The sequence below is a fragment of the Mobula birostris genome, chromosome 10, assembly GCF_030028105.1.
Source record: "Mobula birostris isolate sMobBir1 chromosome 10, sMobBir1.hap1, whole genome shotgun sequence".
In the NCBI taxonomy this organism is placed as follows: domain Eukaryota; kingdom Metazoa; phylum Chordata; class Chondrichthyes; order Myliobatiformes; family Myliobatidae; genus Mobula; species Mobula birostris.
The window spans coordinates 113,510,619-114,588,619 of NC_092379.1; the positions used below are offsets into that span (position 1 = coordinate 113,510,619).

The window sequence follows — 1,078,001 nt, forward strand, 5'->3', positions numbered from 1 at the left end:
TGACAGCACCATGTTGTTATAACTGGCAAATTCCAGCAGGCGTAGTCCTCTCTCATTAGAGGTGTCATTGCATGAGGGGCCGATGAGATCCCCCCAACTCATCTTCTGCGTCTCTGCCCACCTTGGCATTCCAGTTACCCTGTATGATCAAAATATCTCTTTTGTCCACCTTGTCGTTGACATCTTGTGGTTTCTTATAGAATTCTTCAATGTGTTCATCGTTGTAGTCTATTTTTGGGGTGTAGACTTGTGCCACTGTGAGATTGAATGATTTTATTCACAGGCAGATGGTCACGAGCCTGCTTGACACTGGTTGGCATCCTAGGACTGCGTTCTTGATGGATTTGTTGACTAGGAACCCTATGCCATTTTCATGTCTGTTCTCTTCTCCGCTATAATAGAGTACATGTCCTTCCTTAGCACGCATTTCTCCAGCATTCTTCCATCTGGCTTCACAGAGCCCGAGGAGGTGCCAGTTGTATCTTTCCATCTCATGTATGAGTTCCTTGAGTTTCCCTGCTTGGTTCAGCGCTCTTACATTCCATGTGGCAACTGTGATGTTCTCTCTGCCACGGATCTTCTGTGTCGAATCACCAGTAGCACATTTATCACGTCTGCCCTGGTGTGAGATGGACAGTGTGGTCATTGGTAACCCGGGCTGCGACCGATCCAGTATGAAGTTGCTTTTTGGTGTGCTCATCATGCATCTGAAACCTGGCGGAGCCCATCCCTCTCCAGATTTAACCACAGCCGATTTCCTCCAACTAGGTGGCTCATGTTGGTCATGAACACGTAGCCGTTATAGTTCATCTGAGAACCTTTCCACCCCGGCCGGTGACTTCATCGTGGAGGTCATTCACCCAGTGGTGCTGTGTTAACACCAACCCCTTACGTAGTTTAGCCCGCCAGCTAAAGCAGTTTACTAGGGTATGGTGCTTGGAGCCAACACGTGAGAGATTTAGAAGATGGATGAGGACCGGTGATGCCCGTTCACCCTGTCTGGTAGGGAGCAGCATAACAGACATCAAAGGTATTACCTCTATCCAGAGCCCCTGATACCCTGTAATTCCAGATTTAATTAACTTAAAATAGGTTTGAACTCACTCATCTACTTTCATAGAAGTAATTAATAGCGTAAATCTATATTTAATCCAGCTGAAAAGGCTGAAATGAAACAAAGGCTTGTATTGCATCAGTTTGAAATTGTTTGTTGCTTCAGTTGTCTCTCAAGTTACCTTTAATCTTTAAAAAAACAGTGGAGACAGAAGAAATCTGTCGACTCTGAACTTGAGTATAACTCAAAATTTTGGGTGGTGTTGGAAGAGTAGTTTTGTGCTTCTAACCACAAAAAAATCCCCAACAAAGTTACTGATGATAACAGCTTCTAATTTCTAAAGCTTTGAATGTACACTGTAACCACTTTATTATTATACCTGTACACTTGCTTATTAATGTAAATAGCTAATCAGCCAATCATATGGCAGCAATTCAATGGATAAAAGCATGCAAGCATGGTCAAGTTCAGTTGTTGTTCACCACAAACATCAGAATGCTGAAGAAGTGTGATCTAAGTGGTTTTGACTGTGGAATGATTGTTGGTGCCAGATGAGGTGGTCTGAGTACTTCAGAAACTGCAGATCTCTTGGGATTTTCACATTCAACAGTCTCCAGAGTTTGCAGAGAATGATATGTAAAGCAAATTAAAAATCCAGTGAGCAGTAGTTTGGTGGGCAAAAATGCCTTGTTAATGAGGGAGGTCAGAGGAGAATGGCCAAACTGGTTCAAGTTGACAGTAACTCAAATAACCATGGGTTACAACAATGACATGCAGAACATCACCTCTGAACACACAACACATCGAACCTTGAAGTGGATGGGCTACACTACAGCAGCAAAAGACCACGAATATACACTCAGTGGCCAGTTTATTAGGTACGGGAAATAGCTAATAAAGTGACCACTGAATTTATTCTCTAAATATTTAACAGACTGGTTGATCTTGCTTTTAAAATTATGTTAAAATGAGTATTTTACCTTGTGATGGAACAATAATGCAATGCAATATACACACTGGCTATTAGTTGGGCTCAGCTACTTCCATTTTCACACAAATGATGCAAATTTTGAAGTGATAATGATTCATTTGACTTCTTTCCTATGACAAAATCGCTGTCAAACCCTGTGACTTTATAAGCATGTATTAGCATGCCACCATTTAGAGGAACATATGTGAGACTGCTGAATGAGGAACGGAGATGGTTAGTGATAATGTATCTCAAAGTATATTGTTTAAAGTCACATGGGAATATTTGAAATGTACAAACTGGATATAGTTGTTTTTGTTTTTGTGCAATCATTAGGTAATATATACCTGTAATTATTTTTCAGTTCTTTTGATGCAGACATTAAGAATTAAATGAAATAGTTTCTAACAGCAATATCACCTTGAATTTATAAAGCACTTAAAACACAGTAGCCTGTCCCAGGCCGCTTCACAGGAGCATCATCAAACCAAATTTACGACCAAGCCACTTAAGGAGATGATGAAAAAAAATGATTAAGAAGCTACGTTTTAAAGAACATTGTCATAGAATGAAGAGGGAGAAGAATTTATGGACTGAGTTCTACAGCAAAGGCAGCTGAAAGAACTTTTATTAATAGCAGAGCAATTAAAATGTGGTATGTGCAGGATTTGATGTGAAGGAGCACAGGGATTTCTGAAGAGTATGGAGTCAGAGGAGATTACAGAGATAACAAGGGATAATGGTCCTGGTAGGATTTGAAAATCAGTTTGGGAATTTGAAATGGAGCTGTTTTAAACCTGGAAATCTGGATTCAAAGTCAGTGACCCATCATAAGGCAGTCGAAATATTAACAACATTATTTCTCTCCCCACAGGCTACCTAACCTACTGAGTACTTCTAGCACATTATAAATTGACGTAATTCAAAGGATCAGTTAATCTCAAGGGAATAGTCTTTATATTCAATAGATATTACATGCTGGGGATAACATTCACCTGAGATGCTAGAGGACCAATCTCTTCCGTAAATCCAAATATCTAAACTTTAGAAGTGTGCCGAATTACATAAAATATCCAACTGTCTCCTCTTTTCTTTGAGGATCACCAATGCATGATGCTCAGAAACTTGAACTACACCTTGCAGGTTAAGTGTCTTGTAACCTTATTCTTTTCATACCTGTATGTCCCATCATCAGATCTGCAAAGCTTCAGATTTGTGTCTTTTCACATACCTTCCTTAGAGTAGACTTCTTATTGTAGATGACTGTGTATAAGATCTGGAATGCATGAATTGTACATGGGTTCAACCTGGCCATTTTTTGCAGAAAAGTGTACACTAAGTACGCATTATTTGATCCATTGACAATGCCAAACTTTTATCTGAGTCATTGAACCAGAAATGAACCTGTTTTTTGTTATTTGCTTTAGCAATCAAATATCTTTTCAGATGAGGCCATCAAGCACTATACACGATTAGATTTTCCTTGAACGTACCAAATGTATTTTGGCTGTAAGTTTCAATGTGCACTAGACATGGTAGAAAGCAAGGGCAAGTAGAATAATCTACTTTCAGCATAAATATAGGTTACATTTTGAAACCTAATTACATTTAGAACATGGTATAAAAATAGACAGAAAATGTATTTTGAAAAATAACAAGAAAATTCAAAGTTCAAAGTAAATTTATTGTCTATATACATACATGTCACCATACACAACCTTGAGATTTGTTTAATTATGACTCAATAATTCAAATAACCGTAATAGAATCAGTGAAAGACTGCACTCAACAGAGTGGACAAACTATGAGCAAGACAATGACCTGGGCAAGTACAAAAGGAAAAAGAAGAAATAAGGATAAATAAATAAGCAATAAATATTAAGAATATGAGATGAAGTGTCCTTGAAAGTGAGTCCATATGTTGTGAGAATGGTTCAGTGATGATGACAGTGAAGTTGAAAGCAATTATGAAGTTATCCCCTCTGGTTCCGGAGCCTGATGGTTGAGGGGCAATAACATTCCTGAACCAGGCGGTGTGCATCCTGAGGCTCGTGTACCACCTTTCTGATCGCAGCAGTTAAGAAGAGAGCATGGCCAGAATAGTGGGATTCCTGATGATGGCTGCTGCTTTCCTGCAACAGCATTCCGTGTAGATGCATTCAATGGTTGGGAATGCTTTACAGTGATGTTAGGGGCAGTATCCTCTACCTTTTGCAAGATATTTCATTACTGAGCATTAGTGTTACTAGGCTGGGATGCAGCCAGTCAATATGTTTCCCAACATACATCTCTCAAAGGCTGTCAAGTTTTAGATATCATACCAAATCTTTGCAAACTTCTAAGGAAGTGAAGGTGCTTTCTTCATAATTGCACTTGTATGCTGGCCCAGGACAGGTTCTCTGAAATGATAACACTGAGGAATTTAAAGTTGCTGACCCTCTCCACCTCTGACCCTCTGATGAAGACTGGTTGATAGAGCTCTGGTTTCAATAGACAATAGACAATAGGTGCAGGAGTAGGCCATTCAGCCCTTTGAGCCAGCACCACCATTCACTGTGATCATGGCTGATCATCCACAATCAGTATCCAGTTCCTGCCTTATCCCCATATCCCTTCACTCCACTAACTTTAAGAGCTCTATCTAACTCTTTCTTGAAAGAATCCAGAGAATTGGCCTCCACTGCCTTCTGAGGCAGAGCATTCCACAGAACCACAACCCTCGGTGTGAAAAAGTTTTTTTGTCAACTCCTTTCTAAATTGTCTACCCCTCATTCTTAAACTGTGGCCTCTGGTTCTGGACTCCCCCAACATCGGGAACATGTTTCCTGCCACCAGCGTGTCCAATCCCTTAATAAGCTTATATGTTTCAATCAGATCCCTTCTCATCCTTCTAAATACCAGTGTATACAACCCTAGTTGCTCCAATCTTTCAAGGTATGACAGTCCCGCCATCCTGGGAATTAACCTCGTGAACCTACGCTGCACTTCCTCAATAGCTAGAATGTCCTTCCTCAAATTTGGAGACCAAAACTGTACACAGTGCTCCAGATGTGGTCTCACTAGGGCCCTGTACAACTGCAGAAGGACCTCTTTGCTCCTATACTCAACTCCCCTTGATATGAAGGCCAACATGCCATTAGCTTTCTTCACTGCCTGCTGTACCTGCATGTTTATTTTCAGTGACTGATGAACAAGGACATCTAGATCTCATTGTACTTCCGCTTTTCCTAAATTTCCTCCTCCTGAAGTCAATAATCAGCTCTTTGTTCTTGCTGACATTGAGTAAGGAGTTGTTGTGTGGCAACACTCAGCCAGATTTTAAATTTCCCTCCTATATGCTGATTCGTTACTACCTTTGATTCAGCCAATGACAGTGATGTCATCAGCAAACTCGAATATGGTATTGGAGCTGTGCTTATGCACACAGTCATAAGTGTAAACTGAGGAGAGCAAGGGGCTAAGTACACAAACTTGTGGTGCACCTTTGCTGATGGAGATTGTAGAGGAGATGTTGTTGCCAATCCAAACTGACTGGGGTTTGCAAGTGAGGAAATCAAGGATCCAATCACACAAGGATATATTGAGGCTTAGTTCTTAAAGTTTATTGATGGGATGATGGTATTGAATGCCAAGCCGTAGTTGATAGAGAACATACTGATGTATGCAATTTTGCTGTATCAATTTTCCAGAGTTGAGTGAAGAGCCAATAAAATGGCATTTACTGTGGACCTGTTGTGCCAGTAGGCAAATTCGAACAGATCCAAGTCACTTGTCAGGCAAGAGTTGATATGTTTCATCACCAACCTCTCAAAACGATACATCAGTGTGGATGTAAGTGCTACTGGACAATAGTCATTAAGGCAGGTTACCACATTCGTCTTAGCCACCGATATAATTGATGCCTGGTTGAAGCAGATGGCTACCTCAGACTGCTGAAGTGAGGGGTTAAAGATTTCAGTGAGCACTCCAGCCAGCTGATCAGCACAGGTCTTTCGTACCCCATCTGAGCCCAATGCTTTCCGTGAACAGACTGAAGAAGCAGTAGTAGAGTATTTTCTAATTTGCTTCTCAAAGAAAGCATTGTTTGCCAGCTTCACTTTCGATTACTAGCTTGTTTACACGAAATGCAAAACCATATGCAAAGTTTAACAACATTATACAGTATCACTAATGCTATCAATTGGTCACAATGTACTTGTTTTTTCACTGGATATATTCATGAATTTCCTCATTACACACCAATCCCATATTGGCAGACTTTCATTCTTCAAAGATCCCAATGTGCATCACAACATCTGTTTGAATCTAATCAAAATCTTTTTTTTAATACCTGTATGTCCCATCATCAGTTCTGTAAGCCTATGTGTCTTTTCACAGACCTCCCTTGGAACAGGGTTCTTATTGTAGATGACTGTAAGATCTAGAATGCATGGTTTGACAAGGCCAGTTATGCTGTAAAAGTATACTAAGGAGAGGGGCACAGACATAAGAAAAACAAAAGAACAAGTATACCTCTGAGGCTGCATGGTCAAGGAAGTAAGATTGTTATTTTTTTCTGAGGAAAAAACATGTTAATTGTTTTTATCCTCAGAACTCTTGTTGGTGCTTTTTAATAATTTGCTTTTTCACAATTATGTTACACAACTTTCAGCAAAGTGATTTGTTTGGAACTGCAGAAAGTCTTTGACAAATGAACCACTAGCTCTTCAACAGAACCACATAGATCGTATGGCACTGATAAACTGAGGTTAACTGAATTGTGTAAACAAGGACAGGACAGGCAGGCACCATTGACTCACTCTTGACCAATTACATCCAGAGATGTATAGTATAATTATGGTTTCTCCTTTCAAGATAGATTGTTCACTGGCAGCCTGAAATCCGAGTTTCAGTGGTTTTCTCTATTCATTAAGCTGTATCTTATATTTTATTTCTATCAGGATTATAGGTCTACATAAAAATGTACAAGTTTGCAAAATTTAAGAAATCACATTGGATAACTATCATTAATTTCATTAATTTGTTTCGTATGTTGAATTAATCTGATGCATAAATCATAAGTTCATTTTTGGTTTGATCTGTGATATGTGCACCAGCTTACTGAGCTTTCTGAATCCATGTGAAGATTCAGAAAACTTCCATTTACTAAAGCAGAAGTGAACACAGTCACTCATCTTCATTATGCTCCAAAAGGGTTTACTGTATGGTGTCAAAAAAACATGATCTCGGAGTACCTGTCCTGCACAGTCTGTGTTGTTGGTCAATTCATCTCACAGTCCACCTTCTACTATTTTTGATGGCAAGAATGTTACACTAAAATATAAGTCATAGCAAAATATGTCATGAATCTCTACATTAAAATTTCATGGGCGTTTGGCAAGGTCCAAGGAAGTGAATTTTACTTTCAACTTTGTTGTCTAACTTGGTCAGAATTTTCGCAGTCCATCTCCACAATAATTCTGCTTTATGGTCTATTACTCCATGGAATATATATTGATACAGCTACAGCTTAACACCATCATGTGCTTATTTTGGAACTGGAATTGGAATGTGTTTATTAAAGTTCAAAATTAATTTTTTATCAAAGTACATATAGGTCATCATATACAAACCTGAGATTCATTTTCTTGCAGGTGTACTCAATAAATCCAAAACCATAATAAAATAATAACAATAACAGAATCAATAAAAGAGTGCACCGACTTGAGCATTCAACCAATGTGCAAACAACAACAAACTATGCAAATACAAAAATAATTATATAATAATAATAATAACAAATAAATATCAAGAACATGAGATGAAGAGTCCTTGAAAGTGAGTCAGTAGGTTGTGGAAATATTTCAATGATAAGGCAGGGGAAGTTGTATGAAATTATCCACTTTGGTTCACAAGCCTGAGGGTTAAGGTGCAATAACTGTTTCTGAACCTGGTGGTGTAAGGCCTGAGATACCTTCCTGAAGGCAGCAATGAAAAGAGAGCATGTCCTATGTGTCCCTGATGATGGATGCTGCTTTCCTGAGTGTGTTTCATGTAGATGTACTCAATGGTGGGGAGGGCTTTACCCGTGATGGTCTGGGTCGTATCCATTCCTTTTTGTAGGATTTTCCACTCAAGGCCATTGATGTTTCCATACCAGACTGTGATGCAGCCAATCAATATCCTCTCCAGTACAGATCTATAGAAGTTTGTCAAAGTTTTAGATGTTGTGCTGAATTGTCCCAGGATTCAAAGGAATTAGAGGTACTGCTCTGTTTTTTTTCGTAATTGCTGGATGGGTCCTCTGAACAAATGACACTGAGGAATTTAAAGTTGCTGACCCTCTCCACCTCCAGTTCCCTGATGAAGACCAGTTGATGGAGCTCTGGTTTCCTCTCCTAAAATCAATAATCAGCTCCTTGGTCTTGCTGAGTAAGAGGCTGTTATTGTGCCAAAGTTCAGTGGAAAGCTTGTCTTGAATATTTAGCACACAGTTCAAAACATTACACAATGCATTGCGACAGTATGAGGTAAAAAATTCATGTAAGATTGCAGAATAACAAAAATGCGGAATAAAGTGCAACAGCTACAGACAAAGTGCAGTACAGATAGCTGATAAGTTCCAGGATCATAACAAGTTAGCACACACAGGCTACTGGGGGATCTCAGCAGGGCAGGCAGCATCTATGGAAAAGAGTAAACAGTTGATGTTTCAGGCCAAGATGCCTCAGCCCGGAACGTCAACTGTTGACTATTTTCCATTGATGCTGCCTGGCCTGCTGAGTTCCTCCAGCATTTTGTGTGTGTTGCTCAGATTTCTATCATCTGCAGATTTTCTTGGGTTTGTCATAGCAAGGTAGATTGCGAGGTCAAGAGTCTATTTTGGAGTACTAAGGGAACCATACAATACTGTTATAACAGTGGGGTAGAAACCTCCCCTGAACCTTGTGATGTGTACTACTATACCTCCCTTTACATATAATTCATTCTTAAGGTGCACATTTCATCACAAAAAAGTCGCACTTGTTACCCCCTTGCCTAGTTGGCATAGCGATGTCAGCACAACCTTCTTGATTTGCTGATAATATTTTTTAGAATAAAACTGAAATCTGCCATGAAATAATTTGAAATCTTGAGCTTTGGATTACTTAATTTGAGATCCTGTCCTGGATCACTGGTCTATTTTTATATTGACTACACATCCCCAGCCTTCAGTAATAATAGGCATAATAAGAACATATGTAATGCCCTGGTTCATGTTTTTACTGTTATGCTGTATGTATTTCATTTTGGTAGTTCTGTAAGAGCAGTCTCTTTTGTTTTCATGCTTGTTTGGGTTACTATTGAAGATAAGGGAGAGGAGAAATGGATGCCATCCAATTACAACGGTCTGATTAAGGGGAGGTTTCTCTGGTGAGGGACGCTAAGTTTGGGCTTGGAGCTTTTGTTCGAGGGGAGATGAAGAGAGAAAACGCTGGGGAGAACCAGTCGTAGCAAATGATCTGGTGGGAGACCCCATTTGTTTGAGATGGATTGTGAGCGATGTTTGGAAGGTGGTGTGTGCTTTCACGTTGACCAAGGGCACAGCATGTGAGTGACAGTGAAGTTCAAGATGAGCTCCAACTTGTGCACATTTGACTATGTAATTAGAATGGGCCCTTTAATTTTGTTATACTTTACTAACGCTTTAGTTAAGATTGATAATTATAATTCCTTTAATTGTATGCAGTCTACAGTTGTTATTTCATGGCATTAATTTGTAACAGGGTAGCAAATGACACAGCACTTTCACAAAGTGGATTACATACAAGTTCTCAAGCACAGGGAACTACTGCCTCACAGCACCAGAGTCATCTGCCATCAGATTTCTCATTGATCCACGAATCCATGAACCGTGGCTCATTATTCCCTGTTTTACATTATTTTTGTAATCTATATTCATTTTAAATATTAGTACTGTACTGCTGCTACAAAACATCGCACTTCATGCTATATAACTTAATGATAATAAATCTGATTCTGATGCTGACTTTCATTAGAATCTTCGATATGTGGAGAATTGCACTTGTTCCCTCTGTCCATGTGGGTTTCCTCCACATACTCCAGTTTATCCTCTGTCCCAAAGGTTTGTGGCCACTGTAAAATGCCCCAAGTGTGTAGGTGTATGATGGAATGTGGGGAGAGCTGCTGAGTAAAGTAAAGGCATCCGTTAGTCTTGCGAGACCATCAATCTGCACCTGGAAACTCTTCACTCTCCAGGACGCAGGCCTGGGCAAGGTTGTATGGAAGACCAACAGTTGCCCATGCTGCAAGTCTCCCCTCTCCACGACACCAATGTTGTCCAGGGGAAGGGCATTAGGACCCATACAGCTTGGCACCAGTGCCATCACTGAGCAATGTGAGATTAAGTGCCTTGCTCAAGGACACAACACATTGCCTCGGCTGGGGCTTGAACTCACGACCTTCAGGTCGCAAGTCCAATGCCTTAACCACTTGGCCACGTTCCCACCACTTGGCTGCTGAGTATGAGTGGAGAATAAATAAATGGGATAAATGTAGAAATAAGTGAGTCGTTGATGGTCAGTGACTCATGAGATGGAACTCTTTCAATGCTGTACCTCTTTATGAATCAATAGACACGTACTTAATCTGTCTAAATGCGTAGGAATGTGCCACTCCAACCTCGTTATCTTCCTCATCATTTACTTTACTTGCATTGATCTGCTCAGAGTAATATTTTTCCTGAGAAGTCCAGCATGATAGTCATTTCTGCTGCAAGGTAATTCTGTCATGACTTCATTTTCATTCAATATATCAGATTTCAGAGAGCTCACATTACCTCTGACCACTCATTCTTTTTCTCAAACGAAAACGTGTGTTAAGATTGATATTCACTTCAAGTTTAATTTTGTACTCAATTTGCTTAGCCCTTATTATTTTCATAGATTCATAGAATCAGAGTCACACAATACAGAAATGAATCCTTCAGCCCATCGTGTCCAGGCTGACATTATACCCAGTTTTACTAATTCCATTTGATGTATTAAGTCTGTATTCTTCTTGGCTGTATTTATTCAAGTGTCTTTCTAAATATCTCCGAAACATAGCAATTGCATATAGGGGCCTATCAGCGGTGTCAACAGAGCTCTACGAAGAGATATTTCTTGCAGGTAGGCAGCAGTTATTTAAAAAGAGAGTTTCACAGGCATTTGTCCATTGTATGTGGTCTATTAGCGGTGTCAACAGATCTCTATAAAGAGGTGCTTCTCTCAGGTCGGTGGCGGTTATTTAAAAAGAGTGCTTCACGGGCGTTTGTCCATTGTACGGGGCCCATCAGCGGCATCAACAGAGCTCTATGAACTACATCAAAGTACAGAGTGGATAAGCGGAGCGGCCATTGGCGGGAATAGGCCAGTGATGAGAGCAGAATCGACAGGCTTTGGCTCAAAAGAGGCTTCAGCTCGGAAGAGGTGTTAGCTCTGTGTAAAGTGCCTGTTAATGTTTCCATTTTGTTTTTTCCCCTCTCTTACTGTACCATTTAAATGGCTGTGGTGTGTTCTTCATGCTGGATGTTAGAGAATTGGAAGATCCCAGAGTCTCCCGAGGAACTACATCTGTGTGGAGTGTATCTGGCTGCAGCTCCTTGAAGACTGTGTTAGGGATCTGGAGCAGCCTTCGGCTTGTACGGGAGAGTGAGGACATAATTGATCAAAGTTACAGGGAAGTGGTCACCCTGAAGTTGCAGGAAGAGAGTAGCTGGCTGACTGATAGGAGAAATGGAAGTAGCCAGTTAGAGCAGAGCACCCCTGTGGACATTCTCCTCAAAAACAAGTTGACCACTTTAGATACTTTTGTAGGGGATGACCTCCCAGGAGAATGCCATGGCAACCGGGTTATGGGCACTGACCATCAGTCCATGGTGCAGAAGGGAAAAAGAGAGAAGAAGGGAGTAGTAGTGATAGGGGATTCAGTAGTGAGGGGAACAGACAGGAGATTCTGTGGATGTGAACGGGACACCGGATGGTATGTTGCCTCCCAGGTTCCAAGGTCTGGGATATCTCAGATTGTGTCCACAACATTTTGGAGAGGGAGGGGGAGCAGCCAGATGTCATGGTACATATTCGTACTGATGACATAGGAAGGAAAAGCAATGACGTCCTGTAAAGAAAATTTAGAGAGCTAGGTAGAAAGCTGAAAAGCAGGACTTCCCAGTTAGTAATTTCTGGATTGCTGCCTGTGCCACACGCCAGTGGGGGTAGAAACAGGATGATTCGACAGATAAATGTGTGGCTGAGAAGGTGGTGCTGGAGGCAGGGCTTCAGGTTCTTGGATCACTGGGCTCTCTTCTGGGGGAGGTATGACCTGTCCAAAAGTGACGAGTTGCAACTAAATCTGAGGGGGACTAATAATCACACAGGCAGGTTTGTTGGAGCTGCTGGGGAAAGTCTAAACTAATTTATCAGGGGGGTGGGAACTGGAGTGAAGGGACTCAGGATAGGACGGATGGTAAAAAAGCAAAGATAGCATGCAGTCAGTCTGTCAGGAAGTACAGGTGATGGGACTTAGTTGCAGCTAGCAGGCTGAGTATTAAATCATGAGGGATGCAGAATCAGAAAGGATAGCAAATACGGTACTCACAATGTTGTATCTAAATGCGCATAGTATAAGCAATAAGCAATAAGCAATATGATCTTGTTTCAATATTACAGTTTGCCAGGTATGATGTTGTGGCCATCACTGAATCATGGATGAAGGATGGTTGTAGTTGGGAGCTGAATACCTAAGGTTACACGTTATATCGGAGGGATAGGAAGGTAGGTGAAGGGGGTAGTGAGGTTCTACTGGTAAAGAATGGCATCAAATCATTAGGAAGATGTGACATAGGATCGGAAGATGTTGAATCCTGGTGGATTCAGTTAAGAAACTGCGAGGGTAAAAGAACGTTGATAGCAGTTATATACTGGCCTCCCAACAGTGGATGGGAGGCGGACCACAGGTTACAACACGAAAAAGAAAAGGTGAGTCAAAAGGGTAACGTTATGGTAGTCGTGGGAGATTTTAACATGGAGCTTGATTGTGGAAATCAGGTTGGTAATGGATCTCAAGGGAGAGAGTTTGTTGAATGACTAAGAGATAGCTTTTTAGAGCAGCTTGTCGTTGAGCCCACCAGGGGATCAGCTTTACTGGATTGGCTGTTATGTACTGAACCGAAGGCAATTACGGAGCTCAAGGTAAAAGAACCCTGAGGAACTAGTGATCACAATATGATTGAGTTCAACTTGAAATTTGATAGAGAGAAAGTAAAGGCTGATGTAGCAGCATTTCAGTGGAGTAAGGGAAGTTACAGTGGTTTGAGAGAGAAGCTGGCTGAAATAAATCAGAAGGAGCTGCTGGCAGGGATGTCAGCAGAGCAGCAAAGATGTGCATTTCTGGGAAAAATGTGGAAGGCGCAGGACATGTGTATTCCAAAAATGAAGAAATACTCAAATGGTAAAATAGTACAACCATGCTTGACAAGGGAGGTCAATGCCATTGTAAAAGCAAAAGAAAGGGCATACAACAAATCAAAAATTAGTGGGAAGATAGAGGATCGGGAAGTTTTTGAAAACCTACAGAGAGCAACTAAAAAAGATCATTAGAAGGAAAAAGATGAAATATGAAAGCAAGTTGTCAAATAATGTCAAAGTAGATAGTAAAAGTTTTTTCAAGCGTGTTAAAGATAAAAGAGAAATGAGAGTGGATATAGGAGCACTGGAAAATGAGGCAGGAGAAATAAGAACGGAAGACAAGGAGATAGCTGATGAACTAAATAAATATTTTGCATCAGTCTTCACTGTGGAGGCCACTAACAGTATGCCTGATGTTGCAGCGTGTGAAGGAAGAGAAATGGGTGCAGTTGCTCTTACAGGAGAGAAGATGTTCTAAAATCTGAAAGACCTAAAGTTACATAAGTAACCTGGACCAGATGATCTGCACCCTAAGATTCTGAAAAAGGTCGCGTTAGAGATTATGGTGGCATTAGAAATGATCTTTCAAAAATCACTGGTCTCTGGCATAGTGCCAGAGGACTGGAAAACTGCAAATGTCACTCCACTCTTTAAGAAAGGAGGAAGGCAGCAGAAAGGAAGTTATAGACCAGTTAGCCTGACCTCAGTGGTTGCGAAGATATTAGAGTCAATTGTTAAGGATGAGGGGATGGAGTACTTGGTGACACAGGACAAGGATAGTACAAAGTCAGTATGGTTTCTTTCAGGGAAAATCCTGCCTGATAAACCTGTTGGAATTATTTAGATTACAAGTAGGATAGATAAAGGGGATGCTGTGGATGTTGTATATTTGGACTTTCAAAAGGCCTTTGACAAGGTGCCACACATGAGGCTGCTTACCAAGTTAAGACCCCATGGTATTAAAGGAAAGTTATTAACATGGTTAGAACATTGACTGATTAGTAAGAGGCAGCGAATGGGAATAAAAGGATCCTTTTCTGGTTGGCTGCCAGTGACTAGTGGTGTTCTGCAGATGACTGTGTTGGAACCACTTCTTTTTATGCTGTATATACAGTAAATGATTCAGATGATGGAATAGATGGCTTTGTTGCCAAGTTCACAAATAATACAAAGATTGGTGGAGGGGCAGGTAGTGCTGAGGAAATTGGTAGGATGCAGAAGGACTTAGACATTAGGAAAATGGGCAAGAAAGTGGCAAATGAAATACAATGTTGGAAAATGCATGATCATGCACATTGGTCGTAGAAATGCAGTGGCATTCAAAACTTTGGGCACTCTAGTCAAAATTTCTGTTACTGTGAATAGCTAAGCGAGTAAAAGATGAACTGATTTCCAAAAGGAATAAAGTTAAAGATGACACATTTCTTTAATATTTTAAGCAAGAAAACTTTTTTTATTTCCATCTTTTACAGTTTCAAAATAACAAAAAAGGAAAAGGGCCCAAAGCAAAAGTTTGGGCACCCTGCATGGCAGTACTTAGTAACGATCCCTTTGGCAAGTATCACAGCTTGTAAATGCTTTTTGTAGCCAGCTAAGAGTCTTTCAGTTCTTGTTTGGGGGATTTTCGCCCATTCTTCCTTGCAAAAGGTTTCTAGTTCTGTGAGATTCTTGGTCCGTCTTGTATGCACTGCTCTTTTAAGGTCTATGCATGGATTCTTGATGATGTTTAGTTCAGGGAACTGTGAGGGCTACGGCAAAACCTTCAGCTTGTGCCTCTTGAGGTAGTCCACTGTGGATTTTGAGGTGTGCTTAGGTTCATTATCCTGTTGTAGAAGCCATCCTCTTTTCATCTTCACACATAGAAGTTGCTGGTGAATGCAGCAGGCCAGGCAGCATCTCTAGGAAGAGGTACAGTCGATGGTTCGGGCCGAGACCCTTCGTCAGGACTAACTGATAGAAGAGCTAGTAAGAGATTTGAAAGGGGGAGGGGGAGGGGAGATCCAAAATGATAGGAGAAGACAAGAGGGGGACGGATGGAGCCAAGAGCTGGACAGGTGATTGGCAAAAGGGATATGAGAGGATCATGGGACAGGAGGCCTAGGGAGAAAGAAAATGGTGGGGGGGGGAAACCCAGAGGATGGGCAAGGGGTATAGTGAGGGGGACTGAGGGAGAAAAAGGAGAGAGCATCTGCAGATTTCCTCGTGTTTGCTCCTTTCATCTTCAGCTTTTTCACAGACGGTGTGATGTTTGCTTCCAGAATTTGCTGGTATTTAATTGAATTCATTCTTCCCTCTACCAGTAAATGTTCCCTGTGCTACTGGCTGCAACACAAGCCCAAAACATGATCGATCCACCCCCGAGCTTAACAGTTGGAAAGGGATTCTTTTCATGAAATTCTGCACCCCTTTTTCTCCAAACATACCTTTGCTCATTGTGGCCAAAACGTTCTACTCAGAAGGCTCAAAGGAACATCTAAACAAGCCTGATGCATTTTGGAAACAAGTCTTGTGGACTGATGAAGTTAAAATAGAACTTTTTGGCTGCAATGAGCAAAGGTATGTTTGGAGAAAAAAGAGTGCAGAATTTCACGAAAAGAACCCCTCTCCAACTGTAAAGCACGGGGGTGGATCGATCATGCTTTGGGCTTGTGTTGCAGCTGGTGACACAGGGAACATTTCACTGGTAGAGGGAAGAATTAATTTAATCAAATACCAGCAAATTCTGGAAGCAAACATCACACCGTCTGTAAAGAAACTGAAGATAAAAAGAGGATGGCTTCTACAACAGGAGAATGAACCTAATCACACCTCAAAATCCACAATGGACTACCTCAAGAGGTGCAAGTATGTTTCCCATGGTGGAAGGGTCTAGGACAAGGGGGCACAGCCTCAGGATAAAGAGGCGCCCTTTCAAAACAGGGATGCGGAGGCCAAATCATTGGTTGTATTTCAGGCAGCGGTTGATAGATTCTTGATTGGACATGGCATCAAAGGTTTCAGGGAGAAGGCCAGGAACTGGAGTTGAGGAGGACGAAAAAAAAGGATCAGCCATGATTGAATGGTGGAGCAGACTTGATGGGCCAGATGTCTTAATTCTACTCCGATGCCTTATGGTATTAGACTTTGCTACCTTCTTTGACAGTGAACTTGAGGTATCAACTATTCTCCATGTAAAAACTTACCCCTCAAACCCCTTTTACAATTCCTTCCTTTCATATTAAACCTGATCCCAATTGTTTTTTTCATATCCTACCTTGGGCAAAAAGATTCTGACTATCTACCCTTTCTATGCTTCTCATTATCTTATACACAGTGGATTCCGGTTCATGGGGACAACGGTTAATCAGGCAGCTGTTTATTTGGAACAACTGTAAAGTACAAAAGCTAATTGAGAAAATATCCAGGATTCTCTTCATTTATCTGGGTCACTATGCCATTTAATTTGGCAGGAGTCTGTTTGCTAAACAGCTTCAAACTAGTATCAAACACATGCACTTGTGTGGCCATTAGACACTGCACCATGCTTAGAATGAAAAGTTTTAAATTGCTTCATTTGCACGTGCTTGTCTTCAAAAAGCATGAGAAATAAGCAGTAAGACAATTCAGAGCTCTTTTGCCCACTGTGGTTTTGAAGCACTCAGGCATGAAGGTGCCAGAAATGGCCAGGAGTGAAAATGAAATGATTTCACTTTTTCGACAAATTAGGAACAAACTACAATCATCTTGAATGTTGGGACATAACAACTTAAGAAATAGGAGCAGGAGTAGGCCATCCGGCCTATCAAGCCTGCCTCGCCATTCGATAAGATCATGGCTGATCTGTCCGTAAACTCAGCTCCATCTACCTGCCTTTTCCCCATAAACATTAATTCCCTTACTATGTAAATACCTACCTAACTGTATCTTAAATATATGTGGTGAAGAATCCTCAACTGTGTCGCTGGGCAGAGAATTCCACGGATTCACTACTCTCTGGGAAAAACAGTTCCCCCTCATCTCTGTCCTAAATTTTCTCCCCTGAATCTTGAGGCAATGTCCCCTAGTTCTAATCTCACCTACAAATGGAAACAACTTTCCTATTTCTATCTTATCTATCCCTTTCAAAATTTTGTATGTTTCTATGAGATCCCCTCTCATTCTTCTGAATTCCAGAGAGTGTAGTCCCAGGCAACTCAATCGCTCTTCATAGGTTAACCCTTTCATCCCTGGAATCAACCTGGTGAACCTCCTCTGCACTGCCTCCAAAGCCAGTATATCCTTCCTCAAGTATGGAGACCAGAACTGCACACAGTACTCCAGGTGCGACCTCACCAGTACCCTGTATAGTTACAGCATGACTCCCCTGCTCTTGAATTCAATCGCTCTAGCAATGAAGGCCAACATTCCGTTTGCCTTCTTGATAACCTGTTGTACCTGCAAGCCAACTTTTTGCGATTCATGCACAAACACTCCCAAGTCCCTCTGCACATCAGCATGCTTCAATTTTTCTCCATTTAAATAATAATCTACTCTTCTATTATTCCTTCCAAAGTGGATGATCTCGCATTTACCAATGTTGTATTCCATCTGCCAGACCTTGGCCCACTCACTTAATCTATCTATATCCCTCTGCAGTCTCTCTACATCCTCTGTACAATTTGCTTTTCCACTCAGTTTAGTGTCATCAGCAAATTTTGCTATGCTATACTAAATCCCCTCTTCCAAATCATCAGTGTAAATGGTAAACAGCTGCGGGCCCATCACCGACCCCTGTGGCACCCCACTCACCACCGACTGCCAACCAGAGAAACACTCATTTATACCAACTCTCTGCCTTCTATTGGTTAACCAATCCACTATCCATGCCAATATACTTCCTCCGACTCCATGCATCCGTAGCTTATTTCTAAGTCTCTTGTGCAGGACCTTATTGAACGCCTTCTGGAAATCCAAGTATATGACATCCACCTGTTCCCCTCTATCCACTGCACTCATTATGTCCTCAAGGAAATCCAGTAAGTTTGTCAAACAGGACCTGCCCTTTCTGAATCCATGCTGCGTCTGTCTAATGGAACCACTCCTTTCTAAATGTTTTGCTATTTCTTCCTTAATGACAGCTTCAAGCATTTTCCCGGCTACAGATGTTAAGCTAACTGGCCTATAGTTGCCTGTCTTTTGCCTACATCCTTTTTTACAAAGTGGCATGACATTTACTGTCTTCCAATCTTCCAGGACCTGCCCAGAGTCTAGAGAGTTTTGATAAATGATTAACAACTCATCTACTATAACCTCTGCCAATTCCCTCAGCACCCTGGGGTACATCCTATCAGGACCAGGGGACTGATCTACCTTCAGGCCCTCTAGTTTGCTCATCACTATCTCTTTGGTGACAATGATTTTATCGAGGTCCTCACCTCCCATTTCATCCATAACATCCTTCTTTGGCATATTAGATGTGTCCTCCACCGTGAAGACCGACAAAAAATAGTCGTTCGATGCCTCAGCCATTTCCTTATCACCCAATATCAATTTCCCCTTCTCGTCTTTCAAGGGACCTGCATTGACTTTATCCATCCTCTTCCGCTTTATATATTTATAAAAACTTTTGCTATCTGTTTTTATATTTTGTGCTAATTTACTTTCATACTCTATCTTCCTTTTCCTTATTTCTTGTTTAGTTGTTCTCTGTTGCTTTTTAAAGTTTTCCCAATCCTCCAGTCTCCCACTACTCTTTGCGACTTTGTACACATGAGCTTTTAATTTGATACTATCTTTTATTTCCTTAGTTATCCAAGGCTGGCCCGCCCCACACTTACTGTCCTTACTTTTGACTGGAATATACTTTTGTTGAGCACTGTGAAAAATCTCTTTGAAAGTATTCCACTGTTCCTGAACTGTCCTACCAAATAGCTTGTGCTCCCAATCCACATTAGCCAACTCCTTCCTCATCCCGTTGTCGTCTCCCTTGTTCAAGTATAATACACCGGTTTTAGATCTAACTATTTCATCCTCCATCTGAATGCGAATTTCAATCATACTATGATCACTCTTTCCAAGAGGACCCCTGTCTGCAAAATCATTAATCATCTTACCTGTCTCATTGCACAGGACTAGATCTAATTTCCCTTGTAGGTTCACTAACGTGCTGCTCAAGAAAGCCATCACGGATGCACTCTATGAAGTCCTCCTCAAGACTTCTTTGACCAACCTGATTCACCCAATCTATGTGGAAGTTAAAATCCCCCATGACAACTGCCATTTTGTTCTTACAAGCCTCAGTTATTTCTTTGTTAATCGCTTCTGCCACTGTAATATTTTTATTAGATGGCCTATTGACAACACCCACCAGTGATTTTTTTTTCCTTTAGTATTCTTAATCTCTACCCAGATGGACTCAACATTCTGCTCCATAAATCTTATATTGTCTCTCACAATCGCCCCAATCTCATCCCTAATCAAGAGCGCCTCCTTTGCCTTCCTGCCTGTCTTTCTGTATTACCTGATATCCTTAGATATTTAATTCCCAGTCATCTCCATCTTGCAACCAGGTTACTGTAATGGCCACTAAATCATATGCCTTGGTACTGATCTGTCCCACAAGTTCACTAACCTTGTTTCTAATACTATGGGCACTTAGGGAAAGTGCCCTTATACCCATTGTCCTTTTAGAATCTAGTGACCTATGCGATTTTTGCTTTTTGCTTTTATGCACTCTACTCTTACTTTTTTCTTCACTAACTCTAGCTTTGGTTTCTGCATCACTTGTTACAATAAAAATGCAGATTTGGAGGACACAATCATTGAAAGCATTGTATCAAGGCAGATGACTACATACAACACACACAAAAGTTGCTGGTGAACGCAGCATGCCAGGCAGCATCTCTAAGAAGAGGTACAGTCAACGTTTCGGAAGTGTCTCAGCCCGAAGTGTCGACTGTACCTCTTACTAGCAATGCTGCCTGGCCTGCTGCGTTCACCAGCAACTTTTGTGTGTGTTGCTTGAAATTTCAGCATCTGCAGATTTCCTCGTGTTTGCGTTTTTAAGATGACTACATACACTAGGTTTCTGAACTGATTTCATTAACTTACAATTAATCAAAAGAATGTGACAAAGTACACTGAATTAATTCCTCCTTCGATAACTAGTACAGAGCTTAATAGTACTGCAGTAGCATTGATAGTGTTCTAATTTATTCTGTTTTTCATTTAAATGCATAATTAATTGCTTTAATGGTATTTTGTCTTTTTTAGACTTTAACTATTTAAAGTGCTAACGAGCCACGTGCTAACGAGTGCTAGAATAGCGTAATTAAGCATATTAATGCATGGTTGAGAGACTGGTGTAGGGGGCAGGGCACTGGGTTCCTGGATCATTGGGTATCTTCTGGGGGAGATACAACCTGTTCAAAAAGGATAAATTACACCTGAACCCAAAGGAATCTAATATCCCAGCAGGCAGGTTTAAAGGGCTGTTAGGCAGGGTTTAAAATAATTTGGCAGGGGGATGGGAACCGGAGTGATAGGACTGAGGAAGGGGAAAACAGAAACAAATCAAAGATAGGGTGCAACAGTGATGATAGAAAGGACAGCAGGAGATGAGGCATAATTTCAGCCAGTGGGATGAGTTACAGGGCATTAGAGATGTGGTGCAGTTAAAACAGAAAGCAACAAATACTGGACTGAAAGTGTTGTATTTGAATGTACGCAACATGAGAAATAAAATGGACGATCTTGAAATTCAGCTAGAGATTGGTAAATATGACGTTGTGGCCATCTCTGAAACTTGGCTAAAGTATGCTGCCATTGGGAGCTGAACGTCCAAGTATATACAGTGTATCGGAAAGGTAGGTTAGTAGGTGGGGGGTGGTCTGGCCCTGTGTGTAAGAAATAATATTAAATCATTAGATAGGGTTTTTTTCTCTTTATAAAATATCTTTTTCATTGTCAGTTACTTGAGATTGGGAGACTAAACTATATTTGTTACTTGGAATCTGTGCTTGTTCATGTTAACTGTTATTATTGTAATCCTGTTCTCTATGTATCATTACTATTACTGTTATGTTTAATTTTGAAACTTAATAAAAAGATTGAAAAAGAAAGAAGTCATTAGAAAGGGATGACATAGGATCGGAAGGTGCAGACTCTCTATGGGTTGAGGGTAAAAGGACCCTAATGGCAGTTGTATACAGATCTCCAAACAGCAGCCGGGATGTGGATTACAAATTACAGCAGGAGATGGAAAAAGCGTATCAAAAGGGCAATGTCATGATAATTGTTGGGGATTTTAACATGGAAGTTGATTGGGAAAACCAGGCAAGTACTGGACCTTAAGAGAGAGAATTTGTAGAATATCTAAGGGATGGCTTTTTAGAACAGCTTGCTGTTAAACCCACCAGGGGATCAACTGTGCTGGATTAGGTGTTGTGCAATGATCCGGAGGTGATAAAAGAGCTTAAATTTAAGTAACCCTAAGGGAACAGTGATCAGAATATGATCGAGTTCACTTGGAAATTTGAGAAGGAGAAACTAAATTCCAATGTGTTGGTATTTCAGTGAAATAAAGGAAATTACAATGTCATGAGAGGGGAACTGGCCAAAGTTGGCTGGAAAGGGACACTAGCAGGAAGGACAGCAGAGCAGCAATGGCTGGAGTTTCTGTGAAAAATGAGGGAAGTACAAGACAGATATATTCCAAATAAGATATTTTCGAATGGAAAAAGGACACTACCATGGCTGAAAAGTGAAGTCAGAGCCAAAGTAAAGGCAAAAGAGAGGACATACAAGGAAGCCAAAGCTAGTGGGAAGATAGAGGATTGGGAAGCTTTTAAAAACTTGCAGAAGAAAACTGAGAAGGTCATTAGAAAGGAAAAAATGAATTATGAAAGGAAACTGGCAACTAATATCAAAGAAAATACTAAAAGCCGTTTTTAAATACAGTCGGCCCTCCTTATCTGCGAGGGATTGGTTCCGGGACCCCTCTCAGATACCAAAAAACGCGGATGCTCAAGTCCCTTATTCAGCCTGTCCAAATACAGTGGACCTTAGGACCCAGTGGAACCCTGGACCTTATTTAACCTGTCTCAGTACGGTGGACATTAGGACCCGGCGCCGGAGCTCTGAATCCGCAATGTTTCTGTTCACGAAAATAATCGCAATCATGATTTAAAATAAAGTGGAAATTATAAAGTGATCAGAAAGAGGTGAATCGTCATTGGTCATTGGAAAAGCGTTAGGCTACAGTCGGTCAATGACCGGAACAATTTTAAAGGATAAAGTGAGAAAGGCCCTGCCTCAATTAAAGCTACAATTATTACTAAGCAATGCAGTGGTTTAATTATTGGGTTTTGGGGTTTTGGGTTTTTGATTCTCCACGTCAACCCGGCAGGGATGGAGAGCACGCTCGGGAGTGGTCTGTCACTGGATCGAACTTGGGAAATTCCGTTCCAGAGCCCGGTGCTGAAGCATACGTTTCTTAAGTGTTTTATATGAATAGAAAGGTGAAATATATACTATATACTAAGACAAATGTTTGACTAACTGACGCTGAATAATACCAGATGTACCTGTTCCGACTTACTTAGTAAGAGAACTTCCGTTTTTTTTCAAACCCGATGCACGATAACCTACGCACATCCTCCTGTATACCATAAATCATCTCTAGATTACTTATAATACCTAATAAAATGTAAATGCTATGTAAAATAGTTGTTATACTGCATTGTTTAGGGAATAACAACAAGAAAAAAAAGTCTGTACATGTTCAAACAAAAAGTGCTGGAAGAGCACTTCCGGGTTTTCTCGATTCACGGTTGGTTGAATTCGCGCATGCGGAACTCGCGGATAAGGAGGGAATCCTGCCTGACCAGCCTATTGCAATTTTTTGAAGAAATTACAAGAAGGGTAGACAAAGGAGATGTTGTAGATGTAGTGCACTTGGATTTTCAGAAGGCCTTTGACGAGGTGCCACAGATGAGGCTGCTCAGCAAGATAAGAGCCCATGGAATTACAGGGGAGTTACTAGCATGGGTGGAGCATTGGCTGATTGGCAGAAAACAGAGAATGGGAATAAAGGGATCCTATTCTGACTGGCTGCCGGTTACCAGTGGAGTTCCAGAGGGATCGGTGTTGGGACCGCTGCTTTTTGCAATGTATGTCAATGATTTGGACTATGGGATTAATGGACTTGTGGTTAAATTTACCAATGTTACAAAGATAGGTGGAGGAGCAGGTAGTGTTGAGGAAGCAACGAGCCTGCAGAGAGACTTAGATAGTTAGGGGAATGGACAATGAAGCGCAAATGAAATATAATGTTGGAAAGTGTATGGTCAGTGCACTTTGGTGGAAGGAATAAATAGGCAGACTATTATTTAGATGGGGAGAGAATTCAAAATGCAGAGATGCAAGGGGACTTGGGAGTCTTTGTGCAGTATACCGTACAGGCTAACTGTCATGTTGAGTCGGTGGTGAAGAAGGCAAATGCAATGTTGGCATTTATTTCTAGAGGTATAGAATAGAAGAGCAGGGACGTGATGTTGAGGCTTCAGAAGGCACTCATGAGACAATATTTGGAGTATTGTGTGCAGTTTTGAGTTCTTAATTTTAGAAAGGATATATTGACATTGGAGAGAGTTCAGAAAAGATTCACGAGAATGATTCCAGGAATGATAGGGTTATCTTATGAGGAACATCTGGCAGCTCTTGGGCTGTATTCCCTGAAGTTCAGGAGAATGAGGGGGGATCTCATAGAAACATTCAAAATGTTAAGAAGCCTGAACAGATTAGATATGACAAAGTTATTTCCCATGGTAAGGGAGTCTAGGACAAGAGGGCATAACTTCAGGATTGAAGGACGTCTATTTGGAACAGAGCTGCGGAGAAATTACTTTAGTCAAAGGGTGGTAAATCTGTAAAATTTGTTGTCACTAGTGGCTGTGGAGGCCAAGTCATTGGGTGCATTTAAGGCAGAGATAAATAGGTCCTTGATTAACCAGGGCATCAAAGGATATGGGGAGAAGGCAGTGGAGTGGGGATTACTGGAAGAATTGGATCAGCTCATGACAAAATGGCAAAGCAGACTCGATGGGCCGAATGGCCTGCTTCTGCTCCTCTATCTTATGATCTTATGGTCATTTTTCCCAATGAAATGTCATATAAATTGCAACAGCCACTTAGTTGACCTGAAATGTACTTATCCTGATGTGTCCCAAGTAATAGGAATCCACTGCACTCAAACCAAGTCACACTCAGTCTCCTATGATCCAGGAAAACAAGCCCACATTTTCACTCTCTCCAAATAATTAAAGTCCTCCAATGCAGGAACATCCCAGTGAATCTCCTCTGCACTCTCTCCAGCACAGTCACATTTTCCCTAAAGTGTAGCAACTAAAACTACAGATGATACACAAAGTCTAGTCCAAGCAGTATTTCATAAACTTATCATCACATCACAACTCTTATATTCTATGTCCCACCCTATGAAGAGAAGCATCTTATTATGCATTCTTCACAACCCTATGTCACAGTACGGCCACTTTCAGAGATCTATGGACATGGACCCCTAAATCTGCTTGTTCATCGGCATTTCTAAATGGCCTTCCATTTTCTGTATGTGTTTTACTTCGATCTGACATCTAACAATGATTAGACCATCAAGATCCTTGATATCCAAGTTATGCAAAAAGTTAGATCTAGTCCAAGGGTAGAGAAATAAGAGAAAGGTCCATTTTGATGGTAACAGAAATGATCTGGCAAGTGTGGATTGCGACAGGCTGTCTTCTAGCAAAGGTGTACTTGGAAAGTGGGAGGCATTCAAAAATGAAATGCTGGGAGTATAAAATTTGTATGTGCCTGTCAAAATAAAAAATAAAGATAACAAGTGTATAACAAGTCTATTTAGGAGATGGATACAGCATCTATAGAAGTGCAGCAAAATGACATCAACTTCATGGACCCCATACAGATTACAGAGGAGGAGGTGTTTGTTACCATGATACAAGTCAGGGTGGATAAATCCCCAGGGCCCAGCAAGGTGTTTTGGGAGGTAAGTGCAGAAAGTTTTGGGGTCCTAGCAGAGATATATAAAGCATCCTTTGCAACAGGAGAGACACCAGGAGATTGAAGGATAGCCAAGAGCTGTTCAAAAAAGGCTCTGAAACAAAAAACCAGGAAATTATTGACTGGTGACTCTGACATCAGTTGTGGGAAAGTTATTGGAATGTATTCTAAAGGGCACAATATGTAAGTATTTGGATGGACATGGACCGATGAAGGACAGTCAGCATGGCTTTGTGCATGGTAGATCATGTCTAACCAATATTACAGAGTTTTTCGAAGACGTTAACAGAAAAGTGGATGAAGGCAAGGCAGTGGATGTTGTCTATGTGGACTTTTGTAAGGCATTTGACAAGGTCTTGCATGGGAGGCTAGTCACAAAGTTCCAGCCATTCAGCAGTCAAAATGAGGCAGTAAATTAGATTAGACATTTGTCTTTGTGGGAGAAGTCAGAGACTGGTAGTAGATGGTTGCCTCTCTGACTGGAGCCCTGTGACTGGTGGTGTGCCGCAGGGATTGGTGCTAGGTCATTTGTTGTTTGTCATCTATATAATGAATTGAATGATAATGTGGTTAATTGGATTAGCAAATTTGCAGATTACATCAGGGGTGTAATAGCCAGTGTGGAAGGCTATCATGGTTTGCAGAGGGTCTGCCTCAGCTGGAAAAGTGGCAGATTGAAGTTAAAGCAGACAAGTGCGAGGTTTTGTACTTCAGTACAACCAAGCAGGGGAGGTCTTACACAGTGAACTGTGGAGTGTGGTACAACAAAAGGAGCTAGGAATACAGGTCCATAATTCACTGAAAGTGACATCACAGGTAGGTAGTGTCTTAAAGAAACACACATCAAAGTTGCTGGTGAACGCAGCAGGCCAGGCAGCATCTCTAGGAAGAGGTACAGTCGACGTTTCAGGCCGAGACCCTTTGTCAGTCCTGAGTGTCTCGGTCTGAAATGTCGACTGTACCTCTTCCTAGAGATGCTGCCTGGCCTGCTGTGTTCACCAGCAACTTTGATGTGTGTTGCTTGAATTTCCAGCATCTGCAGAGTTCCTGTTGTTAGTGTCTTAAAGAAAGCTTTTTGGCACATTGGCCTTTATAAATCAATTTATTGAGTACAGAAGATAGGATGTTATGTTGAAGTTGTATAAGGCATTGGTGAGGCCTAATTTGGACTATTGTGTGTAGTTTTGGTCACCTACCTGTTAATTGTCCTGTGTTTAGGTAGGTTTAAATCAGCGGCTTGTTGGGCAGCGCAGCTCATTGGTCTGGAAGGCCTTTTCTGCACTGTATCTCTGTATCTGTAGCTATATGAATTGCTAAGTCAGATACATCCCCTTATCTGATTGGAGTATCTGCACATCATCTTAAAAAATCTATCTTTGATGAGCTTAAACAAATTTCACCCCATTCAAGCCTTTTATGCAAAGGCAATCCTAGATAAAGGGTTTCCATCCAGAACATCTATAGTCCATTTCCCTCCACAAGTGCTGTCTGACCTATTAAATTCCTTCCAGCAGCTCATTTTTTTGCTTCATTGGGGTACTGTCCAAGCGGGTGTCGGAAGAGTTCATTATTGACATTCTTAAAACAGAAGACAATACTACACTCATTTGTTCTCAATGAAGTTACAGATTCGAGATTTCTAAGTTTCATTGATCAACCCAGGAATGCATTGCCTATGACATCACAGTTGAAAATTGAAAACAAAGCTGATCTTGCAAGGAATAAACAAATAAATCAGAGAGAGTACAGATACATGATGTTCTAAACAGTAACATTATTAATAAATGTACCTATTTCTATTTTGTGAATTTGGATAACCAGCATCCCAATGTAGTTACAATCCTTTCTACTTGATAGAAATTATCATCAGATTGGCAACTGGTGTCAATGAAAATACTGAGAGAGTTAACCAGAAACTGCTCTGCATGTTGCATGTGACCAGCATCAGAATGAAGGGAAGCAGCATGTTGCATGGGCTGTCCAAATATCAGCATTTTAATTTACAGATTCTGTATGGACTATACATTACAATGATTTAAAACGGTTGCTGATCGACTGATCTAAATAATCCCTTGCAAATACCCTTAAACAACTCCACTCTGTGAGAATTATTGTTATTTGAAATCTGCTTTCAATAAAACATTGACAAATAAATCTAGTGGTCTGAACTATTACTTAATAAATGCAGATCCTCACAAATAACATTAACTAAAGCCACAATGCTTTTTTTCCCCCCTTTCACTTAGAAGATGCTTGAGATTTATTCAGTCTATCCTTGTCTGCTGAAATCCACTATCTACAATATCTTTGTTTTTCTACATGTGCCTGCTTTAAAATTTATGTGTGCATGGTACCAAAACGTTTCCTTGCCAGAATCTATTAACCTTTAGAAGTTTCCTGCAAGATAAGGCTTCATTGTCAATCATCATTCTGTGGGTACACTCTGCATCTTAAAAAGATCAGACACAGCATAGCTGATTCATTATGCATGATGCATGCGTTGTGTAGATGCTTGGTCTCTTGGGCACTGGCACATATGCACCAAATATATTATGATCTGATCCCTTTTGGCACTGAACAACTGATAGTTGTAGTTCGACAGGTTTCAAGGTGCATGAACTATGAGCTGTTTTAATCAATATCTCCATTCAATATTTCTGGACAGCACCATGATGTAACTCATTGTAGATTATCTTGCTAGCAAAAACAAGTCATTACATATTAGATAATAATTTTCTTGTTTTCTTCTATCACTTTTGTTATTTATTCATTTTAAATTCACAACATAGACCTAATGACAATTATCAAGTACAGAATAAGCCCATATTAAATGAAAGGATGATATGATTGCAAACTCAGATAGTATTCTCATATGATCATTACATTAGGTACCTCCTGAGTGTATGTTTGTGGTTCCCTGCTGCAGCCCATCCACTTCAAGCTTCGATGTTTTGCGTGTCCCGCAATCCTCTTCTGCACACCACTGTTGTAACCCATGGTTATTTGAGTTACTGTCACCTTGAACCAGGCTGGCCGTTCTCTGGCCTTTCTCATTAACAAGGCACTTTTGCCCACCGAACTGCCACTCACTGGATTTATTTTGTTTTGTGTTTTTTTTTTGTTGTTTGCACCATTCTCTAGAATCTCTAAAACTTAGAGACTATTGTAGGTGACAATCCCAGTTCATCAGCAGTTTCTGATATCCTCAGACCACCCCTACTGGCACCAACCATCATTCCACAATCAAAGTCACTTATATCACATTGCTTCCTCATTCTGATGTTTAGTCCGAACAACAACTAAACCTTTTGACCACGTCTGCATGCTTTTATGCATTGAGTTGCTGCCATATGATTGGCTTATTAGATCTTTGCAATAAAGAGCAAGAGAACAGGTGTACCTAATAACGTGGCGACTGGGTGTATTTTGTCTGTAATTCTGTAACTGAGTTATGTGCACAAAATGACACCATCATAATATAGTGGAAGTTATTGTTTGTCCGGAATAAGTTATACAACAGTGTTTAAAAACTTCTAGTGTGTTCTAGAGATTATGTTAGATCACTCTCACCAGCACTCAAGACTTGGCTCACAATCTACTACCAAATACATTGTAACCAGATACACCACCGGCTTATTAGCATTCAAGATGCTGCCAGGAGTTCAGATGTCTAGAGGGAGCAATACTGGACCTTCTCCTAGGGAATGAGGCAAGACAGGTAAAGAGGTGCACATTGGCTCTGGTGATCATAATTCCATTCTTTTTTTTAAGGTAGTGATGGACAAGGGAACAGGCTAATTTTGGAGAAACCAGGCAGGTTCTAACAGAGATCAACTGGGTAGCCTGTTTAAAGGGAAAGAAATAAGTGGCAAGAGAAGGGAGACAACAGGAGTCCAGGAGTAGCATGTCCCTTTAGGGTGAAAGATAAAGCTGGCAAAATTTATTACTTGCTGATAAGAGATATTGAGGTGGTAGTCAAGATGTAGAGGGAAGCATGTATTGGATAAGGAGGCCAGGTATGATGAATCCCTTGATGACTGTAAAAAGATTAAGAATATTCTTAAGAGGGTAATTGCAGAGGCAAAGATAGGGTATGTGATGTATCTGGCAGATAAGATTAAGGAAAATCCGAAGAAATTCTATGGCTATATTAGAGTAAAGAGGTGGCTAGGGAGTGAGTTGGTCCCCTTCGAGATCAACAGGACAGCCAATGTTGTGAACCAAAGGAAATGGGTCAGATTTGTAATGAATTTCTTCTTGATGCTCGAGAGGAGAAAATCATAGTAGCTCAAGAGATAAAGGAAACTAGTGGAGATGATTTGGAGAACAATTCATATCACCAAAGAGGAGGTATTTGTCAGCCTTATAGCACACCAAGATGGATTAAACCGGAAAGAATGCAGAAAAGATTTGCAAGGATGTTACTAAGACTCGAGGATCTGAGGATCGAGGGATTGGCCAGGCTAGGCTTTTATTCCCTGCAATGCAGGAAGATGAGGTGTGATCTTATAGAGGTTTACAAAATCATGAGGACAATAGATAGGTGGTAACTCTTTTCCCCAGGGTAGGGGAGTCCAAAACTAGGGGACATAGATATACTGTAGGGTGAGAGGGGAAAAATTTTAAAGGGACTTGAGGGCACCTTTTTATGAAGTGGGTGGTAAGTGTATAGAAAAAGCTGCCAGTGGAAATGGTTAAGATGGGTAAAATATTATCATTTGAAAACAATACATACATGCAGGGGTGGGTCTGAAGAGATATGATTCAAGTGCGGGAAATTGGGATTAGATGGCTGGGCACCATGGTTGGCATAGACTCACTGGGCTAAAGGACCTGTCCATTTTGTATTGCTCTATAACCTTATGAATCTACCCCAGCAATGAGAGTGCAAATGGAATTGGTTCTCTCAAAGGTCATTACAGTATTATAGATATAGAAATACATTACCGACAACATTTGGCAATCTGGCACAAATCACTGCTCTCCCAAAGCCATCTGGGAATTTGGGAGCCGGGAACTTGGTGGGAATACAACATGGCCAGTGAGGAAAGTTTGTTTATGTGACTACTTATTAGTAAGGAGAGGGCATTGTGTGTACGGGTCTTTGGATACAGTGCTATTCGTGTAATAGAATTTTACAGTGAGTTTAAAAGTGAGCCAAGTCCAATGTGAAACTGGGGTCTTAAATCTAAAGAAAGAAAATATGAAGGAATAAAAGAGTTGGCTGCAGTTGATTGGAGATGCATTCAAAGGAATGTTGGTAAATAGGAAGTGTCTTGGCCCAAAATATCAACTGTTCATTCCCCTTTATAAATGCTATCTGACTTGCTGAATTCCTCCAGCAGCTTGTGTGTGTTGCTCAAGATTTCCAGCTTCTGAAGAACCTCTTGAGTTCAAGATAATCTGAAAAACACTTTGTGGCACCCACTGAGCATTGCTAATCAATGGCACTAGCCACAGGAGTGGAAAACTCTGCAGTTTGTGAGAGAAAACCACTCAGTTGTCAAAGTTTTCCTAAATATGCAGTGAATCAGTAAATCTTTGCAGCTGTTGCTACTTAAGAGAAAGTAGAAGGCAGATGGTGATGCTGTGCAACATACAGAGAAATGCAGAGGTATAGTGACATTGTTCAGGAAGCCTTGTGTGCAACAGTATTATAGTTAAGGCAAGAATCACATCAACATGATGCCTTACAGAAACTATTTTCCAAGATAACTGTCCTGTTTAGAGTTTAACTTCAGGATTTACAGCAGGATCTCTAACTGAATAGCTTTATTCAGATTGTGTGTTTATTACTATTATCACTGTTCCCACCATCATCACAGATCACCCATGTAGCTGATAACGGTTGTGTACAAATCCAATTCAGTATATTCAGCCTCATCTGAATTTTGGCTAAACTTCTTCCTTCCCCGAATACAGCTAGTTGCAGAGAGCACTTCTAACTGCCACCAGCCACAGCAGTGCTGATTGTTTGTGCCACTTGTTTGAATTTACCATAACTCGCTATTGAGGCCCTTTTTTATTTGCAAATCATACATCTCTAGCTTGAGTCTTCATTGCTATTTTATCCTGACCTAGGCTGGGCAAGGTTTCTCGGCTTGGGCTGCTAAGGTCCTGCAAAAAGTTTTGACTTCAAAAAAACTATGAGACTCCAATTTATCAGTTTATACATTCCCACACAATGTAAGTTTCTTGTTCATTAGTTTTTGACATCTACGGTGCCTATAAAATGTACACCCCCCCCAGAAGTTTTCACGTTTTATTGTTTAACAACATTGAATCACAATGGATTTAATTTGGCTTTTTTGACACTGATCAACAGAAAAGACTTTTGTCTCAAAGTGAAAACAGATCTCTACAAAGTGATCTAAATTAATTACAAATATAAAACACAAAATAATTGATTGCATAAGTATTCACCCCCTTTTAATATGACACACCAAATCATCACAGGTACAGCCAATTGGTTTTGGAAGTCACAGAATTGGTTAAATGGAAATCTGTTTTTGGAGACCTGTGTGCAGTCAAGGTGTTTCAACTGATTGTAGTAAAAAAAACACCTGTATCTGGAAGGTCCAACTGCTGATGAGTCCATATCCTGCCAAAAATTAAACTATGGAGACAAAAGAACACTCCAAGCAACTCTGCGAAAAGGTTATTGAAAAGCACAAGTCAGGAGATAGATCCAAGAAAATTTCCAAGACACTGAATATCCCTTGGAATACAGTTAAGTAAATCACCAAGAAATAGAATATGGCATAGATATAAATCTGGCTAAGCAGGCGGTCCTCAAAAACTGAGTGACTTTGCAAGAATGGGACAAGTGAGGGAAGCCGTCGAAAGACCTATGACAACTCTGGAGGAGCTACAAGCTTCAGTGGCCGAGACGGGAGAGACTGTGCACCTGGCACCTGTTGCCTGGGTGCTTCACCAGTTACAGCTTTCTGGGAGAGTGTGAAAGTGAAAGTCACTGTTGAAAAAAAATCACATGAAATCTTAGCTAGAGTTTGCCAGAGGCATGCGGGAGTCTCTAAAGTAATCTGGATAAAGGTTCTATGGTATTGATGAAACCAAAATTGATCTTTTTGGCCATCAAACTAAACATTATGTTTGGCATAAGCCAAACACCGCACATCATCAAAAACACACCAAACCTATTATGAAACATGATGGTGGCTGCATTATGCTGTGCGGATGCTTCAATGCAGCAGGCTCTAGAAGGTTTGAGGAGGCAAAGGGTAAAATGAATGTAGCAAAGTACAGGGAAACCTGACCCAATCTGCAACAGAAATGTGACTTGGGAGAAGATTTATTTTCTAGCAAGACTATGACCCCAAAATAAAGCCAAAGCTACACAGGAATGGCTTAAAAACATCAAAGTTAATGTCCTGGAGTGGATAAGTCAGAGTCTAGATCTCAATCCAATTGAGAATTTGTGGCTGAACTTGAAAAGAGCTGTTCACTCATGCTCCCCATTCAATCTAACAGAGCTTGAGCAGTTTTGTAAAGAAGAATGGGGGAAAATTAGTGTCCAGCTATGCAAAGCTGATAGAGACCTATCCACACAAACTCAAGGCTGTAACTGCCACCAAAGGTGCATCTGCTAAATAATGACATGAAGGGGATGAATGCTTGTGCAATCAATTATTTTGTATTTTATATTTGTAATTTATTTAAATCATTTTGTGGAGATGTGTTTTCACTTTGACACGAAAGAGTCATTTTCTGTTGATCAGTGCCAAAAAAAACAAATTAAATCCATTGTGTTCCGATGCTGTTAAACAATAAAACATGAAAACTTTCAAGGGGGGTGAATAGTTTTTATAGGCACTGTATATTTTCCTATGAAGGTTTCATTTTTCTATTTGACCATTTGTGTATAGGAGGATGCTCCCCAGGCTCAATCATGAACAGGTTAAATAGACATCATAGACAATTAAAATAAAACATATATCCTTCAAAAAAGAATAGATATATTAATAATATTTAACTACATTATTTCAGGGGACAATTGATCTAAAATACAGATGCAACAATAAATGATAAGAATGTTATTGCATTGTCAGAGATTAGACTTAAATGCATGCTAACAGAAAACCAAAGATGTTGCCCTCACAGAAGCTGTGCAGCAATTGGGAATAATTCCATTTCACGGCCATTTGAGAGAAAAAGAGAATTACAAGTTACTGATAGCATTGATGCTTAAAATAAAATCTGAATTAATCTCCGATGAATTCTTCAGCAGTGCAGTGTAGGTTAGAAATGTTTGTGGATTAAATGAAGAACTGGTTCATTCCAAATTGTGAAGTGCATCAAACCTTATGGTTGACTCAACTTGCTAGATTGCAACTTTAGATGAAGTGACATTAAAAAATGCTGAGGAATTTTATCTACCATCAGGCACATATATGATAAGAATAATATTACCAAACACAGTTCCTGAAGAGTGAGGAAATTTGTTCAGCAGAAAGTGGGCCTCTACATAATATCAAGGCAGAATTGTATTTGTTTAACTCCTACCTTTCCAATGGAGGTGGCATACAAGATTCTGAGGTAAAACATTCAAATAAATGACTTTTCAAAAGAAATTCAGCAATGTATTGTTCTGTGAAGTGTAAAGGTATGTATCTACAGCAGTCATTTGACTTTATAGACAGTAGAGGTACTCTACAGTAGAGAGAATTACCGGAGCCATTCTGCCTAATACTATGAATCATGTATTAAAATAACCAACAATTAGAAGTATAATTGTGTAGATGACTGCACCACCGTATCCAGCAGCGGCCACCGCAGCTCAGTCTAATCCCATGCTCATCCTCCTTCATCATCTCACACTCTCCTTCATGTCAACATGAATAATTGTCACTTGATCAGTTGCTAACTTTCTCCCGGCTACATCATGTTGCAAGGTCCAGTCTTAATAATAGTGTTGCCACCCAGCTGCAGTGAATGTAGTTGGTCCACAGGGCTCATCATTCATCAACACACAGACTAATAAGGAATTCTTCATTGCTTTTCCTCTAATGTGTTCTATCTCTCTTGGCATATTGTGGTTGAATGGATCTTACAAGAAACAGATTGATAAAGGAAACAGCATTGGTTACCTTGTTGTTTTTAAACCATTTTCTGCTAGTGGTATCTGCCAGTTAAACCTTATTTGTTGGGTACAAAGGGAAAATGTTGCCTCAGGCACCTTTCTGTGCTTAGAATATTAAATCAAAAGTTGAATAGTTCTGCTCATTCCAGCCATGTTCCATTCAACATTCTTATCTAACAAAGTGAAGTCAGCACTGAACAAAGATACATATCATAAATCATGAAATAAAGCATGTCAATAAAACACTGCACCAGACTTTAAAATGGAAGGATAAATATTCATGTGCACTTTTTTGATCCATTCCAGTAACATTAGGATTCATGGGCATGGCTGTATTGATGCTTAAAATAGGATGAAATTAGAAATGCTGCTGTTGATGTACTCTGTAATAAAAAAGTGTATCTGCTTTAAATGCCATAATTGTTGAGAATTTTTTTCTTTGTTTTGTTTTGATATCAATGAAAGTAATGTATTTACTGCAGATAACTGTCACGGATGCAGTTCTGAACTCACAAGGCAAGATTTGAATCATCCGGTTAAACCAACTGGAAAGAGACCATGCATCATTTTTTGTACCTATATCTACGACCTTACTTCAGCCTGGATCTGCTTACACTATGCCGACACTAACAGTCACACTGGAAATTGTAAATGTGCCATACCACCCCTGTCATGCATAACCATTTACATTCCACACATGCACTCATTTACTTACAATTAACACCTGAGTCTCTGGTCACTTATACTCTTTGGTAGTTCATTGTGACCAAAGGAGAAGTGGTTCCATTTTGCCCAATCCAGGATAGGTGTAGGACTCCCAACAAGGTAAAATCGACCTCTCAGTTTCTTGCTTCATGTACGTAACTTCAGTTTGTTCCACTAGCTTTAGACAGGATACTGTTCAGGTAAAGGGAATGATGCCAGACAATTGGAGTAGTCTGGGAGAGAAGACGAATCAATCCTTGCTCAAACCGGATGTGCCTGAATTGAAGTCGGACTTTAAGATTGGATTAGATTAGATCCAACTTTATTGTCATTGTGCCGAGTACAGATACAAAGCCAAAGAAATGCAGTTAGCATCTAATGAGAAATGCAAAGAATAGTGTTATTTACAAAATAACTGTGAATAAAAAGTAAGCGCTACAGCTACAATATATGAATTATATGAAATAGGTGATTTGAATTAATAGCAATACTATTTTAGCCAAGGATTATTCTAGCATAGTCTGCTGTCTAGAATCACAGTCTACAATGGCTTGAGCTGCACTTCAGAAATAGGTCAGGATAAGTGACTGAGGTGTCAGTGGGGGGGGGGGAGCATTGAGACCAGTAAACCATAGTTCTATTAGTTTTAAATTAGTTATCGGAAGAGTAAAGATAAAGGTCTAAATGGGAGAGGCTAATTTTGACAGTATTAAAGTTCAAAGTTCAATGTAAATTTATTATCAAATTATATATGTGTCACCATATACAACCCTAGAAGCAAGATAGTTGAAGGTTCATAACTGTTTCTGGACCTGGTGGTGTTTTCCTTGAGTTTGTTCTCGATCTTTTACTGTGTCATTCACATTTTTGATTTTGGTGAGAATGTACAAGTTCAGTTTGTGACTCCAACAGAAGACACTAAAATAGGTGGTGCTGTTGGAAGTGAAGATGGCTGTCAGTATTTTCAGAGATATCTTTCACATGGAGTGGTGGGTGTGTGGAATGCACTACCAGCAGTGGTGGTGGAAGTGGATGCAATGGGGTCTTTTAAGCGCCTCTTAGATGGGTACATGGAGCTTAGAAAAATAGAGGGCTATGCACCAGGGAAATGCTAGGCAGCTTCTAGAGTAGGTTACATGGTTGGCACAACATTGTGGGCTGAAGGGCCTGTAATGTGCTGTAACTTTCTATGTTCTAAGTACAATCTCTGTCCACCTAAACAAGGCCATATTCAGAGGGTCCTAATTTATCCTCCAGTCCAGCTGTAGGATCTTTTCAGTGACTAAAACCATCTAAGGTGCACCAGTCACCTGTAAATGGAAGACGAGTCTTCGACAAAGATGTCAAGGATCTTAAAATCAAAATAACAGCAGATGCTGGAATCTGCATTTTATTCTAATTTAGGAGTGGCCAGAGCTGAGGTTGAAAGTGATCTATTGTTAACTGTGAAATTATTAATTCATTTACATGTGACATTTTGATTTTTTATACAGTTTAGATTTTGATTATTGTGGATTATTTAATTAAAAGGATGTAGACACCACTGTAAATAACGAGAATCCTTTCACTGTTCAGAGATATTCACCAGAAAATGATTTTGAAAGGGCTCACTTGGAATTGGACATAAGAAGAATAATCTATTTTTTATGACGACAAATTAAGAAGTGTAGCACACTGTTAGATCCAATGGATAAGATTTTAAGAAGACATGAACACAATTGTGCAATATGACTCTAAGTGGGGGTGTGGAGAAATGTTACATAGTATATTAAAAAAAGAAAAGTGAAAGGAAGTATTACCTAAATTGTAACAAGAGCAACGAGAGATCAAATGTAGAATGCATTAATCTTTAAAGGTAAGAATAGAGAAAGAAAGAACCATGAAACAGCAAAATAGGGTTAAACAGCCTGCACACAGAGTGGTGTAATGGCAAGGAGGCTATGTTGGCAGGTCTATAGTAGGTGCATGCTATGCAGTTTTGTGAATGGCATTCTTGAAACAATATTAGAACCATAGACTTAACAACAACATATAAGTCTACACTTACAGTCTAACCATGCTAACCAGACTTGTACTTTGTATTTATCCACAACTAGCAACTGAGACACAGATTATAGTCATATTTTATTCATTATGACCCAGGAAAAGGTGGAGCCTCTGCTCTTTTGGTGATCCCTGTCTCAACTTGGAACATTGCTGTTAGAAAGAGTAACTAAAAACATGGGACTTTGACCAAAAAAAATTGATGAAGTTTGAAGTCTCAGATGAAGTGATAAATACTTGATATTGGCCTGGGATTAAATTGATGGTTATCAGAAAAACAAAACATAAGAGTTAAAGGAATGGCTTTATTAGAACATGAATCATTGATGAAGAACTTTCTTTTAAACATAAGTAATTGTCAAAATTCCGTAAGGCAAGAGAATACAGGTCCATGGTGTTAGAGTAGTTCAGAGTCATTGCATGGACAGCAGTAGTTTGGTGGACTCTTCCTCTGTGATTTAGATAAATGTGTATTATTTATTGTTTTCCTAATTACATGAGGATTCAAAAAGTCCTCCTCTTTTGTGCTTTTTAGTTCTGTGTATGTTTTACCATGAGCTATTAACATCTGTTCTAAAGACTGGAACGTTCTGAAACAGATAACATTTGATTTTATTTGGTGTGGATTTTCTAATCGGTTAAGAACTAAATCATTCCTTGGCAGAGGACAAAAGAGGCTCTTTCGGGCCCATATGGAAACTGGGTATCTTCAACCCCTAGCTCACAATGGACACTTGCTGCTGAATCTTGCCCAGTGTATCACCCTACAATTGCATGTATGTCAACAGGCCACCAAACCACCAGATCTTCATCTGCTGGCACTAAAACCAGCTGCTTATTATCTTTGCCTCGAGCAGGAAGCAAGCCAGTGATCTGTCATTAAGCTGGGGGCGGCTTCCCTCAGAAACTTCCAGGAAGGAAGATCAACTGTTCACTCTGGCATTCCACCAGAACTTTAAATCGATGTTCACAGTTACATCCTCAAATACCAAAATTTGTCACACTGTCTTCTACTGTACTCACACATACAGGTCCAGAACAGCAGGAGCTGGTAGGAACCAGACAGCAATCGGATACACAGGTTGATTTTTCTCAATTTCCCTAGTTGTGGGATACTTATTGTGATACCCAACTGCTGAGATTAACTAATGCAGCACACAGCAAGGAACTAATCCTGAAGTTTCTAGTAGAGCAGGGTATTGGGTAATCCCTTCAGCGACAGGTTCTATAGGGCAATTTAAAATTTATTAAATTGTAATTAATGACATCTCTGGGTGAAGAAGGGTGTGGAATAATTATTAAGGATTTTTCACAACATATTAATATTCCCTAATGATATTTTACTCAGTAACTTTTCACAAATAATTTATATCCCAGCTGTTCATTATATCTGCAAATAGTCCTGTGGACATTGGTGTACGTGTTTGACATATGAGTATGATATTTCTGTATCTGTCAGTTTAACAGAGATATGAAACAGTTTGCTTTCTGCAGAATATTATTCAAACAGTGTAAATAAAATCGTGTTCTTGCAAATCTGCAAATGCAGCAGTATGATCGATCATTTCAGTTTGAACTCCACAGTAAAAATAAATGTTAATGATGATGATAAAAGTTACTTGCTGACCCAAAAGCAAAACAACATCATGTTTTCTCAATAGAACTAATTTAAAACATTGCTTCAGGCATGTAACTAACTTTAAAAACTAAATATCTACTGGAGAGGATTTTTAAAAGTGCATTGATAGTTTATCTTTTATCCTGTTTTTTGGAAAACCCAAGTTATTAATGCTGTCACCAACACAAGATATCCACAAGGTTATCCTGGTAAAACATCAGGTGAGACTGGACCATGAGAGATTGGAAGGTTATCAGTCTTAGAGAATAATAACAGTGATGCGCAATAAGATGCTTGCAAACTTCAAAGCACTGTTTCAATGGAATATCAGTGTTACTTGCCCTATGAAATTGTGCATGCGCCATCATTGCCAAAATGACTCAGAGGGGTTGAAGCAGGAACAACTTTTAATTTTGGCTTGAGAATCAAGTCAAGATGAGCATTGGTGATTGTTGATAGAATCATGCAAAGAGGCTCTTTGTACTTATTTCAGCAGGAAGTGTCTGTTTTCAGCTAACAAATTTGATAAAATTGCTGAACTTTTTAAAAATATCTATTATTGACTTTGTTTGGTTCTTTTGTTTGATTGGGATTACACATTAGACTATTCCCATTGTATTTGAATCTCACTGGTCACATATGGAACGATATCTGTTGACTTCAGTTGTATTTGTGGAGTAGAATCTTACAGACATGACATAAATTTCATTTTATCAGAAGTATAGTATGAGTTACTTATGCAACATTTGCAAGTTGGTCAAAATTTGATGCACAGTAGACTGTTTCTAAAAAATGCAAGACTGCTTTTTTCAATGAGTAAATCAAGATGGTTTAATAGTAAACTTAACAGCATTGAAGCAGAGTCACCTTAATGACATTGGAAGGAAGTTATGTACAGTGAGGTCTCGCTTGAAAATACTGCTTTAGGCAGAGGTAAATGTTAATGTCATTGCTGCCTCAAAATAAATTAGATGCTGAGAAAGCAACCCAGTAAAGCAAGTAAGATCAACATATCATGGTTTGTCTAGTGATACCTATTATCAGAAAGATGACTGTGCTAATTCTATTTGATACTGGAAGGAAAATTGTATTTATTAATAGCATTTAAAAACGCAAACACGAGGAATTCTGCAGATGCTGAAAACTCAAGCAACACACATCAAAGTTGCTGGTGAACGCAACAGGCCAGGCAGCATCTCTAGGAAGAGGTACAGTCGACGTTTCGGGCTGAGACCCTTCATCAGGACTAACTGAAGGAAGAGCTAGTAAGAGATTTGAAAGTGGGAGGGGGAGGGGGAGATCCAAAATGATAGGAGAAGACAGGAGGGGGAGGGATGGAGCCAAGAGCTGGACAGGTGATTGGCAAAAGGGATATGAGAGGATCATGGGACAGGAGGTCCAGGGAGAAGGAAAAGGTGGAGGGGGGAAAAAACCCAGAGGATGGGCAAGGGGTATAGTCAGAGGGACAGAGGGAGAAAAAGGAGAGAGAGAAAAAGAATGTGTGTATATAGATAAATAACGGATGGGTACGAGGGGGAGGTGGGGCATTAGCGGAAGTTAAAGAAGTCAATGTTCATGCCATCAGGTTGGAGGCTACCCAAACGGGATATACGGTGTTGTTCCTCCAACCTGAGTGTGGCTTCATCTTTACAGTAGGGGAGGCCATGGATAGACATATCCTCTTCCTAGAGATGCTGCCTGGCCTGCTGCGTTCACTAGCAACTTTGATGTGTATTAATGGCATTATTGATTTTTTGGAAGTAATAAAGAAACCAAAAGTAAACTATCCCCCTATTGGATTTAAAAACACAAACATGAGAAAATCTGCAGATGCTGGAAATTCAAGCAACACACACAAAATGCTGGTGGAACGCAGCAGGCTAGGCAGCATCTACAGAAAGAAGTACAGTCAACGTTTCAGGTTGAGAACCTTTGTCAGGATCTTAGGCTGAACTATGCTAATTTAGATTTCTTGAGGTGGGTGCAGCAGCAGTCAATTTGCTGTATGTAAAACTCTAACAATCTGGTACTTGATTGTTTGGAGCTCCCAATGGTTTGGCATATATCCTGTTCATCAGTACCTCAAGTCTATTGTGGATTAGTCAAGTCAAGTCAAGTCTCTTTTTATTGTCATTTTGACCATGACTGCTAGTACAGTACACAGTAAAAACGAGACGATGTTTTTCAGGACCATGGTGCTACATGAAACAATACAAAAACTACACTGAACTACGTAAAACACCACAAAAACTACACTAGACTACAGACCTACCCAGGGCTGCTTAAAGTGCATAAAACAGTACAGGCATTACAATAAATAATAAACAAGACAATAGGCACAGTAGAGGGCAGCAGGTTGGAGTCAGTTCAGGCTCTGGGTATTGAGGAGTCTGATGGCTTGGGGGAAGAAACTGTTACATTGTCAGGTCGTGAAAGCCTGAATGCTTCAGTGCCTTTTGCCAGATGGCAGGAGGGAGAAGAGTTTATATGAGGGGTGCGTGGGGTCCTTCATAATGCTGTTTGCTTTGCAGATGCAGCGTGTGGTGTAAATGTCTGTAATGGCGGGAAAAGAGACCCCGTTGATCTTCTCAGCAGACCTCACTATCCGCTGCAGGGTCTTGCGATCCGAGATGGTGCAATTTCTGAACCAGGCAGTGATGCAGCTGCTCAGGATGCTCTCAATACATCCTCTGTAGAATGTGGTGAGGATGGGGGGTGGGAGATGGACTTTTCTCAGCCTTTGCAGAAAGTAGAGATGCTGCTGGGCTTTCTTTGCTATGGAGCTGGTGTTGAGGGACCAGGTGAGTTTCTCCGCCACGTGAACACCAAGAAATTTGGCGCTCTTAACGATCTCTACGGAGGAGTCGATGATGTTCAGTGGAGAGTGGTTGCTCCGTGTCCTCCTGAAGTCAACAACCATCTCTTTTGTTTTGTTCACATTCAGAGACAGGTTGTTGTCTCTGCACCAGTCCGTTAGCCGCTGCACCTCCTCTCTGTATGCTGACTCATTGTTCTTGCTGATGAGACCCACCACAGTCGTGTCATCGGCGAACTTGATGATGTGGTTCGAGCTGTGTGTTGCAGCACTGTTGTGGGTCAGCAGAGTGAACAGCAGTGGACTGAGCACACAGCCCTGGGGGGCCCCCGTGCTCAGTGTGATGGTGTTGGGGATGCTGCTTCCGATCCGGACTGACGGAGGTCTCCCAGTCAGGAAGTCTAGGATCCAGTTGCAGAGGGAGGTGCTCAGGCCCAGTAGGCTCAGCTTTCCAATCAGTTTCTGAGGAATGATTGTGTTGAATGTTGAACTGAAGTCTATGAACAGCATTTAAACATACGTGTCTTTTTTGTCCCGGTGGGTTAGGGCCAGGTGGAGGGTGATGGCAATGGCATCGTCTGTTGAACGGTTGGGACGGTACGCGAACTGCAGGGAGTCCAGTGAGGGGGGCAGCAGGGTCTTGATGTGCCCCATGATGGGCCTCTCGAAACACTTCATGATGATGGATGTGAGTGCAACGGGGCAGTAGTCGTTGAGGCAGGACAGTGATGATTTCTTCAGCACGGGGATGATGGTGGCAGCCTTGAAGCACGTTGGAATGACGGCGCTGCTCAGGGAGATGTTGAAGATGTGAGAATATCTTCTAGCTGGTCTGCACATCCTCTAAGCACTCTGCCAAGAATATTGCCTGGTCCAGCAGCCTTGTAATGTCATCACAAGGCTATTTGTGTAAACCTGAGAATGTGGGGCAGGTATCTGAGATCCAGGATCATGGAAAATTCACTAGGGGTCAAGGATGCAGATAGTACCAGGCTCTGGGGTCCAAGCTGGAGTTCAGAGTTTTTGAATATTTTGACTTATTTTAGTAATGTGAAATACACTGGATTTTGTTCCCTGTACTGCCGTTAAACTTACTGGAGTTCAGCTTCTCGTTCCTCTTGAACTCATTGAGTTATACCACAGTGTAACTTGTAAAAGTGGAATCTAAATATCTGAGAACTCTGCTAGTCTGTCAGCACAAGAATTCTAAAGGTGCCAGATTACCATAATTCTCCTGTTAATGCTTGTAATTCCATTGGCTACAGAGGAGATGATCAGTCAGAATGTTGTACCCTGATTTAAAATGAACAGTTGTATAAATTACAAGAAAACTCAACTGTATTGCCTCCCAAAGTTAGACAACATTTCTCCTATAAACATTGTGGATTCAACTCATGGAAAATTACAGCATGAGAGAATGCCATTCCATCTACTTCTATTGTGCTAGCTAAAACAAGTCTAAGAAGTCCAAGTAAATAGAACATAGGGATAATTTGAAATCCAGCAAAAGCTTAATTATGGTGGCTGATGTCCTGCAAGACATTAGGATGTGCTTATTGGAATGGCATAAATTTTTAGTGTTACTTTCAAGATGCTGGATTACTGGTTTTATCAACTAACAATATGCTCAGTTAAATGAAAGTACCTACAATCAAACAGGCAACTTGTCAACAGAGAAATCGAAGTTCTTGCACCTTCTCCCAGGACATTTCTTACTGTTGGTCACATGTTTCAATCTTTAAAGGGCTACATACACATCAAAGAAAACATAAACTCCATATGTTCCCTCATATAATAAATGGGGTAGGAACAGGTTAGGCAAACAAATATGAAAACCTTCTAAGACATGGCGATGGATGACTCATCTGATGCGGATGAGGAAACGGTTATAAATGAGTATTTTTCCCATATTATAATTACCAAGAGGAAAAAAAAAGGAAAATAATGTGGTAGGAAACTGGAGGTAGCCATATTGAAGCAGACTTGGAATCTGTTTTTTTTAATCTATTCAAGTAGAAATTCTGCAATGCAACCATAAGATAGTACAGTCCTCATCAAGCTTTGCTTCTAAGATTATGCACGGACATCAGCTGAATATTATATGAGAAAATCAATGTCAATTTTGCCAGTACAACATCAGCTGCAAACAAGTAAAATAACCAGAACAACCTCTTTCAAATGTGTCTGAATGTTATAACTTACATTTCTCATGTCTATCCTCTATACTATGGACCGTTTCGTTATTCTTTTCTTCAAGCTTTTGTGCAAATCTTGCCGCAACTTCAGTGAATCACAATATAGTTGTGATCATCAGTTTTTATTATCCTCCAAGTAGCAGCATATATACAAGAAATAAATTAAAAAAAGGACAACTGACGTAATATTTTAATTACTGAAAGGCAGTATATTGAAATGTGTATTTTCTAAATATATATATATAGTAGGTATCACTTCCGTTCTAAGAATTTATCAGAAATTTGAAAGAGCAATACTATCTACAGACTCCAGCTAATAACTGGCTCTTAGAATATCCATAACTATAAAGCAGCTAGATAAAAATTAATGATTCTCTATACTCTGGTATATTCTGTGCTAGCTAATTTCCCTCTTATCAGCATTTGGAACACCATAATTGGTCTCCAGGTCCATGAATAAGGGACATCACGTCACTAATGTGTTCATTCCTTATTCGAGAGCTTGAACATTGATAGTCAGCAGGCAATTGAAACCCACCCTCATGAATACTGTTTGCCATTTTTATGATCCATGATGTTGTGTTTTTGTCCCTGAGGCATCTCCATTCCCCATGAAATCATCGCACTTCCCCAATAGATTCAGACAATCGGTAATTACAATATTAATGACAGACCAATGAATGGTCTGAATTGGACATTACAGTAGCTTTCGTTTACTTAATTTTGGCAACACATAATAAAACCTGCAGCAACTGCAGGAAGCTAAGGTAGCTTGTGGAGACTTTTATGGCAGTGTCTCTCAAACCCTCAATTTCCGTCACTTAGAATTCAAGGTACTTTATTTGGTAGAGAGAGGCACTAGCAGCATAGGTTCAAAGAAACTCATTAATAGATATATTTCAGAGAACCTGGAACAATATGAGCAGTGAAATGACTGCCAGGACAAGATGTACAGGGAGATCCAACAGATTGGATATGTGGAAAGCCTAGCTACAGTTGTCCTTTCCTGGGGTGACAATCCCCATTCAATTGAGCAATGCAGAATAACCCTACCATCTTCTGAAAAAAATAATACCAGGGTAAAGTGCAGACCACTGAGAACAGTCACAATGAGCCACAAGAGTATATGGATCAGAGAATCTTTTATTAATGTCTTATAATCAAGGAGAAGTCTGCAAAACTGCATGTGAGTGATTGTTAAATGTTATCTGGTCTTCCCTGCCTGATTATTGCTGTTTGCATATTTTTGGGAACCTTTGGAGACAGGCTTCTGTTCTACTTTGTGTTCAGTGATTTTTCATGTTCCTTGTCACAAGTGCTTGTTAAGGAGCACCTTAGCACACACATGATGAGTGGCTCCTTCATCCACTTAGATGGGAGTTCAGACCACAGAAACTGAGTAGGATGATCCACCTTATAGCCGGTCTCCTCCTGTAGCTCCTGCTGCTCTGCAGGTATTCGTACTACTCATCCTCTGGCACCAGCTGTCTCTTTTGAATGGTTAGATTATGAGGCTTGCGGCACGCAATGATAAAGTCTCCACATCTTGTTGGCATTTTCCATTGAAAACATAAAACTGATGCAGAAAAAATTAATCTCACTTCTAAAAGTCTATGGACACCACTGAAGTTACTCAGCCAGCTTCCTATTTTCAACAGAGTATACCAGTTAAGAATTAAAGAAGCAACAGTTTATTAGAATCCACACCTAACTCCGGTGATTCTAAACCATGACCATCACTTTATGTCAGTCTAGGCTGAAATAGGTGCAGACAGAGAAATGTTGTTTTTCAGTGCGCACAGGATGCCAGGAAAAGGTCAGGCATGCTCGTACTATCTGTGCAATGGTGGTCCCTTAGAGGCTCATGTTTGGTACTATTTCAGTCAGAAGTAGTCTCCGGAACAACTTACTCACAATTTTAAGTGTGAGTAAGTCCAGTTTGTAGGAAATAGCTTGCATTTTCTCTCCTCCTTTGGTTTAGGTCAGCCAACTCAGCATGCATGTGGACTTGCGTTTTTTTGCAGAGAACTAGTCACCTTTTGGAAGAGCTATAAATGGTTTAGTTTATTCTCCTTTAGGTTGTCCTGTTATTGATTTCAATTTATAAACTGACCATTATATTCCATGGAGCACCATTCCACCTATCATGTATATTTTGCATGGTTTCAATAACAGCTGTTGATTGATGTGTTCGATTCATTCACTATTTTCTCTGTTTACTCAATGATTTATGACTCCGCATTTCATTTGGTACTCCAGAAACTGAGAAACCAGCCTTTGTAATCTAATGCAGCATGGGCCAGAATGATTTGATCCATATTGACAGGCAACTGAGGTGTGTTAGATATTGAAACTTAACTTATAAGTTTCAGGTAGTCTGAACTGAATTTCTGACTGTAGGCTAGGCTGGCTTTGCTTTGTGGGTTCAGTATTAAAATCTGTAAATCTTTATCTTTCATCAAGTGCTGCATTTTAGAATAAAGGGCAAGACATTTTAGTACTAACAGTCAAGATTTTCAAGCAATTAAAAGCATTAATTTCAGAAACTATAGTTAATAAACCACAGACCCCAGCTGAGCAAGGTCAGTGCAGACCTTGATGTGCCCGTGTTTCTATTCCATTACTAGTGTCTCCACTTACTCTGTTACTTGCCTGCAGCAAATTCTATAAGGGAACAGAGAAAATGATGGACCAGACAACCAAGATTTAAATACCACAAAGATGATTGATGTTAACAATAATTTCCCTGCACATTCTCAATTTCCCCATCCCAATGAACATATTGTGTAAAGGGTGAAATGAAATTGTCAATCTTCAGTGGATCACAATCTATGCAAAAAGAAACAGATAAATTCAGATTAATGCTTTAGTAACATAATCGAAGAAAAGTCCTTGAGTGAAAATGCTAATTTTAAGTTTCCACAACTGGTGCCTGTTATGCAAAATAGTTGTAGAATTGTATGTGATTATTTTGGATTGTCAACACTGGTAGCATTTTAGTTTTGTACTTAGGTGAAAAGAGGTATGGGTTTGGTTTCAGGACCTCCCTGATTGACTAGTTCCCCATTTCACACTCTTTGTGACACAACAACATCAAGTTGATGAGAGAGGTAATTAGGAAGTGCCTAAACACTTAGATCCAAATTTCTGCAGAAATACCTATAAACTCAGAAAACTGAAAGGAAGATATTCTTTCTAAAATCAGTGATATATATATACAGTAACTGATGATGTTTAAGTTTTCATTATAAATAAAAAGTTTTGATTTTATCCTTTCTAAACCAAGAGTCCAAGTTGATCAAATAAGTTTTTTGTATATAAAATACCCAATTAGTTTTAAAGTAATATAAATATCGAAGAAAGGTAACTCAGCAGGTCTGCCTGCATCTGTACAAAAATAATGATACTTAGGTGTCCTGAACTTCCTTCTTTATCCAACACTCAGAAAAAAGATTTGCCTTGTTTTGAATAAAAATCCTTGCATTTCAAATGTGGTAAAGAAGATGTGATGTAAAAATTAATTGGAAAAGTCTTGAACATCCAAAGCGAACTGGAGTGTAGAATGGAAGGCTCCGTGATTGGTGACTGTGATGATCTTAATGAAATGGGTCTGGTCCAGGTTCAAACCAATGCTGTTTGTAATATAGCAGAGTTGCTCAAACCCAGAAATAACTATCTCATATGATAAAACATCTCAAGGCATTGAGAGAGATGAAAAAGTTGAACAAGGCACTGAAAAGATGGATAATAAGGAGATTTTCAAAAACTGAGAGAGACATAGTTATGTAGGAGATACAGAGCAGGGGTTCCCAACCTGGTGTCCATGGACCTCTTGGTTAATACCCATGGCATAAAAAGGTTGGAAATCCCTGACAGAGAGAGTGGGGCTCTTTAGTTAGAACACCAAAATAATTGTTTTCATTGGATAAACCCAAGGATGCTGGATCTGACAGATGAAAATAATACAGTATAGAATTTAAAGATCAAAGGTTGGACAAACTTTTGGAGAAAAATGTAAAGGAAGTTGTAAACTACTAATTAATGCCATAAAACTGACCCCGTCACTGGAGATTGTTTCATTTTCACCCCCAGCAGTGGCCCTATCCTCAAAACCAAACATAAATTTGAATGTAAGAAAAACATTTCATCTTTTCCTACCCACTAAACTGCAACCTTTAGCCATAACAATGCCTTGGGAAACAAACAACCTTTACTGTGTGCAACATAAAATTTGGAAGAAACAAATACGATGGGCAATAATTTGTCAATCCACTTGCAAAGAAACGTGACATTCTTTACATAATGTAACATCCCAAAACAATTTGACAAAACAGCAAAACAATACAGCAGGTAGTGAAGGATGTCAGAAGAAAACACAAAATACCAAGGGTGTCTTTGCAGGGCAATTTTTTAAATGTTATCCCACCCACAGCTGCTTGATTTGATCAAAGGTGGGCGTGAAGGAAGTCAAGATGTTAATAATTACCCTAGGTAGAATTTTTGGATGTTTTGCCTTTGTGAACGAGCTGCATAACACAACTATAACCCAGTAACAGTTGTGGTTATACAGCAATTCTATGTAGTTAGTACAGTCCCAAGTGTGAATAATTAACTTATAAACTGTGTACTTTTGACTCCATTAATTAATTCAAACATTTTTGACAGCAAATAACCTGAAATTAGCTCCCTTTAGCACCAGGTAAAATAAAAATATGGATTTAACTGCAGCCTTTTACAAAGTTGACCATATCAGTCCCCCCCTCGCTGCTTCACTTTTGCTATCCAGCTGCATCCACCTTTATCTATGAATGAGAAGCCATAGTATTATCTTCTGATGGATTGGGGTGTAGAATTTAGAATTGTTATTTTTCTTGTGGTTTAGCTTTATTTTGCTTGTTTGTATTTTTAGATAATAACCTCAATACATGTAATTGTTTAGTGACTATTTCAGTGGTTACAGTTGCCTGTTTATTTCTGGAAATGTCTTGGTTTTGGTGGCAGGTGCCACATTACTTAAATTTGGCTATTTGATTGCTAAAATATTATCAATGGAACTTCGGCAGGGTTTTCTGTTATCAGTAGCCTGGTATAAGGAGGCCACACTATTTTAGTCTTTCATTTTTCCTGCTCTCTGTTCTGTACCCTCTATTTTTCACTGTGCCTCTCCTTTCCTCTTCCTTGCTCTTGTAACACTTACCAAAACAATCATAAACAGCAGCTTTTATGCCTCACTCTTCACTTCAGAAGAACTTTTTGATCACAAAGCCACCAGGATCCAACACTTTTTACCCTGAGCCAGCATCTATGATGGCACCCACAAAGATTTAACCCTAAGCATTCTTCTGTTTCCTTACTGAAATGACCCTAAATAGAGTCATAAAGTTAGAGTTGAAGAGCACAGAAACATGCCCACCAGTTCCATGCCAACTGTTGTATATACCTCTGTGAATTCTATTTATCCATATTAGGTCTCACATTTCTGTAACTTGGCACTTCAAGTGCTAACTTAAATGCTTCTTACGTATTGAGAGGATTTGCCTCTTTCATCAGTGCAGGCAGTGCATTGCAGACTCCAATCAGCCTCTATGTGGAAAAAATATCTCTCTCATATACCCATTTCAACATCCTACCTCTCCCTTCAACCTATCTCTTTTTGTGCTTCACACAACTTCTATGGTAAAAAGATTTTTACTATTTACCCTATGACTTTACCTCTATCAGATTACTCCTAAGCTTCCTCATTTCCAGGGAAAACAGATTTATCCAAACCCACTCATATCTATAATGCTTCAGTCCAGCCAACATCCTGCTGCTATCTGTAGTACTGAGATCACTGCAGTCGAGTATGATGTTGTCCTAACGCTTTCTCACTTGTTGGTCCTCAGGTGGCTGTGGAGCCCAATCCAGGATCAACATATATAAGGTGGATTTACTTAGTGGAGAACACCTTTATGTGACTTTATTTAATGTGGGGGGGGGGGCGGATGGTGACTGATGCATGGGCAGCTACCACACGGCCTTGACAGATTGGGAGCAGGTTCCTGTGGCATGGAATGCAAGACATCTGGGGAATCTTCATTGCTCAAGCCTTCCTCCAACTTCACTGCTTTCGTGATGTGTCATTCTTCTGCCAGCTCCACCATTGAGGTCTTGGTTGGATCATTCTCTACCTGGAACTTCCCCCTTGACTTTATTGACATGGGTGACCCTACCAGGAGCTAAACCATAGACGGCATTGTTCTGAGGAACTCAGGAACTCACAAGGCTCTCCATGGTGGTAAGCAGATGATTCTCAGAGAAGGAACTCTTCTATAACTGTCCAACACCACCACATCCCTCCTCTCGTATGGCAACTAGAACTACAAACAGTAACTTCAGGTGTGGCCAAAATAGTGTCTGTCCTGGAGCTTATGGGGCTCTATATTCTGGATAGGATTACAGTCTGGAATCTTGATAAATGCTTCACTAAAAGTCATATAGAAAACATCTATTGCACTCTCCTCATCAATATGCTCAGTTACCTCAAATTCAAAATTGTGAGTCACAATTTCTCATGAACAAAGCGTGACTATCTCTAAAAGTCACTCACTTTTCAAGTGAAAATAGCGTATTTCAGAGCTTTAAAAGCTTTGCATGAATTAAATTCCCTGCTGTTGAAGTAAAGACTAAAGACTAATATATTTTGCTGTGATTATTTTGGGTCCTGGATAAATATTTTATAGTACTTGATTCCCTAACAATAGATTCCCTCTGACAAGCTATGGCAAGTTACTTATAGCACTCTCAAATTTCTAGGAAAAACAATCAAAATTAGTTCCATTCTACTTCAAATTTGGTTTATTTTAGCTTAGCTGGAGTCCATTTCAATCTCATTTGATTGCATAAAAGAAGCAAAGTCAAGGTGACTAGGTTATTTACAACTTAAAACTTGTGTGATTTAAATTTTAATTACACTTTTGGCACATGCAATGCTAAAGTGTAATGATAGCAAAAGGAACTAATGTTCATAGACAAAGTAGTGAATTATCTTCCTGTGCATGCTATCCCCTGCTCAATAACAGGTTATTCAGTATCTGATCTAAGAAGTAGGTTCAATTAGCAGCAGCAATAAAACTTTGTATCATTATTCTGAAGGCTTGAGGTAGACAATTAATCATCCTGAATGCAGGTTAGCTCCGATTCAGAGTTCAATTGTCGCAGGAACTGTTTTCCGCACAAGAATACCAAGTAACTAAGTACCTCAAAATTGAAATCCAGCAGGAGATGATATTGAAAGGCACAATGTCCAGTAGAAAGACAATGCCAAAGGGGTATAGGCTATTGGCATCCCAATTTTCCTAGCACATTTTCTGAAAGAAAGGTATCCCTGCTTAATTTAATTAAGTTAATAGAATATTGTGAAAATTATTCCTGCTACTTTAGGACAGAACTCTGCATGGTTTACATTTCACTGTGGAAGTGATTATTTAAATGTGAATCATGCTTTCATTAAAAGGAATGGATTGATTGCACTTTGAACAAGATGATCAATGTAATCTACATCAGTGTTGCAAAATGCCATGAGGCTTCACCACATCACCTTGCACCATCTTGAGAATGTTGAATGTACCCTTAGCTAAGAAGCATCTAATTTATAAATACAATCTAACTGTGAGTTATGCGGTAGCTCTATCAGAACACTAATGGACAGGGGTAGGAAGAATGTTTGATATAGAGCAGCTGGCAAAGAGTTAAATGAGATTTCAGACAAGTGAGCAAAGGTTTTGAGAAGTACTTTGAGGATTTGGAAAATTGTAACAAGATGAATGAATTTAGAAAGTGAAGTCCTAAGTAGGGCATGATGGTGAGAAGTTCTGTTACTGTTAGCATTATATGAAAGGATGTCTCCATTGCATCTGTTCTCAACATGAGGATTTTTCATTCTAGGGCATCTAAGATGTCATCCTTTTTCAAAGAACAGGAGTTTCCCTTCCACCACCATCAATTGTTCCCTACCTAGCATCTCCACTATTTCCTGCACACCAGCCCTCACCTCATTCTTCTATTGGCATAACAGTGATAGAGTTCCCCTTGTCCTTATCAACCACGTCCTGAGCCATCATATCCAGTGCATCATTTTCCATAACTTCTGCCTATTACAATGGGATCCTACCACTAAGTACATTTTTTGCTCTTTCTGCTTTCCATAGGGATTTATCTCTTTGTGACTCTCTTGTCCACTCGTCCCTCCCCACTGATAACTGTCCTGGCACATACACTTGTAAGTCTGACAATGGTACAATTGCCTATCTCCCTCTTCTTTCATCACTACTCAGAGCTCCAAGCAGTCCTTCCAGGCAAGGTGACACATCATCAGTGAGTCTTTTTGGGTCATCAAATGCATCTAGTACTCCCATTGCAACCGCCTGTATATCTTTGAGATCAGATGTAGATTGGGGAGACTGGTTCATTGAGCATGTTTGCATTATCCACATCAAAAGGTGGGATTTTCCAGTGATCACTTACTTCAGTCTGACTTCCCATTCCAACATGTCAGTTCATGGCCTCCTCTACTGCCACAGTGAAGCCACACTCAGGCTGAGGAGCAGTACCCCATAACCCACCAAAGTAGCCTCCAACCTGATGACATAACTATCAATTTCTTTACCTTCTAGTAATTGCTTCCCTTCCCACTTCTTCCTTTTTCCATTCCACAATCAGGTCCTCCTCTCATTCTTTCTCTGGTTTTCAACTGCCTATCACCTTCATCTGGTGCCCTCTCTGTCCCTTTCTTCCATTGTCCACCATCTTTTCCTATTAGATCCCTTCTTCTTCAGCCTTTTCTCTCTTCTACCTATCACTCTGCAGCTTCTGACTTCATGCCTCTCCCACCCACACACCCACCATTCATCTCACCTGGTTTCACCCATCACATGCCAGAAGGTACCCTTCCCCTCACCCACCTTCTTACTCTGGATTCTGCCCCCTTCCTTTCCAGTCCTGATGAAGGCTGTCAGCCCAAAATTTTGACTGCTTAGTCCCTTCCATAGATGACTTGCTGAGTTCCCCAGCATTTTGTGTGTGTTGCTCAAGAATCCCAGCATCTGTAGAATTCCTTTTATTTATGCCACTGTAGACTCCATTGTATAGAGGACGCAAGCTGACATGAATGTTAATAGCATTTGAATTCCGATGCTGTTGTCAAAAGCCATTAAATAATCATGTGCTAATTTCAGTGTGTATATTTTTTGAAAGGAGAGAGAGGTCTTAGAAGAATAACATTTTATGGTAACAAGCTATTCAGTCAACTTACCTGTGCAAAGCAGGGCTATATTTTTAATATTGTGAACAACATACTTATGTTTATCCTGTTGAAATTACCATCAAGTATTTAGAATGTGTGCAAAAAGCCCAAAAGGCATTTCTTTAAAATGGCTTTTATTTCATCATTGAAATTATACTGTCAGCTTAGGAATATATAAATGGGAGCAAGCTTTTTAAGCCCCTTGCACAGGATCAGCTGATAAGTGAGATCTTGATTGATCTACGATCCAACTCTTTTCCCCTTACCTCATGGGGAAACAGAGGGTATACACTGTATAATTATTTCTTGCAAGCAAGCAAAATGTTGTTACTTAAAGTTTTATCAATTGATTGTTTTGAAAGTTGCAGACTTAATTCACATATGCAGACGAATACTAAATTTCCAAAATTGTGATTTAGGTAATGTCTTTGTAATCTCGTGGTCCAAAATAAATCAGCTTTTTAACTATTTTTATTGAATAGGTTTCCAGTAATTCAATCAGAAATCCTAAATTCTTGCAGCTAAATTTACTTTAGCTACTATAAACTCAAGTTAGCTAATGTTATCCAGAATTTATAAATGTTCCATCAGGATAAATCTCTTTGCATATTTCTTGTTAAGCAATTAATATGATCTGCGAAAAGATATTTCAATTGAATACTATGGACAGCTTTAGACAAATACAATACTGTACAAAAGTCTTAAGCACATATATCTAGCTAGAATGCCGAAGACTTTTGCACAGTACTATATTTATCAATGTGGAGTGGAGAGCGAGTTTGTAAAACTAGAGCAAAGGATGTTGGGATAGCAAGGGTCTCCACATGGGACAGGTAGCAGAGGAGGAGTGTCGGGGGCGGGTGTGGCATGGGTGTAGACATCAGTTAAGGTCATTTGATTCTAAACAATTAGTTTATTGATTATTACAGAATGTCTCTCTAGCACGTTCTGCTCCGACCCTCTCCCTTCCCTTTTTCCCACTGATGATTCCCCTTTTCCTGCTCCCTTCCCACTCTCAGTCCATGATAGAGACTCATATCTGAAACAGGTTAACCACCACTCACATACGATATGAAATTTGGGTTTTTTTTGTAGCAGAAGTACAGTGCAATACATAAAATTACCACAGTAATGTGCAAACGTTTTAGGCTCCCTAGCTATATAGAGTATATGAGGGGTGATTGATAAGTTTGTGGCCTAGGGTGGAAGGAGATGAGTTATTAACTTCAAACTTTCTGTATTATCACTCAAAGAGTTGAACTGGATGTGCATGTAACGAGAGTGTCTTAGACCTCCTGGTGCTCCACAGCAGGGGTGATTAATAAGTTTGTGGCCTAAGGTAGAAGGAGATGAGTTATACAGCTCTCATTACATGCACGTGCAGTTCAACTCTTTGAGTGAAAATGCAGAAAGTTTGAAGTTAATAACTCATCTCCTTCTACCTTAGGCCACAAACTTATCAATCACCCCTGCTGTGGACCACTTCTGGAGGTCCAAGACATCCACTTCTACAAAGAAGGGATCTGTATGCTCCACGACCATTGGACTAAGTGTGTAAATGTAGGAAAATAAATATGCTAGGTTTTCTAAAATTGACTCCTTCTACCTTAGGCCACAAGCTTATCAATCACCCCTCGTGTGTGTATAACACTTTTGCACAATACTGTAGATTTGATCTATAAGTTCCTGAGTGTCAACATCTCTGAGAATCTGTCCAAACGCATTGACGTAATCATGAATAAGGCATGTCGTTAAGGGCTTGAGATTTGGTACATCAGCAAAGACTCTTGCAAATTTCTATGAATATACTGTTGAGAACATTCTAACATTCACAGGGTTGCATGAGGCTGCAGAGTATTATATGCTCAGTAGCTCCATCATAGACACAACCCTCTCCACCACCAAGGACATCTTCAAGAGGTGTTGCCTCAAGGAAGTCACAGCCATCATTAAAGACCCTCACTATTCAGGACATGCCATCTTCTCAGTACTGTTCAGGGAAGGTACGAGAGCCTGACCCATACTCAATGATTTAGAAACAGCCCTTCCCCTCCATCATCTGATTTCTGAACAGTCCTTGAACCTATGAACACCATCTCATTATTCCTTTATTTTTGCATTATTTATTCATTTTGTAATTTATACTGTTTTATACGTTTACACTGCACTACTGCCACAAGACAACAAATTTCACATCCTATAAGACAGTGATAATGAATTGATTCTAACAATATTATAAATTAGTATTAATTGATGTTAAATAAGTAATAAGACTTTAAGCAAGCATAAACTACAATCTATTGAACAATAATGCTGCACCAGCTGTGCGGAAAAAAACTGACATTTGAACATTCCAAAAACCTTCCAGAGGTATTGATTGGTGTGTTGTTTCATTGATAAAATCCCTGCTTCCAGCCAGAGGATTATGGGCCTGAATTCACAGTAGGAAATCAGGTTATGGTTTCAGAAGGCACATCAGCATTGTTACAGTTTGTTTTATGGAGGAGAAGTTTTATATTTATTCTGTTCTTTCTACTGTTTTGAGTAGCAGTATTTAAAGTCAAAATCTAATGGTACTGAAGCACCTTCAATTACTCCAAAAGACTGAGGTTTGGTAAAATACTGAAAGGCTTTTATTCGCTGTACAATACGACCTCCACAGTGAGTGTCTGCCCCCGGACTGAGGGGCAGGGGCAAGGCGAACACCTTTATACAGGACTCTGTGGGAGGAGCCACAGGGGCAGTCAGCAGAGGGGTGTGTCCAGACAGGCAACCGAGTTACAACATATATACATGGTTTACCACAGGTACGAATCACCTTTTGTGCTCCCCAACAACTTTCCCTTCCTCAATACTTCAGTCATAAGAATCATTGCCTGGACAGCTCATTACTATTTGAGAAAATTATTGGTGCAGAATAGCTTGCTGGGATCCTCAACACGATGAGAGTTCGTATGCTCAATTGCAATACAGCTTGATGCAAACATTAATATTGGAACCAGGTGTTCATACTTCATGAGATAAAAATAATCATGTCAAAAATTCTGAATAATGGATATCTGATGGATTCCCAGTCATCCTGTTGAGCAAATCAGAAGGTGCTATACATCACAACCACAGTAATCAAACTGTTATTACCATTATATGAATCATGAGATGAGATTTTTTCTGAGAAATTATTCCTTTTTGAGCCATAGTATTATTTTTGTCATCTATGCTCTTGAGTTGATAGAGTAATTTTATTCCATTTATATTTATGTTCTTTTATTGGATGAATGGGCAGGATTCTGATGGCTAGAAGTCTCCATGACAACCATTTTTGATGTCTTCTCTGGTAAATCACTGCTACATTTATTTATGCAGTCAGAAAATAATTGAAGTTGGAAAATACAACATTTTCCATTTCCAAACATATTCAAACACTCCCAGAAATTAGAGTAAACATTGGTTACCTCTGCTGCAGTGACATTCCTCAGTTTAAATTTCAGAGCAGTCTTTTTTTTAATTTTACTTGTGTCTAAAATTTTCTTTTCACAGTGCCAAAGAAATAATACAGTTTATGAATAATGCAACATGGGGAAAGATTTCTCCCATTTCCAGCATATACAACATCCTGCAGGACTTTCATTAGAGCTAGAATTATTTTTAATGTATTATGTAAAACTCGCCAAATGAATTCAACAATAGTGCAACATCCAACATTCAACTTCAGTGTGATTTAACCTCACTAGTCTGATGACTGATAATCTTACTTTCATACAGAACAAGTAGCTTTGATAATTGTCCTTGAAATTGGGCAGATTATTTTTATTTGCATCCCAGACTAGAAAATGCTGAAAAAGTTTTTGCATTATAAAATATCAGTAGGTATCGATAACAGCAAAATTGGTCCAATGGTTAATTCTTTTGAAATCCATAGAAAACTTCTAAAGAATGTTAGCAGTTTGACAAAATAGCCTTAAAAATGAAAGGTGGAGGTGATTTTTTTTCCCTGCAGCCCCTCAAATCTGTGATTTAAATGCTTAACTACCACATTGTTTGTTCCAGTGTCTTCTCATTCCAAGTTTATTCAAGAGTAACAGAAGAGGCAGAAAAAGCTCACCAACACCTCTTCTTCCTTAGAAGGCTAAAGAAACTCAGCTTGTCCCCGTCAACTCTTACCAATTTTTATCAATGTACCATGGAAATCTTTAATGTTATTTGCTCTGCAGGTTATGGAAGGAAGCTGCAGAGAGTTCTGGAATCAACTCTAAACGTCATAGCAACAGCTTCCCCTCTATGGGTTTTCAATACTTCTTGCTGCTTTAGGAAAACAACCAGTATAATCCAAGATAACGCCCACCCTGTAGATTTCCTCTTTTCCCCTCTCCCATTGAGCAGAAGATACAAATGCCTGAAAACAGTGCCATCAGGCTCAAGGACAGCTTTTACCCCACTGTTAACAGAATCCTGAACTGACTTCTTGTACAGTAAAATGGACTCTTGGCCTCACAAACTATCTCGTTATGATCTTGCACTTAATCATTCACCTCACTGCATCTCACTGGTAGCTTTTACACTTTGTTCTGTATTGTTATTGTTTTATCTTATTCTAGTTCAATGCACTGTGTAATGATGATTTGATCTGTATAAACAGTATGTCAGGCAAGATTTTCAACGCATCTTGGTACACGTGACAATAATAAACCAATACCTATACCAATACTAGTTTCATCTCGATCCACGAATGAAGGAAAATGTGATACTTAATACACTAAATTTGTATTGAACAGAATTATTGAAGATCAATACAATAAACTTAAATGTTAATAAATAAACAATATAAAATATTTTCATGTAAATGTTAAATATAAAAAATATGAAATAAAATGTTATCCAGATAGAAGGTAAAGTGCTGAAATGTTTATCTGGTATTTAAGTATGCTCCACTTTTAACCTAATATTATTGCATTCATATAGCTTATTATTCACTTGAAAAATGTAAGAGTTGTTATTTTCACTGAATGCATTGTTTTATGTGTCAGCTTTTTTAGCAGAGATGAATATTGGGTGTTGCAATTTTGTTCCCTGTAGTACTGATTAAAAGGAAGTGCTCTTCAAAAGACTGGAAGAATTCCCCGTTCCCCTTCAAATTGTGCCTTTGGGCTTTTGATATCAGTATTGGAACTCCAACTGTGAAGCTCTGCACTAACACTGCAGGGAATTTTCATCTAAAATCGTGAAACTTGCATCAACTAAATCTTACTCACCCTTGATTAAAAGCAAAATGGTATGTTCAGTATTCAATTTGCGAAGGAGCTGGAAAGCATCATGTGGTTTCCAGCAGCCTTGCTGCACAGGCGGTATAAAGAATTTAATAATGAGTGTACATCATCACACAGAGAAAGATGATCAATTGATGAACAGAACCCGTTAGTCACCTCTGTGCTATTTGGGAATAGCACAGCCATCCAGTTGATAACTCTTTTCATGATTAAAACCCAGATAAAAGAACCTGAACAAAATAATTTAATAAATGTATTTAATAATTTTGCTTCCACCAATTCTATTTACTTTATTCTCCAAATTAATGATGATGGGATTTTAATAAAGAAATAGGAAAGGGACATAAATTCCCTTAGTTAATTAATGTAGGATATTTGCTCAGTATCTCTCAGCATCAGAATATTTATTTACGTTTATCAAGGATGTAATGCTATACCATCTGAATGAGAAATTATCAGCCATCAGGAACAGTCCATCATACCTTTAGTTATTTTTCAGAACTGTAAATCTCATATTATTTACATAGATATTGCCATGGAGAATATAAAGACTCTTATATTTCACTTGTCTAACTCCACATTAAGCACAATTGCTGAAGAAGCTGGTAATGATTGTGGGCTCTGTTCTGCATCATATTGTGACAATTCCTGTGAATTTTAGCATGAAAATTACAATTTGGATCAATCTCTGCCAGAATTTCCTTTGCCTTTTTGACAGAACATAAGCATAGGCAAAATACTAGTGACTAATGGCAGATATGGACCAGATTCTGATTGATTACCAAAATCATCAATAACATCACCACAGCATTCCAAGTCTCGACAAGTAAACAAGACATTAGGATAATTCTGCTTTCTATCCATTCATTCACATTTGTGTATGACCTTGGGGATCTTAGAGGCAGTTTCCAATAAGAAGGCTTGGTGTGCAGGGGTCCATGAGGTCACGAAGAGCTGGATTTAACATAACGACTGAACAACAACAACAACATCCATTCAAGAGATTAAAATAATTACTTGGTTGTTAAAAAAGGTTCTGGGACTAGTTTAAGGAATTCACTTTTTCTCAATTTTTTTGAGATTTTTGGAATAGCCCAGCCCTTGGTGTTGACAATTGTCAGCTCTTTATTTAACCTGTTTCTCCATATATCTGTATCACTGTGATGGAATAAGTTACCTCTCTCAACTTCCAGCTCTTCTTGTCAATGCTATTTTTCAGTCAATGCCTTCTATTCCTTCAGCTCCAGGTCCAACTGCTACTCTTCATTCTGTTCTACCAGATGCTTCTAACTGGGAATATTCTTCCAGGCAACACACGTATTGCATGCAGCAAATCCCGATTTTGAGAAGAACAGTGACATTTTCTCCAATACTTTTGATGGCTCCCTTCATATCCATGTTTTTTACCTCTGGTAGGACTGCGGATTGGTGTCAATTAGAGGTAAAGCCTTAACTTCCCAGGATTCCTTCCTCCAGGCATGCCGGACAAGGAAAATATTGAGCAGTTTGTATTCCATGATAATGAAGATACATTCACCATCATAGAAATCTATTGATGACCCACAATATCCACATATACAAGCAACAGAAACCCATTCTGCTGATGAAAATTTCCAAGTAATTAATGGGTACAAATGTCATCAATGTTTGCCTCCACTTTTGGGAAGTCAGCAATGTCCAAAGTGCCACTTTTTATTTAACTTGAAACACATGAAACTACTCTTGGTGAGCTCTCCAATATAGAAACTAGCAAAAAGCTCTGAGATTAGGCAGGTACGTATTGTGGCTAGGTAGAAAGCTTCTGTGACAAGGAAGTTAAGAACCAATGTGACTTTGACTTCACAGAGCAAGAGCATGGTTGGAAATCTTCCTGTAGTAAAGCTCAGTGTTAACAGCCTTTGAAACATGAGTCTGCAAATAAACTAGTAGGACATAGTAAATATTAATGTTTCCATTAAGTTACTATTCCAAATGTCAATGAAATTGTATTTTATGAAGACTTAAAGCTGATGCATTTCTTGACTGGATCATTTTTGCAAATCAAAGATACAGTACCTAATATTAGTGGACACAAAATAAAATCAAAATACCCAGAATGAACCAAGAATAAGATAGTAATGGATAAAGATATGACTAGTCCACAACTGAAAGTGCTAAATTAGGGGAAAGGCTATTTAACACCAGAATTGGGCAGGAACTGGAGAAAGTAGATAGTGAGTGGCCCTTTGGGGAAGAATCCACCTCTGATATGTGTGACGTGAGGGTCGTTGACAGGCCAATTGGTTAGAGTTCAGGATCTGCATGTTCTTGTAAGGATGAAAGGTGTGGAATAAAACCCTGGATGACTAGAGATGTTGTAAATTTAGCAAAAAAAGGGAAAAAAAAGAAGCACGTGTAAGGCTCTGGAAGCTGAAATTAGACAAGACTCCCGAGGAATACAAAGGAAGCAAGAAGGAACTTAAACAAGGAATTAGGTGGGCTTAAAGAGGTATGGAGTGTCCTTGGCAAGTTGAATCAAAGAGAATCCCCAGGCATCTTATAAATGAATTTAACGCAAGAGCATAGCTAAGAAAGGGTAGATCCACTCAAGGACAAAGGACGCAATTTATGCAACAATTAATTCACATGGATGATTTCAAAGCTTCTGTGGATGTTAAAAAATAGACACGCAAAATAAGTGCTATGTGGATTGAATCTCTGGTACACGATTATCCCTGTTATTCATAGGTAGAACAAACATATTTATGTACATGGAGACAGAGGAGACTACAAATACTGGAATGTGAAGCACACACAAGATGCCGGAGCAACACAATGAATCAGGCAGCATCTCTGGACGGAAATAGTTGACATTTTGGGTTGAGACCCCTCATCTGGACTGGATGCAGGGCCTTAACCTAAAACATCATTTGGCCATTTTCCTCAATAAATGCTGCCTGACTTATTGCCTTCCTCCAGTGATTTGTATGATGTCTGTGGTTAACGTGCTAAGTGATGAAATAAATCAAACTTGGGAACATCTAGATCTACATCACAATTCCACCTAATACCAAACTGAAGCCATCAGATGCCAGGTTTGATGCAGTCCACTAACGTAGTCCCATTGTCTTATATTTGGCTAATGCATATGAGAATGTCTCTCTGTCATGGCAGTTTGCAATCCAACTCTCCTGAGTGATCTTCACTGTTGGCCAGTAGCCTGTGCTCTGTAGAGGGTTCTGTTTGTTTACAAAACTATCCTTTTAATTTCAAAACTGATTACTACTTGCAATTTACAATTCACATTTGAACATTTTTTTGAAGACTGATTCCAGTTTGGTTTAACAGCAGCTATCCACACAATTCTTGAAGGATATCCTATGGCTAGCAATCCCTAACAAATGATTTGGATGAAAATATCGGTGGTCAGATAAGTAAATTTGCCAAATAAACTAAAAATGATGGAGCTGTCGATGATGAGGAAGGTTGTCAAAGGATAAAGCAGGATGCTGATCATTTGGAAATTTAGGTAGAGAAGTGGCAGATGATGTTTAATCTGGAATAGGATGTGGTAATGCATTTTAGGAGGTCAAATGCAAGAGTAAAATTTACAGGAAATGGTAGGACTTTTAGGATCAATGATGTACAAAGGGACACACATCAAAGTTGCTGGTGAATGCAGCAGGCCAGGCAGCATCTCTAGGAAGAGGGACAGTCGACGTTTCAGGCTGAGCCCCTTCGTCAGGACTAACTGAAGGAAGAGTTAGTAAGAGATGTGAAAGTGGGAGGGGGAGGGGGAGATCCAAAATGATAGGAGAAGACAGGAGGGGGAGGGATGGAGCCAAGAGCTGGACAGGTGATTGGCAAAGGGGATATGAGAGGATCATGGGACAGGAGGTCCGGGGAGAAAGACAAGGTGGGGGGGGGGACCCAGAGGATGGGCAAGGGGTATAGTCAGAGGGACAGAGGGAGAAAAAGGAGAGTGAGAGAAAGAATGTGTGTATAAAAATAAATAACGGATAGGGTACGAGGGGAAGGTGGGGCATTAGTGGAAGTTAGAGAAGTCGATCTGAAGGAAGAGTTAGTAAGAGATTTGAAAGTGGGAGGAGAAGGCTGAAGGAAGAGTTAGTAAGAGATTCGAAAGTGGGAGGGGGAGGCTGAAGGAAGAGTTAGTAAGAGATTTGAAAGTGGGAGGGGGAGGCTGAAGGAAGAGTTAGTAAGAGATTTGAAAGTGGGAGGGGGAGGCTGAAGGAAGAGTTAGTAAGAGATTTGAAAGTTCGTCAGTTAGTCCTGACGGAGGGTCTCAGCCTGAAACGTCGACTGTACCTCTTCCTAGAGATGCTGCCTGGCCTGCTGCATTCACCAGCAACTTTGATGTGTGTTGCTTGAATTTCCAGCATCTGCAGAATTCCTGTTGTTTATGTACAAAGGGATCTTGGGGGTGCAAGTACATTGCTCCCTGAAAGTAGCAACGGAAGTAGATAGTGTGTTAAAAAAGGCAAGCAGCCTTCAGCATCTGAAACACTGTGTATAAATATGGGTAAGACATGTTAAAGTTGCGTAAAACTTAAAGTTGTGTCCTGAAAAAGTGTCTCAGCCTGAAACATTGACAGTTTATCTATTTTCATAGATGCTAACTGACCTGCTGAGTTCCCCTAGTATTTTGTGTTTGTTGCTTTGGATTTACAATATCAGCAAATTTTTTCATCTGTAAAACTTTGTTAGACCACATGTGGCATATGTGCAATTCTGTCTGCCACACTATAGAAAGGATGTAGAGGCATTTGAGAAAATGCAATAAAGGTTCGTCATGATACTGCCTGGATAGAGGTGCATTAACAATAAGAAAAGTTGGGTCAAACAGGTTGTTTGCTCAGAGGCTGGATGGCCACCTAATAGAAGTTTGTGAAAATTATGAGAGGCATAGATGAGTCGATAATCAAAGTTTTTCTTTTCCCTGGGAAGAAATGAGTGTACAGGAGTGAGATATGCCAACTAGTGGAGTGGTGCTACAGCAACAACCTGGCACTCAATGTCAGTAAGATGAAAGAGCTGATTGTGGACTTCAGGAAGGGTAATACGAAGGAACACATACAAATCCTCAGAGGGATCAGAAGTGGAGAGAGTGAGCAGCTCCAAGTTCCTGGGTGTCAAAATCTCTGAGGATCTAACCTGATCCCAACATATCAATGCAGTTATAAAGAAAGCAAGACAGCAGCTATACTTCATTAGGAGTTTGAAGAGATTTGGCATGTCAACAAATACACTTAAAAACTTCTATAGATGTACCGTGGAGAGCAATCTGACAGGCTGCATCACTGACTGGTATGGGGTGTGGGGGTGCTACTACACAGGACTGAAAGAAGCTGCAGAAGGTTGTAAATCTAGTCAGCTCCATCTTGGGTACTGGCCTACAAAGTACCCAGGACACCTTCAGGGAGCGATGTCTCAGAAAGGCAGCGTCTATTATTAAAGACTTCCAGCACCCAGGGCATGCCCTTTTCTCACTGTTACCATCATGTAGGAGATACAGAAGCCTGAAGACACACACTCAGCGATTCAGGAACGGCTTCTTCCCCTCTGCCATCCGATTCCTAAACAGATATCGAACCCTTGGACACTACCTCACTTTTTTTAAATATACGTTTTTTAATCTACGTATACTATAATTGATTCATTTTTAAAAATTTTATTTATTTTTTTTCTCTCTTTTATATTATGTATTTCATTGAACTGCTGCTGCTGAGTTAACAAATTGCACGTCACATGCTGGAGATAATAGACCTGATTCTGATTCTGAAATGTCAAACATGAGAGGACATACCCTAAGTATGGGGTAAAGTTTAAAGGAGATGTGCAAAATTAGCTTTTCATGCAGAGAATGCATGTGGTAGGTGCCCTGAAAGTCCTGCTGGGGCAAAAGCTAGAAGCAGATATGATTGTAGATATAGAACGTCAAATGGAGACGTAGAAAATGGAGGGATAGAGACAGTATATTGACAGATTTAGATTGGCATCATGGTTGGTGTAGACTTGATGGGGCAAAGGGCCTATTCCTGTGCTATACTGGTTACGTTCAAAGTACAAAAATAAATCAATAAACATCTCTTTTGATCTAAATATCATCATAATTTGATAAATGAAGCTTACATTTTAGCATTTGGTCTGTTTCATTTTAAAACTTCTAATAGTGAATGTTTCCAATGACTTTAGACTGAACTCAGAATGAAATCCAGTTAACTGCTTTAATTATTAAGAGCATTCATTATTATTCAGATCTGTAGTATTTTAAATCAAGATGAAATTCTAATGTAGAGAGTGAAAGAAAATAGATAGGTCTGATTGAAGTTATTTTCAAAATTAAATTCCTTATATTTTACAATGTAGATGCAAAAACCAAACCATTGGCTTTGATGAGAAATATATCATTTATGATGCAGAATTGCAAGAAGGTCCATTCATATAGGCACAGATAGAAATGAAATTGCAATTGAAGAACCACATAAAGTGAAACATTCTCTAGTTCAAGGATTTCAAGTGTCCACTTCTGTGAGAATGAGATCAGGTTTGGGTATGACACATATTAAGGATAACATCTTTCTAACACACACAATCTCGACTCCCTTTTGAGAACAGTGGGTGTGCATGAATCTTAAAAACTGCCAACCATTACCAAACATACTATTGGCAATAGTTAAACCCTTCAGGTCATGTGAGAGAACATTAGTCATGAAAATAATGAAATTGAGCTTCTTGTTCTGCATTCTTTCTGACTTCAGTTTGAAAACGCAAATAACAATTTGTATTGCAAAGAGAAGTAAATGAATTCAAAATTAGCTTTGGAGAGATTCACCTCTTTACTTCTGAGTTAGTTCTCCTTGAGCTAAATTAAAGTTGCTGGAACATTGGTCACAAACGCACAATAGAAATAAAAAAGGAGTTTTCATTCTACGCCATGAGAACTAAATGGTAATATTCCACATTAATAAATTAATCCTTGAGAAAGTCACCTGTAAGAGAAACTGTGCGACATCAGCACAAATGAGTATTTAGATGCAATAGCTAAGCAATTTGTTGACACATCTCATTAGCTTAAGGGAGTGTGCATCAAACTGTAAGATTTCAAGGCATTGATAAGTTCTCAGACACATCAGACTTCCTGTTCAAAAATTAATCTGACAGTATGGAATATCAAAATTGATACAAAATTAACCCCCTCATTTGCCACTCACTTTTCAATGCTGTACAAGTGATGGTGAATGTCAATAAATTTCCAGCACAGTACAAATTAAAAATGGTTGTCTTATTATTTGAATGAGGCATTTGCCAGATTCCCAATTTAGACTGTGCGCGTATTTCTGTCCCCTAGTCTTCGAAACTGATGCGCTTTCCTTTGAAAAGTCACATGAGGACCATCAAAAATGGTTATATTAATTAAGTTTTACTTTCTGAAGAAGGTTTACAGCTGCTTTATTTAGGTCATCCAGTTGAGATGAGCAAGATTAAATAGAATAACAGCAAATTTACAACACAGTTACGGGTTATCTGTCCTCTGCTTGTGTTTATTTTCTACATGATAGCCTTTCTATCTCTTTTTTTCTCATAAACTATTCTTGCTGCCCATCAAAGTTTAATGTTATTTGTCTCAACTATCTGCTTCTCAATTTTCACATTCTAGCTACCCTAGATAACTGAAATGGTCAGTAATTATCCTACATTTATGTCTTCTAGTTCTGAATATATTAGTTTCTTATTTTATTTTTATAACTTCAAGTTTTGAACTATCCATGCACGGAAATATATTCTCTACTTTTGCCCATTCATCATTTAGGTCAAGTTTTGGCCTTTTCATTTCAGGAGAAAAGAGCCACTGAAAGTATTTCCAAAATAGAAAGAAATTTATCACTTGGTAAAAAATTAAGTACAAGGAGAACTCATTAACAGAGAAATAGAACTAAGAAACACTTTATTTTATGAAAGTGGGAACAGAAAGATGGAGTAATGTATCAGGCGTTGGAGCAGACAACAAGGAAAGATCCACAAGTATTTCAATTGATAGAAAATAGTGGGGCAATGGCAAGAACCCAAAGTCTGAATCACAAGTTTTTAGATCATGAGACCATGAGACATTGAAGCAAAATTAGACTATTTGGCCCATCGACTCTGCTCCGTCATTCAATCATGGCTGATCCTTTATTCCCCTCCTCAGCCCCACTCCCTGTCCCTCTCCCTATAACCTATAAACTTTTGAGTAAGATACCAACATAAAGACCTGTTTGTGTTCTGCATAATCAAAGGAAGAAAATGAAGTTGCATTATTTGCTTTAGGCCTTGTGACTGGTAAATTATTCCACAGTTCAATCCCCAGTTGTTTTCCAAATCACAATTTTTTAAAAAAATGGGCAGTGATACGTAACCAAATGCAAGCCAAAAGATGACGGGATTTATGACCACCTCACACTCACACACCTATATGAGTCCAGCCCTGCCCTCACCCTCAGACATTCGCCTGAGCCCTGTCCTCCTGGGTCTGCTCTCATTTTGCCATTTCCACTCCAGGTCATCCAGCCTCCATCATGCTCTCTCCTGCTAACTCCTGTCTCTGTGATCTTGACATGCACCCTTGCTTTACTCAGATTTTCCACGTACCCCCCTACTTGCTGCACTGGTTCATCACCTCCTCTCTTACCTTGTCCATTTCCACTCACACTGCTCTTCCTGCGTCACACTATAGCCACTTACTGTTGTGTATTCCTTTTGCTCCACACATCCCTCCTTTCGCTCCATACATCCCTCCCTATTCCTGGTTCATCCTTTACAGTCAAACTAGGCCAGTGGCCTTTCAGGGCTACCGATAGGATTATCATAGATCTTCTACAAACAAATTCCCACATGACTCTCCAAACACAGTTTTAAAAAGCTGTTCAAGGTGATCCCCGGCTGCACATAACCACTTAACTGTGAGCAACTATGTTACAAATACAATTATATGGGGAAGGGGTGAACTTTATATAGTAACCCTGATCAATGTATTTATACACTGTAATACTTTAATTAAAACACTACAGTGTCCAAACCAAAAACAAAAAATAAATGTGGTCTTCAATATCAATGAAAAGATCATTTTGAAATTCCTGTAATAATTAGGTAGCCATTATTAAAATAGGAATATATATATATATATATATATATATATATATATATATATTTAAAGAAACTGTAGACTTTGATCTATCTGTACCTATCCTTTTATGAGTGGAATGTTAATTGCCATTTTAATGTTTGATTGATAACCATGATGCCATATGCATGATATCAAATAGATCAGTATGCAAAAGTTAGCAAACAAAAAGACAAAATATGTTTGTTTAATTGTATTGAAGCAGTCATAAATCCTGTCATCTTTTGGCTAGTAAAAAGGGCAAAGGTGAGGACATGGCTGGGATCGGGTGAGCTTTGAGAGGGTATTGTCATAGCAGACCGTGTTAGGTGAACTGGGAATAGGAATGGGCAAACAGAGTGAAGCACGACAACTCCGAGAAGACAAGGCAAAGCAAGAATGAATTTGATGGTGTAGAGATAACAGGTGGTAAAGTAAGGCACAGATGCAACAGGATTATCTGGAGCAGAGATAGCAAACTGGAAAACAGACCTGAAAGTAAGAAATCAGGGTGTAGAGCACCGAGAAAATGAAATGACGCTGTGGAGCTCAGGCAGATTTGAAGGTCCATGTCCTACTGGACCATGTAGGGTGATCCAGGTGTAGGGATGGACAGAGTGAAAGCGAAATGAAGCAAAGAACAGGCAATAATGGTTTAGCTGCAAGATGATTGGAAGTTTTACTGGAAATTGTGAAAAGGTTGCAGACATGGCCAAATGAAGCCCAAATCAATGCTGGTAAATGGGATTAGTGTACAGAATATAAGGGATGAAGTGTCTGCTTCTGTGCACTGATTATAAATTATATATTAGAGTCATAGAAAACTACAGCACAGAAACAGGCACTTCGGCCCATCTAGTGCATGCTGAAACATTTAAACTGCCTAGTCACATTGACCTACACCTGGACCATAGCCACACCATGCTTCCCATCCACATACCTACCCAAACTTCTCTTAAACGTTGAAACAAAAATCACATCCACTACTTACACTGGCAGCTCATTCCACGCTCTCATCACCCTCAGAGTGAGTTTTCCCTCATGTTCCCCTTAGAGATTTCAACTTTCACCCTTAACCCATGATGTCTAGTTGTAGTCATATTGCTGCAGTATTTTGCACACAAGTTTAAGGTGAGAGGAGAAAAATTTCAAAGCGACCTAAGAGGCATATTTTTCACACATAGGGTGATGGACAAATGAATCAGGCCACTGCTGGAGGAACTCAATGGGAGGAGTAGTAACTGTGGTAGGAAGACCATGCATCCGGACTGGGAATGGAGAGAGAAGATAGCTGGTATAAAGAAGAGAAGGGTGTTCGTGAGACAGGGACCGGCAGATGATTGATGGATTGAGGAGGTATGAAGGATGATTGACAGATAGAAAAAGGTGGGGGATTGATAAAGTTGAGAAGTAGAGGTAAATGTTTTAAAATGTAGATGGGGCCAGGTTAGAAAACAAAACAATTGGCATGAGAAGCTCAGTAGGTTGAGTAACAAACATCATTTTGAAGCTATGATAGCTATCTCAAATTTTGTTTTTAAATTTAGGAACCTCAAAACACTTGTAAGGCCAAGGCAGTTCATATAGGACAAAGACAGATTATCTAGGACAAAAGGCAGATCATATAGGAACAAAATACAATCAATATAGATTATACAGTACCCAGATACAGGACATTACTGGGATTAATGAGTTCAGAAAGCAGAAAGAGACACGCGGAGCATGTGGAAGGGCATTCAGGACATCACTGACTACAGGACAACATCACCTGATTGTGCGGGTGATGCCTCCCTCCCAGATGCGTTGAACAACCTCTACACTCGGTTTGAGGTGGATAATGATGTGGCTGCGAGGAAGACCACCCCTTCTCCAAATGACCAGGTGCTTTGTCTTACCGTGGCCAATGTGAGGAGAACCCTGTGCAGGGTCAACCCACGGAAGGCTGCTGGACCAGACAATATTCCTGGCAGAGTGCTTAGAGGATGTGCAGACCAGCTAGCAGATAATCTCAACATCTCCCTGAGCAGTGCTGTCGTTCCTACATGCTTCAAGGCCACCACCATCGTCCCCGTGCCAAAGGAGTCTTCAGTGTCCTGCCTCAATGATTACCGTCCCGTCGCACTCACATTCATCATCATGAAGTGTTTCGAGAGGCTCGTCATGAGGCTAATCAAGACCCTGCTGCCCCCCTCACTGGACCCCCTGCAGTTCGCGTACCGTCCCAACCGCTCAACAGACGATGCCATTGCCATCACCCTCCACCTGACCCTAACCCACCGGGACAAAAAAGACACGTATGTTTAAATGCTGTTCATAGACTTCAGTTCAGCATTCAACAGAATTATTCCTCTGAAACTGATTGGAAAGCTGAGCCTACTGGGCCTGAACACCTCCCTCTGCAAGTGGATCCTAGACTTCCTGACTGGGAGACCTCCGTCAGTCCGGATCGGAAGCAGCATCCCCAACACCATCACACTGAGCACGGGGGCCCCCCAGGGCTGTGTGCTCAGTCCACTGCTGTTCACTCTGCTGACCCATGACTGTGCTGCAACACACAGCTCGAACCACATCATCAAGTTCGCCGATGACACGACTGTGGTGGGTCTCATCAGCAAGAACGATGAGTCAGCATACAGAGAGGAGGTGCAGCGGCTAACGGACTGGTGCAGAGACAACAACCTGTCTCTGAATGTGAACAAAACAAAAGAGATGGTTATTGACTTCAGGAGGACACGGAGCAACCACTCTCCACTGAACATCGACGACTCCTCCGTAGAGATCGTTAAGAGCACCAAATTTCTTGGTGTTCACCTGGTGGAGAATCTCACCTGGTCCCTCAACACCAGCTCCATAGCAAAGAAAGCCCAGCAGCATCTCTACTTTCTGCAAAGGCTGAGAAAAGTCCATCTCCCACCCCCCATCCTCACCACATTCTACAGAGGTTGTATAGAGAGCATCCTGAGCAGATGCATCACTGCCTGGTTCAGAAATTGCACCATCTCGGATCGCAAGACCCTGCAGCAGATAGTGAGGTCAGCTGAGAAGATTATCGGGGTCTCTCTTCCCGCTGTTACAGACATTTACACCACACGCTGCATCTGCAAAGCAAACAGCATTATGAAGGACCCCACGCACCCCTCATATAAACTCTTCTCCCTCCTGCCATCTGAAAAAAGGCACCGAAGCATTTAGGCTGTCACGACCAGACTATGTAACAGTTTCTTCCCCCAAGCCATCAGAATCCTCAATACCCAGAGCCTCTACAATGCCTACTGTCTTGTTTATTATTATTTATTGTAGTGCCTGCACTGTTTTGTGCACTTTATGCAGTCCTGGATAGGTTGTAGTCTAGTGTAGTTTTTGTGTTTTTTCTTACATAGTTCAGTATAGTTTTTGTATTGTTTCATGTAGCACCATGGTTCTGGAAAACGTTGTCTCATTTTTACTATGTTTTGTACCAGCAGTTATGGTTGAAATGACAATAAAAAGTGACTTGACTTGAGGTAGTTTATGGATTAATGAATACCAAGCTTGAGTTTAAAAGTGTAACTATGGAATAAACAAATCTGGAGAGAGATGTAAAATTCTGCCTTGATTTCAGCAAAACATAAACTGAATATATCTTTAGTACTTTGAAGTGAGGAGAGAGGAGAAGAAATAGTGCTTTGTTTTCAAGTTGGCAAGATTTAATGTTTGCAGTGATCTGAGTAGTGACTTTTCACCATATTCATAAATGCCCTTGAACTTAGATATTGCTATCTCAAGCTTATTGATAGCTCCTGGTCAAGTCTTTCCACAATAATTACAGTGTGGGTATCTTTGAATTTAAGAAGGGGTTGCATTCCAGGAAAGCATTTTATTAAACAAAACTTCACAAGTTGAAATACTTGTTTTCTAAGACCATCAATGTATGAACTCTGATTCACTCTGGAACTCAAAAATGAGACAAAGTAATGGAAAGATCAAGTGAATGGACAAAGCTTGGCAAATGCAATGAATGTATGGAGATAGGTGTTTGTTTGTTTAAGGAGAATAAGCCATGATTTTTGAAAATATTAAATTCTTGATAACATTCAAGGGGCAAAGGAATTTGGATATCTTAATCTGAAGTTTTATTAGGACATTACAGGAGGAAATTTCAAGAGTATTAAGTTTGAAGAACCAGAACTGGAAAACATAGGTTAAAATACAGACTAACCACAACTAATGGAATGATTATATAAACCTGAGGACATATTAAATGACTTTTTTCAAATGAAGAGGGAAACATCTGAAGCAAAAGTACAGTGATTTACAAAGGGCTACATTCCAGGAAAATAACTTTATTAAGTATAGATTCATAACCTCAAAGATTGTTTTCCATTAGTTAGAGTATTCTGACAGGCTGCATCATTGTCTGGTGTGGGGAGGCTATTGCACAGGACCGAAAGAATCTGTGGAGGGTTGTAAGTTTAGTTAGCTCCATCTTCGATACTAGCCTACAAAGTACCCAGGACATCTTCAAGGAGTGGTGTCTCAGAAATGCAGCGTCCATTATTAAGGACCTCCAGCACTCAGGGCTTGCCCTTTTCTCACTACTACCATCAGGTAGGAGGTACAGAAGCCTGAAGGCACACACTCAGCGATTCAGGATCAGCTTCTTCCCTCTGCCGTTCGACTCCTAAATGGACTTTGAACCCTTGAACACTACCTCACTTTTTAATATAAAGTAATTGTGTTTTTGCATGATTTTAATCTATTCAAAATACATATACTGTAATTGATTTACTTATTTATTAATTATTATTTTCTTCCTCTATATTATGTATAGCATTGATCTGCAGCTGCTAAGTTAACAAATTTTATGACAGATGCTGGTGTTAATAAACCTGATTCTGATTCTGAATACTAAAACTCTGATTCAATACAGAGCTCAAGAATCTCAAGGAACTGAAGTACTCAAAAATACATCAATACAAGTATTTGAAGTAAAGTATTATTCATGAATTAATAAGTCTTAAATTAAGATAAAATATATATATATAGATTTGAAGTGAAACATAAAAGACCTTAAGGGGATGTTGAAGTAAATTAATGCAAATACTAGAAGCACTCAGCAGGTCAGGCAGTATTAATGGGGGGAGGGCCATTGATCACTGTAGCAACGTACAACAGCAGTCTTTTAGCTTTTTCATAATTTGTCAAGAGCGCACTTTACCAGGTTGATGACATCAGCATTTTGATTGTTTTGCACCAAGGAATATAAAATTAAAAAAGATTTATTGACCCATCTACCCTCAGAGTAATTATCCTCATATTGCATTTCCATTCATTACTTCTTAACCAAGACTCATAGATTTCCTTTGTTGTTTATTGTTTCTTTTTTATTTTTATTTCCATGGAGATTTCATGATAAAATTTATTGTTATGTGGTAACCCATGGTCAACATAAATTGTATTTTAAAATTGATTTGTCAACAATTTAACTTCTTTGTGGTCTGCAGAAGTAGCATTTTGGTATGTTCATAACAGACTATTCTGCTCAAATAATATTAAACTTCAGTTGTTTCTGAGTAAGCTAATGGGTGTGGCATAATATTGTGCCTTTGAACTGAATACTAGCACTTGATACATAAACTGAACTGACATTTTGCTGCAGTGGTTGCAGCACAGTTGGAAGTAAAATGTTCACCTAAGGTTTCATCTGTTCAGGCAGGCTCCAGAAAATCAGTAGCCATTACTCAGAAGAGCATAGGTAGTTCTTCTGAAGTGATCTTTTTTGCCTTTAACTCTTTCATTATTGAGCTTTGAATGCCAGTAGCCCCAAGGATGCAAACGTATTAGGTTCTGGGCAATCTCTCTCAATTTTCCTGTGGTCTCTGCCAGTTTGATTCACGCCATGTGATGCTAACGCATTGCTAATGAGTACTGGGCCCAGTAACATTTCAGCTGCATTACTTAATATCTATGATTACAACCTAACTGCACCAGTTTTAACCTATCTTTTCCTCTACAGTTTCAATATTGATATCTATATGGTAATTAACCCGTCCATTAAAACAGGAGACATCTAATGTGAGCTATTACCACCATGTGACCATGAAACTGCAAAACATAGGAGCAGAATTAATCCATTCATACCAGCAAGTCTGCTCTGCCGTTCCATCATGGCTGATTTATTATCCCTCTTAACCCCATTCTTCTCCCTGTAAATTTTGACACCCTTAATAATCAAGAACCTATCAAACTCCACTTTTAATATATCCAGATGTAGTCTCTACAGCCATCCATGGCAATGAATTTCACAGATTAATTACCCTTTGGCTAAGGAAATTCCTCCTCATCCTTTTCTCTAAAGGGACATCCCTCTATTTTGAGGGTATGTTCTCTGGTCCTGGACTCCCCCACTATTGGAAGCATTCTCTCCATATCTAGACTATCTACACTATTTGATATTCAATAGGTTTCAATGAGATTCCCCCCCACCCCATTTTTCTAAAATCCAGTGAATACAAGCTCATCAAACACTCTTCATATATTAACCCTTTAATTCCTGGAATAATCTTTTGAATGTCCTCACTACCCTCTCTAATGCCAGCTCATCTTTTCTTAGATAAGAGATCCAGAACTGCTGACAAATACTCCAAGTATGGTCTGACCAATGTCTTATAAAGCCTCAGAATTACATCCTTGCCTCCACTTGAGTCCATTTGCAATAGACAGGACATGAAAAGTCATCAACCACCCTATCAAGAGACACTTACCCTGAATTCTGAAAAATTCTTAGGTTACCTTTTATCCAGGACCACTCTGCTACAGGTCTGCAACAGATCTGGCCCGTATACCTTATCTGACAACAGGTAGTATCCAAATTTCTGCTCAGCTACTTCTTGATACTGGGGCATCTGTGATCCTTTATTGGTCTCCTTGTGAATCACAGCCACGAGGCACAGACCTGTACAAATGGCACAAGTCCAGTGTGGTCCATTGATTTCAATGAAAATAGACTGTTGCAGACAAAGTGTAAGTGTGAAGTAATTTCCGTGTTTGATTCATTCAACGGATGTGGACATTGCTGCCAATGCCCGTGTTTATTTTGTGTACCTCATTGCTCTGAAACAGTGAACTGTTGGGTCTGCCGTCACAAGTAGGCTAGACCAGATATGAATGACTAATTTCATCCTTTGAGAAATGAATATGAACCAGATGGTTTACAGTTCAGTCTTTTCATGGTCAGTGTTAACTGCATAGTTGCACTTGTCTTAAAGTAATTATTCAAATTTAAATTCCCCAGTTGCCTTGATGGGATTTGAACTCATGACTCTAGATCAATGGTCCAGAACTCTGGCAGTGAGCCCAGTAACTTGGCCACCATGCTGTTGTGTCATAATTCATGCAGCTGGGTTGGTTTAAATGTATTTAATTGATTGAAATGAGATCTAGTGCTTTAAATATGTTTACAGTTTTTTTATGATTTCTCAGTAATTTTAATGAATTTTGTTAATTTTTATATGTTTTGAATTTTTGGATGCTTAATTTAGTTGAAATAAAAAATAGACTTACATTTAAAATTATTTTTAAACTCATGAAATGAAACAATCGAGTACATCATGAACAATTAAATGCATTTAAATCAGTTTGATTAAAACTGAAACATTAACAAGTATTCAATCTCAATGACAGTAAAATTGAGGACAGAGTCTTCTGATTATGTTTGGAGAATCGCTGTACTGAGCTATGCTTGGAACTGCATCCCACTTAAACAATAGACAATAGACAATAGGTGCAGGATTAGGCCATTTGGCCCTTCGAGCCAGCACCACCATTCACTGTGATCATGGCTGATCATCCACAATCAGTATCCAGTTCCTGCCTTATCCCCATAACCTTTCATTCTGCTACCTTTAAGAGCGCTATCCATCTCTTTCTTGAAAGCATCCAGAGACTTGGCCTCCACAGCCTTCTGGGGCAGAGCATTCCATACATCCACCACTCTCTGGGTGAAAAAGTTTGTCTTCAACTCCGTCCTAAATGGCCTACCCTTATACTTAAACTGTGGCCTCTGGTTCTGGACTCCCCCAACATCAGGAACATATTTCCTGCCTCCAGCATGTCCAATCCCTTAATAATCTTATATGTTTCAATAAGATCCCTTCTCAGCCTTCTAAATTCCAGAGTATACAAGCCCAGTCACTTCAACCTTTCGACATAAAATAGTCCTGCCATCCCGGGAATTAACCTTGTGAACCTACGCTGCACTCCCTCAATAGCAAGAATATCCCTCCTCAAATTTGGAGACCAAAACTACACACAATACTCCAGGTGTGGTCTCACCAGGGCCCTGTACAGGACCTCTTTGCTCTTATACTCAATTCCCCTTGTTATGAAGGCCAGCATGCCATTAGCTTTCTTCACTGCCTGCTGTACTTGCATGCTTGCTTTCAGTGACTGATGTACAAGAACACCTAGATCTCGTTGTGCTTCCCCTTTTCCTAACTTAACTCCGTTTAGATAATAATCTAAAAGACTACATATAGAAAAGTTGGCTTTACATGAGGTCATCCTGATAAAATGTTTGGCCCACAGTTTCCCATAAAAAATGAGTCTAAAAACTTCTGCCAATTTAAAATGGTGTGATTGTTGTTGGACACTATCCTGGGGACACGGAGGCACAGTGGGCATTCTTTGTGTGGTTCTAGTCCCCACACGAATAGGAAAGATGCCATTGCACTGAAGGTGCTGATGAAGAGTTTGATCCAGATGTTAGTACAGAGGATTTCAACTGCGAGGAGAGGCTGTTTGTTTTCCCTGGCGAAGAAAAGGCTGAGAGATGAAGTGATTGAGAGCAAATTCTGAGGGGCATAAATAAGGTAGATTAGATTCATAGAACAATACAGGACAGAAACAAGCCCTTTGGCCCATCTAGTTCATGCTGAACTATTAATCTGCCTAATCCCATCAACCTGCACCCTGTAACCTATCCAAATTCCTCTCAAATATTGAAATCAAACCTAAATCCACAAACTCATTCCACACACTCTCACCACCCTCTGAGTGGAGAAGTGTCCCCTCATGATCCCCTTAAACAGTTCACCTTTCACACCTAACCCATGACTTCTAGTTCTAGTCTTGTCTAAACTCAATAGAAAAAGTCTGCTTGCATTTACCCTCATAACCCTCATAATTGTGTGTACCTCTATCAAAATTTCTCTCATTATTCTATGCTCTAGGAAATGAAGTCCTAACCTATTCTATCTTTCTCAAAGTCCTCAAGTCTTTGCAGCATCCTTGTAAATTTTCTCTGCCCTCTTACAGACTTATTGATATATTACCTGTTGCTAGTGGCTGGAACAGCACACAGTACTCCAAATTAGGCCTCATTAGGCCATTTGAGAAACGTTACACCCCAGTGAAGGTGTCCATGACCAGAGGGCATTGGTTTGAGATAAACAATAAGAAATATAGAGAACACTAAGAGTAAGATTTATGAGTAAGATTTATTTTGTTCAGCCAGAGGGTGGTTAAATTTTGGAAAAGGAGGTGAAGGCATGTAGTCTCAAAACATTAAAGCCATTTGGAGGAGCATTCAAGATGCTGCACCCTAGAAGGCTAAAAACCGAGTGCTGGAAAACACGATAAGTAATACTGTATAGGTACTCATTAGGCAGCACACATGGGGTGCCGAATAGCTTTTCATAAGACTTTATATGAAGGGAGAGGGTTGGAGAAAACAAAGGAAATGTTAATAATAAGGAGACCCAATGAGCTTGATGATTTTCATATTTTCTCTGACATGAATTGATTGCTGTTCAGTTCACTGAACTGAGATTTAATCTCAAATCAGCCAATTGAGCCGAGTTTCCAGTGTAAAATCATCAATCGCATTTTCACACTTATTACTCTGTGACAAATTCTCGATCAATTCTGCTCATTAGTTTCACCATGATTCTCCAATCGTGTACCTTTAAAAGGGGTAATTTACAATGATCATTTAATGCATTGAACAGCACATCTTTGGATGTTAGTGGACAATAGAGCACCAGAAGGAATTCCACAACAAGTGTGGAGCGGGGGTTGGGAGGTGGCAAAGACTTGCTTATTGCAGTTGATCCATAAACAAACAATTGATAAAAAGCAGGAAACAAATGATAAAGCTGTAGGCTACAAAACACTAACAATGGTAAAAAAGGGATATGCTTACTTGCCTCAATGTCCTCAGGAAGTGGAGACACTGCTGTACTATATTGACTATAAGAGGTGGTATTGAGGGATCAGGTGAGATCTCCATTATGTGGGCTTCCAGAAACTTGGTGTTCCTAACTCTTTTAATGGAGGAGTATTGGAGCTGGAGTTAGTAATGTTCTGCTTTAGAAATAAAATAATAGGAGATTTGTGAAAACTGAATGAGTTTAGGTACGAAGACATACAATTCATTTGTATTACCATTTAACACTCAAAAAGAAAGTCTAGGAATTTACCAGTTATATTTTGAACATAATTTAATTTCACTAAACTTTGATCTGTTTATGTTTTATTCTAAAACATATCTTGGCATTAATTAATATTGCTTCATAAATAGTGTTTTGGGAGTTAGTTACAATATTGTAACTAATTTATTTATTTATTTGTAGCAACCTTATTTAATTTATTTTCCCCTTTCCTTCTCCAATGATCTCTTTAAAGCAAACACCCACAACATTCAGTATCACGTTCTCACATTGTAAATCTCAGTTATGAGCATGAACAGAAAGAGCACAGAAAAATAGGGTCAGGAGTGGGCCATCAGTCCCCTCAAGCCTTTCCTGCCATTCAATATATTCATGGCAGGCAAATGTTAGTCTCAACTCTTATGATAGTCACTCATAAATTTCAATTTCACAAGTGCTCAACTATTTATCTTTCTGCAGTTTAAATATATCTGAAAATTCCTTCCACCACCTTCTAGAACAGGGAGATTTTTCCAACGAGAGGAGAAATTTCTATACACTTCATCTTTAAATGATAGGCTCCTTGATCATGACTTCCCCATTAATGAAGACTTCTCAAATCTTCCCTGAAAACCTCTTAGGATTTTAACGTTCTTAAATAAGGTCACCTCTTTTACCTCTAAGCTCTAAAAAAAGATTAGCTTTATTTGTTTCATGTACATGGAAACATACAGTAAAACGTCTAATTTGTCTCAACAATCAACACAGTCGGAGGATGTGCTGGGGGTGGGAGGTGGGGAGACAGCCCACACGTTTCACCAATATTCCAGCATAACATGAACTCAACTTACGAATTCATACATCTTTAGAATCTGGAGAACCCAAAGGAAACCCATGGTAACCGGGAGAACACGTAAACTCCTTACAGACACCAGTTTGAAATGGACCCTAATTGCTGTCATTGTAAACCACTACACTGCCATGCCTTCCCTAAACAATTCACACACAAAACTGTTTAGTTTCTATCAATAAGTCAACTCTCTTATTGAGGAGGTGCCATACATGAGGCTGCTTAACAAGTTAAGCACCTATGGCATTACAGAAAATATACTACCATGGATAGAACATTAGCTGATTGGCAGGAGGAAAAACGTGGGAATAACGGGAACCTTTTCTGTTTGGTTATCATTGATTAGAGGTGTACACACGAGACTGTGTAAGGACTGCGTCTTTTTACATTATTTGTCAATGCTTTGGATGATGGAATTAATGGCTTTGCAGCCAAAATAAACAAAACAGTTCCCGCTATTACAATCTCAGTTTAACTTCAGACCACACCCTTGTTACGTTTGCAGTATGAAGATAACTAAAACAAAATATACAAAACCAATATGGTAGTGGCAATTCTAAACAAAAACAATACAAACAACATTAGAATCCCACCAACCCTGCAACTTATACACAACATCGAAAATATGAATAAATATATCTCATCTTAACTAAGAGATATTCTCACATTTGGAATACACGTGCTTAACTGTCAAACACATATAGGCTAGACCTTGAAATGAGTTCTCCTCGCTCAAGCTACATGAACAGAGATTAACATATTCACATTACTCGGTTACATCCACATTCGGTCATGAAACAATAAAGAAAGACAAATAAACTTTTATTTCTGCTTCTTACAGAAACATCTGCATGATGCTAAGCTAGGGCACATTATCAATGATGTTACCTGGGGTCGTCGGGTGTTTCGGGTCTTTCGATGTCATACACTCTCGCACAGGCAACCCGACCGGGGTCGATCAGACCCCGGCCTGTGCCCTAGCAACAACCCACGGATCTGCCCTCTTTATCCAGAGCCATCTTGACGCTTTCTCTGCGGCATCTATGGTGGTAGAAATGGCTCTTCTTCTTCTCTCTCCCATGATTCCAAGTGCAGTGTATACTTTGCAGAGCGACTGGCCTGCAAAGCCATGACACCCGACCTCCACGGGCCAACACTTTGCTCTCCAGCCTCTTCTTTGGTAGTTGTTCTTCAGATCTTCATATTTGGCTCTTTTCTGCTCGTAGGCCTTCTCCATGCGTTCTTCCCACGGCACGGTAAGCTGAAGCCTAAGAACCTGCTTCAATAAATCAGACCACAACACAATGTCGGGCCGCATTGTAGTCTCTGTGATGTGGGAAGGAAACTGCAGCTGTTTTCCCAGGTCTGCTTTTAGCTTCCAGTCCTGCGCAGTGAAGAGCAACCCGGTTGCTTTCTGGTGTTCTGTTGGTCTTTCCCCCTCTTTGACAAAGCAGATGATATTCTTGACCGGACTGGTTTTCCGGCAGATGTTAAGGGTGCTGCAGATTGTCTCAGCAATTGTCTGGAGGACCTGGTCATGCCGCCACCGATAACGGCCATTGGCAAGAGCTCTGGGGCAGCAGCTCAGAATATGCTCTAGCGTACCGGTCTTCTCACAGAGGGGGGGCAAGCTGATCATTCTACAAGGCCCCAGCAGTGCAGGTTGGATGGGCTAGGAAGGATGTCATAAACAGCCTGGATAAGGAACTTGATGCGGTGTGGATCCACCTTCCAGAGATCGTTCCACGTGATCTTTTGCCTGATCACCTGCTCTCATTTGGTCCAGGCTCCTTGTTGTTTCATTACCACTGCTCTGCTGGTCCTCTCCTCCTCCACAGCTGCCCTTACTTCATTCTGGACCAGTTCTTATCGCTCTTTTCCTTGTACTTTGTCAAAATGGGGGACTTCAAGGCTTCCAAGCCCAACTCTTCCCTTGGCGACGGCCCCCACCAGCACTTTGTGGCGCAGTCGCGCCTCAGCTTCTTCCACTGCAGCCTCTGCTCTCCACTTTCTTCCAGTTCTCACTGCCAGTCCTGCTCCAGCAACCTTTGGATCTGAAGGTTCCCGGAAATGCAGCACCTCTCTTGCTCACAAAACCTTGAACTCCTCCTTGATGGATTTCAGGGGGATTCTCAATTTGCAGTTATTCCCATATAGAGCAATGCTGCTGATGTTCCTTGGTAAACCCAGCCATCTTTGCAGGAACTGGCTGACTACCCTCTCTAATTCAGCAACAGAGGAAATTGGAAACTCGTAGAGAAGCAGTGGCCAGAAGATTCTTGATAGAATACCATGCTGGTAAATCCATGCCTTAAACCACCCTGGAAGGCCAGTCCTGTCAACCTCTTGCAACCATTGTTCAAGCTCCCCACAGGTGTTTCTTATTGCCACCTTATCTCTGAGTGTTGCATCAGACATCTTCCCAAGACTTTACAATATGTTGCCTTGTAGTTGAATTACTAAAAAGACCAACCTAGTCAGCCAGTTAAGGAACTTCACAATCAGGCTTCCAGCGCTGATCAATTTACTTGCAAAAATCTAAAGCATCCACATATAAAGCACATCAAATTACTGATATGCTAGATTTAGAAACAAGTATAAATGAATTTACATGGATCGTATCAAATATTATTCACCTTTCCTCACCAAACCTGGGAAAAGCATTCAAATGTCATCCTTTCTAGAACACGGCAACTCTTCGTTCTATTCCACCCATGCAAAATGACATCACCGTTTTATCTTAAAGGCGCAGGCAGCTATTTTAGCATTACCAAGGTGGATTCATCAGTGCACTTTAATAATAAAAAAAGGATATTCAATGGTCAACTGGTTTCACATAGGAATGGGAGCCCGGCCAGTTGATCTTTCCTAAGGATGCTGAAGTCAATTGCACCCCATTTGTTAAGTTCAGAGTGAGCTCTGATAGATTGGTGCAGTGATCAAACCATGAACCAATTTGTTTACCTGTGATTTATTTATTGGGCAGTGGAGAATTTTATTCTTCAGTATAGTGACAAAAGGATGAAGAATCGTTCAGGCAGCAGGAAGTGAACAGGGAGATATGCACATGAAGTTTTGTGAAACAAGGATACATATTGTAAAAATACTAAATATAGAGTTCTATAATTCAATTTGCTCAATATATTTTCTATATATTTTGCTGAAAACTGAGGAATAATTAAATCAAGAAGATTTGTTTCAACCCATTACCAATGAACTACCTCCTAAATGGTTGAAAATGTACCTCCACCGGGAAAGCAATTTAAATAACTGACTTTGGAATGATGTTATATCTTAATTAGTGCCTGTTTGCAGTCAAGTGACATTCACAAATGGCTTTCAGAATCTCATTTTTGAAGTTCAGAATTGACCTTTGTAAACTTAAAAATTGAGAGTAAAAAGCTTCAGGTTCAGCTTGTCTGAATCAATGGGGTTTGTAAGTTAGTGTGTAAACATGATATGCTCAAGGTGTCCTTATTTTGTTACCAATCACATGACGAAGTGACAGTCCCAAAGTGACTGTGACAAATTCCTCAGTAGCTACTGACCCTGTTGTTAGCTTGCTTCATTCATTTGATGGTACATCTGACTGCACAAAGACTTAGACAGGTTTATTTGTGTATTTTAAATAAGTACTATCAAACAGCAATCAATGTGAAAAGCTCTAACTGGTTTCTGAAATTTCAGCATGATATCACCTGACAGATGAACACTCGGATATTTTGAAAAAAAAAGCAACATTTCTATTCCTGGTAGGTGATAAGTGATATGGTTTTGTCAATATAGACAGCAATTATCCAGTGAATCAAAAGTTGTGGAGAAGTATGGACTGCCAACCATAAGCACATATAAACTTTTAAAATATACATAACTTGAAATTTTGTTTAGAACTACAAATAATACTTATGGTATATCTCAGGTCTGTTATAATAAAATCTAAATCAGTCAGAAAAGTTAAAGACACTGAGTTCATTATCTTTTTGAAATAAAGTACTGAGGTGTTTTTAAATTATAAATGGGTTTGAAGAAATGATTACTAAGATTGTCAATACCTTGAATACCAAACAATTAAAGTTTTAAGTACTGGGAAGATAGAAGTTTGAAAAGTAAGATTAGGGTAATAAGTAATGAATTGCCATGCACACCATAAAAATGAACATTGTAAATGAGTGAAAGCTAAAGAAATAGTTGTAGTCTGCTACATGGGAGATGTTAATGAGTGATAAAAGGTATAAAGTGAAGTTAATCTTTAAAGGTGCTTGTTTATCTTTATAATCTATTCTTACTGGAAGGTTCATATCAAATGTTATCTATCTGTAATTAACTTTCCTTATATCGGATGTACCTACTTTGGCTATTATACAAATACTAATCTAGCCAATGCAGACACTACCATTTCATTAACTGCAGGCATCTTCGAAAAGCAAAATGCATTAAAGAGTTGGGTAGTCACTGTGGCATGTTCTCTGAATGTATCATAAAGAATAGTCAATATTTGAGAGTTTTCAAAGCTACAATCTCATCTTACAAATGGCAGTTATAAGCCTGAGGCTTGCTCAGAGCTCATGACAATCTCAGATCCTCTCAGTGTTGGGGGTTATCGTGGGATCTTTTCTACATATCAGTTTACTCTGTGTTATTAATTCCCTGCAGTGTTGGAAATTATTATCCTACCTCTAAAGCCATCACATTGCTGTCATCAGGCTTTTGGTTGGATATACTCATGCATCAAGCAGACTGTGCACTCTATATATCCTGAAGCTAGAAATTGCCTTAAAAAATGAAAATCTTTTAACTGAAGGTGGGGAGGTTGTATAATAGGTACCATTGATTTTGCCCCCTTATACACCCTACAGAAGTTATAAGTTTTACTCTTTTAGGCTGATTTTAACTTTGAACAGCTGCTGGCAGAGTGTGCCATCAACTAAAATGGCCATTTTAATACTGATAAAATCAGCTAATTTGAAGTCTAACTCCTCTATGTATCATCAAACCATCCTCCCAAAGTAGGTAGTTGAATGCAACATGAATAGATTTGATTCCATATGATAACAAGTACCCTGAAATTTGCTGGAACATAATCAGGAAAAGCCGATACCAGTTGTGGAGATCATGCAGAAGGACAACCCAAAAAGTTTGAAGTAAAAATTAATTATGTGGGATGCAAGAGGACAATAGATCTGCAAGTAAAATCTGTTCAAGAGTTTATAACAATCAATTTTGACCTAAATTGGATTCAATTTGCAGAAGAGGGGTTTGCTTTCTGAAAAAAAAGATACAAATGTTTGTAGATGCATTGGCTCCTAGCAACTTTTTAGCAACTGTAACGAAAACCAATTTCCCCCCGGGATTAATAAAATATGACAATGACTATGACTCAGTCTAACTGCAAGGATCTTGCTGAAAACGTAAAAGGCTAATTGTTGTCATTAGCAAGGGCAAATGAGTCTACCAATTCCATTTGAGATTATTGGAGCTAATCTCAACATTTAAATCTCTATTGCTTTGGTAGCATTATCCTTAATCCTAATATTAAGCATTAAAGCAATTTCTGCATCAAATGTTTCAGAAGAATCAGAGCCTGTTAAAATTAAACATTTCCAGGAATGCGAGTTGAGATTTCTAAGTAGCACCGATGTTATGTATATTGAAAGCAATGCGCAAGATAAAATCTTGAAAGTGCTAATTTACCAATTCCTGTTCATACAATACCTGTCAGACATTTGCCATTTGCAGCCTAAACACGAGGAATTCTGCAGATGCTGGAAATTCAAGCAACACACATCAAAGTTGCTGGTGAACGCAGCAGGCCAGGCAGCATCTCTAGGAAGAGGTACAGTCGATGTTTCGGGCCGAGACCCTTCGTCAGGACTAACTGAAGGAAGAGCTAGTAAGAGATTTGAAAGTGGGAGTGGGAGGGGGAGATCCAAGATGATAGGAGAAGACAGGAGGGGGAGGGATGGAGCCAAGAGCTGGACAGGTGATTGGCAAAAGGGATATGAGAGGATCATGAGACAGGAGACCCAGGGAGAAGGAAAAGGGGGAGGTGGGGAAAAGCCCAGAGGATGGGCAAGGGGTATAGTCAGAGGGACAGAGGGAGAAAAAGGAGAGAGAGAGAAAGAATGTGTGTATATCAAAATAAATAACAGATGGGGTACGAGGGGGAGGTGGGGCATTAGCGGAAGTTAGAGAAGTCGATGTTCATGCCATCAGGTTGGAGGCTACCCAGACGGAATATAAGGTGTTGTTCCTCCAACCTGAGTGTGGCTTCATCTTTACAGTAGAGGAGGCCATGGAGGCAGTAGAGGATCCGCATCCACGTCCCATTCCCATTCTGATATGTCTATCCACGGCCTCCTCCATTGTAAAGATGAAGCCACACTCAGGTTGGAGGAACAACACTTTATATTCCATCTTGGTAACCTCCAACCCGATGGCATGATCATCGACTTATCTAACTTCCGTTAATGCCCCACCTCCCCCTTGTAACCCATCCGTTATTTACATACACACATTCTTCCTCTCTCTCTCCTTTTTCTCCCTCTGTCCCTCTGACTATACCTCTTGCCCATCCTCTGGGTTTTTCCTCCCCCTCCCCCTTTTTCTTCTCCCTGGGCCTCCTGTCCCGTGATCCTCTCATAACCCTTTTGCCAATCACCTGTCCAGCTCTTGGCTCCATCCCTCCCGCTCCTGTCTTCTCCTATCATCTTGGATCTCCCCCTCCCCCTCCCACTTTCAAATCTCTTATTAGCTCTTCCTTCAATTAGTCCTGACGAAGGGTCTCGGCCCAAAACGTCAACTGTACCTCTTCCTAGAGATGCTGCCTGGCCTGCTGCGTTCACCAGCAACTTTGATGTGTGTTGCCATTTGCAGCTGCTGTTTTATTTACCAATACATTAACGCTAGTCTTGACATGGCCCAAAGGAGTATGTGTTTCTTTCTGTAGGTGATTACAAAATTCATTTGCAGCATTTTGGCCATGGGCTTTTTACTTTGTAGTGTGCTTGAGAACTAAATAGCTGTTTAGACATCCTCCCAAAGAGGATGACTAATGCTTCTTCACTCATACGGTATGGCTGTACTTTCCTAGGAGGTGAAGTTTATTTGAAGTTTTACTAGATGCAATTACTCAGTGTTGGACAGTTAGTGATTGGGTCCAGATTTTGCAATTGGTATTTGCAAATGGGAGGATTTAATTCTCACTGTAACACGGTTTTTGTCAATGATAAATATGCATGTGATACATTAATGCCATCTTCTATTTGCAATGTACTTCTAATAATGCTTATCACCAATGAGATTACGAACTGCTTCTGCTTATAATCAAGGGCAGAGCAGCAGAAAATAAACACGCGTGTAATTTTCAAAGATAAATTGCAGCATTAATGCTGTCAGCATTTAGACAAGTTAAAGTTAGTCTCAGTAGTATTATTTGACTGAAAAAGTGCTCAGTGAAGCAGATTCTGCTAAATTCTCTCATGCACAGAATTGCACAGGAATCGAACCATGATGATCAGTCCAGCAAGTGGTATTAAAGCAGATGCATGAATTGCCTGTTTCTAAATAAAAGCATGGCCTAAGACAGTTCGGAGTAATTTAATAACACCTCAGACATTTTGGTTTGTAATTTAGAAAGAATATAGAAAATATTATTATTGCCCTAAAGTGAGAGCAATAATAATGATTGTTCTTTAAAATACCTTGTCTGGCAAATGAACTAGTCAGTCTCCTGTCCAATAAATAATTGCACAAAAATCCTAACTCCAAGAAAAAGGTCTCATCACATTTGATATAGACGTTAACTCCCAGTGAAGGAACTGTTTATTTTTGCACCACAAATATTACATGAACAGAAAAATATGATCAACGCACACAAAATGCAGGAGGAACTCAGCAGGCCAGGCAGCATCTATGGAAAAGAGTACAGTCGACGTTTCCAGCCGGGACCCTTCATCAGGAATGGAGAAGAAAAGATGAGGAGTCTGAGTAAGAAGGTGTGGGGAGGGGAGGGAGGAACACAAGATGATAGATGAAACTGGAAGGGTGGCTGGGAGGAAGATGATAGTTGAAAGATTGAACACATTTTGAAAATCCTGTAAGTTCTCAAACACATTGAATTGGTAGGTCTGGCAGTAATTTTCCAGGGTTGTGGTCAGCTTTATTGATACGAAGGCAGTTTGAAGTTAAAACTCAGGATAATTTTCTTTTATCTGTCTGAGGGCATTAAAACATTTGCTAATTATATTAGATTGAACTATTGATTTGGTATTTGTTACACGGATAGAAAGTTGTAGATCATCATAATAATACTTAACGGGGTGAATTTTGCTGCATGTCGTGATTAATATGTGGTGCATACATCTTGACAGCATGAGGCAAGAGCCTGCAATCAATCTAGAAACAATCAGATACTAAACTGGATAAGTAGATAAATAAAAATGGATTGAAGACTATTTTCATCTATAATAATCATGTAAGCTAAAAAGAGATCAGTGATTCAAACCAGGAGCCCTTTCTTATATAGCTCTATTGCCCACTGAATAATATATTTCTGTCTGGCCAGCGGACGTTCTGCAATTACCTTAAATACAAGTGCAAAGCTTAACTTCATTGCGTTTCCCTCAAAACACTGTTTTATGACCCTTCTTTCTGTTTTACCAATGTGTTTACCCACAGTCCCTCAGGGGAATTCTGGCTTTTGGCTGAGTTATGATTCCAAGGGCATATTTTGCCTTCAATATTTTTCAGAAAAGCCATTACAATGAGTGTTTATTGGATTTTCATAGTAAGTCTGATTCTTTCCTGATTTGATGTCTCAATATACATATTTTCAACAGAATTAGAGTCATACAACTCATCCTTGTCAATCAAGATGCCACCTAACTTTGTCCCATTGATCCATATTTGGCCCCAATCCTTCAACAGGTTCCTATGCAAGTAATTATGAATTACTACACCAAGAGTCTTTGCATTGTCTAACAAGAAGACAGACCAATTAGAAGGCTTCTCTTCCTCATTGCCTGAGTTTGGAAAATTTAAAGTATGTTGACAAATCAAAATGGGGATCTTCCAGATTAGTCTGGGTCAGCCATTCATTTGAATTACTAAATTATTTAAAGTGCCCCAGGTGTCATTTCCAATTGTTTGTCACAAATACAGAAAGAAGAACTCATTTTAGTTAGTAAATTGAAAAATAAAACAGTTTCTAAGTCAAAAAATTGCAAGGCCAAAATGGGAACATAAACGTTCAGCAATTATCATGTGGGGTTTGATTATAGTCATAGTCATAGTCATACTTTATTGATCCTGGGGGAAATTGGTTTTCGTTACAGTTGCACCATAAATAATTAAATATTAATAGAACCATAAATAGTTAAACAGTAATATGTAAATTATACCAGGAAATAAGTCCAGGACCAGCCTATTGGCTCAGGGTGTTTGACCCTCCAAGGGAGAAGTTGTAAAGTTTGATGGCCACCGGCAGGAATGACTTCCTATGACGCTCTGTGTTGCATCTCGGTGGAATGAGTCTCTCGCTGAAAGTACTCCTGAGCCCACCCAGTACATTATGTAGTGGATGGGAGACATTGACCAAGATGGCATGAAACTTAGATAGCATCCTCTTTTCAGACATCACCGTGAGAGAGTCCAGTTCCATCCCCACAACATCACTGGCCTTACAAATGAGTTTGTTGATCCTGTTGGTGTCTGCTACCTTCAGCCTGCTGCCCCAGCACTCAACAGCAAACATGATAGCACTGGCCACCACAGACTTGTAGAACATCCTCAGCATCATCCGGCAGATGTTAAAGGACCTCAGGAAATAGAGACGGCTCTGACCCTTCTTGTAAACAGCCTCAGTGTTCTTTGACCAGTCCAGTTTATTGTCAATTCGTATCCCTAGGTATTTGTAATCCTCCACCATGTCCACACTGACCCCCTAGAGTCATACAGCTCAGAAAAAGGTTCTTTGGCCATACAAAACAATCAATACCCATATCCTAACCTCACTTATCAGCACTTGGTCCGTAACCTTGCAGGACTTGGCGTTTCATGTACTTGATTAGATATTTAAGTATTGTAAGAGTCTCTGCCTCTATCATCTTCTCCAGCAGAGTGATCCAAATTTCATCTTGACTCTGGATGAAGAAATACATTCTTCCTGTATCTCTTGAAACATTTCATCACTTAACTTTAAAGCAGTACCCTCTGGTTACAGACACAAAGTTCAAAGTTCAAAGTAAATCTATGATCAAAGTGCATAAATGTCACCGTATACAACTCTGAGATTTGTTTTTTTTTGCAGGCATAGTCAATAAATCTGTAATAGAATAACAATCATAATAGAATCAATGAAAAATAACCATCTGAGCATTCCAACCAGAGTGCAAAGGACATCAAACTGTGCAAATACAAAAGGAAGGAATAATATTAAATAAATATGCAATAAATATTGAGAACATGAAGTAAAGAGTCCTTGAAAGTGAATCCATAGGTTTTTAAGCTTGCCAAATCAGTGTCAGTGGGAGCTTAATTCTCTGACGTATTTCAGGAGCTGCAGGCTGTGCCCAACAGTGATATTCACATGTGACTTTATGAATGTCAGCTTGTGAGTTGTGTACATTGTAAAATCCATTGCCTTCTGCAGGTTTTCAAGTGGGTTTATTGCGTCATTTCTTATCAATCACAGTTATCCAAGTGCTGGTGAAAGTCTATCAGATGCCTCTGCTTCAATTTCTTTCCTGCAACTGATCTCTCCCTTAGGAATTTGGCACCGCACCCAGCTGGGAATTTCCTGTTGTGTGGCAATATTGAAGTCTACATTCAGTACTTTTGACTCTGGTCCTCCTACTTAGTCCTTATGATATCATTTGAGGTTTATACTGTATCCATATGAAATTTAGATATTCAATGTATTCTGTCTACCACTTATTGTCTGAGTCTAGGGACAATATCAGGGCCTCTGTAAACATTGACTGCTTGACTGATTTTGTTTTTGGACTGGATCTTGGATTACATTCATCTAAACAAGAGCATATTCATTCCAGTAGTAGAGGGTGTGCTTCACCTGGCTGTCACCCGCATGGACCCTGATCTGTTAAGTGTCAGTAAATGCAGTTGAACTAACTTCAACCAAAAGCCTCTTGGACTACAGACCAAGGATCCTGTGAAGCACTATTCGGTGCTTTCTGAATTAAAAGCAGAATCTGCATTACCTTCGTCACGATAACAATGCAGGTGCAAACAGGCAAATTTTGCAAATGAGGATATATCATATTTCTGTGAAAAATGCACCATATCCATGTACGTTTATGAGCAAAGTCTCAGAAGATTTGAGCGTTTTAATGAAAGCAATGTTGCATGTAGGATTTGACTGCCTTATAAAAATAAGACATATTTTCAGTCATTATATGCTGCTAATCAGTTGAAAGAAGCAGTATGACAGCCTGCACAGATTAAATATGTACTTAAACATGTGTATTGGATTTCTTTTTAAAGAAATAAGTTAATCTCCAAGTGTTGCCTGCCCTCACAGGGTTCTCAACAGCTCTCACAGCTGTGTAAAAAACTTCACAGAATTGTGATCAACTCCATTCCCTTGCTAATGGATATACAGTACCTTAGGTTGTTGCCATTGAAATGAGTGAGCTGAAATTCAAAGGCGTGCAAACTGTCCACGGAGGTCCAGTCTTTTGAAATTATTGCCCGTGAGTGTCGTTAGTTCTGTATGGAACAGTCAGCATTTCTGAGGATAACAGCAGATAAGCTTTACAGTTCCCATAGGAACGTCAAAGCCTCAAATTTACTGGCCAAGATCCAGGGCTACTTCCCACTTTGCTCTAATGCTCATCTCTTCAGGGATTCCAACAGCAGGGCATGAGAGTGTTGTGGTTCCCAAGCACTGATACAGGAATCTCAAGCCCATTGATTTAATTGGTGTTTGCAGAACTGCAAGAAAAGAGAAAAGAATAATGTTTAATGTTTCACACTTCATCAGGACTTGATGAAGGGTCTCAGCCCGAAGCATTGACTGTTCGTCCTCTCCATAGATGCTGCTTAACCTGCTGAGTTCCTTCAGTATTATGTGTGCGTTGCACTAGATGTCTAAGATGGATATCTTGATAGCGTTGGCAACTGGCAAAACTAAGGTGAGGTTTCAACTGCTGTTATAGGTACCCAGAGGAGCAATGGCCATTATTTGCACTTCACTCCATTGTCTGCTGCTGTTCAGTGTTAGTAGTTTACACATGGGCAGCCTAACCAAACAAAATCAGCTTCCTACATGTTTAGAGTTGTAAAGAACATAGGTGACAAGCCCACGTCAATAAAACTTGGCCTGGATGCATTCCTACTGCATTTGGAATGGTGTTAATCAGTTTAATGTTTCAACCAGTTTTCCCAACTCATAACAATCTATCAGCTTTCCATTAACTAAAAACCATTTAGACTTGTATTTACGCTGGTGTAGCTACCTTTCTTTTTTGGTTAACTTACTGTAACTGCTGGTTATGTGATTAACAAGACAATTTAATTTGTCTTATAGAATGATAGCATATGGAGGCACTAAACATATTCTAGTTAACATATTGTGTCATCACAAACTTAAAACCAATAATTGGGTTACTCTTCAAGATTTTTAACTTGATTTTTTTTTCCCCATTATGGATATAGAAACAGCACTTTCTGGCTCACAATCCTGCTCGTAAACTCGGTGCAGATTAAAAACTAGATTGACAGGTAATCCAATGAATATAAAGCATTTGATTTTTCAGAGGGTATTGATAAGGTTTCACTGTCAGGTAATAACGGGGATTATAGCATATTAGCTAACTGGATTTGAAAGCAAAGAAAATAGATGGTCAGGATAAATGGAAGGAGCTCTGGCTGAGTGAACTGACAAATGAAGGTCTATGAGATTTGCTCCAAAAATATCTTTCTATTCGGTATAGCATTTCCAGCAGAGTATTACACAAGTAAATAATATTTACTGATGATAATCAGTATATGAGTTTAAATGCATTTAGATGGATCATGAATGGACATTGAAATACTTCAATGCATGTCAGAACTGATAACATGGTAGAGGAACATTGACTGAAATGGAAACAATGTGATATTTTGCAAACTTTTGTTTGGAAAGCCAACCAAATTAAGAATGGATTTCAATAGCAATTAAATATGTTTAAACACACTATTAAAGTTATGTTTGTAAGCAGAATGAACATCTGAGACATGAAATTTATTGTTGATTTACTTCAGAAAGAAGGAAACATGATACCTGCATCTATGTAATACAGTGGAGCTTTGGAGCTGAGACCATTGGTCCACAATATCTGCGCTGTCCTGGGTGCCAAGTTAAACTAATGTCATCTACCTTCGCATGACCCATATCTCTCCATTTCCTACAAGTTCACGTGTCTGTATAAGTGCCTCTTAAAAGTTGCTATCTTTTTTGTTCCCACCGCTGCATTTAGCAGTGTGCTTCGGGCACCCTCCACTCTGTGCGGGTGTAAGAAAACTTCCTTCGCACATCTTCCTCTAAACTTTAAGCTCTACTATGTAGTATTTGACATTTCCACACGTAGAAAAAGACACTGACTGTCTATCTTATCCAAGCCTCTCACAAATTTACATACTTCTGTCAGGTTACCTCTCAGCCTCTGATGCTCCAGAGAAAATAACCCAAGTTTGTCCTACCTCTTCTTATAGCTAATACTCTCTAATACAGATGCCGTCCTGTTGAAACTCTTCTGTACTCCTTTCTAAATCTTCGCATCCTTCCTGGGTAAATGACCTGAACTGTTCCCAATGCTCCAGAAGAGGTGTAACCTAAGTTTTATATAGCTGCTACATGACTTCTTGACTTTTGTACTTCACGACTTGTGGTCTTCTTACTTAACTATTTGTAATGCCACTTTTGGAGAACTATGAACTTGCACCCTGAGAACCCCTGTACATCAATGCTCCAGGAAGATCCCTCGATACTTCCCCCTTGCATTTGACCTCACAAAGTGGGCCACCTCGCAATTTTTAAATATTTCCGACTGATTTATATCCTGCTGTACATTTGACTCTCTTTTTCACTCTCCACAGTTCTATGTATGTAACAACCAATCTACATTTTCATCCAGATCAGTTATAAATATTCAAACAACAGGGGTGTCAGCAATGTTCCTGTGGAACACTGCTGGTCTCAGAGCTGCAAACAAAGAAATACCCTCCTACCACTTGTCTCTCTTCAAATTTGAATCAAATCCACCAACTCTGGTTGGACGAAAGAACAATTAAAAAAAAAGCTTTGTGGTCATTTAAATTAGGCTGTGGTTTAGGTCTTTAGCATAGGAAGGTACGTAAAAAAATTAGAGCAATTCATTTCTATGATTGAATTGCAATTATGCTGGAGAGCACAACAGCTCCTGAGTCACACACACAAAATGGTGGAGGAACTCAGCAGGCCAGGCAGCATCAATGGAAAAGAGTAAACAGTTGACATTTCGGGCTGAGACCCTGCATTTTGCATGTGCTGCTTGGATTTCCAGTATCTGCAGATTTTCTCTTGTTTGTGAGTTCCTGTGTGAGAAGTTTTCATAGGCATTGCATCTTCAAAGTTGTATAATTGTACATCTGTAGAGATTATGTAATGATAGACAAAAAATGATTTATAGAATATTGACATTTTCAGCCTAATTGTGTGAACATTCAAGTGTCCTGATCAAAATTTGGAAATTTGACTGGGCACATTTTGTGTATCATGAATAGTGTATTTCATGTAAAGTCTGCAGTGCTGATGAGGGAAATATTAATGCAAAGTGCATATCTTGTAGGTCACTCATACCATAGTTTAACATATTGTACTGTCACAGATGACAATTTTGAGGTTTGTCTTTAGTCAATAATATCTTAAGGGGCAGCTTTTAATTGGAACTCTCTGAACACCACCAAACATTGGAGTCTGCAATGTTCATATGATTTGAGATATTATGATCTCAGGAATGAAATTCTATACCTCCCTTCTGAATTTGAGACTGAAGGATTCAAAAGGATCATAATCTCCTTGTCATGACCTTTTTTAAATGAATGCAGCAGCTCCTTCTGAGTAGTTGGGTTCCTGCCATGATTAAGAGCTTGAAATCCAGATCTGAAAACAAGATCCTTTGAATATAGCTTCCTAGGGGTCACTTGAGTCATTACCAGGTAACAGTGGTTGATAATACCTTCAACTAATTAGATGTCCTTTTTTAGTTCGACAGTTCAAACCATTTTTGCAAGTGATTGTTTTTGGTGTCAGTTTGCCAGATGGTATAGAAGCAAGCAGTAGACGAAAATATCTATTGAGAAATTTGCTAACACAGCATGTTCAGTCAAATCTTGGCAGAGTCTGTCCCAAATACTTCAGTATTGATTGAAGTTGCTTCTTGCATTGTTAATAGGTTCAAATAAAAAGCTGCAGTTGAATGACAGAACGCAAATGTCAATATTATCTTATGCTATACTCCGAGCAAACTTTCCAATTGCTCTTCAGGCTTTTTAAATTCATCACCATCCCATGAAGCAGATTGCAGTTATAAAATGAATTAGCACATTTGTTCAGTGATGATCACTGGTAACAGTGCCATTGAAAGGAGTGGTAAATCATTTTTACAATATTCAATTGATCCCTCCAATTTCATATAGCGAGGAATGTGGTGTCATCAGAAATAATGGCATTTTAATTCTTCTTCTGCTAATTCTGCAGCTCTAAGCTTATCCTAACATTCATCACTATTCACCAGTATCCTGCCTAAATGTCTTCTCTTCATATGTTTCATTTCTGAGACCTCCTTTGGTTAGGGTTGACCGTGTACGTTGCGTGCCAGCAGTCTACGTGATATGCAAGCCAGTACGCAAACAAGCCAGGGTAGTACGATATAGGGGACATGTTGTTGCCCAGGCAGCATGCTCCCCCTTTCCACGCAGCTGATGAATTCAAAGGAATGGCAGAGACTGATACAGTTTAGCACCAGTGGCATCCAGTAGTTAGTTGCCTTAGGGACTCCAGCTCCAGAATTTTCCTCGGGGTTTACTCCCGAAGTCTTCCTCATAAGTGGATATAGCCGCAAGGCAGCAGAGGTCTGGGGTCAGAGTTTTTCTTCTAGATGAGCTACCAACCATGGCTGAAGAGCCCCATCTGCCGAAAGGCCAGTATCCTGCCTTTGCCTCTTCTCCTGTCAGTTGTTAAGCCACACATAAAGGCTAAGAGTTGGACTTGATTGTCAGAGGCTATTTGAGATGCACACTATTGGGAACATTTACTAGATGGTGGGAGCTTACCCCCACTACCTGCTCCAGCTATGACAAACTTTAGGAACCATGTATTTCATAATACAGCAATATTTGATATTTTTTCCATTGAGGGTGCTGTAATAATGTCCACACCAGGCCTTTATGTCTGACCTTGTAACAAGACTCACTGGATAATGATTAAGAGCAGTAGTGTTTATGTTTTTATTTGTTTCTTATCCCAGAGGCATTTTGACCAGCTGCAGATTCCTAATGCAGCTCAAAGGTTATTGCAGGTGTAGGGTCTAGTATCCTCAGGTAGTGTAATACAGCAACAGCCCATCTGTGTATTTATATTCTAGCTAACACTAGACAACAAAGATTTTGTTTCCTGACTACTTTTGGTGTATCTTATGGATTTTGGAATTCTAAGCATAGAAGTCACCATGGAATTTCCCTATCACACTCCATTTTTAAAAAAAAAATTATTGAATGGAATTGGCTTTATTTCTTACATCCTTCATATACATGAGGAGTAAAAATCTTTATATAATGTCTCCGTCTAAATGTGCTATGTGCAATCAGAGTAATTTATAATAAATAGGACAGTCAATGTAATATAGAGTACACTCAAATGAGTGTGAGTTAATCACTCTGATGGCCTGGTAGAAGAAACTGTTCCAGAGCCTGTTGGTCCTGGCTTTTATGCTGCAGTATCGTTTCCCGGATAGTAGCAGCTGGAATAGATTGTGGTTGGGGTGACTCAGGTCCCTAATGATCTTACAGGCCCTTTTTATACACCTGTCCTTGTAAGTGTCCTGAATCATGGGAAGTTCACAACTACAGATGCGCTGGACTGCCCACACCACTCTCTGCAGAGTCCTGCGATTAAGGGAGGTACTGTTCCCATACCAGGCAGTGATGCCACCAGTCAGGATGCTCTCAATTGTGCCCCTGCAGAAAGTTCTTAGGATTTGGGGGCCCATACCAAACTTTCTCAGACATCTGAGGTAAAGAGGCGCTGTTGTGCCTTTTTCACCACACAGCTGGTGTGTACAGACCACGTGAGGTCCCCGGTGATGTGGATGTCGAGGAACTTAAAGCTCTTTACCCTCTCAACCCCAGATCCATTGATGCCAATATGGGTTAGCCTGTCTCTATTTCTCCTGTAATCCACAACCAGCTCCTTTGTTTTTGCGACATCAAGGAAGAGGCTGTTTTCTTGACACCACTGTGTCAGAGAGATGACTTCTTCCGTGTAGGCCACCTCGTTATTGTTTGAGATAAGGCCAATCAATGTAGTGTTGTTGGCAAATTTAATTAGCAAATTGGAGCTATGGGTTGCGATACAGTCATGGGTGTACAGGAAGTAAAGGAGGGGACTCAGTACGCCTATAAATACCTATATTTGTTATTTCAATGCATAATTCAAGTAAAATGTTGCCCACAATGTGCCCTGAAAAGTTTTCTGTCTTGTCCAGGCATGCCTAGGCATTCTTAGGCAGGATGGATGCTGCATGGCAGGGCAGGTTTTAGAAAGGCTATAAAAACATCACACACATACACACCATTCCATGCAATGAGTTTACATGTATATCAGTTTGCAATCATGTTGATATGTGCATCTCTATGCACATAGCATATTGTGGGTACACATTATAATAACGTAATTGTATTTTCAGGAGTATTTGTGATAGCAAAATATCTCGCCAGTGATGGAACAGCCGCAATACCTTCTACTATATCTGTGGCGAGTATATGCTTAAACCTCAAAGACAAAGCACGACTGCTCTTATTAAGAAAGTCTATGAGCTCTACTTTGGGTGTAAAATTGGTGACAAACACAAAGCCTGGGCTCCTTTGATTTGTTGTATAACATGCGCTGCCGATCTTAGAGCTTGGCTCAGAGGTACTCAGAAGTGAATATCGTTGGCTGTCCCAATGCCGTGGTGAAAGTAGAGTATCATGTAACAAATTGCTACTTCTGTCCGAACAGTGTGTCTGGTTTCTCATCGAAAAACAAGAAATCCATTGAATACCCCAATCTCCCTTCAGCCATGAGACCTGTGATGTATGATGATCTTCTTCCAGTACTGAAGCTACCAGAGACATGAAATCTAGAAGAGGCAGACAAAAATGTCATGATGCATAAGCCAGGAATAAAAAAAAACATCACTGATAGAGATACAGACTTTGAATCCTTTATGTCAAGTGAACCACATCTGATAATTCAATCTCGGTTAAATGATCTGATCAGAGACTTGGGCTTGTCAAAGGCAAAAACAGAACTACTGGATTCAAAACTGCAAGAATGGAATCTACTGTCACCAAGTGCAACTACTTCTGTCTTTTGCAGGCACTGAGAAGTTTTGACGCAATTCCAGGAAGAAATGAGTCAAGTTGACAATCTATCTTTCTGCACGGACATTAATGAGCTTTTGACTGTTTTGGGTTGCCAACATGTCCCCATAACAATGGCGTCTTTTTATTGATTCTTGAGCCTGAAAGCTGTGCTGCTACAGCAATGTCCACCTTTCAATACCAATCGGCAATGCAGTACACATGAAAGAAAACTACCGCAATTTGGAAGTCTTGTTGAAACATATAAAGTACAGCAACTATAACTGGAGCATCTGTGGAGTGCTGCTACTAAGAATGCAGCTCTGATGCAGCAAGTACTGTTGTTTCATTTGCAAATGGGACAGCTGTGTTAAGAATCTCATCACATTAAAAAGGATTGGGCACTCCATAAGCAGTTGGTTCCAGGGCAGAAAAGTATGGAACATAAACCACTTGTAGACCTGACAAAGTATATTTGCCTTCTCTTCATATAAAACTGGGGCTTATTGAAAGATTTTGTGAAAATGATGAACAAGGAATGTGAAGGATTTTGATATTTGAGTCAGGTGTTTCTCAGACTAACTGATGTCAAGATTAAGGAAGGCATTTTTGTTGGTCCACATATCAAACAGTTTATCAATGACAGGAAATTTAAAGAACTTCCAGTAGAACTGGAGAAAATCGCATGGAAGGCATTCATGGATGTTGTTAAAATTTTTTTTGGCAATCACAGAGCACCAAACTTCATGCAGCTGGTTGACAACATGCTTCACGCATGCAAAATGATGAAATGCAACATGTCACTAAAGATTAATTTTCTACATTCCCATTTAGACTTCTTCCCTGCAAATCTTGGTGCTGTCAGTTATGAGCATGGTGAAAGGTTTTACTAGGACATTGCAATCTTAAAGAAGTAGTATCAGGGCAACTGGAAACCATTAATGCTGGTTGATTATTGTTGGACACAAGTGAGAAGCCTCAGACATTGAATACAAATGAACATCATCAACACAACATTTTTAGCTCAGTTGAATGTTGCAGAGTGTTAGCACTATTATGCAATTAAACACATTATGTTCAATAAAAGTTAACTTCTTGTTTCTTCAAATTTCTACATGATATAAGTAGGCTGAAATTACATTTGTGTTCAGCTTCAAGTGATCTGTCATAACCATAAAAAACACTTTCAAAAAAAATTGAAATCCAGTGCCTCAGATTACAGCTCCAGTTACAGTTTGCTAACATGAAAATGACCCACTCATCCCAATTCTTCACTTTCTTTTCTCTACCTATACACTAGGCAAACATTTTACACAACAAATTGAGTTCTAACCTTGTGTGAAATTTCAGAAGAGCTGCGTTGGCCTCCCAATGTGGGAAAAAAGAAGCAGCTCTGAAGAAGTGAGGGAGTATTAAACAATATTTTTCTTTCAAACACCTTTCCAAAAATCATAATTTAACCAAGGTCACATCACAATAGTGCTCAAATTGGCTGTTTCTATTGAAATATTAAGGTTCAAAGTTCAACGTAAATTTGTTATCAAAGAATATGTAAGTCACCATGTACAACCCTGAGATTCATTTTCTTGCGAGCATGCCCAATAAATCCAATAACCATAAGAGCATCAATGAAAATCCATACCAACTGGGCATAGCAATAGTGTGCAAAAAGGTAATAAAATGAGCAAATACAAAAAAAAAGAAAAAATAAATAAACAAACAAACAAACAAATAAACAAGCAAGCAAGCAATAACAATCAAGAACAGGAGATGGAAAGTCCTTGAAATTGAGTCCATAGCAACATTACAGTGAAATTGAGTGAATTTATCACTTTTGGTTCAAGGACCTAAATCTGGTGTTGTGAGTCATGAGGCTCCTCTACCTTCTTCCTGATGATAACAGAGAGAAGGGTCCCTGACCTCAGTGGTTGTGGTCCTTGGTGATAGATGCTGCTTACCTGCTACAAAGCTCTGTGTAAATGTGCTCAATGTTGGGGAGGGTTTTGCCCATGATGGACTGGACAGTATCCACTACTTTTGTAGGATTTTCCATTCAGGGCATTGGTGTTTCCATGCCAAGTACCACACACCTACAAAAGTTTGTCAATGTTTTAGAGGCTGAGCCGAGACTTTGCAAACTCCTAAGAAAGTAAAGGTAGAGTCATGCTTTTTTCAAAACTGCACTTGCATGCTGGACCCAGGACAGGTCCTCTGAAATGATAAGGAATTTAAAGGTGCTATTCCTCTCCAGCTTACTCCTCTAATGAAAACTGGCTCAAGAACCTTTAGTTTCCTCCTTCTGAAGTCAATAATCAGCTCCTTGGTCTTGCTGACACTGAGTAAGAGGTTGTTGTTGTGGCACCACTCCTCCAGATTTTCAATCTTATATTCAGCTCTGACCCTATACTGTTTTCATCACCAACTTTGATTCAGCCAGCGGCAGTGGTATCATCAGCAAACTTGAATATGGCACTGACCTGAGCTTAGCCACAAGGTCATAAATGTAATGCAAGCAGAGCAGGGAGCTAAGCACACATCCCTGTGGTGCATCTGTGCTGATGGAGATTATGGAGGACACATTGCCAATTCAAACTTACTGCAATATTCAAGTGAGGATCCAATTGCACAAGAGGTATTGAGGCTAAGGTCTTGAAGCTTATTGATTAGTTTTGAGGGGATGATGGTATTGAATGCCGAGCTGTAGTTGATAAAGAGCATCCTGATATATGCAGCTTTTCTGTCCAGATGTTTCAGGGTTGAGAGAAGAGCCAATGAGATGGCATCTGCTGTGGGCCTGTTGTGCTGGTAGCCAAATTGGAGCGGATTCAAGTTGCTTCTTAGGCAGGAGTTGATATGTTTCATTATCAGCCTCTCAAAACACTTCACCACTGTGAATGTAAGTGCTACTGGATAATAGTCATTGAGGCAGGTTACAATGTTCTTTTTGGGCACTGCTGTAATTGCAGCCTGCTTGAAACAGATGATTACTTCAGACTGCTGAAACAAGAGGTTAGAGATTTCAGTGAACACTCCAGCCAGTTAATCAGCATAGGGTTTTAGTGCTTGGCCAAGTATCCTGTCTGGGCTGAATGTTTTTCATGAGTTCACCCTCCTGAAGGACGTTCGCACATCAAGTCGTCAAGTCAAGTCAAATTTATTTATAAAGCACATTTAAAAACAATCCATGTTGACCAAAGTGCTATACAAACCATAACAGGTAGCTAAAATCACACATACAAGAAACACAGATATAAACAACAAGGCACACAGCTTACAGGTACAAAATTAACAATACAAGCCAAAAATCAACCACATCAGGGAGATTCAAATGCTAGTGAATAAAGGTAAGTTTTGAGCCTGGACTTAAAAGTGTCAAGGGAGGGGGCAGATCTGATAGGGAGGGGAATGCTGTTCCACAGTCTAGGGGCTACAACAGCAAAGGCGTGGTCACCCCTGAACTTAAATTTAGATCGCGGGACAGCCAGGAGCCCCAAGTCAGCCGACCTGAGGGACCTGGAAGTAGAATAAGGGGTTAAAAGGTCTGCCATATAGGAGGGGCCAGCTCATTTCGGGCCTTGTAAACAAACAGGAGAACCTTAAAATCAATTCTAAACCGTACTGGTAGCCGGTGGAGAGAGGCCAGGATAGAAGTATTATGGTCCCTCTTCCGGGCACCTGTCAGGAGCCTGGCTGCGGCATTCTGAACCAGTTGCAAGCGGGACAGGGACGACTGACTAATCCCAGTATATAGGGAGTTGGAGTAGTCCAAGCGGGAGGATATAAGGGCATGGATTACTTTTTCGAGGTCTTTGAAAGAGAGAAACTACTTGATTTTGGCAATAGTACAAAGCTGGAAAAAACTGGCCTTTACTACTGCATCAACTTGCTTGTCAAACTTAAAGGCAGAATCAAATATCACACCAAGGTTTTTGACATGGGGTTTGACAAGGGTGGACAGGTTACCAAGACTGTTGGTAATCACTTTGATGGAGGCAGGGGGGCCAAATAGGACAACTTCAGACTTGCCTTCATTCAACTGTAGGAAGTTTTGTGCCATCCAACACTTTATGACCTCAAGGCAGTTCATGATGCTGACTATATTTGACTGGTCGTTTGGTTTCCAGGGGAGATAAAGCTGTGTGTCGTCAGCATAACAATGAAGAGAAATGTCATGTTTTTGAATGATTTGACCGAGGGGAAGCATGTATATCGAGAAAAGAATGGGACCTAGGATGGAACCTTTTGGGACCCCGCAGGAGAAACTAGCTGGAGAAGAGGAAAATTTGCCTATGTTGACAGAGAAACTTCTACCTTTAAGATAGGATGTGAACCAGTTCAAGGCAGTACCATCAACACCAACCCCATACTGGAGACGGTCTATTAAAATAGTATGATCCGCAGTATCGAATGCTGCGCTGAAGACAAGAAGAATTAGGATGGCAGAGTCACCTTAGTCGGTAGGTGGTGTACACTTTTAGCAGGGCAGACTTAGAGACTGAAATCGCAGGTTCTTCAGGAGCTGTGGGAGTTTGTGATGGTTCATTTAAGTTTTGATGTTCAAAGTGTGCATTGAATTCTTTATGCTCATCAGGAAGCGAAGTGCTCTTTGCCACCTATGTCACTTGATTTAACTTGGTAAGAAGTGAGAGTATTCAAGCCCAACCACAACTGTTGAGCATCCTTCATTGATTCACTTGCCCGTGACATGGTTTTCCAGAGATCGTACCTGGACCTCTTGGAACTCTTTTGGTCAGCAGACTTGAATGCCTCTGATTGGTCCCTCAGCAAATTATGGATCTTAATGTTCAGCAAGGCTTCTGGTTGGAGAAGTTTGTGGGGACACACTCATCTATAACTGCTTTATTGAAGTCCATGACAACTGTGGTGGATTCATTCAGATCCACAGATGAATCCTTGAACATGGCCCAGTCCACTAACTCATGGCGATTCCAGGGCTGCTCCTCTACATCCGTGTGGCCACCTCTTTGTGGAGCTTTGCTCTTTAGCTTCTGCCTGTATGCAGGAAGGAGAAGGACAGCTAAGTGATCAGATTTACTAAAATGTGCTGTGGGCATAGAACGGTAGGCATTCCTTATCTTAGTATAAGAGTGGTCTAGTGTGTTGGGACCTCTGGAGCTACAGGTTATACACTGATAGTAACTGGACAGGGTTTTCTTCAAACAAACCTTTTAGAAGTCTCCAACTCTGATTTGAAATGCATCGGGATAACTTGTTTGCAGATAACATTATGCAGTATCTCGTGCTTGATTATAATCAGCCACTGGTGCTATATAAACTGTAGTCAGGATTATGGAGGAAAACCTCCTAGGAGAATAGAAATGATGGTATTTAACCTTTAGGATTTCAAGGTAGGAGGAAGACAAGTTTGACAAAACCACCTCATTGGAGCACCACCTAGAGTTTATCATGAAACACACACCTCCACCTTTTGCCTTTTCTGAATCAGCCGTTTGGCCCATCTATAAATCAAGAGGCTTCCCAGTCTGATCATTATATCTGGCATACTGGTAGGAAGCCACACCTCACTCAAACAGAGAACATAATAATCTCTCATTTTCTGCTGATACAGTAACCTTCCCCCAGGTTCTCAGTTCTGTTCTCCAGTGACTGCACGTTTACTGACAAGATGCTGTGTAGAGCAGGCCACATCACTCTGCTCTTCATCCTGGCTTGGAGTCCCCACCTCCTCCTACCTCGCTTCCGATAATAGCGATGAACCTTCGTCCACTTGAAGGTGCCGTACCTGCTTGGTCTGCCGAGTTCTTCAGAAGATCGTGAAATCGACAGGTCATTACTTAGAAGTATTGTACATAGCCCACAGAACGTCACCATGGTTCTCCAGTGCCATCTTGTTCATAAGTTCCGGTTTAAGATGGAGCTGTGACACCAGCAACTACTCATTGGCAGCAAAATACAAAACAAATAAAACTACTAAACACCTTATTAATAATGTTTTATTAATAATGGTCACCCCAACAATGGGGACGCATGCAGAGGCGAAGCTAGGTGAGCGGAGGAGGAGGTGGAGTTAAGTGCAAGGCATGGCAGAGGCAAGTGGAGGCAGGAGCGAGGAACCTCTCAAAGTTTGATTACGAAGTACTGGGCTTAATTGGAAAGTTCAGGAACAGGCTGAATTGTAGTGGCAGGATCCACGCCCCACAGCTGACCAAAAGCAAGGAGCGACCTGATGCTTGGACGACTTAAGCATTGGGCCAGGTTGAAAAAGTTAGGGTATCAGGAACAGTAGTGAGGATGGGCCAGTTCTGCCTGGTTCTTCTTGGTTCTGCTCACTGCTCCATGACGTTTACTCAGCTCTGCACTGTACTGAGGCTGTGGCCCTCTCTGGGTGCGGTGATGTCTGGCTTCGCATCTGTGGTCTCGTGACACTCACTTTGCTCTATAATGAACTGAGGCGCTGGCCTGCTCCAGCTGCAGTGATGACTGGCTTTATCTATTTTGTAAAACGTCACTTCTGAATGCTATTTTCTTACTTTTATTGTTTGCACAGTTTTTTTTTCTCCCTGTGCATTGGGAATTTGACTGTCTTTTTTCCTGAATGGATTCTTTTGGGATTTCTCTGTTTTCTGGCTGCCTGCAAGGAGACAAATCTCAAGGTAGTACGTATAATGTATACATACTATGATAATAAATGTACTTTGAACTCTGAATTAGCCTTTCTTACATTGATACCTGAAGTTAAAATGAGAGAGTAACTTGTGGTGATGTCATGTCCCTTTTCCTTAATGAATCATTCTTAAGTCACTTATCCTGTCCTTTATGCTCCCAAGAGTAGTTATTCCTGTTGTGTGTCATCTTGTGAATCACTAAATTCATCTGAGACACTTACTAGAATCTGTTCTTGCTCCTAATGGCAATTCATTCCACTAGACTCAAGGACAGTTTCTACCCTGCTGTTATAAGACTCTTAAATTGTTCCCCCGTGTTGTGTCTGTGCACAACTACATATCAATTAAATAAAAGCACGCATGCAGGAGCTGACGTTAATTGGAACTGGGGTATTCACATTGCAATGAGGTTGAGAGACTAATGCGCATGTTTAGACAACAGTGCGTGCGCAGACAACAGATCAATACGTAGTGCTAAGGGGGGTAGTCGTTGCACCATAAGAAATAAATCCATATATTACAGCTAGTATGATACATGTGACAAAAATAAACAAATTCCAATTCCAATATTGATGCTACAGTAAGTGCTTATTGTTGGAAAGCACGTGTTTATAGCATTTATCTTTAATTGCAAATCAGGATTTGAATCATAAGTTTAATGATTGCACTCAAAATTATTTACCAGCTAAGTCAATGAAGCAAATTTTGCAAGTGGGGTGTGGTGTAAGATGTTGCACTTGCCACACAGCCTGCTTAAAAGTATTTAAATAGCGATGAATTTCTAGGCAGTTTTGAAGCAAAGAGTCACCCAGATCTGCCAGGAGATACGTGATTCATGGATATGGGCTAAAGCCTAGCCTTTTCATCCTCACATACCTGCAGTATTTTGCTTGGCTCCATGGCAACTTCTGTGTACTTCCCAGCTCATCTGCCAAATGAGTCCTAAACTGGTTGCATCTGGTGTAAGGACATTGATTCCATTAAAATGAATGGTAGAAATCTGGTGTGGGGCGAACTATGTTTTAAATCTTTGATTTCAAAAAGTTAATTTAAATTTTTAATTATATATTTTTTCAGGTTTTTCCCAAAGTTTGTAATGAGTGCACATGCGCAAATTCATCAATTGTGTTAGCTTCATTCTGTATAGGCTTGGAGGATGGGGGTCCTTACTGGCAGTCAAAGCCTTTCTGTGAGCATAGTTGGCACATTGTGCTGAGAAAGGCCCTTTGCTATGTTGCACTGCCCGACAGTTTGCTGACAGGTTGGACACTGGCCTTTCAGTGTAAGGCAGCACTCAGGACTACATTGGAAGAACATGTTGCAGGAATAGGCAGCTAGTAATCTTGGAGTGGTGATGATTCAGTGAGTTCAAAGTTATAATTACCTTTATTATCAAAGTATGATAACCTTGAGCTTCATCTCCTTACAGGCAGCCACAAAACAAAGAAACCCACTAAAATTAAAATAAAGAATGTGCAGAAAAAAACTAATTGTGCAAACAACAAGAACAAGCAAACAGCTAAAGTTCACAAATCTGAGTCCACAGCCATGAAACCAGACATTATTGTACCGTATGATGGACTTCTAATTACATTCATAATATGCAGAGTCAGAGAGCAGATACAGGCTAGGTGGAAAACTAGATATAAAACAGCAACAAGGATTAAAGGTACTTACATGCAACTATCCTTGTGGAAAATGAGATACCACAAGGATCTGTACTCCAATTCTTGTTCAATATTTATAAAAGCAATTTGGACTCCAGAATTGGAAATGTCAAAACATACTTGGGAATTGGCATTCAACTGAGAGGTGCAGTCAGTGGACTGTGCAAGATTCAAGAAGATATAAATAAACTTGCGGAATAAGGGTGTAGGTGACAAATAGACCAACGCAGATAGATCAAAGGTAATATATTTTGACAGGAAGGATAAGAAAACTAAATATTCTAGAGAAAATAACGAAGAATAGAGAAATCTGGTAATGCACATGGAGAAATAGGTGAGATATTTGTTGATAATTTCATTGAAAACAAAACCCTGGAGCTTATTTCTATTGGTATAAAATTAAAATGTCAAAAAGTTACATAGAACTTTTATAAAAAATCTTGTTTAGGAAATGCCTTGAGTACTATGAATAACTTTGAGTCTGTTTTGTAGAAGGTTTGCAAGAAGAAGTGGAAACAGTGTAAAAGAAAACTGAACAGTTGTATCAACGAGAAATAAGTGAACAAGATGAGCCTTAGTTTATTTGGAAATGGAAGATGGATTGATCTTCATGACATCTGTGAGGCTTGACAGGGTAAATGCAGAGATTAGCCCAAAGTGTCCATTTAATGACCAGTGATTCCATTCGTTACTGCCTGGTATTACCAATACAGTTGGGGGAAGTTTAAGATTCTTTAGCAAAGACAGAAGTCACAAGTGATGTTCAAATGATCACTGTTCTGAGGACAAATGCAGATGTGTCTGCAATCTCCAAGGAGAGAAACTGGCAGCAACTTTAACAGGTTTTACATTTTTTGCTGTGAAATCTGCCACAGCAGGCCATTGAAATGCAAATGAAAACGTGGCTGTGGACAGATACACAAGGACAACTTAGTTTTCACTGCTCTACAAGGAGGGATATCAAATGAGATAGATTGGCTGGTTGCGTGGTGTTGCAACAACAACCCCACACTCAATGTCAGTAAGATCAAGGAAAGCACGGTAGTGTAGTGGTTAGCACAATGCTTTACAGTACAGGCAACGCAGATTCAATTAATGCTGCTAGCTGTAAGGAGTTTGCACTTTCTCCCCATGACCGCATGAGTTTCCTCCAGGTGCATCAGTTTCCTCCCACAGTCCGAAGACATACCAGTTCGACGTTAATTGGTCATTGTAAGTTTCCCTGTGATTAGGCTAGGATTAAATCTGGGGATTGCTGGGCAGTGTGGCTGGAACGATCTGAAGGGACTATTCCGCACTGCATCTCAATAAGTAAATAGATAAATAGATGGTGGGCTTCAGAAAGGGGAAGTAGAAAAATATCCACCAGTTCTCATTGAGCTCTGGGAAGGGTGAGCAGCTTCAAGTTCCTGGACGTCAATAGGTCAGACACAACCCCCCTCTGCCTTTAAGAAGTGGTACCTCAGGAAGGCCGCATTCAACTTTAAAGACCCTCACCATCCGGGCCATGTCCTCTCCACAATACTCCCTCCAGGGAAGAGGTACAAGGACCTGAAGAACAATATTCAGTGTTTAAGAACAAGTTCTTCCCCCCTGCCATCAGATTTCTGAACAGACCATGAACACTACCTCACTATTTTGAGCTCTTTTTGTACTTTTTATTTATTTTTTGCAATTTATAGTATTTTTATGTATTTCTGCTACAAAATAACTAATTTCATGACATAAGTCAGTGATAATAAACCTAATTATGTCTGAGATATTCAAACTCATGACACCTTTGACAGCGGTCAAGGTTGGCTGGAGTCTAACCAGCTGTTCTTCCACTTCAGGTGATTGCGCCTTCCAGTTATGACAGGGAATGCCAGTCTGCTGAAAAATATGTCCAGGAATCTATTCCACCTAGAACAGGTTTCATGGGTGTGAGTGCTGAAAGTTTAATGATTCCCTAGCAGTAGAAAATCTGAATCTTCCACGAGGGCTAAGTTAGAATTTAAAAAAATGTTGTTATCAAATCTAATTCCTAAGAAACATCTTTTCCCAGGGAGTGAATAAAATGTGAAGCTTAGTATTAAAGGTACTAGTTGAGTTGAAGAGGATAAATGCTTATTAAGGGGAATGCTTGCTGTGGGAGAAACACAGAAGGCACAAAGGTATGTTATTGAGCTTAGCTGAAGAAGGTTAAGAGGAGACATCTGGTGCTTCAATAGGTGTATGACCTTCTGGATCTCTTGGCCAGTTTATGTGATGTAAATATTTTATAAATGAGTGTCATGATTCATCTCCTTCCCGTACCATAGGACTATTCTCACTTCGTGTCAGACTGGTTAATGACTTGTGTTGGAGTGGCTTACTGGTACTGACTGCTGAACAATTTAGTGAAATGTGGCCAGATTCCCAATTATTTTATGAGTCACAGAATGTTATCTTTGGTTCAACAGTACACATACAATACAATTTCTCACTGATTGTGCTGTGATAAATGTATTTCCTTCCTCCTGTCCTGCTGTTAACTTGACTTTGCTTTATCTGCAGCAGTTTTCATGGAATAAGTAGATGTCCTGCACTATCTTTCTCTTGGTAACAGCATCACATTAGGTCACTGCTTTATCAAGTACCATGTAACCAGACTTCTGTAAGTGCTGACAAAGTATATTGGAAATGTCAGCAGCAACATGAATAATGGTAATAGTCCTTCCACCTTGTTCTCATGAATCATTCCATATACTACTAATTCTTAACATCTATTATTATATCATTTGTACTTCATGAAGTTCATGGGATCAGCTGGGGTCAGTTAAACCAAGTCAACTTAAATTGAATGTAACAATTAGAGCCCAACTTTATCAAAACTGGATTCCAATGTTTCTGGATCCTCAGAGGCTGGGTCCTCAGAGGCTCCATCTTCCTCTCACCCCAACCCTCCCCTCTCCATTGACACCCCCAGCCTCCCCCCTCCCCCCTCTGATCCCAGCTCTCAAGATTCCAGCCTTAAACTCCAGGCCGGGTCTTTATGTGCTGCTGTTGTGACTCCTGTCTCCCCTTCCCCCACCACCACTCCGCAGCCCCGTCTTCCTCAGATCCCACCGTCAACTCCTGGGCCCTCAGAGGCTCCATCTTCCTCTCACCCCAACCCTCCCCTCTCCATTGACACCCCCAGCCTCCCCGCTCCCCCCTCTGATCCCAGCTCTCATCCGTGCCGGGTCTTTACCATCCCCTCCGACCTTCAACTGTCGGAGGCAGAACACTCGGTCCTCAGTAAGGGCCTCACCTTTGTCCCCCTTCGCCTACACCTCAGCGAGTTCCGTGTTCGCCACGATGCGGAACTTTTCTTCCGCCGTCTCCATCTCCGAGCCTACTTCTTCGGCAAGGACTCTTCCACCCCCACCGATGACCCCTTCTCCCGTCTTCAACCCTCCTCTTCTTCATGGACACCCCGCTCTGGTCTTCTGCCTGCTCTGGATCTCTTTATCGCTAATTGCCGACGGGACATCAACCATCTCGACTTCACCGCACCTTGTCCCCATTCCAACCTCACTCCTTCGGAACGCTCTGCTCTCCACACCCTCCGCACTAATCCTAACCTTATTATTAAACCCGCCGATAAGGGGGGTGCTGTTGTAGTCTGGCGTACTGACCTCTACCTTGCCGAGGCACAGCGACAACTCGCGGATACCTCCTCTTATTTACCCCTCGATCATGACCCCACTAAGGAGCACCAGGCCATTGTCTCCCACAGAATCACCGACTTTATCTGCTCAGGGGATCTCCCATCCACTGCTACCAACCTTATAGTTCCCACACCCCGCACTTCCCGTTTCTACCTCCTACCCAAGATCCACAAACCTGCCTGTCCTGGCCAACCTATTGTCTCAGCTTGCTCCTGCCCCACCGAACTCATTTCTGTATACCTCAACACTGTTTTATCACCCCTTGTTCAATTCCTTCCGACCTATGTTCGTGACACTTCTCACGCCCTTAAACTTTTCGATGATTTTAAGTTCCCTGGCCCTCACCGCTTTATTTTCACCATGGATGTCCAGTCCTTATATACTTCCAACCCCCATCAGGAAGGTCTCAAAGCTCTATGCTTCATTTTTGGATTCCAGACCTAATCAGTTCCCCTCTACCACCACTCTGCTCCGTCTAGCAGAATTAGTCCTTACTCTTAATAATTTCTCCTTTGGCTCCTCCCACTTCCTCCAAACTAAAGGTGTAGCTATGGGCACCCATATGGGTCCTAGCTATGCCTGCCTTTTTGTTGGGTTTGTGGAACAATCTATGTTCCGTGCCTATTCTGGTATCTGTCCCCCACTTTTCCTTCGCTACATCGAAGACTGCATTGGCGCTGCTTCCTGCACGCATGCAGAACTCGTTGACTTTATTAACTTCGCCTCCAACTTTCACCCTGCCCTCAAGTTTACCTGGTCCATTTCCGACACCTCCCTCCCCTTTCTAGATCTTTCTGTCTCTGTCTCTGGAGACAGCTTATCCACTGATGTCTACTATAAGCCTACTGACTCTAACAGCTATCTGGACTATTCCTCTTCTCACCCTGTCTCTTGCAAAAACGCCATCCCCTTCTCGCAATTCCTCCGTCTCCGCCGCATCTACTCTCAGGATGAGGCTTTTCATTCTAGGACGAGGGAAATGTCTTCATTTTTTAAAGAAAGGGGCTTCCCTTCCTCCACTATCAACTCTGCTCTTAAACGCATCTCCCCCATTTCACGTACATCTGCTCTCACTCCATCCTCCCGCCACCCCACTAGGAATAGGGTTCCCCTGGTCCTCACCTACCACCCCACCAGCCTCCGGGTCCAACATATTATTCTCCGCAACTTCCGCCACCTCCAACGGGATCCCACCACTAAGCACATCTTTCCCTCCTCCCCTGTCTCTGCATTCCGCAGGGATTGCTCCCTTGTCCATTTGTCCCCCCCATCCCTCCCCACTGATCTCCCTCCTGGCACTTATCCGTGTAAGTGGAACAAGTGCTACACATGCCCTTACACTTCCTCCCTTACCACCATTCAGGGCCCCAAACAGTCCGTCCAGGTGAGGCAACACTTCACCTGTGAGTCAACTGGGGTGATACACTGCGTCCGGTGCTCCCGATGTGGCCTTTTATATATTGGTGAGACCCGACGCAGACTGGGAGACCGCTTTGCTGAACATCTACACTCTGTCCGCCAGAGAAAGCAGGATCTCCCAGTGGCCACACATTTGAGTTCCACATCCCATTCCCATTCTGACATGTCTATCCACGGCCTCCTCTACTGTAAAGATGAAGCCACACTCAGGTTGGAGGAACAACACCTTATATTCCGTCTGGGTAGCCTCCAACCTGATAGCACGAACATCGACTTCTCTAACTTCCGCTAGGCCCCACCTCCCCCTCATACCCCATCTGTTACTTATTTTTATGCACCATTCTTTCTCTCACTCTCCTTTTTCTCCCTCTGTCCCTCTGAATATACCCCTTGCCCATCCTCTGGGTCCCCCCCCCCCGTCTTTCTTCCCGGACCTCCTGTCCCATGATCCTCTCGTATCCCCTTTTGCCTATCACCTGTCCAGCTCTTGGCTCCATCCCTCCCCCTCTTGTCTTCTCCTATCATTTTGGATCTCCCCCTCTCCCTCCAACTTTCAAATCCCTTACTCACTCTTCCTTCAGTTAGTCCTGACGAAGAGTCTCGGCCTGAAACGTCGACTGCACCTCTTCCTAGAGATGCTGCCTGGCCTGCTGCGTTCACCAGCAACTTTGATGTGTGTTGTTCCAATGTTTCTGGCTTCTTCTGTGCAGTATTCCTTATGTTTATTTATGACCAGCTTTATTTATTTGGTTTGTATTCCTTGCCAAGTTTCATTCTATATTTGGATTGCATGCTATTTATATTGAGTGAACATAACTAGTTCAACAATGCTATTATGGGATAATAATTTTAAAGTGACACAGTCAGTTACATGAACAACTTTATCAGCCCCAATTAATTTAAATGTACACAAGATGTTTAGTTATGTACTATGAATTTGTTTCAAAAATGAAAACATCAATAGAAGTGAAAGGCCATAGCTGCCAAATTACTTTCCAGATTTATAAATTTTGTATGGATTTGTTTGTTTTCAGGAATAGGTTTGATGACCTACTCAAGAAGGCAAAAGGTAGCAATGACCTTATGGAGTGGTTTTTAGTAGGAGGGTAGAAGAACGTGTTAACTTGTCTGACTGAAAGTAGTCCATACATACTGCCAATTATCGAAAGCTAGGTGCTATCATTGTCAAACAAACACTTTGCAGGCAAGACACTCCAAAGTTGTTTTGTTTATCTTCTTGCCTTCAGGAATTTCGGGATTCACTAACTCTGGGAATTTTTACGATGAGGAAGGTCTTACTATCACATATTACAGTAACAAATAAAAACCTCCCAAATCCCATGGTCTTCTCTTGAGTTTCTGCTGAAGTTCCTACAGAGATCAGAAGAACCATTGGATAAACATCATCAAAGGAAGAAGATTTTTCTTCCATCTCACAAAGAGATGATTCACACACCTTCACAAAGTGTGATGAAATGCTAAAAAAGTACAGGAACAGTTTTCACACTGTCCCATGTAAACTCCAGCTACAGAATTATATTGTATTGGCAATCATCAAGATTTTAGGTTCCATTGTGTCAAGTCTTTCTACCGCTCGCATCAGGAAGGCCTTCTGCAACTTAGATTCTTTCTGGTCCTGTTGTTTTTTAATATGCTTATGCAGGAAATCACTGTTAATGGATAGAAATGCCAATGCGTAAATTGCAACTGCTCTCAGGCTTGAAAGAGGAACAGTTCAGACACGGCTTCAATACTTAAATATATTCCACAAAGAAGACATTTTGAGCAACAGAAGTGTGCAGTTTAATAAATAACTCCAAATGGGATGAAGCCAATACATGATTTGAATATACTTTATATATTGCTGCACAAGTCCATTTCAATATGCGTCAAATTTTTGGATAGAATCACATAAAAGTGTTTTTTTTTCTGTTCAGGTATTTATGTAACTGGCATTGCAAAATTTAACAATGACAAGTAGAAAAGCAGGAATTTATTAACCCAGAAAAATTTGCAGTTCTTGTCCTTGGTTTAATTGAAATGCCATCTCAAAATCTGGTGTAGTGTGCTGTACTTTGGCCTAACTAATCCAGTAAAATAGTGGCTTATAGTTTGTGTCTGAGGTTGTACGTTTATGTTTTAGAGGAAAACTGTGTCCTGCAAGCTATGGTTTGGACATTTAATCTTCACGGTGTTGTGCAGAGTTCTGAGCAGTAGCATTGTTCCTGTCAGCAATATGATGGAAAGGTCACAAAAAAATCTTTTGTGGACAAGGCGTATTCAGTAGCTCATTCAAAGGTCACAAAATTTTGTATCCAAAGACTCTTCTCCATTGTGCCGAGACCAGCACCCTGAGATTGATTGGCAAGCTTTTCACAGAGACCTTTAGCCAAGCAAGATATTGTACAAAATTATGAACTGCTGCAGGTTTCTTCTGCTGGTTTGTTTTAGGTATTCTAACATGTTATTTTAATAGAATTCTCTAAATATTTTGCACAATGACTTTTGTTATACATAGGACAAATGATGCCCTAACCACAGCTTTTATTAGTGTGCCAATTCACAGTCCGTGATTTCTCATGTGATTATTTCTGGTCATAACAGAGGAAGGAGTTAAGAGTTAGGATTGAGAATGCCAGTTTTATTAGAATAGTTATATAATCCAAATGCAATACTGTGATAACAGACACTAGTAGAAATTCTGTGGAATGGCTGGCAATGCCTGGTCAGCAAACTGCTATTTAACCTTCATGAGCAGTTTGCATTGCTGCTCATGATGGCCGGATTTGGAATGTGGCCAGTGGAGCTCAATTTTTCAGTAATGTTAGGCCGGATTGTCATGCAGGGGACCCACTGCCTGGACTATGTTCAATCCCACACCTGCACTAATTCTGGACATGAGGAGTTACATGAATCCTCATGAGCTGAAAAAGGCTCTAATGTGATGCCCCAGTGGGTGCAGTAGTGCGACACTGGTTGTGTATTGAGAATATAAGGCTGAAGCTTTGTTAGGCATTCATCAGACCACATTTGAAATATGGTGAACAGTGTTTTTCGGCCCGATATCTGAGGACAGATGTGCTGATGTTGGAGAGGAGGAGGCTTACAAGAAAGGTCCTGGGAATAGAATGGAGAATGTATGAGGAATGCTCTAGGCCTCCAGTACTTGTTGGATTTTCAGAACAATGAAACCTACCCTATCAAATATTGAAAGGCCCACATAGAGTGTACATGGAAGGGGTACTTCCATTAGTGGAGAGTTTATGACCAGAGGGAACAACCTCCAAATAAGATGTCCATTTAGAATGGAGATGAGGTTGATTTTTTTTTTTTTAGCCAGAGGGCGGTAAATCTGTGGAATTCATTGCCACAATGGCTGTGGAGGCCAAGTTGCTGGGTATATTTAAAACAGAGATTGATAGGTTCTTGATAAGTAAGTGTGTCAAGGGCTATGGGGAGAATGGTGTTGAAGGGGAAAATAAATCAGCCATGATCGAATGGTGGGGCAGACTCGATGGGCCAACTGGTCCAATTCTGCTCTCTGTCTTTTGATCTTAACGTCTAACTGGTATACTAATTATGAGGGCTAAAAGAAAAATCGAGGGACCAATTTAAAACCTACCATGGCAGCTATAGAGTTTAAATATGGTTAATAATCCCAAATTTGGGAAAAAACACCATAATTAATGGATTTTCATTAAAATCCATCTGGTTCACTGATAGCTTTCAGAGGAGGAGATCTGCCACCCTTGCTTCCTTACTTACATATGACTGCCCTATATCGTTGACTTTCAAATGTCCCTCAGTTGGAGGTGATTTACCACCCACTTCACTGAATATTAGGATGGAAAATGAACACTGGCATTACCAGTGATGCATAGATACCCCCAAAAAAAAAATTAAATCTAAATTTTAATGACATCATCTCTCACATTCCTGGGCCAGCTCCCACTGAGAGTCAAGTGCATAGTGCAGACAAACCATTTCCTCAGGAAGTCCTCCGCCAATGGAATTCAACTACATGAAATGTTAACCTTGATTTTCTCTCTCCATAAATGCTGCCTGACCTGCTGAATATTTCCATTAGTTTCATTTTCCCTTTCATTTTTTGATTATTCACTCTACCTTGCACTTTCTTTGTTTTTATCTCCCTTTGCACATCTTTTCCAAGGACCCACAGGAGATATTCATGAATGGACTTCACATGCACAAGTGGTCCTTTGAAGGACTGTGTAAATAATTAAATGTTTTGCAGTAACCAGCAAAGACATGTAGATTTTGAGTTCCAAGGACATTTACAAAGCTTGCAAAATTCTTATGAGATTTAACAGGTTACATGCAGGGAGAATGATTCTCCTGGGTAAGAGGTTGGGACTGGGGTATGTGAGTTGTGGGGGGGGGGGGGTCACAGTCTCAGAATGTGGGTCAGGCCACTTAGGACTGTGACAAGGAGAAACCTCTTAATGCTGAGGGTGGTGAATGTTCTATCCTGAGGGCTATGAAGGCTCAGTCATTGAGTTCATTCAAAACAGTGATTGTTAGATTAAGAGAATCAATAGATAGAGAGACAGAACATGAAAATGCCATTAAGCTCAGCCATGATCTTAATAAATGGCAGAACAGGCTTGAAGGACCAAATGGTCTATTTCTAATCCTATTTCTTACTTTCACACATTCTTAAAATGCATGCAGTTGTCTAAGCAGCTTTGAGAGAGTTAGTTGGTGTACTTACAGAGTGCTATCATCCTGAAATGTACTTCCAGATATCTTGAACAGAATTTCACTCAATTTTGGAGTTAGATATCCACATTATCTTACGCAGTAATATAATACTATAATTATCAAATAGCAAGAAAAACTTGCTGAAAGGCATTCTCATTAAACTTACACTACTATATTCTACATAGAACATACAAAGTTACAGTACAGGCCATTCAGCCCCCAAAGTTGTGCTAACCTTTTAACCTACTCCAAGATCAATCTAACCCTTCCCTCCAACATAGCCCTCCATTCTCTTTTTATTCATGTTCCTATCTAAGAATCTATTTATCTCTTGTAGCTAATGTATCTCCCTCTACTATCTCCCATGACAGCATGTTTCGTGCACCTACTACTCTGTGTAAAAAATCAATAGTAATATTTTCTAATACTTGAACTATTTTACACTGAAAAATTTTAAGTGATATCCCAAAGCATCGCTCAAATCAATTAACCTTCATGCTAAATGTATGACTATACTTTCTGTACTAATAAATGAGCAAGCTTGCGTGAATGACTCTTTGGCAGGAACAGGCACCTACGCCTCCATGTGTGTAGAAGAAAATAAAGATGTTATTAGATTGTATTTTGCATTAAATAGAAATCTTCTTTCTTTATTGTAAAATCAGACCAAGCTCTTGGTAAATGGTAATTATTCAGAAGAAAATACTGATAGAACAATAAGATACCAATTTTCAAAGATTAAATGAGTGATAAGTGGGATTTTGTTGCTGAAAGGCCAGACATTGTCTTCTGTTGTCATAAATACAAGTGACTGCTAGATTCTTATCCAGATATGTTGCTGTTGAATAAATCTTGCAGCACAGATACAAACTGCTTCTGTTCAAAGAAAGTAGAGTTGTTTGTGAAATCAAGGTATAAATAGAGCTATGTTGAATGTATTATAAGCATAATACAGAACATTTTCCTCTTTCTTGCCCACTTACATTACTCTGAAATTTAAATGACTCCTGAATTAAATCCATTCTATGTACATTACAGTCAGTGCCTCACCCTGAAGGTGAACTAAACTCAAAATTAGAGACTGAACCACAAAAGCAACTCAAAAGAAAATGTAGTGAGGAAGGAAAATGAATATTGCAAAGATTCGTGTACTAAAACTGTTGATGAGATTTAAAGTGTTAAAGGTATCTGCTAATGATGGAATAAACCTTTGGATTCCAATGGAAGGCACAGATGAAATCCCAAAGTGTATAACCATGGTAATCTTTCAAACAACCTTGGATATAGGGGGTCATATCTGAGCACAAATGTTCAATAATGCTAATAGAGCAAAAAGTGAGCAACTTCAAAAGATCACAATGCAAATGAACATTTACAGGTTAAATGCTGCAGATGCTGGAGTTACGAAATGAAAATTGGCAGCTCCATCACAAATTTAATCACTTCAAAAATCCAGCATTTGTGATATATGGACCTCCCTGATTATGTCCTTTATTTGACATCTCTTGAATTCGCCATCAACCTATTCTGATCCAGTCAACTTTGATCATCCCCCTTCGTATCAACTTGACTTTCTATTCAAAGAATTATCTGACAGCATTTACATAGAGTACAACTGCACAATAGTCTTAAATTCCATCATTTACAAGCTGTATCAGGTTTTTCAGTAGATTCACACCTCTATAAGTTTGATGATAACTGATCTATAGTAAGTGATTCTTGGGTGTAAAATCATGGAGACTCATTACCACAGCAGCACAAAGCTAGTTTCTACACCACAGTGTTAAAGGAAATGAGGCAGTATCAAAAGGAGGTCAGATGAAGAACAGTAAATGATGGTTATCAGATGGGAGCAAGGTCAGATGTTCTGACTACAGGGGATATATTGGCAATATTGCATTTTCATATATGAACTTTAACATTTGCAAGTTATACAAATGTGATAAACACAATGTTGTACAAAGATAAATGGGAGTGGCTTCAAGATGAGAGGAATGGTTTAGATCATTTTAGTGTTCTCTCTTATTGAATAGTTTACAGCACAGGAACATCACAGACTGACTTTTGAAGACCTTCTGTGACTGAGTAGATACATAAGATGTTGGTGAAAACATAAAGAAACTGTCTACATTGGAATTTAAAACAAAAACAATTGAACATTTTGTGAACACATTGGGTCAAGCATGTCCGTGGAGGTGTAAGCCAGTGCTTCTGGTCAAAAACCCTACATCAGCAATTCGATCCAAATGCTGAAATGCTGACTTACAGATACTGCCTGACCCTCAGAATTAATCTAGTTTTCTGTTTCTTTGTGTCTGGATTTGTTGATGGTTGGAATGGATAAATTAGGAAAGGGCAAAAGAATGCAAAAAGTAAACTTTAAATGTATACAGGAGAAAAAAAAAATTGGAAGTTAAAATATACAAATATGTAAAAAGATAGTGCTAATGTGCATCAAATAGAGATTAGGAATTTTGAATTTCACCATTGAAAGGTCATCAACACTTCACTTGTGAGTCTGTTGGGTCATCTATTGCATCCGGTGCTCCCGGTGTGGACTCCTCTACATCGGTGAAACCCCACGCAGGTTGGAGGACTGCTTCGTCGAGCACCTCTGCTCCGTCCGCCAAAACAGACAGGATTTCCCAGTAGCCACCCACTTCAACTCTGCTTCCCACTCCCATTCAGATATGTCCATACATGGCCTCCTCTACTGCCATGATGAGGCTAAACTCAAGTTGGAGGAGCAACACCTCATATAGCGTCTAGGTAGTTTCCAGCCCCTTGGTATGAACATAGAATTCTCCAACTTCCGGTAATCCGCTCCCCCTCCCTTCCCCTATCCCTATGTCACTCTGCCCCCTCCCCCAGCTGCCTACCACCTCCCTCTTGGTTCCGCCTCCTTCTACTACCCATTGTGTTTTCCCCTATTCTTTCTTCACCTTTCCTGCCTATCACCTCCCTGCCTCCCTTCCCCCACCTCTTTATCTTGCCCCTGACTGGTTCTTCACCTTTAACCCACAATCCTTCTCCTTCCCACCCTCCCCCCACCTTCTTTATAGGGGCTCTGCCCCTTCCTCCTACAGTCCTGACGAAGGGTTCCGGCCCGAAACGTCGACTGATCTTTTCCACCGATGCTGCCCGACCTGCTGAGTTCCAACCTGCAGAACTTGTTTGCTATGCAATCTTTTATAACACTGACTACAGTACAACCCCAACTTCGAGAAGGACATTAAGGAAGGAAATTGCAGTAGAGATTTACCAATATTAATTCAATGATGAGAAACTTTAGACAGAAGTGGACACTGAAAAATCTGGGCTTATTTTCATTACAATTGAAGATGAAGAGGATATGATCAAGGCGTCGAAAATTATGAGAGGCTTGTCAGAGCAAATGAGAATAGGAAACAATGTCCTTTAACCAGTGAGCTTATAATTAGAAGCTGTAAATTTAAGACCATCAGCAGAACAGAGGGAGATGCTAAAAGATGTTGTTTTTTCCCCCACATACCGTTGTTATGGTGTGAAATTCCCACCTGGATCAGAAATAGCTTTTAATGAGAAAGAGAGAAATATTGTAAAATAATAACTATTTAAATAGTTTTTGCCATAAGGCAAAAAATAAAGGAATTAGGTGACTGGATCTTTCAGAGAACCTGTGTAAGCATTTTGAGATGAGGTCCTTTTCCTGTGCCGTCAAATTCTGTGATTTATTATAATTTTAATATTAAATCTGTAAAGTGAATAAGATAAACTAAATGTCATAAGTTAATGTGAAAATTCTTCCTTCCCCGCCTACCCATTCGCATTTTTTTAAAAGTTCAGGCATAGAAAAATTATATATTTACGTATTTTTCCTTCTATCTTCATAGGTCATTCTCGATTAAGCTTCTTGGCCTCCCTGTTTTAATGTCTGTGTGCCAGCGGTACAAGGAATGGATCAAATGGATTGTAAACCTTACCAGCCACTGCCTAAAGTTCGTTGCGAGATGGAATTAGCATACACAAGTTCTTCAGATGAAAGTGAAGATGGAAGAAGCCCCCACAAATCTCTTGATTCCAGAGAAACACTTCATGAATACAACAATGAGCTGAGGATGAATTACAACTGTCATAAGAAAGATATCATGCAAACAGTTGAAGAATCCAGACAAGGTAGGTGCACGTGCTTTGTGTGTGTATTAAATATTAAACGTATATCTAGGTACATAATACATGCATTTTAAGTTAAACCTGTCAAATGAAATGAGCAAGTAAAAAAATGTGCCATTGAATAATAAAAGCAGGAAATTAGCCTAATTTATTTCTCCATTTCATTAGCTTGACACCCTGATAATTCATAGTTTGAAGGAATTTTAAAGTGGGAAATTTGTTTTTTTTTAAATTCATTTTTTTTGCACTTCATTCAGACGGAATATGATAACTGATTCATGAATTAGTCTAGTTCTTTTTAAAAGTCGTGTTCAACATAATATGCTACAGTAACTTAGACATATAAAGAAAATAAGGTTCATGGGAATATATTTTAGCTTTTTTTTCAAATTGACCAGTAGTAACAAGCCATGAAGTTTGTTCCAGTATTTTTTTCAAAATATCAGGAATGGCCCATCAGATACTTAAAGGTCTAGAGATTGTTCTACGATCTTACACCATAGTCCATGATTCAAAATGAATTGTAAACTGATTATGAATTCTCAGTAATTTTTTAGTTTGATTGAAAGTAACGGCAGTGTTAATTTGAGCTCATGCCTCGGTAGCATAGTGGTTCATGGAGAACTGTTACAGCTTGGGGTGTTGGATTTTGAAGTTCATTTCCGGTGCCCTCTATAAATAATATTTTTGCATTCTTCCCGTCAGTGCATGGGTTTCCCCCATATGCTCCTTTTTCCTCATGCAGTTTAAAGACGTACCACTTAGTAGGTTAGTTGGTCATTGGAAATTGTCCTGTAATTAGGCTAAGGTTAAGAATAGGTGGGTTGTTGCATAGTGCAGCTCTTTGCGCCAGAAGGGCCTGTTTCATGCTGTATCTCTGAACAAACAAAACATTTAATAATTTTCAGTATTTGGATTATTGTTAATAAGAATTTTATCTTTACATTGATAATAGGTGATGAAGGTTGAATTAGTGAATACTAACTACAGCAAAGCCATTGGTGTTTGCCATCAGTGCTCAGTGAAGCTGACAGGGTATTTGAGCATGTGCAACTTAATGATGGCAATGATCCAATGTGCCTTGACTGGCAGCGTCATTTTCAACAATTCCCTGTGCAGTCAAATTCATTTTCAACACCTGATACAAATTTTCAAAGAAGCTGCTTTTCCTTTAATTTTTGGAAGACTTTTACAGACATATATGAGGCCCAAATGAATGTTTTGTGGAATCTAGGCCAAACTCCTAGTTGAGCAAATCATCTGACTCATTAAACTGATTTTAAAAGATAAAGATTAGCTTTATTTGTCACATGTACACGTTTGTACATTGAAACATCAGAACATACAGTGAAGTGCCTCATTTACATCAAATGTGCTGGGCAGCCTGCAATTGTTGCCACACTGTCTGCGCCAATGTAGCATGCCCAGAACTCGCTAACAATAACCATACATCTTTGGAATATGGGAGGAAGCCAAAACACCAGAGGAAACCCATGCGGTCACAAGGAAAATGTTCAAACTCCTTACTGGCAGCAGTGGGAATTGAACCCCACTGTAATAGCATTACACTAACCACAATGCTGCCTCTGATTATGTATATCAAATTCCTTAAATTAAAATTTCAGCTTTTATGTTAAATAAATGTCATTGTTCTAGTCTTCTTCACGGAGTACCCTGAAACAGTTAAAACACAAAACTGCATCCTCAGCCCGACATTTTAATTCCCATATACGTAAGCCTGTGCGGCCCAGTTCTGCTCTAACTCCATCTACAGCTTTTCTGACAGCTCCACCGCAGTGGGCCAAATCTCAAATAACAATGAGTCATCATTTAGCAAGGAGGTAGTCAGCATAGTGGCATGGTGTCACAGCAACAACTTTTCCTCCTCAATGTCAACAAAACAAAAGAGCTAGTCATTGACTACAGGCAACGGGCCAGTGCATATGCTCCTGTTTATATCGAGGTCAAGGGGGTTGAGAGCTTCAAATTCCGAGGAGTGAACGTCCCCATAGCATTTCTGGGTCCAAGCACGTAGACACCACGGCCAAGAAGGTGCACCAGTGCCTTTACATCCGCAGGAGGATCAAAATATTTGACACATCATCTTTGCCCCTCACTGATTTTTGTTGATACACCATAGAAAGCATCCTATCTGGATGTATCACAGCTTAGAATGGCAGCTGATCTGCTCAAGATCTCAAGAAACTGCAGAGGGTTGTGGACATAACTCAGCACATAATGAAAACCAGCCTCCCCTTCATGGACTCTGCCTTGGTATAATCGGCAACATTATCAAAGACCTCACCCCAGCCATTCTCTCTTCTCCTTCCATTGGCTTAGATAGAAGAGTCTGAAAGCACATACCACCAGTCTCAAGGACAGTTTCTATCCTGCTGTTATAAGACTATTGAATGATTCCCTAGTATGATAAGATGGACTCTTGACCTCACAATCTAACTCTTCATGATCTTATTGTCTATATGCACTGTACTTTCTCTGCGTTCTGTCATTCTTCTCCTTTGTATTATCTCAATGCATTATTGTAATGGAAGGAATGCGAAACAAAGTTTTTTACAGTACCCTGGTACATGTGTAAAAATAAACTGATTTACCAATTTGCATTCATTGAGAATGTCTTCCTAGATTTCTGACTGTGAAAGCAATTGAAGTTTGAAGAAAGACTTGTATTTGAGTAGCACGTTTCCTACCCTGCAAAAACAAATGAAATATTGGATAGGCTGGGGCTATAGTTATAGCTTGGGAAACATGCTTCTAGTTTGTATTCAGACAGAAATATAATATGATCAGATAATCAATATTAGTGAGATTGATTGATCATTGGATAAATATCGGCCAAGGTTTACACAATAGCAGTTTTGCTCTTGAAGTATAATTACACTTTACAGACAGGACCTTAGTTTAATGCCTCAAATGAAATTCACCAGATTAGTTAGTATGGAGCTCCCTCAATGCTGTGTTGGAGTATCAATTTGTACTAAGTTGTTTCTTTGTATACTTAGATATTTGTGTTCATAATATTAGGAGAAGTGAGGGGTAGGTTTTTTATGCAAAGTGGTGAGTGAGTGGAATGGGCTGCCAGCAATGGTGGTGGAGGCGGATACGATAGGGTCTTTTAAGAGACTCCTGGACAGGTATATGGAGCTCAGAAAAATAGAGGGCTATGGGTAACTCTAGGTAATTTCTCAGGTAAGGACACGTTCGGCACAGCTTTGTGGGCCGAAGGGCCTGTATTGTGCTGTAGGTTTTCTTTGTTTCTATGTTTTTATGTTCTATAATATTGTTCAGTGGGCACGTGGCCAAGTGGTTAAGGACTAGTGACCTGAAGGTCGTGAATTTGAGCCCCAGCCAAGGCAACGTGTTTGCGTCCTTGAGCAAGGCACTTAATCACACATTGTTCTGCGACGACACTGGTGCCAAGCTGTATGGGTCCTAATGCCCTTCCCTTGGACAACATTGGTGTCATGGAGAGGGGAGACTTGCAGCATGGACAACTGCTGGTCTTCCATACAACCTTGCCCAGGCCTGCACCCTGGAAAGCGAAGACTTTGGCCTCACAAGACTAATGGATGCGTTTAATTTAAATATTGTTCAAAGCCCAATTTAACCTATGTACATATTTGGAGAACCTGCCTACATTCTAAATACTTCTGGATTTTTAAATGCTTGTTCTAATGAATATTTCTAGAGATGATTTATGATACATTTGTCACGTACCCCGTAACTGGGTTGCCAAACCAGCAGAAATGGATCACTCAGTTGGAGTCTGGATTACTAGAACTAAGAAAGTTTTATTAAAGAAACAAGCAACACAGTACTCTAATCAAAAAAGGATAATAAATGCAACAGTTCAGCAATGATAAACACACACGTACACAGAATTAAGATAACAAGATTAATCAAGCTCTATCGTTGTCTAGGGGTAAATGACCAGTTTCAAAGTGACACAAATCCAGTTCAATTTAGTTCAGTTCGCAGTAATTGTTGCCATGGCGATGGACAGTGGGGGGAGGGGAGGAGAGAAAGCAAAACGAATGAACGTTCAACACAACTTCCACACACAGACATTCGCAGTCAGCTGTCGGGCGAGTCCTTTGTGATGTCATCTGAGGTCACCGACCGTGACCCCTCCGTTTCCCGATACGATCGTTTCCCTGCGCTGAACCTGGCACCCAGGCAAGGGTGGACACACACCAGGTTCCCGCCGATCGTGCCTTCCCACCCTGTGTGTTTATGGCTTGATCCCACGTTCAGCCGTCCAAAAGCTTCCCACCGACTTGTGAGAGGCACACCGCTTCCAGGGTCTCATTACCTCGGGTGTTGTGTGTCCTGCCTTAGCGAACCTGTCCCTTTTTATCTCCCTGCTGGGGTATCGCCTGTCCATCACTTCAAACAGATCAGGGTTCAAAGGGGGAGCCGCTCTAGACAGCTCTCTCTCCCGTCCCTTCATTACACATCTCCAAATGCTGCTCCATTGTTTTCCTTATCTCTCTCTCCTGAAGACAGGTGGCAGACCAACTGCTGATCACACAGGACAGCTAACATCTTATCTCTGTGTATTCTTGTCACACATTATAGAGACTGTAAAAGAAATTTTTACTTTCACCATCTGCTGGTAGGAGAACCAGTGAAAACCCTGCATACATTTCAGAATGTGTTATCACTACATAGGGTCTTGCTAGTCAACAAATATGTAAATAAATTGTACACAGCCTATTTATTTGTGAGCCTTGATATTGTGTTGAAATACTATTTTCTCTTCCATCAAGAGCTTTACAACTGGCCAAGATTCTGTTCACAGACAATATGTATTCTGTGGATTAATTTGCACTCCTCCTTAACCAATGTCATGAAGGCCAAGCACCTGACAATAATGAAGCAGTTTCTGCTGCCCCATATAACTTGGTAGTACATTGTAAAGATGAGTACAGAGACCAGAAATAATTATAACCTCAGTTTAACACGTAATAGTTGCATTCACATGTTAGAAGATGGAAAATCTAATTGGTTGTTTTTGCTGTGTGATGCAGTGAAATGCTGAAAAGCGTGGTGAAATACAGTATATAATGCACTCAGACTACGGGAGCTTAGATTTAATGGAACTATCTATTGTTGAACAAAAGCTGATCAGCCTTAGATAGAAATGTTTTACTACATTGCTTTCGTGCTTATATGTATTACTCATCCTCAATTGCTCCTTGAGAAGATGGTGATGAGCCATCTCCTGGTGATGACATGCCAATATCAATATGGCATACAGAATTTCAGGACTTGGATTTGGACCCAGTGAGGATAAAGGAAGAGATGGTATGTGACTTGGGGGGGGGGGGCAACCTGCACATTGAGGTGTCCTGTATATTTGCTTCCCTAGTCTTACTTGGTGATAGAAATTATAGATTAGGAATGCACTTCAGAAATAGTCAAGATAAATAGCTCAGGTGTTTTCTGTGAGAATCACCTCATTTCTGAAGAGTTGTCAATGGAACAGAATTTTGTGTGGCCATCAGCAAACATTCCATTCTCCATTCTAATCATAGAATGAAAGCTATTGATGAAATAATTGAATGTCGATAGGCCATGGAGAACACCCTGAAGAGCTTCTGCATCAATGTCCTAGTGTGTTCAGGGGTTCCAAACCTGGGGTCCATGGACCCTTTTTTCTTAATGGTATTGGTCCATGGCATAAAAAAGGTTGTGAACCACTGTTTTAGATTATTCTTTTCTTGAGTTTAGTTTTACTAAGGACCTTTCAACTGCTGCTGTAATATCCAGATCAATACTTTGAAGAAATCTGAAAAAGTCTGCCCAACTTACTGACAGAGTTAAAAAATACAAACAAATCACTCAGTGGTATTTGGCAGCTTTTCACAGGAAAATCTCATTCCTATGCATCTTTGCCTGGCATCCTTGGGGTTTTCCATGGTGGCTATATCAGCCTCGTCCATGATCTTCCTGATCTGAGTGGTTGAGAGGGTTTTCTAGTTGTCAGGGGAATGCAGAATTTCTTGAGAATTTCTTGCCAACCTCCCACAGCTTTGGTTTTTCTCTACACTGCAAATGTATCTTGGGTTATCCATAGATCTTTGACAGACAACCTTATCAAATCCAGCAAAGTCCATAAGCACCCTGTGCAATTTACATGGACTGTGAGACAGTTCTGTCAATAATCTCTTTGTTGTCGATCTGCAGATTATAAATGACCAAGGTTTTTCTGGATATGTTGAAGATAGAAGCTGTCAACCGTTTCTTCTGTCCAAAGTATGTAACCTGGATGTCACAGCCAAAAAGAATAATACGGTGGTACACACCTAATATACAAATGCCTTTGTGTTCAGGTTTGTTGTTCCAGACAAGAGATTAGTTTGTCAGAGCTGACAGAAACTTTGACTATTTTTACATCAAGTGGACTGTTACGACTTGGTAGATTGATAAGGGGTGAATCAAGATAGTGGAAATGCTACTCCTTGTGAAAGTCCTCATTATTAATTTAGATTTTGGATGGGATGTCAGTACCATGCAACATGATAGCTACTTTCTTATCACTGATTAACATGGTGAGTGATAGACACATCAGAAATCTGGTTTATCATGATTTGTGTTTCACCTGGTGAGATAGGGAAAATGCACCATCTTCAGTGAGCTAGGTGACATAACTGTTTTGAATTATAAAGTCACTCAGCTAAGGCATTTCTTCAGCCCTCCAACTCCATGTCAACCATCAACTACCCATCTGTTCTATTTATATATGAAACATATTGTTTTTATTTTCCCCACATTTTCAATGACTCCCTTCAGATCCTACCTATACCAACATACCTTTTGTCAGGTCACTCGTCTGCGTGCTACTGGTACCATGTAACCTAGTACTGTCTGTCACATGGTCAGGTGATCAGCGGCTAAACTTGCAGGACAAAGAACAAGACCTGTCAAAGGGCGGATGAGCCCTCCCGTAGGGTCAATGGCCATCTAGCAAACACGTGCTATGAAGTGCGGAAAGGGCATCCCTTGCATCAAAGCTTAGTCTGGCCATTCACTGCAACAGAACCTCCCCCAGCCGTCTTGGACCCCACCATGCCGCTGGATCAGGTAGGGGATGTCGAGAGGGTGGGTCTGGACCTCTACTCCCTCTACTCACCTAAAATCCACTCATGCACATGCTGTTCCTTTCTGAGGAGTGGGGTATAAACCCCACTAACTTAAAGGAACTATCATCATCCTATGGGATGGATAGAGAGAGAGAGGAGAGAGGGGAGAGAGGGGAGAGAGGGGAGAGAGGGGAGAGAGAGGAGAGAGAGGAGAGAGAGGAGAGAGAGGAGAGAGAGGAGAGAGAGGAGAGAGAGGAGAGAGAGGAGAGAGAGGAGAGAGAGGAGAGAGGGAGAGAGGGAGAGAGGGAGAGAGGGAGAGAGGGAGAGAGGGGGAGAGGGGCAGAGGGGGAGAGGGGGAGAGGGGGAGAGGGGGAGAGGGGGAGAGGGAGAGAGGGAGAGAGGGAGAGGGGGAGAGGGGGAGAGAGAGAGAGAGAGAGAGAGAGAGAGAGAGATACGAAGAGCAAATTACAGAGTCCAACTAAGCTACCAACCTGCCCATCTTTGAGATGACGGAGAAAGCTGGGGCAGCAAGGAGAACCCCATACAGTCACAAGGAGAAAGTGCAAACTCCACCCAGACAGCACCTGAGGTCAAAGTTGAACCTGGTCTCTGGTGCTCTGAGGCAGCAACTTTACCAGCCGCAGCACTCTGCCATGCAAATCTATCTTTGAACGAGCTGCTACAGCTGGTGCTCCTGATTGGTTGTTTTGGAAAGAATGCCTGAAAAGAATAGATCCAATGCAGTAAGAACTATGACTCAACTTTGCTCAGTGCTAAGTTTAGCTGATGTTTCATTTTCATATAGAGTACCAGATAAAATGAATATTGTACTTGGGCGATCAGAAGGATATGAATTGGAGACTTAGGGGAGAAGATGATGAAGGATCAATGGGTCAAGCCTTCAGATGAATAAGAATGTCATGGTCATGAGTGGTCAACCTTGGGCAATAGAGATGTGAATCCTGAGGACCCTGAAGGTCATTGAGGGATGAGCCTGAAGTGTTAAAGGGTGGGAGACAGGGATTATTGGAGGTGAGATCATTTGGTGAAATTACAGGGGAAGACACTATGGTTCAGGGTTCAAATGTTAAGGAAAATGCTCACTCTTGGAAAGTCCTGTCAGAATCAATTTGTTCTAGGAACAATTAATGATGTTCATTCCTTGCAGCAATCATGTTCTGTTTTCCCAGCGATAATCTGAAAAAAAGGTAAGTCAGAGGCTTGGTTTTCTCCGTCCAGTGACTTGCACCTCAACAATTGAAGGGTTGTTGTTGCTACTACTTCTTTATATGTTGTATGTCAATGATTTGGGACAGAACTGATGGCTTTGTGACCAAGTCTGCAGATGATACAAAGGTAGGTAGAAAGGCCGATAGTGTTGAAGAAGCCGGGAGGCTGCAAAGGACTTATACAGATTAGGAGAATGGCAAAGAAGTAGCAAATGGAATACAGTGTCAGGAAGTGTATAGCTATGCACTTTGGTAGAAGGAATAAAAGTGTAGACTCTATTCTAAATGGGGAGAAAATTCAAAAATCCGAGGTACAAAGGGACTTATGAGTCCTCCTGCGATTCCCTTAAGGTTAGTTTGCAGGTTGATTTGGAGGTGAGGAAGACAAGTGCAATGTTAGTATTCATTTCAAGAGGACTAGAATATAAAAGCAAGGATGTAATGCTGAGGCTTTATAAAGCACTGGCGAGGCTTTACTTGGATTGTTGTAAGAAAAGATGTGCTGACAGTGGAGTGAGTTAAAAGGAGGTTCACAAATGATTCCAGGAATGAAAGGCTTATCCTATGAAGAGTGCTTGATGCTCTGGGCCTCTACTCACTGGAATTCAGAAGAAAGAGGGCTGACCTCATTGAAGCCTATTGAATGTTGAAAGCCCTCTTCAGAGTGGTTGGGAGAAGATGCTTCCTATAGAAGTGGAGTCTCAGCCAGAGGGCACAACTTCAGAATAGAAGTATATCCATTTAGAATGGAGATGAGGAGGAACTTCTTTAGCCAAAGAGTGGTGTATTTGTGGGATTTGTTGCCACAGGTGGTTGTAGAGGCCAAGTCACTGGGTGTATTTAAGGCATGGTTGATAGGCCCTTGATTAGTCAGGGCATGAAAGGATATGGGGAATGTGGTTGTGAGGGAAATGGATCAACCATAATCAAATGGCAAAACAGACTCGATGGAGCAAATGGCCCAATTCTGCCCCTATGTCTTACGATCTTGTACAACACTATTGTTTTACTTCCACAAAGTATCCACAAACTCAAAGTGTGATAAAAGCTGAAGGTATGATTAGGCATGCAACATGATATTGGTAAGATACCTTCAGATTGTCAAAGGCATCACATGATATGAAGATATTATCAGATTCGTGGTTATGATAAAGTGTATTTCCGTTTGACTTGGGTTCATTTTAAAGTCTTTGAAATTTTAATTTGTTGATGATAATGGTGGGTTGTGCATTTGTTTTTGGGTTCACTACCTGCCATCATCCTGTCCTCTGGAACTGCAAAACATTGAATTATTATGTGATGAAGGTGGATGTTAAGAAGGTGCAACATCCCCACTGGTGAAGTAAGAAGCTACACAGACTATTAAATAATTTTCTCTGCAGCAGATTATATGAAGTTTCCTCACAATGGCTTTTTTTGCCATCTGGAATCTGCATGATCACCGTCATTGCATTTAAGCTGAATACAGAATTACTTTTACAATTTTTCTCAAAAATATTTGAAGAAGTTCACACTACAGGTGTCTTGTCAACTCACTGAAGATATCTCTTAACTGTGTAAAACATTTCTGATTGCTCAGGGCTGGCATGATCATTTATAAACACAGATTCATTACACTGCCACCAATGGAACCATAGTGACAAAATCAAAGAAATAGTGATCAAGGAATGAGGACTTGAAAATTATAATGCACCATATTGAGATTTTAATAACAGTCATGAACTTGAATTGTATGTGTTTTAAAGAGATTTCAGTTTTGCTGAATGTTAAGTCAGAGCCAATGCACTTGAACTTATGATAAATGCATGTCATTCATTAACTATACAAGCAAGTTCCTCTGTTCAGTACTGGAAGGTACAAGTGCCAGAGGGCAGAAATAAAATAAAATCTGAAAGCTGGGATTAAAGAAAGGAAACCAGGCATGCATTTCTAGAAAGTAAAAGGATTAAGATAAGTGCAGAAAGATATTGCTTGTTGATCCTGCTGCTTTTCTTTATGATGTTCTTATTAACTGGAAAATTATTATCTCAGTAGTTGTTCAGCAGATAAAACTGTATTTTTGCATTGACGATAGGCAATAATCTAAAAGTAGCAAAAGTGAGGGCAGACATTATTAAAATATATATATATTAAAAAAATAACAGTTTGAGAGAGGTTATTCTAACAAAGTATTACGAATGCAATACCAAACCTTTCTCGTCAAATTTGTACATTTGGCAGCGTTTGGTCTTTTTTTTATGTTAAACTATTCATAACATAATGAAAATCTGGTTTGTAAGAAACTGCTAATCTACTGCAGGGCCAGCAAATGACTGGGAACATGCCAGCTTTTCACAGAACACAGCAACCAAGAATAATTTTGTCCAGAGAGGAAGCTGGGTCTGGATTGGTATTGAAAACAAAGCCATGGATGGGGACCAAGTGCATTGCTGGTGCTGAGCTTTTGGCAGTTGTGCCTGGAATGGGGATAATGTTGCATTTTTCCAGCCAACTGTGTGTTATCACAAAAAAAACTGGACACTGAAACCCTTTGACAAAAAAAAATACTCAGCAGGTAATGCAGCTGCTCAACTCCAGCAGACTGAGCTCAATCCTGAATGCCAGTGTTGTCTCAATGCTTATACAGTCCATTCTCCCTGTCCAAGGGTGCTGTGGTTTCTTCCCATAGACCAAAGACTGCTGTTTGTTTGATGAATTATCTACTGTAAGTTACTTCCTGTGTAAGAGAATGGTAAGACTTGTGAAAATGAGAAGGGTACAGGGACATAAATGGGGAATAAAATAAATGGAAATTGCTCTGAGACTCCACATAGATGCATTGGGTCTCCATCTGTGCCATAAGAAGTTATGAGAATAGAGGTTGGGCAGCCTCAGTGGAGAGAGGAATATAGTCTGGATGAGAGAACTCGAACAACTTTCAAAAAGCTTGATACTATCCAAGACAAAGCAGTCTGCTTGATGGGATACAGCCTGACCACTCTGAACATACATTCACTAAAAAGGATCTCGTGCTTTCTCAGCCTATATGATGAATAAACCTCTTACAGGCTTCCAGCTGGGTCCAAGTATCAAGAAAAAGCATTTTAACAAAGACAAAGGTCTCATTCTAAGTAAGAACTGGAATTCAATTGTAAGTAACATGGGACAGTGGAAACCTGATTGGATGAGGACTAACCAATCAGGAGGGACAAACTACAGGGTATAAATACCACTGAACTAGACATGCCCAGTTATCATCCCTGGTGAAGATGGCAGAGTTTGTCATTGCAACGTGGGTTATAATCCATACTTGTACCTGGCTGGAAGCCCAAGAAGAGTGCATTTTTATAAATGAAGTTTATTTTTTGAAATAAAAATATGTTAACATTATCCTTCAAGTATTTTAATATTAAACATTTCAATAGGATCACCAATTCATTATTTTTTTTTAATCCAAGTACAGTAATGGCAAAAATAATAGGCAACTTAGATTTTAAAGTAAATTTTGTTTTAGCTGTTTATATATTGACCACTTTTCAAATAAAATTCTGATTACCTTGTAGGCATATAACCCAGTGCACGATTAAACAAAGATAATAAACAGGTGATAATGATCAATGGCTTTATAAAGTGAATGAATTAAATTGATTAACTGAAACAGGAACAAGTGCAGAAGGAATCAAACTGGGCAAAGGACAACCAAACTAAAAGGTGAGTTGTTGCAGATGTGAGAGTTTAACCTTCAAATGATCAACTCTTACACCATGGCAAGAGTGAGCATAGCAACAAGACAAGGTGGTCGCCCTGCATCAGCAAGTTCTCTCCCAAGCAGCAATTTAGTGGCAGAGTAAAAATAGGGGACAAAATCTCCTCTACAATCACTCTGAGCACCAGTGCCCCACAAGGCTGAGTACTCAGCCCCCTGCTGTACTCACTGTACACCCATGATTGTATAGCCAAGTTTCCATTGAACTCAATATATAAGTTTGCTGATGACACAACAATTGTAGGCCGTAATGATGGGTTTGAGTACGGAGAGGAAATCAAGAACCTGGTGGCATGGTGCGAAGACAATAACCTATCCCTCAACGTCAGCAAGATGAAGAAATTGGTTGTTGACTTCAGAAGGAGTGGCGGAACGCATGCCCAAATTTACATCGGTGGTGCACAAGTCGAACAGGTCAAAAGCTTTAAGTTCCTCGGGGTCAATATCACAAATGACCTGACTTGGTCCAACCAAGCAGAGTCCACTGCCAAAAAGGCCCACCAGCACCTTTACTTGCTGAGAAAACTAAAGAAATTTGGTCTGTCCCCTAAAACCCTCACTAATTTTTATAGATGCACCATAGAAAGCATTCTTCTAGGGTCATCACAACCTGGTATGGAAGTTGTCCTGTCCAAGACGGAAGAAGCTGCAAAAGATCGTGAACACAGCGCAGCACATCACACAAACCAATCTTCCGACCTTGGACTCACTTTACACCGCACACTGTCGGAGCAGTGCTGCCAGGATAATCAAGGACACGACCCACCTAGCCAACACCCTTTTCATCCCTCTTTCCTCCGGGAGAAGGCTCAGGAGCTTGAAGACTCATATGGCCAGATTTGGGAACAGCTCCTTTCCAATTGTGATAAGACTGCTGAACGGATCCTAATCTGGATCTGGGCCGTACCGTCCAAATATCCGGACCTGCATCTCGGTTTTTTTGCACTACCTTACTTTCCATTTTTTTATTTTCTATTTATGATTTATAATTCAAATTTTTTATATTTACTATAGATTTGTAATCCAGGGAACGGGAAGCACAGAATCAAATATCGCTATGATGATTGTACGTTCTAGTATCAATTGTTTGGCGACTATAAAGTAAAGACAGGAATTATCAAGATGTGCTGTCCAAGTTCTTCTCAAGATACTCAAAGTAATGGTCAAAGTTGAGAACCAGAAACACAATGACTGGCCACGGAAACTGAGTGTAGCAGACAAGAAATACATCAAACTGACGTTCCTTTTAAATCAGAAGTCCATCATTGTTATCAGCTCTGAACTCTCAGAAACCACTGGAATCCAAGTACACCCCTCTACAGTCCAGAGGAATATTGTCAGAAGTAGTCTTCATGGTAGAGTTGCTGATAAAAAGCCATTCCTCCAAAGTGGAAACAAAGCCAGGAGACTGACCTACGTACAGAAACACAAGAATGGACCTGAACAACAGCAACAAGTGCTCTGGACTGAGGGTGAAAAAATTTGAAATTTTTGCTCAAATAGGAAGCAGTTTGTCTATAAATGAGCTGGAGAGGGCGACATACAATGAGTGTCTGCAGACAATATTGAAGCATGGTGGAGGTTCCCTGCAGTTTGGGGATGCACCTCTGCAAATTGAGTTGGTGATCTGGTCAGAACTAATGGAATCATCAGTGCTGAGAAGTATAAGCAGTTTCTCATCCTTCACGAAATACCATCAGGAAGTATAAGCAGTTTCTCATCCTTCACGAAATACCATCAGGGAGGCATCTGATCAGTCCCAACTTCATTCTGCAGCAGGACAAAGACTTCAAACACACAGCCAAGGTCATAGAGAACTATCTTCAGTGAAAAGAAGAACAATTCTGCATAAGATTGTATAGCCTCCACAGAGCCCTGTTTTCAACACCATCGAGCATTTCTGAGATTACCTGGAGAGACAAAAGCAAGTGAGACTGTCAAAGTCTGCAGAAGAACTGTGGCAAGTTTTCCAAGATGCTTAGACCAAGCTGCCAGCTGATTTTCATATAAAAGAGCACACCAGTGTACCTATGAGAATTGATGCAGTTTTAAAGGCAAAGGATTTAGCGTTTTTTTTTTACTGTTTACTGCTCTTTATAGTAATTATTTTGATATTTAGAAACATTTCACTTCATTGTCTTTGAAACCATCTTTGTCATACAGAATTTTTTTTACATGTGCCTAAGACTTTTGCACAGTACTGTATATACAAGCTTACTCTATGCACTGTGCTCTCATAATTTAACTTGTTTGGCTTCAGTATTGCTTGTGGTGAAGCTCATCACATCTCTTGCTTCTGAGGAACAATGCTCGTAGGTTATAATTAAAATAGATAGGGCAAATTTTACCTCAGAAAATCCAACAGTGTTAGGGGAACTAATTAATGAAAAGGCAGGGTTACCACTTCATTGCACTTCTGACAGTATCAATAATGATCTCCCTCCTCACTTCCCATCTCTTTTATCAGTAAAACTAGAAGCAGAACCTCTGTGGGGAGCAGGAAATAGCGTACATCTCAGTTGGTTATCAACTCATTTATAAATCACTTGGGAGTAGAATAAAAATGGTACTTACTGATGTTCTCTCTGTTCACAACCACCACTAGTCCTCCCACATTTGTGCATATAAATCCATGCATTTAAATATGTGAGTACGTATATATATATATATATATATATATATATATATATATATATATATACACACACACAGATGAATGCACAACAAAAACTCAGGAACGCATATAGAAACATCATCTTGTGTTCATCATTCATCACCACACAGACATTTTGCATTTGAAAGATAAAGTTTCACAAAGTTCACAATCAGAATGATTAATACTAAATGCAAACCTTGTCTGAACATGGTCTAAATTTATATTAATTACTTTTTTTTGCTATAATGAGCCTAGTGAACATTATGAATGATTTGTCAGCTCTCTATGATAACAAAGTGCTGCACACACAATGTTCATCAGTGAAATTCAGTTCAGACTCCAATGAACATTTGATGGGCTTTGATAATGCTATCCTTCAATGTAATGAAGTCTAATTTGTTCAGAACCTTAATTTCTTGTAGATGATAGTATTCCATTATTCTCTGGAACTAAAACGACTAGAAATAGAATCATTCGTCATATTATTTGTTTATTTCATGATAATATCACAATCATACATAAAGGAATAAAGAATCCAGCACAATCTACAGGCTACAATAGAGGAAAAAATCCTTACCAGATATTTACAGTAACAACCTAACTTGTCACTCTCCGCACTAAATCCAATTTATGAGTTTTGCAGGATTTTCCTGGGTCCAAGATTGTGGATGCAGAAAACTGTTATCGTTTACAACAGATCTTCTTTGAAATAAATAGAACATAGGATAGTACAGCACAGTCCAGGCCCTTCGACCCACAATGTTGTGCCGACCCTCAAACCCTGCCTCCCATATAAACCCCCACCTTAAATTCCTTCATATACCTGTCTAGTAGTCTCTTAAACTTCACTAGTGTGTCTGCCTCCACCACTGACTCAGGCAGTGCATTCCACGCACCAACCACTCTCTGAGTAAAAAAACCTTCCTCTAATATCCCCTTTGAACTTCACACCCCTTACCTTAAAGCCATGACCTCTTGTATTGAGCAGTGGTGCCCTGGGGAAGAGGCGCTGGCTATCCACTCTATCTATTCCTCTTAATATCTTGTATACTTCTATCATGTCTCCTCTCATCCTCCTTCCCTCCAAAGAGTAAAGCCCTAGCTCCCTTAATCTCTGATCATAATGCATACTCTCTAAACCAGGCAGCATCCTGGTAAATCTCCTCTGTACCCTTTCCAATGCTTCCACATCCTTCCTATAGTGAGGCTACCAGAACTGGACACAGTACTCCAAGTGTGGCCTAACCAGAGTTTTATAGAGCTGCAACATTACATCGCAACTCTTAAACTCTATCCCTTGACTTACGAAAGCTAACACCCCATAATAAAATACATCTGTTTTCTTTTTCAGTATGAAAGTACTTCCTGAAGATCTGCAGTGTGATCTTTTGTTCAGTATTCTCCACCCTCCATCCTTTTCTATAAACATAGAAACATAGAAAACCTACAGCAGAATACAGGCCCTTCGGCCCACAGAGTTGTGTCGAATATGTCACTACCATAGAAATTACTAGGCTTACACATAGCCCTCTATTTTACTAAGCTCCAGGTACCTATCTAAAAGTCTCTTAAAAGACCCTATCGTATCCGCCTCCACCAACGTTGCCAGCAGCCCATTCCATGCACTCACCACTCTCTGAGTAAAAAAACTTACCCCTGACATCTCCTCTGTGCTTACTCCCCAGCACCTTAAACCTGTGTCCTCTTATGGCAACCATTTCAGCCCTGGGAAAAAGCCTCTGACTATCCACACGATCAATGCCTCTCATCATCTTACACCTCTATCAGGTCACCTCTGATCTTCTGTCACTCCAAGGAGAAAAGGCCGAGTTCACTCAACCTATTCTCATAAGGTATGCTCCCCAATCCAGGCAACATCCTTGTAAATCTTCTCTGCACCCTTTCTATGGCTTCCACATCCTTCCTGTAGTGAATCAACCTGCGCAGCTGCTTTGAGTGTCCTATGGACGCAAAGACCCCACGATCCCTCTGATCCTCCACACTGCCAAGAGTCTTACCATTAATACTATATTCTGCCATCATATTTGACCTACCAGAATGAACCACTTCACACTTATCTGGGTTGAACTCCATCTGCCACTACTCAGCCCAGTTCTGCATCCTATCAATGTCCCGCTGTAACCTCTGACAGCCCTCCACACTATCCACAACACCTCCAACCTTTCTGTCATCAGCAAACTTACTCCGCTTCCTCATCCAGGTCACATAAAAATCACAAAGAGTAAGGGTCCCAGAACAGATCCCTGAGGTGCTCCACTCGTGACCGACCTCCATGCAGAATATGACCCGTTTACAACCATTCTTTACCTTCTGTGGGCAAGCCAGTTCTGGATCCACAAAGCAATGTCCCCTTGGATCCCATGCCTCCTTACTTTCTCGATAAGCCTTGCATGGGGTACCTTATCAAATGCCTTGCTGAAATCTATCTACACTACATCTACTGCTCTTCCTTCATGAATGTGTTTAGTCACATCCTCAAGAAATTCATTCAGGCTCGTAAGGCATGACCTGCCCTTGACAAAACCATGCTGATGACTCCTAATTATATTATACTTCTCCAAATGTTCATAAGTCCTTCCTCTTAGGATCTTCTCCATCAACTTACCAACCACTGAGATAAGACTCACTGGTCTATAATTTCCTGAACTATCTCTACTCCTTTTCTTGAATAAAGGAACAACACCCATAACCCTCCAATCTTCCGGAACCCCTCCCATCCCCACTGATGATGCAAAGATCATTGCCAGAGGCTCAGCAATCTCCTTCCTCGCCTCCCACAGTAGCTTGGGGTACATCTCATCTGGTCCCAGCGACTTCACCAACTTGATGCTTTCCAAAAGCTCTAGCACATCCTCTTTCTTAACATCTACATTCTCAAGCTTTTCAGTCTGCTACAAGTTATCACTACAATCACTAAGATCCTTTTCCATAATGAATACTGAAGTATTCATTAAGTACCTCTGCTATTTCCTTCGGTTCCATACACATTTTCCCACTGTCACCCTTGATAGGTCCTATTCTTTCACATCTTATCCTCTTGCTCTTCACATACTTGTAGAATGCCTTGGGGATTTCCTTAATCCTGCCCGCCAAGGCCTTCTCATGGCCCCTTCTGGCTCTCCTAATTTCCTTCTTAAGCTCCTTCCTATTAGCCTTATAATCTTCTAGATCTCTAACATTACCTAGCTCTCTAAACCTTTTATAAGCTTTTCTTTTCTTCTTGGCTAATTTATTACAGCCTTTGAACACCATGGTTCTTGTACCCTACCATAACTTCCCTGTCTCATTGGAACGTACCTATGCAGAATTCCACACAAATATCCCCTAAATATTTGCCACATTTTCCCATACTTTTCCCTGAGAACATTTGTTTCCATTTTAAGCCTCCAATTTCCTGCCTGATAGTCTCATAATTCCCCTTAATCCAATTAAATGCTTTTCTAACTTGTCTGTTGCTATCTCTCTCCAATGCTATTGTAAAGGAGATGGAATTATGATCACTATCTCCAAAATGCTATTCAACTGAGAGATCTGACATATGACCAGGTTCATTTCCCAATACCAGATTAACTACAGCCTTTCCTCTTATAAGCTTATCTACATATTGTGTCAAGAAACCTTCCTGAGCACACCTAACAAACTCCACTCCATGTTAACCCCTTGCTCTAGGGAGATGCCAATCAATATTTGGGAAATTAAAATTTCCCATCACTGTCTCTTTTTCTTTACTCTCTGCCTTATCATAGTTATGGAGTCATATTTCACAGAAATCGATCCTTCAGACCAACTGGTCCATGCCAACCAAGATTCCTCTCTAAGCTTTAACCAATATCCCTCTGAACCTTTCCTATCTATGTACCTGTATAAATGCCTTTTAAATGTACCAGCCTCAACCACTTCCTCTAGCAGCTCATTCTTTATATGGAACACCCTCTGGGTAGAATACTTGTCCCTCATGCTTCTTTTAAATCTTCACCCTCTCAGCTTAGCCCTTTTCCCTCTAGTTCTCAATTCCCCAGCCCTGGGAATATGACTATGCACATTCACCTTATCTATATACCTCATGATTTTATACACCAGTGTAAGATCACCCCTCATCCTCCTACACTCCAATAAATGAAGTCCCAACCTCCATCCATAATTTAGTCCCGAAAGACACTGGAACATCTTCATAAATCTGCTCTGTACTTTTGTCATCTCAATGGCACTTATCCTCTGGCAGAATAACCAAAAAGAACACAACATTCCAAATGTTGCATGAACATCATCTTTCCGTACTAGTTTTAATTCTGATCCAATTCAGTCAATTGACAGTGAAAAACTATCATCAGGAATCACAAATCAGTTGTTAAAGGAATTTCATGAATAACATGAAGGTAGCATCTAAAATGAGATGGTAGTAACTAACCTGATTTGATTGCCTTATAAAGCACTGCTGAGCAATCCTTCATGCTCTAGTGCCGTAAAATCCTGCACAAGTTTTATCACTTAATATAGTAGGGGGAGAAACTAATTTGAAGGAAATAATATATCAAACTTTAAAAAAGTCTTATTTGAATATTTCAGTGAGTGTACTGTATACCTCCATGCCTTTCAAAGGAACTTAATTCACTGTTGTGGGTAGTGCATAGATTGTAATTGCTCCATAGTGAGACTCCTACTTGCTTGTCTTCCATGTGTAAAACATCTGCAAAACAATCATTTTCTAACCCTTTGTTTCAGCAGCATGGAACAATGAGAAAATTTAAGGAGAATGAAAATGTCATAATGATTTGCTCAGTCAAACATCCAGCTCCTTACTTCTTAAATGCCAGGTCCTCCCTCTGAGCTGCTCTTCAGGTGGAGAAGAATAATTGAGTTGATAGTGATTAGTTTCCCTAATTGCTTTATTAAAACCTTTGCAACCTACACAGTTGGTGGCAGCTGCAGTTTGTTATTAATGAGCCTGTTTTTGTACCAGTTCACTCACTGTGCTTCTGGTCCACATGACTTATTGAACCTGATCATGTGAGTACATTTATTCTAGGATGAAAAGCCTGCAATTTCCAGGAGGAAGGAGTTGCCATTAATCAAACTCCTATTTGAAAAACATTTGCGATAGTGAGATATTTATGGTTGGAAAAGGTTTAGAAGTATCACAGATTATTTCGGAGCTATATAAAATGGATAAATTTCACAAGTGTTTAACATCCTTAAATTCCTTAAAATACCAGAACATAAGACTTTTAAATACTTGACCACTCTCCGTAATTGATTAATTCAAAGCAATTGAGAGACATCACAAGAACTATATCACAGACTGCTGAATCTAAGGATAGTTTATGTGATGTTCAGAGATGTATAAAGAAATGTGAGAATTTCATAATGCTCTCAAAATGTTAGTTAGTCTATAAATATCATTGGAGTGAGATGAGGTTATGATTTGCTGGCTTGCAGAACTATCAATCTCTGTATGCTAATGTAACAGTAGTGTTTGGACAAAAATACCACATTCACTCTTTAAATAAATATTAAGATAATATGGAATAAGACCACACGATATAGGAGCAGAATTATGCTATTTGGCCCATCGAGTCTGCTCCGTCATTTCATCACGGCTGATCCATTTTCCTCTCAGACCCAGCTTCCTGCATCTCCCTGTATCCCTTCATGCCCTGACCAATCAAGAATCCATCAACCTTTGCCTTAAATATACATTAAGATGTGGCCTCCACGGATGGCTGTGGTAATGAATTCCACAGAGTCACCACTCTCTAGCTAAAGAAATTCCTCCTTATCTCCATTCTCAAAGGACACCTCTTTATTCTGAGGCAGTGCCCTCTGGTCCTAGACCATCCCAATGTAGGAAACACTCTCCACATCTATTTTATCAAGGCCTCTCAACATTTGATAGGTTTCAATTAGGTCACCTCATTCTTACTAGTTTAAACTCTTACTAGCTCTTTTTTCAGTTAGTCCTGATGAAGGGTCTCAGCCCGAAACTGCGACTGTACCTCTTCCTAGAGGTGCTGCCTGGCCTGCTGCATTCATCAGCAACTTTGTTGTGTGTTGCTTGAATTTCCAGCATCTGCAGATTACCTCGTGTTTGCGTCTTTCAATCCTGAAATCATTTTTGTAAACAATACGCTAAGTCAGGCCTCACCAGTGCTTTATAATATAGTTAAAATATTATATGGATTTAGGGTTGGTTAAAACTATCTCCACAGTCCAAACTTCTCCCAAGAGTGCACAGCAGTGATTTCATATACTTTCTAAATCTACTATAATATTAAGAAAAATATCTTTGCTGTTGTTGGTTTAACAACATGGGACATAAATAGTGCAATTAGCTCTGTGTGTTTCCTCTGCAGTTCACTCTGATTATGCCAATCTTTTACCTTGCTTTCACTTGCCTGCACTGATCCTATATTTCTTGATTACATTCATATCCAAGAACCTTCCTTTTTTCTAGAAAATACAAAGTAACTGAGATACAATAGCCTTCTTAAGTGGTAAATTCCAAAGATTCTCACCAGCCATATGTAGAAATGTCTTTTAATTTCAGTTCACCACAGCCAATCCTGTACTTCGATTCACTGACTCTGGTTCTAGACAGTCCTGAAAATGGATATGTTATCTCTGTTTCTAATACTGTAGAAATGTTATATGTACAAGTGAGATCACCTTTTGTTCTTAAGAGCTCCACTGAGTCTCAGCGTAGTCTGTTTTATTTCTCCCTGTAGAGATTTACAATCTCCACATTCCACATGTGAATATGATAAACCATCACTGTATCCATTCATCCATCCATTGCAAAAATCTCCTCCTTCAGTTAAGGACACCAGGCTTGCATACAATATTCCAAGTGCCATTTTCACATCTTTACACATATTCAAACACCTTATGTAAAGGCTTATATCATTTGCGTTTTGAATTGCTTGTCGTATCTACACATCTTCTTTCAGTAATTCTCCTGCGAGTGTGCCCACACCTCTTTGCTCAGCTGGTCAGTTCAGATTGGCAACAACATCTCCTCCATAATCATCATCAGCACAGGTGCACCACAAGGCTGTGTGCTTAGCCCCGGCTGTAAAATTAGCTCTACTCATTTTAAACTTATGACTGTGAGGCTAACTACAGCTCCAACGCCATACTTAAGTTTACGGATGACACCACTGTCATAGGCTGAATCAAGAGTGGTGAGCAGATAGGAGGAAGAGTGAAAACCTGCTGAATGGTGTCATAACAACAACTTCTCATTCAACAGCAGCAAAAATACAGGGGGAGCATGCCAGAGGTCCATGAGCCAGTCCTCATGAGGACATCAGAGGTTAAGAAGGCCAGGAACTTATTATTTCAAAGGATCTGTCCTAGGTTCAACATATAAGTGCCATTAGGAAGAAGGCACAGCAGCTCCTCTACTTTCTTAGAAATTTGCAAAGATTCAGCATGCCATGTAAAACTTTGACAAACTTCAATAAATGTGAGATGGAGAGTATGCTGACTGATTGATGTGGAAGTACCAATGTCCTGAATCTTGACTAGAAAAAAGTAGAACAGATTTACTAAATGAAGATTGCATCTAAATTTTAGAAAGAGAGATGATGACGATGATGAAGGAATTACAAGTGATATGGCATATGAGGAATGCAAAAGATTATTTGATGAGTTTTTGCATAATAAGCTTGTGATCAACATTGAAAATTGCAGTGAATAACAAATTGTTTAAGAACAGGATAATGAAAGAATTTGTGATCACTTTTTTTTTGTTGGTGAGCAAAGTGTACACTGTATTTCCTTATTGGCTAATAGTAAGACCACTGCCTTACCTAATACGATGGATTCTGGTTAATTGGGCCATCGCATAATCAGGGCAGCCACTTATCTGAAGTCAAGTCAAGTTTATTGTTATTTCACGACATACCTGTGTATATCCATATAATGTGTATAAAAATGAGACGATGTTTCTCCGAACCAGGGTGTAAAGGACAGTAGTATACACAACACACGTAACACACAATAACTTATGAAGGTAAGTATAAAATCTACAGCTGAATCACACACAAATAACAAACTGAAGTACATAAGGTATGGAGCAGATTAACCAGTGTCACTTTGAATACGATGTGGTTGGGAGTTCAGAAGCCTAATGGCCTGGGTGAAGAAACTGTTTCTCATCCTGACCGTTTTTAGTCTCCTGCCAGATGGTAAAACTCAAATGGATGCTGGATGGATAGGTGGGATCCTTGATACTGGAGGTCTTGCATATGCAGTGCTCCTGATAAATGTCCTCAAATCGATGGTAGGGAGACCCCTATGGTCCTCTCAGCTGTTCTCACATTCCTTTGTTGGGACCTCAGGTCCGATGCTCAACTGGTGCCATACCAGATGGAAATGCAACTTGTCAGGATGCTCTCAATGGTGCATCTGTAAAAGGTGCATTGAGACGACTCTTAAAGAATGAAAACTAATCACGAGAACTGCCAGGATTCCCTTCATTTATTTGGGACATTGGGCTGCTTGATTAGGGCAGGAAACTATTGCTTAATAGGTTCTATCTAGCAGCTGAACACATTTGTGTAGCTATTGGACACTACACCATGCTTAGAGTGAACAGTTTTCAAATAGCATCAGTTGTATGTCTGTTCAAAAAGCAATGATTTTTGTCACCAATAGTTAATGATAATTCATAACTGTTTTGCTCACTGTGGTTTCAAGCATTCAGGCTTGGAGATGCCAAAAATAGCCGGGAGTGAAAATGATACAACTTCTGTATTTCAACAAGTTAGGAATTGTGAAGGCAGTCCATTATCTGCACTAGGTGTCTGCGCTGACTTACTTATTCAGTACACTAGATCAATTCCTCCGTCGATAAGGATTGTGCTCCTTGGAACTGAGGAGGCTGTAGATGAACTTTTTAGAGGTAATTTTAGTCACTTAGGGAACTTATAGAGAGTAACTATTTCATTTGATGTAAAGCCAAAGCATCAGGGAGAAAGAATGAAGGTGATTGGCAAAGGAAACAAAAGCAACACTATGCTATGGTGGGGTGGCTCGATAATGCAGTGGTTAGTGCAACACTATAACAGCACCAGTGACCCAGTTTTGCTGTCTGTGAGAAGGTTGTACATTCCTGTCGCAACTGTGTGGGTTTCCTCCGGGTTCTCCAGTTTCCTCCCATATTTCAGAGACCTACAAGTTAGCCAGTTAATTGGTCACATGGGTGTAATTAGGCGGCATGGGCTTGTGGGGCTGGAAGGGCCTGATGCCACACTGTATCTATAAGTAATGTGATCTGGAATACACTCGTGGAGGCAGATGTGATGGCTGAGATCGAAAAGGTGGTGCTAAGTATCAAAAAGGAAACATTTTCAGAAATGAACAGATGAATAGGACTTGCTTTACATCTCTTACATGGAACTGTACATAATTGACAACTCAAAATGTTTCCTTGTGTCTAATAGCCGTTACATGAAACTGTAATAGGAGCACTTGCCATCCTGGATGAAATACATTTGAAATTTTGCAGTTTATAATGTAACATTTTAACTCTGATCTGAAGAAATAATTTCATTTGGCTATTTGGACATACTGCCGTTATAGTAATTGCACTTAAAGAAAAAGCATTAGTAATGGATTTCATCTGTAATATAATATTAATGCTTGAAAAGAGATGCTGATAGGAAATCTGTACTTTTCATCATTCCTGTGAATCAAAAGATCTTAAAAACGCAAACACGAGGAATTCTGCAGATGCTGGAAATTCAAGCAACACACATCAGAGTTGTTGGTGAATGCAGCAGGCCAGGCAGCATCTCTAGGAAGAGGTACAGTCAACGTTTTGGGCCGAGACCCTTCATCAGGACTAAATGAAAGAAGAGCTAGTAAGAGATTTGAAAGTGGGAGGGGGAGGGGGAGAGCTGAAATGATAGAAGAAGACAGGAGGGGGAGGGATGGAGCCAAGAGCTGGACAGTTGATTGGCAAAAGGGATATGAGAGGATCATGGGACAGGAGGCCCAGGGAGAAAGAGAACGGGGAGGGGGGGGAAAAACCCAGAGGATGGGCAAGGGGTATAGTCAGAGGAACAGAGGGAGAAAAAGGAGAGAGAGAGAAAGAATGTGTGTATATAAATAAATAATGGATGGAGTACGAGGGGGAGGTGGGGCATTAGCGGAAGTTTGAGAATTCAATGTTCATGCCATCAGGTTGGAGCTACTCAGACGGAATATAAGGTGTTTTTCCTCCAACCTGAGTATGGCTTCATCCTTATAGTAGAGGAGGCTGTGGATAGACATATCAGAATTGGAATGGAACGTGGAATTAAAATGTGTGGCCACTGGGAGATTCTGCTTTCTCTGGTGGACAGAGCGTAGGTGTTCAGCGAGACAATCTCCCATTCTGCGTCGGGTTTCGCCAATATATAGAAGGCCACATCGGGAGCACCGGACGCAGTATTATCACCCCAGTCGACTCACAGGTGAAGTGTTGCCTCACCTGGAAGGACAGTCTGGGGCCCTGAATGGTGGTAAGGGAGGAAGTGTAAGGGCATGTGTAGCACTTGTTCTGCTTACAAGGATAAGTGCCAGGAGGGAGATCGGTGGGGAGGGATTGGGGGGACAAATGGACAAGGGAGTCGCGTGGGGAGCGATCCCTGCGGAAAGCGGGGGGGGGGAGGGAAAGATGTGCTTAGTGGTGGGATATAAGGACCTTGATGTGTTCTGCCAATGCACTTCCCAGTTTAGTAAGACTTCAAAAAACACTGGAAGGTACCATTTAAAAATAAAATTGAGGCCCGAATTGCCTTATTTCATTAAAGAAATTCTCTCTGACTTCCTACGGTTATTCTTATGAACAGCAGATGAAATAGAAGCACAGAAGTCACCAATTAGGTGGAACACTGCTTTCCTGAGATGTGTATGAAAGTATCTCATTTATGTGTGCACATCCAGCTTGAGACTGGCCATTTCTTGTTAACCTGATAATCAGAAGAACATACAGTTCAACCTGATGTATACCTAATGTGGTCATGATTTGGTATTAATCAGCAGAATTAACTAGAAAGCCACAAGAGTTTTTGTATCTTCCCCCTTCCTTTCTAGTCCTAAAGAAGGGTCTCGGCCCGAAATGTTAACTGCTTATTCATGTCCAGAGATCCTGCCTGAGCTGCTGAGTTTCTCACATTTTGTGAGTGTTAGATTGGAACCATAATATTTTTAAATTATCTTTTATTCAGTTCGAAATTAAGTCGATTTTTATGAACATTAGTCAAGAAAAATATTATTGTGATTCAAAGTTTGTGCTAAGCCATCAGAGAGGAGGAATGAAAGTTTGATATGCATGAGTGGGAGAGACATAGAGACAGATACATGTGAACAGCTTGAAAGGAAGCATATATGTAAGCAAATAGCACTTTCCATATAATTTTTAATTATTTTTCTGATTTTAAAGCCATTTGTCAACTCTGTGTATCCATTAAAAAAATTCCTTCACAAATCCATCAGCGTGTGTGGGACAACTTTCCTTTCCAGCTCCTTCATAGGAGCTATCCTTCCTAGCATTGAAGACATATTCAAAAGGCAATAAATCAAGAAGTCAGCATTCATTGTTAAATTAAAGAGGAGGCACATGAGCCTGAAGACACACACACTACATTTTAGGAACAGCTTCTATTCCTCTGCCATCAAATTTCCGAACAGACAATAAACCAACCTATGAACACTCCCTCATCATATTTACTCTCTTTTTGCACTAATTGTTTAATTTAATTTTTATATATTTCTTATTGTAAGTTGCAGGTTTTTTTTCCCCAAGCATTGCACGGTATTGCTGCTGCAAAACGAGAAATTTCACAATATGTGTCAGTGATATTAAACCAGATTCAGATTCTGATTCTGAAGTGTTGAAAGGTGATTCATCTCAAAGTATTTGTCATGAATACACTAGTTAGATTAGATTAGATTAGATTACATTACATTAGATTATGAGGACTCACAGTCCTCTTTTATTGTCATTTAGTAATGCATGCATTAAGAAATGATACAATATTCCTCCGTGGGATTAATGGGATCCTGTTTGATATTCCTAGTGACCAGTCTGCAGAATAAGTTTTCAGAATGAGATATGTTTACTCGGAGCAACTTCTTGATGCAGTAATGACTAACAAAATGCAACTCAAAGATACTTAGAGTTTGTAATAATTTGACAAAATATTGTATTGCTTCCAACCAATGAAGGGAAAGGAAGATGTGAAGTGGCAAGAATACAGGTAATGATCTGGCAGGCTTCTCAGAACTTGGATTTCAGCTGTAAGGTGGTGATAAACTGCAGAGAACAAGGTTGTTAAACTGTAAAGTGAGTCAATGAATTGATATGACCACTGGTGGTATAGCATGTAATTTGGGGAATGTAGACCTTTCTGCAAAATATTCTACCTCTTGCTCTTCATCCATCCTTTCATCTTATCTTCCAAAGTTCTCTGCTGTCACTCTCACCCTCATGGCAGATGTTTCTGTCACAAAACCTCAACCTCCTGACCATCCTTGTTGCTGTCTACTGCTAACACACTTACATAAAGATACGTAGCAAAACATTACTGCTGCAAGTGTATATTTTCCCATGACCTCTCTCTTTCTCTGAGAAAACAAAATGACGTAGAGGTATTAGCTACACACTTTCCACAAACCTGAATAGCTAGTATTAGAGAAGCTGCAGATAATGCCACACTGCAAGAGTATTTTAAGATTATCCTTTCTTTTACTTTAATGCTTTTATCTGCCTCTTGAAAATGCTGGGCGGTGTGGCATATATATGGTGCTCCGAATAGTCTGGTATTTGTATAGCAACTTCATCCTCTTCATTTGCCCATCTTTCTAATTGCAGTTGCCTTGCAGTTCTAGCCAGAAGAAAAATGAAAGCTAACATGCAAATTATTAATGTCAAAATTATACTCTACTACTCCCAACCTCTCCCTCATCCCAAGCTAATAGGTCGGTGATTTTACAAACATACGCAGTAATTGGAATTCGAGAGCCAGTTCACAATCTACATTTGTTGATAATAATAGAAACATCAATGACCAATATTTTCAGGAAACATGGACGCAATTTCTGTGTGCCAGTAATTGCTGGTGACATAAAACTGTTTTACTTATAATTTTAGAACAAGGAGTTATTTACTGTCAGTTATTTTCTTCCTGATATTAAGACTCTTTAATCAATCCAGGACTGTAATTGTTTCCTGACTCCTTGCTGTTAATCTGGTACAGCACCACTCAGTCACATTAGAATAGTCCATCCTTCGGATTCATTCTTCACTTTCACCTTTGAAAGACTAATAATTTAAATTTTCAGGGATAGGGGCAGCTGTGCAGGGGAAATGGAGAACAATTCTATATCACATGATGACACCATACTGCATGTGAATGCTTACAACCTTCACAGTCAATGCATTCCTCAGAGCGAAAAAGTGAACTATTCCCGACAGTTCCAGCAGATGTCAAAGCTACAGCTACCTTGGCACCATCCATCGCTCAGTCTTATCCTGCATATTACTATCTTATAGTTGCTAGCAAACTGGATGGCAAACGGATAAAATTTAAGCTTCATTGTTAAGCACATCCAGCTGTATAACTAGAAATATTATTAAAAAGGCAACCTTCAGAAAAACTGTTCCTGGCACATCAGCAATCAGCTTTGAGCAGCTTACTCTACTAATCTTTCAGTTATTTACTGGCTCATGGTTAAATTCTGACATTTAATCACTCCTTAATTATATAGTAGTGCAAAAAGAATTTAAAATGCTCACCTAAATCTTTTTGAATGGAACTTTGATGCTTTTCCTGTTCATAATTGATTTTCATGAATGATTAGAATTCTGTGGCAGATCTAATGCCAAAGTTCTCTGACTTTGATCTTCCACAATCCTCATGAAGAACACTAAATGCATCCACACAAACCACAGAAGAAATGGATACTCTGCACTCAAATAGAAAGTTATGTGTCTGCAGTCACCCAGAGAGTAATGAAACAACCATAGAATATGTATATACAAACCAAATACCAACACCATTATCTACCTCAGACTAATTATAAAATTATAGCTCCTGTAATTCATCTACATCAGATACACAAATTAAGTTGTTGATAAGCCTAGGGATGCACAGAGCTAGTTTTATTGACAACCAAAATACTGTGAAGTAACTTGATTGATATACGACTTGCCTAATGTTCAGGATGTGGACTCCTCTACACTGAGGAGACTTAACAGAGTTTGTGGACACATAATTTGTCCTGCAAGCCTTGCCCTAAACTTGCAGTTTAAATCTGTGTTCCATTTTCACTGTGACCTCTTTGTCCTTGTCCTTCAATTTTGTCCTTTAATTCACAGGTTGAGTCTGTGGTAATGAATGCAAATGCAATGTTGCCATTTATTTCAAGAGGAGTTGAATATAAAAGCAAGGAGATAATGCTTTACAAGACAGTAGTCAGGCAGCACTTGGAGTATTGTCAACAGTTTGGGGCCCCTTATCTCAGAAAGGATGCATTATCATTGGAGAGAATCCAGAGGACGTTCTCAAGGGTGATTCTGGGAATAAGGGGGTTAACATATGAGGAGCATTTGGCAACTTTAGGTCTGTACACACTAGAATTTAAAAAAAATACATGGGGATCTCACTGGCACCTACCAATGTTCAAAGGTTGAGATAAGGTGGATGTGGAGAGGATGTTTCTTCTGATGGGTGTATCCAGAACTGGAGTAGAGAGCACAGCCTCAAAACAGAGGTAAGGAGGATTTTTTTTAGGCAAAGAGTGGTGAATCTATGGAATGCTCTGTCACAGACTACGGTGGAGGCCAAATCTTTGGGTATATTCAAGTCGAAGTTGATAGATTCCTGATTGGTCGGGGCATCAAGGGATATGGTGAGAGGTCAGGTGTATGGGGTTAAATGGAATCTGCAATCAGCCTAGATGAAATGGAGAGTGACCTCAATGGGCTGAATAGCCTAATTCTTCACCTATGTCTTATGGTCTAAGGTCATTAATCTGAATGGTTGGGTCTATTTCTCTATCTGTAGCTTCTGCAGAGAGAGAGAGAGAAGAACAATTGAATGTTTCTAATATCTTCTTGCTCTATCATGGCAGTATCTCTCATCACTTCAAAGGCAAGCCAGGTGCTGCTTCCTTTTCTCACTGATGTTGGAAAATTTCTGAAAGTGCTAGAATTTAGCGGAGAGGGAGTTTTGGTAGTTCCAGTGTCTCATCTCCAACCCATCCATGAGCTCCTCACTGTAAGATGCAGGTGCAGAAGACAGGAACAAGCCTATCTGTGCACTGACCTAGACCCAGACCAACCAGGTAAAACCAGTACCTTCCAGTCCAATTTCAGTGAGGCATTGAGAAGATAACAAATGAATCTGAAAATAGAAAGGCAATTAAAATGTATCATCGTTATTATCCTCATATGACGTTGGTGGTCATGGTCATAGTCATGCACTTTGGTAGTAGAAATAAATGTGCAGATTATTTTCTAAACAGGGAGAAAATCCAAAAATCTGAGATGGAAAGGGATTTGGGAGTCCTTATGCAAGGCACGCTAAAGGTTAACTTGTAGGTTGAGTTGGTGGTGAGGAAGGCAAATACAACGTTAGCATTCATTTCAAGAGGTCTAGAATACAAGAGCAGGGATGTGATGCTGAGGCTTTATAAGGCACTGGTGAGGCCTCACCTTGAATATTGTGAACAGTTTTGGGCTCCTCATCTAAGAAAAGATGTGCTGGCATTGAAGAGGGTTCAGAGGAGGTTCACAAGTATGATTCTAGGAATTAAAGGGTTATCATATGAGGACCATTTGATGGCTCTGGGTCTGTACTTGCTGGAATTTAGAAGCATGAGGGAGGATCTCATTGAAGCCTTTTGAATGTTGAAAAGCATGGACAAAGTAATTGTGGACAGGATGTTTCCCATGGTGGGGGAGTCTAGGACAAAATGGTGCAGCCTCAGGATAAAGGGGTGTCCATTTAAAACAGGGATGTGGAGACATGTCTTTAGCCAGGGGGTAGTGAAATTGTGGAATTTATTACCACAGGCAGCTGTGGAGGCCAGGTCCTTTGGTATCTTTAAGGCAGAGCTTAATAGGTTCTTGATTGGACATGGCATCAAAGATTACGGGGAGAAGGCCGGAGAGTGGGATCAAGGGAAGGGAAAAAGGATCTGCCGTGATTGAATGGCAGAGCAGACTCGATGGGCCAAAATGGCCTAATTCTGCTCCTATGTCTTATGGTCTTATGAATGTTCTTGGCAAAGTTTTCTACAGAAGTGATTTTCCATTGCCTATTTCTAGGCTGTGAATTTACAAGTTCGGTGACCCCAGCCATTATTAATACTCATCAGAGATTGTCTATCTGGTATCAGTGGTCACATAACCAGGAATTATGATATGCATCAGCTGCTCATAGAACCATCCACCACCGCTCCCATGGCTTCACATGACCCTGACTGGGGGTTAAGCAGGTGCTACACCTTGCCCAAGGGTGACCTGCAAGGTCCCGTTCCACCAGGTAAGAAAGAGCTATTACCCTTCAACCATTCACCTTGGCTCCTGATCCAGCGTGGATAATTTTACTCATCTCAACCCTGAATTGATTGCACAACCTACAGAGCACTTTCAAAGAGTCTGCATCTAGTGTTCTCAGTTTTATTTGTTTGTTTGTTTGCACAATTTGTCTTTTTTTGCACATTGGATGTTTGTCAGTCATTGTTTATGTATAATTTTTCATCAATTATTTATTTTCCAATAAATGCCTGCAAGAAAAGGAATCTCAAGGTAGTATATGGTGACATATACTGTATGTACTTTGATAGTAAATTTACTTTGACTTTGACAGCTCCATAGAGTTCTACAAAAATAAGGTCACTATCCAGAAGGTATAGGATTCATTCAATGTCAGCAAGAAAGTGGTTAGTATAGCAGATTCAAAGTACATTTATTATCAAGGTATGTATGAAACCACAAAACAAAGAAAGGAAACCATTGAGCTAGTTAAAAGAAAAACATCAAACCCTCAACCTGCAAAAAAAAGGAACTAATCACGGAAATGGCAAAATAAAACAAGCGATAAACTCAAAATATAACCACCAAACTACAAATCATCAAACCAGTCCAGACATATTCAATTCAACTCAGTTCAGTTCAATCTAGTGCTGTGTCGTTCATTAACTACAGGCCACAGAACCAGTCTTGCCCAATCAAAATCACACAAAATAGCAACAGAAAAGGAGAAACCAGAAACCAGAAACGCAACATAATGTGAACTACAGAGTCCAATCCACAAACCACATCAATTAAACCCTGCCCAAGATCCAGGACTCTGGCACCATCCTCCAGAAAGTAGTCAACAGCAGGGATGATTGATAAGTTTGTGGCCTAATGTAAAAGGAGATGAGTTATACAGCTCTTGTTACATGCATGTGCAGTTCAACTCTTTTGAATGATTATGCAGAAAGTTTGAAGTTAATAGCTCATCTCCTTCTACCTTAGGTTTTCTAAAATTGACTCCTTCTACCCTAGGCCACAAACTTATCAATCACCCCTCGTAGCTATTTCCCAATGCAGAGAACGATACAAGTAAAACTAAAGATCAAAGCTGATGCAGATGAAAAAGCTTATGTTGTATTGATCAGAGATGACCTTGTCAAAATTTTGGCCTCGGAGTCAGCTATATTTTAAACTAGGGATTACAGTGGTTGAGACTGAAACAGGTTGTTTTACTTTCTCATTCATGGTGTGATATAGAGAAATATCAGCAATCTGTGAAAAGTGCCAAATGCGACCTATTTTCAGACATTCAAATTGACAATAAGATAATATTTCAGTTCATCCATCGACTTAGTTTTAGGTATTAAAATAGTGTAGAATTCTAACAGAAGCCATCAGTATTATTGAGTATGATCATCCTGACCAACTCTGACACTATCTGATATTCTGTCACATAATTTTTATGTATTTACTGTAGTTTTTATTTGGTTTCTGTGTTTGGTTCATGCTGAAACATTGCCATGATATTGAAAGAAACAAAAATAAACATTGTTTAAAATATATCGTTATCCATATTTTATGAAGAAATGGATTTGTAATATGACTGAAAAAAATGGAAAATAGTTTTTCTGTAACATTTATTGGCATTATTTTAGCATTCAGGGTAACACTGCTTTGACTTAGCCCTAGCAATTTGTCCTGATTCTCCTCTTATTCCATTGCAACAGTATGATAGTTTAATTGTATTGGAAACTGTAACATCTATGGAAATGCTGAGAGCATCTCACTTAACCATACTGACAATCACATTCAATCAATCTGTATAATTAGGTTGAAGATGACTTCATGAAGATTAGATACTGTATGAATAAACGTCTTTCTTCATGAAACCTAAAGAATTTCATTTAGGTTCACCACCCCCCACTCTCTGCTTTCCATAGGGATCTCTATATGACCTGGTGAAGTGTCATGCTCTGAAATGTCAACGGTTTATTTCCATTCATTGATGCTGCCTGACCTGCTGAGCTCTTCCAGCACATTGTGTGTATCTCTCTATTTGTGAATCCCTCGTCCACTCATCCCATCCCACTGATGTCCTTTCTGGTACTTACTCCCTGCAAACATGACAAGTACTACACCTGTTCCTACACTTCTTCCCTCAACACTATTCGGGGCCCAAGCAGCCTTACCAAGTGAGGTGGCACTTCACCTGCATGTCTGTAGGGGTCATCTACTGTAGCCGATGCTCCCTGTATGGCCTTTTCTACATTGGTGAGACTTGACGTAGATTGTTGAGCACCTGAGCTTTGTTCACCATAAAAGGTGGTGTTTCTCGTTAGCCATCCATTTCAATTCAACTTCCCATACCTAGTCCACCATGTCAGTCCATGGCCGCCTCAAATTCCATGATAAGGCTACACTCAGGTTGGAGCAACATCTCCTATTCCATCTGGATATACTCCAACCTCATGCCATGAAAATTAATTTCCCAATCTTCTATTTCCTACTTCTCTATTTTGCCATTCCCAGTTCTAGATCCCATCTTATCCATTCTCTTTTCTTAGTTACCCATCACCTCATCACCTCCCTCTGCTGAGCTACCTTCTTCCCTTTCTTCCAATGTTTACTTTCCTTTCCTACCAGATTATTTCTTCTTCAGCCCTTCACTTCCTCCATTATCATCTCCCAGCTTCTTACTTCGTCCCCCTCCCTCACCCACCCACCTTCCCCCTACCTAGTTTCACCTATCTCTTGCCAGCTTGTACTCCTTCCCCTCACCGCTACCATTCTATTCTGGATTTCCCCCCTTCTTTTCCAGTCCTGATGGAGGGTGGCTGTCCAAAATTTCATCTGTTCATTTCCCTCTATAGATGCTGCCTGGCCTCCTGAGTTCCTGAGCACTGTATATGTGTGTGTATGTGTGTGTGTGCACGCGCGCACGCGCGCACTCAAGATTTTAAGCATCTGCAGAATATTTTGTGTTTTTGGTTCACCATCTACTTCTCCATTGAGGCACATTTTGTCTTATATAGGCTAACATGCAATACATTAATTGAGACATAATGCCTCCACCAGAAAGCTGGGAAATAGATAATTTGTGTTAGCAGAAGATTATTTCATGAGTCCATTTGTAAAAAAGGGATAAAGTGTTTTCATCTTAAGTTTGAGTAATAAAGGTGTTTTTACAAGATTATGCTGGTGAACCACAGCAATACTCTACGGGGTATGTATAATATAAACTTATCTCACGTCTGACGTGGCAATTCTGGACTAAACCTGAAACATCGAACAATTGTGGCAGGGCTTGAATACTATTACCCCTTATAAAGTTAAATCAAGTGACCTAGGCGAAAGCAGGGCTTCACTTCTAGATGAGATCAATACTTTCTATGCTCACTTTGATCTTCAAAACATGGGGGAACCATCATGTACTCCTACATACCCCGATGATCCTATTAATTCAATCTCTGAACAACACACATCAAAGTTGCTGGTGAACGCAGCGGCCAGGCAGCATCTCTAGGAAGAGGTACAGTCGACGTTTCAGGCCAAGACCCTTCGTCAGGACTAACTGAAGGAAGAGTTAGTAAGAGATTTGAAAGTGGGAGGGGGAGGGGGAGATCCAAAATGATAGGAGAAGACAGGAGGGGGAGGGATGGAGCCAAGAGCTGGACAGGTGATTGGCAAAGGGGATACGAGAGGATCATGGGACAGGAGGCCCGGGGAGAAAGACAAGGGGAGGGGGAACCCAGATGCCTGAAACGTCGACTGCTCCTCTTCCTAGAGATGCTGCCTGGCCTGCTGCGTTCACCAGCAACTTTGATGTGTGTTGCTTGAATTTCCAGCATCTGCAGAATTCCTGTTGTTTGCATTTTTAAAATTCAATCTCTGAGTTTGGCATGTGAGCAGTCTTCTGGAAGGTGAACCCACGGAAATCTACCAGTCCAGCCAGGGTACCTAGCCAAGTCCTATAAACCTGCACTGATCAACTGGGTGGAGTGTTAACTGAGATCGTTAACCGTTCACTTTGGCAGTCGGAGGTACCTACCTACTTTAAGCAGGCTTCAGTTATACTGGTGCCAAAGAAGAGCATGGTGACCGACCTTAATGACCAACGCCCAGTAACGCTTACAATCACAGTGATGAAGTGCTTTGGGAGGTTAATAGTGAAACACTTAAACTCCTGCTGAGAAGTGACTTAGATCCACTCTAATTTGCCTACCGGAGCAATAGGTCAACAGCAGATGCCATCTCATTAGCTCTTCACTTAACACTGGAACATCTGGACAGCAAAGGTGCTCTTTGTTGAATACAACTCAGGATTCGATACAATCATCCCCTCAAAACTAACCAATAAGCTCCAAGACCTTGGCCTCAATACCTCCTTGTGCAATTGGATCTTTAATTCCCTCACTTGCAGACCTCAGTCAGTTTGGATTGGCAACAACATCTCTACAATCTCCATCGGCCCAGGTGCACCATAAGGCTGTGTGCTTAGTCTCCTGCTCTACTTGCTTTACACTTATGACTGTGTGGCTAGGCACATCTCCAATGCCATGTTCAAGTTTGCTGATGACACCATTGTGGGCTTAATCAAAACTGGTGAACAATCAGCATATAGGAAGGAGACTGAAAATCTGGCTGAGTGGTGCCACAACAACAACCTCTTACTCAATGTTCGCAAGAAACAGGAGCTGATTCTAGACTTCAAGTGAAGGAAACCAGAGGTCCAAGAGTCAGCTGGAGGGTCAGAGGTAGAGAGGGTTAGCAACTTTAAATTCCTCAGTCTTATTATTTCAGAGGACTTGTCCTGGGCCCAGCGCAAAAATGCAATTACAAAGAAAGCACAGCAGCACCTCTACTTCCTTAGGAGTTTGTGGAGACCTGGCATGACATCTAAAACTTCGTTAAACTTCTATAGATGTGTAGTGGAGAGTATATTGACTGCTTGCATCACAGCCTGCTATGGAAACACCAATGCCCTTGAATGGAAAATCCTAAAAAATATATGGATATGATCCAGTATATCACAAGTAAAGCTCTCCAAATACTGTTGCAGAAAGGCAGCATCGGTCATCAGGGACCCCCAACACCCAAGGCATGCTCTCTTTTTGCTGCTGCCATCAGGAATAAGGTACAGGAGCCTCTGGACTCTCACCACCAGTTTAAGGAACATTTAATACCCCTCAACTATCAGGCCTTGAACCAAAGGGGATAACTTCACTCATCTTCACTCAACTTCACTTACCTTATCATTGAGATATTCTGACAACCACTGGAGTCTATTTCAAGGACTCCTTATCTCATGTTCTAGATATTTATTGTTTATTTACTTAGTATTATTATTTCCTTCTAAACGTATTTGCACTGTTTTCTGCACTTTGATTGAATGCCCAAGTTGAGCAGCCATTCATTAATTCTGTTATGTTTATTATTCTATAGATTTATTGGGTATGCCCACAAGAAAATTAATCTCAGGGTTTCATTTGTTGAAATATATGTACTTTGAACTTTGAACTATATCTGTAACACAGAAACTGATAAATCTTTAAATACTAATGATTATAATGGAATCATACATGACATGATAACAACTGGAGAGACTATGAACACCAAAACAAGATTGTTTTCTTTTATGTCCGTCAACTTCATGGGCTTGATATAACTTGTCAAAGTGGTACTGAGAGTATTGAAAACAGATTGGGGAATGAAGTCACAATACATTTTTCAATGTACAATACACATAAAATGCTGCAAGAACTCAACAAGCCAGGCAGCACCTATGCAGGAGAATAAACAATCGATATTTCCAGCCGAGATTTCCAGCATTGTGTGTGCGTGTGTTTCTCAAGATTTCCAGCATCTGCAGAATTGCTTGTGTCCATATTTTTCAATGTAATTTACATTATAGTTGATCAATATATATGCTTGTATGGAGAATTAATTTTGGCACACCACCAATCATTGGTATAACCCCACCTAAAATACTGTGCACGATTCTGAAAGAACTTTCGGGCTATTGAGTGATGGAAGGTTTGAATTACGATTACATAAACTGGGGGTAAGTTTAAAATAAGATATATAATTGTAGATATTCTAAAAAGTCTAGACACTCAATGACAAGATTAGGTTTTCTATTACATCCATACTAGTATAGATATTCTAAAAAGTCTAGACACTCAATGACAAGATTAGGTTTTCTATTACATCCATACTAGTAGAACTAAAGGATTTTGCTTTCTCTTTTGGTGATAGGATAATGTCAAGTCTACTGCAGACTCTTCAGCATGTCATTGGAAGCAGGCAATGTTGATTTATTCATATGCAAATTAAGTGTATTTTACTAAATTATTGTCTTAGTTTTGTTTTTGTTTCTACAGCATCATCATACCTTGAAAGTGACAACAGCTTCAGGATTTCTGCATGTGCTGTTTATCACAGAAATACTGAAGTTGCTGTCAATCATTCAGTGCTTCTCCACAGGAGTAAACTGCTGTTCCGCTTTATCCCAAAAAATCAAGGGATTTGTAGACTAGTCCCATAAAATAATGTGAAAATATCACAATTTACTGCAGGAGATCTACTTGATACTTTAAAACTACGCTTGGCCATTTATGCTTACTTGGAAAATTCTGTATCTGCTTAAAGAACAGTTTATAAATGCAAATTTGTAAATTACCGATGTAAGTACCTTGAAATACGATATATGGGTAAGTTAAGCAATTCTACATGGTAATTAGGGTACACTTGGAAAGAACAACTGTTTTTGAACCTGTGAATGAATCCCAAAGCAATCACTCAATGGGGATTTGCCTCTCATCTTGACCATGGTGGACTCACTGGTGGAGATTGATTGCTGTAATTAAGCAATACCTCATCATTGTAGCATTACACCAGAATTCTGGAATTATATAAAACTCAGTATTATTCTTACTGTGCCGGGAGAAATAATACTGCTAAATTAATGTCAAGCATGAAAGGTAATTTCTTGACTAAGACTGGCCTTTTCACTTGATGACGTAAATAGAAGTGTCAGCCTTGCAGTTTCCTTTGTCATTAATAGCTGCTGTTGCTGAAACAAAATTGAGCAGATTTTCATTATGCTAAAGATTGACTTGCAGTATCTCCATATGAGATGGAGCAGGTTGAATTAGAGTTCAGCAACGGAAGCATTGAGATGACTGCCAAAGACTTAACAATAGAGTATTGATTGAGGTCTGTAAATCTGTCACATAGGTTCATTATTCTGTGTGCCTATGTCATTCATTATCACCTGCCCTTTTGAAATATCTGATGATTTGTGACTTTATTGATAATCAGTTTGACCTGTGCTTCATTATACAGAGAAAGTAACAAGAAACATAATTTGCAATTCTAGTTATAATTTATATAAGTAAAGTATAAATCTGACATTGAAGACACAGATAACCTTGACAGAAATGTGAATCTTGCCCTGACTGCCATCTGGCAACTACCATTGATAAACTAACTGGTCATGAACAAGATATACATGACAGAATAACAGCGATATGCTGAATTATAGGGAAATAAATTGAAAAGGGTCTACTTTGAATAGTAAACAGAAAAGCATTGTTAATAAATATAAATATAAATAAAACAGGCAGACAAAATAGTAGGAAATAATGTCAGAGAAGAACTTGTGTCATTTCCATACCCTTACTGTGAATAGTAGGGGTTCAGAAATAGTAGTCATAAACAGAAGGGGCTTAGAATTAAATATCAGATAACTATAGTTTACTTAGCATTGTGATGATCTGATACTGTTGTCTGACCTTGACTCAGGTAAGAAATGGTGGGCTGAGGGTGTATATGTGCATATAGCTTGTGATTACTGTGAGTGATATGAGATGTGTCATCCTGCAGAAATAATAAAAAGACTGGAAAAAGGTTGATTCTTTTACTTTCTGTTGCATTTCACTCTTGTTGAAATTTGTTTGAACATATTCTCAGCTGGTGTGTGTAAAAGTACTATATGCAGATCATAGACCATCAATAATAATGCAACATGTGTTAATACTAAAACTGTTTTCAAAAAATCTTGTCACTAAGTAGAATGGACGTAAGTTGCAAGTCATTGGAATAATGAAATGGACAGATTTGTTGCTCTCCGCCAAAAGTACATACAAACAACCGCCTGCTGAGCTGTCCCATTAAGTTCATCATGAGGCATGTATTTTAAAGCATAAGCCTGCTCATTTAGACAGCTTCCAGAATTGAATGTAGCTGCAATCATTTTCATGTTAATTGAATGATTGTCTCCAGGATAATGAGTACCAAAGAAACTATTATGTTGTGGCTAGCTGTACATAGTAATTCCTGCATTTGTAATGTGTAAAGTAATAGTTTTCTCATCTAAGCAATTGATCAACATTTGTACTCGTAGGAAAATAGATAATCATCAGGATCAATGTTGCCTCCATATTGACAATTTTACTCAAATGAGAGATCCCATGATTGAAGGCTAGAAAGTCACTGGCTTGGAGCCAAGTCAGAATTTGACTATATAATCCAGTGCAATATAGTGCTATTAGTATTAGGGTACTTTCAGCAGCCAGTCACTGAAAAAGTGGAATAGTTTCTTTCTATACGCTAAGTCTTTTTTAACTGTGCTGCAGGGAAGAAAAAAAAAATCATTGCTAGTGGCAGCATCCTCTCAGATGAGACTCTGGAAACAGCTCATGGGTATTGCTTTTAGTAAACTGTTTATGTAAGAACAAATAACATAGGTGTGGCATCCAGAAGGGATTTGATCTGGTCATCTGAGCCATAACTGCTCTGCAATTAGCTGTAAGCAAAAAAATGAAATTGAAATGTTTTAACCAGGATAGTGAAGCTTAAACTTCATCATTGGACTGTAGGCATCAGCAGTACTGGGCTCTCGAATTCCTTGGCATAAACGTGGCTCAAATTTAATCTTGCTTTTGAATACAATGATTTATTAAACCTGTAGTTGCCTTTTACTGTTCACTTCAGGCAGGAAACTAGCAATGGAACTTTAAATTATGCCAGTGATTCCCATGGGCAGTGAAGTCATCACCTCTTCCTCCGACTGCTCGGGATTTCTGAGTTGGTCTCAATATTTTGCTCGGTAAACTCTATATTTTGATCAAATAATAAACTAATGTGTCATTATAGAGTCATAGAAAAGCACAGAACAGAAACAGACATGTTGACCTATCTAGTCCAGGCTGAACCAATTCTGGAACATTTGAAGAGGAGTTCAATGTTCTCCCAGTGCCCTGATTTATTACGTAACCTCTTGTTACCTAATAAAGCGGCCAGTGAGTGTAGTTTCATGTCTTTTGCTGCAATAGCCCATCCACTTCATGGTTCAACATGCTGTACATTCAGACCTGCTCTTCTGCACACAATGCAGAACCATCTTCTGGATGGTTATTTGAATTACTGTCACCTTTCTGTCAGTTTGAACCAGTCTGACCATACTCCTCTGACATCTCTCATTAACAAGATGTTTTTGCCCATAGAACTGCTACTTACTGGATTTTTTTTGTTTGTTTTTCACATCTTTCTCTATGAACTCTAGAGACTGTTGTGTGTGAATATCCCAGGAGATCAGTAGCTTCTGAGAAGCCTAAACCACCTCACCTGACATAGTCAAATTTACTTAGAAAGCTCACAAGAATGAAAGGGTTATCGTATGAGGAAAGTCTGGCAGCTCTTGGGCTGTATTTCCTGGCATTCAGGAGAATGAGGGGCGATCTCATAGAAACATTCTGACTGTTAAAAGGCCTGAACAGATTAGATATGGCAAAGTTATTTCCCATAGTAGGGGAGAATAGGACAAAAGGGCATGACTTCAGGATTGAAGGAAGTCCATTTAGAGCAGAGATGTGGAGAAATTACTTTAGTCAGAGGCTGGTAAATCTTTGGAATTTGTTGCATGAGAGGCTGTGGAGGCCAATTCATTAGGTGTATTTAAGGCAGAGATAGATAGGTTCTTGATTAGCCAGGGCATCAAAGGGCATGGGGAGAAGGCAGGGGAGTGGAGGTGACTGGACCAATTGGATCAGCCCATGATTGAATGGTAGAGCAGACTCGATGGGCCAAGTGGCATACTTCTGCTCCTATATCTTATGGTCTAATGGTCTTAAAACGCTTCTTCCCTATTCTGATATTTGATCTGAAAAACAACTAAACCTTTTGACATGTCTGTATGCTTTTATGCATTGAGTTTCTACCACAAGATTGGATGATTATATATTTGCATTAACAAGCAGATGTAGAGGTGAACCTAATGAAGTGACCATTCCATGTAAGTTTGGATGAATAAAAACATTTCCAGTACAATACTAATATTTTAAAACCATAGTATGTTCAGTGTAACCATAAATGCAAGGTTTTTATCTGATTTTTGTTTTCATTTCAATTGTAATAGTAATTTTTTATATATTTCCACAGTTTTGCTTCAGATATTGAAAATATTTGTCTGAGAGTGATGACTGACTGACTGTTTAGCCAATTTAAGTTCCGGGCCAGAAGCTCCACAAAGTTAGTGCTGAACTAAAGCTCTGGCCTGTATCTTACAGGCTCCTGGATTGGCTGCACTGATGGCTGGCTTTGTGGCTGTGGACTCACTTTCATGAATTTCAGTTCTGAATGTTATTTGCTTACTTATATTGTTTGCACGATTTGTTTATTTTCTGCACTTTGGGTGTTTGATGGTCTTTCTTTAATGAGTTCTATTGGGAGTCTTTGTTTCGTGGCCGCCTATAAGGAGACAAATCTCAAGGTTGTATATAGAATACTGTACAAACTTTGATAATAAATATACTTTGAACTTTGAAATTTATTTCTCTGAACATATTTCCTGAATTTAAGATGTTGATATCATCTGGTAATTAATGTTTCTTTGTCCATTTTCCCAATTCAACTGCAGATTTATCTTTAATGCCCTTTGAGATTTTTGAAGATCTTTGTCATAAACTACCTGCTATTTGGCCCTAAATCCTTTTTTGAAAACTCAATATTTTATTTTTTATTGATATATTCTACTTGCAAACTGTAAATACTGTTGATACACCTCTTATTAAGGAATGTGAACCAATAAAATAGAGAAGTCAATTGTATTAGACAGGTTGCAGTGGATAGAGGAGCACAGCATGTATAATTAGTATTGAAATGAAAATCACAGAAGAGTCATCAGAGAGACTGTTAATTTAGGAAGTGAAAGTGCTATAAAGGAATCAGAGTTCGATTTAAATGACATTACTGGGAAGAGGAAAAGCAGATTTACTCTGAAATTAGGTGTGGTGTTTTCTTCCAGGACATTAGAGAAATTCAGTTAGTTGAGTCAGACCAGGTTTGCAGTAACATAAAACTGTTTCTTGTTTTCATGATGTAATGGCATTTGCTTTACAACTGGGCATTATTTTGGCATGTCAGGCAAACACATAACAACATTTTTATCCAAACAAACTGTCAGTATCTGTGGCTGGTATCCTAAAAGAATGTGACTTATTCTGCAGAGAAAACAGAAGTGTGGGACATCCAACTATTTATGGATCTTGTACTTTGACTTAACAATGCAACAAAGCACTCGGTCTGCTTTTAGATGTTTTTTGACTGGATAGTAATAGCCACTATACCTGTTTCTCAATGAATCCATGGTGACCTTGTCAAATACTTGATGGATCTCAGCAATCCCTCCTTCCACCAAATTGTACCAACATCATCCTGTGGCCTGATGATGTCTACCTTAAAGCTACAAAGAACAAAGCCAATAGAAGAGTACAGCATAGGAACGGGCCCTTCAGCTCACAATGTTGTGCTGAACCAACTAAATTAGCAATCAAATGATTTGAAGAGTGGAGGAGGGGGGGAGAAGATGGCGGCGTGACGCAGCGCGTGCGGCCGCTCCGAAATGATATCGTATTTGTAAGTAGAAAGCTGTGCACAATCCTGATTTGATGGAGACAGATGTGAGAAGCACGGAGGAACACCTGGAGAAACTTCTGAAATGCCTGCTTCACTGCAGCTGCTACTGTGTGATCGAGAATCTCTGGAGGGGAAGGCCCCAAATTCTTGGCTTTGCCTATTGCCTGTTGCCGGGGACGGGGTCAAAGCGCTCAGCGGAGATGATGCTCGGTGTCGGAGGGTTGGTCGGAGGCTCGAAGTTTTCGGACGTACTCAAGAGTTGGCTGTGGTCGGGTGCTTCCGGGGTACTGTATCGGCAAGTTTGTGACGCTGGAAGCTCATGGCAGGGAGAGTTTTTCTTCCTTCTACCATCTGCGTGAGATCATGGGACTTTCGAGAGACTTTGAGACTTTTTTTTTACCATGCCCATGGTCTGTTCTTTATCAAATTATGGTATTGCTTTGCACTGTTGTAACTATATGTTATAATTATGTGGTTTTTGTCAGGTTTTTTAGTCTTGGTTTGTCTTGTGTTTCTGTGATATCATTCTGGGGGAACATTGTATCATTTCTTAATGCATGCATTACTAAATGACAATAAAAGAGGACTGCGTGTCCTTATAATCTAAAGAAATGCCAACTAAACTATCCCCAATAAATAGGGCTTTTGATTCTTGTACTTGGCTTTTGATATTAAATCTCCCAAGTGTTTTACAGAAACCAAACCATGGCCCATCCTGAGGACTTGCTCAATCAGAGACTTCCTGCTGCACATCAGTACTTTAAAATTTTGACTGGAACCTAGATTGCTGCTAATAGAAATTTTCCTCTGCTGAATATTGTTAGCCCCCAGTGATAGAGTGAGTGAATGTCAGAGAGTCATCAGTTTAGTGATTAACATGTAATTCCTTCCAAAATAAAAGCACGACATGTGGCAGTAATTACCAGTTACTGTGTAACCTATCAACTGCCTCAACTTCCAGCTTGGCAAACCTGATCAGCTAGCTTGACTTGTCAATATGGTTGGTGTTTCCATAATGTAAGTCTGCATTTGCACAGTGTGTTTACAAGTTGTATCAAAAAGCTTTGCAACCTTTTTGGCAGTTGGTAAATAGCACAAGACAACAAGGTATTTAGTTCCAGCAACAAACATCATTGAATTTGACAAGGTGCCACACATGAGACTGCTAAACAACATCAGAGCACATGGTATCACAGGAAAGAGACCAACAGAGGTAGAAGATTGGCAGAAGGCAGAATGTGGGAATAAAGGGGGCTTTTTTTGGTTGCCTGCAGGTGACTATTGGTGTTCCACAGAGGTCTATGTCCTCTTATCTTTTCTCACCTGCCCATCACCTCCCCATGGTGGCCCTCCTCCTTCCCTTTCTCCCAAGGTCCACTCTCCTCTTTTATCAGATTCCATCACCTCCAGCCCTTCACATTTCCCACCCACCTGGCTTCACTTTATCATCTACAAGAGAAAATCTGCAGATGCTGGAAATCAAAGCAACACAAACAAAATGCTGGAGGAACTCAGTAGGCCGGGCAGCATCTATAGGGAAAAAAGTATAGTCAATGTTTCGGGCCAAGACCCTTCAGCATTTTGTGTGTGTTGCTTCAATTATCACCTACTAACTACCGTTCTTCTCCTCCTCTTGCCTTTTATTCTGGCATCTTCCCCCTTCCTTTCCAGTCCTAATGAAGAGTCTCGGCCTGAAACATTAACTGTTTATTAATTTCTATAGTTGCTGCCTGACTTGCTGAGTTCTTCCAGCATTTTGTGTGTGTTGCTTTGGATGTCCAGCATCTGCAGAGTTTCTTGTGAAGGAGTCTGGTCCACTACTTTTCTCCTTATATGTTAATGATCTGGATGATGGAATTGTTGGCTTTGTAGCCTAGTTTGCAGATGATACAAAGATCAGTTGGAGGCCAGATAATGCTGAGGAAGCAGAGAGTCTACAGAAGAGTATGGACAGATTAGGAGAATGGACAAATAAATGGCAGGTGGAATATAGTGTAGGGAAGTTTATGGTTATTGATTTCAGTGGGAGGAATAAAGGTAGATATTATATTCTAAATGGGAAGTGAATTCAGAAATTGGAAGGAAGTACAAAGGGACTTGTGAGTCTGAGTGCAGGATTCCCTAAAGGTTATCTTCCAGGTTGAGCCAATAGTAAGAAATACAAATACAATGTTAGCATTCCCTTCAAGATGACAGGAATATCAAAGCAAGGATTTAATGCTGAGACTTTATAAGACATTGGTCAAACCATATTTGGAGTATTGTGAGGAGTTTTGGGCTGCATGTCTGTGAATGGATGTGCTGGAACTAGATGTTCAGAGGAAGTTTACAATAATGATTCTGGAAATGAAAGGGTTAATGTGAGAAACACTTGACGACTCTGGGCTTGTACTTTGATATGTCTCTATCTTCTGGGCATGTTCTTTTTTCCCCCTTGGCATTTGCACAACTTGTTGTCTTCTGCACATTGATTGGTTTTCCACCCTGTTGGGTGCAATTTCATGATTCTGAGTTATAGGGAAAGGGTGAATAGCTTAGGTCATAATTTCATAGAACACAAGATAATGAGGGGATATCTTGTAGAGCTCTACACATTTATCAGGGAGGTATAGATAGGGTAGATGCATACATGTTTTTTCCCCTCAGGATGGGAGACAATAGAACGAGAGGTTTAGGGGTAAAGAAGAAATATTCCAGGTGAATCGGAGGTGAATCAATGGGTGGTGAAGGTTTGAACCAGCTGCCAGCAGAAGTGACTTTCAATGTAAGTTTTAAGAGAAGTTTGGAAAGATACAGCAATGAGAGGGGCTTGGAGAGATACGGCCTGGTTGCAGGTTGATGGGACAAGGTAGAAGTTTGGATCAGCATGGAACGGATGAGCTGAAGGGCCTTTCAGGTCAAGCGGCTTCTGTGGAGGCAGAGGGATGATAGAAATTTTTAGTTGAGATCCTGTATCAGGACAAGAAGTCAGAGGGAAGAGGCAGGTAATTGACTGGTGGAACCAGATGCATGGTTATAATGGGTACTTGAGCCAGTAGAGGGAGGGAGAGAGGGGAATGTTGAGACAGGTTTAATGTTTGATGGAAACCGCTAGGGGGATTAGAAAGATGCAATCAAGAGGGAAGGCTAGAGATGGAGGCAGGTAGGTGTTATATGAATTCAGTAAAGATAGGGACCATAGGCAGATAGAGTAGGATAATATGCAGTGTAATGGCGGGGGGGAAGAAGGATGGGGAAGGATGACAAACGGAGAGAGAACTTGCCATGAGTGAGAAAGGAACACAAAGGTGGGTTACCTGAAACTGAAAAATTCAATATTCATACCAAGGGTTGTAGGCTGCTCAAAGTGAGATTTCATATTTACTCTATAGTTTGCATTTGGCCTCACCATGGAATTAGAGAAAGCAGAAGAAATGTCAGTGTGAGAGTTAGAAGCAAAGGTGAAATGACGTGAAAGCGAATACTCATTATGGTCATTGTAGTTAAACTAAGCTGCTCTGTAAAACTGTCACTTCATATACACTTGAGGGAAGAACAAAAGCTCTTATGAACGTTTTGTGAAGGTAACAACATCATTGAATAACTAATGTTCTTTCGTGCAGAACTCCCTCATTGATTTTAATTATAAGTTTCATCTGAAACAATACTAAGTGAATTAAGGAGGCATCAAGCAGTTGATGTTACAGGTCATTGCAGACTGGTTTTGAGTGAAGTTTTTGGTGACTGGAAAATGGCAGAGAGACAGAACATCAAGGAAAGAGCCAAGCTGTTGAAGGAAGTTTTTGGTGAGAGTGGAAGTGAACTAGAGACGGAGGTCGGCGGGAAAGAGGAACGGAATGGAAAGAGGAAGAAAAGAAAGCAGAGATACAGGATATCAAACTCTGAGGAGTCAGCGGATGATCAAAACAGGACAACAAAACAATGGAAAGAAGATGAGATTAAAGCAATTATAAAACTCAGTGAAGACGGGGCATCTTTTGGTGATTGGAACCCGATTCGTTTGACGAAGATTCTCAAGAAAGTTATAGGCGAGATTAAAGGAGCAAAGATTTTACAAAATGGATCGCTATTAGTGATTTGTTGGGATAGTGCTCAGCAAGGTAAAGTGATAAGATTATGTAAAATAGACGGCAAAGAAGTACATTGCTCAATACCCAACAATAGAAAGTGGACTAGAGGAGTTATTTCGGGGATACCAACAAAAGTTACTGTGGATGAGATTAAACAGAACATAAAAGGAGCAAAAATTATTGAAGGCAAACGTTTGAAAGTTACAAGAAACGGGAAAAAGTGTGATAGTTTATCGGTAATGATTAACTTTGATGAAGAGAGATTGCCGATTAACGTTTACTTAGGATATATGTGTCATGTGGTTGGAATATATATACCACTGCCTGTAAGATGCTATAAATGTCAGAAATTTGGGCACATTGTAGCGGTCTGCAGAGGAAAACAAAGCTGTGGGAGATGCACTGGAGAACATGAATATGGGAAATGTGGAGCGGGCGCTAGGCTGAAATGCTGCAATTGTGGCGAGGAACACAGCGCAGCTTATCGAGGGTGCATTTATAGCAAGAAGGCGGCTGAGATACAATATGTAACAGTAACTCAAGGAATCAGTTATGCAGAGGCAGTGGAAGAACTTGATGAAAAAAGGCTGTCAAGCAAACAAATACAGGGAATAATAAACTGGTGAATTGTGAGAGCTGTAATATGAAAAATAAGGATACACTATTAATGAGTAGAAAGGATTTTGTGCTTTTTATGGTGGATGCAATTAATTGTTCAGCGCAAACAAGCAAAAGAGCTGAGAAAATTAAAATTATCGTCAAGTCTGCAGAAAAGTATCTTGCTATTAAAGGGATTAGTTGGGAAGAAGTCAAAGAAACGCTGAATGGAGGATCCAACAGTTCACAGGCAGGGGAGATGGAATCTTAATGGCAGTATATTTATCGCAAATGGTCAAGAATTTAAGAAATGTTTCAGAACTTAAGGAAAATCCTCAGATTTTATGGTTGAAGCCCAGAGTAAATGTGCAGAACTCCAACAATAAATAGAAGTACCCGACAAGAACAACGGTGAGTTGGAAAGAGATTGGAAAATGGAGGAAATTATTACAAGGACACAAAAGGAAAAGGAATTTGTTGCAAAGTGAATTATTTACATTCAGATTATAAAATGAAAACATGGAAGCAAATGAAGAAGAACTCCAAGGTCTCAGTAAACGACTGCAGGCTACGATCCAAGAAAAGGAAAACCAGAAAATGCAGATAGACTTGGAAAAACAGCAATTTTAAAAGTATAACGTGCGATAATTACTATTCTTTAACAAGACGATTTTAGTCTTACAAGTGATGTAGATGAAATCAATGTAATTGAGGTAATGCAACTACATGAAAACATGTGACAAAATTAGGGAAGAATAGCAGTTTGCGGCATTATCTAATGAGCGCATTAAGCATTCACAAGAAATTGCATCTACAGAGTGATGCTAATAGAGAACTGCGGGCTGAACTAGATTGTCTAAAGTAGAGAACTCCAGGACATGTTTGGTTGGAACACAAGAAGTCTAGCAGTTGGCGGTAATACACTGAAAACTAATTGCCAACCACCATAAAACAAAAAGAAGAAGAAGAAGAAGAAGAAGAGGCTGATGTTACAGATTTCTGTGTTACTCCAAGTAGAGGACACTACTGCAGAAATACTTCCAGCAGGTATTTACCACAGGGAACAATGACATGTGCTGCTCTAGGACTTTGTGGTTTCTTTGAACGAGGACAGTCTGATGCATTAGAAGTAGAATACGTAGAACTGGTTTAAAACATAAGTTAGGGTAGGAACAGTGGGCAGATGGAACCAGCTGGAGGGTGTATAGTGTATTAATACCCACTGATGGCCAAGGGAAAGAAATAATATGTTTTCACTTGGACTTTGGCTTTTTTTTCAAATGAAGTATCAACAATTGTAAATACTACATTATAAAATAACCACATAAGTAAAATGCACAAGAAATCTTTTTGGCATTCTAGGACCCAAATTAAGAGGAAGAGCAGGGGTTCAGAAGCATAGTGTGTGATCTGAAGAGCCATCACTTTTAGTGGTTAGTGGAAGCTGAAGCTTCGAGTGGAAGGTATATTGACTTCTCATCAAACTGTCAGCAGAGTTAAGTGTAAGAAAGAAAGGCTCCTGGCACTTGCCTGAGTGAATGAAGTGTGAAGTTTCAGTTTTAAAATTTCTGGAAACTGACTTAAAATGTAGAGTTGATTTAAAAGCCCAAGTGAAATAGCCAGTTGAAACAAAATTTTGACCAAATCATGATCCTACACATCATGAATTTGCTCTGACATGGACTTCCTCAAAATTTATTTTCCAACTGTGCCAATTTGTTGTTTTTACTTCTTAATCATTTGTGCTTGATCAAACCTGATTGAGATACTATGCTGACACTACCGATCATTTGCTAATATCACACTTGACTGATTCAGCGCATTTAGCAGATCCAAATAATTTGTTTTTTTCAACACTAGTGTGCAAATATTGTGTAAAATAAAACTAGATCATTCTCTCCTAATAATCAAGGTTCTAAAGCTCCATCAAAGGTCACCTTGTCAAGGTAAAAAAAAGCCTTTAAAACTTAATTCAAATTGGGGAGTAATATGATCTGATCCTGTGAAGGTTAGTATCCTCTGATTTTAGAAGCAAGAAGAAAAATGTGTATGGAAGGAAGAAGAGAAAAAGATTCAGATGCACATCACTCCATGTATTGTCACAGGTTAATGAGGTCATTACAAAGTGCAAACAAAGCATTGTGCTTTATAATTAGAAGTGCAGGAATGTTAAGCAGAGAAATTATGTTAGACTGTGGTTTGACCAAAGTTGTCTGGTGTGTTTATAAAATAGTTAAAGGAGAACATATAATCAAGGATGTATCCAGAAGAGGGAATCGGTATCTTGTGGGAATGATTATCAAGCTGGGACTCTTCTCAACAGCACGAAGAAGTTTGAAAAAAGGCTGAAAAGCCATCCTTAAATAAGAGTTGTCAGAAAAAAGACATGGTGAAGATTATTCTGCTTAATGCGCTGGAAGTAAGAGGGAGTAGGTGAGCAAAACTAGGGGCTTTGAATGTAAGATATAGTGGACCTTCAGTGAACTAGGGCTTATTTACTCGTGTGAAAATTAATAGTGCAATATTTCAAACACCCATATTGTCAGCTTACAGGCCTAAAAGCCTACCTCCAGAGGCTACATTAATTACAGTGAGTGCACAGTAATACTGCATTAGCTAAATTTAAAATACAGTAAGCATGCATTAATTACAGTGCATTAATTGAAGATACAGTAAGATTACATTAACTGCAGTGAGAGTAAAATAAGTGAACATTAAAAAGTGATTAAACCTTTCAGGCATATTGGAAGTTATTTATAGATAGTACCGTAAACCAGAAAGTCACACTGTATTCTTAATTATGACTGTAAATCCCTGTAAAAGGAAAATCACAGTGCTTCAAAAGCTGGCAAAATACATCTCTGTAAAGCTACTCTGAAATAAATGTTCATAACTGAGTATTTAAATTGGCAATGAACAGCAGAAGATTTTCAATATGTTTTAATAATGTTATATTATCCTTTATATAATGCATGTTGTGTGCTGGGGCAGCAGGCTGAGGGTAGCAGACACCAACAGAATCAACAAACTCATTCGTAAGGCCAGTGATGTTGTGGGGATGGAACTGGACGCTCTGATGGTGGTGTCTGAAAAGAGGATGCTGTCCAAGTTGCATGCCACCTTGGACAATGTCTCCCATCCACTACATAATGGACTGGTTGGGCACAGAAGTACATTCAGCCAGAGACTCATTCCACCAAGATGCAACACTGAGCATCATAGGAAGTCATTCCTGCCTGTGGCCACCAAACTTTACAACTCCTCCCTTGGAAGGTCAGACTCCCTGAGCCAATGGGCTGGTCCTGGACTTATTTCCTGGCATTATTTACATATTACTGTTTAATTATTTATGGCGCAACTGTAACGAAAACCAATTTCCCTCAGGATCAATAAAGTATGACTATGACTATGTTGTTGTATTATCCATGAGATGTTCGCCGTCATTTGCCTGGATAATCAGGAAGTGCTGACATCATTAAATAAACACAAATTTTAAGAAAATCTCTTGCTCAGAAATGGGTCAAGTGCAGGACGTGCTGTGACAAGATATAGTTATGGTTTTAATCACACAAGTTTAGGAGAATGCTAAATAGAGGGACCCACAACACCTCCTCATTCATCAGAAAGGCACAGCAGAAGCTACACTTTCTGAGGAGACTGAGACATGCAGGGTGCCCCACCCCTGCTCTAACAACTTTCTACAGTCTGGCTGTATCATTGTATGGTCTGGAAGCTGCAAGGCATCAGACTGCAAGACCTTACAGAGGACAGTAAAAACTGTCGAGAGGATCACTGGTGTCTCCCTCCCCACTATTTGTGACATTTGCCAGGAAAGTTGTATACAATGGAGCTCAAAGCATTGCTGAGAATCCCTACCACCCATCCCACAATCTCTTTGATCCACTACCATCAAGAAGGAGGCAAAGGAGCATTGGGACCAGGATCACCAGACTGGGTAGCAGCTTCTTCCCTCACCATGTGAAACTAATAAATACCCTGCCACCACTGAGTTCATGTCACTAGCTCAGTGGGCTGTTTACTGTTTTACTGTACTGTTTATTGTTTACCTGTGCTGCACACTACATACACTTTGAATTATATTTTATTAACTGATTTGTGGTAATATTTTGTTTTGATGTTCTGTGCGTGATACATGATTTGTGGGTGCACCGTGGTCTGGAGGAACGTTGTCTCACTTGGTTGTATATATGTACAGTTAGATGACAACAAACTTGAACTTGAAGTTGGTGTTGAAGGTGATGCAGAATGGCTGTTAGTGAAAAGAGATGGCAAGAGGCCTGAGTAAAGCAATAACCAGTTGGTCTCCAAATCTTGTTTCTGTGCTGTGCATTCTTTGTAATTTCTACCACAACCTTTGTGATTAAATATATTTAAACCACTTCATAGGGAAGTACTTTCAGCTCTGAGGAACAATCACTGATGCAATGTTAAGAATGATGGCAATCCAGTTTGTACAGTCCACAGTCAACACCCAAAAAAAAACCTTGAGTTAAATAACCAGTTCATTATTAATTGCTTTTGACTGAAATGTAAATACTGGCCAGGGAATCAGTGCCATACAATCTCCTGGACTGAGTGAAGAGAATCTCAGTTTAGCATTTCATCTTGAAGAAGACCTCTATCAATTTGATATTGACTCTAGAGGGCACTTTAGAGTCAGCCTGTGATTTACGTTGAAATCTCTGATTTGACTGTTAGTCACCACGACTTGTAGTTTTGACTAACTAAAGCATGCTGCTTAAAATTTGTTTGAAAAAGGCAATATGTTGAAATGGAAACACTGATATTTACCTGTTCAGGACTTAATCACAAGCATTGTGAAATGCGCAAATCCAGAACTTAGAGATTTAAAGTCATTGTATTAGTACGAGGGGTGATTGATAAGTTCGTGACCTAAGGTAGAAGGAGTCAATTTTAGAACACCTAGTACATTTATTTTTCATACATTTACGCACTTAGTCCGGCGGTCGTGGAGCATACAGATCCCTTCATCGTAGAAGTCGGCATTTTGGACCTCCAGGAGTGGTCCACAGCAGGGGTAATTGATAAGTTTGTGGCCTAAGGTAGAAGGAGATGAGGAGAAACTTCAAATTTCTGCATTTTCACTCAAAGAGTTAAACTCACGTGCATTTAGCGAGAGCTGTATAATTCATCTCCTTCTACATTTGGCCACAAACTTATCAATCACCCCTGCTGTGGACCACTTCAACAAAGAAGGGATCCGTATGCTCCACGACCGCTGGACTAAGTATGTAAATGTAGGAGGGGACTATATTGAAAAATAAATGTGCTGGGTTTTCTAAAATTGACTCCTTCCACCTTAGGCCACAAACTTATCAATCACCCCTTGTACACTTCTCTGCTGCAATCCACAGAGGAAAGAATTCCCAACAATTTCACTGGGAAATCAACTTCCACTTTTTGCATGGTATCTAAAATACCATGGATTTCAGGGAAATCTTAAAGTTACTGAGCAGCAAGCAAAGGGGAATGCAAGTTCTTTTTAGTTTAATGATCTGATTTGCTTTAACATTTTTGATGATTTTTTTTACTAGTTTTATTTTTAATAATTTTAACTGCCTCTGGATGTCAGAGGCTTTGAAAATCAGTATTACCTTTGTAGTTTTTGCTCTTCGCAGAGCTGGGTGGGGCAATGGGACAAGATATTTTGATGGTCAAAATATCCAGAGACAAACTGGGGGCAGAACTTTAATGTGGGACACAGGGCTTGCTGCTGATAGCTAGGATGCTTTGGACTGCTTGGATGTTTAGAAACATATAAAATTGTGAAAGGGATAGAAAAGAAAGAGGAAGAAAGTTGTTTCCACTGGTAGGTGAGACGATGTCTAGGGGTAGGGAGTAGATTTAGGACTAAGGTGAGGAGGAGCTGCATTTCCCAGAGAGTGGTGAATCTGTGGAATTCTCTGCCCAATGAATCAGTGGAAGCTACCTCAGTAAATATGTTTAAGATAAGGTTAGATAGATTTTTGCATAGTAGGGGAATTAAGGGTTATGAGGGAAAAATAGGTAGGTGGAGATGAGTCCAAGGCCAGATCAGCCATGAACTTATTAAATGATGGAGCAAGCTCGAGGGGCCAGGTGGCCTACTCCTGCTCCTGTTTCTTATGTACTTATGATTATGAAGTTAAGCACACCACATAGGACTAAAATATAGGCAATGATTCCAACATACAGGTCATTAGAATTCTGATCAAATTGAAAAGAAAAAATAATTATCCACCAACTTCATTGTCTCCTGTGTACATTATATGGCTAAATGAAAACCGGAACTATGAGATGCCTTCTCCTTTTTTTGAAGTTGGAAATCAAGATAAAATTTTCATTCAAGTTGCCAAAGTTTTTCTTGTATTAGCATCTCAGACAAATGTAACTATAGTAGCTTGTTTTGAGACAATATGGATAGTATTGTGTAAACGTCTTCAGCACATATATAACTAGAGTGTTTAGGTCTTGTGCGCAGAACTGTATAGAGCAGACATTGAGTTTGCATATTTGGCGGAATAAAAGGATGTTGGGAATGGTGACAGTGTAGGCATGTGAGACTGCTGACAGAGAAGGATTATCAGGGGAGAGAACTGGCGTGGGTGCAGACACACCCAGCCCTAAGACACCAGGCAAGGTCAATTGATTTCAAACAATTAATTTATTGATCATTACAGAATGTTTTCTGCTCCAACCCTTTCCCTTCCCCTTTCCCCAACCCTGATTCCTCATTTCCTGCCTCCTTCTCACTGTCAGTCCATAATAGAGACCAATATCAGAATCAGGTTTATCATCACTATATATATATATATATACATATATATATACACACACACACACATACATGCACACCTATGACTTTTCAACAACACTGTAAGTGTCTGTAACACAATTAATATAAAGGTGTGAAGTTGTGATAGTGGAATTAGTGACTCTGTCAGTGGACACTGGAACAGTGACTCTATTGTTCAAGTTAAGGCCTCTAGCCTGTAAACATAAAATCACAGGCACTGAAGCAATGATGCTGGATAACCATTTGCACTCATGTGGATGGAAAAAATATGGATCATCTTCAAAGTTGCAGGTGAACTTCAACACCAAACTTAGTTCTAACATTGGAGGTTAGGTTAGTCATTCACCTACACAGCACAGACAACAGGCCCCTCAGCCATCCTGTCCACGCCAACCACACTATGTCATCCTACATGCAGGCAGTCATGGTCCCAGTGACACCCATGTTTATCCATCCTGTAGATTAGCTCACATTCCAATGAAGCCAATTTGGACGCTTTAACCAGTAGATGGGAGAAAATATTGGCAATCAACATCCTAGCATTTGTATAAAGAGTCAAATAATCCATGTATGTAGTGATTGGAAACTCCCTTCACCATGTTGCTCATTTACTTCTTGGATGCTAGATTGTATGACATCCGAACGGATTGGATATTCTCATAGGTATTGGAATTCGTTTCCTGCAACCTTCTGTAGATGCACATTCTAATGAAGCTATTATCTGGGACCATGCAGTGCTTTTAAAAAAGAGATACCACAGAAATATGAAGCTTTGATATGATTTACCTGAAGTAAATCATATTAAATCATCAGGTATGATTTTATGTCACAACATAAAGTGGAACACATCATTGTGAGTCATCAAAACTCAGTGGAAAATTATAAGCTAAATATTTCATCACCTTCAGAAGATTCCTGTCAAGTCAACTTCTCCATAAGTTTTCAACTTGTACCTCAATCATACAATGAAGTTCTTTGTTACATTAAAGGCTCAGCGTAAGTGCAGGTTGTTGTTACCGAGTTATGTGAGGTTGAAAAGAACTTCAGTGCAATAAATCTTGTGAATAAAGTGACTTATGGGAACCATGTAGCGTACTCGCTAGAACAGGATTCTTATAAAAGAGGGGTTTTTAATAGGTTTTTCATTTGAAAAGGAACCATAAAAAGTCCATTATACAGAGACTCGTATCACAGGTATTCTGAGAAAAGGATGTATTGATTCATTCAGCCAAATTGTGTACGATTAGGGCTTCTCAAGGTCCAGATATATTTAGCACTTCACACAATGTTTGAAACTTTTCAGTTTCAGCAGACTGATTTTGGTGAGGTACTTTTAGTGGTTCTAAAGATAAATATTGTGGCACCTATCATCTCAGAACAACATGGTCAAATTTATTCTTCTACTTTCATCCAATCTTTTTGGAAGGTATTGATCTTTGCAAGGTATGGTTTCACCACACTGCCAGTTCTTGTTTGCTCAATAACATGTCATGCTTTTAGTGCTAGTTTTCAGAGGCCCAAGTATTAGTTTCATAAGCTATTACTCTATTACCAGTTATAAGGCATAAGGGCAGAATCAGGGCATTTGTCCCACTGAGTCTGCTCCAGCATTCAATCATGGCATTATTTTCCCCTCTCAGTCCTATTCTCCTGCCTTATTCCCATAAGCTTTGACCTTAATAATCAATAACCTATCAACTTCTGCTTTAAATATACACAGTGGCTTGGCCTCTGCAGTGCTTTGTGACAATACATTCCAGGGATTCACCAGCCTCTGCTAAAAGAAATTCCTCCACATCTCTGTTCTAAAGTGATGTCATTTTCTTCTGAGACCGTGCCCTCTAGTCTTAGACTTTCTCATTATTGGAAACATCCTCTTCTGCTCCACCCCTTCCAGGCCTTTCAAAATTCAATAGCTACCAAAGGTGCAGCAAGGGTCAGAGGGAGGAACCCGAACTCTGCCTGCTTTCCTCTGTCAGCCTGGGAACCCCAGTCATTGGTACAATATACACAGTGTCTCAGCCTGCAACGGTGGAACATCTGCCTGTTGAAATACTCATTATCAAACTACAAAGTAGTATTCAGCTTCTACCATCAAGGTCTTACCTGAGTTTTGTAATGAACTCCAAAAATCTGGCTGAATTTGTGGACATAATGAAGATTCTAAATTGTGGTAATTTATCAAATGCGGAAGATGTATTTGTTTCTGGAGGAAAATAGATCAAACTACATTTTATATCTTTATAAACATTTAAGTTGTGCCATTACGCAATTTCTATGAGATGTTCTACTTCTGAATTGATTGATATTTTTTCACTGCATTTCACAAGGAACAGTGCAATTCATTGCTCCATTCCAAAGCCGGTGTGGAGTACCTCTGTGGCCATCCCCCTCAACAAAAGGTATAACACCTTGGATACTGTTGGGGGGGGGGGCAGAGGAGGTTGGGGACAACCTAACAGGAAAGTCACAGTGGTCTGGTCTCTGGCACTGAGTCTGCCTCTGTGACTCAGAAAGGAAGGGGGAAAAGAGGCACGCTGTGGTGATAGGAGATTCGCTAGGGAAACAGACAGGAGGTTCTGTGGGTGAGAATGAGATTCACAGATGGTATGTTGCCTCCCAGGTGCAAGGATCCAGGATATCACAGATCGAGTCCTCAGCATTCTTAAGTGGGAGGCTGAGCACCCAGAAGTTGTGGTCCATGTAGGTACCAATGACATGGGTAGGGTAAGTGATGAGGTTCTGCATGGGGAGTTCAGGGATTTAGGTGCTAAGTTAAAGGGCAAGACCTCCAGGGTCATGATCTCAAGATTTCTACCCATGCCACATGCTGGTCAGGCCAGAACTAAGAAGATTATACAGTTTATTATGAGGCTAAGGAGTGGTATAGGGGGAAGGGCATAAGATTTTTGGATCACTGGGCTCTCTTCCAGCAAAGGTGGGACCTCTATAGAAGGGATGGTTATACGTGAACTGCAGGGGGAAGGTTTGTTACTGCTCCACAGTGAGGTTTAAACTAGAGTTACGGGGGGATGGGAACCAGAATGCCAGTACATTTAGTGGAGAGGTTGTGGAGGCAGACGTTGGTAAGACTTCAAACAAAGTTAGAAATTAAAAGGTTGTGCATGGTGTGGCTTGTGTCCTGAGTTACATATTTATTAATGCAAGAGGTATCATAGGAAAAGCAGACAATAGAGCTGAAGATGAGGTAGCATGTTTACAAACAGTCACAACGTGTAGTGAGGAGAGACTGATAATAGGGCAAAATTGTAGTCAACAGGATGAGTTGCAATGTAAAAGGCAGACAAAATCAAAAAGGGTTAATATAGGACTGAAGGTGTTGCTTCTGAATGTGTGCAATATACAGAGTAAGGTAGATGAACTTGCAGCACCTTTGCATATTGGCAGGTATGATGTTGTAGACATCCCTGAATCATAGTTGAGAGAAGATTATAGATGGGAGCTTAATCTCCAAGGATTGACATTGTACCAAAAGGACAGAAAGGAAGGCAGATGAGGCGGTGAAGCTTTGTTGGTAAAAAATGAAATCAAATCATTAGAAAGAGTTGACGTTGGGTCAAAAGATGTTGAATCATTGCGTATAGAGTTAAGGAACTGCAAGGGTAAAAAGACCTTAATAGGAGTTGTATACAGACCCCTAAGCAGTAGTAAGGATGTGCCCTACAAAATAACAACAGGAGATAGAAAATGCACGCCAAAAGGACAATGTTACAATAGTCATGAGGAACTTCAGTATGCAGGTAAATTGGGGAAATCGGGTTGGTGCTGGATTCCGCGAGGAGGAATTTCTAGAGTGCCTATGAGATGGCTTTTTAGAGAAACTCATGGGTGAGCCCATTAGGGGATCAGCTATTCTGGACTGGATGTTGTGTAATGAATAGGAATTGATTAGACAGCTTAAGGTAAAAGACCCTTACGGAAGTGATCATAACATGATAGAATTCACCCTGAAATTTAAGAAGGAGAACCTAAAGTCAGGCGTATCAGTGGAGTAAAAGGAATTACAGAGGCAGGAGAGAGGAATTGCCCAGAATTGATTGGAAAAGAGCACTGGCAAAGGTAACAGCAGAGAAGCCGTGGATGGAATTTCTGGAAGAAATTTGGAAAGCACAGGATATGTACCTCCCAAAAAGGAGGAATATTCTAAAGGCAGAATGACAGAACCGTGGCTATGAAGAGAAGTAAAAGACAACATAAAAGCTAAAAAGAGGGCATATATAATAGAACAAAAATTAGTGGGAGGTTAGTGGATTGGGAAGAATTTTAAAAACCAACAGAAGGCAACTAAAAAAGTCATTAAGAATATAAAGATGGAATACAAAAGTAAGCTAGCCAATAGTATTAAAGAAGATTCCAAAAGTTTCTTCAGATACACAAAATGTAAAAGAGAGGTGAGAGTGGATATCGGACCACTGGAAACGATGCTGGAGAGGTAGTAATGGGGGATAACAAAATGGAAGACAAACTGATTAAGTATTTTGCATCAGTTTTCACTGTGGAAGGCTCTAGCAGTATGATGCTTGTTCCAGGTGTCAGGGATCATGAAGTGTGTGAAGTTACCACAAAGAGAGAGAAGATTCTTGGGGAAAATGAAAGGTCTGTAGGTAGATAAATCACCTGGACCAGATGGTGTACACACCAGGATTTTAAAAGATGTGGCTGAAGAGATTGTGGAGGCATTAGTAATGACCTTTCAAGAATCACTAGATTCTGGAATTGTTCCAGAAGACTAGAAAATTGCAAATGTGACTTCATTTTTCCAGAAGGGAGAGAGACAGAAGAGGATGTTTCCTTGTGGGAGAGTCTAAGATCAAACGACACAGCCTCAGAATCCTTTTAGAATGGAGATGAGGAGATGATGAAATGAGGAGGTCAGAGAATGGTAAATCTTTAGAATTCTTTGCCACAGGCAGCTATGGAGGCCAAGCCTTTATGTATATTTAAGGCAGAAGTTGATACTTTTTGAGTGGTCAGAGCATGAAAGGATATGAGGAGAAAGCAGGAGATTGGGGCTGAGATGAAAATTGGGTTAACCATGATGAAATGGCAGAGCAGACTTGATAGTCCAAATCTGCTCCGATGTTCTATGGTCTTATAATTGGTTAGACTTCCAGGCAAATAAACTTGGGGCTTGAATTTGGTGGAGAGCCAGCAAGTCAAGATGGGGAGAGAGACGAGAGACATTGAGGACAAACAAGAAACTATTACAGAGGTTGAAACCAGAGACAACAGGGATATTTTGATAACCTATTTAATTGAGATGGTGCCCTGATATTGTGTTATCTACAGACAATACAATTCAGGTAGGGCCTGACTTGTAACATCATCATCTGTTGACAACTATTCTGTATTATATTCAAAATGCTGGAAGAACTCAGGAGGCCAGGCAGCATCTATGGAAAAAAATACAGCAGAAGTTTTGAGGCGAGACCCTTCAGCAGGACAGGAGAGAAAAAGGTGAGGAGTTGGTTTAACAGGTTATTCATCAAATACTATAAAACCCAGTATTTAATTCATATCTTTTTAACTTATTACATCACAAAACTAACTATTCACCTTATTGAGTCCATGCCACAAGGGACACGGCTTCACAGGCTGAGCCAGTGTTTAAGTACCCATCACTGACTGCTGTTGAGAAGCTGATTATGGGCTGCCGTCTTCAACCTTTGCGGTCCTTGAAGCTTAGATATGCCCACAATGCCATCAGGGAGAGAGTTTCAAGATTCTGGCCGAGTTAGCAAAGGACTGTCAGCTTGGTGTCTGGATTTGAGGGGAAATTCCATGTGGTCGTGTTACTATAATTTTGATGCCCTTGTCCTTCTGGATAGTTATATTATGAGTTTGGAAGTTATTGTCTAAGGAGTTTTAGTGAGTTGTAGCAGTACATCCTGCAGATGATACAAGCTGCAGCTACAATGAGTTTGTGATGGAATAAATAGATGTTTATTGATGGGTGCCTATCAAGCAGGCTGCTATGCTTTATATGGGATCATTGAAGCTGAAAGCATTCAGACAATTTTAGGAAAGCCCCTTTCTTGAAAAATCTCTAATACCTTTTCACAATTTTCTTTCATTTCATTTGATTAAGACTTACCCATTTTGTAAACAATCACAGCACTGGAAATCTTGCTGTCAGATTATAAGTCTTGCTTATAACCAACATTGTAGTCAGTTCATAATGTCTGCAAAGTAGGTAAGTACTGTAGGCCTTCACTGTCAGTACCATCATGTGGATATACAACATGACAGTGTTGGAGATGTAGTCCATTGCAAGACCGTCTTAACAACTCTGGGATACAATCAGTGTAGAGGCCAACCCAACAGCAGAAGCAAAGATTGCTCTGGTAATAGGGATACAGAAGGTCTAATACCTTAGTCAACCTGTGATGTTCAATGCTTTGTGGTCTCAACTAACGTTATGACCCATAGTTTGGAAGTTTTACCATTAAAAGTTATTAGTCAATCTAGTGTCAGCATCAAATTTCTTCCTTCCTTCCTTCCTTCCATCTTTTGGACCAGAAAATGAACTACCAGAAAATCTACTTTGTACAGAATTTTCTGGAACTCCTTAAAAGGAGTACACTTTCAGATCTATAATGAACAAGCAGGAATGAAATAAATGGAATAGCTATTTCAATAATACAGTGGAAAAGTGGTTGTCTCTTATCATTCTTTCTGCTGCATTGTTTTTTAACAACTAGAAACCATACAGTCAAGGTTTCAATTTCTAAGCTTTACGTTCAAGTGTGCACTTGTAATGACTGTGGACTTTATTTTTGAACTTGACATTTTGCATTGTCAATATTACAGTCTGAAATGCAAATGCAAAATATTATTCAGACATTGACCAATTTTAGTCATGTGATAAACAATAAAATATTATTATCAAATATTCATAGAATGATGAACATTTTGGTTCAATGCTAACTAAGTGTAAATTTCTGCTGTGATTTACAAATTTTAAAAAATATTCTGTAAAATACTATAAACCTTTTTCTGAAGCTTACCATTCTGGTAAAATGGATATAATTTTAATAAGATATTGAAAGCTGAGATAGAATTCCCAACTGATTCTGGAGTTAATGTAGCTTTCCATATCAATGGTAAAATGCTTAATTCAGCAGATCTATAGACTATGGCAATTTTTCCTGTTGCTTTTTATGCTATTCAGTAGATAGCTAAGGGCTATTTTGTAGAATATTACTGAAGTTGAAAAGAATGAATGGGTAAATGCAATGTAGGTCGGGTAGTAACAAACTGAGGACAACAGGAGACTGCAGATGCTGGAATCTAGAGCAACAAACAATCTACTGGTGGAACTCAGCAAGTTATGCAGCATCTGAGTTTAAAAATATGAATTTGAAAAGGAAGCTAAAGTATTTTACAGTGTTGTTGATGAAAGTGGCAGCCTGGAAAATGCATTTTGATTTCTATACCATGAGCATTCAAGTTGGTGCAACATTATCTTTTGTATTGACCATAGTATTCAGAACATTGTAGTTCATTAAATGGATGAATGCATAGAATGACACAGCTACTGTGAAAGATCAATTTAATTTTATGTACTTAGTGCCTATCATTGCGGTGACCTTGGTGAAGGCTTTGTATCAGAAGCTGGAGAATAAAAAGAAAGAGAGTTTCCTTTTGCACTAAAACACGTGGCTTTTTGGCAGAAATTATCCTATCTGACTAGACTGATGGACTGTAATAAAAATTGCTCTTTGAGTAATGATAACCTAGGATTCAACACCAGAATCCTTTAGCGTTTATATTAAAGTTTATTGTTCTGATTGTTTTCATGATGAAATGTTTTTGTTTTTCCCTGCTTTGATGCTGACACTAGATTGACTTATAATTTTTAATGGTAAGACTTCCAAACTATGGGTCATAACATTAGTTGAGACCACAAAGCATTGAACATCACCAGGTTGACTAAGATATCAGACCTTCTGTATCCCTATTACCTGAAATGTGTTTGTAATTCGACTTTATTAGAATTATAGAATTGGGGGTAGTCAGACTAATGGAGTGTGGCCACAGGCAGAAATATAGCATCATATCTTGCCCAGCAGAGAAGGAAGTGAAAGATAAGAGAACAACAGTCATGGAGCATTTGATGGTTGGAGGGAACACAAGGAACACAATTTTTGTTGTTATAGTAGTGTGTCTAGGATGGTAGGGTATCTCCTTGGTGTCAGAGATAAGGATATCTCAGAGTTCTGCAGAAAGTTCTAGAGTGAGTTCATGAAGAACTGGAAATTGTCCTCTGTATAGGTGCAAATGACCTTGACAAAAAAAAGTAAATATTTTAAAAAATGCAGAAAAGATTGGGAGAGATCATTTGTATCTGAACCAGAGATAAATATCTTTTAAGAGAATTAGACAAAGCAGGAATGCAAGAAGATGTAAGTTAGCTTTGTCGTCTATGTACATAAATACAAGTAATACATTAACTCAGACTGGTGAAATGTGGGCACATTAATGAAATGGACTAGCACTTTCTACTAAGAACAGAGATGACCAAAACAAATGGAATGGGTTTTAGATGTTCTTGGATAGAAGATGTTCATGACAGATAGGAAAGAGAAGAGGAGAAGTGACAGTATTAATTCAGAAGGATTCTGTCATGCTGCAGAGAGAGGATGTCCTGGAATAATCAAAATCTTGAAGGCATAGGGAGAGGAGAAAGATTTGAAAGGGACTCAAGGGGTAACTACTTCACATAGATGGAAGTGCATATATGGAACTAGAAAGTGATTGAGATACATAAAATAACAGCTTTAAAAGACATTCAGGCAGGTATATAGATAGAAAAGTTTTAGAGGCATATAGGCCAATGCAGGCAAGTAAGACTGTCTTTGATGAGTATCTTGGTTGTCATGGACATATTGGACCATTTTATCTGCTGTATTACTCTGACTAAATTTGTTTAAAATAAACAAAAAGATGCAGTTACATCTCTGCAACTATTTTATAGTCTAACAGTTAGAGGGAAGGCAACTGAGGAATGAATTTACATGAATAATGCTGAGATGTTAAAAAGATGCCATAGAGTAACTATAACAGGGGAAGTCAAGCATCCAAGCATAGATTGCATTAATAATAACCATAAGATGTAATAAGAGGAGGAATTTATAAATTCTATTCAAGATACCTTTATTGAATGACTTGATCTGAACCCATCAAGGAATGGTACACTGCTAGATTTGGTGATGTTAAATGAGCCTGGAAGGCACAAGTGAGGAACTTCCTGAAAAAAGGAAAATGTGTTGGTTAGAATAATATAGGAAATGATATATGCCACTCAGCTGGAGAACAATCTTCAATAGAATGAGAACAGATTTGCCTCGGTAAATTGGCAGGAGCATTTGAGCAATTGGAAACCCTTTATGTTAGAGATGTTTTATCAACAGTATGATTAGTTCCTCTGCAGGCCAAGAATAAGGAAATTAAATTCAAAACGACAAAGAAAGGAAGCAGTTTACAATGCCAGCGAGCTTGAGCACTAAAGAAATTAGAAGGTAAGCGAGCAGTTTGGTAATGAGTCTTCATAAGAGAGAAAACAGTCACCGTGGACAAGATGAGTTTGGAGCTCTAGGGTTATACTGCTACATCATGTGTAGCTTCAGGTCTGTACAGAGAGTTCGCTTTCACTTCATCTCTATTAATTTATCATTGGCTCTCTTCCAATCAGTTTTAGACGAGTTTTAAGAAGCTTTTGTAAAGTTTTTAGACTTTCCTTTCTCTTGGACACTCAAAGCAATTAGTAATGGGCAATAAAAGTTGGCAGTGAAAATGAACTCCAATTTCTATAACTGAATCCAAGAAGCATCTCATTTAAATTCATGTTCTATTTTCCATTCCCAATCCTGGTATTATCGTATTCTGTATAGGTCCATTTTTGGATGAATAATGCCAAGACTCAGCTAGACATCTGAGTATTTTTCTTTGTACTTTTTCATTTTAATAGGCTTACACCAGAGATTAATCTCTTTGAATGATTATTATCATTAATCATTATTAATTATTCAAGGATGTAATGCTGAGGCCTTATAAGGTATTGGCCAGACTGCACTTCAAGTATTGTGAGTAATTTTCGTCCAATATCTAAGAAAGGATGAGCTGGGATTCCATAGGGTCCAGAGAAGGTTCACAAAAATAATCCAATGAATGAAAGAGTTGATGTGTGAGAAAAATTTGATAACACTGGGCCTGTACTTGCTCAAGTTTAGAAGAATGAAGAGAGATCTTATTGAAACCTATTGGATATTGAAAGGGTGAGATACAGTGGATGGTGAAAGAATGTTTCCTATATTAGGGGAGTCTAGCAGCAGAAGAGAGGCTCAGAATAGAAGGATGTCCCTTTAGAACAGAGTTGAGGAAGAATTTCTTAAACCAGAGGGTGGTGAATTTGTAGAATTCATTGCTACAGATGGCTGTGGAGGCCAAGTTGTTGTGTACACTTAAAGAGGAGTTTGTTTCTTGATTAGGAGGGGGGTCAAAAGTTAGGGGGAGAAGGCAGGGGGATAGGTTTGAGAGTGATATTAAATCAGCCATGATTGAATGGAGGAACAGACTCAGTGGGCCACAAGGCCTAATTCTGTCCCTATGCATTACAATCTTTTAAAAATGTCACCAGGTGTTTCAAAGCAAGCTAAACCATTAAAATAAAGTAACTTGCCTTCCCTTTTGCTTGCTTTCCAGCAATCTTAAGATTTTCCTACTTCTGTTCTTATGTCTTCTAGCCTTATGATCTAGAATGTATCAATGTCTGTGGATGGAAATCTAACTTAGAACTCCTCAAAAAGACACTTGTAAGATACCACCCTCCCAACAATTCAAAAATGTCTAATTACTATTTTAAGTATTGCCTCAGGGGTAGAATAATAGTTTGCAAACCTCTGGCAGAAGGTAAGAACCCTCATAAGATTCATTATTAAAGTGAAGCTTTTAAAGCAAAAGTAATTTTTTTTCCCAAATTAAGTCCAAATTAATTCCATTAATTTCTTCTGGATAATTGTATCTAATGAGACTTCAGCCAAAGAATTCCCCCAGGCAGTAAAATTTACAGGCAATTGAAAGACTGGATGGCCAAATATGACATTGGAAGGACAAGCACGGGAGTTAAATGGAAGTATTATTAATTATTGCTTTGGGTAAACTAAAGCAATAGAAACTTCCATATATTTGACAGTTAATGTGTATGGAAGGTGGGAGAAAGAAATAATTTTTCTTTGGGACTATGGATATTGATTCCACCAGGTTTGTCTTGGAATGGAGTTGTCTCATCTGCTGGACTAGAGATGCACCAAATTTCTCATGTGGGACACTGGCACACCTTGGGAGTTTGTGCTTAGCCCACTGCTCTACTCTCTATATACCCATGACTGTATGGGTAGGCATAACTCAAATACAATCTATAAATTTTCTGACAATACAACCATTGTTGGTAGAATCTCAGGTGGTGCTAAGAGGGTGTACAGCAGTGAGATATGCCAACTAGTGGAATGGTGCCGCAGCAACAACCTGGCACTCGACATCAGTAAGACAAAAGAGCTGACTGTGGACTTCAGGAAGGGTAAGAAGAAGGAAAACATACCGATCCTCCTAGAGGGATCAGAAGTGGAGAGAGAGCAGTTTCAAGTTCCTGGGTGTCAAGATCTCTGAGGATCTAACCTGGTCCCATCATATTGATGCAGTTATAAAGAAGACAAGACAGCAGCTATACTTCATTAGGAGTTTGAAGAGATTCAGTATGTCAACAAATATACTCAAAAACTTCTATAGATGTACCGAGGAGAGCATTCTGACAACTTACATCACTGACCTGGTATGGGGGGGGTGGGGGGTCTACTGCACAGTTCTGAAAGAAGCCACAGAGGGTCGCAAATTTAGTCGGCTCCATCTTGGGTACTAGCCTACAAAGTACCCAGGACATCTTCAAGGAGTGGTGTCTCAGAAAGGCAGCGTCCATTATTAAGGACCTCCAGCACCAAGGGCATTCCCTCTTCTCACTGTTACCATCAGGCAGGAGGTACAGAAGCCTGAAAGCACACACTCAGCAATTCAGGAACAGATTCTTCGCCTCTGCCATCCAATTCGTAAATGGACATTGAACCCTTGGATGCAACTTCACTTTTTAAATTTATAGTACTTCTGTTTTTTGAACAATTTTTAATCTATTCAATATACATATAAGGTAACACACATCAAAGTTGCTGGTGAATGCAGCAGGACAGGCAGCATCTGTAGGAAGAGGTGCAGTCGACGTTTCAGGCCGAGACCCTTCGTCAGGACTAACTGAAGGAAGAGTGAGTAAGGGATTTGAAAGTTGGAGAGGGAGGGGGAGATCCAAAATGATAGGAGAAGACAAGAGGGGGAGGGATGGAGCCAAGAGCTGGACAGGTGATTGGCAAAAGGGGATACGAGAGGATCATGGGACAGGAGGTCCGGGAAGAAAGACAAGGGGGGGGGACCCAGAGGATGGGCAAGAGGTATATTCAGAGGGACAGAGGGAGAAAAAGGAGAGTGAGAGAAAGAATGTGTGCATAAAAATAAGTAACAGATGGGGTACGAGGGGGAGGTGGGGCCTAGCGGAAGTTAGAGAAGTCGATGTTCATGCCATCAGGTTGGAGGCTACCCAGACGGAATATAAGGTGTTGTTCCTCCAACCTGAGTGTGGCTTCATCTTTACAGTAGAGGAGGCCGTGGATAGACATGTCAGAATGGGAATGGGAATTAAAATGTGTGGCCACTGGGAGATCCTGCTTTCTCTGGCGGACAGAGCGTAGATGTTCAGCAAAGCGGTCTCCCAGTCTGCGTCGGGTCTCGTCAATATATAAAAGGCCACATCGGGAGCACCGGACACAGTATATCACCCCAGTCGACTCACAGGTGAAGTGTAGCCTCACCTGGAAGGACTGTTTGGGGCCCTGAATGGTGGTAAGGGAGGAAGTGTAAGGACATATGTAGCACTTGTTCCGCTTACATGGATAAGTGCCAGGAGGGAGATCGGTGGGGAGGGATGTGGGGGACGAATGGACAAGGGAGTTGTGTAGGGAGCGATCCCTGCGGAATGCAGAGAGAGGGGGGGAGGGAAAGATGTGCTTAGTGGTGGGATCCCGTTGGAGGTGGCAGAAGTTACGGAGAATAATATGTTGGACCCGGAGGCTGGTGGGGTGGTAGGTGAGGACCAGGGGAACCCTATTCCTAGTGGGGTGGCGGGAGGATGGAGTGAGAGCAGATGTACATGAAATGGGGGAGATGCGTTTAAGAGCAGAGTTGATAGTGGAGGAAGGGAAGCCCCTTTCTTTAAAAAATGAAGACATCTCCCTCGTCCTAGAATGAAAAGTCTCATCCTGAGAGCAGATGCGGCGGAGACGGAGGAATTGCGAGAAGGGGATAGCGTTTTTGCAAGAGACAGGGTGAGAAGAGGAATAGTCCAGATAGCTGTGAGAGTCAGTAGGCTTATAGTAGACATCAGTGGATAAGCTGTCTCCAGAGACAGAGACAGAAAGATCTAGAAAGGGGAGGGAGGTGTCCGAAATGGACCAGGTAAATTTGAGGGCAGGGTGAAAGTTGGAGGCAAAGTTAATAAAGTCAATGAGTTCTGCATGCGTGCAGGAAGCAGCGCCAATGCAGTTGTCGATGTAGCGAAGGAAAAGTGGGGGACAGATACCAGAATAGGCACGGAACATAGATTGTTCCACAAACCCAACGAAAAGGCAGGCATAGCTAGGACCCATACGGGTGCCCATAGCTACACCTTTAGTTTGGAGGAAGTGGGAGGAGCCAAAGGAGAAATTATTAAGAGTAAGGACTAATTCCGCTAGACGGAGCAGAGTGGTGGTAGAGGGGTACTGATTAGGTCTGGAATCCAAAAAGAAGCGTAGAGCTTTGAGACCTTCCTGATGGGGGATGGAAGTATATAAGGACTGGACATCCATGGTGAAAATAAAGCGGTGAGGGCCAGAGAACTTAAAATCATCGAAAAGTTTAAGGGCGTGAGAAGTGTCACGAACATAGGTCGGAAGGGATTGAACAAGGGGTGATAAAACAGTGTTGAGGTATGCAGAAATGAGTTCGGTGGGGCAGGAGCAAGCTGAGATAATAGGTCGGCCAGGACAGGCAGGTTTGTGGATCTTGGGTAGGAGGTAGAAACGGGAAGTGCGGGGTGTGGGAACTATAAGGTTGGTAGCAGTGGATGGGAGATCCCCTGAGCGGATAAAGTCGGTGATGGTGTGGGAGACAATGGCCTGGTGCTCCTTAATGGGGTCACGATCGAGGGGTAGATAAGAGGAGGTATCCGCGAGCTGTCGCTGTGCCTCGGCAAGGTAGAGGTCAGTACGCCAGACTACAACAGCACCCCCCTTATCGGTGGGTTTAATAATAAGGTTAGGATTAGTGCGGAGGGAGTGGAGAGCAGAGCGTTCGGAAGGAGTGAAGTTGGACTGGGGACAAGGTGCGGTGAAGTGTAATATAATGTAATTGATTTAGTTGTTATTATTTTATGTTTTTTCTTTTATATTATGTATTGCATTGAACTGCTGCTGCTAAGTTACTACATCTCACATCACATGCCAGTGATAATAAACCTGATTCTGATTCTGATTATGAATAATGCAATTACAAGTGTTAGGTACAGGATCAAAATTTCTAGTATTAGCATTTAACTAATCCAGCCCAAAAAGCAGTCTTCAGATAAAGGGGTTAATTGAAGCTCTTTGACCTGAAACATTTGCTCTGTTTTTCTGTTTTACTTTCCGTGGATGATAGCTGAACAGCTATATGGTACCAGAGTTTTATGTTTTTGTTTTTGCAAATTGCACTGACCAGCCTTGAAAACTTAGACATTTTTGAATTCTTCTTCCCTGTCGTTTGGGGCTGAATCTGACCGCACAACACATGATACAATATTTCATACAATATGTTGCATGAATCACTGAAAATTCATTATATAAAATAAAGATACACAATGACAGAGCTATCAGAGTGAATAACAAGTAATATAATGATTGAACTATTTGAATAAGTAAGCTTACTGTGGACAGTAATACACAAGAAGCTGTATATTCATATTAAGGTGAACAGTTAACCTGATGCAATATGTGAACAATTGCAGTATGTGAACAGATGAGGAAGTGAAAGAAAAGAAAATATGTATACAGTTTTCTCCGCATTCCCTGATTCATCATTCATTCCCAAAATTCGCAATAAAAATAAACTTTTCCACAAATATATCAATTGGCATCAGACATATAGCAGTTAAAATCTGACAAGGGGTTTTCATCCCAAAAGGCTCTAAAGCTCTCCTTCCCTCATCACAGATGTTTTCTGAGCTGCATTTCTGCTTTTGTTTATTTGCACTTGTTTAGTTGCATTTTTAAAAATGTTACCCTAGTAAGTTATACTTGAAGCACTTAACTTTCAAATAAGCAAGAAACATAAAGAAAGAGTCATTTTAAAGGAGGAAGGAACGCAGAAAATAAAGCTTGTATAAAATTTCATCAGTTAATTCCATCAATGTGTTGTACATGATTTATATTGTCATGCAATGATATGTTTTCCATTAAAATTTATTTACTCCAATAGCTCTGCCTTCAATTCGAGTGATATAGCACTTCAAGATGTTTCTCACAGTATATTAGCTTGCAATATATTGCTTTGAAATACAGAGGGGAACTCTGTTTTGTAGCCAGATCTGGCACTCATTCTGTGGCTGCAGTGTCCCAGGAAAGCAAAGAAAAATGAAAAACAAATATCTGTAGATACTGGAACAGCCAGAGCATAAAGAAAGGAATGTAAAAGTTGTGAAAACCAGAGATGTAGAACATGCCGGGTAAGTTTGGGTGGGCTGGTGGAAGAAGAACCACAAAAAGACTGGTTAGTTTTGTTGAATGGCCATTCAGTCATTGACAGTGAGATATTGAGAGATCACCCAGCCTGTAATAATGTAATTATTGTAATAATAGGGTAGTGGGTAGTGGATCCATATGTCACTACTACAGGGCGTGATGACCCTGCCTTACACAAGTCCTGGGCTCAGCTGGCTCCGGCTGACAGTACCCGGTATGGGCCCCTATCCAGGGTTATGGATCCCACTGCCTTGTGGGTATCTTCGGGGGAAGAGAAGGCTAAGGAGTAAACCCGACACAAATCCGGAGTGGAGCCCCTAAGGCGGTTGGATGACATATCACGTTACTTCCCGGCAGCTCCTGTAGCCAAGCTGATGCCAAATGTACTGCTTTGCATTCCTTTGGACCACATCCACGAGGCCGAGAGGGGGATCTTGATGTCTGGGCAGCCCAGGATCTCCATATTTATGTCCCAGGTCTGTGCCCCGGACAGGCACATCCATTGTCTACTTAGACAGATGGAGCCATGATTCTAATAATAATAATGTTATAATGTAATTATTGTTCTTCGGCAGTAAGAAAAAAAATTGTTTGCTTGCATCATGCACCAGGGTGTTCTCAGTTACTGGATGAAGTAACGACAGTCTTTGGCCAGGGGCAAATGTCGCCAGGTGGTGCCCAACCTTCCTAGTGTGTTTCCACCCTTAATCACTACACTCAACAACTGGGTCAGCAGCGGTGGCCAAGTCACCGTCCATCTGCTCCTGACTTTCAGCTCAACTCCTCCTGCCTGCTCCATATCCAGGAAGAGGGTCTTTCTGCTTCCTTCCCCATCCTGTGAGCTGCTTAGTTCAAGGCCCAATGCAGTCAGCGACCTCCATGCCAACCTTGCCGGAAACTGTCTACAGCCGAATTCCATGGGGAATAGCCATGTCTGCCATTTTCTGTCCCTGCACCCCTGGACTGAGGACTGGTACTTCAGGGCTTTCCTCTCATGAGCCTCCTCACATCCTTCCTCCCCTGGTACTGTGAGCTCCACTAGAATGTTTTTTTTTGTCTTCAGTAGACCACAGTATGATGTGTCGTCAAAGTCTGGTTTTCACCACCTCTGGGAATTGCAGCTTCCTCCCCACATTGACCCTCATCTCCCAAGATTTGGCAGTTTGCAGCAGGTTGGATTTAGGCCTCTTTGATATGACTGGCCTGGCCCTCTCCTTGATGAAAATGACTGTCCAGTTTGCCTCTCTGCCAGCTGGTCTCCTGCTCCAGTGTGTCAACAAGGAACAAGACCCTGCTTGCAGTTAGGGTCTTCTCTCAGCCCCCATGTACGCAGTTGTGATGGTGCAGGGAGAGTGTCATATACGGAATGCAGGAGGAAAAGAATGTGGAAGGGCTCGAGTCTCAAAAGCTCTACCTAAGTAATCTTGTGCTTGGGAAGATCCTATTTCATCCAGGCACCCTGTGACCCCCAACTCCACTACCTTTGATACCCGGCTTTCATACTCGCAGTTCCTCTGCCTGGACCATGTCATGCCTATCCCTTGCACTTGCACTCCCCCATCAAGGGAAGTGTGCAGAGCTGAGGACTTGCCATCCCAGGCATCGATTGCCAATGATGTCTGTCAATTGCAGAGAGCTCACTGCCTGATCTGTGGCCCACTTTCATCCTGATCTGTTTGTGACTCCTGCTTGGTTTATTAACGTCATTGGAACCCCTCAGAGTTAACAGAATTCTACATTATGCCACCTTGAACTCCTCTACTACTGATGACAACGGAAGCAGTAACTGGCCTCAACTTATGTAGAGCCCCACTGAAGAAAAACTTGGGGGGGGGGGGAATCCTCAGCTACCTCCACGGGTGCTTGTTGACTTTCCTCGTTATATCTTCTAGTGATCATGGGGAACTCGTACACCGTGAAAAGCCAGAACAGCCTTCGTAAAAGATCATGTTGGTACAGCCATGTCTTAAATTTAGCAGGGAGTCTGGTTTTGTTGCTCTTCTTCAGTCACTCTTCATTCTGCTTTACAGTGTTGGTGATGTTTGTGCTGTCCGTCATTGCTGTTTTAAACCACTTTCCAAGACTCTTTACTGGGTTTTCCTCAATGGATAGAATGACTTCTGCCTGTACTTGAAGACTGAACTTGCTGGTAACCTTGCCCTTTTTGAACACCATGCATCCAGACTTCCTGGCCTCGAAGGTAATCTTCATCCAGGTAGCTACGTTATCTAGGGTTTCCAATACTTTCTTGGACATGGGTTACAGTGGTTACCATGATGTCATCCATGAACCCCCTTATTGCAGGTTGTCGGATCCCGGGCTCCAACACCGGGCCTCAGGTTACGTCTGCTGCTGCTGATATGAGGAGGTTAATGCCCATGACCAACAAGATGGGGGAAATAGTACAGCCGGTTTGATCCCTTTTTAGGAGGTCTAGCCATCTGGTTGTAAAGTGGGCTGAAGTGAAGCATAGCTTGATTCCTCCTTGGCAGCTAGTGATCATGTCTCGCGTTACTGGCGAGATATGATATTGGTCCAGACCAACCTGGATGAGGATGTGTGGAATTGATCTGTAGGCGTTGGATAGGTCTAACCAGACAACTGTTAGGTCGCCTTTCTTCTGCCTGGCCTTGTGGATCAATTGGCTGATTATTGAGGTGTGTTCAAACACCCAGAAGAACCCAGGATGCCACCTTTCTGGATGGATGTGTTAATATAGTGGTTCTCCTTTAAGAGGTCAGCCTTCTTGCAAGCACCAAGAAGAATATCCTGCACTCCATGTTAAGAGAGAGATTGTCCTAAACTGGATGACTGTGGAGGAATCTTTTTCCCTGGGAGCAAAGTATCCTTCTGCCATTTTCTAGCTTGGTGGGATAGAGCCTTTGGTCCAAATCTTCGTCATTCTCTTCCTCAGCCTCTGGAGGAGTTTTAGGCATTTCTTATAGACGTGGTAGGGTGTACCACTTGGTCCTAGAGTGGCAGATGACTTTGCTCTCTTGATGATATTTCGGGGTCCTACCACATGGGCTCTGCCACATTCAGCTCAGCTGCTGGGATTCCTGTTTGGGGGACTTTTGGATTGAATTCCATTCCCTGATTCCTACAGGGATTGCTGTGTAATTCCCACAGAAAACTTCCCCCTCCTACTTTGAGCTGATTAGGGTGCCAGATTTTTGCCAGCTGAAAAAAGTCCTCATGAACTTGAATGGGTTTTTAACAAACTCTGCCCTCTTTCTCTCTTTCTCCCTTCTTCACTTTCACAGCTGTTCCCACTCTGGGGGGTGATTCCTGGCTGGAGTTCACCATCGTCTCATGGGATGTTGAGTCTGTGCATTGCAATTGAGTTGTCTTCGTTCCACAACTGGACCTGCTTTGGTGAATCTTGAGGCCTTTGATGTTTTTGCAGATTTTGCTGCAATAGCATTTTGCAACGAATGCCTCCCCAGTCAGTGTTGTTTCCTTGATCCTTCTCATTATCATATTTCCAGTCCTGGCCATTGTCGTATGTCTGTTCTATTGAATCTCTCACCCTTCGCTCCTCTCGGGAGACTCTGGCGGTATTGCATATTTCTCAAGATCAGTAATTGGTGTTTTTCATTAATACACTTTTTAAAATTACTTTAGCTAACACTAAAGCTGATGATAAAAGATTTAATGGAAGTACATCAAGAATTGAATGGTTCTTTCTCATTCTAGAATTTTATTTTTGACTTGTATTTATCATTACCTTTCAATATATAGGACAAATCATTTATTTTACACCTCATTAAGACTAGTTAAATCAAAATCTCTGATGCAGATTCCTCTGAATGCATGTGTTGTTTGATAGACTTGAGTAACTGGGAAAAAAAAATCATGCACAAAGATGTGTTTAAATGAACAGAACCAGGGCCATGGCTTTTTCAAAACCAGGGCCATAGATTTTTTTTTAATAGACATTGTTCGTTTTTTTTATTCATTTAGAAAGTAAATCAATATTAAAAATTGTCTTCATGATCCAGGGACAACCTTGAATTGATGGTAGCTGAAGTCCAAATGTTTCAGATTCGGATTCATTTATTCATCATATGGACATCGAAACATAGAAGGAAAAGCATTGTTTGCATTAACAACCTAAGGATGTGCTAGGCAGCCTAAAGTGGCGCCACACATTCAGGCAATGATGTGGCATACCTGTCCATAACCGTAACCCATAATCTTCTGCAGATTGACATGGAACACGACAAATACAGACACAACTAGCAGTAAACCAATAACAACAAAAGAAGCCCTGTACCTAGACAGGTCATCTCTGGCCTCCAGCCATTAATGGACTTGTGGATTTGTACATTGGGCCTTCAACTTTCCCAGTGGACTCAAAGACACAGGGCTCTGTCCATTGGGCTTTGGGTTCTGGACTTATGATAGACCTGCAGGCTTCTATCAGACCTTTCTATCAACCCCAGGACTCACTAATGATGATGAATGAGGAATTTATTGTAGTTCTATTTTAAATATCTGGTTTATATACTTTCTGTCTGATTCAAATTTATTCCTGGCAGATATTACAAGAGGTTTTCAACATCATCCAGTTTGCAGTTCATTCCTGCCTCATAAGTGCCAGCATAAGCCCTTTGTTCAAAAAGAGCATAACTCCTTCTTGGCTGGAGAACAGCAGATTGCACAAGATGCTGCTCAGTAGATATGATGATTTATCCCATAGTTCAGGCGGTGACTAACTACACACTTCTCATTAAGAGCTCCATAGTAGAATTCTGCACCGTAAATGCAAAGAGTTTTCTTCCTTAATGTTAAAGAGCTCCAACAGAACAGGTAGATCATCATGAAAGCTAATGTTTGGTATTAGCGAACTCATGTAGCTGTACTCCATATTGGCAAACCCTACTGCATTGAAACAATATGTCAGATGATTATATATCTCTTTAGGGGTAAGACATGTACCTTAAACATTCAGTTCATGATTCCATTATGGATCTACCTACCAGAGCTGAGTGGTCCTTAATATAAGCATTGAAGCTGATATCTACATTGTAGTGATCACCAATGTTAACTTGGCAGCGATTTTGATCTCAACATATTCCCGCAGCACAGTTTAGTGAAATATTTCTAGATGTGCCGTCACTTTGCTGTGTTCTTTCCAGTGTTGGATTGATGCAGATTAAGTCTTGCTCATGGTGCTACAGTAGGATGAGGATATGCTGTCAGATTGCTGAATGGACAATGAACATTACCTCAGTAGTTTTTGCACTACTTATTTTATATATTTTAATTGTAATTTATAGTGTTTTTATTATGTATTGCAATGTACTGCTGCTGCAAAACAACAAATTTCACAGCATATGCCAATGATATTAGTCCTGAATCTGTAAAAGAAGTAATCGGTAGAAAAGAATCATGTTAAAAAGGATTATAATCGGTCTTCTCTTGATGTACTTCTTTGGGTTTATATATAGGATTCAAGTATAGAAAATAAAGACAAACAGCATACCAGGGAGAATGAGGCCATCTGTACCACCACATAATATAAATTAGATAACATTTAAGTATGGGCTGGTATGATCGAGCAGCATTCAGACCACCCTGTGATTATCCTGAGAAAGAAGAAACCTAATTACATACTTTTGATTGTCAGGTCACAATTCCCCACCATCAGAATCTTTGAGATGACATTTGACTGGGAAATGGTTGGTAAAAACTATGGCCACAGAAGCATATCAGATTTTACACTACTTAAAACAGTACATCAGCATTTTGTAGGAGTAATATATCAACAATTATACTGAGAATTAGTCTATGAATACACCCAGCAATTACACTCAAAGATAAAGTGAATAATAAATACAATGCATTTTAAACATGACACTTTAGTTTCCATTAATGTTATTAATAATATCAGTAATCTGTGAATACCACACAGATAAGCATGTCAAACCACATTCATGTCAAGACCAAGCCCATCCAAACTTCAATCAATTTCCTTTTCCCATCTAATAAGACCCTGGTTTTTGAAGTATTTCTTTCCTATTCAGTGCTCCAAGTGCAGTGCTTATATTTGCAGAGCTGAAGGTCTCAGGAATCTTCAGGCAGTCAGAGAGGACAATCTTGAGTAGCTCTGGGCCGAGATGACACAGCTTTGGACTGTGCTCAAGAAATGTGGCTGCAATCAGGGACAGGTACCTCATGAACAATAGTAGTGCTGCCATCTGAGTAATTGTGGTGGGATCATCCATGAAAAGAATGGCTGACTCACGATTCAGGATGCTCCTCCCAAAGGTGTGCTTCAGCAATCCTTGTGATCTTTTGAATGACAAATAGCTGGGAGTAGTGAACACCTACAATGCCTCTTTGACCCTCAGAACACCAGTACACCATGGAAGCAAAGCAGACCATTTGGAAAATACTTCAACATTTGTTCCCCGAGGCTTCTCCAATAGATCCCCCCAAGCTTGCAGCCTCCATGATCAAGGAGAGTTACACAATCAGGCCACCTCCTTCAGACTTCCTCAAGATCACAGAGTGACTAGACTTGCAAATATATCTCTGACATTGGGTCTGAGTATTAGAAGTCCCAATACAACTCAGATTGAACATTCCTTCACCTTTAAGAATGCAGTCATTCAAGGCAGCAGATTTTCTCAAAAGCAATTAGTATGGATACTAAATGCCAGTCTTCACAGAGAATCTTACATGATGCGAATAAGTAAAAATAAAGAACTGGTGTCCATCTGAGTATGTTTGCCAGAAGCCATATGTTCTACATTGGGTGATATATACAGTACATGTGCTGCAATCAGTGCCAAGATGTCAGCCATCAGACTGAATGGAAGTCAGATCTAAAGAAGATTGTGTGGAGCTGGTAATCACTCATTCATGAAACTGTAAGCGTTCAGACTGTTCGCAAGGCAAAAGCTCAGCTCCCCTGTGCTGTTTAACATTTCATGAAGACTTTCAAGGTGATCAGTTAGCTGAAATTCACTTGGTCAATAGTTATGCCATGTCTTCTGTCTTAACTAGCTGTCAAAGTCATCAACAACTGTGAATGTTCTTTATTGTTTCTGGCACCAAGCATCCTTCAGAAAAAAGCAGGTTAAAAAACATCAATTAAAGAAGTAGAATGTTAGCATTTTGAAAAGTGCATTTAAACATAGAAAGTTCAAAATAAACATTTAATTGAGTCAGTTAATTTAATAAAATGTGTACTACTAATATTTGGTTCCTGGCAGCTGTTCCCACTGCAATTTACTGCTGACCCTAAGAAAGAGTGACTGTAAAAAGACCAGAATAGTTCTTTCTCTGGGTCGTCTAAAATGGTTCTATTTATTGTCTGCTGAAGAAGAGCTAAAACGATACTTGTAACCCCAGAAACTAATCAAAAGAAAAAATTCGGGAGCCCAGAACACTTGCATACATTTAGTTTCTCATTTAGTGAGGCACACACTTACCGTATGATATGGTGGTGTGATGATGCATACCTTTCACGTACTTCTTATATTTAACCCATAATGAATTATGTAAACAACAAAGAATACTTAATTAAATAATATATTTACAATATTACTCAAATATTAAATGCACTACACTCCTCCCTGCTTAGCTACAAACCAATTCAATTGAGAATGCATCTCAATTCAAATTTGTAACATTTTGCACTCTAGTCATTATATATCAAATTTTCCCATTTAAACCTGAACATTTAATCGTTGTAGAGAATTTCTTACTTTTGCGGGATAACATCTTTCCTGACAAGGGGGCGGGGGTCACTCTGCTTGGCAGGTGAGGCTTGTGGCTGTGAAATATTCTCAGGTTCTAGGGCCTCCACTGTAGTGGTTGTAGGAGTTGACTCCTAGACCGCAGGAAGTGGTTTTGATTGCTCTGGCCACCTATCTTCTCCAACAATTGACTGAATCGCGTAAGGAGACCACCAACTGTCACTAGGAATATTTCAATTCATTATTTGCTAGAATCATCAACATCAGGTTTATTGTCACTGATACATTCATGAAATTTGTTGTTTTGTGACAACAGTACAGCGTGAGGCATAACATTACTAGTAGTCCCTCCATTGATCAGTGTCAAACATAGATACTGTGTTTCAGCTGTCTACACAAGCTGGGGCAGTACAATATGGAAGAGCAAGTTGGTGCCTAGGAAGCAGCCTCCCCTCTCCACACAGCTGATGAATCCAAAGGAATGGCAGAGACTGATACAATTTGGCACCAGCGGCGCTACAGGAGTTTCCAGCCAGCTTTGATCTCAGTGTAGGACTGCCTTAGGAACCCTGCCTCTGGATTTTTCCTCAGAGTTTACTCTTGAAGCCTTCCCCATCTGTGGGTATAGCTGCGAGACGGCAGAGGTTTGAGATCAGAGTTTTCCTTCTAGATAAGCTGCCAAACACAGCTGATGAGCCCAATCAGGCTGAGTCAACAGGTTTTAAAGTGCCAGTAACCCACCTTCACCCTTCTTCACTCAGTAGAAATGGTTCTGCAAGGCATAGTAGCTAAGAGCAACCCAAATATAACATCTTAAGGTGGGTAGTTAGAAAGTGAAAGAATATCTTGGGATTATTTTCCTCATCATATGCAAAAAAAAGGGCTGGACTTGGTTATCAGAGGCTGCTTGAGACACAGGCCATTGGGACCATTTAATAGGTAGTGGGAGCTTATTCGCACTGCTCCACCCAGCTATGAAAGCCTTTAGAAACCATAACATTACTATAAGGTACAAAAAAAGTGAAAAAACAAATGACAAGGCAGTTTTCTTGGAGTCAATAAATATGCTGCAAATTTTCCTATGGTCATTCTGACATACTGGTTGAAACTACGTGATAGTCTCTGTGAGATGCATATGTTAACAAATGCTTTCCTCAGTCTGGCTCAGGGAAGAATATGCATTGTTGTAATTTTCCTTGATAATTTATCGAGATGTTCTGTGACAATTCTCTTCATGTTCCTTGTGCTTCAGTTCAAACCATCTGTGCTTAAGAAGACACTGAATCTAAGAGCTTGTCTCCAGAATTCAATTGCTTTTCTCCAGTGCACATTTTAAAGAAATAAAATGGAACACTGTGGGTGAGCTGTCACTGAAACAGAGCTGGCAGACAAATCAGTACTGCCAAGGCGGCAAGTGAAACAGATTGGATTCAGCCTTCGTCAGAGAGAACCTGCGAGTGAAAGCTACCAGAAGAGATGCAAACATAATTTTTCTCGTTGAACCTGTACAGACGCAGAGCATAGTTTATAGCTTTTCAGTCTTATGGCAAACAATTATAAGTTACTACATTTTAAAATTATGGTAATTGTATTGCATTCAAAACTCATACATTCAACGTATTGCAAAGTGTGAGCTTTATAAGCATCTTATATGAAAGGCTGTTGAATTATTTATACTCCCACGGTATGATTTGGCAGCATAGGATATTTTAAATAAAAGCGTCAAGACCCAAATATAACATCTTTAAGTAAAGTGGGAAGTTAGTTAGAAAGCAAAAGAGTATCCTGGGATTATTTTCCTCATCATATGCAAAAGAAGCAGCATAGCTAATCAAGATGTTCCTTACTGAACAAGAACAATTCAATACATGGGATGGCTGATAAAGATGTATATCTCTTAACCATTTCAATTAAATGCAGCTTGGTGGATAAGCATGATAAAGATGTTTTTTATTGGTTTTAAACTCCAGGGGTTCAGGCTGAACGCTTCTTTGCTACAGATTTGTGTCCAGCTAGCCTTGCTTAGAATGGGTATTGTGGATATTAGAGGGTGCCAAGATATTAATAATAGCTGCTTTATTGAGGTATCAGTTATGCCAAATTCATTGGCAACACTGCCATCAAATGAAAATCACCTACAGTGCATGTAAGAAGTATTTCCCCTCCTTGGAAATTTTCATGTTTTATTGTTTTACAACATTGAATCACAGTAGCTTTTTAAATACTGATCAACAGAAAAAGACTCTTTCATGTCAAAGTGAAAACAGATCTCTACAAAGTGATCTAAATTAATTACAAATAAAAACACAAAGTAATTGATTACTTAAGTATTCACCCTATTTATTATGACACACCAAATTATCACTGGTGCAGATAATTGGTTTTAGAAGTCACATAATTAGATAAATGAAAATCTGTTTTCGGAGACTTGGGTGCAGTCAAGTTGGTTCAATTGGTTATAGTAAAAACACACTTGTATCTGAAAGGTCCAACTGTTGGTGAATCAGTATCCAGGCAAAAACTACACTAAGAAGACAAAAGAACACTCCAAGCATCTCTACAAAAAGGTTACTGAAAAGCACAAGTCAGGATATGAATACAAAAAGATTTCCCAAGTCACTGAATGTAGTGACTTGAAATACAGTTAAGTCAATCATCAAGAAATGGAAAGAATATTCCACAGCTGTTAATCTGCCTAGAGCAGGCCTTCCTCAAAAACTGAGTGATCGTGCAAGAAGGGGAGTAGTGAGGGAGGCCACCACGAGACCTATGACAGCTCTGGAGGAGTTACAAACTTCAGTGGCTGAGCTGGGCGAGACTGCACATACAACAACTGTTGCCCGGGTGATTCACAAGTTGCAGCTTTATGGGAGAGTTGCAAAGTGAAAGCCACTGTTGAAGAAAAAACACATGAAATCTTAGCTAAGTTTGGAAGACTCTGAAGTCAGCTTGAAGAAGGTTCAATGGTCCAATGAAACCAAAATTGAGCTTAATGGCCATCAGACTAAACATATGTTTGATGTAAACCAAACACCACACATCATCAAAAACACACCATCCCTACCATAAAGCATGATAGTGGCTGCATCTTGTTCTGGGGAATGCTTCACTGCAACAGGTCCTGAAAGGCTTGTGAAGGTAGAGGGTAAAATGAATGCAACAAAATACAGGGAAATCCTGAAGGAACATACGATGCAGTCTGCAAGAGAACTGCGACTTGGGAGAAGATTTGTTTTCCAGCAAGACAATGACCTTAAGCATAAAGTCAAAGCTACACAGGAATGGCTTAAAAACAACAAAGTTGATGTCCTGGAGTGGCCAAGTCAGAGTCCACATCTCAATCCAATTGAGAATTTGTGTCTGGACTTGAAAATGGCTGTTCACTCATGATCCTCATACAATCTGACAAAGTTTGAACAGTTCTCTAAAGAAGAATGCAGTGTTCAGATATAAAAAGCTGTTAGAGAGCTACCCACACTGAATCTAGGCTCAATTGTAGCCAAAGGTGCATCTACTAAATGCTGACTTGAAGGGGGTGAATACTTATGCAATCAATTTTTTTGTGTTTTATGTTGGTAAGCTATTTAGATCACTTTACAGAGATCGGTTTTCACTTTGACATGAAAGAGTCTTTTTCTGTTGATCAGTGTCAAAAAGAGCCAAATTAAATCCACTATGGTTCAATATAGGCACTGCATGTTTAGGGAACATTTAAGAGAGTTCCCATTGCAATCAATCATCTCTTAAGAGATTCATATTTTTTTTCCAGTTAGAATTCCAGCAGCTTTATTAGGATTCATCTAAAGTTGTCCATTCTAATTGCTGAGCCTCTTCATCTTTGGACAATTTCACTATTATACTCTTTGATAAACAACATAAGGATGAAGTTTTTACATGTATCTTGGTGTCAAAAATCTATGCAACAGATGAGAACAAAAAGAACAGGACAGCATACTTGCAAAAAATTGCATTGTTTGCAATTCTATGTATGCTATCTGCCAGCTCATATTGGGAAGTTCTGCTTGTTTGTCTTAGTTTTTTTGCTGGTGTTCACCTAAAATCTGTAGGATCCACCAAGTATTTGAAGAATTCAATGTGCACATTCCAGCTCCTACAATCTTTAGTACTGTTCAAATACAAGTCTCATTAGAAGTTAGTCCCACCTACAAAACTAGCTAATTTCACAAATTGAATTAAAAACTGCTAGGACTTCCTCTAATTTTGTTCATTTATGCATCTTAAAGGAGTGTCTTAAAATTAGTCCTTATTTGAAGTGCATGTCCAATAATTGTTACCTTCAGAAGTTCTCCTTTGTACAATCCTGAGAGTACATACCAATATTACAGATTGAGACTAGGGTATTGCAAGTAACTTGAATTTTTATCTTGATTAAAATTCTTCTTTGAGTTAAATTCCATTTTAGTTGCGATGACTAGTTGCCCCATTCTGAACATTATACATTCCATGTTCCAAGCCTACACTGGCGACAGTCCTGCACCTTTCCTACGCTACATTGACGAATGCATTGGTGCTGCTTCCTGCACCCATGCTGAACTCATCAACTTCACCCACTTTGCCTCCAACATCCGTCCTGCTCTCAAATTTACTTGGTCCATTTCCGACACCTCTCTCACTGTCTCCATCTCTGGAGACAGCTTATCCACTGATATCTATTATAAACTCACGGACTCTCACAGCTACCTAGACTATATCTCTTCCTTCCCTGTTTCTTGTAAAAACGCGATCCCCTTCTCTCAATTCTGTCTGCTCTCTGGATGAGGCTTTTCATTGTAAAACGAGGGAGATGTCCTCCTTTTTCAAAGAAAGGGGCTTCCCTTCCTCCACTATCAATGCTGCCCTCAACTGCATCTCTTCCATTTCACACATATCTGCTCTTACTTCATCATCCCGCCACCCTACCTGGGATAGGGTTCCTCTTGTCCTCACCTACCACCCCACCAGACTCCACGTCCAGCACATAATTCTTCAAAACTTCTGCCATCTCCAACGGGATCCCACCACCAAGCACATCTTTCCCTCCCTCCACTTTCTGCTTTCTGCAGGGATCACCTGCTATGCGACTCCCTTGTCCATTTATCCCACCCCACTGATGTTCCTCCTGGCACTTATCCTTGCAAAAGGAACAAGCACTACCCCTGCCCCTACACATCCTCCCTCACTACCATTCAGGGCCCTAAACAGTCCATCCAGGTGAGGTGACACTTCACTTGAGAGTCTGTTGGGGTCATATACTATATCCGATGCTCCCAGTGTGGCCTCCTGTATATTGGTGAGACATGATGTAGATTGGGAGACCACTTCACCAAGCACCTATGCTCTGTCCACCAGAAACATTGGAATCTACCAGTAGCCACCCATTTTAATTCCATTTCCCATTTCCATACTGCTATTTCTATCCATGATTTCTTCCACTCTCGTGATGATGCCACACTTAAGTTGGAGGAATAACACCTATATATTCTGTTTGGGTAGCCTCCATCCTGATGGCATGAATATTGATTTCTCTAACTTCTGATATTGCCCCCCCCCCATGACCCCCCCTTCCCTTCACTATTTCCCATCCCCTTTTTCCTCTCTCACCCATCAGCTCCCTCTGGTGCTCCTCCCCCATTTTCATTCTTCCATGGCCTTCTGTCTCTTTCACCTATACTTCCAAAATTTTTACTTCATCTCTTCCCTTCCAGGTTTCACTTATCACCTTGTCTTTCTTTCTCCCCTCTCCCACTATTAAATCTACTCCTCATCTGACTTTTTCCAGTCCTACCAAAGGGTCTTGGCCCAAAACATCGACAGTACTCTTTTCCATAGATGCTGCTTGTCCTGCTGTGTTCCTCCAGTATTTTGAGCAAATAATACTTCCATTTAAAAATGCTTCTCAATCTTCATTCAGTAAAGTGGTTCGTGACTGGTTTCGTGTTCAATATAATAGTAACTCATGGAAAGTGCTCGCTGTTTTATCCACAGTTTTTCACTGGTTGACCAGTTGCGCCCAAACTTTGTGCATTTTAGTTGGAGTTGTCAGCTTTATTGATAGGCATCTGAGACTTCTGCAGGGGATGTGCTTGCTTCAATACTAATAAATAGCTCTGTTCTCATGTTCTTGTGAGAGGTGCAGTTATTTGCTGCTTTCTTGTTTTTTTTTCATGGTGTTCACTAGTTACTTGCTCAAAGATCAAAAGAGACCTTATTCCCCATGGCACTGATTGACAGCCATTTTTCAAGTACTCTTTGAAAAGAGAAGACCCTTAACTGGCTCCGGCACAATGTGATGGACAGCTTGGTGAGATTTAAAGGAGGAGGTGAGAAGGTCAAGGGAAGAATTTGACAGTTTTCATCGTATATTGCTGTGCTTTCATCGAGCAAACACTGAGTGAATGTTCCAGCTCACAGCTAGTGAACTACCCACATCCTGAAAAAGGAGGACAGAGGAGTTTAGGTTGGTTTGTGATTGCAAAATAGTTCCTTCTTAATTTGTGTTATTTACATGTACGTACACTACGGCTCCAATAAGTCATTGAGTAAAGATTTGGAAATCTGGCAATTTGGTATCTGGCTCACCTGGGTACTGATTTTCCTGCCCCTTTCTATTCACTATGTCCCTGGTTCCGGTGTTCAATTCCATTTACCGGTGTACAGATACCTGCGCTTCCTTCCACCTAGAGGGAACCCTACCACACAGCAGTGCCTTGTTTCCTGAGCTCCCTTCCACCAGGACCCATTTCCTGTGTTCCCTTCCACACAGTGGGGCCCTGGTTCTGTCACTCTCTTCCATTCACCAAGGGTTCAGTTCCCACCCTCACTTCCATTTATCAAGGCCACAGTTCCCAACCACCTCCTTTCCACTCACTAAGGCCCCAGTTATCTTTAAACTTACCTGGTTCGGTTTACCATTCTCCTTTAAATTCATCATATCCTGTTTCCCATATTTTCTTAACACAAACCTGGTCATATTTCTAACTCCCCCTTGAAATTTACTGGAACTTCATATTCCACCCCCCCCACCCCCATGCTGCCTTTAAACCTATTGAGCTTATTGGAAGATCTATTAATCCCCTGTTTAACATAAAAAAGTGAATCAAAAGCGAATTTAATTGGAAAATCGTCAAATCAAACGCCAAAAGGTTCCAAGCATGCCAGATGAATGTGGCTTTATTATTTGATTTCAAAATTACAGCAAACCTTCAGAAGAGCATCCAAATTAATGCTCCACGGGACAGTATGTTGTGCTATTTCTCACGGTGCTGTTTTAAAATCTCAGTGCGGCCGGTATATCTCTGGTCCACACTTGGGTAAGAGGATAATTTATATGGAATCTCATTGAACTCAGGAAGTCAGTGCTCAAGTATCTCATTTATCAATATCTGATAATATTAGTGTTGAAATGATCATAAATAGTCATTAGGATTTGCAGATTTTCCTGGAAACACTTCCATTGTCATTTAAGCCTTTTTCATTGTTATATTGGTTTAGCCCAGTCTAAATTTTCTGTAATAATGGCCAACTCAGAATACTATCAGCCAATAATCTTGTTAAGGACCCATACTGAAACAGTTTAGCATATAATTGGCATCTGTGTATGTAAAGCTAAAATTAGAACTACAGATGGAGGTCAGAAGCTGGCACTTCTGACAACCTGATCTACCACTGGATCGACCATTGAGCCCAAAAGCATTGAATGAAGCTGCTTCATGGCCATTCTGCAGCTGAGAAAATTAAGTCTAGGTGTGCTAAGTGAGCCAATCACAGTCCTTCACTGTCCCACAGCTGTCTTTCAGTGATGATCTTTGTTCTTTTCAAAGTCTTCCCTTTGCATTCAATTTTGCCCTTTCTGTTTTCTTTAGATTGTTATCAAACCTTTGTAAATATATTTCAGTTTGTAAATAATTTTCAGGATTACAGATCATCAAACAATCATAAAAGTTCAAAACGGTCAGTTGTTTAAATGCAGCTCTGAAAATTACTTTGAAAAGGCAGCAATAAAATTAACTTCAGTTCATTCCAATTTCATAACAGTATGAACAAATATCTGCAAAATTAAATCTTTTCATTGATTGTAATGTTTCCAAGATCTTACTACACTAATTTATTCACCACAAAGCCTTATAGAATAATTGTCTTTAATTGGTGATGATGCACAGAGAAATGGTAGAGTAATTTGTGAGAGGGAACAAAGAAGCTGTAAAGAGATGGAAATAGGTTAAACATTTGCACAACAATATGGAAATAAAGATATCTGTTTTAATTTAAACAATAGAAAATGTTGCTAATCAGGTCTGACACAAGAAATTAGCAAGCAACTATAACAAGAAAACGAAAAGTGTCGTATCTTATTACTTGGATCTTGCAGGAGTGGCCTCCTGCCTGTGCATTGACTGAGAGTCTTCTTTAAATAATCGTAGAATGTGGGAAGCGTGTGCTAGCTGCAATTAACTTGACAAGATTTAAACTGAAAACACAAGGGATTAACAACTCCAGTGAAGATATTGATAACTAAATACAGGTACTCCAAAACCCTGGCGGTGCAACGCTCTGTGGCAATCTGCAGGGCTCAGGGCAGTATCTGCCCCTCTAAGGCTGGCACCTGACAGCCCAGGGAGCTTTCGAGGCAGGTCAGAAAAAACACAAGGCACACCTGGAGCTCGAGGCAGTGCTGGGAAATCTGGAACAGGTCATTTTGCTCGGAAACTGCATTCCACTCGGAAAACAAAAGCTTTACATGGGAGATCTCATGAATCTTGTTGACCCAGAGAGCCTCAGAAAAAAATCTTGAACATAGAATGGAGAAGTTCAGAACCTCTACTGGGTCCACAGGTTTATTGGGGGGGGGGTGTCAATCTGTCATGGTGTGCTCTCAAAGGACTGGACCCAGGTGCAGAGGAATGGCATGATCCCCAGGAAGAGATCCCCAGGACCTCAAGGGTGGCGTTCTCAGGATTGCCGCCAGTGCTACGTGACAGTGATGGTAAGAATTGGAGGAGATGGCAGTTGAATGCGTGGCTGAGGAGTTGGTGCAGGGAGCAGGGTTTTAGGCTTTTAGATCATTGGGATCTCTTCTGGGGAAGGTGGGACCTATACAGATTGGATGGGTTGCACCTGAACTCGAGGGGGAGCAATATCCTTGCAGGTGGGTTTATAGCATGGCTCGGGAGGATTTAAACTAATTTGCAAGGGGGGGTTGGGACCCGGAGAGATAGAGCAGTGGAAGACGTGCATGGAGTAAAGCCAGATCTAACATATAAAGAGGCTTTGAGGAAAGAGAAGCAGAATAAAGGATGTAAAGGTAGTAAGGTAGAAGGCCTAAAGTGCATGTACTTCAATCCAAGAAACATCAGGAACAAAGGTGATGAAATGAGAGCTTGGATACATACATGGAATTATAATGTAGTGGCCATTACAGAGATTTGGCTGGCATCAGGGCAGGAATGGATTCTCAATATTACTGGATTTCAGTGCTTTAAAAAGGGATAAAGGGGGAAAAAGGGGAGGAGGGGTGTCACTATTACAGCTACAGAAGGGGTGGGTAATGTAGCAGGATCCTCTTTTGAGTCAGTATGGGTAGAAGTCAGGAACAGGAAGGGAGCAGTTACTCTATTGGGAGTATTCTATAGGCCCCGTGGTAGCAGCAGAGATACCGAGGAGCAGATTGGAAGTCAGATTTTGGAAAGGTGCAAAAATAACAGGGTTGTTATCATGGGTGACTTTAACTTCCCTAATATTGATTGGCACCTGATTAGTTCCAATGGTTTAGACGGGACAGAGTTTGTTAAGTGTGTCCAGGACGGAATCCTGTCACAATATGTTGACAGGCTGACTAGGGGGAATGCCATACTAGATCTAGTATTAGATAACGAACCGGGTCAGGTCACAGATCTCTCAGTGGGTGAGCATCTGGGGGACAGTGACCACTGCTCCCTGGCCTTTAGCGTTGTCATGGAAAAAGATAGAATCAGAGAAAACAGGAAAATTTTTAATTAGGGAAGGACAAGTTATGAGGCTATAAGGCTAGAACTTACCAGTGTGAATTGGAATGATGTTTTTGCAGGGAAATGTACTATGGACATGTGGTCGATGTTTAGAGATCTCTTGTCCCAGTGAGGAAGATAAAGAATGGTAGGGTGAAGGAACAGGTGAGGTGGAAAATCTAGTCAGGTGGAAGAAGACAGCCTACATGAGGTTTAGGAAGCAAGGATCAGATGGGTCTATTGAGGCATATAGGGTAGCAAGAAAGGAGCTTAAGAAGGGGCTGAGAAGGGCAAGAAGGGGGCATTAGAAGGCCTTGGTGAGTAGGGTAAAGGAAAACCCCAAGGCATTCTTCAATTATGTGAAGAAAAAAAGGATGACAGGAGTGAAGGTAGGACCGATTAGAGATAAAGGTGGGAAGATGTGCCTGGAGGCTGTGCAAGTGAGCGAGGTCCTCAATGAATACTTCTCTTCGGTATTCACCAATGAGAGGGAACTTGATGATGGTGAGGACAATATGAGTGAGGTTGATGTTCTGGAGCATGTTGATATTAAGGGAGAGGAGGTGTTGGAGTTGTTAAAATACTTTAGGACGGATAAGTCTCCGGGGCCTGATGGAATATTCCCCAGGCTGCTCCACAAGGCGAGGGCTGAGCCTCTGGCTAGGATCTTTATGTCCTCGTCGTCTACGGGAATGATACCAGAGTATTGGAGGGAGGCGAATGTTGTCCCTTTGTTCAAAAAAGGTAATTGGGATAGTCCAGGTAATTATAGACCAGTGAGCCTTACATCTGTGGTGGGAAAGCTGTTGGAAAAGATTCTTAGAGATAGGATCTCTGGGCATTTAGAGAGTCATGGTCTGATCAGGGACAGTCAGAATGGCTTTGTGAAGGGCAGATCATGTCTAACAAGCCTGATAGAGTTCTTTGAGGAGGTGACCAGGCATATAGATGAGGGTAGTGCAGTGGATGTGATCTACATGGATTTTGGTAAGGCATTTGTCAAGGTTCCACACGGTAGGCTTATTCAGAAATTCAGAAGGCATGGGATCCAGGGATGTTTGGCCAGGTGGATTCAGAATTGGCTTGCCTGCAGAAAGCAGAGGGTCGTGGTGGAGGGAGTACATTTGGATTGAAGGGTTGTGACTAGTGGTGTCCCACAAGGATCAGTTCTGGGACCTCTACTTTTCGTGATTTTTATTAACGACCTGATGTGGGGGTAGAAGGGTAGGTTGGCAAGTTTACAGATGACACAAAAGTTGTTGGTGTTGTGGATAGTGTAGAGGATTGTCGAAGATTGCAGAGAGACATTGATAGGATGCAGAAGTGGGCTGATAGGTGGCAGAAGGGATTCAACTCGGAGAAGTGTGAGGTTGTACACTTTGGAAGGGCAAACTCCAAGGCAGAGTACAAAGTAAATGGCAGGATACTTGGTAGTGTGGAGGAGGAGAGGGATCGGGGGTACATGTCCACAGATCCCTGAAAGTTGCCTCACAGGTAGACAGGGTAATTAAGTAAGCTTATGGGGTTGTTAGCTTTCATAAGTCGAGGGATAGAGTTTAAGAGTAGTGAGGTAATGATGCAGCTCTATAAAACTCTGGTTAGGCCACACTTGGAGTACTGTGTCCAGTTCTGGTCGCCTCACTATAGGAAAGATGTGGAAGCATTGGAAAGGGTACAGAGGAGATTTACCAGGATGCTGCCTGGTTTAGAGATTATGGATTATGATCAGAGATTAAGGGAGCTAGGGCTTTACTCTTTGGAGAGAAGGAGGATGAGAGGAGACATGATAGAGGTGTACAAGATAATAAGAGGAATAGATAGAGTGGATAGCCAGTGCCTCTTCCCCTGGGCACCACTGCTCAATACAAGAGGACATGGCTTTAAGGTAAGGGGTGGGAAGTTCAAGGGAGTATTAGAGGAAGGTTTTTTTTACTCAGAGAGTGGTTGGTACGTGGAATGCACTGCCTGAGTCAGAGGTGGAGGCAGATACACTAGTGAAATTTAAGTGACTACTAGACAGGTATATGGAGGAATTTAAGGTGGGGGGTTATATGGCAGGCAGAGTTTAAGGGTCAGCGCAACATTGTGGGCCGAAGGGTCTGTTCTGTGCTGTACTATCCTATGTTCTATTTAAATAAGACGTCAGACATCAGAATGAATACCAACAGAGCCTCACAGGAACAACTGTGCAACACCACGAGACAGTTCATCATTCTCTCCGACACAATAACCACAGCCCTCCCCACCCCCAGGGAACTTGTTGTTGCAATCCTGTTGCATTAAAGATTGATAATCTCTGCATTACCCTTTCTCAGTTCCAAGCACAGCTTGTATATTTTTACCAAGTTGTAAAATCCTTGTTTCCTACAGACTCAATCTGAACTCGGGGCTGTGCACTCCCCCTGTGTTTCCCACCAACCAGACTTAGCACATCTAGATAGACCCCCATGTCTACAAATAGGGTTCCCAACCATTTAAGATAAGTGTTTCTATTTTTTCTTACTTTAATATTTCAATATAAGTATTCTAATTAATATACCGTAAGGTAAACTTGCCTCAATGTAGACAAGAAATAATGCCCAGAACTAATCTAACAGTGGGTGGGATGAGACACCACCAAGGCTGACGGTGTGTTTGAGCCCATCCATGAACATTTAAAGGCATATCAAAAGAGAAAATCTGAACAAAAACTAAAAGTATTTGTTTTGCTTTATATTTTCAGCATTACATTATGACCCAAAGGGCCTCTACTGTGATTTACCATTCTATATTTATGAAGCTCAACAAAAGCACTCACATGCAGTCAAACACAATATCACTAAAGCTCTGTTAAATATGTTATAAAAATAGACAAAGCTTACTCTTCTCCCAAGAGCCATTTTCTCCAAATTCTTGGAATGTAAACGGCATCAGTTGTGTTGGGATCAATCCAGCACAGGCTAAACAACGGGGAAAGAACACTACAGTTGCAGTCTGGCAGACTAACTTCTACTTTGAAGAGGCCATCCTGCAACTCTTAGACTCCTCCCTTGTAAAGGACCCCACTCAGAATCATCAGGAGATTGTCTACAACATCATTATCAACGTCATCATCTCTGGAGATCTCCCATCCACTGTCACCAGTCTAATTGTTTCCTTACCCCACACACTTCTACCTCCTACCCAAGATTGATGAACCTGACTGTCCTGGTAGGCCCATTGTTTCTGCCTGCTCCTGCCCCAGTGAACTCATGTCTGCATACCTCGACTCCATTATATCCCACTTGGTTCAGTCTCTTCCCACTTACATCTACGACACATCACATGCCCTCAATCCCGTCAACAACTTTCAGTTCCCTGGATTCGATTGCCTCATTTTCATCATGGATCTCCAGTCCCTATACATGTCTATCCCCCATGAAGAAGCTTTCTGCTTCTTCCTTGACAGCAGACCCGACCAGCACCAATCATCTCTGTCTGTCAGAACTGGTCCTCACACTCAACAATTTCTTTTTGTCCCCTCCCACTTTCTCCAAACTCAAGGTGTAGCCCTGGTCACCTTCACTGGCCCCATCCACGCCTGCCTTTTCATTGACTATGTAGAACAGTCCATGCACAAAGCCTTCCCTGGTAACTATGTGCTGTTTTATGCACCCATGCTGGCCTCATTAATTTCATCAATTTTGCCTCCAATAAGCAGTTGCCCCAATTAACTGATGGCCCAATTAACCAGAATCTATTGTACTTAAAAAAGCAAAAAAAAAACAGAGTAATTATGGCATTTTTGATTACTTTGTTTCAAAGCACAGCTAAATGGCAGGGACACATTCATGTTATGTTGTAGCATTCTGAACGTTGATGGTTTGAAAATTATGAATCAGACAAAAGCTATTACACAGGACAACAATTTTTTTTCAAAGATGTTGCTTCCTCAGAGTTTTTGTTTGTTTATGATAGATTGCTTGAAGGTGAACACAAATATAATTTCAGACTACTTGTATCACGTAGGAATTTGGAGAAACAACAAATTAACTTTTATAGAATATAATGTGTTTAATTGTATCATTGTGCTGATGCTTTGCAATAGTTCAACAAAGTTAAAAATATTTTGTTAATGATTTTCATTTGTACTTGGTGTCTGAGGCTTCTCGCTTAAGTGTCCAACAATAATTTGCCAGCATTGATGGATTCCATTTGCCCTGGTATCTTTTCTCCATGATCGCAATGTCCTGGTGAAACCTTTCACCATGCTCGTCACTAACAGGACTAAGATTTGCAGGGAAGAAGTCTAAATGGGAATGCAGAAAATGAATCTTTAGTGACGTTGCATTTCATGGTTTTATATGCTTGAAGCACGCTTTCAACCAGCTGCATGTAGTTTGGTGCTCTGTAGATGCCAAGAAAAATTTCAACAATTTCCTTGAATACCTTCCATGTGATTTTCTCCGGTCCCACTAGAAATTCTTCAAATTGCCTGTCACTGATGACCCTTTTGATTTGTGGACCAACAAAAATGCTTTCCTTAATCTTGGCATCGGTTATTCTGGGAAGCATCTGTCTAAAATATCAAAATCCTTCTTAGAAATTTTTGTGCCTGGTGATGGCAAATTCCATCCTTACAGTCCTGAACCCAATAATTATTACTGAAACCTGTCCTGCCATGCAGTAGCTGCACCGCCTAAGCATGCCCAAGCATACCTGGACAAGATAGGAAACTTTCCAGCTTACATTGTAGGCAACATTTTAATTGACTTGAATAATGAATTGAAATAATAAACATAAGTTTATTATGTTGCATGATAGGGAAATTTCATGGTGATTTTCATGATCAGTATCCCAAAATTCATAAGGTATTCAGGAAGCAAAATCTGTGTTGTCCAGTGTTATTAAAATAGTGGGAGAAAAATGCTTTTCAGAAGTGTGTGATTTTTACTTACAGATGTTGTCCTGAATTTGTTTGATTGTTTTGATAAATTTATATCAAAAGGGCATATTGTCCAATGTTTATCTTCACCCTGGTGATTGCTGTCGCTATTTCAGGGATATGCAGCAGTTGTTAGCTACCTGCTTGACATGGGAAAATATAGCTGTTGCATGGCGTAGTGGCACAAAAGCAAGTTCAGGATTATGTTATATAATATGATGAATGTACATAAACAAGTTAATCATCAAGTGATAGTCTTTGTCAGAACAAGACAACATTAGTCAAAATCAATCAACTCAAATTCTTATTGACATTTAGCAGCTCTTATCCAAATTATGCTTGTTTTTACTTTAGCATTTTTCTAATTATTATAATAAATCTAATAAATCTACGTAATTTTACATAACCATCTACAATTTCAAAGTCAAGAAGCAACATCCCAAAGAAAGCTCACAGCAGGTTGGCAGCAACAGTATTACAGGCAGTCACAAGATTAGACTAATTTAGTTTCACAAGTAGGAACACGAGCAAGCTGGTCGTTTGGAAAGATGTGATCAAAGGAAGTTAATTATCTTCATTGTTGGAGCCAATAATAAGTTAAATTGTGAACTTCTTCAGTAATGGGTTGCCTGGAATAATTACAGGAAAGTAGAGTGCTATGTAAGTTTAACGTAAGCATGCTGAATTTACAGAGGCATTCCTCAGTGGTCAGTTTAGCATCAGATATCATCAACATCTCTTTCATTAACAGTCTAGATTTATATATAGGAAGTAGCAATGTACCATTTGAGGAAGATAGAAAACATGGCAGACTATTAACATCGTTCATAGTTTGGAGGATAAACTAGATAGAATGGTGACATTGGCAGAAAAATGGCAGCTGGAGCTCATGGCCAATAAATGTGAAGCACTGCTACTCAGGAAGAATTTGAAAGTAGGTATACTGTGATTAGTGATAAGATCAATTAGGTACAAATGAACTGAAAAACTTTCATCCCCATATGCACAAGTCCTTAAAATCACATAATTGCTGCAAGGCATGAAGTGTTAATTAAGCCCAATAGGCTCAGATCAGAGCAATTCCATCATTTCCTTTACAAGTCTTACTTTTCTGTTGCCCTGGAACTTACTCTTGCTGTACATATCAATTTCTCTTTGATGTATTCACCACTTCTATAAAGAGTGTTGTGATTAACAGCAACCAGCTAACCTACGAGTATATCTTTTGGATGTGGGAGGAATCTCAAGTCTCTATTGGAAACCACATTGTCATATTAAGAATAAACAAACTCCACATAAAGAGTTTCCAAAGTCAGGATCAAACCCCCAAACTTGGTAGTTGGGACACAGCAATACTATCAGCTGCTCTGGAACTGTCCACTTACCACCTGTGCTGTCCATAGCTAATTGGTACAGTGGCTAAAAAGCATATCAATTATTTGCGTCAGAACCATAGACTCATACATGGAAGTATAGAGCAACACACACAAAATACTGGAGGAACTCCGCAGACCAGGCAATATCAATGGAAAAAGTAAACAGTCGATATTTAGGGCCTGCTGAGTTCCTCCAGCATTTTGTGTGTGTTGTTTGAAATTCCAGTATCTGCAGATTTTCATATCATAGAAGTATAAAGGTCAGGTTAGAATAATATAACTCTCTGGTTAGGCCTGAATCTTAGAACTGTAGTGCATAAGACCACAAGACATAGAAGCAGAATTAGGCCATTTGGCCAACTGAGCTGGCACCATTTCATCATTGCTGGTCCAATTTGCCTCTCAGCCTCAATCTCCTGCCTTCTCCTTGTATTTATTCATGCCTTGACCAATCAAGAATCTATCAATCTCTGCCTTAAATATACATAAAGACTTGAGCTCCATGGCTGCCTGTGGCAAAGAATTCCACAGATTCACGACTCTCTGGCTAAAGAAATTCCTCCTCATCTCTGTTCTAAAAGGACACCCTTCTATTCTGAGGTTGCGTCCTCTGGTCTTAGACTCTTGCACCACAGGAAACATCCTCTCCACATTCACTCTATCAAGGCAGTTCATATTTCATATTTTAATTTTTATATAGAAATATCCTCAGAGAAACACACTCCAAGCAAAGAACTTTAAAGGGGTGCAGATGAGATCCACCAGGATGTTACGAGGGACTGGGGACTTCGTTTATTAAGACAGATGGGAAAAGTTAACATGAGGACAAAGAGGTTTAAGATGTGATTTGATAAAAATGATGAGATGAATAGATAGCACAGAGTAAAGCTATTCCCCTGGCAAATGGGTCAATATCCAGAAGTCAAAGACTTAAAATTATCATCAAAAGATCTGGAGGGGAGATGAATAAAAGTACTCCCAGTCAGGGATATGTCAAGATCAGGAATGCTTCATGACGAAAGGTGATAAAAGCTAATTCCATAAATCTTTAAAAAAATATGCTCCTGTGTATTTGCTTGAGAAACTCAAATTATGGGAGAAGTAGGTCTAAAACAAATGATTTTTCAAGGAACTAGGACGGGGCAATTGGTCTAATAATCTCCTTCTCTGTGATACATTTGTATGATTTGATGATTAACATTGGATTGATTTTAGATTCTAATCATACTTCATTGATCCCGAGGGAAATTGGTTTTCGTTACAGTTGCACTATAAATAATTAAATAGTAATAAAACCATAAATAATTAAATAGTAATATGTAAATTATGCCAGGAAATAAGTCCAGGACCAGCCTATTGGCTCAGGGTGTCCGACCCTCCAAGGGAGGAGTTGTAAAGTTTGATGGCCACAGGCAGAAACGACTTCCTATGACGCTCCATGTTGCATCTCAGTGGAAAGAGTCTCTGGCTGAATGTACTCCTGAGCCCAACCAGTACATTATGTAGTGGACAGGAGACATTGTCCAAGATGGCATGCAACTTGGAAAGCATCCTCTTTTCAGACACCACCGTGAGAGAGTCCAGTTCCATCCCCACAACATCACTGGCCTTACGAATGAGTTTGTTTATTCTGTTGGTGTCTGCTACCTTCAGCCTGCTGCCCCACCACACAACAGCAAACATGATCGCACAGGCCACCACAGACTCGTAGAACATCGTCAGCATCGTCTGGCAGATGTTGAACACCCAAAGAACATTTTTCCCATGTTTCAACAAACATGTTTTATCATTTTGAATTTTGTAATTGCCTACTTAATACGCTGCTGGTGTTATGTACTGGAATTTCTGAGAAGGCTGAAAGGCGGCCTGGCATATTGTGCTGTTAACTGCTCTTTAAATATGTTCTTTCAATAAGCTTAATGACTGACTCTGTCCCTTCTCTTTCTCTCTTTGTTTTAGCAATGGAATTCTGTGAAGCTCCACCAGTGTTGTGTGGTGGGTATCAGACAGATCTATGTGATCCTTCCCAACACGGATACCCTATAATAATGGGATCTGATGTCGATACTGAAACAGAAGGAGCTGCATCTCCAGATCATGCTTTACGATTGTGGATGCGAGAGATCAAATCTGAACATAGCTCCTGTCTGTCAAGCCGGGCAAATTCAATGCTTTCCCTCACTGACACCGAACAGGAAAGGAAGTCTGATGCAGAAAATGGTAAGGATTTAAACTAAGCATTTCTGTAAAATATTGTTGTGCAATGATGTCTTCAGCTGATGTGAAAACCAATTACAAAAGCACAGTAAAAATGAAGCTCTTTTCAGAGCTCTGTTATGGTTTTGTGTAACTTTGTAGGACAATTCATTGGACGAGGATTATATCAATTGGATTCATGTACTTACCTCACAAGTTCTCAGGATAGGATTGTGAAATAAATCTACTGATTTAAGATTGTAATTTGTGCCAACTTCATGTCTGCATCTAAAGTTTGATGCCAATGTTACATTTCTGAAATTTTGGAGAGTTCATTTACAGATATTTTACACCTCTCTAGTGTTGCCACTTCTTTTTGTCTCAGTGTAAAATATACTTTGCAAAAACAAATTTGAATCACAGGCACTGATTTGCTGTGCTTTGAATCATAGGTGAGGTGTATGAGAAATAGAAACAGTCACCATTTGTTTCAAGTGTTCAGAATTACACTTAAGAAATTATTAATGGCTTAAGCACATTTTTTTTTGTAAAAGATCGACAGTGAGTGAAGTGAATTAACTCAACCTTATTGTGTGGCTATTTGTCTTCAGCGTTTTCTCTCTGCTCCTCTTCCAAACATGACAGGGAAGACTTGAACAGTAAGAGTTTATACACGTTTCCTGGTTCTACAGAATGGGAAATTTTGAACTTTAAAGCCATGCATCTGATTATATATTGACACTTTATTTAGCAGCATTCTTGAAAACGGAACCTGTATAGATGGAAAAGTATAGAATCAAAGAACTGGTTTCTTTTGCAGATTTATTGACACAATGGCAAATTATTTTTAATTATTCTTGGAAGGGTGGCACAGTGACACAGCCGTTAAAGCCACTACCACACAGCCCCAGAAACCCAAGTCCATATTCGACCTCTGATGCTCCCTGTGTGGTGTTTGCACTTTCTCCTGTAACTGTTTTCTCCCAGTGCTATAGTTTCCTCCACATCCCAAAAATATGCAGTGAGCAGAAGTGAGTGTTAGAACCTGAGGGAGGAGCTGATGAGAATTGAGAAGAATGAAAAGACAGTATTAACATTGGTTGAGTGTAAATAGATGTTTGATCGCCATTGTGGACTTCATGATCTGAAGGGCCTGTTTCCACACTGTGATTCTCAACAATTAATATATTGAAGATAAAGTATTAACCTCTGCTTGGGATGTGACAACCTACAGATGGTAATGGGGAAATCAAATATGGACCATATAGTGTTAAGATATTAGTAAACCAGATGTTTTTATAGCAAACGGGTAATTATAAATTCACAAGTGTATCCGCTATATAATTAATCCAGATGAATTAAGTTATCTGGAATTAAATTTCCTAGCTGGAGCAGCAAAAACCGAAAAGTTAAATTCATCTGTTGGGCTTACCTATTGAGATTCTAACTTTCTGATTACAACAAGAGAGGTAATTTCAACAAAAGCTACTCACTGGAAACTGGTCAGATTAGCTAGTTTTACCTTTGGCTGATATTGGTAGAGTATGGTAGTAATGTAGTTTCATTCCTGGACTTGTCATCCATGGTTTAAACAATTAATCTTTAAACCAAATTTGAAATCCCACAACAAGAGCTAGGAAATTTAATTCCAGCTGAGTATGCCTAGATTAAAAGTATAGTGGCTACACTGCTGAATTGAAAATGTAAAGAGACAGTACACAGTTAAAGGAAATTCCCTCAACAGTATGGTTGAGCAGAGGGATCTTGGGGTCCAACTTCATAGCTCCTTGATAGTGACTACCCAGGTTGGTAAGGTGGTTCAGAAGGCAGATGGCATATTTGCCTTTATTAATCAAGGAATCTTCATCATCATGTGCCATGTCTTATGTTGTAGGCAACCCTGATTTTGGATCATGATTGTTCTTGGCGAATATTTCTACATACGTAGCTTGCCATTGCCTTTTTCTGGGCAGTGCCTTTACAAGATGGGTGACCCCAGCCATTTTCAATACTTTTCAGAGATTGTCTGCCTGGTGTCAATGGTCAAGTAACCAGGAAATGTAATATGCACCAGCTGCTCATGCGACAATCCACTACCTGCTCCCATGGCTTCATATGACTCTGATGGTTGTGGGGGGGGTGGGGGGGGGTGGGATCAGTAGAGGTGAAGGGGCTGATCAGGAGCTACACATTGCCCAAGGATAATCTGCAGGCAAGCGGAGGGAAGGAACACCTACCACATCTTTTGGTAGAGACATATCTCCACCCTGCCACCCTTAGTCAAGTCATTGTGTTTAAAAGTCAGGAAATCATGTTGCAGGTTTATAAAACTGTAGTAAGCCATATCTGGAGTATTGCAAACAGTTCTGTTCATTCCATTATGGTACTTTCTTACTGTAAAAGGGTTTGATGGGATAGAGTTTGGAAGGTTTCCTAAATCAATACATAGAGGTCCCAACTAAAGACAGTGCAATACTAGATCTCCTGTGAGGGAATAAGACAGAGCAGGTGATAGAAGTTTGTTTGGGGGAACATTTTGCCTCTAGTGATCACAATACTATTAGATTCAAGATAATTATGGAAAGGATAGTTCTGGTCCTCAGGCTGAGACTCTAAACTTTGGCAAGTGCCAATTTTAATGGATCAGAATGGATTTGGCAAGTGTGGATTGGGACAGTTTGTTTACTGACAAATATGTGCTTGATAAATGGGAAGCTTTCAAAAATAAAATTTTGAGAGAACAGAGCTTGTAGGTTCCTGTCAGAATAAAAGGCAAGGATAACAGGTTTAAGGAACTTAGGTTTTCAGGAGATTTTGAGGCTCTGGTTAAGGAGAAGAAGGAGGAAGTGCATAGCAGGCATAGGCAGGAAGGAACAAATGGGGTCCTTCAGTACAAGAAAGGCAAGTGAACATTTAAGAAGGAAATCAGGAGGGCTAAAAGAAGGTGTAATATTGTTCTAGCAGTCAAGGTGAAGGAAAATCCCAAGACCTTTTACAGATATATTAAGAGAAAAAGAATAACAAAGGACAATTTTTTCCCACTTGAAGATCAGAGTGGTCATCTATGCATGGAACCATAAGAGATAGGATGGTCTTAACTAGATGTTTTGCATCTGTATTACTCAAAAGAAGGACTTGGTGTTTAGAGAAGTGAGGCAAAACAGTAGTGATGTAATGCACTGTATACAGATTAGAGTAGGAGGTGTTTGCTGTCTTGAGGCCATTTGGGGTAAATAAATCCCCAAGGCCTGACAAGGTGTTCTGTGGACCTTGTGAAAGGCTAGTGTAGAAATTGTAAGGGCCCTAGCAAAGATATTGAAAACATCCTTAGCAATACAAGAGGTGTTGGAGGATTGGAAGATAGCTAAACTTGTTCTGATGTTTAAAAAATGCTCTAAGAGCAAGCCAGGAAATTATAAGCCTGTGAGTCTAAGATCAGTAGTGGGAACATTATTGGAGGGTATTCTAAGGGACCGGATATATAAGCATAGTACTTGCATAGACAGGGACTGATTAGGAATAGTGAAAATAGCATTGTGCGCATTCAGTCGAGTCTAACCAGTCTTATAAAGTTTTTCGAGGAAATTAAGAGAAAACAAGACAATGGATGTTGTGTACATGGGCTTTAGCAAGGCCGTGTGAGAAGTTGGTAAGGAAGATTCTGCCACTTGGCATTCAGGATGAGGTAGTAAATTGGATTAGACTTCCTGGAAGAAGCCAGAGAGCAGATAGTTCACTCTCTGACTGGGGGCCTGTGACTAATGGTGTGCTACAGGGATCAGTCCTGGGTCTGTTGATGCTTGTCGTCTACCTCAAAGATTTGAATGATAATGGAGTAAACTGGATCAGCAAATTAGCAAATGGCACCAAGATTAGTGGTGCAGTACAGAATCCGAATCAGAATCCGGTTTATTATCACCGGCATGTGACATGAAATTTGTGAGATTAGCAGCAGCAGTTCAATGCAATATATAATACAGAAGGAAAAAATAATAATAATAAATAAATAACTAAATCAATTACAGTATACAGTTTGCAGTGGGACCTGGATCAGCTGGAAAAATGGCAGGTGGAAATTAATGCAGACAAGTGTGAGGTGTTGCATTTTGGGAGGACAAACCAGGGTAAGAATTGCACAGTGAGCAGCAGGGCACTGAGCAGTACAGTAAAGGAAATACATCTGGGAATACAGATCCCTGATTCATTGAAAGTAGCTTCTCAGCTACATAAAGTTGTAAAGAGAGCTTTTGGCACGTTGGCCTTCATAAATCAAAGTTTAGAGTACAGGAGTTTGAATGTTATTTTGAAGTTGCAAAAGACATAGGTGAGGCCTAATTTGGAGTACTGTGTGCAGTTCTGGTCACCTACCTGCAGGAAATATATCAAAGTGATTGAAAGAATGAGGAGAAAATTTACAAGGATATCGATAGGTCTTGAGGACCTGAGTTATAGGGGAAGATTTAATATGTTAGGTCTTTATTTCCTAGAACATACAAGATTGAGGGGAAATTTGATGGAGGTATTCAAAATTATGTAGGGTATACATAAAGTAAATGAAAGCAGGCTTTTTCCACTGAAGTTGGTTGAGACTAGAACAAGGGGTCATAGGTTAGGTGTGAAAGAAGCAACGTTTAAGGGGCACCTGAGGGGGTTCTTCTTTATTTAGAGGTTGGTGAGAATGTGGAATAAACTGCCAGTGGAAGTATTGGATGTGGGTTCAATTTCAATATTTATGAGAAATTCTGATAGGTATGTGGATGGGAAAGGTATAGAGGGTTAGGTTCAGAGAGCAGACTATTGGGACTAGGAAGATTAATAGTTCAGCATGAACTAGATGGGCCCAAGGGTTCTTTCTGTCCTGTATTGTTCTATGACTTTAAAAATTGAGAATAGCAAATTCACAATATTTTCTTTTGGCAAGCAGGTTTCAAATTTAATCAGTAAGAATGACTGAACTAGCCACTCAATAGATCAACAGTTCTGTCATTCCATTAGTGACTTTAAGAATGTATCCTGAATTAAGGATGCATTTTTCACAATACCTTTGACAGGAGTGGCTACCCGACTTTTGATTAGTCACAGGGGGAGGGAATGAAGACCTGATTTCTCATAAAAGGCCATATTCCATCAAACGTGTAACACCACCACAATGCTGAATGAGATGGATTCTGTACTGATCAAATACTGTAGTCCAAAACTGGACATTCATGGAAAACAGTGACCCACCTAAAGTGCTTGAATTGTATTTCATTCCACCTGCAAACCTGCACAACAAAATGTCCCTCATACAGATATTGCAATCATGCACGGAGACCAAACTTGACACAATGCAGATTATATTAGAGATTTTGAATAGTGACATTAGGCACTTCTACCAAAACTATTACATAGGACCATGAGTATACTAAACAGCAAAAGCAATGTGTTGTAGGGAGAAATAGGTTGTCCCACAATTTAAAAAAAAAAGAGATCAAAACTCAATAGTTCTGTCACATCGTTTTGTGAAAAATTTTGAACACAATTAAACCAATAATGGATGAGAAGAGCTGGTGAACAGAAGAGGACTTGGAAATGGATTATCTTTTATTCATCATTGCTGAATCATCTCCCCAGAACTCACTGCCCACGAGCATTATAATTACAATGACAGTGTAGATAAAGAGTACATACTGACCATGCCAGTATAACACCCACAGAATGAACAAAAAAATCAAAAATAAAATTTATTGTGTGTTAAAATAGGAGCATACCTTTCCTACTCTTTTCCTGCTGGAATAATGAGGTTAATAGTTATTTTTTTGCATGTCAGATCAGGTACAAAAGATGCTGGATAACATCCTCCTTTAAATGTTGCAGTTGTTTTGTGATTACCAGTTTGCCAGAGCCTATTTGGAGATTATTGTAACATTCACAGCAGGCATCAGAGCCCAAATAGGTCAGTGCTTTTACTTTTATTGAAGGAAAAACTGTCCCAGGATATTTCATAAAAGTCCTTTCTTACTTGCATGCACTCCTTATTCTCCTGTCAGTCAGTAAGCTGACTGGTGAGGACTATTGCATCAGTCCCCATTCAGTATCTTTGTCATGCCTGGTACTTGGCTCTTGTTTTGTCCAGGAGTGCTTTACAGTGTTTTTGGACAGAAGACTGCTGCACAATGATCAGATGAAACCCTAAGGTTAAACTCATAGAGGACTATTGTATCCAAAATTGGGACAGATTCCCCTGCCCCCATTCCTTTTCTCTCTCTCCTCCTTGTTCCTGCCCGTATGACTGCCACCCTAAATTAAAAATGAGACTGGAGTTTTAAATTAATATCATACATGCAAATTCTTTGAGAGGAAGATTTGACCTGACTGAACTAAGATTGATATTTGTGAAATAATTGTGAAAAATATTTTAAGGCTTCCCGAGTCAGAATATATCTAATTTTTGTAATAGGCCATCTTACTTTTTATTTTAGTTACAAGAGATTTTTTTTTTCTCATCCTTGATTACCTTTAACCTGGAACAAAAAGGCAACAGTGAATGAACGAGATGATTGCAGAATAACTTGCAAATGTATAGGAAGTCATTTAAATTTGAGCTTGAACATGAGCTAAAGACTTCCAGATGAATATTTTTGGCAGATACCCTTTAGAATTCCAAGGAAAATGTCATCCTGTCATTTTCAGAGGCTGACTGATGCATTATATATTCAAAACTTCTTTTTCATATCAAGTGCTTGGAATTTGATTTCTCATCTACTTTAAGTAACTTTGTGTGATATTGTGTAGATTGACACGCTATACATAATTTCTATTTATAAAGCCACTTGTCTTTGTTAGTTAATCCCATAATGGATCCTAATGGATATAAATTATTCATAGATTTGTGTGACACCAAAATTTATATTGCAAACCCCTGTAGTACCAGATGATAATAGCTGCAAATTGTTTTAATATTTATGAAATTATAACCCTATTCAGACCTGAAACCTAAAACGTACAATGTTACTATTTAAGTATTTCATGTAGTTAAAAATTATGCCAATGCATTAAGTGGTTACTGGGGTATGAAAGTTTTATTATACCACATTAGGAGCTAATATCCTTAAGGATTCTTACTGTGAAGAGTTTGGATATCTCGATTCAATTTATAGCAATTATAAATCAAAATCAAAAAAATCATCCATAATTTAGCATCGACTTGGTACTTTCACTAAAAAAAGACCTGCGAGAAAGTGATTGTCCCCCAAATGGAGAACAAAATTTTCTAGCAGCTTTTCTGAGGTGACATGTTTTGTCAGTTGTTTGAGTGAGCATTTATTAATGATATTAGTTTTAAAGAAAAATACGGCCATCCCTCTCTTGGCATTTTACAGATGTTAAATGTATACATTTCAACTGGTCGTACAACCTCTTATAAGGCTCCTGAGCAAGGTAATCTTCATTTTCTTCTGTGGCCCCCTGAATTGAGCAAGTGCTTACTTTCAATGATTTCATTTCCCAGCTCTCTCCACTTTGATTTAGTCTGATTCTCCATGCACATCTTAAGTTTTACTTTCCACAATTACACATTGCTTTCCTTTTAAAATCAATTTCAGGATTTAGCATATTAAGCGTGGTATATCAAGTGAGAGTCCAACTTTTAAATAAGGGAGATTTTGTATGCAGTGTGGTTAATTGTTTTTCTCTACATGGCAGGGTGAGGGATGTGCCTGACGCAGACCTGTGGTGAGAAAGATGATTTTAACATGAAAGGGTACCAGTTTCCAAATAGGTCCCCTTTAAATTTCACCAAGGTAGTTCTTTCATCTATTGTGAAGACCAGATTCTAAATGTGTTATATAGCATGGTATGCCAGGACATGTGTCCAGGGACCTCATTTGTTAGTATCTTGTATGCATGGAGGATCCAGATCAACTTTGTAAAATTAAAGGTTATTACATGTGATGATTACTTAACACATTAATGTTGCATTATGTGTTAGAATTCTCTCATTAATCTATATTGAAATTAATTTGCTCATTATAGGTCCAACCTGCAATTTCCTTAACATTTTCTTATTGCAATACACTGCCAATCTGACATCATAGCAAATCTGAAAATTGTTTTTGATTCCACAGTTTAAATCATTTTTATAAATTGTGAATAATAATGATCGGGCACTGATCCTTGTAGGACTATCCTTTCTCAACTTGTTTAGATTTTTATGTGTTTTCCATATCACATTTGGCTTCCTATGCATTCTATTTACTTGTACCCTGACTCAATGTCATCCCAAGTGACAGTGCATTCATAAGCAATTGTTGATGTCAGACCATAAGACCATAAAACATAGGAGCAGAATTAGTCCTTTTGGCCTATTGAGTCTACTCTGCTATTCCATCATGGGTGATTCATTATCCTTCTCAACCTCATTATCCTGCCTTCTCCCCATAAACCTTGATACCTTGACTAACCAAAAATCAATCTATCAACCCCCACGTTGAATATACTTAATGACATGGCCTCCACAGCCATCCTTGGCAATGAATTCTGCAGATTCACCATTCTCTGGCTAAAAGAAATTCTGTTCTGAATGGATATTTCTATATTCTGAGACTGTGCCATCTGGTCCTAGACTCACCAATTATAGAAAACATCCTCTCCGTGTCCACTCTAGCTAGGTCTTTCAATATTCAATAGTTTCAATGTGATCCCCTCCCCATTCTTCTGCGAATACAGGCCCAGAACCATCAAACACTCCTAATACAATACGTTAACACTATCATTCATAGAATTATTCATGTGAACCTTCTCGGGACCCTCTCCAAATCCAACTCATTTTTTCCGGTATCTGTCCCCCACTTTTCCTTCGCTACATCGACGACTGCATTGGCACTGCTTCCTGCACGCATGCTGAGCTCGTTGACTTCAATCACTTTGCCTCCAACTTTCACCCTGCTCTCAAGTTTACCTGGTCCAATTCCGACACATCCCTCCCCTTTCTAGATCTTTCTGTCTCTTTCTCTGGAGACAGCTAATCTACTGATGTCTACTATAAGCCTACAGACTCTCACAGCTATCTGGACTATTCCTCTTCTCACCCTGTCTCTTGCAAAAATGCCATCCCCATCTCGCAATTCCTCCGTCTCCACCGCATCTGCTCTCAGGATGAGGCCTTTCATTCCAGGATGAGGGAGATGTCCTCCTTTTTTAAAGAAAGGGGCTTCCCTTCCGCCACCATCAACTCTGCTCTCAAACGCATCTCCCCCATTTCACGTACATCTGCTCTCACTTCATCCTCCCGCCACCCCACTAGGAATAGGGTTCCCCTTGTCCTCACCTACCACCCCACCAGCCTCCGGCTCCAACATATAATTCTCCGTAACTTCCGCCACCTCCAACGGGATCCCACCACTAAGCACATCTTTCCCTCCCCACCCCCGCTTTCCGCAAGGATCGCTCCCTATGCAACTCCCTTGTCCATTCGTCCCCCCCATCCCTCCCCACTGATCTACCTCCTGGCACTTATCCTTGTGAGCGGAACAAGTGCTACACATGCCCTTACACTTCCTGCCTTACCACCATTCAGGGCCCCAGACAGTCCTTCCAGGTGAGGCGACACTTCACCTGTGAGTCGGCTGGGGTGATATACTGCGTCTGATGCTCCCGATGTGGCCTTCTATATATTGGCAAGACCCAGCGCAGACTGGGAGATCATTTTGCTGAACACCTACGCTCTGTCCCCCAGAGAAAGCAGGATCTCCCAGTGGCCACACATTTTAATTCCACATCCCATTCCCATTCTGACATGTCTATCCACAGCCTCCTCTACTGTAAAGATGAAGCCATACTCAGGTTGGAGGAACAACACCTTATATTCCATCTGGGTAGCCTCCAACCTGATGGCATGAACACTGACTTCTCAAACTTCCGCTAATGCCCCACCTCCCCCTCGTGCCACATCGGTTATTTATTTATATACACATATTCTTTCTCTCTCTCTCCTTTTTGTCCCTCTGACTATACCCCTTGCCCATCCTCTGGGTTTTCCCCCCCTCCCGCTTTTCCTTCTCGCTGGGCCTTCTGTCCCATAATCCTCTCATATCCCTTTTGCCAATCGCCTGTCCAGCTCTTGGCTCCATCTCTCTCCCTCCTGTCTTCTCCTATCATTTTGGATCTCCCCCTCCTCCTCCCACTTTCAAATCTCTTACTAGCTCTTCCTTCAGTTAGTCCTGACGAAGGGTCTCGGCCCGAAACATCGACTATATCTCTTCCTAGAGATGCTGCCTGGCCTGCTGCGTTCACCAGCAACTTTGATGTGTGTTGCTCATTTTTTCTTAGATAAGGGACAGAAAACAACTCACAATACTCCAAGAGTGGTCTGACTAATGCCTTATAAATACTCAGCATTACATCCTTGCTCTTATATTCCAGTCCTCTTGAAATAAAATGTACTTGCCTTACTTACCACCAACTCAACCTGCAAGTCAACCTTTCGGGAATCCTAAACAAGGACTCTCAAGCCGCATTGCACCTCTGATTTTTGAATTTTCTCCCTGTTTAGAAAATAGTCTACACCTTTATTTATTCTATCAATTGAGCTGCAGGATTGGTGTGGTGGAGCTTAAATCTTGTGCTTCCAGTATTATTTTGGACTTATGTGAAAAAGAATCACTTGCAAACAAAGCCTAATTGTGGTTATATCCGAGTAGAAGTTAATTCCCTCTAGGCAGGAGAGAAAATTGAAAAAGTTGGGGTGGAGGATAACGTCCATGAAAACATTTGGATTAAGTTTTAAAAAGTGATTAATTTCCATAATTACATAGTGTTTAATCATTCGCATAACTTATTTATACATAAAACCATTGTGATAAAAAATGGTTTCTTATTATACTAGTTTGGTTGAGCATTTCATGAAGAAAAATAGCCTTTTAAACTTTGAAATGTTCAGTTCCTTGACAGTGTAATTGATCTTCTCTCTGGTTTGCATTATGTTCCATTGATTGCTTCCACTGGTTTCATAACTGAAATGGGCTAATTATTTTTGTTTTGATTGTGATGTTGCCTCACATGGTGATAATAAATGTAATGGCGAGCATTTAGAATATAAATCACTGTTCACCAGAGGCTACCACAAATAGCCTTCTTCTGCATTGAAGAATTTCTAGCCCTCTTTCAGCAAAGTCACAGCACTTAAAATAATTGACTATGGTTGCTACTTAAAAGAGTCAACAATCTTTAGCGTAGACCATCTTATATTTTAGCCACTGTTTATTAGCTTAGTTTACTTGAAGTTTTCTCCTGATAATCAATTTCATTTATATGGAACTGTAGTGATGAAAAGATCCATAGCTGTCTGTCTTCATTTTGTCAATCTTGCTGATATAGAAATCAAATTAACCTGTTTGCAGACAACTGGCATTTCCCTAGCATACATCGACTCACTTACAATGATTACCAGTATATTGTATTCTCTTCATTAATTATTCTCAACACAAGATTAAGAAAAATACTTGTCTGTGTTTATTTGCTTTTTAGCCTTTGACGAATGTCTTTAATTTTCATCTTATAAGTTCTCATCTTACTTTGGCGGGATAACCTACTGTTCACATACTCTCTTGTGAATAATTGGGGAAATAATCATTCATAATGCTTACAATTTTGTCTAATTTTTAATTCAAAGTCCCTTTATGTGTTCAGCACATAATCCTAATCATATTCAATTTCTGTTGGAAGTCAATACTGTACTAGATTGAGCCTCTATAAGTTAACTGGACAGGAGCATTTGAGCAGTGACAAATGTTATAAATGATTAGCTTGCAAGTAATTTCCAAAGGCGTAATCAACTCTAACATGTTAGGTTATACCAATCATTTATGGCTGAAATAGCAAACATTCATAATATAAAAGTACAAAACAGGTTTATCTACCTTCATCTGAATCACAGAATACTGCACTGTTTCAGATGGGTTGGTCTTTCAGTTCTTCAAGTTTACATTTTAGTTTAATACTAAAACCTGAATTTCTTGGATAGAGTTCATCTACCATAGAAAGTCTTTCACGACTTATAACTAAATGTGTGCACTATAAACAGTGGGACTGTCTACAATAAATACTGTGAACAGTATAATAACAAGAATTGTTTTTATATTTTGTCTCTACAGCTATGCTCTGTCTCACCTCTTTGAATTTCCCTTCAACTTGTTTTTATGTGATCTAATAGTATTTTTCTTCTCTTGGTGGGTTTTAGAGTATTTCTCTCAAATTCTAACTGGTTTACTAGGCTGGTATCATTTTCTTAAGGTATTCAGAAATGCCTTACGAATGCCTGAGTTAAGTACAATCCATGCATACAAATGAGCATATGGGAGACTGGCAGGATGCATTTGCTGGCTGCTGTAGAGCTGCAGGTATCTTCTGTTGTGTGAGAACTTGGTTTGCAGCCATATTTCAACTTGTAGACTGTTCAGGTTACAAACAGTTCATAGGAATGGAAACATTTCATAACGTGCAGAGAACCTATATATAAATTTTTCTCTCTTCTTTGAAGTTCAAGTTCTTGCTTGTGGTCTCGTATCATGCGTTTTATGTTCCAAATTTTGTTAATTTTGTAGATAATTATTCTGTACTCATAGTTATAAAGGAATGATTCATCTTTCGTATACCTTGCCATATACTACCTGGATTCATTTTCTTGCAGGCATTTAAAGGAAAATAAAGAAATGCAATAGAACAGGGGTCCCCAACCTTTTTTGCACTGCGGACCGGTTTCATATTGACAATATTCTTGCGGACCAGCCAACCCGGGCGGGGGGGGGAGTGGGCGTAGGGTTGCGAACGGACAAGAGTAGACCCAAATATGTTGTTTACACAGAGAGACTACGATGACCATGAAGCCTTGCGCGAGCACCAGTGCACATATGTGCTTTGCGTGTCCGTGCCCATTTTTTCTACAAATCGTTTTTGGCGATTCTGTACGGGGGGAGGGGGGGTGTTAATCACGACTGGAATATAGGTGATAAGTGGCTAGTACATTTAATTTCATTTCTAAAGGGGCTTATCTAACAAATTTAATATTAAACACACAGCGCATATTTTCCTCGCATGAATATAGTGATAAGTCAATTATCAGGGAAGGACAGGGGAGCTTGAAGTAAATGTTGAATGAACTTCCAGTAGAAGTGGTAGAGGCAGGTTCGATATTATTTAAAGAAAAATTGGATATGTATATGGACAGGAAAGGAATGGAGGGTTATGGACTGAGTGCAGGTCGGTGGGACTAGGTGAAGGTAAGAGTTTGGCACAGACTAGAAGGGCAGAGATCGCCTGTTTCCATGCTGTAATTGTTATATGGTTATATAAGTAAGTCAATAGCATCATAACATATTACATAATGTTTGGATATTAAACACACTGCACATGTTCCCTGTATGAACATATAAAATCATTGCAACACACCAATATCACTGAATCATTGGGAGTCCCGGGCTTGTTTCCCCGCAACAAGACGGTTCCATCGAGGGGTGACGAGAGACAGCGATACTCGAAGGAGGTTCCTTATGTCCAGTCTATTCCGTAATTTTGTTTTCATTGCATTCATCGCAGAGATATGTTGGAAATGGAAGCAACATTTTCAGTGCTTTCGTGGCTATCTCGGGATATTTAGCCTTGACTTTGATCCAGAATGCCGGCAGAGATGTTACGTCAAACATGCTTTTCAGCCCGCCGTCATTTCTAAGCTCAAGGAGTTGATCTCCTTCCTGCGCTGACATGGGTGGTGCGTGGGTAATGACCTCGCATGCGTAATGGCTCAACAGTGGCCGTGACAGGGAAGGAGGAAGGGTGCAGCTGACTCATATCGCCAAATCATACCGTTTCCTCATGGCCCGGTAATGCATGCTCTGCGGCCCGGTGGTTGGGGACCGCTGCAATAGAATTTATGAAAAACTTGAAAGAACAAAAACTGACAACCAATGTGCAAAATAAGATAAACTATGCAAATAATAAAAAGTAAATAAATAATACTGAACTGTAGTGTCCTTGAAAGTGAGGGCTCTATGAGTTGTGGAGTCAGTTCAGTATTAAAGTGAGTGAAGTTATCCTCACTGTGTGTCAAAAGTTATGAAGAGAAGGCAGAAGAATAGGGTTGAGAGGGATAATAAATCAGTCATGATGGAATAGTGGAGCAGATTTGAAGGGACAAGTAGACTAATTCTGCTCCTTGTATTCTAGTCTATGTTTTATGGTTCAGGAGTCCGATGGCTGAAGAGTTATAACTGTTCCTGAACCTGGTGGTATGGAATCAAGACAGGCGATTGGGGATGTTCACTTTGAGGAACCTGAAACCTTCAACTCTCTCAACCTCATCATCACTGATGCAGTCAGGAACATGTGTATTTCTCTCCTTTCTGAAGTTAATTGGTTTTGATGAAATTAAGGGAAGGTTTGTCTTCAGAGTAATCTGTATCCTCAGCTCCAGAGAATTCCAATGGTTTAACAACTCTCCAAGCAAAGGAAATTTTTTGCAGTTTTAAATGGCTGGTCTTATAATCATGGGAATAGGCCCTCATTTATTGACCCTGTATTTGGAGGTATCAATCTTTCAGCAATCTTCACAGAATCAGACACACTTTTAGCACACCACCTCTCATCCTTCTGAACTGCTGAGAACATGGACCCATCCAACTTAATTTTTCCTCATGGATCATGTCTCCAGCCCATAAAGTAATGCAAGGAATCTCCACTGCAATGTTTACAAGGCAGAATATTGTAATCAAAATTATGTACAATACTTTAATTGCAAAAAACAACATAATTATGGCCTTCCCAACATGTAGCCCTAGTTTCTGAAAGACCAACATACCATGTGCTTCCAAGTTGCTTGTTGAGACTGCATTTAACTATCTAACGTAGAAATTGAAGTACATAGCACTTGAATTTTATGCACAATTTTCAAATAAAAGCCACTTCATACACACTTTAATGTGATAGTACCTTTCCTGGTGAAGGTTCTGCACATGGGGAAATTGCATGTCCAGGAACTCATATTTCTCCAGCGTTATTTAAATATATGAAGATATCGTCAATGTGCACCGTGCTTCATTCTTCAGTTTTACTGATGACAAATGGCAAAACAATATACAACCCATGACCTATCTTTTTAACTCCCATTAACAAAAGGAGCAAAACTCGCAGTAATTCGGTCAAGAGGCATAAATTAAAGAGTCCTGTGCTTACCTATTGTCTACCTGTGCTTACTTGAATTCTTTCCACTTACTTACCATCCAATTGCTGGATCTCAGCGCTTATTGTATAAGTATGAAGTATAGAGTATTGCATTCTCAAATCCATGTACAGTACAAACATTCTGTGATCTCCACCTGAAAACTGAGCTCATATTTCAACAATGGGCTACGTATGGCATGGACTGAATCAATCAGGTCAAACTTGATGAAGGTGTGGCCTGAAGGCACATGCCACCCTGCACCACAGCTTTCTTCAGCTCTGTGGCAATCCTTTGTGGTGCTACAACAGAAAGAGTTATTTAATATTGTGACTTGCTTCCCATGCTTCCTTGCAGCTGCAATGTCTGCAGATAGCTGCCCTTGGGTGCTGTTCTGCTCAATACTTTAACACAGTAGTCAAACTGAAAACACGTTATTAACTGTATATTTGCCAATTTTCAGATAACGGTGGTAATCCCATTGGGAGCAATAATGAACCCCAATTACTGAACTTTTGGATACTGACACCCTCAGAACTTTCAAACCCAGATTCTTATATGTTAAATTGCATTCTATTTTCTATGTTTCCTTCTAAAGGAATAACCTCATATTTCCTTGCATTATACTCCATCGCTGGTGAACATTGATGTGGTGGTGCTCTTTCCATCATCATACCTTTGTGCTGGTCGCTTTTCAGCATATAATTCAACTCATCTGAAATATACACACTTCATTTCTCTTTCAGTGTTCCTTAGCACTCTCCCGTTCACTTTCTAACTCTCCTGTCCAATCCCATTCAATCTCAAACATTCCTCTTGTTGTAGTATTGTTGCTTTGGCACCAGACAACCAGCTATTCATTTGCATTCATAGTTTGTTAAATCAATGTGCACTCAATTAAACCTCTTAGACAGTAAGAGAATTTCTTACATTGGATATATTTCAAAACTACTTAATTGGTTCAATATCATTTTGGGACATTCAGGGGTCATTTGATATTTGACAATAACTGTCAGTGACAGGTGGTGACCAGGGTGGATTTCAGCAGTCATGTGGGTTTGTTTTAATACAAATTCCAAGGTTGAGGTCAATGTTCTGGTATTGTCAATTTGACTTTTTTGAAGAAAGTCATGATGATCCAGTAGAGAGCAATACAACCTCCTTAGCACATGCATGGCTGCACTGTAAGATGATACAGCTTGCCTTGCTGCTAATAAAATGCTTCTACTATTCCAGAGTGTAATGTATGTATCTAACTTCTGAAACTGACTTGTAATGTGGCATTTCTTCAGTTCCATTATGCAATGATGCAGCAAATAAGCCCCTCTATAATAATGTGAAGGAACTCTCGTTGAGCACTGTACAATATGTTGCCTTGGGTATGATGTCAAAAGAAAAAGGCAAGAGTAGTTTTCATTGATAAAAAGAAGGCTTATGAATATCTTTCCTTGCTTTCTCTCCTTTTCTGCCTGACTCACCTAGTGGAAAAGACTTCGCTGATAAGGAGCATAACCCCAGTATCCCCTCTCCGTAACAACTTAATATGTTTCAGCTTCTACCTTATCACAGAAGCCTGATACATTGTTCACACATACACTGCTGCGAGCATGAGCCACAGAAAACAGTAACAAAAAAGTTCCTGTCAGATTTTCTTCTTCATGTCTCAGAGATACCAAATTAAATTCTAGAGCTTTAAACATTGATTACAATATTGGGAAAAGTCTAGGCCTAAAAGGGGTATTGAGGCAGAGAGATAATCAGTTGGTCTTATTTAAGTTTATTTGCAAGTGACAAATATGTATAAGGGGAGGTAAAGTGGTGCAACAGTTAGTGCTGATTCCTCACTGCCCCAGCAGCCTGGATTCAATCCTGACCTCTGTCTTCTGTGGAACTTCTCTGTTTTTCCTTTCTCCAGCTTCCCCCACATCACAAATGCAGGCCAGTTGGCAGATTAATTGTCTGCTGGAAATAACCCCTAGTGTACACACAGAAGATCAGAGCAAGAGTGCTCTGTTGGAGAACTAGAGAGTGTTGAAGGGCACAAGAGAGCATGAATGGCAAGCAAGTATAATGAAATAAGATTAATTAGATTGGCCTGATGACGAGCATAGAATCAGTGGGCTGAATGGCCTCTTTTGTTGAAGAAAGTTTGAAAAATAAATAACCAGGCTATATGCCCGAATTCTAAAACAAATGGCTTAGGCTTAGGTCAATATGTAATTTCAGTATGTCTATTGTATACATTTTTCTAACATTAAATGTACCCATACAACCTATTAATATGTTTGTTTCCCATGATGGCAGTGCAGAATTTAAAATGGAAAACTTGTCTGAATCATGAAACCTCTGGATTGCCGTGAAGCTAATCTTTGGTTTGGCAAAACCCTTCAGGGAAGAAAACTGCTAGCTTTCCACAGCCTGGGCTCTGTAAGACTCCAGATATGGCAAGTTGATTGACGCTTCAATATTATCTCATTTCAAGGGCAACAATGGATAGATAATAAATACTGACATTGGCAAGGATGCATAAATTTAAAAAAAAACAGATTATACAATGTATCATTGCAAATTCTGTGTTAACTTACCCTGAAATTTTATGTGATTGTCAACTATCTACAGAACTATCATAATGTAACTTATTGCAACTGTGTTTTCTGTATGAAAGCTGAAGTTCATTACCTATTCAATGGAGTGGGTCTTCTGTTAAGATTTGCCTGGATCATTCAGAAGATAAGCCCTAAAATAGTCAATTCTTGAGAAGAGGCTGAAGCAACTCTCTTTCCCTCAGCTGAGTTTTGTGACCTGGGACAACTGTGCTCAAAGTCTGCTAATTTTCCAGCTCCCAGCTTCGCACCTGATTGAATTAATTAAAAAGAACAGTTTTTGTACAGTTGTCGTTTCTGAGGTCTCAGCCCAAAACATTGACTGTACTTGATTCCATTGATGCCACATGGCCTTCTGAGTTCCACCAGCATTTTGTGCATGTTGCTTGGATTTCCAGCATCTGTAGATTTTCTCTTGTCCGTGATTAGAATACTTCTTGTTTCTGGTTTTGATGTCATGCATCATATGTAAGGTAATGTGTCAATTTATCCCTGGTCATTGTGGTTCTGATGTTGCATTTGTCATACTCTAGGCCTCATTTTATGAGTCCAAATTTCAGAATGGCAACTGGGAATTTAAATTTAGTAACATGCCGACGAAAGAACATATGACCAAGGCTGTCAGATTGTTGTAATAAAAACCTGTGAGGTTGGAAACATTCGCCAAATTGCCTTTATCCAGGTTGGCCTATTTGTGATTAGCAAGCTACAGAAATTTTGTTGACTCCTAAGAGCCTAACTTACTGTATTGCCTGTTGTTATTCAGTACCATCTTCTCAAGCACAGTTAGCCATGGGCAATAAATTCTATTATTTGTCCGTGACACCCACAGCCCTTGAAAGAGCAATGTAAAAATACTTGGATATATATGGGCAACGTTTATTTCAGTGAAACTGTATTTTACTTCTCTGAAGTGTCATGGGTTTATAAAAGTTTGGTGAAATATAGTTCCCTTTTACTCTGAATGAAGAGGAAAGTATTTCATGTAGAATGATCCCTTGATTCCATAACTCAACTGGATCACAGCACACCAGACAAGAGAAGCAAAACTAGGACTTCGGACAGATCCATTGATGTGACATTAAAGTAATTGTTTAAGTAATGAACAGTTGAGGCTGTGAAAGGACCAATAACTGCACCATCACTATGATGTCTCATCTGGCTGTGAGTCTCCTGTTTGTTCAAATGATTGATTTGAACTTTTGATGAACAGAATACCAGGTGTGAAAAGCTGCATCACAAATATCAGCACATTAATAAACAAAACAAAAAATCTATTGCATTGATAACTGCAGGGAAATGTCAAGACCCTGAACTGCAGGGAAATGTCAAGACCTTGAAGAAGAAAAAGATCCTTGACTCACGGATAACTATTCATTTTTTAAATCTATTGGTATTCAAAAGGGATCGAGAATTTAGATTGCTCGGTGCTCTTTGTTTCAGGCTAACATATTGGAAGTATACTTAATCATGGGATGAAATGCTACAATGATAATTTCTTTGTTCTTTCTAATAATGCAGCCAAGCACTTCTACAAGCTGATGCACTTAACTATACGGTTACATGCATCCACTTGTGTCAATGCCCTTGCAACACTCTTTTGGAGTATTATGGGGAAATGTAGGCCACAGTTTCCCAGGAGCAACCATTGCTGGACATTTCTGAAATAATTAACATTTCAGTACAACAATAGACAGTGACCTGACTAAGATCAGTCCCATCTTTTGTCTGCATCGCTCCATAACGTTCAGCAATCCTCATCCCTATACAATGATCCCTTTCTCGATGCTTTAAGCTCCAGCCCCTCTCCCTGGTGAACGTAACAAATCACAAATCTAAACTAACTCTGGATCTCAATCATGTTCACCAACATATACTCACCTCATGTATTCTCATCCCATCTCCAGGACACAGGTCTCTTAGATCCCCAGCCCAATCTCATGTCCCTCATCACCACCATTGTTTACTTCCATAGCTAGTGACCTGGCCTGAACCCAAGTTTTCATCAGGCCTATAACAATTGCGTCTTACTCCCTGGACTCCATGACAGTCTCAGTCGGTGAAGCACCTTCAATTACTCCAAAAGACTGAGGTTTGGTAAAATACTGAAAGGCTTTTATTTGCTGTACAATACGACCTCCACAGTGAGTGTCTGCCCCCGGACTGACGGGGAGGGGCAAGGCGAACACCTTTATACAGGACTCTGTGGGAGGAGCCACAGGGGCAGTCAGCAGAGGGGTGTGTCCAGGCAGGTAACTGAGCTACAACATATATACATGGTTTACCACAGTCGGCACAGTTACTTTCACAAAAATAGCATTGGCCGTTCTGTAACTTGAACCTCAGGCAAAACTGAAGTTTGCAACAGCAGGCCAACACCTTCAGTGAGTCATCAACACACTCCTGCAGCAGGTACATAATGTAGACATTTGGGCAATCCCGAATTTCTAGTCAAGCATATAATAATACAAGTGATCTGAACCACTGTATTTGGCATTGGGCCTGAATGGTTCATGACTCCTTGCATTCATTAAAAATGAGTTCACTGAAGTTTAAGGAGAAAATTTCCTTTAAGTTGTTCACACAGTGCTTTTGAATTGTTAGCGTTTTAATGAAAGACATAGAATTGTCTAATTTACACAGTAAACATTATCTCCCAACTGCATAGGCTATTTATGATAGCTGGCAATGTATTGATCATAGTACTTGTTAAGTGTTTGGAATTAGATCGCAAGCAAGATCAACACTCGGTGCCTTTCCCCTGTTGTCCTTGATACGTCAGTGGAGAGAACAAAGAACAACATATGGCTTGAGCATTGAAACAAGAGTTGGTTCCCTGCACTTTGGTTCAAGGTTAAATGTTGCATGAGTTATCAGTTTATATGCATAAAAAATTAAAGAGAACTTGAGCATTTATACAATGCATTACCCATCATTTCACAGCAAATGCCCTCCTGGTCCACGTTGATGACCTTTTGACAGGTTGCTGTTGTCAAAGTTATTTCCAACTTTTTTAAGTTCTTACTATTCAAGTACATTTTAAAACTTTTCTTTCCATAGATGCTAGGTGAATTGCTGAGTGTTTCAAACACGTTCCAATTTTGTTCCAGTTTTCCTGCATCTGCAAGGTTTTATTGATTTTCATTTACAAATGAATTCAGTGCCTGTTTTTTCAGGAAAACAAACTTTGTAAAATGATTTATTCAAAGCTCAAAGTATTTCTTCTGCTGTCAAGCAATAATTATATCTGACCTGAAATATTAACTCTTTTCACCTTTTTTTCAGATACTGCTCAGTTATTTCCAGCATTTTGGTTTTTATTTTCTATTTTAAATACAGTTGGAAAAGATTTAATGCAGGTGTTCCCAAGGTGGGTCCACTGAACCCTCAGTTAATGGTATTGGCCCATGGCATAAAAAAAAGTTTGGAACCCCTGATTTAAAGAATTAAGAGTTTAAATATATTTAAGACATTAAAAGATCAATTTCAAAAGAATCACATTTCTGATTCATATTTCCAATCTTAGTTACATTTGCACGACAGAGCGAGATGTTGGCTGCTCACTTCTGAGCCCCTGGCAAAAATAACTACATCCTGGTTCACTTTAATTGTCTCAGCTACTATTGTTCTGCAATTGGACTTGATTACATATTGCTGTTCCAGAGCACTGAAATTGTCTGAGATTGAACAGCATAGAAATAAGCTGAGAGATGAGCAGCCCTTTAAATGAGTGCTTGCATCTCCTGAAGGTTTCATTAGGTCCATTCAGAGGAGAGGTAACAGCCGTGCTCAGTGACAAGGCATTGTTTGACTGATGATCACTACAAAGAGACCTAGTAAAATTGACGTCAGCGATGGTCAAGGGAAAAGCCCCAAATAGCTGGAAACGTTCCTGATGCTTCAGAATCGAAGGATGTAGTTTGTCTGAGGTATGTTGTTGCCATGCGAGTTCCATAGGGAAGCAGTTTATTAGATAAATATTTTTTAAAAAACATTAGAAAAGTATACGCTGCCAGAGGACTTGGACACTGCTAGTATAATTTCCAATATATAAAAAGCAGATAGAATAAAACCAGGAAAATGTAGACCAATAAGCTTTAGTTCAGCATCAGGCAAGAGATAATGTAATTCTTAATCAAATTTGTAATAGCAAGATATCTAGAATGTGAAAATATAATAGAACAGTCAGCGCTTATTCCGAATCAGAATGTCACACTCAACAAACCTTACGGAATCATTTAAAAAAGTAAAACTAAAAATAGCTAAGGTTAATCCAGTAGACAAGGTGCAGAGCAGATACCCACAAACTCCTTAACGTTAGTGGTCAATGGAAATTCAAATATAAGTTAAACCCTCCCTGCGTTAACAAGGTCAGCAACTCAATGTCACTATATGCCATTTCTCTGCTATGAAACAATGGGCTCAATACAATGTGCAAGTACTGTGGTACATCAGTGTTCCACCTCCGGGCTCAATAGTATGCCCAGACACAGAGCAATCAATTCTATGTTCCGACTCATTACAGACCTCTGCCTTTCACCATCCACACGTGGAACTTAAGATTTGCTTTGCTGCATACCCATTGATATGCAGTGTTTTCCTTCAAATCCATTAACTATAAATTAGTTTAACTTTGCTCAGTATGCTAAGCTTCTACAGAAACTTGGTTAGACTACTTTATGACACTGAACAATTCTCCACTCTATTAAAGAAAAATGAAAAAGGGTAGTTTTTAAAAATGCATTTGCAAGAATTATCGCAAAACTGAGTGGTTCTATGTATTGTGGACAGTAAAACAGAAAAGGAATAAATGAAGGTGACCACAAAGAAGTCATTAATCATTACAAAAGTTTTTTTTATGAGATAAAATGAAGAATACATTTTCCTTTATGTGTGAGAATAGAACTGCAAACTATAGTTATAGGTCAATCATTACTAAATCCAATAAACTTCTTTAATTATCCAGTCCCAAGGTGTTGAAGTTAGCCTTGTCCTCTTCTAAGTTACTTCATTCAAATGTCAGCTCTAACAAGAGAACATGACACCCGACACCTGTCTCCGATCATGCTAAAGTCTGCAATATGCCTTTAAAAAAATATTTTCCTGCTAAAGAACATCATAATAAATAGCTCAGCCATGAAACATCCAACAGCAAGAATGAGATAATATATAGATAAGGATGTAATTTGTAGCATTCAAGCTGCACAAGTGCCAGATAATAATGTTTTTGCCAGAGTCTGACAGCTCATTTTTATATTTTAGTCATGGATAGGTCTCTGAGCATTTTATAATTTCTTGCTCTGTATTTTTATTATCAGCATTTAGTATTTGTTTGAAGCTGGAATGACTCCTCTTATCACTGGCTATTTTGGATTTTGTGATTCCAATAATACCTGGAATTTAGCACTGGTTTGGAAATAAGTCGGGTGTTCTTCTAAATTGCTTTGGAATGCTTCATTCAAATATCTACTGATCATGACAGCTGCCTTCAATCTCATAAGGTCTTGGAAGCGATGATTCTGTTTACCCTGCCCCTGCCTCCTTGAATACGACAGATGCATTGACTGATCCCTAATGACATTGGTTCATGACTTTCTTGGGACTCTTTTCTCTGTGAGCCCTGGTCAGCCTCTGTTACTGAGATCAGAGGCAAAGCTTTTCTATACACATAGTGTATAGCATCTGCTGTGACAACGTTTAGGCCTATTTGCAGTAGAGGTTTGGTGTGGTTGATCCTTGTGGAAATATTTTTTTAAGAATAAATAATAAAACAGATAAATGATATTTATTGACATTAACTGTAGTGACCTACTATTGTTAATATGTAGGTTTCTCAGAGGGCTGGTTACTTACACCCTGGCATTGGTTTCTTCATCACCTGACACAGACCAAACTTGGATAGTCAAGACAGGAGCAGTTAATCTGTGAGGCACTTCTGATAGTTCTTTTCAAAGTGTAACATCTTTGACCTATTTCCCATAAAACGTTGGAAAAATAATGAGACATTGGGGAAAGCAGCAAGTAGTGATCAGCAGGCACTTTCTCCATTATTTGTTTTGAAGTCAAAAAACAGGGCCATCAATTCCAAGGATCATACCTGCTAAGAGGCACTTTATTCTGCTATCACTCCTGGTTGGTATCTCTTGCCCACTTCACAAGATTAAAGGTCAAAATCAGAATCAGAATCAGGTTTAATATCACTGACATAGTGCATGTTGTGAAATTTGTTGTTTTGCAGCTGCAGTACAGTGGAATACGTAAAAAGTATCATAAATTGTGTGTGTATATATATATATATATATATATATATATACACACACACACATATATATACACACATATATGTATACATATAGTTATGTGCATGTATATATACATAAATATATATGTATGTGTATATGATGGAGCTGGCAGAGTGTGAAACTCTTAGTAGCTTTTCCTGATCCTGTGCTATAGTCCCACTCCGTACCAGATGGTGATGCAACCAGTTAGAATGCTCTCCACAGTACATCTGTAGAAATTTGCTAGGGCCTCTGATGATGTACCGAATCTCCTCAAACTCCAAATGAAAAATAGCTGCTGATGTGCCTTCATAATTGCATCAATATGTTGGGTCGAGAATAGTCCTTCAGAGATGCTGGCAGCCTGGAATTTGGAATTGCTCACCCTTCGATGAGTTCTGATGTGTGCTCCCTTGAATTCTCTTCCTGAAGTCCTTTGGTTTTACTGAATTAGGATCCACCCAATCGTTGAAGCTAGAGAATCCGAGGTAGTATTCCTTGATATACTGACAATGTTTCAAACAAACCATTATCTAGGATGTATGTAAACACAGATATCATGATACTAAAAATAAAATACTTTAACATCTGTTTCAAATCATCCATCATTGTTCCTGTACCTAAGAAAACCAAGGTAACATGCCTGAACGATTGGCACCCTGTCGCACTCACCTCAATTATAAGCAAATGCTTTGAGAGACTGGTTAAAGACTACATCTGCAGCATGCTATCACCCATTCTGGACCCCCTACAATTCGCCTACTAATGGAACTGGTCTACTGATGATGCCATAACCACTGCACTACACACCATCCTCACTCACCTGGAGAAGAGCATATGTTAGAATGAATGCTGTTCCTGGACTACAGTTCAGCATTCAGCACCATAATTTCCTCCAGACTTGACAGGAAGCTCAGAGACCTTGGTCTGCACTTCACCTTTTGCAGATGGATCCTAGACTTTCATTCGTAGTGTTGACAGGTGGCAAGGATGGGCTTCCTCACCTCTGCTCCTCGGACCCTCAACACAGGTGCCCCCAGGGTTGTGTCCTGAGTCCTCTCCTCTACTCCCTTTACACCCACTACTGTGCTGCCACACACAGCTCCAATCTGCTGATCAAATTCACAGATGACACAAATTTGATTGGCCTTATTTCTAGCGGTAATGAGACAGCCTGCAAAGGAGAAGTTAACACCTTGACACAGTGGTGTCAGGATAACAAGCTCTTCATCAATGTCCAAAAAAAACAAAAGAGCTTATTGTGGATTACAGGATGATTGGAGGCAGACTCGGCTCAATCAACATCAATGGGTCTGCAATTGAAAAGGTGAGTAGTTTCAAGTTCCTCGGTGTGCATATCACCGAAGATCTCACCTGGAATGTATACAGTGGTTTTGTGCAAGCAAAGCACAACAGCGTCTCTTCCACCTCAGCCTACTGAAGAAGTTCGGCATGGGCCCCCAATCCTCAAGATCTTCTACAGGGGGACCATTGAGAGCATCCTTACTGCTGTCTCACTGCCTGGTACAGAAACTGCACCGACCTTGATCACTGGGCACTTTAAAGAGTGGTACGGATAGCCCAGCGCATCTACGGATGTGAACTTCCCTCCACTGAGGACACCTATAGCAGCAGGTGCAAAAAAGAAGGCCTGGAAGATCATCAGGGACACCAGTCACCCCAACCATAAACTGTTTCAGCTGCTTCCGTCTGGCAAATTCTACTGCAACATTAAAGCCTGGACCAAAAGGCTACAGGACAGTTTCTTTCTACAAGCCATTAGACTTTTAAATTTTAAAGTCTGTACATTGCTACAGAGTCATAACACAAAGATTTTTACTCCCTCATGTTGTGGGATGGATGTTGGATTTTAAATAAATTCTAAATTCTAACAATCAAAGTTATTTTCAGAACATAAAAGATTCGCACAACAGAAGAGAGATAAACCCGAACCATATAACAAGAAGGTCTGTAAAAAAAAATCATAGAACAACATTGTAAATAAATTAAGCTATATTGGAAGTGGAGAGTGAACAAAAGTTATTGGGATCCAACTTCAGCTGCTTATAAGGACATTGACTTAAAATAGTCAATTTAAGAGATGGACATTGGGTGTCAAGAAAAGCAGATTTATATTAAGAACTATCAGTGTACTGTGAAAATTAAGGCTTATCATGGGCATGAGCAGCTTTTTAGGAGAACACTATGGCAGTTTGGTTCAATATGTCTTTAGAAAAGAGAGGTGACTGACAAAAAGGTTGTTGTATCTTGAAACAACTGAAATCTAGAGGTGAAAGATAGTGCTTCAGTTGAAGGTTAAAAAAAAAACACACAATGGATATATAACCTCAATTGGTAAAATCCAAGCTAAAATCCAGACCAGAGGAAAAAAAAAGCTAGTTGGCTTTAGGAAAGGGCAAAACAATGTTTTAATGCATACTATTTTTATGGTTGATTTTAATTCATCTATTATGAAATGCAAATATAGCAATAGATATATGTTTTGCATGACTGCTTCAAGGTCAAATGTATCAGCAAATTTGTAAGCTAGTCCTTAACAAAAACTAGCATTCAGAACTGATAGTAAAGGCCATTCAAGAACACTGTGGTAGAGAACGTTTTTAAGGACATAATGTTCACTTTGCATGATAAATAAGCAGCTAAAACCAGCAAGCTGAAATTAGATAAATGTGACCCTCAGTGAATTACTAAATCAATAGTGAAATAAATAGAAAGGTCTCAACAAAGCCACAGGAAAAAAGGTAATGTGGTTCACTCTAAGGAATAAAAGAGACATGTCAAAGTGAGAAAGTTATATTCAGAAGAATAAGACCCTTGAATCAAAAGCATGGCTTTAATAAGTTCAAACAGTAAGACATTTTTTCCATGTTTTAACCATATGAAGGCAGGAATAACAATTCGCTTGGATATAGTGTATTTAATATAAATTTATCTTACAAAGGATTTTACAGAAGTTAGACAGTTATGCATGCTAAGTCAAGATGGAAATATTTCACAAAGTGACTGAAAGCTTAATTGTCAAGGTTGATCTAAGGAGTAATGTACAGGAAGTGGAGCAAGCAGCAAGATCCCAAGGCCTTGTCATCTAAATAAAGAGTCTCAATACCAGCAAAGGGAGTGGAATGCACCAAAGACCGGAGTCAGTGGCCACTTTGTTAGATATACTTATATACCTGTTTCTTAGCTCAAATATCCAATCAGTCAATCATGTGGCAGCAACTCAATATATAAAAGCATGCAGACATGGTCAAGAGGTTCAGTTATTGTACAGACCTAACGTCAGGATGGGGAGGAAATGTGACCTAAGTGACTTTGATCATGTAATAATTGTTAATGCCAGAGGAAGTGGGTTGAGTGTCTCAGAAACTACTAATCTCCTGGGATTTTCACCTACAACAGTTTCTAGAGTTTACAGAGAAAGATGCAAAAAAAAACCAGAAAAAAAAACATCCAGTGAGCCACAGTTCTGTGGACAAAACCACCTTGTTAATGAGAGAGGTCAGAGGAGAATAGCCAGACGGCTTCAAGCTAATAGAAAGGTGACAGTAACTCAAATAACCATGCATTACAACACATTGAACCTTGACCTAGGTAGACTACAGCAGAAGAAGACCATGAATGTACTTTCAGTGGTCACTTTGTTAGGAGCAGGAGGTAGTCAAGGTCTGAAAGGCTGAAGTAGTTAATAGAGATAGACAGCTATAAAGACGCTAAACTTTAGAATAATAATTTAAGATCTAAAACCTAACAAAAATGATCTTTCATATACATTCATCTCTTTAGGATGTCTTTAGTGATTCACAGCATTTAATTTGTAATTACTGATTTGAAGAAAACAGGATGGCCAAACTGTAAGAAGAAAATGAATTCAAAGGTGCAAGATTCAAGATTCAAGACTCAAAGCACATTTATTATCAATGAATGCATAAATTATACACTTTGAAATTTGTTTTCTCATAGGCAGCCACAAACCAAGAAACTCGAATAACCCAACTTTTAAAAAGAAACACCGCACAAAAAATTGAAGCAAACCAACAGCATCCTGAAACAGACTGAGTCGCACACCCATTCCCAGAACAGCCAGAGTAGGCCCAAGACAAGCCTTGGTCCCCAGTTTTCACACCAGTGGGGCAGAAATGCGCAGCAGCTGGCTCAGTGCATAGCCTCAGTGCTGCAATGAAAGGAATGAACATTTACGGGAGAGCAAGCAAGACCACCCCAACTCCTCCCTCCTTAGCCGACATTTGGCCTTCCTGTCAATCTGGGCCAATGTTTAAATTATTCAAGCACTGAGTAGTTGCATGTTCAAGGAGCTGGATGCAGGCACTCCGATACACCTGGGCCTCCCCACCCAAAGTTGTTCTCAATCTCTCCAAATCAGCTTGACACTTGGAGTGATCCAACTTCGTACCCTGGTTTGGTGGGCGGACGTCAAAACTCTTCTACATCAACTCCTCTCTAAATCACATACTCCTTCCCCAGTAGCAATACGAACTCTGACTGCTTCCCTGGTGGCTGGAACACGTTGCGCCTTGGCCTCGCAGTGCCCCAGCATGGCTCATCCCCCAAACCAGCCTCACCTCTAACTGCCTCCTCGCTCTCTGTAGTGACAGTTCACCACAATTTGCTTCATGAAAGATGTTATAAGTAATGTTTTTAGTTCATTCTCTTGCCTCATGGTTTACATCTTTGTCACACATCTTTGGTAACACCTGAATTTAGCTAATATCCGGTACATTTATTAAGTAAAAAAGAGAGACTTGAGGACATATTAGTGGAGATACCCAAAAGTTGAGAAAAGAGCTAAATTTTAAAGAATATTATAAAGCAGGGGTGTCCAACCTGGGCTCTACAGACCCCTCGGTTAATGGCAGGGCTCCACGACATTAATAGGCTGAGAACCCTTGTTTTAAAGGGAAATAAAAGTGTTGGAGAAAGGAGTGCTTGTGAGGGAGGGAATTGCTGAATTCAAACCACAAAAGCCAGCAGTGGAGTGATTGCATTTGCAAATGCTCAAGAGCTCGAGGGCTCAGAATTGGAAGACCATAGATATATTTGAGGAATATAAAGCAAGAAGTAAATTTCAGAAACAGCTGAAAAAACAAGACCAAGGATTTAAAAAGGTGATGACAATTTTAAAGTAATTTTTTGCATAATTGATGGTCAATGTAGAAGATTTGATGATTTGCTGTTAGTTAGGATACAGATTGCAAAGTTTTTGATAAATTCTTAAAGTGTGAAATAAGGAAGAATAGCTTGTTGAAGTAATTAACCCTTAAATACTGTTCGGGTCAAATTTGACCCATTTTGCCATTTGACAGCAGTAAAAGCACCCTAAATGCCATTTTTTAGCCGAAATTTGATGACTTTTCCTACAGTGACCCAAAATGCGCAAAAATGAAGATACTTAAAAATTTTATACTTTTGTACAGGTGCTACAAATTTTTGTACATTGAGGCTGTATTTGACCCGTATCTATCGAAATGGATTTTAGATCTCTGAAACATTAATTAACGATTAATCACCCATTTGTTAATGTCAGATAGGCTATTTATACATTCTAAATAGATCTGTGGTTCAAGATTTGGTATAGACACTTGTTTTGAAGGGATTCTTGGGCCGAGTCAAAATTGACTCGGACCACACTGTGAAGGTATAGAATATGAACAAGTTGTCTGGGTTAAGTCCAAACATTGAGGGAAGTATGGGTGTCTTAACAGCAAATAGACTGAGGCAGTGGGGATGGGGTAATGTTACAAAGATGGAACTAGACATTGAATGTGATCAGGAAGTCACCTCAGTGATGACAAAATTGGAGAGTCTGGCTTTAGACACTTGCCAGGGAATGGCTGGTATTAACATCTAAGGAAGGGTGTTTACAAAATGAATTTTAAAAATGGCTTCAGGTTTCCTAATAATTAGTTGGAGGAATTTTTTGTTATCCTGCCTTCAATGTTTGATGTGCCATAGAGGGAAAAGAAGGAGTAAAGAATGGTGGTGTCAGCAGTATGAATCTGGAAATATAGTCTACTGAATGGCTACATGTAAATGAACAATAGGAGCGATCAAGAATAAGTCCTTGGGGATATCAGAACTTGCAGCATGGGCATGAAAAGTTATTAAATATGAATCTCCAGTTATGGCTGGATAGTTGATAATTTAATGTGAACCAAGAAAGCTGGAAGATGGGGAAGAATGATATGGTAAACATGTCAAAAGCTTCAGGCATGTCAAGAAGGACATGAAGTGATGGATTACCATTGTCACAGTTGCATGGGGTGTGTTGTGTGATTTTGATAAGAGTCATTTTGTTACTGTGACAGGAAATCTAATTAGACATTGCCAAAGATGGATGTGAATTTAAGAGTCAACAATACTTTCAAGGACTTTGGAGAGGAGAAGGAGGTTGAAGATGAGTGGTTCTGCCTTGCAAAAACAATAGCCTCAGGCTTGTGCCTCTTTTAGGGGAGAAATGATCTCAGCAGATTTGAAGAAGACTGCAATAGCTCACAAGAAGAGAGAACCCAGAAAACGTACCAGTCAATTTACTATCAAGGAAGGGAATTTAGATGGAAAGTAGTTTAGTAGGAAGAGGTTTGACAGAGGAGGAGGTGATTTTTATTGACAAGATGATGTTGGGCATGTATCAGGAGGAAAGTTAGTTATCAGGTGGGACTTCAGTGGTATGACAAGAGTGGAACGCTAGAAAAAGGTATGCACTGGAGTGCAAACAGGAGTGGAGGCAGCTGAATACATGGAGGTTAGCATAGCATTCCAGCATGCTTCAGAGTGGTTTTGCCAGACAGAAGCAAAATAATTGATGAAGGTTTTGTGAAGGGTGGTTTAGCATGTCCATACAAATTAATGGATACCAAAACAGCAACTGCAGATGCTTGAAATCCAAATATAAATAGTAAATATTGGAAACAGACTGCAGGTCAGGCAGCAAGGAAAACAGAATTAGGATCTCAGGTTGAAGATCCAGCTTGACCTGTTGAGTTCTTCCTCCATTTTCTTTTTTTTAATGTCCACCCAAGTCTATGTCCTTTGGATTGAAGGGAACAGAGATGACAGCTGTACCAGGGGAATAGTTAGGATAAGAGAAAGTAGTGGCTGAAATGCAGGAGAGTGTATCAAAACTAGCATTGATGGTGTCGTTGAGTAGAGAGGTATGAAGTAAAATATATGGGGCAACTTTACACCTCTAGGGGCAAGATTGAGTAAATGCTTGTTTCCCTCTCAATCTGGATTGAAGAGCATCGATCCAGAATAAGTCATCATGCAGGAAAGAGGGGATACATTCCCTCTTTGGTCAACCAACACACATCAAAGTTGCTGGTGACGCAGCAGGCCAGGCAGCATCTCTAGGAAGAGGTACAGTCGACGTTTGGTCATTCATTTTTGGAATTATTTACCTTAAGGAAATGTGGTGGGAGAGTTGCTGAATATACTCAAGGTTAATGATCAGCACATTAGTAAACTGTGGGAAATCAAGGATTTGGGCCACAGGCAGCAAAGGGAAAATGAAACCAGAAACAGATCAGTTATGATGATATTGCATTCATTTTTTCTTATTATCTATTCACTCATGGGATGTGGATGTTGTGTAAGGGCAGAATTTATCACCCGCCCCTAATTACCTCATCAGTTTTGAGTGAAACACTTTGTGGCAATTTAAATATACAGAAGCCTAGCTGAGAAAGGATAGAGTGTTCCGTTTTCTGAAGGATATCAGTGAACCAGAGGGGCCTTTTATGACAATACAGTCACTTCATGATTTTAGCTAATGAGACAAGTTTTTTTTGCCATTCTAGATTTACTTAATTACCCAAACTTAAATTCCACTGATACCATGGTAGAATTAATGTTAATGATTCAGACCTCTAAATGCTTAGTCAGTTATTTAACAGCTATGCTACCACATTTAATTGGAAAGCAGGCTTGAGAAGCCTACTCCTGCTCCAATTTCTTACCATTAGTTATGTTCAGTGGTTACTTTTCCAAAGGTACCACTTAATTGGATAGAAATTAGTGTCAGCAGAAAGAAAGTATCAAAATCACCAGGAATAGTTTGTATACAAATAGCCTTAACAAGAAGAGCTTACTACAGAACAGCTGGACTGGATATAACATCAATAGATAACAATCTACCATTTGTGAGCGTGAAAATGGTAATTTTTTAAAATGGCCTATCATACGGAGTGATAGACTATTGCAGCATAGAAATAGGCCCTTTGGCTCAGCCAGTCCATGCTGAACTATTAATCTGCTTAGCCCATCGAAATATACCCGAGCCATAGCTCTCCATACATCTCCCATCCATGTACCTATCCAAATTCCTCTTGCTCATTCCACACTCTCCTCACCCTTGGAGTGAATAGGTTCCCCCTCATATTCCCCTCAAACATTTCAACTTTCACCCTTTAGACATGTTCTAGTCTCACCCAGCGTCAGTAGAAACAGGCTGCTGACATTTACCCTATCTAGACCCTTCATAGGTTTGTATATCTTTATCACATCACTCCTCATTCTCCTACGCTCCAGGGAATAAAGTCCTTGTCTATTGAACCTTTCCTCCGCAGTCAGGTCCTCCATTCCTGGCAACATCCTTGTAAATTTTCCCAGCACTCCTTTACTCTTGTTGATATCTTTCCTATAGGTAGGTGACTAGAAATGCACACAAAACTCTAAATTAGGCCTCACCAAAACTTTATACAGTTAGAACACAATATCCCAAGTCCTGTACTCAATACATTGGTGTATTCAATTGAACATGCCAAATCCTCTCTTTATGAACTTTTCTACCTGTGGTGACACTTTCAAGGAATTATGGATTTGCATTCACAGATCCTTCTGTTATACCACACTCCTCAGTGCCTTCCCGCTCAATGTATAAGTCCTAAAGTGGTTTGTCCTCACAAGGTGTAACACTTCACACATGTCTGCATTAAATTCCATCTGCTATTTTTCAGCCCATTTTTCCAGCTGGTCCAGATTCCGTTGCAAGCTTTGATAGTCTTTCTTGCTGTCCACTTCACCCCAAATCTTGTTGTCATCCACAGATTTGCTGATCCAGTTAACCACATTATCATCCCTATCATTGATATAGATGACAAACAACAATGGACCCAACACCGGTCCCTGAGGCACTCCACTCATCACAGGCCTCTATTCAAAAAGGCAACCATGTACTACCACACTCTGGCTTCTTCCATGAAGCCAATGTCTAATCCAATTTACTACCTCGTCCTGAATACCAAGTGACTGAACCTTCTTGACCAACCTTCCATGTGAGACCTTGTCAAGTGCCTTACTGAAGCCCACGTAGACAACATCCACTGCCTTCCCTGATCAACTTTCCTGGTAACTTCCTCAAAAAATCCTATTAGTTTGGTTAGACACAATCTACCATACACAAAGCAATGTTGACCATCCCTAATCAATCCCTATTTATCCAAGTAATTATGGATCCAGTCCCTTAGAATACCTTCTAATAACTTACCCACTACTGATGTTAGGCTTACCGGACTACAATTCCCTGGCTTAATATTAGAACTTTTCTTAAATAATGGACAATACAAGGGAATAACTTGTCAGGCTATGGGGATTCATCCATCATAATTTGCCACAAACAGTAATCTCCATAATCTGCATACCATCCATGACTTTACTGCTGTTCTACCTCCCTTCTATAGATCATGAGCCATCTCCTGAGTAAATGCAGATGCAAAAACTCCATTAAAATCTCCCCCATTTCTTTTGGCTCCATACATAGATGACTACTCTGATCTTCAATGGGATCAATTTCATCCTTTACTATCCTTTAGTTCTTAATATATCTGTAGCAGCCCTTGGGATTATCCTTCACCCTGTCTGTTAGAGCAAACCTATGCCTTTTTTTAGTACTCCTAAATTTTCTTCTTAGATGCTCTCTTGCATTTTTTACACCTTCAAATAGTACTTCATTTGTTTCTTCCTGCCTGTACCTGCTGTGTACCTCCTTCTTCTTAAGCAGGGCCACAATCTCTCTTAAAAACCAAGCTTCTCTGAACATGTTATCCTTGCCATTTTTTCTGACAGGAAAATCCAAACTCTGTGCTTTCAAAATTTCGCTTTCAAGACCTCCCACTAACCAAGCACACCTTTGCCAGAAAACAACCTGCCCTAATCCACACTTGCCGGATCCTTTCTGATACTATTAGTTTAGAATTTCAACCCAAGGACCAGACCTATCCATCTGAATAATAACCTTGGAAATAGAGTTATAGGGCAATACAACACGGAAACAGGCCCTTCAGCACACTAGTCCACACCAAGATGTTACTCTACAGAGTCCCGTTGATCTACATCTAGACAACAGCCCTCGATGTCTATCCATGTACTTATCCAAAATTCTCTTAAATGTTGCAATCATATCCTTTCCCACCACTTCCACTAGTAGCTCATTCCACACTTGCCCCACCCTCTGAGTGAAGAAGTTCCCCCTCAGGTTCCCCTTAAATATTTTACCTTTCACCCTTAACCTTTGATCTTCAGTTTTTTTCTCATGCAGCCTCAGTGATATAAGCCTGCTTACATTTACATTATTTATGCTCCTCATAATTTTGTATATCCTTATCAAGTCTCCCTTAATTCTCCTATGCTACAAGGAAGAAAGTCTAAGCTATTCAAATTTTCTCTATAGCTCAGGTGCACAAGTTAGGGCAATGTGCTTGTAAATTTTCTCTCATTGGTATCTTTCCTGTAGGTTAGTGACCAGAACTGTACACAATACTCCAAATTTGTTCTCACCAATAACTTATACAATTTTAACATAACATCCCAATTCTTGTACTCAATACTTTAATTTATGAAGGTCAATTTGCCTTCTACCCACAATGGCCCTATCTATGGCCCCGTTTTTAAAGAATGATGCATTTGTATTCCTAGATCTTGTGTGCACTACTTTAGCAGAAACTTCTATTTAAGTTTAACATCTACATGGGCAACAAAAGGGACAGTGGAATAAAAATATGGATTATTGAAAAGTTTTGTAGGGTCATAAACCACATTAAATAGCTCTATAAATACATTTCAATATGCTTCAAATTGCATCCTATTATATACTCCATTTGAAAAGAACAATTTAGAAGCTTGTATTACTTTTAAAAATCTTTCTTTTAAATTCTACAACTACACAGTTGGTGGTCAAAAAATCTATTATCACTTTTCATGTAGCTATTAGCCATTTCCCTCTTGCACTTTTGAACCTTGGAATAATTTCTGCAGGGCTACCTTTTGATGGAAATGTAACAATGAATACTGGCTGGTATTAATTGTGGAAATCAGGCAGTAATTTACATTAACCACACTTATATAAATAAATACGGAGGAAGTTTATCTCTGAGCTGTCAAGATACTGTCCATCAAAACCTAACTGAAATGACGCATTGCCACAAATGATGCACCGTTCAAATATATTCAGTGCTGTAAGTTTCCTCGTCTTATCTCATGGCCAATGACTAAACTATCTAGGGAAACTTAGTGATTACTTATTCTAATTAACAGCATCTTCTTAATTTTTGTCAAACAATTTTCCTGATACTGAAAATTAACTTCTACAAATGTAGAGGCTTGTATAATTTTTACTGTACTTTTAAAAACATTTTTTTCTATTTATCTGATTTCTCTTATTTGTTATTGAATTCAATGTGATATCTGCAATACCAATTCCAACTCTACTATTCATAAATGGATCTCCACCCTGATTGATGTAGTCGTTGCTGGTCATGTTCACATAGGTTTTAGGTGTGATCTTCAGACAAGGAGGATTGTAAAGGATGGCAAGATCATTTGCTTGCAGCTTAGGGAAAAGTTTCATTGGAAGGAAGACTTTAATTTTTCTTTACTTAGAAACACAGCATTGTCACTAACTTTTTTGCAGCCATTAAATTAGGCTCTTACACAATTGGAGCATATCTTACTGTAATAGAGCTACAGTGTACCTGTAAAAATTAGTAGAAGCAGAAGAGTAGTTCATAATAATCTGTGTTGAATTAGTTGCCAACAGCAAAGTTGACAATTTGCACAACAGATCAGTTGTTGAGGAATCAACAAAAACAGTTAAAATCTTCAGGTCGTTAACTAAAGGTGAAGCTTATTGGGAAGTGATCACTTCTGAATCTTGGATGAATCTTGGCATGATCATGCTCCAGAGGAAAATGAATCAGAAAAAAAAATATTTTGACTTGCCATACTTTTCAGAAGTGTTTCAAAGCACTTTCAGTGCAATGAATTTAGAATTAAGTTCAGAACTAAAATAGCAACATTTTTGAATATATTGATATTCCTTAGCCAGGTAATAACCAGTTTGTTTCCTTTTGTGGTGTCAGCTATGAGAGAAACATTGAAAACCTCATGTTTTCCCAACCCTTCTTCAGTTGTGTTCACTGAAGGCAATAAACAAATTAGGTTTCAGGTTAACCTACCATTTAAAAGACAACAGGAAATTCCTCAGTCATGTGATAAGCACAATGCTTGTTCATTACTTCAAATGCGGAGATATAATTTGAACCTCATTTAGTAAATTGTGGAAAGGAACCCTACTTAATCGGACCAAAGGGATAGACTCCACAATCTGCTATATTCTTACGTATTTGAGAGGCCTTACATTAGTATACGTGATGCACATATGTGAAATAGAAGAAATACTGTATACGCTGCTTACATAAGCTAATTGTTAATCTTACAAATAAATTTGATCATCTGGCCTTACCAATCAAGGCAGAATTAAAGAATTTAGGCCTTATTATTGACTCTGAGCTAAATTTCAAAGCACATATTAACCATATTATTATAACTGTGATCTTTTATTTAAGGAGTATTGCAAGAGTTTGATTTCTTAAAACATCCCAAGATGCAGATAAATTGATACACACTTTTGATTTTAACCAATTGGACTACTGTAATGCACTCTTTTCAGGACTGCTAAGAAAGATATAAATAGGCTGCAGCTTGTTCAAATTGCAGCCATAAGATTCTGAACCAAACAAAAGAAAATCTGAGCATATTTCACCAGTTTTGGCATCATGACACTGGCTGTCTATGTCCTTCAGGAAAATTTATAAAGTATTTTTATTTGTATATAAGGCTCAAAATATTCTACCTGCTCCGTATATTTTGGAGTGTCTGTACTCTTTCATCGCTAATCATAAGCTTAGCTCCACAAATACTGGTTTGCTTTGTGTTCCGAGAACCAAGCATATAAGAACTGATGATGTGGCCTTCTGCTCTTATGCAGCAGAAATCTGGAATACTCTACTGACTGAGGCTAGTGCTGTGGGACTTCTGAAAACTTACTTTTTAAATTGATTACGTTTATATTATTGGTATAGTCGATTACATTTTACTCTATATAATGTATGTCTTTACTTACGATTTTCAATTTTGTCTTGTGTTTTTATAGCTATATGGATTTAATTTTATAATCTATATAAAGCACTTTGAGCCTGTATCTTAACGTATGAAAAGTGCTATATAAATAAAGTTATTATTATTAGTATTATTACTATGCAAAAAAGACCTGCAAGCTGAGTTATATAAACAAGAATGTTGCATATTATCTAGGCAGCAATCTAATCAAGAGATTCAAATAATGTAAAAACTATGTTGATACCCTGGGAACAACAGGAATTCTGCAGATGCTGGAAATTCAAGCAACACACATAAAAGTTGCTGGTGAACGCAGCAGGCCAGGCAGCATCTCTAGGAAGAGGTGCAGTCAACGTTTCAGGCCGAGACCCTTCGTCAGGACTAACTGAAGGAAGAGTGAGTAAGGGATTTGAAAGTTGGCGGGGGAGAGGAAGATCCAAAATGATAGGAGAAGACAGGAGGGGGAGGGATGGAGCCAAGAGCTGGACGGGTGATAGGCAAAAGGGATACGAGAGGGTCATGGGACAGGAGGTCCGGGAAGAAAGACAAGGAGGAGGGGGGAAGCCCAGAGGATGGGCAAGGAGTATATTCAGAGGGACAGAGGGAGAAAAAGGAGAGTGAGAGAAAGAATGTGTGTATAAAAATAAGTAACAGATGGGGTACGAGGGGGAGGTGGGGCATTAGTGGAAGTTAGAGAAGTCGATGTTCATGCTATCAGGTTGGAGGCTACCCAGACAGAATATAAGGTGTTGTTCCTCCAACCTGAGTGTGGCATCATCTTTACAGTAGACGAGGCCGTGGATAGACATGTCAGAATGGGAATGGGATGTGGAATTAAAATGTGTGGCCACTGGGAGATCCTGCTTTCTCTGGCGGACAGAGCGTAGGTGTTCAGCAAAGCGGTCTCCCAGTCTGCGTCGGTTCTCACCAATATATAAAAGGCCACATTGGGAGCACCGGACGCAGTATATCACCCCAGTCGACTCACAGGTGAAGTGTCGCCTCACCTGGAAGGACTGTCTGGGGCCCTGAATGGTGGTAAGGGAGGAAGTGTAAGGGCATGTGTAGCACTTGTTCGGCTTACACGGATAAGTGCCAGGAGGGAGATCAGTGGGGAGGGATGGGGGGGACGAATGGACAAGGGAGTTGCGTAGGGAGCGATCCCTGTGGAATGCAGAGAGAGGGGGGGAGGGAAAGATGTGCTTAGTGGTGGAATCCCGTTGGAGGTGGCGGAAGTTACAGAGAATAATATGTTGGACCCGGAGGCTGGTGGGGTGGTAAGTGAGGACCAGAGGAACCCTATTCCTAGTGGGGTGGCGGGAGAATGGAGTGAGAGCAGATGTATGTGAAATGGGGGAGATGCGTTTAAGAGCAGAAAAAGCCTGCCTTTTTGTTGGGTTTGTGGAACAATTTATGTTCCGTGCCTATTCTGGTATCTGTCCTCCACTTTTCCTTCGCTACATCGACGACTGCATTGGCGCTGCTTCCTGCACGCTTGCAGAGCTCATTGACTTTATTAACTTTGCCTCCAACTTTCACCCTGCCCTCAAGTTTACCTGGTCCATTTCCGACACCTCCCTCCCCTTTCTAGATCTTTCTGTCTCTGTCTCTGGAGACAGTTTATCCACTGATGTCTACTATAAGCCTACTGACTCTCACAGCTATCTGGACTATTCCTCTTCTCACCCTGTCTCTTGCAAAAATGCCATACCCTTCTCGCAATTCCTCCGTCTCCGCCTCATCTGCTCTCAGGATGAGGCTTTTCATTCTAGGACGAGGGAGATGTCTTCCTTTTTTAAAGAAAGGGGCTTCCCTTCCTCCACTATCAACTCTGCTCTTAAACGCATCTCCCCCATTTCATGTACATCTGCTCTCACTCCATCCTCCCGCCACCCCACTAGGAATAGGGTTCCCCTGGTCCTCACCTACCACCCCACCAGCCTCTGGGTCCAACATATTATTCTCCGTAACTTCCGCCACCTCCAACGGGATCCCACCACTAAGCACATCTTTCCCTCCCCCCCCCTTTCTGCATTCCGCAGGGATCGCTCCCTACGCAACTCCCTTGTCCATTCGTCCCCCCATCCCTCCCTACTGATCTCCCTCCTGGCACTTATCCGTGTAAGCCGAACAAGTGCTACACATGCCCCTACACTTCCTCCCTTACCACTATTCAGGGCCCCAAACAGTCCTTCCAGGTGAGGCAACACCACCTGTGAATCGGCTAGGGTGATATACTGCGTCCGGTGCTCCCGATGTGGCCTTTTATATATTGGCGAGACCCGACGCAGACTGGGAGACCACTTTGCTGAACACCTGCGCTCTGTCCGCTAGAGAAAGCAGGATCTCCCAGTGGCCACACATTTTAATTCCACATCCCATTCCCATTCTGACATGTCTATCCACGGCCTCCTCCACTATAAAGATGAAGCCACATTCAGGTTGGAGGAACAACACCTTATATTCCGTCTGGGTAGCCTCCAACCTGATGGCATGAACATAGACTTCTCTAACTTCCGCTAATGCCCCACCTCCCCCTCGTACCCCATCTGTTACTTATTTTTATACACATATTCTTTCTCTCACTCTCCTTTTTCTCCCTCTGTCCCCCTGACTATACCCCTTGCCCATCCTCTGGGTCCCCCCCGCCTTGTCTTTCTTCACGGACCTCCTGTCCCATGATCCTCTCGTATCCCTTTTGCCTATCACCTGTCCAGCTCTTGGCTCCATCCCTCCCCCTCCTGTCTTCCCCTATCATTTTGGATCTCCCCCTCCCCCTCCAACTTCCAAATCCCTTACTCACTCTTCCTTCAGTTAGTCCTGATGAAGGGTCTGGGCCTGAAACGTCGACTGCACCTCTTCCTAGAGATGCTGCCTGGCCTGCTGCGTTCACCAGCAACTTTTATGTGTGTTGCTTGATACCCCTTGTTTAGGTTACAGCATTGAGTCATTGGGTATATTTAAAGCAGAGGTTGATAGGTTCTTGATTAGTAAAGGTGCCAAAGGTTATGGGAAGAAGGTAGAAGAATGTGGTTGAGAGGGATAATAAATCAGCCATGAAGGAATGGTGGAGCAGATTCTATAGACCGGATGTTCTAATTCTGCTCCCATGCCTTATTGTCTAATGAAACTATTCTTGTGCTATCTGATATTGTTTTAATACAATGTAATTGTTTTACATGAGGAAGAATGTTATGTCTGCCTTTAATTCTATCTTAAGTTTATCTGTTTGCTGTCAATGACATTCTGCATGTCCACTGATAATTTGTTCATCTGTACTTCACTAATGCCAAGGGGAATAATTCAACTGCAAAGTGATTTTTGTGGTCAATTAATCATGAATTGCATGCACCAGCATTTCCAGTTTGCACTATGAGTAGGTGAAGTTTCTTGCTGCCTTTGTTCACTTGTTAAAGTACCTTATCCATCTATTTGGAATTAAATGGGGTACACACAACAGGACTGATACACCACATACAGAATGTTGAATTGATTGACAGAAGACCTATTGCTCTTTAAATATTATTTTCTATTAATGTTTCCAAGACTTCAAACTTTCAACCCTGCTCAGTAGGAGTCCATAAGACCATAAGACAAAGGAGCAGAAGTCGGCCATTCGGCCCATCAAGTCTTCTCCGCCATTCTATCATGAGCTGATCCATTCTTGCATTTAGTCCCACTCCCCCACCTTCTCACCGTAACCTTTGATGCCCTGGCTACTCAGATACCTATCAATATCTGCCTTAAATACACCCATGACTTAACCTCCATTGCCGCCCATGGCAACAAATTCCACAGATTCCCCACCCTCTGGCTGAAAAAATTTCTTCGCATCTCTGTTCTGAATGGGCGCCTTTCAATCCTTAAGTCATGCCCTCTCGTACTAGACTCCCCCACCATGGGAAACAACTTTGCCACACCCACTCTGTCCATGCCTTTCAACATTCGAAATGTTTCTATGAGGTCCCCCCTCATTCTTGTAAACTCCTAGGAGTACAGTCCAAGAGCGGTCAAACGTTCCTCATATGTTAACCCTCTCATTCCCAGAATCATTCTAGTGAGCCTTCTCTGAACCCCCTCCAACATCAGCACATCCTTTCTTAAATAAGGAGACCAAAACTGCACATAGCACTCCAAGTGAGGTCTTACCAGTGCCTTCTCGAGCCTCAACATTTCATCCTTGCTCCTATACTCTATTCCTCTAGAAATGAATGCCAACATTGCATTCGCCTTCTTCACTACTGACTCAACCTGGAGGTTAACCTTAAGGGTATCCTGCATGAGGACTCCCAAGTCCCGTTGCATCTCAGAACTTTGAATTCTCTCCCCATTTAAATAATAGTCTGTCCATTTATTTCTTCTGCCAAAGTGCATAACCATACATTTTCCAACATTGTATTTCATTTGCCACTTCTTCCCAATCTATCCAAGTCTCTCTGCAGACTCTTTGTTTCCTCAGCACTACCGGCCCCTCCACCTCTCTTTGTATCATCAGCAAACTTAGCCACAAAGCCATCTATTCAATAATCCAAATCATTGATGTACAAAGTAAAAAGAAGCAGCCCCAACACGGACCCCTGTGGAACACCACTGGTAACTGGCAGCCAACCAGAATGGGATCGCTTTATTCCCACTCTCTGTTTCCTGCCAATCAGCCAACGCTCTATCCACGTATGTAACTTTCCCGTGATTCCATGGGCTCTTATCTTGTTTAGCAGCCTTATGTGCGGCACCTTGTCAAAGGCCTTCTGAAAATCCAAATACACAATTTCGACTGCATCTCCCTTGTCTAGACTACTTGTAATTTCCTCAAAAAATTGCAATAGGCTTGTCAGGCAGGATTTTCCTTTAAGGAAACCATGTGGAGTTCTGCCTACCTTGTCATATGCCTCCAGGTACTCCACAACCTCATCCTTGACAATCGACTCCAACAACTTCCCAACCACCGATGTCAAGCTAACAGGTCTATGACTCCCTTTTTGCTTCCTTGCCCCCTTCTTAAATAGCGGAGTGACATTTGCAATCTTCCAGTCCTCCGGAACCATTGCCAGGATCTATTGACTTTTGAAAGATAATTGCAAGTGCCTCCGCAGTCTCCACAGCTACTTCCTTCAGAACACGAGGGTGCATTCCATCTGGTCCGGGAGATTTATCTACCCTTAGACTATTCAGCTTCCTGACTACTTTCTCTGTCGTAATTGTGACTGTGCACACTTCTCTGCCCTGACACCCTTGAGTGAACAGTATACTGCTGATGTCTTCCTCAGTGAGTCATGAATCAGTGAAGTATATTGCCCTGCATATTGAGGAAATCTTCACAAACATGATTGTACTAAAAAATCTGAACTCAGATTGGTGATCACTGGGCCAAAATCCTGGAACTACTTCACTATCAGTATTATGGGTAGCCCCATACCTCAAGGATTGCTGCAGTTCAAGAAGGTAGTGCACCAACACCTTCTCCAGGGAAATTAGAAGTGGGCAATTAAATGCTAGCTCACATCCTTTGAATGAATAAAGAAATCTGCTGCACAAAATGTTCTTTACATATTGTGCTATCTTTACTGGATTTGCCCCTACTGCATGAACACCTGATTTGTTCTGGTAGGCTAATTATTCTATTCATGTACTCACTTTCACATCTGAAATGCAGGAGAGGACTTTTTTTTTAAGCTATGTTAGCTGCTGGACTGTCACAGCTGAATTTCCTTTGGATATCACATTTGACTCTTTGACCCTTTTTCTGTGAATGCAATGAATTGCCAATTGCCAATTGCCAAAAGAGCACCATTCTTATTTTTATGACAACTGGAACTTACAACTCACACTGTACTGTGACTGATTTAGAATTACTGATCCAATCCAATTATTTTTTTTACAGAGAGCTGGCACAATTAAATAGACTGAAGGAAATACCTACCCTTCTCCACCTCAGTCGCACCTTTATAAAATCCTGAACTAAAAGTGCAAAAAAGTCCATCATGTTAGTATGCCAATTCCCCTGCTTTGTGCAGAAGGGACTGAAATAATGCTTATTAACTGTTTAGAAAAGATTTTTCCTTTTCATGCCTTGTGGTGCGTTGGCAGCATTTTTGCCGTTTCCGTAGCATTTGACTGTTTTTGATTAGGCTGATTTGCTTGCTCGGCGCTCAACATAGCATGAATGGAAAGCATGTAAGAAGCCAACCAGATTCGAACTCGGGACAATTCACCTCAAAGTCCAGTTCTGATGCCACTACACCACTAGCCAGCATTAAATAAATACGCTCCCTAATAACCATATTTCTTCATTTTGACATATTTCTTGTATACAAAATATTATTATTAAAACCATATTTAGAAATTTTGTGCTAATTAATGCTTTAATATTGAAAAATAATTTATACATTAGGTAGTTCCGTGGAAAGAGAGACCAAAGTAATTTTGTCACATAAGTCTTGTGAAAGTACATTTACACAGCAAGTTTAATAGTGTTGTCAGGTGATTTTAATTCTGCATGAAAGAAAACTATTTTACATCTGGAGTTGACAACCTGAAATAAGTCAGAATAGAATATATTGGTAAATTATTCTGTTTCTATCTTAATCTGACACATTTTAACCTCATTGAATATCAGTACAAGCAGCAAACACTAAACGTGAAAACATCTTAAAAGGTTGGCTAAATATCTTCCTAAAAATGAGATTGAAGGGAAATGGGCGATGACATTCTTGACAGAACATTGTAACTAGTACAATTTGCATGAGGATGTATTAGACAGGTAGTAAAGTTAGCATAATAATAACCTAGAGTTAAGTGTGTCAATTGTTGGGCGTACTTCAAGACAGATAAATAATAATTTCAAGACTTTTCAAAGGTATGGCATTACACAGGGCTAGTGAGACCTTTGGAGAAAACATGCCTCTGGTGATTTTAACTTTACACTCTAATGTAAAAAGCCTTGGGCTCCAATCCCTTACTCATCTAGTCTTTTTCACTTGAACCATGAATTGTGTGAAAGTCTGTACAAGCATTTGGCCTTAAGGTTACTATCACCAGTTCAACATCCCAGAGGTTATAATAACATGCAGCATAAATGGTGAAATCAACGTTTCCTGTTTATGATTTTTTAAATGTTCCTTTACTCATGCAGAATTGTATAGCACCATTCCTGACTGTATATGTAATATAAATGTGATGCCTATTTACTCCAGAAATTCAGAGCAGAGATTTTGCTATGCATGAATTATTCACTTGATAAACTTTCATGTAACAACTGCCCAATTAATGAATTTGAAATTATTCAGCTATTTAACATAACATCTATTCTTGCTTTATACATTGATAATAGTAATTTCCTTTTAATTGACACACATAAAAGTTGCTGGTGAACGCAGCAGGCCAGGCAGCATCTCTAGGAAGAGGTGCAGTCGACGTTTCAGGCCGAGACCCTTCGTCTAGTCCTGACGAATGGTCTCGGCCTGAAACGTCGACTGCACCTCTTCCTAGAGATGCTGCCTGGCCTGCTGCGTTCACCAGCAACTTTTATGTGTGTTGCTTGAATTTCCAGCATCTACAGAATTCCTGTTGTTCCTTTTAATTGGCTAGTTTCCGCTGGTTTGTGAACACAGTCCATTAATCGTGCAATTGTGGTTGCCCTTTAGCTTTCTATAGGATTGTGCATTAGAATATATCATAAATTTTGGATTCAAAAATAGCAATGCCCCCTGCCAGAACTGCACGATTGTGTCATGTTTAGTAACCAACATAACATTAGTAATGAAAAGTTCTGAATCTGAACCAGAGCTCATCAGAATGTCAATTTCAATATGCTAAGTATTGAAATTAAAGAGGAAAATATAGGCTAGAATAAGAGAAAAGAATTAAGGAAGGCAGAAGTAAACATTTAAATAATGTTTTATTTTAAAATGTATTTCCATATATATATATAAATAAAAGAAAAACTGAGGGAGAATAAAAGATGAAAAAGGAATAAGTCTTTAAATTTTATTTTCAGTCCTAGAGAGGTGAAGCAATCAATATTTTCCATTTGGTTGCAAGGTAATTCTGTTGGAAGGGCTTCTGGAAAATTTTAACCATGTGCATAAAAATAAGTACAAGAATATTTGAATATTGAATCAGTGGCTAGGTGCCATTTCCAGAAATTGCTTAGTAACCTGGTAGACAACAACTGAATTTATCAGTTTGGTCATTGGAAGTTGCTTTTCAATTCGTTCATAAATAACTATGGCTGTTTTTTTTTGTTCTGTTATTCTGTTATTTTTACAGAGATGTCCAACTGAGTGATAATTAACCTAGTGCAAATTAGAAGTGTTTTCATGATTGGGTGTGAAAGAATGAGTAGCAGAAGGTTTTGATCCCAGTTGTGTTGTTATATTTTAAGGAAGTGTAATGTTGGAAATACTGTGCAAAATGATGTCCTGAAATATTGAATTTATTTGTCCCTTCACGGATACTACCTGATTTGATGCATATTTTAATACTCTTAGCACTTATTTAGATTTCCATTACGTGTAGATGTTTTTCCCAAATAGCATCTCTCAATCCAATTGCAACAGTAAGTAATTAACAACTTACTTATCAAGTCATCGGGCATGACCATTTTCCTCCTTCAAAGGTTTGCAGTGTTACTTATTGTGTCACATGGTCAACTATAACTTTGAAATTATACAAGCTTTTCTTCTCAGTGAAAAACATTAGAAGATGAAAAAAAAGGAGAAATATACCAGAGAAGGCTGAATTGTTTAATTGCTAAAATGTTTATTAGCATTGTGTTTGAAAGTACTCACTATCTGTGGAAAATGAGAAGAAAATCTTGAGTACCTCATGTTTTCTCTTAAATCTATTTCTTGAAGAAATGGTAGAATAATGACTGCCATCCTAATGTAGCAACAGTTCTTAATCAATACACCAGCAATACATTTCATGTGAAGCTCAAAATGTGCAAGAGAATATCCAGGCACTGCAACATCCCAGACTGGGATTCATAAAGCATCAGACGGAGTGCTGGTAAGGACACGAACATTATCAAAGAAAAGAATTAACAGGTGAGGTTGCATTAGCAGGTAGTTCCACAGAGTAAGAGCATTGAAGCATAAAGATCCTCATCAAATATAAAGTGGGGAAACACTGAGCCCATAATTACCTGGACTTAGAAAAACTGAGGGACCACAATGGGAGCTGTGACAGCTGAGATGTCATTGTAGCCACCAGGATTGCTACAATTCATATTTGATCTTAGCCTCAGGTACTGTCTGGGTCCTGTCTGGGTCAAGTTTACATTTCACCATGTTACTTCATGAGTTTTCCCCACATACTCTGATTTTTCTCTGTATTCCTCATATGCATTGGTTGGTTAATTTATCGGCTGCTTTAAATTTGTCCCAGAGTAGGTGAGTGGTAGGGGAGTCCAGCTGCAGTTGATGAACATGTGAGAAATAACAGGTTACAGGGTAATAAGTCAGCAAGTGGAAGAGAGATCAGATTGATCAGAGAGCTTGCATATATTTGATGGGCTGAAAGGTTGCTTCTATGTTGTGAAACAATTTGGGAAAACATGGGAAATATTGTAATTATATATTACAAACATCCACATATTTATCTTTGACAGTCTTCATTGCTTAAGGCAGTAGTAAGACCATTAGATGTAAGAACCAGTGTAGGCCATTCAGCCCCTTGAGCCTAATCATTTATTAAATGTGATAATTGCTGATCCAATAATCCTCATCCACATGTATCTTCACAATTTGTTTACCAATTAACATTTTCTAATTTAATGATATCAAAGAGTCTATCCCCATGTCTCTTTATGACAAAGAGTTCCAACCCTTATGATCCTCAGAGAGAAGATTTTCCTCTTCTTGGTGTCCCTTCAGGAACAGTTATTACAGCTCAACCACCAGGCTCTTGAAACAAAAAGGTGTAACTTCACTTGCTCAATCATTGAACTGTTCCCACAACCTATGGACTCATTTTCAAGGACTCTTCATCTCATGTTCTCGATAATTATTGCTTTTTTTTTGTTATTATTTCTTTTTTTTTGTATTTGCACAGTTTGTTGTCTTTCGCACAATGGTTGAATGCCCAGGTTGGTGTGGCCTTTCATTTATTCTATTATGGTTATTATTCTATTATCCCTACAAGAAAGTGAATCTCAGGGTTGTATATGGTGACATATATGTGCTTTGATTATAAATTTACTTTGAACTTTGAACTTTAATCTGAGACAATGAACTCTGATTCTGAACTCTCCCACGAGGGGAAAACTCCTCTTGGCATTTCTCCTATTAGGTTCTTACGAATCTTACATATTTCTACAAGATGGCATTTCATTCATGTTCATCTATCTGCTACAATCTCTCTCCATACAAGCTTAGATTTGCTTGCAGAAAGACATGTTGATACACCAGCCAAGTTCCCTGAATTTTCCAACTGGATTCATAAAGGAAACAATGGGCTGGATTACACTCAACTTGCCCATACCTCACAGTTGCCTGACGTGGGACTTCCACAGCTCCACTGAGCTTTTAAAGCTGGGCAGCTTCCATTAACCAACAGACTTCACAACTGATACAGTCCTTCAAAGTAACATTGGCAGCTAGTGTCCCTACAGTGGAAATCCTGTTAATCTGCCATGCTATTGTTATAGGCTTTTCCACTGGTTCTAAATGTATCTTATGATTAGCATCTAGAAATACTTGAAATACATGAGATAATGAAAAGTCGCAAAATATCAACAAAAATAATTAACAAGTATTTTGCTACTCAATTTGGCTCATTTATTCTCAGCATCAGGATTCTGCTGCAAAAATCCATGAGTGCATCAAAGGGTACTTGCAACTCAACTCACTTTTAGTCAACTGCCTACATCAATTGATAACAAAATTAAAATGACCAACTTGTCCTAAGATTAAGAGAATTCAATTTAAGAATGTACCTAAAGTGAATATAACTTAACTGAATGAATCACAAAGAGACTATCCAGGCCACATTACATACAAGCACAATCTACAAGAAGGTCCCCAACTCCACTCATAAATGGGACTGTATGAGATGCACTAGACTTCGTTAGTCTATATATAGTGAAGGGCCAGAAGCAGAGTGTGCTTGTGCCCTCGAGTATTATGGGGAACAGATACCAGTGTCGATGGTGATCCTAATAGCAGAGCAGGAAATCAGATCCCTCATTGTGTGATTTCTGACAGGTTTCTGATAGACTACCAGAATGTGTTGATGTACTGTATGTGCGCTGCAGTACAATTATGGTTATCCACAGAATTGCCAGCTTGCTATAAAAATAATCTAGACCTGGTGGTGGGAACTTAATGTCCGGCAACCCTCATATTCTTCACAATTCCAACTACCTTGTTACCTGTCAAAGTTGAATTTTAAAGCCCATGTCATTCAGGTACTCAATAAGAAAAAGAAAAACAGTGTCAATAGAAATAGAGCCTGTCATGTTAACTATATAAATACTGAGCCAAATATAATGAAGAACATCTGATAAATTGGTTCAATTTATCAGAACTTCCTTTTGTCAAGCATAACTTCCTTTTGAGTACAATTTGCTTAGAGTGACATTCTTCTGTTTTTTCATGTTTCATGTTTGCTGATCACCTATCAAGTGATTCATCTTCTGTTATGCAGAATAAGTCTAGCTTTAATTTATGTGTCATGCTCAGTATTTTCTTCCCTCTGCTGCTCATTCTGATGTTGCTATTTCACTGTCATTCAGCTCTGTGGAAAATTTTCAAAAGGACAAATTATGAATATGCGTCAACGGCTCTTCAGCTGCAGAAGCCAGTGGTAGGGGATGGGTGTGATTGCAATTCTTGTCTTCACCTGACATTCACAAATGAATACATTCATAAATTCACACAGGGAATCTGATGGGCAATCAAGTGCAAGAATCCTATTTATTTTTCCCTTTCTGATTCATAAGAACATAATGAAAATAAGAAAATAGGGACAGGAGTAGGCCGTTCAGCTCATAAAACCTGTCTAGCGATTCATTATGATTATGACAGATCTGCTTAGAGCCTCATCTCTTCTTCTGCGCCAAATTCATAGGATGCAGAGTGTTCCACATTAGTCCAGATGAAGAGTCTTGACCTGAACTGTCAAAGGCTGGTGTTAGGTTGGTTACCGCGACCACAGCTGAAATATGCTGACTCAATATTGAACAAACTACTAGATCTTCTATTTTTCCTTCCAAAGTATATGATCTCACAGTTACCAATGTTATGCTCCATGTGCCAGATCCTTGCCCACTTCCTTAATCTTTCTATATCTCTCTGCAAACTCTCCATATCCTCTGCAGAGTTTTCATTTCATAAAATGTAATTTTTAACAAACTCAGATACACTGCACTGTCACATACTCTGTGACGGGAATAAAGAACCAGCAAAGATGGAAAACCCTTTAGAGTCCAGTATTGCTATTAACTAATAAATACAAACCCCATTTCCAGAAAAGTTGGAATATTTTCCAAAACGCAATAAAAACAAAAATCTGTGATATGTTAATTCACGTGAACCTTTATTTAACTGACAAAAGTACAAAGAAAAGATTTTCAATAGTTTTACTGACCTACTTAATTGTATTTTGTAAATATACACAAATTTAGAATTTGATGGCTGCAACACACTCAACAAAAGTTGGGACAGAGTAAAAATAAGATTGAAAAGTGCACAGAATATTCAAGTAACACCGGTTTGGAAGACTCCACATTAAGCAGGCTAATTGGTAGCAGGTGAGGTATCATGACTGGGTATAAAAGTAGCGTCCATCAAAGGCTCAGTCTTTGCAAGCAAGGATGGGTCGTGGCTCACCCCCTTGTGCCAAAATTCATGAGAGAATTGTTAGTCAGTTCAAAAGGAACATTTCTCAACGCAAGATTGCAGAGAATTTAGGTCTTTCAACATCTACAGTACATAATATTGTGAAAAGATTCAGAGAATTCAGCGACATCTCAGTGCGTAAAGGGCAAGGTCGGAAACCACTGTTGAATGCGCGTGATCTTGGAGCCCTCAGGTGGCACTGCCTAAGAAACTGTTATACTACTGTGACAATTATAGCCACCTGGGCTCGGGAGTACTTCGGAAAACCATTGTCACTCAACACAGTCCGTCGCTGCATCCAGAAATGCAACTTGAAACTGTATTACGCAAGGAGGAAGCCATACATCAACTCTATGCAGAAACGCCGGTGAGTTCTCTGGGCCCGAGCTCATCTCAGATGGACAGAAAGACTGTGGAACCGTGTGCTGTGGTCAGAGGAGTCCACATTTCAGCTAGTTTTCAGAAAAAACGGGCATCAAGCTCTCCGTGCCAAAGATGAAAACGACCATCCAGATTGTTATCAGCAAAAGGTGCAAAAGCCAGCATCTGTGATGGTATGGGGGTGCATCAGTGCCCACAGCATGGTTGAGTTGCATGTATGTGAAGGTACCATTGACTCTGAGGCGTATATAAGGATTTTAGAGAGACATATGTTGCCATCAAGGCGACGTCTCTTCCCGGGACGTCCATGCTTATTTCAGCAGGACAATGCCAGACCACATTCTGCACGGGTTTCAACAGCGTGGCTTTGTAGACACAGAGTGCATGTGCTTGACTGGCCTGCTGCCAGTCCAGATCTATCTCCTATTGAAAATGTATGGCGCATCATGAAGAGGAGAATCAGACAACGGAGACCACGGACTACTGAGCAGCTGAAGTTTTATATCAAGCAAGAATGGACAAAATTTCCAATTGCAAATCTACCACAATTAGTATCCTCAGTTCCAAAATGATTAAAAAGTGTTATTAAAGGGAAAGGTGATGTAACACAATGGTAAACATGCCTCTGTCCCAACTTTTGTTGGGTGTGTTGCAGCCATCAAATTCTAAATTTGTGTACAAAATACAGTTAAGTTGGTCAGTAAAACTATTGAAAATCATTTCTTTGTAATTTTGTCAGTTAAATAAAGGTTCGCGTGAATTAACATATCACAGATTTTTGTCTTTATTGCATTTTGGAAAATATCCCAACTTTTCTGGAAATGGAGTTTGTATTTATTAGTAACTACGCAATACAGTAATATAAATGTAGATAAATCAACCAGGTTAGCAATGATTATATATAAGTAAGTAAATCAGTAAGTGTGGAAATATATGTGAAAAACCAAGCTTCTTTAAGTCTAAGGGTGAAAAGATACAGTCTGATGATGATGAGTAAAGTTCAGTTCAGTTCAGTTCAGTTTGTGGTATTGAGTTGAGTTGTAATGGAGAGAGAGAGGGGGGGAGATTTTGAGTCTTCAGGTGAGCTGACGACATCGATCTTCTCATTGTCCTCCGAAATCCTTTAAAAGTCACCGACTGTGACAACAACAAAGGGGGCCGGTTTTCTGTGGTGGAGCTATCACTCAGGCAAGGGTGGACACATGGACAACTCCTCACCGGTCACTGCCTTTTCTTTTCATTGCAAGAGCCACTGATCGATCTGCCTGATCGATCCTCCAAAAACCCACTTTTTCTGCGGGCACAACAAAGCTCATTCAGTGTCCCAAAACATGTGTCTGAGGTCTATATCATCTGATCTCCTATTTATCTCACCGCACTGGATACCAGCTGTCATTCAAATAACTCCTCCTTCCTCTCTCTCTGTAAGAATGCAAGCAGGTGATGTCCTTGAAGAAAGTAGAAACAACCTGTGAGCAGTCTTCGTCTCTCTGTCTCTCTTTCAAAACAACATGTCAGTGTTAAATAACTCTCTCTCTTTTCCAAAGCACAGTTCATAGGGGTAATCGAGCACAGTTCATAGGGGTAATTCAGGACCCCGTCACTTAATCTTTCTATATCTCTCTGTAAACTCTCCACATCCTCTGCAGAATTTTCTTTTCATAAAATTTAATTTATAACAAACTCAGATACACTGCACTTAGTCCCCTCTTCCAAATTATTAATGTATATTGTGAACAGTTGCAGACCCTCCCCCGCGATACCCCGCTCATCAATGAATGCCAAACAGACGAAAACCTACTTACCCCAACTCGCTGCCTTCTAGTAGTTAACCAATCTTCTATCCTTTCTAATACATTACCCCAACTCTATGCATCCTTATCTTATGCAGCTTCTTATAAAATGTCTTCTGGAAATCCAATTATACAATATCCACCTGTGCCCCTCTCTCTACTGCACTTATTATCTCTTCTAAGAATTCCAGTAAGTCTGTCAAAAAGACCCTGCACTTCATGAGTCCATGCTGTGTCTGTGCAATGAAACCACTTCTGTACTGATGTCTCACTATTTCTTTCTTAATAATAGCTTCAAGCATTTTCTCGACTATAGTCTTTAAGCTAACTGGCCTCTATTTACCTTTTTTGAACAGTGGCATGACAGTGGCTGCCTTCCAATCTGCCAGAACCTGCCCAGATCCAGAGAAGTTTGGTAAATTATCACAAATGCATCTCCTATAACCTGTGCCATTTCTTTCAGTACCATGGTCTACATCCCATTATGACCAGGGGACGTGTCTACCTTTAGGCCCATTAGTTTGCTCACCACTATCTTTTTAGTGACAGCAACTGTATCAAGGTCCTCAACCTCCATGGCATCCATTACCTCTCTTTTTGGCATGTTAGACATGTCCTTCCCTGTGAAGACTGTCACAAAATAGTTGTGAAAGGCTGCCCACTTCCACGTTACCAAATATTAATTCCCCCTTCCCATCTTCCAAGTGTCCTTCAGCCACCATTTTCTGCTTTATATAATTTTTAAAAACCTTTTACAATCTGTTTTCATATTTTGTGCTAGTTTGCTTTCATAATCTATCTTCCTTTTCCTTATTGTTTGTTTGGTGGTTCTTGGTTACTTTTTAAACTTTTCACCATCTTCCAGTTTCCCATTCCTCTTGGTGACTTTGTATGCAGGAGAATTTAAGTATCATGTCTTCTTTTATTTCCTTGGTTATCCAAGGCTGGCTCTCCCCACCGTTACTATCAATGCTTTTAATTGAAATATAATTTTGTTGAGCAGCGTAAAAAATTGTTTTAAAAGTCTCCTTCTGCTTCTCAACTGTCATACCACATAGCCTGCGTCTTCAGTCTATGCTAGCAGCTTCTGCCTCACCCCATTGCTTGGACATAACAGACCGGTTTTAGATTAAAAATTGTACCTTCAAATTGTCTGAGAAATTAGGACCCATAACTATGAAATTGTTAATAGTACCTATCTCATTGTGAGTTCCAGATCTAACATATCATTTTCCCTTGTAGGTTCACTCACATGCTGTTGAATCCTTTGGTTTGTTTTCTGCTCTGTGATCTATTTCTTTAGGTCATCTACTTGGTACATAAGAATTGCCTCAGTCCCAGAGAGAGTTTGCTCTCCTCAGTCTAACTGGCAATACGACACATTCCTCTTCATTTGGATGGTCCCAAATGCTTGGGAGGAAAAATATGATTCATTTGTCTAATAATTGTCCTTCTGAAGCTGGTGCTCTGAAAGGAAAATTTTTAAACTGAAATTTGGAGATTTTTTTTCTAAAAATAATACCTTGCATTTATAGTTATCACACTGAGCAATTTTGTGAAATAACAAGCTACCAAAGAGAAAAAACCCACATTTAATTATACACTGCAGTTATGAATAATAAATGGATGATGATCCAGGAAGAGGGAGGTGAATCAATGAGAAACTAAATGAAACAAATCATCCCAACCTGTGCTCTGCCCTCCCTGTGTAATCTTTCCCGAGTTACCTTGTATGGAGGAGAATGAATTAATAAAATTTTAGTTATCCAAGTATAGTGTATATAGCACATAACACTACCATGGCTTAAAAAGCCAAAAGGAAAGTCTTTCTTCCAGACAAATCCAAGGTGTTACTTAAGCACAAAAGCCCAGTGGTACAAAGGAACACAGAAAGTTGAACTATTTATAATAAACTTGTATTTATATAGCATATTTCATCTCCCTTTCTAAAATCTGAAAGCACGCTACAGTCGATTAGCTACTTTTGAGATACAATGGAAGAAACATTGGTGCACAGCAAGCCCCCACAGCAACAATGACCAGACAATCTGTTTTAGAAAAGAACAAATTCTGTGAGGGTATTGGGGATAATTCCCTGATATTTATTTTAATAGTGCCAAGGAGTCTTTTGCATCCATCTAAAGAAGCAGATGGGGCCTTGGCTTAATATCTTGCCCATATCACAGAATTTCCAACAGAGCAGTACTCTTCTGACTCAGGGGTGAGATTACTACCAACAGAGCCACAGATGACAAACAACTCTGCTCACACACACCTCACACAAGTTGTTTGACATCGCTTGTCAGTCACATAAAACCAATGATGAGAAAATGAAAGCAAAAGCACAGAAATAATAAAATCTTGTACTCTTTCCCCTCCCCCATCTTCTTATTCTGGTGTGTTCTCCCTTTCTTTCCGGTCCCGATGAAGGGTTTTGGCCAAAAACGTTGTCTGCTTATTCCCCTCTGCAGATGCTGCCTGACCTGCTGAGTTCTTCCAGCATTTTATGTCTGCTACTCATGATTTATAACTTACACAGAAACTCTTGTATTTAGGAATAATTAAATGACTGAGAAGCCACTGAATAATTGTAAAGAAATTATAGTTTTGAACAAACACATAACTTTTTGTCAATTAGATTTTAACAGTTTCACAGAAGTTAAAACAAGCTATTTTTGAATTCAGCTCAGGTCCCATTTCCCTGTAACCTGGAAAGGAAAATTGATTGCCCTGTGAGGAAACTAAATAACTCATCAATATACACGGAGAAAAAGCATTAAGAAATGAAAAGTTTCCAAATGAATTTTATTTTATTGAATTTTTAACAGAAAATTTGGTGATTGACTCATACAAAAACATTCTTTAAATTACCAATTGTTCTAAAATTTATGAATAACAATCATAGTCCATAGACATAAATCTTTGATTATAGACCCTTGGAACCATTTTATATAGATACAAAGGACTTGGATTTACAAATTCTTTTCTTACATTTCAGAAAGGTCTCAAAATGTATAGTACTATGAGTAGTTTAGTGAATGTTATTAATGGGATTTAACACAATAACCCACTGATACACAAAAAGAATACAGTATCATGTGATAATTGACAAGTAATATATTCCTCGAAGTGTTGCTTGATGAAGGATTGTTAGCTAACATACTGAGAGACCAACTCTTCCTCAATGAATGATAATAAGATCTGACCTACCTATTCTCATGTTACATCTAAATGAGGGCAGATTTGATTGTGCAGCATGCCCTAAAAATTGAACTGGATCTAGGTTGTTGATGCAAAAATATTAAAGGCACTAATAATCAGCCAGGGCTATCAATGTTTCAAAATCATTGGCTACTATTTGTTTTAGTGCAACTTTAGGTATGATCTTCCTTCCTGAACCCTGGACCTACACATGGTTGTTAGGGAATCATCCCAGTCTACTGGTCTTGATAGTTAATTTCTCTCTACACCATTCCCCAGACTCATGGACTGGCAAAGCTGTCAACCTGATTGGAACCATTACATCTTTATGTTAGGTTTCAACACCAAAAATACTTCCAGACACTAAAAATCATTTCAAAACATTTAAAATGAAACAAATCATAAAAATTCAACTGGTTGTTTTCCTGCTGACAGCCCATTTCCAAGACTAGGTGCTGTTGTGTTTCTGCCAGGTTTAAACTTGTGCGGGTTCAGTCAACAGAATTTTGAACTCAAGAGCTGAAAAGTATGGAGAAGATAGCACAACCTTGTTTCCATTGGAGGACCAGGGAGGTGAATCACAGCTCAAACAGCAAGACTGGAAGACACCAAAGGCATGGTCCCACAACTGTCCAGCAAACCGGTGTTTCCACAGGGATATCTAGATAGGTCCATGTACAAACTGTCAACAAAGGGTTTTGATCAAAAATATTTTCTTAAATCTCTTCATAATTGGCTGAATCAAGCCGACTGACATTGATTGTTTTGTTGAGAATATGACCTGCTTGTTACTTCCATCATATTTGTTGGTCATGGCTTAGATATACACTTCAGTTCAGCCAAACAAGTGAAATCTGAAATGAGATGGCAATCAGAAAGGTGCTATTTGCCCATTGTATTCATCCTTGGGCCCAGCAGCAGAATACCAAATTGATAGAGAGAGCAGATACTGTAGATGATCTTTGTATTTGATGCTGAATTTTATGTCAGGGAGGATTGACATTGAAATAGCAACCCTACTAATCTGAATTAGCTCACCAATCCTATGAGAAGAGGGAAATGAATGTAAATTAATCAGTTATTTTACTTTTTAATTATTTTATGTTATGGAGATTTAATTTAATTTATATAGTTTAAATTACTGCTTTAATGTGATTTAAATAGCCCTGGCCATCTGGGACGTTTGAAAAACTTGAAAAGCCTTAGACAGCAGTATTCTAGGGGCAAAAGCAGTAGGTTACCTTAGGCCTACTGCTCAAAGCCTACTTTGCCTCATGCAACAACTCTCTAGAGTGGAAAGTCAACTTGCCTGTCTCCTTGCATCTAGAAAGAACTCAAATGAATTAAAACTATTGGTGCCAAGTCCGACTGGCAGGTTGAGCAAATATTTGTGAAAGTATCAAGCTACAACTATTATGTATTTAATATTTCAGTAATGTTGTAAATATATAGTTTGATTAAGCCATCTATCTTTGCTTACATAATTCATTATGGGTTTTATATGAGAAGTGCATGAGTGGCATAAGTCATTCCAGCACCATGTCATATATGAGTACCTCTCTAAAGAAAAAAATCTATGTACACCAAGTATTCTGGGCTCTGGTGTTTTTCTTTTAATTAGTTTCTGGGGTTACGAAACATAGTTGTGACGAGTAAGTTTTAAAACAGACCCGAGACAACTACCTACCTGTTGAAGTGCAGGGAGATATTTGAGTTTTAAAAAAAAGTGCAGCATGTATTTTTCTTTGAAAGGAGGAGAGAGTGTGACATTCAGGTAAAAATAAATGCACTGTGTGCTTCTTCGGAAGGGGAGGTGGTCAAGTTTTAAACAAAGCAGATTAGGAAAAATTCATGGGTTCATAAACAGTGAATACCAAGTGATAATAACACATAAAAAGCAGAAGTGGTTGGCTACATCATAAAGATAGACATTTTTGATTGCCCAACAGATAACTGGATGAGGTATACTGAACGAATTAAGCAGTATTTTGAAGCAAATAAATCTGCCATTGAAAAGCAAGTGCCAGAGTCACTGAGTGCAATAGGCGGAAAAGTATACATTTTGCATAAAAGTTTAACTGCTCCACCCAAACGAGCCAAAATGAGTTTTATTAATATCGTGAACATAATGCTAAACAGTTAGAACCAAAGCTATTGTTGATTGCATTACACTTCAGGTTTTATAAGCAGAATCAAAAGGCAACAGTGTCCATTTCAGCTTACGTGGTTGAATTAAAAAAATGTCTGAGCATTGTCAGTTCAGTGATGGGCTCAATGGTGCACTGAGAGATTGTTTAGTTTGTGGCATCTGACAAGAAATGATTCAAAAATTTCTCCTAACTGAAGAACACCTCACATTAAGATAGCAGTTGAAATTGCTTATTCAATGGAAACAGCGGCCAGAGATACAATTGAGTTGGAGACAAGAATGAAAGTGGGCATGAACAAAATTGCAATGTCTAAACAGAAACCTGTCTGGCTGAATGAATTGTGTTACCATTGTGGTGGGGGCGGGGGGGCGGTCACATAGACCAGACCAATGCAGGGTTAAAGGTGAAACTTGCAGAGAATGCAACAAAGTAGGACACATACAAAGAGCATGTCGGGTAGACAAAAATAAATGGACTGCATGGGGAAGAGTTAAAGATAAAAAATCATTGCAGGTTTAAAAGGAATACTGCTCTGCATGCTGTTGATGAAAATCAGATAATGATGAGAATGACACAGAACTAAGATTTACGATGTGAAAACTAACAAGAGACTAGCAAAATGGCTTATGCCAGAGTAAACAACAAATTAATTAAAATGGATTTAGACACTGGCTTGGCTGTTTCAGTCATTCCACAAAATGAGTTTGAATGGCATTTCAAAGATACAAAACTGAAGGCTGTGGATATCCAACTAAGAACTTACACTGGAGAAAAGATAATGCCTGTGGGAATATCATTTGGGTCAGTGAAATGCAACAACCAACAAGCCACATTGGGCTTGTATATGGTAAAAGCACAAGGGCCAACATTGTGGGACCATGATTGGCTGAGGCAGCTAACACTTGATTGCAGATCCATCCATCATTTACATCCCACATCCCCTGCAAGTTAATTAAGAAAGGTACTAAATGATGCCACAACAGTTCTCATGGTTGGTATTGGCAAACTCAAACATGTTATGAGTAAAATAGTGTTAAATTGAAAATGCCACCCCCAAGTTTTACAAAGCCCATCTGGTTCCTCATAGAATCAGTAATAAAATAGCCAGCGAGCTAGGTCACATGGAGGCTAAAGGAGTTTTTTCCAAGGTTGAATGGTGGTCCAATGGCAATGGTCCTAGTAAGCAAAGAAGGAAAGGACTGGGAGTTTCTGTGGTGATCTTAAGGTCACTATTAATCCAATACTAAAAGTAGATCGATAACCTCTGCCCAGGATAAAGGATATCTTTAAATATCTTTCTAGGGGGAAATATTTCTGCGAAGTTGTCTTAGCTGAGGCTGAGCTACAAATTAATATGGAAAAGGAGTCCAAAGTGCTTCTTATCATAAACCCTCACAAAGGGCTTTATTGCTATAGTTGGAGTAGCATCTGCATTTGCACTCTGGCAGAAAGTGTTGGACTGGGTGCTGCAAGGCTGCCCAGGCACTCAGTGTTTCCTGGAAGACATCACTGTTACTGGGAAGGGTGACAAGGTCATCTCCAAAACTCAAGACAGAATTAAAAGGGTTAAAATATTATGGGCTCAGAACACAATTCAATACGTGTTAATTGTTTAAATGGAATATCACTTACAATCGTCACACCATTGATGCGTAACCTTTACACAAGTGTGTTGAGAAAATTCAAGCAGTGGTGGATGCCCGAGGCCAAAGGGCATGTCACAGTTGAGATCCTTTTTAGGATTTGTCAATAGCTAAACAGATTCCTGCCAAATCTGGCGACTGTGCTCTACCCCTTGAACTCATTATTACAGCTCAGGAAAAAATGACAATGGACAAAGCAGTGTGAGGTGGCTTTCCAAAGGATAAAGGAAATGGTGACATCAGACACTATAATCACACAGTATGATCCACATCATCTAGTGAAGGTTGTCTGTGATGCCTCGCATTTTGGACTAGGTGCAGTCGTGTCACATGTTATGGTTGATGAAAGTTTTGCATCACATTCCCTTACTACTTCAGTGCAAAAAATACACACATTCTGACAGAGAGACCTTAAGTCTGATTTCAGTTGTAAAGTATTTCAACCAGTGTTTGTATGGGAGGGAGTTTACCCTCATTACTGAATATCAAACACTGATGTCCATTTTCAATCCACAGAGGGGCACTAATACAGAGACGGGCTTTGTCTCCTTAAGGACTCAGTTGCAAGGTCAAATTCAAGAGAATGACTGATCATGGAAATGCTGATGGATTGCCCCATTTACCCTTAAAAAAGGAAATACCTGAAACATTTACAAATAAGGACACTCCTCTTGACTTATTCTCCCTAAACCAAATCAAAAGATTCCCTATTACGGCAGAGATGATCTAAAAGGAAACCAGAAAAGGCCACACACAGCTATAATCTTTCAGTCATGATTCCATGATGCCTTCAACATCTGCAACTGTGCAACTGCCAATCTGCAACAGTGTTGCAAATTTATTGACCTTATTCCGTATATTGCACACATTCAGATACAACACCTTCAGTCCTGCATTCACCCTTTTCAATTTTGTCTGCCTTTTACTTTGCAACTCATCCTGTTGACTACAATTTTGCCCTGTGAACACAACCTCTCCTCACCACACATTGCCTCGGTTTGTAAACCAGCTACCTCATCTTCAGTATTATTATCCACCTTCCCTATGATGCTTCTTGCATTTCAGCCTAGGCAGCTCAGGATACTAGTTGCACCATGTTTAACCTTTTGATTCCTAGCTTTGTCTGATGTATTACCAACATCTGCCTCCACACCTTCTCCACTAACTGTTCTGGCACTCTGGTTCCCATCCCTCAGCATCTCTAGCACATTCGAAATGAAAGCATAGGTTTGAAGCTTTGTCTGTGGCTTCGAGTAAATCAGCTCATTGAGCAGTTTGCCACACACTGTTCAGGATGCCAACACATCCAGAAGATGGGAATGTCCTGCATTGCCCTGGAAGAGGATTCATGAGGATTTTGCTGGACCATTGAGAACTAATTCCTGCAGTACCAGAGTCAACTCCTCAACAACCAAGGAGGAAGCCCCAGAACCTGAGTTTGTTTCACAGTCTTAAGTCACACCTGCCAAGCAGAGAGACTCCCCTCGTCAGGAAAATGTTATCTCACAAGAGTAAGAAGTCCCCCACAGTGATTAAATCTTTAAGAATGAATGGGACAATTAATAATTTACTATGGTGTGGATGTCTATATAGTCTTTGTTCTATGTAACTATTCTATAAATAAGATGACTAAAGAGCAATACATTACATACTTGAGTTGAGATGCATTCTATATTGACTTGGAGTTTATAGCTCAGCAGGGAGCTGTGTAGTGTATTTAATATTTCTCTTATAGTTGAATAATATTGTAAATTTATTGTTTGATTAAGATTGCTTTGCTTGCATAATTCATTACGGGTTATACGTAAGAAGTACGTGAATGGTACGTATCATTATACCATCACATCATGCGTGAGTGCCTCACTAAAGAGAAGAAACTAAGAACACAAGTATTCTGGGGTCTCGTGTTTTTTTTTCTTTTGATTACTTCCTGGAGTTACAAAACATAAAAATGACAGAACATCTTTTCCCCAAAAAGGAGGAAATTCTGTACATACTCAGCAGGAGCATCTTGGCTACAGCAAAAACTGTCCCCACTTACTCATTGAGCAGAGACTGAACTTCCGGTAATTATATATATATCACACACACACACACAGTCCACTATTAGCTATACAGTATAGAAAAATAGATACTTCATTGATCCAAAAGGAAATTACAGTGTCACAGTAGAATTACAAGTGCACAGCTATACAGATATACAATATTAGAAGAGAAGTAAGAAAGAATTTTTAAAAAGTTGCCTCAAGGAGTCTAAACAGGAGGGGATCATCACTTCCTCAGCTATAGGTTGACTCATTATGAATATCAATTACAGATATTTTTCTATTTAGCAACAGTTGTTTGATCTTTTTTAAGGAGTTGTACAAGATCAAAATATTGCAGATGCTGGTAGAGTGAAGTAGAAAAAATGGAAGTACTCAGCTGGTCAGGCAGCATCTCTCCTCAGTCATAATGAGAGGTCATTAGCCTTAATTTTAACTCCATTCTGATGGAAAGTCATTGACCTAAAATACACTGAACAACAAAGATTTTGCTTCCTGGATATCTTTAGGTATTTCTTATGAATTTTGGGCTACTGATCATGAAAATCACTATGAAATTTCCCTATCATGCACCATTTTTAATAAACTTATATTTATTATTTCAATTCGTAATTCAAGTCAATTAAAATGTGGCCTACAATGTAAGCTGGAAAGTTTCCTATCTTGTCCAGGCATGCTTGGGCATGCTTAGGTGGCGCGGCTGCTGCATGGCAGGACAGGTTTTAGTAATAATTATTGGGTTCAGGACTGTAAGGATGGAATTTGCTATCATCAGGCACAAAAATTTCTATGAAGGATTTTGATATTTGAGATAGATGCTTCCCAGAATAACTGATGCCAAGATTAAGGAAAGCATTTTTGTAGGACCACAAATCAAATGGGTCATCAATGACAGGCAATTTGAAGAATTTCTAGCGGGACTGGAGAAAATCACATGGAAGGCATTCAAGGAAGTTGTTGACATTTTTCTCAGCATCTACAGGCCACCAAACTACATGCAGCTGGTTGAAAGCATGCTTCAAGCATATAAAACCATGATATGCAACACGTCACTAAAGATTCATTTTCTGCATTCCTATTCCTGCAAATCCTGGTGCTGTTAGTGACAAGCATGGTGAGAGGTTTCATCAGGACATTGAGGTCATGGAGAAAAGATAGCAGGGCAACTGGAATCCATCAATGCTGGTGAATTATAGTTGGACACTTAAGCGAGAAGCCTCAGACACTGAGTACAAATGAAAATCATTAACAAAATATTTTAACTTAGTTGAACTATTGCAAAGCATCAGCACCATTATGCAATTAAACACATTATATTCAATAAAAGTTAATTTGTTGTTTCTCCAAATTCCTACGTGATACAAGTAGTCTGAAATTATATTTATGTTCATCTTCAAGCAGTCTATCATAAACAAAAGAAATTCTGAGGAAGCAACACTTTTGAAAAAATTTGTTGTCCAGTGATAGCAAACCTATTTCTCTTCCCACAAGTACTGTCTTGTTTGCTGCATATTTCCAATTATTTTTAGTTGTGTGAGAGCTGTGAACTCTATTTCTTCAGGTATATTTTGATACTTTTTTTTTCACAGACTCTCTCACACACATACGTGGAAAGTTTGCAAGTTGCCTCATGTAAATGAAATGAAATAAATATATTGAGCATTTCCTGGTCCTACTTCAACTTGATGAGGCATCTTGGGATATTAATAGTTATGGGAAAATTGAACATCTTGATTTATTTATTAGACTTTTGGCATGATTGGACATGTATTGAAGCAAATTGCTGAATAATTTTACATATCTTTACACTTCTCTTGAGAAATTAGGATGAAAGTAAATTAGATGGAAAGCAAGCTCATCTCCCTCATGTCTATGAGAATCTAATCTAATGGATTGTATAATTTTTAGGAAGTCTCAATAAGGCCTTCAAGACAACATAGAGAGGTGAAGAAGAATGTCAGCAATAAGAAGGCAGATTGCTCCTAGTATTTCAGCATGACTTAATTGTCTGTGATTATCTGCAGTCATAGTCATCATTCTGAAAAGTATTAACTGATTGTGTAGAAAGACAAGGACTGTAAGAAGCACTGGAGAATCAAATGATTGAGTGTATGGCCAATCTGTACATACTCTGGTCAATTTCCAAATGCACACTTTGCTAATTAAAGTCCATAAATGAAACCTGACAGTAAAACTTCATGTTTTGTTTCTCAAGTGGGTAGTTTTGTTTCTTTTATATTTAATTTAAGGCTTTCAAAGCAATATTGTATTCCTATCAGTTCCATTCTCCAATGCAGTAGAGTTTAGTTGCTGTGCTTTGATGTGTTTCACAAGGATCATCTGGGTAGAAAGACCTAGATGCAACTATGATTCAGATAATATATCAGAAGCTTTCTCGTCTCCATATTTGGAAATTTTAGGTTTTCCTATGAATTAATTACAATTTGGAAAGAAATAAGAAATTGTTGTGGATGATATAAGAAGGATTTGATCTGGTTACTCTAATCACTAGAGGTTTCTGGAGGTGAAACCCAATTAAATATAGGTAGAGGTATTGGAAGAGCACTGACAGCATAGCTAAGTAAAATCAAATTTACTATGTAATATAGAGTAGCCTTTGTAAATCAATTGGACATTGATTGAAGACCAGAGACATCATGCGGTGTGACATTTCAGGGATATTGAGTCTAATCTAAAAAACCTACTAAGACACAATGCACTTGACAGCCAATGTATTTGCATAAGTTCAAGTGGTGCTGGTTCATATGAAGCCTGGCAGTATTACTATGATATTCGTTCTTTCTTTTTCTTTGTGAATCTAGAGTCTACTCATGCAAATATTAGAAATTTCCTTTAGCATCACAATGACTTAAAAACCTACTGGGAAGGTTAATTCAAGTAGCTCAAAAAGTGGTGATGAATTACCACATAAGAAGGAGATTGGAAGTCCTGGCTGAGTGATGCCATAACTCAAGCTCTTGCTTAACGTCAGCAAGGAGCTGATTATTGACTTCAGGAGGAGGAAACCAGAGGTCCATGAGCCAGTCTACATCAGAGGATCAGAGGTGGAGAGATAAGCAACCTTAGATGCTGATTATTACTTCAGAGGACTTGTCCTTGGTCCAGCATGTAAGTGCAATTAAGAAGAAAATTCAACAACGCTTACACTTCCATAGGAATTTGCGAAGATTCAGCATGATTTCTAAAATTTTGACAAATCTTTATAAGTGTGTAGTGGAGGGTCTATTGACTGGCTGCATCACAGTTTGGTATGGAAACAACAATGCCCTTGAAGAGAAAATCTTACAAAAAGCAATGGATACAGCCCAGTCCATCATGGATAATGCCATGTCCACTATTGAGCACATCTACACGAAGCAATATCACAACATCCGTCATCAGGGGCCACCACCACCCACGATATGCTTTCTTCTCACTGTTGCCATCGAGAAGAAGGTGCAGGAACCTAAGGGCTTACACCAGCATGTTCAGGAACAGTTATTACCCCTCAACCATCAGGATCTAAAATCAGTAAGACATTGAAGTATTCCCACAACCTGTGGACTTACTTTCAAAGGCTCCTCATCTTATGTTCTCCATATTTATTGCTTGTTTAAGCAATGAGCTGGTGGCGCAGTGAGATTAGCGCTGGGCTCGAGAACAGAAGTTCCCGAGTTTGATCTAGTGACAGATCGCCCCCGTGCGCGCTCTCCATCCGTGCTGGGTTGATGTCGAGCTCGCATTTCAGCTTCATAAAATAATACTGTGAAATGTCTGTGCAAGGAGTGGTGCCCCACACAGCCTTTCGAGCTGCGCTTTGTAAGGCATGAATACGCCTGACGCTGGCCTCTCAGTTCTGAGTCGATGTCATCATCAATATCATCATCATATTTATAATTATTACTTATTTCTCTTTGTATTTCCAAAATTTGTTGTCTTTTTCACACAGGTTGAACGCCCAAGATGGTGCAGTCTCTCACTGATTCTACAACAGTAATTATTCTATTATGGGTTTATTGTGTGTGCTCACAAGAAAATGATTCTCAGGGTTATATATGGTGACTTATATAGATTTTGATTACAAATTTACTTTGAACTTTGAACTTTGAACCAGATAGTCCAAAATGCTACTGATCTACCCCTGTATACCAAATGTAACACACTGGGAAAGATTTCAATGCTAACATAATGGTCTTTCTATAGAGGCAGTGTTTGGGTTATGGTTAGAGATAACGGGTGCTTTAGAATGGGACTTGGGTCCTTTGTTCAGTGGGAAATGAAGAGAGGAGATGCTGGAGAGAACCGGTTGTAAGATTTGACCTGGTGGGGGACCGTGATTCGATGGAGCAAGATGCTGCAGTCGTCCTAATATATTGGAAGATTTGAGCTCTACCTTGTGCACATTTGACTGTTTAGTTATAATGGGCCCTTTTTGTTTTTTTTCTTTCTTTTCTTTACTAAGTTAAGATTCATAAATATAGTTCCTTTAATCATATGCGGTGTGCTGTCTGTTAATTCTCAGCACTTAGTTGTAACAAGGTAGCAAATTACCCAGAATCCACACAAACCGGGGTTTAGGGGTGGGAGAGCAGTCTCAATCTCACGGGTTTGGCAGGACTGGAGTGTGTATTCCCAAGATTTACGGAGCCATGGAAACCAGTGGGGTTTCACAAACAAGAAGTGGAGTCACCGGCTTCCTTACATCCAATAATTCAAGGAAGATGAGAATCAATTATGTTTTCAGTTTCTTCACATTCCTCAGCAGAAGTAATTGTTAGTAGATATTGATAAGGCCTTGAATAGTAAGGCCAGATCTTTCTTTGTTTATTCAGGAATAATTACTTTAGTCAGAGGAGGTCCTGTTATCAGTCCTGTTATTTTAGTCAGAGGAGTGTTCAGAATTTACATGTGCTGGCATTTAGAGGAGCAAGCATGTTCTTAACATTGTGTCAGTATGTGCATGTGTGTTGGTGAGTGTACAGAAATGAGAAAGAGTGACAGAGGTAGAGAGTGCCTCATAACTTCATTTTACACTTTGTGTTGTTTATTATTGCAGTGGTGATCGGTGGGAAGGGGGAGCAGAGGGAGTTTGAGCCGCTGCTTCCCCCATTCCTCCTTGTACATGACCTGATCCAAGTTCCCTTATCAACTTGGTATTTCAAAATGTGCCAATAGTTCCAAGAGAAATAGAGACAACATAAATAACACAAAAATAGAAGTACTAATTCTTAGTGATAAATATCACTTTTAGATTTTAGATTGTAAATGTAAGTTTCTGTAACTGGATTTCAGTTCTCCTAAGAAAAGCTTCCCTCTGAAAATATTCAAGGGTGAATCATGACAAATAGTAGTTAAAATAATTAGAGGTGATAAATTTTGTTGCATTTTATTGGATTTCCCATTTCAAAGATATTTTAAGAAGATATGAAACATGTTCTGATTTTTAGAATCATATATTACATGCCTTGTGCATCAATAATTCACATGGAAATAGATAATATTAAATCTAAAATTTCACAGTGTTTTATTTATAAAAAATTTAGTTAACATGTATATTTAAAATCTCACTCTGCCATTTCAGCAGTTATTAGATATTCAAAATCATCAAGCTAACAACATAAGAAAATCAAGAAATTTTATGTAATTGCATCATAAATGTCACATGGGAGAATTTAGATCTGATAATTGTCAGACAAGATTGGACATCAAGATGATTGAACAATTCGCGGAAGAGAACTAACACAATAATTAGGCATCATTGATAAGAAGGCATGACAGTTGGAACATGTTGTTTCGATAAGAATATAAATTTAAAATTCTCTCAAGTTGTGCTCATGGTGTCTAAGGATTAGTGACAGTTTACATGCTAAGAAGACTGGTATGAATAGACAAATGCTGGCATTTTTACCAGCACATCTCCAGAACTTGTTTTGCTCATCCAGTGGAATATCTAACATCTAGCAACCTATCCAATCCATATCTCCTATGCATTTCCTTCTTGAGCTGCAAAATAATTTATTTTAAAGTAACACAAGGAATATGTATGACATTCTAAATCAGCCCAAATTTATTCATCTGGAGACTGAATCACTACAGTTCAATTGTTATGGCTGTCTATATAGCAATGCTGAGGAATCACTGAACCAGACTTTCTATAATGAGTGGCAGTACTTTGTTTGATTAGGGGAGAGTGCCCAATGCTCTTCCCTTTATAAAGTCAAGTCAAGTCAAGTCACTTTTTATTGTCATTTTGACCATAACTGCTGGTACAGTACACAGTAAAAACAAGACAAAGTTTTTCAGGACCATGGTGCTACATGAACAATACAAAAACTACACTGAACTACGTAAAACAACACAAAACTACACTAGACTACAGACCTACCCAGGACTGCATAAAGTGCACAAAACAGTGCAGGCATTACAATAAATACTAAACAAGACAATAGGCACAGTAGAGGGCAGTAGGTTGGTGTCAGTCCAGGCTCTGGGTATTGAGGAGTCTGATTGGGGGAACAAACTGTTACATTGTCTGGTTTTGAGAGCTTGAATACTTCGGTGCCTTTTGCCAGATGGCAGGAGGGAGAAGAGTTTGTATGAGGGGTGCATGGGGTCCTTCATAATGCTGTTTGCTTTATGGATGCAGCGTGTGGTGTAAATGTCTGTAATGGTGGGAAGAAAGACCCCGATGATCTTCTCAGCTGACCTCACCATCTGCTGCAGGGTCTTGAGATCTGAGATGATGCAATTTCCAAACCAGGCAGTAATGCAGCTGCTCAGGATGCTCTCAATACAACCTCTGTAGAATGTGGTGAGGATGGGGGGTGGGAGATGGACTTTTCACAGCCTTCGCAGAAAGTAGAGATGCTGCTGGGCTTTCTTTGCTATGGAGCTGGTGTTGAAGGACCAGGTGAGATTCTCCGCCAACTGAACACCAAGAAATTTGGTGCTCTTAACGATCTCTATGGAGGAGTCGTCGATGTTCAGTGGAGAGTGGTTGTTCCATGTCCTCCTGAAGTCAACAACCATCTCTTTTGTTTTGTTCACATTCAGTGACAGGTTGTCGGCTCTGCACCAGTCCGTTAGCCGCTGCACCTCCTCTCTGTATGCTGACTCATCATTCTCACTGATGAGATCCACCACGGTCGTGTCATCGGCGAACTTGATGATGTGGTTCGAGCTGTGTGTTACAGCACAGTCGTGGGTCAGCAGAGTGAACGGCAGTGGACTGAGCTCACAGTCCTGGGGGGGCCCCCGTGCTCAGTGTGATGGCGTTGAAGATGCTGCTTCCAATCCGGACTGACTGAGGTCTCCCAGTCAGGAAATCTAGGATCCAGTTGCAGAGGGAGATGTTCAGGCCCAGTAGGCTCAGCTTTCCAATCAGTTTCTGAGGAATGATTGTGTTGAATGCTGAACTGAAGTCTGTGAACAGCTTTCGAATGCACGTGTCTTGGAGATGACTGAGATCACTGACACAATTTGATCTTCAGTGTATTACACACAATTTTAATGGTTTGCCAAAAATATATAGAGTAGGAGACTTGCAGATTCCATATTCAGTTTCCATCTTCATATTTTTAAGATGCAAAAACTTGCCTTGGTTTTCTCTTCATTCATAAGCCTCCCTCTTTATATCAGGGCTTTAACTGAGTGCTATTTATAGTGTGCAATTATCAATTGACTTGCTGTTATGTTTTTGAGTAGTCAAGTGATATGTGGCATAAATATTATTTATCACACCTTACCTTTGTATGGTTCTACTTATAATACATGTTGCAGACATGAAGTCCATACCTGATGAATTTATCAAGTTTGTGATTTTTTTTTTACTTTCAAGGAACAGTGCATATCAATTACTAAGATTCCCTTCTACCTAATAAATAGTTGAAAGTAAATCCAGGAGAAGAAATGAAGTCCAACATTATTTATGTTTGCTTTAATAACCACTTACTATATGGAACTGAGAAACCATTAGAAACTGCATTTTCTCTCATTCATTACCTTGCTCTTTCACCATTTAATCCAAGCTGGAGTAGTTAATTCTCCTCAAGACATTCCTTTCCTGTTCCTTTTCTGTTGCTTTGATACCTACAGCTGCATCATATTGATATCAAGTCTCTTTGCCACCATGAATCCTTTGTCAACTAGTTCAAAATTCTCCTCATCAAAACACATTATACCAGGTTTTCTGTGCAAAATAAAGTTCTGAACTTTGATGTTTTCAGCTCTTTGGTATGTTTCCTAGATCACCAGATATCAACTCATGACAAAGTGACCATTAATATGTTTGTTAATTAAACATCCTCAGACTATTAACTAGTCCCACTTTCTTATGTATCAAACATTTTTTTCTTTCAAATATACAATGTTAACTTAACAGTTAACACAGATATAAATACAAAAGGTTCTCTTTTGTGAAGGCAATGTTAGTAATTACTGGGTTAAAATATCACTATGTTGCTTGAGTTCATGTTAAATTCCAGTGGAAGAGATCAAAGGTAAAAAAGTGACAGTGATACTGGGATTGACAAAAATGTGGTAACAACTGGAAGCACAGGATCACCCCTTAAAACTGAATCTGAATATGAAAATTTGAAATCTAATCAGCATATGAACACATTGTAAACATCAAAAGCAGTACATTGGAAGAGATCCAAATAAATCGTACTTCATCTGTAGGAATGGTATGAATCCCTAGAGAGGAAACAGGTAAATGGGAGTTGATACACCCCTTGCAGTTGCATTGGGAGCTGTCAGGAGAAAGGGAGTGGATTTACTGGGCATGAATGAGTAAACCAAAGAGTTGTGAAGTTACAGGATGCTCTAAAGTGTTGGATGGATAGATGTGTCTGGTGGCATCACACTGAAGCTGGCAGAAGATCCGGAGGGGGAGCTAGTGTTGAAGAAACAGTGAGTTTGCAGAAGGACTTAGACAGCTTGGAAGAATGAGCAAAAAAGTGATAGATGAAATATAGTGTAGGAAATGTATGGTCGTGCATTTTGATAGAAAGAATAAAGGTATAGACCATTTTCTAAATGGGGAGAAAATTCCAAAAAGCAGAGGTACAAATGGGCTTGGGAGTCATCATTAAGGATTCTCTAAAGGTTAAATTGTAAGTTGAGTCAGTGGTAAAGAAGGGAAATGCAATGTTAGCGTTTGATTGGAGAGGATTAGAATATAAAACCAAGGATGTAGTGCTGAGGCTTTATAAGGCATTGTTCTGACCACACATGGAGTATTGTGAGCAGTTTTGGGCCCCTTATCTAAGGAAACATATGCTGGCATTAGAAAGGGTCCAAAAGAGGTTTGCGCGATTGATTCTGGAAATGAAAGGGTTAACATATGAGGAGCGTTTGATGAGTCTAGGCCAATACTCACTGGAGTTTAGGAGAATGAGAGGGGATCATAATGAAACAAACCTGTCAAATGTTGAAAGGCCTAGATAGAGTGGTGTGGAGAGAATGTTTCCCGGAGTGGGGAAGTCTAGGACCAGAAGGCACTGTCTCAGAATAGATTATTTTCCGCAAGAATGGTGGTGAAAGAAGTGAAAAGCTGTGCCATCCTGAGGAGGATGAAGATGTAGAAATCTAAGTCCTGTTAATGGGCTGGGATTGTACTCATCTTCATAATTCCTTCAGGATCCACCAGCTCACTTCCAATTTCCATGCCGGCAGATGGATGATGGATGTCTACATCTGCCATTTTGACTCATTTTGACACAAGATTTTTTTAAATGCTTTTCAGATTGGTTGGAGACAGTCCTCAGACTGTATCACTTGAGGCTAAGCCACCACCTGAGACTACTTTGAGTGTGATTGGCACAGATGACTCTTTGACAGATTATTGTTGAAGCATAGGCTGAGTAGTCAGAGAGTACAGCAGCAGACCAGATCTAAACTGTCATTGCCCATTGTCCCAGACTGATTTATCATTTCTCAATCTTAATCACCTATTTAATTCTATATACTTTCTAATTTCAGCTCTGCAATGCCATCAGTCTCTGCTCCAAAGATTCCTGCAGAATCTGCCAGGACTCGTACAGACCAAAATCTTTAATTATAATTTGGGTTTTTGCATATAAATTGGATTTATACATTAAGCATTTTAGTTTTGATAGACTTGAACACAGCAAGAGCATACAATCATTCAGAGTGATCCCAACACACAGTACAATTTTAAGTCACTGTCTCCAATCACCAGGGAACCGGGTCACCATTGCAATGCATGCATAAGCTTTTATTTTAACAGTTCATCGTGCTAGGAATGTAATGGATTAGTAAGAGTCGCTAAAACATAAAACATTTATTCCTATTTCTCTGACCACATTGTATATACACATACAGTATGGTATAATACATCATACATTTTTTAAAAGATGTAATTCACATAATCACTATTTACAGATATAACCTCCAAAGAGTTCTCCTCAGTTTCTTTGGAATACTGCTTACTGTTTAACTAGTATCATTAGTTTTCTTAAAACTCTCAAATATAATTGAACAATACTGAGGACTATTACTTGAATTCAAGTTGTCTGGTAATTTGTGGTACAAGAAAATGGATCTTGTTAAAATACAAGAGTCAATATGTTCCACTTCAATTCATTTCAAGTGACTAAATATGAATACTAAGAAATTATCAAAATGTTTCTTATAATAATCAATGTGTCTCATTTGGCTGCTTCCAACATTGTGAAGCTGTGTTTGTTTGATTGCTCCTTGACCAATCATGCACTTGTTCAATGACCTGTGCAAAGATTAATCTGCTCCAGACCAATAAACAAACTTCCAGCTCATGAGACCAAAATATTCATTGTGAAACTTTTCCAGAATCTGTCTTCTCAACACAGTTGGTTTGATAATACTTATTGATCACAACCTTATTCGATCAACAATTTAAGCAACATACACAAAATGCTGGAGGAACTCAGCAGGCCAGGCAGCTTCTATGGAAAAGAGCAAACACAAGGAAGTCAGCAGATGTTGGAATTCAAGCAACACACACAAAATGCTGGTGGAAAGCATCTATAGGAAGAAGTACAGTCGACGTTTCAGGCAAAAACCCTTCGTCAGGACTAACTGAAAGAAGAGATAGTAAGAGATTTGGAAGTGGGAGGGGGAGGGATGTAGCTAAGAGCTAGAAAAGTTGATTGGCAAAAGGGATACAGAGCTGGAGAAGGGAGAGGATCATGGGACAGGAGGCCTGGGAAGAAGGAAAGAGGGAGGGGAGCACCAGAGGAAGATGAAGAGCAGGCAAGGAGTTATTGTGAGAGGGACAGAGAGAGAGAAAAGAGAGAGAGAAAAAAAGGAAAAAATAATAAATAAATAAGGGATGGGGTACGAAGGGGAAGTGGGGCATTAACGGAAGTTAGAGAAGTCAATATTCATGCCATCAGGTTGGAGGCTACCCAGACAGAATATAAGATGTTGTTCCTCCAACCTGAGTGGGCTTCATCTTGACAGTAGAGGAGGCCGTGGATAGACATATCAGAATGGGAATGGGATGTGGAATTAAAATGTGTGGCCACTGGGAGTTCCTGCTTTTTCTGGTGGACAGAGCGTAGGTGTTCAGCGAAACGGTCTCCCAGTCTGCGTCAGGTCTCACCAATACATAGAAGGCCGCACCGGGAGCACCGGACGCAGTATATCACTCTGGCCGACTCACAGGTGAAGTGTCGCCTCACCTGGAGGGACTGTCTGGGGCCCTGAATGGTGGTGAGGGAGGAAGTGTAAGGCCAGGTGTAGCACCTGTTCTGCTTAGAAGGATAAATGTTGGGAGGGAGATCGGTGGGAAGGGATGGGAGGGTACGAATGGACAAGGGAGTCGTGTAGGGAGTAATCCCTGCGGAAACCAGAAAGAGGGGGGGATGGAAAGATGTGCTTGGTGGTGGGATCCTGTTGGAGGTGGCAGAAGTTACGGAGAATAATATGTTGGACCCAGAGGCTGGTGGGATGGTAGATGAGGACAAGGGGAACCCTGTCCCTAGTGAGGTGGTGGGTGGATGGGGTGAGAGCAGATGTGCGTGAAATGGGAGAGATGCATTTGAGAGCAGAGTTGATGGTGGAGGAAGGGAAGCCCCTTTCTTTAAAAAAGGAGGACATCTCCTTCGTCCTGGAATGAAAAGCCTCATCCTGAGAGCAGATGCAGTGGAGATGGAGGAATTGTGAGAAGATGATGGCATTTTTGCAAGAGACAGGGTGTGAAGAGGAATAGTCCATGTAGCTGTGAGAGTCCGTAGGCTTATAGTAGAAATCAGCAGATAAGCTGTCTCTAGAGATAGAGACAGAAAGATCAAGAAAGGGGAGGGAGGTGTCAGAAATGGACCAGGTAAATTTGAGGGCAGGGTGAAAGTTAGAGGCAAAGTTAATGAAGTCAACAAGCTCAGCATGCATGCAGGAAGCAGCGCCAATGCAGTCGTCGATGTAGCGAAGGAAAAGTGGGGGGCAGATACCAGAACAGGTCTGGAAAGCCAACAAAAAAGCAGGCATAGCTGGGAGCCAAATGGGTGCCCATGGCTACACCTTTAGTTTGGAGGAAGTGGGAGGACCAAAGGAGAAATTATTAAGAGTAAGGACTAATTCTGCTAGACGGAGGAGAGTGATAGTAGAGGGGAACTGGTTAGGTCTGGAATCCAAAAAGAAGCTGAGAGCTTTGAGACCTTCCTGGTGGGGGATGAAGGTATATAGGGACTGGACATCCATGCTGAAAATAAGGCACTGGGAGCCAGGGAACTTAAAATCATAGTGTGAGAAGTTTCACAAACATAGGTGGGAAGGGATTGAACAAGGGGAGATAAAACAGTGTCGAGGTATGCAGAAATGATTTCGGTGGGGCAGGAGCAAGCTGAGACAATGGATAGGCAGGTTTGTGGATTTTGGGTAGAAGGTAGAAATGGGAAGTGCGGGGTGTGGGAACTATGAGGTTGGTGGCAGTGGATGGGAGATCCCCAGAGCTGATAAGGATGGTGATGGTGTGGGAGACAATGGCTGATTTCTCTAACTTCCGGTAATGCCCCTCCTCCCCTTCTTACCCCATTATTTCTTTCTTTCTTTCTTTCTTTCTCTTCCCCCCCACTTTTTTCCTCTCTTTTTTCTCTCTCTGTCCTTCTCACAATTACTCCTTGCCTGCTCTCCATCTTCCTCTGGTGCTCCCCTCCCTCTTTCCTTCTCCCCAGGCCTCCCGTCCCATGATCCTCTCCCTTCTCCAGCTCTGTATCCCTTTTGCCAATCAACTTTCTAGCTCTTAGCTTAATCTCTCCCCTTCCTGTCTTCTCCTATCATTTCGGATCTCCCCCTCTCTCAAATCTCTTTCTAGCTCTTCTTTCGGTTAGTCCTGACAAAGGGTCTTTGCTCGAAACGTCGACTGTACTTCTCCCTATAGATGCTGCCTGGCCTGCTGCATTCCACCAGCATTTTGTGTGTGTGTTCTATGGAAAAGAGTACAGGTGACGTTTTGAGCCAAGACCCCTCAGAAGGACAGGAGAAAAAAAGATGAAGAGTAGAGTTAGAAACTTTTTCTCCAGTCCTGCTGAAGGGTCTCGACCCAAAACATCAACTGTACTTTTTTCCACAGATGCTGTCTGGCCTGCTGAGTTCCTCCAGCATTTTGTGTGTGTTGCTTAAGTTGTTGATAGAATCTGCAGATTTTCTCTTGTTTGTGATTCTATCAACAACTTATTGGTTCTCAAACAAGCTCTTGACCTCGTAAGAACAGTTATCTGACTGAGTCCCCTCCTTTTAAAAATTTTCATCATACTTGTTTTAGCCTATTACCTTCTTGTACATTTTCAGCTATTACCAATACTGTAACCAGAAAATCATTGAATATTTTCAACATGAAATCATTTTTTCATACCCTGTGTTTGAATTTTCTTTTGATAATCTTTTCAATGCATTTGAAGCACATCTTGTTTCAACATTGTATAGTCAATGGTCCCATCATTCTGAAACAAGGTAATGGCCATTTCTTTCTCTACCTAAGCATTGGCCATATTACGATGAAAGGTTGCTAAGGTTTATGGTTCATGATCAAAATGAGAGATCTGCCCTGTAGGAACTGATGGCAATTTTCATTCCAAAGAGAATTCTTACGCATTTTCTCAAGCTGAAGTTATTTCCTAATGTTCTTTGTCCACGTACATGACTGTCATCCATTACATGACCAATGGCTCCTACTCCATAATTGAAAGTACTTTTGAACCTGTGTTTGGGTAGCCACTAGAATACTTCATATATTAAATCATATTCTCTGGTACTTGTGGCTATGAGAACACCATCTGATTGCAGAAACAATTTTTATATTGAGTATCACATTCATTGCATGTTGAAAAACCTTTGGTTTTGATTCCATGCTATGTGATGAGTTTATGTACAACACAGATCTTTATACATGTTAATTGTTTAATATCACTGATTCTCCAATTAAACATGTGACAGATGTGGTTTGGTGAAAATTTCTGCCCCTTACACTGTTATATTTAGATCTTGTGAGACAGGTCTAAACACATGAAAATCTACAGATGCTGGAAATCCAAGCAACACACACAATGCTGAAGGAATTTGGGTTCTGATGAAGGCTCTCAGCCTGAAACGTCAACTGTTTATTCTTTTCCATAGTTGCTACCTGGCCTGCTGACTTCCTCCAGCATTTTGTGTTTCTTGCTTGTGAGACAGGTAATGGGTTTTATTCCTCATTGACTTCCTGCTTCCATATCACTTACTTTTCACCAGACACTCAAAGAGTTTAGGTGACATGGCTACAGTTGGTGTTATTCTGATTTGCTTTTACTAGAAGCTTCATTCTTTCTCATTTAAGAGAAGGTGAAAGCTTAGTTTTTGGTTTTACACCTGCATTGATATAAACATGAGATTATTCTTGTGAGTATCCTAGTATATTTGTAAACATTTTTCCAGTAGAATCCTAATGGGCTCTAAATATGAATTCAGAGCACCTACAATGAAAATTTTCTTTCTGGGCAGCTTCAGTTTTCCAACCAGTATTTGCCTATTGATATGATTAATTAGTTTAATGGCTATAACCATCAGTAGTTCATTGTATGGCAATTCTAATGAAGTAAATATTTCATCTATCTTAAATTTTCAGTCCTTCATCTGAATATGTTTTCAAATCCACTGTAGTCTTCTTCAATGGTTCTTGGCTCAACTATCTTAAAAATAAATTCTCTTTGAGTAACCTACAACTGTGTCAATCTCCACGTTCATGCACTACCTTTCTAACTATTCTCTTGTCTTGAAGTCTTCCTGCTTTCTGAAATGTCTGCTGATGATACAAATGTTACATAAAATCAATTCTACATCATTCACACCAGCTTTGATCTTGCATTATTTTGCTCTTAGTCACTTTGTGCTGTGAAACCCTTCCTTCTGTGCAAAATTCACACTGCTTGTGTTGATATGACAACTACTTTAACTTTAGATTGCATGTTCAGAATATGTTTTTTATCTGACATTAAAATATGTTGCCATTTTGCTATTTTGAATTAACAGGCATTCTTCCATTATAACTTATCCTAATCCTAGCCACAGGCCTTGGCTCCTGTGGCCTTTGCTCTGTTATTGGAACATATCCTCTGTGTTGTAACTTTGCATTCAAAATTAAGCATGAGAATCAGTGTATTTAATTTCTTCATATTCAATTGTTACTTAAACCACTTAAAGACTTGTCATGTAGAATGTCTGAATTAAACACCAGTATTGCTGCAACTGGGCATGGGCAGATGCTTAAATATTCTCAGCAACAATCTCCTGAAGCTTTTGCTTTCTTCTTCCAATTTGTCATCCTCAACATTAGGTGCAAAAGGCAAGGCAGTTCCCCATGAACCTCAGTCAGCAACATCAATAAGGATCCTTTATTAACATTCTGGATTTAAAGAAAAACCCTCTAGCAAAAAGTATTCCCTTTGTGGTGGAATCTCTTATCTGGCTCTCGCTATTTCCACAGTTCAGTGCACTAACTCTTACTGGAGTTTGCTAAATTTTCATTTATGAGGCCAACTAATAGTGCCTGGAGACCATATGGTAATTTTGGCATTACTGGGCTAGTCACTCTAAGTTCAGGCCGTTGGCAAATGAACCTAGGCAGTATCCTGCTAACCTTCCAAGAAGAAAGGCATAAGTGCGACTTATATTGACGTTACTACTATTGGGACTTTAAAGGAACTACCTCTCTTTGTTACTAAATATTTATGAGTGCAAATTATTGTTGTTTGCACTGTGACATCATGTTCCTATATACATCATGGATTCCATGACACATTTCAAAGAAATTGTACATAATTATTGTACAAAATTGATTCTTCACACACCACCACCTAAAGTGTGAACGGGATCTTTTTTTTTTGAAGAAGGGAGACTATACATTTTAAATCATTCAGTGTATAATATATTCTTTGAGATATGAGAAAGTACTACACAGTTAGATACATTTCCTTTTCCATGTTGCTGGTGTAAAGTACTATTACTATACTGTGTGCTGGGAAAATATAATCAGAGAAACTACACTGAACACCTAAAGCATCCCAATTTGCAAAATGTTGTGAATAGTAAGGACAGCTCATAGAAAAGTGTGAAGATGTACTAACATTCTACATCATAAACCACATCGATTTCTGACACTGCCATCTGGAAGGCAATTAATTGGAGGTAAAGTATTTCCACAAGGGAAAGAAAATCAAAGATCATATCTAACAAAGTTGCCTTCCTGCACTCCTGGCACCCAGTTATATTTCTGTATGGTTAGAAATAGTCTGCACACTCTTATCAGCCAGAGAATATTGGAAGAGATGAAAGAGCCATAAATTGGTAATTCTATTGAAGGATCTCTTGGGATATACCTGTGAGGAAAATAAAAGTATCCAGTCCAATGCAGTAGAGCTCAATGATTCTTGTGACTTTGGTGAAAATATGTCCCACTGAGCAAAGTGCTAATTCCGTTGAAAATGAATGACATTTTCTTATTTAAAATAATCAGGGTTGATCACCTGAGGGTCTTTTGCACAAATGCAACATTTTTTCATTTGTTTGTTTTTAATTTTATAAATTATATGATGATATGATAGCCCAGTACCCACAAAATCAGTTATCCTCAGACAAGAGATTATCATTTCAATTTGATAAAAAAGTGTGAAAAAATCATTTAAAATGTATAATATATATGCCAGATGAAAGGGTAGAGTGAAAAACCTCTTTAAAACTAAAAGCAGTGAATTTTCAACAATATTTACTCTTATTTTGTGGTTGCTCAAAATGTGTCCCAAGTTTTTGTCAACAACATCAGATATTTATGAAAAAGCAATAAAATCAGGCAACCACATGGTCAACTATATTCCTGAGGACCCCCTTTCCACCCTTCACATCTGCTAAATGCAACAAGGTCGAACAAGCTCCTGTAAGTTTGCTATCTTTCAATAATTTTTACATATTTATTGATGTTGCTACTGTCACAACCATGATGTATCAACACTGTCTCTTTTGTATAGAAAGAATTATTTTAAATTATGATATAAATTTATGCATTTTAACTGGAGGCCAGAGGTAGCTAGCAACAGAGGGAAAACAAGATGGCTCCTGTATACAACTCATGCACGGACTAGAAAGGCTGAGATGGCCTGTTTCCATGCTGTAATTGTTATATGGTTAAAAAAGTGTGTTTTCGTCACTACCGTCAGACATCAACACCATCAGGTTTTCTGTCTGACGGTGGTGACACAATATAATTTATGATCACAATAAATAGTAATATGGCTTGTAATGTTTCATTAACCTCTTTGTTTATACTATACATAATTTCCCCTTTATTTCATCCACACACAGGCCTACAATATTTCCTTACTATATGTATCCCCAATGAATAAAACCATAAATGAATTTAGTTCACCTATTTCATAATCATTTTATAAAATTTCACCAAATTAAACATAATTAAATTCATAGTAATTTTGCACAATTTCATAGTAATTCCATTAAATTCTGACCTTCCTATTATGTATTTTAGGAAGTTATGGCTAGGCAGCAGCTATCAGTGGAGGAGCAAAGGAGAAGAAACAGGGAATACTAAAAACAGCAGAGAGAGAAAATATATAGTGAGCCAGAGTTAAAGGAGGAATACCTGAGAAAGGAAAAGCAAAGGTGGAAGAAGAGAGCAGAGGATGGGAAGATAAAAACTATCAGTGATTTGAATGAAAGGGAAAAGAGGAGTAAGAGAAAGGTGTGGAAACGTAGACAGCAAGAGTCAAGAAAGCGTAAGAGAAAGGGCCCAGAACACCCAGAAACTCCCCCAGATAGTCCTTTGGATCAGATTATACAATGAGCCAGCCATCCTCTGTTGCTAGCTGCCTCTGGCCTCCACTTAAAATGCATAAATTTATGTCATAATTTAAAATAATTCTTTCTTTTACAAAAGAGACAATGTTGATATGTCATGGTTGTGACAGTAGCAACATCAATAAAGTAGGCAACCTATAGCAGAGGAAAGGGAAAAAAAGAAAACAAGAGCAAGATACTTGAGAGAGATGAAAGCTTTGAAAAATTAACTTCAAGAGATAGTAAATGATAGAAACAAACTGAAAAAATGTTGGCAATGAGAGCACCCTAGAAATAAAAAAACACAAGAAAAAAACAGCAGATGCTACAGGGAAGCAAAATCTTCCATGAGATGGTTGGGAGAAGCCTTTGCAGTACTCAGCTCTATCATATTGCTGAAAGTGACATGCAGACATATGATGCACTCCTTTCTCCACCACTAAAACCTGTACCAGCAATGAGGAAAATCCATCAGGTCATCCCGTATGGAAACCACATCCATTGCAGATCATTGTCCTGTTTCTGCAGTGAGCCACAGATGTGTCAGTGTTTCAGCCAAACAACATTTCAGTTGACTGAAAATACACATGCCAGGGTACAGGCTGAGGAGAATGATGGCCCTACCACAATGGGAAAGGACAGAGGGCCTTTGGCAATGCTGATGACGGAAATGGAGCAGGAACCCCAGCGTGGTCCTGACGGGACTACGACAAATATATCTGCTGGTGTCGTGAATTGTGGAGATTGGCTTGCAGTCATTTATGACCAAAATTGGTGGTTAGCAAAGGCTGTCACTGGGGATGCTCATCATCAAGATGTTCAAGTGGAGTTTTTCCACTCTCATGGGCCCAACACGCGCTTCCATCCAAAACCAGGAGGAAAGGATATGTGCTTCGTACCAGTTGAAGATATTCTGGTCGTACTGATGGAGCCATCATCACTGGGTTGTGCAAGTAGGATGAGGGAGACCTATCACCTGTCTGCTGAAGTCATGGACTTCACAGAGGAGGAGCATCTACTTCCTGATAAAGCTGATGGAATGTTTTCGAAGATTTTCAAGCCCAGAAATGGATGGAATTTTTCTTTAGTTCCTGATGTGTTTTCTGATGTTTATGCTTAAACATTGCAGTTGTACTGTAGTTTTTATTTTGCTGTTTACCATTGTTGTTAATATTTACAGAAGGATAAAATGTACATGACAAATTGTTACAGTATTTGTTGTACCAAATTGTTAAATAAAGCTGTTAAGCAAGGAAGCATTGACTTGAGTGGTGAAAAGGTTGGAACTGTTTGTTGTAACTAGGCCACTGCCACCACTGTCAGGTCTCAGTCACCACCGTCAGATAGAACTTCCTTTGTTTTGAATTAATATACTTACAATCTGTTTCTCCAAAACAGTTAATTTATTAAAGTAATTGTCTCTTTAAAATTAAAAATGTTGTTTTATGTCCAAAATTGTTATTTTGTATATTTAATGCTAACAATAAAAGTTGCATGATGTAAGAGTTTTTAAAGGAGTACACGTGAAATAGTATAAAAAATGAACAAAAGTGAATATTCAACATTTAACAGCATTTATGTGTACTTATGGTGTAGACCCAATGACTTGAAAGCTCTAAATCTATATAAGACTAAATAAATGGGAATAATTAGCTTTTTATTGTGTCTGACTGTGTTGACAAAAACTAAGTAATGACTGGAAAAACACATATTTCATGAAAAAACTTACAGAATCAGGAGGTTGCACCGAAATATTGCTTGATTGCTGAGACCTTGTTCAGATTTCTAAGTTTAGATTTCTTAACATTTAAATTTTTTTCTTTACAAAATTAAAACCTGTTTTATCCAAATTCTCAAGAATCAGTGAGTTACATTTAAGGCAGTTTGTTGTGTTCAGCAAGAGGAGAGTTTAATTTGCATCTGGGTATCTTCTACTTCTCCTGGGTGTACTTTAACAGCAGATGTTCCAAGTTGAATAGTGTTTGATTCTTCAGCTCAGACATCTTCTCTTTGAAGGGAACAGGAAAGAAAATCATTAAAGTAAATAGATAGTGGTGTTGTGGAGAAAGAGAGATGTGGTTGGAGAGGAGAAATGATTCAATGACAGCCGCAGTCCATTGCTCACCATAGCATAAACATTGTTGATGTAGAGAGCCACACAATGGCGAACTAATGTCTCAGAGGGAATGAGGAAAAAAAAGTCATTTTACTCATTCGCTATCCCTCCAAGCATCATTACAAATGAGAGCTGAGAGCATGCTAAATAAATTTAATATTTAAAGATTCTGAGGAGAATTGAAGCACTACGGAAGTGAATTGTTTACTATGAAATAGGATTCAAGTAGCAGGGGACACAAGTTTAATCATTTGGAAATTAGAAGTAAATGGGGAAGTTATGCATAATATTATTTTCATCCTTGGCCAATACAGCTGTGGAGCTACTGATGCAGGAAAGTCAATGAAATAAGTAATATAAATCCCGTCAACAGATGAGTAGGTGCTTTTCCTTGATATTTTATGGACAGGGAATTTAGTTTGAAAAAGATTTCCTGTAAAAATAGCTCAATGTATATATTTTTTATTTAGAGATAGCATGGTAACAGGCCCTCCTAACCCAACAAGCCCACACTGCCCAATTACACCTCTGTGACCAGTTAACCTACTAAACAGTACATCTTTAGAATGTGGGAGGAAACCAGAGCACCCAAAGGAAAGCCATGCAATTATGGGGAAAAGGTACAAACTCTTTACCGACAGAACCAGGTTGCTGGTTCTATGCTGCCATGCCACTCTAAGTAATTAGCCTAAAACCAGAAGAAATTCTAATACATTAATTAAAATAAATTAATATCTTTCAGTACTTCTTCCAAATGTTTCTTCCAAATTGTTTAGCAATGTGATCAGCAGATATGTTCAGGAGAAAATTTGCTTAGAATAGCGCAGAAAGTTAATTGATTTTTGTCCTTTCGGTGGATTAAAGCTTGCTGTTTTAATGGGTAACCAAGTCATCTTTGAATTTAGCCTTTGGCAGTCATGATTACAGTTGCCATTAGTAATTTCATGCAGTGATTCTAGATTCAATTTCTCTACCTATCATTCCTTCTTTAAGGCACTCCTGAAAACCGGTGTCTTTGACAAAGGCCTGAGTCTTCCATTCACAGGTTTGAAAAGTGACATACGTCAACATTTTGTTGCAGTTCTCAGGCAGTAGAATTCTGCAATCCAATCACATCTAGTCCTTAGAAGTGAGGTGCCAGCCAAAAGATTATTCCAAAGGCAAGAAATTAAGCCTGGCAAAGATTATTCATGAGTCAACATCATCAAATCATTATCACTTTACTGGCAGTGGGAGCTTACCATGTACAAATTGGCAGTTACATTTAATACATTAAGATTAAGTTTAAAGAGTGAAATAATTGACTGTAAACCACTTGGATAAATCATGAACCATCCCATGTAATAGTTTAATTCTACCTACTACAGCCTCCTAACCTGTCTGATTCTAAAGCTTTTTCAAGTAAGTCTGAAAAAATGTGAGAAATTGGAATGTACTCACCTGGTCTGTTTACAAGTACAGAACCACTCCTGTATATACAACATTGCAAATGAGCTGGCAAAATGTGCATTATATATAACATCAGATAAAACAAATAGCTATGGAATATTTTGAGGATGCAAAACAGCAATCTATTTTTTAGGTTATTATAAATATAGCATTAAATTTGGCGCCTTTCTGTAAATTATTAAATAGGAAAGCGGTATCAGAATCAGGTTTAACATCATTGGCATATATTGTGAAATTTGTTGTTTTGCAGCAGCAGGAGCTGCACGCAAAGATAAAAAAAAATTATCTGATTTCAAATGGTTCATTGCATCCAACTGAAAATCTAGGGCAGTGGCTTGCAAACATTTTAGGTTACCACTTCCCCAGCTCACCGCTCGTCCTATCTGGCTGTAACATAAAAATAAATTAGATTTATGATGCCTAGAGAAAGGAAATAGGAATTGTAAATTCAAAATAGTGACAAATAATTGCAAAAAATATTTGAATCTATTTAAAGCCACAAATAAGTTGTTTTTTGAATAAAGTTAAGACAATTTTCATCAGCCATTTAATAGCGTATTTTGTAGTCTAAATATTCACTACTTCATTGCTTTTCACTTTGGATGGACTTGGTGAAGTGATATCAGCTTTCAACATCAGGCTGAACGTCACTCAAAAGGAGTCTCGGATCTCCCCATTCAGTAATTTACAGATTGATTTGTTGCTTTGAAAGAATTTGGACAACTGCACTGAAATCATGCTCCAGCAAATATGATGGTGGAAAGACGATAATGAATATCTTGACCTTTTTCCACAGTGCAGTATATGTTCAGCAATTTCATTCTACAATCAAAAGTCTTGAAATAATTTCTTGAACTTTGACTTCAGCTTGAGGTTATTTTGTAGCAAGATCGGTTCTTTCTCCATCCTTCCTGTTAACTCCTCATTAATGAATTTATTACCCCATCTGGAATTTGGATAGAGAGAAGCTCCTGAAATCTCTGAAATGCTTTTATGCAGCTTACCCAGATGGGCACAGTACACTTGAAGATCATCATCTGGTATTCCTTCTTTCTCTTCCAAATCAGAGAGGCTCAAAAATTGGAAAAGGGCATGATGGCTATTGTTACAATTAAATGGAGTTAACTTGGACAGAAATGTGGAGACGACTGATTTGACATTAGTAGGCTTCACATTATTTCTTTGCAATTAAAGATGGATTTCATCAAACTTCGCAAATAATTCTGACAAATAAGCCATGTCATGCTTAATATCCCTGAATTGATTACAAAATTAAGCATTCGAGTATTCAGAGATTTCATCACAGTTTCAAAATGCACATAAAAGCATTTCAGGCAGTTTCCTTTTGAGAGCCATCTGGCTGCTGTGTGCAACAGCAAATGTTCAAACTTCATCATTCTAAATACAAAGTTCTGGAAATAGTCTAGAATTTAGAGACTTGATTTTGTTTACCACTATTATAACAGTATTTAGTAATTTGTGCAGGCAACAATTGTTGCCTGTGAATTACAGTCAATGGTAAATATGTTAGGGACAGCTTCTTTTAAAAAAGTAGTAACCCAAAAGAGGTGTCCTGTCATTGATGGTGGCCATCTGTTGCAAAAGCAAGGATGTTGGTGAGCGGAATGTCCTTCTCTTTGAAAAATTGCTCAACAACCCAAAGTATTAACTCCCTTCATATCTGTTTCTTGTCCCTTTGCAAGTAACAACACGTGAACATTACCTTCCTCTTTTATTAAGCGAGCATTACCAAGAAGCAAATTCCATTACCTGGCAAAGTTGACTTATCCAACTGCATAGCAAACTCTGTTGCCTTAACTACGTTGTACATGTCTTCCACACTCTCAGACATTTTGCCTATTCATCTTTGTATAGAATTGTCACTTAATGGAATTGCTTTAGTAATTTGATCTGGTGACTTATGCAAAATTGTACTCAGAGCCTCCCTTGCTGCTGGCAGAACTGGTTCTTCTCCAATTGTATGGGCTTTCCAGATTAGCAACGAGCAGTGAAATGTTGTATGAGGCGCAGAAACCATCACTGTTTTGATGTGAAGTGCTAGCAAGCATGTTTTGAAGTGCTTTCAATTTCTGAAAGCTTTGACATAGTGACCAAAAATAAATTAAGTTCTTGCTTGTCGAAGAATGTATTCGGAGTGTATTCTCTTCAAATGTTCAAGGAGCCTGGATGGTTTCATTGCCTCATTTAAAAAACTATCACACTACAGAGAATTTGACTGCTGTTGGTTGCTTGTTGCTAATATAAATCCATATTTGAGATTCTCCACAATATGCAGTCTATACTTCTTTTTTGTTTGGTCTGCTTCTGTCTTTTCATTATGCATTAGCATCCACACTGAATGGCCTATTGTTTAAGTCCCATCTTAAGCATTACAATCAATAAAGGGGAAAGTATTGACATCATCATAGCTCAGGCAAAACCTGACCCTCTGCCTGAAAGAACATTAAGAGGGACGGTGGTATCTTCTTTCCAGATTTTTCATGATACGTCAAATACAGATGTGTCACATTGCTTTTCAACAATTAAAATATGTTTCGAGCAAAATCTAAGAGAACTCTGGGTTAGCAAGATATGAAGTGATTACATGTTCATTGTAATCAGTAATGAGGCACTGAGGATCAAATGCTTATAATAGGTAATTCATTTTGTAACCTAAGCCTTTAATCCCTCAAATCATGGAGTGATCACATGCTCTTTTTCCCTCATATTTGGGAAATCAAATATTCAAAGTAAATTTATTACCAAAGTACCTACATGCCACCATATACAACCTTGAGATTCATTTTCTTGCAGGCTACTCAATAAATCCAATAACCATAATAGAATCAATGAAAGGCTGCACTAACTGGACAGACAACCAGTGATCAAAAAACAACAAACTGTGCAAATATAAAAAGAAAGAAAGAAATAATAATAATAAATAAATAGGCAATAAATTTTGAGAACGTGAGATAAAGTGTCCCTGAAAGTGAGTCCATAGGTTTATAGCTACTTCTTTGAGCTATAAGACAAATGAAACAAAGTTTTGAAGACATGATAGAGAACAAAGGGAGAGCAGGTGATGAGAGAGTTCCAGAAGGTGGGATTGTAGTAGCTAAAAAAAATTCTTCAAGTGATAAGCTTCATGAACTGGGAAAGCAGAACAAACTGAAGTCAAATACACATAAGGAAATGTAAGTGGAACAGATTGGCTGATAAAGGGTGAAATGAGTCCATAGGGAGAGCTTGAAGTGTGTGATTTTCTGCGTTGTTTCATTCACTGACAAGATATGTCTGGGACATATTTATGCATTTCAGAACTGTATGATTGTGAACTATTTCAGTTTTCCTTTGAACACCTTCATTAAAGAAATAGAAAATTGATTAAGTGGATATTTTGGCAACCTAGGGAATAAAAACAGCCGGATGAGAGCGAGGCTCTTTTCAAAGGTGAAAGAAAGTGGGCTTTGAATGAAATTGGATATGAGGTAGGCAGTAGAGGTCAATATTCAAGTGTTAAATAAGATTTACCAGAGAAGAGAGCTGCTTTTTAACAGAGAAGGGGGTGGATCATAGAAACAATGCTATGTTCTTATTATACTTGTTGCAGATCTGTTTTTGCTGGATTTCCATTTTCTCTGCTGCAGACCCGTATAGTACAACTAAATAGTGACAATGCAAATGTGCTATTTTAAAGTTGCTCTGTAATGTAAATATATCAGTAGCTTCAACACATTTTCTCTTCTTCTTGAAAAAGGCACTTATGCAGTGATAGTGTGTGGCTAGTGATAAATGCATGATAATCATGTTACCATTACTACATTATCCACTTAAAATGGAGCAAATATTTCCTTTGGATCTCCAATGCTTAACCACAGTGCTCGAGGTTTCTTAAGCAAGAAACCTCAAGCAAAATTTGCAGCGTCTTTTTTGGAAAGCTGCTTTGAAATTAATTTTAGATTTAGAATTCATAAACAGTGAAATGATAATTTCCTGGGAGATGGTAGCACCTGACTCATACTATAAAACTAACACTGCTGTTTTCTTTAAGACCAAAGAAATTTCTGAAACATGATAAATCTGCAGATGCTGGAAATCCAAAGCAAGACACACAAAATGCTGGAAGAACTCAGCAGGTCAGGCAGCATCTATGGAAAAGAGTTAATAGTTGATGTTTCAGGACTGAATTTCAGGTTGTGTACAAAATGATGTAGCTGGAGCTCATAACAATGGGTTTAGAACCCTTAGCGTCTCAAAACCAATGCAGAAAAAAATTCTATATTGGTTTCCCTATCTGTCCAGTATATTATTACCAGAGAAACTGAATAAGTCTCCCTGCTACGTAAGAGGGAAGTAATTCTAATGTATAAACAATTTGGGCAGGACCTAATGCCTACCCAGCATGGAGAAAGATGATATATTTTTAAATTAATTACCTAGTTATTAATACTTTTTAATTGATCATACAGCTTATGTGATTTCTGAATGTTAATTAGAACTTAATTACTTGTAAGATATCATGGGCCTGAAAATATACAAGATTCTAAGCAGCAAAATTGTAATCTGCATAAGATATGAGATGGAGAATGCTGTAGATTAGGCTTTTCTTCTTTGGTTGCCTGCCTTTATGGTTGCTGAAGATCACAAAAGTGAATTGCGGTGATTGAGAAAGAAATAATGGGGTTTAGTGAAGTATTTTGCATGAATAAAGGTGAATACACGGAAGGAAGATGCAAACAATTGCAGATACTGGAAAATGGAGTGAAAAAAAAGCTGTTCAGAGATCTTATCAGGGTGTGCGCCATCTGTGAGAGAAAGGGGACTGACATTCTAGGTTGGGAATTCACAACAGGTCTTTCCTCATTCTGTTTCCCACTGTTTCTCTTCCTTTTATGCTCTTTTCTGTCCATCGTGATCATGAATTCACTCCCAAGACTACCTGCAATATAAAGTTTGTCTGAGAGGCTGCACACATGCCTAAAGCTCCCCAAACTGAGCGATGAGACCTCGTCACGGCTGTCCTTCCACCCAGTTCCTCTGATGCAGGGATAGTTAGTTGCACCTAAATTGCAGCAGTTTTGATGCCAAATAACAGCAAATATTAGTTGAGAGGAGAAAAGGTTTGATACTGACAATTTCTGCAATCAATCAAGCATGAGCTATCTTGTCCATATATGTAAAAATGCCGTGTACATGTGATGGAACACTCGCAGACCAGACGGCATCTATGGAAAACAGTAAACAGTCAATGTTCTAGGCCAAGACTCTTCATCAAGACTAGAGAAAAAAGATGGGAAATCAGAATAAGAAGATGAGGGGAGGGGAGGAATAAATACAAGGTGATCGATGAAACCAAAATGGGTGGATGAGTGAAGTACAGAGCTGGGAAGTCAATTGGTGAAAAAGATAGAGGGATGGAGAAGGGGGAATCTGATAGGAGAGGATAGAAGGCCATGGAATAAAGAAAAGGGGGAGGAGCACCAGAGGGAGGTGATGGGCCAGTAAGATAAGGAGCAAGAGACGGAAATGGGAATGGGGAATACTGAAGAGCGGGGGCATTACCGGAAGTTTGGGAAATAGATGTTCATGCCATCAAGTTGGAGGCCACCCAGACAGAATATGAGGTGCTGCTCCTCCAACCTGAGTATGGCCTCATCATGACAGTAGAAGAGTCCATGGACTGACATGTTGGAATGGAAATGGGAAGTGGAATAAAAATAAGTGGCCACTGGAAGATCAGCTTTTTCTGGCGGAAGGAGTGTAAGTATTCAGCGAAGCAGTCTCCCAATCTACGTTGGATAATGGAGAAGGGAGCCTCGCCCCACTGATCTCCCTCCTGGCATTTATCCTTGCAAGCGGAACAGGTGCTACACTTGCTGCTACACCTCTCCTATCAGTTTCCCCCTTTGCCAGCTCTTTATTCAGGGACCAAAACAGTCCTTCCAGGTGAGGCAACAATCCACCTGTGAGTCTGTTGGGGTCATCTATTTTATCCGGTGTTCCCGATGTGGCCTCCTGTATATTGGTGAGACCCGACATAGATTGGGAGACACCTTCACCGAGCACCTACACTGCATCTGCCAGAAAATGCAGGATCTCCCATTTTAATTCCACTTCCTTTTCCCATTCCAACGTGTCAGTCCATGACCTCCTCTACAGTTGTGAAGAAACCACACTCGAGTTGGAGGAGCAACACCTTATATACCGTCCAACCTGCTGGCATGAACATTGATTTCTCAAGCTTCTGGCAATGCCCCCGCTCCTCTTCACCATTTCCCATTCCCATCTCCCTCTCTCTCCTTATCTCCTTACTTGTCATTGCTTCTTTCTAGTGCTCCATCCTCTTCCTTTCTTCCACGCCCTTCTGTCCTCTTCTACCAGATTCACCCTTTGCTAGCCCTTTATCTTTTTCACTAATCGACTTCCTAACACTTTACTTCACCCACCTCCCTGTTTCACCTGTCACCTCCTTAACTCCCTGTATACTCAAGACCGTGTCAGGCCATCCACAGCTCTAATCTGCTAACTAAGTTTGCTGACAACACTACATTGATTGCCCTAATCTCAAACAATTATGAAGAAGTCATCCCTCTGACACAGTGGTGTCAAGAAAACAACCTCTCCCTCAATGTCGCAAAAACAAAGGAGCTGGTTGTGGATTACAGGAGGAATGGAGAGGGGCTAAGCCCTATTGATATCAATGAATCTGGGTTTGAGAGAGTAAACAGTTTTAAGTTCCTTGGCATCCACATCACTAAGGACCTCACGTGGTGTTAACACACCAGCTGTGTGGTGAAAAAGGCACAACAGCGCATCTTTCACCTCAGACAGTTGAGGAAGTTTGGCATGGACCCCCAAATCCTAAGAACTTTCTACAGGGGCACAATTGAGAACATCCTGACTGGCTGCATCACCGCCTGGTATGGGAACTGTACCTCCCTTAATCGCAGGATTCTGCAGAGGGTGGTGCGGACAGCCTAGCGCATCTGTAGTTGTGAACTTCCCATGATTCAGGATATTTAAAAAGACTGGTGTGTAAAAACAGCCCGTAGGTTCATTGGGGACACGAGTCACCTCAACCACAATCTATTCCAGCTGCTACCATCCGGGAAATGATACCACAGCATAAAAGCCAGGACCAGCAGGCTTCGGGACAACTTCTTCCACCAGGCTATCAGACTGATTAACTCACGCTGATTTGAGTGTATTTCTATGCTACATTGACTGTTCTATTTATTATAAATTCCTGTGATTGCACATTGCACATTTAGATAGAGACGTAACATAATGATTTTTACTCCTCATGTATGTGAAGGATGTAAGAAATAAAGTCAATTCAATTCAATTTGTTCCTCCCCTTCCCCCGCCCCCCCCCCCCCCCCACCTTCTTACTTTGACTTCCCCTCTTTTTTTCTCCAGTCCCAATGAGTGGTCTGGGCCCAACATGTCGACAGAGTACTCTTTTCCATTGATGTTGCCTGACCTGCTGAGTTCCTCCAGCATTTTGTGTGTGTTGCTTTCAGTTTCCAGCATCTGCAGATTTTCTCTTGTTTATGATAGGACACCATTTGACCTCAGCCTACTTTTCCACTGAATCACACGTAGAGGGATTCTGTTTCTTTAAGAAATGACCCCCAATCTGATTAGATGAGCAGTAGAAACATTTTTATTGAGGAAATAGCAGCAGTGGAAGTTTGGCTGAATATAATGAAATGAGTTTAAAGTCTTCCTCATTTACAGTTATATTGTGAATGTGCATTTTACTTCTAATCAGCAATCCAAATATGCTGTCAAGCTTATTTTGATTTTGTACAAATAAATCAAAATGGCTGTCACAGTATGTAGATAGGAGTTTCCGGTTGGATATTAGTTGTAATAACTGAATATTTTACTGACAGTGCATTATATTAGCTAGAGTTTATTAATTACCATTATTTTCAATTTTCTACAAAATGCTGTTGGAATCTTTGTATTTTAGGTATATCTATTGTACTGAGTGGGAACAAACTCATTTTCATTTTCATACGGAGCTACAATATGTTCAGCATCACCTAGGTTACATAGACATAAATTAAGTGTTTAAGGGTCAAAGAATTAATGGATGGATTCACATGGCAGTTGCCAGAAGTCCAGTCTGAATAAATATTGACAATGGAATTGAAAGATAATCCTGCTGCTTATTATTCTTTCACTCGTGAAGAAGACATTCATGGATCAAATAACATTCAATTTCCCATGAAGTAATGCTCACTCAGGAGTCTGAGAAGTTCTGTGATTGGGGTGCTTTATTATTGTAAATATATTAACCACCTGGTATCCATCTCTTTTGACCATTTGCATTTGATAGCTTGTCCTGACACTGTAATAAGTACTTATGCCTCTGCAGCTCAATACCTTTTATTTAGGTGGAAGGAAATGGAATTGAAAATCCAATAAAGATTAAGTCTATGCAAATCCGATACTCACCATGAGAATTAGAAAGCCACATTTTCCTCATTTGAGAATACTGTAACAATATAAACTTGAGCAATACACACAAAATGCTGGAGGAAGGCAGCAGGTCAGACAGCATCGGGTCCTGTCAGAAACAGCAACCGTTTATTCATTTCCATAGGTGTTGCCTGACTTGCTGAGTTCCTCCAGCACTTTGATGTGATTCTCTGAGTTCTTTTTTCTTATGTTTATCAAGTGAAAGGGTGATTAGTGCTGAGGAAATGATATAATTTTATTTCAAATTATTCATTTACCATGTATATTATGGATGAGTACAGAATTAGGATTTGTTTCCCATTGCAGCATTGATTCTTAATCACAACCTTGTGAGAGAACAACTGTTGGAATGTGATGAACATTTTCAAATGCAGACTATGGTCATCACAATTTAATATCTGCTCATTCTAGTTTTTGGGTTGATCTTATGCGGTCTGTGATTCCCTCTCAAAGCTTTGCTAGAGAATGGAGGAGGACTGCAATTATTCCAGAAAAATGCTGACCTCCACATTCACAAGGGCAACAATATCTGGCCAATAAGTATCGGCATCAACAGCAACCCCAGTGATCCTCTAACCCCACCCAATAAACAATCCAGGATTCTTGCAGCTATATGTGAAGATATTTATTTTATTAATTTATACATGATTTAAATAAAACCCCTCAAAATAAAATACCTAAACATCACTTACTGCCATAAGTGATCCTGTCCCAAACATCAACCACACAGGTTTGAAATGTTAGTAGCAATACAAATAATGGATTCCATTTATACATTGTCCATTTATTGATAATATTACTGCCTTTGAGACTGCTGTGTAACTTTGGGCAGATTAGCATTATACCAGAACAAGTTGATCTTATTTTTAAGAAGGCAGCTATCATTTGGCTAATTTAAATTAACAAGATATTGACAAGTTAGTTCAGCCCAAAATGTTTCCAAAAACTTCCCTATCACTCTCTACGTGATTTCCTTGTCCATTCGTCCCCCCATCCCTTCCCACCAATCTCCCTTCTGGCACTTATCCCTGTTAGCAGAACAAGTGCTACACCTGCCCTTATACTTCCTCCTTCACTACCATTCAGGACCCCAGACAGTCCTTCCAGGTGAGGCGACACTTCACCTGTGACTCTGCTGGGGTGATGTACTGCGTCTGGTGCTCCCGGTGTGGCCTTCTATATATTGGTAAGACCCGACGCAGAATGGGAGACCGCTTCACTGAACACCTATGCTCTGTCCACCAGAGGAAGCAGGATCTCCCAGTGGCCACACATTCCACGTCCCATTCCCATTCTGGTAAGTCAATCCATGGCTTCCTTTACTGATCAGATGAAGCCACACTCAGGTTGGAGGAACAACACCTTATATTCCGTCTGGGTAGCCTCCAACCTGATGGCATGAACATTGATTTCTCTAACTTCCGTTAACGCCCCCTTCCCCTTCTTACCCCATTCCTAATTATCTATCTATTTATTTGTTTGTTTGTTTATTTATTTATTTTCTCTCTCTTTCCCTCTCACAATAACTCCTTGTCTGTTCTCCATCTTCCTCTGGTGCTCCCCTCCCCCTTTCATTCTTCCGAGGCCTTCCGTCCCATGATTCTCCCCCTTCTCCAGCCTTGTATCCCTTTTGCCAATCAAATTCCCAGCTCTTGGTTTCATCCCTCCCCCTCCTGTCTTCTCCTATCATTTCAGGTCTCCCCCTCCCATCCCATTTTCAAATCTCTTACTATCTCTTTTTTTCCGTTAGTCCTGACGAAGGGTCTCGACCTGGAACGTTGACTGTACTTCTTCCTATAGATGATGCCTGGAGTGCTGCGTTCCACCAGCATTTTGTATGTGTTGCTTGAATTTCCAGCATCTGCAGATTTTCTCGTGTTTGCATCCAAAAACTTCCTTTCTGTTCTTCAATACACACAAAATGCTAGAGGAACTCAGCAGGGCAGACAGCATCTCTAGAAATGAGTAAACAGTTGACCTTTCATGCTGAGACCCTTCATCAGGACCTGTCAAAGTCAATTCTCTGGCCACTGCAAATGCAATGCTCTTCTACCGCCAGTTTCTCCGGGTAACCCAAATGGACATACCTCCTGTGCTCCTTAATGTGGGTTTCCACGGTGTATCCTGTCTGGCTGATATATGCTGCTCTGCATTCACAAGATTGACTTTGACAGCACAGAATTCCTGTGCCAATGGCTTTTGGAACATATTGGTGAATTAAGCCACTTAATTAAAACTAGAGGAAAAGAATTTTAACAAAGACGAGGTCTTGATCTAAGTAAGAACTGGAATTTGATTGTAAACAAGGTGGGAAAGTGGAAACTTGATTGGATGAAGACTAACTAATCAGGAAGGATGGACGACAGGAGTATAAATACCACTGGACTAGACATGCCCACACATCATCCCTGATAAAGATAGGAGAGTTTGTCATTGAAACAGATACCTGTACCGGGCTGGAAGCTCAAGAGGAGTTTATTCATCATATATGCCGGAAAAGCACGAGATTCATTTTCCAACATATATGAGTTTTTCCTTACTCCATCTGCCCTATATGATCTTGAAAGCTGAAACAGTTGCTACTCATCCTTTGACACTTGAAGTCTCCTTTCTGACAGTGCAAAAATCTCCTGTCCTTTGTTCCAATTACTTTAGTTTTAATCTTGATCCTTCAGCTATTAGAAATGGTATGCTTTTACCAATCCTGGTGAATCCATTCAACTGAATTATTTTTATTGGACCAGAATTATTTGAGGCTTGCACTGAAATAAGCGAATTTAAGGCAAATCTGGAAACAAGTTCCTCACAAAGATTTGGCAATCTCTATGAAGATAACCTTTCCCCATCCCACCTTTCCCATCCCCGTAAGCTGCTGCTGTCAGTTACTGGGTTAATAGGATCTCTGGCACCAGCCACTGCGAGTTTAACAATCCGATTGACAAGATAATGTTGTTAAAGCTTTCTAACAGACAATAAATCAGAAAGCAAACAGCACAATTTTAAATTATTTTTGTAACATTTACAGGGTTCTGAATAAAAATGAAGGGCAGGCATTCTACATTAAAAATAAAGTATCACAAACAATTCAGATTTTTAAACTATATTTTAGATCCCTTATGTTTTGAAATAATTATGGGATGTGATTACAATACTCTGCTATGAGAAGGCAAGAAAAGTTTGGTAAGCATTTGAGATGACTTAGTACATCATTTATCAGCACACATAAATCTCATATAAAATGTTCTATGATTTCAGAATAGTTTCCAGTGTCTAATTTGTAGCTTCTTCACATGTGATTTCCCTGAATTAAGTCGGTAAAGATTGGAAAAATCAGAGCCTGTGGAGAAGAGCTCAATCACCCACAGTAAAATTGAGATTTTTGTGGAAATCCAGAAGTTGGTGTCATTTTCACCAAGAAGTAGTGTTGAATAGCAGTAATTTATTTTTCATTATTACTAAATTATGTGGCAATTATCTTGCTCATTGTCACTGTTCACATATTAGAAAAGTCTTCAGTTCATTCATTCTATTTGTATTTGATTACAACAGGAATAGATCTGTGTTTTATCCTCCCAAGTTCTTAATACCTTTCCAATAATGTACAAAGCTATGCTTTACCTCCACTTTAATAGTTGATGGATGAGGAGTATCTCAAACTGTTCCTTCCTGAGGGCTCCGATTACCTCTGTCTTTGATTAACTCTCCACTGTTCTTGGATCTTCTTGGTGAAGCCCTTGGCTACTTGAAACTTAGGTGATTTTAACTCCCATGAATTTATACATGTCATGATTTTCAGCCAATTTCTGGATCTTCTGCACTATGTCCCTCACCATCTTTTTCTATGTTATGGGTCTTCTGTTGCACCTTTGTCTTTAGATGGCTGTGGAGCTGACCCTTTTGTCTGAATGTGTACTGGAGTCTTCCAATCAACAAATAACTCACTTGGTGGTTAAATCAGCTCCTGGGTCTCTGGGTCATTCTTAATGCGTTACTCCAAGTGCTTGCTTGGAGAGAAGTCAATAATCCCCTTGAATGGTGATAAGGGTGGCCTTTGGAGCAGTTTCTACCTAATGCACAATCAGCAGCTTCATTTGTCTGGGGATCATCAAATTCTATTTGAAATTCTGCCTGAGAAAATCTGTGTGCTGCCCTTGAGACCTCAGTAATTATTTACAGAGGTGTTTCTGATGCCTGCATTGTTTTGGAGCCAGGCCATTATATATAATTGGGTGGCCATCATTGAGATTTATCAAGTTGTAGGTGATTGATTTCTTGAACTTCCAGTAATACCCCCCCCTTCATTACTCCCCATTCCTATTTTTCTCTCTCTTCTTATCTCCTTACCTGCCATCACCTCCCTCTGATGCTCCTCCCCTTCCCTCTCTTCCATGGCCTTTTGCTCTTTCCTATCAGATTTCCCTTTCTCCAGCCCTTTATATCTTTCACCATTCAACTTCCCACTCTTAACTTCACCCTTTCCTCTCTCCCGGTTTCACCTATCACCAACTACCTTGTACTTCTTCCTCCACCTTCTCATTCTGACTTCTCAGCTCTTTTCTCCAGTTCTGATGACGAGTCTTTGCCCAAAATGTTGACTGCTTACTCTTTTTCATAGATGCTGCCTGGCCTGCTGAGTTCCTCCAACATTTTCTGGTGTTGCTTAGATTTCCAGCATCTTTAGATTTTCTCTTGTTTGAAGTTGTAGGTTATAATGATGTCCTTTCTTAGATAATAAAAGAAAATAATAGGTGCCAGTGCCTGGATCTGGGCTGTTCCCACAAGGTCTTACATCCTACAGCCATGTACAGCCTACTCCATCCTACATTCAACAGCCAGCTAACCATTCCAGTCTCACCACCACCAAGGACTGAAAAAGAAGCCAGGTATACATTAACAAGACCTTTGAATCAGAGAAAATTCTCACTCATGTTATTGGCATAGAGGTTTTACAGGGATCATCCTTACTTCCCAGCTTTTACACATTACACTTTGGGAGATGAAAGCTAGAATTCTATTAGCTTTGAAGTGTTATCTTTAGTGTTCTGTGAACCACTGTCCCAAATTCCCTCTGCTCTTTCAGATCACTGAGTCTATTTCTATTAAGTATAATTACTGCTCTTTTTACCTGAATGCATCACCACACACCAACACTAAAATAATTTTAGTGTTTTTTTAGCCCATTTTCTGTTTGCTAATACTCCTTTAAGTGCTTTGGGGTGTTTTAGTTCCACGAATGGTGTATAAATGGAAGCCATTTTTATTATTGCAACTAACATTTCAAATCTGTGTGGTTGAGGTTAGGCATGGGAGCGCTTATGGCAGTGAGTTAAGCTTAAATATTTCATTTTGAGGGATTTTATTTAAATCATGCATAAATGAATAAAATAAAATCTCCACATTTAGCTGCAAACATCCCAGATCTTTCTTTGGGTGGAAGTTAATGAATCCTGACGTTGCTGGCAAGACCGGTACTTATTGCTCAAGTATAGTTGCCCTTGAGAACGTGGTGGTGCGCAGTTTTCTGGAATCATTGCAGTCCTTCTCCATTTTCTAGCAAAGCTTTGAGATAGTATCACAGACTGTATAAGATCACTCAAAAACTAGCATGAGCGGATATTAAATTGTGATGACCACAGTCTGCATTCGAAAATGTTCATCGCATTCCAACAGTTGATCTCTCACAAGGTTGTGAATCAGAATCAATGCTGCAATGGAAAGCAAATCTTAATTCTGTACTCATCCATAATATAGTTGGTAATAAATAATATCTGAAATAAAATTATTTCATTTATTCAGTACTAACCACCCTTTCCTTTGATAGATATAAGAAAAAAAAATCATAGTAACACATACAAGATGTTGGGGGAACTCAGGAGGTCAGGTAACATCTATGGAAAAGAACAAACAGAAAGATGTTCAGAAACATCAACTGTTTATTCACTTCCAGAGATACTGCCTGACCTGCTGAGTTTCTCCAGCATTTTGTATGTGTTATTCTGAATTGCCAGCATCTGCAGAATCATTTGTGTTTATGATAGAAAAAAAAATCACTGTGTGGTCAATTGAAGATGTGCCTATTTTCTCACTGGCCTGCTGGCTCTCAGATTTGAGCCATGACTCAATGTAGGTACAACTCTCCTTAAATAAGAATACTTTGATTTCAAGCTCTTCCAGCGAATGAGCACAGTTAGAGATACCATCTTCTGCAAACAAGGTAAAACTGTTAAAGGTAGTCAAAGGTAAATAGTATTTGAAGTTGATTTGTTGTGGTGTTCTGATCAAAATATTCTGTCAATCAAAATCAGATAAAATAGAATCATTTATTTTATTGCTGTTCATGAGATCTAACTATGGTTTGTATTGCGGTGTATGACAACATTAGCTTTAATTCAAAAGGATGTAATTGGAAGTAAAGGTTCAAAGGTTCATTTATTATCAAGGTATACCACTGAAATTCTCCTTCTCCAGATATCCACGAGACCAAGAAAGAAAAGAATGGCAGCACATTCATCAACCCCCAAGTCCCTCCTCCCTGCACAAAAGTGAACTAAAACAGAATGTACACATCGACCCCAAAACTCCCACTCCTCCGCACACAAAAATGAGAAAAAACTTAGAGTTGTTATAAGATCATAAAAGCTGCTACAGTACATAAATACATGTTTATTTTATTTGACTTGCCTTTGGTGATACAAGCTCGGAGTAGCTGAAAAATAATGAGGCTTTCTTTTCCTGTATAGATCTACAAGGGCAGTTTTATACTCTTGCAATTGTAACCTTTTCTATTCGCCCTATGAAATCTTGTTTACAATAATCACATTATTTTTGTATGTATATTTTCAATTTGCTATGTGAAAATTAAAGTGAACTTTCAAAAACATTGGCACAGATGAAAAAGACAACTGAGCGGTCACAGCTCAATAACGTTACACAATTAATTTTTAATATTTCATGACAGCAGTGTTCGCCAGAGATGATGGTGTCTGATAAATTCACTCTTTTGAATTAATTTTCTGGGTTTAATCTAGGCGGTCAATGTCTGTGTTCTTCTTAATATTATAGCACATGTGATTAATAAAAAATAGCCTTGCTGGGTCACCTTCAGGAGACAGATAACGTGATAACTTTGACATAAAACTGAAATCAACTTGAAACAAAATAACAAATCAAATGCTAGCTTTGGCAACTGAAAATTAGACTAATTTGTCTCGTGACAACAAACCAATGCATAGATCTTCAAACTTGCTGCAGGCATCTCTTATGTACTTGTCTTATTATATCGTACTTCCATTCTACGTCTGTGACCAAAGCACTAAAAGAAAGCTTCCAGTGTCATATAATTTTCTTCAAATCACACTCTTTTGTCTCCCAGCTGGTGTTATGTGTTGTCAACGTGATTTAGGCATTCCATTTATCATCTTGGAACAACAGGTTTGTTTGGTTAAAAATACACTCAGTGGCCACTTTATTAGGCACACGTGATTGTTAATGTAAGTATTTAATCAGTCAATCATGTGGCAGCAATTGAATGCATAAAAGCATGCAGACATAGTCAAGAGGTTCAGTTGTTGTTCAGACCAAGCATCAGAAAGGTGAAAGAATGTAATCTGAGTGTTTTTGACTGTAGGATGATTGCCAGTGCCAGATGGGATGGCTTGAGAATCTGAGAACTGCTAATCCCATGGAATTTTCAAGCAGAACAGTCTCTAGAGTTTGCAGCGAATGATGCGAGAAATAAAAAAAACACATCCAATGAGTGACAGTTCTGTGGGTGAAAACACCTTGCTAATGAGAGAGGTCAGAGGAGAATGGCCAGACTGGTTCAAGCTGACAGGGAGGAGGCAGTAACTCAAATAACCATGTGTTGCAACAGTGCCGTGAGTAGAGCATTCCTGAATTGAATTTGAACTGGTTGGGTTATAGGAGGTACCCAATAAAGTGGCCACTGAATCCACTGTATACTGCACTTTGTTCTCATTGAAAACTGAGTCTCTTGATGTCACAGTAATATAACAATGTTCGTAATTATTCTGCAAATTTAGAAATATTCATTATAGATGCTCAAGGACATACAGTACTATATTGCTTCATTGCCAAAAATACTCCCATGTTCCAGAGATGGCTTGCCTTAACATAATAAATGGTAGTTAGTGGTATTTAATGCCCATTTTGAACAGGGGCTGCTTTGCATCAGCAACCTGCTCTAGATTGTTCAGAGAAGGGAACGGAGTACAAAGGAGGGGCTTTTAACACATGAGTGATGGAAAATTCACTCTAACAGATGGAAACTGTGACACACGCATTCAGGCACACACATGTACGCGTATGCACACAGTAAATCATCACCAGTGTAGAGAAAGATCAATTAATTTCATAATTTAAAAGCACAAAGAATGTGGTGACCAATGAAGAAATGGGTGGCTGTGGTTCTTGGGAAGAGTTAGTTACAATGGGAGCTCATTGATTCTTGATTTTTAACTAAAGAATTACATTTTGAATGCCTTTGATTGTGCTTCATATTGGAGGAGGCAGTAAACTGGAAGACATTGTATAGATGCCACTAATTATTTGCAGATCCTAAGCTACCGTTTTGTTCATAAATTAAATAAGGTATTCTAAAATCTCCTCCATTTAGCACATCTGATGCAACACCATTTCAAGTGCTCAGTAGAAATACTGGCACCTGCTTAGTCAACATACTTAGCCATCCATGAAGGCCCATGAGACGCCATAAATGGCTGATGTGAAGCTAAAATACACCTGATAAGATCCAGCCTGAAAAATCATGAGCCCAACATGATATGTCAGAAATTCAATCCTGATTTCTAGATGCTTATTCCAGCATAAAGAGCTTGACTTGATTAATCTTAAAGCTGTCTACAAAACAAAACTAGTAATATTGTAGTTACAGTCTTTGAAAAATTATACATACACACCTGAACCTTTTATAATCAGATTTTGAAACTATAATGCTTTGATGTTTATTATTGCTTAAAATGTTTGAAAGTCCTTGTTTGAGAACGGGATAAGATAATGAGGTGCATTGTTTGCACCTGTAAAGAAATGAAGGGCTTCTTTCAGATCCAAACTGCATCACTAGAAATAGGAGGAGGCAAATTGTTAAGTTAATCTGCATGTAGAGCACGATACGCTTTGGTAGAGCCAAACTGGAGTCCACCATTCCAGGTGAAAAAACTCTTTGAAGCTGTTCGGTTGACCTCGTGCATTCAGCATGAAGAATTGTTTTGAAACTTATTTGTTGAGATACGAAACAGAATAGGGTCTTCCGCCCTTTGAGCTGTGCCGCCCAGCAACTCCCGATTTAACCCTAGCCTAATCGTGGGACAATTTACAATGATCAATTAACCTATTAACCGGTACATCTTTGAACTGTGGGAGGAAACCTACATGGTCACAGGCAGAATGTTTAAACTCTTTACAGATGACATTGGAACTGGGCTCCGAACTCCATCTTGAACTGTAACATCATCACACTAACTGCTATGCTACTGTGGCACAAGATTATTATGAATTACTCACTGCGTGGCTGCTGATTTCTTTTTAACTGCCAGCTCTTGCAATGATTGTAGAAGTATTTGGTTCAATCCAGGATTCTTGAACTTGTTCAAGTTGCTAATGAGATGCGAGACCCAGATGCCAGTCTTCTGCAATGGCGACAAGGCATCTGCGCGTTTCACTGGCAGTCAGCATTCCCCAGGAGAAGGCAACTTCACTGGAAAAATGACCAGTCAAGGATCACAGCAAAGCAATTGGCTAGAAAAGAAAGGAGAAAGGTGCTAAGTCAGAATTCATTTGACTCATGTTCAGAGAGCAATTCTTCTACAGGAACCTCAGCTTGTCACAGAATACAAATGATCTGTACTTCATTGTAAAACAGTCTATTGTTTGCTGCAATTGCCACTCTAGTTTCAAAGCAGAGTAAAGACTGCATTGCCAACTGTTGTGACCTTGAATTTCCATCACAATTACGCGCAACATCATTGCGTTTACTATCCCTTATAGTGTAATTCGGTTTATGAATGTTCTCCACTCAGAGAAGGTGGCAATATTTCAGTTGTTCTTTCTCATGCACAGTGTGAAAGTGTGGGTTTGCAAAACTAGTAAACAGTGTCTGGCACAAGATGCCATTGGCAACAATGTACGCTCACTGTATACTCACTCTGAATTGTGCTATGTATGATTCAGAGTGAGTATGCCACTCCTGTGTGGCAGTCAGCAGTGGATCATAAGGGTTGCCTGTTATCCTTGAAACAGTCATGTTGACTATGTTCTCCAGCAATTTTGTTTGCTGCATTTGATCCACCATGATAAAACAAAAGGATGGTGACTAAACAACGTGAGCTACCTGTTGACCGTCTAACATGCCACTTATATACACACAGATGGCACAGATACAATTAAAGCCTAACCGCCAGAAAAAATGTGATCCTTTCCATAGATGCTGCCTGACCTGATGAGTTCCTCCAGCATTTTGTGTGTGTTTACTGTAATATCAGTCATTTCACCCCTAAGGTCTGATATGCCAAGAGTCCCACAACTTCCCTTCCCTGTCAATGAATATCTTACCACCTAGTTGGCCACAGTAGAAAATAAGCAATCGAAACCAAACATAAATTAAAATAGGTCAAAATGTATCTGAAAAATGCTGGTTCAGATGATGTGGGAGCTGGTGGACCCCATTGCAGATCCCGATCATCTCATCCGCAGCAGGTATTGGTTGCTTGATGAACTCGGGCTCAAAGTTGATGACCTGGAATCTGTGATGCATCAGGAGGGGGAAGAGTTGCTTGGACACTGATTCAGGAGGCAGTCACGTCCATTAGATTAATTACTTCACATTCAGTCTATGGCCAGGGACAAGAGGGTGTGACTATGAGTGAAGTAAGTAAAGGGATCCAAGAGGTAGTGATGGAGGAGATTAAGCCCTTGAGTTTGCCAAAAGGTCTGAGATTATGGCTCCCTGTGAGAATGACAGTGGGAGCTCGAGGAACAATGAGTAACCAAATGATGGCACCATGGTTCAGAGAGCCATTCAGGAAGGGGTAGAGAAGAGAAATATTATTGTAATAGGGAATAGTATTATCCGGGGAATAGACACAATTCTCCATTGCAAGAACTGAAGGCTCCGGAGGCTGTGTTGTCTGTCTGATGCCCGCATTCGGAACATTTCATCTGACCTGCAGACGAATTCGTAGTGGGAAGGGTTAACTCCAGTTGTCGTGGTCTATGCAAGTACCAATGATGTAGGGAAAAAAAGAGAAAAGAGAATCTGCTGATGGAATTTGAGCAACTAGCGACTTTGTTAAAAGATAGAACCAAACAGATAATAATCGATGGATTGTTGACTCAACCACGTGCAAATTGGCACAGGGCTAATAAGATCAGTGAGTTAAATGTGTGGCTCAGAGACTGGTAAGAGAGAGATGGTATGAGTTTGTGGGACATTGGCACCAGTATTGGTGAAGGAGGAAATCATCCTGGCACCATGGTCCTGGTGAATCTCATAGCTAAGGCTGTGGATAGGGATTTAAAATAAATAGTGGGGTGGGTGGGGAGATATGGGTCCAACTGTTTGGAAAAGAATGGATAGTGGACAAGGGCAGGAGAGTGCAGGAGAGGTTACAGGTGTCTCCAGAATAAAGAGTAATACAGTTTGGAAAGGGATAAGAATTTGACTTCAGGCAACATGGGGATGAAATTGAAAAGAGTGGCGATGAATGCAGGACTGAAGGTGCTACATTCAAATTCATGCAGTATACAACATAGGGTAAATTATCTTGTAGTGCTGTTAGAAATTAGCAGTTACGATTTTCTTTTCTTGCTGGCGGTTTGATATTTATTTTTAGAAGCTTTTTGTATGACGCATGGCTCCGGGGTTGTACACCGAATGGGTTCTCTTTTTTTTCTCACTTTTCTGCTCAGTAGGTTTTTTTTGTTATCACAAAATTTTGTTTTCAATCTTTAAGATGATTGTTATTTTTTGAGGCATTGTAAGTGTTGTTACTTCGATGTACTCATGTTATTTTTCCTATATATATAATAAAAAGATTTAAAAAGAAAAAGAAATTAGCAGTTATGACATTGTGGGCATCTCAAATCATAGTTGACAGAAGATCATAGCTGAGAGCTTAGCATCCAAGGACATAGGGTTAGGGTTAGTAAGTTGTGGGCATGCTATTTTGCACCGTGGACATGGTGACACTTGCAGGCTACTCAGTACAATCCTTACTGACTTGCTGTGTTGCTAATGATGCATTTCACTGTATGTTTTGATGTACGTTTGATAAATAAAGCTAACCTTTACACATGATATCAAAAGGACAGGATGGTTAGCAGAGTAAGTGGAGTAGCTTTGTTGGTAAAAATGAAATCAAATCCTTGGAAAAAGGTGACTTAGAATTGGAAGATGTAGAACCTCTGTGGGTAGAGTTAAGAAACTGCAAGAGTATAAGGACCTTGATAAGAGTTATGTACAGTCCTCCAAATGGTAGCTAGGATGTGGGGTACAAATTACAATGGGAGATAGAAAAGGCCTATTAAAAGAAAAATGTAATGACGGTCATGTGGGATTTCAATATGCAGGAAGATTGGGAAAATCAGGTTGGTGCTGGATCGCAAGAGAAGGAATTTATAGAATCCATATAAAATGGCTTTTAAGAAAAACTTGGGGTGGAGTCCATTAGGGAAAAGACAATTCTGGATTGGCTGTTGCATAATGAATTAATATAGGTTATTAAGCATAAGGTAAAGGAACCCTTTGGAGGCAGAGATCATAATATGATAAGATCATAAGATGGTAAGACACAGGAGCAAAGTTAGACCATTCAGCCAATTGAGTCTGCTCCACCATTCCATCATGGCTGATTTATTATCCCTCTCAACCTCATTCTCCTGCCTTCATGCTGTAATCATTGACACCCTGACTAATCAAAAACCCATCAACCTCTATTTCAAATATACCCAAATGACTTGACCTTCACAGCTGTCTGTGGCAGTCAATTCCTCAGATTCATCACCCTCGGAATAAGGAAATTCCTCCTGATCTCTTTCCTAAATGGACATCTCTATTTTGAGGCTATGACCTCTTGTCCCAGACTCCTCTGTTATAGGAAACGTCTTCTCCACATCCACTCTATCTAAGCTGTTCGATATTCGATAGGTTTCAATGAGATCACCCAGTTCTTCTAAACTCCCACAAATACAGCCCCAGAGCGATCAAAAGTTCTTCACACATTAACCCTATCATTCCCAGAATCATTCTCATGAACATCCTCTTGAAAACTAACATATCTGTTCTTAGGGAAAGGGCCCAAAACTGCTCATAATAGTTCAAATGCAATCTGACCAATCTCTTATAAAGCCTCAGTGTTACATATTTGCTTTTAGATTAGATTAGATTATGAGAACACTCAGTCCTCTTTTATTGTCATTTAGAAATGCATACATGCATTAAGAAATGGTACAATGTTTCCCTGGAGTGATATCACAGAAAACAGGACAAACCAAAGACTAACACTGACAGAACCACATAATTATAACATATAGTTACAGCAGTGCAAAGCAATACCATAATTTGATGAAGAACAAACCATGGGCGCGGTAAAGATAGTCTCTAAGTCCCAGAGTCGAGTCCGCTAATTTTCATATTATACTTTAATGATCTGGAAATTGAGATTGATGGCTTTGCAGCCAAGTTTGCAGATGTTACAAAGGTAGGTGGAGAGGCAAGTCTAATGAGCAAAGAAGTGACAGGTGAAGTACAGTGTAGGGAGGTGTATAGCATAGCAAATAGGCAATAGCAAGGTCACAGACAAAATAGAGGAGCCGAGGTCATGAACGCTGCCATCTCTAGAGAGAACAGAAGATTCATACTGTGTGATGCCATCACTATTCTCAAGGATTAGTGGTTACTAATACTGGTAATCTGATGCTGAGCACATCAGCAAGCCTTGTTGAACACTGGCTATCCGCCACTATGGCAGCAGCAAGTTGAGCATGTCTGGCAACAGATTAGAGCCAAGAGATTTAAAATGGACGTGAGAGTCAGTATCCTCATATACAAAGTGGCGTGTATTTGGAATGGGCTGCCTGAAGTTGTGGTTGAGGTGGGCACATTTAGCAACATTTAAAAACCATCTAGATAAGGATGTGGATAGGAGAGATTTAGAGGGTTATGGGTAGATACAATTAACTTGCTAAGCAGCACAGTCAGCATGGATGAGTTGGGCTGAATATTCTGTTTCCGTGCTGTAAGTCCATGATTCTGTGTTGAGGTGATTGCTTACTATTTTTATGCAGAAATGCATATGCTTCAAATTTTAAATCAGAATCAGGTTTAATATCTCCGGCATAGAAGGCAGTGATGCCTCAAAAAGGCAGCGCCCATTATTAAGGACCTCCAGCACCCAGGGCATGCCCTTTTCTCACTGTTACCATCAGGTAGGAAATACAGAAGCCTGAAGGCACACACTCAGCGATTCAGGAACAGCTTCTTCCCCTCTGTCATCCAATTCCTAAATAAACATTGAACCCTTGGACACTACCTCACTTTTTTAATATACAGTATTCCTGTTTTTCGCACATTTTTAAAATCTATTCAATATATGTAATCTGTAATTGATTTACTTATGTATTACTTTTTTCCCTCTTCTATATTATGTATTTCATTGAACTGATGCTGCTAGTTTAACAAATTTCACGTCATATGCCAGTGATAATAAACCTGATTCTGATAGAGTATGTTGTGAAATTTGTTCACCTTGTGGCAGCAGTACAATGCAATACATGATAGTAGAGAGAAAACAAAAACTGTGAATTACAGGAAGTATCTATATATATTAAATAGTTAAATTAAATAAGTAGTGCCAAAAAAATTTTTAAAACAAAGCAGTGAGTTCATGTGTTCAGTGTTCATTCAGAAATCAGATGGCAGAGGGGAAGGAGCTGTTCCTGAATTGTTGAGTGTGCATCTTCAGGCTCTGTGCCTCTGTCCTGATGGTAGCAATGAGAAGAGGGCATGTCCTAGGTGGTGGAGGATCTTAATGATGGGCACCTCCTTTCTGAGGCACTGCTCCTTGAAGATGACCTGGATACTATGAAGCCTAGAGCCATGACTGAGCTTGTTAATTATAATAGACAAATTATTTCATTGGGTACAGCCATCAGTTGCCTTCTGTGAACTCCCCTCTTGAATATTCTTGTCTGTGTCTTCCACAGTAAAAATCACATGCAATCCTATCTTCTACCGAGTTTGATTGTCTGCCATTCTTGCACGTTATCTTGGTGGTAGGCCAGTTATGTTTAATATCTCACCACATACAGATCACACAGCAAGCTAAACTATTCACAATGTATCCTGGTGACTCTGGGTGACTACATATTCTGGCATAAACATGAGAAAGTTTTCAGATGCTGGAAATCCAAAGCAACACAAAAAAAATTGCTGGAGGAACTCAGCAAGTCAGGAAGCATGTATGGAAAGGGATAAACAGATGATGGTTCTGGTTGAGATCCTTCTTCAGTCCCGGAAAGGAAGGAGGAAGATGACAGAATAAAGGAAGGGTCTCAGCCTGAACTATTGGCTGTTTATTCATCTACACCAAGCCTGGATAGGTTGCATTTCTTGGGCACCTGTGAGAGAAAGACGAAAAAGTGCAGGTTTGTTTAGGATAAGCAGAAATCTAGGAAGTAATTTCCTAAATTATTTGCTGCTTATAAATGAAAAGCAATTGTGGGATAAGGGGAAACTGAAAAGGAGCTTTAAGTGTGAAGATACAAACACTTCCTATTGTTTCAGCCCTTCAGCTGGCCGCACCCTTAGGAACATTCAGTAGCTCTCATTAAGGGCTTTTGCCCCTTGTTTTCTTCCATAAGCTCCATGTGAATTTGATATTGCTTCTTGATTTTCTGAGCTTTGATCCTTTCGTTCTACTACCCTTATCCCAATCTTTGTTATCAGGGCCATTGCTTCTCTTTTTCATTTTTGCCTATATTTTTAAATGCTAAAAATCACTGAATCATTCATTCCTAACCTAGAACACTTTCAAACTGTGCCTCTGTAATAAGATTTTTCTCATTGATTTCTACTGATGCTGATAATTTATTTGTCCTGTTCCAAAAGCATTCAGATTTTTCAGAGTTTTACCTATTTTGACTTGTTTGTGTTTATCCCTGCCCTGACCCAGAATAGAGCTATTCCCAGATTTGTGTATTTTCTACCAGCCTACCAGTTATTATGGATGTATATACAGAAAGGTGCTGGCAAATGGTAGCAATATCATGAAGAAGCCCTCCCACCCTGTTGATGGACTGCTTGTCTCACTCCCATCAGGGAAGAGGCTGCACGGATTCAAAAACAGGACCACCAGATTCAAAAACAGTTACATCCACCAAGCCGCCACCAATTAACCTACACGCCATCACTACATATACATCACCTTGCGTCACTTTATGTACTTACGTACAATCAATCTACGTACTGTATATAACACTAATTTGCATATTATGATCTTTTATATTTATATTCATTGTATTTTTAATTGTGTTCTTTAAGTTGATTGCATTCTTGATGCTGCTTTAGATTCGGAGTAACAAACATTTCATTCTCCCTTACACTTGTGTACTGAAGAATGACAATAAACAATCTTGAACCTTGAATGTTGAACATCTGTTTCTTCCCGACAGATTCTAGTTGGCATTAGCAATTACTATCATTTACTGAACTATCACTTACTCTTTAACATTCTCTATTTCCCCCCAGCAAGAATCCTGCCTGCCCGCCCCCCCCCCCATCCTATTGGACTACTTAATTTAAAGCTCTGACAGGCGCTAGTTATTTGTTTTGCTTGGGCAAATGCTGCCTGTTCCAACAACACAATTTGCCTTATTCCAATACTTGTGCCAGTACTCATGAAACCCTTTTCTGTCTTTGAGACAAGTATTCAGCTGTCTAACCTTATTTGCACATGGCCTTGACTTCTCCAAGGCAGCAAGAAGTTTAGGGAGAATCTGCTCTTTTGTTGCTTCTGTCTGCTCTTCTCAGTGCCTTGACAAAGCAGCCAGCATAATCAAAGCCCCAGCCACTTCAGACATTCACTCTACTGCCCCTCCCTTCAGGCAGCAGATACAAAAGCCTGAAAGCATATACTGCTGCTCTTAAGGGCAGATTCTGTCCTACTATTATAAGACCATAAGATACAGGAGTAGAAGTAGACCATTCGGCCAATTGAGTCTGCTCCACCATTCAATCATGGGCAGATCCAATTCTTCCAGTCTTCCGGATGTCCTTCAATCCTGAACTCGTGCTCTCTTGTCCGAGACACCCCTACCATGGGAAATAACTTTGTCATCTCTAATCTGTTCAGGCCTTTTAACATTTGGAATGTTTCTATGAGATAACCCCCTCTTTCTCCTGAACTCCAGGGAATACAGCCCAAGAGCTGCCAGACGTTCCTCATACTGTAACCCTTTCATTCCTGGAATCATTCTCGTGAATCTTCTCTGAACCTTCTCCAATGTCAGTATATCCTTTCTAAAATAAGGAGCCCAAAACTGCCCACAATACTACAAGCGTGGTCTCACAAGTGCCTTACAGAGCCTCAACATCACATCCCTGCACTTACATTCTATACCTCTAGAAATAAATGCCAACATTGCATTCGCCTTCTTCACCACCGACTCAACCTGGAGGTTAACCTTTAGAGTATCCTGCACAAGGGCTCCCAAGTCTCTTTGCATCTATGCATTTTGAATTCTCTCTCCATCTAAATAATAGTCTGCCCGTTTATTCCTTCCACCAAAGTGCATGACCATCCACTTTCCAACATTGTATTTCATTTGCCACTTCTTTGCCCATTCCCCTAAACTATGTAAGTCTCTCTAGAGGCTCTCTATTTCCTCAACACTACCTGCTCCTCCACCTATCTTTGTATCATTGGCAAATTTAGCCACAAATCCATTAATCCCATAGTCCAAATCATTGGCATACATGTTAAAAACTGTGGTCCCAACACTGACCCCTGTGGAACTCCACTGGTAACCAGCAGCCAGCCAGAATAGGATCCCTTTATTCTCACTGTCTGTTTTCTGCTGATCAGCCAATGCTCCACCCATGCTAGTAACTTCCCTGTAACTCCATGAGCTCTTACCTTGCTACGCAACCTCATGTGTGGCACCTTGTCAAAGGCCTTCGAAAAATCCAAGTACCTCACATCTATTGTCTACCCTGCTTGTAATTTCCTCAACAAATTGCAGTAGGTTAGTCAGGCAGGATTGTTCTTTCAGGAAACCATGCTGGCTTTGGCCTATCTTGTCATGTGCCTCCAGGTATTCCATAATCTCATCCCTAACAATCGATTCCAACAACTTCCCAGCCACTGATGTCAGACTACAGGTCTAGAGTTTCCTTTTTGCTGCCTCCCACCCTTCTTAAATAGTGGAGTAACATTTGCAATTTTCCAGTCATCCAGTACAATGCCAGAACCTATCGATTCTTGAAAGATCATTGTTAAAGTCTCTGCAATCTTTCCAGCTATTTCCTTCAGAACTTGAGGGTGCATTCCATCAGGTCCAGAAGATTCATTCACCCTCAGACCATTAAGCTTCCTAAGCACCTTTTCAGTTATAATTTTCACTACACATACTTCACTTCTCTGACACTCTTGAATGTCCGGTATATTACAGATGTCTTCCACTGTGAAGACCGATGAAAAATACACATTTAGTTCCTTTGCCATCTCTGCATCTCTCATTACAATATCTCCAGCCTCATTTTTATTGGTCCTATATCTAGCTTCAACTCTCTTTTACCCTTTATATACTTAAATATCTTTTAGTATCTTCTTTGTTAGTTGTTTCCAGCTTCCTTTCATAATTCATCTTTTCCTTCCTAATGACCTTCTTAGTTTCCTTCTGCAAGGTTTTAAAAGCTTCCCAATCCTCTATCTTCCCACTAGCTTTGGCTTCCTTGTATGCCCTCTCTTTTGCTTTAACTTTGGCTTTGACTTCACTTGTCAGCCACGGTAGTGTCCTTCTTCCATTCGAAAATTTCTTCTTATTTGGAATATATCTGTCTTGCACTTCTCTCATTTTTCGGAGAAACTGCAGCCATTGCTGCTCTGCTGTTCTTCCTACTGGTGTCCCTTTGCAGTCAACTTTGACCAGTTCCCCTCTCATGCCATTGTAATTTCCTTTATTCCACTGAAATACCAACACACTGGAATTTAGTTTCTCCTTCTCAAATTTCAAAGTGAACTCGATCATATAGAGACCCTACACCTTCAGATCCTATGTCATCCCTTTCTGATGATTTAATATTATTTCTTATACACAGGGCCACACCACCGCCTCTGCCTACTGACCTATCTTTCTGATACACTGTATAACCTTGGACATTCAACTCCCAATGGCAGCCATCCTTGAGCCAAGTTTCAGAGATGACCGTAATGACATACTTATTAATCTGTAGCTAAATTTCAAGATCATCCATTTTATTTCTTATGCTATGTGCATTCAAATACAACACTTTCAGTCCAGTATTTGTTGCTTTCTGTTTTAACTGCACCGCGCCTCTATTGCCCTGTAACTCATCCCACTGGCTGTGATTTTACCTCATCTTCTGCCTGTCCTTTCTATCATCTCTATTGCATGCTATCTTTGATTGATTTCAGTTTTCCCCTTTCTCAGCCCTAGCACTTCAGTTCCCATCCCCCGCCAAATTAGTTTAAACCCTCGCTAACAGCTCTATTAAACCTGCCTGCTAGGATATTGGACCCCTTTGGGTTAAGGTGTAACCCATCCTTTTAGTACAAGTCATACATCCTCTAGAAGAGGCCCCAGTGATCCAGGAATCTGAAGCCCTGTCCCCTACACCAGTCTCTCAGCCACAAATTAATATGTTTGATCATGCTATTCTTGTGCTCGATAGCATGTGGCACAGGCAGCAATCCTAAGATTACTACTCTGGAGTTCATGCTTTTCAGCTTCCTACCAAACTCCCTGAATTGTCTCTTCAGGACTTCCTCCCTTTTTCTACCTATGTCATTGGTACCAACGTGTACCAAGACTTCTGGCTGTTCACCCTCTCCCTTCAGAATACTCTGCACACAATCCGAGACATCCCGTACCCTGGCACCTGGGAGGCAATACACCGTGGGGGTATCTTTATCAGGCTGACACCACCTCATCTCTGTTCCCCTCATTATGGAATCCCCTATGACTACTGCATTCCTTATCTTCCTCTTTCCCTTCTGCACCACAGAACCAGGCTCTGCACCAGAGACTCAATCACCATGGTCGTCCTCTGTCAGGTCACCCTCCTCCCCCTACTTCAGTAGGACTATTGAACATCTCCCAGGAACGATGTAGATGGAATCCTGACCTCACACGACCTCATTATGACTTTGTATCTTATTGTCTACCTGCATAGCATTTTCTCTGTAACTAGAACATTTTATTCGGCATTCTGTTGTTGTTTACCTTGTACTAACTCAATGTACTGTTGTACTGAATTCAAAGTTCAAAGTAAGTTAATATCAATGTACATATAAGTCCCTATATTACAATGATGGGATTCATTTTCTTGTGTGGATACTCAATAAATTCAATAACCATAATAGAATTGAGGAAAGACAACACCAACAGGGTGGACAACCAATTGCAAAAGATAACCAGCTGTGCAAATTTAAAAAGAAATAGAAAAAATAAATATCAAGTGTTACGTACCCCGTAACTGGGTTGCCAAACCAGCAGAAATGGACCACTTAGTTGGAGTCTGGATTACTGAAACTAAGAAAGTTTTATTAAAGAAGTAAGTAACACAGTGCTCTAATTGTAAGGATATAAATGCAACAAGTTAGCAATGATAAAACACACATGTACACAGAACTAGGATAATAGGAATCAATCAAGATCTAATGCAGCCTGGGGGTAAAATGATCAGTCTCAAGTGACGCAGAGTTCAGTTCAACTTAGTACAGTTCGCAGTAATTGCTGTTGTGCCATTGGAGAGAGAGAGAGCAAATGCAAATTTTGATTCAAACAGACCTTTGATGTTCCTCGCAGTTAGATTTCGGGCGAGCCCTTTTTAATGTCTTCTGAGGTCACCGACTGTGACCCCTCCATTCCAGATACGATTGTTCTTCCACGGTGAACCCGGCACCCAGGGAAGGGCAGACACACACACCAGGTTCCGGCCGATCGTACCTTTTCGCCCTGTGCGTCTATGGTCGGTCCCGCGACTAGACCTCCAAACTCTGACCAACTTGTGGGGGCACACCGCACTTCCAGGGTCTCGTTATCTCGTGATCTCGTGGTGTCTATCTTGCCTTAGCGAACCTGTTCCTTTTATCCCCCTGCTGAGGTATCGCCTGTCCATCAAACTTCAAACAGTTCAGGTTCAAAGCAACCAGTCTGTCAATACTTGGAACTGTGTCTCTTTTCGTTAATCTCTCTCCTCTCTTATTAACATTTTGAACGCTTCTCCCTTTGTCTCTCTTATCTTTCTCATCAGCATCAATCTTCTGATAACTTGGTTTTTCATCACACCCCTACCCTTCAAAGGATTTTTACCGGGGTAAAAATTATAGGCATGAATACATTATTAGATACATACTAATATTCAGGGTCATCAACTATTTGTCTAATACAGAGAACTTTAAGTTGTCAACACCTTGACAGACAGTCAGCAATCACCTTTCCGTTCCTTTTATATGTGTTATTTTAATAATCCTCTAAGACCAGGCTCCAATTTAGCAGACTTCATAGTGGCCAAAAACACTAATGAGTTGTGATCAGTGTATATTCTCAGTGGTTTCCGTCCCGGACAAAGATAGCAAGGATCGTCCCACACAAACTTAGCATTCTTTGGCAAGAGCTTAGTAAGAGGGAGGGTAATATCCGCAAAGTTTTTGCAAAACTTCCGATAGTACCCCAAGAACCTTCTCAGGGCTCTCTTGTCTGTCGGGGTGGGGATTTCAGAGATAGCCCGCGCCTTAGCCTGCATCGGTGCCAGCTGCACCTGTCTTACCACAAATCCCAGATAAGTGATCTTTCCGTGGCCGAATTCACTTTTTGTGAGGTTCACTGTCAGGCGGGCTTCAAACCGCTTTTTAAACAGCTCCTCCCACGAGTCACTCCAGACCACTAAATCTCCAATATACGCTTCTGCGTTCTTTTGCCCTTTTGTCACTGAATTAATCATCCTATAGGGGTGTTGCTCACTAGGCTGACCTGATGTGACAACAACACCATGTCCCGGCTCTTTGCATCGCCTCGGGACATCCGGACATATGTGTGCGTGCCGGTTAATTAGCTTTCTTAGCGGGTCGCTCTGTTCAGGGGTTAAGGGAGAGACCTTATCAGCGCAGCTGGCCAAAACAATAGACTTCTCCCATCTGGTCGGCACCATACTTGCAATCTCTGCTTTTACAACACACTGGAGGAACTCAGCAGGTCGGGCAGTTCCACCGATGCTGCCCGACCTGCTGAGTTCCTCCAGCATGTTGTGAGTGTTGCTTTGACCCCAGCATCTGCAGAATATTTTGTGTTTAGTCTCTGCTCTTGTTTTCCCAGGCGGCAAGGAATGCATAGCTGTTGCACATCTGCAGGAATGAGGTATCTTCAACATCCCTTTTTGTTTGCATTTCCTGTTCCTTTAAATCATCAGTTCTTAAATAACTAGGCTGTGAATATCTTGAGGATAATTTAGGCCAGGGTAACGTTCCAACTCTCTGATGCATTTCAGAGTTTAAATCTCAGGCTCAAGTTCATTAATTCTGAAACAAATTTGATCAGTTCATAGACGCCTGCTGTAAATGTGCATCATGTATCACAAAGGATTCCATCGGCTCGTATATGCTCCAACCTTAGAACAGCATTTGCCCTCCTATTCCAAATTTAATTTACATAATTCAAATAATTATTTTAAATTAAAGCTGCTGTTTTGTGTTGCTGTGTGAACAAAGTCATCAGAGAGAAGTAGTTGGTAGACGTTAAGTAGTTTCTTTATATGATGAAATGACACACAGCAGGCATCATATTGAGACCATCTTGGAGGAAAAGGCTTACTCGACCCAACACTACAAGATATTTTATATCCTAAAGATCAAAGGACAATTTTATATTTACAATGAATCTACAATGCTTTTTTTGAACCACACATAACTCTCACACCTCCCTCTTCACATCGACACTCCAGGCAATATTAATCGACATTGTCTAGTCCTTCATTCAACTGCTGTTTTCACAGCTCTAGGATCCCATTGTCCGGGGTTGCATTTTAAATTTAATCTACAGTCCATATTCAGATCTGAAGCACATATAGTGCATACAGGATATCAGTAAAATACATTTCACACAGAAAAAATATAGTCCAGGAACCTGAGTCCATGTATGCTGCAGAAATCTATAATTGAACACAATACGACTTGTCTTCTACCGAACAAACACTGAGTGGTTGCACTGGATGCTGCATAACAACGCCTCCGGTGCAGGTCACCGACCCTGATGCCTCTCTCCTGGGTGGCTATAAACAGGCAACACCACAGTCTGAGGTCTAGTCCTCACCCAAAGCCGGGCAGGTCCACTGCTGTCTGCTCCTGCCATCCGCCAACAGCTGAGTGAATCAGACTTGCAGAATTCCACATTAACAATGTTCAACAGGGTTTTGCAATCACAAGAGAAGCAATCGTGATGATCACTCGCTGTCAGACTGCACACGTGCTTCGCACACCAACCCCTCTCTGATGCAGGCAGCAGCATAATCCGCACCAAGTCCAGCTCCTTCAGTTTTTCCGCCAATGAGAAACTCACTGATGGGGTAGACTGCAGTACTTTAAGTTCTTAAATACCAGCAGGGTTTTGCAATTGTAAAAACTACACTTAAAAAGGGCAATAACACCTTTGTTTGACCCCGTAGAAGCTGCTGCAATTGAATACACTGCCATCATACCAGAAAAATTTAGGATTATCTATGATTAAAGCAAATGCTTTGCTATGCTCTTTATATGCCTTCTGAAGATATTTCCGACTTTTGACCACTGTGGTTAACCACTGATTCCACTATCTTTTATAAGTTTATATGGAGGATCATGTGTTCATCTCATGGATATAACATTGTTCATCCTTGCCACCTTCTCAAAAGCAAGTTGGAAAATCCCAGAGCTTGCTCTTTCTATATTTCTGCACTATTATATAATACTATATGTTAAAGAAAGTGTGAAAGGACCTCCACCTACCAGGTGCCCACCAGCAGAAAGATGATCTGACCAATTCTGCCACGTTGAGGCTGTTTAAATTATGTCAAAATTCACCCCAAAATACACATATTACTTTGTTCATTCCTGCAACGTGCAGCTCACAAGGCATGCACTGAGACTCTTGTTGAAATACTTTTCAATGTTGTGTGTTACTTAGGCAGTAAAACAATAAATGATCAATGACTCCCAGATAACAGCAGACAAAGCATGGCAGGAGCATCCCTTCATCTTCAGAGCTTTGCAGACTTTATATTCTTTTGAATTCTTAGTGTTTTATGTTGCAAAGTAGAAAAAGAATAGTAATGAAGAGCAAAGGATATGTATTATCTTTTTTCTAAGAATGTAATAACACTGCATGTCAGCATGCAATAGATCTGTGAAGTGCTGTGACTAAAATCAAACTCAGTTCACACAATTGAATGCATTTCTATTTTAATTCTCAACACCTTAACAGCAATATTTGAATTCCAGCTTGAGGCAATATCTTTTAAAGAGGAATTCTGAAGCAAAGTACTGCACAGGACTGAAATGGGAAAAAATGCTAGAAATGCTCAGCAGGTCAGGCAGCATTTGTGGTGAGATCGATGGGGATTTTACAAAAGGTTATTGATCTGAAATATTAACTCACTTTCTTCCTGTGCTGGATCTGCTATTTGCTGCATTTTTGAATAAGTTTTGGTGTCATTTTTATCAGAGTATTTTTAAACTAATGTAGGAGAAATGCTCTTGGGAGACTTAGCGGTAAAAACATTCATGATAAGAATAAAAGAAAGACAAGTGTAATGTTCTCAATGGTGGCAAAATGTAAGCCAGTCAGAAAGTTGTCAATCAGGATGAAGGTTCTTGCATTCAAAGCAAGGAAAAGAAAACTTGTGCTCCTTCTGAAGATCAGTAAGCAACCTTCCTCAGTTTCACTTTCACATGGGGATATTTTGAACGTAACACCTGAGATAAATGGAACATGGAGCTAATAAATGAAGTACTCTGCAGAAGGAGAAAAACAAGCAAAGTATCTGGTCTTTGATAACATTAAAATAGCTGTTTATGAGCGCAAAATGAAACTAGAACTATAATCAGCTTTGGTGCTTAACCTATAAAGCCAGAGCAACAATCAATCAACTTGAAATATATAAATCCTTTGGACGTTATGTGTGCCACACAATAGCAGTACTGTGGCCAGAATACACCTTAAGTGTGGTGTTCCATGTGACTACCGAGGCACAAAGAAACCATTGAGCTCCCTTCTACTGTTCAGCGAAGTGCAGTGGGATTAATCGGAGCTCTTAGTTGTGAGGATAAAGAAGTTTATGATTTTAGCTTTGAAAGGAGGTGACCAATGGAAAGTGCAGGATAACACAATGTACGTTTCAGAAATCTATGGCGGTACCACCTGTGAATTAGATCATTGACTTTTATTGAACATGAATGAAAGGTAGGTGATTTGATTATTTTAACTATTTTACTTTATTTCAACTTTTATAATTAGTTTCTTGTACTTTGAGGTGTCTTAACTGAACTTACTTTTCACATTTTATCTTTGTTTGACAAGTTTGATTTTTTTCATTATGTACACTGATTTCAGCAGATTTCAGTGTCCCTGGTACTAGCTGCTTTTTTCAGACTGCACCACACCTGGCACTGTGCCAGTAGCCAGGCTTCACAAGTCCAACAAAGAATGTACAACTACAGCTCAAATTTCCATTGTGGGCTGCAGAAATGTTTCAAGGATAAGATAAAGACAGATAAGTAGAAATAGTGAACTTATTGCCAGAACTCAGAATTAAGTCATTGGACAAAGGCACCCAGAGTTTGAAGAGTTGTTAACAATACACAGGTTTTAGAGATATTGAAAGCAATGAAACAGTAGAACTATCTTCAGATGAATAGTGGAAATAATCATCTATTGAAATTAGTTTTAATTATCAGCATTGAAGATGCTTCAATGGCAAATCACACTGAGCTGCATTTGCTCAGAGAACTGGTGTCTTCAGTCTGTGCCTGTGTCCCTTTACCCAAAATGAACAAATGGAACCCTGTCCTGCTGCTTGTCTGCATTTCAGAGTCCATTGGGTTGGTTTAATTATTTCTTGGCCTTTGGGTAATATGAAGTATCAACATTGCTTTCAATGGAAGGCAAAGCTGGGGCTAGAGCTTATCCTTGTGTCAAAGGAGTGATTAATGGCAGTATGTCCAACATCAGCCCACGGCAGTCCCAATGAGGAAACTGGGATCTACTAGTAAGGAATGAGAAAGAACAGGTGACTGAAGTTTGTGAAGACGAACACTTTGCATCCAACGATCACAATGCCGTTAGTTTCAAACTAAATATGCAAAGGGATAGGTCTGGGCTGTGGGTTGAGATGCTAAACTGGAGAAAGGCCAATTTTGATGGTATCAGAAACGACCTGGCAAGTGTGGAGTGGGAAAGGCTGTTTACTGGCAATTGTGTACTTGGTAAGTGGGAGACCTTCAAACAGGAAATTTTGAGAATATAAAGCTTGTATGTGGCTGTCAGAATAAAAGGCAAAGATAACAAGTGTAGGGAACCTTGGTTTTCAAGAGGTATTGAGAAATAAGGAGGTGCAGAGCAGTATAGGCAAGCAGGATCAAATGAGGTGTTTATGGAGTATAAGAAATGCGATAGAACACTTAAGAAAGAAATCAGGAAGGCTAAAAGAAGGCATGAAGTTACTCTAGTAGAGAAGGTGAAGGAGAATCCTAAGGATCCTTCAGATGTTTTAAGAGGAAAAGGAATGCAAGGGGCAAAATTGGTCTTCTGGAAAGCCAGAATAGTAATCCATGTGTGGAGCAAAAACAGATGGGGGAGATCTTAAATTAATTCTTTGTGTCTGTATTTACACAGGAGAAAGACACAGAATCTACAGAAGTGAGGCAAATTGACATCAACTTCATGGACCCTGTACAGATTACAGAGGAGGAGGTGTTTGCTACCCTGAGTTAAATCAGGGTGGATAGATACCCAGGGCCTGACAAGCTGTTCCCTTGGATCCTAAGGGGGGCAGGTGCAGAAATTGCCGGAGCCATAGCAGAAATATTTAAATCATCCTTAAAGTCAGTGGAGGTAGAAAATGATTTGCGGATAGCCAATGTTGTTCCACTGTTTAAAAAGGCTCTAAAGAGGAACCTGGCTGGTGAATTGTGGGAAAGTTATTGGAAGCTATTCTCAGGGACCTGATGTATAAGTATTTGGATAAGCACGGACTGATTAAGGATAGACAGCATAGCTTCATGTGTGGTAGATCATGTCCAACCAATCTAAATGAGTTACCAGGAAAGTGGATGAAGGCAAGGCAGTGGATGTTGTCTACACGGACTTCAGTAAGGGATTTGACAAGGTCCCACAAGGGAGGTTATTCAAGAAGATTCAGTTAATGGGCATTCATGATGAGGTAGTAAACTGGATTCGACATTGGCTTTGTGAGAGAAGCCAGAGAGAGTTACCTATCTGACTGGAGGCTTGTGATTACTGGTACATTGCAGATATCAGTGCTAAGTCCTTTGGTGTTTGCCATCTATATCAATGATATGAATGATAATGTGGTTAAGTAGACCAGCAAATTTTCAGATGACACCAAGATAGGGGGTGTAGTGGACAGTGAGGAAGGCTATCATGGCTTGCAAAGGGATCTTCATCAGCTGGAAAAGTGGGTTTATAAACGGGGGATGGAATTTAATGCAGACAATTGCCAGGCTTTGCACTTTCATAGGACCAACCAGGGTAGGTCTTATATGGTAGGATACTGAGGAGTGCGGTAGAACAAAGGGATCTGAGAATACAAGTCCATAGTTCATTGGAAATGATAACACAGGTAGATAGGATTTTAAATAAAGCGTTTGTCACATCAGCCTTCATAAATCAATGTATTGAGTACAGGAGATGGGATGTTATGTTGAAGTTGTGTATGACATTGGTGAGGCCCAATCTGGAGTATTGTGTGCAGTTTTGGTCACCTACCTACAGTAGAGATGTAAACAAGGTTGAAAGAATACAGAGAAAGTTTAAAATAATGTTGCCAGGTATGGAGGACCTGAGTTATAAGGAAAGATTGAATAGATTAGGACTTTATTCCTTGGAACATAGAGAATTGAGAGGAAATTTGATAGAGTTATACAAAATTATGAGGAGTATATACAAGGTAAATGCAAGCAGGCATTTACCACTGAGATCGCGTGGGACCACAACCAGAGGTCAGGGTTAAGGGTCAAAGGTGAGAAGTTTAAGGGGAACATGATGGGGAAACTTCTTCACTCAAAGGGTTGTGAGAGTGTGGAATGAGCTGTCAGCACAAGTGGAGAATACGAGTGTGATTTCCATCTTTAAGAGTAGTTTGGATTGGTACACGAATAGTAGGGGTCTGGAGGGCTATGGTTCCGGTGCAGGTCAATGGGTGTAGGCATTTAAAATGGTTTCAGCATGGACTAGATGGGCCAAAGGGCCTATTTCTGTTCTTTACTTCTTGATGACTGCCATTTTTGATATGCAGTCTCACAATGTTGGAATAAAGATAGAAATTCTTTAAGATATTTTAAGAATAAAAAAAAGAAGCTAGTTGCTACCACAGCAAAATATTTATATTTATAACATTTAAAATAATAAAAATAATTTTTAAGGAGTGACGTCGTTTCTCATTGACCTACTGTATAAACTCCATTGAAATCGGTGGGATCAGTTAGAAATGTCACTGGCCTTCCCCAAGCGTCTAGGATTCACATCACTTTTAGAAGCTAAATGCTAGACATCCTGCAGGCAGCTCCTCATCACAGTCTGCATGATTCAGTTCCATGATATGATATTGGAGAGCAGAGATACTAGGATCATATCTACCACTGAATGAATTTAAGCATGTATATAGGCTGGTAAGTTTTCCTCACAATTGCTTGTTCCTCTGATAATTTTTCATCTTTCACTTGGTAGGGGATTCTAGGACAAGGGAGCATGGCTTCAGGATTGAAGGACGTCCTTTAGAACTGAGATGCGGAGAACTTACTTTAGTCAAAGGGTGGTAAATCTGTGGAATTTGTTGCCACAAGCAGTTGGTTGCAGAGGTCAAGTCATTGGGTGTATTTAAGGCAAAAATAGATGGGTTCTTGATTAGCCAGGGCATCAGAGGGTATCCGGTGAAAGCAGGGGAGTGGGGATTACTGGAAGAATTGGATCAGCCCACGATCGAATGGCGAAGCAGGCTTGATGGGCCGAATGGCCTACTTCTGCTCCTATACCTCATGGTCTTAATATTCCTTCTGGTCTCAATAAAATCAACAGTGTTTCTCTACCCATTACATCCATGACATAACCATTCAGCAGAGCAAACACTGGATCATATAGGATGGCACAGTGATTATGTGACATTTATAGTTCTGTTCCACAGATGACTGAAATTTAAAAATCATGCCAGTGTCCAGAATTGACTGTGGGATGGCATGGTTGTGTAGTGAATAGCTGAACACTATAACAGTGCCAGCATCGGGGTTCATTTCTGCTGCTGTCTGAAAGGAGTTGGTATGTCCTCTCCAGGAGCAGCAGGTTTTTCCTCCTGCGTCCCAAGGATTTTTGGTTAGTCACTTATTTGGTCAAATGGGTGGAACTGAGTGCCAGAAGGGATTAATATGTGCTGTATCTCTAATTAAAGGAAAAATACTACCATAAATAATCAGAGTATTTTTCTCAGATTTTGTCAGATACATTGTCTGCATCTGTCTCCACTGTTGTAGACACTAGCAGTGTGTCAGAGGTCCGAGAGTGTCAGGCTGCAGCAGTGAGTGCCATTGCTATTACAAAGGAAAAAGTGCTCGGCACTTAAAGGTCTTAAGGTGGATAAGTCACCCGGATCAGATGGACTACATCCCTGAGCCCTGAGAGAGGTTTTTGAAGAGATAATGGATGCATTGGTCATAACCTTTCAAGAATCATATGATTCTAGCATGGTCCTGGAAGATTGCAAATATCACTCCACTTTTTAAGAAGGCAAAAAGAATGTTATAGGCCAATTAGCCTAACCTTAGTGGTTGGGAAAGTTTTGGAGTCTATTACTAAGGATGAGGTTTCGGGGTACTTGGAGACTAATGACAAAATAAGTCAAGGTTAGCATGGTTTCTATGAAAGGAAATCTTGCTTGACATATCTGTTAGATTTATTTGAGGAAGTAACAAGCAGAGGCAATGGATGTCATTTACTTTGATTTTCGAAAGGCATTTGATAGGGTACCTCACATGAGGCTGCTTAACAAGATAAAATCCCATAGTGTTACAGGAAAGATAAAGGATTGGCTGACAGGCAGGAGGCAATGAATGGGAATTAAGACCTTTTCTGGTTGGCTGACAATGTGTAGTGATGTTCCTCAGGGAGGCAGAATTGGGACTGCTACTTTTCACATTGTTTCTCAATGATTTGGATAATGGATTTGACGACTTTGTGATAAAGTTTGTGGATGATACGAAGATAGGTGGAGGGGTAGGTAGTGCTGAAGAAGCAATGCAGTTGCAGCAGGACTTAGACAATTTGAAGAATGGGCAAAAATGTGTCACATGGAATACAGTGTTGGGAACTGTACAATAATGCATTTTGGTAAAAGAAGCAATAATTATGCAGACTATTATCTAAATGGGGAGAAGGTTCAAACATCGGAAGTGCAGAGGGACTTGTGAGTCCTCGTGCCAGACTCCCAGAAGGTTAATTTACAGGTTGAATCTGTGGTAAAGAAGGCAAATGCAATGTTGTCATTTATTTCAAGGGCAATAGAATATTAAAGCAAGGAGATAATGCTGAGATTTTAGAAGACACTAGTCAGGTCGCACTGGGAAAATCATCAATAGCTTTGGGCCCCATTTGGCAGAAAGGATGTTTTGTCATTGGAGAGAATCCAGAGGAGGTTCACATGGACGATTCCAGGAATGAGAGGGTTAACAAATGAGGAGTGTTTGGCTGCTTTGGGCTTGTACTCACGGAATTTAGAAAAATGCTTGGGGATCTCATTGAAACCTACCGAATATTGAAAGGCTGGACAAGGTGATTGCAGAAAGGATGTTTCCTATGGTGGGGGTATCCAGAACTAGAGGGCAAAACCTCAAAATTGAGAGGCGACCTTTTAGAACAGAGGTAAGGAGGAATTTTTTTAGCCATGGAGTATAGAATCTGTAGAATGCTCTGCCACAGACTGCAGTGGAGGCCACGTCTGTGGGTACATTTAAGGTGGACGTTGATTGTTTCCTGATTGGTCAAGGCATCAAAGGATATGGCGAGAAGGCAGGTGTATAGGGTTGAGTGAGATTTGGCATCAACCATGATGGAATGGGGGAGCAAACTCAATGGGCTGAATGGCCTAATTCTGTTCCTATGTCTTATTGTCTCATGGTCTTATGGCAAGTAAGATTGCATCTCCCTTTATTAATTAACTATTTTCAAATTATATATTTTCAAATATGCATTTTTTCCCTTTAAATTTTTGTAGAATTGAAAGCAGCCCAAAAATGGTCAATAAATGAGTCAAGAAGTGTTCGACCTCAGTTAGAGGTTTGGCTATTTTCATTTAGCACTATTCAAATAAAAACAAAATCCATACACTGCAGAAGCTGCAAATGATAAAATGTTCACTGAAATATTTACAATGTTGTTTACTGCACAGATCATGTTGTATTTCTGTAGGACATCTGAAGAAGTTCATTTGAAATTTTGCCTCCCCCTTTTTAATTATTCCACATTACTTTATACACCATTTAGCTTCAACTTAATTCAATCTCCAGGAGGGATTATACGATTCAAAGTAATTTATTCCATCTGTTAGCCATAGCAAATATTTTACCCCTATCGCTCCATTCTACAAGATAACAAATTCGAAAATCATACCAGTGACCACAGTCGGCTACGGTGGCAGAGAAATTGTTCTATCTAGGTTTTCACTACTACAAATTGATTCCTGGCAGAATGTTATTTGCTCATAGATATCAAAAGAGCAAAGTTAATGTTTGGTTATGATTTTTCATGTTTAAGTAGTATGTAAGTTTCCATAAAGAATAAAGAAGTGTCATTTGATGGAGGGAGGAAAGGATATTGCTTTTGAGCCAAATATGCCCTAACATGAGTTTAGAATCAGAATCTGGTTTATTATCTCTGGCATATGTCATGAAATTTGTTTTTTTATGCCAGCAGTACATTTCAATACATAATAATAAAAGCTATATATTATGAAATATTATTAAATAAGTAGTGCAAAAAGAGAGGACAAATAAAATAATAAGGTATTGCTCATAGGTTCATTGTCCAATCAGAAATCTGATGGCCGAGTGGAGGAAGTTGTCCACCCTTTCCACTTCTGATCCCTCAATGAGGACTGGAGTGTGTTCTCTCAACTTCCCCTTCCTAAAGTCCATAATCAATTCCTTGGTCTTACTGACATTGAGTGCAAGGCTGCTGCTGTAACACCACTCAACCAGCTGCTCTATCCTGTTCTATACGCCTCCTCATCACCATCTGAAATTCTACCAACAACAGTTGTATCATCAGCAAATTTTTGAGCTATGCCTAACGACACAGTAATGAGCGTAGAGACAATAGAGCAGTGGGCTAAACACGAATCCTTGAGGTACACCTGTCATGATTGTCAATGAAAGCCTCCAGTGAGACACACAGCTGGTAACATGAAAGTCTTTATTTGGCACACATAAACGGGAATTTGGAGTCACTTCGGAGAGAGTTTCCCTAACCCAACAATACATGCTGAAGATTAAAAGTAACAGAAGGACAATTTCTAAAATGCATTCACAATGCTTCCGTTGAGTTACACATTATTTCAAACACCTAGACCTTCATGCCAACACATCCAAAAATGAGTGTTAATCAGCACTGTCTCTGAGCTGTATTCATGCATATGCAGACATCTCAGGTGAATGGGCTGTTTCCTGGTTTGCAATCAACTCCAATCTGCAGCTCCAGAAAGACCATTGTTCTGAGCTGCATTTTAAATTGAATCGAGAATCAACACACAGATAGGAAGAGTGGTTGCTGTTGAAATTTATATTTGCTATATTCCATATCTCCAGAACATGCCATGACACACTGAAGATGTTATTTCTAATCCATACGAACTGTGGTCTCCCAATGAGGAAGTTAAGGATCCAGTTGCAGAGGGAGGTACAGAGGCCTAGGTTTTGGAGCTTGTTAATTAAAACAGAGGGCATGATTTTGTTAAACACTGAACTGTAGTCAATAAACAGCAGCCTTGCGTAGCTCTTGCTATTGTCCAGTTGATCCAAGGTTGAGTGGAGAGCCAAAGAGATTGCATCCACTGTAGACTTATTGTGACGATGGGCAAATTGCAGCAGGTCCAAGTCCTTGCTTAGGCAGGAGTTCATCCTTGCTATGACCAAGCTCTAAAGGCACTACATCACAATAGATGTGAGTATTACTGGGTGATGGTCTTTGAGGCAGCCCATCCGTCTCTTCTTGGGACTGGTATGGTTGTTGCCCTTTTGAAGCAGATGGAAACCTCTGACTGCAGGAGTGAGAGATTGAAGGTATCCTTGAACACTTGCTCCAGCTGGTTGGCACAAGTTTTCAGAGCCCCACCAGGTGCACCATCAGCACCTGATGTCTCGTGAGGTTCATCCTCTTGCAAGATGTTGAGGCATCAGCCTCTGAGACAGAGATCACAGGATCACTAGATGCTCCAGGGATTGACACCATTGTAGTTTTATTCTCCCTTTCAAAGGGTGCATAAAAGGCATTGAGCTCATCTGGGATTGAAACATCACAGCCATTCATAATGTTAGATTTTGTTTTGTGGGAAGTAATGGCCTGCAAACCCTGCCACAGCTAGTGTGCATTAAGTTCTTTCTCTAACCTCAACTGGAATTGTTCCTTGTCCTTAAAATACCCTTCAACAGGTTGTACTTGGATTTATTGTATAGTTTTGTTGCTATCCTTAAGATAGCATGGGTTAAAGATCTTTCTATTAGAGAATCAGGAACTAAATTTCCGCTAATAATCTATGACACATGTCATGAGTTCTTTAATATGCTATGTCATTCACTAAATCTATCAACAGGATGTCTCAGAATGTATTACTGTCAAATAAAGACTAAGAGCTTTTCACTCAGCCACTCAAGAACTCCAGAATTGTTTTATTAGGTTTCAGAAAATGCATATAGCGCTGATTTGAAGCATTTAATGGAATATAACCATGGCAACATCAGCTGTAATTACTTCAGCCCCTCAACCTCATATAGGCATTTTCTTTTGTGATTGGTCCTGCAACATATGGAATAAGGGCAAGCCGCAATATGGCAACCTTCCGAAGAGCTCCCATTACACTTCAATCTGAAATTCAGGAAGAACAAATGTGTGCTATTATGCCGAGTGGTAAATATTTAGACCCTTTGTTACTGATTTGTTTCAATTTTTCCCCTGTAAAGGACTTTTTGATTCCTCAGTGTCCAGCATGAACCTTCAACATTTGCAGCTTTTCCATTCTACCCATTTTGCCAGTGATTTAATTGAATATCAACAGTTCATTATAAATGCCCTCAAATCAGCATGTGATACCATTTTTGAATGCTGCCTCATAACATTTTCTGTTGAGTACACAGCTCATAATACAACAACATTGCAGCCCTTCGTATTTGAATCACTGCAGCCCTTCGTATTTGAATCACTGCTGGGAATGTCATGACACCCACATAAATAATGGCTGTGCACAAGATTTCACATTGACTGCTGACAGACGTTTTGCATGTTGCTCATCAGCACACAGTCAATACCTTTAGGAGATTAAGAGAGAAGAGGAAAATTGGTTGAATAAGACTAAATAATGTACTTTGGGTGCAAAGCTAGCCCTGGGAGGTGGTCTCACATCCCCTTGACTTCACACACCCTGCATTGCAAAATCAAGTTCAAAGCAGAATTTTAAAGGGCTATCTGAAATCTTTTGCTTTGTTATCAGCATAAATTTCACATGTCAACCAATTTTCCTGCAATTAAAGTATTATTGGTGCTTCGATACTGGCGAATGGAGCACTGAACCTGTAGCACATGCTCTGATAGACTTATAGCCAATGAAATTCTAACACATCATTCCCTCTATTCTCTTATTTCAGGCACCCTACTTATCTGTGATTTGCTTTTACTGTGGAATACTATCCAGAGACCATACTATTGATTAGGAGAAAATTACCACCTTGTAAGACCCTTTGAGAAAGCCTTGATAAAGAAATTATTTTTATGAGTTCCAAAAGCTCTTCACAGCTGCAAAAAACAAGGAGCAACTTGTACATATCTTTTCATCATCTCTTTGCTGTCAAATTGCACATCAAAATTTTGTTATGAACTCTCTAATGACCTTGCATATAAAGATGTGCTAACCCATGATTCCACAGGGCAAGGAGTTTTCAATTTCTTTATTACTTCCGGTTTGAAGGAATTCATTCATCTTTATTAGTTTTATTTTCTCTAAAGCTCCAAAGTCATTGCCTTCTTTTCTCTCTCAAATAACCTATCATTCAAACTGACTTTATTTCCTTCCATATGTCTTTAATTCAGACAAAAATACATTTTTTTCAGTTTACAGGAAAATATTACACCATATTGGTGGCTCTGATTTTTGAAGGATACTGACGGCAAGGATCATCTAAGCTCTTAAATGTATAATGAGACAGTTTTCAGACAGGTCCATCTTTCCTGAACCATTAATGGAATTACCTGGCATCAAATGTCTCTTCTACAAACCCTCTTGGGATCAATTGCCTATTCATTAAAAGAAAGTCTGCTGAGCTGCTACATCAGAAAAATGAAAAGAAGAATTGAATTTCTCTTTATCTTTAATCATTGTTTTAAAAAAGTTCTGTAAGTGTGTGCTACATCCTCACGTTCAAGCTTTCTTTAGCAGGTGGTCTTCCTATTTTCAAAATCAGAATCAGAATCAGGTTTATTATTACTGCCATGTGTCGTGAAATTTGTTAACTTAGCAGAAGCAGTTCAATGCAATACATGATAATATAGAAAGGAAAAAAAAAGTAAATTATTTACAGGAAATATATTGTATGCATATTGAATAGATTAAAAATAGTGCAAAAAGCTAAATAATATATATTAAAACAGATGAGACAGTGTTCATATGGCAGAGGGAAAGAAGCTATTCCTGAATCACTGAGTATGTGCCTTCAGGATTCTGTACCTCCTTCCTGATGGTAACAATGAGAAGAGGGCATGCCCTGGATGATGGGGGTTCTTAATAATGGGCATTGTCTTCCTGAGACACCGCTGCTTGAAAATGCAAGATAGAGCTGAATAATTTTACAACTTTCTGTAGCTTCTTTTGGTCCTGTGCAGTAGTCCGTCCATACCAGACAGTGATGCAGCCTGTCAGAATGTTCTCCACAGTACACCTATAGAAGTTTTCATGTGTTTTAACTGATAAACCAAATCTCTTCAAACTCCTAATGAAATATAGACGCTGTCTTGCTTTCTTTATGACTCAATCCAAAAGTGTCCTTGAATTCAGGCAAAGGACCATGCAAAGTTATTCATGTTGCTTACTGCTTTCCTGAATTATTCAAAAAATGTCTGGTTTGTGCTTCTTCACCACATTTATCCTCACCCCATCTTAATGCAATGATTTAATAATGTTCTCATCTCCCATGGTTGTGGAAAGCAATTTTCATTGAATTTATTTTCCTACCATTTCCAAGTGTATTTCATTCCACACTGACAAATACTATCTCTGTTTTGCTTTTCACTGCACCTTCATCCAGATGGCTCTTTCTGGAGCATTATGGTCTTGGATTATTATTGAGATCAAGATGGACAGTTGGTTCCTTCTATAGCTATATAAACCACCAGTACTCTGATAGTCATTGTACCCTAGTTTGCTTTATCACCTCCAGTTAAGGATAGAGAGCGGATGTTGGTCTTGTTACTGAAGTCCACATTCTGAAAAGAGAAGGAATAAAATCAGAGATAAGATATTAAAGGGTGTTAAAGTATTTGAATTATGGTTAGATTTAATGAATCTTCAATGCTGGATTATCTCAAACTTCATCCCTAGTTGTGAGTTGTTAGTAAAGCAACATACCAAATCAGCATATTGAATTTAGACTCCAAAATCCAGCCACCATGTTGAACACAATTAGATTAAATGTGTGTCATTGATTAAATAATTGATTTATGCAATAATGTCCACATGACAAAATTCAATCTATTGACCATGAACTGAATTTCAGAGGCAAAGCACAACACACCAAATCAGGCATTCAGACAATGCTTTCTAGGCAGATCCTTCTTAGCAAAACCTTTGGTTGCTCTGACTTCTTTGAGCATTTTTAAAATAATATGTTCCTATTAACATTTTTAGACAAAATAATTAGAAATAATGGAATAGAATTGGTAATACTTGTTACATAAAAAGCCGAACACTACATTACATAATTCTTCAAAAAGTCAGAACATCGCTTCAAGTAGACACTCTCTGTTATTGTGAAAACATACAAGATTACTTCGCTTTTGAGTTCATCTGTTCTCGTTATTTAAGCACAACTGTCAGGGTAATTCCAGATCTGCACACATTCCAAGTGTTACATTCTTTGACTTAAACATCCAAGATTCTTAATCTACTGAAATCGTTCTCTGCTGTTCAGTATTCTTTCTGCACTGAATAGAGGAGATTACAACAAAGAAAATCTATAGACATAATTCCTGATTTCTACTAAATGATTAAATCAGAGTCAGGAAAACAGTCATGGTGCAAATATTATCATTGCTCTGAGAAAGAGAGTTGGTATAAAATTTACTGCTGCTATCAGTGCTATTGTTTTAGATCCGTTCCCGTGTAGGCATTGCTTGTGCATACATTCAGACCCAGCTATGTATTATCAATAAGCATATCATTGGTTTATGCAGCATGACAAGAAATAGAACAGCTTTGCTTGGTAAACTGTTAACATTCTCAGAAAAGAAGCAAAGAAAAATCTAGTGAGAGAAGGCAAAGTTTGAAAAACCCCATAACGGAATATATGAAATATATTGTTTTCAGAAAAATGAAAAAGAAACCCTGAAGTATTCATTTGAGTTGTCCTTGACAAAGAACTGTCACTTCAACATTCAATCACTTGGATGTCATATTTTTGTGAGGTTGAAATATTTACCTGGCAAGCACTGATTTTGTTCAGATAAAAATTGGGGTTTAGTTAGAAATTCGCTGAAGTTTCAACTTTCTGCTTTCTGCAAGGATTGCTTACTACGTGACACCCTTGTCCATTTGTCCCTCTCCACTGATCTCCTTCCTGGCACTTATCCTTGCAAGCGGAACAAGTGCTACATTTGCCCCTACGCCTCCTCCCTCACTACCATTCAGGGCTCCAAACAGTCCTTCCAAGTGAGGTGACACTTCACCTGTGAGTCTGTTGGGGTCATTTACCATGTCTGGTGCTCTTGGTGTGGCATCCTGTATATCAGTAAGACCAAACGTAGACTGGGAGACAGCTTCGCCAAGCACCTGCCCTCCATCCACCAGAAACAGTGGAATCTCCCAGTAGCCACCCATTTTAATTCCATTTCCTATTCCCGTTCCAACATATCAACCATGGCCTCCTCTGCTGTCACAATGAGGCCATACTCAGGTTGGAGGAGCAACACCTTATATTCTGTGTAGCCTCCAACCTGATGAAACGAACATCAATTTCTTGAACATCCAGTAATACACCACTGGCCCCTCCACAATTTCCCATCCCTTTATCCCTCTCTCACCTTATTTCCTTGCCTATCCATCATTTCCTTCTGGTGCTCTTCTCCCTTTTCTTTCTTTCCTGGCCTTCTGACATCTCTTTATTAGATTCCCCCTTCTCCAGCCCTGTATCTCTTTCACAATAATAATTTCAATAAACAATTGTTTCAAAATAACAATTATTTTGTTCTTCTTTACACTTGGATGGCGGACTCTCCCCGCCATCCTGACTACCCTTCTGGTAGCCTTTACTCGGGGCAAACTTCATTTTATGCGTCAACGCATACTCATCCGCTAACTTAGCAGTTGCGGCTAATGTGGCTGCCTCTTTCTCATCTAGGTAGGGTCTCATACCCTCAGGGACACAACCTTTAAACTGCTCAATCAGGATCAGCTGTAGCAGTCTGTCATAATCCCCCTCTACCCCCTTCGAGGCGCACCAACGCTCACAATATGTCTGCATCTCACAGGCAAACTCTAAATACGTGCAGTCCCACTGCTTCCTCGCATTCAGGAACCTCTTCCGGTATGCCTCCGGGACCAACTCATAAATCCTGAGGATGGCCTCTTTCACCACCTCATACCTCTGGGCATCTTCCGCGGACAAAGCTGAGTAAGCTTCTTGGGCTTTTCCTTTCAGTACACTCTGAAGCAAAACAGCCCACTTACCCCTCGGCCAGTCCTGACTTATAGCCACTTTTTCGAAATGCAGAAAGTACCGATCCACGTTGGTATCGTCAAATGGGGGAACCAGCCTAACCTCCTGGGTCACCCGGAACCCTCCACCTTGGTTCGGCATGGGCCCCTGCTCTGCCCTTATCTTTAACTTCTGCAGCTCGAATTCCCTTTCCCTCTGTTTCTCCTCTCGCTCCAGCTGTCTCTCTCTCTCTCTCCTGCCTTTCTAACTCTCTCTCTTTCTCCTGCCTTTCTAACTCTCTCTCTTTCTCCTGCCTTTCTAACTCTCTCTCTTTCTCCCACCTTTCTAACTGCTTCTCTTCGTGTTCTAACTGCCGTACCCAGAACTTGTGCTCGAGTCTCAGTTTTTCAAGCTGCACCTGTACCGCGTCTCCAGCAGGTTTTTCAATAGACACCACCTCCAGCTCGCCTTGGGGAAGCACACCTTTAGATACATAGTGCTCTACGATAGCTCTGTGTATCTCCTCTCTCCTCATTGTCGACTTCCCCTTAGCAAGATTCAACCGTTTGGCCACAGCTACCAATTCCGATTTCCTGGCATCCTCTAATGCCTCCAAGGTCGGCGCCTTTATAATTTCCTCAGCCTCCATTTCTGCTGTTTGTCTTTTCTTTCTTTTGGGAATTTTGACCCAATCAATTTACTCCATCCCAAATTTAGCGTTCAAAATCGCGGACGAGAATCCCACTTATGTTACGTACCCCGTAACTGGGTTGCCAAACCAGCAGAAATGGATCACTCAGTTGGAGTCTGGATTACTAGAACTAAGAAAGTTTTACTAAAGAAACAAGCAACACAGTACTCTAATCAAAAGGATAATGAATGCAACAGTTCAGCAATGATAAACATACATGTACACAGAATTCAGATAACAGGATCAACCAAGCTCTATTGTTGTCTAGGGGTAAATGACCAGTTTCAAAGTGACGCAAAGTTCAGTTCAATTTAGTTCAGTTCAGTTTGCAGTAATCGCTGCCGTGGCGATGGACAGTGGGGGGAAGGAGAGAGAGAGCAAAATGAATGAATATTCAACACAGCTTCCACACAGACCTTCGCAGTCAGCTTTCGGGCGAGTCCTTTGTGATGTCATCTGAGGTCACCGACCATGACCCCTCCGTTTCCAGATACGATTGTTTCCCTGCAGTGAACCTGGCACCCAGGCAAGGGTGGTCACACACCAGGTTCCCGCCGATCATGTCTTTCCACCCTGTGCGTTTATGGCCCGGTACTTCCCACCGACTTGTGAGAGACGCATCGCTTCCAGGGTCTTGTTACCTCAGGTGTCATGTGTATCCTGCCTTAGCGAACCTGTTCCTTTTTATCGCCCTGCTGGGGTATCGCCTGTCCATCACTTCAAACAGTTCAGGGTTCAAAGGGGGAGCCGATCTTGACAGCTCTCCTTCCTTCATTAACATCTCCAAAATACTGCTCCATTGTTTTTCTTATCTCTCTCTCTCTCCTGAAGACAGGTGGCAGACCAACTGCTGATTCCACTGGTGCCAGACCAGGCCAGCTACATCTTAATCTATGTGTATTCTTGTCACATCACTTACCACCCCACCAGGCTCCGCGTCCAGCACATAATTCACTGTAACTTCTGCCCTCTCTAACAGAATCCTACCACCAAGCACGTCTATCCCTCCACCCCCATTTTCTGCTTTGCGCAGGGATTAATTCCCACGTGACACCCTTGTCCATTTGTCCCTTCTCACTGATCTACTTCCTGGCACTTATCCTTGCAAGTGAATGAAGTGCTACACCTGCACCTACACCTCCTCCCTCACTACCATTCCAGGCCCCAGACAGTCCTTCCAGGTGAGTTGACACTTCACCTGTGAATCTGTTGGGGTCATATACTGTGCCCAGTGCTCCCGATGAGGCCTCCTGTATATCAGTGAGACCAGACGTAGATTGGAAGACAGCTTCACCGAGCACCTGTGCTCCATTTGCCAGAAACAGTGGGATCTCCCAATAACCTCCAATTTTAATTGCATTTCCTATTCCTGTTCTGACATGTCATCTACTGTTGCAATGAGGCCATACTCAGGTTGGAGGAGCAACACCTTATATTCCATCTGGGGAGCCTCCAACCTTATGGCATGAACATCAATTTCTCGAACTTCCAGTAATGCACCACCACCTCTTCCACCAGTGCCATTCCCTTTTCCCTCTCTCACCTGATCTCCTTGTCTACCCATCAATTCCTTCTGGTGCTCCTCCCCCTTTTCATTCTTTCATGTCCTTCTGACTTCTCTTTATTAGATTCCCCCTTCTCCAGCCTTGTATCTCTTTCACAATAACAATTTCAATAAACAATTGTTTCAAAATAACCATCATTTTGTTCTCCTTTACACTTGTGGACTGGAAATGACATTGAACAATCTTGAATATTGCAAAATGGTTTTGGTCTTTTCAAACTCTCTCCTTTAATATGCATTGCCCTATTTTAACGAGTTTACAGAAGATACTATCTCCATCAAAACAGCAGCCCTCAATAATGTGTTCAAGGGTTAACCTGTATCACTAGACATGGTGGAGGCTTTAGTAGAACAGAGGACCCTCCAAAAAAACCTGGCATGTCTGGACTGTGTTTCTCATTCTTTGCTGACCAGAGGAGCTCTTTCAGTAATAGACTAAGACAACTGCGCTGCTCCGAAGAGCGCTATATGAGGTCATTCTTACCTTCAGCCATTAGGCTCTATAATGAGTCAACCTCTTGCCAGGGAAGTGATGACTTCCCTCCCCGTTAGACCATTATTTACCTCTGTTTACTAGAGCTCTGTTTAAGCTCTGTTTACTACACCCCACTATCATGAACACCCAGTGCAATACTGTACAATACTACCATCACTTCTTATCTGGACGGTGTGAATGTGCAACCATTACCACATAATGTTACAGTAATCCTTGCACTACCATGTTATCCGTGTGAACTTGGAAATCTTGTAACCCAGTAATCTTGACTTGTAAATTTTGTACATCTTATTTTTATGGTAACTTGTATTTTTATTCTTTTTTACTTCACTTGTAATATTTGTATACCTGTGCACTTGTAATTTCCTTCAGGATTAATACAGTATCTAGACATCTATTTATCTATCTGAGTTATATTAAGCCTTATCCCTCACACTTGTAAATACAAGCGATTCCACAGATGCTAGAAATCCAGAGTAACACATACAAAAGCTGGAGGACCTCAACAGGCCAGGCAGCATCTATGGAGAAGAATAAGCAGTGACATTTCAGGGTGATGAAGGGTCTCAGCCTGAAATATCACTGTTTATTCCTCTCAATAGTTGCTGCCTCACCTGCTGAATTTCTCCAGCATTTTGTGTTTGCTTCCCTCAAATGCTGTCTGCTTGCACTAGAAAATTATAGAAACTCCAATCAGTTGCTATCTGCCTACTTGTGTTTGACTTTTACTTCTAACTTTTTCTCTTTTCCTTAACTGTGTAATTCATCTTCTGATATCTGCCCAAGCAGTCATTTTTCATTCATGAGCCCAGATAATAATTGTCATCAGACTTTTCAACCATAGAAAAAACAACACATTCAACAGTCACGATTGTACATAAGGCAGTGAGAACCACAGGGGAAAAAAAGAACATTTATTGAATTTGGTTTCTTTTGCACTGCTACTCTAGAAAAGATAAAGTCACTCATCACAATGTTGGGATCAAACTGGGACTACACGATCCAGCTTCACACTGCCTTTCATTGACTGGGCTGACTGGGTTGGATGGAAACGTTATTGTTTAACCTTAGATGCAGCAGGTTCAAACATATGATTAAGGGATTATTAGCAACTTCTTGTTTCACCCCTGTTAGTTTAGCAAATACTTGTAGGTATAAATCAAAATTTCAAAAAAATTAAGTAAAAATTTTGCAGGGAAATTTCAATATGCCTTGTCTCTCTGGACACAATTCTTTTTTAATATTCTCTTCATTTTTAGTATTATAGGCTTTTTCATGGTCTTTTTTTTGTAATTGATTTAATAATTTGACTTCTTGCTTTTAATCAGCTTTTGTCTTTTGCTTTTACTCCTAATCCTCAAGCTTATTATTTTTATGGGCCACATTATAAGTTTTGATCTAGTATAGGGGTGGCCAACCTTTTACATTCCATGCGTCAATTTTTTCACGCACGAGTTCAGATGCGCCATACAACTCTTGTACCCCCCATTCAATTCTTGTAAAAATATGTTAATATAGACATAATTAGCATTTTACATGATATATGGATTTAATATAAAACCAAGATAAACATTACTTACCTTAGTGAGACTTTTAACAAATATTTTGTCTTCTTTTGATTTCTTCCTTTTTCTTAATCACATATTCTTTCTGTAACTCAGACGCAAGCACTAGCTTCAGTTTTCCTTCTATTTCAGTCTGATGTTGTGTTTTATAGTTTCTATTAAGATATTGTCTTCTATTATGTGAGAAAGTGTTTTCACAAACAATGCGCAACCGTTTTCCTGACGGACCTGCTATAAATAAGAACTCATTTTCCCACTCTTCATTGAATTCACGCTTACTATCACTTTCTGCTTTTCTTTTGCTCATTTTCTTTTGCACTGTGATGGGTCACTGAATGTAAAAACAAGGCTTAATTTTCAAAAAAGTACAAAACTGCAAATGTTCACAAAGGACAAACAAAGCATAACTCCGTAGCGCACGAGTGTCAATTGTAAACTGACTGGCAAAAACCTGCGACGCATCGCTGGTGCAGACGCCTGGCGCCTCAGGATCAAACAAGTATCAAACATGTATTGAACAGTTATGGAACAACTGCAGAACAAAGTCCTTCCTTCCTAGTTTGACTCATTGAACACTTTTTTAAAAATTGAGAACAGATTAATGTGAAAGAAGATAACATTCGCCAAAAGGTGTGCACAAAATAATAAAAACGCTAAAAATAGTTGCTAAATTTTAGATTTATTTTCAGTAACATCATTTCTAGTTCTAAGCTACTTGAATTCCTGTTATAGATTTTTTTCTCTACAAATCGGTTTTTGGTTAATACTTTTTGCATGAGTAGGCTTACTTTTTTATTATTATCACTGGGGTACAATGCACCACTTCTAATCATCCAATGAGCCATTTTTGGTGCATGTGCCATAGGTTGGCCATCCCTGATCTAGTATCTCTTTAGTTAGTCCCTCCTTTTTTGTGGAGTTTTTCTTCTTAATAGAATGTTCATTTGATGAAGATCTTGAAATAGTTCCTTGAATGCTTGTAAAACCTCTAAATCTAATTTCTCTTAGCTAATGTAGACAATTTACCTGCATAACTGGCTCTGTTTATTTCAAGAGTCTGTTTCTGTGTGCTCTGTATCACTCTCGAATTGAAGACAAAATTCTATCAAATTGTAATTCTCTTTTCCATGAAACATTCCTTACTGTGAAAGACCTGGTTAGCCCTTTCTGATTTTAGATACTCCCGTTTATATCTTGGACATAAATTCCATAGTAGTCCTTTAAGTTCTATCCATCCCATGGATAATTATCGATAATTATCATTGTATTATCACAAGTCCTCCTCGGGCAGAAACTACATTTTAGCACAATTTCTTTTTCCTTTCATTTTCCGCTATATCCTTCCAATTGGTGCAATTATGAAAACAATCAAACAATCAAAGTCTCTGCAGGGTGAGGCAGTGCCTTGGTAACATAAAATACTCTCTTACTCTGTTTTGTCTCATGAATCTTTTCTCATTGTACTGTCTTCAAGTAACAGTTCCATGCCCAAATCCCATCTTTCAGTGCAATTCACAATGCATTACTGCAAGCCAGTTACCTTCTTGCATGTGCAATGCTATCACATTATCAGGCCAGGCATGTCATATGGCATAAGCATTCTTTTGCCTCTACACAATCTTACCAATGATTTCAGAAGTTTTACCTCCTTGAGTCTAATGCATCAAAAGTGGATAGGTAACAAAATATAGTTTCCTTCAAATAGAACTGTTCACAGACAAGTACACAGCATTCTTACGAGGAGGTTACCAACCCACTTATACTTAGATATGTTTTCCTGATCTTCTTTAGAAATATATTTTGTATGTGCACCCACACATGTTCCAAACAGCCAGATAATTATCCTAGAAGACAATTGGTTATATAATTTCACAACCTCCACTTTACATTATCCTCAATCACAATGCAAGTATTATTATTTTTCAAGAGCCTAGGGAAAATATCACTATCATACAGTATTTTAGTCTTTTCCACAATTATCTTTGAATTTAGCAGATGAATTAATGCTGAAAACCTATTTCCTCAGCCTTTTTCATGCATTGCTTACTATTAGTAGTTTATATTTCCAGAGGTGGTGCTACATAAGCTTTCAAGTCACCTGAATACTCATTTCCTTGGATAGGCAATTTCTGTCACACAGCAGAATCATCTTTCTAGTTTTATCTATGTTGCTATTTCTGATGTGGACCACGTCCCCTGTGTCCAAGCACTCCCACTGCAAGTTTTTTCCAGTGCAAAAAGATGATTTTACTTCTGACACTGGTAAAGCAACAGAATCTTCAAGACATCCAGTTACATCTGAAGAGAACAACATTTGTCTCAAGACTACGCTGTCTCCACCATCACCTCATTCTGCACCCTGACTGGTCTTCTGTGAGCACCTTGGTCAGAACTTTCATCTGCCTACAAGCTGAGCTGCTCACACTCCTGACAATGTCTGTTAAGGCCTGCTTTCTGTGGCAATGTCTGGAACCCAAAGTTCAAAGCTGAAGCTCATAAAGATGCCAGCTTTACAGCAGATACATGTAGTAACTTCAATGTAGAAAATGTATTATATTTGTTGAGAGAAGAGAAAAAGACACAAAGCATTGAAGAAAAGTGGAAGAGAGGTGGCTGAAAGCATCATCAATAAAACAGGTTTTGAAAGTTCTTTTAAAGCTGGCCATGGAAGAAGCAAAGTGCTTACATGTTATTCATGAGTCTGGGTCAAGGACACTGAAAAGTTGGTCTCCACTTTTGATTGAAATATAAAAGAGTGCAGAGTTGGACAAATGAATGGCATAAGTAGATGTGGGGATGTATGCTATTAGAGTTGCTTGTTGGGAGCAACGGTATAAAACTGAAGAGTGAGGTAGTATCACTGAATGTGGAAAACTGAAAGACAGAGAAATTACCGAGGCTAAGTGTTAAGAATGAACAGTACAGAATCAGACAGAATTCTTTTAGATTAAAAAGTTTTGAAGCATCACAAGGGAAGAGCTAATTCCAAATGTAAATATTGCAGATACTGGAAATCTGAAATAATCTGAAGTGTGAAACTACACAGCTTTTGAGAGAATAAATTTTAGTAGTTTGTCTTTCATTAGAACTAGGGAAAGTTAGAGATAAAAGAAGTTATTAATTGCAGGAAAACGAGGCAGTAGACAGGGGGAACAAAAGGGAAGGAATGTGATGGCGTCAAAAAAAAAGAGAGATTGAATGTTGGACCAGATGTGTAATAGCTGAAATGTGAAGATCTCTGGACAGTCATCCATTGGTGAACACCCATTTTATTTCAGTTAAGTACTGAGCCTCTGTGTTGATCCAAGACAGGATAAATCTTTGTATTTATTTAAACCAACAGAGATTTGAAGCTGTGGTGTCTTGGATCTCATTTGCTGTGGGATGGTTAAGAAACTGTTAAAGAAATGGAAATGCTCACATTTTAAAAAGTGAAGCAGTATTTATGGCAAGACCATGTTCTTAACTGTTAGCACTATTTCATTTAATAATATATTTCATATTAAATAATCTTTTAATTAAAGTAACAAGATTAAAACAATCACTGAAAATGAACTTTGGAATAGAGAACCTTATCAAACAGTGAGAATGACAAAAGGCCTAAACAGCCTAATTCTGCATGTGTGTTCCTATTATGATCCTTATAGTACAATCATTCATAACTCTCAGGAGCAAGCTGTTTTTGTTCTATGAGGAAAACAAACTCATGAACTTGATGCAGATGTTTTTAGCACCACAACAACTTGAAAATAAAGGTTTACAGTAAAAGCTTTAAATATATTGGACTTAGTTTAGAGCTCTGGATCTTGGATTTTGAAATATATAAAAGTGAGTCAGAAGAGTTAGATGGCAGGTAAATGAGATGACATGGATTTTTTCTCTGCCAACTAAATAATTTTGATTGGGTTCTCAATGCAGAAGAATGTACCAAAATTTGAATATTTAACAATATGTAGCACACATGCTGTAAATGCTCTAAAAAGAATGCAAAATAATGTTCTAATTTGCCATTTAAAGCCATGTTCATCTTATTTATGAACTTGTTATATTTGTGACTCATCTTTACACAGGTTAAATATACAGATAAGCAGGTAGTGACATTGAGTTCAAAGAAAACAAGTATTTCTCTCTGACATGCCTAATAGCATAGATGGATCACAATGATCATGGATACATAATATTTGTTTGTTAATAACTCAATGTGAAACAGTAGTTCCACAACATTTGTTGCCTGTTGATTTAAAGCAAACATTTATGAATGCTAAAAATACTGCTTAGAAAGAACCTGTTGGATTCTTGGTCCTAGGGCATCTGATGAAGGTTTTGCTAACCACAAAGCTCATCGATCTTTCTGTTTCAGTTCTAAATAACGTCCTGTAGACTTCCAACAGATTTTCCTTTTATTCAACTCTTTAGTGGTAATAGAATTTTAAAATAGCCTTCATGCTTCCTCCTGCAATTTTCAATAAAGGCATTTTTAAGGTGACAGGGAAGTCCTTATTTGGAATGAAGGCTGCACATTTATTCAATATCTTTCAAGTTCAAAGTATAACACCATCTCTGTTGTCATTTAGGAAATCCCAAAAACCAGTTCGGACTTTGCAAAAAGGTGATATCTTTTTTTTTAAAGCAATGGGACAATACCTAGTTTTCTTCTTACATTTTCAACAAATCAAATAATACTGTCAGATTTTACTAGTTGTGGATGAAATAAGCATTTTACTGCTCTTTTTTTAATATGTTTTGATTCATATTACAATAAAAGTGGGAACTAGTCAACATCTGTTCAGGAAAAGAGAAAAATTGGACCATCGTTGGAGATGTGGAATTTATAGATTCATGTTATTTGAGAGGTTCTTGGTTCAATTATGGAGCTCTTGTGGTTTTGTCTTGTAAAATTTCTTTTATAAAAATAGTTGGTGATTGATTTAGGGCATTTTCACAGCCCTCCATGAATAAAAGTTTATTCCTGATGAAGGGTCTCCAGCTTAAAACATTGACATTTTATTCCTTTCTCTGAACCAGCAATGAAATAACTTCCCAGACCTCCTGTCACTTTGCCCATAACTGCTGCCTACCTGGTGTTTTTTTAACATTTTAGATTTCTAGATTCTGCATTATTTTGTTTTTGGACTTCATTTTAGGTGTTCTGTGAAGCTAACATTTTGAACCCTTCGTAACACACGCAAGGTGAGTCCCAATGAAGGGTCTCTGCCTGAAATGTTGGCTGTTTAATCCCCTCCATTGGTGCTACCTGACCTGTTGAGTTCCTCCAGCATTTTTTGTGGCTTACCCTGGATTTTCAGCATCTGGAGAATCTCCTGTGTTTACAGATAAAAAAAAGTATTTGAAGACCACATTAGATATTTTCTATTTAGTCAGCTTCATTCTCCAAACAGAGCAATGTTATGCAAGAGGATATCAGAACAAAATATACAATCTGCTGAAGGAAAACTTCATACTTGATCAATGGTCAATGTTATCGTTTGTTAATTTAGATTTTTAATTACCAGTTACTCAAATTTTTAGATTATGAGAACACTCAGTCCTCTTTTATTGTCATTTAGAAATGCATACATGCACTAAGAAATGATACAATGTTTCTCCAGAGTAATATCACGGAAGACAAGACAGACCAAAGACTAACACTGACAGAACCACATAATTAGAACATGTAGTTACAGCAGTGCAAAGCAATACCGTAATTTGATAAAGAACAGACCATAGGCACAGTAAAAAGAAGTCTCAAAGTCCCGAGTCGATCAACTCCCGAGTCCCCGATAGCAGGTGGCAAAAGGGAGAAACTCCCTGCCATAAACCTCCAGGCACCGTCAACCTGCCGATACCTATGAAGCAGCCGACCCTGAGTCCTTCCGTCTGAAAACTCTGAGCTTCCGAGCAGCCTCTCCGAAACAGCCTCCCGAGCGCCATCCTCTGCCGAGCACCTACGACCTCTCCCCAGCCGCTGAAACACGCAAACCCGAGGATTTCGGGGCCTTCAACTCCAGAGATTCTGGTTACCACACAGTAGCAGCGGTAGCAAAGCAGGTATTTCAGAAGTTTTCCAGATGTTCCACTCTGCTCTCACATCTGTCTCCATCAAATCAGGATTGTGCACGGTCCCCTACCTGAGAAATAACAGATATTCGTCACCAAAGTGGTCACGCGCGCTGTCGTCGCGCCACCATCTTCTCCCCTCTCCCGGGAGGAATTAACTTTAACACAAAATGGTCAGAGTTTGTCGCTGGGTTTGAAGAGATCTGGAATAAAAGCAGTAAAGCAAGAAGGAATCAGTCAGGCTATCAATAAAGTAAAGATTACTTTTCAAACATTTATCAATTAATTGTTGGAACATTCAGACTTCACTGTTTAAGGAATGAATGCTGTGAAGCCAGTTCACTTGAGCATGTTGTATGAATTTTCAACACAATTATTTTTAGTCATCTCTTCAAATTCTATCCAGAATCTCCGGAGGGAAAGGCCCCGAGTCCTCAGCTTTGCTTGTTGCTCGGCGGCCAGGGCGGGGTCAAAGTGCTTGGCAGAGATGGTGCTCGGTGCTCGGTGTTGGAGGGCTGGTCGGAGGCTCGAAGTTTTCAGATGGACTCAGAGTCAGCTGCGGTCGGGTGTTTCCAATGCATCGGCAAGTTTGAAGCGCTTCTGTCTGCGTGAGATGATGGGGCTATCGGGACTTGAGACTTTTTTTTACCCTGCCCATGATCTGCTCTTTATCAAATTACGGTATTGCTTTGCACTGTTGTAACTATATTTGATAATTATGTGGTTTTGTCAGTTTTAGCCTTGGCTTGTCCTGTGTTTCTGTGATATCTTTCTGGAGGAACATTGTATCATTTTGAATGCATGCATTTCTAAATGACAATAAATGAGGACTGAGTGTCTTCATAATCTAATCTAATTAATCTAATATGTTTAATAATTAACCTTTTATTCAAAAACTGTAGAATAATATAGTTTTTTTGCTACACATATTATCATGTCTTTTAGTACTAAATGTTACAAACTCATGAGATTTGTGTCAACACTACTGTCTCCAAGATCCCCTACAACAGCAGTCCCCAACCACCGGGCCGCAAAGCATGTGCTACCGGGCTGTGAGGAAACAATATGAGTCAGCTGCACCTTTCCTCATTCCCTGTCACGCACTGTTGAACTTGATGATAGGGTTGCCAGCTGTCCCAAATTTGCCAGGACATCCCGTATAATGGGCTAAATTAGTTTGTACCACACGAGATCGCCCTTGTCCCGTATTTCCCCCGCTAAGGTAGAGCGTTCCTATGAAACCTTTCATGCCGAAATGGCATAAAGCAAAGAAGCAATTACCATTAATTTATATGGGAAACATTTTTGAGCATTCCCAGACCCAAAAAATAACCTAACAAATCATACCAAATAACACATAAAACCAAAAATAAATAACACTAACATATAATAAAAGCAGGAACGATATGATAAATACACAGCCTATATAAAGGAGAAATAATTTATGTAAAGTATAGTCAGGAGGATGAAGGCAAAACTGATTTGTGGGGGGAAAATATCGGCACGTATGCGCATGCATACATCACATGCGCACGTCACTCATGCGCACACAGGTGCCCGCACAAGGCTTCATGGTCATGGTAGTCTTTCTTCGGGTAAAGTGTCCCGTGATTTGACTGCTACTTTTGTCCTTTATTTGGGAGTGAGAAAGTTGGCAACCCTAACTGTAAAAGACATGTTGAAGTGACTTTAACCCTACTTGAACAGGTCCACAAGAATATATTCAATATTAAACCGGTTCACAGTGCAAAAAAGTTTGGGGACCCCTGCCCTACAAGCAAAATATCATCCTGAGTTGGAATTATATACCATGGTTCCTTTGTTACTGGGTCAAACTCCTGGCAAATAAGTTGATACACCTTGATGTAACAAATCTGGCCCATTATTAAACTCTAGTGCAAATATTTCTTTTGAACAGTGTTGAAGTTATTTTGCACCTTGCAAAAATTGATATAATAAATTTTGGGGCATTTGTTTCAGATGTTGCTGGAAAATGGAAAAAAATATATAATTCAAGATGCACCCAAAGTCACTGAGAGTGTAATACTTTCATATTGCTTTATTATTGAGTTACTAAAATGGGGTAAAGAATCACGTAATGTTATTATAGGTAGAAGTTTGAAATGGTTAAGTACAGGTGCAAAAGGAGCACCAAAGGCTATTGTGAATGAAATAAACTTTGTGAGTAAAATAAGTTCCACAATTATTCTCTGACTTTACATTCCAAAGTCCCTGTTTCAATTGTATTTTTTCTTTTGACATTTTTCAAAATTTGGCAGGTTCTTTTTGGGCTATAAACTGAAATTTCTGTCTCTCCATGCAAATGCTACTTAATTTTTGTAGGAAGTTTAGGACTTCCTTCTTGCTTTAGAAAATATAAATGGCATCTGCTTGCTATTTGATTACAGAGGTTACAGGAGTTACAGAGATTGCGTCACAGAATGCATTGACCTGGCAGGATACTGAAAATCATTGCCAACCAACTAGCCAGAGTATTCAAGGACATCTTCAAACTGCCTCTGCTGCAGTCAGAGGTCCACACCTTCTTCAAAAGGGCATCAATCATACAGGTACCCAAGAAATGCAGAGTGAGCTGCCTCAATGATTATCATCTGATATCTTCTGTGATGAAGTGTGTGGAGAGTTTGGTCATAGCTGGAATTAATTCCTGCTTGTGCAAGGACCTGGACCTGCTGCAATTTGCCTACCTCTTCAACAGGTCTACAACTGATACAGTCTCACTGGCTTTCCACTCAGCTTTGTAACACCAAGACAACAGCAAAAGAGGCTGCTGTTTATTGATTGGCATTCAGCACCAACATCCCCTCACTACTACTCATCAAACATCAGGACCTGGACTTCTGTACCTTCTCTGCAACTGGATCCTGGATTTCCTTCTCAGAAAACCACAGTCAGTGGGGATCAGTAATAAAATCTCCTCCATATTGATGATCAACACTGACACACTTCAAAGATGCATGCTTAGCCTACTACTCTACTCGCTCTATACTCATGACTGTGTAGCTAGGCAAAGCTCAAATGCCATCGATAAATTTGCTGATGATGCCAATTGCTATTGGCAGAATTCCAGATGGTGATAAGGAAGCATTCTGGGGTGAAATAAAGCAGCTTTTTGAGTGGTGTTTCAGCAACAATGTCAGCACAACTAAGGAATCGATTGTGGTCTTCAAGAAGGAAAGTCAGGAGAATATATACTAGTCCAAATTGAGGGATTAGTGGTGGAAAGGGTGAGCAGCTTCAAGTTCATAGGCATCGACATCTCAGAGGATCTACCTTGGGTCCATCATAACTATACATTCATAAAGAAGACATGCCAGTGGCTCTACTTCTTTAGGAGTTTAGGAGATTTGAATGTCACCAGACACTCCTACAAATTTCAGTAGACCTTCTGACTGTTAGCATCACTACCTGGTATGGTTGCTCTAAGGTGCACGGACTGTGGAGGAATATAGACTTAGTCAGCCCTATCTTGGGCATGACTCTCCCCATCATCAAGGGAATTTTCAAGAGGAGGTGCTTTAAGAAAGCAGCATTAAGAACTTTCACCATTGTTACTACCATTGGAGAGGAGATGCAGGAGCCTGAAGTCCCACACTCAACATTTTAGGAACGGTTTCTTTCCCTCAGCCGTCAGATTTCTGAATGGTCCGAAACATATGAGCAATACCTAATTATTCCTCTTTTGCACTACTCATTTATTGTTGTAACTTGTATTTCGGGTTGAGCAACTTCCTCTGGACTAGATGAATTGCATCTATAATCTGGTCATAAGTAGTTGTGTTTTCAACCAGCAACTACTGGTTTCCATTTGAGTTCCCTGTGCTTTTCAGAATATAAATAAGAGGCTGTATATTGTGCCTGCATGTTAAAAGTTGTTTTATTTGTTTTTGATTAGCGATATACACACACACACAGGATATGTGGCAAGCTTAAAATGACAATTGATGTGGTTCCTGCTGTACCCATTAACTCTGCAACAAATATTTCCCTACTCACTAGCTGCTGACGACTACATATGGAGATTGGAAGATTTAACTTGTTGCCCAGGTAGTAGTATATCATTTACAGATTTACGTCCCAGTGAGCAATCCATCATCAAAGATGGATAATAGGTAGCTGGATTTCCACAGGTATTTCTATCACTTGCAGGTTGCCAGGGTAAATTTGTTCATTCTTCTTAGTCTCCTCATAAAATCTCCATAGCCTTGGAACAATTGATTTAATCTAGATGATGTCACTTATTTTTGGATTCACAATGTTGTTTGCAAGTTTTTAAGAAAAACAGCTCATGAGTGATGGCTGCCTTAATATAGTGTTCACAACTGTGTAATCATTTTTACCTGTATGTTACAGTGGCATGCAAAAGTTTGGGCACCCCGGTCAAAATTTCTGTTACTGTGTATAGCTAACCGAGTAAAAGATGAACTGATTTCCAAAAGGCATAAGGTTAAAGATGACACATTTCTTTAATATTTTAAGCAAGATTACTTTTTTTTATTTCCATCTATTACAGTTTCAAAATAACAAAAACGGAAAAGGGCCCAAAGTAAATGTTTGAGCACCCTGCATGGTCAGTATTTAGTAACACCCCCCTTTGGCAAGTATCACAGCTTGTAAACGCTTTCTGTAGCCAGATAAGAGTCTTTCAATTCTTGTTTGGGGGATTTTTGCCCATTCTTCCTTGCAAAAGGCTTCTAGTTCTGTAAGATTCTTGGGCTGTCTTGCATGCACTGCTCTTTTGAGGTATATCCACAGATTCTCAATGATGTTTAGGTCGGGGGACTGTGAGGGCCATGGCAAAACCTTCAGCATGCACCTCTTGAGGTAGTCCATTGTGGATTTTGAGGTGTGTTTAGGATCATTATCCTGTTGTAGAAGCCATCCTCTTTTCCAAACCTAACCAGTTCCCCTCTACCACCACTCTGCTCCATCTAGCGGAATTAGTCCTTACTCTTAATAATTTCTCCTTTGGCTCCTCCCACTTCCCTCTACCAGTAAATGTTCCCCGTGCCACTGGCTGCAACACAAACCCAAAGCATGATCGATCCACCCCCGTGCTTAACAGTTAGAGAGGTGTTCTTTTCATGAAATTATGCACCCTTTTTTCTCCAAACATACCTTTGCTCATTGCAGCCAAAAAGTTCTATTTTAACTTCATCAGTCCACAGGACATGTTTCTAAAATGCATCAGTCTTGTTTAGATGTTCCTTTGCAAACTTCTGACACTGAATTTTGTGGTGAGAATGCTGGAAAAGTTTTTTTCTGATGACCCTTCCCAGAAAGTCATATTTGTGCAGGTGTCGCTGCACAGTAGAACCGTGCACCACCACTCCAGAGTCTGCTAAATCTTCCTGAAGGTCTTTTGCAGTCAAACGGGGTTTTGATTTGCCTTTCTGGCAATCCTACAATCAGTTCTCTTGGAAAGTTTTCTTGGTCTTCCAGACCTCAACTTGACCTCCACTGTTCCTGTTAACTGCCATTTCTTAATTACATTACGAACTGAGGAAAAGGTTACCTGAAAACACTTTGCTATCTTCTTATAGCCTTCTCCTGCTTTGTGGGCATCATTAATTTTAATTTTCAGAGTGCTAGGCAGCTGCTTAGAGGAGCCGATGGCTGCTGATTGTTGGGACAAGGTTTGAGGAGTCAGGGTATTTATAAAGCTTTGAAATTTGCATCACCTGGCTTTTCCTAATGATGTCTGCGAACAAGACATAGCCCTAATACAGGAGTCCCCAACCTTTTTTGCACTGCGGACTAGTTTAATATTGACAATATTCTTGCGGACCGGAGACTGGGGCTTGCCAACGGAGAAGAGTAGCAGTCAAATACGTTGTGTTTACCCAGAGAAAGACTACAATGACCATGAAGCCTTGCGCGGGCACCTGTGCACATGCGTGACCTGCGTATGCCTGTACCTGCCGATTTTTTTCCCCTGCAAATCGTTTTTGTCGATTCTGTTCGGGGGTGGGGGAGGCGGAATTAATCATGACCAGAATATCGGTGATAAGTGGCTAATACACTCAATTTCATTTCTAAAAGGGTTTATCCAACGAATTTAATATTAAACACACAGCGCATATTTTCCCTGCATGAATATAGTGATAAGTCAATTCTCAGGGGAGCACAGGGGAGCTTGAAGTAAGTGTTGAACGAACTTCCAGTAGAAGTGGTAAAGGCAGGTTCGATACTATCATTTAAAGAAAAATTGGATAGGTATATAGACAGGAAAGGAATAGAGGGTTATGGGCTGAGTGCAGGTCGGTGGGACTAGGTGAGAGTAGCGTTTGGCACGGACTAGAAGGGCCGAGATGGCCTGTTTCCGTGCTGTAATTGTTATATGGTTATATGAGTAAGTCAATAGCATCATAACATTTAAGTAACGTTTGGATATTAAACACACAGCACATATTTTCCCTGTATGAACATATAAAATCATTGCAACACACCAATATCGCTGAATCAGTGGGAGCCCTGGGCTTGCTTTCCTGCAACAACACGGTCCCGTCGAGGGGTGATAGGAGACAGCGATACTCGAAGGGGGTTCCTTATGTCCAGTCTATTCCGCAATTTAGTTTTCATTGCATTCATTGCAGAAAACTCCGCTTCGCAGAAAAATGTTGGAAATGGAAGCAGCGTTTTCAGTGCATTCCTGGCTATCTCAGGATATTTAGCCTTGACTTTGATCCAGAATGCCAGCAGAGATGTTACGTCAAACATACTTTTCAGCCTGCCGTCATTTGCAAGCTCGAGGAGTTGATCTCCTTCGCGCGCTGACATGGATGACACGCGGGTAATGACCTCGCATGCGTAATGGATCAACAGTGGGCGTGACAGGGAATGAGGAAAGATGCAGCTGACTCATATCGCCAAATCATATCATTTCCTTGCGGCCCAGTAACACATGCTTTGCGGCCCGGTACCGATCCGTGGCCCGGTGGTTGGGGACCACTGCCCTAATAAGCTAATTAATGTCTGAGACCTTGGTGAAAGATATCTGAGAGCTCAAATCTCTTGGGGTACTCAAACTTTTGCATGGTGCTCCTTTCCTTTTTTCACTCTAAAATTGTACAAAACAAAAATAATACACTAATCTTGCTTAAAATGTTGAAAAGAATGTTTCATCTTTAACGTTATGAGGTTTGGAGATCAGTTCATTTTCTACTCACTTAACTATTCACAGTATCAGAAATTTTGACCAGGGGTGCCCAAGCTTTTGCATGCCACTGTATGTCATCAAAAGTACATTCCAAATGATTTCAGTTAGTGTATGAGGCAACTATAACCAAAGAATGTTGTCACTCATTCGAGATTCGGTAATATATTCTGAGTGATAACTGGTTATATATCTTCATAATTATTTATGTAGAACTGAGGGACAACAACTAACAACAGGTTAACTTAAACAGAATAAAATCCTGGTAAAACATTACCATCAGGTTCCCCTTAAATATTTCACCTTTCACCCTTAACCAATAATCTTTAGTTCTAGTCTTAGACGGCTGTGGAGGCCAAGTCGTTGGGAATATTTAAAGTGGAGGTTGCTAATTTCTTAGCTAGAAAGGGCATAAAAGAATACGAGGAGAAGGCAGGAGAATGAAGTCGATAGGGGTAATAAATCAGCCATGATGGAATAGCGGAGCACACTTAATGGGCTGAATGGCCTAATTCTTCACCTGTATCTTATCATCTCATTATTCATTATTATTATTATTCATTTTGTTCCCTTTTGAAAGGATGAGCTGATGCTGGAGAGGGTTCAAAGGAGGTTCACAAAAAAGATTCCAGGATTGAACGGTTTATCATATGAAGAGTGTTGGATGGCTCTGGGCCTGTATTCACTGGAATTCAGAAGAATGAGGGGTGATCTAATTGAAACTATTGAATGTTGAAAGGCCTCAATAAAGTGGATGTGGAAAGGACAGAAGCATCTCGGACCAGAGGACACAGCCTCAGAACAGAGGGGTGTCTTTTTAGAATGGAAATAAGGTGGAACTTCTTTAGCCAGAGAGTAATGAATCTGTGGAAATTGTTGCCACAGGTGGTTGTGGAGGCCAAGTCTTTACGTATATTTAAGGCAGAGCTTGATAAATTATTGATTGGTTGGTCAGGATGTAAAGGGATACTGGGTGAAGCAGGAAATTGAGGCAAAGAGGAAAATGGATCAGCCATGATGAAATGGCAGAGTAGACTTGATGGGCCAATTTGCCTAATTCTGCTTCTATATCTTCTGGTCTTATGGTCTTACTATATAAAAATGAGATAATAACCAAATGAAACTACAATACAGGACTGTGTGCCTGTTTAGAAGAAATGTCAAATAATATTTAGAGCCAAGTGTTCCCACAGCCAACAAATCAGGTCAAAGGTATTCAAAATGGTTGTCTAGTCATAAATAATAATGGTTCTTGACAATTAAATGTGAAGTATACTTCATAAACATTCCAACATTAACAAATTTATGTCATACAACGTGAAAGCGAGAAATGTGAAGGGTATGCCACCACCTTCAGTCAAAATTTCCTTGCTCATTCTCCTTCATCTCCTCTTGAAATTCCCACCATCAGAGTTGCCTTGAGCCAATAATTTAATTTACATAACATTACATTTTTTTTTGGATTCAGAAGTATTCCCTAACATTGTTCGAAAGGTTTTAAGAGGAACGGCTCATCAAACCAGTGCCTGTGGATTGAGACTTTATCATGAATTCTTCCTTTACAAGTATGCCTGAGGCAGCCAGCTTCTATTTGTTTGAATCCTGCTGTTTGGAGGTTTCTGTCACTTTTGTAATTTCGTTCATTTGGATTTGGCTTCTTTTGTTCCCGAGCAGTTCAACCTACCACCAGTTAGACAACTTCTAATCTCATGGCATTTGCTTCAGTATTCAATTTCCATAAATCATTTGCATGTTTGGTATATTTAAAAATGTATTAAGTTATTTCTCTCATTTCATTCAACCTAGATTTCTCATTTGCCAATTTAATTAGTTTCATGGGAGTCTTGGGCTTCCAAGCGTCCTGGTTTTGGACTGATTTATTGAACCAGTGCCGAGCCGGATTTGGATATGATGTTTAATAGCAGGCAAAAAAAAATCATCATCCTCGCTGCTTGATAAAGAATGAAGTTTGTGCTTTTGTTTGTTGTGCTACTTTCATCTTTATGATAGAGATGCAAGCTGTCTTTAGATGCCTGCGTTTTTTAACTCTTTCCTTCCTGCTCCTTGTTATAATACATTTCCACATGATGTTATTATTTTATTAGGACAAAACCTTTAGTTAAAGCTGTGATTTTTGGGTCTGCTCTCAAAAAAACCTTCACTGTGCCATGCCTCATGTCTCCTACCAGATCTAGTAATTGATACAGACTTCTTCTCCTTGGGCTGTTCCTTGGAATCAGGAATGACTTATTTTCACTCCAGGGTGTAAGAAGGAGTAAGCTGGCTGTGCATGATATCTTTTAACATGGTATTTACACTGCTTCAATTTAATACTCTCCCGCAAGGTCCATACTTAACCTTTGCATGTATACACACACACATACACAGAAGCATGTACATACAGACTTGGTGCTCTGGAAATACATGAATGCTGCTGGAAATCTCTAGCAATGTGCTGTTGGCTTCCTCTTTACATAGATTGTGAGCTTGCTGGCACCTACATTAATAAGAGGCATTGATCGTGTGGATAGTCAAAGGCTTTTTTCCCAGGGCTGAAATGGCTAACGTAAGAGGGCACAGTTTTAAAGTGCTTGGAAGTAGGTACAGAGGGGATGTCAGGGGTAAGTTTTTTATGCAGAGAGTGCATGGAATGGGCTGACGGCGACTGTGGTGGAGGCGGATACGATGGGGTCTTTTAAGAGGCTATTGGATAGGCACACGGAGCTTAGAAAAATAAAGGGCTATGGGTAACGCTAGGTAATTTCTAAAGTAAGTACATGTTCGACATAGCTTTGTGCCAAAGGGTCTGTATTGTGCTGTAGGTTTTTCTATGTTTCTACATTGAGACAGGCCAGAGTTTTATCTGTTCATAGAGCATGGTACATAGTGCAGGCTCTTCAGTCCATGATGTGCCAGCCTTTCAAACTACTCCATGATCAATCTAACTCTTCACTCTTACATAGCCCATAGCCCTTCAACTTTCTTTCCTACATGTGCCTATCTAAGAGTCTCTTCTATGTCCTGAATGTACCAGTATATACCACCACCTTTGGCAGTATATCCAAGGCATTTACAACTCTCTGTGTAAATAACCTACCTCTGAAAACTCCCGTAAATTCTGCTTACCTTAAAGGAATGTCCACTCTGGGGAAAATAAAGGACTCACTGTGCACCGTATACAGTATTCCTCTTATAATCATAAACTCCTCAGGATAGTTTCCTGTCATCCACGTGCTCCAAAGAGAAAATACCTTGCTCACTTCAGCTTTCCTTATAGGATATTTGGGAACTGAAATTCTCATCAGTGTATCATATCTAGTACTTACCTGTAAAACTTAAGTGGCTTAATATCAATACCTATGTTTGAATACAATTCAGTTTCTGTGAAAATGAAGATAAAGGACTTGTCTTATTATTTGTGAAGTCTGCAATTTCCATTCAAAGTTCATCCATATGTCTTCCGTATTTTGAACCACAGACTACACACACTTGCAGTGGCATCCAGTGGAATGTAAAGTTAGTCCAAATCTGCCTTTTTAAGTTTTTCATTTGTGTTGAATTTTCTCATACCATCCAAAGGTCACTCCTGCAAAAGCAAGCTTCCAGTACACTCCACAGCCATTAGCATGCCATGTAAATCACTTTGTGCTCCTCTGCACCTGTCAAGGAAGTTGCAGATCATGGAATTTTCCCGTGACTAATTGCACAATATGCACTCAAAACCTGCACTTTCTGTATTTCTTTAATTTCCCATTCTGTAGATGCATTTTTATCAATTAAAACAATTGCCTGTGTTTAGAATAGGTATTTTCTCTGAAAAGGGGAAAGCATAGAGCATGGTCTAGCTTGTTTTGTTGTTCATTTATAGGATATACACGTTGCTGGTTAGTGTAAGTATTTATTGGCCATCCCAATTCATCTTGAACTTTGTGACCTGTTAACCTAGAGGGCAGGGTAACTGAAGGTTTAAGCACGTTATGACAGTAAAAAGTCGGTAAACATGCATTCTGTTTTGAGTTGAGAGTAGAACGTATGTGCTTGCTCAGAAATGCTACGAGTTAACAAGCCATTTCCAAGGTGATAAAATAATTACATTGATATCCTATAGACTGCTTCAATATTTTCCCATTTTTTCAAACTTCTGGTTTATTTTCACTGTCAGAATCAGTTTTTTTTATCACTGACATATGTGGTGAAAATTGCTGTTTGGCATACATTTTAAAAAACTACAGGTTACAATAAGGAATATATTTTAAAAAGTAGTAAAAAATAGTGCAAAAAATGAGTCGCGTTCATGGGTTCATGGCCTGTTCTGAAACCTGATGGCAAAGGGAAAGAAGCTATTCCTAAAAAGCTGAGTGTTTGTCTTCAGTCTCCTTATCTCTCCCCGATGGTAGCAATGAGATGGTAAAGCTCCTTAATGATCGGTGCTGCCTTCTTAAGCCATCATGTATTGAAGGCGCTCTCGATGGTGGGGACGCTAATGCCCATGAAGGAGTTGCTGAGGTTACAATCCTCCTTACTGTTTCTGAGGTAACATTCCCTTCCATGTGATTCTATTGTCTGAGACTGAGATGTATGAATGAATTGCCTACCATGAATTCACGTAGGTAGATTTAATGAACCACTCTATAGCTTTTATGCGCAGATTGCTTTGGAGTTCATTTGAATAGTCAATCCAACTGCAGTTAAATAGATATAACTCAAAAGTGAAATCTCAAGATATAACTTAGTTTAAGTGAGGTAAATCTGGCAGGGCATCAGCTCTGGTACTCTGGGCATTAAAAACTCTTAGACTGGCACTTGAATGTAAGACTGATAAAGGGTTATGGGCAGTGTAGAAGGCAAGGGCTGGATTGATCATAGGTTTGGAATGAAAGGGTTAAGAGCAGATCTTTTTACTGAAAATGGAGTTGCAAGTTCAGAATCTCCACAATGAGTAGGTATGTTAATCAGGAAGATAAGCAAAACATGGATTCTTGATTCATAGTGTCCTTTGCTTTGAAGGTTGCAGATATAAGACATTGAAGAATATGAAATCACAAGATAACATTTTTTCCTAAGGAGATGAGCGAGACTGGTTCAGTTGACAATGTAAAATTTATTAAGAAATAATTCGTTTTAGAATTGTAGCTGACTGGAATATGTAGATTAGAAAAGAAGTGCAGGGTTTCTTGATCATGTAAGTGTCAGAATCACAATCAGTGTCAAGAATCTCTGAGATTTTTCAGACCAGTCATCTTAATTTGGAGTCCTCAAAGAGCAAAACATATTCTTTCATCAAGCATTCCACACTTCTATTAGACCTACTGTTTTTTTTAAAATCTCCCGTTATTCTTAAATACCCTGTAGCAACCTTGAGTGTTCTTTTCTCCCTCATTAATCCAAATCCTCAAAACCTGCTTATTTTCCATTACAAGCTTTAAATAGATCGGCACAATATCGAGGACTGAAGGACCCGGACTGTTCTGTGTTCGGTGTTCATTGCTATTTGTGTGGCTTGTGCTTTTGGTAACTGAGTCATCAGAAGAGCAAGCACGCATTATTATGTAAACTGCAGTTTCATTTTTCAGCCTTCACTTCCCTAACTCAGGCATCTTGAAATAATGCTCCATGCAAACATTGCTTTATTTGTGTTTCATTTCATAACTGGACTTAGTTATACACAGGCTATAATGTTTTGGAAGCATTTCAACTCTTTTTTAAAATAATCTGGTAATTTTGCATTTCTTCTGGTGTAATATCATGGTTGAGTTTTTTTGTTATATTTTATTTGTGAGTAGTTTTAAGTTATGTATAGATTAAAATGTAAATAATTACCCCTCCACCCAGCCTCTCCATGAATGCTTAACCTTTTCCATTCTTACTGTTACTATAGCCTTATTGTAGAAATAATTCCTTAACTGCATTCTTCACAGATGTACCTTCTCCCTTAAGGATGGTAATTATATTCAAGCATGTTGTCCCGATTTGAAAGTAAAGAGCTTATTTGGGATACCCTTCGCATTCAAGCATCCCTCTTGCAAGCAATTAGATGCAATACGATTAAAAGTGCATTTGATTTAGTGGTTCAGTAGCATGCTATCGTGGTAACTAATGGACTCTGTTTCTGAATGTGAGAAATTCTCAGATACTGAGCTTACAATTGCAGGAAAGGCTGCCTGGGAAGGCACAAAGTGAAAATGACATAATTTCCCACAAGACTAGTGGAGTAAATTGAAATGGTGAGCACTATCCATTTAAAGAGTGGGGTTGTCTGGATCCTGATGATTGGTGTGCCACTGGTGGTGGGGGTGGAGCAGAGGAAGCCAACACTCAAAGAATAAACTATTTATACATATTAAAAAAAGATCTAATGACATTAACTACTAAATTGATAAAGCAATTCAAATTTAGAAACCATGACCAGTTTCCACATGACTTTACATTTTTCATGAATTTATTTGGAATTTGCCTAGCTGATAATTATAATACATTTAAAATGTCAGTTAAATTACCGTCACACACTTCCCAAGAGAGTCTTTAAGAGACACATTAAACTATGTGCATAGGCATAAGTATTGACCCTTCAGTTCCTGACAGACAGATCGTGCTACTAGGATGCCCACACATTTGATAATTTTAATGCCATTGGCTCAGTTATTTCAAGCTGTAGGGTGCTCAAAATGCAATACACCTTAATGAATGCCAGCCAATTTAAGGTAGCTCCCGGTTAGTGTAGTGTTAGGGCAATGAAGGAAGCATGTATATACAGATGATTGGAAGCTTCATAGTTCCTGCACACCAGATTATCTCTGTGAAACCATGAGAAGCACTCCTCAGCTCTAACATTCAAGATTTCAATAAGTAAAGTTACCATCTTCAGCCATGATTTGTCAGTGCTCCTTTTGGCTTCAACATGTTAAATTGCTCCCATGCATGCAAATGCGCATGCGCGCGCGTGCGCGCGCACACACACACACACACACACACATTTTTTTCTACAGTACTTTGATAGATATGATAGATAAAAAGCATCAAAAATGAAAACCATAAGCTCAGGATCTGATGCTGCCCTTAAACAGTTTCAGGCAAATTTGCAATGGTTTCCATTCTCCTGCTCTGAAACATCCTGCTAACATTTAAAATATAGAAAGTCTATCATCTGTACTTGAAATGTTTGGTTTCTTTTCTTGCAATACACATGAAAACCAGGAAATTTCGTTCTTCAGTACTATGTGTGTATTAGGCACCTACTGCTCCGAATTTTTATATTTGTTGTGTTGCTTACCATATTCATGCTGTGAACTCACCACAAGTCAGAAGATCAGGCAGATCAGAATGTCAATCAACATACAATGCTTATCAGAAGCGGCGCTGACCAAATGGACCTCAATGCAAATAATGCCATGAGCTCAACTATAGAATGCAGAATGCATGGGCTGATAAAACCTCAACACATAAACTCTTTCCCATCAGTCTAGCTATTTAAACAGGCTGTCAATTACTTGCACATTAGTTATTATGTGGTATATTCATTGTAAAATATGCATGCTCACATTTGTGGAACCCACTGAAATTTCTGTCGTCCACAGGAGGGCAAGGCAAGGGAAAGAGAATTTTTGTCAATTTCTTTAGGATTGACTATGTTAGGAAGAATGAATAGAGAGAAAAGTAACCTGGTAGGTAGTCAGAGGAAGTGTTAGGACCTCAGCAAGAGGATGCATGCTGGCTGGTGGCATAGCACTGGACTTCGGAGCGAAGGCTCCCAAGTTCGAATCCAGCCGGCTCCCTTGCATGCTTTCCATCCATGTTGGGTTGAGCATTGAACTAGCAACTCAGCCTCATAAAAGTAAGAGAGCCTGCAAAAAAAAACGCCGTCATGACAACATCCTGTTGACTCCACTCAGAGTTAAGGGCCTGAGTTAGCCTAACGTCGGTGGTGGGGAAACTGCTGGAGTCAGTTATCAAGGATGTGATAACAGCACATTTGGAAAGCGGTGAAATGATCGGACAAAGTCAGCATGGATTTGTGAAAGGAAAATCATGTCTGACGAATCTCATAGAATTTTTTGAGGATGTAACTAGTAGAGTGGATAGGGGAGAACCAGTGGATGTGGTATATTTGGATTTTCAGAAGGCTTTTGACAAGGTCCCACACAGGAGATTAGTGTGCAAACTTAAAGCACACGGTATTGGGGGTAAGGTATTGGTGTGGGTGGAGAGTTGGTTAGCAGACAGGAAGCAAAGAGTGGGAATAAACGGGACCTTTTCAGAATGGCAGGCGGTGACTAGTGGGGTACCGCAAGGCTCAGTGCTGGGACCCCAGTTGTTTACAATATATATTAATGACTTGGATGAGGGAATTTAATGCAGCATCTCCAAGTTTGTGGATGACACGAAGCTGGGTGGCAGTGTTAGCTGTGAGGAGGATGCTAAGAGGATGCAGGGTGACTTGGATAGGTTGGGTGAGTGGGCAAATTCATGGCAGATGCAATTTAATGTGAATAAATGTGAAGTTATCCACTTTGGTGGCAAAAATAGGAAAACAGATTATTATCTGAATGGTGGCCGATTAGAAGAAGGGGAGGTGCAACGAGACCTGGGTGTCATTATACACCAGTCATTGAAAGTGGGCATGCAGGTACAGCAGGCGGTGAAAAAGGCGAATGGTATGCTGGCATTTATAGCGAGAGGATTCGAGTACAAGAGCAGGGAGGTACTACTGCAGTTGTACAAGGCCTTGGTGAGACCACACCTGGAGTATTGTGTGCAGTTTTGGTCCCCTAATCTGAGGAAAGACATCCTTGCCATAGAGGGAGTACAAAGAAGGTTCACCAGATTGATTCCTGGGATGGCAGGACTTTCATATGATGAAAGACTGGATGAACTGGGCTTGTACTCATTGGAATTTAGAAGATTGAGGGGGGATCTGATTGAAACGTATAAGATCCTAAAGGGATTGGACAGGCTAGATGCAGGAAGATTGTTCCCGTTGTTGGGGAAGTCCAGAACGAGGGGCCACAGTTTGAGGATAGAGGGGAAGCCTTTTAGGACCGAGATTAGGAAAAACTACTTCACACAGAGAGTGGTGAATCTGTGGAATTCTCTGCCACAGGAAACAGTTGAGGCCAGTTCATTGGCTATATTTAAGAGGGAGTTAGATATGGCCCTTGTGGCTAGGGGGATCAGAGGGTATGGAGGGAAGGCTGGGGCGGTGTTCTGAGTTGGATGATCAGCCATGATCATAATAAATGGCGGTGCAGGCTCAAAGGGCCGAATGGCCTACTCCTGCACCTATTTTCTATGTTTCTATGTTTCTATGTTTCTTCTTCTTCTTCTTCAAGAGGATGCATACTCCAGGGTATGTTGAGGGACAATATTTGAGACAGCTCGTTTGCTAAGGAGTCTAGAGCCCTTACCTAAAGATGGCATATCCTGGATCCATTAATGCTACCATTGTGCAAAGTCCGGTCCATACTTCTCTTGGATCTGAAGGTGAAACAAGCCATGAATTGTTGTGTTGCATTAATAGGAAGTTTGTGCCATGAAGAGCAATCCTGGATTCACCAGAATTGCGAGCTTTCTGATGCTTGAGGATGACTCTTCCAGCACTTTTGGATAAACATGATAATCCAATTCCTGTGCTAGCAGGTCCATATGCTGGATTGTTTACCACACTCATGCTGACTTTAGGAAACAGCACAAACAAGAATTTCCTGCAACCAAACTCAGATGACCACAATTGTCTCTGCATAATCTAGGTAATAGTCACAACACTTGCTGTGCAAAGCAACACACAACATTGTCTTGTGTGTGTGATTTGCTATGCAATCCTTCTTTTAGCCATCATCACAGACTTTCGCCGTTAACATACCACTGTCTAATCTATTGAGCACTCATACTTCTCCCATTAGATAACAAGAGTATGTTAATTCAGTGTATATTCTACTCTGAGCCGTTCAGCTAGTTACATTTTAACCTGCATTCATTCATCGAAACACAATTAAGACGGTTTCTATCTCTCAGTGGCAAAAAAAATGTCTCTACTGCTTATTTATATACCGTATATTAAGCAATAATTATTTAACTATATCATTACAGTAAGGTAGCAAATGTGGTTTACAAACTGAGTGTACATCACTGGAAAGCCTGAAGTTGTCTCAAAATGCATTTGAGAGGTGGTGAGCACTGTCATGAACTACCACAATCCTTATCATAAAGCCATTTTCACAGTGTTATTGACTAGTGATTTTCAGCACATGGACTCATTCATGGTGAAAGGTGAGGTGGCCTTTAGAAACGAACTTGCAGTGCTTCTCCTATGTGCCTCTGTCCTTGTCCTTCATGGTTGCATGGTAAAGGAATAATCTTCACAAGTAACTGTTGTGCATTTAATATTTCAATAATATTGTAAATGTATCATTTAATTAACCGTTCTTGCTTGTTGATGCACACCTTGCTTGAAGTAAAAACAAAGCTAAGACACACACCTCTCTTTTTCTTGCAATTACTTGGATTATTTTTATGTTTGGAGTTAAAAAACGTAACAGTGGTGACGAGGGAGGTGTACATGAACCCAAGACAACTACCTATTTGTTGAAGTGCAGCACATTTTCTTTTCTTCACAAAGAGAAAGGAGATGCTTGAGTTTTTAAAACAGCACAGCAAGATTTTCAACTTTAAAAAAAAAGCACAGTAAATTGATGAAATGGATAAAATAAACAGTGAGTACCAGTTGATAATAAAAAATAAATTATAAAGAAACAAATATAGCTGGCTACATCAGAAAGATAGACATATTCAATTGCAGAAGAGATAACTGGATATTGTATACTGAGTCAATTGAGCAGTATTTTGAAGCAAATGGAATAGCCACTGAGAAGCAAGTGCCAGTTTTGCTGAGTGCATTGAGTTTAAAGGCATGCAGCTTGCTTAGATGTTTGATTGCAACAACCAAATCACCTGAAATGAGCTTTGCTGATATTGTCAAAGTAATGCAGGATCATTTAGTACAGAAGCCATTGTTGGTTGCAGAATGATTTAGTTTTCATAAGTTGAATCAAATGGAAGGGGAGCTGAATTAAATAAGTTGTCTGAGATTCACTGAGAGATTGTTTAGTTTGTGGGATCTTTCAAGAAAGCGTTCAAAAATGGCTCCTAATTGAAGTACAGCTTACATTTAAGGGCAGTTGAAATCACTATATCAATGGAAACAGCAGACAGAGATGCAACTGAGTTGCAGTCGGAAATGAAAGTGAGATTGAAATAAGGCAGAGATTGATAGGTATCTGAGTAGCCAGGGCATCAAAGGTTATGGTGAGAAGGTGGGGGAGTGGAACTAAATGGAAGAATGGATCAGCTCATGGAGCAGACTCGGTGGGCCGAATGGCCAATTTCTGCTCCTTTGTCTTATGGTCTTATGAGCTCAAAGCACAATGGAACAGGTGTGAATTCTTTAAACCAAGCATCACTTGGTCACACCATTGACACACAAGCATTACTCAAGTGTGCTGAGAAAATTCAAGCAGTGGTGGATGCCCCAAAGCCAAAGAATGTGTCACAGTTGAGGTCCATTTTAGGATTTGTCAATTATTATAACAGGTTCCTGAAAAACCTGGCTACTGTGCTCCTTCCCTTGAATTTATTACTACAGATTGGGAAGAAATGGTAATGGACAAAGCAGTGTGAGGTGGCTTTCCAAAAGACAAAGGAAGTGGTGACATCAAACGCTGTACTCACCCAGTATGATCCACACCATCCATTGAAGCTTGCCTGTGATGCCTTGCCTTATGACGTAGGTGCAGTCATGTCATGTGTTATGATTGATGGAAGTGAACGCCCCATAGCCTTTGCATTATGTTCCCTTACCGCTGCAGAGAAAAAAATGCACAGATTGACAGAGAGGCCTTGAGTTTAGTTTGGGGTATAAAACGTTTTATCCAGTCCCTGTATGGGAGAGAATTTACCCTCATTACTGATCATCAACTACTCGAGTCCATTTTAAATCCACAGAATGGTGTTTAACTAACAGCAGCAGAATGAATGCAGAGATGGGCTCTGTTTCTTGGAGGACCCAATTACAAGATCAAATTCAAGAGGATGGCTAATCATGGAAATGCTGATGGATTCCCTGGTTTACCCCTTGGAAAAGGAAATACCTGAAAAATTTGCAAAGAGGACCCCCCCCCATTTGATATATTCTCCCTAACGCAAATCAAACATCTCCCTATTACAGCAGAGATCATCCAAAGAGAAACCAGAAAAACAACCCACATGGTCTATATGGCAACCCAAAGTAGCTGAAATGTGCAGCAGGAATTCCAGTTCACCCATTTTTACCAGTGCCAGGATGAACTTGCCTTTGACAGGGGTTGGTTATGTGGGGATTGAGAGTTGTTGTACCATCCAAGCTGAGAGCTAAAGCAGCTACATGAGAGCTAAAGCATGAGCAGCTACATGTTGGTCGTCTAGGCATGGTCAAAATGAAAGCGTTGGCTCGGAAGTTTTGCCTGGTGGCCCTGGTGTAGATCAGCAGGTTGAGCAGCTTGCCATGCATCGTTCAGGATGCCAACATATCCGGAGGATGCCAAGAGCATCTTGGAGAAGAAAGAAAAAAGGAGAAGAAAGGCATCCAAAGCTGTCAGAACTACTTCTTGCTGTCCCAGAGCCAACTTCTACAACAACAATTATGTTATATGTATATATGTTGAGATGCATTCTAATATGGATTGGAGTTTATAGCTAAGAAAGGAGGAGTATTGCAATATTGTAAATATATTGTTTATTTAAACATTCTTGTTTGGTTAAAAAACGCATTGCAGGTTATGTGTGAAAGTACATGAAGGGCTTTCATATTCCCTGATTGGTGTCAAGCTTCTCTGGTGTTGTTGGGAGTTGCACACAGTCAAGCATGTGGAGATTATACCATGACTAATGTGTGCCTCATTGTTTGTGGAAAGCCTTTAGGGTGTTTGGGATGAATCACTTTTTGCAGAATGCTCGATCTCTTAACCGCTTTTGTAATCACAATGTTTATGTGGTGAGTCAATCTGATCATCTAGTCAATGGTGACCCCAAAGATTTATACCTGTGCCACCTTCCTTAGTGGAATATCAGTTGAATTTCTGTTCATGCACAAATTATTCATGATAGGTCTTGAAAAGCTGACCCTATTAAGTGATGAAAGGAGAAGTTTGAGTGGGTGACATTTTCTGAGTTTATTTTACTGTTGTAATCTATTAACCTCTCATCCAAATCTGCAAAGAGAGAAATTTCAGATGCTTTAACAATTATACAATATTGTTCTGGATTTTCTGCTAATTACTGACAATCAGCAGTTACCTTCAGTTGTACCACTTTTTATTTCCAGTGCAATCCCAGGCTCAGTCTTCCACTGGAGGCCAGCTCCCAGCTTACTGGGAAAGCCCAGTTCAAGAGACTGCCTGAACTACCAGCAAGACTTGGACATCCCCAAGCTCATTTAAAATCAAAGCTGTCATCTAAAATCAAACAACAGGAATTCTGCAGATGCTGGAAATTCAAGCAACACACATCAAAGTTGCTGGTGAACGCAGCAGGCCAAGCAGCATCTCTAGGAAGAGGTACAGTCGATGTTTCAGGCCGAGACCCTTCATCAGGACTAACCGAAGGAAGAGCTAGTAAGAGATTTGAAAGTGGGAAGGGGAGGGAGAGATCCAAAATGATAGGAGAAGAGGGGGGGTGGGGGGTGGGTGGAGCCAAGAGCTGGACAGTTGATTGGCAAAAGGGATATGAGAGGATAATGGGACAGGAGACCCAGGGAGAAGGAAAAGGGGGAGGGGGGGGAAAAACCCAGAGGATGGGCAAGGGGTATAGTCAGAGAAACAGAGGGAGAAAAAGAGAGAGAGAAAGAATGTGTGTATATAAATAAATAACGGATGGGGTACGTGGGGGAGGTGGGGCATCACCTCTGACACCTCCCTCCCCTTTCTAGATCTTTCTGTCTCTATCTCTGGAGACAGCTTATTTACTGATGTCTACTATAAGCCTACTGAGTCTCACAGCTATCTAGATTATTCCTCTCCTCACCGTCTCTTGCAAAAATGCCATCCCCTTCTCGCAATTCCTCCGTCTCTGCCGCACCTGCTCTCAGAATGAGGCTTTTCATTCCAGGACGAGGGAGATGTTCTCCTTTTTTAAAGAAAGGGGCTTCCCTTCCTCCATCATCAACTCTGCTCTCAAACGCATCTCCCCCATTTCACGCACATCTGCTCTCACTTCATCCTCCTGTCACCCCACTAGGAATAGGGTTCCCTTGGTCCTCACCTACCACTCCACCAGCCTCCGGGTCCAACATATTATTCTCTGTAACTTCCGCCTCCTCCAACAGGATCCCACCACTAAGCACATCTTTCCCTCCCCTCCTCTCTGCTTTCTGCAGGGATCGCTCCCTATGCGACTCCCATGTCCATTCGTCCCCCCCATCCCTCCCCACTGATCTCCCTCCTGGCACTTATCCTTGTAAGCGGAACAAATGCCTCACATGCCCTTACACTTCCTCCTTTACCGCCATTCATGGCCCCAGACAGTCCTTCCAGGTGAGGCGACACTTCACTGTGAGTCGGCTGGGGTGATATACTGCATCCGGTGCTCCCAGTGTGGCCTTCAATATATTGGCGAGACCCGACGCAGACTGGGAGATCGTTTTGCTGAACACCTACACTCTGTCCGCCAGAGAAAGCAGGATCTCCCAGTGGCCACACATTTTAATTCCACATCCCATTCCCATTCTGATATGTACATCCACGGCCTCATCTACTGTAAATATGAAGCCACACTCAAGCTGGAGGAACAACACCTTATCTTCCCTCTGGGTAGCCTCCAACCTGGTGGCATGAACACTGACTTCTCAAACTTCCACTAATGCTCCACCTCCCCCTCGTACCACATCCGTTATTTATTTATATACACATTTTCTTTCTCTCTCTCTCTCCTTTTTCTCCCTGTGTCCCTCTGACTATACCCTTTGCCCGTCCTCTGGGTTCCCCCACCTTTTCCTCCCGCTGGGCCTCCTGTCCGATGATCCTCTCATATCCCTTTTGCCAATCAACTGTCCAGCTCTTGGCTCCATCTCTCTCCCTCCTGTCTTCTCCTATCATTTTGGATCTCCCCCTCCCCCTCCCACTTTCAAATCTCTTACTAGCTCTTCCTTCAGTTAGTCCTGACGAAGGGTCTTGGCTCGAAACATCGACTGTACCTCTTCCTAGAGATGCTGCCTGGCCTGCTGCATTCACCAGCAAATTTGATGTGTCTTGCTTGAATTTCCAGCATCTGCAGAATTCTTCGTGTTTACGTGAATAAAACCAGTTTTATTTTTCTCTCAGCAAGTGACTTCCCATCATTTTTTACACTACAGGCTCTGTGGACCAGAAAGCTTTCATGTTTAAAACTGCCAAATTTATAACAGCCAATCAATCCCAATATTAATAAAAAATGACTTGAATTTATAAAGGTCCTTATACTTCATAAATTTATACACTTTATAAATTTATAAAGGCCCTTACACTTCCTCCCTCACCACCATTCAGGGCCCCAGACAGTCCTTCCAGGTGAGGCGACACGTCACCTGTGAGTCGGCTGGTGTGATATTCTGTGTCCGGTTCTTCCAGTGCGGCCCTCTATATATTGGCGAGACCCCACGCAGATTGGGAGACCGTTTCGCTGAACACCTATGCTCTGTCCGCCAGAGAAAGCAGGATTTCCTGAGGCCACACGTTTTAATTCCACGTCCCATTCCCATTCTGATATGTCCATCCATGGCCTGTCTACTGTAAAGATGAAGCCACAATCAGGTTGGAGCAACAACGCCTTATATTCCATCTGGGTAGCCTCCAACCTGATGGCATGAACGTTGACTTCTCTAATTTCCATTAATGCCCCTCCTCCCCTTCTTACCCCATCCCTTATTTATTTATTTATCATTATTTTTTCCCCTTTCTTTCTCTCTCTTTTTTCTCCCTCTGTCCCTCTCACTATATCTTCCCCTGATGCTCTCCTCCCCCTTTCTTTCTCCCTAGGCCTCCCGTCCCATGATCCTCTCCTTTCTCCAGCCTGGTGTCCCTTTTGCCATTCAACTTTCCAGCTCTTAGCTCCATCCTCCCACTCCTGTCTTCTCCTATCATTTCAGATCTCCCTCTTCCCCTCCCACTTTCAAACCTCTTACTATCTCTTCTTTCAGTTAGTCCTGATGAAGGGCGTCAGCCCAAAATGTTGACTGTACCTCTTCCTATAGATGCTGCCTGGCCAGCTGCGTTCCACCAGCATTTTGTGTGTGTTACTTGAATTTATAAGGTGTCTTTTATGATCTCTGGATTTTCTGGTCAGTGAAGTAGATTTAAAGGTGCAGCTACTATTATTAAAAAGAAAGTAGCTAAACTTAACATCACAATTCACAGCCTTGGCTACCTTTTGAATAAAAATAATTTTCTAAGTCACTCTTTCAGTATCCAAGTCAGAAATTGAAATCAAGCAGTCTATTTAAGCAGCTCATTCAAGTGTTGTGCCTGCATTTTGGAAGACTTTACTCCACAAGTGAAATTAACATCAAGGTATTTGTCACCGGTTAGGTAAATGTTGTTTTATAAATTTGCAAAGTAATGAGAAATACTTCATTTACAACTGAGAGACATTTGCTTTGCGTCTAACAGAGGCCTCTTCCTAGTAAAATTGATGTTTGAAAATACAGTTATGTTGTACTTCTATTTATGCATATTAATACTTCATGTTTTAAATTCCTATTCCTGTCTAAAAGCGAAGTTTGATTTAAAACCCTCTTTAATTGGTAACGCAGCCCATGGGAACAAACTGTGAATCTTAGCTTGTTCTGACATTTAGATTTCGTATCTTTTTCAAATGAGAGAAATTATACACTGCAGTAAATGTAAAACTGATAAAACACCAGTGTTTTGTCAGATTCAGGGTACATTTACACACAAAGTTTTAAAAATTTAGGTCCTGTCACCTGCTGTGCAATGGGGGTCATCAGCACCTGTCACATTGTTAGCCAAAATGCCAAGTTTGATACTGGTATGACCTTAACAGCTCAGCACTGAATGCTACATTATCATAAACTCACAGAGCAGGACGTGTGTGTGTGGAACCATACTGTTTCCTCTTTCATCCTGGTTTGATTACTAATTAACATCGATATGCCATGGTTTGGCTGGAATAATGGAGGTTGTTCATCTAACAGTGATCTCAGCTGAGAATCAATACATTTTCACAGATTAAAAATGAAAGTTAAAACTTTGAGGACAGATGGCCAGGAATAAAGCCAATCATCTTAAAAGGGTATTTATTGATGAAATCCAGCTATTTAAAATCAAAGCTTTTGGTTTTCAGTCTTCAAAGCAAAACCATCACAAAATTAAATATCTAAACTCTGATCAGAATCATATGACATGAAAAATAATTTTTGACATTACATAACTCTTAGCACCTAATACAACTGGAGCAGAATTTTGCAGTAAATTGATGTGAATTAAACTTTTAAATAATTAAATCATTATATTTAATATAGATTTTATCAGAACAAATTAAATAGAAAGGACTCTTGACAGTCTAGTGATAGTCATTGTCATGGAAGAAACAAGTATACTTTTACACACTCTAAAACAAGCTTACCATTTCTGAGAGGAGCACTTTCTTCTGTTAACTTTCCACCCTTGCGGTGAGCTCACCTCTAATGCTGGTAGCACTTATAATAATGGGATTTCTGATAGGTTTCTTGGTGTATCCCATTTCTTTCATATTTTGCTCCCAGTGGGAGCAACATGTGAAAGAAATTACCCCTTGTATAACGTCAATATAAGTATACAATGATAGCACTTTTTTATAATTTATAACTGCAGATTTCTTGGCTACAACAATGGTAATACTATTAGTGTTCAGCGCATCACACCATGAGACTGATGGCAGTTTCTGGCTTTCTACAGATCCATAGTTTAATGCAGAATCTTTGCTTCAGAGTTGCTGTACTTCTCTGTCCATTGCTATCTTACAGATCTCTATGCCATAGCTAAGGAAATAAGTTGCAACGACAAACATTTCAGGTGCTTACAAAATATCTTCGTGCAAAGTAACCTGATAATATTTTAATTTTGTTGCAAGAGGTCTGTGAATTTTTAGTGCAATTTTAAATGGAAGTATTGCTCGGCAAAACTTGGTATTTGCAAAAAATCTTCGGAATGTTTTGCTGCTCCGCTGGTTAGATTTTTTTTACAATAATAACATTGTGGCTGCAGAATCAGGGCCTCAGTAAACTGATACTTCACGGCAATCAGCAGTGAAAATGAGATATCCTTTTCCTACAGATATTGTTAGACCTTTGGAGACAGCTTTCTTTAAAGTCAGCACTGGCCATCCTTAGTTCACTGCTGACTATAAAGATCAGGCCATATTTATTTGAAATCTGATCTTTCCCAAATTTCTCTTTCTGCACATCTTCACTCAAGATAAAATCTCACTGCACTCTACCAACTCACTGTATTCCTGACCATGGATTTTGATGAATTTTTTAATCCAATCAATTTATCTTTAGAATGTTGAAACTTCTTTAACCCAAGGCTAGAAATAGCTATAGGGTCATAAAATTAGAGAACTGTAATGGCACAGAGGAAACCCTTTCAGCCCATCAAGTTCTTTACTGAGTCTCAATAAAGGAACCTCTTCCATCCCAATCCACTATATTCCTATAGAGATCTTCAAATTCACTTTCTCTTTTCGAATTTTCCCCCTTTGAAAGCACTGATTAAGTCTGTTTCCAGAACCATCAAAGCCAACTGTTTCCACCTCCATTACAGAGACTGTTCCATACCACAACGACTGCTTACATTAAAAAAAAAGCTGTTCTTCAAATGCTCCTTTACCTTTTGTTTATTTCTTTGAATTTAATCATTGCTAATCCTTTTTATTAATCACTATTTTCTGGAAACTGTCTGTCAATCCCATCAAGTTAGCCTCTCATGAATCAAAATTGTTCATTAATTATTTTTATATCTTTGTTGTGCTATTGTCAGTGAATTGTAATTATAGAGATTCTATCTTATCATTGCATACTTAGTATAACATTGTCATCCCTCAAGAAGACAGATCTGGCATTCATACAGAGCCTCAGCTCTGAGCAGTTTATTTGAATCTAAAATTCAACATTTTAGCCTTTATCATTGATTTGGGAGTAATAGTAGAAAATATTTTTACCCAGCTGGCAAAAAAAAACAACTGTGTAGGCATTTTCCCAGGCTCTGTCCACAACCTTGAAGAGTTAGCCTATGCATGTAATCATCCAGGTAATTTCTAAGTGTTTTGAGGATTAATGATATCCTCTACACTTTCAAAAACTATTTCTAGAAATGGTTCAATGGCTTAACTTAAGATTAGAGAATGCGTACAGTATACAACCTGAAATCTTTACTCTTTGCAGACATCCCTGAAACAGAAAAAAACCCAAAGAATGAATGACAGAAAACGTTTGAACCCCAAAGTCCCCCTCCCCCTTACACACACAAACAGAAGCAAAACCATGAACTTGCCCCTCCCCAGTCCAACAAAAACAGCAACACCCACCTCCCACCATGCAAGCAATAGCAAAACCCCCAGAGACCACTATCTAGAGTCCTTCAAAAACTGCTGTCCATCCCAACACTTCAACATCTCAGACAGGGTCTGTATCACCAGCAAGGGAGAGAGAGCTATTACTCCTGCTACAATAAGAGGGGAGACTAAAAGCTCGATATTTGATATTCCAATCTGCCAATCACTTATCCCAGCCCCCCAACTTAAAGACCTACACCACCAAGAGAGAGGGGGCAAGACAGATCACTTGAGTGCAGGGGCCTCTGACAGCTGTGCACACAGCTGTCTCAATGCTTCAATTTCCCATGACTCTTCAATCAGCTTTTATGTTGACTTTGACTTTTCTTGTTAGCTACGGTTGTGTCATCTTGCTTTTGGAATACACCTTCCACATGGGATGTTTTTATCCGGTCCCTTCTGAACTGCTTCCAGAAATTCCAGCCATTATTGCTCTGCTGTCATCCCTGCCGGTGTTCTTTTCCAATTAATTCTGGCCATCTCTTCTCTCATGCCTTTGCAATTTCCTATAATCTACTGTAATACTGATTCATCTGACTTTAACTTCTCCTTCTCAAATCTCAGGGTGGATTCCATCGAACCATAGAAACCATAGAAAAACTACAGCACAGAAACAGGCCTTTTGGCCCTTCTTGGCTGTGCCGAACCATTTTCTGCCTAGTCCCACTGACCTGCACACGGACCATATCCCTCCATACACCTCCCATCCATGTATCTGTCCAATTTATTCTTAAATGTTAAAAAAGAACCCGCATTTACCACCTCGTCTGGCAGCTCATTCCATATTCCCACCACTCTCTGTGTGAAGAAGCCCCCCCAATGGTCCCTTTAAACTTTCCCCCCTCACCCTTAACCCATGTCCTCTGTTTTTTTTCTCCCCTTGCCTCTGTGGAAAAAGCCTGCTTGCATTCACTCTATCTATACCCATCATAATTTTATATACCTCTATCAAATCTCTCCTCATTCTTCTACGCTCCAGGGAATAAAGTCCTAACATATTCAACCTTTCTCTGTAACTGAGTTTCTCAAGTCCCGGCAACATCCTTGTAAACCTTCTCTGCACTCTTTCAACCTTATTTATATCCCTCCTGTAATTTGGTGACCAAAACTGAACACAATACTCCAGATTCGGCCTCACCAATGCCTTATACAACCTCATCATAACATTCCAGCTCTTATACTCAATACTTCGATTAATAAAGGCCAATGTACCAAAAGCTCTCTTTACGACCCTATCTACCTGTGACGCCACTTTTAGGGAATTTTGTATCTGTATTCCCAGATCCCTCTGTTCTACTGCACTCCTCAGTGCCTTATCATTAACCCTGTATGTTCTACCTTGGTTTGTCCTTCCAATGTGCAATACCTCACACTTGTCTGTACTAAACTCCATCTGCCATTTTTCAGCCCATTTTTCCAGCTGGTCCAAGTCCCTCTGCAGGTACTGAAAACCTTCCTCACTGTCTAATACACCTCCAATCTTTGTATCATCAACAAATTTGCTGATCTAATTTACCACATTATCATCCAGATCATTGATATAGATGACAAATAACAATGGACCCAGCACTGATCCTTGTGGCACACCACTAGTCACAGGCCTCCACTCGGAGAAGCAATTCTCTACTACCACTCTTTGGCTTCTACCACTGAGCCAATGTCTAATCCAATTTACCACCTCTCCATGTATACCTAGCGAATTAATTTTCCTAACTAACCTCCCATGAGGGACCTTGTCAAAGGCCTTACTGAAGTCCATGTAGACAATATCCACTGCCTTCCCTTCATCCACTTTCCTGGTAACCTCGTCGAAAAAGCCCAATAGATTGGTCAAACATGACCTACCACGCACAAAGCCATGTTGACTCTCCCTAATAAGTCCCTGTCTATCCAAATGCTTGTAGATTCTGTCTCTTAGTACTCCCTCCAATAACTTACCTACTACCGACGTTAAACTTACTGGCCTATAATTTCCCGGATTACTTTTCGATCCTTTTTTAAACAACGGAACAACATGAGCCACTCTCCAATCCTTCAGCACCTCACCTGTAGACAGCGACATTTTAAGTATTTCTGCCAGGGCCGCTGCAATTTCAACACTAGTCTCCTTCAAGGTCCGAGGGAACACCCTATCAGGTCCCGGGGATTTATCCACTTTAATTTTCCTCAAGACAGCAAGCACCTCCTCCTTTTCAATCGGTACAGTCTCCATGATCTCACTACTTGTTTCCCTTAACTCCATAGACTTCATGCCAGTTTCCTTAGTAAGCACAGACGCAAAAAACCTATTTATGATCTCCCCCATTTCCTTTGGTTCCGCACATAGCCGACCACTCTGATCTTCAAGAGGACCAATTTTATCCCTTACAATCCTTTTGCTCTTAACATACCTGTAAAAGCTCTTTGGATTATCCTTCACTTTGACTGCCAAGGCAACCTCATGTCTTCTTTTAGCCCTCCTGATCTCTTTCTTAAGTATTTTCTTGCACTTCTTATACTCCTCAAGCACCATATTTACTCCCTGTTTCCTATACATGTCATACAACTCCCTCTTCTTCTTTATCAGAGTTGCAATATCCCTTGAGAACTAAGGTTCCTTATTCCTATTCACTTTGCCTTTAATCCTGACAGGAACATACAAACTCTCAAAATTACTCCTTTGAAGGCTTCCCACCTACCAATCACACCTTTGCCAGAGAACAACCAATCATATTATGAACACTTTTCCCTAAGTATTCTTTTACCTTAAACTCTCTAATCAATTTTGGTTTATTGCACAACACTCAATCCAGAATAGCTGATCCCCTAGTGGGCTCAACCACAAGCTGCTCTGAAAAGCCACTTCACAGGTATTCGATAAACTCCCTCTCTTGGAATTCTACACCTAATGGATTTTCCCAATCTACCTGCATATTGAAATCCCCCATGACTATTGTAACATTACCCTTTTGGAATGAATTTTGGAATAAAAGGATCCTTTTCTGGTTGGCTGCCAGTGACTAGCTGTGTTCCGTTAGAGTCAGTGTTGGGACCCCTTCTTTTATGCTGTATATAAATGATTTAGATGATGGAATGGATGGCTTTGTTGCCAAGTTTGCAGATGATACGAAGATTGGTGAAGGGGCAGGTAGTGTTGAGGAAACAGGTAGGATGCAGATTAGGATAATGGGCAAGAAAGTGGCAAATAAAATACGATGTTGAAAAATGCATGGTCATGCACTTCGGTAGTAGAAAAAAATATGTGGACTATTTTCTAACTGGAGAGATAATCCAGAAATCTGTGCTGCAGAGAGACTTGGGAGCCCCTGTGCAGAATATCCAGGTTAACTGGCAGGTTGAGTTGGTGGTGAGGAAGGCAAATGTCTTGCTAGCATTCATTTCAAGAGGGGTGGAATACAAGAGCAAGGATGTGACGCTGAGGCATTATAAGGCACAGGTGAAGCCTCACCTTGAGTATTGTGAACAGTTTTGGCCCCTCATCTTAGAAAAGATGTGCTGGTATTGGTAAGAGTCCAGAGGAGGTTCACAAGGAATGTTCCAGGAATGAAAGTGTTATCATACGATGAACGTTTGATGGCTCTGGGTCTGTACACACTGGATTTCAGAAGGATGAGGGGGGATCTCATAGAAACCTTTTGAATGTTGAAAGGCCCAGACAGAATAGATGTGGAAAGGATGTTTCTCATGGTGGGAGCATCTAGGACAAGAGGGCACAGCCTCAGGATAGAGGAGCACCGTTTCAAAACAGAGATGCGAAGAAATTTCTTTTGCCAAAGGGTGGTGTATTTATGGAATTTGTTGCTACATTAGGCTGTGGAGGCCAGGACTTTGGGTGTATTTAAGACAGAGACTGATAGATTTTTGATTGGACATGACATCAAAGGTTATGGGGAGAAGGCTCGGAACTGGGGTTGAGGAGGAGATGGAAAAAAAGGAACAGCCATGAATAAATGGCGGAGCAGACTCGATGGGCCAGATGGCCTAATTCTGCTCCTATGTCTTATGGTCTTTGTGGAATTGTCTATCTTCCGTTGTAACTTGTAAACCACATCCTTACTACCGTTTGGGGGGGTCCACATAAAACTCCCATCAGGGTCTCTTCACCCCTGCAGTTCCTTAGCTCAGTCCACAATGATTCAACACCTTTTGACCCTATGTCACCTCTTTCTATTGACTTAATTTCAATTTTTTACCAACAGAGCAGCGCTGCTCCCCTCTACAATGTTTATCCTTGGACAGTAAGCTCCCCGCTATAATCTTCTTTAAACCATGATTCAGTAATGTCTACAACATCATACTTGACACTACTGCAAGTTCATCGACTTTATTCTGTATACTATGCACATTCAAATATAACACCTTTAATCCTGTATTCACCTTTTTCGATTTTGTCCACATTTTACATTGCAACTCATCAGTAAGTTTGCCCTGCCTTCTACTTCTCCTTGCAAGGAATATCACCCATCACCTCTGTTTGTAAACCAATTACTTCATCTTCAGCACTATCACTGCATTTCCCAACCCCCTAGAAAATTAGTTTAAACCCACCTAAGCAACTCAAGCCAACCTGTCCGCAATGATATTGGATCCTCTCGGGTTCGGGTGTAACCCATCCCTTTTGTACAGGTCATACCTTCCCCAGAAGAGATCCCATTGATCCATAAATTTGAACCCCTGCCACCTGCACCAGTTCCTCAGCCATGCATTCATCTGCTAAAGCATCCTATTCTTACTCTCACTGGCATGTGGCACAGGTGACAATCCAGAGATTACTACCCTGGAGGTCCTGTTTTTCAGCTTTCTACCTAGCTCCCTAAAATCCCTCTGCAGGACCTCCTCACCTTGTCTACCTATGTCATCAGTACCAATATGTACCAAGATTTCTGGCTGCTCACCCTCACCCTTGAGAATGCCATGAACATGATCTGAGACATCCATAATCCTGGCATCAGGGATGCAACATACCATCCAGGTGTCCCTATCACATCCACAGAGCATTGTCCCTGTTTCTTCTGACTAAGGAATCCCCTAACAACACTGAAATCCTTTTCACCTCTCTAATTTACTGAGCCACAGCAGCAGACATGCCAGAGACCTGGTCCCTGTGGCTACCCCCCACCGTCCCCCCCCCCCCGCCACTACCCCTAGTAACTAGACTTAGCAGTTCTAAGTTATAGAAAAGTGAAAAACAAAACAGTAAGAGTATAGATAAACACAAGAAATTCTGCAGCAGCTGGAAATCCAAAGCAACACACAAAAATGCTGGTGAAACTCAGTAGGTCAGGCAACATCTTTGGAAATGAATAAACAGTCGATGTTTCGGCTCGAGACACTTTCTCAGGACTTCAGACCCTTCTCTGGGACCTGCTGAGTTCCGGCAGCATTCTGTGTGCGTGTTGCATAGGACTGTAAATTCTTCTTTGGGACATAGCCAGTTTTTCTAGATCGAGACATGATTGTGCAAGATATCTACTTGAAAACAATTCAGTCTCAGAGCCATGGGAAGCATTAAAATGAGGTTAAAGGGGTTCAGGGTAAATGACTTTTCAAAAAATATTGGATTCAAGGTGAACAAGTTCTATATCGTAAAAAGGATGAGCTACCAAATAGTGAGGGTAAGAAAGAAAGCTCATGTAGGACAGTCTGGAAGATTATAGAAAATGTATGGGTGAAATTAAAAGAGAGACCTGTATAATGAAAGGAGTGCCTGAAAATATTCAGAAGTTGAGGACTTTTTATGAGTATGTAAAGAGCAAGAAGATTAATAAGGAAAAAAATAAGCCCATTTATGTTAATAGGATATGGAAACAGAGTATATGTGCAAAGTTCTTAAAAAAATTGCAATTGCTTTCACGAAAGACTGATTGTTATTTATTGGACGGGAACAAAACAGGTTCTATCAAGAGGTTTAACACCTTTGGAAACAGATAAATTATCTGGCCCAGTTAAAATACCAAAGTGATAAAAGTAAGGAAAAAAAGATTTACGGAAACTCTGACAGCAATTTCACAAAACAAGGATGATGCCAACGATTGGAGAATAAATAGCATTTGCAATAGTTGGTTAGTTTAACTTCCATGATGGGGAAGTTTTCAGACCTCATGCTGAGGGACAAAATAAATCTTGTTTAGAAAAATCAGGAGCAGTCTGCATGGTTTTGTTATGGGGAAGATTGACTTTATTTACTGATTTTTTGATACAGTAACAATTGTGTGAGTAAGGACATTTCGTCTGCATGAATTTTAGCAAGTCCTTTGACAAGATTCATGCATGAAGTAAAAGGCAAAATCCCATGGGATCAGAGAAGCTTTTTAAATAGTATCCAAAATTATCACAGTGGCAGGAAGCCAAGTATATTAGTCAACATGTCATTTTTGAGTGAAATCTGCCATCATTTAGGTTCCACAGGTCTCAGTGCTTGGTCCTTTGTTTTTTGTAATATACGAAAATAATTGATATCTAAGGGTAAACAACATCGAATAAAAGTCTGTCAACAATATTCATATCATATCTGCTTGACACTGATGAGGTAAACTTTAAATTGCAGGACCCTGACCCAGGTCAAGTGGTGTGGCCAGCTGGGTGGAAAAACAGAGGGGTGTAGTCAATCCAGATATTTGTTTTGTAATATATTTCAGGTAGTTCACTGAGGTATAAATGTCACAAAGTCCTCATTATCCATTGATATACTCCCCATGATCCATGTATTCACATGGTTAGCCTTATATTACTGACAATGTTAGTAAATATAGTGCATTTTCCCAGTGCCCTCTCTTGTGGTGCCTGTGAAATCTGCTGTTGTGAGATTGTTTGGATCTGATATCTTAAACAGTGATGAAATGCTTTGAGAGGTTGGTCATGACTAGACTGAACTCCCGCTCAGCAATTGCAATTTAGCTATCGCCACAATAGGTTAACGGCAGAGGCAATCTCAATAGCTCTCCACACGGCTTTAGACCACCTAGACAACACAAACACCTATGTCAGGATGCTGTTCATCGACTATAGCTCAGCATTTAATACCATCATTCCCACAATTCTGATTGAGAAGTTGCAGAACCTGGGCCTCTGTACCTCCCTCTGCAATTGGATCCTCGACTTCATAACCAGAAGACCACAATCTGTGCAGATTGGTAATAACATATCCTTCTCGCTGACGATCAACACTGGTGCACCTCAGGGGTGTGTGCTTAGCCCACTGCTCTACTCTCTATGTACACATAACTGTGTGGCTTGGCATAGCTCAAATACCATCTATAAATTTGCTGATGATACAACCATTGTTGGTAAAATCTCAGGTGGTGATGAGAGGGCATACAGGAATGAGATATGCCAACTAGTGGAGTGCTGCTGCAGTAACAACCTGGCACTCAATGTCAGTAAGACAAAGGAGCTGATTGTGGACTTCAAGAAGGGTAAGACGAAGGAACACATACCAATCCTCCTAGAGGGATCAGAAGTGGAATGAGTGAGCAGTTTCAAGTTCCTGGGCATCTAGATCTCTGAGGATCTAACCTGGTCGCAACATATTGATGTAGTTACAAAGAAGGCATGACAGTGCCCATACTTCATTAAGAGTTTGAAGAGATTTGGTATGTCAACAAATACACTCAAAAACTTCCATAGTTGTACCATGGAGTGCATTCTGACAGGCTGCATCACTGTCTGGTATGGAGGGGCTACTGCAAACAGGAAAGAAGCTGCAGAAGTTTGTAAATCTAGACAGCTCCATCTTGGGTTCTAGCCTACAAAGTACCCAGGACATCTTCAAGGAGAGGTGTGTCAGAAAGACACATTATTAAGGACCTCCTGCACCCAGGGCATGCCCTTTTCTCACTGTTACCATCAGGTAGGAGGTACAGAAGCCTGAAGGCACACACTCAGTGATTCAGGAACAGCTTCCTCCCCTCTGCATCCAATTCCTAAATGGACATTGAATCCTTGGATACTACCTCACTTTTTTTAATATACAGTATTTCTGTTTTTTGCACTTTTTTACAACTATTCAATATCTGTATACTATAATTGATATACTTCTCTATTTTTTTGAATTTTATTTATTTTTTTCTCTCTGCTGGATTATGTATTGCATTGAACTGCTGCTGCTAAGTTAACAAATTTCACATCACGTGCTGGTGTTAATAAACCTGATTCTGACTCTGGTTGTGCTGCCGTGAAATATCAGTCGCTGTGCAACTGGAGGCAGGGCTGGGGACAGGAATGTGAACATTGGGAACTTGCGAAGTCAGTTCTGCACTAGGATCAGAGTCCAGAGTATGGATTGGTTTTGCGGCTGGAGTCAGGGTCAAGGGAATCCACCCAGGACAATTATGAACACCCAAAGACTTATGGAAAATCCCAAAAGAAAAGAGCTCCCATAAAATTGTTAAATTCAGTAGTCTGATGTAAGACCATAAGACATAGGCACAGAATTAGGCAATTTGGCCCATCGAGTCTGCTCCGCCATTCAATCATGACATAAGTGCATGTTCATTCCTGTGAAAGGTAGAACTAGTTTCCTTTCTCTCTTTCCACATTTAGTAATTGTTCTTTCTTATCAATTTTATATTCTTTTGATGCCCTTCATTCCAATACTGTAGAGGTACAGTTACTATATCATGTCATTTTGGTTTATTTTCACAGAAAATCAACTTATAGATGTTTGTAAAAGCAGAACCTGTTTATTCCCTGAGGAAGGCCTGCACTGATAGGTTTGTAAGTAGAGTTGAGTTGTTTCAGTTTGTTTGGTGAACCTGAAATGCATAAGCTGAAAGTTACATAGAAATAGTTAATATCAATGTATGGATTTATTAGTACATATGATTAGTGCAAGAATTTAAACAGGGGGATATTAACCAGTGCAGAGGCACAGATATTGGCAGATGCTTAAAGGTAGAAAAACAAATCAATAAGATTTTTTTTTCATTGGCTGAAACGTAGAATGTAAGAACAAAGGTTATGTTGTTACTGTATACAACACTGCATAGGTCACAGTGTGAGTATTGTATACAGTTCTTTTCACCACAGTACTGGGGAGATGTGTTTGCACAAGGAGAGTTATGAAGATGTTGTCAAGGCTGGTAGCTTTGAGGCAGGATTCGATACGTTAAGACTGTCTTCTTTGGAAGAGAGGAAGTCAAGGAGAAAAATAATTGAGGTGTATACAGTTCTGAGGCATTACATAAATTGAATAGGAAAAGCCTATTCCTGAGCAGATAAGTCAAAAACTCAGTGAGCACTGATATTAAAGAAGTTGATAGAAGAGTTAAAGAAAGATAAGGAAATATTTCTATTTGCAAGACATAGGCAAGGGATTGGAGCTCACTGCCAGAAAGGGTGGTAAAGGCAGAAACCCCCAATCACACTTAAAAGTCCTTGGACAAGTACTTGTAGAACTAGAATCATCTAGGGTATATCTCTCTGCCGAAAGATAGGACTAGGGTGGATATCTCCTTATTGATCAGCAGAAACACAGTGGGCTGGCTAAATGGACAATTGTCAATTTTCTATGCTTCTAATTCTATTTTAAATTTTCCACCATTGGTTGACCAAGGGAAGAGACACTTACTATTCACTCCTACACTTAATCCTACACAATGTCTGACTAGCTATTTTTCCATTTTAAATGTCCTTGGATTCTATTATATTGCTAATCATTTGTTTTAATGTTCTGTTTGGTTGGGATTAAAATATCCACAGATTTGATCTGCGTGTTCAGTTTAGTTTTAAATCCAGCATGATAAATAATAAAAGACTGATGAATTTCTGTCAGAAGAGACAACTTGAGACAAAGTGAAGACAGTGGTGGATGAGTTAATTTCCAGTTGATAATAAGAGTAAAAATAGAGTCCTGTCCACCATTATTTTTCTGTGGAACACTCTTTGCTGCTCAGCTCAAAGGATCCAGTCACAACATCATGGTTTCTATAGCAACAGAATGCTTTATACAGATTGTACACAGTGAAGGAAGGAAAAGAAATAGCACTTTGAATTAAAGGAAAGAAAATTGCTTGCTGGATCATTTTTACCGAACATAAAAAAAAATCTGAACTGTACACAGAAGCATCCTTCCTTGCAATCAAAATCATCTAAAGGAATAGAAATTAGTAGGTGTTATGATGTAAGCAATGTAAACATGAAACATTTTCTCCTGGAATTCTTGTCCCAGATGCAGAGTGTGACCTCTGATGCCTTCTTTCCCATGTCAATCTCCTTTTCCCATATCTGAAAAGAAAAAAAGGTACAAAAGAGAAGCAGAGAGAGGAAAACAGAGAAGAAATAGCTATAAAGAGAATTGGAGGAAGTTGCATTATTTTCTCTGGAGTGCCAGAGGGCTGAGGGAGTGACCTGATAGAAGTATGTAAAATTATGAAAGGAGGATTTGGTAGACAGAGTCTTATTGTAGGGTGGAAAAGTCATATACTATTTCTTTAAGGTGAAATGTTGTAGAGGATTTATGAAGCAAGTTTTTATTTATACAGAGAGTGGAAGGTACCTGGAATGTGCTGCCAGAGGAGGTGCTGGATGTTGATACTTTAAACAGGCACATGATCAGGCAGGAAATGACATCATGGTCAACCTGGACATTATGGACAGAAGGACAGATCCTGTGCTGAGGAGAGAGTTATAGGGACAAAATAGGATCCAGGGAAATATAAGCAGAGGAAGAAGCATCAAGTTCAAACGTTCATTTATTATCAAAGTATGTATGCAATATACAACTCTGAGATTATTCTTCTCCAGATAGACACAAAACGAAGAAAACCATGGAAGCCAATTGAAAGAGAAACAACAAACCCACCCACCCCGCACAATAAAAAGATGATCAACAACCCCCTTCAAACCCCTTCCCCTCGCACAAAGAACAACAAGAACATCAGCCTGTCCCCAAATCTCCCTCCCCTGCACAAAAAAAACTAACAAAAATGCACCAAGAACATTGACCCCCAAACAGAAAGCAACAAGAGTACCGGCCCCCAAATCCCCCTCCCCGCACAAAAAAATGAACATAAATGCAATAAACCCATCCATTGACCCCCCTAAAACCCTTCCCCTGCACAAAAAAAGGAGAAAGAATGGGCAGCAACACAGAATATAAAAACCTGAAAAAGTCCATCGTCTGTTGTCGAAATCCATGAAAACAGAACCTCAGTAACATCCTTTAACATCAGTGAAAGAGAGACACACCACTCGAATGCAGAGGCCTACCCTCCAGACCACACAGTGATAGGCCACACAGGCCTCTTCTGTGGTTCTACAATGGCAAAGCGATCCCATCAGTGATCAAAAGGCAGATAGTCAGCATTGAAACCATGCTCACCTTCCTTATTGGAATTTATGTTCCAATCTTGCTCATCACTTTAATCGGTGAATAGTGAAAGCTTTAGTCAGCAAAATGGAGTCAAACATCGAATTGTACCTCGTCTTGTAGAGTTTTTTTTCTCGTCCAGGCTCGTGTTCAGTTCCTGGAATCTTCTCAGAGACAGCAAAGTGCTGGATCACTCAATTGATCACCATACTGTAAATCGTAGGCCCTAGCAGTTCCAGAAACACACTTAAGATGAAAAACAGACATAAAAGAAGTGAAATAAACAGCTTCACGGTCTTTCGAGAAGATAGCAAGCAAAGGAGCCTATATGCTCTTACTTACTGTGTGTAATAATGTGGAAGTACAACTGGTCAATGAAAAATCTTATTAAAAACTTAAGACTACTGTAGTTATTTTCAACATTTAAACTAGCATTAGGTGGATCAGCCAATACCAAGAATGCCAATAACTTTCACTTTTAACACATTCCAAACTTTTTCAGATTGATACCAAGCAACAAGGAAATATTTTATGTCTATAAAAAAACAGTGAGGTCAGATTTAAAAGAGTGTCTCAAAGAATGGAATGGAGAAGTAGAAAGATTTAGAAAGGCATCTTATGACCTTGACAGTTAAAGTTATGTTATGAAAAATAGAAATTATGGAGTAGAATTTAAGATAAGCTGAGATCCTGGGGATTTTGGGAAATTTACAGAAGTAGGGAAGATACAGGTGGATAGGGTACAGATTCAAGTTGAGGGTGGAAAGGTTTAATAGGAACTTTTTCACCTAGAGAAAGTGGCCGAGGCAGGTTCAAAAACAACATTTTTAAGTACTTGGGTGGAAAGGTGGTACAGGAGCCTTAGGTCCCATACGACCAATTTCAGGAACAGTTATTACCCTTCAACCATCAGGCTCCTGAACCAGCATAGATATCTTCACTCACCTCAACAATGAACTGATTCCACAACCTATGGACTCGCTTTCAATGACTCTACAACTCATGTTCCCTGCATTATTTATTTATTTGTTTAGTTAATTTGTTTGTTTTTGCATTTTCACAGTTTGTGTTCTTTTGCAGATTAGTTGCCTGTCAGTCTTTGTGTGTAGTTTTTCATTGATTCTACTGTGTTTCTTTGCATCTACTGTGAATACCTGCAAGATATTGAATCTCAGAGTTGTATCTGGTGACATATATGTATTTCGATAATAAATTTACTTTGAACTTTGAGGTACATGGATAGAAAAGGTTTTGAGGAATTTGGAACAAGTATGTATAATTGGGAGTAGTTTAGATGGGAATCTTGGTCAGCATGCACCAGTTGGGCCAAAAGACCATGCTGTATGATTCTATGATTGGAAAACAAGAATGAGATTTTTTTTAAGTCAAGTTATTAACAACCCACTCTGAGTTCTACAAATCCACTGACTCCTGTAGTTACCTGGACTTCCCGGTCTGTTGCTTGCAAGGATGTAGTTTTTCTTCTCTCAGTTCCTCAGTTTCCACTGAGGATTTTCCACTGCAGGAGATCTGAGACATGCACCTTTTAAAGGGAAAGGAGTTTCCACCCAACGAATATCAAAAGAGCCCTCACTCACATCTCTTCTATTTCCCATCTGCCCTTGCCCTATCACCCTACTCAGATATAAGAGGGATAGAGTCCTCCAAGTCCTCACCTACCAGGCCACGAGACAGGTTCATTCTTCACAGGTTCCATCATCTTCAACAGCACATTTCGACACATCTTCCCCTCCCCTCCTCTCTCTGCTGTCTGCAAGGATCTCTGTCTCTTTCTGTCTCTCTGTGACTCTATTGTCCGCTTGTTCCTTACCATTAACCCCCCGCCCCCTCCAGGCACTTATTCCTGCAACTTCATTGACTGTTACATTTGCCCCCACACCTCCTCCCTCACCACCATTCAGGACCCTAAACAGTCATTTCAAGTGCGACATTTCTTCACATGTCTATCTACTGGTGTATTTTATAGTATTTGGTGCTCTCAGTGTGACCTTCCCTATGTCAGTGAGACCTGACACCAAATGGGTACCGTTTTGTCAAGCACCTTCACTTCATCTGCTATCCAGGTGGAATCTCCTTGGATCCAGCCATTTTAACACCACTTCCCATTCCCACAGTGACATGACAGTCCATGACCTCCTGTACTGCCAAGTTGAAGCCAGACACAGATTAGAGGAATAGCACCTCATGTTTTCCCTTGGTAGTCTCCAAATTAATGGCACATCATTGATTTCTCTAACTTCCAGTAGCCATTGTTCCTTACCTCATTTGGCTCCCATCACCCCAAATCTTTCATTTCCTTCCCCACTTCAATTTGCCAATCATCTACACATTCCTCCCATTGGTTCTCGCCTCATCTCCTTCCCTTTATTCAGTGTTCCATTGTTCTGTCCAATCAGATTCCATCTTCTTCAGCTCTTTATGACTTCCACCCATCACCTTGCAGCTTCTGACATCTTTCCCACTCTCCCTCCTCTCCTCACTTGGATCTGCCTCTCACCTGCCAACTATTCTTCCACTCCTCTCCCCCCACCAGCACCTTTTTATACTTGCTGTTTCCCTCTTCTTTCAGGTCAAGATGAAGTGTCTCAACCCGAAACATTGACCATATATTTCTCTCCCGAGATGCTGCCTGACCTGCTGAGTTTCTCCATCTCTATCATCTGCTGCTCAACCAGACAAGAAGCTAATTTATAGCAGAAGGCTCAGGGCCAATATTTTGCAAAGAACTTAATGTGATCTAGGATATGGGCTGTAGGGTTTTGATTTAAGCACAACTTATTAAACAACTTGGGATGAGGTTGACCAGGAATTTATTGGAACAGTTGAACTAATAAGCAGCAAAAGCATAGATATGGGTTTTAAGAACAGGTAGACTGAAGGTGTGGGGAAACAGTCAAAGTACTGAGGTAATTGTAATATAATGTACATCAGGATAAAATAAGGTGCTAAGTTTGCAAACAAACTCTGCAATATTAACCATAACTATTTAAGGCTTTGCATTTTCTAACTTATAAAGTATATGATATTACATTTAAAACAATGTAATCTAGCAGTGCTTCTATACACATCAGAGTCAAACGATAGGCATTCCTTGCCTAACAAAGCATGATTATCAATCTTTTTCACTGACATTTGCAGTGGTCTGAAGGCAGCTTTGTATATATTTTCATCTGATGGAAGCTTAGTTTAATACACAGCACACAGGATGAAAATAGATTTTTCGATTTCCACTCAAATCTCTTCCTATTCTTCCCCATCCAGAAATCAAAGTGATAACATGTTCATAATTTTTAAATGTCCATCCGGTCACTCTTCTCTCTTCTCTATTCAATGAAGAACTGAGCTGGCATGTTTTCCAATACGTATTGTATTTCATCAAACTCAACTGCAGTTAATGCCCGTAAGTCCACCGAAAATTGAAACTTATTGCCTTTATGTCAAGTTTCCTGACAAGAATAAAGAGGGCCCATATGAGTGGAGTCTGTTAGCCACCTTCTGCACAGTCTGATGCTTTACCTGCATCAGTAGGCTCAGCAAGTAGCCCTTCACCATCCTGTTATGCTTCTTAATCTTCTCCTACAGCATCTGTCTTGAGCCATTTCATCTTTCTGTTATCCCAACAAATCTTTAATGTCACACGACAACAAGGTACACTTTCGCTACAATTAGTAGTGTTGGAGGCTGAAACACTTGAAAGCTCATGATCACTGATAGAACATTTTCTGTCCAATTCCCATCCCCACTCCAACAGCCTGAATGAGATTTACAGTGATATTTTTTCACTCCACAGCGAGTGGGTTCCCTCTAATATTATCACAATGACATTCAAATATAAATTTACCATCATTCAGCTCAGAATGCAAAGATGATGGATCCATGCTGTACTAGTGTATAATTAGCTCATAACCTGCCAGGTGATACTTTTTCATACAGTGCCAATGTGATTAATATATTGTTATACTCACTGCAGCATTCTTATGCTTAAAGACTGACAGCTTTTCTTATTTGATTTGATAATATATTCTAATTTTTCAGTGGAAAACATAGGCATGATTTAGTTAAGTGATCAAGCTGAATCAAAGGGATCCAAATGGAATGGCTGCCAATTAGAACATCCCAGCCTTTGAAAGCCCTGTTGTAAATCTGGATTGACCAGAGGAACAGAGGACACAGCATCATTCTCTCTGCTGTCTCAGGAGAGTGTATGAATCTGCCTTACATTCCTACACCAGCCCACCTTGGTGTAGGATTGGAATATGGGAACTTATGAATTGAAGTAAAATGGAAGTTAGGTCACCTTCTATAATTTTATTTTAATGTTTTAATTATGTAGTATTTTGAATATTTTAAATTTGAAAATGTCATAACATTTAAGAAATTATATAAAGTGATTTTAATAGATACTTTAATATGCTTGTGTTAAAAAAAAATCTCTTAAAAAGGCTCTTAGGCTTTAACAGGCAGTGAAACAATTGGCCCAGCCTGTAAAAATGCTGTCCTACTGTCCTACGAACAAGGTCTCTGTTAAATCTTCAGCACATTTCACTATCTAATCCAGGACAATTGGCCTCATGCACTGGTTAGTATGCAACGGTATGAGCTAGTTCAGGTAGCTAGTGCTCAGTCAGTTATGTCTGTACCTAGTGGCACTGCAGCCTGACTATGGCTAACTAGGTGTGTTGCCCCTTGAGGTAATTCAAATGACCTTCCCCGGAGGACAGCACTGTACCTCACTTGTCACTTGGCGGTGGTCAGGCTTAATAGTTTTAACAATACATGGGTGCCATCTACTGGCATTTGAGATATATTCTGTGCCATGTTGTATGCTGATTTCTCTACTTCATGAGGGCACGCATCCTTTTCTTGATACATTTACAGAACCACCTGGCTGATATGGCATATGTCACCACTCTGATTATGTAACAGCTCCTCCTGTGATCCATATTGTGTACTGGTTAATCTCCAAGAGATACCAGCCTTGTACCTCAGTCACAGAAGACATGCTGACTACATGTCCAGGAGGAAATTCTGCACACTAAATATAGATCCTCCACAGAGAGCAGATGTGAACACGACACTTCATCTGTCACTACAATGGTATTTTGTCCACTTTAAACTTTACTGTTCTAAATTACTGAGTAATAGTGAGCCCACAAAGACATAGCATTCCTAACAACTTTTGTACTGCTTCAATTAAACTAGGAATCGAAAGGACTTTCCAAAAAAAGTTGAAGTCCTTAGAAACAAATAGATAAAATAAACATGCTACCTAGTTTCAATGGTCAATGAGAAAAAAAAATTACACAAAGCATCAAAATTGGAGAGTTTTAAAATGTAAAAACGAAAAGTTATCTTTGCTGCTAATTCAAGGGGATGTTGAGCCTATTCAGTCTCTTTCCTATTGTAATAATTTTAACAAACTTCTTCCTGAAATCTGTAATTTGATCAGAATTTATGTTGTATAATGATGTCTCCATACAGCACCTCAGTTGATACAATATGTAAAGAAACAGTTAAATACAAATTATGTACTAATATTTGAAATAAAATGTGTAAGTTTAAAGTTCAAAGTAAATTTATATTCAAAGTACATGCATGTCATCATATACAGCCCTAAGATATATTTTATTGTGGGCATATTTATTAAATCCATAATTGAATAATACTGTTATGTTTCGTAACTCAAAAATTTTAAATTAATCCAAAGGAAGTCACAGGAGTCAGAACCGTGAGTCTAACTTCGTGTTTACTTTAAGCAGGCTGCACATGTGTTATGTGGTAGCGTGATATCATATGCTATTTGCATATTTATACATATAACCTGTAATGAGTTATTTAAATGAACAATAATGCTTAATCAAACTATATATATAATATATATATATACACAAGATAACTCAAATATTATTGAAATATGAAATACACTACACTCCTTGCTATGAACTTCATATTCTCTATAAACATCAACTCAACAGAGAATGCATCTCAATAATATACAAAGTATACTATATAATACAACTACTATTATACATATATCCACAGCATAGACAATTTTTAAATTGTCCCATTCAGGCATAAATATAGTGGGATAACATCTTACCTGACAAGGGAGGTCTCTCTGCTTGGCAGGTGAGACTTGTAGTTCGGAAACAATCTCAGATTTTGGAGCCTTCTCCATAGTGGTTGAAGGAGTTGATTCTGAGATTGCAAAAGGTAGTTCTGACAGCTCTGGACACTTTCTTCTCCATCCTTTTTCTTCTTCTAATTTATGCAGCTTGATCTTGGGAAGACACTTTTAGTTCATGGAAGTATTCTCTTATTAATCCACCACTAGGGATCCTTCTTAAGGTTTTTTTGTCAGTTATTACGTAGACTGGATTTTCTCAATATCATCTCATGGGTATGCATTGACCTTGAATTGTTTACATTTTATGTCTAATTGTTTGTCCTTGCACTACCCCTGGTTTTTCACTTTGTTTTGTAGGTGTTTCATTTGGGATCACTGGGAATTGTTAAATTCTTCATTCTTACCACTTCCGTTCAATTTGGGTTAATTTAATTAGCAGGGTACAGTCAATGTCCGGAAGTCTTATGTGCTTCAGGCTGTATTTCAGGAGTGCATGCCAACCCCTCTTTGTTGGGTGAAACTCAGAGCAAGTTCTTCCTTGTATCGTCACTGATTTCTGTTCATCAAGATTCTGCTTAGTTTGCCTGAGATCTTGTTAGTTTTTTGATAATTGTTGTAATAAATCTTCAGTTTTGTTTGAATCGCTGGAATCTCTGCACCTGAGTTCACTAGTGATCCTCACAATTGCTTCCTTTACCATCTGATCTTTCCTCTTGGTTTCCGCATCCACAGCATCATCTGCTTTGGTTCTCCATTGACTTCTTTCTTTTTGTACACTATCCATCCAGCTGAGCTTTGGGCTTTGTATCTACTTCTACAAGCGACTTTTTGTCTTCCATTTGAATTTCATGCAACAACCTTAATGCATGCAGTCAATTCGGGTTCTTTATCCTCACAAAAGCCAAATACTTGCAACTTTCCTGAACCTCCTTGAACTCTCTTCCATCTTAAAACAATGCCACATTTCACAACATATCAGAGGCTTTCCCAGATGTTACCAACAAAAACTGTTGTAGTTGGACCATTGCTTTTGTTACTTTAATGCTTCCTCTGAACAGCATGGTCCTTCTCTGGTCTAATACGCTTTCCAACCAGAGGCTCAGAGGTTGGCACCAACATCTGTTCAGCCTCTGCTGGGGAACGGTTCATGGTGTACAGCATGGAGGTAGTTATAGCATCATCTAATAATGGATACCTGTACCCAGCTGGAAGCTCAAGGACAGATCATTCATCATCTAGTACCATTATTAATTCACTTTCAGTTGGCTTCATTTGAGAGGATGTGACATGCAAATTGTGTCTCAGCCAATCACGTCCTGCAATGCTGGTCCTGTTTTTACCACATACAAGAAATGTGGATTGTGGTTGTACTTCACTGTTATGAATGTCATTCCTACAGGAGTTATATTTTCTCCATTGTAAGTTCTTAGTTAGATATCTGCAGGATTCAGTTCAGTATCTTTGAAATGTTTTTCAAACTCATTTTGTGGAATGACTGAAACAGCCAAACCAGTGACTAATTCTATTTTAATTCATTTGCCATTCACTTGTGTTATAAGCCATGTTGCTTGTCTACTGTTAATTTATACCTTGTAAATCTCAAGACTACGCATTCCTGTTTCACTATCACTATCAGATTTTTCATCAATAGCATGCTATTTATTGCCCTTTTTGAAATTTTAACTTGGCTTTTTATCTTTTTCTCTTCTCTTTCAGTCCACTTATATTTTGTCTGTCCAGCATGGTCTTTGTATATATCCTACATTGTTGCATTTTCTTCAAGTTTTGCCTTTGACCCTGTATTGGTCTGGTGTATGTGAACCCTTGCCACAATGATAACGCAAATTGTTCAGCCAAGTTGCTCTTTGTATAGACACTGCAATTTCATTCATGGTCACTATCATTCCTGACTACAACTTGATTGTGTCTCTGCCTGCAGTTTCCATTGAAACAGTTATTTCAACTCTCTTAAATGTGAGTTGTGCTTCAGTTAGGACCCATTTTTGAATGTTTTCTTGTAAGATTCCGCAAACTAAATAATCTCACAGTGCATCATTAAGACCATTACCAAACTGACAATGCTCATACAAACTCTTCAATTCAGCCACATATACTACTATGGACTCCCCTTCCTTTTGATTTTGCTTATGAAACCTAGAATGGTCTGTAATCAACAATGGCTTCATTTTTAATGCTCCTCCATTAGTTTGACAATATCAGCTAAGCTCATTTCAGTTGATTTGTTGCAGTAGTTAAACTTTAAAGCAAATTGTATGCCTTTAAACCCAATGCACTCATTTCTCATTGGCTATTTCATTTCCTTCAAAATACTTTTCAATTGTCTCAGTATACATGAGCCTTGGGGAACCAAACGTCCCAATCTTTCTAATGCAACCAGTCATTTTTGCTGTTTTTTTATTATTATCACCTGTACTCACTATGAATATGCAAATTCTTCTGATTTCTGCCTTTTATTTTAACTTGACTGTCTCTGCATTTGCTAGGCCACATTTTCCACCAGCTGTTCCTCACTGCACTTTTAAAAAATTCAAATATCTCGCTGCACTTAGACAAGTTGGTAGCTATCCTGGTAGTTTGTTTTAAAAATACCTCATCACCACTGTTATGTTTTATAACTTCAAAACATTAAACTAATTCAAAGGAAGACATGGAAGTCCAAAATGTGAGTCTAACTTTGTGTTTACTTCAAGTGAGGCACTTATCACCTGGTACTGTGATGATATATGCAATTCATGGTTTTATACATATAACCCATAATGAATTATTTTAAAGAACAGGAATGCTAAATCAAGAAATATGTATGCAAGATTACTCAAATATTTCTGAATTATTAAATATGCCACAATAACCATAATAGAATCAATGAAGGACTGCACCAATGTGGGCATTCAACCCATGTGCAAAAGACAACTGTGCAAACATAACAAGGATGAAATTATAATCATAAATAAATGAGCAATAAATATCTAGAACATGAGTTGAAGAGTGCATGAATGTGAATCCCCAGGTTGTGAGAACATTGCAATAACAGAGTAAGTGAAGTTGAGTGGTTACCCATTTTGTTCAAGTACCTGATTGTTGAGGGGTAATAACTGTTCCTGAATTTGGTGTTGTGACTCCTGAGGCTCCTGTACCTTCTTCCTGATGGTAGCAGTGAGAAGAAAGGAAATCATAGGTACTGGGTGGTCCCTAATGATGGTTGCTGTTTTCCTGCAACAACGTTTTGTGTAAGTGTGCTCAATGGTGGAAAAGGCTTTACCTATGATAGACTGGGCGGTATCCACAACTTTTTGTATGATTTTCCATTCTAGGGGATTGGGTGTGTCCATACCAGGCTGTTATGCAGCCAATCAATATACTCTCCACTTCACATCTCTAAAAGTTTGTCAAAGTTTCAATGTTGTGCTAAATCTTCGCAAACTTCTGAGGAAGTAGAGTTGCTGGCATGCTTCCTTCACTTACGTGCAATTACATGCCCAGGACAGGTGCTCCAAAATATTAATAATTTAAAGTTTCCACCTTTGATCTTCTGATGAGGACTGGCTGAGGGACCCCTGGTTTAACTAAAAGCTTTGAAGTTTAAAGCTAAGGTGCCACAGTAGTGTAGTGTAGTCGTAAGCTCAACGCAATTACAGCTGGGGGGGGGCAGTGGTGGAGTTCAGAGTTCATTTCTGACATAATCTGTAAGAAGCCTGGTTATCCTCTCCATGGAATGCATATGGAGCTCCAGTTTCCTCCCACAATCCAAAGATGTGTTAGTTTAAGGGTTAATTGATCTTTGTAAATTGTTCCTGGTTAGGCTAGGGTTAAATCGGGAGCTGCTGAGCAGCATAGCTTGAAGTGCCGGGAGGCCTATTCTGCACTGTACCTCAACAAATAAATGAATATGATTTAAATCTTTAAAAGCAAAACACCATGAGAATTGAATTCCTCAAAGTTTTCAATTCATTTAAGAATTCTAAGTCACAGAACTAAAAATTAAAATACGTTTGCTGTGCAAAGGTTACAGAAGCAATTGACAGACCAAGAAGATCAGGTGTGAATTTCCATTGAGAATCAAAAAAAAATGCTGGAAATCTGAAATAAGAAACAGAAAATGCTAGAAAAACTCAGAAAATCTGAGTTACCATTTCACATTTGAGACCTGTCATTCTGACAATAGTCTTAGACCTGAGATGTTTACTTTGTATTAATTTGGGTTCTTCTGCAACTCACTGTAACCTCAGTGCTTTATAATTGTTGTTCTAAAAACATCCATTGAATTAGCTGAAGAAAATGTCTTGGAATGAAGATGTTTTCCCTGTTCTCCATTATTAGCACATATCCTCACTTTTGATCATCACAGTATTCACTGCCCTTTGTGCTTGTGAATAATTATTATGAATTTGATGAGTTAAATGGGTTATACTTTTTTTTACCCGTTTTATGCTCTTATGAATACCATCAAAAGCAAATAGAAAAATAGACTGAAATGTTTGACATTTTTATACTAAAATTCTGTCCAGAGCTAATGAATGGATTTCTTTTTATAGATCTCCACAAATCAATTATGTCTGTAAGTCAAAAATGCACAAAAATCTGTCAATATAGTAACTGTATCAAAACAGTTTTGTAATGAACACATAAAACTGATAAGGAAGAACAAATACTAAAATACAAGTACATTACTAGAAAGAGAGGAAACTAGTTTTCCATTTTGAAGGATTGAATATATATTTGTGTGTATGCTGGGAATTTTAATAATATTATGGTAGCTCCTTCGTATGTAGGGATGTGCACAAATTGGGTGTTTGTAATCCAGGGATGGCTTCTATTTATAATAAAGCCATACTTTTCTTTCTGTGTTCAGTAAAAGCACTTTAAAAATAGGGAAGAAAAAGAGGCAATGACACTTTTTTTGCTGACTACTCCTCAAAGATTAGTCTGATATATGCACAACTATTGTTACACAGGCTGACGAGCTTGTTGAAAAGTGATCAAAGATCTTAACCAATTTAGTTAGTAAATATTGAATCATTATTTATACCTTCATTTCAACTTTATTTCCTGAAACTATTCATAAATTGCTTGAGAACGCTGCATTGCTAAGTTATCAATTTTATTTGAAATTCAAAATAAATCAGTAGGACTGTCAACAATTACTTTGATTACCAGTTTATTGGTTTGTATTGTACTTCAATAGTTAATCATTTCTATCCTCTAAACTTCATGTGTTAAAATATAAATGTAAAACAAATTAATTGTTTGTTAGACCACACTAACACTTTTTATCTTCATGGAAGGTAGTCTTTCAATTCTGGACTTCACAAATTCTTAGTATATCACTCCATGACACTAACTTTCATCATGCAGGTCACTTGAAGTAAACTGATTTGGAGTGGAAATTGTAAGTGGTGCTGAAATCAAAGGTGAGAATAAAATGCATTTACACCCTTGTTTGTTGCCAGCTTATGGTTTTTGATTAACTAACAAGCCATTGCTATTAGTAAAAATCCCTACAGTCAATAACTTCACCTCAGCAAGCACCAGACTGCAGCAAATGAGGCTAATGGTTAACAGTAAAGAGATATTTCGTGTTGACATAGCTAAGCACAAGATTGCATGCCCACCAAAACAAATGGCGATATTTCTCATTCCACTGAGACATGTAGCTCAAGGCTACAATAAAAGGAATTGTTAAATATTGTAATTGTTGCACTCTAGATTCTTAGTACGGATTAGAACAATGTTAATGTCAGAATTTAATGTTTTGGAAATTAAACATAATTATAAATGCTGAAGAATTATTGACCCGTTCATGCGTTTACATTATTACTGAGAGGTAGAAGGATGAACAGGCTGTTTGCTTGGTGTAAGTGAAATGGATTCTCAATAGACAAAACTGCGCTGGCATTTGAAAATACTTCCCCTCAAATGAAATACCTTGTTGGCATTTAGTTGATGCTCAGATTAAGAGATATGAAGCAGCAGGTGTTCTTATAGGTGGAAAGAATATATTGTCCTATCTTGTTCAACAAAATATTTCTCTTCAGATAATTCATTGGGATCATTGTTCCCTCTCCTATCTGAGGAAGACACTAGGCTGCCAGCAGGGCAGCTGAGTGGTAGGAAAATGTTGGAAAGTTATTTTCCTGAAATATATGTACAGATAAATAATTTATTCTTGGGGAATTTTACAAAGTGCATTGCTTTTTCTTTAAGTATTCTGCTTTCTTAAGAAGTCTATCCCCAATTTAGCAGGTCTCACTTCCCTTTGGGAATCTTATATATCTGTAGTCTGCAACTTCAATGTATCTTGCGAAGACAGATGCAAAATATTCATTAAGAGCTAGATACAAACGTTCCACCACTATTATAATGTTGGTCTCTAAAAGGTCTACATTTCAGTTATTATCTTCCTGCACTTTTTGTAGGAATAAAACATCTTGGTTTTCCTTCAGCCTGTCTTTTTAAGCAGCTGCATTGCAGATTATTTAGAGTTGATTCAGGCCTTCTCGATAATCTATTCTGCACCGTATCACTTGCAACTTTTCTTCTGTCAGCAGAGTTATCTTGAACTTTAATTATAGGGACTACGTAACATTTACATAACACTTTATCATATCCTCCGAAATGTTCCATATGGCTTATAATCAATGATTCACTTTTATAGTGCAGACAATGTTGCAATCTCGACAAACAAAGCTGCAAATCGTGTATGCTAAGGTCTTGTAAAGAACAGATAAGATGTATGATCAAGCAAAAGTAAATATTGATGTATAGTATGAGGAAACACTTCCATCAAAATAATATTCAGACAGTTAAGAGATGCAGATGGCATTCATAAGCTTTCAGTTTAGTTGTATTGGCATTGAGGAGTCACCACTATAAATCAAACAGGCTCAGTGGTGACAATAAGTGTAAATGTTGGAGGAAAAGTATCCAGTTCCTGCATTGGCCTCCTTCATCTTGATAGGAGCAAGATTCTAAATTATTAATACCCTTTATTTGATGAATGATTGTGCCAGAATCAGATCAGTGGCAATGGCACAGTGGCAATGTAAATGAAACCATTTGCATTCTTTCAAAGAGCGGGTGCAATATTAGTGGATTGAAGGCCCAAAATTATTTTGCCATGACGATCAATCTCTAATCATAATTCTCTTTGAAAATTGCCCCACTAGCTCTTCTCGAAGATATTAAACAAGTAGAAAAATTGTACTTTGATCTAAATTATTTAATTTTATTTTAAACTGCCTAATGCTGCCTTAAGAATGTGCTTCTATGAGCACCTTATTCTTAATTTTGTTTGAAATAAGTGTATTCAAGCATAAATCCCAGTAAATGTGTGCGTCAGTTACAATACATTTCTGTTATACAAAAACAACCAATTTACACAACAGTAATTTGCAATAGGTCTGTACTCTGTGTTTAGTTTGGATCACTGGGAAGGAGACAAGGGCATAATTAAGACAATAGGAATTAATCAAGTTCTGTTTTTTGTACTGAAAAGGGTATTTGAAAGTGCTTAGCAACAGCATTGATGAGAGCACCAACACCGTGGAACAAAGAAGGGATTGCATCACTTCAAAGTCACTTTCTGGAAAACAATTTTTACCCATCAATGATCTTTGCAGACCTCTGTGGTTTTCTTGTATGTATTTTTGCACATTTTAAAATGTAACATTCCAGAGGGAGTAGCCCCAACCTTGTCCTTGGGCAGTCAATGCTCTCTCAATCGCATTTGCATAACTCAGAGCTGAATACAGATTCACGTTTCAAGTATCCATGCTCTTATCTTGCTTCAAATAAAATGATATTTGGCATAGAAAGTTGCTCTAGTAAATCATTGATATTAATGATTGGAACATTCTTTTCATATTTTGAACTGCCAGCTGGTTACTGTCATAATACTTATTTTGATTTTCTGCACTCCTCTGCAATTGTCATTCTGATAGGAATAAATGCCAGTGCCCATTCTTTCTGCACTGAATAAAATAATATGTAAGAACAGGTTATTTGAGATCTCAGATCCAAATTTTCACTTGATATCCTGATAAGCTGGAATGAGAAATTTTTATAAGCATGAACTTCCTGTAATGAATTCCTGGTTAAGTTCCCCCTTTCATAGATTCTGAAGCTAAGAAGGGTCCAGCTAATTTTTCACTTACCCCATCTTTTATATTACTGTCAATTGAGTATAAGAGCTGGAATGTTATGATGAGGTTGTATAAGGCATTGGTGAGGCCGAATCTGGAGTATTGTGTTCAGTTTTGGTCACCAAATTACAGGAAGGATATAAATAAGGTTGAAAGAGTGCAGAGAAGGTTTACAAGGATGTTGCCGGGACTTGAGAAACTCAGTTACAGAGAAAGGTTGAATAGGTTAGGACTTTATTCCCTGGAGTGTAGAAGAATGAGGGGAGATTTGATAGAGGTATATAAAATTATGATGGATATAGATAGAGTGAATGCAAGCAGGCTTTTTCCACTGAGGCAAGGGGAGAAAAAAACCAGAGGACATGGGTTAAAGGTGAAGGGGGAAAGTTTAAAGGGAACATTAGTGGGGGCTTCTTCACACAGAGAGTGGTGGGAGTATGGAATGAGCTGCCAGACGAGGTGGTAAATGCGGGTTATTTTTTAACATTTAAGAATAAATTGGACAGATACATGGATGGGAGGTGTATGGAGGGATATGGTCCGTGTGCAGGTCAGTGGGACTAGGCAGAAAATGGTTCGGCACAGCCAGGAAGGGCTGAAAGGCCTGTTTCTGTGCTGTAGTTTCTATGGTTCTATGGTTCTATGGTTCTATGGTCCCTGGCATCTGAGAAGACAATTGTGTCCAGTATAGTTGTGAAGTGCAGACACAAGACTGTTGACACAGAAACCTAGAGTAATTAACAAACTGCTGGAGGAACTCAGCATTTTGATCAGCATCTGTGGCAAGAAAGGGCTTGTCAAAACCCTGCATAGTTATAAAATGCCTTATGAAGTGTTCTGATTTGCAATATTTTCAAATGACAGAAATAGTTTCATCTCTCACTTATAGTTGTTGCATTTTAAAAGCATATTTTTAGTTTTATTCTTTGTAGTCTATTTGGGAATCTCTGTGCTGATGATATCTTAAGAGATTTTGGGGTTAATTGACAGATGCATCACTTCATCATGATATCACCTTGGAAGAATTACAGCTCTATCTGCACCCACATGCTTTTCGAGAATGCTTCCCTGCTTGGAGCATAGCTTCATGAGCTTACTCTATAGTTTGATGCGGTTAATGAGCCTTGAGTGTAAGGGAGCTGCAGGAACTACAATGAACGTAGTTATTAAGCCATCCACTCAGTTATATTATGAAATTACTTCCGAGAACATCTGCAAGCATCCAGCAATATGACTAACTTCACAGCCCAGTCATCAGAAGCAAGGAAGTCCTCTTGAATTTGGCATTTATTCTCTGCCAGCACTCAAACAATGCAGATAACGATAGGTATTGTGCAGGAATTATCTGGCATCAGATAAGCATTTTGAATGACACAATTAGAATCAGATTTATTATCAGTGATATAGGTTGCAAAATGTGATGTGTTGTGAAAGCATTCAGTGCAAGACGTAAAAAAAACTATAAATTACAAAAAGAAATATCAAAAATAATAGTGCAAAAGAGAGAAAAATAGCGAAGGAGTGTTTGTGTTTTCATGGACTGTTCGGAAATCTGATGGAGGAGAGGAAGCTCCCTGATGGTATTAATGAGAAGGGGCCATGTCTTGGATAGCGAATGTGCTTCATGATGAATGCCACCTTCTTAGGGCATCACCTTTTGAAGATGCCCTTGACGGTCAGGAGGCTAGTGCCCGTAATGGAGCCGACTAAGTTAACAAAACTCTCCAGCTTTTTTCTGATGCTGTGCACCTCCTTACCAGATGGTGATGTAACCAGTTAGAGTCCTCTCCACATTACATATGTAAAAATTTGCTACAGTCTTTGGTGACATACCAAATCTCTTCAAACTCTGAAATAAATATAACCGCCAGTGTGCCTTCTTCATAATTGCATCAATATGTTGAACCCAGGACAGACCTTCAGAGAGGACGACACCCAGGAACTTGAAGCTCCTCACTCTTTCCACTCTGGCCTTTTGATGAGCACTGCTGAAGCAAATCAGAAAAGCACTTACAACATTGACACCATCAATCTACGACTTCAGCTTGTCAATGGCAATGTCTGGTACAATAAAGTCCTCAAAAGTCATTGGGGTTCTGGGCAACTAGAGGATCAGAGGGATGATGTTTGGGAGCTCAAGCAAGCAGAAGCTTCAAAATCAGATAATATGGACCTTGAGAGATCGAAGGCTTGAAGAATTTGATGTTTAGAAATCGGAATCAGAGCCCAGAGAAGTGTAACTTCTCAGATTCTGAGGGTCAACTGATTAGGGCCTCAGGTGAGTGGGGATAAAGCAGGCCAGGAGAGCATAGATTTGAGGAGATGGAATGACTGAAAAGATTAGGTGATTCAGGCTTTGGCAAGTGATCATAGCATTGATCCATCAAATGATCAGATGATCTGTGATTCTGCCTCAGATAGTCAAAAGTTAGGTGATCAGCCAAATGGGTGGTCAGAAGTTAGGTCATCACCACCACAGGATGGTGGAGGGTTCAGGATCAGGTAACTGAGGGCTTGTAACCAAAATGATATGGATATTAAGACAATGGATAGCCTGGAAATTGAAGGTTCTGTGGCCAAACTGATCAAGAGGCCACAGGTTGAGTTTAGGGTGTCAAAATGTGAGATTTTGATGAGGGCAGTTTGTTCTGAAAGGTAGGAAGGAAATTTGATGTTTAACTTGGTGGACTCCATTCTGGCAGAGAACATTGCCTGGGAGTGATAAGGCTCTTCGGTAACAATTTAAAACTAGTGCACGTGGGGCTAATTTCGTGAGTGCTGTGAAGCAAGCCATGAGGAATGACTTTTTTGTGTGTTTTATGCTGTCACTGTGGCATTTTCAATCACACAGAGTTCAGTCTACAGGCAGCGACAAGCCTTAAAGGAGTCATTTGTCACATGTAGGTGCAATAATGAATGTTCAGTGGCTGTTTGCTTCAGGAAAGGATGAGATGCATTCGAAGGGACTGATCCTGTTCTTGCCTGACATCCACACAGGCAAGAGCCATTGGACAGCAGTAAGGGTTCTAAGGCCAGCACTGTAACCCAGTTGCTGTTTTTTCTGGTATTAGCTGTCTCTACATGGCAGGGGCATAAAGCGTGATACCTTATAGCTTCATTACATCACAGTGTTGTGTGAGTCAATAGATCACATGAAGGAGCAAAATTCTAAAGAGTTCAGGGAAAAATACATTTTTTTGTGATTGTTCTTTTGGAAGTGTGCGATTAATTTTTACTTCTCCCTAATTTCATTAATAAACAATTGCTCCACGAAAAGAAAATAGAATTCGAGATCAGCTTCAGCACAATATCTGGTCAATCAGAATGATTAACACTTGAAATAATTAATGTAATTATGAGAAATGTTTAAATTAATATTGATTTTCACAATAAGTATTCAGGTGATTGGAAACCTTCAAAGAATTCTGCACTTCAGTACGAGAATCTGTTATCAGAGTAGCTGTTGACCAGAAGTGTTGAAGAAAATTAATATTAAAAAGAAGTTACATTACAAAATACTGGAAGTAGATACTGTAACTGATTTGTGAGCATCTTTTGAGGATCTTTGTGTAAAATGTTGATCAATATACTCTTGGTTTTTAAAGGCCCACAGCCAATGTAAATTTCTGTTTATTACAGTTAAGGTAACTTATTCCCATTTGCTTCCCAATTGGTCCAGCATTACCCTCCCCAGCAGGCAGAGAGCTTTTTGTTTAGTCAGATTTCATAGTGGTTTAAATTATCCCCCACACTTCTCACTCCTTCTTCTGCACATCGTAAGTGGATGACCCAAGAACAGAGTTCTCATTTTACCATCCCTGTAGCACTCAATTAGTGGTCAGTGACAGTAATCCATTCAAGTGGATTTTCAGTTAGAATAGGGAAGTTTCTAAAATGTGTGGTCTGGCTACACTACCATTCCAGCCCAGATGCAAAGTTGAAAATTATTTCCTTATTTTTTAACCTTTTCTTTGCATGTGCCTGCTGCGCAATACTCGTTAACCAATTTTAGTGATTTGTGTCACTGTCTGGAGATGCAATGCATTTCAACAGTATGATATATGAAGACTTAATTGAGCTAAAGTGCAAACATGTGCTTGGCTTGCTGCATTCACAGCACATTCATAGACTGAGCTTAACAATGGTACTCTGCCTTCACGCTGAGCATGTACATTATCAGGGATAATCAACAATAAAAGGAATAACTTGCATCACTGCACCCCCCCCCCTCCAATTTAAAAAAAATCCTTTTTAACACAAAATCTGAGTTAAATGCAATTTAAGACCTCGATTTAATCAGGATAGAGCTCCTAATGAAAGCCTCTGCTATGAGAGCCAAACAGTTCATCTTATATTTGTTTTCTTTACTAGGTATCATAACATTTTATACATAAATAAATATTGTATTTATTCAAATTATATTTTTCTACTAAGTGAATTATTGGAAGCATTTATATCAATAGAGCTTTTTAATTTTTACCTTAGAGAAAGATCTAGGTAAGAAATAATTCACTCAATATGACAGAAAGAGAGGGACTTTAAGACACGTGCCATGAAAGTCTTGAGGGAAAGATTCTTTCACTTGAACTGGTGGCAGTGGGTAACATCTTTTCACAAAATTTAAGCATACAGAGCTAGAGAGGAGATTGTCTATTCAGAATAATCAAAGAAGTATCTGCATTCTAATAATCACATGATAAAGCTATCTATTTAATACCTTATGAATGTCAGCAGAATCCCGAACTGAACTGCATTGTGTAACTATCCCCTGCCTTCTGATGTTTATATTCTAACTATATGGTATTTAGTGCATTATGAAGATACTGCAAAATGATTAAGTAACACATATGATTATGCTTATGTGATCCAAGGAGAATGTTAATATCATGCAGTAGTATCACTCTGACATTCATGAAAGGGTATCTGAGCTGACACTGATGTCCAAAAAGCAGAATGACATTGCCTTATTCCCAGGAGAATGGAACAGGGCAGATTATAAGGCAGATTGCTTTTTGCACTGTAGTTTACAAAGCTGGTGCAGGCTCACTTTGTGCATCTGGTTTTATAATTAGAGCAGCACAGCTTTCTTTAGGTAGCTATTTAATAGTTATTTTATTACCCTTTTCTTAAAAGATGAAAAGAAAATGCTGCCTTTTGTTACCTATAACTCCTGAAATGTTAACCCACAAATTTTGCCACCTTTAGTTTTAATTTGCATGTTGCGGCATTCTCAGTGCGACTAGCGTTTATTGCCCATCTATAATTGCACTTGAGAAGGTGGTGACAAGGTGCCAGGTTGAATAACTGGAGTCTTTCTGATAAAGGTTGGGCAGAGTATTCCAAGATAATGATAGGAAGAAAGAGTAAGTTAAGATGTTATGTGATAGAGGTCACAGGTGTAGAGGGAAATGGTGAAGAGTATAAGTTCCCACCCCGAAGAAGAGTTTCATTCTGAAACATTTACTGTTTACTGTTTTCCATAGAAGCTGCCTGACCTCCTGAGTTCCTCCAGCATCTTGTGTGTCCTGCTGCACATATTGTAGAAAGAATGAATGTTAAAGATGATAGATGGGATGCTAATTAAGTGGGTTGCTTTGTTCTTGATAGTTTTGAATTGCTTGAGTGCTGTTGAAGTTGTACTCACCTGCAAGGCAGAAGACATAGATATGATCGAATTTGGGAATCAGGAGTCACGTTCTGCCGGATACTCAGCTTTTGATCTGTCTTAATAGCTATAAGAATTGGTTCAATTAACTTTCTTCTCCATTGCTTAGATTTTCTGAGTTTCTTCTCATCCCTCCTGGGGGCACATTTTCTAAAGTAATATAGTCTATGGATAGACTGAATTATCTCATTCAAATGGCTATTGCTTAGGTATGAGCTTGAACAATTGCTGCTAGTAGTCTATTCGCCTGCATAAAAAATGCCTGAATCAAAGTCTGGGAAGAATACTTCTTTGTATTTGCTCTAAAATATATCCATATTGCACCTTACGTGGTTTCAAAATGTTTGTCAAAAAGCACATGGCTTGGTACACTCTGTGATCATCTTCAACAATTCACAAAAACTCACGTCAATATGCAAAAGGAATCAGCCTAAAATAGGAGATTTTTTAATTGTGTTTCTTTAGGATTGTGATTGTATTGGGTTCTCTGCAAAACCTGAAATTCAAAAGAAAATTGTAAGCTCTATCTGATATAGGTAATTATGTGTGTCTTCACTATAGGCAGGTTATACTATATCCACCTACTCTTCAAGGACTAGCTTAAGCCCCTCTCTAGCTCTGCGGTAAGATTTAGCTGCCAATACCTACTGCTTGAGTAGTGGGTCCCCCTTCCTTCCAAGGAGAAGATACTTCCAACTAACAAAGTAGCTTAAACACTTTTTATTTTTAATGATACACATTTAATTTTAGACAAAAAGTTCTTAACACATAGTTAAAACTCACAGAGCATTTCTGATTTAGGAAACATGTCTGAATTACAAAAGATTTACAAACTACAAAGAAATTCCAAACACAGATATAATACTTGCAAACTAAAAGTACATGCCATCAAGTTGTCTGTCACAGAAACTGAGGTTGAGGAATAAGCTCTATTTACTCTTTCTGTCACCTCACTTTCCTGTCATTCTCCTTGTCGGTCCTCACAATCCCAAATTTTTTTTCAAATATTTATACTGTTCAGCTGCCAGTTTATGTTATTTGCATATGATGTTTTCCAGATACCTTTGCTGTGCCAAGAAATTTACACAGATAATCTAATAGCTTCTGGGGACAGAGGTCCCAGACATCTAAATTTAATACTGAGGACTGACTTTCAGAGTACACAAGTATCCTAACTGTTGATAGATCAGCTATGCCTGTGACAATATTTGATATGCTAAGTGATATAATCCCATTGCCTTGCATTTGCCTAATGCTGATAAGAAGCCTCATAGCCACTTCACTTTGTAACTCTTAAGTCTGGAGCAGCCAGCTCAAGGGCAGTCTGTGTTCTATAATCAATGTTGTTTGCAAAGCTGTTTTTTTTAACTTTAAGCTGATTGCTGCTTGCAATTTACATTCAGAACTGAAGACTGGTTTTTGTTTACAACAAAAAGCTGAGCAAGAAATATTTGTTAGAAATTTAACTTTGTCACAAACAGTTGTGACCCTCTGAAAAAGATTATGTTGGTGTGCCAGAATGCTAAGGTAGCAATAAACTTCTTGATCCCTGATAACAAAATACCCATCACAGGATCTGCTGTGGGTTCTCTCAACATTACGAGCAATGTTCAATTAAAATAATTTTTATGTTCCTTAATTGCAATTTTTGCAAACAGTTTTGGAAAAATCCTTACTGCGATACATTCTGTTTTGCTTTGGCAAGATCAGGGATCACAGTAAAAATTTAAGGTACTGCCAGTTGCATGTTTTATAATATATTGAATATATTGTTACTAATGTGCCTGAAGAAAGAGCGTAGTGAGTAGGAACTTCAGATTCAAAAAGAGAAAGATATGAATGCGGCACTGGGGCTTCCTCAGACCCTGGTTGTTTATGCTACTTTCTTTCCATTCACTCTATTTATGTTCTAATGCAACTGGGGGGACAATTGGCTGAAATTTCACACTGACAAAATGAACCATGAAAGCACAGATATTACAACACAAAATGATGAAGTACAGCTCCCTGTAGAGCCATTAATGCAGGCCATGCTATTTTTCCTGTAGTCTTCCAAATTATTTCTTCTCATGTTCCTAACCAATTGTCTTTTCAAAGCTCTGATTGACTCCATTTGCAATAGCCTTTCAGTTCCACATGAGTTCAACGTTGATTGCAATTTTGTGTTGAACTCCCAATGGCAGCATTAACAGTGCTAGATGAACTCAACGGGTCAGAGAGAGCATCTCCGGAGAGAAATAAATTGTTGACATTTTGGGGCGAGATCCTATCAGGACTGGAAAGAAAGAGGGAAGATAGCTAGTATAAAAAAAATGGGGAGAAGGGGTGGAACAGTAGTTGGCAGGCAATAGGTAGATTCACGTGAGCAGGTGATAGATAGGTGAGCGTGGGCCAGAGTAGGAATGATGTAGGAAACCAAGAGATAAGAGGTTGAAGCAACAAAGGGCTGAAGAAGATGGAATCTGATGGAAGAGGACAGTAGATGATGGTATAAAGGAAAAGAGATAACGAGGGTCATTGGTGGGAGAAATGTGTGGGTGATGGGCAGAACAAGAAAGCAGAGGAGAGGTAAGAAATTGGATAATGGAAAAAAAGGGACAGAGGGGAGAAGTTACCAATATTTTTTGTCAGTTTTGTTTCTTTAGACCAATATTCCCTGACTTGTCTTTAGCCATGTGCTTTCACAAACTTTTCTTGTTCATCCCTTCCAACTGCTGTTTCTCCTCCCCCATCCATTCTTTCTGCATATTCTTATTTTCCAACAAGCTCTCTTAATCCCTTTACATCGCACTTTCAACTATAATTTCTTCCCCTTTTCTACAGGTTATTATCTCATCCCTTGCTTCAAACAAAGCTATCTTGAAGAAGATATGCACAAGAACTGTCTCAATTTTCTTCGAGAGCTAAGGCAACCTCCATTTCCTGGGTTTTCTGCAACCTTGTAATGCCTTTTATAAGTTTTCAATCACTATAGAAAGGAATCTTCAACCTGAAATATCGACTCTGTTTCTCTTCACACAGATGTGGTCTGACCTGTTGAGTACCTCCAACATTTTCTATTTTTACTTTAAGTTTCCAGCACCTGCAATTGTTTGATATTATTCACTACTTTTGGATCCCTATTTTCACTATTTTCACCATCTATGAATAAAAAAGAATAAAAAGTTGATGTTTTGGCCAAGACTCTTCATCAGGTTCTGATCTGATACGTATCCTTCTATGGGGCAGAACATTCCAAAGGTTCAATAGCTTCTGAGAGAAGAATTTTCTATGCAACTCACTTTTAAATGACCAGCCTCCTATTTTGTAGCTATGTCTTCTTTTTCATAACACTTCTGTAAGCGAGAATATTTCAACACTTATAACCATATAACCATATAACAATTACAGCACAGAAACAGGCCATCTTGGCCCTTCTAGTCCATGCTGAACTCTTACTCTCACCTAGTCCCACCAACCTGCACTCAGCCCATAACCCTCCATTCCTTTCCTGTCAATATAGCTGTCCAATTTAACTTTAAATGACAACATCGAACCTGCTTCTACTACTTCTGCTGGAAGCTCGTTCCACACAGCTACCACTCTCTGAGTAAAGAAGATCCCTCTCGTGTTACCCCTAAACTTTTGCCCTTTAACTCTCAACTCATGTCCTCTTGTTTGAATCTCCCCCACTCTCAATGGAAAAAGCCTATCCTTGTCAACTCTATCTATCCCCCTCATAATTTTAAATACCTCTATCAAGTCCCCCCTCAATCTTCTACGTTCCAAAGAATAAAGACCCAACCTGTTCAACCTTTCTCTGTAACTTAGGTGATGAAACCCAGGTAACATTCTAGTAAATCTTCTCTGTACTCTCTCTATTTTGTTGATATCTTTCCTATAATTCAGTGACCAAAACTGTACACAATAATCCAAATTTGGCCTCACCAATGCCTTGTACAATTTCAACATTATATCCCAACTCCTATACTCAATGCTCTGATTTATAAAGGACAGCATACAAAAAGCTTTCTTCACCACCCTATCCACAAGAGATTCCACCTTCAGGGAACTATGGGTTCTAGATTCTTCTGTTCTACTGCATTTACCATGTATGTCCTATTTTGATTAGTCCTACCAAAATGTAGCACCTCACATTTTTCAGCATTAAGCTCCATCTGCCATCTTTCTAACTGTCCTAAATCTCTCTGTGAACTTTGAAAACCTACTTCATTATCCACAACTCCACCTATCTTAGTATCATCTGCATACTTACTCATCCAATTTACCACCCCATCATCCAGATCATTAATGTATATGACAAACAACATTGGACCCAGTACAGATCCCTGAGGCACACCACTAGTCACCGACCTCCAACCTGACAAACAGTTATCCACCACCACTCTCTGGCGTCTCCATTATAGCCACCACTGAATCTAACTTACTACTTCAATATTAATACCTAACGATTGAACCTTATTCTCTGAAGCCCTGTTTGAATCTTATATGTGTGGAAAAAAACCTATCCCCTGTTCTTTTGAAATCCAGGAATACAATCCTGATCATCCTAAAGGCATGTCTCTGCAGTAGGCATTAGATCATGCCCATATGTTGCTATCTATGCTGTCCGCTCATCCACCTCATTAAAAATGCCATGTGCATTTAAATAAAAACTATTAAATTTTAATTATTTATTGTTCACCCTACTTCTGAATTTCCTCCGTGTGACAAACTCTCTTCCCCTGTATTGGTGCCAGTGTCACACCATGTCTTAATCCTTCATTTAACATAAAATCCTGAACATCTATGTTAAGTCAAAATATTTTAATTCTCGCGCCTTCCCCGGTCTTAACCATGGGTCTTAATGTCGAGTGTGGCCTTGGATCTCTATCCCAAAACGGACATAATGATGACCGGGAGGTGGTGCATCAATCATCTATTATGTAACCCATCTATTTTTTGCTTCCATTAAAATCAATAAAAGGAAAAAAAATCTGTGAGTGTTAAAGCTGATGATTCACAGAATCTGTCTATGTGGATGTGTAATGCAAATATTAAAATAAATGAAGGTAAGAACAAATGCAAAAACAGATGAATGGAGTTGCACAGCACGTACAATGGCTTCTGAAAAGATAAAGTGATGTTCCTGCTCTGGATAGAAATCTTTCATGATATCAAGTTTCAGAACTGATCCCCATGAGAGATATTCCCTAATATATGGTTCTAGCCTCTTTTGTAAAATTGGCTAAGAAGTTCCTATTTCTGTTCATAGCACTTTCCACTAAAATTATGGTTTATTTTCATTTCTGAAAATGCTTCTCAGTGTCTGAATGGAAAAATTAATGCACTTCCTACCAGAGGGACACAAAAATCTGCTGAGGATCAGATCAGTGGCATTTAGATCTGGTGACCAAGTAAAATACAAGAAGTCCACGTATGACCTCTGGAAAGCCATCTCACACGCAAAGTGTCAATCCTGAACCAAACTGGAATCACAGAAGGATGCTGGACGGTGTAGCAGGTCTTGGATACTATCACCTCCTACAAAGTAAAACCAAGTCACATACGTGATAACAAGGTTTAACTCCCAGATGAATCCAATGCCTTTTATGCTTGCTTTGACCATCAAAACATGGGGGAACCATCAAAAACTCCCACAGTCCCCAATGACCCTGTGATCAGTCTCTGAGGCCATGTGAAAGTATCCTTCAGGAGGGTGAACCCATGGAAAGCACCTTGCCCATACAGTGTGCCTGGCCAAGCACCAAAGACCTGTGCTGATCAAATTGGCTGGAGTGTTCACTGAGATTTTAACCTCTCGCTTTGGCACCTGCTTCAAGCAGGCTTCAATTATACCAGTGCCCAAGAAGAATGTGGTAATCTGCCTCATGACTATCATCTGGTAGCACTAACATCCATAGTGATGAAGTGTTTTGAGAAGTTGGTGATGAAATGTAACAGCTCCTGTTTGAGGAGTGACTGGATCCACTACAATTTGCCTACCAGAGCAACATTTCTACAACAGATGCCATTTCATGGGTTCTTCATTTAACCCTGGAAAATCTAGACAGGGAAGTTGCATTCATCAGGATGCTCTTCATTGACTAGAGTTTTGCATTAATACTTCCATCCCCTCAAAACTAATCAATAAGCTCCGAAGTCCAGGTTTCAATACCTTGCTGTGCAACTGGATTCTCCATTTTCTCACTTGCAGACTCCACTCAGTTCAGAGAACAACATCTCCTCCCCAATTACCATCAGCACAGTAGCACCACAGGGCTATGTGCTTAGTCCGCTGCTCTACTCATCTGTCCTGGGTCTGGCATGTACGTGCCATTACAAAGAAGGCCTGAATGTTCCTCTACTTTCTTAGAAGCTTGTGAAGATTTGGCATGTCATCGAAAATTTTAACTAACTTCTATAGATGCATGGTAGAGAGCATGCTGACTGGTTGCATCAAGGCCTAGTATGCAAACATCAATGCTCTTGAATGGAAAAGCTCACAAAAAGTGTTGGACGCAGCCCAATCCATCAAGGATAAAGCCCTCCCCACCACTGAGCACATCTACAAGGAGTGTTGTCAGAGAAAAGCAATATGCATCACCAAGGACCCCACTGTCCAGGCCACCGTCTTTTCTTGCTGCTCAGGGAGGAAGTACAGGAGCTTCAGGTCCCATACCACTGGGTTCACAAAGAGGTATTATCCCACCACCATCAGGCTCTTGAATCAGATGGGATAACTTCACTCAGCTTCACTTACCCAACGCTGAACTCCCACAACCTATGGATTCACTTTAAGGAATCTTTATCTTATGTTTTTAATATTTATTGCTTATTTATTATTACTATTTTGTTTTCTTTCTCTACTTGCATGGTTATTGTCTTTTGCACATGGGTTGTTTGTCTTTGTTGTGTACGGTTTTTCACTGATTCCATTGCGTTTCTTTGTATTTGCTGTGAGTGCCCACAATACAATGAATCTCAGGATTGTATACGGTGACATACATGTAATTTGATAATAAATTTACTTTGAACTTTGAACTTGAATGAAATGCAGGAAAATGGAATAATACATAAAAATCAGACAGGTCTAAGTGTTACAGAAAAAAGAACAGAGAAATGTTAGATCCCATGGTGCTGGCTAAATGCTCTGTTACAGAATATTAGAGCCAGTGGATGTTGAAATGGGATTGTTTTGCTTCATTCAAGCAATTCTGTCCAGATGTAGAAGCAGTTTGTACAAATACAACATGACAATTAAAAATTCTCCTTCACTTTTTCACAATCTTCCATTCAAGCCAGTGCTAAAACTCACAGATTACCTGCTTCTGGCCATACATTCACCGTATTACATGTCAGCACGTTTTAATCAACAAGAGTCAATTTAGTTGACAACTGAAAGTAGAATTACTGAATAATTTAAACTGAAAACTATTCTGATACGTTCCTTCTTTAGACAATTTCAAATGATTTTAATAGCTTTAGTCTTCAGAAGATGGTAATTCATTCTTGAGTGTCAGCAATGAGAATTGCTGGAATACTTTAGGGGTTAGAATACCGGACCTATTCCTTACATATGCATTCTTTTTTCAACAGCAGTCAATCTGACATAAGAACTTACTTTCTCCTACTCTTTCAGTGGGGTGCAATTGTAACAATCTCTTATGCACTTGGTAGGCACCAATAAAAAGAAGCAAGGTGTAAGCTGAACGGCTATTGTTGGAGTGGGCTAGTGTTAAAGTGATCAGCCATGATTAAGCCAGGAAAGGAACAAGCTATAACTTAAGCTTGATAAGCTGGAGGTATAACCATTGTAGGTAGGATGGTAGTTAAGGCAGTGGAGTGCCCCTCCTGCAAGATGTGGCATTTCAAAGTACCTAACAGTCTCCCTGATCACTATATCTTCAGGAAGTGCACCCAAATTCTGCTCCTGACTGACATGGTCAAGGAACTGGAGCTGGAGCTGGATGTACTCAGGATCATCCAGGAGGCTGAAAACCTTGCAGATGAGGCTTTTGGAGAGGTGGCCACACCCAGTGTGCAGGCTTCTGGTAGTAGCTGGGTGACCACCAGGAAAAGTAAGGGGAGTAAGCAGTCAGTGCAGGGCTCTCCGTGACCATTTCAGTCAGCAACAAGTATGCTCCTTTAGATACCACTGTGGGAATGACCTATCAGGGCACAGCTGCAGCAACTAGGCCAGTGGCACTGTGTCTGACACTGAGGCTCGACAGGGAAGGGTAATGTCAAACAGAGACAGTGATAGGGGACTTGATAAGGGGATGGACAGGAAATTTTGTGGCCGTGAAAAAGACAGCAGGATGGTGTGTTACTTCTAAGGTGCTAGCATCCAAGATAACTCAGAGTGGTTGCAGAGAGTAGCCAGAAAGTTGTGGTGCACATGGGTAGAAATGGAGAAGTGGTCCTGTGCAATGCATATAGGGAATTAAGGAAGAGGATGAAAAGATCGTTATCTCTGGATTACTCCCAGTATTACGTGTTAGTCAGGACAAGAATAAGAGGATAATGCAGATGAATGAGTGGTTGAGGAAGTAGTGCAGGAGACAGTGTTTCAGACTTCTGGAGCATTGGGTTCTCTTCTAGGGAAGGTATGACCTGGACAAAAAGGATGGCTTACACCTGAACCCAAGGGGAACTAATATCCTTGTGAGCAGGTTTGCTAGAGCTGTAGGGGAGGGTTTAAATTAATTTGGCAGGAGATGGGAACTGGAATGAAAGAGCTTAGAACGGGACATGCTGACGCATCGTCAATACCTTGTGTAGTGAGTCTGTGAGGAAGGACAAGCAGATGATAGGGCAAAATTGCACTCAGTGAGATGAGTTGAAGTGTAACATGGGGGCAAAATCAAAAATGGTGATGAATACAGAACTGAAGGTTTTAGTTTTGAATGCACAAAGTATATGGAATAAGGTAGATGATCTTATAACTCAGTTAGAGATTAGCGGGTATGACGATGTCAGCATCACTAAGCCGTAAGTGAAAGGAGATCATATTTGGGATCTTAACATCCAAGAATACACATTGTATCATAAGGACAAGCAGGTCGACAGAGGGGATGGGGTGGTAAAACTATTGGTAAAATATAAAATCAAATCATTAGAAAGAGGTAATATAGGAACGGAAGAAGTAGAATCCTGGGTAAGAAGCTGCAAGGGTAAAAAAGTGCTGAAGGGAGTTACATACAGGCCCCCGAACTTCAGCCAGAATGTGAGATATAAACTAAAACTGGAGATTGAGATGGAATGTTAATAAAGCAATGTCATGATAGTGACGATGCATTTGAATATGCAGATAGATCTCGGTAGGTGCTGGATCCCAAGAGGGAGAATTTGTAGAATGCCTACGAGATAGCATTTTAGAGCAGCTTGTGTTTGAGCCCACTAGGGAAAAGCAATTCTGGATTGGGTGTTGTGTAGTGAACCAGTTTAGATTTGGGAGCTTAAATAAAGGAAATCTTAGGAGGCAGTGATCACAATATGACAGAATTCACCCTGCAGTTTGAGGGGGATAAGATCAAAAGAGATTTTTTATTATTACAGTGGAATGAAGGGAATTACAGAGGCATGAGAGAGGAGCTCGCCAAACTTGATTGGAAGGGGACACTATGAGGGATGATGGCAGAACAGCAGTAGCTGGAATTTATGGGGATAATTTGAAAGGTGCAGAATAGATACATCCCAAAAATGGAGTATTCCAAAGAGAGGATGAGGCAACCGGGGATGACAAAGGAAGTTAAAGCATAAAAGCAAAACAGAGGACATATAATACAGCAACAATTAGAGGGAAGTTAGAGAATTGGGAAGCTTTAAAAAAAACAGAAGACAACTAAAAAATCAAGAAGGAGAGAAAAGGTGAAATATGAAGGTAAGCAGGGCAATAATATAAAAGAGAATACCAAAGGTTTTCTTAGATAAATGGTATAAAGAAACAAAGAGGTTAGAGGGAATATGAGACCACTGGAAAATGATGCTGGAGAGGTAGTAATGGGGGACAAAGAAATGGCAGACAAACTTAATAAGTATTTTGCATCAGTTTTCACTGTGGAAGACACTAGCAGTATGCCAGAAATGTGAGAGTCAGGAGGCGGAAGTGAGTGTAGTTGTTATTAATAATAGGAAGGTGCTTGGGAAGCTGAAAGGTCTGAAGGTAGATAGGTCAACTGGACCAGATGGACTGCACCCCATGGTTCTGAAAGTGTAGCGGAGATTGTGGAAGCTTTAGTCATGACCTTTCAAGAACCACTAGATTCTGGAATGGTTCCGGAGGACTGCAAAATTGTAAATTGCACACCATTCTTTAAGAAGGGAGGGGGCAGAATAAAGGAAATTATGGACCAGTTAGCTTACTTCATTGGTTGGAAAGATGTTGGACTCCATTATTAAGGATGAGCTTTTGGAGAACTTGGAGGCACATGATAAAGTAGGCCAAAGTCAGCATGGTTTTCTAAAGAGGAAATCTTGCCTGACAAATCTGTTGAAATTCTGTGGGGAAATAATAGGCAGGATCTACAAAGAAGAGTCAATGAATGTTACTTACTTGAATTTTCAGAAGGCCTTTGACGAAGGTGTCACATGTGAGACTGCTTAACAATATAAGAACCCATAGTACACAGGAAAGGTATGAGCATGGATTGAAAATAGGCTGATTAGAGCCTATTCTGGCTGGTTGCTGTTGGCCAGTGGTGTTCTGTAAGGGCCAGTACCACTTTCCCACTATTGATCTCAGGCTCATTTGCCTATAATTTCCTGCATTATTCTTAAAGCCTCTCTTAAACAATGTAACAACATTAATCTTACAGCACCTTACACATAGCTAAGGATATTTTAATTATCTCTGCTAAGACCTCTGGAATTTCTATTGTAGCTTCTCCCAGGGTCCAAGGGAACACCTTGTCAGAGCTTGGGATTTATCCTCTCTAATTTGCCAAGACAGAAAACACCTCCTCCTCTGGAATCTTTAAAGAGTCCATGACCTCACTGTTGCATTGCTTCACTTCTATAGATTCTGTGTCCCAAGTAAATACAGATACATAAATCCATTTAAGATCTCCCACATCTCTTTTGGCTCCACACTTAGATTACCATTGATATTTCAGAGGACCAATTTTGTCCACTGCAATCATTTTCCTCTTAATATATCTGTAGAAGCTCTTAGGCTGCTCCTTCACTTTATCTGCTAGAGCAACCTCATGTCTTCTTTTAGCCCCCCGGTTTACTTCTCAAGCGTACTGTTGCATTTCTTTTCCTCCTCAAGTACCTCATTTGTTCCTAACTGCCTATACCTGCCATGCATTTCATTCTTTTTCTTAACCAGGGCCTCAATATCTCATGAAAGCCAAGGTTTGTGAGATACTGAGCTCATGGTTAAGAATCTGGTATTCTTGCCTTTTATTCTGACAGGAACATACAAACTCTGTACTCTCAAAATTTCACTTTTGAAGTCCTCCCACTTACCAAGTACACCTTTGCCAGAAAACAATCCATATCTGCCAGATCCTTTCTGATACCATTCAAATTGGCCTTACTCCAATTTAGAATCTTAACCTACAGACTAGACCTATCCTTTTCCATAATTACCTTGAAAGTAATGGCATTATGATCACAAGATGCCAAGTGTTCCCCTACACAAATTTCTGTCACCTGCCTTGTTTCATTCTCTAATAGGAGATCCAATATCACACTCCCTCCAGTTGGGACTTCTACGTGCTGATTAAGGAAACTTTTCTGGACACTAGTAAGCGTTCCTGCTCGGATGTGAGATCCCTCCATTCAAATGCAAACAGTCCCATCTGTACATGTCTCTTCCTCCCCCTATGTAAGCCAGTATCTTCTTGGGACCAAGGCATGCAAAATGTCATATGGTCTAGTCACAGTTCCCGAATTGTTAATTCAACTAATAATCAGCTGACCAGGTGCTGAATCTGGAATACCTTAATTAGTATTTTTCCTTTACCAAGAAACACAGCAACTCTTTTATCTGCAATATGATAATGCATTCCTGCAGTGATAAATTGAGGAGTATTGATCAACACTCAGATCTCATTACCAGTGTGGATCAAATTTCTTTGTGGTTTATGTCTTCTTTCCTGGAGCACGATGCCTATGGAGTGGCCAACAAGCAGACTGCATCTTAGCTAAACCTCCACCTCCTCATGGCCAATCAGAAAGGAAGAAGAGCGATCCTAGTTCTTGAGTAGTTCATAACTTGTCTGCCAAACTTTCAGGGCAACTAGAATGACTGAGGAGATAATGAATGGTAATACAAGGCAGAAATGCAGTTGGGCATCAATATTGTTAAAGAAAGAGGCAAGCGTGTATTGAAACAACTCAAAAAGGGTATGAATTATATGAGTCTCTGTTTGTTTTGTTATGATTCTGAAGTGTTAGATGCAAGCACTCTGTGATTACTATCATTTTCTATCTGGCTATATCCAAGGTATAGCAAGAATTTCATCCATGTTGAAACTATTGGAAGATTATGTGAAAGCCTCTGTTAAAGCATCATGGCTTCTAAACTTGATTTTCAGACAGCTATGATGATTTTTTTGTTGTGATTCATATTTGTAATTACCGAAAAGTAGAATGACTAAGCATGAAACACAGTAAGCAATGAAGCTGAAGCAATATATGTCTCTCGATCATTTGCAATAACAAATATAGTTACTATTGGTCTGTAAGACTCTAACTCAGTGTCTTAGTAATTGTGTTTTCTCCCCCAACTGTAAATCTGTGATATATTTTACTGCAAAATTTCATTGGTTTCTCTCTGACAGTAGTTGTTAGGTCACTGACTGCTTTGGCTGGCCATAACGTTGATATCGAATTTTTAAGCTCCTATTTTTCTATAAAGAGGAGACATAACAAACTGGTGCAATATTTTTTGTCAACTGCTCCAAAACACAACAGGGATTGAGCTATATGATTTTGTTCATGAACTGAATTTTAATGATTTCTTCCTTTCTTTTGCTACCTCTTTTCTTTCACTTGTGAAATGACTGTGCTGGTAAAGCAGTCTCAAACCTAGCTTCTTTTCCTTTGAACCTATTTTAGCAAGCATTGACTTGAAGTCTATTTCTCATTTCTGTACTGCAAGTGTCCCTGTTTAGTCTAGAAATATTCCTAGTATGTAAACTTTAAAAGGAGACAACTGAGAGGAACTTACCCAGAATATATTCAAACTTCTTATATCTTTAAGAGTATGTTAGAGGCCTAACAATCAATCAGGCCAGCAAAATACTGTGCTAATCAAAGCCCAGGGCATGAGATGCTACTGACCATTGAATTTGGTTGGGGAGGTTCTGGAGATAGCCACTGATCAGGGCTTGACACAGATGGGCACAGAAATCAGTGCAAGGATCAGTGGACTGAAATGTGAGTTCTTGGTAGGCCTTTGGTTGTGATTGGAGGCCTGAGGTAAGAGAATGGGGTTCGGGAATTGGAAGAAGGGGGTGGGAAAGAGAGGGGGGCCCTTAGTGGTGAGATAATTTGCAGGATGGGCCATCAGGAGATGGTGGGAAAGGAAAGTGGCCAATGAGTATGTATACAGAGAGAAACCACAAAATTTAAAAGAACACAAGGAATTTTGTTCATTCTGTGATGATATTGGGTTTCCTGTTTACAAAGTCCTAAGCTCAAAGAAGATTTTATGCCCAATCCAATATAGATATCTACAGGTAGCGTCACTATAGGGCAGTTTAGGGCACTATAGGGCACTAAGGAGCTGGTGGTAGACCTGAGGAGGGCTAAGGTGCCGGTGACCGCTGTTTCCATCCAGGGGGTCAGTGTGGACATGGTGGAGGATTACAAATACTTGGGGATACGAATTGACAATAAACTGGACTGGTCAAAGAACACTGAGGCTGTCTACAAGAAGGTTCAGAGCCGTCTCTAATTCCTGAGGAGACTGAGGTCCTTTAACATCTGTCGGACGATGCTGAGGATGTTCTACGAGTCTGTAGTGGCCAGTGCTACCGTGTTTGCTGTTGTGTGCTGGGGCAGCAGGCTGAGGGTAGCAGACACCAACAGAATCAACAAACTCATTCGTAAGGCCAGTGATGTTGTGGGGATGGAACTGAACTCTCTGACGGTGGTGTCTGAAAAGAGGATGCTGTCCAAGTTGTATGCCATCTTGGACAATGTCTCCCATCCACTACATAATGGACTGGTTGGGCACAGGAGTACATTCAGCCAGAGACTCATTCCACCGAGATGCAACACTGAGCATCATAGGAAGTCATTCCTGCCTGTGGCCATCAAACTTTACAACTCCTCCCTTGGAGGGTCAGACACCCTGAGCCAATAGGCTGGTCCTGGACTTATTTCCTGGCATAATTTACATATTACTATTTAATTATTTATGGTTTTATTACTACTTAATTATTTATGGTGCAACTGTAACGAAAACCAATTTCCCTCGGGATCAATAAAGTATGTCTATGACTATGATTATGACTATGTTATACTGTATCCGCCTACTCTTAAAGGACTAGCTTACTTCCCTGTCTAACTGTCAGTACCTGCTGCTTGAGTGGCAGCTCACCCCTCCCTACCCAGGAGGAGATTCTTGCCTCTAATGTAGTAGTTTAAACACAGTTATTTTAACTTGTAATGGAACATGTTTAAATTCAGACAAAAAGTTCTTAACACACATTTATCACTCACAGAGGATTTCTGATTTATAAAAAATTTTTGAATTACAAAAGCTTTACAAACTACAAAAGATTTCCAAACATAGGTATAATTCTTATGAACTAAAATTACATACCATTAAGTTGCAAATGCATAAGTTATCCTTCGCAGAAAATGAAGGTTGAGGAGTGAATTCTAGTTCTACTTACTGTAACTCCACCTGTCTGTTAAGCTCTCTGTTATTCCTAACAATCCCTAAACTATAATGTTACTTATACTGCTTTCTACAAGATGACATCATCTGTATCATGACCTACTCTTCTTCAGGCACACATCCCAAATAGAGACTAAAATTAATGCAAGCTTTGGCCTTCCCCACCCTTTATAACAGTGAGTTCTATACCCCTTCTATGTATACTTCAGAGCTAACTTTCACATATGGGTTGTTTCACCCTTTCTAATTTGGTCATAATTTTGTCATAAGGAGGAGGAGAAGATGGCGACGCGACGCAGCACGCGTGGCCTCTCCGGTGAATGATATCTGTAATCTGTCAAGTAGGGGACCATGCACAATTCTGATTTGATGAAGACAGACAGAGGAACATCTGGAGAAACTTCTGAAATGCCCGCTTTGCTGCCGCTGCTACTGTGTGATAACCAGAATCTCCGGAGCAGAAGGCCCCGAATCCTCGGCTTTGCTTGTTTCAGCGGCCGGGGCAAGGTTGAAGGCACTCGGCAGAGGATGGCGCTCGGGAGGCTGTATCGGAGGGGCTGGTCGGAGGCTCGAAGTTTTCGGATGGACGGACTCAGTGTCAGCAGTGGTCGGCTGCTTCCAATGCATCAGCAGTTGTCGGTGCCTGGAGGTTTATGGCAGGGAGTTTCTCCCTTTTGCTGCCTGCTATCGGGGACTCGGGAGTCGATCGGGACTTTGAGACTTTTTTTTTACCGTGCCCATGGTCTGTTCTTTATCAAATTATGGTATTGCTTTGCACTGCTGTAACTCTATGTTATAATTATGTGGTTCTGTCAGTGTTAGTCTTTGGTTTCTCCTGTTTTTCTGTGTTATCAGTCTGGAGGAACATTGTATCATTCCTTAATGCATGTATGCATTTCTAAATGACAATAAACGAGGACGGAGTGTTCTCATAATCTAATCTAAATTTTGTTTCAGTCCTGAAATCTCCCCTCACTTTTTTTTGCACCAAGAAAGCACATCACAATCTAATCATGTTTTCCAATTCTGACAACATCCTTTCAAGTCTCTGCACCCTACGTTATGCTGGCATTTTTTTTCTATTGTGCAGAACTGTAGATAATATTCTATCTGTAATCTAATTAGTGTTTTGTACTCCACTAGTTCTCTAAAATTGTCACATCCCTTTTTAAGTACCTTATCTACTTGTAACGTCACCTTATGAGTTATGTGGAGATGCACCCCAAGATCCCTCTGTTGCTTTATACTGTATTGCTTGGCATCCTACAGCTTATCATGTATTGCATAGCTTCACACTTCACCAGATTGAATTCCAAGCATCGGTCGATTAATTTCTTCTTGTACCTTAAATGTTTTTACCTCACTATTAGCACCACGTCAACTCTGTGTCCAAAACCATGCCTGGTGGATTGAGCACAGGGAACATAGACTACAAAGCATGCCTTTAATTAAGTCTAGTGGGAAGGGATAAGGGATTATCCAGAAGTTGTGATTTGCGGGGTAGCACCAAATCTTCATAGTTGAATTTCCACACCAATACACAAGAGATGTTTAAAAAAAGATTAAATAATTTAGAGAAAGTCCAAGCACTGATTCAGGGTGTTGTAGAAGACAGATCATGAATCACTGTCAGGAAGATTTACTTCATGCCAAAAGTGATTTCTGCTTGAAATAGGCTTCCAGGAATAAGAGTGAAAGTGCAAATCTTGAGTTTCCTGGTGTGAGGTACGAATATTCAATTTCTTGTAGTTTTATTTGGTTGGCCTAAAATGACCTTTCCACTTGTAATTATGAACTTGTAAATCACAAATATTATGTTTTTAAATTTCAGTTTTAGATCCCCATATGATGTAATATAGAAAGTTTGTTTGTGAGATCAAGCTGAAGCTATGATAGAGAGATTAGAGCAGGTCCTGTGCTCCATGGAAGAGAGAAGATAGGGAAATGATTTGATGGAGGTGTTGAAAATAATGACAGGTTTATTTGGGTGAATTGATAAAATGCTGTGTACATTGGTGGATGGCTCACTGAAACAGATAATCTGATTTTAAATTCTGCTTAAAGGTTGGCGGGAACATGGTGGGGGAGATGTGAGAAACATTTACATACATGGAACAGTCAAGATCACCGTCTGCTACTGTAGTGAGAACTGAAACAGTCAGACAATTTGATAGGCATTTGAGAAGAAATAATTTTTAGGGCCCTGGAGAAAGGCAGACATGAAGCTGCTTCTGTGCTTTTAGAGTTTTATGATTCTAAACTGTCAGTAAATCTCTCCAACTTGGAATTATGAATTTGTTACAAATATATAGAGAAATCAGTCTTTATATTTTCAGAGGAAATTATCCTTGGACCACTTTACTAAGGTGATTTTACCTTCCCTCACCTCATGTGTGAAGATAAAATTTTTCCACCTTACATCTGGGACATTACTATGTGTATAGATGTCATATTTATGAAAGGATGTATAAATCAGCAAACTTTATAATACTGCAGTAGGTCTGCTGAATTTGCATTCCTGGCACAAATCAAAGTCAGCAAGGTGCAAGAAAGGCTGACATCATCACTAATGACAGATAGGGTCTGCACTCAGGTTTATGTTGTCAGCCAAAGTAATGTGCCGCCCACACTTTCTGACTCAATGCTGTCGACTGAAGAAAAATGACAATAAACTGTGTGGCGTTCACACGCAGTATTAACTGAAGGATAGCTGGTTCAGTTTCTGCCCTCCTCTTTAACTAAACACATACCCAGTAATCTGCACATAATTCCTTCACTGGACAGCAGATACCAAAATTCAAAGTACCATATTTATAATAATAAGCATGCGTTCATAGTCTGTAGAAGCTAATTTTTGTTAGTTTTTCACGGTGGTCTCATTGGTGACTCACCCTGTGCTGACACTTCAGAAATCTCTGTAGCTTTCAAGCTCTTCACTTCAAAATCGATTTTTTTTGCCTGGCATTGGATAGCGAGTAGCCATCAGGCAATGTAACATGGAAAATTTGATGCTGCCCTATCACAGTATCCAAAGATGAACAAAGCAAGATTCTCTTTCAAATTTCTGGGCCTTTGTTTGTTCATAATTTATTCTCATCTTAATATTGGTGTAAGTGCAGCATCAATCCTGTTTACTCACCACATATGCCTCATGAGGTTAGAACAGAGCACCGGCTGAGTGTTTAATGCTGGTCAGGACCCCTGAGTAGCAGGACGAATCATTTCTGTCCTTGGACCAGTAACTCTGACCAATTGCATTGCTGGCATTTGTGTCTTATCTATAGATGGTTATACAACATAGAGCATTAATCATTAATGTACAGTAGATCCTGCATGTGATTTTGTCTGTTAAGTGGCTGGGATGGGTGTCAGAATATGCGTTCACATTTATGACATTCCCATGGAACATTATATAATTCTGATTAGACTGTTGTCCTAGCACTTTGATAAATCAGAAATATACTAGTTCAGAAATACAAGAGTAGAGTTCAACATCACTTCCAAAAATATCATTTTCGATAAGCGCTATTAATATCAAATTAGAGATTCTATAGTCCTTTTATATCAGTTTGCCCCCACTATCAAATTTGTTTCATGTAAGCTATACAGTAGTTCAAATCAAATTTTGCAGAATGAAGTGCAGTTAATTGAAAGACATTTACACATTATAGTTTTACATTAGCTGATTTTAAACAGCAGTCATTGTTGAGAAATACTAAAAGAATCCAAACTCCTTCATCCTGATCTCCTTTTCTCATCAGAAGATTGAACATTCCCCTAGCCATTTGGTGGCATCTCTAGCACAGTGCATATCCAACAATATATATAATTAACCCTTCACACTTATCCAAAGCTAGAGTACTTTATTATCAACAACAGCTAAAGGTCATTGATTTCAGACTTGTTGCTCAGAATTCTTTTGCTACATTTATTCTTTTTATTCTCTTAATGGAAAGTTTCAGTACAGAGGACCTCATAATGAGGAAATCATGCCTCATCCGAGGGGTTAGTAATGAGAAGGAATAATATTTGTAAATAAAATGTGTTTTACTGTACTCCATTAAAAGCCGGCGTGTCTTGAAGTAAATTGTCTAGTAATTGTTTTTGCTAGTGGTAATTAAATGATTATTTCAAAAATGCTATGCTCAATTGACTTTAATTTACTTCATTATGTTTACTAATTGAAGCTGTCAGATATAGTGTGATGGGAAGCAACTATAGCGGTATTTTCTCTTCACAGCAAAAAAAATACTATTTAGAAGAGGCAATGTGAGTGTAAGTTCATAATTTAATAGCTTACAAAGGTATCATAATTCTGAATGCACTGTAAAAGTAACTGTGTAAAGTCGAAGCCAGATCATTCTCTATGTACCTCGTAAAGCCCAATCGCTGTTGGAGGTTTTATACAATTCTTACATAATTATAAAAGCATGTTTTCACATAAACTATGGCATTGCAAGGTATGGGGATAAATAGATACTGCAATGTATAAGAGTTTAGTTGACAAATATTGTATATGCACTCAGTGTCCACAGCTTTAGGTCATTTTTAATGAGGCAGCAGCTCAGTGCATAAAAGCATGCAGACATGGTCAAGAGGTTTAGCTATTGTTCAGACTAAACATCAGAATGGGGAAGAAATGTGATCTAAGTGACTTTAACTGTGGAATGATTGTTGGTGTCAGTCGAGCTAGTTTGAGTATCTCAGAAACCGCTGATTTCCTTGGATTTTCACACACAACAGTCTCTAAAGTTTACAGGGAAAAACAAAAAAAAAATCCTGTGAGTGCCAGTTCTGTGAATGAAAACACCTTGTTAATGAAAGCGGTCAGAGGAGATAGGCCAGATTGGTTCAAACTGACAGGAAAGTGATCATAACTCAAATAACCGTATGTTAGAACAGTGGTATGCAGAACAACTCTGAACACACAACACATTGAACCTTGAAGAGAATCGGCTACAGCTGCAGAAGACCACAAGCATACACTCAGTGGCCACTTTATTAAGAATAGGATGTACCTCATAAGGTGGCCACTGATGCAATTTTAGAATATTTATAATATTTAGTATAATTTTAGAATTATACCTATAGTTTACTGTCCAATAAAAGAAAGTAAAAAGGCTCATTGAGCTGACTAAGCCAGTTAGATTCAGTAGACTTTTCATAACCTTCCCGCTGTTTAGGCAAATACTGGCCAGAATTTTGTTGATCATCTTGAAGCTAAGTGCTTCAGTCACCGGTGAAGAAAGCTGACCATGAAAATCTAATGATCACTTTGATCTGTGCATTTTTTACACTTTGGTTGCCTATAGTTGTTAGTTAAATGGAATTCTGGGCATTCAGCTGCTGTGATGTTATCTACTGGTTAATCACATGGTGATGAAACATTCTCAGAGACAACAAGCAAGCAAGTAAAACAATAATTTTAACTAATATTTTTTAATTTTACATAGTACAGGTTGGAACTTACATGTAAGATAAAGAAAGAAGCTGAAAGATAGTAAAAAAGCAAAATATATTTTATAAATTAACTTTTAAAATCTTTTCTTTCTGAGGCAATTACATTCCATATACAAATTTTTGGAGCCAATATGTTTGCAAGACTCTAATTATGGATCGGTTTCCAATTCAGCAGGAGCTGCTGGATTTCCACGTTACTAAATATGTATCTGTGCCAGATGTTGCCAGCTGTCTCACAGCGTGATGATGACAAACACTGGCAGGATCACAATCATGACCACACAATCTGGACCATTCCATTACTGCAGTCCCTTGTTCTAATTACCATGTTCTCTGATACTGAGCAGATTGATTACTTAGACGTTAACCCACTAGGAACATGGAAGAATTGTAAAGGACCAACTGCTGGGTGTCAATTTATACAGTGCTTTAAAGAAAAAAGTGTTACATGAGACAGGTTATTTAGCAATCAAACAAGGGCATGACTTAAGGATTGAAGGGCGCCCATTCAGAACAGAGATGCGAAGAAATTTTTTTAGCCAGAGGGTAGTGAATCTATGGAATTTGTTGCCACGGGGGGCAGTGAAGGCCAATTCATTGGGTGTACTTAAGGCAGAGATTGATAGGTATCTGAGTAGACAGGGCATCAAAAGTTATGGTGAGAAGGTGGGAGTGTGGGACTAAATGGGAGAATGGATCAGCTCATGATAAAATGGCAGAGCAGACTCGATGGGCCGAATAGCCGACTTCTGCTCCTTTGTCTTATGGTCTTGTGGTCTTAAGTGGGCAACATGTAAATCCCACATAAAATATGTAAAGTGGAATGCAAACAATTCTAGTTGGGCAGGATACTTTTAAACTATGAATCATTAATTGAAAATATGAATAAAGTATTTTAAACTAATGAATGTTTCTTGCCAAGGAAGAGAAATAACAACAAAGCCAAAGTAGCATGCAGCTTCAGTAATTTGACTCTTCCACTCACCCTTAAATATGTAATAGGGATTAACTTCCACCAATGAGAGTTAAAGACCTAAAAAGTTTTCCAAAGATGTTGCTTAAACCCATTGTTTCCTTTGGTTTCTCTGTAATATTTTCTAGTTTAATTAATTATTGCATGAATCATTTTTTCAAAGGAGGCCCACATTGCAGTCATTCCATTCTTGAAGTAATTTTTGTTGCTCTTTTTAATCATCCCACTCACTTTCATCTTGAGTAACCACCTTCTCATATTTCGTCATAAATTAGCTACGCTCAGCTTTGATTTTTAGTGATCATCTCCACCTCCATCTCATTCCACATGACCACAAGCTAAAATTCAAATCTTCCATTTTAATTCCAGTGTCTTTGATACTCCATATCATTATAAGCTTTGCTCTTGCTCAAAGTTCAAAGTAAATTTATTATCAAGGTACGTATACAGTATGTCACCTTATGGTACCTAGGGATTCATTTTGTTTCAGGCATTTACAGGGAAATAAAGGAATATAATAGAATTTATGAAAAACTATAAATAACAAAGACTGACCAACAACCAATGTATAAAAGAAAACAAGTCATGCAAATACAGTGGATTCAATTAATTGGGACACATCAGAACCAGTGCATTTTGGCCCCAGTTAGCTGTAGTTTCATGGAAGTGATTAAAAAGGAATAAAAAGACAAACTATCCCTTAACTGAGAAAAATAATGCATTTAAATGAATTTGCAGACCAAATTAGAACACAACCAATGCGACTACAATACTATAAAACTGTATATAAGTTCCTCATAGCTATGAACAGAAGAATTCATCCAGTGTACATCATGTATAGAATACCCAGAAAGGATTATCACCTCTGGTGAAGGGGCATGTTGTGTCCATTCTGTGGCAGCTCACTCACGTTTGATCTCCACTGGACACCCAGCTCTCACCTGTGGCTCCAAGTAGCTCTTTGCATGCGACAACCCAATCACCCCAGTTCACTGCTTTGACAGGTGGACTAAACCAGGTGAAGGTAGTCGGTAGGCTTCATACTCTGGTGAAATAGGGACGTGCCTGTCCTGGCTTGTGAAGTCAACTCTGGTAGACTGGATGAATGAGATCAAGAATGAGATCTAACGGCCGACTAGGCCATTCTGTAACGCTTTGTGGAAGGCAAAGGACATGATAAGGCAGAGAAGTTATGGTTATCCATTGCAACAATGGAAGATTCCAGTCTGTGATGACTACTAGTACCAACGGACCTGAACTTCTAAGGCCAGGAGAGTGGAGCTGTCCCTGTGCAACAGCTTTTCAATTTTAAAAACTCTCTGGTACAGATTCACCATCATTGTCAGATACAATGAGCAACCAACACACTGCTATGTTCTTTTGATTGACTGTAAATGAGCAAAATTAGATAGACGCCTAAGACAGATAATGGACTGCCTTCATACAATGATCTTGATGATTATAGACTTCAAATCTTCATTTTCATTGTAACATTTAAGATCATTGTCAATACCTTCAAATTCTTTGTAGTTCCTAACTTGTTGAAGTAGTGAAATTGTTTCATTTTCAGTCCCACCCATTTCTAGCATCTCCAAGCCTGAATGCTTGAAACCACAGTGAGCAAGAAATTCTAAATTGTCTAACTACTTATTTCTCACCAACTACTCTAAGCATGGTGTAGGGTGTAATGGCCACACAAATACACATGACTGATGATAGTTAGAAGGTGTTAGGCAAAAGTCTTTTGTCCCAATTAAGCAATGTAGAATCCTAAATAAGTGAAAGAATTCCCGACTGTTTTCTCAATTATTCTTTAGTCTTTGAGTTGTCCCAAATGAGCAGCAGGCCTGATCAACCTATAGACCGATTAAGCAAATCCATTACAATAAGAAAAAGTGAATAAATAATACTGAAAACATGAGTTTGGTCCCTTGTAAGTGGGATAAAAACGCTTCCATTTTCCACCAGCATGCACTGGGAAAAATGAATACTTCTGCTTTTACAACACCTTTAAATTACTTAATATATCACTTTTGTACAAATTGCTTAGTGTATTCATTGCTTTATCTTTATCAGTAAAAATGTGACAGATAATTATTGTTCTGGCAATTTTTTTGAGGTACCTTCTGATATCATGTGATGAACTGATGACTGTTGACTGTAATAAGTTTCAAAAGGCAATTAAATCAGTATTGCAAAAGGTAAGTGTTGCTGCCTCACAGTTCCTGCAACCCAAGACTGATCCTGACCAAGGGAGTTTATTTGGGGTTTTTGTCCAGTCTGAATGCCTGCTTTTCCTTTGGAGGTCCTGATTTGCTCTGACATCTGAAAAATAGGCAGTGAGGTTAATTAGCCACAGTAAGTTATCTCTTTTGTGGTGTATGACTGGAGAATTGAGAGGTGGAGTGCAGGAGGTGTTGATAAGCATGTGAGACCGAATAGATTATAGGAAGATAAATAGGCACATGAGTTTGATGGGTGTGCTTTGAGAATAGGCATGGATATGATGGGTCAAATCTTTGAATTCTGTGTCATAAAGAAATATAAGATATGAGGAAAAAACACAGCAATATGAGTGGGCAGTTCCTTGCAGACTACTAACATGGTCTGTACAGTTGTGGGTTACCTTTGTATTGATACTATTCTATGATTCAATTGATGCAACACAACTACTTTTGGAACAATTTAGCCATATCAACACAGCTGAATCCTCAGAGACTGTCATTTTCCCTCATTGACCTTATCGCTGACGTAATTAATTAATAAAACTTCTAAGTTAACTTTACAGCAACTTTAACAATGAAAGCCAGACAGGTGTGTAAAGTAATCTCATTGTCGTCTTTTACGTTCACAAATATTCAGTGGATACATATCAGCCAATTGTTTTAGAACTGTTTTGAACAAAGAAGAATGAATCGCTAAATATTTACAAAATAAACAAAAAGAACACAATTTAAATTCTGATAGTTAACCTGTGTTATTATCTCCTATGGTGGATGCCTAAGTACTAAACAGCTTACTTCAGTTCACGGCAATTCCATTTATTGATTGAGCTGTGAAAGGTTGTAGTCCGATAGAAGGATATGAATACATAAATAGACTGGTATACCAAGGCTGCAGTTTGTCATAAAATTTGGGAAGTTAAAGTGAAGACCTATCTACCCCACCCCCCCGAAAAAAATCAACATCCTCATCTTTCTTTTTATTGTTGACTATGAGGTATTTCTGTCCAAATTTAACAATTGTTACTGTGCACTGAATCAGGGTACTTATTAGCAATATTATCAATTGCTGCTTAAATAGAACAAACCTTTTGACCAATGTGGTCATGCTGTGTAATAGGTCATGCTAAGAACTGGGTAGTAATTTAGCCAACTGTGTCCAGTCCAAATAAAAAAAAGACATGTTTAATGATGATCACTTTTAAAATTTTATGTAAAACACGGTCCTCACAGTAGTAACTCTTTGAGTGAAAAAATGTTAACCCACAAAATTTCAATAACTTATTTAGCATTTCATATTTCAACACATGCAAGAATGAATATATGAAAATCTTTTTAAACTGTGGGGCAGTTCTGTGCAGATGTAATTCAGTAAATGTTTAGCATTAATTAAATTGTGATATTGAAGTTTTTAAAACATTTGATTTCTACACCCCAGTAAATGAGAAGTAAATCACCTCATATATCCAGTACATGCTCATGAGACTCTTGTTTTATAATTGTTTATTTTTTAATGCTTTTCCCAACATACAGTATTTTTCTTAGCTTTAATATTAATGACTCTTTCACATTCATGTATCTGACTTGAAACGTAATGAATTAAAATTTTTAACTATTTAATGATAGCTAGCATTTTACTGCTTTACTGGGAAAGACTACATTGTAATAGGTTCCATCTTTCAGGTGATATGTAAAAATATATCTAAATGCTTAACTGCATCACAAAAATAATTATCTGACTGTCAATTTATATAGAACAAAGTATTGTGGATAGTTTATTGCAGAATACTGACACATCATTAGTTATAACACTAATGAATATTTTGAGGCAATGCGAGGCTCCATACAAATGCAAGCTGCATTTTCGCTTGTGAGTTCTGAAAATTTGATTGCATTGTCTGAAACTACTGGGAACTGATGTGCAGATGAAATTAAAGGAACAAGATATGTCACCTGAGAGAGTCTTGCCCAAAGACCAAATATTTTCAAACTTTGAGCTGGAGCTCAGATTACCAAGGTTGATAATATAAGTTTATCTTCAACTGTTGTACTGTAAAAATGCACTGAAGCTATTTCAAAGCAATAACTTTCAAAGAAAATATTTTTACCTTTAGATTTCAATCCATAACTGTTTCAGTCATAAAATTGCTTCAGATTATGAAGGCCCTTTGGTCCATTGATCTCATCCTTCCAGAACATAACACGTGCCATCACACAGTCAGAACTTTTAGATGTTTTAGAAATAAGCTCTGTGCAATAGTGACAAAGTCTGAACTATATCCCAACATTGATTTCCTACTGGATGAAGAAATACCAACTTGGTATTCTTCCATATACCCAAATTACTGATCAAACATTTGAGTCAATACATTCTTTATTGTTCGGGTTCCATCTCTATTGTTAGATAATTGCCTTTAGTTAAAATAACCAACTACAGACTATGTCAACCTCTTCAAAGATCTGTAAAAATTGCCAATTTAAATTGATATTAACAAACTACACCTTATGATGGTTAATTATCCTTCCCTGGCAGAAAACTTCAAAGTAATTGAGCAAAAAATGTTGATACTAACCTAACACTGTGACCTCTATGGAAATCAAATAGTCTGCAGATGCTGGAAATCTGAAATAAAAACAAAATATTGGAAGCACTCAACACACCATTGACCAGAAGTATTTACCCTTTTACTGTCCACAGATGCTGGCTGGGTGTTTTCATTTTTATATGTGTCCACAGCAATGATCTCTTTGATTGTTTAAACTTTTGATTCAGGGAAGTTCATACAATATGACGGATTTCTTTTGTTATGGCTGTATTGATAAATATGTTTCATTCGGTATATTTCTGCAAAACATAAATAAATTCTGTCACATTAGTGCATTAGAAATATGTAGTTACAAGCCGCATTCCAAACATCAGGCATTGTCCAGTGTTTGATGGCTCTGGGCCTGTATTTGCTGAGGGTTAGAAGAATGAGGGAGCTCTCATTGAAACCTACCAAATATTCAAAGTGAATGTGGAGAGAATGATTCCATTTGTGGGAGAGTCTAGGACCCAAGGGCCACAAATTCAGAATAGAGGAATGTCCATTTAGAACAGAGATGAGGGAGAATTCTTTAACCAGAGTGTGGTGAATCTGTGGAATTCATTGTCTCAGATGACAGTGAAGACGATGTTACCGAATATATTTAAAGCAGAGGTTGATAGGTTCTTGATTAGTAAGGGCATCAAAGATTACAGGGAGAAGGCGGGAAAATGCGGTTGAGAGGGATAATAAGTCAACCATAATTGGATGGCCAAATGGCATAATACTACTCCTATATTAAGCAACACACACAAAATGCTGGTGGAATGCAGCAGACCAGATTTCCTCGCATCTGCAGATTTCCTCATGTTTGTGCTACTCCTATATTATATGGTCTTAAGGTTTTTACTGACAGTGCAGTACAGCCTGCAATTCCTTCTTTTGAATGCTCCTTATGTGTCACGCCCACCTAAAACCTTCTGGCTTCTGTCTCAATGTACACACCCCCCCCCCGCTTTTTATCTGCCTCTCTCCCCACTCCTCACCCTTTATCCAGCTTTTGCTTGCTATATTTAAACGCAAACAACAGGAATTCTGCAGATGCTGGAAATTCAAGCAACACACATAAAAGTTGCTGGTGAACGCAGCAGGCCAGGCAGCATCTCTAGGAAGAGGTGCAGTCGACGTTTCGGGCTGAGACCCTTCGTCAGGATTAACTGAAGGAAGAGTGAGTAAGGGATTTGAAAGTTGGAGGGGGAGGGAGAGATCCAAAATGATAAGAGAAGACAGGAGAGGGAGGGATGGAGCCAAGGGCTGGACAGGTGATAGGCAAAAGAGATACGAGAGGATCATGGGACAGGAGGTCCGGGAAGAAAGACAAGGGGAGGGGGACCCAGAGGATGGGCAAGGGGTATATTCAGAGGGACAGAGGGAGAAAAAGGAGAGTGAGAGAAAGAATGCGTGTATAAAAATAAGTAACAGATGGGGTACGAGGGGGAGGTGGGGCATTAGCGGAAGTTAGAGAAGTCGATGTTCATGCCATCAGGTTGGAGGCTACCCAGACGGAATATAAGGTGTTGTTCCTCCAACCTGAGTGTGGCTTCATCTTTACAGTAGAGGAGGCCGTGGATAGACATGTCAGAATGGGAATGGGATGTGGAATTAAAATGTGTGGCCACTGGGAGATCCTGCTTTCTCTGGCGGACAGAGCGTAGATGTTCAGCAAAGCGGTCTCCCAGTCTGCGTCGGGTCTCGCCAATATATAAAAAGCCACATCGGGAGCACCGGACGCAGTATATCACCCCAGCCGACTCACAGGTGAAGTGTTGCCTCACCTGGAAGGACTGTTTGGGGCCCTGAATGGTGGTAAGGGAGAAAGTGTAAGGGCGGAAGTGTAAGGGCATGTGTAGCACTTGTTCCGCTTACACTGATAAGTGCCAGGAGGGAGATCAGTGGGGAGGGATGGGGGGGACGAATGGACAAGGGATTTGCGTAGGGAGCGATGCCTGTGGAATGCAGAGGGGGGGGGAGGGAAAGATGTGCTTAGTGGTGGGATCCCGTTGGAGGTGGCGGAAGTTACGGAGAATAATATGTTGGACCCGGAGGCTGGTGGGGTGGTAGGTGAGGACCAGGGGAACCCTATTCCTAGTGGGGTGGCGGGAGGATGGAGTGAAAGCAGATGTACGTGAAATGGGGGAGATGCGTTTAAGAGCAGAGTTGATAGTGGAGGAAGGGAAGCCCCTTTCTTTAAAAAAGGAAGTCATCTCCCTCTTCCTAGAATGAAAAGCCTCATCCTGAGAGCAGATGCGGCGGAGACGGAGGAATTGCGAGAAAGGGATGGCGTTGTTGCAAGAGACAGGGTGAGAAGAGGAATAGTCCAGATAGCTGTGAGAATCAGTAGGCTTATAGTAGACATCAGTGAATAAGCTGTCTCCAGAGACAGAGACAGAAAAATCTAGAAAGGGGAGGGAGGTGTCAGAAATGGACCAGGTAAACTTGAGGGCAGGGTGAAAGTTGGAGGCAAAGTTAATAAAGTCAACGAGCTCTGCATGCTTGCAGGAAGCAGCGCCAATGCAGTCGTCGATGTAGTGATGTGGTTTGCTTGCTATATCTTGCTTCATCCTTCCCCTTCACCATTTTATACTGACCACCTCCCCTCTGTATTTCAGTCCAGGTGAAAGGACACAAGCCAAAATGCTGATGTCCATTTCCCTTAATAGGTGATGTCTGACTCATTCCGTTCCTCTAGATCTTTCTTTTTGCTCTGGATTCTAACAGCTGCAGTCTTGTCAGGAGATATGAGAGTAGCATCAGCTTTAATCTTAACATTTGTGACAGTTTATAATTAGCTGCAATATCAGAAGATTCACTCAACTTGTTACTGACAAATAATACACAATCAGCGCCTCTTGAAAATCATATTTTTTTAAGAGAGCAGATGGGGGTGAGAGATGAAAGGAAAGAAAAGGTTGTCCTTTTTGGAATACAATTCTTTAGTAATTGCAGCGAGCTTTTGGCACAAGCTATGCAGATTTTTTGTCCATATGGCAAGGTGAAAAACACATGACACACAGTCCTGTTTAAAAATAGCCAAAGACTATCTCTAGATTTCAGTGTGCCAGGGAGTCACAAAATATGCAGTTAAAAATGAACTTGTTGAACGTCCCTGGAAACTTGCAGATTCTTGATATCTGTGAAGGTGAAGCTACAGCATGACCAGTCCTAATGCAAGCATCTGTTAACATGAATTACCATTTCCAGATGAAATATCGAATCTGAATTAGCTGATCCATTTTATCCAAGATGCAGCCTGGATAAGGAAGCATGTCTTAAGAGAATAGGTTGAGCATTTATCTCTTTGGAATGAGAGAGGATGAAAGATGACTTGACAGAGGTATACAAGATGATAAAAGGCATAGATCGAGTGGACAGCCAGAGACTTTTGACCTGGGCAGAAATGGTCAATACAAGAGGACATAATTTGAAGGTGAGTGGAGGACAGTATAGGGGGGAATGTCAGAGGTACTTTTTTAGCAGAGTGGTGGGGGTGTGGAATGTGCTACCAGGGGTGGTGGTTGATACTTAGGGACATTTAAGGGACTCTTAAATAGGCACACTAATGATAGGAAAATGGAGATAGTTTGATCTTACAGTAAGTTAAAAGCACAACATCATGGGCTGAAGGATTTGTACTGTGCTGTGTTTGATGTTCTTGGTTAAAAGTAACAGTTTACTGAGCAACTCAGGGCAACTATTCAGAGAGGACAAGGGATTCTTTTTACTATTTTGTGTCCTTCTGTTCAAAGTGATAAATATTTAGACATGTAAATGAAAACTCAGTTAGGCATAGGTGTGCTGCCTTTATCTTGAATAGCTAACAAGCACATGTACTCAATAGGGTACAAATGCATAATGGGTTAAGTTACTGAGGAATAATCTGTGTTCTGCATCATTACTCCAGAGGCATGAGTTCATGGGATGCTAGGAATTTTAAACTGAGTAATTATATTAATGTGAATTTTAAACTTAAGACTGATCTCAGTCGTAGTAGTAGCACCAAGTGTGAACATGATCACCACTGACCTTCATGGATGGAAATCCTTCTCCCAAATCTGGTTGAGTTGAAGTGCGACTCCAGGCTTACCAAAGCGGATTGACTCTTATCAGCCTGCACATTCCAGAGCTGTAAAAGGAAATTTTAAAATCTAAATTCATATGAAGGATACAAGATCTGAATGTGTCTTGGATTCCTCTGACTTTAGGCATTTATTATAACAATGCATTAACTATTCCAGGGGAGAAGGAAGACAATTGCATTGTCAGTAGGGAATGAGAATTATGAAAGGGGGAAGAGGGCATCAGCTAGATTCTTAAAGCAATTTGGTATTTAAGTTATGAATACTGATGTACAATCCATCTATAATTTAGCATCGACTGTTACAAGCTCTTCATTAATGGCAAAAAACAGCACCAGAAACCTCCTCTACAATATATAATTTAACATTAAACATTAATGTATCATGAATCCTGATTTGACTTTGATTACTTATGAGTCCCCTCGTTAAGTAAAGGAACAATAAAAAAGCATCCTCTTACTATCACATAGATGTTATATTGGCTCCCAAAGATATCATTACAGAGAAGGTTTATTACAACAGATCTCCAGCACTAAACCCATTCTCAGTTTCATATCTTTCGGCAAACATGTTCTTTATGACTCTCAAGGACAGTCTTACAGAAAGGGACGGCTATATTTGTGAAAAATGATGATTACCAACGATGGATTACAAGATCATAGTCAAATTGAAAGATTCAAACAAAATCATCCATAATAAAAGCAACTCAAGATCTTTTACTATTACCTGAATGCCCCACTTGCTACCTTAAAATCAATCTATAGTGTTTGCATTTATATCATATTCAGATTGAACACTGTTGAATTGATAGAATATTTTGTTTAATTCTGGGTCCAGTTATTATATGATAATTGGGGTCACTGGGTAGATATCTCTAATATAGAACAATTTATTTGGAGTAAAAAATGGTGGTTTCCTATTGATTGAATTCCACATTCATCTTGGCTGCAAGGAAAATAATGGATACAGCCCAGTCCATCACAGGTAAAGCCCTCCCCACCATTGAGCACATCTACATGAAACACTGCTCAGGAAAGCAGCATACATATTCAGGGAACCCCACAAACCAGGATATACAAGCAACACACATAAAAGTTGCTGGTGAATGCAGCAGGCCAGGCAGCATCTATAGGAAGAGGGACAGTCGACGTTTCAGGCCAAGACCCTTCGTCAGGACTAACTGAAAGAAGAGCTAGAAAGAGATTTGGAAGTGGGAGGTGGAGGGGGAGATCCGAAATGATAGAAGAAGACAGGAGGGGGAGGGATGGAGCCAAGAGCTGGACAGTTGATTGGCAAAAAGGATATGAGAGGATCATGGGACAGGAGGCCTAGAGAGAAAGAAAGGGGGGGGAACCCAGAGGATGGGCAAGGGGTATAGTGAGAGGGACAGAAGGAGAAAAAGGAGAGAGAGAAAAAAGAATGTATATATAAATAAATAACGTTTGGGGTACAAGGGGGAAGTGGGGCATTACCGGAAGTTTGAGAAGTCAATGTTCATGCTATCAGGTTGGAGGCTACCCAGACGGAATATAAGATGTTGTTGCTTTCTTTTCACTGCTGCCATCAGGAAGAAGGAACAAGAACCTCAAAACTCACACAACCAGCTTCAGGCCAGGCAGCATCTCTAGGAAGAGGTACAGTCGACGTTTCGGGCCAAGACCCTTCGTCAGGATTCGGCCCGAAACATCGACTGTACCTCTTCCTAGAGATGCTGCCTGGCCTGTTGCGTTCACCAGCAACTTTTATGTGTGTTGCTTGAAATATCAGCATCTGCAGATTTCCTCGTATTTGCAACCAGCTTCAGGAACAGTTGCTTCCCCTTAATCATCAGCTCTTGATCCAAATGAGATAACTTCACTCAACTTCATTTGCCCCATCATTGAAATATTTCCTCAACCAATAGATCCACTTTCAAGTACTCTTCATCTCATGTTCTTGATATTTATTGCATATTTATTCATTATTATTATTTCTTTGTTTTTATATTTGAACAGTTTGTTTTCTATTGCACACTGTTTGAATGTCCAAAGTCACATTGGAGAACATTAATGAACTAAGCCACTATTAATTGATTATTCACTTGTTTCACAAAATCCGGCTCTAACCAACAGTCAGAAACAATAAGCAATGTTTTCAACTTGACACCTGAACACCATAGATCTAAACTCCCTCAGGAGGACATAGCCTTGTAGATTACTTTGGCACCCAACTATGTTATACAGGAAGTTATGCATTCCTGGAAAGGCTGTCCTTCTGATGGAATGCTATATGCACTTTGTGTTTCACTCTCTCTCTCACCCCATCTCTCTCTCACCTTTTTTCTCCTGCTCTATCTCTCTCTCCCCCTCCCTTTCTCGCGATCACTCTGTCTCTCTCTCTCTAGCTCTCACTCTCACTCTCACTCCCACTCACTTTCTTTCTCTCTTTACTGATGTTTTCATTTATATTTAGAGATTACTGAGCCCTTTTAACAATCATTAAATGAATTACGTGTGTTCTCATTCGTGCAGTTACCGGCTATCTTAAGTTCCAGCCTTGAAACCTATCCTTCTTTTATCTATTACACATATGTCTGTTGGTTCCCAGATGAACGGGTTCACATGTAGCAATTATGTTTCTCTCTCTCTAATTGCAGAGAAGCAAAGGGCCATTTTGAGGCTTCCATTCAATGTTGTGATAAGTGATTAGCAATTTCTCTTAGAGCTTCTTTCACTGTTAAGATTCCTTTTAATTCTCCACATTGATTTTGCAATACTAAGAGCTAAATTGGACTATACTAAACCAAAATCAGGTAAACTATGATTAGTATAAGAAAGTATAGAACAAATTAACCAAGTTATTGATTATATTACTCACTCTATACAAAAGACATATGTGTTTTATTACGCATTTTTGTTAGTATAATTAACCAAGACAAAGAATAGAAATGATAAAAGTAAAATGCTCAAATTATCATTAGCTTTGGACTTTTCCTTACACTTTGCCCAAATTTCATTTTTTGATTATTTTCAGTTTCTCTCTTAATAGCCATTTCATCTTCTCAGTTCTATTTCCCAGGGTATCATTAATTCCATATAATAGGATTAGGGACAGTAGTCTGAGTAAACAGTGAAGTGGAATTTTAAACAATCAATGAGTCAAAATGTTTATGTGAGTTTTTAAACTATATTTTAAAAGAAGCAGCACACTACTTTTCTTTTGTCCATGGTTACAACTTGCATGCTGTGTAATTCTGTAAAAAAATCCCAATCTATTTTCTACATATCAAAACCTTAGAACCAGAGCTAAAGCAATGGAGTTTGACATTCTTATATTTCTGAGCTGAGGAAATCTAAGTAAGACTAATTCTGTAGTCACAGCTACCATTTCTGCTGTTTCTAGTACCTATTTTCCCCCAGACTACAAGAGATCCATTTAAATTCAACTCATTCATTTTATTCAAGCGCTCTATTTACTTACATATTCCACTTTCTAAACCAATCCTCACATGCTTGATGGTACCATGAATTGTATGTTAAAGTATATCTGTAATTGGATTAAACTCTCAACCCTCTTCTTGTCACATAGTAATAAGTGAGAATGTGACATTATGTGACAGTTGTTACCCTGAGACAGAATCCCTCAGGTACTTTTATACTGGATATTGAGCACAGGAGAGTCAAACAAAAGTATTAACTTAATGGCCTTCAAACACTAGCCTTGCCTTTTTTTATAGAAGGGTTGTTCTTGTTTGAAAAGTAATAAGAAAACTAGCCTTGTTGCCTCCAATGATATGGAATATGGAAAGAAAACAAATCCTAGATGTTGGTGCACATGAAGAATGTAAGTGCCAAGAAGTTTCAACCAAGGGTATACTATTACTATCCACATTCCCCATGCTAAGTGATTGTATCAAATGAAATTATACTTTTGACTCCATATACAGCCCATTTCCAAGTAATAAATAGGTTTCATATTTTTATATAATTTTTATTGATACATGAGAAAAAAAATATCTACCCTCCCCCTCTCCTTAACCCTCCCCCCTGATATATACTCCTACCTAAAAAGAAAAGAAAAAAACAAAAAAAAAATGGAACCGCCTGAATATTGGAAGGTTTGCACATGCTCCATGGGATAAAAATAAATTTAATATATATTTGTTGCTTTTCCCCAAAGAATCCAGATCTTCATCATCAGAGCTATAAATAAGGGCTCCAAATATTCAAAAATGTTACATATTTATCTCTTAAAATCTAAAACCTTATTTAGCTTCTCAACTCTCATAGCTCCCTGGGGAATCTCTTTGAACTTCACCATGTTGCTATGTGTTTCCCTCCCAATCATCCAGGCAAAAAGATAAGATACAAAAAAAGAAACAAACAAAATACCCCCCCACTAATGTTGTGAATGAAAAGATACACAACACTACCCCCCTCCATTGTGCGGATCGTGGCTATTGCCACGCTTGTACACATGAATAACGTAGCGATTGGTCAGTGTTTCTTCCAGCTCCCCCGTAACAAGAAATTATATATATATATAGAAAAAAAATTAATGTTATTATTCCCAGCTAATATTCCTCAAATTTTAACCTTTCTTCCCCTCCCTCATATAATTAATAATATATTTATATATTCATCCACCTAAAAATTCAACAGGCCTAATCCTTGATCCAGTCTTCATCTTCAATCCATCTTGCTCCCCTAAGTTTGTTCTTGTATCTGGTGAATATTCAAAGAATCTCGCACAAACTCCTCTTTTTTCTCCACCAGGCAAGAAAATCTTCAAGCTTGCAGGATAACGCAATATAAAGTGATAACCGTGATCCCATAGGGCTCTTTTCACTGGATTAAACTTCTTCCTTCTTTTCAAAAGTTCATAACTTATGTCAGGGTAGAAAAAGATTTTCTTCCCTTCTATCATCAGTGGCCCTTTTCACTTTTTGGCAGCTTGGGCAGCTGCCTGTAGAATCCTTTCTTTGTCTTGAAATCTTAAGAATTTGATTAAAATTGATCGTGGATATTGGTCATCTTGTGGTTTTGGTCTCAGAGCTCTATGTACCCGCTCAATTTCAATTAATCGGTCTTACTCTTTCATTTGCAAGGTTTTCGGAATCCATCTTTGAAAAAATTCTATTGGATTATCTCCCTCTATACCTTCTTTGAGACCAACAATTTTAATGTTATTACGTCTACTAAAATTTTCCAACACGTCCACTTTCTCCAAGAGTCGATTTCTTTCCGTGTTCCAGACAAGCACATTATTTTCTGTTTTTTCCACTCTATCGTTAATATGCTCGATTGTTCTTTTCATCTTCTGAAGTTTCTTATCCATTTTATCCTGTCTTTTCATAGCTTTATCACAGCACATCTTCACGTCTCTAAGCTCTGTTCTTAATTTTCTTAATTCAGCCGTTAACTGCAATAAAGCCTCTCTTATGTCTCCATCGTCTCCCTTACTTCCAATCTCTTCCAGTTCTTCCTCCTCTTCTTCATCTGTATTCTGTGCGATATCCAATTCTGACTCTGAGTCACTTTCAGTTGCAGTGGCCGTCGGTTCTTGTAGTTTAAATTGTGTCGATTTGCGCATGCGCAATTCCGGCATTTTCTTCCGAGAGACCGCTACCGCCGCCATTGCTCCCCGTTCTTCTACGCCAGAGATAAAATGCGTCTCCTCTGAAGGAGATCCAACCTGAATCCGAGGCTCCATCACCGCAGTAGGCCCTTTTTTCTTCCCACCTCGCGGCCACTTCACAACAACAGACTTCTTCTGTTGCGGTTTACGAGGCATATCGTAGAGTAGTCTTATGAAGTTTATAAGTAGTTTTCGGAAAGTATTTATTAACTTTACTTTGTTTAAACGGTACTTTGCTGATTTTTGATGGGAGAGCTGGATTTACACGTCTCAATCCTAAGTCATCACGTGACGCCCCTCAAATAGGTTTCATATTGACAGATATACAAAAACCAGTTTTTCAAAGTACAAAATATATTGTTCATTATGGCGTCCGTTCCTCCACAGTACTGCAATGAATGGCATCAAATGCACATAAAACTGATGACAAAGAGTAATTACTAAAAGTGAAAAGAGAGAGGGAACTAGTTCCGTCCTTCAGTCCTGCTGAAGTGTCTCAGCTCGAAACATCAACTATACTCTTTTCCATAGTTTCTGCGTAACCTGCAGAGTTCCTCCAGCATTTTGTGGACGTTGCTTAGATTTCCAGCATCTGCAGATTTTCTCTAGTTTGTGATTGGAAACTAGTTCTGCTGTTTGTCAGAACAAATGTCTGTACATACATTGAACTTTTGAACTTCATAATGTTATAGGAGATCAGTTGTATGTACAAGTGTCCAAAATTCAGGCAGTTGTAACCCAAGGTTAGCCTGACATATTTAATAATTAATTAAAACTATTTAAGTCCAAAGATAAGGGGTTGTGTGCTCTTAAGTCATTTTGACAGTGCTTATAATTTCCTGAAGAACTCCATCTAAAGATCTTCGGTTGGATCTGAAAGATCTTTTATGTTATTATTCCACAAGGATTTTAAATTGAATTGAATTGACTTTATTTCTTACATTCTTCACATACAGAAGGAGTAAAAGTCTTTACGTTATGTCTCAGTCTGAATGGGCAATGCTGCAATTTATAGTAATTTGTAATAAATAGTATGTACAACAGTACCGTCAATATAGCATAGAAATACAATTGTATCAGCATGAACTAATCAGTCTGATGGTCTGGTGGAGGAAGCTGTCCTGGAGCCTGCTGGTCCTGTCTTTAATACTTCAGTACCGTTTCCCAGATGGGAGTAGTTGGAACAGTTTGTGGTTGGGGTGACTCAGGTCCCCAAAGATCCTTCAGGCCCTTTTTACACTCCTGTCTCTGTAAATGGCACGGAGGAGGAGGAGAAGATGGCGGCGCGACACAACGCGCGCGGCCTCTCCGGAGAATGATATTTGTAATCTTTCAAGTAGGGTACCGTGCACAATTCTGATTTGATGGCGACAGATGGAGAAACATCTGGAGAAACTTCTGAAATGCCCGCTTCGCTGTCGCTGCTACTGTGTGGTAACCAGAATCTCTGGAGTAGAAGGCCCTGAATCCTCGGCTTTGCTTGTTTCGGCAGCTGGGGTTAGGTCGAAGGCGCTCGGCAGACGATGGCGCTCGGGAGGCTATATCGGAGGGGCTGGTCGGAGGCCCGAAGTTTTCAGATGGCTGTGCTCGGGTGCTTGCAATGCATCGGCAGTTGGTGGTGCTTGGAGGTTTACGGCAGGGAGCTTCTCCCTTTTGCCACCCGCTATTGGGGACTCGGGACTCGATCGGGTCTTGAGACCTTTTTTTTACAGTGCCCATGGTCTGTTCTTTATCAAATTATGGTATTGCTTTGCACTGCTGTAACTATATGTTATAATTATGTGGTTCTGTCAGTGTTAGTCTTTGGTTTGTCCTGTTTTTCTGTGAAATCACTCTGGAGGAACATTGTATCATTTCTTAATGCATGTATGCATCTCTAAATGACAATAAAAGAGGACTGCGTGTTCTCATAATCTAAAAAAAATCAAAATGTCCTGAATAGTGGGACGTTCACATCTACAGATGCACTGGGCTGTCTGCACCACTCTCTGCAAAGTCCTCAACTGTGGGAAGCACAGTTCCCATACCAACCAGTGATGCAGCCAATCAAGATGCTTTCAATTGTGCCCCTGTTGGAAGTCCTTGGGATTTGGGGACTCATGTAAACTTCTTCAACTGTCTGAGATGAAAGAGCCACTAATGTGCCTTTTTTCACCCACAGCCAGTATGTACAAACCACATGAGATCCTCGGTGATGTTTATGCCGAGGAACTTAAAGCTGTTCATCCTCTCAACACCAGATCCATTGATGTCAATAGGGGTTAGCCTATCTCCACTCCCCCTGTAGTCCACAACCAGCTCCTTTGGTTTTGAGACATTGAGGGAGAGGTTGTTTCCTTGACACCACTGTGTCAGGGTGATGACTTCTTCTCTGTAGGCTGCCTCATAATTATTTGAGATTAGGCCAATCAATGTAGTATCATCAGCAAGTTTACTTAGCAGATTGGACCTGCGGGTGGTGACACAGGCATGGGTATACAGAGAATAAAGGAGGGGGTTTAGGACACAGCTCTGAGGGGCTTCTGTGTTGAGAGTCAAATGGGCAGAGGTGAGGGAGCCCACACTTACCACCTGCTGGCGATCTGACAGGAAGTCCAGGATGCAGCTGCACAAGGCTAAGGTCACTGAGCTTCTTGTCAAGCCTGGAGGGAATTATGGTGTTCAATGCTGAGCTGTTGTCGAAGAACAAAATTTTCACATAAGGTTCCCTTTCTCCATCTAGGGACGGTATGTAGAGTTGTTTTCAACAGGGTTTACTTTTATTAAATATTGTCAACAAGGTTTACTTTTATTTCTTGAGGTGACAAGTTTTACCTACAACAGCATCTCAAAGATCAGATTCCCTAAGGCCACTGAATAACCTGAGGTGACAGACTCATCCCTTATCCCAAAACCTATTCACATCAACAAGGCACAAGCCATGAACGTGAATAGAATACTCTCCACTTGCCTGGATGAATTAAGCTCCAGCAACTTCCAAGAACTCAATACCATCCAGGAAGAAAGCAATCAGCTTGATTGACAGCATATCAACTGTACTAAATATACAGTGCTTCCACTACTTGTGCATAATAGCTGGTGTGTACTATTTATAAAATGTTACTGTCTTGAGTTATTTCAACAGCTCCTCCCAAATCCAGAAATTCCAGCATCAAAAATGAAAGAAAGGTCAGGTGCATGGAAACACCACCACCTCCAGGTTCCACTCCAAGTTGTACACGACCCTAATTTGGTACTATATTATTAATCCTAAATCTTGGAACTCCTTCCTCAGCACATTGTGCAAGGACATTCAGCAAAAGGGCAGTAGCAGTAAAAGAATGTAATATCCATTACATTTTCAAGGGCAATTAGACATGGCCTAAATATGGCCAGCACCTAAAACAATAAAAATATAATCTCTTTATCTCTTTCCCATGAAGCTGGTATCTAATTCCTAACCTGCACCAATTGATTCATCCATATACATACTAATTTCAAGGACTGGTCACTCTTATTTTCAGATCCTCTTGTGTTACAGTCATCTCCTCTAGGCCTATAGCCATAGAAATATCAAGCTTCCACCAGTTACAGATTCTTCTCACTCCTTGTTTTTGCGCACAGTGACTGCCATTTTTACGCATTATCTGTCACATATACATTGAAGCATCAAGTGAATCGTTCCATTTTGCACCAATGACCAACACACCCTAAGAAAGTGCCGAGGTCATCCCACAAGCGTCATTGTGCAACTGGCGCTGGCATGGTGCGCCCACAATTTACTGACCCTAACCCATACATACATTTTTGGAATGTGGGAGGAAACCAGAGGACCCAGAGGAAATACACACAGTCACAGGGAGAATGTAAGAGCTCCCCATAGACAGTGGTGAGAATCGAACTCTGATCTCTGATCACTGAAACTCTAGAGCATTGCACTCACCACTATCTACCATACCGCTGTTTGTTGCTGTGCTTTCATCAGTCCAAGTGCTTCTTTCAGATTCTCCTTGAAACACAACTCATTTTTTTAAACTTTGCCATGTATGGTTCAGTGACAAATTTTGTTTGTTCTTGTGTTTCTGAAATACTTTGTGAGATCTTTTATCATATAAGAGTTGTTTCTGAATTATCTCCATTCTCACTGCCAGTTAGAATAGTCTGCTTCCATGACAAAAGTGCTTTTGAGATATTCAAATTAGATTAGATTAGATTATGAGGACACTCAGTCCTCGTTTATTGTCACTTAGAAATGCATGCATTAAAAATGATACAACGTTCCTCCAGAATGATGTCACAAGAAAACACAGGACAAACCAAGACTAAAACTGACAAAACCACATAATTGTAACATATAGTTACAACAATGCAAAGCAATATCAAAATTTGATAAAGAGCAGACCATGGGCACAGTAAAAAAAAAGTCTCAAAGTCCCGATAGCCTCATCATCTCATGCAGGCAGTAGAAGAACGAAACTCTCCCTGCCATGAATCTCTAAGCGCTGCAAACTTGCTGATACAGCACCGTCGGAAGCACCTGACCGCAGCGGACTCTGAGTCCATCTGAAAACTTCGAGCCTCCGACCAGCCCCTCTGACACAGCCTCTCCGAGCACCATCCCCTGCTGAGCACTTCGACCCCACCCCGGCCGCCGAGCAACAAACAAAGCTGAGGACTCGGGGCCTTCCCCTCCGGAGTTTCTGGACCACACAGTAGCAGCAGCAGTGAAGCAGCCATTTCAGAATTTTCACCAGATATTTCCCTGTGCTCTCACGTCCGTCTCCATCAAATCAGGATTGTGCATGGCACCCTACTTGACAAATAACAGACATCACCACCAGAGTGGCTGCTGCGAGCTGTGTCACGCCGCCATCTTCCCCTCCCTCCAAATGATTCTCTCTTCAGGTTTTTGATCTAGGGTAGTGGCAGATTATTAATAGGAAGTGTCCCACCTCATTGCACATCCACCAATGCAAATTAGTTAACAAGATTTATATACTTAAAATTTGCAGATAATGAGAATGACACAAAAAAACTGTTTCTGAAGTTTCCTCAACATTTCAACTAGCATCTAATCACTGATTGCATCCAATTGACCGTGGAGCTCAGGTTATGTTCTGGTTTATTATCACGTAGGTGATATGAACTATAGTAGGAAATGATTCCACACAGAAATATAGTACACTAGTGAATGAAAGTCTGAAATAAAACACAACATGTCAGAGATAAGGCAGACATTTTAGGTTAATGATCTTTCATTAAAATAGCGAAATGTTAGAGATGCAGGGAATGAGGATCAGAAGAGAAGGCCCATAGGAGTGTACAGGACAGGAAAAAAAATAAAACAACATGGGGGCAACGAAGTTGAATGGCAGAGAGTGGTAAACGGAATCATGAATAACAAAAGGTAAGTCTGGAGGTCTTAATGGGAAAAAATCTAATATAGATATGAAATTACTAAGAGTAATGATGAAAATTCTGTAGGTGCTAGAAATATTCTGAAATCACTGATTCAGTATGTAGGTGGGAAGACTATAATGTGCTCAGTCAGAAGGCAAGGTGCTGTTTCTTGACTTGCATTGGACTTGGTTGGGATAGTGTAGGACATCAAAGGTGGAGAATTAAGAGTGGGCACAGGAAGGAAAATTCAAGTGACAAGTGACTATTACTCAGGTTCACCACAGTGGATGGAACAAATATAATTTACGAAACAGTCACCTAATCTGAACGTGTTCTTCCCAATTTAGGGTACCCCCATGTCATGAGCAGTGACTGCAATGAACCAAACTGGAAAAAATGCAGATGTGTTGAAGGAATGGTGAGACATATCTTTGTGTTACAGTAGTGACATATCTTCTGCAGCTCTCATTTCTAAGGCATAACCAGTCATTCTTTCCATTAAGTGTAGGAGTATAAACGTCAGATAAAGAGAAATTAAGTCTGAAGTTCACATCAGATTCTTGGATATTTTTGAAATGCTGGATATTTGCCAGCATTTACTATTAAGGTTCATGCAAGAGGGTGACACAGCAGGTCGATGCAATGGGAGGATGAATCGTGCAGAACTGCATGATTACAAATTTGAAAACAATCTGTACTGAGACGGCTGAGACAGGTAATGGACGAGGTAGTGATTGTGAACGTACTTGTAAATCATGACCAAGAAGCTCTCATTACCTTTAAAAGAAGGGGTAAAAGTGCCACGAAGTATGAGGCATAAAAGATATAAATGCACAGCAGAAATTGAATCCAAGAACTGACAACAGATATTTTCAACCTGGATCAAAGAAAATAAAATTAAGTGGGAAGAATACTTAGTTAGACTGTGCCTGACCTTGTCATATCATTTCATTAACCAGGATGAATGAAATCTTGGAAAAACCACAATGTTTGTCTGCCATCATCTAGTTTAAAAACATTCCTTTGTCCAAAATTGAATTGGCATCTGTCGAATTTTACAGAGGCAACAGTATAATGTAAAGATAATTCTGAAGCTGGAAGCTGCTAAATTTCTCCGTAGTCTTGATAGTGTTTTTGTGACACAGCTTTACAGGAGATCTTTTTAGTTGTAATTTTTCCCGTCTAAGTCTATTTCTGATAAATGATGAAAATGACATAGGAATCCATCTGTACAAAGCACAAAAGCCACCAATTCACTGACTAACATTTTGCTTGTTTAGCATTAGTCGATTTTCCATACCTTTGTAGGGGAATAGATTCTAATCATTCAAATTGTAAGGTCTCTGGCGAGAGAATTATTTTATACCCTGGGACTGCTTCTAGCATCTGGCTTCTAAACTGATGTCAACAGTAATTTAATAGACAAAATAAATTCACGTGTTGAAAATTATTTAATTAATTAACGGAGGAACCAGCTGGTAATAAAAGTTGATCAAGGATCAAGCACATTTCTCTTGAATCATGTGCAGAGCGCAGCACAATTCTTTGACAACCCAGTTTTTTGCAGATAAACTCAAACAAGGATCCCATGCACTGATAGCCCACGTCAATTATACAGGTTCCCCTCGGAATTAAAGGGCCAAAAAGAGATGTCAACATTTTTGTCATGGTCTTCATTTCAGGAAGTGGCTTTCAAGCTGTCATGCCACAATGCAACAATTACTGGGGAGTGTTGCAAAAATGAGTGCTTGCTAAAGTAATGTGAAGTGGGTGGCAGAGTCCTCCTCGGAGACAGAAAAACTTGTGGACTTCAGAAGAGCAGTGTGAGCAGAGAAAGTGGAACTGATAGTAGGAGGTGCCATGGATATTTCAGCAAGGGTTTGAGTTCCCCTGATAAGTGGATTGGAGGGAGGGACAGGGCTTGTCTTTCTGTTGTTGTTTTGTTGTTTGTTATGCTCTGCGTTGATCAGCCAAGCATCGTGGGTATGCTATGTTGGCACTGGAATGTGAGGTGACACTTTGCGGGCTGCCCCCACCACATTCATAGGCTGTTAAATCAAATAGTACATTTCACTGTATGTGTCAATATACATGTGATCATAAAAGAATGCTAAGATTTTATTCACCAAAAGTGAAAAGTTTACTTCTTTGATTATAACTTGGAGGTTTTGTACAGAAGACTATTACATCTGGCATGCCCATCTGCAGATTCTGAGCCAAAGTGTCTAAGAGTTTCTGAAACTGGAGGGATCCTCGATTTTGTTTTTGTGGCACTTGTACTTATGGTTCTCCGAGTCCATGGCAAATCACATGTAGCAAGCAAACATAGATGTCTGCCCTACTCTCAAAGTCAAAGTCAAAGTCAAGGTCACCCTCACTCTCAGAAATCTTTCCTCGGTAGCATTATAGGCAATTTTTACTAATAAAACTCACACGTAATACTTTGCTGAACTACAAAATTCAAACAATGCTCACCTGGCAAACCTTTGACCGCTAGTCAATGCGATTTGCAATCATATCCAGAGAAGACACTTTGACTGCATTGGAAGGCTCACCTATGGCTTGGGTATTCATAGAATGTGTTCATAACCTTATTTTCTGACAACTTCATGTCATCAATATACTTTGCATAAGGAAGTAACTTCTTGTATGCCATGCTTGTGCATTCAGGTTGCTTTGTTTCTCTGAGAGTGAGGCAGCAGGGCAGTTTTGAAAGAAATCATAAAATCTTAATTTATTTTAAAGAGTACTTCTTGAGATCAGAGCTATGAGGATCAATGTCACTGACATAGGAAATTCAATCTCATATGATTGCCATGTCTGAAGCATGATAGCAATACACAAGGTGCTCCTCTACCACCTTTTGGAACTGGTGCAACAAACCTTGCTGAGTTTCTGAACTTTCCATAGTGGTTTACAAATGCTATTTTATAACTGGAAAAATAAAGTAAGTGAATTTATAGCCCTGTTACTCTTAACAAACTACTAAATGAGTTCCAATTCAATCCTTAACTGCAACAAAATAACACATACTCACCTGACGACTGGTGTATTTGTTAAGAAAACTTTTCAGCAGAGGATTCCTTACAAGTATATAGGAAAGAAGGGTGATCAAGAAAGGATATGAATAATACGAAGGATATTCATGTGCTGCTATAAAAAGTGACAAATTTATGAGCATGTATTTTCCTGTAAATTGTTCTACCTCTTTGCTCCCTGACTCCTGGAAATGAAGCACTAATGATATTTTTCAACACTACCCTGCCACATCACAATTAGTTATTCAGGATCATTGGTGATTGAACTGATACATTGTCCATTTATTGTAGAGAATTGGGAGAACTAATATTTCCCAGCTGTCTCTTGTGCAAATTACTAAGGAGTTAGGATTGATTTTATTTTCCTGTACCTTCATTAAATCGGAATTTGGACCATTTGGACCCACACTGCCTGCAACCTTATAGTTGGGTAATAGAAATCATTTGTGTTTTCTAACATTTTCCAGCACATATTCTGTCAGTAATTGGAGATTTACTGTGTTTCTGAACAAGGTTCTGTGTGCTTACAACTTAGAAAATGGGATTGATGGTACTTCTTAGCAGTGTCCTGAACCTTCACTCTCGGGGAATGAAAATTTATGGAGTGTTCGAGATGTATGCTGCATATTTACTACTGATGAAGTGGGATCAATGCTGTTTCCTTATAGTTTTCTTTGCATTTATGACTATAGAGTGGTGGCAATTGGTATTTCATGATGCTGCTGTATTTTAATGCAGCTTAGAGAATGAGGATTGATAATTCTTGCCAATGTTCTCCAATATATTTATAATTTGGCCATAGCAAAAGTCTGGTGAAAAATGTATTATTAGTGGGATTAATAGGAGAGGTAGCAATTTTCCTAACTGGACCTCACCTAATTTTCCCCCTTACTGAAATCATTGGAAAACGAAATAAGGCGTGGCAAGAAAACTGCTACATTTGTTTTGGCCTCTGTTAAAATTCTGTTGTGACTCCAACTGTTGTACCTAATGCCTAGTGCTGCAAATAAAGGCACCTGAAGTTTGTGGAGTATTGCTGCAACATCAGTGAATTATCCCAATCCTCCTCGTCCACTTATGACACAACATTTTAAGGTTCAAGGTTCATTTATTGTCGAAGTATGCATGTGCGATACAACTCTGGCATTTGTCTTCTCCAGATAGCCATGAAATAAGAATGGAAAAAGTAAATGAAACAGAACTTGAAGACCCCAAAATCTTTCACCCCCCCACAGAAAAAAGAACAGCAATAATAACAATCCCCAACCCCTCCCTGTAGAAAAAACAGCAACAATACAATCCCCACCCCCCAGAAAAATATTGCAACCAACACCCTCACTTGCAAAAAAGAAGAGCGACAGTAGCTTCAAAAGTCCTCTACCACTCCACACACACAAGCACACATACACACAAACCAAGAACTTACAGATCACCCACCCACCAATCAGCCCCAAGAAAGAAAATGACGAAAATCTGAAGGAGACAAATACAAAATACAGATCAATCACATAAAACTCAGAACACTGAACAGTCTTTCCGTGTCTCAGAACTCACACCTGGTCCAAAAGGGACCTCCGTTGGGAGCAATTACTGATCATTTTCAAGTCAAAAAGTTAATATATTTTGAGAGCTCTGAAATAAAGGTTAGCATAGTTTGATAAATTATTAACCTCAGTTGTAAGCATTCCAGAAACATTGTAACTGAACCATGTCTTATTAGGTCATTTGGATAAGGATCATGAAACAATAATACACATGAAGTATGCAAAAACCAGCAGTGAATGTAAAGAGTACGGACATACAGCATGAACATGTATTGACTTTCAGTGACTGCAATAATACCAAAAATAGGAAGTTATGCAGTGGAACCTAATTCTGTTATCAACTTTTATTGATAATACTTATTCATTGTCTGAGGCATTTGTCAAAATAAAAGCTGACCACAGGTTTACCTAAAGCAACACACAAAATTGCTGGGGGAATTTAGCAAGTCAGAAAGCATCAAAGAAGGAACAAGAACAGTTGACATTTTGTGAATGCGCCCTTTGTTAGGAATGAGAAAAGAGGACAGAAGCCCAAAAAAATGGGTGGAGCATGAGTTGGCAAGTGATAGGTGAGAGGAGGAAGGTGGGGGTGGGGTGGGGACAAGTGGGAATGATGTAAGAAACATAGAAAGCCTACAGCACAATACAGGCCCTTCGGCCCACAATGCTGTGCCGAACATGGACTTACTTTAAAAATTACCTCGGGTTACCCATAGCCCTCTGTTTTTCTAAGCTAAATGTACCTATCCAGGAGTCTCTTAAAAGATCTGTAATTGCAGTGGTGCCCTGGGGAAGAGGCGCTGGCTGTTCACTCTATCTATTCCTCTTAATATCTTGTATACCTCTATCATGTCTCCTCTCATCCTCCCTCTCTACAAAGAGTAAAGCCCTAAATCCCTTAATCTCTGATCATAATGCATACTCTCTAAACCAGGCAGCATCCTGTATAGGGGCAGGTGTAAGGCATCCAATCCCTGCACTTCAATCCCCCATCAGGAAGGGTTTTTTTAGATAACAAATCCAACCAATTTCCCTCCACCTCCACCCAAATCCCTTACCAACTGAACAAGGATAGGGTTCCCTCATCGTCACCCACCAACCCACAAGCCTCTGCATCTGACATATTATTCTCTGCAAAGTCTTCTACTATAGTATCTCAGTACTATATACATCCTCCATTCCTTCTCCACTCTTTTCAGGGATTGCTCCCTGTGACTCCACACCAATCACCTTCCAAGTAAGTGTAGCAACTACCTCTACACCTCCTCACCCACCACAATTAAGGGCCTTGAACTGTCCATCCAGGTAGCACTTCACATGTGAATCCATTAGTATCATTAATTTCATATGGTGATCCTGCTGCAGCCTCCTCTACATCATGAATTCTAACTCAGATCTGTGGATCACTTCATCGAGCATTTTCACTCCGTCCACTGTAACAGCCAGGATCTCCCAGTATCCAACCATTTTAATTCCACTTCCCATTCCCACACTGACCTGTCTTTCCACAGTATAGAGTCTAGACACAGATTAGAGGAATAAAATCTCATATTCTGTCTTGGTTTTCTCCAACCTAATGGCATCAGCATCTATTTCTATAATTTCCAGTAGCCACTCTCTGTCCATTGCCAGATATTGAAAAAGATCAAAAAATTTATGGATGCCTGAAATTGGAAATATAAACAGAAAAGTTGTAAGTGCTCTACAAGGTTAGGCAACATCTGTGGATAAAGAAACTGGGTTATGTTTCCAGGGTGACTGGCATTTATCAGAACCAAGAAAAGTAGAAATAACAAGTCTTGTAAGTTGCAGAACAAGACAGAATGGTAAGAGCAAAGGAATGTCTACAGTAGGGTTAAGATCAAGAGAGACTGATGCAAGAGGGTCTGGTGATGATTCATTAATCACAGCTGCTCTGCCTGGAAGAGGTCTAAAATGAGGAAGATAAATAAGGATGGAGTAAAGGAAAAAAGCCAAAAAAAGCCAATGCCATCTTCTCTCATTTAGCATCAGTCCTTCTCGATCAGAGACTTCTCTGCAAAAGCATAGGTGTTTTCTAACATGTGCTAATTCTGGTGAAAAGTCATTGACTTTAATTGTTTAGTCTAGTTTGGAGATAATGTGCGGTAAAGGCTCTTGCAACCTAACAGGCCCAAACAGCCTATTTACACGCATATGACAAAGTAACCTGCTAACCCTTACATCTTTGGAATGTGGGAGGAAACCGGAGCACCCAGGAGATACCCATGAGGTCATGGGCAGAGTATACAAACTCCTTACCGACAACGGCAGATTTCAACCTGGCTCAGTGGAGCTGTAATAGTGCTTGATTGTCGTGCCACCCACAGTTGTTAACGATGTTTCCCCCTCTATAAAGAATTACATACATTGAAAGCATGAAGCAGAAATGCTTGAATCATTCTGCAGAAGATCAGCTTCTGTAGAGAAAAGAAATAAGTGAACATTTTAAATGGAGACCTTAGGGGAAGCTTTTTGCTTCTGTCACTCATGCTTCATCAAGATGAGTCAAAATGATTATTATGCCTCATTAAGGGAATATCCTAAAGGTTGATTTTTAAGTAAGAACAGTAAATTAATATGGCTGTATCACAGATAATAGCATTAAAATCAGAGAAAACAGAGAAAAAGCAAACATAAAATTCAGAATCAGAAGAATCAGGTTTAATGTCTGTCATATGTTGTAAACTCTGTTATGCAGCAGCAGTACAATGTAATACTTAATAATAAAAACTAAAAAAAAACTATGTTACTGTAAGTATTTAAAAAGTTGAATTAAATATGTGGTGCAAAAAGAGAAAAGAAAGTAGTGAAATAGTGTTTGTGGGTTCAATGTCCATTCAGAGATTGTGATGGCAGAGGGGAAGAAGCTATTCCTGAGTGTGTCACTTAAGGCTCCTGTACCTCTTCCCAATGGTAGCAATAAGAAGAGGTTATGTCCTGGCTGGGGGGTCCTTAATCTTGTATGACAACTTTTTGAGGCATCACTTCTTGAAGATATCCTAGATGCTGGGGAGACATGTGCCTATGAGGGAGCTGACAGAGTTAACAACATCCTGCAGCTTCATTTGATCCTGTGCTGACGCAAACCACCTCCCCCGCCCCATACCAAATAGAACAACCATGGCTGACAAGGGAAGTCAAAGCTAATGTAAAAGCAAAGGAGAGGGCATACAAAAAAGCAAAAATTAGTGGTAAGACTGAGGATTGGGAAGCTTTTAAAACCCTACAGAGAACAGTTAAAAGAATCATTAGGATAGAAAGATGAAATATGAAAGCAAGCTAGCAATCAATATAGGGTAGGATAGGGTAGTTATGAAAGTTTGAGGGGTGTTAGCTTTCATAAGTCGAGGAATAGAGTTTAAGAGTCGTGATGTAATTGTAGCCCCCCCTGGCCACCCTCAGGGTCGCTCGGCTCACTGTCGTCTAGGGAAACAGCCTCGGCCCCGGCAAACTGGGTAATAGTTTGTGTGGATGCTGTGTGAGGTACCCCATCCCGCCCGAATAACAGACAATACAGATGCGATTAAATGATATACAGTTTATAGATATTACTGGAACTATATAATTAAAAGAGAATAAAATATAAAAGGAAAATAAAAGGCGCCACACTTATCAAAGTTCAATCTCTTCGTGCACAATAAAACCGTTGGAGCTCAAGGACCTCCTTCTTCACCCTGCGACCCCTCGGACCACCTCGACCAGCCGCCTGGGACCAACAACGGTGGTCGACAAGACGCTCCACACGAGTCCGTCTCTGTCTCCTCGCCGAACATCCCGCTTGGGGTCCGACCCCGTTAGCGAACTCACAGCACCTCGTCCATCCTCTGTCTCGCTCTCCCGCCTTCTCCCCCAAAACCCCGTGCATACAGTATCTTCAAATACACCAAAACCATAACAACTATCCCAATTGGTTAATAGCACTCTCTTATCAGACTCTAAAGCAAAAACAAGCTGCTAGCGCAAACTTTCTCAGCGTTTAACACAACAAAGCCGCATTCCCCAGATTAACATAACAAAGACACCATTTTAATTAGCCTCCGCAGTAACATAAAAATCGAAACCCCCTTACACTCTCCCCCCACCAAATAAAGTCATGTCCTCATGACTTCTAAATAACTCGCCAACCAGTCCTGCAGACACACAACACACACATACACAGAGACACACAGTGACAGTTCTCCCCAAACAGTGGACCTTACTCCCGTCCCACGGGCGCTACATAGGCCAACCTATCTGGGAGCTTCTTAACCCTCTGAGACCTCCGTATCCCCTCACCTAAACCCAAAAGGCTCAGACACTACTAGGGATACCTCGGGCCTGCTTGCCAACTCCTCTCTCACTCAGGCCACCACTACAGCTCAGAGCCCCCAGTCCCGTGTCCGGGGCCCCGCCTCTCCTCCTTCCTGATCCTGCCGTAACTCAGACTGCCCACAGCTAGCCCTCCCCACTACACCTGACTCAGTGGGAGAAGGGCCAAAGGTCTCTTCCTCAATCACGGGGAAGTTAGCGAAAGGCAGCATGTTCCACATGTGCAGCACATCATCCTTCGAATCCGTATCCTTCCTCATTCCCTCGATCGGTAGCTGCTGTTTCAGTTTCTCCTAACTGAAACATTTAGCCGGGGCTATCCCTTCAGCCTCCTGCAGTCGAGACGTCAGCTTCTTCGGGGACTCATTCAACTCTCGCCACAGCCTCCGCAGCTCTGACTCAGGGTTCCTGGCCATCTCAATCTGGGACGCAGTTACCCCACCAGCTTCTTCCACCCTGACCTGAAAAGCAGCAGTTAAAGAATGTTCAGCCTCCGGTTGTTTCTTCCTGAGGGCATCTTCCAGGTCAACTTTCAGTTTTTCCACTTCATTTAAACTCGCGATAGTCAAGCATCTGCCTCCCTTTTCCGAGATCTGTCCTCCATTTCTTCACCTCCTCGGGAGCGTAGTCAAACTCCCCTCCCTGGGCTCTCGGTTTTCTGTTGACCTTAGTCAGAACACTTCCTTGATCTTCCCCCATGGTCTTCCTCATGACCCGCGGGAAGGATGCAGGGGCACCGGATATGCCCTTGGGCATCTTTTCGGATCGGAAGAATCCTAGGGAACTAATAACGGCCGTCTTCGGCTCAACAGCTGCGCTTCTCAGGATCTGGCAACATCCACTCCTCAGATCCAGCACATTAAACCACATCGCATCATCCCCACACACGCTGCCTTCATCTTCCACGCCGCTAGGGTACATTTGCCGTGACCTCTCTCTCACTGAGGTGTCTCCAGCGGTCAACTCTCCTCCCTCGTGGTGGTTCGGAGCATCTACTAAGAGGGTCTCACCCTCAGCTACTTTCCCCAGGCCGTACCACCGCTGGGTCTCGTTTAAATTCGGTACCGGCTCAAGGCTGCTACACACGTCCTCAGAAGCAACTCGACACGCTGGGTGCCCAGAAAATGCCTCCATGAACTCCAGGGTCATTAACCAATCATCGTCTTCTGGATAACTACTGCCACTAGTGCCCAAAGTCTCCGGTGCCCTTGCGGTTGTCAAGGATAAATGCTTCAGACACCGGTTGTAAAACCAACTGTACAACAACTTGATCTGTGCCCCGGGGTCGAGGATAGCTTTAGCATCGCTTCCCTCTATCCATAATGACACCCTGGGGCGTGGTCCCTCTAAGCCTTCAGGAATAGGGTCTTTTCCTTGCGGAAGTTCAGTGGTACATTGCTGGGAACGTGCTTCCCCAGAGACCCCAAGCCGTTCCCCCACTGGGCCTCCACTAAGTTTCTCGATCCCTCTCCGATCAGCTGAACAACTGAGGGAGGGGCTGATCCCCTGAAATGATCCCCCTGGCACTGCAAGCAATTTAGCCGCCCTCCTAGCCAGAGAAGACACACTGAAAACTTTACCCCCTCTTTCTTTCAAATAACTGACAGCTGTCACTATGGTGTAAGTGAACCTGACAGCTCTAACACCGTCACCAGCCCGCCTACTCAAACTTTCAACCAATCCCTATCGCTCTCCCTCAACCGAGCACTGCCACTCAACTAACAACTGCGAGATCCGCTTCGCCCGCGTCTCGCACGTCTCCACCCCTCTTGGGGTGGACACTATCCGCAGTGCCAGGAGGAGCCTGCCAGAGCTAGAACATTTATTCGCAGACCCTACCTCCAAATCAGACCACTCTTTCCTCTCTCTCCCAACTGCATTGACAGCCCCGAGTGCCACCTCCAACTCGTCAATGCCAGCCTGAACTCGACCAAAGACCTCACCCACAATGCATACAGCAATAACCAGCAAATAACCCACAGAGACACACTTTACAGATTTAAACAGGGCACCCACACAGCATACCAGCAGGCTCAATCCCGGACGAGCCCCCACAATGTAGTCCCCCCCCCCCGGCCACCCTCAGGGTCGCTCGGCTCGCCGTCGTCTAGGGAAACAGCCTTAGCCCCGCCAAACTGGGTAATAGTTTGTGTGGATGCTGTGTGAGGTACCCCACCCCACCCAAATAACAGACAATACACCAGGTGCAATTAAATGATATACAGTTTATAGATATTACTGGAACTATATAATTAAAAGAGAATAAAATATAAAAGGAAAATAAAAGGCGCCACACTTATCAAAGTTCAATCCCTTCGTGCACAAAAACCGTTGGAGCTCAAGGACCTTCTTCTTCACCCTGCGACCCCCTCAGACCACCTTGACTGGCCGCCTGGGACCAACAACGGTGGTCGACAAGACGCTCCACACGAGTCCGTCTCCGTCTCCTCGCCAAACATCCCGCTCGGGGTCCGACCCCGTTAGCGGATTCACAGCACCTCATCCATCCTCTGTCTCGCTCTCCCACCTTCTGCCCCAAAACCCCGCGCATACAGTATCTTCAAATAAACCAAAACCATAACAACTATCTTAATTGGTTAATAGTACTCTCTTATCAGACTCTAAAGCAAAAACAAGCTGCTAGCGCAAACTTTCTCAGTGTTTAACACAACAAAGCCGCATTCTCCAGATTAACATAACAAAGACGCCATTTTAATTAGCCTCCCCAGTAACATAAAAATCGAAACCCCCTTACATAATGATGCAGCTCTGTAAAACTCTAGTTAGGCCACACTTGGAGTACTATGTCCAGTTCTGGTTGCCTCACTATAGGAAGGATGTGGAAGCATTGGAAATGGTACAGAGGGGATTTACCAAGATGCTGCTTGGTTTAGAGAGTATTGTGATCAGAGATTAAGGGAGCTAAGGCTTTACTCTTTGGAGAGAAGGACGATGACAGGAGGCATGATAGAGGTGTACAAGATAATAAGAGGAATAGATAGAGTGGATAGCCAGTGCCTCTTCCCCAGGGCACCACTGCTCAATACAAGAGGACACAGCTTTAAGGTAAGGGGTGCGAAGTTCAAGGGGGATATTAGAGGAAGGTTTTTTACTCAGAGAGTGGTTGGTGCGTGGAATGCACTGCCTGAGTCAGTGGTGGAGGCAGATACACTAGTGAAGTTTAAGAGACTACTAGACAGGTATATAGAGGAATTTAAGGTGGGGGGTTATATGGGAGGCAGGGTTTGAGGGTCGGCACAACATTGTGGGCCGAAGGGCCTCTACTGTGCTGTACTATTCTAAGTTCTATGTTCTATATCAAAGTGGATAGTAAAAGCTTTTTTAAGTATGTAAAAATAAAAGAGAGATGAGAGTGGATTTAGGACAGCGAGAAATTGAGGCCGGAAAAATAATAAGGGGGACAAGGAGATGGAAAATAAACTAAATGAGTATTTTGCATCATTCTTCACTGTGGAATACACTAGCAGTGTGCCAGATGTTGAAGGCTGCGAGGGAAGAGAAGTGAGTGCAGTTACAAGGCAGAAGATGCTCAAAAAACTGTAAGACTAAAGGGTACATAAGTCACCTGAACCAGATGAACTGCACTCTTGAGTTCTGAAAGAGGTAGTAGTAGAAATCGTGGAAGCATTAGTAATAATCTTTCAAAATTCATTGGACTCTGGCATGATGCCAGAGGTCTGTAAAATTGCAAATGTCATTTCACTCTTTAAGAAAGGAAGAAGGCAGCAGAAGGGAAACTATAGACTAGTTAGTCTGACCTCAGTGGTTGGGAAGATGTTGGAATCAATTGTCAAGGATGAGGTTATGGAGTACTTGATTATACAGGACAAGATAGGACAAAGTCAGCATTGTTTCCTTAAGGGAAAGTCTTACCTGATGAACTTGTTGGAATTCTTTGAGGAGATGATAAGTAGAATAAATAAAGGAGATGCAGTGGGTGTTGTATATTTGGACTTCCAGAAGGCCTTTGACAGATGCCACACATAAGGCTGCTTACCAAGTTAAGAGCCCATGGTATTACAAGAAAGTTACAAATATGGTTAGAGCATTGGCTAAATGGTAGGAGGTAGTGAGTGGGAATAAAAGGATCCTTTTCTGGTTGGCTGCCTGTGACTAGTGGTGCTCCACAGGAGTCTGTGTTAGGAACGTCTTCTTTTTATGCTGTGTAACAATGATTTAGATGATGGAATAGATGGCTTTGTTGCCAAGTTTGCAGATGATATGAAGATTGGTGGTGGGGCGGGTAGTGTTAAGGAAACAGCTAGGCTGCGGAAGGACTTAGACAGATTAGGAGAATGGGCAAGAAAATGGTAAAATAAATACAATGTTGGAAAATGCAAGGTCATGCACTTTGATAGAAGAAATAAATGTGCAGATTATTTTCTAATAGGGAGAAAATCCAAAAATCTGAGCTACAAAGGGACTTGGGAGTCCTAAAGGTTAACTTGCAGGTTCAGTCGGTGGTGAGGAAGGCAAATGTAATATTAGTTTTCATTTGAAGAGGTCCAGAATACAAGAGAAGGGATGTAATGCTGAGGCTTTATAGAGCACTGGTGAGGCAACTCCATGAACAGTTTTGGGCTCCTTATCTAAGAAGTGATTTGCTGCCATTGAAGAGGGTTCAGAAGAGGTCCAGAAGGATGATTCCAGGAATGAAAGGATTATCATACAAGGAACGTTTTATAGCTCTGGGTCAGTACTTGCTGGAATTTAGAAGGATGAGGGGGATTCTCATTGAAATCATTTGAATGTTGAAAGGCCTAAACAGAGCAAATGTGGAAAGGATATTTCCATTGGTGGGGGAATGTAGGACAAGAGAACATAGCCTCAGGATAGAGGAGCATCCATTTAAAACAGTGATGCAGAGAAATTTCTTTTACCAGACGGTGGTGAATTTGTGGAATTTATTACATAGGCAGCTGTGGAGGCCAGGTTGTTGGGTGTATTTAAGGCAGAGCTTGATAGTTCTTGATTAGACATGACATCAAAAGTTACGAGGAGAAGGGTTGGGAGTGGGGCTGAGGAGGGAAAATAAGGATCAGCCCTGATTGAATGGCAGAGCAAACTCAATGGGCCAAATGGCCTAATTCTGCTCCTATGCATTATGGTCCAATGGTCTATATACCAGTTAGAATGCTCTTCATGGTACATCTGTAAAAATTTTATAAGTGTCTTTAGTGATTTACCTCAAATCTCCTCAAACTCCTAATGTAATACAATAGCTGCTGTGTCTTCTTTGTAACTACTTCAATATACTGGGCCCAGGACAGAACCTCAGAGATGTTGACACCCAGGAACTTGAAGCTGATCACTCTTTCCACTTCTGATCTTTCTATAAGGACTGCTATGTGTTCCCTCATCTTACCCTTTCTGAAGTCCACAGTCAATTCTTTGTTCTTAGTGACGTTGAGTGCAAGGTTGTTGCTGCGGCACCGCTCAACCAGACGATCTAGCTCACTCCTACATTCCTCCTTGTCACCATCTGAAATTCTGCCAACAAATTTATAGATGGCATTTGAGCCATGCCTAACCTCACAGTCATGGGTTTAGAGGGAGTGGGGCAGTGGGCTAAGCACACATCCCTGAGGTGTGAGAGTGCTGATTGTCCGTGAGATGGAAATGTTATTTCCAATCTGCATAGATTGTGGTCTTCTTTTAAGGAAGCCGAGGATCCAATTGCAGAGGGAGATACAAAGACCCAGGTTTTGGAGTTTTTTGATCAGGAATGATTGTGTTAAATGCTGTGCTATAGTCAATAAATTCAGAGATGAAGTAGAATTTGCTGTGCTTAAATTGAAGGCATCATCACTGTGTACGCTTCAGATACTCTAGTTTTCATTCATGTGTCATTGTTTAGATGCAGAGGCATGGATCCATCAACACAGAATGCAAGTTGTTTGCCCTTTCTTTCCTTTCTTTTTTGGCGTCAAGTCATAACATTCCTCTATGAACTAGGCACCAGCTGATAGAAGTTGTAGCAGCACTTAGTGTCCATCTCTTCCTAGAGTCAGGTAAAAATCCTTTAAATTCATTGAAAGGGTAAGCAAACCAGCAGCAATATCGTCTCCCAGGCCAATACCCTTTAGTTACACTGAGTAAGCTACAAGAGACAAGCTAGATGTTCACGTGCTCAACACCAGACTCCAGAATTAGAACTCTATTCTGAGCTCTCTCATGCGAAGAGATCACCAGCTGTAATTCTCCTCTGGACACATCTACTGTGATTAACAAGGCTTTGGGAATAGAGTACCCAGCAGAAAGGCAGCAGCACCAAGACTCGTGGGAATCTGGTTAATGACTGCTCAGAATAGAGGAAGCACATTTGGTGTGGCATTGAGATTTCAAGGACATGCATTGACAGAATATGGAGCCCTTCCTTAAACAGTGGAATTAACAGCTCACCTCCCAAACTGCATTATCCGACTGCTCCCTTTGCCTGGCCCATCTATGGAAGAGTCAGAGATTTCTACGCAAACAACAGGAATTCTGCAGATGCTGGAAATTCAAGCAACAAACATCAAAGTTGCTGGTGAACGCAGCAGGCCAGGCAGCATCTGTAGGAAGAGGTGCAGTCGACGTTTCAGGCCGAGACCCTTCGTCAGGACTAACTGAAGGAAGAGTGAGTAAGGGATTTGAAAGTTGGAGGGGGAGGGGGAGATCCAAAATGATAGGAGAAGACAGGAGGGGGAGGGATAGAGCCAAGAGCTGGACAGGTGATAGACAAAGGGGATATGAGAGGATCATGGGACAGGAGGTCCGGGAAGAAAGACAAGGCGGGGGGGACCCAGAGGATGGGCAAGATGTATATTCAGAGGGACAGAGGGAGAAAAAGGAGAGTGAGAGAAAGAATGTGTGCACAAAAATGAGTAACAGATGGGGAACGAGGGGGAGGTGGGGCCTTAGCGGAAGTTAGAGAAGTTGATGTTCATGCCATCAGGTTGGAGGCTACCCAGACGGAATATAAGGTGTTGTTCCTCCAACCTGAGTGTGGCTTCATCTTTACAGTAGAGGAGGCCGTGGATGGACATGTCAGAATGGGAATGGGATGTGGAATTAAAATGTGTGGCCACTGGGAGTTCCTGCTTTCTCTGGCGGACAGATTTCTACTTTGGCTTTATCAGTCAACAAAGAGCTCTGAAAACCAGAGTGTAAATCATCTTGAATCTCACAGGATTGTCCAAGATGAAGATCTATGCAGTGGTAGTCAAGCAGCCAACGTCTAGGAACCATTGCTTGAACACCGATGTTTTGGGCTTTAGTGAGAATACAGCTGAGAGTATAGAAATATCCCTGTGTTCTCCAATATCTCACCAGAAAATTAAAGTTCAAAATTCAAAGAAAATTTATTGTGTAAGTACATATATGTCACCATATACAGCCCTGAGATTCATTGTTTTCCGGGCATTCACAGTAAATACAAGAAACACAATGGAATCAGTGAAAGATTGCTTCCAATTGGATGAATCAATGTGCAAGAGACATCAACTGTGCAAATACAACAAATACAATCAAAATGATAAATAAATAAACAAACAATAAATATCGAGGTAATAAATTGTAGAGTCCTTGAAAGTGTATCCATAGGTTGTGGGGATAGTTCAATCATGGGGAGAGTGAAGCTGAGAGAACTTATCCCCTCTGGTTCAAGAGCTGACAATTGCAGGTCCTGGGATTTCTGTACCACCTCCCTGATGGCAGCAGTGTGAAGAGAACATGATTTGAATGGTTGCTATCCATGATAATGGATGCTGATTTCCTGTACTCCAAGTAGATATGCTCAATGATGGGGCAGCTTTCACCTGTGATGAACTGAGATGTATACACAACCTTTGTAGCATATACCATTCAACTTGTTTCCATACCAGTCTATAGTGCTACTACTCAATACACACTCCACCACACATTTTTAGAAGTTTTTCAAAGTTTTAGACGCCTTTCTCCTTCTGAAGTCAATAATCAGCCCCTTGGTCTTGAGAGGTTGATGTTGTGGCACCTTCCTGTCAGATTTTCAATCTCTCTCCTATATGCTGATTCGTCACCGCCTTTGATCCAGCCAATGACAATTCAGCAAACTGGAGCTATGATTAGCCACATAGCCCTAAGTGTAAAGTAAGTAGAGCAGGAGGCTAAGCATATAGTCTTGTGGGGCACTTGTGCTGATGGAGATTGTGAAGGAGAAGTTGTTGGCATTCCGAAGTGACTAGGTCTGCAGATGAGGAAATCGAGGATCAAATTGCACAAGATGGTATTGAGGCCAAGGTCTTGCAGCTGATTGACTAGTTTTGAGGGGGTGATAGTACTGAATGCTGAGCTGCAGAGGATAAAGAGCATCCTGATGTATGCATCTTTGCTGTCCAGATGTTCTAGGGCTGAGTGAGGAGCCAATGAAATGGCGTCTGCTATGGACGTGTTATGCCAGGAGGCAAAATGGAAAGGATCCAAGTCGCTTCTCAGGCAGGAATTTATAAGTTTCATCATCAACCTCTCAAAACACTTCATCACAGTGGATGTACATGCTTCGGAACGATAGTTATTGAGGCAGGTTACCACGTTCTTCTTCAGCATCAATATAATTGAAGCCTGCCTGAAGCAGGTGGGGACCTCAGAATGTCAAAGTGAAATGTTAAAGATATCAGTGAATATTCCAGCCATTTGATCAGCACAAGTCTTCAGTACTTGGCCAGATGCTTTCCATGGGCTCATCCTTCTAAAGGACGCTCTCAGGTCGATCTCAGAGACTGACATCTCAGGGTGAAATCAATGGGAGCTGTGGGCCCTCATGAAGGTTTTTCCATGTATTAACAGTCATAGTGAGCATTGATGGCATTAAGCTTTGTGATTCAAGTTTGGTCCAGTATTACTACTTTGCAAGTGGGATACCTTTCCAGGTATCATACCTGGACCTCTTGTATTTTGCTTGTCACTGGACCTGAATACCACTGATCTGGTTCTCATCAGATTGCAGATCTCACGGTTCATCCAGGGCTTCCTGTGGGGACATGTTCATCCACAACTGCTTGTTTTTTTTTATACAGTCCGTGAGTGCTGTTCAGATCCTCTGAGTCCTTGAACACAGCCCCGTCCTCCAATTCAAAGCAATCCTGTAGCCACTCCTCTGCATTCCACGACAACCTCTTCTTTGTCCTTACTTCTGGACCCTTGCTGTTTAGCCTGTATGCAAGTAGGAGGAGGATAGGAGGATAGCCAAGTGATCAGATTTCCTGAAATGCATTCTAGGTGTGGAATGGTAGGCATTCCAATGGTATAGCAGTGGTTATGTGTGTTGGGACCCCAATGATATGTTCATTGGGCAGAGATTACTTCAAGCAAGCCTAACTGAAGTCCCTGACAATGATTTGAAAGCTGTCAGGGTAGGCTATTTCTTGTTTGACTATTGGGGCACTCTTCCTCAAGTGCCTGTTAATATCAGCCGTTCGCGATATGTAAACTGTGGGTGGGATCACAGGGAGGTCTCTTGGTAAGTACAGTATTATGGAAAAATCTTAGGCACATATTAAAAAAATTCTGTATTGCAAAGCTGCTTTCAAAAATAACAAAATGATTCTAATTATCAAAAAAATTACTACAAAGAGCAGTAAACAGTAAAAAACTAAAATATTTGGTGAGACCACCCTTTGTCTTTAAAATTGCATCAATTTTCTTATGTATAATGCAGGGGTTGGCAACCTTTTTGCCTCTGTGGGCCGGATCGCGTATTAATGAGTGGACGGTGGGCCAGATAAATGCCATAAAAACTTGAAATTTGGGCACTATCCATTTAAATACATCTAGTTCTGTTTTGCCTCAAATTAATGAATAACACATGCTAGAAAATCATTTGTGCTTAACCAAGGATGCCAATTAGTAATCAAAGAACTCAGTTTAGTTGCAATTTATTTCAATCGAGGCATCTTTTGAATCTATTAAAAGGACACAAAGAATCTTCAAACATAAAACGTATGAACATGATGCATGGAATGGTGGTAAATTAAGTATAATAAAAAAATAAAAAAGAAAATTTGAATGCAACTGGTTGATAAATGAATGTGAAACCTGATGCTGTTCGTTGCTTGAAAGCTTCTCAATATTGGGTGTCAGACTTGTTGATGCCAAGAGCAAGATATAATCCAAATGGGCATCAGTCAACCTTGATCTCAAATAGTTCTTGGTGTGCTTCATTTTTGAAAATAATTGCTCACACAGATAAGCGCTGCCAAACAATGATGCCATCTTTTTTGCATGGTCCACTAAGTTAGGATACTTCCCACTTGGATGAATATATTTTCTATAAAGTCAAGCACTGACACATCTTCAGAATGAAATTTCGATCTCAATATGTTGTCACACTGCATCTCAATTGAAAAATTTATTTCTTCAATTTTATTTTGAAACGCAAGTTATTCAATAAGTATCATAGCACATGTAAATATCTGGATATTTAGTGTGGATTTCCTGTTAAAACACAGTGACGCTGTTTCTGTTTACAAATTTGAACGATCCCATCTGAAAACCTATGCATGAGCGGAGAGTATCCAATACATATTAATAAGACAGTCTGCCTTCCCGTCATTCGTATATACCAGTGTTTGGTTTTGGAACAAAACGGAACCTGGGGCCAGTGTAACAAGACGCCATGCGTGTGCATCACTGTGATCGTGTGAAACATTCAGAATAAGGAAAAATCGCTCACGAGCCGGGTAAGCATAGTATCCCAATATTTGCTTGCGGGCCGGTCAAAATACCTTTGTGGGCCGGATCTGGCTTGCGGGCCATAGGTTGCCTACACCTGGTATAATGTCATACAGTTTTAAAAGAAAATCAGCTGGTGGGTTGTATCTTGGAGAAATTGCTACAGTTTTGCAGATTTTGGCTGTCTGGTTTGCTTCTGTCTCTCTAGGTCATCCCAGACAGCCTCGATGATGTTGAGGTCAGGGGTCTGTGGAGGTCATACCATCTGAAACCATATAAAATAATTAGGTTGCCTAAGACTTGAGTACCGTACTGTAAAATAGTCAGCATTTAATCATTAGATGTTCCAAGTTGGCAGAACAAGACTGTTAAGTCTGAGGACCACAAAGAGTTTGTCATGCAACAGAGACCCCCACATTTTGCCTTCTCTGAATCAACGGTCTGGTCCAGAGAAACCGTCAGGTCTTACTGACATATCTGGCATGTCCGAGTGCAGGGAGCGCAGCAATTCCTCGTTTCCCTCCAATACTGCAATCTTGCCTTTAGGTCGTCAGTCTTCCTCTCCCATCGGTTGTACATTTGCTAACAAGATACTGGGTAGAGGAAGATTCATGCCCTGGCATTTTAGTCTGGTGTGGAGTCCTCCCATCCTCTCTCACTTTCAACCATGGTGATGTACCTTCATCCGCTTAAAGGTGTTGTACCTGCATGCTTGAGAATTAAGTCCACCGTGTCCTTCAGAAGATCATGAATCGCTAGCTCATTAAGATAGTTCAAAAGTATGTTACTTAAAGAGAGATTACAGGCTACCAATTGCAGTGAGAGTAGTTCAGAAGAAATACATTTAGAAGTTTTGTAAGCTGTTGTTGTTGTGTTTCACTAGCATCATTTTGGATCTTGAAAAGGGAAAGCAATAGAATATTGAGAATGTCCATCAGTAAGGACCTTTTCAACAGGTGGTGCCTCAAAAAGGCAGCTTGCATCATTAAACTGTACCATCTCTTCTCCATCAGAGAAGAGGTACATAAGCCTGAAGATCCATACTCACTGATTTACAAACAGCTATTCCCCTCCACCATCCAATTTCTAAATGGTCCCTGAACCTATGAACACTGCCTTGTTATTTCTTTTTTCCAGGATGCATTTATTTTTGTAATTTTATAGACTCTATATCTTTGCAGTGTACTGCTGCACAAATAACAAATTTCACATACTTTATGGTAATAAATTTCATCCAATTCTAAATTTCTAAGTCTGAATGCTTTTTAACCTGAGAGAGAAAATAAAATAGCTAAGTTCCAAAAGTAATGACTCTGGAGACAAGGTAAAGCTGTCATAATTGAATTTCATAATACAACTTATTGGTTGCAAAGCACTATAGTATTACAGACCATGTGACTGCACCATATTGGTATTATTTTTTTCTTCTCCTTTTCTTTCTGAAAAAAATTGACATATGCTGGATTCAGTTCTGAAGGCTTGGCTGCCTTCCAGTACCTTATGCTGATGGTCTTGTTCATGAGTTCTGAACCTTCAATACATGCAGTATGTGTTTGGAAGTTGGCTAAAGATAGAAACTAACTCATTTGTGTCACACACCCTGTTACTTCAATAGAGATGATAATAAATGAATTTAGTCACTCTGATAAAATGGGTGGAAGTACAGCACAAGTACGACAAGTCCTCTAGGTTTGTGTATCTGTGGGTTGTATGTACAGCTACAGGTATATAATGCAAGAAATACTGAAGTATAATCTCAACCTTACTTATGATTGAGCAATACTCTGCTGGAGGAACTCAGCAGCACGAGCAGCGTAAATGGAAGGAAAGGAATTGCCATTGTTTCATCTCACTGCTGCAGGACCTTTTAAGTTCTTCCATTATATTATTTGTTGCTCCAGACTCTAGCATCAGCCACTCTTCTACTTCCGTTACTTTAGATTGAGACTGATGCACCTCTCCAGTGGGCCTGTCAAGTAAAAGGTCAGAAATAACAGCATTGGCTAATTTTTCAGCATTGTGATTTCGAATTCAATTGTAATTTTTTTTACTGCAATCTGCTATTAGTTATCGCAAAACAATGACTGAACCAGAAGTCATGAATTTTTTAATATTGTTTTTAAAAGAGCAAAATACTGTGTATGCTGTAAATCTGAAATTTGAAATGAAATATCATGCCAACTATTATTACGTGAACATTATGGTTAATGGACACAGAAGTTCACTGCTGACTAAGATAATCCACACTTATCGTTTGTTGGATCATATGAACAACAATGTTGATATATGTTCAACATTCTAATTATATTTTCTCATCCACATCTCCTTGAAATAAAATATTACATACCCACCAACCAATGAGCACACTTCACTCTGACGAAAAATAAAACTCACTGGATTTTGAAACCTTCTTAGTTATATTTGCAATCAAATAACTTCGCTAATAATGTGCACCCATTTTCTTACATCGAAGTACTCCTCAATATTCTTCATTGTGTTTCATACAGCGATTAACATTATTCTGGGATGATTGCATCAGTAAATCAAGGAATAGCATTACAGAAGGCGTCAGTGTGCTGTATTTTGTGACCAAGCGGGGATTTAAGTGTAGATGAACAACCCAATTAAATGTGATGGTTAATATTTTAACATGCCTGTCAATTTAGATTTTAATAGTCAACTGTTCTCTTGTAAAACTGAAATCATTCAGACCCAGGGGATATATATCTCTTATAAACCAAACTAAAAGATTTGCGCAGGCTCTTTTACAAGGTGAACAAAATGGTGATGTAGGATTAGAGAATCCAATAAAATTTCCTTCCCTCAACTGATATGTTACTTGACAAATCATAGGTAAAATGATGTTCCTCCAAAATAATTTTCATAGTGGCTTGGTAATGTTTTAAATGCTGTGTAGAATTTCTATACAAAAATTAGAAATTTATCTGTTATCGATTTGGCTCAGTCCAATGCAGAAAATTATTGATAAAGTGGGTATGACCCGAATCTAGGCCATACCCTCCAAATATCTGGACCTGCCTCTTGGTTTTTTTGCACTACTTTACTTTCCCTTTTCTATTTTCTATTTATGATTTATAATTTAAATTTTTAATATTTACTATCGATTTGTACTCCAGGGAGCACAAAGAGCAGAATCAAATATCGTTCTGATGATTGTACGCTCTAGCATCAATTGTTCGGCGACAATAAAGTATAAAGTATGTGTTTATTCTGGGTTTTAGAAGTATTGGTTCACTTAGACATGCAGTAAAGTCAAGTGCGTAAACAGACCTCAGTAAGTTACAACCAAGGCGGATGTTCTTCCAGTTCAATATTACCTTTCAATTATGGGCATGGGCATTTATTTTTCAATTGTATCTGAAATCTGCTTTCTATTGTGTCTATGAACTTTGATTTCATAGCAGCCCTCTTAATGGAGAGGAATGTAAGTGCTCTCAGACTGAGAGAAACCATACAATTATTGTTGTTGTATATCCTTTTAACCAGACCGGTCTGGTCAGGTCACTCGTCTGAGTGCTACTGGTACCATGTAACCCAGTACTACCTGTCGCATGGTCGGGTGGTCGGCGACTAAACCAGCTCCCCCACCAGGCTTTCCTGGTGAGAAGGGTGGCTAGGCACCCTGCAGGATGAAAAACAAGACCTGTCAAAGGGCGGATGAACCCTCTCGTAGGGTCAATGGCCATCTAGCAAACATGTGCCGTGAAATGCGGAAAGGGCATCCCTTGCATCGAAGCTTGGTCTGGCCATTCACTGCAACAGAACTTCTCTCAGCCGTCTTGGACCCCACCATGCCGCTGGATCCGGGAGGGGATGTCGAGAGGGTGGGTCTGGACCTATGCAACCTCCTACTCACCTAAAATCCACTCATGCACACTCAGTTCCTTTCTGAGGAGTGGGGTACCAACCCCACTAACTGACTGAAAGGAACCATCATCATCCTATGGGATGGATAGCCAGAGAGGGAGAGAGACATCCTTCTACTTATCAAATTCAGTGTAGTAGATGGAAAGACTCCACTCTAGTGTTCCTTTGTCTAATTTTTAGAAAAAGCAAAATTGGTCTGATCTATGGAGAATCTGAATCAGACTGAGGTGATTTCATTTGTTGTAAAATTTATTGTTTTGTGGCAGCAGTACAGTGAATACATTAAAAATACTATGGGTTACAATAATAACTAAATAAATACATGCATACATAAATAGTGTGGGAAAATAGAGAAAAATAATGAGGTAGTGTTTGTGGGTTCATTAACCATTTTGAAATTTGATGGCAGAGGGTAAGAAGCTGTTCCTAAAATGTTGAGTGTGTGTTTTCAGACTTCTGTATCTCCTGCTTGTTGGTAGTAATGAAACGAGGACATGTTTGTATGGTGAAAGTCCTTATGATGGATGCCACCTTCTTCAGGTGTTTCCTTTTTAAGATGTCCTTGATGATGAGCAGGCTGGTCCTCCTGATGGAGCTGGCTGAGACTATAATCCCTTGCAGTTTTTTTCAATCCTGCGCTTTGGAGCCTCCTTACCAGGCAGTCATGCAGCCAGTCATAATGTACTCAATGATACATCAGTGGAAATTCACCGGAGTGGAAATTTCAAATAAAATTCAATACCCAAGTTTATTTTGCAAAGAGTGCACAGATAACCCACGTTGAAAGGATGCTTACCATTGACTTTGAAGGAATCTGCCTATAAAACTCATTTTGCATTGGACTTCCACTATTCAGCTGTTAATTCAGGGACAGATAATGATGTACAAAAATTGCCAGATCCTTTGCTACAAAAGGTCATGTCCTATAAGACAATAAGAACTTCTCTCAGTACAACAACTTCTGTTAGTCAAGACAGAAAAAACTAAGAAGAACATTAGATAAATGAGAAGAAATTAGGAAAATTTTTCATAAACTACTCATATACTGAAATCCTATTGTCACTCTCAATTTCGTGCATTAATGGCTACAAGTATTTTCTTCTATTTTCATGATCATTAGTATCTCTAAATCCAAACCTTTAAATTGAAAGTGATTGTTTCAATTTGAGCATGAGTTGCGCCAAATTGAAACTATTCTTTACATTTTGCTCATGATACCCTCAATAAGATATTATTATTTTGGGAAGGCTCGCAGAAAACTGATACATTTCTGAATTATTAAATGCAACTCTAAAGCTTGCTTTCACTTGGCATATTGAATCTATAAATGACATGAGTCAGTTTATTGTTTAATGCTATGTTCAATGGATAATGTTGATACAAATAGATTAAATTCCTTGGAGATGAACAAAGGCATAGTGAACATAAAGAGAACATGATCAAGGCTTAAACAAATCACAAAATCAGATTAAAAGAAATCCACTCTTGCACAGTGCTACAGCAGTAATAGTTATATCAATTAACACTAACTGACTTCCAAAAACACTGGATTAGTATCTGATCAGGGAAGGGATTACAGTTTATTAAAATGAGTAAATATGATCAAAAGATTTTGGATGCACAATTGATTTATTGGAAAAAACTAAGATGGGAAAAGCAGCTGAACAAAGGCAATTAACTTTAAAAGGAAGGGGAGGTAAATATTTAGCATCTCTTCTCAATTCACCTTTGCTTCAAGAGCAAATAATCTTTTACAGAACCTTTCACTTTTGAAGGAATTGCGAATGAAGCAATTTTGTGCATTTAAGATAATAGGCCAGGTCTTGCCGACTGTTAACTTGTGTTGCAGGCATGAGGCCCTATGTTTCCCTAGACCTGCACAACACTCAGCACTTGCTTCACCTCCCATGATACTACTCAGATGTAGAGGTTGACTTATCCAGTCGTCCCCAACCAGAAAACAAAGGCAGTATAGTTGGATGGAAATCATGAATGGTGAGTTTAGCTGGTTGGCTGGCTATACCATGAGTGAATACATTTTAAGAATAGTGTTGCCAAATTGAGAAAGGTTCAAAGGATAATAAACAGAATAATTTGGCTAGCTGGAGCTCTAAATTCTGAATAACCAGACTAAGCATTTTTATTAGAGTAAAGAAATTTGCAAGGTAATGTAATCCAATCCTTTAAAATGTTAGGAAGTATGTGTCATTAAGGAAATAATGACTTGATTATTGTGCAAGTATGTTGAGCAATTATGCTGTACTTTTCTGACACAATGGCTCTAAGGTGTTAATGTTCAGAAATAAGAGGTTACACATGTAAGAAAGAGCGATTTTATTCTCTCATTGTCATTAGAGCTTGCTCATTCAAAGCAATAGAAAAAGAATCTAAATGTTTTCAAGGTAGATGGATCAAAACTTGATAAGTTGACAGAAGCTGAAATGGTATCACTGGGGATAGGAATGCTGATCTATGGTTACAATCAATCATTTCTTAAATAGCAAACAGGCTTGTGGGGCCAAGTGAGTACCCTTTCATTTTCTAATTAGTGTGTTTGTAAGTAGATCATTTGGTCCAGATATTAAGATTCACCTTCAGCATGAGTTTGAGTCTGAGTGAAATTCTATTCAAAATGGGCGCAGAGAATGAAATCAAGTGCACACAAAATGAAAATCTGCAGATATGGCAGATCTTGAATGAAGAAGTATAAATACTTGACATAATATGCAAGATAATGCCTTTGAAAAGAGAGACAGATTTAGTACTTCCACAGAAATGTCACAGGGTCTTAACTTGAAATAATGTCCCTCTTTCCCTCTGCCCCTCTGCAAAGAATCAGGCATTTAGACACACATTTGCTGCTTCAAATACTATTTGGTAGAGCAGAGGCACAGCTAGTGGGCTGCTGTCTCAAGCTCTAGCAATCGGGGTTCAATCTGTCTATGTTGAATTAGCACATTTAAGATAGTTAATAGTTCAATAGTTCCATTTAATATCAGAGAACGTCAAGCTGTCAAAGAGGGTATGGAAAAACAACAAGCTCACCACAGCCACCAAGATTGCAGTGTACAGAGCCTGTGTACTGAGTACTCTTCTCTACGGCAGCGAGGGTTGGCAACCTACATGCGCCAAAATCATCACCTCAACAGCTTCCACCTACGGTGCTTGCATCGGATCCTGAGCATTTCCTGGAAAGACCACGTGCCAAACAAGGACGCCTTGGACCAGGCCAGCATGTCAATCATGTATGTCCTTCTCACACAGCGACGACTGTGCTGGCTTGGCCATGTTCACTGCAAGCAGGATGTCCGCATCCCCAAGGACATCCTATACGGAGAACTCGCCGCAGGATCCCAGCCCATAGGGCGCCCACTGCTGCGTTACAGGGATGTTTGTAAACGTGACCTGAAGTCTGCTGATATCAGGGTGGACACTTGGGAAGAGACAGCTGCAAATCGCTGCACCTGGCAACAGGCATTACCAATGCAGAGGAAAAACGAACTGGACTGCGGTCGGACAGAAGAGAGAGAAGGGAAGCTGTGGCAGTGACGACCCAGCCGCAGCCATCAGCCTTCGTGTGCAGCAGCTGTGCCAAGGACTGCCGCTCAAGAATCGGCTTATTCAGCCACAGCCGACGCTGTTCCACACCCAATTGAGTCCTAAACCGGGAGCATCTATTGTCTGCTTGGATAGACGGAGCCATTATTATTATTATTATTATTATTATACAATATACGACCTTAAATTCTTGTTCTCAGCAGACATCCAAAAAAACAGAAGAATCCCCCAGAGAATAAGTGACAGCAAAACATTAGAACCCCAAAGTCCCTCCCTTGCTCCTCCCTCCCATGCACAAAGCAGGAGCAAATGTTGACCGGCCCCTTCGCCCACTTACTGCAGCAAAAAGCAACAGCTTTCTCCACACACTTAGCAAGCAATAGCAACCCCCCCCCCCAAAAAAAAGACCATGATCTGTAGTACAGTAAAAACTAATTATTCACCCAGCAATTTGACATACTACAGGCTTTCTCTCTCCCTAATAAAGGGGCAGAGAGGTGCCATTCAGCGAGAGGGGAGACATAAACAAAACAACTTGCTGATTTGTAGTCTTAAAGTCTGACACATCACTTTTTTCCCAAGTCCTCCAACTTAAGAATCACTAACAAATTCTCCCCCACCAACGAGAGAAAGAGAAAGATAGTGCAATCCGAGTACAGAACCCCTGACAGCTTACCTCCCATTCCTGTTGTTCTGTTTTCTCCTGTGACGCTTCAGTTGGTGGCATCGGCATAGAATCCGTTCATCCACTTGGTAGGTTAATTGCCTATTATATATTAACCCAGCTGTATGGGTGAGTGATAGAGTGGGGAGGGGGCAATGCTAATTGAAGGGAATGTGAGGTGAATTAAATAGGTACTGTGTAAATTCATGCTCATTAGTAAGGATGGGTTTGATTGATCAAAAGAACTGTTTCCATAATGTCACTCAATGACTGTAACATCTAATCTCTTAAAACCTCTACTCTACAAAAGCCTGAAAGCACATACCACCAAGGTCAAGGATAGCTTCAAAACTATAAAAGCATCCTCGAATATGATCACAATATACCTTGTTATGACCAACCACCTTATTTTCTGCCTGCACTACACTTTTTCTGTAACTGTAACACTTTATTCTGAATTCTGTTATTGTTTTCCCTTACAGTGCCTTAATGCAATGATCTGAAATGATCAGTATGCTGAGCATGCAAAACAAAGTATTTCATTGTACCTCGATATATGAGACAATAATAAACCAATTTATCAAGACCATCGAACTACCACCTATGGAGTATAGCTCCATTGTATATTAGCTATTAGCAGTAACTTTTTTTTGAAGTACTGAAAAGAAATCATAGTAATCTGGCAAAGTCAACCTTGTTTTGTGAAAAGGAAATTATGTTCCTGCTGGTTATTGCATTGGGTTAATAAGACGACAAAGATCTAGAAAATGGAGATTAAGGTTGCAAAGTATGAACCGACCATATGGCAGAAAAAGCTTTAAGAAAGAAGAATATTATCTAAATGATGAGGAGTTGCCAAAGTCTATGTTGCCAAAGAATCTGGGGGACAGTACTACATGATTCGTGAAAAACAAGTATACAAGTAATTAAGAAAACAAATGTATTTATTTATTGTTTGGAAGCTAAGAACAAAAACAGATTAGACTCAGTTATAGAGTATATAAATGCTTCTAATGATCAGATATTCTTAAATGATTTGTACAAAATTAAGTCATTAATTAAAGACATCACAGTAAAGAAAAAGAAATCTAATTTCCCTGATCTTCCTCTTTTACTCAAAGTTGTGTCAAATGAATGAAGCTGTTACTTACATCAGCTATCCCTAGTATCCATTTCCTTAGTTCAGCACATCAGATACCTGTACTGATATCTTACCTCCAGTTCCTCACTGACTTTCATATTTCAATGTGCAGGAATGGATGAGAATTAGAATTAAAATTTATTTAAATCATACATCCATCCCACAATGTGAGGGAGTAAAAATCTTGGCGTTATGACTCCGTTGCAAAGTACAGACATGTGAACTTAAAAGTCTAATGGTTTGTGGAAAGAAGCTGTACCGTAGCCTGTTGGCACTGGCTTTAATGCTGCAGTAGTGTTTGCCAGGCGGAAGCAGCTGAAACAGTTTATGGTTGGGGGTGACTGGTGTCCCTGATGATCTTCCAGGCCTTTTTTTTGTACCTGCTGCCATAAATGTCCTCACTGGAGGGAAGTTCACATCTACAGATGCACTGGGCTGTCTGTACCACTCTCTAAAGTGCCCAGTGATCAAGGTTGGTGCAGTTCCTGTACCAGGCAGTGAAACAGCCAGTCAGTAATGAGCCTACATGACGACTACACAGCTACTGGTACTTTTTGGCAAGGGAATTTTTGAGGGATCCATAACAGTGCATTCTATTTTGAATATTTATGGTTTATTTGAATGTATTTTTAGGATTTCTTTAAGTTTTGTTAGTTTATCATTGACATACCCTGTTACAACTCAAAAGAATTGCAAGTAATTTTTATACTTTATACTTTATTGTCGCCAAACAATTGATACTAGAATGTACAATCATCACAGCGATATTTTATCCTGCACTTCACGCTCCCTGGAGTACAAATCGATAGTAAATATAAAAATTTAAATTATAAATCATAAATAGAAAATAGAAAAGATAAAGTAAGGTAGTGTAAAAAAACCGAGAGGCAGGCCCGGATATTTGGAGGGTACAGCCCAGATCCGGGTCAGGATCCGTTCAGCAGTCTTATCACAGTTGGAAAGAAGCTGTTCCCAAATCTGGCCGTACGAGTCTTCAAGCTCCTGAGCCTTCTCCCGGAGGGAAGAGGGACAAAAAGTGTGTTGGCTGGGTGGGTCATGTCCTTGATTATCCTGGCAGCACTGCTCCGACAGCGTGCAGTGTAAAGTGAGTCCACGGACGGAAGATCTTGTCATTATTAAAAGTAGAATAAAAACAAAAAATATTATACAGGGAAAACTTCCTGTGTTTTCCTTTCACGTTCAATTTTCTGGCTGGTATTAATTGTCAAAGTTGCTGGTATTTATTGAGGGTCAGGTTGGGAGTAGGAAAAATACATGACGTGGGAGGGATAGGGCACGCATTCCTGTTTCTTCTTAACAACAGGAAACAGTTTAAAACACCATCTCCCTTAACTTTCATTTGTTCTTTTGCTGTTTGTAAAATTTATATGCTTGCCAAAATACAGAGTCCTGTTAATATTTAATAAACACTAACCTTTTCTCCTGATCTCCTCCATGTCAATGTAAACTGACTTGTCTGTGTCAGTGTAGGGCCAGAAATCAAAGAATTACTTATCATACTCACTACCCTGCTAGCACCAATTTTGTGACTTTGCTGAAGTTTGATGCTCATCCAGACCTCATTGCCAGCCCCGATCCCTACAGCATTTGATCAGCTGTCATTAAAGTTGTAATGAATAGGATGTGATTGATTTTCTGGCACCAGAAGATTAAGGGGGCTTAAATCACTATGTGGATTGACATTATGACAATACCTTATTTTTACAGAGCCCTTAACGTAGGAAGTAAGTGGTTATCATGCCTTGTAAAATATGTGAATATAGTATGCATGTTCAAATTTAGAAGCTAAGTAAAAGCTTTAATGCCAACAAATCACTTCAGTGCAGATTAGATTGCTTTAAGCACCTTACACAGTATTATCGGGAAGGTTATTGCAGACTCACAGTTCACTACTTCATTGAAAAGAGCTGATCACATTTTTGCATAAAGCTTTTATTTGGCTTGAAATCTAAATTCCTCATGTAAATGTGCTGGAGATGTCATTTTTAAAGATAGAAACTATGGTAAGTGATGAAAGGAGTTCAGTTTCTGACATGTTATTGCTCAGTTCACCTGCTTTTCTGCATATTGGTGATGCAAATGTAACTATGGTCAATATATTCAATACACTTTATTTTGGAGACCAAATGTCATTGCATGCACTGAAAGTTCACCAAAGCGGAGTGGCAATAACTTCTGTAAAATACATTTCAGACAAGCAAATTCAAAATAGTTTAAAGTGAAGAAAATTGCTGTGGCCTTTACAGTTCCAAAATGTTTCATATTTCTATTTCATCCTCCCCAAAGACTGTGTAAGAGCTCAGGACAGGAGCCACAGTGGTAATAGAATCCTGTACTGACAATCATGTGGATGGGAAGCCGGTTGGCTTTTTGTCACTGTCCCACAGGACAGTAATATTGCAGGTTTGACGAGAGGTGGCAGACAGGCTTAATACCGTATGCACTGCTTTCAACCTTGGCTAAATGGTAACACTCTCTGAGTCTTGCCTAGAAATTGAATCAAGTAGTCTATTTATTTCAGTATTATATGAAATAAAATTGACTCTGCCAGAATGAAATTTGATTATTATCAACTCCAGATTTTTTTGTGTGTCACTCCAGATGTTCAGCCCAGCAATTCCAGGTGATTCACTCTTTTGCACCTAATGAAATTTAACACAAAAATACGAGAAAATAACAGCAGGAAAAGGTCACCTAGCCTTTTAAGCCTGGCGTTTATTCAAGGCAATCATGGCTGATCTAACCCAGGCAATTTCCTCATGAATCACAACTGGGTTGCCACCAACCACGTATTATGCTACCTTCAGGGGATTGTTGAGGTAATTAGCCCACGGTGCCTTGTAGGTGGCTATGAAGAGCATTTTCAAACCACAGTGCTAATTGATATACTCGTAGTGTAAATTGCGTATGTACAGAACCTTAGATTCTTTCAGGTCCCACTCTATCAACAACTTCCATCAACCTTCCTTCCTAACCTCAATCCCATCTCTCAATTTACTATGTATTGTACTTTGACCTGAAGCCTTAGTGGTGGATGAACTTACTTCAGTAAAGTTGAAACAGAATACAGTAGTTGCAATGTCCATCTAGCGCAGCTGTTTGGGTTCAGAGTAAAGAAGCAGCACACAGAACTATTAGCATGGCATTGTTAGAATGTGTTTGGGGGTTAGTAAATGTGACAAACATTGACTTCAGCAACCAACCTTCAGATCTGAAAACTAGTTTGGCTATGGAAGTTGCTTCTCTTTTGCAAACAAACATCAGGTACACATGCATTTAAGAGGAAGTTAGGGAGGTAGATAAGGGAGAAGGATAAGAATTTTTTGATAGAGTGAGATAAAGTGCAGTATGGGAAAACTTGTGCAATGCATCTGGATTGCAGATTAAATGTAAAATGCAGCTTGAAACAGTAAAATGCAGACCAGACAGACTGGGAAACAGGCACTTAACTGATTCTCTACATATGCATGATCCCAATCAACATCCCATTGTATGAATATGACAGTAATTAACATATACCTAATGTCTTGTTCACATTAGAGCATTAGGAGACTTATACAGGAAGCCTTTGTGACCCATCATGTGGCCAGCAATCTTAGTGGGTGAGTATTTTTAAAATTTGCACTCACACTGAGACTTGTTCAGGTTGGTAGCTATGGAATCACGAGTTATCATCAGAGTTTTCAAATGCCTGGATCTTCCCACCAACACACCCAAAATAAGTGTTCATTACCGTTGTATTCATGCAATGGGATGACAATTGGATTGATGCAAATGCAGACATTCAGTTAAGTGCCTGTTTCCTGGTAAGACAGGGCTGCATTTTACTGTTCCAAGCTGCATTTTAAGTTTACTACAATCCATATTCAGATCTGAAGTTTGGTTGTTGAAGTCAGTGTTCGCTGTATTTATTAACCCCAAAATATGCCCTAACATCTTGTTCATAAGAGCAAGACTTTGGGACAAAATTGACAGGAGGCATGTACATATATTAAAAGATATTGCAAGCTAATGGATATAGTTTTATTCCTTAGATTTGGCAATTTTCACAATCATGGAAGCTGTAATCAAATTGCCTTGAAACTTAACAGTCTATTTTCTCTTTACAAATTCAGAATGTTGATGAAGTTTTAACTATTATAACTGAGAACAGGTAACTCAAATTTAACCAAGGAGAAATACTAGTGAACTCTAAGGTGACTGGTATTCAGACTACTCAGAATTACTAAATAGTAAGCTGACATTTTGCAATCAATTTTAAAATCCAGCTTAAGGTGTATTAGTTTCAACAAATAAAAACGAGAACTGTAAAATAAAAAAATACAGCATGTGTCAGATATATTAAAAAAAAGGTTCTGATAAAGGATCTTTGACCTGAAACATTAATTTTGTTTCTTTCTTGAGAATGCTACATAACATGTTGAGTGATTTCAGAGTTTACTTTTTATTTGTAAAATTTAAACCACAAAAGATATTCCATCCAACTTATCAGAGTTAATATGTTATGCATTGCACAAGTTTTCTCATACTGCACTTTATCTCACTCTATCAAAATATTCTTATCCTTCTCCCTTATCTACCTATCTAACTTCCTCTTAAATGCATCTGTGTATCTGATGCCTGTTTGCAAAAGAGAAGCAATTTCCATAGCCAAACTAGTTTTCAATGAATTTAAACCTGTGTCTTTGTGTATGGCATGACTGGAATATGATGCCACAGGATTAACAATTACATTTTGACTTGGTACACTCAGTTGAATTGTATATGTTTGCACACTATACTGATTTGTTCTATCTCAGTATATGGCAAGCGTCATGCTATCATATATATTCGTGCCATCCTGCTATCATATATATTCAAGGTAAAGCTAAATCAAGATCAACAGATGCCCCCCAGAAAGAGATCAAGGTAATGACAAAGGATTAACTAGATTCTTTCTATATTTTTGTAGCCATGTTATAACTGTTTTGGAGTAAACAGCTCTTTGTTGTTCCATGTATCTGTGACTAAGGAAGCCGTCATTCAATTTAGATCACTGATATTATGTGGCATCCTATATTTAGGCTGTTTGAAAAATAGATATTAATGCTTCATTTGGCCGTTGGAGGATAATATGTGAATTCAGTATAATGCAGTTAAACAATAGATGTTACAGTTGATGATTTACCATCCAATTTTCTGGCATAAAAGATACAAGGCTTTTTGAGTTATAACCGTTAAGAGTCTTTCTTTCTGATGTTTCCGAACTCTCATAGCAAGGGACCTCAGGGAAGTTACTTTCAGTCAGTGGAAAGCAAGTCAACAGGAGCCATGATTGGGTCTGTGATCAATTTACTTGAAGACTCAGGTTTGTTTAATGTCATTTCCAATACACAAGTGCAGAGGAGGACAAGTACAGTATGGACGTGTAAATGGAAGTTGATCAGGTCCTGAATCACATACAGATCCAAAATTCTGTTCTTTTGCTCACCAAGAAATTGAATGATCTGCTTGCACTCTGTAATTATTAGGCTTCATTCTCTGGTATTTAATGCCTTCCATCTTTGCCCATTAAACCAATAGAATTAAAATCATGTGAAAATACTAAAAACAAGATTTTCCCCAATTATGCATATTCATTCATCTCATTGTGTCCACTGACAGGATAAGCACGCCACATACTACGAAGCCTCAATTATAAATTAAAATTTACTAAATAAATAATTTAAAAGTATAAACAGGAGGATGTTTGCTCTAGTGACTCAAGTAATTTAAATCCTTTCAACAGAAAATGAACATGGTTGCCATGGTGCATTGTAACCTACAAATCCACAAAAAGGCTTTTTTATGCTAAGTATCCTTGCATCTCACTGTGTAATCTGTAATAAAACTGCTCGACAGTGAATCATGAGCTGCCGTTTTAGAAAAACTAATTTAGTTCCCATGTTTATGCAATTCATTTTTTTATTGCTTTGACTTTTTGTCAAGGAATGTCATATTATAATATTAATAATTTAGAAACTCAATGCATTTCTTTCTTGCAGGAAATACTCATATTTTATAGAACACGAATTTTCAAATTATATTTGGTAAAATTATTATAAATAGAATTGAGAAGGTAAAATAATAATAAAAGATTGATATAAAAATGTTGTTAGGAAAGAATGCATAATTACTGTCAGTTCCCTTTATGCGGGTTCTTCATAAGTAAACATATGTAAAAATCGAATAAAAATTGAAAATTCAAGCCACAATCTTATATCCCTCTGGTGATGCTTAACATAATTCAACCTTGAAAGGTTGTTAAAATACTTTATTTGGTTCTTCTCTGACACAATGGAGTATTAACACATTGCACAATGGTAAACATCTTTTTTCCTTGGGGAATGAGAACGACTTGCTTGCATTCTGGCCTCATCAGTTACCCTAGAACTCAATGTGTGAACCACAGCTTCTTCTATGTAGGGGGCAGGAAATGCTTGATTGGAGTGCTGGATGGGAATGGTGTGATGAAATGATGTTCTCCTTCTGCTGCGAACACAGAGCTTCTACATGTTTCCGATGCACAGACTCGAGATTCTGAATACCATCTTAAATGTTCCATTCCTAGGAAAGGATTCCCAAGAGCCTATGGAGATGTTCCATTTCAGGGATGATTTGAATCTTTATCTCAGTCCACCTAGTTACCTTTTCCCTTGACAGATCTTAGAATAGAGTGTCTCTACTGGGAATTAGATTATTCAGCCCAGTGAGTCTGTACTGCCATTTGATCATGGCTGATTTAATTTCTCTCATAACCCCATTCTCCTGCCTTCTCCCACAACTCTTTGATGCCCTGACTAATCAATTAATCAGTTCATATCTGCCCAGTAGACCATAGGCATTGTGGCAGGTTGTGTTGGGAGAGTAGAAAATGTCATGAATTTCATCATCAAGCCATGCCTTTACTGAGAGGTGTCTCAAAATTTATGGGAATTGGTTCTCATTTTCCATGGATTTGCTGTATATTTCTATCTTAGCATGACAGTGTTGCATTGTGTGAGGAGGTAGGGTGCAGGTCTCATGCTTCAGTGAGTGAGGTAGCAATAGTTGTGAACTCAGCCTCTACATTCATACAAATGCAAATATTATCTGCAGTTCAGCCATTGAGATTTGAGTGGTCTTGATTCTGGTGCATAATCACTCTGTGTTGAACAGTTCCTCATTAGTTCTGTACACTAGCTCCACCCCTATGCAAAGTTTGTTGGAGCTGAACGGCAGCATTGAGGTGAAAAAGACCAAAAAATGTACTGGTCATTCCTGGGTTACAAATATCTGACTAATGGACACTTCCTATATACAAGCGAGGTCCTTTAATATTACTAAATTTGAAAGGTTGACATACCTATGAAATTCCTATGAAATGTACAACTATATTTTTTTTCCCTCCACCCTTAATAATTGTTCTTTTTTATCAGTCCTTTGTTGCTTTTGATGACACTTATTAGGATACTCGAGAGACATGATTACCATATTGCATGATTTTTGTTTACATTCAGACTTAAGGACTAAATCAACTTATGAATGTGTGTAAAGCAGAACTGATTCATAACCCATATATGATCTCTATTGGGGAAATGACATTTACGTATTTTAGCTTGAATAACAGGGATACTGCTAAGCTGTGAATAGACATGAAAATTCCCAAATTAAAACTGGGGACTTGCTTATCACTTTTGAACAGTTAGTATGTACAATACTTCCAGGGATTGAAATGTCTAATTTGGCCACTGGTTGAGGGAGGAGTTGGGAATAGCCAGACAAAAAAAAACATATCACTCAGATTAATATTCAGTTTCTGTTTTACTTTTGTTGCTTATCCTCAGAGCTTCATTTGCTGTTGGCAGGATGGTAGTTAGAGCAGTGGAATGCTCATCTTGCAAGATGTAGGATGTCAGGGAACCTCATGGTCTTCCTGATGACTATGTCTGTGGAAAGTGCATCAAGATACAGTTCCCAACAGACTGGATCACGGAATCGGAAAAGGATCTGGAGGTACTCAGGATCATCCAGGAAACTGGGAGCTTCATAGATGAGATTTTTACTGAGGTTGTCTCACCCAAGGTACAGGCTTCAGATAGATGAGAAGAGAGTTGAATTGAATTAACTTTATTTCATACATCCTTCACGTACATGAGGAGTAAAAATCCTTACGTTACGTCTCCGTCTAAATATGCAATGTGTAAATTATAGTAATTTGCAATAAATAGTATGTATAGTAAGATACACAACAGGGCTGTCAATATAGCTTAGAAATGCAATTGTGTCAGCATGAATTAATCAATCTGATGGTGTGGTAGAAGAAGCTGTCCTGGAACTGTTGGTGCTGGCTTTAATGCAGTGGTATATTTTCCCGGATAGTAGCAGCTGAAACAGTTTGTGGTTGGGGTGACTTGGGTCCCCAATGATCCTTCAGGCCCTTTTTATGCATCTGTCACTATAAATGTCCTGAATAGTGGGAAGTTCACATCCGCAGATGCACTAGGCTGTCCGCACCTCTCTCTGCCAAGTCTTGCATTTGAGGGAAGTACAGTTCCCATACCTGGCAGTGACACAGTCAGTCAGGATACTCTCAATTGTGCCTCTGTAGAAAGTCCTTAGGATTTGGGGACTCATACCAAACCTCTTCAACTGTCTGTGGTGAAAAAGACACTGTTGTGCTTTTTTCACCACACAGCCGCTATGTACAGACCAAGTGAGGTCCTCGGTGATGTGTATACCGAGGAACTTAAAGCTGTTCACCTTTTCAACCCCAGATCTACTGATGTCGAGAGGGGTGAGCCTATCTCCATTCCTTCTGTAGTCAGCTCCTTAATTTTTGTGACACTGAGAGAGGGGTTGTTTTCTTGACACCACTGTGTCACGGTGATGACTTCTTCTCTGAAGGCTGCCTCATTATTATTTGAGATTAGGCCAATCAAGGGAGTGTTGTCAGCAAATTTAATTAACGATTGGAGCTGTGGGTGGCGACACAGTCATGGGTGTACAGGGAGTAAACGAGGGGGTTTAGGACACAGCCCTGGGGCTCCTGTATTAAGGGGCAGAGGGGCAGAGTTGAAAGAGCTCGCTCTTACCACCTGCTGGTGATCTGACAAGAAGCTCACGATCCAGCTGCACGAGGCAGGGTGAAGGCTGAGGTTTCTGAGCTCCTTGTCAACCCTGGAGGGAATTATGGTGTTGAATATGAACTGTAGTCCAAGAACAGCATTCTCACACAAGCATCCCTCTTCTCCAGATGCGTATGGACAGCATGTAGAGTTGTGGCTATTGCGTCATCTGTCGACTGGTTATGTCAGTAGGCAAACTGTAGGGGGTCCAGTGTGGGTGGCAGAATGCTGCAAGTGTAGTCCTTGATCAGCCTCTCAAAGCACTTGCTTAATATTGAGCTGAGTGTGAATGGACGCCAGTCGTTCAGAGAAGTAAGGAAAGTAGGCAGTCTTCTGAGGCCATTCCCATTACTAGCAGGTAAATCTCTTCAAACACCTTTGAGGGCTATGTTCTTTCAGGGTTGCAGTAGTCTGGTTTAGCACTGTTACTGACTCTGAAAGGTCACAGGGAAAGAATGCAGTTAGACAGGGTGATAGTGAAAGGAAACTTGATAGTTGGGGGACTTACAGGAAATTCTGTGGCCATTAAGTAGATGCCAGGGCGGTGTGTTGCCTCTTAGGTGCCAGAGATAAGGATATCTCTGAATGGCAGCAGAAGGTTCTCAAGGGGGAGGACAAAAAGCAAAGTATATATATTGGTGCAAACAACATAGGTAGAACAAAGAATAAGGGCCAGTTCTATTAACTTTAAAGTAGTTATGGAAAAAGATGGAACAGATCCACAGATTTAAGTCTTGAACTGGAGCAGTGTCAATTTTGAGGGCATAAGGCTAGGGTCAACTGGGTGTCTCTATTTAAAGGCAAAGGACTAGTTGGTAAGTAGGAGGCTTTTAAAAGCGTAATTTTAAGAGACCAGGTCAACTTGTTTGTGTTAGGGTGAAGGGCTGACATATTAAGTTCAGGGAACCTAGTCTGACAAAAGACCTCAAGGCTCTGTTAATGAAAAAGAAGAAAGTACACATCACACTTAGACACCTGGGTACGAATGAATCCCATGATATGAGACATACCCAGCAAAGGTCCACACCAATTCCACAGTTCTTATAGGAACCTACTCCTTTAATAAGGTGAGCCTGATATTCAGTGAAGCTGCCTTTTGGACTTGACATTTTAACCAAAGGTCCACGTTGAAAACCTATTGTGACATTTTTTTTAAACCAGCCAATTAGGAAGAAGAGTCATATTCAAAATCAGAGCAAATGATTTGAGTCTAGTTAATTTCTTTCCTTTTCTTATGGAGCCCACAGGACCATGATTTGCCCATAACAAAGGTTTTACATGGAAAGAGGGTAGCTGAGCACACTGCTTCTTTGAGATATCTGACCCAACGTCAACAAAAAAAGTAAAGCCCCTACTGACATCAATGGATCTGGGGTTGAGAGGGTACACACCTTTAAGTTCCTCAGCATCCGCATCACCAAGGACCTTACGTGGTGTGTACACACCAGCTATGTGGTGAACAAGGCACAATGGTGCCTTTTTCACCTCAGACGGTTGAGGAAGTTTGGTATGGGTCCCCATATCCTAAGAAATTTCTGAAGAGGCACAATTGAGAGCATTCTGACTGGCTGCATCACTGCCTGGTATGGGAACTGTACCTCCCTTAATCACAGGTCTCTGGAGAGAGTGGTGCAGACAGCCCAGTGCATCTGTAGTTGTGAACTTCCAATGATTCAGGATACTTACAAAGACAGGTGTGTAAAAAAGGCATGTTGGATCATTGGGGACCCGAGTCACCCCAGCCACAATCTATTCCAGCTGCTACCATCCGGGAAGCGGTACTGTAGCATAAAAGCCAGGACCAACAGGCTCCGGGACAGCATCTTCCACTGGGCCATCAGACTAACTAACTCATGCCAATTTGAGTGTATTTCTGTTACATTGATTATCCCATTTATTATAAATTATTATAAATTACTGTGATTGAACATTGCACATTTAGACATAGACGTAACGTAAAGATTTTTACTCCTCATGTACGTGAAGAATGTAGGAAATAAAGTCAATTCAATTCAATTGATATTGTTGAAAATTGTGAAGTTCATGCAGGTTACAGGAAGACTGCAGCCTTCACCCTGGGACAAAAAGGTCTAATGAAAATGATGAATACCATCTCCATTTAATTTATCCTGTCATCCATTGTCTTTCAAAGCTGAAATGTGGTTTTTCAGATGTTTTTCATTGATTCGCATCATTAATTTATCTATATTATGTCATTGTGATGTAAATAAACCTTAACTTTTATCTTTCTGAACAATGCAAGATATTTTTGTTGTGTCACTGGTTACTTTTAAAAGAAAGCTTCTTAATGAATTATTTCTGGTGCTTATTCTACTGCATGGGACAGTGTTGAACCTTGTTCTGAATACAGCATGAACTAGACTACATAGTTATCATATCTGGAACAATCTATACCCAAAAAGTGTAATACAGTGGAACAGATCACTGGGCCATGAATGAATATTCACAAGATTCTGTTTGAAAATACTGCAGGTTTGAATAAAAGCACCATATGCAAACACATAGCAAGGTTGTTCAAATCTCAACACACTACAATGCTTTCATAATTCAACAAGAATGCATTCACCTTCTTCCTTTGCATCACAAATAGAACTCATTTCAAAGAAGTGCCTGAGTATTCATGTGAGGATGATTCTTTTAAACCAGAATAGATGAAGAAGATAATGGATTCTGGCTTGGGTTTATGAACAATAGTCCCACACTTCAGAGAGCATCTACTAATAACACATTCCAAAATAACATCTCAGCCAATAAGTTACTTACATTTTCATGGCAAGTGAGGTACAAATGATAAAACATACAAATGATTTCTTCTTTACAAGTTGAACAATTCCCTCAACCGTGCTCTTTTATATTTCAAGCAAGGTTAAAAAGAGGTAATACATTTGAAAGAGAAGTGCTTTCCCCATTTCTTCCAAGAAATCCAAGTTGTATAATGGAATCGTTGGCAATGAAATCAAAAACAAATTCTTTTGAATTCTACTTCAAAATTCTACTTCACCCCCATCCATTATCCCCACCTTAAAGTGGTTCACTATATTTATTTCGTGAATACTTAAGGGGGATCTCAGATTTGATCATCATCTTTGATTACAAACAGGAGGTGAAAGGTCTCGGCCTGAAATGTGGAACTGTTTACTCTTTTCCATAGATGCTACCTGGCCTACTGAATTCCTCCAGCATTTTGTGTGTATTACAGTCACCCTTGGATTGTTTATCTCGGGGTTCTGATGAAGCTATTATAAATAAAAGAGGGGGACATTGGGATTTTTTTTTTGTACGGCAGTCTGTTGTAAATGTAATGTGACCAGATTTTGGAGCTAGGTTGGTGAGATGCAGAAAACAGAAGTGAAATGTATCTAACTAGCACTCTATGCAGGCAGTTTGGAAGTTTTTAACTACCTGCTCATTTGAATGATTTCTTCATCTTGTCAGTAGCTGTAGAGAGAGGTTCTTGCACACTGTGCTGAAGGTCTAGGTGAATGAAATGCAAATCTGGAGTTAATTTAGAGTAGGATGACTTCTCCAGATCGACAGACAAACCAAGTGGGAGCAGTTGTAGCTAAGGTGAATGGTAACAATCTTTTTTTCCCAAGGTTCTCTTTGTCTACAAGAGAATAGAAGGGCTCAGAGAACCCATCTTATACAGCAGTAGAAAGCAAACTGTAAGCAAGAGTAAATATCCAATGGGAAGCAGCTATATTACTAAAATAACATTGATAGATCCTGTGAAAGGTATTCTTTCCCTGCTCTGAGTTTGCAACTGTAATTGCTTTTGTTGCAAATTTAATTCAAATCAGAAGTCTCAGGCATTGCTCCTTGCCAACAGTTTCAGTCTGAGTATCCTAGTCAAAACTAGCAACCTTCTCAGGACCTTTCTCTCCCATCTTCTTTTGCTCTACTGGCAATCTATCCTATTTCAATCATATGCTTATTCTTTCAGTCATCTCTATAGTCAGTGGAATGCCTGCTAACATATCTATAGCTAGGCAGCAACTAGTTTTGCTGGGATTTCAATGTCAGCAAAGAAGCATCTGGCAAAGCTATCGCTGTCAACCAAAACAACTATAGGGCAATAGAAAGCCTCAAATTGTTATTGAATTGCAGTAATAGCAAGAAGAAAGAATTCAAAATCATTGTTGTGAATGTTCTGCTTTTGTAGTTTTGAGAGAAAACGACAGCAATCTGGCTCACAGTCTCAGATGTAAAGCTGGGGGGAGAAATGCTCCCATGCTTGCTCTATCCAATGTATTTGTTCGTTCGTTTGCTTATTTACTTCTTTGTATTTGTTATTTTCTCTTATTTTGCACATTGGTTGCTTGTCAGATTTTGTGTATAGTTTTTCATTGATTCTATTGTATTTCTTTGTTCTACTATGAATGTCTGAAAGAAAATGAATCTCAAGGTTGTATAGAGCAACATATACATTCTTTGATAATAAATTTACTTTGAACTTTGAAGTTTGATTGTAACAATTCCTTGCTTAGTAGCACTCTTGGGTGGCAGGAAGATGACTGCTGATCTTAAACCTAGTGAAGAACATAAACCTTATTATTTGTGTCTTTTAATTAAAAGTTTTTAATTTGGTCAATTAATTTTGACATATAAGGTCTGCCCAGTGTTATAATTTTCTTTCACTCTTTCTATTATAACTAAATATGACTGTGTCATTCTTTAGAACATAAACTCTTAATCCCTATATTTCACTAGAGTTGGCAACTTTGCTCTAAGTAATGCATATGTAATATAAATAGCATATATAATTGATCTCTGATACAACCAGAGCAAAAAGATATCAGAACATTTTTATTTTCTATGATTCTTTGATTTTATTATATGAAATATATTGGGCATACTGTTACTTTGGTTACTAACTGCAAATGGGCATGAGAGTTTTGCCCACTAGTTTCTATTGCCTCCACATATTCATTTTCATTAAGGTCAGTGGAAAGTTGGTGTGTGATTTCGAAGAAATATGTATCAGGTAACCTTCTCATACAGCTATTGCCATTGACCTAGACAGTATTGGCTATAGGTTTAGGAAGTGTCAATGGAGTTATATTGATGAATTGCCACAACAATTGCTGTTCTAAGCCAGTAGTTCTCAGTTTTTTTTGGGTTACTGCCCCTTTGGCTCCCAGACCACATCCTCAGAAACCACCTTTCCGTTTAGGCCATTACATAAAAAATTATAAAGAATTTTTATTTACAAGCACAGCAAAAGAAAGTAGGAACTACAAATTCAAATCAGGGACAAATAATTGCAAAGAAATATTCAAATCTATTTAAAGCTACATATAAATTATTTCTTTATTTGATTACAGTAAAAACAATTTTCAATAAAAAATTTTAGAATGTACATTAGGAGTCCAACTATTCATGACTTCATTGTGTTTTCACCTTTCAATATGATGGCTGGGCTTGTTGCAGTGATATCACCTTCTCAACATCAAACTGAATGTCACTCAGAAAACATATCAGATCCCACGTTCAGCAATTTTTCATCTTTTTCATTGCTTTGAAAGAAGTTGGGAGACTGCATTGAAACTGCACTCCATAAATATGATGTTGGAAAGGTGATAAAGAACATCTTGACCATTTCCCACAATGTGGGATAGTATTTAGAGCTTTCTTTCTGCAACTAAAAACCTTAATATGATTTTTTTGAACCTTGGCTTCAACTCAAAGTCACTTTGTAGTGAGATCAGTTCTTCTTCCATCCTTCCTGTTAATTCCTCATTTCAAATGTTCTGAAATGGATTGATTACCCAATCTGGAACTTGGATTGCGAGAAGGTGCTTAAATCTCTCTGACGTGTCTTTATACTTGCAGATCATCATCAGGTATTTTCTCTTCCAACTCAGAGAGGCTCAGAAATTGGAAATAGCCACAATGTCCAATGTTGCACTTAAATGGGTTTAATTTGGACAGAAATGTGGAGATGACTGATTTGATTTTGGTAAGATTCACATAAGTTGCTTGCAATTAAAGACAGATTTCATTAAACTTTGTGAACAATTCTGACAAATTAACATTGTCATTCCTAATATTCCTGAATTGGTTACTGAATGAAGCATTCGAGTCTTCAAACAATTTTATCGCAGTTTCAAAAAGCACATAAAAGTGTCTCAGGCAGTTTTATTTTGAGAGCCACCTGACCTCTGTGTGCAACAGCAAGCACTCAAACTGTTCATCATTCTTAATTCAATGCTCTCTAAATTGTTGAGAATTGAAAGCATTTGACCATTTTATTTACCACTGTGATAAAAGTACTTAATGATTTGCGCAGCTGATGATTTGGGTTTTTTTGTGACAAGTTGTTGTCTGTGAATTACACAGTGAATGGTAAATATGTTAGGTACAGCATTTTTCAAGAAAGTAATAACCTCACGACAGTATCCTGTCATTAATGGTGTCCCATCAAGCAAGAATGTTGGTGAGTGGTATGTCCTCCTTGCTCAACAACCTGAAATATTGACTCCCCTTTCACATCTGTTTCTAGTCCCCTTGTAAATAATAACGCTTGAACCATGCTTTCATCTTTTGTGAAGCCCACAAAACCAAGAAGCAAAGATACAATGCCTGACAAAATTGTCTCATCCAACTGCAGAGCAAATTCTGTTGTCCTAAGTATGTTTCAAATTGTGTCTTCCACATTCTCAGACATCTCTTCTATTTGTCTTAGAACAGAGTTCTCACTGAGTGGAAATACTTTAATTATTTTGTCTGGTGACTTATGCAAAACTATACTTGGAACCTCCCTTACTGATGGCAGAATCAGTTCTTCTCCACTTATGTGAGGCGTTCCAAATTTAACAATGAGCAACGAAATGTTGCATGAAACCTGTGAACCATCACTGTTTAGTTGTGAAATGCTGACAAACATGTTTTCAAGTGTTTTCTGTTTCTGAAAGTTTTCATGAGTGACTGAAAATAAGCCAAGTTTTTTTGTTATCTTTACTAGAATGTTTTCTCTTCAAATGTTCAAGGAGCCTTCAAATGCGGTCAAGATATTTGAAAGTGCAGATTCTGAACTTTACCCCATTGAACACCATTTCTTAATTCACACAGAAGCTGTGTTACTGTGTGATTAGAGTATAGGAATCATACTAGCTAACACTGTACTACAGTAGTGTATGGCAATAATGTGTGGGCCGAGTCTAGAAATAACATGATGTCTTCAGTTCAGATTTCTCATGATACGCCAAATACGGAAGTGTCATATTGCTTTTCAACAATTATAACTGCTTTGAGCAAAATCTAAGAGAATGGTAAGATTATGTGATTATTGAAATCAATTATAAGGCACTAAGGGTCAAATACTTATAATAAGTAATTCATTTCTTAAATTAAATCTGTCATCACTCACCTGCCCCCAATGCTACCCAGTGCCCCCTACTGTCCCCTTAATCTTTATCAGCTCCCCGTAGAAACTCCCACAACCCCCCAGTGGGTTATATGGTGATATGATGGAAGGGGATGGTGGATGGGTGGTGAACAAGCAGGTAAATCTATCCAGAGTGGTTCACTGGCTCTTCATCACAGTTGCAGCTGCACTCCTCCAATTAAATGGAGGTGTTCCATTACATTCCTGATATCTGCTTTGCAGATATTGGAAAGGCTTTGAGGAGATAGGAGATGAGCCATTCATCACCAAATTCCTAAGCCATTGACCTACTCTAATAATTATGTTGCTGGCTGAACATTTCTGATTCATGATTTATCTCGCGTTATTGATGTGGTAGTTTAGATGATACTAATACGCATGATTGTCAATGATAGATTGTTAGATCTCTCTCAAAGTAAGGAGGATGGATAATCATAATATTTAAAGAAAATTCTGAGATTTGAGAATATTACAAGTAAAAAAAATACATTCTGGGACTAGATGACTTCTCAAGAACCAATGGAGATGGCATTCTTTCTGAAATGGGTGAAACAGTCCTAAGAGATTTTAGCTTTGAAGAAAGGTTTTTTTGCAGCGGGTTCTGTGAGTGAAGACCATGCTGTATAAGAAGGAGTTATCTTGTGATATGAATCGGAGGGCACTGATTTCAGAGACAAATTTTGACCATATGATATCGTCTTAAAATCTATGTTCTAGTTGCTTCCACTAATTTGCCCTAGGCTTTAATATTTTATCTGGCTTTTTGTGGATGGATGTCTCTGTGCCGAAAAGGTGGATGGATTTGGTGAACATTGCTTCACTGTCACTTTCATTCCTTAGTGTAGAAAGAGGCATTGTTTGTCATTATAGGAAAAAGTCAGTGGACACATTACAGATCATAAGAAACCCAGTTTTCACAGTGGGCAACAATGCCAGCTACTCAGAGGAGGACAACAAAACTAAGGGTGAAATGGATTAATATAGCTACACACCAGTTAGAAGGCTACAAGAGAATCTTACAAATGGTAATTAATAAATACTGAATGCATAAACCCCTCTGGGTTACATAAAAGATATTAAGACATAGAAATCAAAAAAGACTAAATGATGAGTGCTATAGAGATGGTAAAGTGGCAATTGTTTTGAGGCAGATCACCAAGTTACATTAATATAGGCACTGTCATGTTTCTAAAAGCATTTTCAATTGATGCAAAAAGGTAAGACATCAATGTGATGAGGATGAGATTGTCAGATGCTGTGGAAGAAAATAAGAACATTCAGAGAAATATTCATAAAATAAAGTGTCAAGAATGAGGGTAATTGAGGCTGGCAGAGCAAGAATATATTTTAATTAATCTTCTATTGCTTCTGAGAGTTTTGAACAGTTTTAGTCTGATATTAAGAAAAGCAGAAATGAAATACTGCAAATGCTGGAAATATGAAATAAAACCATGGACGGCTTGTTAAATTTGAAGCTTTCTTTAAATAAGCCATTAAATATGTACTCTCTCTCTCTCTCTCTCTCTCTCTCTCTCTCTCTCTCACTCACTCTCTGTCCCTCTCACTGTCACACTCTCTCTCTGTCCCTCTCACTGTCACACTCTCTCAGTCTCCCTCACTCTTACTCTCGCTGTCCTCAGAGAAATGCTTTGTACTCTACTGTTTTCAGAGCCTTCAGGCTTTCTGTTAGAGGAATCTTTTGCATTCTTCAGGTCAATGCAAAAAATATCTACTCTGTAAATTTACTACAGACAGAGCTGATGTGGTTATCAGTTTGAATACTTGTAAGTCATTGTCCTGCACTCATCTAATACTATTTTGGTGAATCTACAAAAGGAATCAGCTTTGAATTTTGGATCTGTAAATTAATATAGAAACAAAGGAGTTGCGGACTCCATTCTCTGCTCATGAATTTGCACATGAGTAAATTGTTGAGTGATGTTAGAATATCTGACATAGGATTTTGAAATACGAGATATTTTGTAGGTTCTTCTCCCAAAGGAAAAGATGCTTCATTGAAAAATGCAATTACTGTTGCTTCAACATCACTAAAAAAGAAGAAATCTGTCATTTTTCTTTGCCTCTTCCCTTAATACGAAAAGTAAGTAAAATGCTTGGTAAAGTAAATAAAAACAAATCTAATACTATTTTGTAGTTTCTTTAGTTAAGACAGCCATAAGGATTTTGTATGTATTCCCATTTTTGCTTGAGATGGTGAATTTCGGACATTGCAATCAGCATTGCTGTCATTGAGAGATCTATTTACTCATGCAACAAAGCTCAGAAGCTGTGCAAAGCTATTTGGGTATCTTTGAACACAGGTCATTGAAAGGTAACTTGTTATGCTGGTCCCTACTGAATGAAGACTTCAATACTAAAGATGAACAACTGCAATTTAATGGGGCTTTAAAGAGGACACATCCAATGACCTGGGTACAATTTTGATCTTATCTCTAAAAATATACACTTGTTACAGTGCAGGTAGTCCAGCCTTTTTCCTAAATGGCAGGTCTGTCATATGAGCAGAGATTGAGTATTCCACAGATCAGGCAGTTCTCCTTTGAGCGAATGTCTCTGGAGTTTAGAAGAAGGAGAGGTGACCCTATTGATAGAATAAATAGGGGAAGGAGTTTCTTTTCCTTGGAGGCATCTCAAACAAGGGGTCATAAATTCAAAATAAAACTGGAATGAAGAGAAATCACTTTAGTCAAAGGATGATAGTTCTGTAGAATTCTCTGCCCATAAAAGTGTAAAGATATTGTCAATGATTACACATGCAGCAGGTCAAGACATCCTTTTTAATCTGAAACAGCTCATGTTTCAGTGATCGATCATTTGTTTTATTTCAGGTTTACGGCATTTGCAGGTTTTTTTCTGGTTTTCATCACTGTTGAATTCATTGCAACTCCACTTCCAGGAATGCCAAGAAATTCCCCTTCACTCTTCAAAGGGAATTCTTTCTGGCAATTTAGAACAAAATAGTCCTGACCCAAAACAATCATTTTTTTCTTTCTATGGATGCTGCCTGACCTAATGAGCATTTCCTGAATTTACAGCTTTCAGATCAGACATGGGTAGCTTGCTGAATATTACAGAATCCAAAAGATATAGGGATGTTACAAGAAAATGGCGTTGAGGTTGAATGTCAGTCATAAATAGTAGAATAGACTTTGAGGGTCAAATAACTTACTCCTGATTGTGTTTCTTATATTCCCGCTTCTGTCTGATATTTATGTCAAATATTTAATATAATTTTAAATGCTTAAAAATCATAGTTCAAAATTATATTCTAGGCGGTCAATCAAAAATTAAACAATTACAAAGGGGTTATCAAGCAGTAGCAAATCAAGGCCACTGGGCTTGTTGTCTTTGCAAGTCCAGTTGCCTTGATTTACTACATCTTGGTATACAATGATCTGGATGACTGAGAAGCTTCAAAGATATTCAGAGGGGTTACTATATTTCCAGAGGGTGTTCTTATCCTATTGACAGGTAAATGTCAGAATTAATGAGAAAGTAGATTCATCTTTACCTTAGCACAATATACAGCAGACCTCAAAACAATAATAACTGGCACTTCTGACTCAAACTTCATTATTTTAAATTTTGATCCTTTACTGTTTGCTTCTGCAGATACTAGACATTCCTTCCACTATTTTTTTTTAAATCTGAGTTTGATTTTCCTTTTTTATTATTTTGTAAGATTTACTGAAATAAAACCACTTCGCCTACTGTGTGGAGGAGTGGTGTATGATCTGGGCACTTTGAAATACAAAGAAAAATAATAGTGCACATGAAGGGAGAACTATTCATGTAGAAGCAGATGAGCTCTGCATTAATTTTGTGAATTCTACCCATGGACTCGCCCTGGTTTTAAGATTATCTTTGAAAATAAGTAAGTGAGTATTAGGAATCGGACAGTATAGTCCACTTTATTCATGATAAAAAATAAATCAATTCTTCCAGTTACCATGTGAAAATATTTAATGACTATCTTTTTAGTATCACAATATCGTCTTCATTTGCATTATTTCAGATTGCATCAAATATTATTCAATTTCCAGTTATCCAATGGGATTTTGTTGCAACTGTGTGTTTAATGTGCTTTGAAAACACTCCCAGCAAAACAAGTTTGCACCAGTAACAGTGGTCACATGACTGTTAGTTTAACATACAGATCCAACTGATTCATTCTTGTCCTGAAGAGGGAAAAAAGAGATCAGACATGATTGAATGGTGGAGCGAACTCAATGGGCCAAATGGCCTAATTCATCTACTATGTCCCATGGTCTTATGGTCTTATAAAGCTTCAATATTACATCCCTGCTCTTAAATCATTGTATTTATTAATATCATGTAATTTGTTTACACTGTGAGCTTCACACAGATATGGAATTTCATTGCACACTGGTATTTATGACCATAAACTAATTTGAATCTGATAACAGCAGTTATTCAAATTTTCATAAGGAAAAGAGGATCAAGTTTTGATGAATATTATATATTTACTTAGCATTGCCAAACATATATGAATTTTATTGTGTAAATTGCATCATGATTTCTCACCATCATTGATCGCTTGTCTTTGCTTTTGTTGAAGTAATTCTTTCAGATATTAAGCCATAGCATGCCAGATGGACTTAGACACCACTTGAATATCGTAATGGAAAGTGACTTGCCATTTTTGCTCGTATGTGCTTATTGCACACTTTGAAAATTATTTTTCAGTGTATGATCCAGATAGTTGTGCAATCTTCAACTGATAAAGAAGAAGGAATTGTCTCAATTGTTTGAAAGAATTCTTATTTGGATTTTCAGAAGGCCGTTGATAAGGTAACACACAAGAGGCTGTCAAACAAGATAGGAGGACAGGAAAGATATTAGCATGGACAGGAAACTAGCTGACTAGTAGAAGGGAAAGCATGGGACTGCCAGTGACTAGTGGTGTTTCACAAGGGGTCGCTGTTGGGTCTGCTACTTTTCATGTTCTATTTCAATAATCTGGATGGTGGAATTGATGGCTTTGTAGCCAAGTCTTTGGATGATACAAATTTAGGTGGAGGGGCATGTAGTGATGAGGAAGCCGAAGCACCTGGACTGATTAGGAGACTGGACAAAAAAGTGGCAGATGAAACACAATTTTGGGAAGTGTATTGTGATGCACCTTGTTAGAAGGAAGAAAGGGATAGAATATTTTCTAAATGGGAGGCAAATTCAAAAATTGGAGGTTCAAAGGGACTTGGGAGTCCCAATGCTGGACTCCCTTAATATTAACTTGCAAGCTGGGTCAGTAGTAAGGAAGGCAAATGCAATATTAGAATTCATTTCAAAAGGACTAGAATATAAAAAGCAAGGATACAACACTGAGTCTTAATAGGTTGTTTGTTGGTCAGACACTTATCGAATATCAAAAGGCTTAGATAGAGTGAGTGTACAGAGAATGCTTTCAGTAGTAGGAAAGTCTAGGATCGAGGGTCCAGCATCACTTTACAACAGAGGTGAGGAAGAATTTCTTCAGCTTCAGGGTGGTAAATCTATTGAATTCTTTGCCACAGACAGTTGTGAAAGCCAAGTGAGTGAGTATATTTTAAATAAGGTTGATATGTTTTGATTAGTAAGGTTGATATGTTTTGATTAGTAAGGCCATTAAAGGTTACAGAGAGAAGGCAAGAAAATAGTGTTGAGATGGAAAAAATGAGCCCTGATTGAATGGCTGTGCAGATTGAATGGACCAAATGGCTGAATTGTGCTCAGTGTCTTCTGATGGTGTGGTCTTATGGTCAATCTGAACAGATCATTGCAGACACATATTGATAGAGGAGCATTCATTAGCAGCTTACAACCTTAGCTAAGAATTATTGTTCCTCAGTGAAATTTTTGTTCGTTGGTTGAATATTTTGTTATTATCTGAAGATTTTGTGATCAGTAATATGCTTGTTTTGCATTCTCAATCACCATAGAGGAACAAGAAGCATATCCGAGAATAATCTGAGGAAATGTGGAATTCAGTGATGTTCTGTTCTTGGGAACGACCCAAAGTACCTAAACAAAGCTGGTTTTATATTGACAGATCTGAAGTTTTGGTTTGACTTCTGTCATCAAAACCAACCCCCCCCCGCCCATCTCACTAATTTCAGTTTTTTTTTACAATACATACAGTTTGCAATTTGTGAGCTGGTAACAATTGAGTGGACCTCTGATCACCTGTGTTTATATTCTCCCCTCATAAAATAGTAGCAGAAAAAGCACAGCATATGCCATGCAATAATCTCTCTTCAGTCACACAAAACATCTATGTTTATTGAGAAGTTACTCAACATCTGCCTCAATTTTATCATGCTTTTCCTATTGATTTATTGGCTATAATGACACCTGCTAACTTTGCTTGGAACTGTATCTGCTACAGGCTGTTTTATACCATTTTTGTTTTTTATATTCTTCTAAAAAGTAAAAATACTCTAAGAAAATCTGAGTGAAAACTCAAAGAGACAAAAACATTCAGTTAACTGAAATGCTAAATTTCTCAGCATTGTATTTTATTCCAGTTAAAATGCACATAGTTTTGCAGTTAGTATAACATTATCTTGTCTTCATTACCATTGTGTCTGCATTCCCAAATAAACACATTATTTGGATTCTTTCCTCATTATGGTAGAAGACTTCATACATTAGATTTACTGGTTTTGTAATTATTGCAGAGTTCCAAAGATGAACTAACCTTGACTTCATCACTATATATAGAAGGATCTTTCATAATATCACTGCAATCTTTTCAACATAATAATACAAAGTATACCATCATGTAAAGTGAATATCACAAGATTTAATTGTAGAGATTTAATAAAATGATAAGCAGAAAAGTACCTTTTGTCAAGAATATGTTTGCCTGTTGCAATCACCTCTGAAATTTTGATTCTTTGAAGTCTATTGAACTGTGTTATGCACGAGTATAATCAATGGCTAATTGTGACCACAAATTGTCCCTCCTTGTGGCTTCTCTTGCTTATGAAATAAAACATGTTCCAGGAGATATTTTTCAGGGCTTGCAGGGAGATTTGAAAGTAAAAGATTGGAGAAAAGAGAGAAATATAATTTGGGGAATCAAAAGCTGATCAGGTAAAGCAAATAAAAGAAATACTGGAATTCATGCCGACGAAGTGAAAAGCCTTGTCTGATAAGGGAACAGAAATGAAGGTGCAATCTAATCTAATGTGTATGTTTAAAGACCAGAAACTGCAAGCAAATATTCTGTAGAATTGTAAGCTAAATGACACTGTTCCCAGTGCACAATAGAGGAGAGGAATTTGAGAATACTGATGGATAGATCACTGAAGCTATTATCACAGGCTATAGAAGCAATAAAGTAGACCAAAGAAAATCAGAGTATACAGCCGGGGAAAAGAATGATAATTAAATCAATGAATTCCTGGTCCATTTAGAACTCCTGATTCAGCTCAGATGAATTGTTGTGCATAATTCCTATCATATTTTGAAACGTGTATCCTGGTCTCAGATAATATTCTCAAAAGGATAACTAACTTGAAGGCTAAATTAAAGCATGCAAATCACAAGGAGACGGAGCAGAGTTTAGAAATATTTACACTGGAGAAGAAATGTCTCGGCTTAATTAATTGACGTACACAGCACTCTAAAAGATACAGTAAAAGCAGAAATCAATGTGTCGATCATAATAGTGATTACAACAGGAAATAAAATCTCACATTTGAAAAGAGGTAGGAACTGTCTGTGCTTGGGTGGGAGGGATGAACAGGACTTGTTTTTGCAGTTGTAGTTTGTTGCTCATTGTGTACTGTATTGTTCTGCCAAGAATCGTGGAATCGTGGACGCCGGTATGTGTGATGGCACTTGTGGGCTGCCCCAGCACAAGCTCGTGTGTGTTGCTTCTTAATGCAAATGATACATTTCACCGTACCTTTTGATGTACGCATGACAAATTATCTTGACTCTTGAAATAATACGAAATGTGTGTGTTAGCTGTTTTATACCGAAGAAGACAAAAGAGGATGTGGGAGCTGGTTAAACCAGCAAATTCATGCAATAGGTATATACATTGCCAAATAATTAGATCAGCCATTCAGACAATGGTAGCTTACATCCTTGCCCCATCCATACCATTTTCACCATGATGGTAGGAAAACTAAAACATATTGATTATTTGACCATTTGTTTTTTCTTTAATTAAATTCACTCTGCATATTTAATGCAACGTTTCATAATGTTAATTCTTTTGAATTGAGAGTTATGGAAGACCTTAGTGACTATTGTTGACTGGTAGCCTCCTTATCAATGAAAATAAATGCTATCTCAATTAAAGACAATACATTTTGCTGTGCAAAAGCTTTAAGCATATACAGTATGTAGCTCGCATGTCTAAGACTTTTGCACAGTACTGTAGTCATTTTATGTATTGCACTGTACTGCTGTCACAAGAAAAAACAAATTTCATAAAATATGTGAGTGATAATAGACCTGATTCTGATATGGGTCTCTATTGTGGACTGAGAAGGGGAAGGGGGTAGGGAGAGGGGCAAAGGGGAAGGGGATAGGGGGTAGGGAGAAGAAGCACCATGCAGCCCCTGCCCCAGCATTCCTTCTCTGCCAACTGTCCTACGCCACCTCTTGTGGCACTCCATCCTTGCCATTCCCAACATCCTCCAAGTCTTTGTGCCCCAGAGATCCATCCACTGGGTCGTTTATAGTGAACTTGTCCCTACTGCCAGTGGCTGTGCTTTAATGTACAGACAGTATGCTCATGCTCTGAATGAATAGGATGACTGCGAAACCAGCTGTAGTAGGAATCTTAGCAAAACGTAGCATCAAAAAGTCATCAAACACTAAAGAATAGAAACAGGCCATTCAGTCCATCTAGTCTGTGTCAAGCTGTTCTCCTGCCTGGCCCCGTTGACCTTCACCAGGGCCAGAGCCATTCGTACCCCTCCCATCCATGTACCTATCCGAATTTCTTTTGAATATTGAAAGCAAAACTGCTGGCTACTCATTCCACTCTCACCACCCTCTGTGTGAAGAAGTTCTTCTCAAATATTTCACCTTTCTCCCTAAACCAATGACCCCTACTCTCAGTGGAAAAAGCCTCTTTGCATTTACCCTATCTAGAGCCACTCATAATTTTGTTCCCTCTATCCAATCTCCCCTCATCCTCCTACAATCCAGGGAATGAAGTCCTAATCTATTCAATCTTTCCCTATAACTCATGAACTTAAATCCGGGCAACATCCTTATGAATTTTCTCTGTATTCCTTTGATCTTTTTGATATCTTTCCTGTAGTTTGGTGACCAGCACTCCTCACAATATTTCAAATTAGGCCTCACCAATGTCTTACACAAACGGAGCACTACATCTGAACTCCTGTACTCAATACTTTGACTTATGAAGGCCTTAATGCCAAAAGTGTTTTTACAAACCTATTTACCTGTGACACTATTTTCAAGGATTATGGATCTGTATTCTCAGATGCTTCACATTGTTGGAGTGAGACAAATACAGAAATAAGAATCCTGATTGACCATCAGTTTGAAATGCTACAATGATATACATGTTATGAAAAGATATTAAATACAGCTAAGCCACCATTGTAGTAGTGTGCTGTGTATAACTAAACATTGTTCAGAAAGTCTCAAATATACTGAAGCTTTAGCAGCAGGTACCTACAGTTCATGGAAATTTGAATGTAGATTTCAATTATCAAACAACATATTCATGATCCATCACATATCATGATCCAGAAAATGTTAGCTATAAATTGCCAAGAAGTTCCAGAAAAAGATTTTTTTGAATTCAAAATGTGCTCAGAATGTAAAACTCAGCATTACAGGAAGTGTCTAACTTAAATAGTTTTGGTGTTTTTTTTCTAATACCTATGACTGTGAGGCTAAGAACAGCTCCAAAGCATATTTAAGTTTTCTGACAACACCACTGTTGCTGGTGGTGATGACTTGACATATAGGAGGAAGATTGAAAATTTGGTTGAATGCCACCACAACAAGTACCTTTCACACAACATCAGCAAAGCCAAAGTGTTGATTAATGAATACAGGAGGAAGAAACCGAAGGTCCATGAGCCAGTCCTCATGAGGGAGTCAGAGTTGGAAAGGGTCAGTGGCTTTAAATTTCTTGGTGTTATAATATCAAAGATTCTGCCCTGAGACAGGCATGGAAGTGCCATTACAAGCAAAGCATGACAGCACTCTAATTTCTTAAAAGTTTGCGTATAATTTCAAAGCCGGAGAGCATGTCATCTAAAACTTTGACAAACTTCTATAGATGCACAGTGGAGAGTATCCTGACTGGTTGCATTATAGCCTAGTATGGAAAAGACAATGCGCAAGAAGAGAAAACCCTACAAAAAGTGAATATAGTCCAGTTTATCAGAGTCAAAGCCCTCCCTCCAATTAAGCACATCTACAAAGAGTGTCAACACAAGTTCGAAGCATTCATCATCAAGGACCCCCACCATCCAGGCCATGCTCCTCTTCTCACTGTTGCCAGCAGGAAAGGCAGCATAGGGCACCATGGTAGCATAGTGTTTAGCGTGAAGATACTACAGCTCAAGGCATCTGAGTTCAGAGTTTAATTCCCACCTCCACTGTAAGAAAGTTTATATATTCTTCTCATAAGTGTGTGGGTTTCCTTCGGGTTTTCTGGCTTCCCCTCAAAGACGTAGTAGGTTAATTGGTCATTGGAAATTGTCCTGTGACTCGACTGGTGTTACATAGATAGGATGCTGGGTGGCATGGTGTGTTTGGCCGGAAGGGCCTGTTCCATTTGTCTCTCTCAATAAAAATTTTAAAAAATAGAAGGAGGTATAGGAGCCTTAAGTCCCACACCACCAGGTTCATGAACAGTTACCATCCTTCAACCCTCGGGCTCCTAAACAAGCTTGGAACCACCCCAACAATGAACTGAATGCACAACCTATGGATTCACATTCAAAGACTCTACAATTCAGGTTCTTGGTAATATTTATTTATTTAATTTTGTTCTTGCATAGTTTGTCTACTTTTACACACTGGTTGCAGGTCAACCTTTCTGTGTAGTTTTTCTTTGATCCTATCGTATTTCTTTGTCCTACTGTAGTAAAAGGATTCTCAAAATAGTGTATGGTGATATACAAGCAATACACACAAAGTGATATATATGTACTTCAATAATAAATTTATATTGAATTTTGAATGGAACTCGATTACCACAGAGCAAAGTGATTAGAAAGCTTTGCTACAAACAACAGGAATTCTGCAGATGCTGGAAATTCAAGCAACACACATCAAAGTTGCTGGTGAACGCAGCAGGCCAAGCAGCATCTGTAGGAAGAGGTGCAGAAAGCTTTGCTGAGCAGCTGTGGAGAGGCGTGCAGTGCAGATTGGGAGGAGACTCTGGTGAACTATAAACACTGTGGACAGGTTGGACTGAATTGGCAATGCTATTTATGTTATATAATTTGTCAATTAAATCTCCTGTACCTGATAAAAAGAATGATGAGTGCTTTTAACAGGGTCAGAATATTCACTTTACAGTCAACTGAGCCCATTTAAATAGTGATCACCTTTTAAAGACTTGGCAACTTAATTGTGTACAATGTTCTGCAGTTAAGTTAATGCAATGTATTTCAGTGATATTGGTTAAGGGATTAAAGTTCTCCTCATCAGCACCAAAACAAAAAGTCCAGACAATCTCTTTGAAAAGGGTCCATGAGTTGCTTTACTGCTGATGTCTTGATTTAATTTCTCATTGGCTTGGCACTTTTGAGAGTGCAGCATTCCTTGTGTACACAGATTGTTAGTTCATACTTTGAGTTTATATTTATCAGGTGGTAAAATGTAGTATTCATATTGTTCTGTTTTTGTATCTTCAACTCAGGAAAGCCCCAAAAAAAATTCAGGGTAGTCACATTCCCAGCAATGCCTTCAAGAATATCTACATTTTAAAATGGAAAGCTTTTCTCTTATTTATTTACATGGTATAATTTACATTTATATGCTTGGAACTTGACAAGCTAATCTAAATTGACCAATTAAACACCAAAACCTCTCTGGCTTTGAAATTATTTGGCAGAAAGCATTCAGATTCTTAAATACATCAATATGAAATTTCTTCATCTTCTTTTTAACTGCAACTGCTTACTTAAAAAAAAATGATGGACTTCCATTATAATGTAAACCCACAAAAAAATTTGAAAGTCATAGTGAGTTTAGGGCCACAAACATTTATTACACAGAAGGAGATCATTAACTCATCATGCTTCTGTCAACTCTGCCAGAAAAGTCCAATTAATTTGTAACTGTAAAATTGTAACTCTTTGGTTCTTTTCCCATTACATTTTTCACCATTCCAGCTTGTCCATGTTTTCTCGACAATTTTTACAGACCTCATTATTTGGAAAATTTCCTATTTTTGTGCTGCCACAAATTTTATTTAATCTAGCTCTATGCTACCTCATTGTTAGCCGACATCCTGTATCTCCTTTACAGCACAGCTGACTGGTCCTAATAAACCTTTTCATTAGAAGGTACCTGAGATATGTTATCAAACACTTTTTTCTGAAAATCTATAAACACTTGAAAATCCATATACACTTTATTTACTGAATTGCCTTTATCTGTGAAATTGGCCACAACTTCAGGAAACTCTATTAAATTTGCCAAGTACAATTTGCTTTTTAAAAAGTCAATGCTGGCTGCATTTATTATTCAAAGACTTCCTAAGCACAAATTATAGCTTGTAGTAGTTTTCTTCACACTGAGAGACCTGTTGATTTATAGCTTTGAGGTTTGTTTCTCTCTCCTGAAGCAACAGTAATTTAACTCAAAAGGTAAGTTAAAAAAAATGTACCCAGCATATTCCTCCTTAGTTTCTTTTCACAGTCTGGGATGTTTGTTATTAGACATCTGTGATTTTAAATTTACCCTAATTTTTCAGCAAGTTACTTCTATTTTCCTCTTATACACTCTATTTTGTAGTTGCAATATCAGATTACGAATGCGTTTACTTATCTTTTCCAACTAGACGTACAGTTAGATGCAGGGATAGGTTTGTTCTCTTGGCATTATTTAATCATCATGGATATAAAAATAATTACTGACTTCTTTTACATTTATCTGCTGGTTTTCTTGAATATTAAAATGAACAATTAAGAAAGCTGAATGGCAGAGGTGAAGTGCAAGTGGGAGACCTCGACACAAAGGTAGCATTTGACCAGTGTGAAATCTAGGGATGCTGCTGAAGCTGAGGTCAACAGACAGAAGAGGAAAACACTCCAACATGTAGCTTGAATTATAACTCACATAAAGCAGGATGGTTGAGGTTCTTGGAGATCAATCATCCAAACATAGGACATCATTCCAGGTGTTCCTCAGATCATTGTCCGAGACCCAACCATATTCAATGGCTTCATCAATGATCTTACTTCCATCATAAGCTCAGAAATGGTGATGGTCAGTAACGATTGCACAATATTCAATTGCGTTCACACCTCCTCAGCCAGTTCAGTAGCACACACCTATATGCAGCAATATCAACATTTAGTTATGGCTGATCAGTGGCAAACAATATTTGTGTCTCTGAAATACCAGGCAATTACCATCTTCAGTAAGGGAACAAACAATATGATGTGTCTCCCGCCATCAGCTCCTTAAGGATTGCCATTGACCAGATATTCAGTTAGACCAGCCATGTTATTATCACGGCAAGCAGCGCAGGTGAAAAACTAGGTGCCGTGCTGCAAATGACTCACTACCTGACACCTCAGTGCCCTACATAAGAATTAATTCCTTCCAGTTGCTCACTCAGATTACTTTGATAGCATCTACCAAACCCACCAACTCTTCCATCATGAAGCAAATGGACAACATGCACATAGGAACTCCACTGTATGGAGGTTCTTCTCCAAGTGATATATCCTACTGACATGAAAATATATCACATATCATTCATTGTCATGAAGATCAAAATCTGTATCTCCCTTATCAATAACACAGTGAAAAGACAAGAAAATCTGCAGATGCTGGAAATCCAAGCAACACACACAAAATGCTCACCTCATCTCCATACCTGCTCCTCCCCTTCCCTTTCTTCCATGGTCTTATACCCTCTCCTATCAGAATTTCCCTTCTCCAACCCTTAATCTCCTTCACCTATCAGTTTCCCAGTTCTTTACTTCACCCCTCCCCCTCTCCCGGTTTCTCCTTGTACTTCTTCCTCCCTTCCCCCCCCCCCACCTTCTTGCTCTCATCTTTTTCTCCAGTCTTGTTGAAGGATCTCAGCCTGAAATGTCAACTGTTTATTCTTTTCCACAGGTGCCATCTGGCCTGCTGAGTTCCTCCAGCATTTTGTGCACAGTGGATGTGCTTTTACCAGAAAGGCCATAGTGGTTCAAGAAAATGGCTCATTACCAATTTCCTCAATTAGAGATGGGCAATAATGCTGGCCAGTAATGTCCAACACTGAAAATGAATTTAAATGGATAATATTATACAGTACCTCCCAACTTCTCTCCGTACATCTCTCATGTTTATTTATAGCAATACTTATTATAATTAACCATGCCCTTCAAGTAACAATATAGCTTTATTCTTTTAAAATCCAATAAAATTATATGTTCATAGTTTTTTAAAGCTTCAAAGAATGAACTTCGTTTATCATTTATAGCTTTGACTTGATGTTTTGAGATCTGTTCCCTAACTTTTAATTAATTTGTGATGAGATGCATTTTTATCTCACTGCATTCTTTCAGTTTAATAAACAACAATTGACTTTGGTTCCTACTTAGTTCACCACTGCCTGATAACATACAAGCATAAATACAAATTAGAAGCAGAAATAAGATACTTGGGTCTTCTCTGCCAGTTATTAAAATTAAGGGTGATCTACATGTAACCTCAATTTTGCATTCCCCATGGCTCTGTTGCTTATTAAGAATCTAATTTTGGCTTAAAATTATTCAAAGACTGCTTCAAACATCCTTGAAGGAAGAAAGTTCCAAAGGCTAACAACTCTCTGAGAGAGAAAAACATTGACTGATTTGTTTCAAATGAATAGCCCTCACACAGTAACCTGAGTTAAGAAATAAAATGACATTTCCACATTTACTCTTTCATCTCCTTTTGCTCTTCTAAATCCAAAAGATACAAGTCTAGATTGTCCAACATTCCCATAAGAAAATCTGCTTATTCCATTCAATAGCCTAGTAAACCTACCCTGAACTACTTCTATAAAAAGGAAAAAAATGATGACAGGAGGAGAAGATGGCGGCACGACACAGCGCGCGCGGCCTCTCCGGTGATGACTATCTGTAATCTGTCAAGTAGGATGCCATGCACAATTCTGATTTGATGGAGGCAGATGTGAGAGCACGGAAGAACATCTGGTGAAACTTCTGAAATGCCTTTTTCGCTGCCGCCGCTACTGTGTGATCTGAAATCTCCAGGGGGGAAGGCTCCGAATCCTTGGCTTTGCCTGTTGCTTGGCGGCCACGGTTGGGGTCAACTCGCTCGGCAGAGATGGTGCTCAGTGCTTGGTGTCGGAGGCTCAAAGTTTTCAGACGGACTCAGAGTCGGACTGTGGTCGGATGCTTCCAGGATGCTGCATCGGCAAGTTTGCGGTGCTGGAAGCTCATGGCAGGGAGAGTTTCTCCCTTCTACCATCTGCATGAGATGTTGGGGCTATTGGGACTTCGAGACTTTTTTTTACCGTGCCCATGGTCTGCTCTTATCAAATTATGGTATCGCTTTGCACTGTTGTAACTATATGTTATAATTATGTGGTTTTTTGTCAGTTTTAGTCTTGGTCTGTCTTGCGTTTCTGTGATATCATACCGGAGGAACATTGTATCATTTTTTAATGCATACATTTCTAAATGACAATAAATGAGGACTGAGGGTCCTCATAATCTAAAAAAAAGCAAATGCAGTACACAGAAAAGTTTAAAGAAAGATCAGGTTTATTGTCACAAGTGCATCAAAATATTGAATCACAATGAAACTTGTTATTTGCGTCAATGACCAACACAGCCTGAAGATGTGCTGTGAGCACTGGACAAGTATGCCATGCTTCCAGCGCCAACATTACATGCCCACAACTTACTAACCGTAATGCATATGTCTTTTGGAAGGTGGGAGGATAATGGAGCGTCCAGAGGAAACCCACATAGTCACGATGAGAACATCCAAACTCCTTACAGACAGCGGCATGATTTGAACATCGGTCTTCTGATCGCTAGAACTGTGAAGTGTTAACTGCTATATTACTAAGCTCCCCTTGATTGCATCTTTCTCTTTGGCAACCGTCTCAGATTAAACCAAAGTATTCTTAAACACTCGTAACACAACTAAAGAGTTTCAGAATGGATACCATGCTATTGCTAAGAAAGCTTATTTTGCCCTTTGCAATGAGTTTTCTCAGGCTTTTTTTTTGCTGAAACCTTAGTTCATGCCTTGCTTATCACTGAGTTTGACTGTCCCAATATACTCCTGGGTGGACATTGTTCTATTCACGGTACTGTTAAAATCATCCAGAACACTGTTTTTGAGTTCCATTGTGCTATGTTCAACCATAATTTTAACGTTTGTTGACCTATAATAGTTCCTATTTGAGAAATTTTGAGATTTTAAAGCTCCCATCCTTGCCTTCAAGCCACATTAATGCTGTAATTTCCTCAGACTCCACAACCTTCCAAAGTATATACCCTCCTCAGTGTCTGAACACTTGAGAGTAGCAGCTTCAATTACTCAGCCACTGGTCACCGTGTTTTCAACTTCCAAGCTCTGGAATTTCTTCCCTAAAGCTGCCTAGTTCTGCCCTTATTTATGGGGATTCTGAAAATCAAATATATGACCAAGGTTTTAGTCATCTGTCCTAATATGTTTCAGTGTTAAATTGTCTTTGAAAATGATTCTGTGAAATGTCATAAATATTTTTATTAGAGTCAAGTTTCCCTCTAAATACAGTTATTGTTGTAGTATTTGTTCAGCACCTTTTATAGGTAAAGCTTTGGCCTTCTACTAGCCAAGCCCATTCTTTTCTTTCCTATGCCATTCATATCCCCCACCAACTTCCTACACTACCTCCTCACTTCTTGCCTCTGCACTTAGTTATGAATTGTTACATCTCTGATTTCTTCCTTCTGCAATGAAATGGCAACAACCACAAATGTTTTATTTTCTTTCTTCCATGACATGTTATTTATGCTGCTAGTATCTTATCATTTTACTTTAGGCAAGAAGATTGCTCGGGGGCCTCGCCACAGTATATCTCTGACAGGAGATCCCAAATTACAATAATGTTCTGTGTTCCAATCAATCCTGTCTGCCAGGTGGAAGGAGTTGAGAGGCTACAGAACAATGATGCACTGTAGTCACCAACAGAGTACAAACAGAGAATGCGGCGTCGGGTATTAATTAGTATTCCTCATTGCACAGCAAAGCAAGTCAGCATTCTTCAGAAATTGTGCTCACTGCATCAAGATTCTGTGTAAGGCAAACTCCCCACAACAGAAGCCCTATAATAATTCAAGTTTCACCACATCAGCAGTTCACTGCATCGCTAACAAAACTACTTCCTCCTTTATCTCCGAGTGTTAAGGCCCCATAGTATGGATGACTTATTGAAAGGAAGAGACTCAGAATTTTCTTGAGAATCCAATATTTTACACAATGCTTATATAATACAGATAGTGCAGGAAGTCCTAATATAATGCAGGAAGTTTTAACTGTGGAACAAACTCTCCTGAAACCATTCATTATGGGAAAAATAACAGCACTGATTAGTTTTTTGGGAATCATTGAAATTACAGTTTGTGTGAACCACTGTGCCCTTGCTGGTGTTAAATCTTTTAGCAGAGATACATACTCCACCTATGTCTGTTTTACAAACTTTTGTAGTTTTGTTCATAGTCATAAAGTTAAATAGCATGGAAGCAAGTCCATCGTACCAACTGGCTGATGCTGACCAAAATTCACCATCTATATTAATATAGAAACAGTGTATTCTGAAGATAGGACATGCTTATGCTGTCTATAGTTCTCTGATACCTTGCACTGTGATGGTACATGCCAGTTCCTCTTCCAAAGTATTGAAGCACTGGAGATTACAATAGCATCTCTATGGTCAGCTCACTGTCTCTCCGCTCTCTGTTATATAGAATACAGCCCCACATTATTTCTGTCTGTACTGCTGAATTCCTATGTATTCTCATAGGAACTTTTGGCTTCTTCCTCATGCATAAGATTTACCATTGAAAAGCTGAGCTGGCACATTTTCTTGATCACCTGTTTGCTTCTGAGCACACTTTATGTACAATGTCATCTCAGTATAGCTTAATCGAGATTGTTAAATTCTATTCGGTTCTCACAGGAAAAATTTATATATTCCCTAGTGCATAAATACTTACGTTGAAAAGCTGAACAAGCAAATCTGCTGCTCATCCACTGGATTGCTTAAGCCCTTAATATGGCATATTTATGTCAGATATATTAATATTCAGTACTTACCTTTGTGGTTAGCTTCTGGTCTTATGTTCCTTCCTGCTTTGCTGATATTGCAATTAATGTTTTATCAAGCCATTGTTTCCCATCCCATGGTTAATATCAGGCAACTCTGTGGTAACTTGAATGACAGGTGCCAGACATTTGCCACCAAATTGTCTTCCATTACATTCTAAACTCTATTTGTACATAAGATTCTTCTAGACTGGACTGAATTCAAAGCCTAAATTTATATGCCAACTGCCCTACAGGGATTACCTGTAGTCCATTATTTTAACATTTAGTACAATTAACTCTTCAAATTTGTGTTCAAAATAGAGCTTAATTCATAACCTAGAAACTGTAGCAAGCATTACCATTTGGCCCTCTTTGCCTTCACCACCCATGTAATGGATTATGTCTAATTGTTTATAGTACTGTGCAAAAACCTTAGGCCCATACATACGGCTAGGGAACCTAAGACTTTTACACAGAGCTGTATTTGACAATGTGGACAGAGGACGAGTTTGTAATTCTAGCGGGAGCAAAGAATGTTGGGAGTGACAAGAGTGGAATGCCGCAGGAGAGGTCTTGGACAAGTGGCAGAGAAGGAGTGCCAGGGCAGTGGATGGCACGCGTGCAGACACTTCCAGCCCTGAGACACCCTGATTCCAAACAATTTGTTTATTGATCATTACAGAATGTCTCTCTGCTGCTTCTCACTCCCTCCCCTCTCCCTTCCCCTTTTCCCAACCATGATTCCCTTCCCACTTTCAATCCTTAATAGAGACTCATATCAGAATCAGGTTTATCATCACTGAAATACATTATGAAAATTGTTTTTGTATTTTGCAGTACAGTATAATATATAAAATTACTACTGTACTGTGCAAAAGTCTTAGGCACCCTAACTATATATAGTATGTGCCTGAGACCCTTGCATAGTACTGAACCTCGGTGCCACTTTCCTGTACTAACATTCAGTGAGTGAAACCCCACCATTTTCTTGGGTTCTGAAGGTTTACTCACTTCTGTGGGAAGAAAAATCTTCTCCCTTCAGTTCTTTTCTTTTTCAATATTTTTATTAGTTTCTACAGAGTACAAGAAGATACATATAATAAATCAAAAAAAGATAAAATAATACCAAATACATTATATTAGAATCACACTTGCAATCACATTACCCTATATTCATGTAAATTAAATTAAATCATAATATTGAAATGTAATAATTTTATTATGCAGAAAAAAATCTAAACCCACTACCAAGTTCAAAGCTGTTTGGTAAAGAAAGAAAAAAGGGGAAAAAAATCCTTATCATAAAGTGAAATATGTTATTAGCCACCATCTGTACTTTAACAGCAAGTCAAATGTTTTGAAAATAGTTCAGAAGTGGTCCCCACAATGTTTGAAAGTCTTGGCTAGATTCAGAAATTGAACAACGGACCTTCTCTAAATTTAAGCATGACATAACATCACGTAACCATTCAGCCTGAGTAGGTGGAACGACATCCTTCCATTTAAACAAGATCACCCTCCTAGCTATAAAAGAAATAAGTGCCAAAATGTGCAAATCAGATGCCTCCAAAATAATATCTTTTCCTCCAACAATACTGAATAGGGCAGTCAAAGGATTAGGCTTAAAATTTACCTTAAGGAGTACCGAGAAAGTTTGAAATACTTCTTTCCAATATCTTTCAAGACTCGGACATGTCCAAAACATGTGAATTAATGAAACTTCTCCATTGTTACATCTATCACAAAAGGGAGATATATCTGAATAAAAACGAGATAACTTATCCTTAGTCATATGAGCCCCGTGGACCACTTTAAATTGTAGGAGGGAGAGGCGAGCACATAGCAAAGAAGTGTTAACCAATTTAAAAATTTCATTCCAAGGTTTCTCAGAAATTGAGGTCTGTAAATCTTGTTCCTTCAGTTCAAAGTAGCTCACCTCTTATTTTGAGATTGATCCTTTGTTCCAGATTTTTCAGGCAGGGGACATATAATTAATGCTTCTAGGCTGTCAAGCAACTTTGGAATTCTTGATTATTTCAGTAAGATCACTTCTCATTATTCTGAATTCTATAGAGTATAATCCTAGTAGGTCAATCTCATTCAAAGTATTATTTGGCTGAAGCAGCAAATTATAATATATATATTAATGAAAAATAACCCATCCATTATGAGAGGAATTAGCATTTGTCACAAGTGTGCATTCTGTGATGAAGTAGAATCATCTTTAATTTGGTACCATAGGATCACTCTCACAGGAGATGAAAATGTCTCATTTGTTTCATGTAGTCAGAGAGGATTCAGCTACAGTTTATTGTTGAGCTTGAGTGACAGAATTTTATTTGGCATTTGCCTAGAGTATGGTAGATGGAAGAGCCACTGATACTTTATCCTGTGATAATAGCATTCAATATGAGTTTAAAAGATAATACTTCTTTTATTATATTTTTCGTGAAGAGTCCTCTTTTATTTGTTATATTGAGTTGCTGAAATGCAAAAGTTGATTATTTTTATTGTCTGTTTATAAACGAATCGAGAAAACCAATGTTCTAGCAGGAAGGAGTGAACTTCCATTTATTTAACATTGTTTGCTAGACATTCCAAAACATTTCTCAAGCAATAAGTCATATTTGAAGGAGAGTAGCTGTCATGATAAAGGTAAATCTGACAGTGGATTTTACTTTTGAATATCAATGTAAAGTTAATCTGCTCTTTGGTTTGTGGGTTGAGGAATGAATATTTTCAGTTTTTCATTTTATTTATTTATTGACATACAGTGCCTTTCTGGCCCTTTGAGCCTTACCACCCAGAATACCCCAATTAACCCTAGCCTGATCATGAGACAATTTAGAACTAGTAGGTATTTGGACCGAAACACCCAGAGGAAAGCTATGCAGTCACAGGGAGAGTGTACAACTCCTTATAGGCAACAGTGGGAATTGAACCCTGATCACCTGTATTGTCACGCGTTGTGCTAAATGAAATTATACATCAGACTGATAAAACTTCCTCCAGCTTAAATTTAACATTGAATACAGTTTACAGATTTATCATAATTTAATTACAATACTTTACACATATCATCATATTGTCTTTTTCAACAGAATAAAGATCTCAGAAGAAATTGATACAGATGAATTTACTCTCTCACTGTTGCTAATACATCCAAAACATAGCACGTGATGATAAATTGCCCTGGAGTCATGTGAATTACATTGAAGGAGAATGTGAAATTCAATTGTAGAGGGGGGGGATAGCCAAAAAAAGCAAAAATATCATTATTGACCTGGTAGTTCAAACAAAAAAAAGTTGATTCATCTCTGGTTAAGTTCTATTTTCTTTCTATTCTCAATAAATTTGTCAGGATAAATACTCCACACATCTGGAATACTTTTACAAGTATTTGATAAGAAAATTCATAACACTAGCTTTCTTGAGATACAAATGAACTGTACCATCCTGCGATATGCAAATATTATGCAAAATATTAAATACAATTGTGTGAATAATGCTAAGTAACAGTATTTATAGGTATTAAAAGAACAAGCTAGCCAAAACTAAGGTATTATTGTACTCTACTTGGGACTTCTTTTCTTTGTCCCATAAGTAAGTAAAAATAATAGTATGCACATATGTTATGCATTCAATGCAAACAGAAATTTCAGACTCACAAGTCTGAAATATTAATTCACAATCCTCAGATTGTTACTCATAGCCATATGTGTTATTGAAGAGGAAAAGCATAGTAGTCAATCACATCTTTTATGATGACATAAATAAGTGACTGCAAATGCTAGAATCTGGAGCAAAAAACTGCAGAAGGAACATAGTGGGACAGACCACAGGTTTGGAGGCAGAGTGTTAGTTGACATTTTGGATTGAGACCTTAAATAAGGATAACTATTATGAACTGGTTAAAAGCACATACTGGTGATTCTTTCACAAAGAAGAGAAAATCTGCAGATGCTGGAAATCCAAGCAACATACAAAAATTGCTGGAGGAACTCAGCAGGCCAGGCAGCGTCTATGGAAAAGAGTACAGTTGACATTTCAGGCCAAATTGTTGACCGTACTCTTTTCCATAGATGCTGCCTGGCCTGCTGAGCTCCTCCAGCGGTTTGTGTGTTTTACTGGTGATTCTGTTCCGGTATAGGAAGGATAGAAAGGTTAATGGAACAAGGTGATTCTATCATTTTTATTAATAAACATTTTAATTAATTCTCCTAAAATTTGCACAGTCCATTGTCTTTTGCATATTTGTTGTTTGTCCGTCCTGTCGAGTGTGATCTTTCATTGATACTACTATGTTGTTGTATTTACTGTGTATGCCCACATGAAAACGAATCTCAGGGTGGTATATAGGGAGATATTGAATTTTGATAATGTTTACTTTGAACTTTGAACTTTAAAAGTGTCCTAGTTTATAATAGGTTCATAATGATGTTCTCCAGCTTCTTTATCTAACAGCCATTAACATTAGAGAAAAGTTATCCACTGAGAAATACCAGTGAATGTTTATAAGAAAATGTCATAGTGCCTTTCACAACTTGAGGATGTTCCATGGATTAACTCCAAATAAAATACCTATGGCATATGGTCACAGTCCCAATGTAGGAAACTTGGCAGCCAAAGATCACAACAACAAACTCACAGATATAGCAATTTAATGATGGCCAGACAATGTGATTCCAGGAGATGATTTTATATAAGTATTGTCCAGGCCACCAGAAGGATTCTCCTGTTCTTCAAAGTTGCACTACTATGTATTATTTCATCTTTATCCGAAACACTGATGAAGATTTAGCTGAATATTGTACCTGAACGAGGATTGATAGTTTAACATGTCCCAGTGGGAGAACGATCTAATCAGTCAAATTGTGATGAAAAAATCTTCAATCTGAAATCTATTCTTTATCTATAGATACATCCTGTCCTGCTAAATATTTCTAAATGTTTCTGCTTTTGATGTAGATTTCTAACATTTGCACTGAATCTATAATTTAAGCTTGCTTGTGTCAATTGAAAGGCTTCACCAGCATATATTAAGAGAACAAAAATGGAAGAAAAAAGCTTTATGTTTTATGTACATCCAGCATTGCAAAACCGTGAAATACAAGAGCAGAGAAATAATTCTTGTGCTTCACAATTTAAAAATGAAACCACAACTGTATTGCATTCAATTTTATTCCCCACAGCTAGAGCACTGCTTTCAGTTTTAATCTCCACAAGCTATTCAGTTCTAATCCCTACATCTGCAATTATTCAATTAATTCCAATTTCCACATCTGGACTAACATAATCAATTCTATTTTCCACACCTGGAAAACTACAATCAGTGTTATTCCCTCTATCTGGAGTACTCCAACCAATTTTATTCTCCACCCCTTCCCTATCTGGAGTACAGCAGTCAATCCTATTTTCCACAGCTGAAGTACTACAATCAGTTTTATTCCCCACAGCTGAAGTACTGCACTGAATTCTAATTTCCACATCTGGAGGACTTCAATTAATTTTGTTCCCCACTGCTGGAGTATTGCAATTAAATGCATTCCCTGCAGTTGAAGTATTGCACTCCGTTTTGATTTCCTACTCTGTTATGTAGTGCTAGAGAGATATACAGGAGAGTTTTTTTGCAGAGCCACATTAAACCTTGAACTTGGTTATGTACATATGGGGACTGGGTAAGTTTCTTTCCTTGCTCTCTTCTAAATAATTAATGCAGATTCTTCACTAATAAGCTAATTTATAGATTAATTGCCCAGCTGTAAATCTATTTATTCTCAAAGAGTAGTTCTCAGGAATCTGATGTCCTGTCACAGAAAAATACTTTAACGTTACATTCACTGTTAAAAGCCTGGGGTCTCGGATTACGCTGATATAGGAGTTTTCAAATAACGCATTAAGTATGGATCCCATCACATTCACAAAATTCTCAAGTTAATATTCAAATTTTGAAGAAAAATATGTTCTTTCTATATTCATATGTTTTTGCTATAGTTTATAATTTTAGCTAAACAACTGAATTCACTTAGCACAGCTTAGTTATGCTTGCTTCATCCCTCCCCCTCCTGATTTCACCTATCAGCTTGATTTTCTCTCTCCTCTCCCCAGCCTATTAAATCTACTCATAATCTTTTTTTTTTCTCCAGTCCTGCCGAAGGGTCTCAGCCCAAAACGTCGACTGTACTTTTTTTTTTCATAGATCCTGCCTGGCCTGCTGAGTTCCTCCTGCATTTTGTGTGTGTTACTTAATTAGGCTTAAATATTTTTTAATCAATTATGCTACTGTTTGTGAAGCACATAGAGGCATTTACTGTGGTAATTTCTGCCCATATGAAATTGTTTTTGTATGTTCAGTTCTATTCAGATATCTTTGTTTGCCAAATAAGGACATCTTCCCATTGCTCTGATGTATTTTTATCATTCTCCTTCCTGCAATTTATGCTAATTAAGAGATATAAAACAAAGAGCTAGCATCAAATTTCCTTACACCATTTTCAGGCACAGCCTAAAATTTCCTAAGTTCAAAGATTACCTTCCAGTGAGATATAAAGAAACAGAAGTTGTTGGAAACACTCAGTAGGTTGGATAGTATCTGTAAAGAGAGAAGTAGAAGTCATTGTCCTGATATATTTATTCTTTGTTTCCTTGCATGGATCTAAACTGTTTATTATTGCCACAGCTTTCTGCTTTTATTTAGGTTTCAAAAGATGCTTGATTAAGTATTCGTAGCTTGTGGTCAAGTTTGCCACTCAGAATAAAGAGGCAAGAGCTCCATGCATAGAAAATTTGTTGAGTAAAACATACTCTAGTGGGAGCTTGCGCTTCATATGAGAAGGGAGGTATGGTATTCTCCCCAGAAGGTGAAACTAAGATCATTATTTTCTGTCATATATCTTAACGGACATGGTCATCGAAATTATAATTTCCAAATTTGCACATGACATTAAACTTAGAAGCATATTAAACTTTGTAGAGAGTAATAAGTGACTTCAGGAGACTGTAGACATTGATGAATAGTCAGCTCATGAATTTCTATGCAGAAAATTGATGCATATTATTTTTCAGTAGGGGGAGAAAAAGGAAAGATATAAAATTTAAACACAGTTCAGAAACAGGGAGATCTCAAGGTATATGTATATAAGCTTGTGAATGTGAGAGAAATTCTGATAAAGCTATGGAAATTTGAGCTATGGAAATAGAAGCATGGAGTACATGTGCAATGCATGTACATGGGTCAGTATTCACCGGCATTTAGAAGAATGCTTCAGAATCTCATTTGAAACTGACTGAATTTTGAAAGGACTAGATTGAGTGAATGTGGAGAAGATGTTTCCTGTAGTGGTGGTATCCAGAACAAGAGGGCACAGCCTCAAAATTAAGGGACAACCTTTTAGAACAGAGGTAAGGAGGAAGTTTTTTAGCCAGAGAGTAGTGAATCTGTGGAATGCTCTGCCACAGACTGCAGTGGAGGCCAAGTCCGTGGGTATATTTGTGGAAGTCAATAGTTCCTTGATCGGTCAGGACATCAAAGGATATGATGAGAAAGCAGGTGTATGGGGTTGAGTGAGATCAAGGATTAGCCATGATGGAATGACGGAGCAGACTCAATGAGCTGAACGGCTTAATTCTGCTCCTATGTTTTATGGTCTTATGATATAAGGCAGTCATGATAAACTTTCATAAAATTCTCATGGGTTTGGTCACAACAACTGGAGTATCTCATTCATTCCAGGCTGCCACACTTCAGAAAAGATCAGAAGCCTTTAAGGATGGTGCAAGCAGTTTTACTTTTGTTACATTTTGTTAATTTTTTAGGGATCTAGACATTATGCTTGAGAAGGCAGTGGTAGGGCAATTTCGAGAATTGCTGCAGTGGTTCTGATGAGTCACTTCAACAATGCTGTTGAAAAGGCAGCCCCAAGGATGGTTTACAGTTTGGAGGGGAACAAGCAGATTGTGCTGTTTCCTTCTGTCACTGTTTATCTTGGGAACAGAGATCAAGAGTTTAGGAGATAGCTGTTGGAGTAGCTTAGATGAGAGTTGCAATATATTTTGCAAATGGAACACATTGCATTTGCTGTGTGTTGGTGGCAGAGAAATTGAGTATTTAGGTGGTTCTCAATTGCCAATTATATAGGCTGATTTGTCTTGGATATTGTTTAGCTCTTTGAGTTTCTGTACTCATCCAGGCACATAGAGTATTGCATCAGACTCCTGGTTTATGCCTTATGAGTGATGGAATGGCTTTGCTCTGTCAGCAGGCGAGTCACTCAGTCCAGAAGAGATTAATATTGGAAACATAAGAATTGACAGTAGAGAGTTGTTTTTATGATTGGAAGCCTGTGACCAATAGTGTATTATAGAGATCAGTGCTGGGACCCTGTTTGTTATACACATTAATAATTGGATATCAATAAAGATGTGATCCATAAGTTTACAGTTGACACAAAAATTCACGGTGTCATTGACAGTGAGAAGGATATTCTTAGATTACGGGAAGATATTGGCCAGAGATGAAATGGGCAGAGAATTTTCAAGTGAAGAGTAACCCTGGTAAATGAAAGGTAATGCACTTTGAAGGATACATATACATAAATGGTCAGTCAAAGGATCCTAAAGCTGATCTCACAGGTAGATATAGTGGTAAAGAAGGTATATGGGAAGTTATGGTACAGCTTTGTAAAACATTGATTAGACCATGACCGGAGCACTATCGCAATTGAACACCACCCTTTAAAAAGGATATGGTTACACTATTAGAGAATGTTTGTTTTCCTTGGAGTGGAGGAGACTGAAGGGGGATCAGTCTGAAATATATAAAATTATTAGGGAAATAGACAGGGCAGATGGGAGGAAACTTTTACCCATAACTGAGGTACAAAACACCAAAAGAACCAGTTTAGGAGAATGAAGATGTTTAGAGGGGTTTGGGGACATCTTTGTCATCTAGAGATTGGTTGGAATCTGGAATGTACTTCATGAATGGGTGATGGAAGTGGGTATTCTTGGAACATTTAAGAGTTATCTTGATAAACATTGTATAGCCAGTGATTAGAAGTTGATGGGTTAAATGTTGGTAAAAGAAATTGGCGCAAGTGAGAATTGATGGCAGGTCAAATGATGTGTTTCTGTGTTGTGTTGTTCTATGACTCGAAGACATCCAGCACTTGATCTGCTCCTGTAACAATGATTTTAAGATATTGTGCCAAATTGATTCACGCCTCTTTTACCTGCTGCCATACTTCTGCTGTCAAATCAATAACTTTTACAGAATTAATTCCAGTTTATTTATGAGACTGGAACCAATTGATCTTGAGAAGGGTCATCTTAATCAGCATGCATAAAATATATGACAGACCATGGCTTGTTTTACACCTTGTATAACTTTCTCTAACATTGACTTCACTTGGTGATAAAAGTGCAAACTGCCGATGAATTGTATAAGCAAAATGCTATTGTGACTCCCATTTAGAATTGGGTTGAGATGGTGGCAGGCAGAAGAATATTTCCCCATGTGAAAACAGCATCAGAGCTGTATTAGATCCTGTTTAATGTTCACACCACAGTGAATGAAATACTCAGCACTACTGCCGAGATCCTGGCCAAACGTCACTGTCAAGCTTTCAGATGTTTCACTGTGGCACATTTAAAAGTGTACAGGTAGAATACAAGAAACCTCTGACAGTGATATTAAACCTAATTCTGATTCAATACAACAGAACTGCCTTCCAAAAATATGGATTTATCATGATTTTCTATAGCGTGAAACTGCATCATTTGTTCATGTATAAGAGGCAAGAGTTAAGAAAAAATAATTTTTGTTGGTTACTGTGTTTTCTCACACAAATTTTATGAGAGTGAATTTTGTTCCATATCTCACAGGTTTACTAACGATTTGTGAATTCATGTTCATTTAAAATGAGAAGTAGTCAAATTTATATGTAAGTTTATGTTTTATACTAACTTAAGTGAATACTTACTGACTGTGCTACACAATCCTTCATACAATGAACTTTTGATGCATGAGGCAAAAAAGCAGAAGATCAGAAAACAAGAAAAGGAACCTTTGAAAGTTTTTATGAAACTGAAGGATGGACACAAAATCACTTCCTGAATCTGATTTATCCCCTTAATAACCATACATTAAAACTGCTATTTAAGTGTTTCAGAAAGGATTGGAAAAACCGTTCAATAATCGCAGGCTTGTTTCAATGTAAGCTGAATTCCTATGTCAGGTTTTCAGACAGACTTGCTGGATACTACTCACAAGCTGAAACTTTTTGCTATTTCTTTTCCTCTTGCAAACAGAAATTGCCAATGGCAAATTCTGTTTCTTCCACAGATTACATGATTGAACTTGCCCAACCCAGCACAAATGTGAAACTGATGTGTTCTGTATAGAAAACCAAATGGTGCATTTTCACGGCTGGAGACCAAATCAAATTGGAATTGTTAAGTCAGAGTTTGATGCACTACTGATGCTTAGAATGAAATTTGTTTACTTGCACTGAGACGTGAAGTCCGACAACATTACTTCTTCTTTTTTCCAGAATTGCCTGCTGGTTCTCACAGCAAATTCACATTCAGACCCCTACCACCACCACCTCCGCCTCCACATGGTTGCACTTGTAGAAGCCAACAAACTCAATCCTTGGACTCTCTGCAGAGGAATACAATGACAGTGCAAAGCCAGCCCAGCCCAGCTTCCACAGAACCACCTGCCAATGCCCAGCAAGATTCAGCACAACTCCATAATAGCTGGGTGCTCAACAGCAACATACCATTGGAGACCAGGTACACATTTCAATCTCATCAATTATTTAAAATAATGAATCTGATTTGCAGCAAGCAGAATATTGTGTGATATACTGTATATTGCTTGTCTAATTTTACTGTGCATGTTTAACTTTCATAGTATTAATCATGGCATTGTCTGAAAATGTAAGTTAATAGTATTAACTGCTATTAACTCAGACACTAACTATTTAATATTCCACTTTAATAGGACTGCCTTTCACCTGAAATTGCTGTGCTATTCATATATAAGTAGCACTATCTGCCTTTTCTTTTCCTATCTATTTGACAGAATATATGGCAGTATTATCTCAAAGGAACAATCACTGGTTCATAATTTCGATATCCTATATTGTTAATGTGTTAGTAGTGCCATCGTAATCTGAATAAGTCAGGTTCAAGTATACTGCAAAAACTGAGAAATATGCATAATTCCCATTTCATGGTTATAGCTCCATTTTTCTTAAATGTAGTTTCAGATGAGCAGTCATTATCCTAATGTTCTAATGGACATTACCCTAATATCCTAATTATCTTAATGGAGAGTATCCCACAGCATCGTACTGTAGTTGCTCTTTCCACTGGCCAATCTGTTTCTGAGATGTTAATTTTATAATTTGAACTTCATTATTCTTTTCAAAAGAATGTAGATATTAAGAAAGAGGATGTGCAGGAGCTTTTGGAAGGCATCAAGTTGGATAAGTCACCAGGATCGGACGAGATGTACCACAAGCTACTGTGGGAGGCGAGGGAGGAGATTGCTGAGTTTCTGGCAATGATCTTAGCCTCATCAATGGGAAAGGGGGAGGTTCCGGAGGATTGGAGGGTTGCAGATGTTGTTCCATTATTCAAGAAAGGGAGTAGAGATAGCCCAGGAAATTATAGACCAGTGAGTCTTACTTCAGTGGTTGGTAAGTTGATGGAGAAGGTCCTGAGAGGCAGGATTTATGAACATTTGGAGAGGCATAATGTGATTAGGAATAGTCAGCATGGCTTTGTGAAAGGCAGGTCATTCCTTACGACTCTGATTGAATTTTTTGAAGATGTGACTAAACACATTGATGAAGGTAGAGCAGTAGATGTACTGTATATGGACTACAGCAAGGCATTTGACAAGGCATTGGATCCAAGGGAAAATTGCTTTGTGGATCCAGAACTGGCTTGCTCACAGAAGGCAAAGAGTGGTTGTAGACGGGTCATATTCTGCATGGAGGTCAGTCACCAGTGGTGTGCCGCATGGATCTGTTCTGGGACCCCTACGCTTCATGATTTTCATAAGTGACCTGGATGAAGAAGTGGAGGGACAGATTAGTAAATTTGCTGATGACACAAAGGTTGGAGGTGTTGTGGATGGTGTTGGCGCGTGGCCAAGCAGTTAAGGCATCGGTCTAGTGATCTGAAGGTCGCTAGTTCAAGCCTCAACTGAGGCAGCGTGTTGTGTCCTTGAGCAAGGCACTTAACCACACATTGCTCTGCGACGACACCGGTGCCAGGCTGTATGGGTCCTAGTGTCCTTCCCTTGGACAACATTGGTGGTGTGGAGAGGAGAGACTTGCAGCATGGGCACCTCCCGGTCTTCCATACAATCTTGCCTAGGCCTCAGTCAACATCGAAAATCAATGGACAACCAAAGAAGAGGAAGGATGGTATGGAAAGCTGTCAGAGGTTGCAGCGGGACATTGATAGGATGCAAAAATAGGCTGAGAAGTGGCAGATGGAGTTCAACCCAGATAAGTGTGAGGTGGTTCATTTTGGTAGGTCAAATATGATTGCAGAATATAGTATTAATGGTAAGACTCTTGGCAGTGTGGAAGATCACTGGGATATTGGGGTCCAAGTCTATATTACACTCGAGGCTGCTGCACAGGTTGACTCTGTGGTTAAGAAAGCATACAGTGCATTGGCCTTCATCAATCGTGGGATTGAGCTTAGGAGCCGAGAGGTAATGTTGCAGCTATGTAGGAACCTGGTCAGACCACACTTGGAGTACTGTGCTCAGTTCTAGTTGTCTCACTACAGGAAGGATGTGGAAACCATAGAAAGGGTTCAGAGAAGATTTAGAAAGATGTTGCCTGGATTGGGAAGCATGCTTTATGAGAATAGATTAAGTGAACTCGGCCTTTTTCCCTTGGAGCGACGAAGGATGAGAGGTGACCTGGTAGAGGTGTATAAGATGATGAGAGGCATTGATCGTGTGGATAGTCAGAGGCTTTTTCCCAGGGCTGAAATGGCTAGCATGAGAGGGCACAGTTTTAAGGTGTTTGGAAGTAGGTACAGAGGAGATATCGGGGTAAGTCTTTTACGCAGAGAGTGTGAATGCATGGAATAGGCTGCCGGCAACAGTGGTGGAGGCAAATATGATAGGGTCTCTTAAGAGACTCCTGGATAGGTACATGGAGCTCAAAAAAATAGAGGGCCATGGGTAACCTTAGGTAATTTCTCAGGTAAGGACATGTTCGGCTTTGTGGGCAGAAGGCCCTGTATTGTGCTGTAGGTTTTCTATGTTTCTATGTTTCTATGAGATCCTTTTTACTTTAGATGTATGAGGTTGAAGTATGAATACTCTGCTTTTTCATGAAAATATGTTCTAAAACTCACTGCTACGGGTGGAAGTTGCCACTTGCTTCAAAAAGGCAACAATTATACCAGTGTCTAAGAAGAATAGTGTGAGCTATCTTAATGACTATCACCTGGTAGTACTCACATCTACGGCGATGAAATGCTTTGAGAGATTGGTCATGACTGGAATGAACTTCTGCCTCAGCAAGGACTTGGACCCATTGCAATTTGTCTATTGCCACAATAGGTCAATGGCAGATGTAATGGCTCTTCTCACAGCTTTAGACCACCGAGACAACACCAACATCTATGTCAGGATGCTGTTCATTGACTATAGCTCAGCATTTAATACCATCATTCCCACAATCCTGATTGAGAAGTTGCAGAACCTGTGCCTCTGTACCTGCCTCTGCAATTGGATCCCCGACTTCATAACTGGAAGACCACAATCTGTGTGGATTGGTGATAACATATCCTCCTCACTGACGATCAACACTGGTGTGCCTCAGGGGTGTGTGCTTAGACCACTACTCTACTCTCTATATACCCATGACTGTGTAGCTAGGCATAGCTCAAATACCATCGATAAATTTGCTAACGATACAGCCATTGTTGGTAGAATCTCAGGTAGTGACGAAAGGGCGTACAGGAGTGAGATATGCCAACTCGTGGAGTGGTGCCGCAGCAACAACCCGGCACTCAACATCAGTAAGACAAAGGAGCTGATTGTGGACTTGCGGAAGGGTAAGATGAAGGAACACATACCAATCCTCATAAAGGGATCAGAAGTGGAGAGAGAGAGAGAGCAGTTTCAAGTTCCTGGATGTCAAGATCTCTGAGGATCTAACCTGGTTCCAACATAACGATGCAGTTATAAAGAAGGCAAGACAGCAGCTATACTTCATTAGGAGTTTGAAGAGATTTGATATGTCAACAAATACACTCAAAAACTTCTATAGTTGTACCATGGAGAGCATTCTGACAGGCTGCATCACTGTCTGGTATGGAGGGGCTACTGCACAGGACCGAAAGGAGCTGCAGAAGGTTGTAAATCTAGTTGGCTCCATCTTGGGCACTAGCCTACAAAGTACCCAGGACATCTTTAGGGATCAATGTCTCAGAAAGGCAGTGTCCATTATTAAGGACCTCCAGCACCCAGGGCATGCCCTTTTCTCACTGTTATTATCAGGTAGGAGATACAGAAGCCTGAAGGCACACACTCAGCAATTCACGAACAGCTTCTTCCCCTCTGCCATCCGATTCCTAAATGGGCATTGAACCCTTGGACACTACCTCACTTCTTTAATATATAGTCTTTCCGTTTTTTGCACAATTTTTGATCGATTCAATATACGTGTACTTTAATTGATTTAGTTATTTATTATTTTTTTTTATGTTTTTCTTTCTGTATTATGTATTGCATTGAACTGCTGCTGTAAAGTTAACAAATTTCACGTCACATGCCGGTGATGATAAACCTGATTCTGATTCTGATTCTGAAAATTCCCAGAGATCTATCAATGTATGAACCAGCTTCTACTGGAGCAACTGTATGTTTAGTTCTATTTAGAAAGTTGAATTCGAGTGAAACACGGTAAGAGGAGTTGAACATGCAGTAACCAGAGGTAAATTTCTATGCCAAAGTCTTTCCCTTTGATCTGAAAGTACAAATTTATGATTGACAAATTCTCTGAAGGAAGGTGTTAAATGGAAGGGAGATACTTTGTTGAGGTAGAGAGAGAGTTCCATGTAGCTCATACGCAAATTGACAAAAATATCCTGTTGGTCTTTATCTTCATTGAAGAACAGTGTATTTCAGTTAATTGGCCCATCAGTTAATCAGGGCAGCCACTTATTTGGGACATCTCTTAAAAAACCAAAAGCTCATTGAGAAAATAGCTGGGATTCCCTTCATTTAATTGGGACACTATGCTACTTTTAATTGGGACAGGGTATTGTTGCCAAACAGTTTCTAACTAGCGTCAGTGCAGCTGTTAGACACTACACTGTGTTTAAACCAAGCAGTTTCTAAATAGCATCAGCTGTCTGTGTTTGTGTTCAAAAAGCAGTGATTTTTGTCACTGACAGTAGATGAGAAATAAGCAGAAAGACATTTCTGAACTGCCTTCCTCACTGTTGTGTCAAGCTTTCAGGTTTTGAAATGCTGGAAACGGCGGGGAGTAAAAACAAAATGATTTTGCTTCTTCAACAAGTTAGGACCTACAAAGAATTTGAATCTATCAACAATCGTCTTGAATGTTACCTTTGCTCCTCATTGGACACTCAGCTCTCACCTGTGGCTCCAAGTAGCTGTTTACATGCGATAGTATTTACAGCCTGATACACCGCTTCAGTAGGCTGGCTAAACAAGGTGAAGGTAGCTGGCAACTTTCATACTCCAGAAAGATAGGGAAATACCTATCTTAGCATGAGAAATCAGCTCTGGCAGTCTGGGCAGATGAGATCTACTGTGAGCTCCGACATCCAGTAAGGGGTGGGGGGGGGGGGCGGTCTATATGGCGACGTGCAGAGTGAATGGCACGACAAGGTACAGAAGAAGTCATAGTGATCCATTGTAACCAGGGAAGACCCCAGTTGAAACATCTACTCCAATGGACTCGGGTGCCCAACAACCCAGTGCAAAGGCTTTTCCACTTTAAAAACTCTCCCGCACAGGTTTCCTATAATTGTTGAATATGATGGGCAAACACAAGTAATATCTGTAGTGTTCAAATTAATTCTGTATTTCATTTAAATGTATAAATTGTTGCTCAGATAAATAGTAGTTTGTCTTTTTTGTACCTTTATAACTATTTCCATGAAGCTTTAGCTAATTGGGGCAGCTGCTTAATTGGTCCAAAATGTATTGGTCTTGATGTGTTCCAATTAAATGAAATCCACTGTATTTCAAAGGTTTCAAAGGTACATTTAACGTCAGAGAAATATATACAATATACATGCTGAAATCCTTCTTCTTCGCAACCATCCACAAAAACAGAGAAGTGCCCCAAAGAATGAATGACATTTAAATGTTAGAACCCCAAAGCCTCCCCAGCTCCCTCCTCCCACACGTAAGTAGCAGCAAAGCAACAATCCCTCCTCCCCCACCAGCAAAAAAAGCATCGGCACCCCCTACAAGCACTCAAGCGTGCAGCTTGATACCGTGATGTTGAATCTATAAAACCATTGCAAGTGCTGTTGATTCTGCAAATGCAGAACTCAAAAGAGCAGCCATATACTTTCCAACAAACACAGACAGTCTGATCTGTTTAATTATGTGTATAACCACTAGTGATTTCTGAATGATGTTGACAGTTTTTCATATCCAATGCAAGCTTTCCTGTTCCAGTTTAATCTGAGAAAAAGAAAACGCAGTTTGGCAATAAAAACAGGATGAAAGAAAACATGGAATTGTGCAGAGGGTATACCAGGATGAAAAATACATATAGGTTAGGACCTGCTAATACATGTAAACATAACTGACAGTTACAGAATAAAGTTATGATAACTATATATTATAATTATTTTCCCACAATAGAATTTTTAAAAAGAAAGAAATGGTAAATTCATGGAACAAACTCCCTCAGGAAGCAAATAATACTATTCATTCAAATTCTAGTATAGTACTTAATTAATTAAAATAATAATCTTGGATATTTGGTATGAATAAAATGAGACATGGCAGGTAAGTATGATCTATGTCAGAAAAAAAAGATGTCTTTGGACTTCAATTTATATATTGTAACTTTCCTTCAGTGGGATTTTTACCTACATGATGTCTGGGTTTGGTGTAGACTAACTGGGAAAGATTGATTTTTCATTCAACATTCAAATATTATGAGTGAAAAAGACAGTTCAAATGAACATGCCTCTTTGGCATATAGTATTCACTAATCCTTCAAATACATGTTTTGCTGATTACTACTTGGATTTAATAACTATTGTTTCCTATATTCAGTTGCTGGTGTGTATTGATCCTCATCCCCATTGTTCAAAAAGTTTTAACGAATACATGTGCAATGTTGTTGCACACCACTGAGCTCATCATCACCAATCTATCTGTTTTATCACTGTCAGGATATCAATCGAGTTGGCCTCGTCGAGGCAAAATCCATATTGTAAGTGCTGGAAACCAAAACTAAAAACAGTAACCTACTGGAAACACTCAGCAGGTCAAGCAGTAACCATGGAAAGAGGAGCTTCTCTTACCTGAGTTGTTAACTCTGTTGCATCATTTGCTGATTGATTCTAGCATTTCCTGTCTGCATTTATAAAACAGGCAAAACTAGGCAATTAACAAATTAACAGTTCTGTTCCTTACAGTGGAGTATAGTACTGGACAATTACCCAGCTGACCTAATGAAATCTTTACTACGCCTACCCAGAGAACATTGTGTCTAGTTCTGGCTAATGCACTACGTTAAAAAAAAATCAGCAGTTGAATGGATATAGAAAAGGGTAACCGGAATGATTGAAGGGATGGAGGAATTGAGTTATGAAACAGCGTTGAATACTGTAAACTGAGTAGCGTTTCTCGGGAAGAGATTGTGACATGAACTGATGCTATCTTGACTTGAAACTTTGACTATCCTTCTCCAGAGATGCTGCCTGACTTGCTGAGTTCCTCCAACATTTCATGTGTTTACATCTTCAACATTTTTGTGGCCTAGAATGTGAGTGGTAAAGATGGAGTATTTGCAGCCACATACAGACAGAAATACTAAATGGATGATCCATCACAACTTCTAGCTGAAATCTTCACAATCACAGAAACCAATTTCCACTTAATTCAATTCACTCCATGAAGATTTTCAGTCCAGGATTAGCTAAAGTTACAGCATGATCTGACAATGTGAAGTATTTACTAGATATGTCAAGTCCACATAAACCATGAGAAATCCTATCTAATTAATTTACTCTTCATTGTCAGCAAAGTAATGGAAGATGCCATCAACAGTAATTTCAAAGGACAGTTACTAACTAATAACCTGCTAGGCTAGACCTCACCAGACCTACTCTGACATCATTAACCTTGGTCCAAACACAGATGGAAAAGCTTTATGCCAGAAGACTGACTGTGCCTAATGCAATGGCAGCATTTGGCTGAGGAAGACTAGTATAACTAAAAGTTAACAGGCACCAAGGTCAATCATAAACAAGAGAAAATTTGCAGATGCTACAAATCCAAGCAACCCACACAAAATGCTGGAGGAACTCAGCAGGCCAGGTGGCATCTATGGAAAAAAAAGAGTACAGTCAACATTTCGGGCTGAGACACTTCAGCAGAACTGTAGATGTGCTCAATGGTTTAGAATGCTTTACCTGTGATCGATTGGGCTGTATCCACTACTTTCTTGTAGGATTTTCTGTTTAAGTGTTTCCATACCAAGCTGTGATATAGCCAATCAACACACTCTCCACTACACATCTACAGAAGTTTGCCAAAGTTTTAAATGTCACGCCAAATCTCCACAAACTCCTTAGGAAGTAGAGCTGCTGCCTGCTTGAAGCATTGATATAAATATAAATTGATATACATGACAAACAACAACAGACCCAGCACCAATCCCTGTGGCGCACCACTTGTCACAAGCCTCCAGGCAGATAGGCAACCATCTATTACCATTCTCTGGCTTCTCCTACAAAGCCAATGTCTAATCCAATTTATTACCTCATCCTGAATGCCAAGCAGCTGAACCTTCTTGACAACCTCCCAGGTGAGACCTTGTCAAAGGCCTTGCTAAAGTCCACGTAGACAACATCCACTGCCTTGCCTTCATCAATTTTCCTTACAACATCCTCGAAACTCTATAAGACTAGATAGTCATGACCTATTATGCACAAAGCTATGTTGACTATCCCTAATCAGTCCATATCTCTCCAAATACTTATATATCCAGTGCCTTAGAATACCTTCCAATAACTTACCCAGTACCAATGTCATGCTCACCGACTTATAATTTACTGGCTTATTTTTAGAGCCTTTCTTAAACAATAGAACATTAGTTATCCTCCAGTCCTCTGCCACTTCATCTGTTGCTAAGGATATTTTAAATATCTCTGCAAGGCCTCTGCAATTTCTGCAGTAGGTTCCCTCAAGGTGCAAAGGAACACCTTTTCTGACAGGCCATGGAGATTTATCCATCCTGATTTGTCTCAAGACAACAAAAACCTCCTCCTCTCTATTCTGTATGCAGTCCATGACTTCACGGTTGTTTTGCCTTAATTCCATAGATTGTCTGTCTCATAGGTAAATTTAGATGCAAAAAAATCCATTTAAGATCTCCCCCATCACTTTTGGATCCATGTATAGATGACCACTCTGAACTTCACAGCACCAATTTTATCCCTTGCTATTCTTGTGCTCTTAATATTTCTGTAGAAGCCCTTGGGATTCTCCTTCAGATTCTCCTTCACCCTAGACAGTCATCCTAGATATCAGCACATAAGTTCCTTCAGGGATTGCCTGAGGCCTTACCAGCTTTAATTGTTTCTTCAATGACCTTTTTTCCATCATAGGCCAGAAGATAGGATGTTCGCTTGTAATTGCTCAATGTTGAATTTCATTTACAGCTCCTCAGAAAATGAAGCGGTCTATAAGAGTACTCGGGCCTGGGCTAGTAAATAACAAACAATGTGCTGGAAGAACTCAGTGGGTCCAACAACATCTGTGGGTTGATATTTAGTATCAAAGCCCTGAGAGTGGAGACGGGAGATAGCATATGTCGAGAATAGAAGGGGAGGGGTGAAGCAAGTGTCTGATGTGCTTGGTAGAGTGAAGAGGGGTGAAATAAAATTGTCATCTTTCACTTCTCCTCAGTCTATGAGTTATTTTGAACTCCTCCTCATCTCTGCTCTTCTACTCTGTCCTCTCAGTTCCGATGCAAGGTTTGACCTGGAAAGTGGACAACTTTCCTCCCACAGGCTAATCTATTATGAAAATCAACCTCTCCTCCATTGACTCTTTCTACACTTCTCACTGCTTCTGAAAAGCCTAGCCAACATTATCAAAGACCACTCGCACCCCTAGTCATTCTCTATTCTTCCCCTTTCTCCCGGGTAGAAGATACAAAGCTTGAGAACATGTATCACTAGGCTCAAGGATGCTTCTATTCCACTATTATAAGACTCTTGAAAGCCTTTTTATAAGTTAAAGGAGAACTTTTGATCTCTCAGTCTACCTCATCAAGGCTCTTAAACCTTATATGTCTACCTGTGCTACACGTTCTCTGTAACTGCAATGCTAAAATCTGCATTCTGCTATTGTTTTTTTTTCCTTTTGTACTTCTTGATGTATTTATTTATGAAATGATCAGTCTGTATGGCACGCAAACAAAGTTCTTCCCTATATCTTGGTACTAGTGACAATATTAAATCATTTACTATTTGTCAAACCCATGACCCATACCACCAGGAAGTCATAAAGACAGACTTTTGGAAACACCATCATCTCCATTTCCTTTTGTCACGTGATCTTCACAGGGAAATACATCAGTATTCTTACAATGCCAAAGAACCCTAACCCTGCAACTCCTAACTCAGCAATATTGTGGAACTATCTTTATCGGAAAGACTGCAGCAGCTCAGGAAAATGATTCAGCACTTCAAATTCAAGAAGTGAAGAAAATATTTTATCAACATAGAGAACTGCATTAAAGTGAATAAATATTAAAAAAAACCCTTTGTTATTTTACAGGAACATTCGGGCAGTGGGAATCAACACTAGGGAAGACACAAACAATCTCCCAGATGTAATAGTGGCCAGAGGACCTAGGGTAACGGAGGAACTGAAGGAAATTCGCATTAGGCAGAAAATGGTGTAGGGTAAACTGATGGGACTGAAGTCTGGTAAATCCCCAGGGCCTGATGGTCTGCATCCCAGTGCACTTAAGGAGGTGGCTATAGAAATTGTGGACGCATTGGTAATCATTTTCCAATGTTCTATAGATTTACGATCAGTTCCTGCGGATTGGAGGGTAGCTAATGCTATCCCACTTTTTAAGAAAGGAGGGAGGGGGAAAACAGGGAATTATAGATCAGTTAGCCTGACATCAGTGGTGGAGAAGATGCTGGAGTCAATTATAAAGGATGAAATAGCAGCATATTTGGATAGCAGTAACAGGATCGGTCCAAGTCAGCATGGAGTTACAAAGGGGGAAATCATGCTTACTAATCTTCCGGAATTTTTTGAGGATGTAACTATGAAAATGGACAAGGGAGAGCCAGTGGATATGGTGTACCTGGACTTTCAGAAAGCCTTTGATAAGGTTCCACATAGGAGATTAGTGGGCAAAATTAGAGCACATGGTTTTGGGGATAGGGTACTGACATGGATAGAAAATTGGTTGGCAGTCAGGAAGCAAAGAGCAGGGATTAATGGGTCCCTTTCAGGATGGCAGGCAGTGACTAGTGGGGTACCTCAAGGCTCAGTGCTGGGATTAGCAAATTTGCAAATTTGCAGATGACACAAAGCTGGGTGGCAGTTTTGTGAGGAGGATGTTATGAGAATGCAGGGTGACTCGGACAGGTTGGGTGAGTGGGCAGATGCAGTTTAATGTGGATAAATGTGAGGTTATCCACTTTGGTGTCTCGAAAAGGAAGGCAGATTACTATCTGAATGGTGTCAAGCTGGGAAAAGGGGAAGTACAATGAGATCTAGGTGTCCTTGTTCATCCGTCACTGAAAGCAAGCATGCAGGTACAGCAGGCAGTGAAGAAAGTGAATGGCATGTTGGCCTTCATAGCAAGGGGAGTTGAACATAGGAGCAAAGAGGCCCATCTCCAGTTGTACAGGGCCCTGGTGAGACCACACCTGGAGTATTGTGTGCAGTTTTGGTCTCCAAATCTGAGGAAGGACATTCATGCTATTGAGGGAGTGCAGCATAGATTCACGAGGTTAATTCCCGGGATGGCGGGACTGTCATATATTGAAAGATTGGAGCAACTGGGCTTGTATACACTGGAATTTAGAAGGATGAGAGGGGATCTCATTGAAACATATAAGATTATTAAGAGATTGGACATGCTAGAGGCAGGAAACATGTTCCCGATATTGGGGGAGTCCAGAACCAGAGGCCACAGTTTGAGAATAAGGGGTAGGCCATTTAGAAGGGAGTTGAGGAAAAACTTTTTCACCCAGAGAGTGGTGGATCTGTGGAATGCTCTGCCTCAGAAGGCAGTGGAGGCCAATTCTCTGGATGCTTTCAAGAAAGAGTTAGTTAGAGCTCTTAAAGATAGTGGAGTGAAGGGATATGGAGAGAAGGCAGGAACGGGGTACTGATTGTGGATGATCAGCCATGATCACAGTGCTGGCTCGAAGGGCCGAATGGCTGACTCCTGCACCTATTGTCTATTATCAACACATGGAGAATGCTGTAAGTAACTATAGCTAAAAAGTCATAAACGTTATCAATAATTGACCTGAATTTGCAATACCATGAATAAATTATTGACTACTATCGGGTAAAGTAACCCTATAATAGTGAAGCAACTGCCTACACTGAAAAGTTTCATGAGGATTAGTTTTAATGTTTATTAGATGTTTCAAGATTCTGTGAAACACTTTAATTATCTTCAATATCCAGCCCCTTATGGAATCCTAAAAATGAGTTCATGTCTCAATCTTTATCTAGAGAAAACCTAATCAGTTTATGTATGCTGTTCCATAAGTCAGTTGCTCCATCCCTTTGATCATTCTAGTCATCCTTTTCTATATCATTTCAATTACTGAAATTTTTCTTAATGTACTGCATTGGCCAGAATGAGACGCCATGTTCTCTGCATAGACTTAGTAAAGATTTATAAAATGGCAGAATTACTTCAGACTTTTAGCTCTGTATTGATATTTTACTGCAATTCGATATCTGATTTTATAACAAAAGATCTACTGCAGGAAGCCACTGGGTTGTGCAGCATCTCTGAAGGAGAAAGGAATTGTCAACATTTCAGGTCAAGTTCTCAACACAAGAAGTTAATAATTCTTTACTTCACACCCCCTCCCCCAATGTTGTTTGACCCACTCAGTTCCTCCATCAGATTGTTTGTTGTTCCAGATCCCTGCATTTGCAGTCTCGTATCTCCAATTTTTAATATACCCTACTCATAGATACTGATTTAGTTTTACTAAAGCATCAATTTACTGTTAATTTGGATTCTATGCTTTTGTCATTTCTCATGACATTTAAAACTAGATTTTTTTTAAATCTGTGTGTATACATTTAATTATCAGCTGTGAATTTTGTTTTCTGCCAATCTAATTCATAAATATATTAAGGCGCGCTGTAACTCGTGCTGTTCAGCTTTTCTCCTCATCATTATTTATTTATATTCATGAGTAACTCATACCTACACATCACAGCTTCAGATGATTCCCTACAGATGAGGCATAGTGACTGATTTAATCAAAGTAGTAGCAAAGCATTCTCTAAATGTAATTGCTTTGATTTATTTTATTTTCAGAAAGAAAGCTTACCCAGTTTTCTATTTTAAAGCCTAATTGGTAGCCTGTGTCAGTGGGTTAGGGAGTTGAGATGAAAAGTTAAAAATCTGAAAGTCAAACTCAATCCACCACCCCCCCCCCCCCGCCATCATCCCCAACCACCAATTCACAGCTCCTCCCCTACACTCACCATGTTCAACAGATATTGGAAAGGGCACAAGCAATCTGTTCTCAAGAGGCTGATTGGCACTTAAAGTACCGTATGTTTTCTGGGCCTTAACTTACCCAGCAGAAGAAGGAAAGTGATGGAAGCTTTGAAGAGTTTTACAGCACTATCTCTGGCCCAGGAGGAGCAGCAATCCTTGATTCGCTTTTGCTCCCTCCATCAAACTGGCAATCCCTCAAAGAACCCAATCTTTAGGATCAGTCAGCACTTTTCCACACATCCCCAATTTGCCACTCTCAGTGATTGTACTTTGCTACAGCAACCCTTTAGTATATTCACCATCCAGTCAGATTGACTTTAAAGATGAGACCCTGTCAAGAACCTCTAATCCATGAAACCTACCTCTTTTAACATCCAAAACTCTCTTGTTATGCATGATTCACAATCATTCAATAATATAAACTGCCCAGCATAATATTTATCAAGTATTATTTTCTCCCTCTGCACCTGGCTAAATTATAAGATATTGTATTGCATGATGCAAAATATAAAGCTAATCAATAATTTAATTGATATTTTCTTAGACATTATTCCTAACAAATGAATATATATTTCTCTTTAAAATATTCAAGTGAATTATGTTCTTTTTTTGGAGAACAAAGGTAAAAATGATTCAAAACATGACAGATAGCAGATACAGTATTAAGTAATTGTACAATAAATGAAAATCCCAATCTTCACATTATCTTAGTAAAATTTTAAAAAATGTTTTCCTGTTTTTAATAAATGTCATCTGAGAATGTCAGAATAACTATAGAGTTTTGCCGATGGGAATCAATAGAAATAGGAAGCTTAGACCATTTAGACAAATAAATGTTGCACCCATGCGATGCCTGAAAACATTTTTGTCAGGGTAAATAGAGGAGGCTTGACAAAAGCACAAAGCAGCTGAGACGATTTAGCAGTGGGTAATACTTTAATAATAAACTGTAAAATAACAAGCCACGAGTGGCCACAAAACAAGAGAGAACAGATACTAACCACAACAAGGCTGAAGGCTAGCACCAACGGGCTGAGGTTGGTTGCTTCGATGGGTGAACAATGACTGTGGGTGAGAGCTGGTTTAAATTAGCTGCAGGTGAAGAATTGGGTACAAGTAGCAGGTGACCACTATTTGCTGTATGGAGACTGAGAAGAGCTTGCATGTGCAGGCCTGACAGGACTCAGTCCCTACAGCCAGACAGTGGTGGCCCTGAGGTGGTGCTTGCTGGTGCTATGGCACAGGCTGAAATTACAATAGCACCACCATAGCACCACCAAGAAATTAACTGAAATTTGACATACAAATTGCAGCTGCTTTCTCTGTATAGTTTTGAATACAGCTTGTTTCTCCTGTTGATCTAGTGAAACAGCGCCCCCAATTACCATAACACCCATGCAACAATAAAGTTATAAACTCTGCGCTGGTCTAAGGTCAGATCCACTCCACACTTCTGCTTATTCGTTTGTTGTCAATGTCTTGCCGTTGCTGTCCTCAAATCAGTTAAGCTGATCTAAGATCACTTAAGGTGGTGATGTCACTCACTCTCACTCAGGCGAGAGATTGATATTATACATACATTGTGCAGGATCCAGGTGCCGATCCATGGTCTCATGAGACTAACAGATGCTATACACATACATTGTGCTTTTACAAGCTAGCGTGGGCCTGGCATGTGCATTATTTTGGCTGGCATGAAAAATAGATCGATTTTTAGTGAGAAAATGACCTCATCCAGAAGAATCAGTGGTGTCTCAGCCTGAGCCTGTCTTAATTGAAAGTGACATGCAGAAAGAAGTAAGTGGGGATGAAGATGACAGCAGTTCATCGAAGGAGTGTGAGGGTGAAGCAGAAGAACAAGCAAAGGAGCAGGATTTGGAAGAGAACGTGGATGAAGCTGCTCTTAGTGCTAGTTGGAATACTGTTAGTCATATTAGCCAGCAGCCTAAGGAAGGACCCCGTCGACTAGCATTGAAAAAAGTACCCTTTGCAACAGTTTGGCAATCAGCAAGGGAGTTTTATTCATGCTGGTTTGATCTGTACTCCTGGCTGAAATATTCGATCATGAAAGATATTACATTCTGCTTCGCATGTAGGCGTGTCCTGTGTGGAGGACATGGGTTCCATTCTGAGTCTACCTTCACTGTCACCGGTTACCGCAACTGGCAGAAAGCTACAACAGCATTCAAAACCCATCATGTAAGTGCAGCTCATCGGTTTACTATGGAGGCATGGGCCAAACTCAGATTGAGAAAACAAGATAGTTCAAGATTGGGAAATATGCTTGATAAAGGACATGCAGTGGTGAGTGCAGTTAATTTGGGCCTAGACTAATGCTGATTATAAATATTATTTTGTGGTGGATACTCCATAGTCCTTACGTTTCCTGCAAATCCTAAAATATTACATTTTCTGCTATTAAGCCTGCTGGTTTTGCTTAGACTTCCAAGAGGTGATTCTGTTGATATTTGTTTTAAATTCAGTAGCCGAATTAATTGAAGTATTGCATGGTCATAGTACGATTTGTCCAACTCCTGGTAAAGCCTTGCATCTGTTGTTTGCCTTATTTGACTTTAATAACGATATATCTTTGTTATATCATTGTTGGTTTATGTAATGCAAATAACAGTGGACAATGTGGGTTAGTGCTGTGTTTTTCAGTTGAAAAGCACACATTTGACGCTGATTGCGGGATTGGTGAGTGATTAATGTTGTACGCTGTGGGTCGGATGCTCTGTTGGTTTGTTTGTTTATGCTCTGTGTAGCCTGGGTTGTCTCCAATACTGTTGACACTGTAACAGTTCACTTCTATATTAGATCTACCAATTGCTGTTGCTTGTGAATCAACAGAGGCATTTATAGTAGGCACATAATGCTTGAAACTGACTTTTGAATGCCACACATCTGGCCTTACAAACAGATATTACCATACAGTACGTCCCTCAGCACCATCACTGAATAATTCAGCCCCACTGTAGCACCAACAAGAAAAAATCTCTGGCGTCGCCAGGGCAGCCAGAACCCAGCAGCCCAGGATGATCTGGACAGGTCCAGTGGAACTCCTCGATAAGCAATGGGTCCAAGATGTGACTGGACAGCACCCAAGATCTTTCCTCCATGTTGTAGTCTTCCCAGTCTACCAGGTAGTGCACACCCCATCCATAACAAGTCAAGTCAAGTTTATTGTCATTTAACTATATACATGTATATAAAGTATATAAACATAGAATGTATATTGAGACAAGACAATATTTCTCCAGTCTGGGTGTAAAGCAGAGTAGTACACATAACATTTGATAACTTATGAAGGCAAGGATAAAATCTACAGATAAATCATGCATAAATAACCAAGTAAAGTGCATAAATTAAATATTGTAAGGTATATTACAGATTAACGACATGAATCCATCAATTGGCAAACGCTTACCCCCCTTTCACAAGGGACAGATCTCAGGTGGACACCCAACATAGATCCTAGGCCAGGGTAGTCTGGTTGAATACTGAAAGCAGTTAGCCCGGCAGCAGTAGGTACAGTTGGCAGCTTGGATGAGCCCCTGTTCCCTCTTCCAAGCATTCCAGCATCGGCAAACTAGGGCCCTGGTAGGTGGGACCTCCACTGTTGGCTCCTCGGTGGGGAACAGTGGGGTTTGGTAGCCATGAAGCACTTTGAAGGGTGACATATCAACAACAGAGAAGGTGTGTTGATTGGGGGACAGCTCAACCAGGAGCAGATATTTCTTCCATGTGGAAGGGTTAGAGGAGCCAAAGCATCACAGGAACTTCTCCACCTGCTGGTTGGCTCTTTTGGATGGACCATTAGTCTGCAGAGATGAGGCAGAGGAAAAACTCACTGAAGTGTGGAGGAGAAAACAGAAGGCTTGACAGAAATGAGAGTCAGATTGAGAGCTCCAGTCTGAAAAATGTAGGAAGCTGTGGAGGACATGTTGGAGATCCAGGTCGACCATCCCAATGACTGATGTTAATTTGGGTAGGACAATGAAGTGAGCCACCTTGGAGAAACAGTCCATCACTGATCACCATGACCCATCAGAAGGACGCACACCCATGATGATATCCATAGTGATGTGGGACCAGGGACATTGAGGGACCAGTAGTGTTGTGTATTTGATATTGCAGTAATATTTGAGTAATCTTGTATATATGTTGTTTGATTAAGCATTTCTGTTTGTTTAAATAATTAATTATGGGTTATATGTAAATGTGTTGGCGCGTGACCAAGTGGTTAAGGTGTTGGTCTAGTGATCTGAAGGTTGCTAGTTTGAGCCTCAGCTGAGGCAGCGTGTTGTGTCCTTGAGCAGGGTACTTAACCACATATTGCTCTGCGACGACATCGGTGCCAAGCTGTATCGACCCTAGTGCTCTTCCCTTGGACAACATCGGTGGCGTGGAGAGAGGAGACTTGCAACGTGGGCAACTGGCAGTCTTCCATACAACCTTGCCCAGGCCTGCACCCAAGACACAAATCCATGGTCTCACGAGACTAATGGATGCCTATTTTTTATATGTAAAGATACATTAATTGCATATATCAACATGCTACCACATGATACGTATACACCTCACTTAAAGTAAATCTGTTGTTAGACTCACAGTTTGGACTCCCATGTCTTCATTTAAATTAGTTTAATGTTTTGAAGTTACAAAACATAACATTGGCCATGAGGTATTTTTAAAATGAACCCAAGACAGCTACTGATCCATTCAAGTGCTGCGAGACGTTCAAGTTTTTTTTAAAAAGCACAGCAAGGAACGGCAAAGCAGAGCAGCACGTGTTCTTCAGAAGGGAAGACACAGTCACATTTTTAAAAAGTAGGCAGTAAATGGAGGAACTTAGGGTTCAGAAAGAGAGTGTACCAGGTGATAACAATCATGAAAAAAGTCAGAAATGGCAGGCTACATCAGAAAGATTGACAAGTTTGATTACACAGTGGTTAACTGCCTCATCTATTGGAACACTATTTTGCAGCAAATGAAATTGCCAATGAGAAGTGAGTGCTTATTTTGCTAAGTGCATTGGTTTCAAAGGCATACAGTTTGCTTTGAGTTTGACTACTCCAACCAAACCAACAGAAATGAGCTTGGCTACTATTGTAAAGGTGATGTAGGAACACTTAGAACCCGAGCCATTTTTGATTGCAGAATGCTTTAGATTTCATAAGTGGAATCAAAAGGAAGGGGTGCCCATTTCAGAGCACGTGGCTGAATTTAAGAGACTATGTGATCGTTGTCAGTTCAGTAATAGGCTTAACGATACACTAAGGGACAGTTTTGTTTGTAGAATTTAAAAAGAAAGCATTCAAAAACAGCTCCTAACTGAAGCACCACTTAGATTCAAAAGAGCAATGGAAATCGCTATTTCAATGGACGCTGCAGAGAGACACAATTGAGTTGCAGTCAGGAATAAAAGTGAGCATGAACAAAACTGCAATGCCTAAACAGAAACCAACCTGGCTGAACAAATTGTGTTACTGTTGAAGTAGGGGCTCATTTACACCAGACCAATGCAGCTTTAAGGGCAATAAGTGCAGAAAGTGCAAGAAGGTAGCATGCATAAATGTACATGTCCAGCAGAGAGAAAGCTAAAAGGGCAGGTTGCAGTTTAAAAAGCACAAATCTACATGCTGTTGATGAAGAATCTGATAATGATAAAAGTGACACAGGATTGTGTAATTTACAGTGTGAAAATTGACAATAGACAAGCAATATGGCCTACGCCAGAAGTGAATGACAAATTAATTAAAATGAAATTCGACATTAGCTCAGCTGTTTCGGTCATTCCACAACATGAATTTGAGCAGCATTTCAAAGATACTGAACTGAAATCTGCAGACATCCAATTAAGTACTTACACTGGAGAAAAGGTATCTTCTGGAGGAATGACAGTCATAACAGTGAAATAGAACAACCAACAAGTGACATTGAGCTTGTATTGTGGTAAGAACAGGAAGATCAGCATTGTTGAGGCATGATCGGCTGAGACAACTGCAACCTGATTAAAGATCCATCCACCATCTGCATGCCACATCCCCTACAATAAATCAACCAGAATTGAATTAAGAAAGGTACTAGATAAGGCCACAGCTACCTCCATGCTGTACACCAAGAACCATTGCTCAACAGAGGACAAACAGGTGTTGGTGTCAACCTCTGTGCCTTTGGCTGGAAGAAGTAAATGCACAGCCCAGCCCAGCTGGATGTATGGAAAGCCAAAAAGAAAGGAGTCAGTGGATTTACAAAAACAGAGGGTTTTTCAGATGATGTTGTGGATAAGGAAACGAAGAGGAGAGATCAGATTGTAAAGGAAGCAATAGGATTAATAACAGAATACTCCAGTGAACTAAATGCACCTTCACAAAACCAAGATGCCGAAACTAGAAGAAAGGTGTCCAGAGCTGTCAGAACCACTTCCTGCAATCTCAGTGTCAGCTCCTACAACCACCATAGAGGAGGCCCAAGAACTTGAGATTGTTTCACAGCCACAGTCACCAGAGTGATCCCCCTTGAGAGGAGAGACGTTATCCCACGAAAGTACAAAATCCTCCACACCAATTAAATCTTTAGTCCTAAATAAGACCATTTAAAATTTACTATTCTGTGAATGTCTGTATATAGTAGTTGTAATGTATAGTATATTGTGAGAAGCATTCTATTGAGTTGCAATTTATAGCTAAGAAGAGCAGAATGTTGTGCATTTCATGTTTCAGAAATGTTTAAGTAATATTGTAAATGTTGCATATTTAGCATTTTTGTTAATTTTAAGTAATTCATTATTGTTTATATGTAACAATAAGTGAATTGCATACATCATGATGCTACCTCATTTTCTGCATTAATTACTCATAAAATGTGGTCTGATGTTCATCTAAGTCGCAATAATAGACAAACACCATCTGCCTAAACTAATAACACACAAATAATTGTACTTCTTTTCATCAATACTGATTGCACCTTTTAAACAATAATCACAAACTAGGTTGAAATAAAAGTATGCGAATCTCTGGGAAGCCTACTCTTCAAGAAAGATCTGCTTATGTGCCCCATGACTTGACCAAATTAACTTTCAGAGAACCTTAGAAGAAGAAGAGTAGAGATGCATGAAGCTAAAAAAGGCTACTAAAACATTTCTAACGACCTAAGGTTTCATTGTTCCACAGTCAGAGAACTTGTCTTAAATGCAGGAAATTCAATATTGGGCATCTTGGAAAGAACACACCAAGAGCACAAAGTGCAATGCTGAGGGAGGTGAAAAAGAATCCAAGGGTAACAGCAAAAGACCTGCAGAAATCTCTAGAACTTGCTAAAATCTCTGTTCATGTGTCCAGTACAAGAAAAACACTGAACAGCAGTGGTGATCATGGAAGGACACCATGAAGGAAAACACTACTCTCCAAAAAAAAATTGCTGCAGATCTCAAGGTTGCAAAAGTCCACCTGGACATTCCAGGGCACTTCTGGGACAATGTTCTGTGGACAGGTGAGACAAAAGTTGAACTATTTGGCAGAAATACAGTACATATTGCTATGTTTGGAAGGAAATGGACAATGTACACCAACACCAAAACCTCATCCCAATTGTGACGCATGGTGGAAGGAGCATCATAGTTTGGGGCTGCTTTGCTGCCTTAGGACCTGGACAGCTCGCAATTATTGAGGGAACAATGAATTCAAAATTGAATCAAGACATTTTACAGGAAAATGTCAGGGTAGCGGTCTGTCACCTGAAGCTTAATAGAAGTTGGATAATGCAACAACATAATGATACAAGACACAAGAGTAAATCAAGAATAGAATGATATAAGTAGAAGGAAATTTGTGTTTTGGAATGACCAAACCAGAGTCCAGACCTCAACCCAATTGAGTTGCTGTGGCATGACCTGAAGAGGACTGTTCATGCAAGAAATATTGTTGAACTGAAACAATTTTGTATTGAGGAATGGTTTAAAATTCCTCCTCACTGTTGGGCAAGTCTGGTCAGCAGCTACAGGAATAAACTCTTCTCAGGCTTCCCTGGGCTTCGGTGGAGGTTATTGCTGCTAAAGGAGATTCTACCAATTGTTAAATATAAGGGTTCACATACTTTTTCCAGCCTGGACTGTGAATGATTAAACAAAGTACACTTGTTTGTATGTTATTAGTTGAGGCAGACTGTGTCTGTCTATTGTTGTGACAGATGAAGATCAGACCACATTTTATGAGTAATTAATGCAGAAACCAGACAATGGCAAAAGATTCACAAACTTTTTCTTACAACTGTAATGTTTCAATAATGTTTAAGTAATATTGTAAATGTGTGGCCTCCGTCAGTCGTGGTCGACCAGGGGTACTGCGCCTCTGGTAGTCACTGCGGAGTGGCCTCTCCAGGGCGCAAGCCAAGGCAGGGTTGACATGGAGATCCGTCTGTTGCCCATGCAGTGGGACCCCCTTCTTCATGCTGATGACAGGTCCAAAGAAACGGCGGAAGTTGGCACAGTTTGGTGCCAGCAGCATCGCAGGAGTTGCCGTGCCGGTACTGGGTACAGCAGTCAGCCACCTTCGGGACTCCGACTCCGGAATTTTCCTTGGGGTTCACTCCCAAGGCCTTTCCCATGAGCAGGTTTAGCCGCAAGACAGCGGAGGTTTGAAATCGGAGTTTTCCATCTCCTAGATGAGCTACCATCTGTGGTTAGAGAGCCCCAACTGCCTGGAGCAACTGGTTTTAAGGTGCCAGTGGCCCGCCTTTGCCCCTTCTGTCAGTGAGAACTGCTCCGCCGGGCATAAGAACTATGTCACACATGAAGGCCAGGAGTTGGACTTGGTTGTCAGAGGCTGTTTGAGATACATGCCATAAAGAGCATTTGTTTAGCAGTGGGAGCTCGTCCCCACTACCACCCTTCGGCTATGACTACCTTTGGAGCCTATTGTAAATATGGTGCTGATTAAGCATTCTTGTTCATTTAAATGATTCATTATAGTTTATATGTAAAAATAAGTGAATTGCATATGTCATGACACTACCATGTAATATGTGCATGTCTTGCTTGAAGTAAACTCAAAGCTAGACTCACATTTTGAACTCTCATGTCTTTCCTTGAATTAGTTCAATGTTTTGAAGTTACAAACTCAACATAAATCTATATCTGTTAAGGCTGTGGAAAGATGGGATGAGCACAGATGTCCAGAAAATAGAGGAGATGTGGTTGAGTGCAGCATCATTGGAGATATGAGCAAGAGAAACCTTGAAAGAAGGAGGACATCTCTGACATCCTGGAAAACAAAGCCTCTTTCTGGGAAAAGATGCAGTGGAGACTAAGGAACTGAGAAAAAGGAACACTAGTTTTGCAGGAGGAGGATGTGAAGAGGTATTGTCAAGATAGCCATGGGAATCAGTAGATTTATAAAGTATGCCGGTAGACAGTTTGTCACCAGAGATGGAGACAGAGAAATCAAGAAAGGGGAGACAGGTGTCAAGGATGGACTAAGTGAATTTAAGGGCAGGAATGAACTTCACGCCAGGCTGATAAAATTGATGAACTCAGCATGGGTGAATAAAACAGCACCAATGCAGTTGTTAATGTAGTGCATGAAGAGTTAGGGAGCATTACCAGGGAAAATGGAACATAGATTTTTCACATGACCAACAAAAAGGGAGGCATTGCTGGGGATCCTGCAGATGCATATGGCTACCCCTCAAGTTTGGAGAAGTGGGATGAGATGAAGGAGAAATTGTTGAGGGTAAGGATCAGTTCTGCCAGATGGAGGGGAACTAGTTGGACCTTTTGTCGAGAATGAAGTGCAGGGCATTTTAATTCCTGTCCCATTCTCATTCTGATATGTCTATCCACGGCCTCCTCTACTGTCAAGATGAAGCCGCACTCAGGTTGGAGGAACAACACCTTATATTCCGTCTGGGTAGCCTCCAACCTGATGGCATGAACATCGACTTCTCAAACTTCTGCTAATGCCCCACCTCCTCCTCGTACCCCATCCGTTATTTATTTATATACACACACATTCTTTTTCTCTCTCTCCTTTTTCTCCCTCTGTCCCTCTCACTATACCCCTTGCCCACCCTCTGGGCTTTTCTCCCCCCCCCCCCTTTTCTTTCTCCCTAGGCCTCCTGTCCCATGATCCTCTCATATCCCTTGTGCCAATCAACTGTCCAGCTCTTGGCTCCATCACTCCCCCTCCCATCTTCTCCTATCATTTTGGATCTCCCCCTCCCCCTCCCATTTTCAAATCTCTTACTAGTTCTTCTTTCAGTTAGTCCTGACGAAGGGTCTCGGCCCGAAACGTCTACTGTACCTCTTCCTAGAGATGCTGCTGGCCTTCTGCATTCACCAGCAACTTTTATGTGTGTTGATGGAGAGCATTAAGGGTGGCTTGCTGAAGGAATAGAAGTGTATAAGGACTGGACATCCATAGTGAAAATGAGGCAGTCAATGCCAGGGATTTGAAAATTATTGAGGAGATCAAGAACATCTGAAGTGTTCATCTGAGAACAAATTAGAAGTGAACATCTGAGCCAAGGTGGATAGAATGAAATTGACGTATGTGGACATGAGTTCAGTAGGGCAGGAGAAAGCAGAGACAGTGGGCCTATCTGGACAATCAAGTTGGTGGATCTTGGGTAGGAGGTAGAAATGGGCAGTGTGGGGAAAGGGAACTATGAATTTGGTGGCAGTAGGTGGGAGACTGGTGAGTATGTTGGTAAAAATGTTCTGATGGTTGTTAGTATGGTCCTATTCAAGGGTTAAGTATAGGAGGAATCAGTGTTGTCTCTAAGCCTCAGCAATATTGAGGTCAATTGGCCACACTACAACAATACCCACTTTGTCTGTGTGTTTCATTGTATGGTTGGGATTAATGCAGAGAGTGTAGAGGGCAGTGTGTTCTGAGGCAGTAAGGTTTGAGGAAAAGAGAGGAATGCAGAAATCAAGCCAGTTGATGTCTCGTCAGCAAGTAGAGGTGAAGAGTTTGAAAGCAGGCAAAGAACCAAAACAGGGTGACCAAGGAGAGAAGAGCAGTTGGAGATGGGAGAATGGATCATTAGTACAGGGGAGATATTCTTTTTAAAGAAGTGGGCTCAGAGATGGAGGTGACAGAAGAAGCACTCGGCTTCATGACAGAAGTGAAACTCACTGAGGCACTGGTGAAGGGGGCAAAGGTAAGGCCCTTACTGAGGACAGAACTGTTCCACCTCAGAGAGGGGAAGGTCGGAGAAAATGAAGAAGACACTGCAGGATTTACAGCTAGAACCAGGGGAGAAGGTGTGTTGGTGATATCAGAGGAGATGGGAAAGCTAGATGTTCAGGAAAGATAGGATGGGAGGAAGATGGAGGCTATGAAGGCCCAAGAGGTGATGGGGGAGACTAAGAGACCCAGGGTTGGGGAGTGGTGGTTGGGGAAGGTGAGTCTGCGTTCCAAATGCAAAGGGAAGGTCTCAACCTGGAGGTGCTGGTGGACAGGGTCAGGGCCGGAGCTGGAGCTAGAGGCCACATAATTCACAGTCTGAAGGCATCCAGGGTGTTTAGAACAATGGTGGGATCCACAGTCTGAAGGAGTCAAGAGTAAGCAATTAAAGGCTAGAAAAAACTGTTTGAGGCTAGCTAGTTCAATGAGTGAACAAGGACTGTGGATGAAAGTTGAGTTTAAAAGGGCTGCAGGTGATGAGTTAAAAATGACTGGAGGTGACACCTATTAGCTGAATGGAGACTGGGAGGAGCCTACATGTGCAGGTCTGACATTTTATTAAGAAAATAAATATGAACAACATCTAGAACTGCAGTCGCAAAATTAATTTAGCAATCTTGTGGTTTAATTAAGGATTTTACCCTTACTGCCAAGAAGGCAATGGCTTATATGCTATTATATAATAAAGTATATCATAGTTATTCAGAAAAGTGTAAAATGTATGCTGTCATATTGCCTGGAAAATCTGTGCATTAACATTAAGATAATTAGCTCCGGTTCAAAGCAAACTGAATTTGTAAGAATGTGGTGATTATTAGTGAGTAAGTAATAATTGTTTGAATGAACATATTATATTTTAATAAAAGCATTCACTTGTTTTAGTTAACACTGGCAAAATGATATTTTAATACACCATATGTTCATAGCCTTAAGTAGCACCATTGATTTTACAGTTAAATACTTGTAATAAGTTAGTTGACTGAGGACAATATCCCCATAATGGTGACGATTATGGACAATTTGCACTTATGGCAGAAAGTGAGAAATTATTTGCAAGAGATTCTGCAATAATTAGTATGTTGTGAATGAACCGAGGGAAAAAGAAAAAAAAATTGTGCGTAAGTAAATGGGTAAAGCTAACCATGTAGCAGACTATAAAAAGTCATAGGTATTCAATTGCAACTCAGTGTTGAATGCAGTCTGATAAAATCTGTATATACTAGTGTGCCTTGCCAACACTAGGGATACAAATATACATATCATTAAAAGTAGAATTCTGTGCAAAATCCTGCTTTGGATGCTCTGAGTCCCAATGAAGTGACTCAGGCTGAAGCATCAACTGTTTATTCCCTGGCACAGATGCTGCTTGACTTACGGCGCTTTTCTGACATTTGTGTGTGTTGCTCAACTTTTGCAGCTCTTGAGTTTGTGAGGAAAATAGTGAAATACAACAGGATTTTGTATTATTTATGATGGACATAAAGTTGCGTTTCAACTTGATGTCATCCTCTGGTATGTTAGGAAGTGGTATTTCCCTACCGGCTGCTTTTTCTCGACTGTTTCCCCACCTAAACCAGAGCTAATTCCGCCAATCAAACTGGCTTCTGGAAAGGCAGCTGTAAAACAAGAAATAAGTCAGTCCACACTATAATGGAAAATCCGGGCTACCAAATATTGTGACTAAAACTCTTCCCTCTTGTTCAGAACAGACTTGCAGTATAAAGTTCCTAAAGCCATAGTACTATTGCTGTTAACATCAGTTTCAGCTCTCCTATGGAATGTGCCACAGTATTTTGGTTCACAGATAGAAAGAAGATAGAAAAAGAGGCAGCACTGGATTGAATCTGGAAAATCTGTGTATTAACTTTAAGATAATTAGCTACAGTTCAAAGTGCCCTCAATTTTTAAGAATGTGGTGATTATTAGTAAGTAATAATTACTTGAATGAATATATTCTATTTTAATAAAAACATTCACTTGTTTTAGTTAACACTGTCAAAATGATAATTGTGAGGCAGAAGCATGAACTACTCCATCGCTATGTAACCTGATGTTAAAGAGAGGGTAAGTGTTCACTGGTGTCGTTGTTAGAATGACAGGGTGAAGTTGTTATAAGATAATTAGAATTAAAAACTTGCATGTCAGAAATCTCTATGGAATCTAATAAAAAAATTGAAGCTTAGAATTTTTTTCCATGGAAGATTAAATGCAAGCACATATTCTTTTGATGTAATGTACAATTATGCCATGAAAGTGCTGCCCAGTTAGTAACCACATCTCTATCCCCTTGCTCTTTGCCCTTTGCCCAGAAACTTCAGTTTTAATTTTATTTTTAATGTCATACTTTTTATAAATTTCCACCGCAATTTCAGGCAGTGTGCCCCACATCACAACAGGATGTATTTAAGGGGAAAATCCAAATCAATGCTTCTAACAACCTGAAGTGATGGAATTTAGAAGCTTAGAGTAAGGAATGGAAATGCAACTTGTTTGTTGAATGAGTGGAGGAGCAGAGGGATATTTATGGGTAGATATCTGCAGTATTATAGAACCAACATAGTAACTGAAACTGTTCACAAGACTAAGATACAAAAAAATTAAACCTTAAAATTCTGCACACATTGACTTGTGTGAATTAAGTCTATTGTTTGCAGTTTAGTGTATCACATTATAAACAGATGGTAAGTGAACAGGAAGAAGATAGCAATCTGTGTTATATATTTCCCCTACATTTTCCTCCACATAAGTGGTTAGAAGAGATGCTTGAAAAATATACACTTTTTTATGAAAAAGATGTTTGATCAAGATCCTTCTGTTTCAGGGGTACTGAAAATATTAGTGATTGTTTCAGATTATTTTTAACACAGTGGAAGTTACATTTTTCCTCTCAATCTTCTGTCACCCCTTCCCCATATCCCTTCATGCCCTGAACAATAGAAAGTCTATCAACCTCTGCCTTAAATGTACATAAAGACTTGGCCTCCACGGTTGCCTGGGGCAATGAATTCAACAGATTCTCTACTCTCTGGCTAAAGAAATTCCTCCTCATCTCCATTTTTAAAGGACGCCCCTCCATTCTGAAGCTGTGTCCTCTGCTCTTAAACACTCCACCCATAGGGAACATCCTCTCCACATCCATTCCATCAAGTCCTCTCAACCGTTCGATAGGTTTCAATTAGGTCATCCCTCATGATTTTACCTATCACCTGCCACTTTATACTTCTCCCCTCCCCCCACCCTTCTCATTCTGGCTTCTACCCCCTTCCTTTCCAGTCTCGGCCCAAAATGTCAACTGTTTTAATCATTTCCATAGATGCTGCCTTCCCTGCTGAGTTCTTCCAGCGTCTTATGTGTGTTGCTCAATGCTGAAACTGAATCTTTCAGTCATTTGAAAAAAATGAGATAATGACTTGAAAAGTAATGAAATGGGTGAAATGGGAGCAAGAAAGTTGGATTAAAATTGGTGAAATGAAAATGAGCTGCATTAAAGCATCTGTTTCTCTCTCATAACATTATGCAACTTGAATTCTAGTCAATACATTGCCACAAGGGATAGAATTGGAGGATTAGCACTAGATGCATAAAGAGAGGTTAGGGGACATTTTATTTGAGAACAGGATTATTAGAAAACTAACTCATAACTACAAATGAGTATTGAAGCCAAGTCAATTACAGCTTTTAGAAGGAATTAGCAGACGCAAAGTAAATAATTTTTTAACATTGAGGATTTGGTGCTGATGCCTCTTGAAAGGAAGGGTAAAGAGAACTGATATTACTGCAATTGCACAGTTTTGAAGAAATGACCAGAACTGAGATGCCTTGAGGATGTGTACATATAATTTATTGAAGATGTTGGGAAAGTTATTCAGCGAGTTTAAAAAGTATGGGATCCCAGGACTTATAAGTTGTAGAAGAAAGTACTAAAATAAGGCATGGTAATAGTTTCATGGAAGTTTGCTATAATGACAATGAAATCAATGTGCAAAAATCTTAGCACCATCGTTACAGAAGCATGAGAAAGTTTGTAGAGATGCTCACAAGTATGAGGAGTTTTATGATTTCAAATGGAAGGAGCTTGCTTCATAGACTAGAATTAGTAACTAAAGGACATATATAAAGATAATTTGCAAAATAATCCAAATGTAGAAATATTGGTCTCACTTTTGCTGAAGATGGCTGTATAATACCTGCTCCATGGCCCCACACTTCATGTGCTTCAGATCAGCATGTGCTGGCCAGAGCAACCTAAACCCTGCAAGTCACTGCAAGATGTCAGGGCCTAATGCAACAGAGGAAGACTGCATACTGCATAGCTGATGCAGTACAAGCCTTCAAAATTTCTGAGGAAACCTCTGAACAGCAAAAACTAAAGCTCTACCACTTGCTAAAGGTGACAGACTTTTGGAAAGCTTCTAAAAGTCACTGACATCCCAAAGCAAACCAAAACATTAAACATAGATCAATTGCAAAAACTTTATATTATTTTGAAAATCGTCTATATATTTTAGAAGAAAAAAGTTCCTGAGGAAAGGTGATACAACTACACAAGTCCTTCTGATTTTATCATGACGTCTTGTAAATTTGCATCACTCATTTACTGATGGAGTAGCAGGTTTAACCTTTTCCAATGTAAAAACGTTTGCAAGTTCTTTTACAAATCATGTGAACTCTAAACTAAGTAGATTCTTTCATCCTTGAAATCAGATTGTTATCATATTTTTGTAGTTTTCAATGTTCCCTGCAATCTAAAGGCATCTCTAAATAACACTGATTTCATCAAATGTTTTCCAATAGAGATGCAAGTATAATCTATCAGTTGGAAGGTGAATAAGCAAACAACTACGCAAAACTAATCAGATGGCCTTTAAATCCAATTTATTATGGTACTTAGTAGAGTGGATCTGTGCTTAGTTCAAGCTGCTCTCTGCGTGTAGTAGCAAAGTAAAAGGGCGAAGAAAGTCAGCAGCATTACTCCACTTCCAAGCAGCATCTCCAAAATAATATTTGCGTGTATGTGCGGCTTTCCTTTGCATCTCTTGATAAAACAGTAACGGAGTAATTCCATGCTCAAGATTAGCCAGCAAAATTGAAATTTCTTGTCTCCATAGAACCATAGAAACCATAGAAACTACAGTACAGAAACAGGCCCTTTGGCCCTTCTTGGCTGTGCCGAACCATTTTCTGCCTAGTCCCACTGACCTGCACACGGACCATATCCCTCCATACACCTCCCATCCATGTATCTGTCCAATTTATTCTTAAATGTTAAAAAAGAACCCACATTTACCACCTCGTCTGGCAGCTCATTCCATACTCCCACCACTCTCTGTGTGAAGAAGCCCCCACTAATGTTCCCTTTAAACTTTTCCCCCCTCACCCTTAACCCATGTCCTCTGGTTTTTTTCTCCCCTTGCCTCAGTGGAAAAAGCCTGCTTGCATTCACTCTATCTATACCCATCATAATTTTATATACCTCTATCAAATCTCCCCTCATTCTTCTACGCTCCAGGGAATAAAGTCCTAACCTATTCAACCTTTCTCTGTAACTGAGTTTCTCAAGTCCCGGCAACATCCTTGTAAACCTTCTCTGCACTCTTTCAACCTTATTTATATCCTTCCTGTACTTTGGTGACCAAAACTGAACACATTACTCCAGATTCGGCCTCACCAATGCCTTATACAACCTCATCATAACATTCCAGCTCTTATACTCAATACTTCAATTAATAAAGGCCAATGTACCAAAAACTCTCTTTATGACCCTATCTACCTGTGACGACACCTTTAGGGAATTTTGTATCTGTATTCCCAGATCCCTCTGTTCCACTACACTCCTCAGTGCCTTACCATTAACCCTGTATGTTCTACATTGGTTTGTCCTTCCAACGTGCAATACCTCACACTTGTCAGTATTAAACTCCATCTGCCATTTTTCAGCCCATTTTTCCAGATGGTCCAAGTCCCTCTGCAGGCTCTGAAAACCTTTCTCACTGTCTACTACACCTCCAATCTTTGTATCATCAGCAAACTTGCTGATCCAATTTACCACATTATCATCCACATCATTGATATAGATGACAAATAACAATGGACCCAGGACTGATCCCTGTGGCACACCACTAGTCACAGGCCTCCACTCAGAGAAGCAATTCTCTACCACCACTCTCTGGCTTCTTCCATTGAGCCAATGTCTAATCCAATTTACCACCTCTCCATGTATACCTAGCGACTGAATTTTCCTAACTAACCTCCCATGCGGGACCTTGTCAAAGGCCTTACTGAAGTCCATCTAGACAATATCCACTGCCTTCCCTTCATCCACTTTCCTGGTAACCTCCACGAAAAACTCCAACAGATTGGTCAAACATGACCTACCACGCACAAAGCCATGTTGACTCTCCCTAATAAGCCCCTGTCTATCCAAATGCTTGTAGATTCTGTCTCCTAGTACTCCCTCCAATAACTTACCTACTACTGACATTAAACTCACCGTCCTATAATTTCCCAGATTACTTTTCGATCCTTTTTTAAACAACGGAACAACATGAGCCACTCTCCAATCCTCCGGCACTTCATCCGTAGACAGCGACATTTTAAATATTTCTGCCAGGGCCCCGCAATTTCAACACTAGTCTCCTTCAAGGTCCGAGGGAACACTCTGTCAGGTCCCGGGGATTTATCCACTTTAATTTTCCTCAAGACAGCAAGCACCACCTCCTTTTCAATCTGTACAGTTTCCATGGTCTCACCACTTGATTCCTTCAATTCCATAGATTTCATGCCAGCTTCCTTAGTAAGTACAGACGCAAAAAACCTATTTAAGATCTCCCCCATTTCCTTTGGTTCCACACAAAGCCGACCACTCTGATCTTCAAGAGGACCAATTTTATCCCTTACAATCCTTTTGCTCTTAATATACTTATAAAAGCTCTTTGGATTACCCTTCACTTTGACTGCCAAGGCAAACTCATGTCTTCTTTTAGCCCTCCTGATTTCTTTCTTAAGTATTTTCTTGCACTTCTTATACTCCTCAAGCACTTTATTTACTCCCTGTTTCCTATACATTTCATACAACTCCCTCTTCTTCTTTATCAGAGTTGCAATATCCCTTGAGAACCAAGGTTCCTTATTCCTATTCAATTTGCCTTTAATCCTGACAGGAACATACAAACTCTGCACTCTCAAAATTTCCCCTTTGAAGGCTTCTCACCTACCAATCACATCTTTGCCAGAGAACAACCTGTCCCAATCCACGCTTTTTAGATCCTTTCTCATTTCTTCAAATTTGGCCTTCTTCCAGTTCAGAACCTCAACCCTAGGACCAGATCTATCCTTGTCCATGATCAAATTGAAACTAATGGTGTTATGATCACTGGAACCAAAGTGCTCCCCTACACAGACTTCTGTCACTTGCCCCAATTCGTTACCTAACAGGAGATCCAATATTGCATCCCCTCTAGTTGGTCCCTCTATATATTGATTTAGAAAACTTTCCTGAACACATTTTACAAACTCTAAACCATCTAGACCCCTAACAGTATGGGAGTCCCAATCAATGTATGGAAAATTAAAATCCCCTACCACCACAACTTTATGTTTCCTGCAGTTGCCTGCTATCTCTCTGCAGATTTGCTCTTCCAAGTCTCGTTGATTATTGGGTGGTCTGTAATACAATCCTACTAATGTGGCCATACCTTTCCTGTTTCTCAGCTCCACCCACAAGGACTCAGTAGACAAGCCCTCTAATCTGTCCTGCCTGAGCACTGCTGTAATATTTTCCCTAACAAGCAATGCTACTCCCCCACCTTTCATTCCTCTGCCTCGATCACATCTGAAACATCGGAACCCTGGAATATTAAGCTGCCAGTCCTGCCCCTCCTGTAGCCAAGTTTCACTAATTGCTACAACATCATAATTCCACGTGTCAATCCACGCCCTCAACTCACCCGCCTTCCCCACAATACTCCTAGCATTGAAATATATACACCTCAGAAGATTTTTACCACCACTCACAAACTTTCTATCAGCGGATTTGCTTAAACTTTCAACATCATTTATTTTCACCTCAGCCACACTGTCAGCTCTGGCACTCTGGTTCCCATCCCCCTGCAAATCTAGTCTAAAGCCTCCCCAATAGCACTAACAAACCTGCCTGAAAGGATATTGGTCCCCCTGTGGTTCAAGTGTAACCCGTCTCTCTTGTACAGGTCCCACCTGCCCCAGAAGAGGTCCCAATGATCCTGAAATCTGAAACCCTGCCCCCTACACCAGTTCCTCAGCCACTTGTTCCTCCTCCAGAGCATCCTATTCCTACCCTCACTGGCACCTAGCAGAGGTAGCAATCCTGAGATTACCACCCTTGAGGTCCTGCTTTTCAACTTCCTACCAAGCTCTCTATACTCACTGTCCAGGACCTCTTCACTCTTCCTTGCTATGTCATTGGTACCGATGTGCACCACGACATCTGGTTGGTCACCCTCCCGCTTCAGAATGTCATGCAATCGATCAGAGACATCCTTGACCCTGGCACCCGGGAGGCAACAAACCATCCTGGATTCTCTGTCACGACCATTCTCTCCTAGGAAAAACTGTTTTAAGTTGCTTCTTGACTCTTTAAAATGTTGTTGATAATTGTTCTTTCTATTTGGACAGATTTTGATAATTGATATTTTTGTATCATGGGTTTCATATCATAGTCAGAATGGTAATCTGAAAAATATAACTGAAGTCCAGTAGCTAATCTTGAACAGAATCTGAATGGTTATTACTCTCCACAACACATTTTTATGTCAGCTAAGTCATAAAAGGAAAAGAGATATTAAATGTGAGTAATAGGCTTTTTATTAAATTTCACCTGGATTTGCCAGATGAAAATCAAAGTATATATGTGTATGTTCTATATAAAAAATTAATATCAACTTCTATTTTATCATTAATAAGTTAGAAAAGTGCTAGATCTACAAATTTTGCAAGACATCAGAACTATACTTCACTGATCTTTTGACTGATCACATAAATATTTTTTATGTGGCAAAATTCAGTCCCCTCAAAAGAGATAGGCAGAAAACCTCAATAAGGAAAAAGATGGAATTGTCTCTCTTCAATTTTACTCAGTGTTTTGTAGTGTGTTTAACGTTTACCAGTTTTGGAGGAATACTTTCAAACAAACATGTTATACATATATACACTAATGTGAATATCCTTAATGATTAAAAGTTCAAAGTAAATTTTATTATGAAAGTACACCGATGTCATCATAAACAACCTGAGGTTCACTTTTTGTGGCCATACCCAACAAATCTATAGAATAGTAACTGTAACAGACTCAATGAAAGACCCCCCCCCCCATCATGATGTTTAACCAAAATGCATAATACAACAAACTGCAAATGAAAAAAAAAGAAACAATAATATAAAAAAGCAATAAATATCAAGAACATGAGATGAGCACGTGAAAGTGAGTCCATTGGTTGTGGGAACCTTTCAACAATAGGGCAAGTGCAGCCGAGTGAAGTTAAGCGATGTTAGGGATACAAGTGCATTTAAGGAAAAGGGGTTTTAAACTCCCAATACCGACTATCTTGCTAGCAAATGTGCAGTCTCTGGTGAATAAAATCAATTATCTCAGACCTAGGGTGCTGAATCAGAGAAACATTAGGACCGTGTGTTTCCTTTGTTTCATGGAATCCTGGTTAACCCCTTCCATACTGGATGCAGCAATTCAGTTCGATGGGTTTACTGTCAGGATAGATCTACAGAGTCTCTCAAAAGCAGAGGTGGAGCAATATGCTTCATGATCAACTCTTCTTGGTGCACAAATATATCAGTGCTGTCCCAATTCTGCTCACCAGACCTAGAATATCTAGCAGTTAAGTACCTTCCTTTTTACTTACTGCGGGGGATTTCCAGGATCATTTTGGTAGCCTTAGGCCAATGTCAATCAGGCTTTAGATGATTTGAGCAATGGCGTCAATACATATACTGTAATTGGTTTACTTATTTATTTATTATTATTGTTATTTTATTATTTTTTCCTTCTTCTGTATTATGTATTGCATTGAACTGCTGCTACTAAGTTAAAAATTTCACGACACCTGCCGGTGATAATAAACCTGATTCTGATTATCTCCTTTTGTTCAAGAGCCTGAGTGTTAAGGGGTAGTAACTGTTCTTGAACCTGGTGTTGCACTTTCTGAGGCGCTTGTACCTTCCTCCTGATGGCAGCAGTGAAAAGAGAGCATGACCTGGGTGGTGGATTCCTGATGTGCATGCTACCTTCCTACGACAGCATTTCATGTAGATTGTGCTCAATGGTTGGGAGGGCTTTACCCATGATGTAGTGGGCCATATTCACTACATTTTGTAGGACTGTGCATTCAAGGGCATTGGTGTTTCCACACCAGGCTGTAATGCAACTGGTCAATACAATCTCCACTACACATCTATAGAAGTTTATCAAAGTTTTTGATGTCCTGCTGAATCTCTGCAAACTCCAAATGAAGTAGAGGCATTGCTGTGCTTACATCATAATTGCACTTGCTTGCTGGGCCCAGAACAGATCCTTCGAATTAGTCACACCTAGGAACTTACATTTGCTCACCATCTTCACCTCTGATCCTCCAATGAGGAATGGCTCATGGAGCTCTGGTTTCCCTCTCCTGAAGTCTATAATCAGTTCCTTGGTCTTGGACCAAGGAGAAAGAGGTGGTGTCCCTGCACATGGTTCTAATTTTATCATGTAAATACTGAACTGGTAGTGCAAGTACTTAATTTAGCTGTAAGCATGACATTATGGAATACTATGCAGACAATTGTCTTTCTCAATAATAACATAAATCTGTTTTACTGTTAGAATCTATCTTGTGGGATAGCTCTGTTCTAATGTCAATATTTTATATGTTAAGTTCATCATTTTTTAAAATAAAAGTTCCGTTTCTGCCATACTATCCCTCCTCATGTTTTTCCAGTTTTTGACTGAAGTTGATTAGTATGTATCCTTGTAGGCTGGCCAGATGATCAGACAACCACTTGATTATTTATTTCCTTGTAACTGATGACAGCTGATATTTTAGTCTCTGTAAAATCATTACTATTCTGCTTAATTATTTTCTAATTGTTCCAAACTAAACCATGATTCAGTCACTTAGAAATAGATGTTAATTTATGATTATCAGAAATTTAATTGTGTTGATGGTAGTCAGTTTTTTTAGCAAGTGCAGTCTTACCCTTGGTTAAAGGCATAAACAAAATGCTTTCATATCTTCTGAGATCAGTTTATTGACTTTTTAATATAAAATTCAATATATGTGTATTTAACAAAGCAAAGTAAGGCCAACTCAGCAAGAAAAAGTAACGCAGTATCATTTATTATTTGACTACTCCAATTACTTACGCATTTGGCCCAAAGGATATCTGAGATGCTCCAGCACTCGAATGCACAGAAGGTCATGGACTTGACCTCCAAACTTTGCCACAACTCCAAGTACGTTAGTGTGTTCACATTGTAATGAAATGATACCAGAGGAGAACTTTTTACAGTCAGAACACCTGTAAGTACAACTTAATTACGAAATTGGCCATCTATCCAGGTTTGAATAAAGCTGGATGAATGGCCAAAGCAAAACATGCTGAGAAAACTTCACGGGTCAGGCAGCACTGCGGAAAGAGAAGCAATCAATGTTTTGGGTCTGTGACCCTTCCTCAGATAAAAGGTTGCATAACCAACATGATGACTATTTCTTTTTCCATCAATACCATCTGCTCTTCTGCGTTATTCTTTAGCATGTTCTTGAGATAAATTTTATGGTGTGCCCTGCAAATTATTGGAAGAAAAATCAGATAAACATCTATATAAGCTATCTGAGCACCCTTACTGCTGAATTTCCAAATTCTTCAAACATGTACTTGAATTTTAAAATGAACTTGATTTATATTTAAGAGTAAGGCAAAGTGGACCTGGGAGCACACAAAAATACATAGATTCTGATCCACTTATGCATGTAAACTGTTGTGACTCATTACCATCAACACCTTAAAAGTCCATATTTGTCTGGATTCTGAACGCTTGATTACACACTCTGGTCAGGCATTAAGTGAGGTGGAGCCAGTTCTAAATAATGACTGTGTAAGGCAGCACATGCTTACAGCTGCTCCCAGAATGCACTGACATTGAAGGTCTTTTAGTGTTTTGGAAAAGTGTCTATAGCATGCAAAGACATTTAAAATCTATTCAAGTGGATTTAAGATAGATAGCTATTTTATTAATCCCAAAGGAAATGACAGTGTCACAGTAGCATTAAAAGTGCACAGATATACAGTCTAATGGGGTGGGGTGGGGTGGGGTGTGGGAGGAGGTCATCACTTCCCTGGCTATATTATAGAGCCTCAAGGCTAAGGGCAAGAATGAGTTCATATAGCTCTCTTTGTGAGCAGCGCAGCGCAGTTGTCTTAGTCTGTTACTAAAAGTGCTTCTCTGTTCAGCCAAGGTGGCATGCAGAGGGTGAGAAACATTGTCCAGGATTGCCAGGGTCCTTTTCCGTCGGGTCCTTTGTTCTACCATTGCCTCCAGTGTGTACATTTTGACTTCTATAACAGAGCCAGCCTTTCTAATCAGTTTATTGAGCTTGTTCGCATCACCCATGTTGATGCCTATGCCCCAGCACACCACCACATAGAAGATTATACTGGCGACAGCAGACTGGTAGAACATATGAAGGAGAGGCCTGCATTCTCCGAAGGACCTCAGTCTCCCCAGGAAGTAGAGGCAACTCTGGCCTTTCTTGTACACAGCCTCTATATTGGTGCTCCACTCCAGCATGTCATCCAGGTGCACTCCCAGGCACTTGTAGGTCCTCACCACATCCAGGTCCTCACCATCAATAGTAACAGGGAGCAGTGCAGGCTTAGTCTTCCTAAAGTCCATCATCATCTCTATTGTCTTACTGATGCTGAACTGCAGATGATTCAGCTTGCGCCATTGACAAAGTCGTCCACCAGGGTGCTGCATTCATCCTCCTGTCCTCCCTTTATACACCCAACTATTGCTGTGTCTTCAGAGAATTTCTGCAGATGATGTGACTTAGTGTTGTATCTAAAGTCCGAGGTATACAGGGTAAACAGGAAGGGAGCCAATACCAACCCCTGTGGGGCCCCAGTGCTGCCTTAGCCATGTCTGACACACAGCTCTGAAGCCACACAATCTGTGGGCTGCCAGTCAGGTAGTCTATTACCAAGATACAATGGAAGTGTCAATCTGCATTGAACAGAGATTTTCCCCCAGCAATGAGGGCAGTGTGGTATTGAAAGCACTTGAGAAGTAAAAAAAAAATGACCTTCACAGTGCTGCCCTGCTTATCCAAATGGGAGAGTCTCTGTTCAGCAGGTCGATGACAGCATTGTCAACGCCAAGGAGCTCCTGGTAGGCAAACTGCAGGGGATCGAGGGCTGATCTGAGCAGGGGCTGGAGGTAAGCCAGAACCAACCTCTCTAGTGTCCTCATGATGTGTGAGGTCAGGACCACTGGACGGAAGTCACTCGAGACTTCTGGTTGACCCTTCTTGGGTACTGAGACCACACATGATGTTTTCCATACAGCCGTGATCCTTTCCAGGCTAAAAATTATCAAGAGTGAAAAATTTGAAAAAAAAAATCAATTAAAATCTCAATAATTCATCCAATAAAAACATTACAATAAAACATAATAACAGGTTAGACACACAAAATTCTGTAGGAACTCTGCCGGTCAGGTAGCGTCTATGGTGGGGAATAAATTGTCGACGTATTGGGCCTTGACCCCTTTTAGCTTTCTCCTTAGGCCCAGGGATCCCATTTGCCACTCTTCTGCCAGCCCTCCTGTCATGAATCTGCCACAACTTCATTGCAACACCCTTCTTGCACAACAATCTCAACAGTGAGTCCAGCAATGGTTTGGACAGTCAATTGAACTATCACCTGAACTTCATGTCCCTCCTTGCTTTTTTTTATATACCTTGTTTTGTATTGCATCTTGTTTTCACCTTTCAGTAAATTTAATTCTTTACATCCCCTTTCCTAGTTTTTCATTTATTTTCTTCGGAATGACCAGCTGAGCTGTTTTCTAATTCAACTCTAGAATGGCTCGAGGCTCTGCTCCTGCCTCCTTTATCCGACCTTGGATTAAGCCCTGTCCTAAAACAAAAGCTTGTACATTTCTAGCTGTCACGATGTTATTACTTCACACTTGATTTGTTCGTCTCTTAGATATTGACTGAGTGGTAGCACATGAATTAAATGTGCTTGTATTATTGCTGCACACAATGTTTGCAGACTTGATCTGAAGTAGTATGTTCAATTTTATAAATGTAATTAAGATAAAGATTTATTTATATGGACCCTTCATGTCCTCAGGGTCTCAAAAGTCCTTTACAACCAACAAAGTACAATTTCATACATAACTACCCTGTTTGTTTGAAGTGAAGGAAATGGTCACAAATTTGCTCACATAATATAGCCAGATCTTTTTCTTCATAACGTTGACTGAGAATAAATAATGACCTGGACACCAAGAAGGACCCTGCTTTTTCACATTGTGATCTCTGACAGGGTAGCATTGTGCTGCTCCCTCAGATCTCCAGGGATTCAGGTGCTAATTGTCTGTTATTGGGATGTTTCTCTGTGAGCACATGGATTTCTTTCAGATGCTCCAATTTCTTCATTACAAAGACACACTGGTAGATTAATTGGCCACTGTAAATTACCAGCTGATACACCATAAGAAAATTATTAATATCCATAGAGAATCCCATGCATCAGGTATCTATGTTATTAGAAAGAAGTTTTTGTCTTATGAAAACTAGCTTTCTTCAGAAAATGGAAGACAAGAAAATATTATTGGACAATAAAGTCTGTCATAGACTATTATACCTCACCTTCAATACACTATCACTGCAAGTAATTCCTATTCTATCCCAACAACCATGTAATTCCAAGTAAAGGTAAATCAAAGCAAGAAACAATGCAAAATTTCATAAGTACTCTCAATCCCAAAAATCCGACAAGTAAAACCTTTTTTCACATATATGCAAATATTCTGAAATCAACAAGACTGCAGAAGCTAGAAAGCTGAAATAAAATGTTTGAAACCTTCAACAGGTCAGACAATATCTGTAGAAAGAGGGGTTAACATTTCAGATCAAGGACCCTTCCTTTACAACGTACCCCAATTCCCCACCCCCTCTCTGTTTCAAGACCTATTATGGCCTCCAGAGTTACTGATCTGTCATTGCTGTTTTCCCAAATCCCAAAACTGAATGAGCACCCAAACACTGTAACAGAGCTTTAGTAACACTGGAACAGTGCCTTTCATCCATCATCCCTCCCTCACTGATCATTTGGCTCCTGATTTGGGGATTTTGTAATTTTAAAAATTCAAAACTTATTTTGAAATCTCTCAATGGCTTTACCTTTTTGGTTATCTGTCATCTGCTCCAGCTTTGCAGACCTTTGAGATCTCTGTGCTCTTTCAATGCTAGACTATTGTCAATTTGTCTTCAGTAATTATAACCCAAGTATTCCCAGCAGAACCAAGGAATGCTTTGCTAAGTTAAAGTTGCTGCCTAAATGCAAGTTGTAATTGTTTAGCATAATGCATTAACAGCAGACATGAAAATGCATGTCATTTATAATATAGTATATGTTGAAAGTTCAAATCGATTTTATTAAGTACCTTTTAGAATAGGAAAACACTGCATTACTGATGATTGTTTGCTGAAAATGTTAATTTTTGAGATTAGAAGTGAAATAAATGTGTATTTTCAACTTTTTAATGTATTTTACAGTAGATTCCTTCTTGTTAATTATTTATTTACCTTTGGGACCTGGTGCTTTGTTAATGAATGGATTCTCCACCTTAGTTTTCAAAATTTCTGTCCTCTTTGGACTAAACTAGATGAGCAAACATAATAAGATCTTATATGGATATCTCAATTGTTCAATGATATCACAATGATTTAACAGGAAATAATATTATGAATGAATAGGCTGCATCAAATCAAGTCGGGGAGCTCTTACCAAAGATTTACATTTAAATTCATGATGCATACTTTTAAAACAGATGCTGATAACTTTGTAATATTGCAATAAAACATTATGATAATCTTCATGGAGTAATAGTACAGATTAAAGTAGAGGGTACATTCAGACAGAGAAATGAAGAATAAAGCCTGATTTATACTTCTGCGTTAACTGTAACCTACGCAAGTGGCCTACGCACATTGTGAGCATTTATACTTGTGCGTTAGTGTGTCTGCATCGCTCTGCAATTCGCGCATGTCACACATGCGCACTCACCTGTCCACGCAAGGCTTCATGGTCATGGTAGTCTTTCTCGGGGTAAACAAGAAGCGTGTGTCTTTTTTTGTAAAAGCAAAATGTGTCCATAATTTCGGAGGTCTGTAAAGCTTTATGGGAAGCATTGCAGCCAGAGTTCCTTCCCTGCCCTTCAGTCGCCCAATGGGAAGCTATTGCAGCGTAGGATGAAATGCAATGCTACCAAGCGGACCAATCACAGTTCTTACGGTCTGCGTTGCTGCAACGCGCGGTTACATTTTGGGAGAGGTGCGCGTCGCAGCAACGCAGACTCTCGCGTAGGGTTTGTGGCGACGCAGTACTTACGGCGACACGTTGCACAGAAGTATAAATCAGGCTTAAACATCAGTGTAGAGATTGTCCTTCAAGGTCCTAATATTTTCTTGTACACAGGTAAATGGGAGAAGGTTCCTCTATCATTTACTCAAAAGACCAAAGACTCAAAAAGAATATGTTATTCAAGAAGAATTCAAAGGACTTTCATTCATTAGTTTGTAATTGATATTATGTACTGTAGATGTTTTTTGGACTTGATATCAATTAATTAGTAACAGTCTCTGCCTATTTGTTTCATTCAGTCTTGTTTAGTCTCTCTCTCTCTCTTTCTTCATAGGCATTTCTTATTTAAACCAGGATCTGGTACATCCAGTCTCTATGGTACTACCAATCCGAGCTACCCTTTGACCTCCAATACTGTTTACTCTCCACCTCCAAGACCCCTTCCCAGAAGCACTTTTTCTAGACCTGCCTTCACTTTCAACAAACCTTACAAGTGCTGCAACTGGAAATGCACAGCTCTGAGCGCAACAGCCATTACAGTTACGCTTGCACTTCTTCTAGCCTACGTTATTGGTAAGTGTCTTCCTTAGACCCAGCTGTTATTCGTACTACATCCCTTCATTGATTTCCTCTATGCATAATACAGTAATTTATCCTGTGCATAAAAATAAATTATTATTGGTAGTATTAAAAATTAAATTATCTTTATTTATACCTGCAGGAAATTATGAAAGCAATATGCTGGTGCATTCCACTTTGCTGATTGTTGGTTTTGCTTCTATCCTATAATTGTTCCATTTTTAGCTCCTTCATTATATATAAAAGGAAATTACAGAGTTGCCTCAGTTGTATGCCATCTATTTCTTGCAGGATGACTCCTTAAAACAAATGTGCATAAAATTCATTGACCCCCTTCTCTGTGGATGAGATTTCCAGTGGCACCTTTTTGATTTGGCATGAATTATTTACAGTCTATTTGGACCTTCCCAATTCAGCAATAAAAACTCAAGCCAAATATGAAGCCTCTTTGCCTTTTACAGTATATTGTAGGATGAGAACTGTAATATAGATGGTTTTCATCAATGTCTGTGGAACCTTTTTGTAAATACTTTAATTTTTTTGTTATTTCTCCCCAATCATCTATTTAAGCAAAACCTATCCAGTCTCATTCTTCAAATGTTAAAGTCTGCAAACAGAAGAGTTAGCTAAAGCCATAAATCACACTGAAACAGTAACTAGCAGCTGATGTTGTATAACACCCAAAGATAATGTTGTCACTGAATTGAATCTTCTTCTGACTTTGGATGTTTAATGTTTTCTCAAACATCTAATTAATTTACCATAACAATTAGCAGAAAATTAGCAATAGATCCTCCTGCAGTACCCTGATCTTTGTCACCTTTCCCACTTCACTACCATCACACAATTTTGTTGCCTTCCTCCACCTGGTTTCACTCACTTACTATATACAGAGTCCAGCCACAGACTTGCCCCCTTCCACCCTTCATTCTGGTTTCACCTGCCATTCACCTCTCCTCTAATTGTTCCCATTATCTCCTCCGTTACATATCACATTCCATTAATAGCATTTGTGTTCCTGCTTAACACCTGCTCCAGCAGCAGCCTCCAGATTCACCCTTCCGACCAACCACCTCAATCCATCTGCCTGTCATTTTCCTTGTCTGGTTCTACCCAACACCCAGCCATCTCTGTCCCCCGCAACCACTTGCCTCTGTCTCTCAACTTCATGCCACCTCTTCAGCCTGCCCACCCATATTCCCACATCCTCGGGCCATCAATCAGCAGCTTCAACACTTTCCCTCTCTAGGTTCCTGACACAGGGTTTCAAACTGAAACGTTAACAATACTCACCCCACCCCCACTGCTATTTGATCCACTAGTTCCTCCAGCCAATTGTTTCTCCAAATTTCAATGTCTGCAGATTCTTGTCTCTCCTGTAATGGATAGAAGCAGAGATTTTAGAGCAAGGATTAGTAAAGTCTGCCTATCATATCCTAGTGCAGGGCAAAACACAATTATGAATTTAATTAGTCACCCTTTTTCTGTCCCTTAAAACAGTCTACCTCTTAGAGTGTAATCATGGCAACTATGTACATTTTTTTCTATACTGACTAGTAACTGCAATGATCTACTAATTGAATTCAACCTAGAAATCAAAAACAGCTTAGGCTGACTAATAACTTTATTCTTTTGTTATATAATTCTCCCACCAGCTAATCATTTTTATTCTTTTTAAACACATTACATCTTTCTGCTTATACCTAAGCCTACAATTTAACTAAAGCTTTTGTTCATTATTGCAGAAAAGTTCTATGGCCTTTGGTGGTGATTGGGAAACATTAAATATGTGTCTCTAACCCAAGTAGAACCAGTTCTGGAAAAGAAAATTTAAAGCTAAAATTTAAAATGACAGTGCCTGGCCATGTATGACATCATTGTCTGAAAATTGACTCACATAACCCTTTTGGTTCAGGGATATTCAAATGAAAACTAAATCTTTCTTGGGATGCAACATGATAATGATCATTTCCATATCATATTTATTGTCACTTGGGAAATCTGCAAATATCAATGATCAGAGGCTCACATCAGATGAACAGCTCCTTCAGGACAACAAATTCCACAAATTCACTACCCTTTGGCTAAAGAAATTTCTCTGCATCTCTGTATTGAAAGGGTGTCCCTCTGTTCTGAGTCTGTGCCCTCTTGTCCTAGACTCTCCCACCATGGGAAACATTGTTTCCACATCTACTCTGTCTAGGTCTTTCAACATTTGAAAGGTTTTAATGCGATTCCTTCCCCCCCCCCCACCATCCTTCTGAATTCCAGTGAGTACAGACCTAGAGCCATCAAACGTACCTTGTATAATCACCCTTTCATTCCTCGAACCATCCTTGTGAACCTCCTCTAAACCCTCTCCAATGCCTGCATATCTTTTCTAAGATGAGGGGCCCAAACCTTTTCACAATACTTAAGGTAAGGCCTCACCAGGCCTATAAAGCCTCAGCATCACATCCTTGCTCTTGTATTCGAGACCTCTTGAAATGTGTGCTAACATGGCATACGCCTTCTTCACCACCAACTCAACCTCCAAGTTAACCTTTAGGGTGTCCTGCACAAGGACTCCCAAGTCCTTTTGCAGCTTAGATTTTTGGATTTTCTTCCCATGTAGAAAATAGTCCACACATTTATTTCTACTACCAAAGTGCATGATGATGCATTTTCCAACATTGAATTGCATTGGCCACTGTTTTGCCTATTCTCCTATTCTAAGTCCTTCTGCATCCTACCTGTTTTTTCAACACTACCTGCCCCTCCACCAATCTTTGTATCATCTGCAAACTTGGCAACAATGCCATTTATTCCATCATCTAAATCATTTACATACAGCATAAAAAGAAGTGGTCCCAACAACGACCCCTGCAGAACACCACTAGTCACTGGCAGCCAACCAAAAAAGGATCCTTTTATTCCCACTCACTGCATCTTACCAATCAGCCAATGCTGTAACCATGTTAGAAACTTTACTGTAATATCATGGGCTCTTAACTTGGTAAGCAGCCTCATGTGTGGCACCTTGTCAAAGGCTTTCTGAAAGACCTAATATGCAACATCCACCGTACCCCCTTTATTTATCCTACTTGTAATCTCCTAAGAATTCCAACAGGTTCGTCAGCCAGGACTTTCCCTGGGGGAAACCTTTCTGACTTTGTACAATCTTGTCCTGTGTCACCAAGTACTCCATCACCTTATCCTTAACAATTGACTCCAACATCTTCGCAACCACTGAGGTCAGGCTAACTGGACTATAATTTCCTTTCTGCTGCTTCCTCCTTTCTTAAATAGTGGAGTGATATTTGCATTTTTCCAGTCCTCTGCTACCATGCCAGGATCCAATGATTTTTGAAAGATCATTTCTAATGCCACCACAATCTCAAACATTACCACTTTCAGAAGCCTAGGGTGCAGTACATCTGGTCGAGGTGACTTATTTACCTTTAGGTCTTGCAGCTTTTTGAGCGTCTTCTCTCTTGTAACAGTAACTGCACCCACCTCTCTTCCTTCACGCACTACAATAGCAGGCATACTGTTAGTGTCTTCCACAGTGAAGATTGATGCAAAATACTCACTTAGTTCATCAGCCATCTCCTTGTCTCATCGAAACATAGAAAACCTACAGCACAATACAGGCCCTTCGGCCCACAAAGCTGTGCAGAACAAGTCTTTACTTGAGAAATTACCTTGGGTTACCCATAGCCCTCTATTTTTCTGAGCTCCATATACCTGTCCAGGAGTCTCTTAAAAGACCCTATCATATCTACCTCCACCACCGTCACCGGCAGCTCATTCCACACACTCACCACTTGCTGCATAAAAAACTTACCCCTGACATCTCCTCTGTACCTACTCCCCAGCACCTTAAACCTGTGTCCTCTTGTGGCAACCATTTCAGCCCTGGGACTATCCACACAATCAATGCCTCTCATCATCTTATACACCTCTATCAGGTCACCTCTCATCCTCCATCGCTCCAAGGAGAAAAGGCCAAGTTCACTCAACCTATTCTCATAAGGCATGCTCCCCAATCCAGGCAACATCCTTGTAAATCTCCTCTGCACCCTTTCTATGGTTTCTACATCCTTCCTATAGTGAGGCGACCAGAACTGAGCACAGTACTCCAAGTGGGGTCTGACCAGGGTCCTATATAGCTGCAACATTGCCTCTTGACTCCTAAACTCAATCTCAAGATTGATGAAGGCCAATGCACCATATGCTTTCTTAACCAGAGTCAACCTGCGCAGCAGCCTTGAGCATCCTGTGGACTTGGACCCCAAGATCCCTCTGATCCTCTACACTGCCAAGAGTCTTACCATTAATACTATATTCTGCCATCATATTTGACCTACTAAAATGAACCGCCACACACTTATTTGGGTTGAAATCCATCTGCCACTTCTCAGCCCATTTTTGCATCCTACCAATTTCCTGCTGTAACCTCTGACAGCCCTCCATACTATTCACAACACCTCCAACCTTTGTGTCATCAGCAAATATACTAACCCATTCCTCCGCTTCTTCATCCAGGTCATTTATAAAAATTACAAAGAGAAGGGGTCCCAGAGCAGATCCCTGAGGCACACCACTGGTGACCACCCTCCATACAGAATATGGCCCGTCTACAACCACTCTTTGCCTTCTGTGGCAAAGCCAGTTCTGGATCCACTAAGCAATTTCCCCTTGTATCTCATCCCTCCTTACTTTCTCAATAAGCCTTGCATGAGGTACCTTGTCAGATGCCTTACTGAAATCCATATACATTACATATCCTGCTCTACCATCATTAATGTGTTCAGTCACATCCTCAAAATATTCAATCAGGCTCGTAAGGCATGACCTGCCTTTGACAAAGCCATGCTGACTATTCCTAATCATATTATGCCTCTCCAAATGTTCATAAATCCTGCCTCTCAGGATCTTCTCCTTCAACTTACCAACCACTGAAGTAAGACTCACTGGTCTACAATTTCCTGGCCTATCTCTACTCCCTTTTTTGAATAATGGAACAACATCTGCAACCCTCCAATCCTTCGGAACCTCTCCCGTCCCCATTGATGATGCAAAGATCATCAACAGAGGCTCAGCAATCTCCATCTTCCCTCATCTCCTATAGTAGCCTGGGGTACATCTTGTCAGGTCCTGGTGACTTATCCAACTTGATGTTTTCCAAAAGCTCCTGCACATCCTCTTTCTTAATAACTGCATGCTCAAGCTTTTCAGTCTGCCGTAAGTTATCCCTACAATCGCCAAGATCCTTTTCCGTAGTGAATACTGAAGCAAAGTATTCATTAAGTACCTCTCCTATCTCCTCCGGTTCCACACACACTTTTTCACTGTCACACTTGATTGGTCATATTCTCTCACGTCTTATCCACTTGCTCTTCACTCTCATGTCTTATCCTCTTGCTGTTCACTGTTATTATTTCTCCTGCCTCATTTCCTAGCGGTCCTATAGCCACTCTCATTTCTCTTTTATTTTTAACATCCTTGAAAAAAACTTTTACTATTCACTTTGATATTATTTGCTAGCTTGCTTTCATATTTCATCTTTTCCCTTCTAATGATTTTTTTAGTTGCTCTCTGTAGTTTATTAAAAACTTTCCTATCTTGTATCTTCCCACTAATTTTTGCTTTGTTGTATGCCCTTTCTTTTGCTTTTACACTAGCTTTGATTTCCCTTGTCAGCCATGGTTGTACTGTTTTACCATTAGAGTATTTCTTCATTTTTGGAATACATATGTCCTGCACCTTCCTCATTTTTCCCAAAAATGCACACCATTGCCTCTCTGCTCACATCTCTGCCAGCAGCTCCTTCGAATTTACTTTGGCCAACTCCTCCCTCATACCACTATAATTTCCCTTACTCCACTGAAATGCTGCCACATCAGACTTTACTTTCTCCCTATCAAATTTCAAGTTGAACTCAATCATATTGTGATCACTGGTTCCTAAGGGTTCTTTTACCCTAAGCTCCCTAATCGCCCCGGGTTCATTACATAACATCCAACTCAGTATAGCTGATCACCCAGTAGGCTCAACGACAAACTGCTCTAAAAAGCATCTCTTAGACATTCAACAAATTCACTTTCTTGAGATCCATTACTAACCTAATTTTCCCAATCGACCTGCATATTAAAAGCTCCCATAACGTTGTCCTTTTGACAAGCGTTTTCAATTTCCTGTTTGTAATCTGTAGTCCACCTCCCGGCCACTGCTGGGAGACCTGTACATAACTGCCATCAACGTCCTTTTACCCTTACAGTTTCTTAATTCAACCCACAAGGATTCAACACCTTCTGTATATATACTGCACACACTCACCTTGTGCAAAAATCTCCAGATCCCTCCAAATCCGCTGGTAGGATAGCGAATAAACCAGGATTTTTCCCTCGACCAAAATGGCCAGCACTGAAGGCCTAATTATATTTTGTTAGTTCCATGGGGAGCCCATAATGTTTGATTGCCTGGCATCACTGGATTTAGGTACAGTTATTACCTTTCAACCATCACCTGAACTGATATGGATAACTTCACTCATCTCAACACTGAACTGATTCCACAACAGGGATGCTACAAATCGTGTTCTCAGTATTTATTATTATTATTTTTTTGTATTGCACGATTTGTTGTCTTTTGAACATTGGTTGTTTGTCTGTGTTTATGTGTGGTTTTTCATTGACTAATGTGTTTCCTTGTATCTACAGTGAATGCTCACTAGAAAATGGATCTCAGGGTTGAATATGGTGGCATATATGTACCTTGATAATAAATTTACTTTGGACTTGAAACTGCGATCCAGTTACAGAAGTTTGGCTGATAAAGTCTCAGTCAACAATGCAATTATCACCAATGATGCTGTTATTGACACACTGCAGAAAATATTGGCCTATAACCTTTCTGTCTAAGTGTAATACCACGCCAACTTCATATTCTTCATTTGAGATTTTACATATATTGTAGCCTGTCAAATTCCAGCCCATCTTTCCCAAAACACATAGTTCAGATTTACACCAGCTGTAGTCTCAACCTAAAACTTATATTGTTTGATTAGTGATGTAAAAGATAACAGAAAGAGGAAATTACTAAGTGTATATGTTGGCAGCTTTTGAACAACAAGCAATTCCATTAGAGCAAAATAACAAAAATATTATTAAAGTGGAATATTATTTTTAATTAGATCATAGTTAAATGACATTGAATTGTTGATAATAAACCATATAGTCCCTTTGTTTCTCATTTAAGATGACAAGGGAATGGAATAAATAGGCATTGCTTTATTTATATTAAATGTATTTTGTCATCAGCACTCAGCCCAAAATGCTGACTTTCCGTCTGCCTCCACACATGCTGCCTGACTTGCATCTGTAGACTCTTCTGTCTGCAAATATTAATTCATTTACGTAGTTTTCTGAAGTGACAGTCCGTAACTTATTTTAAAAATTCAACTTTCTCCATTAGTTTACTTCATCTAAGACTAAATTTGAGTGTAAGTGACAGTTGTGGCCACATTCCTAATTGGCTGTTAATCAGGTGTGATTAGAAATGACACCGCTATCCACTGAAATTGTATTGGATTTTCAAGTCATTACCAAGTGAATGAGTCATTTCCTCGATGTAAGAATCAATTTTTACATAGTCGAAGTTGAAAGGACAGTCTATGAGTTCACAAGCCCTCTGGATAATAAAAAACAGTCCATTGATTCCTTTTTTCAATGACATGAACAGAAAATGCTGGAAACATGCAGCAAGTCAGACAGCATTTGCCCAGAGAGATGGGGTGAGAAGTTCAATTGCGTAATGATTGATGCATACTGTAAAAATCAGTTGTAAAATGGAATCATCCATTGACACCCACAATGCTAATGTAACTGAAAATCATGGATTTTGTTGTATCTTTCACCTTCAGAAGATGCAGGGATGACATTGCCCTAATGCAGTTTCTAAATGGAGCCTCTTCTGTCAAAATGATTCAAGTGTAGGAGATTAATACAATATGGAGTGCACAGAGGAAAGCAGATTTAACAACAGTCATGAGCCTTGTACCTATTCTATTTAAGAAGTTCAATAGTTCTCAGGTTTGCTATGAGGGCATAGACAATCTATCAGAGCAATTCAACAGGTTGGGCAGATCTGTTGGGGGAAAGAAATTACCAATGTTTCAGGTTGAAAACTTGCATCAGGACTAATTTCTTTTCTCCCTCAGATGCCATTCAACCCACTAAGTTCCTCCAATAGATTGTTTGTTGCTCCAAATTCCAGCATCTGCTGTTTCTTCTATCTTGATATGGAGGCAGTTGAGATAGAATATGTTTCTTTAAATGAATATCTTGCTGTTGAGTGATAGAGAATTGAGGGGAGATAGAAAATAAAGAACTCAACTTTTGATTTCTAATTCCATCCAGGTTTCCGGATGTGCTCAAGAGCACAATAGCACCTTATTGCATTTAATTTTAAGTTACAGTAGTAACTTTTTCATGTGGTTACACTGACCTGTAACAGAGAGAATTGTCTGAGGCCACTGATGTAATTATATTTTCTGGCACTTTCAGAGCTGTCCTGCACTACATCCCAAAGAAGTCATCATGCATTTTTGTGTAACGTTGCTTAACGTTGATCATCACAAGAAGCGGCAAGAGTAGAGGATTGGAAAGTAGAGTAATTAGATAGGGCAGGCATTGACCCAGGGAGGCTGCTTCTGGATGTTCTGAAGATTGCACATATGTTACTGAGCATCACCTCAGCACCCTTGTCCACCAGCTCCAGGGCCAAACAAAGAAGCAGTCCATATTAGAATTCAGGAAGGCGTTGACATCATATGATCTTGGAATGATTACGTTGTGAGTTAACCTCATGCCACCAAATGCTTGGCACTAACTATCCATCCCAAATGAAAGCCTTACCATTGTCAACATAACATTCAACCACAAGACCCATCATCATCATCATCAGGTGCCATGCCCAGTTTGAGCTTTGACTGCCATGGCCCACACACTCCTGTTTCGGGTCAGGTGGATCAATTAATTGGTATTCATTTCCAGTTCTCTGGCTGCTGTCTCCATCATCATTTGTCTTTGCCTTCCTCTTGCTTTCTTCCCTTCAATCTTTCCCATAATTTCTGTGTATTCTCACTCCTCTTTCCTAATCACATGTCCAATGAAGTTACATTGCCTTTTCATGATCTCATACATTATTTCTCTTTTTGTGCTTGCTCTGCTCATCAGATATTCGTTTTGTCCATGATATTCTTTGCATCCTCCTCAAAAACCACATCTCTGCTGCTTCAATTCATTTCCTCATGTTACTAGATATTGTCCAACATTCTGAGCCATGTAACATAACTGGATAAACGGAACATTTCAGTGCTCTGAGGCGGGTTCTCGTGCCTAGTTCGGTATACTCTTCATTCTCATAAAGGTGTCTTTTGCCATCCCTATTCTTCCTTTGATGTCCATGTTGCACCTGCCATCTGATGTCACCCAGCTTCCTAAGTAGCAAAAGTTCTGTACTTGTTTTACGTCCTCCCCATTTATTCTCATCCTGCAGATAGGATTCTCCTTCTTTTCACCATATATTTTGTCTTTTTGCAATTGATACATAGACCCATTTTTGCTCTTTCTTCAACAACTATATCAATTAAGTTTTGTAGTTCTTCCTCCGTACTTGCAATTAACAGTGTCATCCACATATCTAAAATTATTGATGTTTTCACTGCCAACTTTGATTCCCAAGATGTCTCTTATTTTTTGTAATATTGTTTCACTGTACACATTAAACAAATCAAGGGAGAAGACACACCCTTGTCTAATGCCTCTCTTGATTTTCGTAAACTGACTCACTTCCCTATCTACTCTTACAGCAGCAGTTTGTTTCCAGTACAGATTTCTGATTAGGCAGTGGTCTTTCGAATCTAGATCTAGAGTTTCCTGTAATATTTCAAATAACTTATTATGCTTCATTTTATCAAATGCTTTTGTGTAGTCGATAAAACAAACAAGCAAATCTTTTTGCACTTGAATAGCTCGTTCCGATAGTATCCTTAACATTAATATCGTGTATCTTGTACCTTTGTCTTTCACAAAACCACATTGTTCTTTACCTATTTCAGTTTGTATCTTACTTTTAGCTCTTGTCATCAAAATTCTTAGAACTAGCAGTGATATGACTCATTAAATTTATGGTCCTATGTAATTCACATTCTATTGCTCCAGGTTTCTTAGGAAGAGAGATAAATACTGATTTTTTCATCTCTTCTGGTATTATTCCAGTCTCATAGATGTCATTGATTAAATCAGTAATCAGTAAGTTTTTCAATTCCATAATCTTCAAGGGCGATAATTTCTTCTGTTACTAATTCATCAGGACCCTGCCTTTCCTTTCTTCATCTTATTTATTGCATTATGAACTTCAGATTTTAAAATACTTGGACCTTCAATGTTTTTCTTAATTTCTGGTTTTTCTCCTCGATCATCTTCAAACAGTTCCTGAATATACTCAGTCTATCTGTTCATAATCTCATCTTTTTCCATGATAATGGTACCGTCCTTTGCCTTCAAACATCCACCTGAAGAACAGAGGAGCTTTTTACCAGTGATATTCTTGATTTGTTGATTTAACCTTTTTGGATCAGTAATAGGGATTCTTTCTAATTTCTCACATTCCTGGTTTAACCATTCTTCTTTGGCTTTTTGACATAAGCTTTTAACTTTTTTATCCAAGAACATATATTCTATAGGATTTGCTTTCTTCTGTCTCCTTTCTTCCATTAGATTTTTGATTTCATCTGTCATCCATTTATTCTTTGTGCTTTTTTCTTTTTTAGGAATCACTGACTTTGCTGATTCTACCAAGGCATCCTTTAGAGAGTTAAACTTCATTTCTACATGATATCATCTTCAACAAATTCTATTTCTAGACTTTGAAATCTATTCCTTTCTTCAATTGTAAATTTTTGTCTTAAATTTTCTTCTTTAATTAATTGCGAGTAGTCAAGGGATTGTTCAGGTTTTTGCTTCTTTAGTTTTTAAGTTTTACTTTTACATGACATATTACTGGGTTATGGTCACTCTTACAGTCTGCACCTGGATATGTTTCGCATTGAGTCACTGAGTTTCTAAATCTTTGGTTTATAGTAATAAAGTCAGTTTGATTTCTGGTGTTATCACCTGGACTTTTCCAGGTCCATAAGCGTCTTGAATGGTTTTTAAAGTAGGTATTCATAATGACCCATAATTCCAACCAAAACTGTTTCGGTAGGATTCTGATTTTGGTACACGCAGTCATAATCTAGTTGGGTTCACTTCATCAACCACCACTGGCAAGAACATAACCTGAAAAAGGCACTTGTTTACTATGACCAAACCTACATGTGCCACAATAAAGGACTCAACTCTTGTGTTCTCTATCACTTCTTAGAACACTTAAAATAATTTGCGGCATTCAGTATTAAGGTCCCTGCTTAATTTGTTGTATTAACCATATGCTATGATTAGTACTCATGCCTAACCAGTTCCACTGCAAGTAACAGCTAAATTGGCCAGAAATACCTTAAAAATAATTTTATTATCCAGAATCGATGGATCCAGTGTGATTTCTGATAGATGATAAAATCCACACTGCCTGGTCTTTGCCAAAAAGATAATCAAGATGTTTTCAGAATTTCTTTAATCTACCCGATCGAGTTCTGCTCTCTTTCCTCATGTTTGTCAGCTCCTTGGCAGACTTTTATATGACTGTTCTCAGTTGACATAAGAGGGTTTCCTTTAAGGTCTGACATATCTTGACTATCTGTGTGGCAAAGACCAGGCAGTTTGGATATATATCAAGGGCAACAGGAAAAGAGTGAAAAAGGAAAGACCCATTAGGAAACAAAGCAGCAATCTTTGAAAGGTGCTGGAGAAGTAATACTTTGTATGATCATTCATGAGGAGAATTCAGAGAGGGGAGTCAATGTCCTGATCAATCAAAAATCTATCAACATCTGTCTAATATATATAAAGATTTGGCCTCCACAGCTGCCTGTGGCAAATAATTCCACAGATTCACCACTCTCTGGCTGAAGAATTTCCTCCTCATCTCCATTCTGAGGCTGTGTCTTAGACTCTCCCACCATAGGAAACATCCCCTCCACATCCACTTTATCAAGGCCTTTCACCATTCGATAAGTTTCAATAAGGTCACCCCTCATTTTTCTGAATTCTAGTTAATACAGGCCCAAACCCTTCAAATAACAAGCCATTCAATCATGGAATCTTTTTTGTGAACCCTCTGCAGTTTCAGCACATCCTTTCTAAGAAACGAGGCCCAAAGTGGCTTACAATACTCCGTGAGGCCTCAGCAGTGCCTTACAAAGTCTCAACATAACATCTTTGCTTTTATTTTCTAGTCCACTTGAAATGAATGCTAACATTGCATTTGCCTTCCTCACCACAAACTCAACTTGCAAATTAACCTTTAGGGAATACTACACAAGGACTCCCAAGTCCTTTTGCATCTCAGTTTTTTATACTTACTCTTCATTTAGAAAATAGTTGACCCTTCCATTTCTTTTACCAAGGTGCATCACCCAACACTGTATTCCAGCTGCCATTTCTTTTCCCATTCTTCGAATCTCTCTACGTCCTTCTGGAGCCTCCCTAATTCCTCAAAACTACCTGTCCCTCCACCTACCTTCATATCATCTGCAAACTTTGCAACAAAATCATCAATTTCATCATCCAAATCGTTGACAGATAACATAAAAAGAATTCGTCCCAACATAGACCGCTGTGAAACACCATTAGTCACCAGCAGCAAACCAGAAAAGGATTATTCCCAATCCTTGCCTCCTACCAATCAGCCACTGCTTTACCGTGCTAGCATCTTTTCTCTAATACCATAGACTCATAGCTTGTTAAGCAGCCTCACATGTGACACCTCATCAAAGGCCTTCTGAAAATCCAACTATACAATATCAACCGATTTTTCCTTGTCTATCCTGTTCGTTATTTCTTCAAAGAATTCCAACAAATCTGTCGGGCAAGACTTACTCTTAAGGAAACCATGCTGACTACCACCGATTTATCATGTGTCTCAATGCAGCCATTATGTGAGTTTCTGGGAAAAATAAGAAAGGTGCAGGACAGATATATTTCAAAGATGAAGAAATTCTCGAATGGCAAAATAATACAACAGTGGCTGACAAGGGAAGTCAAAGCAAATGTAAAAAACATAAGAGAGGGAATACAACAAAGCAAAATGAGTGGAACCTGGTCATTCATTCTACCCATATGATTGGTACATATTTTCATTTTTAAATCTTTTTATTAATTATTATTGAAAATCAACAAAAAATACATTAAAGTAATCAAGTCAACATATCAATATATACAATAAGAGTTAAACTAACAAATAACTGATTAACCAAGCTAAACAATGTATCAATAATAATAGGAAAAAACAAAATGTTAAAACTATTTTTTTTGGAAAAAAGGAAGGAAAAAAGAACCCCTACTAACTTAAACAAAAAAAGAACCCTACTAACAAAAAAAAACGAAAAAAAAAAATTGGGAGCACAACCCCGGAGCTATACGCCATACAAGCTTCCATAAAAGAACAACATTAATCCGCCAACTAAATACATTTACACAAGAATCAGAAGGAGACCATCTTAATTAGCTCAAATCAAATGATAGTAACGGGCATAAGAACCCCACCTTTTCTCAAAGTCAAATCAAGGATCAAAAGTTTGACTTCTGATTTTCTCCAAACTAAGACGTGACATCACCTGAGAGAACCATTGTATCAAAGTATATTCCCACTTAAGAATGCTGAGGGCTTGTTCTGAGGTATCCCGGACCCTGGCACCTAGGAGGCACAATACCATCCGGGAATCTCATGCTCCGCCACAGACCCGCCTGTCCGTTCCACTAACTAACACCACAGCATGCTTTTTCTTCCACCACCGCCCCCCCCCCCCCCCACCCAGTTCCCTTCTGAGTCACAGAGCCTGATTCAGCACCAAAGATCCGACCACTGTGACTTTCCTCTGTCAGGTCAACACCTCCCAACAGTATTCAAAGTGATATACAGTTGTCCCTCGGTATCCGCCGGGAAATTCTTCCAGGACCCCCCATGGATACCAAAATCTACAGATGCTCAGGTCCCTTATATAAAATGGCGTAGTATTTGCATATAACCTACACATATCCTCTTGTATACTTTAAATCACCTCTAGATTACTTATAATACCTAATACAATGTGACCTGCCGCATTGCCACACAGCACCAGAGTAAGGCGATCTTTCCAGGACTTGAACCCTGGGGCCTGCTTGGCACTCTTATGGATGTAGGTACGATTGGGCATCTTCTTTCAGAGCAAGCCCGTTTCATCACAATTGAAGACTTGCTCTGGAAGGTAGCCTTTCTCTTCTATGAGCTTCTTGAGCTCCTCTGGGAAACTGATGCTGCCTCGGCATCAGCCAATGCTGATTCTCCCGTGATCTTTAAGTTCTTGAGACTGTAGAGCTTTATGTAGAGCCATCCCTTACTGGCCTTAAACTCCTTCCTCTCACTCTCCTCAACCCCCTCACAGTAGTGCTCATAGATGCTAAGTGCTTTTTCACACATAATTTTGCCATCAACAAGGATATGTTTCTGTGACATGTCCTCCAGCCACGCATTTAATGCAATGCTTTCTCAGTTTTAGCAAGCACTTTATCACGAACCAGAGAGACCATTTTTGCCGTTGTAGGGGTAGCACTAACACTTTCACGAATTTCAGCTTCTTTCAGCTTTATTGTACGAATGCTCGATTCGTTCTTACCGACCTTACAGCTTACTTCGGCAAGCAACATGCCATTTTTCAAAAGATCTAAGATTTTTATTTTCTCAGCGAGAGATAGCACTTTACACTCCCTCTTAGCCTTTGAAGAATTACTTTGACCACTTAATTGCTTTTTAGGAGCCATTTTTTCACAGAAACAAAGGGTGCATACAACATAAGTAGCGAGTGAACGAGACGCGAGGCGAACAATGCTCAAACAACGGGTGCTGGAGAGAGACTGAGGATCTGTGAAATGGCTACAGCAGGGTATACCTACACATCACTTCATTAGCATGGATTAAGCGTAGTGCTTGGTGCGGGGCAAATTCAAGTTTTGCTTTTTGGAATTTCCTGGAATTTTTTTTCGAATATTTTTGATCCGCGGTTGGTTGAATCCGTAGATGCAGAACCCATGGATACGGAGGGTCGACTGTACTTGTTATTGAGGGAGATAGCAACAGGGATATTCCACATTGGCTCTTTAAACCCTTTCCCCTTCCTGACTGTCATCCAGTCTCCTGTGTCCTTCACCTTGGGTTTAACTAACTCTCTATATGTCTTATCTATCACCCCCTCAGCCTCTTGAATGATTGGAGTTCATCCAGTTCCAGCTCCAACTCCTTAACGTAGTTTGCTAGAAGTTGCAGCTGGATGCACTTCTCGCAATTGTAGCTGTCAGGGACATTGGAGGTCTCCCTGCCTTCCCATATCCTGCAAGAGGAGCATTCAACTATCCTGCCTGGCATCTCTATTGTCCTAGCTGAGAAGATATTGTTAAGTACCCCGTAACTGGGTTGCCAAACCAGCAGAAATGGATCACTCTGTTGGAGTCTAGACTACTAGAACTAAGAAAGTTTTATTAAAGAAACAAGCAACACAGTAATCGAAAGGATAATAAATGCAACAGTTCAGCAATGATAAACACACATGTGCACAGAATTAAGATAACAGCATCAATCAAGCTCTATCGTTGTCTAGGGGTAAATGACCAATTTCAAAGTGACACAAAAGTCTAGTTCGATTTAATAGTTCAGTTCGCAGTAATCGTTGCCATGGCGATGGAAAACGTGGGGGGAGAGAGAGAGAGAACGGGAACGACTGATCATTCAGAAACGGCTTCCACTCACAGACCTGCGATATTGCTCACAAGCAGCTTTCGGGCAGGTCCTTGGTGATGTCACCTGAGATCACTGACTGTGACCCCTCCTCCAGATGCGGTCAATCCTCTGCAGTGAACCCGGCACCCAAGCGAGGGTGGACACACACCGGGTTCCCGCTGATCGTACCTTTCCACCCTGTGCGTTGTCCGGTACTTCCCACCGACTCGTGAGAGGCGCACCGCTTCCAGGGTCTCGTTACCTCGGGGTGTCGTGTGTGTCCTGCCTTAGCGAACCTGTCCCTTTTTATCCCCCTGCTGGGGTATCGCCTGTCCATCACTTCAAACAGTTCAGGGTTCAAAGGGGGAGCTGCTCCAGACAGCTCTCTCTTCCGTCCCTTCATTACACATCTCCAGATCGCCTGTCCATCACTTCAAACAGTTCAGGGTTCAAAGGGGGAGCCGCTCTTGACAATACCCAGACTGATGGCTCCTTCATTAACATCTCCAGATGCTGCTTCATTGTTCCTTATCTCTCCCTCCCCTGAGGACAGGTGGCAGATCACTTGCTGATGCCACTGGTGCTAGCCCAGGCCAACAAACATCTTAGTTTATGTGTATTCTCGTCACACTTCCCCCCTTTAAGGATTTTTACCGGGAGGTAAAAATTACAAACATGAATACATTATTTGATACACACACAAATATACATCTTTATCAGCTATTTGGCTAACACAGCGAGTTTGAAGTTGTCAACACCTTGACAGACAGTCATCACATTTTCTGTTCCTTTTATATGTGTTATTAATAATCCCTTAGACCAGGCTCCAACTCAGCAAACTTCATAGTGGCCAAAAACACTGATGAATTGCGATCAATGTAACCTCTCATTTGGTTTTGTCCCGGACCACAATAACAAAGGTCGTCCCATTCCGACTCAGTTTTCTCTCGTAAGGGCTTAGTAGGAGGGGGAGGGGTAGTAACTGCAGAGTTATTGCAAAACTTCCTACAGTACCCCACCATCTCCAAGAGCCTTCTGAGGGCCCTCTTGTCTGTCGGGGTTGGGATGTCAGAGATAGCCCGCACTTTAGCTTGCATCGCTGCCAGCTGCCCCTGTGTCACCTCAATTCCCAGGTAAGTGACCTTCATGTGGCCGAACTCATTTTTTTCAAGGTTCACTATCAAGCTGGCTTCAGACAGCCGTATTACATTGCCAATACACACCTCTGTGTTCGTCAGCCCTTTAGTCACTGAATTACTCATTCTATAGGAATGTTGTTTGCTAGGCTGCCCTATTGTAACAGACATCACCCAACGTCCCAGTTCTTTGCATCGCCTCGGGACAATCAAGCACACGGGTGCGAGTTGTTTAATTACTTCTGCTAAAGATTCGCTTTGTTCGGGGATTAAGGGAGAGACCTTATCAGTAGACCTGGCCAAAACAATAGCCTTCTCCCATCTGATCGATCCCATACTAATCTTTTCAAAATGTTTTTTTTCTCTTATTACGGGGCCCCTAGCTTCATTGATTTCCACGCTAACCCCGACTAGGTTTGTTAGCATATCAAAAGCCGGTGACCATCTCATTCACGTCGGTCATGATCAATAACATTCTTCCCCCTGGGCAGTCGGTAAACCTCTTTCCTGATTCCACCAGCTGTTTCCTCCAGCACCGCAAAATGTCCACCGGGGGGTACCTCGTGGGCCATGTTAAAAACCTCATCCCCATAACTCTTTTGCACCACTCCCCACTCCTCATTTGCGGGTACTGTACTTGATTTCCCTTTTCTCCTTAGCACTTCCTCCTCCACACAATAGCCTACTAGTTCCCTTGTTAAAGCTGTGTCAGAGAGAGCTGCCTCTGCTGAAACCATCAGCCCCTCGCCTCACTCCTGCGTCTGCACAAATTCTTTCCTGGCTACTGCACGTCTGTCTCAGCTCCCTCACTACCTCTTGTCTCACTACACTCCTTCTTTTCATTTTCTACCCCCGTCTCATACAAGGTTGGCAGAAACGTCTCAGCTAAATTTACCACCGCAGCCCCATGATGAACCTGAGTCCATGGGCGGGGCCTCACTGCTGGCAGGCTGACCTGTCAATCTCACGACTGGGAACACGATTCCCCCGGCGATGTCATTACCGAGCAAGACTTCCACGCCTTTCATCGGTAATTCAGACCTCACCCCGATCGTGACTAGTCCAGAGACCAGGTTGCTTTGTAAGTGTATCTGGTGCAAAGGGACTGACTCTGTCCCTTCCCCAACACCTTTGACCTCTACCTCCCCAGTCTGGGTCTCTGAGCTAAACTCTAATACACTCTTCAGTATTAGTGACTGACACGCTCCCGTGTCTCTCCAGATCCGCACTGGAACTGGTTTTAACCCCTCTTTCAATGACACCAATCCAGCCGAGATAAACCTCTCGCGCCTTTCCTGGACTTTGGCAGACCTGCCCTTCCCTAGCGGTTTGCTTAACAGCTCGATACAGCCATTCAAAATTTCCGCTTTTCCTTTTCCCGTCTCCTTCTTTGGGGCAAAGCACCTGGACGCAAAGTGTCCGGCTTTCCCACAATTATAACAGACGACCCCAGGAGACTTCCTACCAGACTGTTCCCGGTCTACCTTATCCTTCTCACTAGTCCCCGGCTTACTTTCTGACTTTTCCGGCGGACTCTCCCCGCCGTCCTGACTACTCTTCTGGTAGCCTTTACTCGGGGCAAACTTCATTTTATGCGTCAACGCATACTCATCCGCTAACTTAGCAGTTGCGGCTAACGTGGCTGCCTCTTTCTCATTGAGGTAGGGTCTCATACCCTCAGGGACACAACCTTTAAACTGCTCAATCAGGATCAGCTGCAGCAGTCTGTCATAATCCCCCTCTACCTCCTTTGAGGCGCACCAACGCTCACAATATGTCTGCATCTCACGGGCAAACTCTAAATACGTGCGGTCCCACTGCTTCCTCGCATTCCGGAACCTCTGCCGGTATGCCTCCGGGACCAACTCATAAATCCTGAGGATGGCCTCTTTCACCACCTCATACCTCTGGGCATCTTCCGCGGACAAAGTGGAGTAAGCTTCTAGGGCTTTCCCTTTCAGTACGCTCTGAAGTAACACAGCCCACTTATCCCTCGGCCGTTCCTGACTTATAGCCACTTTTTCGAAATGGAGAAAGTACCGATCCACATTGGTATCGTCAAATGGGGGAACCAGCCTAACCTCCTGGGTCGCCCGGAACCCTCCACCTTGGTTCGGCACGAGCCCCTGCTCAGCCCTTATCTTTAACTTCTCCAGCTCAAATTCCCTTTCCCTCTGTTTCTCCTCTCTCTCCAACTGTCTGTCCCTCTCTTTCTCTTCTCTCTCCAACTGTCTCTCTCTCTCTTTCTCTTCTCTCTCCAACTGTCGTACCCGGAACTCGTGCTCGAGTCTCAGTTTTTCAAGCTGCACATGTACCGCGTCTCCAGCAGGTTTTTCAATAGACACCACCCCCAGCTCGCCTTGGGGAAACACACCCTTAGATACATAGTACTCTACGATAGCTCTGTGTATCTCCTCTCTCCTCATTTTCGACTTCACCTTCGCAAGATTCAACCGTTTGGCCACAGCTACCAGTTCCGATTTCCTGGCATCCTCTAATGCCTCCAAGGTCGGCGCCTTTATAAATTCCTCAGCCTCTATTTCTGCCGTTTGTCTTTTCTTTCTTTCGGGAATTTTAACCCAATCAATTACTCCGTCCCAAATTTAGCGTTCAAAATCGCGGACGAGAACCCCACTTATGTTACGTACCCCGTAACTGGGTTGCCAAACCAGCAGAAATGGATCACCCAGTTGGAGTCTGGACTACTAGAACTAAGAAAGTTTTATTAAAGAAACAAGCAACACAGTAATCGAAAGGATAATAAATGCAACAGTTCAGCAATGATAAACACACATGTGCACAGAATTAAGATAACAGCATCAATCAAGCTCTATCGTTGTCTAGGGGTAAATGATCAATTTCAAAGTGACACAAAAGTCCAGTTCGATTTAATAGTTCAGTTCACAGTTATCGTTGCCATGGCGATGGACAACGTGGGGGGAGAGAGAGAGAGAGAACGGGAACGACTGATCATTCAGAAACGGCTTCCACTCACAGACCGGCGATATTTGCTCACAAGCAGCTTTCGGGCAGGTCCTTGGTGATGTCACCTGAGGTCACCGACTGTGACCCCTCCTCCAGATGCGGTCAATCCTCTGCAGTGAACCCGGCACCCAAGCGAGAGTGGACGCACACTGGGTTCCCGCTGATCGTACCTTTCCACCCTGTGTGTTGTCCGGTACTTCCCACTGACTCGTGAGAGGCGCACCGCTTCCAGGGTCTCGTTACCTCGGGTGTCGTGTGTGTCCTGCCTTAGCGAACCTGTCCCTTTTTATCCCCCTGCTGGGGTATCGCCTGTCCATCACTTCAAACAGTTCAGGGTTCAAAGGGGGAGCTGATCTTGGCAGTACTCAGACTGATGGCTCCTTCATTAACACCTCCAATTGCTGCTTCATTGCTCCTCATCTCTCCCTCCCCCTGAGGACAGGTGGCAGATCACTTGCTGATGCCACTGATGCTAGCCCAGGCCAGCAAACATCTTAATTTATGTGTATTCTCGTCACAATATAAAGAAGGGAAGGGAAAAAAAACTTCCTTGAGCTTTTCTTTCCATTGCTTTCTCTGACTGAAGCCTTGAAGAGCTAAAGCCTAAATATCACCAGCCTGACTCTGTCTGCTCAGAAAACAGCAACTACAACAATGGCCACTGCGCTTGCCCCTGCCTTCCTTTAATTTGCTCTTGCTAATCAATCCCAAATGCTGACAGGTCACTGGTCAAAGCTCTTTATTGTGTGTGTTGCTATGATGTTTATGGCTAGTTTCTGATTAATTGCTTGTGTATTACAATTTTTGTGCCACCAATCTCCTCTTAACCATTATTGTCATTGCTGGATAACCGTTCAGTGAGAAATGTTGTGAACAATAACTCTGATGTCATCAAGCTAGATGAGTATTCAGTAACATTATGGAATTTTCATATAGCAAATTAAGAAAGCAAAAGCACAATGTTTAGCGTTTTTAAACCTATTGAGAGTGAAATTTGGACGCAAGACTTAAAATTAACATGGAATCTAAGATATCTCAAAGTCTTTAAATTTCAAATGTGTTAACCTTTGGAGGCGGCAGAGATTTTGCTGGCCACCAATCCTAGCTGAACATTATTAGGTATAGCCAGCAGCTGGAAAGGCAAGGAGTGTATTGGCCTACATTCAAAGAGAATTGAGTTATAGGAGTTCAGAGGTCTTACTGTGATTTTATAGTGCTTTGTAGGATTGTGTGCAATTTTGATCTCCTTACCTGAAGAAATATATATTTGCCACTTCATAGGACATGTAATAATGATTCATCAACACTGTCCCCTTTAAGCTGCATGGGTGCACAGCTGCACAGTTACTGAAATGCCCCCCTGCTCATAGTCTTTGATGCTGTGCAGGTGGAATTTTCTATCATAAGATGTGCCGTGTAGTTTTCAGGGCGTAAAAATTTCTGGATCAGAGCAATGGTTGGTCTGCACAGCTGTACAAATAATTAGAGGGAACATTGTTCATCAGCCTGATTCCTGGATTGGGGCTTTGTTATGTGAGCAGAGAGTGAGTAGACTTGGCATGTGTTGTCTAGAAACATGAAAAATGATCTCATTGAAACCGAGTTCCACCCCTCATATCTCTTGATATTAAGGGATGAGAGCAATACAGAGAGAAATGAAGCAGAGGTGAAGGAGAGGAGCGATCTTGATCTTTGTAGCAGAGCAGACATGAAGGACCAAATGGCCCACTCCTGCTTCTATTTTTTATATTCTTTTATTATTAAAATCTTATGCAAACTTTGTGATACAAACTGTCTTTTACAGCAAGTTAATTGATGCCATTTCAATTCTCTTAAGTCTATTGAAGAAGGCTACAAAATAATGCACTCTGTGGAAGAACATTGAGTTACAGACAGCAATTTTGAGGCTTCAATTTTAAAATATATCTGGATGGAAATCACAATAGAACTATCATGTTTTTTAGTATTGTGATGGCAATTGCCAATAATTGGCCCATTCCTGACTAATATAATTATTACCAATATAAAATCCACATTATAAACTCTGCTTCCTTCTCCGTAGTCATTGACTAATCTACTGGTCTAGCATCTGTTAATTTTCCCCATCCCTCTTCCCTTTTCTTCAGTTCCCCACTCCAGCTCCCTTCTTATCTCTTCTCCTTTGGCTATCCCCTGGTGCCTCTCCTCCTTCCTTTTCTCCCATGGTCCACTCTTCTCTCCAACTAGATTCGGTCTTCTTAAGCTTTTCCATGTATCACCTCCCAGCTTCCCACTTCAGCCTCCCTTCATGCACTCATCTACCTTCCCTCTCACCTGCCTTCACCTATCACCTTCTAACTTGTAGTTCTTCCCCTCCAACCAACCTTCTTATTCTGATTTCTTCCCCCTTCCTTTCCATTCTTGATGAAGGGTTCGGCCCAAAACATCATTTGTTTATTGCTTTCCATAGATGCTGTCTGGCCTGTTGAGTTTCTCAAGCATTTTGTATGTGACATTTCAAGATTTTCTGTTCCGTTTCAAATTTGTGGAATCCATTATATTTCATTGTCTCTGCAATTAATTATTTCAATCAGTTTATCCAAAGTCAGGTTAACTGTGAATTAGCAGTATGTCATTACGCACATTTTTTGACAATGAAGGAAACAAAGAGACTGATTGTCTGAAAGAGAACAAAGCTCAGGTGCAAATGGGTAACTATGATGTTGTTGGGATAACAGAGACATGGCTGCAGGGGGATCAGACCTGGGAATTGAATGTACAAAGGTATACGTGCTATCGAAGGGACAGAAAGGTGGGCAGAGGGGGTGGCCCTGTTGGTGAGGAATGAGATTCAGTCCCTTGCAAGGGGGGACATAGAATCAGGAGAAGTAGAGTCAGTGTGGATAGAACTGAGGAACAGTAAGGGCAAAAAGACCCTAATAGGTGTTATCTACAGGCCCCCAAACAGTAGCATGGATATTGGGTGCAAGTTGAATAGGGAGTTAACAATGGCATGTGGCAAAGGAAATGTTGCAGTAGTTATGGGGGATTTCAACATGCAGGTGAACTGGGAAAATCAGGTTGGTACTGGACCCCAGGATAGGGAGTTTGTAGAGTGCCTATGGGATGCATTTTTGGAGCAGCTTGTACGAGAGCCGACCAGGGATAAGGCTATTCTGGATTTAGTGTCATGCAATGAACAGAATTTGATAAGTGATCTTGAAGTAAAGGAGCCATTAGGAGGTAGTGACCATAATATGATAAGTTTTTATCTGCAAGTTGAGAGGGATAAGGGCAGATCAGAAGTGTCAGTATTGCAGTTGAACAAAGGAGACTATGGAGCCATGAGGGAGGAGCTGGCCAAAGTTGACTGGTCAGATATCCTAGCAGAAAGGACAGTGGAACAGCAATGGCAGGTATTCTTGGGAATAATGCACAAGGTGAAAAATCAGTTCATCCCCCGGAGAAGGAAGGATTCAAAGGGGGGAAAGTGGCCACAGTGATTGACAAAGGAAGTCAGAGATAGCATAGCATTAAAAAAGAAGAAGTATAACAGAGCTAAGATGATTGGGAAGATGGATGATTGGGAAATTGTTAAGGAGCAACAGAACTTAACTAAAAATGCAATACGGGGAGAAAAAAAGAGGTATGAACGCAAGCTAGCTAGGAATATAAAGGAGGATAGCAAAAGTTTTTTTAGGTATGTGAAGAGAAGAAAGATAGTTAAGAACAATGTTGGGCCCTTGAAGAATGAATTGAGAGAAATTGTTATGGGAAACAGAGAAATGGCAGACGAATTTAATAAGTACTTTGGATCTGTCTTCACTAGGGAAGACACAAGCAATCTCCCAGATGTATGGATGGGCAAAAGACACAGGGTAACAGAGGAATTGAAACAGATCGACATTAGGAAGGAAACGGTGATGAGTAGACTGATGGGACTGAAGGCTAACAAATCCCCAGGTCCAGATGATCTGCATCCTAGGGTACTAAAGAAGGTGGCTTTGGAAATTGCGGATGCATTGGTGATCATTTTCCAATGTTCCTTAGATTCAGGATCAGTTCCGGAGGATTGATGAATGGCTAATGTTATCCCACTTTTTAAGGAAGGAGGGAGGGAGAAAACAGAGAATTATCGCTCTGTTAGCCTAACATCAGTAGTGGGGAAGATGCTAGAGTCCATTATTAAAAATGAAATAGCGGCATATCTTGATAGCAGTGATAAGATTAGGCCGAGCCAGCATGGATTTACCAAGGGCAAATCATGCTTGACTAATCTATTGGAGTTTTTCAAGGATGTAACCAGGAAGATAGACGCGGAAGATCCAGTGGATGTGGTGTACCTTGACTTTCAGAAGGCATTTGATAAGGTACCACATAGGAGATTGGTGGGTAAAATCAGAGCTCATGGCATTAGGGGGAGGATATTAACATGGATAGAAAACTGGTTGGCAGATAGAAAGCAAAGGGTAGCAGTGAATGGGTGTTTCTCGGAATGGCAGGTGGTGACTAGTGGGGTGCCACAGGGCTCGGTATTGGGACCACAGCTGTTTACGATTTACGTCAATGATTTAGAGGAAGGCATTGTGAATAACATCAGCAAGTTTGCTGATGATACTAAGCTGGGTGGCAGTGTGACATGTGATGAGGATGTTAGGAGAATTCAAGGTGACTTGGATAGGCTGGGTGAGTGGGCAGAAACTTGGCAGATGGCGTTTAATGTGAATAAGTGTGAGGTTATTCACTTTGGGAGCAAGAACGGGAAGGCAGATTATTATCTGAATGATGTGGGGTTAGGTAAGGGAGAAATGCAAAGAGATCTAAGAGTACTTCTTCATCAGTCTCTGAAGGTGAATGGGCAAGTGCAGCAGGCAGTGAAGAAGGTTAATGGAATGTTGGCCTTTATTACAAAGGGAATTGAGTACAAGAGCAAGAAAATTCTTTTGCATTTGTACAGGGCCCTGGTGAGACCACACCTGGAGTATTGTGTGCAGTTTTGGTCTCCAGGGTTAAGGAAGGACATCCTGGCTGTGGAGGAGGTGCAGCATAGGTTCACTAGGTTAATTCCTGGGATGTCCGGACTGTCTTACGCAAAGAGGTTAGAGAGACTGGGCTTGTACGCACTGGAATTAAAGAGATTGAAGGGGGATCTGATTGAGACATATAAGATTATTAAGGGATTGGACAAGATAGAGACAGGAATTATGTTCCAGATGCTGGGAGAGTCCAGTACCAGAGGGCATGGTTTAAGAATAAGGGGTAGGTCATTTAGGACAGAGTTGAGGAGGAACTTCTTCTCCCAGAGAGTTGTGGAGGTGTGGAACGTGCTGCCTCAGAAGGCAGTGGAGGCCAATTCTCTGGATGCTTTCAAGAAGGAGCTAGATAGGCATCTTATGGATAGGGGAATCAAGGGTTATGGAGACAAGGCAGGAACCGGGTATTGATAGTAGATGATCAGCCATGATCTCAGAATGGCGGTGCAGGCTCCAAGGGCTGAATGGTCTACTTCTGCACCTATTGTCTCTTGTCTATTGTCTAATGTGTGTGGAGCATAGAAAGGTAAAGCACTGAGGGAAGAAAATGACCAACATCTATGTTGCATTATACAATGTCTCAATAGATTCCAAAATGCTATAGTTCTAAGAAAGGGAAACATGGTAAGTTCTGCACAACATGGTCCTCTAAATAGTAATTTTATAATAACAATATATTTTAATTTGGTTAACCCAAAGATGGATTTGACCTGCACAACAGATCAAATTACCCTATTCTTTTTTTAAAGTAATACTCTGAGATCTTTTAAGTTTGCCTGAGAGAAAGACATGCTCTTCACTTACAGTATGATCTCATGGAAGCGAAGCATATCTAATACTACAGCATGCCATTGAGGCAATGCAGGACTTGAATGTTATGTAAAAAATGGATTTGCATTAAAAATAATCTTTTTGTTCATGAGAAATTTCACAGTATAAAGTTTTATTGGGGTCAATATCTTGAGAATTTTTGCAAACATATATCATCTGAGTGGCATCCACAGCAGAGTCAATTCCAGACTAATCTTCCTCTATTTAAATTTATGGGAAACTAAGAAGATTTCCTTGCAAGCTTTTAATTTCTTACCACCCAAGTTCTTGTATCGTGTTCCCAGTCTGCACTACCCAAAAACAATCCATCCTGCCGTATGCATTAATGGTGTTAATTTGAATAAAATAATAGACTCCGAACTCAAAAACTAACAAAAGCTGATCAGTTGACATAAAAATGATGACTATACAACACTTACCCCTAGAGTAATCCTTATGCCATGTGAAAATGCAGAATTAGATTGAAAATGAAGTGTGGGCTCAACTTAAGTTAATACATAGACACTTCTCACCCTTTGAATTGCTGGGCAAAGCTATCAGAGTACCTCTGGAAACAGTGATAGATTTAGAGCATATTAAAGGAAAATAGTGAAGAAAAGAGATTTATTTTCAATTAAATCCCAACATACCATTCTGAGAAATCTAAGTAGTTTATTTTGCAGGCTGATATAACTCTGTCTTTCAAGCCAAAAATAAAACATCTTGGAAAGAATGTTTATGTTTTAAATCTAAATCTTAAAACTCCATCAAATAAAAAGGAATGACCAATTTATCATACTATATAACAGGTGTAGCAGCCAGCTTCTGATAAAATTATGGCATCATATATCTCAAAATGTTTTGTTACGAATTTTCTTTAAAAGAAAATTTGAATGAAACTTCCCCTACCCAGCATCTTGTTAACAAATGTACAGTCGCTGGAGTATCTAAGGACTAGATTGCTGTATCTAGGGGCAAACTTGCTGTATTGGAGGGAAATTAGGAATTGCTGTGGTCTGTGTTTCATGGAGACATGGCTCACTCTGGACACCCATGATACACTGGCAAGGCCCAAGTGCTTCTCAATGCATCAGATGGACAGGACTCTGATTCAGAGAAGGCAAAAGGTGGGGCCTGTGTTTCATGATAAACTCTTTGCGGTGCTTGAACATAGGAGTCTTGTTGCACTCTGGTTCCCCCTACCTGGAACATCTGATAGTTAAGTGCTGACCATTCTACTTACCAAGAGAGCTCTCTTCCATGATCTGACTGCAGTTTACATGCAGCCTAAGGCAGGTATTAAGGAATCACTTGATGTATTGAGTGCCATGATGAGCAAAAAAGAAACAGCCTGCCCTAATGCATTTCAAATAATCACTGGACACTTCAATCAAGCTTGTCTGAAGAAATCTCTGCCCAATTATCATCAACATATCTCCTGCAACACCAGGGGTCCCAATACACCCAACCACTACTATTCTAGGTGTGGCGCGTGGCCAAGTGGTTAGGGTGTTGGACTAGTGATCTGAAGGTCGTGGGTTCAAGCCTCGGTCGAGGCAGCGTGTGTGGCCTTGAGCAAGGCACTTAACCACACAATGCTCCAGTCTACCCAGCGGAGAATGGGTACCGGAAAAATTGCTGGGGGTTAACCTTGCGATAGACTGGCGTCCTATCCGGGGGGTGGGGGAGGAGTCTCGTACTCTCAGTCGCTTCACGCCATGAAAACTGGCATAAGCACTGGCCTGATGGGCCACAAGGCTCGTGACAGACTTTAATCTTTAACTACAGACTTTAATCTTTAACTGCTCTTCTATGTTTAAGAATGCCTAATGTTCCACGCCTAGACTGCATTTTGGAAAATCTGATCACTTTTCCACCTACCTGCATACAGGCAAAGGCTAAAGACCAAGGCTCCAACAATAAGGACAACAAAGAGCTAGTCGCAAGAGACTAAGGGGTGATGACAGGATTGCTTTGACTGGGCATTTTCAAGAACTCATTAGAGGATCTGAATGAAAACATTGTGTTGTCAAAGACTTTATAAAAAAATAGGCAGAGATGAGTGTTGTCTATTCACTTTATACTTATAATTGTGAGGTTAAGCATAGCTCCAATGCCATATTTAAGTTTGCTGATGACCCCAATGCCATTGGCTGAATCAAAGATGGTTCCAAATAAGTATATAGAAGGGAAATTTCAAGTCTGGCAACCTCCCACTCAATATCAGCAAGACCAAGAAAATGATTATTGACATCAGGAATTGAATTGAATTGAATTGACTTTATTTCTTACATCCTTCACATATATGAGGAGTAAAAATCTTTACATTACATCTCCGTCTAAGTGTGCAATGTGCAATCATAATAATTTGTAATAAATAGAACAGTCAATGTAACATAGGAATACACTCAAATCAGCGTGAGTTAATCAGTCTGATCACCTGGTGGAAGAAGCTGTCCCGGAGCCTGTTGGTCCTGGCTTTTATGCGGCAGTACTGTTTCCCAGGTGGTAGCAGCTGTAGTAGATTGTGGTTTGGGTGAATCGGGTCCCTAATGATCCTTTGGGCCCTTTTCTCACACCTGTCTTTGTAGATGTCCTGAATCATGGGAAGTTCACAACTACAGATGCACTGGGCTGTCCGCTCCACTCTCTGCAGAATCCTGTGATTAAGGGAGGTACAGTTCCCATACCAGGCAGTGATGCAGCCAGTCAGGATGTTCTCAATTGTGCCCCTGTAGAAAGTTCTTAGGATTTAGGGGCCCATACCAAACTTTCTCAACTGACTGAAATGAAACAGGTATTGTTGTGCCTTTTTCACCACACAGCTGGTGTGTACAGACCATGTGAGGTCTTCAGTGATGTGAATGCCGAGGAACTTAAAGCTGTTTACCCTCTCAACCCCAGGTCCATTGATGTCAATATGGGTTAGCCTGTTTCCATTCCTCCTGTAATCCACAATCAGCTCCTTTGTTTTTGCGACATTGAGGGAGAGGTTGTTTCTTGACACCACTGTGACAGAGAGATTACTTCTTCCCTGTAGGCCACTTCCTTATTGTTTGAGATTAGGCCAATCAATGTAGTGTCATTGGTAAATTTAATTAGCAGATTAGAGCTGTGGGTGGCTACACAGTCATGGGTATATAAGAAGTAAAGGAGGGGACTTGGTACACAGCCCTGAGGGACTCCTGTGTTGAGAGTCAGAGGGGTGGAGGTGAAGGAGCCCACTCTTATCACCCGCCAGCGATCTGACAGGAATCCACCTTCACAAGGCAGGGTCAAGGCCAAGGTCTCTGAGCTTCTTGTTGAGCCTGGATGGAATTATAGTGTTGAATGCTGAACTGTAGTCCAAGTACAGCATTCTCACATAAGCATCCGGAGGAAACCAGAGGCCCATGAGCCAGTCATTATCGGAGAATCAGAGGAGAAGAGGGTTAGCAATTTTAAATTGATTAGTGTTATCAATTCAAAGGATCTATTCTGGTCCCAGCATTTAAGTGCCATTATGAAGAAAGCATGGCAGTGTCTCCGCTTTCTTAGAAGTTTACGAAGATTTGGCATGTCATCTAAAATTTTAACCAACTTCTGTAGGTGTATGGTGGAGATTTTATTGACTGGTCGCATCACAGCCTGATTGAAAACACCAATGCCCTTGTACAGAAAAACCAAAAAGTAGTGGATACAGCCCAGCCCATCATGGGTAAAGCACCCCCATCCTCACCACTACCAATGAGCACACTCACATGGAGCTCTGTCACAGGAAAGCAGCATGCATCATCATCCTCCCTTCTCACTTCTACCATCAGGAAGAAGGTATCAAAGCCTTAGGACTGACACCACCAGCTTCAGAAAGAGTTACAACCCTCAACCAGCTTCACTCACCTCATCACCGAGCTGTTCGCACAACCCATGGGCTCATTTTCAAAGACTCTTCATCTCATATTCTCAATATCTATTGCTTATTTATTTATTTATTTATTTGTTTGTTTGTTTGTTTTTAAAATCTTTTATTATTTCTTTTGTTTTCTCCTTATTTGTGTATTTGCACAATTTATTGATTTTATTTTGCACAATGGTTGTTTTCTGTCCTGCTGGGTGAATTCTTTCATTGATTCTCTTGTGTTTCTTTTATCTACTGAGATTGCTCACAAGACAATGAATCTCAGTGTTGTATATAGTGACATATATGTACTTTGATAATAAATTTACTTTGATCTTTCAACTCTGAACTTACTTTTTGTAGTCCACTGGATTTAGTTAAGAGAGTCAATAAATTAATATATTGTCTCAAAAACCAACAGCTTGCTTTATAGCTTTCTGCCTCAAGTTCACATGCAAACATATTTTGGTAATAATGCTTTCCTAATTACTTTTGACTGATTACAGTTCCTGTTTCCTACCAACTTATTAGTAAAGGCATCCGTTAGTCTTGCGAGACCATAGATCTGCACCCTGAAAGTCTTCACTCTCCAGGGCGCAGGCCTGGGCAACGTTGTATGGAAGATTGGCAGATGCCCATGCTGCAAGTCTCCCCTCTCCACAACACTGATGTTGTCCAAGGGAAGGGCATTAGGACCCATACAGCTTGGCACCAGTGTCGTCACAGAGCACTGTGTGATTAAGTGCCTTGCTCAAGGACACAACACACTGCCTCGGCTAGGGCTCGAACTCATGACTTTCAGATTGCTAGTCGAACGCCTTAACCACTTGGGCACTGGCCACGTGCCCACACTAACTTATTAGTTTAATGTATTTCATCAACCAAATATGATTGACTAATATTTACAACTTTTGGTCTACAGAAAGAAAATATCCATCTAAAATATAAAGAATTTGGCTTCTTTTGTGTGCTGATCATTGGCAGCCACAGAAAGTTTATTATTTTTGAAAGTGTGTTATCTTGGAATAATATATTGACAATGAAGATGTCTTTTTGCATCTCATCAAATGTTCCTTCTGGAGTTAATCTTTTTGGTGTTACTAGCAGCATCATTAGCTTGCCATGATAAGTAAAGGATGAAGTAAGTTAGTTTTAGAATCAGGTTTATTATCACTGTCTTTTATAATTCAATGTTTGTTTTTTAGTAGCATTAATAAGTGTTGAGAGTTTGACTTGGTCGTAAAGATTGCTTGCATTGTTTTTACTTTTTTTTTTGTGTTTAGTGAATAAAGCACAATTTGTAACCTACCTAAGAAAATTCCTATTTAAGATATTGCTCATGTTGAGATACAGTTGCCAAATCACAAGTGATCTTTTGGCACTTCACCCAAGTTATCATTCTTCATGTGACTACCTCAGTAAAAGGTGCTGCCTCCAGAGTTTAATGTGAAGGTTATCAGTGACAAGTCCAACCTTGCTCTTACTGCTCTGTTACTACCAAAGATCATTCAATAGCAGTTAACAACCCTGACAGTGCTGTTCCTTCTCAGAGTAATCACTGCCTTGTAAGATTAGTCAGCAAGCACAAGCCAGGAATAAAATCAAGGTCTGTATGACTTTGTACAATTTATTTCCCTGTTAGGCCATTGGAGGAGTTTTATTACTTATCTGTTAAACTGGTTTTCTTAACTTTAGGTGAGAAGTGGCATAGTATCCTTTATCGTAATTTTATCAAAAAAAGACAGTGACCAGATTTTGAAAAATGTAATGAGCAGTATTAGAGGAAACACATTCTTCTCTAGCATTTCCATGTAAGTGGAACATCTAGTGCAGACATCTAAAGTCCTCTTCTTCAAAGACTCATTTCATTTTATGATTGGGACAAGTGTTGTGATGCAATATGATTTATCATTTACACCTGCTCAGAAATTAAGGGAGTCAAGCAGCATATTATGTTTTACATGGTGAGTGCAAAAAAGTTACTGGATTTGTCACAGATGTTCCCACCATGCCAAATCATTTGCCACATTTCTGAAAATCATATAGAGTAAGTGGTGAAATCCCAGGTAAATGAGTCCAACCTTTTCACTTTGTTGAATCTGTCTAACTGACCACAGAGATCTGCATACATGAATAAAACCTGCCTGTTGGTTTTACAGCAGTGCACCTGTTTGGCCTGACCTGGCAGCTGCAGCCAGTACATGGACAACTCTACGAGAACGGGGGAAGCAAATCTTTCACTGGGCTGGAAAATCTGGATATCACCTCATCTCCCCAGGGTGGAAAAGGCTCAAACAAAGATGACCTGAAAGACAAAGGAGGTCTTGAAGGTAGCAGCATACCTAATTAATGTTAAAAATGATGAGTGGAACCACAATTTAAAACCCCGGTTATCTATGCTGATGTTAAAATCCTTTATTATGATTGGGGCTTAGTGATATTTTTAATGCTATAAATGCCACACAGTGTGAATATGATACAGCTCTGGGCACTATTTCATTGGCTCATAAAGAAAAACAATAATGCCAATAAGTACTACAGATGGTTAATTTTATCAAAGGAAATCAGATTTTTTTTAGTTTATGTTTTCTACCTCTCAAAGAACAATTGTTACAGGTACTTTTGGCAGAAAGAGGTTGGGGAGAAAAAGTATGCACAAGTCATTCCATAAAACATAGATTAGTCAGAGTTTAATGGACCAAGGAATTAAAACTATCATAATGCAATTTAGGGGAGAAGAGTACAACTAATCTGCCCTGTCACTTAGGCAGTTGCATCATTTGTTTTCTGTATAAGTGAGATAGTAAATTATGGTTTCCTTCCAGCAACAGCACATTATCCAGTCATTCAGATCATAGTAAGAACATGATGCTTCAAACATAGAGAGCTTGACTTATTTTAGCATGTTGATTGCCATGCAAATTAAACTTTGTGTTCCACGAATAATATTCTTCAGTGGAAATTATATGAGTGAAGAGCACACGAGAAATGTAACTTACTTTTCAGCACTGATCAATGAGGTACTCACACAAGAGGACTTGGAACATAGATCTCTTTCTCTTGTGTATATACTGTTCATATGGATCATATGGTACTTTTTTGCCTGACTACAAATTGACTATGGACAAGATTTTTCAGATGTTCTCCAAAATGATGAATCTATTTAGTTTGAGACAAAGTACATGTGACAATAGATCAGTTTCTGCATATGGAGCGAAAGTGTTCACAGCTTCCAGTTTTAAAGCTTATTTTTATAAAAACAGGTTTTGTATTCTACCCATTTCTTCGATTAACTGGTAATTTTTTGAAGCAGTCGGTGGACTTCTTTTCTTTAGTACTTTATTTCCTGCTTTATGAAGTAGAAACAGCAGTGAAACCACATCATTGTGTATGGTTAAGACAGAGATATGTTCCTGATCAGTAAGGGTTATGAGGAGAAGGGAGGTGGTTGGGGTTGAACGGGATAATAAAACAGCAATAGCATCTTTGGAAAAGAGTACAGTCAACATTTTGGGCCGAGACCCTTCACAGAACTGGAGGAAAAAAAGCTGAGAAACAGATTTAAAAGGTGAGGGATAGGGAGATAGAAATACAAGGTGATGGTGAAACCTGGAGGGGGAGGGATGAAGTTAAGAGCTGGGAAGCTGAATGGTGAAAGAGAAACCGGGCTAGAGAAGGGGGAATCTGATCAAAGAGGACAGAAGGCCCCTACACCTCCTCCTTCACTACCATTCAGGGCCCCAAACAGTCCTTCCAGGTGAGGACACACTTCATCTGTGAGTATGTTGGAGTCATATACGGCGCCCAGTGCTCCCAGTGTGGCCTCCTCTATAATGGTGAGACCTGACATAGATTGAGAGACTGCTTTGCCAAGCACCTGCATTCTGTCCTCCAGAAAAAGCAGCATCTCCCAGTGGCCACCCTTTTTAATTCCACTTACCATTCCCATTCCAATATGTCCTCCACTGTTACGATGAGCCCACACTTAGTTTGGAGGAACAACACTTTATATTCTGTCTAGATAGGCTCCAACCAGATGGCATGAACATCAATTTCTCAAACTTCCAGTAATGACCCCCTTCATCCTTTTCCCTCTTTCACCTTACCTCCTTGCCCACCCATCACTTCCCTTTGGTGCTCCTCCCCCATTTTCTTTCTTTTATGGTATTTTGTCCTCTTCTATCAGACTCTCCCTTCTCCAGCCCGGTATCTCTTTCACCAGCCAACTTCCCAGCTCTTTACTTCATCCCTCCCCCTTCAGGTTTCACCTATCACCTTGTGTTTCTCTCTCCCCCCTCAACTTTTAAATCTACTCCTCAGCTTTTTTACTCCAGTCCTGACAAACGGTCTCAGCCCGAATCGTCAGCTGTACTCTTTTTCCATAGATGCTGCCACGCCTGCTGAGTTCCTCCAGCATTTTGCGTGTGTTGCTTGGATTTCCAGCATCTGCAGATTTTCTCTTGGCCCTATTCTGCCCCCATGTCTTATGGTCTTATGGCATTGTGCAAGCTAATAGAGCATACAATTTATGCAATAATCAAACATAAAATACCAGCAAGAAGCCATGCTGTGTTCTGCTTTCAGCTAATAATCTTCTCGAGGAACTCAGAGGGGTCAGCAACTCCCATGAAGGTGAAGTGATGGAATATGTTTTGGCAGTCCTGATGCAGAGCCTTGATCCAAAATATTGACCATCCTTTGCTTCCACGGATGCTGCTTGACGCACTGTGTTCCACCAGCTATTTGCTTTTCATTTCTCTCCAGATTCCAGTATCCAGACAAGTGTCTTGAGTTATTTAGTCAGTTGCACTTTGGATATTTATGTCACACCAGACAAGGAATAGTGTTGTACCTTTTTAAAACTTTAAGACTATAAATGTGATGTTTTATAAGTTTAGAATTCTAAAAATTATTAATTTTTGAAAAGATAATTCATAAGCATAGGAACACAAAATATTAGAGGAATAGTTGACCACATAGTCTCTGAAGTCTGCTGTATCACTGAAGAACATTACTCTAATCTTTTACGTCACTTCCAATTTCCTCATCTCCATCTGCAGTATCTTGATTTTCCCCTGGATACAAAAAATCTCCTGAACTTGGCTTTGTTTTTCCTGGGTTATCAAATCCACAGAGTTCTAAAGAATGCCAAAGATTCACAAACCTCTGAGGAATCTACTTCCAGCTGCCTTGGTGTCTGGTCTCATAACCTGAGATTACTTCCTATCATTCTAAAGCTTCCGGTCAAGTGAAACAACCTCTCAGTATGCACACTGTTAACCCCTGTTTGTAATTTCACATTTTAGTTTAATAACCTCTCAATCTTTTAAACTCTGTAGAATGGATCTTTTCTATCCAATATCTTTATTGAAGGATCCTTCCAATCCAGGAATCTAATTAATGAAGCTTAATAGCACTTCTTCCAAAACAGGTACAGGTTTCCCCCGCCATCCGAAGGTAGAGCGTTCCTATGAAACAGAAAGCGAAAACAGGGAACTAATGTAGGTCTTTCGTAACAGTGAGGTTTCGTAAAGCGAACGTTCGAAAAACTGGGGACACCTGTATACGATTCCTGAAATAAAGAAGCTGAAACTATCCACAATTTTAGCATGGCCTCACCAAAGTTCTGTATAATTATTGTGAGATTTTCTTACTCTTGTACTCTAAACAAGGCTACCAAACTGATTCCCTTTCTAATTCATTGTATGCTAATTTTACACGATTCATATATGAGAAAATCAAAAATAACTCTAAACTGTCAGGATGTTTCCCTGTGTTTCAAACATATCCAAAATGAATGTTTTCATGTGAAACATATTATACTCTGTCTGCCTCTTCCTTGCCCATAATTTAACAAGTCTAAATCTTCTTCAGTCTCTTTGAGTCCTCTTCACAGCTACTTTCACATCTTCCATGGCATTTTCTGCAAATTTTGCAGTCAGTACTTTTACTTGAATCATTAATGTAGAATAATGTCTAAGCTCTGATCTTCAAAAAAAACTCATTAGTTATAAACCTAACACACCTTTTTTAAATTAATCAATCTCTTACTAATGCAAAAACACAACCCCCAAATCAATCTACGTTCAGGAAGTAGGAGTTCTTCGAGAGTGAAAAAATGGGAGATCAAAGTTATTGCCTAACCATAAGAGAGAAAGGTAAGAATGGCAAATCCAATTGACCCTTTGTCAAGGAGTATAGAGGGGTTGATAAAAAAGAAGCACATGGTATATATAGAACACTGAAAATGTACACAGCCTTTTCTGACTGTGTAGGGGTTGCAAAAATAGAAATTAGAAGGTCGAAGAGGGACCACAACATGGTGCTGTAACAGTGTTATGTTATCTGCTATGGTAGTGCGGTGGTTAGCAAAGTGCTAATGAAGTGCCTGCGACCCAGGTTCAATTTGTCCAATGTCTGTTCTCCCTGTGACTGTGTGGACTTCCTCTGGGTGCTCTGAATTCTTCCCACCTTCCAAAGATATACAAGCTAGTAGGTTAATTGGTCACAAGAGTGCAATTGTGTGGTGCAGTCTCATTGTCATGCTGTATCTCTAAATAAAAATAAATTAAAATTCTCAGTGCATTCTGTAAGTATTTTAAGAGTTAGATAGTAACCAACAAAGGAGCATAGTCCATTAGGTGCCATATGCATATAAATTAATACTTATTTCAAGTTGTTCCCAGGTGTCGCACATGTTCCCAGATCTTGCCTCTCCCAGGGATGATGGCTTTGATCTTCTGTTGTCATTTCTGTAACAATGGTCTTTTATGGAATGGGGTTGCTAGCCCCATAACCAGCCACCTTCCTTTCACAGCCAGGCCTGGGACCATCCACGGTGGAGTTCTTAAGTTAATAGCTGAAGGATTATTTTTCAACAACGTTGGAGAATTGACTAGTGGGCACAATGGTAGTGTAGATAGCGAAATGCTATTATAGCTTGGGGCATCTGGGTTCACTGTTCAATTCCAGCATCCTCTCTAGGAAAGTTTGTGTCATCTTCCCGTGTGTGGGGGTTTCCTCCCATAGTCCGAAGACGTACTGGTTGCTAGGGTAATCGGTCACTGTAAATTGTCCTATAATTAGGCTAGGGTTAAGTCAGTGGATTGCTCGGTGACAAAGCTCATGGACCAGAAAGGTCTGTTCTGTGCTGTACCTCTAAATAAAATAAAAATAAAAATGGAGAACACCGTAACGGCCTTTGCCCCAACTGTCTCCCGTTGCCCAGGGTGAACAGCCGTCGACAAACAGTGCAAATGCTTTGGTGTGGATACGGTGTGAGGCACCCAATGATCAGCCACGACACAAATATGAAACAATATACCAAGTGCGAATAAAGAATTATACTTTATAGCGAATTTTAGTGATGGGTTAGTAGCAACAACTAAAAGAAAAGGTGCCACATAAGTAACTTATCAGTCTTGTGCACATAATATTTTAATATGTTGGAGCTCACGCTTCTGATTCCATCCACAACGTCCTTCCGAGAGTCTGGCCACCAACTGAACCCCCGAGGTCCGGTATCTGCCGCTCTGGAACCGCTGTCCGCTCCCGGCATGTCCGTCCTCTCTGCACGCCTCCCCAAAAAGCCTGCACTCCTCAACTCAGCACACTATACAAGATAACATAACATGACTTCCATTGGCTAGCAAAATGAATACAATTTCCATTATCACATAGTATAACCCAATCATTTCTGTTACAGAGAATGCTTTGCTCTGCAGTTAACAGTACGAGAAGCCATTTTGGTAATAAGTGATTAACAGTTAACAGTCCATCTAGTATTACTGAGAAGCCTACATTCTGCCCCCACCAAAATAAGTCATGCCCTCATGACGTTCAGATAATTCGCCATCCCTTCCTGCAGAACAGACAGCCCAATCCATGTGCATAAAGCAGTGATCTGACTCCCCAAAACAGTAGAGATCACACCTTGTTCCCCGGGTGCCACATAGGCCAACCTCTCTGGGGGTTTCCGACTTCTCTGAGACCTACGTACCCCCTCGTCTAACTCTTCTGCCTCGGACACTACAGGGGACCCTTTGAAACTATGAGGCGAACCCTCACCCGAGCGGTCACCCAAGCCCCTTTGCACCTCGGAACCCTCTATCTCTGGTTCAGGCCCTACATCCTCTCCTTCAGCGCCCTGCAGTACAACGGACTGCCCCTCACTAGCCCCTCTTACCCCATCTAACCCAGTGGGGGAAAGGCCAGAAGTCTCTTCCTCCATCACAGGAGCATCAGTGAACCGCAGAATGTACCAATCATCCCAGTCATCATCCTCCGAATCGGTATCCCTCACAGGGGCTGGGCTCAGGCCCATCTCTCCTGGGGTAGGCATGTCCCCCACCCTACAGGGACGCAGAGTCCTGGTACTGGATGTAGCCGCCTCGTCAGGCTCCCGCTCTACCTGTACATCTTGCCCCAGGGGCAACAGGTGATTCCAATGGAGAATCTTGACAGGCCCCTTTCCATCCTTGGGCCGCACCCGGAAAACCGGTAGGTTTGGCATCTGACTCTCCACCACATAGGGCGTGGCTGCCCAGCGATCAGCCAGTTTATGTTTTCCCGGCAATCCCAGGTTCCTGATGAGGACTTGGTCTCCCGGTAGGAGTTGAGAGAACTTTACTTTCTGGTATTTCCCTGATTCTGCCAGGCGGCTGCCTCCCCAGCCAACTCGTAAGCTGTTTTCAGTTCTTTCCTCATATCAGACACATACTTCAAGTAAACTTCGGCGACACCTCACCCGCATTAGTCCCGAAACAAAGGTCGATAGGCAACCTTGCCTCACACCCAAATATAAGATAATAGGGCAAGTAACCAGTAGCTTCGTTGCGTGTACAGTTGTAACAGTGAACCAGATGCCCAATGTGTCGACTCCAACGATTCTTTTTGCTGATCTCCAGAGTCCCGAGCATGTCTGGTAGTGTCCGATTGAACCTTTCCGGCTGGGGATCGCCCTGCAGCCATGCCCTATGTGATGGAGAGACAGATGCCAAACCTACCGGTTTTCTGGGTGCGGCCCAAGGATGGAAAGGGGCCTGTCAAGATTCTCCATTGGAATCACCTGTTGCCCCTGGGGCAAGACGCACAAGTAGAGCAGGAGGTGTGGTCATCAATTTCTCAACCCCCAACATGCCCAGTAACTCATAGATGAGCTTACTCTCAAAGTTTCGTCCCTGGTCACTATGTATCTGCCGAGGAAGACCATAATGCACAAAATACTTCTCCCATAGCACTTTTGCCACTGTAGTCGCTCTCTGATCCCTAGTAGGAAAAGCTTGAGCATACCTGGTGTAGTGGTTCGTAATGACCAAGACATTCGCCATGTTGCTGGCATCAGGTTCTATGGCCAGGAAATCCATACACATCAGGTCCAGAGGCCCTGCACTCTGCAAGTGGGACAAAGGGGCGGCCTGCCTGGGCAGCATCTTCCGCCGTATGCAATGAATGCAGGACTTGCAATACTCTTCAACCTCAGTCCTCATTCAGGGCCAGTAAAACCGATTCTTGAGCAATCCATAGGTCTTTTCCACCCCCAAATGTCCAGAGTCATCATGGAGGGACTTCAACACAACCTTCCGATACCTCTCTGGCAGGACCAGCTGCCAACACCGAAGTCGGTCCGGGGGTGACGTTACCCGGTATAACATTTGGTTCTTCAACCTCAACCGACACCATTCTCTCAGTAACAGGGACACGGAACCGTGCTTAGCCTTCTCCGTCTGTGTCATATCCCCCTCTTCCACTGCATACCAGACAGGGCCAATGCCTGGGTCATCTCGCTGAGCAGCGGCCACTTCCCCAGGGCTTAACCCTGGCAGCTGTGTGGTCTTCAGAGCAGTCATGTCACAGTACACTAGAGGCAGAGCGTCATTGGATGCCCCCAGTGAGTCCACTGCTCGATCTGGCCTCTCCTTCTCCTCAGCCTGCACGGTGATAGCAAACTGGCACATCGCCTTCACCCCAGATGCAGGAACACTCTCCCATTCCTCGTCCTTCCCCGGCTCCTCATGGACCCGTCAGGACAGTGCATCCGCATCGACATTCCGGCTCCCCGGCCGGTACTTCAGGCTGAAATCATATGCAGACAAAGCTGCCAGCCACCGATGGCCTGTGGCATTCAGTTTCGCCGAGGTCAGGATGTAGGTGAGCGGGTTGTTGTCTGTCCTCACCTCAAACTTGGCCCCGTAGAGATAGTCACTCAGCTAATCCACCACCGCCCATTTCAACACCAGGAACTCCAACTTGTGAGTGGGCTAGTTTCTCTCCGAAGGTGACAAACTCCAGCTGAAAAACGCTACAGGCCTCAGGCCAGCGCCCTGATCCTGATATAAAATGGCCCCGAACCCCTCATGACTGGCATCAGTGTGTAGCACATAGGGCAATCGTGGGTCTGCAAAAGTCAGCACCGGCGCCTGAGTCAGCATCAGTGACTGGAAAGCCACCTCACTTTTGTCACCCCATCTCTGTCCAAAGGTCTCTGACGGGTTCAAATATTCTCCCACCTCCCGTCCTTTCCTCCCTTTCCCCCTCTGTCCCAGGGGAGGGTAGCCACGCAGAAGCTGGTTCAAGGGATGACTCACCCTGGCGTAGCCCTTCACGAATCTCCGATAGTATCCACAGAACCCCAGGAATGATTGCAGAGCACTCACGGTCTGGGGCCTCGGCCAGGTGGTCACTGCTTCAATCTTAGCCAGATCTGTAGCTACACCATTTCACAAGACAATGTGTCCAATATAGCTAACAGATGTCTGGCAGAGCTGGTACTTGTCCAAGGAAAGTTTTAATCCTTCCTGCTTCAGCCAGTTGAGCACCTTCATTAGTCTCACTTCGTGTTCTTCCAAGGTGGATCCAAATACTATGAGGTCATCCAAATATACTAGCACTTCGAGCAGGTTCATATCCCCCATTGTCTTCTTCATGACCCTCTGGAAGGTAGCAGGGGGTCCCCGATGTGCCCTGGGGCATCCGGTTCGAACTGGTAAAATCCCAAAGGGCAAATGAAGGCCGTCTTTTCCTGATCGACCTCAGTCATCGGGATCTGGTAATACCCACTCCTCAAATCTAACACGCTAAACCACTTCACCCCACTCAGACAGGCCAGCGTGTCTTCAACCCAGGGGACCGTGTGCTGATCCAGGACCGTGCACCTGTTCAGTGTTCTATAGTCCACACACATATGAACCGTCCACTCTCCTTCCTGCCCACTACGATAGGAGACGCATAAGGGCTTCAGGACTCCGTGATGATCCCAGCCTCCTTCAACTTACACAAATGCTGCTGCACGTGTTCCACATCTAGGGGCCAGTCGCCGTGATCGTTCTCTAAACGGAGTATCCTCAATCACTTGTATGGTGTGGCGAATGCTCTTGGAACAACCCACATCAAACTCGTCAAGGGAAAAAACATCTGTCATCGTCAACATCTTCTCCACCAGCATCCACTTCCAACCCTCTGGTACAGGTGATGCCCCAAAGTTAAAAGCTTTAGCAGTCAACATAGGCTCCCGACAGCTTTCCCCTAACTGGCCTCACGGGGGCACTATGCATCACTGTCACCAGGAACAAATGCTCCAGAGGCACTCCTCGCTTAAAGGTGACCACCCGTGCCTTAGTGTTCCTGACGATCACCACTCGCCTGTGTGCCTGTACAACCGAGAGCTTCTGCAACTCGGGTCTCACCAGCACCCTAGCAGGGAATCTTGACTGCCCTTCAAGTTCTTCCGGGGTATCTACTAAAAGGGCTTCACCCTCAGGCACCCCCAGGAATCTAGGGATCCCCATCACTCTCGCTAATTCACCCAGCCGCACCACCCTGGGCTTCAACTGGGCACACTACACAGTGCCTTGTTCATACGTCGCGTCCAGCCCAGGGCGACCCCACACGTCCTCAAAAGCAGCTCGGAGCACTGGGTGCACTGACAGGGTCTCCAAAAAGTCTTCATCTGCCTTCTCCTTACAAGCTCCTAGGAGTCCCCGCACAATAGGGGTGTTGGTCCCCACCACAATTGACACACCCCCAGTCTCAGCGGGGTTGGGGCAAACCAGTATCAGGGCCTCATGAGCCTCAGACACCCCCACCTCAGCTTCCAGGAACTCCAGTTTCACAGACAAATAGCCATCGTACGGGTAATCACCATCACTGATGCCCCAAGTCTCCAGTGCACTGAAAGGTGTCAGGGGTAAGTGTGCCAGATACTGATCGTAGAACGACCGGTACAGTAATGTGACCTGCGACCCAGTGTCGAGTATGGCTTTTGCATCTATCCCCTCGATCCATATCGACACGCTGGATCGGGGTCCCACCAATCCTTCTGGGATAGGGTCTTTTCCTCTCGAGTGTCCCGCAGCACATTGTTGGAAATGTATTTTCCCAGAGACTCCAGTCCGTTCCCTAACTGAGTATCTTCTAAGTTTCCCGACCCCCCCCCCCCCACTTGCTGCTGGGACACCCGGGGGCTCTCCCTCCGAGGGGCTCCCTGCCGTTCACATTCCCGCCTGAAGTGCCCCTCTTCCCTGCAGTTATAGCACACGCCTCACCTCGCAGGACCCCGGCCTTCGCCTGGTCTCAGTGTCGTCCATCCCTTCAGGGAGGGGCCTTCTCTGCTAGTCCCCTCCTGCGGAGGGACCCCACCTGCCGCGAACCCCTTTTGTGTCTCCCATGTGGAGCTGGCCCTGGTCATTTCATGACAAAGAGCCACTACTGAGGATTGTACTTTGTTACCAGACCCTTCTTCCGCTTCCAATTCGTCCTCCTCCTCCCTGACCTCTCTGAGCAGCTGAACAAAAGATGGGGGGCAGGGGACGCGCTCTACAAGACTGCCGGAGGCTCTTCGCGATTACATCATGTCTGTGCGCACCCCTGACTACCTGGTCGATTCTTATCCGATCCACCTCATCCCCCGAAATGACCCACCGGCACCTCAAGTAATTTAGCCTACGCTCTAGTCAGAGAAGATACTCAGACAGCTTTTCCCCTTTCTCCTGACGCAACTTCTGAATCTCCCCTAGAAGCTCCACCGCGCTTCCCGTCAGCCCAAACGCCTCTTCTAGGGCGACTAGACACTCCTTCCAAGAAACCAAGGGCAGGTTAACTCTCACCCATTTTACCACCTCAGCTGCTGCCTGTTTCAAACTGTCCCCCAATCTTTGCCGCTTCTCCTCCTCAGAACACTGCCACTCACCTAGCAACTGAGAGGTATGTCCTACCCAGGACTCATAATCCTCTTCCCCGTCGGAGATGGGGGTCCTCCCTGAGAAAATTCTTAACTTCTGTCGCGGACCCACCACCCTGTTCACTAAAGAGTTAATGGCTGAGGCCAACTCAGAGTCACTCCCCACCCCCTGCCGTGGGGAATGAGAACTAATTACATTCTCGAAATCATACCACTCCCTTCCTTCATCCTTCAAAAACGATTAGACCTGCTCTCTAAAATCTCCACCCCTAGGTTCGGGCAATTCCTCTGGTGTGCACTCCCCATAGCCCCTCCTCACCAACGTCACCGATAGACGGCGGCAATCCCAATTTCTTGACATCAGCACCTGTCTGTATCAGCACAAGGGCTGAGTCCCCCGTTTTACCAATCTTTCTGCTTACAATATCAACCTTACCGATAGCTCTGACCGTATTCAAACATCGAATTAACACATCGTCTGGGGTACGTATATTCACCCCACTTAATACGCAGGCATGATTAACTGGGACATCCTCGATCTCACGCCAAAGTTCAATCTTATCCGCGTCCATCTCCTCTAATTTAACCCGGGCGACTTACCCCGTATCGGACAGAATTCAAATCCCGGAACGAGCCCCCATGATGTAAAGGACTTTGCCCCAACTGACTCCCGTTGCCTAGCGTAAATAGCCATCAACTCCACCAAACAGTGCAAATGCTTTGGTGCAGATATGGTGTGAGGCACCCAATGATCAGCCACGACACAAATATGAAACCAAGTGCGAGTAAAGAATTATACTTTATAGCAAATTTTGCTGATGGGTTAGTAGCAACAACTAAAAGAAAAGATGCCACATAAGTAACTTATCAGGCTTGTGCACATAGTATTTTAATACGTCGGAGCTCACACCTCCGATTCCATCCACAGCATCCATCTGAGACTCCGGCCACCATCCGAACCCCCGAGGTCTGGTATCTGCTGCTCTGGTATTGCTGTCCGTTCCCCACACGTCCGTCCTCTCTGCATGCCTCCCGAAAAAGCCCGCACTCCTTAACTCAGCACACATATACAAGATAACATAACATGACTTCCATCGGCTAGGAAATGAATACAATTTCCATTATCACATAGTATAACCCAAACATTGCTGTTACAGAGAACCCCTTGCTCAGCAGTTAACAGTATGAGAAGCCATTTTGGTAATAAGCAATTAACAGTTAACAGTCCATCTAGTATTATTGAGAACCCTACACACCTGTTAGCAAAATAACTGGGTCTTATGTACATTACTGTCAGCTGATTCAAATATTCTAGTTATAAACAATTTAACTTTTTTTTATTAAAGACAGCAGCTCTCAGACACCTTCTCTTATATACCCTTTGGAAGTGACCACAATAAGGAGCATCACCCCATTGTCTCTTACTCCATCACCAACTTTATTGACGAGAGATCTCCCATCCACTGCCACCAACTTCATAGTTCCCTTATCCCACATTGCTCATTTCTATTTCGTACCCAAGATCCAGAAACCTGACTGTCTGGTTAAGCCTGTTGTTTCTGCCTGCTCCTGCACCTCTGAACTCAGGTCCACATACTTCAACTCCATTTCCCACCCTCTCCCCACCTTAGTTTTAGTCCCTTCCCACCTACATCCATAACATTTCACACACTGTGATCTATTGAAACATTTTAAGCTCCCTAGCCCTGATCACCGATCCCTGTAAACTTCTATCTTCATCAGGAGGCAGCGTGTGGGAATAAAAAAGGATCCTTTTCTAGTTGGCTGCCAGTGACTGGTGGTGTTCTGCAGGGGTCAGTGTTGGAACCACTTTTTTTATGCTGTATATAAATGATTTAGATGATGGAATAGATAGCTTTGTTGCCAAGTTTGCAGATGATACAAAGATTGGTGGAAGGGCAGGTAGTGTTGAGGAAACAGGTAGGATGCAGAAGGACTTAGACAGATTAGGAGAATGAGCAAGAAAGTGGCAAATGAAATACAATGTTGGAAAATGCATCGTCATGCACTTTGGTAGTAGAAGGAAATGTGGACTATTTTCTAAACGGGTCAAAAATCCAAAACTCTGTGATGCAAAGGGACTTGGGAGTCCTTGTGCAGAACACCCTAAAGGTTAACTTGCAGGTTGAGTTGATCGTAAAGAAGGCAAATGCCATGTTAGCATTCATTTCTAGAGGTCTAGAATACAAGAGCAAGGATGTGATGCCGAGGCTTTAGAAGGCACTGGTGAGACCTCACCTTGAGTATTGTGAACAGTTTTGGGCCCCTCATCTTAGAAAAGATGTGCAGGCATTGGAGAGGGACCAGAGGAAGTTCACAACAATGATTCCAAGAATGAAAGGGTCATTTTACAATGAACATTTGATGGCACTGGGTCTGTACTCGTTAGAATTCAGAAGGATGAGGGTGGATCTCATTGAAACCTTTCAAATGTTGAAAGACCTAGACAGAGTAGATGTGGAAAGGATGTTTCCCATCATGGGAGAGTTCAGGACTAGAGGGCACAGCCTCAGGATAGGGGGCTGCTCTATCCTGATAGAGGGCCAAAGGATGGTGAATTTGTGGATTTGTTGCCACTTGCAGCTGTGGAGGCCAGGTCGTTGTGTGTCTTTAAGGCAGAGATGATAGATTCTTGATTGGACATGGCATCGAAGGTTATGGGCAGAAGTCTGGGAACTGGCGTTGAGGAGGTGAAAAAAAAGGATCAGCCATTGAGCAGACTTGATGGTCTAATTCTGCTCCTGCGTCTTCTGGTCTTATGAGCTTATGTTCTTAAGTCTTTCTGCTTCTGTCTAGACAACATACCTAACCAGTTCCCCTACACCACTATCCTCTTTCATCTGGTGGAACTGAAATCACCCTCAACAATTTCTCTTTCAGTTCCTCCCACTTTCTCCAAACCCAAGGTGTAGCCATGGGCACTTACTTGAGCCCCAGCTATGCCAACCTTTTTGTCGGCCATATGGAATAGTCCATGTTCAAGCATATACTGGTAACACTCCCCAACACTTGCTAGGTTACACTGACAGCTGCATTGATGCTGCTTCCTGCACCCATGCTGAGCTAATCAATTTCATCAACTTTGTCTCCAACTTCAGATTTCAAATTTACTTGGTCCAGTTCTGATACCTCTTGCCCCTTTCTCAATCTCTCTGCCCATCTCTGGAGTTAGACTGTCTACTGATACCGTTTATAAACCTACTGATTCTCACAGTATCTTTTCTTTTCCTACCTTGTCACTTGTAAAAACGCTATTACCTGTTCTCAGTTTCTTTGTCTCCAACGCATCTGTTCTCAAGATGAGATTTCCCTTTCCAGAATCTCAGATATTTCTTCCTTCTTCAAAGAACAGGGTATCCTGCCTCCAACATCGAAGTTGCCCTCATCTGCATCTCCTCCATTTCCCGACATCTGCCCTCACCCTATTTTCTCACCATAACCAGGATAGAGTTCCCCTTGTCATTAGCTATCACCCTATGAGCCTCCATCCCCAACAATTCATTCTCAGTAACTTTGACCATTTTCAATGGTATCCTGCCACTAAACACATCATTCCCTCTCCCCTGTCATACTTTGCTTTCTGCAGGAATCTCTCTCTATGTGACTTGCTTATCTGCGGAAAACAGAATTTCCCAGTGCCCACGCATTTTAAGTCTAATTCCCATTCCCATTTCAACATATTGGTCCATGGCCTCCTCAACTGCCATGATGAGGCCACTCTCAGATTGGAGGAGCAACTACTCATATTCTGACTGGGTAGCCTCCAACCTAATAGCATGAACTTTGATATCTCCAACTTCTGGTAATTTCTTACACTTCCACTTCCCCTCTCCTCACCAGCCCATTACCTTCATCTGGTGCCCCACTTTCTTCACTTTCTCCCATGGTCCAATCTCCTTTCCTATCAAATTCTTTCTTCTTCAGTCTTTTATCTCTTTCATCTTTCACCTCCCAGCCTCTCACGTTATTCCTCCTCACCTGGTTTCACCTATCACCTGCCAATGTGCTGGTACTGGGTTTCTTGATCGCGACGTTCTAAACTCAGATTAAGACCTATCAGATGTAAATAGCCATGAGTACTCTCACTAAAGGGAGGTTGTACTGTAAGTACCCAATCTTCAAAGACTAGTTCACCACGGCGAGTTTAGCTGCCAATGCCCACAAATTGAGTGTTGGGTCCTTCCTCCCTACCAAGGAAAAGTTACTTCCAGCTAACAAAGTAGTTTAAAACACAGTTCATTTATTTTCAGTGATACACATTTAAATCTAAGCAACATTTTTTAAATATTTTCAAAACTCACAGTGGATTTCTAACTTATTTTTAAATTGCAAAGCAGGCCAATGATGAGAGCAAATGAATCACCTGTCACAGAAATCAAAGCCAAGGAATGGATTCAAGTTCACCCTGTGTTTCTTTCATCCTTCTTGATGTTCCTTACTCCATTCTTCATAAGCTTGAACTGCATTCTACATTTATACAGTTTCTTCTGCAACTTGGGTGACTTCGCACATATATGATATTTCCTCAGATACCCTTTCTACACAAAAGGTCTAAAAGATTTTTGCAGACGTTGTTCTCAGCTACCTATAATTAATGCTGTAAAGCTAACTTCTTCAAGTGCATTAGCCTTCCAACTATGAACAGATCAGTTATTTGATATACCAAATGATTTTATCGATCTGATCTGCAAGCTTCCTTGAACTAAGCAACTCAGTCAGCTTGTTTATATGATTCAAGTCAAATTAATTAACCCATTGTATTATACTGCACTCCTTCAGCAATGAGACAGGTGTTGCGGGCTACCATAGACAGAGCTTGTTTGCAAAACTGTAATTTTAAATTCAAGCTGATTACTGCTTGCTACTTATATGTTAAGAAATGAAGATTGACTACCGTTTATGACCAGAAGCTAAACAAAGCATATAATTGGAAGTTTAACTTACACTGTTTGATCTTACAAGTGACGTTTTAGAAAGATGAGTGTGGCAAAACATGAGGCTCACTGGCACAGGAAGTGAATGTGCATCACACCAGCTTGTACTCCTTCCCCTTTTCCCACTTTCTTATTCTTATTTCCTTTCCAGTCCTGATGAAGTGAATCAGCCTGAAATGCAACTGCATAGTTACCTCCATAGATGCTGCCTCACCTGCTGAATTCCTATTATATTTTGTGTGTGTTGCTCCAATTTCATGTATTCATTATGTTCAGCAATGGGAGATTGGTTTGACTGAAATGACTAGTTTAATTCCCAACTAAGTGAAGATTATCATGGGCGTTTATTATAAACTGCACTGGCCATAAATTACTCAACAGCTTCTCAATTATCTCAACATCTAGTAGTGAAACATCAGTATATTCAGTTATTAAACAGTGCAGAAGAAGATCACTTAATTGGTAATTGATTTGAACTTTGATTCTATACTCTATATCCCACACAAGTCTGCCTGCTGCAAACCTCAGCTTGATTTTCTATTGATTACGTAGCCCTGCTTTCAAATAAAGGAGTATCCTTTTAAATAATGAATTAAATCATCATATTTCATTATTCACCAAAGTGATATTCAGCTATAAGTATGAATAAATAAATGTATGCATTATCACATGCATGTGAATTTACTAAGTAATCCAGTTTCTGTTTTCAAAAGTAATGTACTTACATGTTCAGATTCTCGATACTAAAAGGGTTATCTCAGTATTCAGTGGGGATTTTTTATTCCAAGAAATCAGAGCTCATTGACTATGTCATTGACCTGAAATTTTATTTTGCTATTTTATAGTGGATGGTGCTTTGGAGTAGTGAAAAAATTTCTGTGGCTGTATCTTGGTGAGATCACATTAATATATGATTGTGGTCAGCACTGGAAAGATGAGCATTTTGATTAAATCTACGTACAAACTTAAATGTTTTTTTTTGCATTTAGTGAAATGTCATGGCAAGCTAATGACAGTGATAGAAGTACACATCCTCCTAGGGATAAGAAAAGCTTGACATTTGATAAATTGCTTTCAAATATTTGTCTTTAAAAAAAAGCAAATATACCAGCCATTCTGGCACAACAGTATCCAGTCAAGCTCATGGACAAGTTCACCTGTTTTGTTCTGAAGAAATATATCTGTGTATATTTGCTCTAAGATCGATATAATGGAATAAAATACTCACTGCCAATATTAACCACTGTATTCTAAAACTGAAAATAAACTAAGTTATTGACAAAATCAATCTTGGTCAAGTCCTGACTTCATCCTTCCAAACTTAAATTTCTCATAGTATTGGGCAATTTGTAAAAGTATATGCAAACAATATATGTCATTTTTAATGAAATGGAATGGAACTTCATATCATACATACTTCATACCATACATACATACATATAGGGTCACATTTATATTCATATTGCAACTTAAATACATCTTCCCCTAAGTAAATGAGGAAAGTTGCAGCCAGTGCCACTACTTGTAAACGTCGATGAATAGGTAATGCCCAGAAATCCAAGTATTAATGCTGCCTACTATTGGGCTAATGCTGTTCCAGAATCCATCAGGATCAATATGATTGTGGGCCCATGTTTTCTGGAGTTACAGAGAGCTACAGCATAGAATTCAGCCCTCCATCTCATCTAGTCCATGCTGATCTCTTCCTCTGCTTTGCCTCGTCTACATGCACCCAGATCATATCCCTTCAAACTCATACTTATCCACCTACCTATCCAAATTTCTCTTAACTTTGCAATTGAACCCATATCTATCATTTCCGCTGGCAGCTCATTCCACGCTCTCATCTCCCTCTGAGTGAAGATGCTTCCACTAAGATTCTCCTTAAATATTTCACTTTTCACCCTAAGCCTATGACCTCTAGTTCTAGTCTCACCCAACAGGAGGGGAAAAAACCTGTGTTCTTTAACCCTCTCTGCACCCCTCTTAATTTTGCATAATGAGAGAGTTTAATTGTGGTCATCTGTATGTCCATTAAAGTCACTCAGCCACTGAAGATCTAACATGTAGCATGCCATGTTCTAATTCTCACCTTAAAGGGTATTTCTGCAAAATAAGTAGATTGCCTCGTAATGACACCAGAACAATTATCTCACAATAGTATCACTACATTGGTCTCCTTCACAAATAGGAGGAATCTTATTTGTGGTGTTTGGCCATTGTGTGGCCAATATATGTGATGATGCCCAGTAAGAAAGATACATTCAGGCCGTTACTAATGGAAAGTACTGATATCCCAAGCTTCCCCAGCAAGAAGAATCAACTCATTTCCCTCATCTACAAATTGTTGAATAAAATAAATTCTAGAAACTACATACTTCACAATAGCATGATTAAATTATTTGACTGAATTCTAAGATATCTTTTAGTGCCTTCTCGCAAACATGAGGAAATCTGCAGATGCTGGAAATTCAAGCAACACACACAAAATGCTAGTGGAACGCAGCAGGCCAGACAGCATCCATAGGAAGAAGCACAGTCGATGTTTCAGGCCGAGACCCTTCGTCAACTAGCATTTTGTGTGTGTTGTTTTAGTGCCTTCTACCCATTTTAACTAAAGGTTCTAGTTGGCTTCTGTGAAATATTTTTCTTCCAAAATAATTAAAGCAGGTTTTTAATCCATCTGGACAGCCACAGATATTCAAGTTGATTTAATCCTGAATTATAAGGTGATTTTTTTTTGGGATTTAAGACTAACAACAAAGCAGTAATCTGAATTTTCTTGGCCTAATTTCAGCTTTATTATTTAAAGTGTTAATATTAATTTCTTCTGTTGTGAACGCTTGATAGCAACAGCAATAACAAACCTGTTACTATAAAAATCTTCTACTAATTCAGAAAACTGAAAAGGATTTCAGCTTTTTATTTCAAGTGACTTAAATTTAAGGCATGAGTTTGTATGATGGACTTGTCTGCTTTTGGTTAGTATCCATCCCAAGCACAATAATGAAAGTACAATAAATGGAAATGAAATTTGTTTGTTTTAGCTAGAACAAATCAAAAATAGAATTTTTTCAGAGAAATAATGAATAGCATATAGCAAGTAGTTTTTACCTTTCAATTTAGAGAGAAAAATATTGCTCACACAGATTCTCCCTGGATATAAAGAAATAGTAAGACATTCATTTCTGTATTGTGAGTATAATACAGTCAACCAATTATGCTCAAGAATCCTGGATTATAGTGATGTGCGATTTAGAAGAGCAATTACTAGTCACTAGATTTGTAAGAATAGGTTACTGGTTTGTACTTCGAATGTTTTGTATATTTGGATACCCTGTTGTATTATCCACTTACAAAAGAGGTACTATTTTTTCAATTTTGATAACTTCTGTAATACAGAGTTGTGCAGAATTTCAGCTGTCCTGAATTGGACTGGGATAAGTCAAAGTCAGCAAGGACTTTTGGTTAGCGTACAGGAGAATTTCTATAATTACTAGAATGAAGTCCTGATTTTAAAAAAAAGATGCAGAACTGAACCTTTTCCTGGGTAATGAGATCTGGCAAATAATTTAATAATGACAACAGTGTGAAAGAAGAATTGCAATAAAGGTTCATCAGATTGATTCCGAAGATGAGGAGATCATTCTGTAAAGACAGAGTAATAAAAACTGGGCCTATACTCTCTAAAGTCTATAAGAATGAGAAGTAATCTCTTTGAGTCTTCCAAAAGTCTTATAGGGCTCAATAGAATAAATGCAAGAATTTTGAGAATTTCAAAATAAGGTGGCACCCTTCAGCAACCAAGCTGAAAGGAACGTTCTTTTCAGTGAATTTTTGAATGTTGATATCCAGAGTGTGGCGGAGACAGGTCCTCCCCAGGTTAGAAATGTCCAACTTAGGTACAGACTGGACCTATAAATGAGCACTTGTACTTGGGAAACCAGCAGGACAAATTTACTGGCTGCTGTGTGGCTGCAGGCATATTTGGCAAGCTGGGAGTTTAGTTAGTGACCGCACTTCTGACTTGCAAACTCTCCAAGTTATGAGCAACTTACAGGAATGGAACTCTGTCATCACCTATGCCAGATATGTACTGTATATCCTGGACAGAGATCAGTGGAAAGAACCAAGGGATATAGAGTTAATAAAGGAATGTGACTCAGTGCTAATAGATCTGGTTACCTGAAATTGGAGAATTCAATGTTAACCATATAACAATTGCAGCACGGAAACAGGCCATCTCGGCCCTTCTAGTCCATGCCGAACTCCTGCTCTCACCTAGTTCCACCAACCTGCACTCGGTCCATAACCCTCCATTCCCTTCCTGTCCATATAGCTATCCAATTTAACTTTAAACGACAACATCGAACCTGCCTCAACCACTTCTGCTGGAAGCTTGTTCCACACAGCTGCCACTCTCTGAGTAAAAAAGTTCCCCCTCATGTTACCCCTAAACTTTTGCCCTTGAACTCTCAACTCATGTCCTTTTGTTTGAATCTCCCCCACTCTCAATGGAAAAAGCCTATCCATGTCAACTCTATCAATCCCCCTCATAATTTTAAACACTTCTATCAAGTCCTCTCTCAACCTTCTACACTCCAAAGAATAAAGACTTAACTTGTCCAACCTTTCTCTGTAACTTAGGAGGTGAAACCCAGGCAACATTTTAGTAAACCTCCTCTGTACTCTCTCAATTTTATTGACATCTTTCCTATAATTCGGTGACCAGAACTGTACAAAATACTCCAAATTTGGCCTTACCAATGCCTTATACAATTTCAACATTACATCCCAACTCCTATACTCAATGCTCTGATTAATAAAGGCCGGCATACCAAAAGCTTTCTTCACCACCCTATCCACATGAGATTCCACCTTCAAGGAACTACGCACCGTTATTCCTAGATCCCTCTGTTCTACAGCATTCTTCGATGCCCTACCATTTACCATGTACGTCCTATTTTGATTAGTCCTACCAAAATGTAGCACCTCACATTTTTCAGCATTAAACTCCATCTGCCATCTTTCAGCCCACTCTTCTAACTGGCGTAAATCTCTCTGCAAGTTTTGAAAACCTACCTCATCATCCACAACACCACCTATCTTAGTATCATCTGAATACTTACTAATCCAATTTACCACCCCATCATCCAAATCATTAATATATTTGACAAACAACATTGGACCCAGTACAGATCCCTGAGGCACACCACTAGTCACAGGCCTCCAACTTGACAAACAGTTATCCACCACTACTCTCTGGTGTCTCCCATCCAGCCACTGCTGAATCATTTTACTACTTCGATATTAATGCCTAACGATTGAACCTTCCTAACTAACCTTCCGTGTGGAACCTTGTCAAAGGCCTTACTGAAGTCCATATAGACAACATCCACCGCTTTACCCTCGTCAACTTTCCTGGTAACCTCATCAAAAAATTCAATAAGATTTGTCAAACATGACCTTCCACGCACAAATCCATGTTGACTGTTCCTAATCAGACCCTGTCTATCCAGATAATTATATATACCATCTCTAAGAATACTTTCCATCAATTTACCCACCACTGACGTCAAACTCACAGACCAATAATTGCTAGGTTTACTCTTAGAACACTTTTTAAACAATGGAACCACATGAGCAATACGTCAATCCTCCGGCACCATCCCCGTTTCTAATGACATTTGAAATATTTCTGTCAGAGCCCCTGCTATTTCCACACTAACTTCCCTCAATGTCCTAGGGAATATCTTGTCCGGGCCCGGAGACTTATCCACTTTTATATTCCTTAAAAGCACCAGTACTTCCTCTTCTTTAATCATCATACTTTCCATAACTATCCTTCTTGTTTCCTTTACCTTCTCCTTCAATATCCTTCTCCTTAGTGAATACCGAAGAAAGGAAATTGTTCAAAATCTCCCCCATCTCTTTTGGCTCCGCACATAGCCATCCACTCTGATTCTCTAAGAGACCAATTTTATCCCTCACTATCCTTTTTCTATTTATATAACTGTAGAAACCCTTTGGATTTATTTTCACCTTACTTGCTAAAGCTGCCTCGTATCTTTTAGCTTTTCGAATTTCCTTCTTAAGATTCTTTTTACATTCTTTATATTCCTCAAGCAGCTCATTAACTCCAAGCTGTCTATATTTATTGTAAGTCCCTCTCTTTTTCCGAACCAAGTTTCCTATATCCCTTGAAAACCATGGCTCTCTCAAACTTTTAACCTTTCCTTTCAACCTAACAGGAACATAAAGATCCTGTACCCTCAAAATTCCACCTTTAAATGACATCCATTTCTCTATTGCAGGATAAAAACAAATTGTCCCAATCCACTCCTTCTAAATCCTTTTGCATCTCCTCAAAGTTAGCCTTTCTCCAATCAAATATCTCAACCCTGGGTCCAGTCCTATCCTTCTCCATAATTATATTGAAACTAACAGCATTGTGATCACTGGACCCAAAGTGCTCCCCAACACATATCTCCATCACCTGCCCTATCTCATTCCCTAACAGGAGATCCAACACTGGCCCTTCTCTAGTTGGTACCTCTATGTATTGCTGCAAAAAACTATCTTGCACACATTTAACAAACTCCAAACCATCCAGCCCTTTTACAGAATGGGCTTCCCAGTCTATGTGTGGAAAATTAAAATCTCCCACAATCACAACCTTGTGCTTACTACAAATATCTGCTATCTCGTTACAATTTTGCTCCTCCAATTCTTTGTCCCCATTAGGTGGTCTATAATACACCCCTATAAGTGTCACTACACCTTTCCTATTCCTCAATTCCATCCAAATAGCCTTCCTGGATGAGTCCACTAATCTATCCTGCCAGAGGACTGCTGTTATATTTTCTCTGACAAGTAATGCAACCCTCTTGCCCCTCCTATTCTATCACACCTGAAGCAACGAAATCCTGGAATATTTAGTTGCCAATCACACCCCTCCTTCAACCACATTTCACTAATAGCTACAACATCATATTTCCAGGTATCAATCCATGCTCTAAGCTTATCCACCTTTCTTACAATGCTCTTAGCATTAACATAGATGCATTTAAGAAACTCTCCACCTCTTACTCTCTTTTTATCTTTAATGGAGCAAATAACTTTGTTATCTTTTTCTCCCTTGTCCCCTATATCTTTGGTCTGAGTGCTCCTGATCTCTGTCCCCTGCCTATCCTCCCTCACACACTGTCTACTAGCTCCCTCTATTTGTGAACTAACCTCCTCTCTCCTAGTCTCTTTAATTTGATTCCCAACCCCCAACCATTCTAGTTTAAAGTCACCTCAGTCTCCCAAATCTCCCAAATGTTCACGCTGAGCTGTTGAGACTGCCCAGATGGAAAATGAGGTGCTTCACCTGCGTAATGGAGAAGGATGAGGACAGAGAGGTTGATGTGAAGATGGAAAGGGGAAATACAATGGTCATTACTACATGTACTCTGTCTGCAATGGCCATCTTGATATCCCATTTGCATGCCAATTCATCTACTCTCTCCATTCTTCATCTGTCCTTTTCCCTCTTCTTCTGATCTACTCAGGTACTTTCACACTCCTCCTTATTCCCAACCACATCCCCCAGCCCTAACATGCAGTTCATTTCCACTCTCCCACTTACCCTACCTGTCCATCACCCACTCCTCCCATTGTGTCCCAAGCGCTTCTCTCCACTTTTTCCATCAGCTCGCGATCCTTCCCTTTTGGATTCCATTCTTCATTTTCCTTTCTTATCAGATTCCATAGTCTGCAGCCCTTTGTCATCTTCACTTTAACACCACCCAGTCTCTCATCCATCTTACCTCATCTGCCAGCTCATTTCAGATGAGAATATTTAGTCAATTGTAGTTGAGCATTCCATTGAATACTCACTTGGTTATCATGTAACAAAACAAAAACAACATTTAGAAATGAGGCAGGAATGGTTCATAAATACCAAAATTCTGGTTAATTTACTGATTTCTACAGATTCTGGGAGAGGAAGCTGCAGAACAGTGGCTGCACTTCCGACTTGCAAACTCTCCAGATTACAAACAATTCACAGAATCTCTTGTGTGAAGACACAAGAGATTGAGCAGATTTGAGCAATGCACACAAAATGCTGAAGAACCTCAGCAGATGAGGTAGGACCTATGGAGGGGAATAAGTATAAGACCATAAGAATAAGGCCAATTAGTCCATCGGGTCTAGTCAGCATTCAGTCGAGGCTAATTTATTATCCTCTTAACTCCATTCTCCTGCCTGCTCTAACATGACTAGGTGAAGAGTCTCAATCTGAAATATCGACTATTTATTCTCCTCCTCCTTCTTATGCCACCTGACCTGGTGAGTTCCTCCAGCATTTTGTGTGTGACACTCAGTAAAGGAGCAGGGAATCATTGACAGTAACTACTGGAGTTCTATATTTAGCTATATTGCACCAGACATTGCTATCAACTTCACAGTGAAATAATTTTGAATGCTGACAGTTTTGTTATTATTACAATTGCAAAATCCAGGCCAGTGCTTCCATGGTCTGATTGATATATTGTGTATTATTTAATACTGTGTACTAAATCTGTATTACATGAGCAATGAATATGGTACGGCTGATTAATTTTATGTAATCTTCAACCCTTTTTAAAAGCAGTATCCAGCCTCGATCTGACAATTATTCTTAACGATAAATAAATGGAGAAATATTTCAGCTCTGCCAGTGTTGTTTTCAGGCTGATACTAAAATATATAAACACAAAATACTCTGCAGATGCTGGGGTTAAAGAAACACTCACAACACGCTAGAGGAACTCAGCAGGTCAGGCAGCATCCGTGGAAACGATCAGTCAACGCTTCGGGCCGGAACCCTTCGTCAGGACTGTAGAGGGAAGGGGCAGAGGCCCTATAAAGAAGGTGGGGGGAAGGTGGGAAGGAGAAGGCTGGTAGGTTCCAGGTGAAAAACCAGTAAGGGGAAAGATAAAGGGGTGGGGGAGGGGAAGCAGGGAGGTGATAGGCAGGAAAGGTGAAGAAGGAAGAGGGGAAAACACAAAGGGTAGTAGAAGGAAGCAGGGAGGTGATAGGCAGCCGGGGGAGGGGGCACAGTGAAATAGGAATAGGGGAAGGGAGCAGGAGGGAATTACCGGAAGTTGGAGAATTCTATGTTCATACCAAGGAGCCGGAGACTACCTAGACGGTATATGAGGTGTTGCTCCTCCAACCTGAGCTTAGCCTCATCGTGGCAGTGGAGGAGGCCATGTACGGACATATCCGAATGGGAATGGGAAGCAGAGTTGAAGTGGGTGGCAACCGGGAGATCCTGTCTGCTGTGACAGACGGAGCAGAGGTGCTCGACGAAGCAGTCCCCCAATCTGCGTCGGGTTTTACCGATGTAGAGGAGGCCACACCGGGAGCACCGGATGCAATAGATGACCCCAACAGACTCACAAGTGAAGTATTGTCTCACCTGGAAGGACTGTTTGGGGCCCTGAATGGTGGCAAGAGAGGAGGTGTAGGGACAGGTGTAGCACTTACACTTACGGGGATAAGTGCCAGGTGAAAGATCTGTGGGGGAGGGACGTGTGGATCAGGGAGTCGCGGAGGGACTGATCCCTGTGGAAAGCGGAGAGGGGTGGAGAGGGAAAGATGTGTTTAGTGGTGGGATCCTGTTGAAGGTGGCGGAAGTTGCAGAGGATAATGTGCTGGATCTGGAGGCTGGTGGTAGGTGAGGACAAGGGGAACTTTGTCCCTGTTGTGGGGGGAGGATGGGGTGAGAGCCGAAGTGCGGGAAATGGAGGAGATGCGGGTGAGGGCATTATTGATGACAGCAGAAGGGAAACCACGATCCTTAAAGAAAGAGGACATTTGAGATATCCTGGAACGGAAGGCCTCATCCTGGGAGCAGATGCGGCGGAGACAGAGGAACTGGGAATAGGGAATGTCATTTTTGCATGTGGCGGGGTGGGAAGAGGTATAGCTGAGGTAGTTATGAGAGTCAGTGGGCTTGTAGAAGATGTCAGTGGACAGTCTGTCTCCAGAGATGGAGACTGAGAGATCGAGAAAGGGGAGAGAAGTGTCCGAGATAGACCAAGTGAATTTGAGGGCTGGGTGGAAGTTTGAAGTAAAGTCAATGAAATTGTCGAGCTCAGCATGGGTGCAGGAAGCAGCACCAATGTAGTCATCAATGTAGCGAAGGAAAAGTTGGGGAGCAGTAGCAGAATAGGTTTGGAGCACAGACTGTTCCACATAATCAACGAAGAGGCAAGCATAGCTGGGATCATGGGAGTGCCCATAGCTACACCCTTGGTCTGAAGAAAGTGGGAAGAGCCAAAAGAGAAGTTATTAAGTGTGAGTACCTGTTCCGCCAACCGGAGGAGGGTAGTAGTGGTGGGGAACTGGTGAGGTCTATTGTCCAGAAAGTAGCGGAGGGCTTTGAGGACTTCTTGATGGGGAATGGAGGTGTATAAGGATTGGACATCCATAGTGAAAATGAAGCGGTCGGGACCGGGGAACGGGAAATTATTGAAGAGGTGGAGGGCATGGGATGTATCCCAGATGTAGGTGGGGAGGGACTGAACTATAATATATGATATCCATTAAATGATTCTTTCTAAATAATGTCATTTTGAAAACTTGATCATAAATATGTTGAAATTTGAAATCATCTACCAAAGTTCTCTGAATATAATTAATACTTTTCTCTGGTCTTTGCCCATCGATATACTTCATATATTTGTATTGTGACTAAATAAAGGTCAATGTTCATATTTTCATATTTCTAGATTTGGCTAATAATCACATATGGCCCATGCAGATATATTTTACCTGGAGGTTTCACATTGTAGGCAAACATAAAATAAATTTTGTCAATGCTCTCAAGAAGTAGTGGACATGTCAGACAAATGTAGGAGATTAGTTAGGATAGTATATTACACCTGAATAGGAATCAATGACCTCAAGGGAGTAGAGACTATTCAGTTAAAAATTGTAGAACACCAAATATGCATTGAGAGATTTCTGACTGAAATGGGATTTGTTTAATCTGCTTAATACCCACCCAAAAGAGATTAGTGTGATATGGTCCTGAAGTGTTTCCACTTTAAAACAGTCACTTTGATGAAACTGAAAATTGAACTTTCCAATGGATCATGTTGCTGTAAAACAATTTTCTTTTCTGTTGTGTGTTTCTTTCAGGAAAAACAGTGAACGTGTTTCAGCGAGGAAGAGCCATTGACACAGGAGAAGTGGATATTGGAATGCAAGTGATGCAGACCATTCCTCCAGGTCTCTTCTGGCGTTTTCAAGTCACTACAGAGCATCCCCTCTACCTGAAATTCAATGTGTCTTTGGCTAAAGATGCCTTGTTAGGGATTTATGGTCGGCGGAACCTTCCACCAACGCACACTCAGGTTATTATGGTTTTTATCTTTTTGGTTTTTATTTAATGGGGTAACAAGTCTATAGATGGACGCCTGAGTAGCGTAGTGGTTAGTATAGCTAGGGTGTTCCAGAGTTCAGGGTTCAATTCCAGGAAGGAGTGAGTACATTTTCTTAAGTAACTTTCTGATAACTTTTACTGAAAGCATTTTTTTTAGCTTAGAGATTTCTTCTCAAGCTGAATTCAAATGGCCAAACCGTCATGAGATTTGGGCAGTTTAACTGGTCCAGTAAAATATCATCACATCCAAGAACAATGGAAATATCAAAAAATATTGATTCTGAGGTACTGTCAATGGAATTTTAACATAATTGGAAAACTACAATTACTTTTATCCACTTCTGCTATGATTGCCCTCAAAAATCATTCATTATCATTAACAACATCACATAAACTTTAATTACCAATTGTAATGCAAATGATTAACTAGAGGCACAATTATCACAGAACAGAAAGAATGAGTAACATGGGCCTTCTCTTTGATGTGTTGCAGTTCCACTTGGCGGATCTAATGGTGAAATAATGGAACTCATCACAGATGGTCTACCAGCTTGAGCCATCAGTACTAAAGAATTGCTTGAATGTGATAAAATGCATTAAATTAATCCAAGGAATGTAGTATGATTGCAATCTGTATAGATTTTCAATTGGAAATAAAATTATTTATACACTTGTACCCTCACAGTTTGACTTTGTAAAACTTTTGGACGGCAAGCAATTGATTAAACCAGAAGCAAAAACTCCAGAGAAGCTGAAGAACACACCTCAGAATTTGATTCTGATGACTCTTCAGGAAGCTGGATTCATTGAATACATGGATTCAGGGACTTGGCACTTTGCCTTCTACAATGATGGGAAAAAGATGGAACAGGTCTTTGTTCTAACTTCTGTGATAGGTGAGGAATCATCGATTATATATTCAATCATGTTTAAAAGTAATGTTTTGTTTGTCTTTTAATGAATCGCAATGAGTGCCTTTTTCTAAATAGCTTCACCTCAAAACTGGACAAAATGATGTGTGCTTTTCATGCATGATATGTTATTGAAGTCATTTTGTGAAGTCAATGATTATCATTTCTGAGATAATTAGCAACTATCAGGAAACTGCCCCATGAACTATCAGGTGCAATTTACCTTCGGATATCTGCCTTGTGTCAAAAATACATACCACTATGTCTTACAATGCTCAGCAGTCATTTCCTTGTCTTCTCACAAAAATTGGATTTTGAAAGTCAAAAAAAGTAAATTTATTATCAAAATACATATATGTCACACATACAACCCTGAGATTTATTTTCTTGCAGGCATACTCAGTAAATCTAATAACCATAATTGAATAAATGAAAGACCATGTCACAGGATGGACGAAAGACAACAAATTACAACTACAGAAAAAAGAAAAAAAAATAATGATAATAATTTACTTGGCTTCATCCATAACTACTAACATATAACAGCAATTTTCTTAAAAGTCTTGAAAAAATGCCTGTTTTTTTGACAGAAGGTAAAATGTATCTCTTACCTAAAGGAGAAATTACAAATGCCAGATCAAAAAATTGTCCTATTACTTGTTTGAAAACTATATATAAGATTGTAACATCATGCATCTCGCACCTAATCACCGCTCTCTTAGATAACCACAATATATTTACAGAGGAGCAGAAAGGATGCTGCAAGGGAATCAAAGGATGTCAATAACAACTGATAATAGATTATGTAATTCTAAATCAAGGCCGGTGGAAAAGCAGAAATCTTCATTGTTGTCATATTGACTCCCAAAAAGCATCTTATTCTGTCCCACCCTCATGGTTAATAGAAGTTCTTAATACATATAAACCACACATAATACTTGTGAAATTCCTATGTCTGATGAAGCATTGGCTTACTATAATCACCCAGTCTATTAACAACCAAAAAAGAACAACCATGATTATCAAAATAAACCGAGACATTTTTCAGGGTGACTCTTGAAGCCCACTATGGTTTTGTTCAGATTTAAACTCGTCCTCTAATTTACTGTGTCACATGACCAATGAATTATCAATGGAGTCAGGTTTTATAAAAAATAAACATTTATTAAACTCTGCTCAACAATAGCGAAAAGTATTCAAATGACTAAGTTATCCAGAAGTTAACTGCTATACGTCAACTCTGGAACAGTTCTTAAAAGGGTAAATTCGAAAACAGTTCTTAAAGTGGTAAGTTCGAACACAGTCTTAAAATGGTAAATTTGAAAGTCCAAGTGATGTACACAGTCAATAAGGAGAGACTTCTCTGGAAATGGATTTCTTCGAAGACGTGACGTTACTACTGATTCTCCAAAGGATTCATGATGAAGGAAATAAAACAACTTAAAGGAACTGACCTTTTCCTGGCAAGTGAACACTGCACAAACTTCCCTGCTCTTGCAGAAGTTATCTCAGATACAAGTCACCATATTCTGAATGAATCCTCACTAAGGTCGATCCTTCATTAAACCACCGAATGACTCCAACTTTATCCCGATCCTTCAGGTTCCCGTCCTTTAGTAAGGTCTTCACTCTCCAATACTACTGTAAAGGTAAATCAAAGATACACCAACAAAGCTGGCAGCAATTGGTGAAACTGCCGGCACAACGATTTTACCTTACAATAGAAAGTAGAACTCCACTTTAAAAGGAAACTGCAACTACGCAGCATAACGGAGTAACTAACGAAGCAAACAACAGCTCAACTGAAAACTAACTACATCACACCAGGGGTCTCCCTTTTATACCTGTTATGAACATGTCATCACGTGACCTCACAACGGCAGGAAAATTACATCATGTGACTGCACACTGGCGGGAAAATTACATCACCTCACCATCACAAAACCATTACATCATGGTCATAAGGCAGTCACAAGATACCCACAGGGTATGTAACAACTGAAACAGATGGAAATAGGATATCAGATCAGGGGCAACCAAATAAATTATGCCTTGACATATGGACAATAAATATGGACTTTGGACTAGATAAATGCAGAACAGTAAACATAAAGAAAGGTGCAATAGAACTAATAAAATACAAAACAGAGCAACAGGATACAATACAACTGATGATAAATATGAAACATATAAGTACCTTGGATATTAAAAGCAAATAAAATAGATTATAGTGTAATAAAGGGAAAATTTTCAACAGAATTTACTTCAAGACTTAAGAAAATCTGCAAAATAGAGATCAACAGTAAAAATATAACAAAGATATTAAGTGTTTATTACACTTTTGCTGTGTCCATATTAGAAACATAGAAGCATAGAAAGCCTACAGCACAATACAGGCCCTTCGGCCCACAAAGCTGTGTCGAACATGTCTTTACCTTAGAAATTACCTAAGGTTATCCATAGCCTTCTGTTTTTCTGAGCTTCATGTACCTATCCAAGAGTCTCTTAAAAGACCCTATCGTATCCGCCTCCACCATTGTCGCTGGCAGCCCATTCCACGCACTCACCACTCTCTGTGTAAAAAACTTACCCCTGACATCTCCTCTGTACCTACTTCCAAGCACCTTAAAGCTGTACCCTCTCGTGCTGGCCACTTCGGCCCTGGGAAAAAGCCTCTGACTATCCACACGATTAATGCCTCTCATCATCTTATACACCTCTATCATATCACCTCTCATCCTCTGTTACTCCAAGGAGAAAAGGCCGAGTTCATTCAATTAGGTTCAAGGATTCAATGGTTCATTTATTATCAAAATATACGACTCTGAAATTCTTCTACTGATATCCATAAAACCAAGAAAGAAAAGAATATCAGCACAATTACCAACCCTATCCCAAATCCCTCCTCCCCACTCAAAAAACAAACATTAACCTGTAGCAACTGAGGACACATTAGACCACTTTTATACTAAGATAAGGAATGCGTACCATTCCATGCCCAGACCGCATTTCGGTAAATCTGATCACTTGGCTGTCCTTCTACTTCTATCAGGCAGAAGCTAAAGAGTAAAGCTCCAGAGATTGGGACAACAAAGAGATGGTCACAGGAGGCAGAGGAGCGGCTGTGGGATTGCTTCAAGTCATTTGACTGGGTCTTATACAAGGACTCATCTGCAGATCTGAATAAATACACTATGTTTGTCATGGACTTTATTGAAACAGTTGCAGATGAGTGTGTCCCTACCAAGTCTTGAAGCTTATTGATTAGTTTTAAAGGGATGATGGTGTTGAATGCTGAGCTGTCACCGATAAAGAATGCCCTGCTGTCTGCATCTATGTTGTCCAAATGTTCCAGGGTTGAGGAAAGAGCCAATGAGATGGCATCTGCTATGGACCTATTGCCCAAGTAGGCAAATTGGAGAGGATCCAAGTCACTTCTCAGGCAGGTGTTGATATGTTTCATCACCAACCTCTCAAAACATTTCATCAGTAACTGCTTTTCTTCAAACAAGTCCAGTTGAAGTGCATCAGGATGCTTTATGGTTTGAAATGCATCAGAATGGACTGTTCCTTGTTTAGAGAGAGTTGGAGACCTCTTCCTGGCAACAGGGAGGTTCCTTGTGGTAATAGAGGACCAGGTGGTTACATAAAAAAATTATCAAAAATACATCATAAAAGACCAATAAATTCAAGATGGTAAATTCAGAAAAAGTCAAGAGAAACCAAAAACAAACCAACATATTACAGGATCCTGCAGCAGTTTAACTCAATCTGATTACTTACACAGGCATAATCAAGTGGCAAACATCATTCACCAAAACCTTACATCGAAATATATGAACTCATAAAAGACACCTTATCTTACCTTACTATAAGTACAAGCCTGATCCAGTTTTATAGTCCATTATTAAAGCTAGGACAATCCATAATAACCGTCTGGATATAATAATACAGGATAAACAAGCAAAAACAACCTACTTAATAAATATAGCCATTTCAAACAAACATACAGAGTTAATAAGTGAAAACTCCAGAAATATGCTGAACTAAAAGAGGAAATTGAAATCTTTTGGAGCAGGTACAGGGTATACAATATCACAATAGTAAAATCTACAACTGGTATCATCCCAAAGTCTCTAGACAATAGCATTAAACAATTAGGGCTACAAAACAGAATCAGCATCAGATTTAATACCACTGGCATATGTTGTGAAATTTGTTAACTTCACAGCAGCAGTATGATGAAAAGTAATTAAGTAGTACAAAAAAAGACAGAAATAAAAAAGTAGTGAGGTACTGCTCATAGGTTCAATGTCCATTTAGAAATCAGATGGGATTAGGATATTGACTTTTTTTCCCATATCCTACTTCAAGGTCCTGTTTCTGAGCTGTATTTTTGACAAGTAGCACTGCCAATAATCTCCAATTTGCACAGTTGATTAATATATAATTGTACAATTTCTTTCAGTGGTTCCTCAAAGTAACTTGGTCCATGGAATTGATTATGAAATGGATCTTTCCATTTTCATGCCTCCAAAGAATATTGCTTCCCATAATTTGCTTGTCATTAAAGTTGATTGGCAGAAAATCACAGAATGTATTTTGTGTACATCATCCATTTAAAAAGACTTGGATTTCATGTGTTTCATCATGTCAGAAGCCCAAATAAAATTCTTTGAAGAACAATAACTGCTCTTTTGTGAACAAGTAATTGCTCTCAAAGGAACTCAACCCCTTTGTATGAGAGTTTTACCTAAACTCTGTTTGCCATTATTAGCAATATTAGAGAATATTGCCCTAAGTAAAACATGCTTCAAAGTAACTCAATAGAAAAAAATAATAAACCAACTCCCATATGAATTAGCTTTCTAATGTATAATATCACATTGAATACCCTAGGCTTCATCTTTTCAAGGTGAATAATATCCTTCCTCAGCAGCACAAAGTACTTTAGATGAAATATAGCTGGTGCCTTTTTGCCTAAAGTATTGATCCAAAGGTTATTGCTGCACATTCTAGCTACTTTTCTCATATTACAATTTGGATGAGCCAAAACTTTCTCTGGGTTAATGTCAGCTAAACTAAAGACCTCTTTTTTAACCTCCATTTGTCACCTACATGTTTCTTATATTAATACCATCATATAATAAGCAGATGAAAAAAAATGAGATTTAATCTCTAACTGAGGGTTTCATTTAGTCTCCCTAATGACCTTCGAGCTCTTCCCCAAACTTTCACTTTAATTCAAAATTCTGCTGCCAGAGTTGCCACCCTTATAATGAGCTAGTCTCTTACTTTCTTTTTCTTTCCAAGTTCGAATGGTGCCAATGAATTGATTTCTAGATTGACTGCCTGACTCTCAAATATCTCCATGCCATTGTCTCTAATTAATTTGGTTACCTCTTCCAGTCATTCATTGCTGTTTAAACAGGTCTAATGCCTTAAACATTTCTTTTATACTTACATTCTACCATCAGATGACCACTTTTTCTGGCACCATGACCTTGCTTTCCGAGTTCCCACTTTAGATCCATTGTTCCATTTGATCATTTGTTTGTTCTTAGCTCCTTAGAATGGTACACATCAGCTGCACCTTTGCTTTAATTGCATTACACTTTTCCATTTTTGATGTCCAAGACTTTTCTACCCTCAAAGTAAAACATTTAAGACATGTTACTTCATATGGTGAGTACCACTGGAGTTTGAACGGTTATTTCAAAAACAGAAGTTAAACCTTAGCTTATTTTCCATTGACTTTTGATATTCAAATAGTGGGATAATTAAGCTTGAAGCAGCAATCTTCTGATTCAGAATGCAAATAACTGAGCCAAGATGCATCCTCAGTGCTGGTTTTTATGAATTTACCCACTCAGCATGTATATAAGGAATTTAAGAAAATTACGCCTCTGAACTACTTTCTGAAGACCATGGATATAAGTCAATTTCTTGAAACCTACAGTCAGCATACCTGTGTTGCTTGTCCATACCATTTAAAATCTACCATTCCTAGTACTAGTCTAAAATTAATTATTCAATATCTGTATTAAATTACAGCTAAAGGGATCAACTTTTAGTCAGTCACCTCGGCACTGTTTTTTTAATATAAGTGCTTTGAAAAAGGATCAATTGGTCCATTATTCATCATTTATCCATTGTTTTGCTGATGAACCTAATAATTATTTGCAATAGCCTATAAATTTCCTTTCTGATTAACAAGCCGTAGCCAACCTTTGGTGATGAATTTTATCAACTATAAATATTTGACATAACCTCAATCATTTGGAAAGATTGGTTGATATTATTGAATTTTCAGTTTTCTAATCAAGAGCTAAAAAAACAAACTAAATAAAATATGTTTTCAATTGTTAACTAATTCATACTGATACAATTCCCCATGCTATTTTGTGAAGTCACATTTCAAGTTGGGTTTGTTGATTAGTTATAGCAGACTCCTCATAACATTGTAGTTGATATTATGAATCTCAAAAAGCTCAAAATTGATTTAATCTTCCATTTGGAATGTATGGTCTGTCTTCAGTAGTGCAATCTAATCATTTTGGTAATATGCTCTCTTCAGCTAGATCAGTGTCACTTTAGGCAAAATATCTTATCCTCATGAATAATTCTTGATGCAATTTCACTATTGGAGGGGTCTCCTAATGCAGAGGTGTAGTTGGAAATTAGAAAAATAATGTCAGTTATCCTTTCAAAAGTGTTAGCCCATCTAACATGCATTCACTCCACCAGCAGGACATCTTGTCCACAAAATTCATGGCAGTATACACCACCCAAAAAGGGTATCTCCATTATCAAGAATAAAAAGAGATAGTGCTTGCACAGGCAGATTTCTTCCTCTAGATTCCTCTCTTCTTAGTCCTGAAGAAGGGTCTCAGCCTGAAATGTTGACTGCTTACTCTTTTCCAGGCTCCTGTATCTCCTCCCTGGTGGTAGTAATAAGAGGAAGGCACATTCCAAAATGTGAGGATCATTAGTGACAGATGCTACTTTCTTGGGGCAATGTCTTTTGGAGATGTCCTCAATGGTAGGGAGACGCGCCCATGACAGAGCTGATTGAGACTACAACCCTCTGAAGCCTGTTAAAATCCAATGCATTGGCATCTCCATACCAGATGGTGATGCAGCCAGTCAAAATTCTCTTTACTGTACATCTATAAAATTTTCTAGAGTCTTTGGTAACATACCAGATCTCCTCAAGCTCTAATTAAGTATAGCCTCTGGCCTGTCTTCTTAAGGATTGCATCATTGGGGTGAGCCCAGGATAGATTAGCTGAGATTATGATGCCCTAAAACTTGAAACTGTTCACCCCTCACCCTTTCCACCACTGACCCCTCAATGGGGATTGGTGTGTGTTCTCCCAACTTCTCCTTATTGAAATCCACAGTCGGTTCCTTGGTCTAGCTGAATTAGAGTGCAAGGTTGTAGCTGTGACACCTCTTGACTAGCCTATCCATTTCACTCCAGTATGCCTCTTCATCACCGTCTGAGATTTTGCCAACAACAACAGTGTCACTGGCAAATTTATATATAGTGTTTCAGCCGTGCCTAGCCACACAGTCATGAATGTAGCCGTGGGCTAAGTAGACATCCTTGAGGTGTGTATGTGTTGATTGTCAGTGAGGAGGAGATGTTATCAACAATCTGTGGTCCAAGGTCTTCCAAAGAGGAAGTTAAGAATCCAATTGCAGAATGATCCCAAGTTTTAGAACTTCCTGATCACTTTCTTCTACTTCTCAACCTTTCTGTGGTGTGTGATACAGTCGACCATACAATGCCCCTCAATGCCTGTCTCAGATTATCCAATTGCATAAAACTACCCTCACCTGGTTGGATTCTGATCTATCACTGCATCCAAAAAAAGGTCCACCATCCCCCCACAGGCATCTCTTTGTTCCTCAAGGATCTGTTACTTGGCTCCCTCCAATTTTTCATACACCTACTAGCTCTTTGTAGTAATATTGCCCCTCTCAGTCACTGCCACAGTTCACCTATTGCTGAAATCCATGTGGTGCTTCTGTTACCTCCAGGCTTTCTCATTCCTAAGCTTGCTAAACTGGTTTCCTAAATCCTACCTTCTATAACATTGTATTTTTCCAAAAAAAAAAAAATTGCTGCCTGTATCTTTGCTGCCAAATCTAACTCTGATGCTATCCCTCTGCTTGCTCATTAATCTTTCTTAATTCAAGTAAAAATCTCACACTTGATTTTAAATCCCTCCCTGTACAGCCCTTATGTCTGGGTTCTCCTTCTGTCCTTCAGTACACTGAGAAATGTTCTCTAATTTCTGTCTCTTGAACATGTTGATTTTAATTATTTCACATTTGGCAATTATGCTTTGAGATACCGCGGCCCTGAGCTCTGAAATTCCCTCTCTAGTTCTCGCTCCCTTTATCACTGTTTCCTTTTTTTTAAGATGCCCCTCAAAGCTTCCTCCATTTATTGCTTAATACCCTATTTTAATCATCTTCCCATGGACTTCCTTGGGACATTTTACTACATTAAAAGATGCTATAGAAACACACATTGTGTTTTTATTGTTGTTCTGGACCCTAAAAAAGAGTTAGATTGCACAATCAACTATTGATAGGTTTACCAAGGCTTTTAGCAATGGGCTAACTCACAACAATATATCTCCTCCAGTTCTCACATTTGCACTGAACACTTGCTTTTCTTAGATGAATATAACATCCATCATTGTCCTCAAGAATCATTTGGCTTGCAAGTATATTTCTCTTTTATTTTATTCTGTCTTTCTGGAACAATATTTGAAAACTTTTTTTTTTCAATTGTGCCCTTTCTTAATTGAAACAGAATACTTAGCCACTTCATTGAATTAATAACCATTAATTTTTCAATCATGCTACAATTTCTAGGAGGATCACTTGTACAAATGCATTTACCAAAACCTACCTGCAATATTTGTGAGCCAGCGTAAAATTTGCTGCAACTTGGTTGAAGGAGTTATCCTGTGTTGAATGACTTTAGCTACATACATGTCCAAAGACACTTTAGAGTTACTGCTCAGACTTATTACAAGGTTTTATTTAATATCTTCAATAAGATGCTGTGCAAATATTCAATTATTTAATGATTGTATGAAGATTTACCTCAACTTGTTTAGCTATAAATGGACCAAAGACTACAGAAAGTCTTGGAAAGTAAAACTCCTCACTATTATTATTTTACTTGTTCATGTTTATTGTTAGCTTAACTTGGTGATAAATACAAATGATTAATATTGATGAATAGCTAATTGACCTGCACCTCTACCCAACTAACATCAAGGCATCACCTGCAACACGAGAAGACCCAACACACTCAGCCACTGCTACACTATCATCGAGAATGCCTACCATTCCATCCTTTGACTAGATTTCAGGGCATCTGATTATCTAGCTGTCCTCCTCCTACTTGCTTATATGCAGAGACTAAAGAGCAGGACACCTGAGAAAAGGACACCAAAGAGATGGTCATAGGAGTAAGAGGAGCGGCTATGGCTTTGAGTTGCTGCCTGGGCTATGTTTAAGGACTAATCAGAGGGCGTGAGTTGATACGCCACAGTTGTCGCAGACTTTATAAAGACATTCATCACCACAAAACCATTCAGAGTCTTCCTACCCAGATGCCCTAGATGAACCAAAAGATTCGTAATCTGCTGAGAACTAGATTGGTGGTGTTCAGGACCGGAGATCCAGGAAAGTAAAAGAGGTCTCGGTTTGTTCTTCAGAAAGTCACCTCACATGCAAATTGTCACTTTAGGACTAAACTTGAATCATAAAGGGATGCTTGACAACTGTGACAGAGCTTGAATATCATCACCTCCTATAAGGCAAAACCTCGCCACATAAATGACAGCAAGGTTTCCGTCGCAGGTGAACTCAATGCTCACTTTGACCGTCAAAATATGGAGGCACCTTCACAAATCTCTGCATCTCCTGATAACCTTGTGATTTCAGTCTCTGAGGCCTAGGTGAGAACATCCTTCGAGAGGGTGAATCCACGGAAATCGGCCTGCTTTACAGAAATAGCCGAGTACTGGAGACCTGCGCTAATCAACTGGTTGGAGTGTTTATGGATATCTTCAGCCTCCTACTTTGAAGTAACCACCTGTTTCTATCAGGCTTCAGTCACATCAATGCCTACGAAAAATGTGATAACCTGTCTCAGCAGCTATCATCCAGTAGCACTTACATCCACTGGCATGAAATGCTTCACAAATTGGTCATAAAGCATATGAGGAGTGAATCTGCTCCAATTTGCCTCCCGCCACGACAGTTCAACAACAGATGCCATTCAGCTCTGGAACACCTGAACAATGAAGATGCATACATCAGGATACTCTTCATTCACTACAGTGCAGCATTCAACACTCCTGCCCCCTCAAAATTCATCAATAAGCTAAAAACCATGGACCTCGATCCCTCCCTGTGCAACTGGATCCTTGATTTCCTCACTGACAGACCTTAGTTAATATAGATTGGCAACAACAACAGCATCTCCTCCACACTCATCATCAGCACAAGTGCATTACAGGGCTGTGTGCTTAGCCTCCAGCTTTGCTCTCTTTATTGCCTATTATTGTGAGGCTACTTATAGTTCAAATTCCTTATTTAAGTTTGCTGTGAACATCACTGTTTTTGGCCGAATCAAAAGGTGGTGAAAAATCAGCATACAGGAGGGAGGTTGAGGTCTATGAGTCAGTCCACATTTGGGGATCGGACGTGGAGTTGCTTTAAATTCCTTGCTGCTAACACGTCAGAGGATCTGCCTCACATGAGGCTGCTTAACAAGATAAAATCCTACGGTGCTACAGGAAATATACTGGCATGGATAGAGGAATGGCTGACGGGCAGGAGGCAGCAAGTGGGAATAACGGGGCCCTTTTCTGGTTGGCTGGTCAGTCATTAGTGGTGTTCACAAGGGTCAATATTGGGACCACTACTTTTCACATCGTTTGTCAATGATTTAGATAGTGGAATTGATGGCTTTATAGCAAAATTTGAGGATGACACGGCAAAAGGTGGAGGGGTAGGTAGTGCTGAGGAAGCAATGTGATTGCAACAGGACTTAGGCAAATAGAAAGAATAGCAAAAAAAGTCGCAGATGAAATACAATGTAGGGAAATGTACGATAATGCATTTTGGTAAAAGGAACAATAGTGCAGACTATTATCTAAATGGGGAGAAAATTCAAACATCAGAGATGCGAAGCGACTTAGAGTCCTTGTGAAAGACTCCCAGAAGATTAATTCACAGGTTGAGTCTGTGGTAAAGAAGGCAAATGCAATGTTGGCATTTATTTCAAGCAGAATTGAATATAAAAAGGAGGTAATGTTGAAGCTTGGTAAGACACTAGTCAGGCTGTACTTGGAGTATTGTGAACAGCTTTGGGCCCCTTATCTCAGAAAGGACATATTGTCATTGAAAAAAATCCAGAGGAGGTTCACGAGGATGATTCTGGGATTGAAGGAGTTAACATATGAGGAGTGTTTGGCAGTTTTGGACCTGTACATACTGGAATTTAGAAGAACGCGTAGGGATCTCATTGAAACTTACTGAATGTTGAAAGGACTCGATAAGGTGGATGTGGAGAGCATGTTTCCTCTGGTGGGGGTATCCAGAACTAAAGGGCACAGCCTCAAAATTGAGAGGTGACCTGGAGTGTATAACTTCACTCACAACTCTGAAATGATTCTACAACCTACACTTTCACTTTCAAGGACTCTTTACAACTCATGTTCGCATTATTGTGTTTCTTATTTGCACCGTTTGTCTTCCTTTGCACATTGGCTGTTTGCTAATCTTTGTTTATGTATGCTTTTTTCATAAATGTATGTATTTTTTTCACGAACCCTGTTGTATTTCTTTATTTTTCGATAAATTCCTGCAAAAACTAAACTCAAGGTGGTATAGTGTTGACATACTGTGTGATAGTATAATGGTAACTTTGAACTTTGAACCTAAATTGTTTCGACCTTACTCTGCAGATCATTAGATTCTCTCTCAAGATGCCCTAGGTCTTCATTAACAAGTGGATCTATACCCCCTGTTTTATGTTGTTTTGGAATTGCAAATGTTTTATTGCACTGCTGTCCCAATCCATTCTCTAGTTAATTAACTTTACTGTCTTGATTCTACAAAGAAATGGGGAATAGGAAAGGAAAAAAAATAAGACTGAAAAATGATTAGAAAGTAGATTTTCCTTGGGGGAAATAAAATTGGTGCAACACCAGAAGTGGAAATATTGTATTCAAAATATCGTCTATGAATAGCCCTTGACTGAAGTGTCGAGGAAAAATCATTATGAAGATTCATGTTGCTCAGCCCAGTCTTGATGAATGTGCATCATAAGTCAGGTGCATGCCACAGTTAGACAGTGCATGAAAGATCTTGACCTGAAACATTGAGAATTCCTTGCCCCTGCAGATGCTGCTTGATTTATTGAATTCACTCAGTAGTTTCTTTTTATACACACCAGAATGAGGTAAATTTAATTTTGGCTGATTAGGCACTTTTTATTCCTCCTTTCTAATGGAAAATGGAAGTGGATTTGTACCCTCAGGTAACCATGGAACATTTATTTTCATTGCCTTTAGAATCAATGGATGAATGTACCACCAATTGTAATGGGAATGGAGAATGCATCTCTGGCCGCTGTCAATGTTTTCCAGGATTTGTTGGGCCTGACTGTGCAAGAGGTAAAACCAATTGTGACAAGCTCAGAGTAAACGTGAATGTATTGTACTATACAGCTGTTATTTATCAAACTGCACAGCAACTAGAACACGTTGGAGAGGCATTAGGGAATTATCTGCCAGGGCAGTGAGAGTCGGCAATAAAAGTTACTTTGCCAGCATTGCTGCCATCCAGGAAAAGTAATACTGAGGCAATAGTTCTTAAATTGGCTGCATTCACATACAAGTTACCAAGGGGCTCTGAACATGGTGGATCATACTACAAGGAGCCAAAAGTATAAACTGGTACAAATGAAACTGATTCCTACTCATACCCAAAAACAAGACCAACAATCCCTTCAAATCATTCATCTGTTGGGACAGAGTGATTAATTTTTGGCAGAGATTTGGAAATTCCTACATAAAAGACTAATTAAGCACCTGAAATGGACAATTTGTTAAATCTGGTGCCAGTCTGCTTATTATATTCTTTCACTCAGCTCAAAGCTGGTTGTAAAGGAATACATATGTTAAAGGAAAATATCCCCAACAGCCTGAGTTGTGGTTCCTGTATTGACTCTCGCAGATCAGATTATGTTTAATACAAAGTAAACAAGTATCTCAGGAGAAAGAATAGGAAAGAAAATCTGCAGAACTATAATCTTATGTCAAAAGGAATATTATTTTAAGCAAGTTTAAGTTTAACAGGGAAGTTAGTGCAAAAGGTAGTAGGAGATTTAAACATCTTCTCTGTGAGAGGAACTGTGTTCCCTCTCACTGTGAAGGTTACTAACACCAATTTTCTTCACCAGTGGCTTTTCTATTCTCTTTGTTCTGTTTATTGAGCATAACCTGAAGTGATTGCTAGCCTGCTGGAGTGAGGTAATTGTCACCCTGTGCAAGTTTGGTCTGTGGACTTCATAAATAGAAGATGTACCAGAAGTATTCAGCAGCTTTTATAGTTTCCTCTTAATACACACTTCAATACATTGCATTAACAATCCTTCCGTTAAAGATCACACCCTTCGGTTACTTAAACTCTGCAAGATTATGTGTGATTAATTGTACTTGCCTTCCATATTTTTAGCTCCAATGAAATCCATATTGAATGTGTGGAATAGGTGGATGATCCTTTGAACATATTTAGCACGAATGATGAAATGGAGATTTCACATATGCTGCTCCTCCTTGCATCTCAGTACATGAAGATCATTTTCAATGAAGAGAACGATTGTACCAAATTCACTTGAGTCCTTGGTTTGAATTGAGATATCTGTGAAAGTTATTAGCTTCTGTGATTGGGGAATTTGGTGACAAAGGTCTTTTTTCATGGGAACTTACTTACATCGATATTGCAGTCCTCACTTCCTTGAGTTAATTACAGTCATTCTCCCAAGTTTTGCTATATTCAAGGCAGGCTTCATTAAATATATGTAGATATTAAGGGAATTGAAGAACATGGGCTCAGTCACAAGATTGCACTTTATAAACTGATGTAGCCCCCTGGCCATCCTCAGGGTCGCTCGGCTCGCTGTCGTCTAGGGAAACAGCCCTCGGCCCCGCCAAACTGGGTAATTAGTTTATGTGGATGCTGTGTGATGTACCCCACCCCGCCCAAATAACAGACAATGCACCAGATACAATTAAATGATTTACAGTTTATAGATATTACTGGAGCTATATAATTAATAGAGAATAAAATATAAAAGGAAAATAAAAGGCGCCACACTTAACAAAGTTCAATCTCTTCATGCACAAAAAAGTTGGAGCTCAGGACCCTTCTTCTTCACCCTGCGACCCCTCGGACCTCCTCAACCGGACGCCTGGGACCAACAACGGTGGTCAACCAAACGCTTCACACGAGTCCGTCTCCATCTCCCCTCCTCGCCGAACGCCCCTCTCGGGGTCCGACCCCGTTAGCGAACTCACAGCACCTGGTCCATTCTCTGTCTCTGTCTCCCACCTTCTGCTCCAAAACCCCGCGCATACAATAACTTACAAATACACCAAAAACATAACAACTATCCCAATTGGTTCATAACATCTTCTTATCAGTAACGTGATTCAACAAACTGCTAGCGGGAAGGACTTTCTCAGCGTTTAACATAACAAAGAAGCCATTTAAAATTTAACATACAAAAAAAACCCGTACACTGAAAACAGTTGAATTTTATATATATCAGAAAAAAATAGGATATGAAGATAGGGTGGGCAAATGTCATTCAGGTAGTATATCAGCTGTGGTTTTGTCGAATGTAGGACAGGGCATAGAGGCCAAGTGAGCTAATCCTACTTCTTCTGATCTTATGTTTGGCAATGTGTTCAGCTTTCCTCATTCATAATGCAGTATGAACAAATGGTGTAAAATGATTAAAACAAGACTCCTGAGTCACTTAGTTCACACAGTAAGAAGCTAAGCCACACAGATGAAGTATGATCTCAGGTCTAGCTGTTATTTGATTTCATTCGTAGTTTCACCATTGGTCTCAAGAAGTCAGTGCCTTATTGATGAAGGAGAGTTTCTTGGATTAGGTTGCTGAATGGTGGCCTTTCCTTCTGAACTGGCAAGGAATCATGTCCTTCAGCAATGAGGAAAAAGTATTTGAAAATAAAATAAGCAAATATTCACACTTACACTGAAATTCAAAGTTTCCAAATAACAGGGTTGTTGCAACACTTTGGCAAGTCGGTGTGGCATGCAGTCTTATAAGCATACGTAATATTGAAAGGCCTAGGTAGAATGGACACAGACAGGATGTTTCCTATTACACCATAAGACATCGGAGCAGAATTATACCATTGAGTCTGCTCCATCATTTGATCGTGGATGATCAGTTTCCCTCTCAACCCCATTTTCCTGCCTTCTCCCTTTAACCTTTCATGCCCTGACTTATCAAGAATCTATCAACCTTTGCCTTAAATACACTCAATGACCTGGCCTCCGCAGCTGCCTGTGACAACAAATTCCACAGATTCACCACCTAAAAAAAAATCCCTCCTCATCTCTGTTCAAAATGGACGTCCCTCTATTCTGACATTGTACCCTCTGGGCCTAGACTCCTCCATTATAGGAAACATCCTCTTCACATCCACTCTATCTATGCCTTTCAACATTCAGTAGATTTCAAAGAGATCCCACCTCAGTCCTCTAATTTCTAGCGAGTGAAGACCCAGAGCCATCAAATGTTCCTCATATGATAAGCCTTTCATCCTGGAATCGTTTTAGTGAATGTCCTTTGAACCCTCTCCAATGTCAGCACATCCTTTCTTAGATAAAGGGCCCAAAAACTGTTCCCAATACGTCAGGTTTGTAGAATGCCCACAAGACGGCTTTTTAGAGTAGCTTGTGGTTGACCCCACTATGGGAAAGGTAAATCTAATATTATATGAGGGGAGATTTATTCTGGAAAAAATTGCCAAGGGGTACTAAAGCCCTGTTAAAAAATGAGGGAATGAATTTTGTAATGGGCACCCAGAAAAATAAGCAGAGTTGTTTAACTTGAGTTAACTTGCTTTCCAAAAGCTCAATACTATTTTCTTTTAAGACTTGTAGGTTTAATATTTTTCTCTTTTGCAGACTCCTGCCCTGTCCTGTGTAGTGCGAATGGTCAGTATGAGAAAGGTCACTGCTTATGCCACAATGAATGGAAGGGGCCAGAATGTGATGTGCCAGGGGATCAGTGCATTGATCCAAGCTGCCATGGTCATGGCACATGTGTCGCAGGGATATGCATCTGTATTCCTGGCTATCGTGGAGAAAGTTGTGAGGAAGGTGAGCCAACCTGGAACAAAATGTTTTTGGCTAGAAGATTGTTCACAAGTCTTAAAGAAAACAGTATTGAGAAGATTGTTCACCATTTCATCATGGCTGATCCATTCCCTCATTCTCTTGCCTTCTCCCTGTAACTTTTCATGTCTTGACTTATCAAGACAATGACAACCTCCACCCAAAAACACCTAATTACGTGGCTCCCACAGCTGCCTGTGGCAATAAATTCCACAGATTTACCACGTTCTGGCTGAAAAAAATTACTCTTTATCTCCATTCTAAATGGACATCTCTCTATTCTGAGGTTGTTCCTTCTGCTTCTAGGCTTCCCCACAGTAGGAAACATCCTCTATCGAGGCCTTTCAGCATTTAATATGTTTCAATGAGACACCCCCTCTTCCTTCTAAGTTCCAGTGAGTACATGTCCAGAGCCATCAAACTCTTCTCATATGATATCTCTTTCATTCCTGGACTCATTCTTGTGAACCTCTTCTGAACCCTCTCCAATGTCAGCACATCCTTTCTTGGATAAGAACCCCAAAATTGTTCACAATTCTCCAAGTAAGGCCTCACCAGTGCCTTGTAAAGCCTCAGCATTACGTCCTTATTTTTATATTCTGGTCCTCTTGAAACGAATGATAATGTTGCATTGCATTCCTCAGCACCGTTTCAACCTATAAATTGACCTTTAAGGAATCCTGCAAAGGAGTCCTAAAACCTTTTGCACCTCATATTTTTGAGTTTTCTCCCCGTATGGAAAACATCTACGCTTTTATTCCCTGCATGACTGTATACTTCCTAACACTGTATTTCATCTGCCACTTCTTTGCACATTTCCTAATCTGCCTAAGACCTTCTGCAGCTTCTCTGCCTTCTCAACACTACCTGCCCCTTCAACTATCTTCATATTTTCTGCAAACTTGACCAAGAGGCCATGAATTCTATCATCCAAATCATTGACGTATAACGTAAAGAGAAATGGTCTGAATACTGACCACTGTAGAAAACCATTAGTCACCGACAGCCAATCAGAAAAGGCTCCTTTATTCCCACTCTATGCATCCTGCCTATCAGCCAATGCTCTATCCATTCTACTATCTTTCATGTAATACCATGGGTTCTTATCTCGCTAAGCAGCCTCAAGTGTGACACCTTGTTAAAGGCCTTCTGAAAATCTAAGTACACAATATCTATTGATTCTTCTTTGTCTATACTGCTTGTTATTTCCTCAAAGGCTGCTTACCCTTCCCCATTAGAATGCCCTGGACCCGATCTGAGATGTCCCTGACCCTGGCATCCTGAGAGGCAACTATCATCCAGGTGTCCCTATCACATCCACAGAGTCTCATGTCTGCTCCTCTAACTACGGAATCCCCTATTACTACTGCAGTCACCTTCTCCCCCTTCCTTACTGAGCCACAGCATCAGATTCAGAGACCCGGTCACTGCAGTTCCCCCTGGTAGTTTGCCCCCCAAACAGTATCCAAAGTGGTATACTTATTATTGAGGGAAACAGCCACAGGAGTACCCTGTACTGGCCGCTCATTTATTTTCCCTCTCCTGTAGTTCACCCTGCATCTTGCAACTCAGGGGTGACTACCTCCCTGTAGCTCCTATCACCTCTTCAGTTTCCCATATGAGCCGAAGGTCATCGAGCTGCATCTGCAGTTTCTTAACACGTCCTCTGAGGAGCTGCAGCTTGCAGCTCTTGATGCAGACATGGGTATCTGGGAGGCTGCAAGTCTCCCCGAATTCCCACACCTCACACAAAGAAGAGAACACAGCCCCTGGAGCCACCCTCACTGCTCTAACTATGTATGAACAGATGAAAAATAAAGAAGAAGAAACTTATCTCGCCCAAGCCTGTTCTTGCCAAAGTCTCCCCACTAATACTGGTCCACTCCAAGAATGGCCACTCCATTTGTCCCTGCCTTTTCTTTTGCAATTTGATTGGGCCACTGGAAAACACCAAAAGCCCATGACCACTCCTTTTTAAATCTCACCCACTAACCTATGAGTCACTTCCTCTCTTGCTCCTGATTTGATTTGGGCCCAGAAAGGTAATCTCCAGTTCTTTGCAACAGGATCATCCCAAGCTGCTGCTGCTAATATCTAACACACCTCACAGTTTGCTGCTCAATGATATATCAGAGAACGTAATTCTCAAGAAGAGACATCATCCCACAAGAATAAATTAAATAGGATGGCCAAAATCTCTTGCCTGCTTCTCAGACTTCCTGAATTCTGAAACTTCCAGACAGCTCTCCTGTCCTTATAGAGACCTCCCTGACAGCTTCTTCCCAGGGTTTGTCTGGTTGTCTCTGTAGCTGTTTCCTGCACTATCCCCATCCCACCACCACCTCAGTATACATGGATGAGCAAACAATTTTCCTTCTGTGGGCACTGTTCTTCAACAACCTGTTCACGTTTCTCTGATTCCTTGGAAGCCTTCTCCCAACACCCTCTCAAACCTTGGAGCATCCATCCACTCACTGGCAGCATGCCTCATTGCTGCAAGTGTTGCTTCTAATTCAGCAGATCCCTTTAAAAACAGTGAACATAGATCATATTGCAACAACTGTGAAAATTTTGCAATCAGATATCCCTCTGAAGTCAACAATATCAGTTTCAGCGTGGCATTATGAGCTGATCCCTGACTCTCATGTGTAAAATCTTTGCTCTTCATGCAATTTTTCACAAATGCTGTTTCAACTCAGAAAAATCGATTGCTCAATTTCTAGGCCTTTGTGAGTTGCCTAAGCTATTTCATATCATATAATAATTAAGAAACACAGTGCTTGCAGATTCCCTGATTGCAATGGAGATAAAATGTAGTTCTTGTTGTGTTAGCATTGATGGCACATTAAAAAATGTTTGCTTACTCTCCTAAATTTGTTGGAAACCAAAACTGATTGCTGTATTTTGAACCTAGAGTTGACATTTTGTTTACCTTTTGGGAAAAGGGAAGTATTCCAGAACTATTTCACCAGTTATTACCTAGCAATCTCTGTGCAGCGTGCATATTTGTTGACATCAGGTAAAAATTAAATTACATTCTGTTGTGTTCCCCTCTATAATTAAAATAACCTGACAACATTCACTGCCTGGACTCTGAGGGTGAAGAGTTATTTGTAATACTGAGCAGTATTCCAAAATCTTTGGTGCGGGAGGGTAATGGAGGAAACTAATCATTCATTGATTTTAGAAACTCAAGTATATTGTAATCGTTGGCAAGTGATAACTGCTTGAATTCATTAAGAGCCAGACATTCCATATATCTCCAAGTAAGATTGCATCATAAATTAAAATACGTGGCATTATCTCTGCACTGTTACATGTCACATTCAATTATTTACCAACATATTCTGATCTTCCTTCCAAACACTTTGAAAGACAGACATACCTTGACTGAGAAGGCTGATTAGCATAAACCAATGTTTTCCTTTTCCAGGTATAACATTCTGATCCAACATTGTCTCTGATGAGAGCCCTTGATGCAAACATCATTTGATAATTATTTTCTGATGAACATAAAAATCACTATTTTATGCTGGGATCTATTTTCCACCATGATCATAAGTGAAAAGCCTTAATATTAGAAAATTGTTCCATGGTAGGTGATGTTTGATATTGAGGGATAGTGCAGAGCACACCAGGATGCCAGCATGCAAGATATTCAACTGAACTTTATTGGTAACTATGCTTGTACAGTGTGAACTCCTCCTGTGTGGGAGTGGCTAATTAAGTGGCATAGAAATTATCTACTAAATACCACATCTCCCTTTTCTGAAAAAAAATTGTACTTCTAAAGTCCTAGAGCCTTTGAAAAGCATAAGTTAGATAAGTCGACGGGTCCAAATGAGATATACCCCAGGCTACTGTGGGAATCAAGGAAGGAGATTACTGAGCCACTACCAACGATCTTTGCATTACCTATAAGGATAGGAGAAGTACCAGAGGATTAGAGGGTTGCAAATGTTATTCACTTATTCGAGAAAGAGAGTACAGAAAACCCAGGCATTTGTAGATCAGTGAGTCTTACTTCAGTGGTGGGCAAGTTAACACCATAAGATCATAAGATATAGGAGCAGAAGTATGCCATTTGGCCCATTGAGTCTGTTCCGCCATTCAATCATAGGCTGATCCTATTCTTCCAGTCATCTCCAATTCCCTGCCTTCTCTCCATACCATTAGATGCCCTGGCTAATCAAGAACCTATCTATCTCTGCCTTAAATACACCCAATGACTTGGCCTCCACAGATTTACCACCCTCTAACTAAAGTAATTTCTCCACATCTCTGTTCTAAATGGACATTCTTCGATCCTGAAGTCATGCCCTCTTGTCCTGGACTCCTCTACCATGGGAAATAAATTTGCCATATCTAATCTTTTCAGGCCTTTTAACATTCAGAAGTTGTTGGAGAAGATCATGAGAGGCAGGAATTATGAACATTTGCAGAGACATATTCTGATTAGAGATAGCCAGCATGGCTCTGTCAAGAGCAGGTTGTGGCTTACGAGCCTGATTGAGTTCTTTGAGGATCTAACAAAACATATTGAAGATAGAGCGGTGGATGTGGTGTATATGGATTTCAGTAAGGCAATTGTTGATAAGGTACTCTATGCAAGGCTCATTCAGAAAGTAAGGTGGCATGGGATCCAAGGAGACCTTGCTTTTTGGATCCAGAATTGGCTTGGCCACAGAAGGCAAATGATGGTAGTTTAGATGGTTTGTATTCTGCTGGAGGTCAGTGACCAGTGGTGTTCTGGAACCCCCTCCTCTTTGTGATTTTTATAAATGACCTGGATAAAGAAGTAAAAGGGTTTGTTGGTAAGTTTGCTACAAAAAAGTTGGAGGTGTTGTGGATAGTCTGGAGGGTTGTCAGAGATTACAGCGGGACATGGATAGGATGCAGAACTGGGCTGAGAAGTGGCAGATGGAGTTCAACCCAGAAAAGTGTGACGTAGTTCATTTTGGTAGGTCAAATTTGAAGACAGAATATAACAATAACCGTAAGATTCTTGGCAATGCAGAGGAAAAGAGAGATCTTGGGGTCCATGCCCATAGGACACCCAAAGCTGCTGCGCAGATTGACAGATTTTTTAAGAAGACGGATGGTGTGTTGGCCTTCATCAACCATGAGATTGAGTTCAAGAGCTGTGAGGTAATGTTACAGCTATATAAGACCTTAGTTAGATGCCACTTGGAGTACTGTGTTCAGTTCTGGTCACCTCACTACAGGAAGGATGTGGATACCAGACAGAGAGTGCAGAGGAGATTTAAAAGTATGTTACCTGGATTGGAGAGCATGTCTTATGAGAATAGATTGAGTGAACGTGGCCTTTTCTCCTTGGAGCAATGGAAGATGAGTGGTGTATAAGATGATGAGAGGCATTGATCGTATGGATAGCCAAAGGCTTTTTCCCAGGCCTGAAATGGCAAACATGAGGGGACATAGTTTAAAGGTGCTTGGAAGTAGGTACAAGTGGGATGTCAGAGGTAAGTTTTTCATACATCGAATGGTGGGTGCGTGGAATGCATTGTCAGTGATGGTGATAGAGGAGAATACCATAGGGTCTTTTAAGAGACTCTTAGATAGATACATGGAGCTTAGAAAAATAGAGGACTATGTGTTAGGCAAATTTTAGGCAGTTTCTAGAGTAGGTTACATGGTCGGCACAACATGTGGGCCAAAGGTCCTGTAATGTGTTCTAGATTTCTATGTTCTATGTTCTGTGTTTTTGTCTATGGAACGGCATTAAAATTATAGTCAATAAAATTGAGTAATTCAGCTCACTTTACCCATACCACATAACTTATGCTCCTTACATCAACATAAAAAAGAATTGTCAACATTATAATTGTCTTTCTCTTTGTTTTTAATGTCTCTCTCTTTTTGTTTTCCTCCCTTTTTTCACCAAATCCTTTTATTTTTAACAACAGTCTAATTTTGTGAAATGTTTTCAACATTAGAACTCATTTTTTAAAAAATCACTGGATGTAATGGAGGGCTGGGTCAAGTATCTGAACACTCTGGCAAAGTGAAAGGATTATTCTGCCTCTTTAGTCGCTTGCTGTAAGGCATTAGTCTACGGAGTATATCTCTGTGGTAGGACAGATAAATTACCCAATCTGGTAGAGGTTCCTGGAAGTGTTGGAGCAGATGGAGATTCTTGAGCAGGTGTGTCCATCTCAGGTAAGTGGTCCTCGTCATAAGAATTAGGCCGCTCTATTTAATTCTCTACCTCTTGTAGACTTTGAAGGTGCACAAGCACATGCCTGTTCTGCCTAATTTCTCATTGTGATGTTCTGATCACAAACAATCATGGTACATGCTACTGGATTTTTGTTCCTTTGGTAAACTGGTCTGAAACCCAGACAGCTTCACCACTCCTGAGTGGCACAAAGATTTTGCTCCATGTCTGAGATCATGCATGCTTGCTAGCAAAGGCTTTGAAATCTGAGCAGCTGAACAATGGACCATTGTCTGATACAAGTGTCTTTGGTATTCCATGGCAAGTGAATACAGCTTTCAGGCGCTGTATAACTGCTGCTAAGAATGTAGAGGACAGCTTGGACACCACAACATTCTATTAGTAGTAAGCCACAGTGAGAAGATGTTTGTCTCTTTTCAGTTCGAAAATGTACGTGCCTGCAAGTTGCTATAGAAGGTCTTGGAATTCTGTGGGAATAAAAGGTTCAGCATGATCTCTGTGCAGTTTTCTGCATGTTTCACATTACTTTACATAATCTTCCTGCTGTGTGCTCAGACCAGGCCACCACACGTATTGCCTTGTTCTTAGGTGACGTTTTTCGATGCCTTGATGTCCTTGGTGGATATGACTGATTATCTTGGCATGCATCAAGACAGGAATGACAAGTCTTGAGCTTTTTAGCAGCAAGAATTGTGTGTGTGTGTCTTTCAAGCCAATAAGGTAATAAGACCATAAGGTATAGGTGCAGAATTAGGTCATTTGGCACATTGAGTCTGCTTTACCATTTTATCATGGCTGATCTACTTTCCCTCTCAGTCCCAACCTCCAGCCTTTTCCCCATATCCGTTCATGCCATGACTAATCAAGAAGCTATCAACCTCTCAATAACTTGGCCTTCACAGCCGTCTGTAGCAACAAATTCTGCAGATTCATCAGTCTCTTAACAAAGAAATTCTACATCTCTGTTCTAAAAGGACAATGCTCTATTATAAGGCTGTGTGCTCTGGTTAAACTCCCACACATAGGAAACATCCTCTCCACATCCACTCTATCTAGGCCTTGCACTATTTGATAGGTTTCAGTGAGGTCACCCCCTCATTCTTCTGAATTCCAGTGAGTACAGGCCCAGAGCCATCAAACGCTCTTTGTATGACAAGCCTTTCCATCCTGGAATCATTTTTCTAGACCTTCTTTCAACCTGCTCCAATGTCAGCACATCCTTTCTTAGATAAGAGGCCTAAAAGTGCCCACAATACTCTGAGTGGGTCCTCACAAGTGCTTTATAAAGCCTCAAAGTTACATTTTTATGTTTATATGCTAGTCCTCTCGAAATGAGTGCTAACATTGCATTTGGATCTCCTTTTGGAACACCTGACCAACCATGCTCCCAGTATTGCATAACCTTGCTGCAGGCTTGGTCCTTTTTCAACTCAGCGCGAATTTCATCCAGTTTGCTCTATGATACAGGAAAGCTTTCACGTACCTGAGCTTAGTAGATGTAGGTACAGTATCTTTCAGGAGGGTGGGGTGAGCTTCTGTCCACTCACTTTTACATGGCATACTCAACTAAGTGTCTGGTTTAATACAAGATTTGCCAATGTCATAACAGCATTGTACAACCCTCATTTTGAATTTTTTCAGATGTGGTGGTAAGCTGTCCAAGTGCTTTGAGCTGAGCAGGCTGACAAGTGGTTTGTGGTGTGTTTCAAGAAGGAATCTAGTGCCTATCAAGTTGCAGCTGAAGTGTTCACAAGGCCATAAGAGAGCCAGCGTCTCCTTTTCGATTTGGGCATGATGTAGTTCAGTAAGAGTCAGTGCTCTTGATGCACATGCGCTGGTTTCCATACACCATTGTAGTATTGCATGAGCACTCCCTATAGGCCGAAGGAAGAGACATCTGCTGAGACTTTGGTTGCTTTGTTTGGATCAGAGAAAGCCTATGTTGGTGGAGAGATAACCTTTGCTTTAAGTGTTGGGAATGACTTTTCCTGTGGTGCATCCCAGGTCCAAACATTTCTCTGGGAGAGAACATCATGTAGTGGCTTTGTTTTATCTGCCAAGCCCGTAATGAACTTTCCCAGCTGGTTTGCCCTGCCAATGGAACTGCAGATCTCTGATAGATTCGTAGTTTGTTCCATCTTCCAAACTGCTGTCAGTTTTCCTGAATATGGTTGAGTTCCCTCTGAGAACAGCTGGTGGCCAAAGGCCTTCACCTCCAAATTTTCAAATTCACAATTCTTTTTGTTCAGGATGATTCCCGCCTGCTCCAGCTTCTCCAAGGTGACTGCCACTCTTTTATCATGTTTCTCACTTGAGCCTCCGAAGATGACTATATCATCCATATGGCAGACTACTCCTTCAGTCCCTCCAAAATTTGCTTCATACTCATCTGAAAGAGTTCAGGGGCTGATAAGATGCCAAAAAAGCATCCATATGGTGTGATAAAGGCTGTGAGCTTCTGTGACTCAGGAGCTAAATGGATCTGCCAGAACCTTCAATTTGCATCTAATTTGGTGAAGAACTTTGTTTCACCCAGCATACCCAATGTGTGCTCAACAAAGGGCAGAATAATCTTCTCACACCTCACTGAATTATTCAGCTTTGTTAGATCAACACAGATCCTCACTGTGCCATCTGGCTTGGAAACAGAAAAGTGCCCTTACACCAGTCAGAAGGTCCATTCACTATAGTTATGATGTCAAGCGACTCCATTCTCTCAAGTTCAGCTTTGACTTTGTTCATCAATGGGACTGGTATACACCCCACTGTGGTCAGAGAGTAGGGTGTCACTCCTGGTCTCAGTTGGATAAGGTACTCTTCCTTCAGCACCCTCAGGCCTGTGAACAACTCTGGGTACTTCTCCTGCCATTGAACATTGTTCAGTGAATCCACTCTTGTAATGAGAATCAGCTTCTTGATGATATACCATTCCAGTAGTGGTGAGAAGAGATTCTGAACAACATAGACATCCTCTTTTAACTGTTTTTCAGTTTTATGGATGTTAGTAGTCAATATTCCTTTCATACTGAGCTTATATTTCTCTAGCTCCACAAGCACTTTCTTTGTTGGGTTTAATTTAATGCCTGTTCTCTTCACCAGTTTTGTGAACAGACACTTAGGGATGGCTGTGACATGTGCCCCAGTGTCCATTTTAAATGTTACTGCCTCATTTTGCAATTGAACCATAGTACACCAGCCTTGTCTATTGGAATCTAAAGCCCCAAGGAAAGTTCTCTCTTCATCTGAATTATGGTCTTCTTTGACCTCCTGAAAAATTGTATGAGTGACTCTGGCATTTATAATTGCCAACTCTATTGCATTGGTGGGATTTCACTTCTTTTGCTGGACAGAGCCCTTTGATGTGGAATGGAGACTTGCCACATCTCCTGTAGTTGGACATTTTACCTGCTCTTTGTTTCGTTTGTCTGTTTTGTTTGAGCTGAACTCTACTGTCACCTCCTTCTGTAGTCTTTCTGACTGCACCTTGTTTGTACTCTTTGTGTACAGCTTCTAGCTTTAACTCAGCATCATTTTCATGCCTGTTGCTGATGAGCATTCTCACTCTGCCTGATCATAGTAATAGCTTTCTCTAGTGTGAGATTTGACTGCAACACAAGTCTTGCTGACAATTTAGTGTCTAGTAGCCTAACAATAATCCTGTCTCTAATGAGTTTATCTCTCAGGTTTCCATACACACAGTAATCTGACATGGTGATACAATGCGGTGATGAAGTCATTTACACTTTCATCTGGCTCCTGTTTTCTGGAGTTGAACTTTTCCCTCTAATACATCATATTTCACTTCCCTGTGAAATACTCTTTGAATTTGTCCTGCACAGTTTTGTACTCCTTTTTCTAAGCATGTTAGTCCTAATCCACCCATGATGTTGTCTGTTTAGTCGCGCATGTAGTATATCAGTGTGCTTACTTGATGCTCTTCTGAAGCTTGAGTGAGATGGCTTACAACCCTAATTCTCTCAAAGCATCTGAGCCATCTCTCAAAGTCCCCTGATTTAGAGAAATCAAATGTCTCAGGGGAGGGGAATGTGCTTTATTAGGTAAGTAGGTATAGGTACGGCAGGTATTTGAACCATTTTTCCATTTTTTTTTGTCTATTTACTATTTTATTTATTTCAACTACATGAGAGCTTGACTGACTTCTTTGCCTTCTCTGCTGTGTCTATATCTCTGTGCACTTTCTCAGGCCAGTGGCTCGCAGATTATTACAGTTCATCCACTTTTGGCTGTAGCTTCAAGACATTGCCGAGCAACGCTGGCTAGTTCTGAGTTCAGGTAGTGCACACGATTAGCAACTAGCACAGGATGTTTAGGTTGATAAGTCTCCGGATATTTTTCATAAATATATACGAATTGCTTGATTGGGATCTTACTTAGTCTGCAGCACCAATTCATTGATTATCAACTACTTCTGACATGATATTGTGTTTGATATTGAGGGATAGTGCAGAGCACACCAGGAGCCAGCATGCAGGATATTCAACTGAACTTTATTGATAACTATGCTTGAACAGTGTGTGAACTCCTCCCATGTGGGCGAGGCTAACTGAGTAGCATAGGAATACCATACTAACTACCACCACAGAAGTCAGCAATATTTAAATCTTGAACCATGGAAGCATGCTTCCTCCTGCTAGAGATACATTCCTATGCAAATGAAAAATTCGCACTATGGTTACTTGTTCATTTTCTAGTTGGAAAGGTTTTAGTGAGATGCTAATCTCCCAGTATGATCTATAATTGGTCCACTTTGTTCTTCATTACCTCCTTCTTACAATCTATATCATCAGTTTGTTGATTAATCCTCCTGTGCATCTCATCTTGTTCTCTTAAACAGACAATGTTTAACCTTCAGCCAAAATGGGCTGAATGCTGGAAATAAAACCTTACACATGAATGCTACAGAAGAGAAGTTGCTGAGTTTCTATTTACACGGTTTCAATTTCACCACCACACCCATCTCCTCCCCTCCAACCCCCCATTACTTAAGTTTGTTACCCTACCTGTTTCTGTCTGCTCACCCACACTGCTATCCACTTGATTTTCATCTCCCTTGGCAAAATTGTCGTATTCCCTTCTTTACCTAGTTCCACTTGCCCATCATTTCTTTCTATCTACTTCCACTTATCACCTTCCATTCTCTTTATCTACCATCCCTCTCACCCCTTTATACTAGCTATTTTCCTTGATGCAGGGCCTCGATCCAAAATGTCAACCAGCTCTTTGATGTTTGACCTTCAGATCCACCAATAGTTTGCTCTTTACTCACAATTCCAGAATCTGCAGTCCCTATATCTCCAAATATCATTGTATTATCTACAGCAGAAGATGACTCTGATATTGTTCTATGTGATTTTTCTGCCTTAGTTCTACATTTAATCCTTTTAATTAATATGTAATGCTCGTACGAATGCTTACTGTAGCAATTAAGTAAGAACAAGTAAACCTCAGCAACTCCAGAGATTCTGCCAAGATCAGACATCTGCTTCACACTTTGTCCATGCTTCCTTTCACTGAAGTCATACACATTTCCTTCAGAGACTGCTTTTGTTAATTTTCTTACTCAGCTAACAGTGCCATTTATGCTTCATCCTACTAAAGTGATACTTAGTAGAAACTCTACCTCTCCCAGACTGCAGAACTCTACAGAACATTGCTATACAATTATGTTTATTCTGCATCAAATGTGTTATACCTGCACCTTCATCCATCATTTTATAACCCGTAGCTAAGCTCACTGATAGCTCACTGAGTTTATCCAATGTGAGTTGTACTTTCTAGAGGACAAGTAGGTTCTATGTTTTTTTCCAGATTTCTGAAGACTTAGCTTGGATGGTAATAGGATCAATGGCATTAGATTAGTCTCCATCAGAATAAATGGACGCAAAAAATATGGTTCGCTTGGACCCTCAAGCCCACCATGCTTTTCAATATGATCATGGCTGATCTGCCCCAGACCTTAACTCCCTTCCGCATCGTTTTCACATAGTCTTCAATACCCCTCCCAATACCTCTTTTCAAATACCTGCAGCCTCCACACCCAAAATCCCAAAGGTTCACTCACTCTCTGCAAGAAGAAATTCTCATGTCTCTCAGTGACTGTCCCCTTACCTTGTAACTGTCCCACCATTCAAGACTCCCAGAAGTGGAAACATTTCAACAGGTATCCTGTCCTGCCCCTTTTGGATCGTCCACATTTTAATGAGACTGTCCTCATTCTTCTAAAGTTTAGGAATACAGTTGTACCTTTGTACATCATCTGTGATTGGACTGTCTTCTCACTCCAGAAATCAGCCAGTGTGTTTCTTATGGACTGCTCCCAAAAGTAAACTATTGTTCAACAGCTCCCTCTCTGTCTTTTCCTCCTCCCTCTTGATTTAACTGGCCCTCATCTACATGCCTCTTTCCCCTCCTTTTGTCACTCATACATACCTCTCACTGGTTCTCTTTCCCCACTGCTCCCTAAGGTCCCCTTCCCCACCTTCCTCCATTTCTTCCATGCTCCACCCTTCTCTCCGATTAGACTATATCTTTTTCAGCCCTTTGTCACTTCCCTTACCTCCTCCCAGTCTCTGGTACTATTCTCACTCTCCCCTTCCCCATCTTCTGAGAATTGCAGGGATTACAGAAATTATTTGTCAGTCTCTTTATTGACCAGATTAAATGTTCTGCTTATATGATTTTAAATGAAGATCTCACTGCACCAGACCTTAATTTGCTGAGGCTTTTAGAACCAGATAAAAATTCAGCAGCAGAAAAATAGTTACAGAGAGGTTTTTATAATCCTAACTTTTAAATTTCAGTTTTAATATTACAGTCATTCTGTCACTTTGTTACACACAAGAAAAATGAATATCTCACAGACTCCCTCAAGGGAAGTCAAAAGTTTTCTGGTAATTGTTAGTGAATCATGACCTAATTGATTTTGGTTACATAAGGTTTCCATTCTCTATTATAACGGACTGTTCTTCTTCCCAATCCCAGCAGGATAATTAACAGCAGTATTTTGCTCATAGGCCTGTTTCCACAAAGGATTTGCTGAGGCATTAAAAAGTAGCCTTAAGCAGCTCCCTTGCAATTTAACTGAAGATTTTTAGATTTCTTTTTTGCTATCGTTTTATCAATAATCTAACTGCTCTTCAGCAAAAATGAAATGAAGTCACATATTAAAGAATTATCAAAAATATTTTTGAGTCACAACATCGCATTGGATTGTTCAAGGGGTGTTAGACATTACCCTTTCACAAAGAGGAAGCTAACTTAGACCTGACTGCTAGGGAGGAATTCTCTTCTCTTTGATAACCACGGTATTCAGTGAGTTCACGACACAAAGTTGTGGTTAGTTTAGTGTTAAGTAACACAATGTAACTTCTACTCTGAGAAACCCTCGAATCAAGTCTCACTTTGATCTTTCATGTCAGTTTAAAAATATTTTGCTGAAAATAGAATTGTAACAAAAAACAGACATGCACCTAACAGAGATCTAACTGACTTCCACTTGTATTTCTGCCAATTATTCCATCTGTAGCCCTTCTAGAAGGTTTTTCAAATCATTTTAAATTTTCTCCAGGACTCACATGTGCACAAACTAATAAATGGATTGGAATGAATTACCTTAAATCACTTTAGTCATATATTCTGTGTTTCTGATAATTCTGTTAATATGCTCCAAAACAAAATATTTTAGATACTGGAAACTGAACATGAAACCAGCTAATAAAGACTCATAAAGCCAATTGTATCTATGCTGACCATTAAACACCCATTTACGTCAATCATTCTTTATTCTCCCCTATTCCCATCAATTATATCTCTCACCTGCATACCAGGTACAACTTCGAATGGCCAACTTGCATTTCTTTGGGAAGCAGCTGGAGCACCCGAAGGAAATCCATGCAGTTGCGCAAAGAACAGGCAAACTCCAAACAGACAACATCAGAGCTCAAGATTGAACCTGGGTGTCTACTTACCATACTAATATATTGTCCTGATGAATGCTTAAGAATATCTATTTCTAGAAATGAATAGAATTGAAGCTTCAACTATGACTTCCACCTTGGAAATAATTGCAATTTGCTTGTCCCCAAATTAGAAAGGCTGCCCTGAAAATATATATTGCTGTCATTATTCTGATCATTATTGTAGCTCAACTTATTCCATATGCAGTTATTTAAAAATAAATAGGGCAAAAGGTGATATTTTTATTTATGAATTTGACTTTGTTTTTATGGATGGATGGATTGTTTTTTGGCAATTTTTGGGTATCCAGCTCTATCTCTCCACTACATCTCCCAAGTGAATATCATCTGTCAACGTCAATTCTTGATGAGCCAGGATTTTGATCTGTTAAGTATTGAATAGCTTTGATGGCTTAAACCTTATCAAAAACTTGTCACTGATTCCATCCCCTCCTGCGTCATCATTTCAGGTCAAAGCAATGCAACCCTATTCTTTCCCACGCTGGTTTTCCAGCTCAGCAGCCTTTGAAACAACCACTTATTTATTTATTTAGTGATACAGCGTGGATTAGGTCCTTCTGGCATTTTAGGCCACACTGCTCCAGCAACACCAGAACTCTGATTAACTCTAATCTGATCACAGGACAAGTTGCAATGACCAATTAACCTACCTGGTATGTTTTAGACTGTGGATGGAAAGCTGGTCACTCAGGGAAAACCTATGCATTCCACAGGAAGAACATATAGGCACTCCTTGTTACAAAGGGTGGCTGGAGGAAGCGGACCCAAATGCAGGACACAGGCACAGAGACTTGACACGGAAACAGACTAGGACTTGACTTGGTCTCGGAGCCAGGACTTATATTTGACTTGGACGCAGAGCCTGGACTTGGACTTGACTGGAACACAGAGCCTGGACTTGGATTTGGCTGGAACACAGAACCTGGACTTTGACTTGACTAGAACACAGAGCCTGGACTTGGACTGGGACACGAAGAGACAGAATTCCCAACTCGGAGTAGCAGCAAACGACCGGACCTACTCAGCTGGAAACGAGATGACTAAACCAAACAATAACAGACAATATGTATCTTGACACAGAGAAGCTCATGAAGCGGCAAACGGCCGGCAATCACTTGACTGGACATAAAGCCTTGCCTTGGACTGGGACTCAGAGCCTTCAAAACAAAGCAACAACAGACCACTAGCATCCCAGCTCGGAACAGTGGCAAAACGGCCGGCAACACTCAGCTGGACACGAGACGACAAAAACAAACAATGACAGTCCACTCGCATCCCGGCTCGGAGCAGCGGCAAAACAGCCGGCTACACTCAGCTGGACACGGGACGACAAGAACAAACAATAACAGACCACTCGCATCCCGGCTCAGAGCAGCGGCAAAATGGCCTGCAACAGTCAGCTGGACACAAAATGACGAAAACAAACAACGACAGAAAATATGAATCTTGACATGGAGAAGCTCGTGAAAACAGTCCCTTATTCTTGGTGGCTTGGAACATTCATCGCCGCCCTGGCTACAGTAACAGACCAGTCCCGAGTAGCGGTAAGCCAGGGATTTATCCTGCCGGTTCAGATGAAGATCAGGTGCCCTAATCAATTAGTCCGGTGAAACACGGGAAAAAGGAAGTTAACTGAAATGAGTAGTTAACGGACTGGACCATGACACTCCTTCCAGAACAGCGCTGGAATTCATCTCTGAACTCCGGAATGCCCCAACTGTAACATCATCATGCCAACTGCTTCGCTAACTTGGCGCTCTTTCTGTCATTCTATGCAACGTTTGGTGGCTCTGCTTTTGCCTTAGCCCATCTCTTGTCCCTACTTCTCGAGACTTAACATAGTCATATCTGACCTTCGTGCTTCACCATGAACTTCAGTTTAACTCAATCTTTTCTACTTTCACTTTATAGTGCGGTACTGCACCAATTACACTCACTTATGGTCCCTGTTCACATGTTAGCTTACTACCTTTCTTTTGAAATCACTTGACACCTTTGTACCACCCTATCTTTTCTCCACCTCCTATACCCCAATAAGAATTGTGTGCTACACAATCTCAGACCTGTTCCTCCATTCTTGGCAGCACCGCCTTCAAACTCTTAGGCTCCCAGGTTTCCCATTCTCCCCTCAAGTATTTCTTCCTCTAATCTTTTGTTGCTCTTTAAAATGATCTGCATAATGGTCTTTGAAACTATCTGTAGATTCTTTAAAGTGGTATCAATACCATAATTAATGATTTTGTTCTGATTCTGCATCAGTTTCTACATATTAGAGAAGTGTTTTTATAGCAAGTCCTTGTTGATTATTTTGTCTCAACCTGTTGTTCTATCATTTTATTCCCTAGAAGACTGTTTGGATCCGACATGTTCAGAACATGGTGTGTGTGTGCAGAGTAAATGCCACTGTGCTGCTGGCTGGGGAGGACTCAAGTGTGAAACTCCAGCACCCGTTTGTCATGAGCAATGTTCAGGCCATGGGACCTTCTTGCCAGAGACAAATACCTGCAACTGTGACCTCAACTGGACTGGGTCTGACTGCTCAACAGGTACATTCATGCACATTTTGTTCATAAATTCCATATGGAGCCTTAACTTTCTCAACAGGTATTGGTAACACAATGGCCCTAAATTTAGCTACTTAGATTCATCAAGTCATAGAACACTACAGCATAGAAACAGGCCATTTATTTAATTTGCTGAGTCCAATCAACATGGACCTGGACCATAACCCTCCATACCTCTCCTATCTAAGAACCTATCCAAATTTCTCTTAAATGTTGAAATCAAATCCACATCCACCACTTGCACTGGCAGATTATTCCATACTCTCATCATCCTCTTGAGTGAAGAAGTTCCCCCTCATGTTCCCATTAAACACTTCACCATTCAGCCTTAACCTTGACCTCAAATTGTAGACTCGCCCAACCTCAGTGTAAAAAGCCTGCTTGCTTTTACCATATCTATAACCCTCATTATTTTATATACCTGTCAAATCTCCCCTCAATCTTCTATGTCCTAAGGAATAAAGTCCTAACCTATTCAATCTTTCACTATAACTCAGGTCCACGAGTCCTGCCAACATCCTCGTAAATTTTCTCTGAACTCTTTTAAACTTATTTACATGTTTGCTGCAGGTAGTTCCCAAAACTGCACACAATTATCCAAATTAGGCCTCACCAATGTTTTCTACAATTCCAACATAACATACCAATTTCTGTACTCAATACGTTGATTTATCAAGGCCAATGTGCCAAAAAACTCTTATAATCTTATCAACCTGTGACACCACTTTCAAAGAATTATGGATCTATATTCCCACATCCCTCTGTTCTGCACACCTCAGTGCTAGTTCTCTCTGTGTAAGACCCACCCTGGTTGGTCGTCCCAAAATGCAACACCTGACACTAAATTACTACACTACACTAAATTCTATCTGCCATTTTTCAGCCCATTTCTCCAGCTGGTCTAAATCCCGCTGCAGGCTTTGATAGTCTTGCTCGTTGTCCTCTACACCCCCAATCTTGGTGAGATCCACAAATTTGCTGATTCAGTTTACCACATCCAGATAATTGATATAGATGAAAATCAGTAAAGGAAAGGACCCAACTCTGATCTCTGATCACAGACCTCCTGTCAGAGAGGTAACCATCTACTCCTACTCTCTGACTTCTTCTGTGAAGCCAATGTCTAACCTGAATTTACTACCTCATCTTGAATGCCAAGTTACTGAAACCTCTTGACCAACTTCCCATGTGGGACCTTGTCAAAAGCCTTGCTGAAGTCTATGTAGACACCATCCATTGCCTTGCTTTCATCAACTTTCCTAGTAACTTCCTCTAACAACTCTATAAATTAGTTAGATACAACCTACATGGACAAAGCCATGTTGACTATCCCTAATCAGTCTCTGTCTATCCAACTACTTATATATCCAGCCTCTTCCAATACTTTTCAATAACTCTCCCGCTACTGACGTCAGTCTCACCTGGCTTCCTGGCTTATTCTTAGAGCCCTTCTTAAACAACAGAACAATATTAGCTATCCTCCAATTCTCTGGCATCTTACCAATGAAATTCAATCATACTGTGATTACTCCTTCCAAGAGGATTGCTAACTACAAGATTGCTAATTTTACCTGTCTCATTGCAAAAGACCGGATCCAAGATAGCACATTCCCTTGTATGTTCAGTAACATGCTGTTCAAGAAAGCTATCATATATGCATTCCATGAAGTCCTCCTCAAGACTGCCACGAACAACTTGATTCACCCAATCTTAGTGCAAGTTAAAATCTCCCACAATAACTGCTATTCCATTCTTACATGCCTCAGATATTTGTCGATTTATTGCCTGTGCCTCTATCATGTTACTATTCGGTGGTCTATAGACAACTCCCACCAGTGATTTTTTTTCCCCTTACTATTCCTAATCTCTACAGAGATGGATTCAACATTCTTCTCCTTAGATCTTATATAATTTCTCATTATCGCCCTGATTTCATCCTTAATTAAGAGCACTACCCCACCTCCCTTACATTCGTGTCTATCCTTCCGTATTACCTGATATCCTTGGATATTTAATTCCTAATCCTCTCCACCCTGCAGCCACATTTCTGTAATGACCACCAATCATACCCCTTGTTTGTGCCACAAGTACACTACCTTGTTTCAAATACTACGGGCATTCAGATAAATTTGCTCCTCTAAATCTCCTGCAACCAAGTCTCATTAATATCTACAATGCTATAACTGCTCATGCTGATCCATGATCTAAGCTCATCCGCCTTTTCTGCAGTACTCTTTGCACTGAAATATACACAGCTCAGAACATTATTCCCACCATGCTCAACCTTTTGATTCTTTTGCTTCTTTTGCGTATGAGGATGTGGACTCCATGTGGAATTGAAGCGTACATTTATTGATGAATGTAAACTCTACAAAATAGGAGGTAAACAGCGTCCTACTTAAAGACTCTGAAAAGTATTTCTGCTTGATGAATATTTAACTCCTTATTTCAGTCAGATCCTGCCTGTGGTCTGCTCTGTAAAATGACAGTGTGATTGATTAAGTTAGTTCTGATGAAGTGGTTCTCTGAACGTTAATATTAACGTATTGTCTTGCTCTGCATTTCCAAAATTCTTTTAATTTATTCATTTTCTATGTGAAATATCATTGCCCCCCCCCCCTTTCCATAATTATCTTAAAGTGATAGAATTTACTCATTGTTCAATCAATCATATCTTAGGTTATTTAAAATTTCTCTTTGTGCTTTTATCAACTATGCAAAAGTCAGCTAGTTTCACAATTCTACGTGGTATCTATTACTCTGTTTAGATATGTATTGTGCAAAATCTGGTGATCATTAAAAGTTAGGAAATGAAGAGTAAGGAGAGGAATTAAATGGAAATTTTCCATTCAAGGTAACCCAAGTTGCCATGGAGATCGACAAAACAAGTAACAATAGGTTCAAGACCTCTTTCCAGACAGAAATAAACTAAAAAAAATGGACAGTAAGAACGCACTTAAAGGAAAGGAAAGAGTTCAGCCTTGCAGCTTCCTATTTTTTAATATTCATATTGTAGACTTCTCATATGCAGACTTACAGATTAAATAGAAATGTTGAATTCAGGCATGAAGCTAAGCACATGATAAGGCACCAACAGATGTCACTTTTGCACATTGGTAGATTATTCCTGATGTTTTCTTTGCAGTGGCATCAACTCTGCTCATTTATCAAGTTTATTTCATGATTAAAGATACTTGAAGTTATGCTGTAACCTTGGTTTAAAAATAGTAACCTGAAAAGCACAGGGATTTGTCAAGGAAGAGGGAACTGAGGAAAATAGATTGAATCTGACAGTTATATCGAAAAAGCTTGAAGCTGCTGATTACACACTTGATAATTTATCAGTGTGTGAAAAGATCTCTCTGCAAGGACAGGGTCCAAAACTGTCTTTCAATTATAGGTTATGGATTCATAGGCTAGGCTGTATACAAGTCTGGACTTCGAAGTTTGGCTTCTCAGTTTAAAATAATCAAAATAAGTTTGGGCACATTTATTCCAGCTCCTCCATTGATCAAAAGCCCACAATCCAACAGTGGTTGAAATTAATTGGAAGCTTTACAGCTGCTGAGGCAGCTTTTGTGAAAACGGTGGAGGTTATGGGATGATTTCATGGTGTTGATAGAGATGGAAAGTGATTGTTTTCAGTGACTGTGTGATCCAAAATTAAACCAGCTGGATACAGGATGCAGAATCAAGAGAAGGAAGAATCTTTGAGCAATAAGGTTGTAAGGCTGAGACATGCAATTCTGGAGTTGACAACTGAAGCAGATTAATATCATTCTGTATGAATGTAAGTGAGAAAAGAGAAGAAAAGAATATTAGTATTAGTGTTCCTCTCACAAGAAAAAATCTGCTGATGCTGAAAATCAAAGTAATACACACAAAATACTAGAGGAACTCAGCAGGCCAGGCAACATCTATGGAAAACAGTAAACAGTCAACATTTCGGGCCAGGACCCTTCAACAGGACTAGTGTTCCTGTGGTGGACATGTATAGTAAGTGATTAGTTATGCTGGACATTTACTGAAATCTTTCAAATATAAAATGCAAAATGGCTCATCTGTAAACTCAATGCTGAAATATCACTAATGCTAAATATAGTATATCTAACTCTCAATTAAAAATAGTATTTTCAAAGGTTACCAATGCCTTAAATTGCTTAAAATGCTTGGAGAATTTTTATCAGTGATCAGTAATAAGAGTATTGGAAAATTTACACCTCAGGAATTATTATGTGCAAGGATCAAAAAACACAATTTAAATTCCTGTATTTTATCGGAGCAAATGTTAATCTGTTTGAAGTCTGCATTGAAATGTTACGTGGAGGATTATTATCAGTAAATAACCTGATTTTCTCTAACAACAAGTGCTGTAATAACTGAACTTTTATTCTTAGCATCCTTCAAATATAGGTCAAAACCAGCCAGATTTATTCAGCTGACACCTAACTGCAATAATTACCTTGATTAGAGTTCTGGTTGCTCATTCCTTTATTAACACCGAGCTTCTCATAAATGTGGACAGTGCAGAATGACTGTAATCACCGTGTGTTGGATTACAACCAGTAGCACCAGACCACAATCAGTGGTAAATATTTGGTAATATGACCCCAAGTAGGATGAATCAAGCATGGTGTAATACAATAACCCTAATAGAATCAACATGCTTCGAACAAGGAGACTTAATAAATTAATGAACTTCCAGTACTATAGTACTTGCAGTAAGGTTCTTTGTTTTAAAAGTCAATGATAGTTGGAGTTATAAAACAGCATTCTGACTAACAGTATTTATGGAAGGTGCATGAAGTAAGATAATCCTATATTAGGCTCAGAGAAAAGAGCCATGGGTTTCCCTTTGTAATATGGCATTGAAATGAATCATAAATGAAGCGTCATTCCTTATGCAGTAACGAGTAGTACGGTACAGGATGAAATGAAGTAACCAGCAGCAACGGTAGCCTGGAATGATCTTGAAACTGAGAAGCTGAGAGCATCTCTGATCCTGATCCACAGAATCAAACCACATTTGTGAGAATGGACGTGATGATGAAGAAGAATGAAAATAGCAATGAGAAATGTTGGAGAGAAATGATTAAGCTGTTTTTGGTTCCTGTAAGTAGATAGATCCCCAACACCTGACAAGGCGTTCTCTTGGACCCTATGGAAAGCAAATACAGAAGCTGCCAGGCCCCTAGCAGAGATATTTAAAACATCCTTAGCGACACAAGAGGCACCAGAGGATTGGAGGATAGCCAAGGTTGTTCCACTGTTCAAAAAAGGCTCTAAACAGAAAACAGGAAATTATAGGCCGGTAAGTCTGACATCTGTTGATGGAAAGTTATTGGAGGTATTCTAAGCAACTGGATATATAAGTATTTGGATAGACATGGACCAATTAAGGATAGTCAGCATGGCATTATGCGTGGTTGGTCATATCTACCCAATCTTAAAGATGTTTTCGAGGAAGTTACCAGAAAAGTGGATGAAGGAAAGGCATTGGATGTTTTCTAAATGGACATTAGTAAGGCATTTGACAAGGTCCCACATGGGATGTTGATTAAGAAGGTTCAGTTGCTTGGCATTCAGGATGAGGTAGTAAATTGGATTAGACATTGGCTTTGTGGGAGAAGCCAGAGAGTGGTAGTAGAGGGTTGCCTCTCTAACTGGAGGCCTATTACTAGTGTTGTGCTACAGGGATCAGTGCTGGCTCCTTTGTTGTTTGTCAACTATATCAATGATCTGGATGATAATTTGGTTAACTGGATCAGAAAATTTGTGGATGACTCCAAGATTGGAGGTATAGTGGACAGTGAGGATGACTATCATGGATTGCAGAGGGACCTATATCAGCTGGAAAAATAGGTTGAAAGATTGAATTTAATGGAGACAAATACAAGGTTTTGCACTTTGGTGGAACCAACCAGAGAAGTCTTACACAGTGAACAGTGGGCCACCAAGGACTGTGATAGAACAAAAGGATCTGGGAATACAGGTCTGTAATTAGTTGAAAATGGAATTATGGGTTGATAGGGTTGTAAAGAAAGCTTTTGGCACATTGGCCTTCATAAATCAATGTACTGTATTGAGTACAGAAGATGGGATGTTATGTTGAAGTTGCATAAGCCATTAGTGAGGCCTAATTTAGAAAGATGTTACCATGTCTGAAGGACCTGAGTTATTAGGGAAGATTGAATACATTAGGACTGTATTCTCTAGAATGTAGAAGGTTGAGAGGAGATTTGATAGAGGTATACAAAATTATGAAGGATATAAAGAGGATAAATGCAAGCAGGTTTCTTCAACTGTTGTTGGGTGGGACTACAACCAGAGGTCATGGGTTAAGGGTGAAAGGTGAGAAGTTTAAGGGGAACATGAGGGGAAATTTTTTCACTCAAAGGGCTGCAAAAAAGTGTGGAAAGAGCTGCCAGCTCAAGTGGTGCATGTGAGTTTGACTTCAATGTTTAAGAGAAGTTTGGTTAGGAGCATGGATAGTGGAATATGGAGGGCTATGGTCCCGGTGCAGGTCAATAGGAGTAGGTAGTTCAAGTGGTTTTGTCTTCAACTAGATGGGTCGAAGGGCTTGTTTCTGTGCTGTATTTCTCTATAACTCAGCAAAGTTGAAAAGCCTACAGAAGCAAAGTTTGCCTGTTGCTTCATGCCATTTGGGTCCAAAAAAAATGGAGGTGAAAGCAAAACTCCCATCCAAAAATGAGCAGACAGATTTCTAAATGGCTGCCAGAATTGCTTTACACTGGGATCTGATTTTCATATGCACAGCATTGCTTATTTTGGAGAGTTATCTGACTGTAACTCATTTTGGGATTTTTATTTTTGGTCTAAGTCTGTGTCTTCAAAATTTTAAAAAAGCCATCGATTGTTGTCTAGCTATAAGTTTGCCTTCATGTTACACATGTTCCTGACTTGAAAATAAGCAGATATTGTTGTTTCTGCACATTTGCCACTTAACTCCATGCCCAAAAACAATATGGGAGTGTCTTCCAAACAAGGACCATTACGTTTCAAAAGGGGACTTTGCAAGTTTCCATGGCAATGAAGAATGATCAATAGATTCTGGCCTTGCCAAATGCCCCACCCCCCATAGTTATCAGAATAGAAAAAAAAATTAGGTAAACTAATAGCAGCACACAACAAAGTTGCTGCTGAACGCAGCAGGCCAGGCAGCATCTCTAGGAAGAGGTACAGTCGACGTTTCAGGCCGAGACACTTCGGTTAGTCCTGACGAAGGGTCTCAGCCTGAAACGTCCACTGTACCTCTTCCTAGAGATGCTGCCTGGCCTGCTGCATTTACCAGCAACTTTGATGTGTGTTGTTTGAATTTCCAGCATCTGCAGAATCCCTCGTGTTTAGGTAAACTAGTAGATCATTTTTAACAAATATAATTCCCTCGAGATTTAATGTTGCAATTCTTTTGAAAACATATGCATTTAATTCTATTTTTTGTTAAAAAATAGGCATATCTGTTGCTATTCCTTCTATTTGCTAAGGCTTTCTGAATTATTTTCTGTCTTAAAATTAAAGTCAATTTGATACTACTGTGTTAGGTCATGAGGATGCATTGGAAGAAATGGTATAATTGCATATTCCCCATAAGGGAAGAAGCTAAGAGAGATTTCTCATGCAGTGTAAGATGAGATCTCAGACAAAGTTGTCTCTTATTACATCTGACCTCTGAAATATTATAATGTACAAAAATTGTTTTATACTAAACCACAACTCTCCCTTGATTTGCAAATATTGAAGGTAGCTATATTTCAGAATTAAATGAAAAGTGACAATGAAATGGCCATCTGCATTTTATGCTTTCTCAGTGCATTAAACCAAAGGATGAAATTATCATATGGTAATTAACAGTTTTACTGGTAATATAAACGTATAAATGAAACCTGACCAATTTCTCTTCTAAAATTCAAGCAGCTGCAAAGAATTGTTCTTGATATTATAATGTTCTGCCTATTTTGCTAATTGTATGAATAGTTTTATTACATGTGAAAGGAATAATAAGGAAAAGCACTTGAGGAATTTTTGTCATTTAATATAATGCTTCAATGCCAGACAAGGTTAGACATTGGCCTGATAATAATGGAACCTGGATTTAAATCTATCCGGTCTAATAGCTTTTAAAGTCCCTCCTGATAGTAAAGCCTGAATGTAAAATCAATCTAAATTGCTTTTAGTTTGTCAATAATTGGGTCTAAATAAGCAGTATGCGTGCCACCATGTTTAGACTGAGTAATTCAGTTTAAAATTTAAGTTCCAGAGATGTTTGGTTTTACAAGGGAGTGCTGCCTTACTCTGTCTGTCATAGGAAATCTTAAACTAATGTCTAATTCACCTTATCTTATTAATTTCATTGTCAATCCATCTCAGCAGCTTCCTTAAATTATTTGAAAACAGACTGATTATGACTGTCTGGGAATTGCAGGCCTTGTGGAAGCTATGTATCTTGAACAGGGGTTCCCAACCTGGGGCCCATGGACCCCTTGCTTAATAGTATTGATCCATGGCATCAAAAAGGTTGGAATGTCTGGTCTCAAAGATAAAAGAATGAGAAAGAATAGGGAAGAAAGAAGAACTGAGGCTGCTAATATTTTTCAAGTGTTCAGAAACAATAAATCAGCTGAGTAGATGGCTGTCTTTGCTGAATGACCAAATGTATGATCCTGTTCCCTCTCATCCCTGAAACCCAAATCCTTCAATCTCCTAATCCCTAACTCCTCAATGCCCCAATTTTGCTGCTCCCTTATTCTCCAACCTTCCAGTCTCCCAATTCTTAACCCACATTTCCAGGTCTCTGAAGAGTATAAATGCACAACCTTGGAGTCCAAGTACATATTTCCCTGAAAATGGTGATCTAGGTAGACAAAATAGTGTTGAAGGTGTAAGGTATGACTGCTTTCATCAGATAAAACCATTAACAAAAGTAACTGGGACATTGTTGTGGTACAAATTGTGGATTAAGCTTCTCTTGGAATATTTTGTACATTTTGTGTTGTCATATTGTAGGAAGGATGTGCTTTAATTAGAAAGGATGCAGAAAAGATTGACAAAAGTGTTGCCAGAACTGTTGCTTGAGTTATAGGCTGGGATAATTTTCCTTACAGTGAAAGACACAGAGGGGTGACCTTGCAGAGGTTTATATAATGATGAGGGGCATATTTTGGAAAGATAGTCTTTTTTCTCAGGCTAAGGGAATCTAGAACTTAAGGTGAGAGGAGAGAAAATTAAAGGGGATCTAAGGGTCAGGTTTTTCAACGCAGGATTTTAGATAAATGGAACAACCCGTCAGAGGAGTTGGTAGAAGAAAGTAGAGTGTAATTACAGAGTTTAAAAGACATTTGGATAGGAACAGGGATAGGAAAGGTTTAGAGGGATGTGGAATAAATGCAGGCAGATGGGATTAGTGTAGATAGGTAAATTGGTTGTCATGGAGTTTGGGCTGAAAGGTTTCTTTCTGTGCTGTACAACTCTATCTGAGAACTGAAGTTACTTCAAAAGCAGGTTGTATCTATTAGATAAGACGTATCATCTGCAGGAGTGTGCAAGGTATCCACAAAAGATACTTTGCTGTAACTCAGGTTTGTCAGTTTCAAGCTGAACAACATGGGTAAACACAGCAATGATATCCGTGTGCTTCACATTGCAGAATTTTTATGACTAGCATTAGAGTGACCCAACAGTGTTCTTTTAATACTATTAAATGGTAGCAAAGCAGTTTCTAATCCATAGATTAATAAAGCAGGAAAATCAAATTAGACCTTTATTATAAAACCAGTAACCCAATGTAATGTTTTGGTTATCACACTTCAGGAAAACAGAATGTATACAAAAATATAATTTTAGACTGGAGAAACCCTGGAACAAAAGGTTCAGAGGAGATTTGATAGTTATGTACAAGGTCAAAATAGTTTTAAATAGTTTAATATACAATAAGAGAAACCGCATGAATTAAAGGGAACAAATTTAATGTTATGGCAAAACATATGAGGAATGTGAAAATAATTATTTTTATTCAGAGTGATTATGATCTGGAACTCATTGCCTGTGTGAAAACAGAATTAATTAGGGCTTTTAAAAGAAAATTGGAGTGGAACTGCAGTCGCATGAAGTACACTTACAGCTACCATCACAACCTATCCACCATGTATTTCTGATGGTCTTATGTTGGCACTAGAGGAACTACAGAGACCAAAAGGGCACAGAAGTCAATAATGGACAAACTTGAATGGTAAATCAAACAGTTCGAAATAGACATCTATCTGCATCATCTAATTCCTGTAGTTCAGATCTTATATTTTCTCACAGCATAAAAAGGGGCTGCTTAGCCCACGTTTTCTCATTATTATTTCCCCAAGTTATTTACTTGTAACCCACGCACCAGTTGCTTGAGGTATACATGAAATTGCCCTTAATGCTTCCTTTGCATAAACTACCGGAAGCTTGGCTGTCCTTGCGAATCAAAGGTATCGGCCAAATGTAGACCCTGTTTGTTGTTTTCAGAGACAATGAATGGAGCACGTTAAGTGCAAGTCTTGACCAGCTGGTATGCACCAACCAAAGCAGCTGATCTTATAGATACCAGTGTTAGCAGATTTAAAGACATAGATGTGAAAGATAGCAGGAAGAACATTATTATTCCTCCCAACTGATGGACATTGATACAAATGATACCCAGATTGGATTCCATTCTGGTTTCAAACTGCCAGCATCACTGAATCCTGTAGTTGAACTATCATAGTTCTTCACAACTTTAAGAGAGGCCATTCAACCTATTGCATCTGTGCCAAGTCCCTAAGCAATCCCATCATTTTTTCCCTTCATCTGAAGATATCTCCTCCAGAGAAACAACTTTTCAACTCCAAATGAACAAATAAGAAAGAGGCTAACCCTACCGTAATTCAGGAATATTTCTGAAATGACGGCAAGACTGTTCCAACCACTTTGAATAATGGTAGCACACAAACACAGCACAACCATCAGAACGCTCTTCTCGACACCTAACGATCGACATCCCACATGAAGACAACAAATGTAATATACCAAATCCAATGTGGAAACTGTCCCAAACACTATGTAGGACAGGCGAGGAGAAAACTATCCACGAGACTACATGAGCATCAGATAGCCGGAAGGCTTTCGTCTCAGTACATGAAGACCAAGAAGGTCACAAGTTTGTCTGGGAAACTATAAAAATGCTGGCAGAAGCACAAATCCAAAAATCAAGGGAATTCTTAGAAGCAACAGACACCAAATGCTGGAGGAACTCAGTAGACCAGGCAGCATCTATGGAAAAGAATATAGTCCACATCTCAGCCTGCAACATTGTACTCTTTTCCATAGATGCTATCTGGCCTGCTGAGTTCCATCAGCATTTTGTGTCTAATGCTTCTAAGAATTCCCTTGATTTTTGGATTTGTGCTTCTGCCAGCATATTATTCTTCGTAACTTCCGCCACCTCCAACGGGATCCCGCCACTAAGCACATCTTTCCGTCCCCCCCTCTCTCTGCATTCCGCAGGGATCGCTCCCTACGCAACTCCCTTGTCCATTCGTCCCCCCCATCCCTCCCCACTGATCTCCCTCCTGGCACTTATCCGTGTAAGCAGAACAAGTGCTACACATGCCCTTATACTTCCTCCCTTACCACCATTCAGGGCCCCAAACAATCCTTCCAGGTGAGGCAACACTTCACCTGTGAGTCGACTGGGGTGATATACTGCGTCCGGTGCTCCCGATGTGGTCTTTTATATATTGGCGAGACCCGACGCAGACTGGGAGACCGCTTTGCTGAACATCTACGCTCTGTCCGCCAGAGAAAGCAGGATCTCCCAGTGGCCACACATTTTAATTCCACATCCCATTCCCATTCTGACATGTCTATCCACGGCCTCCTCTACTGTAAAGATGAAGCCACACTCAGGTTGGAGGAACAACACCTTATATTCCGTCTGGGTAGCCTCCAACCTGATGGCATGAACATCGACTTCTCTAACTTCCGCTAAGGCCCCACCTCCCCCTCGTACCCCATCTGTTACTTATTTTTATGCACACATTCTTTCTCTCACTCTCCTTTTTCTCCCTCTGTCCCTCTGAATATACCTCTTGCCCATCCTCTGGGTCCCCCCCCCCCTTGTCTTTCTTCCCGGACCTCCTGTCCCATGATCCTCTCGTATCCCTTTTTGCCAATCACCTGTCCAGCTCTTGGCTCCATCCCTCCCCCTCCTGTCTTCTCCTATCATTTTGGATCTCCCCCTCCCCCTCCAACTTTCAAATCCCTTACTCACTCTTCCTTCAGTTAGTCCTGACGAAGGGTCTCGGCCTGAAACGTCGACTGCACCTCTTCCTACAGATGCTGCCTGGCCTGCTGCATTCACCAGCAACTTAGATGTGTGTTGCATCAATCAGCATATCTCTGAGATGTGGGAAGAAACTGGAACACCTGAAGAAAATCTGTGTGGTCACAGGAGGAGGTACAAACTCCACACAGACAACTCTGGTGGTTATGATATAGCCTAGGGCTAGATATCAGCAGCAGCAGCACCCAGTGGACCACTGTGCTGACTTATTGACAAACCATTCAGGACACTTCAGCAGTTCATCAATTATATAAAAAGTGGCGAACAATCATTAAAATGGGACACATAAAATTGTCACTTTAATGACTTCCATATTGAGATTTTGCCGAAGTGACCGATGTGACAATGGATCCATGATAAAGCTAATGTTTGAGGCATCTGAATAATTGGATTCTCTAACCTGCTGCCAGAAGAGGTGATGGCATCAGATGCAATCACCATATATAAGAGGTATTTTAAACAGGCACTTTATGAGACAAGGCATTGAAGGATACCAAAGTCAAGGTTGAGTTTATTGTCATATTCAAGTGCATATATACACATGTCCAATGAAAAACTTATTTGCAGCAGCCTCACAGGCACATAACATCAGATACATGTTCATAAGAAAACATAAATTATACAAAAAATTTACACTAAAAAAACACAATTTGAATAACAAAAATAAAGTCCATTGTAGTGTAAAGTGGTGAAAGTGTTATTACACTGAGATGGTGATTCGTATTATGCAAGTAGTTTGAAGTATTGAATATTTGAGGGAGGTAGCTGTTCTTAGAGGATAGAACATTACAGCATAGTACAGGCTCTTCACCCCACAATGTTGTGACAATCTTAAAAACATACCCTATGATTAATCTAACCTTTTCCCTCCTATATAACCCTCCATTTTTCCTGCATCCATGTGCCTATCTAAGAGCTTTTTTTTAAATACCCCTATCATCCTCTACCACTACCTCTGCCAGGGCATTTCATGCACCCACCACCCTCTGTGTAAAGAACTTTTCTGTTCTTGAACCCTGTGGTATGGGAATTCAAGTTTCTGTATCTTCTGGCCTATGGTAGCAAAATGAAGAAGGTGTGGTCAGGTGGTAGGGATCTTTAATGACAGATGCTACCTCCTTGAGGCAACACCTCAAGTAGGTACTACCAATAGCATAGTCATAGTCATAGTCATACTTTATTGATCCCAGGGGAAAATGGTTTTCGTTACAGTTGCTCCATAAATAATAAATAGTAATAAAACCATAAATAGTTAAATAGTAGTATGTAAATTATGTCAGGAAATAAGTCCAGGACCAGCCTATTGGCTCAAGGTGTCTGATCCTCCAAGGGAGGAGTTGTAAAGTTTGATGGCCACAGGCAGGAATGACTTCCTATGATCCTCTGTGCTGCATCTCGGTGGAATGAGTCTCTGGCTGAATGTACGCCTGTGCCCACCCAGTACATTATGTAGGGGATGGGAGACAATGACCAAGATGGCATGCAACTTAGACAGCATCCTCTTTTCAGACACCACTGTGAGAGAGTCCAGTTCCATCCCCACAACATCACTGGCCTTACGAATGAGTTTGTTGATTCTGTTGGTGTCTGCTACCCTCAGCCTGCTGCCCCAGCACACAACAGCAAACATGATAACACTGGCCACCACAGACTCGTAGAACATCCTCAGCATCGTCCAGCAGATGTTAAAGGACCTCAGTCTCCTCAGGAAATAGAGAGGGCTCTGACCCTTCTTGTAGACAGCCTCGGTGTTCTTAGACCAGTCCAGTTTATTGTCAATTCATATCCCCAGGTATTTGTAATCCTCCACCATGTCCACACTGACCCCCTGGATGGAAACAGGGGTTACCGGTACCTTAGCTCTCCTCAGGTCCACCACCAGCTCCTTAGTCTTTTCACATTAAGCTGCAGATAATTCTGCTCACACCATGTGACAAAGTTTCCTACCGTAGCCCTGTACTCAGCCTCATCAGCATGGACCTAATGTAGGCAAATTGAATGAGTATAGATGGACAAAGTGGTTGGCATGGACATGACGGGTCAAAGAACCCATTTCTGTGCTCTGTGATATGGCAGGAAAAGGATAGAGGAAGGATTTTACTCTTCATACCTCAGATTCCTTCTCATTTAGGTCTGTGTGAATTTTTATCTTGCACCACCAATCAAGAATCCCATCTAAAGTACAAATACTGGATCCATAAAATCTAAAATTAACCAAAACAGAAAGCTCAGCAGCTCATAGTTTGCTTTAGTATTAGCTTTTGCAAGAGATAAATATGCAACTTCAACCAAATGGGTGTAGAATGAGTAAAATTAAAGCACTTAAATAGTGGTCTATCAGCACTAATTTGGGGAATGAGCAGATAATGGTGATAATCTCTTTCAAGCAGCAGGCGTGCTTGATGTAGTTTCTCTGTCCTTGCCAGTCAGGTCATGATTTTTAATAACACATTAGCACCTAATCTTGCTGCTTTTCTTTTGTCCTGCTGTTATAGCAAATTCAAACATCCATAGTATTCTCAGAGGACATGAGGAGAATGTTACACAAGAAGTAAGAAATCAATGAGAAAGTTAATGGTGCAGGATGCCTCTGAAGTTAGAAATAAATAGAGATAAAATTAATCTGGAAATAGTAATTATATGACCACAGCAGCCTGAAAAAGTTCAAAGTAAAAATTCTTATCAGAATACATACATGTCAACACATACAACGCTAAGGTTCTTTTTCTCCGGGCACACTAAGCAATTCTATAGAACAGAAACTGTAAACAGGATCAATCGACAGCAAACTGTGGAAATGTAGATATAAATAAATAGCAATAAATAACGAGTATGAAACAAGATTTAAAAAAAGAGTCCTTAAATGAGTGTATTTATCCACTTTTGTTCAAGAGCCTGATGGTTGAGCGGTACTAACTGTTCTTGAACCTAGTGGTGCAAGTCCTGAGGTACTTGTACCTTCTACCCGATGGCAGCAGGGAGAAAAGGGCATGGCCTGGGGGAGAGGATCTTTGATGATGGGTGCTGCTTTCCTACAACGATGTTTCATGTAGATGTGCCCAATGGTTGGGAAGGTTTTACCCATGCTGTACTGGGCCAAATCCATTACCTTCTGTTGGATTTTCCACTCAAAGTCATTGGTTTTCCCATACCAGGCTGTGTTGCAGCCAGTCAGCACACTTTCTGCCACAGATGATGCAAAGATGAAATTCCAATGCAAATATGAATCATGATGTGCACTTCCAACACAGTTTTAAACTGTGTCTAGTGTACACAATGGCTAATATATTTGGAAGACTTTTATTCCATATGATACAACTTTGGATCAATCAGTTATTGAATGAAGTTATGTCTTGCACTGTACTGCTGCTGCAAATAGCAACTTTCATAACCTATGTCAGTGATAATACACCTAATTCTGTGTTATAGATAATATAAAGGGAATATTAAGCATATTTTAAAATGTGGTCAGATAAAACTATTTTCAAGTTTAAACAATTTTGCTTATTTTCATCTGATCATTATCTAACTGGAGTGTAGGCAGGAATAAATCATTCAGTCTGAGCACCTGCAGAGACAGGAGACCATACAGAGCTTTTCATCTCAACACAATGTAGTGCTGGTGGTTATCCCCTGCCCACTATGTTTATAACCAGTTGATAGTTGAATTACTGCTGGTTGCCAAAAGTCCCACCTAAGACTATTATGGTAAACCATACATATGTTGTAACTGGGTTAACTGTCTGGACACGCCCCTCTGCTGACTGCCCCTGTGGCTCCTCCCACAGACCCCTGAATAAAGGTGATTTCGCCTTGCCCCTCCCCCTCAGTCCAGGGGCAGACACTCAGCATGGAAGTCGTATTGTACAGCGAATAAAAACCTTTCAGTATTTATCCTACTTCCGTCTCTTGGAGTTATTGAAGGTGCTTCAACTATTTAATAAATGACAAAAAACAGAGGGCTGAGATATTAAAGTTTAGGTCAATTTCTTGAGGATTGTGGGCCACAATCTTCGTGTACAGCCTCTGAACCTGTTCTTGAAGATGCAGTTATCCATACCTTACACGGTTATTATTTCCACAGTGGGATTCCTCTGTTAGGGTCTGACATGGATTTGATGAGCAAAATAGCTCTCTTCTCTATGTAAGAGTAAATAATATCTGAAACAGCAACTTCTGTATCATTGCATGTCGATGAGTCCAATCCAAAATAATTATAATGATGCAGATTCACTGTGGTCATAACCAGCTCCTGCCTATATAATGTATTGATCACGTATTTTTAATAGTACTTCATTGCTGGTGAAAATCAATGCAGTGCATTCATTAGGAATTGAATTTGGATCAGGGGAGCTAAGTGCATTGGTGCGAAATCTCAGCAGAATTAATTCTCTTTCCATATTGATTGCATCATCTCCATTACATTATTTCTGATTGCCGTACATTTTGAAACCAAGATTTCTGAGAAACTCTCGGACTCAGATTTGAAATGTTGGGGATCTCTTCAGGTTTAGCACTGGCTGCAAACTTAACTTAACTGGGACCACTTAATGCTTGATAATGTTACTGGTTTTCTAAGTTCAGCACAATCTTTACACTGACCTGATTGCGGTTAATCTTGATCTCAGATACTACAGGAAAATATATGTATATTCACAAAGATGGAAACACATGTGGCATCGGTTTATGAATTTTAGCACTCATTTTAATAACAATGTGTAATTTTCCAAGATGGTACATTTCGCTAAACACAGCCAAGTTCCCACAATTAATTATACAAGATTAGAGCATCTTAATGTTTAGATGACAATATAGTAGGACTAAAGTATGAGATATTTTTTACAAAGGGTGACAGAGCTCATTTTGATTGGCATTAAGGTTTAAGGACTAATGTGACAAGTAAGCACTTTGAGTCAATCAACAAGACTGATTCTAAAGCCTTGGCTAATGTCATTGAAAGGTGTTTCTGAAATTGATATTCCCCGACCGAAACCAATAACTTACTGTTCACTGCATAAAACACAATATATTCCTAATTTTTCTTTTCATTTACAGTTTAATCACTTAGTAACATAGTTTCTGTGCCATTTTCTTTTAATTGGGCAAAAGATGCCAAGGAAATTGCCTATCCCTTCCTGAAAGTCCTTAGTGCAGAAATACATCTTTTACGTGAGACTGTATTGCAAAATTCTGTTACAGAAAACAATTACACGTGCTTACATGTGGAATCTAAATGAGAACACACCTCTGTTCTCCCTCAGAATTTACAGATACACAGTCCAAACTTAACAAACTGATGTACTTGTTCTTGATTGTTCCCTCCATAATTCCTTTGTCCATTCATCCCCCCCCACTAATCTCCCTCCCTGCACTTACTCCTACATGCAGCCAAAGTGCTGCACCTGCTCATTCATCTCCACTCAGGGCCCCAAACAGTCTTTCCAGGTGAGGCAGCAATTCACCTGCAAATCAGATGAGTCGTCTGTTGTTTCCGGGGCTCCTGAAGCAGCCTCCTCTACATTGGTGAGATCCATCTTAAATTGAGGAACCGCTTTTTTGAACACCTCTGCTCCGTCCATCAAAAGCAGAAATTCCCAGAGGCCAAATATTTTAATTTCCATTCCCATTCCCATTCCAACATAGAAACATAGAGAATAGGTGCAGGAGTAGGCCATTCGGCCCTTCGAGCCTGCACCGCCATTTATTATGATCATGGCTGATCATCCAACTCAGAACACCGCCCCAGCCTTCCCTCCATACCCCCTGACCCCCGTAGGCACAAGGGCCATATCTAACTCCCTCTTAAATATAGCCAATGAACTGGCCTCAACTGTTTCCTGTGGCAGAGAATTCCACAGATTCACCACTCTCTGTGTGAAGAAGTTTTTCCTAATCTCGGTCCTAAAAGGCTTCCCCTCTATCCTCAAACTGTGACCCCTCGTTCTGGACTTCCCCAACATCGGGAACAATCTTCCTGCATCCAGCCTGTCCCATCCCTTTAGGATCTTATACGTTTCAATCAGATCCCCCCTCAATCTTCTAAATTCCAACGAGTACAAGCCCAGTTCATCCATTCTTTCTTCATATGAAAGTCCTGCCATCCCAGGAATCAATCTGGTGAACCTTCTCTGTACTCCCTCTATGGCAAGGATGTCTTTCCTCAGATTAGGGGACCAAAACTGCACACAATACTCCAGGTGCGGTCTCATCAAGGCCTTGTACAACTGCAGTAGTACCTCCCTGCTCCTGTACTCAAATCCTCTCGCTATAAATGCCAGCATACCATTCACCTTTTTCACCGCCTGCTGTACCTGCATGCCCACTTTCAATGACTGGTGTATAATGACACCCAGGTCACGTTGCACCTCCCCTTTTCCTAATCGGCCACCATTCAGATAATAATCTGTTTTCCTATTTTTGCCACCAAAGTGGATAACTTCACATTTATCTACATTAAATTGCATCTGCCATGAATTTGCCCACTCACCCAACCTATCCAAGTCACCCTGCATCCTCTTAGCATCCTCCTCACAGCTAACACTGCCACCCAGCTTCGTGTCATCCGCAAACTTGGAGATGCTGCATTTAATTCCCTCATCCAAGTCATTAATATATATTGTAAACAATTGGGGTCCCAGCACTGAGCCTTGCGGTACCCCACTAGTCACCGCCTGCCATTCTGAAAAGGTTCCGTTTATTCCCACTCTTTGCTTCCTGTCTGCTAACCAACTCTCCACCCACACCAATACCTTACCCCCAATACCGTGTGCTTTAAGTTTGCACACTAATCTCCTGTGTGGGACCTTGTCAAAAGCCTTCTGAAAATCCAAATATACCACATCCACTGGTTCTCCCCTATCCACTCTACTAGTTACATCCTCAAAAAATTCTATGAGATTCGTCAGACATGATTTTCCTTTCACAAATCCATGCTGACTTTGTCCGATCATTTCACCACTTTCCAAATGTGCTGTTATCACATCCTTGATAACTTACTCCAGCAGTTTCCCCACCACCGACATTAGGCTAACCGGTCTATAATTCCCCGGTTTCTCTCTCCCTCCTTTTTTAAAAAGTGGAGTTACATTAGCCACCCTCCAATCCTCAGGAACTAGTCCAGAATCTAACGAGTTTTGAAAAATTATCACTAATGCATCCACTATTTCTTGGGCTACTTCCTTAAGCAGCCTGGGATGCAGACCATCTGGCCCCGGGGGATTTATCTGCCTTCAATCCCTTCAATTTACCTAACACCACTTCCCTACTAACATGTATTTCGCTCAGTTCCTCCATCTCACTGGACCCTCTGTCCCCTACTATTTCCAGAAGATTATTTATGTCCTCCTTAGTGAAGACAGAACCAAAGTAATTATTCAATTGATCTGCCATGTCCTTGCTCCCCATAATCAATTCACCTGTTTCTGTCTGCAGGGGACCTACATTTGTCTTTACCAGTCTTTTCCTTTTTACATATCTATAAAAGCTTTTACAGTCCATTTTTATGTTGCCTGCCAGTTTTCTCTCATAATCTTTTTTCCCCTTCCTAATTAAGCCCTTTGTCCTCCTCTGCTGAACTCTGAATTTCTCCCAGTCCTCAGGTGAGCCACTTTCTCTGGCTAATTTGTATGCTGCTTCTTTGGAATTGATACTATCCCTAATTTCTCTTGTCAGCCACGGGTGCACTACCTTCCTTGATTTATTCTTTTGCCAAACTGGGATGAACATTTGTTGCAGTTCATCCATGCAACCTTTAAATGCTTGCCATTGCATATCCACCGTCAATCCTTTAAGTGTCATTTGCCAGTCTATCTTAGCTAATTCACGTCTCATACCTTCAAAGTTACCCCTCTTTAAGTTCAGAACCTTTGTTTATGAATTAACTATGTCACTCTCCATCTTAATAAAGAATTCCACCATATTATGGTCACTCTTACCCAAGGGGCCTCTCACGACAAGATTGCTAATTAACCCTTCCTTATTGCTCAAAACCCAGTCCAGAATAGCCTGCTCTCTAGTCGGTTCCTCGACATGTTGGTTCAAAAAACCATCCCGCATACATTCCAAGAAATCCTCTTCCTCAGCACCTTTACCAATTTGGTTCACCCAATCTACATGTAGATTGAAGTCACCCATTATAACTGCTGTTCCTTTATTGCACACATTTCTAATTTCCTGTTTAATACCATCTCCGACCTCACTACTACTGTTAGGTGGCCTGTACACAACTCCCACCAGCGTCTTCTGCCCCTTAGTGTTACGCAGCTCTACCCATATCAATTCCACATCTTCCCGGCTTATGTCCTCCGGACATGTTGCTCCGTGGCCTCCACTTGAGCCAAAATGAGGCCAACCTCAGGGTGGAAAAGCAACACCTTATATTCCATCTGGTAAGCCTCCAACCTGATGGAGTGAATATCAATTTCTTCTTCTATTAGAAGAAAATTTCCCTTTCCCGGCCTCTTACCTCTTCTCACCTGCCTATCACTTTCTCCTGGATCCCTTCGTCCTATGGGCCACTCCTATCAGATTCCTTCCTCTCCAACCCCTTACCTTTCCCACCCACCTGGCTTCACCTATCACCTTCTAGCTGTCCTCCTTCCCCTTCCCCTCCATCCACCTTTTTATTCTGGCATCTTCCCCCTTCCTTTCCTGTCCTGAAGAAGGGTCTCGGCCTGAAATGACGATTGAATATTTATTTCTACAGATGCTGCCTAGCCTGCTGAATTCCTCGAGTACTTTGTATGTGTAACTTGTTCTAATACCCGATATGTTATTAGAATCCATCCTTTTGCTGACATTCATGGCTTTTATACCTTGAACTGCACAAACTAATATTCCCAGAGGACTGAATGAGAAAGTTACACACACACACACAAGCACTTCAACATCATTCAGGTAGAATTTGAAGCCAGCTCCAGCACAGCTTTATCAGTAGCAGTGATGATTACAGCTGCATTGATTTTTGTGAGTGTGTGGCAAGCTCCTTTAAGGCAAATGTGGGTAATCACTTCTCCCAATCTACACTACACTGGTACTTCAAACAAATCATTAAATATTATAGCAGCACACACAAAATATTAAATATTGTTCTTCAGCTGTATCAATGGCTTCATCAGCTTTCCTCTGGAGCAGTCATAGGAAAGGCATTTCTAATTTCAATCGTACAGCAGTACACCAAAAGCAGATCAGGTATTGGTATCCTGCAGCCATTCTGACTCCTTCAAAGGTTTTCTATTATTTACAAAGCACATTAAGAAAATGTGATTGATTAGTCTGCACTTGCCTGCGAGAATATAACTACAACGTTCAAGCACTTCAACATCATTCAAAACAAAACCTGATTAGTACCCCATCCATACTCTGAACCTTCATGCTGTCCATGTGTTGGTGGATGAACGTATATCAAGACCTTAATGAAAGTAAGTTATTCTATGACTTTTATCTACTTCACACCAGGAGACAATCTAGTTATGGACAAATTAAGCTCAATTAGTTCTCAGAACCAAGATATACATGCGTAATGGGTGTTTTAGTTCAACACTTACAATAGCACAGATAAACTGTGCATGTCTGCCATTTCTTTAACATACTGTAAATGTCCTGTTGTGAAAGGAAATAAGTTTTGTTTGTCACTGTGTCAGTATTTAAGCAAATTAATTGGGAGATTTAGATTTTGCACCAATCTAGTAAAGATCTCCATTAGTGGTTCAATTCAATATCAGAGAATGTATATGGCAATAATCCTGAAGTTCTTAATCTTTGCAAGACATCCACAAAACAGGAACCCCCAAAGAATGAATGATAGTAAGATCAGAGACCGAAGCCTGCTCTCCTCCTTCCCACACGCAAGCAGCAGCAGAAGCATTGATACTCCCACCTCCTCTGCCCCCACTCGCAGCAGTAGAAGCACTACCCCTCCCAGCGCACACCACCTGCTGTCTCGATGCTTCAGTCTCCTATTAACGCATCAGCTGGCGAAATCGGCGAGGAATCGGGTCATCCCCACGGGGCTGCCCCACAAAGGCGGACATATTTCAGGCCACTCCTGGAGATATCGAAACACCAGGCCACACAGCCAGTGCAATTACACACCACTTGTTGGAAACCATAGTTTGAACTGTACATCACGGGCTCCAACAGAATCACAGCCACCTTGAAAAGAAAAGAAAGACATATGAAAGGAAGAAGGTGTTACATTTGACAGCTCCGACCATTTCTTCAGTTCCCCTTGAACAATGATATAATCTGTGTAAGGACAGACTACTTGATGTCAATGTACATGTTGAAGCATTCCCCCAACCTAAATAACTATTAGGGCCCCAAATATTGTATTATGCAAGGACATGTGTAGTATTAATTATAGTAGATGTGGCTTTAGTCCCTGATGGCTCTTCCATCATGTGGCATTATTCATTGTGGCTTTCATATTGATTTACAGCCATAAAATGGCTGGTTTTTCAGATGTGTGGACACTGTTATGGAGTAGGGCCTACTTTTATTTGCAGTTGGATGGTGACAGAACTGTTAATGCCACTTGCACATGAAGCTGCAATCTGCTCAGTTTTTGGAGTAGCAGGCTGCCCTGAACTTAAGCGATCTGACTCCATTGAGATTCTTCAATACAAATAGATAACTGAATGATGGGAGACCTATAGATGAGTGAGTTCTTGGCTTATGGACTACTGGACTTGAGAAAGTGGTGGGAAGGAAGCCGGAGGAAAATTGAATTTAATGAATATTTCTCATTTAATTCATCTCATAAAATATCTTGAGTAAGGCAGAGGTGCTTTGAGCAAACAGTGAAAGGCAAGGCTCTGCCCCTTTTGTTAAATTAATCTCCACTCCAATGACTGACATGAAAACCCCAGTGATATTCATCAACTGTCTCCTTTTCTTCAGTGACAGAGCAGATATGAGATCATCACCCCACATCCCCAATAAAAGATTCAGCCGAGAAACATCTTCAAGTGTTTCCATGTCAACTATTAGCCAGCTTGCAAGTGCTGCTCATGTAACTCCACACATGAAGCACCTGGTAATGTCTAGTGTTATGGTGTAGGCTACCAACTGAATCAAGAGCATCCAGCACATGCATTTCTTTTCAACTTGTCCAACGTTGCACAGGCCAGGCTGGTGCAGTCTTTCTTCTATGCTCATGCTATTAGGTCCCCAGTCTGATTGATTATACTCTTGCATTTAGTCTGGGTTCACACTCCCAGAGGAATTCATGGACTGTTGCTGAGGTTTTCTGGTTTATAATTCCTGAGAAGAATTATAACTGTATTCAGTTGCTAAGAAGGTGTTTGCATTGATCATTCACTATAGAGTAGCATTTTGCATTGATATTATACTGTTAATGTGCAATGTGTGCTGAATAACTTCACAGGACTGTAAGCTGTTAGGTATCAGCTTCAAAGTGTGACATCAAACCAAGTTATCAGATGATTGATGCTAATGAGAGAGATAAGAGAGACAATGGAGAAAGGTTCAAAATGTTAATGAGAGAGGAAAGAGAGATTAACAGAAAAGAAACACAATTCAGCTATTGACAGACCGGTACTCTGAACCTGAACTGTTTGAAGTTTGATGAACAAGTGATGCCCCAGCAGGGGGATAAAAAGAGCAGATTCGCTAGGCACGGACACACCACCAGATCACGAGATAATGAGACCCTGGAAGAGCGGTGTGCCCCCACAAGTTGGTGGGAGTTTGGAGGTCCGGTTCGCAGGAACCGACCATAGACTCACAGGGTGTAAAGGTACGATCGGTGGGAACCTGGTGTGTGTGTCCGCCCTTGCCTGGGTGCCGGGTTCACCACGGAAGAACGGTCGTATGCGGAACGGGAGGGTCACAGTCAGTGACCACACCGGGATAAAAAACATAAAGGGTCCGCCTGAAAACCAACTGCGAAGACAGCAAAGGTCTGCTGAATCAAATTTGCATATCTATCTATCTCTCTCTCTCTCTCTCCAACGCCACAACAGCGATTACTGCGAACTGTACTAAGCTGAACTGAACTCTGTGTCACTTAAGACTGAACATTTTACCCCTACACTGCGATAGAGTTCGGTTTGATTCCTATTACCCTAGTTCTGTGTACATGTGTGTATTATCATTGCTAACCTGTTGCATTTATATCCTTACAATTAAAGTACTGTGTTACTTATTTCTTTAATAAAACTTTATTAGTTCCTAGTAATCCAGACTGCAATGAGTGGTCCATTTCTGCTGGTTTGGCAACCCAGTTACGGGGTACGTAACAAAAGTAAGGACAAGATTAGGGAAAGTTACCAGAATTTTATGCAAATGATTTAAGGGATAGATTTAAGATGAAAAAATAAAAAAAGACTTAGGGAGAGAATAGAGTCTGGATGTGCCAAAGACATGGATAAAAATTTTGGCCATGTACAGTATACACTCGGCTGCAGCAGTGATCTTAAAATAGAAGGTGTTTGTGAAGGAGGAAACCTTGAAGACACTTGTGTAGCCCAGGAGTGGGCTTCTTATTGAATATTATGAGGTAATGGGATAAATTGGTCCTTTGGAGTCACAGACACTCAAGCTCAACGTAACACTGTAGCTCAGGAACTTAAAACTAATTTGCTTCCTGCCTTTCTCTGTTCTTACCTGAAGTATTCACTCTTTCTATGGATGCTCCCGGTTTACTGTACTGTCTTCAGCATTTTCAATTTAAATTCCATTTTTGCAGCATCTATACTCTTTTAATTTTCATTTGTTGTTGATGAGGAGGGAGTTAGAATTACTTCCAAAGATAGAGAAGTGTGACTGTTGTCCAAGATGATGATTACGCCCTTTTCAATATTTAATCTAAATCTGTGGTGGTCCATTTTATTGTAAAGAATAAAGAGCAGCCATGAAGCTTGAAAAATAAGTGAGTATGGAATATAGAGATCAGGGTTTTGATAGATTTATTTATATTAAAATACAGAGCACGTAGTGATTGGAGCAAGTTAATGGAATTAAAGTATTTGCCATTCACTTCTTAAAGATTAGAGAAGTTATGTTAAACATATTGACTCTTGATTGGACCATATTTGAAGTGCAAAATCTTTTCTGTATTGTTGAAGAGATATTAAAGCTTTGGGGAAGGTGAAGATAAATACAAGAGATTCTGCAGGTGCTGAAAATCCAGAACAGCCCAAACAAAATGCTGAGGGAACTCAGCACGTCAGGCAGCATCTATGAAAATTGAATCAAGAGTTGATGTTCACTCAGAGATTAGATAGGCTGGGTTTGTTTTCCTTCGAGCTAAGAAGGCTAAGCGGTGCCCCAATAAAGGTATATAAAGTTACCAGAGGTAGAGATAGGGAAGATGGTCAGGATCTTTATCTCATTGTAGGAATATCAAAAACTAGAGCACATACATTTAAGGTAAGAATAAATAGATTTAAAGAGATTTAAGGGCAAAATGTTTTTTGAGAGAGTGGGTGATATGCTAGCATAGTAGCATAAAGGTCAGCACAACATTGCCTAAAAGGAGCTTGTATGTTCTCCCCGTGATGGCATGGGTTTCCTCCAGGTGCTCCGGTTTCCTCCCACGGTACAAAGATGTATCGATTGGTAGGTTAATTGGTCATTGTAACTTGTCACATGAATTGGCGAGCATTAAATTGGGGAATTGCCGGCTATTGTGTCTCAAAAGGCCGGCAGGGCCTACTCCACACTGTATCTCAATAAATAGACAAACAAACAAACAAACAAATAAATTGATAGATAGATAGATAGCTAGGTAGGTAGGTAGATAGATAGATAGATAGATAGACAGACAGATAAATAGAGATACCTGAAACTTCCTGCTATAGGAGCTGGTGGAGTCAAATACAATCACTATGTTTAAGAGATGTTTAGACAAGCACTTAAATTGGCAAGGCATAGAAGGATGATTATCTTATGCAAATAAATGGGATTGGTATAGATGGACAAAATATTCGGCCTGGACATGGTGAACTGCAGAACATTTTTCTGTGCTATACAACTCTACAACTGTGACTCTAAGATGCAAAGAATGCCAAACCATTTAAACAAGCAACCCTTGTATCATCAAGAGGATAGGTCATTTATGATGGATGAGGTCATTTGTTTTAAAGCAATGGGAATACATTATCACCTCCTGAAAACCAGTCTAAAATGTTACTGTAAGGTTCTCTGAGCACTTTTATTTTCCCATGGGTTTCTGCTCCAGTGTGGATACTTGCCCTTCCTGAAACAACAGATAGCTCCAGGGAGAACACTTGGAAGAGTAGCAATGTTCACTCATGTGAGTGAAATGAATGAACACACATCTGAAAGTTGCTGCAGTACGACAGTTAATGGTTCCAAGTGAACTGATCATAATTCAACTCCTTCATAGCACAGGGCTCAAAGAAACTGCAAATCAATTCAACCACTGCAATGATTTAAACAAAATACCAGAAGTAAATAGAAGGAAACTGTTGATCATGATCTCTTAGAAGTACATAGTTGTTTCTATATAAGAAATACTAATGATAGAATTAACTTAAAAGGAAAATTGCACATTTTCGTTGCACCTTTTATGGCTTAAATTGGCAAATGCACTTCACATATAATTAAGTATATTTGAAGAGTAGTTACTGTTAAAAAATGCTGCATCTAATCCACCCACAAAGACTGATGTAAGGACGTCAAATGACCTAATTACCTGTTTTCATGATATTGATTCGAGGATAAATGCTGGCCAGGATATCAAGGATAGCTCCCCTGCTCTGCTTCATGAAGAGTGTAATTAGATCTTTTCTATTCTTTGGAATATACAAGCAAGGCCCCAGTTTAAGATTATAATGAAAGATGATACCTTCGGCAGTGCATCACCCTTTTCATACTCCAATTACCAACCTAGATTTTTATGTTTAATCTCCTGGAAGAGGGCTCCAACCCCCAGTCATTTGACTCAGAGCGGAGAGTACTGCATGTTGAGTGAGCCACAGTGAAGCAATTCTTTCCCCAATTTACCTCTGTATTAATTTGAAGACACAAGTACTCTGATATACATATCGACTGACACTGGCATCCGTCTAGTTTATTATACACATAGCTATTCATCATCCTAAGGTCTGGGCAGTTTAAAATTGCCAGGCTATTAAACTGTGGAAGCAAAACAAAAGCCTAATGTCATAACTATTCAATATCTCCAGATTTGCACAATTGATCAACTATCACTTAACTGTGATTAGAAGAAAGCTTGTAATTTGATTTTTTAGTCAGGTTCTATGCAAGAAAAATTATAGGGCTGCTACCAGTACAGTGAATATGAAAGATCTTTCAGTACAAATAAAGAAATAATTCCTTTAGATTCTGATTTTATATTCAAGTGCCAAACAAGTGCTTTGCCCCTATTGGGGTATTGAGAGAACTAAAACCCACTTTAAAGAGTTTTGCTGGGTCTCCTTATCCTCTCAGAATTTATGAATTAAAATGCATTTTGAAAAGTTATTAAAAAGACTTTTGAACTGTCAGAAATTTTATTTCAGGCTTGGTTAGAATTTAGTTATGTGTTCTAAAAATATGCAAGCAAACATAAGGGTACTTGGGTAAGGAATAGAAGCAGCAATAGGTTTTATTGATTAGCCTTTCAACTTAAATGGATTAGCACAGACCAGATGGGCTGAAGGGCATGTTTCTGTGCTGTAGTTTTCTATGAATCTATGACTCTAAAAATAACAGATCCTTTTCTTCAACTCCCCTTTGGAAACATTGAAAAGCCAACTCTATCTCCAAGACTGTGTCCAGAAGAAACTATAAACATCCATCCAAATCTCTAGATATTTTTTCAAAATATTTCTAAATTTCAGTAAGTATAAGTAGATTCTATTCTGTCTCTTTTGATATGATAATGCATTATCCCAAGAATCAATCTAAGCAACATTATACAACCCCCACCCCACCCCCCCGCTTAAGCAAGAACAGTCCTTCCTTGGCGAAGCTGACCAAAGTTCAATGTGGTTTATACGTCTGTTTCATCACAATGTTATATTCATGAACTCAATTAGTTTGAAATAAGGACCAATATATCAGTTTCTTTTTAATTGCTTACTCAGCTGGAACATGCATGGATAAATTCATCTATAGTAATGTTTATTACATCTAAGTTACAAGACCGTCAGAGAGACAGAAGGGTGTAAAATGAGGGTAGAAGTAAAAAGTAGTAAGGTGAAAAGTAAAAGTGGCAGGCCGGCAAATCCAGGGCAAAAATAAAAAAGGACCACTTTTCAACAGAATTGTATAAGGGCTAAGAGTGTTGTAAAAGCAAGCCTGAAGGCTTTGTGTGTCAATGCAAGGAGCATTCGTAACAAGGTGGATGAATTAAAAGTGCAGATTGTTATTAATGAATATGATATAGTTGGGATCACAGAGACATGGGTCCAGGGTGCCCAAGGATGGGAGCTCAATATTCAGGGATATTCAATATTCAGGAGGGATAGACATGAAAGAAAAGGAGGTGGGGTAGCATTGCTGGTTAGAGAGGAGATTAACGCAATAGAAAGGAAGGACATTAGCCGGGAGGATGTGGAATCGATATGGCTGGAGCTGCATAACACTAAGGGGCAGAAAACGCTGGTGGGAGTTGTGTACAGGCCACCTAACAGTAAGAGTGAGGTTGGGGATAGTATTAAACAGGAAATTAGAAATGCGTGCAATAAAGGAACAGCAGTTATAATGGGTGACTTCAGTCTACATATAGATTGGGTGAACCAAATTGGTAAAGGTGCTGAGGAAGAGGATTTCTTGGAATGTATGCGGGTTGGTTTTTTGGACCAACATGTCGAGGAACCAACTAGAGAGCAGGCTATTCTAGACTGGGTATTGAGCAATGAGGAAGTGTTAATTAGCAATCTTGTCGTGAGAGGCCCCTTGGGTAAGAGTGACCATAATATGGTGGAATTCTTCATTAGGATGGAGAGTGACATAGTTAATTCAGAAACAAAGGTTCTGAACTTAAAGAAGGGTAACCTTGAAGGTATGAGATGTGAATTAGCTAAGATAGACTGGCAAATGACACAAAGGGTTGACGGTGGATATCCAATGGCAAGCATTTAAAGATCACATGGATGAACTGCAACAATTGTTCATCCCAGTTTGGCAAAAGAATAAATCAGGGGAGGTAATGCACCCGTAGCTGACAAGGAAAATTAGGGATAGTATCAATTCCAAAGAAGAAGCATACAAATTAGCCAGAAAAAGTGGCTCACCTGAGGACTGGGAGAAACTCAGAGTCCAGCAGAGGAGGACAAAGGGCTTAATTAGGAAAGGGAAAAAAGATTCTGAGAGAAAACTGGCAAGGAACATAAAAACTGATTGTAAAAGCTTTTATAGATATGTGAAAAGAAAAAGATTGGTTAAGACAGATGTAGGTCCCCTACAGACAGAAACAGGTGAATTGATTATGGGGAGCAAGGACATGGCAGACCAATTGAATAACTACTTTGTTTCTGTCTTCACTAAGGAGGACAAGGCTCAGTGCTGGGACCTCAGTTGCTTACAATATAAATTATTTAGATGAGGGAATTAAATGCAGCATCTCCAAGTTTGCGGATGACCCGAAGCTGGGCGGCAGTGTTAGCTGTGAGGAGGATGCTAAGATGATGCAAGGTGACTTGGATAGGTTAGGTGAGTGGGCAATTTCATGGCAGATGCAATTTAATGTGGATAAATGTGAGGTTATCCACTTTGGTGGCAAAAACAGGAAAAGAGATTATTATCTGAATGGTGGCCGATTAGGAAAAGGGGAGGTGCAACGAGACCTGGGTGTCATTATACACCAGTCATTGAAAGTGGGCATGCAGGTATAGCAGGCAGTGAAAAAGGCAAATGGTATGCTGGCATTTATAGCAAGAGGATTCGAGTACAGGAGCAGGGAGGTACTACTGCAGTTGTACAAGGCCTTGGTGAGACCACACCTGGAGTATCGTGTGCTGTTTTGGTCCCCTAATCTGAGGAAAGACATTCTTGCCATAGAGGGAGTACAAAGAAGGTTCACCAGATTGATTCCTGGGATGGCAGGACTTTGATTTGAGGAAAGACTGGATCGACTAGGCTTATACTCGTTGGAATTTAGAAGACTGAGGGGGGACCTTATTGAAACGTATAAAATCCTAAAGGGGTTGGACAGGCTAGATGCAGGAAGATTGTTCCCGATGTTGGGGAAGTCCAGAATGAGGGGTCACAGTTTGAAGATAAAGGGGAAGCCTTTTAGGACCGAGATTAGAAAAAACTTCTTCACACAGAGAGTGGTGAATCTGTGGAATTCTCTGCCACAGGAAACAGTTGAGGCCAGTTCATTGGCTATATTTAAGAGAGAGTTAGATATGGCCCTTGTGGCTAAAGGAATCGGGGGTATGGAGGGAAGGCTGGTACAGGGTTCTGAGTTGGATGATCAGCCATGATCATACTGAATGGCGGTGCAGGCTCGACGGCCGAATGGCCTACTCCTGCACCTATTTTCTATGTTTCTATGTTTCTATGATTGAGATCCGTGCAAACGTTTTGCTAGAATAATCCAAAATTAATACCAGTGACTCGTTCATCGATGTTGCCTGATGCTTTTTTTCCTTTTCTTCAAATACTTTTCTAATTGTTCCTTAAAACATGCGCTGATATTTTCTTCATCTTTTCCCAGTGGTAAAGTAAACTACTGAGTAAAGGTGATGCATGCGTTCAGGTCACTTTCCTTTCAATGTCCATTTTCAAAATTGGAATCAGGTTTAATATCAGCAGCATATGTCACAAAATCTGTTACTTTGCAGTAGCAGTACATTGCAATACAAAAATAACTTTTTGAAAAAAACTATAAATTATAGTAAGAATAGACATAAAAAATTACATTAATTTAGTAGTGCAAAAAGAGAGAAAAATAGTTAGGTAGTGTACATGGTCCATTGTCCATTCAGAAATCTGACAGCGGAGGGGAAGAAGTTGATCCCAACATGTTGAGTGTGTGTCTTCAAGCTCCTGCATCTCACCCTTGATAACAATAAGAAGAGGGTATGTTCAGGGTGATGGGGGTCCTCAGTGATAGATGCCACATTCTTGAGACAACCCCTTTTGAACTGTCCTCAATGCTGGGGAGGATAGTGCCATGAAGGAGCTGCTTGGGACTTTTTCAATCCTGTGTAGTGGCCCCTCCATACCAGGCAGTGATACAACCAGTTAGAAAGTACAGTACTTTCTAACTGGTGTAGTTTTATTCTACTTTTCAAAGCATACGTAAAAGTTGTTGAGCTCCTAAAGTATATGTTAATTGCTCATAACATGCCCATAACTTTGTATACTTGTAACCCCTTATAGTTTTTGATTTCCTTGCTGCACCCACCTTCCCCAACAAAACTATCATATAGGTTTTCTGTATTGAACCATTAAAAATTCTACAAAATTCCAAAAATTGTTGTTATAACACTAAGAGCAGTTGGACAGAGACAAAGCTATTGAAGTGACAACAGCCTTAAAGTATTGTTAATCTCTAACAATATTACATAGACCAAACTTTATTTCCCATAGGATATCCCAACAAGAAACATTCTTGCCAAAAATACTATAAATTGAAGAAAAATGAGCCAGATATATAGTAGCCCTCCATATGATCTACTAAAGGGAATTTAAGTTTGTTGGTTTTTGGAGAGGAACCTGTTTGCAACCCTGAAGTGAAACGATGAATGCTTGCATATACCTGAATATTGGATAAGCTTACAGAACGTTTCTTTAAAATTCGGGAGATGACGTCTGTGTCCTTGTATGCAACCACTCCCCAGCCACTCCCTTGCACATGACATCATTTCATTAGTAACATTATGAGAAATGTATTTTGTGACCATCATACATAATATCAGGTAAAATTATCTCAACATTTTATGTGTGAGTTTATAAAATGTTGCATTTATGTGGTAACCATAGATGTATTTTTGTTGAGGTTCTTACTTTCATTTTACTGAAGTTTTTTTTTATTGTGCTTGACTGAGCAGAAAGGTAAAACTTGTTTGCTTTTTTGCTGCTTTAAAAATTCCAGCTACAAAAGCATGTAAAAGTCAATAGAAGTCCATTCTAAAATACCAGAAGTACTTAAACCCAATGGAGTCCCAAGCCAACTAATAGTATGTGAACAGTTTGCAATATACAGCTACATGGCACATACAGATATGTTGCAGATGAGGCTAGTACAACAGCCATCTGTCTCCAAATTATGTGGGGAGATTTCTTTTCTCAATGGTGTAGAAAACAATGTCTCTCTGTCGCAAATTTGGACTACAGTCAGGCACTCAAGCGAAATATTCAGATTTTCCCAATGCTAATTCATTTTGGCTCACATTTAAAATCCCTTCTGTTGACCTAAAGAAATTTTCATCTTGGCATACTAATGCCCAGTAGTCCAAATTTGCCAAGCATAATTGGTCAAATGATTAAGATATTATAAATGCAATTAATTCTTTTGTCTCTTGCAGAAATCTGTGAGGTGGATTGTGGCGAACACGGTGTGTGTTTAGGTGGGTTATGCCACTGTGAGAAAGGGTGGGGTAGCCAAGCTTGTGACCAGCATGTATGTCACCCCCGCTGTACTGAGCATGGAAAGTGTAAGGATGGCAAATGTGAGTGCAGTCCTGGCTGGGAGGGAGAGCACTGTACTGTTGGTAAGATAAATTCAAATACCATATTTTTTTTTCCAAAATGGAACTTATTTTTAATACTTTTATATTTATATTATTCTTGCCTGAAATCTCCCTTTCTTTTAAGCACAACATTTGGATAATGTTGTAAAAGGTAAGATTGAATTCCATAATATCTCTCCATATATCTGTTCAAAACTTTACCTAAAACGTTTTGAAGATGATTATCTATTTTTTTTAAAATATCAAATTCAAGTGTATTACCATTCAGCCACACACACACACACATAGCTAAACAAAACATTGCTCTTCTGGAGCCAAGGTGCAAAACACAGAACATACAGTCACACAAAGCACATATTGTTGCAATTTTCTCACAGAATACTATTAGCACAAGTCCCTGAATAGTGTGCCTGAAGATTGACAGGTTGACATAAAGTTCGAGGTGCATGCTTATGAAAGACAGCAGAATGGTACTAGCACTATTACAATACACAAGCAGTCATATAAATATGTCAAACAGCAGCAAAAAAAGATGAAAAGTGAGTAGGGCAGATGAGAGTGTGTCCGTGAGTTGAAGAGTATTTTAAAATAAAAGATAGCAAAATAGGTAATGAAATAACTTCTTGCAGTGATTAATGATCTTTTGACTTAAATAGAATGAAAGCTCACCAAAAATAAAAGAAAGTCTGTCAGTTTACCAGCAACAATTCAGCACAACCACCCTGTTTAAAAACTACCTTAAAGCAAGGACCAAATTCAAATCTGTTGATTACACCAAATATATATGATTGTTGTTATCTTGCTAAAAAATGCTATGTTATAACATTTAAATCAGAATGTAATATTTTTTTATGCAAGATTGTTCAAGAATTGGCTGGATTGTTCCCCAAATATATATTTATATAATTTTGGTTATTTTCCTTTGTGTGATATCCCAAAGGTATAATTAAGGCAGAAGCAGGCATCTTACTCACAGAACTGCTCGTGTCTGCAGAATGGACTTACAGAGAGTAGCTACTAACTTAATTTTGGCCCCGTGAAATCCCACAGCACATGAGCTGAGTTAGATCAACATAATGTTAATTCAGCTCATTACAAATTGTACCTTCTTGCCAAATGAGGAAACCTCCAACAGGGGATCCTCAGTATTTGAGAGAAAATTGGAATAACAAAAGCAACAGCACTTAGTCCAACTAAGCAAGAAAAACTATTATCCTTATAAGTTTATTTATGTTGGTGCAGGTATAGTGTCGTGGTATATTAATGATTTGGTATATACTATAATACAATGTAGCAAGTTCCTACACTGAAATGAACAAAAGACATATTTTCCAAAGCAGGGAAACAAATGAGAACCAGAATAACAAACAAAATGCTAACACGGGTTTGACTACCAGTTCAGAATTACATTCATGGGCACATTTGCGGCAGGGAGTAAAAGTCAATCTAATCTTTAAAAAAAATAAAGAAACAAAAACATGTTATTTTCAGAATCAGAGTGAGGTTCAATATCATTGACATATGTCATGAAATTTGTGGTTCTGTGGCAGCAGTACATTGTAATGCATAATGATAAAAAACATAAATCAAAATAAGAAAAATATTTTTAACAATTAAATAAGAAGTGCAAAAAGAGTCAGAAATTTAAAAAAAATACAATGAAATAGTGTACATAGGTTTACTGTCAATTTAGAAATCTGATGGCAGAGGGGAAGAGGTTGTTCCCAAGACTTTGGGTGTGTGTCTTCAGGTTCTTCCACTTTCTTCCTGATGGTAGCAATGAGAAGAGGACATGTCCTAGTTATGTGGGTCCTTAATAATGGATGCTGCCTTTTCAAGACATTGCCTTTTGAAGGAGTTGGCTGAGTTTTCATCTTTCTGCATATGTTTTTCCCCAGTCCTGTGAAGTGACCCCTCCATACCAGATGGTGATGCAACCTGTTAGAATGTTCTCCACGGTACATTTGTAGAAATTTGCAAGAGTCTTTGGTGTCATACTAAGCCCAAGGCTTCTCAAACTCCTAATGAAATATAGTTGCTGTCATGCCTTCTTTGTAATTGCAACAATATGTTGGGCTCAGGGTAGATCTTCAGAGATGTTGATACCCAGGAACTTGGAACTGCTCACCCTTTCCTCAGCTAATCGCTCAATGAGGACTAGTGTGTGTTCCCTTGATGTCCTCTTCCTGAAATCTACAGTCAATTCATTGGTCTCATTGACACTGAGTGAGACACCCACTCAGCCAGCTGATCTATCTCACTCCTGCATGCCTTCTCGTCACCATCTAAAATTCTGCAAACAATATCCGTGTCATTTATAGATGGCAATTGTGCTGTGCCTAGCAACACAATTGTGAATGTAGAGAGAGAGCAGAGCAGTGGGCTCGATTCTTATTGTACTTCAAAAGAAAACTGATGACCACTCTAATATAAATAATTTTCTACACAATTATCAATTTATATCAGTTAATCTTAACAAACCTATTGTAACATGCACATTGAGAGAAATCTCTGACAATTTCTTTTATCCCACACCATATTCCCAGGCACAAGAATGTGGACAAGGTTGTAACCTGTATTTATTACCTTCAACTTTATCTAATGAGCAGAGTGTGGTTTTCTGTGCACTTTTGCAATGAAATGTAAATCACGTGACCCAATTGCCAAACCTACACATGCATAATGTTGGTTGCCTTTTCAGTGGTATTGTTCCACTCACATTGTACGCTCCCACATCTGACTGTCCACTGAAGTTCAAAGAATGTTCATAACTATTAACTTATCTGTCTCTTGTCAAACTCATTATAACATGCTGAATATCACCAGTATTTTATTTTATTATTTCAAACTACATATATACTTTTGCTCAATCAAGTAAATACTTGTTTTTTTAACATTTTAAACATGTCCTTCCTAAATGTGCCACAGTTAAAACAAAAGCTTTTCCCTTTTGCTTCCAAACCCTATGTTTTCATTAATGCATCTATTACTTTTTACTTGAACAAAATTAGTTGTTATTATCAACTGTTGAAAATTTGTTTTGGACAGAGGGATGTCCTGGCTTATGCAATGGAAATGGAAGATGTACACTGGATCAGAATGGATGGCACTGTGTCTGCCAAGCAGGATGGAGTGGGACAGGATGCAATGTCATTATGGAAATGATGTGTGATGACCACAGAGATAATGATGGAGGTAATTAACAATCTGAATGTCCCTAATGCCTTCCCAAACTTGTCATTCAACTTTTCCCAAGTCATTACCAGGTGCTTTTATACTGTGTTGTATGTACTGAGAGTTCCCAAGTGTTTGTATGAACAGAGAGAAAGGAGGAGGTGAACAAAGACAGTGAACATTTAAAAGCAATTCAGCCTAAAAATATCCTTATAACCAAGCTTGGCCATATTCTTGTCAAACATATATCCTTGTTTACAGTCTGGATGCAACAAATAAATTTTTTTCTTGCTTGTACAACTCGACACAAATTATAATATCCCTGTGCTATTTGTCTGGTCTAAACTAACTAACTTAGGCCAAACCATTGCACATCTTCTCTTATATATTATTTAATATATTCAACCACTAAGCTCTCAGCTCTCTCCTCACTGATTACATCATTTTAAATACAGTAAAACTCTGATATTCCACTAGTGATTTGATACCTGGCTGATCAATAATTTTTTTCTCCACCCATTTGAAATTTACTGGTTACCCCAGTTTCCAAGCTCCCCTAAATCTCGGCAAGATCTCATTCCAGAATGCCCCAAAGCTCATCTCAGTGAAAGTTAATATATTCACTTCAAACTCACAAATGCCCTTCTTCCTGTGCTTCTTTTAAAGTTACTGGGCTCAATTGAACTGTGCAACTACTAGGTATCCATGCAGAGGTTGTAAACTGGATTTGAAATTGGCTGTGTGGGAGAAGACAGAGAGTGGTAGTGGATAATTGCTTCTCAGACTGGAGGCCGGTGACTAGTGGTGTGCCTCAGGGATCTGTGCTGGGACCACTGTTGTTTGTTGTCTATATCAATGTGGAAAATGTAGATCAGCAAGTTTGCTGATGACCCTAAGACTGGAGGCATTGTGGACGGCGAGGAAGGCTTTCAAAGCTTGCAGAGGGATCTGGACCAGCTGGAAAAATAGGCTAGAAAATGGCAGATGGAACTTAATGCAGACAAGTGTGAGGCGTTGCATTTTGGAAGGACAAATCAAGGTAGGACATACACAGTAAATGGTAGGGCACTGAGGAGTGCAGAGGAACAAAGGGATCTGGGAGTTCCGATACATAATTCCCTGAAAGTGGCGTCACAGGTGGACAGGGTGGTAAAAAAGGCTTTTGGCATCCTGGCATTCATAAGTCAAGGTATTGAGTATAGGAGTTGGAATGTTATGGCGAGGTTGTATAAGACATTCGTGAGGTCAAATTTGGAGTATTGTGTGCAGTTCTGGTCACCTAACTATAGGAAGGATATCAGAAAGATTTCTTCGGCAAGCGTGTGAAAGTCGGCCTGTGAGACAGCAGGAGAGTTTAAAAAGCGAGCAGATTAACGGAGCGGGCGACGGAGTAGTGGGAGACACAGTAGGAAGGCTTTGGTTCAAAAGACTTCGGCGAGCAGAGGCTGAGGACAAGCTTGCTCCCAGTGGGGTAAGGCCAGGTAAGTTCCTTTAATTACTCTAATTAACTTAGGAGTAGGTAATGAAGGCAGCAGTTAGGGCAGTCGAGTGCTCCGTTTGCAGTATGTGGGAAGTCAGGGCAGGCACAATTGTCCCTGATGACTACACCTGTAAAAGGTTCATCCAGCTGCAGCTCCTGACAAACCGAGTTAGGGAACTGGAGCTGGAGCTGGATGAACTTCGGATCATTCATGAGGCACAGGCAGAAATAAACAGGAGTTACAGGGAGATAGTCACCCCTAAAAATCAGGAGACAGGTAGCTGGGTGACTGTCAGGAGAGGGAAAGGGAATAGACAGAATGAGCAGAGCACCCTTGTGGCCGTCCCCATCAGTAATAAATATAACGTTTTGGATAATGTTGGTGGGGATGACCTACCAGGGTCAATTTGCAGTGGTCGTGTATCTGACACCAAGACTGAATCCTCAGCTCAGAAGGGAAGGAGGGAAAAGAGGAGAGCAGTAGTGATAGGGGATTTGATATTTAGGGGGACAGATAGGAGGTTCTGTGAGCGGGATCGAGAATCCCAGATGGTCTGTTGCCTCCCTGGTGCCAGGGTCCGCGATATCTCGGATGGAGTTCTCGGTATTCTCAGGAAGGAGAGTGAGCAGCCAGATGTCGTGACATCCATGTAGGGACCAATGACATGGGTAGGAAGAAGGAGGAGGTCCTGTGAAGAAAGTTTAGGGAGTTAGGTGCAAAGTTGAAGGACAGGACCTCCAGGGTTGCGGTCTCAGGATTGCTACCCGTGCCACGTGGCTAGAAATAGGAAGATGAGGCTAGATGAGGCTAGAAATAGGAAGATATTGCAGCTAAATACATGGCTAAGGAGTTGGTGCAGGAGGGAGGGCTTCATCTTTCTGGACAATTGGGCCTTCTTCCAGGGAAGGTGGGACCTGTTCCGACGGGACGGTTTGCACCTGAACTGGAGGGGGACTAACATCCTTGCGGGAAGGTTTGCTAGTGCTGCTCTGGGGGGGTTAAACTAGATTTGCAGGGGGAGGGGAACCAGAGTGTGAGAGCAGATAGTGAGGTGGAGGAGGATAAAGGTCATGCGAGAACTGCAAGTATAGTACATGGAGTAAAGCCAGATCTAACATATAAAGAGGCTTTGAGGAAAGAGAAGCAGAATAAAGGGTGTAAAGGTAGTAAGGTAGAAGGGTTTAAGTGCGTGTACTTCAATGCAAGAAGCATCAGGAACAAAGGTGATGAACTGAGAGCTTGGACACATACATGGAATTATGATGTAGTGGCCATTACAGAGACCTGGCTGGCACCAAGGCAGGAATTGATTCTCAATATTCCTGGATTTCAGTTCTATAAAAGGGATGGGGTGGGGGGGAGGGGAGGAGGGGTGGCATTACTGGTTAGAGATACTATTACAGCTACAGAAGGGGTGGGTAATGTAGCAGGATCCTCTTTTGAGTCAGTATGGGCAGAAGTCAGGAACAGGAAGGGAGCAGTTACTCTATTGGGAGTATTCTATAGGCCTCCTGGTAGCAGCAGAGATAGCTGCTACCAGGAGGCCTATTGGGAGGCAGATTTTGCAAAGGTGCAAAAATAACAGGGTGGTTATCATGGGTGACTTCAACTTCCCTAATATTGATTGGCACCTGATTAGTTCCAATAGTTTAGACGGGGCAGAGTTTGTTAAGTGTGTCCAGGATGGATTCCTGCCACAATATGTTGACAGACCAACTAGGGAGAATGCCATACTAGATCTAGTATTAAGTAACGTGATGTAGCGCGCCAAGGTTTAAAAAGAGAAATTTTCAACTGTTCTTGTTTCAGTCGAAGCAAGCAGCTGAGAAGGAGTGAAGAAATCGGGTAGAAAAAGTCGGGTTTTTTTTTAAACACTGCTCGGGGAGAAGCGTCTGCACTGCACAGGCGCGTGACATAGCGCGCAAAGGTTTAAAAAGCAGACCACCATATACAGCGGCCGTTGTTGTAGCGGCCATCGTTGGAGTGGACTGAGTCAGAGTGGGACGGCTTTGGCTCAACAGGCTTCGGCGAGAACAGGCAGAGGCCAGGGTAGGTTCCGGTAAGTTTTTTGTTCAGATTGTTTAGTGCAGTGAGAATGCCAGGTAGGATGCTGGAATGCTCCTCTTGCAGGATGTGGGAAGTCAGGGAGCCCTCCAGTGTCCCTGACAACGACACCTGCAAGAAGTGCATCCAGCTGCAGCTCCTGACAAACCGCGTTAGGGAACTGGAGCAGGAGCTGGATGACCTGTGGGTCATTTGGGAGAATGAGGAGATTATATATCGTAGCTACCGGGAGGTAGTTACGCCAAAGGATCACAGCACAAGAAATTGGGTCACTTTCAGGTGAGGGAAAAAGAAAGGGCAGGCAGAGCAGGGTTCCTCTGTGGCCATTCACCTCAACAACAAGTATACTGCATTGGATACTGTTGGGGGGGATGACTTACCTGGGACAAGCTGCAGTAGCCGGATCTCTGGCACTGAGTCTGGCTCTGCAGTGCAGAAGGGAGGGGGGAGAAAGAAGAGAGCGGTAGTGATAGGGGACTCGATAGTTAGAGGTGCAGATAGAAGGTTCTGTGGTCGTGACAGAGAATCCAGGATGGTTTGTTGCCTCCCACGTGCCAGGGTCAAGGATGTCTCTGATCGATTGCATGACATTCTGAAGTGGGAGGGTGACCAGTCAGATGTCGTGGTGCACATCGGTACCAATGACATAGCAAGGAAGAGTGAAGAGGTCCTGGACAGTGAGTATAGAGAGCTTGGTAGGAAGTTGAAAAGCAGGACCTCAAGGGTGGTAATCTCAGGATTGCTACCTGTGCTAGGTACCAGTGAGGGTAGGAATAGGATGCTCTGGAGGAGGAACAAGTGGCTGAGGAACTGGTGTAGGGGGCAGGGTTTCAGATTTCAGGATAATTGGGACCTCTTCTGGGGCAGGTGGGACCTGTACAAGAGAGACGGGTTACACTTGAACCACAGGGGGACCAATATCCTTTCAGGGAGGTTTGTTAGTGCTACTGGGGAGGCTTTAAACTAGATTTGCAGGGGGATGGGAACCAGAGTACCAGAGCTGACAGTGTGGCTGGGGTGAAGATAAATGATGTTGAAAGTTTAAGCAAATCCGCTGATAGAAAGGTTGTGAGTGGTGGTAAAAATCTTCTGAGATGTATATATTTCAATGCTAGGAGTATTGTGGGGAAGGCGGATGAGTTGAGGGCGTGGATTGACACGTGGAATTATGATGTTGTAGCAATTAGTGAAACTTGGCTACAGGAGGGGCAGGACTGGCAGCTTAATATTCCAGGGTTCCGATGTTTCAGATGTGATCGAGGCAGAGGAATGAAAGGTGGGGGAGTAGCATTGCTTGTTAGGGAAAATATTACAGCAGTGCTCAGGCAGGACAGATTAGAGGGCTTGTCTACTGAGTCCTTATGGGTGGAGCTGAGAAACAGGAAAGGTATGGCCACATTAGTGGGATTGTATTACAGACCACCAAATAGTCAACGAGACTTGGAAGAGCAAATCTGCAGAGAGATAGCAGGCAACTGCAGGAAACATAAAGTTGTGGTGGTAGGGGATTTTAATTTTCCATACATTGATTGGGACTCCCATACTGTTAGGGGTCTAGATGGTTTAAGGTCTGTAAAATGTGTTCAGGAAAGTTTTCTAAATCAATATATAGAGGGACCAACTAGAGGGGATGAAATATTGGATCTCCTGTTAGGTAACGAATTAGGGCAAGTGACAGAAGTCTGTGTAGGGGAGCACTTTGGTTCCAGTGATCATAACACCATTAGTTTCAATTTGATCATGGACAAGGATAGATCTGGTCCTAGGGTTGAGGTTCTGAACTGGAAGAAGGCCAAATTTGAAGAAATGAGAAAGGAACTAAAAAGCGTGGATCAGGACAGGTTGTTCTCTGGCAAGGATGTGATTGGTAGGTGGGAAGCCTTCAAAGGGGAAATTTTGAGAGTGCAGAGTTTGTATGTTCCTGTCAGGATTAAAGGCAAATTGAATAGGAATAAGGAACCTTGGTTCTCAAGGGATATTGCAACTCTGATAAAGAAGAAGAGGGAGTTGCATGAAATGTATAGGAAACAGGAGGTAAATCAGGTGCTTGAGGAGTATAAGAAGTGCAAGAAAATATTTAAGAAAGAAATCAGGAGGGCTAAAAGAAGACATGAGTTTGCCTTGGCAGTCAAAGTGAAGGATAATCCAAAGAGCTTTTACAAGTATATTAAGAGCAAAAGGATTGTAAGGGATAAAAATGGTCCTCTTGAAGATCAGAGTGGTCGGCTTTGTGCGGAACCAAAGGAAATGGGGGAGATCTTAAATAGGTTTTTTGCTTCTGTATTTACTAAGGAAGCTGGCATGAAATCTATGGAATTGAGGGAATCAAGTAGTGAGACCATGGAAACTGTACAGATTGAAAAGGAGGTGGTGCTTGCTGTCTTGAGGAAAATTAAAGTGGATAAATCCCCGGGACCTGACAGAGTGTTCCCTCGGACCTTGAAGGAGACTAGTGTTGAAATTGCGGGGGCCCTGGCAGAAATATTTAAAATGTCGCTGTCTACGGGTGAAGTGCCGGAGGATTGGAGAGTGACTCATGTTGTTCCGTTGTTTAAAAAAGGATCGAAAAGTAATCCGGGAAATTATAGGCCGGTGAGTTTAATGTCAGTAGTAGGTAAGTTAATGGAGGGAGTACTAAGAGACAGAATCTACAAGCATTTGGATAGACAGGGGCTTATTAGGGAGAGTCAACATGGCTTTGTGCGTGGTAGGTCATGTTTGACCAATCTGTTGGAGTTTTTCGAGGAGGTTACCAGGAAAGTGGATGAAGGGAAGGCAGTGGATATTGTCTACATGGACTTCAGTAAGGCCTTTGACAAGGTCCCGCATGGGAGGTTAGTTAGGAAAATTCAGTCGCTAGGTATACATGGAGAGGTGGTAAATTGGATTAGACATTGGCTCGATGGAAGAAGCTAGAGAGTGGTGGTAGAGAATTGCTTCTCTGAGTGGAGGCCTGTGACTAGTGGTGTGCCACAGGGATCAATTCTGGGTCCATTGTTATTTGTCATCTATATCAATGATCTGGATGATAATGTGGTAAATTGGATCAGCAAATTTGCTGATGATACAAAGATTGGAGGTGTAGCAGACAGTGAGGAAGGTTTTCAGAGCCTGCAGAGGGACTTGGACCATCTGGAAAAATGGGCTGAAAAATGGCAGATGGAGTTTAATACTGACAAGTGTGAGGTATTGCATGTTGGAAGGACAAACCAACGTAGAACATACAGGGTTAATGGTAAGGCACTGAGGAGTGCAGTGGAACAGAGGGATCTGGGAATACAGATACAAAATTCCCTAAAAGTGTCGTCACAGGTAGATAGGGTCATAAAAAGAGGTTTTGGTACATTGGCCTTTATTAATCGAAGTATTGAGTATAAAAGCTGGAATGTTATGATGAGGTTGTATAAGGCATTGGTGAGGCCGAATCTGGAGTATGGTGTTCAGTTTTGGTCACCAAATTACAGGAAGGATATAAATAAGGTTGAAAGAGTGCAGAGAAGGTTTACAAGGATGTTGCTGGGACTTGAGAAACTCAGTTACAGAGAAAGGTTGAATAGGTTAGGACTTTATTCCCTGGAGCGTAGAAGAATGAGGGGAGATTTGATAGTGGTATATAAAATTATGATGGGTATAGATAGAGTGAATGTAAGCAGGCTTTTTCCACTGAGGCAAGGGGAGAAAAAAACCAGAGGACATGGGTTAAGGGTGAGGGGGGAAAAGTTTAAAGGGAACATTAGTGGGGGCTTCTTCACACAGAGAGTGGTGGGAGTATGGAATGAGCTGCCAGACGAGGTAGTAAATGCGGGTTCTTTTTTAACATTTAAGAATAAATTGGACAGATACATGGATGGGAGGTGTATGGAGGGATATGGTCCGTGTGCAGGTCAGTGGGACTCGGCAGAAAATGGTTCGGCACAGCCAAGAAGGGCCAAAGGGCCTGTTTCTGTGCTGTAGTTTCTATGGTTCTATGGTTCTATGGGTCAGGTCACAGATCTCTCAGTGGGTGAGCATCTGGGGAACAGTGACCACCGCTCCCTGGCCTTTAGCATTGTCATGGAAAAGGATAGAATCAGAGAGGACAGGAAAATTTTTAATTGGGGAAGGGCAAATTATGAGGCTATAAGGCTAGAACTTGTAGGTGCAAATTGGGATGATGTTTTTGCAGCGAAATGTACTATGGACATGTGGTTGATGTTTAGGGATCTCTTGCTGGATGTTAGGGATAAATTTGTCCCGGTGAGGAAGATAAAGAATGGTTGGGTGAAGGAACCATGGGTGACTAGTGAGGTGGAAAATCTAGTCAGATGGAAGAAGGCAGCATACATAAGATTTAGGAAGCAAGGATCAGAGGGGTATATTGAGGAATATAGGGTAGCAAGAAAGGAGCTTTAGAAGGGGCTGAGAAGAGCAAGAAGGGGGCATGAGAAGGCCTTGGCAAGTAGGGTAAAGGAAAACCCCAAGGCATTCTTCAATTATGTAAAGAAAAAAAGGATGACAGGAGTGAAGGTAGGACCAATTAGAGATAAAGGTGGGACGATGTGCTTGGGGGCTGTGGAAGTGTGCGAGGTCTGCAATGAATACTTCTCTTCGGTACTCACCAATGAGAGGGAACTTGATGATGGTGGGGACAATATGAGTGAGGTTGACGTTCTGGAGCATGTTGATATTAAGGGAGAGGAGGTGTTGGAGTTGTTATAATACACTAGAACGGACAAGTCCCCAGGGCCTGACGAAATATTCTCCAGACTGCTCCACGAGGCGAGGGAAGAGATTGCTGAGCCTCTGGCTAGGATCTTCATGTCCTCGTTGTCCACGGGAATAGTACTGGAGGATTGGAGGGAGGCTAATGTTATCCCCTTGTTCAAAAAAGGTAGTAGGGATAGTCCAGGTAATTATGGACCAGTGAGCCTTACATCCGTGGTGGGAAAGCTGTCGGAAAAGATTCTTAGAGATAGGACCTATGGGCATTTAGAGAATCATGGTCTGATCAGGGACAGTTAACATGGCTTTGTGAAGGGCAGATCGTGTCTGACAAGCCTAATAGAATTCTTTGAGGAGGTGACCAGGTATATAGATGAGGGTAGTGCAGTTGATGTGATCTGCATGGATTTTAGTAAGGCATTTGACAAGGTTCCACACGGTAGGCTTATTCAGAAAGCCAGAAGGCATGGGATCCAGGGAAGTTTGGCCAGGTAGGTTCAGAATTGGCTTGCCTGCAGAAGGCAGAGGGTCGTGGTGGAGGGAGTATATTTGGATTGGAGGGTTGTGGCTAGTGGTGTCCCACAAGGATTGGTTCTGGGACCTCCGCTTTTTGTGATTGTTATTAATGATCTAGGTGTTGGGGTAGAAGGGTGGGTTGGCAAGTCTGCAGACAACACAAAGGTTGGTGGTGTTGTGGATAGTGTAGAGGATTGTCGAAGATTGCAGAGAGACATTGATAAGATGCAGAAGTGGGCTGAGAAGTGGCAGATGGAGTTCAACCCGGAGAAGTATGAGGTGGTACAATTTGGAAGGACAAACTCCAAGGCAGAGTGCAAAGTAAGTGGCAGGATACTTGGTAGTGTGGAGGAGCAGGGGGATCTGGGGCTACATGTCCACAGATCCCTGGAAGTTGCCTCACAGGTAGATAGGGTAGTTAAGAAAGCTTCTGGGGTGTTAGCTTTCATAAGTCGAGGAACAGAGCTTAAGAGTCGCGGGGTAATGATGCAGCTCTGTAAAACTCTGGTTCGGCCTCACTTGGAGTACTGTGTCCAGTTCTGGCCGCCTCACTATAGGAAGGATGTAGAAGCATTGGAAAGGGTACAGAGGAGATTTACCAGGATGCTGCCTGGTTTAGAAAGTATGCATTATGATCAGAGTTTAAGGGAGCTAGGTGTTTACTCTTTAAAGAGAAGGAGGATGAGAGGAGACATGATAGAGGTATACAAGATATTAAGAGGAATAGGTAAGAGTGAACAGCCGGCACCTCTTCCCCAGGGCACCACTGCTCAATACAAGAGGACATGGCTTTAAGGTAAGGGGTGGGAAGTTCAAGGGGGATATTACAGGAAGGTTTTTTACTCAGAGAGTGGTTGGTGCATGGAATGCACTGCCTGAGTCAGTGGGGGAGGCAGATACACTGGTGAAATTTAAGAGACTACTAGACAGGTATATGGAGGAATTTAAGGTGGGAGTTACATGGGAGGCAGGGTTTAAAGGTCAGCACAACATTGTGGGCTGAAGGGCCTGTACTGTGCCATACAATTTTATGTTCTATGTTTCTATGTTCTATGAAAGTGTGCAGAGAAGATTTACTAGGATGTTGTCGGGTCTTCAGGAGTTGAGTTACAGGGAAAGATTGAACAGGTTAGGCGAGTGGGGCGGGGGCAGGGCGAGGCCTTGGAGTGTAGAAGAATGAGAGGAGATTTGATAGCAGTTTACAAAATAATGAGGGGTATAGGCAGAGTAAATGAGAGTAGGCTCTTTCCACTTAGATTATGAGAGATCAACACAAGAGGACATGGCTTTAGGGTGAAAGGGGAAAGATTTACGGGGAACATTAGGGGGAACTTCTTCACTCAGAGAGTGGTGGGAGTGTGGAACGAGCTGCCATCTGACGTGGTAAATGCAGGCTCACTCTTAAGTTTTATGAATAAATTGGATAGGTACATGGATGGGAGAGGTCTGGAGGGTTATGGACTGAGTGCGTGTCAATGGGACTAGCAGAATAAAGTTTCGGCACGGGCTAGAAGTGCTGAATGGCCCATTTTCTGTGCTGTAGTGTTCTATGGTTCTATGGTTCTAACTTGTAAAATAAAAGTGAATTAGAATTGGGTTGGAGTGTAAATCAAATACAGTGGATTCTGGTTAATTGGGACACAGGGACCAGTACATTTTGGCGCAGTTAAGCAGCTGCCCCAATTAGCTGAAATTTCATAGAAATATATAAAAACATGTTTTGAAAAAGGCAAACTACCATCTAACTGAGTAACAGATTATGTATTTAAGATGAAATACAGAACAAATTACACTATCAATACTGCTACAGTACTATAAAACTGTATTTTAGTTCAAAGGACTTCATCCAGTGTACACAATAAACAAATTAGCACAGGCACCTAGTGTAGATAATGGGCTGCCTTCATATAATGCTGTTGATGATTAAATCCCCCAAATCTTCATTTTCATTGTGACATTCAAGATGATTGTCGATACCTTCAGATTGTTCACAGCCCCTAATTTGTTGAAGTAGTGAAATCATATCCTGAATGCTTGAAACTGCAGTGAGCAAAAGAATTCTGAATTGTTTTACTGCTTATTTCTTGCTAACTATCTGCAACAAAAATTACTGCTTTTTGAACACAAGCACGCAGAACAGGCGCTAATTAAAAACTGATCACTCTAACCATGGTGTAGTGTCTAACGGCCACACAAGTGAACCTGTCTGACATTAGTTAGAAACTGTTCGGCAACAATCTCTGCCCCAATTAAATGGCATAGTGTCCCAAATAAATGAAGGGAATTCCGGCTACTTTCTCAGTTATGATTAGTTATCCCAAATAAGTGGCTGCCCCGATTAGTCAATGGCCCGATTAACCAGAATGCACTGTAACATCAAATACTCCAGAAAATCTGCCAACCTGGAGCCACCAAAATCAGGAGTATATTGGATATACTGTTAAATAACATTCTATATTAGTTTGAAAAAAAAAATGCTTTATAGAAAAGGAGGACAGAATATTTTCTCTCACTTCTTAAAATTTTAAAATGTATTTCTGAGTCGGTTCTTTCAGAATACTCCATCCTTCAGGATCTTTCATACTGTATCTGGTTGTGAATAGAACAACAAATGAACAGCTGTTTCCCTTCATGTAATGCAATTAAATTGTCATACAGTCTTATACCCAATGAGGAGCACAACACTATATGCTAATGTATGGAATGTGAATTCTGTTTATGAATGCACAGTTCTCAAGAACAATATCAGAGATCCTTGCTCACACTGTGAAGTATTAGCTTACAGTGAGATAACACTTTTGGAACAATTCGCTATTTGTTAGTATCATTAGATTATTTTAATTATTGTCATTGTATGACTTTAACAATATTTGTTGTAATGTTTAGAACAATGCAATTATGCATTAATTTAAATCCATTTCAGTGGAAGAGTGGACAGTGGGTGGTCTGACCAGACTACTACATCTGCAGAACTGAAAACAATTATAATTACATACACTTACTAAATGAAAAGGTAACATTTGCTTCAATATGTTTGACAGTAGAACTTGAAACAATTAGTTCAAAGTTGATTTTTTAGCATCGATCTTTATCAATCTCAAAGTTGACCACTGCCAATTTTGGAAATATTTCATAATGAAGTTTCTAACAGTGACACCCTGGGCTGATTAGTCCTCCCTACCCCATCCCATAATCACATGTGAAATAAAAATATGGCCTCCCATTGCAGAATAGTTTGTGTTTCAACATTGCTTTTGTCTTATCAAGCTTCTTTCTCCAACAATGTTCTCCCCACCTTTGTTTCCAGTAATTATTAATTACTAATAAGAACATAGTATAATATATTCTGCTATGAACATCCATAGTTATATTGCACATAAGAAAATATTCTGTGAATGATATTTATGTGATTGTAAGCTGTGGACTAATGCACAGAGACAGCAAAATAAGCCCGGCTGCAACAAATGCATCTTCCATCTAAAGGCAAAACCACTAAATATATTTTAACAATCCTTGATTTAGCTTTCAAAAAGGGCAATAGTAAATGTAAACTGAGCTTGTGCAAAATGATTATTTTATAGAATTCATGTTTTTCTCTGGATTGTCATTTTTCATCTTATCCTATTTGTTCAAATGGCTGGTGAAAGCTTCAAAATGACAACTGAAAAAATAATTACCACAGTAAGGCACATCATTCCCAGCTGTCACTCGGTGTTCTTGTCCTTTCTTGTCATGTTCCATTTTCAATATGTAAATGCATTTGTAGCAAAGCAATTCAGTTCCCAAACTGTCTGACTCCCAGTGATAGATAATGCATTTGGTGTTTATCGTGCAGTGGATTAAAATCTTAATAGACTTCAGAATGCTTTGTGATCGTTGAGAACATAGACACATTTCCCTCAGACATCGTTGGAGAAAAAAAAGGAGTCATTTTGTTAAATCTTTCTGAGGAAAAAAATCAATTTATGGAAAATGCATGCAGATTAATGTTGGTTTCCTTCAGATCACAATTCATGAGATATGACCCATGTTCAAGGTTACCTTCCAGATGAGTTTATAAAGTATGGTTTTTATCCTCATTTTCTAGTCAGAACATATATTTTTGGTTTTGGTTGTTGTCCCAAATGTAAAACTCTCAATAATTGAATCACTTTAATTTATACATTAATACAAACAACCTTGGATCAGTCCTTGGGCAATTTGATAGCCCAAAAAAAAACACTGAATAAGTAGTCATTCCTTTCATTTTCACCTGACCATATTTTGGGATCCACGATGACTAAGTGGCATCCGCCTCTTACACATGTCCACAAAAATTTTGTGGCTTCTGCTCTAGAATTTATTAGAAATTCAGAACAACCTTGTGTCAGTTAAAAGGCATGTTGTTTTTTGTTAAAATAGTATTTAGATGAATAATTACAGATGTCTTACTGCAATGATATCAGACATTTGGTCAGATTGTACTTAGATTACTGTGGGCATAGTTTTGGTACCTTTGCCACAAACAGATATACTTGCTGTTGAGGCAGTTTAAAAAGTCCAATAAAAATTCATGTCGCATTAGCCAATAAGAAATAAGAATAAACCCATATGAACATAAGAATTATTGATAGAATAGGTATCTCGTCTGGAAGCCAGCTCTGACATAAATCACTATAATGGCAATCATTTCCACTTTCTACCTATATAACCACATCCACTGGAGCCATCTTATCTATTCCATTAATCACATCCTTAAAGAGCTCCAATATTGGGCAAAGGTAATATCCCTTTCATAAATCCATGTTGATACTGCTCAGTGCTATTATAGTTTTCTCGGTGTTTTATTTGTCATTTTTCTGCACTGTTGTCAAATCACTTCATTCCTTTAATATGCTGAAATTTATCAATCTCATTGTTACTGAGCTCCCACAGCTATCAGAGCTAGAGAATACTGGAGAGCCTCTATCCTCAGAACGAAGGAATTTTTCCTCAGAGTCCGTTCAAAATGGTCTATTCCTTACTCAGAAATTGAGAAAATTGGTTCTAGACTGCTCAGCCAAGGGAAGCATCCATCCTGTTGAGTTCTGTAAAAATGTTTCAGTGTGATCAGCTCTAGAGAATACTGGCCAATTCTACCTAGTCTCTTCTCATTCAGCAAGCCCCCCATCCCAGCTATAGACTGGTAATTCTTTCCTGTACTGCTTCCGAGACAAGTATATCTGCTTATGGTAAGGAGAGGCAAAGTATGTACACAATAGTCCAGAGCAGCTGCAGACGTTGGTAATCCAGTTGTTTTGTATTTCCAGTATCAGTAGAGTCTTTTGTGTTTATGTACAAGTGCAGTTTGACTAATTGCAATAAGACATTTTTAATCATGCATTCAAATTTTCATTATAGCTTTTACTTTCTTAAATCCTTGTTACACACAATTGTTACCTTCTGTGGTTGTGTATGCAGTTCCCAAAGCATCTTAAAACATCAACGTTTCTCAATACTTCACAATTTAAAAAATACTTAGGATGGGAAACAGCTTCTTCCCCCAGGCAGTAGGACTACTGAACTCCCTGCCAAGACGTATGAATCTCTTCGGACAGTCTTACCACGTATGAAGCACTGGTAGCATTATACTGTTTACTTTCTATCTTGTATTATTCATGCACCTTATTGTTTACTAATTTATTTGTGGTCATATTACTTTATGTACTATGTGCATGAGGTATATGTATTGTGTTGTGCACCTTGATCTGGAAGTATGTTGTTTTGTACGGTTTTGTATGTTACATGTGTACAGTTGAATGACAATAAACTGAATTGAGCTTTGTATTTTCCCCATAATATATTCCATCTGCCATGCTATTGCCCTCTCACTTAGTTTGCATATGCCTCCTTCCCCTCCTCTACTCACAATTCCACCCAATTTTGTATCATCAGCAAACCTCGAAATATAATATGTTGGCTAGTCACCAAATCATTAAAGTAGTTTGTAAAACATTGGAGGCTAACATGCAATTCCTGTGGTACATCACTAATCACCAAAAGACCATAAGACATAGGAGCAGAATTAGGCCATTCAGCCCATCGAATCTGCTCCTGGATCCCACTCAACCCCATACACCTGCCTTCTCACTATATCCTTTGATGCCCTGACCGATCAGGAAACGATCAACTTCCAACTTAAGTATTCCTACAGACTTGGCCTCCATGACAGTCTGTGACAGAGCATTCCACAGATTCACTACTTTCTGGCTAAAAAAGTCCTCCTTACCTCTGTTCTAAAAAGTTGCCCCTCAATTTTGAGGATGTGCCCTCTAGTTCTAGATACCCACACCACTGGAAACATCCTCTCCACATCCACCCTATCTAATCTTTTCAACATTCAGTTGGTATCAATGAAATCCTGCCACATTCTTCTAAATTCCAATGAGTACAGGCCCAAAACTGAGAAGCACGCCTCATATTTTAACCCCTTCATTTCTGGAATCATCCTTGTGAACCTCCTCTGGATTCTCACCAATGAAACTACATCCTCTCTGAGATAAGAGGCCCAAAGCTGATAACAATACTCCAAGTGTGGCCTGACTAGTGTCTGAGAAAGCCTCAGCATTATCTCCTTGTTTTTATATTCTATTCCCCTTGAAATAAATGCCAACATTGCATTTGCCTTCTTTACCACAGACTCAACCCATAAATTAACCTTCTGGGAGCCTTGCCTGAAAACTCCTAAGTTCCTCTGCACCTCAGAAGTTTGAGCCTTCTCCCCATTTCAATAATCATCTGCATTATTGTTCCTTTTACTAAAATACATTATCATACATTTTCCAACACTGTATTCCATCTGCCACTTATTTTGCCCTTTCTTCCAATTTGTCTAAGTCCTGCTGCAATCACATTGCCTCCTCAGCACTACCTACCCCTCCACCTAGCTTGGTATCATCCGCAAACTTTGCTAGAAAGCCATCAATTCCATTTGGATAATCACTATCAGACAATGTGAAAAGTAGCAGTCCCAATACTGACCCCTGAGAAACACCACTAGTTACTGGCAGCCAACCAGAAAAGGCCTCCTTTATTCCCACTCACTTGGCAAATGACAACGACCCATTTATTCCCTTTCTTTGTTAACCAGTTCTTAATTACTTATCCCAGTTTCTTGTGCATTAACTATGTCGATCAACCTCCTGTGCCTGACCTCACCAAGAATCTGGATACTCACATTCACATCTGTCTACCAATCACATCCTTATAGAGCTCCAATAGATTAGACAAAGAAATATCCTTTTCCTAATCCATGCTGGCACTGCTCAAGGTTATTATTTGTTTTCTCAGTGTTCTATTATTAGATCCTATTTCATAGATTCCAGTATTTTCCAACCACTTATGTTAAGCTCAAAGGTCAATAGTTCCCTGTATTCGCTTTCTTTTCTTTCTTAAATTGTGGGATCATATTTGCTATTGATTATACTGTAGGAGCCATTGCACTAACGATTGAAGTTTAAAAGATAAAAACTGATGCATCTACAAAAGACTCCACTTTCAAAACACATTTTTTACAATGAATTCTAATTTCCTTCAGGTTCCTTTTCTCATGGGCCCCTCGGGTTGCCTTGTAGTTCTAGCAGGTTGTTTGTGTGTTTTTTGATGACAGTTCCCATCAAAAAATCTTCCCTCACTTTTGGTCATACAGTCATAGTGTCATAGAAAAGTACAGACAGAAACAGGCCGTTCAGGCCATTTAGTCCATTCTGAAACCATTTAAACTGCTACTCCCATCGAGCTGCCCCTGAACCATAGTCCTCTATACCACTATTATCCATATAGCTATTCAAGCTTCGCTTAAACATTGAAATTGAGCTCCCATAGACTTGTGCTGGCAGCTTGTTCCACACCCTCACGACCCTCTGAGTGAAGAAGTTTTACCTCATGTTCTCCTTAAACTTTTCACCTTTCACCCTTAGCTCATGACCTCTAGTTGTCCCACCCAACCTCAGTGGAAAAAGCCAGCTTGCATTTACCCTACCTATACCTCCCACAATTTTGCATACCTCTGTCTAATCTCCTCTCAGTCTTCTAAGGAATAAAATCCCAACCTAATGAATCTTTCCTATAATTTAGGTCCTCCAGACTCGGCAACATCCTTGTAATTTTTCTCTGTACTCTTTCAAACTTACTTACATCTTTGCCGTAAGTAGGTGAACAAAACTGCACACAATACTCCATATTAGACCTCACCAATGTCTTATACAACTTCAACATTTCATCCCATTTCTTACACTCAGTATTTTGATTTATGAATGCCAATATGCAAAAAACTTTCTTTACAGCCCTATCTACCTGAAACATCACTTTTAATGAATTATGGACCTACTATCCCTAGATCCCTGTGTTCTACCACACTCCTCAGATCCCTACCATTCATCGTGTAAGACCATTAAATTCCATCTGTCATTCTCATCCCATTTTTCCAGCTGATCCAGATCCCCCTGCAATCCATGATAGCCTTCCTCTATCCACTGCACACCCAATCTTGGTGTCATCCACAAATTTGCTGATCCAGTTAACCACATTATCATCCAGATTGTTAATATAGATGACAGACAACAACATACCCATCACCACTTCCTACAGCACTCCACCAGTCACAAGCCTCCAGTCAGAGAGGTAACCATCTATTACCACCCTCTTATTTCTCTCACAAAGCCAATGTCGAATCCAATTTACAAGATCATCTTGAATGCAGAGTGGCCGAACCTTCTTGACCAACATCCCATGTGGGACCTTGCCAAAAAGCCTTGCTAAAGTCCATGTAGATGACATCCACTGCCTTGCCTTCATCAACTTTCCTGGTAACTTCCTCGAAAAACTCTATAAGATTGGTTAGACATGACCTACCATGCACAAAGCCATGTTGACTATCCTTAATCAGTCCATGCCCATTTAATTATTTATATATCCAATCCCTTAGAGTAGCCTTCAATATCTTTCCCTCTACTGATGTCAAAATTACTGGTCAAACTCCTGGTTTATGTTTAGAGCCTTTCTTAAACAGCAGAATAACATTAGCTATCTCCCAGTCCTCTGGTACCTCTCCTGTCACTAAAGGTAATTTAAATAACTCTGTTAGTGCCCCAGAAATTTCTGCATTTGCCTCCTGAAGTGGATAAGGGAACATCATGTCAGGCCATGAGGATTTATCAACCCTGACTTGCCTCAGGAGAGAAAACATCTCCTCTGTAATCTGTGTAGGGTCCATGTAGTTGATGCCCCTTTGCCTCACTTCTATAAACACTGTGTCCATCTCCTGAGTAATGCAGAAGAAGACTTATTTAAGATCTCCCTCATCTATTTTGGCTCCACACATGGATTACCATCCTGAACTTCCAGAATTCCAATTTTGTCCCTTACAATCCTTTTGCTTTTAACATACCTGTAGAATCCCTTCAGATTCTCCTTCATCTTCTCTGCTAGAATAAACTCATGCCTTCTTTTAGCCCTCCTGATTTCTTTCTTAAGCATTTTCTTGCATTTCTTATACCTCATTTGTTCCTACTGCTGTGCACTTCCTTTTTGTCTTAACCAGGGCCTCACTATCTCTTGAAAACCAAGGTTCTCTACACCTGTTATCTTTGTCTTTTATTCTGACAGGCACATACAAGGTTCGTACTCCGAGAATTTCACTTTTGAAGACCTCCCACTTATCAAGAATACCTTTGCCAGAAAGCAGCCTGTCTCAATCCACACTTGGCAGATTCTTTCTGATACCATCAAAACTGGCCTTCTCCAGTTTTGAATCTCAACCCATGGACCAGACCCATGTTTTCACAAATTTACCTTAAAACTAATGACATTTTGATCACTAGATGCAAAGTGTTCCCCTACACAAATTATTGTCACCTGCCCTGTCTCATTTCCTAGTAGCAGATCCAGTATTGCACTCTCTCTCGCTGGGACTTCTACATATTGATTAAGGAAACTTTGCTGAACCCATTTGGCAAATTCTAATCCAACTAGTCCTTTTACAGTATGAGAGTCCCAGTCAATTTGTGGAAAGTTAAAATTACCTCCAATAGAAACCTTATGTTTCTTGCAACAGTCTGCGATCTCTCTACAAATTTGTTCCTCTAATTCCCGTGGACTGTAATACAGTCCCAGGAATGTGGTCATAACTTTCTTACTTTTCAGTTCAACCCATAATGCCTCACTATATGAGTTCTCTAATCTGTCCTGACTGAGCACCACCATGACATTTGCATCTAAAACAATGGATCCCCGGAATATTAGGTTGTCAGCCCTGCCCCTCCTGCAACTAAGCCTCACTAAGGGCTACAATATCATAATTCCAGGTGTTGATCCATACCCTGAGCTCAACTGATTTTCCTACGATAATTCTTGCATTGAAATATATGCAGCTCAAGACATTGGTTGCACTATGCTCAATCTTTTGATTCCTGGCTTTGTCTGAGGTCTCCACAACCACTCCTCTAACTGTTCTGGTTCTCTAGTTCCCATCCCCTTGCAACTCCAGTTTAACCCCACCCCCCACCACCACTGCCCCCCATGCAGCACTAGCAAACCTTCCCACTAGGATATTAGTCCCCTTCAAGTTCAGGTGCAAACTGTCTTTTGTTTACAAGTCCCTCCACTCCTGGAAGGGAGCCGAATAATCTAGAAATCTTATGCCCTCTCTTCTGCACCAACTGTTTAGATATGTGTTAAACTGTATAATCTTCCTTTTTCTGGCCTCACTAGCACATGGCATTGATGGTAATCCTAAAATCACACCCCTGGAGGACCTGACCTTTAACTTAGCACCTGACTCCCTGAAATCACTTTGCAGAAACTTGTCACTCTTCCTACCTTTGTCATTGGTACCTACATGGGCCATGATCTTTGGTTGTTCACCGTTCCACTTAAGAATGCAGAGGACTTGATCGGAGATGTCCCGGACCCTGGCTCCTGGGAGGCAACATACCATCTGAGAATTTTGTTCTCGTCCACAGAAGCTCCTTTCTCTACCCCTAACTAATGAATCCACTATCACCACAGCATGCCGCTTTTCCCTCTTCCCTCTGAATCACAGAGTCAGACTTTGTGCGAAGGACCAGACCGCTGTGACTGTCCTCTGCTAGGTCATTCCCTCCCCCACCCCACCCCCAACAGTATCCAAAGTGATAGACCAGTTGTTGAAGGGAATGGGCATGGGGATACACTGCACTGACTGTTTAAGCCCCTTTCCCTTCCTCTCTGTCACCCAGTTTCCTGTATCCTGAACCTTAGGTGTAACAACCTCTCTATATGTCCAATCTATCACACCCTCAGCCTACTGAATGTTCCAGAGTTCATCCAGTTCCAGCTCTAACTCCTAACTCGGATTGTTAGAAGCTGCAGCTGCATGCCCTTCTCACAGGTGTAGTTGTCAGAGACACTGGAGTTCTCTCTGCTTTCTCACATCCCGCAAGATGAGCTATTCTTCCTGGCATCTCTACTGTTCTAAATGAGCAAATGTAAGGAAGGGGAAGGAAAACTCTACCTACAGCGATTTTGCCTTCTCTGACTCAAGTCTCTCCATGCAGAAGCTTCGAAGAGCTAAAGCCCCAAAATCTCCACTCCAATCCTGTCCACTCCAACAATCGCCTCTGAGACGATGGCCACTTTGTTTTAATTTGTTCTTATCAATCAATCCCAAATGCTGATTGGCCACTGCTCAAAGGTCCAAAAATGCCGTGAGTTGCTGCCTTTTCTACTCGATCAGCAAACCTGAGTGAAACTACATCTTCTCAGGCTTCCAATCTCTGCGATTGACCATTGCTCAAAGGTGTAGCAGAGTCTTGTTTTCTCTCAAGGATATGTTATTTTGTAGCTTTACTGAAAGTGATTACTGTTGAAACAAGAAAGTATGAAATAAAAGAGATAACAATGGACAAATAAGGTGGGGAAAAAAATCTGCTGAATAGAGATCAATCCAGTATAAAGAAAAGCATTTGGGACTGGAAAATGAGACAAATACTGTATAGACCATAATTGCTGGATGGCTGAGAATTGTACAGAAGGACCTTGGATCAACCTCAATTTCATCCACCTTCCTATCCATCCCAAATCCCTTACTTCATTTAATGATGAAAGCCTGGCTAAGCTCGGGCTTAACTATACTTACCCAAAAATCTATAACTTTCTATACCAAAGAATTCTAAAGAATTCATATTTTTGATTCATTTCAATGCAAGGCTTCTGGCTGAGCAAGGAAAATTGAATAATAACTCCCTAAGTTCTACATTAAACTATATTTGTACAGTTGTCAAGAATTGTTGTCAGACATACTGATGGTGAATACTGATAGTCTCTCTTACTTTACCATAAAATCCAATCCACTAAGTTTTATTTTGGAAGCCAATCAATAACATTGTTTCTACAATACACATGCAATACAAACAGATGGCTTCTCCAATAGTATGCAAACTGATACCACACTGTGTGTTACATCAGTGGCTTCCTGTTATCATAATAGTTATTTTGTATTAGCATGTGTCCACTTAAATTGATGGTTCCTTCTTCCATGGCAACAAGTTAGACCCCCTGAGCATTTTCTTGCTGTAGATAGTATTCCTATTCAGTGAAAAAGACAATAAAGTGAACTAGTTCACCGTTGCCTATTGTACCCACATCAAATTGATGCCCTTCAGTCAACTAGACTGGAGATTGAAATTTAAAGGTTGGGGAATTACAGTTTAGTACAGCACAGCATTCACTGATTTTGGATTTAAAAAGTGGAAGTTTATTGCTGATTGCCCAACACTACCTGATTTGTCATCCTTGTAATACTGTTGTCAGATGCAAACTGCAAAGAAAAACACCACTACCGACATCATTGTTAACCCGAAGTTGCAAGGATTTTATTTTAGGTAACAGGGGACTTAATCTATATTATATTCTATGAGTTACCGAGTAATTACTTTGTAAAGCATATCCAAATTATTGTTGAATTACTCATGCCACATCTGAGGTTCATGAAAGGTTAATTGAACGGAAGAGCTATAAAAAGCTAGAAACCGGTTGGTCTTTTGAGTCACTATAATGATGAATTCCTTTGGATTGAATAAATTTTAGAATTATATGTTTTTTTTTATTAGAACTGACTTTGAATATCAATGCACTAGTCTTTTTCATAGTAATTGCAAATATAATTTTAAAAAAGCTTCACATAAAAACATGAAATCTTGTGCATTATGGAGGTCAAACAATAAGTTAAATATTTCATAGGGCATTTGAGTTCTGTTCAGATTGACCGGATGATACAGAATGTTGAAAGATGCAATTAAACAAATGTGGAATTTTTTTAAAATTAAATTAATGTTGCAGGGAAAATGAACATTATTTTTAGCAGCCATCAGGTGGAAAAATGACAGCCTGAGAGTTTACTTTTCACATTAGAAGTGTATTCAATAGAAAAATATATCTGAAATATATGGTTATTGCACATTGCATGACAGTATCAGGATTCTGGATTGTGATATAATATCAGTGAATGTGTCAGGATTCTAGGTTGCAATTGTGGACCAATGATAATGTCAGTGCACTGGATACCATATGAGCTGCTCCACTTAATGTCACAGATCCGGGAACATAACTGAGCTGCAGCCCACGAATCCATCTGCTGATCAATCCATGCAAAGCAGGCAAATCAACATTAAGGCATCAAATTTGATGGAACTGCACTCTTATGAACCTAGATTTTAACATTTAATACATTATCAGTCCCTGGTTAAAAAAAATGGGTTACAGATTTACAATAATTAATCTTCTTTGTGCATGATGAAACACCTTGTGGTGTGTTCTGAACTGAAAAAAATAAACTGTTAAACTGAGAGAAAACAAGATAATATTTGTAATGTATATATCAGCAAAATGTTCCAAAATATTCTGCACTAGTTTATGTGCCATCTAGCTCTGCAGAATAGACTTAAAGTTGCAGCAAATATGTTTTCCAGAAGATGTAGCTGTTGAGAATTACATGCCAGGAACGGTTTGTGTTTCAACCCATGCTGAGTTAGCTGAAGCTAAGGGGGTCATTGAGACTTCATGATCGCTATTGCCTAATTAGAACAAAAATAAGTTTGCTGTTAGCTACTATATGATAACTCCCCCCAGGATGAGCCAATATCTGGGTACTTGATGCAAACATATTGTACCAGGTGTTGCCCTTTTAATCTCCCTGGCTTTTTGTTCTCAGCTGTACATATCACCAATGGATCATTTTCAAATTTCTGTTGAATAGTTTTTGTACGACTTGTAATTCAGAACTTGACTCATAATTTAGTGAGTGCAGGAAGGGCACTTCATTGAATCAAAAGCAAGTCAACCCGTTTTTTAATAAACTCATATTTGGCAAGTTGGGTAGCAGTGACTTATTACATAAAACTTATTTGCACATTAGTATTTCAGTACCAACAAGAAGACTCATGAGTCACATACGAAGTTCAGACCTCTTCTGTGGTTATGCTTCATCCATTATGAAGGATAGCCCTGTTTATTCTATGGTTCCGCTGACCAAGGTTTGCATCCTGCATGAACAAGGATCGCATAAAGCAAATTAATCATTAGGTTCCTCTCACAAGACTTTTATTAGTGTAGCCGGAGCTGCTCTGGTGGCAGTTTGCAGGCCAGCTGGACATGGTGATGTCAGAAATAAATGACCCCTAATTAGTTACAATACTCTCATTTGCCTCTCATTTATTCCACTGAATCAAAGTATGGCTCCCAGAGCAGGCATCAGCTACCTCGTATAGCAATTCCACTGTTCTCTTTAGTGTTGCTGAAAACAAGCTAAGGGCTCTCTCATTGGATTGCTCATTTTCTCTTCAATTTCATCTGTCTTATTGTTCTTACCAAATTTAATCATTTAATAACCACAATGACAAACATCCTTTATATATTATGCTAGTATTATGTGTTCAATAATTGTATCTCCTTTGCAGAACAGATATTTTAAAATCCATATTATTTTTTGAAAATATTCAGTGCAAAGGAAAGAAAAGTTAAACATAATTTTGGTGAAACTATGACAATCCTGAATGTTCTGACTCCCTAGATGATGTTGTCATGCACCCTGTTCACTCACTAGCACCTGTAGCCCCTTTAAGCTCACCTGCTTCATTTGGTAATACTGCCACCAAAGTTACCTTGTTATGTTTTGCATGATCCCTTTAAATATATCATGATCACTGGAAGATGTATTATTCTGCTGAGAAACAACTTAAAAGAGTGAATTAAATATGTGTTGCATTATTGGCTTGGAAATCTGCTGGTTAGCCATTACTAAAGTCCAGACCGTGCCAGACTAATGGATTTTTATTTTACTCAGTTACCACCACCATCTTAAGCTATGAGAGAAAGAGAGAAATTGCCTTTCAATTCACGAGAGAGCATAGGCCATCAACTTTTTGCTGTTGATGTTTCTGTAGCAGGCAATTTCTTTTTTACGAGGTCGAGTTGCTAGCTTGACACTCAACTCAGCTCGGATGGAAAGCATGCCCGGGAGACGGCTGGGTTCGAAAGCGGGACTTTCCACCCCAAAGTCCAGCGCTGATGCCGTTATGCCACCAGCTGGCTACCATCTTAAGCTATTCTCTTCTATAATTCCAGTTTTTGATACTGCTTCCTTTCCCTTGTTTCGTTAACAGTGGCACACCTTTCCACCTTTCACCAATCTGTTACCTGGAAGACACTCTGGCTCACTTCTCTCCCTTCAAAACCTTACTAATAAACTATGCACTCTCTTAGCTTTATATTTTATTTTCCGTATTTGTTCTTAACCTTTTGTGCAATCTGCTGGGACAAATTTTATACAAAAAGTGTAATATTTGTTGTTTCTGGTCGAAGAAAAAGCAAGAGTGACTCATTAAAGAAGCCATCATCCAAGTTAAGGACAGACTGTTCTCAGGTGAAGTGATTCAATTATAAAATAGATTATAGCTTTCAGAAAATGTTGTGTCATCATGTTCCCAGAAATCAAGTTGATGTTTTGTTACCAGTGATTGCTGCGTACCACATATACAGTTTTGTGAATTGTACAAATGAAGATTTATTGTTCTGTCTATTACTGACCAGTCCCTCATTTTAAAAGCAAGTAGGAAGATTGCAACACAGAAATCAGACTTATGAAGCACATAGCAAAGATATTATGTTGATTAAAAATTGCAGATATTGGAAACTAAATTATAAATAGTAATAGAAAAGTAACTAGTGGCAGTCCTCTTAAGTTTGTTGAGAAACGTGCCCTATGTATACTGAACTAGCGAGATGGCAGTCAGCCTGGGCTCTGACCCAGATCACCAATGAGTGACCCCTGGTCAAGTGAATATAAAACAAAAACAGGATAAAGAGAGCTATTGAAACCGTTGACAAAGCATCTCACTTGCAGTGCTGTATTACTCTATAACTATAACAGTAAATATGGCTATGAAGATAGACCAGAGGAGCCATTAGACCTGGAAATATATTCAACATCAGACCACACCTTCAAAAGGGAAGGGACTAACTCCCCATCTTATTAATTAACTTTTTTTTTATAACACTTCTTGCATGTCTTAAATATATCAAAAGGCACAATGACATTTTAAGTGAATTTAAGAAATAAAAGGAAACTTCCTTTGTCTGTCCCATAGATAATATGTTGATTGTAGCAAAATATAATGAAAATGGTGCTAAAATAGTAATTTTCAAAAGGCGGGCCTTATATTTCACTTCTGTTTTCTTCTAGATGGTTTAACAGACTGCATGGACCCAGACTGTTGCAGACAAAGCATTTGCTACACTGGACAGCTCTGCCAAGGATCACCTGACCCACTTGATCTGATTCAGCAAAGTCAATTGCCCTTTCCCTTCCATCCTCCAAGACTCTTCTACGATAGAATCAGGTTTCTGGTTGGCAAAGGCAACACACATGTGCTCCCCAGTGATGGTCTGTTTGACAGCAAGTAATTGAAACTTTTTAATTCTCTAGAGTATCTATTTATCAATATTGCTGAGGTGATAATGATATGTATAAGTACAAAGTTATAACTCTTTAATATGATTACAGGAATCATTCAGCTTTTCTTCAGTTGGGTCAATCCCACCATTTTCTTTCCATTAGGCTCCCCCAATATCCTCTATTCTACTAGTTTTCCTGTTAAAAACAGTAGCTTACAGTTATTTTCATAAATCATGTTATCATCAATGCCAAATAAATTATTATTTTCAAATGCTAGTGTTAATGAGTTAAATAAATATTCCATTAGAATGAACAAAGTATTGAAATTGCTGTGTCTATTATTATTAGACATAAAAAATAATATGACATTATCAATGCCTAATTAATAACATTAATTATTAGTTATATTGATAATTATTAATAGAAATCTTAAAAATACTGGAAAATGTTAAACAGAAGTGGTAAGAAATTGAAGAAACAAGAAACTGCTGGAGGAGTCAGTCATCTATGGTTATTCAGTTACCCTTGGATATCCTGTTGCTGGGATCCTTAATAGTGATTTGACAAGAATCACACTAAATCATAAGCGGTACATTCACATGGTGAAACTGATGCACATGTGCCATTGGGTATGGTGCCTTTCAACCCAAATGGCTAAACTAGCAACTCTTCAGGGGATTGTTACAGATCACTTGAAATCAAAAAGCAAGTTAAAAGTTCAGGATAATTTTTGTGCCACCAGGAAACAATTGTCATCCTTTCCTTGAGATCACTCTATGTGCCACAATAACACCATCAACCTCCACCTTGTCTTACCAGCACACTATTAAGTGTCAGAGACTGGCTGGTGTTCTTGCCCATTGTCCTCTTTTCCAATGTCTGATCAGCAAGCTGCATGACCGTCTCCTACGATTGTCAGCTACTGACAATCTCAATACTTACAGTTTGACCTTGAGACCTTACTCTTAGACAAAAAATGAGTATGTTCCAGCAATGAATGTCCAATGAAATAAAAATTGAACCATTATTTGCTAATTAGATAGTATGATCTTAGCATTTAATATGGGCATATATCTACTTAATCGCTTTGTAACTATTTCCAAATTCCAGTGACAGTCTTAATCAGAATGGAATTTCTTGGATAGATATTCCTGGTTAATCATTCATTACATTGCTATCAGTTAATTAAGGATAAATGCAGATTTACAATGATGTAGGGTTTAGGAGTGAAAATAATTGAATAAGCAACTATGGTCGAATTCAATCACCATTGTAAAAGTGTACATTCTGTCCTTCACAGGACATTAATTAATCTCTATATCTACAGATGTAATGTATACTGTCTGAGTGTATATCATCCCAATAATGGTGATACAGGAAGAAAATATAACAGAAGCATAACAGTTTTCCAGAACCATCTTTACCAAAGGCTGTCTGGAATTTGCAGTAGGAAGAATTCAAAAGAAATAACGCAGAATGTAGATTTTTTTAAAAACGCATAACAATAAATTAATATCAATAAATAGACTGTGACACAATATTTTACGTTTTCTGACTAAATCAGCCGGACTAAATAGCTGTTACCTTGGACTGTAAACTTGAAGCTGAGTTTGATACACTTCCATGAGATACAACCCTTTTTAGCAACATTTACTGCAGAGTGACCTGCTATCCAATAATTACTCTAGACCAAAGTCAAATCTGTAATCTAACTAATGGCTTCAGAAGATTTAAACTAATCAAGTTTCTACATTGTAGTTTATGATATCTGAACTCTTTAATTAAATAACTCTTTAATTAAAGAATTGAGATATCATAAACAACAAACCTACATTCGTTAATACTGCACAACTTCAAGCTTGAATTATCATGAGAGAGATTCATATGAAGGTCTTTCCATCCACTTGGTCTTACTTTTCCAGAAAAAAAAAACAAATCCATTGGGCACACAATGTAGAAAACTGAGCAAGATCAGTGTGATTAGACCATAATACATATGAATTGAATTAGGTCATTCAGCCTATCAAGTCTACTCTGCCATTCTATCATTACTGATTTATTTTCCCTCTCAACCCCATTCCCCTGCCTTTTCCCCATTGCCTTTGATACCGCTACTAATTGAGAATCTGTTAACCTTCACTTTAAATATACCCAATTACTTAGCTTCCATAGCTATCTATACAAGCAATTTCATAGATTCATTACCGTCTGGTTAAAGAAATTCCTCCTCATCTCTGTTCTGAAGGGACATCCTTCTATTCTAAGGCTGGGCCTTCTGATCCTTGACTCCCTCAGTATTGAAGACATCCTCTCTATGTCCACTCCATCTAGTCCTTTCAATATTCTATAGGTTTCAATAAGATTCTCCCTTATTCTTTTAAATTCCAGTGAGTACAGGCCTACAGCCATCAAACACTCCTCGTATGTTAACTCCTTCATCCCCAGGATCATTCTCGTAAACCTTCTCTGGACCCTCTCCAATGCCAGCACTTTCTAACGATGCAGCCTAAAACTGCTTGCAATACTCCAAATGTGGCCTGACCAATGCCTTATAAAGAATCATCATCGCATGCTTTTATCTTATATTCCTTTCAAAATGAATGCTAACACTGCATTTGCCTTCCTTACTAGCAACTCAAGCTGCAATTTTCTCTACCCAAGTGCCTTTGCACCTCTGATTTCTATACTTGCTTCCCGCTTATGCCTTTATTCCTTCTATCAAAGTGCATGACTATAGATGTTCCTCCACTGTATTCCATCTACTGTATCTCTTCTTTGCCCATTTTTCTAATCTGTCCAAGCCCTTCTGAAGACCCCCTGCTCCCTCAACAGCATTTGACTGCCCTCCACCTATCATCTGCAAACTTGACCACAAAGCTATCTATTCTGTCATCTACATTATTAACTTATAACATGAAAAGAAGTGGATCCAGCACTAACTAGTGTGAAACACCACTAGTTACAGGCAGCCAACTAGTAATGGGCCCCTTTATTCCTATTTGTTGGCTTCTGCTAGTCAGGTAATCTTCTATTTTTGCTAGTATCTTTCCTGTAATACTATGGACTCTTATCTTGTTTAGCAGTTCATGTGTGTTACCTTGTCAAACACCTTCTGAAAATCCATGTAAACAACATCCACTCACCCTCCTTTGTCTATGCTATCAGATATTTCCTCAAGGAATTCCAAAAATTCCTTGTCAGGCAAAATTTCCCTTCAAAGAAACCATGCTGACTTTGGCCTAATTTATTGTCTGCTTCCAAGTATGCTGAAACCTCATCCTTAATAATGGGCTCGAGCATCTTGCCAACCACTGAAGTCAGGTGAACTGGCCTATAATTACCTGTCTTTTGCCTCCTTACTTCTTAAAGAGAGAAGTGACATCTGTTATTTTCCAGTCCACTTGAACCTTTCCAAAGTGATGATTCTTGAAAGATTATTACTAATAACTGCACAATCTCTTCATCGACCTTTTTCAGAACCCTGGATGTAGTCTATTTGGTCCAGGTGAATTATCTATCTTCAGACCTTCAGCTTCACAGGGACCCCCTCCTTATTAATAGCCACTACACTCACTTCTTTCCCTTTGACATTCTCAGGTTTCTGGCTTGTGGCTAGATTTTTCCACAAGTGAAGTTTGAAGTAAATACTTATTCAGTTTGTCTGCCATTTCTTTGTTCCCCAATACTGTCTCTCCATCCTCATTTTCCAGTGGTCCGATGTCCACAGTTTCCTCTTGCTCATTTTTTTTTATAACCTCTGGTACCCTTTTTTATATTATTGACTGGCTTACTTTCATATTTCATCTTTTCTCTCCTTATGACTTTTTATTGGCCTTCTGTTAATTTTTTAAAATCTTCCCTCTCCTCCAGCTTCCCACAATGTTTTACTACACTGTATGCCCTCTCTTTTGCTTTTATGTTGTCTTTGACTTCCCTTATAAGGGATAGATGCTTCATCCTCCCTTTGGAATGCTTCTTATTCTTTGGGATGAACTGATGGTGCATCTTCCAAATTGCTGTCAGAAACTCCAGCCATTGCTGCTCTACCATCATCACTGCTCGTGTCCCCTTCCAATCAGCTTTGGCCTGCTCCTCTCTCATGTCTCCGTAGTTGCCTTTACTCAACTGTAATACTGATACATTCAATTTTAACTTCATCCTCTTTTCCTGCAGGCTGAATTCTATCATTTTATGATCACTGCATCATCAGGGTTCCTTTACCTTAAGCTCCCTTATATAATATGGTTCATTACACAGCACACAGTCTGAAATTGCTTTTTCACCAATAGATTTGACCACAAGCTGCTTTTTCTCATAGGCATTCTACAAAGTCCTTCTCATGGGATGCAGCACCAACTTGATTTTCCCTATCTACCTGCATATTGAAATCCCCCAAAACCATCATAACATTGTCTTTTTGACATGCTTTTTCTGTCTTTCATTGTAATTTGTTCACCACATCCTGGCTACTGCTCAGAGGCCTGCATATAACTCCATCAGGGTCTTTTTATCCTTACAGTTTTTTGACTCTACCCAAAAGGATTTTATATCTTCTGATCCTATTCAGTTCTTTTTGAGGATTTGATTTTATTTTTACCAGCAAAGCCACTCCACCCCCATGCCACCTGCCTGTCTTTTCAATACAATGTGTATCCTTGGATGTTAAGCTCCTGCTGTGATAGTCTTTGAACTGTGACTCTGTGATGCTCATAATGTCATACCTGCAAATTTCTAACTGCACTACAAGATCATCTACCTTATTTTGTATATTGTGTGCATTTAAATATAACATCTTCAAGTCCTGTATGTACTCACCACCATTCCTCTCAATTTTGTCTTCATATTGCCTAAGGTTAAATTCTTATCTCTTTCTAAACCTTCTGTCTTATTCTTTATTCTGCACTCTCTGTCCCTTTTTACTTTATCCATATTTTTCCAAGCCTTTGAACCACCCATGATTTAGTTTAAAGCACTATCCACAGTCCTAGTTGTGCAATTTGCAAGTGCCCTGGTCCCTGCAGGGTTCTGGTGGAACCCACCGCATCGAAATAGCTCTGTCCTTACCCGATACGATGTCAACGATGCATGAATTCAAACCACTTCTCCCATACCAATCTCTGAGCCATGCAATTAGCTCTCTGCTCTTATTAACCCTATGCCAATTTACACATGGCTCAGATAACAATCCAGAGATTATTACGTTATTGGTTCTGGATTTTAAGTTATTCTCTGGCTGCTCAAATTCTATCCTCTTTCCTTGTTCTTCCTACATCATTATTACCCAAATAGACCATGACAACTGAATCTTTCCCCTCCCACTCCAAATTTCTCTGCAGGTCAGATGAAACATCCCAAACATGGACACTAGACAGACAACATGGGTTCTTGAGACTCTTGGTCCTTATAACAAAATATCGTGTCCGTTTCCCTGATGATACTATCCCCAATTACAACTGCATTTCACTGCTCTCTCCCCTCTTGAATGGCTCCCTGAAGCATAGTGCTATAGTTCATCTTTCCTACAGCCCTCACAGGGAGCAAACATCTCAGATCTGCTGGGCAATTTCAAGATCTGAAGCTCTTCTAACACTACTTCTTGGATCCCCTTACCGGCCCACTCACAGTCACATGATACCCTCTTGTCCCTGGTCACAGGCTGAACTTGAAGTGACTGCTTCCTGAAACCCAATGTCCAGGTAACTGAACCCCTCCCTGATCCATCACAGTGTTTGAAGCTCAAGCTCCAGGTCATCAACTTTGAGCCTGATTTTCTCGAGCAATCAACCTTTGCTGCAAATGTAGCCACCAGGAAACACAACATACAGCTACAACACATCAAGAAACTACATTCAGTAAAATTTATTACCTTCATGCTACTAGCCTCAAAACCTGTATCAGAAGCTTCACTCACAACCTGAATTTCTCCAAGGCAGTTAAAATGTATAGCCAGCAATGATTACAGAATGACTAATTTCAAAATCCTCCATACCTCTCTATTATTTTCAGCATAAATAAGATGGATATTACAGAAGCTAATATTTATCATGTTTATGGCCTTTTTAATCAAAAACATGTTACTCTTTCATCATTTGCGGTGTCATTTGGTAAAATTGACTTCAGCGATGCATTTGTTACTTCAAACTAAAGATAAACGGCACAATATGATATTAACCCTCAGTAACTGGATCTGCTCTACAATTTATCACGTAAGTAGTCACTCCATCCTGAACATTTCAGGGCAGTTGTCACCTATTAAAATGAATGGGAATTGCGTGTATTGGATGGTGTTAAAGTAGCCCAGGCTACTCAACTGTCAGAAGGCTGCCAATATCCCTTCATTAGGGACCTTACCTGAGCAGATAGCAAGAACAACCGCCTAAAGCCATTCATTACGTATGCATGTTGAGGCCCAATGACACGGATAGAATGGGTCAAAATGAGCTTGTAATATGTTAGCATGATAATAATTTTCTATTGGCTGTCTGCCAAATAGTGTGGTGTACTCTTTCACAAAATCACTCACTTTAGAATATTATTACTTTTGCCAGAAAATATAGTCACTTGACACCTTGTTATTGGTAGAACCCCACTAACAGCAAATATCCAACAAACCTGACAAATGATTGCACCTATTTAAAATTCATTATTACCTGTAAAAGAACTGCCTCAATGGTTCCTTCGGGAAAATTATCATTCCATTTTCAAATGCATTGCTTATTCTCACAATAAATGATGGAGAAATCTTTAATATTTGTTGAGTGTACTGCATGTTCCTATGACAGCCTAAAATCTCAGGACAATCTCAACAGTGAATGTCCTGAACAGCTCTGCTGTCACACCCTGGCAGATTAATATTCTGACAAGAATACTGGTATACATTTCAAGGCAGTGGGGATGCTGTCTTCTCACAGAATGAGTGAGCTTTGCCATTAAGATCAAAGTAACACAGTGAATCAACAACTACACCTTTCATCCCCCAAACCTCCGTGGAACTAATGAAGATCTTATGATACCTTGGCTCCTTCTAAAAAGGAACCAAAATGCTACTGACATCATTACAATCCTTGTAGCTTCAGATGAGAGATAGTTAGAAGAGAGGGCTGAAAGATGGCAGATGGAGTTTAATGCTGATAAATTCGAGGTGCTACATTTTGGTAGGACTAATCAAAATAGGACATACATGGTAAATTGTAGGGCATTGAAGAATGCAGTAGAACAGAGGGATCCAGGAATAATGGTGCATAGTTCCCCGAAGGTGGAATCTCATGTGGATCGGGTGGTGAAAAAGCTTTTGGTATACTTGCCTTTATAAATCAGAGCATTGAGCATAGCAGGTGGGATGTAATGTTAAAATTGTACAAGGCATTGGTAAGGCCAAATTTGGAGTATTGTGTACAGTTCTGGTCACCGAATTATAGGAAAGATGTCAACAAAATAGAGAGAGTACAGAGAAGATTTACTAGAATGTTACCTGGGTTTCAGCACCTAAGTTACAGAGAAAGGTTTAACAAGTTGGGTCTTTATTCTTTGGAGTGTAGAAGTTTGAGGGGACTTGATAGAGGTATTTAAAATTATGAGGGGGATAGATAGAGTTGACATGGATAGGCTTTTTCCATTGAGAGTAAGGGAGATTCAAACAAGAGGACATGAGTTGAGAATTAGGGCGCAAAAGTTTAGGGGTAACACAGGGGGGAACTTCTTTACTCAGGGCTGTGTAGCTGTGTGGAACGAGCTTCCAGTAGAAGTGGTAGAGGCAGGCTCAATATTGTCATTTAAAGTAAAATTAGATAGCTATCTGGACAGGAAAGGAATGGAGGGTCATGGGCTGAGTGCAGGTCAGTGGGACTAGGTGAGGGTAAGCATTCGGCACAGACTAGAAGGGCCAAGCTGTCCTGTTTCTGTGTTGTAATTGTTATATGGTTATATAAGACTTGTACTCCAACTTTGAAAAAATTCTGGTCTGCATCCCAATGGGAGACAAACTAATTCTCCTGGGTAACTTCTTTGCCAGGGTGGGAAAGGATACAATCCTCTTGCAAGGCTTGTTCAGCAACAAAGGGGTAGGGAAGGCAAATTGCAATGAGTTCTACTCCTGAAATGTTGTTCAGAGCTTAATCTTGCCATAATGAGCATATGACATTAACTGTCTATAATCTGAAGTGAAAACAATGGTGAATTTTAACTTTGATATCTTTGATATTGCTGAGTTGTAGGTACTGAGTTGTGGGAAGTGGTTCAGATTTTTCAGAGGTCTCAATATGAACCATTATTTTCAGAGGGTTATGTGATGCAGGGCAAAGCACTTAACCTGTGGGTGTTAACCTAAACCTCACTGATACTGAGATTTTGGATGATTTTGATTTTGGAGTGTAAATGTTATAGCCTGAATAGTTTCCTATTCGTTCTGAGTATTTGCTGTATTGTTGGGAAACTGAGGTTAAAAGTTAGGGTCAATATAACATGATAAAGATTGAGAATAGTGTTAGTGCAATGGTGCATTTTTGTTTAGCATCAGTCTTCAGTGCAACCCATTTGCAAGAATCATGATTTGCAAGCTATTGTGAACAAACATAAGGTTGTGCTGAATTTGCACAGGGTGTTCCATAGTCTTTCCTGATTGATAGAGTGAAAAGCTTTTGTGAAGTTGTAAAAGATCATGCATAATTCTCATTGCATATTTCTTATCGCTGTTTTCTCATCCACTGTGCCTCTGAATGAACACACAGCAATTTGGTGAACAAATTTTCAGCCATTGGGAGGAGCCAGTCTGATGGACCATGACAATGACTTTCCATGGAGCAGACAGCTGAAAAATCCTTCATCACTTCCTATTGTTCCCTTTCTGGAGGATGATCACTATTATAAGTCCTCTGGCATATCCTCTTCATCTTCTATGTAGTCTTTGTTCTTCCTGGTAGAGAAGATAAGATTTTCTTTGCATGTGCCAACCATGGCAGACTTCAGGCAGCCAATAAAATGTGGCCAGAAAACCAAAGTGCAACCAAGTCATCTTTGGTCCCAAAGGACCGCCAAAGAAAGAAGGACTTTTCAAAGGTCTCTCATGAAGCAATAATGGCTGTAATGGATGAGAAGTAGTGTGCAAGATGTCCCCCTTTAGATTGACATTTCCTCAAAGCCTATTCACAAAAGGAGTTTTCCCTACTATATTTTCATGTTTCTTTTTGTTTTCATTTCGTAGCTTCTCAGTCTTTTGATCAATAAAAACTATTATAATTAAATGTTGGAGCATTGTGCTTATCATAGTGAAAAATGGAAAATGATATCAAGCTTTTAAAATTAGACACAGCTGATATAGTGCAAAGTTATTTCCAAAAACGGCCCTATTAGGACCATTTCTTTCAACAATGGAAATCCTCTCAGCAACTATATCAAATTAGAAGCCAGTTTATAAGACCATAAGATATAGCAGCAGAGTTAGTCCATTTGGCCTGTCGAGTCTGTTCTGCCATTTCATCAAGGCTGATCCATTTTCCCTCTCAGCCCTAATCTCCTGCCTTCCCTGCTGACCAACCAAGAGTCTATCAACTTCTGCCTTAAATATACATTAAGACTTGGCCTCCACAGCTGCGCGTGGCAACAAATTCCACAGATTTGTCACTCTCTGGCTGAAAAAATTCCTCCTCATCATCGTTCTAAAAGGACACCCCTCTATTTTGAGGCTGTGTTCTCTGGTCTGAGATAATCCCTCCATAGGAAACATTCTCTCCACACCCACTCTATCTAGACCTTTCTCCATTCAATAGATTTCAATTAGGACGCACCTCATTCTTCTAAATTCCAGAAAATACTGGCACAGAGCCATTAAATGTTCTTCGTATGAGAAGCCGTTTAATCCTGCAATCATGCTCATGAACCTTCTCCTGTTTCAGCACATTTTTCTAAGATAAGGGGCCCAAAATTGCAGACAATACTCCAAGTGAGGCCTTATCAGTACTTTATAAAGTCTCAATATTACATCTTTGTTTTTATATTTCAGTCCTCTTGAAATGAATGCTAACATTAAATTTGCCTTCCTCACCACAGTCTCAACCTGCTAATAGGGAATCCTGCACAAATCCTTTTGCACCTCTGATTTTAGCAAATAGTCAACCCTTTCATTTCTTGTATTAAAATGCATAACCATACACTTCTCGACACTATATTTCATCTACCATTTCTTTGCCCATTCTACCTAAGTCCTTCTGTAGCATTTCCTCAAAACTACCTGCCCTTCCACCTATCTTCATGTCATTTACAAACCTTGCAACAAAGCCATTATTCCATCATCCAAATCATTTACATATAACGTAAAAAGAATCGGTCCCAACACAGAACCCTCTGGAACAGCACTAGTCACTGCCAGCCAATCAGAAAAGGCTTCCTTTTTCCTACTGTTAGCCTCCTGCCAATCAGCCACTGCTTTATCCATGCTAGAATCTTTCCTGTAATACTGTGGGCTCGTAGCTTGTTAAGCAGTCTCCTCTGTGATACTTTGTCAAAGGCCTTCTGAAAATCCAAGTACACAACATCGACCGACTCTCCCATGTATATCCTGCTTGCTATTTCCTCAAAGAATTCCAGCAGAATTGTCAGGTAAGGTTTTCCCTTGAGGAAACCATGCTGACTACGACCTATTTTATCATGTGCTTCCAAGTACCCTGAAACCACATTCTTAACGATCAACTCCAACATCTTCCCAGCCATTGAAGTCAGACTAACTAGCCTATAATTTCCTTTCTTCTGCCTCTCTCCCTTCCAGAAGAGTGGAGTAACATTTACAATTTTACAGTCTTCCGCAAGCTTTCTAAAATCCAGTGATTCTAGAAAGATCATTACCAATGTCTCCATAATTTCTCCAGCCAGCTCTTTCAAAATACTGGAGTGTACACCATCTGGCCTAGGTAAATTACCTACCTTCAGACGTTTCAGTTTCCCATGAACCTACTCTCTAGTCAGGGTAACTTCACAAACTTCATGACCCCTAACACCTGGAACTTCCACCATATTGTTAGTGTCTTCCACAGCGAAGACTGATGCAAAATACCTTTTCAGTTCATCCAGTATTTCTTTGTCCCCCATTACTACCTCTCCAGAATTGTTTTCTAGTGATCCAAATTTCACCTTTGCCTCTCTTTTACACTTCATGTATCTGAAGAAACCTTTGGTATCCTCTTCAATATTATTGGCTAGCTTACTTTCATATTCCATCTTTATGTTCATAATGACTTTTTTTAGTTGCTTTCTGCTGGTTTTGAAAAGCTTACCTTTTTTTATTGCTCTATTATACGCCCTTTGGCATTTATATTGGCTTTGAATTCTCTTGTTTGCCGTGATTATGTCATATTTTCTTTAGAATATTCCTTCCTCTTTGGGATGTATATATCCCGTGCCTTCCAAATTCCTTCCAGAAATTCCAGCCATTGCTGCTCTGCCGTCAACCCTGCTAGTGTTCTTTTCCAATCAATTCTGGTGAACTCCCTCTCTCATGCTTCTATAATTCCCTTTACTCCACTGTTATAGTGATAAGTCTGACATTAGCTTCTCCTTCTCAAATTTCAGGGTGAATTCGATCATATTATGATCACTGGCCCCTAAGGGTTCTTTTACCGTAAGCTATCTAATCAATTCTGGTTCATTACGCAACATCCAATCCAGAATAGCTGATCCCCTGGTGGACTCAACCATGAGCTGCTCTAAAAGGACATCTCCTATGCATTCTGGAAATTTCCCCTCTTGGAATCCTACACCAACTTGGTTTTCCCAATCTACCAGCATATTGAAATCCCTCATGACTATAGTAACTTTGCCCTTTTTGCATACATTTTCCATCTCCCAATGTAATTTGTAGACCACATCCTTGCCGCTGTTTGGGGGTCTGTATATAACTCCCATCAGGGTCTTTTTAACACTAGCAGTTCCTTGGCTCTATCCATAATGATTCAATACCTTCCAATCATATGTCAGCTCTTTCTAATGATTTAATTTAATTTTTTACCAACAAAGCCACACCACCCCATCTGCCTTCCTGCCTGTCCTTGTGATACAATATGCGTCCTTAGGCAATAAGCTCCCAGCTATAATCTTCTTTCAGCCATGATTAAGTGATGCCTACAACATCATATCTGCCAATCTGTAACTGTGCTACAAGTTCATCAACCTTATTCTGTATTCTGCACGCATTCGAATATAACACCTTTAGTCCTATATTTACCTTTCTCGATTTTGTCCAGATTTTACATTGGACCTCATCCTGTTGACTGCAATTTTGCCCTCCTTGCTAGGAGTCTCACTATACCTTGCCTCTGTTCTGTTTGTAAACCAACTACATCATCTTCCACACTTTCACTCCAGTTCCCATCCCCTGCTAAATTAGTTCAAACCCATCCGAACAACTCTAGTTGGCCTGCCCACAAGGATATTGGAGCCCCCTGTGGTTCAGGTGTGACCCGTCCCTTTTGAACAGGTCATACCTTCCCCAGAAGATACTCCAACTATCGATAAATCTGAACCCCTGCCCCCTGCACGATTCTTCAGCCATGTATTCATCTGCCAAATCATCCTATTCTTACCCACATTGGCATGTTGCACAGGCAGCAATCCAGAGATAACTACCTGTTTTTCAGCTTTCTACCTCGTTCCCTAAAATCTCTCTTCAGGACTTCCTCACCTTGTCTACCTATGTTGTTGGTGCCATTATGTACCAAGATTTCTGGCTGTTCACCCTCGCTCTTGAGTGTGCCATGAACACGATCTGAGATGTCCCTGATCTTGGCACCAAGGAGGCAACATACCATCCGGGTGTCTCTATCATGCCCACATTACCTCATCTCTGTTCCTCCAACTAAGTCCTCTTCACCTCTCTGCTCTTCTGAGCCACAACACTTGGCTCGGTGCCAGGGGCCTGGTCACTGTTGCTCCCCCCAGAGGGTCGTCCCCCTTAATATTATCTAAAGTTATATACTTATTATTGAAGGGAATGTCCACAGGTGTTCTCTGCATGGGCTGTGCATTTCCCCTCTTTCTCCTGATGGTCACACAGTTACCTGTCTCCTGCAACCTAAGGGTGACTACCTCCCTATAGATCCTGTATATCCTCTCCTCATTCTACCGTATGAGTCAAAGGTCACTGAACTGCAGCTCCAGTTCCTTAATACATTCTCTGAGGAGCTGCAGCCCAGTGCACTTGGTGCAGGTATATTTATCTAGGAGACTGGAGGTTGCCCAGACTTCTCACATCCTACACACAGTACGGAACACTGCCCCTGGAGCCATTCCAACTAATCTACAGGTGAGGAAGGAATAAATAAGAACAGAGAGAGAGTAACTTACAAGACAATCTTTCTCACTCAAGCTTGATCTTGCCTAAGCCTTATGAGCCAAAGCCATTCTAAAGACTGGCACGCTCGATAGAATGGCTGCTCCACTTGCACTGAATTATACCTATTGGCCCTTTCTTATGAATCCCTCTTGCCGATTGCTTGCTCCTCAGATCAGAAAAGCTCCCACAAAACTCTGCCTTCAAAATCTTGTTCACTGCCCTAGTGCTTTTCAAGTACTCCTGATGTAGATTGTCCAACTCAGAGAAAAGTGGTTTGAAACTCTGCTTTTCAAATCTTGAACACGGACCTGACTGCTCTATTTACTCACTGCCACTTGCTGATTAGTCACTCCACAAATCAGAAAAACTGCCGCAAAATTCTGACTTCAAAATCTTGATCGCTGCCCCAATTAAAAAGTAGCTCTTTCTTCGCACCCTTGATGTGGATTGTCCAACTTATGGTGCATGTTATTCTCATTCAGAAACAGAATTAAGATATCTGTCACTTACTTCACATGAAACCTTTGAAAACAGTTGAAGAAGAGAAATCTCCACCTTTTATATAGATTGCTTTGACCCCAGTTGGTATATTAATCTAATTACAACATGATCATGGAATTCAAAACATTAAAATAAATAAAGATGTCTGTAGGTAGACTATTCAGAGAAAAAGTCTGAGATATCCAAACTTTATTTTTATAATTTCTTCACAATGACATTGGGTATGGCATCATGAGTATGAAATCATATTAGCTTTCCAGTGCAAGTAATTTCATGTCGAATTATCTGTATGGATGTAAAAAAAAATTTGTATTCACTTGGACTATGGAAAACCTCAGGGCATTCCAAAGTTCTTCAGACTCCTTTCTCTAATATAATATAGTGTAAAGTGCTACCCCAATTTGCGGTTAGAAAAGACCATGAACAACAATTAATTACAATTCTACAAGATCCATATTTCACATTTTAAATTGTGAGAAAGATATGAGCAGGACACAAACAGAACACCTCTGCTTTATTTTCTGTAAAATGTTTTTAGTACTGTTGCATCTATATAGAGCCTGATTTTAACATCACCACCGACATTACAGCACTCAGGAATTGCACTAACTTAAGCTGAGATCTTGAATCTCTGGGCTTGAATTAGAGACCTGGGTTTTACTAACTATTGGAAATAGATTTGCTTTATTATTGTAACATGAAATGAGTACAGTGAAAAACATTTGTTTTCATGCCATCCAGACAGATCATTCCATACACGGGTACATCTGGGTCGTAAAAAGGAAAGCAAAATTCAGAATATAGACAATAAACAATAGGTGCAGGTGTAGGCCATTCGGCCCTTCGAGCCAGCACCACCATTCACTGTGATCATGGCTGATCATCCACAATCAGTATCCAGTTCCTACCTTATCCCCATAACCTTTGATTCCGCTATCTTTAAGAGCTCTATCCATCTCTTTCTTGAAAGCATCCAGAGACTTGGCCTCCACAGCTTTCTGGGGCAGAGCATTCCATACATCCACCACTCTCTGGGTGAAAAAATTTTTCCTCAACTCCATTCTAAATGGACTACCCCTTATTCTTAAACTGTGGCCTCTGGTTCTGGACTCACCCATCGTCGGGAACATGCTTCCTGCCTCCAGTGTGTCCAATTCCTTAATAATTTTATATGTTTCAATAAGACCCCCTCTCAGCCTTCTAAATTCCAGAGTATACAAGCCCAGTCACTCCAATCTTTCAACATATGACAGTCCCGCCATCCCGGGAATTAACCCTGTGAATCTACGCTGCACTCCCTCAATAGCAAGAATGTCCTTCCTCAAATTTGGAGACCAAAATTGCACACAGTACTCCAGGTGTGGTCTCACCAGGGCCCTGTACAGCTGCAGAAGGACCTCTTTGCTCTTATACTCAATTCCTCTTGTTATGAAGGCCAGCAAGCCATTAGCTTTCTTCACAGCCTGCTGTACTTGCATGCTTGCTTTCAGTGACTGATGTACAAGAACACCTAGATCTCGTTGTACTTCCCCTTTTCCTAACTTGACTCCATTTAGATAATAATCTGCCTTCCCGTTCTTACCACCAAAGTGGATAACATCACATTTATCCACATTAAACTGCACCTGCCATGCATCTGCCCACTCACCCAGCCTGTCCAAGTCACCCTGCATTCTCATAACATCCTCCTCACATTTCACACTGCCACCCAGCTTTGTGTCATCGGCAAATTTGCTGATGTTACTTTTAATTCCCTCATCTAAATCATTAATGTATATTGTAAACAGCTGTGGTCCCAGCACTGAACCCTGCGGTATCCCACTGGTCACTGCCTGCCATTCTGAAAGGGACCCATTAATCACTACTCTTTGTCTTCTGTCAGCCAGCTAGTTTTCAATCCATGTTCGTACTCTGCCCCCAATACCATGTGCCCTAATTTCGCCCACTAATCTCCTATGTGGGGCTTTATCAAAGACCTTCTGAAAGTCCAGGTACACTACATCCACTGGCTCTCCCTTGTCCATTTTCATAGTTACATCCTCAAAAAATTCCAGAAGATTAGTCAAGCACGATTTCCCCTTCGTAAATCCATACTGACTCAGACCGATCCTGTTGCTGCTATCCAGATGTGTCGTAATATAATGTTGCAGTTTACAGTAAAAGTATAGTGCACATAGAAAAATTAAATGCAATGGTCATGCTGACGTAGATTAAGAAATCAAGAGCTTTAAGTGTATGAGAGGTCCATTCAGAGCCTGATAACAGTGGTACATGAGCCTGGTGGTACATACTCTCAAGCTTCTTTGTCTTCTGCACAATGGGAAGGGGGAGAAAGAGAATTACGAGGATGGGAGCAGTCCTTCATTTTTACCAGAGAATTACCAGAGTGGGAGGATGTTTAACAAGATAAGAACCTATGGTATTACAAGAAAGGTACTAACATGGATAGAGCATTAGCTGATTGGCAGGAAGTAAAAAGTAGGAATAAAGGGAGCCTTTTCTGATTGGCTGCTAGTGACTAGTGATGTTCCGCAGGGGTCAGGGCTGGGACAGCTTCTTTGTACGGTGTATGTACATGATTTGGATGATGGAATTGATGACTTTGTGGCCATGTTTGCGGATGATACAAAGAGGCAATGGTGAGGCCTCACTTGGAGTACTGTGAGCTGCCTTGGGCTCCTTATTTAAGAAAGCCCTGCAGAGGGTGGTTAGGGGAGCAGAGAATGTTATTGGGATCTCCCTACCTTCTGGTGGTCTCCCTACCTTCTGTCCAAGACCTCTTTCAGAGTCGATGCCTCCAGAAGACACAGTACATCGTTAAAGACCCCTCACACCCTCTCCATGTTCTTCTGCCATCAGGCAAACGTTACAGGAGCATTAAAACTAAAACCACAAGGCTACTAAACAGCTTCCTCCCACAGGCAGTCAGACTGCTAAATAGCTGCTCTACCTGACTTTGCTTTGGACACTTTTAACTTGCACTGGAGAATTATAACTTGATCTTAACTGACATGTGGCTGTTGTGTTTTACTATTTATTGTTATGTTTATTATTTAGTGTTGCGTTTCTAATGTTATAGTTGCACTGCTCCTGGGAAACGCTGTCTCATTCTGCCCTGCAGAGCTGATGTACGGTTAGAATGACAATAAGGTTTTCTGAATCTTCAATATTGAATATTGAAAGTAGGTGCTGACATTGGAGAGGGTTCAGAGAAGCTTGAGAGGCAATTGATGGCTCTGGGCCTTTACTCACTAGAACTTATAAGAATGAGAGGGGGTCTCATTGAAACCCATCGAATGTTGAAAGGCCTCGACAGAGTGAACATGGAGAGGACATTTCCTATATGTTGGAAGAGTCTAGGACCAGAGGACACAGCCTCCGAATAGAGGGCATCCATGCAGAACAGAAATGAAGAGGAATTTTTTTAGCCAGAGTGTGGTGAACTTGTGGAATTCATTGCAAAAGGTAGCTGTGGAGGCCAGGTCATTGGGTGTAATTAAAGCAGAGGTTGATAGGTTTTTGATTAGTCAGGACATGAAAGGTTGTGAGGAGAAGACAGGAAAATGGGGTTGAGAGGGAAATTAATCAGGCATGATGAAATGGCAGAGGAGACTCGATGGGCCAAATAGCCTAATTCTGCTTCAATGTCTTATGGTCTTTTTATGTTTGCTGCTTTCCTTAGGAGGCAGGAAATGTAGACTGAGTCAATGAATTAGAAAATATTAAATTGTGAATATAGAAAACATATCCACATGGCTGATTAAATTTGTAAGAAGAGATAGCCATTTAGAACAGAGTGTTGCTTCTGTTATTTTCTCAAAAACTTTCAACTCTGCTAACTTATAAATAGTTCAGTCTTCATTTGTTGAAAGTTGCTAATAACTGTAAATTACTGTAGCTATTCACCTCTGTTTCTTTTGAGCTGAATGAAAGGAAATATCACTCCTGTGCAATAGCAAATACTCTTCCTCAGTTTAAATCTGAAGCTAAAGAGCATTTTGGAGGCAGCTTCAAGTTAACAGTTTACAAGAATCTCACTATCCTGAGCCAGGGATCACTTATTGTTAACCAACATGCATGACTGAGAAGATGATCTATTTTTCAACACAAACTTCCTTGATGAATACATCTACGGATATAACAGGGAAGAATAAATTTGATGTGAGGTAGTGAGAGGTGGGTACAGAGTGGAAGGTGTGAGTTGGGTGAATGATATTCAACCAGAATTTGTCTAACTAAATATCATACTTAGAGAATATTTCAGACTTAAGATAGTGGATGTACTTGAATTTCCAGTAACCCAGGAAATAATTATTTTATTTAATGTTTGATTGCCACAAATTCCTATTGATGTGAGGATAGCACAAAAATCCTAGTGCAAATTTACTTTTGTACATCTGCATGAAGTTCCTGCATGGGCTAATTCCTCCTTAACAACAAGAAGCTCCCTATAATATAAGTAAGTATAAATAGTAAGTATAAGTAAGTATAAATATACTTAGTCAAGTTAGTCTAATCCTGTGTAGTCCAGTTGAGATATATCTATGTATTATGCAGGCACGCATCTGATTAGATATAACATCAAAATAAGCCATTCTCAGGTTCACCCATCATAGAGAAACCTTCATCTTTGTTTAAGTATACATTGGGTTTATATGACTGACAGGAACCAATGTCAATTTTCTTAACTTAGGAATATGGAATAAAATTAATTGGAATTGCTTAATCCTATTTTCAATATGTTTATCTGCATGTTGTCTCCTTTCAGCAGTGTCTGTGTTGTTCGAGGGCAGGTGGCAGCAGTGGATGAAACCCCACTGGTTGGTGTAAACATCAGCTTTCTGAACCATGACAATTATGGGTACACCATCAGCCGTCAGGATGGCAGGTACAGAAAAATGTTTTTCATTTTCCCCACTGTATTCCTATTCTAAAGATGCATTTTGAGTTAAATTTACATAGTAAATATACACATAGCGAGAAGAATTCTCACCAAGGGGAGCCAAAACTAGGGCTGAGACAGGAGGCATGTAATGAGAAAACTTGACTGAATAATAGCAATAAAACTAAACATATATTGTGCAATTAGAGATCTCCTACCAAATAAAAATATTGATTTTTTTTGTTCTGTACGCTTTATAATAAGATGCTTCGAAAAGGATAATGATAGAGGTGAAAGTCTTCTGTGAATAATTATAAGTTAATTATATTATTTCTTTTTTTTTTGTTAAAATTTTTCAATATGTATAAAAACCTTTGAATTTCACCTTAGGTAACTCATCTAATTTAGTTAATAAAAATAATCTGCAACTAATGAAAATACACTTTAAATATCTTTTATCTAAATTCACAGGCTATGACATTTGGTAATGGATTAATATCTGAAGTAACAGCTATTTTGCCTATTTGCTTTGAGAAACAAAATACAGTTGATTCTGTTTAAATGGGACCCATCAGGACCAGGGCATTTTGGCCTGATTAAGCAGCTGCCCCAATTAGCCAAAGTTTCATGGAAATAGTTAAAAAGTATAAAAAAGACAAACTACTGTTTAACTGAGCAACAAATTATATATTTAAATGAAACACAGAACAAATTAGATCACTTTTAATACCTCTACACTACTATAAAATTGTGCATTGGTTCCTAATAGTTATTGTCAGAAGAATTTATCTACTGTATTCTTTTGATTGACTGTAAATGAACACAATTGGTGCAGACACCTAGTACAGATAAAGAACTATCTTCAGACAAAGCTTTAGAGGATTGCATCTTCATTCTAATTGTAACATTCAAGATGATTGTCGATACCTTCATAATTCCAAGCCTGTTAAAGTAGAGAAATGGTTTCATTTTCACTCCCGACCATTTCTAGCATCTCCAAGCTTGAGAGATAGTCAAGTCTCTCAAAAGCAGAGGTGGAGGTGTATGCCTCATGATCAACTCCTCTTGGTGCTCAAATGTATCAGCGTTGTCCCAATTCTGCTTGCCAGACCTGAAATATCTCACAATTAAGTGCTGTTCATTTTACCTACCACAGGAGATGTCGGCAATCATTTTGGTAGCGGTGTACATTCCACCTAAGGCCAATGTCAGGCAGGCTCTAAATGATCTGACCAATTGGGATTAACATGCATGAAACAGCGCACCCTGACACCTTCACAATCATCATGGGGGATTTTAACCAGGTCAGCTTGAAAAAGTCACTAAATAATTACCATTAACAAATCACTGTAGTATCAGAGGAAACAATACACTGGACCACTGTTACACCACAATCAAGAATGCCTACCATACTATTCCATACCCACACTTCAGGAAGTCTGAGTAGCTGGCTGTACTTCTACTCCCTGAGTACAGGTAGAGACTGAAGACTGCAGCACCAGTAGTGAGGACCAAGAAGGTATGGACCAGGGAAGCAAAAGAATGCTTACAAGACTACTTTGAATTGGTGGACTGGATGTATTCAGGAATTCATCTTCAAATTTGGATGAGTATGCTGCAGTTGTTACCAACTTCATTAAAACCTGTGTGGTTGAGTATGCACCTACACAAACTTGCTGTACATTCTCAGAACAAAAGTTGTGGATGAACCAGGAGGGTTGTCATCTGCTGAGAACTAGATCACTGGCATTTAAACCTGGTGATCCACGTCTGTACAAGAAAACCGGTATGACTTGCGGAAGGCTATTTCAAGATGGATGAAACAATTCTGAGGAGGGTTGGAGGTGACATCGGATGCGTGTCAACTCTGGCAGGGTTTGCAGGACATGATTTCCTTCAAAGCAAAACTCAATAGCAGCAATGCTTCACTATCAGATGAGCTCAATGTCTTCTATGCCCGCATGGAAAGAAGAATACACAGTAATTACAGTCGTAAAGATCCCTGCTGCATCCGGTGACCCTGTGATTTCTGTCTCAGGGGCCGATGTCCGGCTGTCTTTCAGGAGGATGAACCCCCGCAAGGAGGCAGGAGTGTGATGGAGTACCTGGTAAGGCTCTGAGAACTTGTGCCAACCAACTGACAGGAGTATTCAAGGACATTTTCAACCTCTCACTGCTATGGTCGAATGTTCCCACTTTCTTCAAAAATGCAACAATTAGACCAACAACTAAGAAGAATAGTGTGAGCTCCCTTAATAACTATCACCCAGTAGCACTCACATCTACAGTGGTGAAATGCTTTGAGAAGTTGGTCGTGACTAGATTGAGCTCCTCCCTTAGCAAGGACCTGGACCTACTGCAATTTGCCTATCGCCACAATAAGTCTATGGCAGAAGCAATCTCAATGGCTCTTCACCCTGCCTAAGATCACCTGGACAATACAAACACCTATGTCAGGATGCTGTCCATTGACTATAGCTCAGCATTTAACACCATCATTCCCACAGTCCTGATCAATAAGCTGCAGAACCTGGGCATCTGTACCTCCCACTGCAATTGGTTCCTTGACTTCCTAACCAGAAGCCCACAATCAGTGCAGATTGGTGATAATAAAACCATAAGACGTAGGAGCAGAATGAGGCCATTTGGTCCATCGTGTCTGCTCCGCCATTCAATCATGGATGATCCTTTTTTTTATCTTTTCCTCAACCCCTGTTCGCGGCCTTCTACCTGTAACCTTTAATGTCATGTCCAATCAAGAACCTATCAATCGCTGACTTAAGTACTCCCAAAGGCCTGGCCTTTGGACTCCCAAGTCTCTCTGCATCTCAGATTCCTGGATTTTCTCCCCGTTTAGAAAATAGTCCGCACGTTTATTTCTACTACCAAAGTGCATGACCATACATTTTCTAATGTTGTATTTCATTTGCCACTTTCTTTCCCACCCTCCTAATCTGGCTAAGTCCTTCTGCATCCTACCTGTTTCCTCAACACTACCTGCCCCTCTACTAATCTTCGTATGATCTGCAAACTTGGCAACAAAGCCATCTATTCCATTATCTAAATCATTTATAAACAGCATAAAAAGAAGAGGCCCCAATACTGACCCCTGTAGAACACCACTAGTCATTCCTCCTTGATGACAATCAACACTGGTGCTTAGCCCACTGATGTATTCTCTATACCCATGATTGTATGGCTAGGCATAGCTTAAATACCATCTATAAATTTGCTTATGATACAACCATTGTTGGTAGAATCTCAGGTGGTGACAAGAGGGCGTACAGGAGTGAGATATGCCAACTAGTGGATTAGTGTCGCAGCAACAACCTGGCACTCAACATCAGTAAGACGAAAGAGCTGATTATGGACTTTAGGAAGGGTAAGACGAGGGAACACAAACCAATCCTCATAGAAGGATCAGAAGTGGAGAGCGACCAATTTAGAGTTCCTGAATGTCAAGACCTCTGAGGATCTAACCTGGTCCCATCATATCGATGCAGCTATAAAGAAGGCAAGACTGCAGCTATATTTCATTTGGAGCTCGAAGAGATTTGGTTTGTCATCTGCGTGTTTTAGATATCATGTGGAGAGCATTCTGTCAGACTGCATCACTGTCTAGTATGGAAGGTGCTACTGCACAGGACCGAAAGAAGCTACAGAAAGTTGTAAGATTAGTCAGCTCCATCTTGTGCACTAGCCTCCAAAGTATCCAGGACATCTTCAAGGAGCGGTATCTCAGAAAGGTGACGTCTATTATTAGGAACCCTCATCACCCAGGACACGTCTTCTTCTCATTGTTACTGTCAGGAAGGAGGTACACACTCAGTGAATCAGGAGCAGCTTCTTCCCCTCTGCCATACGATTCCTAAATGGACACTGAACCCATGAACATTATTTCACTTTATTAAATAAGTATTTCTGTTTTTGCACTAATTTTAATCTATTTAATATACATATATATATATATATATATATATATACTTACTGTAATTGCTTTACTTATTTTTTTTCTCTTTGTATTATTATTTATTGCATTGTACTCCTGCTGCTAAGTTAACAAATTTCATGACACATGCTGGTGATAATAAACCTGATTCTGATTCTGAAATGCTTGAAACTGCGGTTAGCAAAACAATTCTGATTTGTCTTACTGATTATTTCTCACCAACCATGAGTGACAAAAATCACTGCTTTTTGGACATAAACACATGTTAACTGATTACTCTAAGCACAGCATTGTGTCTAAAGGCCACACAAGTGCACGCGCCATATTCTAGTTGGAAACTGTTCGGCAACAGTCTCCTTCCAACTAAGCAGCATATTGTTCCAGGTAAATGAAAGGAATCCTGGCTATTTTCTTGATTTTGTTTTTGTTCTTTAAGAGCTCCTCCTGATTAACCAATGGCCCAGTTATCTGGAATCCATTGTATTGAGCCAGAACTTCCACTGAAAAGCTGTCATCAGAGCAGTTGGCTCTTACACAACATATCTGGGTGGAATCTCCCAGATAAACAGTAAATAAAGTACTACTTATTACTATTATTACCATTATTATTATTATTAACAATAATAATATTCTCAGGATATCTGAGATAAAGTTGATATACAGCTGAAATGCAGCCTTCCACACCAATGTCACCTTCAGGAAACCTGCACAACAGGTGGTTCCTTATTAGTCTATCAATATAGAACAGGCATTTTGCTTTAGGTTTTATTCTTAGCTCAATGGCAAAAATATTAAAATCTTCACTGGATGCACTCCATGATAGGTGTAAAACAGATGATTAAGAGAATCCAAACAGAAAGCCTGCATTCATTTACACTGCCTTAACTGTTCTTTGCATTTCTGCTTTTAGTTTCTAACCTCAGTTAAGCTGTTTGTGAGAAGTATCCCTCTGTTGAGTGAGATAAACCCATCATGCTGTTTAGCTTTGCTCTTAATGACCCAGAAGAATTTTAATCTAACAAAATTTATACCTAATTAAAATGAATTTAGCTGACAAATTTACACTATATAAAACTACAATAATTAACCCTCAGTTGTCATTTACCTATTGCTGTTATAATGGTTCTTTCTGACAGAATGACTACCTTGAAAGGTTAACAGAATCTAGAATACAATATATTTTATTTTATGATCCATTGAATAAAATTGGTTAAGCAGCTTCTGTACTGGTAGGTGATCTTCAAGATGGTGCCTGCAACCAATGCGACCAATAGTAACATCCTGCAGACAGTTCACAAAACTCCTCCTTCTTCTTCTACTTCTTTTAAGTATGCTTCTACTGCTAAACTGTATGCAATTGGAGGCTGCAATTTACATTTTGATTACGTGTTTTTGGGCCAACTGAGCAATCTCGTGCTTTTGATGTCTCTGGGTGAATTCGGCGAGGTTGAGAGCAAGGAGTGCACCTAAAGGCAGAGTGCAATCCCACGAATGGCTCCATTACTTCTCACCAATTAAAGCATTGAGCAAGATTGAAATCAAAGAGGATGAGAGCAGAAAGCGAGTGGATGTTCAATGCCGTCTACCTGTGTTTGTGCGGTCTTCCTTTGCCAGAGGAAGGCTCACGAGTTTTGGGCGGCATGCTGCAAGATTAGATCAATGCAACTAGTGGCTGTGGACTTGCTTTTGGAAGAATCTACAGTTCCTGTTACATGCATTTCTGAATTCCGATTCACAACACGCTGGAGGAACTCAGCAGGTCGGGCAGCATCTGTGGAAACATTGAATGATTGTTTCCACGGGTGCTGCCCAATCTGCTGAGTTGCTCCAGTGTGTTGTGAGTGTTGCTGTTACCCCAGCATCTGCAGAGTATTTTGTGTTTCTGAATTCTGATTACTCTTTTTTATGCTAATTTGTGCAATTTGATTGAGGTGCTTCAGGATGGACTGGATCTGCAGCCTGCAGTGAATGTACATAAAGAGACTGAACTGAATTTAACTGAACTAAATTGAACAGTCCTTGACCATTTTGAGGACTCTACAGTTTGATGTTTAATATTCTGTGTGTCATTTGCTTTTTTTTTGCTCTTTGCATGATTTGTTCTTTTTTTTAAGCATTGGGTGTTTGATATTTTCTTCGAATGGGTTCCATGGTGTTTCTTTGTTTTGTGACTACCTGCTGGAAGATGAATCTCAGAGATGCATACTGTATACATACTTTCATAATAAATATACTTCGAATCTTTGATGTGTCACAATAAATTGAAAATCTGTTTTCTTATTACTACCAAATTTATATTTTCAAATTGCACAGGTTCCATACTGAAGGAAAGAAAAACTTCTTTCTCAATTTCTTTTAAAATACAAAGTATAAGACCAGATATTTCAGATATTCCTAAATTAATACTATAAGCTAAAAGGAATGTACAACTTTTGATATGGAGTAATACTCCACAGGGAGAACATCTTACAATCAAAGGCTAACTTCTAATATGTTCAAAGATGGTTTAGATGGTAATCGTTCTTCAAAATGTAATTTATGACAACCATGATACTCAGATTACATTTAGATCAAAGTCTGATCCAATTTCAACTTCTTAACGTTTACTTATTTGTAATTCTTTTTCTCTTTGATACCAGTTTTGATCTCGTAGCAATTGGAGGAATCTCTGTCACACTAGTCTTTGAGCGTGCTCCCTTCATCACTGAAAACCGCACTCTCTGGTTGCCATGGAACAAATTTGTTGTCATGGATAAAGTCATCATGAAAAGAGTAAAATCTAATCCTCCTCTCTGTGACCTCAGAAGCTTTTCAACTCTGAATCCAATTGTACTTCCTTCGCCCCTGACTATGTTTACAGGATCTTGTCCACAGAGAGGACCAGCCATCCCAGAAATACAAGTAGGAACAGCTATTTCATGTTTTGGTGTAAAAACATAGTTTTGCCTTTGCACTTATTGGGATATAAACCTTATTACAATATTAAAGTATTCATGAAATTAAAGTGATGAATGTTGATGCAAAGAGAAGAATTGTAAAGGATGCCTTTCAATACCAATATCAGCTAGTACTAATGGGACTAGATCCTTTATGAATGTTGCTCTTTTCTTCAAAGCATTCATTCACCTTCTGCTGGAAAATGTATTCAATTTTCTTACTGCAAGCAATATGGAATATAGAACCATGAAAATATGATTATGCTTATAACAAAGCCACGAAGACTTTTACCTTCTATATACTGTTGAACTTAGATTCATATTTGAGCTGGATCGGGCATGCAATGAGTCAGTACTTTATCATTATCAGTTTCTCATGTACAAGTTATGAATTCTAGTAGTAGAACCCACTCTGAAAGTAATATAACCAATATGAGAATATAGAACAGTGAAAAGAAATGATCCAGGAAGAGTTTAGTCTCAGAACCTAATCTCTATGGCTTCTGACAATAGAGCAGAAGTGTGATTATTTTCAGTGCTGATGTAAATAACAATCACCTGTTCATTTTTGCAAAGCACATTTGCACACTCATTAATGTCATCTTTTGAATGTGGAAATATTAATTTATGGGAGCTTCCATTTCACTCATGAATAAGCAGCTTCACTGCCAGGTCTGGCTGATTCATGGAGACTGGAAGTGTGGATTTGTTCCAGGGGAATGGAATTCATCCTGCTGATTGGGAGATAATCCTGAGCTCCAACTTCTAATGCTGTCATATTTATCCAAATAGCATAAAACTTGCCATTAGATTAGATTAGATTGTGAGGACACTCAGTTCTCATTTATTGTCATTTAGAAATGCATGCGTTAAGAAATGATACAATGCTCCCCTAGAGTGATATCACTAAAAAAACAGGACAAACCAAAGACTAACACTGACAAAATCACATAATTATAACATATAGTTACAGCAGTGCAAAGCATTACCATAATTTGATAAAGAGCAGACCATGGGCATGGTAAAAAAAAAGTCTCAAAGTTCCAATTGACTCCCGATAGTCCTAATAGCAGGCGGCAAAAGGGAGAAACTCTCCCTGCCATAAACCTCCAGGCGCTGACAACTGCCGATGCATTGGAAGCACCCGACCACAGCTGACTCTGAGTCCGTCCGAAAACTTCGAGCCTCTGACCAGCCCCTCCGATACAGCCTCCTGAGCACAATCCTCTGCCAAGCGTTTGACCTCGCCCCGGCCGCTGAGCAACAAGCAAAGCCGAGGACTTGGGGCCTTCTCCTCTGGAGTTTCTGGATCACACAGTAGCAGCAGCAGTGAAGCAGGCATTTCAGAAGTTTCTCCAGATGTTCCTCCGTACTCTCACATCTGTGTCCATCAATTCAGGATTGCGCACGGCACCCTACTTGACAGGTAACAGATATCATTCACTGGAGTGGCTGCAGCGCGTTGCCATCTTCTCCTCCTCCTCATTGTATTATACTGAGCAACCCTTACTGGTTAAGCTTCACCTAAAGCCTTGTGCATTGGGATGCCCAAAGACTTTGGCACTAAATGCCATTTAAACATTTTTGACTGATCACTGGTTTGCAGCCGTCAAAGTTAATTGACATCAAACCATATGGGATTTGCAGAGTTCACTATATTCAATGATTATTCTGAATATGTCAATTCCTTGATCACAAGCAATAATTTATTATTTCCAGCCCATAAGTATGCTCATTTCTCTTGCAAATCAACTGAAATTGTGCCCTTTACAGCTGATGAAGCAGAATTGCTTTCAGCAGACCAGTAAGGACTGATATACATCATTTTAAATAGATTATCTCCAAAACTGGAAGGGACAGAAGCAGGACATATTCAAGAACTGTAGCCCCACATTTTAGGAAGTAAGTATTAAAAAAGTAATTATTAGAACTGATTTGATGAGGAATTGGTCACATGTGCAGCCATTATTTCAGGGTGTAACTTTGAGTAACTTGATCTGAAATGGTCAATCAATTTGATGTATTTCTTGCATAAAGTGAAATGCATTAATACTGAGATTTAACTAATTTACCAACTGAAGACCAAATGCATAAATTGGCAGCTGTTGTGTGTTGCCCTTCTTTTCCAAAATTCATCGCCGTTAACTTCAGGGAAAAAGACTTCCAGAAGTTAAGTAGTGTCATTTACTAAAAGCAACCAAGGTGAAATATGTCCACCTGGGTACTTGCAAGAAGAACTTACAGAACTCATAAAGGCACATGCAGTATAAAGCTCACAGTACCCCACTGATGTGATTCAACAGCTGCATGAGCACACACTGTCATATTGGTGTAATATTTCAAACAACACCAAATTTATGGTCAGTCTGGGTAAATTCACCAGCTGATGCTAAATAGAGAAAGTATGGACATATGAATTAGGAGCAGGAGAAAGTCACTGAGCCCCTTAAGCCTGCTCCAACACCTCAAGTCAAGTCAGGTTTATCATCAATTAACTATATACATGTATATCATCAAACGAGATAACGTTTCTCCGAACCAGGGTGTAAAGCACTGTAGTATACATAATACACATCACATAATAGCTTATGAAAGTAAGGATGAAATCTACAGGTTGGATTACACATAAATAAACAAAGTAAAGTGCATAAATTAAATATTATAAGGTCCAGGACAGGTTAACTAGTGACACTTCAAATGTGATATTGCAGGGAGTTCAGAAGCCTTATAGTCTAGGGACAAAACTGTTTCCCATCCTGACCGTTCTTGTTTTTATGCATTAGAGTCTCCTGCCTCTTGGCAGGAAGTCAAAGAGGATGCTAAATGGATGGGTGGGATCCTTAATAATACTAAGGGCCCTATGTACATAGTGCCGCGATAAATGTCCCCGATGGATGGTAGGGAAACCCAAATGATCCTCTCAGCCATTCTCACAGCCCTTGGTGGAGACTTCCAGTGCAATGTTCGGGTGCTCCCATACCAGTTGGAGATGCAACTTGTCAAAATGCTCTCAATAGTGCTCTTATAAAATTCAGTTAAAATGGGGAGGGGGGAGCCTCACTTGCTCCAATCTCCTTCAGAAGTGGAGACAGAGCCATTTTGTTCAGGGAGGTGATATTAAGGGACCAAGTGAGGTCATCTATGAAGTAAACTCCCAGGAACTTAGTGCACTTAGCTCTCTCTACGGAGGAGCCATGTAATCACAGAGGTGCGTAATTCATCTGCACCTTCCTGAAGTCCACAATGATTTCCTTGGTGTTCTCCACATTCGGACTTAGGTTGTTCTTCTCACACTAGTCCACCAGCTGCTCCCCTTCCTCTCTGAACTCCAGTTGATCATTGCTGTTGATGCAGCCAACCACTCTTGTGTCACCCACAAACTTGATGACATGGTTTACGCTGAATCCTGCAACGCTTAACAAGATCATCATTAATTTCATTGTAACCTTAGGTTTGCATTCCTGTCCATCTTCCATAACCTCAACCATTGCTTATCAGGAATTTATTTCTTGCCAAGAATCCTTCTATCTATCTATCTAAATATTCAAAGGCTGCCCCTTGAGGAAAAGTGTTTCAAAGTTTCTCCTCTTCTCTGTCTTAAATAGGTGATCTCATGCTTTTGAACACTGACCTTTAGTTCCAGAATCTCTCACAAGGAGAAGCATCCTCTCCACATATACCCTGTCAAAATTACTTTGCGCCCATTTAGGACAGGCAATTCAAACCTCATACTCTTCTAAATGTCAATGGATACAAGCCATGCCTGTCCACTCCTTTCTTATTGGAAAATCTTTTCTTTTCCAATATTGGTTTAGTAAATTTCCCTGCTATTTCCAATGCATTGACCTCCATTCATAAATAAGGAGGTGAATCCTGTATTCATGCATCAGGTATGATGTTAGTTGAAACATAGCCTCCTTTTTGTTGTATTCAATTCCCTTCATAATAAACAATAACATTCTGTTCAGTTTCTCAATTTATTGTGCATTGGATTTTTGTGAATCATGCACGAGGGGATCCGATGGTGGTGTGGAGATAAGTCTCTACCAAAGGAGGTGTAAGGCTAGCCTGCAGGTCACCCTTGGGCAAGGTATAGCACCTGTTTAGCTCCCTCCCCACCACCCCCACCACCTGATCATTGGTCACATGAAGCCATAGGAGCAGATGGTGCATACCACAAGTCCTGGCTATGCGACCACCGACACCAGGCAGACAGTCTCTAAAGGTTATTGATAATGGCTGGGGTCACCAGTCTTGTAAAGACACTGCCCAGAAGAAGGCAATGGCAAACCATTTCTGTAGAAAAAATTTGCCAAGAACAATCATGGGAAGACCATGATCACCTACATCATACTCTGACATGGCATATAACAAATGAAAACCAGGAGACTCAGTTCATACAGCATACATCAAAGTTGCTGGTGAATGCAGCAGACCAGGCAGCATTTCTAGGAAGAGGTACAGTCGACGTTTCGGGCCGAGACCCTTCGTCAGGACTAACTGAAAGAAGAGCTAGTAAGAGATTTGAAAGTGGGAGGGGGAGATCCAGAAAGATAGGAGAAGACAGGAGGGGGAGGGATGGAGCCAAGAGCTGGACAGTTGATTGGCAAAAGGGATATGAGAGGATCATGGGACAGGAGGCCCAGGGAGAAAGAAAAGGGGGAGGGGGAAAAAACCCGAGGAAGGGCAAGGGGTATAGTGAGAGGGACAGAGGGAGAAAAAGGAGAGAGAGAAAAAGAAGAAGAATGTGTGTATATAAATAAGTAGCGGATGGAGTACGAGAGGGAGGTGGGGCATTAGCGGAAGTTTGAGAAGTCAATGTTCATGCCATCAGGTTGGAGGCTACCCAGACAGAATGTAAGGTGTTGTTTCTCCAACCTGAGTGTGGCTTCATCTTTACAGTAGAGGAGGCCGTGGATAGACATGTCAGAATGGGAATGGGACGTGGAATTAAAATGTGTGGCCACTGGGAGATCCTGCTTTCTCTGGCGGACAGAGCGTAGATGTTCAGCGAAACGATCTCCCAGTCTGCGTCGGGTCTCGCCAATATATAGAAGGCCACATCGGGAGCACCGGACGCAGTATATCACCCCAGCCGACTCACAGGTGAAGTGTCGCCTCACCTGGGGCCCTGAATGGTCCAGTTCATTCCAGTTCTGAGTTATGTAATCTCTCAATATTAGGTATTAAGCATTATTATTTGGTAACATGTCTACAATTTCTCACATCTTCTATTTGCCAGACACTTATTCAGTCAGTCAGTTATTTATGTCCCTTTTCAGTTTCTTTTCACTAATTTCACAACTTACTTTCCTATCTTTCTTTGTCAGCGGAAACTTCTGGTGCATCATTTGTTGCAACTGGTCAACCAGAAAACAACCCATTTATGCCTGATCTATGCTTCCTCTTTGCCAGTTCTACCAATGCCAATATGTCACCTCCCACACTTTATTCTCTGCAGTAACATTTCATGTGACTTGTCATCAAATGCCTTCTGGAAATCTCAGTGCTGTCCAGCTGCTGGTCCTCATTTGATCACTAAACATCTTAGTTCTTCAAAGAACACTAATAAAGTGGTCAAACAAGACTTCGCTTTCAATAATCCATGTGCCCTCATAATCTTGTGCTGGGTATCCCGTTATAACAACTTTATTAAAGCATCTAACTATTTACCTCTGACAGATACCTGTACTGGTTTCATCCTGGAATAATAAGAAAGGTACCATATAGAAGGAGGTAATTTAGCCATTTAGCCTAAATAAGACATAGGAGCAGAATTAGGCCTTTTGGCCCATCAAGTCTGCTCCGCAATTTCATCATGGTTGATCTATTTTCCCTCTCAACCCCATTTTCCTGTCTTCCCCCATAACATTTTGTGCCCTGAATAATCAAGAACCTATCAACCACTGCCATCAATGCACCCAGTGACCTGGCCTCCAAAGCTGCCTGTAGGAACGAATTCCACAGATTCACCGCCCTCTAGCGAAAGAAATTCCTCCTCATCTCTGTTCTAAATGGACATCCCACTATTTCAAGGCTGTGCCCACTGGTCCTAGACTTCCCCACCAGAGGAAACAACCTTCTCACAAATAGACATTAAGTAAATCTTAATTTCAGGATCTTAAAACAGAGCAGTGGAAGTTATAACTCCTCTCTGATACTTCTGTCAAATAACTTAAATCGATGCTCCCAAATTATATCTTCCTATTTGTGGGATCCTCGCCCCTCATAGATTTTTTGCACCTCTGTTCAACTTCCTTTTTAATCTTATTGTTACATAAAACAGCACCATCCCAAACAACCTCATCCCTCAACATTGATTTGCTGGCCCTCAAGTAAATCTGACACCACTCTCTCTCTCTCTCTCTCTCTCTCTATCTCTACTATGGAGAGAAATAAATAGTTGACGTTTCGGAGCGGCCTGAAATATCGACTGTTTAATCCCCTCCACAGGTGCTACCTGACCTGTTGAGTTCTTCCAACATTTTGCATGTCACTCCAGAGTTCTAGTACCTGCAGAATCGCTGTGTTTATGATTTATTGTCTCTCTGCTCTATTTCTATTGCTTTCACAAATTCTCTGCTGTGTGGTGACCAGATCTGCACACAGTATTCTATCAGAGGTCTAATTAATGTTTTCACAGTATGTTTAGACATCCCTGCTCTTGCATTCTGTAACTTAGCCAATAAAGATGAGCATTTCATCTACTTACTTAACCTTTCCCTTATCTACTAAAGACACTTTCAAAGACTTATGGCCAAGAAATTCAATTATGTTGGTCAGTCATGATCTTTTCTTTAACAAATACATGCTAGTTGTTCTTGATTAACCTGTCACTGTTTATTGATTCATGCTGGCCCTTAGAAATTTATCCGGCAATTTATCCAATAATCCTTCAGGCATTACTTTAAGATAACCACAACTAAGTTTTCAAAGAATGCTTTGACCAGCAGAAGGAGGAGATTGTATTTTTGTCATTCTAACAGTAATCTGAAATCAAATTAAGGTAAAAGTTATGATTTTCAGTCTTTTTTGTAAAGAAAATGATGACATCAAGTAAAAAGATTACTTGTGCTGGATCATACAGTTTATCCTTTGTTTCTGTTACAAAAATACTTCAAACTCAAGACATTAACCTTTCTTGCCAGGTTGTACAGGAAGAGATTGCTATCCCAGCCAGTTTTGTGAAGCTCAGTTACCTCAGCAGCCGTGCTCCTGGATATAAATCATTATTGAGGATTATCATGACTCATTCTTCTATTCCAACTGGATTAATCAAGGTTCATCTTACAATTGCTATTGAGGGACGGCTCTTCCAGAAATTGTTTCCTGCCAGGCCTGACCTCGCTTATACTTTCACATGGAACAAAACAGATGTTTATGGGCAGAAAGTTTCTGGTCTCACTGAAGTAGAGGGTAAGTTATAATAATAAAAACTCAAAAGTTCAAAGTTAATTTAGTATCAAAGTACAGACAGTATATATCACCATATACAGCCCCGAGATTCATTTTCTTGTGGGCATACTCAATAAATCCAATAATCATAATAGAATTAATGAAAGACTGCAACAGCAGGGCAGATAGCCAGTTTATAAATGACAACAAACAGTGCAAATACAAAAAGAAGGAAATAAGAAATAGCAATAATATAATATTTAACAACAATAATTGAAGAAATCTGATTACTGACACAGGCACAATCAAGTAGCACACATCATTCATCAAAAGCTTGCTTTAAAATACAAACTCATAAATGAAATCAAGTCTGATCCAATTTTAGAGTCAGAATACCACAGATTATGTTATGACTGATCAGTTATTATAGATAGGACAAATTATAATAACCATCCAGATATAATAACACAGGATAAACAAACAAGAACAACTTTATTTAATAGATATAGCCATTCCAAATACACATAGCTTACAGACATCAATAAGTGAAAAACACTAGAAATATGCTGAATTAAAAGAGGAAATTGAAAGACTTTGGAACATGAACCAGATGTACATTGTTGCAATGGTAATATCTGCAATTGGTGTCATCCCAAAGGCACTAATAGTATGAACAATTAGGGCTATGCAGTAATATCTATGTAAATTTTCAGAAAGCCACAATACTAAATACCACTAGTATAGTCTGAAAGTTCCCAGCAATTAACAAAAGAGTGTGCTTGACTATGCCCGTACCTCAGGTTTTACCAGCTTGATCAGTGAAAAAATAAATAACAATAATAAGAAATAAGCAATCAATATCAAGAACATGAGATGAGGAGTCCTTGAAAGTGAGTGCAGAATTTGTGGGAGCAGTTCAGTGATGGGACAAGTGAAGTTGAGTGAAATTATCCCCTTTGGTTCAAGAGCCTAATGGTTAAGGGATAATAATTGTTCCTGAACCTGATGGTGTGAGTCCTGAGGCTCCTGCGCCTTCTTCCTGATTGCAGCAGCAAGAAGAGCGCCTGCCCTCAGTGATGGGAGTCCCTGATGATGGATGCTGCTTTCCGTGTAGATGTACTCAGTGGTGGGGAGGGCTTGACCAGTGATGGACTGGGTGTATCTACTACCTTTTGTAGGCCTTTCCATACAAGGGCATTGGTGTTTCCATACCAGGCTGTGATGAAGCAATTCAACATACTCACCACCATATATCTAAAGAAGTTTCTCAAAGTTTTCTTTGCCATGCTGAATCTGAGCAAATTTCTAAGAAAGTAGAGGTGCTGCCATGCTTTCTTCATAATTGTACGTATGTACTAGTTTCCCTGAAATGATAGCACTGAGGAATTTAAAGTTGCTGACCCTCTTATAACTATATAAATATTCCACAATATTTTGCCATGTGTGCACTATTTGTAAAAATGCTTGGTTGTTTTTTTGCCAATGTCATTTAATGGAATATTTTGGAAAACGTTATACTGATCTTGCTTTTAACAAATGTGCATCACAGAACTCTTATTGTTAGTTATAATATATTTATTTGAGTGGGTGTTACATTTTGGACTTGCATCATCACAATCAATTCTACTATTTAATTTTGTTATTCTTTCCAAGTTTTTTTGCATACAGTATGATAAAAAGGAGTACAATTTGCAAATTATTTCCTTTTATTTAATTTACCCTTAAGATTTGATCTGCGCAATTAAGGCAAATTTTTCAGTGGTTGTTTTCCATCTTCCAAGAGCAGGTAACCACTGCTTTATACAGATCATTGGCTTTTCCCCCACAGAGTTATTACTGAAAAATGTTTAATTGAAATATATAATGTCTCTATTTCAACATACAGTGTAATCTCTATATGAAGAGATTTGAAGTTTTGTTTTATTGTTTCTCAGTTTCAGTGGGTTACGAATACGAAACCTGCCCTGATTTGATACTCTGGGAGAAAAGAACAGCAATTCTTCAAGGATTTGAAAAAGATGCCTCCAATCTCGGCGGATGGTCTCTGGACAAGCATCATGTCTTGAACATACAAAGTGGTCGGTATCTACAGTGCAATCTAAACATTAAATTGATTATAGACTTCGGTGCAAACCATATTTGTCATTTTTTTAATCTCATTTAAAAATCACGGACATGCTGTTAGGTTCTCAAGGACTAGGTTCCAACACAAGCCGTCCAAATGACATGATTGTCTTTCTCTTCTGCTCATGCAACTCTTTGACAATCTTTATCCAAATCCTGACAGTTCTATACATTTGATGCACATTGGATTTTTATTTTTGCAAGATGGTTGAATGGCTGATGCTGGAAGTTACATTAAAAGCTCCTTTTTAAGGTTAATGCTAACTCATAAGATTGGTGGAGCAAGCTTTACTCAGCATTTAGCGTTATCATACTTAGGGTGCCAGTGTTTGTCACTGATCCCAGAATGTCAGTGGTACTGTGCTCTTAAATGTCCCAATAAAGAGAAACATAACTAAAACAACAGACAGGTAGCATGACAGGTATGCTGTGTCCATACAGGTAAGGGCAACAGAATAAACTTTGAGGACTAATGCACAAAAAGATAATTATTACTTTGTTTATAGAATGGTGTTCCTGCCATTTATAAGCTTCCAAACCCCTGAAGCACCCAGGTAAAAGTGTCTCACCTAAGCTAGAGGGCTTGAGAGCATTCACTGATAGTGAAAGATGCTAAATAAATACAAGCCCTTATTCCTGTATTACTCTTTAGGTGCCCATTGGTTAGCAAAAAGCAAAACTGAGTACACTCATGAGAGATTTTAACCCAGTTTATCATCCTTAATTTCTGAGAGAAAAACTAATAACTAACCATATTTTTCAATTGTGTACTTTTTCTTCAAATCTTGTGATGTTGTCCTTATTAAATAGTCTACTTAATTCAGGCTTATATTTTTTTATTCTTAATTTATTCTTGTCTAATATGTTATTGGACATTGAACTGGCTGTTTCCAGTCATCCCATTTTAAGGATTGCTGAACACAAGAATACTTCCTCAGTATATGTGAATGGATCATTCCTGTAAAGGTTGGGGAGTGGGGGGGGGGCGCGCAGTTGTCGGTCAGCAGAGATAGGAAAAGGGAAGCTTCATGTTTTGCTATTTTAATTGAATTGAATGTGTTTGATGTTAAGGAAAACGCTGTGGTTATTGTAATGACTTTCAAAAGTTATTTCATATGGTCCCAATCATATTATCCTATGATAGTTTTACATGACAAGGATCTGAAATTCTGATTTTGTGTAAGTATTGCTATAACCTTGCATGGTTAAACAGAAAGAGACATGCTTAATATGTTAATTGGAGATCCTGCTCCCCAGAAACTAATCAATAAGCAACCCATTAACTTATCAAGGAAATCAAGGGAAAGAAACACTTCAGACTTATTTTGTTGACAAACCTCTTTATGTCTCTGTGTGAAGAGTAAGTCACTGCCTGTTATGCTGCTGGCATTTAGAGCAGCAAAGAAGGTCCTCCATCTCCGTCTCTCCTTGGCCATCTTCTTTATTGTGCCCCAGGCATGGTTCAGGGTCCTCATGTCTGCCTCTATGGTACAGCACTAACTTGTCTTTGGTCTCCCGCATTTCCTCTGCCCTTCAGAGTCCCAATGAAGTGCGGTCTTGATGAGGGAGTTGGCCTCTCTTCTCATCGCATGCCCAGTCCATCTTCAGTGTATCCTCATGATGGTTGTGGCCATGTCCTCTTGGTGAAACTGAAGGAGAAGGGCGTGGTTGGAAATCTTTCCTGACCAGAAAATGCAGAGGATCTTCCAGAGGCTCATGGTGTGGAATGACAGCAGCTTGGCAAGGTCACTTTTTGTCATGCGCCAGCATTCTGACCCATACAAGAGTGTCAACAGAACACAGCTCCACCTTGGTGTGGACACTCTACTATGTTGATCCCCAAATATTGCTCATTGATCTGAAGATACTTCTAGCTGTGCTGAGTCTGCACTGACTGTCATCCTTGGTTCCACCATCCTGCCGAATAATGCTGCCCAGGCAGGTGAATCTGCCAGTGCTGGGTAACTCGATACCATGTGCCTTGACAGGACGAAGAGACTCTACATTAAGTGTCATGATCTCAGTCTTTCTCTGACTGACTCAGAGCCCAACCAATCCACCAAAGGTGTTCAGGCTCTGAATGTTCTCTTGCTGGTGCTGGTATGTATGTGATAGGAATACGAGATCGTCTGCAAGACAAGGTCTTCTAAAGTAGAGAACAGAGTTCAACTGATTCCTCTCTGCTTGTCGTTTGTTGTATGCCAGAGTCCATCACCAGAGGAAAGTTAAAAATAGGCCTCATGAACTGCAAAAGTACTCAAAAAATGACAGACTGAATAACAACAATAAGGTTCCAAATTTAAGACAGAGCTTTGAGGAGATTTTTATATTGGTTGGAATTTGCTGGGAAATTTTGGCAGTCCTGTGCCAAGATTCTGCTGATCCTCTGTGCAGTGGATTCCGAACTCGCACATGTTTTGCAAACATGGAAGTCTAAAACTTGATGGCAACTGATCAGTGCTGTTTTGCTGACTGCGCACCAATATTTGACAGCTTTTGGAGTTTACCATCAGAACTCAAGGTTACAACAAATCCTGTTCACTTACTGAAGACTCTGACCACTCGCAAAAGATTAAGCTCATGTGGGTGAAGCAGGGGACTGGGTGTTCTCCTTTTCTTTCTCAATTAGTGGAAATAGCTGAGAGGATTATAAAAAGTGTTTTCAAACATATCTGAACTTGTTTGGGAGTTTTAAATGATGCAAATAAGTCCCCATAGTTGTTACTATCTATTTTAGACCATATGACTATAAGACCCTAAGATATTGGAGCAGAATTAGGCCATTTGGCCCATTGAACCAACTCTGCCATTTCATCATGGCTGATCCTATTTTCTTCTCAGCCTCAATCTCCTGCCTTCTTCCCATATCCCTTCAGCACCTGACCAATCCTGAATCTATCAACCTCTGCTTTAAATATACATAAAGACTTCAACCCCACTGCCATCTATGGCAATGAATTCCACAGATTCACCACTCTCTAGATAAATAAACTCTTCCTCATCTGCATTCTGAAAGGATGGCCCTCTATTCTGAGGTTGTGTCCTCTGATCTTAGACTCTCCCATCATAGGAAACATCCTCTCCACATCCACTATATCAAGGCCTTTCACCATTCATTCAGCTCTCATGGCTCTGAATTCTAGTGAATATAGACCTCAAGCCATCAGACACTCTTCATATGACAAGCTGTTCAATCCTGGAATCACTTTCACGAACGTCTTTTAACAACTCCAATGCCAGCACATTCTTTTTAAGATAATGTGGCGCAGAACTGCTCACAATACTCCAAGTGAGGTCTCACTGCTGCTTTATAAATTCTCAACATTACCTCTTTGCTTTTATATTGTAATCCCCTTGAAATGAATGTTAAAATTGCATTTACCTTCCTCACCGCAGACTCAACCTGCAGATTAACCATTAGGGAATCCTGCACAAGGATTCCCAAGTCCCTTTGCACCTCAGATTTTTGAATTTTCACTCCATTTAGAAAATAGTCTACCCTTAATTTCTTCTATCTAACACATTTCACAACACTATATTCCATCTGCCACTTCTTTGCTCATTATCCTATTTTGTCTAAGTCCTTCTGAGGCCTCTCTGCTTCCTCAAACTACCTGTATCGTCCACAAACTTTAAAACAATGCTTCAAAGGTTTCAAAGGTACATTTAACGTCAGAGAAATGTATAAATATACATCCTGAAATTCCATCAATTCCTTCATCCATTGACATATAACGTAGACCCCTATGGTACACCACTTGTCGCCGGCAGCAAAACAGAAAAGGCTCCCTTTATTCCCACTTTTTACCTCCTGCCAATCAGCATCTGCTTTACCCATGTTAGTATCCTTCCTCCTCTAATACAATGGGGTCTTAACTTGTTAAGAAGACTCATGTGTGTCACCTTGTCAAAGGCCTTCTGAAAATCCAAGTACACAACATCAACCGATTCTCCTTTGCTTATTTTGCTTGTTATTTCTTCAAAGAATTCCAACAGATGCATCAGGCAAGATTTTCCCTTGAGGAAACCAATCTGACTACAGCCTATTTTATCATGTGCCTCCAAGTACCCAAAACCACATCCTTAACAATCAACTCCAACATCTTCTCAACTACGGAGGTCAGACTAACTGGCCTATAATTACCTTTCTTCAGATTCTCTCCCTTCTTGAAGAGTGGCATGACATTATCAACTTTCCGGTCTTCTGGAATAATTCCAGAATCTAGTGATTCTTGCCAGATCACTACTAATACATCTACAATCTCTTCAGCCACCTCTTACGGTACCCTAGGTTTACACCATCTAATTTCAGGTGACTTATCTACCTTCAGACATTTCAGATTCCCATGAACCCTCTCCCAAGTAATGCCAACTTCAGGCACTTCTGAACCCTGACACTCTAGAACATCCTCCATACTGCTAATGTTTTCCATAGTGAAGATTGATGCAAATTATTCATGCCGTCCACCATTTCCTTGTCCCCCATTACTACATCATTTTCCAGTAGTCTGATAACCATTCTTACCTCTTTTTTACACTTTATGTATCTGAAGAAACTTTTGGTATCCTAGAAACATAGGAACATAGAAAACCTATAGGACAATACAGGCCCTTCAGCCCACAAAACTGTGCCGAACATGTCCTTACCTTAGAATTGCCAAGGCTTACCCATAGCCCTCTATTTTTCTAAGCTCCATCATTTTTAATATTATTGATGAGCTTACTTTGATATTCCATTTTATCCTTCTTTATGACTTTTCTAGTTGGCTTCTGTTGGTTTTTAAAAGTTTCTCAATCCTCTAACTTCCCAGTAATTTTTGCTCTATTATATGTTGTCTCTTTGGCTTTTATGTGGCTTTGACTTCTCTTGTTAGCTACGGTTGTGTCCTCTCTCATGCCTCTGTAATTTTGTTTACTTCACTATAATAGTGAAACATCTGACTTTAGCTTCTCCTTCTCAAATTTCAGGGTAACCTCAATCATATTATGATCATTTTCCTCTAAGGGCTCTTTTTCCTTATGCTCTCTAATCATTTCTGGTTCATTGCACAATATCTAATCCAGAAAAGCTGATCCCCTGGAGGGCTCAACCACAGGCTGCTCTAAAAAGCCATCTCCTAAGCATTCTATAAATGTCCCTTTTTGGGATTCAGCACCAATCTGATTTTCCCAATCTACCTAAATATTGAAATCCTCCATGACTATTGTAACATTGCCTGTTTGGCAAGCATTTTCTATTTCCTATTCTAATTTGTAGACCACATCTTTGCTACTTTTTGGGTGTCTGTATACGACTCCCTTCAGGGTCTTTTTACTCTAGCTGTTCCATAGCTTTACCCACAATGATTCAACACCTTCCAACGCTATGTCACCTATTTCTAATGATTTGATTTCATTTTTTTACCAACAGAGCTATGTCATCCCATCTACCTACCTGCCTACCCTTTCAATACAATGTGTATCCTTGGATGTTAAGCTCCCAGCTATAATCTTCTTTCAGTCATGATTCCGTGACGCCTACATCATACATGACAATCTGTAACTATGTTACAATTTAATCTACCTTTTTCCAAATACTGTGTGCATTCAAATATAATACCTACGTCCTTTTCAATTTCGTCCACTTTTTAAATTGCAGCCCATCCTGTTGACGCAATTTTGCCCTATCATCAGCCTTTCCTTGTTAGGAGTCTCACTACGAGTTGCCTTTGTTTGTAAAACCAACTACCTCATCTTCAGCACTATCACTCCTATACCCATCCCCTGGCAAATTAGAATAAACCCTCTTGAGCTACTCTAGCAAACCTGCCCGCAGGATACTGGACTCCCTCCTGTTCAGGTATAATCCGTCTCTTTTGCACCAAGGATTCCGGCTACTCATCCTCACCCTTGAGAATGCCATGAGCCCTATCTGAGACATCCCTGCCTAGGGCACTAGAGAGGCAACATACCATCCAGGTGTCTCTATCGTGCCTACAGAATTGTGTCTCTGTCCCTCTGACAATGGGATCTCCTGTCACTTCTCTTCTCCTTTAAAGCCACAGCACCAGACTCTTTGACAGAGACCTGGTCACTGTGGCAGCCCCCAGGTAATCATCCTCCTTAATAGCATCTCAAGTTTTATACTTATGATTGTGGGGAATGGCCACAGACGTACTCCGCAGTGGCTGTGCATTTCCCCTCCTTCTCCCAGTCACCCAGTTAACTGTCTCCTGCAATTGAGGGGTAACTACCTCCTTGTAGCTCCTGTCTATCACCTCCTCAGTCTCCGGTATGAGTTAAAGCTTATCGAACTGCAGCTCTATTTTCAATATACATTCTCTCAGGAGCTGCAGCTCAGTGCACCTGGTGCAGATGTATTCATCTGCGAGAATGAAGGTCTCCCAGACTTCCCACATCTCACACACACAGTACAAACACACTGCACGTGGAGCCATTCTCACTACTCAATAAGAACAGAAAGACTTACCAGGCACTTTACCTCATCCAGGCCTGATCTTGCCTAAGTCTGAAAGGCCAAAGCCACTCTAAAAGAATCAAAAAAAAGAGAAAATCTGCAGATGCTGGAGGAACTCAGCAGGCCAAGTAGCATCTCGAAAAAGAGTAGTCTATGTTTTCTATGTCTATGTCTATGTCTAGTCGATGTTTGGGGCCGAATCCCTCAGCAGGACTGGAGAAAAAAGCTGAGGAGTAGATTTAAAAGGTGGGAGGAGGGGAGAGAGAAACACCAGATGATAGGTGAAACCTGGAGGGGGAGGGAGGAAGTAAAGAGCTGGGAAGTTGATTGCCAAAAGAGACAGAAGGCCATGGAAGAAAGAAAAGGGGGAAGGAGCACCAGAGGGAGGCAATGGGTGGGCAAGGAGATAAGGTAAAAGAGGGAAAAGGGGATGGTAAACGGTGAAGGGGGGGTGGGGAACATTACCAGAGGTTTGAAAAATGGATGTTCATGCCATCAGTTTGAAGGCTACCAAACGGAATATAAGGTGTTGTTCCTCCAAGCTGAGTGTGGCCTTATCACAACAGTAGAGAAGGATGGATGGACATATTGGAATGGGAATGGAAAGTGGAATTAATATGGGTGGCCACTGGCATTTGGAGTATAGCTGCTCAGCAAAGCGGTCTCTCAATCTACATCAGGTCTCACCAACATACAGGAGGCCACACCAGGAGCACCGAACACTGTATATAACCCCAACAGACTCACAGGTGAAGTTTCGCCTCACCTGGAAGGACTGTTTAGGATCCTGAATGGTAGTGATGGAGGAGATGTAGGGGCAGGTGTAGCACTTGTTCTGCTCTCAAAGGAATTTCTGCTCTGCTTGCTCTTGCGTTATTTTTTTTTTGGCCCCTTTTAATGAATCCCTCTTGTTGATTGGTCACTGCCCAACTCAGAGAAACTGCCACAAAACTCTGCCTTTTAAATCTTAATCATGGACCTGATTGAAAGGTAGCTCTTTTTACACACTCCATCTCATTGATTTCATTTTGATACATTTTTTATTATTTCTTAATGCTAGAGAAATTCAAAAATTCTTGGAGGTTTCGACAGACAGGGAGAGGGTGATGCTGAGGGGTGAAAGGTGTGAAATAGCTAGCTGTCTAAATATATTCAATATTTGGTGGATGAAACATCCCCTGCATCCCACACTCCCACTCCCCAGAATGTGATGGAACATGTTACAGCCCGAGGTTTCACTGCTACATCTTGCCTTTCTTCATCCACCAAATCCCCACTCTAGTATGTGCCTGGAGATCAGCTGTGAGCCTCAGCAACTTGTTGATGATCACAAAATCTCACCAATTATACCAAACCTGAGGTTGAATGCAATGTTTGTTTTTTTTAACCATCATTAGACTAATGGAATCAGATCATAGATTTGTCAAAGTTTTCTTCAACCAATTCTTTAGTAAATGTGGATTTGAAGTTGGATATGAAATTCAAAGCAGATTTATTGCATTTTAAGCAAGCAGGTTTTCAGATCTGGTCCAATTATATCCTGCTCTCTGATCCCTCTTCACCTAAAGAGTACATTAATTTTTAATTTGCTGTCTGCTCAGCCACAGGAGATCAATTAGTGCATAAATTACAACTCATTTATGGCTTTCATGGAATAAGAAGCAGAGCATTTTTCAAAGTATTAGTTAAAGTTCATGAATATTATTCCAGTGAAAATTAGGTCATCTTATTCACCTATGGTTAATATGTGACTTTTGGAAAATGCTTTACAAATGTGTTCACAGTTAAGATAGGAGGACATTTTCCTAAAACGAGGCAAAGTTCATTTCTGTCATTAAAAGAGCCATATTAGGGTTCAATTTCAAATATGTCTTCCTGAAAATCCCAGTATGTTTTGAGTCTAAGATCAATTTTTGAAAATATGAAACATTTTACCCCCATTGTTATTTAATGTAGGATGAGTTTGTAAAACAATGTTGGTTTATAATTTAAATTATTTTTATCTGGAAGTATAAAAATGTAGGCTCCTACACTATTCCCTTTAAATTCTTCATCAAAGTCAGTGCTCTGTTTTATGTCCTCTGCCTGTGGTTAGCCACACATGATCACTGCTGACCTACATTATGGCATTTTCAGTTTCCTTTTCTAATCCACTAATCATCAATCGCTGTCCATGCAAGATTTTCTTACAATTATTTGAGACCTATCCCGCATGTTCTTCTCTGTAAAATGAATGGAATTGCTCTTTCTAGGCCAGGTCTAATCTGCCTTAGATTTAGCAGGCACTTTCAAAACTGTAACTGTTCGGCTTACTACCAAGTTCACACTCCTAAACAATCCAACATTGGAGTACAGTTGAGGAATCACTGATGAAGAGCATGCTGATTTTGGTGAAATCTCAGTTTGTGTGAGAGCCCAGAATCAGGTTTATTATCACTGGCATATGTCATAAAAGTTGTTGAGTTGTGGCAGCAGTACATTGCAATACATAATAAATTTTATAAACTATAAATTACAACAAGAATATGCATAAAAATAAATTAAGTAAGTAGTTCAAAAGGAGCAAAAAACTATGGAGGTATTGTCCATGGGTTCATTAACCATTCAGAAATCTGATGGCAGAGGGGAAGAAGCTGGTACTGAAATGTTGAGCGTGTGTCTTCAGGCTCCCTGATGGTAGCAATGAGAAGGGGGCAGGTCCTGTGTGATGGGGTCCTTAATGACAGATGCTGCCTTTTTGAGGCATCGCCTTTTAAAGGTATCCTCGATGCATGTGAGGCTAGTGCCCATGATGGAACTGGCTAAGTTTAGAAATTTCTGCAGTTTTTTCTGATCCTGCGCAGTGGTCCCTCCATACCAGATGGTGATGCAACCAGTCAGGTGTTTTCCACGGTACGTCTGTAGAAATTTGTAAGATTCTTTGGTGACATACTAATTCTCCTAAACTCCTAATGAAGCGTAGCTGCTGTCATATCCTGGCAATTGCATCAATATTTTGAGCCCAGGAAACAGCTTCAGAAATGTAGACACCCAGGCTTGAAATCGTTCTCCCTTACCACTGCTGATCCCTCGATTTCCCCTCCCTGAAGTCCACTATTAATTCCTTAGTCTTAAGTTGAGTGCAAGGTTATGTGACTCCTGTATGCCTCCTCGTCACCATCTGAAATTCTGCCATTGGTGTTCGGGTTGGTAAGCTGATACTTCCACTGAGAACTATTCTCAGTTCACCGCAGGTAGATATCATGATGGTGTAATTGTTAGCACAGTGCAAAAACAATTAGGATTGCCTTTCTTCAGTTACAGTGACCTAGGTTTGATTCTGACCTTAGGTGCTGTCAGGAGTTTGCACATGCTTTCTGTGATAGCATGCATTTGGTGCTCTGCTTTCATAGATTTATAGAAAATTTGCAAAAGTTTTACTTAGATTTTTGCAAAATTTGCAAAATGTTTTCATAGATTTATAGAAAACCACTCTGTAGTCTCTGAAAGGGTTCCTGGAGGCAGAAGCAATGTGCATGAACCTCATGGCAGGCAGGCTGCAGCACGGGGCGCAGGCCAATGTTTGACTCCATTTCACCGCTTGAAGCTTCCATTGTGTGCCGATTAAAATGACGAGGGAGATTGAAGCATCAAGGCAAGTGCATCAGCTGCCTATCTTCTGATTGCTCTGCTTCCGAGAGGGAATAGTCTTCCACCGTGCCCGGAGAGTGTTGCCCAGGTTTTCTGCATTTTGGATCTGGACTTGGACTAAAGACTTCTTTTCAGTCTTATAGTTTTTTTTTTATATTCCCTGTTTTTCACCTGATCTTCCTTGTTTTTTGTGTGTGAAGAGGGGGATTTGGGGTCAATGTGCCTGTTCCATTTTGTTTATTTTTTGTGCGGGGGAGGGGATTTGTTCCATTTTGTTCTTTTTTCTTGTGTGAGGGGAGTGATTGGGGAGAGGGGGGCTAAAGTGTCTATTCTGTTTTTGTTTGTTTTTTTTTGTGCAGGAGGGGAGATTTGGGGGGTTGCCTTTCTTTGCTTTCTTGGTGTCATGTCTACTCAGAAAAGAAGAATTCCAGAGTTGTATATTTTGATAATAAATGTAGCTTTAAAATTTGTGATGTTAAAAGAAGATGTGTTCAACCAACTACAAATGCACTGGCTAGAACAGCTAATCCAACCTCCCTACTTTAGTCCTGGAGGCCATAATATTTCAAGTGCACATCCAAGTATTATTTAAAAATGATAAAGGTTTCTGACTAACCTTCCTCTTCAGTCAATGAATTCAAAACCCTTCCAACCCTCTGGATGAAAATATATTCCTCCTACACCTCTGGGTGAAAACCTAGTCCTGCTGGCCCTTCTAATTCTTCTACCAATTAGTTTAAATTTATGGCCCCCTGGTTTCTGATGCCTTTCTATTTGTTTTTTTCTGAGTGCTTTATACACCTACTACATCTCCTCTCCATTTCCTCTGCTCAAAGATGACAAGCAACATATCCATCCTTTTCTGGGTGCAGAAGACATCCTCATAAAGTTTCCCTGTAGTCTTTCAAGTGCAACCACATCTCTTCTACACACTGGTGACCAGAAATGTACATGATATTCATTCTATAGTCTAATAAAGTGGTTTCTGTAGTTCTAGCACAATCTACCAACTCTTTCTCTTTATGTCTTAGCTATAGGGTGAAAGCATCTTGTATGTCTTTATAATTAAATTATTGACTTATGAAATACTGATGAACATGCACTCTATTTCCAGTTCTTCCCCGTATCTCTGAGTATCCTCTTCTTTATTCTGTAATTCCTCGCCTTCTTGCACTTCCCCAGGGGTATGATCAACCAGACCAATCTCCATATGGTACCCTTTTGCCTAAGTGACCAAACCATCTGTAACTTCCTGCTCACTGTCAACTATAAATGGTCAATTTCTATATTATTTGGACACCTTAGTTTCAGCAACCCCTCATTTAAACCTAACTCACTAATGAGCCCTGTAGAAGCATGTTGGTAGGCAACACGTTGCTTACTGCCACTAAGATAATTTTGGAACAAGAAGATCGATCCAGACCCTCAGAATTGATTCTTATAAGTTGCCCACCACCAAAGTTAAACTTACTCTCCTCTAATTACTCATTTAGTCCCTAGCTTCCTTCTTAATCAGCAAATTAAATACTATAGAATGTAAGTTTAAAGTTAAGCATTTGGGAGTAAAATACAAACTCAAATAGAACTTCTGCAAGTCAGTTAAACTTATTACAAGGAAGCACAGTGAAAGATAAAATATAAATGGTTCAATTAGATATGTTTAACGGCAAAGTGAAAGAGAAGGATATTGAGAAATCAAGTGGTTAGTTACAACCTGTGAAAAAGGACACATTTGTTAGTTTTGATGGTCATTTCCTGTTAACAAATGGAACACAAAGAATCACAGAGTCCTGGAGCAGAACACCACATAAAGCTAAACAATGGCAATTTAACCCTGATTTCCTTTTAGCACTCCTGTCCCCAGCCAACCTTCTCCTTGTCATATGGATGCAATTAAATTCACACAATTATTTGTGACCAGGAACTTTCATCGTGATTTTCTTAATCAACTTTAGTAGAGATTCTGCTTTTGATTATTAGGAAGTTTAATTGACCTAAACAGCTCTAATATATCTAACATGAACAAAGTAGATTGAATGACATCCCTCTTGGATGTAATTTACTGACACATATGTGGTTCTTTGGTTTCGGCAAATCTCCTATCATAGCTATGACACAAGTCAAGAGAACCACAAGTCAAGTGAGGTTCCTTAATCTCCTTTGTGAGTCTTTATGTGCCATAATTTCTCTTATTTTTGCTTATTCTGCGAGCACCTTCTCAGGTTTGGAGTGCCTTAATCTTACTATGTACTTGTTCATGTCATAACCCTGGGACAAAAGATAGGATCTTTGGCAACTAAAGCCAGATAGACTTGTACTTCCCAACTTCCCTCTAACTCCTAATGACATACAAAACCAGAGCTAGAATGAAACTGCATTCTTTCAAAATTGGCAAATTTCCAAGCACTATTTAGGTGAAACATTCATGACTCCACTTGCAGAGAAGTGAAATTGCAAAGGATATATCTTTCAAGTATCGTATATGATGACAACAAAACATTGTAGTGGTAAAATTAGAAAAAACAAATGAAAGGTCTTTGAGCACTTGTGATACAAAAACAGTGAAGCTGAACAGACAAGACATGAATTCAGTGACTTAAATGGAGTTTAAGTATTAAATGATTTTAGGCTCTCTTGAACATAAAATGCAGCTGATTATCAAATCATGTGTAATGACAGGGTTTATAGAAAGGAAAGTTCCATGTCTCCATGTATGTTCTATACCTAAGTCTATATTCAGCACACAAGACTTCATGGATTTTCCCAGCCACTCTGCAAAAAAGACATTGGAGTAAACAATAGACCTACAAGTAAGTGCCTGCAGTGGAAAAACTAAATCGATAGCTTAGACTTGATAAGCCAAATAGCATCTTCCTATCTCAAATTAAATATATGATATATAATAATATATGATAATGCATGCTTTATGATGCTCTGCACTGGTAGAACTGACATAAAATTTACAACTATGGGTGATAGATTTCTTGTTTTTAAACTTCCAGACATTCCTCCTTACAGCCATTCATGTTACCTTGTTTTATTGGGAAAGCAGTCCTCTAATGTCTTCAATACTTCCCTTTATTATCCCCCCAAAGTACCAGAGGCTCTGCTGTGCATGCTTCCTGCTCCTTATAGTCCCAGTGTGCAAAGCAAATATTATGGCAGTCTATTAGTGGGATTTTACTTATTTTATGTAACTATAAAACCCCCCTTTCATTTTCACAATCAGGTTTATTATCACCAGCATGTGTCATGAAACCTGTTAACTTAGCAGCAACAATTCAATGCAATACACAATGTAGAAGAAGAAGAAGAAGAAGAAGAAGAAGAAGAAGAAGAAGAAGAAAGAAAGAAAGTAATTACAGTATACGTATAATGAATAGATTAAAAATTGTGCAAAAAGCAGAAATAATATGTATTTAAAAAGTGAGGTAGTGTTTACGGATTCAATGTCCATTTAGGAATCGGATGGCAGAGGGGAAAAAGCTGTTCCTGAATCGCAGAGTGTGCCTTCAGGCTTCCGTACCTCCTTCCTGATGGTAACAGTGAGAAAAGGGCATGCCCTGGGTGCTGGAGGTCCTTAATAATGGACACTGCCTTTCTGTGACACCACTCCTGGAAGATATCCTGGGTACTTTGTAGGCTAGTACCCAAGATGGAGCCAAATAAATTTACAACCTTCTGCGGCTTTTTTCGGTCCTGTGCAGTAGCCCCCCCCCCCCCCCCCATAACAGACAGTGACGCAGCCTCTCAGAATGCTCTCCATGGTACATCTATAGACGTTTTCAAGTGTATTTGTTGATATAGTAAATCTCTTCATACTCCTAATGAAGTATAGTCACTGTCTTTAAACTTACTCCTTCAAATTATAGGCTTCTAATCCATCTAATCTATTAATATCCTTAAACTTCATGTCCCTCACAGTGCAGGTCATGTTGTGCCATCTTGATTGATCAATGAAATATGAGGCTGCCTGTAATAATCCTACTGCCTGTATTGGTACGTCTTACTGTCGAAGAATGCAGCTGCCTTTCTCTATCAGCACTACTGTTATAGTATCGATTGTGAGATTTTTAGATTAACCAGTATTGTGTCAGGATTCTGAAATATGCAACGTTTCCAACACTTCAAGCAGGAGTCAAATAATAATGTACAGAACATTTGGGTATTTGGAAAGTATTACTTAAAGTAAAACTGACTAGATGCAAAATTCTGCTACGTGGTTTAAATGTTAGGAAAGCTATTTGTTTGTCAAAATAGTTTCGCGTCAGTTTACGATACCTACAATACCATGCAATACTCTAACATTTGAAGGGTTCCTCTTACCAGCTGCTACAATTACTGTGACAAATAGAATCTGTAGATCATATATGACCATTGTGGAATCTAAATAATTAACGGTTGGGCACTTTGTCCCTGTCTATAATTACTAGCAGAAACCATGGACACTGCAGAGAGATAAAAGCACAGCTGACACCAGCCATGCCAATACTAGTTATCTGAAAGAGCAGTCATGCTTGGTACCTAACCCAGCTGTGAAGAATCATTTCAGAATTGGTGCTTATCTTGGAAAGTCACCACACAAATAATGACCAGCTTCTCGTGATGAAGAAATAACATTAAAAAATAAGGGAATACAAATAATAAAAAGTATGACATATAAATAAACTTTCGAGTGATCCTTGTATTGCACCATTTGTCAGTTTTCAGCAGCATTTAAATATATCATCACTTTAGAACGGGTTCATATTTTTCAGCTACAAGGAACCATGATGTAGTTTTTTTTCTGATTCAAATATAACATTTTTATTCACATGAATTGTCAAGATCATATCTTAATCATGTACATTCTCTACACAGCAAGCATTCAACAAAACAAATATAATCCCTCTTAGTTATGTCCTCCTTTTAATTTTGTTTTCAGGAATATTACACAAAGGGAATGGAGAGAACCAGTTTATATCCCAGCAGCCATTTGTGATTACAAGCATCATGGGAAATGGTCATCAACGGAGCGTTGCTTGTCCAAACTGTAACAGTCTGGCAAAGGACAATAAACTCTATGCACCAGTTGCACTGGCGTGCGGCCCAGATGGCAGCATCTACATTGGGGACTTCAATTTTGTACGCCGGATCTTTCCATCTGGAAATGCCATAAATATTTTAGAGCTGAGGTATGCCACACTTGGACTAATTTATATCTGAAAGTTTCACACCTGAAGTTTAGCTATTATAAGTCTGACATTTTAAACCATTTACTGTTGTCAAGAGACAGGATGTATAACTAAGCACAAAACCTATTTACTATGAATATCCCAGAAGTAGTGACAAGGTTCTTTTTCGCCATGAGCATTTGAGCTTGATTATTATTGCCAATGCATTTGGTTGCTTTTGTATAGCACTGCACTGTGTATGTTTCACACGGATTGCTCTCTTCCCCTCACCCCCATAAGCCAACAACCATTGTACTTGGCAGATGGAGGTGAGGAGAAGGAAGTAGGTGCTAGGGAGAAAGCTCTAGTAATATCCTGTATGTGGAGTCCAGACTTGTTCCCGACCTGCTTGTCTACCATGACACAGAAAAGTGTAGATGAAAGCAGTCAGTCATTAAGCTAAGGGTCATTAAGACTGAATATCTGATCACTGGAAAGAAAGAACTGGTGGTCTTGAAATATCTAAATCTCCATCTATCTCCCACCCCTCCTAACAAAGATTAATACGTTAGAAATAGATTGCAGAGTGCTGTTTGGGATTTTCTCAGCAGAATGAGAGCACCATGTGTTGCTTTGTCTTTACTTTTGCTAGTTATGAGGACAACCTGCTATCACTGGGAGATATAATTAAGCAGCCTTAAACTTCATTGATTGTTTAAAATCTAGAGTGTGCTTAAATTAAGCTGAGGAATTCTCTCCAACTGTCATAGTCCAGTCCGTAAAGTCTGCGTTCCGGTTCACAGTCCAGTCCATGGACTCCGGACTCCGGGTCTTCTGGCTGTCCCTTGTATCAGTTGGGCTTAATCATAGGCACCTGATGCTCATCTTGGGACTGGGAATATAACTGGCCCTGGGGTTGAGTGTGGTTGCTGGCTTGTCTTGTCAGTATCCCCTTGGAGCAATATGCTGGTGGAAGGCTAGAGCAGCCATTTGTGATCTCTAGGCCTGGTTGGAGGACCACTACTTCATGGAGCCTTGTTGTCTCTAGTCAGAGCAGTCATTGTGGTATGGATTTGGCTGTTTCCAGGGCCAGCTGAGTAGCTGTCTGCCACTCCAAGCTGGGTATGGATTCGGCTGTTTCCGTAGCTAGCGAAGGTTGCTGGATGCCCTGAGACTTGGAGCCACCCTGGATTGAGCTCCCTTCTTGTCCCTGCCTCTGTGGGGTAAGCCAGGCTGTCCTCGCCATTACCCTGTGGTTGGATCTGTCCCTTCCTGTCCTTGCCTCCATTGGATAAGCCAGGCTGTCTTTACTGTTACCCTGAGGCTGGACTGTTCCCTTCCCCTCTCCATCTGAATCCCTGACAGTTCCCTCGGTGGTTTACCTCAGCAGTCATCCCAGCCTGGGGTCCAAGGAAGGGGCTCAGCCCTGTGAAAACATCCTAGCCCTACGTCCTAGGAATGGCCCTGGCCCTGGCCCTGTGCCCTGTGCCCTAAGGAGCCCTGGCTCTGTACTCAAGGGCCTATCTGGCCCAAGCCTTGAAAAACCCAAACCATGTCCAGTCCTGTAGCCATGTCATGTCCTCGCCTAATTTTGGGGTCTGAGCCTGAGTTGAGACCCAGGCCCCTTGTTCAGTCTCTGGCTTGAAGTCCAAACCCAGGCTCCTAATTCCCAATTCCTTGTCCTGGTCCTGCTTTCCCAGCCAAAGTCCTAGCCCAAGTCTGTGTTCCTGTCCCAGCTCCTAGTCTGTGTCCAGTCCCGTCCCTAACTCTAGTCCAGTCCGGTCCAGTTCCCAGTACTTCAGTGACTGTCTTACATTTGGGTCGGCCTCCCAACACTCCCTTATGACACCAACATTCATCTGTTTAGGAACTCAGTGCATGGAGCCTTGGTTGTAATACACTTGGCAGAAAATATTGTTGTGCCCAAAGCTAAATGCTCTGCACAGGTATATCCAGCATCCTCTTTGACTTTCTCCCATCAGGCATGAGTTGACTACGCATAAAAACAAGATGAGAAACAGTTTCTTTCCCCAGGCCATTAGGCTTCTGAACTCCCTGCCACATTGTACTCAAAGTGTCACTGGTTAATCTATTAATGCACTTCAGCTTGTTGTTTATGTATGATTCATCTGTAGGATTTTATCCTTGCCTTCATAAGTTATCATGTGTTCTGTGTGTTATGTGTACAATAGTGCTTTACACCCTGGTTCGAAGAATATTGTCTCATTTCTATATATTATATGGTTATATACATTATATACATGTATGTGGTTAAATGACAATAAACTTGACTTGAGGGGGAACCTCAGAGCAGGAGATAGCAGTATTTCCATCCATCATCAAAGATACTCCCAGATAATCTTAAAGACACTGTATTACATGCCAGCTCAACCTGCTTTCATTAAATCAGGTTTTCCCAATTTGTCAGTGCTGAGATGTGTGACATCCTGCAGGCAGAGCTTCAGCCAGTATGTCCTGTACTGCTTTGTTCTCAAGGGTAATGGTCCTAATTGCCACACAATCACTACAAGCAGACATAAGAGTTCTCTGCTGTATCTCTCAATTTACAGCTCATGGCTTCATCAGTGAGATGACCCCAGACACTGCAGTCATGAAGAATTGATTTCATCCACTTTGACTTCAGTGAGGTACAAGTGGCACCTCAGGCAGTGGGACTTGCCTGCATTGCTTGCTTCCCACAAGTGCAAGGCAATCATTGACAGCACTAGAATGAAAAACCCAGAGGTGTTCATCACTAATCGGGGGTGTGGGGTTTTTATAAAATTCCCTCCATTCTATTTTGCATGTCTGCTTGCACTGATCATAATGTATCAATAAGTGAATCTTTTCTGCATTTACTTCAGTAGCTTACTAGTCATACTGATAATTGGAATCCCATTTAAAGATCTTACGGAATCTTTTTTATGAGCTTCCCTCTTCATCTATGTGTAGATCACACTAATATATCTTATAAAACTGTAAAAACAGTTTTATTAAATGGGGTTTATCACATCTAGAGGAAACCATGTTTACCATTTCTCTACAGGCTCTTTGATACGAGGCCTGGAAGACTTTCACACGCCTGTGGTGCACTAGACATTTGTCTTTGTATTGTGGCGCTGGCTAGGACTTGGTTTTCACTTTAAGTGTCTCCCTCTCCCTTTCCCCTGCAGTTCCAGTTTCCTCCTGAGCTGTCCAGGTTTACCTTGACTGCATCAGGGAGTATGCTTTTTTTATTTATTTATCGAGATACAGAGTGGAACAGCCCCCTTCTGGCCCTTCGAGCCGCGACACCCAGCAATCCCCTGATTTAATCCTAGCCTAATCATGGGACAATTTACAATGACCAATTAACCAAGCAACCTTGTACTGAGGGAAGAAACTGGGGCACCTGGAGAAAACCCACACAGTCACATCTCCTTCCGGGCAGCAGTGGTGGATGATGTTGTCCACAGAGTATCAGGAGATGTGCTACATTGGGTGAGGCCCAGTCGGGAACTACACAGGCCCTGGTTTCACACTGATCTCTGGATATTGTGGGTGTAAAACAAGTGAAAACTTTTCTGATGGCTTTTTAATGAATTTCACAATCGTATGTGTAGAACAGAACTGAACATTAGTGCCAAATAGGTCTCTACATAAAGTTCACGAAGAGACCAACTTTAAAGTTCTTGCTTCAGTGTTTAACATGGCAGTGGACTGAGTGACATTCAAAGAAATACCACAAATGACACAACATCATTTAAAACCAAAAAGGGAACACATGCTTAAATAGCTGATGAGATTCACAGGAAAATATTTCCTGCTTGGCATTGCTGTCTGTCACACCTCCAACAGTGTCCTTAGGTCAGCTGCAGTATCATCAGCCAGGGACCAACATTCATCAATGTTTTGCTTCCTTACCCCAGGTGCACATTGTGGTGGTGGAGCAGTGGTAGGAACATCTCTCTGTCAACCCCTGCAGCTTCCAATGGGGTTAGTTGGTCCTGCAATTTATGTCCTTCCTCCTCAGCCTCAGCCTCAGCCACAGCCAAAAGTTGCCCTTCTCTGCCTCTCCAACCAACAGGTGGCTCTCCTGAACCTCGCTCCAGTCACAGCCGTATCAGAGTAACCTTACCGTCAACATACCAACAAAGCTCCATTATCCTACCGCCACAGGGTAGATAATGGTCCTCCAAACAGCTTCCTTACACTCACCTGCCAGGTCTGAGTACTTCAACCTCCTCTGCTCATGATCCACTCCTTCCTCTCATAGGATGGTTAACCCAAAGAGGAGGACTATCTTGGTGGCCATGTACCACAGTACTATGTCTGAGTGGAAAGATATGGTGGTGAGTTCAGTGGGGGAGCTGTAGCCGTTAATAAAATTAGCAGCAGACAAACCCTTTGTTCCAGATGAATTGCATCAGCATATTTTGAAATAAACTTTGGATAAGATAGCAGAGACGCATTCACAGTAATAAATAATTTATAAAGAAACATCTTTGTGCCAGAGAATCCAAGGATAGCTAACACAATGCCAGAATTTAAAGAGAAGAATGTGTATGTTCATGGAACACAAGCATTTTAACATCAGAATTATAACGGAATCCCTATTGAAGGAGAAAATAGAAAAATATCATGGAACTAAACATTTAATAATGAATAGTGCATCTCAATATGGCAATTCTGCCTGAACATTCTTTGAGAGTGTAGACAAGGATGCTGTGGTTAATGTAATACATATCTATTTCTTAAAGGCATTGTGAAAAGTTAGCATACAACGTATGAACCAATCACCTGAGAACATATGGATTAATTATCAGATTAAGTGGCTTGCAAACAGTGAGTAAATTTTAAAATTCAGAGTGGGGCTTGGAGCAGTGCTTAGATTACTTTTATTCACAATATGGACAAAATCATAGTACTACATTTGCTAAAAATGCAAGTTGAAAACAATATTCCTGAAATGATCAGAAAGTCAAACAGAATCAAGACAGAGAAATGGAGCTAATGTATAAGGTCGGTGACCTTTCCTGAGAACTGTTCTGTTGCAAGTTGAGGTGAAATTGTATTATGTATTAGCACAACATATTGATGTACAGAAACCTTAACTAACTTAAGGTCCAAGATATTCATTTGAACAGTAAATTATTTCCACAGTATAATGTTGTCATTTGCCTAGAAATCAATTTATTGTTAGTAGTGCTAAATGAGCAGAATCATTTCCTATACTCTGCCTCTGAAGTCCATTCCATTGACTTCAAGAAAATGAATTTGGAAGAAAGACTAAGGTCTAGATTATAGAAAGTATTTAAAGAAAATCTACACCTATTACCAACAAATGGTGAATTTTCAGACAATTGTGCACCAATATAGAGTATGATTTCACCCATTGTATGCTTGTATTTATTGGGTGGTTGTTTCTGTATGCCTTAATGTGGTTTATATAACAATTAAATGGTCTTTCTTTTCTGTTCCTCCCACGTTGCACTGATGACTTTTCAAATTGCTGAATCAGAAACAGAGACATGAGGCACAGGTAGGTCAATGCTGCTGAGCAGTTACTGCAAAATTAAAAATCGGATTGTCTCCATAAAATTAAGTGATACGTTTTCAATCACACAATTTGTCTGGTGACTTGAATCTAACTGTAATGTTTTCTAATCAAGCTCCAAAGACTGAACCTAGTATAGATTATTGTGGGTTCAGTGACTAACAGTTTACCATGAGCCTCTATTAATGGGCTCAGGACAAAAGATTTAATTAGGTGTCAGTGGAAGGAAGTAGGGAATTCCTGACCAAAAAAAAAGCTTGAATTGCTGGCTTCTGTTTAAACCAACAGCAGGGATCTTTGTTTTTAACTTTCACAACCGATTTCCTGATTAACAGCTGGCCAACTTGATGGGGTGGGAAAAACAACCAGGTAGGTGGTTGGGTAGGAGATTGTAGTGGAGGTGATAAGTTAATCATAAATGTGGGATGAGTCAGGGATTGTTGGTGTTGTGCAATCGAAGTTTGAAACTGTAGGTATGTTTATATTGGTTAGACAAGGGACTGAGTGACACAGCTGAGCTGATGGTGCTGTGCCAGTTACAGGAACTTCATAGAGGCTTGCATGTGGGACTCAAGAAACCACTTCCACTGCTCTGGAACAAGGATTCCAGAACCTGGCTCTTCCATCTTGCCCTATTTACCATGATTTTCATGATCTATAAACATGGCCTCCAAGGTCTGAAAAATCATGCGTTGAATTGAAGCCAGTCAACTGTTGCCTGTGGAGAGTAGTTTATCTCTTGATCTACCGTACTCCTGCTAAAACCAGAAGTTGGTGGGGTTAAAGCACACTGGCTCAAAGATTTTGCTCCACAGAGCGCCCCCCCCCCATATCATCTCCCATCTGTCTTCAACTCATCCATCCCTGGGCATAAAGTTATTCCCAAGTTAATCTGCACATGGAATCCTTTGTGCTATAATACTTCCTAAGCAGTCACTCTATTCTAATGATATAAATTTAAACAGATAACTTTCATGTGTGGTGCAGTGTAGCTTCAAGTTATGCTAACTTACCTGTTTGAAGTTTGGTCAATTATGTCCCTCAGCTGGGTGGCACAAATAAGTACTTAGAGACATATGATATTCTGCTTGACAAAAATATGGCTGGTTATAGACAGAATGTATGGAATATATTTATAGTGAATACATATTTAACCTAGTATGCAATCCCAATACACTGAGGAAGAGCACTCCACAGTCTCAACATGAATGCATGCATGGAGTTGAAAATTGAAGAATTATTTTACCTTTTGGGGTAATGTTACTTTGAAATTGTGGAAATAACAGGATATAAGACCATAAGACCATACGATTTGGGAGCAGAAGTAGGCCATTCAGCCCAATGAGTCTGCTCTGCCATTCAAACATGGGTTGATCACGTCATCCAGTCATCCCTACTCCCCTGCTTTCATCCCATACCCTTTGACGCCCTGGCTAATCAAGAGCCTATATATCTCTGCCTTAAATGCACCCAATGACTTGGCCTCCGCAGCCACTCGTGGCAACAAATTCCACAGTTTACCACCCTCTGACTAAAGTAATTTCTCCACATCTCAGTTCTAAAAGGATGTCCTTCAATCCTGAAGCTGTGCTCTTTTGTCCTAGAATCCCCTACCATGGGAAATAACTTTGCCATATCTAATCTGTTCAGGCCTTTTAATAGAATGTTTCTATGAGATCGCCCCTCATTCTCCTGAACTCCAGGGAATACAGCCAAATGTTCCTCTCATTCCTGGAATCATTCTTGTGAATCTTCTCTAAACCCTCTCCAATATAAGCATATCCTTTCTAAAATAAGGAGCCCAAAACTGCACACAATACTCCAAGTGCGGTCTCACAAGTGCCTTATAGAGCCTCAACATCACGTCCTGGCTCTTATATTCTATTCCTCTAGAAATGAATGCCAACATTGCATTTGCCTTCTTCACAACCAACTCAACCTGCAGGTTTAACCTTTAGGGTATCTTGCACAAGGATTTCCAAGTCTCTTTGCATCTCTGCATTTTGAATTCTCTCCCCATCTAAATAATAGTCTGCCCGTTTATGGTCCACCAAAGTGACCATACACTTTCCAACATTGTATTTCATTTGCCACTTCTTTGCCCATTCCCCTAAACTATCTAAGTCTCTCTGTAGGCTCTCTGTTTCCTCTACCCACTCCTCCACCTATCTTTGTATCATCGGCAAATTTAGCCGCAAATCCTGTAGTCCAAATCATTGACATACATCGTAAAAAGTAACAGTCCCAACACCGACCTCTGTGGAACTCCTCTGGTAACCAGCAGCCAGCCAGAATAGGATCCCTTTATTCCCATTCTCTGTTTTCTGCCGACCAGCCAATGGTCCACCCATGCTAGTAACTTCCCTGTAATTCCATGGGCTCTTATCTAGCTGAGCAGCCTCACATGCAGCACCTTGTCAAAGGGTATCTGAAAATCCAAGTACACCACGTCTACTGCATCTCCTTTGTCTACCCTGCTTGTAACTTCCTCAAAGAATTGCAGTAAGTTTGTCAGGGCAGGATCTTCCTTTCAGGAAACCATTCTGGCTTTGGCCTATCTTGTCATGTGCCTCCAGGTACGCCATAATCTCATCCCTAACAATTGATTCCAAAAACTTCCCAACCACTGATGTCAGGCTAACAGGTCTATAGTTTCCCTTCTGCTACTCCCACCCTTCTTAAATAGCAGAGTAACATTTGCAATTTTCCAGTCATCCAGGACAATGCCAGAATCTATCCATTCTTGTAAGATCATCGTTAACGCCTCCGCAACCTCTCCAGCTACTTCCTTCAGAACTAGAGGATGTATTCCATCAGGTCCAGGAGATTTATCCAACCTCAGACTATAAAGCTTCCTGAGCACCTTCTCAGTCGTAATTTTCACTGCACAAACCTCACTTCATTGACACTCTTGAATGTCCGGAGTACTGCTGACATCCTCCACTGTGAAGATTGATGCAAAATATACATTCATTTCCTCTACCATCTCTGCATCTTTCATTAAAATAGCTCCAGCATCATTTAGAACTGGTCCTATATCTACCCTCGACTCATTTTTACCTTTTATATACTTAAAAATGCTTTTAGTATCTTCTTTGATATTAGTCGCCAGCTTCCTCTCATAATTCATCTTTTCCTTCAGAATAACCTTCTTAGTTTCCTTCTGCAAGTTTTTAAAACTCCCCAGTCCTCTATCTTCCCACTAGCTCTGGCTTCCTTGTATGCCCTCTCTTTTGCTTTTACTTTGGCTCTGATTTCACTTGTCATCCACAGCAGTGTCCTTCTTCCCTTTGAAAATTTCTTCTTATTTGGAATATATCTGTCTTGCACTTCCCTCATTTTTTGCAGAAACTCCAGCCATTGATGCTCTGCTGTCCTTCCTGCAAATATCCCTTTCCAGTCAACTTCGGCCATTTCTCCTCTCATGCCATTGTAATTTCCTTTATTCCACTGAAATACCGACACATTAGATTTTATTTTTTCCCTCTCAATTTTCAAAGTGAACTCGATCATATTGTGATCACTGTTCCCTAAGAGTTCCTTAACCTCAAGCTCTCTTATCACCTCTGGATCATTGCACAACACCCAATCTAGCACAGCCGATCCCCTAGTGGGCTCAACAACAAACTGTTCTAAAAAGCCATCCCTTAGATATTCTACAAGTTCTGTCTCTTGAGGTCGAGTACTGGCCTGGTTTTCTCAATCTATTTTCATGTTAAAGTCCCCAGGGATTATCATGATATGACTGTTATGCTATAGCCACACGAGATCTGCAAGAAAAAGTACAAAATTGCTTAGACATACACGTAAGAATAAGGACCTATCATAAAAGGAGCAAGTTACAGACAATTACTAAATCATAGTCAAAGCAGTAGAAGATATAATTGGCTGAGCTATCAATTAGCACTTGCCAATTGTTTTCAATTTGATTCTTGATGTGGTCTGTGGATTCAGTTAAGATCACTTAGCCCTTTGGAGTCTCACTCTCCATGGAAGCTTGTATGGCCTGACATAGACTGGCATTTGTTAGAGGTAAAAAGGAAAGAAAGATATAAAACAGATTTGGTAAATGCATTTAACTGTCATGTGATGGAAAAGTATAGTGATTATACTCACATTTATATGGATGGTGCAAAGGAACCTGCAACAGGAGTGACAGGGTTTGGGGTGGTCATACCAGCAAAAGAAATTGGAATCAGCAGAAGAACATCTAATAAGTTAGGAGTGTTTACAGTGGAGATGCTGGCGGTGTTGGTTGCATTGCAATGGGTGCAGAAAGCCAGACAAGTCAAAGCATTGATATGTTCAGATTCATCCTCCGTTCTAGCAAGTTTAAGGTCTTTTCACACAAACAGTCGGCAAGATGTACTTTATGAAGTCCTTCAGTTAGTTACAAGGATTGCAAATCAGGGAGGTCAGGTAAAATTTCTATGGGTTCCAGCACATGTAGGGGTGAAGGGGAATGAGAGGGTGGATGAGTTGACAAAGAGGGCGTTAAAGAAAGAAAATGTGGAAATGCACATTAGTATCAGTAAAGCAGAGGTTAAGTGTGTAATCTGGGAAAAAGTCAACCGAATGTGGCAAGAAAGATGGGACAGGGAGGGGAAAGGGAGGCATTTATATCAAATACAAAAGAGTGTTGCAGTTACTAGGGTAGGTAATGGAAACAGAAGAGAGGAAATTGTGTGGACTAGGTTAAGGCTGGGGCATTGTGCATTAAACAAAACATTGAAAATGATAGGGAAACACCAGACAGGATTGTGTGAGGAATGTCAGGAAGAGGAGTCAGTAGAACATGTAGTTCTGAGTTGCAGGAAGTATGGGATACAGAGAGAGGTGATGAGAAATAAATTAAGGGAGTTGGGGATGCAGGAATTCACATTAAAAGGGTTGCTGGGCATGGGTGAGAGAGCACAAGTCTGGATATTTTTAGCATTTTTAAGGGGTACAGGGGTTTTTTATAGAATATGACGAATAAACAGGAATAGGATACTAGGATGGTCAAAGATGGGAGGATGAAGTGTGTGTGTGTGTGTGAGAGATTGGGTGAAGGGATTTAGAATGTATGTCTAGTGCACATTCTGGAGCAGAGGGTGGCGGTAATGCACCATTAAGCTGGATGCCAACCGCCGTAAAACAAGATACAGACAAAGTCTCACTCTAAGCATCATCAAAATAGCTGAATTCATGGTCAAAGGCTACATACAATGAAGAGGAGATAAAAGGCCAATAACAAAAGAATAGTGTAATTGTTTGGGGTCATAGGGTTATAGGAGGTATCAGAGATAGGAAGAAATGAAACCAAACCAGAACAAGTACTGAACAACAGGAATTCTGCAGATACTGGAAATTCAAGCAACACACATCAAAGTTGCTGGTGAACGCAGCAGGCCAGGCAGCATCTGTAGGAAGAGGTGCAGTCGACGTTTCAGGCCGAGACCCTTCGTCAGGACTAACTGAAGGAAGAGTGAGTAAGGGATTTGAAAGTTGGAGGGGGAGGGGAGATCCAAAATGATAGGAGAAGACAGGAGGGGAAGGGATAGAGCCAAGAGCTGGACAGGTGATAGGCAAAAGGCAGAATAAGTACTGAGATCTTTTTTTTAAACTGAGTTGTCAAGGCAGAGTAGATTATAGACACCAAATGTTTGGATGATCTGAATGTTAAAAAGCATAGAAGAAATAGGCTAACCATGAGATGAAGGCTTTTGCAGAGCCAGAGTTGAGATAGGATGGAAACAATAAGTGCCACAGAGAGGGAGGTAAATATTATTTGTGATGGGGAAATTTGGAACTCAGAACCTCAGCTTAAGATGGAATTGAGTATCAAAGTTATAAGAAAGTTGGTTAACACAAAATTTGTCGCTCACTGATGGCTAGATTTTGGCTAGGTAGACTAGAAACAAAGTTGTAGAGGAGTGGGAGCTGATAATTTTGCCAAGGGACTGCACTTTAATGAGTGGGAGAGAGTAGATTGAGAAGGCATCCTTGGAGGATAGCACAGGTGTGATTTTGGAGTGGGGAAAATAAGCCTTTTCTGAAACCAAAAAACAGAACTGGAAGAACGTAGCAAGTTCATCAGCATCTGTGGAAGCAAAAGGTCTGTTAATATTTCAAGACAAGACCCTGCTTTGGGATTGAGAAGGAGAAAGGTTTGCTAGTATTTAGCACTGCTGGGTCTGGCAGTGGAAATAGAAGATGATAGTTGATAGATGGAACAAATTTGGGAGGAGAAAACTAGGTTGAAAAGTGAGTTAATATGGGAGGAGAACACCAGGGATATGTGATACCTAAAAGTGAAATATCTATTCTTCCTTCCATTGGTTTGTTTGCTACCTAAGTGAATTAAAATAGATGCCACTTATCACGTGCCATGCCCTTCCCCATTGGTTCTGTCTGCCTATCATCCCCTCACCATCTGGTACCACCTGTTGTCTACCAGCCTTTACCTCCCCCTCTACAATCCTCCCTCCCTGTCACCCTGAGCAATACCTTCCATTGTTATATTCTAACAATCTTTCCTTCTCCCTCAGTCCTGATGCAGGACATCGATCCAAAACATTAACAGATCTTCTGCATCCATTTTATGGATTTAACCACTCAACCCTTCCAGTGTTCTATTTTTCTGTTCCTGATTCTGGCATTTTTTTTTAATATCTTCAAACCTTTACTGGAGAAGCTTTCACTGGAGATTCTCTGGTAACAATCAGCACCACAAGAATGAAACCAACCAAAGGCAACCTCTCTTTGAAAGAGTAAATCCATTAAAGCATTGTGGTATAGCAGACAAGAAAAATAACTGTAGTTTTAATGACAGACTATTTCATTTTTAAGGCTGTCTTGATGTTGTGAAAAGGACTGAAGTATCAATAGAGAGATTGAAATATAAAGTAATAACACATTCAAGAACTTTGTGTTGTCATCGAAGTTAGAAGTGAGGCAAAACTTTACAAAAAAAGTCAATATTCATTTGAAAAAGCTTATGAGAACAATGATTTTAAAAGGGGAAGCTGTGTAGTTGAGGAGAGACACCAAATTAGCTTATCTCCTACTTTGGGAAGAGTATGGAGGGCAAGATATGGAAGTGTATAATCTATTTAGTAGAAATGAGGTCAAAATAAGAGAAAAATTTGAAAAACAGTTGTGTTCAGGAGAAGGAACTTTAGAAAATGGATTATTTCAGTGAGCAAGGAGAAGCTGTAGGAGCAACAACTGGCTCATGTAATAATATTAATGTTCTTCATGTTTTCTGGAGTGAGGACAGAGGTAGCAGGAGAAAGGGCTACAGGAAAACAACTGGCATAGATTAAAGAATTTCAGGTTGCTTCTCAACTGGTCCAATTGTGCAGTTCTCAAGGTCAAACCAGACTAGGCCAAATTCAATAGCCTCTGGCCATTTATAACTTCAAAGATAAATTTACAATGCTGTATTATTAGTATGAGCTACAGAATGAATTTAATCAGGACAGTCCAATCAAAACATTCCAATTATATTTTTATTCACTGTTTATTATGTCGAGGTTTGCTGTATTAATTAGATCACTTTATTCTGTCCTTCAAAATATTAATTAATAGTTTTAAATACAACCTGCAGCAGCAATAAATTTTAAGCCAATGTTTTTTGGGTTCTGTTGAAAATTCCAGAGCTGATATTCTTCAGCCAGTTGGCTCTTTGTGAGCAGCGTTTTAATTAGTGAAAATTCAGGGAGAAAGAATGACTCGAGGCCATATATGACATATAGCAGATGCCTTTATTTATTTCAACTGAATAAATTCATTAATTTTAATTCAATATTGTACATTGTACAAATAACTTTTATTTCCTATAACAAGGGCCAAGAAATTCTTTTGAGCAGTCATGTTTTTATGTGCTGCATAATGGAATTTTACCAAAAATTGAACATGATTAAGTACCAAATGTGTTAGTAGTGAACTTCTATAACATTCATTCAGTTTATATGTGGACACATAAAGCCTATTAGGCATCCACAGCAACATCACATGATGTACAGTGCAGGATTTGATGTTATTAATGCAAAGTTTTCCTGTGAATCTGAGATCTGGTAATGGAAGGGGCCTTGGATGTTGGGTTGAGGGTGGATATGACATGTTTTAGGGGAGGTTTGGCCTTGGTTGCCCATTGCCAGGAGGTCCAAGATGTTAGTTATCTTCAATATAGTATTTTTTCCCATTCCCCCCTCTTCTCTGATCACTTTTTCATTTCACCCTCATCTCCCAATTGCCTCTCCCCAATCCACTCTAAATGGCTTCAAATTAATCCATCTCCTGTCTAAACTGACCCTATTCCATTCCCCACCCCTTTTCCCTCCCCTCTACCATGGTCTAACCCTCCCTATTCCTTGCACATCTTTCCTTCCCCCTTCATCTACTCTTTCTGACCCCATTAGTGATAAAACCCTTTCTTATTCATCATGGCACAGAAGGAGGCAACTCAGTCTTTCACGTCATGTTGGCTCTGAGCACAGCAATCCAATTTCACTTCTCCACTCAGGTAGCACACCAGGTCAGGATTAAACCCCACTTTCAGAGGCTATAAGGCATGGATGTTCCGCAAGTGTTAAAAGGGTATCTAACATCACTACAAAATCTAAATCAACACAGTAAATGATGGGATCCTACAAAGTGCTGCAGAACAGAGAGACCCAGGATACAAATACATAGTTCCCTGAAGATGGTGACACATGTTGACTGGATGGTGACGAACACACTTGCCTTCATTAGTCAAGGCATTGAGTACAAGAATTAGACAGCCGTGTTGCTTGTGAGACTATATTTGGAGTATTGTGTACAGTACTGGTTTCCTAGTTATAGGAAGTATGTCATTACACAAGAAAGAGTACAGAAAAGATTGATAAGGATATTATTGGGTCAGTAGGGTTTTAGTTATGAGGGTCTTTTCTCCTTGGAGCATAGAAGGCTGAAGGTTGACTTGTAGTGGTATATAAAATCATGAGGGCACAGGTAAGATGAGTGTTTTTTTTACTGGGGGAGGGGAGTCTAAAACCAGAAGGAATAGATTTAAGGTGAGATGGGCAAGGTTTAAAGGGCGCATAAGGAGCAACATTTTGCACACAGAGGACGGTGGGTATGTAGAACAAGCTGCCAGGGGAACTGGTAGACATTGGTGAAATTCAAAGAGTTTGAACAGGTACATGGGTAGGAAAGGCCTAGAGATGCAGGCCAGATGCAAGATAGCTCAGGTAGACAAACTGAACAGCACGGACATATTGAACAGAAGGATATATTTCCATGCCATTAATTCTTTGACTGTATGAGATACAGACTCAGTTTTAAGCATCACTCATGGCTTAAACTGCCCAGACAGATTTCACTAATCCAACATATGCACAATTACAATAACCTTCTGCGTTAAGCAATGAAGCAGGCAAGTAGTTGTCTCTGAGTAAATATGCAGCATTGCAAGATCTGTAATAGCAACCAGAGCCTGCATGGGAGCAAGTTATATGCTGGGACCCCAGAATGAAGGCTGTCAAGTCTGGTACTGAAGTTTTATTATTAGTTATAATAATTAACTAAGAGTTCTGATCCAAGAAGTGACATATCTCATGACTAATTTTGGAGAAAAAAATCAATCCTCATTTCCGTCATTCATTCCACCTTTATATCAATTCCCAATCAGTCTTCCAGTCTTTCCTATCCTTCCCAGACATCGCCCTGATCTCACCATAACAAATATGATTCTAAGGATCCAACACAACCACACTGAAGGCCAGGGGCCATCCCTATGTGCTTCACAGATGAGGCCTACTACACTTGCTCCTGTATCTGCTTACAAGCCAGATGTTAATCTCTGACAATAACAAGTCCTCAGAAGTTGTTGCTACAGTAACACAGAGAGTAGAGCTGCTGCCTCACTGCTCCAACCACCTGGACTCAATCTTTGTCTCTGGTATTGTCTATGAGGGATTCACACACTTCAGTTTCCTCACAATTCCCAAAGCCATGAGGGCTCACAGGTTAATTGGTCTCTTTAATTTGCCTCCAGTGCAGGTGAGTGGTTGGAACTTGTGAACATAAGAGGTTACAAGAAAATTTAATGAGGCAATAGCATTTTCTGCAAACCCGCATAAGATCAATGGGCCAAAGGTCCTCTTCCTATTTTGCAAGAAAATATGGAAAGACAGATTTGCTATTCTCTCCCTGACCTTGCTACTTTTATAAGCCAGATCGCCTCATTCTGCCTCCACATTTATATAAAAGCCCTGCCGACACTTGTCTCTATCTCCTTCTCTAAGCTTTAACACATAATGGTACAAATGAAGTCTTCCAGAGACAAAAATAATTCTGAATAATGTTCAAGAGAAAAGGAGTTCTGGGAATGGCCCCCTTTTCCAAAGAATTAGAATGTCATACCTTTCTCTAGATATTAACACTAGTCAGGCAAATTTCTATTATATTTCTCATTCCCTTCTTTCTCCTGAAGCCATAGCTTCAGCACATCTGAACTGTGTCCTGTAATGGATTACTTTGGTCCATGAGATGATCAGAATCAGGCAGCAGTACAATGAACTACATAATAAATAAGTATAGGGAAAGAAGACTGAGTCTCTCACACACACACACACACACACACACACACACACACACGTGTACCTGCTTTCCGAAAGTAACAGTGTGAAGAGGGCATATCCTGGGTGGTGGAGATCCTTAATGCTGGACACTGCCTTCCTAAGACACCACTCCTTGAAGATATCTTAGGTACTATAGTGGCTGTTACCCATGATGGAGCTGATTAATTTTACAAGTTTCTGCAACTTATTTTGATCTTATGCAGTAGTCCCCGCCCCCCATTCCAGACGGTGACGCAGCCTGTCAGAATGCTCTCCATGATATATTTGTAGAAGTTTTTGAGTGTTTCAGTTGACAAAGCAAATCTCCTAAAACCTCCTACTGAAGTAGAGCTGCTATCATGCCTTCTCTATAGTTGCATCAATATGATGTGTCCAGGTTAGGTCTTCAGAAATATTGACACCTGGAATTTGAAATTGCTCACCCTTTCCACTTCTGATCCTTTGATGAGGATTGGCTTGTGTTCCCCTGTCTTACCCCTCCTGAAGTCCACAATCAGCTCTTTGGTCTTGCTCACCTTGAGTGCAATGTTGTTGCTGAGACACCACTCAACTAACTGATATATCTCGCTCCTATACGCTCTTTGGTCACCATGTGAAACTCTGCCAACAATGGTTGCATCATCCTCAAATTTATAGATGCTGTTTGAGCTATGCCTAGCCACACAGTCATGGGTGTAGAGTAGAGCACTGGGCTAAGCACACGTCCCTGGGGAGCGCCAGTGTTAATTGTCAGCGAGGTGGAGATGTTATTTCCAGTCTGCACAGATTCGGTGCCTGTTTCCGACACAGTGAGGCAGCAGGCAATTTCAAAACTTCCACAATGAATTGAGCACCTTGTCACATCTCTAGCCTTCATTATCTAATCAGTAATGTTCTAGATTTGTTTTTGACTGTACATATTGTATGAATTTTACAACATATTTATTATTCTTAATCAGTTCCATCAAAATACAACCAGGAGCAAAAAAAAACAGAACTCTATACCCATACCTTTAGGCCTCATGTGGGAGGTGTTGAAAATCACAAGCAGTGAAGCCAATAGGCAGATGATAGGTCCTCAAACAGTAATGAACAAAATGACAGGATCATCTGTTTTTTTTTGGGGGGAAGGTGTAGGTTGAGGAATACATGTTAAATATGAGTTGAAGTTAAGAATGCTGCCAGAAGACCAAAGATGGATATGTTTCACTGTCATTCTTCACACACTCTGGCAGTATTGGCCCAACAAGTGAAATTAATCTTGTTGTCCAGCTGGGAAAGGTACCATTTGGAAGTCTTGCTCCTTCAGCTACTCCAGGTGAGAGCTGATGTGTACTTAGATAGATAGCTACCTGCCAAAACACTGTCTCAGTAACCCATGAGGATATGCTGTTGACTTCTGGGATATGCTCTGTGGCTGTTGGTAGGATTCAGAGACTGTCCTTTACTACCACTGACAATACATCACAAATTGCTAAACACTAAATGGCACCCCGGAACCATTTCAATTATCTTAGTATAACATGGAGAAAATGGACTTACAAAATAAATGATGGTGAAATAAAATTCCAAAAGAAGTGAATTGTATTCCCTATTCAGATATAACTCTATCGGATTACTAGAGAGTGAGATATGCATTTCTATTGGTATTCAATTAGTTTTGCTTAAAGCTACTTTACTTTAATCCTGGTACAAAATAATGCTTACAGAGGCTCACTTCATACACTGGTCCTGTCAAATTAGAATGAATTGCACTGAATTTAGCATCAGTATAAAAATAACAGGGTGAAAAATATGACAGACAGCTATATTTGTTCGATATTGTCTTTGTTTGTTGATGTGACAAAGTAACAGATTTTCTGTTGGGTGAGATACAAAGCTTCCATCAGGCAAGCAGCTTGATGCCAGATGAGAGCTGGCAAAACTTCTTACAAGTACAGCTGGTGGATGAAAATGTTTTTGTCCAAAGGGACTCAAAGCAGACACCACAGCAATGTTTAACAGACCAACTTCAGCCATGCCATCAGTCACCCATTTAGAGAGAAGGACACACACGCTGCCACCCATTGGCTCAGCAACACATCTGGTATCAGTTGCTCCACTCTTTGGCAGCGCTACTACCAGATCACAGCAAGAACTGGTATTTCATCAGTGGAGTGAGCCTTTGCATAAGAGATTCAGAGATATTTTTTCTGCAAGCTTCTGAGCAGACAGCAATGACATGACAGTTGGTCAAAGACACTCAGTGGTATTGCGTACCTGACAGAAACTTAGCAAATGAAATATCGTAAGCCTGTAGCTCAAAGCTCTACATTTGCACTTAGGCCTCTGTAAATTATAGATTTTAAATTACCTTAAGTAAACACGACAGAGATCTGTTTTTGAGCTTTCCATACGCCACAAACTATTCAGCTAAAGCTGTGCAGTTTATTAGGTGAATCAATTGGAAACGGTGTGTTCCAGGCTGTGCTTCGGCTCATTTCCTCAGAGACAGAGTGCATTTTGCTTCCGTTGTTTCCACGGAGTCTAATGCTACTTAAACCCTGAAGACTTCTCAGAATGGGTTACAAACCATTTCTTAAACATGGTCAAAGGAATAGTAAAGAGGAGTTAACATTTCATGGTCATTTGAATGAGATCTTGAATTGGTTGCCATGGAAATAATTTATTTTTAAGGAGCTTAGCCTCTCAGATCTGTAAAGAACATTCCAAACAAATATAATAGCAGTTGAGAGGTGATCTTCAACTGAAGAGCTATGAAAATAAAAAAATGTCATAGTTACAAAGGTAGCGAAATTAATGCACAATTTGCAGATTTAACTATTTGACATGATTTCCCTTAAGATAAAAAAAAATCTCAGAGAATAAATTCCAATCCAGTGAAGTTCTGATATATGTCTCCTTTTCTTTCAGCCACAGTCCTGCTCACAAATACTACCTAGCTGTGAACCCTGTTTCTGGACTGCTTTACCTATCAGACACCAGCACCAGGAAAGTGTATAGAGTGAAGTCTTTGATTCAAACCAAAGATCTCTTAAGGAATTCTCAGGTGGTGGCTGGAACTGGAGATCAATGTCTCCCTTTTGATCAGAACCATTGTGGAGATGGGGGAAAAGCAGCTGAAGCCTCCCTCACCAGCCCCAGAGGTAAAGTGCATTGTCATTTGAACACAGAAATTTTACCCGTAGCTTCAAAACTTCACAACAAGTTGTTTTCCTTGGATTGATTGAAAATGTTGGCAACAGCTGGCCATTTAGGATGCCAACTATACCATATGATGATGTGTAACTCATTAAAGTACAAGTACATTAAAATAATTGGCAATCCAGCTCACATTTGGGTTATATCAGGTGCCTTCTTTGTTCCAGAAATTTCCTACAAATTGAAACATTATAATCATGGAACAGAAAGTAGTCTACGGTGTTATCACATTTTGTTTAAAATGTCCTTCAATTATTTGAATGAGATTGTAATCTGTTAAAACAGTGGGAATCTGATTAAAATGTATTTTCAAGGTTTCAAAGGTACATTTAATGTCAGAGAAATGTATACAATATACACCCTGAAATGCTTTTATTTCGCAACCATCCACAAAAAACAGAGGAGTTAAACAGTTAAATGTTAGAAACCCAAAGTCCCCCCCAAGCCCCCCCTCCCTCCCGCACGTAAGCAGCAGCAAGCAACGATCCCCCTCCCCCACCAGCAAAAAAAAGCTTCGGCACCCATCACTGAGCACTCAAGTGTGTAGCAAAGCAACAGCAAAGACACAGTCTTGCAGTACTCCAAAGATTACTTGTTCACCCGGTATTAGACATACCACAGGCTCTCTCTCTTCCTAATAAGGGAGGAAGAGATAACTCCGTTTCACAGCAAGAGGGTAGACATAACAAACAACTTCTGGTTTATGATGTTAAAAGTTCATTGTGTCACTTTTTCCAAGCTCTGTGCCCAAAGATCTCGGGTCTCCGGGCACACACCCTTAAATCTTGCGACTCCCATAACACACCGATCTCCTGCCCAGACACTGACCTCCGATGCCCCCCACCTCCAGAGCCACGAAATCTTGGACCTCCAAAGGCGAGCACAGCTCTTAGGCTGTGCCCTTAGCGTGCCGAATAACGGCCAGTCATGAAACCCCAAGAGTAGGTCCCATTCCCGTAAAGAACTGTAGTCAGCATGTAACTCCAGATTAGAGTCTTCAAAAAAACCCTGAAAGGGAAAAATAGAGATATTAAAGATAGAAATAGAGCTGTATCCGAAACTGTATTTTGCACTTATACAGTTTTAGAGGTGATGCATACATTCAGTCACATATTCCTGTTTTTTTTCTTTTAAAAATTTCATTGATTAAAAACCTAGTTTGCACATCACACTGTAAGTCTGACTTTCATGGTCAGAGTGAATCTCCTGTTGTGCCTTCGATATTGTGTGCAGATGATATAATTCCTTCTGCCACACTCCTTCTGGAGCTTTATAAGGGCACTTCAAACCACATTGTTCGCAGGATGGCAAGTGCACAGGTTTCAGTTCCAGTGACCCGAGTTCAAACCAGTGCTGTCTGTCTGAGTTTTATGCAGTTTTCCTGCAATAAATAGCAAGGGTTTCCTCCATAAGCTGTTGCTCCCTCCTACATCCCCAAAGATGTACTGGTTGGTTGGATAAATGCCATCAGAAATTGTCCTGAGTATGTAGATGAATGTTAAAATATTGATGGAGCTGATCGGGATGTGAGGAGAACAAAATCAGAATCAGATTTACTATCACTGACACATGTCATGAAGTTTGTTGTTTTGTGTCAGCAGTACCGTCCTAAGACATAAATATCTATAAATTATAAAAAACTGCAAGAAAATAAATAATCAGATAGTGTTCATAGGTTAATGCACTGTTTATAAATCTGATGGCAGAGGGGCAGAAGCTATCCTTAAATCATTGAGTAAGAGTATTCAAGCTTCTATTCCTCCTCGCCGATGGTAATACTGAGAAGACAGCATGCCCCAGATGGTGAAGGTCCTTGATGATGGATGCTACCTCCTCGACATACCTTCTCTTGAGAAGACCTTGACGGTGGGGACGGCTGTGCTGTTACGAAGCTGACTGAGTTCACAACACTCTGGAGTCTCTTGCAATCCAGTAGATTAGAAGTCCCACACTAAGTTGTGAAGCAACCAGTCAGCATGCTCTCCACCATATTTCTAAGAGTCTGTGTTGACATAACAAACCTCCTTAAACTCCTAACAAAGTAGCAGTTAAGAAGAGATTTGTCCAGTTTTATTGTTATTGGATGCTTGATGGTCGGTTGGTACAGACTTATGGGGACAGGGCCCGTTTATCTGTTGTTCTTTAAAATAGTATTGCTATCTAATCTTTCTTCCTTCAACTCATTGTACCATCCTATCACTCTACAATAACAACATGCACCCCAGACCCCCAACACCACCACCAGCCAGCCACAGAAATCTATACCTACTTTCACAACAAGAGAGAGGACCCTGATGTCATACCTCTCATCCAGTATTAGGTACCGGCACAAATACTTTATCTCCCCCCTCACCAACATAAATCACATTCCACCAATGTTCACTATCCGCCCATTTAATATCGACATTTTGCTACTTATTTCAAGAAAGCTGATGCTTTTACTATAGTAATCCATGATGTATAATGTTCCCAATTGCTTCTAGTATTCCACTAGAAATGTTGTAATGAAGTACGTTAAGTATTAATCCATTCAAATCACCAATATTAATCACCAGATATGCATCTTTTACACAGATAATCTTTAAAAATTCACTGCCCAATGCATCCAGGTAGACAGCCTTGTTTCTGTCAATATTTGTAAGATAATATTCCGGAAGCAAGAACGTATTGCAGTCAAGTGAAATTAGTTGAGAAGGTGAAGGACTGCATTTAGATTCAATTGTGTGCACTTTACAGATATATAAGCATTCAATATTCTGACATATGTACAGGTGTCTCAAACTTGCTTACCTTTTTCTCAAGCTTTCAGACCCCACTTCAATTAAAAATAAGAATACTTTATAGCTGGTTAAACAAAGATTTGAGTATTGTGTTTACATTCACTCATGCACATTAGCATTTGGCACCAGGTTTGCATTTTAACCCTTTTCGCCCCTCCATATCTCCTAAAAGTCCAAACACATGGTTTCTAGTGCTTTAACTTCTTGAAACTCTGGACAGAAGAATAATGAAGTGTTTATCATAAATAATGGATAATATCATTTGAACTCTTGAAGAAGAAATAAAATTAAAATTCCATCCAATGTAATTTATTTCATTTTGCTTAGTCTACTCTTGCAAAAAACAGCACAACTGTCCAATCGTTTTCAAAATGTGTATTACAGCCCTGTAGTACTCTGACCACATTTACTTCAGCCTCAGTGTTAAATGGTCATGTTTATGCATCAATCATGGTTGTAGGCAAGCATCTTTATTTAATATGTAAAAAAGCCCACTGATTAATTATCCATTTAACATGAATTTATAACTATCAAGACTGTGAGCAACTTTGATCATGGTGCCACCAATCACAAAAGGAAAGTCTAGTATTATTCTTTTCACTTGGCACATCTGGAGGAGAGGACAGAGTGTGCCTGAGTAGCTTTCAAGATATTTAGAGTCATAAAAGCTTAAGTGGTGAAGTTGTTAGCTGATATGTTCAAGTTCACATCAAGTTCCCAGGATTATTTCTGTAAAGTCAAACCAATGACTTTGTAGTAATGATCAATATATTTGAGAAATGGGAGATTTTCTTTTGCTTTAACCTAAGGTCCCCATAATATGTGGCATGACATTATCCAAAATATTGGATTTTGCTTTCCCATTGAGTTTAATTAACTGTTTGTGACTCACTGCTAAAATAAGTGGTTTCACAAGATACAATGACTGGCAATACTTATTTTGCAGCAGTGAGTTGAAAAAGCAGTCACTTCTATCAAGAAGAAAATCAACTGCCTTCATAATGCAATGCTGCGATTTCTCAGTATTGCCTCATGACCTATAATGTTGCTTTTGCTTTCAATTTGCTTTCTGACTATTACCAATCAGACAGGCAAGTATTCCCACTCAAAAAAAAAATCAGAAGTTAAGAATAAACCATTGCAGTGAAAGGTTTCAGCGGAGCTTATTGTTAACATCACGCCATAATAATTTATTTTGTACTGCTCGCCTGTTAGAGACTCTTTATTGAATACTATTGCTATTTTAATAGTCAGGATGATAGCATGAGTCAATAATGATTTTGCTTTTAAGAACATTGCTGAAGTAACATTTCAGGTGGATTGATTGAATTCTTCAAAAATATGTCTTCTACAAAAGTGAGACTGCACTTTGTATGAGAGACAGATAAAAGCAAGATTGCATCATTAATAACTTACAGACAGGCAAAATGCTGCTATTTTAGCCACAGATATCAGGAGAAATAGCCAGAAAATGCTGGATACAGTCAACAGGTCAACTTGGAACCGTGACAAATGAAATTGAAATTACGTTTCAGCTCACTTCATCATAAATGGATGCTTGCCTACCTGCGAAGAGTTTCCTGCATTTTTCCAGCACCTGCAGTATTTTAGTTTGAAAATCATTTTGACACATTAGATTGAAATGACTTAATCTGTAATTTTAACAAATAGAAAAGTACTTTGATTAGAATTATATGCTTAGATTAATATAAATATGTAAAATATTCTTCACTAATTATGACATTTTACTTTTTTCAAAATACCACGTTGCTTCTTCGTGCACAATTGAAATACTTGATGGAGTATGTTAAGATCCATAATATAAAATCAGAACATAGAACAGTACAGCACTGGACAGACCATTTGGCCCACAATGTTGTGCTGACCTTGATGTCAATTTATACTAAATGTCCTCTTCCTGTCTATTATCTATATCCCTCCATTCCCTTCACATTCATGTGTCTATCTAGAACTCCTCCAAGCTGCCTGCTTCCACATCTACCCCGGTAACAGATTCCAGCTGCTTACCACCCTCTGTGTAAAAAAAAACTCACCCTTCACATCCTTTCAATTCCTCCCTCTAACCTTAAAACCATATCCTCCAGTGTTTGACTCTTTTACCCTGGGGAAAAGATTCTGGCTGTTTACCCTCTCTGTGTTTCTCATAATTTTAAAAACCTCCAACAGATCTCCCCTTAGTCTCTGACACTCTAGGGAGAGCAACCCAAGTTAGCCCAGTCTTTCCTTACGGCTCATATCTCTAATCCAGACAGAATCCTGGTAAACTTCTTCTACATCCTCTTCACAGTCTTCACATCTTTATAATGGGGTGACCAGAACTGCACACAATTCTCCAAGTGTAGTCTGAATAAAGTTTTATATAGATGCAACCTGACTTCCTTACGCTTATACTCAACACCCCTAATAATGAATGCAAGCATGCCATACACTTTCTTGACCACCTTATCTGCTTACATTGCCAGTTTCACTGACCTCAAGATCCCTCTGTACCTCAATGCTATTAAAGGGTTTACCATTAATTATATATTTTCCTCTTTCATTTGACCTCCCAAAATGCAACACCTCACATCCATCCAGGTTAAACTCCTATCTGCCACCTTGCTGCTCACGCCTGTAACTGATCTATATATCTCTGTTCCCTTTGATAGTCCTTTATGTTGTCTTGCTTTCATCCACAAACTTACTGATCTTCCTATTTACATTTTCATCCAAATTATTGATATATATCACAAACAACAGAGGTCCCAACACCAATACTGGCAGAGCACACTGGTCACAAACCTCCACCAAGAATAACAACCTTACACCCCTATTCTCTATCTTCTATCAACAAGCCAATTTCAAATCTAAATTTATAACTTACCCTTGATGTCATGCATCTTTATCTTTCAAATCTGCCTGCTATAAGGAACCTTATCAAATGCCTTCCTAAAATCCATTTGCTCCACACAAAGCCATGCTGACTGTGCTTATGCAGGCCACATCTTCCCAAATGCATGTAAATCCCATCCTCAGTATCCTCTCCAATAGTTTCCCTACCACTGACAAGAGGCTCACTGGCCTATAATTATCTGGACTAGCCCTATTTCCATTCTTGAACAAAGACATTACATGAGCTACTAACAAGAGAAAATCTGCAGATGCTGGAAATCCAAGCAACACACATAAAATTCTGGAAGAACTCAGCTGGCCAGGCAGCATCTATGGATAAGAGTACAGTTGGCATTTCAGGCCGAGACCCTACATGAGCTACTCTCCAGTTCTCTGGGACATTGCCTGCTGCTAGTGAGGACACAAAGGTCTTTGTCAAAGGTCCATCAACCCCCTCACTTGCTTCCTTCAATATTTTGGAATAAATGCCATCCATATATGAGAGCTTGGTTGTCTTAGTACTTTTCAGAAAACCTAACACTACCTCCTCATTAATCTCAAAATATCCCAGCACATTAACAAGCCCAACTTTACTTTCACTATCCTCAAAAACTTTCTCCTCAGTAAATACCATTGCAAAGTACTCATTTCATACCTTAGCCATTTGCTCTGATTCCAAGCACAATTTTCCTCCTTTCTCCTTCAGTTGACCTACCCTCTTTTGGATTTTCCTCTTTTTCTTGACACAGATATAAAATGCCTCAGGACTCTACATGATCCCGCTTATCAAGGACATTTCATGGCCTTTTTTTGGTTTTCCTGATTGTCTGCTAATGCACTTTCCTGTTGTCTTTATATTCTACAAGGACCCAGTCTGGTTTTAACTTTCTAAACATTATGTATGTTTCCTTTTCCTTCCAGACTAAATCTAGGACCTCTTAGGTCAGCCAAGGTTCCCCTTACTTTACCATCCTTGTCTTTCCTCTGTACTGGAACATATCTAACAGAACTCTGATCATTTGGTTTTTAAATAACACACTGATGTCAGAAGGGCTTTCCTGACAGCAGCTCGTCCCAATTAACTCCCTCAGATCTTGTCTTTTCCTATAGTAATTTGACAACTTTCCCCCCCAAATCCAATTTTATCCTTACCCATACCTGGCTTAAAACAATGAGTTGTGATCACTACTCTCAAAATGTTCGCCTACAATCAGGCTGTACCCTGCCTGACTTACATCCCAAGACCAGGCCTAGTTCAGTACCAAGAACCCATCTTAGATGCACCACATGAATAGTAGTGGTAGTTCGATCACTCGGATTATGTATGATGCTCTCCTAAGGGATTGTCTGCTGGTGGGTCCTCAGGTAGGTGCAGAGGCCAATCCAGGATCTGTTATGAATATATACAAAAAAAATTCAATTGATTGAGGGAAATAATCTGCATATAGGGAATATAGTGAAATGCTGTGAAATATAATGCATTGCAGGATGTCATAAACATGAATATCCAGGTAGTCTATATTTCCTTTCTTGTGGTGTTGATGGTGGAGTAAATGTTGTCCAAGCTTGAAGAACCTATCCCCAGCTCTTCCTCTTGCCTGTCATGAGAAGACAATATATAATCAGAACCTGAATAAGGTTTGGTTTTACTCACATACAGTGCCTTGTAAAAGGATTCAACCCCCAACCCTTTGTTCACATAAATGAGCATTATAAGCAGGGATTTTGATCAATTAAACTGAGAAATTTTATTTGTGAATCATATGTTCATTTTTTCACACAGAGCCCAGAAAGCAGGGAAAATTGTAAAGCATGAAAACCTAAAACCTAAAACTGAAATGTCAGCAGCTCAAAAGTATTCATTTCCCTTTTGCTCAGTGCTTAATTGAACCACCTCTTGCAGCTATTACAGCCAGTAGTATTTTTGGATAAGTCTCTATTAGTTTTGCACAATGTGATGGAGCAAGATTTGTCCATTCTTCCTTGCAAAATTGCTCAAGATGCACCAGGTTAGTTGGGGAGTGGCAGTGGACAGCAATCTTGAGGTTTTGCCTGAGATGTTTGATCGGGTTAAGGTCAGGACTCTGACTGGCCCACTGAAGGACATCAATTTTCTTCACTTGAAGCCACTCCATTGTTGCTTTGGTTGGAAAATGGACTTCCTCCCCAGTTTAAGCTTGCTGGCAGAGGTATCAAGGATCTCTCTGTATTTAGCAGCACTTAGTGTTGAAGTTAAAAAGTTCCACTTTAGTCCCATCTGATCACAAGACATTCTTCCACATCTTTACAGTATCTTCTAAGTGATGCTTTGTAAAATCTTTACAGGAAAGGTTATGCTTTTTTTTTTAGCCGGGGCTTCTTTCTTGCTACTCTTCCATAAGTAACCTTTTTGTGCAAAGCCTTAGAGATTGTGGAGCCATAAACTTCATCTCCAGTTGCAGCTATTGACTTCTGCAGCTCACTCAGAGTGACTGTCGACATCACAGTAAACTCTTTTACAAGTGCCATTCTTCTCCAGGGAACTGAGCTTAGACGGGCAGCCTGACCTAAGCAGTGTGGCTGTGATTTCATATTTGGGATTTCACTTTTTCACGATAGACTGCATTGAGCTCCAAGGTATGTTCAGTACCTTTGAGATAGTCTAGTACCCTTCCCCTGATTTGTGCTTCTCTGTTATCATTTCCCTGATTTGCCTTTGTTTTGGTTTGGTCTGTTGAAAATCTACCATACTACTGGACCTTACAGAGAGAGGGGGTATTTATTCAGGTGATCCTCTAATTTTCTACATCAACAAATTGGGTGAGTTGGTAAGGTAATATAGAGTATTGTAACTGAGGAAAGTTAGCGTAGTAATTACAAAGTGAATGAACACCTTTTCAGCGTCAAAATTTTGGTTTTTAATTTTTAGTAAATTGTTGACAGGCTTTGGATTTGTTTCTTCTGATTTGATATAATGCACAAGGTTTTGTAGATATAGCTCAAAAAATCGTCCAATATATTTTATATTTAGAAACTGTGGAAACAGTTGTGGGGGCTGAATACTTTTCAAGACACTGCATTTTGTGAAATATGTTGCCTTGCAGCTACAGTACAGGGCAATACATAAAAGTACAATATGAAATATAAAATAACAGTGCAAATAGAGAGCTGAACAGCGAAGTAGTGTACATGGGTTCATGAACCTTGCAGAAATCTGATGATGGAGAGGAAGAAGCTGTTACTAAAGCACAGAGTGTGCGTCTTCAGGCTCCTGTACCTACTTGCTGATGGTAGTAATGAGAAGAGGGCATGTTCTGGATGGTGAGGGTCCTTAATGATGATGCCATTTTCTTGAAGCACCATCTTTTGAAGACGTTTTCGATAGTAGATAGGCTAGTGCCCATGAAGCAACTAGTAATGAGACAAGGGAATTATCTTGTACTCTCCCTGAAGTTCTGCCCTGATGATGAGCTCAGTCTGCATTGTGTTCCTTGAACAATTAGTCTAATAACTTACCATCAGAGGTGCTTTCACAGAGCATGTTTAAAAAAACATCCATGCCATATTGACTCAAAGTAAATGGAAGATGCTAGTCTTACCTTGGGTTTGGATGGAGTGCATGCAACCCATGAATAGTTCCCTGATCTATTGCAAGGAAAAGATCAATTATTTTCATCAAAATTACAGTTTAGAATTTCAGCTCACTGTTTGAACAGAATAATGACAAAACTTTTTAATAGATCACAACTTAAAAAATAGTTCATTATGTCAAACTCTACATTTGGAAAACTACTTGCTATGTTCCCAATAAAATATTTAAAGAGTTGCAAAAATAAAAACAAAGGAGCAAATTGCACCGAATGTGGCCAGTAATGTAATGGTAGCTTCTATTTGTATTTGGTTCTAATTAGAAATATTTAATGCTTATCCAAATCACATTGGTAGCATTGTAATGTGTAGATAATTGTATCTAATTACAGACTGGAAATTGCCACTGCCCCCGGTGCCTTGTTGCTTGGCATAAACAATAAGTTGGAGAGCAGAGTTAATTGGGCTTCAGTAATTTCATAAAATTTTCATTTCCTTTTCTCTAACTTGAGCTGGTATTGTTGTGGGAGTATCTTGCAAAGAAATAGGGAATGTATTATTCTATTTCCAAACTTATGCTTGCCTATGGGGACTGTTAGATCTATCCTCTGGTTACATAGGTGGAAAAAAATCAGTCTTTGTAAGTAGAATTTATCCTTCAAATGACACAAGAAATAGATTGGATAGGGAGTTACTTCATAAGTGTGTGTGTAAATAGCTATCATATTTTCTACAGTTCAATCATAACTACAACGTTAAAGTACATCTGAAGTTCTGGCAAGCCTTAGGGTGCCAAGCAATTTTGAAAAATTCTAAATAATTTGTTTTCTTTGCATGTTGCCAATTCTCTCACTCATATTTTCTTTACCTTGCTGCTTTCAAATAGGGATAGTGGTAGATAAGTTTGGATTTATCTTCTTTGTGGACGGGACCACCATTCGGAAGGTTGATCAGAATGGCATAATCACAACGATAATTGGTTCCAATGGTCTAACGTCAACACAACCTCTAAGCTGTGACTCGGTAATGGATATCTCCCAGGTAAGTATGTAACACTATAGATCAGACTTTCAACCATAACAGAAAGTAGATACAATTCAATAAGAGACATAGAGGTGGATATTGAGCCCAGAATTCTGACTATATTTCATGTGTGCCAATCAGAAGTCTGGGGATTAACTTGAAGAGGCCTCAGACCTCATTGAAGTCCTTTGCAAGAGGCATTGGTAAAGATGATGCCTCCACAGGTAATTTGTGCGTTCACTCAGAATAATTCGGAGTATCCCTAAAGCAGTTTTTGGGAGAAGGGTTGGAAGAGGCTATGGAAGAGGATATAAATAGAAAGGTCATTATGAAAATTCAGTCAGCTATTGCTATTGCTCCTGGCTGCACAAAACAGAAGAACTTAGAAGCTCAGTAGCTGGTGAAGGTTCTTTTTGCCTGCCTTTTTCTATAAATAAACTATAAGACAAGCCTTGGGTTACTCAATTGCAAAGTCCTAAGTGACCACTAGGCTCCCTTAAAGCTGAAAATACATTCTTTTGATTGCTTCATTTTTTGGCTCATCTCGCATTCCAAAAAGTTGGACTCCAATATTTGGCTTTTTAAGGAGCCAAATTTGCTTATATTTCTAATCCCCAAAATATGGTCTTTCAGATGTGCCTAATGGTATGAAAACTGAAGTCAAGTCAAAAGGATAGATAGTGAAAAGAAAAGTCTACCAAAGTGAAACAAACTCCAATGAAGTTATTAACATTTATCACATGTTTAAATTTAATAAGTTTCAGGACCACAACCAGTTCTCAATTAAGCTACCAGAACAGGTGGTTTAACTGGTACTTGAAGGCTTGTCTTTGATCAGAAGTAGCCTCCAAGTTTTCAAGAGTCTGCTGTTATTAGAAGGAAACCATATATTGCATCATATTAGTGAGCCAGCTTCTGAAGTTAAACCATAATTTTAAAAAAAGATTCTTTGTATTCTCCATAGTCACTATTAGGAACTTGGAGCAAAACCATCTCTGATCCTCCAAGCACAACATGTTCTTGCTTTCCTGTGTAAAATTCAATCAAGTTATGCATTACATATTAATTGAAAAATTGATGAATCCATTGCAAATATGACTATGATTTTATCATTATTCTCCACCAAGACTTCAACCTGCAGCACCGAGATGTGAGGTGAGAGCTGTACTGCTGTGGGGACAGAATGTTAATGAGAATACAGTGAGGTGTGGAATTCAAGTTCTTACAGTGTAAGGTGCATAAATAAATTACAGAATAGCAGAAGAGCATTCCATAAGGTACTGTCAAAAAAAATGTTGTATTCTTTCGTATTTAGGTTTTGCAAGCTTTTTCTTGTGATTTATTCATTTTAATTTCATTTTCAGTTGTATGCAATTCGGGTGTTATCTTTCATTGTTGAAGAGATGCAGAGATTGTTCGGTAGCTTCAGTGGTTTCTTCTCTGATCATAAAATCCCAGATATTTGGTAGAATGTGTGATTTTGTTCAGTTGAGATGAGAGCGTTAATAAATTTACTTGTAAGGAATTTGTTATAATAAATTTAATATGGAAATCTGATGACAGCAGGAAAACATATCACTATGGAAGATATCTGTTTTGTAAGATATGAGACAGCAAATGTTAAATTAGCTGACACAATGACAATGGTCCAAATAACCTGTTTACATCATTCTTGGATAATACAACTCATTGGTTTTATGTATTCCTGAAATCATCGGAAGAGAAAACCACACAGAATAAATAATGGGGACCAGGTGACTCATGGCTAAAAGGATTTTCTTTGACCCATTATAATTTTATTATTTTGTACTTCAAGTGAGCAGAAAGCTACATATTTTTTCATAAAAGAGATTAAAATTCAGAGGAAACATTTATTCTGATTTCTTTGTGCCAAGTTCTTTTTCGGCATCAATATCCCCCGCAAGATTTTTCTTCCCTCCTTCCTGTGGTACAGTTTCACAAGGTTGCAGCATACTGCAGTATCTCATTCACGCCAGCCTAATCTTTTCTTCATCTAACACACACACACAAACCATCCAGAGTGCACTGCCTAAAGCAATCAAGTGTAGAAAACAGAAAGGTTATTCATCTCTCCAAAAGTACAGGCAATAAAGCCAGCAATTTCCCTCAGTAACTTGTTATGGTTATTGCTTAAAAGGATGGCTGAAGCTGATTCAATTGTGACTTCTAAAAGAGTATACAGACATGTGAAAAGAAAAAGAGTAGAGACTGAGACAGGAGAAATTATTTTGAGGAATATGGAATCTAAACAAATACTTTATGTTCATGATAGAAAATATAGAAAACCTTCTGGAAATAGTGAAGAATAGTCTTAGTTTTGGATAAATCAGTCAGACTGAAAAGCATTATATTCCCAGCATTCAAAATCCTGAATCCCAGGATTTTGAAGATAGATGTACTGGTTGTCAACATCTAAGTTATTCCCATTGGTCCTAGAATGCAAGTTTGTAAATGTACAAACTACTTAGCCAGACATCAGTAGTGAGTGAAATCATGAAATCTTATCACTGGAAGGGCACTGAGAAAATAGTAATAGAATTGGGGTATATTAATTGAACTTATGAAATGGAAATCATGTTTGAAAAATCAATTAAGAGTTTCTATTATGAACTATTGCATCTAACAGATTATTATATTAAGGCCAAACCAGCTGATGTGGTGCATTTAGATTTTCAAGTGACCTTTGAGACACAAGAGATTATTAAAAAATAAGTTAAGTGTATGTAGATTATATTAAATTGGTTATATTTCAGATAGTGGATAAAAAAAACCAGAAGAATTGGAATAAACAGGTCATTCGTAGTTCAGACATGTGTCTGGCAGGGAGCCACAGAATTTGGCCTTGATGTTCACAACCTATACCAACAATATGTATGAGGAATTCAGGTGCAGGTAAGGAAAGGGATACTTGTGGTATAGGGAGCGCAGTGATAGCTGTCTGGTTTGGAAAATCAGTCCTGAGATAAATAATCAGTCAAGGTTTGACTGAATGCTGAGCAGGGCAGAATAGTCCACTCCCTCATTTAATTCTTATGTTCTTATGAATAAACTCCTAAAATTAAAATAGAATGCTTCATTTTCTGATACAGCAGAGTGTGGGACTAATTGGTTTGTTCCTTCAATTGTCAGAAACACAATGACCTGAATGGACCCTTCTATATTATTACCTGGCTGAAATCATGTAACTCAGCATAGAATGGATTCATAGCTGGGACATTACTGGCCTGTAATGCCTGTATAAATGAATTGAAATGAAGCATATTTTCACTGTCACAATGATTAAATGCAACTTTCCACCTGCCAAGAATATGCTAAAATCAATGGTTTTACTGGAATGCAAATGTTATTTCTCAAACAGGAGCCAGGGAAAAAAGAAGCATTAGGTGATGTGACTTGAATTTAAAGATTTTTTTTGGCAAATCTCCAAATACAATGAATAGATAACCTGATTGGTCACCAGAGATAATTATGATTAGCTTTGAGCAAATTAGGTGACTTGCGGGATTGAAATAGCATTGATTTTTCAAATATTCCTCCCTGGTTTGGATTAATTCCATTGTCTATGAATCAAAAAGATTTTGATGAATATAACAGACTTCAAATTGTTGTAAGATATATTAATTGACTATTTGTAAAAAAACATGACCTCAACTCCAGTCCTTTGTACTCAGTTGGTTGACCATCAATGGCTTCTGGGCAAGGAAAAGATGAGCAAATCAGCAGGTTTCCACAAGCAAGCGCCCTTGTAAGGGGAGTGTGCAGGTTAGGATGAACCTTGACACTTTGGTATTTGTTCTGAATGTAGACAGGAAGTCTGTTTAGTGTGTGACCTCAAATATGTGCAGAAGAGTTCCGACTTCTGATATTGAATCAATAATTTGGTCTTAGAATTAGAATACAACCTTATGAAGTTCAGAGAAAGTTTGAGTCAGAAAGTACTGGAGCAAAAGCTGAAAAAGAATTTGATGAGGGGGAATAATATCAAGTCACTCAGAAACAGCAATCAATGGAGCAACCAGATGGTTAAATTTACTTTTATTTACTGTATGACAGTAACCTTCTCTAAAATTACACTCTCCTCTAGTTAGTTGCGTAGATACTGTGCCTGTTTGAAATTGTTTCTTCTTCAGTTTCTGAATTGCATGTAAAAATGCAAATACACATTCTTTGAAATGTTTACACCATTTCCATCACAAAACCTGTACATTAGGAAACTAGACTGAATAATTCCAAACTGCATTCATACTCAAGCTTTCCTTTGCCCAACACATATTCTGAATGTGATGACATCATCAATGTTTTAATCAATGAACCACAGAAACTCGCCATAAAGCATGGGATACATCAGACTGAGAAGGAACCATGTGTGATTTAAAGTTTTCTCCTGGGGATATCATGTTTATGTTCAAAGAAATTATCTTATGAATATTTTATCAGAATAAAATCAGTGTCAATAACCCTCTGAAAAGGATCAAGAGTTCTATCACCTGTTAACTGTAGTTACAGACATATTGCTCACTTGACCCCATGCTGCTATGGATTGTGTAGATTCGAACCACACACAATCATAAGAGAAACACCAGGTGCCAATACCCACCTGTAGAGTGAGTAATCCTGTTTCTCCGCTCCCCATTGATGTGGATGTATTTCTTTAGAAGCACTGACCAAATGATCAACATACAAAAGATGAGGTGCTATAGGTCAGACTTTAATGCTTTTATGCTAGGGTAGAGGGTGAGTACCAATACAAAGATTTCATAAGGTAACCATGACCCGATTTCATAATTTTAATGACTTCTGACTTGGCATGAATGACTGTCTCCGGTTGCCTGATCTGCTAAGTTCCTCCAGCATTTTGTGTGCTACCCACAGTTTAATTTTTAGGCAACTATATCCACATTAGACTGCAAAATTCCCAGACCAGGGGTGGCCAACTTTACATTCCATGCGTCAATTTTTTCACGTACGAGGTCAGATGCACCATACAACTCTTGTACCCCCACAATTCTTGTAAAAATATGTTAATATAGAACTCGTGCATGAAAAAATCGCATCTGAAAGCAAGATTTATCAAATGATCACCAGAAACACTTGGTCTACAACCTTGAATGAAGGTGAATGAGAAAATGGAGACTTTGTTACTTGGTTGTTACACTGAAGATAATATACATCTTTCTAGATGATGGAATTTCCCTCAGTGGCTACGTTATAAGGACACCTGTATACTTGCTCGTTAATGCAATCATGCAGCAGCAACTCAATACATAGACAAGCATGCAGACAAGGTCAAGAGGTTCAGTTGTTATTCAGTCCAAACATCAGAATTGGAAAGAATATTGATCTAAGTGACTTTGACAGTGAAGTGACTGTTGATGCCAGAATGGGTGATTTTAGTATCTCAGAAACTGCTAATCTCCTGGGATTTTCAGGCATGACAGTCTCTGGGGTTTACAGAGAATGGTGCAAAACACAAAGAAAAACATCCAGTGTACGGCAGTTCTGTGGGTGAAAATGCCTTGTCAATGAGAGAGGTCAGATGAGATTGGCCAGACTGGTAACTATATCCTGCTCAAGCTGACAGAGAGGTGACAATAACTCAAATGACCATGCGTTACAACAGTGATGTGCAAAATAACATCTATGAATACACAACACATTGAACATTGATGAGGATTGGCTACAACACCAGAAACCAAAGAACATACACGCAGTGACCACTTCAATAGGTGCTGACTAATTGACAATCTGTTCAGGAAAATTATTTTCACATGTACCATGATACAATGAAAATGTTTTCTTGCATACTGTTATACATATCAAATCATTACACAGCACATTGAGCTAGAATAAGGTAAAACAATAACAATGCAGATTAAAATGTAAAAGAAGTGTCGAGCAGGTAAATGATAAAGTGCAAGATCCTAATGAGATAGATTGTGAGGCCAAGAGTTTGCCTTATTGTACAAGAAGTCCATTCAACAGTCTGATAACAGTGGAATAGAAGTGGTATATTCTCGCAAGCTTTTGAATTTTCTGCCCAAATGGAGATGGGGAAAGAGAGAATGTCTAAGGTGGGTGGGATTTTTAATTATGCTGGCTGTTTTACTGGCAGTGAGAAGTATAGGCAGAGTCCAGACAGGCAAAGCTGGTTCTTCTTGATACAGACTTGATAACAGCTGTGTCTCAGTCACGTAAAATTTCCAGCTATGGTTTTTGTTATTGGAATATGCAACATTAACCTGCTTATCAAGGTGCATATTTTTCCATATCAAGTTAGCTTTCATTGAGCTAGCATCAGTTCCTTTGAATTTTTCAAAATTGTTGGAGTGACATTATTTATGCTTTTAGCACTAAAGGTGATAATTATAGTGATAATTGTGTTGTGGTCTCGTGATATTTGGTCCACTTAATTCAATGAAATATATTTTGCAGGCAGGGTGTAACTCAACCAACTGATGCCCCTTATATATCATAGTGTTTCTAAACCAATTTCCCTTATTAAGACAACTTCAGAATATTGAGAGGGAATGCTTCAGTTGCCCCCAACTTCTGGTGAAGAGCTCTTCGGAGATTTGTTGCTTTCATTCCATCCACAACTTATAATGCTGTGAAGTAAAATAATGATGTGATATTGTAAAGTAGAGGTCAAACTTAATTGAAAGCATTTCATGTCCTAACATGCATTTTTTAGAGGGAAGAAATCATCAGAGAGGATTGGTACTAGGCCACACTATGAGCTTTGCTGAAGTTTCAAATATCACAAATCCTGTAGAGAACAAGTCAACAAGGACATAGTTATCACTTGCTGCCAAGAGATGTTGGATAATGAGCAAGAAAGGAAACCTAGGCTTATTTCATTTTTCTAACTAAAGGAAAATTAACCCACCAATCACTAAACCATTGGCAATCAGGTATTGACTTTGAGCAAAACTTTGAAACCATCATAAAAATTATTTGATATTTCTTGGCAGAATCATTTAGGTGAAAATACCCTTCAATTGAAGAATGTTTTTTATAGGCCAGTATTAACAAGTATTCTTTAGCCTTTAAATTAGTTTATTTTGTCACATTTTCCATTTGAGTTTACCTACCTGGTAGGGTTTTGCCATCTTAGTTATTTGTTAAAGTCATCTCACATACCCAATGAGCTAAATCTTCCTGAACCTCCATACCAACTAGTATGGCTCTTACCTACACTCACCTGGTCCCTTTATGGAAGATTCTCTACAGAAGGGGAGGCGCTGTTAAGACAGGTGGTATAATTTTGTCTGCAATTAATTTTAATTTTTTATAGATCTCTGATCCTAATGGTTTAAAAATGAGGAATAATTTTAATATAAAGTTAAGTGAAACACATCAAAACACTTCAAGAAAACAAAACTGAGATAAAATAATTGAAAACATAGCAATTGTCTCTTCGTCTGCAAACCAAAAATACCTTGTGAAGTAAAATGAGTTTCCAATCTGAATCCATATCTAACCTGACACAGGAACAGAAGCAGTGCCTGAAGGCAATGCGGTAGAATCCCTGAAGGTTCAACCTTTGTTGCTGTACTCCACATGGATATCCGTAACTTACTACTGTTTGAATGGACCAACATTGATGGTTCCCTTCAGAACAATTCACCAAAAAAATCACCCATTATTTCTCTGAAGTTAAATGACCACTCTCCTGCATGTTATTTAGGCACTGCAGTCATGTTCTGATGAACTACTGCAGTTACACAACCAGTTCCACTGTATTGCACTGCCTTGATGTTCTTTGCTTTTTCTTATAGTCAGCCTTTCCACACACTAATAACCCATTGATTCCAAAGTTGCAGCATCCAATTCTTCAATTCATAATCCATTCCCTTGCATTCTTTTGTGGGCCTATCATGAGTTAGTCTTCATTTTAATGTATTTCTGTCACCTTGCAATTCAAGTGACAGTAATCATCTGTTACCTGAATTTTTCAGGTCAGTTTTGTCATTTATAAAATGCCTTCACCACCTGTACCCCTACGCACTCTGCTGTAAATTTTCTGCCTGTTGGCAATGCATGAGTTGTTAATCTAAAATAGTCTCCTATCACCATCTTAATTTAAAAGCTAGATGGATTTTTTTCATCTTTTTAAAGGCTATTTTTGTACATTCAGTTCTGTTTAATATCCTTCATACTTCAATCTTTATAAATTGACCCAATTGAAAATCAACTTGATCCAGTTCATATTTTCACATTTCACAATGTATTATGTTCAAAGGTTCATTTATTATCAAAGTATGTATGCAGACGTCCTGGACATCCACTGCGCCTAGTCCCATCTCTAGCCGTCTTGACTCTATCTTGTCACTGGATCCAGATGGGAATTGGGAAGAGAGAGTGACGCTGACGCTGCGCAACTCTCCCTCACTTAAATCCAAATCACGCGCTAGTCTCGACACCATCATAATGGTGTCGAGGTCTTCATCAACGTCGATGATGGACAAACACATGTATGCAGTATACAACTCTGAGATTCTTCTTCTCCAGATAGCTGCAGATCCAAGAAAAGCCATGAAAGTCAGTTCAAAGAGAAACAGCAAACCCACCCCCTGCACAAAAAAGAACTGTAAGACCATAAGACATAGGAGCAGAATTAGGCCATCGAGCCTGCACCACCATTCCATCATGGCTGATCCCGGATCCCACTCAACCCCATACGCCTGCCTTCTCACCATATCTTTTGTTGACCTGACAGATCAGGAAATGATCAACTTCTGCCTTAAATATACCCACGGACTTGGCCTCCACCACAGTCTGTGGCAGAGCATTCCACAGATTTACTACTCTCTGGCTAAAATGAATTGCCTCCTTTTCTCTGTTCTGATGGGTTGCCTGTCAATTTTGAGGCTATGCCCTCTAATTCTGGATACCCCCACCACAAGAAACATTCTGTACACATCTACCCTATCTAGTCCTTTCAATATTCGATGAGATCCCCCGCATTCTTCTAAATTTCAGTGAGTACAGGACCAAAGCTGCCAAACACTTCTCATATGTTAACATCTTCATTCCCAAAATCACCCTTGTGAACCTCCTCTGGACTCTCCCAATGACAACACATCCTTTCTGAGATATGGGGCCCAAAACTGTTGACAATACTCCAAGTGTGGCCTGACTAGTTTCTTATAAAGGCTCAGCATCAGCTCCTTGCTTTTATATTTTATTCCCCTTGCAATAAATGTCAATATTGCATTTGCCTTCTTTACCACAGACTCAACCTATAAATTAACTTTCTGGGAGTCTTGATCGAGGACTCCTAAGTCCCTCTGCACTGCTGGTGCTTGAACTTTCTCCCCATTTAGATAATGATCCGCACTATTGTTCCTTTTACCAAAATGTATTATCATATATTTCCCAACGCTATATCCCATCTGCCACTTTTTTGTCCTTTCTTCCAATTTGTTTAAGTCCTGCTGCAATCGCATTGCTTTCTCAGCATTACCTACCCCTCAACCTATCTCCATATCATCCGTGAACTTCGCCACAAAGCCATCAATTCCATTATCCAAATCAATGATCATCAACCCCAAACCTCCCTGCCCCACACGAAACACAAGAACGTCAGCCCTAAATACCCCTCTCCACACACAAAAAACTAACAAAAACATCGACCCCCCCCCAAAAAACCCCTCTGCCCCCACACAAATTTCCACAGGAACATCAACTCCCATTCTGTAGGCAATTATTTATCCACACATGCAAAATAAAATTACGAATTTAAATTGATGTAAGTGGATCTGCAGATGATTCAGGGTACCATCAATATTAAGCATGTGCCAAAATAACCAACGATATCATGAAAGTCAAAATTAGGTGATAACCAATCTTGAGTTATAAAATCTGATGGTCAGAATAATTAGATTGAAATGAATGGAATAAAGTTTCCCTTAATATAGGATATTATCTATGATGCTAATTCAGAATATTCAGTGAATAAATGGTGCAAAGGCAGCTGTACTGGAACCACATGAATGTAATCAGATTTGGGTAAACAAGCTGATTTGAATCACTAAACAGTCTGTGCTCCAAAGAAGCTCTATAATCTGGTTAATTTGATCAGGATTGATTACTGTCTCTCACTCTGGCCAGCAGTCCATTTTCAGTTTCTGTAACATGAAACAATTTTTGAAATTGAATGCTTATTGCCTTTAAATTACATTCACTTTCTGCTTTCTTATTCATTTAGAAACCAACTATCACATTCATTCCAAGCTGTATTATGTGCATTGCAGTTATTCTTATAAATTTAAACGTCTAGGCTCATGCAAAACTTCTGTTGTTGAGCTGGTAAATCAGTTTACATTGGGATGCCTCTTCCCATCATGTGTACTGAAAGAGTTGATGTTATCTGAAAGACTTAAAAGCACAAGTCTGTCCCTTGAGTCTGTTTTGTCTTTTAATTTCATTTATCTACCTTTGTTCCATATTTTAATACATATGATTGAACAATAATCCACCAATTTCAGACTTCAAAATAACCCAGTGTTACTGTTGTCTACAAAAGTTGATTACAAACACCTGCTACTATTTACCCACACAATTATTCCCTAATCATTCTTAAAGGGTCAACTCTTATTTTTAGTCTTTACCCTGACATCCTAGACTCCCACCAGTCTCCCCCTCAATTTTATCTTTTCGCTTTTAGTATCTTGAAAATTGATCAACTCATCCTTTAATCTTCTCAATTCCATAAAATGCAACCAGTATTTGTGAAATCCCTTTTATAACAAATGCTTGTAATCCAGGTAAATCCGTCCTGCACTTTAGCCAAGGCCAATATACCCTTCCTATTGGTCAGAACTTTTAATGATATGCAAATATAGTATCAAAGACTGAAACATTATTCGTTTTCCCTTATATTCAAACCCAGCAGATATATAGAAGGCAGCATTCTATTTGCCTTTTCAACTCTTTTCTTATTTGTGTTATTCTAGAGTCTGTATTCTTGAACTTCTGTCTCTCTTTGAACCACAGAAGTCTCTCTCTTTATACCATTTGGAAATTATTACCTCCAAAGTATTGGTGACCCAATTTTTGCTTATATTGAATTGCCACAAAAAGACCCCATTAGTAAATCTAATAATATTTCTGTTATTTCATTTCCCTATTCATTTTGCTTACAAAGTTTTTTTTCTCTCTTTTTCATCAGCACATTATATCCTCAAAAAACAATGAATATTTGAAACCACAAACAGATCACTGTGGAGCACAATTAATAGCATTTTGTCATTAAGGATCATGACTATTATGTCAATCATTAAGCTGGAAAATAGATACACCCCATTTGACATTACCCTATGTGCAAATTAGTATTTTAGTCATTGGTTCACCATTGTGCGCTTCAGCAGTAAAGGACAACATAATTTCCTACACAGGCTGTAGGAAACAAAGAAAGGAAAATATGCTGCCCATTACTGATATTGTGTCTATGTAATTAGTACAGCGGTGATTGTGGTGGGGAAAGATTGTCATCATATGAAAGCTCACTTGTGATCTATAGGGTGGGATAGGAGATACTCAGTTCTCAGGCATGAGCATCAGGCGAATAGAATCAGAAGCAATCAAAACTATTGATGCTGTGGTGATCAGAGAATAATTCTTGATGGTCAGGTAGTAAAGGGGAGGGAATGATTCCATCGGGTGGGAAGAGGGCAAAGGGAAACAGATACATTTTTTGAGATCCTAGTCAGGGTAGTGTATTAAAATCTAGTTGTTCCAGGAGTAACAAATTATGGCATTCCTTGAAGCAACATGGACTAATTTATCCATGATATTCCAAAAGGAGATGTACACAGGAATAGCATGTCTAGTACCAGGAAGTTCACCAGGAAGTTCATGGTCAATTTATTGAAAAATGGAAATGGTCGTTAGTGCATTTCATTCTAAGAAAAGTCCATTGTCAATTGTAGCACAGAAATAAACAAAACCATGTTATGAAATTTGTAAGTATCCCTACTTCCTCTTCCACTCAGCTAGTATCCTAACCAGGTAATAATTTTTCTTTGATTCATCTAGTTTCAACATTTGCAGAGTCTGTTATGATAATTTTTTTTAAAAATGTCTCCAAGAAATTTGTGTAAATAACATAAATGTTCATTTCTCTACCCATTAAATTAATCATTCTTCAATTCAAATCAAACTGCAATGTACCTTCCCCAAATTCAGACTGGCTTTTGTAAATTGTTGACATTTTTCAGGGTGTTCAATCACTCTGTTAATAATTATAGACTTTAATCATTTTTAACAGCAGATGTTCAGCTAATTGATTTGAATAATCAAAGATTTTCTCCATCAACGTTGTTAAATTGGTAGACTGAACGAATGGTTCTTGGATTGACAAAATATGAAAAAATTGTAGATAGTAGAAATACAAGGCTCTCATCCATTCCTTTTACAATATTAGGAGAGAACAATTCTATCCTGGTAATTTACAGAGTTGCTTTCTTCAAAACTGTTATTTTGTTAATTCATTATGGATATCTGTATAAATAGTATCAGAAATATACTTAAGACAAGGTTGGATATATTTTTGCATAGTAGGGGAATTAAGAGTTATGGGGAAAAGGCAGGTGGGTGGAGATTAGTCCATGGCCAGATCAGCCATGATCTTATTGAATGGTGGAGCAGGCTCAACGGGCCAGATGACCTACTCCTGCTCCTATTTCTTATGTTCTTATGTCATGCTATCCTCTTCATATAAATATTAATGTTACATAATTATTCAATACGTGCACCATTTCCATACTTTCATTTGCAGTCTTGCCAGTATTTTAAGATGTCCATTTTACTCCTGATCATTACAAAATAAATTCCAAACATTGAGCTGATTTAAATACACCTTTTAATACTTGGGATCATTGAACACTTTTCCGTCTGATAATCTGCTGCCACACTTTTTCTCTCTGCTGATCACCAGGACCTACAGTAGTGTTTACAATTTTTCATGGTTTTATTGTAGTCCTTACCACTTCACATATTCATGACTGTTTTAAGTTTGGAGAAATAGTCTAGCTTCATTAAACTGCTGCTGCATTACATCAAGAATCATTTTCTAGAACCACCCATGCAAATCTTAAAACCTTGACATTTGCTTCCCCAGTCATGACCAATTCTGTAATACTCATCCTACTTTTCAAATATGAAATGTAATTCAACTATTTAAAGAACATTTCATTTGCCAATGTTCAGTAAATAAGAATTAGACAGTAACATTGGCCAGCCTACCTGAACCTAGAATCTGAATAGTTTGAATTTAACTATGTTATGATTGATTTAAGATAAATGATTGCACATTTCAGACTGTTAATGAAAAGTGGCTCATTGATCATAACTAAATTAGATACAGTTCTGCCTCTTTGTTGGAGAGGGCATAATGCTGCAAAACAAAATCCTGAAAGTGGTTAGAAGGATCAGAATGCTAGGTAACTCTGCTACATGTAATCATTAAAAAGGAGAAAGTATTAAATGTATTAGCAGGCTTAAAGATAGATAAACAACCAGGGTTTGATGAGATGTATCCCAAGCTGTTATGGGAGGCAAGGGAGGAGACTGCTGGAGCCTTGACATTGATTATGAAATCATCTCTGGCCACAAGTAACATCCCAGATGATTGGAGAACAGCAAATGTGGTACCTTTACTCACAAAAGCCATGTAATTACAAGGCCTTCAGTCAAACATCAATGGCAGGGAAGTTGCTGCAAAATACTCTAAGGGTCAAGATTGCTCTACATTTGGAAACACTGGGATTAATCAAAGTTATTCAGCATGTTTTTATTAGGGGGAGATCCTATCTGACTAATTTTTCCAAGAGGTAACAGAATCTATTACGAAGGCAAAGTGGTTGTTGTCATCTCCATGGCCTGATAACAAAGGTGACTGGTCCAAGTGGTTAAAAATCTACGTGATAGGACAAGTTGTCTTAATGGATAAAAAATTGGCCTTATAATAAGAAGCAGAAGATTATGTTGACGTGTTTGCTATGATATTGGAAGTTGATGACTAGAGGTGTACCAAAAAGATCTGAGGCCCTCTGTTGGTCAGGGTCAACCATGAATGATCTGGCCCAAGAAAATATTGAGGAACAGAGGGATTACAGTATGCAAGTCCAAGAATCCCTGAAAGTGGTAGCACAGGCAAGCATGGTCTTGAAGAAGTCATAAGAATACTTGCTTTACTTCAGAAAGTGATAGAATAGAATAACTAGGAGGTTAATATGTGATTTTTGTTAGGCCATGGCCAGAGTACTGTATTCACTTTTGGTCTACACTCTATAGGAAGCATGAGATTGCATGAGAAAGAATGCAAAGAAGATTCTATGGGATTTTGCCTGGAGTAAAAAATCTCAGTTAATAGGAAAAATTAGGTGCGTTAATTCAGGTTTAGTTCTTCTAGAGCAGAAAAGTCTGGGGAGAGGTTATAGATAGACTAGATACTTGTAGTAAGAATATTTTCCTTGGTAATGAGGAATGTGACTGCAAGCTTTAAGATTAAGGCAAGGAGAATGAGGATAAGACAACATTTAAGGCAAAAGTCTTCAACCGCAGAGAGTAATTGGAATAGAAAATAATTGTGGATGATGAAAGCCAGTACTCTAACAACCTTGAAAATGAATATAGTTGAGCACTTCAATTGCCGTCTCTAATCAATTACGAACCAACTGCTGGTAAATTGGATTAGTGTCAACTTGATAGTTGGCATGAACAACAAGGGTTGAAGGTCCTACTTCTGTGCTGTATGAATCTATAACACTGTAAATTTAGTGCAGAAATTCAAAATGATTCAGTCACCCCCTACTATAATTTATCTTGAACTGAAAACACCAGATTAAACTTCTGTAACCTTCTCAGTATGCTTGTCTAATACGTTCTATAATAATACATTCCACCACTAGGGCCTATACATAACTCTGGCTACAAATTCAAATCATTTTCAGTTCATTGTGTCCTTCTTACTATGACACATCTGCTCTTATTTTTGAATTGTTAATCCTTATTTATTGTCTATTCCCCAACCTATACTTTTGTGAAGATCCTAAAATCTGATACATTTAGACCTCTATTTAAAATGAAATATAACCCAACAATTAAATGATTTGATTCAAAATCTACCATTTACCATTGCTAAATAAATAAGAACTTGGACAGTACAGTTAGTGATTGCAATAGTTCATTAATAGAATAAATTATTGCACTTTATAGGTGCGCCTCGAATGGCCAACTGACCTGGCAGTCAATCCAATCGATAATTCCCTCTACGTGCTTGACAACAACATTGTGCTACAGGTTTTAGAAACTAGTCGTGTACGAATCATTGCGGGCCGGCCTATCCACTGCCAGGTACCAGGCATCAACCATTACCTCCTGAGCAAGATGGCCATTCACTCCACTCTGGAGTCAGCCAGAGCCATTGCTGTTTCTCACAGTGGGGTACTGTTCATAGCGGAGACAGACGAGAGGAAGATCAATCGGATACAGCAGGTGACCACCAATGGGGAGATCTTCATTTTTGCTGGCACGTCTACGGAATGTGACTGCAAGATTGACCCCAACTGCAACTGCTTCTCAGGTAATGATTGATTTAGTTGTGTTGTGGAGAAAATAACTGGAAAATCCAAGAATAATACACACACTTATATTTACTGGGTGTCAGGTTCAAAAGGTTCATGTTGGTAATGAAGCCCATGAGTCACATTATTTTCAGTCATAATTTAATTGACTGAAAAGGGTTTTCCATTTGACTGAGTCTGGCTGTCAGAATGTTTAAATTGGAGAATGGATTGCCCAGTAATTTTAACAATTGAAAGCTAAACTACACAATTCCAAAAATGTTTAAATGACATATTGGAAATATACCTTGGCATTTTATCCATCCAACATGTCAAAATTAGGAAGATCCTTAGGTTTAGTCTAGAATGTATTGTGAAAGTTGTCTGCTTACACAATTTGTTGTACCAGTTGAGGTTATGATTGCACTTTTAAATATTATTAAAGAGTTTATTGTTGCACAAAATGAAGTTCACAGTCTGATACCAATTCCGATGGCAGGAGCATTATTTCCAATATCTCACATTACTGTATGCTTTGATATTTAACTGAGGACAGAAGAGAGTGGAACTGAAACAGACATTTGTGATTGTCACTCACGGATCTCATTGTTTTTACTTCCTAGTATTGCTGCAATCATTTTTGAGTCAATTGGATCACATACTGAGCACAAACTCTGAAAGCTGTTTATGAACTTTCTTTCATGAACTTAAAAATCTGAAAGAATTTTATGAATCTGGAGCAGGAGCAAGGCAATTGTCCTTTCATGTTTACTCCACCATTTTATAAGATCATGGCTGAACTCATTGTTTAAATTGAAGTTCAAGTTTATTTTCATCTGACTCTACATATATATGACCAAATGAAACAATATACCTCCAGACCACAGTGCACCCACAAAACAAGCAGTACTGTGCAAAATTCTTAGGCACATGCAGTATATATACTGTAGTTAGGATGCCTAAGATCTTTGTACAGTACTACACTTGTCAAGGTGGAGCGGAGAGCGAGTTTATAAATCTGGCGGGAGCCAAGGATGTTGGGAATGTGGAGGGTGGAGTGCCACGGGAGGGGTATGGGTCAGGTGGCAGAGTAGGAGTGCCAGGGGCAGGGTGTAGTGTGGGTCTAGGTGCCCCCATCCCTGAGACACCAGGCAAAGTCATTTGTTTCCAAACAATTGGTTTATTCATCATTACAGAATATCTCACTGGTGCTCCCCGCTCCCTGCTCTCTCCATTCCCCTTTTCCCAACTGTGATTCCCCTCTCCCTGTCCCTTTCTCACTCTTTGTCCATATTAGAAACCCAAATCAGAATCAGGTTCATCGTTGCTCACATATGTCATAAAATTTGATTTTATTTTTATTTCACAGCAGCTGTCTTGTGTAATGCATAAAATGACTACAGTACCGTGCAAAAGTCTTAAACACACTAGCTTATATATATGTGCCTAAGACTTTTGTACACTATTCTATATCACACACATCACATCAACCAAAAATATATGATAAATAAGTGCAGCACAGGTAAACAGTAAACAGCACTGTAAACAGCTGGCTATCATAGTAACGAGACCTCAGTGGTAGCAGGGTATTCATTACATTCAGCTGCATACAAAATACATAATGAATTCAGCTTCTGCTGACCTGTGATGACGATTATTGAAAAATCTTATGACTATGAGAGAGAAACATTCACCTCAGCTTTGTCTTAAGCAAGCAACACCTGATTTTAGTCCGAGTTCGAAATAAGAATCAGTCTTGGATGCTGTCAGAAGTATAATGGTTAACAATGCACAGATGATAATATTCCTATTCATAGGTATCAAATAGTCAACCAAGGACTAACAGCATATGCTTGGTAAAAAGCTTTCCATGATCAATGGGCACTTTGAAATAACGAGGCAATAAAATTAGCTTCTGTAGACACATTTGCGATTATATAATGTGCCAAATTAATTCCCATAAAAAGTCCAATGCACAAGTAGCCTTCATATTTTGAGAGCACTGACGTTTGCATGACTAATGCCTGCTGGAAGTTTTGCATTTTTGTCAGATTGTGCGGCAGTTTGGACCTGTCGTGTTCCAGGACCTCCGAACTCCAGTCTCCGCCCTCTTACTGTTGCACTCATTCAACATTGTCACTTGAAGGGATCGTCAGACAGTGAGGTGTTTGCAGACTGGCACCGCTAGGCCTTGCTTTTTTCCACAATTTGCTAAAGTTATCCATAGTGTGTAACATCTACAAGGAATGGTGTGCCAAATGTTATGTTTTTGTCTTCATTTTGACACCTTAGTGCAAACTAGTTGAGCCCAAAATCAAGTGCTTAGTAGCATGAATGTGAAGAAGAAGAGTGCAAGCAGAACAGGACAAGCTGAAATGGAAATTACTACTTTTACCCAGTATACTAGGGAGCCATTCTCCTCCCCATATCTCTGTAATGTGTAAGTCATCACTCTGGATATGATAGACAGGATAGACAAAGGAGAGTCAGCAGGTTTTTTTTCTCTTGGATTCTAAGAAGCCCCTTGACAAAGCGCCACACATGAAGTTGCTAGACAAAGAGCCCATGGTATTATAGGAAATATACTAGCATGGATAGAAGACTGTCTGACTGGCAGAAGGCAAAGAGTGGGATTAAAGTGGGCCTTTTCTGGATGGCTACTTGTGACTAGTGGTGTTCCATAGGGGTCAGTGTTGGACCTGCTACTTTTCACATTTTATGTTAATAATCCAGATAACAGAATTGATGGCTTTGTGGCCAAGTTCTCAGATGATACAAAGATAGGTGGAGGTGCACATAGTCTTGAGGAAACAGTGAACCTGCAGAAGTCTGCAAAAGGGCAGTCTGGTAGGGAAGTGGTTAGCACGGCGCTTTACTGTACCAACAGCGTGGGTTCAATCCCTGCTACTCACTGTAAGGAGGTTGTATGTTCTCCCCCTGATCATAGGGGTTTCCTCCGGGTGCCCTGGTTTCCTTCCACAGTCCAAAGACATATTGGTTGATAAAGTTATTGGTCATTGTAAATTGTCCCATGATTAGGTTAGGGTTAAATTAGGGACCTATTCTGCACCGTATTTCAATAATTAAATAAATTGGACAGATTAGGAGAACAGCCAAAGATGTGACAGGTGGAATACAATTTAGGAAAGTGTCATGAACTCGTATGGTCATGCACTTTGAAAGAAAGAATAAAAGTATAGACTAAACAGGGAGTGAATTCAGAAATCAAGTTACAAAGGGACTAGGGAGTGCTAGTGCAGGATACCCTGAAGATTATTTTGTAGATTGAATCAATAGCAGGGAAGGCAAATGCAATATTGCCATTCATTTTGAGAGGACTTGAACACAGAAGCAAGGATGTAATGCTAAGGCTTTATAAGGTATTGGTCAGACCACATTTAGAGTATCGTGAGCAGTTTTAGTCCAATATCGTAGAAAGCATGTATTGGCATTGGAGAGGGTCTAGAGACGGTTTGAGAATGATTATGGGAATGAAAGAGTTAACATATAAGGAGCGTTCAATGGCTGTTGGCCTGTACTTGCTGGAGTTTAGAAGAATAAGGTGTGAACTGATTGAAACCTACTGAATATTGAAAGGCCGAGATAGAGTGGACTTGGAGAAGATGTTTCCAATAGTTGGAGATAGGCCACAGCCCTAGAAGAGAGATGAGGAAGAATTTCTTTAGCCAGAGAGTGATGAATCTGTGGAATTCATTGCCACAGATGGTTGTGGAGGCCATGTCATTGGGGAAACTTGAAGAGTAAAAGTGTTAAAGGTAATGAGGAGAAAACAGGAAAATGCGGTTGAGAGCAAAAATAAATCAGCCATGATTAAATGATGGAGCAAACTCATTGGGCGATTGGCCTTATTCTGCTCCTATGGCTTATGTTCTTCTCAATGTTAACACCGAAACCTGCACTGGCAGAATGAGATCGCAAACGTTCTCGTCGAATTTGATTTCTATAGAGCCATTCCTGTGGGCTGTCATTTTTGCAACCCTGTTACTATATTTAGAGGAATGAACATAGAACATAGAACATACAATAGCACAGCACAGTACAGGCCCTTTGGCCCACAATGTTGTGCCGACCCTCAAACCCTGCCTCCTATATAATCCCCCACCTTAAATTCCTCCATATACCTGTCTAGTAGTCTCTTAAACTTCACTAATGTATCTGCCTCCACCACTGACTCAGGCAGTGCATTCCACGCACCAACCACTCTCTGAGTAAAAAAACCTTCCTCTAATATCCCCCTTGAACTTCCCACCCCTTACCATAAAGCCATGTCCTCTTGTATTGAGCAGTGGTGCCCTGGGGAAGAGGCACTGGCTGTCCACTCTATCTATTCCTCTTATTATCTTGTACACCTCTATCATGTCTCCTCTCATCCTCCTTCTCTCCAAAGAGTAAAACCCTAGCTCCCTTAATCTCTGATCATAATGCATACTCTCTAAACCAGGCAGCATTCTGATAAATCTCCTCTGTACCCTTTCCAATGCTTCCACATTCTTGCCGTTGCAGACCTGCTGTTACATCCTGCGAGTTTTTTTAAACACAGAAATAATAGACGTTGACTTAGTTTCTATGACCACAACTCACTGCAGCACTAAGGTATTCAGCCATTGATCGATGATATCTTGGTTCTGTAGCAGATGCTAGGAAACCAAGTTTCACAACACACAGCTGGACCTCCAACTGCACAAATAATAGGTCCCACCCTTTCCATGCAGGCAATGCACAGTCTCCGAGCACTGTACAAGAGCTTATAGAAGTCTGATGACATACTCCTCCATACACCTGGAATTGCATACATTCTGTCTCTTTGCTCTGCCAATTTATTAAACATTTCATTATGGGTATCCATCTGCCTTTTTCTGTAAACTGCACTCTGACAGTCTGAGACATCTGCAATAACACTTGAGAGAGAACTGTAGTCAAGGGCGCTGGCACCCAGACAACTACCATCTATTCCCTGGATATATTGCTTTCTCACAAAGTGCCTCACTGTATGTTACCCTCTTCTCAATTATGCCGAGTATCATTATTTTAGCTAGTGACTGCAAGCATTATGTTAATGATGTGCTTTCCCTTTCCACCATATTTTGCTTCTTCTGCTCTATATTCCATTTATTGGCTATTTGAAAGACACAAGCTTTAGGTCTTGATGAAAAGAGTTGGGGTAGTCTAAGGTACATACCGAAATCATCTGCAGGCTGTAGACCATATCAACAAATACTTCAAGTATGGTAAGCAATCTCCACTCCATGGAAGTTAAGGTGATGTAGCAGCCCTTGTCCTCACCTAGTTAGCCCTTGTTGCCTCCAATTATATGCCCTATTGTCATGGACAAAAGAAGCATTTGTGTTAATGGATGTCTCACAGTGACTGTATTGTACTGGCTATAGTCAGTGGTTCTGAAAGAGCCCAGCATTCGCTTGCAGACCTGCAGAGTGACAGATGCCAATGCTTCATTCAATATTCTAATAATAGACTCCACTTGGAATTAAACTGTCGATCTTTGTTTTTGCAAATTCTATATCTGCCAGCTCTGTCAGTCCCCAACCAGTAGAATGGGAAGACCCAGCATGGAGATTCAGAGGGAAAAGTTTGCATATAATAATGCCTAAAATTATATATTTAATTAAATATTACATTTGTAAATTAATTAATAATCAAAAAATATTTTTCTCAAATTGTTTTCATTTTTTAAATGACTTCTAACTTCCTGAATATATTTCTGAATAAAATCTTAAAATAAATTTTCCTGCTTTGACAAAAGTCGAAGCTCCTGTCAGGTCTTAGCAGATGACCACTTGGGCCTATTGGTCACTGAGTTGATAAGTCTCATCACACGCCCTTTGTATATACGGCCATAGCTGGCTCAGATAAGTGATAGTTGGTGCAGGCAGGAGGTAGCAAGGTCCAGTATCAGGCCAAAACCAGTTCTCCTTGTCTAAAAGGTGACTATGTATCAACTGTGAGATACAGGAGTAGAATAAGCAGCAATGACAAGTGTAACAGGATGAACTAGCATTATTCAACTGAAATACTTGGCAAATTACTTCTAGTACTGAACATCACACTTAAGGATAGCTACAAAATGGTGTCCTTGTTAACACTGCCTACACTCCACTAATTTATAGTGTGTGCTATAGTAGGGTATCCTGGTCTATGTGGGATCCATACACTTATCCTATGTCGCACTTCCTCAAGGATCTTCAAAAGCTCTGGAGGATGTGAAGGAAAGATGTAGAGGTTTTCAAGAGGGTGAGGAAGAGGTTTGCTAGTGTTACATACCCCGTAACTGGGTTGCCAAACCAGCAGAAATGGACCACTAGTTGGAGTCTGGATTACTAGAAACTAATAAAGTTTTATTAAGGAAATAAGTAACACAGTACTCTAATCGTAAGGATATAAATGCAACAGGTTAGCAATGATAAAACACACATGTACACAGAACTAGGGTAATAGGAATCAACCAAGCTCTATCACAGTCTAGGGGTAAAATGATCAGTCTTAAGTGACACAGAGTTCAGTTCAGCTTAGTGCAGTTTGCAGTAATCGCTGTTGTGCCATTGGAGAGAGAGAAAGAGAGAGAGAGAGAGATGCAAATTTTGTTTCAAGCAAACCTTTGATGTTCTTCGCAGTTGGCTTTCGGGCGGACCCTTTTATGTCTTTTATCCCACTGTGGTCACTGACTGTGACCCCTCCGTTCCGGATACGACCATTCTTCCGTGGTAAACCCGGCACCCAGGCAAGGGCGGACACACACCAGGTTCCCGCCGATCGTACCTTTTCACCCTGTGAGTCTATGGTCAGTTCCCTCGAACCAGACCTCCAAACTCACCAACTTGTGGGGGCACACCGCTCTTCCAGGGTCTCGTTATCTCGTGATCTCGTGGTGTGTGTCGTACCTTAGTGAACCTGTTCTTTTTATCCCCCTGCTGGGGTATTGCCTGTCCATCAAACTTCAAACAGTTCAGGTTCAAAGCAACCGGTCTGTCAATATTCTGAATTGTGTTTCTTTTCCGTTATCTCTCTCTTCTCTCTCATTAACATTTTGAACATTTCTCCATTTGTCTCCCTTATCTCTCTCTCATTAGCATCAACCTTCTGATAACTTGGTTTTTCGTCACACTAGGTTGCTGCTTGGATTCAAAAATGTGTGCTATGAGGAAAGGATGAACAAGGTTGCATTGTCTTCTCTGGAGTAATGAAGATGGAGGGGAGACTGGATAGTTTAAAAGATTATGAGAGGCATAGATAGAATACATTGACAGAAGTAGCAAATATAATAGAGGTGTTTAAGAGTATCTTACATGACTATTCAGAGAATGGAGTAATATAGACATTGTGCAGGCAGCAGGGACTAGTTTTGTTAAACATTAAATTACTAGTTTGATTAGTTCATCACAACAACATGGGCTGAAGAGCTTGTTACAGCCTTGTACTCTTTATCTTAAGGTTGAGTTGTTGAGTCCGTTCCGCCACATGCTATCCCGTTCTTCAATGTTACCCAATTAGAACAATTCACACAGTGCCTCTTGGTACCAGCCCCCACAGTGCACAGGATTTATGTAATGCAAGCCAGCTTGAAGTGGAGTTAACCGCTCAGAATATTGGGCAAACTGCTGAGGCAATGAATTCATGAACAACATGAGTGGCAGAATTGGAAAGATGCCTGGATTGAAATTAGTGGAGAGGGGTTAATCATCTGAGTTTAATTTTGAAGAAATTATCCCCCTAAATGTATTAATGACACAGATTAAACAAATGATTTTTAGATCGACCATAATTCATTCAAGCTGTCCTCAATGTGGGATAGGAAGAAGCTTGATTTTCCTGAGTACCACTTCATATAAAAAGAGATGTTTGATGGGCTTTGCCTAGCAATGCAATATACTCTGTCATTAACATTCCTAAGGTTGATTGGAAAGTACGAGATGAGAGTGATGACTTTGCTATCAATCAGATCATAAAAATCTCCCAAAATGAACAGATGTTATGTGGATGTCCATGAAAGACTTTTTTCAAAATCAAGTTTAAGTTCAAATTCAAGTTTCAGCTTAATTACCATTCAACCGTATAGGAGTATAGACAACCAAATGGCATTGCTTCGGGGCCATGGTGTAACACACATTACCAACACATAGCACAAAGCATAAATAGTGCATATAGTAACAATTTCGGAAAAAACATACAGTCACAAAGAAAAAAAAAATAGCCCAAATCCCTGAGTGGCATAACTATATACTGATCACAAACAAGTCAAATCTGCAAATGCTGGAAATCTGGGCAGCACACAGAAAATGCTGGTGGAACTCAGCAGGCCAGGCAGCATCTAGGAAAAGAGTAGAATCGATGTTGCGGGCCATCCTGCCAAAGCGTTTCAGTCTGAAATGTCAACAGTACCTTTTTCCTTGATGCTGCCTGGTCTGCCGAATTCCTCCAACATTTTGTGTTATGACTGCACTCTCCTGGTCCAGCTTGTTCTCCTACTGAGTGAACACCAGAAAGCAGCCACCAAGCAAACACTGGGGAGTAGCACCGATATGAGGGGTCAGGCCCCAACTTAGTATGGATTCCAGTGTGTCCCACAGAGACTCCCACACACTGCCTTGGCATCCCCTCTCCTGGGCAGCTTCAGCCTGGTCCTCGCCACAATAGAATCAATACAGCTCCCCTGCCATCAGTGTCACCAATGAACCAGTGAACCAGACTTACAGTATATTACATTACCAATCATCACACATTAAAGCTTATAGTTTTGTCGACATTTTAAATTTGCGTTAATTTTTATTTTCGCCCCTTCTTATCCTGATGAATGATTCCTTGTGCAAGTGTAGGGGCCTCCAAATCAAGTGTCCATTTTTTGTGTCTGATTCTGGAAAGTGAGGATGAACCACGTTGAGGCTGATGAGGTCAAGCATAAACCTGTGATTGGTATACTTACACACTGCTTTGCAACAGGGTTAGCTAGCCAGTTATCAGGAATAAGAATTGTGGTACACATTTCCTTCCCTAATAGCTTACATAGAGAATTTAGCTTCCCAGATTTGTTGCCTGGACATTGCTGATTTAACCAATCTTAGCTTGCATGCAGTAGATGGTTGGACATTGCTGTAGATGGTGCCGAGTGGAACGAGGTGATGGAGGGCAAGGTTGGAGGAGGAGATGAAAGGGAAGGTTGAACTCAAATCCTGTTCAGTGAACCCGTTTCAGTAAAGGCAAGTTGTGGGCAATAGGTAAGCAAGGCATTTTGTGCAGCAATCCTGCCTTCCCCTGTGCCAGTCCTGTCCACACACCTTAGTAAGATTGCTAGTAGACTGAGGTGCTGGAAGATCAACTGGAGACTAGAATGACAAATACCATCGAATGATCAAAACTGAAACAAAATAGTTTTCAAAATCAAATAAGAGTGCACCTTAAGATGCAGAGCTGAGATTTGTTGTAAATGAATAACATGAAGCTGTCAAGACTTGGACAGTTGCATTGTACTCTCAGCAAAATTCAAACATTTGGTTCTGTAAGGTTATTACCGGTGGGTTTACGTTACTCATTTGTGTTACCAAGTTGCCTCTGTTCATTGCTCTTGTGGTATTGTTATGAAGAATTCAGGCTGAGGGCTAAGTTTTGGAAACACAGATAAACATCATTCATAAAGGGAAGAATTTTCCCTTCAGCAGTAACAGTATTGATCTGCTTGCCAAAGGTCATATATGTTTCTCCCCACACCACTCTTTCTCTTCCAATTTCTGGTGTCTTCCCTTGCTTTTCTGAAGTTTGTAATTCAACAAATGTTCTCCAACAGTTTATGCAAATGGCTATTTTTTCAACTATTAGCAAATAACACATGAAAATCCATCAGGTTTTCTCCTGCCTAACCTTCATCATCTCAGGATATCATGTTGTTTCATAATGAATCACCAGGTATAATCTCATAATTTTTATATTTTCACAACTTTATTCTTATCAAGCTGCTCCAGCACATCTCACTGTATGTTTTTGAATTTTTAATCTGACCATCTGGCTGCAAAATAATGTGGTTTATTATTTCATAAAGAAATAATTGTTCATATAATTATTAAAATATATAAACATGGAAGACAAAAGTAATAACGTTGTTCAAGCGAACAAGCGGCAAAATATTGTGTAATTGGTTTCTGACAGCTAAAAGCAGCATCTTCTCTTTGGTTCCCTTTTCAAATGAATTAAGATAAGGAAGACAAATGTTAATATAAGATCCTCCTCAAGGAATTTGATGACCACTTATCCTACTACTCCCTCACATACTCCATATTCTGTAGAGTTATGAAGTGCTTCCTCTGCATCATTATTCTCAGTTCCTGCTGCTGTCTCCAAGGAGTTTATTTGTTCTCCTCATGCCCATATGGGATTCCTCTTGGTGTTCAGGTTTGCTGCCACATTCCAAAGACGTACGGTTTAGGGTAGTAAGTTATGGGCTTGCTGTTTTCACATATTGACACTTGCAGACTGCCCCCAGCACATCAGCAGCATCCATCAATAAGGACCCCCACCACCTAGGACGTGCCCTCTTGTCATTGTTAACATCAGAAAGGAGATACCTGAAGGCAAACAGTCAACAATTCATGGCCAGCTTCTTTCCTCTGCCATCTGATTTCTTGATGGACATTGAACCCAGGAACACTACCTCACTACTTTTTTTTAAATTTCTGCTTTTGCACTACTCATTTAATTCAGTATTTTTTTCTCTATATTTATCATGCCTTGTACTGCTGCCACAAAGTTAACAAATTTCACCACATATGCCGGTGATATTAAACCTGATTCTGATTCTGATCAGCCTGTGGTGGTCAATGACACAAGTTTTACATTCCTCTGTGTGTTTCAATAAACATGGAACAAATAAAGCTGATCTTAGTTCTGATCCTTGTTCAGTGAACAGATGAACTTGAGTCACCAGGGAAATGTGAAGCAACAGTCACGCAGTCTGATAGTGGAATATAGTAGGATTAGATTTGACTGAGATTTCTCTGAAAATTCAAATATGCTAATAATTTGCTTACTATTTAGATTTTTGAACAAAAGGCCTGCCAGTGGTGGTAATATTTATGAACTGCTGCATTCACCAATTGAAATACACAAGTGTGCACATTTTCAGAAAGTGGAAGTGAAATTTATAAAGTTGTTTCACTTTCTATATTGTAATTTGGTAAGGGAGGCATGGGGGGAGGGTAGTTGGCTTTATTTTAAAGGCAAGCTAATCAAATCCTCAGAAAATAAAGAATTAGTAAATACATATCTAACAGAGAGGGACAGGAGTTTTCAACATCTCATATTACAGCTTTAGAGGAGTGACAGGCTTTTCATAGCAAGTGAATTCTTTTGTAATATTGTCAGCTTTATACTGTACAGGAGCACAGACTTATTCCAACCTTTCCACTTGTGATTAAAATTTACACTGAATATCATTAATAATTTCCTATCTCCTTCATTCTAGGTGATGGTGGCTATGCCAAGGATGCCAAACTGAAAACACCGACAGCCTTGGCCGTTTCTCCAGATGGGACTCTGTACATCGCGGACCTTGGCAATATCCGTATCCGCGCTGTGACTAAGAATAAACCCCGTCACAGCCGTTCAAAAGTATATGAAGTAGCTTCACCTGCAGATCAGGAGCTGTATCTCTTTAACATTAATGGGACTCACCTGAACACCTTGAATCTTATAACAGGAGATTACATATACAACTTCAGTTACAACAGTGAGGGTGACATCAGCACTATCTCTGGTAACAATGGCAACTCACTCCATATTCGCCGTGATGCCAATGGTACGCCCCTCTGGCTCGTGGTTCCAGGGGGTCAAGTGTATTGGCTAACCATCAGCAACAACGGGGCCTTGAAAAAGGTGTCTGCTCATGGTCATGACTTAGCAATGATGACTTACCATGGCAACACTGGCGTTTTGGCAACAAAGAACAATGAAAATGGATGGACAACAGTCTATGAGTAAGATGTTAACATTGTTGCTTATATTTTTAAATATGCTATATATAATTTCTCATTGAGATAATGAATCGTGTTAAGGATAGAAATGCTGGGTGGGTTAAAATATAAAACAGAGTAATAAAACATGCTGGGGTTAATTTCAAGCCACATAGATTGGAAGGAGAGAGATTGAGCTGTGGGGTGCTTCAAAAGGGACCATTTCTAGTCTGGTTCAGCTGTCCACCTGTCCAGAGGGCACAACTAGTAGAGCTGCTGCTTCGTGGCTCCAACTTTCCAGGTTCAATCCTGACCTCCAGTGCTGTCTGCATGGAGTTTGTATATTCTCCCTGTGTCCCTGTGGGTTTTCTCTAGATGCTCCGGATTCCTTCGGGAATCAGGTACATTAGAGGTTAATTGACTGCAATAAATATGCAGATGGTTGGAGATTGAAACTGGTGGGAATATGTGAAGAGAAAGAAAAGATGAGGTAAGAATTAGAGCAAATAAGTATGTGCTGGTCAGCATGGACTTGACGGGCACAATGGCCTGTTTCCATGCTGTATAACTCTTAGAGATCAGACGTTTGAACAGAATATATAATGCATCAAAGAATGACTAAACATATAATAAGGAAGGAAGAATTAGAGTACAAGACAAGCAACCCAGAAATGTGAAAACATTTGCTAGAAATTTCTATAGATAATAAAAGTTAGTAATGGAAATAAAATTTTTGAATATTTTTAAGGTAACGTGAGCATTGGTCCTGGAGAAAGTGAGTCTCATAAATTAGCATTAGAAATAAATGACAGATGAATTGAACAAATATTTTGCATCACTCTCCATTATCAGGACAGAACTGTAAATCAGAAATTGGAAGAGAGTGAAGAGTTCGGTAACATTACAATCACCAGAGAAGTGTCCCAAAGAAATTATTGGAGCTGTAGTTGACAAGTCCTCGGATCCCAATGGACTTCATCCTGATGGGATAATTGAATTGTTGGAAAATAACATGAGATTGGAAATTAACAAATGTGGTTCCTTTATTCAAAAGACAGGGAGACAAAACAGGAAGTACAGGCCAGTTAGCTTAATATCTGTTATAAGAAAGAGTTGGAGGTTGTTATAAAAGATGTTATATCAGGGCACTTGGAAAATTCAAATGAATCAGGCATTCTGTTATGAAAGTGAGATCCTGATTGACTATTTTATTAGAATTCTTTGAATAAATACTGTACTGTGGATAAAGACATTTGAGCACCCCACAATCTCGAGGAGAAACCAGATTGCTTGGAGGGAGTATAAAAGAAGCAAACAGGACAGTCGGCACATTTCCCGTGCCACAGTCCCGAGGAAACATTGCATTGAGCATGATTAGGCACGTGACAAGTAGCAATGAAAAAAGTTAGGTTTAAGCAGTGCGGCCATTGTGTGAGTGGGCCAGAGATGCAGTAGAGAATTGAGGCTTTGATTCATCGAGGCTTCAGCAAGGAGAGGCCAGGCCAAGGGTAGATTTTTCTTGTTACTCATTCTTTATTTCTTATTGCACATTTAGAGCACTGGGATGCTTGTGGGATGTGGGAAGACAGGGGGACCTCCAGTGTCCCTGAACCGTACACCTGCAAGAAGTGCATCCAGATGCAGCATCCGACAGACAGTGTTAAGGAATTGGAGCTGGAATTGGATGAACTCTGGATCATTCAGGAGGCTGGTGGGGGGTGGGTGCTGATCGACAAGCAATTTAGCAAGGTAGTTATACCCAAGGTACAGGGCACAGGTAACTGGGTGACTATCTAGAGGGGGAAAGGGGAGAGGCAGCCATTGCAGAGTAGCCCTGTGGATGTTCTCCTCAACAAAAGGTATGCCACTTTGGAAATTTCTGGGGGAAGACAACCTAGTAGGGGAAAGCTATAGGTGTCAGGTCTTTGGCACTGGGTCTAGCTCTGTGGCTCAGAAGGCAAGGGAGGTAAAGAGACAAGCTGTAGTGATAGGGTTTCATTGGCTAGGGGAACACAAAGGAGATTCTGTGGATGAGAATGAGATTCCAGGATAGTCTGTTGCTTCCCAGGTGCTAATATAGGGATATCTTGCACTGAACCATAGTATTCTTAAGTGGGAGGGTGAGCAGCCAAAGGTTGTTGTCCACACTGGTACCTATGACATGGGTAGGAGGGGTGATGAGGCCCTAGAAGGTGGGTTCAGGGAGTTAGGTGCTAAGTTAAAGGACAGGACTTCCGGGATTGTGATCTCAGGATTGCTACCCATGCCATGTGCTAATGAGGCCAGAAGTAGGAAGATCACACAGTTAAAACGTGACTAAGGAGTCAGTGTACGAGGGAGGGCATCAGGGTTTGGATCATTGGACACTCTTCCAGGGAAGGTAGGACTTTTAAACAAGGGATGGTTTACATCTGAACTGGAGGGAGTAATTGGGTGACTGTCAGAAGGAAGGAAAATGAAGAGTATACCTGTGGCCATTTCCTTCAAAAATTTATACCACTTTAGATGTTGTTGAAGGGACGACCTACCAGGGAAAGCCACAGTGACCGCGTCTTTGGCACTGAGTATGATTCTGTTGCTCAGAAGAGCAGAGAGGTGAAGAGGACTGCAGTGGTGATAGGAGATTCCATAGTCAGAAGAAGAACGACAAGATTCTGTGAGTACGATGGAGACACTCGGATGGTATGTTGCCTCCCAGTACCAGGATCAGGGATGTCTCGGATCGGGTCCACGGCATTCTAAAAGAGGAGGATGAGCAGCCAGAAGTCTTGGTATATATTTGCACCAATAACATAGGAAGAAAAGGTGAGGAGGTCCTGATGAGAGATTTTAGCAAGCTAGGTAAGAAGCTGAAAAACAGAACCTCCAGAGAGGTAATCTCTGGATTGCTGTCCGTGCCATGTGCCAGTAATGGTAAGAATAGGATGAGTTGGCAGGTGAATGCATAGCTGAGAAACTGGTGCAGGGGGTCAGATTTACAGATCATTGGGATCTCTTCTGCGGAAGGTACAACCTGTAAAAAAAGGATGGGTTACACCTGAACCTGACGGGGACCAATATCATTGTGGGCAGGTTTACAGGAGCTGTTCAGGAAGGTTTAAACTAATTTGGCAGGGGGATAGGAACTGGAGTGATAGAGCTGAGGATGAGGTTGGTTTACAAATAGAGGCAATGTGTGGTGAGACTGCTAGCAAAGAAATGCTGATGATAGGGCAAAATTGCACTCAACAGGATGAGTTGCAATGTAAAAGATGGCCAGAATCAAAAAAGCTGAATACAGCACTGAAGGTGTTATATTTGAATACGCGTAGCATACGGAATCAGGTAGATGAAATTGCAGCACAGTTACACATTGCGTGTGTGATTTTTTAGGCATCACTGAATGATGGAAGAAGATTATAGCTGGGAGCTTAATATCCAAGGATACAGACTGTATCGAAAGGACACGCAGGTAGGCAGAGGGGGTGGTGTGGCTCTGTAGGTAAAAAATCAAATCATTAGACAGAGTTGAAACAGGATCAGAAGGTGTTGAATCGTTGTGGGTAAAGCTAGGGAACTGCAAGGGTAAGTAGATCCTGATGGGATTTATATGCAGTCTCCAAACAACAGAAAGGACGTGGTCATCAAGTTAAAATGGGAGACAGAAGATACATGCCAAAAGGGCAATATTACAGTAGTCATGAAGGATTTCAATATGCAGGTAAATTGGGAAAATCAGGTTGGTGCTGGATCCTGACCAGGAGAGTTTCCAGACTCCCCGTGAGATGTCTTTTTAGAGTAGCTTGTGGTTGAACCCACTAGTGGATCAGCAATACTGGGTTAGGTGTTCTGTAATGAACCAGAATTGATTAGATAGCTTAAGGTAAAGGAGTCCTTAGGGGCCAGTGAACATAATATGATAGAATTCACCCTGCAATTTAATAAGAAGAAGCTAAAGTCAGATGTATCAGTATTACAGTGGAGTAAAGGGAATTACAGAGGCATTAGAGAGGAGCTGTCCAAAATTGATTGGAAAAGAGCACTGGCAGGGATGATGGCACAGTAGTAATGGCTGGAATTCAGAAAGCATAGGATGCACACATTGCAAAGAGGAAGAAGTATTCTAAAGGCAAGATGACACAATCAAGGCTAATAAGAGAAGTCAAAGCCAACTTCAAAGCCAAAGAGAGGGCATATAATAGAGCAAAAAATAGTGGGAAGTTAGAGGATTGAGAAGATTTTAAAAACCAACAGAAGGAAACTAAAAAGTCGCTATGAAGGAAAAGATGGAATACGAAAGTAACTTAGCCAATAATGTTAAAGAGGATACCAAAAGACTGGCCACTTATGTTTTCTCCTCACCAGCCTATCACCTCCCCTGCTGCCCCCTCCTTCTTCCCTTTCTCCCATGGTCAATTCTCCTCTATCAGATTTTTTCTTCTTCAGCCCTTTACCTTTCCCACCCATTGGCTTCATCTATCACCTTCCAGCTTGTCCTGCTTTCCCTCCCCCATTTTTTTCTAGCATCCTCCCCCTTCCTTTTCTCAGTCCTGCTGAAGGATCTCAGCCTGAAATGTCAATTGTTTATTCATTTCCATAGATGGTGCCTAACCTGCTGAGTTCCTCCAGCATTTTGTGTGAGACTGTAATTGGATAAGCTACATGAATGATATAATTTATTGCCAGGGAACTGAATGCAAAAATATGAGTGTTGTGATTGAAGTATGTGGTAAATGATGAATCTGTACCTCACGCTGTGCATACAATATTGATCTTCATAGTTAAACATGATCTTAGTGCCAGTCTAACAACTGGAAAGGACAGTTCACCTGTTGAGGACAAAGCTAGGATTATGTTCCCTGAAAAAGAAGGCACCTGATAAAAAGTCTTCAAGTTTCTGAGTCATCTTGATAGAGTGAATGTGAAGAGAGTATTTCCTGTAAAAGGAGAGTCTATAACAAGGGGTCACTCTTTTAAAAAAAGGATTACCAATTTAACACAGTTGTGACATTTTTTCTCTTATTGAGTCATTGAATCGGACAAAGTCAGCATGGATTTGTGAAAGGAAAATCATGTCTGACGAATCTCATAGAATTTTTTGAGGATGTAACTAGTAGAGTGGATAGGGGAGAACCAGTGGATGTGGTATATTTGGATTTTCAGAAGGCTTTTGACAAGGTCCCACACAGGAGATTAGTGTGCAAACTTAAAGCACACGGTATTGCGGGTAAGATATTGGTGTGGGTGGAGAGTTGGTTAGCAGACAGGAAGCAAAGAGTGGGAATAAACGGGACCTTTTCAGAATGGCAGGCGGTGACTAGTGGGGTACCGCAAGGCTCAGTGCTGGGACCTCAGTTGTTTACAATATATATTAATGACTTGGATGAGGGAATTAAATGCAGCATCTCCAAGTTTGCGGATGACACGAAGCTGGGTGGCAGTGTTAGCTGTGAGGAGGATGCTAAGAGGATGCAGGGTGACTTGGATAGGTTGGGTGAGTGGGCAAATTCATAGCAGATGCAATTTAATGTGGATAAATGTGAAGTTATCCACTTTGGTGGCAAAAATAGGAAAACAGATTATTATCTGAATGGTGGCCGATTAGGAAAAGGGGAGGTGCAGTGAGACCTGGGTGTCATTATACACCAGTCATTGAAAGTGGGCATGCAGGTACAGCAGGCGGTGAAAAAGGCGAATGGTATGCTGGCATTTATAGCGAGAGGATTCGAGTACAGGAGCAGGGAGGTACTACTGCAGTTGTGCAAGGCCTTGGTGAGACCACACCTGGAGTATTGTGTGCAGTTTTGGTCCCCTAATCTGAGGAATGACATCCTTGCCATAGAGGGAGTACAAAGAAGGTTCACCAGATTGATTCCTGGGATGGCAGGACTTTCATATGAAGAAAGACTGGATGAACTGGGCTTGTACTCGTTGGAATTTAGAAGATTGAGGGGGGATCTGATTGAAACGTATAAGATCCTAAAGGGATTGGACAGGCTAGATGCAGGAAGATTGTTCCCGATGTTGGGGAAGTCCAGAACGAGGGGCCACAGTTTGAGGATAGAGGGGAAGCCTTTTAGGACCGAGATTAGGAAAAACTTCTTCACACAGAGAGTGGTGAATCTGTGGAATTCTCTGCCACAGGAAACAGTTGAGGCCAGTTCATTGACTATATTTAAGAGGGAGTTAGATATGGCCCTTGTGGCTACAGGGGTCAGGGGGTATGGAGGGAAGGCTGGGGCGGGGTTCTGAGTTGGATAATCAGCCATGATCATAATAAATGGCGGTGCAGGCTCGAAGGGCCGAATGGCCTACTCCTGCACCTATTTTCCATGTATGTTTCTATGAAACCCTCTTCTTCGGAGGTGATGGAACAGAATTTTGGAGATTATTAAGGTAGATAGATTAAAAATAATGTTACTGTAGATAGATGGAAATGTGGAATTGGTGGTACAATAGGAGCAGCTGTGATCCTATTGAATGGCAGAGCAGGACTGAGTGGCAAAGTGTTATAGTCGAGCTAATAATTCACATGTTCGCATGAGGAATAAACTGTGGATCAGTGTAATTCCTTATTAGTTGTTTATTAAGTTGTTTGTTCTAGTTAAGAAAAGGTCAATGTCTTCATTCTAATTCCATTCACAGCATGAGTTAATTTGTTTCTCTCACCCCCACTTCACCCGTAATATCTGAAGGGAGCATAAAATGTTTAAAAATTAGTTACTGGTTTCTTTTTAGTGTCCACTGAAATATTCAGAAAGTTTTCTCAAGTTTTCCATGGTCGATGCATTTCCAAAAGTCTACAAGAATTGATGATACACATACTGAAATTCTTGGAGCAACACATGAAATGCTGGAGGGGCTCAATGGGTCGGTTGCATCTAAGGAGGGAAATGGACAGTCAGTGTATTGGGTTGAGATCTTTCTTGTGTCTTTGAAATACTTGGCCCTGACGACATTACTGGAAAAGATGAAATAGAGATGCAAAAGGATTTTAAGCAGGAAACCAAATCTGCCAGGATGTTAAAAAAAAATTTAATGGAGTCGAAGAGTTATATACATAGCTTTTATTTGTATACATAGAGTCATAGAAAAAAAAAGCACCAAAACAACCCCTTCAGCCCATTTAGTCCAAGCAGGATCATTTAAACTGCCTACTCCCATTGACCTCCACCAGGATCATAGCCCTCAATACCCTACCAACCATATAACTAACCAAACTTCTCTTAAACGTTGAAATTGAGCTCACATGCACCTCATATGCTGGCAGATTGTTCCACACTCTCACGACCCTCTGAGTAAAGATGTTTCCCCTCATGCTCCCTTTAAACTTTTCGCCTCTCACCCTTAAACCATGACCTCTAGTTGTAGTCCCACACAACATATGTGGAAAACCCCTGCTTGCATTTACTCTATCTATACCCCTCATAATTTTGTATAGTTCTATCAAGTCTCCACTCAGTCTTCGATATACTAAGTAATAAAGTCCAAACCTATTCAATCTTTTCTTATAACTCAGGTTGTCCAGTCCCGGTACTATCCGTGTAAATTTTCTTTATACTCTTTCAATCTTACTTACATCTTTCCTATAGGTAGGTGTCCAAAGCTGCACACAATACTCCAAATTATGGCTCAACATTTCTTCCCTTCTCCTGTCCTCAATACGTACGAAGGCCATGTGCCAAATGTTTTCTTTACAATCCTGTCTACCTGTGCCATCACTAGTCACAGGCTTCCATTCAGAGAGGCAACCATCTACTACCAGTCTCTGGCTTCTCCCACAGAGCCAATGTCTAATCCAATTTGCTACCTCATCTTGAATGCTGTGCGACTAAACTTTCTTGACCAGCTTCCCATGCGTGACCTTGTCAAATGCCTTGCTAATGTCATGTAGAAAACATTCTATGCCTTGCCTTCATTAACATTTCTATTAACCTCCTCAAAATACTCTATAAGATTCATTAGACATGACCTATCAAGCACAAAGACATGCTGATGTCCTTAATTAATCCATGTCTATCCAAATACTCATATATCTGGTCCTTTAGAATATGTTCCAATAACTTTCTCACTACTGATGTCAGACTCACCAGTCTATAAATTCCTAGTTTATTTTTAGATTCTTTCTTAAACGGCGGAACAATATTAACTATCTTCCATTTCACCAGTACCTTACCAGTCACCAGGGATAATTTAAGTATCTCTGCTAAGGTCCCTGCAATTTCTGCACTGGCCTCACACAGGGTGCAAGGGAACACCTTGTTAGGCTCTGGGAATTTATCCACCCTAATTTGCCTCAAGCAGCAAACACCTCCTCCTTTTAAACCTGTGTGGGTCCATGACCTCGCTATCACTTTGCCTCATTTCTATAGACTCTGTGTCCATCTCCCAAGTAAACACAGATGCTAAATATCCATTTAAAATGTCATCCATATCTTTTGGCTCAATGCATAGATTGCCATTCTGATCTTCCAGAGGACCAGTTTTGTCCCTTGCAATCCTTTTACTCTTAACATATCTGAGAGCTGAGAACTCCCTAAGAGTTCTCCTCCACCTTGTCTCCTAGGGCAAAGTCATGCTTTCTTCTAGCCCTCCTGATTTCTTTCTTATGAGTTTTCTTTCATTTCTTATACTCCATAAGACCCCAATTTGTTCCTACATGCATATACCTTCTGTTTTTTTAACCAAAGCCTCAATATCTCTTGAAAACCATGGTTTCCTAAACCTGTTATCTTTTTCTTTTGTTCCAACAGGCACATACAAGCTTTGTACTTTTAAAATTTCACTTTTGAAAGCTTCATACTTACCAAGAACACCTTTTGCTAGAAAACAGCCTGTCGCAATCCATACTTGCCAGATCCTTTCTGACATTGTCACAATTGGCCTTTCTCCAATTTAGAATCTCAACCTGTGGTCAGACCTATATTTTTTCTATGAATGCGAACTGAAGAAAATCTGAAGATGCTGGACATATACTTTGAAACTAGGCATTATGATCACTAGATGTAAAGTGTTCCCCTACACACACCTCTGCCACCTGCCCCGTTTATTCCCTAATAGCCAGATCAAGTAGTGCATCGTCTCTCGTTGGGATCTCTATGTACTGATTAAGGAAAATTTCCTGAACACATTTGACAAAATCTATCCCATCTATTCCTTTTACAGTATGGGAGCCCCAGTCAATATGTGGAAAGTTAAAATCACAACCTTATGTTTCTTGCAACAGTCTGCAATCTCATGCAAACTTGATCCTCTAAATCCTATGGACAGTTAGGCAGTCTATAATATAGCCCCATTAATGTGGCCAGACCTTTCTTATTCCTCAGTTCCACCCATAAAGTCTCAGGAGATAAATTTGCTGGTCTGTCCTGACTGAGCCCTGCCGTGACATTTTCCTTGACTAGTAATGCCAACCCTCCTCCTTTAATCCCTCCTGCTCTGTCATATCTAAAACAACAGAACCCCAGAATATTGAGCTCCCAGTCCTGCCCTTCCTGCAGCCAAGTCTTACTAATGGCTAAAATATCATAATTCCATGTGTTGATCCATGCCCTAAGCTCACCTGCCTTTCCTACAATACTTGTTGCATTGAAATATACACAGCTCAGGAAATTGGTCGCACCATGCTCAATCTTTTGATTCTGACGTGGTCCAGTCCGTAAAGCCCGCATTCCGGTTCACGGTCCTGTCCATCGATCCGTATTCCAGGTTTTCCCTGTTATCCCCGGTTCCGTTGGGCTCCTTAATCAAGGCACCTGATTCTAGTTTCGGGCTGGCTACATAAATAGCTTCGGGATTCAGCTTCTTTTGCTGTACTGTTCCCTTCCCCTCCCCATCTGAATCCCCGACACTTACCTCAGCAGTTTATCTCGGCAGCTTACATCAGCAGTTTCCCTCGGCAAGTATCCTCGGTAGTTTTCCCGGCCCTGCATCCTAGGAAGGGCCCTAGCCCTGCGTCCTAGGAGGCTACCGGCCCTGTGCTCCAAGAAGGAGTCCAGCCTCCGTACCCAAGGGCCTAACTGAACTAAGTCCAAGAGCCGAGCTGAGCCTAGCCTAGTCCAAGAGCCAAGTCCTAGCCTGGAGTTCCACATCCTGTCCTGGTGTTCCTCGTCCTGTCCTGGATTTCCTCACCCTGCCCAGGAGTACCTAGCCCTGCCCAGGAGTACCTCGCCCAGCCTGGTGCTGGAGATTCCTCGTCCTGTGCTGGAGTTCCCTCGTCCTGTGCTGGAGTTCCCTCGTCCTGTCCAGGAGTCTCTTGTCCAGTCCAGGAGTCCCTAGTTCCAAGCCACGTCCAAGAACCTCATCTAGTCCAAGCCACGTCCAAGAACCTCGTCTAGTCCAAGCCACATCCGAGTACCTCGTCTATTGCAAGCCACATCCAAGTACATCGTCTAGTCCAAGCCAAGTCCTAGAACCTCGTCTTGTCTAGGCCTAGTCCAAGAACCTCATCCTGTCCAAGTCAAGGCTTTGTGTTCTCATCCTGTCCATCTTCCTTGTCCTGTGCAGGAGTTCCACATCCAGTCCTGTAGCCTAGCCACATCCAGTTCTGTAGCCATATCTTGTCCTTGCCAAGATCCAGGGTCCGAGCCAGAGTCAAGACCCGGGTTCCAGGTCCCTGTCCAGTCTCTGGCTTGGAGTCCTAGCCCAGGCTCCTAGTTCCAAGTTCATTGTCCTGGTCCCGCTTTCCTAGTATTAGTCCTAGCCCAGGCCCGGTGTCCTTGTCTCGTCCAGGGCCTGTGTCCATGTCCAGCATCATTTCTTCCTGACTCACCTTGCTATCTCGATAAACCTAGTCCTGTTCCTAGTACTTCAGTGTCTGTGTCTTGCATTTGGGTCCGCCATCAATGCCCACCTTGTAACAGATTCCTGACTTTGTCTGATGTCTTAGCATCTGTTTCCATCATCTGTTCTGGCACTTTAGTTCTCATTCCCCTGTAACTTTAGTTTAAACCCCTCCACTCCTCTGCAGCACTAGCAAATCTTCCCACGAGGTATTAGTCCCCTTTATTTCATGTTCAAACCGTCTCTTCTGTGCAGATCCCACGTTCCCTGGAAGAGAGTCCAATGATCCAAATATTGACTCCCTCCCTCTGACACCAACTCCTTCACCACGTGTTAAACTGTATGATCTTCTTTTTTCGGGCCTCACTAGCATATGACACCGGTAGAAATCCTGAAATCATAACTCTGGACATCCTGCCCTTTAACTCAGCACCTAACCCCTGAATTCACTTTGCAGAAGCTCATCACTCATCCTACCTATGTCAGTGGTACCTACATGGACCATGGCACCCGTCTGCTCACCCTCCCACTTAAGAATGCTAAGGACTCGGTTCCAGACCATGGCACCCAGGAGGCAACATACCATCTGGAAATCTTGTTCTCATCCACCAAACCTTCTTTTGGTTCCCCTAACCAGCAAATTCCCTATTACCACATTTCGCCTCTGCTACCCACCCCACCCCCCCACCCTTCCCTTCTGAGCCACAAAGCCAGAGACCCGACCACGGTGACTTTCTTCTGCAAAGTCAACCCCTCCAATAGTATCCAAAGTGGTGTGACTGTTGCTGAGGGGGATGCACTCATACTTGTTCAGATGCCTTTTAAATGTTGTTTTTATTCATGCCTCTACCACTTCTGGCAGCTTTGTTTCAGATATGAATTATTCTTTCTGTGTTTAGCATTTACTCCTCATACCCTAGTTAAGCCTCCCCTCTCTCACCTTAAACCTAATCCCTTTAGTATTAGACTCAACTACCATGGGAAGCACACTCTGACTATTTACCTCTTGAGCCTCTTAGAATTTCATAGACAATTTCTACTGTGTTACCTCTTGGCCTCTTTTTCTCCAGGGAAAGCAATCTCTATTATAATTCAAGCCTGCCAATCCATGAAATATCCTTCGGATTCTTTCTGCACTCTTGCTCAAGCTTATTCACATTTTCTCATATTGTGGCCACCAGAAGTGCACATAAGGCCCCAAGTGCAGCCATACACATAAAGCCCCATCTTGTTCAACTATAACCCGACATCCAAACTCTTGCATTTAATGCCTTAGCCAACGAGGCTAGAATCCCATTACCTTTCTTCACCGCTCTGCTTGACTATGTCACCCTCAGGGTCTCTCTGTTTAACATTCCCCAGACTCCTGTCATTTACTCTTTCTGTCCTGCCCTGGTTTCACTACCCAAATGCATCACTTTGCCCTTGCCTGAGGTAATTTCCAGCTACCATTCCTTCTTACACTTTCTCAGTCAATCAATATCCTGTTGTAACCTCAGATAACCTTCTTCACTGAGCACAGTGCTACCAAGTCTGGTGTCATCTGCAAACTTACTAATTATGCCATCTATATTCACATCCAAATCAATAGTACCTTAAGAATTCAGCACCTTAATCTTGTGATGCATCACAGGTCTGGGGCCTAAAGTCTGAAAAACAACTCTTGATGATCATCCTCTCCTACCACTAAAGCTATTTTGTATCTAGTTAGTTAATTCACCATGATTCCCATACATTCTAACCTAATGGACCATGCTACCGTGTTGAATGTGCATCACCTCTGTGGACACAGAATACCTCTCCTGTCTTGCAGCTCCTCCAGCAAGAGCTCCCCCACCAGAGGTGCATCTGAAAGTTTGGAAGCCAAGCCTTTCCCTTAGATTTCTCCCTATACTTCTTTCCTGTTTCCACTAGACAACCAATTTCTGTCTCCTTGTTCACCTTTTCCTTCTCTCCCCCTATACTTGACCTATTACTGCACTCATCACACCACCCCCCCATTTGATTTGCCCATCATTCACACACCCCTCTACCTGGGTTTCTACTCCTTTCCTATCCCTTTCCCCACCTGGGTCCATCTGCCCATCATCTAGTTCCACACATCACCTACCAGCTCCGACTCTCCCCTCCCACTTACTTCTATATGCCGGCCATCTTCTCCCTACATTCTCTGCCCAGCCAGATGCAGGTTCTGGACCCAAAATGTCAACCAACCCTTTGCCTCCACAGGTGAATGCTTATCCTACAAAGTTCTTCCAGCAGTTTTTTTTTTTTCGCTCCTTCCCATAACTTGCTGCTCTTCGCCATATTGCAGATTAGGCTTACATCCAGTGCGAATGCCGGCTTCAGCCAAGAGTACTTTTTAAGAGAAGAGGGTTAGCTTTAAACCATGCAAAACAAAGGTGCTTTAAATGTTGCCAGTAAGTTATGATAGCTGCTGAGGGCAGATCATCAACATGGAGTGAGCACAGAGTGGATGCTGAAAACATTCTAATGAGCAGGCAGCAGGAAGGTAGCACGCTGTCTGCATTGAAATCAAGGAATATGGGTTTATAATGCACCATAATCCCTTAACCCATTTCTGAGGCTATCAAGCTTAGCCCCCATAGTGCTGATTGTACTTTAGTGCTTGCCCTATCAGCTCTCTGACAGCTGGCCATTTGTGCTTGGGGAAGTCCATCAATTGACACCGAAGCTCTTATGCTCAGATCTGTCAATCATCTGAGCCCAGGTTGCTTGTGCTTGGGGCTGGAGATTTATCTCATGTTCTATCATTTCCCATGCCCAAGGATTGTCAATCATCTAGTACCTATCCACTCATACTCAAAGTTATCAGCCAGCCAGCAACTTAGCATTTGATCTTCGACAGTCTCGCAAGTAAGTTGCAGCCAGACCTTTAACACCAGAGAATGTTTTCCCTTTTTGTTAGTCTTTTTAACTCAGTGCATTAAAAACTCTCTCAGACCCAGTTCTTATTTCTGTTCACAAACAGATGCTGGAAATCCAAAGCAACTCATATAAGATGCTGGCGGAACTCAGCAGGCCAGGGACCATCTACAGAAAAGACCCAGAAGAAGGGTCTCAGCCTGAAACGTCAACAGTTTACTCTTTTTCATAGATGATGCCTGGCCTGCTGAGTTCCTCCAGCATTTTTATATGTCGCTCTTACTTCTGTTCCATGTTTCACCTGGACCTCTCTTCATTATCAGTTTTGCAGCTCCAGATCTGGTTCTGTATACTTCCATTGTTCATTGTGTATCCAAGCTCTCTACCGCCTGGCAAAGCAATTTATTGCACGTTAGCGCCTTTACTTTCTCTTTCTACTTTAACTTGTTTCCTAAGGCTGATTTAAGCCTGATTTACACTTCTGCGTTAACTGGACGCCGTTACCTACGCAAGTGACTTACGGGCGTTGTGAGCATTTATACTTGTGCGTTGGTGTGTCTGCGTCGCTCTGCAATTCACACACGTCACGCATGCGCACTCACCTGCCCGCGCAAGGCTTCATGGTCATGGTAGTCTTTCTTGGGGTAAACAAGAAGCGAGCGTCTTTTTTCGTAAAAGCGAAATGTGTCCTCCATAATTTCAGAGCCCTGTAAAGCTTTATGGAAAGGATTGCAACCAGAATTCCTTCCCTGCCCTTCAGTCGCCCAATGGGAAGATATTGCAGCACAGGATGACATGCAATGCTTTCAAGCGGACCAATCACAGTTGTTGCAGTCTGCGACGCACGGTTACATTTTGGGAGAGGTGCGCGTCGCAGCAAAGCAAGCTCTCGCGTAGGGTTCCACGTCGGCTTTGCATAAGGTTTGCGGAGACACAGGCCTTATGGCGACGCGTTGATGCAGAAGTATAAACCAGGCTTTATACTTCTGCATCAAATTGACGTCATAGGTACGGCGTAGCCGCGAACCCTACACAGTGCCTACATGGATCCCTACGCCGTAGCCTGACGTACACGTCTCCCAAAATGTAACTACGCGTCGTGGCAACGCAGACCGAACAACTGTGATTGGTCTGCTTGGAAGCATCGCATTTCATCCTACTCAGCAATAGCTTCCCATTGGGCAACTGAAGGGTAGGGAAGGAACTCTGGCTGCAATGCTTTCCATAAAGCTTTACAGAACTCCAAAATTATGGTGGACACATTTCGCTTTTACGAAAAAAGACACTCGCTTTAAACTTGTTTACCCCGAGAAAGACTACCATGACCATGAAGCCTTGCAGGGGCAGGTGTGTGCGCGTGCGTGACATGCACGAATTGCAGAGCGACGCAAACACACCGGCGCACAAGTATAAATGCTCACAATGCGCGTAGGCCACTTTCGTAGGTTACGGCGTCCATTTGACACAGAAGTATAAATCAGCCTTTAGGAATATGACAACAATGGAGGAAGTAGAGTGAAGCATTACGCACATTGCTCCTATCGCATCATGATTGGGCAATGAAGGGGTTACCAGGCACCTGCTGTAGGATTAAAATAATGATCATCATAGCGGGTAGAATTATGCGTGAAGCAGAAACAAGAATTGAATTAACCAAAGCACTAAAATGGGATTGCAGTGAATCAGTTCATTTTAAGCTGCATTTACCAGCATTCCCTGTTCTCATTCATAGGATCATGAGCAGTCATGTTTCTTATTCATGGACAATTGATAGGATCTATTCCTTATTTCATGTAGTCAGATGTATTTGGTGTCAGCATATATGTGACTAGACTAGTTTCTTATTAAGCATTCTGTAGATAGATACATCTCTCCATCTACTTTCACACCCCCTAAGACCATAATATATAGGAGCAAAATTAGGTCATTTCGCCCATCATGGCTGATCCATTTTTCCTCTCCGTCCCAATCTCCTGCCTCTCCCTGTAACCTTTCATGCCCTATCTAACCAAGAACCTATCAACCTTCAGCTTAATGCACCCAATGGCCTGGACCACACAGCTGCCGAGGGCATCAAATTCCATAGATTCACCACCCTCTGGCTAAAGAAGTTCCTCTTCATCTCAGTTCTAAATGAACGACACTCTATTCTGAGGTCGTGCCCTTTTAGTCTTAAACTCCCCCAGTATAGGAAACATCCTCTCCACATTCACTCTATCTAGGCTTTTCAACATTCAATTCCCCCACATTCTTCTAAATTCCAGCAAGTGCAGGCCCAGTGCCATCAAATGCTCCTCATATGATAACCCTTTCGTTCCCAGAATCATTCGCATAAACCTCCTCTAAACCCTCTCCAATGTCTGTACATCCTTTCTTAGATAACGGGTCCAGGACTGCGCACGATATTCCAAGTATGAGCTCACCAGTGCCTTATAAAGCCTCAGCACTACATCTTTGCTAGTCCTCTCAATATGAATACTAACATTGCACTCGCCTCCTCCTCACTGACTCAACTTGCAAATTAACCTTTAGGGAATCTTGTATGAGGACTCTCAAGCTCTTTTCTACCTTGGATTTTTCAATCTTTTCCCTGTTTAAAAAATAGTCTATGCTTTCATTCCTTCTACCAAAATGCATGACCATACACTTCCCATCACTGTTTTCCATCTACCACTACGTTGTCCATTCTCCTAATCTGCCTAAGTCCTTCTGCAGCCTCCCTACTTCCTCAACGCTATTTGCCCCTCTTCATATCATCCACAAATTTTGCCAGAAAGCTATCAATTCTGTCATCCAAATTATTGACAAGTCATAAAACATAAGAAGAAGCAGTCTCAACATCAGCTCCTGTGGTCCTTGATACATTAATGCTGGTTTGTCCAGACCCTGTTGAGAAGGGCAGAGTTTCAATTCTTGTGGGGACAAATACTCCTATTGTGAGGAGGTTAATGGGAGCCTGCAAGGAGCGAGTTGGAGAGAGCTTTCTGAAAACATTGTCCATTCACCTGTTGTTTCCAGCTGCTTTTGAGGAAGTGTGTGGCTGCACTGAGCTGGATAATGAGCTTAGACAAGGGACCGTGTGGTTCACCCAGTCAAAACCAATTGTGTTATGGCCTGGGGCAGAATGATGGGAAACCCCACATTTCCCAGAATGCCTGACGCCAAGGCCCTATTTGTGAATGCTTTGGAAAACCACAAAGAGGAGTCAGGCTTACTTGCTGGGGTACTGGTAAGCCCTGAACTGTAGAGGACCTCAGTTGTACAGGTGAACAGGATGACAGTGATTGTCAGGAACACTATGAAGAGGGAAGTCATCTTCAAGTGGGGGATGCCACGGGCACACCTCTTCCCGGTGACGGTAATGTCTAGTGTCCCTGTGAGACCAGCTGGGGAGAAACTCTCTCCAAATAAGGGAAAGTTGACTGCTGAGTCATTCAGCTGTGGGGACTCTTTGGTACCGGGAGATTGGAGTTGAGGAACCAGATCCTATACTGAGTCACGTTGTCTCTGGACCAGCCTCAGCATTCTAAGCTGTTTCTGCAGGAGAAGTATTGGAGGATTGTGCTGAAGTCCCCTCATGATGATTTATGGATTGCTCAGAGATCAGTCCTACAGACCCTGGATGAGGCCAGAGGTCGAAGAGTACTGCTAGTCATAATTCAACATAAACGGAGGAAGGCGCTACCTACGAGGTCCATTCCATTGTCTCACTTGTGGAGTGCGGGGCCATCTGACCTTCTGTGCATGGATTTTCCATCAATTCAGCCCGAAGTCCGCAACATGGCAAACACCTTGGTCATTCATGCTTTCTGCTAGTTTTTAAAAGCTTCCTAACCCTCTAACTTCCCTGACGAATCAGTCTTGCGAATCTCATAGAATTTTTTGAGGATATAACTAGTAGAGTGGATGGGGAGAACCAGTGGATGTGGTATATTTGGATTTTCAAAAGGCTTTTGACAAGGTCCTACTCAGGAGATTAGTGTGCAAATTTAAAGCACACGGTATTGGGGGTAAGGTATTGATGTGGATAGAGAATTGGTTAGCAGACAGGAAGCAAAGAGTGGGAATAAACGGGACCTTTTCAGAATGGCAGGCAGTGACTAGTGGGGTACCGCAAGGCTCAGTGCTGGGACCCCAGTTGTTTACAATATATATTAATGACTTAGACGAGGGAATTAAATGCAGCATCTCCAAGTTTGTGGATGACATGAAGTTGGGCGGCAGTGTTAGCTGTGAGGAGGATGCTAAGAGGATACAAGGTGACTTGGATAGGTTAGGTGAGTGGGCAAATTCATGGCAGATGCAATTTAATGTGGATAAATGTGAGGTTATCCACTTTGGTGGCAAGAACAGGAAAACAGATTATTATCTGAATGGTGGCAGATTAGGAAAAGAGGAGGTGCAATGAGACCTGGGTGTCATTGTACACCAGGCATTGAAAGTGGGCAGGCGGTGAAAAAGGCGAATGGTATACTGGCATTCATAGCAAGAGGATTCGAGTACAGGAGCAGGGAGGTACAACTGCAGTTGTACAAGGTCTTGGTGAGACCACACCTGGAGTACTGTGTGCAGTTTTGGTCCCCTAATCTGAGGAAAGCCATTCTTGCCATAGAAGGTTCACCAGATTGATTCCTGGGATGGCAGGACTTTCATATGATGAAAGATTGGATCAACTAGGCTTATACTCGGTGGAATTTAGAAGGGGAGGATCTGATTGAAATGTATAAAATTCTAAAGGGATTGGGCAGGCTAGATACAGGAAGATTGTTCCCGATGTTGGGGAAGTCCAGAACGAGGAGTCACAGTTTGAGGATAATGGGGAAGCCTTTTAGGACCGAGATGAGGAAAAACTTCTTCACACAGAGAGTGGTGAATCTGTGGAATTCTCTGCCACAAGAAACAGTTGAGGCCAGTTCATTGGCTATATTTAAGAGGGAGTTAGATAAGGCCCTTGTGGCTAAAGGGATCAGGGGGTATGGAAAGAAGGCAGGTATGGGGTTCTGAGTTGGATGATCAGACACGATCGTACTGAATGGTGGTGCAGGCTCGAAGGGCCGAATGGCCTACTCCTGCATCTCTTTTTTATGTTTCTATGTTTCCCATCATTTATCCAGCACATTATCCTCCGCAACTTCCGCTACCTTCAACAGGACCCCACCACTAAGCACATCTTTCCCTCTCCACCCCTCTCCGCTTTCCACAGGGATCGGTCCCTCCACAACTCCCTGGTCCACACATCCCTCCCCACGGATCTCCCACCCGGCACTTATCCCTGTAAGCGTAAGTGCTACACCTCTCCCTACACCTCCTCTCTTGCCAGCAATCAGGGCCCCAAACAGTCCTTCCAGGTGAGGCAGCACTTCACTTGTGAGTCTGTTGGGGTCATCTATTGCATCTGGTGCTCCCGGTGCGGCCTCTTCTACATCGGTGAAACCCGACGCAGATTGGGGGACCGCTTCGTCGAGCACCTCCGCTCCGTCCTCCACAACAGACAGGATCTCCCGGTTGCCACCCACTTCAACTCTGCTTCCCATTCCCATTCCGATATGTCCATACATGGCCTCCTCTACTGCCATGATGAGGCTAAACTCAGGTTGGAGGAGCAACACCTCATATACCATCTCCAGCCCCTTGGTATGAACATTGAATTCTCCAACTTCCGGTAATTCCCTCCCCCTCCCATCTCCTATCCCTATGTCACTCTGCCCCCTCCCCCAGCTGCCCACCACCTCCCTCTTGGTTCCACCTCCTTCTACTACCCATTGTGTTTTCCCCTATTCTTTCTTCACCTTTCCTGCCTATCACCTCCCTGCCTCGCCTCCCCTCCCCCACCCCTTTATCTTTCCCCTTACTGGTTTTTCACCTGGAACCTACCAGCCTTCTCCTTCCAACTCTCCCTCCACCTTCTCTATAGGGCCTCTGCCCCTTCCCTCTTCAGTCCTGACGAAGGGTTCCAGCCCGAAACATTGACTGATCGTTTCCACAGATGCTGCCTGACCTGCTGAGTTCCTCCAGCGTGTTGTGGGTATTGCTTTGACCCCAGCATTTGCAGAGTATTTTGTGTTAACTTCCCATCATTTTTTGTTCTATTATTTGCCCACTTTTGCATTTATGTTGTCTTCACATTCCCTTGGCAGCTACAGTTGCAGCATCCTGCTTTTAGAATACTTCTTGTTTAGGATGTATCTATTCTGAATCTTCTGAATTACTCCAAGAAACTTCAGCCACAGCTTTGCTGCAATTATCCCTGCTAGTGACCCCTTCCAATCAAGTTTGGCCTGCTCCTCTCTCATGCCTCTATAATTCCCTTTACTCCACTATAATACTGATACACCTGACTTTAGCTTGTCCCTCTCCAGCTACAGGGTGAATTCTATCATGTGAGGATCACTGTCTCCTAAGAGTTCCTTTACCTTAAGCTCCTTAATCAAATCCAAATCATTACACAACACCCAATCCAGAATAGCCACAACCACAGCCACAAGCTGCTCACAAGCTACTTCTCTGGCATTCCATGAATTCTCTTTCTTTGGATCCAGCACCAAACTGACTTTTCCAATATGCCTGCATGCTGAAATCACCCATGGCTATCATAACATTGCCCTTTTGACATGTATTTTCTATCTCCCATCGTAATTTGTGGCCTACATTTTGGCTCCTATTTGGAGCCCTTTATACAACTCTCATCAGGTCTTTTTGCCCTTGCAGTTTCTTAACTCTACCCACAAGGATTCTACATCTTCTGATCCTATTTCACCTCTTTCTAAGGATTTGATTTCATTTCTAACCAACAGAGCCACACCATCCACCATCCCTCTTGGATACCTGCCTGTCCTTTCAATACAATGTGTATCCTTGGATGTTAAGCTCTGAACTATAATGTTCTTTCAGCTATGACAATGATGCGCAAAGTCATATCTGCCAATCTCTAACTGTGCTGCAGGATTATCTACCTTATTCCATACACTGCATGCATTCATATATAACACCTTCCATACCATATTCGTCACCCTTTTCGCTTTTGTCTCCATGTGACACACATAACTCATCCCACTGACTGCAATTTTGCCCCATCATCTGCCTGTCCTTCCTAACAGTCTCACTTTTCACTGTATCTGCTTTTATACAGAGATTTGTCCCATCTCCGGCAATATACTTGGTCAGCCTGTGCCCAGGTTTAGTTGTGGAGTTAAGCTACAGAGTCCTGTGTGGGCATTTTGACCCCAGTAGTGTTTCCTTTCCTCATGCCAGTTGATATACAGTGCCTGACATTATTAACAGTATTGCCAAATCTTAGTAGCCTTTGATTTTTGCAGACAGTTAACTTACCCAGGCTTCAAACAGAAACAAGCTTAGAAAAGAGCATCCAGCAAAAAAGAGTTAACAGGCACAATAAATAAAAGCATTTTCCCTGCAGTTCAATGTCTACTGCTAATAATTAGAATAAACCTAAATAAAGACTGAAAATGATTTAACTGCATAATTTAAGAATTAATTTGCATTGGTGCCATGCTCTGCAGTACTTTACCATTAATTTTAATGCTTTTTTTCCAAACCATTTACATTTCATGCTCTAATTAGCATATGATTGAGATTAACCTTCATTCTTTAGTAACTCTGCAATGTTGTAAGACAACTAAAAAGCAAATGACACTGCATCCATTAATAAAACTAGGACTATTTTTTTAATGGTCCCAATATCTTGTCATCCCATATTGCGAAAGGTTGAAATAAATGCGATTTTGCAACCGCAGGTATCCTATATTGCCTGAAGCAAAACTAAGATCAATGTTTTCCAGAAATTCTTCCAGAGCCTTTATATTACTCGGTGGATTTAAAAATAGAGGAAATAAGAAAAAGAATAGTGCAATCGGCCCCCTCACATCGGCTCTGCCATTCAGCAAGATCATGACTGATCTTCCTTCTCAAACATCTGCTTTCCTGCCCTCCCCTCGTGATCATTGATCCATTTTATATTCAGAGACCTACCAATTTATTTTTGAAAACAATCAATAATTGAACATCTATGGCTTCTTCCATAAGACCATAAGATATAGGAGCAAAATTAGGCCCATTTGATCTATCGAGTCTGCTCTGCCATTTCATCATGGCTCATCCATTTTTTTCTCTCAGGTCCAGTCTCCTGCCATCACCCTGTATCCCTTCATGCCCTGACCAATCAAGAATCTATCAACCTCTGCATTAAGTATACATAAAAATTGGCCCCAAGTTTGTCAGGCAAGATTTTCCCTTGAGGAAACCATGCTGACTACAGTCTACTTTATTATACGTCTCCAAAGTACCCCAAAACCACATCCTTAGCAATCGACTCTAACGCATTATCAACTACCGAGGTTAGACTAACTGGCCTTAGAAGTTTTTGACATTTAATCCAGGATGAAAGTTACTTTAAATTTCTTACCATATCACCAACGTTGCCAGTTTATATTATTTATGCTGATAGTTTCACTCATTTTCTACCAGTACACAATACGGATCCATACTGCCTGACTCATCTCCAGTTCTAGGTTCCTTCACCAAGAATGACATTCTCTCCACAACTGTCCAGTCTGAATTTTGCATGTCTCAGTACAGTCATTGCTCATTCTTCTAAACTTTAAAGAACAGAGGCCTGACATATTCAATATTTCCTCATATGGCAGAATTGCCATGCCAGAATCCAGTTAGAGAACCTCTCTACTCATTATTCAATAGCCAGTACTTTCTTCTTTAAGTACAGAACCCAAAACTGTACAGATAGCACCAGATGTCCTCTCACAAATACTATCCTAGTCTAATGCCCCAAGCAATAAGAACCTAAAGACTACTGGCTATTTAATCGGCTGGTGCACTTGAATGTTGACTCTGAATGATACGTGCAAGAAGATGTTTGAGACAGCAGCATTTCCCATTCATTCACTATTTTAAAAATGCTCACCATTTTTTTAACCATTTTTCATCTGCTGTGTTTTTACTCATTCACTTAGCTTCCGTATGTCCCCTTAAAGCCTTTACAAGTCAAATTTATTATCAAATTCCCAAGAATGGTGAGATACAAGGTGATGGGTAGAACTCCAGAATTCCTGTGCATTAGAATTGCCATTTCAGGCCATGAAGCAATCAATCAAGGTAATTCCAAAAGTGAATCACATCCTTTATTATAAAGTTCAGCTTCTTCCTGATGTCTGATGATGTGGGGTGGCTAATGTAACCCCACTTTTTAAAAAAGGAGGGAGAGAGAAACCGAGCAATTATAGACCGGTTAGCCTAACATCGGTGGTGGGGAAAATGCTAGAGTCAGTTATCAAAGATGTGATAACAGCACATTTGGAAAGCGGTGAAATCATCGGACAAAGTCAGCATGGATTTGTGAAAGGAAAATCATGTCTGACGAATCTCATAGAATTTTTTGAGGATGTAGCTAGTAGAGTGGATAGGGGAGAACCAGTGGATGTGGTATATTTGGATTTTCAAAAGGCTTTTGACAAGGTCCCACACAGGAGATTAGTGTGCAAACTTAAATCACACGGTATTGGGGGTAAGGTATTGATCTGGACAGAGAATTGGTTAGCAGACAGGAAGCAAAGAGTGGGAATAAACGGGACCTTTTCAGAATGGCAGGCAGTGACTAATGGGGTACCGCAAGGCTCAGTGCTGGGACCCCAGTTGTTTACAATATATATTAATGACTTGGATGAGGGAATTAAATGCAGCATCTCCAAGTTTGCGGATGACACGAAGCTGGGCGGCAGTGTTAGCTGTGAGGAGGATGCAAAGATGATGCAGGGTAACTTGGATAGGTTAGTTGAGTGGGCAGATTCATGGCAGATGCAATTTAATGTGGATAAATGTGAAGTTATCCACTTTGGTGGCAAAAACAGGAAAAGAGATTACTATTTGAATGGTGGCCAATTAGGAAAAGGGGAGGTGCAACGAGACCTGGGTGTCATTATACACCAGTCATTGAAAGCAGGCATGCAGGTACAGCAGGCAGTGAAAAAGGCGAATGGTATGCTGGCATTCATAGCAAGAGGATTCGAGTACAGGAGCAGGGAGCTACTACTGCAGTTGTACAAGGCCTTGGTGAGACCACACCTGGAGTATTGTGTGCAGTTTTGGTCCCCTAATCTGAGGAAAGACATCCTTGCCATAGAGGGAGTACAAAGAAGGTTCACCAGATTGATTCCTGGGATGGCAGGACTTTCATTTGAGGAAAGACTGGATCGACTAGGCTTATACTCTTGGAATTTAGAAGATTGAGGGGGGATCTTATTGAAACATATAAAATCCTAAAGGGATTGGACAGGCTAGATGCAGGAAGATTGTTCCCGATGTTGGGGAAGTCCAGAACGAGGGGTCACAGTTTGAGGATAAAGGGGAAGCCTTTTAGGACCGAGATTAGGAAAAACTTCTTCACACAGAGAGTGGCGAATCTGTGGAATTCTCTGCCACAGGAAACAGTTGAGGCCAGTTCATTGGCTATATTTAAGAGGGAGTTAGATATGGCCCTTGTGGCTAAAGGGATCAGGGGGTATGGAGGGAAGGCTGGTACAGGGCCTACTCCTGCACCTATTTTCTATGTTTCTATGTCAGTCTATCAGTTGGCAGTTTTCCATTTTCTCCTATTTAACTGGCAATTGGTTAATTCTTGTTAGGTGTATTGAGATTTAGTAAAAAGCTTTTGCTTGCGTGCATCCAGTCCATGCATAAGTACACTAAGGTAGTATGAAGGGAAGATAAAAGCAGAATGCAGAATATAGAGTTATACATGCTGAGGTCATATTTGCTATCCTCCACGTGGTTCTGCAGGAATCATTCAAGTGTCTGTACAAACTGGAAGATGAGAACCTGAATGTCCAGTATCCCTACGCCACTTCTGGAAACTTCGTGAAATAGGTAATCAGGTCCTTGAGATTTATCAGTTTCTAGGCTTATAAAATTCACTAGTCACATTTCATTTCTAATATTGATTTTGTTTATTTCTTCATTTTCAGGAGGTCCTTTGTTCATTATTTCTGGGTTATATTTTCTGTCTTCTTCCATCAAGACTAGTGCAAAGTACTTGCTTAATTTCCCTTCCATTTAATTATTCCTCAATATACATGTTTCCACTTGTAAGGGAGCTACATTTGTTCTCATTAATTAGTTCCTTCCTGTGCAATACCTTAGAGTCTGGTTTTAAGTTGTTTGGCAGTGCACTCCGTTTCTACTTTTACTTTCTATGTTTTCCCTCTATTTTACTACTGTTACGTACCCCGTAACTGGGTTGCCAAACCAGCAGAAATGGATCACTCAGTTGGAGTCTGGATTACTAGAACTAAGAAAGTTTTATTAAAGAAACAAGCAACACAGTATTCTAATCAAAAGGATAATGAATGCAACAGTTCAGCAATGATAAACACACATGTACACAGAATTAGGATAACAGGATCAGTCAAGCTCTATCGTCGTCTAGGGGTAAATGACCAGTTTCAAAGTGACGCAAAGTTCAGTTCAGTTCGCAATAATCACTGCCGTGGGAGATGGACAGCGGGGGGGAAGGAGAGAGAGAGCAAAACGAATGAATATTCAAACGGCTTCCACACAGACTTCGATATTCTTCGCAGTCAGCTTTCGGGCGAGCCCTTTGTGATGTCTTCTGAGGTCACCGATCGTGACCCCTCCATTTTCAGATACGATCGTTTCTCTGCGGTGAACCTGGCACCCAGGCAAGGGCGGACACACACCACGTTCCCGCTGATCGTGCCTTTCCACCCTGTGCGTCTATGGCTTGGTCCCGCGACCAGCCTTCCAAAACTTCCCACCGACTTGTGGGAGACACACCGCTTCCAGGGTCTCGTTACCTCGGGGTGTCGTGTGTGTCCTGCCTTAGCGAACCCGTCCCTTTTTATCCCCCTGCTGGGGTATCGCCTGTCCAACACTTCAAACAGTTCACGGTTCAAAGGGGGAGCCGATCTTGACAGCTCTCCTTCCATTAAACTCTCCCGTCCCTTCATTAACATCTCCAAATGCTGCTCCATTGTTTTCCTTATCTCTCTTTCTCCTGAAGACAGGTGGCAGACCAACTGTTGATCCCACTGGTGCCAGCACAGGCCAGCTAACATCTTAATCTATGTGTATTCTCGTCACACTACTTTTCATTTTCTTTTGAGTTAATACCAATTTTAAGTTATTTTGCATATATGATTGGATGGCTTCTAAAGCTGTGCCTTTGTTATTACATCACTTACTATTTTTCAATGAGAGTTATTACCAGTGCTTTGTCATATCTTTTAATGAAGTTTACCAATTAACTGAAGCCAGCATATGGGTATATTGCACCCTCTGGTGGCCTTGAATGCCATTGCAGAATCTGTTAAAGACAGTTTGAATTTAGAAATTCAACTCTATTCACTTCCATGAAGCGGATACAACATCAGACTATTGTATTCCCCATCCTAAATATTTCTGGAGAAATACAATAAATGGCTAGTGATCAACTAGGTCTGGTGAACAAAAGACACGTTTATATGAATATTTGAGAAACTAAGCTTAGAAATTAACCTGTATGATGAAAGAGATACTGTTGTGAGATTTTTTTATGCCATCCAATTATATGATGCCCATATGATGCCAATGGTAGTGCAAACTCAATAAAATCTGCAATCACATTGTTCTGAATCACAATTCACATATTTCACTTAAAAGAGACCTAGTTGTTCATAATGGCAAAGGATCAAGGTGTTAATTAAAGGGATATATATATCATAGTGCAATACAGCTCTCAAATGACCCAAACTGTGATCAAATATCACCCTCACAATTTTAAGCGGCGAGGAATGCAACAAAAAATTTTGCAATAAAAAGGATAGATTATAATGAGAAATGAGTAAAAGGACTGGAGGAAAAATTGGCAACAAGTAGCTTCTTAAATATTTTGCAAAAATGTATGCAATGATTAGAAGGGAGTGCCTTTGTCTTTCCAGAGGAGCAGAGGAAGGAGGCACAGTCTCTCAAAAGGTAACTTCATGCAAGGAAATTCAAATTGAGTTTATCGGCAAAAGCACCAGAACATGTATGCATAAGGACAATAGAAATCTTACTCGCAGCAGCATTGCGAACACGTAGTATTAGAGGCACAATCAGAAGAAAAACATACACTAAGCATAAATTCTACAAGATTTGCTCAAGAAAGAACACGACTAAATCCAAAAAATAAACAAAGCTCATTATAGTGCAAGGTGGTTGAAGCAGTCATAGTGTTACTATTCTGTGCTTGTGATTAGGGTTGTGCAGTTTGATTCAAGAATCAAGTGGTTAAAGGGAAGTGGCAGTTCTTGAACCTAGTGGTGTGGGACTTAAAACTTCTGTACCTCCTGCCCAATGATAACTTTGAAAAGATGACATAGCTGGGATGGTGGGGGAATTTAATGACATATGTTCTTTTTTTTGATGTAATGCCTCATACAGGTACATTCAATGGTAGGGACAAATATGCCCTGATGTACTTAGTCAATCCTACTGCTCGTTGCCTCTTATATTCCTGTGCTATCAAGTTGCCATATCTGACCATAATACAACCATGAAACTTTCTACAGAAAAATCTGTAGAGGTTCACTGGAGTACTTAATCACATGCTGAACCTTCCCAACCTAAGAAAGCAGTGACTCTAGCATGCCACCCTTGTTAGAGAGTTTGCAGGTGTCTGAAAGACTGGAGGAGAATGTTTTCTGGCTTGCTAAGTTGTATATCACGATGTGCCCCTGTGATCCTAACTGGGATATTAGGTTGTACATTTCAGAAGATAGAAGAGCATAAGGAAGTATATTTTGAATCATAAGATAATAAAATGTAAGAACAAAATGACCCAAGGCACACAGAATAGAAAACTAAGCATATGGAGATGACATCAGATCAGAAGATGTAAAATCCTTCTGGGTAGATTTAAGAAACTGAAAGGTTAAAAATGATTCTAATGGGAGTTGTATACAGGCCTCTGAACAGTAGTCAGACCATGGGACACAAATTACAATGGAAGATAGAAAAGGCATGAGGGAATTTCAATATGCAGGTAGACTGGGAAAATCAAGTTGATGCTGGATCCCAAGAGAGGGAATTTGTAGAATGCCTTTGACAAGATGCCACACATGAGGCTGCTTAACAAGTTAAGAATCCATGGTATTACAGAAAAGATACTAGCATGGTTAGAAGATTGGATGACAGGCAGGAGGCAAAGAGTGGGAATAAAGGAAGCTTTTCTGGTGGACTGTCAGTGACTAGTGGTGTTCTGCAGAGGTCAGTGTTGGAACCAATTCTTTTCACATTATACATCAATGATTTGCAGACAATATGAAGATAGATGGAGGGGCAGGTAGTGTTGAGGAAGCAGGGAGGCTGCAGAAGGACTTAGATCAATTGGGAGAATTGGGAAAAAATGGCAGATGGAATATTGTGTAGGGAAGTGTACGGTCATGCACTTTGGTAAAAGGAGTGAAGGCGTGGACTATTTTCTAAACAGGGAGAAAATTCAGAAATCATTCATGCAAAGGAACTTGGGAGTCCTTGTGCAGGATTCCCTAAAAGTTAACTTGGAGGTTGAGTTGGTGGTAAGGAAGGCAAATGCAATGTTAGCATTCATTTCAAGAGGACTAGGGTAGAAGAATGATGATGTAATGCTAAGGCTTTATAATGTGTTTGTCAGACTGCGCTTGGCATATTGAAAGCAGTTTTGTGCCCTTATCTAAGAAAAGGTGCTGGCATTGGAAAGGGTCCAAAGGAAGTTCACAAGAATGATTCCATGAAATAAAGGGTTAATCTGTGAGGAGCGTTTGATGGCTCCAGGACTGTACTCACTGAAGTTCAGAAGAATGAAAGGGGATCTTATTGAAATCTATCGAATATTGAAAGGCCTAAATAGAATGGATGTGGAGTGGATGTTTCTTATTGTAGGTGAAACTAGATACAGAGAGCGCAGCCTCAGAATAGAGGGATTACCATTTAGACCAGGGATGAGGAGGTACTTCTTTTGCCGGAGGGTGGTGAATCTGTGGAATTCATTACCACAGACTGTTATGGAGGCCAAGTCATTGAGTATATTTAAAGTGGAGGTTGATAGATTCTTGATTAGTCAGGGAATCAAAGGTTATTGAGAGAAGACAAGAGAGTGGGGTTGAAAGGGATGATGGATCAGTTATGATAGAATGTCGGAGCAGACTCGATAGACCGAGTTGCCTATTTCTGCTCCTATGTCTTATTGTCTTATGGTCTTATATTGCTAAACTTGCAGAAAGCATTAGAAATATAAGGTTGAATTGCGTCTTTCTCAGGAGGCTGTTAGAGTCAGAGAAAGAACCAAATAATAATAGAATTAAAACAACAATGAGACAATTGCGGAAATAGCGTAGTAACCAGGCTAATAGGAAATCAGGTCTTCCAGCATTCTGTGTGTTTTGTTTTAAAATGGTGATCCAGTAATGTCATATAAATCATTTCAATGAATCTGAGCAAAGGGTTTGAAAATGCTCCTTAGCTGTAAACCGGAAACATTCTAAGGTTTTCTGTCTTGCCAACATGCACAGCTTTATGGAATTAGCTATTTATATTAATGTGCAATGCACAATGTAAAAAAAGAAAGAGGATTTCCAGCTCATTCTCACGCTCCTATTTTTGAATTATGTTCCTGCATTTCAAAAGAGACAACTGTGTAAAGTGCTTTGAATTGTTTGTAAGGTAACATAAAACAAGCATTTTTGAAGTGAGAAAAAGACTTCAGTTAATAATTAATGAACATAGAACTGTGGCCTATGTTGACACCTAATATCAGAGTTGTAAGTGGAATAGAAAGCCCTACGAATCAACCAGTTTCACTCTTTGGCAAGTGCATATTTGTAAGTCTAGAGTTTAATTTGGGCTGAGGTTTTACCCTAAATGTGCAGTTTGTTGGAACTTTATCATATTAAAATTAGTTGATACTTTAATTGTGTTAAAAGGAACTTGGAGAACTTTCAACAGATTGAATGATAGTTCTCCATAATCTGTCACTTTACGACCCTGCACAGCCTCAGGATAGAGGGGTGTCCATTTAAAACAGAGATACAGAGAAAGTTCTTTAGCCAGAGAGTGGAGAACTTGTGGAATTTGTTGCCACAAACAGCTGTGGAGGCCAGGATATTGGGCGTATTTAAGGTAGAGCTTGACAGGTTCTTAATTGGACACGGCATCAAAGATTACGAGGAGAAGGCAGAGGAGTGGGGCTGAGGAGGGGGAAAAAGAATCAGCCATGATTGAAATATGGAGCAGACTCGCTGGGCCAAATTGCCTAATTTTGCTTTTATGTCTTTGGTCTTATGGTCATAGCTTTCACTCAGATACCATTGAACTATGTCATCTGCCTGGGAGTGTTGAAGGACTCACTCAGAGTGGGAATGAGATGGTGAATCATTCCTGTATTCAGTCTGTTGGAGTGATCCTTATTTTCAATTTGCCTGCTGTTTCAATTGGCTCCCCACTTCCACTCTGACCATTTTGTCAGGTCTCCTGCATCATTACTAAAAGACCTAACACAAGCTTGAGAAACATCTTCCATCTAGCCGTGTTGAGCTTTCCAGACTCAATTAGGTCCGAGCCACTTGTGAATTCCTCAACTTTCAGTAGCTGACTCTTACCTTTTTTCCATGTCAGAACCATCCATTTCTGTCTGTCAACACTTTGTCTCAATTTTTCTTATTCTGTTTGTGTAACCTGGTCTTCTGAGCATGTCCCACGGCCTCAACATTTACAACACATTACATACAGAAGCTTTATGTGTTGGTAACTGTCTCCATTAAACCAGTAGGATGCACCCTATGAGAGAGATTTCATGGTCCTACACATTCCTCACTCAACTTCTCTCCTACTGAAAACTAACTCATTCCCAATTCTGAAAAAAGGGTCCTGAACTCAGAACATTAACTGTTTCTCCTTCAAAATATGAGGCCTCACCTGGTAGGCATTTGCTTCAGTTTTTTGTTTTCGCTTGAGAACTCACATCCTAGATTCATGTTAACCCCAGTTGTGTAGACTCAGCTATTTATCTTCCTGAATTTGCACACTGCCTGGATCAGGTTGTCCCAAGGCATTCTGAAGTAACACCATCCAACACTGTATAGTCAGCTAACTGAAAGATTCATTGATTTTCCTTCAACAGACAAATAAATGGGAAATTAACAAAAATAAAATATGCTCTTGAAGAAAAGAGGTTGTAAGATAATTATAGTATTCCTAAGAGAAGGAGAGGATTTTAACTACTTGCCAAGACTACACGAATGAAAGGGAAAACTATCTTAGGTATGGAATAGAATGAAATCCAATATGAAGGCATAGATCAGAGTCATTGGGCAAGAAACAGAATGTAAAGCAATCTAGAGACATGACAGCCTGCAGATGTTGGAACCTAGAGCAACATACAAAATACTAGAGCACTGGAGAATCTATGGTGGGAAATGGGCAGGGATGCTTTGAGATGAGACCCTTCACGTGGACTCCACTGACCTTCAGCGATGCTGTCTGACCAAAGTATGTGAGTGACTGAGGTTCATAAGAGCATTTAACACAGAGAATTGGCCCTATCAGGTGGTAGTAACTACTTTATTTTCGTGTGCCACAACCTGAGTTCCATACTTTGAACGTGAGTATTGTTGACCTGTTTTCCACCCACCCCTCAGAAGAGGTTTCAAATTGGTTGCTTGACCACCTATAAACCAATACATTAGATTCTGGTCACTTGCAGCAAATTGAACACTAGATCTGATTGGTGTATATTCATGGGCATGCCTTTCCAATATTGTCATAAAATGGTCATCTTTCCAGAAAACCATATGGTGAAAAATAGAATTTGTGGAACAAACTGAAGACAACAAGTTCTGACTTCTCAGTTTTTTTATTGAAGGAAATTTTAACTCCTGCAGAGCTGGAAACCAGCCAAAATGTCTGACAAGTCAGAGATGGTGATCTAGGGATGTAGCAGTGAAACAGAGCTGAATATCTTGTATATTCATTTGAAAAATGATTATGTGGTTACAGACAACAAAAAAATTAATCTGAGTCATCCAGTGACATTTCCTATTTATGGCCAAGGATGAAACTTTTATTCCTCCAACCCAATGTCAGGTAGACCCCTGAAGGACGGGGACATCTTTCACTTTTGATTCTCTTCACATTATAATGAGAACACAATTCAGTTCATTTGGTGATGTCCAGATTTTATAATGGTGTTTGACAGTGATGGTTAATTACGCATAACTCATTTTAATCTAAAAGGAAGGATTAATACTTAATCGTTTCTACCATAGAGAAGATTTTCTAATAAGGCAGTAAAAACAAACTGCTGGAGGAACTCAGCAGGCCAACCACCATCTGTAGATGAAAATTAACATTTTGAGTTGAGACCCTTCTAAGGTCTCCACCTGATGCTGCATTCTACAGATGCTACCAGACCTACTAAACTCCTCAAGCAGTTTATTTTTACTCAATTCCAGCACCTGCAATCTCTTGTGTCTCTCCTAAAGCAATTTTATATGTTGCCAGCATGCATTATTATTTCTAATGATCTACTTTTAATTTTTTTACCTAGGTATGACAGTGATGGTCACCTGACAAATGTGACATTTCCAACCGGACAAGTCAGTACTTTTTTTAGTGAGGTGGGCAAATCAGTGCAAGTGCAGGCAAACCTATCAAACAAAGAGAACTTTGCTGTAACAACCAACTTCTCCGCTACCAATGCAGCATATATATTCAAGCAAGGTAATACAAACTGCATTCATTGCCAATTGCAAACACATTGCATATTTGTATTTAACTTCATTCTTGCTTCCTAAACCAAGTGAATCAGTGACATGGAACCTTATGGACAATAGCCTTGGTTAAGCAGGCTTTGATATGGATTCTGAAATCAACTCAAGATAATACTGTATGTTCTTTGCACTGAAAAGTCAGACACTGAAATGTGCTCACATCTTGTTTAGAATGAGTGTTACGCATAGTTTATCCATCAAAATGTGCACCAGTCAGGAGGAAAGGTGGAAACAGACAAAATTGCAAATTCTATTTACATAGTTGCAAGAAAAGTAAAGATTGTGAGGTACATAACTGAAAATGTAGTGATTAACGTCATTAATGCCCCCCCCCATGAAAGTTTCTTGATTCTTGGCAACAACAAATTAAATCAGTTACGTTTGAAGTTACTGGAAATTATTTTTTATAGAAAACAAATTCCCTCATTGTGCATGGAGCTCATCTTTTTCTATCTTAATAAGCTCAATGGATGAATTGCACGTCATAAATAAAATAGAATTCTGGCATTCCTAAAAAAAATTATCAAACCTGTTCTCGTTAAAGATAGCTGCAATGGGAGCTCACATTGCAGAACTATCAATCAATCAGTCAATTTGCTGTCAATCTGTTGATTCAAAATGTGCATTTAAATTGTCTCAAGTTAAGGCAAACAGTAAGCCAAATTATAAAGGGCTGATGTGGAACGATTGGAAACATGGCTATAGTTTTTGAAATATCTTTTTCGTTGGCGTAGTTGCCAACAGTCTGAGACCAAATATTTTGCAGATTTCTCTTTGCCTATCCATACATTCCTCTCCAAGAAACACAAACTAGGTTTGTTACTTTTGCAGAAGTCCAGTGGATATTTAGCAGGGCAGATCCATTGGCTCCAATAGGTCACCTTGAAAACATGACAGATTGTTTTGAGTGAGGAATTTCTAATTTTACTTTTGGTTTAAATCAGACAGAATTATCACTTCCAAATGGATGGAGGCATTGGAGGTGAGTGGGGGCAAAATGACCTCAGAGACAATGCTATTAATTGCAAACACTGCGGTTGGTGATAGTTTAAATTTTAAACCTGCCTCCCACCACTGGACACCAGAACTACTTAAGATTTCCTGTTGTTCATTGTGGCTAGGACACAAATGATAGGAACTGTAAACCTTGATGTTTCAAAATTACTTTCACATCCTTTCACAATAACAACAGATCCTAAAAGTGATGAGAGAGTGTGAGGATTACATTCCTGAACCTCATCCACCCAAATCGATCTTGAGTTATTCAGTTAAACATTTATGGAATATTCTATTTTTTTGACATTCAATTCAATAATTTGATACAATCACTTTGACATTCTCTTCTAACGAGGATATTTTAAATCTATTTGGTGAAATAACAGGCTGGGTCAATTTTTTGACTGTATATGCTTGAATGCTTTAATGCTTGGAAGCTTTGAACGCTTCAAAGCATTCCCCCCTCACTGTCTCTAACACTAGTACAAGGATAATTAAAATGTTGGCGTATCATTCTGCAAAAGCAGATAAATTAATGAAATTACAAACCTGTGCCCGAGTTTCTGCTGAAGATAGTAATGGTAGTTAATTGGATAAAATCCAATCCAGGTTGACCCTTTGTCTAAAGAGAGAAACTTCCACCATCTGTGACTAAACCTGCTCATGCACCGTTTGTCACCCTCCCATCAGGGATGAGACTGCATAGCATCCACATCAGGACAACCAGAGTCAAAAGACAGTTACATTCCTCAAGCAGTAAGGCTGATCAACACCCCCACCCACTAAGCCATATCTTGTTAGCAAATGCACAGTTGCTGAAGAACAAGAATGAGGACCAAAAGGCAAGATTACTGTATCAGAAGGGAATGAGAAGTTGCTGCGTTCTGTATTTCATGGAGACATGGCTCACTCCAGACACACTAGATATGCTGGTAAGACCTGAAGACTTCTCGATACAATGGATGGACCAGACTGCTGATTCAGAAAAGGCAAAGGGTAGGGGTCTTGTCGCACTTTTGTTCCCCTGACCTGGAACATCTGTTGATTAAATGCTGGCTATTCTACTTACTAAGAAAGTTCTTCTCCATGATCCTGACCACAGTTCACATACCGCCAAAGGCAGATATTTTTTAAAAAGTACTTGATTGATCTTTGAATTCTGTGATTTGCAAGCAAAAAGAGCCAATACTGACACCTATCAAATAATTGCTGGGTACTTCATTCAGGTTTGTTTGAAGAAAACTCTGTTCTGTTATCATCAACATATCACCTAGAGCCCTAGGGTTCTCAACACCCTCAACCACTGTTACATCACAATTAGGAATGCCTACTGTTCCATGCCTAAATCGTATTTCGAGAAATATGATAATTTGGCTGTCCTCCTCCTACCTGCATACATGCAGAGGCTAAAAAGCAAGGCGCCAGAGATAAGGACACCAAAGAGGTGGTCGTAGGAGGCTGAGAAGTGGCTTGGTTTTGCTTCAAGACAGTTGACTAGGCTGTGTTCAAGGACTTGTCAGACTTAGACAAATACACCACGGTTGTCACAGACTTTATTGAAGCAATCATAGATGGGTGTGTCCCCACAAAATCATTCAAGATCTTCTCTAACCTGAAGCCTTGGGTAAACCATGAGATCCACAATCTTCTGAGGGCCAGGTCAGTGGCATTCAGGTTTAGCAACCAAGTTAAACAGAAGAGATCCAGATACGATCTCACATGTGAAGTGGCAACTCTGGACCAAACTTCAATCACTGATGGATGCTCGGCAGCTCTGGCAGGGCTTGAATGCCATCAACCCCTACAAAGTGCAACTAACTGACATAGATGACAACAAGGTTTCACTCCAAGATGAGATCAATGTCTCTTATACTCTCTTCGACCATCAAAATGTGGCGGCATCTTCACGAACTCACGCAGCCCCTGATGACGCTGTGATTTCTGTCTCTGAGGCTGACTTAAGAGGATCCTTGGTAAGGTGTACCCACGGAAAGCATCTGGCTCAGATAGGATACCTGGCTGAGTACTAAAGTCCTGTGCTGATTAACTAGCCGGAGTGTTCACCAATATTTTTACCATCATACTTCAGCAGGCTGAGATACCCAAATGCTCAAAGAAGGCTTCAATTATACCAGTGCCAAAGAAGAAAGTGATAACCTGCCTCAATTACTATTATCTTGAGGCATTTACATCCACTGCAATGGAGTGCCTTGACAGGTTGGTGATGAAACATATCAACTCCTGCTTGAAAAGCGACTTGAATCTACACCAATTTGCCTACCGTCTCACCAGGTCAGCAGCAGATACCATTTAATTGACTCTTCACTTAATGCTGGAACATCTGAACAGTGAACATGCATACATCAGGATGCTGTTCATTGACATCAGCTCGGCATTCAATACTATCACCCACTCAAAACTAATCAATAAGCTACAAGTTCTAGGTCTCAATAGCTCCTTGTGCAACTGAATCCTCAACTTCCTCACTTGCAGACACCATTCAATTCAGATTGGCAACGACATCTCCTCCACAATCTCCCTCTGTAAAGGTGCACCACAAGGCTGTGCGCTTAGCCCCCTGCTCTCCTCGCTTTATGCTTATGACTGTACGGCTAATCTCCAATGCCAGACTTATTTTGCCGATGACACCACTACCTTTGGTCAAATCAAGGGTGGTGATGAATCAGCATGTAAGAGGGAGATTGCAAATCTGTCTGAGTGGTGCCACAACGACAACCTCTTACTCAATGTCAGCAAGACCAAGGAGCCAATTATAGACTTCAGGAGGACTAAACCAGAAGTCCACGAGCCAGTCCTCATTAGGATTCAGAGGTGGAGAGGGTCACTAACTTCAAGTTCCTCAGTGTTATCATTTCAGAGGATCTGCCTTGGTTCCAACACCTAAGAGCCATTATGAAGAGAGCACGGCAGTGCCTCTACTTTCTTAGGAGTTTGAGAAGATTCGGCATGTCATCTAAAACTTTGACAAACTTCTATAGATGTGTGGTGGAGAGTATTTTGACTGGTTACATCACAACCTGGTATGGAAGCATCAATGCCCAAAGTAGTGGATATAGCTAGGTCTATCATGGGTAAAGTCCTCCTCACCATTGAGCATATCTACTGTCTCAGGAAATCAGCATCCATCAGCAGGGACCCCCACCATTCTCTCTTCTCACTGCTACCTTCAGGATGAAGGTACAGAAGCCTCAGAACCCACAGCACAGGATAACTTCACTCAACTTCAGTCACCTCATTGTGGAACTGGACTTACTTTCAAAGACTGTTTATCTCGTGTTCTTGATATTCATTGCTTATGTATTATTACTATTATTTCTTTCCTCTTTCTTTTTGTATTTGCACAGCTTGTTGGGTTTCTGTGGCACATTGGTTATTGCCTGCCCTGTTGGGTGTAGTTTTTCATTCCATTTTGTTACTTTTATTTACTAGGATTGTTGCAAGGAAAGGTATCTCAGGGTTGTATATATTCATATATATGTACTTTTATAATAAATTTACTTTGGACTTTGAACTTTCAATCCCTCTGCACCCCAACCACCACTACTTTATCATTTCCTGTCAGTCACCTTATGTACAGACACTCCTGTGCTTAGCATCACTTTATAGCCATACAATAAATCTATGTATATAAACTATCTTATGTATTTATATTTATTGTGTTCTTTTTCTTTATCTTATTGTTTTTTTTTCTGTGCTTCATCAGATCCAAAGTAACAATTATTACATTTTTCTTTACATTGTGTACTGAAAACGATATGGAACAATCTAGAATCATGAATCCAGATCTCACACTGAATCCTGGTGAAAATTGTTAAAGCCAGTACTCATTTGCCAAAAGTTGTGTAGACTGAGCTCAGAGAAACTATCACAGTTTGATCTGCCAGACTGGGTGAATACACCATGGAATGTTATTTACATAGGAAATTCAACACAGAAACAAGCCATTCAGCTCAACTAATCTATGGTCATGTTTATGCCCACTTGAGCTTCACTGATTGTTCCTCAGCTAACATATTAACATAGATTTTCCTTTAATGTATCTGTACTATTCTCCTCAACCTATTTACATGGTGATGAGTTCCACATTCTTATTACTCTTAAGGTAAAGAGGATACTTACATCATTCATTTCTTGATGATTAGTTTACGTTGATGATTTTCATATGCACTTCCCATGTATGGGAATGTTCTCTTGGTATCCACCCTGTCAAAAATCTGTGTCGTTATAAAGACCTCTATTATGTCATTCCTCAAGAGAACGGAGGCCCAATCAGTTTATCCTTTCTTGATGTGTATGCCCTTTCAGTTCGGATATCATTCTTGAAAACCTCTGTCATCACTCCACTCCATTTTCTCATTTTCATTATCTGGTGTCACAAATGATATGCACTTCTCTGTGGTAGAATCAACAAATTTTTTTGCAGGTTTAGAACAACTTTATTGGTCCAATTCCTTGATGATAGTCAGATTGCTATTCTGTAATGGAACATTTCACGAATGATGCATTTATACACAACATACCCTTTCATCCTCTTTCCCAAAATATAAGACCATAAGACATAAGAGCAGAATTAGGCAATTTAGCCTGTCAAGTCTGCCCCACCATTCAATCATGGCAGATCCCTTTTCCCCCTGCTCAACCTCTTTTCCTGGCCTTCTCCCCGTAACCTTTGATGCTGTGTCCAAATAAGAGCCTATCAATCTCTGCCTTAGATACACCCAATAACCTGGCCTCCACAGATGCCTGTGGCACCAAATTCCACAAACTCACCATCCTCTGGCTAAAGAAATTTCTCCACATCTCTGTTTTAACTGGACATCCCTCTATCCTGAAGCTGTGCCTTCTTGTCCAAGACTCCCCCCACCATGGGAAACATCCTTTCCACATCCACTTTGTCTAGTCCTTTTAACATTCCAAATGTTTCAATGACTCTCATGTTTCAACCCCCTCATCTTTCTAAATTCCAGTGAGTACAGACCCAGAGCTATCAAACGTTCCTCATATGATAACCCTTTCATTCCCAGAATCATCCTTGTGAACTACCTCTGGACCAATACCAGCACATCTTTTCTTAGATAAGGAGCCCAAAACTGTTCACAATGCTCAAGGAGAGGCCTCACCAGTGCCTTATAAAGCCTTAGCACCACATCCTTGCTCTTGTATTCCAGACCTCTTGAAATGAATGCTAACATTGCATTTGCCTTCCTCACCACCGACTCAACCTGCAAGTTATCTCACATCTTCCAGAAATAACTGATTTCCATAAATTTGCTCATCAAATATATTACCTCATATTTGCATAGAGCATAGAACAGTACTACATTATACAGGCCCTTCAGTTCACAATGTTGTGCCTACCCCAATTTCAATCTAACCTTTCATAAATGTCCTTGATGTATCTGGTTTTACCGTCACCTCCTGCAGTGTGTTCCATGCACTTACCACTCATTGTGGGGAAAAAAGCTACCTTCGACATCCCAATCACCTTAAAATTATGCCCTCTTGTATTAGCTCTTGCCCTCCTGGGGAAAAGGTACACTGGCTGTCCACTCTATGGGTCTTATCATCGTATGCACCTCTATCAAGTCACCACACATGCTCGTTCGTACCAAATTTTAATATAAATATTTATTTCACATTCACACATTCTTATTGTTCTTCTTTGACTTTCTGAATGATCTTTCTCATTCCTTTCTAATGCCTTAGTATTTCCTTTTGTTGTGGAGTCCTCTACCACCTACAGACTTTTGCTTACTTCTTTCCTCTCCATCATTATTCCTATATGTCTCACTGGAGTCTCGTGTGTGTTTATTTTGTTCTTACAGAAGCATATGTTTTTCCTGCACTGTGTTAAACACCATTTTAAATGTTGCCCATTATTTTTCCACATCGTTACTTGCAATATTGTTGTCCATTTTACTTAACTAAGTTCTGTTCTCAGTACCGCAAAATAAATTTTTTCAGGGCCTTGTGCTGATCATGATTGTACTCTTCTCAATTATCATCTTAAATGTATAATACTATGGTCACTACTCCCCTTAGATGCTCTACTACTTGTGTTTATCTACTCTAGTTCATTCCTTTATTGTGTTAGAAAAGGGAACTGATCACACTTTAGTAAGTTCTTCCCTTTATCCACTTTACTTACACATTTGATCTGGTTACTATCTGGGTCAGTGAAATCTCCCATAATTATTAATTTACGCATTTTACTTACAGTATTTCCCTAATATGTATGCTTATTTCTTCTTCCACTATAAAGTGATCTGTAGACTATGCCCGTGAGAGGCAAAGCATCTTTGACTTGAAGTGTTAACTCTGTTTCTCTTTCCACAGGTGCTCCTTGACCTGCTGAGTTTTTTTTTCTGGTACATTCCATCTTTCTGGATGTTTGAACCTTTATTCTCTTTATTTAAATCAACACGAATTCTAATTTTGTATCTTGCACCCGTGTTCATTTTTTTCAACTGCCTTCATGATTCCCTATTAACAAACGCAAATCCACCTACTCTTTTTACCTCTCTATCATTTCTAGTTCTTTAATTCACAGTATGATATCTTAATTATCACGTGAAGTTTCCTCAACCTCAGTGTCCTTTTTATTGAGGACACTGTGTACATTGCTGTACAATTGCCTTTGTCTATGTTGTGGCAGTCCAGTCTGCAGCATTTCTCATTGTCCTCACAGATCTTACCAGATGAACAGGAGTAATATCTACTGAAATTTACTCTCTGCTTCTTGTAGCTACTGATTATCTGAATGCCTAACATTCAAAAACACTATTTTCCAAACCTGTGTTTGTTTTTCTGGAGTAAGCATGTTTTCTGGATAAACACTTTCAGCATTATGTGTTGCTCTGACTCCCCTTAAATGACTCTGAGCCAAGATATTTGTGCTAGAGATTTTCCCTTTCGATGTGGTTGGATCCATACTTCATTAAGTGATGATTTTTAACTTATTTAAATAGATTAATTAGTTAAGCTATGTGTTTTACTGTTCCTATCTCTATCTTAAAACAGGACTATTCTTTAAAAAATACAAATTTGATACTTGCTGTCCAATCTCCTACCTGCCTGCTATCCTAAAATATAACAATTCAACTCACCAAATTCCCCCAACTTAATAAAACCTTGAGTTTAGATCCTTGCAGAAACAACATTTGCAGTGCCTCAACTAATTGATTTGTTCCCAAGCAATAAGGAGCAGTGCATTTTGAAATTCTCTTCTTGATCATTATCCATTGAAACCTATGTGTATCCAGAGGCCGTCATACATAAAACAAACAACATCTTGCCAAATCTCACTGTTATCAGGCATGAAGGTCATTTAAATAGGTCACAAAAGACTACTGATAACCATAGCAGGCAGACCACAAGGTGAAAGATTTAGAAAAGGAGGGAAAAACAATCATGTCATTTAGTAAAAATTAATCTGCATAAAGCTGGAAGAGAGTACTGTAGTGAGATGGGCTAGTAGTAATCATTATGATGTAGAACGATGAAGAGGAAGCCACTCACAGTTCCAACCAAGTAAATTATGTCCATACTCAGAAATGTTTCATCTTCAGTGAACAACAGTTTCATAGCTTATAGCTGATCTGCTATGACTATGATCATTATTACTTCCCATACATAATCTAACACTTGAACACAGCTTCAGCAATGTATGGAATTTCTTTTAATCTATGACAGTCTGATGGGTAGTTTTTGTCTTTTTAAAACATATTTTTATGTTACTTGCTTTCACAGTTTTCCTTCTTGCAACAGATATGGAAAGCACTGACATTCTTCCAATCAAGCTCATGTGAAAAAAACTATCTGCAAAATCATAATGGAAATAAATGAATATATAAGGGTAACCAACTCCACTGGCTTAATCAGTAAAAACTACTGCAAGGTCTCCCCTATTCCTCTTGGCTCTATTAATATTTAAAATGGCAATACTTTGATTGCAACTGGGGTGACCACCAAACGTTTGTTCTGCATCACTGTATTGGCCCGTGTTCTAATCAGCTAACCGACAGTTAACCTTTTAAAAATATAAACTGAACAACTCCAAAATCTGTGGGGAGCAATGGATGACATTTAAATTTCAAACATAATGGAAAGTCACTGTCCAACCACATGACTAGACAGCTTTGTGTGTGATAGAAAGAAATAAAGATAAGAAAGCACTTTAACAACCACTGACTCAGACAAGTTCCAGTGTTTTATAGCATTTTCGGTCTAAATAATGTAGTTTATTTCTTAATTGTCACAAACATTATTTTCCACCCTTTAAGCTTCACTGCCAGCAACTGCATTATAATATTGTGTGAAATTTGATCTTAGTGGGCTAAGTGAAAGCCACTGTCAGTAGTTTAATTAGAAGCAAAATTGAATTATTAATCACGCTAGAGACCTTCTATTCCAGAGCATATTCAAAATACTTACTGGGTTGATCCTGACGGCTCCTTGCGAGTAAACTTTGCCAGTGGAATGGAACTGACACTACAGACAGAACCTCACATTTTGGCTGGAGCTGCAAATCCAACAATGGGAAAATGTAACATTTCATTGCCTGCTGAACACAATCCTAACATAGTGGAGTGGAGGCAGAGAAAGGAGCAGCCAAAGGGGACCCTTGCAGTCTTTGGAAGGAGGTTTAGGGTAAGTATGTTAAAACTCTTTTATTTTTAGATCGAAAAGTCTAATTAGATTGATGCTCTGATGATTAGAAGTTAATTTCAAAATCTGCTGATGAAATGATGAATCAAAGGGTATGAGGTTAGTTGCAGGAATGCAGCACTGAGGTAAAAGATCTTATTGACAGGTTAGGCACAAAACACCAAATAAACCTACTCCTATTTCTTATCTTCTGAACAGTTTTTCTATGTAATAAATCAAAGTCTCTTCTTTTGATGCTCACTTCCTAACACTGATCTGGACAAGGAGAGAATGATTTTTAAAAAATTATGAAGCAAAAGTAAACAAAAATAGAGATGTCATAAGGTTAAGGGATCTAGGGCTTTACTCTTTGGAGAGAAGGAGGATGAGGGGAGACATGATAGAGGTGTACAAGATATTAAGAGGAATAGATAGAGTGGACATCCAGCGCCTCTTCCCCAGGGCACCACTGCTCAGTACAAGAGGACACGGCTTTAAGGTAAGGGGTGGGAAGTTCAAGGGGGATATTAGAGGAAGGTTTTTTACTCAGAGAGTGGTTGGTGTGTGGAATGCACTGCCTGAGTCAGTGGTGGAGGCAGATACACTAGTGAAATTTAAGAGACTACTAGATAGGTATATGGAGGAATTTAAGGTGGGGGGTTATATGGGAGGCAGGGTTTAAGGGTCAGCACAACATTGTGGGCTGAAGGGCCTGTACTGCGCTGTACTGCTCTATGTTCTATGTTCTATGTACTTAATAAAAGAATCATCTTTAATGTCAAATGAAAAGGAAATAGACAGCTAGCCTGCTCTTGACATTTTACTCACAGTTGGCAACACCATTCAATTATTTTGTAAGAGAATACAAGAAGTTCACTGTACACTACTTACATCAGTCATAGATGTCATAAAGCTGAAAAATTAGATGTGAAGTGTTTCTGACCTTTTACAAACTCAACTCAATGGTGAGTCCGTTGGTGGAAAAGAATGTATCATTATCTTCTGACCTCAAATCGTCTTTGATTTCTGCATTACAAAGCACAGTCACTTACAGAGATCAATGGAAGAGCTGGCCAGAGGCAAGATGCTTTGGCCCAATATTGGCCAAATGAGTTCCATGAAACATTGGAGTTCACATGTAGAAACAACTATCTAAAATCTTGACTGTTTGTACAGTGGTGTTGCTGTATCATTGCACCATTTAGTAAACTGCAATTATATCCCATAAAAATTGGATATAATTTTATCAAAAATGTAAATGCCACAGAAAATATCCATGCAGGCCAAATCAAAGAAAGTTGAACCATCAGTTTCTAAATCTACACTGCATCTGCAATATCAACTTTGTTCGTTTTATTTTCTAGTCTTATCTCTCAAACCTCACTCCAAGTCCACTTCGTCCAGCAGTCTACCAACTCTCTCCATTCGCATCTTCTCTCTCCATCTCTCGCTGGCAAAAGACCACGAAATCCCTTCTCTCAGACCCACAAGAAAGAACAGCATACCTCTCATTGGATGGCGCACATTCCAAAGCCCCCGTTATCTCCAGTCATAACCCAAGCATTGCTGCTACAGAGAAACCATTACATTAGCAGTGAAACCTTACAGTGTGTTACAGCTGCAATAGTCTAAATTCCATGTTTTAATCCAAGATCATGTCAACAAACCAATTAATTTTGAACATGCTACATTTGCACAATGGTATAATGGTAAGCAACATACCTAACCATTGCAACACACATCAAAGTTGCTGGTGAACGCAGCAGGCCAGGCAGCATCTGTAGGAAGAGGTGCAGTCGACGTTTCAGGCCGAGACCCTTTGTCAGGACTAACTGAAGGAAGAGGTCATTGTATAAAGTCCACCAGTGGCCTGAAACGTCGACTGCACCTCTTCCTACAGATGCTGCCTGGCCTGCTGCGTTCACCAGCAACTTTGATGTGTGTTGCTTGAATTTCCAGCATCTGCAGAATTCCTGTTGTTTACCTAACCATCGCTATTGGATTTAGGCTTGCTCCAGAGAATAAAACCAGAACTCTAGTTGGAGTCTAGCTGGAAATAAATTTTCCAATTAACAATAAATTTAGTTATTAATTAAGCTTGAATTTTAATGATAAGGTTCTCCAACAACCATAATACATTGTAACTTAGACCCAACTACTTCAACAAGTCAATTGGTTAAAAGGAAATGAAATCGAGAGCAGACAGGCTATACTGCAATTTTCTGATATGTTCAAAAATCCTGATAGTAATTTAGATGATGGTATGGCAAACAACAATTGATCTTAAATCTTGGTGAATGAGATTTACCAAGAAAACTGAAGTAAAACATTGTGAATATTCAGCAGGCCAGTCTGCATATGTGGGAGGACAAACAAAGGAAATGTTTCTTACAAACGAGCTTTGACTGAAACATTGACCCTGTTTCTCTTCCCACACATGCAGTGTGACTTGCTGTTTGTGTTTTTGTTTCAGACTTCAGGGATCTGCCGTTTTCCTGTTTTTTTCTTACTAGGGTATGTCACCCTGAGATTGTGATCTGGCTCCAACAAGAATATATAAGTGATTTCTTGTTTAATTTATTTATGCGTAAATATTTCACTGTGACTGCTGGTGGACTTTATACAATGACCTCTTTGGATCGGTGGCATCTAGTACCACCTTAAAACAGGAAAGTTGGAAAATTCCAGCATCTGTAATATCTTGTGTAAGCCAAAGTCCCTGACTTATGTGGAAAACAGATACCAAAACTATGCCTTTGAGGGCACTGGTATCATTCAGAAACCATGAAGATTAGCTTGTCTCACCCCTTGAACAATTTTCTCTCTTGTGATTGACAACCTGAAAAATCCAGGCAAGTGTAAGTTTTTGCACTTTGGCAGGTCAAGTGAATGGGGAGAATACATAATTAATGGCAGGACCCTTAACAGTACTGAAGTACAGAGGAATTTTGGGGTCCCAGTCCTTAGCTCCCTAAAGGTGGTTACACAGTAGATAAAGAAGTCATACTTGTAGGTCAGGGTACTGTGTATTGGAGTAAGGGAGTCACAGTTGTATGCATTTCTGGTTGCCCTATAACAGAAAAGATGTGGAAGCTTTGGAAAGGATACAAAGAAGTAAACCAGGATATTTCCTGGGTTAGAGGATATGAGCTACAGTATAAGGAGAGTTGAAATAAACTTGGATTGTTTTCTCTCAAGCACTGGAAGTTGAAAGGAGACCTGCTAGAAGTTCATATAACTATGAGAGACATAGATAGGTAGACAGTTAAGATCTCTTTCCCATATGTCAAATACTAAAGAACCTGCATTTAAAAAAGTGGACGAGAGTTTAAGGGAGATATCCCTGGCAAGTTTTTTTTACACAAAGAGTGGTAGGTACCTGGAATGTGCTGTCTTGAGGGTGGTGGAGGCAGTTATGACAGAAGAATTTGAGAGGTTTTTTTTAAGATAGACACATGGATATGGTAAGGAAGGGATATTGGATCAGGTGCAAGCAGAAGAGATAGTTTAATTTGGCATCATATTCAGCACAGAAATAAGCCAACTGACAAAATATGCAGGTTTATTTCATATAAACTAATGAAAGAGTTTCACTTTGAAAATAAGTTGATCTGTCTTGGTGTATTGTTCCTTGAAATAGTTTATGTTATTTATTCAGGCAACATTGTGGCCAACAAGAACAAATGTGGAAATGTCTGAGCTATTCCCCAGTTGAACCTGTTTCCTGACTGAGATTGATTTTCTGTACACAATTAATAGATAACTGTATTTCCCTCACAGCAGTTAGTGAAGAAATTGCTCTTTTTATGTAGAGGATTTTCTATATTTTATGCTTCCTTCATTCTTTAAGGACACTGAATCAATTGGTTTACTTTGCTGAACGATAGACTACATACTATAAGTCATTGGCTTGCTCCACCTCTAATTCACTGCTTTTCGTAGTCTTTTCAATAAATATGTAAACAGTTTATTTGAATATTCTCATAATAATCCATCAAGATTTCAGGCATTAAATTTACAATGGATTCAATTTTTGAAAAAAATCAAACAGAGCAAGAGTAATTTATCCATTGAAATTTCTCACATACGCCTACTTTAATGTAAAACAATAATAGTAACAAATTGACAAACCGCATGATGATTTGAAAATAAAATAAACGTTTTTCACAAGTTAATAAATGGGTGCATCAAAATAATTCAATCGTATTGTAATATTTTTTTGTATTGAGCCTGAAAAGTTGATTTGTTTTCTCTCTGGTATGAAATGCAATAACCAATTTAGACTATAGCACTTCACCTCAGAACTTACTTCTATGGTAGGTCATCCTTGCACCCTGATGTCACAGCTGTATCAATGACATATTTGATAATGTCATTGCCTGCACATTTGGGGAATTTTAACCTCATTATCTTCAGGCTTACTTTTCTTGACCCTTTCCTCATTATGCTGAATGAAATTCTGGTAACTATATTACCTTAGTCACTCTAACTTCTGGATCTACAATGTAGCTATGCCACCCAACCAGCCACACTCCCATGTCATTTCCTGAACTACTGATTCTGAAATCCATTTCCTCTCTTCCTACCTCCATGTTTAAACCAAGGCACAGGCTCAGTGAGACTGATCAACACTCCTGAGACCAGCCTTCAGCACGATTTTTGGGTATTATATATTTGATTTTTAAAATTGAGGTGCCATTGGCCACACAAGAAAGAAGTAATTGGTGTCCTGGTTCAGTGGTTTCTTGGTCCATTGAGCTCCCTATCTTCGACAGAATATCTCTATAGATAAACTGAAAGCTTTAAACTAATCTAATGAACTTAACGCTTGCAATGTTGAGTAAAACAACATAACACGTAGGAGCAGAATTAGGTAATTATGCCCATCGATTCTGCTTTGCCATTCAATCATGGCTGATTTATCTTCCCTCTCAAGTTCATTTTCTTGACTTTGCCCCAGAAACATTGGCATTCTCATTTATTAAGAACTAATCAACCTCTGCTTTAAGTATACCTCCACAAACACTTGAGACAGTATGTTCCACGGATTCACCGACCTCTGGCTCAAAATATACCAGCTCATCTAAAAAACATCCTATTCTAAAGCTGTGCCCTCTGATCAGAACCTCTCCCACTAATGGAAACATCTCTCCATGTCCACTCTATCTAAGCTTTTCAATACTTGACAATAGATTTCAATGGAATTCCCCATCCCCATCCCTGTTCTTGTAAGCTCCACAGGCCCAGAGCTATCAAACATGCCTCATACATTAACTCTTCCATTCTCAGGATCATTCTCCATGTGCTTTCTTAGATGTAGGGCCTGAAACTGCTCACAAAACTCCCAATATGGTCTGGCCATTACCTTATAAAGCTGCAGCATTACATCCTTGCTTTTATATTCTCGTTCTCTTGAAATTAATGCTAACATTGAGTTTGCTTTTCTTATTACCAGTCCAGTTATTACATGAGAAACTAAAGCCATGTTCACTGCAACATCAGAAATCAGGAAACATTTTGTTACAGGCGCATTCAAACTGTGATATTTCCAAAAGAAATTTGCTAAAATGTTTGAGCTAAGGATGTACTCATACACATACACAAGTTTTTCAATGGAAAACTGGAGCACTGAACACTGCTTATCAATTCACAAAATGTAAACATTTTTAAAAGTTTAAAACTGAAATGCACAACTTTGGAAACAGGAAGAAAATATTAAAATATATATAAGATTGATCAATGTAATAATTTATCACATTTTATGCTATTTATGCATATTCCAAATACTGTATTTTCATTTATCAAAACAAAATTAGTTGTCTGAAGAGCATAGATTTTGAGAAAAGTAGTTGCCTAGTTCAGAAGTTTTATACACTGAAATTCAATTGGTGCATTAGTAAAACATGCCTCAGGCAGATTAGTTACAATGCAAGTCTTCCTTTTTAATGCTTTGATCAGGTATCTGAAGCAAACCACCATTGCAATGTTTTTGTAACATTAATGAAGGACCAGTTAACACCAATATTTCAGCCTTCTATTGCACAATTCTAAGTGCTGTTTCTATTCACAAGTGTTTTTCACAGCAATACTTATACATATTCTGCAAGCTGTCTTTCTATAATTCAAATGAACCTGCAGGTTGCTTATCAAGTATAATTACATTAAAGCTTCAGCATAATTGTAAGACCATGTTGGTAAAACAAGTCAACAAAGTACAACTTTCTATGCCTGCTAATAATGCATTATTAATATAGTAGGACTGAGTGTTAACTGTGATACATTGAGTGCTGCAATATGTAGCAGAAGGGTGGCCAGAGTATGAATGAGTGAGTGAAATCTGATGGGAGAGTTGGTATGAAGACTTATTGATTTGGAGATACAGCACAGAATAGGCTCTTCCAGCCCTTCGAGCTGCACCACACAGCAACCATTGATTTAGCCCTAGCCTGATGATGGGGCTATTTATAATGCAACACACACAAAATGCTGGAGGAACTCAGCAGTTCAGGCAGCATCTATGGAAATGAATAAACAGCTGATACTTCAGGCTGAGACCCTTTTTCACAACTGAAAAGGAAGGGGGAAGACACCAGAATAAAAAAGTGAGGCAGTGGGCGGGGGGATGGAGGATAGCTGGAAGGTGATAGCTGAAGCCAGATGGGTGGTAAAGGAAAAGGGGCTGAAGAAGAAATCTGATGGGAGAAGAGAGTGGACCATAGAGGAAAGCGAAGGAGGAGAGGATCCAGGGGGTGGTGATAGGCACGCAAAAAGAGATAGGAAGCCAGAGTGGAAGAGGGGAGGGAGAGGGAATTTCTTTTTTAATGGAAGGAGAAATCAATATTTACGCCATCCCATTGACGGCTACCCAGATGGAATATAATGTGTTGGTCAATTTATAATGACCAATTAACCTACTAACCAGTATGCCTTGGTACTGAGGGTGGAAACCAGAGAACCCAGGGAGAGCCCAGACATTCCATGGGGAGGACGTGCAAACTCCTTAGAGATGATGTCAAAATTGAATTCTGAACTCCAACACCCCGGGCTGTAATAATGTCGTGTGAACAGCTATGCTACCGTGGTGCCCAAAATGAAGAATGGGAAGGAAGAAGTACAGTTTACTGTACTTAGGCCTCGCTAAATGATTTTCACATGTTTGGCATTATCTGCGTTTTGAAGGGGGCAACCCTTGTGCAATGCCTGAGTTCCCTATTAAACCTTGAAACAAGGTGCTGAACAAATTCATGTAAACCTCAGGAGCTGCAGTAACAATGACTATTCAATACAATGAAGTTTCAGAGACTTACTCCGGAGGATTGTCCACAAATAATGTGGCAACAAAGAACACAGAAACCATGCAATTTAGTACTACATTATTTCCACAACAGAGTAACAAACACCTTTTTACTATGATTACTACATACACTACTCCTTGCAGAAACCGGCAATTCTGCTTCACTCGGAAAAGAAGTCAATGTCGATGGGCCACAGTAGAATAAAGGCAGTATGATACCTACTGGGAACCTAGTATGCCCTTTCATAAAGATATTTTGGGGGTTACACTCAGTTACAGCTTGATGGAGCGTGAGCCTTTCTACTTGATGACCGCTCTTGGGTGATTTGCTGGCATATATTTGCCAGATGTGTGCATACTAGTACCAGTAGGAAGACAGTCAGAGTCGCAAAACAACTTGTGCACACTAGCTTCAACACAAGCAAAGGCGAGATATATGCCCAGTCCAGAAAACACCTGCCAGCCTTGCACACTTGTATACAACTGAATGTGTGATGTTGCACACATCTCCATCACAGTTTTGGGAGGAAGTTGGGACAAAGAAGCAGAGGACATTTTCTAATATGATAGTAATAGTACAGATTCTCAGACAGTCATATTCAGATATTTTAAAGGAAATCAGTTTCTATTTCTCGCGGTGAGCTGGTGACTTTGCTGATCTCTTCTCCAGCAGGTATTAGAGAATAAACACAAGAAAGTCTGCAGATGTCAGAAATCCAAAAAACACACACAAAATGCTGGTGGAACTCAGCAGGTCAGGCAGCACCTGTGGAAAACAATGAACAGTGACATCTTCCAGCCAAAACCCTTCGTCAGGACTGAAAAGGAAGCGGGGAGGGGAGAGCCAGAATAAAAAGGTGGGAGGAGGGGAAGGAGGCTGGCAGGGATGTGATAGGTGAGGCCAGGCAGGTGGGAAAAGTAAAGGGCTGGAAAAGAAGGAATCTGATAAGGGAGGAGAGTGGATCATAGGAGAAAGGGAAGGAGGAGGGGACCGAGATGGAAGTAATAGGCAGGTGAGATGACGTAAAAGACTAGAGTGGAGAATAGAAGAAGAAGAGGGGGGAGAAGAAAAAAAATTACCGGAAGGAGAAACTGATATTCATGCCATCAGGTTGGAGGTTACCCAGACAGAATATAAGGTGGTGCTCCTCCACCCTGAGGGGGGGCTGCATCTTGGCATAAGAGGAGGCCATGAACCAACACACTGGAATGGGAATGGCAATTAAAACATTTAGCCACAAGGAAGTCATGCTTTTGGCGGATGGAGCAGAGGTGCTTGACGAAGTGTTCTGAAGTTGCCTCTGGCTGTTACTGAGATGCCGGTATGTCTTCTGGATCCCTTTGAATCAATGTTCAAGCAATATTCACAGGGATATTTTGAATTATTTGGGATGTACTATCTGGGAAGTGAAAGTCAAAATTCATAGAATGACCAAAAAATCTCAACAAAATATTTCCAAAGCTTTGCAATTAATTTTCCAGACACAACCAATGGAAATAGAGCTTTCAGAAAGCTGGGAGGTTGCAGTGATTTTCAGAGGTTGCCTATCAATTCTGCAATTCTTTCCATTTCCATTGCTTTAAGCCTGGAAACCCTATTCAGAGCAAGTTAAATTTCCAACATCCTGTGAAAAGCGTTTTTAATGATTGATTACCATCTTGAAGATGCCTCTCCCAAGGAGATTTCTACATTTACCAGATGCAATGGATTAAATTTGGAAATCGTCAAATCTGAATCAGTAAGCATATTTAAACTAGCCCAAAACTAACCACTCTAAGTGATTAAACTTTTTCTTTCTGTATCAGTGCTACTGAGATCCTTTAGGGCTTCATAGAGAATCCTGTTGAGAATTAATGAGAGATTTAGAGTCTTATTTTACATCAGCTATCATAGTCTACTTTTATTTCATCCTGATCGTGTTAGCTTAAACAAAACCTGTAGTGACTTCCATTAATTAGGTTTTATTTGTTATTAGGCTCACAACAGAAATCTGCTGTCCATCGATTTTGACCGGGTCACCAGGATCGGAAAGATTTACGACGACCATCGCAAATTTACTCTCAAGATCCAGTACGACAGATCAGGGCGTCCAGTTCTGTGGAAACCCAGTAACAATTTCAATGAGGTCAATGTCACCTATTCCCCGATGGGACTGGTGACAGGTATTCAACGAGGAACTTGGGTTGAAAGAATGGAATATGATCAAAGTGGCAGAATTATATCCAGAGTGCTGGCAGATGGAAAGATATGGAGTTACACTTACTCAGAAAAGGTAATACAAAAGTATTGCTTTGTGGTTTCAAAACAGTTAACGTCTAGTGTTTCTAGCAAAAAACTCTTTGCAAATAAGACACAATGCATGGACTGAGGTTGCTGTATAATCACATGCTGAAAGTGCAAATCAAAGAAGAACTGAATTTGATTCTCCTTTCTCAGGAACATGTGGGGAGAGAAACTGAAAGTTCTGTGGTTAAGTGATGTTGCACTATGTGTTTATATTGAGCCAAGAGACCACCTACACTCAATGCAAGTGCTGTGAATACCCCAGTGTGATTGACTGCTGTAATAGTGTAGCTCATTTCTTTCTAATTACTTATTCAGTTCTCCTTTCTCCAGGGTTTTGATTTTAGTAACTTTTCTGGTTAGGCTAATGCCCAGCAAGATTTCCACTAAATACGTGCCTGACTGATGTGAAGCTCACTTCCTGCCACAAGAAGTGCAGCATACCATGCCACGTGTCACTTCCTGCAGTTCCACTCCCATCCTGCCAACATGTGACACATTTCCAGTCAAAAAAAAATCTGTGTTTAATTAAACTCATTATTCAAAAAGCCAAAAAACAAATTTGATGAACTATAGAAGAAACAAATCTTAAACTGCTGTAAACACCATAGGATATTTCATCAGAAGTAGCTACTAAATTAAGGATTAAATTTAATTCCAAAAGCAGGAAAACGAAGGGGACTAAAGTTATATGTTAAAGCACTTCAGCCAAAGACCTATTCCAGTGCTCTAATACCGGTAATCTGAATGTTTTAAATTAAGGCTCTTTATCAAGTTTAGGCTCAGGTAGTACATTAGAAACATTAGTATTGAAATGAGCTGTAGAGAGTCTGCCTTGCGGTGGACAATTTCTCACCTCCAATTTCTTCCATTTATGAAATGTCTACAATCTGGCTGGTAGAAGCATATACATGAGAAACATTCAGAAGTTCATAGTTGCACAGGAAAATATTCAGAGCTGTGAAAAATAAGTAGGAAATTAGATCAGTTAAATAGCTTTTTCAAAAGAGTTGGCATAGTTACAATGGAATGAGCGGCCATCTTCTGCATTGTCATAGAAACATACATCTTGGAAACTGGCCAACAAAATCCACTGACTGTTAAACACCCACTTTACACTAATCATACATTTATTCTATATTTTATTCCTCACATATTCTCCTCAACTTCCCCCATATTCTACCATTTCCCTACACATGAAGGGTAATTTTAAATAGCCATTTAACCTACCAACCTACATATCTTAGGAAATCCATATGGTCACAGGGAGAATGTATAAACTCCCCTCAAGTTTATGTTGGAGCTGTTGATTCAGATCTATACTGAACATTTCTTGTTAAGCTATCAAGTTTCAGTTTATTGGAAAGAATTTTACAGACATTTTAACATTGTTAAAACATTGGAGTGTATATTATTTTATCATTAAAAAAGCATACCATGCACAAAGATCAAAATGCTACATCCATCGTGCTAGGAGAAATTCAAGAGAATAACACATCGTATTGTGCTAAAATACACATGCCACCAAATTACTAATTATACTTCTCCATCATTATTCAAGACCAACTTAAAACTTAAGATAGTTTTAAGTTGTGGATAAAAAATTCCTTTTTTAAAACGTGTACAAGATAGCTTGATGAATTATTTTTAATTGGCGAAAGGCAAATTATGAGGCTATAAGGCTAGAACTTGCAGGTGTGAATTGGGATGATGTTTTTGCAGGGAAATGTACTATGGACATGTGGTCGATGTTTAGAGGTCTTTTGCGGGATGTAAGGGATAAATTTGTCCCGGTGAGGAAGATAAAGGATGGTAGGGTGAAGGAAGCATGGGTGACAAGTGAGGTGGAAAATCTAGTCAGGTGGAAGAAGGCAGCATACATGAGGTTTAGGAAGCAAGGATCAGATTGGTCTATTGAAGAATATAGGGAAGCAAGAAAGGAGCTTAAGAAGGGGCTGAGGAGAGCAAGAAGGGGGCATGAGAAGGCCTTGGCGAGTAGGGTAAAGGAAAACCCCAGGGCATTCTTCAATTATGTGAAGAAAAAAAGGATGACAGGAGTGAAGGTAGGACCAATTAGAGATAAAGGTGGGAAGATGTGCCTGGAGGCTGTGGAAGTGAGTGAGGTCCTCAATGAATACTTCTCTTCGGTATTCACCAATGAGAGGGAACTTGATGATGGTGAGGACAATATGAGTGAGGTTGATGTTCTGGAGCATGTTGATATTAAGGGAGAGGAGGTGTTGGAGTTGTTAAAATACATTAGGACAGATAAGTCCCCGGGGCCTGACGGAATATTCCCCAGGCTGCTCCATGAGGCGAGAGAAGAGATTGCTGAGCCTCTGGCTAGGATCTTTATGTCCTCGTTGTACACGGGAATGGTACCGGAGGATTGGAGGAAGGTGAATGTTGTTCCCTTGTTCAAAAAAGGTAGTAGGGATAGTCCGGGTAATTATAGATCAGTGAGCCTTACGTCTGTGGTGGGAAAGCTGTTGGAAAAGATTCTTAGAGATAGGATCTATAGGCATTTAGAGAATCATGGTCTGATCAGGGACAGTCAGCATGGCTTTGTGAAGGGCAGATCGTGTCTAACAAGCCTGATAGAGTTCTTTGAGGAGGTGACCAGGCATATAGATGAGGGTAGTGCAGTGGATGTGATCTATATGGATTTTAGGAAGGCATTTGACAAGGTTCCACGCAGTAGGCTTATTCAGAAAGTTAGAAGGCATGGGATCCAGGGAAGTTTGGCCAGGTGGATTCAGAATTGGCTTGCCTGCAGAAGGCAGAGGGTAGTGGTGGAGGGAGTACATTCAGACTGGAGGATTGTGACTAGTGGTGTCCCACAAGGATCTGTTCTGGGACCTCTACTTTTCGTGATTTTTATTAACGACCTGGATGTGGGGGTAGAAGGGTGGGTTTGCAAGTTTGCAGACAACACAAAGGTTGGTGGTGTTGTAGATAGTGTAGAGAATTGTCAAAGATTGCAGAGAGACATTGATAGGATGCAGAAGTGGGCTGAGAAGTGGCAGATGGAGTTCAACCCGGAGAAGTGTGAGGTGGTACACTTTGGAAGGACAAACTCCAAGGCAGAGTATAAAGTAAATGGCAGGATACTTGGTAGTGTGGAGGAGCAGAGGGATCTCGGGGTACATGTCCACAGATCCCTGAAAGTTGCCTCACAGGTGGATAGGGTAGTTAAGAAAGTTTATGGGGTATTAGCTTTCATAAGTCAAGGGAGTGAGTTTAAGAGTCGCAATGTAATGATGCAGCTCTATAAAACTCTGGTTAGGCCACGCTTGGAATACTGTGTCCAGTTCTGGTCACCTCACTATAGGAAGGATGTGGAAGCATTGGAAAGCATACAGAGGAGATCTACCAGGATGCTGCCTAGTTTAGAAAGTATGCATTATGATCAGAGATTAAGGGAGCTAGGGCTTTACTCTTTGGAGAGAAGGAGGATGAGAGGAGACATGATAGAGGTGTACAAGATAATAAGAGGAATAGATAGAGTGGACAGCCAGTGCCTCTTCCCCAGGGCACCACCGCTCAATGCAAGAGGACATGGCTTTAAGGTAAGGGGTGGGAAGTTCAAGGGGGATATTAGAGGAAGGTTTTTTACTCAGAGAGTGGTTGGTGCGTGGAATGCACTGCCTGAGTCAGTGGTGGAGGCAGATACACTAATGAAGTTTAAGAGACTACTAGACAGGTATATGGAGGAATCTAAGGTGGGGGCTTATATGGGAGGCAGGGTTTGAGGGTCGGCACAACATTGTGGGCTGAAGGGCCTGTACTGTGCTGTACTATTCTATATTCTATGTTCTATTTTTTTGTTTCATTAAATGCATTTTATATATATATATATATATACATACACATACATACATACACACACACCCACACATATATACAGTGCCTATAAAAAGTATTCACCCCCCCCCGGAAGATTTCATGCTTTATTGTTTTACAACATTGAATCACACTGGATTTAATTTGGCTTTTTTAACACTAATCAACAGAAAAAGACTCTTTTGTGTCAAAGTGAAAACAAAGTGATCTAAATTAAATACAGATATAAAACAGAAAATAATTGATTGCATAAGTATTCACCTCCTTCAAGTCAGTATTTAGTCGATGTACCTTTGGTGGCAATTAGAGCCTTCAGTCTGTGTGAATAGCTGTCTATCAGCTTTGCACGTCTGGACACTGTAATTTTTCCCTATCTTCTTTACAAAACTGCTCAAGCTCTGTCAGATTGCATGGGGATTGTGACTGAGCAGCCTGTTTCAAGTCCAGCCACAAATTCTCAATGGGATTGAGGTCTGGACTCTGACTTGGTCACTCCAGGACATTAACCTTGTTGTTTTTAAGCCATTCCTAAATAGCTTTGGCTTTATGCTTGGGGTCATTGCCTTGCTGGAAAACAAATCTTCTCCAAGTTGCAGTTCTCTTGCAGGCTGCATCAGGATTCCTCTGTATTTTGCTGCGTTCATTTTACCCTCTACGTCCACAAACCTTCCAGGGCCTGCTGCAGTGAAGCATCCCCACAGCATGGTGCAGCCACCACCATGCTTCAAGTTAGTGATGGTGTGTTTTTGATGATGTGTGGTGTTTGGCTCACACCAAACATATTGTTTAGTCTGATGGCCAAAAAGCTCAGTTTTGGTTTCATCAGACTATAAAAACCTTCTTCCAGCTGACTTCAGAGTTTTCCACATGCCTTCTGACAAACTCTAGCCAAGATTTCATGTGAGTTTTTCTCAACAGTGGCTTTCTCTTTACCATTCTCCCATAAAGCTGTGACTGGTGGAACACCCGGGCAGCAGTTGTATGCGCAGTCTCTCCGGTCTCAGCCACTGAAGCTTGTAAATCCTCCAGAGCTATCATAGGTCTCTTGGTGGCCTCCCTCACTAGTCCCCTTCTTTCATGGTCACTCAGTTTTGGAGGATGTCTTGCTCTTGGCAGATTTACAGCTGTGCCATATTCTTTCCAGTTCTTGATGATTGACTTAACTGTACTCCAAGGGATATTCAGTAACTTGGAAATTTTCCTGTATCCATCTCCTGTTGTGTGCTTTTCAATAACCTTTTTGTGGAGATGCTTGGAGTGTTCTTTTGTCTTCATGGTGTAGTTTTTATCAGGATACTGCCTCAACAGCAGTTGGACCTTCCAGATACAGGTGTATTTTTACTACAATCAATTGAAGCACCTTGACTGCCCACGATGATCTCCACTTAACTAATTATGTGACTTCTAATACCAATTGGCTGCACCAGTGATGATTTGGTGTGTCATATTAAAGGGGGTGAATACTTAAGCAATCGGTTATTTTGTGTTTTATAATTATTTATTTAGGTCACTTTGTAGAGATCTGTTTTCACTTTGACTCGAAAGAGTCTTTTTCTGTTGATGAGAGTCAAAAAGCCAAATTAAATCCACTGTGATTCAATGTTGTAAAACAATAAAACACGAAAGCTTCCGGAGGGGGGGGGGTGAATACTTTTTATAGGCACTGTATATTATTTCAGAATCAAAATCAGGTTCATTATCACTGACACATGGCATGCAGATTTGTTTTGCAGCAGTATATTGCAGACAATGATATATAAGTTTCAATAAGAAAAATAAAATTAGATGAAATAATAGAATATGAGAGCAAAATAGTGGGATAGTATTCATTGGTTCAAAGGCTATTCAGAAGTATGACGGCAGAGGGGAAAAAGCTGCTCCTAAAATATTGAGTGTGCATCTTCAGGCTCTTGTACATCTTCCCTGATGGTATAATGAGAAGATGGCACATCCTGGATGGATGCTGCGTTCTTGAGGCTCTGCCTTTTGAAAATGTCCTCAGTGGCAGGAAGGCAAACATCCATGATGGAGCTGACTAGGTCTACATCCCTCTGAAGTATTTTTTGATCCTGGAGTTTGTATTGGAGCCTCCATAGCAGGCAATGAATGCTCCCCATGGTACATCTGTAGGAATTTGCTGGAGTCTTTGGTGCCATGCCAAATCTCCTCATTAGTTGTATCTAATTTATATTTATTACTTTTATATATAAAGAAGCAACTTAAATGTTGGGATAGTTAATTTATTTATTTTCAAATGTATCTCAGACTATTTTAAGGAAGGAGAAGTATTAGAAAAAGAATTTTAAAATATGTGTCTAAAACTTGATATAGAAGTGGAATGCTAATATTGCTCAGCAAGTCTGCGGATAGCTAAAGATATAAAAGACTCACAAAATGAGCAGATAATGGGCTGCACCCTGGAGAGGTCTTTGCATTTTCTCGACTGAATATGGAGTGTTCTCGTCATCAAATTTTCATTGCTTCTCTCTCTTCTGGTCTCCTGTTTTAAACGTTCCAAATGTCTCTAAATTTATCTTTTACTCTTCTACTTGCCACATTACTTCTCCCTTCTGTAATATGTCATCGTGCTTTTATCACTTGCCCTCCCTGTTATTATTTTGATGACTCGTGCTGATTGTTACTGCTTTTCCATCTTAATGTTATGTGTACATACATACTTCTGAGTAAATTTGAAGGATCTTTTCTGTGTAAGCAATATTACTGAATATTTAAGGCAGATCAGACAACGAATCTAGTGACATGCCACATTGAAATATTGTACCATACTGTTACAGGGCAGATGAAGTTTTAGATTATGGATAGTGCAGACATGGACACATTTCCATATTGTCATTAGATGTCAATATTTTATTTATTTCTTCATTTTATTATAATTAGAGAAGGGTTGAGTAGGCCCTTCAGGCACTTTGCAACACAACACCCCAGCTATCCCCCAAATCCTTGATTTAACCCTAACCTAATCACGGCACAATTTACAATGACCAATTAACCTACTCAGTACACCTCTGGACTGTTGGGGGAAACAAGAGGACCCAGGGAAAACCCACGCATTCCACAGGGAGGGCGTCTGGGCTCCTTACAGAGGATGCTGGAATTGCGCTGCAAACTCCAACACCCTAAGATATAGCAGAATCACACTAACTCCTACGCTACCATGGTGCCCAACTAACTGTACTGGAACAAATTGGCTGGCAATGCAAGCAGTTTAGAAGCCAAAATGGGATATTTTCTGCTTCTATGGCCTTTGTTAAGTCCAATATTCTCAACCATTTCATGATATCATGTGAAGCGAATCAAATTAGTTGAAGGCCGGTTTCTGCAATGGCTGACACTCAGGAGGCATCCAAGAAGGATATCCTCTTAGGAATGGCTGGACAAAGGCAGTTTTGACTTTGATGAAGATAAGATGTTCTTGGACCTCCTCTTTGTGTTAACCGCTGAATTATCCATCACCATTTATGAAACAGAGAAGATTTTGCTGCAGTTATTACAAGCCTGGGGTAAACTTCTTCTGGCTATCCTGTACAGTTCTGGTAATCTTATCTTGGCAAGGCATAAGAGAGATACAACACAGAATCACTGGAATGTAACCAAGACTCCAAGGATTAAATTATGAAGCTAGATTGGATAAACTATCCGAGCATTTCCTGGATATGGACAGAAGGACAATTTTCAGGTTTTTGACATAAAGTGATGGTGTGAGTAAAGGAATTGCTTCCGTCTAGAACAAGGGGAGATAACTTTACAATAAGAAATAGGTTTCCCATAAAATCCCGGTTAACATTTTTCTTGACTGGCATATCCAGGTGTAAGGACCCGGCCAGATGGATGGAGTTGAGCTAAAGATCAGGCATGATCTCGCAGAATAGCAAAGCATATCCTGGGAGTTGAAAGGCCTATTCCTGCTTCCATGTTCCTTTATTACAGATGAAAAAGCATTTCAAAAGGAATAGAGCAAAGAAGTGGAGAAGAGCGAACATAAACATATGCGCACATTTGCAAATACACCCACACATATAAGACACGCGTAAACAGAGGAAACAAAATGGAAATATCATGAAATTAAACAAGATGTGATTAAAAGATAAGTGATGAAAAAAATCTTTGTGGTCAGCAGGTACAGGCTAAAGTAAGTACCGGAGCAAATCCATCAGAATTGCACTACGTAAAGGTGAGACTTATACTTGTAGTTACGGTCTAATAGGCTGTATCCTGGGATCTCCCTGCCTTTCTTCCACCATGTTCCTGACATGGATATTCTCTGCTAAAGTTTCCACGCCCCTTACATCACTGCTATTTTGCTGTGACCACATGCACCTCTTCAGAGTTCACCTTTTGTTTCTTTTTTACATGATAGCATCATTCATCTGGTTATGAAATAACTTCTTCCCCTTTCTCTTTCCCTGACTCAGTTACTCTTGTAGAGGAGTTGCTTATTTGTCACATCTTTCAATGGTGAAGAGGGAGGTTTCATATGTTAATCTTGCTGAGTGGTTTCGTATAACTTTTGTTTATAATGAGTGATGGTTGAATTGGGATCTCGCTTTGTTCATGTTCATCTTCATGCAGTCAACTTTAAATTTAAACAGTGTGAGCAGCACCTTTTCTATTGTGGGAATAATTCAATTTATTACAAGTAGGTGAAAAAACGTGTTCAGGAAGGACTGCCCCTGAGTACTTTTTGCACCTGATTTAATTTGAATTCACAATCTCAAAGATGTCAAGGACATATGGTATGAGACCACACTCACCAGGAATGAGATCCCCCATTGTACCTTTCCACATAACATTGGCATTATAAATTGTAGAGTAATTTTACTTTAAATGACTGTGTTATGCCTTGAAATTGTTTCAGGTATCTGGAACTGTCATCAAGTAACTAATTTTTTTTATTTTTCAACAGTCTGTGACACTTCTATTGCATAGCCAGCGAAGATACATTTTTGACTATGATCAAACTGATAGACTTTTCTCAGTCACCATGCCAAGTATGGTTCGACATACCATGCAGACCATTTGCTCTGTAGGGTATTATAGGAACATCTACACTCCGCCTGACAACAGTGCCTCCATCATACAGGATTACACAGAGGACGGGCGCCTGCTGCAGACATTATTTCTTGGCACCGGACGAATGGTGGTCTACAAATACACTAAACTGTCCAAGTTTTCTGAAATTCTTTACGACACCACTCAAGTCAATTTCACCTATGACGAAGCGGTTGGAGTGATTAAAACAATCCAGCTGATACATGAAGGGTTCACGTGCACAGTCCGATTTAGACAAGCAGGCCCACTTGTGGCTCGACAAATCTTCAGGTTCAGTGATGAAGACCTTGTTAATGCTCGTTTTGACTACAGTTATAATAACTTCAGAATTACTAGCATGCAGGCTATGATTAATGAAACTCCACTGCCCATTGATCTTTATCGGCATGACGATGTCTCAGGCCGGTCAGAACAATTTGGCAAGTTCAGTGTGATCTACTATGATCTCAACCAGATTATAACCACCACTGTTATGACACACACCAAGAAATTCAATGCCAACGGTCAAGTGAGAGAAGTCCAGTTTGAGATCCTGAGATCAATTACATACTGGATGACAGTTCAGTACGATAACATGGGAAGAATGATAGTATGTGAAATAAGAGTGGGATCGGATACCAATCTCACAAAGCATTCCTACGAATATGATGCCGATGGACAACTACAAACTGTGTCAATTAACAACAAACCTCAGTGGCACTACAATTACGACTTAAATGGAAATATTAACCTGGTGAGCTATGAAAATGGTGCTCACCTAACCCCACTGAGGTATGACCTACGAGATAGGATTACCAGGTTTGGAGATGTCCTGTACAAAATGGATGAGGATGGCTTCCTCCAACAGAAGGGAGATACCATATTTGACTACAATTCCAATGGTCTGCTCATCAAAGCGTACAGTAATATGGAAGGCTGGAGTATATTATACCACTACGATGGACTCGGAAGACGAGTCGCCCGCAAGACAAATACAGGACAACACCTGCAATTTTTTTATGCAGACCTCATTAACCCAACCAGAATCACTCATATTTATAACCATACAAACTCAGAAATCACATCACTCTACTATGATCTTCAGGGTCATCTCATTGCTATGGAAATCAGCAATGGCGAGGAGTTTTATGTCACCTGTGATAATACAGGAACTCCCCTAGCTGTGTTCAGTAATTCTGGACAAGTTATCAAACAGATGCAATACACACCTTATGGAGATATTTACCAAGACTCCAACTCAGATTTTCAAGTGATTATTGGTTTTCATGGAGGGCTTTATGATCCCCTGACCAAGCTCTTGCATTTAGGCCGCCGTGATTATGATGTTTTGTCTGGCCGTTGGACTACACCGAACTATGATCTCTGGAAAGACTTAAACAACAATCTATTTCCATTCAATCTGTATTCATTTGAAAATAACAACCCGGTCAGCACTGTTCAGGACATCACACAATTCACAACAGGTAAGGAATATCGTAAAACTTAATACTTGTCTGAAATATCTCTCTGCAGTAAGTATACCATAAAACCTGTTAAATTATCCATAGCATGTATGTAAGAGTTTGCACATCAGTTGAATTTTAGAATGTGACTCTTTAAGATGATTTTCCAAAATTGTTGGAGTGGGGAGGTATGGTTTTCATTAGAGTTGTTTTATATAGACCATAGAACGCAAAATAGTATGGCAGAGTATGGATCCTTCAGTGCACAATGTTGTGCTGACTATATAAGCCTACTCCCTAATCAATCTAACCCTTCCTTCCTACACACCCAATGATCCTGCTTTTTTTCTTACACCCTTATCTTTTAAAAGTCTATTAAATGCCTCTATTGTACCACCTTCTACCACCACCCTTGGCAATGCATTCCAGACACCTACCATACGCTGTGTAAAAAAAAATCAACCTCTGACATCCCCCCTGAACTTTCTTCCACTCACCTTAAGTGCATGCCCTGTGTGAAAAAAGGTGTTAGCTGTCCACTCTATCTATGTCCCTCGTAGCCTTATACTCTTCTATCAAGTTGCCTCATCCTCTGTCGATCCAAAGAGTAAAGCCTTAACTTGCTCAACCTTTCCTCATAAGATATGTTCTCTAATCCAGGCAGCATCCTGATAAACTTCATTTCACCCTTTCTAAAGCTTCCAATTCATTCAATATAGATAGACAAACAGAACTGAATAGTCTAACTGTGGTCGACCAGAGTTTCATAGAGCTGCAAGATTACCTCGTGGCTCTCAAATTCCACTTCTGATTAATGAAGACCAGCACACCACATGCCTTAGCTGCCCTACCAACTTGCATGGCCAGCTTTAAGGGATCCATGGATCCCCAGATCTCTCGGTTCCTCCATGTTGTTAAGTATCCTGCCATTAACCCTGCACTCTACCTTCAACCTTCCAAAGTGTATTATTTTACACTTTTCCTATTTGCTACATCTTCACCCAACTCTGCATCCTGCCTCTGTCATTATAACCCACATCAACCATCTACACTGTCCACAGCACCTCCAACCTTCAAGTCATCCACAAACTTACTAACACTCCCTTCCACTTCCTCGTCCAGGTCATGTTTAAAAATCACAAAGAGCAGGGGTCCGAGAGCAGATCCATATGCCACTAGTTATCAAAAAGAACCCTGAAAGGGAGAAATAGAGATATTAAAAATGGAAATAGAGCTGTTTCTGAAGGTGCAAGCGAAGGAGTCACCATTTAGTGCCATCATAACTAAGCTCTCCCTCTGTTAGCTACTTTTTCCTCCTTATATACCAACATAAACTCTTCTTATCTGTTTTTCTTTCATATCTACTTGTCTTTGAGGAAATTGTCCATCAGTGGAAGACAACTTCTTTCACCTTAGTCTCTCAATTAAGTAAACTAACATTGTCTCTTCCCAGGACTCCTTAGGTCCCCAGGCAACCAGTTTCATGATTAATGTCATCCTTAACCACCATCTGCCCCACTGATTTGTAGAAATTTGTACTCTCAATTCTCTTTGTCTTTGCTTCAATTCAGTTATACTCAGGTCTATTTACACATTTCTGCTATATTTTTAGATTATGTTTGTCGAGTTCATGAGTTTTTGATAGATACCTACATCGAATTTGATATTTGATATTATCTTCAGTTTAGCTGGAGGTACTGCATCCTTCACTGAGAGACTTCCATTCTCCCAAACCTTTCCTGAGATTTATGAACTATCTCTTTAAGTATCTAATATTGCCAATGTACCATCTCATCCTTTAGTCTATTTTCCCAGTCCAATTAGACCAACATTATTCTCACACTAAACCAATTGCCTTTATTGAAGTTTAAGACACCAATTTCATATTTTAACTCTATTTGAAATTGTACAGGGATATGATTGCATTTTCATATCCTTCACCATAAGATCATTGCTAAATCCCTTTAATTACATGATCCAAAGTCTAAAACAGCCTTCTCTCTGGTGAGTTGCTTGACAAATTGCCCCAACAAGCCATCCCAATTGTGTTCTGTAAACTCATCCTCAATGCCATCCTTGAAGAACTTACTAAAATCATTAAAATCACAAATAATTATTGTAGCTCTTTCTCACAGTCCACATTATTTTTTAATTAATCCTCTGTCCTTCAGTATAGCTACAAATAGAAGGTCCATAGACTACTTCTATCAGAGGCTTTCTACTCACATTATTTCGATCCCCCAACTACACCGATTCTACATCCTGAGCCTCGGAGCCAATATTTTACTCAACACTACAGGGGTTTCATCTTTTATAAACATAGCCATCCCACCTCCTTTCTTTTTCTGTCTATCCTTGTGAAATAGCAAATACTCTGAAATATTCAGTTTCAATCTTTGGTTACTTTAATCAAACCTATTTATTTCTATTTCCATATCAACTCATCTATCATGTTATGATTGCTGTGTACAATGAGATGCAGACCCTTTAACTTAGTAATCCTGTTTTCCCTTTGGCTCTATTTACTTCATCTTTTTATGTTGTGCTCTTTTCTGATATGCTTTAGTTATCATTACCCCTGAGCTATTACATTGTCCATAGACCATAAGAGAAAGGAGCAGAATGACACCATTCAGCCCGCAAGTCTGGTCCAACATTTCATCATGGCTGATCCTGTTTCCCTTTCAGTTCTATTTTCCTGTCTTCTCCCCATAACCTTTAATGTCCTAACTAATCAAGAACCTATCAACCTCCAGCTTAAATATACCCAATGACCTGGCCTCTACAGCCACTCGTGGCAAAGAATTCTACAGATACGCCACCCTCTGATTAGGAAATTCTTCATCATTTCCATTCTAAATGGACATCCTATTCTGAGACTGTGCCTAAAATCCTTAGCTCCATACTCCCTGGGTCCTAGATTTCCCCACTATAGGAGACATCTTCTTCACATCCACTCTTGCAACATTCGATAGGTTTCAATAAGATCATCCCTCAGTCTTCTAAATTCTAGTGAGTATCAGCCCAGAAACATCAAAATTCTTCATATGATAACCCTTTCATCCCCAGAATCATTCTCATGACGCTCCTCTGAACCCTCTCCAATGTCAGCACATCTTTTCTTAGATAAGGGTCCTACTACTGCTCACAGTACTCCGCCTGAGCCCTCACTAGTGGCTTAGAAAGCATTACATCCTTGCTTTTAAATTCCAGCCCTCTTGAGATGAATACTAACATTGTATTTGCCTTTCTCACCACCTACTCAACGTGTAAGTTAACCTTTCATGAATCCTTCACAAGGACTCCCAAGTTCCTTTGCACCTTGGATTTTTTTTCTGTCTGTTTTGAAAATAGTCTACACTTTGTTCCTTCTATCAAAGTGCATGACCATTTACTTCCCTGTACTGTATTCTGTCTGCCACTTCTTTGCCCATTCTCCTAATCTGTCTAAGCCCCACTAGTCACCGGCAGCCAACCAGGAAAGGCTCCCCTTCTTGCCACTCTTTGTTTCCTGCCAATCAGCCAATCCTCTATCTATGATAGATTTTCTCCTGTAATAACCTGGACTCTTATCTCATGTAGCAGCCTCACATGGCGCACCTTGTCAAAGACCTTCCAAAAATCCAGTACATAATATTCACCGATTCTCCTTTGTCTATCTTGCTTATTATTTCTCAAAGAATTCCAATAGATTTGTCAGACAAGATTTTTCCGTAAGGAAACCATGCTGACTTTGGCCTATTTTGTCATGTGCCTACAAGTAACCTGAGACCTCATCTTAACAATCACTCCAACATTTTCCCAACCACTAAGGTCATGCTAACTGGTCTATAATTTCCTTTCTTCTGCCTCCCACCCTTTTTAAAGAGTGCAGTGACGTTTGCAGTTTTCCAGTCCTCTGGAACCAAGGCAGAATCTAATGATTCTTGAAAGATCATTACCAGTGCCTACACAATCTCCCTAGTTACCTTTTTCAGAACCCTGGGGTATAGTCCACCTTGTCCAGGTGACTTACACACCTTCAGACATTTCAGCTTTCCAATCAGCTTCACATTTGTAATAGTAATTGTACTCGCTTCTGCCCCTGACACTCTCAAATTTCCAGCATTCTGCTAGTGTCTTCCACAGTGAAGACTGGTGCAAAATTCTTAGTTCATCCGGCACTTCCTTGTATCCCTTTACTAACTCTCCAGGATTATTCTCCAGCAGTATGGTATCTACTTTCGTCTCTCTTTTAGTGTTTATATATCTGAAAAACTTTTGGTGGCTTCTTTGATGTTATTTGCCTTCATATCTCATCTTTTCCCTCCTTATGATCTTTTAATCTTCTGCTGTTTTTTTAAAGGCTTCCCAGTTCTCTATCTAACTTTCCACTAATTTTTGTTCAATTATATGTCCTCTTTTGCTTTTCTGTTGTTTTTGACTTGCCTTATCAGCCACAATTGTGTCATTCTGTCTTTAGAATACTTAATGTTTGGGATGTGTCCGTCCTGCATCTTCCAAATTTCTCCCAGAAAGTCCAGCCTTTGCTGTTCTGCTGTCATCCCTGCTAGCTTCTCCCTTTCAAATTGCAGGGTGAAGTCTATCATACTATGATCACTGTCTCCTAAGGGCTGCTTTGCCTTAAGCTCCCTACTCAAATCCAGTTTGTTACACAATACCCAATCCAGAATGGCCTTTCCCTGTAGTGAGCTCAACCACAAGCTGCTTTAAAATCCCATTTTATAAGCATTCTACAAATTCTCTATTGGGATCCAGCACTAACCTGGTTTTCCTGACCTACTTGCAAATTAAAATCCCCCATGACTATCATAACATTGCCCTTTTGGCATCCATTTTCCACCTCTCATTGTAATTTGTAGCCCACATCCTGACTACTGTTATCCCATCAGGGTTTTTTTTACCCTTGCAGATTCTTAACTCTACCCACATGGATTCTAAATCTTTCAATCCTATGCCACCTCTTTCTACGGATTTGATTTCATTTTTTATCAACAGAGCCATGCCACTGTCTAGTTTCATGCCAACTATGCCATCCTCAGCCCTATCACTCTGGTTCCCATGCCCCTGCAATTCAGTTTAAACTCTCTCCAACAGCTCTATCAAACCTGCCCCCAGGGTTGTCCTTTCTATCGTCTTACTAATTACTGTTTCACGTGAATCCGCACCTTCTACTCCCCCGACTGACTTTGGCCCCTGGGTCATATTCCCTTGCCAAACTCATTTAAACTCTCCCTAACACCAAGCTACTTCAGCTTTCAGAGGGCAGAATATTAAAAAGTGACTAGTTCACAATTTCCACAATATAATGAAGAGGTTATGTGAATAAAATTAAAATCAACCATGATTAAATGGTGAAGCAGAAGCGATTGTCCAAATGGCCTGATTCTCTTCCTATGTTGCCTTCATAAATCAAAGTATTGAGTATGGGAGCTGAGATGCTATATTGAAGTTGTTTTAGACATTGGTGGGGACAAATTTGGAGTACTGTGTACAGTTTCGTTCACCTACCTACAGGAAAGAGAACAATAAATTGAGAAGTATAGAAAATATTTAAAAGGATGCTGGCAGGACTTGGGGACCCAGGTTATCAGGAAAGGTTGAAAAAGTTAGGACTTTTTTTCCTCTGGGGTGTAGGAGAATGAGGGGAGACTTGACAGGAGTATACAAAATTATGAGGGGTATAAGTAGAATAAATGAAAGCAGATTTTTTTCCATTGAGGTTGGGTAAGACTAGAACTAGAGGTCATAGGTTAAGGCTGAAAGGTGAAACGTTTAAGAGGAACATTGTGCTATAGTGTTCTCTATATATTTTGTGGCCTAAAAGAATGCATTGGGAGACGAGGTCAACTCAGGTTTGAAGTTGGTTTCCCTTTTCAGTAGGGAAAAAATATGGTGCAGACATTGAATAAACATTTTGGAATATTTGTACTAAAATGATAGAAGTATATTCCAGAGAGAATTATAAATAAGAGATTAGTCTAGAAGCTTAAAATGTATATTTCAATAATAAAATAAGGAATTAAGTCTGCACAGGAATAATCTGAAAGTTATGGATAAGGTATTCTCATGTAGAAATGTATCTGCAGTAGCTTTGACTAAACTTGCAACTTAGCAACAGTGTTGCATTGTATGTGTTTCTAATATTCAGTTCCACTAACTTCAATAAAGCCAAATTTAATAGGACATAACATAAACGTGAAGTGCCAGATATGCAATGTAATGCATGAATTTAAGAAGAGAACAGGTCTACGGAATTATACTCCAGTCAGTCCTACGTCAATAGTGGGAAAATAATGGATTTCACACTAAAGGAGAGAATAGAAGAACATCCAGTGATGAAAAGTACAATAATGAATTGTCAGCATGCATTTCTAAAGAGGAAATTTAGATTGAATAGCCTTATTGAATTTTTGCAGAGTAACAGCGAGAGTAGACAAAGATAATGCAGTAGGAAAAAATCTATCTCAATCTTCAAATGCCTTCAATAAGGTTCTCCATAATAGATTAATGAGTGCCAGATAATGTGGAGTCAGAAAACAAGAGGTAGACTGGATTGCTGGCTGGCTTCAGGGCAAAAAGCAAAGACTGGGAGTCATGAAGGTGAGTAGTAGTGTCCCACAGGGATTAGTCCTGGAACTACTGCTGTTCATAATTTAAATTAAAAATTTAAACACTGAATTCAAAAACACAATTCCTAAATTGGCAAATGAATCACAATTACAGTACAAAAGGAGCCAGTCAGTTTCAATGTAAATTGCAGTTCAAATAGTCCCCTTCCTCACCATCTCCCATTGTTTTTTTTCTTTTCAGGTATTTACCCAGAATCTTTTGAATGCTATCATTGAATCTGTTTCCATGATTACCGCCAGCAATGTGTTTCAGATCCTAAGCTCTCATTAGATTTTCCTTTTGTAACATTTGAATTTTACATCAATCATTTTTTTTATTCTAGATCCCCTGTTTCTTGCTTTTCACACTAATGTGAACAGTATTTTTGTTTCTGTCGGTGTCCTTTGTGATTTTGTACACCCTACTGTGAGCAAATTAGTGTTCCCTAAAGTGCCATCATATCTTGCTTTGCTCTTATACTCAGAAGGACATAAGAAATAGAAGCAGCAGTCCGTTCAGCCCCTGTCTTGCACATCACCTTTCAATAAGAAAGATTATTTTACAGTGCACTGTATTTGCCCAACATCTCTTGTTCTTTTAGTATCTAAAATTCTATCAAATTCTGTCAACAAAATAGGTAAAAGCTGTAACGGCAGTGTAAATTATCTATGTCATAACTGACACTAGGAGTTTTCCATTAATTCCACCCCTGATTGAACAAGCTCTTTGGCAGAGCCTTTGATTCCATTCCTCTCTGTGACTACTATATGAAGTTGAACCAAAAATGTTCACAACTTTGAACTTCAGATGACTTAGCTGGCCCATCATCAAAAACTTCACAGTTCCCTTGGGTAGAAAACTATTTCAAATATCCACTATCCCCAGGTGAAAAATATTACTTATTTCAGTTCTGAGCGGCCAACCTTTTACTTGGAGACTTTTGCCCCAGGTTCTAGACATCCCAGCCAAGGGAAATATCATCCCTGCATCTATACTGTCAAGACCTGTCAGAATATTTATTATTCAATAAGATCATCACTCATTGTTATAAACTCCCTCAAGAGTGTAGGACCAGTCTACTTAATCTCTCCTCATAGAACGAACTCTCATCCTAGGAATAATCGACCTCCCTAATCCAAGTGTATGACTTACTTCAGTTTATTGTTGGGTTTCCGTTATTGAAATTTTAGTTTATATTGCTTTAAATGTGAAAGTGCTATCAATCAAATATAAACCTGAATTGATAGATTATATTTTGTGCTAGCCTTTTTAGATATCTTGATTTCTGTATGATATACCAAGATATGATATGTTAATATAATTATTGACTAGATTGGCTAACCTAATATGAGCTTCGTAAACCTACAATGCCTGTTTGATTCAAATAAATGCATTAATTACAAAAATGGCATTCTTTCAGCCATGCAGGAGCCCTAGTTTATTGAATTAAATATACCTTTACATGTAATTCTGCCTTGTTTAAATACCAATAACCCAGATAAAAATAGTTTGAAATTTTAATTGAATTATTTTCATAAATATTCCAATCAAAAACTGATATTCAGCATTCTAGGAAAATATTTTTTTTTATTTTCTCTTAAAGCAGGGTGAATATATTGTTAAATAAAATAAATTGTATACAAGCTAACTTCAGAGTCACACGTTAAAAAGAATGCTTCAAGCAGATATTACTATCAAGTCTCAGATTGATTCTAGTTGAATCAAAATAAATGTGGCCAATGCACAAAGTGTGCTTTATTTATAATTTATTGTACTCTCAATAATACCAAGATATCACTTCAGTCAAAGTCCCTGAAGACATTTGTACATAGTTCCTGGTACAATCCTGCAGAGAACATTGGAAAACAGCCAAGAATCTAATATAAATTTACAATCTAAATCAACACTCTCTCAGATGCCCTGATCCTTGCGGAATTGATATTGAGTACATGCAAGCTAGTTCCTATTGATGTAAGCTCATAGACTGAGACTAGTCCTTTTAACACACTCGTTAGTGGTCCATAGACATATACATCAAATGCATATATTTTCTGAGATTAACTTGCAAACTAATACCATCCCGATTTCTGGAAACCCACTTTAGAGGTATACCTCCCCCCTTAAGTAATAAACTTCCATATTACAATCCTTCTTCAACATGCCACCTGCCTCCACCCTCGGTCACCACCCTCACGACTTATCTCAGAGGTCTGAAGTCCTGAGACAACAATAGCTTCAGCAGTAAAAAATCTGAGATTGAGAAAGTGATGAAAGCGAGAAATTTTGATGGTGTCAGAAGTACAGAGTCGTGAAACCTTTTGGTTAAACTTCATATGATAGTCACAGAGAGGAATGAAACTGAAGGCTCTGACAATGGGCTTGTTCACTCAGAGGTGGAATTAATGGCAAACGCCTGCTATCAGATATGGCATAAACACTTTATACTGCAGGTATGGGTTTTCCTATTTGTTGGTCATGTGCAATATATCTCTGATGTACATAAATCCTACCTGCCAAAGTTGATGGGTTCATTAGCAAAAGCAACAAACACAAAATATGGAGGAACTCGGGCAGCGTCTATGGAGGGAAATATACTGTCAATATTTTGGGTCAAGACCCTTCATCAGGACTGCTTGCAGCATCTGCATAATCTCTTGTGGTTCAGGTCCATTAATATATTTGTAATATATAGCATGCTTTTGCATAGAAATTGTGTGTTAGAATCTGTTTTTCATGTTCAATATCTATAATCATATAGATTCATCCTTGAATAGATTATTTTCAAAGGAAATAATGCACATTGGGATGATTGGATTAATTTCACAACAACACATCTGGCTATTTGGAAGTTTGGCTGATCATCTAGCTTGGCAAAATAGTGCAGACATTTCAGCTCCAAATGAGAACATCGTCAGTGCGCAGTTGAGGGTGTTGCCTCCTCAGAATGCCAGCTTACATACTCCTCCAGGGTCCCAAGGGGTGTTGATTTGATGTCATGAACCAGCCAACCAGATCATGATGTGTAATCAATATCCACTGGAACCCTGGAGGAGTATATGAGCCGGCATTCTGAGGAGACAACACCTTCAACATCCTCAACTGTGCATTGATGAAGGCTTCTCAATTGGAGCTGAAACGTCTGCAAACATTTTGCCAAGCTCGGCGAACAACCAAACATCCAAATAGCCAACCCAAGCTACCAATATTCCGCAATATTTCTAACATCTGGCTATTTTCTGGTATCAGATCCACACTTAACGATGTTGTTAATCCCATTTCCTCTCTTGCCTACATAATTCAGAAGTCAAGTTGCAGACTTTGCCTGTCATACAACAATTTCAGTAAAACTAAGATCTATCATGCTACCTTGCTGCATTTCTGATATTTCAAAAGGTCATTCTGCTAACATCAGGATACCTGACTGGACTGTTTCAAAGCTTGCTGAAAAATGTTTAAATGCTTTCCAAATTCCAGGGAATATACTCATACCAATATGGAGTGCATTATCTATAAGTTAACTGTCAGCACACTCATTCAGTGAGCAACCTGATGGCAGCACACCATTACATCCTTTCTAGATGAGGTATAGCAAGGTCTACTCTACATCAACACTAGCAGGTGCCACACAAGTGCTGTTTATATCTGTACAATAAAGGATGTGATTTCCCCAAAATGAAGATATATTCCAAGATGGGTAATGTCTTCAGAGTCATTTGCAACAACAAAGAATAAATTAATGCAAAAAACTAAATCAATATAGTCCAATCATAACAGTTGGGTGGCTGTACTGTTTTGGTCTTCCAGATCTAACTACTCTGTGACTGCAAACTGGCCACTGGAAGATTGATGCAATTTCCGTGAAGTTTCCACAGATATCTTTGGCAATCCATACTACAATCATGCCCTAAATTGAGCATGGTCTTCACATTGTAGCTTGAGGTTACTTGAAGGAGTAAGCTGTGATGGTTGGCTTTGAGATGAGCATAGAGCCAGAGGGACCATGACAGAAGATTCATTACAGCCCATTTAAGGACAGGCAGTGATGTCCTTTACTTCTACCCCATTCAACCTCCAGGTTTTGGCACCTTCACTCATTTGCATGCAGGCCCATCATTAACTACAAAAATCTATTTTAGATCTCTGTTCTGGGTGTAAACCACTCTAAGACCATTTCAAATAAGGTCAACCAGCTTAATTGTTAGTGAAAAAACACAATGGTTTAGTCTACCACCAAAGTGTGCAGTCCAACCTCTAGCGATTTTTCTTTGACTGCTAATACGGACAAAAAAGTTAGAAGGCTGTTGATAGTCCTGAGTTGCAGATTTTTCCAGCTCTCTGTCAAATTTTCCTGGGTGATTGATTGCTTTAATGGTAGATCAGCATTCTTATTTCAGATGTGTCAGATTTATGAATATTTCACTTTTAAAAGCTGTTAAGGATGTTGAAAACTATAAGGCGGACTGACAGATAATTGTACTGAAAGGCTATACAAACATATAATGAAGTAATTTTATTCAGTGTCGGAGTCTGATGCACAGAATTCAATCAGTGTGGAATTAAAAAGGAGTTCACTTCAGTGCAGATAGTTACAATAACCGTCACTAACCTGCTTCAAAGAAAAGTGCTTATTTCAGCTGTAAACTATTCATCATTCTTTTGCAGGGATGGTAAATGACAATTTGCTCCTTCATATATAAAATGTGGTAATCTGGTGAGGGTGCTTTTTGAAAAAGCTCTCCTTGTGCAAAAGAGAATTAGCATGCAATTTGGATCTTTCGGTTATGATACATTTATTGCTATCACTCATAAGTAGGTTGTTTAAATGGAAAAATTCTGCACTGCATTGAAGGTAATATACAGGTGGAACATGCAAACAATATAAGACATAATCGGAACATTTACAACGTTAATGGAATATATATTCTCCACTCAGTCCTAAGTTTAGCAAATATAGTTATGTCTTATTTTGGGGAATTAGTACAGTGCTGTGATGTTTGTTTTATTTAATCCACTATATAAAACATTATTATAAAAATGAACAAAAGATAAACAAACAGCAACAGGTAATATAACCACCATTATGGAATGACAAAGCAGACTCATTGGGCCAAACAGCTTATTTCTGCTCCTATGATTTCTGGTCTTATGGTTTTAATAGTTAGAATTGAATATATTAAATGGTGTGATGTAATGTGATGATGACGTAACTACAAGAACTTTGCTGAGAAACAGCATAAATAATTACGTATCCCCAATTGCAATTTCACATTCCATAGCTCACCATATATCTTATTTCTAAATACAGAAGCAAAATAATTCATAAACCTCGTAAATTCTTCTTGATTGTGAATATTCAAAAACCTTGTTTTATGATCAATGCAAAGGCCAGACTGTCATATGTGGTTCATTGTCCTCAAACTTACTCTGAATTTAAAATCATCAAAGCCTCTGGGACATTTTATGCAAAGTTATGTACAGAAAATGATGCCACAGGTTTTGAGTGTAGGCTTTTAAGATTTGTCACAGGATGTAACCAAATTATATACTGTATATTCATCATGTGTGTCACAACAGCATCACAACCAGGTGATGTGCATAGAATGATGAAGTCTTCACGGAAGCATGCTGTATTCCTTAAACTTGGACATTAGATATATGCCATGTGAAATTGTAACTCACCACAATAACAGAAACATTAGTCCATTAATGTCCACTCTAAATAGACAGAAAGTGAGGATATAGATAAATGGACCTCGTGCTTTATATAATTTTTCCACTGCATAATTTTGGTTCATTTTATTTAAATATACAAATTAGCATGGATGTTTCAAATAACTGGGGATCATTGGATTCCCCAGTTCCTCCTATTGACAACTTAGTGATGTCTATGTGAATGTAGAAATACCTGGAAGAGCCGTCAGGTTCATGGACCAAAAACTGGGAATGGGAAGTAAATCAATTTTGGTAGCCATGGATTCAGGGGTCAGCTGTCCTTCTTCTGTGTCATAAATTTCTATGGACTTGTGAACTCAGAGTACAGAAGGCTAAGGCATACCTGGGTAGAAGTTAAACAGCAGTTTCTTCAGAGCAAGAGTAGCAACAATGACATACATTAGAAAACAAACTGCAGTAAGAGTGAGGCCATCCAACCCAGAAAGTACCTACAAAGTGCCCCCACTAAAACGTGCTTATATTAACAAAAATGTACTGTCCGGTCCTCCTTTACAAAGACTGGTACTACTCTGGTTAGATGGAAAAGGGACTATAGAGCTCAGCTTTTGTATAGACAGAGAGAGATAGTTGTAATCAGTGGGAAAATCTGACATTTGGAGTTGGGACATTGAATGAAGAGGTTGGAGGTGGGGGTAGTTATCACGGCCTCATAGCCAGTCTGGTGGGGAGTAGATAAGTAAGGGAAGATGGCAAGGGATATCAGAGAGCAGGAAGGTGATAGGTTACAGTAGTGAGAGGTAAATGAGATAGGAAATGTCAGTGTATGAGGATTGGTATTGTGGTTGACAGGCAGGCTTCAAATTAAGCATCAAGTCTGGGGAGATAAGATTAGCAAGTTCTTGTCAGGGAGTGGGGTGGTTAACACTAGATACACTTATCACTTCCCGAGGGGCCGCTGCATCCATGTGTGCCGCTATCTTAAGAAACTGTAGGGGTGATATAGTACAATGGCTGGGCAGAGGGAAGGGTGTACAGTGTGTATGTATATAATTTTGTAGCCTCTCAATCAATGCTGTGCAAGAAAGATCAGTTTCTTCTGTGAATGTGTAATGACGGGCACCTATACTCCCTCAGAAGCTTGTTGTCCAATTTCCCCCATGATGTTCTAAAATGAGTTCTGTACTCACAAGGGGACTGACGCCAGAAAGAACCTGACTGAATTTCCTGATTTTTGCAATGCGCCCCCAAAACAAATGCATATGTGATCTAAACACGAGGAAATCTGCAGATGCTGGAAATTCAGGCAACACACACAAAATGCTGGTGGAACGCAGCAGGCCAGCCAGCATCTGTAGGAAGAGGTACAGTGGACATTTCGGGCCAAGACCCTTCGTCAGGACTAACTGAAAGAAGAGATAATAGGGGATTTGAAAGTGGGAGGGGGAAGGGGAAAAATCCAAAATGATAGGAGAAGACAGGAGGGCGAGGGATGGAGCTAAGAGGTGGAAAGTTGATTGGCAAAAGGGATACAAGGCTGGAGAAGGGAGAGGATCATGGGACGGGAGGCTTGGGGAGAAAGAAAGGCTGGAGGGGAGCCCAGAGGAAGATGGAGAGCAGGCAAGGAGTTATAGTGAGGGGGACAGAGGTAGAAAAGAGAGAGAGAGAAAAGGAAAAAATAACAATTAATTAATCAATAGATAGATAAATAAATAAATAAATAAATGATGGGGTAAGAAGGGGAGGAGGGGCATTACAGAAAGTTAATGTTCATGCCATCAGGTTGGAGGCTACCCAGACAGAATATAAGGTGTTGTTTCTCCAACCTGAGTGTGGCTTCATCTTAACAGTAGAGGAGGCCGTGGATAGACATGTCAGAATGGGAATGGGATGTGGAATTAAAATGTGTGGCCACTGGGAGATCCTGCTTTCTCTGGCAGACAGTGCGTAGGTGTTCAGCAAAACGGTCTCCCAGTCTGCGTTGGGTCTCGCCAATATATAGAAGGCCGCACTGGACCTAGTACCCCACCAGCCTCCGGGTCCAACATATAATTCTCTGTAACTTCTGCCACCTCCAACGGGATCCCACCACCAAGCACATCTTTCTCTTCCCCCCCCCCCGCTTTCCGGAGGGCTCGCTCCCTACACGACTCCCTCGTCCATTCGACCCCCCTCCCCCATTCCTTCCCACCAATCTCCCTCCCGGCACTTATCCTTGTAAGCGGAACAAGTGCTACACATGCCCTTACACTTCCTCCCTCACCACCATTCAGGGCCCCAGACAGTCTCTCCAGGTGAAGCGATGCTTCACCTGTGAGACAGCTGGTGTAATATACTGCGTCCGGTATATATTGGCGAGACCCGACACAGACTGGGAGACCATTTTGCTGAACACTTACGCTCCGTCCGCCAGAGAAAGCAGGATCTCCCAGTGGCCACACATTTTAATTCCACATCCCATTCCCATTCTGATTCTACTGTCAAGATGAAGCCACACTCAGGTTGGAGGAACAACACCTTATATTCCATTTACGTTGCCTCCAACCTGATGGCATGAACATTGACTTCTCTAACTTCCGTTAGTGCCCCTCCTCCCCTTCTTACCCCATCCCTTATTTATTTATTTATTTATTTATTTATTATTTTTCTTCCTCCCCCCCTTTCTCTCTGTCTCTTTTTTTTCTCCCTCTGACCCTCTCACTTTAACTCCTTGCATGCTCTCCATCTTCCTCTGGGCTCCCCTCCCCCTTTCTTTTTCCCTAGGCTTCCTGCCCCATGATCCTCTCCCTTCTCCAGGCTTGCATCCCTTTTGCCAATCAACTTCCCAGCTCTTAGCTCCATCCCTCCCCCTCATGTCTTCTCCTATCATTTTGGATTTCTCCCCTTCCCCCTCCCACTTTCAAATCTCTTACTATCTCTTCTTTCAGTTAGTCCTGACAAAGGGTCTTGGCTCGAAATGTCTACTGTACCTCTTCTTATAGATGCTGCCTGGCCTGCTGTGTTCCACCAGTATTTTGTGTGTATTGAATATGTGGTCTATTCCGGATAAGACAACAGACAACCTTACAGCACTATGAAAGAAAAATAAACAATAATGCTTTTCAGTGTCATTTCTCAGCAGTATATATGTTTCAACCATCTTACCTCTCATTTAATATTTCCTGAATAAACTGATCATTTTACATTTTATAGTTCAGACACTGCTTTAGATTTCCAGAACAGCAAAAATATTTTATATTTATTTTTAATCCTATTCTTATCCAAATTAATTCAGACAATCTACAACTCAATACTATAAGAAGCATCACATATTTTATGTTTCAAAAAATGTGGAGAAATTTGTTTTTGTTTATTAGAGCTAATTGCATGTGGAAGTATTGACTCCACTAGAATCAATGGAAGTAAATGCTCAGACATGAGTACAGCCCATTACCAATACTCACGTGCATTTGGTCCCAGTATAAGTGATGATTTGTTCCCATTATCTCTGAACATTAAAGTTATTCAGATTTTTTTAATGACAATGATTTGAACGTTTACGTAGCACTGAAATTAATAGAAATGTTTCTATTCGATTGATAGTAGAAACATAAGCGCATTATCTTAAGCTGGAATCATAATCAGTTCCATGATATTCTCAGTAATTCAAAAGAAAATCTATGAAAATATGATGAATCCTGTCGCCTGCAAGTCTATGACATCTCACAATGTCAGACTTGCTATTTTAGCACCCTAACAGCTCAAAATATTTAAAGGCATTGCAATAAATTATAACCTTCAAGAACTGTTTCATAAAAAAGCAGAAAATCTTTCCTCTCTACAGGTTTTTGTTGAACTTGATCATCTCCCAACAACTAGGAACAGCAACTAAGGAATTACAAGGAGCTGCCAGTATAGATGCCATCACATAGTTTCTTTCTGCTGGCTCCTGTGTCATTGCTGTTTAGTGGATGCTGCTCGTTAACACCAATAGCTAGCCTGCATTTGATCTCCTATTTTAGAGTTTTTAGAATTAAGTCATCAGGACAGTTTTCATAGGTGTGACTTTAGATAGGATCAATAATAGGGAAGCTCAATTCTCCAGTGAGGGTACAAGACTAATAGTGTTAATCTGAAAATTAGAGCCAGGGCACGAGGGAGAAAATCAGAAACATTTTAGTTATACAATGAGCTGTGAAAATCCCTTCCTAAAAGACTCTAAATGGTAGTTCAGTTCCAATTTTCAAGACTAAGATCAGAAGGTATTTCGTTTAGCGTGTCAGGAGACATTCAACAAAGAGAGGAGAGATACTAATCACCATGATGGTGGCTGAATGGTGGAACTGACTTTACCATATTTTCCATCTTCAGTGACTTCTTACAAGTCATGATTGAACAGGCAGTAGATCAATTTTGTGTTATGGAATCTTAAATGAACTTAGCAAATGTTGGCTTCATTTGGTGTAGTCTATTTAAGATTCATCAGAAAGCATTTAAAGATAATATATACAGTCAAATACGCTTCCTTCGTATGTGCAATGGTATGGAAATTTCCTCAACCAATCCATATGACTCACCATTTGCAACCAACTTATTTACAACTTCAGATTTTAGTATTGTGCAAAATATCAGAGCCAAATCTGAATGAATCCTCAACTAATTTCCAATGCAATTACAAATGCACTTGTTTCCAGCAACAAAAACTTGCATCAAGTTAATTATAACTGAATTTCAAAAATGCAAAAAATGAATATCATAATACCATAAGATAAAGTAGCAGAATTAGGCAATTTGGCCCAAAAGGTCTGCTCTGCCATTTCATCATGGCTAATCCATTTTCCTGTCAGTCCCAATCTTCTGTCTTGTCCCTATAACCCTTTATTCCCTGACTAATCAAGAATCTATCAACCTCTATGTTAACAGTGTATAGAAAGAAACAGTAAAATCTATCAATAAATCTTGATTCAAGTAATATTTTTGCTTATGATATACCATAACCGGGCTTCAATCTCATGCCCTGCCTTTCCAGTTGTACCAGAACTATATATTGTACTTAACATCGTTTTTTAATATTGATTTTGTTTCCTGTATTTCTAAAAGTGCTTGCATATCAATTGCAGCTGGATTTTGCATTGATCATGCAAAATGTTTGCCATCTTGTGAACAACATTGGGCACTGAACCAGATCTTACTGGCTGTTACCAATAGTTCCAAACACAGCTGCCAGCATTTGGCCATTCAAAATGGCTATAACTCATGGAGTCCAACATGGGGCCCAGAATTTAATGACAGAATTGGAAGTCTACATTTGTCAGTTTCTCTGCAGTTTGACTCCACACAGAGTCCGTCAGCAAGACACAGTCTGACTGGGATTTCCAGATATTACAGTGGTGAAATTACGGCTTGCTTCCCATGGCAGATTAGAATCCCACTGATTTCAATGAGAACTGCAGTATAAACAATTTAGCTTCAATGGTTTTTTTAATGAATCCTTCCTCAAATTTGGGACAGGCCAAATTTCTTTAGCTTTCTCAGGAAGTAAAGGCGCTGGTGGGCCAACCAAGCAGAGTTCACTGCCAAGAAGGCCCACCAGCGCCTTTACTTCCTGAGAAAGCCAAAGAAATTTGGCCTGTCTCCTAAAACCCTCACTTATTTTTATAGATGCACTGTAGAAAACATTACTCTAGGGTGCATCACAACCTGGTATGGAAGTTATCCTGTCCAAGACCGGAAGAAGCTGCAGAGGATCGTGAACACAGCCCGGCATATCACACAAACCAATCTTCCATCCTTGGACTCACTTTACACCGCACGCTGTCGGAGCAGTGCTGCCAGGATAATCAAGGACACGACCCACCCAGCCAACACACTTTTCATCCCTCTTCCCTCCGGGAGAAGGCTCAGGAGCTTGAAGACTCATACGGCCAGATTTGGGAACAGCCTCTTTCCAACTGTGATAAGACTGCTGAACGGATCCTGACCCGGATCTGGGCCGTACCCTCCAAATATCTGCGCCTCTCTCTCGGTTTTTTTGCACTACCTTACTTTCCCTTTTCTATTTTCTATTTATGATTTATAATTTAAATTTTTAATACTTACTATTGATTTGTAATCCAGGGAGCGCGAAGCGCAGAATCAAATATCACTGTGATGATTGTATGCTCTAGTATCAATTGTTTGGCGACAATAATGTGAAGTAAATTCTTTGCTTTGCATTCAATGTATTTATAATACATCACAGAGTTTTCATTGAAAGACTAGAATCACAAAGCAATTGAGGTCTTTTAGTAATGATAAAGCTTGAACTAGTGTAATGCACAAGAGGAGAATAATAAATTACAGAAATGCCCTGGTGTGTGCATACTTCATCCTACTGTTTTCATTGTGCTTCTTCTGTTTATAGACATTGGGAGCTGGCTGGAACTTTTTGGATTTCAGTTGCACAATGTGGTACCTGGATTCCCAAAGCCTGAAATGAATATCATGGAAGCAACTTATGAACTTCTGAAAACTCAAACCAGAACTCAAGACTGGGATCCCAGCAAGGTATGACAAGTGAAATACCTTCCATTGGTTTTCCTTTATTCTTCAATGTCTCCCCACTTTTTCAAAAGCAATGCCTTATGCTTTCAATACTATTGACACTCTAAAACCTCACTCAGCAGCATTTTGCACATCACCAGCTGGTGGACCTGAAACAAATGATGACTGAATCCAACCTTGTCCTCATACAACTTCTATATATTTCCCAGTAGACTTACTAGACTGTGATCAGGACTACATATCTTCTCTAACCTAAGGATCATGGAGCAAATTAGATGGTTGTCCATTTGTATGTCACCTTGGTTGTCAATGATGACTCTGAGAATTGCCAATTATAAATAAATCCTTATTGAAAGTCAATCTGAGATACTGTACATGCAAGGACCAATCCCTCTTAATGATACCGTGGGATGTTGCAGCAAAAATATGTATTTTGAGTGTTGTCCTTTTGAAAAGGACCAATTTAGCAAAAACAGGGTTAGTAAAAACTGAGTTTTGAGTAAAAAAAAATCAAGAACTGAATCTTTTAGACCATTGAAGTTGAAAATCACGCCTTGAGTGAACGCAGGACATTGTGCTATTGTTGATGTCTCATGAGCGATTTACGCTGGGAATGTGTTACTAATGTCAGCAGGAATCCAACTGGAAAGTCAAAATTTACGTCCCATACCAGGTACCAAGAAGACCACTGGTAAATGCAAATTGATATTATCTCTGATTACCTTGTTTTCAACTGTGAGGTGAAGTTTAGGTCAGACATGACGTTTTTGATTTCACGTAAGAAATACTTTGAAGAAAGGTAGGGTGCTGTTCTACAAAACGGTCAACATCTGATCCAGTATTTCTAAATCAACTTAATCCATCAATTATCTTTCAATTGCTTTTATACTCCAGTTCTCTCAAAATTAATGCTAACATTGCACTTGCTTTCCTTACCATGACTCAACCTGCAAGTTAACCTATAGGGAACCCAGCATGAGGACTCCCAAGACCCTTAACTTCTCTGTTGTTGAATTGTCTCCCCATTTAAACAATTGTCTATGCCTTTATTTCTTTGACCAAAGTGCATGACCATAACCTTTCCTATGTTGTGTTCCATCTGCCACATCTTTGCCCATTCTCCAAATCTGTCTAAGTTAGAAGAAGATGGTGTATTTGTTGATATGCCAGATCACTTCAGACGACTAATGAAGTATAGCCGCTGTCTTGCCTTCTTTATAACTGCATCGATATGTTGGGACCAGGTTAGATCCTCAGAGATCTTGACAGTGAGGAAATTGATGCTGCTCACTCTCTCCACTTCTAATCCCTCTATGAGGATTGGTATGTGTTCCTTCATCTTACCCTTCCTGAAGTCCATAATCAGCTCTTTTGTCTTACTGACGTTAAGTGCTGGGTTGTTGCTGTGGTACCACTCCAGTAGTTGTCATATCTCACTCCTGTATGCCCTCTCATTACCACCTGAGATTCTACCAACAATGGTTGTATCGTCAGCAAATTTATAGATGGTGTTTGAGCTATGCCTAGCCATAACAGTCATGTGTATATAAAGCATGGAGCAGTGGGCTAAGCACATACCCCTGGGGTATGCCAGTGTTAATCATCAGCGAGGAGGATATGTTATCACCAATCCGCACAGATCATGGTCTTCTGGTTAGGAAGTCAAGAATCCAATTGTAGAGGGAGCTACAGAGGCCCAGGTTCTGCAACTTCTCAATCAGGATTGGTGGGAATGATGGTATAAAATGCTGAGCTATAGTCGATTTTCAGCAACCTGACATAGGTGCTTGTGTTGTCCAGGTGGTCTAAAGCCGTGTGGAGAGCCATTGAGATTGCGTCTGCCATTGACCTATTGTGGTGATAGGTAAATTGCAATGGGTCCAAATCCTTGCTGAGGCAGGAGTTCTGTCTAGTCATGACCAACCTCTCAAAGCATTTTCTCACTATAGATGTGAGTGCTACCAGGTGATATTCACTAAGGCAGCTCACGTTATTCTTCTTAGGCACTGGTATAATTGTTGCCCTTTTGAAGCAAGTGGGAACTTCCGCCCATAGCAGTGAGAGGTTGAAAATGTCCTTGAATGCTCCTGCTAGTTGGTTGGCATAGGTTTTCAGACATTTACCAGGCACTTCATCAGGACCTTCCACCTTGCAAGGGTTCACCCTCTTTAAAAACAGCCTGATATCAGCCTCTGAGACAGAGATCACAGGGTTATCAGATGCAGCAGGGAACTTCACGTCTGTAGTTGTGTTCTCCCTTTCAAAGCAGGCATAGAAGGCGTTGAGTTCATCTGGTAGTGAAGCATCACTGCCATTCATGCTCTTGGGTTTCGCTTTGTAGGAAGTAATGTCTTGCAAACCCTGCCAGAGTTGCCGTGCATCCAACGTCACCTCCAACCTCGTTCGAAATTGTCTCTTCGCCTCTTGAACTCTTTTCTCCTATATTCAGGCCCATATTATTAGTTAAGTAATCTAGCAACTATCTTACCAGACCTTTCAACGTAGCAAATCATTACAGCCAAGTCAAATCCCATAGATAGTAACACAAATAAGCTTACCCAACTCTTAGTGAAGTCTGTAATACCCCCTGAAAAATAGGACATTTCATTCAATTGATGCTGGCTGATGTCCTAATTAAAAGCAATATCTATGATGAACTCATTGTACGGTTACTGACATTATTACACATAAGTGTATGAAAGCTGTAGGATTCCTCATTCCCAACACCAAAAGCATGCCAGAAAAAGCTTTGCTTCTAAGTTCCCATTAGTCTGGCTGGCCAACAACTAGCCAAAAATAAGATTTATCTTCCATCCCATGATTTAGAGTGATTACATTAAAAGTGTACTCTAGGTTATATCTCATTATTGATACTCTGTTGTGAAGAGCAACACAATTCTTTCACTCCACTGTACTGTGATCTGTCCAATAATAGAATTTCCAGAGCAAGCAGCAACGCAGAATATTTTATTCGCTGAAAGATGTCAAGTAGAATAAAAATTCATTTCTCGAAGGCATGCTATAATGGTTGCGAAAGGTTTATAATCCCAAAACCATTGATATAGTAACTCTGCTATGAGGCCTGTTTTATCCTATGTAGAGCTCTGATTGTGCCAGTGTCAAGCAGATTAACTGAGAGCATGTCAAGAAGTCAGGTCTTAGAGCTCAGCTAAGGGACAGCTGTTTGTGTTGGGGGGGGGGGGTCACATGGTGAAAACGTCTTAAAATATATTAAAATTGAGTTATAGTGCAAAGTTTTACATTTGTATTAAATATATAAATTCTATGTGTGGCCTTTTGCAATTACTGTAAATAGGCTCTGCAGTGTTTATATTTCACTCTTTTTACAAGACCAGTGACTGTGATAGTTCTATTGAAAGAGCGATGGAATGAATATATAAAAAGCCATAGTTTGATCCCCAGTTACAGCAATGTGCATGGGATTAGTTTATCTTCACCCTGATTTTTATAAGAATGTGAGTAGATTATCACAAGTAGCAATTGAAAGGAAGTCATTCACAATACGTGGGGAAATTAATTCTGTGTATAGCTCTAAAGTGAATGCAGCACAACTTATATGGTTCTTAAGAGAAGATGGTTGTAAATTATTTTGACATTGCTGTGTTAAACATTCCCAGAATTATTCAAATAAGACTGTGAGTGACCTCGTTCAATATATCTCTCCCAAAATATTCCTTAGTAATCGTAGTATATCCTGCTAATTGAATATCTGATGCTTGGGATGGATTTTTATTTTGCTACTGAGTGTTAATGGCATTTTGAATGTGCAGATTTATATTTATATGCTGATAATGAAATTGAGACCTTGTACAGTTTTGGGAGAAGTATTAGCAAATCTTCTGAGAACTTCATAACCTCTCTGTTGAAAATAATTTCTTTGGAGCGTGTACTTGAACAGGGGCTCTCTCTGCTTGTTTTTTTCAGGTTGTATTAGGTATACAGTGTGAACTACAGAAGCAACTCAAAAGCTTCATATCTCTGAAACGGCTGCCCCAAGCTTCCATAGGGAACTACCAGAAATGCCAAGATAAACGGCCAAGATTTGCCGCAGTTCCTTCTGTCTTTGGCAAAGGAGTCAAGTTTGCCATCAAGGATGCTAAGGTAACCGCTGACATCATCGGGGTTGCCAGTGACGACAGCAGGCGCATAGCCGCCATTCTCAATGGTGCTGATTATCTGGAAAATCTCCATTTCACCATTGATGGTCGAGATACGCATTACTTTGTTAAATCGGGACCTTTAGAAGAAGACCTGAACATAATTGGGAATACCGGAGGGGGCCGTGTGCTGGAAAATGGAGTCAATGTGACTGTCTCTCAGATGACCTCTGTGGTAAATAGAAGGACTAGAAGGTTTGCAGATATCCAGCTCCAGTACGGGGCTCTAGGCTTCAACATCCGCTACGGTGCCACCATTGAAGAAGAGAGAATCCACGTGTTAGAGATGGCCAGACAGAGAGCTGTAGCCCAAGCCTGGGCAAAGGAACAGCGTAGAGTGCAAGAGGGAGAAGAGGGGGCGAGAGCGTGGACTGAAGGAGAGAAGCAGCAGCTGCTGAGCAGTGGAAGAGTGTCAGGCTATGATGGTTATTTTGTATTGCTTGTGGAACAATATCCGGATCTTTCCGACAGTGCCAACAACATCCAGTTTATGAGACAGAGTGAAATAGGAAAGAGGTAACGGTGAAGAAACGCCTGCCTTTCAGTCACCAAAGACTGCCTGTTTTTAAAACATTTATTGATTTGCTGTACTCTTTTCTAGAATGATATCCTGTACATATTGTGATGGAGAAAAAAGTCAATTTTCAAGCTGCCTTCAAATGTGATAAAATATGGTATTTTAATAATACCCTTGTTTAGCATTCCTTTGAGTGGTTGGACACCTGATCTGGTCCATAATCAATAACATCAGACTATAGTGCTCAGTCCAGATCAGACGTAAATCTATACTATAGTTCCAGAATACACTAGTAGGGGTTGAGTGCGTTCATTAAATACTGTACTTTGTCTCTAATGTACAATTAGAAAAAGATGCCAACTGTGTTCTTCATAACAGTTCAGAATCGCATATTTTCTGTCACATAATGATTGTCCAAGGGTGCGTTGCATTATTGGGCTAGATACAATAGCTAAAGATGTTTAATTTTGATATTCTTCATTTTTTTTATTTAATTGTGAATGGTATATAATGCTGTGAACAAAAAGAGTATGTATGATTGGTGTGTGAAGCACAGTACACCTGTTTTAAACTGCTTATGGTGGTGGGTGCGGTTAAAGCCTGTTGTGCATTATTTCCCACAGTAAAACATATCTTTATTGTTCACCATTAAAACCAGTTATTTCCTCATTTAAATCAAATTGGTGGTGTAATTGCTAAAGTAAAGAGCAATTTGGTTTTCTTTTCTAGGTATAACCATACCAGGAGGTATACATTGAGGTGTAACTTCTTCACTAACTTTGTGTAATTAATTTTAGAATGTAGTCTGGCGCAACGTCAACACACGTTTACAGTATGTGAAGGGCAAGCCAGACAAGTTGTTAATATTTTTAATTATGATGTAAAATTCCTGGTAGACATTATTAACGCCAGCCATTGCGACCTGCTAATTGTTACGTGTTTTCATGTACTGAGTATGCAATCTGCATTCAAGCAAGATATGATGGAAGTTGGTTCTGGATTTGTGGAATCAACTGATTCTGTATGGAAGTTTATAAATAAATATAGCACAATGGGGCTGGATATTAAATCTCATTCATTCACCAGTATATAAATGAATCAATGTAGGCCTATGATTTTACCAAATTTCACACAGCAGATTTTTTTTAATTCGTTAAAGGAACAATAGACTAGATTTTCTATCATGTTGTGTAAAGTTTATATGTTATTCTCAAATTAACTCTTAGGAAGAAAAATTTTGTTAATTAAAACTAGAACCATGCTCCATGTATCATAAATTCCTAATTCTATCAACTGTACCCTGTTTGGCATGTTAGCGCATTTGCATCGTGATCTCAACTGCCGGGTGATGCAAGCTTTCATGTCACCTCGACGATAGTCTAGAATATATCCATGCAGACTCAGGCTTTTGCAGCTCAGGATGGCATCTTAAAGAGGACTGATTGTTCCCTTCATCTAGCTGTTCTGTCACTTAAAATCTTGTTAATTCTGTAACTTCAAACTTTGTATCTCTCTCCTTCTGGATTTGTTGACCTTTCTAATCATTAATTAAGCTTCATATCCCAAAATGTCTGAGATCCTTTACTTATTTACCTCAGTCCAGGCCTTTTTCCCACAGGAACCATTCCCCAAGAACCCCAGCAGCCCTTCATCCACAGCCAGATGCAACATTTGTTGTTCAGGACAAACGGTGGCAGACATGGTAAGGCCAGCAGGGCTGTGAGGAGTTTTGTGGCCAATATCTCAAAGAGCACCACTAGAGAATGGTAGCAGCACTCTACAAAAAAGGGTTCTCGTACCTAATTTATACATTATCAATAAAAAAATTAGAAGTGAGACCAATTGGGTGAACTTTATACTGAATGGATAATAAAGTTGTGCAGTAAATGACCAGAGAAGATCATTAAAACTAGCACATTCATAGCAATCCAATCAAGCTTGTTTTTCTGCGTCATGTAGGCCTGAAGGACAAAGGATCAATCAAAATTTTGTTTCAACCTTTATCTGGATATAGCCAGGTACTTGCACTGTCCAATTTTGCATTCAGTGTTAATTCAATGGTTTGCTTCAGACATTAGCAGCCACCCTCTGATCATTGAAGGAGCAGAGGAGGTGAAACGTAAGACCATAAGGCCAGAAGGAATAGGAACAGAACTACGCCATTCAGCCCATCATCTGTTCCACCATTTCGTCATAGCTGATCCATTTCCCTCACAACTCGATTCCGCTGCCTTTTACCCATAATCTTTCATGCCCTGGCTAATCAAGAACCTATCAACCTCAGCTGTAAATACACCCAATGAACTGGCACTCAATCTAGGCCTTTCAACATTCAAAAGGTTTCAGTAAAATGCCCTGTCATTCTTCTAAATTCCAGTGAGTACAGGCCTAGAACCATCAATCACTCCTCATATGATTAGCCTTTCATTCCCAGAATCATTCTTGTGAACTTCCTCTGCACTCTCTCTAGTCTGAGAACATCATTTCTTAAATAAGGAGCCCAAAACTGATCAGAATACTTCATGTGAAACCTCACCAGTGCCTTATAAAGCCTCAGCATTACATCCTTGCTTTTATATTCTAGTCCTCTTGAAATTAATGCTCAAAAGGACTGACCCCTGCGAAACAACACTAGTCACCAACAGCCATTCAGAAAAGGCTTCCTTTATTCCCACTCTGCCTCCTGCCAATCAGCCAATGGTTTATTCATGCTAGTATTTTTCCTGTAATACCATGGGCTCCTGTTAAGCAGCCTCATTTGCAGGCCCCTTAAAAATTTCTGAGAACTCAAGTACATAACATCCACCAGTTCTCCTTTGTCTATCCTGCTTGTTATTACCTCATAGGAATTTTAAGGAATACAATGCCGCATAAATCAAGATCTTTTCATATATTTATTATATATTACTTTATACTTTATTGTCACCAAACAATTGATACTAGAACGTACAATAATTACAGCGATATTTGATTCTGTGCTTCCCACTCCCTGGATTACAAATCAATAGTAAATATTAAAAATTTAAATTATAATCATAAATAGAAAATAGAAAAATGGAAAGTAAGGTAGTGCAAAAAAACTGAGAGGCAGGTCCGGGTATTTGGAGAGTACATCCCAGATCCGGGTCAGGATCCGTTCAGCAGTCTTATCACAGTTGGAAAGAAGCTGTTCCCAAATCTGGCCGTACGAGTCTTCAAGCTCCTGAGCCTTCTCCTGGAGGGAAGAGGGATGAAAAGTGTGTTGGCTGGGTGGGTCGTGTCCTTGATTATCCTGTATTATATTAATTTATATAAAAAAGCACTTTTATTTCACATGTTGCGCGTTACGATTTGAATCAATGTGACAACATTGATCAACATTACCATAACATACAATTAAATGCTGGCTTTTGAAGCAACTGCATCAATATCTTCACTTTAAGGTAATCCAACTCACATGCACTCTTTCAAATGTTGATGCCATGAAGATCAAGGTCACTCATGGGACATGCATTCTGGTGTGATGTAGAATTAAAGAAGGAGACCATTCAACCCATCAAGTCTATGTCTGGTTTAAACTACTTTTCCAATGTTGAGATGAAAACAAAAATTACTGGAATAGTTCTGGATCTAAATGTGGTTTGCAGAGAAGTGGTTTCAGAGTGGGGCTGGTGACCTGGATGGAATAATGTGGAATGGGGATTAGTCTGGGACTATCAGAACCTGAAGTGTGAGGGTATCTGGATGGTGTTGTGATCACTTGTTGGAGTATGAGGTGAGGTGAGGTGAGGCGAACTGGAGGGAGGAATTGGGCTCAACACAGATATGGCCTAATCTAAAAAATATTTGTAGCTTTTCTGTTTATATTTCAGATATTCAGCATCGGTGTTTTTTTTTCCTGGGGTACTCAGCAACCAATTCAGTCAGTGATCAAGCATCGTGATGATATACTACCTGCTCAATATCTCCACCTGAACATACTGTAACATTGAGTGAGGAAGGTACAAGGCAACAGAAAAATCTTTGAAGAAACAGTAACAGCCAACCAACAATTCTTGTTCAGGAGAAAGGTAATGCTACCAAGGGTCTGAAAATTTGAATACAGTCAAAAAAACAAAGTGAGCAAATCAGAAGGGCATAAATCAAAAGAATATTACTGTACATTACTGTTTTTGTTCCCCATTGTGATATATAGATATTTGAAGATAAAGCAATTGTGGTGGTATATTGTGGATTTCCTATTGTGGTGTTTGCAACAGATATTGACAGATGAAGAGAATAAAGTAGTTCCTTAGTGCCTTTCTTTCCCATTGTTTTCAAAGATAAGTTGGCACGTGCCCTAAAGCTGAAGGATTCTGACTTACCTCATAGAATTTGTGACGCAGCTCCCAGGTACAGGGTTATGAGACACAACACTTCAGATTATGTGTAATATTTTTACTGAATTTAAAGCATGTCTATGTGGACTTGCCTGTGAATTTTGCAAACTATCAAAAGGATTTTGTTGCTGTTGGAACTAAACTTCAATCACAACAAAGTTGATAGGGTTTGCTGCTGATTTAGGAAGGAAGTTACAATGGGAGTGCTTTTCCTACATAAGTACCACTTGAAAAATATATCTGAAACAAAGTTGCTTTTGGAGTACTTTATAGGTCATTGTCTTTCCCTCAGGAAATGGGTAATGGAACAAATTTTCCAACTCAGTGTAACTACATTAAAGCAAATTATTATAGCAGAGGATAGAATTATTTGTAAGTTAATGATTAATAAAGATATGTTGATATGGTAAAAGTAAGAAGATTGGGAAAAATAAACAATGGGGATGGGCTAACCCTAAGACCCCTAATATACAACAATATACAACTGATAATGTTTTCCTTTAAAGGACTTGCTATAGATAATGAGGCAGGGTGTACCAAGTAATGCCAGCAGCTCAGTGCAGTCCCATGCACAGTTACTCCTTTAGAACATATGAAAGGCAGAGAGTCCTCATGAAGAGTCTTGGCCAGAAATATTGACTGTTTACTCTTTTCCAGAGATGCTGCCTGGCCCGCTGAGTTCCTCCAGCATTTTGTGCATGGTTCAAAGGCAAAGACCTGGTGGCCATGCTACTCCAGTGAATGTTCAAGCTGTGCTCTTGGACTCATCAATGCATGAGTTCTCCAAAAACCACTGAACTTGCACTTGTTAGACCTTGCAGAATGACAGCCAGTTATTTGAATGGATAAGAACATCTAAGAGGATAAATACTTTTAGGTAGGTATAAGGTAATTTGGAATTTGTTGAGGTGAGCGTGACTTAAAGTTTTCAATTATTAAGTGTGATTATAAATCCTTTGAAAAAAAAAATAACAATTTGCTGTGTTCCGGAAGTATAAGCCTTCCTGATTCCAACTCACCAGCTAGTTACAGCAACATCATTTACTGATCAAGGGAAGACAATATCATTCATAATTACCCATTAAAACAACCATCTGCAGAAACATTGCACAGATTTACACTGCAGTCACAGAATGTCATAAATTATCAACTATAGTAAACTTGTCTTGCTCCTATTTTTAAAAAAGCAACAATTTTCCATAATTAAACTTGCTTTTCCAGAATCCTGAGTTAGGAAAAATGAGGTATTGATCAATATTAAAGTATTCTAGCATTGAATGAAATTCATCCACATCACAAAGGGTAAGGTGGTAAAATGCACATAGCACAAATTGATTGGTCTTGAGAAATGTTAAATTTAACAAACTAACAATCTAGAAACTGGAAGAAAATAAGGTCATTTTAATCAGGGATCAAAAAAGAATTACTGAAAAGTAAGTCCATCTGAGTAGTGAGAGTAAAATAAAAATAAAAGCAAGTGGTACTTAAACTTCCTGGAGAATACATTGAGAGATCGGGATAAATTGAGATTACTAGGTCTATTATTCGCTATTCACAAAAACTACTTGGATTCTGGAATTTGAAGTATAATTTTAGAACCATGATCATTCAAGAGTACTATATATTAATACATTAAGCGAATGCTTATGTAAAAGGAATGTGAACTTCAGTATAAATTAGTGAGAGTTAGTATTCTTTGATTGGAAGGGTAAGAAAGCCACATAAATCTGCAAATGGGTTTGAGGAACAATGAGATTACTGAACCATTAACAGTACCATAGTCAGTAAGGTTGTAACATAAGCAAAGTACTGGGATTGAATTCAAAAGGCACAGCATTGTAAAGCAAAATGTTAAAGTAATGGAAAACAACATGAAATGAGTACTTGATTCAATCATGTGATGTATTTAAGAATCAGGTAGATGATCTTGGGCAAAAGAATTGTGCAGAAGGATAAGCTGGTGGGTTGAGATGGCATTAAGTAGGAGGAAGTTCTTGAGGAACATAAAAATCCACCTGAGAGCAAAACTGGACAGAATTTAATGTGGCACTATATTGTGAAGAATATTATAATTGCATGCATTCATCACATTTGATGCACTGACATGGAATCACAAAATAGGATTACAGCAGCCACTTAGTACACAAGGAGGCCACTTGATCTATCTTGTGCCAGCTCTTTCAAATCTATCTATTAATCCTGCTGTCTTGTACAGTAATGTTACCCTTGCAATTTATTTCTTTTCATTATTTATCTTACTAATTTCTGGAAGTTACTGCTTAATCTATTTTGCAACCATTTCAGCATTTTTATCTCATAGTAATTTTCCTTCTGAGAAATTGATCATCATTTTTATCTATGTCCTCTGGATTTTAACTTTCCAGTCATCAGAAACAGTCTCTGTAGATGTTTTCTGCATTGAAACTGCAAATAATTTAGAATAGCTTTATAAAATATCCTCAAAATCCTCTCCATTCTAACATGAACATCTACAGCTTCAACATGTCTCGTGTCACTAGTCCCTAGTGTCATTCTTTTCTAAGCAAAAGCATTCATAAGTCAACCAAAAATATCTTTTAGTAGATTTTTAATTAACTCAACTCACCTTTATCACAAAAGCCAACACAATCTAGGAAACACGAGGCAGGGACTGATGAAGGTGGAAGTGGAGAGAAGAGAAGGGATTGTCCGCTTTGTGAATTGTCTGTCCTCCCTCAAGTGTTTGTAATTCTACCAACATTACTCTGCTAGTGCCTGTCTCTTGTTGGCCAACTGGTCCAGGTTGCCATAGATTGTGCAGTCCCAAGCCCACAGGATATAGGGATAGTGCAGGAAAATTAAAATGAGGACGAAGATTAGCTATGAGGTGGATGGGCGGTGTAAAGATTAGAAAGCATTTTTGGCACAACCTATAGCAGCCTGGAGTAATTCACTGACGAGTGACAAAGAGTACTGACAGTCACATGATGGGATTATAAATACAGTCATCAGGGGACAAGTAACATCCCTCAACATCTTCACAATCTCTAGGATGACAGGTGTCAAGCTGCTGTGAAACACTGCACACCACTTTGAACACAGATATCTAGAAGCATAATGACTGCAATCTGAGCTCATATGGCAGATGCCTTATGTAATCTTGGGAGCTGGCCATTTGGTCACCTTATCCTGTTGTTCTGGACCATGTCACCAGTGTCAAAACACATTTATATCCTATCTCTCAATCAATGCAAACAGTGCATAATCACTACCTAAGCTGGTGGCCTAATGTCACAAATTGTGTAGTATCTTCCCACCCTGCTTGTTCTTCTTGCAACATGAGAAAAGTTGCAACTCTATCTGAAAGAGGAGAGACATAATGGTAGGTTTGATGTATGAGAGGTGAGGGGTAAGTCAGAAATCTATGATTATATCACTGCAATCTGTATATCCCTTAAGAAAAACTGTGACATAAGGAGGCAGCGGGGTGCAAGCAGGAGAATTAGGAATAGGCATCACTGTTCACATTGAACTCTCATATGACAATAAAAAAGGAGCCTGGCTTTCTGCAGCTGGTCAAGGAAATCATATAATGACTAGATGGCACAAATTTGCTGCGGGACTCTGCATTGGGTCAGATAGGCACAGGTTAATTTTCTGTCATGAAGCGTACGTTATTTTCTGGTGTTATGCAGATTGGTTCCTTTTATGTTTTAATAATACATAAAGAGTAGGGAAAATAATGGTAAACCTACACATTTGTTCTCAAAAATGCATGGGAGACTTTGATTTTCTCTGCATTTCCTGATACTGTGAAGCAGCAGGAAAGCACAGATGATTACAATAATTTTAAAGCACTTTGAAGCATGACACTCATGACAATTAGTTCCTAACTTGGAAGTTCTGTGCTGCCATCACCAGAATATCAGTGGATATTGCAACTTCAAAGTTGGGCATTTCTAAAATATTACACTTGTATATGTTGGCTTATTTAATAATTATGACCTTATTTAAAAAATGAATACATGGCAATGGTTAAAATATAACTAGCTATTAATACAGGATACCATAATTACTTTACCAGTTTTCATACAGAGATACAACAGTGAATTTTCTGATATAGTTCATCAGAAATTGAATATCCAGCATGACAGAACTGTTAATCATTTTCAGCAATTCCTAAGCCTTTCAAAATCAACTAGAGATAATATTCAGTCCATTATTATGAAGGATTTTTAGTCATTTGCATACTTCAAGTTTTAAACAGTAAATGAAGCAATTATCACATTCTGTCAAAACTGATGATGGTTGAGTTCTCTCCTGAGTTAACTGACTAGTGACTGAGTTTTACATGGAACTACATTTGAGGTGAAATATTTTTAATACACTGACTAGTTTGCCGACTTGCAGAAGTTGCATTTTATCTTCATGCATGTATATAAAATTCCTCTTAATATTTGAAATTTATTAATAATTCATTTGAAGTATATAATAACCAAAGTTAATAAGAATCTTAGATAAGACATATTTAGAAAAATACCTCTGTAAACATACTGTCCTCAGAATTTATCCTTAATTATTATGACAGAATTTTAACATAATCATGATTTCAGAGGTAATAGGAAAAATTTTCCCCTGATTACCATAGTTTGAAAAAATAATGAAATGCTTAATAAGTTTCAAAAATTGCAACTAACTCTTGCTAATGTGGTAAACATATTTAAAATAAATTATAAAAATATACATGGATTATGTGTGGGCATACTAATTCTTAAGGAACCAGTCAATCTTTTTCTTTTTTCTCCCTCTTCGACATGTCAAGTTAGACCAATATGAGAAAAGATGAAAATAGTTTTCAGTTGAAAAAAATTAACATAGAACATAGAACTTAGAATAGTACAGCACAGTACAGGCCCTTCGGCCCACAATGTTGTGCCGACCCTCAAACCCTGCCTCCAATATAAGCCCCCACCTTAGATTCCTCCATATACCTGTCTAGTAGTCTCTTAAACTTCACTAGTGTATCTGCCTCCACCACTGACTCAGGCAGTGCATTCCATGCACCAACCACTCTCTGAGTAAAAACACCTTCCTCTAATATCCCCCTTGAACTTCCCATCCCTTACCTTAAAGCCATGTCCTCTTGTATTGAGCAGTGGTGCCCTGGGGAAGAGGCGCTGGCTATCCACTCTACCTATTCCTCTTATTATTTTGTACACCTCTATCATGTCTCCTCTCATCCTCCTTCTCTCCAAAGAGTAAAGCCCTAGCTCCCTTAATCTCTGATCATAATGCATACCTGATATAATGCATAACTGATATAGTAATGATTTTTAAGATCTCTGTCACTTTAGTTTCATGTTTTAGTTGCACTGATATTTTGTTTATCTCTATGATTCTTCTGAAAGCATTGATAATAGGTGAAATACATGTCCATGTTCAAAGTAAATTTATTATCACGGTACATATACAGTATGACACCTTAACTACCCTGACATTCATTTTCTTGCAGGCTTTCACAGTAAATATCAAGAAACACAATTGAATCAATGAAAAACACAGAATATAAAGACGGACAGTGGTCCCCATATTTTTTAGATTCCTACCTCCTTGGCACCCTTACCATACTCCCCAGCACCCCCTCTCCCTTTCCGTCCACTATATAAAAACTATAAAGAATTTTGATTTACAAAGCGCAATGAAAGAAAATAGGAACTGCAAATTCAAATCAATGACAAATAATAACAAAAATTTTTCAAATCTACTTAAAGCTAAAAATAAAATTATTTGTTTATTTAATTACAGTAAAAGCAATTTTCATTAATAATTTTAGAGAGTACATTAGTAGTCTAACTATTCACTACTTCATTGCTTTTTCACTTTTCAATGATGTGAAGGGGTTTGCTGCAGTGATATCTGCTTCTCAACATCAGGCTGAATGTCACTCAGAAAGAGTCTCAGATCCCCACCTTCAGTAATTTGCAGTCTGTTTCGTTGCTTTGAAAGAAGTTGGGAGACTGCACTGAAACCACACTCAGAAAATATGATGTTGGAAAGGTAATAAAGGACATCTTGACCCTTTTCCACAGTGCAGGATAACATTCGGAGTTTTCTTTCTGCAACCAGAAGTCTTGATATGATTTTTTGAACCTTGGCTTCAGTTCAAAGTAATTTTGCAGTGAGGTCAGTTGTTCCTCCACCCTTTCTGGTAATTCATTACAAATGTTCAGGAATGGATTTACTACCCAATCTGAAATCTCAGAAATTTGAAAAGATTGTGATTGTGAATGTTCCACTTAAATAGGTTTAACTTGGACAGAAATATGGGGACAACTGATTTGACTTTGATAAGATCCGCATTCCTTTCCTTGCAATTGGAGACTGCTTTCATTAAACTTTGTGCGTAATTCTGACAAATAAACAACATCAAGTCTAATATTCTTGAGTTGATAAGTGAATGAAGTATTTGAGTCTTCAAAGAATGTTATCACTGTTTCAAAATGTGCATAAAAGCAGGGGTCCTCAACCTTTTTTGCACTGCGGACAGGTTTAATATTGACAATATTCTTGCAGACCGGCTGACCTGGGAGGGTGAAGTGGTAGGGTTGCCAATGGACAAGAGTAGCAGTCAAGTACATTGTGTTTATCCCGAGAAAGACAACAATGACCATGAAGCCTTGCTCGGGCACCAGTGCACATACGTGACCTGCGCATGCGTGCGCCTGCCGATCTTTTCCCCCAGCAAATCGCTTTTGGTGATTCTGTTCGGGGGGAGGGGGGGTGTTAATCATGACTGGAATATCGGTGATAAGTGGCTAATACACTCTATTTCGTTTCTAAAAGGGTTTATCTAGCAAATTTAATATGAAACACACAGAGCATATTTTCCTCGCATGAATACAGTGGTAAGTCAATTATCAGGGGAGGACAGGGGAGCTTGAAGTAAGTGTTGAACGAACTTCCAGTAAAAGTGGCAGAAACAGGTTTGATATTATCATTTAAAGAAAAATTGGATAGGTATATGGACAGGAAAATAACAGAGAGTTATGGGCTGAGTGCAGGTCGGTGGGACTAGGTGAGAGTAGCGTTCGGCACGGACTAGAAGGGGCGAGATGGCCTGTTTCCGTGCTGTAATTGTTATATGGTTATATAAGTAAGTCAATAGCATCATAACATTTTAAGTAACGTTTGGATATTAAACACACAGCACATATTTTCCCCGTGTGAACATATAAAATCATTGCAACACACCAGAATCGCTGAATCAGTGGGATACCTGGGCTTGTTTCCCTGCAACAAGACGGTTCTATCGAGGGGTGATGGGAGACAGCGATATTCAAAGGGGGTTCCTTATGTCCAGTCTATTCCACAATTTAGTTTTCGTCGCATTCATTGCAGAAAACTCCGCTTCGCAGAAATATGTTGCAAGCAACGTTTTCAGTGCTTTTGTGGCTATCTCAGGATACTTGGCCTTGACTTTGATCCAGAATGCCGGCAGAGATGTTATGCCAAACATACTTTTCAGCCCGTCGTCATTTGCAAGCTCGAGGAGTTGATCTCCTTCCCGCGCTGACATGGATGACATGCGGATAATGACCTTGCATGCGTAATGGCTCAACAGTGGCCGTGACAGGGAATGAGGAAAGGTGCAGCTGACTCATATGGCCAAATCATATCGTTTCCTCACGGCCCGGTAGCGCTTGCTTTGCGGCCCAGTAGTTGGGGACCACTGCATAAAAGCATCTCAGGCAGTCTCCTTCTGAGAGCCATCTGACTTCTGTGTGCAATGGCAAACGTTCAAACTGTTCATCATTCTCAGTACAAAGCTCTCGTAATAGTTCAGAATTGAGAGCATAAGATTTAATTTTATTTACTACTGTGTAACAGTATTTAATGATTTGTGCAGCCAACCACTTAGGTTTTTTGCAACAAGACGTTGTTTGTGAATTACACAGTGAATATAACACAGTGAATATGTTAGGTACAGCTTTTTACAAGAAAGCAATAACCCCACCATGGTATCCTGTCATTGATGGTCCCCCATTTGTTGCACAAGCAAGAATGTTGGTGAGCAGAATGCCTTTCTGTTTGAAAAATTGCTTAACAACCCAAAATATTGACTCCTCCTTCATATCTCTCTCTAGTCCCCCTGCAAATAACAACACTTGAACCATATGCTTTCATCTCTTATAAAGAAACCATAATTTAAAAACAAATTTGCTTAGCAAAGTTGGCTTATCCAACAGCAGAGCAAATTCTGCTGTCTTAATTGTCTTGCACAAGGTGTCTTCCATGTTCTCAGACATTTCATACATTTCAGCTATTTGTCTTTGAATAATGCTGCTGCTGAGCAGAAAAGCTTTAATTATTTGGTTTGGCGACTTATGCAAAGCCATACTGAAACCTCCATTGCTGTTGGCAGAATCAGATCTTCTTGGCTTTCCAAATTTAGCAATGAGCAATGAAATATTGTATGGAACATGCAAACCTTCGCAGTTTTGTTGTGAAATACTGGCAATCCCTTAGTTTGACCCCTTGCTACCAAGCACCCCTCCTACTGCCCCCTTTATCTTTATCACCCCCTTAGAAACTCCCACCACTCCCAGGGGGATGATATCATGTATTGTAGAGTCTCACTGGAGATGGAGCATTACATGACAATATCTTAGAAAATGAAACAGGGCGACATGTGGAAAGGCCAGTGGAAAAATACTTTGGAACAATGATCTTTATACTGTAAACTTCAAAGTACATATTAAAAGTGATAAGGTTGGTCCTCAGGTTAAGGCCTTGAACTGAGAGAAGGCTGATTTCAATAGCATGAGAGAGGACCTTGCAAAAGTAGATCAGAAGCCAGTACTTGTGGGTAAATTGACAGCTGAAGTGGTGAGAATATTTTAAAAGAGAGTTTGTAAGAGTTCAGGGGTAGATTGTTCCAGTAAGGGTGAAAGGCAAAGATGGCAGGATTAGGGAACCTTTGATGACAAAGGATATTGAGGTTTGATAAGGGAAAAAAGAAATTATATGACAGATGAAGGCAATTGGGACCAAGGAAGTTTCTTGAGGAATTTTGAGTGTGTATTAGAGAATCTAAAGAAAGTAGGATGGCAAAATTGTCAAAAAAGATTAAGGAATATATCAGGAGAAGGATGGTTGCCAAAGTGGTATTGGCATTGGTTTATTATTGTCACATGTATCAATATACGGTAAAAATCTCATCTTGCATTCTATTCTTACAGATCAAATCATGGCACAGTGCACTGGGGTAGAACAACATAAAACATAGTGGGTCCACTAAGGGACAAAAGGCGATTCTGTGTTTAGAACCAATTGATGTGGAGGGTGTCCTCAATGAATACTTCTAATCTATATTCAACATAATGAAAGATATGGAAGTTAGTGAGTTCAGGGAGAGATATATGGATAATATGGAGCAGATCAGTATTAAGATAGAGGAGATATTAGATGATATAGAATGTTTAAAGATTGATAAATCACCAAGGACAGATGAGATCTATCTCAAGCCATTATGAAAATGATTGGAGGAGATAGCTGTAGCCCTGATTGAAGTACTTCCATGTTTATTAACCAATGCTGAGATGCCAGATGACTGGAGGATTGCTTATGTTGCTCCTTTATTTAAGAAGAACAGCGGGAAATAATGAGGGACAGCAGGCCAGTGAGTATATTTGGACAGGCAAGAGCTAATCAGGAATTGTCAGCTCTGCATTGTGCAGGGGAAATCATTCCTGACTATTTTGATTGAGCTTTTTGAGGAGGTACACTAAGAGGACTGATGAAGACAGGGTGGTAGATGTTTTTTTTTATATAAATTTTGGTAAGGCATTTGACAAGATATCACATGGTACAATGGTCCAGAAGGTTAAGTCACATGAGATCCAAGGCATATGGGGTTGCCTTGGATACTGCAGGATAGAAATAAGATGTATTATGAAATCAAGTATTGTCAGATGGAATTTAATCTCAGTGTGATGTGATGCATTTCCAGAAGTTAAATAAGAGTTGAATGTATGTGGTGAATAGTAGAGCAGCAAGGAATGTTGATGAACAGAGGGACCTTGGGATTCAATCCATAGCTCGCTGAAAATGGCGATACAGGTACAATATTACACAGGTGATGAAAAGGCATATGTCATCTTTACTTTTATATGTCAAGGCATAGAATACTTAACAGCCAAACAAATGCAAGCCAATAGAATTCAAAGGTCAACTGAAGGGATATCCAATCAAGACTGAGGGAAGTGAATGGGGGCCTATATAAACACGAGCACTCTCAGAGAGAAGGACCTCTGAGAATGAAGAGTATACTGACGAATACTAAACTAGGCATGACAACCCACCTCAGAGCACTGAAATGTTACATTTATCCAGTTATGTTATTTTTCAGAAGGCCTTTGACAAGGTGCCACACATGAGTATCCTGACCAATACTAAACTAGTCATGACAACCCACCTCAGAGTACTGAAATGTTACGTTTATCCAGTTATGTTAACTTTCAGAAGGCCTTTGACAAGTTGCCACACATGAGGCTACTTAACAAGATAAGAGCCCATGGAATCACGGGAAAGTTACATACGTGGATAGAGCATTGGCTGATTGGCAGGAAACAGAGAGTGGGAATAAAGGGATCCTATTCTGGTTGGCTGCCGATTACCAGTGGCATTTGACAGGGGTCCGTTTTGGGGCCGCTTCTTTTCACATTGTACATCAACGATTTGGATTATGGAATAGATGGCTTTGTGGCTAAGTTTGCTGACAATACAAAGATAGGTGGAGGGGCCGGTAGTGCTGAGGAAATGAAGAGTCTGCAGAGAGACTTGGATAGATTGGAAGAATGGGCAAAGAAGTGGCAAATGAAATACAATGTTGGAAAGTGTATGGTTTTGCACTTTGGCAGAAGAAATAAATGAGCAGACTATTATTTAAATGGGGAAAGAATTCAAAGTTCTGAGATGCAATGGGACTTGGGAGTCCTCATACAGGATACCCTTAAGGTTAACCTCCAGGTTGAGTCAGTAGTAAAGAAGGCGAATGCAATGTTGGCATTCATTTCTAGAGGAATAGAGTATAGGAGCAGGGATGTGATGTTGAGGCTCTATAAGGCGCTGGTGAGACCTCACTTGGAGTACTGTGGGCAGTTTTGGTCTCCTTATTTAAGAAAGGATGTGCTGACGTTGGAGAGGGTACAGAGAAGATTCACTAGAATGATTCCGGGAATGAGAGGGTTAACATATGAGGAACGTTTGTCCGCTCTTGGACTGTATTCCTTGGAGTTTAGAAGAATGAGGGGAGACCTCATAGAAACATGTCGAATGTTGAAAGGCATGGACAGAGTGGATGTGGCAAAGTTGTTTCCCAAGATGGGGGAGTCTAGTACGAGAGGGCATGACTAAAGGATTGAAGGGCACCCATTCAGAACAGAAATTCGAAGAAATTTTTTTAATCAGAGGGTGGTGAATCTATGGAATTTGTTGCCAGGGGCAGCAGTGGAGGCCAAGTAATTGGGTGTATTTAAGGCAAAGATTGATAGGTATCTGAGTAGCCAGGGCATCAAATGTTATGGTGAGAAGGTGGGGGAGTGGGACTAAATGGGAGAATGGATCAGCTCATGATAAAATGGCAGAGCAGACTCGATGGGCGGAATGGCCGACTTCTGCTCCTTTGTCTTATGGTCTTATGGCTCAGAATGTTGGACAATATCTAGTAACATGAGGAAACAAATTGTAGCAGCAGAGATGTGGTTTTTGAGGAGGATGCAAAGAATATCATGGACGAAACGAATATTTAACGAGGATGTCATGAACAGAGCAAACACAAAAAGAAAAATAATGTATGAGATCATGAAAAGGCAATGTAACTTCATTGGACGTGTGATTAGGAAAGAGGAGTTAGAATGCACGGTAATTATGGGAAAGATTGAAGGGAAGAAAGCAAGAGGAAGACAAAGACAAATGATGATGGAGACAGCAGCCAGAGAACTGGAAATGAATACCGATGAATTGAACCACTTGACCCGAAACAGGAGTGAGTGGGCCATGGCAGTCAAAGCTCAAACTGGGCACGGCACCTGATGATGATGATGATGATGATGATGTAGGCAGGCACTTAATCAGGCTAAGACAATATTGTTTTGTGGAAGAGGTCATGTTTGAACAATTTATTGCAATTCTTTGAAATAGCAACATGTTGAAAAAAGAGAATCAAATGGGTGTACCAAACCCAAATTTCTAGAAGGCATTAAAAGGTGTCAGAAGCTAAAAGCTAATGACATTAGAGTGACATAAATATAACGTCGGCTAACTAACAGGAAACAAGAAGTAAACATAAACGGTTCTCTTTCTGGCTGGTAAGACGTGACAAGTGCTTTACCTCAGAAACACACAGAAAATGCTGAAGGAACTCCGCAGGCCAGGCAGCTTCTATGGAAAAAGTACAGTCGATGTTTTGGGCTGAGACCGTTCTATTTGGGCAAGTAAAAGAATGTATGAAAATATGAAAGTGTCCATAATGCTCCCAAATCATGCATTCATGTTTTCATGCCCTCTCAAGCTGTTCTCTTCGGAAAAGCTTAATTTTATAGAGTTGGAAAGGAATCTTGATAAATCATCATTGTAGCTTAGTACTGAGTAATATGGTCATCAAAAAGCTGTTTCCTCGGATAACTAAAGGCTCCATATAGCACTTGAAGCAATGCGGGTTTCTTTGTTGATTATCAATAATTTGTAGGAGATGACTTCTAAGCTATGGCATGTGCTAGTGTTTCCCAGGATTTCTCTGAGAACGTGAATGGCCAGAGTTTGGGGTGCACTTGCTGGAAGAAGTAGCAATTAAGAATGCTTTCTTTTCTCTCTGTTATCCAAAGGCACTGTGTTACTCTGACAATTGTCTTTGCTGAGACCAACGAAATACACAAAGCCAACAATATAACCAAAATCATCCAGACTTCTGCACCTTGCAACATCTATAAAAATTAAATTCCCCTATTGCTATATTTTTGCTGCTGCTTTTATGCATATTCTACTTAAATTAGGACAACAAAGAGAGAAGCTGATAAGGATAATAAAATCAAACATATTTGGATACTGATGAATGGCTGATAATTAATTCAATGTTAATTTAACTTAAATGGAGCAGAGCATAATCATCAGACAAAGAGATGGTACAGTGCAATTATTAAACTTTAGATGAATTGCTCAGATTATTGGAAAGAGAATAATCTTTGGATATGGTACATTGATGAGAAAAAATGGTCGGTAATTCCAACCACAAATGTAATTTCAGCAGGGAACCCATACAATAAGTTGGATTGAGCCAGGTTTGATGTTCCGAACGGATTCTTAACATGCAGCCTTCACTGATTTGAAATCATCTGGTCTGGTAGGGTGGGTTATCTAGGCTGAAGGTGACATAGTGCGGAAGGCATTGGCTCTTCAACACCTATGACAATCTTTAACAGGAAGCACAGAAGATATGGGTAGGACTTTAGCTCCAGCTGAAGTCGCCAAGGATTCAGCTGAAGTAGCAGGCCGTAACAGTGACCACAAAAACACCAGATCATTGTAAAGATCTGTCTACTTCACTGAAGTGCCCAGGGGAAGAAATTTACTGTCCTTATCTGACCAAGGCTATATGCAGGTTCAGGGCCATTGTAGCATAACTGACTCTTAACAGAAAATATGGGAATTAAACAGTCACCACAGAACAAGAAGCTGCAGATAGAAATCTGAAAGGATGTAAAATGTTAACTCTATTTCTCTCTCACAGATGCCATCCTACTTGTTCAGCCTGTGCTGTTTAAACTGCCTTGGGGGATATCAGATAATTGCTAGCTTTGCCATGATGTCCACATCCTTGAATGAATAAATGAAATGAAACCGCCTTGCTACCAGTTTGCTACCTTTTAGATTATGAAGAGAAGAGTTATTTTTCAAACTTGATTTGTCAAGCTCCTCTTATATCCCAATGCATCTATAGTGGATGAAAAGTTGACAGATTTGAATTCAAAATCAGTGCTGAAGAATGAATCTATATATAACACATTTCTGGCAGCAGGTTGTATCCATTTAATTTAATCACCTTCTTTCATGATAAATCTATATTAATTATTCATACAATGTAATAACCATGAACCTCTTCAGATGTCAGCAACTTGCCTGGTTCCTTTTGAAGCTCCATGAAGTTTTATACCCACCCTGTACAAGTAGTCTGTTCTACACGTTGATCATTGCTTGGCTAAAGAAATTCTGCCAAGGTTGCTTATTTCACTTACACTCATTTTTTTCTAGAGTTAATGCATAGTTCTGCATATAGAAATCCAGATTCCATAATACCAAATCTCTTCAATATTAAATATGTACGACTTCTCCCATCAATCTACTCTCTTCCTGTTCCCATCTCCCACTATCCCCCATCCTCCCCCAGAATCAGTCTATTCTCAGCAAGAACAGAAACTCACAGGAGTCAAATTGGTGATGTACAGCTCATTCTTTTTAAGTTCCATTCATAATTTTAAGCTTTCCGTTGAATGATTTCCAATAACATGAGAGCAAGTTCTCAAATATATCTTTGGAATGAGAAGTACTTTATTATTACTTCAGAAACATGGGATATCTGGGTGTAAACTATATCGGTAACAGATATAATATCCTTTCCATAGTGAGGAAATATGAGAAAGAAAAACTGGAAGATGCTCCTAAAAGTGAAAGGCCAAGAGCCATGTGTGATGAAAAACCTTGACGAGGATTGTTAGAACCCACATGCTGGAGTGTCCGAGACTAAGATCGAGACATGATACAAGACTGAAACTGGAACCAAGATCAAAACAGGAAACTAGGCAATTTTCCAAGTGAGCTTTTGACTGAGCACTGAACTTCCGTTCATGTGCTCCTTAAACAATGAAATTCTGGCATCAAAACATGGCAGTCAATTAGCGGAATGGTGCTAAATTCCTAAAGGGGCCACGCCAGCTATCCATACTATGGAGAATTAGAGTATCAGAATTCTGGAGGCTGGTGTGGTTGGGTGCATATCGTAATAGGAATCGCTCCCCTACCACCAACTCCTGACAGCCCTGACTGCTCAGAGAGATAGTGATGGTAGTTGTGGATGACAGCCGGATGCAAGGTGTCCTTTTCAGGCACCCAGCACCTCTCCTCAGGTCAGAATCAGAATCTGGTTTATTATCACTGGCATGTGATGTAATATTTGTTAACTTAGCAGCAACAGCAGTTCAATGCAATACATAAAAAAATAAATAAAATAAAACATAATAATAAATAAGTAAATCAGTTACGTATATTGAATAGATTATTTTAAATGTGCAAAAACAGAAATATTGTATATTAAAAAAGTGAGGTAGTGTCCAAAGCTTCAATGTCCATTTTGGAGTCGGATGGCAGAGAGGAAGAAGCTGTTCCTGAATCGCTGAGTGTGTGCCTTCAGGCTTCTGTATCTCCTACCTGATGGTAACAGTGAGAAGAGGACATGCCCTGGGTGCTGGAGGACTTTAATAATGGACGCTGCCGTTCTGAGACACCACTCCCTAAAGATGTCCTAGGTACTTTGTAGGCTAGTGCCCAAGGTGGAGCTGGCTAGATTTACAACTTTCTGCAGCTTCTTTTGGTCCTGTGCAGTAGCCCCTCCATACCAGACAGTGATGCAGCCTGTCAGAATGCTCTCCATGATACAACTATAGAAGTTTTTGAGTGTATTTGTTGACATGCCAAATCCCTTCAAACTCCTAATGAAGTATAGCTGCTGTCTTGCCTTCTTGATAACTACATCGATATGTTGGGAGCAGGTTAGATCCTCAGAGATCTTGACACTGAGGAACTTGAATCTGCTCACTCTCTCCACTTCTGATCCCTCTATGAAGACTGATATGTGTTCCTTCGTCTTACCCTTCCTGAAGTCCACAATCAGCTCTTTCATCTTACTGACGTTGAGTACCAGGTTGTTGCTGTGGCACCATTCCATTAGTTGTCATATCTCACTCCTGTACCCTCGCTCGTCACCACCTGAGATTCTACCAACAATAGTTGTATCGTCAGCAAATTTATAGATGGTATTTGAGCTATGCCTAGCCACACATTCATGTATATACAGAGAGTAGAGCAGTGGGCTAAGCACACACCCCTGAGGTGCACCAGTGTTGATCGTCAGTGAGAAGGATATTGTGGCGACCCACTTTCTAGCACACACGAACCGGTGCGTGCCGGCAGAGAGGCCAGCCCCCAAAAAGGCGCCAGGCCATCTTCACCAGCAGGGGGAGAATCCTGCACGTGGAAAGAGTCTGCGATTATGCATTCCCCACAGCAGTCCCGCCCAGGGAGGACAGGAACGGGAAGGCTTTAAAGCAGGCCACGAAGTTTGAATAAATCTCTTTTATCGCAACTCCAACTCACTGACTACAGGAGGTTATTCTAGCGCTGTGTGTAGCACACTGTTACAATTGGTGACCCCAACGGCCCAAACGATATTTGGGCCAGAGATGACCGGCGCCGCATCTGTTCACGCAGTTTCATTACAACTGCCAAGCTTCTGGGCGCTACGACCCCATCTGTGGTTCGAACAAGTAGAAGCACAATTCCACATTCGGCAGATAACCTCAGAGTTCGCTCGTTACTACTATGTGCTGAGCTCCCTCGACCAGGAGACTGCTGCACAAGTTGAGGAGTTTACATAGTCACCCCCGGAGAACAGCAAGTACACAGCATTCAAAGGACACAAACCCTGCCTCATGCTTCAACAAGCGTTCCTAGAGCAACTACCCGAGAACATATGCCTGCTGCTGTCCGACGCAGATTTCAGCGACCCCCGGGAGGTGGCGGCCCAGGCAGATGTGCTGTGGAATGCCAAGAAGGAGAAAGAGGCATCCTTCGCACAGATCACCAAGCCGCATGCCTAATGACAGACCAGACCAGGCACGGCAGCAGAGCCCAACGAACAATCGTGCTTCTACCACCAGCGGTGGGGCACAGAGGCCCGCAGCTGTAGACCACCCTGCAAATTCCCGGGAAATACCAGGGCCCAGCTGCCGCCGATCGCTACGGCGGCTGGCCATCTGGACAGCCTCCTGTACGTCTGGGACAAGTAGTTGGGACGCCATTTTTTGGTCGACATCAGAGAGGAGATCAGCGTCTTACCGCTAACGAGTTACAACACCCGCAACAGAAAACTGCGACCCACCCTGAGGGCCGCAAATGGCAGCACAATACAGACCTACGGCATCCGCACGGTGCGGCTACAGTTCAGCTCCAGCCGGTTCACATGGGACTTCACACTGGCCGCTGTGGCCCAACCACTCCTGGGGGTGGATTTTCTATGAGCCCACAGTCTGCTGGTCAACCTGCAAGGGAAGCGATTAGTCCACACCAAGACTTTTCAAACGTTCTCCCTGGGTGAAGCAAAGTTGCCAGCCCCACACCTGGACTCCATCACACTGTCCGACGACGAATTCACCAGGGTCCTGGCGGATTTCCCATCAGTACTGATACCGCAGTTCACGGCAGCCATGCCCAGACACGGAGTACAGCACCACATTCCAACTCAGGGACCACCCCTCCATGCCCGTGCTCGAACGCTTTCCCCGGACAAGCTCTGACTGGCGAAGGAGGAGTTCAAGAAGATGGAGGAATTGGGGATCATATGACAGTCCGACAGCCCATGGGCCTCCCCCTGCACATGGTGCCCAAGGCAACAGGGGGCTGGAGTCCATGCGGTGACTACCGCAGACTGAACGAGGCTACAACTCCAGACCGCTACCCCGTGCCGCACATTCAAGACTTTGCAGCAAACCTACACGGCGCAAGGATCTTTTCCAAGGTAGACCTTGTCCGGGGATATCATCAAATCCCGGTACATCCGGATGACATCCCCAAAACAGCACTCATCACCCTGCTCGGCCTTTTCCAATTCCTCCAAATGCCGTTCGACCTAAAGAATGCCGCACAGACTTTCCAGCGGCTAATGGACCCCGTGGGACGCGACCTGGACTTTGCATTCATCTATGTGGACAACATCCTCATAGCCAGCAGTAGTCGGCAGGAGCATCTGTCTCACCTCCGCCAGCTCTACTCCCGCCTGAGTGAAGTCAGCCTTACAATTAACCCGGCCAAATGCCAGTTCGGACTCGACACCATCGACTTCCTGGGCCACAGGATTACTAAAGACGTGGCAACCCTGCTGCCCGCCAAGGTAGATGTGGTCAGCCACTTCCCCCAACCCAACACAATCAAAGGCCTGCAGGAATTTGTGGGTATGGTGAATTTCTACCACCATTTCCTCCCCTCAGCAGCCTGAATCATGCCCCCCTGTTCATCCTGATGTCGGGTAAGGGCAAGGACGTTACCTGGGATGAAGAGGCTGCAGCCGCTTTCATTAAAACCAAAGAAGCCTTGGCAAACGCCGCGATGCTAGTGCACCCCAGAACGGACGTTCCTACTGCCCTCACGGTGGATGCATCCAACACAGCAGGCGGTGGAGTGCTGGAACAACTCATCGAGGGTCCCTGGCAACCCCTGGCATTCTTCAGCTGTGACGAAAAAAACAAGTTATCAGAAGATTGATGCTGATGAGAGAGATAAAAGAGACAAAGGGAGAAGCATTCAAAATGTTAATGAGAGACGAGAGAGATTAACGAAAAGAGACACAGTTCCGACTATTGACAGATCGGTTGCTTTGAACCTGAACTGTTTGAAGTTTGATGGACAGGTGATACCCCAGCAGGGGGATAAAAGGAACAGGTTCGCTAAGGCAAGACAGACACCACGAGATTACGAGATAACAAGACCCCACAAGTTGGTGGGAGTTTGGAGGTTTGGTCGCGGGACCGACCTTAGACGCACAGGGTGAAAAGGTACGATCGACGGGAACCTGGTGTGTGTGTCCGCCCTTGTCTGGGTGCCGGGTTCACCGCGGAAGAACGATCGTATCCGGAATGGTGGGGTCACAGTCGGTGACCTCAGAAGACATTAAAAGGGCTCGCCCAAAAGCTAACTGCGAGGAGCATCAAAGGTCTGTCTGAATCCAATTTGCATATTCGCGCTCTCCCTCTCTCTTGCTCTCTCTCTCTCTCTCTCTCTCTCTCCAACGTCACAACAGCGATTGCTGTGAACTGTACTCAGCTGAACTGAACTCTGCGTCACTTGAGACTGATCATTTTACCCCTAGACTGCAATAGAGCTTGATTGATTCCTATTTATCCTAGTTCTGTGTACATGTGTGTTTTATCATTGCTAACCTGTTGCATTTATATCCTTATGATTAGAGTACTGTGTTACTTATTTCTTTAATAAAACTTTCTTAGTTCCAGTAATCCAGACTTGAACTAAGTGGTCCATTTCTGCTGGTTTGGCAACCCAGTTACGGGGTACATAACACAGCAAACACCTACGACCACCCAAACTCAAATACAGTGCTTTCGACCGGGAGCTATTGGCACTATACCTGGTAATCCGGCATTTCGGGTACTTCTTAGAAGGTAGGCACTTCACCACGTTCACGGACCACAAACTGCTTACCTTTGCATTCACGAAGGTGTCCAACCCCTGGTCGTCCCGCCAGCAGTGACATCTGTCCTACATCTCCGAGTACATGACGGACATCTGGCATGTCTCAGGAAAGGACAACGTCATGGCAGACGCACTTTCCAGACCGACCATACAGGCCCTGTCCCAGGGGGCGGACTATGCAGGCGGAGGCACAGCAGACAGACGATGAGATCCCTAGTTACGGGACTGCGGTCTCCGGTTTGCAGCCCCAAGGCCTCCCTGTAGGCCCAGGTGAGAGGACCCTACTGTGTGACATAGCTACCGGCCAACCCCGCCCCGTCGTCCCAGCAGCCTGGCACCGGCGGGTTTTCGAATCCATTCACAACTTAGCGCACCCCTCCATCAGGACAACCGTCCAGCTGGTCTCCAACAGGTTCGTGTGGCATGGGCTTTGTGAACAGGTCAGTGAATGGGCCAAAACATGCATGCAGTGCCAAACGGCCAAGGTGCAGCGGCACACCAAGGCTCCGCCGCAGCAGTTCGAGCACATTCATGTGGATATCGTGGGGCCCCTGCCAGTGTCACGAGGAGCGCGGTACCTCCTAACTATGATAGACCGGTTCACCAGATGGCCAGAGGCGATCCCGCTCACCAACACCACCTCCGAATCCTGCGCCCGAGCACTGATCGCAACCTGGGTAGCACACTTCGGGGTACCAGCCCACATTACCTCCGACAGGGGTGCCCAATTCACCTCCAGCCTGTGGTCAGCTACGGCCAGCCTTTTAGGATCACAGCTACACCACACAACTGCCTACCACCCACAGTCGAACGGACTAGTGGAGCGTTTCCACCGTCACCTGAAGTCGGCTCTCATGGCCCTCCTGGAGGGGCCTAACTGGGTGGACGAGCTTCCCTGGGTCCTGCTCGGAATCCACACGGCACCCAAAGAGGATCTGCACACCTCGTCGGCCGAGTTGGTGTACGGCGCACCCCTGGTCGTCCCAGGAGAGTTCATACCAGCCCCAAGGGGGCAAGAGGAAGAACCCACAGCAGTCCTGGACAGACTACGTGAGAGGCTCGGTAACCTGGCCCCCATACCCACTTCACAGCACGGACAGAGCCCGACCTGCGTACCCAAAGACCTGCAGAACTGTAAGTTTCTTTTTGTACGACGGGGCGGACACTGGGCACCGCTACAGCGGCCCTACGAGGGGCCGTTTAAGGTGATCAGGAACAACGGGTCCACGTTCGTGCTGGACATTGGGGGGAGAGAGGAGGTTTTCACAGTGGACCGACTCAAACCGGCCCATGTGGACTTGGCGCAGCCGGTCCAGGCTCAGGCACCGTGGCGCAGGGGCAGACCTCCCAAACAGAGGCCGATCCAGACTGTGGACATTGGGGGATGTATTGCCGGTTCTGGGAGGGGGTTATGTGGCGACCCACTTTCTAACACACACGAACCGGCGCGTGCCGGCAGAGAGGCCGGCGCCAGGCCATCTTCACCAGCAGGGGGAGAATCCCGCGCGCGGAAAGGGTCTGTGATTATGCATTCCCCACAGCAGTCCCGCCCAGGGAGGGTGGGAATGGGAAGGCTTTAAAGCAGGCCGCAAAGTTTGAATAAATCTCTTTTATCGCAACTTCAACTCACCGACTACGTGTGGTTATTCTAGCGCTGTGTGTAGCACACCTCTACAATATGTTATCACCAATCCGCATAGACTGTGGTCTTCCGATTAGGAAGTCGAGACAATTGCAGAGGGAGGTACAGAGGCCCAGGTTCTGCAACTTCTCAATCAGGATTGTGTGAATGATGATATTAAATGCTGAGCTATAGTCGATGAACAGCATCCTGACGTAGGTGTTTGTGTTGTCTAGGTGGTCTAAAGCTGTGTGGAGAGCCATTGAGATTGCATCTGCCATTGACCTATTGTGGCGATAGGCAAATTGCAATGGGTTCAGGTCATTGCTGAGGCAGGAGTTCAGTCTAGTCATGACCAACCTCTCAAAGCATTTCATCATTGTGGATGCGAGTGCTACGGGGAGATATCCATTAAGGCAGCCCACATTATTCTTCTTAGGCACTGGTATAATTGTTGCCTTTTTGAAGCAAATGAGAACTCCTGTCCGTAGCAGTGAGCGGTTGAATATGTTCTTGAATACTCCCGCTAGTTGGTTGGCACAGGTTTTCAGATACTCCATCGGGACCTTCTGCCTTGAGAAGGTTCACTCTCTTTAAAGACAGCCTAACATCAGCCTCTGAGACTGAGATCATAGGGTCCTCAGGTGCAGCAGGGACCTTTACAGCTGTAGTTGTGTTCTCCCTTTCAAAACGGGCAAAGAAGACGTTGAGTTCATCTGGTAGTGAAGCATCACTGCCATTCGTACTATTGGGTTTCACTTTGTGGGAGGTAATGTCTTGCAAACTCTGCCAGAGTTGCCATGCATCTGATATCCCCTCCAACCTCGTTCAAAATCACCTCTTCTCCCTTGAATTAGCCCTCCACAAATCATACCTGGTTTTCTGGTACAGGCCTGGGTCGTCAGACTTCAATACCACAGATCTAGCCTTCAGCAGATGATGTACCTCTTGGTTCATTCATGGCTTTTGGTTTGGGAATGTACAGTAAGTCTTTGTAGGCACACACTCATCCACACACAGATTTTAATATAGTCGGTAACAACTGCAGCATACTCATCCAGATTCAAAGATGAATCCCTGAATACAGTCCAGTCCACCAATTCAAAGCAGTCCTGTAGGTGCTCCTGTGCTTCCCTTGTCCAAACATTCTTGGTCCTCACTGCTGGTGCTGCAGCCTTCAGTCTCTGCCTATACTAAATGAGTAGAAGTACAGCTGGGTGATCAGACTTCCCAAAGTGAGGGCGTGGAATAGCACAGCAGGCATTCTTGGTGGTGGTGTAGCAATGGTCCAGTGTGTTGTTTCCTCTGGTATTACAAGTGATCTGTTGATGGTAATTGCTTAGTGATTTTTCAGACTGGCCTGGTTAAAATCTCCCAAAAGGATGGTGAAGGTGTTAAGGTGCGCTGTTTTGTGCATGTTGATCCCATTGCTCAGATCATCTAAAGCCTGCTTAACATTGGCCTGAGCTGAAATGTAAACTGCTACCAAATTGACCCAGAGAACTCCCATGGCAGGTAAAAAGGACAACACTTTACTGCTAGGTATTCCAGGTCTGGTGAGCAGAATTGGGACAGCACCGATATATTTGTGCACCAAGAAGAGTTGATCATGAGGCATACACCTCCACCCCTGCTTTTGAGAGACTAAAAAGATCTATCCTGACGGTGTATAATAAACCTGTCAATCTGAATCCAGTACAGAAGGGGTTAACCAGGATTCTGTGAAACAAAGGACACACGTTGTCCTAATGCCCTCTGATTCAGCACCCTGGATCTGAGATCATCACTTTTATTCCGAATCCTTCCCAGTCCACGAGGTACTGCAGAACAAATCAAACAATTCCTGAGTCAAAAATTCTTCTGACTGCGAAGACCCATTCCTCAGGTCTAAAGGGGTAAGGGTCTGGTACTGATAGGTTTTAATTTAGAGATGTAGAAAGTGGGATTGATCTTTAGGCTCTTGAGGAGCTGAAGAGTGTAAGCCACTGGTTTTACTTCCTTGAGGACTTTGAAGAGTCCAATGAACTTGGGCACCAGCTTCCTAGACTCCACCTGAAGAGGCAAATCCTGAGTGGACATTCAGACCTGTTGCTCAGGCTATAAAGAGGGTCGCTTGGTTTCTACCTTCCAGGTAGAGGCCAGCAAAATCTTTCTCACCCTAGTCCATTTCTGCTTGCAGTGTTGGGCAAGATCTTCGACTGCAGGAACCCCAACCTCAGCCTTCTGTTCCAGGAAGAGTGTCAGGTGATAACCAAAATGGCACTCAAACAGTGACATCCCCTGCACTAAATGCTGTAAGTTGTTGTGGGTGACCTCTGCCTACATTCAATGGTCACACCATTGATCAGGTCTTTCTGAGCCCAGACATCTTCGGGCTTGTTCCAAATCTTGGTTGACCTGCTACATCTGGCCTTTGGACTGCGGGTAAATCCTAGAGGAAAGAATCACTGTGGTTGCAAACAACACATATAAAAGTTGCTGGTGAACGCAGCAGGCCAGGCAGCATCTCTAGGAAGAGGTACAGTCGACGTTTCAGGCCGAGACCCTTTGTCAGGACTGGACTGTGGTTGCAATCTGCTTACAGAACACCCTCCAGAAATGTGATGTGAATTGTGAACCATGACCCTTGACAATGTCCACCAGGAATCCATGGATCCTGAAGATCTGGTCCAAGATCATTTGAGCCACCTCCACTGCAGATGGTAGATATCCAAGGCAATGAATTTGCAGGCCTTCAAAACCTGATCAACAATGACCATGATGACAGTTGCAGAAGAAAGTTATGAACTTAAGGTTAAGTTTTGTAGTCAAGCTTGACTAGCTAGATATTGTTCAAGACTTGGGTTATGAGGGTGACAGGATAAGAGGCAGATGCTGCCTTGTTTGTGCAAGCTAACAATAGCTACAATTATATCATGCCAGTGATGAGATGTTGCTAACCTTTTTCTAAGACTGTCTGGCAAATAGCAGAACTAACTGAACACATGCATTTCTAATTTTGTGTATCCTGTGGGAACATGAAATAAACTTGCCAATTACTAACAAGTGCTTTCTTAGAATCACTGACCAAGTATATTTAGCTGTTGGCTATTGCCCAACATTTACTGTATTCAGCTAAGGTGTAATCTGACATTGTTAGTCGTAAGAGCTCGGCTCCCCGTGATCGCGTATTAAAAGGGTTAATCTTATACTGAGATCTATGTCTTTATTTCTGTTCCCTGAAAGAGTAAAGTACGATAATCTGGGTAAAATTCTTCAACAACGGTCTTTCCCGTGGATGGTGGAAGGCCCATGACAAAATCCACGGAGATGTGCACCCATGGTCTTTCCAGAATAGGTAGAGGGTGGACCAACCCTTGAGCTTGGGTACTGGGCTCCTTCGTCCGAGCACACACCTTGCACGTCTGCACGTATCGCTGAACTCTTTCACCATTCCAGGCTACCAATACCTTCTCTTGAATAATTTGAGGTTCCTGGCAATCACTGGGTGAGGGGTCACTCTCAATGAATGTCTCTATAGGGGTACCTGAGACAGATGGAACTTGGGACAAACAGCGAACCCAGAGCTCCCCTTGTGTTTGGGCCTTGCGAACCAAGAGCGTTGATTCCCCAACAAATTGGCACTACCACTTTAGCTTGGGGCAAAATAGTAATAGGCTGCTCCTCTCATTCGAGTTCATCAAATAATGGGACAAGGCATCTGGTTTCTGGTTCTTTGACCCCAGTCAATAGGTCAGGATGAATTTAAAGCAATTAAAGAAAAGAGACCACCTGGGCTGCCTGGAGTTCAGTCTCTTGGCATCCTAAATACAAACCAAGTTCTTGTGGTCTGTCCAAACAATAAGAGGATTCTTGGTCCCCTCAAGTCAGTGACACTATTCTTCGACATCCAACTTAACCGCAAGTAGCTCCCGATTCTCAATGTCACAATTTCTCTCTGCCAGGGATAGCCACCTGGAGAAGAATGCACACAGGTGCAGCTTACTGTCCAAAGGCAAACATTGAGATAACTGCTCCAACTCTAGTGTCAGAGATAATGAAGAGAAGGTCCAGGTTAGGTGAAATTAAGACAGGAGCTGATGTGAACTCTTGTTTGAGCTTTGCAAAAGCAGTCTCTGCTTTGGTAGTCCAGACAAAAGGGCCCATGGATCTCCTGATCAGAGCTTTCAGTAGAGCTGCCTCTGAGCTGAAGTTCCTGATAAATTTCCAGTCATATCTAGCAAATCCCAGGAATCTTTGGGCCTGTTTTATATTGGATGGTTGTGGCCAATCTCTGACTGCCTGGGTCTTAATGGGGTCTATCTTGAGATTGCCATTAGAAATGACAAAACACAAAAGTGAAAGGGTGGTCACGTGAAATTCGGACCTCCAGCTTGACATAAAGTCTATGGTTTAGAAGCCTCTTTAAAATGTTCCTGGCATGAGTGACGTGCTCCTTCATGGACTTCAAGAAGATTAGGATATCACCCAAGTAGACGAAAGCGTACTTATGGACAGTATCCCAATCATGTCATTTATGAAGGCCTGAAAATCTGCTGGGATGTTCACAAGACCGAAGAGCGTAACCAGTGCTGATCTGGTCTGGTGTACTGATTGTGGTTTTCCACTCATCACGCCCCCAGCTTTATGTGGACCAGGTTGTATGCATTCCACCAGTTTCGCTTCGTGAATACTCCTGCACCATGAGGAATCTTGAAGACAATATTCATGAATGGAAGGAGGTAACAATTCTTCTTCTTCATGAAGTTTAACCCTATATAATCAATGCATGGCCACAGGCTGCCATTTTTCTCTTATATGAAGAAGAAGGCTGTGCCGGCTGGTGAGGTGGAGGGCTGAATGAAACCCACAGCAAGAGCCTCCTTTATATATTCTTTCAATGTGCTTCTACCTGGGCATGAGAGCACATATAGTTGACCCCATGAAGGACAGTAGGTCTATAGAGCAGTCATAGGGTCAGTGCAGTAGAAGAGTTGAAACCTTTCTCTTGCTGAAGATCTCTTTCAAGTCTTCTAAGCGGAAGGAATTGCAACTGGTCTGGGTTTTGCAAGTTCCTCAGAACATTCCTTCAAGGATGACCTCTGTGGCTTCTGAGGTGGCATGGGTGATTTGACCTACCTCAGAGTTTCCTCCCTAGGATCAGTAGACTCCTTCATTGAACCAGTGGCTGAATCAGAGTCCAAATCCTTATCCGTATCCTCAAGCAATGGCAACAAGGTGTTACAGATGTTACAGGAACAGGCTCGAAGGGTCTGTGTTTAAGAGCCTTCCCTTTAGTCGGGATTTGGCAACTGGATCCTTTAGGCTTAGCTGCAAGAGTTCCCAATTGCTTGAGCACCTCCTTGCTCTTCATCTGAACTAAAGATTCCCTGTCCCTACTTCCAGCACACCCCTGACTAGACAGGGTTGGGACTCATAGAGTCCTATTGGACAGGACCGACTTGTCTGTCTTTGAGAGCAGAATGAGGTCTCCAGAAAGCACTGAAGTCTGCTCCCTTGTTGGTCGTTGGTCTCAGGAGATACTAGTGGTTGGATCCACGCCACAAACATACCCTCTTACAATGACTGGACCAAGCAAAGATTCTCCCTTCCTTCCAGTCCAAGGATGGGTTGTGCTGGGACAGCCAAGAGTGCACGAGGATCGGGTATGGGTGGCATGTCAAAGATCTAGAAACTAATGTCCTCCACATGATCCCCAATCCTCATCTGTAAGACCCATGTCTGTTGCTGGATCTGCCCGGATCCTAGCAGATGGCAGTCTAAGTCAGTGGTGGGCATGGATTGACTCAACTCTTCCAGTGGTACATTGAGCTGACAGCTGGTCCCCAAGTCCAGAAAATTAACAGCTGCTCCAGAATTCACAAAAGCCTTCACCTCTCTTTGTTTCTTACCCCAGGAGATCTCTGCATTAAGTATGACACCCATAAGGTTAGGAGCGATGGCTACTACAATCATGGTCCTCTCGGCACAGGATGGTCTTAGCAGTTCTTCAACAGCTGCAGCCTCAAGCATTAGCCCGTAGGTGCCGTGCCTCCCCGCAGAAATAACAGCAGCCTTGACTTCAACACCAGGACCTCTCACCGGCAGAGAGTCTATTTGCGTGGGCTCGTCAGGATCTTGAGTAGGAGAAGGGCTGGTCATTGTCCAAGGTTGAGGGTGGTGGGGTGGAGTGAAACTGCGAAACATTGAGGCATGGCTCATGCTAGCCCTCTTCGACTTCTTGATGTAGCCCCACTTTCACTCTGCCAGATGATTACCGAACGAATGGACTAGTTGATCAGAACCTGTAGGTCCACTGTTGGCTCTCCCAAAGTGAATGCAGCCTTCAGTTCATCTCCAAGCCTGTGGCAGTATAGAGTGGCCAAGGCCTTCCCTTTCCAGCCACTCTTTTGGGCCAATAGCGTAGTCAGCCACTGACCATCTACCCTGACACATCTTCATCAGATGGTCCAAGGCTCGGCTTCTCCAGCAGTGGATCGAACACCTTCCTCATGGCGTCCACGAATTCCTCCAAATCTGAGTAAATCTCCAACCTTCACTCCCAATGCACGGTGGCCCAGGCCAGGGCTCTCATGGTCAGGAGAGAGATCATGAAGGCCACTTTTCTGTGCTCCAAAGGGAACCAGGATGGCTGGAGTTCGAACAAAAAAGAGTATTGAGTGAGGAAGCCGCGACAAGAACCTGGGTCACTGTCAAATTTCTCTGGGGTCAGAAGATGTACTGGCTCTGCAGAGAGACAGACAGCTTCACCCGAGCAACTCTGACTTCCTCCTTATGAAAGTTGACAAACGGCAACCTGGAGGTCATCTATCTTCAGACTCTGTCTAGAAATCTTTTCACTGTGGCTGACCACAGCAGACGAAAGACTCTGTTACCCTACTGAGTCCATATTGGCTCAGTCATACTGTGATGAGAGACCTTGATGAGGACGGTCAGGACCCAAGTACTGAGTATCCAAGATTACGATCAAGACCCAATATGAGATTGAAATTAGAACTGAGTACAACTCGTTCAGGTGCTCCTTAAATACTGAAATCCTGCTGCCAAAACATGGCAGCCAATTAGCAGGATGGTCCTGAATCCTTAAAGGGGCCACCCCAGCTATCCATACTTCGGTGAGTTCGAGTGTTGGAATTCCGGAAGCTGGTGCGGTTTGGTAAATATCTTAACGCTATGGAAGGAAAAAGGGAGTTTAGGAATAAACGTCACTCAAACAAAGTCCACAGAAATAGAAAGTAATGAAAGAGTTAAGAAAACATCAAGAATTGTTAATTCAAAAATAGAAGACATGAAGGTTTAGTTTTGGCTATTGAAGCACAGGAGGGATGTGTTGGTCTTAGAGTGGTCACAGGCAGTATGATACCAGGAGAAATTATTAAATTATAGATAGATATTTATATTTATCTTACTGATAAACCTTCATTGCTAGATATAAGCTTCCATCAACAGCTGCAATTAAACGGTATTTAATCTCAGGATCTTGGGGGAACCAAAGGGGATAACTTCACTCAACTTCACTTGCCCCATCATTGAAATGATGCCACAACCAACAGACTCACCTTCAAGGACTTTTCATCTTTTGTTCTTGATGTTTATTGCTTATTTATTACTATTATTTCTTTCATTTTTATACTTCTACAGTTTGCTGTCTCTTGCGTGCTGGTTGAATGCCCAAATGCTTTCATTGATTCTATTATAGTTATTATTCTATTGTGGATTTATTGACTATGCCCACAAGAAAAATGAATCTCAGGGTTGTATATGGTGACATACTTACACTTTGATAATAAATTTACTTTGAGCTTTGAATGGCCTCATTGAGGTTCATCACTCACCTGGTCTGATTGACTATTCAGTAAACAACTCACAGGACCATAATAGTTCCTCTCTATAGATAAAGGAGTAGTCCACAAGTGTGGGGCTGAAAGCAGCATCGATGGTGGCATACATATTCACGCATTTTAAAAGTTCACCTATCATTATTCTATATTTATAACATTTTGCTTTCAACTTCCAGAAACAACAGTTAGTTTGTTTATTTTTCATTCCTTTGACATGGCTGTCAGAGTCAATGCCCAGAAGCTAAGAGAAAGAAAGAAAATAAATCAGCCTTTGTTTCTTCTCCTGAGAGCTGAGAGGTGAGCAAGAGTGCATGTCTTTAAGGCAAGAGCTGTAATGCCTACCTTTTTTGGTGCACACTGTCAGAAATGTCAAGTGAAAGAAGTATTTTCTTCAGGCCTCTGGAGAATCGTACATGGATTGTGGTTTGAAGAATCAGGAAGTGAGTCACTTGATAAAAAATAGCCGAGCCGTTTTACGTTCAAAGTTCAAAGTTCAAAGCAAATTTGTTATCAAAGTACATATATGTCACTATTTACAACTCTGAGATTCATTTTCTTGGGGACAAACTCATTAATTCCAAAAACTATAATAGACTATAATAGAAACCATATTCGCTTTCACCTATGACAGCTCCAACACCATATTCCAGTTTGCTAATCACACCAGTATTGTGGGCCATTCCAAATGTAGTGATGAATCTGCATACAGGAGGGAGATTGAAAATTCAGCTGAGTGGTGTAATAACAACAACCTCTTACTCAATGTCAGCAAGATCAAGGAACTATTGGTAGACTTCAGGAGAGGGAATCCTCTGACAAAGAGTGTCCATAGTTTGTGGGAGTCCATAGTTCAGTGACGGGGTGAAGCATGTTAAATGAAGTTATCTTCACTGGTTGAAGAGCCTGGTGGTTTAGGGGTAATAACTGTTCCTTTCATTTTGGTTGCAAAGCACAGTCCTGAGAGTGTTATTATTCTACACCTGATTCAACGTGTAAAAATATTCTTGCACATTTTAAAATTGAAAGATTAAACATGTTTTAGTTCTGCAGGAAGATGATAAGTTGTCTGTGAGGAAGACTTTTATTTTAATATCATGATTCCTTAAACACATTAAAACCCACAGCCCCTGGCAGAATTGTGAATTGCTTACCCTTCCGGATAACAAATGTTGAGCTTGTAAAAGATTTAGGTAGGCATTGCTGGGTGTTCTATAGTAAGCCATGGGTTCATAAAAGAACAAGGCTCTTTTCTTGATCATTTCTCAAAAGATCAGGAATTTGTGTTGCTAACATAAAATGGACAGCGGCCATTTTATAGAAGGCACATTGAAGATTGAACTTTAATTGCTCAAAGCTGGGTCCTGTCTCTCATTTTTCAATGCCTATGACAGTTTGGGATGCCAATAATGGGTCATTTGAGGTCATTTTAACATTGGCTAGAATCCTAGTTTATGAATAAAGAGCATACTGCAAAAGGGTATCCAGTGTTTCAAGCACCAGAGGGAGGTGATGGGCGGGCAAGGAGATAAGGTGAGAGAGGGAAATGGTGAAGGAGTGGGGATGGGGAGCATTACTAGAAATTAGAGAAATTGATGTTTATGCCATAAACATGAAGGCTACCCAAACGGAATATGAGGTGTTGTTCCTCCAACCTAGGTGTGGCCCCATTGCAACAGTGGAGGAGTCCACGGATGCTCATCCTTTTCCCTCTCTCACCTTATCTCCTTGCTCACCTATCGCCTCCCTCTGGTGCTCCTCCTCCTTTTCTTTCTTCCATGGCCTTCTGTCTCTTTCACCAATCAACTTCCAAGTCCTTTACTTCAGCCCTCCCCCTCCATAACTTATCACTTTGTGTTTCTCTCTTCCCTCTCCCCACCTCTTAAACCTACTCCTCAGCTTTTTTCCTCCAGTCCTGCCAAAGGGTTTCAGCCCGAAATGTCGACTGTACTTTTTTCCATAGAGGCTGCCTGGTCTGCTGAGTTCCTCCAGCATTTTGTGTGTGTTGCTGGAGAGTACTGATAGGTTTGGGAGCATAGAGTCATAGATCACTACGGTGCAGACACATGCTCTTCAACGCATCCAGTCCATGCCAAAATGTTATTCCGCCAAGTTCCATCGACCCACACCTGGACCATAGCCCTCTATATCCCTCCCATCTATGTACCTATCCAAATTTCTCTTAACTGTTGCAATTGAACCCACATCCACTACTTCTGCTAGCAGGTTGTTCCACATTCATACCACACTCTGAGTGAAGACATTCTCCTTAAATATTTCATCTTTCACTCTTAACCTATGACCTCTAGTTCTCATTTTACCCAACTTCAGTGGAAAAGGCCTGCTTGCATTTGCCCTAACTATATACCTTCATCTCTATCAAATCTCCCCTTATTCTCCTACACTCCAGAGAACAAAGTTTTAACTTATTCAACCTTTCCCTGTAACTCAGGTCCTCAAGTCCCAGCAACATCTTTGTAGATTTTCTCTGTACTATTTCAACCTTATTGATATCTTTCCTGTAGGTTGGTGACTAGAACTGCACACAATACTCCAAACTTGCCATTTATATTGTAACTTCAACGTAACATCCCAATTCCTGTACTCAATGCTTTATGAAGGCCAACTTGCCATGAGTTCTCTTTACAACCCTGTCTATTTATGCTGCCACTTTCAATGAATTATGCATCTGTATTCCCAGGTACCTTTGTTCTACTGCATTCCACAGTGCCCCATGTCTAACTCACCGTGTAGGTCCTATCCTAATTTATCCTCCCAAAGTACAATACCTCACACTTGTCTGCATTAAATTTCATCCACCATTTTTCTGCCTATTTTTCCAGTTGGTCCAGATCCTGCTGCAAGTTTTGATAGCCTTCTTTACTGTCCATTACACAATCTGGGCTTCATCCTCATATCTGCTGGTTTAGTTTACCATGTTATCAACCAAATCGTTAATATAGATAACAAACAACAACGGACCCAGCACCAATCCCTGTGGCACTCCACTAGTCACAGACCTCAGGTCAGAGAGGCAACCATCTATCACTCTCTTGCTTCTCCTATGAAACTAATGTCAAATCCAATGTGTTACCTCATCATGAATACCCAATGACTGAAACTTCTTGACTAACTTCCTATGCGGGACCTTGTCAAAGGCCTTGCTAAAAACAATAAGATAGAATTAAGCCATTTGGCCCATCGAGTCTGCTCCACCATTTCACCATGGCTGCTGCATTTCCCTCTCAGCCCCAGTCTCCTGCCTTCTCCCTGTACCCCTTCATGCCTTGACTAATCAAGAATCTATCAACCTCTGCTTTAAATATATCCAATGACTTGGCCTCCACAGCTGTCTGTGGCAACAAATTCTACAGAATCACCACTCTCTGGCTAAAGAAATTCCTCTGCATTTCCGTTCTAAATGGATGTCCCACTATTCTGAGGCTATGTCCTCTAGTCTTAGTCCATAGGAAACATCCTCTCCACATCCACTCTTTCAAAGCCTTTCAATGCGATTCCCCCCAGCCATTCTTCAGTGAGCACAAGCTAAGAGCCATCAAATGTTCCTCATATGATAAGCCTTTCAATTCCAGAATCATTTACCTCCTCTGAACCCTCTCCAAAGTTATTGCAGAGTCCATGTAGACAACGCCTACTGCCTTTCCTTCAACATTCCAGGTATCCTCCTCGAAAAACTCTATTAGCTAGACATGACCATGTTGATGATCCTTAATCAAGCCCCGTCTATCCACGTACTTCTATATCCAGTTCCTTATAATACCTTCCAATAGTTTACCCACTACTGATGTCAGCTTCACTGGCCTATAATTTCCGGGCTTATTCTTAAAGTCTTTTTTGGACAACAGAACAACATTAACCTCCAGTCCTCTGGCACCCTACCCATGGCTAAGGAGGTTTTAACTACTTCTGCCAGGGCCCATTCTATATCTGCACTAGCCTCCCACAATTTCTGAAGGGACACCTTGTCAGGCCCTGAGGACTTAACCAACCTAATTTGTCTCAAGACAGCAAGCACCTCCTCTTCTGTAATCGTGATACTGTCCATGGCCTCACTACTGACTTGCCTGAGTTCTCTTGACTCTGTGCCCATCTCCCAAGTAGATATAAATTTGTGGAGAAAGAAAGAGTTAATGTTTTGGGAAAATAGTCTTTCATATGATGAAACATCTGAAGCATTAACTCTGTTTCTCTCTCTCCATACAAGCTGCTTGACCTGCTAAGCATCTCCAGTATTTTCAGCTTTTATTTCAGATTCCCAGCAAGTGCAGTTTTCACTTTTTGCTTATTGGAAAAATGTGTGTAATGATATATTTTAAAAAAACAGCAGTCTGGATTGAAAATTTTTTTTTATTTGTTTATGTACAAGGCTATTCAAAAAATACTTATCATCCATTACTTAATAAAATCCATGATATAAAAATGAACATACTGTATGTAACCAGTCCAATGGAATGTATTTCCTTACTGATTTTAACAACGATAATCACATAACTATGCAACGAACTATTGTTTAGGGCCTAAAGTACAAGATAGCCAATGAATAAAGGCAAACCCAGGTTATGTGAGACAGAAAGTTTCAGTACATTTTTTTCTCATTGATCTCAATCAGGACAGAGATTAGCCTGTTAAAAGTGCTCTGAACATTCCACATTGGAGAATGAGGCCGATTAAACCAGCCAAGGTTCACAGTCAGAATTATTATCCAATAACTGCTAGACATGAGAATGATTGAGCTCATTTATATCATCTAAATAGTTAAAGACCTGGCAAAATGAGTAAAATATTTTATTAGAGTTGCTGCTGCCATCCATAGAACTGGATGCCAAGTGTGACTTTAGGAGATAACAGAGGAAAACTAAAAGTACAAATCCAAAGTAACGTCAATTTCACTTGTGATTCTTCTGAAGTTAGTTATTTTTCAAACAGATTTCAGAAAACTTTGAAACCATAATTATTTTGCTACAGATGACATGAAGAGCAAAATATGTCCAGCCAAGTAATCTGATGCATTAATCAAAATAAAAATATATGTTTCATCAAACTTGACATTTTGGGCTAAAACCTATCACTAATAATAAAGAAAGTTTGAAGGGAACTTGATTATTGCTAGATCACTCAAGTTTTATGCAAGTAATGATTTAGAATCAGTTGCAACAATATTATGAAATGGTGGTGCATATGACAAAAACTAAATTTCAGATGTTTCAGTGAGCAGATATCCCAAATGTCTCATAGCTTTCTAACTATGTACTGTATTGTCATTTCTCAGAATTCCTTACCTTAATATACAAGATACTTAGTCATAAGTACCTGAAGCAACCCCATGACTAATGACATTTTTGTTGGTTATTAGATGTATTAAATATTTTTCTCTCTAGTTAGCAATGTTTCTCAATGAAATTTGAGGCAAAATCATTGTGGAAAACTGCAAGGTTGATATTGGCAGGTTGCTTTAGCTCATGATGCAGTCCTAATTTGTCTTCCACGTATTCACCTCAATTCCTGTGTGACCATATAAGGCCACAGAAATCTAACTCATGTCCTGTCCGTGTGTGTGACATTTGATGAGATGCACCCACATAAAATAATTGAGAGAGATTTACTCTTCACTAAGTCTAGGAGTTGTCATAACCTTAGAGGAATGTCATTAGAACCCTGGACATGGAAATCAAGACAACCTTTAATTTCTTAAATTCAAGGTTTCAAAGGTTTCTAAGGTACATTTAATGTCAGAGAAACGTATACAATATATATCCTGAAATGCTTTTTCTTTGCCATATATTGAGTGAAAGTTTATCTTCGCATTGAGTGCTACTTCTCACAGTAATACTATAATCACCCTGTAAAAAATGTGTTCTTGTATAAAATAGGAAATGCTACCAATACTCAGCAAATTAGTAGCACATGTGGAACAGGAGTAGCATTTCACATAAATGATAATTCATTGAAACTGGGATAGCTTTTTAAGAGCAAGGTAGAAATGTAATCTCAAATTTTGCTCAACTACTGCAATAATGTAGTAATGTAATAATGTAGCATCCACAGCTACTCCCATTTTGAACATATATGTATAATTAATTATAAGTTTTAAGAGAAAGAAAAGTGGGACAGAGAGGCAAGAACAAGTCCTTTGCTCAGCAATTTTCATCAGTTAATCTCCCCTACCTTCTGCCCCACAGCTAACTTTCCGCTTTTTTCTTTCATCTACTTCCTTGTAATTTAACTAATTTACCACAAAAGCAGTTTCATAATTTCAATATCTTTGGGATTACATTGCTGAAACTAATTTGCTTCCATTTTCCTGAACAATGTACCGACATACATTTATGGTGAGAGTCATCTGTGATTTTGGATGGCCAAGCTAGTAGCATATGTCATACCTGCATATACATTAATCAGTGGACAATGCTGATTGGCCACCCTTTGTTGCAAAATGGGATCCCAGTTATGCAAATGATCACGTGCATTTAACCCACACGGAGAACCCTAAGTTCAGTTAACACTCATTCATTTGCATGCATGTCAGATATGTACGAGAAACAGCTCTCCCACATCACACTACCAATCGCTGCATGCTCACTCCAACAGACCTAGACACACTTGGAAACTTCGATTCAAAAATTCAAATACTTGCATACATATATATGATTTGGCAGAACTGGGCTGAATGAGTTACAAGTTAGTCTATGCTGACTGAGTCGGCAAAAAGTGCTGATTTAATCCTTCAAAAGAATGCACTCTGCTCTATTGGCAAATCCACAGATATGGTTATTCCATTTGCTCTTCCAGCCTGCTGCTCTCCAGAAAAGGACAATTGACAAAGTTCACTCTTCACAAGTAGGAGCACTGATGACCTCCTAAATACAGCAATATGTTGCAAACCGAGCATTTTGTTGGTGCTCTCGGGGAATAAACAGAACAATTAGTTTCCATTAATTCTATGTGCAGCTTGCACCAGAATGTAGGTCATTTGTCAATAATCCCAATGCATTTTCCTGTATACATTCTGCCCTTACATAGCTATTGCAAATTCAGTGAAAGATAATTAACATGAAATGTTAAACCTGTTTCTTTTTCCACATATGCCAAATGACCTGCTGAATACTTGATAAGATTTTAAGATTCCCAAATTGCACAGCATAATGTTTCTCAAAAAAAGACACATGTCAATCATTTTTCTTAAATACAGATTTTGGTGTTTACTACCAAACTACAATAGTTGTCTTGGAACAACATTGAATATACAGAAATCCCTTCTCTAACAAGTTTGAAGGCAAAATAAATAAATAACAAAATACTAGGAATTCTCAATTTTATAAACTACTGACGGAGGACAAATATATGCTTCAAACCTATTTTGGAAAGGTTTGAATTACAAATTAGCTGGGCTACAAATTTAACCGAAACAAAAATGTGATATTTTGAACGTTCAATAGTGGAAAATGTCAAAGATCAATGAAAGTGTATCTAAGCTGACTGCTACAATGTATTTTGATTGCAAACACTACTGGCAAATTCAGTCAAAATTCCGGTTGACAATGTAAAAATTTGGGCATCATTCAGTAGGGTGCATCATCTGATAATCTTCATCCTTATCTGCAGAAGCAAATGAAATCTCCTGTTAAAAGAACAATTTCATCAAACTAAGCTGCATGTTACTCTTAAATTATTATGAAGTTCAGCTATAATTTTCATTAGCTTGTTAGACATAGAAGCTAAGAAGATTTCAAAGCTTTGTTCTCTTGGGAAGTTTTGCAGTATCTTGTCAATGGTATATTAATTATTCTTTTGCAAAGAGTACCTCTGCTGGATCATGTAAGAAATTAAACTCAACACAAGTTTCCATTCTCTATGCTGTGACATCAGCTTTAGAAGTTGCAAAGAATGGCCAGCGCACAAATTATAACAATGGTCACTCACATTATCTACAATTACAATAACAATTTGCATTTATAGATCAAATGCAATATAAGAAGACATCCAAGGCAGCAAAAAATATTTAACAAAACAAAATCTGAACCCTAAAAAAAAATATTAGTGATGAAAAATACTTGGTGAAATAAGTAAGTTTAAAGGAGGACACTAAACAGCAAAAGATGGTTCAGGGCAGAAATTCTACAGATTAGTAAGATATTGATAAGAAAAGCCTAGGACTCAAGGGGTGCGTAAGGCTTTCTAGAAACAGTAGTGAGCAGGGTTTGGCACCAGAATTTTCTGTTTCCCTGAAGGCGGAAGACTTTCTGCCCACAAGTGAAAAACAAGGTGTGACCAGTCAAGAGGGCTCCCTCTGCTGCAAGTTCCAGGTTTTACAGTTCACTAAAGAATCATCACAACGGGATGAAATCTCTTCGCAGTTTGAGGGAAGGGTGAACTTTCTTGTTCCTGATAGTGACCATTGTCCCATTTGCCTTTGATGTCCATTGAAGGTCAGTTTTCAAAGCACATTGAGATTGGTTGGGTAATAAGGAGACAGGTCTTGGCATGTCATAACATCAATTGATCATAACCTCAATGCCCTAATAATATACACAGAGAGAAATTTTACAGCTTCAAAATAGATCACGCTTCAAAATATATCACTCTTCAAAATCCACTCAAATTTCAATGGTTTCAGCAAATCTGGTCAGTACAGCAGGATAAAAGGAAAATGTTGAAATAAGACACATTTTAGCGTCAAACATGCAAAGGAATGGATAAGAAGAGTATTATTTCTAAACACACATACTTCCGTTCAGTAAAGAACATTTGATACCTTTTTGCTTGTACACTGGGTATAATAAGGGTATTGCTAAGCCTTGATCTTCCTTTTGGTAGGCAGAAATTAAGTTCTTCACCTTACGAAACAACCTCCGATTGACTCCAGGTGCCGTCTGTGAAGAGAAGAAAAAAATAAATCAGAACAAAAAGATAATTTAGCATGCTGAATTAAGTCTTGGTATCAGATTAGACCCATCTTAATTCCTCAACTCACTAAAGATCCAATATTAATGACAACCATTTTTAAGCAACGCACAAAAAATGCTGGAGAAATTCAGCAGGTCTGGCAGCATCTCTGGAAATTAATAGATAGTTGACGTTTCAGACCAAAGCCCTTCTTCGGGACTGAGGAGGAAGGGGGAAGGTGCAGAATAGAAATGTGGGGGGAAGGGGAAGGAGATTAGCTGGAAGGTGATAGGTGAAGTCAGGAGGGTGGGAAAGGTCAAGGCGGGAGAAGAAAGAACCTGATAGGAGAGGAGAGTGAACCATAGGAGAAAAGGAAGGGGCCCAGTGGGAAGTAATAAGCAGGTGAGAAGAGGTAAAACGGTCAAAGTGGGGAACAGAGAAAGGTGGAGGGTGGAGTTATATCCCTATCAAGCCAGGCATTTCACAAAATTGTGACCTGCTACCCAAAACATCAACGACCCCTTCAATCCATCCAACATGGATCCCTCTCATTCATCCCACAGTCTTTTTGACCTCCCACCATCAGGCAAAAAGTACCTCAGTATAAGAAGAAGGACTGTTAGGCTGGGTAACAGCTTCTTCCCTCAGGCTGTGAGGCTTCTGAACACCCTGCTACCACCCAGTACACATTATTTATTACAGCATCAGTAGCAGAAATAGTGTTGTATATTTAACTATATGTCATTTATGTGCTTTATGTCAACTTGTACATCCACAGAATATTTTATTTTTATCTGTTAATATTATTCTACACACTGCATGTGATCTATGTACTGTGTACCTTGTACCTTGGTCCTTGAGGTACATTGATTCATTTAGCTGTATACATGAGTACAGTTGAATGATGGAAAAAACCTGAACTTGAACTTGAATGTTCAGGAAGTTAAAACAAACTGTGAGCAATTCATTTCAAGATTCAAGACTGTCTGATGTCATTTCCCATATGCAAGTGTAGAGGGGAACAAAATAATTGTTACTCTCGACCTGATACAACACAAAAAAAAACAAAGGATAAAGAACGCAATAATGATAATGTAAATAAAACAGAATAAATGTAAATACATTAGATGTCTTACATGCATAGATTGATTTTATGTTTGTAAAGTGACACAAGGCAGTATTGTGACTGATGGGAAACAATAAAGTAGTGGTGGAGTTAGTGGGTGGAGATATTGATCAGCCTTTCTGTTTCAGTAAAGTAACTGTTTTTGAGTCTGGTGGTCCTGGCGTGAACACTACATGGCCTCCTACCTGATATATATATTTCCTGCATATATAATTCCAAAACCCTATTATCCTCTGGGTAATAAAGATGGAAGTGGAATATTTTGGCAAGTATATTTTTTTCAATACAGTTGAAATGGAAAAGTTACAAGTTTAGAACAAACAGAACAAGGAATGTAGAACATGAGAACGTCTGTAGATGCTGGAAGTCCAAAGCAACACACAAAAAATGCTGGAGAAACTCAGCAAGTCAGGCAGCATCAATGGAAATGAACAGTTAGCCGACGTTTCAGACTGAAACCCTTTTTGAGGAATATGGAAATAACAGCAGATGTATGTTTATGGAAAGATACTACAAACAGTAAGAATATGCTGACAGCAACGACCAATAAATGACAAATTGTTTTATCAGCTGGTGAACATAGTTTTATTTATAAAAAAATAAGGAACTGAAACCATTGCGTAAGTCAACTGAAATAGTTAAATCTGAATATGTATTTTGGAGAATACTATTAAAGGATGAAAAGGTTGAAAAGGAAGTAGAGGCTAGGGAGAAGATTCATTTTATGTGGAACATAAATATGGGCACAGACCAGATAAAATGTAACCTGCTCATGGGGTGTAAAGCCAACACAAAAAGCAATGAGCCGGCTTTGGCCAGCTTTATATTCAGAACTCAATAAGAGCTAAGCAGGCAACAACTTCCACCAACCCATTATTTAGCATCCTATTTATTGCGTTGAAATTCCCCACTGTCCTACTCTGCAGAGCATGTTAAATGATCTTGCCCTCTACCGCATCTACTTTCAGAATATAAATATGCTGCAGTATAATGAGAAGATAAATAGGACTGATTACAAGAAATTGTGAAATCAAGGAATAAATTACTGAGATAAAGTTGAATTAAAGAGTGTAGATACATGTTTTAGTACAGTAATGAATTGCAAGGTTGCTGAAGATAAACTTCAAATGATGATAAGGTCTGAATCTCAGTCTATCTTTACAAAACAACTCAGAATATTAATTCTATTTTTTCATTCCAGTATATTACCAGGGGCAATAGAAATGATCTGAGAACTGTGTCCAAATAGAGCATGCAAAAATTAATAAAATATTTTCTTGTTTCTAAACTCAATTCACTTTTTTTTGGACCAACTTTGCTGGGCAGTTCTGAGGCGGCGTTCTAAGCATTCAAGCAAGAAGATACTGGTGCATTGCACTGAGGAATCCACTTCAATGGTACAATGCCAATCAGACAAGGTGCAGAATTAGAGATCCTTTTCAACCAGTGCAGATGTTCAGCTCAGATGAGGAAATAAAAACCTCAATGTAAGTCAAAAGTCGCAAGGTAACATTGTAGTTCTATAAACATCTGGTTAGAACACTCTTTGAGTACTATGTTCAGTTCTGGTTGCCTTATTATAGGAAGGATGTGGAAACTTTAGACAGGGTGCAGAGTTTACCTGGATGCTGCCTCAATTAGGGAACATGTCTTGTGAAGAGATGTTGAGCGAGCTAAGGCTTTTCCCTTTGGAGTGAAGGGGGATGAAAGGCAATTCGGTGGAGGTATATTAGTTGATAAGAGCCACAGATAGTGTGGACAGTCAGTGCCCTTTTTTTTCCTAGGACAGCAAAGGCATCCTTTTAAGATGAGTGATGCAGGAAAGTATAGGGCCAATGTCAGAGGTAGGGCTTTTATACAGGGAGTGATAAGTGCCAAGGGTCATGATAGAGGCTGATATATTAAGGGCTCTTCCCACATGGATGAAAGGAAAGCAGAGGGTTATGGCCTATGTTGGAAGCAAAGGTTAGATTGATCAAGTAGTAGGTTAGAAGTCTGGCTCAACATTGTGGGTCAAAGGGCCTGAACAGTTCTACTATATATTCTATGTTCGAATTTGGAAGATTTTAAATATATAAGGTGGCATCTATCTCTTTACTTTATGTAATTTATCATCTAAGGTTCTCCAGTGAGCTGTCTAGAGCATCGTTGGTTGCAATAAGCGACAGTGGGAAGTTTTGCAACAGAATAACAATATCGCCTTGCATTTACGCGATGCTGTTATGTCCAGCTGGCACCGATCTAACAAAGCCGCTGTTAATAAGGCTGGGTAAGAGTTTGCTTGGTTTTACAGTGGGGTATTGTCAGAAAACTAGACGACTGAAGTTCACTAGTGTTTCAACCATTGCCAGTGTCATCTCATGTTCCCACCCCCCTGAGAGAAAATACTGTAAACCTCCATGTCAATGGGACTTCTGAAAAAAAAATAATGTGTGAACCAACTTTAGAAATACTTCCATTTGATGAAATGACAGTAATGTTCCTTCGTATTTTTACAGCTGTACCCATTGTTAAAATCTGTGATGCATTTTTAAAGCACATGTATTGATCGAGGATAGCAGTGGCTAGTATCCTTGATCAATGCTTGAGCTTTGGAAATGCATCCACAGATTTTAACAAAGGCACATAAAAAAAGCAAAATATTAGACACTGAAAATCCAAAATAAATTCAAAGATGCTGGAGTACAGCAGGTCAACCAGCACTGAGGGAAAATTGGCAGCCAATGTTTTAGGTAAAAAACACTTCATTTGAGCAGAAAATGAGAAGTGGATAGACATTCTAATAGCCTGAAGAGAAAACAAAGCCCTATATTGTAAACAGTATGTAAAGAACTAACCAATAAATACTGGTACCAAGAAATGATATAAAAGATCACCTCAGTCAATTTAAACGAAACTACATGTGAAACAGAAGATATTACACCTTAAAGAAAGCAGAAAAGATGATGGTGGGAAATTGCAGCAGTCCACCAACTCTTTCCAAAAGAGAAAAATATATCAACATTAAACAAACTAATTCCTTCTTCACAGGAACCTCAAAGGGAAGAAACGCTTTCTGGTATCTTTCCTTGTGCTCTAGGTAAAAATTATGAATTGACAACTCCTCATCAATGCCTTCCCAGCCAGAGGAAAATTTCTTTCTCAACTCATCCTTCAAAATACATTATTACATTAAAAGCAGTTGTTAGGTCACCCTTAGCCTTTGGTGCTCCCGTGAAATACGTTCAAGTCCAGCAGCACAACCTTCTCCAGACAAGAAAAAAGCAATCTGCAGAAGGCAAGCCCCTGGCTGGTTGGTGGCGTAGTGGCATCAGCGCCGGACTTCGGAGCGAAGGCTCCCAAGTTCAAATCCAGCTGGCTCCCTCGCACACTTTCCATCTGTGCTGAGTTGCGCATCGAGCTAGCAACTCGGCCTCCTAAAAGTAAGAAATCCTGCTATAAAAAATGCCATCATGACAACGTCCCGATGACTCCACTCGGAGTTAAGGGCTTTCTTCTTCTTCTTTCAGAAGGCAAGCCCCACAAGGGTTAGCCAATCCCTCTCTGTAAAACCACAACTAACCACCATAAACCTTGTCATGTTCATAGTCTGAAACCCTAAGCATGCATACATAATGCCTTTGTGAGTACTTTGAAAGGAAATGGAAACAGTGAAGTAAATGTTGATATTAAAAACCAAATTTCTCTTACTTCAACAGTCCATGAATCTGTCGGAGTCTTAAAAACACGGTATGTATAAACTAATCCAGAGCACCTGGCAAATAGAAAGCATGGTTTTAGTGACCACAATTTGCAGTTGTTTACAATTCAAAACAGATATTACACATTAAATTCCACATTTTATCAGATATTATGTGAAGTTCCTGTTGAAGGGAATATTGTCTGTGGAAAAAAAGCAGCTTGGCTTAAATTTACTTTTAAAAGACCCAGGAGCACAGTGATCTTTTGCTGTGAGGTTGGCAGGAAAGCAATGCCAGGTTACACCGTGTAACAAAAACGCGAGGAAATCTGCAGATGCTGGAAATCCAAAGCATCACACACACAAGATGCTGGAGGAACTCAGCAGGCCAGGCAGCATCTGTGAAGGGAGGGAAATCGGCAGCCGAACTTTTGAGTCAAACCTCTTTATTTGGACTGGAAAAAATTGTAAGGGGTAAGGGGCAGGGGTGGGGTAAGTGCTGGCAAGTGATAGGCGGATGCAGGTGAGGAAGAGTGACTGGCAAGTAGATGAAGCAAGAGTGGAAACAGCAACAGAGTCTGAGGGTGCTGGGTGGAGATAACAGAGACCACAGATGATGAACTCTGATAGGGGAGCGTGGGAGCATCGGCTGGAGGGCACTCAGTGAGAGGAAAATGTGAGTCAGGAGCAGATGGAGAGGTGGAAGATGGGAAAGAAAGTGGGTGATGGAGGCACAGGTTGGGTGTTGAGTATGAGTAGGAGGAATAGAGATAAAGGGACAAGAGGAGCAACTTCCCTCACTCCCCTCCAGGCCATCAGGTGGTAAACATAAAGCAGAAAATCAGGTGCTGGTCCTCTAGTGTGTAAATGACCTAGAGGTGAATTTTAAGCATGACACTTGGTGGTGTTGAAATCTAGTAAAAATTAATAGTCTAAAAATTCTATGAGAAAATTTTCTATCCCATAGATTGAGATTTTTAAAAAATCAGTAAAAGATTGGTAATAAAAATAATCAGTGCCATCCATCAGTGAATCTCTACCTCTCTCAGTTTGAACATTATTTTTCTGTACCCAACCAATCTGTCACCTCAGCGTTGTCCTTCAACGACAGTGTTAATAGTGTGTATGATAAAGTATTTCGAAAGTGCCAGGATCCTGAAGAAATACCGGATTAATACCATTCACAAACCCATAAGGAAGCCCAAATCACAGCTTATGCACGTCAAAGATGGCCTGGGACTCAGAATGGCTGGCGTTTACAGGATTCCCTGAGAATGTGGAGCGACATATATTGGCCAGATGGGGTGCACAGTGGAAACTCGGATCAAAGAGCCAAGGAGCACGGGAGGTGTATCCGTTTGGGTTACCCAGCCAAATCGGCGGTAGCAGAACATCGCATTAGCAATGGCCATAGGATTGACTTTGACTGCACAAAACTACTGTTGGTACCGCCTGGTGAAGGAAGCAATTGAAATAAAACTAGAGAAAAATAATTTTAAGGAAGGTGAAGGTCTCACTCCAAGTAAGAATGTGGAATTCAGTTGCAAACATGGTGAGACAGCAGGAACCTGATTGGATGGGGAGGGAGGGGGATGTCAACTCAGACCATGAGAGGCCTGCGTCGGGCATTGGATGAGGGTTAACCAAACAGGAGGGACAGATGACATGGGTATATATACCACCAAACTAGACATGTCTAAGCATGGCAGAATTTGTCACTGAAACATCAGTTAAAATCGATACTTGTACCCGATTGGAAGCCTGAAAAGGGTTTATTCATCATAAACGACAGAAAAGCACTAGATCCTTTTTCATTGTAATCTTGCTCAGCTCTGGGAAATATCCATTTTCACGTTTTCACATAAATTACTGGGCAACGATTTACTAATTCTAAGATTGTTTGTTTTATTTTATAAAGCAGAAGCTATGGTTTGTTTATTTTTGCAATTTTGCATCTGAAAATATTTACAAACTCGTAGAACTATTTCAACGTAAAAGGAGAGCATCCAGCCCAGGAGGATTGCACTGGCTCATTGTACAGCTGTCTATTCTGTCCTATTTCCCCCAGATGTCTCCCCACGGTCTTGCAAATCATTTTCCCTCTAGTGCCTGTTTCCCTTTTGACAGCCCTGGCAACCTTTATATCCTCCATGCTAACAGTGAGTCAGTTACAGGTCATTACCATTCTCCAGAAAATAAATTCTGCCTGGCACTTGGAAATACTTCCCCAATTCTTGAAATGACCAATACTACGAATGACTTCTCAGTCTATTCTCTCTAAATCTGTCATGATCTCACACGTATCTATCAAATCTCCAATCAAACTTCCTTGCTCCAAGGAGAACTCCAGCCTGTTCAAGTAACTTCACACCACAAATCCCCGTCTGCAGAACTATTCTGGTAAATGTCTTGTGTGCCATGTCCAAGATTTTCACATCAGTTCAATTTCAAAGTACATTTATGTAACACTCTGGTTAAGATTTTTTTTACTGCTATGCTGTAGGTATTTAATTTTAGCAGTTCTGTAAGAGCAGTCTGTTCTACTTTCAGCCTGTTTGGGTTTGAGCTGCGATAACGGGCTTTGTTGTTCAACTTAGGAATGTGGAGTTAGCCAATCAGGATGGTGGAATTCTAGAGAAGGTTCTAGAGAATGCTGGGCCGAGAGGTCTTTGTGAGTGAAACTGGAATGGGTCCAGGTCTTTTTGGCGGGAGCCAGGAGAAGACAGGAGGGAAGATGGCTGAGGATGCCATCCCTTTGCATAAGGTGCTTTGTGCAGATGAATGGCTTCAAGGAGGAAGCACCAACACTCACATGTGAGAGCCGGTTTGTTCGAGATGGATTTCGATTGACACTCAGAAGGTGGCGTGGGCTTTTATACAGACCAAAGGTCCAGTGCGTGAGTTACAGACAATTACAAAATGAGCTCCAACATATGTGCACATTTGACTGTTTTAATTATAATAGGCCCTTTTTGATTTTTCTTCTTTCTTTTTTTTAATAACACGTTAGTTAAGTTAACATTCATAAATATACTTTCTTTATAACTGAATGCAGTGTACTGTCTGTCATTTCTTGCCAATAGGCGATTTCAAGGAGGCAGTAAATTGCACAGCATTCACACACTGGGGTCTGGGGAGGTGAGACATCCCAAACTCACAGGTTTGGTGTGACCCAAGCCATATACACCCTAGACATACGGAGCCTGAGAAAGGTGGGGTTCCCGCCACGGAGTCCAGTAGCTGTTAGTGAGGGGCTAAGAAACCGCATTTCTAGAGACGGTCAGTAAAAAGGGGTTTCAGTTTTTATCAAAGAATGTATAAATAATTTGTTTGCTTACAGGTAGCCACAAAACAAGAAACAAAAAAAAAAATTAAAGAAAAAAATAAAAGGCCGATGCCCAAAGCGCAACAGAAAGGAAAAAAGACACAAAAATTCCTAATCAAATTGAGTCCTCAGATCCAAAACACAAGCAGCCCAAAGTAGAATTAAACCTCACTTATAAGTTCATCATATTAGTGGTCATGGAGCAAAGCAGCCCGGCAGTCTTCATAGGCTCAGCGCTACGGAGCTGAATAGTTAAACTATTGCCTGTAAAATCAAATGCTTGAATGGTTCTTAAATAAGATGTTAGCACAGCTCATGATGCTTATGATGGTCAAATGATCCAGCTTCAAAATAGAAATGCAGATCATTCTGAGAACCTGTCAGATTAGGTCATAGTCTGTATCAGAAATCCAGTATGCAGTCACAACCCTACATATATTAACTGGCAATGCGAAATACCATTGGCTGGTCTGCATGATGGTTGTCCATCGTGTCTGACGATGACGGTCGTTCTTGTGAAGTTCACCTGTTATGGACCCAAAGGAGTTTGGACAGTCAAAATCTTGAGTGGCAGAACTGTCCTGGGTCAGCCGGGGTGATTGCTACTGCAGCTTTCTGTCGCTCTCGGGCAGCCAATAGGTCTGCATGACGCCTCTGCTCAAAGTGGTTGTGGGTGAGTATGACCGAGACATGTCATGCAGTCCATTCTTGTGCGCACTGCTCCAGCTGCTTTGGAGTAAGTTAGCTTTCGCACAATCTTTAAACCTCTTGTGAGGCCTACCTTGGTTACTCTTGCCCAGAGACAGAACACCATACAGTAGCTGTTTGAGGATTGAGGATTCTGGACACCACCCCCCCCCCCCCAATGTATGTGACATGTCCTGTCCATTGAAGCTGGGATCATGGCCTTATTGCTCGGGGTCTCTGCTCTGTGGAGGACTTCCAGGTATGTAACTGCAAAGTCTTACAATAATCTGAAATCTGAATTAATGTCTCCACAACAAAAGAGAAAGAAACAAGAACAAAATCAATTTTGTTTAAAGAAAAATGTCAGGTTATCTAATATACTGAAAATTTTCAAATAGCCTTCTCAAAAAAAAACAAGTCAACTGAGTAATAGCCGTGTTATTTGTGAGTCTGTAACTAGAAAAGTTTATGAACAGAAAATCTTAACAATACATCTCAAACTAAAGAAAATGTCACCCCACCTTCTGTAACTAAAATCCGTGGTCAGTAACAAAGGAATGCCTCTCACTATTCATTCCACATACACCTGCCCACAAATGTTTTGTGGGTTTTTGAACAGAACCTTATTGCTCCTGAAGATACTTAAGTTCGCAATGGCTTCTACTGACGACAATGGCTTTGAGATAAGCTCCTATGACAGCAGAAAACACTAATGCAAGAAGTACAAATTAGTGAAGTTGAGGTAAAAACATGTAATTGGAGCTACATTCAGTTGCCACTTTATTAAGTACACCTGTTTATTAATCCAAATATCTAATCAGCCAATTCTGTGGCAGCAACTCAATGTATAAGAGCATGCAGACATTGTCAAGAGGTTCAGTTTGCAGACCAAACACTTGATTGGGGATAAAATATGATTTAAGTGAAGTACCTCAAAACCTGCTGATCTCCTGAGATTTTCATGCACAACGGTTTCTAGAGTTTACAGTGAATGGTGTGAGAACCAAAAAAAAACATGCAGTGAGCAGCAGTTCTGCGGACAAAATCACCTTGTTAATGAGAGAGGTGAGAAGTGAATGGCCAGACTGATTCAAGCTAACAGGAAGGCAACAGAAATTCAAATAACCACACATTATAATGGCGGTGTGCAGAAGAGTATCTCTAAACACACAACATGTCGGCTGCAGCAGCAGAAGGCCATGAAGATACAATCAGTGGCCTTTCAAGAGGAAATGAGTAAAGTGACCAATGAGTGTAAATAATAAGAAGCAAACAACACTGTAAGTGGAAGGGCGTATCTGGGGGTTCACACTGAGCCAACAAAAGTTTGTTCAAGGGCTTGCCACTGTAACACTTTTAATGCGTGGTGATCAAGTTATCACAAACTATCACAGCCCTTACATCTCTAATGCAATCAGAAGCTTTCCTTCCAAAACTAAAGCCTGCAGAATGGAGACTGTAGAAGGGTGAATCGGGTCATCAATCAGAGGGAATGGGACCTACAGCCTTCTTCAGATCTTCTGGAGAGAAGGAGGGTTTGTGCTCCACTACTAGAGTACGTATATGAAGAATAGGCTGAAGATCAGCTCAGCATAGAGTGTGGCAACTGACACACTGGCAGTCGGTATTAGTGTACCATGAAGGCTGAGAGGTAAGATAGAAATTGGAAGTGAGAACTTGGAAATCAGCCTGCTGGTATTGAGAGTGGAAAGGAGTGGGGTTAAAATCCACTTTTGTCCAGTCTCAGATCTAAGTTGAATTCGACTTAAAGATGTTTAGATACTGACACTTCATCAAATTAGAATATTTGTGAATATTATCACAGCTTTCTGTAATAATATTAGGGAAGGGTTGCAGGATAACTAATGGATGTGTAGCCAAGGTGTCTTCAAGTTATTGTATCAATGCCTGTTTCATTACACCCTCTGAGCTTGAATACATGTGAATATCGTGGTTTAGCTGTGACAGTGGAGTGGGGGAGTAGGAGCGGAAATGAATTCATAGCCAAAATGTCTGCAATTCTCTGTAACTTTTTGCAGTAAAACATGGTGGTTTGAACAGCGGGATCATTTGCAAGCATCATGTATCCTGATTTCTCATCAAAGAAGAAGAAAAGTTCTCGTCTATATAGGAAGGAAATCGAGATACTCGATCTTTGCGAAAAGATGGAAGTCACTAGGAAGTCAAACCATTGTGCAACCATGAATACTTATTTCTGGTCAGATTGTATAAGCCTATTTACACCTATCTCTATAACCACTCTGTTTAATTATACTTCATTTTATGTTTTTTTTTCTTGTGGATGCTGCTTATGTAATATTATGTGCCTGAGTTGCTGCTGGAAGTATGTTTTCTGTGCTTACATGTACTTCTGCATATGATAATGAACCAGACCTCAACTTTGAATCCATTAATTAGGTGGATCTATAAACATTGGAATCAACTGTGCAAACATTGCCTCACACAGTCAGAGGTGTCTCCTTTGTCACATCCATTGCTCCCTCATTCTCTTTGCAAGTAACTGCTTTTCTATGTTTTTTAGCTCTAATGAAGGGTCCCAGACTCAAATTTTTAATCCTGTTTCTCTTTCCAAAGATGCTGTTTAACCTGTACAGTGTTTTTGGCATTTTCTCTTTTAGTTTGAAGTTATTATATAACCGATAGTTTCTGTTGTTCTAGTGCTGCCGCAATAAACATATAGAGAACTCCCCCTTCCCCTCCCACTTTCAAACCTCTTGCTATCTCTTCTTTCAGTTAGTCCTGACGAAGGGTCCCGGCCCAAAACATCGACTGTACCTCTTCCTATAGATGCTGCCTGGCCTGCTGCATTCCACCAGCATTTTGTGTGTATTGCTTGAATTTCCAGCATCTGCAGATTTCTTCGTGTTTGCAATATTGAGAACACACTTGAGTTTGAGCAATTGGAATTCATTTAACTACAGTCTGTCCTGGGGGAACAAATAAGTCAATTTTTACCATGTCCATAAGTTGATTTTGTCCAGAAGTCAGAAAATATACAAAAATGGTAGTTATATCTTCTCAGTATTATAGTGCATGGCATCAAAACTACAAAAGACCTACAAGAACAGCTACCAAAAGTGGAGCGAGAAAGGAAACTAGATCTGCTGTTCATTAGAATATATTTCTGTATGTAAACTTGAGTTTAACAATGTCATGGGAGCGATTGACTATAAATTCAATGTTTGTAACCCGGGGTGGCCTGTATGGCTAAAGAAAATCACTTCTATGTTGAGTCAAATAAAAGACTTGGAACCAAATGCAACTCATACATAACCTATTCCAGGTCATGGCACTTTCCTACTTAACAGCAGAAGATGCATCAAATGCCTTTTTTTCCCTCAACTGTCCATACATTCTGTTTTAACAGAACCATCTTGTATTTCAACCTTGTTGTGAATGTCAAACATTTTCTTAAGAAGTAGCAAATTATCCCATTTTTCCGATTCCTAACGTCAATAGCATTTCAAAATAAAGCATAATCCAACATAGTTATGACTCAATGACTATGTTCTTGAAATTAAATTTGCGGCATAAATGGGTATATAGGATTCTGCAATGCCTCATGAAGATTTGTGGTGGGGAGGGCTCAAAGGTGAGAAGGGGGTCAGAATTTGGAATGGGAAGTTGGGGTGGAGCCCTCAAAGTGAAGGGATTTCTGGGGCATTTGAGGGTCAAAAGCAGAATAGGTGAAGGGTTGGGGAAATGGAGAGAGAGGCACCTGGGCCTGATCCCAAGGTTATACATCTGTAAGTGAAAGAACAAAGTACAGTATTCCAACCTGATGGCATGAACATTGACTTCTCTAACTTCTGTTAATGCTCCACCTCCCCTTCGTACCCCATCCGTTATTTATTTATTTTTTATTATTATTAATTTTTTTTCTCTCTCCCCTTTTTCTTCCTCTGTCCCTCTCACTATACTTGTTGCCCATCCTCTGGGCTTCCCCCCTCCCCCTTTCTTTCTCCCTAGGCCTCCCGTCCCATAATCCTCTCATATCCCTTTTGCCAATCAACTTTCCAGCTTCCCCTATCATTTCGGATCTCCCCCTCCCCCTTTCAAATCTTTTACTATCTCTTCTTTCAGTTAGTCCTGACGAAGGGTCTCTGCCCAAAACGTCGACTGTACCTCTTCCTATAGATGCTGCCTGGCCTGCTGCGTTCACCAGCATTTTTGATGTGTGTTGCTTGAAATTCCAGCATCCGCAGATTTCCTTGTGTTTACAGTGGTTCACCAATAAATGAACATTTACACTGAAGCAGCAGAGTCTAGTCACCAATTATCCTGGCTGCCTTGATCAAGGGCTGACTCTATAATGCCCGTGCAGAAACTTATGTGAAACAGTAACTCACTGCCCGCTATACTGCTGGCATTTAGGGCAGGAATGGAGGTCCTCTGTCTCGGGTGATGTTCAGAGCTTCCTTCATCAAGTCAGTAGCTTCCCTCTCAGTTTTCACTACTGTCAGTTATTGCTGTTTCCATATCAATTTTGTTTTACCAGTCAAGGTGTTAGCCCTGAGCTGAACCCACAAACCTGGAGGACCAATGGACCACTCTTCGACCAGTGAGACTTACTTCAGTGGTTAGTAAGCTAATGGAGAAGATCCTGAGAGGCAGGATTTATGAACATTTGGAGAGGCATAATATGATCAGGAATAGTCAGCATGGCTTTGTCAAAGGCAAGTCGTGCCTTACGAGCCTGATTGAATCTTTTGAGGATGTGACTAAACACATTGATGAAGGTAGAGCTGTAGATGTAGTCTATATGGATTTTAGCAAGGCATTTGATAAGGTACTCCAAGCAAGGCTTATTGAGAAAGTAAGGAGGCATGGGATCCAAGAGGACATTGCTTTGTGGATCCAGAACTGGCTTGCCCACAGAAGGCAAAGAGTGGTTGTAGACGGGTCATATTCTGCATGGAGGTCGGTGACCAGTGGTGTGCCTCAGGGATCTGTTCTGGGACCCCCTGCTCTCTGTGATTTTTATAAATGAGCTGAATGAGGAAGTGGAGGGATGGGTTAGTAAATTTGCTGACGACACAGAGGTTGGGGGTGTTGTGGATAGTGTGGAGGGCTGTCAGAGGTTACAGCCGGACATTGATAGGATGCAAAACTGAGCTGAGAAGTGGCGGATGGAGTTCAACCCAAATAAGTGTGAGATAGTTCATTTTGGTAGGTCAAATATGATGGCAGAATACAGCATTAATGGTGAGACTCTTGGCATTGTGGAGGATCAGAGGGATCTTGGGGCCCAAGTCAAAGATACCCAAAGCTGCTACGCAGGTTGACTTTGTGGTAAAGAAGGCATACAGTGCATTGGCCTTCATCAATCATGGCATTGAGTTGAACAGCCAAGAGGTAATATAGCTATATAGGAACCTGATCAGACCCCACTTGGAGTACTGTGCTCAGTTCTGGTCAACTCACTACAGGAAGGCTGTGGAAACCATAGAAAGGATGCAGAGGAGATTTACAAGGATGTTGCCTGGATTGGGGAGCATGCCTTATGAGAATAGATTGAGTGAACTCGGCCTTTTCTCTTTGGAACGACGGAGGATGAGAGGTGACCTGATAGAGGTGTACAAGATAATGAGAGGCATTGATCATGTGGATAGTCAGAGGCTTTTTTCCCAGGGCTGAAATGGCTAGCACGAGAAGGCATAGTTTTAAGGTGCTTGGAAGTAGGTACAGAGAAGATGTCAGGGGTAAGTTTTTTTACGCAGAGAGTGGTGAGTGCATGGAATGGACTGCCGGCGGCAGTGGTGGAGGCGGAAACGATAGGGTCTTTTACGAGATTTCTGGATGGATACATGGAGCTTAGAAAATTAGAGGGCTATGGGTAAGCCTAGGTAGTTCTAAGGTAAGGACATGTTCAGCACAGCTTTGTGGGCTGAAGGACCTGTATTGTGCTGTAGATTTTCTATGTTTCTATGTTTCTACCCTTTGACCTGTTTGGCGTGGATGACCCTACCAAGAGCCAAAATAAATGGCCTGACTCCAGCCAACATAGCTCTCCAGGTCATTGAGGCATGCAAGCCTCCAAACCCTACGACAAGGCTGTGGTCCTCTTGGAAGTGTGAGGCAATTAGCTCACGTTAAAAGAAACCACACACAAGCAATTTCCACTCCATGTACTGTACTCTGCTATGCATGAAGCTTGAAAATACAGTTAACCGTTACATAGTTATTCTTTTAAAAAGGTTTTATGAGGTCTTTCAATAAGAATTTAAGCTCTTGAAGAAGGACATATCAGTTGCCCTCCATAACAGTTATTTGTGAGATGTGTGAAGATCCTTTTCAATTTATCTCAGAGGCCAATAATAATATTGCTTAACAATGTTGAACGAAACCACGGGATGCTGAATGTAATCAGTGCAAACTCAAAATGTTGCATGTTTTCTTTGTAAGGCATGATACGGAAGATAACCATATCTGCCTGCCATTCTACATCAAACAGATAAAGATTTAGGTCCAATGATTTTACATTGCAGTTGATTTAAAAACTTCACTGACCAAAATTGTTATTCACACAGATGAAGTAGTTTATTCATCTCACCTAGGACGGATACAATAAAAAAACATAAACTGTGCCCAGTTCTGCTGCATTATTTTTTTTCAACAATCAGTCTGAAAATAAAAACCATAAACGGGGATGAAGATGGTGGAGTTTGTCATTGAAATGTCGGTTATAATCGATATCTGTACTTGGCTGGAATCCCAAGAAGAGTTTATTTGTCATATACACCAGGAAAGCACTAGATGCTTTTTCACAACACCACGGACTTTAATTCTCTAACAGCAAAAAAATCCTAACTTGCAATGCAATTTTAGTCTACAAGTGATTATAACAAAATTATTGCAGTGAAAATCATGACAGGTTTTACACTGGCAAAAATAATAAATTTTTGGTGGCACTAAACAAACTGGCTAAAAAAATATGAGGGAAACTACAGATGAAACAAGCCTAATAGATATTTTGGATCAACAGGAACACAAAAGTGACTTCAGAGGTTGGAATCTGGAACAAGAATTCAACTGCTTGTGATACTCAGTGGGCCAAGTAGTGCCTGTGGAGGCATAGGGACAGACAGATACATTGATTATCTCTTTTTCTACATTTTATTCCTCCAGTAATTTATCATTTTGTTTCAAATAAATTGTTATACTCACATTACTTTCTACTCCCTTTTACTTGGCTGCTTCTCTGAGAAAATTATTTCCCATTTACATTGTTTCCAAAGAGGAATCGAAAGACTCCTTCCAATTTGTCAGCCTTGAGTATTCCAGTTTTCTAGAGCAATTGATTCCTCTATCGTAGATTAACTTTGTTGATTTTTGCTGGACTGAAGTCGTACTTTATACCTGGAGGAAAGTAGTCAACTTTCACTCAAGGTGGATCTTGTGACAAATCCTTGTTTGCTTTTGCTAATAAACAAATACCCACCTTTCAGAAGCATTTGAAATTATGTCTTCATTTGAAGTTAGACATCTGAACTGTCAGTGACTAGCACTGTAATCCATACTCTTCACAAAAATAAATGCCATACACCAAATTCAGTTCAACAGTTCATTAAATTGTTCGAAGAGCAAATGAGCTACTTTGATACATTTACCTTGTAAATGGGGAAATTGGTAAAGGAAGATTCTATATTACAGTCAGAATATCTTCTAAGCTTTTCACTGAATTACTTGGATCTGTGCAAACTGTGCACAAAGAATATGCCAAAGTGAATAAATTGCAAAGTAACCTTCCCACTTGCTAAAAAAGGGCTGCCATCCTAAACTTAATAGACAAGAATTATCTTTAGATGAATTTGAAAATGCACAATAGACTCTAAAATGGTTGAAAGAACTGGTTCCTCATAGACGGCACAGTACTTTCAGAAGACTGGAAATGTGCAGAATACCCAGGTATTTACAAAAGCTGTTTGAGTTCACATTGTGTCTACCTGACAGCTCAGCTCCCTTTAGATGAGTCTCTACAAAAGAGTGATCCTGAGTCAGTTTGAGGAGCGGAGAGCTAAACGGAGAGCACCAATTCCACACCTCCCCACACATGCAGCAACTGTGGCAGAGCCTGCCGTTCCGGATCAGCCTCAATAGCCACAGAAACGCTGCTCCACAACCAGTGACTACCAGAGGCACAGTACCCATGGTCGACCACGACCGACCGAGGCGACACACACAATATTAAAACAGGCTTGTCACCTAAAAAGTCATATTCCAGTGTCCCTACAATGAAGACTATTTTGACTGTATGTGGAAACTTTGAGCTTGACTGCACAGCCTTCAATGAAAAATTATTGAAAAGCAAATGGACCTAAAATAAATAGTTCAAAAGAAAAATACAACCCACAGGAACCATTGCATTGCAGATATTGCAAGAACCAGAAGACAATTCCGTTTAATTAAAGTAACTGCTCAATTGTAAGTGTGGCTATACAGCATTTTATTAATGCTGTGCTGTAGTATAAGTAGTGAAGCTTTTGCTTATCATTATTCTGAATGAATATGTTTCATGCCTGCATTTCTCAATAATTTCACTAAACACACTAGCAGAAGTAGGATTGTTGTGGGGTCTACCTTCACATTTCCAAAAGTCATTGTCCCATAATAAGCAATGATTACCCTGCCTCTTATCTCTTCTCTTTCCTTCACACAAGCCTCCAGATACTCTCTCCAGGTGAAGCAGTGGTTCATTTCTCTCTGTACAAGTTAATAAACAGTCTTCGGAAAGCCACTAGTCATGAGTCACTATCTGATCACAATGCATTAAAATACCTTCTGACCTGCAAGTTACAGGCAAGCAAACAGACAGGTCATGGAATCACTATCTGCCAGCCTTTCAAGACACAACTGTAATGGTAATGATAGATTTGAAGTAAAGTAGCAGACTCGATAATTGACTTGAGTCACTAAAATCCTCCCAATGAAAACCACAATGAAGAATGTAGATGAAAAGAAGTGAAAAACAATAAAATCATAAACTCTAAGGTATAGTACTATCATATTATAGGCCCCCTGTTCAGAACTACACTAGGATCCAGAATTCATGATGCTGGAAATGTCAGAGACATTTCATTTCATTTTTAAAATCTTTTTATTGATCATAGAGACTATCCAAAATGAGAATCTAACTGGACCCGTAGTAGTAATGGAAATTAACTAAAGATGGAGGAGTTAAAATACATAAGAGAATATATATATTCAGCTGACATGAATTATAGATTATGGGTTTTGCAGTGACTTTTAAAGTTTTAAAGGTCACTGCAAAACCCATAATCCATAATTCAATACACAGGTACCTCACAATAACATTTTGGTTGTACATGCATGTTAATCAAGATTTTGATAAAGAAGTCAACATGCAAATGAATACAATGGTGGGAAATGATGATACAATATGACAGACAAATCACAAACCACATAATTCACAGTGTGTGCTTATTTTTCAATTTATACAATTTTCAAAGGTAATTAAATTCTGAAGGAATAAGCTCCATATTTATGAAGTCACACTTAAAGATGCAGTCAGGTTAACACTAAGGCTAAGCATGATATTTTAATTCAGTTACACCAGAATGCAAAAATGCACATTTTCTGGGATGTTCATTAGGTTTCTAATGTGCAACCAGCTGAAGTGTGTGGCTTTCCTATAACTTTAAGCCAATACATCAATGGGTAATATATTTCAATAATGCACTTGAGTTCTAACTTTAGAAAAACATCCCATAATTGACTGACAGAATATTTCTCATATCTCTTATCATTTGTGATAATATAAACAATTTCTTATGTATGGTTGAAGAATAAGTACAGGCCAAGAGTTAGATCTACTATTCTTTTTTGAATGTAGTCCCTGGTTTAGTGTGTATCTAACCTATGGCATATCAACAAGGGTGTCAACATCTCTGAAGATCTATCCTGGGCCCAGCATGTTGATGCAATTACAAAGAAGGCACAGCAGTGACTATATTTCATTCATAATTTGATGAGACTTGTTATGTCACCAAAGACAATCACAAATCTTTACAGACGTACCATGGAGAGCATTCTAACATGTTGCATCACCATCTGGAATGGGGCGGGCCTTTGCACAGGATTGGAAAAAGCACCAGAAAATTCTAAACTCAGCCAGCTCCATCATGGGCACTAGCCTCCCCAGCATCGAGGACACTTCAAAAGGTGATGCCTCAAGATGACAGCATCCATCATTAACAACCTCTATCACCTAACACCTGACCTCTTCTCATTGCTACTATCAAAGAGGAGGTACAGGAGCCTGAAGACACACACTCAACGTTTCAAGAACAGCTTTTTCCCCTCCACCATCAGATTCCTGAATTGACACTGAGTTCATGAACACTACCTCAGTAATTTTTCTTCTCCTTTTTTGCACTACATATTTAATTTTCTGAACTTATTGTAAATTATAGATTTTTTATTATTATTTATTGCACTGTACTGCTGCCGCAAAACAACAAATTTCATGACATATGCCAGTGATATTAAACCTGATTCTGATCGAAGCAAATTCTCAACACGGCACTGAGCGGCGGGGGTGATTCTTAGTTCTTTTGCAAAAGAAACTCCCAGTCCACTAGTGGGAGCAGAATCTAACTACATTCAAGAAATTAATGGCAGGTGCCTTCTCCCACGACTTCTAGTCGAAAATAATAAAAAATATTCTGCTGGAGATCACGTTATCACGTAACTCAGCAGATCAAGTATCTTCGGTGGAAGGAAAGCAACTGTTGACACGCCAAGTCAAGTCCCTATGTCAGTGTCAAAACTTTGACAATACCTTTCCTCCCACAGATGCTGCTTAACCCACTAAGTTCTTCCAATTGATTGTTGCTTCAGGTTCCACATTCTGCAGTTTCCTATGTCTTTAAAAAAATTTTTTTAATATATATATATATATATATATATATATATAGAGTAATTAAATATTGCAAAATCGACTTGTTGCTACTTTTGAGAAGTAGCACTGTTTCATTTTGTGGCCTATGGTTCAGGAAATCCTGCTTCTGTGAAAGATGAAGTTGCAAGTTATACTTATCTTATTTGTTGTTCCCTTTTAACTCCCCATCTATAGAATGATATCTATGAAGAAACAACATTTTTCCTGGTCAGTCTTATTTGGTTGTAAGGTACGTTCGGAAATGCATGCACACATTTGTGCCTTGGTTTGGCTCAGGTGGCAACTACTGTTCATATCAAGAACCAGAAGTGTAAGGTGACTTATGTTAAGAGTGCATTGCTGAGAGAAAGTCACGCAGCTGAACTGGTGGTTGTTTAGTGTTAAGCTAGTTTGTTCTGCACCGGTGGTTTGACATAAAGAAATAAAGTAAGAGGGTTAGTCAGGTCTCTTATGAATGGTTCTGTCATAACCAATGGAAAAGAGCAATTATGTACTGTATCTTGTAAATTTTCCTATAAAGCTGATAGTCACTGCAATTCGTTTTTTTGTAATTTATTTTTATTGAAGTTCATCATCAAACAAATATTTCCATAAGATGTATTTCAGATACTGTACATATATATCATATAATCATATTTGTCACAAATCTCCACATAATATTTATCTGAGGTATACACTTATAGAAAGGAGAGGAAAGAAAGAACAATTGAAAGAAGAAAACTATGTACAAAGTAGGGAGTGATCTTTTTTTACAACATATTCATGGACTTGTGAGTATAAAATCAGGCCTATTAGGTGTTATGCAGTTAAACCATTTTTCCCAGTATGAATCAAATTGTTCCAACTTATGATAAATAGATGGTGTTATCTTCTCCATTTTGTAAATGTCCATTGTAATTTCCATCCATACATTTAAAGTTGGGCTCTCCTGTGATAACTATTTCCTGGTAAGGGTCTTTTTACCAGCCAACGGCAGTATATTCATTAAATACAAACTCTTTTCAACCATTCTTGAGGTATATACACAAAATATATGGTCTTACTCTCTAAGGGTATTTCACATTTAAGGATGTCTTGTAGGGCATTATGTATCCCACTCCAATAGTCTTTGATAACGGGGCATTCCCAGAAAATATGATAATAGCTTGCATTTTGATTTCCACAATTTCTCCAACAAACAGGGAGGTTACTATCATAAAGGGATTTCTGAGAGGGTGTAATAAAATATCTTATCAAGTTTTTCCACCCGAACTCCCTCCATTTCTGTGAACTGGTACACTTCCATTGATATTTGTTCTATGTTCTGCATTTCATCATCTGGAGAGAAATAATCACCTTTTTAATAGGAATAACAACAAAGCAATTAGCACACTGTCTATATGGGGCAACCTAGACAGTTCTTCATACAGATGCAGTTACGTGTGGAAATCCTAAAGTTGCTGTCTAACTTGGCTGCTTCTCTGCACATTTTCTGAACACAAATGTTGAAGCACTCGAGCGTGCAATACTTTGCCACTAATGAACTATTTAACATGCCAGCAGAAGTTAGCATTTGTCGATTGAAGTCTAAATAACTATGCTTTAATTAAAACCTAAGCTTTAATCAAGCCTAAGTATTAATTATTGATCAAAAATCTCACTAGAATTTTAATATTGCATTCATCCAATATAAAACTCTATGTAGAGACTGAAGTAAACAAATTTTAAATATTTTTTCTTTTATATTTTCATTATTTGTCTTTGACGCTTCTCTTAATTTTCTTATTTTTCTTTATTTTATTTTTTCCTGTGAAGCATTTAATTTTAAATAAAATCCTAAATTTTGTTGTAAATTTGGACCTATGGGAAATAATTTAAACATCTATTATGAGCGAAAATAGTAATAACAAACCAGCCATCTTCTTTATTTTCTTCACCATTGTCATTAATACCAAAGAGCTCTGATGTGGAAAAACTATCAACATGATTGATATGAATCATTTTTGATCAAGTTTCCAACCATTGTGCAATTTGACACTGGGGGGTGGGTCATTTCATAAAGTCTAAATATTAAGGTCAAATGCATTTAGCAACAGAAATTCATAAAATCATCAGTTATATATTAAAGCTAAATAAGGAAAACTGTTTTCCACAAATTGTTGATATATCTACTCTAGATGGAAATGCATGAACAAATCTGCTACAGATAATGCTTTGTCTTCAGCTTAGTTATGGCTTAAGAAATAAACAGCCATCCTCTTTAAGTTCAAAGTTCAACATATATTTTGTTATCAAAGTATGTATACGTTGTAGAAATTTGAGATTCATCTCCGAGCAGGCAGCCACGAAGCAAAGAAATCCAGAGACAAACTCCATATATATGAAAAAAGACTGTCTAACACCCAGTGTGCAGAGAATAAAAAACGTCATGTCCATAAAATAAATGTATAAAATAACCCATAAAAAAGACCGTCGAACACCCAACGTACAATGAAAAAAAACATCATGCAAACAGTGATCGCAAGTAAATAGTGCTCCTGGACTGAAGTTCACAAGGGAGTCCTATAGTTCAGCGCAGAGCCAAGTAAACACCATGGAGCAGCGATCTTAATTGGCCTGTACCTCGCCCTGGGCCCTGACACCTTGACCTTTTCAATCTGGCCTGGTTCCATCTGAACATTGCATTCTGCTGCTTCAAGCAGTGATATGAACTGACCCATACCTCGCCTCGGGCTCAGACACCCTGACCTTTCAATCTGGCCCGGCGCTTAACTCTCCGTCCAAACAACAGGTTCTGCTGCTTGGATACGCTGAACTGCCACTTCAGTTCGGCCTGTAAATCTCCATCCGCCCATCATGCTCAGTTGTATATGGCGCCTGGACCCCGAGGCTTCAATTCGGCCTGTAAATCTCCATCCATTCATCGTGCTCAGTTGTTCCGTTGTACATGGCGCCTGGACTCTACGGCTTCGGCCTGTAAATCTCCATCCACTCAAGGTGCTCGGTTGTATATGGCGCCTGGACCCCACGGCTTCAGTTTGGCCTGTAAATCTCCATCCACTCATCGTGCTGGGTTGTATATGGTGCCTGGACCCCGTGGCTTCAATTCGGCCTGTAAATCTCCATCTGCTCATCGTGCTCAGTTGTATATGGCGCCTGGTCCCCACGGCTTCAATTCAGCCTGTGTCTGATCTTTCATGTTCTTCTACACTCTCGGCTGCAAGCCCACCACCTCTCCTTGCCTCCTCACATCAAATTGCCTCCAAGTCCAAAGTGAAGTTACAGACTATTACTTGTGATGATCATTTGCCAGAAAAAGTTTAATTAACGTTACAAGATAAATTACAAAACCACATTTACATTAGTATAAAGTCTGTAGTTTTTGCTTTCATTGTGTCAGTATTGCACTGAATTTATTCTGAACTCCTTAGGACACTAAGACACTTAAAAGCAATTTATCTATTTTGATAAGTGAAAACTTCACTGACCATCCATAGACTAATCTTATATAGTATGTCAAGACCAAAACAATGAGTAGCTCTGTATGTAAATATTACCTAACAATACACTGGTGAGCTCATTGGTACATCACAAACAAGAGAGAATCAGTACATGCAGGAAATCCAAGCAACACACACAAAATGCTGGAAGAACTCAGCAGGCCAGGCAGTATCTATGGTAAAGAGTACAGTTGACGTTTCAGACTGACACCCTTCAGCAGTCCTGACTTCAGGAAGGGGAAGTCGGGAAAACACGCGTCAGTCCTCATTGAGGGGCCTGCGATGGAAAGGTGTGCAGCTTTAAGTTCTTAGTGTAGATCTTTAAGGGTCTGTCCTTCACCCAACAGATTTTTTGCACAGCAGGGAGCACTCTGACTGTTGCATCACAGCTTGGGAAGGAGGTTGCAATGCACAGGATTGCAAGGGGCTTCAGAGGGTTGTAGACTCTGCCCATTCCATTACAATCCTCCCCACCGTCAAGGACATCTTCAAGTGGCAGTACCTCAAGAAATCAGCATGCATGACTAAGAATATTCCTATCCAGGACATGCCCTCTGATCAGCACTACCATCAAGAAGGAGGTGTAGGAGCTGATGATACACATTCACTGGTTCAGGAACAGCTCCCTTTCCCATCAGATTTTATGAACAGCCCATGGGCCCATGAACACTACCTCATTATTCCTTCTTTTCAGCACTATTTATTTATTTTGTTATTTATAGTTAGTTTATATCTTTGCACTGTACGACTACCGCAAAATAATAAATATCACGTCATATAATATTGTGATGATGAACCTGATTCTGGTTTTGAATTTAATTTGGCAATAATTCAGCACAAACCAGTAATCAGTTCAGGAATCATCTGACTTATCTCATTTTGAAATATTAAAAGATAAACAATTTTTCTATTTGTAACAAATAGGCTCTGCTATTGAATTCAATTAACATGAATGAGATTTGCTCAATGATTCTGCAATCACAATTGCACTACACCATGAAGTACTTACTCATTTGAATTATAAAAATTGCTTGACGCATGGATGCAATAAAGAAAGATTTTTTCTGACAAATGCAAAATGGTAAAAGACATTAAAGGGATCTAAAATATAATTTATGCTCAACTTTCACATTTATTTTTCAACTTGGAATTCAGTTTTGTCTGTCAGTTTCATTATCATGTAAAATGTTCAAGTCATTGCCATTAATTATTGTCTGTTCTAATTCTTTGGGAGGAATGGGTTGTTGTATTTCAGTATATACACAAGAGGTTCTGGAGATGCTGGAAATCCAGAAGAACATGCACAAAATGATGGAGGAACTCAGCAGCTCAGGCAGCATCTATGGAGAGAAACAAACAATCAATATTCCGGGCCAAAACCCTTCAGTTTGGGTTCAACTATGAAGGGTCTCAGCCTGAAACGTCAGCTATTTATTCCTCTCCATAGATGCTTCCTTCTCTGCTGATTTCTTCCAGCATTTTGTGTGTATTAAGTAGTTTTTATATAAAACTATTCCCGACCATGTGGAAAATTATAACAGTATTTTAACTTCCCAATGATAACAGTCCTGTTCTGTGCTTTATGCAGGCTCCAAAACGGAGAAGGCTAATGGGTTTGGTCAAGCTAGGAATTACACCTCTGCTTTCTTAAAAGATTACATGGATTTGGCATGTCATCTAAAACTTTGACAAACTTCTATAGATGCATAGTGGAGAGTTTCTGTCTGGTTGCATCACAGCCTTGTATGGAAACACCAATGCTCAGGAACAGAAGAGTCTTCAAAAAGTGTCGGACACTGCCCAATCCATCACAGGCAAAGCCCTCCTCATCACTGAGCACATTTTATAAGGAGATCTGCCACAACAGAGCAGCCCATCATCCAGGTCACGCTCTCTACTCGCTCGTCATTGGGCAGGAGGTACAGGAGTCTTAGGTCCCACACCACCAACTTTAGGTACAGCTATTACCCTCCTGAACCAGCATGGATAACGTCACACACCTCAACACTGAACTGACTTCACAACCTAAGGATTTATTTGCAAGGACTCTACAACCTATATTCTTAGTATTATTTATTTATTTATTTATTTATTTATTATTGTTATTTACGCAATTAGACTTCTTTTGCACATTGATCTTTGTCAGTTTTTGTTATTTAGAGTTCTTCATAAATTCCACTGGATTTCTTTTTTTTTGTAAACAACTTCAAGGAAATGAATCTCGAAGTAAAATGTGGTCAAATATATTGTACAAACTTTGATAATAAATTTTCTTTGAACTTTGAACACCTAGCTTATCTTTGGAAAGTTTTATTCTGTTGAACTACTTGGTCCAATAGAAAGTCTACAAGCCTACTAACACTCTCAGACAGTTGAAATTTCATCTAAAACTTATCTATGTATCCTTTCAACATTTCTTTCCCTCATGTATTCTTCAATTTCTCTGAATAGCATCTATGTATAAGTACATATAAGGACATGCTCGGTACAGCATCGTGGGCCGAAGGGCCTGTACTGTGCTGTAGATTTTCTATATTTCCATGCTCTTCCTCTTCCACACAGCAGCAAGATTCAAATTCTAACCATTCTCAGGGTAGGAAGTTTTAATCTTTAATTTTTAATGGATGTATTAGTAAATTACTTGTATTAACAGCCTCTACACTGGTACTTTGCTAAATGCTCAGGGTGTATTCCCAGGAATGATAGCACTACAGGGATCACTGCTAAAGAGCTCATTATAGAATTATACACACGGAAATGTATAATAACCGCTAACTGTGCATGGAATTTGACATAAACCTCTGCTATCTCAGCTGCTGCATACTCCTATGCCATGAAACCTGTTCCAAGATCCAGAAATCTGGGATGAGTCCAACAGTGTATTTTCGGCAGTCTCTCCACACTGACCTGTAGGGCAATTCGTTGCAGCATGGATGCTTGCAGAGGGCAGTGATTCACACCAAGTTCCTGGTAGGCAGACTCCAAAATGACAGAGCTTCGTATCAATTTTCGGCTCAGCAGGGAGAAGAGGGGCCTTGGCACACAGTTTCCTGGCAGAGCAGGATAGAGGTCATGGATCCATGCCAGGCTTCCAGCACAGCAATGTGTAGCCTGAATGAAAGTTTTGAAAATATAGCAGGGTTCATACCTGAGAGTGTTGGAGGTCAATCGTCCCAACCTCCAATTCTTCGAGACCATATTCTAAACTCAATTATGTTCAGCTGTCTTTCTTCTACCCAAAGTAGGGGCTTTTGCTAATAATTGCACAATGCTGAATTTCATTCACACTCATCAACAAATAAAGTAGATTGCATTTCCATGCAGGAAGACATTGACGACATTCAGAAATGGCTGGTAAGTAGGATGCAAAATTCATGCCAGTTAATTACCGTACCTTCTCCAACAAAAGAAAGTCTGATCAACTGCCTCTGAACCATGGTAGTAAGACCATCACTAATTTTTCCAATATCCTAGGATTGCCACTGAAATTTAACTGTAATTTAAATGTGCCAACACAATTAAATTAGAACATAGAACAGTACAACACAGCACAGGCCTTTCGGCCCATGATGATGTGCTGACAGATTATCCTACTCCAAGAACAATCTAACGGTTCACACACACATAGCCCTTCATTCTTCTTTCATTCATGTGCCTAATTTATCTGCCTCTACCAGCACTCCAGATGCTTTCTACTTCCTATGTAAAAAAACCTACCCCTGATATCCCCCAATACTTACTCCAAACATCTTAATGTTGTGCCCCCTTTCATTAGCCATTTCCATCCTGAGAAAAAGAGTCTCGCTGTCTATTCAACCCATACCTGTTATCATCTTGTGCAGCCTTATCAAGTTACCTCTCATCCTCCTTCTCTCCAAAGTGAAAACCCCTAGCCTGTGCAACCTACCTTAGAAGACATGCTCTCTAAGCCAGGCAGCATCCTGGTAAATCTCCTCTCTGAAGCTCCCAAGTCTTTCCTATAATGAGGGGAACAGAACTGCACACAATACTCCAAGTCTGGTCTAACTAGAGTTTTATAGAGCTGCAATATTACCTCACAGCTCTTGAACACAGTTCCCCCAACTAATGAAGGCCAACACACCAGATACCTTCTTAATTAGCCTATCAACTTGCACTGAAACTTTGAGGGACTTATGAACACAAACCCTAAGATCACTCTGTTTCTCCACACTGCTAAGAATCCTGCCACTAACTCTGTATTAGCTATGGGAGCAAGTTGTAAGCTAGGAATCCTGATGCTCCAAACGACTCCCACCATCTAGAAGGCACAGATTCAGTGTGTGATGGAACACTTTCCACTTTGATGGATGAGAACAATTCTTTAGAATCTCCTCAACAGCCAGGACAAGTCAGCCCACTTGGTTGACTTCCCAATGCACAAGCCAAAACATTCATTGCTTCCACTATCTGTGCATGCTAGATGCAGTACTGGTCTGAAAATTTAAATTGGCTTATTATTGTCACATATACTGAGGTACAATGCAACACTTGTTTTGCACACTGTTCATACAATAAATACTGATCTTGCAAGCCATGTTCACTTCATCGAAATTGGTGCCTTCTCTTAGTAAGAGACTGAGGAACAACTACAACAGCTGTCTCTAAGTTTACAAAATCTGTATGGAGAATATATGTTTCCATTTAGGCAAATCAAAAGATGTTCAATCAGGAATTCAAGGAAAATTTATTTACACAATGATTAATTACAATGCAAAATTCACCACAAAAAAAGGAGCATTTGAAAATATAATTCAGTTGCAATTAAGATAAAGTTGGTTTATATTTTTGGAACGACATGGGCCAAAAATCTTGTTTCTCTGCTCATCAGCAAGATTTTAAATATTTTCCTGACATGAATGCATCTGACTATTAGACTATTAGACTATTGACACTTACAGTTTAAAGACTTGTATACTAAGGACATGCATTAATGGAAATGGACACTACATATCTATTTTATATCAAAAAAATTAATTTTACGTATTATAGATAAAAACAATTTGGTCCCTTTGGTAGTCTAAAATAAATTTGGAGATTAGCGTATTAAGGGATAATAAATTAGACACAAGCTATGAAATTATAAGTTCTGCTTACAACTCAAATATTCCATCACCTAGCCTTCTCTTTCTTTATTGAACCCATATTCTCTGTAGTATTCTTTAAAGCTTCATCTTGCCCAAAATAAGTCGATAAGACCATAAGACATAGGAGCAGAATTAGGCCATTTGGCCCAACGAGTCTGCTGCACCATTTCATCATGGCTGATCCAATTTTCCACTCAGCCCCAATCTCCTGCCTCCTCCCCGTAACCCTTCGTGCCTTGACCAATCAAGAATCTATCAACCTCTGCCTTAAATGTATATAAAGATACATGGCTGGACTCTAGTTCACAGTAGAAATAAATCTGAACATAGCTTTAAAGAAATGTGTTTATTCTTTATGAATAGATCACTGAATGTTTTACTAATATGCATTTCATGCAAATGCTGATGGTGCAGAATAGTGGTTTATTTGCATTTGTCTCACTGATGATTTCACATCATAATCATCCAGCTGAAGTGTAGTCACAGAGTGACATCTATCACGTACAGGATTTATATGAGAGTAATAACGAGCTAATTTATCCTTAGACATATGGGCCCTATGTACTACTTTAAACTGTATCAATGCATGTTTAGCACATATAGAGGATGAATTAACTAATTGAAGAATTTTTTCCCATTTTTCAATAGGTAAAGTAAGCTTAAGTTCCCTTTCCCAATCATTCTTAATTTTATTAGATATGTCTGGACGTATTTTCATAATTATATTATAAGTAGTTGCTATTATAGCTTTCTGAAAAGGATTTAAATCCAAAATTTTTTCCAGAATATCCATTGAATATAGATTCGGGAAGGTAGGAAGAACAGTATTTTAAAAGTTTCTAATCTGTAAATATCTAAAGAAATGGGATCTAATTATTAACAATGTAATCCCAATAGCTTTGTATTAATACTATGTTATGTTTATCATTTTGATATTAATAAAACGATTGAAAAAGGAAGAAGTGTAGTCACTGTTGTCTGTCACATTCAGCACAATTTTACAAGCAGGAATGAGCACATATTGTAAGCACATTTTTTTACTTAATGACCTGGGTTTCTCAGATTCAGATTCGGCACAATGGGCTGGTTCTCTCTGGAATTTGGAAGAATTTAAAGTAATCACATTGAAATTCTTAAAGGTCTTGGCAGGGTGGCTGCAGAGTTGATTTGCACCAAGACTATGGAGTCACATCAAATAAGTTTAGCCTTTCAGAATCAGAATCAGAATCAAGTTTAATATCACCGGCATATGTTGTGAAATTTGTTGACCTTGCAGCAGTACAATGCAGTACATAATAATGGAAAAAAATCTGTGAATTATAGTAAATATATAGATAAATTAAATAATTACTGCAAAAAATAGAAATTGAAGAAGTAGTGAGGGTTCATGGATACAGTGACAATTTAGAAAATGGATGGCAGAGGGGAAGAAGCTGTTCCTGGATCGTTGAGTGTGTGCCTTCAGGCTTCTGTACCTCCTTCCTGAAGGTAGCAATGAGAAGAGGGCTTGTCCTAGATGATGGGAGTCCTTAGTGATGGAGGCATCACTCCTTGAAAAAGTCCTGGATACTCTGGAGGCTAATGCCCATGATGGAGCTGACTAAGTTTACAACTCTCTGCAGCCCACTTCGATCCAGTACATTAGCCACCCTGCTCCAGTACCCAACTCCATGCCAGATGGTGATGCAACCAGTTAGAATGTTATCCACGGTACAACTGTAGAAATCTGCGAGAGTTTTTGGTGACATACCAAATCTCCTCAAACACCTAATGAAATACGGCCACTGTTGTGCCTTCTTTGTAACTGCATCGATATGCTGGGTCTAGGCTAGATCCTCAGAGATACTGACACACAAATAACTTGAAATTGCTCTTTCCACCTTTGATCCCTCCATGCAGACTGGTGTGTGTTCCTCACCTTATCCCTGCTTAAGTCCACAATCAACTCAGGACCGAGAAGAAGAATTTTTTGTTTGCATTCAGAGAGTAATGAATCTTTGAAATTTTGAGGACAATGCAGGCTCAGCCACTAGATATTCAAGGAAAAGATTAAAAAATCTTTCAGTATTAAGTTAATCAAAGGATTCGAGGTTAGGGCCGGAAATAAAAGATCAAGCAGAAGTACATTCACAGGCCTGAATGGATTGTTTCTGTTTTTATTTCTTGTGTTTATATGTTCTTATGATGCAGTTCGAGGGATTATTATCGGTTAGATCTTTATAAATTTTGTAATAAAATCACGAAGTATTTTCCATACAGCTGATAGGAAGGGTAGGACGGTGATGTAATACCTGATCTAAAAGGTGTATTTCCATTAATGAAGCATTCTATCCTTAGTGCATTGAAGTATCAGCCGAGATTCCAAGCTCAATGTTCTGGAGTGGGATTTCAAATCATTAACTCTTTTCCTTTGACGAAATACTATCCACTGAGTCAAGGAAAACATGTCATATGTTAACCAAATTGGCAAGCTAAACTGTCAGAAATAACAAATGTACAAAATCATCCCCTAACATTTGTAATTTCATTATTTACCTTCATAGAATCTTTTTCACTAGTTTTGTAATTTTGGTAAACTCTTCAAAATTGCTTAAGTCAAAGAATTCCAACCACTGTATAAAATATATTTTATACTGTATCACATTAAATTTGTCTTTACACTACTTAAGGAAAATACGTACATGCTGAACAATGTATCTAGAATAATATTGACATTAATTTTCAGACTGAATCAAAATTGAATGAGTGGAATTTAATGAAAATAAGGAAGAAACCAGCTGCACCCACTGAATTATTTGGGAACAATCCTGCATCTAAGTGAATAAGTAGGTTACAGCTTAATTCCACTCAGAAGTTAAGACATAATGATCTTGACTGGTATTTCAATGCAGTACGAGGGGAATGCTACTCCTTCTAGTCCAGTGATTCGCAAACGTTTTTATGCCATTGACATCCCATCTACTGAGGAGTCCGTGGATTCCAGATTGGGAACCCTTGCTCTAGTCAATGTTAAAGATCCCATTACACTACTGCTGTATAAAGAGCAGGGAAGTTTGGTAAATATTCACATGTTACGCAAATGCAATGAAAACTGAACTGCTGGATACTGAGAAAGTTGTGCTCTGAGATACATCAAGCAACTTAGACATAACATAAACAGGTGCACAGATGCATGTGAGCATAAACTTAACTGAAAACTTTGTTTTCTGCTGAAACATTCTTGAACATTATTTATAAAAACGTTACGAGATGCAAGAAGTGAAATTGCAGACGTATACCCTCAGACATCAAAATTCTTTTGATTGTGGTAAGTACTTCTTTAAGACGGGGCAAATATCTTTAAGCATCGAGAAGTGACCTACTTTTAAAGTTACTGTTTATGATGAATATTTCACTTAAAAGTGAAAGGCCACCAAATTTTTGATAAGCTAATTTCAGCAGCAAGTTTTGTAGTGAAGCATGAAGGAAGATTAAAGCTGTTTAAGCTTCACGGTTTCAAGTACTTAAAATGCTGCTTAATATCACTTCGGAAGGGTTTTCCTTGATATTTGAAAAATGCTTGAAATTATAAACACGACAAATCAACGTCACTGTTTCGGATAAGAAAGCAGCAAAAAAATGAAAAAACATGAAAAATAGCTTCAAGGTACTAAATATCTTATTATATTTCCTTGGTTAACTTTAATCTAAGTAAACTATGTTTTTGTGCAATGTTTCAGCATTTGAATCACCAAGACATACAGTAGAAGGGTAAGGAACAAGTGCTAGCAAATGAGAAATGTACGTTTGTACAATAGATACTTGATGGCTGGTATAGACAATATGAGATGAAGGGGTTGTCAGCGCTATATGATAGGAAGGCAGAAGAATGGGAATTATAGACTAGTTAGCCTGACCTCAGTGGTAGGGAAGATGACGGAGCTGATTGTTAAGGATGTGGTTTCCAGGTACTTGGAGGCGTATGCTAAAATAGGCTGAAGTCAGTATGATTTCCATAAGGGAAAATCTTGCCTGACAAATCTGTTCAAAATCTTAGATTAGATTATGAGAACACTCAGTCCTCTTTTTATTGTCATTTAGAAATACATACATGCATTAAGAAATGATACAGTGTTTCTCCGGAGTGATATCACAGAAAACAGGACAAACCAAAGACTAACACTGACAGAACCACATAATTATAACATACAGTTACAGCAGTGCAAAACAATACCATAATTTGATGAAGAACAGACCATGGGCACAGTAAAAAAAAAGTCTCAAAGTCCCGAGTCGATCGACTCCCAAGTCCCCGATAGCAGGCGGCAAAAGGGAGAAACTCCCAGCCATATTCTTTGAGGAAATAACAAGTAGGATAGACAAAGGAGAATTAGTGAATGTTATGTACTTGGATTTTCAGAAGTCCTTTGACAAGGTGCTGCACATGAGGCTGCTTAACAAGATAAGAGACCATGTATTACAGGAAAGATACTGGCATGGATAGAGCATTGGCTGATTGGCAGGAGGAAAAGAGTGGGAATATAGGGAGCCTTTTCAGATTGGCTGTCAGTATTGCATGGTGTTCTTCAGGGGTCAGTGTTGGGACCACTACTTTTTACATTGTATGCCAATGATTTAGACGATAGAATTGATGGCTTTTGGCCATGTTTATAGATGATACATAGGTATGTGGAGGGGCAAAGAGCAGGTGGAGTTGGAGAATCAGGGAGGCTGCAAAAGGACTTAAACAAATTAGGAGAAAGGGCAAAGAAGTAGCAAATGGTGTTGGGAAGTGTATGGTCATGCACTTTGGTAGAAGGAATAAAAGCACAGATTGTTTTCTAAACAGGAAGAAAAATCAAAAATCCGAGGTGCAAGAGACTTCAGAATATTCGTGCAGGATTCCCTAAAGGTTGATATTCAGGTAACTGGGTGTATTTAAGGCAGAGGTTGCTAGGCTCTTGATTAACCAGGGTGTGAAAGGTTACAAGGAGAAGGCAGAAAAAAGGGGTTATGAGGGAAATAGATCAGTAATGATGAAATAGCAGAGAAGACTCAATGGGCTGAATGGCCTAATTCTGCTCCTATGTCTTATGGCTCATCACTTCTCTGACTTCACCCTGGATCTCAGTGATCAAACTCTGGCTCTTAAAGCCAAGCAAAGTACATTGAACTACGAGGTGTGCTCCGGAGAATGAAATTCTGTGTCAAACTGAAGTCTATGTGTAAATGAATTTAGCAATCTTCTGGGACATGAACGTGTCTTCTAACCTCCTCTCAGTGTAAATGCAATTGCAAGTCCTTGCCAACCTACATACGGCTTCCCCCACCCCATGGAAAGTCTTAGAGCAACAAGTGTATCCGATTCTGAAATTGAAAAAAAAAGCTGAGCAAACGAACATTTTGCTGAGACCACAAGGAGATGTCTCATGCACCTGCTGCGGGCTGTTCACATCTTCCAGTTTACCATACACCTGTACCCTGAAGCTTTTCGCCTCAGCATTACCAAATGCAATCAGTCACAATATTCAGAAAAATATTTCAAATCCTTGATTGAATTTCATTGTCCTGGACTTCCAATTCTGTTTTCTCCTCCCAAGTTCCATTCAGAAGGTATTCTAGAATGGCAGTGTAAAGTTACACTTGGAGAAGCACATACAAGTCCACAACTCCCTGAATGTCCTCTTCACCTTATGGACTATATGTGGGAACTCTGCTTCAATTTAATTCTCTATTTCTTAATCTTAGGTACAAAACAATTGAAATATATTGAAGCAGATTGCATTGAAGTCTGCAGAGGCCAATAGTAAAGGGTGACTCAACTTTAATGGGCCAACTTTTTTTCCTGTACTGTAACAATTCTATGATTTGATGAATCTACATCTATATTAATGGTATTGTTATTAATTTGTGCAAAACACAAATCTCCTGTAACTGTTAAAAACAGTCTGACTGAGAAAATCTGGCTCAGTTGTGTGATATCAACAACAACCTCTTATTCAATGTCAGCTAGACCGAGGCAGCTGATCACTGACTTCAGGAGGAGGAATCCAGAGGTCCTTGAGCCAGTCCTCAACAAAGGATTGGAGGTGGAGAGGGTCAGCAACTTTAAATTCCTCGATGTAAAATTCAGAGGACCTAACCCAGGCCCGGCACATAAGCGCAATTATGAAAAAGCACAGCAGCACGTCAACTTCCTTAGGACTTCGCGAAGATTCAGCATGACATCTCAAACTTCTATACATGTGTAGTAGAGAGTATATTGACTGACTGCTTCACAGCCTGGTATGGAAACATCAAACCCCTTGAATGGAAAATCCTACTAAAGGTAGTGGATATGGTCCAGTCCATCACAGATAAGCTCTCCCCACCTCTGAGCAAATCTACGACGCAAGTGTTATCTCAGGAAAATTGCATCCATCCTCAGGGAACCACCACCCCCTCCCCCCACCCCCAGCTCCCAGGTCATACTCTCTTCTTGCTGCTGCCATCAGGAAGAAGGTACAGGAGCCTCAGGACTCACACAGCCAGGTTCAGGAACAGTTACTACCTCTCAACCATCAGGCTCTTGAACCAAGGAGGATAACTTCACTCAGCTTCACTTGCCCCATTATTGAAATGTTCCCACAATCTATGGACTCACTTTCAAGGACTCTTCATCTCATGTTCTCAATATTTATTGTTTTTTTTTCTTTCTGTATTTGCACAGTTTGTAGTCTTTTGCACATTGATTTAACATCCAATTTGATGCAGTCTTTCATTTATTCTATTATGGTTAATTATTATATTATGGATTTATTGAGTATGCCCGGCATGAAAATGAATCTCAGGACTGTATAAGGTGACATATATTTACTCTGATGATAAATTTACTTTGAACTTTTGAACGTTGACTTAGTTTGCATTGCAAACAAAGTTAAGTCACAAACAGACACCAAATCCAGCTTTCTCAGTGCAATGTCTGGTGATGTTCGGTGAATGTTTCCGTCAGAAACCAGCTGCCGATCAGCTGAATTTAGAATTCAGCTGGAATTTGCTGAAGCGAGATAACCCGGTGTACAAATCAAGAGTAAAAAGAAATTATTCGTTGTCCGATCTGCAAACACGAGCACTTGCTTCGCTTAAAAACCTAAATGTGCAGCAACACTTCACACGCACACCAGCTATCGAAAAGGAGTAACAGCTTAACTGAGCGCCGTCACTCTCTTAGCTTAAGTCCTCGGGAGAATTAAGCTGCATTAAGTTGTAATATTTGACCTCTCATAAAAACAGTGACTCCAGCGGCGGATGGTCTGTAAAAGTATTGGTAGGGACTAATTTCCCGCGATTAGAATTCACCCTACAGGAAATTTGGATTGCTCCAGTCTGGTGTTTACACAGCAGTCTAACTGAGAGAGTACTCACAGAACACACAGGCAGTAGACGCCCGGCATGGACTCGCTGTCCCTTATCAAGTAGCTGCCGTCCTTGCCGCTTTTGCTCAGCAGTTTTTCCCCGCGCTGCCTGTTGATATTCCCGTGATAGACTGGATGGTCCATCTTTTCTCTAAGCGTCGCGGAGTCTGGTATTCACTCTAATTGCTTTGGACGAGGTTCCGGCAGCGGTTGCGGCGGATGTACAACGCCGTTTGACACCCAACAGTGAAAGAGTAGGTTGGTGTAAAACACAAGAGACAAGCTACTACAAGCATTTCTTCAGTCCCACACCCCCCCCACCCTTCCAATAAAAACAGAAAGCCGTAGGATGTCAGTGGAAAGTTAATTGAGTTTACAACGAGCGGGACAGAGATCGCTAAGCATTCATCCTGGGTTCTCTCTGACTCAAAAACAACGAGAACAGGTATTACTCAGCAGGTCGGGTCGCGTCTACAAACCTACTGGCGGCTTCCAACATTTTCAGGTTTTATTCTTTTGATTTCCAGAATCCACGGGCTTTGTTTTACTTTTCACCACCGACTCAGTTGAACCAGACCACCAGTAACAGAGAGGCAGTCCACCCCCGACTTTCTGAGCCCTTCCGACTTATTTCCATTTTACACTGAGTGAAAGGTAACAAATTTCTCGACATACGCCGATGATATTAAACCTTATCCCCATTCTGACAAAATCACTAAGATCTCTTTTAAAACAAGCACAAACTACATGTTACACACATCAAAGTTGCTGATGAACGCAGCAGGCCAAGCAGCATCTGTAGGAAGAGGTGCAGTCGACGTTTCAGGCCGAGACGCTTAGTCAGGAGAAGGGTCTCGGCCTGAAACGTCGACTGTACCTCTTCCTACAGATGCTGCCTGGCCTGCTGCATTCACCAGCAGCTTTGATGTGTGTTGCTTGAATTTCCAGCATCTGCAGAATTCCTGTTGTTTACGTTTAAACAAACTACACGTTGGCATATTTCCAATCTTTCTTGTCTTCTTTAATTTTAGCAATTTGATAAGGATTTTCTCAAGGAAAAGATAACATTTCAGACCCATAGGATTTGCTTTCTTTGTTGCCATGGAATGCAGACGTTGTTTGAAAGTGTTTGCAATGTGCGCAGATTTATCGCACAAGTTGTGCCAGCTGTCACATTGTTAAAAGAGCTTAGCCAGCAGTTGGTGTGATGGTTAACTGATGATATAGTAAAAATCTGTTTTTCTGTCTCTTTTGCCATCTTGGCATTCAGTTAATGCCCCATAGCTGGATATCATTGTATTACAGGTCCACAATCCCTTATCCGAAATCCTTGGGGCCAGTTGCATTTCGAAATTCAGAATTTTTCGGATTTCAGACCCCTCCATACCAAAAAACACGTATGCACAAGTCCCTTATTTAACCTGTCTCAGTGCGGCACACCAAACCTACACACAGCGTCCTGTATACTTTAAATCATCTCTAGATTACTTATAATACCTAATACAATGTAAATGCTATGTAAAAATTGTTATACTGTACTATTTAGGGAATAATGACAAGAAGAAATTTTATTTCCAACAAAAACATTCAATAAAACATAAAAATATACAGCTTCAAACGAACCAAATCAAACACCTGATAAATGACTTATTGCAATAAATGCAGAACATCACTGTTACTGTCACTATAAAACTTAAGTAATTTATCTTTCTGTTTATTTAAATCATATACAGTGGTAGTTCTGACACTATTTTCTTCAGTAAGACGTTGCAAAGACACACCACGATCAAGCTTCTGCAATAACTCCACTTTCCTCATTATTGATAGAGAAGATTCCTTCTCTTTTTCTCATAGGGGTATCTGCAGCTCTTTTTGACATTTCCACAGTGAAATTAAACACAAAGTCAACAGTGAACACAAAATATCAGCGAACAGCAAATGCATGTGTAACCAGTATGAGCGCTGAGCCACAACTAATGTCTGGTGGCCCCTGCTAGTGCTGTCACGTCACATCTGAGTGACGACAGCTGTTGGCGAAAAAAACTTCGGTTTTCGGAGCTTTTTGGATTTCAGAATTTCAGATAAAGGAATGTGCACCTGTATTAACATCTTGCAAGTTTGACACCAACTGATGGACTGCCCTGGAGTTAATAGACTATCCTGGATTTGTCTGAGTTTGTGGGTGGGTGGGAGGAAGGCCGGTAGGTGATAGACAGAACCACATGGGGGGGCAGGTTGTTGGGCAGATGAATTATGTGGGGAAGATGGAAAAGGTGAATAAAGAGAGGAGAAACCTAAGTGGACAAGTGAGTGGATAGGTGAATTGAAAATTTCAGGTAATACAGCCAATGTGACTCTAATGTAATCATCTCATGGGCAAATAAATAAGAGCAAGAAGTGCTGCTTTTGCGAAAGATATGCAAATCCTAAAAAAATGAATAAATAAGAAAAAAATCTTCTTCCATGAAGAAACAAAGGACTGCAGATGCCAGAATGTTGTATTGTTCTGGCACAAGTCATTGACAATTCCTTTCCTTTAACAGATGTTTCATGACCCACCAGCAGATTGTTGCTGCAATGTCTATGAATTTGAGAAAATTCTTCAAAGATAAATGTATTATGAGATCATGCTTGAAGTAGTTAAATCACCCAGTTCAGATGAGATGCATCCAAAGTTGATGAGAAAGCTAATGATTGAAATTAGAGGTACCGGCCTTAATCTTCAGAATATTTTGTAGATAGAGGTATGGTGCCAAATAAATGAAGCATTGAAAATGTCACACTTTTCTTCAAGACAGGGTGTAAAGATAAACCCAGTAACTGCAAGCCAATCAATTTCACCTTGGATAAACTCTTAACAATGATATTTAGCTATTGTATGGATTCATTAGAAAATGTCATCTTGGATGCTTTTTTTAATGTCAATCCATATTATTTGATAGTCGTCTTTGTTGACAGAAAGGATTGATGAATGAAATATAGCAGATATAGTGTATACTGACTTGAAAAACATTTGTTAAATGCCACAAAATAATGCTTTCAGCAAAGTTGAACTTCTTGAAATTAAAAAAATAGCTGCATCAATGCAGAATGGATCATTCTATCAAGAAACAGGGATTGCAGTGAATGCTTACAGAATAGTCTTTGAATCAAAACATTATCTCCTTTTCTCCTCCCACAGGTTGGGCTATGCTGTTTAATATTTATGGTATTTTCTGTTTTTATTCACAAATTTCCAGGTATACTTTATACTTTATTGTCACCAAACAATTGATACTATAGCGCACAATCATCACAGTGATATTTGATTCTGCACTTCATGCTCCCTGGAGTACAAATCGATAGTAAATATTAAAAATTTAAATTATAAATCATAAATAGAAAATAGAAAAGGGAAAGTAAGGTAGTGCAAAAAAACCGAGAGGCAGGTCCGGATATTTGGAGGCTATGGCCCAGATCCGGGTCAGGATCCATTCAGCAGTCTTATCACAGTTGGAAAGAAGCTGTTCCCAAATCTGGCCGTAGGAGTCTTCAAGCTCCAAAGTCTTCTCCTGGAGAGAAGAGGGACGAAAAGTGTGTTGGCTGGATGTGTCGAGTCCTTGATTATCCTAGCAGCACTGCTCCGACAGCGTGAGGTGTAAAGTGAGTCCAAGGACGGAAGATTGGTTTGTGTGATGTGCTGGGCTGTGTTCACCATCTTCTGCAACTTCTTCCGGTCTTGGACAGGACAACTTCCATACCAGGTTGTGATGCACCCTAGAAGAATACTTTCTACGGTGCATCTATATAAATTAGTGAGGGTTTTAGGTGACAGGCCAAATTTCTTTAGCTTTCTCAGAAAGTAAAGGCGCTGATGGGCCTTCTTGGCAGTGTCAGGTCATTTGTGATATTGACACCGAGGAACTTAAAGCTTTTGACCCGTTCCACTTGCACACCACCGATGTAAATGGGGTTGTGCGGTCCACTACTCCTTCTGAAGTCAACAACCAATTCCTTCGTCTTGCTGATGTTGAGGGATAGATTATTGTCTTCGCACCATGCCACCAGGTTCTTAATTTCCTCTCTGTACTGAAACTCATCATTACCTGAGATACGGCCTACAATTGTGGTGTCATCAGCAAACTTATATAATGATTTAGATGGAAACTTGGCTACACAGTCATGGGTGTACTGTGAGTAATAATGTGGTATTTGAGAATAATGTGGTATTTAAGATTATACAGGTGCAAAACTTAATGAGGAAATAGTTTTGATTGCAAATAATTGCTCTGCATTTAGACTGAATTACAAGTATGGGGAGAGGGGATAGGGTTGGTGTTGCACTAAAAACAAATTCAGTCATTACATTCAAAAAGGAACTGCGTAAATAGCTTAAAAAGTAATTTTTTTTAATTATTAGAAGAGGGAAGTGGAAAGGGACAATAGAGCCAGCAAGTTTAGTTTTGAAGGTTCAGACACTAAGTGTCCATGGAGAGGTTGTAAACTGGATGCAAAATTGGCTGTGTGGGAGAAGACAGAGAGTGGTAGTGAATGATGCTTATCAAACTGGAGGCCTGCGGCTAGTGGTGTGCCTCAAGGATTTGTGCTGGGACCATTGTTGTTTGTTGTCTATACCAATGATCTAGATAATAATGTGGTAAATTGGATTAGCAAGTTTGCTAATGACACTAGGACTGGAGGCGTTGTGGACAGCGAGGAAGGCTTTCAAAGCTTGCAGAGGGATCTGGACCAACTGGAGAGGTGGGCCAGAAAGTAGCAGATGGAATTTAATGCAGCCAAGTGTGAAGTGTTGCACTTTGGAAGGACAAATCAAGATAGGACATACACAGTAAATGGTAGGGCACTGAGGAGTGCGGAGGAACAAAGAGATCTGGGAGTTCAGATACATAATTTCCTGAAAGTGGCGTCACAGGTAGACAGGGTTGTAAAGAAGGCTTTTGGCATCCTGGCACTCATAAATCAAAGTGTTGAGTATAGGAGTTGGGATGTTATGGGGAGGTTGTATAAGACATTAGTGAAGCCAAATTTGGAGTATTGTGTACAGTTCTGGTCATCTAACTATTGGAAGGATATCAGTAAGATTGAAAGAGTGCAGAGAAGATTTACTAGGATGTTGCCGGGTCTTCAGGAGTTGAGTTACAGGGAAAGATTGAACAGGTTAGGACTTTATTCCTATGAAGAATGAGGGGGGATTTGATAGGGGTTTACAAAATTATGAGGGTATAGACAGAGTAAATGTGAATAGGCTCTTTCCACTTAGATTAGGAGAGATAAATACAAGAGGACATGGCTTTAGGGTGAAAGGGGAAAGGTTTAAGGGAACATTAGGGGGATCTTCTTCACAGAGAGTGGTGGGAGTGTGGAACAAGCTGCCATCTGATGTGGTAAATGTGGGCTCACTCTGAAGTTTTAAGAATAAATTGGATAGGTACATGGATGGGAGAGGTCTGGAGGGTTATGGACTGGATGTAGGTCAATGGTACTAACGGAATAATGTTTCAGCACAGACTAGAAGGGCCGAATGGCCTGTTTTCTGTGCTGTAGTGCTCTATGGTTCTAAGAACGTCATAGATGCTGTCCATGTTGTAATTTTTCAATTACTACGTTATACTACTGAATTTCACTGGAGGGTGATATTCTGGATATTAACAGTCTTATGGTTCTTGGCCCATTTGGCTATTTTTCAGATATAGCACAGTACAGTTCACCATTTTATTGCTAAACTTCATCTTTTTCTTTGTAAATATCACTGCATGTGCACTTCCCTACAGATACCACACAGCAGGACTAAGAATCATGTAATAATAGAATTTCTTGAAATATTCAGCAGATTAAGAAGCAGCCCGCAGAATGCAGAACAGAATTAAAGTTTGAGATTAATTCATCACATTGGGAGAAATGACAAAACAAGTTTGTTTTTTAAGTGGCAAAAATGAAGAGATAGCTTAGGAAATTGTCTATGAAAGGGTGGAAACCTATGTTCATGTGATATTTAGATAGTGAGATAAACAAGACTTAGAGGGTTATGCACCAAATGCAGGCATATGGGGCTAGCTTAAATGGCCAGTATGGAGATGTAGAAGAGAATGTTTCTGTGCTGTAGAATACAAATGCACTATGACTCCATGGTTCCATGATATCCTTAACCATGAATTCAAAAGCATTTCAAAAAAATGTTCCATTTTACTATTCCTTTGGAGAAACAGTCGTCATTAGAGATAGTCATGAAGGCCTGTATCGCTTAATGCTTTTCCTATTTTAGCTATTGTCCAAATACCTTTTGAACATTATAACTACATATAATTCTACAAATAAACTCTTCTCGGGCTTCCAGCCAGGTACAGGTGTCAATAATAAGCAACATTTCAATGACAAGCTTCAGGGATGATGACTGGGTATGTCTAGACCAGTGGTATTTATACCCCAGTCGTCCATCCCTCCTGATTGGTTAGTCCTCATCCAGTCAGGTTTCACTCTCCCACCTTGTTTACATTCAAATTCCAATTTTATATAATTCTGTTAACTTTTCTGTCAGCTCATACCAGATAATCACACCCCCTGCAAGAAAAACTTACCCATCAGACCACCTTTAAATTTCTCCCCTCTTATCTTAAAACTGTTTCCTCCAAAAAAGGATCTAGTGTTTTCCTGGCATACATAACAAATAAACTCTTCTTGGGCTTCCAGCCTGTACCCAATTGAAAGCCCAAGAAGAATTTATTCCTGTTCCCTCTAGTTCAAGACTCACCAACTCTATGGAAAAGACTTTATCTATCCTATCCATGCTTGTCCCAATTTTACAGACCACTAGTAGGTCATGCCTCAACCTCCTGTATTCCAGTGAGAATAAGCACAGGCAATCCGTTCTCACCTTGGAACAACTGTGCCCCATCCCGGACAACTTCTCCTCTGCACTCTCTCTAATGCTACCACATCCTCCTGTAGTGTGGCAACCAGATGTGTAGTAAAAGTGGTGGATATGGGTGTCTGGAACATTTCAGAGAAAGTTGGAAAGGTACATGGAAGGGAGGGATATGGAGAGCTATGGTCCGAGTGCTAGTCAATGGCACTAGATGGAATCATAGTTCTGCATGGACTAGATGGGCCAAAGGGACTGTACCTGTGCTGTAGTATTCTATGACTATGGCTTTCTGAGAGGCCAGTTATACCTCATGCCCTCTAATCCACGCAACATCCTGGTAAACCTCTTCTGTACCCTCTACTAAGCCTTGACATCCTTCTGGGTGACCAGAACTGTATGTAATGCTCCAGATGCAGCCTAACTAGAGTCTTATAAATCTGCAACAAGTTTGACAATTTCCTCATGATAGGCTCATTCAGAAAGTCACAAGGCATAGCACCCCAGGAGAGTTGCTCAGCAAAAACAGTTGGTCTTCCAGTGCAATGGAATGTCCATAACAGTATGCTTCATACTGCCGCCCTCTAGAACAAAGGCCCCCAACTTGCTTACGCCATGGACTCCAACCATTAACCGAGGAGTCCATGGATCCCAGGTTGGGAACCTCTGCTCTAGACCGAAGGAATACATACTAAGGGACAACTGAAGTTTGGCACTGACAATGCAAAGACTTTCTGCGGCTTAAGATTCTGCAACCACAGGGCACTGAGCATCTGGGTCCAATATAACAGCACCACAAACACTTGATGTGTGTATAATTCAAAGAGACCACATGAGTGGCATTGATGCTTGCAAATAGAATGTATTAACTTGATGACACCATAAACATATTGACTGCAAATGTAAAGAAAGACTTATATTGTTGCATTATTCTATTATTTATAGTTTTAATTAATATATTTTATCTTTCAAGAGAAAACTTAATTGTGTTGAGTGAGGCGTGTTGACTTTAAGGTGGCCCTCTACTCCTTTGGTTTTGGAGACAAGGCCTCAGCAGTTACTGGATCTAAGAAAGATAATTACCCGCATGCCCCTAATTGTCTGACATAGGGTGATGTTGGAGATGGAGTCTTAACCCCTCTCAGAGCTGTCGCTACCGTTTAACAAGTTTGGGTTTGTGCACTTTTAAATGCAAGATCTCATGCTTTACCTTGTGATAACTTGCTCCTTTGCGCTTTGAAATCAGAAGCTTACAGAAGATTCAACAGCTGAGCCCCAGCTGCTCTGACTGAAACTGCCATCTTCACCCCATGACAATTTACAGTCTTATTTACAAGTGAGAAAGGAGACAATAGCCCTTGGATTTGTGATTATCATGTATTAAGTTGTACTGACCTGACTTAGAATCTAAGTAATTGGACTTACCTACTATTACTCAACATTACCGTAGTTTAATTTTTTCTTGAAATCATTCAAAGTATAAATGATTCACAGTATAAAACATCCACAATTCTGTCCAGATTGCTAACTTTGATAGGTTAATTCAAAGACTGCACAGATTCTTCAACATTTCTCATTGTTATCATTGGTTTTCTTATGCTTATTTAAGCATGTATACTCTGCTACACTTCTCATAAAGCAGACCACATAATTAAATACTCTACCCATCTGGTCGTTCTCTCTTCTCCCCAACTCCAATTTGATAAAAGGTACAAAAGCCTAAAAGCACATATCACCAGGCTCAAGGTCAGTTTTTACCCCACTGTTATAAGACTATTGAATAGTCCCCTAGTTTGATACGATGGACTCTTGATTGCAAAATCTAGATCAAGGCATTACACCTTTTTGTCTGTCTGCACTGCTTTTCCATTGTAACTAACACTTTGTTGCACAGTCTGTTAAGGTTTTCCTTCTTACTGCCTCATGCACTGACGTAATGGAATGAAATGAACTATACGTATGGCAAATAAATTTACCTGAAACATAGAGACATAGAAAACATACAGCACAATACAGGCCCTTCGGCCCACAAAGCTGTGCCGAACATGACCCGACCCTAGAACTACCTAGGCTTTATTCATAGCCCTCTATTTTTCTAAGCCAGTGGTCCCCAACCTCCAGGCCACGGACCGATACATTGCCGCGAAGCTTGCAGGGGTGCGGCAGTAGCCGGGACGCAATCGGCAATCGCCTCTGATCTGGGACAACATTTACGTGCCGGGTGGCACCTAATTCATTAGCTTGATTATTTCGGCTTTTTTCTTAAAGATGTGCTGGGTGCATTTCGGCCACCGTTGCACCGCTGTAATCTTCACGGCAATGTATCAGTCTGCGGCCCAGAGGTTGGGGACCACTGATCCACACGATCAATGCCTCTCATTATCTTGTACATCTCTATCAGGCCACCTCTCATCCTCCGTCGCTCCAAGGAGAAAAGGCCAAGTTCACTCAGCCTATTCTCATAAGGCGTGCTCCCCAATCCAGGCAACATCCTTGTAAATCTCCTCTGCACCCTTTCTATGGTTTCCATGTGCCTCCTATAGTGAGGCAACCAGAATTGAGCACGGTACTCTAAGTGGGGTCTGACCAGGGTCCTATATAGCTGCAGCATTACCTCTCGGCTCTTAAACTCAATCCCACGATTGATGAAGGCCAATGCACTGTATGTCTTCTTAACCACAGAGTCAACCTGCGTAGCAGCTTTGCGTGTCCTATGGACTCGGACCCCAAGATCCCTCTGATCCTCCACACTGCCAAGGGTCTTACCATTAATACTATATTCTGCCATCATATTTGACCTACCAAAATGAACCACCTCACACTTATCTCAGTACATGTGGAGCTGGGTAAATCATAATATTTAAATTACTGTGAATATTGTTACTACAGGTGCACATTCCTTTATCCGAAATTCTGAAATCCAAAAAGCTCCGAAAACCGAAGTTTTTTTTGCCAACAGCTGACATCACTCAGGTGTGACGTGGCAGCACTAGCAGAGGCCGCCAGACGGCAGTTGTGGCTCAGCGCTCGTACTGGTTACACGTGCATTTGTTGTTCGCTGATATTTTGTGTTCACTGTTGACTTTGTGTTTAATTTCACTCTGAAAATGTCAAAAAGAGCTGCAGATACCCCTATGGGTAACAATGAGAAAAAGAGAAGGAATCTTCTCTATCAATAATACAGAAAGTGGAGTTATTGCAGAAGCTTGATCGTGGTGTGTCTGTGCGGCGTCTTACTGAAGAAAATAGTGTCGGAACTACCACCGTATATGATTTACATAAACAGAAAGACAAGTTACTGAAGTTTTATAGTGACAGTGACAGTGACGTTCTACAATTATTCCAATAAGTCACTTACCATGTGTTTGATTTGGTTCGTTTGAAGCTATATATTTTTATGTTTTATTGGATGTTTTTGTTGGAAATAAAATTTCTTCTTGTCATTATTCCCTAAACAATACAGTATAACAATTATTTACATAGCATTTATATTGTATTAGGTATTATAAGTAATCTAGAGATGACTTAAAGTATACGGGAGGATGCGCATAGGTTTGGTGCGCCACCGGGTCCTAAAGTCCACCGCAGTGAAACAGATTAAATAAGGGACATGTTTTTTGGTATCGGGGGGGGGGGGTCTGAAATCTGAAAAATTCTGAATTCCGAAATGCAACTGGCCCCAAGGATTTCGGATAAGGGATTGTAGACCTGTACTACCAATTTCATTTTATTTGGGCTTTTGCAGAGATCCAAAGTTGACGGACCTTTACAGAGTTTTTTAGTGATTGAAAAGTTTGACTTTGTAAACACCACCCCTGTCCATCTAGCATCCAAAAGGTAGATGGAAATGGGGGAGAAAAAGAGAAAATCAGATCCTAAGAATGAGAAACAAATTACTATACTGTAATTACCAACCCAGGGACATTCAGAACCAATTTCAGTTGAGGTCATCTAACATCTAAAACATACTGTATATTTGCATTTGTGTCATTCTCTCTTTTTGGCTGTCTTGGTAATATCCTGCATAGTGCGTTCACTGGGTGATGCAAAAGAATGTAGTTGCTGGAATCTGGAGCAAATGTAAACTGCTGGAGAACCTCAGTGGTGAAGCAACACCTGTGGTGGCATGGACCAAATGCAGGGTCTTGACCTGAGGCGCCGATTCTCACTTTTTTCCATAGATACTGCTCCACCCTTTGAATTCCTCCAGCAGTATATTTTTGATCTGGTTTCCAGCATCTACATTCTCTTTTGTCTGTATTCTGCCAATCCACTGACTACTTTGAAGAAGCTCACTTCCGTTTATCGACAGGAATACTTTGGGGGGGGGGTGGATAGAAGTGTATTCGGACTGGACATCGTACATAGAACATAAAACATAGAAATAAGTCTACTGCATACTGCATATTACAGGCCCTTCGGCCCACAATGTTGTACCGACCATGTAACCTATTCTAAAAGCTGCCTAGAATGACCCTACCGCATAGCTCTCAATTTTTCTAAGCTCCACATACCTATCTAAGAGTCTCTTAAAAGACCTTATTGTTTCCACCTCTACCACCTTTGCTGGCAGTGCATTCCACGCACCCACCAATCTCTGTGTGAAAAACTTACCTCTGACGTCCCCCTTGTACCTACTTTCAAGCACCTTAAAATTATGCCCCCTTTTGTTAGCCATTTCAGCCCTGGGAAAAACCATCTGGCTATCCACACGATCAAAGCCCCACATAATCTTATACACCTCTAACAGGTCATCTTTTAACCTCCATCGCTCCAAAGAGAAGAGGCCAAGTTTAATCAATCTATTCTCATAATGTATGCTCTCAAATCCAGGCAATATCCTTGTAAATCTCCTCTGCACTCTCTATAGTATCCACATCCTTCCTGCAGTGAGGTGACCAGAACTGAACACAGTACTCCAAGTGGGGTCTAACTAAGGCCTTCTATAGCTGTAACATTACCTCACAGCTCCTGAACTCAATCCCACAGTTGATGAAGACCATCACACCATACACCTTCTTAACAACACTGTCAGCCTACACAGCAGCTTTGAATGTCCTATCGACAAGGACCCCAAAATCTCTCAGACCCTCCACACTGCCAAGAATTTTTCCATTAATATTATATCGTGTCTTCAAATTTGACCTACCAAAGTAAACCACTTCACACTTATATGGGTTGAACTCCATCTGCCACTTCTAAGCCCAGTTCTGCATCCTATCAATGTCCCACTGTAACCTCTGACATCCCTCCAGAATATCCAGGACTCCCAAAAAATTTCTGTCATCAGCAAACTTACTAACCCACCCTTCTACTCCTCTCTCTCTTTTAATTGCCTCCTGGTTCATTAGACTGCTGAATTTTCTAGCAGTTGCTCACCTGCGTGACACTTGAGAATATCTGCTCCCAAGTTTCTGCCTAATAGCATCATATTTCCCCCTACCCCAATTAAATGTTTTCCCAATTTGTCTGCTCCTATCCCTCTCCAATGCAAAGGTAATGTAGATAGAGTCATGATCATTATCTCCAAAATATTCTCCCACTGAGAGATCTGACACCTGACTAGGTTCTTTTCCCAATGCCAGATCATACAGCCTCTCCTCTAGTTGGATCACTTACATATTGCATCAGGAAACCTTCCTGAACACACCTAACAAACTCTACCCCATCCAGACCCCTTGCTCTAAGGAGATACCAGTCAATATTAGGAAAATTAAAATCACCCATCACAACAACTCCAGTATTACTGCGCCATTCCAGAATCTGCCTCCTGATCTGGTCCTCAATGTCTCTGTTACTGTTGGGCGGGGTTATAAAAAACACCCAGTAGAGCTATTGCCCCCATCCTGTTTCTGACTTCCACCCACAATGGCTCAGTAGACAATCCCTCCATGACTTCTTCCTTTTCTGCAGCCGTGATACTATCCATGATTAGCAATGCCACATCCCTACCTCTTTTGCCTCCCTCCCTGTCCTTTTTGAAACTCAGCCCAGCACATTCAGCAGCCATTCCTGCCTCAGTAACATTCAAGTCTCAGTAACAGCCACAACATCATCATTTCACATATTGATCCATGCTCTAAGTTCTCCCACCTTTTTTTATGATACTCTTTGCATTAAAACAGACGCATCTCAAACCATCTTTGCTCTATCATCTGCTTATCCTTCCTCACAAACTCCCTACTAGCTGGTTCTACTTGAGTGCCAACTGCCCCATCCCATCCTCTGCCTCTTCACTTCAGTTCTCACCCCCCCCCCGCAAATTTAGTTTAAATCCTACCCAATAGCATTCGCAAACCTCCCTCCCAGGATACTGGTTCCCCTCCCAGGATACTGGTTCCCCTCCCATTCAGGTGCAACCCGTCCCGCTTGTACAGGTCATCCCTTCCCCAGAAGAGGTTGCAATGATCCAAGAACTTGAAACCCTGCCCCCTGCACCACCTGTTCAGCCACTCATTCGTCTGCACTGTCTTCCTGTTCTGACCTTCCCTAGCTTGTTGTACCAGGAGTAATCTGGAGGTTATCACCTTGGAGGTCCTGCTCCTCAGCCTCCTTCCTAACTCCCTAAACTTACTGTGCAGGACCTCTACCCCTCTCCTGCCTATGTCATCGGTACCAACATGTAGCACAAGCTCTGGCCGCTCCCCATCCCCTTCAAGAATATTCTGCAACTGCTCAGAGACATCCTGGACCCCAGCACCCAGCAAGCAACACACTATCCTGACGTTTCTTTTGCCGCTGCAGAATCTCCTATCTGTCCCCCTAAATATCGAGTCCCTATGACTATTGCTCCGCCTGACTTCACCCTACCCTTCTGAAGCTCGGAGCTGACCACAGTGCTTTTGGTCTGGCTGCTGTTGCCTTGCCCAGATAGGTCATCCCTCTCATCATTACTCAAAGGGATATACCTTTCTCAGTGTTCACCCATCTACTCCCTGAATTCTGCACTCTGAATGTAATCACCTGCTCAAAAGTCTTATCTCTCAATTGTTATGCCTCCTGGATGATCATTAATTTATCCAACTCCATAATGCGGACTTGCAGGAGCTGGAGTTGGCTACACTTCCCACAGGTGTAGTCATCAGGGAGACCATCAGGTTCCATGAATTTCCATATCCCACAGGAGGAGCATTTCACTGCCATATCTGCCATCTTGCCTGCACTGTACTATGGGCAATCAAGTTCAGCAATAATAAAAGGAAAAACCTAACCTTCTTACCTGTTTCTTTGGCCTCAGTGTTTTCTCATCAAAGCCTCTTGAGTCAAAGCCTCGAACTTCCCACTTCAACGATAGCCACACTACTAGAACTTATCTCTCTTTTATGGTTTAGAAATAAAGAAAACCCTCACACAAGGAGAAAGAACTCATTGCATTTGGTGGTGCTCCGATGTTTAAGTCACATTAAACAATATTGAATTTATTTAAAAACATATTTTATGTTTTTTACTATGCACTCCTACTAGATGCAATAAATTCTAACCTGTCTTATTGTATATCTAAACTTCACCTTCATAACACCTACTAATAGTGAGACTCCACACTACCTCTCATACAAACGATTCCATAGCTTCTAAATGAAACTATCATTTCTTTGTATGCAAAGCATTGTGTGTCTATGAATTTGATTAAGATTGCTTCAGCACTATACCTGTACTACATTTAAAACTAGTGGGCAGAAATGACATTATCACAACAATTTGGCTTTACGTTTTGTAGTAGGTGAAATGATTGCTGCACTATTCTAAGGTAGGAAATTGTCTGATAGGTCAACAGCAATTTTTGTGCTTGTGTAATACAGATGCCTGAGTTTTACTGCACTTTATAGCTCTATAACATGTCTTGCAAGCGGAGGGTAACATTACTTCTCTACAGAGTGTGGAGATACTTGTTTCAAGCAAAAATGGATGATAATTGATAGTTGTGTCAGTGAAAGCAAATTAGAACAATATCTTCAGGAAGAATGTAAATGGATGTTGAAAGTTGCCTGCAGGACAAAATGAGAAAAATAGTTCGTATTAGCTGAGTGGGAGTAGGAACAAGATTTAAAGCAGCCTGTGGCTGCAAACGTATTGACAAGAAGGAATGAGTAGAACACATGGTTGAAGTAGTGTGTGTATACCTGCTGCCGGAATAAGGAAGGATATGTAGTACACGTGTAATGGAAAACAATCAGCCAGTAATACAAAAATAAAGTACTGCCATATTGGAAATTTGAAAGAGAAAACATTGGAGATTTAGGCAATCAACTCTTGATCTCTCAATCTATCTTGCCACAGACGTCATACTTTATTTTTCTACTTGCACCCCACCTTCTCTGCAACTGTAATAAAATACATAATTTTTCCTCAATGTACTCGTGTGTGGAATGGTCTGTTTGAAAAGCATGCAAGCAGATCTTTTCACTGTATCTCAGTATATATGACAATAAAAAACCAATTACCAAAACACCAAAGGTCCTATTCCTGTGCTATACCGTTTTCTTTGCTGTTTTCTTTTGCTTAGTATCATTTTGCCAATTTAAAGTTTTCTCCTTGTGAAACTTTCTTCATGCTAAATGAAACAGTAACTTCAGTGATAATAGGTTTGAAATTTGAATCAGTAACCTTTAAAAGTTACAGAACCAGTAACAGTTATCAAGTATCAAGTTTATTGTTATTTAAGTATATACATGTATATATCGTATGTAATCAGAATCAGGTTTATTATCACTGGCATGTGATGTGAACTTTGTTCACTTAGCAGCAGCAGTTCAACGCAATACATGATCTAGCAGAGAGAGAAAATAATAATAAATAAAATAAAATATAATAATAAATAAACAACTAAATCAATTATGTATATTGAATAGATTTTTTAATGTGCAAAAATGGAAATATTGTATATTAAAAAAAGTGAGGTAGTGTCCAAAGCTTCAATGTCCATTTAGGAATCAGATGGCAGAGGGGAAGAAGCTGTTCCAGAATCGCTGAGTGTGTGCCTTCAGGCTTCTGTACCTCCTACCTGATGGTAACAGTGAGAAAAGGGCATGCCCTGGGTGCTGGAGGTCTTTAATAATGGACGCTGCCTTTCTGAGACACCGCTCCCTAAAGATGTCCTGTGCACTTTGTAGGCTAGTTCCCAAGATGGAGCTGACTAGATTTACAGCCTTCTGCAGCTTCTTTCAGTCCTGTGCAGTAGCCCCTCCATACCAGACAGTGATGCAGCCTGTCAGAATGCTCTCCATGGTACAACTATAGAAGTTTTTGAGTGTATTTGTTGACATGCTAAATCTCTTCACACTCCTAATAAAGTATAGCTGCTGTCTTGCCTTCTTTATAACTACATCGATATGTTGGGACCAGGTTAGATCCTCAGAGATCCTGACACCGAGGAACTTGAAGCTACTCACTCTCTCCACTTCTGATCCTTCTATGAAGATTGGTAAGTTCTCCTTCGTCTTACCCTTCCTGAAGTCTACAATCAGCTCTTTCGACTTACTGATGTTGAGTGCCAGGTTGTTGCTGCAGCACCATTCCACTAGTTGGTATATCTCACTTCTGTATGTTCTCTCATCATCACCTGAGATTCTACCAACAATGGTTGTATCATCAGCAAAATTATAGATGGTACTTGAGCAATGCTTAGCCACACAGTCATGTGTATACAGAGAGTAGAGCAGTGGGCTAAGCACACACCCTTGAGGTGCACCAGTGTTGATCCTCAGTGAGGATAATATATATAATCGTATAATATTTATAGAAATGAGACAATGTTTCTTTGAACCAAGGTGTAAAACACTATAGTACACATAACACACAAAACCTATGAAAGTAAGGATAAAATCTACAGATGAATCACACATAAATAACAAACTAAAGTGCATAAATTTTAAATATTGTAAGGTACAGAACAGACTTTATTCCCTAGAGCCACAGGAGAATGAGGAGAAATTTGGTAGAGGTATACAAAATTATGAGAAGTAGAGATAGGGAAAATGTAATCAGGCTTTTGCCACTGAGGCTGGGTTAAACTAGAACTGGACGTCATGGGTTAAGGGTGAAAGATGAAATGTTTAAGGGGTACATGAGGGCAAACTTCTTCACTCAGAGGGTGGTGGGAGTATGGAACAAGCTGCCAGCGCAAGTGGTGGATGTGGGCTGGATTTCAACATTGAAGAGAAATTTGGATAGGTACATAGATGGGAGGGGTGTGGATGGCTACAGTCTGGGTGCAGGTTGATGAGACTAGACAGATTAATAGTTCTACATGGATTTGATGGGCCAAAGGCCCTGTTTCTGTGCTGTAGTGCTCGATGACTCTATAACATCATCCTCTGTTAAACATATAAAACTGCCACTGAATCTGAAAATTTCTTTTGAGCCATATTCTGAATGTCTATTCCAGGACTCAGCAGCCATTTCCACTAATAATCACTCTGTCTCATCTAAAGGTAGTATATCTCATTATCACCTCATTAGTGTACCTTATGTTCTAATATTGTGCAGTTTGAGTTCACTTCATTTTTATTGCCAGTGCACCTTACAAAAGAGTTTAGCTCAAAGCTCAACCACACTCCATTGCAATTAGTTTGCATGGGTAGATGCCTTGCTTTTAACTAAGGCTACATCCACACTACGCCAGATAATTTTGAAAATGCCAGTTTCGAGTAAAAGCAATAGGTGTCCACACTAAGCGTTTTTCAAACTATCTCTGTCCACATTAGACGGATATTTGGGCAAATCTCCTCCTACTGGGCATGCGCAGGACACACAGAAAACAAGCGAAGAGGAAACGATATACTTGGTGCGCGTTTGTCCAATTACAGAGTAGAAAAATTTGAAAGGAATTGCTCTTGGGTCTCGCGCAGGAGGACTTAAAACTAAAAAAAAACAATACTGGAGCATATGGAGGCATCCGACAGGGAGTTCACGGACGGTATGTATGACCCGGCTGACGACGAATGTTGAAAAACTGACTAACTCTGTTGCATTAATAAAGCACCTTGTTAAATGTATAAAACGCCTGCATCAGCATTATCTTGTATTTCCATACAATGTTACATTAGGCTGTTACACATCTATTGTCAGAGAAGTACTTGCATAAATAGGTAAAGCACCTTCATACAAGCAAGGACAGAAAACAGGGCAAAGTGAGTATACTTATTTATTCAGTAAGCTATGGGTCAAAGTATTTGGTGAGTACATTTCTAACCCTTCTGGCTTCAGTCTCGTTGCCATCTGTTCTGAAATTATTAGGTTCTGCAAAGCGCAGAATCAAATATCGCTGTGGCGATTGTACGCTCTAGTATCAATTCTTTGGTGACAATAAAGTAGTAATAATAAGAAGAAGGAAACATTGAAATGCCGCGCTGTCGCCATTTGTTGTGGCACGTCATGACAGCGGTTTTAAAAAGCTCCGGTTACCCTGTACACACTGCAATGGATATTAGGCGTTTTCAGATTTATTCACTCTGGAGACCATTTCTGAAAATCTCCGTTTTCGGGGGCTGAAAACTCCGCTTCAGTGTGAACGGAAGGCCAAAACTAAGAGGAAAAGCTTCATTTTCAAAATTATCTGGCGTAGTGTGGACGTAGCCTAAGCTAGCTGCTTTTCAGCAAGTGGAGGACTTAAAACTTTTGGATAGATTTTTCTTTTTTAACTTCAGTAAATAATATGCTTCTAAGTAAACAACTTCACATTGTGTACTACTTACTTGAATTATGAATTAGCCTTCTCACAAGGCCCCCAGATCCTTTCAGTTTTTTTCTGGTGGCCCAATCAAATCAGGAGTGGTAGAGGAGACAACTCGCAATTCCAAGAGTGAGATTTAAAAAGGAATGCTCACAGGCTTTCTGCGATTTCTGGGCTCCAATCATATGAGGAGCGAGAAAGGAGGCAACTCACAGATTCGTGAGTAAGATTTTAAAAAGGCTTTCGACATTTTCTGAGGGCCCAATCAAATAGCAATTAATTCGCAAGGGCAAATGAAAATAAGGTAGGGATAAGCGGAGTGGCTGCTATTGGAATGGACCAGTGTTAGAATGGGAAGGCTTGGGTTCATAAGGCATAAGCAAGGTACATATCTGGTAAGTCTCCTCCTCCACATTCTTCATCTATTAGTGCATAGAGCTGTAAGAATGGCTTCAGGGGCTGTGTTGTCTTCCTTATGTGAGATGTGGGACTCCTGGGAGACCTCCAGCCCCCCAGGGTAGCCACATCTGCATCAGGTGCACTGAGCTGCAGCTCCCCAGTGAACACATTAAGGAACTGGAGGTGCAGCTCAATGATTTTCAGCTCATATGGGAAACTGAAGAGGTCATAGGTAGGAGCTAGAGGGAAGCAGTCACCCCCAAGTCGCAGGAGATAAGAACATGGGTGACTGTCAGGAGAGGGAAAGGCAACAGGTAGCCAGTGCAGAGTACCCCTCTGGAGGTTCCCCTCAGTAATAAGTATACCACTTTGGATACTGTTGAAGGGGTGTGGTGAATGACCTATTCGGGGAAGCTGCAAGGACTGGGTCTCTGGCACTGAGTCTGGTGCTGTGGCTCAGAAGGGAAGGAGGTAGAAGAGGACTGCAATATTGGTAGAGGATTCCATAGTTACTGGAGTAGACATGAGATTTGGGGGGCACGATAGGGACACCCAAGATGGTATGTTGCCTCCCAGGTGCTAGGCTCAGTAATGTTTTGGATCAGTCCATGGCATTCTAAAAGGGGAGAGTGAGCAGTCAGAAATCATGGTACATATCGTTACTAGCAACATGGTAGAAAAGGAGAGAAGGTCCTGAAGAGAGAATTTAAGTAGCTAAGTAGAAAGCTGAAAAGCAGGACCTCCAGGGTAGTAATCTCTGAATTGCTGCCTGTGCCACATGCCAATGAGCGTAAGAATAGGATGATTTGGCAGATAAATACATGGTTGAGGAACTGGTGCAGGGGGCAGGGTTTCGGATTTCTAGATCATCGGGATCTCCTCCAGGGAAGGTATCACCTGCACAAAAGGGACGGGTTGCATCTGAACCCGAGTGGGACCAATATCCGTGCTAGAGCTGTTGATTAGGGTTTAAGCTGATTTGGAAGGAAGATGGGGCAGTTGGTATACAAGCAGAAGCAGTGGGTAGTGAGACTGTCAAGGAGGAGGGGCAGATGATGGGGCAAAATTGCTGTCAGTGGGATGAGTCGCATTGTTACAGGGGGACAAATTCAAAAAGGGTGATGAATACTGAATTCATGGTACTATATTTGAATGCATACAGTATATGGAATAAGGGAGATGATCTTGTAGTGCAGTTACTGATTGCCAGGTATGACATTGTGGGCGTCACTGAATTATGGCTGAAAGAAGATTATAGTTGGGAGTTTAACATCCAAGGATACGCATTGCATTGAAGGGACAGGAAGGTAAGCAGAAGAGGTGGCACGGCTCAGTTGGTAAAAAAAAAATGAAATCAAATACTTAAAAAGAGGTGACATGAGAACAGAAGATGTCGAATTGTTGTGGCTAGAGCTAAGGAACTGCAAGAGTAAGAAGACCCTGATGGGATTTATATACAGCCATCCGGACAGCAACCAGAATGAGGGCTACAGATTACAACTGGAGATAGAAAATCCAGGTCAAAGGGAAATATTACGATAGTCGTGGGGAACTTCAATACGCAGATAGATTAGGAAAATCAGGTGGTTCTGATTTTGAATTTCAGGAGAAAGAGAGATGACTTTTTAGAGCAGTCTGAGATTGAGCACGCTAGGGGAATCAGGTATTCTGGATTGGGTGCTATGTAATGAATCAGATTTGATTAGGGAGCTTCAGGTAAAGGAACCTTTAGGAGGCAGCGATCATAATATGATAGAATTCAGCCTGCAATTTAAAGAGGGAGAAGCTAAAGCCAAATGTATCAGTATTAAGTGAAGTAAAGGAAATGACAGAGGGAGGAGCTGGCCAACGTTGATTGGAAGGAGACACTAGCAGGTTTGATGGCAAGGCAACAAAGATTGGAGTTTCTGGGAGCAGTCTGGAGGGCGCAGGATAGATACTATACATCCCAAAGACAAAGAAGTCTTCTAAAGACAGGATGATGCAACTATAACTGACAAAAGAAGTCAAAGCCAACATAAAACCAAATGAAAGGGCACATAATAGAGCAAAAAATATATAGTGGGAAGGTAGATGATTGGGGAGCATTTAAAAAAAACAACAGAAGACAACTAAAAATATCCATAAGGAGGGAAAAGATAAAATAGGAAAGTAAGCTAGACAATAATATCAAACAGAATACCAAAAGATTTTTCAGATATTTAAAGAGGAAAAGAAAGGCGAGAGTAGATATTGACCTGCAGGAAATTGACACTGGAGATGTAGTAATGGGAGACAAAGAAATGGTGAATGAACTGAAGAAGTTTTTTGCATCAGTCCTCACTGTGGAAAACCGTAGCAGTAAGCCAGAAGTTTGAGAGTGTCAGTGGGCAGAAGTGAGTGTAGTTGCTGTTACTAAGGAGAATTTGCTTGGGAAGCTGAAAGGTCATGATAGATAAGTCACCTGGACCTGATGCACTATATCCCAGGGTTCTGAATGAGGTAGCTGAAGAGATTGTGGAGGCATTAGTAATGATTTTTCAAGAATAAGTACTTTCTGGCATGGTTCCAGAGGACTGACAAATTGCAACTGTCTCTCCACTCTTCAAAAAGGGAGGGAGACAGAAGACAGGAAAACATGGGCTAATTAGCCTGACCAGTGGTTGGCAAGATGCTGGAGTCCATTACAGTATTAAGAATGAGATTTTCGGGGTACCAAGATAAAATGTGATAAAACAAGCCAAATTCAGCATGGTTTCCTTAAGGGAAAATCTTGCCTGACAAATCTGTTGGAATTCTTTGAGGAAATAACAAGTAGGATAGACAAAAGTCAATCAGTGGATGTTGTGTACTTGGATTTTCAGAAGGCCTTTGAGAAGGTGCCGCGCAGGAGGCTGCTTAACAAGGTAAGAGCCCATGGTATTACATCAAACATACCAGCATGGATAGCAAAGAGCGCAAATATAAACCTTTTGAGATTGGCTGCCAATGACAAGTGGTGCTCCACAGGAGCTGGTGTTGGGACCACTTCTTTTTATGCTATATGTCAATTATTTGGGTAATGGAATCGATAGCTTTGTGCTAAAGTTTTCAGATGATACGACGATAGGTGCAGGGTCAGGTAGTATTGAGGAAGAAGAAAGGCTACAGAAAGACTTAGATCAGGAGAATGGGCAAAGAAGTGGCAGATAGAATACAGTGTCAGGAATGAAAGGCTTATCATATGAGGAGGGTTTGATTGTTCTGAGCCTGGAAGTGCTGGAATTTAGAAGAATGAGGGGGATGTTGAGAGGATGTTTTCTACAGTATAGTGGGGGAGTCTAGGGCCAGAGGGCATGACCTCAGAATAGAGGAATGTCCATTTAGAACAGAGAGATGTTTTTTAGCCAGAGGGTGGTAAACCTGTGGAATTTGTTGCCACAGGTGGCTGTAGAGGCCAGGTCATTAATTGTATTTAAGATGGAGGTTGATAGATTCTTGATAAATCAGTGTGTGCAAGGATATAGGGAGAAGGCAGGAGAATAGAGTTGAGAGAGAAATGGACAGTCATGATGAAATAGCAGAGCCAACTTAATGGGCAGAATGGCATAATTCTGGTCCTATGCCTTATGGTCTTAATTTCTCCAAACAAAGATCATTCACTTGAATCTGTCCAATTAACACATCCAATTCAATATCTATCCACATATTTATTATACTAAGTTATAAGTAATTCCCACTAGATTTTTCTTCACATTTGTTTGCTCATTTTAAAATACTTTTCAGATAACCTCCAAACTTTCCTGAAGCCATTTTCTTTTGTTGGTATAATAAATTAAAATAGTCACCCAGAAGTCTCTCTTCAACAAAAAGAGGCCTAACTTCTCTAACCTTTCATCCTTCCATACATTGTTGAATGATTATCAATCCTGATCTCTGCAACCTTCTTATTAGAAACAGTATCATTATATAAAAAAACACATTGAGCTGCTTTTCTACAATGCTATAACCATTATATTTTAAACAATGGAGGTGGTTTTCAAATCCATTATCAATTATTCTTACATCTAATTAAGTAGTTAAAATATACTTACCATTTTGCTGTGGAGTAAAAGCAAGTTTGCTGAAAATGTACACCAAATATTATTGAGACAAGCAATTTCCTATTAGTAAATTTAACCAATGAATAGTTTTAGATTGGACACAGATGTTTTCCGTTCTTCTACCTTTTTTCTCCCCTCTTTAGGTGGCAGATAGGACCTTAATTTAATCAATCACTTGAAAGGCACTTTTTACTGTGCAGCTCTCGCTTTGTTCTGTATTGGAAAATCATCTTAACTAAAGCTATCTCTGATCTGGAGACTGTTTCATAACATTCTGATTTGGATGGAAGATTGAGGAAAAACTTACTCTTGTACATATTTCTGGGACAATATGCTAAACCATGGGAAGTATATGAACAATTAAAGGTTGGTAGAGCCTATTCTTGAGTACAGAAACTATTAAATCCTATTAAAATTTAATTGGTAATTAGTGATTTATTGCTGCATTCGCCAATTTCCTTCTTTCCAAGCTGTCCAGATAGTTCGTTCCATATATAAGTACATTGACACAGAACAAATAGAGAAAAAAAAACAGAATACAGTCTTTAGTGTTACAGTTATAGGGAAAGTAGGTAGACAGTAGGGAGAGATCAATAGTCTATCTTTATCAGATAGGAGTTCCATTCAAGACTATTATAATTGTAGCTGTCTTGAACCTGCTGGTATACGTTTGCAAATTTTTGTATTTAAAGATGATGTTGTCAAACCAGCTGAAGTTTTAAACTGAACATTGGTCTGATGAATGCTCTGAGTACTGCTGAGAAACAACACTGAATAACAAACTATTGGCCTGGAGTGATCAATCACTAGTCCTTATCTCTCTTTAAAACTGATAACAACTTCTTTATGCCCAGTCAAATCTAAGATTCCATGAGATGCTGTCAGTGGTATTTTGCTTCTTTGCAGATTACGTTGTTATAACCTTTGCTCAGACAATCAACAGGAAATTGATGATCTGATGTAGATTTCAACATTTTACTCATTAATTCCTCTGTAAAAAAGTTGTAAATGTTACAGTTGGTTGAAGAAAATGTATCAACACTCTAAACCAGGGTTTCCCAACCAGGGATTCATAGACTCCTTGTTTAATGGTGTTGGTCCATGGCATAAAAAAAGTTTGGGAACCCCTGCTGTAAACAATATACTACGGTAAATACTATTAATTGAATGACTTCACTAGCCCTGTACATTAATTTTCCATATATGTATCCTCTTGTTCACTGCTGGCCTTAAGTACTTCCGGTGTAAACCATCCACAAAGCATACAGCGACATCCAGCCAAAGTTTCTTAAGCAACACCTCCCAGAATAGTAAGCTCTCCTATCAGCAGGTCAAGGTAAGCAACTGCAAGGATATGCATTTCTAGGTTCCCCTCCAAATGAAAGACTATCCTGGCTTGCAATGTATTGCTGTACCTGCATCATTATCATTGTTAGTTCAAGAGAATGGTATTCTCAATTCCTGTTGGACTACGTTTACCACATGCACTCCAGTAGTTCAAGGTGGTTCCATGCTAGAAATATCTCAAGAACAACATAGATGACCATCAAGTTTCTGACCTTGTATATGAAACCCACATCCTATGAGTAAATTTTAAAAAATAATAAAAATTGATCTTCAGTTCCACTAGTTTTCAAGTAGAAAAAAAGTACAAAATTATAGAAGCATAATAACTAATGTAAACAATGACAGAAGTTTCAACATGGCCAATATCAACACCAATTTCTCAAGAGCAATAGAGTTGAAAATGAATTGTGGCCCTTGCTCGTGAAACCACATTACAAGAGATAAGAGAATAAAAATCGGGAGGCAGGTTGTAAAAGAAGTACAAAAATTGTTGAAGCACTCTCCAAAGAGTGTTTAAAATATATGCACAACAATTGAGTATGAAATAAAAACAGATAATTCTCAAAACACACAGCCAGATAGGATGCAGTGTGCCCAACAGAGTATGGCCCATTCCCGCAGTGAGCTTGAATCTGTATAACTAGTTTAAGTATTACTATGTCAGGAAATGTGATTACATTTCCACAAACCACTTTAACAGCTTGGATGATCATCAGCAATATGACTAATTTAGCCAAATCTGTTAATTAGACCAAACAATACATTCCATTTGAACAACAATTTTTTTCTTCACATTCTCATCACAGGCCATTAATCTCATGATTACAGACATTCATTACTTTACAATTATTTATGGGCACATTGCCATTTATGAGTAATCAAATGATAGTGCAAACTGAATGGTTTGAGCAAGGTTCAATTTCCTCTGGTACTGTAGATTAACTAGTTTGTGTAAATCCCCTTGGTGTTTTGTTCCAATTCAGTTGTTAACTTACTTATTTTAAACTAAAATCTGAAATTGAAAGTTAAGCAAGATGGATGAATTTAATGACTGCAAAGCCACTTCATTTCTAATTTCTATTGCTTGTTTTATTTTTAATTTAATGTAATTTATTTTATAGAAATGTGAATAATTTTAGACAGGGAAGAAAAGGTGCTTCTATGTCGGATCAGCTCAACTTTGTGCTAATAGCAGTAAGCCTTTGTTATATTTTATTGTGAATATTCTGCATATTCATTATTTTAAGTGTTATTCTTGCTCTTCTAAGGCAGACTTGTCAGATTGATGATGAATAGTTTCCATTCTGGTTATGTGGATTCTGAGGGGACTGATGAGGCCAAAGTGCGACCAACTGTTATAAGCAGCATTAGAAGAATGGGGTTGGGTTCTTATTGAAACCTATTAAATATTGAAAAGTCTAGAGTAGATGTGGAGTGGTTGCTTCCTCTATAGCCAGAAAGTACAGCCTCAAAATACAAGGACATCCCTTTAGAACAGAGATGAGAATGAATTTCTTCGGCCAGAGGTTGGTGAATCTGTGAAATTCATTGCCACAGACGGCTGTGGAGATCACGTCACTGGGGTATATTTAAAGTGGAGGTTGATAGGTTCTTGATTAGTAAGGATGTCAAAGTTTTTGGGGAGAAGGCAAGAGAATAGAGTTAAGAGGGATAGCCATGATGGAATGGTCGAGCAGACTCAATACGCAGAATGGCCTCATTCTGCTCCTATGTCTTATGGTCTTAAGGGTAGGAGGTGTCTGATAATGATAGGTGAGTAGCTTCTGAAGCACTTTGTTTCTTCCACTATTTACACTAGGTTTCTTTTGTGCTTCCGATGCATAAATTCGAAGTTCTTAATACCAACTCAAAGTATCTTTCTCTACAATGAGTGACCATGGGCCAAGGATTTCCAGAAGTTAGTGGGACTTCATCATTTTTTGGAAGGAAACCTTGAGCACAGCCTTGCATCTGTCCTTCTGTCCACCTGTATTCTTTCTCCATGTAGTTCAAACCCCTGGAACATATTAGAAGGATGTGAACAGCGCAGCTTCATTTAACCATGATTTTACTGCTAGATTTTGACATGTTGATCTTCAAATGCCATCTTCTTCAGTCCACCAACGGCTGTGCTATTACATTGAAGATGAAGATCAGATCATTTGATTTTTATCATCCCGGATAAACAATTCCACTGAAGTGGTTGATGCATAAATTTGATACAAAGGCATTTTTTCTTATTATATTGAATATCACTGACATATGCTATTCATTGTTTTGCAGCAGCAGACTGTGCAATGTATTAAAATTCTGTAATTTATAATAAGGATCATATTTTAAAAACTAAATTTAAATAAACAGTCCAAAAAGGAAGCAAAAGTAGTGAAGTAGTGTTCGTGGGTTGGTTCATTGTTTGTACATTCAGAAATCTGTTGGTGGAGAGGACCTAGCTGTTCTTAAAAATTGATTGTGTGTCTTCAGGCTCCGGTACTTCTTCTTTGATGGTAGTAATAAGAATGCGTAGAGTGCTTTAAGATGCAAATTGATTGTACAAATTGGTGTCAAAGGAACTTTAAATTGGGAGCAATGTATTTCGCTGGCCCTTTTGTCATCGTTCCAGTTGCATTAAAACGTTGGTTTGGTACAGAGCATTAGCTGTCACAGGAAAGCAGCATTCATCATCAGTGACCCCCACCACCCAGGTCATGCTCTCTTTTTGCTGCTGCCATCTGGAAGAAGGTACAGGAGCCTCACCACTAGGTTCAGGAACAGTTATTACCCTCTGCTATCAGGCTCTTGAACCAGTGGGACAACTATGCTCAATTTCACTTATCCTATCACTGAACTGCAAACTATGAACTCCCTTTCAAAGACTCTTCATCTTATGTTCTGAATATTCATCGCTTATTTATTTATAATTATTATTTTTTGTTGTTTTATATTTGCACTATTTGTTGTCTTTTGCACATTAGTTGCATCTGCTGGGTGTGGTCTTTTATTGAATCTATTATGGTTCTTGGATTTCTGAGTATGCCTGCAGGCTAAATCTAACAGTTGTATATGTTGACATATACAGTGCCAACAAAAAGTTTTCATACTCTTTCGAAGTTTTCATGTTTTATTGTTTTACAACGTTGAATCACAGTGAAATTAATTTGGCCTTTTTGACACTGATCATTAGGAAAGATTCTTGTGTTGAGGTGAAAACAAATTTCTACAAATTGGTCTAAATTTATTACAGTTATTAAAAACAAAATAATTGATTGCATAATTACTCACCCCCTTCAAGTCAGTATTTACTAGATGCAACTTTGGCAGCAATTACAGCCTTGAGTCTATGTGGATAGGTCTCTATCAGCTTTGCACATCTGGACACTGCAATTTTTCCCCATTCTGCTTTACAAAACTATTTACGCTCTGTCAGATTGCATAGGGATCATGAGTGAATAGCCTTTTTCAATTCCAACCACAAGTACTCAATTGGATTGAGATTTGGACTCTGATTTGGCCACTCCATGACATTAACTTTGTTGTTTTGAAGCCATTCCTGTGTAGCTTTGGCTTTATGCTTGGGTCATTGACTTGGTGGAAAAAAATCTTCTCCCAAGTCGCAGTTCTCTTGCAGATTGAATCAAGATTTCTTCCAGGATTTGTCTGTATTTCACTGCATTCATTTTACCTTCCACCTTCACAAGCCTTCCAGGGCCTGCTACAGTAAAGCATTCCCCCAGCATGATGCAGCCACCACCATGCTTCATGGTAGAGATGGTGTGTTTTTGATGATGTGCAGTGTTTGGCTTATACCAAACATAGCATTTAGTCTGATGGCCGAAAAGCTCAATTTTGGTTTCTTTTTCCAGAACCATTTAGAATCTTTTTCCAGCTGACTTCAGAGTCTCCCACATGCATTCTGTCAAACTCGAGCCAAGATTTCATGTGAGTTTCTTTCAACAGTGGGTTTCTTTTTCGCACTCTCCAATAAAACTGTGACTGGTGAAGCACTCGGGTAACAGTTGTTGATTGTGCAGTCTGTCCCATCTCCACCACTGAAGATTGTAGTTCTTTGCAAGTTGTCATAGGTCTTCTTGGTGGCCTGCTTTACTAGTCTCCTTCTTGTATGGTCATTCTGTTTTTGAGGATGGCCTGCTCTAGACAGATTTACTGCTGTCCCATATTCTTTCCATTTCTTGATGATTGACTTAACTGTTCTCCAAAGGATATTCAATGACTTGGAAATTTTCTTGTGTCCATCAACTGACTTGTGTTTTTCAATAACCATTTCACAGAGTTGCTTGGAGTTTTCCTTTGTCTTCATGGTGTAGTTTTTGCCAGGAGACTGACCCACCAGCAGTTGGACCTTCCAGATACAGGTGTATTTTTACTATAATCAATTGAATCACCTTGAATACAGACAGGTCTCCAAAAAGAGATCTCCATTTGACTAATTACGTGACTTCTAAAACCAATTGGGTGTCATATTAAAGGGTGTGAATAATTATGCAATCAATTATTTTGTGTTTTGTATTTGCAATTAATTTAAATTGCTTTGTAGAGATCTGTTTTCACTTTGACTGTAAATAGTCTTTTTCTGTTGATCAGTGTCAAAAAAAAGCCGAATTAAATCCACTGTGATTCAATGTTGTAAAACAATACGACGTAAAAACTTCTAAGGGGGTGAACACTTTTAATAGGCACTGTATATACCTTGATAATAAATTTACTTTGAACTTTGATGGCCAAAATCAGCACCTATGAGACAATGAATCAATATGTCTTCTCATCTGTAATTTTCCCTGATATGCATAATATCCAGTCATTGGTTCTTTGAAGACTTTGCTGGGGATAATTGGTGACAAATGCCAGACTATTTTCAAGCATGATAGGAAAGGCTTTATGAAATTAAAAATATCCTATAATAATTCATGATATTGCACACCATCATTACTTTACATGTTGAATGTTCTAATTGACTTCCATTTCTTTGACAGGATCTAGTTCAAACAGTTACAGTTCATTGATTATCCTCTCCTGATATCTAATTAGAAATCAGTAAGATATTACATCCTCTCTACTTCTTCTTTAATTCTGACCATGTGGTAATTAATGATTTGTTGAACTAGCATGACCATTCAGGGAATGCTTAAGAAATTTAGGCTTTTGAGCACAGCTAAATTACTAAGTCACATGAAATTAACATTGCATCGAACTCTTGCACAAAGAAAATCAAATGGAAAAGCAGAAATTATGATTATTACATGTTGTATTTCAACAGTTTACAGAATATATGCAAACAGGTCTGTTATGTTCTTGTTACAGGGTGTCAACTGAAACGTTAATCATTCTTTTCCCCCTACAGATGCTGCTTGACCTGCTGAGTTCCTCCAGCAGATTGCTGTTTTCTCCATATTTCAGCATCTATGGTATCTTATGTCTCCACCCTAACTCATGTGCTAAGTCTTCCCATCTTACCTTCCAATAATTTTTTGAAAGATTTTAGGCCTTTTACCACAAGTGCACCTTTATCACCACAGTTTTGACATTACCATAAGTAATTCTGTGACGGTGGCAAGAGATTCATGAAATTATATTTCATGGGATAATGATATTGTCATTTCTGTATCAAGTTTTAATTATACTGAAATTGCAACATACAAATGGGAGCAATTATTGATTCCAAGATAGCTGGCTGTCCTACATGGAGGGGTTACACATACAGAGCCTATACTCGCTAGAGCTGGGGCTCTCATTGGAACATTCAATATCATTTGGGGCTTGTCAGAGATTATATTTTATTGGGTAGTATAGAACCATTCCCAGAGTCTTGAAGTAAGGGGACAGCCTTCCAGAACTGTTAAAATGAAGTTCTTAACCCAAATGACAATAAATTTTAAACAATCCCGTTTCAAGAGGGTTATGTGGGTTGAGGTAAATGGATAAAAAACAGAAAGAAGGAAAAAAAAATATCATTATCAGATGAGAGAGAGTGACAAGTGGGTGTCACAGATCTCAGTGCTGGGAGCCAATATCATAGAAACATAGAAACATAGAAAATAGGTGCAGGAGTAGGCCATTCGGCCCTTTGAGCCTGCACCGCCATTTATTATGATCATGGCTGATCATCCAACTCAGAACCCCGCCCCAGCCTTCCCTCCATACCCCCTGACCCCCGTAGCCACAAGGGCCATATCTAACTCCCTCTTAAATATAGCCAATGAACTGGCCTCAACTGTTTCCTGTGGCAGAGAATTCCACAGATTCACCACTCTCTGTGTGAAGAAGTTTTTCCTAATCTCGGTCCTAAAAGGCTTCCCCTCTATCCTCAAACTGCGGCCCCTCGTTCTGGACTTCCCCAACATCGGGAACAATCTTCCTGCATCTAGCCTGTCCAATCCCTTTAGGATCTTATACGTTTCAATCAGATCCCCCCTCAATCTTCTAAATTCCAACGAGTACAAGCCCAGTTCATCCAGTCTTTCTTCATATGAAAGTCCTGCCATCCCAGGAATCAATCTGGTGAACCTTCTTTGTACTCCCTCTATGGCAAGGATGTCTTTCCTCAGATTAGGGGACCAAAACTGCACACAATACTCCAGGTGTGGTCTCACCAAGGCCTTGTACAACTGCAGTAGTACCTCCCTGCTCCTGTACTCGAATCCTCTCGCTATAAATGCCAGCATACCATTCGCCTTTTTCACCGCCTGCTGTACCTGCATGCCCACTTTCAATGACTGGTGTATAATGACACCCAGGTCTCGTTGCACCTCCCCTTTTCCTAATCAGCCACCACTCAGATAATAATCTGTTTTCCTATTTTTGCCACCAAAGTGGATAACTTCACATTTATCCACATTAAATTGCATCTGCCATGAATTTGCCCACTCACCCAACCTATCCAAGTCACCCTGCATCCTCTTAGCATCCTCCTCACAGCTAACACTGCCACCCAGCTTCGTGTCATCCGCAAACTTGGAGATGCTGCATTTAATTCCCTCATCCAAGTCATTAATATATATTATAAACAACTGGGGTCCCAGCACTGAGCCTTGCGGTACCCCACTAGTCACCGCCTGCCATTCTGAAAAGGTCCCGTTTATTCCCACTCTTTGCTTCCTGTCTGCTAACCAACTCTCCACCCACACCAATACCTTACCCCCAATACCGTGTGCTTTAAGTTTGCACACTAATCTCCTGTGTGGGACCTTGTCAAAATCCTTCTGAAAATCCAAATATACCACATCCACTGGTTTTCCCCTATCCACTCTACTAGTTACATCCTCAAAAAATTCTATGAGATTCGTCAGACATGATTTTCCTTTCACAAATCCATGCTGACTTTGTCCGATCATTTCACCGCTTTCCAAATGTGCTGTTATCACATCCTTGATAACTGACTCCAGCAGTTTCCCCACCACCGACGTTAGGCTAACCGGTCTATAATTCCCCAATTTCTCTCTCCCTCCTTTTTTAAAAAGTGGAGTTACATTAGCCACCCTCCAATCCTCAGGAACTAGTCCAGAATCTAATGAGTTTTGAAAAATTATCACTAATGCATCCACGATTTCTTGGGCTACTTCCTTAAGCACTCTGGGATGCAGACCATCTGGCCCTGGGGATTTATCTGCCTTCAATCCCTTCAATTTACCTAACACCACTTCCCTACTAACATGTATTTCGCTCAATTCCTCCATCTCACTGGACCCTCTGTCCCCTATTATTTCTGGAAGATTATTTATGTCCTCCTTAGTGAAGACAGAACCAAAGTAATTATTCAATTGGTCTGCCATGTCCTTGCTCCCCATAATCAATTCACCTGTTTCTGTCTGCAGGGGACCTACATTTGTCTTTACCAGTCTTTTCCTTTTTACATATCTATAAAAGCTATAAAATCCTTTATTAATGATATGAATGAGGTGAATAAATTTGCTGATGACAAAATCTAGATGACAGTGTTTGCTGTGAGCAGGATGCAGAGTCAAATCAACAAAGTAAGTCAATAAGCATAGTTGATGAGATATAATTTGGAAGAGTCTCTATAGTAACCTCACGGATGGTCGCTGTCCATTGAGTTTGCTATGGCAGAGCAACATGTGGAGACGAGAAACCTGTGCAGTTAAACAAAGAGATAGGAGGACAACAGCTTCCATCACATGCAACAGGAGGTGATAAGGGAGACTGCAGGATTCAGAAGAAATGTCAACATGTGGAACAGCTACTGTTAGTTCCCAGCAGAAGCTGGTACTTACCAGGCCAGATATGCTGCACTTCAGAGCCCTACATCTCACTGCTAAGCTTGCCCTGCTGACCCAACAACAACCTTCACCATTGCTTATTACCTTGGTAGATCATTCCACAATGAACTATGCAGTGACTTTAACCAATTCATAGAGTCATAGAACATTACAGCACAGAAACAGGCCATTCAGCCCATCTTGTCTGTGCCAAGCTATTAATCTGCCTAGTCCCTTCGACCTGCATCTGGATCACAACCATCTATAAACATGTATTCATCCAAATTTCTCTTAAATATTGATATCAAACCTGCATCCATCACTTCTGCTGGCAGCTTATTCTGCACTCGCACCACCTCCTCAGTGAAGAAATTCCCCCTCGTAACCACTTTGCCACACTCGCTAGATCCTTTCTGATACCATCAAAATTGGCCTTGCTTCAGTTTAGAATCTGAGCGCTAGGACCAGATCTATCCACCTCTAAAGTTATGCTGAAATGTAATGTAAACAGTGAATTCTGCTGGCCCAGCACTGATTCCTGTAGAACACCAGTGTACACTTTCTTCCTTTTATAGCCACTCATTGCTTTCTGTCTTGAAACCAGCTAGCAATACGGTGAAATCACAAAGCGAGAAAATCTGCAGATGCTGGAAATCAAGGTCACACACTCAAAATGCTAGAGGAAATTACCAGAAGTTTGAGAAATCAATGTTCATGCCATCAGATCAGAGGCTTCCCAGATGAAATATTCTGGGCTACCCGGAGGGGGATCAGTGGGAAGGGATGAATGTACAAGGGAGTCACATAGGGAACGATCCCTGTAGAAAGTGGGAAGTTTGGGGAAGGGTAAGGTGTGCCAGGTGGCGACTCCCTTGTCAAACCTGAAGGTATAAACATCAATTTTTTGAACTTCCAGTAATTGCCCCACACCTCCTTCTCCATTCCCCTTCCCCTCTCTCACCATATCTCCTGACCTACCCATGACTTCCCTCTGGCGCTCCTAACCCTTCCCTTTATTCCACTGCCTTCTGTCCTCTCCTATCATATTTCCCATTCTCCAGCCCTTTATTTCATTCAGCAATCAATTTCCCAATTCTTTACTTCATCCCTCCCCCTCCCCAGTCACCTATTATCTACTGCCTTGTACTTCTTCCTCTCCTCCCCCCTCCTTCTTACCTGACTTCTCATCTCTTTTTTCCAGTCCTAATGAAGGGTCTCAGCACAAAGCGTTAACTGTTTACTCTTCTCCATAGTTGCTGCCTGGCCTGCTGAGTTCCTCCAGCATTTTGTGTGTGTTAGTAATACAGTCTTCCACTTGTTCCCTGGAGCAGATTTCTCTAATTTTTATTCTTTACCAGAATGCCTGATCACAGGCCTTTTGAGCATCTGAATAGTTCCTCTGCATTTCTATTGTTGGGTCTCTTTGTTACCACTTCAAAAATTTTAATGAAGTCAATCAAGCAGAATGTTCCTTCTTGAAATCCTTTCTGACAATTCATTACCATGCGTTACATGTCTAGACATTCTTCTGTTCTGTCCTTTTTTCTATCACCAGTGCCAAGCTGACTGATGAATAATTTCCTGGATATTTTCCATTCCTCCTAGCTAAATATAAGAATCACATTAGCTCTCCACCAGTCCTCTGGTACAGCAATTCTTTCTAATGAGTTGCTAAATATGTGAGGTAATTCGTCTCCATCACTTTCTTTAAAATACATGGATGCTATGGAAGTTATCCTTTTAGAGATGATTAGCTTATTCAATGTAGCCATCTCCTTACTCTCGTTTAAATGCATTCATCTCATTAGTCATTACATTATCCAAAAGGACGTCCGTCTATTCAACTACTCAGTAAATATTGAAATAAAATTGGTAAATTGGTTAAGGAGGTTGAATGTCTCCAAGCTGAAAAGCAGCAGGGCTGCAGAAGAATTCGTCGATGACCTTGAAGGCAGACTGCCAGACACACCACAGGAAGACGGGACCAGCGTTGAGGAACAGTGGACGGCCTTCAGAGACGCTGCCTACACTACCGCCCTCGAACATCTCAGACCAGCAACCCGAAGAAACCAAGACTGGTTCAATGAGAATGATGAAGAAATACAGGCACTACTAACGGAGAAACATCAACATTACAGAGCGCATCAGAACGACCCCACGTCGCTAGCCAAGAAAGATGCCTTTACCAACGCAAGAGGAAAGGTGCAGAATAAACTTTGCGAGATGCAGGACAGCTGGTTCAGCAAGAAGCCCGATGAAATCCAGGGCTATGCAGACAGCCACGACATAAAGCGCTTCTACAATGCGTTTAAGGCTGTATACGGACCCCAGTCCTCCGGCTCCTCACCCCTCCTCAATGCAGATGAGACGCAGCTGCTGACAGAGAAGAAGCAGATTCTGGATCGGTGGGCTGAGCACTTTAACAACGTCCTTAACCGCCCTGCCGACATCAACGACGAGGCCATTACCCGCCTGCCCCAGGTAGAGATCAACAAGATCCTCGACACCCTCCCCAAGTAGATGAAGTCAGGAAGGTAGTGAAGCAACTCTCCTGTGGCAAAGCACCAGGACCCGATGCAATCCCTGTCATGATGCAAAAGCTGACTGTACTCTTCTAGTCCATGTGGAAAAAGGGACAGGTCCCGCAACAGCTTAAAGATGCCAGCATAGTCCACATCTACAAGAGGAAAGGCAACCGCCAGTCTTGCGACAACCACCGAGGCATCTCCCTCTTGTCCATTGCGGAGAAGATTCTGGCCCACGTCCTGCTCAACCACCTTCTCCAACATCTTGAGCAAGGTCTGCTCCCAGCAAGCCAGTGCGGCTTCCGTGCTGAACGTGGGACCGCGGACATGATTTTTGCTGCGCGCCAACTCCAGGAAAAATGCCAGGAGCAACACAGTGACCTCTTCGTGACCTTTGTCGATCTAACCAAGGCTTTCGATACGGTCAGCAGAGAAGGCTTGTGGAAGATCATGGAGAAGTTTGGCTGCCCCAGCAAGTTCATCACAATTGTCCAACAGTTCCACGACGGTATGATGGTGAAAGTTCTGGATGACGGCGACGAGTCGGAGTCCTTCCCAGTGACAAATGGCATCAAACAAGGCTGCGTTCTTGCCCCGACTCTGTTCAGTATGGTATTCTCTGCCATGCTGACAGATGCCTTCCGTAACTACGAAGAAGGAATCCACGTCAGGTACAGGACTGACGGCAGGTTGTTCAACCTTAGGCGCCTGCAGGCAGTTACAAAGGTGCGAGAGACTGTCATCAGAGACTTGTTGTTTGCTGATGACTGCGGTGCACTCAACGCCAGCACAGAGCAGGAGATGCAGCGTGAAATGAACTGTTTCTCACAAGCCTGCGACAACTTCGGTCTCACTATCAGCACCAAAAAGACCGAAGTTATGTACCAGCCTCCCCCAGGAAAGCCATACCAGGAGCCGCGCATCACGGTGAAGGGCCAGAACCTCCAGGCAGCCGAAAACTTCACCTACCTGGGCAGCATACTCTCTCGCGCAGTGAACATAGACGCTGAGGTCTACAACAGGATTGCCAAAGCCAGCGCCACCTTTGGGAGACTCCGTGAGAACGTCTGGGAGCGGAGAGGACTCAGCCTTACCACCAAGCTGAAGGTCTACTGTGCAGTGGTCCTTACCAGCCTCCTTTACGCCAGCGAGACTTGGATTGTCTACAGCAGACACGCCAAACAGCTCAACCATTTTCACCTGAGCTGTCTCCGCAGACTCCTCCACATCAGGTGGCAGGACAAAGTCCCCAACACGGAAATCCTGGAACGAGCTGGGCTCTGCAGCGTCTACACCCTCCTGCTGAAAGCCCAAGCCAGGTGGGCTGGACATGTGGTCAGAATGCCAGACAGCCAATTGCCTAAGCAGCTGCTGTACGGAGAACTGTGTCAGGGCAAGCGCTCAGTCGGGGGGCAGAAGAAACGTTACAAAGAATGCCTGAAAGCATCCCTCAAAGGCCTGGGTGTCGACATCAACACGTGGGAGACGCTTGCCCTCGACCGTCCAGCTTGGCGCAGCAAGATCACTACAGGAGCCCGTGCAGCTGAAGTCAGGCGCATCATCAAGGCGCAACGAAAGCGTGCTGTGCGCAAGGCCCGAGCAGCATCCACAGCCACGACAGCACCCACCCACTTGTGTCCCACATGTGGGCGAGCCTTCAGGGCCCGGATTGGCCTCATCAGTCACCTCCGGACCCACAGCCACCAATCTCCCATTTGACTTTGAAGCCATGGTCATCTTCGACTACGAAGGACGAACAACAAAAACAACATTACGTTATCCAAAAGGACGTCCGTCTATTCAACTACTCAGTAAATATTGAAATAAAATTGGTAAATTGGTTAATTACTGTGAAAAACTTGTTTTGCATGCCATTCATACAGATTGATTAGAGAAGTGCTTTGAGGTAGTGCAAGAGAAATCCATAAATAACTGCAGAATAAACATAGAACACAGAACATTATAGCACAGTTCAGGCCCTTCAACCCACAATGTTGTGCTGAGCTTCTCTCTTACATACCCCGCCAATTTTTATCATCCAAGTGTCTATTTAAGTGACTCTTAAATGTCCCTAATGTATCTACCTCTACCACCACCCCTGTAGTGTATGGCATGCTTCCAACACTTTCTGTGTAGAAATTACCTTTGATGTCCCTCCCTTTACTTTCCTCCAATCACCTTAAAATTATGCCCACTCATATTAGCCATTTCAGCCCCGGGAAAAAGCCTCTGGTTAACCATTCGATCTATGCTTCTTATCGCCTGTACACCTCTATCAAGTCACATCTCATCCTATTTCACTCCAGGGAAAATAGACCTAGCTCGCTCAGTCTATCCTCATAGACTTTCCAATGTCTGATAGACTCTGTATTAAAAGACTTAGATATTCTTTTAGTTTACCTGGATGACATACCTGTCACCAGTATGTCCGAATCCAAATACGTATTTCATCTCCGCTCACTTTTTGAGCACTTAAGCCAACATGGGTTGATTATTAATCCTGCAAAGTGCCAACTTGGGCTTTCAACCATTGAATTTCTTCTCCTTCACATCTCTTTGGAAGTGCGGAACACCTCCCATCAAAGGTAGCCGCTATTCTAGATTTTGCACCAGCCCACACTACTAAAAATCTACTGGAGTTTTTAGGCATGGTGAATTACTATCACTGCTTCATTCTGCGAGCTGCTGAACTTATGCTCCCCTGTACAGTGCACTTAAAGGAAATACCCCCGATCAAGTGCTTGACATGACCAGGGCACTTGATGATACCAAACGAGCTCTTTCTAAAGCGACCCTACTGGCACACCCACTCCCCAACACACCACTCCTACAACGGATGCCTTAGACTAGGCTGTGGGTGCTGTACATGAACAGTTGGTCGGAGTTATGTGGCAGCTACTCACCTTCTTCAGCTGGCAGCTCTGTCACCACCTCCCCACCCCACACCCCCAAAAAGGAAGTACAGCACATTTGACCGTGAGTTTCTTGATCTCTATCTGGCTGTCCACCATTTACATTTTCTTCTAGAGGGTCACCGTTCCACAGCGTTCATTGACCACAAACCCCTTGTGCATACGATTGCCAAAATTTCAGACCCTTGGTCTGCAGGTCAGCAATGCCATCTGGTCTACATATCCAAGTTCACAACTGGTATGCATCTTTTCAAGGGGAAAAATAATGCCATAGCTAATTGCCTCTCATGGCAAACATGAGGAAGTCTGCAGATGCTGGGAATTCAAGCAACACACATAAAAAATGCTGGTGAACGCAGCATCTCATGGCCATCAGTTGAGGCCGTACACATAGTGATTGACTATGCCAGCAAGGCAGCCAATCAAGTTACTGATCCAGAGGTCCAGGCTTACTGAACAGCAGTCACGGGCCTGTGGTTGGCTGACGTTAAATTCGGGGAAGCTGGGGTTTCTCCCCTGTGCGATCTCTCAACTGGTCGCGCTCACTCCATCATACCCCAAACTGGAAATGGACTGCTTTCGACTCCGTACATGGCCTCTTGCCTCTGGGCTGGAAGGCCTCACAGAAACTGGTTGCACTGAAGTTCGTTTGGCATGGCCTCAGAAAAGATGTGCGGAGTGCCAGCAGGCAAAAATAAACCAGCATGTTCAGGCACCATTGGCTCCATCTGAGGTCCCCGAGTGGAAGGTTGACCATGTCAATGTGGATCTTGTTGGTCCTCTTTCCCCTTTCCCGTGGTTTCACGCATCTTCTTAGCTTGGTGGACCATACCACCAGGTAGCCAGTGGTTGTCCCTCTAGCATTGACAACGGCTGCAGCTGGCTGCACCTGGATTGCTCGGTTTGGCATCCCATCTGATATCTCTTCTGACTGTGGTCCCCAATTCATATCAAATCTCTGAGCTGCGCTGGCACAGAGCCTCAGCGTTAGGTTTCATCGAGTATGCTTATGGTTCGTATTCTGCATGGAAGCTGGTGACGAGTGGTGTTACAGCTATATAAGACCTTGGTCAGATCCCACTTGGAGTACTGTGTTCAGTTCTGGTCACCACACTACAGGAAGGATGTGGATACTACAGAGAGAGTGCAGAGGAGATTTACAAGTATGTTGCTGGGATTGGAGGCTGTACCTTATGAGAATAGGTTGAGTGAACTTGGCCTTTTCTCCATGGAGCAACAGAGGATGAGAGTTGACTTGATAGAGATGTATAAGATGATGAGGGGCATTGATCGTGTGGATAGCCAGAGGCTTTTTCCCAGGGCTGGAATGACTAACATGAGGGAGCATAGTTTAAAGGTGCTTGGAAATAGGTACCGAGGGGATGTCAGGGGTAAGTTTTTCACACAGAGAGTGGTGGGTGCGTGAAATGTACTGCTGGCAGTGGTGGTGGTGGAAGTGCTTACAATAGGGATTTTTAAGAGCCCCTTAGATAGGTACATAGAGCTTAGAAAAATAGAGGGCTATGCACCAGGGAAATTCTAGGCAGTTTCTAGAGTAGGTTACATGGTCAGCACAACATTGTGGGCCAAAGGGCCTGTAATGTGCTGTAGATTTCTAAGTTCTTTGTTCTGTGTTCTATCACACCACAGCATGTCACCAAAGGCCTATATGAGCGGTTTCACTTCTTCCTAAAGGCTGCTCTGAGGGCTTCCTTGATGGATGAGTGTTGGCGTGATCACCTCCCATGGATCCTGCTGGGGCTCAGAACTACACCAAAAGAGGACCTGCAACCATCCATAGCAGAGCAATTATGCGGGCAGCCGTTACAAGTGCCAGGTGACTTTATCCCTGACACCAGGACTACCTGGTCAACCTCTCAACAACATTCCACCCTCCTCAGTAAATTCAATTCCTTTGCACTTATTCCTACCTCCCATCAAGGCATACAGCACTCTTGGGTTCCTGTAGACCTACATTCCGCCTTGTTGGTTTTCGTCTGCCTTGACACACACCAACGTCCTCTTAGGCTCCCTTACAGTGGCTCATTCCGTGTTATGAAATGGGGAGAAAAGGGTTTTATCATAGGTAAGAGGGGCAACCCTGAATTATTTTGGTGGATCACTTTAAGCTGGCCCATCAAGATTTCCAGAACTCTGCTGCCATGCCCCTGCCATCACAATACGACCATGAGTGTACCAACACACCTCTGGACGAGACAGAGGCACCTGCAGCTCTTCCAGCCGAATGCCTCGTCCAAGTTCTGGACAGGCTCACAATGCCGGTTTCAGAGAAGGCTCTGGAGGGCTTGTGTAGGGTAACGTAATTGACAGAAATGTACATAATTCACAACCACTGACATAGAATCGGGGTTTCATTTTAAGAGGCTGGTCTGATGTGGCGACTTTTTTTTAATGTAAAGAGTTTTAGCACACTTTTGTGTATAAGTTTTGGAGTTCAATAAAATGTGTTATGTGTTTCATTAAACATAAAATGCCTCACTTTGTTTTACTTGCGAAAGCCTACAAGGCAACCAGAATATTTTAAGTGTGGTTTTACAGTGACAGAGAAAATGCCAATAATGCGCATGATCTTAATGAGTAGGATTGTGAGGTCAAGATTCCATCTCATCTTACAAGGGATATAACAGAGATTTAGAAGTTGTCCTTGAACCTGGTGTTATATGACTTCAGGCTGTTGTATCTTTTGCCTGTTGAGAGGGAGGAGAAAAGAGGACATCTGGGCTGGGTGGTGTCCTTGATTATGCCAGCTGGTGAGTGAGACGATGATTTAAATTTTCTGTCAACTCCTTTTCTTGACCTGACATTGTTCTGACTTTTCCTTAAAAGCCATATTTCAATCCAAACACTTTCTTCATTATATGTTAGTAAACTATTTATTTCTTCCTTCAAAATCATTTGATCATTTACTTTCATCACTCCTCACTGTCTTCTTAGTTTTTTGACTACTTTCGTAATCTCTCTGTATTCTCTCATCATCGATTCCTTGTAGGTAAGTGTTTGGTTCTTATCAGCAATTGTTCCCTTAAGAATTTGTTGATCCATGAAGCTGTGCAAGCTTTTAATTTGTTCTTTCAATTTGATGAAATGTATTTTTTTCTGTACTCCTGAGCACCAATTTAAATGTTACTATTATTGCTTTACTTGGCAATATTCTTGTCAGTTTTATCTTCCCACCTCCTTCTCAGCTGCTGAAAATCAGCTTTTCTCCAATCTGTTGAGCTGACTTTCATCATAATTGTTTCCATCTCAGTTATTGTCCTACTGTTTATTATTATGGTTACAATATCCCTCAATGTTACACTACTTTTATTTCCTTATAATAAGCTCTCGGAAAGCAGGAATCGATGATGAGAGATCCAATTATGATTCTTCCATTGTTGCATTAAAAAAGATGTACACATTACCAAGCAGTGTCATTCACATCCCCCATGATTATCCTTCTATTTTTCATAATCATTTCCCTAACTTGTCTGCGTATTTCTTTCTCCCAACTCCTTTCGCTGTTACATTGTCAGCAGACTATGCTTTATAGTGTAATGGATCCTTTATCACACTTTATCTTAATCCATTTGAATTGTATTTTGTTTATCTTCTGAGTTCCTTTTCTGCTACTATTTTCATGATATTACTAAAAAGTAATACTACTGACTCTCCACCATTTTTCTTTGTCTTTTCTAAATATGTTGTATCATAATCTAAGCTGTGTATGACTTCTTGCCTAGTCCAATGGAACTTTTTGCTGAAGGCAAAAGTGAGGCACCATCATATCCTAGCAGAGAGACCCTGGAACATATCCTCAGTACTACCCAAAATCCCTGGGAGAAAGCCACAACCAGGTACTGAAGGCAGTAACAGGAGTATCTCCTGGGCATTAACAATAGTTGACACCTCCGCCAACCCAGAAAGCCCATAGCTGTTGTCAAAGGTGGAGACCAACCATGCCCTCTGCCCAGATCACCAGCAGGCTTGCTCACCACGGTGTCTTGGAAAGTCGATCTTGGCGAGCAATTAAAGTTCCTTATCTTCATTGTATCATCCCTGAGGCCTGACATAATCATTCTGTCAGGAACCTCGAAGCAGGTGGGCATGGTAGAACTGACAGTTCCTTGGGAAGACAGGATGGAGGAGGCACATGAGCGTAAGAAAGTCGAATACCAGGAGTTAGTAGAGCAGTGCCAGGGACGGGGTGGAGGACACATTGCGAGCCTATAGAGGTGGGGTGTAAAGGTTTTGCTGGCTGCTCACTCTGCAGAACTACTTTCTCCTTGGCATTACGGAGGCTGCAAAGAAAAGAGCCATCAGGACCATCAAAGAGGCTGCTGAGCAAGCCTTCAGGGGGCTATGGACTGAGAGATCTGACCTGTGGACCAGTGCAGCTGGGACTCAAGCCAGGGCCTGATCAACCCTGGGTCCAGCAAGTTTAATTCCCAGTCCCAAATTTCCTATAGCCACATCTCAGTAATCCTGACTATATCACATTTTTCCCAACTCATTGTTGCTTCTAGGTGTCCAGTCTTAATATGAATACAGTAGGCATTGTTATGCAGACAGGTTAACTAATTTCTAATAGGATTTTATTTGTCTTTATGGTTAGAAACCGCGTTAAACTCAAGCCTTATATCTTCATTTGCTTCTTTGTCATTAAAACCCTCCCTGACTTTACTCTTTTCTATGCTCTCATTTCTATTTAGCCTGCTAACCTTTCTGGTACACCACTTCAATTTTTCTTTCTAGTTTAAAGGCTTTGCCCATTTCCGATATATTTTGTCCCTGTGGACACAGGTTTTATCTTAGTTCAAATGGAAACTATGCCATCACTACAGCCTCCTTAGATAGCAGTCTGAGCCATGGTTCTTTGTCTTGCATTGTGGTTGTCCACCTGCACATCATGAGTGCATAATACCCATCTCTCAGATCTCCGCTCAGCTTACCAGAGATTCACACAATCTGGCTTTCCAGCAGTCATACTCTTCCTTTTCTGAATGTCTGGTTTGACCTGAGGTGAAACTGTATTCTGAATAAAATTTGTCCAGAAAATTTTCCACTGCCCTTACACATCTACATACATGCAATAAATTTGAACTAATGCAATTCACATTGAAGATGGCTTATCACTTAAACAATCTTCCAAATACCAGTCAGCGAGGATACAGGTGAAGGATGAGTGAAATAATGTAAGTTAGGATAGTGGCAGTGGAAATTTGGACAAATTTAGGATTATAAAATACTGAACGTGTAAAGTTGTTTGGAGAAGCATTGCAATGTTGGCCAGATGTAGGAATGAAAATGAATAATATCACACAACAAAATGGTTTTGTTTGCTGCAGTCCCAAATAATGCATTCAAACTCACAACCTACCTTTCATATCTTACTTAGTTTATTCATTGAATATTTATAGATACATTTAAGCAATTTAAATATGTTTAAATTACTTAAATATATTATTGCTTCATATATTTAAATATAGCTTACTGGATCAAATTTAAACCACTATCCATGACTTCCAAACTCAAATGGCACAGCTAGGAAGATGAGTTCCATTTCATTGGTTGCTACCACGTAAAAGGAGACTGAGATCTCACATGTACTTATTTCTAACACCACCTTCTTTTTAAACCAGTAGTTGAGATGTGTATCTGGTACTTAATCTATTCTCACTGTTATATTGCTACTTGCTTTAGCAAAACTATCACATTTTCAAATGTGCCTGATCTGATGTGATTATTTGTTGTGACATTTCCTGAAATTTTCAAGAATGTGTGAACAAACATGTAGCGCAAGAGTAATTATCAAAAATGTGTAGTTACCATGTACAGCAACTTAAAGCAGTCCAAGGTACTTAAGAGATGCCTGACCAAGAAATGCTTCAGAATAAATTGTCAAAAAACTGAAAGGCTAATGGCACATGCCATTACTTGTGGATAAATTGTAAACATCTTCAGATGTACAATTAAGTGTGAATATCTAACAGCCAATATCTAAGTTGAACCGCTGTACCACTAGCTTTAGGAAAATATTCAGCCATGTATCATTTTCTTCAGTATTTCTTGGATAAAAATATATCTGCCAATTAACTGGTCACAAAACTTAACACCTTAGAAGCAGAATTGACTTTTTAATGATGTTACACGTTAATATTTGCCAAGCAAGTTTCTGACCACTAAAATAAATTACTATTATAGTTGTGGACCCGCCCCTTTTCAGGTTTTGAAATCTGGAGCTTGCATGGTTTAGAGAGAAGTGGAAGTGCAGGCAGTATAAAAACTACCATAATAATTTTTCTGTACTTTTCCATTGTCTTCCTTTTCTCTACCCTCGTAATTAAGTCTTTGCTTCCTTCCCTTTATTTCTCTTTCTGTATCTGATGTAACACTCCATTTACTACATTAATTTAATCTTCTTCTTGCCTATGTTAATTTCTCAAATTTTGATTATATGCTATTGTTTTGCCTGTTGTCTCAGGTCCTGGTGTCACGTTTAACTCACTTGACAACTTACTTCCTTGAACCTACAGCAGTTTTGTAGGAAGTATTGTTTTGGCCAATAATGCATGTAAGTAGATGCTCTAGCAAATTACAGATCAGTAGAAGGAACAATGGGGTGGGTGGCCAATAGCTTGATCATAGTACTACTTAAAGAAGGGATTTATGATGTGGGTGGCAATGTTGACAGGGACACATCGTTGGTGAAAGGACAGAAAAAATGTCAGTTAGGGACAGAAATCCAGATTTAGGGCCAAGATGATTGAGGGCATAGCCACTGATTGTTGGAAAAGGAAAACAGAAATGAACTAGACACCAGTATACAATGCTGACAAATTCTAGGACTGGTAAAGTTAAGAGAGACAGAGGTGTGCAGCTGTGGAGAATGTTAGTAAGAAACTTAATCCTGAGCTATTGTTAGATGTCGAGCCAATACCAGATAGTGAGGAGGGTAATATAAGTTAGGATAGATTTGGTAGATTTAGTAGAATGTGGACTTCGGCCACATTCCACCAAGATACAACACTGGGCGACACGGGAGGTCGTTCCTGCCTGTGGCCATCGAACTTGCAGCTCCTCCCGTGGAGGGTCAGACATCCTGAGCCAATAGACTGGTCCTGGACTTATTTTCCATCTGACATAGTTTGCATTTTGTTGTTTGATTGTTGGTGGTTTTTGTATTGCTATATTTACGCTCTATTCTTGGTTGGTGCGGCTGTAACGAAACCCAGTTTCCCTCGGGATCAATAAAGCATATCTATCTATCTATCTATCTATCTAGAGGTTTATAAGATTATGAGAGGCCTAGATAGACTCCACAGACAAGACAGTATCTTTTTCAGCAGAGGGCATGTATTTAAGGTGAGAGAGGGTAATTTCAAAGAGGAGGTGAGAGGCTGTTTTATTTTTACACACTGAGTTTGGTGGGTGCCTGGAACGCACTGCATGGGGTGGTGGTAGAGGCAGATTAGTGGCAGTAGGTATTAGGGTTATAAAATATTGATGAAGTTGTCAAAGGGAAGCATTGCTATCCCAGCAAATGCAGGAATAAAAATGAATAATATTATGGAAACTGAACGGTCTTGTTGGTATTAGTTACAAATAATCTCAGACATTTATGTGGAAGGCAAAAAAGTTTGTGTGTAAGGAGCAGAATTTGGTTCAGATTTGATAAATCTTTTGAAAAATTGTAAGCAATGAGATGGTCAAGAGAGATGCTGTTGAGGTAATGATGGGTATCCTATTGCTAACAAAATCAAAAGATCTGTTTAATAACATATGGCTTCATTTCTTCAAACCTGTTAAGATTTCCAGGGCTTTTAATTGGATATGGCTTGAGTTAAGATGAAACGTTAATCTATGCAACTCTGTTGGCAAATTAAATACCTCCTGGAGTGTGAACAATGGCTGGTTCTGCTCAATAAAACCTAATGGAATAATGGAAGATAACCCTCCATCAGAATGCAGACCAGTACAAGCAGAGGTGTTGTCATCCCAGAAATTTCCTCCTCTGTAATTGTAACCATCCTACAAATGGGCCCTTTTCAGGCCAGTATTCTTTCCTGACTGGCTGATAATTGTTTAGTCCATGGCCGGTGAAACATATTGGGATGCTGACTGATAGTTATAACTCAATACAAATAATTTAATTTAACCTGACCACCTCTCACCAACACAGGGGACTGGTGGTTCATGTATGTCTTCGCTTGGTTACCTGATATCTAAGATTCTTGTCCTCTAGTACCAATGCATAACCTTCTTCGTCAAGCATCTCGGCATCATCTGCCACAAGCGGGAATCACTAGTGGCCAAACTTTTTAATTCTAATTCCCATTCCCATTGTGACATGTCAGTCATGGCCTCCTCTTGTGCCAAGATGAGAACACCCTCAGGGTGGAGGAGCAACAACTTATATTCTTTCTGGGTAAGCTACAACCTGATGACATGAATATTGATTTCTCCTTCCCATGAACAACTCCAACTACCCCCTCCCCCCTTCCTCTATTCCCTATCTGGCCTTTCATTTCTTCTCAACTGCCTATTACTTCCCCTTAGGTGTGTTCCTCCTTTTCTCCTATTGTCCACACTCCTCTCCTATCAGAGTCCTTCCCACCCACCTGGTTTCACCCATCACCTTCCAGCTAGCCTCTTTCCCTTCGCCCCACCTTGTCATTCTGGTATATTCCTCCTTCTTTCTCAGTCCCATAGAAGGGTCTCTGACTGAAATGTCGACTGTTTACTCTTTTCCATAAATGCTGCCTGACCTGCTGAGTTCCTCCAGCAGTTTGTATGTCTTGCTTTCCCTTCAAGAAGAGTCACTGGAACCAACTAAATTTTAATAAGCGTTGTAAGATATAGTATGGATATTTTAAGTGTTTTCGTCAGACAATGAATCTAAATTCAGGATATGCATTGTCTCAGGATGGGGATAACAGTGCATGCACATCAAGCACGTTTTCATCTGCAAGGAAGAGCAGAAAAAGCACGTTTCAACATTCTCGCCTACCACAGTATCCTGGTTTTGCTTTTTAAATTTGTCATTAAGAGAAGTATTGTTTTAACCACAATACCTTGACAACAAGATTATGTGATTACAGATTCAGACAAAGCCTATACAATCCCATTGGTCTCTATAACAAGTCCATTTGGCCACTGGTATTGGGATGGTTGCGTGGTTGTAGGATTGTGTGTGTGAAATTTGGAAGCCAACCAAATAGGTCAGAATCTGCAAATTTAAACACCAGCATTAATGTAATATGACTTCAGGGATTTGGATGCAGTAGGCATAATGTAATATGCGGAACAAAATATTCAGTTGAAGCTAGATGTGTTCAGAAGGCGTGGATAATACAGAAAGGACAAAGATTCAATACCTCATGCAGTCAGGAATACGTGCGACATGTCTTTCTCCAGCAAATGAAATAAATCTGTGCTCACACCAACAAAGCCATAGTTTGGAGATAGCAAAGAGTTTTGTTTCCAGGACTCAGATAAAACCATGAGGCAATAAGACATGGGAGCAGAATTAGACCATTCAGCCCATCGAGTCTGCTCTGCCATTCCATCATGGCTGATTTATTGTCCCCCCTCAACACCATTCCCCGCCTTTTCTCCGCAACCTCTGACGCTCTTAGTAATCAACTTCTGCTTCAAATATATCCAAGACTTGGCCTCCACAGTCATCTGTGGCAATGAATTCCACTGACTCACCACCATGTCCATTATAATCCAATAGGTCTGGAAAAGTGAATACTTTTTCTCATTTAACTCTGCTCTATGCGTTTGGCACCTGTCTTCTTCACAGTCTTGCTAATTTCTCTATAACAAGATCAGCAGCCAGCTTCAACCCACACCCAAATTCCAAGCCAAGCAGCACAGAGCTTTAGGTTGTATAGCTGCTCATGCTAGGTTCCCAGCATTTTTTTAAAATTAGAGGGGCAAACATTTGATGAGTATTCAGACTGGGGGTCTTAGAGCACTAGAATGAATGAGTGCACCAGTCTGATATTGTGAGTAGAGAAAACGCTGCAATCAATTATTCAGATTGAAAGAACATTTATTATCAAAGTATGTCTGCAATATACAACCCTGAGATTTGCCTTCCCACAGACAGCCACGAAACAAAGAAAGCAGGCTATGGAACCGGTTAAAAGCAAAACATCAAACCCCCAATGTGAGAAAAAGAACAAATCATGCAAACAGCAAAAAAACGAGCAAAAACACGGAATATAAAACTCCAAACCATAAATCATCAAACCAGACCAGGCATATTCAGTTCAACTCAGTTCAGTTCAATCTCGCTCTGTGTCGTTCATTAACTTCAGGCCACAGAGCCAATCCAGCCCGACCAAAATTACACAAAGTAGCAACAAAAAAAAGGAGTGACCAGAAACACATCATAACGTGAACTATGAATCAAATCCACAAACCACATTGATTAAGCTTTGCCCAAGACCTGGGACTCCGGCACAATCCTCCAACAAGCGGCAGCAGGGTACACAAAAGGAGTGGATGGGGTCAGCATTGGTTAATGAAAGGGGAATCATGTCTGATAAAAATGCTGTAATTATTTTTGTTTTTATGAGGGGATTTGCAGTTCAGAGACAAGACATCTTGCTCCACTTATAAAGAGACTGGAAGATTGTGTATATGGTCTCTCTACCCAAGAAACAAAATGCTTGAAAGGGAGGAAGTGTATCACAGGCTCATCAGATTGGTTCCTGGGATGGTGGGTTTCATCATATGATGAACAATGCAGCACATTAGGCCTATAGTGTCTTAAATTTAGAAGAATGAAAGACAGTCTGATTAAAATGCTCAGAGTAGACATTTCTACTAGTTGAAGCAACTACAAATGAGGATCTCAATCTCCAAATAAGGCCAGTCAGAAACAATAGGAATAGACTTCTTCATCCAGCAGTGGTCTTTGCTGGTCACTTCCTTAATGTACTGTAGAACAGTGGCTCAATATATTCAAGAATGATTGACAGATTTTTATATATTATGGGAATCGAGAGATACAAGGCTGGTACAAACAGGTAGAGCTGATATACTGCAAATGCCAGTCATGATTTTATTGAACAATGGGGCAGGCAAGCAGGATCAGATGGTCTACTCCTGCCTCTGTCCACTACTTTGTTCTGAGAAACCCCAAATCTACAAACTTTGGATCCATTTTCTCGTCCCTTCAATGTTTCTATAGAAGAAATATAAAGAGTATTTGCATAGCTCCTACTTGATGAATGTTTGTTACCTTACAATTGATGAGTCTTCTGTTCATTATAACTGACAAGCTCATTTGTAAATTAGTTACACAGGTGACCCCCATGATATGGCCATATGGGTAATGAAAATTCACCCATACAGAATTCACAAATCACTCCCCAAAAATTTGAAATGCAGCATCAAATTCACTCTTACAGAGTTTATGTGAAAAAGTAAAAAACTAACACATTTTCCCCAAATAGTGTTTCTTGATACACTTGCAGACGACATAGCTTCATGTTGTGCCAGATTGCGCTTTCTTGGAACACAACCTCTGCATAACATTGGGGTGGGTCATCCAGGGTGTTTATAAAACAAAACACTGGAGATGCTGGAAAACTGAAATAAAAACAAAAAATACTGAAAATACTCAGCAGATCAGGCAACGCCTGTGGACGGAGACAGAGATCTTGCTTCAGTTTGGTAATACTTGTGGGGATTTGCATTATTTCTGAAGGAAAAAACAGGAAAGCTTTTGATAATGATAATGATCTGACTAAGGTTGCTCAAAGGGTGCTGAAAGATATTTATTGATTTCAGTATTTAAGTCTCCCTTTCTACGATTGCATCAAAAGTTTTGCAAGAATTTAAATCCTAGAGTTGCATACCAATCTAAATTGCTGCTTGTGTGGAATTTGAGCCGTTCAAGGCAGAGGAGTTCCAATGCCCATACAACTGGCATACAAGGTTGGATTGGCTCTGGGTGCCAAGCCGATTTGGAGAAATCAAGAGTGGCTTTGGGCTAGGTGATGAAATCTGGGCCCAGAGCAAATCGCTGGGTGCCACTTTCCAGGCCCGAACCCTTTCACTGTAGTAGTTGCCGGAACCTAGTGTGAGGTGCAGAACGCTGTTTGGAAATTTAAACAATATACCAGAAAGACAGGGCGTCAGGATCAGAGGCAAAAGCTGATTTTGCTTGCTCTCCCACACTGTTCACCCCTCTTTCCATGGTGGTGAGGCTATGAAGACTGCTGTGCTCCATGCCACAAATATGATGGACTGATACCGAAGCTTTGGGCCTACTCTGGGGTTTGGATCGAAGGATTCATATTGGTTCAGAATGTTGTTGCTTGCTTATATTGTTTGCATGATTTGTGTCCCCCCACCCCCCCCCGGCTTTCTTTTGGATTTCTTGCCTTCTGGCTGCCTGTAGACAAGCAAATCACAAGGCTACAAAATTTATACATTCTTTGATAATAAATGTACTTTGAACTTTGAATTTGTACGTTCTTGTGAATGGATGGGTTTCCTCTGGTTCTTCTAGTTTGTTTCCTTATCCTAAAGATGTGTTGGTTGCTAGACTAAGCACTTACTGTAGATTGTCCAGTAAATTAGGCAGGTGAATTTTGGGGGAGTTAATGGACAAATTAAAGATAACACTGGACAACAAACTTTTCCAAAGTTGTTGCCTCCTCAAAATTAACTTTTAATAAATATAATGCATTTCATTGCATAGCAGCACTGATGCTTTTCAATAGTTCAGCCAAATTGAAAATGTTTTGTTGGTGATTTTTAGTTGTAGTCAGTGTCTGAGGCTTCTCACTTAAGTGTCGAACAATAATCAGCCAGCATTGATGGATTCCAGTTGCCCTGATACCATTTCTCCGTGACCACAATGTCCTGGTGAAATCCTTCACCATGCTTATCACTAAAAGCACCAAGACTTGGAGGGAAGAAGACTAAATAGGAATGCAGAAAATGAATCTTTAATGACATATACTTTGTGGTTTTGTGTGCCTGAAGAATGTTGTCAACCAGCTGCACATAGTTTAGTGCTCGGTAGGTGCCAAGAAAATTTTCGACAACATCCCTCAATGCCTTCCATGTGATTTTCTCCAGCCCCACTAGAAGTTCTTCGACTTACCTGTCATTGATTACCTGTTCGATTTGTGGACCAACAAAATGCCTTCCTTAAACTTGGCATCAGATATTCGAGGAAACATCTGTCTCAAAAATCCTTCATAGAAATTTATAGTCCTTCTAAAACCTGTCCTGCCATGCAGGATCCACCCTGCCTAAACATGCCCAGATAAACCTGGACAAGAACACTTTTCAGCTTATATTGTGGGCAACATTTTAATTGACTTGAAATATGAATTGAAATAACAAATATAAGTGATTTTTTTAAAAAGGTGCACAAACATAAATAAGGAGTTCATAGCATAAGATTACAACATAAGAAATAAAAACAAAAATACAAATTCACCATATTCACAGAATCCCCATTGTCAATATCACCAGTCACAACCTTAAAGAAATACGGCAGATTATTTAATCATGGCTTAAATAAGATTTTGTTTCATAGATCCATTCTGTCTCAGCTCAATTCTATTACCAAAGTGGACAGTTTAATTTTCAACATTTATCTATTTTTATCTTTAGGTTAACAGGTTGTTATCTTCTGTTTTCTCTCCATCTCCTTTCTTAAATAGCGAACTTTCATTTGCCATCCTCTAATCCTTAGCAACAAACCAGAATATATAGTAATTTGGAAGATAAAAATCAGAGCGTCCACTGTATCGCTCTAAACTCCAGATGTAGTTCATTGGGATTAATCAGCAGGCAAACTTGCCAATTTCAATAGCATTAATTTTTGACTAATAGCTATTTCCGTCAGCTCATTCTCAATAGATCATTGGTTTTCTAATATTTCTGGCAAGACTTTTTTTGACAGCCAACATGTAGTTATGTTCTTCATCTGCCATTTATGAATAGACATTGAAGCCATAAACACTACCTCATTATTTTTTTTATTTATGTTTTTGCACTACTTGTATAACTTAATAATTTGATATACATATACGCTCAGACCCACATAGCACTGATTCGGTACAACGTAGTTATTCAATTCTATATTGAAAAATTTTTAACGACAAAAATTAATTCTAAAGAACAATTAAAATTTCTCAAGATCAGCCTCCATTATAGTAAACATTCAATCAGCCAACAGGAGCACTTTACATTCGATCTGACTCACTCATGGCCAATCACGTATTAGTTCACGCTCTGCCTTCCCCACGTGGTCCCTCCTCTGAGATGTTACCACCACCTGCTTCCTTCCTCTGCTGCTGCAATGAGTTGCTGCTCCACTGATGTATAGGTTAGGCCTATTTGCATGTTTGTTACCCCACGAATTACTGTGTACACATAACATAATATATTATATAGCTCAGGATTGATTTTAAATCAGGCCCACATGCCCATTTACGTGATGTTATAATGACCCTGCATAGCGCTGATCTACATAGCGCTCCAACTCCAAGGAATGCATCTTCAGCATTAAGCAGGGTCTGAGTGTATATACTTACTGTAATTCATTGTTTCTTTTCTGCTATGTTGTCATGTATTGCATTGTACTGCTGCCGCAAAGTTAACAAATTTCACAATATATGCCAGTGATATTAAACCCAATTTGGATTCTTATTCATTCTTCTTTATACATTCTCCTATCTCTATCTGCAAGGGATCTACGTTTGGCCTCACTAGTTTATTTATTTTTACCTAAACTAGAAGGATTTTTTTGTGTTTATGTTTCAGCCAACTATCATATTCTATCTTTCCATTTTTAAGGTCAATTTTTGATCCTTTTTTGCTGAGTTCTAAAATACTCCCAATCATCTGTCCTACTTTTATTTTGGCAATATCATAAACCCTTTTTAATTTAATGTTATCTTACATTAACAATACCATCTGGCTGTGCTTACTGTATATCGACCACTTTGAGAAGTTGGTTACGGCACAAGTCAACTCCTGCCTCAGAGACAACCCAGATCCACTTAATTTGCCTCTCATCCCAAGAAGTCAACTGCAGTTGCAATTTCTCTAGCTCTTCTCTGTTCTGGACCATCTGGACATCAGGAACTCACATGTCAGCATGTTGTTGATTGACAACGATACAATCCTTCAATCTAATCTCATTATTAAGCTTCAAGACCTGGGCCTCTCTATTTCCCTCTGCAACTGGATACTTGACTTACCCATTGGCAGACTTCAATCAGGGAGAATTGGTAACAACATCTCCTCATTGAATAGGAGAAGATGGCGGTGCGGTGCAGCATGCAGCAGCCACTCCAGTGATGAATATCTGTTATCTGTCAAGTAGGGTGCCGAGAACAATCCTGATTTGATGGAGGCAGATGTGAGAAGCACGGAGGAACATCTGGTGAAACTTCTGAAATGCCTGTTTCGCTGTCGCTGCTACTGTACGATCTAGAATCTCTGGAGGAGAAGGCCCTGAGACCTCGGCTTTGCTTGTTGCTTGGTGGCCGGGGCGAGGTTGAAGCGCTCGACAGAGATGGTGCTCGGTGCTTGGTGTCGGAGGGCTGGTCGGAGGCTTGAAGTTTTCGGACAGACTCAGAGTCGGCTGTGGTCGGGTGCTACTAGGGTGCTGCATCGGCAAGTTTGCGGCACTGGAGGTTCATGGCAGGGCGAGTTTCTCCCCTCTACCGTCTGCGTGAGATGATGGGGCTATCGGGACTTTAAGACTTTTTTTTAACCGGGCCCATGGTCTGCTCTTTATCAAATTACGGTATTGCTTTGCACTGTTGTAACTATATGTTATAATTATGTGCTTTTTGTCAGTTTTAGTCTTGGTCTGTCTTGTGTTTCTGTGATATCATACTGGAGGAATATTGTATCATTTCTTAATGCATGCATTACTAAATGACAATAAACGAGGACTGAGTGTCCTCATAATCTAAGCTAATCATTGTTGATCATCAACACAGGTGCTCCTCTGTGTATGGCTAAGCACAGATCCAATGCCATCTTCAAACTCATAGATGACATTTCTATCATTGGTCAAGTCACATGTGGCATTGAGTCAGTTTACCGGAGTGAAATACGATACTTGGTTGAGCGGAGCCACAGAAACTAAACTCTCGCTCAACATCACAAAAAATAAAGAGCTGATTGTTGACTTCAGGAAGGGGAAGGAGGATGAACATGCGCTCGTCTACATTGGGCAATTGGCTGTGGAGTGAGTAGCAGTTTTAAATTCCTGGACAAACACATCAGATAAATTTTCCCAGCCTCTGCACATAGGTGCAATCATAGAGAAAGCATGCCAGCATCCTTACTTTCTTAGGAGATTAAAGCAGTTAAGTATGTTTCTGAACACTAACAAATTTCTACAGATGTACTGTTGAAAGTCTCCTGTCTGGTTGTATCATGGTCTGGTACAGCTGTAGTACCCCTGGCCAGCCTCAGGGTCGTTCGGCTCGCTGTCGTCTAGGGAAATAACCCTCAGCCCCGCCAAACTGGGTAATCAGTTTGTGTGGATGCTGTGTGAGGTACCCCACCCCGCCCAAATAACAGACAACACACCAGATACGATTAAATGATTTACAGTTTATGGATATTACTGGAACTATATAATTAATAGATAATAAAATATAAAAGGAAAATAAAAGGCGCCACACTTATCAAAGTTCCATCTCTTCGTGCACAAACAGTTGGAGCTCAGGACCCTTCTTCTTCACCCTGCGACCCCTCGAACCACCTCGACCGGCCGCCTGGGACCAACAACAGTGGTCAACCAGACGCTCCACACGAGTCCGCCTCCGTCTCCTTTCCTCGCCGAACACCCCAGTTGGGGTCCGACCCCGTTAGTGGACTCACAGCTCCTGGACCATCCTCTGTCTCTCTCTCCCGCCTTCTGCCCCAAAACCCCGCGCATACAATATCTTCAGATACACCAAAAACATATCAACTATCCCAATTGGTTCGTAACATCTTCTTATCACAGTCTAACCCAAAACAATCTGCTAGCACAAGAACTTTCTCAGCGTTTAACATAACAAAGAAGCATCCCCAAGTATAACATAACAAAGAAGCCATTTTAATTAGCCTACGCAGTAACATAAAAGACGAAACCCCCTTACACAGCAATTCGAAGGAGCAGGAATGTAAGAAACTACAGAGATAGTGCACTTAGCCCCGTACATCACAGGCACATCCCTCCTCACTATTAGTATCTATAGAAGGCGCCTCAAGAAGGCAACAGACAATCAAAGATCTTCACCATCCCGGCCTGAAGGTCTATACCACTAGATTCAAGAATACCTACCTTTATCAGCCATTCAGTTATAAAACCAACTAGAAAATTCCTAATCCCCACTGCAGCTTAGTGTTACTTTAGTAACACTATGGCCACTCTGATGATATTTGTTCAATTTGTGTTTACTGCAAAAATTGTGTATAATTTGTGTAATTTATGTTTTTCTTGTGAATGTTGCTTGTTTGTTGCTATGTGCCTGTGATGCTGCTACAAGTATTTCTTTCATTGCACCTGTGCATAAATGTACTTGGGCATAAGACTGTAAACTTGACTTTGGCTTTACTTTCCCTTGTCAGCCACAAATTAATCATTTTACCTTTTAATTTTTTGTGCCCCAAAAATCTATCGTTTCGCCATGTGTTCATTTTTTTCTTTCAATGTTAACCAATCCCTGTCCACTATCATGTCTTTCATTGTATGCCCCCAATCAATCACAGCTAATTCTCCTCTCATACTTACATAGTTTCTTTTGTTTAGATCTAAGATTCTTATTTACATCGAACTACATCACCTTAAACTCAACTTAAAATTCTACTATCTTATGGTCACTCTCAACTTCAAGATCAAAATTATTGTTGTCATCGGCATACATACATAGGGTATAACTGCCATGAAAATTAGTTTTCTCCAATTGCAGCATAGTACACGACCAAAAGAAGAAAAACGCAAGTTAAACTTAAACTTAAATTAACATAGTTAATAACTTCTGCGTGCAACATAAACAATATAAAGGTAACAATACTAGAGCACTAAACTCTTCTTGGTCTTCCAGCTAGGTACAGATATCAATTATAACAGACATTTCAATGACAAACTTTGCCATCTTCATCAGGGATGATGCATGGGTAAATCTAATCCAGTAGTATTTACACCCCTGTAGTCCATCCCTTCTGATTAGTTAGTCCTCATCCAATCAGGTTTCCCCTCCCCCACCTTGTTTACAATCAAATTCCAGGTTCTTACTTAGAGTGAGATCTTCGTCTTTGCTAAAATTCTTTTCCTTTAGTTTTATTGCAATGGCTTCCTTTACCAGCCAGTCCCAAAAGCCCGTGGCACAGCACAGTAGTTTTGTGCCATCAAAGTCTATCCTGTGGACTTAGCAAGTACAATGTTCTGCTACTGCCGATTACTCTGGGTAACCCAAACATGGAATTCATTTGTAAACAAGGTGGGAGAGCAAAACCTGATTGGATGCAGACTAGCCAATCAGGAGGGACAGTCTACCGGGATATAAATATCACCGGAGTTACATGCCCCAGCATCATCCCTAATAAAGATGTTTGTCACCGAAACATCAGTTATAATTGATACCTGTACCCGATGGAAGCCCGAGTAGAGTTTATTTATCATACAGTATATGCTGGGAGAGCACCAGATCCAATACTGGAGCAAGATTGAAAAATACATTCAATAGCCATTTTATTAAGTACACATATACACCTACTCATTAATAAAATGTCTAATCAGACAATCATGTGGCAGCAACTCAATACATTAAAGCATACAGATATGGTCACGAGGTTTATTTGTTGTTCAGACCAAACATCAGAATAAGGAAAAAATATGATCTAAGTGACTTTGACCATGCAATGATTGTTCGTGCCAGACGGAGTGAGATGCTTCACCAGGACCAAGAATAAAGGGGGAGGATGCTAGAATAAATAGGTGGGGGCGGGGTGAGGCAAAGGAAGACAAGCTTGAAAATGACAGTAGAAGGTAGGTGGGTGGGAAAGGTAAAGGCTGGAGAAGAAGGAATCTTCTGGGTGAGGAGAGTAGACCATGGGAGAAATGGAAGTGGGGGTACCAGGAGGACGTGATAGGCAAGTCAGGAGAATGTGAGGAGGCCAGAGTGGAAAATAAAAGAAGAGGGAAGGGGCGGGGAAAAGAAAAAAAGGTAAAGAAAATAATTACCGGATGGAGAAATCAGTGAACATGCCATCAGGTTGGTGGCTACCTAGATGGACTATGATGTATTGCTCCTCCACCCTGAGAGCGTCCTCATCATAGCACAAAAGGAAGCCATAGATCGACATGTCAGAATGGGAATGGGGGCACTTTTAGTGGATGGAATGGAGGTGCTTAACAAAACTGTCCCCCTATTTACATCAGATCTCACCAAGGTAGAGGAGGCTGCATCAGGAGCAATAGATGACCCCAACAGACTTGCAAGTGCTCACCCAGGAGGACTATTTTGGGCCCTGAATGGAGGTGAAGAAGGGAGTGAGTGGGCATGTGTTGCATTTCTGCCACTTGCAGGGAAATGTGCTAGGATGGACAAATGGTGAAGGGATTCACGGAGGGAGCAATCCCAGTGGAAAGTAGATAGTGTGGGAGAGGTAAAGATGTATTTGGTAGTAGGATCCAGTTGTAGTTGGTGAAAGTTGCAGAGAATAATACGTTTGATGCCAAGGTTCATGGTTAGTGTATTTAATATTCAGTAATATTTAAGTAAAGAAAAGAATGTAAATGGCATACATCATTAGGTCACCATGTTATAAGTGAACGCCTCACTAAATTAAAATGGAGTTAACACATTTTCCCAGGCTCCCGCAATTCTCTTTCAATCAGTTCTTGGAGACACAAAACATTACAAAGGCAACAAGTTTTAAACCAAACCAGACACAACTACCTAACTGTTGAAGTGCAGCACATTTTTTTCTTCAGAAGAGGAATGAGAGACTTTAGAAAACGGATGAAATTCGTATAATAATTAATAAATAAATCAATAGAAAGCAGAAATGGCTGGCTATATTGGAAAGATAGAAGTGTTTAATTGCACAAAAGATAACTGTCTGATGTATACTGACCGAATTAAGCAAAGTTTTAAAGCAAATCGAATCATCAATAAGAAAGGAGTGCCAGTTTTGATGGAAAAGCACACAGTTTGCTTAGAAGTTTTACTATTTCAACCAAACTAGCTGAAATGAACTTTGCGGATCACAGAGATGATCAAAGTGGGTACATGGAAAGAATCCTGTCATTAACCCTGAATCCAGCCTTCAAGTTTGACCTTCCAGAGGGTATCATTTCACACTTTTGCTGGATTGAACACCATGTGCTTCTTCTCTGCCCAGCTCTGCATCCTGTTAGCATACTGTTGTAACTTCCGACAACCTTCTACACTATCCACAGCACCATCAAAATTTGTGTTACCTGCAGACTTACTCACTCACTCTTCCACTTCCTCATACAAGTCATTTATAAAAGTCACAAAGATCAGGGGTCACAGAACAGATTTCTACAGAACGTCATTGGTTACTAACCTCCTGGCATAATATACTCCACCCGCTACCAACTTCGATAGGCAAGCCAATTCTGAAAGCTCACAAGGAAGTTTCTCTGGATACCTTGCCTCTTGACTTTCTAAATTCAGTAAAATTAAAAAGAACAAAGTAATGCCAGTTTTATGATTGGGTGTCTGATTGGTTTAGTGTTGTATTCTAGGCCTTTTAACCAAAGGACAATAAAACATGGGTGGGCCAGAGTACCGAGGCCGTTATCTATGATAGTTGACAACTGAAACCAAGCCATCTACGAGTAGGCCATCAGAGAGAAATTTAAAAAATTTAAAAAATAATACAACATATTAGGACAGATCAAAAATTCTTTACATAAATAGAGAAATATTTACCTATAAAATTAAAAGTTTATATTCAATATCAGAAAGAGAAAGTCACCAACTTTGTCAGAGTACTGCATTTTCTCTTTGACACTGCCTCAAAGTCTATAATCAGATACTCAAAGAGAAAGCAAGTCAATAAACTTGCAAACAGTTTTAGTTCCTCTGGCCATGGTTTTGGAACTGATTTCAATACCACCAATGCCTGATCTGGTCTCATTTACTTCCTATTCTACTTTTAAATTTAATAAAACGGAGCAGTACAGTGCAGTTTAAGCCCTTCAGCTCATGATGTAGCAAACTTTTAACTCATTCCACAATAAATCAATATAAACCTACTAACATACAAGTCTCATTTGTTTTGCATCCATGTGCCCATCAAAGTCTCTTAAATATCCTGAATATCCCAGCCTCTAACACCACCCTGGCAGTACATTCCAGGCACCCACCACTCTCTGTGTAAAAACATAATCCTGATATCTTCCCTAAACTTTCTTTCAGTCACCTTAAGGGGACGTCCTCTGCTTCACCACTGCCACCGTGGGGAAAAAAAGCTAGCCATCTACTCCATCTATGCCTCCCATAACCTCTAACAAATCACCTCTCATCCTCTTTCACTCCAAAGATAAAAGCTGTAGTTTACTCAGCCTTTCCTCATAAGATATGCTCTCTAGTCCAAGAAGCATCCTGATAAATCTCCTCTACATCCTCTCTAAAGCTTCCATATCCTTCCTATAATGAAGGGTAATACTCACAAGTAAGGTCTAACCAGTTATACGGAGCTGCAACATTTTCTTGGAGCTCTTGAACTCAATGCCCAACTAATGAAAGCCAACATACCATATGCCTACTTAATCATACCATCAATCTACATAGCATTTATGAGGGATCTAGGGAACTGGACCCCAAGATCCCTTTGTTCCTCCACACTGCTAAGAACTACAGATACCATTAACCTTGTATTCTGCTTTCAAATGTGATCTTCCAAATGTATCAGATCAACTTTTTCTATATTGAACTGTAAATCTGTCACTTCTCAGCCCATCTCTGCATTCTATCCTAGTCTTGATGCAGCCTATGACAACTTTCAATGCTATAGACAAGCAACCTTCGTAAACTTACCGACTCATCTTCCACTTCCTCATCGAAGTCATTTATGAAAATCACATTGAGCAGGGTCACAGATCAGGTCACTGCAGAACACCATTAGTAAACTTTGCAGGCAGCAATGACATTCATTCATTCAACAATATTTAATCTGCAAGGAGCCCATCATTTTTGAACATGATTTTAGGAGCATTTTACATCAAAAATAATCTTGTTTCATAATGGCTCATGCTCAGAAAATGTTATTTAAGCCACTGTTCCAATGCTCTGACGATAAAAAGCCAGTGAATGAATAAAACATATAGACAATTCATCCAAAAGCTTAAGCTCCAGTCCCTTATGGTTTTGAGCTCATAGTTGAAAATTTGCCTTGATTAATCACCAAGATATAGAAGATGGAAAATGATGCATAAATAAACTATATTATTGGAGTGGACTACTTCTGCAATCAAACTGTAAAATTTCCCCAATTCTTCACTATACTGTCTACGATGTGTAGATACAAATGTAAATTGTTTCATTCACCAACTAGGATATCATATGCTTTTGCATCTGGATTTCTCTCAACAACATCTCTAAACAAATCCAATGTGCCCAATTGATTATTATACTTTATTGTAGAAATCTCTGTATTAATAAATTAGTGAATGCTTTGAATCAGTATCCAATGCAAAATTGAAAACAGATCATCAATATACAGAATATATTAGTTATCATGTGTTATGTGTGTCTTACCTTCATAAATTATCGTGTGTTATGTGTATTACTTTGCTTTACACCCAGGCTTGGAGAAACGTTGTCTTGTTTCTGTATACATGATATACATATATATATAGTTAAATGGCAATAAATTTGACTTGATATATAGCATTAATTTTGCATGCATTATTTATTCTCATCTAACCATTCACAGAGTATCACCTCTTGAGTTTTATCTTTCACTTCAATGCTATCTTGATACAAGAGGCCTTCTCCAGTACCACACAAGCTCTTCTTGCCCAATTTCCTGAGGAAATTAATTAGCAAGGATGCCAAAAGATATTTATTTAGTTATCAGTTTCCTGGTTAGATCAAGATCAGGTAAGTGCTAGCTGAAATCTAAGAGTTACTGAAATTTTCACAAGCATCTGTTATCAGCAGATTTATGGAAGTGTTTATCTTTTTTTAAAAAACACGCAGAGAGGGATCAGTACCTGGAATGAATTACTGAAGAGAATTTGTTGTGCTGTTTTGTGTTCCCAGAATCAGAAACAAGTTTACTATCATCAATATATGGAATGAAATTTGTTTTTGTGGCAGCAGTACAATGCAGCACATAAAAAATACTATAAATTACAGTAAGATCATAAAATAATTAACAAATAGTGCAGAAAAAAGAAAAGTATGAGTTAGTGTCCATGGACCATTCAGAAATCCGATAAAGGGGATTGTGTATCTTCGGGCTCTTGTATCTTCTTACTATTGGTAGGAATGAGAAGAGGGCACGACCTGGAAGATAAGGGTCCTTCAGGATGGATGCAACCTTCCTGAAGTATTGCCTTTTGAAGATGTCCTCAATGCTGGATAGGTTGAGTGCTCATAATAAAGCTAGCTGTGTTTATCCCTCTGCAGGTTTTTCTAATCCTGTGCATACCACACAGCGATGCAACCAGTCAGAATGTTGTACACAGTATACCTGTAGAAATTTGCAAGTCTTTGGTGATCTATCAAGTCTCAAACTACTGATGAAATAAAGCTGCTGGCATGCCTTCTTCGTAATTGTATCAAAATGTTAGGTCCAGAATAAACCTTCTGTGATGCTGATACCCAGGAATTTGAAACTGCTCACCCTTTCCACTGCTGACCCCTCAATGAAAACTGTAGTGTGTTCTCCCAATTACCCCTTCTTGAAATCCACAATCAACTCCATGGTCTTACTGACAAAGTGCAAGGTTGCTTTTGCAATTCTACTCAACCCACCAATATATCTCACTCCTGTATGTCTCCTCATCATCATTTGAGATTTCACGTTCCGTAGTGCTGTAGCTGCTCGACTAAGTACATTAAGGATCTTCCAAAATGCTCTGTAATCTTGTATGGAACATCAGTCCTCACAAGCTTGCATCAAGAAATTGCAAACATGCTCTGTTAGAATTGTCATTCAGTAATATTCAGGCAAGTTCATAATATGCAAGTACAGTGTCTGACATCACCATTTCCTTTGCCTTTTGGAAAGTTACCTCAAACTGCTTTGTCCATTGCTACCTCTTCACAATCAGGTTTGGCTGGAACTTGTTGTAGTAATTGACAAATCCTAAAAAGGACCACAACTGTGACATGTCCTTTGCCCTTGAATTCTGAATTTTGAATTTTGAAATTCTACTTGAATTTTCTCAGCACACTTGTGTAAATCTTGTACATCAATGGTGAGACTGCAGTAAGTGATGCTTAGTTTAAAGAATTCACACTTGTTGTGTCATGCTCTGAACCCATAATCTTCTAATCTTTTTAACACCATGTTGAGATTTTGGAGATGTTCCTCGTCATCTTCACGAGTAACAATGATGCCACCCAGGTATCACTGAGTGCCTGGGTAGCCTTGCAGCTCCTGGTCCATAGCTTTCTGCCAGAGAGCAGGTGCAGAAGCTACTCCAAAAATAAGTCTAATATGGCGAAAAAGCCGTTTGTGAGTGTTTATGGTGAGAAACACTTTGGACTTTTCTTCCATCTCTATCTGCAGGTAGGTCTCATTTACTAATCCACTTTGCCGAAGTGTTTCACTCCAGAGAAGTTTGCAAAGATATTCTCTATCCTGGGCAGAGGGTGTTGATCTACTATCTGGACTGGATTGATGGTGATGTTGGTTCCTGACAGACCCATCCTTCTTGAATACAAGGACCACTGCTATTATCCTTGGGCTCCACTCAAAATTGGAAAGCATCCATTCAGCCGCCATGCAATGTAGATCACTGGTTACTTTATCATGGATGATATAAGGAATTGGATGGGCTTTGTAAACTTGGGCGTGGCCTTTTATTTTACCCTAAATAAGTTTGAATTTACCAATGTCAATCTTGAACACTGCTGTGGCATCAATCAGTATCTTTCTTAATTCATTTCAGTTGACTCTATTGCAGGGAATGTGGCATTCAAATGGTGGCTGGATCTCCAATCAGATTGTAGTTATCTCAGCCAACCATGGCCCCACAATGCTGGCCCTCCTGTTTTTTTTTAAACCACATACAAGCCCAATGTGGTTGTTGGTTATTGTAATTTACTGTTACAAATGTCATTCCCACAAGAGTTATCTCTTGTCTAGTATAAGTTCTTAGCTGGATATCTGCAAGTTTCAGTTCAGTATTCTGGTGTAAGCTATATTGCTCATCTCCTGTTAGTTTAATGCTCTTATTAAAACAGCAATTTGACTTTTTGTATTTTTCTCTTCCCTGTGTAGTCTATTTATTTTTGTCTACTCTAGATGCTCTTTGTTGTATTTACTGAGCATATGGCAGAAATTTGGGATCTTCATTCATTGTTTTATTTACATATTTGTTTTAATAACTAAATATTCCATTGCTAAACTATGAATGTTATTACATATGTATTTTACCCAGGAACTGGAACGAGTAGATAAGTGGTCATTAACTGAGGATAAAGACATACAGTACCTGACTTTTTCAAAGATGTCGACCGAGCAAGCATCGTACGCTGACGCCTTCTTGACCAGAAGTACAAGTAAGTACTTCAGTCGCTCACCTTTCAACAGAAGCTGCCACAGAACCAGCTGCACAGCCCTCACTCGCTGCAACAGGCTGTGGTGATAAATGACCACTGGACAATAGTTCGAGTGAGATGCTGAGACTGGCCAGAGAAGCCCTGGGGCAGAGTCAGTCTGAATGTGGACAAGACAGTCTTCCAGAGAGTGGTGGAGAATTGGGTGAGGGGAGTAAAGAGGACCAGAGAAGAAGTAACAATATATTGCAGAACACAGATGAGCACACAGTGTAACAAGCACCAGTGGTTGCCAGGAAACTGAGTCAAGAACCTATTGACACTTCAGAATAATTAGACCCAGACACAGCTGCAAATTCAGGGTTAGTACCTTGAGCTATTGGTTCCAGCACACTTGTAGCAGAGCACAGCGGGGAACCAGCTGAGCATCCATCAGATGTAGTTGCTTCCCTGGTCACTCTAAAGACATCACCAAAGAGGGAGCCAGGCCTTTCATAACCAAACAACCAAAGCCTAATCTGTTGCTAACAGCCAGGTCCTGGGAGATGAGGGTCGATGTGGGAAGGAGGTTGCAGTTCCCGGATGTGGTGCACACAACCCTACACCCGGACATTGTACTGTGGTCAACCGAAGGCAAGAAGATAATTCTGGTGAGCCGACTGTGCCGTGGGAGGCCCATGAGAGAAAGGCCTTGAAGTACCAGCCCTTAATGCAGGAGTGTAAAGACAAGGGATGGCAAGCATGGTTGTTCCCTGTGGAGATCAGCTGCAGAGGTTTCCTATCCAAATCAGCATGGTCGTTGTCAGATCTGGGCCTGGACGAAAGGAGCAAAAAACAAGCAGCTCGTAGGATGGGGGAAAAGGCAGAATGAGCTTTTTGCTGGATTTGGAGTAGGTGAGAGGAGGGGAGCTGGAAGCCAGGAACAGATGGGCAGTGATTTGGCCACTACTGCCGGCCCACCAACTGGAGAGTGCCGTGGTTAAGGGTCGAAACACTCGGTGAAGGTTGGGAACCACCTGATGACATCTGCTCCTGGCTGAAGGCTACGGTAACCTTATAAGGTAACTGGAGAATGCACCCTAACAGGTGTATGTAACAAGAAATTTCTGGTTTGTACCAGTGGCTTCCAGGAAAGACTGAATGGCAACCGAGGAAGGTTGGTGATGCTGGAGAGACAGCTGACCTTCAGGATAGACTGGCATGGGCTCCCAAGGCTAGCAATCTTTCAGGCAGCACTCACAAGAGGGCACCACTCAAGCTACGACTGAACACGAAGAGCAATACCCCCAGAGTCTCCCGAGAGGCAGGGGGGGAGGATGAAGGACTCAACAGGATGGTCATACCGTCAACGGCCAGGACAGGAAACACGACTACGAAGAAGTTAAAGCAAACAATACTGACCGGAGAGGAATTCACGATAAGGTGTCATTGCAGGAAAGTCTGCAAAAACATCAGAGGGCTCAAGATACACCAGAGCAAGTCTAGATGTGGATCAATGGTGACCCAAGTGCAGCGCACGGGCTTAGTGTCCGGTGAGACGAAGGAGAATTCCAGCCAGGAAGCACCCCACAGAGCTGAAGATCTCTCCGCACTTGAGTCACCTCAGCACCGAACAACAGACCTAGTGAGTTCCTCTTCGGCTACCCCAATCCATTCATCAAGGAAAGACAGGATCAAATGGCCTAGATTGTAAGACATCGCCTGGATGCAGTTCGATGACGATCTAGACGGCATCCTGGAAGTTGCCTTAGCAGGTCCAGTACACAGAAAGATCGACTCACTTACAGCCATAGCGTACAATCTAGCTAAGGAACGACTTGGCCCAATGGAGTGGAGAAGCCAGCCGGAGTTACTGCGGCAACCGAATAGGAGAGAAACAGAGATTCGTCGCTTGAGAGGCGAATTAAAGGCACTCAACAAGAGGTTTAAAACCAGCTCACTGGCTGAAAAAGAAGGTATCAAGTACTTAACCAGAATGCTGCGGGAAAAGCTGTGCAAACTCCGGAGGGCGGAACATCTGCAACAGCAAAGAAGGAAGAAAGAGAAAAGACGAGCACAGTTTGTGAGAGATCCATTCAGCTTCACCAGGACACTCCTCAGCAAACAAAAATCTGGTGTACTATCCAGCTCGAAGCCAGAGGCAGAGGAGTTCCTGCGGGAGGCACACAGCGACCCACAGAGGGGTCAGGGTCTCGGAACCAATCAGGCTGTGCGTAGACTGGAAAATCCATCAATTGAGCTGAATGTGAAGGAGCCTACATGGCAGGAAATCCAGGACATCATCCGGAAAGCTAAAGCATCAGCTGCCCCAGGCCCAAGCGGCATACCTTATAAGGTGTATAAGAAATGCCCAAAACTTCTTCGGAGGCTGTGGAAGGTCATGAGAAAGATCTGGGCCAAAGGTACTATTCCATCAAGTTGGAAATTGGCAGAGGGATGCTTTATTCCAAAGGAAGAGGTTTCTTCCACAATTGCCCAGTTTAGGACAATTTCTCTCCTGGATGTGGAATGTAAGAGCAACAGAATTCCAAGTCTGCAATAGTCGTCCCATAAGTGCGGCACTCAGTCTCCGGCCGGCATTTCTGAGCACTCAGTTCAGCGGTGCAAATCCCCTCTCTCCCCTGTGTCTCATTCAGATTGACGACCTGGGTTTCCATCCCCAGGTCTACCACCGTCTATTCCAACACCAGGAAGTTCAAATGGTATGTCAGGTCATTTTTCTCACATTGCACCAAACTCCTCCGGCCAAAAACTCCTCCACTGGTGACACTTCGCTTCTGTCGCCGAGGCTCAGCCACTCGCCTCACCTCATAGTCCCCCCAGGCGAATCCAAGCTCTAGGTGGTCATCCACATACGCCAAAACTCCACACACCTTCACTTCCCCCATGGTCTTCCTCATGCCCCACGGGAAGGACGCAGGGGCTCCGGATACGCCCTGTGGCATCTTTTCGGATCGGAAGAATCCTAGCGAACTAATAACGGCCGTCTTCGGCTCAACAGCTGCACTCCTCAGGATCTGGCAACATCCACACCTCAGATGCAGCACATTAAACCACATCACATAATCCACACACACGCTGCCTTCACCTTCCACGCCGCCAGGGTCCACTTGCCGCAACCTCTCTCTCACTGAGGTGTCTTCAGCGGTCAACTCCCCTCCCTCGTGGTAGTTTGGAGAGTCTACTAAGAGGGTCTCACCCTCAGCTACTTTCCCCAGGCCGAACTACTGCTGGGTCTCGTTTAAATGTGGTGGCCAGTGCTATCATGTTTGCTGTTGTGTGCTGGGGCAGCAGGCTGAGGGTAGCAGACACCAACAGAATCAACAATCTCATTCGTAAGACCAGTGATGTTGTGGGGATGGAACTGGACTCTCTCACAGTGGTGTCTGAAAAGAGGATGCTGTCTAAGTTGCATGCCATCTTGGTCAATGTCTCCCATCCACTACATAATGTGCTGGTTGGGCACAGGAGTACATTCAGCCAGAGACTCATTCCACTGAGATGCAGCACAGAGCGTCATAGGAAGTCATTCCTGCCTGTGGCCATCAAACTTTACAACTCCTCTCTTGGAGGGTCAGACACCCTGAGCCAATAGGCTGGTCCTGGACTTATTTCATAATTTACTGGCATAATTTACATATTACTATTTAACTATTTATGGTTCTATTACTATTTATTATTTATGATGTAACTGTAATGAAAACCAATTTCCCCCAGGATCAATAAAGTATGACTATGACTATGACTATAAAATTTGGTACCAGCTCAAGGCTGCTACACACATCCTCAGAAGCAACTCAACATGCTGGGTGCCCAGACAATGCCCCCCTAGCCAGCCTCAGGGTCGCTCGGCTCGCTGTCGTCTAGGGAAACAGCCCTCGGCCCCGGCAAACTGGGTAATTAGTTTATGTGGATGCTGTGTGATGTACCCCGCCCCGCCCAAATAACAGACAATACACCAGATACAATTAAATGATTTACAGTTTATAGATATTACCGGAACTATATAATTAATAGAGAATAAAATATAAAAGGAAAATAAAAGGTGCCACACTTATCAAAGTTCAATCTCTTCGTGCACGAACAGTTGGAGCTCAGGACCCTTCTTCTTCACTCTGCGACCCCTCGGACCTCCTCGACTGATGGCCTGGAACCAACAATGGTGGTTGACCAGACACTCCACACAAGTCCGTCTCCGTCTCCTCTCCTCGCCGAATGCCCCGCTCAGGGTCCGACCCCGTTAGCGGACTCATAGCACCTGGTCTATTCTCTGTCTCTCTCTCCCGCCTTCTCCCCCAAAACCCCGCGCATGCAATATCTTACAGACACACCAAAGCATAACAACTATCGCAATTGGTTCTTTCGCCCTCATATCAATAGATAATCCAAAACAAACTGCTAGCGGGAAGGACTTTCTCAGCAGTTAACATAACAAAGAAGCCATTTTAATTAAACTACGCAGTGACATAAAAAAAAGAAACCCCTTACATAAGATTTTCTTTTTTGTGCTCGCAAGAAGGCTGATTTCTTACATGACGCAGAACTGCTAAATCAACACATCCATCCAGAAAGGCGGTATTCCAGGCTTTTCGGGGTGACTGGAACACACCTCAATGATTAGCCATTTGATCCGTGAGGCCAAGCAGAATAAAGGTGACCTAACAGTTGTCTGGTTAGACCTCGCGAACGCCTACGGGTCTATTCCACATGACCTCATCCTAGAAGGACTCGACCACTACTACATCCCAGTGGCTATTTGAGACATGATCACCAGTTACCTAGGAGGATTCAAATCCGGATTTACATCAGCCCATTTCACAACTAGTTGGCAGGACCTCCAGAAGGGGATTCCAACAGGGTGCACCACATCCCCCATCCTATTTATTATGGAAATGTACCTCCTGTTATCAGCAGCAGAAGATGTAACCCGTGGCCCAATGCTGGAGTCAAGCATTGTTCAGCCGGCTCTATGAGGGTTCATGGACGACACTTGATTCGTTCCAAGGGTTTAGATGGGGCAGAGTTTGTTAAGTGTGTCCAGGACAGATTCCTGTCACAGTATGTGGACAGGCCGACTAGGGGGAATGCCGTACTAGATCTAGTACTAGGTAATGAACCAGGTCAGGTCACAGATCTCTCAGTGGGTGAGCATCTGGGGGACAGTGACCACTGCTCCCTGGCCTTTAGCATTATCATGGAAAAGGATAGAATCAGAGAGGACAGCAATATTTTTAATTGGGGAAGGGCAAATTATGAGGCTATAAGGCTAGAACTTGTGGGTGTGAATTGGGATGATGTTTTTGCAGGGAAATGTACTATGGACATGTGGTCGATGTTTAGCGATCTCTTGCAGGATGTTAGAGATAAATTTGTCCCAGTGAGGACAATAAAGAATAGTAGGGTGAAGGAAGCATGGGTGACAAGTGATGTGGAGAATCTAGTCAGGTGGAAGAAGGCAGCATACATGAGGTTTAGGAAGCAAGGATCAGATTGGTCTATTGAGGAATATAGGGAAGCAAGAAAGGAACTTAAGAAGGGGCTGAGAAGAGCAAGACAGGGGCATGAGAAGGCCTTGGCGAGTAGGGTAAAGGAAAACCCCAGGGCATTCTTCAATTATGTGAAGAAAAAAAGGATGACAGGAGTGAAGGTAGGACCGATTAGAGATAAAGGTGGGAAGATGTGCCTGGAGGCTGTGGAAGTGAGCAAGGTCCTCAATGAATACTCCTCTTCGGTATTCACCAATGAGAGGGAACTTGATGATGGTGAGGACAATATGAGTGAGGTTGATGTTCTGGAGCATGTTGATATTAAGGGAGAGGAGGTGTTGGAGTTATTAAAATACTTTAGGACAGATAAGTCCCCGGGGCCTGACGGAATATTCCCCAGGCTGCTCCACAAGGCAAGGGAAGAGATTGCTGAGCCTCTGACTAGGATCCTTATGACCTCATTGTCCACGGGAATGGTACCGGAGGATTGGAGGGAGGTGAATGTTGTCCCCTTGTTCAAAAAAGGTAGTAGGGATAGTCCGGGTAATTATAGAACAGTGAACCTTACGTCTGTGGTGGGAAAGCTGTTGGAAAAGATTCTTAGAGATAGGATCTCTGGGCATTTAGAGAATCATGGTCTGATCAGGGACAGTCAGCATGGATTTGTGAAGGGCAGATCGTATTTAACAAGCCAGTTAGAGTTCTTTGAGGAGGTGATCAGGCATATAGATGAGGGTAGTGCAGTGGATGTGATCTACATGGATTTTAGACAAAGTTTGACAAAGTTCCACACGGTAGGCTTATTCAGAAAGTCAGAAGGCATGGGGTCCAAGGAAGTTTGGCCAGGTGGATTCAGAATTGACTTGCCTGCAGAAGGCAGAGGGTCATGGTGGAGGGAGTACATTCAGATTGGAGGATTGTGACTAGTGGTGTCCCACAAGGATCTGTTCTGGGACCTCTACTTTTCGTGATTTTTATTAACAACCTGGATGTGGGAGTAGAAGGCTGGGTTGGCAAGTTTGTAGATGACACAAAGGTTGGCTGTGTTGCAGACAGTGTAGAGGATTGTCAAAAATTGCAGAGAGACATTAATAGGATGCAGAAGTGGGCTGAGAAGTGGCAGATGGAGTTCAATCCGGAGAAGTGTGAGGTGGTACACTTTGGAAGGACAAACTCCAAGGCAGAGTACAAAGTAAATGGCAGGATACTTGGTAGTGTGGTGGAGCAGAGGGATCTGGGGGTACATGTCCACAGATCCCTGAAAGTTGCCTCACAGGTGGATAGGATAGTTAAGAAAGCTTATGGGGTGTTGGCTTTCATAAGTCGAAGGATAGAGTTTAAGAGTTGCGATGTAATGATGCAGCTCTATAAAACTCTGGTTAGGTCACACTTGGAGTACTGTGTCCAGTTCTGGTCGCCTCACTATAGGAAGGATGTGGAAGCATTGGAAAGGGTACAGAGGAGATTTACCAGAATGCTGCCTGGTTTAGAGAGTATGCATTATGATCAGAGATTAAGGGAGCTAGGGCTTTACTCTTTGGAGAGAAGGAGGATGAGAGGAGACATGATAGAGGTGTACAATAATAAAAGGAATAGATAGAGTGGATAGCCAGTGCCTCTTCCCAAGGGCACCACTGCTGAATACAAGAGGACATGGCTTTAAGGTAAGGGGTGGGAAGTTCAAGGGGGATATTAGAGGAAGGTTTTTTACTCAGAGAGTGGTTGGTGCGTGGAATGCACTGCCTGAGTCAGTGGTGGAGGCAGATACACTAGTGAAGTTTAAGAGACTACTAGACAGGTATATGGAGGAATTTAAGGTGGGGGCTTATATGGGAGGCAGGGTTTGAGGGTCGGCACAACATTGTGGGCCAAAGGGCCTGTACTGTGCTGTACTATTCTATGTTCTATTACTATAACAACTGTCACATGTCCAAGCAAGATGGGTATTGGAAACCCTGAGTAATGTAGCCACTTGGGCGAGGATGTCCTTCAAGGCCAAGAAGTCCAGGTGCATGGTGATCAGAAAAGGCAAAGTTACTAGCAAGTTTAGCCTCCAAGTTCAGGGTGAGGTCATCCCTTCCATCAAAAATAACCCGATAAAATGCTTGAGGAACACACATCAAAGTTGCTGGTGAACGCAGCAGGCCAGGCAGCATCTGTAGGAAGAGGTGCAGTCGACGTTTCAGGCCGAGACCCTTCATCAGGGCTAACTGAAGGGCTAACTCTTCAGAACTACCACTGTATATGATTTAAATAAACAGAAAGATAAATTACTTAAGTTTTATAGTGACAGTAACAGTGATGTTCTACATTTATTGCAATAAGTCATTTATCATGTGTTTGATTTGGTTCGTTTGAAGCTGTATATTTTTATGTTTTATTGAATGTTTTTGTTGGAAATAAAATTTCTTCTTGTCATTATTCCCTAAATAGTACAGTATAACAATTTTTACATAGCATTTACATTGTATTAGGTATTATAAGTAATCTAGAGATGATTTAAAGTATACAGGACGCTGTGTGTAGGTTTGGTGTGCCGCACTGAGACAGGTTAAATAAGGGACTTGTGCATACGTGTTTTTTGGTATGGAGGGGTCTGAAATCCGAAAAATTCTGAATTTCGAAATGCAACTGGCCCCAAGGATTTCGGATAAGGGATTGTGGACCTGTAATACAATGATATCCAGCTATGGGGCATTAACTGAATGCCAAGATGGCAAAAGAGACAGAAAAACAGATTTTTACTATATCATCAGTTAACCATCACACCAACTGCTGGCTAAGCTCTTTTAACAATGTGACAGCTGGCACAACTTGTGCAATAAATCTGCGCACATTGCAAACACTTTCAAACAACGTCTGCATTCCATGGCAACAAAGAAAGCAAATCCTATGGGTCTGAAATGTTATCTTTTCCTTGAGAAAATCCTTATCAAATTGCTAAAATTAAAGAAGACAAGAAAGATTGGAAATATGCCAACGTGTAGTTTGTTTAAACGTAAACAACAGGAATTCTGCAGATGCTGGAAATTCAAGCAACACACATCAAAGTTGCTGGTGAACGCAGCAGGCCAGGCAGCATCTCTAGGAAGAGGTGCAGTCGACGTTTCAGGCCGAGACCCTTCTCCTGACTAAGGGTCTCGGCCTGAAACGTCGACTGCACCTCTTCCTACAGATGCTGCCTGACCTGCTGCGTTCACCAGCAACTTTGATGTGTGTTGCTTGAATTTCCAGCATCTGCAGAATTCCTGTTGTTTGTGTTTAAAAAATGCTTGAGGAAGTGGTTTAATGTGTCACTGACAGATGGGGCCAATGTCACCAATGCTGTGAAGCAGACAGATGAATGGCTGAAGAAGATCAACAAATCCGGACTTCCGGGTAAATTCAAGACCTGGCTGTACCAATACGGCATTCTGCCCAGGTACTCTGGCGCTTCACACTTTATGAGATCCCCATGACTGCCATAGAGGGCATCAAGAGGAAAACCAACAAGCACCTGCGGAGATGGTTGGGATTTCCCCCAAGCTTCTCTTCAGTGGGCCTCTACATTCGTTCTAGGCAACTGCAGCTTCCCCTGTCATCTATTGTGGAGGAATTCAAGGTGGCAAAATGCAGAGCCTTATTAAGCTTGAGAGATTCCAAGGACATCTTGGTAAAGCAAGCAGGCGTTACAACCAGATCTGGGCGCAAGTAGGCAGCCAACACAGCTGTGGAGGAGGCAGTGTGTTCTCTGAAGCTGCAAGATATCATCGGCAACCTCTGCGTCAGGCGGCAAGACCTCGGCTCAGTTCACTTCCAGCAGTGGGGAAAACGCAAGCATAAGGAACAGGCGAGACATGATACAGGCAGAATTACGGATCCATGAGGAAGAGAAGCGGATTTCAAAGGCAGTGGAACAAGGGTCCCAAGGTGCCTGGACAAATAGGATCTGCCTAAGCGCAAGATCTCATGGGCAGAGTTATGGAGACTGGAGCCCTTCTGTATTTCCTTCCTCTTGCGATCCGTGTATGACACCCTTCCTTCACCATTACATCTGTACACATGGGGGATGAGAGAGGACCCGAACTGTAAGCTCTGTGGTCATTAGGGGTCACTGGCTCATATACTGTCCCCGTGTAAAACAGCTCTAACTCAAGGACGGTATAGGTGGTGCCATGATAAGGTGCTTCTGGCTCTTGCTGACACACTAGAGCGGGAGAGATGCAAGTAGAGGACGGCTGGCACAGATTTGAGGAAGGCCATCACCTTCATCAAAGAGGGAGCCAAGCCTTCCGTAACCAAACAACCAAAGCCCAATCTGTTGCTAACAGCCAGGTCCTGGGAGATGAGGGTCGATATGGGAAGGAGGTTGCAGTTCCCCGATGTGGTGCACACAACCCTACACCCGGACATTGTACTGTGGTCAACCGAAGACAAGAAAATAATTCTAGTTGAGCTGACTGTGCTGTGGGAGGAAGGATGGGAAGAGGCCCACGAGAGAAAGACCTTGAAGTACCAGCCTTTAGCGCAGGAGTGTAAAGACAAGGGATGGCAGGCATGGTTGTTCCCTGAGGAAAACGGCTGCAGAGGTTTCCCAGCCAAATCAGCATGGTGGTTGTTGTCAGATCTGGGCCTGGACAAAAGGAGCAAAAAACAAGCAGTTCGTCGGATGGGGGAAGAGGCAGAACGAGCCTCTTGTTGGATTTGGAGTAGGTGAGACGAGGGAAGCTGGAAGCCAGGAGCAGTTGGGCAGTGATTTGGCCACCGCCGCCGGCCCATCAACTGGAGAGTGTTGTGGTTAAGGGTCGAAACACTCGATGAAGGTTGGGAACCACCTAATGACATCTGCTCCTGGCTGAAGGCTACTGTTACCTTATAAGGTAACTGGAGAATGCACCGTAACAGGTGTATGTAACAAGTAACAGTGGAAGATCAGAAGTTACCAGAAGCACGGCCGGTGAATTTGGCATGGATCTGCTTAATCCCTGCCAATTCTTATTGACTGCAACCATACTGTCAACAAACGGGATGAAATCCCAACTCCTGAAACAGCACACAGTCACTCACATCTTATAAACATAGCCGACAAGATTCCCCCCACGTGACTGTCCTGCTGAGGTTCTCCTGTTGCTTGGCAGACACCATCTGTGCACATAAGATAAATGAACAGCACAGTGATGTACCTTATGCCAAATGACTGGACCTGGGTTCGGTCATTGTGGGCAAGTCTGCTTCTATGGTGCTCCTCAGGCAACTGCAAAAATGCATTTAAGGCTAATGCCCTGAAGAAAAGATGCTAAAGTTATTTCAGACTCTGTGAGAGTAGTATCTATATAAAAGAAGGTTATAGGAGTAGCCGAAGACAGCCTTAGGAGGATCTACAGAATGTTGGGAATGAGACTGATGTGCCAGAGGCTGCTGAACTGCGTTGGCAAGAACGCTAATGGCCATCAGCTGATGCTGGCTGTACACGGTGAGTTCATGGAAGATGGCTGTGAGAGCAGAAATCGTAGGCACCTGACTCTGAGTGTCTGTGGTGAGCTGTTGAACAGTTGCGGCGAGAGATAACACCTGTTCCTCCAGATGGGACTGGGCTTGTCGGCACGAGGTTATCTGCCTCATTGCTTCAGTAACTTTACTTAGAACTAATTCAATTACCTGTAGCTTGTCCCCTACCTGACCAAAGAATCACAAAGCCAAGATCAGCTGCTCTCACTCTGACGGGTCCATTTTTTGTGAGGTTGAGGCTTGCTCTTAGTATATTTGGATATGGCCCAAGTGTGGAGAATGAGGCACTGAACCAGGTTTGCAGAATTTAATGTGAACAGGGTTTTAAGGGAAAGGAAAACAATAATTGCTAGGCCAAACAAAATCATTAACTAAAACTCTCAAACAGAAAACTAGATGCCAGCTCTGCAGCAGAAAGGAATATCTAAATATAAAATGAATACTGCTAGTCTTCAGCATCATTCGACTCAACACCCCACTTTCTCAGGCAAGGCTGAATGCAAACAGGCAGTGTAACATTGCAACACACTAAATGCTGGAGGAATTTTGAGAAGTTGTTTAACTCGTTGCCTAGCTTTCTACAAAACAGACTGCAAAGGCAATAGCCTTAGATTTATTTGTCACAGATGCATTGAAACATCAAAACGTCCAGTGAAATAGATAGAGAAATAGAAGAGGCATGTAAAAGGGGTAATGTTACAATAGTGATGGGGGATTTCAATGTGAAGGTAGATTGGGAAAATCAATCTACTGGATCCCAAGATCCCAAGAGAGGGAATTTATAGAGTGCCTACGAGATGACTTTTTAGAGTTGCTTGTGGTTGAGCCTACTATGGAACAGGCAAATCTGGATTGGGTGTTGTATAATGAACCAGATTGGATTAGGGAGCTTAAGGTAAAGGAACCCTTAAGAGACAGTGATCATAATATGGTACAATTCACCCTGCTGTTTGAGAAGGAGAAGCTAAAGTTTGATGTATTAGTATTACAGTGGAATAAAGGAACTTGGATAAAATAGAAAAATGTCAGCATTGTTTCCTTAAGGGAAAATCTTGTTTGACAAATCTGCTGGAATTCTTTACTTGTTTTGCTTTTCACTTGGATTTTAAGAAGGCCTTTGACAAGGTGCCACACATGAGGCTGCTTAACAGGATAAGAGCCCATGTGTTACAGGAAAAATCCTAGAATGGATAGAAGATTAGCTGACTAGCGGGTGGCAAAGAGTGGGAATAAAAAGACCTTTTCTGTTTGGCTGTTGGTAACGTGGTGTTCCGGAGGGTTGGTAATGGGAACACTTGTTTTCACATTATATGTCAATGATTTAGATGATGAAATTGATGGCTTTGTGGGCAAGTTTGTGGACAATATAAAGATCGGTGGAAGGCCAGGTACTGATCTCTGCAGGACCTACACAGATTGGGAGATTGGGCAAAGAAGTGGCAAATAGAATTTAGTGTAGGGAAGTATATGGTCATGGACTTGGTAGAAGAAATAAAAGCATAGACTACTTTCTAAGTGGGGAGAAAATTCAAAACTCCTCGGTGCAAATGGACTTGTGAGTCCTTGTGCAGGATTCCCTAAGGATTAACTTGCAGATTGAGTAAGTGGTAAGGAAGGCAAATGCAATGTTAGCATTCATTTTAAGAGGGCTATAATAAAAGAGCAAGGATGTAACACTAAGGCTTTATAAGGCGTTGGTCAGACTGCACTTGGAGCTTTGAGCAGTTTTGGTCTTCTTAGCTAAGGAACGATGTGCTGGTATTGAAGGAGGTTCATGAGAATGATTCCAGGAATGGAAGAGTTCACATGCAAGGTGTGTTTGATGGCTCTGGGCTTGTATTTGCTGGAGTTTAGCAGAATGAGAGGGAGGGGATAGATCTCATTGACACCGACTGAATATTGAAAGGCCTAGATAGAATTCAATTACAGAGGATGCTTCCAATAATGAGTGAGTTAATGACAAGAGGGCACAACCTCAGAATGGGCTGTCCATTTTAGAACAGAGATGAGGAGAGATTTCTTTAGCTAGTGGTGGTGAACTTGTAGACTTTATTGCCATGTACAACTGTGGAGGCCAAATCATTGAGTGTATTTAAAACAGAGGTTGATAGGTTCTTGAATAGTCAGGGCATCGAAGGTTACAGAAAGAAGGCAGGAGAATGAGATTGAGAGGGATAATAAATCAGCCATGATGGAATGGCAGTGCAGACAGTTTGTATAATTTTGCTCCAGCACCATATATTTAAGTCAAAGTAATTACATTTACAATTTCAGCTTAATATAAAGCAGATTGTTGCCTCATTTATAGCCTGTGCACCAGATAGACAAAATAAACTTTGAATGATTTAATGAATATCAAATCAGTTGCATAATGCTTATTTATTATTGAATACTTACATCGTAGATCAGTGATCATATTTAATATGACATCACTCAAAAGGTTGCAACTGTTTTAGAAACTAGTTTTTAATATTCAGGTTGCCATTTTCCTGGGTCCTGCTCTAAGACAAACTGCAATCCCATTAGGACACATAGAAAGGCTCCATTATCCCTCTAAGGCTCAGATGATTGTTTTGTTTCTAAACCTTACTTGTTTGACCCAAAGTTGCAACTGAACTCTGCTAAGGTACTTCTAACAAGTCCAATAGAAAATTTTGAAACCTAAAAACAGCAGATGCTGGAAAACTGAAATGAAATGGAAAACACTTGAAATATTCACCGGGTCAACCTGCACCTGTAGAAAGAGGAGCTATTAATATTTCAGATTTCAGACACTTTAACAGACTGGGAAAGAGAGTAAAAGCCTTGTTTTTGTGGTAGCAAGGACATTGAGGGAGAGGGATGGGAGGAATAGCAGGAGTGTCACTGATAGGACAAGATTGTAATGTGACAAATTTCACGACATATGCTGATGATAATAAATCTCATTCTGATTCTGGTAGCTAAAGTTCAGTTAAAGTCAGATTAGGCTA

The 1,078,001-nt window shown here is 40.2% G+C and overlaps 2 protein-coding genes across 7 annotated transcripts; one reads left to right on the forward strand and one right to left on the reverse strand.

Annotated features, from left to right (window-relative positions):
- The first annotated feature begins 119,562 nt into the window (after window positions 1–119,562).
- On the forward strand, window positions 119,563–922,345 carry tenm1 (teneurin transmembrane protein 1). Of its 6 annotated transcripts, none has more exons than XM_072271295.1 (33): window positions 119,563–119,782; window positions 216,252–216,512; window positions 221,413–221,428; window positions 323,178–323,212; window positions 496,267–496,272; window positions 532,146–532,389; window positions 573,738–573,976; window positions 605,859–606,020; window positions 633,016–633,221; window positions 633,936–634,146; window positions 646,776–646,877; window positions 650,431–650,625; window positions 667,182–667,382; window positions 700,245–700,430; window positions 700,534–700,560; window positions 703,458–703,604; window positions 729,081–729,297; window positions 747,881–748,000; window positions 754,583–754,844; window positions 762,028–762,295; window positions 764,209–764,352; window positions 779,410–779,659; window positions 785,139–785,159; window positions 798,677–798,909; window positions 809,090–809,244; window positions 824,470–824,836; window positions 836,302–836,812; window positions 869,025–869,197; window positions 878,678–878,913; window positions 888,181–888,477; window positions 897,256–898,864; window positions 917,508–917,650; window positions 921,593–922,345. In XM_072271295.1, the coding sequence occupies exons 1-33, from the start codon at window positions 119,563–119,565 to the stop codon at window positions 922,343–922,345; spliced, it is 8,217 nt and encodes a 2,738-aa protein (XP_072127396.1). The 6 variants fall into 6 exon arrangements, with proteins under 6 accessions (XP_072127396.1, XP_072127399.1, XP_072127397.1 ...); XM_072271298.1 differs by having other exon boundaries at window positions 605,862–606,020; XM_072271296.1 differs by lacking the exons at window positions 221,413–221,428; window positions 323,178–323,212; window positions 496,267–496,272 and adding exons at window positions 252,364–252,372; window positions 330,929–330,947; window positions 462,456–462,484.
- Window positions 922,346–960,031: 37,686 nt separating this feature from the next.
- Window positions 960,032–1,000,540, reverse strand: sh2d1ab (SH2 domain containing 1A duplicate b). The gene is made up of 4 exons (XM_072270832.1): window positions 1,000,302–1,000,540; window positions 969,392–969,455; window positions 964,445–964,562; window positions 960,032–963,288 (listed from the first exon to the last, which is right to left on the reverse strand). The coding sequence occupies exons 1-4, from the start codon at window positions 1,000,433–1,000,435 to the stop codon at window positions 963,248–963,250; spliced, it is 357 nt and encodes a 118-aa protein (XP_072126933.1). The 5' UTR covers window positions 1,000,436–1,000,540; the 3' UTR covers window positions 960,032–963,247.
- Window positions 1,000,541–1,078,001: the final 77,461 nt, after the last annotated feature.

Excerpts from the sequence above, each read along its gene's own strand:
- tenm1 (XM_072271295.1), top strand. The coding sequence starts at position 119,563 with ATGGATCAAATGGATTGTAAACCTTACCAGCCACTGCCTAAAGTTCGT. Across the intron at positions 119,783-216,251 it reads AGTTGAAGAATCCAGACAAG|CAATGGAATTCTGTGAAGCT; the intron begins GTAGGTGCACGT and ends TCTTTGTTTTAG. Across the intron at positions 703,605-729,080 it reads CCACAGAGATAATGATGGAG|ATGGTTTAACAGACTGCATG; the intron begins GTAATTAACAAT and ends GTTTTCTTCTAG.
- sh2d1ab (XM_072270832.1), bottom strand. The coding sequence starts at position 1,000,435 with ATGGACCATCCAGTCTATCACGGGAATATCAACAGGCAGCGCGGGGAA. Across the intron at positions 969,456-1,000,301 it reads GTCTACTGCCTGTGTGTTCT|GTGCTCTGGATTAGTTTATA; the intron begins GTGAGTACTCTC and ends TCTATTTGCCAG. Across the intron at positions 963,289-964,444 it reads CCCAGTGTACAAGCAAAAAG|ATAAGGATGAAGATTATCAG; the intron begins GTATCAAATGTT and ends TTGCTTCTGCAG.